Source organism: Ictidomys tridecemlineatus, chromosome 3, assembly GCF_052094955.1.
Source record: "Ictidomys tridecemlineatus isolate mIctTri1 chromosome 3, mIctTri1.hap1, whole genome shotgun sequence".
In the NCBI taxonomy this organism is placed as follows: domain Eukaryota; kingdom Metazoa; phylum Chordata; class Mammalia; order Rodentia; family Sciuridae; genus Ictidomys; species Ictidomys tridecemlineatus.
The window spans coordinates 168,609,636-169,763,068 of record NC_135479.1 but is presented as its reverse complement, the minus strand read 5'-3'; the positions used below and the strand labels follow the sequence as shown (position 1 = coordinate 169,763,068).

At 33.3% G+C, this 1,153,433-nt stretch overlaps 2 protein-coding genes and 1 pseudogene across 9 annotated transcripts; all 3 read left to right on the top strand.

The window, feature by feature from the left end:
• Positions 1 to 170,482: 170,482 nt before the first annotated feature.
• LOC120884656 (small nucleolar RNA SNORA51) lies at positions 170,483 to 170,602 on the top strand (annotated as a pseudogene).
• Positions 170,603 to 310,633: 140,031 nt separating this feature from the next.
• Positions 310,634 to 1,103,362, top strand: Epha6 (EPH receptor A6). 5 transcript variants are annotated; one of them, XM_021734213.3, is made up of 20 exons: positions 312,172 to 312,229; positions 368,386 to 368,450; positions 424,751 to 424,870; positions 451,954 to 452,617; positions 636,402 to 636,557; positions 650,513 to 650,848; positions 775,130 to 775,254; positions 814,282 to 814,329; positions 814,737 to 814,899; positions 847,153 to 847,261; positions 850,772 to 850,842; positions 853,991 to 854,116; positions 894,093 to 894,278; positions 949,143 to 949,268; positions 963,477 to 963,538; positions 985,901 to 986,110; positions 1,061,720 to 1,061,869; positions 1,078,350 to 1,078,543; positions 1,089,565 to 1,089,714; positions 1,090,902 to 1,103,362. In XM_021734213.3, exons 3-20 carry the CDS (start codon positions 424,823 to 424,825, stop codon positions 1,091,014 to 1,091,016), a joined length of 3,039 nt encoding a protein of 1,012 aa, XP_021589888.2. In that variant the 5' UTR covers positions 312,172 to 312,229; positions 368,386 to 368,450; positions 424,751 to 424,822; the 3' UTR covers positions 1,091,017 to 1,103,362. The 5 variants fall into 5 exon arrangements, with proteins under 5 accessions (XP_021589887.2, XP_077900541.1, XP_040126436.2 ...); XM_021734212.3 differs by lacking the exon at positions 424,751 to 424,870 and having other exon boundaries at positions 310,634 to 312,229; XM_078044415.1 differs by lacking the exons at positions 424,751 to 424,870; positions 636,402 to 636,557 and having other exon boundaries at positions 310,634 to 312,229.
• A 2,478-nt stretch (positions 1,103,363 to 1,105,840) lies between these two features.
• On the top strand, positions 1,105,841 to 1,139,841 carry Arl6 (ARF like GTPase 6). 4 transcript variants are annotated; one of them, XM_078044416.1, is made up of 10 exons: positions 1,105,841 to 1,106,283; positions 1,108,636 to 1,108,705; positions 1,112,358 to 1,112,507; positions 1,117,584 to 1,117,645; positions 1,118,130 to 1,118,198; positions 1,120,800 to 1,120,894; positions 1,124,004 to 1,124,133; positions 1,125,833 to 1,125,888; positions 1,126,017 to 1,126,029; positions 1,130,553 to 1,131,075. In XM_078044416.1, exons 3-10 carry the CDS (start codon positions 1,112,385 to 1,112,387, stop codon positions 1,130,584 to 1,130,586), a joined length of 582 nt encoding a protein of 193 aa, XP_077900542.1. In that variant the 5' UTR covers positions 1,105,841 to 1,106,283; positions 1,108,636 to 1,108,705; positions 1,112,358 to 1,112,384; the 3' UTR covers positions 1,130,587 to 1,131,075. The 4 variants fall into 4 exon arrangements, 3 of the variants coding, with proteins under 3 accessions (XP_077900542.1, XP_021589890.1, XP_005336823.1); XR_013436934.1 differs by lacking the exon at positions 1,108,636 to 1,108,705 and adding an exon at positions 1,136,967 to 1,139,841 and having other exon boundaries at positions 1,105,843 to 1,106,283; positions 1,130,553 to 1,130,746; XM_021734215.3 differs by lacking the exon at positions 1,108,636 to 1,108,705 and having other exon boundaries at positions 1,105,843 to 1,106,283.
• Positions 1,139,842 to 1,153,433: the final 13,592 nt, after the last annotated feature.

Below are 1,153,433 nucleotides of genomic sequence, written 5' to 3'. Positions count from 1 at the left end.
AAACAAAACAAAACAACATAATTGAACTAATAAGTACATTGAAGTATGTCAAATCATAACTATACAAAAGCTCAACATGCAAAAATCATATATTTTAAACACTAATAATGAATAATAGAAAATTAAATTTTAAGTACCACTTTCTAAAATACTTAAACCATAAAATTATTACTAATGATTATCAAAATATGAGAGTAGTTTATATGCTGAAAACTCTGAAACATTGATGAAAGAAATCAAAGCAGTACTAAATAGAGATATGCACTATGTTCATGGATTGAAATTCTCAATAGTGTAAAAATGTCAGAGTCTCTAATCTGCAATGATATATAGCAATCCTAATAAAAATTCAGGTTGTATTTATTTTTATAGAAATCAAATTTCTTCAAAAGAAACTAGAATAACCAAAACTCATTTTAAAAAAAAGTTGTAGGTCTTATTTTTTAATATTTTATTTTTTAGTCGTAGTTGGACACAATACCTTTATTTCACTTATTTATTTTTATGTGGTGCTGAAGATCGAACCCAGGGTCTCACATGAGCGAGGTGAGTGCTCTACCGCTGAGCCACAACTCCAGCCCAAGTTGTGGGTCTTATAATATACAATTTTTAGAGAAAAAGCTATGGTAGGGAAGTCAGTCTGTATTGATAAAAGAATAGAAAAATATCAGTGAAACTGAGTAAAGAATCTAGAAATAGATCCATACCATATAAGGTTGAATGATTTTTAGCAATTTTGGCAAATTCTGTCATGAAGAAGAGACTAGAATTCTCACAATTGTGAGAGGTGATGAAAAATAATACACCCACTTTGGAATATAATTTGATGACCATTCATAAGATTATCATCCACTTAACATGGATGATAAGCAAATCTCCTCCTAAAAATAGTCAAGTGAGTTGAAATTTTATTATCCTTCAAAAACTGCTATAAGGATATTTATATCAGCTTTCATAGTAACTTTCAAATACATTGAAAATACTTCAAATGCCCTTCAAAAAGTTAATGGATAAACTGTTAAAACACAATGGGAAGTTTAATTACTAAACAATAGAAACAAGAAACTGTTTACACATACAAAATAACTGACCCTAAATATATCATTCCAAATTACAGATAGACTAAGAACAGTGGTACAAAATAGGATCCCTTTACATGACTTTTAGGAAAGGGCAAAACAAAGTAAACATGTTGGGCCAACTGTTGGTCACTGCTTCTCCATCTGAGAGCAGTGTTCCACGTTATCCCAGGCTTTTATCTTAATATCTGTATGGGTGTGTTTTACTTAATCCCCCATTACTTCATCAGTTGTGCAGATAGCAGCAAATACTCACTGATTAACATGTTTGGGGCAAAAATCTTGGAATATAAAAAATTATATGATGCTGCTATAATAAAAATTCATTGTTTCCATCTGGCAATTTATTTCCAAGTGTTTACTGAATTAAATTAAGGGGATTTAATTTTGAATAAATCTATATAATTATAGCACAAAGATGCATGGGGGATTAATTGTAAAATATAAATATAATTTCATTCATCTCTTAAATATCATTAATAGATATTTCCAAAGAAAACTTATTCATATGTAATATTTACATAAAATATTACCTAAGTAATATATTAAGTTTGTGAAATAATATATTAACATCAATGATGCAGAAGAAATGATTTTATATTTGAAAAATGTGCTTAAATCAGTAAGGCTGCATATAATTAATACAAGATATGAGCAATAACATGGAAATGTTCAAATAGTATGCCATGTTATATATTGTCATATATAGTATATAAACGTATACATTAATAATATTATCACCATATTATTTTAGGCTTATATCACATATTAATATAACTTATATTAATCTATAAATAATAATATTTATCATAAGATATGCTATATTAATCAAAAATAATGTTAATCATAAAATATGATATTGAGATAAAATTTTATTGAAAGTATAGAATACTAAGTTAATTTCAATTATTCCTATTTTGTAGTTTAAAAATAGTAAATAACAAACAAAAAAAGGAGAAGAATAGATAATTTAGGTAATTTGATCCTTGTCAGTTAGTAATGAGCAAATAGTAGGACAACTCAGATCTGTCTAATATAACACCCATGTTCTCATTTTTCTTTTTCATATTCTGGGGTATTTTTCATAAAGAATATATATAGGAAATAAGTGCTAGTGAAGGTGTTTTGGGGTTCTGCTGTTAAATATTTGTATCAGGTATCTATTTTGTATTGTCTTTCTATGCACCTCATAGAAGAAAGTCTTCCACTGATAATTGTTTACAAAATTTTTGAACTTTTAATCACTCTAACTTTGGCCTTCCTTTGGGCCACTAATCACATGGAGGAAAGGGAGAGGAAAGGCCATGAGAAGAAAGAAATACTAAAAATGTGTACAAGGGGCAGGACACCACCACTTCTTTGGATATCAAGCCTGAGTCCCCTTCTTCCTCCTGGGAGAAGTCTATCTCTGTTCTATCCTTTAAATAAAATGCTTTCTACACTTCTTTCAGCATTTCTTGGTTGTTCAATCTTCACATCTGTGGAAATGGCACTCAGCCCTGATTGATTCTTGTCATCACTGGCATCAAAATCCTTAAGAAGGAGTTATCCTTTTATATATTGAAATAACAGATGAATCTCAAGGCTGATTTTTAAAATTCTTTTTTATTAAATTACCTTGTAAGTTATATTACTATTTTGGTCTTATGTTTACATTTACCTCAAAATATTTTGGCAATAAGTAGAAAACAAATACCAAAAATCTTGCAATCTTTAAACTCTACTAAAAGTATGAAGCCCTGTGAGTTGAAGAAAAAAAAATCTGTTTTTCAACAATATTTGGTTTTGTTATAAACAAAATTATAATAAGGTATTATACATTATAATAAGGTATTATAATAAGGTATTATAACAAGGTATTATAATAAGGTATTATAACAAGGTGAAATGAAATGTACTTACTTGTGTCAAATTTGAATTTCAGAAATAGACTAATTTGTGAATATTGGAAGTTAATATGAAACAACTGTGGAAAGATTTCTCTAAATGTCACACTAATTTTTTTTCAAACTAAAATTAGATTAATCTAGCTCATTCATAAACTGATCATATTTTACATGAGTAAATATATATATATATAAATTTTGTGTCTTTTTAAAGTGTGTCATTAGTATGAATATATTCCTCTAATATTTACTTGAATCATAAAATATCCCCAAAAGCAATAAATGAATTGCTGTATCAATAAATATACTACTATTGAATTAAGTGCAAAATTTTGAAGAGAGTTTTAGATTTCTTGTTTTGGTTTCCTTTTTTGGAGAGATTCTAGAATTCACATTTTTCATATACTCAGGAACATTCCATTTTAATATGCTTTTCTTTCCTAACTGCCTGTTAAAAGTCATGTTAAGTAAAAGCTGTGAAAACTACTTAAATGCAGAATACTCTTTTCCCATTTTTACAGTTTTACCAAATATTATACATTACAGTTGTCATATTCAGGAAGCTGAAGGATTTTGATATAAACAACAAAGAAAACATTCTTGGGACATCACTTTTTATTTCTTTAAATCATTTTTATAAAACTTTATTAGTATTTTAGACATTTTCTCCTATCAGGCCTATTAACTTAAAGGATAATTACATTATCCGAATACAATTAACAATTTTTAGAAACAATCTGCATGTCTTCCTCAGTTGATCTAAAAATTTACTTCAGTACAAGGTCATTCTTCTAATGATGGTGTTCATATAATGTATCTGACTTTTAAAAGATCAAAACAATAGAATCAGAAAGTTAAAAGTGACTTAAAGGTCATCCAGAATATCTCAAAGGAGCTCATCACTTTACAGGATTTTTCCCACAAATGAAATCAATCTCTAATTGATCCTCATGCTTGTGTGCAGTTGATAGGAAGCAATCATTCCTATCTCTACTTTGTAAATGACAATACTGTCAGTTGGGATCATTCTGAACAAACTGTATGAGAATGCTATATGTTTGAGCTTTCACCTTCATTGTATTTCTTATTTCAAATACTTATATTCACAGTGAAATTTTGTCATATTCTATGAGCTTTCTTACTGATACTTTCAGCTGAATTTTATTATTTTTCTACCCCCTAAATGCAACCTAAATGCCTATAGAAGGCCACCTCCCATTCGAATGTTTGGAGAAGGAGGTCCCAAAGAGATGCGGGTGCCATCTACTGGTCCAGTGTTTTCTAATCCATTCTTTGCAAGAGGCCATCATGATGTGAACCCAAGGATTAAAGGGCTATTGGACTCTGTGTAACTGATTATGCAAGAGCCTCCAAAGGTTAAAGAAGAGGAGAGAGTAGAAGAGTTTTATGACTACATATGTTAATTCCTTGAGTATATAAACTTTCTAAGGTGTTTGCAATTCACTCCTAACACAGGTAAAAGGAGAAAAAAATTAATATTATGTGTAATATTTGTCAATGTTAGAAAAAAAAGTGAGGCATTGATTTCACCCACATAGTTTAATCAGGATCAAAGATTAAAAACCCTTATAAATGTTATTGTTTGGTGACAATCTATTAATTTTAATATTATAATATGGTGTTAGGCTCTGAAGAAGTAAATTTTTTAAATGTTAAGTGTGATTTTTTAAATATCTATAAGAGTTGATCTTGATCAAAATATTTGATCCAAAAATATAGAGTAATTATGCCTTAAAATTTTGATCCTAATATTCCAAGCAAGAAAAAAGTAGTTTGTGGTCTTTGGAACAAATATCTCCAAAATCTATTGGAAAGGTAAAAAAAAAAATTAAAGAGATTGTGGCAATGCACATTTGGCAGGAAAATATCAGCTGTTCCCTGTCTTGTAGAGCATGCACACAGTATGGGAAACTTTAAGATTTAATTCTTTTGCATACTTTCCACTGGGCTGATTCACTTTCTTATCCTTTGTTCAGCAGAGCATTTTCACACACATGTACACACACATACACACTTGTCATCTCAGAAACTCTGTAGTTTAAATAATAATGAAGGCAAATAAATGCTTTTGATAAATGACATAATGCTCATATCATATAAATTCATATGACATCTTATAAACTCACAAGGAGCTTATATTTCATATGATTTTGTACATCAATTAGCTATGTCCACAAATTGACTATATAAGTTTTACTGTTGTCTGCTGAGAGCCATAGCCAAGTAGGAATGATGCATGGTATTTTGGGTTGAAAGGTGACCCTGCTCAGGGATTAGGGTGGCTGTGGGTTTAGGGTGGATCCTGCTGGGAATAGGGCGTATCCTGCTGCCTCAGGCATCCACTCCTTTGGAGTTCCCATTGAGTTCTCTCGGGGTTCTGAGACAATTGGTGCAGTGTGTTCACAGGAAGTGTGGGTAGAGTGTCGGTGAGAGTTGGGGAATAAAGAGTTGCTGTTTGAATCTACAAGGCTTTGTGGTGGCTTGGTTATTTTATGCCCAGCCAGACTGTGGCAGTTGTCCAAAATTACTTCTTTCTTTCAGTACATCTTTATGTCTTGCTTTATACAATATAATCATTACTAAAAATATAAGTTGTATCTGTTTTATATCAAGGTTATAGATTGATATTTTCAATACTTTTTCTTCTGTTAATAATATTGAGTAGAGTCACTGAATAGATAAATCATTTTTTTTTCATAATTTATTTAGTAGACAGTTATCTCTTTTGCTAAAATAATATTTGTTGAATCTAACACAGTAGTTAAGGTTTGAGCTTTGCAATTGGAATAGATTTAATTCCTTTTTCTTCTACTTGTTAGGGCTAGCATGAAGCAATGGATCAGAGGTGGGTCAAGGCTCATATTACTGCTGGAAATACATGGATGACAATATGACCGCACATTTCATATTTATAGCTTGTGAGTGCAGATTTGATCAGGGAATGAGAATCATGATATATGAGATAAAATAGAGGGCTAAACATGTAGGAAGATATGAATTTGGTCTCAACATACCTTATATACAAACAGAGATATGATAAATGGTGGTATAAAGGTGTATTAAGAATTGTATGGAAAAACATAAGAGAGCTCATGTATAATGGCATAATTTGGTGTGAACTTACTTTATATACAGTTACAAAAAATTGTGCTGTGAACGGATAATTATGACTATAATGCACTTTACTATTGTCATGTATGTAAGAAATAAATTTTAAAAAGAAAGAAAAAAAGAATACAAAAAAAGAAAAAGAAAAAGAACCACTGGGGGGAAAACATTCTCTCTCTCTCTCTCTCTCCATATATATATTAGTGATTTTATACATATATAATCATTCAAATATTCTCAGAAAAATGTAAATTACTTCCTTTCCTTAGAACATCCTATACATAAATTCTTAGCAGCTGTCAATATTGTCATTACTTCTAACTCTTTAATCTCAAAATGAGAGCCATAAAGAGAGAGAAAGCATGGTTCCAAAGAATTTGTATTTTCATTGTCAATACAATTCAGTTCATCAATACTGTAATCCATCAGTTTATCTTATAAAAAAATATTTAGACCACTAAAAAAATAGAGGGCTAACTAGGGAGACTGAAGTTTATAAAAATGTGTGAGCTGGTTATTTTAAAAATAAATAAATACAGAATCATTGTTTCTTTCTTGTGTGCTGGGGCTGAGACTGGCATCAGAAAGGGTCTCATGGGGAGGTCTCTCATTCCTCCAGGTCTCTGTCCCTATGCTGCAGATGACCTTAAGGAGATGCTATGAACACATAGAAAAATGCACATTTGAGCCAGCATCCAAAGAAGGTGAAGAAAGAGACACAGCAGGATATCGAGAAGTTCAGAGCTTGGCTACAGTGCCCCACACAACATGCAATAGCCTAGGATGTAGAAAAACTGAAGGAGCACATACAGTGGGAACTGGAAGATTCTGCAGTGAGTTGCTACCTCACAGCACTCAAGTGAGCCAGGAGGTCAGCAATAGCCCACATACACTGCACCAACCTTACAAGAATAATAATTAAAAATAAATAAATAAATAAGTTCACAGCTTATCTCTACATTTTGAATGGTTTCTGTAACTAGTATTATCCTAGAAATGGGCAGCAAAGGCGAGGACTGGAAAATGCAGATTCAGTGTACAATGACACTTTCAAATCCATCTAAGTCCACACAATTTTCCATGGCATTTAAATTCTCCTTTTAAAATGATACATAACTTCCAAATAAAGACAACAGTGAATCGCAATTTTCAAATTCATGATACAAATAGCTGCTGTATAACTAAAAACAAAATAACTCTTCCCAAAAGAACATCCCCTTTATATGTTTTTGATGATAATTATTAATCCAGAATCTGAAGGAAAAATCAGTTTTGAAAGGCCATTTCATGGCTCATTCAAGATCTGGGTCAGCAAAAATATCAGATGAGCTTGGAGCATCTTTAGCATCAGAAAAAAAGGAAGGGTTCAAAATTCCAAAGGACAAGGGCATGTCAAAGGGAACCTGATGCCAATGTAAAAGGCATCCCAATGTCTGGAATTGTAACAATTTGAACAACACTACAAAAATGCAAGACTAGATTATAACCCAAGGTATAAAGTAAATATATACATTTTCATGCTCCTACAAATACATGGTTAGATAGATAGATAGATAGATAGATAGATAGATAGATAGATAGATAGATAAGTAGAAGAGACAATTCTCCCTTACAGAAGAATTCCAAATATGAGTAGATAGTCTCCCCCTTTGGAAGTGAATCTTAACTTCCTACAAGCTTTATGGTGACCTAGACATGAACATGGAGGGGGAAAATAGTAACTTCCCAGTGGAGATACCTGACAAATACTATTTTGAACAAATGATTGAGTCGGTATCACTAATGATGTCCTATGGGTATCACATGTTTTCTGATATAATATAATGACAAGGGTAGTTCATATCTGTGACATTCTTTACAAAATAAAATGACTCCAGTCTAACCATGACAAAAACCATGACAAAAACATCAAATGAACCTAAATTGAGAGAAATTCTACAAATAATTGATCAGTGCTCCAATAAGTGTCAAATAATCAGACTTAAGAAAAACTGAGAAAACCTTACAGACCAGAGAAGACTAAGGAGACATGGCAGTTTATTTCAGTTTAGTGTCCTATATTGCATACTGGAAAATAAAGTGGGGCATGAATAGAAAACTGAAAAAAGTTAAAATAAACTACAGAATTTACATGATATCATATAAACTTTCTGCCATATTGATAACTGAACCATATTAGCAGGATAACATTAACTGAATATTGTATTAACTGACACTGAGTGAGGGGTATAATGTAACTCTCTTTAAAGTATTACTTTTAAAATCTTTCTGTAAATATAAAATGTAAATATAACCTTTCTGCTATTCTAAAATCCCAGTAGAAAGCTTAATTAAAATATAGCCATTTATATTAGGCCAGTTTCTTCACAGTGAAAAGTAACATGAAACCCCTAAGTAGGAGCTCATCACCACAGTTTTTTGATCTAAAATTTCTTCTATGGCCAGAAGCAATACTATGAAAAATATTGTGATAGTGAGTAAGATATCCTAGCAGTTCATAGTTAATGCTTTGAGCACATAGAGTGTAAGAAAGGTAAATACACACACACACATACACACACACACACACACACATTCACACACATTTATGAACTGTCTAGGTAACTGTCTATTTCAGAATTACAAATAATTCAGGACAACTTAAATTTACAGGAGAACCTAGAGGCATCAGAAAAGTGGACAGAGAAAGAACTCAAGGCATACCTGACTCAGATGGAATAGAATCTTAAAGAAGTCATTAGACAGCAAGTCCAAACAATGAAAGAATATTTTGAAAATGAATTACATAAGCAGATTCAAGAAGCAAAAAATGAATTCTACCAAGAGATCGAGATTTTTTAAAAAAAATTAATCCTAGAAATGCAGGAAACCATAAACCAAATCAAAAACTCAAATGAAAATATTACAAATAGACTAGATCAAATAGAAGTCAGAACATCAGATAATGAAGACAAAGCTTATCAACTCGAAAAGAGTATAGTCAATGCAGAAAGGCTGGTAAGAAACCATGAGCAAAACATCCAAGAGATATGGGATGTCATAAAAAAAACTTAAAAGAGCCATTGGGATAGAGTAAAGTATAGAGGTCCAAACCAAAGGAATGAGCATCTGTTGAATGAAATAATTTTAGAAAACTTTCCAGACATGAAAGATGGAATGGATCGCCAAATCCTGGAATTATACAGGACCCCAAACATACAAAACCATAATAGGCCAACTCCAAGAGACATTATTATGAAGATATCCAACGTATAGAACAAGAAAAGAATATTAAAAGCTACAAGAGAAAGGAGGCAGATTACATTCAAGGGTAAACCAGTTAGGTTAACGGCTGATTTTTCATCACAGACTTTGAAATAGAGAAGATCCTGAAACAATGTATTTCAAACACTGAAAATAATGGATTCCAACCAAGAGTATTGTATCCAGCAAAATAAGCTTCAGATTTGACAATGAAATTAAAATATTTCACGATAAACAAAAGTTAAAAGAATTCGCAGCCAGAAAACCAACACTGCAAAGAATTTTGAGGAAAACACTACAATAGGAAATGAAAAACAGCACCCAAAACCAACAGTGGGAGGTAACTCAGTAAAGGGGGGAAAATAACCAAAGAGGAAAAACAAGCCAAATTAAAATAAATAAATAAATAAACATGACTGGAAGTACAAACCATATATCAATAGTAATCCTAAATGTTAATGGCTTAAACTCACTAATCAAGTGACATTGGCTAGTAACTTGGACTAAAAAAAAAAAACAGATCCAACAATATGCTGCCTTCAGGAGTCTCATATGATAGGAAAAGACATACACAGGCTGAAGGTGAAAGGTTGAGAAAAATCATACCACTAACATGGTCCTCAGAAGCAAGCAGGAGTGGCCATAATTATATTGAATAAAATCAACTTCAAACCTAAGTTAATCAAAAGGGATTAAGAAGGATACAATATACTGTTAAAAAAGAACTATTAACCAATAAGACATAACAATTATCAATATGTATGCCCCAAATAATGGTGCTGCAATGTTCATAAAACAAACTCTCCTCAATTTCAAGAATCAAATAGACCACAACACAATAATGATGGGTGACTTCAACACACTGCTCTCACCATTGGACAGATCCTCCAAACAAAAGTTGAATAAAGAAACTATAGAACTCAATAACACAATTAATAGCCTAGACTTAACTGACATATATAGAATATATCAACCATCATCAAGTGGATATACTTTTTTCTCAGCAATACGTGGATCCTTCTCAAAAATAGACCATATATTATGACATAGGGCAACCCTCAAAAAACCTTTAAAGAAGAATTAATACCAATACTTTTCAAGTTATTTCAGGAAAGAGAAAAAGAAGGAGTTCTTCCAAATTCATTCTATGAGGCCAACATCACCCTGATCCCGAAACCAGACAAAGACACTTCAAAGCAAGAAAACTACAGACCAATATCTCTAATGAACCTAGATGCAAAAATCCTCAATAAAATTCTGGTGAATCGGGTACAAAAACATATCAAAAAAATTGTGCACCATGATCAAATAGGATTCATCCCTGGGATGCAAGGCTGGTTCAATATACGAAATCAATAAATGTTATTCACCACATCAATAGACTTAAAGATAAGTCTATTGATGTGGTGAATATAATCATCTCGATAGATGCAGAAAAAGCATTCAACAAAGTACAGCATCCCTTTATGTTCAAAACACTAGAAAAACTAGGGATAAAAGAACTTACCTCAACATTGTAAAAGCTATCTATGCTAAGCCTCAGGCTAGCATCATTCTAAATGGAGAAAAACTGAATGCTTTCCCCCTAAAATCTGGAAAAAGACATGGATGCCCTCTCTCACCACTTCTATTCAATATCGTTCTCAAAATACTGCCAGAGCAATTAGACAGACAAAAGAAATTAAAGGCATAAAAATAGGAAAAGAAGAACTTAAATTCTCATTATTTGCATAGGACATGATTATATACTTCGCAGACCCAAAAGGGTCTACAAAGAAACTACTAGAGCTAATAAATGAATTCAGCAAAGTTGCAGGATATAAAATCAACACGCATAAATCAAAGGCATTCCTGTATATCAGCAACAAATCTTCTGAAATGGAAATGAGGACAACCACCCCATTCACAATATCCTCAAAAAAAAATAAAATACTTGGGAATCAACCTAACAGAAGACGTGAAAGTTTTATACAGTGAAAACTACAGAACCCTAAAGAGAGAAATAGAAGATCTTAGAAGATGGAAAAATATACCTTGTTCATGGATAGGCAGAACTAACATCATCAAAATGGTGATTTTACCAAAAGTTCTCTATAGGTTTAATGCAATGCCAATCAAAATCTCAATGGCATTTCTTGTAGAAATAGATAAAGCAATCATGAAGTTCATATGGAAAAATAAAAGACCCAGAAAAGCAAAAGCAATTCTAAGCAGGAAGAGTGAATCAGGCAGTATAGTGACACCAGACTTCAAACTATACTACAGAGCAATAGTAACAAAAACAGCACGGTACTGGTACCAAAACAGGTGGGTGAACCAATGATACAGAATAGAGGACACAGAGACCAATCCACAAAATTACAACTATCTTATTTTTTAGAAAAGGTGCTAAACGCATGCAATGGAGGAAGGATAGCGTCTTCAACAAATGGTGCTGGGAAAACTAGAAATCCATATGCAACAAAATGAATCTGAATCCCTTTCTCTCGCCATGCACAAAAGTTAACTCAAAATAGATAAAGGAGCTTGATTTCAAACAGAGACTCTGTGTCTAATAGAAGAAAAAGTTGGCTCTGATCTACATACTGTAGGGTCGGGCTCCAAATTCCTTAATAGGACACCCATAGCATAAGAGTTAAAAACAAGAATCAACAAATGGGACTCACTCAAACTAAAAAGTTTTTGTCTCAGCAAGAGAAACAATAAGTGAGGTAAATAGGGAGCCTACATTCTGGGAACAAACTTTTACTCCTCACACTTCAGATAGAGCCCTAATTTCCAGAGTATACAAAGAACTCAAAAAATTAAACAATAAGATAGCAAATAACCCAATCAACAAATGGGCCAAGGACCTGAACAGACACTTCTCAGAGGATGTGGAGGAAAGGGTACACTTGTACATTGCTGGTAGGACTGCAAATTGGTGCAGCCAATTTGGAAAGCAGTATGGAGATTTCTTGGAAAGCTGGGAATGGAACCACCATTTGACCCAGCTATTCCCCTTCTGGGACTATTCCCTAAGACCTTAAAAGAGTGTACTATAGGGATACTGCTACATCGATGTTCATAACAGCACAACTCACAATAGCTAGACTGTGGAACCAACCTAGATGCCCTTCAATAGATGAATGGATTAAAAAATGTGGCATTTATACACAATGGAGTACTATTCAGCACTAAAAAAATGACAAAACCATGGCATTTGCAGGGAAATGGATGGCACTAGAGCAGATTATGCTAAGTGAAGCTAGCCAATCCCTAAAAAACAAAAGCCAAATGTCTTCTTTGATATAAGGAGAGCAACTAAGAACAGAGCAGAGAGGAAGAGCATGAGAAGAAGAATAACATTAAACAGGGATGAGAGTTGGGAGGGAAAGGGAGAGAGAAGGGAAATTACATGAAAATGGAAGGAGACCCTCATAGTTATATAAAATTACATATAAGAGGAAATGAGGAGAAAGGGGAAAAAACAAGGGAGAGAAATGAATTACAGTAGATGGGGTAGAGAGAGAAGATGGGAGAGGAGGGGAGGGGGGGATAGTAGAGGATAGGAAAGGCAGCAGAATACAACAGACACCAGTATGGCATTATGTAAAAACATGGATGTGTAACCGATGTGATTCTGCAATCTGTATACGGGGAAAAATGGAAGTTCATAACCCACTTGAATCAAATGTTTGAAATATGATATGTCAAGAGCTATGTAATGTTCTGAACAACTAATAATAAAAAAAAGATCAATTCTTTGATCCATGTTATTGAATCCAAGTGCATATTAAACTCCTTTGCTATGGCAACTTGATTCATAAATTTATTGAACATAGACATGGTTGCTAAGTAAAATATCCATGGGACTGTCATTTTTCAGGTAACTATGTAAACATGAAACTGCCATTATCTTTGATTTGTGGTTCCTGGACCTATATAGTATAAAGATATTAGAGAACATTCCTCAAATCAATGGCCCTGTATCTCTTAACCCCAACTTTGATGTCTACCTTTGTCAATAAACTTCTCCCTTCCCCCCACTCTTTTAACTATTGGCTTTTTGATATCTAATACACCTAACAGAAAAAGTGTAGCTAGGTAGTTAGTTGTCAATCATCTCTCTTTTTTAGTTTATTTTCTATTTTCTTAGTCTTCCATGTAAAAATAAAATTTGGTCAGTGATGCACATGGTCTTTGATGGACTCCATTTTTGGCAACTTATATGTGCATGGATGAGAATCAATCTAACAAGTAATGGCAGATAAATCCCAGTGAAAATTTTTTCTTCTATAAATATAATTCATAAGTATTTCTCTATTTTTTTCAGGGAGACTTACCATAACATTTACTCTAAAAACTTAACTGTCCTTTAAATGATAAATAAGAAAATTTGTAAGAGTCCAGAATCAAAAATATTATATCATCAACATCTATCGAGCAAGCTGTGTTAATATAATTCACAATATCACCACCATAGTATGTTTTTAATAAACCTCCTACATTTTAACATATTGAATGGAAGAAATGATGACATAGGTTAGTCCCTCATTTTGACTTGCCTTTAATTTTCTTGAGAAATTTTCTTTTTTATTCTCTTGTACATGTTCATTGAGTCTTTTCTTAAAAATCTCTTTTCCAGGTGAATTCCTCCCATAAGAAATATCCACTTGTAATTGACTACTGTGGGAGGCAATTTCAATGACTTATGAAATTTTTATTTGTTTAAACTTCTATTCCAGGTGGAAATCATTCACCCTGGATTTCTAGGGTGCTTTTTAGGATAGCCTGCTTTATAGGAAGAAAGCTTTTCACCTGACATATCCATTAGAGTTATGGAGCCATGAGTAATGAATTTTTATTATCTTTTTTTCTTCTGACTGCTACTCTTTTAGTGTTAGTGTGTTCTTCTTCCTCCTTTTATTTCCAAAGATCAATGCTTTATTGAAGAATATGGATAGTTACAATATTCCCTTTATATATTCTTTGCTAGAATCCTAGATTCACAAAAATTTAAGAGAAATCTCTTGAGGTTTTTGACATGCAATAACAACAATATCAGAAATATGAAGAATAAAAATAGCAAATATTAAGTTCTTACTAGCAGACAGATATGAAGATTGGAGCTCTTAATTTAGACTAGACATGTCTTCCTAATGTTATATTTCTCATATTTCCCAAATATGTATTCAGATATCATTCCTATGGAGTTGTTAGGAGGGAATTTTACTTTTGTATGTGTTGCATTGTATGTGTTATTTGTAGGTGTTGCATTGACATTTCAGCTGGAAACAAATACTAGTATATGTTATTTAGGAATTTAAAAATATGACAATAAGACAAATAGAAACACACAAATGTTAGTATTAGAGTAAAAAAAAGGATTATGAAGTGATGTTTGCTATTGTAGAAGGAATTGAATACTTTCGACATTTTAATGATGCATCTTGCCAGAGTCTTAGGGCTAGTAAATCCATTGTTCTCTATGGCTACTGTTTTTAGAAATAGAAGTAACTCTGTATTAGATCATGTTAGTAACAAATAAAGTATTTACTTATCATCAATTCATTGTTTGAATACCAGATTACCCTAGAAAACACCTTATATCATTTAATTATTCTATATAATGAAGATATATATAGAAGACTTCATTAGCAGAAATATTCAAATGAATATTTGAATGAAATTTTAGAGACACATTTTCAAACTTACCTTTGTTACCTGAATCTAGGAATATCATTAATTATCAATTCCTACTATGCATGAGTGCCGCAGTCCGGCTGCAACAGAATAGCTGGGGGGGGGGGTGACGAATAACTTCTCCATTTTGATACAGCAGGAGTAGGAGCCAGTTTATTGTAGGACAACAGAGGTATTTATACATTTTGCACAGCTTATCTTAATTAGCATAAACTAGATACATCAGTCAACCAATAAGGAATCTCCACACTTAATGGCTTGCTTTTGTTACTTCTCAAACCACTCCCTCTGGCATTTTGCCAGGCACCATCCAGACTTGTTTACGAACTCTAACATTCCCCTGGCAAAATACCAGGTGTTATTTTGACTTGTTTATAGACTCTAACACATGGGAATGCATGCCACAGGTCAAAAATAAAGGAAAACAAGGCTTTGGAAGAAATTATGCCATGAAAATGAGTAACAATGAATATATAAAGCCCCAGATTTTTTTGAATTTTATAATAACTAGAGGCACTTGCTAACCATGTCTAGGTTACAAAATGATTTGCCACTCATGATAAACAAATTACTTTTCCGTATGAAAACACACTTTAATTAAGGCACTCTGGACTGCTATCTTATATTTTAGAAAGTCCAGTGAAGCCCTCTCAAGAAAACAAAAGCCATTATTACAAGTCTCTCTGCCCTTTGTATATATCTCAGCTGAGCCGGGTGGTAAGCCAGGAAATAACTTCCAGTGCCATAGGCAGGAATCCAGGTGAATTTTATTGCATTGACTAAAGTTAGTAAGGAACCCTACTTTCTTTTGAATTACAATTGGTATAAATATTTCAATTATGAAATATAAACCATTTTGCTTAAAGATTATTACATGTGTTTTCATTTTACTAAAAATAAGTCTACTTTGAAAAAATGTGTCTGAAATAATTATCATGATAAATGACATTTTTCAGTGTGTATCTTAGTGTGTTTAATATACTCCGAGACTCAAGGACTCCAAAAAAAGGGCATTAATGAAAGACTATTCTGTGGTGGTGTTCTATCTAAGGCCATCCCTTTTATTTTTATTACTCTTCACATTTTTCAAATGTATAAACTGATAGTGTTCACTTTTGTAAAATCAACATGAGTATATACTATGATTGGAAGTGAGTTGTTAAACTTTCTCTCATATAGAATCTCATACAGAATCTCACTTCTGAGTATATAAACAGGGATTTCAAAGAAACACCTGCACTTTCATGTTTACTGTAACATTATCCATGATAGCAAGGTTTCAGAAATATCACAAATGTTCATTGACAGATGAATGGATGTCTTAGCTCATTCAGGCTGCTGTAATAAACAATATTATAAACCATATAAGCAACAGAAATTTATTTCCCATAGCTTTGAAGCCTGGAAATCCAATATCAGGATTTTGCTATGGTAATGAGCTAGTTATAACCTTCCTGGTTCATTGATTACAAGTGTCTACTTGGCAGAATGAGTAAGGGAGCTATAGGGTCCCTTTTATAAGGTCATTAATAAGCCCTCCTGACCTAATCATCTCCCAAATTCCCCACCTCTAATCAAATTGAAGGTTAAAATTTCAACATTCAAATCTGGTGGGTGGGTGCCAGCACAAACATACCATCCATAACAGTGAAAAAAAAAAAAACTTACAGTATATACATGAAGTGATACATTATTTAGATTTTTAAAAGAAGAAAATCCTGCCATTTGCCACAGTCTAGAACCTAAAGGACTTCATGGTAGATGACATAAGCTAGTTACAGAAAGAAAAATACTTTATGATTCCATTCAATGAGTTGCTTCAACAACCAAACCCTTAGTAGCACAAGATAGAACAGTGGATCAGGGGCCAAGAGGAGAGGAAAAAAGTGGAGAGTTTTTCAATTAGCATAAGGTTGCAAGTATGCAAGATCAATTAGTTATGAAGATCTGTTATGCTGTGTGGCATGTTTAGTCAACAACACTGTATTAGGCACTTCAATTTTTTTTAAGGGAAAGTTAAATATAACAGAAATTTCCACTCTCTTGATTATGGTGATGGTTTCAACTATGTCCAAACTCATCAATTATTTACATTAAATATGTTTTTGTATATCCATTATACTTCAAGGAAGGATTTTTTAATATAAAAAGGAAACCTAAGAATGGAAATAGATGTTATGAGTAAATTTTGGTTGTGGGTTCTTAAATGCAGAGAGTTAAGATACATAAAATAGCACTGTATTATATGTCTCATTGTGTTTCTTCTTTTTTAAAAAAATTACTTATATATTTTAATATCCATACATGTTCCTAGTTGTACATTGTACAAATGCCTATTGCTTTCAGTTTCTGTAAATTACCCTATGGTGTATATCCACTTTATTTTGCTTATTCTCTTCCTTACTCTTTTGTACCCAATTTGAAGATGGAAAATTTGTTCTCAAATCATCCACAACAAAAACTAGAAAAGACAAAATACAAGTTGTCTTATTGAATCATATAGGATTTCTTTAGAATGTATTATGTGAGAAAAAGTACTGAGTCATAGATTAGGTGGTCAAATAACCTATCATTTGGAGAGTGAAAGAAAGTGCTATTATTAATCACAGCAGAACAAGAATGCTAGTATTTTTCAAGGATACAGAAATGTTGAAAATGTGTATATATTTAAATTGACTGCCAGATTGAGCCCCAAAATGGCTCCATAAATCTCATGCCCACCAATACTTGTTAATATCCAGAATTCTAAAGTTTGCTAGTATAACAGATATAAAATGATGGCTTGTTTTCTTTCCATTTATTATGTTAAATATATATTCAGTCATCTAAATGTTAAGCTATTGTATTACACTTTCTGTAAGTTGATTGTGCACTTCTTTTGCCCATCTAGCCATTCAAGTTCTTATGTTTTTCTTGTTGACTTCTAGAATTTCTTATATATATTTCCTATTTCTTGTGTGTGTGTGTGTGTGTGTGTGTGTGTGATTTAAACATATTCTTAAAATCTGACATTTCTTTGTTGATTTTGATGTTGCTCTACATCATAGAGCTCTTATTAGGCAACAAAGAGATACTTTCAAATTTTTTAATCAGAAGTATAGAATAATTTATGTACAATAATTTTCACCAATTGTAAATATAGAATTTGATGAGCTTCAACAAATCTATGTATTTATATACCCAGAAACCAAAAATGTACAACATTATCATCACCCATTGAGGTTCTGTCCTACCCCTCTTTTTCTGCCTCTATCCCCTGAGGTTTGGTTACAGTTAATCTTCTTTCATTCTAGTTTTACTTCTTCTAAAATTTCACATAAATGTAATTTGGGTATATTGCCTTTATATATATAATTTATCATAATCCTTTTGAAATATATACATTTGGGGTTTTGTAGCTAATTTTTATAGATAATTTATATTTTGTTGTTTGGCCATTGATATTTCAAAGAAATGTGTAGGTGTTTTACCTAAAAATCATGAATAAGCCACTATGAAAAATAAGTACAAATATTTGCATTAACAGACTTTTTCCTAGAGAAAAACTTAGGAGTAGATTCCTTAGTTTTATGGTAAGGTTATATACTAGATTTTCATCACTGTGACAAAAGACCTGAGAAACTCAATTTAACAGGACAAAGATATATGTTCATTCATTTCAGAGGTTTTGGTACATGGTTGCTTGGCCACATTGCTTTGAACCTGTGGTAGTGCAGTACATCAAGGTAGAATACAAAGCAGTGGAGGTTGCTCACCTCATGGTGGCTATGAAGCAGAAAGACAGAGGAAGGAACAGGGTCCCAATTTCACCTCAAAATTATGCCCCAAGGACCTAACTTTCTTCCCTTACGTCCCACCTCTTAAACATTCCATCATTTCACAATAATACAACAGGGTGCTGACCAACCTTTAGCATAGGGCTTTGGGGAGGATATTCACATTCCAAACTGTCACAGTTGGTATAAAGGTAAATTTAGAACTGTTTTTCAGTGGCTTTATCATTTTACATTTTTACTGGCAACATATCAGAATTTTAGCTATTCTAAATATAATACTTGCTACGAAGAGATTTTTTAATTTAGTCATTATAGAAGCTGTGCAATAATAATTCACTGTAGTTTCCTTTTAGGTAAAAGGATTTTATTAAATAACTGTTTAGCAAATGTTTTACCTCAGTCATTGAATTGTGTTTTCAATGGCATAAGACTGTCTTTAGAAGAACATTTTTTTATTTTAATTAGGTTTAATCTGTAAAAAGTTTTATGGTATACAGAGTGTGCCTTTTTGCTCATTTTTTATCTTATAACTTCTCCATATCTCCATTATCCTATTTCTCCTTGAGTTTCTCATATATTTTTACCTAGAAATTTAAAGATTAAGATCTTATATTTAGATAGAACATCCATTTTATGTTATAATTTTATGAATGTGAAATCATCGTTTTTATGTATGGGTAGCCAATTACTCAATCAGCATTTGTTAAAAAGTTTATCCTTTTCTTGGAACTTTTTTCAAAAATCAATTTATTTATATAAACCTATTTCTATAGTATGAAGTCTCTTCACTGAACCATAGCTACTTTCCATCATTTCTAGACTGACTTGGATATTGAAGCTTTTTGAAGTTTCCTACAGATTGTTTGGCTTTACAAAAGTTTTGAATATTCTAAGTCAATTGTGTTACCACATAAACATTAGAAAGAGCTGGCACTTTGCATTGAAAAACCTACTATAATTTTGATAAGGTCGGCATTATTTCAAGAAAGATAGCATTAACAATTTTTTATACTCCATTGACTTATCTTTATTAGTTTGCCTTCCTTATTTTGTTTCAAAAATTATGGTTTTAAGGATACAGATCCTGCAATTTCTTAAATGAAACCCTAATATTTCATATGTGGTACTACTGCTAATAGTATTTTTTTTCATTTTAATTTATAAATAGATGTTGCCAGTAATAGGACACAACTTATTTTTGTCACAATTGCCTATATGTTGTAATATGTTTAAACTCACATTTATTTTTATTAGCTACATTATAGATTTCATAGGATTTTTACTTCTTCCTTTCTGATTAGTGTGAGTTTTTAATTATTCTATTCATCTAATTGCTTTGGTTAGAATTCCCAGAAACAACATGAATATATAACTTTGTTGCGGGTTTGATGTGGTTTGTCCCCCAAAGAATTCACACTGATGCTTGGCCCCCAACCTAATTGCATTTAGAAGAAACATGATCTCTGAGAGGTATTTTCAGCCTCAGGGCATCTGCCTTTATGAAGAGATTAATGCAGTCCCTGCAAAAGTGTGTTAGTTATCCTAACATCAGGTTGTTTTACAGCGAGCTTGGCTTCCTCACCTCTCCTGCTTTTCCTTTCATCTGGCATACTCTTCCCGTATGTGCCTGTGTCTCTCTCCTGCTTTTCTACCATGCATTGAGCATCCTGAGGCCCTCTACAGAAGACTAGCAGATTCTGGCTCTGTGTTCTTCAAAAACTGTGAGCCAAAATATACCTCCTCATTGGCAACAGAAAACATTAGTAAAAGCACCTAGACCTGGATTATTTTTTAAACATATTTTTAGCTATAGATGGACACAATACTTTTATTTATTTTTATGCAGTGCTAAGAAATCGAACCCAGTGCCTCACACATTCTTGTCAGGCACTCTATCACCGAGCTACAGTCTGAGCACCCCAACATTATTGACTCTTTTGATTATTTCTTATTTTGTTTTGGGTTTGATGCTAAAGATTGAACCTAGGTCCTCACACATGCTAAGAAAAGTGCTCTACAGTTAAACCGTATCCCCAGTTCCTTCCTCCTGATTAAATAGGAAAAAAATAATTATTTCAGTACAGAATTTTTGTAGGTAATATATTAAAGAAGTTTACTTCTATTACTACTTGTCTGAGAGTTTTTATCATGAAAATGTGCTGATCTTATTTGTTTTAATTCTTGGTATAAAAACCTTGGTATAAAAAAAATAGTTGGAACATACTGATAGTTTGTATTGGGGAATGAAGCCAGAATCACTTTACCACTGAGCTATACTCCCACCCCTTTAATTTTGTTATTTTGAGATAGGGTCTTTCTCAATTACTGAGACCATTGATAAATTATTGAGGCTGCCTAGAACTTGTGATCCTTCTGCCTCAGCCTCTCCAATTTCTCGTATTACAGACATATACTCCCACACCTGGCATAATTTTATACATTTATAGGTGCAATTTTGTAAAATTTTAAAAATACAGTATCTTCATTTATGAATATTATCAGTGTGTAGGGTCTTGTTTTATTTGTTTTAGAATTTGTTCTTTTTTATTGTCTATCCGACTTTGTTTTCAGGTACTCTTGGCCTCAAAATGAGTTGGTAATAGAACCTTCTTTAATTATGTGTAAGAATTTTTGCAGAAATAGCACTATTCCCCCACATAATGAGGATAACTGGCTGTTGAAGCAGTTAGGTCCTGAAATGTTGTGGTATGTGAGACATATTTTTTTAGTTTTAATTTTTTAAATTTTTATTATTATTAGTTGTTCAAAACATTACAAAGCTCTTGACATATCATATTTCATACATTTGATTCAAGTGGGTTATGAACTCCCAATTTTCCCCCATATATAGATTGCAGAATCACATAGGTTACACATCCACGTTTTTACATACTGCCATACTAGTGTCTATTGTATTCTGCTGCCTTTCCTATCCTCTACTATTCCCCCTCCCCTTCCCTCCCTTCCCATCTTCTCTCTCTACCCCATCTACTGTACTTCATTTCTCTCCCTTGGTTTTTTTCCTTTCCCCTCACTTCCTCTTATGTGTAATTTTGTATAATGAAGGATGAGGGTCTCCTTCCATTTACATGCTATTTCCCTTCTCTATCCCTTTCCCTCCCACCTCTTGTCCCTGTTTAATGGTAATCTTCTTCTCATGCTCTTCCTCCCTGCTCTGTTCTTAGTTGTTCTCCTTATATCAAAGAAGACACTTGGCATTTGTTTTTTAGGGACTGGCTAGCTTCACTTAGCATAATCTGCTCTAGTGCCATTCATTTCCCTGCAAATGCCATGATTTTGTCATTTTTTAGTGCTGAGTAATACTCCATTGTGTATAAATGCCACATTTTTAATCCATTCATCTATTGAAGGGCATCTAGGTTGGTTCCACAGTCTAGCTATTGTGAATTGTGCTGCTATGGACATCGATGTAGCAGTATATCTATAGTATGCTCTCTTAAGATCTTTAGGGAATAGTCTCAGAAGGAGGATAGATGGGTCAAATGGTGGTTCCATTCCTAGCTTCCCGAGGAATCTCCATACTGCTTTCCAAATTGGCTGCACCAATCTGTAGTCCCACCAGCAGTGAATAAGTATACCCTTTTTCCCACATCATCGCCAGCACTTGTTGTTATTTGACTTCATAATGGCTGCCAATCTTACTGGAGTGAGATGGTATCTTAGGGTGGTTTTGATTTGCATTTCTCTGACTGCTAGAGATGGTGAGCATTTTTTCATGTACTTGTTGATTGATTGTATGTCCTCCTCTGAGAAGTGTCTGTTCTTGTCCTTGGCCCATTTATTGATTGGGTTATTTGTTATCTTATTGTTTAATGTTTTGAGTTCTTTGTATACTCTGGATATTAGGACTCTATCTGAAGTGTGACGAGTAAAAATTCGTTCCCAGGAGTTAGGCTCCCTATTTACCTCTCTTATTGTTTCTCTTGCTGAGAAAAAAACTTTTTAGTTTGAGTGAGTCCCATTTGTTGATTCTTGTTTTTAACTCTTGTGCTGTGGTTGTCTTTTTAAGGAATTTGGAGCCTGACCTCACAGTATGTAGATCAGAGCCAACTTTTTCTTCTATCAGACACAGAGTCTCTGTTTTGATACCAAGCTCCTTGATCCATTTTGAGTTAACTTTTGTGCATGGTGAGAGAAAGGGATTCAGATTCATTTTGTTGCATATGGATTTCTAGTTTTCCCAGCACCATTTGTTGAAGATGCTATCTTTTCTCCATTGCATGCTTTTAGCACCTTTGTCAAATATAAGATAGTTTTAATTTTGTGGATTGGTCTCTGTGTCCTCGATTCTGTACCATTGGTCCACCCCCCTGTTTTGGTACCAGTACCATGCTGTTTTTGTTACTATTGCTCTGTAGTATAGTTTGAAGTCTGGTATAGCTAAACCACCTGATTCACTCTTCCTGCTTAGAATTGCTTTTGCTATTCTGGGTATCTTATTTTTTCGTATGAATTTTATGATATCTTTATCTATTTCTACAAGAAATGTGGTTGTGATTTTGATTGGCATTGCATTAAACCTATAGAGAACTTTTCATAAAATCCCCATTTTGATGATGTTAGTTCTGAGTATCTATGAACGAGGTATATTTTTCCATCTTCTAAGATCTTCTTCTATTTCTCTCTTTAGGGTTCTGTAGTTTTCATTGTATAAATCTTTCATCTCTTTTGTTAGGTTGATTCCCAAGTATTTTATGTTTTTTGAGGATATTGTAAATGGGGTGGTTGTCCTCATTTCCATTTCAGAAGATTTGTCACTGATATACAGAAATGCCTTTGATTTATGCATGCTGATTTTATATCCTGCAACTTTGCTGAATCCATTTATTAGCTCTAGTAGTTTCTTTGTAGACTCTTTTGGATCTGAAAGATATAGAATCGTGTCATCCACAAATAGTGATAATTTAAGTTCTTCTTTTCCTATTTTTATGCCTTTAGTTTCTTTTGTCTAATTGCTCTGGCCAGTATTTCAAGAACTATATTAAATAGAAGTGGTGAGAGAGGGCATCCCTGTCTTATTCCAGATTTTAGAGGGAATGCCTTTGTTTTTCTCCATTTAGAATGATGCTAGCTTGAGGCTTAGCATAGATAGCTTTTACAATGTTGAGGTAAGTTCCTGTTATCCCTAGTTTTTCTAGTGTTTTGAACATAAAGGGATGCTGTACTTGTCAAATGCTTTTTCTGTGTCTATTGAGATTATCATATGTTTCTTATCTTTAAGTCTATTGATGTGGTAAATAACATTTATTGGTTTCCGTATATTGAATCAGCCTTGCATCCCAGGGATGAATCCTACTTGATCATGGTGTACAATTTTTTTGATGTGCTTTTGTATCCAATTCGCCAGAATTTTATTGAGGATTTTTGCATGTAGGTTCATTAGAGATATTGGTCTGTAGTTTTCTTGCTTTGAAGTGTCTTTGTCTAGTTTCAGGATCAGGGTGATGTTGGCCTCATAGAATGAATTTGGAAGAGCTCCTTATTTTTCTATTTCCTGAAATAACTTGTAAAGTATTGGTATTAACTCTTCTTTAAAGGTTTTGTAAAACTCCACTGTATACCCATCCAGTCCAGGGCTTTTCTTGGTTGGAAGTCTTTTGATGGCTTCTTCTTTTTCCTCCTTTGTTATTGGTCTGTTTAAATTGTGTGTCTCTTCCTGACTCAATCTGGGCAAATCATATGACTTAAGAAATATATCGATATCTTGTGAGACATATTTTAAATGTGAATTTTATTTCATTAATATAGAGTTGTTTATGTCATCATTTTTTTCCTGCATGAGCTTAAGTGGTTTCTGTTTTTCAAGGAATTTTTCCATTTAATGCAACGTGTTAGATTTATTACATGAAATGGTTAATGGTTCCTTATCTTTTTGAGCTTGGAGAATTTGAAATTTTATGTCCACTTGGATTCCTGGGGTTGGAAATTTGTGTTTCTATTTCTCCTTAGGCTTCATTTTGATTGGTCTACTTTCATGTTTGTGGTGACTTTTCCAAGCAATTGTCTCTTCCCACATTTGAGCCAATCATTGTCCACCTCCCTGTTATTTTCAGAACTTTAATCAGTATGTAGCTGCAACATCTGTGACATTTTCCCTCACAAAATTCAGCATCCCTGCTCTTTCCAAATCTAAGTTATGTCTTACCAGCTCACAAGACTGGCAGACTTTGGATGGGTTTCCAATCCCTGTTTTGGGGCCTAGAGGAAAACTCCCATTTAATTTGTATATTTCTTTCATGTCAGACATCAATATATTGTCCTGGATATTATTTTATGTAAGAAAAACATTGTTTCATACATTTTTGTCTGGTTTTCCTTATGTAAGGAATGTAGGATAATTCACATCCTTTTGGCTAAAGACGGAAACAGAAATATACTTCCTTGATTTCTCATGAGTAAGTGCAGAAACAAAAAAAAAATGTGTTTCACAATCTGAACAACAGATATTTAACAAAGCTTATATTAAAATCCAAAGTGAATAAAGTTCCAAATCTTTGTATTTTAAATAAGACTTTGATAAAAGTGCTTATTTATTTTATTCAGTTATTCACCAAGTATGTGGTCTTAGAAAATTATAATTTCCAATACCAGTGAAATCCACTGTGATAAAATGCTTTATGGAGATGAATATAGTACTTACTTGAGGAACATTAAAACAATTCAAATAAAGAAAAGGATATACCTTGAATATGAAAACAAAGACTAATATTTTCTTAAATGACAATTGACTTCATAATAATCTAAAAATTTACTGCAGACCAATTGTTTTTTGTTTGTACACAGAACCTGGCAAATGTGCTTCTACACTTTATGGGGGAAAAGAAAAACTAAGAATCAGTAGTATAACTTTACAGAAACATAACAACAAAATTCCAAGGAGTTAATTACTAGATATCAAAATTATAGTAGACCTATAATAATTAAGATACAGTGATGTATGTGTAAAGACCAGTGGGACAGAGGAGAAACTACAAAGCTGTAACTGTACACAATATAGTTCAATGATATGGGACAAATTTAATTAATCTCTTAACCACAAACTAAAATCACTGTCAACTATATTTAAAAGCAGATGTTAAAAGCAATACTCTAAAATGTTTAAAGGAAAACTGAGCTGGATTGCATTTTAAACAATATATAAAATTATTAGCACTTAAGAAAAAATTAACATGTTCTCCTCCAGGCATAGAAAGACAAATACTGTGCGGAATAATATTCCATTCTAAATACTATTTCATTTATATATGGAATCAAATATTTGATAGAAGAAGAGAGTACAACAGGAGTTGTTCTCCAGAAGCTAAAGAGAGGTCTAGTGAGATAGATAGCAGTATCTCACTTGTTACTAAGTGGAAGTTAGATGATCTGGTAACAATTGGGTGACCAAAGTTAACAATATTGTATTGACCTTTTCCAAATATCTAAAAGAAGGTATTCTGAATATTCTCATCACAAAATATGATAAAAATATGAAGAGATGGTATACTAAATAACCGTACTTTGATTATTATTACATCATATATACATGTATCAAGACATTGTACTATAATCTATACATAAGCAAAATTGTTATCAATTAAAAATGAAAATAAGATAAAAATGCCTGTTCTTCAAGACTATACTGACCTTTACTAAATTACACTGAATGAATATATTCATCATGCATAAATATAATATACATAAAATTATTTGAATTAGTAATACTGACATAGTGAGTGGAGTATTGATTACACAGATGTTTATTATTTAGTTATATTTGCACATTTGTATATCAAAAGTATTTCATAAATATATTAGAAATACTCAAAAGTATTATGTTGGCTTAAGTTATAAAGTTTTCTTTCTAATTTCTCAAAATGTTTTATCATAAATATTAATAGATTATATATCAAGATCATTTGGGCCATCTATTAAAAGATCATAAGATTTTCTAATTGAACATAAAGATACAAAATACTCTCAATACATATTCTAAATTTATACTTTTAATTCTAATTAAATTTTATTTAGTCATATTTGGAAATTATTTTTTATGCACTGACTATAGTTTTCTATTTTAATTAGAGTTCTTATATGTTAATCAATACTGAACTAATTTTTCTACATTTATGTTTTTCAGCATCACAGAAACCCTGCATATATAAACTGCACTCCAGAGTTTTCAGTGACTTAGAAAATAATTCCAGCATGTAATATCTATGAACTTTGAAATTTGAAATAATGCAGCATTATGCTTTTGTTATTGTTTTTCCCTTTTAAAATTCAATTTTGGAAGTAAATTTTCCAGGTATCCATTTCATCAATATAAACTTTCTATGTTGCTGGAAATAGGATATATTATTTTCACATTAGTAAATTCACAAATGAATATTATTTCAATTATATAATAATAACATTCAAGTTTTCTATATATGAAGGCATTTGCTCTTTAAATCATCATGAACAATGTCATGTTAAAATTCTCAGCATTCTTACTTTAGTTTTTACTTCATTCAAATTTATATATTTTACTACAATAAAATGTGCATAAAGAATATAAATTCAATTTGCATAATTGATCTTTGTCTCAAAATAAATTAAGTATAAGTTGACAAACTGACTACGCATTTCCATAATGATTATTGCCCTGTATTTCTGGTATTACTAAAAGTTTTTTTTTTTATGTTTGTACATTTGTCTGATAAATCTTTGTGTATATTATTATATTTGACCTTTTCTTCTGATGTGTTCTCTTGTAAAATGCACACAGATAAATTTTGAAATAAGATGACAGTCATTGATTTAGTAGAGATATTAATTAGTTATACATATTTTCTTGCCTTATATGTTTAAAATTCTGTTGTAATGTTTTATATACTTGGGGTTTTTTGATTTAATTATATGATTAATATCATTAAGAAAAATTATTTCATCTCAGGTACTGACTCCAATCATGGTTTCACGGAAAAACATGTTGAAAGGATTGTGAAACAATGAGTGTCTGAATAATCTGACTAATAAATAACACCAGTCAACAAAAAAAAAAAAGTATTTTACTTGCTGAATGAAGGGAGTAAAATCTAACATGAATAATAGAGATGGAAGAGTATGAACATTAGGTAAGGCAATATCAGTTGTACTTTTCAGCAGATATAGTATTATGGTTTAAATGCCTTCTTTAATATTGTTAAGTAGTCCAACAGATTTCTCTTTAAGAATTGAAATTGAAACTTCACTCTTGAGGAAAAAGGATGGCAACTTTTTTTTTCCATAAAAATTTGGGCATAGTAAGAAGGTAGTAGTAGGTCCAAATGATGTGGTTGTGGTCTGTAACACAACCACTCTATGTACTTCACATGATTTGATCTGCCATATTTGCTCCAGGATTTGGCCACTTGCTGAGTTTTTTGGCTGATGATCATATTCCATAGTTGAAATCCTGGTTACTTTCCCCAGTTCCTCTTTATTTAACATTGTTGTCTCCTCAGATTCTTTCAATGACAAGAGTCAGGCTTCTCTATAACACTCACTGACATATTACTGAACCAGAAGTTTTAAACAATCAAGCATACAGCCTGAACCCAACTCAACTCATAGAGACTGTAACGTCACAGAAATATTTACTAACATAATCCTGAATCACAGGGACTCTGGTTGCTAGGAGAGGCTCAATGATATGATGCAGAAATATGGTGAAATTATAATTCTGTAAGGTAAACATTTAACATTGAGAGAGAAGAAACAGGAAGAATTCAGCAGATTATTTGCTCACTATTTTGGCCCAGACAGATTGTTCTGAAACCTCCAGTAACAACAAATGTGACTACAAAATCAGGAAAGTTTCTTATGAGTCTGGAACAAGTTCAGTCACATATCAACTTGTATCTGCTCTACCTGATACAAGAGGAGTTGCTTCCTTTTCCCAATCCCTCTTGCGGCAGTGGATTATGAGCAGTAAAAATGAAAAATGTAAAATTCACCTCATGCCAGTTTTAAGGAAACTCATGTTAAACACAGGTTTTTGTTTTGTTTTATTTGTTTGTTTTTTGTATTATAGCAATAACCACATTTTTGACTATCAAATTCAAGAACAGTACTATATATTTTTTTTAATATTTATTTTTTGTTCTCGGCGGACACAACATCTTTGTTGGTATGTGGTGCTGAGGATTGAACCCAGGCCACACACATGCCAGGCGAGCACGCTACCACTTGAGCCACATCCCCAGCCCCAGTACTATATTTTTTGTTCATGCTTTATTGATTATAAAATATATTCAATGTTTATTTTGCTACCCCTCATTGTTTTTAGGTCTTTGTTTAAATATCACATTTTTTATTGAATGACATTAATTCATTGTCCCTTATTAAATCTCCTTTTAAATATGTTCCCACTGTTTAAAAAATGAGAATATATCCAATGCACTATTTATAAGCCAAGATATGATTCTCAAAAATTATTTTTTTCTCTCTGAAGTTTCTGTACCACTTTTGAATGCTAAATTTTTATGTAATATTTTGAACAGAATCCAGTATAAATATATTTCAATGCCACATTTTTATAATCCATTCAATATCTTGGACTAACAGTTTGTTCAAAAAGTGACATTTAGGCTTGATATTTGGTAAATTCAAATATTCTTATCTCAAAGTTCTAAAGATAGCACATATCTTTATTTTTTCTGATGTGCTTCTGATACAGTTTTTTAGTTATATTTAATAAAATCCCACTATTTTGCATATGTTTATGAATTTTATTTTAGTCTACCCTCAATGACTTTCATCACTATCACATTTATTCTTATTTCTGTGTTTGATGAATTTTCTAATTGTTGCTCCAAAATAATGATCCATTGAAAAATGCAATTGCATTGCATAAGCAAAATATTATATTTAAAGCACTCAGTGTACAGCATGCCATGCAATAAGCAATAGCTCCATACAGTGAACAATTAAGTAATGATGGCAGACACCAGGAACTGTGGAAGGCAAGGAACAGATTGTTCTCTAGATCCACCAAAGGAAGGCTGCACTAATAATATGATTTCAGTCCAGTGAGTTAGAGGCAGTCATAGGAAACTAACACACCATTATAATTAGTAGGTGACAGGAAATAATTCAACTTACAATGCAATTCTTATAGAGAAACTTTAAAGTATAATAATGTATGTATCATCTGTATTTCAATGTGACAATGTGATTTATTAAAATAGAAAAATTTTTATTCTTTTAAAATATTTTAAGCAGGGGCTAGTGTTGTGGCTCAGTAGAGAACTTGCCTTGTACACGTGAGGAACTGGGATCAATCCTGAATACTACATAAAAATAAATGTATAAAATAAAGATAATGTGTCCGTTTACAACTATAAATATTTAAAAATATATTAATAAGCAATCAATAGGATTCAGTTTTTGGTGGGTATCTTGCAATTAAAGAACACTGGGCATACCCATATTTTAAGCCACATTTTTTGGCAGTGATAGAAATGGAAACATCCTAAATTCATCAAAATTATCTTTTGGGCTGGGGTTGTAGCTCAGTGGTAGAGTGCTTGCCTCTTATGCATGAAGCCCTGGGTTTGATCCTCAGCACCACATAAGATAAATAAATAAAAATTCAGGAATTGTGTCCATCAAAACTAGAAAAAAAAATTTAAAAAGTTAGCTTTCACCCCTAGATCAAACACAGTTTCAGAATCCTTAGAATTGCTAAGGAAACCATTAGCAAGTGATAAGATTTAGCATATGTGTAAAACCAGTGTGCTACATTAAGCAAAATTGTGAAACAGGAAAATAGAAGAAGTTGCATTATTTTTCTGACTAGAGATTTGATATCAATTTTTTTCTCACTTCACTTCGCTTACATATTTTTATGTGTTATTTTGTCTGCAATGTTGCAATTTTGAGAATATTTTCTACTGCACTAAAATATTGTTTTGCTGAATATTTGGAATTATTATTATGATTTCTAGTGAATTATGTGCTTCTAATATGTATGACTAGAAAAATGAGAATACAAAAACTCTATTACATAGATACATGATCATTGTGAACTCTGCAGTGTTTATATAAATCTGAGTATTAAACAAGTAAGAAAGAATTTGGGGTAGTAATCAGGATATTTTTGTCCAATAGCTATTGAGCCAAAACATAGTATAGTGCTTAAGATTGATCCCAGAAGTACTTTCTCTCCATTAGGATTCATCTTTACACTTATGAATTATGTCTTAATTGTCTCATTTATTGTGAATTTTGTAATATATGTAAAACAACATGGCTTGAATACTAACTTTTAATGATGTACCAATCTTCAAATTCTACAACAAAAACTTTCCAGACTTGGTATATTGTCTTTTCTCTCCTTTTTTTAAAAAAAAAAAATTATTCATTAACTTATTTTTCCACATTTTTAAAATGGTGCATTATAGTTGTACATCATGGTGGGATTTGATGCTACACTCTCGTATATGCACACAATATAACAATATACTTATTCAGTATTTTGCCCCTCCACTTCCACCCTCCCTCCCCTCTCCCTACCCCCTGACTCATTTCATCTATTTTACTGATCTCCCTTTGAAATTCATGAGACCCTCACCCTTTTCTTTTCCTTTTTCCTGTATAGTTTCCATATATGAAAGACAACATATGACCCTTCACATGTGAGTTTGGCTTGCTTTGCTTAACTCAATAGTTTTAAGTTGCATCCATTTTCCTGCAAATGAGATAATTTCATTTTTCTTTTTATTCATTTTCAGTTTATTTTTAATAAAATCTCGTTGTATATATCGACCACACTTTCTTTATCCATTTATCCATTAATGGACACCTAGAGTGGTTCCCATGTTTTGTTATTGAGAACTGTGTTCCTATAAACGTGGGTATGCATACAAGATAGTATAATGACTTTCTTTTTTTATGTTGTTTGATTTGCTAATATTTTTATAGGACTGCCATACCAAACACTGTGAGGTATTGACCTATAATTCTATTTATTCTTGTAGTAGCCTTGTCAGGTTTTTGTATTAGAGTTATGCTAAATTTATAAATTGAGTTGAGTATACTCCTCTACTTTCAGTTAAGATTATGTAATGTTACTTTTGTTTCTTACTTGAATGTTTGAATGGTCCTGAAATTTCTTTTTGGAAAAGCTTCTGATAACATCAAATTTATTAAGTAGTTGCAGATCTACTCAGATTTTATTTTTTAGATAACTTTGCAAATTTTATTTTTCAATAAACTTAAAAATGCCATCTAAGTTGTCAACTTTACTTGTGTAGTTTTTAGTATTCTCACTCACTTTAATGTCTGTATGTTCTTTGCTAAAAATATTTTAATATTCTTGCTATTGTTGATTTGTACCATAAGAAGAGACAGTTTGGGGAAGACAACAATGGTATGTTTAGAGTTATTCACTGTCTTCCCCAAACTGTCTCTTCTTATGACTTAGTTCATCTCCAATGCTAACTTTATAAATTTGTAAATTACTTTTAGATAATTTCATGCTTTTAAATATTAAAAGAGATATAGATTACAATAGGCATATATCAAAAATTATAATCTCTCAGTGTATACATATTTGATAATGCCAATTTTAATCTTTTATAATGATATAAAGTACACATTTAATAAACTTCTCACCATTTCAACTTTTTCTGAAATAAAATCTTGGTATCAAATTTGAAAGGTGTACACAGAGAAATTTGTTATCTTGAAATAGCTTAACCAGGTTTTTAAGGAAATTTCTAGATAAACCATAGCATTGATTTAGTTAAAAAAATGCAATAAATACCAAAGAATAATTCCTAACTTCCCAGTACCGACTCATTTGAATTCAGTGGAAAATCAGTTGGGTCAGTGAGGATAGAAGATAAATATACTGTAAAAACAAAGCAGTTTCCCTGTATTGGGTCTTAACTGCCTGTAAGGCTTACAAGTTTTCTAAATTGAAATTTCATACACTAAGAATAACTCTGATAGTTCTGTAGCTTCCTAATCCCATGCTTTTCTGATAACATCCTTTCTGGAACAGGAAAAAAAAATGAGAAGTTAATTGCTTACACTCTGAAAAATGCTTTTCTCTGAACTCAATGAAGCACAAAGATAAATAGTGTATTACTAAAGGGAATTGAGCTCTATTTACAATTGCTTGTAGTGTGAAATTGGTTGTTTGTGATCTCTAAAGACTTGCTTTCTTTTCAAAACATTGTATGCTAGCTCTGACTTCAGAGAAAGAGGGAAATGTAAAAGAATTTAGATTAAGGGACACTCCTTCACGTTAACAATTTCTACATGGTTGTGCTTCTTTTTGTTTTGAGTTGTAAATGAAAACTTTAACTTCTCAAATAATTATATAGCTTGGAATATTTCCACCATGTCTTTTGGGGGAAGGTCTTGCATTTTTCATCTATGATGTTTATTTCATTTAATAATCATTTAGTACACTACATTTTTGTTTGGTGTTCTTTTCCTAAGTTTATTACTACATTTTTTTCAACTAGGAATGTTAGTATTTGGGTTTATTATAGTTCCCTAGTATAAAAAACTCATGATAGTTTATAACATAAGGTATGTTTTTGTATTTTTTATATTTTTCAAAAGCACAAAATGTTTCATAAATAGCAAATTATATACACAACTGAAATACATTTTAAATATTTATTTCACCATAAACAAGAAACATTTTGAAGTACCAGATGCAAATTTCCTATGAATTCTAAATTGGTAATTATTAATATATTATTATTATACTAAGGACAAGAAGTCAAAAGGTACATTTTTCAACTATTCATTCATTGGCATGGCATCAAGTAAAAGAATAAATTTAATTTCTATTAGGCTAAGTTGTAGTATTTTATAATTATTTTTGTTTATCTTGCATAGGTTGAATCCTTGCTATCAGATTCAGAGACCATAGTGTTACTCTGTGAATATGATAATTTTAACATTCTGTCATCATAAAGTGTCTTTTCACAAATTTCAGTATCTTAAATTCTGATTTGTCTGATATCTTCTAATCTTGTCTTATTTCTTGTGCTTATAGTATTTTTAGAGGCAAATATACTGATGTGTATTTTATATACAAAACATAATTTTATAATTTTAATTATAATTAGTCTTTAGAAATATATACAATCTAGGGATGGGGTTGTGGCTCAGTGATAGATTGCTTGCCTAGCACTTACGAAGGCCTGGCTTTGATCCTCAGCACCACATAAAAAATAAAAACAAACAAATTAAATAAGTATATTAGAAAATAATAAAAAAAATATATACAATCTAAAACCACCACCACAATCAATAATTTCTCTTTCTTTAAAAGTTTTCTCATTTATTTTTGGTGGTGCCAGGGATTGAACCCAGGACCTTATGCATATGAGGCAGACACTCTACCAAATAACCTATATCCCCAGCCTCTTATTCATCTTTGATGTCAATTTTCTTCCCTTACCTGTAGTCTATGATAATTATTTGCCATGGATTCTTATAGAATATAGATATTAAATAAATAATATGTGATTATATATGTAGTGTATGGTTTATAAGCCTTTTTATGAACATATTTTCTTTTTAGGTTAATGCCTAGGGTTGAAATAGCTGGACCATGTGTATGTGTATATTTAATGTCTTTAAAAAAACTGGTGTTTCCACAATGGTTGTAACACATTATGTCTTTAGCAACTGTGTATGAGAATTCTATATTATTACATTCACCTAATGTTGATCATGTTGGACATATTTTCTTTATTTTCCATCTACATCTCTTAGGTAAAAAGACTATTAAAACACCTTATGCAATTTTTATTAGTGGTTGACAGTATATTATTAATGTTACTATTTGTTGCTATATCTAATGTATCTCAAATAATCTTGGGAAAAAGGAACAATACTAGAGATATCTTAATATCCACTTTTAAAATATACTATAGAGACATAAGAACAAAACAGCAAGATACTGGTAAAAAAAAAAACAAAAACAAAACAAAACAAAACAAAAAATCCCCCAATAACCAGATACATAGGTGAATGGAATAAAATAGAAGAAACACAGAAAAAAAAATAACAGATAATCTAATTCTTGAAAAAAAAGGAGCCAAAAACATACACTGTAGAAAAAAAATCAGCCTCTTTTACAAATGGTTTTAGAAAAACTGACTACCTATATGTAGAAGAATGAATCTGGACTGCTGTTTGTCACCCTATACCAAGTCAATTCAAAATAGATCAAAAACCTAAGTATAAGAGGAGAAACTGCAATTGCTGGAAGAAAACATGGGGGAAATGCTTCAACATACAGCCACAAGCAATGACTTACTGAATGGGACTCCTCTAACTTGGGAAATAAAATAAAAAATCAATAAATGTAATGGTATCAAATTATAAAACTTCTGCACAGCAAAGGAAACAACTAACATTTTAAATAGACTGCCCATAGAATGGGAGAAAATCTTTGGTAGCTATTATTCTGAAAGAGGATTAATATAAAATATATAAATAACTAAAAAAAACAACCTTTTATCTCCAAAGATACAACCCATTCAACAAATGGACAAATGAAGTTAATAGACACTTCTAAAAAGAAGAAGTAGTCAATAATTATATGAAAAAATGTTTAACATATTTGACCATTAGGGAAATGCAAATAAAAACTACCTTGAGATTCCATTTCATTCCAGTCAGAATGACAATCATCAAGTATACAAATAGCAATAAATGCCAACAAGGATATGGGGGAAAGAAACTCTTACTCATTATTGCTGGGAATGTAAATTGGTACAGCCACTATGAAAAGCATCATGGACATTCCTTAAACACTAAAAATATAGTTACCATATGATCTAGCTCTACCACAAAAAAATTAAAGTCAGCTTACTTTTAAAATAGATGCATTCACACCCATGTTTATTGCAGCACATTTTATAGTAACCCAGTTATGGAATCAACCTAGGGGCCTGTCAACAGATAAAAGGATAAAGAAAATGTGATACAGATACACAATAGAGTTTTATTTATTCATAAAGAAGAACAATATTATGACATTTGCAGAAAAATGAATGAAACTAGACAGCACCATGTTAAGTGAAATAAGCCAGTAACCGAAAAACAAGTGTCCTACATTTTCTCTCCCATGAAGAAGCTAGAGGAAAAATGAAGAAGAAAATAGGGACATCATAAAAATAGACGGGAGGCCATCAGGTTAGAGAAAGAAGAGCAGGGGAATGAAGAAGGGGAGGGAAAAGGGAATAAGTGAGAAGTGACATTAATCATTGCTATATGCATTTAGGCTTATGCCACAATGAAAACTACTACTTTGTATAATTAATATGCACCAATAAAAGTGCCCTTATTATGGAACTAGAATAATAAGAGAAGCCAACGGTGGCTTCTACTTAAAAGACAGACTCCATTGTTGCTTACATCTGTATTTCCTTTCTTTTCAAAGAAAATTTCTTACTTTAGAGAAATGAGCATTTATTAATTTGCTAGGAACACAAATCACCATCACAATATACCACAGGTGGCAGTATTTAAACAAATGAATTTTTTTCTCTCATAGTTATGGTGCCTGGAAGTTAAGATCAATGCTCCATCAGGGTTGATCTCCCTTTGCTTTTCTCATTGGCTTGAGATGGCCACTCTCTTGATGTCTTATCAAATGGTTTCTCTGTGCATCAGGACTCGTAACATCTCTCAGTACTTCCTACTGTCCTCTTCTAATAAGGAAGCCAGTCAACTTGAATTAGAGAAAAATGACTTCATTTTAATTTAGTTATCTCTTTAAAGGATCTAATTGCAAATACAGTTATATCCTGAAGCGTATGGAGGTTAAGGCTTAAACCTACAAATTTCAGGAGGACATAATTCAGTCCATTACAACATATTAACATGAGTTTAAGTGTCATGTCTAATGATGTTAAAGTTAAGTAATTAACAAAAATTAAAACTGGAATTATATCTTCTCTATCTACACTGTTTTCAATTTTAATCTTACCTTAAGCTTGATTAAACTCAAAGGTATTAATTTAGTATTAAATTAACTTTTATCCATTTTCTTTCAGGGTGAAAAACCAAACCCAGGGCCTTGTGTTTGCTAGGCAAGAACTCTTCCTCCCACTGAGCTAAATCCCCAACCCCTTTATCAATTATTTTATGATTCTAATGGATACATTTTATCTATTGTGAACTCCTTACACTCAAAATGAAGCATTTGGCTTATACTCAGAAAAGAAAAATAGGCTATGCATATGGTCATGATGAGAATTCTATAAGTACATAAGCTACATAAGCTATCAGTATATTTCCTAATATATATATTTGGTAAACAACTTTGGTAAAAACTCAAAATAAAACACTTCTGACTTGCTCTAGAATTTTTAATATTTCAATATTAACTATGAATCTTAAAGATGGACGTTTTATTATAACTGTTTCCTAGATGATGGAGAGCAACGGTCATGTAGGTAGCGTACTTCAGAATTTGTTCTCATATTTTTTAGGCATATGCAAGGTAGGAAAGGATGTCATCTGAATAAATTTATTAAATTAGCAGCAACCATGGGCAAAACAGAAGGGTAGTGCTAGCAGGGAAATTAAATATTTTTAATTTACCTGGATTTAATGGTGGAAGGAGTTGGACCTCATTACCCTAGTTATATGGATAATACATAGGGTGCAACACTACATTGTGTACAACCATAGAATTGCAAAGTTGTGCTGCAATTGCATACAATGAATCAAAATGCATTCTTCTCTCATATATGCCTAATTAAAATAAAATTTTAAAAAGAGGATTAAAAACCTTCCAAGAATGAAAGCAAATAAATACATCTTTAGTTAAAAGAAAGAAAGAAAGAAAAGAAATTTTACCTGGATTTCTTTAAATAATGCTGTCTTTTATGAATATGATTTGTGTTTATTTCATATTCATGTATATATCATGTGGGTCTCATTGAAAACCTAAACATGAGAAAAATAGGTATTATTATGCTCATTAAAATAATTTACATTAGAATTCAGAGAAAGATATCCCTTGAAATCAGAATAGTTCACATTGGAAATCAAGATTTGAAATTTATTACAATTAAGATATCACAGTGTCTAAATACATTTAAGATAGCCAAACTTATAATAGAACTAAAGTAAACAATAAGTGTTCAAAGGTGGTTCTGTTATTGAGAATTGTATTTATTATAAACCAGAAGAAGAGAATATTCTTTAATCTTCATATTGGATAATGTTTTTTAAAAATATATTTTTTTTAGTTGTAGATAGACACGATATCTTTATTTATTTATTTTTATAATATTCTGAAATTTACCTTAAATGAGAATTGAACCCAGTACATCACACATGTGAGGCAGGTGCTCTACCACTAAGCTATAGCCCCAGCCCCTGTATAATGTTTTCGACATAGAAATATTTATATTGAATGATATTTAATGTGAATTTTAGTTTAAAAATTAAATTAGTCAATTATAAATGCATAAGTAGTTCAAATTTTGATTCTGCCTTCATGGATATTACATACTTATAAGTGAATAAGTTGCTTTTTATAATTCCTAATACTCTAGAGTATCATTTTATGCCTCATTATTGTCATTTCTTTATTAAATATCCAAATTCTAGTGTGTTATATAAAAATTGTATAGTATATCTGTAGAACTCTGTTTCTCCTTTTTCCTACATGATACATATTTCTTCAAGTCCAACAATTTCAAGTGTTGAAGATTAATATTGAACAACTTAGTTTTGTTTTGTAAATAATTGTCTATTATGTCTTGGAAAAAAATTTACCAAAATAAATTTATGAATATAGAATAAAATTTATAGCAATATATTTACAGATATTAAAGTGGTACAAGTATAATATATCCATTTCATGCAAGTTATCAGTTTGTGTATATTTTCAACTGCAAAATTCATTATATTGGCATTCATAAGGAGCTATTTGTATGTCAACTTATCTTAAATTCAGTAGCCAAGTAGTTCCTGAGAGAGCTGACAGAAGTGTGTAAAGTGTAAAACAAAATCAAAAAAATACACACTAAAAATTCACAGTCAGATAGTCTATAAATATTATTGGAAGGAATCTAGGTCACCTAAAATGTGTCTTTTCTTTGGGGATACTAAGGTAATGTTTGAATTTATGAGTGGATTTCACAAATGACAATGGTAAGGAATGCATGCATTGTAAAGAGAGAATACTGTTTTTCACAAATAGATTTGGACTAATACAGTTAACAAAGTTTGATTAAGGCATAAATTATAGAAAACATCTCAAATTCACCATCTTGAACAAAATTGTCAAATAATAACACTTCCAAAAAACTATACATTGGAAATAAAGCCAATTATAGGCTCAAGTATTTAATTCTAGTTATCATTCTGTTACAAAAAAATATCATTTAATAGGAAGAAAGATGTAGATGAAGATAAAAGCAGTGGGGCTGGAAATACTTAAGTTTCAATCATTATTATACTAACAATTATTCCAATGAGTGTCTTGTTTTACACAAGTAGCTCATTTGTTGAATGGTGATGTCTTTGTCCTCTTAATAGCAGTTTGAAAAAAAAATAGGCTTAAATCTTTTTCACTTGATAATAAAGCTGATTAATTATTTCAATAATAAATGTAATACACGGAGTTCCTTCAATATAATTAAAATTTATTGAAAGAGTTTGTGATGGTTTCCATATTAGGTGTCTCTCAAAGGCTCTTGTGTGAGACAATGCAAGAAAGTTTAGAGATGAAATGATCGGGTTATAAAAGATTTAATGTATTCGATGTGTTAATTCGCTGATGGGGATTTAACTGACTCTGCTTCCTGATTATCATGTCCTGAGCCACTTTCCTCCACCACACTCTTCCACAATGATGTTCTGTCTCACCCCAAACCCCAAAGAATGCAGTTGACAGTGTATGCACTAAAAACTGAAATAGTAAGCCCTCCACCAAATTTTTCTCTTCTTATTGTTCTCATCAGGTCTTTTTGATGAAAGCAGGGTTTCAATATCTGATGAAGTGAATGATACATGTTTGAATTTTTAGTAACAGGGAATTGAAAGACCTGTGCATGTCTGATTAAAGTTTGGGGAATGTGGTATGTTTAATTTATGTAGCCAAATGAACATATTTACCATACTATTGAAACTGAAGTTTTGAGATGAAATGATTTCCTGCTTCAGCCGGCAGTGAGACAGGTATTCCTCTCCTTCTTCTGGCAGATGGGGTCTGCATAATGTTGCAGGTCTCTGCAGCTAAGGAGTGTTGCAGCTGTTCATGGCAGACCATACCCTCCAGTGTTACAGCAGATCTCAGCCAGCTGACCATCAATTTATTCTTTCCATGTTCTTGTCTTGTGAATTTGAAGAATGAAAAACACAAACCAGAATGAATGAATGAATGGAAGATTAGGATTTATTGAAGAATAGAATCAGGACTATAACACTTGCATTGCAAGAGGGGACCCCATAGCAGGTTTTCTCCATCTGGGTGTGCTAGTTTAGGGGTTATATAGCACTTGGTTTGCTGCTATTGGTCCAAACTTAAACTAATTAGGATTTGAAATTTTCTTTAATATCATCTCTTTTTTCCTTCTTACTTTTGATTTGCAAACCCAAGATACCATTATACATTTTTAGAATAGAGACTTTCTGATTGTTAATAGTACTCATTCTTCTCGTGTATGTCCCACTTGGTGACCACAATTGGTATTTTTAATGTAAAAATATGATTGTATAACTTTCTTATTTAAAGGAATTCAATAGTCTTCACTGCATTTAAGGTAAAATTCAGAATATTATGCTTATTCTGACTTCTACATAAAGTCTCATGCTTGATCTAATGCTCCTACTCAATAACTACACAACAGTTATATGTCCTTCTTTTTATTCAAATCCATTATGTCTTTGCAAATGTTTTTATTCTGCAATGATTCCCCTCAATTCTTTATAATATAATATACTACTGCAAGGTCTATATTATAAAGTAATATAAAACTACAAGGTGTACATTATCCAAAGGATTTATACATAGGCTCCTGAACTACAAAGTACTTTGAAGAAGTTCTAAATGCTCTTAATGTTTTTATTTTTTTTTATTTAAGTTCATGAATTTCAAAGCAAATGCAAATCTTCTATAGTAGTACTTTGTCTTCCATCTTAATAGGTGTATAGTTCATTTGTCTTTTCTTTCAGATCATTCTCTACCCCTTTATGTGTTTTATGGTGCTAGGAAATAATTCTCATGACTCCTTTACAAACCATTTTCAAGCTGCATTTAGCTAATGGAGGAGCTGCTGGATGATTAAAGTACAAAAGGTGGAAGAAATCAAAGTATTCTTCTCACTCATTGCATTGAACAGCATGACTGATAAAAACTGGGCCTTTTCCATGGTTTTGTATTTACATAAGTAGCATCCTCATCACAGTCACAACTTCTGCCACCTATGTTTTCAACTGCAGCTACATGGCGGTGGCCCCACTTTCCGTTCTCTGTTAATAATATTGACCCATTGCCCTTCTGACCATGGAATGAAGATAGCTTCCCTTATAACTTGAGTTGAACAGAGTTTTCCAGAGAAATGAAACCAATCATATGTATTTTACATACTAAAATCAATAGAATATATATATTTAAAAATTGAATTTTATATATGTAAAACATAAGCAATTATATTTTGCAAATATGGAGATTGACAAGTCACAAGATCTGCAATGGAAGTTGGGAAGCTGGAAAACGAGGAGAGCCAATGGTATAATTTCAGTACAAATGTTAGCACACTAAAACATCAGAAAGAGTCATAGCTTCAGTTTTAGGATGGAGGCAGGAAAAGCCGATTCCTAAATTTAAAGACTTTTAGGTTTGGAGAGTGGATAAGCCCTGAGGTCATCTTTATTATGCATAATCTGACTTCTACATAAAGTCTCATGTTTGATTTAATATGCCTACTCGCTTATTAACTATGTAACAGTTGTGTGTCCTTCTTTTTATTCAAATTCATTATGTCTTTGAGTAAGGGTGACTTATAGCTGATTCTGTGGTGTCCATAAAAGCCAAGCCTGAGAAGCATTTCTTGTCAAAGGTGAGAATGTTATTAGCCTTGACTCTTGGCTCTGATGCTAACAGTTATCAGAGGTCCCAGGGCTTTCTGTATGCAGCAGGATGTTCCTAGCACTGCAACAGTAGGATAGCTGCAAAAAAATGTTTCTAGCTCTGTAACTTCCTAGTGCACAAAGAAGCCTCTGACAACTTACAAGTCTTAAACAATTTATAATGCCCTTGTAGTTTAACTTCCTTATTATGAGAACCTATATTATAAACTTGAAGAGCTAGTTCTGGGTCACTGTTCTTCCATCAGAGTACAGTGTCCCACCTGGCCCCAGATTTACTTGATAATGTCTCCGTATTTTCTTTGTCTTTGCATTTTTCTCCATCTTCAGTCCCTCAAGAATCCTTTGTTGATGCTGTGTGGGTCATGGCAGTTAGGCAGAAAATATTCCCTTCGGTCAAAGGAAGGTCTTCCTCTTTGTCTTAAGCATTTAAGATGTTGAATAAGGGCCATCTACATTAGAGAAGGCAGTCTGCTTTATTAAGTGTGTTGATCAAGGTTATCCAGAGAAAGAGAATTCAGTGTGTGTGTGTGTATGTGTGTGTGTGCGTGTGTGTGTGTGAGTGAGAGACAGAGAGAGAGGTGAGGAATTTAGAAAACTGGTCCATATAACCATATAGGTTGTAAAGTTCCACAGCAGCCATCTTCACACTGTGAAGTCAGTATGGGTGACTCAATTTATGTAACTGAAATTGTAAGAACAAGGAAGACCAGGGGTACAGTTTCGAATGGGGGTTTGATGCCTAGGGGTGTCAGCAGGAGAAAGCATACCAACTCTGGATAGAAATAGAGAGACAAACAGAGGGATTGTGTTTGTGTGTGTGTTCTTTTTCTTCTTTGGCATCCTGCTCCCTTCAGACTTCCAGACAATTTCATGCTTCTCATGCACATTAAGGACTGGTCTTCCATACTCAGCTCACAGATCTACATGCAGGTTTTTTTTTTTTTCTGGAAACACCTTTCCAGATTTACTGAGTAATAAACTTTACCAATTATGTAGAAATCATTTAATCCAGTCAAGATGGCACTCCAAAGTAAACATCACACATCTGCTCTTTCTCAACACCAATATATTCACATCTCTTTAACCCATATTTAATCTCCAAATAAAGACAAGAGCAATGTCATAATTTCACCTCATCTGATACAACTATCATGTGCACAGTTGGAAAAATATCTGTAACTCCATTGCCAGAAAAGGATGTAATATTCTTGAGTGATGCCCACTATTCTCCAGATATCCCACAATGTCAATAATATCATTTAAATTTAATAATAAGTACTGATATATGAAACAATTAAGTCTTATGATACATGATAATGGAATAAGAAAATAAAATATTTCCTTAATTTATGTAAATGCACACACTAATGTTTTCTTAACATAAAAAGGAGGAAAGACTCATGACAATTATGATCATTTCTGAAACTGGTCACACGTTCATAGGTAGTATGTATAACTACCTTGTCCTACCACTCATTCTTTATTCCCTTTGATTCAGAAATCACCTCAAGTGGTCCTGCTTCTCTACCTGCGGAAGTGACCCATGTATAATCCTGAAGTACCTGGGCTATTTTCAGTTTTACCTGACTTGGGTTATAATAGTTTCCCATTCACTTCAAGCACAGGACTTGCTAATACTAAGAAACACCCTAAGGGGTCACCTGTATTACAAATATACCTTTTCTTGCCTTCATTCTGAGAGAGTGATCCAATTTCCTCTTGGATTTTGTATCAATCCATCATCTTTTTGGTAGTACAGATGAAGAAGCGCCACCACAGTCAACACTGTAATTCCTTAGCCTGTTGACCTAGATCTTAGTAGTCAGGAAATGGCATTAACTTGCAGGTCAATGAAAATATCATGGTGCCTGTTAGTAGAAGCATTTCTCCCTATGTAACTGAGACCTCTAGGCCAGGAAAATATAAAGGGATAGGAAGAGAAAGAAAGAATTGTGCTAGTGTATCACTAGGGATAATGGCACATGGCACACTCCCACTTCTAGGCCTTGATTTTTGGACTCATAAATCTTGGCAATGGAAAAAATATTACCATATATTGGATACTGATTCAGAGCATATTCAACAGTCTGGAGAACCTTCCAACAACCCTTTAAGTTACTGTCATCTATTTGGAACAGTAACTGAGTCTTCTAAAGGTTACCCCACCATTCTATCAAGCTAGCTATTTTGGGTAGTGGGGAACATGGAAAGAGTAACAAATTCTATGAGCATAGAGCAATGACAACACTTCTTCAGCTATGAAGTCAATTCCTTCATCATAAGTAGTGCTGTATGGAATATCATAATGGTAGATAAGGCATTTTGTAAATCCACAGATAGTATTATCAATGGGAGCATTACATGCAGGAAACATAAATCCATATTTAGAATGTCAATTATATAAAGGACTAAACACTACCCCTTTTATAATGGAAGTGCGCCATGGTAGTCATACTTCTACTAGGTAGCTTGAGGAATGGTGTCCTGTCAGTGTTGGTCTCTCTTCCTGGCATAGTGGACACTCAGCAGTGGCTAGAGCCAGATCCGTTTTGATGAGTGGAAGTTCATACTTTTGAGCCCAACTTTAGAATTCCAAGCTCACACATAACCTCCACTTTTGTCACCATGGCACTTTGTCCATGAGCCCATTGGGTGTAACAGGGTTAGTGGAGGAAAGAAGCCGATTAATAGCCATAGATCTGACTATTCTACCCACATGATTATTAACATCTTTCTCTATTAAGGTCACCTTTGATGAACATTCATATGGGATGTAGATATTTTCACATCCTTCATCCATAGAAACAATCTATTCACATACCTCTTTCCCAAGTGTCTTTATCAGCAATTTTCCAATTATGTTCCTTTCATTTCCCTAACCATTCAGACAAACCTTTAGCTACAGAACATAAATTGGTATATAATAAGACATCTGGCTATTTCTTATTGAAGCAAAACAACAATGTGCACTGCCTGAAGTTCTCCCTACTGGAAGTATTCTCCACCACTGTCTTCCAGGGATATCTCATAAATGGTCTATAGCAATGCAGAAGCCCACTTTTGAGTGTTCCTGCATAGCATAAATAGCATCTATTATCCAGGCCCCAAGTATTTTCTTTCTCTTTAAATTTATCATGGAGAGCTTTCCATGAGGCAAATTGGCAGAGAGAATGCAGGAAAGCTTAGGCTCTGCCATGTATGCACCACTTTTATTTGATAATGAAGTGTTGCTCTGTATGATAAGCTTGGTGTGTCAGTCAAAACCCAGTTCATGATGGGCATTTCAGGTCACATGACATATGGTCAAGTGTTATTTTACACTACATTTCAAAGCAGACCAAGAATTCCTTCTCAAAAAGAGAGTGTTTAATCTGGAGATGGTAGAAAAACACTACTTCAAAATCTTAAGGGCCTATCGGGGACTGTCTATAGCTCCAAACAGCATCTTTATATTCTGCATATATTCTTTATATACTACAGATGCCATTGCATCTGCTAAATTATATAGCCCATATGGCAGAGCAACCTACAGAGCAACATGGGCCTGTTGAAGAAGAGCCTTCTCCTGTCCTGGGCCATATTCAAACTGAGCACCCTATCAAGTCACGCAATAGATGGACCAGAGTGACCTTTCCCAATGAGGAATGTACTATCTCTAAAACCAAGTTAGTTCTCTAGGCACTGGGCCTCTTTCTTTGTGTTAAGGAGAGACCTGATGAATACTGACTCATGGGCTGTAAACAAAGATTTGACTCGGTGGTTCAGGGAACTGGAAAGAATATAATTACAAAATAGGCAACAAAGATATTTGGGGAAGGGTGATATAAAAACTCAATTTTTAATCAATTTATTGAGTAAATTTCAGAAAGAATGTGAAAATTTTTTCATTTGTCTTATGAGAACTGTAAATTTCACATTTCTGGACATCTAGATATTCTCATTGAGATAGAAGATTTTTAAGATTTAGTTTACTTTCCATCCTCCAACATGCATAATGTCTTACTAATTAATCCAGTAATTGTTTCTTCTCAGTCCCATCAGCATATTATCACCTATGTAAATGGACCAGTATGATATCTTAGGGAAGGGAAAAGTAATCAAGATACAAACTAAAGTATGACATAGGATTGGGGATTTGATATATTCTTAAAATAGGACATTAAAAGTGTATTGTTGGACTTGTCATCTGAAAGCAAACCTCTTCTAATGGATAAGTATGGGGAAAGGCAATTGCCAGCTAAATAGGTATATGCCAGATACCAGAACATATGTTTAATTAATCCAAACAATGAAACACCTGGTACAACTGAAATTTGAGTTATTATTTGATTAAGCCTCTGATAATCCACTGTCATTCTCTAAGATACCTAAGTCATCTGCACAAATAAAATAGAAAAGTTGAATGAGTATGTCACAGGAATCATCACCACTTTATCTTTCAAATTCAGGGTGAAACTAATCTCTGCAATCTTTCCAGGGATTTTGACTTACTATTTGCTCAGATAGAGACATCTCTAAAAGCTTCCATGTTGCTTTTATTCATCAGCTAGCTCTCTCTCCACAGATTGGGGAACAAATTTGGGGTCTTATCTACTTCTAAGCACATCTGTTCCAATTGTGTATTCTGAGACTGGGAAAATGACTAAAATGGATTTAGAGACCCACCAAATTGTGAGTCAGGCTTTAGCTAAAACTCTGCTGATCCCTAACATTCATAATTCCCTACTCTGGGAATTGACTTGAGGATTCATGATTCTGTTTTTATTGAGTTAGACTTTCATTTGCTTGACTTAAAAGTGTTTTGCTTCTACAGATCAACTAAGAATTCTGTGCTAATCATCTTTCTGTTACTAACAAATATGTAAGATAAGCAACTTCTAAAGATAAAAGTGTGTCTTGGCTTACAGTTTTGAAGATTCATATTCAGCCTATAATTGATTGTCCCTGAAAGTATACTCACAAAGTTCATGCAAAGTCCTAAGACCACATCACACCCGCGAATCTCACACAAGAGATTTATTGTCAGTAGCACAGAGCAAACTGACAAGGCTGTCCCTCCAAGGAGAGCAGCAGCATGTTGGCACTCACAGAGCAGCTCTATAGCCTGCAGGAGGAATTTACATGCATGCTTAAGGGTTACAACATGGGCTGGGGTGGGGTTCACCTTTTAGAGGTTACATGTTTTATGGGAAGCTAAGCAGAATTGCCTCAGAATCAAAACTTAGGAGTTCCTAGATAAAAAGGCTCCCAACCTAAAATGGCAGATCTGATGACAATAGTCCTCATTGTTTTGTGCCTGTGAAGCAATGAAGAGTATGGTATAGGAAGCCCACTCAACCTCATGGTAAGGAAATGAAAGACAAAAAGCATTGAAGACACCAAGATCCCACAATCCCCTTTGAGAGTGTTGGGGTAAACACAGATCAATACCTAAGAAGTTGTGTTATTCCTGGCAATGAGATAAGAAGGATTTCAGAGAATATAATAATACAGGTAAGAAGAGAAAAAAATGGCCACTTCTCTTTTCTCCAATCTTTAGAGGAAACCAAAGAAGCATAAACTTGGTCGTAAAGTAAAGGAATGTGCTCATAAAACATCTGAAGAAATCCATTTGAGTAATAGGCACACAACCTATCCTGTGTATTCCCCTTGATTCTAGGTGTAGTGTTATCTTCCATATTGCCAAACCCAATGCTGCCAAGGAATGCATGAGTAATAAAAAAGTCTAAATCCTGTCCATTGAGTCCTCCAAGTCGTTTGTTTGGGATTGATAAACCATATGCTGGGGTTTTGCAGACCTAGGGTTAAATCAGGAGCAGGCTCCTAGTGATCTAAGACCTCTCGCCTCTTGAATGTTATACCACCTTCAATAGCACCATGTTGGTGGGTAGGGGGTGCAAAAGGACAATTAATGTAGGTAATGAATGATGATCAGGTGGGATCAGGAAGATGGGGGCTGTTTGAAAGGAAAGGAAATTAAATGCTAATACCTCCAGAGACCTTCCCCCTCCTCCACCATTGCCAAAGTTATCTGCTTCCAAGGAATTGTTCCTCTCTGCAAAGAGTTGTAGGAGTTGATCATGAATGCCCCGTAGGCTGCTCCCTTCCTGCCTGTTCCCATGGGCAGCTTCCTCCCACCCTGGGATTACGTTTTGGTCAGCAGTCTTGTAGGCAGGATGCAGGGAGGAGAGAGAATGAGAACAATGGATATCTAAAAGGAATAAAAAGGGCAGGATACCCAGCTCAGGTGTTCTTTTTTTTGAAAAAATCTATCTCTGTTCTATCCTTTAAATAAAATTTGCTTTCTGCGCTTGGCTTGGCACTTCTTGGGTGTTCAGTATTGAGCATTTCATGGAACAGGACTCAGATCCTGATTGATCCTTAACACAGATATCATTGGCTAATAAGCCTTTAACACATGGATTTGGGGGACATTCCAAATATAAACTATAACATTTTTCTCTGCTAAGTATTCATATCTGACTCCATGAAAATTGCATTTAATTCATTTTTAAAAAAAAAAACCCAAAGTTTTAACTGTTTGAGCACTTTTCAAAAGTTTAAATACAAAGTCTCCTCAAAGACAGTAAACTTACCTATAAACCCTTATAAAAATCAAAAAAGAAAGTCACATATTTCTAAGACACAATGGCACACAGTAAATATTCCTATTTTGAAAAGGAAGAACAGGAAAAAAAGGCAAGGAGAAATTAGATAAAAACAAGACTCAAACCTAGCAGAGCAAACATTAAATTCAAATTTTTCAAGTCCAGCATCCAGACATGCATTGCTGGGATGTAGGATCCCAAGGTCTTGGACAGCTCAACCCCATGGTTTTGTTTGTTACAGCCCACATATGTAGCTGCAAGTTGTTCTACATTCCTGGCATCTCCAACTCCCTGAGGTCTACCTTGAAGATCTGACTTCATTCTCACAACTTGATGCCTCACCATGTCAGGGGCTTCTTGCAGGGACTTCAAGGCTGCCATAGACTACATGTCCTTGCAGGCTTTCCTCTGAAATCTCAATGGAAGCCTCCATGAACCAAAAACTATTGCATTCTGCATGCTCAGAGCAGCAGAAAAACCATAGTCAGTTGTGCCTAACATCAGGCTTTTGGGTACACAGGGTGGCCTGGGCTATCTTGTCAAAAGATAGCCCTGTACAGTCTTTGGAACAAATTTGCATTTGTAGGCTGCATTTTCAGGTTGCAATGGGTGCAGTCTTGCTCATTCCTGAGATGCTCTTAAAGTCCCTTTTTTTTTGTACTATGAAAAGCACTTAGCTTCCTTTTCAATTTTGTTCCTTTCTGCAAACATTCCTCAATACCCATAAACTACCACCAACTTGCAATTTTTTCAAAACTTTTCATTCTGTTCCTTGCTCCAATTTCCCTAGTAAATCTAGCTAAATGCAGACTGTGATTCCCATGCTATGCTTCTATGCTGTGTTGCCTTGAAATTTTTACCACCAGATGAACTAATCTAGACCTGAATTTCATCCTCCTACAAAGTCTCAGCGCCAGTGCACAAGGCATCTAAATTCTTTATCAAGGTGCAATAAATGTGGCATTTTGTCCAATTTCCAATGTAATCCTAATTTCTGTCTGAAAACTTGTCAGCCTAAGCTTCACTATTTGCATTCCTACCAGAATTCTGGCTTTCTAACCCCCTAAGGAATCTTTCAGTAAGTTCTACTTACAGCTTTCTAGGTTTTCTCTAGATTGATCTTCCAAATTTTTCCATAAACAATTCCAGAAGCTTCTGAACCATAGTTTCAGATATAATCATAGCAGAATCAGCACAGCTCTATAAAGTTTCTCTGTTAGTAAACTTTCCATCAATGTAACAACCACCTGAAATTATCAACTTAAGAGAAAAGGTTTATTTTTGGTTTATGGTTTTGGAGGTTTCAGATGATGGTAAATCGGCCTCATTGCTTTTGGCCCTATAGGAAGGCAGCACATGCCAGCACAAGGTGGGAGCATGTGGCAGAGAAAATTTCACACCTCGTGGGAATCAAGAAGGAGAGAGAGATGATACCGGTGATGAGAAACAGGGCTGAGTCCCATTCCTCCAGTGTGAAGATTGAACATCTGAGAAATGCCGAGGCAAGAGCAAACATTTTTATTTAAAGGGCAGGAGAGAGAGAGAGAGAGAGAGAGAGAGAGAGAGAGAGAGAGAGAGAGAGAGAGAGAGAGAGAGAGAGAGAAACAGAGACTCCTCCACAGAAGCAGAGGAAGGGGTCCAAGTTGGAAGTTGGTGCCCAAGGAAAGTCCTGCCCTTTTTATATATTTTAGATTTTCTTTGTTCTCATGTTCTTTCCTCCCGCAATTCTGCCTACCTGACCCAAAAGGTATAGTGATCCAAGGATGCAATAAAGCCACCCAGAGGTACAGGCAGGAAGGGAGTCATCCAGGGTTAACAACTCCTTGGAGGGAGGAACAATTCCCTGGATGGAGGTAACCTTGGCAACAGGTGGAGGAGGGAAAGTGCTCTGGGGGTATTAACTTTTGTATTTTCTTTCCTTTGGAACTAGCCCCAACCTCCCTATCTGACCCAGTCATTCATAACCTACATTGACTGTCCATTTCTCCCCTGGCCTCAGGGGAAGAGAGAGACAGAGACACAGAAACAAAAAGATACAGGAGTCCCACCATCTCCTTTGAGGGGAGTTAAGTACCAAAGACCTAAAATCTTCCAGTACATCCCACCTCTTAAAAGAGTGCCACAAATCCTTAATACATGAACCTTTGAAGGATATTCTAGATCCATCTATTTCACTTCTAAAAAAACCATGATTAATTAACCCATAACAGAGGTCTATGCAATTAAACTATCCTGACTGCTTTATTTTCTGCTATTTTTTAAGGTAACTATATCTACCTTTGCCTTTGTTGGTTGATTATCTCAATTATCCCATGCCACCTTCAAATCCAATTATTTCCACTTCTTTTAAGTATTCAAATTGAGTGATGGTAGAGCCTACTTACTGTCAGGTCTGACAGAGCAAAATGATCACAGAGCTCTTCAGGGAGGCTGGGGCTCACTTCACAAATTTACTTCTCAAAATATTGGTGAAATTTTGCTTAATATCTACAATATATTCACCTTTTAAAAAATCTGTAAATATACCTAAAACCATTATTTTCCCTTTTCTTTACAATTGTGTTCTTTCAGAAAGCAGGGGATATATTTAGGTACTATTGGGCCTTTCTTTCACTGATCCTTGTTTCCAAAGGAACACTGTATGTGCTTAATTTTAAGACTTCAGAAAATTTTTTTTCCAGTGTATCCATCAGCTAATAATTTTCTTATCAAGATAATACTTGTATTAAATGAATGCTAAAAGGCTAAAATAATTAGGTAAAATTTTCTGTTGTTTGATAGTTTTATTTTATTTCAATAAGGTTTTTTAACTAAAATTTAAACATAGTAAAACCTAAACTGTATGAAATATCTGTCTTAAAATGATTCATAAAATAGAAAATATCACTTTAATATTATGTTTTATTGAAAGAAAATTATGAACAATGACTATTTCATGTTAATGGCATGTACAGTGTGAATTAAAAAACACAATTAAAAAATATGATAGCCTTGGCTAGAGTGATTCTAAGTATCAATGTTTATAAAGTTAATTTCTAAAATTTATTTTGTTTCAGGAAATAGACACTCAGGCTTTAAGTTCAAAAAGCAATTTTGCAAACTTTTTCAATCCAAAGGTTCAATTCAACTAAATTTCTATCTGACTAAATGGATACTAATACTTGTGCATATTATATAAATGCATTTTAGACACAAATTCCCTAATAAGCATTCTATTAAAAATAATATATATATTAATGTATTCAAGTCACATGTTTTAGTTTTGATGAAGATAAATATAAAACCAACTTTTCATTGTTTGAGTTTAGAGATTGATGATAGATTATTTTTTTCTGTAATAAGACATTTATTCTTAACTCCTGATAAATATATTTTTATAACTTTTCTTCTGGAATATGATTACCATTACATTACCCATATTTTTTTACCATATTTGTATTTATTGTTATTGGTCCACAATATCAATAAAGAGTAAATCTAATTTTGGATTGTGGGGTTTAATTAAACATAAGCACTAATTGAAGAGACACCATTTTGTTCTCTGATCATTTTCATCATTTTTTTTACTCTCTAATCTGAATAAATATATTTAGTTCTTCAGAATTTCCTTTCTTCCTCTCTCCCTCCCTTCTGTCTCTCTTTCTTTTTTATTCCTGTCCTCTTTTTGTCTTTTTGTCAGATTCATAATATGATGGCCCAAGTACTTCTGTGTAACCAAGCAATTAAACAAATATATACATCATTATATGTAGTAAAGTCCAGTGCAATAAATGAGTCCCTGATCAATCACACTAGGTTCAGATCAATCAGTTAGCAAGTCCTATGCATGGTATGAGAACTTCCAATTAGCTTCTTGTGGAAACATAAATAAAAATAATGTAAAAAAATAATCAAATATATGAAGAATACCTCTACTACAAAAGAAAAAGAACAAAACCAAGGTTGAAATAATGAAATTCGTAGGAAATGCAGAAAACAATCAAATTATAAGTAATTATGTAATTAATATCATTATGTTGGTAAAGAGAATCTGTTAACAAGATCATTGATGTTCTAACAAAGTAACGTATACAGACTCAAAAACCATCTTTTAGGAAATAACAACAGGAAAAGTTAAAAATTAATAGAACAAGGAACTTCACTTTAAGAAAAGGAAATTGAAAACTTTTGCCTATTCAAATCTGTAACCTAGATAAAAATTCTGAGCATCACATATAAAACAAAAATTAAGTGAAAAATTTATATTTTTATATTTTAAAAAGGCAAATAGTCTAAGTAGGAACAGGTCCCAAGGAATAGGGCAGAAACAAGTAACCTGGGTATTCTTTCTGCCTCCAATACCCTAGCTTCAAAACTTAAGAAACTTAAGAAAGGAACTTAGAGTGAAGGCATACAGGACATTAGTTAATTAAAAAACAATGAACCAGGAAAAGGACAACATAGCAATAGAGAAAACTTTTAAACAACAACTGTTGTATCCAACCAACACTAAAAGGGTGTGGGGAAATCCATATCTATTTCTCTGCCATGCCTTTGTGGGAGCTCAGAATTCAACATTTGCCAGGCTGTGAAAGAGAGGCTTAATCCCAACACCACCAGGGATGGTACTAGTGAAGGAGGAGCAGAGAACTGGGATATTCATCCCCACAGGTCTGCAACAAGCCCAACTTGCCAGGATCAGACCATAAGGGGAATCTAAATTTCTACCCAGCCCTAAAAATAATGAGTTTCCTCTCTCTATTGTTATGTTAGAGGGGCTTATTGGAGACCTCTCACCACCCACTATCCTTGCAGTAAGAAGGCCACATGTCTATAACAAAGGTGGAGTTCATGTGTGAACTCTAGGGAACCAGTTCTATGACTCCCAACAGGAAGTATCATTAGAGGCCTAATGGTCATCCAGAACACTCACTCTGTTGAGGACTTATGAAGACTCTCCCTTCTAATGTGTTGATGAAAAGCCAAGTGGGCAAAATGGACCTATATCATCTATGTTACAGTAATTAAATAATGACTACTACCAGAGAGGTGTCAGGAAAAGCTATGTAAAACTGAGAATTTAAATAAAAGACATATCTTGTAACCCAGCTCCTAAATAACCAAACACTAATTAAAAAATATTTTTCACAAGAATAAAAGATGCTATCAAATTGCATGAAAGATATACAAATAGATACTAACACTGAAAAAAATATTGAATTATCTGATAGAATTTTATTTTTGTTTCTTATTTATTTATTGGGGGGTACTGAGGATTGAACTCTGGGGCACTCAACAACCGGGCCATATCCCCAGATATGTATTTTATTTAGAGTCAGGGTCTCATGGAAGTTGCTTAACCTCTCTTTTGCTGAGGCTGACTTTGAACTCACCATCCTCCTGCCTCAACCTTCCAACCATGACCAACTGAAGAGTATGAACATGGTTGAGACAAGTAAGAAAACAAAGTGGCAGGAATAAATCAGGTGATATATAGAAGAAATGAAATAATAAAACCACAAATGAAAAACTTGAAGTATGGGCTCATTAGTAGGAGGAAAGCAGCAGAAGAAAAAAAGTCAGTAAATGGACAAACAAAACTATTCAATGTAAACAACAGACATTAAAAGAAAGAAAACAATAAATGGAGACATAAGGATCTGTGGAAATATACCAACTCAACATTTGTGACTCTGAAGTCCCAAAAGGAGAGAAGAAAAAGGACAAGACTCTAAAACTACTGAATAAATTGCATTTTAAAAATTCCCAAATTTATCAAGAGATGTAAAACTGCAAATCAAAAAGACCAAGTAAGCACCCCATAGGAAAACCCAGAGAACTTCATATCAGGACATTTCATAGTTTAACATAAAAAAACTAAAACAAAAAGTCAAAGTTCAAAGATTTTCTCTAATATGCAGAAACTAATCCAAAATAAGAGGGGGATTGCCGCAGTCTGGTTGGGCACAAAATCACGAGCCACTCAAGCAGGAACAAACTTTATTTTTTAAACTGCCGCTAATGCCCCATACACGCCCAGGAAGATTGCCGATCCACACATGCAGCGTTCTCCCGGAACCCCAGAGAGTTCCTCCCCAGGAATTCCCTCCTACTGCACTTCCCCAACCAATGGGAACTCTCCAGGAGTCCCGTAGCAGGCCAAGGTGAACAGCAGGAGTCCAATATTCATATGAATGCAAATCTTAACATGATCATATCATCTCAATGGCTAGCTGGGGTTACCTTTCAACCAAAAATGCCATGCATCATATTACTTGGCTGTGCCTCTTAGCAGGGGGTGTTAAATATTTTAAAATTCATTGAGGGCAGTGAGGAAGAAGGGGTGAGTGTTGGGGACTGACACTGGCCAAACAACATTGTTACATTGCATGCATGTACAAATATGTATCAATAAACCCCATCCTTATATACAACTGTAGTGCTTCAAAAAATCAGGAAAAAATAAAATAAAGCTAAAAAACAACACCCAGATATCAAAAATAGCATGAGAAAAATGATACCTACTAAGTAATAGCAATTCAAATGACAGCAGATTTCTCTTCAGAAGCTGTAGAGAAACTACTGTAAGACATAGGTTAGTAAGGAGAACAAGACTTTTCAAGTGTTGAAAGAGAGGAACTAAATTAGGGAAAAGAAAGAGAAAACTATTCAAATAAATAGTGGAGAAAAGTTCATAGTAAGGAAATGTATGAGATTTAAAAGAGGTCTGAGTACTTAGGATATTGAATATAAAAAAACAACACCAAGCACAGCAAGAAGAATATGCATACATGACAAGAATAATGCTTAAAGCTTAACTCATCATACAAAAAGGGTATAGTTTCTAAGTCAATGATCAGATATCAAATGGGCATGGAAATTTTCAACATCTCTTTTCCACATCTATGCACAAACTTACTAGTTGTAGTTCATTAAATGTTTTAAAATAAACATGAAAAGATTGATCCCACAGAATAACCAATTCACTGAGAAATTGGCCTTTTAAATTTGGAATTTTTAAATAAATATTTAAAATTTATTTTTAAACTTGAAAATTCTTACTGCAAACTAACAATGTTATCTCAGTGTTACCTTGTGCTTTGTAAAAAAAATAAGTGCTTGGCTATTTTCAGAAATAATGTAAAGTTGAGTATCAAAAAGGAAATGAATGTTATGAAAAATTACTATGACATTTGTCCTTGACAAATCCAAAATAAAGAATTTAATGCTATTAAAATGGGATAGAGAATCAATTGTTATGCATTTTTTAGAAAAACAAAAATCTATCACTCAGAGATAAATGTCATGTCCTAAGGAAACAAGAAACATATGATGGTTGACTTTGTTATTTTTCTGTGGAGTCAAAAGTTAATAGAGAAAACTTGAAATTGCATTAAGGAAGCCAAAAACTATTGCTTAGTCTGAAAGGGATTGAACAAAGTTAAAAATTAGTAGAGCAAATATAGGCAATAATTCATAGAATAAATGCACAAATGTAAAAGATCTAGCAGTGCATTTACTCTGCTTTTCCTAACTGTGGTTGCAATGATAATATTATTGCTTATAGTTCATTTATTTTGTTGGGACACATTGGAAAGAGAATAAATTCAAATACAATTTTTATTTAACTTTATTGAAATTATATGGTGAAATAAATGGAATTTTCTATGATAATGTTGTCTATTTGCCTATTCTATTTTCTGGTTTTCCATTCAAGAATACCTGATGTTGCTTGAAATATACACAGAAACATACACACACACACACACACACACACACACACACACACACACACCAAAAGATTCAGTTATTGAGCATTACAATTGCTACAACATTCTTTTCCCCTTATTTCCTTCAGTGGAGCAAAAAGCAAATAGAAACCAGTGTTTGTTTTAAAAAAAAAGTAGTAGTATGTCTTACAAGTGCAGCAAACTGGAATTTGTGATTCTGGTTCTAAACTAAAAAATAATGACATTCTCTTTTGCCTACACTGTAATATTCAAGAGTATATACCCTATACTCCTGTTTCAAAGTGTTACTGACTTTTTCCATGACCTGTTGAAGAGAAGTATTTGGCAAGTTTGAAACCACATTGCACAAAGGGTAGGAATCAAGCTTCCTTAGGCAAGAGGATATGAGGAGCCTCCTATAAAGAAAATTACCTTAAGGGAAAAAATAAATAGAGTCTCGCAAATTTGATTCATTGACATTGGGTCAGTGTTGGAGAAAAGAGTGAAATCTAAATTATAGGAAATGTTTACTTTCCCAAGGTTGCCCTTCAGAGAAGTTCTTAGGGACTTATCTTTCAATCATATTGTACAAAATTAATATAAATGGGTACAAAATAAGAAAGGGAAAAGTTAGGGATTAGGCACATTGAGTGCTGTTGTGTCACTACCATTGGTACTGATATAATCATCAAGACCTGTGAAAGACACTGTGCTAAATGCTCCTTTGTCATCCTCACCATCAAGAGGAAAGAGCTACGCTGGTACCTTACATCTCCATACATAGTGGTTCTTGGCACATTGCTAACAACATGAAAAGCATAAAAATATTACTATGCTTCAAAAACTCAGATATCAGTGAAAAAAAATGAAAGATTAATTTGACAGGCAAGAAAACTAGATAATGAAGAATTAATGAATCGTAGCCACACATTTCTTCTGCTTACTTGTATTAATAACTTCTGATTGATATGTTCTGGGGCACAGTTTTAATTATCACAATAGAAAAAAAGCATGGAGGTTAAAAATTCTAGTGAACCTGGAACCCCATCACAACTTATTACTTCCTCATTTTAGAGACGTAATGTCAGGAAATCAGTTTGGAAGTTCCTCAAAAGATTAGGCATGGAACCACCACATGACCCTGCTATATTGGTATTTATCCTAAAGAACTGAAGTCATCATGCTATAACAATACACACATAGTCATGTTTACATCAGCACAATTCACAAGAGCCACACTAGGGAACCAGCCTAGGTGTTCATGAAAGAATGAGTGGATAAAGAAAATGGTGTATATGCACAATGGATTTTTATTTAGTCATAAAGAAAAAAGTAATTATGTAATTTTTTGGAAAATGAATGTAATTTGAGAACATTATGTTTTGAAAATTGAAGGGAAATCAGAAGAGAAGAAAATTGAAGGAAAATCAGAAGAGAAGAGGAAAGGATTAGGGTGAGGGACAAGTGAAGGGAAAGGGGAAATGCTAGGGAATGTTATTGGCCAAATTATATTGTTATATGATGTACATATATAAATATATAACAGTGAATCTCATCATTATGTAAAATTTTAATGCATTATTTAAAATTATAACTTTTTAAATATGGGAAAATATAGAAAGCATGTCTGGTACCTGAATGCAGTGTAGTACAGTTGTTTCTGGTAAAGAAAATGGACTTTAGAGTCAGACTATGTAGGCTTCAAGGTTTACACCAGTTGTATGACCTTGGACAAGAATCTCTCTCTCTCTCTCTCTCTCTCTCTCTCTCTCTCTCTCTCTCTCTCTCTCTCTCTCTCATTGAGCTTCAGTTTACTCATAGGGTTGTTACAAAGATTAAATGAATGCCTGACACTTAGTAAGCATTCAATAAATCTTCATTTAAAAATTAAAGTATATAGAATATTATGTTTCATATGTTATGTATTGATCTTCTTACTCATATCATTATTTACAACTAAAGTTGAGAAAATTTGCTTTTTAATCTGGAGAAAATCTCAAATATCAAATGCAGAATAATCCCAAAGGAAGTTATCCATCATTGGTAAAATATTACCAATTTGTATAAAAATGTCTGAACAAATTTCATCAGTATTTGAACTATGCTATAATGCGACTTCTGTGTTTTAAATATTATCTGACAAAATCCGTAACCCTTTTGCATTCCTAATCATTTTACACCCAGTATTCTAACTGCCAGACTAAGTTTCAATGAACGACAACCAAACAAAATGGCATTAGTTTAAATTCTGACCCCAAGGAAATGCACTTCAAATGTGATTTTAAGAATATCCTCTCATTAGTTTAATGAGTGCTACAATACTTTGTCTCAGATGACTTCTTATATAATTAACTTTTGCCCAGTGTAACCCCTTTTCTTGAACTTTGTTTCAGTAATTACAAGCACTTAGTTGTCTTAGCACCTTCCTCTGACTGATGATTATTGTGCACTGCTAAACTTTGTCAATTAAGCAGGAATACATTTTCATGAATCACTAATTGCAATCAAAGCATATGTTAAAGGATAATTTTGTTTTTTACATACTTTATGAGGCATCTAAGACATCTGTTTTAATACTTAAGTTTTGGGATTTCCCTTTATATATGGCAAAAAGATGGCTCTTGTATGTTTATTCTATATTTATATCTTACATGAATAAAGACAAAGCAATTTCTAAAGATTAATGAGAAACTATTTTTTCCCATTTAAATAGGCAATAATTCTTATTAGGAAAATATATTGTGCTTTGGCCATATCCAAATTCCGTATATAACAATAGCATTTTAAAAAAGTTAAAAAATTCACACAATGCAAATATTATGTTAAAAAAAGCTAAACATATTGATATGAAGCTTTTCAACAAATGACCTTTGAATGTAATATTTTTCCTTTACCATTAATAATTTAATGAACATGAAATATCATAACCAACACATATACACCTTTGTTTTCTTGCCACTCAATGTACAATAATAAATAGTATGAAAAGGCAGATAATTTAAGTTTTGACCCTAAGAAGTGAAGAGTTTTGGAAATTAAATAAAAAGAAGATATATTCAGATAGAGAAATGTAAGCAACATACAGAACAGCAGAGCTTCCATAGTGGGCTTAGCTAAATCTTGTTGTTCATCATAAATGATGTAGTTTTTCTTTTATCTCAATGAGAATCCATTGCACACTATACTGAAATACATTGGTTTACTGAAGTGTTTATCATTACATAATAATAATTCAGGATATATTTGTATGTATTTATTTTCCTTTAATTCTATTTTATTTTAGCAATAATTATTATGGGATATGGCCCACACCTTTATCCATTATATAATAAACTCCAAAACTGCCTAGATGAATTAGGGGTTTGGAGAAAAATAGGAAACATAGAAACATTACAAAATGCTGAAAATTCCTAGAGTAATTCATAAATGTTGGAAAGTTAGGACTATGATGGTGGCACTAGAAAGGGTCATAAATAGATAAATTTGAAATATATTTTAGAAAATACAAAAAAAAGGAATGATAAGGAATTTAATACTTGGTTGAATGTAGAAATGAGGAGAAAATCAAGAAAGGCTCATAGACCTTTTTGGGGGGTAATTGGTGATAACTGTGAACTATTCTTTCCCTATATTAACAGTTCTGTTTAAGCCCTTTGGGTATAGACTAAGGAATGGGATAAATGGATCAAATGATTAATCCATTCAAAGTTTTCTAAGGACTCTCCATACTGCTTTCCAGACGTGGTTGCAACAATTTGTAGTAGCACCAACAGTAATATATGAGTGAACCTTCCCCCCACATCCTTGGCAATATTTATTGTTACTTGTAAATTTGATAATTGCCATTCTGACTGGAGTGAGATGTAATATCAGTATACTTTCAGTTTGCATTTCTCTAATTGCTAGAGATGTTGAACATTTTTTCATATATTTTTGACTATTCATTTTTCTTCTTATGTGAAGTGCTTGTTCAGTTCCTTTAACCATTTATTGAAAGCATTATTTGTTTTATTGATGTTGAGTTTTTAATTCTTTGTATATACAGATTAATATTCTATCTGAAGTGCTGATGGTAAAGATTTTCTCTTATTATATAGACTTTCTGTTCACATTCTTGATTGTATCCTTTGCTGTAAAGAAGCTTTTTATTTTAATACAATCCTATTTATTAATTCTTGATTTTATTTCTTGTGGCTTAAAATTTGCATACTACAGTTACACAGCCATATCAATGTTTACAGTAGATCAATTTACAATAGCTAAGGTATGGAATCAACCTAGGTATCTTTCAATAGATGAATGGATAAAGAAAATGTGGTTTACATATATGGTTGACTATTACTCAGCCATAAAGAAAAATGAAATTATGGCATTTGCCAGTAAATGGATGCAACTCAAGAATGTCATGCAAAATGAAATAAGCCAGTCCTAAAAAAGCAAAGGCCAAATGTTCTCTCTGATATGTAGATGCTAACCCACAAGGGGGGGGGCGAGGCAAGAAGAGAAGTCCATTGAATTAGACAAAGGGGAATGGGGAATGAAGGGAAGGGAGGGGGAGGGGAATAGGAAGTACAGTAAAATTAATCAAACATAATTTTGGTACCCTTGTATTTTAATACATGATCATAATTAACTTCACAACATGTTTAACAATAAGAATAGAATCCTAATTAGAATAAATTATATTCCACTTATGTATCACATTCCAGAATACAATCTACTATCATGTATATCTAAAAAAATTTAAAAATGAAAAGGAGTGCTGCTTAAAAGTGACTGTTAACATAAAAAAATTAATTGAAATTTCCCTATATAAGAAATAAAAATGGGGCTAGCATTGTGGCTGAGTGGTTGAGCACTTGCCTACCATGCATGAGGCACTGGGTTTGATGCCTGGAACCACATAAAAATAAACAAATAAAATAAAGGTATTATGTCAATATACTACTAAAAAAAGAAAAATAGAGAAAAATAAATAAAAGTTCAATTTTTTGTATTCTAAAATCATTAAATGTAGCACAACATTATCATACAAAAATAAATTCAGGTTGTTATCACATAGTTAGTTTATTCTTATGTAATTTTCTTATGTGTGTTAGTACATTCAACCTAGCTAGAAATAACATACTAAAATACAAATGATGTTTCAAAGTACATTATTTTATGTATTGCATTCAGCTATCTTATAGTTCTTTAAATTAATTTTGGCATTTGTATTGTTCCAAGAAATTTCCATGTTCCTTTAATGTACTATTTTCCTTTTTTTAAAAAATGCAAAGTAATTACAGGTGTGAAAATATATGTAATTGTGAGGAATCACTGGAAGTGAGAGCTTCTAAATTTAAAAAAAGAATAAAAATCAATTATATCATTAAATGTTAATACGTTTACATGGAGGCAACACAGAGGAGAACCAGAGGCCACTTGATTCAGAGATGAGTAAGGAAATACAAGAAAAACTTTTAAAAAGCATGAGGGTGAGCAGTCAGCAGTAATACAGTTTTGTGCTGCAAAAAAAAAAAAAGATATAAACTATAATGATGATGTGTCAAAATGACAGGCATGACAGGCACAAATCAGTGATAGAGATATTTACAGAGGTGTATATTGCTGTAGGCAAAATTTCAAAATAGGTCAAGTTTGTTTTCCATGCCCTCTCACCTTCCTGCCAGCATCCTTGTATCACACTTGAAGCACTCACTGGCCTCTCTCTGACCCCTTGATGTGTATGCTTTCCCTGCTCTATGTCCATGTAAGTCAGCAATTCTTGGTTAAAACTCGATAACTGATAAGAGCCATGAAAACTCTACCTGACCTGTATTATATACTTTCAGGTCCTGACCCCTCCATGATAAATTTATTTAGGAAAGTATATTCATTGCTGTTTAATGGCTAGATTTGTTTGCAACATAAATATCATATTTGTAAATCACTCCAAATATCCAGAGACAAAATAACTTCTCCTAAAAAAAAAATCATGATTAGAACAAGAAATAGGGAGAGAAGGTCTGTCTATTAGAGAAAATTATTTATAGTAGGTTTGCTTTTAAGAAATGAAGAATTATATCAGGTAAGTGTTTGCTGAGTATACATAAGCATGCAAGCAGCCAACAAACATCATCATGTACCTTTGTCTAATTAAGAATAATTTGGGAGAAAATGTGATTTACAAGTTATACTTTTTGAACAGTATATTATTGATCAGATGAATTTATATGAGAAACATTGCAAGAAAAATGGCAAATAGAAACTTTTTAGAGAAGTGATTAGTGTATATACATTTTATTTAAAAATCTACATTTGTACTATTAAAATGAATCATTTTAATTTTACTTTACACAGAAACTATTTACTTAACGATATTTATTTGCCAAGCATAAAGTTTCAAGTTTATTTTTTCCCAAACTCTTATAATAAACCAGCAATGAGACAGAAGCATATAATTAAAAGAATAAAACAACATTTTATGTCAATGTGTTACAGAATATCACATAATGTTGTGCTAAGAAATACTATAAATGCAATTACTGTGTAAATCAAAATATGATTTAGTCATATCTTTAAAATGCATTTTATATGTAATTCAGTATAGTATTGAAGAAAATAAATGATTTAAATAACCAAATAAAATTTTCATTAACTGTAAGAAAATAAAATAAGTATAAATAAAATATTGGATAAACTATAATGACAAAACAACATAAATGTTATATGAATTAATCCTATATTTATCAATAGAATTCTTATTTCCAAATGCTAATAACTTGACATTGAGATTGAATTGTTGAAATAATTAATGTGAATTTTTACTTCAATGGTTCTACAAAATATGCAGCCAAAGAACATAGGTTATTCCTATTGTTTTTGAAATTAACCATTCCTCATGAAATTTAACCTATTTTGTCATTCAGAAAAGCATTTGCATATGATTCAATGATCTATTTATAATGAATGGCAAAGTCTCTAGATATTTCCCTCAAATAGGTAGATAATATGTTCTATCATTTTGTATCAGTGAACAGAATAATAATAAAGATTTTATAGCATCATGGGACTTTAGAAAAATTAAAACGCAAGAAAAATTGAACCATGTAGATTTTTTTTCAAGTCAATGCATGAGTAGTAAACCACAGAGAATTCTAGTACAAATAGTACCCCAAACATAATAAAAAGAACTCCATTTAACAAGAAAGATTTTGTTCTAAGTGAAGTGTGGAAAATTATTTCAGTTGTCTTTTTAGGCAAAATCTTATTATTTCTTCTAAAATTCTGAAATGTTGACTGAGTTTCCAAGAATTCTATCTCCAATGTCAGCATCATGTTTTTTTCTTGAAAGGAGTCTTAAAATGGTCCTGTTTTTACCAAATAAGACAAATGACTACCACAACATTCTTCTGAAGGTGCATTCTGGTCTCTAAATAATGCATTTCCATGTCCACTGTAACTGAAGGAAAGGGGTAGTTCTTGGTCTGAATCCATTTGTGTGTGCATAGTTGTGTGTATATCTGTACTTACATGTATATTTATTTATATATGATCTCAAATAAACTGAATGTTTATATTCTTTTAAAAATATTCCATTGAGGATTGGGATTGTGGCTCAGCAGTAGAGTGCTTGCCTCACACCTGTGAAGCCCTGGGTTCGATCCTCTGCACCACATAAAAATAAATTAATTATTTGTTTAAGATGGCGGCAGGAAGGGAGTGAGCCACTCTGTGCCCCGAGCCGCTGCACCCACAGCGTGTGTTGCCGAATCTTAAAAGAAAAAGTAAAGGTCATTAAAGGAGATCTGTCGACAAAGACTAAGCACCGTGTCAAGAAAGGGGCCTAGGTGGAGTAAGTCCATCACGACTCCAGCCAAGGTGGAGTAAGTTCGTCATGACTCCAGTGCGATCATAAGGCTGCAGTCCCCAAGCCTCCAGGCTCTCTTGGCCCCTTTTCCCTCTCCTCTCCGCCTTTCCGCCTTGCTTCTCTCCTGCCATCTCTCCTCCCACGCTCACTATCTGAATCTCGATCTCAATTTCATTCCCCGCCGGGCCGTTCTCTCACGTGCCCAGTCACCCAGCCCGCGCGGCCCCGCAGCACCCCCTCACCCCGGGCATCCCGAGGGCCGCAGCTGGGCCGCTGCCACCGCCACCACTTCCTGCGGAGCTTGTTAGAGCAGGTTCTTCACCACGCAAGTGAGCCGCCGACCCACTGAGCAAAATGGAACAGCTGATAAGATGAGTGACAATTTTAAATCTAAGGGATCCAACATGGCGGTGGACGCAGACAGATCAAGTCTCTAACCCCTTCAGCTGCACGGACATAGGGAGATGTAAACTGTCAAAATGCTGTTTTCTCAGGATCACTAGGCAATGTTGAGCTGGCGTGGATCTGGGGCGAACAGTCTGGGCTTCTCAGAACACATCGAGCCCAGATCGGCTGCATTCAAGCTCAGGTTTGCCTGCTTCTCGTGACTCAGCACTAAGGATCCCGCTGAAATAACTGGTCGGCCCTCCTGAATTTACAGAGGTAAAAGCCAACCGAGCACGATAGCCAGACCAAGGGAATCAGGAGTGACGCGGGACTAGTGGTACAGAACTCCCGGGTACCGCTCACACCAGTGCTGACAACTGAGGTCCCTTGTACCAGCTACCAGGGGAGTTGCTACTGGAGGGCAAACAAATTTGCTGGGGGTTCTCAGCCCCAAGCTCGACAAACTTAGGGTCTCAGGAATGCAAACAGGGAGAGTATGCCTAGGCGTTCATGAAAACAGGGCTCCCAGGAGCAGCAGACCTGGTGTGTAGCCAGTATTGTGGTGAGTGTCACAGGTGAGCGGAGCCTGGCTTGAGGAAACACAAGAGAAGATCCTAGGGACTCAGGATTGGAGACCCGCACAGTCTGGGAGGAAGAGCTGCTGCACAGTGATTGGATACCACCTATTGAGAGGAGAAGCTTGGCCCAGTGGGCACAGCTCCACCTACTGGAATAGAAGTTAATCGAGCTCTATGACTGCATTTATTATTATTTTTTTCTTTTATTTTATTTTCATTTTTTTGTTGTTGTTGTTCTTTAACTTTTTTATTAATTTTTTCAATTTTTTTAATTCTTTTTATTTTATTATTATTATTATTATTTTTAAACTTTAATTTCCATTTATTTTTTAACTTTTTTTTTGTTTTAAATTTTTGTTTTTTTCTTTTCTTTCTTTCTTACTTTCTTTCTTTTCAATTTTTTTCTTTTATCTTTTCATTTCTTTTCAATTTTCTTATTCCTCCTTCCTTGAATTCTACCTGCCTACATTCATTCTCTTTAGTGACTTCTTCCCTTCCCTTCTAATATCTTTCCTCCCAAGCATCAAATAAATTTATAAGAGCAAACAGTAACTCAGCATTCAAACAAAACAAGAAGTAACATGAGCAGCATAAAAAAGCAAGGAAGAAAAGGAGTACAAACAATGAAGGACAGCCTAAATATTCAGGAGTACCTAGAGTCATCAGAAAAATGGTCATATAAAAAACTCAAGGAATATCTTAGACACATGGAAAGGAACCTTAAAGAGCATACGAGACAGCAAAGCCAAAGAGCAAAAGATCACATTGAAAATGAATTACATAAACAGATAAAAGAAGAAGTTAAGCATCTTTATCAGGAGATAGAGATTATAAAAAATATCAAACAATAATTCTAGAAATGAAGGAAATGATAAACCAAATTAAAAACTCAATTGACAGTATCACTAACAGAGTGGAGCAAGTAGAAGCCAGAATGTCAGATAATGAAGACAAAATATATTATCTTGAAAAGAGTCTAGCCAACTCAGATAGGCTAGTAAAAAATCACGAGAAAAACATCCAAGAGATTTGGGATAACATAAAAAAACCAAACTTACAAGTCATCAGGATAGAGATACAGAGATTCATACCAAGAAAATGAGTAACCTGCTGAATGAATAATTACAGAAAACTTTCCAGAAATAAAAAAGGAAATAGATATACAAATTGTAGATGCATACAGGACACCAAGCACACAAAATCACAGTAGACCAACGCCAAGACACATTGTTATGTAGATATCCAATATACAGAACAAAGAGAAAATATTAAAAGCTACAAGAGAAAGGAGGCAGATTACATTTAGGGGTAAACCAATAAGGTTAACAACGGAGTTTTCATCACAGACACTGAAAGCAAGAAGATCCTGGAACAACGTATTTCAAACACTGAAAGACAATGGATGCCAACCAAGAATTCTGCATCCAGCAAAATTAAGCTTCAGATACAACAATGAAATAAAAATCTTTCATGATAAACAAAAGCTAAAAGAATTTGTAGCCAGAAAACCAGCATTGCAAAACGTCTTGAGCAAAACACTACACGAGGAAGAAATGAAAAACAATAACCAAAACCATCAGTGGGAATTGCCTCAGTAAAGACAGAGGACAGGGATAAAGCTAATCATTTGAGAAACAAACTAAATTAGAAAAAAAATATATAAATAATCAAACATGGCAGGAAGTACAAACCATATATCAATAGTAACTCTAAATGTTAATGGTTGAAACTTTCCAATAAAGCAACATAGGCTGGTAACATGAATTAAAAAAACAAACCCAACAATATGCTGCCTCCAGGAGACACATCTGATTGGAAAAGACATACACAGGCTCAAGGTGAAAGGTTGGGAAAAAATATACCACTCACACGGTCCTTGTAAGCAAGCAGGGGTGGCTATCCTCATATCGAATAAAATAGACTTTAAGACTAAGTTAATCAAAAGGGATAAGGAAGGATATTATATACTGTTAAAAGGAACCATTCACCAACAAAACATAACAATTATCAATATTTTTTACCAAATAATGGTGCTGCAATGTTCATAAAACAAACTCTCCTCAAGTTCAAGAATCAAATAGACCACAACACAATAATTGTGGGTGACTTCAACACACCTCTCTCACCATTGGACAGATCCTCCAAACAAAACTTGAATAAAGAAACTATTGACCTCAATATCAGAATCAATAACCTAGACTTAACTGACATATATAGACTGTATCAACCATCATCAAGTGGATATACTTTTTTCTCAGCAGCACATGGATCCTTCTCAAAAATAGACCATATATTATGCCATAGGGCAACCCTCAGTAAATATAAAGGAGTGGAGATAATACCATGCATTTTTTCTGACCATAATGGAATGAAACTGGAAATCAACAATAAAAGAAGGAAGGAAAAATCCTACATCACATGGAAAATAAACAATATGTTACTGAATGATCAATGGGTCACAGAAGACATAAAGGAGGAAATAAAAAAATTCTTAGAGATAAATGAAAATACAGACACAACATATTGGAATCTATGGGACACAATGAAAGCAGTTTTAAGAGGGAAATTAATTGCCTGGAGATTATTCCTCAAAAAAAGGAAAAACCAACAAATAAATGAGCTCACACTTCATCTCAAAGCCCTAGAAAAGGAAGAGTAAACAACAGCAAATGTAGCAGAAGGCAAGAAATAATTAAAATCAGAGCAGAAATCAATGAAATTGAAACAAAAGAAACTATTGAAAAAATTAACAAAACTAAAAGTTGGTTCTTTGAAAAAATAAATAAGATCAACAGACCCTTAGCCATGCTAACGAAGAGAAGAAGAGAGAGAACTCAAATTACTAACATACGGGATGAAAAAGGCAATATCACAACAGATGCTACAGAAATACAGAAGACAATTAGAAATTATTTGAAAACCTATATTCCAATAAAATAGAAGATAGTTTATTTGAAGACATTGATAAATTTTTTAGGTCCTATGATTTGCCCAGACTGAGTCAGGAGGATACACACAATTTAAACAGACCAATATCAATGGATGAAATTGAAGAAGCAATCAAAAGACTACCAACCAAGAAAATCCCAGGACCGGATGGGTACACAGCGGAGTTTTACAAAACTTTTAAAGAAGAATTAATACCAATACTTTTCAAGTTATTTCAGGAAATAGAAAAAGAGGGAGCTCTGCCAAATTCATTCTATGAGGCCAACATCACCCTGATTCCAAAAATAGACAAAGACACCTCAAAGAAAGAAAACTACAGACCAATATCTCTGATGAACCAAATGCAAAAATCCTCAATATAATTCTGGAGAATTGGATACAAAGAAATATCAAAAAAATTGTGCACCATGATCAAGTAGGATTCATCCCTGGGATGCAAGGATGGTTCAATATACGGAAATAAATAAATGTTATTCACCACATCAATAGACTTAAAGATAAGAACCATATGATCATCTCGATAGACGCAGAAAAAGCATTCAACAAAGTACAGCATTCCTTTATGGTCAAAACATTAGAAAAAATAGGGATAACAGGAACTTACCTCGACATTGTAAAGGCTATCTATGCTAAGCCTCAGGCTAGCATCATTCTGAATGGAGAAAAATTGAAGGCATTCCCTCTAAAATCTGGAACAAGACAGGGATGCCCTCTATCACCACTTCTATTCAATATAGTTCTTGAAATACTGGCCAGAGCAATTAGACAGACGAAAGAAATTAAAGGCATAAAAATAGAAAAAGAAGAACTTAAATTGTCACTATTTGCAGATGACATGATTCTATACCTAGAAGACCCAAAAGGGTCTACAAAAAAAAAAACTGCTAGAACTAATAAATGAATTCAGCAAAGTGGCAGGATATAAAATCAACACACATAAATCAAAGGCATTTCTGTATATCAGAGACAAAACTTCTGAAACGGAAATGAGGAAAAACACTCCATTCCCAATATACTCAAAAAAATAAAATACATGGGAATCAACCTAACAAAAGAGGTGTAAGACTTATATGATGAAAACTACAGAACCCTAAAGAGAGAAATAGAAGAAGATCTTAGAAGATGGAAAGATATACCCTGTTCATGGATAGGCAGAACTAACATCATCAAAATGGCGATATTACCAAAAGTCCTCTATAGGTTTAATGCAATGCCAATCAAAATCCCAATGGCATTTCTTGTAGAAATAGATAAAACAATCATGAAATTCACATGGAAAAATAAAAGACCCAGAATAGCAAAAACAATTCTAAGCAGGAAGTGTGAATCAGGCGGTATAGCAATACCAGATTTCAAACTATATTACTGAGCAATAGTAACAAAAACAGCATGGTACTGGTACCAAAACAGGCGGGTAGACCAATGGTACAGAATAGAGGACACAGAGACTAATCCACAAAGCTACAACTACCTTATATTTGATAAAGGAGCTAAAAGCATGCAATGGAGGAAGGATAGCATCTTCAAAAAATGGTGTTGGGAAAACTGGAAACCCATATGCAACAAAATGAAACTGAATCCCTTTCTCTGGCCATGCACAAAAGTTAACTCAATGTGGATCAAGGAGCTAGATATCAAATCAGAGACTCTGCATCTGATAGAAGAAAAAGTTGGCTCTGATCTACATATTGTGGGGTCGGGCTCCAAATTCCTTAATAGGACACCCATAGCACAAGAGTTAATAACAAGAATCAACAAATGGGACTTTCTTAAACTGAAAAGTTTTTTCTCAGCAAGAGAAACAATAAGAGAGGTAAATAGGGAACCTACATCATGGGAACAAATTTTTCCTCCTCACACTTCAGATAGAGCCCTAATATCCAGAGTAAACAAAGAACTCAAAAAATTAGACAATAAGAAAACAAATAACCCAATCAACAAATGGGCCAAGGACATGAACAAACACTTCACAGAGGATGATACACAATCAATCAACAAGTACATGAAAAAATGTTCACCATCTCTAGCAGTCAGGGAAATTCAAATCAAAACCACCCTAAGATACCATCTCACTCCAGTAAGATTGGCAGCCATTATGAAGTGAAACAACAACAAGTGGTGGTGAGGATGTGGGGAAAAGGGTACTCTTGTACATTTCTGGTGGGACTGCAAATTGGTGCGGCCAATTTGGAAAGCAGTATGGAGATTCCTGGGAAAGCTGGGAATGGAACCACCATTTGACCCAGCTGTTGCCTTTCTCGGATTATTCCATGAAAACCCTAAAAGAGCACACTACAGGGATACTGCCACATTGATGTTAATAGCAGCACAATTCACAATTGCTCGACTGTGGAACCAACCCAGATGCCCTTCAATAGATGAATGGATAAAAAAAAAATGTGGCATTTATACACCATGGAGTATTACGCAGCACTAAAAAATGACAAAATCATGGCATTTTCAGGGAAATGGATGGCACTAGAGCAGATTATGCTTAGTGAAGCTAGCCAATCCCTAAAAAACAAATACCAAATGTCTTCTTTGATATAATGTGAGCAACTAAGAACAGAGTAGGGAGGAAGAGCAGGAAGAAAAGATTAACATTAAACAGAGACATGAGGTGGGAAGGAAAGGGAGAGAAAAGGGAAATTGCATGGAAATGGAGGGAGACCCTCATTGTTATACAAAATTACACATAAAGGTTTTGAGGGGAATGGGATAATAAACAAGGAGGAAAATGAATTACAGTAAATGAGGCAGAGAGAGAAGATGGGTGGGGAGGGGAGGGGGATAGTAGAGGTTAGGAAAGGTTGCAGAATACAGCAGTTACTAATATGGCAGTATGTAAAAATGTGGATGTGTAACCGATGTGATTCTGCAATCTGTATTTGGGGTAAAAATGGGAGTTCATAACCCACTTGATTCTAATGTATGAAATATGATATGTCAGGAGCTTTGTAATGTTTTGAACAAACAATAAAAAAAGAAAATAGAAATTAATTAATTAGATAAAGGTATCATGTCCATCTACAACTAAAAAAAATTTTAAAAAAATCCATTGAAAGCTAATAATAAATATGGTAATATTTGGAAGTATGAATTTTGGAAGGTGATTAGGTCATTAGAATGGAATCCATGTAAATGCGATTAGTAAGCTCATGAAGCTCCATTGTCCCTTCCACCAGATAATGACAAAGAAAGAGGACTATCCATTTATCAGGAATTGGACCCTCAGCAAATCTGTCAGCACCTTGATCTTCAACTTCTGAGACTCTAGAAGTATGAGAAATAAACTTCTGTTGTTAGCCACACAGTATAATGCATTCTGTATAGCAGTTCAAATGGACTTAAATACTGCCTCTTATGGGAAAATTGGTGGAGAATATTAATTCAGAAAATTATCATTCTGATTATGTTCTCTCAAGTTTTTTTTTAAATACATTCACTAATTTGTGATATTCAAGATTCCCATTAATGAAGCTTCCTTTTTTGTATTAACCTAACACTGAATACTCTGAGTGTAATACTGAGTGTGATCATAGTATCCTTTATTAAAACTTCAGAAATATCTAAATGCCTAATTTCTATGGCTATAAGGCAATGTTGCTCAGAAGACTGAAGAGAACTATACATAGGTAAGTACTTCTAAGTATTTGCATGTATGACTTTTGTCCAGTCAATTTAACCCCAATTGCAATTATAGGGGACCCAAAGGATTTTAAGAGAACTGCACAGCATTACTGGCTTGAATTTAAAGGGGCAATGACAGAACCAGATGAAATATTTTGTTGGACACTACAATTTCATTAGATAGTAAGCAGACTGAAGAAATACTACTCAGTAACAAACACGGGCAACATTTCATGAAAAAGAAGAAATAACTGGAAGGGCATATCCAAGAGCATAGTATACATTCCCAGAATTTGAGACCTAATCCAGGAACTGGCAACATATATCATTTAAAATTTCACAAATGGTATGAAGTAGTTACTACTGGATGTCACTCATTATTATCTTTTAATGAATAAGAAGGTCTATGTCAGTTATACTATGTCTGTTCTATTACTGTGTGTTGTTTTATGGGGATAGAATGGAGCAAGAACTTGTATCTTTATTTTACTAGTTCTCAAATCAAGAAGACCTGCATTCTAGGCCACACAACTGAGACATCTCACCTATAGCTGAACCTGATATCAAAGATGAGCTCCTGAATTGAGTTGATATTGGAAATGGATGAGAATTTGTAGAACCTTTGGGGAGAAGAATTGGATTTTTCTTGAACAGCAGGTTTGAAGGTCAAAAGATGAGCCAAGCTTGATTGTATGAACCCCAGTGACTCCCATAACCTCATATTTACATGTGTCTGTATATTTGTCTCTCTCATTTAATATGGCTGACGTATGGACAAATTAGATATTATGGATATGAAGGTATGACTTTGGATTTCAGTTCAAAAGAGACAATGACACTCCACCTTCATTTCTTATATCACACCCTCTGAGAGACACCACCCAGTAGGTTATTCAGACAGTAAAGCTGCCCTATACAGATGCTTCTTGGAAAGGAACCAGGACCTCTCACCAACATCCTACAACCAGTTACCACCCACCACCCACGGATGTTAGTAAACTTTGAAGTGGTTCATCCAGACTGCAGCCTTTTAATGCCTATTCGCAATTTCATAAGAGACCAGTTTAAGGCCCTCCTAGCCATTACTTCAGACTTCAAAAATGGTAAAAAGAAAACAAATGTTTATTGGTATCCTAAAACACTAATTTGGTAATAATCTGTTATCCAACTACAAATAACTGATAGAGGTAGTTTTGTCTAAAGATGAAAACAGGTAATTTTATTCTCCATTATGGTTTTTGCCAAGGAGTCCCTTCACATTAACACAAGTAAGCAGTTCTATCCTTTTTCCCAGGTTAAAAAAAAAATCACACATTGGAAAACTATCACGGGACAGAACAAATTTCCCTGAGTTCAACAGTCTCACAACAAGTCCCTTATTTCAGACACATGAGATTTGATAACAAGTTTCACTTCCTTGGTTTGTCCAAAAGTTCAATTTCAGAAAATATTTGCTCTTTCTGTGAATCTTATTTGATTTATATTTATTTCCATTTGCTTAAAATTATCAATTATGGTAGCCACATCTTCTAACATAAATCAAGGATTTCTAACAGTAGGTATGCATGGCAAAGGATAACTGTCCTGCACTAATTCTGTAGTTAGATTTGTACAAAGCATCAAATATCAATGTAAGAAAAATAGAGAAAATAAAGTCATTCAGCTGCAAACTTGAATTATATTTCTTAAAAAAGACATATACTCAGAGGCAAATAAAGAAACCATATTCACAGTCCAGACCTTAAACTCTAGTCTGGGAATTGGCATTTTAGAAAACTCATTTTCAGAGAAGACATTTCATCTTATCCTTCTCATTGTTTTATATCTTTAATATGAACACTACTCTCTTACTTTAAAAATATGAACTAATTGTGGCTGTGTCCCTGTAGTATGCTATTTTTTTTTAAAGAGAGAGTGAGAGGAGAGAGAGGAGAGAGAGAGAGAGAATTTTTAATATTTATTTGTTTTTAGTTCTCGGCGGACACAATATCTTTGTTGGTATGTGGTGCTGAGGATCGAACCCGGGCCGCACGCATGCCAGACGAGCGCACTACCGCTTGAGCCACATCCCCGGCCCTAGTATGCTATTTTTAAGTCCTTTGGGTATAGACTGAGGAGGGGGATAGCTGGGTCAAATGGAGATTCCATTCCCAATTTTCCAAAGAATATTCATATTACTTTCCAGATTGGCTTCAACAATTTGCAGTCCCATCAGCAATGTATGAGTGTACCTTTTTCCCCACATCTGCGCCAACACTTATTGTTGTTTGTATTTTTAATAGCTGCCATTCTGATTGAAGTGAGATGAACTCTTAGAGTAGTTTTGATTTGCATTGTTCTAATTGCTAGAGGTAGTGTTGAGCATTTTTTCATATATTTGTTGATTGATTATCATTTTCTGATAAGTGTTTATTCAGTCATATATATTAAATTAGACTGAAAGTAAATTTAAAAATCTTAATTAATTGTGTTTTTAAACACGTTATGGATACTTGTCTGATGATATGAGTAAGAAAACTATAATATGTATTGTTTATAATTTTATTCATTGGCTATATATCTACAAGAAGTTAATCTGTTACTGAAATAATTAAAGATTAATGGTCATTCCATTGCATGTCAAATTTCAGAAAACTCTATTTGTTTCAAGATATAATATTTTAAACATTTACAACATGCTTATATTATTTGCTTAGAAAATGAACGTCAGGAATTAAATGAGTATAATTAATTTCAATTTACCATAGCAAGATTTTAAAGGTGGTGGTGGAATTTACATGAAAATGAAATCCTATTGTCTGCATTTTCTACAAATGACTATATAATCTCCCAAATAATAAGGCTTTCAAGATAACAAACTGTGACAACCATCAATCTTACTGTCTTTCAAAAGGCTCAAATATGTCATATAAAATTGAAAAGAAGGTAGAATTTTCTTCTATAGTAACCATGTAGTTAAATAAATTGAGGCTAGAAACCCAATGCCTAAAGTTGAATTTTAAATAAGAAAGGCCTAGAAATCAGTTAGTGAGGTCCTCTGAGGTGTTCTATTAGTAAATATTTCAAGATTCAATGGTTTGCCCTGTCATTTAGTTGCAGGCTTTTACCACAAACTAAGAATATTTTCATCCCTCAAGGAAGAAAATATTGTTATTAATGTCTAAATTATATGCCATATTCAGGAACTATAATGTTATAACATCAAAGGAAATCTGGACACATTTTTTTTTCTGCTTGGAATCATTTTTTCTCTGTATGAATTTTATTTTGGCAGCAAATTTGCAAAGAAAAAATTGTTTGGAGATGTGAGGATCAAAGTAAATTGAGATAATAAAATAGTATAAAATTTTAATGTCAGGAAATTTACAAATTCTGGGACATGCATCTGGACAACAGTAATGTCTTTGCCCACAGCAAGTAAAGAGATCAAATTCTTAAGCCAGGACACAATAGTCCTAGTGAAGGTTTTATATTGAGAAATTTGATCTTGTTTATGTGATTAATGAGTAGGAAACTGAGATGATTCCCAGTACTCAGTGTCATATCTAGAATCAGAATTATCGGATAAGAAATAATAAACATAAATTTTTTAAAAAACTTATAAATATTGGTCAACATCTCTTTGATGGTCCTTCAGAGATTAAACCTGGAAAAAATTATATTTTAAAAATTATTTGTTTCATAAGTAATCTGGTGTGTCTGCATGGATATAAATTGCTTATGCCTTTCTCCATCACTCTATCTCAAATATAAACATTGGGGTTGTCTTTTTGCACTGCACTCAAATGGATTGGTAAACACACTTTGAGAATACACAAAATTTGTCAAATCAGGAAATATTTTTTTTATCTTATAAGGTTGATTATTGTTTCTTTTATGTTGGTAGCTAATAATATAATTTTGCATCCTTTTCTCTTTATCCCCAATTTGGACGATCTCATTTTTTAGAAAGGGCACTAGCTATTATACAATTTCTCAAGATGCTCCAGGAATCAGTGTTGTACTTTTCCTCTCTTCATTTTCTTATGGCCTCCAAAATGAATAGATCATAATTATGCTACTACATTTTCAATTATATTTTATATTCCTCTCTTTCATTTAAGTGCTTGTGTCTCATTAGAATGCTATTAGTTTTGTTCTGCTATCATTCCTCCAGATGTTGCCTTATGGCTTATCACTTTTATTTCATAGGGGTGATACTTTCTTGAGCTTTATTAAGACCATAAATCCAAGATTTATAAATTTTTTTCCTTACTTGATTAATCAGTTTATCCAAAAAGCCTATAACATAACTCTTCTGTTCACATATTTTAAAATATATTCTATAGTTTACATTTTTAATATTTTTTTCTGCTTGCTTATCTTTTGATTAAATGGATGTCCAAAGAGATCCAGTATTTTCCAGGTAAGAAAATATTATAACATTTCTTTGCTATTCAAACCACTCTTATAGGTATTTGTAACATCCTGCTCTCTATAACTGGGCATGAACAGATAACTAAAAGCCTAGCATATTTAGTACCTTCACGTAGGAAAATTTGTTCGAGTCACATATTCTTATTTCACTATGAACTGGTTTCCAGATATCTAATTTGGAAATATAGCCCTATGGCTTCTTCTAATTTTGTTTTCACCTATAAATCTTATGTACTAGAGCTATAACTTCTAGATGAATACTAGGGCCTCTCAGGTTTCAACAGACTGAACATGAGAGAGGCAGTCTCAGAAAGTTTTAGAAAAGTAGAAACTGATAAGGATGAAATGTGGAATTTATTTCCAGTTACTAAGGATTTCTAGTCGGTCAGATGAACCATATTCAAGCCAGCCAGCAGTAATCTGTTGGGAAAGCTTAAACCTTTCAAGCTACTACCTAGCAATTCAAGCTTCTCTCTCTAATATAGTATAACATTTGTGAGTCACCAGTTAGGTTTTTTGATATGCCTCCAGCTGTCTCACTTAGTGAAAAACCTTCCTGAATTTAAGAAATTTCAATCATAAGTCTTAGTGTTCAATGATTTAATTATATATACTTTTTTCAGTTTTACTCTGTTTTTCCTGTCAGTTTTATACTAGGAACTCATAATACCTTGTAACCTAAGGATCAAGCCTGTTTTCTGGCAATATTACTAGGACCAGATACTTTGTGATATTTGATTAAGTCATTTAATTTGTTTTATGTTAGATGAAAAAATTCTTTGATATTAGCTCTCTAAAAAATACCACAGATATTTGTAAGTTTTTAATTACATTTTAGCTTCTCCTCTTTCATTTGAGTATTTCTATCTCATTAGGGTGTGATGAATCTTATTCTGCTATCATTCTTCCAGATGTTGCTTGTGGTCTTTCACTTTCATTTCATAGAGGTGATATTTTCTTGAGCCCTTTTAAGAACATAAATCCAATCTCCTGAACATTTCCTCTTGTATACACACACACACACACACACACACACACACACACACACACACACACAGATTTCTAGGGTAGACTGTTATGTGCCATCCATGAGCTATGCGCATTTGAGCACATGAGGGGACTGGTCTGGCATTGTGTGCTGATTAGGCTATGCCTTTTCTCTCTCTCTGCCTGTGAATCCACACAGCACCTGCGATGGGTGTGACTTGCCAAGATGTCAATCAATCTGCTCACCACAAGTCATCACCAAGCGGGGCTGGGGATGTGGCTCAAGCGGTAGGGCGCTCGCCTGGCATGCGTGCGGCCCGGGTTCGATCCTCAGCACCACATACCAACAAAGATGTTGTGTCCGCTGAGAACTAAAAAATAAAATATTAAAAAATTCTCTCTCTCACTCTCTCTAAAAAAAAAAAAAAAAAAAAAAAAAAAAACACACACCAAGCAAGACTACACCTTCTGAAACCCTATTCTTTGCCTTATTTGGGTGGAATATTCTATTGAATGTCTTTTCCTCAAAAAATAGGGGGCTTCTGTGTGCTCTCTCTCTTGCTTTTTCAGTGCTTCCCAGTGTGGAGCTGACCCTTGGGGTCACAGAGCATTCTCACTCTTGAAACTCATTTTCATGTGTTGCGTGATTTCTTCACCATTTTCTTAGTTATTGCTGCATCCAGCTCCTTTAAACCTGGCAGGAATGGACTCAAAAGTTTTAAGCTCTATGTAAATGAAAAGTGATCATAGAAATTAATTTATTGGAAATCACATCTGCAATATTCCTGATCAGGTTCTATTCAATATTTCCACGCACTGTAACTATTAATAGCAAAGTCTTATGGCTTCAGGATGAGATTATCTATCCTGCTCTTTAAAAGAATATTGAGATTGACTCAGTGCTGTTCACTGATGAACCCTCACAGGCTAGGAAAGTATTCAGTGAATATTTGGTGAAGGAGTGATTCTATATACTACATAGACCATAGGTCCAAATCATACTCATTAGGTCAGTGGTATTTAAACTCTGCATTGCTGACACTTAGGTAATCCCATGTTTCTATGGGAGAGACCCAAAGTGGAAACTATTTTCATAATAATACTAAGGTGTTATTTGCCTCTTTCAGTATATTAATGGTCCTAACATTTGCACTGGTTGTCCAGAAGCACTAACTGAAAGTGGCAACAAACTATGCTCATAGTCACTACGTTTTGAAAACATGTACTCACAGAAAAATAAAATGTTAGTCAAACTTTAAAAATGTCCTTAGTGAAATTGTGAGACATTAAGTTTATTAAATAAACCCTTTAATATTTATCTTTAAAAATATTCTATGTGATTAAATAGAATGTACAAAGTACGTGAACTCTTTGTTGTATCACCACTGTTCTTGAAATGACTTGAATATTTTAGGAAATGGTAAAATTGAAATATAGCAATAGGGCTGAGGCTGTGGCTCAGAGGTAGTGTACTTGCCTGGCATGTGTGAGGCACTGGATTTGATTCTCAACATCACATATAAATAAAAATAAATAAAGGTCTATCAACAAATAAAAACAATATATAGCAATAATAAAAAATGTCAGAAATTAACAAAAATTAAATATGGGAAAATAGATAGCTCAACATGGCGGCGGGCGCGGAGAGATCAAGTCTCTGACCTCTTCAGCTGTGCAGGCATAGGGAGTCGTAAACAGCCTAATTCTGTTTGCTGAGGATCACTAGGCAATGCTGAGCTGACGTGGATCTGGAACGAGCAGTCTGGGCCTCTCAGAACACACACTGAACCTGGATCGGCTGAATTCAAGCTCCCGTTCGCCTGCTTCCCGCAGACAAACAGCTGTGACTCAGCACTAATCCATCCGGCTGAAACAACCGGTCAGCCCTTCTGATCCTACGGAGGTAAATGCCAACCGAGCCTTCATAGGTAGTGGCCACAGGTGTGAAACGGGGCTTGGGAGAGACAGTAAGGACCCACCCGTTGCATTGGTCACCCGGCAAAGGGAAACGAACTGTCGCCATTTGCAAGAGATACCACCATGGCAGAGAACTGACGTCATCAGACTGCGGCGGAGGAGATAACTTCATTGAAACCTGCGGCTACAGGTGTGTAATTCGCTAGCCTTCCCTCTCCACACATCGGGGAAACCTTAAGGGCCAATCTCAGCTCTCCTGTAAGGGCCTCTCCCAGCTCTCCCGTGAGCACGGTAGCCAGACCGAGGGAATTAGAGGTGGCGCGGGACCCGCCGGCGCGGGACTACCGCTCCCACCAGTGCAGACAGCTGAGGTCTCTTGTACCAGCTACCGGGGGTGTGGCTACCGGAGGGGCAGTAAAATTCGCTGAGGATTCTCAGCCCCAAGCTCTACAAACTTAGGGTCTGAGGGAATGGCAAACTGGAAAAGTGTGCCCAGTCATTCATGACAACAGGGCTCCCGGGAGCAGCAGACCTGGTGTGTACCCAGTATTGTGGTGAGCGGCACCCGTGAGAGGGGCCTGGCTAGAGGAAAAGTGGGGAAGTGACTAGACACAAGAGGACGCCCTAGGCACCCAGGATTGGAGACTTGACCAGTCTGGGAGGAGGAGCTGCTGCACAGTGATTGGTTTCCGCGTATTGATAGGAGAAACTTGGCCTGGTGGTCACAGCGCCACCTACTGGAAGAGAAGTTAATCAAACTCTAAGACTGCATTTATTAGTTTTTTTTTTGTTGTTGTTGTTGTTTTTGTTGCTGTTATTGTTGTTGCTGTTGTTGTTGTTTTAATTTTGATTTGGGGTTTTCTTTCAGTTTCATTTTTCTTTCTTGTTTTTTTAATTTTTTTTTTTTTTTTTTACAATTTTTTTAAAAAATTTTTTTTCTTCCAATTTTAATTTTTTTTATTATTTAAAAATTTTTTTTTCTTTTTTTATTTCCTATTTTTTTTCTTCTTTTGTCTTTTCATTTCTTTTCAATGATCTTATCCCCCCTTCCTTGAATTCTACCTGCTTACTCTCATTCTCTTTAGTGACTTTTTCCATTCCCTTCTAATACCTTTCCTCCCAAGCATCAAATAAATTTATAGGAGTAAACAGTAACGCAGCAGTCAAACAGAACAAGAAGTAACATGAGCAGCTTCAAAAAGCAAGGAAGAAAAGGAGTACAAACAATGCAGGACAGCCTAAATATTCAGGAGGAACTAGAGTCATCAGAAAAATGGTCATATAAAGAACTCAAGGAACACCTTAGACAGATGGAATGGAACCTTAAAGAGGATACGAGACAGCAAATTCAAGCAGCAAAAGAACACATTGAGAATGTATTACACAAACAGATAAAAGAAGAAGTTAAGCACCTTTATCAGGAGATAGAGATTATAAAAAAGAATCAAAACATAATCTTGGAAATGAAGGAAACTATAAACCAAATTAAAAACTCAATTGAGAGTATCACTAACAGAGTGGAGCAAGTAGAAACCAGAACGTCAGATAATGAAGACAAATTATTTCATCTTGAAAAGAGTCTAGCCAACTCAGAAAGGCTGGTAAAAAATCACGAGAAAAACATCCAAGAGTTATGGGATAACATAAAAAAGCCAAACTTACGAGTCATCGGGATAGAAGAAGGTACAGAGATTCAAACCAAGGGAATGAGTAACCTGCTGAATGAAATAATTACAGAAAACTTTCCAGAAATAAAAAAGGAAACAGATATACAAATTGAAGATGCATACAGGACACCGAGCACACAAAATCACAGTAGACCAACGCCAAGACACATTGTTATGAAGATATCCAATATACAGAACAAAGAGAAAATATTAAAAGCTACAAGAGAAAGGAGACAGATTACATTCAGGGGTAAACCAATAAGGTTAACAACGGATTTTTCATCACAGACACTGAAAGCAAGAAGGTCATGGAACAATGTATTTCAAACACTGAAAGACAATGGATGCCAACCAAGAATTCTGTATCCAGCAAAATTAAGCTTCAGGTATGACAACGAAATAAAAATTTTTCATGATAAACAAAAGTTAAAAGAATTTGCAGCCAGAAAACCAGCATTGCAAAGCATTTTGAGCAAAACACTACATGAGGAAGAAATGAAAAACAATAACCAAAACCATCAGAGGGAAGTGCCTCGGTAAAGACAGAGGGCGAGGGGGAAAAATAATCATGGAAAAACAAACTAAATTTTTTTTTTTTAAAAAAAAAAAAACGATAAATAATCAAACATGGATGGAAGTACAAACCATATATCAATAGTAACTCTGAATGTTAATGGCTTAAACTCTCCAATAAAGCGACATAGGCTGATATCATGGATTAAAAAAACAAATCCAACAATATGCTGCCTCCAGGAGACACATCTGATTGGAAAAGACATACACAGGCTGAAGGTGAAAGGATGGGAAAAAATATACCATGCACACGGTCCTCGTAAGCAAGCAGGGGTGGCCATCCTCATATCAAATAAAATCGACTTCAAGACTAAGTTAATCAAAAGGGATAAAGAAGGACATTATATACTGTTAAAAGGAACCATTCACCAACAAGACATAACAATTATCAATATTTATGCACCAAATAATGGCGCTGCGACATTCATAAAACAAATTCTCCTCAAGTTCAAGAATCAAATAGACCACAACACAATAATTATGGGTGACTTCAACACACCTCTCTCACCATTGGACAGATCCTCCAAACAAAAGTTGAACAAGGAAACTATAGAACTCAATACCACAATCAATAACCTAGACTTAACTGACATATATAGAATATATCAACCATCATCAAATGGATATACATTTTTCTCAGCAGCACATGGATCCTTCTCAAAAATAGACCATATATTATGCCACAGGGCAACCCTCAGTAAATATAAAGCGGTGGAGATAATACCATGCATTTTATCTGATCATAATGGAATGAAACTGGAAATCAATGATAAAAGAAGGAAGGAAAAATCCTACATCGCATGGAAAATGAACAATATGTTACTGAATGATCAATGGGTTACAGAAGACATAAAGGAGGAAATCAAAAAATTCTTAGAGATAAATGAAAATACAGACACAACGTATCGGAATCTATGGGACACAATGAAAGCAGTTTTAAGAGGAAAATTCATCGCCTGGTGGTCATTCCTCAAAAAAAGAAAAAACCAACAAATAAATGAGCTCACACTTCATCTCAAAGCCCTAGAAAAGGAAGAGCAAAACAACAGCAAATGTAGCAGAAGGCAAGAAATAATTAAAATCAGAGCGGAAATTAATGAAATTGAAACAAAAGAAACTATTGAAAAAATTAACAAAACTAAAAGTTGGTTCTTTGAAAAAATAAATAAGATCGACAGACCTTTAGCCATGCTAACAAAGAGAAGAAGAGAGAGAACTCAAATTACTAACATATGGGATGAAAAAGGCAATATCACAACAGATGCTACAGAAATACAGAAGACAATTAGAAATTATTTTGAAAACCTATATTCCAATAAAATAGAAGATAGTGAAGACATCGATAAATTTCTTAAGTCATATGATTTGCCCAGACTGAGTCAGGAGGATACACACAATTTGAACAGACCAATATCAATAGATGAAATTGAAGAAGCCATCAAAAGACTACCTACCAAGAAAAGCCCAGGACCGGATGGGTATACAGCAGAGTTTTACAAAACCTTTAAAGAAGAATTAATACCAATACTTTTCAAGTTATTTCAGGAAATAGAAAAAGAGGGAGCTCTTCCAAATTCATTCTATGAGGCCAACATCACCCTGATTCCGAAACCAGACAAAGACTCCTCAAAGAAAGAAAACTACAGACCAATATCTCTAATGAACCTAGATGCAAAAATCCTCAATAAAATTCTGGCGAATCGAATACAAAAACACATCAAAAAAATTGTGCACCATGATCAAGTAGGATTCATCCCTAGTATGCAAGGCTGGTTCAATATACGGAAATCAATAAATGTTATTCACCACATCAATAGACTTAAAGATAAGAACCATATGATCATCTCAATAGACGCAGAGAAAGCATTCGACAAAGTACAGCATCCCTTTATGTTCAAAACACTTGAAAAACTAGGGATAACAGGAACGTACCTTGACATTGTAAAAGCTATCTATGCTAAGCCTCAGGCTAGCATCATTCTGAATGGACAAAAGTTGAAGGCATTCCCTCTAAAATCTGGAACAAGACAGGGATGCCCTCTATCACCACTTCTATTCAATATAGTTCTCGAAACACTGGCCAGAGCAATTAGACAGACGAAAGAAATTAAAGGCATAAAAATAGGAAAAGAAGAACTTAAATTATCACTATTTGCAGATGACATGATTCTATACTTAGAAGACCCAAAAGGGTCTACAAAGAAACTACTAGAACTAATAAATGAATTCAGCAAAGTGGCAGGATATAAAATCAACACGCATAAATCAAAGGCATTTCTGTATATCAGCGACAAAACCTCTGAAATGGAAATGAGGAAAACTACCCCATTCACAATATCCTCCAAAAAAATAAAATACTTGGGAATCAACCTAACAAAAGAGGTGAAAGATTTATACAATGAAAACTACAGAACCCTAAAAAGAGAAGTAGAAGAAGATCTTAGAAGATGGAAAAATATACCCTGTTCATGGATAGGCAGAACTAACATTATCAAAATGGCGATATTACCAAAAGTTCTCTATAGGTTTAATGCAATGCCAATCAAAATCCCAATGGCATTTCTTGTAGAAATAGATAAAGCAATCATGAAATTCATATGGAAAAATAAAAGACCCAGAATAGCAAAAGCAATTTTAAGCAGGAAGTGTGAATCAGGCGGTATAGCGATACCAGATTTCAAACTATATTACAGAGCAATAGTGACAAAAACAGCATGGTACTGGTACCAAAACAGGCGAGTGGACCAATGGTATAGAATAGAGGACACAGAGACTAATCCACAAAGTTACAACTATCTTATATTTGATAAAGGGGCTAAAAGCATGCAATGGAGGAAGGATAGCATCTTCAACAAATGGTGTTGGGAAAACTGGAAATCCATATGCAACAAAATGAAACTGAATCCCTTCCTCTCGCCATGCACAAAAGTTAACTCTAAATGGATCAAGGAGCTTGATATCAAATCAGAGACTCTGCGTCTGATAGAAGAAAAAGTTGGCTCCGATCTACATATTGTGGGATCGGGCTCCAAATTCCTTAATAGAACACCCATAGCACAAGAGTTAATAACAAGAATCAACAAATGGGACTTACTTAAACTAAAAAGTTTTTTCTCAGCAAGAGAAACAATAAGAGAGGTAAATAGGGAACCTACATCCTGGGAACAAATTTTTACTCCTCACACTTCAGATAGAGCCCTAATATCCAGAGTATACAAAGAACTCAAAAAATTAGACAATAAGATAACAAATAACCCAATCAACAAATGGGCCAAGGATCTGAACAGACACTTCTCAGAGGAGGACATACAATCAATCAACAAGTACATGAAAAAATGCTCACCATCTCTAGCAGTCAGAGAAATGCAAATCAAAACCACCCTAAGATACCATCTCACTCCAGTAAGATTGGCAGCCACTATGAAGTCAAACAACAACAAATGCTGGCGAGGATGTGGAGAAAAGGGTACTCTTGTACATTGCTGGTGGGACTGCAAATTGGTGCGGCCAATTTGGAAAGCAGTTTGGAGATTCCTGGGAAAGCTGGGAATGGAACCACCATTTGACCCTGCTATTGCCCTTCTCGGACTATTTCCTGAAGACCTTAAAAGAGCATGCTACAGGGATGCTGCCATATCGATGTTCATAGCAGCACAATTCACAATAGCTAGACTGTGGAACCAACCCAGATGCCCTTCAATAGATGAATGGATAAAAAAAATGTGGCATCTTTACACAATGGAGTACTATGCAGCAATAAAAAATGACAAAATCATAGAATTTGCAGGGAAATGGATGGCACTAGAGCAGATTATGCTTAGTGAAGCTAGTCAATCCCTAAAAAACAAATACCAAATGTCTTCTTTGATATAATGAGAGCAACCATGAACAGAGCAAGGAGGAAGAGCAGGAAGAAAAGACTAACATTTAACAGAGTCATGAGATGGGAGGGAAAGGGAGAGAAAAGGGAAATTGCATGGAAATGAAGGGAGACCCTCATTGCTATACAAAATTACATATAAGAGGTTATGAGCGGAATGGGAAAATAAACAAGGAGAGTAATGAATTACAGTAGATGGGGTAGAGAGAGAAGAAGGGAGGGGAGGGGAGGGGGGATAGTACGGGATAGGAAAGGTAGCAGAATACAACAATTACTAATTGGGCATTATGTAAAACTGTGGATGTATAACCGATGTGATTCTGCATTTGGGGGAAAATTGGGAGTTCATAACCCACTTCAATCTAATGTATGAAAATATGATATGTCAAGAGCTTTGTAATGTTGTGAACAACCAATAAAAAAAAAAAAAAAAATAAAAAAAAAAAAAAAATAAATATGGGAAAATATGCAAACAAAAAATATAGTATGTGCTAAATATCATGTAAACCATATTGAATAACTGGTTGAACAATTAAGGAAAATACATGTAGTACAGTGTACTCTCTATGTGAAATATCAAAATGAATACAGACTGAAATGGGCAAATTTATGTTCTTTTTATGCTTATGTTATATATAAATATCAATTGATATAACTTTTCTCTGAGGCAATAAATAAACAAATATCTAAACATGAATTGTAATTTTTAAATTCACCATGAGGAAATAATCTGTGCTATGTGCAAGTACACATATATAAGAAGGCAATTTGTAAATATTTTTGTAGTAGCTTACTTTTGCAAACAACCTAATATTCATTTAAGGAGATGTCTGGTTATCATTAATACTATGAAAATGTATGCAGTCTTATAAAATAAAAATATAATTATATGCCTCTTGATATAGAAGAGTAATAAAAGTACTTAATAGCAACAAAATAGGAACAGAATGTGTTGTGATCCCAGTGGCATATTCACATAAAATTAATGGAAAAAAAATCTCAAAAGTGTTTGTATAGACTAACAAGGAGGTCTAACTGTGTGTGATTAAATTTTGGGTGATTTTTTCTGTTTCCTTCCTTTTAAATATAAGTGTATGCCAGAGATAATTATTCACCCAGAAAAGTGTATCAGTAATTTATTTTTTAATAAAATTCACAATGTTTGAAGTAGTAAGTATGTGAGTAGGATGAACAGAAAAATAAATTGTAAAATTCTCAGTGTCTCATGTTTTTAGTCAGGAATTCTAGCCAAAAGAGGAGAGGATGTGACAGAAAAACATTTTTTTAAATTTGTTTGTTTGTTTTTTTGGTAGACCCTGATATACCTATAGAACACTTTTATTGGCCCTGCTTTATTTTTATTTGGGGGGAAGTTTATTTTAATCATATGATTAGCTAAGGACTTTAATGACGAAAACAATTTTTGTTTATTTCCTGGGAAAGAAGTCATCAATATACTAATGATTTGAGGAATCACATCTTACAGATCAGTTGTCAATTATATAGGAGTTTTCTGGATGCTCAACAGGAGTTCAGAACTTTGCAATGAAAACAGTGTTGCTCTGGAATCCAATAGATATGCCCTATGGTTGCTGAAAATTTCTTGTGTTGCAAAGTATTTGGCAAAATCTAATATTAATAAAAGTCAAATACCCTTTTTTCCCTGATGAACATTTCTTTCTAAAAGTAATATGAGCTTCAACAATTTCTATTGTTAGTAAGTTTATCTCCATAACATTAGGTATTATTTAGGAATAATGCATAATTATTCAAAAGAACCATGTCATTTAAGATGCATTTATTCAGATATATCATCTTCCTCTTCTTAGATGATTCCAGCTATGTTCTGAAAAGAGAGAAAATGTACCCACTCTACCAAGCATATGAGCAGCAGTAAAGGAGAAAACCAGGTATTTACAAAAGAATATAATATCTATTTTTTTCAGTGCTGCTACCCATGATCAGATGATGTATATTTTATAGACACATGATTAGACTTTTCAAAAAATAACAAGGAATATGTGCATAATTGAAATCGAAGGGGTCTCATCACTATATTTGTAGCCAAGTATACAAATCCAATAAAATAGTTTTTTTTCTTCAAAAAAGAAGTTATTTTCTTAAGAATTATTTCTCTTAAGATTCATTGTTCAAGAACACTTGATTCAGAAAGAAAAAAAATAAGTAGGAAGAAGGGAGACTCCTTGTTCCCATTTATCCTTTATTCCTTAAAATAAAATTACATTTCATATGGAGTTTTAAAATTATATTATCCATTTTCGCCTTCAATGAAGATGTTAAGCACCCTGTGACTATGATCCAGTTTGGGGCAATGATAAACTGGCTCAGTTCAAGAAGGTTAAAACAGATAAACATTACACTTTTTTGGAAAGTATTACTTCTTATCAAGAGGCAAGGAAAAGCCTTAATGACAAATAAAATGTTCAGGGATTATGTGAACTATAACACTGCACAGTCAGAAACGGTTATGACAAGCTTTCATATCCTGAGGGCTTGTTTCACTCAAGAAGAACACAGTGAGCAGAAAGATCAAAATTAAATTCAGTTAATTAGGTGACAACCATTTAACTAATTAGGGAACATAACTGGAGGGTAATGGATATAGAAATGGGAATGGAGGAAAGGTGATTTTCGCTACTAAAGGTAAAGTTACCATTTGAGAAAAATACATTCTCAAAAAAAAAGAAAGAAAGGAAAAGAAAAGAACTATAAGATTTCAGTGTGGACACAAGAATAATGTTTAAAAAAATAACAGTCTTTTAAAATAGCAATGCTGAATGCAGGACCATCTTCAAATAGTAGGCAACACATGCTACACATCAGTAAGATACAGGAAAAGAGGATTTGAAAACAACCATTTCCTAACACAGTGAAGCCAAGAGAAGCAGCATAATGTAGTGGAAAATGCATAAATCTAAAAGTCAAGAAACCAGTATGCCATTATTCTGAACTGTGCTACTGACTCATTCTGGGAATTCAGCCAGCAAATTTCATCTTTTTGAGCCTCAGATTCCTCTTCTAGAGCATGAAATGTGGGAATAGATAACTTTTTCAACCTCTAAAGTTATTTTCTTTATTGATGCCAGTTTTGTCACTAAAATAACACCTTTTTTTTCCAATTCAGCTGGTATTATGTAAAATTACTTTTCAGTTCTTTTTCAGATAAAAAGTATTTTTAAATTTGAATAACCATATGATATGCTCAACATTTAGTCTAATATGATATTTAAAATATATAGAGCAGAACTACAGCATGAGGAGGTAAATAAGGATAAATACAGACCTGAAATTATGCAAGTGTTTCACAAGGCCACTGTGATTTCCCCTAAAATTTTTAATTCATTTTGGATCCTCCCTCTTACCACTACAACTGACATGTCTTTTGTGTTTAAACTTTTAGTCACCATAAAAGTGAAAAAGAGATTACACAATATTCACTTGTTTTGATATATCTATAGATGTCAAATTAAAAAATAGCTGGACAATTTTACCAGGACCTGAAAGCTAAACAATGGCTTTATTCCCTAAGTTCATTGTTGACCAAAAACCTTTAAAAATATATTGATTGATAAAGTAAGCAACTTCTCAAATGATAAGAATATCAGATACTTTGACAGTATCTGTACATGTCTGTGTCCAAATTTTTCATCTTTATAATGTTACCTGTCATAATGGAGTAGGGCCCACCCTTCTCTAATATGACTTCTTCCTTCTTACAATAAGCCTATTTCCAAATAAGATCACATTCTGAGGTACCAGGGGCTGGGACTTCACTCTGTGAAGAAGGACATAATTCAACCCACATCAAATCATGCAAATATTATTATAATATAGTAGCAGTATATAAAACACATATAGGAGAAAACTGTCAATTGGTAAACACCCAACCATGAATGCATGAGTAGACCTATGCTTCCCATCAAAAATAATAAATCAAATTTTATAAAATTCAAGCAAAGAAACTATCAACTAAGCAAATGATTAAAAAGTATCAAAATCAGATTTAATATTGAGATGTTGGCTTATTTATCTGCTTCTCTTCATTCTTTCATCCATTTATCTTTCAAAGGTGATAGAAGTGCTATCCCATCTTTACCTCATGTCTGAAATATAAAAATTTTATTCTACTTAAAAATGTTATATTTACACAAATATTTATAAGACTTCTTATAAATTGTATTTTCAGATTTCAGCTAACATGTCAAATCTAATAAGCATCATTCTTATAATCATATCAACTAGTAATTAATATATAACTAATAAAACTTATTAAAAATAAATGGCATTTACTGATCATTACTCTAGAAACTCTACATACTCTATTCCAACTAACTTTCAGTGCATTACTTTACATAAGATTATATTATTGTTTTCATTTTGCTGATGATGAAACTGAGACTTCATTAGTTATTAACGTAACCAAGGTCTCTGCTATAACCCACATTCAGATTCGTCTGAAGTAAAACTTATGCTGTATTAATGACTACTAAATACTAATTTTCAGTGATAAGAAGGAAGTAAGCTTAATGTTGGGAATTCAGAATTTGAAAATCATAGAAGTTTAGTACTAAATGTATTAATAAACAATTGAATATACCTCAGTGTTTTCAAGGTATTATATTTAAAGGTTATAATAATATCTGTTATTATAATCCTCAAATATAAAAAAATTACATTATGAAATTCTCTCCATAGTGGCATAGAATGCATGAAATTGATTTTAGAAAAATACCTATGTAATTATAAATGCTAACTTTGGTGCATAAATAAAAGTGTTTTAGATACTTAATGGTAACTCTATTCCCTAATGCAAAAAAGGTTTTGATGAATGTTTACCAATTTGCTATAAAACATATCTTCTTAAACATGTTTTCTTCCAAAATGAATAGTTCATAAATCATAACTGAGATGAGGAATCCTGTGAGAAATATTAATGTCAGGAAGAGGAAATTCAGATAAGGACTTGACATTTCTAAGAAAAAATATAACACATTTTTTTAAATGGAATAAAAATGTAATTATCATTCAACCCTATTTATAAAGTATACATACAAGATGGCAGTTTGTCCTGCAATATATAGTAAAGACATAGCTGATTATGATTGAAATAGAAATATAATTTTAAAGTGCTAATATATACAAGCTTAGAAAACATAATTAAAACATATCCAGGTCAATCAAGAAAGATCTTCTTTCAAGACTGCACTTTCTGAACACACTGTGCACAAGTTCCCAAGGCAGAACTGACCCACAGTATTCATTTTTAACCACACCAAGGAATTTTAAACTTTATATCTAGAACCATATTGACACAAGTGATTAACATCCTATAAATCTAGCTCTACAATTCATAGAAATATAAGCCACATAGAAGGATATATTGGATTTCTTTTTCCTTCTAGTAAAGTTGTAGTAATTAATTTCATTTCAGAATTTTTAATTCCATATAGAATCAATTTTTCAACATTTTGTCTTGCCACAATTTTAAAGTTTTGACAAAATATAACCTTAAGAAAAAAAATCATTAGACTCAATGTTTGGCTTTATTGAAATTTCCTGGTAACTTTCCCACCAAACACACCATAGTCTTGATTTTTTAGAAATATATACAGTCATGTGCCACTAACAATGGAAATAAGTTCTGAGAAATGCATTGTTAGATTTCAACATTCTGCAAAATGCATAAGAATTTGTATTTACACAAAGACAGCTACAACATCATTAGGTAACATCATCTTTTGTACACAGTCTATATTTGATCAAAATATCATTATTCAACACATAGCTATACTTATTTTATTGTTATTAGGTCAATTGGGAAAAGCTACAAAACTTCTCTTGTCAATAGGTGCTGACAATATAAAGATATATCTAAACATATTCAGGTTCCTATTGTTATTGACACAGCTAAAATAGTAATATCCTGTGTTTTCAAAGAATAGGGTTTTATTTTGGGCCTTTTATGACCAAAGAATCTGCTGCCAATTTTGTTTTCCCTTTGTCCTTCATAGCAACCTTAGCATAATAGTGTAGCAGTGACCTTTATTTAGATTAAAGTTGTCAGAGAGTTGAAGCTTATGACAATTTTACAATTTTTTAAAATTAGAATCCTTTCTTTTTATTGAAAGGCCCAATGGGAAAATCATGGTAAACAAATGTCATTTTGAAAACTGTTCCATTGATGGGCTTTTAATGACAATGTTTGCTGTCTATTTGAAGGCAGTTAATCAGCATAACTATTCAGTTTGTGAAAGTTGAAAGGGAAGGGCACTGCAAGACACACTCCAGTAACAGATGGTCCCACTTCTAGTTCAAAGTGTGTCTTCAGCTAAACAATAAGGTTGTGCAAACAGCATTGTCCAAATGGGCTTTCTCTTAATAGCATATAATGTCATCATTAGTTGATCTGAGTGGACAAGAGATGGATTACCAAACACTAAAAATTCTGTTCAACTTTCTCCATACTGTTTTCACCATGGCAGGAAATGTAGTAAGAAGTGATACAGAAGAAACTGATAGACAGTCATACCTATACATTGCAATGTGAAATTTATCTATATTTGCCTTTCTTAATGAAAAGTAGTGAAGTGTAACTGAATAAAACTAATGTACTACATCAATGGTTTTATAGGTAAATAATATAAGGAGTACTTTTTGAATTGGATAATGCTAGTTTTTAATTTATATGTGATAGCAGAATGCATTACAATTCTTACTACACATATAGAGCCATTTTTCATATCTCTGGTTGTATACAAAGTATATTCACACCATTTGTGTCTTCATACATGTACTTTCGATAATCATGGTCATTGCATTCCACCATCATTAATAACCCCTCCTCTTCCTCCTCCTCCTCCTCCTCTTCTTCTTGAAAAATATGAAAAAATGGCTCTAAATGTGTAGTAAGAATTGTAATGCATTCTGCTATCACATATAAATGGTTGTCTAGTTGAACTCTAAGCTTCAAATTGCTAAAAAACTTCCCTTCCCCTCCAACCCCTCTATCCTATCTAGAGTTCCTTTATTCCTTCCATGCTCCCACTCCCTATCCCAGTATGAATCAGCCTCCTTATATCATAGAAAACATTCGGCATTTGGTTTTTGGGATTGGCTAACTTCATTTAGCATTGTCTTCTCTAACTCCATCCATTTACCTGCAAATGCCATGGTTTTGTTCTCTTTTATTGCAGATTAACATTTCATTGTGTATATATGCTACATTTTTTATCCATTCATCTATTGAAGGGCATCTAGGTTGGTTCCATAGTTTAGCTATTGTGAATTGTACTGTTGTAAATATTGATGTGGCTGTGATCCTGTAGTATGCTGTTTTTTAAGTCCTTTGGGTATAGACCTAGACTAAGGAGAGGGATAGCTGGGTCAAATGGTGGTTCCATTCCCTATTTTCCAACAACTCTCCATTCTGCTTTCCATATTAACTACACCAATTTGCAGTACCACCAGCAGCATATAAGTGTACCTTTTTCTCCACATCTTCGCCAACACTTAATGCATAATATTTAAGAAGAAGAAGAAGAAGAAGAAGAAGAGGAGGAGGAGGAGGAGGAGGAGGAGGAGGAGGAGGAAGAGGAGGAGGAGGAGGAGGAGGAGGAGGAGGAATATTGTTTTTCAGGGCATGTAGAATTGCCTAAACTGAATTTTTTTTTGCCTGAAACAACTATGGATTAATTATATTTAAGTATTCAGATAGACAACATAATATTATTACCTCTCATGGACATTTCAAAAGTACCAAATAAAAGTTTCAGAATTAGACAACAGATTCTTCAATTTTCAATCCTACTTGTGCCTGGAATTTCATATTTTTAGTACATTCTACAATTATAATTACTCAGTTCTTCTTCTAAGAAAGTAATTGAGGGCCAGATGAAATCAACCATAATACAGTTATTGTCAGGATATAATTTACTATGAGAGATCTACAGTGTGGATACATATATTTTTAAAAAATATTGTTGTGATGTTGGCTACCAATTTATTAACTTTATGCTGTTTACAGACTATAGAATGGTAGAGATTTAGACTATTGCAGTCCAGTGTATAGTCCAAATTAAAATGTAAGGAAAGAGATCTGAGAAAATAGGAAGACGAGTTCTAATTTTGACAATTTGTGTAATAATGAATAGAATGAAACATAAGAGAATTACAAAAATAATCAGTGGCAATTTTGATGCTAATGGCAAGTTTAATTGTAAATTGACTATACAGTATAAAACCTTGAAATAACTCTTCTCAAATACACTCATATTCCAGATGTGACTAATATACTATAGTCTCTATAGGCATATCATATATAATAATACTATCTGCTAAAAATTTGATTAGTCCTGCCTTTGCCAATATTTAACAATTACAATAGAAAGAATTAAACCATTAAACAACTCACTCGTTAAAATTAATTTTTGTTGTGGTAAAAGTATCAAGAGTCTTGTTTGTCAAGTATTTCTACTTTTCAAATAAAGGGGTCTATATTTCTACATTTTAAGATAAAAGGGAGTATAGCTCAGTGATAGAGTAAATAGCATGTACAAGGCCATGTACTCAAACCCCAGAATTGCCAAAAAAATAGATAGATAGATAGATAGATAGATAGATAGATAGATAGATAGATAGATAGATAGATAGATAGATAGCTGGGGTTGAGGAGAGAAAAATACAGGGACAGAGAAAAAAAATGTATTTTGTTTCCACTTTACAAAGCAACTGTTAAAAAAATTAAATCAGTTCTAAATGGTAGGCATGATTTGAATTAATAGAAGGAAGTAAAATGTGATCTAAAATAGAGCTGTGGAGTAAGGATGGCAAGAGTATGAGTGAATATAGGAAGTCTAGATATTGTCCTGGACCAGTGGATATTAGGGAATTATAAGTGAATATTTGAAATCTCAGCATGATATTCCAATACAAATAATTCATCAAGTTATTAAATGAAGCATATATTGTAGCTATAATTTAAAAGTGTACATGAAAATACAAAATATATAAACATATATGAAATATTGTATTTCAAGGCCTAGTTGACAGAGCAATTTCTATTCAGTGGTTTAACTATATTCTCCCTAGCATCACCAACTCCAAAACCAAAATTAAATGGAAATACATAATATTATGGCAGGTTTTACTCAGACATGGGAAAGCTTAGTGTAACCTATGACACTGGCTATTGGTTTTAGCAGTTGATTGGAAAAGTAACATGAATTTATACCTGTTAATTTGGAAATAGTGATAGACCACCACTCAAACTGTTGTAATACTGATATAATATATCATCTAAGTATACTACTTCTCTACATAGAAAAAATTTAAGTTGTACCTGAAGATTAAGGAACCTCATTAGAAATAGCTTCTAAGAATGAAGGGCAAGTATTCTGACTCCAAATAATTATGTTATCTTTCATTATTATGTAGTGCTTCCAATATCAAATATAACTTTGAAGTAATATTTGATGAAAGAATGAAAAGATTTTCATGAGGATAATCTCTGAAGGATTCAGCCTTGTGATCTATGGCTGCCTGCTTTTCCCTATTTATATTAAGCATGCATTGCTATGTCCATATGTGCAATAGATTTATATATTTGGCTAATGAATCCATCTAAGGCTATAAAAAGCTAATACAGGCCCGAAGACAGAAAATCTATTGGTTAGGGAGGAATGGAATACCAGAAAGGGTAGGTATTTGGTAAATAGAGGAAAATCTTCAAAAATCACAGTCAATACAGAATACAATAACCTACTGTGGCAGACTAAAAGTGCAGGAGGTATTCCCTAGTCCTAACCAAGAGGAGGAACTGCTAACAACTGTGGGATAATACAACTGACAATACTTGGCACTCAGCACAGATTTATTCAGCAGAAACTAGAGAACAAGAACAGTGAATAACAAAGAGGTGAATGATGGGTTAGACCATAGTTTTAGGTCAGATCCCTGCAAATTAGAAGCAGAAGGACAAAACATATATTTGGAAAACATATACTAGCAAGTGATTAGTCCAAAGGAACACTTGGAGGCAAACAATTCTTATAAAAAACAGAATAATGCAAAATTAGGAAAAATTGAAAAGTGAGTCAGGCAAAGAAACAACCATTCACTTTAAATCTCTCCTTTTGAGCAGGTTTTCTAGCACTATTCTCAGGTTCATATGTTTATAATGCATGTGTGGCTGTGTGTTATGACAACTGGAAAATGTGAAATTCTGACATTCACATATATATATATATATACATACACACTATTCACATAAGCACCCATGTGTATTCTAATAATAGCCCTATCATCAGTTTTAAGATCAAAGAAACTAGCTTACATATTAAAGTAGAATCTCTTATCTCAGATTATCACAAACAATGAAATATAGATTTTTTTATACTGGGAATTGAACCTAGGGGTACTTTACCATAGAGCTATATCTCCAGTCCTTTCTATTTATTTTTTTTTTTTGAGACAGAGTTTCACTAAGTTTCTTAAAACCTTACTAATTTTCTGAGGTTGACCTCATATTTGTGATCCTCCTGCCTCAGCACCCCAAATCACTGGGATTACAGGTATGTGCCATTGAATCTGGTGAAATATAGATTTCCTACAGTCTGCTAGCTTCACTGTCTGCCATGTAACAACATTTATACATTATTCTAGTTCATAATTGTCTTTCATTTTTCCACCTCCCCTAGAAAACTACATGCCTGTATCCCACACACCTTGCTGAGATCTCTAAGAAAACGGACTCAGACAAGTTGTTCTTCTTGCCAAAGTTGAACAAATTGCTTGAAATAGAAATATATTTCAATTAGGCTAGGGATGTCCTAACAAAGTACCACAAACTTGTTGATTTAAGACAATAGAAATGTATTCTCTCTGGAAGCTAAAAACTTGTATTCATGAAGGGTGTCAGTAGGGGATGTTTCCTTGGAAGCTCTAGGGCAGAATTTTTCCTGGTCTCTTCCAGCTTCTGGTGACTTCAGTCTTCTTGGGTTTGTAGTAGCATAAACTCAGTCCCTGTCTCCATCATCACATGGGCTCTGTATAGCCATTCTTTTTTCCTCTTTCCTCTTATTTCATCCCGAAATCCTTAGTAATTATGTGTGCTATGTCTCTATTTCCAAATAAGCTCACCTTCTGAGGTTTTAGGTAGATATGAATTTAGGGAAAAAACTGCTTAAACCTCTCCTATACAGTTATTCCTACAGATATGAATCAGGTATATCACTGCTCATACAACAAATGTTTATTGATTTTAAAATAAATCCAGTAAAGGAAAATATTAGTGAACCAAACAGGCAAATGCTTTTCTCTCCAGATACTCACTGTTGGAGGAGGGGTAAGAATAGCAAATATAGGTGGACAGATAATAGATGGAAGAATGGATGGCTAGGGGAGAGAGAGAGATGTGGAGGTACATGTACAAATAAAAACTGAGATATAAAGAGAAGTAATAGAGAAAAGCTCAGGAAGAAAAGTAGAACAAAACAAGTTGAGTGACATATTAAAGCTCTACTTCAGTTTGTCTCAACACATCATACATTGAATAGAGGTCTATTTAACTTAATATTATTGTAACACAATTGGCTCAAAATGAATATTTCTCATTCTCAGAGGACATTTTATGCAATTAATGTTGGTGGATATTTGGAGGGTAAGAACATTTATCTTTTAAATGGGAAAAATCTAAAACATAATGTTTAATAATCTTTCCTGAACAAAGATATATATATCATAACATATATAAAGATATATATATCTTTATATATGTTATGTAGCAAAATTTATTCATCATTCTAATTCATAATTGTATACATATATTTTAAATTATATACACATAATATTATATACACATTATTATGTGTATAAAATATTATAATTATGTGTATATAATATATGAATATATACATAATTATATATATTAGTTTGTATATACAAATAAGTGTATTTTTAGAGAAATAATTTAAGAAGAAAGGAGTTGCTAAGTATGATAAATAGAAGTTCACAAATTGCTGTATAATAAACATGTAACTTGATATTCAGTTTCCTCCCTTAGAAAAGGGGACAATATGTCTTTCAGTGGATTGTTGTGAGAACTAAATGATAGTGCACGTGAGAAGGAGTAAACTAGTAGAACATGCTAGATTTAAAATATGTGCTAGTTTGTCGAAATGCCTCTTTAATTGCTCTTGATTCTAATATTCATCACAAAAAAATTTGCTATTGTATAGTTATTGACTATCTCATTAAATTCTAATTGAATTTATGGCTTTGCCTTAGTAGATAATAAGAGTTTTTATTAAGAAGTCCTGGAAAAGTTTGGGAAAATGGCCTTCTCTGTGAAAGGGTTCTTACCAGCTTCTCTTTTTAATTACTTTAACCTATTGAACTCAACTATGTAATTCTCCTTCTAACTATCTAATTTGACTTCTCTTTAAGTTAAACACATTATCAAGGTAAATTATTGTAATGCAGCAGACATAGTTTTATCATTCCTTGAGGAAGAAAATTCAATGTATGACTGTCAAGTTGCCCCATTTAATAGCTGCAAGCAAATCAGTCCTGAATTACATCCTCATAGTACCCCCATGCTACCGTAAGTACTTTATTTATGAATAAAATGAATAATAAGAAAAGGCAATTGCATTAATTTGAAGATGAGGGATGATGTCATTCTTTGTTTAAAATTGTGTCAGTCTTTTAGACTGAAGGAGTGCTTTTGATTAAGAGTGATATTCCTCTCCCCCATCGCATGCTCTTTTCCTCTGATCAAACTGATGCCAATCCTTTTATTTTTAATTCAAGTGTAGGTATTTCTCAACTAACTGTCAAGAGATTTAGATGAAGTATCTGTTCCTTTTGACAGAACAAACCTGTAAGAGTACTTTCCTTAGTTTGTCATGCAGTATTTAATAATTCTCTCCTTGAATTTAGAGTTTCTTGAAATGGGTTGAAATCTAAAAATATTTCTGGCAGAAGCAGTTATACGAGACATCTTAATTATTATGTTTCCAAGGAAATGACAGACTGTGTAAGGGAATCTGACATGTCTCCCTGCAGCTATGTGCTTTTTATATTGGAACTTTAGGCTATTATAAATTACCTAGGCCCGAGACAGGCATGAGCACAATGCCTCAGATTTAAACCAGCTGCCACATAATGAAGCTGGAGATTAACCCCTTCAAAATTTCCCCTTTTTGCCTTGTGATGCACTTTCTAAATGTAGCACCTCTAGGAGCATACAATTTTCTAAACGAGAAGTAAAAATATCTTTTCCACTGTTTTTATTGTCTTGAGCACTTGCTGTTTATTCTCCACTGTTAAAATCATGCTCAAGATCAAACTGTACAGGAAGACGGTGTGGTCTGGAGGTGAAGAGGTGGTAGTATGAGGTGGGCAGGAGGTTGGCAGTTTTTCTGTAGGACAGCCACTGTTTGATTTGCGTCCCTGCCTGCTTGCTGAATGCCATGTTTCCACATCAGGAAAGGCACTTGATCTTTGCACCTTCTGCCTCCGAGTTAGAGGGAAGGGAGAATATTTGGGCACTCTTTGAGTTAAGCAGCTGATATCACAGTACTGAGTAGTCAATTGAATGGAGCAAACATGTTAAATGTTTCCTGCTAGGAAGGTATTTTGAATTGTACTGCCACCTTCTTTTAGCTTGTTTCCTGATTTGGGGCCATTTTTCTAAGTATTATTCCATTACTAAATTCCTCAGAGAGTCCTGATGCTACAAAGGAAAAGGCAGTAATTAGTAAAACTGTCCTTCTCCAAATACAAGGAGGTATCAGATGGGGCCTATTTACATTTGTGTTATTAAACCTCCATCATTATGTGATTGACATATTTCATTCACAAAATAAAAATAACACTATGTTTTTTTTAGTTTTTGTTTTTGTTTTTTACAGAAGATATTTGTAAAATAAGTTGATACTTATTGGAAGAAAACACTATAACATAAATGGTAAAAGGTTTGTGGATATCTGGAATGAGCTGGAGTCTGGTTTGGTATCAAAAACTTCCTTCCTGTATTACCTTGGGTATATTGGAATGTTTTTCATTAAAAACATAAAACAAAACAAAAAAATCTACTCACTGTACGAACTGTCAAATTCATAGGGCAGTTCCAAAAATCAAAAGGGAGGAAAAATATGACAGTAATTGAAAGACTGTATAGTGCTATAAAAATGAAAATTTTTATCACCATTTCATGGATTTTCTTTTATAGTTAGAAATTCTGAAAGAACAAATCAACAAATATCATATAGATGAAATAATGACTAGTGTGATTTGGGTAATGAGTGACAGACTTGATAAATCTTGTAGAGACAAATGACCTTCACTCACAATAGAACATCATGTTGGTCGCCTCATTACAAATAAAATCCAATGAAATCCATCACAATACTGACAGAAGCTGTTAGTAAGACCTCCTGCCCTTGGACAGCTGTACCTGATTGATGAGTTCATAAAAGTCCAGTCTCTACACATCTTCTTTATTAGTTATTCAAGAATATTATTTTCAAAGAATTTATTTTGAATCTCATTTATGTATTGTATTTTATACATTATTGATCTTAGCATAAGCCTCAGACATAAGTGAATACAACTTTCAAACAAGATCATTAACTAAAACTACGTAAGTATGATGTTATAATCAAGAATATTCTTCCCTTATATCAAGTTATTTTTTCCTTAAGTAGCTCATTTGATTTTCTACCTAATACAGAAGATTGCAAGTGTTGATATCACCAATTATTTAGTCTCATAGTAGAATAAATTAAATATTCTCTTACTACTATTAGAAAATAGGTAATAAACAATCTTGAATTATAAAACTAAGAAAATATCATTATCTAAAGCTGCTTTTAAAGAGTTTATGAAAAGCAGTTTACTTAAAAAGCAGTATGATGCAGTGAAGGTGCTTACAAGGATGTAGTCTTGGCTGTACCCTAGATTGTATAAATTGAAACAGAAAGGTGATCCCACCTCAACACACAGGGACCATGGTTTTGTACCCCTTATTCGTTAGTCAATGTTGTTGTTGGCAAGTTCTCCCTATGTTGCCCACACTGAACTCCTGGGCTCATTTATTTTCCTGAATTAATCTCTTCAGTAGTTGGAACTGCAAGCACATGCTGCAGTGCCCAGCTAAAGTATCTTTATTTCCCTTGTCAGTTTCTGAGATAATAAAATAGATCCAGTATAGATTTTTACCACTTTTGGTAAAAAATATCAATTACCAGGTAAGTTGTATATGTATATGAATTTCAGAATTTTAATTGTTCACTCTTGCCATATCGCATTTGTAGCCACATTACAAGTCCTCTTTCCTGGGCCAGGGCATTCACTTTCCAGTTGTTGCTTCATACATTCCTCTCTCTTTGGAAAATTACCCTTGGCAAAACAAAAAATGTCTCATCTGAGAGGTTTGCCCACGCAGGGGAAGGTCACATGTAATGACTGATTAAAGTTGCTAACAAAATCATGATTCCCTTGCCACAAAGTGGAATCCTTTTTGTGTTGCAGTTTTCACAATCCAGGCTTTAGGTAAGACTACATCCTTGTAAGCTCACCCCTTGTATCATCCTGATTTTTTATGTAAACTATTTTTCAAAAGAGTAAATCCTCAAGGTTCTTGCGTGACCAAACTCTGTTACAGTCTCCATTTCTATAGAGCTCTATCTAAGGCTGAGGATACCATGAATAGCCCTAAGAAGTAGATTTTAAGGATTTTTTCAGTTTGATTTTTTTTAGTTTGATTTCTCACCAGTTTGTGTTTAAATGAGAAATTCCATCTCTAAATAATAGGGTATTGATGTTTCTTAACATCCTGTAGAAGGAAATTGCAAAGATTTTTGCACATCATGAAGTGAGAGAATGGAACGAGATAGACTGACTTATCAGTGATGTAAGAGAATACAAGGCAAAGAATATTTGTAAAGACTGGTAATCAGGCACTTATTAGTAGTACTATTGATGTTTCAAAAAGATAAAATTACCAGTTTAAGCAATTAGATGTCAAGTAAGAGAAAAGCATGAGAGCCAAGACTCCATGGGAGCTTTAAAAACAAGCTTTGTATAAAATAGCCTGAACACAGCCAAAGTGTGAAACAGTTTCAGGATCTTACCTTAAGAATCACAGAAAATATTGAAATCTCAAAGTTTTTCCAAGCGTCTGATACTGGGACTCTGACATGAAAGAATTGGAAGCTTGGCATTATGAATATATGCTTAGAACCTCTCTATATTGTTCCAAACATTTGGGGGTACAAAATGTCCCAAATCTTCATCATTAGACATCCTTCCTTTATGAAGATTGTGTTAAACCCTCAAATGAGGCAAGTGTTCTACTAAATGTTTGCCTGCTCGGAATCTACTACCTCCTGCCCTATCCTGCTGTCTTGGGAAGAGCTGAGAATTGTATGGAAGGAAAAGTACTGTGAACTTTGAAAGCTGCAGGTCTGCCAGTTTTTCCCAACAACAACCAGAAGCACATGCTTACAAAGTAAATCCTGTGCCCTCTGGAGCAAAGGTGGCAAGATATAAAACTAGATACATGGGAGTTCATCAATATGAAACTATCCCCTATGGCACAGGATTTATTCTGTTGGCATGCACATCCTACAATGCTCAAGTTTCATTTTTGTGGTAACATCATCCTGCACTTCATTACCTACATGTGAATTCATACCATCCTGTAACATTTTGGAGTTAAGTCTCTTCAGTCTCTTCTTTGATCCATGTTTAATATAGTAGCTCCCTGACATAATTTTCTTTCTCCATACACACCATATTCCTGAATCAGAAGTTTTCTAGTTTGTATATCTCTCTTCTATTAGAAGGAATGTAATTCAAGAATGCTAACTTTACTGTAGTAATAATTAATAAGTTGTTTATACACATGATCAAGTTACCCAAATATCAACCTGTACCCTGCTGCCAATGATCTACTGTCCACTGCTTCTATAAGATTTTCAAGCTTGCTTTAGAACAGGCTTGACAGATTCCATGAAATTGGGGATCACTTCCATCTGTTCTGATTATTACTGTTTGGTGGAGAAAGACCATTCTCTTATGTTCTGAGTCTGTGCCTCCTCTGAAACATCTGATATCATCTCTGGATCTTTGTTATTGACAACATTGTTAATACAGAGTTGATTTCTTGTTTTGGCAATAGCTATAGCTTTCTAACAAGAAAGATTAAACAAATATCAACTTAAAGCATTCATCATAGTTTTGAGACTAATTTATATTTCATTTCATTTTCTTGCATGCTATGCCTACAGCTAAGTATCTGGAGTGGATATCTTGAAATACAGATCCTTTAAATTATTTTTCAGTATTACATTGAAAATATAAATAAATAAATATATTTAAGTATTATATTTTATATCACTGCATACAAACAGAGAAAACACATATAGTAAACTCCCAAACAGGTAAGGAAATAAACCATTATCTATATCTCAGAAACTTCTGATATACAATGCTCCCTCCTTCCTCTTTAAACTTCAATTATTTTTCTGAGTTCTAAAATCATAGATTTTTTCTTACCTCCTCTTTAATTTTATGAAAATGAAATTATATTGTAGGAACTCTTATGTCTGATTACTTTTGAAGGTTGCTATGTTCTGAATATGTTCCCAAAAGTCATGAGTTGAAATGTATACTCCAACATACTAGTAATCAGCATGGGGCCTTTCAGAAGTGATTAAGTCATGAAGGTGGAGTCCTTAATGATGGGATTAGAGGCCTTATCTTATGCAAGGCCAAGAAAGAGGTAGCTGGGCCCTTCTGCCCTTTCCTTACTTTCTACCACAGGAGGCCACAGAGTTCACCTTCTTCAGAGGATGCAGCATTCAAATCACTATATTGGAAGCAGAAGCTAGGCCTTCAGCAGACAGGAAACCTGATGGTGACTGTATCTTGGACTTCCAAGGTCCCAGAATTGTGATAAATAAATTCATGTTCTTTATAAATTCCCCAGTCTCAGGTGTTTTGCTATAACTGCATGAATGATCAAGATAGAATTTTATCCATGTTGTTGTGTGTTCATTTATATCTATTGCTGTATCATATTTCATTGAGCATATCAAAATTTATTTACCTAGTCTTTGCCCTAACAGACAAACCTTTGAAAAGCTTTGTCTGTTACAAAGTATTACTGCTATGAACATTTTTTTATTTATTTACATTTTGGTACCAGGCATTGAAATCAGTAACACTCGACCACTGACCCTGATCTCCATCTCCATCCTATTTTTTTAATCTTTATTTATTTATTTATTTATTTATTTATTTATTTCTTATTTTTTTATTTAGAGACAGGTTCTCACTGAGTTGCTTAGTACCTTGACTTTGCTGAACCTGGCTTTGAACTTGTGATCCTCCTGTCTCAGCCAATGAATATTCCTGCATGTGATTTTGGTAGATATTTGTATGCATTACTCTCACATGTATGAGAATTATATATAGGAATACTAAGTGAATTAAGAAAAACCGCTGCATAGAAAATTAAATTACAAAGTCTACTATATTTCTCTGTACTATCAACAAAAGAGTGAATGAAGATATTCTTAAAATACATTTACAATAGCATCAAGCCAAAATAATTAGGAATGAATTTTTTGAAAGTTGTGCAATGTCTCTAAATTAAACTAAAAATATACAAAGGCCAATAAAGAATACCTAAGAATGGAGATACACATATTTATAAATTCAACATTATTAAACTGTCAATTATCTGCAAGTTTGTCGCTCTGTAAAGCAATTCAAGTTTAATCCCTGCAAAATTTTTTTTAGAAATTTAAAATTTTATTCTAAAATATATATTAAAAGCAAAGAACATAATCTATAAATAGCATGCTTGAAAAAAGAACATATTTGGAAGTCTTACGCCACCAAACTTTAAGGCATAATACAAAGCTACCATAATTAAGTCAGTGTATTCCTGGAATAAAGAACAAGAATCCAGAATTGAACCCAGATTTATACATCATTTTATTTTGACACATGTATAAATTTATAAATTTATCCAATGGAAAAGTTTTCTTCAACAAAACTACTAGAATGACTAATATTAATTGAAGAAAATATCATTGAGTTTTCCCTCAAACTTTATATTAGATTTAATTTAAAATGGCCCATCTAGCTCCATAAAAGACCATGACTGCATAAAATAAAATATAGAGGCATATGATTTTAACTCAAGGGAATAAAAAGTCACTTTTGTTAGGTAGGTCGCTAAAAAACAATAATAGCAAAATTTTGATAAATTAGATATTATTAAATTTAAAATAATCTTCTCATCCAGAATATATTGTCAACTCCTGCAACTCAGTAATTAAAAAGACAAACAATTCAATACAAATGGCCAATTTGAACAAACATTTCCCATATGAATGAGCAAAAATATTTTAAAAAATTAACTTATTAGAGAAATTCAAATTGAAACTGTACTGACCTGTAGCTACTAGACTTTAGCTACTATCTACTTTAAGTAGACAGAATTTGAAGTTTGGTTTCACAAAGAATAGGCAAGATACGGAACAGCAAAAGATTCAGACAAGTTGGGTAGCTATGTAAGATGGTGCCACTACTTGGCTGATATTCAAGACTAAACCTCTACCTACCCATTACCCAGTAATTTCAATTCTAGGTTGATCAAAAAGAATTAAAATGTATATATCCATGCAGTTACTTGTACAAAATGGTTTATATCAACTTTGTTTAGTGTAGCTAAGGCTGGGAAAGAGCTACATGTTCAGTGGCCTTATGGGACAATAACAAGCCACCTAATATAACAATTAATTCTAGTAACAAAACGTGAAAAACAGCAGAAAAATTAAACTTGAAAAATTATTGAAATGTTTCTATATTTGCATAAATTTTAGACCTGCACATCCCAAAGTCTCAAGAAAATTCTAGCAGAATAAACAAAAACAAAATCTCACTAGTAAAATTCATTCTCAGTTTGCTGAGAACCAGTGGTAAAGAAAATCTGAAAAGCAGCCAGAATAAAGAGATATATTACATGCAGAAAGAAATTAAGAAAAACTCCAGGACTTCAACCAGAACTTAAAGAGTGATGAAAATAAAACAGCATTGAAGAGAACAAAAGGATAAATATTAAGGTGAAATCAAGATGAATATCCAGAAAAAAATGCCTTTCAAAGAAGAAGGTGAAATTAAGATGGCTTCAAAATAACTTTTTAACAGTTTTTCAGATATAGGAAAATGACAGAATTTTGATTTCATCTCTGGCATGTAAACAACTTGGAAGTTGTGAATCTGTCCTAACAACAAGAAAAAAGTGAGTGACTGAAAAAATCACCATTACTTGGACCCATCTAAGAGTTGCTCTGTCAGAACAAATCACTACTTTGAAATAACAGCAAAGTATTGCTACTTACATGATTACCATGAGTCTGTATAGCCATAAGCCAGTTGAAATAGTTGAATGGCAATTGTGATGGATCACTTCAGACTGAGGGTGGACTAAAATGACAATAAGAAAATTCCAGTGATTAGTGGAAAATTCCAGTTATCAGTTTTCTCCTGAGTTTTGGTGCCAGTAACCCCACTAGGTTATCACATGATCTGAAAAAAGAATTCCTGGTTATGTCAGAGGGAGATAAAAATAATCATAATAAAATACACCCAGAGCATTCTCTATAAAAAGTTGTCCACTCCACATGGTGGATGCATTGAAGAGTCTTCCACAAACCGAGCTTCTCTAATATCACAATCTCATCTAAGGAAATATTGAAAAAGGCTTTACCACTGGTGAATCATGTCTGAAGGTCAAAGCCAAGAAACACGCCCTGCAAGAGAATAATTTCATCATAACATTAGAAGCTGCTTTCCCTGCCCTACAATTCACCACTACACCAACAGGGCCTCAGTACAACAAAGTAAATTACAACTGAAATATTTTTAAGATATGTCTCATTTGGTTTTTAACTCAAGTTTTAGTAATGGTTATCCAGAGATTATGTATTTTCGGAAGGATGACCACAGAGGTAAAATGTCATTTTCATTATATCATATCAATATATATAAATCTTGGTAGCTTGGCTGAGACAGTGTTTGACAGTTTTTCCCACTATAAAGCTACTCTTTTTTCTCCTTTCAGTAGTACTTTGCTAATGTGAAATAATTCACTATGCTTTAGTCCATGCTTAAGGAGTATTTCATCTCCTTGAGCACAAAATAGTTACATTAGTTGTATGAATTCTACTACACGGAAAATCTATCTCCTTTTTTCCATCTATTTATCTATTCAATAGTTTATGTATATTAGTAAGGGCTAATGGATGTTTAGTTTGTGTCTTAAGTTGCTCCACATTTTTCTATTAGGACCTCTTTCAGAAGGCTTCCATCATGTATGTGTACACACACACACACACACACACACACACATACCCCTCTTGAATATATTCTTTTTCTCTCTTCCTTTTTCTCCTTCTTATTTCTCTCTTCTTCACACATTATCATTTTGTAGAAAAAAAATTTGCTACAAGTTCATCTTGTGTATTCCTTATCTCCGTTCTACCCTAAAAAAAAAAAAAATGTTTCTATAAGGATCTTTGGTTCCTAAAAATTCCTTTATTTCTTTCCTAAAAATTTCTTTATTTCTTAAACAATAATTTTGATCACCACTTTCTCAACTTCTTACATCTGCAAACAAAATTTTATTTCTCCAAATTCCTAGAAAATTTACACTTTAACATAGTCAAGAACTCACTTGGGTCTAACTTTTCGTATGGATTTTATTTAAAAACTAGATCAAATCCCTCCCAAGATTTCCATGTTTTTCTTTATATGCTTTGGTGTAGACAGAGCAGATGGTGAGTACATGAAAAACAAGAGGACCAGAAACATATTTATGAAACTCTGAATGTAAATTGTATTACTGTCCTCCATTATTCATACTTTATTCTCTACAGCGATATTATGCAATTCATCCCTTTAAATTTAGTTTTTGCTTCCCTTTACATGATTGCCTTGCTCTGTCCATCAAAAGGTGAGTGAATGGATATCTGTTGCATCCAAGCATACATTTTTGTAGCACTGAATGTTTCCACCAGCTCTTTTGCTCCTGTACCTTGTGCTATGAGAAGGAAATGAGCCAGGAACCTCTGTTCATTGGGGTAGCAAAATACATGGACATGTCATGCAGACCTGAGCCTGGATTGCATTCCAAAACAAAGTCAAAACAGACAAAGTTGACTTGCAAATAAATAACTCTTTGATATATATGCTACTGTTACGGTTTTAATATGAGGTGCCCTCCCAAAGCTCCTGTGTTTCTTCAGGAATATTCAGAAATAAAATGATTTGATTGTGAGTGTATAACCTAATCATTTTATCCTGGTATAAATGAACTGAAAACATGGTAGCTTTAGGCAGGTGGGATATGGCTGGAGGAGGTGGATCACTGGGGATGTGCACAGGAATGGTGCATTTTCTCTAAAACCCCTTTTCTCCTTCCTCTCTCCACTTCCTGACCCCAATGTGAGCTGAATAGCTTCTCTCTACTGGGCCCTTCCCCTATATCTGTTACCTCGCTTGGATCCAGAGAAATGACATTGACTGTCTGTAGACTGAGATCTCTGAAATCATGAGCCCACCCCCCCACAAAAACAAAATCTTTTCATCTTCTATGTTGTTCTTGTTGGGGATATTGATCACAATGCTGCCAATGCCACCAAAATTTTTTATTTCTTTATTTTAGTGTAGCATATTCTAGCAATACCTGATAGACCCAACTCCAGTTTCTAAATCTGAAAGTCAATGAACAAAATACGTAATTTTCCAAGCCACACTGTCATAGAAAGCATCAAATGTAATTTAAAAAATTCCAGTAAAGCTCTTGGTTTAGTTTTAAAAATAACAATTTAGCTTCAAAATATTTCATATCACTTAGTGTTTAGAATGAAGTAATGTTTAATATGTGTAAAAACTAAAACTCATAAATTATTGACTATACAATTCATTTATTATTTATGTAATATTGAGAACCCATTAATATGTTAACTTGACTGAAATTTTTGTTTCAGGGGTCGAGAAAACTTTAATGATGAATTCAACCTCATTTCTCATTTATGTACTTTATTCATTTATGCTATTGACTTTATCTCTTCTATAACGAAAATTCAAAATAGCCATATGAAGCTGTTGATGAAAGGCAGTCTTGGCCATTGTTACTGACATGTCTTTGATCACTTCTCCCTCATTGCCTGCTGGAGTTTCTGATAGAAGGATGCCCCAGATAATATAAATAACCATCAAGAGAATTGAAATTTAATCATATGCTTTTTAATGTATTTAGCTTTTTCATATATACTTTAACAGCTTTTGGCTAACAACACACTAGGAGGAAAAAAATTATAAGATTCAATAAATTGTAAGATACCATAAAAAAGCATTATTAAAATAAATGAGTATCTATATAGTCAGGATCAAGTCTGTCTCTTAAAGGCAGAAACTTCTAAAGTTATGGTGGTGAACACACTGATATGATTTATTAATTTTCATAGGCTCCTCTTTTTCCCCAAGACTTAGATTTTTTAAATTACATATTAAATATGATTTACCGTTCATTAGCTGAGATCTCACCAATGCCTTTGGGGCTATTTATACAAGAAATGACCTATTACACATTTTTGTAAATAACCAGTTGATCCCTGTGATATTTTTTTAACTTAAGCAGCTTAAAAACCTAAGACCAAGAAGAAAGCATTATTAAAAATATGTACCTAGAGATACAAGGATACCCGATTTCTTAATAAAAGAGGAGACGTGCCACATTTTAAAATCATGAGGTTGGAAGAATTACAATTTATAAATAATATGATTAAATCAAATTATAAATTTATGTAGCATTGAAAATTTTCCCAGACTAGTGATTATATCTAATGTGGCTATTTCTATTTTTTCTTGTCAGCCAGGAATTTATAACTCACTGAGTATATATTCAGTAGAGATGTCACACTGCAGTGTTGAGAGAGATAAATATAAATATTCCCTTCATCACCATAGTACAATTTAATTGATCTTACAAATTAATTTTTATTTCAAACATCTTAGAAATTCTTAGAATCTTAATAATTTGATAAGACTGATACTTAATCTTTTATAGTTTATAATCCTTTTTCCTTCATTTGTTTCATTTTATAGGACAACCAGAAAACATAAAAATTCAGTGTTCTTTTATACTAATATATACATATGAACTATATGAAATATATATTTATTTAATTTCATGCTAAGATATAAAAATAACATTATTTTGCCTTTACTTAAAGAGATTATATTTAAGTGACTTGTCAATTCAATGACAAATATCAATTAGGTACAGTCTTTAGTGCGGCACTTCACTAAGTTTGTTACTAAGGAGTCACCAATTAATGGAATTAATAAAAAGCTGCCTGAATCAACACTTCTCATAGTAGATTTTTAAAAATTTTCTTAATTGTAGATGGACACAATACCTTTAGTTTATTTGTGTATTTTATGTGGTACCAGGGATCCAACTTAGAGCCTCCCATATGCTAGGCAAGCACTCTACCACTGAGCCACAACCATCGCCCCCTCTCATAGAAGGATTTTTGTGTCACTGGTAATTATTTATAAATATATCAGCTCACATATTATACCTAATAAGTGCATAAATTGGATTTAAGTTCCCATTAATCCAAAAGATTCAAAGGTACCACAGAGGCTTGAAACATTTTGGGAATTCTTAACACTTAGAGATGCTAAATAGTGAAATTGAAGAAAATTCTGGATACCCGCATTTTGTACAATGCTCTGGTGATTATAATGCAGGTAATCAATGGAATATACTTTGTCTATGAGGCTGCTTTAACTTTACCTATCCCCTTTGTCCCTGACATTACCACATTTTCACAAGGATACAAAATTCTAAGAATTTAGAATCAAAAGACAATACAAATTTTCAAGTTAGTATATTATTTTATTAGCAGGAAAATATAAGTAATATAGAACTATTATAAATGTAAGTTTTGGTTTGACACTTTAGTTATATGCTAGGTAAGGGCTGCAGCACAGAGACATTGCTCCTTTCTGAGTATATTCTCAATTGTGAATTATGGTGTAGAAGTCCATAATAAAAAATCAGAAACCATGATAAATCTTCTGGCATAAAACTGTCATGGATAAGTAGAGATGATAATAATAATGTGAATTCAACTTCTTTATTTTAAAGATGAAAAAATGAGAATGGATATTTTAAATTGCTCAAAGAGGCACAGCCTTACTTTTATGTAGTAACCTTAACCTGTAATCTCCAAAAAAAAAGAAAATTCATATTTGTAAATGACTTTTGTCTTCCCAAAGTTAATTAGATTTTCTTCACATTTTATATTGTTACGATGATTCTGAATGCATTTGTAGAGAATGTTATTAATTATCAGTTAGCTTTAGTTTCATAATAGATTATTCTAAAAGTGGCCTTAAAACTCAAATGTTTATTTTTAGCTAATCATTCTTCAGGTTAGTAGTTAGTCCTGGGTTCAACCAGGACATTGCTCCGGTGTATATACAGGCTCACTTGTTATTTCCTATTAGCTTGCTTGTTATTTGTCATCAGTTTCTAGTTTTTCTGCAGACTAGGTGATTGTCCCATAGGGCTACCTGTTCCTTTCTCTGGTGCGTCTCGTCTTCTAACAGGCTATCCTGAGTTTATTCACGTGAATTTACAAGGTACCCACCAGTAAAAAGAGAGAAAACCTCAAAGCACTCTTCTTTTCAAAGGCTCTCTTCAGATCATGATTGTCAATTGCCCCCAAACAAGGCCAGATTTCAGGAATGGGAAAATTACTTTATGTCTGAGTTTTGAAAATGTCTTGAAGAATAAATGTTTTATTTTGTACTTGTTGGAAAGAATCAGGAAGGAAGCAGTGAAGTACATATGTAATAAGAGTTCTTTTCCACATATAGGGCTAATGGGCAAAAGAAGAAATGGAGTCATTATATGGATGTTGCACAATGCATAGCTGTAATGAATGCAACAACTGGCAGAAAAGATTGGATCAGGGGAATATACCCAATTTTTATTCCTTTAACCTCCAATTTGATGCTAGTGTTTTCTATTAGCCAAAGCTAATAAGAGGGCAAAGGCAGGAATGCCCATGTAATTTCAGTCCCTGAGGTAAACAACAGGGTAGAGAACGGGCAGTGCATGTATTGAAATATGGTGAGCCCATAGTAGCTTGCTTAGGTACTCTTTAAGGAAAAATACAAATTATAAAAAAAATACATCAAACTACACATTTTATTGAGTATATAAGATTTGTCATCATTTTTGGTTGCTTACCATTATAATCCACATGTCTGTGGCCATAAAATAATCAGTAAGTCATGAAATAATATCATTAAATGTTATTCTTTCCCCACTATCCATTATAGCTCTAAGGGAATCTGGATGCTTCTATTTCTAACTGCCGCAGTCTGGCTGGACACAAAATAACGGAGCCGCCACGAGGCACTTGTAGGTTCTAACAGGAACTACTTTATTGCCCCAACTCTCACCCGCACTCCATGTGGCTTCCCTGGAACTCCTCACCCCTCACCCAGGGTGCACCACATCATCTTAATGGCTTCCTGGCATCACCTCTCAACCGCTCCTTCTGGCAAAATGCTAAGCGTCATCCCGACTCGGCTGTGGCTCTCAACACTAACAAATGGAGTAAAACTAAAATATCATCCTATAAACTATGCTTATTAAAATTATAAGGCAGAGATCATTCTACTGACCTTGTACACACAAGCCATTCCAATCCACTCATTAATGCATTCTTAACAAATAAATGAATGTTTCTTGCTGCAGTCCGGCTGCAGCAAACTAACCAGGGGGTGACGAGCAACTTGTGTACATTGATACAGCAGAAGTGGGAGCCGTTTATTGTAGGACCAGAGAGGTATATATACATTCCACACAGCTTATCTTAATTAACATAAACTAGATACAGTAGTCAACCAACAAGGAATCTCCACACTTAATGGCTCCCTATCTTTACTTCACAAACCACTCCCTCTGCAAAATGCCAGGCGTCATCTTGACTTGTTTACAGACCCTAACAGTTTCTCACTCTGATAATATTTATAGTTATCTTGCCAAATCTCCCTTATTTCTGTTTTTGCTATTGACCCATTTCTAATCCAACCGAAATTCATCAACCACTATTTGGTTAATGTTTCATTTTCCTGATTTTGTCTTTTTTTTCCTGTTAGACTTGCAAACAGATTGCAGTTTACCAGACTTAAACTTTGGTGTTCCATAAGGCTTTTGTTTCAGCAGTCTTCTCATTCCATGACTGGTTATCACACAGTCACTCTCATACAGCCTTTAGCCTTTTGGAATTCAAACACTGGGTTAATCCAAATTATTCTTTCCATTTACTACCACATCATTCCCTGTCCACCTAAGAAGGGAGATCATCTACAGTCATAGATAACTGTCAAAGAAAGTAAACAGAGCATAGTTTAGTCAAGCTACTTACAAACAATAAATCATTGGCAAAAGCACATTAGGGAGTAGGTAAGAACTAATTGGAAATAGAGGCAAGCATCTCATTTAATACAGTGCTTAGTACATGATAAATAATAATAAAAAATAAAACTAGCTACAACTTCCTACAAAATGATACATTATTGAGCAAGGATAGAATTCCTACTTACATGTAGTAAGATTCTCCACGGACTACAACAAAGGCATGTTACTGAAAATAACATTGACCTTCATTGTGTGAGTAAAAATATGTTAGTGCATTCACATAGGCAAATCTATTTTTTAAAAACTTTTAATTTACTTTGGTTAATAGAATTATATCAAATGAAATAGGATGATAATTATCCTTCAGAAATAACAATCCATTAATATATGTTCAATGCACATATTTATATATGTGTATGTATATATGTAAATAAGTGTACATATACAACTATAACTTTCTCTTGTTTTGTGCACATGAGAATAGAACTTATGATTATACTGATATTTTCCACACTGTTTTCAATCAATTAAGAATTTCCTTCCCAATGTCAGGTTGGATAATGATTGAAATTTTAGTAGATATTTAGTTTGGAAATGTAATAATAATTGTTAAAAGATGTAAAACTCATGTGCATAAGGATTTATGGAGTACAAGACAGGTATACCATTCAGATTTTATAATAATTTCTTCTGAAGATAAGAAAGTTTAGAAAAATCTGTGGGTTTTGTCTTTGAAATTTACCTTCATTTCAAAGTGTGTGAAGCAGTTATTGCTCCTTCCACTTTATTAAGGTCTAGTATACAGTAATAGGATATGGTATACAGGGCAGCAAGTGGTTGGTTATGTACATATTAGTTGACTTCTCTATGGTAGAGGTGCTCAGCTTCAATCCACATTCACTTTTTCTGTCAAACATCTCATTTCAAATAACTTCACCCATTTCAATTTGTGAGTGCACAATTACCAAACTGACTCACCATCTGAACATAAATAGTTGAATTGTTAAGTAAATACTCATTTATGCAAGAATATTGTGTCATTTATTAGTAAATAGTCCAGAAATCTAAGCTAGGTATATTGCAATTTCATTTCAGGATGTAAAACTGGGAAATATATTAACATATCTCTTGATCAATACAGATAATGATAAGAGGAGAGAAATTTTCATTAGTAATACCATTATCAGTATAACTGATCACTGATCAGTTCTCTACAACTGATCTCTGTGGAAATTTCTTGACAATGTTTAGACATTTTGCTGTTTTCCTGTCTTTATGTAGTGAAAGCAGCATGCTTGCTAAGTACTGCTTGTCTAAAATTTTAAATTTATTATAATCTGTGACATATTTTGATGGATACAATGAAATGTAGGGTGAAAATGCCTGGATTCTCACATAACTCTGTCATTTACTATGTTTGTAATTTCAATCAAGTCATTTTATAAGCTTGAGATTTTTTTAAAATTTAAAATTATGTAATTATTTTTACTTTACTAATTTTTCTTATGAGCTTTGTTTGTAATCAGAAATAATATTCAAAAATTACTTTGCATACAATAGTTGTTTAATAAATTTAAATATTCCTATTGTATAGATATTATACAATTATATTATACCACATCTTAAACCATGTTAATGAACTCTAATCATTTTTTAAAGCATTATTATTAATAAACTAATGTTTCTTTTTGTTATTGAGAATATATAACATATATCTTCATACTTACTATATCTTGGCCTCTTTTAGTAATTCTATAAACCAATGGTTGGAAAGTTTATTTGGTAAGTTGGAAAGTTTATTTGGTAGGTTATATTACTATACATTTTGAGATGAAAGAAATTCAGAATCAGAGAATAATATTTTGCCCAAGGGACACAACTAATAAGTTCCAGAGCTTAGATTTCAATTCTTGTCTCTTTTATTTTAAATAGTAAAATGTCACTTTTGTCTCACTAATTCACCAATCAGCATGGAATAAACATATCATATACAAACTGCCAAAGATAAAAAGTAAGATTTTGAAATTCATTTTTAAATCAGGCATCATTCATATTTTATGAAAATCCAAATGTGTTCACTCTGTATAGATAAAGAACATCATTGCTTTGTAAAATAGGACTTCTTTAACATAGAATCACCATTTTTTAATGGTGATATTTGCCTGATGATAAAATCCATATGCATATATTGAGGAAAGGCTATCTCAAGTCAAGAAACCCCAATTAGCCTTCAGCTAATTAGCGTTGTTCCACTTTTGCAACTGGTTCCACTAGTTGCACTAGATTGTCAATAATTTTAAATGCATCTTCTGAAAAATATGTATGTCTTCTTTAGAGTTATTCAACCAAAGTGTTTCTTGGGGGTAGATTTATCTCAAGATTCAATGGGGCTAGGAGTTGACCTCAATTCACATGCTTGTTGACAGAATGCTGTTCCACATGGGCTGGTAGACTAAGGGACTTTATTCTTCTGAAACTGGCGAGCAGCTGTCATCAGTTCTTTTCCTCAGTTCTTTGCCACTCTCTTATATGGCAATTTCCTTCTTCAAAAGGTGCAAGCCAAGGAGGAAATAGAAAGAGTCAGATAACAAAATGCTAATCATATTTTTTGTAAAATAATCATGGAAGTAACATACTATCATCCTTGTGTGTGTATGTATATATATATATATATATATATATATACATATATGTGTATATATATATATACATATTTTTTGGGGGGGGGTTAGAATCATGTCACTGTTACCACTACACTCAGAGAGAGAAAGTCATTTATACTTGGAACAATGAGGATCCTCTTAGAAATTTGACTCTGAAAAGTACGTTTATAATGGTATACAACACCTTGATATGTCTAATAAATCTGATCAAATATAAGAATGCAGGTTTTTGTTGCTTTGCTATTTGCATACTTATTTGTCAAATCATGTGTGCAAAGTGGGTTGGAACTCTCCCTTTACCCAAACCTAAAACTATGCCTAACATAATCGAAAATCTTACTCTCTCCTTGAATCAAAATCCATTTCTTCATGCATCTTTTATCTTCTACATATGGGATGAGTGAAGATACACTGGGACCAAGTTTATGGATAAGTTAAGAGAAGGGTAAATGTGGGATGTGCTCTGAAGAAATGATGTAACAAGATGGGATGCAAGCCATGGGAGAGCATTAGGATTCCAAGATACAATAAAGGTGTTGCTGAGCAAATTCCTGGTGCTTATGTTAAAGCAAGCATGTCAAGGATGATTCAAAACTATTTATAAAGCGGTGAATGCTCTTTCTCTTTCTTTCTTTTTTTTTTTTAGTTTTAGCTAATGGTTTCAGTTTACTTAAGATTCACTGAGTCTCCTTACACATATCAGACATTTCACATTTAATTAGCTAAATCTCCATAATACTTCTCATAAGATTGTATTAATAATGCCACTCTGCAGATGATAAATTAACAACATTGGTTTAATGCATTTTTAAAAAATGACTGAACTAAAACTCGCCACTCATATCCACCATTTCTTCAATGTCTCCAGCTATGAGCCCATATTAAATTATTATTGAAATATCCCTAATAATTTTGATGGAAATTTTGGGTAGAATTAACATAGAATCCAGATGCTTTCTGCAGTGCTCACTCTATCTCACTAGCAGCATCTCCCTGATCTTATCAGCTTTCCAATGTCTCAGGTACATGTTTCTGTGATTAATCAGAAAAATCACATATAAGCATTCAGACAAGCTAAATTCTACTATCTTTAAACTCAAATTTCAAGATTCAGTCTACGAATGTCTTAGTTACTTAGGCATTACCAGGCTTGCAGATTTTTCCATTACATGGTTGTATCTCTGACTAGTTTCAACATTTCATTCTCTTGTGGTTTCAGTTTTCAATGTTAAAAATCTCATTGTAACTTTAAGCTCATTATTTATCTACTGACCTTTCCTTTATTGAAAGTAACTCAAAGCAATTTCTATAGCAAACAAGGTCATAAATTGAAAATAAATCACATCAAAGACATGAGTTATGAATAGAAACTAAAATAATGTTAATTCATAGAAACTTAGCAAGCAAAGTGTATTGAGGGTTATATATTTTAAAACAAAAATTCTCTCCATGACCTCCCTGACCAGGAACCATTGTAGGTTTTCCTTTTGAAGCATCTCTTTTTTATTCCACAGTAGGATGTGGCAATTTCAAAAAGTAACAATCTATTAACAGTGCTAGAGAGCCTGACTTCTAAGAGATCAATGTCAGCTCTCTAAATTCTATGACACTCCTGGTAGAAATGTGGCAAATATGGTTTTGTAGATTTCTGTGGACAGCTTCTATTGAAGAAATTAAGTTATTGTTCAGCCATGAATCTGTATCATCTGAATTGATCTTCAGTCAATCATGTACCAATATTTCTTATACCTTCATAAAAACAGTGTGTCGTTTCCAGGGTACACATCAGCACAGAGCAATGCTTCTTTCACATATTATTTTATGTATTGTAAGAGCAGTAAGCATTCAGACAGAACAGACTTTTTAAATGTATAAGAACTAAATTAGCTTATTCTTATTAACTACTCCTAACCTTTCAAAATTAATATACAATTTATAGCAATTCATATGGATTGGAAAATAATATGAAAATCATGAAATATATATGGTCCTGTAATTTTGATATTTTGATTTTTAAAGTTTAATAAAAAATATTTTAAAAATATTACAGTAAAGAATACAATTGAAATTCACTCACATTGTCCCCTAGGATGGAGGTTCTATTGTATCATATAAAGGGCTGGAACTGCCAACTCAAGACCTTTTTATTCCCCCTTGAGATGTGGTCTCACTATGTTGCCCAGGCTGGCCTCAAGTTTCCTATTCTGTCACAGCCTCACAAGAAGGTGTGATTGCAGATGCACATCACTGCCAACTTCCAACGCCTTATGATAGGCACATTGAAAGGCATAAGTTGCAACATACTTAGCATTGAAAAGGCTTGGAGTTGCTGAGAAGAACAGAACTCAGTCTCTAAAGAATTAGTGTATTTTCTAAATAAAGATCTGTGAATTAAAACTCTAAAAATTGGATTTTCAGATTAAAATGCTGAAATTCCCCCAATGTATTAATACTACTACTTTTTCAGTAAAAGAAAACAAAAATAGGAAATTTGTTGCTTCACCACACATTTCCACATCTGATAGACACCTTGAGGTTTTTCGATTCATCAGCAACATCTACAGAGGCTGTTGTCTCCCATAGTAGCTGATGGATCATTTTCATTCACTTGCATGAATTACCCCTAAAGATTGCTGAGAAATGCTGGAGGATATTTTGTAGAATGTTATGTTGTAAGATCCTAAAGTAACAATCAGGGACTGGAGAAAGAGAAATATGAGTGACTTATGGTAGTGAAACTCTATTCTTGCTAAAGGATAATATGTTTCATATAAACATTCCAAAAGAACAATAGTTTTTATAACTTTTTCTTCCTCTAAAGACAGATTTTTAAATCTCAGACATATTTTACTATAATGTTGGTAAGATCAAATGACAATTTATGTAAAGTTCATTAAATTTGTCTTAAGTACATATTTAATAAATGGCAGTTAGTAAAGTAGAATATGAGGAGTTTACACATCATTTTAAGTATTTAAACAGTGGAGTACTGATATTCTTGAGCTTTTAGAAGAGCAGCATCAAAAATATTAGAAAGTTGAATAAAAGGAAAGCGAAACAAGTGAAAGCAAAGTTGTAATGAAGGTTTTACAGTAATCAGGTTAAAAAAATGATGGCATGTATAGGGTCCTGGGGAAAGATTAGAAGGCAAATTCAAGAAAGAATTAGGAAAGTAAATCAGTAGGAGTTGTTGACAGTTGCACCAAACAGCATGAGAAAGAAAATATATAATTTTCTCTCTCAAATTTCTCAGTGGATCATGAAAATATAACACTGATGTGATATTATGTGATATCACATGTGCAAAATTACATGAAAAACCTTGAGGTGATAGTAGATACCACTTAGTTCATGTACCAAATCAAATCAGTTCACCTCAATTCACCTGTATCTACAGTTCACAGTATCCAGAAGGCTGAAACCCCTTGTCTGAAGGTTTTTCAATGCTCTGAGAGTTTACTTCACTCACCAATGTAGGCTCAAGGTACTAAATGGGGGAAATTAACACACTTATGTTGGTGAAGTTCTCAACTATTAGAAGCTGTTATTGGTAATTGCCCCCAGGCTTTTTCTTTCTGGTAAGGCAATTATGATGTGTGATCCATACAATTTACCCTAGAGTGTTCCCAGTGTACCATGCTGTATACCATACTGGGGGAATTCTCATTAACACCTTTTCCTTATTTCATGTCTCACCTTTCCAACTCACTCACTTATGTTTCTTGGTATTGCCTTTAAAATTAACATGCTTACCTTATCATCATTTAAAAAATTGTTTTAGAGGGAGGGAGGAATGAGTAGATTGAAAATTAAGAGAATTGCCTAAAGTGGCATTTACAGAACAGTCTTTCAAAATTAACTTTAGAAACTTTATCACTCATCTGTCAAATGGTAACAAGGACCTTATCTTTGATGTAAGTGAGATGGAGATAACCCCTGACATGGTGGTAACCTCTGGCATGGCATAGCTTCCCGATTACTAAGATGCTTACCTGTGGTAGAAAGGATAGAATACAGTTGAAGGTGCACTGGTTTACACAAATGCCTCAGCACTTGAAAGACATGGGACGATGATAATTAAAAGGATTGGGAAGTTGACTGACATTTTCTGAACAAGCCTTAACTAGAATAACAGACAGGTGATGAGCTAGCCTCCTGCTGGGGAAGAAGATCATTGATGGCTTCTGGGAAGAAATGAATATAAATTAAGCTTTTATATGGAACTGACAAAAATGTTGCCAGTAGTGAAAGTGAGAAGCTATCACTATATGTGGAGAAAACTATAAACAATTCTCTGTAGGCTAAAATCAGAGGCTGGAGACAAATGTGGACAAGATGTTCAGAGTCAGGTAAATCAGTCAGTTTTTATGTACCGTTTTAAGAAGTTTGGACTTCATTCTATAGAAAATGTGGGCTGGTTCTTGAAAAAATCTGCTAAATGCACAAAAAGTATTGTCCATTTTCTCAATTTGTACATAAATAGTACCATCCTAGATGCACAAAAAAGCAGTAAATTTACTATATTTAATGGACATCTAATAACATTAGGAATTCCTTCTCTTCCAGAATCCTATTTTGAAAGGATAAAGGACTTTATAATGAAGAGTACCACAGCCCTTAGTTCTAAATATACCATTCGTTTGTTACACCTCGATTCTATGTATTGAAAAACAAGTTGAATAGGACAATATGCTTTTCATCTTTCCCTCAGGTTCACAGAATCAAATCAGATTACCTGCAATAATATACTAGACTTCTTGACAAAGTATCTTAAACAATTCATGAAAGATTATTGTACTGCATCAAATGAGAAGACAGTTCCTCTTTACTATTCCGTTTTAATTATACATCTAATTTTCAAAGCAACAACTCATATTCAAAATGAAGTTTTATAAAACATGTTAAAATTCAAAACTTTAAAATCAAATTTGGGACTTTGAATTGAAAATGGGTTTTTTTTTTTCATTTATGGATCATGCAGCATTTCTTAGTCTGTTCAGGTGGCTATAACAGAGTACCATAAATGGGGTAGCTTATAAAAAAAAAGAAACTTATTCATTACAATTTAAAGGCTGGAAAGTTCAAGATCAAGGTGTTAACAGATTCCATGTCTGATAATGGTTTACTTCTTGGTTCATAAAGCATCTCCTAGTGTTCTCAATGGCAGAAGGGAAGAATTCCAGACTCTTCTGTCTTTTATAAAGGCACTAATTCCTTTAGGCAGTTGTCCTCATTACTGTCCTAATACCCTCACAAAACTCCTATCTCAAAATGCTGTCACTTTGGGGTTTAGATTTCAACATATTAATTTTGAAAAAAGAGCACAAATATTCATTCTACAGCACAATATTTGAGAAATTTGTTTCAGTTTGATTTCTGTTTTTCTAAGCATCTATTATAAATTAGCAAACAAAAAACACTAAATGAAGAAAACAGGATGCTATTGGAATTTTTCAAAGAATTCCTACTTAAGGTAAGAATGTTGAAGAAACCTCTGAGTAGATTATGATGTCAACAAATAAATGTGTTTTCTAATTCTATGACAGTTATTTAAACATTATTACAAAATAGTACATCAGCTACTTTAAGAGCTATGTATTGAAGAAGTGATACATATTTATTTTAATTACATTTCACAAACTAATTACCAGAAACCAACTGAACATAAGGTAATATTACATTCAAAATCTGTTTCCTATGATTTCAGAGATTAAATTAAAAAAATTAGACTTAAGCTTTAATTATCATGATTTGCTAATCTTCTGCCAGAAAATAAATTTAGCACTCCAAAATTTCAGTCTTAAATCAACAAAAGTATTATCTTTATTATTTTGTATTCTGCCTCCAATCTATATCAAATGTGCAACACAAGAGTGTTGGGCAATGGTAGGTAACATTGTTTCAAACAGCTACCACAATCCAGTTGATTTGGGTTCAATAATATGATTGCGATTTGCTACAGCTTTGAATGAGAATATTGCTACCTCCACCTACTGTTCAATAATTAATTCTACAGATGACACCTACTATTTTTTCCATAGACCATTGGCCAGAAACAGTCACATGTCCCCACCATGTTGCAGTAAATCTTATGATTTAATATTCCATAAGCTCAGGAAGAAAAGAAAATCTGGAGTCCAGGCTTTAGTAACATCTAATATGTATGTTCTGTTGCCAAGCACTGTAATCTACTTACTCAGTTTTAAGGTGGAAGCCAAAAATATCATATCATCTTCTCTATAATGAATTAAAGCAATTTGTTTAAATCTCATGTCTTGAAGTACTGTTATATAATAAATCTGTCTCCTTATCTACCATTCCCAGACTTCTTTCAGAGAGGTGCTACAAGTAGATTTTGTCACAACTACCTTGAATTGATGTAAGCAATTATTGCCAAAGAGCTGAAAAATACATGTATTTACATTTTGTGAGTAATGCATATACTCAGATATGCCTGGGAGTTAGCAAAAATATTCTGAAATAAAGTACATATGTCAGTTTTATTAACTGTGGAGTAATGAAATGTTTGACTTCTCAAAATAAATTTTTAGTCTTTATAATAACACAACTTGGTTTAAGTATTTTTCATTTTAACTATCAATACTCTGTAATCTTTGTATTTTATATTTCTCATTGATTACTTAATAAGATTATTTACTTATTAAGTAAACACTTGTTAACATTTATAAGTTAAACAACTTTGTAACAACAAAAATATAAAATTACATATATATATATGTATATATATATATATATATATATATATATATCAAAGTGTTTAATATAGTTAATAAACACTGTTGCATACAAAGTGTTTTCATCCAAGATTCATAGCTCCATTTATCAAGCACAGGCAGAGCGTATTTTGCATAATTGTTAAGTCCCCTAAAATTTTAAAAATGACACATGAGGACTGCCTTAAACTTAAATTCACCATCTTTATTAGCCCCTAACATGAGTGTCAGCTTATCCTTTGAAGCTTTGAAGACAGGTATGGACTTTTCTCTACAATGCAAGGCTGTCTCACCTACATTATAAATCTATTGTTAGTGTAGCCACTTTCAGCTCTTATTTGAGTTAGATCTTCTGGATAACCTGCTGTAACTTCTCCATTAGCACTTGCTGTTTCATCTTGTACTTTTATGTTATGGAGATAACTTCTTTCCTTAAACCTGTGCTAGCTTCAGACTTGCTACTGCAGCTTCCTCAACTCTATCAGCCTGAATATAATTGAAAAGATTTAAGGCCATGCTTTGGATTAGGTTTTGGCTTAATCCTAGCTGGATACACTATATAGACCATGAAAACTTTCTCCCAATAAGTAATAGAGCTATTTTTTTTCCTTTTCATTTGTGTGTTCACTGTAGTTCTTTTAAAAATTTTCAAGAACTTTTCCTTTGTATTCACAGCTTGGCTAACTTTTGGCACAAGAGACCTAGCTTTGGGCCTCTGATGCTTTCAACATGCCTTCCTCACTAAGCTTAATGATTATGAGCTTTTGATTTATCAACAAGTACATGAAAAAATGCTCACCATCTCTAGCAGTCAGAGAAATGCAAATCAAAACCACCCTAAGATACCATCTCACTCCAGTAAGATTAGCAGCCATTATGAAGTCAAACAACAACAAGTGCTGGCGAGGATGTGGGGAAAAGGGTACACTTGTACATTGTTGGTGGGACTGCAAATTGGTGCAGCCAATTTGGAAAGCAGTATGGAGATTTCTTGGAAAGCTGGGAATGGAACCACCATTTGACCCAGCTATTCCCCTTCTGGGTCTATTCCCTAAAGACCTAAAAAGAGCATGCTACAGGGACACTGCTACATCGATGTTCATAGCAGCACAATTCACAATAGCAAGACTGTGGAAGCAACCTAGATGCCATTCAATAGACAAATGGATAAAAAAAAATGTAGCATTTATACACAATGGAGTATTACTCTGCATTAAAAAATGACAAAATCAGAATTTGGAGGGAAATGGATGGCATTAGAGCAGATTATGCTAAGTGAAGCTAGCCAATCCCTAAAAAACAAATGCCAAAAGTCTTCTTTGATATAAGGAGAGTAACTAAGAACAGAGTAGGGAAGAAGAGCATGAGAAGAAGACTAACATTAAACAGGGATGAGAGGTGGGAGGGAAAGGGAGAGAGAAGGGAAATTGCATGGAAATAGAAGGAGACCCTCAGGGTTATACAAAATTACATACAAGAGGAAGTGAGAGGAAAGGGAAAAATAATACAAGGGGGAGAAATGAATTACAGTAGAGGGGGTAGAGAGAGAAGAGGGTAGGGGAGGGGAGGGGAGGGGGGATAGTAGAGGATAGGAAAGACAGCAGAATACAACAGACATGAGTATGGCAATATGTAAATCAATGGAAGTGTAACTGATGTGATTCTGCAATCTGTATACGGGGTAAAAATGGGAGTTCATAACCCACTTGAATCAAAGTGTGAAATATGATATATCAAGAACTATGTAATGTTTTGAAGAACCAACAATAAAAAAAAAGGAAAAAAATAAAGTGAAAGATGAGTGACTCTTTCAAGTGAACACTTAAAAAACACTGTGGGATATTAACTGGCCTAATTTTAACATGTTATGATTCATCGAATAGGGAGGCCAAAGAAGTAAAATTGGGAACAGATATTTGGAGTGGGAGTCATAACACACACAATATTTATCAATTAAGTTAGCTATCCTACAAAGATATGATTTGTAGTGTCCCAAATCAATTACAAAAGTAACATCAAACTCCACTAATCTCTACTTCTAATATTTCAGTTTTGGGTGTAAAATGCTACTGACTTTTATGCTGATTTTTTTTAAAATTGGGAAACTTCAATAAATACTCTTAGTAGTTCTAAGAGTGTATTGGTGGAATTCCTATGGTTTTTCAAAAATAAAATACCTAGGATTGATTTTAACTGAAGAGGTGAGAGATCCTTAAAATGAAAATAAGTAAGCATTTAGGAAGGAAACTGAAGCAGGCACAAAAACTAAAAAAGATATCTCATGTTTATTAGTTAGAAAACTCAGTATTGTTAAAATGTTCATATATCCTGAAGTGATCTACAGATTCAATGTACTCTCTATCAAAATACCAATGGCATTATTCCCATAATTAGGCAAAAAAAAATCCTGAAATTTCTTTGGGACCACAGAAAATTTCCCAAATTAATCCCAAATAAAAAGAAAAAAAGCAACATATATTATACTACCAGACATTAAAATATACCATGGGTTTGAAGAGGGGCATGGTATGCTCAGTAGTAGAGCAGTTTACTAGCATGCACATGTCCCTGGATCAATTCCCTGCAACACACACACACACACACACACACACACACACACACACACACACACACACACATAAATGCAGGTGCACACATGCAATAGATACAGGTAAGTAGGTATGTAGATGGATAACAAAGCTGTAAAAATCATAACAGCAGAGTGTTTGCATGAAAAAAAAGACCAAAACATAGGCCAAAAAGCAACAGAATAGAGAGGCTAGAAATAACATCTACAGCCAACTGAATTTCAATAAAGGTGTTAGGACAGCCTTTTTAAAAGAGCATCATGAAAATTGGATCTCCACATGCAGAAAGTGAAATTAAACACCTCTTTCTCACCAGTTACAAAAATCAACTCAAAGTAGATTGACAACTTAAATATGAGATGTGAAACTATGAAACTATCAAAGAAACCTAGGGTAACTGCTTCTGGACCCTGGAATAGTGAAGTATATTTTGGACATGACCTCTAAAACATAGGAAACAAAAGCAAAAAATGAACAAATAGGGTTATATCAAACTAAAAAGCTTCTGTTCATAAAATGAAGCAATGAATAGGGAGAAAAGACAACCTAGAGAGTGAAGGAAATTTTTATAAGCCATACTTTTGTTATTGAGTTATTTGAGGTCCCTCATATATTCTGGATATTAACTCTTTGAACCAGAAAGTATGAGGACTTCAAATAACTCAATATGGAAAAACAAGTAAATCTACTTAAAATCTGTCAAAATTTAAAAGAAAGTTCTCAAAATGAAATATATAAGTGATCAGTGGGTATATGAAAAAAATGCTCAGCATCAGGGAAATAAAAAGATACAATCAAAGTTATGTGACAGCCCCCTACACCAGTAAGGCTCTTATCAAAAAAAAATAAATATAACAAGTGCCATTGAGGATGTGATGAAAGGGAAAGATTGCATGTTGTTGATGGGAACGTAAGTTAGTACAGTCGTCATAAAATATATGGTGTTTCTTCAAAAAATTAAAAATAGATCTACCATATTATCCAGCAATTCCACAACTGGGTATATTTCCAAAGGAAGTGAAATTAATATATCAAATAAATATCTTCAGTTCTATGTTAATTGCAGCATCATTCACAATAACCAAGAGATGGAAACAACCTGTATCTATCACCTGATGAATGTGGTACATATTCACAATGTAATACTGCTCAGCTACAAAAACAACCCCAAAACACTACTACTTATGACAACATAGATGGAACTGGGAATAATTATGTTAAGTGAAGATATGCAGGCAGATAAGCACATGTGGTGCTGAAATGTTCTCATATGGAATCTAAAAGAGTAGGTCTCATGGAAGTTGAGAGTAGAATGCTGATTCACAAAAGCTGGGAGAGGAGGAAGGAAGGGCTGGGCAAAGATTGGTTAGTAGGTACTGAGGAACAGTAGATAGGAGTACAAATTTCTAGCCTATTGTCAATAGGATGATTATAGACAACATTAATGACTATATATTTCAAAAAGTCTGAATATTAGTTTGTATTTTTTTCATCATAAAAAAGAGAAATAATAAGAAGATAGATATGATTAACTTGATTTATATACTGCACAATGTATTCATGACTCAAAACATCACATAGCACCCCTTTAATTTGTCATAATTAAAGCTTCGTCCTGGGGTTTCATAAACTGAATTCCAGACCACTCACATATAATCAAATCAAGCCTTTATTGAAGCACGTTAGTGGCGAATGATCAGAACATAAAGCTGTTCCTCTGATTAGCCTCAAACAATTGCAAGGGTGCCCCTTATAAGCCGGAAAATGGCAAAAGGGATATTCGGGGGTCTAGCCAATGCAAGCAAGCCAGGTTACAGAAGCAGGACAGTTCAATCAAGCAGAGGGAAGCCTAACCAATCACTGTTAGCCCAGTCATCCCAGTTACAGAAACAGAGCCCCGTTACCCTAGTTACAGAAACAATATCCCATTAGGTAGTTCCATGTTCTCACAGATTTCTATAGTAAGAGGAAAAGAACATTTTGCCCTAGTCATGAACTTTCTACTTGGCATGGTTATTTTACAGGATGAAGTCATAAAACAAATGGAGTCACATTTGCTCCTACTATCACAAAATAAACACAGTTTTTATATTTTAATATATCAGTTAAAAGAACAAATTAAAATTTAAAAAATATCATTGATCACAGATGACCATTAACAAATAAAACAATAATGAAAAAGTTTGAAATATTTCAAGAATTACCAAATATGACAAGAAGTGATGCAAACCCATGCTGTGGAAACAATGTAGCTTATATACCTACTTGGTGCATGTTTGCCACCAGTATTTAATTTTTAAAAATCTTAATATCAATGAAGTACAAAAAGTAAAGCAAAATGAAAAAAGGTATATATGTAATATTAAAAATATCAATATGTTTGTTTTGTTTTGTTTTAAGGATAGGATCTTACCATGTTACCAGGGTAACCTTGAACTGCTAGATTCAAGCAGTTCTCCTACCTCAGTCTTCTGAGTATCTGGGACTACAGAGGTATACACTCATACCTAATTCAAATACTTTTAACTCAGTTTGTTCTAGTTGGATGACTTTTATTATTAGATTAAATTAAACCTTCTGTAAATTTCCTATTTAACAAAATACTTGAAAGTTTGATATATCTCCTAAGATTGTGTCAGGTGATATTTAAAGAGTTGTTATTGAGTTATTTGAGGTCCCTCATATATTCTGGATATTAACTTATAAGATGCATATCAATGCATCTTAAAAGTCTTGGAAAGTACATTGTATCATTCCACCTTAGAAGTCTCAGAGATTAAGACTTGCATGGTGTATTTTTAAAAGTACACCAATATGAGGATTATGAGCACTCATAACAAAGATTAGCAAAATACATCCATATATATTCTTTGCAGTTGCATAGAAACTTTTATGTTAAATATTCAACAAAATTAAATATATCACTTCTGTGATTTTGATTCCTCTGGTCCAATGTTTAAGAGATGTGAGACTAATCAAATGACTACTTCCATTTTAAGGTGAATTCTGTACAGGGCTGTATCAGCATCACTTCAAGTTTGAAATCTGTTTAACTCACCACATATAAATGTTTTTCCCCAAAAAAGACATAGGTTGTTGAGAATAAAGATAAACCTGGCACCATGTGATATTTTGAAGTTCTCTGTTACAAGCAGTGAAAATAAACAAATAAAAGACTACATTTTTCCATTTGTTTGAAAATACAACATAGCAATGCAAAAATAATAAGACTATAAAACTGAGAATGAAATGGATAATACACACACACACACACACACACACACACACACACACACACACATGAATATCCCTCTCAGTCAAAAAGGAAAAAAGAAAGTATGATTATTTTTTTAATTTCAGAGATTTGATATGACTCTCCACCTAAGAATGTTTAAAAAATGAATATTTTAAGATAGATTAAGTAAAGGTAATAAAGAAGAAAGTCTCTTATTGGATCTATCATAGCCTATTTTCTGTTGCTATAAATTAATACAAACATGCTGAGTAATTAATAAGACAAAAGAGGTCATGGTTCTAAGTGGTGAGTAGTTCAAGATAGTGTGACCCGCATGGTAATTTTTTCCTTGCTGGGAGAGGATCTCCTCAGTGTTGAGAGATAACTGGAAAAGGTTGTGCCAGGAAAAGGCTCTCAGCATCCTAGTTCAGATCGCTCCTCTTCTTATAAAGCCGCAGTCCATTGGATTAGGGCCCCACTCTTATGGCTTTATTTATCCTTGATTATCTACCAAAGATTTCACTTGTAAATACCATAGCTGGATCAAGTATCCACAGTCTTAATAACTCACAATGAGGATTAAAATTTACTATCAGTTTTGGGGAGATGGGGATTTAAAACATAGCAGATTCTCTAATTTGCTATATTTATTAACCATTCTACTCTTTTATAATCTCAGCCTATAAGAAAAATAGGATAAAAAATTGCTCAAGTTGACTTAAATTGTGAATATGTAGCACATTCATCAGGTGATAGATACAGGTTGTTTCCATCTCATGGTTATTGTGAATGTTGCTGTAATGATCTAAAGTCAGTGATCACAGTCACAATCCTATGATGTGTTAAGCATACCAGTGAATTTTCACACTTTGTAAGAGTGCATTTTGTGAACAATAATCCCCTAAGCTAGAAAAAAAACATTATCATTACATCCAAATTTAAAAAGATGATTCTGCCAAGAGAAACTAACTTGCTTGTCTAAATTTATAAAAGCAAATAGTTTATATAGTCTAAGATTTTTAAAACATTTAACCACATTTCTCTTTCAGATGTGAGTTTTTTCTTTGATTAATAATTTACATTAGATGCAAATTAAAGTATTAATTTATATACCTCATTTAAATGTTTTAAAATAAATTTATTTTGATATGCTTTTATGGAGTACATTATCTTTCATTATCCCCCAGTGTTTAAAATATTTATAAAAAAATCAACAAATGAATATATGAATAATGTTCACACTGCTTCATATAATCATTTTTATTATATCTCAAAAAAACAATAAACTTCATTTTTATGGGTATTATTATAAATATCTTAGAACCACACAAAGCACTTGTTTACAGGAGTGTTTTTACTATTAACTAATAAAACTTTTCAATGCTGAAGTTTGGGACATAAACTCTGCAGAGTAGTTCTTGATTCCTATCCATATCTATTTGAACTTTTTTTTATGTCAACTTTCCCTGTTTGTTTTATTTTATAATGTTGTCTTAAACTCTCAAAGTGTGATGAGAACTTCATTCTTTGTTTAAACTAGAAAGAAAAAAATACTCCTTTATGCAATAAATGAGACCCATTGTTAAGCTATGTTTGCTGTATCTTGGCTATGGGCCATGAATAACCAGCTGATTGATTGCCTGGCTTGACTGATATATTATCTCCTAACTCTGAAAACACAGGGGAGGAGAAATAATAAAAAATAAGCTCTCTGTTTTTGTGTATGGGACTAATTCATTTTAGGTCTGTTTTCAAAGATTTATTCTCATTCTTCTAACATAAACTACTAAATTTAAAAACAGCTTTTTAAAACTAGAGTTAACATAAATATCAATATAAGATCATCCTCAGCATTAAAAAATCAATTATGACATGTCCCCTTTAATTCTATTTTTCTTACTAAAGAGCATTTATTTTTGCAGGTTTTTAAAATTGCTCTTCCATTTTTCCACATGGCCAAGAATACAGTCCTGTGCAATTAAAATTATTTTTGCACACATCAGGTTTATTTGCTATGCTTTATTTTTTTTAATAACTTATTTTTCATACTTATGTGCATACAATCTATTTTCACCAAATCAACTCAACTAATATGAAAAGTTTATGAAAGTTAGTTAATGAATCCTGCAATATCATCATACTGAGATATCCACATGAATATTTTGGTGACAAACATTTCAAATTTTTTGTCTATGTGTATTTGTATATATACATGGATAAATGTCTAAATATTTAAAATTTAAGCAATTCTGCTTATGTACTATTGTATAATCAAGATGTATATGCCTCTATATAATTTTGCCACTTTTTCTTTACAAAAATATAATATTTGATCTCAATATAATGCAGCCATTATTGGCTGCAAAATAGCTAAATGAGCAAAATAATTCAACTATGTGTCAATGGACAGATATTTACTGTTTCCAGATTTTGCCTCTATCAAAAAATGCTATAACAATCATCCATTTTTCCCTACATTATCTTATGTTTTGATCATATATGTCTATGAAATAGATGATACAAGTGGGATTCTTAGGTTAAAAATAAAATACAGTATATTTTAGCATATTTGTAGAACCTCATTTCCAAAATTTCTCTAAAAATTTACATCTACAGTTAAAGTATATGTTTATTTATCTCTGCTATTCCTTTGGACATTAAGTTATTTAGTTGAATTTATTCATCTATAAATTAATTTATGCTATTGCTTATGGCTTTAAACAATCTAGTAAGTGAAAAAGAAATAGTACCTCATCTTTTATCTCATGTGCAATTTATTGATTTGGGGTAAATTTGAGCATTTATTTACATATTTACTTATCATTAAGATATCTTCTTTATAGAAATGCTTATTTATATATTTTCCTACTCTTCTGGTGTTTATTGTCTTTTCGTAAGTACTGTAGTATTCTTGATTGGCAGATTATTTTTCCATCAGCATTTTGAATATAATATTCCACTCTGTGTTGGCCTTTAATATTTCTACTGAGGGTGAGAGCTAGGGTTATCTCTCAGTAGTAGAGCACTTGCCTAGCATGTGCAAGCCCCTGTGTTCAATACCCAGTACTAAAAAAAAAATTTTGCTTAGAAGTATGTGGGGAGACATATTGTGGAACACATAACACCTTTATATGTTATTTGCTTCTTTTTACTTGTCACTTTCAGTGTCCCCTTTTGCCTTTTGATAGTTTTATTATAACATATCTTACAGTAGTTTTATTCTCATTGAGTCTTAATTGATAATATTTGAGCTACCTATACCTAGGTATTTATATATTTTTCCAATTTGAGGAATTTTTCTGCTATTATTTCTTGAAATCTGCCCCTTTTTCTTTCTCTACATCTTCCTGAACCCCAATGACCCAAATATATTCTCTTCTGGTATTGCCCTATAAATGCAGTAAATTTTCTCCTTTCTTTTTATTCCATTACATTCTTTCTCCTCTGACTATATATTTTCATTTAGCCTTTCTTTGATATGACCAATTCTGCATTCTTGTTCTAGTCAGCTATTAATGCTATCCATTACATTTTTTTATTTTGTTCATAGCACTTTTTAACTCCATAGCTTCTTTTTTACTTTTTATTATTCAAATCTGTATTAAATTTGTCACTTTTTGTAAATTATTTCTTGAAGTTTTTTGAGTTTTCAAAAATATCTGTTTTGAATTCTTTTTTCTTTCTAATTACGCATCTCCATCTGTTTGGAGTGAGTAATTGGTGTCTTCTTTTGTTCAGTTTGTCAAGACTTATTTCCCTGGATGTTCTTTATCCTGATAGTTATATGTTGATGTCTATTCATTACTAATATGAAGTTTTATTCTAGTTTCTGTAATCTCAAATATTATAATAATTATACTAAAGTTACTTCAATGGATAGACTACCAATTGGTTAAAGAAATATCATGAATGATTACTTTCTGTATGGTAAAAAGAAGTTTAGCAAAATATTTGTTGAACCAAAGACATAATCAAAAGAACTAAAAATAATTTATATTTCCTTCAAATTTCCCTATGGATAAAAATTGGAATAGTTGTCCATTAAGTAAGTTTAATACTTTGATAATCACTGTTTATAGTCATTTTTCCCCTGATACTGTAGGTCTGGAATCTGAAGTTATCAGCAAAGATTTATTTTTACTTCCTTTTCAAGAAATTAGTCTTTTTAAACCTGAAAAGGCTTGTGAAGAGTTTCTGTTGTAATCAAATTCAAATTTTCTTCACTTTTCTAATCCATTTATGAAATACCTTTCTTTCTGTCCCTGAAAATGTTTAATCAATAGATTTAAAGTAAAATTTTTGAGAGTTTCTTTTAACAAAAAGGTATATTTATGGAATAGTGCAAGTATTATTTCATTATGATTTAAGCTTATATTTAAAAAGGGAACAGTGAGATATAAAATTTAAAGTCAAAAAATATATTAAAGCATAAAACAGTTCATTCATAAACAATTAGACTCTATATTTAGATTGGGCTCTAGTACGTACTCAACTAGTCACAAGGTATTTACCCTCATGCAAATTAATTGCAGTTTGTGCCTTTTTTTGTATAATAAGCCTACAAAGTTATTCTGGTGTTTAAATGACTTAACATCAGCAAATTGCTTATTGGAGTAAGTAGGGGTTGGGCATACAGCTCAGAAATAGAACTCGTGCCTTGTATGTACAAGGTTCTGGGTAAGATCCTTGTCAATGGAAAGAAAAACAAAAAAAGTGTCAAGTAACTCCTCAAACTGTTAGTTTTTGTTGTTTTTGCATGTCTCAACAACTTTGGGTAGTTAATTATGAGTTGTACTTAGAAACACATGGATTTGCAGATACGGTGATTTACAAACCTCTAGTCAAGAAAAAAAATTTTTCCTACTATCAAACCAACTCCTTGTTTCCTTATCCAATTAAATTTCACATACTGCTATACCAAGCTTTATTTTCACGTGTGCAATATTTAAAATGTAGAAATTAAAAAAACAGCTTCTAAGAATATTAGGCTATGGGTTGTAGTCATGCAATAAAATCCCATCCTGATTTAACTCACTTTCCCCAGTCCTCCACTCATAATGACATAATTGTGCAACTGGAAAAAAAGTAGCCATGTTGATATATCACACTTTAAAACCACAATGTAAACTTCATATGGGCCCACAAATAATCTTGGAAATTGGGATACATTTGTTTCATCCATTCACCTACTTCCTGTCTTGGACTTTTATGCATTATTTATACTCTCCTTTCTCTTCAAACCCAGTCATGTCTATACTACCTATACTTTTTCTTTCACTGAGAACATCAAGTATTTAAAAAATAATATAGAAAGTTGGATGTAACCAAGATTTAATACATGAACAAGTGTGGCTTATGTACAAAAAAAGAAAGAAAAGAAAATAATGTCTCCATCTTCAACCATACTCTGACATATGTATTCATTTCTGAATTTTTTCCTATTTTTCAAATTGAGACATTTACTAATCCCTAAAGCCAGCATACCTTCTTCTACCTCAGATCTCATCTCCATCACACACCAAAACACAGAATTCCAAGGATTCTCTCATATATACATCTTCACAGTTTTAAATGGCATGCAAACATTTTTTCTCCTTTCTTTAAAAAATTTTCTCTTTAGAACTTGTTGTTAATTGAGCCATTATTCTCTGGACCATTTACATGAACTCTTCTTAATTGACTTTTTCGTGTACCATTGCTACTCAAAGAGTGGTCCTTGAACAAGCAGCACCAACACAATCTATGAAATTGTCAGAAATGTATCATACGAGACTCTACAACAGACCAACTAAGTCAGAAACCATATTTTAACAAGATTCTCAGGTGAAATGTAAGCATTTACAAGACTAAGAAGCACTAGTTTATCATGCACTTCAAGTTTCCTTCTCCCATTCTCTTAAAATCTCTCTATTCAAAATGTTATTCCTGTAATTCCACTAAGATCCTCTTATCTATGTTATTGATAATCTCATTGCTGAACTCATGACCAATTCTCAATCACTATTTTAGATACCAACAACATTTATAAACATTGATCATTATTCCCTGCTTGAAATATTTTCCATATTTGACTTCCTGCACAGAGCCTTCTTATTGGTGTTCTGAGCTAAATAAATCCTCCTTCCCACTTTTCACTAACTTCTTAAACTTAGCGATATTTTTTCACGAACTTCTTAAAGTTGGTGATTTTTTTTTCTTTTGTATACCCTAAATTATACAATATGTAAATTTAAAGACTTTTGTAGTCTGAAAACTTCAAAATATGTAGCTGTGACCCAGTGTATACTGTACAATGCTTCATATGTACATATGTAAATGCTGACTTTATTGCTACACTTGAATGCCTGATATTGTAGTATGTTTATATTTGAGAAATAAGGCTTCTTTATAAATGTACTGCCTCCTTGTTCTTCCAATTCTCATATAACAACTCCATCTTCCAATTATTCAAGACAAACATCTTTGAATCATACTGGACTTGTTTCTTGCTCCTATATTCTGTACCTCATTCATCAAGCTATCATAACAATTCACCTTTGAAAAAAATGTCCAGAATCTAACCACTCACATTTTTTTCAACTGATTTTGCCATAATCAAATCTCTTGCTTAGTTTATAGCAATAATCTCCCATTTGTTCTTCCTGTTTTCACTGCCCCCTTCCTGTAATTTATTTCCATTAAATCTTCCAAAGTTTTCCTTTCAAAATGAAACTTGGAGCAAGTACTCACATGCTTAAAACCTCCAAAGTATTGCCATTTAAGTCAAAGTAAAAGCTATGAAGACAATCATTCCCTGAGCACCACCTTATCTGGCCCTTTGATGATCTTTGATCTTGTTTCCTAAAACTCACACCACTGTGCTAGCTTCAGTCTTGCCACACTGAAGAAAACTAACTTCTGCTCTTTGAATAAGTTATTGTTCCTTTCACAGGGCTTTGTACTTGCTTTACCATTGGCCTGGTTTATTCTTTGGTCTCCTTCAAATCATAAATGTTATCTGTTCAATCAGACAGAGCTCCACATCCTGTTTAAAATTTTACCCTGCAGGCCAATTCTCTCTTTCATTTAGCTTTAAAATTCTTAATGCAACTTATGAGTCATTGCTATGCCCTAGAAGAAGTAAATGTTTAAATTAATTGTCTTTTCTTCTCCATATTTAATGTATTGTGTTTCTTTCTGTATCATTTCTGTGTCATTATGCTTGAAAAATAATATCAAATTACATATTGACTAGATTAACAATGTATCCATTGTGAATATATTGTTATTACATCAGGAAGAATGAAAATGTATGGATTTAATCATATTACTTCAAAAATTTATTAAGAAGAATTATGGTGCTTGCATAAAATGCTGTTATATCAATAACTGTACTTTCAGCAAAATTTGTAAAGAAATACTTCATTAATAAAACCTTTTTGTAAGATAATTTCTCTATTGTTAGAGACCTGATTACAAGTCATGGATTTGAAATACAATTCTGTAGTTCAGCTGTATTTTTATTTTAAGGTGGACATTTCTCAATTTTGCCATTCAGAGAGAAATTATGTTTATAAATTCTGAAATAAAATTGGTAATCAAGAAAACTATGCTTCTCAGCCCTTATAAATAGTTTTAGTAATTAGAGGTGTGGTGATTCATTGCTTTCAGCCAACATTTATTTCATTGCATGTATGTGTATGTATCTGTGTGTATACATATATGATAATATACACATAACTATATATACATATATGTATTCATATATTAACATACAGAGCCCTTTATATATTGTACATTGCATCCTTAACATAAAATAATTGATCTTCTTTTACTTCTGTGTAATTCCAAAGTAGATTTATTAATTTCCAAATATTTGAGAATTTTATAACCACTTTTCTGCTAATTTCTTTTTGGTTTAATTCCACTATTATCTGACAAAGTACTTTTCTATATTTTTTACTTGTCCAGAATAATGGTAAATATTTGAGAGTTAAGCATATATATTCTGTTCTTGTAAGATGAACTATATCTAAATGTTAATTAGATCAAGTTAATTTATAATTCTGCTGAGATGAATAGATGAACACTAGAATCTTACTGAATTTATGTCTATTGGTCTATCAATTACTCAATGACATCTTATTTCACATCTCTAAACATAGTACTGGATGTCTATTTCTCTTTTAGCTTTTAAGTATTTACAAATATTTACTTTTGATACTTTCTGGGAGTTTTCATCTATCTGTTTACTTTACCTATCTGTTCTGTTTTTAGGTGCATACAAATTGAATATTGTTACATCCTCTCAGAGAAATAAAATCTTTATAGTTATATAATAGCTTAGTTTCTTCATAATAATTTTCCATATGTTTGGTTTGTATAAAATTAAAAGGGACACTGCTTTCTTTGATTAGATTTGTATACCTTTGACCATTTTTTTTAATGAAGAGGAATAAAGAAAGCCTGAAGAAACTTCAGGACATCATTGAAAGGACAAATATTTAGGGTATTAGGGTTCAGGAGTCACTTGAGAATGTCAAAGAAATAGAAGTCTTTTTTAATATTTTATTTTATTTTTTAGTTGTTGATGGGCCTTTACTTTGTTTATTTATTTATATACAGTGCATAGAATTGAATCCATTGCCTCCCTCATGCTAGGCTAGTGCTCTACAACTAAGCCATATCCTCAGCCTCCATCCTTTTATTTTTAACCTTAGTTCATATAAATAAGTTGCCATCATGGAGATCTATGTTTGTTGGTTTGTTTGTTTTTCTCTCTGAAAATCTTTGCCTTTGGTGTATTCAGGCCACCATCTTTGAAGTGATGCTTAATATAAGTGGAGTAATATTTTGTTATGTTTGTAAATTTTGTCTTTTGTTTTTCTCTTCTTTTTTGCCTTTTCTCATATATCTAAACATTTTATATGATTACAGTCTTTATCTTCTTTAAGTTTTTCTATTATTCATTTTTAAAATTTTTTTTATTTTTTTTAATTAGTTATACATGACAGTAGAATGCACTTATATACTTTGATATATCATACATAGATGGGTTTTTAAATGTCTTAAGGAGAAGCCCCAAATGTCTTAATATACATATTAACAAATCTATATCTACCTTCAAATAACACTATACTGCTTCACATATAGTTCAAGCTAACTTAGCACATTCCTATGCCTATCACACAATTCATTTATCCATATGTTCTCATAACCCAACATATTTTTACTATTTTAAAGAATTTTCTCTTAGGTCAACTAAAAGTAAGAAAACTTTGCCAGTGCGATGGAGCATGCCTGTAATCCCAGCAGCTCAGGAGGTTGAGGCAGGAAGACTGTGAATTAAAAGCAATTTAGTGAGACCTTGTCTCTAAATAAAATACAAAATAGCACTGGGTATGTGACTCAGTGGTTGAGTGACTCTAAGTTCAAAACCTGGTACCAAAAAAAAAAAAAAATTAAGACACCTAAAAGGTTTCATTTTATCTTCCTCTATTTCTTCTCCAAAATTTTTCCTTTTGTAGCTCTTTTTCCAAATAATTTATTTTTTTTATTTTGTATAGGAATTATCTATAATGACTTCTCTCATGTTCTGTTTGAGAAAGTCTCTGTGCTTTACCCACTTTTCTTGGATAATTTATTGAATGTTAAATTCTAGATTGGTACTTTTTTATCACATATTTCATTACAATTTTCTTGCTTGCAGTTTTCTAACAGGAACTCTAATGTAATTCTTGCCCACATTTCCTTTATAGGAAAGTTGATTTTCATGCCTCAACCCAAATTCTAATGATTTTTCTCAGATTTTTCTCTTGGTTTTTGGTTTTATGGAGTTTTATTATGGATTGCCTAATTATAGCTTTTGTTTTGTTTTGACTTGATTTTGTTGGGTTTGGAAGTTTTTATTTGGGGGCCGTTTGTTTGGTTTTGGGTTTAATATTTATCATGTTTGATGTTCTTGATATTTCCTAGAACTGTAGCTTTGTCTCCAACAATTTCTTTTGGTCATTATTCAAATATTTCTTCTGTTCTTTTTCTCTTTCTTCTCTAATATTATCAATATTACATGTATACTGTAACTTCTGAAATACTCCCACCATTCACAGACATTCTGTTCTGTTTTTCTCCCTTTTTTTTTCTCTAGACATTTCATGTTCACTGACTTTTGTCCCACTCATTCTAGTCTGTTGAAAAACAAATTCTTAATTCTTCTCACAGTACTTATGACTTCTAGCATATACTTTTGATACTTTCTGGGAGTTTCCATCTGTCTGTTTACTTCACCTATATGTTCTTTTGTATTGTTTACTTTTTTAGAGTTTTTGTCATAGTATCATTCTATCTCAATATTCCTTGTTCCATCTTTGCAACATCAGTATTGCTTTTGAGTCTGGTTCTATTACTTGCTTTATCTAATCAATTTTTAGTTAGTTTTGCCTTTTAGCAAGTCCTAAACTTTTTCTTAGAAACCAGATATGTTGTCATTTAATAGGAACTGAGGTTGATGGGCTTTTCTTGTGAGGGTGTATGTTAATGGTTTTCTGTAGCAGAGGCATCAAATTCCTCTTTTAACTGTCTTATCTCTTCTCTTTGGGCTTCCCTAAGAAAACTTCATTGGAGAACGTTTGTGTCTTATACTTCTTTGAACTATAATTGTTTTGTATTATATGGGAGCACTGTTGTGGGGGGAGGTATGCATAATGGGATTTGTTCTATGATTTTTTGATTACATCTCAGTCTTTCACGGGGTCTAGGTCTCCAAGGATACAATGTTCACAATTTGTATTCAGCAGTCGAGCTACCCTCCTTAGATGTTACAGAAAAACTAGAGCATACTAGAGTGTGAAAAGTGCCCTTATTTTATTCCCTAAATAACAAGCTTTAGATAAGAATACTCTGGGATCATTTCATAATAACTACTTTTCCAATTGCCTTCCCAGATTCATGAGGGGATCTTTCTCAAATCATCACTAGGAGAAGCTAGCTTGGTCCCAGAAGTAAACTCCAGGAAAGTTTGGGTCCCCATGTATATCTGTGTTCCACAGGATTTTCTCACTCTAAAACTAGACCATATTGATGTTCCAACAATTGAAGAAAATTACTACTTAACGACTCTACAGGCTTCTGTTTCAGGTAACAAGACACTGACTATGGCTCTATGAATTTTCTTGTCTCTCCAGATTTCGGAGGAAGGAATGTGGTTTGCCTAGAAACTTCTATTTAACAAAAAAATATTTGCTGATTTTAAGTTTGTCAAGTGTGTCCTTTTGAGTAGGAATGGAAACCAGAAAGAAAACAAATTATCCTTATTGCTTAATATTTTTGCAAGAATAGTTCTGTTAGTATGTCTTTCTTTCCAAATACTTCAAGTACTTTACTATCTTAAGGTCAGGGAAACTGTGTAAGTCATCATTTTCTTTTGCAAAATCACTAACAATGCCTACATTTAGTAGTTATCCATAAATATAAGAAAATTAACAAATAAAAATTAATGAGCTACTACCTACTCAAGAGGAATGCAGGGAGGAACCTAGTGAATCCTGAGCTTTCACCCTAAGGGAGAGGCATTAATCAGTGAGTATGTCATTATCAAGACGTGAAAAAATTGCTAAAAGTAGGGTGATGTACTGACAGGAGCACTGTGATACTCTATCTTTTTAGATTTTTTTCTCCAAATAAAATCCAAAAGTTCTTCATGGACTTCACTGCCAAATAATATTAGCATAAACATTTCACAAAATTATTTAGTACATATGATATTAGGAGATATTCTCACATCCTTTATTTTTGGCTATGGATTTCCTAAGTCTCATCTTGAATGTCTGACATATGTCTCTTTCTAAACAATATGAGTAAACTATTATAAATTGCAAAATCCAAAGAACCCAGCACAAGCCTTCAAGAATATTGTTGGGAGATTAATTTTTTGTATGTTATATTATGGTACATGATCTTGAATTCAAATGGTTGGTCAGACTCCAGTCTATAAATTCTAGTTTAATTCTCCTTTGTTTATGAACTGAATCTAATTGGATGAATTTAAACATTAGGTACTGCATAGGCCAGTTTTCACCAAAAGCATACCTGTTCCTGACAACATAAATATTTGATATCTCTTTCATCTGCTTCAATATTATATTTATATCTGGTGCTCAACATGACTGCAGTGGTGTTGGTTATATTGGAATTACAGGTGACAAAATTTCTGAAATTTCTCTCCATTGGTTTAATGGAGATCTTAAGCTCTGAGTTGAAAGCGTATTGAGAAAATATATCCTATCAGTAACCTATCTACTCATCCCATTCTATAAAAGAGAAAGATAATTAAAGTGTAGAGTAAATCAATATCTCTAAAGAAATAAGGACTTAGTCATCAGTAAGCAAGTGATTTTTAGGCAAGGAAGGGTATATAGTTAGCAGTAGTTTCAACATATCAAAAATCAGATTTTGAGAGCAGAAGAAATGAAAATTAGGGAAGAAAACAAGTGAAGAACAGTTTTGTTATTGAGATTTAGGACTCCATATAACATTTTAAAAGATGAGAAATGCACAATTGTATAACAGCTATGGGGCATAGAAAAATCAAGGAAGTAGAAACAAAAAAACAGTTATCCTATACAAAGTACCTATAGAAATTAAATATGTTATAATTATTAAACACTGGGTATGCCATACAATACTGATATAATTTAAACTTCCTATACAGGTTATACTATAGCAAACATTTCCAAAAGACAATTGGAATATCCAATCTTTCCATTTTAAGTAGGTCTTCCATCCCAATCTTTGAATGTAGACTACATTTTCCTAAGTGACATTGGTGCTAGGATTTCATTTGATTATAAAAACACTGAAAAATCAAATACTTTATTTTTATTATTTTATCATCATCATCATCATCATCATCAGCAGCAGCAGCAGCAGCAGCAAAGCCCCAGTGACTTAAATATTTCTTCCATACTCCTTTCTAGTACTCCATCTGTAGTATTCAACTTTTCTGAAAATTCAAGTTATCTCATTTGTACAAATTATTTTCTGTTCTCTCACTTCAAAGGCAGGATGAAATGGTGGGAAGATCACAGATTTTAGAACAAGAGAAAAATGGATTGAATCCTTACCACTTATTAGCATTTAACTTCTTATTCTTATACTGTGATGTTCTGACTTATAGCCTTAAGTACAATAAAATCTTGATTGACACATTTATCCATTATTCCAAAAGATATGACTAAATCTTTATGTGCTCAAATTTCAGAAAAGTCAGGTCTCTCTCTCTCTCTCTCTCTCTCTCTCTCTCTCTCTCTCTCCAGAAAATTCAGGTCTCCTCTCTCTCTCTTTGCAGATATTCCCTCACCATTCAGCAAAAATCATATGGATATTTATCCAAATAACAAAATGTTCATTTACTTTTGTCTCAAAATTTGAGCTATGATTTAGAATGTCTGCTCCTGAAAATTAACAAGTTAATCACTACCATAGGTAGATGGTATAGTTCTGCCTCTTTGAAGCTGGTAGACCCCTCAAGTACTAATTCATTACCTATGCTGCTGGAGCCAACATGAAGGGCACCAATTTGTCTCCAAATTGCTGGCGAAGGGATATTTAAAAGAGATTTTCTGTTCTAGAATGTGATGGCTGTGAGCAATGAGTAAAATGTCTTTGTTGAAATCAGTGTCCTATACAGATTTTATTATAACTTCCCATGAACAAGTGTATTCCATAAGAAATTTTGTTTAGACTTTAAAAGTTCAACCTTTCCCCCTGTATTACTTATTTCCCTAAGGTACATTCTTACAGAAGGACTAGTTCAGAGATCTTAATTTCTTTAGCAAGTTTGCCCAATGGCCAGGCAATTTCACATGCTTGTTTTCCCCCACTGCCTTCAGCTTTACAACACATCTGTAACTAAAAGTTTCAGAAAGTGGAGATTCTATATCAATGTTGCTCCTGCTCATAGATTACATGTAGACTTGTTGGAGTTTTCATTCTTTCTGCTGCAGAAAACTTATAATTTTTCTTTGTTTTTGAAGTTTCTTTTAAATTTTTGTTTCATCAACAGTCATTTTAATTAGCACCATTATATTCTCCATCATCACCTTCACATTAATAGCAGCCACAGCAGCAAGCTCTCAATTACCTCTGTAATAGTGATTAGATATGGTCATGATCTTTTTCAGCTCTTAACAATCTACATCCTTTGTCCAAGACATTTATATTGATCAAAGAATGGACTTTCTGATATAAAATTAGCATGTTTAAATTAAGGAATATTTTAAGAATTAAATGAATTAAATAGCATCAATCATGAATTATTTTGGGTTTTTTTACCTGTTTTTTAAATTTATTTGACATTCACTTTTAATTCATGTTTCTTTTTGTGGGGTTACCGTGGATTAAACTCAGAGGCACTCGACCACTGAGCCACTCCCCATCACTATTTTTGTATTTTATTTAGAGACAGGGTCTCACTGAGATGCTTAGCCCCTCTTGCAGTTGCTGAGGCTGGCTTTGAACTCACGATCCTCTTGGCTTCCAGAGCTGCTGGGATTACATATGTAAGCCACCATGCCTGGTTCAGATCTCTGTATTATTTACCTTTTAACTGTTTTATTTATTTAGTAGTTTACTCTTCATCATCATGGTTCAATAACTCATGAATTGAGACAGTATTACGTCAACATATAATATACAAATATATTTTTTGCAGGGTGGGGTGTTGAGGATTGAATCCAGGGCCTTGTACATGGGAGGTAAGCACTATACCAACTATATATCTAGCCCCACTAAGATACAAATATTTTAGAAAGTTTTTTTTTCATATTTTTATTGGATCATTATAATTATACAAAATGGATTCATTGCTATGAATTCATACATGCACATGATATAACAATATAATTTTGTTGATGTATTCATATTTGATCATTAAGAATAAAATTCTGTCATTTTCAGGAAAATAGTTGGAACTTGAGAGCATTAGGTTAAGTAAGATAATTCAAACTCAGAAAGTCAAGGGACCTCGGTTTTCTCTCACTCATATATGGAAGCCATTGAAAAAAAAAAGGAAAAGAAAGTTGGGTGGGGGAGTATATCATAAAAAGCAAAGGGAGAGCAATAGAGGAGTGGTAGGAGATCAGGGGCAGTGGAGAGTGAAAGAAAAGAAAAATACTGGGGAACAATGTGGAAAAGGTTTTCATAAGGTTTTTGGCATTTTTTTCTTTGCTTTTTCCTGGACCATATGTTAGATAAAACAATTTTTATAGCAGGCAGAGAAATCTTTGATTATTGCTCTGAGCTCAAAAATTTGAGCACAGCATTAAAAATTTTTTCTTAAGCAGAGTGTTTTTTTGAGGAAGTAACTTTTATGCACATTTATCTAATTCTTTCCTTTTGCATTGCTCATCTTCCAATAACTGTTTCATCACTCTCTGCCATAGTTGTCAGGCAAACCTTAATTTTCATTCCCCAAAGGGTGACTTAGGTGTCTAGCTTGCATGGATCTGCTGTAAAATGCAAAACCATTAAGTTGAAAATTGTTTTTCTTTTCCTTCCTTGGCTGAAATGCCATAATAAACACTTTTGAGCAGGTTTTGTCCTGTTATCATTTCAATTTGCCTTTTTCTTAATGTAAGAAAAAAATCAGATTCAAAATATGCAGAAAATAAAATACAGAGACAGAAAGGTAAAAAATAAAATAAATAAAAAACCTTTACCATTAATCCTATGATTGCAGGTTAAGAATTTTCTATTCCCAATGATAAGAAATAAATAAAAAGAACATGTATGAAAGTAGATTATAATATAACCAACTAAAGTCCCTGAGATGGATATTCTTTGCATGCTTTATAATTTGAAGGTATCTTTTTGTTTCTTATCAGTCTCTCAAGAGCAAAAAATAAAAAAAATAAAAAGCCTTGTCAGGGAAATTTAATGGTTTGGGCAAAGTTTTGTGCTTTGACAACTGTGCCAACACAGGATTCTTTATATACTTGGCAGATGGGCTTTTTTTCTAGTTTGTCCAACTTGCATTAAAAATTTTCCTACTTGCACAGAAATTGGCTTGTGCCAGGCAGGTGCCTAGTGCTTACTGTGCCTGTGACCAGGCAATCTTCACATGGGAGAATTTACATTTGGAGAGAAAAGTGTCTTATAGATGGCAGCCTTCTGGCTTTAAATTGGCTATCTAGTGCTCATCATGTCGATATTTATTTTGCCCTCAGAAGAGTTTCAGAAACAACTAGGGACACAAAGGCAAACAAACAAATCCATTTTGGAAACTGGTGAGAAGCGTAACCAAATCAAAATGAAACCAAAATGAAAGTGCATTCATTAAAAATTCATGCCTTATTTTAGTCAGTTTTTGCATTGCTGTGACCAATATACCTGATTAGAACAATTTAATGCAAGAAAAGTTTTGTTTTCCTCATGGTTTCAGAGGTTCTACTCTGAAACTCTCATGGAATCATGGTCAGCCAACTTCACAGCTCTGCACCCAAGGTGAGGTAGAACATCATGGCAGCATGTTGTGTGGAGTAAAGGAAAGTGGCTAAGGAAATGACAAATAGGAAGCAGAGAGAGCTTCCAAATATAAACCCCCAAATCAATTCCCCAGCAACCTACTTCCTCCAGTCAGACCTTATCTGCTTATAATTAGCAACCAATAAATCCCTCAGTGGATTAATATACTGATTAGGCTTCACCTCTAATCTAATCATTTCACCTTTAAACATTTTTGGAGGACAACTCATACCTAAGCCATAAGAAGCATGCAGATAAAAAAAATATATATATATACATTAGGTGCACAGAAGCCAAAGAAAATTTAATAGAAGAGATATATATCCACACAGAATGTACATTTTGTAAGAATTTTAGGGCTCAAATTTGGAAAGTGCCTTTATACCATGATGCTCTTTCCAGCAAAGACAGAAGTATTTTATAGTCTCAAAGAATGATGTAAGTTCCTTTTATTGGTTTATCAAAATCAAATTCCAAAGATAGTCAATTGGAGCCCTTACTAAAATGGGGGGCAGGGAGGAATGCTCAACTGAGACAAGACACACAAGCGCAGGAAAAAAAGGAGAGTCATGGAATCGGTGTGCCTAAATTTCTGCACCAGGCCTGGTTCCAGCAGTCACTGATTCCCTGTGAAGGACACCCAGAACACAACCTAAATAACAATCAGAGAATTTTTCTAAAGAACAATGACATTTACTTGGGAGTAGCAAAGCACTTCCCTAACACATGCCATACTTACTTATGAGCACTTCAAAAGAGGTTGAAGCAAGAGAAGCTTTTAAAGGTGAAGAGGATTACACACTTTGAAGCACTGAGCATTGGCTTTAAGAAAATTTCTGTGTGACTTTGTAGTGGCCTTTATGCAAAAATATAGTTCCCTCATATGACTTTTTGATCCGTTGTTGTCATTAAGCTTTCATACTGGACATTCCCTCCTTCATAACTTATCAGCTTTGTTTATTGATTATTTATTTATTGTTTAGGACTTCACAAAAGTGACTCCATTTTTAATCTTACAACTTTCGCATTTGACATTAGGTAATTGCAAAGTAAAGAAATGTGATACCACTATGCAATTTTAGAATAGCCGAAAAAAATGAAAAAAATGAAGCCTGAAGATACCAAATGTTTGCTAAGATGTAGAGCAGCAGGAAATCTTATTCATTGCTGATAGGCATACAAAATGATACAGACAATTAGGAAGACAGTTTCACAGTTTCTTACATGGCTAAATCTAGTCTCTCCCAATGATTCGGCAATAGTCTTTCTGGGTATTTACCCAATTAAGTTGAAAACTTATGTCTACACAAATTTGAATATGACTGTTTATATAAACATCATCTGTAATTGCCAAAAGCTGGAAGCAACCAAGTCATCTTTTATTAGGTGAGAGGATAAATAAATTATTATATCTATATAATGAAAATTTATTCAGAAATAAAAATAAATGATCTATCAAGCCATGAAAAACATGGACGTATCTTAAACATGTACTTTTAACTGAAAACAACCAGTTAGAAAGACAATATATGATGATTCAATTTATGGTAAATTATGGAATAGTCAAAACTATAGATAGAATGTTAAATCATAGTTGCAAGAAATTTGGGAGGATGCAGACTATGTGAAATACCACCACAGGTGAATTTGTGGATATGAAATTATTTTGTGTGGTATTTAATAGTGAATTCATGACATTATTTATTTGTCAAAACTCAGAATTTTACAACACAAAGAATGAAGTTTAAAGTGTTCAATTTTTTTAGGAAGTTGAGGGGATCCCGGGCTGGAATGCAGCGTGTGACACAACAAGCTAATTATACTACATGTGTGACACAACCTGACTGAATGGGTGTAAGAAGTTAACTGAGAGAATATGCTAACCTGCATAACTTTGGAAACTAGTAGAAAGTGTAAAATGAAAAGGAAAAGAAGCTGTAAATCTGTAAATAAGTCTTGTACACTAGTTGATTAAATCATTCCCACAGGGAATTATCCCTATGTTGTTACACATATATTCTAGCATTGAACAAATGAATAATGTATGAAGAATGAAGAAAATCAGATCGTCACTGTTGAAGTGAAAGTTTATAGATTAACAAGGAATAATCTATGTGGTAACGAACTACAATCGCAGGCATCAGTATGTACTCATTTTTAGCTCAACATGGTCCTCAAAAATATCAAAAACATTAAAATAAAAAACCAGGAAAAATCCTAGACTGTCATAGCCAAAAGAAACCTATAGAAGACTTTAAAAAACAACTAGATGTAATGTGATATCCTAAATTACTTTATGGAAAAGAACAAGGGACATTAGTTAAAAACTAAGTGAATCTAAATGATGTACCAAAATGTAATGATGATGGATCAAAATCACTTCATTAATTTAATAAATATCCATTTGTGGAAAATATTAACAATAGGGAAAAATTAGGCATAAGACATATGAGAAATCTCTGTACTAGTTTCTCAAATTTTCTGTAAATGTAAAATTGTCCCAATATTTGTTTAAAAGAAATAAAAGGATGGGGAAAAATACCATGTAAACAGTAATTTAAAAAAACACAAGAATGGCTAGATTATGTCACATAAAATTGAAATTCAGTTTTGTGTTAATAGTTATGACTGAAACTTAAGAAATTGAAAACATGAGGTTACAACAAACTGAGTTTTATCTCTCTAATAACTAAAATTTCCTTTATACATACTCACTTGAAGTTAATAAATTTTCTCCATAACAAGTTAGTACCTTATGTAGAAATTGTAAAGGCTAGATTTCATGATGAAATATTCTTTTCCCCATGCTTTTCTCTTTTATGTTCTTACAAATTTGCTTTAAAAATGATTGAGGTTCATTCATCCTGAGAAAATAAAAGGAGAATTATTGGAAATTTGGAGGAAAATTGGTTATTATATATAAAACAATAAAAAAATAAGTTTCCCATTTATAGTAATATATTTCTGGTACTTAACCCAAGAAAAATCATATGAATGTAGAAGAAAAATGATTTTAAAAGTTGGTATTTCCAAAAAGTATTTTAACCTATTTGTATGTAAAAATATCATATTATTATGTGATAATATAATCTGGCATACTCCCAGTGGCCTTCTTCCTTCAGCCATTCCCTAACTACCTATAGTTACCACCTAATCCATTCAAATTATTAATCCATCAAATGGATCAATCCTCTGATTAGGTTATTGCTCTTGTAATCTGATCATTTCATCTCTGAACATTCCTGCATTATCCCACACATAAATTATGGGGAAACACCTCAAACTCAAACCATAACATTACCCTTGTGCTTTGTGGTCATTATTAAGCAAAATAGAGGTTACTTGAATACAAGCAATCCAATAACACAGCTACTCAGTGACTAATAGTCAGGTAGTATATACAGAATGTTTATACTAGAAAAAGGGATGATTCATGTCCCAGACTGGACAGAGAAGTACATCATCATGATACTCTGAACTGCACATGATTAAAAAATTTTCATTTCTGGAATTCTCCATTTAATATTTTTGGACCACAGTTTGCAGTGAGTATCAAAACCTAAAAATGTACAAATGTTGATAGAGATGATTTCTTTATAAACATCATGTGTTTTTCTGTAAGTTATCTTAAAAGTAGACAGAGGAAAATTCATAACTCAAATTGTTTATTTTCTTCAATTTCTCTTAGTTTAATCTAATTTCATTATTTCTTTTGTTGGTTTCATAAACTTAGCAAATGAGTATAAATTTTATCTAGTAAACAAATGCTTGAAAGAAGTTAGGAAATTACTTTTTAAAATATTTGAAGGGAACACATACACACTATAGCACATATTAAATAGTAAAAAATTATAGTACATAAAACTGACTTGTTCATAATTAGACAGGTTCGACCATAATAATAAGAATACTTGCTCTCAAGTATAGATAAGCATTCATTAGATAATAAAAACTATATCAGTGAACTATTTTGCTATGATTAGAGCCAAAATGACATAGGGAAAAGATTAAATATTGTTTAAGTAGGGTTTAAAAAGCACTCAAACTTGGTGCTAGGGATATAGCTCAGTTGATATAGAGTGCTTGCTTTGCATGCCCTAAGCCCTGGGTTCAATCACCAGCACCACCAAAAAAAAAAAAAGTGCTTAGACTCAATAAACTTAATATTATGTCACCAACAACAAATTTTCTGTTTCTCTTTCTTTTCTCCTTTCTGTTCCCAAACATTTCCATTTGGGGCCAGCTTTTCACTCATGCTTTCAAATTATATGTTGTAATGTGAATTCCTGTATCTTCATACTTAAAATTCAGTTGAATTCACAAGAAGACTTAAAAAATAATCTTGGTATGTCTCTCTTTTTTTTTAACCTTTATGATATTTATTTTTATGTGGTGCTGAGGATCAAACCCAGTGCCTCACATGTGCTAGGCAAGCGCTCTATCACTGAGCCACAACCCCAACCCCTGGTATGTCTTTTTGATCTATGGCAATACTGAAGCCAACTAATGGGCTATAGCCTGATCTATGTGCTGTATGGATTTAATTTGGAAGTAGGGCTTCACTCATAAGTCACATATATAAGTATTCCCTATGACTATTGCCTAAAAGAATTTTTATCTCTGTAAATCACATATTTGGATTACAAATTCATACAGTCTAATTATTGAATTTAAGTATTTAGTTGCTAAGAAATGAAAGGGAGAATCCCTTTCACAGAATACTGTAGAACTATGTGATATAATTGAAGAAGATATGACATAATAAAAAAAGGCTGATATATTTCTTCTGACTAGAGCAAAATGACATTTCTTTTATTGATTATATAAGTAATGAGTAAATATGTAGAAAAGCTATTGGTAGTAGAAAATATTTGCCTAGGGCTTGGGATTTGACTCAGTGGTAGACTGCTTGCCTGGAAAGCATGAGGCCCTGGGTTCAATCCCTAGTTCCAAAAAAAAAAAAAAAGAAAGAAAGAAAAACGAAAATATTTGCCTAATGGTATTATAAGTAAGAATATTTACACAATGGAAGTAAAGGGGATGTTATGAGATAAAAATTTTGAATGAAGAATGAAAAGTATTTAAAAACCAAGGCAACAGAGGATGGAGTTAGTAGTTCATTGAAAAATAAAAATTTTAGTTGCGTGTAGGCATGCAGTTGCATTATTTTATCCACAAGTACTTTAAAGGAACTGTCTTAAAGGAAAGGTACAGCACATTTGTTGACCAGAGTTTGCAGACACAGGGATAGACACTCCGTTTAACAGGAAGAGATTGATCAGTGTCATAGATGATGGGATCTTGGCTGAATAGAAAAGAAAACTAAGGTGGCAGTGAAATTACACACAAAAGGGAATTAGAGATCTTGATGAAATTGAGGAGATGACTGTTGACATTGAAATAGTGACAGAACAGCAAAAACAGGAGATTATGTTCAAAGAGTGCAATATTGATTTTAGAGCAGAAGAGGTTTTTTGCAAAAACAAGTTCTGAGTTGTGACCATGGGAATCTGGTTGCTAAACCAGCATGTGAAAAAAGGCATTCAAATCAACTGGAATTTATGCAGTCTTTAATCTTCTCTAATGTTTTAATAGAGTGGGTCTGTGAGTGTTGATCCAAAGAGTTTGATCTAGTCTCAGATTCTCCACATTTTGTTTTCTAGTAGAAATATAGAAATAGAGAAGTAATCATTGATGACACAATTGTCCCTAACCAGTGTTTGAAGCTTCATTCATGTGCATAATAACCCATTTATCCCTTCCAAAACAAATGTAGTGAGGGTCTTGATTTGTCAGATACTGCTTTACACATGAGGAATATAAAGAATGACATTTATTTTAGAAAATAAAATGTGTATGAAGTATATTAGTATGGAATAAAACAAAGCATATGGTGAGAGCAAATGGAAGAGGAAAAGCCAAGAAAGGGACAACAGAGTAGAATTCCATTATCTAAAGTAACTAGACGAAAGGAGAGGAAGGAAAATAGATGTTACTCCAGCAAAAACTTCTAAAGACGAGTGTTTAAAATTTCCAATTAAGATGAAAACCATAATCCTCCTAATCAAAGAGAAAGGAAAATGCTTTGATTACCTGAAAACTATTTTAATCAGAAAATTACTGAAACTTCTCTGATTAGTATTATATTCAAATGATTATTAACAAGAAGTGATGTGGTATATTAACACACGATTATAAAATATCAAATTCAATATATTATACAATTCCCTCCAACAAGAAAAAATTATAAGATTTAAATCTAGGAACAGGAAACTCATTCAAACTTAAATACTAACATGTAAGAAACTGCTAGTAAACTAACTCTGGGATAGATATGTCATGTCTCTCTTCATTTGCAGTATTTTCCATTCTCCAAGATTCATAGAATGATGGAAAAACATTTTCAAGTTATATCATCCAAAAAACCATGAATACTTTAACATGCAATTTGTGATTTCACATGAAATTAGGAATACCTTCAAAATATATTATGCAATTCATCCATATATTTCATGTACAATTATTCAAGACTGCAAATCAGCTTCTTTTTGTGATGGTAGGATAATGATTGGTTCCCAGGCTCAGCCATCTGCTGCTGTGCAGGCATTTATGAAAATGTCTGATTAGCTTTTAGACAGTTGTATATATAAACGGTTCCTAGGATAAGAGGTTGCAGGTACAACAAACTTGACTTAATGTTGAGCCTAGTCTTCTAAAATAAAGAGGCATCTTATATATAACACAAAGTCTATCATACAGATTTGATTTTGACTTAGATCTGAAAAGACTTATCTCTTAGTTCTACAGCAGACCAGAAACAGGAATAAGAAGCTGAAAAAAAAAGATACTGTACTAAATTCCTTACAACCTTTGGACACAACCCATTTAAATATCTCTAATAACAATTAAAAGAGAAACAAAAATTCTTCCCCATATATTTTTCAAGATTGACTTGCTATGGAATAGATAAGCATAGAAATTAATCTGATGTAGTTGGGAAGTAGTTCTCCAACCTACAGCTATAACCTACGAATCACAACATCTTCAAGGTTATGATTTTAGGGAAAGAGCAGAGGTCTAAGGAAGCCGCACTAACTCTTAATTGCCGTGTCCCAAATGTGCCTTGTGTCACTTCCAGTTACAATTTGATCTCACAATTCAATCATGAGATCATTTTACTTAACTGTAGGAGAGACTGGGAAACAACTGTTCCCAAAAACCAAGAATAAAAGAAGAAAAGCAAAAGGAAAAGAAGAAAAGGAAGACAGGCTGGCAGGGAAGGGAAGGGAAGGGAATGCAACTTGGTGTAGTGAGAGAAAAACGTTGCCTGTCATTTTCTCATGTCAGCCTATTGCTTTGATGTGGATCAGCTTCTAATAAGGCTGAGTATTCTCCAGAAACAAGTGAGTATGGGTTCAGCAGTATTCTGGGAGGCAAGAGAGAAGTTAAAGTAAAAAAAAAAATTGAATCCCATTGGAGCAAATGCTGAGCTCCACAGTAGGCCCAGCCGCATCTATGGAAGGAAAATGTTCCACTCCAGTACAAAGTAGTCCATCTAAGAAAACCTCTGATACTTAGGCTATGGGACTCAGCTAACCAACACAAGTTAGATGATGAAACTTGTTAAGGAAAAAGTGCTAATGAGAAATAAAGAAACTAGGTTTAGGGGCTGGGGTTGGGGCTCAGCAGTAGAGTGCTTGCCTCGCACATGCAAGCTGCTGGATTTGATCCTGAGCACCCATATAAATGAATAAAATAAAGGTATTGTGCCCAACTACAACTAAAAAATATATTTTTTAAAAAGAAAGTAGGTTTATACATTTATTTTATACATCCTCATATTTATATTCACTTAATTTTTAAGTGATCTTACATTTGAATGTTGGTCTGGTACAATCAAGATAAAATTATTGGTACACTAAGGATTTTAAAATTTTGAAAATTTGTATGTAAAAAAATGAAATGTATATTTACTGGGCACCATGTGATGTTTCAATCCAAGTATTCACAAGGCAACATTGAAATTAGGATAGACATATATATTTACTCAAACATTTATCATTTTTTATACTGAAAGCATTCAAATTCCTTTCTTCTAGCTATATTAAAATTTACAATACATTATCATTATGTATAGTCACTCTGTTGAGTAACAGCACACCAAAACTTCTTATTCCTATAAATTGCTGCCCATTGATCAACGTTTCCCTGTCCTTCCCTCCACCTTGATGATTTTATTAGTGAATTCAAGGTGAGCTGAATTTGTCTTTCAATTCTGCTCTATAAATATTTGTCACATCTTTTTAAGTGTAAAACATTACTAATGGCATCAAAGAAATAAAAAGTTGAATAAATGACTCTTCTCCCAAGGGACATTCAGACACATAGAATTGTATATTGCATCTGCAAATAATGTAGGACAAAACAAACAAGGGTAAGTGCAGTAAATAAAGTACAAAGTAATATTGTAAATAAAACAAGAGATACAATAGTTTGGGAATAAAGAATTAACTAAAAAAAAATCTTAAAATTTTCTCTTTAAATCTTTACCCAACAATTATTAAATTTAAACATTAGCTTTGTTGGAATTGACAAATCATTTCCTTATCTTCCCAGATTTATAATTTCTAACTCTGTTGAACATATTTAAGATCATATTCCCATGTCCTCTGATGTCTAATGGAACCACTTTTATTTTCCTAGTCAAATGGCTTTTGTTATTAAGTTTCCTTTACAAATTATTTCCTACATTGGATCAGTTAAAATCCATTTCCCTCTACTCACACTGTACATTGTCACAGCTGGATATCATCTCTGCCAGAGCTCATTATAACAATCACCCCCTTTACCATACTTACCTCCTTTAATACCCCACTATTTACTGTATCACTGCATCCAGCCAATAATTCTGCCTTTCCTAGGCCTATCCTAACTCAAGTACCCCTCTGGAAAACTGTTCCTGTTTCTCTCAATCAAACAAATGTTAAGTAATTCAGAATCTATGTAGTTAATAGCTCTTTATTCTGTTCAATATTATACCATTTTGCTTATCTGCTTTATAATGAGCCTCATCAAATATTTATCTGTCAAAGGCAGGAAATGCAAATGACTATGTCTTATGCTTATTAGACAGTAATACATATTTTGAGATGAAATAAATCCTCTAACCTACACCACTCAAAGGTGAAAGAGAAGGTGTGAAGCCAGCAGCAAGTGACACTATAATACTTTTAAATAGTCTCTGTAGTATTCTAGTGTATAATTTAAGCCACAATAACATACAGGTGAATGTGTTAGCATATTTTTAATTTTAAAATATTTCTCATTGATAATTCTTTATTTTACTAAAACATAATAGTATTCATTCCCCTTACCCCAAAGGAAAAAAGAAAAGTTTTAATTAGATTCAATATTTTCTTCTGACCTCAATAAATACAGAAGTTTTATAAATAGATAAAAAGTGTTTTTATCTACCATTTTCCAACCAAGAAATGTTGCAACATTATTAACTCTGGTACCATTTACCAACTCCCACCAGACCTTGCAGAAAAAGGACAAAAATATTTATACATTATTTTATGTTCCAATAATAGTAATAGGTTAAGGAGAAGCAACTATTTAAAGAAAAAAAAAACGGACTTTTTAAAGATCTGTAGCAGAAGTACTGCCAAGGAAAAAAATATGGGACCATAGAACTCTTGTAAAAATGTCAACTTGCCTGTTTCAGTGTTTTATACATTGGTTAGTAATAGTGCCAGGATATCTTTTCACCGTGGAAAAGAATAAATTATGCCACCATTATCTGAAATATATGGGCCCCCACAGAGAATACCTTCCTTTATAGATCCTGGTGCACTGTGGATTCAGTTCAGCTCATAAAATATGAACTTGTCAAAACATCTTATGATTAATGGAGAAGTATATTTTGAGTATTTCAGAGGGAGGAAATGATTTATTAATTAGAATACAAATTATATATCTAGGGAAAATATCTAACATTAGAAACAATAAAATTATAATTGTAGGATTTTACACATTGGCTTTATGAAAGGAGTGGGTTCATTCATTAAATTACAAGAATGCAATATATTTAAATTTATTTAAAATTTTATGAGATTATTACAGTAATATGAAACATAAAGGGCCAAGTCACTGAAATTTTTATTTATCAAAAAGTAAAATCTGGGAAAAAAATCTTTGTTTTAATGATCTTATTAATTGTAAGACACTATAATTAAGCAATGTTATAAATAATAGTTCATATATACACAAAATCATTATTCAATCATTCTTACATAGGCTTTATAGATAAGTTAGAGAAATAACACATTACTGAAGGTGAATTGAGGGTAAGGAAAATAACTTTATCTTCCATTATGGGAAAAGATAGTATAGGAAGTGAAAATTCAGCAACAGGTCAAAGACTACACAGACAGGGAATGTTATAAGCAAGGGATGGATTCCAGGATTTAGAAATGGCATCAAAGAAAGCTATATGGAATGTATTATTCATTACTTTACAACTGCTTATTGAACACTTAGAGATGCATCTTATTTTTCAAGTTAGTCGAGAAAGAGCAGTGACTAAAAGAAAGAACATGTTGGGGCTTATATAAGATTTCAGAAAAAGTGGACAAAATTATATATGTGAATTTATATGTAAAATATGTATCTGCAAGTACAAATTCTATAAAGGGATAAATAGACTTGGTTAAAGGAATAGTTGGCTCTGTTAGACTCTATGAATTAAGAATTCTCAAGCAGATTAGAAGATTAGAGGAAGAAAACAGTGTACACCATTGCCTTACTGTTCCTAATGAGTCACATTAGCAATGCATTCTCCTAGTAGCAACAGATGAAACCAACAATAGAAGTGGATCCAGTTCTAACAATCTCAGAAATAGCATCATTGCATCCCATCTGAGACGACAGTACCAACTTCTGGCATCTCCATTGACCCATCACCAAAACGTCTTCCTTCTCCCAAACCTGATTTTGTAACAATAGGAAGAGCCAATATTTTCAGACTTTTTTTATGGTAAGCTAGGATTCCTTTTAAAATTTAGGGTATATTGTTCAGAAAACACACATACTACACCAAAGGTGTATCTGCATTACAAAGTTAAGAGTAGTCTAAATTTGAAAAGTTGTAGTTTATATTTTCTACTGTAGTGGCAAAACTACAGTATTAAATAAAACATATAAGCCTACCATTTCTAAAGTACATAAAAACCTATGCCTATTTTCAAACTTCCACTAGGTTAATGTTGAGTAAAATATATTTATTGATTGTTTTTATATATTTATTTTTTAGTTGTAGTTGGACAAAATACCTTTATTTTATTTATTTATTTTTATGTGGTGCTGAGGAGCGAACCCAGGACCTTGCATAAGCACTCTACCGCTGAGCCACAACCCCAGTCCCATATTTATTGATTTTAATCTGATGTACAAATGAGTAAAATTCTAGCTCTTGACTTTTATGGGGATTTTTTTGTTATTACATCAGTTTTTCTCTTTTCAGTTATTTCTGTAATGTTCATTTCTTTTCATAATCATCACAGGTATCATCAGTTAATAATATCTGTTAATAGATTAAATGTCTATAAACTATTAAGTATGGAATAATAGGGTTAATTTTGCTATTAATATTTTTATATATTTTATTGAAATCATCCTGAAAATATTTTACTGTATTATAAAACAATATTTGAATATTAACTATAAGAGAATTTAGTAGTAGTATATCTATGAAAATTAATTTAAATTATCTTCATTAAATGTCATTTAAATATTTACCAAAATATATGCAAAATAATTTAAAGGTGAAATAATTATTAAAAATGTAAAAGTATCAGTATTACAAAGGAAAAAAAATCAGTAATCTTTAATACACTTATTCTAGGTTCCTTCTCAAAATGAAGATAAGTTTTGAACACAGAATACAGGCCTGGCAAATACTCACTGTACAACATAGAATATGCCTAAGTGACCAGGAGAAAATAAAATGTGGAGAGAGTTTCACACAAGAGAGAACTAGTCATGGAAACCTACCAGGCTCTCCTCCTCCAAGTTTAATTTGGCTGCTTGCAGAACAGGCTTGGAGAGAGGCCCCTGGCTGGGAATTTAAAAGGACAGAGGCAGGAGAGAATGAGTTTAGATACTGAACTTAAGACAAGGAAACTTGGGATGTGCAGTTGACATTGTGGACTAAGAATTGGCTCCTCCACCACATGAATGGAACCCAGTGGAGACCCTGGGGTGCAGTCTTGCAGGATGGACTGGCAATTGTTGGGTCCTGGAGGTATGCTGATTGAGAATCTTCAGAGCAATCAGTATCCATTAAAGAGCCTAGAGCCTACCTAAGCAAAAACCCTCCCTTCCAAAAGTTTCATCTAGAGGACTACCACCTTCACCCTAGCAACATTACCCTGAGGGTGGAGCAAGTATCATGTACCAGACAACCCCTCCTAACTACTAAGAAAGGAAGCTGAGAATCTTTTGAACTACAATGGAAACAATTCTTTTCATTGAGATCTTTTTTTCCTTTCTTCTTTTCTCTGCTTAATTTTGATCTAATGGCTCACAGACACTTATACATGTTTATATTTGTGTTTTTTTTCTTTTCTAATTTCTAGAATTATTGAAACCAATTATTTTTCACAGATAAGTTTATTGATGACTAGGATGTTTGATTAGTATATTTCAGTTTTGTTTTGTATTCTTTTTTATTTTTAATTTTTAAAATTTTAACTTTATGTACTTTTTTCTCCACTTATCTGTTTGTCTTGAATCTCTTTCTCTCTTTCACTGTTCCTTTATTTTTTACTTTCATCCTCTCACCTCCTCCCTCATAATCACCACATCATTTATCATTTCTGTTCTCTCCCTGTCCAGCATTTGAAATTGTAAACCATTTTGAAATCTTGCTGTTTTTTTGTAGACAATAACTTATTATATCATTTCTATTTATTCTGACAATTAACATTGTAGATGTCATAGCAGGAAATATTTTGTTTGATGCTATATATTGTTTGCAATGATTGTTGTTATTATTTGTCTCCCCATAAATGGTGAGGTACTAGTAAACTTCAGGGAAATGATATATCTACAGGATAGAAACTCTCCTGCCTCATATCCACACTGTTAGTGGGTAGACACACAACAGCATGAAAAAGCAAGAGAAAAAAATCATTCCAAATCAAAATACTTGATTACATAATCCATTACCAAGACAATGGAAGTAGTTACAGAGAACAAGTTTAGAATGTACATAGTTAAACTAATCTGCAAGATAAAGGATGATGTAAGGAATAATATCAGAGAGAAAATAAAGGAAGCAAAAGATCATTTCAATAAAGAGATAGAATTTCTGAAAACAAAATCAAGCAGAAATCCTCAAAATGAAGGACTCAATAAACAAAATTAAAAATTTAATGGAAATCATTACCCAAAACTGGACCATTTGGAGGATACAGTTTTGGCCATGAAGACAAAATAGAAAATCCTGAAAATAAAGACGCTAAGAGACCAGAACTTCCAAGAAATTTGGGATATCAAACTAGATAATATTTATCAAGCCCTGAACTAATATAATTTGAAGGTAAAAGGATCACAAAAAAACATATCATTCCATGCTAAACAAAAGTTTAAATAATACACAACTATAAAGCTTACAAAAAATAATAAAATATTTCATGAAGAAGAAATGCATAATTTATATACAAAGATATGAAAAAATTGTGCTCTATATGTATAATAAGAATTGTAGTGCATTCTTCTGTCATGTATTTAAAAAAATAAAATCAATAAAAAAGAAGAGATGAAAAATAAAAGTGAAAATCAGCAAAGGGAGGAATGACAATGAAAGAATAGTCAATCAAAGGAGAAACTAATGCAAATTAAAAACCAAATATAAATAAAAATGACAGGGAATAAAAATCATATCTCAATAATAACATTGAATGTAAATGGTCTAAATTCATCCATCAAAAGATATAGATACAAAGACTGGATTAAAAACACAACCAAACAATATTCTGTCTCTAAGAGGCTGTACTTACCTCATAGGCAAAGACATCTACAGACTGAAGATAAAAGGATCACAAAAAAACCATACCATTCACATGATGGTGATCTCATAAACAAGCAAGAATTTCTATTCTCACATCAGATGAGGTTAACTTCATGCCAAAGTTAATCAGAAAGGATAAAGAATTACATTTCATGCTGCTTATGGGAATTTGCCGCAGTCTGGCTGGGCACAAAATCAGGAGGCACCACACACCTTGTAGATTCAAACAGCAATTCTTTATTCCCGAACTTACAAAGGCCCTCTACAAACACGTTCTGGGCAAAATGCAGTACTCCACCAGGCTCTAATCAGCAGGATACGCCCTATTCCCAGCAGGGTACACCTTAAACCTGGAACGGCCCTAAACCCAAGGAACAGGATACTCCCTAAACCCGGATCTGCCCTGGTCCTTGAGCAAGGTCACCTCTCATGCAATGTCCTACTTGGCAATGGTCCTCAGCAGGAATTATATCAACAAGGCAGCAATCGTAAATATTTATGCACCAAAGAGTGAAGCATCTCTGTGCATCAAACGACCCATTCTCTGTTGGAAACCACTTATGAGATATAGATTTTGTTTGAGCCATTAAGGCAGGGAGGCTGCTTTTCTGGGAACTTTTAGGTGAAATTCCCCAGTTCAAGAAAGCCCAGTTCACACTAGCACCCTGCCTTAGTTCACAGCCCTAGGCTCAAACACAACTTCCCAGAGACAGGCATACCCTGCTAAGCACCAAACAACCTGTTTTCCCCATTCTAATTCTGTTTTCCTGAAAAAGTTTCCTTTGGCGTGTCCTTTTGTAAATAAAGCATTTACAAGAATTTCTCTTTGTTAGGATAAGAACCATCAGAACTATCCACCTGTACAGCCCCTACTTCAATTAATTTCCCATGTTTTCCATCTTTATTTTCTAATGATACTTTCATTGCTTTTATTTTCAGCTGACCTACACTTCTGATAGTTACCCTTTCTCTCCCCACACAGGACATGGGCAACTCTCAATTTCAAGAAGCAAACAGACCACAATACAATAATTTTAACACATTTCTCTCATCACTGGATATATTCCCCAAATAAAAATTAAATAAACATGCTATAGAACTAAAAAATACAATTTTTAATTTAGACTTAATAGAAATATATAGAATATTTCATCCATCAATGACTGAATACAATTTCTTCTCACATCTCATAGATGCTTCTCTAAAATAGACTCTACTTTGGCCACAAAGCAACTCTTAGGTAATACAAAAGAACAGAGATAATACCTTGTATTCTATTAGATCATAATGGAATAAAATTAGAAATCAATGGGAAAATAAGGAATAGAAGCTACTCTAACAACTGGAGACTAATTAATGTGATATTGAATGACAAGTGGACAGCATAAGAAATCAGGATTGAGTTAAAAAATACGTGGGATGAAAATGAGAATAGCAATACAACATATCAAAATCTCTGAGACACTATGAAGGCAGTGCTAATAGAGAACTTCATTGCACTGAGTTTATTCATTAAAAGTACAAAAGGTCAACAACATAACTAATGTTACATCTCAAAGCCATGGAAAAAGAAGAACAAATCAACACCAAAATTAGAGAAAAAAATGAATTAAAATCAGAGTTGAAATCAATGAAATTGCAACAAAAGAAAATAAAAAATATATGAAACAAAAAATGGATTCTTTGAAAAAAATAAATAAAACTGATAAACTCTTAGCCAAGCTGATAAAGAAAGAAAACTCAAATTATTAAAATTTGTGATGGAAAAGGAAATATCACCATAGACACTACTAAAATAAATAACTCAAAAAACTTACCTCAAAAACGAGTAATACAATCAATAAATGGGCAAGGAAGATGAATAGACACTTCACAGAAGAAGAAGTCAACAAATATATGAACAAATGTTCAACATCTCTAGCAGTTAGAGAAATGCAAGTTAAAACTACACTGAGATTTTATCTCACTCCAGTCAGAATGACATTTATCAAGAATACAAGTAACAATAAATGTTGACAAGAATGTAGGGGGAAAGTTGCACTCATGCATTGCTGATAGGACTGCAAATTTGTACAACTACTCTGGAAAGCAGTATGGAGATTTCTCAGAAAACTTTGAATGGAACCACTGTTTGACCCAGTTGTCCAACTCCTTGGCATATAAAATGGCCTTAAAATCAGCATTCTACAGTGACACAGCCACATCACTATTTATAGCAGGTCAATTCACAATAGCCAAGCTATGGAACCAGTGTAGGTGCCTTTCAACAAATGAATGGATAAAGAAAATGTGGTACATATACACAATGGAATATAACTCAGCTATAAAGAAGAATCAAATTATACCATTTTTCCCATATCTGGAAGGAAATGGAGACTATCATACAAAGCCAATACCAAAAAAACAATATGATGTTGACTCACAATAGGTGGGAGGGATGGAGGTTCACTGGATTGGAGAGGGGTAAGTGGGGGAAAGGGAGGAGGATGGGAATGGGATAGACAGTAGAATGAATCAGACATTAATTTCCTGTGTTCATATATGAGTACATAACCAGTGTAACTCCACATTATGTACAACCACAAGAATGGGAAGTTATACTCCATGTATGTATGATTTGTCCAAATAAGTTCTACTGTAATGTCTAACTAAAAAGAACAAAAAACAAATCTGTAACAGGAAAAGAAATAATTTTTAGAAATATTAATAAAAAGGATAATTACCTATCCTTTTAGAAAAAAAAAACATGTAGGAAAATCTTAGTTATTATTGTTATGCAAGGGTCCATGTGGAAGCCTCAAAGTAATGACTTCAGAAGAAAACATTAAGAAAAAAGAAAGATAATCCAAGGACTAGAAAAAATTTTCACATAATATATAACCATCAAAAGTTGGCATCCAAGATATGTAAAGATTCCTATATACATCAATATTTAAAAACCAAAATACACAACAATGAAAAGATATTTTAATAGTAGATTAAGTCAGACATATAAATTATCAATAAACATTAGAAAAATGTTCAACATCATTTATTATGAGAGAAATGAAAAATAACCCCACAATGAGGTCTCAAATACATTACAAAAACAAGAAGTAAAAGCAGATTAATTTCATATCACCAAGTATTGGCAAGGATGTGGCATAAAAGGAATTATCATATATCATCAGTGATACAATAAAATGGTAACCCATATCTGGCAAAAATCCAGAAGTTTCTTACAAAATTTAAAAACAATTACTAGCATAGGATAATCAGACATTGTTAGTCATTCTATTCCTAGATATGTATCCAATAGAATTTAAAATATATGTCCACAGAATGATTTTTATAAAAATATTCCTAAGAGCTTCACAACATAACCAATCTTGGAAACACTTCAATAGTCCATCAAAATAGGTAAGCAACATGTTTTAGTCAGCTTTTTTCACTACTTTGATCAAAAGACCTGACAAGAACTATTTTATGGAGGACAAGTTTATTTTGTTTGAGTCTCACAATTTCAGAGGTCTCAACCACTAGACAATCCACTCCATTCCTCAGGGCCAGAAATGAGCCAGAACATCATTGTTAAAGTGTGTGCCTAAGGAAAACAGCTGGGGACATAGTACCATGAAGCAGAGAGAGGCTCTTAACAAGGACACAATATAAGCCCCAAAGGTATGATCAACAGCAACCCATCTCCTCCAACCTCACCATATCTGCCTAACAACTTGGTTAATCCCTATCGAATGGGATTAATGCACAGATTAGGGTAAGGCTCTCACAACCCACTCATTTCACCTCTAAACGTTCTTGCATTGTTGTACACAAGTGTTTTGGGGGGACACCTTATATCTAACGCATAACACACAATATATTCTTACTAGGAAGTACTGTCAGGCATAAAAAAAGACAAACTATTGATTCATGCAACAAACTGGATCAATATAAAAAAACTATTATGCTGAGTGATCTATTGACAAAACTATATAGCACTGGGACAGGAATAGACAAACAGACCTTTGGAACAGAAAAAAAAAGTGAGAAATATGTCTGAGTACACATAAATTTATTATATAGGATATGATAAAGATGGTATTTCGAGTTACTAAGGCAACAAAAAAACATTTTAATAAATGATGCAGGGACAAATTGGCTAAACATTTGGAAAAAGACAAAATTAGATCCATACTCCAGCACCATACTAAAAAATGTAACTCCAAATGGATCACAGATCTAAAAAAAAAACAAGGGAACCAAACAAGTAATAGAAGAAAACACATACGAATTCCTCCCTAATCTCAAAGTAAACAAAAAGATTTTCTGTTATTCAAAAGCCAGAGATGAACAATATTGGTTATTTTAAAATGACAGAAAATATTGTGGCAAACCCCTCCCACTCTCTCACTCCCCCAAAACAATCACCATGCATTTGTTAACATTCCATTTCAGCAACAAATACATGAGATAATCAACTAACCAAGAGAATAGGTTTACTTTAGTTCACAGTTTTAGAGACTTAATTCCATAATTACTTCACCCTGTTGCTTTGGGTCAACTAATTTATTGGAGCAAATCATGGTGGGAGAACATAGGACAGCAAAAGCACTCACTTCATGGCCAGGAAGCAACACACATACACACACACACACACACAGACAGAGACACAGAGAGAGACAGAGAGAGACAGAGAGAGACAGAGAGAGACAGAGGACAGAGACAGAGAAGATGCCAAAGTCTCTCTATCTCTTTCTGGGGCATGGCTCTACTAATAAAAAGACCTTCCACTAGGTCCCACCTCTTAAAGTTTCTCACACCTCCCTGTATTACCCTGTGAACCAAACTTTTAGCAGATGAATTTCTGTGGGACACTTAAGACCCAAATAAAAACACATCATAAATGAAATAAAAAAGCACCTGACAAGGGCTGGGGTTGTGACTCAGTTTTAGAGTGCTTGCCTAGCACATGTGAGGCACTGGGTTCCATCCTCAGCACCACATAAAAATAATATAATAAATGAATAAGACAAAATAGGGTTTAAAATGAAGCAACTGACAAACCAGAGAGGAATCTATACCACAGATAAAGGATGCATATGCTTAATATAAAAATAACTCATAAAAATTCAGAATACTAACCCTAAAAAAAAGAAATTAAGAAAAAAATACAAAATACAATTTACATTAACATATAAAACTGGCACTTAAACAACTGTAAAAATATTCTTCCTCACCCATAATTAGAGAAATGCAAATTAAAACTTCATTAAAATAACATTTCTTGGAGCTGAAATTGTGGCTCAGTGGTATAGTGCTCACCTAGCTCGTGAGCACTGAGGCACTGAGTTCGATCCTCCAAACCACATAAAAATAAACAAATAAAATAAAGGTATTGTATCCATATACAATTAAAATATTTTAACAACAAAAAAATTCTCATTTATGAGGTTGATGAGAATGGAAAAGAATTACTTAATAGTCTGTTGGAAAGGCTGTGAGAAACCTGATACTCTCACATATTGCTAGTGGGAAGGCAAATACAAGAACACTACAGGAGAGAAATTTTATAATAAACTAATCCAATTGCATATATACTTCCTTATTATGAAATTTTAGGGATTTACTCGAAAACTCACATCTAAAAAGACAAAAAATGTGGAGACACAAGGCTGCTCATTCTAGCATTGTTTGTATCTGCAACCTTTTGGAAACAATCTAAAAGCCCATATCTATAAAGGTGATTGAATAAATTGTGGAATCCACACAATGGAATACTATATATCAGTAAAAATAATGAGAAAGATCTCTATGCCCAAATATAAAGTGACTTCTAGGATATTTTTTCAGAAAGAAATTATAAATTACAGGGCCACTGCTACATCGATGTTCATAGCAGCACAATTCACGATAGCAAAATTATGGAATCAGCCTAGATGCCCTTCAATAGATGAATGGATAAAAAAAATGTGGCATTTATACACAATGGAGTATTACTCTCCATTAAAAAATGACGAAATCATAGAATTTGGAGGGAAATGGATGGCATTAGAGCAGATCATGCTAAGTGAAGCTAGTCAATCTTTAAAAAACAAATACCAAATGACCCCTTTGATATAAGGGGAGTAAACAAGGACAGGGTAGGGATGAAGAGCTTGAGAAGAAGATTTACATTAAACAGGGATGAGAGGTAGGAGGGAAAGGGAGTGAGAAGGGAAATCGCATGGAAATGGAAGGCGATCCTCAGGGTTATACAAAATGATATATAAGAGGAAAGAAGGGGTAAGACAAGATAATACAAATGGAAGAAATGATTTACAGTAGAAGGGGTAGAGAGAGAAAAGGGGAGGAGAGGGGAGGGGAGGGGGGATAGTAGAGAATAGGACAGACAGCAGAATACATCAGACACTAGAAAAGCAATATGTCAATCAATGGAAGGGTAACTGATGTGATACAGCAATCTGTATATGGGGTAAAGTTGGGAGTTCATAACCCGCTTAATCAAACTGTGAAATATGATGTATTAAGAACTATGTAATGTTTTGAACGACCAACAATAAAAAAAGGAAAAAAAATAAATTAATAGGTATCATATGCTTTCATATGAGAAACAGGAATTAAGAATTTGTCTCCCCACTAGTACAAAAAAATGAAAGAGAAGATAAATCAGAAATTACTTAAATTGATTACACTGTGTGAGGGGAAATGAGTGGAAAGAATGTGAACTGTGAACAAGATTGGATGATCTTTCCTTTACTTGTGTATAAATAATTAATAATCCTACATTTTTTTGTATAAACAAGAAGAAAGTGAAAAAAAATGTGCTTCCTCTTTTAATCTGTTTACATGATAACGTATTTCAAACTATAAGTGTATTTTTTCTTTCTGAAGAAAAATTATATCTTTCTTAACAAAATATGCTTCCTTAGTCTTACTTTATAAAATATATTTTTAAAAAACTTAAAGACTTTGGACATCAGAAGTGCTAGTATGGGTCCTGGCTATTATTTAAGACTTTTATATTCTTCACACAATGTTTTGATGATAAATGAAATAATACATAAATTATCTTCAGGCTCAAATAAAGAACCCAGTAAGTAGTTTACCTGTCTTTCCAAATTCCTAGGATGTCTTACAGAGTTTAAACTTTATTTATTTTGGCATAATAAAATGATTTAATTGTAAACGTGACAATTGGGAAAATTCTTAGATATAAAATAAATTGTATTAGATAAGTTTTTAAAAAGATTATTAGACCGAATCCTTAATAATGATAACTTTCAAAGATTTTTAAACTTTATTTCCTAAGAAATTATAATGTGCATGTATATTTATTTCATAAAGCCCTTCATTCTTAGGTAAATAATGGACTTCACTTACAAAAGTGGAGTAAACCATCGGGCTATATATCTGTGCTTTAAAAATATGTACTTAAAGTACTTCTTTAGGCACTTTAACTTGTTCTTAAATCCACTGCAGTGAATAAAGATCTCTTCAGTGGGTGAGCAATCACTTGACCACTGACATTACTTTTATGAACATTTTATTTTCAACCAAGTCTTTTGCATCTGTTCTACCCACAAATTACAATTTCAAAATGATCCTAATTCAGAATTTGACCATAAAAGAGTAAGTAATTTAAATGCGTCAGTGTGGTCTTTGATAATGTAGCATGTATTTATAAGGTTTCCTCAGGTTCAAGATATAAATTTTGAAATATATTCTCATTATTTGTAAATTAGATTCACAAGAAAGGGTACACAATTATTATCTATTTAGGACCATCCAGATATCAAAACTATAAATTCAAATATATTAGTAGTGAACTATTTGAAATTCCAGAAAATGAGCCATTCTATGAGAGTTCTGTCTTTTATCTGTAACATCACAAGTAAAAGCTAATTCTCATCATCAAAGGAGAAAATATGATTTTGGTGATAATAATGCTTTAGCCAAAAAGGGTTTAGTCTTAAATGATACTTAGAGAAATTGAATTGTATAAATACTTTCTTTGCAAAGTAATAATTAATGAGACAATATTTTATTTAACCTACATTGACTACAGAATTTTGCCAGTAACTAATTGAATAAATGATAGATGAACAAATCATATAGTTTTTCATGTAGAACATGATTCTACACAGTTTTATTGTCATATATTTCTAAATGTTTTTTTTTTTTTTGCTTTCTGGAGGGAACTTAACCAAAAATTGTAGCATAAAATAGCTCAAATAACTTAGAAAAAATATTATTATTTAATTTTTACCTACAATAGCCATCTGTTCAACTAAAATTCCACTCTCTCTCTCACACACACTAGATGTTTCCTTCACAAGTATATAGTTAGAAACATACCACTTCATAATTCCAGTTAGTACAATAAACCACATAGAATATTAATATAATAAAAGCATGTTTCACATGTAATCCTAGGATGATACATGACATATGATATGTTCAGGAGCTCAATCATATGTTTCAAGCAAACTTAAATAACTGTATGTATGTGTCAATATGCTCAAAATGTGTCTGTGTTTCCATTAATAGGTCCAAAATATTTTAAAAATATAATTTTAGGGCTGGGGATGTGTGACTCAAGTGATAGTGCACTCACCTGGCATGCGCGGGGCACTGGGTTTGATCCTCAGCACCACATAAAAATAAAATAAAGATGTTGTGTCCACTGAAAACTAAAAAATAAATATTAAAAATTCTCTCTCTCTTTCTCTCTTTTAATATATATATGAAATTTTCATGGATAGTTATATTGATGGATACACATTACAGAGCTTACCCAGAAATTTAGCCTGTCTTCATAAAATGGAAAATAGTTATTTTCCATACAAAATAACTTAGGAATATAAGAATAGAATATAAATTAGATAATCATTTTTTGGGACATAGAAAGAATTTCCAAAACAAATAATTTCTGTTACGGTTTAGATATGATTTGTCTCCCCAAAGTTCATGTGTGAGACAAGGAAAGAAAGTTTAGAGGTAAAATGATTGGGCTATTAGAGCCTTGACTTAAGGACTGCATTAATTCCACGATAGGGATTAATCAGGTGGTAACTATAGGCAGGTAGGGTACGACTGCAGGAGGTGGGTCAATGGGGACTGCTTCTCTCTCTGCTTCTTGGTAGCTGTCCTGAGCCACTTTTCTCCACCATACTCTTCTGCCATGAACAATGGCCCAGGGTAATGGAGTTGGCTATTTATGAATTGAGATGTCTGAAACTAGGAGAGTCAAGTAAACTTTTTCTCCTCTGATTTTTCTCACCAGGTTTTGGTCAAAGTGATAAAATAGCTGACTAAAACAATTTTCAATTCACACTTTCCATCCATTACAGAGTATTTCCAACAAGTACTTAATAAGTCTGTTTATGAACCAACATTAACAGGAAGTCACATCTTTCTAGTCAGAGCATTATTATATAAAATTAAATCATTAAAATACTGATAAAGAATTATGGCTTGAAAGTCTTAATCATAGTGTATTTAAATGGATGATGAACTAAGTGCATTTTTCTTTATTATAAAATGATTAATATATTATTCAGAATGCAAATAAATATGACAGGAACATATGTTTATAACAAAATAATAAGATATAATCCAAATAGAGTTAGCAAATATTGAACTATTCAATAATATTGAACAATTAATATGACTCTAATTGGAGATAGATAGATATTATAGACTGGATTGTGTTTCTCTAAAATGTATATGATAAAGCCCTGACATCCAGAATCTCAGGATGTGACAAGATTTGGAGATATGGCCTTTGAAGAGGTAGTTCAGTTAAATGAGGTCTTTAGCCTAGGCTCCAATTCAATGTTACTTATGTCTTTTTAAAAGGAAATTTAGACTCAGGAAAGCATAAAGGGAAGACAATGTGAAGATACAATGAAAAGACAGACAAACTACAGGTAGAGAAAGGACTCAGAATAAAGCAACATTACCAACATTTTGACCTCAAACTTAGGCAGCCAAATAGAAATAAAATAAATTTCTATTATTTAGCCAATCCAGTCTGTGGTATTTTGTTACAGCAACTCTATAAAATGAACAGAAATGCCTTTTGCAAGACATGACAATTTAGCAGAAAACAATATTGGCTCTGTGACAGCACAAGCAGAAACCTTTGGAGTTGAAATGAGTTCATCAGAAGGCTATGATTAAGTTAGAGAGTAGACAGAAGGAAAATAACATTTGTGCCTGCAAGACAGTTTGCCAGAGTCAATGATGAAAAAAAATACATTCATTACTCAGAATTTCTGTCTTTCTTATAAGGCACTATCTGAAATATGAAATTAAACAACTAGAAACTGACCTTTCAGAATTTCCAACTTCTGAAATCACATTACAACCAGTGCTGTAGAGGTTGAAGATAAATGAATACTCACATTCACTGTTGATTAGAATTTGAGCCATTTGATATGTTCAGAATTGAAAGACAAATATCCATTGAGTCTCTTAAAGATTTTTCTACAAAAACTGAAGGAGGGCTGGAGTTGTGGTGCAGTGGGCACAACGCTTGACTAGAATGTGTGAGGCCCTGGGTTCAATCCTCAGCACTACATAAAAATAAATAAATTAATTAAAGTTACTGTGTCCAACTACAAGTAAAAAATAAATATTTTTAAAAAATATTTATGAATATACAAATATTAAAGGATAACAGTGTAACCATATCTAATATATATGGGTTATAAGAGGAATATTGAACAACATTGGACAAACAATATAGCACTTGTTAATAAAAAGTTTGGGGCACATATATAAGTGAAGTATCCAACATAAAAAACGGTTACTGAAAAATAATATGACTTTTCTTTTTCCCATATTATGATTTCTTAACTCCTACTGTATGTGATAGACAATAAACTAGAACATAGCCATTTATAGCTTTCAAATTGTTGTTATTTTATTTTTGTAACAATACCAAGAATTAGTGAAAATTATAAAGATAATGTGTAAACTATAAATATCTTACATAAATTATGAAGAAATTATAAAGATAATGTATAAACTATAAAGATATTACATAAATTATGAAGATACTACATTATAAATATAAAGAAACATAGGCCATGTGACTTGATAAATGTAAGAATTAGTGATTCTGAAACTGTTTCACATTTGAAACCAGTGACCAGTTTTAAAAATACCAATTCTCTGGTAAGAAGATGGAAAGAGAAGTTCTTAGACGACCACCACACAGAATGGGAAGCAGGGATCCCTGTTGAGCAACAGAAACATTATTATTAGATAGAAATACAAAGTTATGGCTTCTCCATTTCAGCAGTTCATCCACCTGTGGTACACATAACAGAAAGAGAGAATTATGTCTTGAAATCTGAAACTACTTTTCTTGTCTGATTTAAATGATTACAAAAGTCATAGGTAAAGGCTGCTGTACAGCTCAGTGGTAGAGAGCTTGTTTAGCATGCATGAATTCCCAGATTCTATCCCCAGCATGAACACTACAGCAAAAAGCCACATTAACTACTCACATTACAACATTAAATACTCAAATTTAAATGAAAATTAAAAGCTATAAAATTTGAAAAATATTGGAAGAGATATTTAGAACAAAATAGCCATAAAACTTATATTAGAAAAAAGATAAAATTAATAAGCTAAACAGTCATAATGTAAAAAGTTAAATAATCAAATCTCAAAGAAAATTAAAAACTATAAAAATTGAGAAACATAGCAACAGACATTTAGAACAGAATGGCCATAAAACTTATATTAGAAAAAAGATAAAATTAATAAGCTCAACAGTCAAGGACAACAGAAAATTGGAGGAGAAACAAAATAATCTTAAAAGCAGAAATAAATGAAATAGAAAGAAATAATAGATACTTCAAATAAAATAATTTGCTAGTTCATCACGATGATTAATACTTAGCTATGAAATAAAACCTATTATTTAAAGATAATATATAATTATAAAGATGATTATATTCAAAATAGTTATAGAAAATGGAAGATTAGTATGGAATCTATTCACAAAGATAACACCATGACTATAGAATACATTTTTGAGGTGATATTTATTAAAAGTTTGAGAAAGGGATGATATCTAACTAATTCATCACCATAGGCTGTGTTTTAACCCTGGATAAAAAGAAGAGGCAGAGGAAGCCTATTCCATGCACCTCAGCCCAGGCCCTGCACCTAGTCTGCATTGTCAATGGAAAGACACAGGGAAAAAAAAAATCTAACTAATTCAAAAAATTGATCGAATATGTTAAAGTACAAGAAAATGCCAGATATCTTAATATATCTAGTTTAATATATTAGTAATAATAAATAAACATTTGTAATGGTTAGTTGTATAATTTGAATGGATCACAGATTGCCCAGGTACTTGTTAAATATTAGTCTGAGAGTTTCTGTTGTGGTGGTTTTAAGTGAATTTAACATTCAAATTTTCAAAGTGAGTAAAGAAGATTACCCTCCCCAATGTGGATGGGCCTTAATCAATTATTGAAAGCCTGAATGAGCAAAAAGGCTGCTTCTCTCCCAAGTATAGGAGCATTCTTCTTTCCTCACAGCTTCTGAACTAGAACATTGTCTTTTTCCTGCCTTTAGACTTGAATTGAAACAGAGGCTTTTCTTTGGTCTTGAGCCTGCCAGTCTTCCAACTAAAACATCTTCAACTCTTCTGGGCAACTGGCTTGCCAATCACCCTGCAGATCCTGAGACCTGTGGGTTACATTATCATGTGAGCAATTTCTCATGGTGAGTCTATACCATATTGGTTCTATTTTTTCTGGCAAATCCTAGTAGAGTATTGAAAGAAAAGAAATTGTGGACCAATTATCTTTATAGATAAATGTAAAACCTAAATAAAATAAAACACCAATAATATGTACACACACGTTTATTTAAAACAATCACATGCACACATACACACTTTGATCAGGTTGGATTATACTTAGGAATGTAAGAACATCTTTTAGTGAATTTTGCCACATGAATAAAAGAAAAAAACAATATGATAGTCAAAAGGTATTAGATAAGACTTAAAACTCATTTATGACAGATACTTCTAGTTAAATACAATTAAAATAAAAATATACTTAACTTAATAAAAGTTACCTGTCAACAATCTGCAGCAAATACCAGTGCAAAAATTGAAAATTACTATCTTAAAGCACAAAACAAAAGAGAATTACCCACTATTATTGACCCAATTTAACAAGATATTTACTAGAAGTCTTATCTGGGGGAGTAGAAATAGAAAAGAAATAAAACATACAAGAATTGCAAAGGAACCATTTTAAATGGTGTCGTAATTTTCTCAATGATTATCATATGGGAAACTCAATAGAATCTACAGACAAGATAAAGATAAGTAAGCAAAATATATAAAGTCAATAATTTTTATGCTTAATGAAACCAATTAAAATATAATTTTTAAAACTCAGTTTCCAGAAACAGAAATTCATGTGACTTTCAAGAATAAATCTAATTAAATTTATATAGAATAAACTAATTAGATTTTTGATTTTTATAGATAAAAGGATTTTAAAAAATAACAGATGTGCATAAAAATACCCAAGAAGTGGAGTAATAAACCAAATTCATACATGGGAAGATTTATTATTATTATTATTATTATAAAGATAATGTATGTCGTGATGATTTTCAAAAATCTGGAGTATACAAATAAGCACAGGAAAGGAAACATTAAGTGACACATAATCCTATTACACATGTCATACATAGCCTTCTCTATTATTTAGATATTTATTTATTTCTTCAATTACTTTTGTTTTTTAAGGAAATGGCCCAACCTTTTGAAATGTCTAGGTTCAGATTGGTTGTGACAAAGATTATTTATCTAAATGATATTATTCAAAAGTTTTAAAAGTGCATCTGAATAACTAATTATATAAATATGAATGTATACTTTTACTTTTGTCAGTCCCTGGAAAGGGATTCTCTATCCCAAAGCCAAATATTCATTTACAAAAATGTACAAAATGTAGTAAAAACTTATAGCTAACACATCTTCAATGATTAAAAAATAACCAAACATATACATTTAGTACAGCATAATCTCTATTATTTGCCTATTACTCTAGATGTAAATTTCTTTTCGTTTTTAATGTAGAAATTGAAAACATGAGAAATACAATCATCTTTAACTCATTTTTTACAGAAATATAAGGTTTATTAAAATGTTCTACATTTTTGTGAATAAACAGCTGGCACTTTTAACTTTAATTCATTTATTTATTCAAAATACTAATAAAATTCTGTGTTCTAGGCACTGATATGTATAGGAATTTCATGGAGAGATGGAAAAAATTGAAATTTCACCCATGAATCAGATAACCTGTCAGATATATCTAAATAAATTCTCCAGAATCACCCACATAGTGTTAAATGCTATCATTAAAGAGTAAATGCTTAATTTGAAAAGTATAAGTCTTTACTACAGTTTTTATTGAATTAAATTGATGTGTTGGTCCAGTTTATGTTACTATAATAAAATATCTGTGGCTGAGTAATGTGTAAAGAAAAGATGTTTCTTAGCTCACACTTTAGGAGGCTGAAACTTCAAACAACATGACACTGTGTCTGTTTGGCCACTCCAGTAAGGACCCTTTTGGCTATGTCACAAGGCAGATAACATCATAGCCCATGCTTTTTCCTTAGGAAAAGATCACATGGTCAGATAATAAGCCAGAAAAAGACCTGAGAGACAGAGAGAGCCCAGTTGGTTTTTGATATCAACTAGTTCTAGCCATAACTTACTCAAGGCACTGGGAGAACTATCTTAATCCTTTTAAAGGGCAGTACACCTAATGATCTAACCAACTCCCACTAAACCTCACCTCTGAAGGTCCCACCACCTCTGAACATCACTACATTGAGGACTAAGCTTTCAACACACAAACCTGTATTGATAATTTTTTCACTACTCTGGTACACATCTAAGAGTATGTAACAATCACAAAATCCTGGCAAGGTTAAGTATTATTAATATCTTATTAGATCAAAGCTCCTCAAAAACATATCTTTATATTTTCAATCACTGTCTTTTTTTTCTCTATTCAATCAATCCCCAAAAGGCTTTTCTCTTCTGCTATGACACAATATTGACAATTGTATATCTCTGACTAGACCCATCATGCTTAAATTTAATTAACATATATTACTTATTACTTAGCATCTTTATGAACATCTCAAATTCACGATGTGTAAAATTTTTTCAACCTTCTTTTCACATAACTTTTGCCATCTTAAAAAAGGGAGATGTATAATTTCAGTTGCTCAATTCTTTTTTTTTATCCATTTCTCTGTCATGCAAGCCTTTAACTAAACCATCAGTATACCCTTTTTTAACATTTTCCAAATATACAAAGATCATGATGAGCACTTATTAGCTTCAACACCACACTTCTAATCTATGTAAGGTTTCTATGAAGTCATCTCAAATGGTTCATTTTGTAATTATGAATTAGAATAATTTGTCAGAAAATCAATTATACTGGGATTCTTCTAGGAAAAGCAGAATATGTACTCATCCTATGGCAAAGATACCAACAAATTCTAGAATAGATAGATACATTGTATCCTAAATGACATTACATCTACCTCTACATTTAATTAACAACCAGTACTCAAAGTAATCACATCTTTCTTTTGCTTACTGCCATCTACTAGTTTCCCATCTCCAGTAGATTAAAATTTATAATTCTTAAAATTGCCTAAGACCCAGCTGATTTTATCACAACCACACTCGCAGTACCTTTCTGGTCCTATTTTCTTTGCTTACTCAATATTTTTCCAGCCATACTGTCACATAGCTAGTGTGAGAATATGCTGGGTCATTTATCTTTTTCTTCTTTCTGCTTGAAATATGCTCTACAGATATTCCTCTATCACTTTTGTACTTTTAGTGAACAAGTGTTTTCTCAATATGTTTTGATTAAAATAGCCACCCAACACTCACTCTCACTCTCCTCTGATTTATGTGCTCTATAACCCTTAACATTAACATACTTTATAATGCTTGATTATTCATTGTCTATATTCTCCACTATTATGTAAATTCCATGGGAGTGGACATACTGCCTTCTAAAAAAATAGATCCAAGTATATCACTCAGTGGTAGAGCATGTGCTTAGCATGTGCAAAGCCATGAATTCAATTCTTCAATCTTCAACATGAAAGAAAAAAGAGAAATAGAAAGAAAGATTTAAAAACCTAGAGATGATTTACTATTTTCATATCTCAATAGGAGCATAGCATAGTTTAATAAATATTAAGGATAATGGAATAAAATAGCTTCCTATCAAGAGTTTCAAATTATAAGACATACCTAAAATAGAGAGTTATATCTTTATTAGGTGGCAAAGAGAGGTAGAAGTGAAGAGATTTTTCTTCTAAAATATAAAACTCTGAAAGATACTTAATATAATTCTTCCAAAATGCACAATCTTGGAAAATAAGAGAAACCTATATGCAGTGTTTCCCATAGCAATGATTTTACTATAATGGTAATTTAGGGTGATTTATTTAAAAGTTAGCCACATTTCCTTACATATAATAAATTTGAGACGGGTGATCATTCTTTTCATCTCCCTTCTAATGCATACTTAAATTTTTACTAGCCATACTGGAAACCTGATAAAATGCAATGGTGCATTCTATGGTTGCATCAACATTCCAGCAAAGGTTACCGTTATAGTCAAACAAAAGTCAAGTCATCACTTCTTTTTTGAAGGAATTTAAATAAAAGGGCCCCAAAGAATAGTTCCTGAGTGAACTTTATTAAAGATTAGTTTTCTAGTGATTTTATCTTATTGCAAGATCTCTCTAGTGTTTGCTCTTCTGACATCTTTCCCTGCCTGAAATTTTGAAGAAAAACCTAATATATTCTCAGTTCAGAATATCATAACTTTCTAACCCTCTCCTGTGGTTAAAACATATTATTCACTTAAGGTCAGAATTATGAACATAATCGAAAATATGAGACCTGGGAAAGATGATGTGAGCCAAGTACAAAAATATATCAAAAGCAAGAACAGGCATATTCATCTTCCAGGAAAGTCAGTTTTTATGACAAGATTATCTTCAGAAATACTTGTATATATTTTTATTCCTTTAAGAAAATTGGATTTTTTTCATTACTTGTAAACAACCTGTCAGCACAAGCAATTGCTAAGTGATTCTTTGGTTTTGAACAAACCTGATTGCAAGGAATGAATGTTTTTATCATTAGTTTCAATCGAATGGAGATTTGTATTTAAACAAGTATCACTCTTATTATAAAGTTATAATGGTTCTCTTACAACTTGCCAGGTACTTTATAACAACATAATTTAAGCAAACCTTTTCTTTATTATTGATAGCTTTTCAATCAGCATTCAGCATAAGTCAGTCTCACTGTATAAATCTTAATCTAATACAGGTTAAATTATGTATTCAATACATTTTTTGCACTAATTCAAATTATAGCATTCCAGGATAGCAGAGTAAAAGTGAGGTTTAATTATAGTAATCATGCTTTTTCTTTTCTACCTTTCTGTTCAACTTGAATTTCTATTTAATATGACTAAACAAAAAGTAAAATGTCAATTACAGAAATATTACAATTAAAAGAAATAAGCAATTATTCTACTTAAATAAAGAAACTGAATGTATTACCCTCTTAATACCAATCTTGCTATCAATTATGAACTCAAAATGATGTTGTTCCCTGCCCCCTCAAAAAACGTCTTGAAATTAGTCATTGTATCTACTCCATAGATTATAGATTCCAACTCTTATCCTTTCTAGGATGGCTAGCTAGAGGAATTTGGCACAAGTTTCCAGAGATGCTGAATTCTGGAAATAATAAAAGTATTTAACAAGCTTAAGTTCTGACTGAGATCTGAAAAAGCCATAGAACTAGAATAGGATCCTAGAGGTGCTTAGAATTTACTCCATTTTTAAACTCAAACTTGTGATCCATCTACCCTAGCTTCCAGAGTAACTGGGATTACAGGTGTTCACCATACCTCCCAACTCCCTGGAATTTATTCTCTAACTTCTGGGAAAGGAAAAGTTCCTGTGAACAGAGTCACATGCCTTGCAGTCAGTACTTAAGTGCTTCAATATTTTAACCATCATTAAGGATGAGCAAGTACATACAACCTAAATATAAGTTCTATCTCCAGCAGAATCCAGTGTTGGGTATGATTACTCCAAAATCATCTATCAAATGGTTTACCTTATAGGTCTCAGCCACAAATGCCAAAGACCTGAGTATAGATGGATGAAATTTCCTATGTTGTATCTTTCTCATATTATATGGTCCCTAGGTAAGGGATTCTAAAATTTCCCTTTTCAAATTTCTTTTGGAGCTGGGGACTCCATGGTTAGGGACAAATGTGATACTTGGTACAACACAGCAGCCAAACTGAGCATCCATGATCCAATCACCTCGTACTTTCAAGAGCAGCAGGAAACAGAAGCGAGTTGACCTGAATTTGGTTTGTACAACCTTCTTCTCAAGTTATTATAATTTCTATACTATTTTATACATGAATTTATTCCAAGTTTTAACATTGGAATTAAAATATTGAGCTTAAGTTATCCACTACTATAGCAATTTGACTGCTCCTTTTTTTGGATCCATTGATGTAACTGAATGGATCATCTTAGAATTTTTATGAACTACCTGGATTTTGTCCAATTTAAGGCTTCTTTCCCACCCTTATTCCCTTCCAAGAAATTACTGATGTCATTCTAATTGCTTCTGTAAGGAAATACTGTTAAAGTTGTAGGAATAAAACTTCCTGAGCATTCCATGCTGTATTATGGCAGTAAACCAATGCGTTTTAATATACTTATGACAGCACTGTAGGTCAAAAAAGAAAGAGAGTTGATTTACCGCTGATGAGAAATGTAGGAAAAAGGCATTGGTCAAAAAAAAAAATCCTCCTATGTGGTTAAGATACTTACATATTATTAACCTGGCCCCCCATCAGCACAGCCAGCCCACTAACCCCTGAGGAGAAGTGGCAGTGGAACACAAAGAGGCCCTGGGTGGCCACACAGAGCCCGTCTACCCAGCCTGGGCCCTAAGTGCAGCAAGCTAGAACCAAGGTGAGCAGAGAGGACCAAACTGTCACCCTGCTGGGGACTCCATGGTTAGGGACAAATGTGCTGCTTGGTACAACACAGCAGCCAAACTGAGCATCCATGATCCAATCACCTTGAACTTTCAAGAGCAGCAGGAAACAGAAGCGAGTTGACCTGAATGGGACTGCAGGGCTAGCCATTTTTAGTGTTGGTACTTTTCCAAACCCTCATCAGCATAAATCTGAGCCAATAACGTTGATCTACATGCTATATTAACCACTCAGAGGGCAACCTGCTTTTGAGTCCCTTTTTGCCTTTGTAATGGTTGTGTCCCTATTTTTCACACTTGAGTAAATTCTAATCCTTTCACTCTTGCCTTATATTTACCCATAAATTTCATTCTTCAAATTGCTAAGAGGAACCTGGAAAGAAATTGGCGGGGAGCTGCTGGGGTCTGTTGCAACACCGGAGGGCACAGCACAAGATTTAGAGCTGCAATGCTAAGAGCTGCAACCACCGCTTGATAGTAGTGGAGAAGAATTAGGTTTCCCACCTGAGACCCTAGGAGCTGATGCAGGTAGGCATCCCTGGATGTGCTTAGTTGCTCACACTAAAATGGACTTGGTTTTCTGCAGGGAGACCCGACTTCCAGTGGAAGTGGAAAATCCACCCTCGTCTAAAACTCCAGTTTCATTGTAATGGTCCTTTCAAAAACATAGTATTCTGATGTACCACCTTTTTTAGAACAACTTCTCTTTAAGATGCTTTGTGAGGAAAACCAGACGAGTATGTGATGTTTGTCAGGATTCTAATTTGCACAACTCTATCATTAACAAAGAAATATTTTTATTACATTCTGTTCAATGCAGTATTTTCTAGAATTAGGGAAACTAGGACATTCAACGCACTTTTCCTCTAAAGTGTGCCTGACATTTAAATTTATACACTTACTCATAACATTCTTCAATTCTCCAACTGTTAAGCCACAGTAATTTTAGACAGAATTTCGTGTCTGTTTTACTCTATGCCCTGTCATAAAATTACCACCGAATAATCCTCTTGGTATATGTTGGTGATGTTATCAAAAGCCCCAAAGGGCATCTTATTTGGTTCCTCTTGTCTGATAGCCTGAAACACTGCTTGCTCATCTAATTCCAAAATTTGAAGTTAACTTCCATTTCATGGCAATACACTTGGGTGTCTCTTCAGTTTTGATTAACAGTTCCTATGCCTTACCATTTCATGACTCAACAACCTAACTCATTGGTCCCTTTTGTGGAAGACTTCTCTTTTCTATGAATTAGGAGCTATGTTCCCTCCTAACAAATCAAGTGTTTTCTTTTACCTTTGTAATCCTACAGGTCCTTATACCCTCCTAATCTTACAAATGTCTTTCAAAAGTCTCCTCTTTTGGACCCTTTCTTATTCCAATTATATATGTCTGTATAACAAAGTACTTCACAAATTAATAGTTTAAAACAGTAATTATTTTATTATGTTTCATGGTATTTGGGAGCAAAGATTGCAAGTAGAAATTGGTTTGATTATTCTATGGCTTCATATACTATCAACCAGAATCACCTATTGTGTCCAAATCAGCTGGTATTTTGACAGGGATGGCTAGAACACTGGGCTCAGCGGAGCCTTCATCCCTTCACATGCAGTATCAGTCCTATTGTTTTATCTCTTTCTGGGATATGAGACTTCTTAGATGGCGACTTAAGACTCTGAGAGAAAGTGTTAAGAAACAGAAAGTGAAACCTGTAAGTCTCTTAAGGCTTGAGATGAGAAATTGGCAGAGCATCACATCCACCAAATTCAAAACAATATCAAAGTCTGCTAGATGAAAGTGCAACATGAGAACATAGAAGAAAACAGGCATATGTGAACCAAGAAGCAAATCCTCACCCAGATACCAAATCCACATGCCTTGATCTTGGACTTCTCAACCTCCAGAGCTATGAGAAACAAATAGCTGTTATTTAGAGAGGTTTGTTTCAGCAACCTAATCAGCCTAAGACCAATTGAAAAAAAAAATTAAAACAAAATGTAAAACAATAACTATCACTATCTCATTTGTCTTGTGGAAAATTTGAGGAAATTGAAACATCAGAAAATTAAATACCAATAAAAAATAATTAAGCATTCTTGTTTTAAGTCTTTTTATGATAACAATACATCAATTTCCTAACTTCATTTAGAGCATTGCTCAAATATTCCCTCCTCTGAAGATAAAACTTCCATTATAAAGCTTTAGAAAGAAGCTTTGTTATGTGAATTTTTCCTTCATTATCTTTCACATGAGTTTGTAAAGTATGATCATACTATACATTAATGACACTTCACAAAGAAACAATCCATTATATTTCTGTTATACCTGGTCAACTTTTGCCTTTCCACATAGTATGTAAGTCCATTGAGGACCAACCCTTCTCTTTCATTCCCAATCTCCTAGAATAATATCTGACATATAGTTAGCCAACTAATATTTGGTTAAATGAAAAACCTTCAATAAAATCTATTCAACAGCTTCTAGCCCAGCATTTTACTCTAAGTATATTCTCAAAATAAATGGTAATCTTTTTTTAGAAAGAAGCAGATAAGCAATCATCTAAGAAGCACTAACAACTCACTCACAGAAGTCCTTAGCCTACTTCATGGTTCCATGAGAAGAAAACCAACTTCCCCTTCTTTCAATTTTTATGTCCATTTGATTTGGTAACACAATTTTTTCTTCTCTCTATCCCCTCTGCTTTCAGTCTCTTTTTGATAATTTTAATGACTTCTCTTGCTCTGCTTGACAGCAAGTTATAAATGTTCTGCTAAATTCTCTTTCATTGATAATCTGAAATCACATGCTTTGTTTACTTGTTTTGAGCTGCCTTTCTTTAAGCCCCAAGACTGAACTATGCATAAACTACTAATGATCATTCCCAAATGACTTGTCAGACTTAATAACTGAAATAACTTGCATTGAAATGCAAACTGACAAACTGAAAATTTGTGAACTTTCAGAGCAAATAGAATGAGCAAACATGGGCAGTGATAGTGCACACATACATCAAATATATATATATATATATATATATATATATATATATATATATATATATATATATATATAATACACACACATTTGCACACTCTACATGCACATATTCCAACAATATCACTCATACAAATTAGTAGTGAGAAAATGCTTTTAAAAATTCATAGGACTAAGGATACTGCTGAGTGATACGGAGCACACTTAGCATGTGTGAGACTCTTGAGTTCCATCCCCAGACTACAAATAAATAAATAGATAAACAAACAGTTGAATTTAAAAGCAGAAAGAAAAAAACATTATGAATGGATAGAAAAAATTTTCACCTTATGTAATTTCAAGTTGTAACTCAAAAGTATATTAGTATGAGAAATATTCTTCAGGTCTGGAGTATTAATGTGATGTTTAGTGTAGAAGAAACTTTGTTTTTTTATATATATATAAAACCAAGAGCCTGACTAAACCTATTATATTTCAGAAAATCTCTGCATCTACAGTATCAGTACCAAAAGGAGTCAGGGTCAAGAACTTAGTGATAAAGTCACTGGGAAACACTGTAGAGCCAAAGTGCAAAATGAAAAGCCAGTGTGAGATCAGATTCAAAGAGATTAAAGAAAGAACAGGATATATAAAATAACAATGGTATTACAGAAAACAAGATATAAAATGTATAGGTTATTCATTGACAAAAGACATAGTTAAAGAGAGAAATATAAAATAGTAACTAACCATGAAGAAAGTAACGTAGAGATATGAGGACATGAAAATAGATGAGAAGAAACTCTGGAAGATAGACATATGACTAACTAATAGAGTTTTTAGAAAGCATTAGAGAGAATGAAGGAAAGCAAACATTTAAAGAAATAATAATAGGGTTTTCCAGAATTAAAAAGTATAGGATTCTCATACAGAGAAAACATTGATGTTAAAAATAAGACAAAAAAATTTAAATCTTCTTTTCTAAAGAAGTTGAATATGATAACAAAAAAATGTTTGATTCTTATTAGGAAAAACTGAACAAGACATTTCCAATTTTAATTTCAAAATTGTACATGTTATTAATACTAAAGAAAAATAATGATTATATTTAATTAGATTGTAAGGGAAGTTATTTTATAAATGATTAAGCTCTCTAATTCTGCAGGTAATAGTGGATTCACATATCTGTTCTCTATGCCAAATTTACAGCTTTAAGAATACAATTTAAACTGTCATAGTCTTTGTTGCATTAACTGCGAATAGGACTATTGATATTATCTACATAAAAAAGATGTAATTCAGGTTAAATTTATGATATAAAATTAAAATATATTATTCATGTGGAACTGTATCATGGACAAGGTATGTTCCTAAATATCAATAATTTATTTTAAAATGATATACTGAATTCTCTCTAAAAGAAATGAAGTGTATTGTTCATTGATTTTAGTAACTTATAAGTTGTGTATAATGTATAATAATTATAGCTTTTTAAAATTGGCTTTTTTATAATTAGGATGACCATATAATGCATCATCCAATAATAAGCATAAAACTAATTGAAATTGAAACATTTTGAAAGTAAAGGGAGGCTTTATTAATAATTATATCAATTGAATACTGGAATAATTCTGTACTTTCCAAAGTAAAGCAAGTTTTATTACTCTATCTATCATGTAATTGGTTTTTGCTCGTGAATTTTGCACAGCTAAATTGAATCATGTAATCACATAGAAATTGATACCTTTGAAATAGATGAACATACCCCCCCAGGTACCATATCTAAATCTTCCACTAAATTGAATTCAATGGAGGAATAAAAAATTCACATTAACTTTGAATTCAAAATATATAATTCGATGCCTGCATAATTCCAGTGGTGTTAAAATTATAGGATGGTTTGACTCAATGAGAATATTTTTCAAAAATGCATATTGTAGTCTTGATACTTGAAGGAACATTCTATTACCCCAAACTTATTCTTTTCTTAGTATTAATTTGGGAGAAATAGCAGATGCAACAGAGGTACAATGAAAACTTTTAAAAAGTTGCCATCCAATTGAAATGGAACCACTCAAAATCTTTTTCAATAAAACTCATCATTGAGAATGTGATCTTTTTTATGTTCTCCAACTTCTCACACTTGAAATGCTAAAACTTATATTTCATGGCAATGGTTATTTAAAGAAATTTTGGACAGTAAATTACTTTCAATATGAATTTCACTTTCCCGGAATAGAAATATGTTATTAATTTTCACAAAAATCTAAGTGAAATAAAATTGAAGAACATATTTTTCTTCTTAGACAATACAAATGAAGATTTGTCAATCTTACCAGGAACAAATCAATGGAGACAATTTAATTGGACCAGCAATGTAACATTCAAGTTTGGTTCTAGGCAATGTTTGACATTTACAATGATTAAGTTCATTAAGTTAATATATTTCTGCTTTTTTGCTTTCTTGCAAAGCACAGTGTCACTCAACTGTATTTTTTAAAATTTTACTAATATTCATAAAATATAGAATAATTGAATCAAAAAATATTTTGTTATAATTTAAAACTAAGAAAAATATTAATATGACACATACTCCTTTCCTACATCAAAGCAAAGAAGTAGTTTATAACAAATATGTGATGAATGAAAGAAAAGTGGCTCAGAATGAACTAATATCACAGTAAAATTTAGATAAATAGAGAAAAATAGAGATATAATGATATAGATATATAAAGATATAGAAATATAAACATAATTGTGTTTCTCTGTTTATTAGAAAGCAGTAATGCTAAAATGTACTACATGAGTTGATCTGTAAGTATATCTAACATAACAAGTTATATAGGTGAGCTAACAGAATGAAGAGGGTAGAGGTAGAGGGGTGGGTAGAATGGGCCACTTAGAAGTAGGCTATCTGTCTAAAATTACCTGAGTTTGGGAATAAAGTTTCTGCATGTCTCTTTAATGGCTAGGGTGTAGATCCTAATAGGGTGTAAGGGCCCTGTGGATACTTCAATCAATGCAAGCTACCTATGATAACTCGAGAGTTAAACCAATCTATCAACCTCTAGTTTGAAAAACTTATAAGTCACTGTTTAGTTGAATTTTTTTGCCTGTTTGTGTGTTTGTTTGTTGTGAGGTACTATAGAAACCTACTACCACAAAACCCAGGAGAGCTCTACCACTGATCTACATCCCCAGCCCAACTAGTTGTTCTTGAAGTAGAATATCTTGCTACTCATTGTTGAAGATATAGTTAGAGATTGCTCATATCATCCACAGATGAGATCTCAGTTGAACTCTCCATTTATAATGAGAGAACGGAAAATTAAGGAGGAAGATGAAAGAAAGTAAAAGTTCAGGAGAAAAACTATAGTAAAATAGAGTGTGGACGTCATTGAACACATTTTCTTTTCTTGCTAGATGCAGATAGAGTTCATTTCCTAACTTCTTTTGCAATTAAATGTGGCCAAAGGCTAAGTTCCAGTCAATGTAATATAAATGAAGTAGTGAATACCACTAAACATCAATATGAAAAGCCTTTTACACTTCCAATAGCTTTACACAGAGGAGCAGAGTGACCTTGAATCCATGTGTTTAAAGTGGCAGAGCCACAAGATAGGAAATGAATGAATTCTGGGTCATGACTTGGATGAGGGCCATGTACCCAATAAGATTATTCATATGGACTTTAGAAGAAAACCATATTAGCTTCTGTGTTTTAACTATTATGTATGTTCAGGTTTGTTTACTACTATAGCAAGTTACCCCCTACCTAATACAAAACTTGTTTAAAGAAGTCAGGTGCTTCATCCAATTTTTTCTTAGTTGTCCTCCTCCAATTTGAAATTATCTATTGGGTTTGACAACAGGTAGTCATGGCTGAACTCTAAGAAAATAGATTTAGTAAAGTAATAAGGGTGAATCATAAAAGAGAGCTGAACTCCTTTTCAGTTCATTGATTTCAAGTGTATGGGGGTATGTCTTTCAAAGAAATCAATTATCTAGAAATACTAGTAGGCATTTAGGTAAACAGATAAACAATAATAATGGAAAAGTTTGATATACCTTTGTTTGGAGGGTTGAGGTTGGCTTGAGAGTACTTATAGGCTATGGAAACAGACAAATGTGGAGAAAGTAATGTTATATGAAAAGATAAGTAAAATAATAAAGCAATAAATTGGATAGTTAACATTGGTAGATTTGAGTTAATTGACAGAAGTACCAAATGTGGAAAGAAAAAAGTTGAGTAAAGGTGCATATCTTTATAGATATAGATGCTTATACATATGTACACAATTTATATATAATGTAGGAAGTAAAGAATATAAAAAGAAGTAGATTAGGAAAATCTCAATATATTTGATGATCTAAACAAAGTCGCAAAATATAAATTTGAAATAAAATTTTCAGGGAAAGTTATAGCTAATAAGCTACATGGTTCTGCTATTAAAATAAATTTCCATTCTAGAGTAATACTGTATATACTGTATCATTGGAGAATCAGTAGTCAAATGGCAGATTACATTAGCATAGGATTTATGTCAAATATATTTCATTGTATTCTAATTCTGAAAATTTGTAAGGTACATATGGATTATACCATAACCAAACTAATTTTGATTCAGTATTCTGTGTAAATAAGAGCTTACTGTGTATTAAAATGTATAAGATTCGAGGGTCTAAAAATTAACTGTTTTCAGAACAATCTTAAGGTACTTAGAATTCCCTGAAGTATTTCATGATTGTAGACATATTCAGGGAAATCTACTTGTAAATCTCTAGTTTAAAAATTTTATGTCCTTAAGTTTCCAACTAATTCACTTTGAGAGTAAATTTGAGTGGATAGTTTTCAAGCATTAGGTCAGATCCATTAATGATTACAAAACAATGTAAAGGCAAGTATATTGATTAAAATGCTCATAAACATAAATTCCTTTTTCCCACGTATCAGTTTCTTTGCCATATAAATTATACCTATATAATCATGGCATTGATCACTATATAGGCTCTCAGTAAATATTCAATTTCAAGTTAATTTCTTTTAGAAAATTTCTCTAACTTTCTAAATGTCCCAAAATAATATAGAAAATCATCTTATCTCATTATGGTAAAACATATGTACTGTATATAGAAAAGCATATAGAATTGTCAAATAAATTATCTTTTATCACACATTGACTTATTCTATAACTAAGAAATTATGATTCCTTTGCAGTTGGTTTTGTCAAACTTCCAAGGAAATTGTCAACATACCCTCTGTTATCTCTTATCATTTACTTAAAGATGAAGTTATAAAAACATTAAATTAAAATTTCAATTTTTGAATATGCTTAACGTTTGGGAATATCTGTATTTTTTTCTTTGGCCATGGCAGAATGTGTTAAAATAAAACATGTTTTGAAAATGTATATGAATCTGAACACCAATATCTCAAAAATGGGATGTATTTCTCAAGAGAAATATGTCAGGACATGTTTCTTCAAAACTGTTCTCTTTGATTATGTCAAGGTCCCCCCGCCCAACTAAAACACCAATTTTCTTTAATCTGAACATTAAGAATGGGCTGCCTTTCCCCTGAAATGAATGGTACAGAAATAGGTAAAGATCTTGTGCTTACTTTATATTAAAAGCTGACTCAGGAAAATTACTGGGCAGTTGTCCTAAACAAAAATTTGAAGGCCCATAACACTCCATTAATTGCAATAAAATAGTTACCCTCTATCTCAAACAATAAACAAGTTATTGCCACACAGCTTAACTATTTGAATAAGAGCACCTACTAAGCTAATATGCCATAAGGGAGGGAACTAAGTATTTTTAGTGATATTACATAGAACTCTGCCTGAATATGGCTATAACATTCCCTTGTTTAGCTAGACAAGGCAGATGGCCAGACTTCCTTACTTAGCTTTCTTACATCACTGAGACTATTTTCTGTTCTTTCTATACACTTTATATTGATAAAAATATCATGTATTTAAAAACAGTTATATGTGATAAAATAAGCAAAGCATATTATGAACTGTTGTTAGGTTTTATAATCCACAAACAAATCCTATTTTATGAAAATTATGTGGCTTATCTTCAATTTCTTCATGTGTGAATCCAATTTTATATAAAATAAGATATAAGCAAAATGTTTAATTTGATAAACTATTATTTGCAGTTATTATGAGTCTCACATTAGCAAATTTTAGGAAATATTTATAACAATGCAAAGATGTCTTCATTTGAATGATGACCTTTAAAAAGGTAAGAACTTTCTCCTGTATTGTTACTAATTTGCTATAACTCTAATTTAGTTTCTTATAGGAGCTAAGCATGTTTCTATAGAATGTATGTATCTGTGCATATTAAAATGTTTATCAAATAGCTCTACTTGTTTTATGTAATGATTTCCAGGCAGATTTTTAATGCATTAAGAAACTTCTAACACATAATATTCATTTTCTCAAGCATTGATGTTTAGTGGAATCAGAAATTGGACTGGTTATCTCTCGATTTCATTTATTCAATTTACTATCTAATATAATTAAATTAAGGTGTATTCCTAAAAGGGAAGAAAAGCATAAAGAGGTTATCTGGATAATTTAGTAACAGAATACTACTATATTCAATGATATGCCTTATCTTTTCTTTTTTTATTACTCCTGTCCCTTCCAATCCTTTTAGCGAGGTGCACATGTAACACACTCATGTGGGTACAGCAACATCTCTTTTAGCAAATTGTAAAGGCAGCTTGATCTTGTGGTTTATAACTTAGAAACACTCCCTAGAAATAAAATCTATGATACCAGGACTCCTGATTGACTACCACAAAATTGACCTCAATACCACCCTGTGTACTTTGCTCCAGCCACAAGTGCTTCATTCAAAGTAAGCTCTATAGAGCCCCTTGTTCAATGTGCTGATTGAGATTTTCCACACTCTATCATGTCTCTCATTCTAGTGAGTTATAATCTTAACTGTACTATTCACCTGGTGACAATCTGGTTATTCTGCCCATAGACCTCCTACTCTCCAGATAAAGGGCTGAAATGTGCCCAATTATTTCCCAGTAGCCTTTTGTCATAGGTATCTCTTTTTTTGTCTTAATATCTCCTCTTCTCTCCCTGAATTTGTTTTAGAGGAATAAATCCACTAGAAATCTCTTTCTCTCTACATGCTTCTTCCAGTAATAATAATCAACTAGATTTGCTTTTGTTATGTTCTGTGTCATTTCGGGTCGTTCAACAGAACACCAGGGATGGTTCTTTATATTCTGTGCCTTAGACACTAGTTCATCTCCTAAGCCCATCCACTGCTGCCGGCCTTTCCTCCTTATATTATCTTCTTGTGATACCAATAATTCACTATAGCTGTGCCACTTTCTTTTACTTTAATTTCAGAGAAATTTGATCTGATTTAATATTTACATTTGTGTTAACATTAGCATATTTGTGCTGTAAATGGGTCTCTACTTAATATTTTAAATTATGAAATGTAAATTAGGATAAAAAACCCAGCCCTAAAAAGCATTGTAACCCTATGTCATGTTATTCTATCTTTAAGAGGGCTAGATTCAGAGGCATGTAATCTGTGCAGTCACAATACTGAGAAGGGTCCTGTGCTTATTTTATGTTTTCTTATCACTATGTTGCAATTCTTAATGATTTCATCTTTAAACTTATATTTTGAAGGTAATCTTAAGAGAACAATAAAAATGTTCACGAATGGAAAGATTTCATTGCTCCTTGCTACCCCATTCACATATAGAATTTGAGGTCACTAAAGCACAAAATATCAGTGGACCGATTTGAGTTCCGTGAGACTCAAAGGTTTAAGTTTAATTTGCTTATAACCAACCATCAGAGAGGCTACGTTCTGCATTACAATGAGAAGTTTCTTCAAAAGTAGAAAAGAAATGGCATTCTAGGAAACACAAATGACAAGCCTCTGGTTACTTCCCAACAACACTGCATCAAGCACAATAGTACACTTCTGTAATTCCAGTTACTTGGGAGGCTGAGGCACAAGAATTGCAAGTTTGAGGTCAGCCCCAGTAGCATAACACAACCTTTTCTCAAAATAGAAATAAAAAGGTTGAGGATATGACTCAATGCCAGAGCACTTGCCTATCAAATGTGAGGTCCTAGGTTTGATCCCTGATACCTCCCCAAAAGAAAGAAACACAAATGACAAGACATATTTTCATGTTTTTTCTAATGTGTGCTACTTGCCTTTATCAGTAAATTCCTTATGCTAAAAATGATGACATAGAAGGGAACGGATGGGGCAAAATGTAACTCTTTTTTCTTTCAATTCTTCCTTGCTCAAGCTGAAAGGAAAGGATTTTATAAAATTTGTGCAAATCAGGAAGTGAAAACAAACAAACAAAGACCAGTTCAATTAGCTCTGCAGAGTATTTCTGTTTTTCTCGTAAGAGAAAAATACATATACACATATCAGTAATGCAATTCAAATTGTACAATTTCAATAATTCTGCATATGAATTAAATGTTCTCATATTGCATTTAAAATTGACATTATACAATATAATGTTAAAATTTATGCTAAGAATTTTTATACATACATTATTTAGAAATTAAATAGGAAATAAAAAACAATTGAGAGACTGTGGAAATACATTTAATATCACTTTATTACTGATTTTTAGAGACTTGCATTTTCATTTTTCTCCTTCAGTTATGTAGCCAGCTCTCATCATTATAACATATTTCAATGGGCTAATCAGATGTTAGCTGATTAATCTCCTTGCCTTTTTAGTGATCCCATTGTATCGATTACAAGAGAAAGTTTATCTTGCTTCTACTCTGGGGAGGTCCAAGGTTGACAAAAACATACTTGTTGGCTTCTGCCTCTCTTTTATTTTTACTCCCCACCCCCAGCAAATTACTATATAAACCTTAGCAGTGTTTCTCTTTGATCAATGAGATGTCTCCCTTTGCCAACAACAGCTTCTATATCAGACTCTGTCCTCAGAGACTTAAACACATTGATGCTTCTATTCTGCTATTTTTCTTCATTTAGAATCTCATCCTAAGAGAGCACAAGAGGATAAATAGATTGTTTATCCAGGTGTGGTATGACTGTTCTTGTGCATACAACATGCTGACTCTCTGTACCCTTCCTATACTCAGTGGAATAAAGTAAAAAATATCCTAATGTATATTTTTCTTCTGCTTCTCCCCAGGTACTTTATTGCTGTCTTTTTCTCTAGCACTAACAATAACCTCACAGATTCCTCTACAGATTCTTTTAAGTTTAGAGTTAAAATTAGGTCCTAGAATGAAACCTTATTCTCCCTATCTGGCAACCTCCATTACACCTTTCTGATCTTGGAAAAGCCCACATGACATTAATCTATTCCTTAAAATTTAAGTTTTAAAAGTCAATTTGACCCATTATTCTACAGATTAATTTCAGCATTTGAAAATACAATTGATAGGCCTTTTGCAAAGTTTATTAAAGATATATATCATCTGCTGTCTATAAATTAGGGGTTTTTTTGCACTTATTTTACAGTGACATTACAAATATCATTTTAAAACAGCTTATGCTGTACATAGTGGATATATTAAAGTGAACATCAAAATGAAAAATATTAGATGTGAGATAAAATTTCTACTGCATGACATATTATTCAGCAGGTAGAATTACTATATGAAATTTATATATTCCTCAATTATATCAAAGTTTTAGTGATCTCTAGAATATCTGGTAGAAAATGTAGTTGAACTAAAGAGGCAGTGAAATAAATTTCTGGGATATTTGTAAAACTAAAAAGTAGACCAATATCAAATTAAGTAAAAATGATAGTATAAAATATCCTCAGAATGCATGAGCTTTTTGGCAACTAAATATAAATAGTCAAATAGTCAAGCTTTTGAAGCATGACATAAAAGACAATACAATGTATGTTTTAGTCAGTTTTTCAGTGTTGAGACCCAAAGACCTAACAACAATAATTCAGAGGAAGAAAAATTTACTTTGGCTCATGATTTCTATAATCAATCCATGGTTGGCCAACTCCATAGTTTTGGGCTGGAGGTGATGCAGAACATCATGGCAGAAAGTCATGGTGAAGGACATCTGCTTAGTTCATGACAACCACATCGCAGAGGGGGAGACCTGCTCACCAGGGGCAAAATATAAACCCAAAATGCATACCCTAAATGAACTGCAGCCATACATTACCTGCATATAGTTACAAAACAGTTAATCAATTCAAGTGGATTAATCCACGGATGAGGTTATAACTCAAATAATCATTTCAGCCTGAACATTCTTGCATTATCTCACACATGAGCTTTTGGGGGATACCTCTTATGCAAACCATAAAATGTGGTAAGGTGTAAGATGAAACTCTAGGTAGTCAGCCTAGCTAGGTTGTAATATAAGCATAAGCACTTCTCTGCAGTGCAAATATGGTGCTTAATTCTGCATACTTTAGATAACTCATCAGAAAATGAGGATACTAGATTGGCCTTCTAAAGGTATGCTACAGTAAGTACCTAAGTAAAATTTATGACATGTTTAAAGGAATTATAGATAAATAATAATTGCTATATGTGTCTTGGTACATAAAATTTAAAACTAATGTACTTTATGTCATTAGTATCCTTGAATCTAAACATATAATCATAAAGAGGTGGGCAGAAACCAGCCCTCAAACTGGTAATCCTTCAAGAAAGTGGCATTGAAACACTATGTCTGGTGATGTCGAGATATTATATTTGTAAAATTATTGAACTGAGAAGTGTTCTAGAATTTTATCTAGTGTTTAAATGCACATTTTAGGTTATAATACATGCAAATTAAATGTCTTGCTTCATCATCAAAAATATTAAGTTAAAATTTAGCTCATTTACCTATACATGTAACACAGAGAATCAGAATGCCAAAGAGGCCTAGAGGAAATTTCCTGAGCCAAAAGACTGACATATTGCAAATAATGATATTAAAATATAGGCCAGCTGGGTGCATTGACACATGCCTGTAATACTTAAAATTTTTGATTTCAGAATTTGAATATCTCATTTTAATCCTCTGTCAAATTTAAATCGAATGAAATAAACAATTCTCTTACCTTCATCCTAAATGCCAAAATTGTGTGTGGATAAGATCACCAGGAATAGCAAGAATAAATGAAGTCAAGTTGAATCTGGTTTTCATTTGTAATTTCTGAATTCAAGATAAATCAGAGTCCTTACCATCCAAAACTGTGGATACAGCTTTCACTAAGCTAAAGAAAAGGTTGTTAGTTCTAGAAGTTAAAATAAACAGGATATTCTGAAGCTGATAATCAAAGCCACATAATATCATAAACCATCTGATTATTTCAATTGGATTTGTTTTCACTTACATGCACAAATAAATTCTTTAAACCTATAGGTTATTAGAATAGATCTTTTCAGAATAAATGACTTAGTGTTTTACTCAGCAATATTAAGGTAAATTGAAAATATATAATTTTTAAGTTATTAGATAAATCAGATTAAGAATCAAATTGAATTTCATTCACTACTAATACCTAATAATACAGTCTTTTATAGGGAAGTTTGACATTGAGCCGCTATGGATAATTTTCAGACCTAACATAAACATAATTTTATGCAACTGTTATTATACTTATGTTGATACAGAGTATAAAAATTAATATTAAGTCTTAATTCAAATGATGCATGTTATCTGAAGCCATTACTGATTCAGATGCCAAAATGGATTGTTCTCTAAGTTATGTTGCCCCTTCAATTTTTCAAGTTTGTGTGTTGAGTTTCAAGTAAGAGGTATTCCCCAAAAGCTCATGTGTGAGATAATGCAATAATGTTCAGGCTGAAATGATTATTAGAGTTATAACCTCATCAGTGGATTAATCCACTGAAGGTCAGAATTCATTTTTCATTCTTTGAAATTTTGGAAAAGAATATAAGTGTATAAAAACATTCTAAATTTTTCATCAAAACTTTGAAGATTTTCAGTCTCAGTTTTAATTCTTGTTGGAATTTTTCTAAACAGATTGTGAATTGTCAGTATTTAACTTGTTAGATTTTGTGTTATTTCTCTCAATTTGAAAACAATCTTTATTAATGTATTAACTGTTCATGTGTTTACATTTATTTCTTTATGTTTACGTAATGTTTCACAGCTCAATTATTCCTTAATTTCTGCTATTGTATTATTTTCATTAAAATAGTTTTTAAATAAATTATTTTGATGGCTGGAGGTCAAAGTCGGATCCTACCCCTTCTTCGTCCTAACCTTGCATTGTTTTTTCTTAAAAATTTACCTAGTCAATACATAATCACACTTCTGTTTATGAATGAAAAAGTATTTGAGACTCCATTAGTTTAAAAAATACTGCTGGGATTATGCTCAAAATAGAAGTAACTTTACAGGTTTCCTTCTAATATAATTGACATCTATAAAATACAAAGTTTTGCATCTATTAAATTAACTAGTTTCTATACATTTAAGCCTCTTTTACTCCATTAGTGGAATTTCACCCAAAAAAAAGTCTTCCACATTTCTTATTAATACATTATTAGGTATTTTATCATTTTTTTTCCTCAATTGTTTTGGGATCTCTATTCTATTATGCTTTTCAGTTGATCAATCTTGTGGTAGAGGAGTGCTATTAATTCTCTTATTTTGTTTCTTACTCTTGTTGTATAAACCCATTGTTAATATTCTTGTTTTGATCTTGTTTCTAGCCATCTAGCTGAAGTGTTTTATATCATATTGCTATCAGTTGACTTTATTTTTTTTCCTATAGAGACAAGCATATTTACATTGTTTTAGTAAGTGTTTTTAGTCTTGGTTACTGTGACCAAGATTCCCCACAAGAACAATGTAGAAGAGGGAAAGTTTATTTAGTGTTCATAGTTTCGGTGATCTCACTCCATAGATGGTCACCTGCATAACCCTGGGCCGAGGTGAGACAGAACATCATGGTGAAAGGGCTTCCAGAAGACAGCAGCTCCACTTACCAGGGACAAAATAAAATCCCCAAAGCCAGGTCTCCAGTGACCTAGCTCTTCTAGCCATACCCTATTTGCCTACATTTAGCCCCCAATTAATTTATATCAGTAAATTAATCCACTGATTAAGTTATATCTCTCAAAATCTAATCATTTTTGCCTTTGGAAATTATTTTGTTGTCCCACATATGAGCTTGGGGGAGCAGATAATCTCATACTTCTTCAGGATATAGTCTTCTAAAGAATGCCTGTTGTAAGTTTGAGGACATCTATGCATATTAATTAATTTGGCATATAAATTCCTTGATTTTTGTTATCTTTATAGAGTATTTATTTAAATTATCCTAGCTTGAAAAGTAACTAATTTTCCAACTTTCCTATGTTTTAAAATAGTGTTACTCTGAGTTACATTTTCTTGAAAGTAATCAAAACATGTGTATCCTTATAAACTTGTTTGTTGAAGAGTATGTTTTTATTATGCTTAACGTCTTCATTTTGTTAATTAAGACCTATATTTCAGATGTGAAAAATAGGTGTTAATTAACCTATTTTAATGGTTAAATATGCCAATGGTTGGCATATTTTTTCATGAAAGAGTTAAAATCAAGAATCAACAATTGGGATGTATTCAAACTAAAAAGTTTTTTCTCAGTAAGAAAAATAATAAGAAAGGTAAATAGGGAGCCTACATCCTGGGAACAAATTTTTACCCCTTACACTTCAGATAGAGCCCTAATCTCCAGAGTATAAAAGAACTCAAAAAATTAAACAAGAAAAGAAATAACCCAATCAACAAATGGTTCAAGAATCTGAAGAGACACTTCTCAGAGGAGGACATACAATCAATCAACAAATGCACGGAAAAATGCTCACCATCTCTGGCAATCAAAGAAATCCAAATTAAAACCACTCTAAGATACCATCTTACTCCAGTAAGAAAGGCAGCCATTATGAAGTCAAACAATTACAAGTGCTGGCAAGGATGTGGGAAAAAGGGTACACTTATATATTGCTGGTGGGACTGCAAATTGGTGCAGTCAATATGGAAAGCAGTATAGAGATTTCTTGGAAAGCTGAGAATGGAACCACCATTTGACCCAGCTATTCCCCTTCTCAGATTATACCCAAAAGACCTAAAGAGAGCATACTACAGGGATATAGCTACATCAATGTTCATAGCAGCACAATTCACAATAGCTAGACTGTGGAACCAACCTAGATGCCCTTCAATAGATGAATGGATTAAAAAAATGTGGCATTTATACAGAATGGAATATTACTCAGCACTAAAAAATAACAAAATCATGGCATTTTCAGGGAAATTGATGGCATTAGAGCAGATTATGCTAAGTGAAGTTAGCCAATCCCTAAAAAACAAATTCCTAATTTCTTCTTTGATATAAGGGGGGCGACTCAAAACAGAGCAGGGAAGAAAAGCATAAGAAGAAGATTACTTTAAACAGGGATGAGAGGTGGGAGGGAATGGGAGAGAAGGGGAATTGCACGGAAGATGGAAGGAGACCCTCATTGTTATACAAAATTACATATAAGATGGTGTGAGGGGGAAGAAAAAAAAGAGAAAGGGAAATATCTTAATTCAAATTTTGTATGATAATTGAAAATCTTTTGTTTGACTTCCCTTTTCTTTCTTAATTTTAATACTGTTTCAGTTTACTTTTTCACTGCTTTTCTTTTCAAATTTGTCAAAAATTTGTCTTTTTACAAATATTTTTAACCATCCCCACCACAATAGTATATTTGTGACAATTAAACCTGTATTGAAACATCATATTACCCAAAACCTGTAGTTTACATTAGCATTAATTCTATAGTGTTGTAAATTTCATAAGTTTTGACGAAGGTATCCACAATTATGGTGTAATAGAATCCTTTCATTCTCTAAAATTGTCCCTCCCTCTCATTCCTCTCTCCCCACTAATCACTGACAACCACTAATCTTTTTTCTTATCTCTCCCATATAGTTGGAATCAAAATGGCTTTTTTTCACTTATTAATATTCATGTAAGTTTTCTCTCTGTCTTTTCGTGGCTTGATTAGTCTTGTTTTTAGCAGTATCTGAGATTCCATTGTCTTAATGTACCACATTCTCTTACTAAATGACATCTTGATTACTTCCAAGTTTTGGCAATTATAAATAAAGATGCTATAAACAACCCTGAACATGTCTTTGTGTGAACATAAGCTTTCCGTTCCTCTGAGCAAATATCAAGGAGCAAGATTACTGGATCAAATGGTAAGAAACCAACAAAGTAATGAATAAATTAGGCAAGAACCCAAGAGGAATAGCCCAGCTAAGCTCAAACCAAACTCCCAAAGAACCATGAGATGATAAATTATTACTGTTTTAAACCATTAAGCTTTGGATATGTTGTTATACAGGAAAAGCAAACTAATATAACAGAATCCTGCATTTCACCATATTCAGTCTTAATATCATCCTGACAATATTGCAATCAGAAAATCATTCTTTCTCTCCTAGTGAAGAAAGAAAAAAAATGATTGTAAATAGAAGATTTTCTGTTTTTAGACTTATTTATGTAAAGGTATTTTAACAATATTTTATAGATAATTGGGTGAAATATGTGTTATGTAATTTTTATTGACATTAACTACTGTTTGGGGTTACCAGCACCCAATTGCTAATTCCTATGTGGAAATGTAAACTTGTTAGGAAGATAAAAAGTATGAATCAATAAGGAATACAAGGCATTAGGCATAAAATAGTTTTCAAATCAGGGGCCTGGTGGGTCAGCTCTTGTAGGAACTGGAACTGAACAAGGAAAAAGGCCAAAATTCTTTATTTAAGGGGAAATACATCAATGCAGGCTTCTTGAGGAAAACAAGATAAAGATGGGTAAAACAAGTTGTCTGGGCTAGGGAGGCTATGCCATGCCATCCACCAGGGACTGCTTTGAACCTAGGGCTGTGAGCTAGTAGGGTGTTAGTTTAATCTGAGCAATCTGCAACTGGTGAATTCATACCAAGAGTTCCCAGAAAAGGGTCCCCTTTGCCTTGTGATGGCTCAAACAAACTCGTAATTCATATATGGCCTCCAACAAACTAGTAATGATTTACATTTTTAATTGATGATAGTGAAAATATTTCTATGGAGAAAATAGATGTCAGCTTACCATAAGGTTAATGAATAAATTGATCTTTATAAAAATAGAATATAGTGCTAATTTTCCAATAGCTGACTAGCAATCACTGCAGGTTTTAATACATATACTGGAATTTTCTAGAGTACAAGTTCCCACAGTAACTACAAAGTCATATGAAATACATTTTTAAACTATTACTACTTATAATTTCTTAAAAAAATGAATACTTGTACATATATCAACTCATGATTAAACTCATTGTTTCAGGATGAATTAGTTAGTAGCATTTGGAACATTGTTACTTTTCAAAATAAATACAATATCCTGATCCAAATACTTTTTATCATCTCAACTGCAGGAAAAAGCATCTAGAAAGCCAGCCTTATGGTGTATCTCAGAGTCCTGAAATCATGCAAACATTTGACAGGCTGTCAATGTTACATATTTAAAAAAAAAAAACTCTGAAAGGTCCAAGAAACATTATCAAATAGGAATTGTTGATAAACAAATGATAACACTGGGTCCCAATTCTACTTTGCAACCATTAATTAATGGAAAGGAAGAGTTACAACAATAAGAGCAAAGAATCAAATTTAGCACTTTAATTCTAATTAAAAAAAAATGAGGGTATGTGGCTGTCGCTCAGTGGCAGAACACTTACCTTGTATATGTGTGCACTGGCTTCAATCCTTAGCACCACATAAAAATTAAAAAATAAATAAATAAAGTCATGCAGTCTATCTACAACTACAAAAAATAAAGAAAGAAAAGAAAGAAAAAAAAATAAATGAAAGAGGGGTAGCTTAAAATCCCCAGGTCAGAATTTAGTGACTTCCACTTGTGCTGGTGGACTCTTAGTAGGACAAAGGGTCTTCAAATGCATACCTGAGCACTGTCTTCCAACCACTCTTCTTGTCTTACAACAGCTCCAATCTGTCCTCACATTGTAATAGGTTATTTTATGGAAACAGTTATCTAATCATGCCACTCTTTGCTTCAAAATTGCTTATACTTCCCCACTATATACATCATAATATGCACAGTGCTCTTACTGTGGTGAGGGGGGCAGCTTCTGGTGAAAGCATTTTGTATGATTATTTTCAGGCCCAACTATAAGCAATAAGAAAAGCTTTTTTTTTCACATCTTCATACATGTATTTTGTATAAGGATGGGGGTCTCCTTTCACCCTCCATGCTATTCCCCTTCTCCCTCCCTTTCCCTCCCACCCCTATTCCCTATATAGAGGTAATCTTTCTCCCTTGCTCTCCCTCCCAACCCCATTTTGAGTCACCCCCCTTATATCAGAGAAGACACCCAGCATTTGTTTTTTGGGGGATTGGCTAAATTCACTTAGCATAATCATAGTAAGAAAAGCTTTAAAGGATGGCCTCACAGGAAAAGCTGTCTTCTCCAAACCAGGCGTGGTGCACAGCTAGGGCACTGCAACCTCTGAAAGGAATTTCAGTCAATAGCTCAGACATCCCTGGTTGATGATAGCATGGGTATATTTGCATTCCTAGTTCAGCCGCTGTCCTTTATTCCCACAGCTCTATCTGAAGACTTGGGCTGAGGACATTCTCAGAAGTCTCAGCGCAGTCCACTTCATGCAGTGGAGGACAAGAAGGGAAAACCTTGAAGATACTTCCTCATTCTGACTCAGTGCTTAGTACTTTTCTATGACAATTTCTTCTCCCTCACCGTTCCCTTACTTTAAAACTTCCAGAACATTTTGTTGGGGTTCACACAACAGTGATACCTCCCCTGCCTCTTCCCTGAACACCTGACCTCTCTACTTGTGCAATTTTCCATGGGGGGAAAAATGCAACCAGAGGTATCTACACTTTCTTTGGTTTTAGCTCTTTGCTTACTGCCAGCTATTAAAGGTTTGATTAACTTTTTATTTGGGGTGTATTGTTTTATATGACTACTCAAATGCCTTACTGTTCAGCACCCTCACTCCCAGCTCAGTTGAACTCCTGACATGTGGCACTTAGTCTGTGTATTAGTCAGTTTCCCATCTCTGTAATAAAACATCTGAGGCAATGAACTATACAGAGGAAAGGTTTATTTAGGGTTATGACTCTGGATGATCCAGTCCAAGCTCAGGTAGCCCTATTTCTTTGAGCCTCAGGCAAATGTGGCATCTTGTATGGGGATGCATGGAAGAGCAAAACTGCAAAATCTCATGAGCCAAGAAGCAAAAGAGGAAGAGAAAGAGACTGGGGCCCATAACTCCCCCTGGAGAACATGCCCCTAATAACCTAAGGACCTCCCACCAGAACCCACCTACTAAAGGTTCCATTACCCCCCAATAATACCTTCCTCCGGGAACAAGCCCATACATCCAAACACTAGCAGGTCCTGTCAAAGTTTGTGCTAAGGTATGTGCAGGGCCTATTCCAACCACATCCTTCGCCTTACCTCACATGTGTCCACACTGTACTTGTGCAAACTCCACACTCATCCTTTCTTTCTTTGCTTAGTAGTTTTGAATACTGCTTTCTTCAGGAGGGTCTCTTTTCCCCTGTCACTGAATAGTAGAAAAATTACTAATATTACTAAAGAACAAAACAAATGTGACTTTTTCTCCAAAGAAATTCCTATTTTATACATGTGAGGTGTGTTTTATGTTCTCTTGGACTTTGGCCATAGTTTGGTTAAGTAATAGATTATATTGCAATTTAAATGTCTACATATTGTTTTCATTTAATAACAAGCTATTAGAAATCCAGGGCTGTACCTCATTTTTGTTTATATCTGTATTGCCTAAGTCAGGTTTTTGCACATAAATATGTGTAATAAAAACCCTAGATCCATAGTATAGAATCTTAGGTCACATCATCCAAGTGAGTTAAATATTTGTTTAGTAATGTATTGAATAGAATGATAGTAAGGGAAAGGAGGAAAGCTTGATTTTGATTGTTCAAAACTTTTGTGTGAAGCATATCTGAACTCGAATTTATTTTTGCTCAGATTATTATATAAAATTATAGCTATGACATTTAGGAATGAATGAATTAATGTAATTGAAAAGTTACACAATGAAAAAGCATTTCTTTATACTTTAAATAATTTCTATTACACACATAATACACAGTGGTAAATGAGCTGACATTTGAGTTTTACATGTTCATACTATGAATATTGCTGAAATAAAGAGTGATATTCATATAGTTAATCTTTGCCTCAAAAAATATTTTCTTTTTATTTTGGTGAGTAAAATCTTTAAAATTTTAACTTATATTCTCAAAAAATATAGCCAATAATTATGTTAGGAAGCTTGGCATGGTAGCACATACCAGAAAGGCCATGCACCTGGGAGGCTGAGGCAAGAGGATGGAAAGTTCAAGACCAGTCTCAGCAATTTAGCAAGACTTTCAGCAACTCAGCAAGACCCCATCTCAAAAAGATTTTTAAAAATCAGTGGGAATGTAGCTCAATGGTAAAGCACCCCTAGGTTCAATTTCCAGTACCTCTCCCATCCAAAAAAAAGAAAGAATTATGTCAAAAGAAAATATAATTAGTTCTACTTCACTTTTTATTTTTAAATAAAATAAATATGGACAGGATTTTTTAAAAAATTTCTTCACAAATGAATCATTGTCACAGTTTTCCTATGTCAAACTGTCCATCTAGTTCTTTGTCTCATGAGGTTCATAAGTTTTTTATTTCACACTAAGATTTTCATGAAGTCTAGTTCTTTAATTTTGTTCTTACTTTATTCCTCTATTTTGCTTTATTTGGTCCACTGTTTCTTTTTTTCATTTTTGTTTGCATCCTATAGATAAACAGTCACTTTGTGAAAAGTCACACATACACAAGGTGATATTTTTATATATTAATGCTCATACTACAGTGGTTATTTTTAAGTTTAAGCCTTGTTATAAGGGAAAATATATTCTCTTTCCCATTTGGCACTTCAGGATTTTTCATGTGCTTTTAACTTTTGTTCTATTCCTTAGCTAATACTTAATGATCAACAAGCAGAAAGCAGAAGTGTTATTTAAAAAAAAAATGACTGACCTCAAAAGTTTAGGAGCTTAAATTCATGTCTGCCAATATTTGCTACAACATGACCACAACACATACAAAAAAGACAGACCTCAAAACCCAAGTCACCCTAAGGCAAGAAAGATGCATTGAAGTTTGTCAGTCACCAAATATTAATCATCTAGCACCTTTCAGCCCCTGGTGCTACAGATGCTGTTGGGAATAGGACAAACATAGTATCTACAGTAGAGAAAGAAGATAGCAGGTGGGTTGGGAGATATGAAGGGAAGGAAATCAGATGAGGGTAGGACATGTTTTAAGTTGTGAAGCCATATGAAAGTTTGACACATGGAAAACATTTAAGTCGACTTTTTGTTTTGGCTTCTTTTATGTTAGTATCTTTTTGGGTAGGAGAAGAAAATGTATTGGGAACATTAGGTACAGAATATAACAGACATTATTATTACTGTGTGTATATATGTGACTGCATGACTAATGTGATTCTGTAACCTGTATACTCAGAAAAATGAGATATTATATTCCATCTGATTCAAATGTATGATATGTCAAGATCACTGTACTGTCATGTGTAACTCAGTAAAACAAATAAATAAAAAATAACTACTCACATATCATTCTGTTAACTGAACTTAAAAAGATTTATATAGACTAAAGAGATAATATTTCAGTTTCTTAATGGCAGTGTCTATAATTTAGACTCTCTTCAGATTTAGTAAGTAGGAAAGAAACCAAAGGCTAATATATGGAAAAATTAGGGTATGAGGTGAGCATCTCGCATAGTTGCTATGTGTTCTTGAGGCCTTAGGTGACTTAAACATCTGTATAATATCTAATCAATCACAAGATAAAATTAAGCAAGAATTTTAAAAATAATCTAATTTTTGGCCAGAATATGTCGAACTGATATTTTTCAAATTGTTTTGAAATACTTTGCCTTAGAGTATGTCAACCAAGTTCATTCCAGTGCCTAACTGTCAATTCATTTTTCACTCACTCAGCAAAAAGTTTATTGAGCTCTTACTGCATGGCCAATTTTGTTTTCTATGTCAAGCCTCCAGCTATGAACAAAATAGATATTTTATATGAGAAAAAAGGATATACAAGTAACATAGGCATTATATCAGATACTGATGTTTTCTAAAGAAAAATAAAGCAAAAAGGCAATAGAAATTATGATCAGGACGGTAGGCATATTATAAACAAAGATGGCCAGAGAAGGCACCACCATTGCAATAGTTAAGCTAGAGGGAAAGGAAGGATGAGATATGTAGATATTGGAGAAAAGTGCCACCTGGGCAAATTACAGAGCAAGGAGAAAATGACCTAACTTTTCGGCAAGCTTGGTAAGCATAAGGGAACAGTAGGAAAGCCAAGAAGGTCAGGGGTATTGGGAGACAAACAGAATAGACAAGAAAGGACAAATTCTTACCACAAGGACATGCAAACATACTGTGGTGCTTTGAGCAGGAATGATACCTTCTGTCAGGATTACTTGGAAAAGATGAATGCAGTCTAAAAAGAGGTTGTGGCAGGGGTAGGGTGGAGTTGAGAAATGTAGGATGTTATTACAACATGAATAAAAGGTCAAGATGGTGGTGATTTAGACCAAGGTTAAAACAGTGTGCAGAGTGAAAAAAAAACCCACTATTTTCATCATTAAAGGTTTCCAACTTGAAAAATAAAAGAAGTCTAAAATCCATTTGTGTCTACACTGATAAAATTCAGAGAAATAATCATGATTCCCATGATACCTTTCATGAGTTAATGGTCTAAACATATTTACTTCTTTATTTAGAAACTATTGTAGAAGGAGTCACATTGCAATTTGTGAAAGGAAATAAACTCTTTTCTTTCTATTTCACTACCAAATACAAATAGTAAGTTGAAAAATGAAAAGATCAGCTGGGCTTCCATGGGTATAAACTATGGATCCTTCTAGAATCATAGAAACATTTGTGCCATGGACTCCAGCATATGCAATAAAGGGACTATGAATTACATTACTCATTAGCTGTGTATCCTTGTAAAGTCACATAATATCATCTGAATGATGCTAAACATAACCTACAGCATAAAGAGGCTGGTTATGCTTATTAAACAAGTTAACATGTGGAGCTAGTATAATAATGTCTGGCACATGGAAAGAGCTACATAATTTATCTTTTCAGGGGCTAAAAAGAAAAAAAAAACCTTCTCATTGTTTAACTCATTTTCTTCCAAAATTCACCCCATGCAATGGTAGTATCAGGATATTGCTGCTAGGTTTAAATATTGAGGTAGCAAAAGAAGGAAGATAGGATTATGAGTCAAATATTCCTTGTACACAGAAAACTACAACACAGACTTGTATAAAATCTCCAAAGTATACGAAAATGAGTAGCTATTAATAAATGAAAGCATCCTAGACTAGTACCTGGCAACAGTAAGTGCTTATTCAATGAATTGCGTCAATACAGTCCTCCATTAGACATAGACCTGATATAAAATTCATGTTACTCTCTTAGATTCTCAGCAGACTTACTATAGTTTTTGATTTCTTTTAAAACTTATAACTTTGGAAAGAGATTTTATAAAATAAAACCACCAATTTGGTCTCTAAAAGTGTGACTGACAGAACTTCTATTGGACTTAAAAATGGAATAAATATTTCTGATGCATTTATCAATTCCAGTGCAAACATGAGACTTTAATATTTAAGAAGGTGGAAGTAAAATCTTTCTTAAGCTGTCATAGACATTTGGTTCATGCTGATGGACATTTGACTCTACCATAACAAATGAGTTTAGACTGAGGTGGTAAAATATCTCTCTCTCTCTCTCTCTCTCTCTCTCTCTCTCTCTCTCTCTCTCTCTCGTGTGTGTGTGTGTGTGTGTGTGTGTGTGTGTGTATTCATCTAAGTTAACAAATATAAATACTTGTCTTTTCACAGATATTTTTAACTAATAAATTCATAAATCCATAATCCAATATATCATAGTAAAAATGAAAGCAAAAGAAAAGGAGAAAGTCTTCAAAATTTTATAAAACATTTCTTCATAAAATTCTTTTTGAATATATAAAAAACTCCTATATCCCACCAACAAAACAACCTAATTTAAAATATATATGTGCATATATAGACGTGTGTGTGTGTGTGAGTGTGTGTGTGTTAGTGTGTGTGTGTGTATTTCTGAAGTAATATATATACTATTCTGAAATGTTTTTTCTCAGGATTCTAGCTTGATCTTTGTCAAATTTTGTTTTTTGTCAACTTGCTCAATTACATTGTATAAATCATAGAAGCTAAATAAAAAAGTAACATAATAAATAAAAAGTGTCATAGTATTATGTAATTGTTAAGTATAAGATTGCATAAGTGAAATTCTTTATAAAAAATAAACTAAACAGGCTGGAGTTGTGGCTCAGTGGTGGAGCACTTGCTTTGCAAGTGTAAGACACTGGGTTCAATCCTAGCACCACATAAAAACAAATAAAGGTATTGGGTCCATATACAACTAAAAAAGATTTTTTAACAAAGTAAACTATGCACTTTTTTAAATGAAAATTTCTTATGTAACAATTTCATTTGATTTGCAAATGAAATTTTACAAAAATAGAAAATCTAATGTATAGAAAATTATTTTTACACTGCACTCTTTAGCAGAATTGCTTAAAATTCTGTTTATGTGAGTAGTCCAAAATATAGCTGACACTCATTCATAAAAATAAATTTCTAACTAGAAAATTGTAAGAAAATCAGATCATATTGTTCTCATGAATAATTTTTTTAAATGCTTTGACTTTTTGTAGCTCTAATTTATTCAAAAGAAGCCTCTTTTGGACATTTAACAGAACATGTTTAATATTTATACATTTTCAGAAAAATCTGACCTTAAAATAATGCATCTCGATGATTATACTTCAGTATAATTAGCATAAAAATAAAATGTTGACAGAATTTCAGAGGAAGAAAGAAAAATATGAAATTTATATATATATATAATACCTGATTTATATATTTATTGTCCTTTAGGATAATTTATTTTATTTAAATCAATTTCTTCTACCTTAGTCATCATTCTCTGTAAAAAAAATTACAGAATACTTAAAATTACATAAGTACACTGAAATTTGCATAATTATATTTATAATCAGAAGTCCATGTTCTATTTATATTTTCACTTGCACAGAGAGTATTAGGAGCATATCTAAGTTAACAAATTACATCATTCACACTAAAACTATGTGCAAAGTACTGACTCATTACAGTGCTATTTTTTAACTTCTAATCAAATTATTAGTTCTCATTTCACTTTAGCCTGATCTAAAAATAAACATCAAAATTATTGTAGAGGAAATGAACTTCCTGTGTGATAATATGAGGACCTTTGCTGGCTGAACTGCTCCCCACCAAAGCTGGAGGAAAAAATATACAACCACTTAAAAATATCTGGAAATGGTCTTAAGGGTAATGAATGAATAAAGAGCCTTTTAGTAACATCTAAAAAAAAAAGTGGTAAGAAAGGTAGGATTCATTATATTTGAAATGAGAACATACCCACTCACCCCAGGCCCAACTCAGTGAAGCAGAAACCCTATCCCAGACCTCATAACCAACAACAGGTCTCCCCCTACCCCTAGCTCCAAGAAGGAAGGCTTTCTTCCTGGACAAAGGAAGGACATAATATTTCCCATGGGCCCAGCTGTCTGTTCCTGAGATTAAGTCCTGGGTAAGGGTAGACAGAGAGAGAGGCCTGTAGAACAGAAGCTGTCCTTGGTGTATGGCAGAGTAAGAATCCTAGGGCTCAGCTCACTGATGGGGGGTGGTTTTATTCTGGGAGAGGCAAGCTTTATGGTTACAGCCCCCTGCTCCTTTCAACCTCATTACTTAGCTTCTATAGCAGGAGTGTCACTCAGGCAGAAGTTTGCCCTTGTCATCACTTATAGCTTCAAAATTCTGTCTCATAGATTTTTACCTAAAGAGAAAACAGAGAAACTATTTAATCTATTCCCAAAGAAATTAACTTCATTTGTGGAGCTGGTGATATAGCTCAGTTGGTAGAGTGCTTGCCTCTCATGCATAAGGCCCCAGGTTCAGACCCCAGCACCACCAAAAAAAAAAAAAAGAGAGATTAACTTCATTTGCAACAAATCAATCAAGCTTTAAGATACTCTTAAGGACAGAGGTGGTGGAAGAAATTCAAGCTATAAGCTAAACCACAGATAGTACAGTTTGAAGAAGAGAACCAGAAAATAAGAGGGATGAGAGGAGCCATTTCGGGTCAGAACAGCAAACAACAGAAAAAGTCTTTGATCTTAGAAACCATTTCTTCAAAGGATCCAGAATTTGATTGGACTAGTATATAGAACAATTGATGCCTATATCGTTGAAAACAATACAGCAATCAGGTAATAACTACTGTTTAATGGCTGGGTATGGTAAACATCCCAAAGCGATGTGGGCATATCCAAAGGTGTGCCTCCCTTGGAAATCCCATGAAAGGCTGAACACAGTGGTGACTGGGGGTGTAGGAGTAGGATAGATTTCACAAAAATAAGTCAATGTCATTAAAAAGATAAATAATTAAATAAAAATAATAGCCTCCCAGTGAGTGGGTAAAATGGGAGCCATTATAAAGAACTGATAAAATATATTATCGAAGTGTCCAGTTCCAAATGAAAAACATAAGGCATTCAAACAAAATAAGATCAATGAAAAAACAGTAATAAATAGTAACTGCCTGTGAGAGATTAGATGTTAGGTTTAGAAAAAGACTTTAAAATACCCATTAAAAACATGTTCACAGGAAATAAAAAAGAAGAAAGAAAGCAGGCTTAAAGAAGTAAAGGAAGGGACTGGGGTTATGGCTCAGCAGTAGAGCACTTGCCTGGCATGTGTGAGGCACTAGGTTCGATCCTCAGCACCATATATAAATAAAAAATCAAAGTACATCAACAATTAAAAAAATTTAAGTAGTAAAGGAGGTATGATAATATGTTGCATCAAATAGGGATTGTCACTAAGAAATATGAATTATTTAAAAAAACAAGCGAAAATTAGGGCAATAGAAAGTTCAAATAATGGTGGAGAGGAAACTACTCAAGAGACTACAGAGCAAATGTGAACTGGGCAAAGAAATACAAATTAAGTTGAAGATACAGTGTTGGAGATTATGCAAATCACAGAAGAGAAGAGAGCCTCAAAAATAAATGTGTAGCACACTAACACACCTGTAATGAGATCTGAAGGAAAGGAGATAGCAATATATCAAAAAAACAATGAACAACAACAAATCTTACAGAAATACTGGCTCTGTGTGTATGTGTGTGTGTGTGTGTGTGTGTGTGTGAGAGAGAGAGAGAGAGAGAGAGAGAGAGAGAGAGAGAGAGAAACAGTAATCTACACATTTAATAAGCTCACCAAAATAGGATAGTTAAATTATCCTCAAAATAGGATAAAGAGAAAGAAATCCATAAACCAATATGTCACAGTAAAAATGAAAGCAAAAGGAGAAAGTCTTCAAAACTTTATAAAAGATTTCTTCATAAAACTCTTTTTGAATATATAAAGAACTCCTACAACCCAACAACAAAACAACCTAATTTAAAATGCCAAAGGAGCCTGGGCACCTGTGGTCTCTGCTTCTTAAGAGGCAGAGGTAGAATTGATTGAGCCCAGGAGTTCAAGGTCAGACTGGGCAATATATTGAGACCCCCCTCTTTCAAAAAGTAGTAGTAGTAGTAATAACAATAATAATAATAAAGGACTGGGCATGTAGTTTAGTGATAAGAGTATTTGCCTCCCATTTACAAGGCCCTAGGTTTGATTCCCTGGCACCAGGGCAGTGGTAGTGGTGGGCAGAGCTGAGGATCTGAATACACATTTGTCTACAGATGATACACAAGTAGTCAACTAGCACATGAAAAGATGCTCAACATCAAAAGTCATTAAGGAAATGTAAAAACCACAGTTGGAGGATACAGCCATTTGGATAGTTAAGTATACCAATTAGGATTGCTATTTAAAAAAATTAGTAACTGTTGCAGAAGCTGTAGAAAACTGCAACTCTTATTCACTGCTGATGGTGATGTAAAATGTTGCAGCCCACTGGAAAATAGTTTGGGGTTTCTCAAAAAATTAAACAGACTTACCATGTGATCTAGTAGATTCACTCCTACCTATATACCCCAAATAGAAAGCAGGATCTCAATTTTATACTTACATAGTAATGTTCCCAATCTGTGGGTTTTATTGACTCTCTTGATCAGTATCCTTAATGTACAAAAATGTAGAATTTTGATGAATGAATCCAGTGCATCATTTTTTTTCTTCTATTGGCTGTGCTTTTGGTGTCATTGAAGAAATAAATCATTGTGCAATCCAGTATCATGAAGATTTTCCTGTTTTTGTCTTAAGAATTTCATAGTTTTAGCTTTTACATTTAGGCCTTTGATCCATTTTGAGTTTTTGGATATGGCAAATATTCAGGGCCCAACTTTAATCACTTTTATGTAGACATCCAGTTTTCTGAGCCATAAAATAGTTTATTCTCCAAAGTGGTCTTGGCACCCTTGTTCAAAATCAATTGACTGCATATAAGAGTGTTTATTTGGGGACTTTGAATTTTTTTGTTTGTTTGTTTGTTTGTTTTGTAGTTATACATGAATAGCATGCCTTTATTTATTTACTTTTAATTGGTGCTAGAGATTTAACCCAGTGCCTCACACAAGCTAAGGAAGCACTCTGCCACTGAGCTACAGCCCCAGCCCTTTGGCTTTGTATTTTAATGGTTGGTTTGTTATTATACCAGTGCCACACTGTTTTGATTACTGTAGATTTATAATAAGTTTTACATTACCATTTTCAATTCTTTGAATCATATGAGGAATAAATTTTACATTATCATTTAAGAAAAAGAACACTTTTGATGGGTTGCAAAATGAAGAAAATTGTTCTCAGACAGGATACATGAAAGCCTTTAGAAAAGAATAAATGTCATAAATAATATAAAATAAAATTTTCAAAAATAATATTTGAAAATATTTTGAGAACCGAAGTTATCCAAATTCATACTTCATGTATAAATCCATCCTGATCCAGACAAGGACTGGCAGAAATAAAGGAGACCATGCCCTATATTGTAAAAAACACTATTCACAAAGACATAATTAGTATATCACCACAGACAAAGAAAATATAATATTGATAGTTGAAGAAATACTAGATTAATAAATGCTAAATCAAGTATTTGAGGATTTATTCAGTGTTTTAATGTTTAATGTCAGGAGCTTTTAAAAAGTAATGCCTATATTCATGATGATCAATCTTTCTAGACAAAAAGCATATGTCCTTTTCGATTTTGCATATAAAATAGTAAGAAAAATAAACAGTGTTTTCAAAGAAAATAACTTACATTAATAATATTTTTAATATTTACTTCCTATTATCTACATAGTAGTTACCTATATATTAAATATATATGTTACTATAAATATGTACATATATTACAGATATATGTAATACATATATCTGTAATATATGTACATATACATATATATAAAGTGAAATCCTCAAGGAAGACATTAATTCATGGAAATTAGTTACTTAGAATTTAGTATAAATCATTATTCTGTTTTAGCAAAGTAAACAAATGTCCACAGAGATAGTTTTATTTTGATAGTTTCTGAAAAAAAAGTGAATCAAATTGTAATGTTTTGACATAAAAGTGAACAAAAATAACAGGCATTTCAACAAGGTATGTAGAAGTGCTGTTTTTTGCATGAAAAGAAATTTAGAGACAGGCTATTCCAAGCATTCATTCAGTCACTTAACAATACCATCAATAATCCAGGTTTCCTTTTTCTGTTTATTTTTCCCAATGCTTTTGTTCCACAGTTACAAATAGACTTCAGATCGGGCTATGAAAACTAATGAAGAAATTCAAAGACCATGAATGTGTTGGGGACAGAACTATGGTTTTTATCCAGAAGTGTTTCATTTTATTAATGAGAGAAAGAAAACAAAAATACTTACACTTCTGTTAGAATTTTGATGTGTTTTGTCCCCCCAAAATTTATGTGCTAAAAGCTTGCTTCCCAGTGTGGGAGTGTTGAGGTGGTGGTACCTTTAAAAGCTGAAGTCTTGTGAATGGCAAGACTTAGAAGAAGACATAGAAGCCACTCCTGAATAGTTTAGAGATGTTCCTATGGTCAGAACTCAAAAGAGTGAATTAGTTCCCAGAACAGTGGGTCTGGTAAAATGCATAAAAATGCAAGTCTGGTCTCTTTCCACTCTCTGGTCTTATCTTCCCATGTGATCTGTTTTTCAATTTCAATTTCTTTCTTTCTTTCTTTCTTTCTTTCTTTCTTTCTTTCTTTCTTTCTTTCTTTCTTTCTTTCTTTCTTTCTCTCTCTCTCTCTCTCTCTCTCTCTCTCTCTCTCTCTCTCTCTCTCTCTCTCTCTCTCTCTCCTTCCCTATCTCTCTGTGTGTGTCTGCATATCTCTCTCTTTCTCTCTCTCTCCCTCTCTTTCTCACACACACACACACACACACACACACACACACACGCACATATGCTCCCATTATGTGATGTTATCTGCCATGAGACCCTGAGGAAAAACCAACACTGGCACAATACTTTGAACTTCCAGAACTATAAACTAAATGAATCTGTTTTAATTATTCAGCTTCAGATATTTTGTTTATAACAGCAAAAAAATGAACCAAGAAAATTGGTACTGAAGAGTATGGTTATTTCTATAATGATACCTGAAAATATGAAAGCAGCTTAGGAACTGCTGAATGGACAGAGGTTGGAAGAATGTGAAGAAGCAGAGTATAGAATAAGTTTTGAAACCAACAAACAGAGCACTTAGAGTGATTCTAGTGAGGGCTGAGAGGACTAGGAGACTAGGCAGGAGCTAGAACTTCTTAAAGATTGGTTCATTATGACAAGAATGCTAATAGGAGCTTGAACAGAAAAGACCATGCTGATGAGGTTGCAGATGGAAATGAGGAATATCCTATTAGAAATTGGGTTAGATCTCATCCTTGTTATGAAATAGCACAGAACTTGGCTGTAATATGTCCATGCCCTCTAGCTTTGTAGAAGGTGATGGTGTACTAGGGCTGGGGCTGTAGCTTAGTGGCAGAGCACTTGCCTAAAATGTGTGAGGTACTGGGTTTGATCCTCAGCACCACATAAAAATAAACAAATAAAATAAACGCATTCTGTCCATCTACAACTACAAAAAAAATAATAAAAAATAAAAAAGGTCTTAATTGCAAAAGAAGAAAGAAGAAAGAAAGAAAGAAAGAAAGAAAGAAAGAAAGAAAGAAAGAAAGAAAGAAAGAAAGAAAGAAAGAAAGAAAGAAAGAAAGAAAGAAAAAATGGTGGACTAGTTGACCTAACAGAGGAAGGTCCTATACAACAAAACATTCAGACTTTTGCTTTGTTACTTTTAACCAGGAAAAAATGGCTTAAAAACAGAATTTATAATTAAAAGAGAAATAGAGTGGAAAATTTTGGAAATTTCTCATCCTGTCCTGGAAAAGAACAAAGAAAAAGCACTTAAGTGTGCAGCCCAGCTATTGCATGCTGAGGAGATTAAGAGTGATAAAAGGGAGCCAGAAACTACAAATCTGGTCAGTGGGAATAACAGCCTCAAGGCCATCTCAGAAATTTTTAAGGCCACCTATACTATCAAAGACCCAGCAGCTGTGGAGGGCTGGAAGTTTTAAAATCAGACTGGGGTAGTCATTGAGTGAAGTGCCTAGACTCTACAAATAGATATTCTGGAATTGTTTATCTTGAGAAGTATTTCTTCTACCCATCCCCAAAGGCCTGAATTAAGTATTTGCTCCAGCTGGTAACTTGGCTTCACCATGGACATGATGGAGTCAGAGTGACCTGAGTGATTCCAGGACAAAGGCTATGCTATCACACTGAGAGACATTATTATGAGGGACTGCAGAAACCCTCGGATTGCAGGAAGTTTTACAATCACTTGGTGTTGTTCAAACACAGGCTTACTTAGAGGTATTGGACTGTATCAGAAGACTTCCTACATAACTATTACTTTAGACTATTTGTTATACTGAAGTTTGAACCTCTAAATGAGTTTATATTCACATTGCCCAGCTCCATGTAATTTAAGAATATCTGGAAGAATGAACCTTTAAATTATTATGAAGATATTACCATATTCCTTATAAATATATTTGTATTGTTTGGGGGAAATTACATTTTGTTATTCTTTTTGGGGGGAGTACTGAGGATTGAACTCAGGGGCACTCAACCACTGAGCCACATCCCAGCCCTGTTTTGTATTTTATCTAGAAACTGGGTCTCACTGAGTTGCTTGGTGCCTCAACATTGCTGAGGCTGGTTTTAAACTCAAGATTCTCCTGCCTCAGTCTCCTGAGCTGCTGGGATTACAGGCATGCACCACTGTGTCCAGTCATTTTATTATTCTCTAGATAATTGTATTTATTCATTTACTATTATCAATTAATACTATATATGTTATAGTTTTTTAAAAAATATTTATAAACATTTTTATAGAAATTTAAATATTTATAAGAAAAGGAAAAGAAAATTATAACTTAATAGTAACACAAACATTGAACCTTTTACATTTTGGTGAATTGATCATATGTATATAGTTTGCTAAAATTAAATATATGTGTTTGACACAGATGTGCTGTGTCAACTCTTGGCTAACTAAAACTAAGATTGTGGGGTGAGTATAGTTGTTGTAAGTTTGAATGCAAAGGACCTATCTAACACTGGCACATGGTCATGGTTCATGGTCAGCCTAAGCAATTTAGTGAGACCCTGTCTCAAAATAAAAAAATTAAAAAGGGGGAGGGGGATGATTGTGGTTGTGGTATCCCTAGGTTCAATTTTTAGTAATACATCCATATACATACGTATACACACACATACAATCTATCTAGAGGAACAAGAATTAAAGAAATAATAGATATCAGGAAGAAATAACCAGTACTGTTTCTTTTTCCATTTTCATTCTCAAGTTATTCAACCACAATAAGTTTAAAGAATTGTGTATAAAACTACATAATTTCTATAAAATAAAGTTTTATTTTGTAGGAAAATAATCTTCAAGAGGTTCAGTAAAGCTAAGAATTTTGATCTGCATAATCTAATTAACTTGTTCACCTGGTGTGCTATCATATGAAAGTTTGTGCTCTCCAATGTGATGGTACTGGGAAGTGTTGCCCTTGGAGGTGAATAGGACATGAAAGAGAAGCTTCATGAAAGTGTTTGGTACCTGTTATGTTCTGAACCTGGAATATCCCCCAAAGATTTATGTGCTGAAGGCTTGAACTCCAATGTAGCAAGATACAGAAGTGGTAATTTTAGCAAGTGATGAAACTGTGGGCAGGCAGGGCATGGTTGGAGGAAGTAGGTCACTGGCTTGTGCCACTGGGGACTGTATTTGTTCCCAACAACTTCCCTGTTCTTTCTGTTTCCTATTTGCCAGAACATCAGGATGGAAGCGTGTGATGGAGGAAATCCGCTCAACTCATGGCAAACTGAGCAATAGAACCAGCCTACCAAGACCTGAAGCCATGAAACAGAATAAACTTTTTATCCTTTAAGATGCTGTCAGGCATTTTAATCGCAATGATAAAAAGCTGACTAGCAAAATACCATATAAAAGAGGCACCATTGAATCAACATACAAAGAGATGTCTGCCTTCCTATTTTTATTTTGGCACTATCTATAATAGTCAAGATATGAAATCAACCTAGTTGTCCATCAACAGATAAGTGGATTAATTCAGTAGAGAGTCACAATAGAGTATTATTCAGCCACAAAGAAAATTACAATCATGTTGTTTGCAAGGAAACAATGGATGGCATCAGGTTATGTGAAATAAGACACAGAAAGACAAGTATCACATGATTTCTCTAATATGTGGAAAGTTTTAAAAATATGACTTGAAAGTAGAAGGACTAAATCAGTTTATTAGGGTAAAAGAGGATGGGAGTGAGACAGGGGCTAGAGATGGGATGGCAGGAGGAGAGAGAAGAAAGTAGGTGGATACAATCTTAGCATGATATATGCATGTGTGGAATAATAAAATTATTAGGTGACAAATTACTAAAATAGTTCATTATATTCTAAAATTAGTCTAGGGAATAATAGGTTAAAGATTAAGAAATAATACACAGGTTTGCAGAATACAGAAAGATCATAGCAGTTCTCAAATGCAACAAAAATAAATAACATGAGAAATCCTGTTGAAATTAGCAACTAATAGTAATACAGTGATTTTATAATGTAGAAAATATAGTATCTTACTCTAATAAGTAGTCATCTGTGTACAATTATAAATTTCTTAGAACCAAAAAGCCTCTGATTTCATGTTGATTTTTGGTTTTATTTACTGACAGATTTGCTACCTGACTACGATCATTTTAGTTGTAGGCATTGATTCAACATTTTCAAGTAAAACCACTTATTTGATGTTAAATTTTTGTTTATTACCTAAAACTTGAATATATAAAAATATTGCTTTCTTTAAAAAGTAAAAAAAAATTACCTAAAGTTAATGAATAAACTTAAAATATATTATACAGTCTTTAACACCAATAGTGCTAATAAGGCTGTCTAGAAGTTTAGTTACTCTTTTTAAATAACTTTCATGTAAGTGTGACACTTTTGAGGCATGAGACAAATTTCTAAAAATGAAAGTGGTAAAAATATACACACACAAAAAAAATACTGATTTATTAGTAACCACCCCCACCAACACACATGTGACTATAATCAGTTATTTGCTTCAGTTACAGGCCAGGCTGATTATCTCAGTGGTAAATGTAATGACCACACATCTCATTTTCATCCCTTATCTCCAGTAGCATATACAATCAGCCTTTCAAAGAAAAGTAACCTAGAAGCAGTTCGCTACTTTAAAAAATGTGGGATAGAATTTCTAAATATAATTTATTTCAGAGCTTCTCCATGATTTTATTTAGTTGTTTTCCATCTTTATTTAAATGTCAAAAGCATGTGCTTATTTCCTTGCCTTCTTAGCCTCAATAATAAAGATAAATAAAAATAGCTTATATTATCATTGAATAATGAAGTGTGTAATTTCAAGGTGAGCTACAGTAATTATCTCTCTTTTGTGTTTTAACACATTTCTGTCCAGTACCCTATCTTTTGTCTCTCTTATAAGATTGGTAAATCAGTTTGGAATAGGTTCATATATAAAATATAAAAGTCATACTGAGACCATTACTAATTATGCAAGAATGAAATCCAATATTCTGTAAAATTAATACTCACCAATAAAATCCATATGATACACTATAATCAATAGTGAGACTAGAAGTAGAAAAATGTAAAATAGTTTCTATTTTTCCTCTGATCTCCTAATACAGAATGATTTTTATACCTTGTAAATGTGACCAGAGATCTTATGTATCTATACAGATGGATTAAATCTTTCAGTTTTTGTTAGGTACATTTTATGGCTTCAACAAAAGAAATATCTATCCTTTAATCAATAGGATCCCATATTTACTCAAGTACATGTGTAATAATAGTCTTTCTGCATTATAATAATTTAATAAAAGACGTGGAGAAGAAGAATGTTTAAAGTGCTGTGGTCATAAGACAACAAAATAGATATATGCAATGCGTAAGTGAAAAAGTTAGGTGCTGATTCAGAAGGTAGATGTTTTACTCAGCTTTTTTGACACTGTGACTAAAAGACCCAACCAGAACAATTGTAGAGGAGGAAAAGTTTGAGGACTTATGGTTTCAAAGGTCTCAGTCCATTTACAGCTGAATTTATTCCACAGGTCTCCAAGTAAGTCAGAACAACATAAGGGAAGAATGTGACAGAGGGAAGTGACTCACATGATGATAAGAAAGTAGAGAGAGATCTCCATTTGCCAGATACAAATATATACCCCAAAGCCACACCCTCCTCCAGCCACATTCCATCTGCCTTCTGTTACCAACTCAATTAATCTCATTAGTTATAAATTCACGGATTCATTTAAGGCTCTTGTAACCCAATTATTTCTTCTTTAAACCTTCTTGCATTGTCTCACACATAAGCTTTTTTTGTGACACCACATCCAACCATAAGAACAGATAATACTTCAGAGTAATAATACTCAACTGGGTTAATTTTGCTCTCCACAGGTCATTTAACAATGTCTAGAGATACTTTTGATTGTCACAGCTGGGACAGAATATAATGGCTGTACTACTGGCATGTAGTGGGTAGAGGTCAGGAATGTTGATGAAATTCTACAATATACAAGGTGATCCTCCACAACACAGAATTATCTGACCCAAAATATTGATACTGTTGAAGTTAAGAAAACTTGACTCAGAGACTAGTCTAGGTGATGTGGATGAAAACCAAAAGAGTAAAATGTGACCCAACAGATATAAACAGAGAAAACAGAATTAAAATTCTCAAAAGACTGCAATTCTTTTTTAGCCTTTTTTTTTTTACTTTATCTTGAATGCTAATATGTATATCTCCAGACACTAAGTCATCAAGGTCAACATGGACAGTGACAAATCATGCTGATAGAAGGTACCTTTGATATGATGTGGTGACAATGGCAATTTATTTCTGTGTTCCTCTTCTCAATTAGCTAGCTCTATAGTCTAACCATAAAAAAACTGTAAGATAAATTCTGATAGAATATTGTCTTCCAATAAACTGGCAAGTACTCCTCAAAACTGTCATCAAAAACTGGGAAAGTCTAAAAAAATTTCATCACCAAGAGGAGCCTTAAGGAGAGATGACAACTCAATGTAATATTGAGATTGTAAATTTAAAATGAAGATTATATAAGAATTAATGTAACCTGAAAAAAATGTTCACTTTTGCTAATAATATTAACATAACAATAGTGATAACAAATAAACTATGCTAATATAAGATGGCAATAATAATGGAAACTATGTACAGAGGAAGAGAACTTATGGGAACTCTCTGTTCTCATTGACCAAGTTTTCTGTACATCTAAGACTCATTAAAAAAATGAACTCTACTAATTTAAAAAAATTAATAGTTAACAAATAGAAATATAATAAATATAAATAAAATAGATACTAACACTTGATAAAAAACCTAAAAATAATAAAAGCTCTTTGGAAGGTATTTAGGAATTTACTTAAAAGGTCATATTCAAAAATGAATTAATTTATTTTTATTTCTTATCCACATATTCATTAGATAGAAACTTCTTAGATATAACATGCTAAAATATATCAAATATATTCATATATAATATATATACATATATTAGTAATGAAATATTTTTTAGATGTTGAAAATTAAGTCTACTGGACAGACTCTAGGAAAAAAGTATAAAATTATCTTAGATAAGTTCATTCCTAGCCCTAGAAAATTAAAAAATTAGATTGAAAAAATGAGTTATGATTGACCATGAGAAACACTATCTAATGGCTTTTCTCCACTAACATATTCATTTGAATTTTAATTTTGCCACATTGTAACTTGAAATAGCAAAATATTAGCTCTAGTAATATAGAAGTGTTTAAAATAATGCTCACCAGTCTATGAGAGTACATCCAACTTGAGAAGAAATAAATGAAGAGAATTAGCATTTATTGAGGTGCACAGTCTTAGCAGGTAACTTCTCATTTATTTTCATAGCACTTCACAAATAATGAAACCATCTGAGAACATTGAAATATGGCTTTTTTCAGAAGAAGTTACTGAATGCGATGTGAAACTTGGACATAAATCTTAGTAAAAAGCCTATGCTCTTTTCCACTGTAGCCTTAAAGTATGTTAATGCTTTTCTCCAAACAAAAAAAATTGAACTGCTAAATTAATATAAAGACAAATTCTGGCACAGCTATTGAATGATGTATATTTGAAAAGACCAATGATCCTTAAGCAAATAATTTTCATCTTAAGGACTAAGTTTCATGTTGGAAAATATCCAAAAGACCAGAGTATGCTTTGCTACTCCTAAAGTGAAAGAGTGCCAGGGCCAAAGAGCATGGTTTATTTTCCCATGATCTTCAGGTTTGCATCCCCCACCTGCTACACAGTTCCATTGTGCTGAACAACTCAAAGCACAACATGGGGCTGAATTCCTGAAGAGGTGCATTAACACCACAAGGCCTTTGCACTTGGGCACCCCACATACACTGCTTTCTAGAGTGTACTTACTTTCATTCCTTCTTGCCCCTTCTATACTTTCTAGTTGTTCATTACATTTGATTCTCATATTCCACTCTCAGGGCCTTCTTTCCCTAACCAAGCAACATGTATCTCGTGGCTCCTATGTGTTCTTGCAAACTATGTTTTGTATTTTGAGTACAATATTGAACTGATATAAATGACACTACATTATGCATCTCACTCTTTTTCTTTTGCTGTTTTCATTAAAGTAGCTATCTCATGCCTTTTGTACAATTAGAGTAACATAATTGGTAGTTTCCAATGAAGGGTACCCAGAGTGCCTTTTAACTTACTTAAACTACAATTGTTAGAGTTACTTTAAATAATACAAGAATAGGACTGTAAACTCCTATCCTAAGGAGTCCACACAGTAAGTTTTACTTAGTAGTATCCAGATTTTGCTCCAGAACACTATGCAACTTGAAATACAGGTTGCATTAGTGTGCATTCCATCACTATAAGAAAATTGCTTTCTCTAATCAACTTGTACAGAATGTTTATTTTAGCTCACAGTTCCATAGGCTCCAATCTGTGACTAATTGGCCCCACTGCTTTGGGCCTTAGAGGGGCAACACCTCATGGCAGGAGTGTGTGGCAGAGCAAAACCATTCACCTATCAGCCAGGGAATAAAATTGAAAGAAGAGGAAGGGCTGAGACCCACTCTATCGGTTGAGGGCACAACCCCACCATCTAAGGTCCTGCCATAAGGCCCCATCTCCTAAAGGTTCTGTGTCCTCCCAATAGTGCCACCCCAGGGCCCAAGGCTTTGACCTGTGCACCTTTGGGGAACATTCAAGACCTAAACAATAGCATGATTACAATGTCATATTTCCACACAGTTGTCATTATCCAACTTTGATTTATTCAAAATTAGTGTAGTGATATCTCATGGCTATTCTAAGGAACACATTCAATATTATATTTAATAATTTGAGATATCACCTCCATGAATTTTCTGCAAATAAATGTTGACAATTTTTCTGTTTGGTTTTCTGCCCTTCTTTTCTTGATTTGTAAGAATTTCATTTAGGTTGTAATTATTAGACCTTTGTCAATTTTGGATAATATAAACATCTTCTGTTCATCATCTGCCTATTAACTTTGACTTTGTCCATGATAAATATGATATACTCTATTATACAACAATTTGGTGAATTGAAGTTAATTTATTTTGGCTGATAGTTTGAACTGTTTAAGGAATTTATTTATATAAAGTGTATACAGTGGAAATAATAGACTTTGCAATAAATAATATAGGGAAAAATGGAATTTCATCTGGAAAAAAATAAATATATACTTCCCACAAAAGTTACATTAAAGTAGATCATAAGGCTGGGGATTAGTTCAGTGATAGAATATGCAAAGCCCTATGTTCAATTTCCAGCACAGTAAATGTTAAATAAAATAGATCATTTAATTAAATGTAAAATCAAAGCTATAGAATTTCATGGAGAACATGTAGTAGAAAACTTGCATTACCTTGTGCTTGGTGATGAGTTTATGGGTGAAATACAAAAAGTGCTATCTATGGTAGAGTGCTTGCGTAGCATACATGAGGCACTGGGTTTGATCCTCAGCACCACATAAAAACAAACAAATATAATACAAGCATTCTGTCCATCTACAACTATAAAAATTTTTAATTTATATAAAAAAATGAAAAGGGAAGCTAAGGATTAGATAAAATATTTGCAAAACACATCTATAAAATGTAATTGCATTAAGAAATACAAAGAACACTTCAAAATCAACAGTAAGGAAACAACATTTGAATTAAAAGTATACAAAGGCTTTAAACAGACACCTCATAAAAGAAGCTATGCATGTGGCAAAGAAAAAAAAGCATATGAAAAGATAGTAAATACTACTTGGCATTAGGAACATTTAAATGACGTGTACCATTACATACTTATTAGTATGGCCAAAACCCAAAAGACGATACCAATTGCTAATGAGTGAAGCCATAGGAACTAGTAATCATTATTGGTGAAAATGCATATAGTGCAAGCACTTTGAAAGTCTTATCATCTTACAGTCTTGTCATCTGACCTGGCAAATGCATTCCAGGGTAATTGCCTAACTGATTTGAAAATTTATGCCCACACCAAAACCTATAAGTAAATGAATCTGTATTCATAATCATCAGTATCTGCAAATAATCAAAGTGACATTCAACAAATCAATTGACCAACAAACTTGATGTATCCATATGGGTTCCACTACTAAGCAATATAAAGTAAGTAGCTATCAATCCATATAATACCATAGCTGATTTTTAAATCCATCTTTTATTTTTGTACCAGGTTTTGAACCCAGGAGTGCTTGATCATTGAGCCACATCCCCAGCCCACTGGGATTACAGGTGTGCACCACTGCACTTATCTTAAATTAATCTTAATAAATGAAAGATCCAAGGCTGAAAGGGCTATATATTACAGTTTCAATTATATGACATTCTGGAACAGACAAAATCATGGAGTTGATGAAATGACAGTGATTCTGAAAGATGCAATAGGGGTTAGGGCAGGTTCTGACTAAGGAGAAAAGAAGGGATTTCTTAGGGTCATAAAATTGTCTTATATGATGCCGTAAGAGCAGACACTAACCGTGTTTATTGGTCGAAAGCCATAGGACTTCACAAAATAAAGTAAAACTTAATGCATTAAAATATTTTTTAAAAATTAGGAGATTAGAAAATCCTAAACCACCACATAAAAAGTTTCTGTCATTTTATTATTATTTTCTGTTTATGACACATGACTTTGTCTACTTTTAAGGTTGTTCCTATTAATCACCAGTTTTAAGCATGCCACTTGGTGATAGTAGTATGCCTGTATAGTTCAATTCTTTTTATTTTATTTTTTAATTGAGTTTATTGAGTTTTTCAGATTTGTGAATTTATACTTCCTATCAATTTTGGAAACATTTATGAGTTATGTCTTTAAATATTTTTCTTTTCCTACTTCTCTCCTTCTTCTTTTACTTTTATACACCTATTAGGACAATAAAAGTTGTCCTATGGCTTACTAATGCTCTTCATTTTTAAATTTTAGTTTCCTGGGCTGCAGGTATAGTTTAGTGGGAGTGTGCTTGCCTAACATGTGCAAAACACTAGGTTAAATCTCCAGCACCAGAAAAAAATTAAAAGTCTTTCTATCTTGTCTGTCTGACACCAAGTCATATCTGTCATTCTACCTAGTCATTATTGTCTCATATATCATAGTTTTCACCTCTACAAATTGAACACAATTCTTTAAACATAGGAAACACATTGATGTTAAATTTAAATGTCTTTATGAATTCTAATATCTGTCATTTTTGGATTGGCTTCAGTTAATTTGAGCTGATTATGTGCTGCTATGCATGTTTGGTAATCTTAACTGGATGGGAAATGGAGAATCTTTCATTGTTCACTACTCTTTATTTTTAATCTTCCTATAAATATTATTTGGCTTTGTTATGTTTTACTGATAAATAAGTGGAAACCCTGTTAACTATTTGAGTCTTGATTTTATGATTTGTTACTCAGAACCTGTATATAATATATTTGATTACTATTTAATCCCTAAAAATTATTCTATGACTTATTAAAAATATTATGACTTATTATGACTTAAGTCCTTAAAGTTGTAAGATTCATGTATTTTTTATATATTTTTAGTTGTAAAGCAATGCAATACCTTTATTTTATTTATTTATTTTATGTGGTACAGAGGCTCAAACCCAGTGCCTCACAATGCTAGACGAGTGCTCTTCCACTGAGCTACAAATTCAGGCCCATATTAAAATATTTTGCAAAATTATTAAGGTAATATATATTATTTTATATAGACCTATACATTATTCCAAATTTTGTTTTTTAAAGTTTTAAATTATGGATATGCAGTTTCTTACACATGAATATTAACCAATTCTGATTTCATAATAAACATTGCATAATACACCAGAAAGAGTAAGATATCATGAGCAGAAAATGGAAGAAATAAAAAAAATACAGAAAAATATTTCTGCTAACATCAAAGACTGAATAGTCAAAACAAACTAAAATGAATTGTAGATTTTACCCAACTCAAGACTAAGATGCAACACAGGCATGCACCAGGAAAAAATGGAATTCTTAGAAAAGGAACCTGAAACTGCAAGACACAGTCTCCAAAATGTTATATTTCTCCCATATTGGGTTATGTTTTGGTTTTGAATTAACAGTTTAGTTTTTACTAATATAGTTAAAAAATTATCTTGAAAAGAATAATTTTGGTTCTCAGGCTCCATTATTTTATCCTCCCTCAACTACATGAGTAATGATTTGAACATCCCTAATTCATAAACCCATAAATGTTTACATCTTTCATATGAAAAATATAGATTAAATATATTCTACAAATGTCATTTTATACATAAGAATTCTATGATTTTCAGCAAAAACATATTATTAAGTTATTTTTAAATGTCTCTGATGGAAATCATTAGGTTCTTACAAGTTATTTTAGTTAGGTCATTCATTCTCCATGTATGCCCAAGTTGGGAAGGAGTCTCCTAAGAACCCTTTCCCTCAGATAACTACAAATATTAGATTTGAAATATCAAATAGAATCACATAGAGAATAATTTAACAATAATGTTGCAAGTTTTAACATACATTGCATATTTGAATACATACTTTATAATATTACAATTTCACTCAATACAGATGAATACCAGGAGATACATACCACAGTGTTAGAGCAGCATCATTCGTAAATAGCAACAGTATATATTCAAACAAGTTAAAAATAAAAGAACTAAATAAAAGCTTAATGAAACACTATATCCAGAGGAATACAGTTAAATACATTTTATCATCTGCATACAACTTAATACTATATAGTAATAAAAGTCAATGAACTAGAGTTTTATAATGCAAAACTCACAAATACATTATGCTTATGGCAAGTTGAAGAAAAATACATTTGTATATTCTGTTTGTATAAAATATGAAATTTTTTACAATGCTCAGTAAATTCATGCATTATAGAAAATTACAAAGAAATCATTTTGAAATATAAATACCAAATAAATCTATTACCTTAGCACTTTCTGGTTGGGGAGAAAAGCAGATGTGTTTGTGAAACAGTAAGAGAAGGGCTAAAGTATATTTGAAAATTGTATTATTAAGAAAAATGATAGACATATTTACTGTATTATAAACATTCCATACATAAATTTAAAATGTAATTATCATAAATCATATGTCAACTAAAAGCATAATAACTTTTTTGTGAAGAGGCAAATTGTTGAAAAGCACCACATTGCAATGTTTTCCATTAAATTATTACTAAGTATATAGAAAACAAAAATCCTATAACTATTTAGGTTAAAAAAAAATTACAAGCCAATGAGGACAGAAGAATAGGGACTTCACAAAAGTAAATAGATAAGGAATACATGGTGAATGCTTTGATCAAACAGATTATTGCATTTAACAAAAATGAGGTATTTTTCATCTAACTGAATTTTCTAAGGAAATCAAAAGTGACAGCAAAGGGTGTGTTGGACATTTGCTTTCACATTGCTAGGCAAATAGCCTAGAGACTATGAAAGAAATGAAAATAGACTGGATGTGGCAAAAATAATTCATTTAGTTATAGCTAGATATGGATTTCATGAACTCCTTACTGAGGGTTATTTTTAATTTAGTTATATTCTTGGTACCTTGTCCAAATGTTCTAGTAAGAAAATACAAAATTACATATTGTTCTCCATCTACTTTAAATTACCAATCATTCTCAGTCATTTTTTAATATATACATTTCCAATTTAAGCAATTTCTTCACATAGTCTGTTTAGAATATTTCTGAGTGAGTCAATTAGAACTGACAGCTGAATTCAAAATACTGATGCCTGGAGAGGGCAGACCCAGTAACCATGTAAGTTTTGATGCTTAGCAGCATTTCCCAAAGTTATGAGTACCTCCCCTACCAAATGTTCATAGTTATTCTTTCTTTAATTTTTTTTTTGTCAGATGCATTTTAGAATCTTGGATTAAATGAATTTAGTCTTCAAATCCATAGGAATTTTCAAAGCCTTTTTATATTAATGAGCCATATTAATTATTGGGTGTCAGATACATATGTGCTTCCCAAACTTATTTGGTAATGGAGACTTTATTTTAATTAACTCCCTTGCTAACATCTGATTAATTTCTTAACAAAATTTATTTCGAACTGCATGGATATGCATTAACATGCAAAATATTTTTAAATTTTAAGAGATTATGAAATAGTTGAACTTCATGGGCAATTAAGTATTATGAGGTCTGAAACAACCAGAACAATGGAAGAGGCCACATTGGGAAAGGAAGTTCTCTATTTCTGCACCTTTTAAAATAATAGCATCTGAACGGTTCTTTCTGGGATATATTAAGAACATTCTTGCATTAGGTAACCACTGGGGTACATTCAATGCCTTGGTCACTATAGGTGACACAGTTATGAAGAAATTCTATATTTACCTCTTTAACAGGTATTGAAGTTAGGAAGTGATGGGAAGTAGTACAACCATATTTCCATTAAGTCTTCTCTCAGCTTGAATGTTTCTGCAAAAATATATCTCAGAATTTGTACAATATAGAAATGATACAAAAGTTACATGGAGGTAGGTTTTTTGGTTGCCCTAAATATATTCAAATCTAGATATTTGGCTTCAGTGCCACATAGATGGGTACCAAACAACTAATTATTCATTTTGAAGTTGCCTCAGTCTATGAAATGCTTAGGTTTTCATAATAGATCCAGAAAGCATTTTATATATTCTATGAGAAATGTGTTTAAATTTCTGGAAAGATAATTGACTACCTCCATCATAGCGTAACTCATTTAGATTAACCAAGTTATAGAGAGAAGTATTGTTTAAAACTTTTTAAAATTTGATATCTTTTTGTTTCTAAAACAGATTTTTAAAATATATAAATAATGTCAATCACCTATAGTCAAGTTTCTCCCATTAACACAAGCTTACATATTCCTCACTGGAAGAGGAATATTGGTTAACATATTCAGACACAGATGTATAGCACCCTAAACCAGAAAAGATGAGTTATAATCATAGCTACCAAACACAGAGACATAAGAATCCTAATCTCTACCACCTAGAGATGATTACAGAAGTTATTTTCTTTTCTTTTACATCTATTTAGTCTGTGTGTATAGGCCCATGGTCCGCTAGACTATCCAGCCTTTTCTTTCTGAAAAATATGATACTAAGTTGTGGATAAAAGAAGTAATATGGATAAAAGAGAGAAGGAGAAAGCAATACACACGCACCTGTATGCTTCACTCAGGCACTGATGAGGGAGAAAAACACATGCAACAAACATTCCTGTTCTGGTGGAAGTAACAATAAACAAGAAGCCAAGAAAACAGCCCTGTGCAACCTTTACCTGTTATTCTCTGTAAGGCTCACTTCTTACTATTTTAAAATTAGTATCCATGGTATCAAACAAGCAAATTTTATTTTCCTTATTTAAAATACTACACTCATAATTTCAAGTTATAATGCTTTTGTATGGGAGTGTGTGTCAGTTGTATGCTTCTTGCTATTGAATTAGGTAAAGTGTAAATAAATAAAAGTCATCATAAGTTTATAAGAAGCTCATCCTACACTGTTCAATTTATTTGTTAGACAATGATTTTCTAAGCAAGAAGTTACTTATAGATATTGTTAAAATATGCACATATTTTTTAACATCATTAGGTAAAAGAGAAGGAAAACATTTTTCTATGGACAAAAAGTTGTTCTAGATAGGACCCAAGAAAGACAGATTTTCCACCTATAGTTGGCTGCAAATTTATTTACGTAAGCATTCTCCCCCGAAAGTATGCAGCTAAAATGTTATGGAGATAATATCTTTTTGGCCTCAGCATCAAGGACCTGCTATTCATCCTGAAAGAAAGCCAGAGCACCAGAGTTAAATCTCAGTGCTGCATTCTCAAAAGCTGAATGAATTAGAAACAATAATAGTCTGGTTATAAGATTTTAGGTCTGAATTTTTATGATGCCCTCTACTTGGCAACCCCCTCATTCTTTACAGTATGATACAGTTCACATTACTTCCTATTTCCCAAAATTGTTGCAACAGAAACGTGTTGTTGTCCACTCACTGTTGCTGCATCATAGCAGAAGAGAGAGATTCTAATTTACATTTGCTGTTTTAGCAGGAAACACTGTTTAGAACACAGCATTCCTAACATGCATTTATTGGAAAACATCGGTCAGTCAGTTATGAGCTCTGAGTTAGACGTGCTCCATTAAACTCTGTTGATCAGCCAAAACACAAAGTTTCTACATGCAAACAAATACTTTCTGAAGACAGAATTTTAAATACACTGCTATCTAACTCAGTATCTTTCATTCTGACGAAGTTAAAAATCTACAATCTGAATCCATTAATTCTGAAATTTAAGAAATATAACTCTTAGGGAAAATGATTTTTTATCTTTTCTATGTCTGTAACTATTAATGATTTAAAAAATTAAACCCATCATATATGTGACCCTTAAAGATAATACCATCTAACTGGAAGGTAGATGGCATTATTTTTAAACTAAGGAAGGATGTTTCTGGAGTAACAGAATGGGAAACTGCAGCACGATTGTTGCTGAAATTCTGAATTCCAAATCTACTTGGCTAAATTAGATAGCAGAGTATATAAGATTTATCTTCAGACAGTTTTTATTTCCTTTTGAAAACAGAAATTTTGATATACCAACATTGGGTTTCAGCTGGTCAACAAAATTTAACTGAGCAAATCTAACTCAGAGTTATTCCACCTACTGAAATAGATATTTAGAAATAACATAGATTCCTTTGAGTGTCATTTACTAGGACAGTGTTATTGAACACATCATACTCAACATTATGATTTAATATATTTAAGTTTTAATAATATTGCCACAGAATTCTGATTCCATTCAGATCAATTAAACAATAGAATTTTTCCTCCAGTACATATGAATGACCATTGATCATTACCAACACAGAACATTATGAGAAGAGGTCCAATACATAGTCTTTGAAATCAAGAACTTTGAAATCAAAAAAGTGTAACTGCTTTTACCTACCTGAAAAATTTTTTGAGAATTGAACTCATGCAAAATGCTTAAGCACTGGCATGTTTTAAGTACTCAATAAATATTGTGTTGTTGTTTAATATTAATAAGGAGAACTATTTAGGAGTAACTAGATTACAGATAGTATAATCTTTCCATGGTTTAATCATTTGTTGCTTGATGACAAAACCCCAAACAATTAAACATTAATTTTACTTACTTTGTACTTTCTAATCATGTCCACATACATATATTTATGGGTTCATTGTGTGTCTTCTTCCAAGATAATACACATTCCATAAGAGCAGAGACTTTTTGATCATTACTGTATTCATTTCCGATATGCTCCTGGATGGCCACAATTGGTGTCCTCCTAATAGCCTTTAAGGGGCATCATCAACAAAGGAAGATTTACTCCCCTTGATATTCAGAGCCTATGTGAGTCTTCTATAATTTTATTTGTGGCTACTTCAGTTATTCTGATTCAAGCACAGTCTGTGGGCCATACAATGCAACTGCTAGCTACTTCCTTTATGTGATCCAAATTTGTCTCTGCTGTCTGTGTGCAGGGCTTAGAGATAGTTCCAGGGCTCCATCCACAGTCATTTTCTGGGCGAGTAGTTTTCAGTTCTCACTGAACCCCTTACCCTACCAACTCTGTGTTCACTAAGATCATCCTCCCTCTCTAATATGAAGATTCCCCCAATCCAGAAAAAAAAAAAATCACTGTTAATTCTCCCTCTGTCCTTCTTTCCCCTCAGTGGCTGTGGCAGTGTCTGACAGCCACACTGGTGCATCTGTAATGAAATATTTCTTATAGTCTTTTCGAAGTTTCTGAGTTTCGGTACTCCATGGTTTGTCTTACATTTCAGTATTATGTTTCAGTTAGTACCCTTTGTTAGCACTTCACTGAGGAGCCTTCTTCCTGCTGATGCTGATGCTAATACTGAGGAACTGCTAGAAAGTGGTTCCTTCCTTTAATCTGCAATCTTCCCCATCCTTGTTTCTTGAGTAAAAAAGAAAAATAGGGTGGGAAGGGGAGAGAAAGTTTAAAATATTATAAATCTGGTGAGAAGAGAGGCAGGAGATAGGGAGCAGATGTTGGCTGTAACATAAATGTAATGAAAAGTATCTGAAAGTAGTAAAGAAAGAGAGGAAGTGAGAATGGGGGAATTTGGGTTAGTGGGGAGTGAGAATGAAGAAGAGGAGATAAGAGGGACCAGAAGCAAGGTAGGAATAAACCAGCAACCATAATATCAAAACAACTCAAAAACCGTGTATAATTGAACCCCACCTAAGTAAAATCAAGGCTGGATAACAAACAAGTGCAGAAGAAAGCAAACTCATGTGAAAGTCAAATTATATGAATATACATGTGTTTTGAACACACACACATGCACAAATTATGCATAGTAGAAAAAAATAATATAATATGATGAAATTATGTTTGAAAAACATTTAACATTAAAATTTAAAATAATAAGAATAAAAATAAATTAAAAACTGGGAGTATAGACAGGAAAAAAGAAATAAGGGAAAAGAGAAAAAAAATAAAATCTTACTGATAAATAAAGGGCTTATTTCTGCTGAGGTGTTTAAAACTGTTTTACAAGTATGGATTTTCATTGATCATGTTTATGTTTAGCTTTGGGTCTTTGGCTAAGGGTTATTATGTTAAATGCCTTTGTGATCCTCAGTTAGCTGCCAGCCATTGTGGCAAGGGGAAAAGCTAGTTGTAGTACATCTCAGCTTCTAGGCTTCCAGTTAAGGGTTGGTGTTATAGTTTGGATGTGGTCTCCCCCAAAAGCTCACCTGTGAGACAATGCAAGAAGGTTCACAGGAGAAATGATTGCATTCTAAGAGTCTTAACCCATCAGTGAATCAATCCCCTAATAGGGATAAACTGAGTGGTAACTGAAGTGACAGCATATGGCTGGAGGAGGTGGGAATGGGGGCTTTGGGGTTTATATTTGTATCAGGCAAGGGAGACTCTGTTTATCTTCCTGATCATGATGGGAGCTAGTTTCCTCCACCACACTTTCCCACCATGATGTTCAGCTTCACCTTGGGGAGCCCCAAGGAATGAAACCATCTTTCTATGAACTAAGACCTCTGAAACCATGAGCCCTCAAATAAACTTTTCTTCCTCTACAATTGTTCTGGTTTGCTCTTTTAGTCACAGCAGTGAAAGATTCGATGTAACCAGTAGAATAGCACAATTTGGTGCTGACAAATTGTGTATTCTGTAGAAGGGGTGGTACAGATTTCTCAAATGAGATTTAGTCCACACCTCCTATTGTTAGGGAGATGCCAATCTCTGTAGGACACTTGGAACCCTAGAGCCTTTACTAAAATCCACTTTTAAGGCATAGTGACTTAACCTCCACAGGCTTCACCTTCACTCCTATAATATGACATACCGGGTAACTGACCAGGAGTGCAGATGCTCCTCTGTGGCTGCTAAAGTTGTCTCCCCAATAGTTCATTTGTGGCACCAGCAACAAAGGAAGACTTCTCTGGTACTGGAAGGCTGTATGGCCCAGCTATAGTTTTGTATCTATTTCAGTCTCTCTCATTCTAGGGTTTTGTTTAATCACCAGTTGGCAACTTCCTTTATAAGTTTCTGATCATCCATCTCTGTTTGCAGCTGAATAATTCTTATAGATGTTTCCTGCACCAGATAGAAGTGGCTTTCCGTACCTGTGAGGGTTTTCCATACCCATGAAATGCTTCCTGTACTCAGGCAAGTGATTTGGGGGTTTGTTCACACTGAGTCACTTTCCCTACCAAATGTGTGTCCACTAAACCAGCTTTTCTCTCTACTGCCCAGGTTTACCCAAGTCGGTGTACCTTTATTTTTCAGTTTCTTTAATTTCAAGCTACCCTATGGCCTTATTTGGCTATGCTCCAACCTCCACTCTGATGCCACCAGTGGGGGTTAAGCTTGCATATTTATTTATTTTTCTTTGCTATTTTTAGTATCTTATGGCAATAGAATGTATTCTGACATATTGTACATACACGGAGTATAACTTCCCATTCTTGTGTTTGAACATGATGTGGAGTTATATTGGTCATGCATTCATATGTGAACATAGGAAAGATTTTTCTGATTCATTTTACCATCTTTCCTATTCCCATCCCTCCTTCCATCCTTTCATTCCCCTTTGTCTAATTCAAAGTACTTCTCGTTTTCCCTACCACCAATCCCTGCCAATGTGTATTAGCATCTGTGTATCAGAGAGAATATTTGGCCTTTGGTTTGGGGGGATTGGCTTATTTCACTTAGTATGATAGTCTCTAGTTCCATCCATTTACCTTCAAATGCCAATAATTTCAATCTTCTTTATGGATGAGTAGTATTCCATTGGGTCTATATACCACAGTTTCTTTATCCATTCATCTGGTGAAGGATACCTAGGTTGGTTATGTAACTTAGCTATTGTGAATGGAGCAGCTATAAACATAGATATGGCCACACCACTATTGTGTGCTCATTTTAAGTTTTTTGGATATAGACCAAGGATTGAGATAAATGGATCAAATTGTGGTTCCATTCCAAGTTTTCTGAGGAAACTCCAAACTATTTTCCAGAGTGGTTGTACCTATTTGCAATCCCACCAACAATGCATGAATGCACCTGCTGCCCAACATCCTCAAACCTGGGGCATTTCTGACATTTTATTTCTTATGTTATATTCAAGTTTCTGATTTTTCTATGCCTCTATGGCTTCTTTTACAGTTCAATATTATGGTTCAGTGAGTTCCCTTAGTTACCCACCTCTCTGAGAAGCAGACTTTCCAATTTGTACATCTAGGGCTGAGAAACTATGGGGAAGGGCAGTCTTCCTATAATGCACCATATTCTCTATAGATCCAAGTATGTCTTATGAAGACAGATGCTAAGCCAAAAATTAGCAAATAGAATCCAATAATGTAAAAAAAAGGAATTATATGCAATGACCAAATACACAGCTAGTTCAATATTTAAAAATCAATTAATATAATTTATCGTATCAACAGACTAGAAGAAAAAAATCAAAAGACCATATGCAGAAAAAAAAGAGTAAAAAGGCTAACATTCATAATTCAAAAACCTTCCAGCAAACTAGGAGTAAGGTGGAATTATTTCCTCAACTTGTTTAAGGGTACAGACAAAACTTCTACTGCTAGCAGCATTCTTAATGGTGAGAAACTGGTTGCATTCCCCTAAGATTAGAACAACATAAAAATGATTACTCTCACCACTACTTTTTAAACATTGTACAGGAAATATAGCTAGTGCAATAAGACAAAAGGGAAAAGGGTATATATGTATGTATACATACATATATATATGAAATAAATAAATAAACTTATTTGTTTATAAAGAAAATCACAACAAAACAACAAAATCTCCCAGAACTTAGAAATGATTTTACAAGATACAAGATTTATATGCCAAATCCAATGGCTTTCTTATATACTGGCAATGAACAATTAAAATTTGAAAGTAATAAGTATACTGAAAACTCCAGCACATCAATATCTTTCAGTGGTTTTCTGAGACCTTCCTTTACACTGTATGTCACAGGAGATAAAGGAAAAGAACTTGGAGAACTCCTAAAGTGTAACAGATGTGGTACTACTATTGTCATCAATCAGGGAAATTTTTTTTCTCCCAGGGAACATTTAGCAATGTCTAGAGCTATTTTTGTTTATCACACTGGGCTGTTGAAGGAAGGGACTGTTCCTACTGGTATCTGCTGGGTAGAGGACAGGTATGCTGCTAACCATCCTACAATTCACATGGTCCTTCTTCAAATCTATAGCAAAGAATTAGTCAGCCCAAAGTGAGATTGAAAAGTCGGCTCTACACCCACGTATGCCTGGATGCTTTCAAAGTGAGACAGAAAGCATATGAAGTTAACCAGGATATAATCATAGGTCAAAATACACTAGAAAATCTTCAAATTACATGTATGTATACACATGCTAGTTGTATTTACATAATAATTTATTATATAATATAAAATACATACTCGTAAGAATATGAGTATTTTGCTAATTTTAAAACATATATAATGTGGAACAAAAGAAAGAAAATATATTTTTTGTAGTTGTAGATAGGCAGAATGCCTTTATTTTATTTGTTTATTTTTTATGTGGTGCTGAGGTTCGAACACAGTGCCTCATGCATACTAGGCAAGCGCTCTGCCACTGAGTTACAGCTCCAGCCCCAGGAAAGAAAGAATTTTAGAAAAATTGAGCCAAAATTTAAATCATGATGCTCACATTTTATTTTAAATAAATGCCAGACAAAAGAATTCATGTATCTCACACCCTGATGTTGCAAATTTGTTTGTATCTTTCAGTTGGAATAGAAATACATTTCCAGGGTTTCCCTTTGTCACCTATCAAGAGAACTATGCTGCCTTTGCTTTGGGCATTTTAAAAATTTTTTGAATGAAAATCAGAAGAATCTATTTGCTAAGGAAAATATGCTTTTGATTTTTCAAATCTTTGACATAGAGCTTTAGGGCAAATACACATTCAATAAGAAGGGGACATGTTGGGTAATCTCACCACTTACTTTTTATCTCTTTCTTGTGACTCTCCATAGTCAGAGAGGAGTGTGATGTTGGCACTCCAGGTAAGGAAAGACATTTCCAGCTAAGGACAAGTTATCTAAAATTTGGTGAATCTGTCACTAATTTCAAAATCACATTCAAAAAGCAGGAAATGAGTCCAACATTAACAATTATGACCCTTCAAAAGTGGAAAGTACCAGCATACCAATAAGTAAAACAGGTCCAAATGCAAAAATATTGGTGCAGACACTTCTCAGACTTAATTGGGGCAGGATTTGTTGGGCAGAAGATCCAAAATGCCATCTCTCCTAAGGATCCAAAATGTGAATGAGCATAAAAGTAAGACCATTGCTTAATGGATATTTGTTTCTTTTCTGTCACTTTTTTTTCTCCCCACAATCCATGCAGTACAAGGGACATTTAACTTCATAAATTCAGCTTCAAAGCTAACACTAATGGCAGAAACCATGAAAGAGTAAGGACAAGCTTACTTATAAGAATGTTAAAATCCCCAATGTTTTTTTTTCTTTTGCTATTATCAACTACCATTAATATTGCAGTTAACATGCATTTCATTAAGACATCTATTTTTATGGCAGATCTGAGTTAAGGTCTAATAAATAATTGTACATGCTTAGGTTCACCTGATTACCCTACTCACCCCTACTCCTAAGGTATTACCAAGCAATATTATTTGTAATAAAATACCCATGTACAAACGCACAAACAGGCACGCATACCACTACATACAATGCTATTTTCCTTCAGAAATAACTGTGAACTTCTGGATGCACAGAGGTGGAATAGTGTTCATTTACGTAAGTATCAAAAGTTCTCACTGATGAATTAAATCTTCCTCAGTGTAAATCCTATCTTGCCATGATTAAAGCAATCAGTGGAAGAAAAAAAAAAGAACTGCAGAAAACATTTTTTTTCTTGAGAATTGCTAATGTGGTGATAATGAACTCCATTATTAGTTATATTATTAGTAGAAAATTAGGAGATTTTTAAAAATCTTTATTCATTTCCTTTTACCAATAAGTAGTTCTAGATATATTTTGTGATTGAAATTTATGGAAACATCAGTTAATTTGGCCTATATTATCTATTTGTTCCAGTGAATTCTATTTAATACTTACCATTTTATTCTTCCTCATGAAGAATCACTATAGAAGAGAGTTGGAGTTTTCAAAGTTAGATTTTTTTCACAAGTGTTTTCGGGGAAATCACAAGGCTCTTTAATCTCTCCATCCCTAAAACATCCTTAAAACACTTTCTTTTAACTGAAGCTATTCTAACCATATTAATCTTTAAATGTGATCTCATCCTTAGGTGGAAAATGTTTCCAAACTACTGTTATAGAAGAATGGGTCCTAGTAAAAGCCAGAAGTGCTGGCATTAATCCTGGTTTGTCATGAAATGGCAATGTGAATTTAGAGGAGTTCCCAGTCACTCCTTCCAGATGCTTCAGATCATGCTGGATTATGTGTTCTTAAAACTCACTTGCAGATCTCATGTCTAATACTTTCAGAATTCTGCAGAAATACCATTTCTTATTAACCTATTTAGAATAAAGTATTAATGGGTTCTTCTTACTACAGTTTACAGTTCTGCTTTGAGTAAATCAGAAGACACTCTGAAATTGCAAGGACAGGACATAGACCCAATTACATTTACATATTACCAAGTATCTGGAAGTGCTCTCTAATAGTTGATTTTAGTTACAGTTTTCCTGTACCCAAATAGAATTTTGTTAAATATTGATATACTTTATATCCAGTGCTAAAAACAATACACACATATAGTAAAATCATTAAAATGTGTAAACATCAAACTGGAATTCATTAAGAGTTGTATACTGGGATTCCACCTCTTGGGTTCCCTTCTTCCTCCGGGAGAACTCTTTTCTGCTGTCCTTTAATAAACTTCTAATTTCTACTCTGAAAAAAAAAAAGAGTTGTATACTATTGTAGCATATAGCATAGAATCAAACAACTTATCTGTTTGTCTTTTCTCCAAATAAAACTAACCTTTTCCTTCCTATCCTAAGTGAGAACAAATATGACCTAATCCTTGTTCTTAAGCATTGTTCCTAAGCTCTGTTCACATTAACATTCAATTTTTAGTCTTGGGAACTAACTTGATAGCTTTTGTTCATTTAAAATATATTTAGCATTTCTTAAATGCCAGACCTGGGACAAGGCTTCTGAGATCTAAAGATGAATAAGTTAAACCTTTCTGCATTTGTAATGATAAGCCTAACAGAGGAAGCAGAAAGGGAATCCTAATTACTGTGCACACTAAGTCACATACTATGGTAATGAAGAGTAAATGAGAGAATGAATATCAAAGGCTTTAGCACATTGTCTAGCACACAGGAAGCACTAGGGAATGGGTCATATATATAAATGTGTGTGTGTGTGTGTGTGTGTGTGTCCATATATGTGTGTGTGTTGTTGATAGACTTTTATTTAATTAATTTATTTATTTATATGCAGTGATAAGAATTGAACCCACTGTCTCACACATGTGAGGCAAGCACTCTACCACTGAGCAACCACCCCACCCTGACACTGTGTCTGTTTGCAAAGTATTTATACCTTTATCGTGACACTTCCTTATCCCCAGATTCTGCCCGGGTATCAGTTGTCTAAAGGAGACTCTGCATAGTAGACCAAGCAAAGTCATCAAGTTTTTGTACCTTAGCACAAAGTATTAAAGACCACAGCCCTAATGCCACTCAGTAAGGTTTGGAAGAACGCATCCTGGTATATCTTACCTGAACGAAAGTTTTTCACATTGAGACAGGGGTAGGCAGAAGTTGAAAGGCACACCAAGTATTAGTGATCAGCTAATATTTTGGGGAAGCTGACATTGAAGAGAACTAGTTCCTGCTTCCCATTTGGACCCCTCGGGAGGAAACAGTTTTCTGTGATTCCCAGGTCATCACAGAGGATAGCAGAGCAAAGCAAAGAGTCTCCTTGAAAGGCTATTGGGAATGTTGTGAACAGGCGAGAAGAAGTGCTCTCCTACCAAACATCCAGGTGGCACTTTTATTAAACAAATATCTCTGATTTCTGGAAGAAGATAAAAGAAGTAGGTTTAAAGGAAAAAAGTGTCTACCCTCCAAAGAAATCTCATAGTTATGACACATATAGAGACAACCTGGACCATATATTCAAGGCTGGTGATGAACACAGCATTTCACTAACTGGAGTTGTAAGCATATGAATAATAATTAAATTTCTCACCAGCATAATGCTGTAAAGTTATTTAGACCAATAGATCTTGTGATCTAGATATATGAGCCTGAAAGAAAATGTACAGAAATGACCATATAAGTCTAAAATGACCAAGTTTATCCAGAACTGACTAAAATTAGGTAGTTTCCTTAAAAATATTAAATCTTATTTTTACATACTTAAAACTTTTCGCCTGTGATTTTGAATATAGGACACTAAGTAATAGTTTTTACTCTTATAATTGTCATATCATAAGTCTTACAAAGCTTATTTAAAAGTGGAGAGGCACAAATTTTTAGAATGCTGTTGTTTAGAGAAAACAATATGGCTATTGAGAAAATTTTTCTTCAGGCTGAATAATTGATAACCTCTAGTCTTTGTGCTTCCTATGAATTCTGTCATGATCGAAGGCTATTTGAAAGCATTGAATAGGATCTTGTAGCATGAAAGTAATCCAACTTCACATTTAGCACTGTGATTAAGAATTACAGCACTGATTGGTCCCTAGAGTAACATATACATATAGATTAAGTGTCAGAATGAAAAATTGGACTTTAGATAATGCCATGACGAATGTAAGAATGTTTATACCACAAAATAACCACAGCTTATTTTATTCTAAAATTAGTTAACTTGAAAAAATTTGTGGTTAGATTGGATATGGTTAAATTGTTTCTGTTCATGAAAATCTTCTTCAATAGCTAGAAAAATCTCATAATAAAATGAATAAATCTAAGATAATGCGTAAATTATTAAAACATTCCAAATTTAATTAAGATAATTTGCCTCAGAAAATTATATAAGCTGTAACTAGTACAGTTGAGTATTGCATTAATGATTTGTGAATCAGAAAATGGTGTTATCAATAGGAAATTTTGAATCAGAAATGTCTGCTATAGAATGCACAGCAGGACATGCAATACACTTAAAGAACTGAGACTGCTCAGATTGAGCCTTTAGTATTTCATGGAATGACTAACCAGTACAACATCAAAGGACACCACAAACATCTGTTAGTTATCCACATGGACTAGACAATCCTATCTTTTCTTTTTTATTTAAGTAGGGAGTGGGCAATTAGGAAACAAACTTAGGGGAGCTTTACCACTGAGCTACATTCCCAGCCATTTTACTTTTTATTATGAGACACCGTCTCACTGAATTGCAGAGGCTGACCTTGAATTTGAGATCCTCCTGCCTCGGCCTCCTAAGTCACTGGTATTACAGTCATTCACCACTGTACCTGGCTTAGCCCATCGTTTCTGATAACAAATTGCACTTAATAATGTATGTCTTGAGTTAGCTACCATTTGGCCCTGATTTAGCAGCCCAGAAGAGTGTCTGACTTATGTGTAATGAAGAGAAAAGTTCTCTTCAAATCTTCCCTGACATTTTTAATCTTTCAATTCTTGGTCATCTACAGTATTCCCTGAATTTGCTATTTACTTCCTCTTTTCATATCAATATGTCACCATACCACTAAGGACACTCAGACTTCCCCTTGAGTTTTTAGCCAATTTAACATCTTAAAACATTGAGTCAGGTTTTCTTTTTATGATTAAATGTGACTATCCAATACAGGATAATATTTTCCTTTTCTCAGTACTATTTCTTTATTGCCCTAAACTACTGCACAAATAGAGAAAAATTCAATTTAATAATTCATGAAAGCAGTTCATAGTTCCATTCATGTTGCTACATATGTGTGTTGTTTTGATCTGTTCTGAAACGAAAAGGGAAAGTAAAGAAAGAAACAGAAAGAAAGAGGATGAGAAGAAGTATCAACCAAAAAATAAATAAAACTTTAAATTATTTTTTTTCTAAATAAAAAGACATGGCTTTGAATCTAAGAACTAAATGATCACCATTTTAATTATTAATTTTCAAAATGGAACTCCAATGAAGTTTTCCAGATATAGAGAATCAGATTTATTTAAATACAACGTCACTATTAAGATATTTTCCTTCACATTTAAAAAGTGGTAATCTCATTAGTCTGTCTGCTTTCCATGAACCTGGAGGTCAGGTTTCAGGTAGTTTGGTCCAAGACAAACTTCAAATTCACTCTGATAATTTTAACCCTATACTCCTCATATTAACAAGTTCTTTGTTTTGATCTTCAGCAACAATTAGGATTTAAAAGTTCCCTCGTTTCCTTCCAAGAAGAGAATGCATTGCTTCCCATAACCTTTGAACAACTCTTGACATTTACTTTGACCATTTATATTACATCTATTCTGAAATTAGCACTGTTACTAGGTGGGTGGTATTAGCTTAATTGATTTAAATCAATAACAACTCAAACTTGAACTTGAATGTGGGATTAATTCTACCTAATCACATAGCTAATTTATTAGTGTAAAGTAGAATGGATGTTGATAAATTATATCTCCTATGTTTTTGTGATGCCTGGGCTTGAATGCAGCACCACTCTACCAATAAGCTTCATCCACATTCCTTTTAATATTTTACTTTGGCACATGATCTCACTAAATTCTTAAGACGGGGCTCAATCTTGCAATCCCCCTGCTTCAACCTCCCAAATAGCTGAAATTACAGGCATGCACCACATTTCCCAACTTGTTATTAGATGTTATTAGATGTTTTGCAATCCAATTGTGTCTACACAACTTTGGTAGATAACTCATCAACCTATGAGAAGTTTTGAATATACTAAGGTATACAGAATTCATAGGAAGATATATTAGCCTTTATAAATAACAACTATTATAAAACTAATCTGCCCTCTCTACAAGAGGAGAGAGTTCAAAGTTTTGAACACCTATATTCATATACTTAAATCCAGAGTCCACAGGGATACTCTATTTTCCTTATCAGTTCCTCTTCATGAGCACCTTTTGGGAATAATAGTAGTTGGTTAAATGCAGATTTATTTCGTTGCATCATTTGGACTATCTCATGGTGATAACCACGTGAGTAGCTCATGCTTGGTAATGGGAAGAATTGAATGGAATATACAGATTTCAATGTCCGCCACACATATTTTAATTGGAATGAAGAACTCTGGGCCCTGGGAATATAGTGAAACCTTTGATCAGTCAATCTGGAAGCTTCCAGTTTTGCTTTCTGGGTTTTGTCTTTTTTTCACTGTCCTCCATAAATAGAATAATCATACTCAAGATGTCCTGAGAATTGGACCAGTTTACAATACTCCTATTGAGCAAGTTCTGGAGCCTAAAGGACTGGGTAATCTTTCAGCTTCTATGATTTCTTCTTGAAGATAATTTAGCAAAGCAGCCTGCTATGATGAACTAAATAATTTTTCCCATGTCTTGCCTTTTTCTCCATGCTGTCTGTCATGTGACAAGATGTCCTCTTTCAAGAGACAACATATATTTCCCACCTCAAGAATGTGATGTTACCATATGACTTGCTTAGCTGATGACATGTTAGTGGATGTGATTTGAGCTGAGAGCTGAAATGCGTGGAGCTTGCTTTCTGGGGCTTCTGCCATCATCATGATGAGTTTGGTAGTGGTTCCCACAAGGCAATATCAGAAATGCAGGTGTCAGTGGTGAAATTAGGTACCCAGAAGTAGAATATTGTCACATAATTTTTTAAAATATATAGTATTGACTGTGAGGCCAGTAGGAAACAAAGTATTTGTCATAGAAGGATGAAAACTCAAATTAAAATTATTAATGGAGGCTGGAAAAATAGACATATGTGTTTTAGTCAAACACTTGTTAAAATTAACACTAACATAAAAAGTAGGAGACATACGTAATGAACTTGTGAACTCTGGAAAGTGGTTAACCAGAAAAAGTAACTTTGAAAGCATGATCCAGATCTCACTTGTTACATTTGATGAATACATTTTTTTTAGAGAGAGAGAGATGAGAGATGAGAGGAGAGAGAGAGAGAGAGAGAGAATTAGAGAATTTTAAAATATTTATTTATTTTAGTTCTCGGCGGACACAACATCTTTGTTGGTATGTGGTGCTGAGGATCGAACCCGGGTCGCACGCATGCCAGGAGAGTGCGCTACCGCTTGAGCCACATCCGCAGCCCATGAATACATTTTTTTAAAATAAATGAACAAGCTCAGGGAGAAAGTAGCTAGTTTAAAAATAAAATTCAGAAAGAATATAGAAAGTCCAGAAAAATCTGGAACTTACTGGGTTCGAAAATGAAGGTGTTTCCAACTTTATTAAGACATTCAATTTAATATAAACACTGGGAACTAAGCAAGTTCATGTTCAATGAAGGCAGCTGGGCCATAGATCAAATAAAATGTTGTGCGGCTTTCACCTCTACAAAAATTAAAGTGGCGCTTCCTGGGTCTGTTTCTGCTAGAAGCAGTCAAGAATTAAGGTGTAAGAGATTTATCAAGAAAGTATATCCAGGAAAAATCACCATGAAGTGTAGCAAGCAGGAAAAAGGAATGGAAGAAGCCAAATAGGGCATAACTCAAGTCTCAGTCAACCTGAAACCATGGAGCCTTCTGAAATTTCTCTCCTTAAGGCAATGAATTGGGTTTATTGTTATACCACCAAAATTTGGGGCAGTCTATTACACCACATTATTTTAAATAAAGCTGACATATTTACTTCAAAATTTGATAGCTTTCAATACCAATTCTGTCCCATGAGACCCTAACCAAATCCAACGCTTTTGTGGATTTATCATATCTGAATCTACTAGCAGCTAATTTCAGCATTCTAACTATCTCACTCTCTCTCCTACTCACATCTTAACCTTTATTGAAAAGTATAAAAGTACAATGTTTTGGAAAGAAAAGAATATCATATTTTCTCTACTTAAATTGTAACTTGTGCTACTTCTATTATTTCTGTGCTTTTGTTTTCATTTGTCTTGTTTGAGGCAGAGACTTAGACTGCCCCAAACCTAGTCAGCTCCAGAGTTTTGGGCTTACAGTTATTTGGTGATTGCTGTCCTTAGGCAGAGAGTGTGCTTTAGTGCTGTTAAAAAATACCACTTTGTGGGAGGTTAAATATACCTCTTCATTTGACACTTCACTGACATCTAAATGAATTTGCCCCAAATCCAAGTGTTCTGAATTTCTCTGAGTTTTGCTTAATGTAGAATTATATGATGGAATAAAACCCACAGCTTGTGATATTTTTCACATAGTACTAATAGTGATTGCTGTATCTATGCATGATTACTTCAAAAGTATCATTTGATGTAGCTCTTAGAAATGCTTATAGACTTTTATTCCCACAACATCAAGATTTTTGTAAGCCAAATGGCAAATTTTGAATAATGTAACAATTCAGGAAAAAAAGTTTGTGACATGTAGTAGGATTGCTGGAGAGTACATGGTACTAACTGGTGTCATTCTGGGTTTATCGTGAAAGTGATGTAGACAAGGTATGCCAATGGATTAATGGTGAGATATGAGACAAATGCACTAATCATGTGTTGAGGTAGGAAATACTACATGAGAAACAGATTTGGTGGGGAAAATAAATAGTTCTATTCTGGACATATCAATTTTGAGAAAGCTTATGTACTTTCAGTGAAGATGGTGAACACACAGCTGGATCTGGGGAGAAAAACCCTGACAGCAACAAAAACTTTCAGATTATATGCTCACTGATGATAATTAAAGTCACAGGATGAAATGTGATAATAGTTACAATTATTTTGAAGTTTAAGCCTCAGCTTCACAGTCAAAATTTTCACTTGTTTTGTTTGACTCATGTACATCCTGAAACAGGCTGTGTTCCAACATAGTTATAGGTCAAACAGACACAAAGGTGCTTATGTTTAAGAATACTGTGTGTTCTCCTTATGAAGATTCCCCCAATTGAGGGAAAATTATAAATAAATAAAGGAGGACTAGTATCTTAAGAACATTGCTATAAAAAAAAAAAACTTTTTTTTTTTTTGCATTTGTAAGTTAACTCTGAAATAAAAGAAAATCAGTACCTGGGAAATAGCACTTATAAGATCTCTTTAATGCACAAAATCTTTTATAAATTCAGCTTCATGAAAGTATTAATTTTATCTTAAAATGCTCTACTTATCAACTCTCAACATAGTGACTGCTCTTGGAGTAGACAAAATGTCAATGACTTATGATTTTACATTAACATAACTTTCACCTATTGCTTAATAATTCATCATTTTATATTCAGAAAAGAATGGTTTCCCTGTGAATTTTTTTGAACTTGGTGTTAACATCTCTTACTTTTATTATAGTTTCACATACCAAAGAGCAAAATTCAATCTGCAAATTTAATTGCATCTTTATAAATCAAAATTGTGATTTTATTTGCATTCAGGCACATAGCAAAGCCATAATACTAAAGTCAATTTCATGATGACAATATATTTCCTAACAGGAGCTGTCCATGGGTTGTGTGGGGGTCACCGTGCATGGAAGCCTAGTGGATAGAAACATCTGGTGTCTGGAAATGACCATTGGACATTTTCTCTGGACAGTTGCCCAGGGAAAGTGTGAATTTCTATCCTGCTCTACTATCTGAACCAAAATTACCTAAGTTTTCCATAGGCTATTAATTGTGAAATTCTGAAACATTCTTGACATCAAAAGTGTTGGAAAGGACTGAGGATGTGCTCAGTGGTAGAGTGCCTAGCATGTGTATGGCTCTGGGTTTAATCCCCAGTAAAACACACACACACACACACACACACACACACCCAAGTTTTTGTTTGAAAGAAAAGGATAGATTTCTTTTTGTAATAATTCTTAAAACCTTAACTATGATAATGTTATATATGAACCTGAAAAGTTTTTGAGATTTATTTGGTTATTATTTTTAGCCCATAAAAATTCTTAGATGAATACTATATATCTTATAATTTGTAAGCATATTACTAAAGTAAAAATGCAAAAACCAATGAATGAGAGAAAAAATTTTAAAGTTTTTTGTCTAGGTGCTGGGGTTGTAGTGTAGTGGTAGAGGACTTACTTAGCATGTGTGAGGCACTGGTTTATAAATACACCAACAAATCAATCAATCAAACAAACAAAGTAAAAAAAAACTTTAAAAAATAAAGTATTTGTCTATGTATCATATTAATACTCAAATATAGTAAGAGTAAGGCCTTGGATAAATAGATAGGCACATAGATATATAGATAATAGACATACACATAGATAAAACAATAAAATTTAGTCATAGTTTATATTCTAATAGAAATGCTTACATAAGAAAGTATATGTTATTATAATATGATAAAGAAGGAACAGCTAGGTGCAGTGGTGCATGTAATCTCAGCAGCTCAGGAGGCTGAAGCAGGAGGATCATGAGTTCAAAGCCAGCCTCAGCAAAAGTGAGGTGCTAAGCAACTTAGTGAGAACCTGTCTCTAATTAAAATACAAAAAAGGGATGATGATGTGACTCAGTGGTCAAGTGCCCCTGAGTTCAATCCCCAGTATCTCCCCAAAAAAGGGAGCATAAATTTATCCAACTTTTTAATAAAATGTGTTCTGTGCATTTGTATTTTGAAAATATTGCCTAACTGATTTATAGCATGCATGAAGCTTTGTAACCATCAAACCATAACATTGGAAAAGAGTTGCAGGTTATATTACAATCTGCCTTATAATGTAGAACTTATCTTTATGTTATTCCTACTGTAAGATTGTTAATTTATTATATGATATATTATAATAAGTACATATTAATATGCTTATGTGTGTTTCTTAGTAAGCCAGACCTATGCCTAAATTTCAGAAACATAAATTTACTTATAAAAGCATCAGATTCCTTAGGAAAATATAAATAACAGTTTCTAATTCATGTTTTTGAGGAGTAAGAATCATATCTTTACACAGGTATGACTCATATTTAATATTATGACATTTATTATCACTTCTAAAATAAGTGAAAGTAATTCTAGAATTTCTAATATCTTCCTAAATCTCAGAAATTAAATAGAAAAAATATCTATAATGAATGATATCAGATAACTGAAAGGATAAACAGCCAACATTGTTTGTGATTTTAAATCCTATTCTAAAGGTTTGTACACATGAACTAATTTAGCTATTCCATAATGTGTGTTATTATTGTTATCTTTATTTTACTTTTGAGGAAAAGTGGGCTCAGAGATATTGCCAAATTCTAAACAGCTAGCAAGTGGCAAAGCTAAAAACTAAACTGGCAGCATTTTGGCTCGAAGATTTCTGCTTTTATCAGATGCTGTGTCTCTCACTATGATACATAGATTAAATAGATTATTGAAAAGCAAATAAGAATAGATTAGATTAATGACACAGAATGAGAGACAGAGACAGAAAAAAATGCTTGCTGAGGGAAACTGAGTGTGAATCTAGTCCAATATAGAGTAACAACACACCTAAACAAAGCCTTTATCAACACAAGGGGAATTGATAACTAAGGTATGTGGAGAAAGGGAAGTTTAATAATTGATGTTCAGAATTTCAAAGGTCGGATGGATTTCATGGTTCTTGAACATAACCTGGTGTGTTTCTCTAATGGAGTATAACACTAGTTTACCACAAGAAACCAATAAAAATTTAATCATGTAATTTCCTCTCTTAGCTCTAACCCATTCATTCATATTTTTTCATTAATTTAATATTCAGTGCCCATTATAAGTGGGTATTGTTGATATGCTTGAAATGTAGTATAAAAACCTAGGCCAGCAAGCTATTTCTTTAAAATATTATGTTTGTGGAATGATTGGAAAATGCCTGTCCCTCCATCCTTAAGTCTATTTAGTAGACATAAAATAAGAATGTGAGGTCATTCATCCAGACAGGAAAAAGTACAATTTTTCTGACCACTTGTGAAAATAAATCTGAAATGAGCGTTGAGTAAGCACATGAGGAAAAGTGCCAGAAAATGCTCTTCCCATGTACAAATGCCTTCCGCCATCCCTTCATTTCCAGAAAGGTCCCTAGCACTACTGAAACCTCAAAAGAGACTTGAACTGTACTCATACTCCCTTCCAAGACAAGAGATTATATGTTTGACATAATAAATCAAGTCCTCTCTCACCAAGACTTATTCACAAAGGGTCCATTCCTGTCAGAGTTGGAGGGGACAAAAAGAAAATATGAAAAAACCATAGTACATATCATTTCACTTATAATATCCCCAGTATTAAAAACGGACAGACCACATACATCCTATCCCACATTATTGAGATATATATCTTCAGTTAAATATTGTTCAACTTTCCATCATTACTTAAACATTTGCCATGTTTAGAACTTTTTTAATCCTGCAAAAGTTTTGTACCAGAGTAAAAGGATAAAAGCTAATGATTGAACTGTATCTCTGATTGATGCAGTTGTAAATACAATTACAAAGTAACAGTGATTGGCAAGGAACTCTGGAGTTTCTCTTTACTCCCAGAGAAAAACAGGAGTGTTTTCCACATTGGACTGACTTAAGAGAACTGGAAATTGGAAAAGGGAGATAACTAGTTAGCATGTCCATTTCACATCTGGCACAAGGGCAAAAACAAATTATCTCCAGCCTAATTGACACTGAGCAGAACAAAACCATAGAGTGAAGCTTTTCATTTGGGAGCAGTGTGGTATGTATCAGGCCAAAAGCAGTTAGTGGGTAAAGGACTGATGTTGGTAGTAGCAACATGAGAGATAGTACTCAGAACATACTTATAATCATGTAATTTTTCAGAGCTGGTAGCTATAGAAGCATAGGCCAAGTATATACTTAAGAGGTGCTTTGGTGACATTCTTATAGCAATCATGTAGCTAGATGTTGTAATTACCTAGTACAATTCATAAATACACCTTCTATAATCCCTTGCAGTTGAGAAGCTTGGGATTCAAAATATTCAACTTGGGAGAAACAGTTAAGAACTTATTTTTAGATATGCATAAAAGTGAAATTCACTATGGTATAGACATATATGGACATAGCATAATTTTGTAAGTTTCATTCCACATCCACCTTTGTTCCTATCTCTTCCCTTCCCCTCAGTCCCTTTCCTCTGCTCCACTGATCTTTTATTTTCCTGGAATTCCCTCCCACCTTTCCCCTACCCCCTTATTTTGGTTTAGCTTTGCTAATGAGAGAAAAACATTCAACCCTTGACTTTCTATGTATGTGCATAAAACACTAATTACCAAAAATACAAATGAATAGAAAGGAGACCAGTAAAGCAGACGAAGAGAAAGAGGAAGAGGGAAGAGAGAAGGGAAAAGAGAATCTCTTCGGACTAAAGTGGAGCGATTATTTTCCATGATTGCATGATTATATCAAAATTAATCTCACTTTTTTTGTATAATTATAATGCACTAATAAAAATATAAAAACGCTTTTGATAGTTAAAGATGTATACAATTTCATAAATTTAGACTGCTTATCTAAATCTAAATCATCTGAACATTTTGCAAGCAAGTATGGTGTTCCTAAATATAAAATGTTCTTCACACTGTTTCTTCACCTTCTCTTATTACAGTAAGTGGACATATGTTTTATTTTATAAGAATTTCATCTGTACCAACACCATGAAATCTTCCTGTATTGATAGTTGAGTTGTTTTCATTCTCTTTAATCAATAAATGTTTTAAATCATTTTTATTGACCTATAATAATCACTCAAATTTATGGAGTTTTTCTTACATCGTGTAATAATCACATCTGGAAAATTAACATATCTATCACCTCAGACATTTATTATTTTTCCTGACAAAGCTTTCAAAGTTCTCTCTTTGAACTATTTTGGAATATTTAATACTCTATTATCAAACATCCAACTGTGTAATAGAACATCAGAGATTGTTTATCTAATTTCATACTGATCAATCAACCTTTCCCCATCAGACTCCACACACTTCTAGCCTCTGGAACTTCTTTTCTTCTATCTACTCATACAATATCATTTAAAAGTTTTAATTGACATAATATTTGTACATAGTTATGTGATACTGCAAAAATAATACATTTATAAAACATGTAATAATCAAATTAAGGTAATTACTATATCTATCTACTCAAACATTTACAATTTTTATTTGTTGAGAAGCTTTGAACTCTTATAGTTATTTTGAAATATATCATAAATTATAGTATAGTTACTCTGCTGTGAAGTAGAACATTAGATCTAACTCTTGTTAAATGTATCTTGGTACCCATTATCTAAATTCATTATCTAAATTTCCATCTTCTCCTTACCCTTCCAGTCTCCAATGGCCAGTACTCTAATTGGTTTTTTTAATGAATTAAAAATATAATATAAGGGATATTTCTGGAAAAAAATCAGCCATTCTGATTTTTACAAAAAAGGGTTCATTCATTAATATACATAATCAATTTATCATAGCTTCATGAGCAGCTAAAGTACCAAGTGTTTTACTTTGCCATGGATAAAAATGACTGTATAACAGAAATTCTTTTTCTGAACTCAGTATGGGTATCTTAGACCATTTTCTATTGCTATAACAAAAATACCTAAAGTTTGGTGATTTATAAAGAAAAGAGATTTAGTTTGGCTCATGACTTTGGAGGCTTGAAGTCCTAAAACATGGTTCTGGCATCAATTCTGTTTCTTGGAAAGGCTTCTGTTACTTCTTCGCATAGCAAGAAAGTTAAAGAATAAGTGAACATGTGCTAAATCGACAAAATATAGGCTTTAAAACAACCTGTTTTTATGGTAACAAATCCAGTCTCATGAGAGCAAAAACTCACACAAAAAGGCAATCATTACTTTTATCAACCTAATCATCTATTAAAGCCCTCTTTCCCAAGAGAGATACTATGAAAATCAAATTTGAACATGAATTTTGAGGGAGATAAATCATATTCAAACCATAACCATGGAAGACAAAGAAATAAAACAATCCATATAAAATCCTATGGAGTATATTTCAAAACTAGCCTGTAGTCAATGGAGCAAGAATTCTTGTATTTCGTCATTTTCTAATTGTGTGGGTCTGGTTGTTATGAGTTACATAAATTGTCTAAACTCTAGTTCCCTCTTCTATTAAAAGTTTTTTCTGCTTTTATTTTATTTTAGCCAGAGATTGAATCCAGGGGCACTTAGCTACAGAGTCACATTCTTTTTTTATTTTTATTTATTTTTTATTTTTTGCCCTTTTTATTTTTTATTTTGAGACAGGGTCTCACTAAGTTGCTTAGGTCCTCACTAAGTTGCTGAGGTGGCTTTGAACTTGCAATCCTCCTGCTTCAGCCTCCCTAGCCACTGGGATTACAGGGATGCATCACATCACCCAGCAAAATTTTCTCTGCTTTTAAATAATTAAAACTACACTACTTAACATAGAGAATTTAAGAATTAGATAAAACCAATATGTATAAATTAGAAAAATACAAGTCTAAGAGCTATTTGTTTCTATAATTTATACAAAATAGATTTAGAAATACAATGACCAGTTGAAACAAACTGATTATTCTGCTCATCTGTATCACCATCATTTTTGAATAAAAATTTGTATATTTACTGTTATTTTAAAATTCCATACCACATAAAATTAAAAATTTATACACATACAAAATTAAAATTAAAGTTGCAGTTGATTGAGAATGTATCACATTTTTAAGTGAAATATTAGACAATATAAAATAGGAAACCCTCTTTTCATCTAATATAGCACAACATATCTTTGGCTAATGGGCACTAGTGCTTTTACCTCTGGAATCCTTGTACATCACACACTTTCTCATATTAAACGCAACACTTGAAACTTACGCAGTCCCATAATTAAAAGAAAAATTTCATGTGAAATCATAAAATATTTCCCTCACCATTTTGTTACAGGAAAAATATGTAAAGTAGTCCCACTTAAGTGACAGATATTTGATTTACTATTTTCAAACTTCTACCAACATAAGGTGAATATATTTGTGTTTCTATCTTTCACATGTGTTCATTTGCATATATTATTTTATAGTCTAATTTGTATGTTATATTTGACACTGTGACACTTGTTCTGAAAGTTAAAATTATCTCTTCTTTCATACTATTTTCAATGAAACATCAATGCTTATTTTTTAAAAAAATCATGTTAGATGTGTAAAGTAGAAGACCTTTTAAAAAAAATCAGAAGAGAAAAAAAGAACAATTACAAATGACAGCTCTCTTTAAGATGAAGGAGTACAGTACAATGTAAAAGCTACTTCAAAACTCCTTTAGCTAGCCTTTTCCTATTGAGGTGAAATCTGAGAGTCCTTAGACTTGGGTTACTTCTGTTAAAGACCCTCAACGTGAAGAAAGATAAATTTCCTACACATCTAAAGCATAGAATTAGATCCTGACTATGTAAATTTTCATTTGGTTGCAAGTTCACTGAAAGAAGTGAGTTTAGTGGGAGACGACAAAGGTAGTTCATCATTCCAAGAAACTATGCACAAGCCAAGCTTTAATATCACTCTCTTTCAAATACTGTGTTCAAAATTTCAAATTACCAGGGAAGACACTGAAGGAGGTTGTGACAGAAGTTCTCTACTGGGTAATTCTGTTGTTAATTAGGAGATGGATCACATTTAAACAGAGGTAGCTGCCATCATATAACCCATTTGTGTTTATCAAAGGAAGAAGGGGGCATTGTAAAACCCCAAGAAGCTACACTAAATAGCAACTACCATAGAGACAGTAATGTTTATTTACCTGATTTTTTTTTTATCATTACAGCCAGAATAATAATAAGAAAAGAAGGTACATACTGAAAAATAATTTTCTTCGTGTAGACCTTAGACCCCAAGAATTCCCAGAATATATGCTCATAAGATTCTACCTAAGTACTGAAATAAAATGACATTTAAATACTTGGTACATCTAGTACGATATTGGGTTAGCTCCTTTCAACAGAGTTGAAGTACTAGTTATTTCAATTAGATAAAAATGTACTTTCTTTTTATGCTGAAGTCCAGCACTGAGTGGTTCAGGCATCACAGAATGACACCATCACCCTCCACATGGAACTCCCAGGCTCCAGCACAAGCAAGCAACTCATTTCATTTTTACCAGGCAGAAAAAGAAAAAAAAAGTAAAAAGAATTAAGAAATGCATGCTTATATCTTTTAAGGAAAAGACCCAATTATCCCTTATGATATTTCTGTTCTTTTCTACTGATGAGAACTTAGTCAAGTACATGGCAGTGTAAGAAATGAACTATTTCATTTGGACAACCATACAACCAGTTAAGGTTTACTATGGCAAAATGGAAGGCTGGATATCTACAGGCAACAAGCAATCTGTCACAACACTTTTAAGAAGCTGACAAATTAGGCCAGAAAAATAAATTAAGTAACTTAACAGGGATATAGCAAGATCAGAAGAATACAAAAAAGCTAAACTTTAAGTAGTAAAAGTACCAAAAATTTCCAAAAACAGAGCTGACAAACACGTCTTTGTGGAAATTCAGTGGCCTATAAGATTGTACCAAGTTTCTTTTGACTGTGAAGAATGGTAAGATAAAAGCATATGGTTTTGACCTGACAGTGACACTTACAACAAAAATAAATTCATCCAAATATTATATAGAACCAATTTAAAAATGATTTCTTTTTTAATTAAATGCTAAGTGACAACACTTCCTAAAATTTATGATTATAAAATGTTATTTTTAATCAAAAACTACTGCTAGTAGTTTAAGTTTATTAAGGAGCACTTAAGATAATGTTAGCTTCTCATTCTCTATGCCCATATACCCACTCCCTAGTCAGCTGTCTGAATTTCACAGTGTACTTTAGAAAAGCAATACTTTAGTAATTCAAAAGAACTCACATATTTTTTATTTATTATAGAATTATATTTGACATTTATGAAAATATAAGTCTCATATCTCATTGATTAAATTTCAATAGATAATTTATTTTTGGAGCTACATATAAGTAGATGGATATATGTGTATATGGATATATAAGACAAAAAGTATTTTTGTGGAAGTTTTTTGTGTATACTTATGTTTGCAGTGTTCAAAGTACTGTTTGAAATTTTTAATTAATTTAATTTTCTTTTCCATATACTTCAGTTTGTTTTTTTTTTAATAGAGTTAGGCATTTTTTAGTGTTTATATTTTTCTTTGGCTCCCCTAACATCCTTGTTGGTTCTAATTGCCTGGGTGGGTGTTTTTATGTGAAACATTACTTGGTTCCAAGAGTCAGAACTATTCAAAAGTATATACTCAAAGAAATGTCACTTCCTATTCATGCCTGCCAACCTTATCCTATTGTCGTGCCTTTTTGTTTTCTTTCCATAGGACGTCAAACAGAATGTGATTCATAAGAAAAAAAATGTAATATATTTATGTTTTAAGCAATATATTAAAAGTAAATGTAACTTCTTGCTGTCTTGCTTATATCACATTTTGAAAAATTTCTGGTATGTATATGTGTATACACATACACACATTATCTTGACACCTACCTCGTCTTTTCATTTGCCCCTATAATGCTGGTATTGTTTGTATTTCCCTTTTTATTTAATATATGTGTGTCTTCTTTTTTATGTAGACAATGTTATTTTTTAATTTTTTAATTTTTTTACTTTTTAATCAAATTTCATTTTTTAATACATGATAGCAGAATGCTTTACAATTCTTATTACACATAGAGCACATTTTTTCATATCTTTGTATATACAGTAGGTCCATGCCAATTCATGTCTTTATACATGTACTTTGTGTGTTTTATTACACATATATAATACAATTTTTCATATCTCTGTTTGTATATAAAGTATGTTGACACCCAATCACACATCAGATAGAGCACTAATCTCTGAATAAAGAACTCAAAAAGTTAAGCACCAAAAAACCAAATAACCCAATCAACAAATGTGCCAAGAACCTGAACAGATACTTCTCTGAAGAGGATATATAATCCATCAACAAATATATGAAAAAATGTTCATCATCTCTAGCAATCAGAGGAATGCAAATCAAAACTACTCTAAGATATCATCTCACTCCAGTCAGAATGGCAGCTATTATGAAGACAAACAACAATAAGTGTTGGCAAGGATGTGAGGAAAAGGTATACTCATACATTGCTGGTGGGACTGCAAATTGGTGCAGCCAATATGGAAAGAAGTATGGAGATTTCTTGGAAATCTGGGAATGGAACCACCATTTGACCCAGCTATCCCTCTCCTCAGACTATAGCCAAAAAACTCAAAAACAGCATACTACAGGGACATAGCCACATCAATGTTTATAGCAGCACAACTCACAATGGCTAAACTGTGAAGCCAACCTAGATGCCTTTCAGTGGATTAATGGATAAAAAAAAATGTGGCATATATACACAACTCAGCATTAAAAGAGAATAAAATCATGGCATTTGCAGGTAAATGAGATGGCCTTGAAAAGAAGATAATGCTAAGTGAAGTTAGCCAATTCCAAAAAAAAAAAACAAATGCTGAATGTTTTCTCTGAATAAGGAGGCTGACTCATAGTGGGGTAGGGAGAGGGAGCATGGTAGGAATAGATGAATTCTAGATAAGGAAGAGGGGTAGGAGGGAAAGGGAGCGGGCAGGGGATTAGCAAGAATGGTGGAATGTGATGAACATTATTACATTTGTCTTTTTTTTTAAATAATCCAAATGTTCTCCAAGATGGTTGGACATAAATAAACAAGCACATCTTGAGGTTTTTCTTCCTCTCTATTTTGAGAACTAGGTGACATTTATTTCAGAGAGAACACAATTTGAGGTAATGTGGAAGTTAAAAAAAAAGCAAAAAAGGTAGATGCTGTTTTGCTTTACTTTCTTTTTTCTTTTGTGGTACTGGGATTGCACACAGGATGGTGTACATGTTAGGCAACTACTCTACCACTATCACTGAGCTACAGTACCATCTTCCCTCCCTCCCAATCCCTCCTTTCATCCCTTCTTTCCTTCCTTCCTTCCTCTTTTTTCTTCTTCCACCCCCATTCTTTTTCCTCCTTTCTTCCTTCTACCCTCCCTCCCTCTCTCCCTTCCTTCCTTTCTTTCTTCTTATTTTGACACAGGATCTTTTAAAAATTTTTTTTAACATTGTTTTTAGTTGTAGTTGTACATCTTTATTTTATTTATTTATTTTTTGTGGTGCTGAGGATCAAACCCAGTGCCTTGCATGTGCTAGGTGAGCACTCTTTTAAGTGGACCCAAGCAGGCTTAAAACTTGTTATTTGTCTGCCTCACTTTCCCAAATGGCTGGGCTCATAAGAGTGTGCCACATAATGGCTTTTATCTTTCTCGTTTTGATGGTCTGAAAAGTTTAATTCCCATTCTGTGGACATGATATGATGAAAATGTACTTTGAATCATTTTGAAAGTTGGTGTGGTAAAAATGATGCATTTAAGTGTAAATTTAATTAAATTTTGAGAATCAAAAAACTTTAATTTTTTGAAGTGACATTATGGCTGCTGCCGTGGATGCCACTGCCGCCTCCCCAGGATTTGGTCTTTTCTCTGTGAAGGTGTTGCTGGCACCCGGAGGTCTTTTCTCCAGGAGCCTCTACCACCAGTGCTGCTTCCGCTAACTGGTGCTGGGAACCTGCTGCTGCCACCCAGAGCTCCAATGCCAGAGAGCCTGCAAGTTTGGTTACTCTGCTACCTCCATCTTGCGATGCTGGCCAGCACCTGGGGATGTAGGGGGCCAGCCGGGTTTGCCAGCACCGCCATCACGGGGCATAGCCGCCTGTTTGGGGACATGGGCTGGAACCTGGAGGTCCAGTGTGGGAATGCCTGCAGCGTTGGCTGCGCCTGGAGCCTTCTTGTTGAGAGTACTAGTGACAGCCAACTTGCAGCTTCTATTCAGGGTCTCTCCTCCCTGTGAGCGCATCCCTGGTGATCTCTGCAAATTAGAACAGCACTAAATCTTGGAACTGCTGAGGTCCAGTCTGCATATCTGAAACCCAGAGTGACTGGGTCTTCAAGGGTCAGTCTGGGCTTGGCAATCCCGTGAAGAATCAGAGACAGGACTGAGAAAACTTTGAACTCTGAAGCAAACAGTTGTTCAGTTATTCATTGAGTTAGTTTTTTGTTTTGTTTCTGTTTTTAAATAATTTTTTCCTCTTCTCTAGCATCTCTAACTATTTTGGGGACTAATATTTTTCATGCACCAGTTTGTTGAGTACTATGGTATATATAATTTTTCAGTTTTGTTGTGTATTTTTATATTTTTAATTTTTTATTATACATGTTTTTCCTCTAGCTTGTCTGTTTTCTTGGATTCTCTATCTTTTCTCCCACTGTCAGTCTCCTTCAATTCCTCTTCCACTCTTTTATAGATCTTTTCTTCTGGCTTCTTTCCTCCTCCCTCATGAACATCATGTCCTGCATCACTTCTGTTCTCTTTTTGTCCAACAGTTGGAATTGTAAACCCTGTTAACAAATTTTCTGTGTGTAGTGTGGTCAGTAATTGAACATGCTGTTTCTGTGTGTTGAGAGAAAATGGTTGAAGTCTTGATAGGATCTAGAAGGTTTGGGGCTGTGTGTCATTTGCATTGGGTGCTGTTGAGGTTGTTCTCCCCCCTTGAAGGCAAGGTGCTGGAAACCTTCAGGGACACTACAGGTCTGCAGGTTAGAATTTGTGCTGTTTTAGATCCATACTGCTAGACGGGAAAACACAAACAACCTGAAATAAAACACAGGAGTAAAGTGCCCCAAACAAACCAAGATGCTCCAATGACAGAATCCACTGACAACACAGAAGAAATGTCAGAAGAGTCTAGAATGTACTCTTGATTGATCGGTGAAGTAAAGGACAGTATAAGAAGTAAAATCAAAGAAAAATTATAGGAATTGAAGTAGCATTCGTAAACTTAGAAATATATATTAAATATGGTGGAATAAACTTTAAAATGTTAATTAAATTTTAAAATAAACTGAACTGCTCACAGTTTCATTTTAAGAAAATTTACATTTTTAATTTATTAAGAATGTGTTTTATAATAAGCATTATGTAGAGACAGAGAGACCAGGAAACCCTATGTATTTATTTAACCTCAAATTCCCCACCTATCATTTCTTTGTGTTTTCAAAGGAGCAGGTCAACAAATCAGAGTAAGTTACAGAACATATCAATCTGCTTTACACATATAATCTAGGACTTGGTGAAAATAAGGTCAAAGACTTAATATAAGGATAATTAAATATTTCATGAAACATGTTTAAACTTAAAATTTCTTATTTTTTAATATGAAATTCAAATTTAACTAGGTGTTTCATATTTTATGTGTAGCCCTATCCTAGCAGATTAAATTAGTTACTTAAGCATTTCATGCACACCTAAGAGCATTGAATAAGATTCAAAGGTTCTGTGCAAACATAAGGCTCAGTAAAATTCTAATGCATACATGCTTGAAAGTTCAACTTCCTTTTATTGCATACACCTAGGAATACCCTAAACTTTCACTAACTTCTGACAAAGCCCACTAAGACCCAAGACATAGGGAAAACTTGCTGAAAGGCTTCCATTGTTTCTATGATAAGCCTGGGTCCAATGGCCAGGAACTCTGAGGAGGGAGGGAGGTTATTTTCCTTCCATAGGCAGGCTGCTCTACTTACAGAATCCCTTCCCTAATTCTAGTTTACCTGTGTTCCCATCATGAAAATGAGGTCCAGAATTACTGGGAATGATAAGCACTATCTAGCACTAATAAACAGGGTAAAGTTGGGAATCTCAGAATCTCAGTTTCTTTCTCCTTTCTATAGAATGATTCTGGGTTTCACAGTGAGGAAGGTTCACACTTGGAAAAATCCATGCTTTATTGAATATCCAAACCAACTTAGGAAAAGAATGAACAGAATTCAAATGTTTATTCTTGAAGGAGTTTTGATTTTTTTTCTGTTTAGAATTTTTTTATATCAGTTTCAGTATTTCTATCAAAATCATCTGAAGGGAGAGACAGAGAGCATAGAATTAGGCAGCATTTCAGAGAGAGCAGCTGCAGCAATGGTAGAAAGAACAGTGGTATTTGTAAAAGCAGAAAGATAGGATAAATCTTCAAAGGGAAGCAAAGGGTGCTATATGTTGTATTCATCTCTCTATTATGTTTTGCCACGAGAGCTGTGGTATAGTACAAATGGAAAAATATTAATAAGTGCATACATTTGTTGCCCTAGTTTATGAAAGATCACCAATAATTTCAAACGGTGCTTAAAGGAAAGTAAATTATTCTACCAAAATGGACTGAGATTTAGTGAGGAAAAAAAAAAGAGCATAATTATGTTGTTTAATGTGTTCTGTAAGGTAAAGAACATAGTAATTTGTTTCATTACTTGTAACACATAGGGGTATTTATAACAGGTTTTCTTCCAGATACTTTTCTGTCAATCTCCAACTCATTAGCATTAGTTATTAATATTTGATATGGGAGCAAAAAATTAATTTGTAATATAAGAAAAACATGATAATCATCAATATTTAAACATTATACATTTTAAAATGTAATAGCAGTTCTTGACTTACACCAGAGTACAACATCATAAAAATAAATTTATTTGTTCAAATGTGTAAAAAAATCTTATTAAAAATGAAAAACACTAAAATTGTTACATGACTTTCAAAAATGTTTGGTAAAACATTAGTAACTCTCTCACACTGGCTATAAATATTAAGGAAATGGTCCTCAGTATTTATAGCCAAGGATGTTAATATTTTCATAATCCAAAATTTATTTAAATATTGGGATTTAAGACATTAGAAAAATCAAGAGAGTGAGTTTGGGGGGCGTTGGTTTTAATTTTTTTTTTTTTTTATAAAATGTGGTCATGTTATGAGTAATTTAAACAGTGTTTGCCTTCTTCTCATCATATAACTTACATCGTGGAGTATTTCTCTGTTTTGGAAAACTATCATAAGCCTTTTTAAGTTTTGATAATCTTCCAACATTGTATCCTCTTCACTTTCAATGATATGAAATATCTCTGAAGTTCCTTTAATGGGAAATATTTTGCCATTGTCTCTTCCTCTTTGTTCTTTTCACTACAACCACTGCTGTCATTGACATCAATAAGTCTGTCTTCACTTAACTTCTCTTTGGTCTCTCAAGCTATTTCTTCCAGAACTCCACTTACATTAGATTCTAATTTTTCTTCCAGCACTATTACTTTCTGGTTATCTGCTTTGTCTTCAGATTTGTTGGCCAGTTTCTTCCTTTGATTATCTATCTTCATATATTGTCTCCTAAACTTATTATGGGGACAAAGTGGCAGTACAAATGTAGCATTGCTTTGTGTGTGTGAAATGAATAAACACAGTGAGTGATCAATCACTGACAGATCTTGAAAGAAGTAACATGACTGGTCACTAAGCCTCATAGTCAGTAGTGATTTGCGGGTTGGAAAAGTAGCAATGGAGTTTGTATTACATGCCTTTATGCACCATTTCTATAATATGGCAAAAATGTAATTCAAACTATGTTTTGGATAGTATAGTGATAGTTAACTAAATCATGGTAAATGAAATTTGCTCATGCCAGAACTTTACAAAGCAAGAACTGATAGTATTTACAACAACAGGAACTAGGTTGAGTCTTAAAGTTAGTTGTCAGTGAATGATTTTCTCATTGACTCATTGAGTAGCTCCACAGGGTTAGCAACCAAGAGTAATAAACAAGGGTTTAGCTTTTACCATATGATTCGTAGGAACCCCAAAACACATATGAACCCAAGCAATGTGGAATATAAGTGAAAAGAGCATGCTTGCCATGTAAACACAGCCTCAAGACCAGTGCTCCAGTTGCCCCAACCATATGAACATATGTAAGTTTCTATGGTGCAGAAATTCTGGAATTTCTAATCCTTAGTTTCTATCTGACACTACCAGTAACAGAGACCAGCACAGAAAAAGATAACTTTATAGAGACTAGTATTGAACTAGAACTTTGAGCTCATTTGTATCTCAACAATTTCATCCAATAATTTTATTTTAACTTTCCATAAAACTGTTAGCATGTGAGCCTGCCAGCATGGTCATCAATAGTGTCATTACTGACCTTGAAATAGAGATCTAATCCCATCATATTGTCTTGCACTTTGGGTCCTATGGAGATCATACACATTCCTTTCCACTCAAAATCCTTCTAACCTCTCCAACCACTTTCCACTTACTCACATGCATTCTCTAAACTAAAACACTATGAATTTCCCCAAGTTATATGTGAATGATGTTCATATTATATATACCTATAATTCATATGAATTTGTTAATAAACTAATTTCCTCCCATGCATAAAACAAAAACAAAAATTATTAAAGATATAATCAAGAGTATATGCTAAGAATGTACAAGAAACTTACAAAAACCAAATGAAAGGTTTTAGAAAAATGTGCATTAATGGGAGACTGATAAAGAATGTTTTTTCCCAACACTGAATCCTCCTAATGTTTTCCTCTTTTTTCTATAGAAAAAGATTTTTTTTTGTCTTAAGGAAAATTCTAAAACTTTGTAGTTATGTTCTACAAGGAAAGAAAGCCTTTAAAAAATTTATTCTCAGTAGTCAGAAGCTGACGTTAAATTCTTTTATCTGAGATTACAAGAGTTCAAAGTTTGTTGTAAATGTCAGTAATCAAATCTACAAAGGGATGTCTCTGAGGATGGGATTAGGAAGTAAACACATCCTGAAGTCCACTGTTAACCTCCCATTACATTTTTCTATACCCCAGGAAACATCAAGGAGATTAGAATCAAGTAAAAACCAGAGTAATTGATAACTTACTAATAAAGGTCAGCCACAAGGAGTAATTAGATATGTGTATAGTACCCAGAAGGCTTAACTCTGCCTGTGTTGCAATCTTCAACCAAAAGCCCCTAGGAGGCATTGCTTCAGTATGGGCCAGGGGCCCCCACAGGCTTTATAACATGAAAGCATTGAAGATTAGCAAATTCTAGCATATGGAGTGTCAGAAAGTGCACCATACTTTGAGGCTACATGAAGAGTGAGGAGCATTAAACCTCCATGTCACAATCAAAAGGGAACAGGCAAATTTTAGAACCAAGCAACTCAAGCGAAGTGAAGAACTCTCAATTCGGATGCTGAACCATGTAATCATGAGACAAGAAAGAGAAACCTTGACCAAAGCTTGGCTGTTGTGCAATAAGACTAAGAAAACTAAGGTGTTGGATGTCTGAGAGCACATGATTTTTGATGGAAGATCTCTTCTGAAGGTCTAAACTGCATTCCCTTCACTTTTATTTTTTCATTCAAATTAAAAATGTTACAAACATTGCATAAAAATAAAATCATGCTATACTTACTTACCAACTTCTTTAGAAACACTCTAACCTTAGGCAGTGTAATATATGGTTTTTAAGGACAAGTCTTCCATAAGTTCATAGGTGCTGAAAGTGGACATTCATTTAGTGATAATTAAGTAGTTGTTTAATATTCCTTGGCATTAGGAGTTCAGTAGGAACAAAAAGCATTTTTTCTTTCTATTTGGCCATAGTGAATTTATATTTCAGTCAATGATTGTCATTCTTGCTTTTACCTCCCTCATTTATTCAATTATTGATATCTAAAATGTTGTAAGAACTAAAATGTTGCAACTTATTTGAAGTAAAATTGTGAAAAAGAGAATTTCTGCTTTTAAGAGCCTAGATTCTACAGAGATGGAGGGATCAACTTTTGAGTAAAGGTATGGGCTTAAGAATGGAATTGGTGCTCTTGAAAGCTTGTTTCTTCTATCATTTAAAGACATTCATTTTGTTAGCCCATGGAAAACTATCATGTTAGCAGCCATGTGGGTTACAATCTTGAAAGGAAATGCATTATTTTAGAATGATGTTAAAATCTTGCCATGTTATTTTTGCTTAATAATATTACCACTTGATTTACAACCCATTATAAAACTCTTCTCTGCAATGAAAGATATTCATAAGATTGAAATGCACCAAATGACACTGAAACAGTCAAAAGTTACCCAAGCACCTTTCAATCTTCTGATTAAGTGAAAGACGATGTCAATGTGATGTTCTGATGCTTTTTATAATTCATAAATACTTTCTTATCTCTTATGGAAGCAAATAGTTGCTCATCTCTTATGGAAGACAAAACAGACTTTGATAATAATCCTTTGTTAAGCAACAGCACTTAGCTCAAATACTTAATTTTAATTTTAGTCTCATTTTTATTTTATGCATATTTGATTTCTATTTATAGTAACAGTATTTTATGCAAATTTTCTAAACATATTTGTGATAAAAATAAGTCAATTTAACCAAAACTAAATGGTATAATAGAAAATATTTGGAAATGGTTGAAATCCTAAAGATGGTATGAAAAAGGCTGAAATTTGGGGAACACACTTTAAGATCACAGGAGATGAAGCTTATTGATTATTTGCTATGAAGCCTAATGGAGATAGCAAAACTAGAGTTTGACCCAGACTTAGAATCAAGGGCATCTTCACAATGGTGTATGAAGACCACTAAGAAACAGTGCCCTTAAAGGAACTTCTGATTCCTCTTCTGAAGCTCCACAACTCAAGTTTGACTACCTAAACACCAAACTCACTGTCTCCACCTTCTTAAATTATTTTCTAATTGTGATTGCCCACACTGACCTACAAGAGACTACAGTCTTTTCACGTTTGCCTGTTTTGTATCTTCTTTTGTTTCTGACACTGGAACAAGTTCATTCTAAGTTGCTCCAGAACTCTACTTCCTTGTCCTCCCTTAAATTATTCTTCCAAGACTGCTACATGTCCTGTTGTTTCAATCATACTCCATTCTCCCCAGTCATAAGTCTTGATGCTATACTTTCAAAGTTTAACCCAGGGGGACAAATCTAACTATCATAATATAATTATATTCAGAAGTAAATTTGCCTTGAAAGTATATCTAGTAATCACCATTCGAAATAATGAACTTATTTTCCATAATTTTATATTCCTTTTTTATGATAGAGCTTGCAAAACTGAATAAACTTCAGGCCCCATACAATACAGTCATTAGTGATGTTATGACTTCAACAATAACACTGATTCAATCACTATAGGAAAAAAATAACGAAATAATTGTAAAGAAATGATGGGTATAATTTGAAATGATGGGACATTGAGAATCAAGACAGTCTATTCTGGGACACAGCTTATTTTCTGAAATAAAATGGTTTTACTACCCTATTACCTTCATTACCATGGTTTTACTATTCCAAAAGACATTTACTAAAGCAAGCAACTTTCTTATTAGCAGATTTATGAAATACCCATCAATTCTTCAATAAAAGTGTTAACAATTTGCATCCTAAGACTCTTTGAACCTCTGGGCCCCAAAGGCTTGTATTGCTGTTTCTACAAATCCTAAAATCTTATATACCTTGCTTCTTATGCAACCCTAATTTGTCTTTCTCTCTGCCACATTTAAAACTGACATTAAATAAAACTGCAGATTCTCAATCAAAATTAATCTCATTCATCCAAAGTTCAAAGGTGGTCTTCTCAGTTATTGTGATAAGTGGTAAACCCAATGTTGTCAAACACTATGTTTATATTGTTTTAGGAGGCAGCACTCAACAGTATTTGAGCCACTTTATGTACTCAAATACAGAAAAAGAATCATGTTAGAAATAATGACCACATCCAAAGGTTAAAAGGATATGTACTGCTATGGTATAAACAAGTGGATTCAACCTAATGATACTTAGAATTTTAATGTGTAGGATCTGAATTTTATCCAGTTTCTCAATTTCTTATGAAAATATTTAAGCTTTTGAAAAGTAATGCTTGGTTGCCTTTTATGGGAAACAAGTGAAGCGAGTGCATTTTTGGAACTCATTAAATGTGAATAGATGTAGGATTTCCTTTTCTTTTATCAAATTTCAAGGAAGAATATTAAACCACCAAGTTTTAATTTCAGAGATACGGGAAACAGACATCAGGTAAAGAAAGTCCTTGTCTCCATATCCAATTTATTCAATCTATTTCATACATATTTTTTATCCCTCTTCAAAGTTTCCTATCAACTACAATGCTGGAACAAAAGCCAACAGGGGCCGTGACTCAAGCTTCCATGAAGCAGAGTAGAGACAGCAAGACTACAATGCAAAACTAATTATTGGCTATTGAAATTATTCCTCTTCTTTATTGACAGAGATAAAGCAGCTGGCCTTTACCCCTTTCTAACTTGTGCAGCTCCAATGTATTTTTATTTTATTTCTTCAGGATAAGGGAACATTTTCACCTTCATATCCTCACACGCCACCTTCTTTCTGCCCATGAAGATATGGTCCAGCATTAGGAATGTGTTTTAAGAGTTATATAGAATTAATGACTTTCTAAAAATTTATCTTTTAGTTGATGATCCTAAAATCTAGTAATGAGGGTTAAATATAAGAAAGAGGGTGAGATGTCTAGAAAGGATGGTGAAGCCATAATTTCACAGATATGTCCTGAGTCAGTGGAAATATATGTCCCTTATCAAATGGGGCTGTCATTATGAGTAGATGCTTCACAAAACAACATTTAGAATGTGGGAAATTCCATACATGGAGATTTTTCTTCTTTGTGTAAATAAAGATTGAGCTTAATTAGCTATAGTAGGAAAGCCAAGAGATGTTATTGACCAGGATTCCTCGGTCTGAGCATTATTGCCATTTGGGTCCTCATGATTCTTTGTTGTGGACCGCTGTCCTAAGCATTATGTGATATTTCAGCTACAAAATCTTGCTTCTTTCTGTTTATAATCCTCTTGATCTTGATCTTCATTCAGGTCACCTTCATTTATGCAAAAGTGTGAGATAAAAATGTGAAAAGATACAAAAGAAGATGATGAAAATCAAGGATCCATAGAATTAGAACTTTGCATTCCTCTGTGGTGATCTACTACAGCAAAAAGTTTAGTAATAACTTCTATTTGTTGAATTTGCTTTCAAGATCAGAAAAAGCATATTGCCAGGGAGATAGGAAGGAAATAAAGATAAAATGAGGTTGAACTGGGAGAAAATGAGGAATATGAGGGTTCTCTGATCAGGTCAGTAACTACGTCCTAAATGTTCCATCAGTAGTTAATTTTGACTAAACCATTTATTGTTTGGCCTTTCCTGGAAAGAATATTGAAATATTTGCTTAAATAAAAATTTATTTAAATAAAACAAAGACAAAAATTGTCAGTTACAAAAGAGAGTAAATTATAAAGGAAAATAATTTTTCTGTAGTTTTTTTTCCCAAAAGAAATAAGAAAGTATATGTCAAGTAACCATACCTTTAAGTGAGTAGTATTTTTTTAATGTATTTTAGTTATAGATGGATGTGATACCATTATTGGATTTATTTATTTTTATGTGGTGCTAAAAATAGAACCCAGTATTTTATAAGAAAAAAAGTCAATATCAACTGACAGTGACATAAGTATATTGTGCTATGTTAACTTCAAAAGGAAAGTCCACAACCTGAATTATTTTTATCTGTTTCTACTATCTATTTGAGTACAGTAATCTGCTTTAGATTATAAATTGTAAGAGGTCAAGCTCTTTGATTCTGAGTCCTGTGAATTCTCAGAGTCAATTCATGCACATTAGAATTTAGAGGAGCTGTAATAGTTGTATGAACTGCCGTATTCATCTTTAGTTACAGCAATTCATCCAAAATTTTGTACTTACAGAAATGGTGTTCCAGTGTTTTTACCTCCATGTGTGCTTCCTGTGTGCTTCATTCTGTCTTGGGCATTTGAAATTCCAAATTTACTTCTTGTTTCAGTTACTATTTCCACTGCTATAACTAAAAGACCTGAGGTAGGGGGAAGATTTAGAGAAGAAAAACTTTATTTTGTGGCTCACAATTTTAGAATTTTAGAATTCAGTCCATAGATGACCCACTCCATTCCTTAGGGATAGAGTGCTAAGAGCCACAGCCAAGTAATATGATGCATGGCATTTTTGGTTGAAAGGTGAGCCAGCTAGCCATTGAGATGATATGATTATGCTAAGATTTGCATTCATATGGATATTGGACTCCTGCTGTTCACCTCAGCCTGCTACAGGACTCCTGGAGAGTTCCCATTGGTTGGGGAAGTACAGAAGGAGGGAATTCCGGGGAGGAACTCCCTCTGGGGTGCAGTGAGAATGCCGGCATGGGTCGATTGGGATTGTTCCCGGGGTCATACTGGGCATTGGCGGCATTTTCAAATAATAAAGTTTGTTCCTGCTTGAGTGGCTCCTGATTTTGTGTCTAGCCAGACTGCGGCAATAGAGGTTAATATCATGAATATCATGGCAGAAGGGTGGTGCTGGAGCAAAGCAACTCAGATCATGGCACCAGAAATCAGAGAGAGAATATGCTCAGCTCACAAAATATGTACCTCAAAAGCACTGCCATATGACCCATGTCCCCCAGATACACCCTACCTGCTTACAGTCACCACTAATTCTCAGTTAGAGGATTGATGCACTGATTAGGTTAAGGTTCTCATAATCATTTGAACTCTAAGCTTTCTTGAATTTCTCACAATGATATTTTGGGGGATACTTGATATCTAAACCATAGCACTACTTTACCCCATATTATTACTAAAATTAACATATATTTATTAGTATGATAACCAGTCTAACATAAGAGAAATGTTGTGGGAATTTTTTGTCTGTTTGTTTTAGAATAAGTTGATTTCATATTGAAATTATCTACAAGTCAAACCAAACACTTAAAACTTTTCTCCCACATGCACATAACATCATTACATGACCTTATCATCCTACTCTTTATCCTGTTAAGAAAAAAATAAAAATAAACAATTCCTGATCCACAGGTAACAAAATTGATATTTTTCAAGTATCTCAGTAATGGACACAATTTATAAAATAATTGTTTTCTAAGCACATTTTCCCTCATAATCTTTACTTATCTCCCAGAATTGTGTATAATTCCTGCTGAAACAAGGTCCTTCCCATTAAAAAGAAACATTCTCTTGTTCAAGAAGCAGGTTAGAAATGTTGCTTAGCTTTTAGAAAATAGATGAAAATGGAAAAAATGTGTCTCTATGACCTGGAGCAAAAGCTTTAAGTCTAATAAAAAATACTCCTCAAGGGCCACATGAATGTTTTCATCTACATAAATCAATATCATTCTATACATGTCTCATTTGGGAAGGATCAACTGCAGGAGAATTCTCTTGCATAATGTGAAACGAGTCATTTAGGATGAAATTTTTACCTGATTTTCTGCCAAACCCAGCACTGTGCAAAGAGGGAATAAATCCTGATGTTGACTTATCCTGTTATAACCCAAACAAACCATAAGGGGCACAAGATATCTGTCCACTACATACAGATAACTAGAATGACTTCAATGCCACTCACTTTCGAGTACATGACATTCCCCAGAAAGACATGGCCACTGGTGAGAAGTAGGCTAAATGTCAGTCCTTGCTAGTGCCCTCAGCCAGGTTCCTTTGCACTGTTACCAAGCTGCACAACCATATATGCTAGCCTTGGGCTCAACCAACAGCTTTGTGCACCATCTGTGCTGATGTAATTATTACTCTGTGCTTTTAATCTGGGCCCATTGTATCATAAAGTTGTGGGACACTTATCCTTATTAATTAGGCATAGAATACATGGTTTATATTTCTATATAAGCACACCTTAATACCATGCCTACTTGTTTCTCATGTCATTCTTTCAATAAAGAATTTTACTAATATAAATATCAATGTAAATCATCACTATAATTTAGTTGGCTCTCTGTTTTCATGGGTTACTCATTTGAAGATTCAATCAATTATACATATGTTGAAATATTGTGTCTGTGCTAAATATGTAGAACATTTTTGTTTGTTATCATTCTTTAAACAATACAGTAGACAACTTTCATGTATTATGTATGTACATTGAATTAGGTATTATAAGTAACTTGGAGACGATTTAAAGTATATGGGAGGGTGATTATGGTTTATATGTAAATACTATGCATAATCATATAAAATACTTAAAAATCCCCAGATATTGGTTATCTGTGGAGTTCATAAAACCAGTCCCTTATAAATACTGATGGTTAATCAAATTTATCTTTCAAGAAGTGGTTGGCCAAGTGCAGTGGCACATGCCTGCAATTCCAGCTACTTGGAAGGCTGAGGCAGGAGGACCACAAGTTCTGGGCCACCTGGGCAAACATTGGCAAACATTGCCCAGGTGGCCCAGCACTTGAGATGCTCCTGCCTCAGCCTTCCAAGTAGCTGGAATTTCAGGCATGTGCCACAGTACCTGGCCAAGTACTTCTTGCATATGCAAAATGTCTAGATTCAATACCTAGTACCAAGAAATAAGTATTTGAATATCTACTAATGACTTAATATTGAGGCAATATAGTACTAGCAGTCATTCAGGCAAAACCAATAGGTCTATGAAATTAGAAAATATTATATAATGGTAAATGTTGTCAATAAGATATACTTATAAAGTGATCCTGGTGTAAATTGTCATCGCTTCTAATTTCTTTGTCCAAATAAATAATACATTCCCAATGGCAGACCACATGAAGGCAACCAGCTGTTGGATATTTCCTCTCAGAATTTCCTGTTGAAGCAGGGCACAGTGGTGCATACCTATAATCCCATCAGCTCTGGAGGATGAGACAGGAGGATCAAGAGTTCAAAGCCAGCCTCAGCCAAAGCGAGGTGCTAAGCAACTCAGTGAAACTCTGTCTCTAAAAAAATACAAAATAAGGATGGGGATGTGGCTCAGTTGCTGAGAGTTCCTGAGTTCAATCCCTAGTACCAAAAAAAAAAAAATTACTCTTGATTTTCATGAATGCAATGTAACACAAGCCTGATTGGAGCTCTTGATCCATTTTCCAACCAAATAATAAATACCATTACTTATAATTAATTTATAGCATCTGGCTTAGGTAAAATAATGATGTATGCATTTGTATAGGCTGCAAGTGAATTTTTATCAATATAATTATTACATGAAGAGTGCTATGAAGTCACATCCAAACTTCTGCCTTGTATTAAAACACTCATTATCTTTGGGAGCAATGTTAACTTATTATCTATGGGAGCAATGTTAACTCTGAACATTATATAGCAGAAAATAGAACATCAAGTCAAAACTTGCAGAGAGTATATATTGCTTGGCAACCTAACTCCTAGACTAAAATATCTGCACGTGATTGGAAGGAAAGGAGAGCACAGACTTGCCTTAAAACTATTGCATTTTGTTGAAATTGCCTTTTCCTAGGATAGAGATTTGTCTGTAAAACGTGACCACAATAACTTTTCAATGATTTTATACTGGCTCATTATAGAGAGCAAAGGTATTTAATTATAATCATGTAGAGGCACTTGTAATACATCTAGTATATTTTAAAGAAGTGTAATTTTAAAAAACAAACTCATAGTAGAGAGAAATAATGTGTGAAATTTTTTAAAAGTTTAAAAAGTTTTGTTAAATAACCTTATATCTTCATTAGCAACAGTTAGAGTTCAATAAAACATTTTACTTTCTTCCCCTCTTTTAAATATTATTTCAGTATTATCAAATAAGGCAAAGGCAACATTTCTCTAAAAATAGCAGTTGTTTTAATTATGAATATGTAAGCATAGAAGGAAATAAAATGTAATGAATACTTGTTTTAGGGCAAGTATTTTGTTTAAGACTTTATAAACACTAGTTAGTTTAATCTTCAAGCTTATCACAAGTAAATTGAAGTTTTTTTTTTCCTTCTTTTTTTGAACTAAACAAACTGAGGTTTAGAAGAAAAACACAGCTGATGTGGTGACAAGTTCTCAGTTATCTCTTGCTCCCTCCACTTATCAAGTCCTATATGGAAGGTGCTATCACTGTTACCAGGCCATCGGTTAATACTAGTAACCGATGGCCTGGTAACAGGTCATCAGAAGAATTAGGTATTGGTCTCAGAAGAATTAGGTATTCATGGGACAGACATGAGCCCTACACACAGCTTGGAACTGAACTAGGAAAACATAGAGCAGATGAGTTCCAGCCAAGTCACAGACCCATAGATGTAAAATCAAATGATTATTATTCAAATCCTCTGAGTTTTGAAATAGCTAGTCTAGCAACAATATAGCTGACAATAGATGAATGGTACTGAATAGTACCTACTTTAGAAATGGAACTGTTATCCAGGTGCAGTGGTGCACACATGTAATCCCAGCAGCTCAGGAGGGTGAGCCAGGAGGATCAAGAGTTCAAAGCCAGCCTCAGCAAAAATAGGGTTTCACTGAGGCGCTAAGCAATTCAGTGAGACCCTGTCTCTAAATAAAATACAAAATTGGGCTTACTGGTCAGATGCCTCTGAGTTCAATTCCCAGGATCAACAACAACAACAAAAAAAGAAAAGAAAAGAAAGAGAAAGAAAAAAGAAAGGAGGGGGGGGAGGAGGGAGGAAAGTTGGAATGAAGAAAGAAATGAGAGAGAGGAAGGAAGGGAGGGAGGGAAGGAGAGGAAGAGGGAAGGGAAATAAAAGAAGAGAGAAGAAAAAGAAATTGAGATGTTAACTTAGCATATATAATTTCACAGTTTTGGCCAAGACTGATGGTCTTCTTATTCCCCTATTCACCAAACTAATGACTATCTCTATAAATGTTGTTCCTATGAGAAGTGGGGACCTTACCTAATCACTTTCGTACCTATAGCTTAATTTTTTTAGACTGTCTAGTTGTATTTTAGGCAGGATTATTTATGCTGCCTTCTTTTATATGTATGCGTAATTTGAGAAATCAAGATTCTTAAGACACTTACAAGGAAACCATCCCTGTATTTTAGTGCCAACATGACAGTCACTCTAGAAATGCACATATGGGTGTTTATTTTGAAGTGATACATTTTTTTCTGGCACTTTATACTGTAAAATATTAATTCAGTTTGAATGATAGAAAGGCATTTATAATAAATAATGAACACAAAATGGGAATGGAATCTGTAGCCAGGAGTCTGTTAAGTGCTTTTAAAATTATCATCAATTAATTTCATTTTTAACTGTTGAAAATAATATTTACAATACAAACAATATTCAGGAATAGAATGTTGGCTCTTCCTGGATATATGGCTTTCTTCTTGCCCACCACTAACAGTCAAATTTCCTGTTGACAAATTTACTCTTCTTTAGTCCCTAGCCACCATGTTGAATGAGAAAGTCTCTATTCTCAGTTCCAGAGAGTGGTGGGAGTAAGGTTCCTGAGTGGTTTTGGCTTATCAACAGATCCCAGTGCAACTAAGAAGACCCTTAATGTTGTTTCTGGGAAGGAAAACATTTCTTTCTTCTGAAGAAGAAGCCTCTGGAACAGACTATAATCCATGTGGAGTAGTTGTGGCCTAGACTGTAAGATATAGGATAGGGTTAATATTTGACAGATGATACCACCTCACTTTATCAACTGATCATGTAAAGCCATAAGAAAATTGATTCTTTTGGCTTAAGACTGGGAAGATGTAGGTCAAAGGATTAAAAAGTAAAATATGTAGGATGAATAACTGGAAAGATTGAATGTACAACCTGAAGACTGTTTTAGTCAGCGTTTTGCTGTTGTGACTAAAAGACCCCACAAAAAATTTTAAAGGAAGAATAGTTTATATGGGGGCTCTCAGATTCTGAGGGGTCAGTCTATATGCAGTCTGCTCCATTCCTGAGGCCTCAAGGTTAGGCTGAGCATCATGGTGGAAGTGTGTGGTTGAGGGAAGCAGCTCACATGATGATCAGAGGCAGAGAGAGAAAATCCACACACCAGATACAAGATAGGGGTAAAGGCACACCCACTATTAGCCACCTCCTCTAGCAACATCCTACCCACCTTGAGCCATACTGAGTTAATCCCATCATGGGATCAGTTCATTGAATGGATTAAGCTCTCATGGCCTGATCATCTTTCCTCTAAACCTCCCTGCATTGTCTCAAACATGAGCTTTTGAGGCACACCTCACATCTAAATCATAACAAAGACAGTAGTTAATAACAGTGTACTTTGTGGATAATTTTTGCTAAATAAGACCTATAGCTGTTCTTGTTGCTGGGCTTGGGGGCAATAACTATATGAGATGATGGATAATTAATTTGTTCCCTGTGGTGACCATTTTACTCAATAAGTATACTATACCATTTGGTTGTATTCCTTAAACGTACATAATAAAGTTCATTTTAATGAAGAACTAAAGCAAAATATGAACATAGACTGTGCTACTTTGAAATGACAGAACAAATCTATATATGTATGTATATACAAACGCACACATACATTAATACACATACAAGTGTGTATTCTCTGTATCTTTGTATGTATGTATGTGTACATATATACTTCTGTATATTTAAATTGAAAGGAATGGAATACCTGTCATTTTCAAAAAAGGCTTGAGTTTGACATGAATGAGAATCTTCCCTCTCAATTTCCTCTGTTACATAAAATATTAGGCAAGGAGATAAAGCTAATAAAAAAAGAAGTTTTTTAATTTAAAAAAGGGAGGTTGCAACCAATAGAAAATTTGACATTAAAAAAGTTTTAATTAAAATACCAGTGTTGACAAATATGTGGAAGAAATAGACTTTCATGCATGCTAGTATGAAAGTATATTCTTACAACTATTACAAAAAATTGTCAGTGTTTACCAGAGTTCAATGTGTGTCTATCCTTTGTTATGGAAAAATGATAAGGAAGTATACATCAGCATAAATGCATAATATGTTCAATAAAACATGCTCTATTTTATTTGTACCATTGCTATAAATAATGGTTTCCAAAGGAAATTATCCAAATGCTTATCAGCACAATGTAAATGAATAGATTTTGGTATATTCACAGTGTAATCTTGTATATTAATAAGAATAAACAAACTGTGTATACAATATTGATATATCTCACAAAAACTTGAGCTAAAAATGTAGGCCAAAAACATATATTTCATTCACACAGGATTAAAGAATGACAAAAATAATATATCATATCAGACTGTCGGGTCTCCCTTGCACATTACTGGCTGACTGGAAGCAAGGTTAAGAGATGCTCCTGAGGTGATTTAATGTTCTATTTTATACACACACACACACACACACACACACACACACACACACACACTTAGGTTTGCTTTATGCAAGTTCATTCAGAGTGGGAAGTTCATTCAGAGTGGGAAGATTCATTATTTACTATATTTCAAAAATATTTTTAAAACTCTTTAGAAAACAAAAAAAGGTCATTTGTTGTCTTTTACAGATGAACAATTCACAGATAGCACAGGTTTCAGCAACCTGTTCCTCAGGAAACATCTCCCATTTCTCAAGGCTATTTTCCTCTGTGCTGCCTTACAAAGCAATGTGTGAAAAAAAAAAAAAAAAAAAAAAGGACTTGCAATGATCCAACATGTTTCCTCTCAAATATAAGGTCAAAGTAGAAGTAAATTTCTCATTCCCTAAATGTCCTGTGCCTAAGCAGACTATATTCAGCTTGGTGACCATCCTTTGAGTAAATCAGTAGAACCACCTAGAATAGAATGTGCTGACCACTATCATTTCCTTCTCATGAAAGCTGTTGTAAGTCAGCTTATTCCAAGAACAAGGCCTTGAAAGTGAAAAAGGCACTTTCTGTTTGACATGGGAAAATGGTGTGGCAGTATACACCAACAGAAATGAAGGAGTAACAAGTAAACAAAAAAACGTGATTTCTTACCAGAATTGGAGTGAATGGATACTGTGCATCAGAGATCAAGTTATATGATTTGACCTTGAAGGCTTGACCAAACAAGATTATTCTGAACTTCTCTAATATGATTAAACCAATATAGAATTTTGCATGTCCTAAAGGAAAAATTCCATCTGTCCTGATGTCTGGGGTGAGATGCTTAACGAACCTGGAGGAACTTTAATTTATCTACCCTGGTGGGCTGAGTTGCTACTATTTCTTGTGGGAGCTAATATGTGCCAGTAAGGATTATTCTGCTTGTGATGTCTCTGTGTTTGTAACCATGAACAAGCAAAGAAAATCAACGCTTAAAAACAGAAACAAAGAGCTGTCTCACAAAAAGTAGAAGTGATAAAAGTGTTGGATGAGATAAATAAGCTAAGTAATATGATTTATCAAGTACATCAAATACAAAACAATTTTTGGAACAAAAGCAGCAAGAATATAACATTTTCAGCTTAAATTTATGATTAAACTTTTTAAAAGTGATCATGGTTCAAAATAAGTCAACCAGGAAGATCTATTGAAAGAATTACAAAGCATGTAAAGACAGCATAAATGATGGCAAACACTAGTGAAAAGATGAGTTTTAGAGAACAGAGGTGAGAGAATTTTCATATGTATAAAAAGGACCCTCAAATAAAGGAAGTGAAACGGGAGAAATAATGTTTAAACAAATACAGGAAACTTCTTTTATTTGAAGAAAGCTGTGTGCCTGAAGATTGACAAGGTACCTGAGTCTCAGAGAAGATTAATAAAAAAGGTCATTTAATTAGATATATCCTGCTAAAATTGTTGAATTCCAACAGTAAATAGAAAGTCTTATAAACTTCTATAAGAATAAGTAACTTTCATTAGAAAGATAAACTAGCATCTGATGTATTTATAATATTAAAACCTGGCAGTCAAATATTATCTACTGAGACAAAAATAATAGATTGAGCTTACTTTCCTCCTGTCAGAGAAAGGGAATGATATTAGACATACATTCATAACATGCATCACCCATGTGTTCTAAGGAAAATAATTATAAAATATAATAACTGAAAATCAGAACTTAAGTTATTACAAATGATGAAGAATATAATGGGGAATAGTGGTAATGACTCTTGCAATTTATGTAATTGACTATAAATGGATAATGTTATTAGGACTACAAAATTGTGAAAGAGCCATGAAGTAAGATATCCTAAAATAACTTTCCTTAAAAATGCAACAGACTATAAGAGAAAAACCTAAAGATAAATTTCAACAAAATCCAGGACCTTGTAGCTTAAAGGAATGAAAAAGAAATAAAAACATTGTAAGTGTCACATCCAGGTGAGTGAGATGCAGTAGAAACTGTTGAGAACAACCCAAAACCCTTTTCATGTCCTTACCTTAGTAATAGAAATTCAACTTTATTCATGGCAATAATGTGTCATAATAAAACCTAGCAATTTCTGTTGTGCCCAACAGATGGAAGAGCCTGGTGATCCCATGCTAAACAATAGATAAATATGGAGGTCTTGTTTATAGTGTCTAGCAGGCCACTGAATAATAGCCAACAGGGTTGGGAGATGTGCCTTCTCTCTGTCCACACAGATGCCTGAAATATGCACTTGTAGTTACTGGAAGTCATGAAGAAAGGCCCTACAATAAATGAAAAAGAGAAAAGTGACTCAAAAAGTAAGAAAGTAAATAATAATAACATTGAAAATAACAAACGGAAAAAATTGCATAAATTATAGAATTTTTCTTTTAAATTGTCAATAAATAACCTGCTTATCCACTGACTAGAGAAGGGAAAGAGCCAAATAAATTGTGTTTTTATAAAAACATAAACAAATACAAACTTGTGCTCATGTGTGCAGGTATCTAGAAGGCAAAAAGACATTGCCAGAGGAAAAAAAGAACTTATGTAAACTTTGGGACGACTATTATAGATCCTTCTCAAAAAAAGAAAAAAATTGAACTGATACAGCTTATTTACAAGCAAAGTGCAATTATCAAATTTTGTCAACAAGTAGAAATCTTGAACATATAAGAAAGTGATAAATTCCTTAAAATCAGTACATTAATTTTAGTAGCTCTTTTAAAATATGTTTGGTTTTTAGGCTGCATATTCATATTTGGATAAACTATGGAGAATTTCATACTACAAAATATTACACAGTAAAGTAAGTTAGATTTCTCTGTGAAGTAGGATTTACATGATACATATTATTTGCATGAAACATTTTGTGAGAAAATAAGTTTATAACATTATATTGGGGATATAATTAGCTTACTTCCCTTTGTTTAATAATGTCAAATAGCAATATTATGTTTCCTAATAGCAATACAGGTTTTTGTTAGGTATTAAATCCAAAAGATTGAAAGAAATCTGGGGAAAAACAAAGTCACAACAAACACACTGAAGAAGCTGTTACATTTATTAGTTTTCTATTGCTGCAATGACAACTAACCACAAAGTTATCATTTAAATCAACATACATTTTTTTTCTTCTTCTTCTTCTAACAGTTTTAGAGAATGGAAATCTAAATTCAGAGTGATGTTCCTTCTGGAGCCTTGAGAGGAGAATGCCTCTTTCAGTTTTTAAAGATCTCCTGCATTCCTGACTTCCTGGCTCATTCCTTCAGCTTGAAAAAGCTTAATCCAAGCTCTTTGTGTAAGATCACAATTTGTTCCTCTTGTTTCCTTCTTATAACACTTGTGACGAGACAAGGGAGCCCACCCAAATAATTCAGAATGATCCCCACATCAAATGATCCTCAATTTAATGACAATTTAATGCCACATAACATATTCAAGCCACTCTGATTTTAAGTTGTAAAAATGTCCCACTTTGGAGAGACATTCTTTTGCTGACCAGCGTATTCAGTCACTTCATTCATTAATACAATATTGTCTATTGATCTAAAGTTATTAATAAGTCTACTAATATTTTCCTACTTAATTACAAATATCCACATTATATGCTTAGGTTAAAACAGGATATAGAATTAGAACAATATTTTCAGCTATAAAACAATAAAAAGGACAACAACAACAAAAAAAACAAAGTTCATCCTATTAACAACTTCAAAAAAAAACTAATAGAGTTATATAGATAATTAAAAAAAAATAAAAAAAGACTAATTCAGAATATTTTCTGATTAATTGCATATAATAAATGATAAAAAATAGTAAACTGCAACAAATACAAATTAAGTGTAAAATCTCCACTCTTTATTGAAATTATATATGATACCTTAATTATATTAATTACATGTCTCAGTATGTTTTGATTGAATATTATCGAGCATATAACTTTAAATTCAATATTTTTCATTTTAAGAGACTGAAGACAACTTTCAAACATGATTAAAATGCATTATAATTCTCATTTCTTATAATTAAATTAAACATAAAAATAAATATTTACATTATACAATTTAAAACAATAATTAAATTGTGGTAAAATTTGCAGTTAATTATACAATATTTTTAGAAAATAAAAGGGACATCCTCTCATTAAGCATTTTGCTTTTGATATCTTCTTTTAGTAAATATAGCAGCTAGAATTTGAGAGGTTTAATATCAGAAAGGGACTAGAAGATATTCAAGTAAAACACTTTGCAAGTCAGCTTAAGGAAATACAAAAGAATTTCAATGATTCATTCAATATCATACTGCTTCTTAATGGGAGAAAATATCTTTAATTATAACAGAACTTGCCTAATGTAAATATTTTCTTTTCAAACTTATTATAAAATCCTATTGTAAAACATAGAAGACAGAAATGCAAATGTGTGTGTGTGTATGTGTGTTCAGTATAAACAACAGAAAGGTAAACTTAGTGGTTACATTTAAATAAAACAATATGAAGTTGATTGTCATACTTTTTGGCAAACTTAAAAGCATTTGATCCATTCAAAAATTCAATCTTTCATAATGTTATTTTCTACTAAAAAGGATGAATATTTGAACTGATTGTATCTTTGTGTTATTTTATTGGCTCCATTGTTTGGTACAGTTGGAAAAGCCCAAGACAATAAAGTTCCTTTCATGGAAATTAATTGCATACAAAGTTATCTTTATGATTAAATGAATCAGCTAAATAAGTAGTTTAGATGCACAATTAGAAGAAATAGGCTTTTTTCCTTGGTTATATGATTCAATAGTGTTTTGGAAAATATATTCTTGCATGAATTTTTCTACTGAAACTTGAATCATTGTTATTATTGAGTCTCCTTCTTTAAGCCTAGATGAGCATGTTAATATTTATAATACAGAAACTTTTACAAAATTTTGGAAATAAGTTTCAAAAGTGAATTACATAAACCTTACTATTGAGTATTAGCATTGGAGTTAATTACATGTTTGCACCCATTTTAGGAAATGTAACAACCATACAATGAAACCAGATCTTGAGGAAGAAGACTTGGAAGATGAAGAGGAAGGAGAAAAAAAGAATTAGAGAGAGGTGTGAATGTGTCTCTACAAAAGCCATATGCCAAAGTCTTAACTCCTGATGTGAATTTATTTTCAGTCAGGGCCTTTAAGAGATATTTAAGATATGTGAGGCCCTGAGTTTGGTACCTCCAGTGATGGATCTAATGGTCTCACAAGAAAATGGGGCTGTTTCTGCCATATTAAGACAATCTCTTCTTCGCTTGTCTACAAGCAAAGAAGGGATCCCTCACCAAGTACAGAATCTGCCAGCATCTTGATCTTGGATTTGTGAGAAATAAATGTTGATTGTTTACACCACCTAGTCTATAGTATTTCCTTATAGCAACCTGAGATACAAGAGATTGTAAAAAGAGGAAATAGAAGAAGAGGAAGAAGGTTCATGAACTTCACCACTGGGTTGTAGGTAAAGGTAAGTTGATTAACATGTCTTTCTGTATTTATGGTAACAAGAGTATTGCATAAAGAAAGCCAAAATCAGTTTTCATCAATCATCTGAATGTAACATAGTGCATTTTAGCATATTTGAATAATTATTTATATACTTTAAAATATATTTTTATTCATGTGTAACAGTGAAAACAGTTGAAATATAACATTCCTTAGTTTTGTGTGCATTATGGCACACAAAACTAACCAACTATTCATGTGGAAGCATACAACTGTCAATGTCAAATGCACACATTGGAATGTATTTGTCAAAGACAAACCCTCAAGCTTAGACATAGTTGAAATTCTTGTTAATACTCTTATGATGTGGGAAGACGGTCTGTCCTTTGCTGCCTATAGCCTCCTCCCTGCTCCTCAGATTCCTACTGTAAATCTATGACTCCTGATTACTGTGACCCCCAAAACTACAAATCTCATTATCTCTAAAATGGGTTTAGTGATAGCCACCATTTCACGGGGGAAGTTCAAAGTATTAAATACGTCTTAGATATAAAATACTTAGTATGATATATGATAACAAGTAAATACTCAATATATGACAGATATTATATATTTAACTATTTTTCAATTTAATGCCTACAAATGGATTCAGCTCTTTGTGAATTTTCTGAGATTACTTGATATTTGAAATTTCATTGCCCAATATAATGATATAAAAAAGAACATAACCAATCAAAAACAATGGATAAACATATGTAAACCCAAAGACAGAGGATTGTGGGACAATTAGAGTTATGCTTTGTCTAAATGGGCTTTTCTTATTCTTGTGAACTATTCAGATGTTTCATTAAGCACCACAGCATTCATTGATGAAATATAACTCCTATAAACATTTATAGTCAAATGTTTATTTTATTGTCTAATTGTAACTATTTAAGTGAACAATTTTTCAATTCCATGTAGTAATATTTTATAGTTAACTTATTAAAAGACAGAAATGAACCCACAGAAAAATTCCCTAATATTTATCTTGCTATGTATACAAATATTAGAGAGCCATTCTCATATTCAAATTTATGTTCTAAAGGAACCCTCTTAAATTCAAATATATGTCTATGAGTTGTTGTACTGATCTCATAATAATACTCCCAAAACTCTAATGTTTGCATAATTTTAGTGATTATATTAATTTTCTTCTAGAAAAGCAATGGTAAAGTGACTTTGCACCAGATTTCTCAACTTTGAAATGATTCAGTACCTTAAAATTTTAGCTTTTCTTGTTAGGTTCTAAATCTTAAAAAATATAAATGTAATTACCAAACGTTTATAAGGTCTTTGAGTGTATTGAGAAAATATATATTATTAAAATCCACAGGTGGCCAATTTTTATTTTAAAAATTTTATTTTTCTATTTCTACAAGAAATGCCTTTGGGATTTTGATTGGAATTGCATTAAACCTATAGAGAACTTTTGGTAATATTGCCATTTTGATGATGTTAGTTCTGCCTATCCATGAACAGGGTATATTTTTCCATCTCCTAAGATATTCTTCTATTTCTCTCTTTAGGGTTCATTGCATAAATCTTTCACCTCTTTTGTTAGGTTGATTCCCAAGTATTTTATTTTATTTATTTTTTGAGGATATTGTTAATGGGGTGGTTGTCCTCATTTCCATTTCAGAAGATTTATCACTGATATACAGGAATGCTTTTGATTTATGTGTGTTTATTTTATATCCTGCCACTTTGCTGAATTCATTTATTATCTCTAGTAGTTTCATTGTAGAACCTTTTGGATCTGCCAGGTATAGGATCATGTCATCCACAAATAGTGATAATTTAAGTTCTTCTTTTCCTATCTTTATGCCTTTAATTTCTTTCATCTGTCTAATTGCTCTGGCCAGTGTTTAGAGAACTATATTGAATAGAAGTGGTGAGAGAGGGCATCCCTGTCTTGTTCCAGATTTTAGAGGGAATGCCTTCAATTTTTCTCTATTCAGAATGATGCTAGCCTGAGGTTTAGCATAGATAGCTTTTACAATGTTGACGTAAGTTCCTGTTATCCCTAGGACCTGAACAGACACTTCTCAGAGGAGGACATACAATCAATCAACAAGTACACGAAAAAATGCTCACCATCTCTAGCAGTCAGAGAAATGCAAATTAAAACCACCCTAAGATATCATCTCACTCCAGTAAGAATGGCAGCCATTATGAAGTCAAACAACAACAAGTGCTGGTGAGAATGTGGGGAAAAGGGTACTCTTGTACGTTGCTGGTGGGACTGCAAATTGGTGCAGCCAATTTGGAAAGCAGTATGGAGATTCCTCGGAAAGCTGGGAATGGAACCACCATTTGACCCAGCTATTCTTCTTCTCAGACTATTCCCCAAAGACCTTAAAAGAACGTATTATAGGGATACAGCTACATTGATGTTCATAGCAGCACAATTCACAATAGCTAGACTGTGGAACCAACCTAGATGCCCTTCAATAGATGAATGGATAAAAAAAAAATGTGGCATTTATACACAATGGAGTATTACTCAGCACTAAAAAATGACAAAATCATGGCATTTGAAGGGAAATGGATGGTATTAGAGCAGATTGTGCTAAGTGAAGCTAGCCAATCCCTAAAAAACAAATGCCAAATGTCTTCTTTGATATAAGGAGGGCAAGTAAGAACAGAGCAGGGAGGAAGAGCATGAAAAGAAGATTACCATTAAACATGGACGAAAGGTGGGAGGGAAAGGGAGAGAGAAGGGAAATTGCATAGTAAAGGAAGGAGACACTCATTGTTATACAAAATTACATATAAGAGGAAGTTAGGGGAAAGGGGAAAAAACAAGAGAGAGAAATGAATTACAGTAGATGGGGTAGAGAGAGAGAAGATGGGAGGGGAGAGGAGAGGAGGGGGGATAGTAGAGGATAGGAAGGGCAGCAGAATACAAAATACACTAGTATGGCAGTATGTAAAAATGTGGATGTGTAACTGATGTGATTCTGCAATCTGTATACGAGGAAAAATGGGAGTCCATAATCCACTTGAATCAAATGTATGAAATATGATGTGTCAAGAGCTTTGTAATGTCTTGAACAACTAATAATAAAAAATTATTTTTATCTGAAAATTGTGAGTTTGTTACAGCTAGTTCCCTTATACTCCCATCCCCGCTTTTACAATTATTACAATCTTATATTATTATGGTACATTTAATTACAAAACCTATATTGATAAATTATTATTGACTAAAGTTTATACATTATTCAGATTTTCTTAATTCTTGACTAATGACTTTCTGTCTTAAAATCACATTCATGATGCCAGACTATGTTCAGTTATCTTGTTTCTTTAGGGTCCCTTTGGATATGACAGTTCATATTTAGTATCTTCACTGAGAATTCATCAGTCTTTTTTTTAATTTTACAATTTTTTAGAATATTAAATATTTTCAGTAATAGACATTCTAGTATCCTTAGGAGTAATTAAATGTCTAATTGATTTTGTACTATATTCTTCACCCAAATACTTATGCCATTGAGAATTAATTGATCTCCTAAATTCAGGTTAGTAGGAAAATTTTGTATGTAAATAATTTCTTTTGCAATTTTTACTGTCTCTAACAAATAAATAATATGAAATTATTTCTAAATTATAAATGAGTATAAACAAAAATATAGTTATAATACACTGATACTTTTATTAAAATCTTAGTATGCATAAACATAATATTTTCCTACTCAATCTGTTTCAGCTCTGAGTGCTGAAATCCAAGGAGTAAATCCATTATTTCCATTAAAAGACATTCATGAATTTGCTTCTTCATTTAATTTGTTCTACAAGGCAGTATGAGTAAAGGGCTTAAATTGAATGGGCAGAGTGAAAAATTATCATGGAAATAACTTTGCAAACATGTACAGTTGTAGAAAAACATTAGCCTGTTAAAAATAATTTTATACATAACTTTCTAATAAAACCTGACAGTCTCTAATAAAAAATCTCTAATGGCTAAAAGATTTGAGGAAGTACTCAAAACTACTTAAATCATTACCTTGTTAAGATGCTGCCTGAAAATATTGGTTTAAATATTTGATCAGAAATAAACAAACAGAGATTCTTGCGAAACAACATCACACTGAAGAATGTTCAGCATACAAACAGGCCAAAATCAGAAAATATCCACAATAAAATCAGACTGTTGGAGACAAAATCATTTGAATAAAAATATACCAATAATTCTTAAGGAGTTTTAAGTACAGTAGATATACAAAAATTCCAACCTATGTTTTGAAAGTATCTACCCCTAACCTTCTACAATATATAATACCAATATTATTTTAAAAAGAAGCCAACATCACGTTAATTTTAAATTCCATAATTTTAATTCTGAAACAAATTAAAAGACAACCAAAATAAAACTGCTAATAATCCCAGAAAATATATGTGAAAAATACTAAGTAAGATAGTACTTAATTTTACATAATTTATATAAAAATTATTATTCTAAGCCTTCCACAGATCATTGTTATATTAAAGGCAGCCAGTACATTTGTCTTCTACTTTGGTTATTTCTCACACTGCATATACCAAAACTTTTCCAAAGCAGAATTTGTCTACTGGCCTCCCTTGCATCCACCTGCAGGAGTTTTTGATTCATAAGAGAAGAGATCAATGTATGCAATCCATGTTGCTAGGGGAGAAAGGAAGGGAGATTGCAAGTTTTAGTTTAAAGTGCACAAAGTCCTGGGAGTAAGATCCTCTCTTCCATGTCACCAGAACTTTGTTCTTTTTCTTCCATGTCTGTGCCCAGCTACATACTTGCAGCTGTCAGAAGAATGTTGATGAAGTTTGTGCATTCAGTCTGAAAAGCTCTGGACTTTACTGAAGATTTATTGAACTGCTGATATACTGCTGTAAATTTATTTTCTGCTTAAACTATTTGGAAGTGGCTCTGCTATTTGTAAAACGAATTGTGACTGACAAGAGCTGTTTATAACAGTATTTCAAATATCTTATATTTGCAGGTAATTCATTTCACCAACAAAGAGAAGAAAGAAATACATGATTACAACAATTATGATAAAATGACATTTGATTATGCTGAAGATACCTGTAATTAAAACCTAACAAAGGTATCAGTAGATTTACCACCAAAAAGTTAACAACAATCCAGTCTAAGAACTATCTGTATTATTTAGATATAGACTATTTTATAGATATAAAATCACAACAGTGTAAGAATATATGTATAGAGACATATGTTATGGTATTTTCTATGGTGACAGAAACTTGCAAAAAATCAATGTCTCTTAATTAAAGACTGGGTAACCAAAAGATCACAAATGTCAGACATGCAACATTATGAAACCATTAAAAAGAATCACAATTCCAACTGATTTAATTCCTTCAGGTGTTGAGTGAAAACAGAAAGTTTCTGTTCAGCTATCTCATATGCAGATCCAAGTCTGTAATAAAATCAGTTTTTTTAAATCAAAACGTGAAAAATTCCATATATATGGAATATATATATATATATATATATATATATATATATATATATATGTAAATACAATATACACAGTTATGAGTCAGGAGAAGGAAAAATAAGTATTCAATTCTTAGCATGGATTAGAGTTTGGTCATGGGTCCAGGAGTCAATGAGAGTAAAAGATATTTTCTTGGATCAAATGGAGAATGTCAGGGGAAGTAGAATTTTTAGAAAGGAAAACAGGTACAAAAAAAAAAGAAGGATAATATCAAAACCAAAGCAGCATGCATGATATGATTCATTTTATGTAATTTGTAATTTGCATGTATATAAATGTCAGATTGTAAATTAAAGATACAGTTTTTTTTTTACAGTGTAAACTTATGGAAGTAAATAGCTTGAGAAATTCTTTAAAAGTAGAAAATATGTACTTCTAGGGAATAGCACATTGTAGGGAAGCAGGAATACAGATGCTGCATTTTTATTGGTTTCCTTTGGTGCTTTTTGACGTATTAAACTAGGTACATCTATTGCTTTGAGATAGTGAATTAATATGAATGAAATTTAAAAGACTGTCAAATGTTCTTCCTGAAGGCCTCATGTCTTATGTAATGTCCTTTCTCTCTTTACCTCAAAATCATGAACTGAAAAAGAAATTATTAAGAATAAAAAAGAAAAATAAATCCATAATAATAAAGTAATTTCAATTCTCCCTTTTTAACTACCTTGTAAAAGTAAAGTACATACAAACATACAGATATTCACATTTTGGGGGGTAGAAAACATGTATGATTACATGACTGGTATAACTATACATCATATACAACCAGAAGAATGAAAAGTTATATTCCATTTCTGTATGATATATCAAAATGCATTCTAATGTCATGCATGACTAATTAGAACAAATTTTTATAAAGAAAAAGAAAACACGTAGATAAGCCTAACATTTCTTGCACTTCAAAATATTTTACCAGCCAAGCCAACTACACTACTTGTATCACTTCTGCTTATTTTTAACAATGTATACTTTTCTGTTCAGCTATCTCATATGCAATGCCATCACCTCCTTCAAATTTTTGTCTCCCAAATTCATAATTGTTTTTTTCCCTAAATTCCAAACAAAAGTTACTTATACCTATTCTTAGAACTCAGAATATGGTTTCACACAGCAGTTTGGTTTTATTCTTTTGCTGAACATTTTCTGTGTCTCTATGATTTTTGTCTTCAAAGTTACCTCCTCTGAACTCTGCCCTGAGGGCTGACATTCTATCACTATTCTCACAAATGGGGAGCCCTGGCAGATGAGTGTGAAAAAGAGAAGTGAGATATTCATCCTCCTGGATTCTTCCACTTCAGGTCATCTTAAGCTGACTATGTCCCTTGACCTAAGGTCACTGGGGCTCTCCAGGCCATCCTCTCCATAGGAATCTATCCTTACTGCATAGTAAGAGCTTCCTCTATTCCCTACTATGATCCTGAGTTATTCACCCTGAGGATCCTCTGTACCAGGGCCACTATGTTCTAATTGGTAGCTTCACAATTAGACATGTATTTATCCTAACTTGTTTGTGTCATATCTTTCTTCTTGCTATTCCAAAAAATATACTTACTTAGGAAAATTTCATTTCTTTCAATAACTAAACCATATCACATTCATCTCATCTTTATAACCAGCAAAGAGTTCCTTCAATATAGTGAATGCTTAATAAATATGAAATAAATGGTATTAGATACCACCTTGAGGTTAAAGTATTACTGGGAATGCCATGCATTATAAATATAATCTTGAAAACAACTGATTGATTCTTCCTTAAGCAACTGTGCAAAGAAGTGAAGAGTTTGAAAATAGAGTGCCTCCAAATTGACAAAACAAGGCAGAACTACCTAAAACACTTTATAGAGAGTCCCTTCTTAACAAGAGGACTTAATATAAAAAAAAGATGAAAGGATTATTTCTTAAGGCATTGTTTTTCTATATTTAATGAAGTATAATTGTCAAATGAAAATTGTATCTATTTAAGGTATACAATATGAGGTATGATAAATACATACACACACAGTGTACAATTACTGCCAGAAGAAAGCCAATTAACACATCCATCACCTCCCAGTTATGTGTGTGTAGAATACTTGAGATCTGCTCTCTTAGCAAATTCCAAGTACATATTATAATTTATTAGTCACCATACTGTACTCTCTAGAACCTACCCATTTTATAACTAAAACCTTCTACCTCTGAATCACATCTCTTCATTTCCCCTAACCCCTAATCACTGGTAACTAGCCTTCTGGTCTCTTTTATGAGTTTGACATTTTTAGATTCCACATATGATATCAAGCCTTAGTTGTCTTTCTGTATCTGGCTTATTTCACTTAACATAGTGTTTTCAGGTCATTCTTGTGTTAAAGGCCAGGATTGCTCTTTTTTTAAGGCTCAATAGTTTCATATTACATATACACACATTTTCTTCATTCATTCATCACTAATGAACATTTATGATGATTCCTTGGCTATTGTGAATAATGCCGTAATTAACATGGGAGTAGTGATATCTCTTTCATATCAATTTCATATCCTTTGAATATATGCCTGGTAGTACGATTCCTGGATCACATGGCAGTTCTATTTTTAAATTTTAAGGAATGTGCATACTGTTATTCATAGTAGTTGTATCAATTTACATTCTTCTCTACAAAATATAAGGCTTCTCTTCTCTTCACATTATATGTAGTCAACACTTATCATTCATCATTTTTATAATACTCATGCAAAGAAAAGTGAGCAGATATCTTATTGTGGTTTTGATTTTTTTTTTTATCTCTGAGTAGTGATGTCAGACACCTTTTCATAACTTTTTTGGAAAAATTCCTATTCAGGTTTTTGTCAATTATTTAATGGGGTTATTTGCTTTTTTTCTATTGAGTTATATGAGATCCCTAATATATTTTAAACATTAGCCTCTTATAAGCTACGAGTTTGTAAATATTTTCTCCTATTTCATGACTTTCATTTTTATTTTTTTATGTTGTTTCCATTATTGTTCAGAAACCTTTTAGTTTAATGTAGTCTCCCTTATTTTGGCTTTTTTTTTATATGCTTTTGTGCCATATCCAAATTACTAGTTTTAATGTCTTAAAATTAAGTGTCCAAGAAATATAAATAACTCAAAAAAAACTTAACACTAAAAAAACAAACAACCCAGTCAATAAATGGGCTAAGGAACTGAACAGACACTTCACAGAAGAAAAAATACAATCGATCAACAAATATATGAAAAAATGTTCAATATCTCTAGGAATGAGAGAATTAAAAATCAAAACTACTGTAAGATTTCATCTTACTCCCATCAGAATGGCAATTATCAAGAATTCAAGCAATAATAAATGTTGGCAAGTCTATGAGGGAAAATTACATTCATACTTTGCTGGTGGGACTGCAAATTGATGCAAACACTCTGGAAAGCAATATGGAGATTCCCCAAAAATCTTGGAATGGAACCATCATTTGACCTAGCTATTCCACTCCTCGGTTTATACCCAAAGAACTTAAACCCAGCATACTATAGTGATGCAGCTACATCAATGTTTATAGCAGTTCAACTCACAATAGCTAAACTATGGAACCAACCTAGGTCTTTCAACAGATGAATGGCTAAAGAAAATGTGGTATATATACACAATATTACTCAGCCTTAAAGAAGAATGAAATTATGGTATTTCCAGTAAATGGATGGAACTGGAGAATATCATGATATGCAAAATAAGCCAATCCCACAAAACCAAAGGCTGAATGTTTTCTCTGATATGCAGATGCTAATTCACAACAAGGTGGGGAGGGGGTATTAGGGAACAATAGAGTTACTCTGGATTAGGTAGCAGGGAGAGAAAAGGGGGAGGTTTATTGGGGTAGGAAGGATAGTAGAATGAATCTGACATTATTACCCTGTGTACATATATGACTACACGACCATTGTGATTCTATATCATGTACAACCAGAAGAATTAAAAATTATACTCCATTTATTCATGACGTATCAAAAATGCATTCTAGTGTCACGTGCAACTAATAAGAACAAATAAAAAAAGACATGGGAAAAACTAAGAGTAAAATATAATTCTTATTAACAATTCGCAAAATACTAAATTATTGTGAATTAAATTATATCTAAGTAAGGAGGATGAACGCAGGAAAATAGTTTATATATTTCATTAGACAGTGAAATCCCAAATCCAGACATCACTATGGGGCATTTTTACACTAATACGTTTTTCTCTTAATATTTCCTACTGATGCTTCTGAAAGACACTTCTGATAATACAAGTCCCTCTAGTGGCATCTGATGTAAATGTTGTAATACAAATGAAAAGTTAAAATTTTTCTTAGTACATGGAAGATACATTAACACATTGAAAACTTATTAAAATTGACATTTAGAAATTACAGAATCCTTTGTCATTCATTACTTGCAATGTTAATTCACTAAAATATGTGAATTCATACACATTAATTTTGTATTAAATTAATTTTATGATTTGTAAATAAGATTGTATTTTCCAAATTGGAAGGTTCAGTTACATAGTAGAGGAATGTGTTTCTTGAGCACCTCATCTGTGCTTGTTACTTTATCTATTAATTCATTTAATTAAATCAATAATGAGCTTAAAGATTTTATCATTTATGCTAAGAGTCATAGCCAAGTAAAAATGATGCTTGGCATTTTTGGTTGTAAGGTGACACCAGCAAGCCATTGAGATGATATGATTATGTTAACATCCGCATTCAAATGGATATTAGACCCCTGCTGTCCACCTCAGCCTACTACTGGACTCCTGGAGAGTTCCCATGGGTTGGGGAAGTGTGGTCAGAGGGAATTCCGGAGGAAAGATTTCCTATTGGAGTGTGTGTCCTGGAGAACGCTGCGTGTGTGGGTGGGCATATTTCCCAGGAACATACAGGGCATTGGCAGGAGTTTCATTGGCAGGAGCTTGAGGGGCTCCTGATTTTGTGCCCAGCCAGACTGCAGCAATTTGTGCTTTAGAGATAACACAACTCAGAAAATAGTAAAATTCTTTAAGTTCCATGTTTAATTAGTAACTAAGCAAAGGTTCATGTTCAGATTAGTCTAAGCCAGGTTTTACCACACATTTCACTAAAATAAAGTTTAAATATGAATAGAAACACCAGGCATGGTGGTGTATGCCTGTAATCTTAGTGGCTGAAGAGCAGGCTGAGACAGGAGGATCATGAAGTCAAAGCCAGCCTTAGCAACAACAAGATGCCAAGCAATTCAGTGAGACCTGTCTCTAAATAGAGTACAAAATAGGACTGAGGATGTGGCTCAGTGGTTGAGTGCCCCTGAGTTCAATCCCCAGTGTCCACCCTGCTCTCAAAAAATAAAAATAATAAATAAATTAAAAAAATAAGAGAAAGATTGGCATATAACTAGAAAAAGAATTTGACAGCTAATTCTAAACTGATAACAAGAAGGGCAATTCTAAACTATAGGAAGGTCAGAAAGAAGTTTCGAAATATTTGGGATTCTTTCTTCTTCTCCCACAGTTTTCTTTTTATCCCAATAATGTCTTCCTAAAAGCTAAATTGATAGGTATGTTGTTTCGTTTTTAAATGAAATTTTAGATTTAACCATTTTGCTTAAGATATTATTCACAACCTTGTTTCAATTGAAATCAGGTAAGGGATACCTCATAAAAATTATATAAGTCTAGGTCAAAACAAAAAATAAAATGAGCACAATTTGTCAAATAGAACATCTCTTATCATAATCCAGAAGTCAACATAAGGAAACAGTTGCAGATGTGGGAAATTTGAATTTTGAAATGAATTTCAATTTCCTCAGATAGAATTGTTGATTCTGGAATTTCCCCCAAAGGCCCATGTTTTGAAGGCTTGGGCCCCAGCTAGTGGCACTGTTGGGAGATAGTGGAAACTTTAGAAAGTGTTGCCTAACTTACAAAAGTAAGTAACTTTGGAGAAGGGGATGAGTTGAAGGTTATATATTGTCCCTGGCCTTTCCCCTCTCTCTCTCTCTCTCTCTCTCTCTCTCTCTCTCTCTCTCTCTCTCTCTCTCTCTCTCTCTTTCTGTGCTTAACAGCCACCATGACGTGAGAAGCTCTGCTCTACCACATGCTCCTTGCCATGCTGTTCTCTCACTAAAGGCCGTGTGTGATGGGGCCAAGCGACCATGGATTGATACCTCTGAAACCATGAACCAAAATAAACCTGTCCTGTTGTAAGTTGGTTTTCTCGTGTATTTTGTCATAGCAATAAAAAGCTGACTAACACAGTATACACATTACTGGATCTAGATATATAAATAGGATGTGCTTATTAAAGTAGATTTAATATTTCCCCTTTAGCAGTCATCACCAGTATGTCTCCAAAACTGACACTCCTTTGGGGCCATAAGAAAATAATTTCAGTAAAGTATTTTCTATTTAAAAATCATCTCTTTGATGCTAGTTGTTTCTCTGTGCTGGAGTGAAATTTAAAACAAGATCTGGATTTAGCTCTCACAGAAACCTTCTCAGCAGAGTGGAACAGATCTGTTGTACATTTTCTGTAGTTGTGACAGGTATTTTAAGTTGAGTTTTCCCTTTGAGGGAACTTTCATGAGAGTTACACAGATCCTACATATCTAGGGATCTCTTCCTTCGAATATCCTTAATGTGTTATGCATCTTTTCCAGCTGTTGGAAGACAATTCCTACCTTTGCTTTGGACTTCCACCATTACAACTACAACTTCTTTTTAGCCATTTTCTCTCATACTATTCAGACTGACACTTAAAATGTGATCAAAGATAAAATCAAGTTGTTGATGTCTCCTTCAACCCACAATTGATTCTGTGGGAAATTCATTTAGCCTGCTACCCTTGGGATTGGAGATACTTTCCAATCTCAGACTAAATTGTACTGACCTTGGCTGCTTTGTGAGGTCTCTCAACATTTAGACATGAGACTGCTATTTCCAACAAGATCATCAGATCTCCATTTTTGAAGCCTACACACAGTTGCTTCAAAGGCAGGGAAAGGGCACATTCAAGAGAATGAAGCAACGACAACCTCCTGTGCCTTACTTTTTTTTCTCCCTCTATTCCCCAAACCATATGTGTTAGGAGACATTGTATGTGATGATCAGAGACTGAAAAAAGTATAAAAAGTGTAACTCAGCTTTCAACTCAAACAAGTCCAAGTCCATTACTTTTTGAAAGCAAAAACAATAAATTTTTGATTCTGCAACCTGTACAATCAGAAAAATGAGAAATTATACCCCATTTGATTCAAATGTATGAATTGTCAAGATCATTGTACTGTCATGTGTAACTAATAAAAAAAGATTATTAAAATCATTTGGGGCTTATTTTTCACAACAAGTTTTGAACAGCATCTGTTCAAATAGTATTTTTCATATTTTATTAAATTATCTTATTACTAAACTCTTCATATATTCTGGATTCAATTCCTTTGCCATATATATGATTAAAAATATTTTCTCTCATTTTTTGGCTTGCTTTTTCATTCCTTAAGGATAATTTTCAAAGAATAGAAAGTTTTTTTACTTTATGATGTCTAAATTATTGAATGTTTTTCTTCTTCATGGTATTGATAATTGCATCCTGCATATTTTTTTTTTTACTTTTTAAAATCTTTAAGATTTTCCTAGATAACAAATATTCACAATAACCTTCAAGTTTTATAGGTTTACATTTATTTTCATATCTAGAATCTATTGAGTTAATTTTTACATATATATGAGTAAAATTGAGGACTAGATTTATTTATTTCCATAAAAGTATGCAGTTGTTTTAGCACTATTTTTAAAAAAATGATTTACCCCATTAATTTACCTTGATACTTTTCCCAAACTTTGATTGACCATATGAGTTATATTTATGGCCTATTTTTTCCTCTATTGATCTGTCTATATTTATGTAAAGTATTATATACCATTATGAGTGACATTTATCCTAGGAATACCACATTGGCTTAAATCTAGAAAAATAATTTATCTAATATATAATTTTAATGGAGGACAAAACCACATGATCTTTTCAATAGATACAGAAAAATTATTTGACAAAGCATTTCACTATTTCATGATAAAAGCCACTCATTAAACTAGGAATAGAAGAAAATTTCTCAACATCATATGAGAAGCCACAAAAAAACCATGCTGCTTCATATTTAATGTTACAAAATAATGTTGTTTTTTGGTCTGACATCAGGAACAAAACAAGGATGTTGACATCTCTATTTCTATTCACCCATATTAGAGTTTCTAATCAGGAAAGGAAGGCAAGGAAATGAAATAAAAAGTACCCAGAATTGAAATGGAGAATTAAAATCATCTCTTTGCTTATATTTTATATTAAAAAATTCCAAAGGTCTTAAACAAAATTATTAGGACCAATTTGAATTTTCAGCAAGTTTATAGAGTATAAGACCAATATGCAAAAATCAACTGAATTTCTTTTTAAGTCTTCCATTCATGATAGCATCAAAAATAATAAAATACTTATGAGTAAATTTAACAAGTTTGTATCTTATACCATGAAAAGTACAAAAAAATTGTTGAATGAAAATTAAGATCGACATATATGAAAAGATGCCTTCTGTTCATGGATCATAAGTCTTAATGTAGTTAGGATGGCAATACTTCCCAATATTCCCAATACATCAGCTAGACTTTTCTTCTTCAATGGAGAAAGAGAACAAATCTTTATGAATTTGAGTTAGGCACTCTTATTAGATATTATGTCAAAATAAAAAAAAATGATAGGGGCTGGACCTGGGGCTCAATGGCAGAGCACTTGCCCAGCACATATGAGGCACTGGATTCAATCCTTAGCACCACATACAAAAATAAGCAAATAAAATAAAGACATGCAGTCCATCTACAACTACAAAACTTTTTTTAAAAGAATAGGCAATTTACATAGACAATAAGTAGATTATATGTTTCCTATGCTTTGGAAACAGGGAGTGAGGAAGAAATGAATAGTAACTACTAATGGTGTAGAGTTTGATTTTAGTTAACAAAAATGGTCTCAAATTGGTTGTAGTGATGGTTGTAGATCTGAGTACATACTAAAACTCATTGAATTGTACAATTCAAATGTGTTCATTGAATGTGTTTGAACTGTATTTCTATAAAATTAATATGAAAATAAAATAAATTTAACATCTGCACAAGAAAATTATATGTTAATGGAAAAGAAAAATGATTTGATATTGTACTCTAAGTGGAGAGTTTATTGAGCATATTGGTTATAATGTCATTAAGATATAAATTATACTATGGACAAGTACAGAAGCTTAATTGTAAGTATAAAACAATGTAAATTCTATAACACTTGAAATTATAAAATTACAGATATACAAGAATATAAAGTGGAAGGGGCAGAGATGAAAGGGGAAGGAGGAGCAAAGAAACAAGATGTGTATTTTCCCATTAATGGAATAATAAATAATAATCTAAGAAAATATTGAGGGTATCATTGAGGTTTATTTTACAGAGGAGATAAAATATGGATATAATTATGCTTGAAGGTTGGGAAAGGGAAGACAGAAAGAAGAAGAGGTGAGAAATACAGTATCACTGCAAAAGGAGTCATATCACCACTTTAGAGCATAAGTTCAAGATAACAAGTAGCATTAAAACCATGTTTCAGAGACATGCATAGCAACAATAGAAAAGTCAAGAAGAGAAACAGCTAAAATTTAGTTAATGTTTGGTAAAAGATGGAGAATATGAAATAAAATGGTAAAATAGGTTGTTTATTAAATAATAACTTTTTTTTTCTTGGAGCAGGAATTGAAACCTGGGGACTTAACCACTGAACCACATCCCCAGCCCTTTCTACTTTTATTTTGAAACAGGGTCTCACTAAGTTGCTTATGGTTTGCTAAATTGCTGAGGCTAGTTTTGAAGTTGTGGTTCTCCTGCCTCAACCTTCTAAACTCCTGGGATTACAGGTGTGCACCACCTTCCTTGCCCAGCACCAAGCTTTTAATACAGTTTTTAAAATTTTGTAACAAAAGGAACATAGTGGTACAAATTTGTAAAGACATTACAAAAATTTTCTGCAGTCCATCACTTGCTATTTTGTTCAAAATAGCACTAAAGGAACTAAGGAATTTGCTTTATTGAATTCAAAAGGGGAAGGAGAGGAAATAAATATATTTTCTACATATTTGATTCCAAATGTGTATATCTTCCTGTTCATAAAGAATGAATAAATTCTTTATATGGAATGTAATTGGAATTATGTAGAATGTAATTATATGGGAAGTCTTACAATTGTACCATCCAACTACTTTTCTTATAAAAAGGAAAATGTACATTTACCATAAGATTACTGGTTAATAAAAATTAAACAAAAATTACCAAAATGTCCTTCAAAAGGAAAAGAGTTAAATAATTTGTTTTATATCTATGCCTTTCAATATTAAAAAGAATCTCTAATAATGCTATTTTCCAGTTTTTTTTTTTTCTTTTAGTAAGGGTACTGGGACCAAACCCATAGTTGCACATATGCTAGGCAAGCTGTCTACTACTTTGCCTGTGTTTCTTTTCTTTTTATTTTACATGAAATTTTAATTTTTTTCTTTTTAAATATACATGACAGTAGAATGTATTTTGACTTTTAATACATACCTGGAGTATAACTTCCCATTCATATGGTTGTATATGAAATGGAACTACACTGGTCATGTATTCATATATGAATACAGGTAAGTTATGTCCGATTCATTCTGCTGTCTTTCTTGTTCCCAACTGCCCTTAACCCCCAATCCCCCTTGTCCAATAAGGTGAACCTCCCCCATCTATCTATTGTGAGTCACTATTTGCATATCAGAGAGCATTTAGCCTTTGATTTGGGGGATTGGCTTTATTTCACTTAGCATGATAGTCTCCAGTTCCATCCATTTACCTGCAAATACCATAATTTCATTCTGCTTTATTGCTGAGTAATATTCTATTGTGTATATCTACCACATTTTCTTTATCCATTCATTGAAGGGAAACTAGGTTGGTTCCATAGCTTAGCTATTATGAATTGAGCTGATATGAACAGTAATGTGGCTGTATCACTATAGTATGCTGATTATATTCTTTGTTTATAAGGAGAGAAGAGTGAGATAGCTGGGTCAAATGGTGATTCCATTCCAAGTTTTCTGAGGAATCTTCATAATACTTTCCAGAGTGGTTCCACCAATTTACAGTCCCACCAGTAACACAGGTGTGTACCTTTTCCCCCACACACTGTCACCACCATTTATTGTTACTTGTATTCTTTTTAATTGACTTTCCAACTGGAGTGAGATGAAATCTCAGTGTAGTTTTAATAATTTGCATTTCTCTAGCCCCTAGAGATGTTTAGCATTTGTTTATATATTTGTTGACCACTCATATTTCTTCTTATGGGAAGTGTCTATTCTGTTTCCTTGTTTATTTCTTGATTGGGCTACTTGGTTTTGGGGTGTTAAGTTTTTTTTGTTGTTATTGTTCTTTATATATCCTGCAGATTAATGCTCTCTCTGAAAGACATTTAAGATAAATTAGCTGAAACTGGGATGTTTGGACAATTTAGAAAAACATAAGCATCTAGGTGGTGTGAACAGACACCAGTCAGAAAGCTGCCCCTAACCTCAACTCTGAGATTAGATATTCCTAATACCATCACAATCATCACCAATAATAAAAACAAAATATTTACAGACAAAGCCATTATCCTATAGGAAGAGATGTGAAATCTCTGAAAGAAATGATGATATGATGTTTCTGACAATAAAGAAAATTGAAATTAAAGTGAGAGTTATAATAAAATGCTAAATTTGTTGCACCTGATTTTAAGGAATAAGATGTATATTTGGTAACTTAGAAAAACAGATATCATAGCCATCTTTAGTAACCTGCCAAGGATTCTCGAACCTCTTAGAAATTGCTCTGCATTTACTTATCTAGCCCCCAATTAAGGAATAACTGAAGTACTGAATTATAGCTGAGAACAGTATGTCATACTATTTGACACAGTCCTGTAAGGATAAACAACATGGTTCCAGTATAAACTGAGATAAACTTTGAAACAAAATATTAAATAACATGACAGATGTAAATAATAACCACAAGCATTTTGAACTTTGTCGACAGTTTAACCATTCAGGCATCACAATTCATAGGACCATTCTGTTAACTTTTCACTGGATTACCCCAACTACAGTGAATGCTTACTCTATGCAAGTTAAAGCACTAGCATTATTGATAGTGTTCACTTTCTCTACTCATTGAGGCTTATTCAAAAACCTTGAATTCCAGCCTGTTGTTGATCTTTACTTCTCTTGATCCCAATCTCACTATTCATGTAACATCATTTTCTTCACTTTGGGCATCCAATGAACCCTTTCACAAATACACTATGAGGACTTCATATTTTTCTTCACTAGAAGATCAAACATTCTAAAGCATTATTCTTCTTGGTTAGGGCTGCCCTACTGCCACATAAAAATTCAGATTATTTTTAAAATTATTTTATTATCCTGTGGGCTTATTGTTTACAAAATTTAGCAACATTGGAGCTCTATTTCCTGAATGCAGAACAATGATGAACACAGAGTAAATTTCTAAAATTCAATTCATATTTTTGCTAGCTCTGTCTGTGGTAATACTTTATAACTTTTCTATGTGTAAGATTCACTTTATTATTTGTATCCAGCTTTTGAGCAATTAGGGCAAAGTATAAAAGTAACTTTAATGATTTTGGTTGTTCTTAAAAGTCAGATTCTGGAATACTTTTCTTGAGCATTAAGAAACTTGCTGACAAATCTGCCTGGTTAGATGTTCTATACCCATTATCTATAAGAGAGTTGTTTACTCCACTAATGAGCTCAGAGAGCCAGCAGATGTCTAGAACCAATTTGGCAGCTTCTAAGCTTTATATCTATATTCCAAGAATCCATTAGCTGAAAATAATTTTTAAAAACTTAAATTTAAGAATTCTGCCAATGTTTCATCCATAGGAAATCTAGAATTGGAAGATTATATTGGTATATAGCATTTATTCCTAAAAATTAGCTGAAAGGATTGGTCAAGCACTATCTGAAATATTTACATAGCATCTTCAATATCTTTGTCAAAAATCTACATTCTCCAACATTCTTAGACTTAGAATTTGAAGTATATCACCTGTGTCTCAGCTGTCTGTGCCTAGAGGTGGGAGAGGCCTAGGAAAGCTTTCAGCTCATGGCTCCGTAGACTTTTTCATAATCAGGTTTTCCACAGAAGGCATGGCTTAACAAGCTGTAGCCAATTGATGACACTGAACCTTAATTTTCTACTACTGACACAAACTTATCTTAATCCAGTATTTGTTTCAGTGCTTGGGAAGGTTTTAAGCTAGTTTCTAGTGGAAATTCTCTTTCAAAATTCCTTTTGGTACAACCTGATAAAGAAAGACTTCACATGAGAAAAAAAAATACATGTTAAACCCCTAATTTGGCATGTAAGATGTTACTGCTACCACTTCAATATCTACTTTCAAATCACAGTTAATAGTCAACAATGTAAAAAATGGTACTTTAATAACTAGTATTATTAAAATACTGGGTCTACTGAAACTGGCACTTGTCATAAACTCACATGAAACAATCATTAATGGAAAACTGCCCTTTAAGAGACACTTTTCTTCCTTGTATTGTGCCAGAATCTTTATACATGTACTAATTTAGGGCAACATAAAACTGCTGACTTGACTATATTATCAGAATTAAACAGACATATCTTTTCTAAATTGTAACTTAATTATATGATTTTGTTACCATTCATGCGATGACATGAAAATATTTATTTGAAGATTGATTCTATAGTCCTTAATTCTATAAAAACGTATTGAAGGCATATATAATTCCCCCTTACACTCTGCAGGGCCTAATAATAAAAAAAAATAAAAGTCACTTACCCCTAAGAAATTTTAATTAGACAAATGGACATATAGATTTAAAAATATATAAATGTACAATAAATGCTCAAGTTGGATTTTCATGCATTGTGGTATGATCCTGGTGCTATGAGAATACCAAGAAGCCTTACTTTAAATACTGTAACCAAATAGAGTTTCAATTATATTATCCAATATCCCTTAAATACAAGAATCATGTTTATTTCTCCTAAAAGTCAATGAAGAAAAGTATTTCCATAGAGAATTTTTGTTTTCTTGTATTGTATTATGAGAACTAGTTAGCCTAAAGTAATTTGCCTTCTTGTTCTGACTTTAGTTCATTTCCATATGTAACTCATACTATGAACCTGATATGCTTTTATATCCTCTCCAAATTAACTTCTGATGTTTACCTTGTAATTGCCTTGTTTTATACATGTTTTTGAATTATATAATTTTAAACCATCAAGGGATAGAAAAATAATCTGTTTTAATCCCCCAAAGTTAGGGGGGAAGTAATTTAGGACTCAAGATTGTAAGTGACCTGACCGAGATTACATATCTACTTACTTGAAGAATTTAGATTAGAAACCAAGGCACCTGAATTCCAGTAATTTGCTTTATTTCTATCATCTTTGTAAAAGACGACAAATCAAGAAAAGAGGAATGGAGGAATGAAAAGAAGACAAAGGAAGAATTTAAAAAGAAAAATAAAAGGAATTAGAAAAGGTTGAAGATTCCCTTTTTCAAACATTTAGGGTATGTAATATTTTATTTTTACTTTAAGTTGTAGTTGGATACAATATCTTTATTTTATTTATTCTTATGTGGTGTTAGGATAGAACCCAGGGCCTCACACATGGTGAGCCACAAACCCAGCCCTAGGGTACATAACTTTAAACAATGAAACTGTAGAGACCTCACCTTAAAGTGACAATATTATTCTCTTGGAATTTTTTTCTGTGCTCCATAAACATATCCTCAAATGGGGTGAAAATATTCAAAATGTAGTAGAATGTATATATTTCTTCAGGGTCATTGATCATAGGTGTGTTTTAAGTTGTAAGGATGAACAAGTCTATTTGTCCAGACATTTGAAAATCATTCTTCCTATGTTTCATAAAATAGATTAGTATTTTAAGAGGTCGGTACTAACATAATAGCTAGTGATCTGCTAATATCTAGTTCAATATGAGTTCTTAATTTATGACAAGAAATAATTTATAATAAATGCAATTTTATTTTCTTCTTAAAATATTCATAAAGACATATGTTTGTGTGTTTGTGCCTGTGATGTCTAAAGTTAGGAAAACAGCAGGATCTGTTTACAACTGACTAGTTTTAAACCTTCTATGTATGCTATATTTGACCAAAAAGACCATTTCATATTTTTATCAGTTTGTTAGCATTTTGAAGAAAAAAGTCACATGTTTTATATACCAAACAATAGTCATAAAGAATTTTTCCAGAGCTGGGGCTGTAGCTTAATGGCAGAGCACCTGCCTAGCATGTGTAAGGCACTGGGTTTAATCCTTAGCACCACATAAAAATAAATAAAGTAAAGAAGGTATTCTGTCCATCTACAGTCTCCAAAAACTATTAGGGGTGGGGGGAGAATTGTTCTAAGCCCGGAGTGCCTGTAATCCCAGTAACTCAGGGGGGCTGAGGCAAGAGCATCACAAATTCAAGTCCAGCCTCAGCAATTTAACCAGGCCCTAAGCAACTTAAGGATACCCTGTCTTGAAATAAAATAAATAAAAAAATAAAAAGGGCTGAGGACATAGCTCAGTGGTAAAGTCCCCCTGGGTTCAATCCCTGGTATTAAAAAAAAGAAAGAAAGAAAGAAAGAAAGAAAGAAAGAAAGAAAGAAAGAAAGAAAGAAAGAAAGAAAGAAAGAAAGAAAGAAAGAAAGAAAGAAAGAATTGTTCCAGTTTTTCTATTTCTATATAACAAATCACCAAAAAAAGGAAAAAACAAATGTGTTTCACTTTGTTAAAACAAGAGTTTATTATTACTTGTTTCTACTGAGTTGACTGGGCTCTAGGAGGCAATTTGCTCTCAGGGTCTCTCATGTGGCTAGGAACTGAATCGCCTCACATCATCTGACTGAACAAATACCATGGCTCACTCATGTAGTTTTGAGCACAGCTGGAGCTGTTGACCAATGCAAGTACAATAGCCTTTCTATATGGCTTGGCCTTCCTTCCTTCCTTCCTTCCTTCCTTCCTTCCTTCCTTCCTTCCTTCCTTCCTTCCTTCCTTCCTTCCTTCCTTCCTTCCTTCCAATTGTACATGGACTCAATGCCTTTATTTGTTTCTATGTGGTGCTAGGATCAAATCCGGTGCCTCACACTTGTGAGGCAAGTGCTCCACCACTGAGGCACAACTCCAGCCCTGGCTTGGCTTTCTTGATGACCATGTTTGAAGAGGCAGAATCCTAACATTCTGGTAGAATCTGAAAAGCTACTTTGATTGATATACCCAGATTATCACTTTCACTATCTTCTATTGGTTCAAATAAATACCAAGGTCAGCTGATTTTTAGCAATCTTTGTATATTATGTACCAGAAGATGTCATATACATAGATGAAAATTCATTCCACAATTACATGGATATGGGCTCCAAGGGACACATAAACCAAAATATTCTTCAATAAGTAATTTTAGATCTATTCAAGTGTGTAAATAAAATTACAATTATGGTGCATCCCTACTCAAAAGTTTCTCTCTATAGAACCCAGAAAATGTGAGTTTACACTTAATATTGAGAATATTAAATTGTTATGTGTTTTTTACTTTGAAGAATTTCAATTTTGCTTTTTTTTTGTACAGTGGGAATTAAACAGTTTTCTTTGATAGTACATTTTTCTTAACTACCTAGTCATTTTCATTCTTGATCAGTTATTTCCCAATAAAACAAGATTGTCAAGGTAATTATTAGTGGACATAAAATCTTTATTGGAGATATGTAAATCAGATTAACAATTCTTTTGCATATATGACTATTTTTTTTACCATATTAACTTTATTTGAATTCCTTCTCTACTATAGAGCTAGAAAAAAACATTATAAAAAATTGAATTATTGAAGCCCAGAGAGTTTTTCTTCCATTAGTCTTTTAAGAATAACTCCATTATAAGGCATATTATTACTCCATTCCCAGCAAGCAGTAATACCCTCAGTTGTTTCTACATTTTATCTATATTTTCTTTGCCTAGTTATCTTGAAGATCTGATGTCCATATTAATGATTTTATCTTCAACCATTGGTGAATAAAATCACAATACCTTGTGGTAGAAATTATTTTGGTCCAAGGGTCTTATCAGTTATGAAGAAAAGCAAAAGTCTCTCTATAGGAAAATATTTTTTCATAAGCAATCTTTTAAAGCTATCCTGCAGGAATATTTTCAGTGTGTATACAGTGTCACACTTCTAAAGGTATTCTTATTTATGAATGCTAATATCTTCCCCTCCTGCCAATTATCAACAATTTATCTACCCTTAAAATGCAAATTAGTACTGCAATTACAATTTTTTATGGAAATATTCAGATAATATTTTATTTTATTAGTATAATATTAATTCATATTTTGTTGTTTACTGTTGAATTTAAAGCATTATCAGAAATGTCAAATGACTCACTTCAGCAGTCAGGAAATTTCATTTTGTAAACCACTTGAGTGAATCCCCAGAAGGTGATAACTTTTAGATTGGTTTGGATAGGCTTCTAATGCTTCTGTTACTGTCAGGGTACCACCTGAGGAATATTGGCCTAGTTCTTCAATAGGGAAGCGACAATTTCTGATTCTGTCAAACCTATAATTCTGAACAGCAGTACCTAAGTCAAATAGCCTCAGTTGTGGTTTCATAGACTTATCAAAGCCCATTCACTATTTCCTAAATGAATATTGAATGCATATAAACCACTTACCATCTTGAATAAGTCACTGTTGTCCTACAAGGAATTATTTAACTTAGAAAGATACAGAGAGTGTTTTGTTGTCAGTTTTTTCACTGCTGTGAACATAAAACTTGACAAGAACAATTTTAGAGGAAGAAAAGTTTATTTGGGACTCTTGGCTTTAGAGGTCTCAGTTGTAGATGGCCAATTCCATTGCTGTGGGCTGGAGGTGAGGAAGAACTTGGTGGAAGGATGTGGAAGAGGAAAGCAGCTCAGAACCTGCACTAGGAAGCAAAGGTGGGTGGCGGAACACACACCTGCCCAGCACTCTGTTCAACAAGGACATAACATATACCCCAAAGGCATGACCCTAGGGATCTACCTCCATCAGCCACACCTAACCTGCCTTTGGTTACCACTATCAGAGGATTAACACACTAGTTATTTTCCAGATGGACACAAAAGGAACTTCCACCACACTTGGTCTTCTTAGTATATAATATTCGTCTTCTCTTCGAGTTATGGGGCCTATGTTCCCTCAGGAAACCTGGCCAAGGGTTGAAATTTGATTGAGAGTCCCATGGAAGGCCCAGCCAGCCTCAGCAACCAGACATGTGCCGAAAAATCCCTAGAGTCATCCACAGCCTTTGAGTTTTGTGAGCTGAGGCTTTGGTCATTGAAAATGAGACAATACCTGTTCCTTGTTGCCCTTGGTATGAATTCCTACCCTTCTGAGTCCAAGAGTATAATAAAATGATTGTTTTATGCTGCTACAATTTAAACAATTTTAAAACCCACAAGAATAAGTAATTATAAGTACAATTATTCAGAAAACATCTGTTGTTAGCCAAAAGTGAAATTCAATATAAATAGTATGAGGAAATGCTGAGGTATTTAATACCTTTGTGATTTGTGGAAGTTTATTCTCCAAGCCTCATATTTTCAAGTGTATATCATTGCCATTGCTATCATTCTGTTGTATGCCATTGATGAAATACTGTTGTCTAAAATGGTATGGCTCCTATTGCTTTCATTTCATCATAAAATAAAACTTACTTTTTTAAAAGGCAAAAACAAACACCATTTAATTATTCCATTAATTATATCTGAAAAGAGGTATGCTGTACAAAGGAAATATTTTTAAATGGGGTAAAAGAAATAAATTAGCCTAAATTACTTTGCATTTTTGCCTAGCATTTACAATTCAGGGAATCATCCTCCAATTCCTCAGAGCTGTACAATGAAACTCTTTAAGAAAAAAAGTATTCTCTTTTTTCCCCATGAGATAATATAAACTTTTAAAAAAGTAACATTTCAAAATTCTATATTGATGCTAATTTACATATGTTGATAATATTGAACAGTTTTCTGAAATTTTGAGATCTATGAAAAGCATATTTGACTTATGTTATTTTCCATCATTGTGCTCAGGTAGCAATACCTTTCTTTATGAATTTTATATACTTTTACTTAATTCACATCATAGAAAATCTATATACAAATAAACCAAAAAGTTAAGGACTTTGTGGAGAAGCTGAAAGGCCATGTCAGTTTAAATGCATAATATAGTTTCAACCACATCAGAGTGCATATTTTTGGGGATGGGGGTAATTCAGATATCTGAAGTGTACTCCACTAAAACAAAAACAGTAGTCATGTTAGACTAGTACAATAGTTATTTTTCTTTTCAATTTACTACATAAACATTGGTATTGTTATGATCTTTTAAAATTTAAAGAAATAACTAAAAGACAGAAATATGTTCCAAATTTTTAACAAAAAATGTGAACCTAGGGGGCTTGGATTATGGCTCAGTGGTAGAGTACTTACTTGCCTGGGATGATGCATGAGGCACTGGATTTGATCCTCAGCACCACATAAAAATAAATAAATAAAATAAAGATATTGTGTCCATCTATAAATACAAAAATATTTTAAAAAAATGTGAACCTACTCAAAAATCCTTCAGATTTTTGGTATAAACACATTAATATCATAATGACAGGAGAGAACAACACTTCTAAGTACTTCATTCTAGAGTTTTTACTTTTTAAAAGCCTCTCAGCCACAAATAGGACATTTGTGAGAAAATCTTCACATTCCTGCATAGAAGGTCAGCATTTCAATGTAATCCAATTGTTCTTTCTGGCTGAGTGGCTGGGGCAAATTTTCAATGAGGATTTCAGTATCTCGTTTTTGGTACTGCCTTAAGTATACCAAACATGGATGACTTAGTTCTTACCTAGTTGTTTAACACACGACAAACTCATATATGACTTTGGAAATAATCATTCTCTCAGTAAGGGAGTTGATGCTGGATCTAAATAAATACAATAATAAATGGTAAATATGTTCTTATGAATCTCATAACATGACTAATTTGCATAAGATTCAGCATTATTTTATCTAACTTTATAAAAGTAAAAGCTACATTCTAAACTATATCGTGATTTGCCAAATTTATTATGCTTTGATTTCAGAATAAGTAAGAATAAATTGATGCTTTTTAAATTTAAGGTGCTGAATGGTCTGAGTTGATCTTATGGGAAAAAAATTAAGGCTGATTTCTAGAGTTCTGATTTGAAAATAGACAAAATGACTTCCATAGTGATATTGCTTCAAAATCTTCATCAGCATTCTTAACTAATGGTTTCAGTAGGCTTCTCAAAAATGTAAATTGTTACATATATAATTAGATAGGTGAGCCATTATTAGCCACTAACAAGTGAGCATGAACCATAATTCAAATCATTAGAAAGTTTTATCTTAACTACCTTCAAAATGCATTGTAAATTCATCTACTTCTTCATTTCTGTCCCCATTCTACATAGAATCATTTTTTAATTATTATTATTATTCTTTAGTTATAGATGGACACAATACCTTTATTTTATTTATTTTTATATAGTACTGAGAATTGAACCCAGTGCCTCACATGTGTTAGGTGAGCACTTTACCACTGAGCCACAAATCCATCGCAGAATTATTATTATTTTACTCCAGAATGAGGGCCCAAACCTCCTTATCTTCTGATTATTCCCTTGCTTACATTACAACAAGAAGACAGAACTCTCTAAAATTTAAGAATCATTGCTCCGCCTTTTGTTGGCATGTAACCTGTATCTCCGTCTTCATCATTTGTAAAATGGGTATAATAAGAGTACCTACCTCACAGGCCTTTGATTATTAAATGAGCTAACCTGTGTAATGGACTTAGAACAGTATGTGTTGTGATTAAATACTTCATACATGTTAACTCTAAGATGTAAGTTATATGTGAGCAAGCCTTTGATTGCTTCATTCATCAAGTACTCAATGCTTTAATAAAGGGCTCCAGATGGAACATAAAACATAATAGCTGAGTAGGATTGAGCTAGAAATTTGGGAGAAAACTTCTCCTTAAGAGAATTGTTTTATAAAAAAAAAAAAAACAAACAGAATATCCTACAAAGGTCACCTAAGTGTAGACACTGAGAAAGAAAAATGAGTTCATTTGGGAACTTGCTCATAAACAGGAAAGGGATTAATTGAAAGTACTTGATGATATGAGTTTAATTTTATTTAACTAGATAAATTATATAGATAAATTTACAGATACATGCAAACTATATAAGCACACACTTACATAAATTTGGGTGGACATTCAGGCACACAGCAATGACAAGCAGAACCTCTGGGATGCAACTGGGTGGGTTAACATTCCTGTCTTACCACCTAATGCCTGGATAACTTAAGGCCAGTTCTGAGTTTCATTTTTATAGTCTAGAAAATGAGAATAATAATAGTAACTATTTCCAAGTGGTTTTTTTCTTGGAGCATCAATTGAATTCATATTGGTAATTAGTATTTATAATTAGTATCTGAAATTAATATTTATACTTGGAACACTGTCACATAGTAAATCTATGTAATTGTTTCCTAAGTAATATATAAATTAATACTTTTTAATCATGTTTCAAGATTTCTTTAGGAGATGAAGCCAAATTAGATTTAGTTTTCTTTTTTAATTTGATGTTTTTGACAAATGAAGGATACCCTCAAATGACAAACTTCAGGACAATATAAATGAAATAGTGGTAAATGGTTTCTCTGGTTTTCACATCACTTTCATATTTTAAAATATCTGTGGATATTTTAAAGTGTTCCTGACAATTTTTTTCCTTTTTTTTTTTTTTTTTGTACTGGGGACTGAACTATTCAACCACTGAGCCACATCCCCAATCCTATTTTGATTTTATTTAGAGACAGTGTTTCACTGAGTTGCTTAGCACCTAAATTTCTGAGGCTGGCTTTGAACTCTCAATCCTTCTGTCTCAGCCTTCAGAGCCTCTGGGATTACAGGAATGTACCACTACCCCTGGCTCTGACAATAATTATGATGTAAACCTAAAAGTCAAAAGGGGAAAAAGTAAACCAATACCAAAAACAAAGTGAAACAATAAACAAAGGCAAGGTCTAGCTTCTGAATGTAAAATCTTGCTGCCTCTTTGACAAATCTCAAGGGAGGTCATTAATTTTGGAAAATATAATACCATTATTTTGTTCCTCCCATCTCTGTAATTTGTTGGGACTTGGAGCAACATACTAGACATAATTTGAAGAGCGGGGGAATGGTGGCTCATGAACCATTTAAAAATTCTAAAGTAGCCTTCAAAAGTAGGCACATTAGTAACTAATGTATTCATAATTGACATAATTCTTAAAGATATTGAGCTTCTATTGGAGTGACATCTTTTCAAATGTTCTGACCAACTCACAGCAATATGCAAAAAAAAAACCACATAATTTCAAGCAACATTTGAAGACCATGTAAACACACATAGTAACAATTATTATTGGAAGTGAACAAAAGCTTTATTTTGTTTTATGATAAATATAACTGTGTGAAACTTGAGTGTGCATGAAAGAATTTATACATTGAGAATTAGCTATTTTTAGAGAAAGTCATACCATATCCAATCTTAATCTTGCATTATTTTCAAATCCCTCTATTATTTTTCCCCATTATCAACATGGAGATATTGAAAAGCAGTGATGTAAAATCCAATGCAGTGGCAAAAAGTAGCCGTGTAATTTTAAATTTATTAAAAATATCTAAAACCAAAAGTTTTGTTTTTTTCTTTCTGATATGTAGTGAGTACTTATTTTTTAAAAAAAATATATTTATTTATTTTAATGAGGTATATATGACAGGAGAATGCCTTTTGATTCATTGTATACAATTGCAGCACAATTTTACATTTCTATGGTTATACACAATATAACATCACACCATATATGCAGTCATACCTGTATTTAGGGTGATGATGTCCACCTCATTCCACCATCTTTCCTGACCCCCTATACCCTTCCTATCTTCCCTTCTCTTTGCCCAAAGTTCCTCCATTTTTCCCATGCCTCCACCCTCCAGGTTTTGGATCAGCATCCACTTATTAGAACATTCGGCCTTTGGTTTTGGGGGGTTTGGCTTACTTGGCTTAGCATGATATTCTCCAACTCCATTCATTTATCTGCAAATCCCATAATTTTGTTCTCTTTTAATGATGACTAATATTCCATTGTGTATATACCAGAGTTTCTTTATCCATTCATCTATTGAAGGACATCTAGGTTGCTTCCACAGTTAAACTATTGTGAATTGAGCTGCTATGAACATTGAGGTGGCTGCATTACTATAGATGTTAAGTCCCAAAAGTTTAGTTTTCAGACACATTAGATCCAGTCAAACACTCAAAAATTCATGAAGCTAGTGGGTACTCTATTCCACATCAGAGATACATATTATCTCTAACATTGCAAAGAGTGCTATTTGGCAGTGTTAACATATTGCATTTGTTTAAGATACATAATACAGAACTTCAATATTTTGTTTGAAAATTGTACATATTCTCAAAGAGCAAGGAACTTTCCCCATTGGACAAAACACTCAAAAATAATCATGACTATATATCCTATTATTTATATAGTTCAAGCCATGATATAAAATAATTCATGATCAAATAAATATAGACATCATTAGATATAAATTAATACCAGTGGAAGTCAGTCTAGTGTTTTTTCCATTGATTTGGAAATTATATTTTCAACTAAAATCATACAACTTAATTCCAAATACTATGGACTTCAGTATACTGCTAATACTATGGATCATGAATAAAATTTAACAGTGAAATACTACAGAAGTCTCACAGGGACTCACAGTGGACTTCAGTTTCCTGAATAGCCAGAACCATTTTCATAAAAACTCAGCTTAATCCTAACATGTATATAATATAAATTATTCATATGTAGCAATTTATAAAGTTATATTGACTCAAATGATAGAAATAAAAGTATTTAATGATCTTTGACAAACAAAACTAGGGCAATTAGGTACTCTTGCTGTTGAAATATGCAAGTATTAAATTTCCATTATGGAAAAAATAATAGTGATGGTAAATTTGACTGAAAGTTAAACATAAATACGAAATATTTTATTATTTTTGAAATAATTTTTGTGGATGTAGAAGAAACCTTCACTGTTCTTTGAAGACACTTCAAGGTCCTTGGGAAAATTGAATATGTGTATTAAAGTTAGGCAAGAAAATGAAGAATTGTATGCTTATTGTCAGTTGATTGATATAAGTGAGTCCTATAAAATTTATAGTTATCTAATGACTCTGAGATAATATTGACAAATATTTGTATTTGAATGAAAACCCTTTAATAGCAATAGGAAAATAAATACTATGATTAAAATTATGTATGTTGGGCATATTAAATTTTTATTGTTATTATAACTTAGTTGAAATAAAGTCTTTTTAATTTTTTTAATGTTTACACAAAAAAAAATTTCACAAGCTCAAAATTGTAAGCATGGAAACTTACTGCAAAGTAAATAAATATAATAAGAAACATTTTTATTAAAGAACTTTATTACCCACCAAGTCCAGTGTATGAGAGATATTAAGATTCACTTTTCATCTATCTCAGTTTGATTATAGCAAAAGAACATGTTTTGCATTATTGGTATCAAAGTAGCTGAAATCCATAGTTGATAATTGTTATTCAAATTTAACATTTTAGCATTTGGCATATGCCAGGGTTATTTGTGTAAAATTTGCTTTTCCTTTTCTTGAAGTAGGTTATAAAGTATCTTAAAGTATGACCAATACAGGACAACATATTGGTATATTTTTATTACATTTCTATTTTCAATAGCTGAGTATAAATTAATTAGTATTATTCCTGTGATATTTATTATGAAGGAAACAATCAGACATTTCATTACACAGATCTTTTCTAAAAGTAGTTTTTCTTCTTTCACTAGCTGTTATCTATTTGATATTTAGAATATGCTCTTTAATGATATCTATTATTATTCAATTAAAACAAAGTTGTTTTGACATAGCTGATTATTCTGGGGCATGAAAGATAAGCTGAATGTCATGTTACTTATAAAATTGAAATTAATGTAAATATATTATTTTTAAAACTTCTCTGCATAATTTAGATAAATTACTTTGGTGAATATTCTGATAGTCCTGACTATTAAATCAATTTCATTAAAAACACTAGTTGAGTATAGTTGCATTATCTGACCATTGTACATAAGACTTAATATTGTATTTAATGTTGATAAAAGTTCATTGACAAGCTGTCAAGGATGAACTAATCTATAACAAGAGTATGTTTAAAACAAATAAAAGGAGTAACAGTAGGGATTCATGCCTTAGAAGTTGAGGGTATGATTCTCTTAACTTTAAGTAGATATTTGAGACCACACATAGTGATTTATATAGGCATAATCCATATGTCTGTCTTCAGCAATGTAATATAAACTTCTGAGAGATGGGAACCAAATACAAATAATCTTTGTACATTCCCCAAAGTACTGGGCACAAATAAATGCAAATGAAACTCGTGTTTGGTAAATGGTGAAGTAGAAAAGTAGTAGAGACAATGTTTTCAATGAATTATGGACATACACATGTGTAATATATAAATGTGATATGTATATGATTTTGTATATATACACACACTTATTTTTCTTTGACTACAATATGCCACACAAGATTTGAACACAGTTATTGCAATAGCAACTGTAGTCTGTTTTGGGTTACTTTATGCTACATTTTTTTCTGTAAGTTTTTTAAATTTAATGTGATAACAATAAAACAAAACATCCAGTGCTGTTTGGGATGTTTTTTTCAAAAATAAAAGAGGAGCAGGAGGAGGGGAAGGAGAAACATTAACCCTTTCTAAACATCAAAGCCTAATTTCTGAAGGAAACAATGTGTGTGTTTTCCCCAAATAATGGTTTCTAAAAGCAAAGAGCCTCAAATTAAATATACATGACTGAGTGAGTTTTTTTTAACTTTAGATGTTAGATGCTAAAATAGATATGTTGATCTTTTACTCAATTTGCATTTTAAAGTTGAAGGCATGAAGGTAACATGTCTGTGCATGTCTCTAAATGTTCTATTAACACAAAGACACAATTGTGTGTTTAAAGTACAAACTTAATCTTTTAAGAATTGATGTTTTGAAATATTTGAGGATCAACACTCTTTTTATTTGTCTCTTCTATCTTGACCTTAGAGTGTAAATTACTACTGTAAATGAATTAATATATTCTTCTACCAGAATGATATATTTGAGACTTTCTCAATCTTTTAAACATGCTGAATATTAACATTATAATCCTTTTGTTCCTCAAAGGGATTAATTTCATGTTAAGTCTCTGTTCTTTTCATCAGTTTATAAAGCAAATAATGTGAATACTGTTTCTCTTGTAGGTGAAAACTTAGGCTAGTTTTTAGTATCATATATCTTTTATTGAATTAAAAAATTAATCATTAGTTACCCAAATTCAGACCACATATATCATGAAGAACAATGGTCTGAGAGAATTCTATAAGGGAATTCTGAATAATATAGCTCTGAAAAAAATGAGACATGAATGCTTTTCTGAATATGGGTATGATTCAAACAGACAAGTGCAGACAAATCTACATGCATATTGCATCTGGTTCATTGAGTGGCTTATAATTTTGAAACTGTCACATGTCAGCATATATATCAACACTGCTAGAGAATCAAAAAGGAAGTACATTTTTGTTAAGTGCAATTGCTTCTAACTCACAAAAGAAACAACTGTGTCTATATTTTAAAGAAATGATTGCTTTATAAAATAAATTATTTTTTACTCATACAAAGTAGTTAACTATCAACTCTTCCTCTTGCACATAAAAAGAGCATAATATTTTAGAAAGAATATGCATATACATATTTGTATGTGTGTTTGTAACACAAATGGTCAAATTGTTATAGTAATCATTTTTACAATCATATTTTGAAATTTATTGTCATCTTAAACTCATGGACTTTTGTTATTGTCAAAGGTAATGATAATTATATCTCAATTCATTTTTGATATGTTTTTACCTAGAGGTCTTTATCTTCTAGGTGTGCAATAAAGATTATCTAAACATATCTAAAGCTTTAATATTGAGAAAAATTTTGTAATTATTTTTTAAAAAAAAACCCATATGCAAACATGACTATTAATTATCTGACCAGGTAATACAGATTATGTCAAGCTTAACTATGGCTTATTTAAACAAATTGTGTAGAGTATGTGAATTGTAGCCACAATGGGGGAGGGGAATAAATTCAAATTAATCAAGCTGTTGTTACTTTGATATAACAGTTTATGTTTCAGACATCATGCCATGATTTGTAAATAAGCCTGAGTCCTAGAAATAAACTTTAGCTTTTCTTTATCCCCCACTTCCCTTCCTTCTATGAGAACCATTTCCTTCTAGACTAATTTTAAATATAGATTTTTGATGTTCTATTTTAAAATGTATTCTTCAAAATCAAGCCAAGATCAACACTTGATTTTAAGTTTTCATTTTAAACTAGTTTTGTTAGAGATTATTTTGGTTCTTTTCCACTCGAAATATTTCCTCCTAAGCCTTTGATTTGAAAAATAAAAGGTCAGAAATAGATATACAGGCTTTACATTCCTAAAATAATGCTATTATGCTTTCCTTCAGTTTAGTGTAGTATATGTAAGTCATTTTTAAGAAGTGCCTTTAATAAGATGTTTTTAGTTAGCAATGAAGCATATAAAATTATTCACTGTAATTCAACTTTTAAAAATGAAAATTTAAAAGGTCATGGAAATAGTTGACAGTAAATGAAAAGAAACGTTATTTTGAATGAAAACGTTGGCATAATGAATTGTGAATCTTTTCTAGTTTTAGACGTAATGATTTATAGCACATTGGTCATATTGTGGATTTCTATTTTACAACTGAATTTGTAAATTGCAAATTGAGTTTGCAAACAACCATGTGGGCAGTCAATATCAGCAACAGCAGTAAAATGAATAGCAAAATCAGATTTTACTCTTTCAAGTACTAATATATAAACTACACACAGGGTTATCCATTTATAAATGATTTGCATACATTTAAATTGGCATGGATACCTTAAAAGAGCAGCTGGGTATGAATTCATAATGAGCGTGGAAGTACAGTCACCAATCGGAAACCTTCCTCATTCTGGAAATCACTTGCATTTCACGTTTCTCTCCACGCAGCAAAATTTTAGACGTGAGGCATCTTTACTCTTTTTCCCTCCAATCGACTATAAGGTATTAACGGAAACTCTTTTAACTATGATATGTGATAAACATCATAGAGCTGAAATGCATAAAAAAGGGAGGGTGCTTTTATCTCAAAAATTCTCTAAGCGTCAAATGCTGACCTTTGCTACTTAATCATCTGCTTTCCAGAATTCTGCCACCGTGCCATTTCCCTCCAGTACGCTCTGCCCAGTTGAAAAATATCATCTACCCTTTATAATAATCGCTACTTTCTCTTTTCAGTTCACTTTTTTCCCCCATTGCCATCAACGTTGCTTCAAAACAATTCTGATGAATTTTGAGGCGAGTTTTTCCACCTTACTCCACTGTGATAGCCCATATACCCTTTAAAAAAATAAACTGAAGATAATAATAATAATAACAAAATAAAAAAATTCCCACACCAGAGTTATGGTTTCCATGACGCGTCCTTAACAAACTCGTTAAGTTTAGCTTGAAAGCATTCCTCCTTTCTTCTTTGCCTGTTTAGCCACTTCCACCACCTAGCAGTGGAGGAATTTTTGTTGTCGACTGACTCCCTCTAGCGCCGAACTGTCAGTATCCGAGTCGCTGCTGTCAGGCTAGGGAGCGCCAGGCTTGGCCAAGCTCAGCAGAGCTCTAGCTCCAGCTCTGCCCTCCGTGCCACCTCGGCCTCGGGGCGAGAGCTTGGGGACCCAAGACGCCAAGATCTCTCCCCTCAAATAGCCGCATAGCTCCGGCCCCCGGAGGTCCCACCAAGTAGCCTGCGCCTCGGCTAGGAGCTACTCGAACCCTAGGAGACAGCAGGGGCAGAGGGGGCGTTTTGCGTGGGGAAAGCCATACGCCAGCCGCTCTTTGGGCACCACGGTGGACGTCGCCTTTGAAAGGCTCAGAGCTCACAGTCCGACGCTGCCAAGTCGCGGGAGCTCAAGGACCCCGGAATCCCAGCGCAAAGGCTGAGACAATGCTGGTGACCTCCAACGCGAAGTCACCGCCACACGGCGACGCGCCGACCTCCGCGAGCCCTGGTGCCAAGCTCTCTCCCGTTTCCAGCCAGATGTGACTCCCTCTGCTGCTTCCTCCCTCTTTTGGCTTTCCAAGGACTACAAGCCAAAAGCCTGCCACAAAGCTTAGTCGATCGCCCTAGTGGACAAGTTTGGGCCGCTACTGGTGTCGCCAAGCACTGCCCGGGACCGGTAGCGCTAACCCACTACACGCACCCCCTCCAGCGGCGATAATGTGGAGAAGTAAGGGGAAGGCAATATCGCGAACCGAGTAGTCATAAAACGGTCTGCGCTGCTGTCGCGAAATGGGTGGTTAAGTGCTTGGGGGACTAAGCGCGCGGCCTCTGAGATGCTCAGAAAACTGCTGCCACGACCCGGGCGCGGTGCAGATGCGGCCGAGGTGGAAGCGTCTGTGCTGCGAACCTCTGTCGACGCCACTCAAACAAGGGGCTGAGGGCTCAGTCCGCAGCTCGCCCGGACCACTCGCGGCTGCTTGGAGCCGCCTCTTTCTCCAGGTTCTCCCGCACTGGCGAGAGGAAAGTTCTCGCTGCCCCCGCACCTCTTCACAGCTGCGCAGCCTCCCTTACTTTGGTCTCTGCAAGTGCCCACTTTAGTCCCGAGAGGCGCTCTGGCCGCCCGAACTGCCCCTAGCACCTGGTGGTCCCTCCCTTCATCCCCGCGGTGAGGCGCCCTCCCCCGCCCCTCGCTCCCCTCCCCCAAACCACAGCCCTAGCTCGCTCCTGCGCGCGCGCTCTCCGGGGCCCAAGTGAATAGTCCTCGCGCGAGCGGGACACAGTGGTGGATGCAATTCCCCTCGCCTCCAGCCGCCAGGAGCTCCCCGGCGCCGCAGGCAGTGTCCTCCTCCGAAGCAGCTGCACTCGCACCTGGGCAGCCTGGACCCTCGTGCCCTGCTCCCGGGGTCTCACGCGGGGGGCGCCCCGGGACACCCCCTGCGGGCCGGGTGGAGGTGGAGGAGGAGGAGGAGGAAGAAGACGTGGACCAAGACCCCCACCCTATCCTGAACACCTGGTTGAGCTGCTACCACTTCTTTTTAAGGGAAAAAAAAGAGCCCGGGAAAACCATGGGGGGCTGCGAAGTCCAGGAATTTCTTTTGCAATTTGGTTTCTTCTTGCCACTGCTGACAGCTTGGCCAGGCGACTGCAGTCACGTCTCCAACAACCAAGGTAAGGGACGGGGTGGAGGAGCAAGAGGGGACGCCAGGAGGAAGGTGCTTTGAGGACTAAGGCAGGTGGCCTTCTGCAGGTAACTTCGTCCTGGGGTCAGTTTCTCTGGGTTTGCCACACGAGGGGGGTCAAGGATTTTCCTTCACCGGAGCGTCCTTTCTATGCCGCCTAGGGCTGGTGGCCCCAGGAGCTGTGAGCCTTTCTGATTCCAGATTTCTTTAAACAGATGCGTGAGCATCAGCAGCACGTGGGTCCCTTTGCTGGCGTCTGTGGGACTGCTCCTGGCTGCGCAGTCTCCACCGGAGGTCAGGCTCCGCAGCACAGACTTAATGGGGACTTCTGACTCTTGGTTGTCGCTCAAAACAGGGTAATGTGTGGATTCTCCTACATGCCTACTTGAAAGGCAGCTTGCTTGCTCCCGCTGTACCTAGTGACTAATTGTCAGCCTTTTACCCCCACCCCCACCCCAGTCACTCAGTGTTGCCCTCACCTAGCCTTAGCCCCAGAACCCTGTTCAAATCTCCTCCTGGAGCAGATGGAAACAGATTTGTGGTGGGGTCTCTATTTTTTGCAAGCAGGGAGTAGATAAGCGTGAAGTGTGAATTTCCAAGTTTTGAATATCCTATTCATAACGTCAAGTTTCTGTCAGATATTTCATAGGAATTTGTTTGGGTGGATACAGAGACAAAGTAAAGGTGAATAGTATGTACAAGACGGTGTAAATGAGCATTTTCTTTCCTTCTATTTAAACAATCTTTATAAAATACATTTCCTTGGATTTCTGAATATTTAAAGGTCTATAATAATATCATATGCATATTGTAAATTCCTTTAGACTAGGTATCCAACAACCATAAAAGTTTTCCATCATGTACCTGGCTGGATGCTCTCACTGGCACTGTGATGACCACCAATATGTCACCTCTCCTAAAGACTTCAACTGTAAAACAACTGTGGACAATTGTAACTGCAATTTAACAGATGAGACATATGTGTGTGTAAGGGTCTGCAAATAATTTGCAGATATAAAAATGGAGGTCAGAGGAATCGAGAGTGTGTACTTTTGTGTAAAGGGAAAAAGATTAAGACAGAAGGCAAGTAAAACAATGAAGCCTTACTTTTGTCATAAACATATATGAACAATATACTTTATTTAGAAATAAAATAATCACTTGGAATCAATACTCAGTTCTCATTTACATAGTTGGTGCTTTGCCATGTTTTCCTATTTATTATTTTTTATCTGACAGAATGTAATCAAAAATTCATATGTGAACTTGGAACCCTAATAACTTTCATGACTTTGAAGATATGTCACATAATAAGTGACACCATAGTGCCATACTCTCCTATGATGGGGTATAATTTCACGCCACATCACTCATTTGTTTTCAAGGACTATTGGTATTAAATACCAAAGGAGCATTTATTTTACCTCTGTGAAATTAGAAGATTGTTAAAACTAACATATAATTATTTACTTGACCATTTTTATTAGGAGAGAGAACAATTTTTAAATTAATTTTTTATTTTAATTAATTATACATGATAGTAGTATGCACTTATATACATTGATATATCATACTTAGATGATATATAATTTCTCATTTTTCTGAGTATACATATTGTAGAATCATATTGGTCATACAGTTACATATATACATAAAGTAATAATGTCTGTTTCATTCTACTATCTTTCTAATCCCCACATCCCCTGCCTTCCCCTCCTTTCACTTCTTTTTACCTAACCTTAGGTAAAGTTATTCTTTCTTTTTCTTTTTCTTTCTTTTTTTTTTTGCCTTTATACATGTACTTTGGGGTTTTTTTTGTTGTTGTTATTGTTGTTGTTTGAATTACAATTCATAATAATAACTGGGAAGTAAAACATTATACTTTATGTTAGTATCTCTGGAGGCTAAAGAGATGTACACTTTGAGAATTAAGTTTACCACAAGTTTTTAATAGTTAGTCCTGTGTAAGAATTTTCCTAAATAGATTTTTTAAAAAATTTTATTTAGTACCCATGATACATTAGCAACCACCCTAGTACTTGGGTTTACTAACATAAATAAAACAGGTGTGTATGAATTTTCACACCCATTTTACAAAAATGTATCATGTTAAAGTATAACCTTTCAGATAGTTACATTAAATTTAAAAGCCTAGTAATGGTAACCTTTTGCAATAGTTTTAATTTGCTTAGCTATTTTAATGACTTCTCCATACCATTTAACAATGTTTCACCTAAAATAAATACCAAACATGTAATTCATTTTTTAGCTGAACTTAATGTTGGAAAATTAGTATTTCCCAGTCTTTTTTTATCAGATAAATAGGATCATTAAAGAGTGTCTACTAAAGCTCTTAATTTGAATTTATATTCATATGTTAAAAATACGGGTTATTCATAAGAATATATGTGGGCAAAATAGTATCTACTGGTTAAGTTAGGGAAAATTTAGGATAATTCTTCAAAAAAAATTATATAGAGAAGTTATGATGCAGATTTTTTCATCATCACAAATGGTTGTTTATGCTCTGTAGAACCTAAACTTATAGTGGTTAGAAATTTGCCTGATAATAATTTTAGATAATGTTTAGATACTGAAATGACCACAAATAACACAAATGGTTCATAGATACCAACCTTGTAAATGTTAAACTTGTGAACTTTTTAGGCATATTTTCTTAATTTGTAGTGTCATTAGATAAATCAAAGCATTAGCCTTTGTACATCAAAACCATAGAACAATACATAATTATTGTAAATATGCAGTATGGAAAGACTAATGTAAAATATGTTTATTTTCTTATACACATAAAAATATCAATAAAATAATTAATATTTGTTTATTTTGAGAAGAGGCTGTTCATATCCCTAGTAATTTTCATTAACACTTTTGAAACTTGTTATTTTATAGAGGGTAAAATTTCACTTTTATGTAACTTTCCTTCTTGATAAAGGACTTTCACAAAGTAAAAATTTTAACTGTGTATTTTTTCAAGCAAATTATATAAAAATCCTACCTGACAGGAAAGAATGGATTCATTTCCATTCCTGGTTTTCCATACATAGGCAGGGTCAAATAATGACAAGGCCTAACAAATGTAAACTACTACATTATTTACTTGATAAGTAAATAAATTAGTGACTTGGCTCTAGAAAGGACTGATCTTATCTTTTAACTAACTGTAAAGTTTTCTACTATTAAGTTTGACTGTATTACCCAGACCTCCTTGATTCAATGAGAAAGTATTTGAATAAATGAAAACATGCTTTCTATTCAAATCCCTCTTATTCCATTGATTTCTCCTATATTTAAAGTCACAACATTAATTCAGTGTTTTAATTTTTTATCTAAAAATCTGACTTTATCTTCTCTAGATGATAACCTTTTGTTTCTGTAATGGTGAATATCAAAGTCTTGCTTCATGTATAAGTTAACCATCTATGTCAATTACAATGGTTAGTAGCCACTAGGGGTCCATTTATTCAAAGATTATTTCACTTTGCAAAGAATATTTTATTGCCTAAATGAGTTGATATGCCTCTCAGGGTGTGGCTAGTGTTTATACAAATAGTCAGTTACATACACAAATAATTCATTAAGTCAAAGTAGGATTTGGGTACATGAATCTAGTACTTATTTTATTACTGCTATTGTTTGAATTCATTTTCCCCCCAGATGATTCAGTGACAAACAAAATAACTACAGTTGTAATGTAATCAATTAGTTTTATTGAATTTATTGACTTAGATGAATTGTGACTGCAAAAGCAACTAAATAATGTGTAAATAAAAGTTAACATATCTAAGCAAAAAAAAATCTGCTTAACAAAGTTCATGGCTTAAAATTAGTTGACTAACTATAAACAGTGTTGAAAACTGTAAGATTGAATATTCTTATATTTCTATAAATGTAGAATTAAGGAAAAATTTTAAGAACATTTGAACTTTAAATACTAATAATACTTTTTAAACTCTTGAATATTTAAAATTTTTTATTGATATATAAATATCAATGCAACCAAGAATGTCATTTTATTATACATTTAAAGTTAAAATGTCGTTGTATGGTCATTATGATTAGTATCCTGAAAGATTAAACATCATTTTTATGCAGATTCAGCAATGACCATCTAAATGTTGGTTGTTCTGGGTTTGAAATGAGATTATATCTAAAATAGTTTGCTTGCACAAAAAAATTATACAGTGTTCATTAAAGATCTGTGTTTCAAACCAGAAATAACTTAAAAGAACATAATAGAAACTGCACATACATCAAGCACTTTTAAATTTTTAAGGAAGAAAAAATGTTTTTATTGTACAAGAGAAGTAAACGGTTAACTATTTTTTTTTTTTTTACTTTTGGGTTACTGTCATTACAAAATAAATATTAGAAAAATAATGGAGTAGAAAGTATTTTGTTTTTACTAATCACTGCTAGTATAAACTTTTTTAAATATAAAAGACATTATAGTTTTTTATATACCAAACTATTTCTCTGTCACACAATCTCAATATCACTTTCTTTTCTCCATCCTCCTCCTGCCTTATATACACCTATGATTCTCTTAAAACTATGTTTCAGTTGTCACCATGAAAGATTAGATTCTGCTTCACACAATAGAGCTAGAAGTCTTGTTATTATACCCTGGCTCAACACTTCTTGGTAGTATAAACATGGTGGAGATCAATATATATAGCTAAATAATCAAAATAGGTTGACTATCCAATGTACATTGTCAACCATGTTATCAAACCATACTTACATAGGGGTTAAATTGCTTATGTATCTCGTGTTCTTTTAAACTCATGATATTTATATACCTCATCACTAAAAAATTGAAAACATTAATTTTTATTTTATTGAATATTGTTCCCTAGAATCTAAAATTTAGATCATGGAGAAACGTTATGGGACAGACAGGTGTGTTTTATATCCTCATGAAGCTTGGTAAGTAAATAAAACAATAAAGGTTGTAGAAATTCTATGGCAGAACCAACAAAAGTGCTGAGATAGAAAATAACAAGAAAGACATACTGTGTAAAACAGGACAGTTAGGTCTGTGTGTACATGGGGGTGACATTTAAGCCTCATTCTCAGGGAAGAGAAAGAATTAATTAAGCAGAGCAGGAAAAAGTGCATTAAAAGTGGATGGCATTGCCACAACAATGGCCTTGAAGAGAAATAAGCTTAATGTATTTGAAAAATCAAGTCCAGTGTAACTGGAATTTACTGGGCAAGCAAGAAATGAGATTTGAAAGATGGTTAATAACCCAGATTCCATAGAGTAGAAAAAGAGCACTGGTTAAGGAGTAAACCTTTTTAAATTATACCAGGTGAGGGCTGGGGATGTGGCTCAAGCGGTAGCGCGCTCGCCTGGCATGCGTGTGGCCTGGGCTCGATCCTCAGCACCACATACAAACAACGATGTTGTGTCCGCCAATAACTAAAAAAAAAGTAAATATTAAAAATTCTCTCTCTCTCTCCATTACTCTCTCTTTAAAAAAATTAAATTAAATTAAAAAAAATTATACCAGGTGAAAGATGAAGTGATTGGGAGATTTTTAACCAAATGAGTAAAATAAGCCATTTCACTAATATTAAGAGTATTGTAGCAAGTAAGCAAAGACATAACTGAAAGCTGGCAAGAGCAGAATTAGGAGCCCATCAGAGTTGTTCAGAGAGTTGTTAATGGTGGCCTGTCCTAGAGCTGTGGTAGTAAAACTGAAGAGCAGGCAGGTAAGCCTGAGATATATTTTGGAGCTAGCATGTATGAGATGATCTTGTCCCTAGAGAGAAATAAATCTGGATATTCAGCATTCTTACCATTTTCTTTTCAAGGAGCCCAAATAAATGCTCCATTACCTGCCTTTAAAATGAAGTTTACTATATAATTGTTGATATTTGACCAGATAAGAGGAATGGGGTAGAACAAACTACATATCAAGGATGTAATGTCCATTTCCTACTTTATTCAGCCCAAGCTGATTGTCATTTAAAACATAACCTTAATAGTACAAATTTGCTATGTCCAACCATTATGCATAATGTACATTCATCTTGGATCAACAAGTACAATTTGTTGATGCTTTTCGGACTTCACAGCTTTCCATATACAGTTATTTTTGTCAGAGTGGATGTTGGTATAATTAGGGACACTTTCACAAGGCAATGTAATGATCCATCTTGTTTTTTCTAATAAGAGTGATAGTTGAGGGTTTACAAATGTACCAGATTTGTTCATCTCTGTTTTGATCAATTTGCTATTATTGTAAACAAAAATTCAAATATTGGATATAAAACAGATGTGTTTTCAGATATTTTTCCATTTATCTTCTCTCTGCATTTTTTTAAATGAAAAGAAACAAATAGATGTTCAGAAAGCTTAGGAAACCGAAAGAATGAAATTGAAGGATACACGGTATTTCTGGTGGTAGGAATGAGGGGAAAAGCTTTTAGACTTCAAACTAAACAATAGAAATTTCATGCAATTAAAATTTTTCCTGAGAAGTTATTTACTCATTATTTTAAGTTGACTTTTATAATATCATATGAATATAACTATTAAATATATAGAAGCATAAAATTCCTCACTTAACACTCACATATAGTTAGTATATATTACAAAATTAATTATTTGGAGATATTTCATTTAAACATTTCTTAATATTTTAAAAGATTTATTAAAATTTAGTAAACTTCACATTTTACTTTAATGTTTCAGATGATCTGGAAAAATTTAATAATCTCTTTCAATCATATGGCTATTTATGAAATATGCAATTTCAGTTTTCACTGACAAATATGTTAAAAGTAAGTGAAAATATTCATTTTTAAAAACATTGATTGAAGTTCTGCTATATGGTGGCTGGTGTACTTGGTAGAGGCTCAAGGAGAACTTTCCCACATAGAACATAAGACCCAGTGTAGCATTTCCAGTATGTTTTTTTTTTTTGTCCCCCTGAAAATCAAATTTTTAATTAGGTAGAAAATCTTTAAAAACATATTTGCTATGTGATAATACAGACTGATATGGACTAATAACCGAGCCTCATGGTGTAGAATGTTTGTGTACCATTTATTTGAAAGAATCTATAATTTTATTGCATTTTTCTCAAAGTTAAAAAATTAAATATTATGGGTTGGGTTGTGGCTCAGGGGCAGAGCACTTTCCTTGCACATGTGAGGCACTGAGTTCATCCTCAGCACCACATAAAAATAAATAAACAAAATAAAGATATTGTGTCCATAGGAACTATAAAATTTAAAAAGAAAGAAAATAAATATTAGGCAACATGCTAGCTACTGAAGGCTACAATGATGATTATCTCATGCAGTCTTCACTAGTGTCTTAGTCTGTTCTGTTATTGTTATGAATCTTTTATCAATACTTATTTTTTGTAAGGTGAAGAGTTTTACAGTAAATGAGATTGGAAGAAAAGGGAGCAAAAAAATATGCAGTGTTTGCTTTATTTTAAAATTGCTTTATAAGAAACTTGTTAACTGTATGTATGGATAGGTAGATTTTTGTTTAATTATATGAATATAAAATATACAAGTATACATTTTACAAATATATGTACCAAAAATAAATATTTCATGCAGTAATGACTTTTCGTAGGCTGACAAGTAAAATGAAATTTTGTTGAAGGCAAATTAGACTGGCCTATTCTGGTGTGTTTATTTAAAGGGGGTTAATTATTAAAAACTTGAATTCATGTTGAAGATGCAAGTTTCCAATTTCAGATACCAGTGAGCATATGTTGTAACTGAACTTTGTAGCAAGAATTGGGATGAAAGTATGTGCTGTCAACCCATATCCTCAAAAATATATTCATCTGCATTCCCAGGTACTGCAGAGGCCTCTGGCTATTGGCCTGTTTGGTGAACTGTACTTAGTGGATATAATTGTAAATCTTTATTTTTCTTCCTATTTCACTTAAAAATTTCATGTGTAGAATTCATATTTTTTGATCATAGGAGAGATGAGATAATATGGCCTTAGAAAATGGATGTTAGGAGGTAGAATTGTTATTTTACTCTTGCAGTTTTGGTAATTTTGTGGATTTCTGGATCTGATAAAAGTAAGCATTAAATGTAAATACTTATAATTTATTTATTATGTTAATTTACTAATGATATAGTAGTGGGGTAATTATGTGTTTGATAGGTGACTATACTATACAGTGATAATTGTATTTTGTGGTACATGAATATTGCAAAGAGACACAAATTCTTATTAAGTAGGGCATAGCATCTAGAATAAGAAAAATCATTTGCTTTTAATATTAAAAATTCCCATCATTTTTAAAAAAAATAGCATATAGAAATTTACCTACTTAGTTAATTATACTTTAAGCAAGATCATAAAGAAAAATATTTTGAACTAGGAAATAAAGAGATATTGTGTTAATATGCATTCCGAGTAAGAATGATCTTAGAATAACTAAAATGATTATGTCTACATTTGAGTTGAACTATGTCTTAATGGCACTTTAATTTTTACTTTTAAAGTGAGACGTTTTTTAATAGTGATATGATAATTTAATATTGGTAAAGGTAATTGAAATTAAATGTTTGGCAAATTTAACTATAGAGTTCAATAAATACATTATTTTAAGAATTAATATCTCACATAATTGAAGTAGATTTTTAAATATAACACCGTAGCTAAGTAGCAGTAAACATACCAAAAATCAAAGAAAAATAAAGATAAGAAAAAAGCTAAATGGGGACACTATTTTTAAAATGAGACTGTTGGTTAAGAATTTTCCCTGGAGATACATACTGAATAAAATAGTCTGCTCTAGGTCCTTTGATCTCTGCAAGTATAGAAGTGTATATTGATAACAAACTTTATTAAAACACCATTTTATCCAATATTGAAAATTTTTTGTTTCACTGTCTCTTTCTTGGGTTAAAGTATACTTAAATAATATTTGTCTTGGGGCTGAGGCTGTGGCTCAGTGGTAGAGTGCTTGCCTGGCATGTTTGAGGCACTGGGTTCAATTCTCAACACTGCATATAAATAAATAAAGAGTCTATCAACAGCTAAAAAATATTTTAAAAAATATTGTGAATGCATGTGAAAACATTCAGTAGTTTCTATAAAGTGTAATGACAAATAACTGAGCCAACTGTTATATTCCATTGCACAGTATCATAAGAGAATTGTATTAATTTCTAAAATAAAATGAAAATCTTTGTATTAATCCACTTATTAGTCATTGGTATAATGCCTTAACAAAAACAAAGATTTAAGAATCTAGAATACTTTATTGAGAGAAATTCACTATTATGTTGACCCTTTTATATGCTTACTTTAATGAAGGAACCCAGTTGGTAAGATTTTCTCATTTTTATCTAAAACCCAGAAAACCTTGGGAATTATATATGATGGTGTAGCATATTGCTTAACATGACTTGGCTTCAAAACAAGTAAAATCTAACATACTCAATTTTATGACTATTTTTATAATACTATATGAAACAGTACATGTAGTATAATACCTTATGGTCTTATAGTTTTGTACTATAATGACTTTAATTTAAAAATTAGAGAAAATGTGGTTCACACAGTTTATTAAAATAACACTTTGTTAGTATTTTTTAGTAAAAATTACACATATAATAACCTTTATAATCTTCATGAGTTTATTACAAGGAATCTACTTATGGATGTATTGCCTTTTAGATTTTTCAAGAATCCCATTAACTGGAAATATGGAATTAAATTTTAAGGATTTATTTTAAAATATTAGAATTCCAAAGTTTTAGTAGCATTATTAAGACTAAATTCTTTTTATAAAATGCTACAAAATCTTAAATCAAATAAAATTTTTAACATACTTCAGTTATAAGTTTCTCAAATAATTCTTCATTGCAGCATATGAACAAACTTTGAGTTTTTATTTGTTCATTTTACCTTTTGTTGCTCAGCTATAAATATGTCAGCTTAATCTCTATAATTTCTATACTTTGTTAGAATTTCCAGACTGATTCAACAATAATTATATATTCATTCAATTTTAAAATAAAACGTGTTGGCACTACATTTCTCCACTGTGCTGGACACAAGGAGACTACAGCCCCTAAGTTCTGAGCTTTAAAGTTTGAGCTAATGCAGCTATTTATATTTCAGTGAATAGTTACAACTTTAGTTTATATATCAACATGTATGTATTTTGCTGCTCTGTGGATTTGAACTGATATTTAAACAGATGAAAAGTACTGTTCTCAATGAGCTAGGAATTAGTACATGGAGACATTGAGAATAAATATCCACTTAATGTATTGGTCATGTCCATAAATTGGACATGGCTTTGTGTAATTACTGAAAATAAGATCTGCCCCCACTGCAAGGATAGTGTTATAAAATTGAAGAGAAATGCCTGAACTCAAAATACTAACAAAATAGCAAAGATAAAATGAAGTAAAGTAATATAAATTTCAGAAACAAGTAAGACTCTTACATTAAACCTAGGAAATGAGAATGAGTCTTATGTTTATGAGGATTTATTGATGTGGATATCTGAAAATAATAAGAGAATTAAGATGACTAACTCCTCTGGAGACCTCAGTCTTAAATAACCTTGAAATGATTTTTCTGTATTTAAAGCTTAATACTTATTCTGCATTTAAAGATGAAAGATAAATATAAAAAATTAATGTCTTTGAACATAGAACATTTAATTGTGAGGTATTTTTTGTTGATTATTGCTTTATCTTACTCTTTAAAAATATATGTGATGGGGCCACCTTTAAAAGTAGAAAATCACAAAATTAAATTTTAATAGATTGTATGTGGTCCAGTCTATTGGTTATTTTATATTTAGATGAACAATATCTATGAGCTTTACATTAAATACAATTTGAAATGTTCCTGAAAATTGTTACTTGCTATCCCCTATCATATTATATTTTTATTTTAGCCTAATTTTATATTTCTTAACTGTATGAAATCTTGTTTTTACCAGTGTTTCAGAACTTGGAAATTACTGGCTTTACTTAATATTTGTCTTTAGAAATTATTTAAATTACTCTTTGATAGGTTGGCTATGTTATATTTCAGAAATGTGCCTTTAATAGCACATGGAAGTAGAAAATGCTGCCAAAACTTGGTATTTTTAAACAGAAAAACTAATAGCAGATTACCCATGATTAACTGTTGACATTTCGATTTGTACATTTAGAATGTCAAAAAGTACTGAGAACTATCAATCTTGTTTCAAAATTATAATATTACTCCTATTTTCAAACTCAACCTTTTATGGCCTTTCCCATTTCTCCTAAAAACAAGGATATGGTTTTTCTGAAACAACTGAAATAATCATACATTTTTTGATAAACCTGATATAACTTAAATAGTTACCTGAAAAAAAATTATGGATCTGCTGATACAACTAATGGATTACTGATCACTCTGCCTGAATGTGTTTGCAGGCAGGCTGATTGGGCTTACTCTTGTCCACCTGGGTATAGATAGGTTCATTCTTATTACAACACCTTAGTATAGGCATTATTTCTAAATTATGGAACTAAATAGTTGTATTATAAAATTGAATTGATATTTTTTCCCTTTAATCATTACCTAATTCCTGGAATATGGCTATTTATTGCTCTGTCATAAAATTATTATTTCACTTCTCCACTGTAGCATAAATCGCAAATGTTTAAAGTATTTTATCATAGTACATTATTTACTTAGCCTGTCAGAATCTGACTTATAACTAGATTTTACTGAATTGAAGATATTTTCAGAGTTTTTTAATTTTTAAATTTTTTGTAGTTGAAGATGGACAGCATGCCTTTATTTATTTTATGTGGTGCTAAGGATTGAATGTGCCTCACATATGATAGGCAATAACTCTGATACTGAACTACAGGCCCAGCCCCTATTTTTAGAGTTTTGATACTTTAAATCCTTATTATTTTTATATATACCCTATCCCATTCTCTAAAAGCACTGACAGCTTAGTTAGAAGGTCTCTTGATGCAATACTGGAATCCAGGGGACCTAAATGGTACCTATAAAACTAAGGGAAACAAACCCCCATTTTTCCCTTAATACTTTTTTCAGTGTTGTATTTATTGTCCTAGTCTGAGATTACCCTACTTTTACAGTTGCTCTCAGCTTCTGATGGAAAACATGAATGTGTTCGAGTCCAGTGCAAACGTAGAAAATATTTGATATGAATTTGCTCTTTTTATATTTGTTAGTTCATAAATTGTAATGATTATTTTTTCTTTTATTATGTTAAATTCTTTTTTTCTTTTTTTTTATTGGTTGTTCAAAACATTATAAAGCTCATGACATATCCTCTTTCATACATTTGATTCAAGTGGGTTATGAACTCCCATTTTTACCCCAAATACAAATTGCAGGATCATATCGGTTATACATCCACAATTTTACATAATGCCATATTAGTAACTGTTGTATTCTGCTACCTTTCCTATCCCCTACTATCCCCCCTCCCCTTCCCTCCCTTCTTCCCTCTCTACCTCATCTGCTGTTGTTCAATTCTCTCCCTTGTTTTTTCCCCCCCTTTCCCCTCACAACCTCTTATATGTAATTTTGTGTAACATTGAGGGCCTCGTTCCATTTCCATACAATTTCCCTTCTCTCTCCCTTTCCCTCCCACCACTCGTCTCTGTTTAATGATAATCTTTTCCTCATGCTAGTTACATATTTAACATTCATTCCAAACAGTCTTTCAATTATTTTATTATTGCTTGGATCTCAAGTTTCTTTACTCAGCGTTTTTTTCTCATGTGATACTTGCCCCTGAAGTCTCATCCACACATTGATCAATAGGTAACTGGCAGGCAAAACTCCCATTTACAATCACTGTAAAAGTATTTTGTGTACTAATAATAAGCTCCTTGGCAAGAGGGCAGTTGCAGAATTACAACTAATGTAACTTGTACTTTTATTAATTATTTATTTATTTTGGTACTGGTGATTGAATCTAGGGTGGCCTCACCTCTGAGCTACAACACTATTTATTTATTTATTTATTTATTTATTTTTATTTTGAAACAGAGTCTCATTAAGTTTTTGAGGGCCTTGCTAAATTCCTGAACCTGGCCTCAAACTTGTGAATCCTCTTGCCTCAGCTTCCCAGGTTGCTGGAATTAAAGGTGTGTGCCATTACTCTGGGCTTGGAACTTATTCTTAAGTGGGATTTCTTACCTTCCAATTTAAGTCTAAAGCAACACAAATCCTCTTACCTAACATCCAGATGAACAACAATGGCTGACTCCTCCCTTGTGGAGAGTGGTGATTTGAATCATGGTCTTTCTGACTCTCATGGCTGTGTTTGCACAGGGAATTATCTGTGCAAAAAAATGCAGATCAAGTTGGCCCACTTGCTATGGTGATGCTGGCCTGAGGAAATTCTGTGCAAAGGGTCAGAGTTATTAGTTGGTTCCTTGAGTTCAGGCACCAACTCCCAGGGATAGAGGATTCTGAGCATAACAAGATGACCCTAATGTCTTACCAGTCCTGCATCCTTCAGATTGCCCGCTTTGCTAAAACTTCCCCACAAATAACCTTTTGATAACAAAATCTATAAAATAAACATTCTGAGGTACCTTGTGGTCAGTCAAACTCTATCAGTGTGGCTACCCACCTGGCCAAACTCTATGTATGTGTGTTTGTCTTTTCTTCACCCTCATCACCCTTCATCCAGTATCTCCTTAATTAACTGCCATGACTGATAAATGAATAGGCCAGTGACACTGCCTAGTCATAGGTGAGAGAGAGCAGAGGGAACGGCAGGCCAAGGAGTATTTGCCACACCAAATGAGACCAGCACAGAACCAGGTGCATGTGCCTTTACTACAGGAGAGTACTGATTTTCAACACCTGCAGTCCTGCCTTTTACACTTTTCTAATGTTCTCCATCCTTGAGTGGAAAAATCTAGAACATAGTTGAAACAGGGTTGAGAATTTGAGAAAAAAATTCAGAACAAAGAGGTATGTTCCCATCTCAAGTACACACAGAAATAATATCTGCTCCATGTCATCTTGTTCTTTGCAACATTCTGATTTAAAGACTGAAATCCTTTTTAAATGCTAAACAGTACCATACATAGGAAAAGGGAACATATTTGAAGTAAATTTTGTGTTTTGAGTCATGGAATGTTTTAAAAAATGTAAACAATATTTTAAAATAGATAACATATTGTTAGACTCCACTAGTACTGTATGTCTGCATATATGGACATGGACATACACACACACACAATCCCAAACACTGTGTAAACTTAAATTCTTTTCTCACTGGAATGCAGTGCTTCACATAATCCTATGTATCTCATTTTATTGCTACCATGAAAAGAACTATAAAGAATGTGCACAATTTTGCTTTTTATAATGTAATTGGGGTCATATTACATTAAAGTTTGGCAAATATAACATGCTTGATGCTACAAATATTAGGGAATAATCAGTTCTAATTTAAGTACAAAATAAATGGATGGCATGGTCTATGGGTTTATGGAAGGTGTATCTCTGAAAAACATGAACATGTTTTATAGTCATTAGCCCCTCCCAATAAATGGACATTTAAAAATGTATCTCCTGACAATGGAGGATTTGACATACTAGGAAAAATAAAAGACAAAATCTTTTGAATTGTATATTTAAATTTAATTCTAGAACTTTTTTTTTTAAATTCACCCAAGTTAGCTAAGTACAATAAGTGACTGTACTTACTTTACTAATGGAATTTATATGGATGTTAAGTTACTTGGTAAAGCTAATTGGACAAATTAGTGATCACAAAATAAAAAAAGAAAGGTATTTTTAAGAAAGTTAGATCTGTGCACTTTCTAAATAGGGCAAAGAATTTCAAACAACTTCTAGGATTTTAAAATGCAATGATACTAAATTTAAGTACTATTATTCTTATTATGTATTTAAAATATTAAAAACATAGAACTTACATTCTATTTAAATAATGGTAATCTGTTTAAAAGAAATAAAAACTTATTTCAAAAATATTTATAAAGAATTTTATTTCTTGGATTATGTATTCATTGGACATTTTTTAAAATCAGAAATTAATAGTTATGGCTTTAAGTATTATTTACCCTTTAAATCTCATTTTTATATTTATATATTCTTTTTGTGGTTATAAGGTCATTTATTACATGTCTTTTCTTCTCTGCTTATTGTCTGCTTGTTAAAATTTGTCCCATAATATTAAATCTAGTAGGTATTTTATATGCTGTCTTGATTAATGAACAATAATAAAAGCATACATACTTAATTAGAAGCCACACGATTTGAATTAGTCCCTGGCCCCACTCTATATGACCATTTTTGATTTTCCTTTTGATTTTCTTTTGATTTTGATTTCCTTTTGATTTTCCCCCAATTTGGATATAACTTAACAACCAACAGGTCTTATGTTATGGTTTCCATGTGAAGTGTCCCCCAAAAGCTGCTGTGTGAGAAAATGCAAGAAGGTTCAGAGGGAAAATTGTTAGCTTGTGAGCACCTTAAACTAATTAGTGAATTGATCCCAGATGGGATTAACTGAGTGTTACCTGGAGGCAGGTGGGTTGTGGCTGGAGAAGGTAGAGCATTGCGGGGTGTGGCTCTGGGGTATATATTTGTATCTGGTGCCTGGCGTCTTTCTCTGTGCTTCCTGCTGCTTGCTTCTCTCTGCCACCCTCTTACCACATGATGTTCTGCCTCACCTTGAGCCCTGAGGAATGGAGCCTGCCTTCTCTGGATGGAGACTTCTGAAACTGTGAGCCCCTGGATAAACTTTTTCTCCTCTAAAATTGTTCTGGTTGGGTTCTTTCAGTCACAGCAGCAAAAAAAAAAAAAAAAAAGCTGACTAAAACAACTTAGTTTCTATAGGGATTGATGTAAAACTGGCTTCAGTTAGATAGTCTTGAGGCCCATTCCAAAGGATTGGATATAAATGTGTCTGAGATAGTATTTAGGATTCTTCATTTTTAACAAGCATCCTACATGATTTAGATGCAGATGGTTTGAGAAAGTCTGGCTTGAATATCCCATTTCTGACCATTCAGTGTTTTTGTTTTTATGTTTTTTTGTTTGTTTTTTGTTTTTTTAAACAAACAATGTGCCATGAAGCTAGCTAACATAAGAAAAAAGTTACTTATATGATACTGGATAATCCTCAGAACTGAAGTGAATACTAGAGAACCAGCTCTGGAAAGGGAAGTCAACACCTGGGATTGAGGCATCAGGAATTAGTCACCCATATCGTTGGCTGAATTATATTCAGCCAATTTCTTCTTGTTCTTGTATTTCTCACCTCAAAATCTTAGTCCTGCAAGAGAAAACCTAATTTTCCTTGATAGGGTCCTGCCCCGAGCATCATGGAAAGAGTAGGGATCCTTGATTAACAATCTTATCGTGATTGGTCACTATGTTGAATGAGGAATTCCTTTAAAAATGCTGTCACCAGTAGAATATGACAAATGGAATGAATAATGGATGGTCAAAACTCGGCATCTAATCAATTATCATGTAATATGATCATTAAAATAATTTCTTTTAGAATTTTAAAACTTCTCTTAAAAATTCAAGAAGTAGACCATATGACTTTGTCTACCTAAGAACCTATAGAATTTCTTGGTTCAGCCCATGAGAGTTGGGCATAATTTTGCTTCTATACTCAATAGAATATTAGCAACATAGGTTGTATATAATAATAGAATCATGAAGCCAATTTCCCAAAATGAAAAATGAATTGCATTTCCCCATGTACAATGTGAGGGACTTTTATCATGTCAAAACTCTTCCTTTGTAGTATAGAAGATAAAGGGCTATATAGGTTATCTGGACTTCTAATCATCATTTATATGAAATATTACTTTTAGCAAAGGACTTAAGCCATGTTAAAAATTTCAGTACATTCAAAATATGGTTCAATAATCTGGTTATTGGTATTTGCCTGGTTAAGAAGAGGAAATTTGTGCCACAGAATATTCTGCCCAGTATTGATTCAGGTTCTATACACAATTATTATGCTTTTAAAAATAAATTGATTCCTAACTATATAGCAGAATCAATATGCTTCTAAATCTTATATTTTTAAAATATCCAGTAACTGACAGTTTAAGGAGCTTGGGTTTTAATATTGCCAATGTTTTATCTAAAAAAACAATGTAAAGAGAAGATTACTTCTCTATGGGCCACTTTCCCAGAAATAGCTGCCTACATTAAGAAGTGTAAACAGAATGTTTCTGAGTGCTTACTCATTGCTGGGCACCATTCTAAGTATTTCAGTCTAAGTCCTTATGTAAACCTTACAACAACATTTAAAGTAGATTTTATTATTATCATATGCATGTTATAGGTGAGGATATCTGGATGCAAAATAAATAACCTGAACCAAGGTTAACGTTTACTAATCATAATCTTATGGGTTGAATGTGTACCTCCAAAATCAGAATGTTGGAAGTCATAACCCTTAAGAGTTCAAAATATGATCATATATAGGATTATTGCATGTAATTAGGAAAAAAAGTCATACTGAAGACACCTAATAAAAAAGAGAAATTTGGATACAGATATGCACTCCAAGAGGATGTCATGTAAAGATGAAGGTATGCATTGGGATTAAGCAGCTCCAAGCCAATGACACCACAGATGCCCAGTTACCTACCTGAAGAAAGAAAGAGGCACAAAACAAGTTCAGAGTTTTCAGAACGAACCAAATTCGTCAATACATGATCTCAACCTTCAAGCCTCTAGTACTTTGAAATGATAGATTTTTGTCATTCTAGACCACTCAGTTTGTGGTATGTCTCAAGGCAACTACAGGAATGTAAAACACAGAGGAAGGATTGGATAAGATATTATGACTCCAAAGCTTGCATTCTTATTGAATACACTTTTCTGTCTAAATGTAAGAGAATTGGGTAAAAACATGATCTCCTAGGATGAGTAAGAGATATAGTTTAAGAAAGAGGATGTGAGGGGAAAGGGGGGAAAAAAGAGAGAAATTAGTTACAGTAGAGAGAGATAATGGGAGGGGAGGGAGGGAGAGGGGATAGGAAAGGCAGCAGAATACAACATACACTAGTATGGCAGTATGTATAAACATGGCTGTATAACCAACGTGATCCTGCAATCTGTACACATGGGAAAAATAAGAATTCATACCCCATTTGAATCAAATGTATGATATATGATATGTCAAGATCATTGTAATGTTTTGAGCAACCAATAAAAAAAAAAGAAAAAAAAAAGCTAAACTAGACTGAGATTCTACCCCCACCCCCAGCGTTTGTGAAATAGCTTTTTATAAGGGTATTATATGAGTAATGGGCCTCGACTATAGGTTGAGTATCCTTATCTGAAATGCTTGGGACCAAAGTATTCTAAATTCTGTGTTTTTTAATGGATTTTGGAATATTTGCTTATGCATAATGAGATATTTTGGGAATAGGATTCAAGTCTAAAGCTAAAAAACTCCATTTGTTTCATATTTATCTTATGCACATAGCCCAAAGGTAATTTGTAAAGTACTTTTAGAATGCCTGCTTTTATTTTTTACTCTGACCCATTGCTTAAGGTCATGTGTGGCATTTTCCACTTGTGACATCATGTCAATGTTCAGAAAGTTTCACATTTTGAATTTTCAGATTAGGAATGCTTGACCTATTTTATTCTAAGATTCATGAATTGACTTACAACAAAAACAAACTATGACTAAATATGGTTAGAAAAAATAATGATCTGAGAATTTATCAGTTATAAATTTGTATAACTTAATATGAGTTTATTTGAACATCAGAAAATAGCTATTTCCCTTACATCTCTGGAGGAAGAGAGAATATCCTGAGGAAGGTCTCTGTTCATTTTTGGTAGATGGCCATTTGCATATCCTTAAGTTTTCAGAGGACATAAATTTTGCATAATTCTAGACTTTGTATACTAAAGCATTAAACAGGAAAAAATGTGGAAGTGAAGCAGTGTTTTCCTTACACAGAGACCAGACTGGAGAAGCATTTTGCGAGGCCTTCTGCCTATAGCTCTTTTTTAGATAAAACAGACTGTTGTGGAATAAAGAGAAAGTCATGGATAACTTAAGTATTTTTGTTCAAGAATAAATGAAAGCCAAAGTGAGAAAGGGGAATTAGAAGAAAGAATTACTTAACAATTGTAGTGAAACCTCAACTATGCTTATTGGAAATGCTAATGAAGAGCTGGAGATCTCTGAAATGCCAAGGATGGCTAAAAATCTTGATTTCTAGATTTAAAATGATTTTTTTCTTTCTAGCTCTATAAGTGACTAAAAATGAGTTAATGATATTTCTCTTCAGGTTCCATAAAAGTAGTAGGGATTTATAAAATAGCTTACTATTAAAAGTTTGGTCCAAAAATTACTTAATTTGTATTTCCCTTCTTTTTTTCTTTAAACCTTTGTTCAGAGCTGCATAATCAAATAAGCCTAGGACTGAATCCCAGTTCTGTGTCTCATGAAGAATGCGGTTCTTGGAAATTGGCTTTATATTTTGGCCTTGCCATTATTATCTATAAGATAGCAAAAAGAAAAAGAAAAGAAAAATAAACACTATTTACTTTTGTTTGGGGGGTTTATAGATGGAATATGTGTACAGGTGTCTGACTACACAATACCAAGCAAAGTCATATAATATCCAACCTTAATCAAATTATTAGTTTTAAGCAATTAGTGCATTATTTCATTCAGTCTTCACATCTGAACTCAGAAATAGGTCATGTTTATTTCAATTCTACAGCTGAAAAATCTAAGACATAGACAGTTTGAGTAATTTGCTCAAGTTCACAAGCTGGTAAGTTACTCATATATTTGGAATAAATGCTAGATCCTACCTTTGAAATTTACAAACCCCACCAACACTTTAAGTATATTATCTTGGGTCTATATTAGGAATGCATATGTGAGTAAACTTAATTGTAGCCTTCCATGAATTCCTATTACTATCTAACAGGAGACAATTGATTTGGTAGAGACAAGTGTTGTAGGCATGGTGATAAAGTATGCACAAGTTACCAGAAGGTTCAAAGGAAGGGGGGGGGGGCATATTTACTTATAGGCATCATGAGAGTCTATGGGAAGTGATACTTGAGATGAGACTTGAAACTTGAGTAGCTATATATTAGGTGCCTAGAGGGTACTAATCTAGAGGGAGTATCAACAGGTGGGCGTGAGGAGAACATACATGATAGTAATCGTGGAGGGTGACTGGTAAGTAATTGAGAATACTGAGAGGCTCAGAGGTGAAGCAGAAGATGCTGGAAGAACCCTAGACAGGTCAAGACATAAAGAACCTTGTGTGCTATGCTAACTGTTCTATCCTGAGAAGCCAGGGGTTCTCAATACTGACTGTGCTTCAAGATAATTTAGGCGTGTTTGAAAAATTACCTATATTGGGGTCCAACCCAGGTCTACCTTTCTAAGTATGATTTGTAATGGATTTTGAACATCATTATTCTTATTATTAATATCTAGCTATAAGCATGTAGTAGCCCCTTGGTTGATCTTAGTAATTAACTTTTGTTGTTAGTCACTTCAGAACTATTCCTAGTTATTTTAGTCAGTGATGTGAAGGGAAAGTTTTGAAATATTATAGTTTTACTAGGATACAGAAGAATTCCAAAAATTTCAAAGTGGTGTACTGATTTATTTATTGATGATTTAATGATAAATAGTTACCATATGCAATGTTTGTTGAGCAGCATTTTTATGTACTCCTCTCCCACCCCACCATGTTGGCCTTAATGTAAGGTGCTCTGATTGCATTTTTCTTTTTGGTGAACTTGAAGCTGAAAATCTAGCTAATTTTCATTTCTCGACTTCTAAAATAAGATGACCACATTATCTGTTTTCGTTTTTTGATGATGCTTCATGTAGTCTTAAGTCTTTTATTAGTGCATCACAGGCAGAAAAGAATGAAATTAATCTAAAAGTATCATCTGAAACTAAGTAACCAGACTTCAAAGTATGTTGTTTTGAGGTTAGTCAAAGAAAAAAAAATAGTTCATGAAGACAAACTGGAAATCAGAGTTTATTGGTACATGGCATAACCCTGTGTTGCTCTTATGAAGACCTAATGGCAAACTACTCTTTCAATTATTACAGCATTATCTCTTTGCATCGATCTTACCAGAAATATATTTATATATTATTTCTAAGATGTGTTCTATTTCCTATCGTAAAAAATTATGTCAAATGAGAAATGTTTATATTTATACTAGAAAAGTAATCAAAATGTTGTGTTCAATTTTAAAATGTTAATATTTAATTACATTAGATAAAATTATATTTATGTGGATTTTTTAAAGTTGACTTTTTTGAATTCTGTCATGGAAAGATGAAAATGACTGATTTTGACATATTTTTTTTTAAGTAAAGAATTGCTTTTCTTGGATTGTTATTGACTAATGGATTGCTTTGGGCAATTTGGTCTATAAAACAGAATTTAAATGTAGATGAGTAGCCAGAAGTCATTAGCAGAACACTTTGACATACCATTGAATCAAATAAGACCAAAAAATATTAAGTGACTTGTATACAGTCACTTAGCTTTTCTTGGGATAATGAATACTAGAATGTCTACAAGAATACTGAATTACATGAATGCATGTACATGAATTATCAGTTATCACATAAGATAGAAAATAAAATTTCAGTGAAATTAATTCATTTTGCCAAAAACTACCAAGTGTCTTTGGATAGCTTACTTATTGGCTTTTGAGTTCCCTAAGAAATGTGATGGGATAAAGCTTGTGATGTCATTTCTGATTGAAGATACCAAATGATTTTGAGAAGGAAAATTATACAAAAAATATTGCCAGAAATTCTATTAATTTCCACAAAGGAGAAATAAGTTCTAGTGATTGTATCTCATGGTATTTGTATAAAATCATCTCATGTTTTTTTATGGTAAAGGTTAATTATGTAGAAACAAACTCTAAAATGTAACCAAAGGACTATATTAACATCAAACTTTGTCAGTATTTGAGTTACACAGGACTTGACAAACAACTTTCATCTCTGATTTTTTTTTTCATAAACAGGATTATCAAGTATTCCCTTCTCTCATTCCCTCAATTGACCAAAAATTTGTTTTCTCAGACATGGTACTGGTACATAAATGACTATCCAGTAAAATCGTAGAGCTCATTAATATTCAACCTAAATTTTGCTAATTCATTGAAATCAAGGAATACATATGAAGAGGCTTTAAGAAGCAATAACCTTTATCCCAGGCAGGCACTGGACAGGCTAATTAGGCTGGTCTTTTTGTGGCCTTGGGCAAATATTTTAATCTCTTCCAACCTTAGTTACCACCTTTGTGAAGGGCTGATAATCCTTAGAGGTTTTGTTTTACAGGATAGCAGCAATGAAATGTTGTTTGTCAAAATGTTTTGAAAATTATGAAGTACTACACAATTGTTGTATTTCATTTAGTTTCACAGCAGTGCTAGAACATCTTCACACATTGTCGATCAAGTCATTTAATCATTCACTCCACATTTACTGAACAAACATTAATTGAATTCCACAAACTGTGACTCATGTTAGCATTAAACAAGAGCTATCCTGCCTCTCTCTTGAGTCAAAAAGGAGAAAATACAATTGGGAGGCAGAAGGGCAGGCAGGCTCGCTGAGTGCAGTGGTCACTGAGGTTGTACTTGACCAGGCGCACTTTAGTTCTGCCTCTAACAATGTGCCTCATTCTGTGCTGCCCATAGTCTGGACCTTACCACCATGTTTAAACTTGGCACAATCTAACAATGTGCCTCATTCTGTGCTGCCCATAGTCTGGACCTTACCACCACGTTTAAACTTGGCACAAAGGTAGCCTTCAGTTTTGCATAGATCCCTGCCCTCCTTTTTACGTAAGGGGTAGATACCATTATGATGTTCCTTTGTATAAATTAGAAAAAGGCAGAGGCACAGAGCGATTAAGAAACTTATGCCAGACAACCTAGGACAAAAGCATAAAAAGAAGGCTCTGTGTGAGGGCCTCTAAACTGGACAATAAGATGGGGGAGTCCAAGAATTGATTGATTCTAAGGTTAGGAGATAGAGGTGACTTTTCATAGCAGCTGTCATCCAGCAGATAGAAGTGTGCCCTGCATACTCAAGTTATGTCCTAACAGATGGAAACGGCTTCTCTAACTGAAAGGCTTAAATTCCAAGAGCACAGAGTAGAGAAATATATTCACTAGTTATTATGATTCAGTATGGTAATGACTCTGTAGTCAAAGAATAAGCACAGGATTTCCTGGAGGATGAGGAAGTGTGGTGTGACTTATTCTGCCTCCAGGAGTCCATGGAGGCTTTTCACAGGGGCTGATGCTGCACAGGGTCTTGAATAACATTGTTTCTGATGAGGGAGAGTCAGCAGGGAAAGGCTTTCCCAAAGGATGGAAGAACTGCTCAAAGAAAAGAGAGAGAAGGAGCTTGGCATGTCAGGGAAAGAGAAATCAATTTGGTGGTGTCATTGGGTGGGCGTCACCAGAGAAAAAGGAGGAAAAATGAGGCCATTCTGAGCTTTCAGGTCAACAGGTTTCAACCATGTTGTATTTTTGACCCTTCTTACTATGACAAATATCTCTAATACATTTAAATAACAGCTCATTTTTGTTGGAATGTGATAGATTTCAATAAAGGCATTTTGATTATTGTATATTTTTAAAGTATAACAAATTTAAAGTTAAAATATAAGGAAATGTTTTATTTTTTCTTAAGAATTTATATGCTTTTAAATTAAGGAACAACTGATTTTTCAGCATTTCAAATGTATAGTTTATCAGTTAAAATGTTTCTACTTTATAAGGTATAACAAATTTTTAATATTTTGATATTTGTAATTTGTGAAATTTATATTAAATTTCTGTTTCATCTTTATGGTGTTCATATTCTGCTTATCAATGATGAAATAAATTGGGTTTTAAGTACTTATCTCCAAATAACTCATTGTGGTGTTGAAAGTGCTCTCCCCCAAATAAGTGGTTAATTACATACTATCTTTACTACATTTAAGCTTTTAAATATAACCTCCCATTAGTTACATTGCTTTCTACATTAATTAGTGGGCATCTGTGGGTAGATTTTAATACTATGTTACTGAGAATGGACAGTGTCACCGGGCTGGTAGTGCCCAACTGGAACAGACTGATGGAGTGCTCACTTTGTCTCCACTGAAATTGGTTTGCATCCCTATGGCTTCCCATTTAAAGGGAAAAGGTTTTGAGTAAATTGTGTGTGTGTGTGTGTGTGTGTGTGTGTGTGTGTCTGTGTGTGTTGATTTAAAGACTGTAAAATGAAAATTTAAAAAAATTTGATTTGTGCAGTTAATATTTAATATCCTCCAGAGACTCAGGGGTTTTAGAAGAATTTTAGCTGAGAACTATTGTTAAACCGTTAGATTTTTGCCGGGGGCAGTGGCATACACTTGTAATTCCAGCATTTCAGGAGGCTAAGGCCTAAAGATTGCATGTTCAAAGCCAGTCTTAGTAACTTCTTAAGACCCTCAGCAAAAGTGCTGGTGATGTAGCCCAGTGGTAAAGTGACCCTGAGTTCTGTCCCTGATAATCTTCTAAACCACTAATATTAGATTTTAAGAAATAAATAAGTGTAAAATGAAATGAGTATCTTAGAATGCTTTCTCTGAAAGATAGAAACGTGCTTTGGAGAATAGATTCGGAGGTTAAAGATATCAGTTAAAATATAATTGTGATAGACAAAGAATGAGGAAAGAAAGATTTCTGAAATACCAGTAGTACATACCTCTAGTCCTGAGTCCTGGCTGCTCAGGAGGCTGAGGTGGTGGGAGGATTGCTTGAGCCCCAGGATTTGACCCAGCACCTCTTGTCCAAAAAAAAAAAGAGAAAAGAAAAAAAATTACAAAGATTTCTAATAAATCTTGTCAGCATAATTAAAAATTGGTTGTTCAACTCTTGGCTCTAATTGTTGGGTGGCTTATTGGAAGCACTTACTATGCATTTGTTAAGAAAAGCAGAAAATCTATTGACAGATTTTAAGAGGGGAGGATATGAATAAAATATTCCAGGTTCTTTTTTCCAAGTGATTACTCTGGCCCCAGAATGAACAGTGATCGCAGGTGATGACAGGAATTGATAATGGAAGACCATTTAGGACACTGTTGCCATTTTTCATGGAAGAAATTGCAGTGATTATAAAAGTGACAAGTGAATATTGAAAGAATGAACTCAAGAGGTTTTTTCACCAACTCTTAAAAAGTGTTCAATTCAGAGTAATAATTGGGATATAGCTCAGAGCTTATGGGCTAGGGTTAATCTCATGTCTGGGTCCAACCACCTGGCTAAAACTAAAGTTGTACTATCTGTGTGTATTTTGTGAGGAGCAAGAATAATTTCCTTTATTTGCCCTTCCAGAAAATCAGATTGTTTGCCCTTGTGAGCATAATACACACTCATCTGTTGGAAGTGAATGGGGATATCTTTTCTATCTCTAATTAGTTTGTTTAGAATTGTTTCTTAGCCCTTAACTCTTAATTTCTGTGAGGTTAGAGGAGCCTCCATAGAGTTGCTATTGCTTTCATCTTTATTAGCTCAGCAAGTGTATCAATGATCCAGACTACTCACTCTCATAGGGTGTTTAAAGCACCTTTGCTATTCTGAACCTTGGACACATCTTGGTAAGCAAGAGGGACAGCAACAAAGTTTTCAAGATCTAAGTGAAAATGAGAGTAGAACTGTTGGTAGAGAGAAGAGTAGGAGCATGAATTGTTGGCTGCCTGTATATAGGACAGCAGTGTGAATTCTCCAACTCACATGTGACTTATGGGTGAAGGTAAAATATTGAAGGAGGCAGGAAAAGTACCAATTTAAAGTAAAGATGAAACTGAACCTTGGTTAGGGGGAAAGAGTTATAAGGTAGAACAGAAATTTGAATGTGATAAAGTGGAGTCATTAGAGTATTTAGGGGAGATAGATGGAGAAGAACTTCTCTTGGCCTTACTTCGGCAATCAAAATTCATCTGTTTCAAAGTTTCAAGGAAACTGAGAGCTTTAAAAGTAAAAGCAAAAAATGTGGCAGTGATTAATAACATTTATTCAGTGTTTCTAGCATCTTGATTTCCAAACACATGGAAGGATTGAATTTCCTCGCTGTCTTTGTGGTTGGATAAGGCCATGTGACTTGTCTGGCCAAGGAGTGTAGATCAGAAGCAATGTGTATGTTGCATTGAATGCCAGTGTAACACTCTCTAGAGCCTCAGTTTCTGTCTTCCTTGGTAACCAGCAGTGATCAAGTTGGTGGGTTCTTATTCAGCTATGGTTTCTGAGTAAGCACCTCTCAGCCACAGAAGAAGTCATTTGAGGGAGAAATCAACATATATAGTTTTAAGCTCATTGAACTGTTTTGTTTTTTTTTCCCTACAACATACCTTTCCTGTTTGTTATACCCAAAGTACATATTTGCAAACCATTTGGTCTTTCTAATAGCGTTAAGTATCAGCTAGTATCATGGTGTACTAATCTGCATTTCTTTATGAGAGCACTTTAGTACCAGATGCTGTCAGCACTGCTTCTGTTCTTACCACCACTGCTGAAATTAATTCTTTTTGTGCTTCTTATCATTACTCACTCCAGATTAAAAGTCCTGGAATGGAACATTCTAGTGAATACTCTTATATCATGTGCTTGTATTAATAACTGCAAAGAAGGGAGCAGAGGAAGTATCTGGCCTCCTTAAGATTCTCTGGTAAGGGTCACCCTCCCATCTATCCTGCAATTTCTTCCTCAAAGGAAGACAAGATTCTGGCGGGGCCACTACTGCAAGCCTGAGGTCTTGGGCATGAAAATGTCATCTCTAAAAATCTTTTTAGTTGAAAAATTGCATATTATGAGGTATAATATGATGTTTCAATACATTTATACATTGTGAAGTTATCAATCTAGGATTATTAGCATATTTATCACCTCAGATACTTATCATTTCCTTCTCTGGAGAGCATTTTAAATCCTCTGAGCTATTTTAAAATATATAGTGCATTATGTTTTACAATAGTCATCATTCTGTCTAATAGAACACCAGAATTATTCTTCCTATCTAAGTATAAATTTGAACCTGTTGATCAATGTCTCTCCTTTTGCCATCAGCCTCACTCCTAAGCCCAGCTTCTGTATCACATTTCTACTCTTAATTCTACAAGTTTGACTTTTTTAGATCTCACATACATGGGAGATCAGGCAGGATTTGTCATTCTCCGCCCGGCATATTTCACATAATATCCTCTAGTTCATCCATATTGCTACAAAAGACAGAACTTCCTGTTTCTGTAAGGCTGAATAATATCACATTGTGTACTTATATCACATTTTCAAAATCCATTCATTCATTGATGAACACTTAGGTACTTTCCCTGTTTTGGCTGTTTTGAATAATGCTGTAAATGACATGGGAGTGCAGAAATCTCTCCAACAAACGGATTTAATTTCCTGTGTGTGTATACCCAGTAGTGGTATCATAGGAAATCTGAATCAAAAGATCTTAATCAAAGCATGACAGAACCAGGAGTACTATCAGTCTCATGCAGAAAAATGGGGAACTTTACCCCAGACCTCAGGATAAATTAATAGGACTACACTTCGAGAACCAATATTGTGTCTGCTAAAACAAAAATAGGTGCTAGCTGCCCTTTTGTAATCAGTGTGGGAGGACAAGGGTTGGAGCCGTCTTTTATGTAATGACAAAAAATAGAAATAAAAAGTGATGCTGCTTTCCAGATGATTATGTCTGAGAATTTAGATTCTCACAAAGTGTGGCTTCCCTCCCTAACCACTAATTGTTTCTTTAGCACTACATTTTAAATTCTGCTCTTAAAAATAGGCTAAGATTATATTTAGATTAAAATGCACCCTAAATTTAAACTTTTTGCTAACTTTCTCCAAATACTTAATTATATACAGTGATAGGTATTATGACCTTTCAGAATTTATTGTACCTGAACTGGTTTTAATTTTTCCCTCTTGAAAGTTTTTATTATTTAAGACCTAACTTCCACTTTCAATATAGAGAGGAAGAATTCCAAAGAAAATAATATCAGAAACATTGCTGTGTTCAGGTTTGGAATATTACAGTTCAGACATCTTTATTTAATATCTTGGTTTTGAAGGTATTTTGTTTTGTATAAGTTGGGTGTTTATTCTTGGTGCATATTTTAAAATACCTATATCAGTTTTCCTTTGAGCTGCAGTTTTCAACCCACTGTCTTTACAATTTATTGCCATCAGAAAATTCAAAGAAATATTCCATTATATCACCAATGTAAAAACAAAATCACTGGGATCAAAGTGGAATTCATTTTAAGCTTCTCTTGAGCATCTAGTTGAGAATTTCCTTTGTGCAAATTGACACATGTCATCCATTGTTTTTAGCTTCTCACAGCAAATCTCTGAGATCACCTGGGGTATTAGTGAAACCAAGCCCTGATCAGGAGAGGGAGCCCTGGTGGGCTATACCTGAGGCTTGGTGGGCATGAGGCATGGTAAGCCTACTGCAGAGGCAAATCAGGGCACCAATCTGTCACACTGTGATAACCAGTCCTGGTCAGGTGTATATGCCTGCTCCACCCCTTCTCTCTGCAGTATGCACCCTCCATACACTGTCGCCCATGTCCTACATGGGTGACAGAATCGGGGTCAGTCTGTGTAAATTGGGCTGGCAACGAAAAGACCACACAAACACAAAATACCTTTTTCCAGGGTCACGGATGGCACTGAGACCTCAGGGGTCAGCTCCAAGCTGGGCAGCACTGGAAAGAGCAACAGTGAGCACACCCCAAACCCCCCTATTTATTGGGGAGAAGACATTAGATAGAATATTCCACCCAAATAAGGCAAGGGGTAGGATTTCAAAGGGTGGAGTCTTGCTTGATGATGTTTTGTGGATATCTTGGCAAGACACACCCATCTGATCATCTCAGGTGCTGTGTGGGATCACGGGCAGAGGGAAAGGAAAGGCACTTCTGCATCGTATAGCCCAATCAGAATAGTACAATCAGTATAGTACAACACCAGATCAGTCCCCTCATATGCTCAAATGCGCACAGGTCACACAAAGCCCATGGATGGCTCGCAACAAAGGACTTCAACTTCTTGTTTCCCTACCAATAGCAAGAAAATGGAAGGGAACAGACCTGAATGGAAGTTCAGACTCAAGAGCTAACCAATAGCATTAGTATTTTTTTCAAACCCTGATTAGCATAAATTTGGATCAATAGTGTTGACCCAAGTGCTGTATAACCTGCTAGCCTAGCACACACTGGGGCAACTCCTATTGGTTCCCCTCTTGCCTCTGCAAGAGTTCTGTTTCTATTCTTCACACTCAAATAAAATCCTCCTCCTCTCACTGTTGCCCTCCATTGTGTGGTTAATTTGATTCTTCTGATTTGTGAGACAGGAACTTGGAAAGAATGTGGGTGTGAGCAGATGGAGGACTTTGCAACACAGGAGGGTACAGCCCACCTCAGAGCTCCAAGACTAAACTCAATAGCCCTGGAGAAGTTAGGCTTTGTTGGCTTCAGCCTTAGGAGCTGACCCTGCTGTGATAACACTAAAGGGCTTTCTGGGCTGCAGAGGCCTGAAGCTTGCCCAGGCCCCACCCACAAGCAAAAGCTGAGAATGGAGTTTTTCTCAAATTCGGGTTTTATTACTTCTTTTATACTTGCTAATGGAATTTTAAAATAGAGAAATTAATTGGATGGAATATTCTTTCTTAAAAAAATATATTTTTTAGTTGTAGGTGGACACAATATTTTTATTTCATTTTTATGTGGTGCTGAGGATTGAACCCAGTGCCTCTCACATGCTAGGCGAGTGCTCTACCACTGAACCACAACCCCAGCCAAGGATGGAATATTCTTGATAAAGCTGTATCCATTATTTTATCTATTAACCAGTGAGTCTTGTTTTGAACTTTGCAAGAATGAGGACATGGTATTTTTTGTTTTCAGTTAGAAATGAACAAAATTGAAAGTATTTGGGGACTTGATAGCAGAGAAAGTATGTGAAGATTTAAGAATATCTACATGATATTTGTTATCTGGAGCATGTTTATTTTAATGACTCTCTTAAATTATAAATGAGAAATATTTATGGGACTCTACAAAGTCAGATATACTTGGGAAGAAAAGGACATCTGTCTATTTTGTAAGGTAATTCTGCCAGTAAGGGAATGTTAGAAAAAACAAAACAAAACACGGTAGTAATTCAGTGCAGCAATAGCTTGCAGAACCCATGAACTCCTTTTCGTAGCAGGGGAACCCAGCCCTAAGTGTTCAGTGTAAAGAGACTGTTGGAATCTAATGATTGGTACAATCACTGCAATCAATAGGCAGCCCCAAGTGGGAAGACTCAAAGGCTCATGGATTAGAGTTATGAATATACACTGGATTAGCCTTCATGTATAGGACACTTTGCAGAAAAGTTCATTTTTAAATGATAATACTTAATAGTAATAAGAAATTAAAAAAATACATTTCTCTTACCTGAACTTTCTTTCCACTGTATTTTAAAGAAACCCATACTGCTTAAAAAATATGCTTTATTTGAATACATTTATATGTACATAAAATATGCAAAGTGTGTTGAAAGCATACCATTCTTTGTTACTGGCCCATGTGCAGAGATGGTTCTCCTGCTGTCTGGAGAGCAGGAGTAGTCCTAACTTGATAGAAAAGTCTCAGGGGTCAACTTTAAAACTACCACAAAAGGCAGCAACTCACCAGTAGTTCTGCTATTAGTTTCATCTGGTATAGTCATTCTAATCTCTAGGCTCTCTGATTCCCCCCTCCCCTAATACCCAGTCCTGGTGATTTCCTTAAACTGTGTGCCTCAGTCCTTAACTTTTATCCATAAACTTGATCTCCAGTCACTGACCCCATTCAAGTTACTGTCCACTTCAATTTCCAGGTGTTGTAGAGTGCTTGATACACTTTTACCTAAACTTACTTTGTCTGACACCATAACTAGATGCAAAAATGTGTGTTAGGCAGTATTCTTTTGCCCTTCCAAGTTATTTGTAGGGCAAATGAGACTAGCCTCTGGATATATGCTAATCATTCTCTGACATTCATTGTGTTTACCTCTCAAAGACAAAGGTCTTATTTTCTCTGTTTTATTTTATAGAGATATCAAATATGATAGAGCATTTATGAATTTATATAGAGTTTGCCTAGGTAAAATAAAAATGCATCTAGAAGATAACTGGAATATTTGAAAAATAATTTTCACTTAAAGAATTAAAATATTTTTTCATTATCTACTGATTCTGGATAATCCTAAAAGATCTTCATGTAAATCCTGTATTATTTCTATGCTAAAAACTAATTTTCTATTACTGGCTTATTTACTTTTTTAAGATTAAGTGCTTGGACTACTCAACTTATGATTAGTGAGTTCAGAATCATGGCATGATTTTTATCAGAAAGTGGTAAAATTCTGATAAACTGTAAGAGTGCCAGATCATTTGTTGAGGACTAAATAAAAACAGTTTCTGTAATCGGTTGTGGCATACACATAATGATAACTCCAACAGAACTTGATACATGAAGGAGCAATAGACAAATAATATAGAATGGTACTTGCAAAGAAGAGAAAGAAAGCCCAAGAGATCAAGATAAATAAAGAGAGAGAAAATACCAGCTGAAATAAGTCACCCAAGTTGATCCTAACAGGCAATTATAGTCCAAGAAAAAGTGATCCCCAATCTAGCCGTATGAGACTAAATGATTAAATTAAATATAAATAATAGATTCATAAAGACCAAGTTTGAAAATGTGTAGATAAAAGAAAATATACTGTACATTCTGTGATAGATAAGTGTCTACCTATCACTTCACTACTGTCTTTCCAGCATAAAAATTAGTACAAAGACAAGACAAATATTTTTAAATTAATGAGTGAATTTTTTTATGAGGAAAAAATGACTTTAAGAAAGTAGCTTTAGGATGAAACAGGAAAATTAATTTTCAGATTTTAATGAATAACCTCTCTTTAGATAATGTAATTAAGTGGCAGCATATAAAAAATTTAAGCTGCATTTCTCCAAATATAATCAGTCTTTAAGGACTCAAGGTGGGGGCTTAAGGGAGACTTATTAATTTGGTGAGCAGTTGTGTTAGGGTAGGTCTCATGCTGTGCCCAATTAACTTCCATGCAGTGTGGCTTATGTGCTATAATGCAAAGAGTCTCCAGCTAGAATTCAATAAAGTCCTTACATCTGTAGTTTTGTTAGTGACTCTCCACTAATGTTGGTCCAAATGTCTTGTTGATTGTCCTCAATAGTTTATTAAAAGTATTTTTTGCTTTATTTTGTTTTTTAAACACGTAATATATGTTTGTTTTCACATCATCAAAATTATTTCACCTCTATCCAAGAAATACTATCATAAATTAGTGGAAATTTTGGAAGCTAGAGAGGAAAAAGGAAAAGTGGGAGAATCTCAATAAAATCAATGAGAAATCAGTAGAATAGAGGAAAGGGACCAAAGGGAGGGAGGACAAGAAGGAAAGGGGAAGAACTTCGAAATGATATTGGCCAAATTATATTGTTGTATTGTGTGCATGTATGAATATGTAACCACAAATCACACCATTATGTATCATTATGTAATTATGTGCATTACACAGTTGCAATGCACCAATAAAATATGAAAAAAAAGAATTGTAATGCATTATACTGCTGTCATGTATTAAAAAAAAATAAAATAAAAAGATTTTTTAAAAAGTATTTTTGGTATGTTTGCTCTGCTTTCCTTAATTCCTGACAGCCATCAGTGAATTCTGATGATGAATTTCTAATCGTTACTTGAAGTGAGAGCTAACATATTATTTATGTCAACACTTGGTCAGGTTTTCTTTGACTTGAGTTCCTAGAAGAGAAGAAGCTAGCAGATTTTCTCTGTCTTTAAAAGCTCAGAGATTAAGAAATTTATCCTGCAAACACTGCATTCTGTAGTATCTGTTGCCCTGATTCAGGAGGCTCTCTGTTGCTCTGATTCTAAGATGTATCATGGAATCCAGGGATGGTTAGCTAACTCATCATAAGTAGTGGTGATGTATTAGAAGTTTATGGATGTAATGCCAAGAAAGACTGTATTAGTAGCTGGCCACCCAAAAGCCCACCCAACATCTTTGATTGCAAGACGGTTATTTTTACCTTACCATGCCTGTAACTGAAAATGGAAAAAAAAATCTTAATGACCACTCTTACACTATGTCTAGATTGCTCCTGGATCTCCTATTTGGTTGGTTAGCTTGTGGTTATGGGGTGATGGGGAAGTATATTGGGTTTTATGTCTCATCTGTACTGTAAGAGTCTTTCTTCCTTGATCTGGTGCAGTTCTTAGAGTGGACAACATTTCTGGTGCCTGCTCATTAGAGCATAGTAACAGGGATTTCTCAAAAGCCTGGTTTCTCCTCCATTTTTGTTTCAAATCTCAACCAGTAGAAGGAAGGTCTAATTATTTTTGCCTCAGCTATTAATTTTGTATAAGAAAATGGTATTTAATATTTTATAAGTTAAAAAAATGTTCCAAACAGGTCTATTAATGAATTAAAAAACATATCTTGTTCGTGGTAAAATGTTTTGCAAAAATTCTCAGAAATCAAACCCCAAATAGTCAGTAGTTTGTCATATTTACTGATATTCTTGCCCTTGCAGCAGAAGAGAGGAAATTATAAAATAATTTTGGACATTCATCAAAATACTGATTGCCACATTTTTTTCCCTCCAAGAAAATGAAATGATATAAAGGGAATTCCAAGAAATCCCCACAAACATGGCACATTTTAATTTTTTTTTCATTATTGTTAATACAAAACAGAGTAATGATACTCAGAAGAAGAAAGAAACACTTGTAGGTCTGATTGAACATTCTGTACTTAAATATCAGTATGAATTTATAATCAGTGAGGTTAGAAAATATTTTCAATAAAAGATTTTTGGAATTCTAGGATTACAATCTTTAAGAAAAGCATTATTAGTAAACTATTGCTAAATATATTAGGGGATAAATTATATGAAAAAAATTATTTCTGTATTTTTGGATATTAGGGAATAGTATAAGCTTACTGAAGCCAAACTTTAATTTTTTCCTAAAAGATATGTAATAGTTATTGCAAGTCATTTAAAAATTGATTTGATTAGTTAAGGGCTAAGTAGATAAAATAGGTACTGTTCATTCATTTGGTACATATTATGGATTTATTGATTGCTTATTTAGATAGTCATTTACTAAAAGCTAATATTAACAAGATGGAAAGTTTGGGAGAGTGGTTTTATGTGCTGACAGTGGATGTTTTAGTCAGATTTTTTGCTGCTGTGACCAAAAGACCTCTAAAGATCAATTTTAGGAGAAAAAAATTATTCTGGGGCCTTATGGTTTCAGAGGTCTCAGTCCACATATAGCTTGCTCCATTTCCTGGGGCTAGAGGTGAAGCAGAACTTCATGGCAACAGTGTGGGGTAGAGTGGTTCAGGACTTGACCAGGAAGCAAAGAGGGAGCTCTGATCAAGAAGGACAAAATATACACCCCAAAGGCAGTCCTCAGGGACCCATCTCCTCTAGCCACATCCAATTTGCCTACAGTTACCACCAAATTAATCCCTATCAGGGGATTAATGCACTGATTAAGTTAAGGCTCTCATGACACAGTCATTTCACCTCTGAACTTTGTAACAGTGTTTCACGTATGAGCTTTTGAGGGACACCTTAATCTAACCCATATCAGTTGACATAGTAAATAATATTCATTAGGGGTACTGTTAGCTGTAAGAAATGTATTAATTCATCCCAGATGGGCTTAAAATGAAAATGAATACCTTTCATGCCATATTTTCATATTACACTTGCATATACATGGGTACATGTTAAATATATATGTATTTAATTAAATTTGTGTTACAGGTCAGGCTTTATTTAGATTTTAATATACTTCATCCCCATAATGAAATTATACTGATGTGTACTAAAATTCTAAACAAGTGATTATAATCATAGAGTAAGTTATTTTTATTATTTTTTTACAAATTTGTTTAAATTCAAATTTTCTGAGCAAACTCAAGAAAATTAAAGATCTGATAAAAATTTCTGAAAACAATAGTGACTACATCAATTGTTATAAAAACACTTAAGCCTTCATATTTTAAAAATTTGAAAATTCGATTGATACAGTTTGCCATGCAATGTAATAATACTAAATGATCTTTTTTTTTTAAAAAAAAATGTTCAAGAGTTCCCTGATGTAGGGCAAATTGGCCATGAAATCTTAAAAAATATGTATTTCATGCCAGTTTGGATTACATTCATTTTCCTTGTTCTTAAATTTCCTGAATTACTTTGTTTTCATTTCTTATAAAAATTTTTAATGATAGTAATCTAGCTTAAACACATGAAAATACAGAGATTCAGATATTTTAAGTGAAATAACTTTAATTTTGCCGTTTGGTCTACACAACACACAGTAACTGCTTTTCCCAGAACAATTTGGAGAAAAAAATGGAAATTTTCTAGGGGAAAATATAGGCTTATCAAAAGTTAGAGCTGTCTTTTTCAGCAGCCTTCAAAGCAGAAGTAAATAAGACATGAAGTTTAGCTTCCCAGCAGGCTTTAATTCAGAAGTTGCTGACCGAATACAAACGTCCATAGCCCTCTGTTGTAAGATTTGTTCATTACCTTGGTCCAGTTGAGAAGATTAGGTGTGAAATATTATAAAATTCAAAGGTAATAGTTTTAAAAAGTGCCAGCTTAAATATTTTATTGTTCATAGGAAATGTGAATGACTCTGGCTCGATATTTATTCATTCCACACTGTGGGAGATTAGGCAGTATAATGGAACTCCTTATAAAATCAATTTAATTTAAAATCAAGTTTTATGATGTTTTATTTCTAAAATTATAAATAATATTAAGGTAATTATTTTGTTGGTTTTATGTTGGGAGAAGATCCATATAAAATCATGTAAACTTTCAAGTCTTGCTGTGTTAATTTTTTATAGCTTCTTATTAGAATCCTTCAGGCAGGAAACCAAGAGAGTACAGGAATCCCTCGGAAGTCTCCTGTCTCAGAAATCACTTTCTCCTTTGATTCTTCTTGCACTGTAGACTGTTCTATTTCCTTTACTATTACACTTTTCTATTCTCTTGTTATTCATAAGCTCAGAGAGGCATCAAGAATAGTTTTTAGGTATTTGAGCTTTAAAGCTGCTGTTAGATTCAGAGGCTTCTGCCTTTTATTAGCTGTGTTTCCAGAGTTTCTTTACCTCCTCGGATGGAATTTCAGTTTCTTTGTGTGTGTGTGTATGTATGTATATATGTTTTGTATTCACTCATGGTGGGTATCATACCCAGGGACGTTTTGGCACTTTGTTATGTCCTCCAACCTTTTAATCTTTTTTGTTTTGAGACAGGGTCTTGCTGAGTGGATCAGGGTGGCCTGGAATTTGTGATTCTCTTGCCACGTCTACCTGGGCAGCTTTACAGGAGTCTGCCGCCAAGTCTGGCAAGATTTTGTTTTCTTAACTAGTAAAATGAAGGTAGTAATAGGACTTCTTAGTTTTTAATAAGGTTGAAATAAACAGCAAATGAGTTAATATGCACAAAATATGTTTAGCAATGTGATGGACATGCAGAGATCATTCAAATTGTCAGCTAAAATTGTTTTATTACTAGTTTTAAAAATGAGACTTGAGTTTAGCTAAAATTCCTAGGCCAGGAATGTAGAGATGATGATACCTGCAAATCTCAACATACTAGTGGTACTTACTAGACTGTTTCCTGTGTGGCTTGTAGTTAAAGTTTTCATAAAAACCTATTTGTCCAGCATTAGAGATGTCCAGTGTCAGAATTTCAGTTTTGTTGGGGCAGGGTGTGTTTTTAGAGTAGGGAACACAAAGGAGGAGACTTAAAGGGTAATCATAGTTCACTGCATTTTGGGTAGCATAAGGATTATGATGGAGTCTATGTTATAAGTATCATGGGATGGAATAGCAAAGGCAGAAGCAGGCTTGTTGTGTCTGGGAGTCAGATACACATTGCATGCCATAGATATGGAACAGTAAGAATGGAACTGTTCTGGATCTCTTTAGAAGGAATACTGCCTTAAAAGTTCATTTGGCTTCCTAGTCTTATGATGTGATCTAGGAGCTGAGGAGGAACTTGAACTGTAAGAAGCAGTATTTCTTTCAGGATCAAATTTTTTACAGCAGGAAAATTTCCTTAAAATGGTCACCGAGGAGAGACTCCCCTTTGACTGACTATTTTCCAGTCTTAGCAGAAAACCCAGACCAAGACACAACCAGTCTTGCAAAACCACACCCCTTGCCTACTTACTCCATTGGCTTAATTTTGGTGAGTTGAAAATCATAGACAGCTAGTGAGAGACTATGAGGAGAATCTAAACACATACTCCTTCAACACTGCAGGTTTCCATACCTTTGGCAAAAATCAGATTGATTGAGGAGAAAACTAATGGCAAAATTGTATGAGTTTTGAATTTTTGGTTATTTTATTGAATTTAAATGTCCTATTTCAAAAATTTATGATATTACGAGCAAAAAGGCATGGCAAATTAATGCTACTGCCTTAAGATTTCATTGGGTTGCATGGTAAAACTGACTTACAGATATTTCTTGAAGGAATAGTAGCAGATAAATAAAATCAAATAAAATATACCTAAAAAGATGAACATATGAAATATAAGTAAAATAATATTGAAGTATAGCTCTTTCAATAAAAATAATCACCATTTAATATAATCAAATATTCTTTGAAAACTATGACACAGTTGTAGGAGATAAATGTCTTGCTTTCCTGCCCTATATAAGCTCAAATATGTTGAAAAACATGAAATGTTCTGGAAGCTAGGAATATAGAATTTTTACAGCACAGTGGAAAAAGCACTATACCTAGGAATTTTAATCTGCTACTAAAATTACCTGAGTGATCTATAGTAAGACTCTTGATATATCAGGGTTTCTTATTCCTTATTAGTATGATGTCATCTTCTGTTTTCTCAAAAAGTGGTAGTATGAATCAGAATTGGTATATGTTATAATGACAAATAAACATAGCATATGAATTCTCATTATGAACAAGAAACAGAAATTGACAGATATGTTAAATGTTGATAGGAAGGAGAGTTTACTGTGACCTTCATCAGTTGGGGGAATTTTTATGCCAAGGTTGTCATCATTTCTTATTTGGATTTTTATAATAGCCTTTTCATAGAGCTTTGCACAAGAACCTAGAAAAATGTTGATGAGCAAGATGACTAAAGTTCCTAAAATTCTTAAACTTAGTCTCACCATGGAGATAAATGATCAAGTAGTTAACCTTGTTCGCGCATTTTTGTCAGGAAATGGGTCTTGGCCTAAGGAGACCCTTTAAATGTGATACTTCTGCACCATTAGACATAGGATATCAGGAGAGTCATGTAAACTGAGATTGAGGATGAGTAAGTTAGTCACAAAGAGAAGAGCATATTGGCTTGCAGAAAGGCCCAAAGAGTTTAATATTTTTGAGAAATAGAAGTTTTGAAAAATATGTTCAATAAATCCTGGAGTGCTTGAAGGAATTTATTAATGGTAAGGGAAAATAAAAGACTTGAGAGTTGAATGTCAAAATCTTGTAGGAACAAAGCATAATATTGGTCACTTGAGACTTGTTCAGAATATATGTTGAAATTTAAGCAATACTGAAGAAAAATACCATATTCAAGAATGTTATAAGAAAGCCTCAAAGAATAAATGTGTATTTGCAAGGTGCATCTTTAATTGATCAGATGTTTCAATTCATGGTCGACCCTGCATATACTGTATGACATTTTGGAATTGGTCTGGAGCACCTGATGTATTAAATTTCTAGATAAACCAAAAATTTTTCTTAACAGTTTTCCTTAAAATGAGTTCAGTACTATATAAGAGGGGTATAATGAAGTTTAATTTTCTGGACAAGAAGAATTTGAAATTGTCTCCTTAAAATCACTGTTTCACAAGTTTAAGTCAATTTACTAAATGTTCTCGGTTGCATTTCCATGATTTTGATAGCTCACTTGATTACTTAATTTTTGAAATATCTTGTTCACTTCCCCAAAATAACTTGCTAATGCAAAGTGTTTTGCTTTCTATCAATTTGTTGCCCTTTATTCAAAATGTATTTGAGTTCCCTGGGCAGTAAATCTTGGGTTTTCAGAGTATTATTGCTGAACAGATAATTGACAATGGTGTTAATGATAAGGCAGATATCATTGTTGTTGTTTCTCACATTGGTAGCTTCTTGCCTGGGATTGGGGAATTAAAATTACTTAGTTTTTCTTGGTTATTTTATGAGTTCCTTCAAGTTAGTATAAACTTTTAAAGGTAACAGTACTCAGTTCTTCGTAAATAAGGTGACTGGATAGAGAATATAGTGGATAATAGCTGATAACCCTACCATCAAAGTATGCTACATCTTGCTGATTATTGTGATTTGTACTCCCTTTCTCAGAAAGGATTCCCAAGAAATAATGTAAAATCTTGGCTCCCTAGAGCCTCCTGTGCTTCTCCATGTTCACAACTTCTTCCAGTCAACAGAGTTTATGTCATCAAAGTTGGTAACTGCATCTTACAGCAATAAGAATTGTGGAGATTTATTAAAATTTATTTCCTGATGTTTCAGTATACCTAGTGTCTAATAAAAGTACCTTACCAAAAGTTTGAATTTATATGAAAACTATATTGGAGCTCTGTTAAAGATATCATTCTTCCCACTTCCAGATGAAAGTGTCAAATCGGTAGGATCCCTATATTTAACTTCTAAGAAGTTGTAGCCACTTCTATAGCTCTTTTTAAATGACTTTAGATGTCATTTCATGCTTCTTTTCTTAGCCAATGTGTTATAGCCACTGAAGTTGGAAAAAAGCTATTTTTTTTTTATGTCAGATGCATCACAAGACTTAGTTTATTATGGATAGATGGTTCCCACTGTTCTTAGCTTTTTTTCTTCCCCTGAAGTACTCTTGAGTGTATATTTTCATGTTTGCATTTACATATAAAATAATATAAATATTCCTGTGTTCCCACTGATTTATTTTGATCAAATTATTTACATGCCTGAATCATGTTTTCAATAGTTTTTTTTTCCCTTTTCCCATATGATCAGGACTTCAAGATTACTATTGTGATTTTGTCAGTGCTCTATCAATTTTTTTTGGCACAATCTGAAATAAAAGTACAAAGTATTTTTATTTATTGCTTGTGAACCAATAAATTTATAATTAGAGTCTTAGCTACTCCTTCTCCAATGTACTCTTTTCAGTACTTTTTTTCAGCTACTGATAGTGTATCATTTTTCACGTACTCCAAGTTAGCCATTTTTAATCACATTTGAGCTATTAACTGCAGATTTTTTATATGTAGTTATTCATAATTCCTCATTTATTTTCTTTTATAATTTCATTCAAATATTTGTATTTTTTTAAAAAAAGCCTTTATTTTTTTCTGAAAATATTTATTTCACTTTTAAGATAATTTTTTCCTACATATGGAATCCAAGTTTGACTTGAATTTCAACTTTCTGCTTTCCCTAGCACTTAAAAGATGGTCCATTATTTCCTCCCCTTCATTGTTTCTGATGAGAAATCAGAAGTAATTTGTATCATTGTTTCCCTTATATTTATGTATATATGTATGTGTGTAATTTATTTTTAAGATTTTATTTCTTACATGACAATAGTGGAATGCATTACAATCATAATTATCCATTCACAGCACATTTTTTTTACAAAGCCTTTCATTTTTAAGAGCAGTTTTAGGTTCACAGAAAATTGAGAGGCTGTTATTTCACTTTTAAACCCTCAACAATGGGGAAATATATAGGAGTTAAAATTGAGTTCTGGCCTTCAAGGAATTCAGTCTATAGGAGAATATTTAAGAAATGCATATATCATGGCAAAGTAAGAACATTACTCTTAGTCAAGTACTATATACAGTTTTCAGTGGATCATAGAAAGCAGGACATCTCCATCTTTTGGGGGTAAATTAGAGAAGGTTCTATATGAATTCACATTTAAGCTAAGCCATAAATAGTGACTAGGATTCTATTTGTGGGATCAGTAAAGCAAGAGTATTCCAAACAGAAAGGAACAGAATGAATGGAATGGTGGAATGTGAGAAGGCAAGGTGAGTTTGAGGATTAACAGCGTATAAAAATAATGTATAATGGGAATGATGTACTATAAAAAGAAGAATTGAAACAGGTAGATGGGACCAAGACAAGAATATTCTTGCATACCATGCCAAGAAATTCCGAATACAGTCAACCCTCTATATCAATAAGAATCCATATCCATGGATTCATATACTAACAAACTGAAAATATTTTGGGGAAAAAAGCTATTGTCTTTAATGGACACATGCAGACTTTTAATCATTTTCCCCCAAACAATACAGTAATATAACAAATACTTTCAGAGCATTTACATTAGGTATTACAAGCATGTCATTAGGTATTACAAGTAATCTATAAGTGATTTAAAATATAGGAAGCATGTGTATAGGTTATATGCACATTCTACACCATTTACGTTAGGGACTTCATCTTCAGATTTTAGTATCCATGGGGGGTCCTGAAATCAGTCTCCCTAGATTCCAAAGGTTGCATATCTTAAGGCAAAAGTTTTTTATGCATGTTCTCTTGAATATTTTAGTATGAAATGTTAATATATATTTAGTGCTAAAGAGATTTTAGTGTCAAAAAGGTGAGGGGAATACTGAGTTAAAAATAGTTAAGCCGAAAATTAGGCAATAAAAGACAGGTTATGACACTCTAGCATGTCTTATAAATGGTGTTTGAAATGCCAGAGTTACAGCAGTTGGTAGCAAGATATATTTGAAAAACAATTTAAGTGAAAATAAAACAAAACAAAATCTTCTTGATGTTGCTTTATTACTATTTAAAGTTGAGAGCTTTAACATGGGTAGATAAAATTCTTCATTCCTTAAAAGAGATCAAGAGGAGTTTTCAAAATAAAACAGGGTCATTCCTTTACAGTAATTTAGTACTCTCCAAGAAATCTCTGATCTATAATTTGGTCTCCTGAAAGGACTTACCTGCAGGGAAGAAGATTCCCTGGGAAGATAAATCATCAGTGAATAAATTGTCTTTCTCATTTATGTTAGTCTCCTGCATGCTTAATTAGCAAGGATCAGTCTCCAAAGGTATGATCACTCCTTTATGGAGAGATGAAAATTAAAGTCTTTTACCATGAGAGTCTAGGACAGATTTGGATCCTGGTGACTTCACCAAAAGTATTTCTCAACAGTATATATTCTTCCCATAATCCATTGTCCTATGTAATCAGTAAATTAAGAAAACTAATCAATGTCTTCTGAATGCAAGCATCTGCTTTCTTATGCTTAATTATACTTGAGAAACCCATGTTGAATAAAATATTCTCCATTTTCTAAATGTTAAAATGCCATTATCATTTATATTGCATTTATTTTATTGCACAAGATCCCGGTAATAAACAATTTGACAATAGTACTTACTGACTTGCCTTCCCTACAGGGTAATGATGATAATAATGTGGGTTTTTTAATTTTATTTTTTATTCCAACAATAAAGCTTCCATCTGTCATTCTTTTCTGTATACTAAAGTAATACTGCTCCTGGCATGGGTCACATTTGTAAATGTTTCATTTATGAACCATTCCTCCTCCTGACTCCTCTGCAGTACAGAAACATGAAAATAAAGATGAGCTGTCTTATAGTTCATGTGCCTCTCAATTTGGCATTACATTCGCTCTGACATTTCCTCAATAGTTTTCAGTAGGAAGTTGTCCTACATAATTCTTATGACTTTATTTATCAAATAATTGTGCTAAAAGCTTTTTAATATGTAAATGATATGACAACTGATTGTCTTAATATTTTATTTAAGTGTTCACATTTTTCCTGCCCATTTCTCTTGTTACAGACCATTCTGTTGCACCAACAATATTACTTAACAATTCAATTTAGTGTTCCAGAAGACAATACACATCCTTTAGGTAGTCAAGGATATTGAAATTATGGTAAAAGGGTTGGAAAATTATGTTTTTATTCAAATTATTCTTTGATAGCATCTCCTCAGAAAGTATATTATTCTATGAGTAAATTATCAAGTTTCATAACCTGATAAACTCATCATGAAACAGTTGGCTGAGAAATTTGAGTATTCAGAAACAGTTGAGTTAGTTGCTTTAGAGAAGCATCTTCAATATTGGCAGTTTAACTCCACTTTTTTTTTTTTTTAAGAGACTAGTGGATTTTGTGGATAGTAATTCTAGAATCAACTGAAAAACCCAGATTTAGAAAATTTAAGATAAAACGGGATTCAGATCTCTGTTGAAGACTCCTGGAATTGATCAATTAAAAGAGTAAGGGAGAAGACAGTCATGATACATGATACAAACAAACTTAATTGTCACTCTTACTTTTCTATACTGTTACTTGACCCTAGTAAGTTTTTAACAATATCAGAGTATTAATAGCCAGGATAGAGTAGGTGCTAAGACTTGGGGAATTACATCTTTTAGAGCAGAACAATTCTTTAGTGAAATAAGAATTATGACTTGGCAGGGTTGGGGTTGTGGCTCAGTGGTAGAGTGCTTGCCTAATAACATGAGGCCCTAGGTTCCATCCTCAGCACCACTTAAACAATAAGTAAGATGTTGTGTCAACCTAAAACTAAAATATTGAACACAAAAAATTATGACTTGGACAAGATTACACAAGCACATGATAATGAAGCCATGTATGCAACCCAGGATATACATAGAAGATATAATAATCCAGTATGTAATTTCTTGGGACATGATTGAAGTTGAAATTTTAAGAATTATCTTTGTGCATATTTTTATGAAACTGCTTAGATGGTGTGATTTTAGGAATGCCATGAAGAGTCCCAAGTCACTATTACCCAAAAGATGCTATAATCAATTCATATTAAGTTGGATAAATAAATAACTATTGCACAAAGAATCAGGAGAAATGAATATTAGTATCTTCGTTAATTATTCTCTTCTTCATATGAGAGATGCTTTTAGTGGGACAGCTCATAAGAGAAGGAAAAATTTAAACACTGTGCACCATGGGAAATGGGGATAGATGCACAGGGTTTGGATTGAGAGTAGCCTGAGAGCACTTCATGCTAAAATACTCGTATCATTTGAAGCACAGAAGAGGATTCCACACATATGGAACATGTGTATCTTCTCAAAGACCTTCAATGCTTAAACGGATGTCTATTTTCATTTTATTTTTTCTAGAGACTGCTTTACCCATTAACAATATCTCAAATAGTTGATATATAAATAGCCCTTGATCATCTCCAACACAAACTAAGCACAATGGCTATTAAAATTTCAAGTACTTGACTTTGTTTGTCCTTCACATTTTCAGTAGTTAAAATTTATTTTTTTATTCAAGATGAGGTTCTTGCCTAGACTCTCTTCTCTTAGATGCATTCATTAATTCAAGCATTTTATTACTCTTTATCTCTCACACACTCATATTTTGTTGGCAGAGTTAAACTAATATAATTGTGGTATCTTAATTTGACCATAATTTCAATGAACAAAATTTTGTCCTTTCAAAATTGCTTAATATGTATTTATTTCAAAATTATGACAACACAGTTTAAGATTTTTACCTTGTAATTTATCATTTTTGTTGACTAAAGTTTGGATTATTACATTATTTACTTGTGTTAATGTTTAATTTTTAAAACTCATTCTGAGCTAGACGTGGTGGAGCATACCTATAATCCCAGCAATTCTGGAGATTGAGACAGGAAGATTGCAAGTTCAAGGCCAATGTCAGCAATTTACTGAGGCCTATCTCAAAAAACAAAAATAGGACTAGGATTGTAGCTCAGTGGTAAAGTGCCCCTGGGTTCAACCCCAGTCAAAAAAAAAAAAAATCCCATTTTATGTCAAGTACTCTCTCCAGGCAAATTTAATAGATACTACTTGTACTTGGGATTATTTTGGAGAGTATTTTACTGCTAGAGAATTATTTCTCATCTTGTTGACTCCTAAAATGAATTTCTACAATCTTTTCAACCTTGTCACTTCCATAAAAACTGGGATAAGTGTTTCAATTATTGACAGTTTGATGGTGATGTTGATGTGATATTGGATGTCTGCCCTTTTACAATATCAATTTAATTCTACACAGTCTACTAAATAGACTTTCCTTGTCTGTACTTCTAAATAAGGCCATTTTAATTGGTTTTGCTATTTACGTGTTTGAATCAAGTATGCTATCGGCTGTAACACAAAAATTCCAATAGTGAAAGTGATATATGTACAGCTAATACTCCTGAAGGTAAATATTATATTTTATAAACTATATCCTACCTTGCCTAATAGGGTTGTAAATACTACAGACTCAATAAATATTTGTGGGAAAAATATCAAAACACAATAGATAAAATCAAGTAACATTTCTGTGTCCCTATATGCCCTACTGAACAAAGTTAAAATTTATTTTCATGAATTTCACGTATATGTAATGAAGTGTAAAACAAGGCAGGGAGAACATTTCTTCCATTTTCAGTGAGAGAAAAAAAATCTTGTGTAATTCTTAAGTTACATTTTTTCCCTTTTCAATATGAAACCACTATTTCCTTTTGAGATAAAAGTTTCAGTAGCTTTTTTAAACCTTTCCTTTTTTTCTATAGAAAAGGTTTTGCATTGAGATGGCCATTATGTTATAGCTAGAACTTTGAATTAAGTAGTTATAATCTCTTTTGCCAGAGGTATGAAAACAGTTTTTTAAACCTTAAGTTTCATAATATTCTTTTTTTTTAAAAAAATGGCGACTGTCCAAAGCCCATGAAAGACAAGTGGGAAATGTAAGAAAGGATAGAACTAGAAAGGCAAAAAAGCATCTTTGATGCTGTGGAAGCGATGGGGGAGCAGGTTCAATGGTCTGGGCTAACTGGGGCACTTCTGTGTGAGATGAGAAACTCATGACATTTATTAAATATGACTGGAAATCTAAGAGTAAAGATAGTAGTCTTTTCTACCAATTTAAACTCTGTAATAATTTAAACAAATGCAAATAACTTAGGTTCTAAAATAAAGAATTAATTTACTTACAGGCTAAAGTGCTGAAGATGTCAAAAGGAAGAACTATATACTGCTATTAATTAGGAACATGGCAAATTTCCTATCCTGTCATTTTCTAACCATAGAGACAATTGAATTGTCTGATGGAGAGAACAGCTCCTGAGGTGTTGCTTGGGTCTTAATGCCCTTGCTCAGGCACCCAGGAGTGAACCTGTAGCTGAGTGGTCTTGTGCTAGATCATATCCCACTTCTTTGGCCTCTATGGTAAGTGCTGGTAATGACAGGTTTTAGGAATGATAATGATTATAAAGAGGAAGCTAATAAAACTTCTGTTAAGTAGGATGATGATCTACAGGTGCCTTGACAGAGTGAAATAGGAAGGTGTCAAAATGAGAGTGAACTTCACTAGTTATTTGGATTAGGTTTTCAGTAGCGCTTCTGATACAGTGTTCCTTGTCTTATAAATAATAGCAAACTGGTTTACATTATTTTCAAAGTAAGTTCTATAAGTACAGCATTATAGAGGTGGGGTTTTTTTTGCCTTTTCTATTTAAGTTTATAGTAAAAATTAAAAAAAACTTTTTTTCATCAGAACTAAAAAGGAATGTTTATTCTATGGAAGGCACACAGACCTGCTTTCTGTTAAAGGTATCCTTTTCTAGTGAGGTAGAAAGATGAGGATATGAGTTTAGAGTTGAGCTAGACTTGGTATTTTCCCCTCTGATTTGAAAGAGTTGTTTAACCTTCCCGTGTACTTACTCATTACCTTCCAAGTAGGATTTTCAAATGCTCAAAACTTAGAGTAGATAAAATTGTTGACATCACCCATATTAAAAATAAGACAAGCAATAGTGGAATTAACAACAACAATAAGACAAAGTGATCTTGGTACAACTAATAATCAAATATTGATGTCAGGTTTTAGATAAAATTAATTATTTTCAAGAAGAGGTGATACCTTTTGGGATATGTTGTCCTAAAATAATGTCAGTACACACAGGGACATACCAGGGGCTAAACATAGTTATCCAACATATGTATTTAAAACAATAGGCATTAGATCTTTGTGGAATTAAATATTGGTTCCAACTAGATATGAGGATATATAGCATAGTATATAGAACTGGAATATACAAAGTTTGGTTTTTCACCAAGCACAAATATGTAATTTTGTCAAAGCTGGGTGAGTCAGTTTAATCTATTAGGTTCCACATTTTCAGTTCTGGGGCTATTTCACTAAAATTGACCCCAATCCATTAAAATGTGTTGGAAATGATAATGTAGATTTTATTATGATTTATTGTCATTAATGGTATTAATAATATCAATGAAAATTACCAGTAATCATTCACCTATTTTCTCAAAATGATAGAACTCTAGAAACATAAGTATTTATTTCAGAGTTTCCATAAGCAGTATATTCCTTGCTCAATTTAAATATCTTGGTGTTCCATAAATGGGACATACTGAGTTAAAGCATCCAAACTTTATAATATTCAAATAGACTACTTCTAAATATATAAAGGTACATTTCTGTTTATAAATCTGTAACCTGAAGTATTCTTTGATTATATCTGGTCCTCACATCAGGAATATTTCTCTTGTTGATTTGCTGTGATTTTAGAGTTAAGGGAGATGTTAGATTATGTTACACAGGGTAGGTCTTAGACCCTTCCTAAACCGCTATTGCTGGGTTGTTACTGTGTGACTTACAAATGTAACTTTCCCTTTCTGCATTGATTGGTTCTACCAAAAAAAAAAAACTTGTTTTTTTTGTTTTGTATGGAATATGTTAAAATTCTCCTGACATGTATTTATGATCATCTAAACTTTTAAGAATAGTGACAAATTTCAGTATTGACAAAATTCATGTACTATTATGTGAATTTTTTGAATTTTCACTATGAAAATTAAGTGAAAGTGGTTAATTTATGTCCTCCCTCACTACAATGGATAAACTTGATAAATTGTTTAAAAGCTAAAATTTAGTATTGAGTTTTTGAATCTTAATTATTCTTTCAGATTTACTCTAGTACTTCCAAAGTTATATCTATTTTTTAAATTTTTCTTTTAGAATATAGTGAAATTTTCTTATAATAGAGAATGAGTGAAGGAAATGCTAATAAGGCAGAAGATATTTTCAGAGAAATGGAATTTGCTGAAAAGTTTTGTTCTTAAAGTTAATAGGAGAATTGGTATGGTTTTGCAAACATATGCATTATTTGCTTATTAAGAAAATACATACTTTCAAAATAGTATGTTAATATCCTCAGCCTAATAGTTACTTTTTGGCTTATCTAATTTCTCATTCATTACAATATAAATAAATAATTATAATTTCAATTGTACTCTTTAATAGATAATGTGTTGATACTTCTGTTTAAAACATTACCATTAAATTTAAAATGAAAAAGTATTTATTTTTTTAACTGATGTTAATGTCAGTATAATTTCTTTTTTCTTTGCTAGGTTTACAGTAATTTTGTACTCTGGTAGGGACTAGATAACTTTCGTTTAAAGCCAGTAGGAGGAGCTCTCACCTTGCTGGGTTCATTGTAATTAGTATGGCTGGAAATTCTAGATTTGTGGGGGTTTTGTATATGAAAGAAATGATAAAATTAAGACATTCACCACATATAATGATAAGGAAATTTTGAATCTTTAGGTTCATTTAATATCAATGCATTGTCCTTGATTTGTCTGCAAACAAATTTTAAATTTTTTTATGCTCTGGAATTTTTAAAATGCATGATTGCAAGGTAATGAAATAAAGCAATTAGGTCAATTTCCTGGAAGCTACTAAGGAACAAAACATACTAGCTAAGCATCTACATTTTTATAGCTGTACATATGTATTTTCCTTTGTTTTAAGTGAATATACTCTGGAGTATATAATTACAGATATCAAAATCAAAGCAGTCTAAATGTTTTAGAAAGAATAATTATTATGTCAACTAAACAACTTATTGGCCATAATACCTATGTATAATATAAAAGAAAATCTCTTTTGATAAATTTCAGTATATAGCAGGGATTTTTGAACAGTTTCTCCAGTAAGCCCTATATTTGAATGTCTTCATTTGTGGGTAGTCTGTGAATTTTCTGTACAAAGCTTTGAGAAATCTAGGATCAAATTTTGGAAGAGGTATGATCTGAAGGAGAAATGGTGTTGCTTCCTTGTATATACAGAAATGAAAAGAAAAACCTATTAATGGAGTTTTGTATTTCAACTTAATATGGTAAGGAGAAAAATACTATGAAAAATATTTAGAATCGGTCTTCTTGACTAGAATCCTCTATCACTTTGTGTTATTTCAAGAAAAATTATATATCCTTCATGAGCTTTAGTCTTCTGATGTAAATTGAGTATTTAAAGAAAAAAAACATTTGGTTAATATCCAAACTACATAAGGAACTCCTATAATTGAGAAGCAAAAAATATCAATTAATCCAATTAAAAAATGGGCAAAATGCTTGATTGGGCATTTCTGGAGAGAAGACATGCAAATGAAAAAGGTGCTCCATATCACTAATTATCAGGGATATGCAAGTCAAAACCACTGTGAGATTGGCATACACCTGAGAAGGACTTTTATCAAAAGACCAAAATGTAATAAGTACTAGTGAGGATGTGAAAAAGAAAGTACCTTTATTCATTGTTGGTGGGGCTGTAAATTGATAAACCATTATGGCAAATAGTATGGAGAGTCCTCAAAAAATTAAAAATAGAGCCATCACAGTATCTGTCACTCCATGTCTGTGTACATATTTAGAAGAATTAAAATCAGAACTTAGAAGAGTTATCTGTATGCTATATTCATTGCAGCATTATTCACCATAGTAAGACCTGAAAACAACTTTAGTCTCTTACCTGTGGATAATGGGTAAAATAAAAAATGGTGTATGCATACAATAAATAGAATAATATAGTAGAAAAGAAGGCAGTTGTGGTACATTGGACAACATGGATGGGCATGGAGGACATTATGTTAAATTAATTAAGCCATTCATCAAAGGACAAATACTATATAAGTTCATTTAGATAATATCTTGAATAGATTCATTGAAACAGTAGAAGGTTGGCAAGGCCCGAGAGGAGGAGGAAATGGAAAGATGCTGTCCAATGACTATGCAAATGAATGAACTCTAGGTATGCTGTCTGTACACTTAACATGAGATCTCCCCTATTAAATTTTTAAGTATTTTCTTAAACAATCTCTCTCTCTCTCTCTCACACACACACACACACACACACACACACACACACAAATAACAACAAAAAAAAAACCCAAAAACACCAAACAACCCAAAATGAAACCAGAGAAACAAACACAAATTGACCAGAGGAAATATTTGGAAGTGGTGAGGTGGTGAATGTTTGTCCTATACCTCAATAAAGCTATTTCAAAACAAAGAATAATGATCATAAACTAAAAATATTGGCTGTACTCTATAGACAGCAAGCATTTAAATAGAAATTTAGATCTTTGTCAAAATAGGGAAAATTATTATTCTTTATATAATTTACATTATGAAAGATAATTTACATCATCAAAGATTATTAAACTTTTGTAAAAATGTTTATAAAATTTTTACCTTTTTAGATGAACATAATAACACCCCAAAATATTCATATTAAGGGACTACTATGAAATTATTAGAGGAGAGATGAATGAGGATCGTGGAGACATGAGGTTAAGAGAATAATTATATGAAATGAGCCCACAGTGTTGACTCCCCACATGTTTTCTTTTCCAAAAAGCCATCTGCCTGCAGCTCTGCCTGGCCTGAGTGGACAGGATATGTTGCAATTTTCAGCAAACTGAGGCAGGGAGTGAGGGTCTGGCAGTCAGTATAGGTAATGAATAACGAGGTTGAGAAGATGAGTGTTGGTTATCAAAGCTAAGACAATGGGTTGCTAACAGCTAACACCTCTGGGATGGCACTTTCCAGCATAAGGAGTTACTGCTCCTTACTGCCCTTAGGCCCATATATGGAGAAGAATGAGAAGGTAGTCGTTCTGGGGTCTATAAAAGAGCAAGATGCACCCACTCCAGCTCTGGGTCCCCTTCTCTTCAGAGAAGTCTCCTGCCTCTGTGTCTTTTAAAATAAACATGCTTTCTACACTTGCCTTGGTGTTTCTCCGGTATTTAATCTTCAACACCAGCGGGATAAGGACCGATCCTGATCTACAAGACTGGTATCAAAATGTTTTAATGCATGTATATATTATGTAATGTTTAAATCAGGTTAAACCCATCAGTCTCCTTAAACATATATATTTATTCTGAAAACTTTCAAAATCCTGTCTTCTAGCTTTTTGAAATGCATAGTAGGTTATTAAATCATCTGCAGGTTCTGTCCTGTGGAATAGCACACCAGAACCTCTTGCTTCCAAGTGTAACCTACGTATCTCTTTTCTTGATCAGCCTTTTCTTGTTCTCCTTCCCCTGCCCCCAAACACTGTCTCTGGCCTGTGGTAACTACCAATTCATGCTTAACTTCTGTAAGGTCAACTTTTTTAGATTCCACACACGGGTGAGAAAATGTGGTATTTGTTTCTGTTTCCAGCTAAATTTACTTTACACAATAATCTCCAGTTCTATCCATGTTGTTGAAAATGACAGAATTTCATTTTTTTTTTTACAGCTAGAGAGTACTCCACTGTGTCTGTGCCACATTTTCTTTATTCATTCACAGTTGATCAGTTGTTTTCGTATCTTGACTATTGTGAATACTGCTGCAATGTACATAGGAATGCAGCTGTCTTTTTTTCCAAAATATTTTTAGTTGTAGATGGAGACAATATCTATATTTTGTTTATTATATATTCCTTAAAGTAGTGCTGTGGATCAAACCTAGTGCCTCATGCATGCTAGACAAATGCTCTACCACTGAGCCCCAACCCCAGCCCCAGCTGTTTCTTAATGTACTGATTTCATAAAGATCTGTTTAAATAGAAAAATTTAAAAAAAAAACATTTAGAACACTTTGGAGATTACTTGAATGATATGCTATGTCCTTACTTTGGTGACTGTGTATTAGTATTGTAATTTTCCCCACCTGTTAAGGAAATAATGAGCTACTTCAAAAGTATGAAATAACACTAAACTTCTCAGTACTCTGAAGTAAACTTGGATATTACATCTCTATTCTTTTGAATAGTGGATTATTTAGGATTATTTAGAGGAACAGAACATATATGGTTGTGATTACAAAAATGGGATTTATTTCATTGGCTTACAGGATCAGAAGCTTAATAGTCCTACAATGGCCTTCTGCAGGCTAGAGACCCAGAGAAACCAGTAGCTCCTCAGTCCAGGCAGTTGGAGCTTCAGAAGAGGCATCAAAGATGCAGCTCCAGTTCCATACCAAAGGCCTGAAACTTCCTAGGGAGTCTCTGCTCAGAGTCTGCTGGGGGATAGTGAAGGAGCAGGAGTCTGAGTTCCTCAGGGGATCACACTAGCAATTGGAACACCTGTTGAAGAACAAAAGAGTTTGCATTTGTTTGGCTTCCTCCTCCTTTTGGTTCCATCCAGTCCCCAACCTATTAGAAGTTGCTGCCCACCTTAGGCTGAGTTTCTCCTTCAGCTTGACTCTGTCATGCCCATCATTCCCGGAAACATACTCATGGACATGCCAAGAAACTTCTTAATTTGGGGCATCTCTTAATCCAATCAAGTGGACCATCTTGATTAGCCCCCATACCAAAATAAAAAGAATGTTCATTCAGTAACAAGATAATCTTATTGCTTTGACTGTTTAATAGTGCTGTGTTTATCTTTTTGTCTAATATGTGAGATTATTTTTGTTGCATTGAATGAATCCATATTCGTTCACAGATGTCATTGTGTGTGTGTGTGTGTGTGTGTGTGTGTGTGTGTGTGTGTTTTATCCTTACTGTGCTTTTTATTCTGTCACTTCCAGGTTTGTTAGAATTGTGTGGTAATATAGAGTAAATTAAACTACAAAAAAAAAAAGACTTTTTCAAAGCTCTAACTCTTGTCCCCTTTTATTTCTTTCTGTGATGTTAGCAGCCATGGAAAACCATTACCTAAATATATTTATTAATTATCACTAGCAAATGGTGTAGCCTAATTCAGTCATTCCTTCTTAATTTATTAACTGGAATATTTCAATAAGAGAAATGTCCTTCATTAACTGTTTTGTTATGTAGAAATAGTTCATGGAGAAAAGGATAATAACATACTTTACTCTTTTCAGTTTACTTAACCAGTTTTAAAAATGTTTTTCTAACATCCAGCAAAAGTTAACACTAGGCATATAGTCAATTTTAATGCATGGATTTAAGCATATGTGAAGCGTTTCAGTCTCTTATGGTCATTACCCTTGTGTACGCTCAAATTATTTATTTTTTCATCAGTGGAAGTGTATGAAAGTTGATTGCTAAATCTTTTTGTTTTATGTTCATGTTGATATTTTCCCTATTTTCTGGGATGTGAGCTCTGAAACACCACCAGTGAAGTTGGCAGACCAAAAAAAAAAAAAAAATGTGAATCCGATCAAGTCACGAGATATAGATATATCTACCTATTTAAAGAAAATGCAGGAAATGAGGGAGTTGTTCAGTGGTATTTCATGGAATGTGGGACAAAACAATCTTTTTTCCCTAGGAATTTGATTTAAAGTAGTGAAAAAAATAATTATTTAGTCATTAAGGGACATACATAATAAAACAACAAAGATACTTTATAGCATCTCTGTCAGAACATCTTTAAAAGGAACTGGCTAATACCAGGGCCTGATAGGCGAAGAAAGTATAGAACCATACATTCTGCTATGGGGTATGTAAAATTTAGTGGCCATTTTGGATCCAATTTGACAGGTTTTTTGGATAAGTATTCTCTGTATAACTCAGTAATATATCTCCTAGTTATTTCCCTTGTAATAATGAAACAGGTCATTTAATACTTTATACATGAAAATTCATAGTGGCTTCATATACAATTTTCCCAATTAGAAACAGTCCATATGTTCATCAAAAGGGAATTATATACACTGGAATCATTGTCAGAGTAAGAAGGAATTAATACATGAAGCCACATGTATGGAGCTCAAAAGCAGAGAGCAAGAAACAGGCTCAAAAGGCAACATGCTATATGATTTGAAATTCTGGAAAAGACAAAATTATAGGGACAGCAATCAGACTAGTAATTTCCAGAGGATGGTATGGGAAAGAGATTCACTAAAAAGAAAGGATCCCAAGAAGTTTGGGAAATATTTTATAATATATATAATAATGGAAATATTTTATAGCCTGATTGTATCCATGGTTACATGAACGTCGGGGTTTGCACAATTCATAGAAATGTATATTTTAGAAAGGGTGAATTTTATAGCAAGTAAAACCAATAAGTAACTGGAAAATATAATGGGAGATTTAATAAACACAGGAATGCCAGCTCATTGTAATATATAACATTTATTTGGAGTTTGATTTCCTGTTGATTTGAGACAACAAAGAGTATTAAATATTGACTTGATATTTGACATTAAGGAATTATTGTCTATTAATTAAGATATAGTTAGTATAAAAGTATTTTAGAAATAAAAGCTGAAATTTTTACAGATGCAATGATATAATTACTAGAATTTGTTTCAGAGAAATCTTTCAGTGGAAGAGAAGGTAAACACACATAGATAAAACAAGATTGACTATGAAGTTGGTTATTAATAAAGTCAGGTGAATATTACATGAGAGATCATTAAGCTATTATCTCTTTTGCAATATGTTTGGAAAATTCTGCAATAAAAATTTAAAAATTATAGCTTAGTTTTACAAAAAAAATGTTTAGTACCGGTATTCTGCAATGAGTAAATTTTATCACAGAAATTTAATGATAGTTTTGTATTCTAAAGTTTATTAGTAAAATGTACCTTATAATCCCACTCAAGTGGAACTATGGAATCCTTACAAAGATACTAAAGAGTAGATGCCAAACGTCATAATCACATTGGCATTGTAATTTTTTTTTTTTGGAAAGCAAGAAAACCTACCTTCTTTGCAAGATTAACTGAAATTAACGATGAGCTATGAAAGCATTGTTTCTCAGTGTAACTCATGGCCTACATACTTCTGTGGGGCCTGGGAATTAATAGATGAAAATATCGGTCTGATTATATCTATATTTCTCTCTATATGTATATTCTTTCTTTCTGAAAACATTCCAAAATCTCTAATGAGGTAGTCTCTAGCCCCTTCCAGCATTGTTTCCAAACTCCTACTTCAAAATAATTTCCATTCTTAGTTTCCAGAAATTGAACAACTCTTTTTAGTCATGTCTCAGTTACTTATAGATGGTTTTTTAAAATTTAAAAAACAAAAAACACATTTTCACTACATGTGATTGAAGATCTCCTTGTCCTTTGTGAAGCCCTCCTGAGCTAGTTCAGCTTAGTTGCAAGAGTGCTATTTTAGAATTTTAACAGAATATGTGCTTACTATTTGTTTACATGTATGCCTTGTTTTAAACCAGATGAAGTTACTTTTTATTACAGAAAAGACAGAGTTTTTGTTTTTGCCTTTATTAATTATTATATACCTAGTACTTACAGTGATATAGTCTATGCTTTAAAGATAGCAGTTTACTCAGTTCAAGTTGTTTCCATACTTTGCTGATAACACTTAAGCATATTAACATAAAAACAGAAGTGTGTTGGCTTTAAAACAATTTTTTTTAAAAAAAAGTATAAAAAGACTATAAAAGTGGAGATACACAGCAGTGTTTTTATCATTCAATATCTCCTATAAAAGGCTTTTAAATTGTTTTTAATTACGTATTTCAGCATTGTTAAACCTAAATGTATGTACATTATTTTAAAATTATCACTATTTCATTTATCAAATTATTGATATTATTATATGCTAATATTTAATATGTAAAAACAAGTAATCATTTTATTAATAATCAAATTAATTATTAATAAAATAATTTAACATTTTTACAGCGGTTGAGGAATTCATCCAAGTTTTATTTATTTAATTCCAGTTGTGTTGCTTGATACGACAACTGTGCTGGGAGAACTAGGATGGAAGACATATCCATTAAATGGGGTAAGTTTAAATGTCTTAAAAATTCTCATCCTTGTTAAGGTCTCTTGTAAGAGTTGAAGGAACAGTAGACTCTTGGTTCTATTTAATATGAATTTTGATTTATAACTTAAATCCTATAGAAAAGATTAAAATATCATTAAACTGGTGATTGAAGGGGATGATTCTAAAATAATGATTTAGAAGCCTTGCTCCTAATTTACATCTTACCCTTTAATGCTGTGTTTTATGCATAGTAACACTAGAAATCTCCCATGTTTTCTTCAGAAATAAATTTCCATGTGTAGTTTCAGACACTTTTCTGTATGTTACATTTGTTAATCTTATGTTTGTGCATAAGCAAGCTTCCGAGTATCACAAGTATATTGTGTGACACTAACAATTTGGTTTTGAATAGAAAATATGTCTACTAATGTAGTATGTGTTTGAACTTGACAAGATGATGTACTGTGTTCTTAGCTGGAAATAGTTGATGTTGAAGGTTTATTGGGATGTATGATTTACAAAATACAGTTTTTCATGTACTGACATTTTAGCTATGGTTGTAGTTGATTTCTTATGTTTTGGCCTGTTTTGCATTTTCAAATTGCAATGAATTTCTTCATCATTTGTTGTTATTAGGCTAATATAAAAGAGTGGTTTGTGAATTTTTTACTTGATATTTTTCTATTTAATTAAACTCTTCAATAATAAGAACAAATGTTTCAGCTGTGCTTGAGTTAATCTTTTTTCATAGAAACTGTATTTTCGCATTCATCATATTCTTTGTTCATAAGTTTTACATTGCTTCTACCAATAAATCTGAAATTTAAATTCGAAAGAAAAGTTGATCAAAACACATTTTAATGCCATCCATTTCCCTCCAAATTCTATGATTTTTGTCATTTTTTAATGCAGAGTAATACTCCATTGTGTATAAATGTCACATTTTTTTTTTATCCATTCATCTATTGAAGGGCATCTAGGTTGGTTCCACAATCTTACTATCATGAAGTGAATTGTGCTGCTATGAACATCGATGTAGCAGTGTCCCTGTAGCATGCTCTTATTAGGTCTTTAGGGAATAGACCGAGAAGAGGGGAATAGCTGGGTCAAATGGTGGTTCCATTCCCAGCTTTCCAAGAAATCTCCATACTACTTTCCAAATTGGCTGCACCAATTTGCAGTCCCACCAACAATGAACAAGTGTACCCTTTTCCCCACATCCTCGCCAGCACTTGTTATTGTTTGACTTCATAATGGCTGCCAATCTTACTGGAGTGAGATGGTATCTTTGGGTGGTTTTGATTTAGAGCAGATTATGCTAAGTGAAGCTAGCCAATCCCTAAAAAACAAATGCCAAATGTCTTCTTTGATATAAGGGGAGTAACTAAGGACAGAGTAGGGACGAAGAGCATGAGAAGAAGATTAACATTAAACAGGGATGAGAGGTGGGAGGGAAAAGGAGAGAGAAGGGAAATTGCATGGAAATGGAAGGTGATCCTCAGGGTTATATAAAATTACATACAAGAGGAAGTGAGGGGTAAGGGAAGAATAATACAAGTGGAAGAAATGATTTACAGTAGAGGGGGTAGAGAGAGAAGAGGGGAGGGGAGGGGAGGGAAGGGGGGATAGTAGAGGATAGGAAAGGCAGCAGAATACAACAGACACTAGAATGGCAATGTGTAAATCAATGGAAGTGTAACTGATGTGATTCAGCAATCTGTATACGGGGTAAAAATGGGAGTTCATAACCCTCTTGAATCAAACTGTGAAATATGATATATCAAGAAATATGTAATGTTTTGAACGACCAACAATAAAAAAAGAAAAAAAAACACATTTTATTTTTTGGGATGTTTACATATTGCTGTTTAAATTTGACATTTTATTTCATTAAAATATATATTTTCAACTCAAAGCTTAGCATTAACACTTTATCGTCCTATTTTCTTATAGATTTATTTTATATTCTGTATTTTTTTCAATTTTTATTTTATTTCAATAAAATGCTCATCAATCCATTTCTGAGAAATATATCTATAAAAGTAAAATTATGCTTTTATCTTCATACTCTTCCATGACAATTAATAAACTTCAGTTTGGGGTTAAATAAACTTTAGGTTAATAGCATCAGCTAATTAAGTATTAAATGGACCATGTTTATCATTAAGTAATGAAAAAAATGAATGAACATTTCTTTTCGAATATCATTCCAAGGTGTGTGTATGCTTATATACATATAATCATAAGAGATATATATCTATCTATCATATAGGTATTCACAATGTATAAATAAATACATAGATGTAATTTCTAAAGTACACAAAACAACTTATAAACACTTCCAAACATTAAGTAGTTTAAAGCCCCCTTTTCCATTTTCTGAAACAAATGAGAAAAAGCTATTAGAGACATTATTCTTGGCCTCATGTAGTCAAAGCCAGGTATCACATGAGGAACAGAAGATTTGAACTTGTTCTAGTGGCTATGTACGGCTTAATCAGGCCTCATTTTTGAGGAAACGGGTAATGCAGAGACTTAGAGAATCGTAAATGAAGTTGCTTGCTGCTGTCAGTCTTGTGATGGATTTTCTCTGGATATTATGAAGTAGATTTGGGGGTTATGGAAGAGAGAGGGCAGGACTGTCAGGGAAGGAGCCACTTAGCTCATGGTTTTCTATTTTCCAGACACTGCCCTCAGCATATTTTGTTTTCACAATGGCCTTTTGAAGTGAGTCCTATATTTATTTTCTTGTCAGAGAATCCTAGTCCTAAAAAAGAGTGAGGAATAGAAAACACTAACAAATTTTGTAATACTAACAGCCAAATGGTGAATGGTGGAATATAAAACTAAGATATTTCTGACTCTAAACTTGTGTCTTTCTGGTGACTCTGCTAAGAGAGAGAGAGGCATGAAAACTTCATGAAAGACCTTTTACAAATGTGCAGTCTTTACCTAATTGATTCATATTTCTGTTCTTTGATACCTTTACACACACACACACACACACACACACACACAAACACACACAATATTTACAGTTGGGACACTACTTAACTGTTACCAAGAGGAAAGAGAGAAAGAATAGGGGGACAAGAAGAGTAAAATAGAAAATGAATAGATAGAAAAGATAAATAGAATGAAGTAGGAAAGTATTTGATGGTTATGTTTTATTGGACATTTGCCACATGCTAGACTTCACCTCAAAACACTTTACTCAGATCAGTCCTGTACATCAAATATAATTCATCCTCATTGGTATATGTGGAAATTGAGGATTCGGGTGCATTAAATAACATTCACAAGGTCATAAAGCTAGGAGTTAGTTCAGCAAAAGTCCTAAGCCAAATATATCTTAATCTTGACACTTATGGATGGTCATTTCACAGCTAGTTGCTTTTTATTTCTTCTAAGATTCTAACAGGTAAAGATAAAGGTCCATGACCAACATATTTAGACTATGGAGGGAAAAATTTAACATGTGGATTCATACTTTAAAAAGTAAATAACTAAACCACGTTGAAATATTATCATTAGTATGGGCTATAATACTTTTAGGTTATCTCCCAAATAATAACCTATATTTACTAATTGAGAACAGTAGGACTATTTGAATATAAAAGCACCTGGATATATTTCACAATATATGTGGATGAAACTATATAAATTTTAAGGTAAGATCAAGGCAATTCAAGGGAAACAGTAAAATGGATAGAAAACAGTGTTAAAGAAAATGTACAATTTAAATTATCTTCTAATAAGGAGGATAGATTACTAGTAAGTATCAAACTTAATGCTATTTATAGGCTAAAATGAATCAAATATATGAAATATAATATGTCAAGAGCTATGTAATGTTTTGAACAACTAATAATAATAATAAAAATAAAACTGCTGGTCCAAAAGGATGGACCCAGGCACAGATAACTAAAAAAAAAAAAAAAAAAGAACTAATAAGTAAGAAGGAAGAACTTTGAAAAAAAGACTTTTAGAAATGCCAAGAATGAAAATAGACTTATAAGATCTGTGGGAACCATTTATTACTATATAACATTTAAACAATAATTTCTAGCTACTTATTAAAATTGAAATTTTATTTATTTGGATTTATAAGACTCTTGAGTTCTTAGTTTTACTGAGTTCAAATTCAGACTAATTTGAATGAACAATTTTAACTATTATCTTTTTCAGGCACTAATTTAGGTAGTTTAATGAATATGTCATGTGTGGAAAATATGATTAGATAATATAGTAATTTGTCATAAAAAGTATATCTAATATTTCTATTAGTAGATAGTAAATCTTGTATTTCTATTATTTCTATCTAACATATTCTACTATTCCTGTGAATTATATATTTCTTTGGAATAACGTTTTTAAATTGAAAGCTTTCTTTCTATATAAGAAACAGAACTGAGATGAAATACTAAAATGTACTATATAAAATAAAATAAATTTAATCAGTAATTCCATAAGTCTTTATTTTTTTCCTCCCATTTTAAGTTAAAGAAGCCAGATGACCAGGAGTGCTATGCTGATAGTTACAGGAGTAGGCATTCACAATGTGCCTGTGAATAGAATTGCTATGATCATTGGAGTAGGGGGTGAGCTTCCCTATTTTTTGAACATGGAAAAGGGATGGATAGTCTTGAGTGAATGACTTCATATCTTACAAAAGTGGAAACAGAATATGTTAATTTTCTGAAACATTTGCTTGTATCAACATATAATTTATAGTTTATTTTCTTTTAACCATTTTCCAGAATTCAATTTAACAAACTTCTTTTTTATGCTCTGTGTGCCATGCATCCTGTTAAGTGTGCTTAAATAACAGATTTTTCTAGCCTCAGGCAGTCTTAAATTATAGAAATTATACTGCACAATCGGAAGGCCAAAGAAAGTGTCTTCACATAGTTTTGTGTAATGTTTTGTGAAAGAATATTAAGGAAAGGATTAATTCTGGTGAGAGAAAATTGGGTATGAGAAGAGTTGTATCAGCTTTTTTTTTTTTTTTTTAAATAAACTGTGAAGGAATCACATATGGTCTGGAAGAGAAAATAGAAGGCACTGTCTAGGCAAAGGAATGGCTCCAGAAAAAACATGGAATTGTTAAACGTACATTCTTAATGTGTATTATTATCAATTCTTATATTAGTTCTCATACAATTCTTAATGTGTGTTAAGCTTCAGGACTGTTGAGACTCATTTGTCTCCTTGTAGTAGGGGGTTGCATTGGGAAGTACAGCTGTCATCACAGGCTAAGCCACAGTGCAAAAGACAGAATTTAAGTGTCTTAGTTGATCTAATAGTGTGTATTTCAATTCGAATAAGTAAATGTGAAAATAAAACCTTTCTCAATTTACTTAAAAATTACTGAAGTTTTCTTTTGCTTAACAGAATAATGCAGACCCTTGGAAATGAAACAGGCTTTGGAAAATTGAAAAGATGCTTTAAATATAAATGACATGACCTTCCTAAAATTAAACCATTATATTTGAAGCTTGCTTTTAACATAATAAAATATAAAAGTCAAAATATGTGCCTGTATTTTATGTGTGTGAAAACACTTTTTTAATGCTGCTCAAAAATTTAAATTTGTGCACATTATTCCATTGATTTCCATAGTATTCTGTTAGCTACTTTGCAAGACCATAATCTTATCATCTTATTGTATTACACTGACAGATAAGGAATGGAATAAATTTCTAGAATAAAGTTCTTAAAATTTTTGAATTATTCTAAACATTGGACAGAACACTGTGTTAAGGCTTTTAATGACCATCGATTCCCAAACTCTGATTGAAATGTTAACTCTCATCTCATATGGACTTCTTTCCTTTTGAAGTTTTTACTTTCTCAGTTTACTTTTAGCCACTAAATAATTTTATAAACAAAAGGAAAATACAATTATTTTAATAGGACCCATAGTTAAATGTCGTAACTGAAACCCCCTACTATCCATTATAGCTTAGACCCCATTTATTATCACACAGCCGTGAGTCTGTCATATTGGAGCATCTTGGCCTAATATTAATTCTAACTAATGAGAAGTAACTGCTATAAACCAGAAGATTAGAAGGCTTCTCACAATACAAAAAGGAATTTCATGATTAAAAATCCAATCTTGTTTCCTTTGAGCTTTAATAATTAAATTTATATTACTTGAAACTTAATAGTTATATATTTTTAGTTTGGTTCTATAATTCAAAAGACAGCTGGCTCTTTAATAGCTACATAATGTTTAGTAAGAGTAATTATACCTAAATACAGCTTGATAATTATAATATATAGAAATTTCTTAATAAGATTTCCCTAAGATATTTATTTAATCTGCAATTACATATTACTATTCTTGATAGAAATAATTTGATTTTTAAATACTCCATGAATTCATCTGAAATAGTAATTTGTTTTTATATTTATAGTGATATTTTAAGCAAGAAAAAAAGTATTTTCTTGTCTCTGATTTATTTTCACTCTTTTGATTACTAAGAGGTAGTTATCTTTTAAAAGTTAGTCTTTAATGTTTGGTGGTGGATCATATCTTTGTTATGTAGTTGTCCTGGTATTAGATATAATTGTCCAACATTTAAAATCAAATTTTTATTTCAATATTAGATGATTTCAGCTTTAACAAAAACTTAAGAAAAATTTAATGTTATGATAAAAAAGTATTTTGGATGTTAGTTTGCATTTTATTTTAAAGATTAAAATTAGAGATTGATAAAAATATGTTTTTTCATATGTCAAATGTTGGTTTTAAATTCATTATATGTATTTTTTGTGTTTGTGTCTTTGATAATATTTAGGGCTTGGATAATGAAGGATCATGCAAATTATATGATGTTATCTGTTAGACATAGTCAGTTGATATTAGAGGATTTAAACTGAAATTCTTAATGTATTAGAGTCCTCCAGAGGAACAGAACAAAAAGGAGATGTCTTTGGGGGTAGAGGATGTGGAGAGACTTCACTGACCCAAGTAGGATTGAGGCTTGCTATAGGACCTGGTTTATGTGATTATGATGGCTATATCCCCAAATGTGTTGTCTGCAAGTTGGAAAATAACAAAGCCAGTCATGTAACTCAGTCTTAGTCCAAAGGCTCATGAACCAGAGAAGACAAGGGTTTCTCTCCAAGTTCAAGGACTGGGTATAAAGCTTACGAAAAGGGGTATACTGATGAAATCAAGTCCAAAGGCCCAAGAACCATAAGTTCCTGTGTGTGAGGGAAGGAGAAGAGAAGATGAATGTCCTAGCTCAAGAGATAGGAAGAAATTATAATTTCCCCTGCCTTTTTTGTTCAGTGGGCTCCATATTTGTGAGGAAGTACCTTCTTTGCTTGTTCTGTTGATTCAAATGCTAACCTCTTCAAGAAAAATCATCAGGGACACACCCAGAAATGTTTTACCAGCTGTCTAGGTATCTCTGACTCTAGTCAAGCTGACATAAAATTAATCATCTCAGGAAAATAGGAACACATGGTATTTATGCCTACATATTTGCTACAAGTGAACCTAGTAAATAAAGACGTCTGTGATTAAAAAGCGTACATTATAATTAACCTGTGTAAAAGCATACATTTTTTTCATGAATAAGAGCATCATTTCCTAATATCATTGTTTATGAAATTTCAAACACTGAATATATATTAAAGAATGTAGTATCTAGTAATAATTTTATTTTGATATTATAGTTTCCAAATTTCATATAATAAGAATTATCATGGTATAAGACTTCAGTATTGCATCTTGATTCATTGATAATTCATTGAAATGTTTTCAAACTACCATATGTTTGAATTCTGAAAAAATGAACTTTAGTGATAATTTATATTGTCAAAGTGAACTGTTACTATTTTCAAAACTGATATATCTAAATAGTTTTCCACCAAGAAACTTCACAGCTTATGTGGTAATGTTCTAAATTTTCATCATGTTAATTTTAATTATGTTGTCTCATATTTGAAAAAAATGCATTAGGTTTCATGAATAAATTTAGGTGTTTAACATCTCAAAGCTATATAATTTCTAATCTCCATCCATACAAAGGGGAAGTTATGATAATATAATTCATTTTATTAGGTTATTGTGATGATCAGCTAATTTAATAAATGTAAAGAACTTTAACAGTATATTTTTCATAATAAACATTAACATTATTACTACTACTATTACTACTACTATTGTTATTGCAGGGACGCTAAATATTTTGAAATGAATATTTCTGTATAGACTTTTTACTTACTTTTTACTGAATCACAATTTCATAATGTATTGCATATTTTTTTCCTCTAGAGCCACAAAATATTACTTTTCACAGCTTTTTATTAAATAAGTGCTTTTATATTTTCATTTTATCTAAACATATATAAAATGTAAATATTAGCTCATTAATATAGTCACTCATGGCACATAGATCATAGGAAAACCATTGTGCTGAGTAGTAGAGGTGGTGGTTGGGTGGGAATGTGATCATTATAAAGTTACTGCCTTAACAGTAGTCATGGTCTTTATCTGAGAAGTGCATTCAGCTCATTATGTATGACATATTTTGATGATATATGGCGAATTTAACCTCACACCCAAGGATTGCCAAAGCAAATACTGAGTATAAATACAGACTCATTAACTTTAGTTATGAGATGCTAGTATGATAAAAGCCCCAGAAAAGTTGTTGAATTGGAATTACCCAAGAGATAAGTCTGGAGGACAGTTTATTCAGTTTAAAGTGTTACTTGAAAGCAACTCTATAGGAAAAGAATAAACCTGGGATTCCCACTGGGAAGGGACTAAGGAACTACATGCAATTCTTACATTTTGTTGTTGTTGTTGTTTGATGACTTTCATACATTTTGAAAGAGCAACCTGTAAATTAACAATCTTTGCTGGATGACTGCTGAGCCTTTTGATGAAGGTCAAGTTGAGTATCCAAGCATTCTCTTCTATTTATTCTGATTGAAGGAACATGATCTGAAACCCACCTTTGCTTCTTGGGATTGCTCCTTTCAAGGGCTTGTCCCTATTTGAGACACATATCAGCATTGGTGAGCTCAGAATCGCCTGGAGACCTCCTGTGGCTCCTGTGGGCAAGAGCAAAGGGAAACTGGGCAATGAAAGACAGGGAATTTTTTGAGGTTACATTTTCCTCTGCTCTTCCTTTCTTTAAGTAGCTCCAGATTTCTGAGTGTCTTTATTTTCCTTCTTTCTGAAGAACTTCTTCAACATTTTTTGTAAAGTGTGTTTAGTAACAAATCCTTTCAATTTTTGTCAGAAAATCTTTTTCTTTTTTATTTTTGAGGGACATTTTGTAAGGTACATATTTTCAGATTTATTAGTTTTCAAATCTTTGTTTTATTGCTGAACATTACATATTTTACTCTATACTATTCTTGCATGATTTCTGGACAGTCAGATGTAATTTTATCTTTGCTGCTCTATAAGTAAGGTGTTTAATTTCACTGGCTTTTTCCAAGATATTTTTTTTTTATCTTTGGTTTTTTTGAAGTTCCAATATTATGTGCCTAGGTGTAAGGGTTTTTGTTTTGTTTTCTGACATCTATCCTTCTCGGCTTTTTCTGAGCTTTCCGGATTTCCTGATATTCCCCACTATATGCAAGGACATCCTCCTGGAGTTTTAACTATCAGAATTGTTTATGCTACACTCCAAGAAATTTGTCAATTAAGTTTAGGTTTAACTAGGATGGTTCCTACAGAGTTTCTATAGGTAGGTTTCTACTTCTCTGGGTTGTGATTCTCTGTACCATTGTCTCTCCAAATTGCGGAGGAGTGGATTGCCTTGTGATTGTACTTCTCTGATTTAAGAAGAGTTGAATTTTCAGTTCATTCAGATTTTTACCTATTAAAATGGAAAAGTAACTTCTATTTTTTTTCTTTTTTTTTGTATTGATTCATATTCATTACATAGAATAGGGGGGTCATTAAGGCACACTGATATATGTGTATATCATAATTTGATGAACTTCACTTCCAAGTACCTCTCCTTTGCTCTCCCCTCCTACCCACTGCTTCCCTTCATCTACCCATTGTTTTCCCTTCTTCTACCCATTGGTTTCCCTTCTTCTACCCATTGGTTTCCCTTCTACTTTAATGATGTCCTCCCTATCCCACCACCACTAGCTTAGGTATGAGAGGAAACATAAGACACTTGTCTTTCGAGTCTGGCTCACTTTGATTCATATGATGGTCTCCAGTTCCATCCATTTTCCTGCAAATGGCATAATCTCACTCTTTTAAAAAAAAGATAGAAGAGAAAGAGAATATTTTAATATTTATTTTTCAGTTTTTGGTGGACACAACATCTTTATTTTATTTTTATGTGGTGCTGAGGATCGAACCCAGCGCCCCATGCATGCCAGGTGAGGGCATTACTACTTGAGCCACATCCCCAGCCCAAATCTCATTCTTTATAGCTGAATCTCACTCCCGTGTGTGTGTGTGTGTATAAAATTATATTTTATTTGTCCATTCATTTGCTGATAGCCAAGTTATAGGATCAGCCTAGGTGTCTATTTGTTGTGCTGTGATGAAAATGGGTAGGCATGTATCTTAACATTAGTCTTTAGTATGCCAACTTTAATTATTTTGGTATTTACCAAGGTTTTGGGATAATTGGATCAAAGAGTAGAATTATTTTTAGTATTTTGAAAAACCTTCATACTGATTTCCATGTGGTTGTACTAATTTACATTTTCACCAAGGGTGTTTAAAAGTTCCTTTTCCCCTGCTTCCTTGTCAGCATTTATTATTATTTGTATTCTTGATGATTACCATTCTGATGGGAGTGAGGTGGAATCTCAGTGTAGTTTTGATTTGCATTTCCCTGATGGCTAAAGATGTTGAAAATTTTCATGAAAATGTTGGAAATTTTACTTATTCTTTAGTAACTTCTAAACTTCTTAGAAGCTGAATTGAGAAAAAAATATTGTATTTTTGACACTTACAATCATTATGTATTGGTTAAAATATTTGCTTAAAAGTTTCATGAATTTGACTTAATATTTGCTGACCTTTTTTTCTTTCAGTGCACTAAATTCTTTTTTTTTTTTTATTGGTTGTTCACAACATTACAAAGCTCTTGACATATCATACTTCGAACAATAGTTTCAAGTGAGTTATGAACTCCCATTTTTACCCCAAATACAGATTGCAGAATCACATAGGTTACACTAAATTCTTTTTACTTTCTCTGCACTTCAATCACTATTGGTAGTGGTAAACTTGATTTTCAAGTCTGTTGAATTTAAAAAATAAATCACTGTTAGAACTTTGTATGCAGGAATTATTGTCATTATTCCTAATTTAAAAAAATAAAGGAAGGCTTTGGAGATTTTCTGTGGTGCACAATCTAAGAAGTAGAACATGATACACTCAAGAGCTCTTAGAAATTTAGTTCCTGTCTTCACAGGAAGAACTATGTAAATTTTTGCCCCAGAACATTTAAGTTATTAATGTGGTGTTAGTCAAAAATAAGAACTGCACTGAGACATTTTTTTTATATTTAGTAGTTTTTGTTTAATCTTTGTAAATTGATGTAGTGTAAATATTTTTAGCACTGTTATAGATGAAAAAACTGACCCTGAGACAATTTTCAAAACCTGCCCAAGTTTGTGATAATAGTAATTAAAACCAGGGTTACCTCAATCCCAAATCCAGAACTCTTATCTATTATAAGATACCTATAACTATGGATTGATAATTGACATTGATGCTGTGCAGGGTATAAAAAACCTGTAAAACTGATCTAGAAAAGACTGAATATACTTGCAGTGTTGTTTGAAACAGATTTTGTTTGATACACGGTTATAGAAAAGTACTGAAAGGTTAATTCATCTATGAAAACAAGAGGATATCCGAAAGCTAAGGATGGTTAATTATTATACATATTTGTTTAGTGAGTTGAATAAGGATTTTGTTGCATGTTTGCATTGAAAAACTAAAGAAAAATTTCATTGGTGTGTCATTTTTAGTTTTATCTCTTTGTGCTTATATATTGCAACTATGGCTTTATTACAACCTGTTATTGCTATAATTTATAATTTAGTATAAAATTTAGTATAAGATTTATAATTTAGTATAATTTAGTCTATATTTTATACTAAATTATAGACTAATCTAGTAAAAAACATACCATCCAGTAATAAGTACACTAGAAATATAAAAGTGTCTGTCACTCTCAAATCATATTCTAAGTAACTTATCTAATCAAAATACTTGCTAAGGAATATCAGTACCAGTTGGTGCTATAATACCCTAGTGCCTCAATCACATCTTATTGGAACAAAGATGGATATATCATATAAAGGCATCCCAACCACTGAGCTGCCTGTCACCTCTCACATGTGGATTTTCATAAATAGCTAACCTAATCAGATTCATTTTGTTAGCAATTCAAGATTTCTATGTTAAGCACCCAAGGAAAATGGAAAACGGAGTCTTCTGCTGTAAAGATGTACAGAAAGATACATGTGGAAGGGTTAGAGTAGAGGGACTTTGATAAACTAGTCATGCAAATGACAGTTCTAGAACAGAAAAGAGCAACAGTGAAAGGGCAGCCATCAGTAGTAAGACCAAAGTAAAGGTAGAAGAAAAGGCATGAGAAAAAGAAACACTGGGGTAGTCAGTAACTCTTGAGCTAATTATGTTGCTGCTGAATCTCCAAGTCCAGTTCTTTCTCTGATTTGCTCCTTACATAATGTGTACTTGCATTGAATCATCACATTTTAATGTGTAAGTATGTACAATACAAGCATTACATGTCAGTTTTTAAAAAAGTGAGTTCTTGGGCTGAGGCTTTTAGCTCAGTGGCAGAGGGCTTGCCTAGGATGTGTGAGGCACTGAGTTCCATCAGCAGCACCTCATAAAAATAAATAAAGATGTTCTGTCCATCTACAATGACAATTTTTTTTTAAAAAAAAGTGAATTCCCTTAATTTGGAAGGCCAGATTTTAAATGTGGATTGTAATACTTCCAGTGGTAGTAGTAATAAATAATAATTACCAGGAATGAGCTACTGGCACTATTTTGAGGCAGACCAATAAACAAGAAAAGCCATGGAAGATAGAATTTCCTCAAGGAAATTCATATGAGTTGACAGCATAAGCCCAACTCATGCATGAGTAAATAACCTTCCCTATGTACAGGCAATGTGGGAAACAGGTGACTGAATGTGCATAATTTATTAGAGTGGATGAACTTTAAAATACTTAATATCTAAGCAACTACATGATTCATGTCACTTCTCTCTCTCCTAAGAGTATTCCTTTCTGTGAAGCATCATCTGCAAAGAAAATGAATTGCTGCCTTAATTTTCATTAGCTGAAAGAGCATGTATTAGATAATGATGGGATTAATTCTATGATAAGGAAGAGAAGTGATGGAAAAGCAGCTTATAGTGACTTAGGAAATCATATGTGAAGTGTTCACTGAATCTGTGAACATGTCATTAGCCTCATTTTTTGGTCAGCTGAAAGTATAAATGTACAAACTTTGTTTCTCTGGTATCTCTGCTATTCTTTTATGTATGGTCCTGGAAATTTCTTCCTGTAAACATACATTGTTAAAAAGCTATGAACTGCTTTAAGCCACATATCCTTAACTTACATCATATAGTAATTTTTCAATTCTTTTTATTTTTGCATTAGTACTTCAGTAGTTTCACTTCAGGTCTCCTACTTCTAAAAGAAGTTCTCATTTTTTAATATATTTATTTTTTATTTAATCATATGTGGTGATGAGGATTGAACCCAGCGCCTCACAAGCAATAGGCGGACACTCTACCACCGAGCCAATACCCCAGTCCCTGAAGTTTTCATTTTTAAAATATGGGTTTCTATAATATAAAACCTAAGATTGTTTTATAAGTGTTTTAACTAGAATAAAATATAAATTATTTTATTTATAAATGAGTCTACATCTTAATCCAAAAAAAGACATTCAAAACTCTAAGAGACCATTAGTGAAAGACCAGATAAAACATGTTAGACTAGATGATTTATAATCATTTACTATTTTAAGTGACCAGTTTCTTCTTAGACCCCTATATCTAGCTACCATATCTTGCTGATTCTCTTAAAACTCCTTCAAGTATCATCAGTTTCATCTATTACTGTTAATAGTTTGACTCTTAATTATTTCTTCTACATATTACCATGATGTGTCCTAAATTGATCACTTGCTGTCTTTCTCCAGCCCTTTCTCCAGTCTTTTCAAAACATACCTCAACCTGTTTGTAGAACTTATCTTCTAAATTGAATGTTTTATACCCATATCTCTGTCCTACTTCAGCCTCCTCCTACTACTACCTACCATTTAACCTGTAGATGCCTTTCTGTCTTCATCTTCTAACATCCTCTGATCTTGAACCATCTTGTTGCCAGCTTTCCAGAAGCTGAGGGTTTTTTTCCATGAGATTTGTTTCTTGTTTCTGGATGAAGGATCATGCTGTTGAGCCTGACTGGAAAAACCTTTTATCTCTCCTTTTTTCAGTCTCCACCTTCTGGATCTCCCTTTCTCCTATTGGTCTTTAAAGGCACAAATGATTCTTCCCCTTTTCTGGAAATCTTTACATTGTTGAAGATGGAATTGGGAAACAACTTTTTTTTTTTTTTTGGAACATCTGAAATTCATACCTGTCATTGCATTTATCTCACACTGTTCTAATGTCTGTCTCTTACTGGATTGTGAATTCTTAGAATGATACTTTGTTTGATTTCTGTGAGTTAGGAGGCAGAATAACCACCATATAGTGGAAGCTCCCTAAAAATTGGCTGAATAGCTAAGTGGATTCACCAGTGGCACCATTTCAGATAGGACATTGCTTAAAGGGTGTATTTTGCAGTTATCTCTGGAATGGAGATAGTTTTGGAGGTATTATACTGCTTTCTACAGAATCAGCTGTTAAAAAAAGGTGAAAATTGAACTGAGTTCTTTTCATTTGTTTTGAGTACAAGTAGAAAAGTTTATATATTAACTTTTATATTTGTATTTTAGACAATCCAATTCATCGCCTCATTATCAAATTTCTCACCAGAATGGGAGTTTAAAGGTGGAAGGAAAAGATATTTACCTATGAAATAAAAAAGACTATAAAAAAGCTTATAAGCTGTTTAAGCAACACCAATCAAGGCATAATACACTTTCAAAGAATTAATGACCGGTTTAGAACAGTTGATGATTTGAATCACATGTGGGAGATATTAACCCCAGAAGGTTATTAATCCTGCACCTTGTTATTAAGATGAGAATAAAAAGAAGAACATATGGATCTTTAATGGTTGATAGATGGACTGCAAATTTTAGAGAATTTATACTAGCCAGTCAAGCTTTCAAAAAGCACAGGTCAGCGTTAAATGTTAAATGGGTTTTTATAATCTGTTTTCCATGCAATTAGTATTTTGAAGTAATGTACCATAGTAAGAAAAATAGGTTCTTAAAAGGGTTTGACTTTGTTTTATTTCAGCAAAGCAAAACCTATTGGCTTATAAATGTAATGCTTAATATAGTCTTCATCTCCCCTGTAATTAAGAAGCAATGTATATAAAAATATTTCAATGAAATTAAAGTCTTTCAAGTAAAAACATAAAACTAGGAGTGTGTGTGTGTGTGTGTGTGTGTGTGTGTGTGTGTGTGTGTGTGTGTGTGTAGCTTTGAATATACATTCTTAAAGATAGTGTTTTGGGGAGCAAGAATTAAATCTATCATTGAATTAGCTCATTTAGTAATGTTATTAATATAATTCAATTATATGCTTGCCTTAAAATCAGTACTTTCCATTGCATATTAGAAGGAATTTCCTTATGTTTACCAGTGAGAAATTGTACTATGAAATTTCCACATTATAAATCTCTAGTAAAGAAAGCTGCACAGCCAAAATATTATATTTATTTTTTATTCCTGCTATTGGTAAACACTTTACTAATTGTTTGGATAGCCATAAGGTCTGGCTTGCCTGACAGAGTTCTGGTATATTACAGTTGTCCTAGAAAAAGTATGAATTGTGCCACAGATCGTTTTTTAAAGTGTAAGATGAATCACAGGAGAAGGAGAATGCACACAATGTCCTCCATGCTTAGGCCCAAACCTGACACCTCATTTCTTACAGTGCATTGACCAGAACTAGCTGTATGTCAGTTCACATCAAGGGGAGTCAGATGTGGAGGAAATTCAAGGAATAATTGGTGGGCATTTTTGTCGGTGCAATGTCAGCTCAAATCTCAGAATCCACTTTTAATTTTACGACTCAAGGGGTTTTCTTGTTTCTTGTTTTATTCTCATCTAGAAAACTCTCAAGTATTATTCCCTCATGAGTGCCATGAGATAAATGTTTGAACTTTTTAGTCTAGTCCCTATATTTCTTAAGTGCCCTTTCATGATTTTAAATTCCTTCTCTCTCTTAGGTAAATCAGGATAAATAATTAGTATTGTATTCTAATGTCTCTGATTCTTTTTGCTGTCATCTCTTTTTTTGCTTCAAATCACTCTGAAGCCCCCTTTATATTTTTATTATTTTCATTAAGGAGGTTTTTCTGTCATTGTCACTATTTTCATCTTACATGTGCTTATTAATCTTTTCATATTTATTATGAAATTATTTTCATCCATGTTCCCTTTATGTTTTGGTTATTGACTTATTTGATTCACTACTTTGGCCTTTCACTTCCTTTCTTCAAGTTGGTTCAGTTCCTTGCCACCAAATTAAGTCTTCAGATTGCTCAGTACACAATGTTTGTTTTTTAACTTCTTTTCATGTGTTGAAGTGAGTAATGAAATGGCATATAAAGTCAGCGGTAAGCCTGGCCCCTGTCTTCAGTATCACATGAGTGACTTTTGTGTTTTTTGGCCTGCCAGAATAATTAAAAGTCCCTGCTACCAATCTTGGTCTTGCTTTCATACCAGAGTCTCTGCAGGCCTGTGGCATCTAGTCTTCTTAGTGCTTTGCATTCCTGTAGTTTTTCTTCTGTGATTTCTTATTTTGTTTTTATCCTGTCTGTAGGACTTTCAAGTTTTGCATTTTATTATTTGTTGGAAAGGAGAATGGGCATAGGAATGTGGGATTATGGTGTCACTTTGATGGGAAATTTTTGGATATGAGGGCCTTTTGTCTCTCTAGTTTTTGCAAAGTTTTAATTCATTAGAGTTGAATAGAGTAAGCCATTTGTTTAAAATTTTAGAACTAGCCCTTTTGCAAAACAGCACTCAAGATTATATTTAAAAGCAAGAATGTGAACATTTCTGCTTTGTATTAAATAACTACCACAAGCTTGAAATATTTTTCCCCAAATATCATTATAGCTTTTCAGGGAAAAATATCACTATGAAAATATTTTAATTTTATTGTAATCAAGAAATATTTTAAAAAGAAAGTTGTTTAGAAATATATACTATTGCTATTCCCTCAAAGATATCCACACTTGCCAACACATTGTTGATGAAATTTTTATTAAAACATCATTTGGCATTCAATGCCAGTAACCTATTTGATGTGTCATATGAAGCTTCAGTTTAGCACACATGCCATTTAACAAGATTGTTGATACCAAATAGTGATCTCACTATGTGTATTAGCAGACCAAATTTCTTCTTACAGTACCTCTTTGAGGACTATCTTATTTGTTTCCAAGCAGACCTAGGTAGGTACTAACACCTTACCATACTCACTTAACATACTTAGCCTTTGTTTCTTTCTTTTCATTTTTCAGTTTGGAAACAGAAAGAATGGTATTCACTTTTAAATGTATCTTTATGTATACTCAGCCCTGAGACTCTCTCTCTGTTTGAAAAGGCAGTCTGTCCAGGTTGAGTGTCCTTAAAAATATACTTTCCTGCAGCCTGTTATTCTGTATAAAACTAAATATGTCATTTGTCACTGAGCAGATGTTAACAAAGATAACAGAAACTCTAATACAGCTGCATATACAGAGATAATAGCAAAATAAATGGGGAGATGTGCTAATGTAAAAATTTAGTTCATGACTTCCTTTATTTAAAATTTTTTTCCAAATGGATTGCAAAATGCATAAGTATTTTTGAGTGCTTTGATCGACAGTATCAATCTATTACAGAAATCTTCACAGAATATCTCAGCATCTAAGGATATGTGAATTTGATAATTTCTCTCTTTGACCACAGAAAGTATAGTGGGCATTATGGAATGAAGAGATCTCATTAGTGAAGTAGTTACTGCTGTTACTTAGTGCCAGGTATTTCTCAAAACCTAATTGTTAAATCCTAAAATCTTAAGATTTTTGACCTGTAAATGAATAAAAAGGAAAATATTGATTTTTATCATGTTTTACATTACTTGGATTTTAAGAAATCACATTGTTTTTATTTTGAAGTAAATATTGCTAAAAAAAAATGAAATATCTGTGAAAAACGATGATGCATAGTTGAAATTTAACCCTTAAATGGGACACTTGTGGAAGTGAAGTTTAGTTCTTACATATTGTATTTGTTAGCTGTGCATTACTGTAGTGAAATAACCTGAGGCAATTAACTTATTAGCAATTTGGCTCATAGTTCTAGAATGTTAGTCTAAGATTGGGTGGCTCTATTCTGCTGTGCCTCTTGTGAAGACACTAGATGGCAATGGTGAAAAATGTATGGTGGGATAAGCTATTTGTCATGGGCCAGGAGACAGCAAAAGAAGGACCTTAATCCCCCTTAAAAGCATGCTCTCCACGCAGTGACCTAATGACCTCCCACCTCCTAAAGTTCCACAGAACTTACCAATAGTACTACCCTTGGGACCAAGCCTTTAGCAAATGGTCCTTTGGGATGGTGGACACTCATCAAGCCATGACACATATAATAAATTTACACTTTAATATTTATTATTCCAAATATACTTAAAATATTAAAATAATGAACTCTACCTGCATAATTACTTTTAAATATTTATATTGTGATTTAAATATTGTTATAGGGAGCCATGCTAACGGTAAGAAATAGCTTTATGTTGAAATAGGAAAAAAATACTGATAGAAGAACTCTGTTTTAACATACACAATAGAAGGTAATTTTGCAGCTTTGGAAATCTTTCCTCCTGTGTCAATCAGGTTTTTGTAACTATCAAAATTCCTGAGATAATCAACTTACATGGATGAAAAATTTATCTTGGGTCATGGTGTCAGAGATTTCAGTCCATGATCAAAGGACCTTTTGCTTTTGGTGGGCTGTTAGCAGTACACATGGTGAAAGCATGGTAGAAGAAACTACTCATCTCATGGCAACCAGAAAGCACAGAAAGAGAAAGGGGCTAGTAGTGTCCTAATATCCCCCTCAAGGACATTTCCGCAGGGACCTAACTTGCTTCTTCTAGGTCCTACCTCCTAAAGGTTCCACTAACTTCTAGTACTGCCACAGGCTGAGGACCTGGCCCTCAATACATGGGTCTTTGGGGGCCATTCGAGCTCTTAACTTTAGCATCATTATCCCCTAATTCCAGCTACCACTTGTCTCATTTGAGGAGTTGATTTTCTCAAAATTTCCAAGGATTCTTATGTTCCCATTGTTTTACATTTATAAATTATTTAAATAATGTATATGACCATTGAATCTTTGTGTGTGCATGTAAGAAGTGTAATTTGTAGATAATTCCAATAACTCATTATGAGTAATCAGGAATTATTATATGATGTTATATCTTAATTTCCTGTGGCTACCTTGACAAAATACCAGAAACTGGTTGTTTTAATATAACAGGAATTTATATCATAGATCTAAAAGCCAAAACTATGAAATTAAGTTATTGGTAAGGCCAAGCTTCTCTCAAGGCTCCAGGAGACCATCCTTCTTCTCCCTTCCAAATTTCTGGTGTCTTCAGCAATATTTAGCTTCCTTTGCCTAATTTAGCTACATCATCATCCTACCTTCTGTCTCTACCTTCTCATGGCAATATTCCCTCTCTGTGTGTAGGTGTCTTCAGGTGGCCTTGAAAGAAGTGTAGTCATTGTAGTTAGGATCTGTTCTAATTTATTATAATCTTAACTTGATTATATATGCAAAAACTCTTATTTCAAAATAAGGTCACATTTACAGGTTCTAGGTCGATGTGAAGTTTCCTGTGACACTCTTCAGCCACTATATGTCAGATTATTAATGTTCATTGTAATATAAAATTTAAATTTATGATTTAAAGTATAGCAATGTAACAATCAAATACATCAGCAGATTCAATATGAGGTTAGTACTTTCATTCACTGTCTCTTCAAGGTTAACACCTAATACTATGATTTACTCATTCTCATTAAGGAAAGCTAAGGGGAATTAAACACATAAGCATTAATAAAAACAATAATAATAGTAGTAGTAGTAGTAGTTATTTATATGCTAGTAAAGCAATTAATTGTTCTGTGTCTTCTGTTGAACATTTTATTATTAGCAGTAGTCCTATTGTCATGGTGGATGCCACCTTTAGTGAAGTCTGAAGAAATGCTATTAAATACAAAACACAGAAGAATGGAAACAAAGAGATGTTGCAAATTTTTCTCTAATTTGATGAAATAATCTTAACTCACAACTTAGGTATGGCCTCCAACAGCCCTTGTATGAAATTTGAAAAGTTCTTGAAGTATGGAAATACATAATAATTTATCTCTCTTTACTAGTGATCATACACATGCTTCCCACTTTGAGGCTTTGATGTATTCTCTATTACAAATCATGAGAAATTAAATTATTATCCAACTTGTTTCTTTTGAGAATGAAGTGGGCACTGTTATTAATTACCCTGGGACAATTCCTATAAACAGAATGTTCAGTTCTGCTATCTTTTTATTATCTACTAACTTTTACTGGAAAAATGTTTTTCTGTTACATGCCTTAACATAGAGAAAAGTAATGACTAGATAAACTTTTTTAATCATAGTCAATGCATCATAGTTTGTGAACGAACAAGAAAAAAAGGTTCTAATTCAGTGGTATGACTGTGTAAATTGATGTCATCTGTTTGTAAAATCCCACAGAAGGGATAAATTACCTATGTTATTTGGAGGAAAAATGTAAGTTACTGCGTGTTTAATTAGATTCTACATATAATGAATTAATATTTTTCTTACATGCAAGTCTCTTTGATCTCAGTTATATTACTGCAGATAAAATTAACTGGTACTGAAAATCATTAATATCACTGAAAGTACTTTGAAGGTTAACTTAATTTTTTAAAAAAATTAAAGAATTTTTTCCCCCTTTAGCCAAGGTAACACCTCTTGAGGGGGGAAAGGAAAATTATTTTTTAAATTCTCTGTTTCACATGACTTTAAGTTCAGTTATATGAGGTTATCTTATTGAATATGAGTCTCCTTTAAAATAAAGGGTATTTGAAGAGCTAAATATTTCAGTAATATATTTTTGAGTCCTCAACTATAAAGGAAGATAGTTAATAGAGGGAAAAGGAAGAAGTTAGTGAATATAATGAATTCGAAAGTGTAGAAAATGGGAAAGAAATAGGGGTTATGAGGAACAGAGAATTTGGTGGTACTGGTAGGCATGGAAAAAGATGTTTGCTTTTGGAAATTCCTCATTATCTTAAGAATGTTACTTAATAAGAAGCTTTACATGGAATGTCCTGGTCACAGGAACAAGCTGTGACACGTGCCAGTGAGATTAAGCATCCAGTTCATCTCTGTCAGTCGAGTCTGCTCAAAGACTGATTTACAATAATAACTTGTTATGAGGAGGAGGACATGAGGAAACATTTGAAAAAACAAAGGTTTAGTGACATCATCAGTCAATCCTGTAGCTATTTTTACAGTGTGAGGAAAAAAATGGAAATAACTAGAATATCCATGAATTCCCTCATTCTGAATCATATATGAACATAACAGGACATAGTTTGAATATAAATTTGGTTTCATGACGTGATAGGAAGTTGGTCCTATCTCTTTTATTGGAAAGGCAACTCATATGTTGGCTGTAGCTCCACGTTTGGTTCAGAGTGGAAGAGAGCTTGTATCACTTCTGTGCATAAGTAGTGACATTCCATGACTGGAGGCAGCCTGCTTAGAGAGGCTAATGCTCAAAGAGATTGAATCCTTCTGTAAGTGTCAGTTTGGGCCAATTTGATGAGATTCATCATCCAGAAGATTCTGAAAATCTCTGCCATGGGCCCTAAGTTAATCCAAGTATAGTAATATGACCAGCAGTAGGTCCAAGCATTTAAGGATGCTCACTGTCATAAAAGGGGTAAGTTGATAGATTTATATGTACAGATTTGTGAGGGATACTCATGATATGTTTGGCTAAATAATAAGTTATTTCAAGATGTATATATGTGTATCTCATAACCTTTGTAAAAAACAATGTCTATAAACATTTTGGAATTATTATGTTTGCAAAATATGCATGCAAAAATAAACAAATTATTTGGTGTCCTCTAAATTGTTATATTATGGTAAGCCAATTATATCCTGGATTCAGGGTTGGAATTAAAGCACTCTGGGAGAAGGTGGCTTTTATGTTTTTGTTATTTTTTAAAGTAAATAACATTACAGATGATAGTACATACATTTATATACTTTTATAATATAAGTAAAATGTTTGGACCTGCAAAATTATTAGAATTATAGCAGATATGATAAAAACAAAACCCTATTATTTATAACTTAAACTCCCAATGAAGGGATGGTATTCCTCCTGTGTTGCCAACTGGATAGTAGTGTTTTGGTTCTTATGTATAAAAGAGAGATGGTGTTAACAAATTTCCTATTGATTGGAAAAGAGAAGATCTTGGCTTTGTTTTCTGCATAAAATTCTGCAAGTTATAATTATGATTTTTAAGACTTTTCAAGTTGCTGGTAATCACCTTCCAATCAATCTTAGAAATAGTGGTATAATGAACAATTTGGTTTTGACTGACCTTATGCGTTAATGTGTCCATTCTGTGAAACATCATCTTTGATTTATGTGAGATACATATTATGAAATGTATTTTTTATGTTTTATACTTGGAAACAAAGTATGGGGACCTAAAGATATCATTGTGACTTACAATGAGGGTAAGGATAATAAAGCCAGTGTCACAAAACATATTGATAATTTAATATATCAGTGCATTCTATTGAAACTGAGAAATAGAATGGAAAGATAGGTAAAGACCCTGAAAAGGACTAGTGCAGTGAACACCTCTTGGCCTCTTTTAACATTTTGTGGGATGCCTCTATTGTGAAGAGTGGACATGCTTATCGTTCAATTTAACAGATATTGTCAGTCTGAGCTAGTCAGGCAACCAAAATCTCCCTAGTTAATTCAGAAATAATTTAAAACAGGAAAAATTTCCAGAAGTATTAGAAAAACTGAAGGAGTAAAAGTAGAGAGGCAGAAGGAAAGAATTATTTACACCTCCAGGACACAGTGCTATTGTGGCCTCTTCTGACCCTCTATCATCAGCAGGCTGGGAGTTGCACACTCCCTGAGACTCTAGGAATTTTGGCTGTAGTTCATGGACTAATCTGGATCATAGCTGGAATCCACATCTCTGTTGCAGCTGCAACATTACCTGGAGCCAGAGACAGTAAACTCAGTGTTGCTGAGACTGTGGGATTGCCCCTGCCTCCCTAACCTCATAAACAGAGCCTAACTGGAAGTCAGACAATACTAGGCTCTGTAAAATTTCAGCTGCATGTACTTACTGTATTCATTTAGTCAAGTATATTTTGAATATCTATAGTGCACCAGATATATTTTAAACATGGAGACTCAAAAGCACACAAAGTTTCTATGTCTGATATTTACATGTTAGTAGGGAGAGAATGAAAATAATTAAATATGTAAATTAATGTTAAGTGGTGAAACACTAGGAAAAAAAATCAATAAAGAGATAAGAGTGTTAGAACAATGGGGAATTTGAGAAAAACACTAAAAAATTGAATGGTGAATATCTGTGAAAGAGTATTCTTGGGAGAGGTATCACCTAGAGCAAAGCCCATCAAGTTTGGATGATTGTATGAGAAAAAACATGAGTCAGCATTTTATCTATTTATAATAGATAAACTGGGGTATTGGGTAGTTGATATTTATTTAGATATTAGAAGATTGTTCTGATTTTGATGGGAAAGTTGCGTTTTTTATGACCTAGGAACTTTAAAACATGCTCATTAAGAAATTTTTAAAAAATTATGGTCATTACTGCTTAGTATTTTCAATAAAATTTTTCTAATATTAGAAATTAAGGAAAAAACTAAGAAAATTTTTATTGAAGTCTAATAATTCTCTTATTTTAGTATAAGATTTTCTTATATTACATTTGTATAGGATTAACATAATTTCTAATGACATATTATGATGATCCCTGGATGCCAAAACAAATTTGAGATTTTCCTTAGAGAAGGGAGATATTTTATGGATTGATTTTTCAAAGATGCCAGAATGGGGACATTTTAATTTTACCAACAAAAGAAGTCATCAAGCTTAATTTATCAAAAAAAAAAAAAAAGTTAAACTGTCCTATAACCATTTGGGTAAATATTTGCAGTGCATACTTTTTAAACTGAAGAGCAATTAACTCATCTTGTATATGCCAATAAGAATATAACTTAATTGAAATAAACTCAGATGATAACCAAATAAAATCATGTTTTCTCTAGCAATTTGGAAGATTCTTGTAAAATTCAAAATGAGGAGCTCGTTGTATATGTGTATCTCTCCCTTTTGGCATAGGAATCCAAAGCTATACTGATTCCTTGGTAATTTGACTATTTGACTTGAATGGAGCAAGTATTATGGTTTATCAGCCCTTGAAAAATTAAGCATACCTAAGGTAAGCCACCAGAAGATCTAGATTAAAAATTCTGAAAGACTGCATTAATAACAACTTTCTCACTGAGTTCAATTATTTTGTGGACCTCTCTTTGAAAGTAGTGTGGAAGGGGTATAGAAGAAGTCTGTAGATATGTTATCACTGCTGGAATCATGATAAATATCTAATTTTGATATACCAAATGGTGGTAACATGAAGCTTCTGGCAAGTGGAAAATTAACTATTAAAGAGAAGAGGACTGTGGTTCGTGTGTCAAATTAAAATATAAATAGGCTACATGGGCAAAGGGCATTAAAACTAGTGTCCTTGTTCATGTTGGTAACCATTCTGTGTATTGCAAAGAAAATACAATCATAAAGGCAATAGGAGCCTTATTATTTTTCCCTGCTGTTAGCATTTATGAGAATCTTGCAAGGGAATGCAAAATGTACATGTGATGTATCCTTTAAGATGCTAATTGCCAGGGCTAAGGGTGTGGCTTAGTGGTAGAGTGTCTCACATTGTGAGGCCCCAGATTCAATCCCCAGCAACACATACACACACACACACACACACACACACACACACACGCGCGCGCGCGCGCGCGCGCGCGCGCGCGCACATACACACAGAGGGACAAAAGATGTTAATTGCCTAGTTTTTAGAATTTAAAGTACATGCTTCATTAAACATATTTATGATATCCAAGTAGTTTAACTAAATTTTCACTAAATTTCCGGTGCTTTGTAGTAGCTTTAGATATTTTTAAAACTCTTTAAGTTTTAATAACTTAAATAACTTAAAAACTTTTAATAACTTAAAAACTCTCTCAAGTTTTTTTTAAGATCTCTTCTTCTCTGTGAATAAAAGTATACTTGCATAGAACTTTGATTTGAAATTAACTGGAAAATATTTAAAATATTCTTAATTTGACTTTTTTGTTGCTATAATTATAATGGTCAGAATTCTTAGTCTGCACCTGTAGTTCTGCACTCTGTGGCACTTGGCTTAGTCATGCAGAATCCTAAATTCTTCTAATTCTATGTGAAAATACATATTTAAACAATCATATGAAATATTCTCATATCTTACTGCAAAGAAAATAAATAATAAATTTAGCTAAAAGTTATAAGTGTTTAAACCAAACTCTTTCATAATCTTATGGCACTAAATTCTAGGGTGGTTAATGTACCTAGAGTGAGATATCTCCTGTGTTTTGTCACTTGTATAAAACCTTATTACTTGTTAAAAAAAAAAAAAGCTTATAATTTAAGAAGACTGCTAATCATTCTCATCAAATTTGTCTTGCTTTTTAGGACTTGCCAAGAACAGTGATTTCTGTAGAATTTAGAGAAGTTTGTACTAATTTGCCATACACAAGTCTTTGGAACAGTGAAATTATTGGCTATCAGAATAAAATATTTTATCATAGTTTACCTGTACATTGCAAAATCTCATAATTTATTTATTAACTTTGTAAGTATATAAAGTATGTTACCAATGTAGAAATGTATGTGTGTATGCACACATGCATTTATCATATATGTGTGTATATATAATATATATATACTACATATATATATATATGTTTTATATGGATATATATGGATCCATATATATGTGTGGGTATATATATGTGAGTGTGTGCTTGTGTATGCAGCATCCTAATTCTTTTAATTAAATGTGAAAATACATATTTAAAAAATCGTATGAAATATTATGTCTTACTGCAAATGAAATAAATTCTGAATTTAGCTACAAGTGTTTAAAATAAACTCTGTCATATAAATCAAACTCAAAATCATAAAGACAACAATTTCTCCAGAAATTGTCTTACTACATTGTATTAAATTTCAATTAATAGGTCTATTGAGTACAGATCATATTGATAAATCAGTGTGAAGACCAATAAATTATTCAAAGGATGTTTTATTCTTTTATTTAAAAATAGAATTATCCAGATTTAATTATCAAAATTAAAAAATTGCTCAGCTACTTTTTAAGAGAGAAGTGAGAGGTAAATCCTATATACCCGCTTTCTCCCCCCAGCCCCGGCCTGCCCCCACCTCTCTCTCTCTCTCTCTCTCTCCATATTTTAAGGTTCAGGCACCCTGTGTGCCACGTATTCGGTGCCTTATCATATCTTGTTTAAAATATCTCTGTCTTTGTACCTCCATCTAAAGTTTCCAGTCATAAAATTTCTTCTTTGTCTTAACTTTTTATCTTGCCTTCTGGGGTTTATGAGACTACAGAGTAGCAGTGGAATTTCACAGTAGGTGTCTTAGGGTAACTGTTAAGAGGTAAAGAATTTTAAGATCAGATTTTTCTCTGAAAATTTATGACTAGTACAGAATATGACTCACTAGAAGTAAATAGGTGTAACCAGAACATTGTAAAGTTTGATATGAGAAAGGACACAAGAATCTCTGAGGATAAGATTATTGGAAATAGGTTTGCAAATAATAAATGATCTCTGGAATCTGGGAGAAGTAATTTGGTATTAAGGAAACATTTATGGTCAAAAGTAGGCCCCAACGTTGGCATTTATAAATGATGATTTCCTATCACTTGTCTCACATTGCTGGTGAAATATTATGGAAGGTCATCATGAAAAAATCTGCAGAAATCAAAGGAATGGAGAATTATAAATAATGGGCATGTCATTGATTTCCATTTTTTATACAGTAAGATGTGTTTAGCACTATCTTGAAAATTTTATTTGCACACAGGTCAATAATTATTTTGTAAATTTTTTAAGGTTGTCAATTAAGTTTCTTATATTTTATTACAATGCATTAATTATTATTAAAAGTGTTAAAAGTTTACTTTTATTTCTTTGGATTTTTTTGATTATCAGTTCATCATAATCATGGAAAACTTATAAACTAGGATTTATTTACTTCTAGTGACTAGCCGATATTTCTATACCTTTACCTGTTGCTGATAACCTGGGAGAAAGCCTGATTTGATATTTGTCTTCTATGGTTTTATAATTGCTGCTTGTTTTTTTTTTTTTTTTTTGCATTGACATCGCATCTTTTGCATGAATCTTACGTTGGCAGTGATAGTTTTAATGTCTGTATCTTTCATACTTTGTGAAAGATATTAAGTTTTAGAAAAGATTTGGAGATAGTTCGTATTTTAACTTGACTTCTGGTAACTAATGGTTATTTTGTTATTTTTAAGCTATCTGGTAGTTCCTCCCTTGGAAAATTAGCATAGTTCACAGTACCTTTCAAATGAATAGGGTGAAGTCAGCTTTCCTGTACTTCTCTTCCAAGAGTCCATAATACTTTTTAAAAATATAGTTCCTTCCCAAACATCACTTTAGCTTCATTTATTTAATTAGTTCCCACTTTTCTATCTGTATTATAGAAATAAAACTCAATGGTCAAAGTTTTGCAAAGTTTTTCAGACACTTCTCGAAATATTTATCATACTGTTTCACCAGTGATAGAGAATAACAAACAAAACTTGCACAGCTTTTCCATAAGCTTGAATTTTATATTGTCTACTTCTTACATTTTATGTACTTGGATAGATTACATTAGTAGCATCTGAGATTAGCAGGGTAAGATTGCAAATAGAAAACAAATGAAGAAATATATTATCAGTTTTCATTATTTCATATTGTATTTCTTGTGCTGAATGGTATCTAGCTGTGGCTAACTGAGTGAGTGAAGTGCAATGGAATCTAGGGGCAGCACAGCACAGGAGTTGGTTGGATAAGATGATTGTTGTACATAGAAGGAATTAAGTATTTGAGTTCCTTTTGAAATTTTTTGAACAAAGAAAACAATTTTCTCTGTGTTCTTGTAAATTGTAGATGGCTTTGAAAGGAAAAGCAATTTGGGTTGATTTGGAGGCACTTTGACATGAAAAGATTGTCTTAATCTGGTTTTAAGGGAATGACTTTGTTGGGATTAATCTCTGAGCCCAGTAATAGTTTTCAGAGCTTCATAATGTAATTGAAACAGTTGGGAGAAGTGGAGAATAGGAGCTAAAATTTTCTTTCCCTTATATTGATTTGATTAGTGAGAAACAGTTTTTGTGGCTTCAGCAGTAGATAAAGAGATGGAGACACTTAGATCTTTGATGGCAGATAGTGTTTTTCATGTAATTTAACTGGCTATTTTTGCTCAACACTTCTCTTAAAAAGTAGTTCCAAGAGATTTTTCAAGACAGCTAAGTTTCATATAAACTTGGAATTCATTTTTAAACCAGTATTATTAGTATAGATGACAGTTATTTGGGTCCATGTCCCATATAATTAAGAAGACTGCAACAATATTTCATTTTATAATCTAGTCTAGTAGAATCTTAATCTTTGAAATAGTTTTTAAAGTAAAGATAACCAGTAAAAATATTCTGGAAAAAGTAAAGAAAAATACACATGAGTTTTATTTCCCAAGCATCTTTCAAAACTGGTTTATTTTTATTGTTGCTATCTCCTTCTCATTGGCTTTTGGGAATGCCAATAGCCATATATGAGATGTTAAAGTGACTGTAAAATGCATATATGTTGGTGATAAAGGAGTGTAAATCTGTGGTTTTACCTAATGAATTTTTTAATATGTTGTCTCTTTTCGAAAAGAATATGTGGCATCTGATCATAATACTGTGATTTCTGTAAAAATTACTTCATACATTTTGAAACTAAAGATGAAATAACTTGAAAATACCATAAGTATTTCATCTTAGGTGTTCATTTTATGCTGAAGGTACTGAATATATATATGCTGTATAAATGAGTGAATGAAACCAGAAGACATAATGAATCTCAAGAACTGAATAACTTTATAGTTACATTATGTGAGCAACTGCAACATTTTGGCCTAAAGCAACAACTTTCTTAACACACAACTCTAGATGGGAGTTGGTGTTGTCTCTGCTACTAAATTTGTGCCTGACCTTGAGCAAGTCTTGTGTGTATATAGGACACATATTTCCTCAGTCACACAGTGTGATCATTGGCCTAGAGCTAATACAAGCCTCTGCCTTTCCATTTGATAGTGTCAGTAGTTTGTGTTTGCAAAGCCCCCTAGTCAGTCCATCTTATATTGATCTAAAAAACTATCTTCTTATGTTTCACATTGTTCAAAAATATAGTAGGTGTGTCCTTGGTATATTAGTAGAAATTGTTGATAGATATCTTATATAGGGCTAGAGAGGGCACTCTGTTCTGGAGATATCTATATCTATCTATCTATATCTATCTATCTATCTATCTCTCTCTCTCTATATATATATATACATACATATATATATAAATATATATATACATACATATATATATATATATATATATAATATTAACAAGAATAACAACAAAAATAATCTACCTAATGGCTCTGTCAGAGAATCTGGAATTCAGCCTTGGTTCCTTTATACGATCAAAATACAGCTTTAATCTCACATTTTAAGACTATCATCTTCATCCTTGTGTGTAAATTGTCTAATAATTGATCACTCTCCTGTTTCTTGACCTCTTTGCCCCAGACCCCAGTAGCCACAATATTTCTTTATATGTTGATCATATGGCTATTTGACATAACACCTCCAATAGCTTCTTTTGACCCTTGGAAAAGAATTCAAAGAACTTACTCATTCATTCAAGGTTCTAAATGACTATGCCCTGCCTAACTCTCCAACCCCTCATTTATGGCTTCCTCCATTCTTCACTCTGCACAAACCACATTGCCTTTATCTTTCTTTGAACTTGACTTTAAACTTACTCTTCTGTTTTGATGTCCCTTGCTAAAGTTTTTCTACTTCATTCAATAGTTTGTTTGCTCAAACCTTTGTCATCTCCTTGGAAAAGGCTGTACACAATCTGTCTAAAATAAACTTCCCAATTTATTATTCTCTATTCCCTCTCCTTTATGCTTTTCTTGCTGACACTAGATAATTGTCTATGTCTCCATAGTAATGTAAGCTCCATGAGGTTTATCCTGTTTACCGATGTATGCAGAATTCTGGCCACAGTTAGTAGCACACTAATTATTGGTAACTGAAAGAACATTATTTTCCTCTAAAATAATATTTTATTTTCATTGTATTTACATTTTGTGCTTTCCAATGCCTTATGAACTGTTCTATTTTGACATATTTGCTTAAAATATAATTGTAACATTTCAACTTTTATCTGGAAAATCAAGCTGTATTTCAGGGGAAAACACTGATACTATTATATTAAAATGTTAACTTTATAAATATTCAACACATATGATTGGCTGTATTATTTAGCTACCATTTTATAAATTTTCCATTAAATCTAATGAGTTCATATTGATATTCATAAAAATTAAAATCAGGAATAAGTTGAATATATTATTAAACTCAAACCTTTCTGACCTATAATTATAGGTCAGAAAACTTATGCTTTTTGTGTTTGTTCAAAAATTCTTTAATTCAGAGACACTAAAATGTCCCAACAAATCACTCTTAGGTAATCTCACTTTAATGTAAGAATATGGTATTTTTTTAATATGAAAGGCTTTAAGTTTTAAGAATATATTTTAAGAGAAAAATTATAAATATATGCAATAAAATATGAAAAATGAACACTGAGTTTAAGATAGCAGTTACTTTTGCATATGCCCATGGAATAAAGCAGGAAATGTGACCTTTAGTGGTATTTGTAAAAGTTTATTTTTTGAAGCAAAAATATAGAATTAAAAAAATTTAACACTTGTTCAAACATGGTACTGGGAAAATTCTTTCCTGTTTTATATTACTCATAACTTTTGATATGTTTAATATGCTTTAATAAAAAATGAACATTTAAAAATAAAATTAATACAATGCCATTTAATCCATTAAGTCCCAAGTTTACAGTCCTGTGAATATTTTTTTTAATATTTATTTTCTAGTTGTATTTGAACACAGTATCTCTATTTTATTTATTTATGTGGTGCTGAGGATCGAAAGCAGGGCATCTCACATGGGAGGCGAGTGCTCTACTGCTGAGCCCCTTCTGTGAATATTTATACAAAATCAATGAAGTTGTATTAAAATAGTTTGAAAATGAGCTTATGTATATTATTATATTAATATTATAATTCTGTTCTTAGTATATAATTATATTGTATATCATGAACAATAAAATGCTTAAATTTTTATGTGTGTCCCACATCTGGAACAATGAAACAAAATGAGTTGTCAGTCTATGGCCTAGTAATGACTGGCTCTGTGTTTAGCTAGAATTTTGCTGTTAAAATTAGAACATGTATTACTGTAGTATAATTTAAGGTCTGGTATTGTGATGCCTTCTGCTTCATTTTTCTTGCTAAGGATCATTTTGGTGATTCTGGGTCTTTTATTTTTCCAAATGAATTTCATGATTGCTTTTTTGAGTTCTATAAAGAATGTCATTGGGAGAAAATCTTTGCCCACCAGCACCACAGATACAGCATTAATCTCCAGGATATATAAAAGAACTCAAAAAACCTAACACCAAATAAATAAATAAATAACCCATTCAACAAGTGGGCAAAGGAACTGAACAGGCTTCACAGAAGAAGAAATATGAGTGGTCAACAAATATATGAAAAATGTTCAACATTTGTAACAGAGAAATGCAAATTAAAACTGTGCTGAGATTTCAGCTCATTCTAGTCAGAATGGCAATTATCAAGAACATAATAGATGTTGGTGAGGATGTGAGGAAAAAAGGACTCTCATACACTGTTGGTGGGACTGCAAATTGATGCAACCACTTTTGAAGTATGGAGATTCCTCAGAAAACTTGGAATTAAACCACCATTTTACGAAGTTATCTCACTCCTTGGTTTATAACCAAAGGACTTTAAATTAGCATGCTGCACTGATGCAGTTGTTACGAGCCGTCCATGGGCTGTGTGTGTGAGCTATTGTGCATATGAGGGAATAGGCTGTGTGTGAGCTATTGTGCATATGAGGGAATAGGCCTGGCATTATTGCATGATGCATGTGTGCCTCCCTCTGAAGCTCTGCGTAAGACCCCACACAGCACCTAAGATGGTGTGACTTGCCAAGATGTCTTGTGGTCAACAGATTGACATCAGGAAGCAAGACTCCACTGTTGAAACCTTGTGCCTTATTTGGTGAAGAACATCCTATCAAACTCTTTTGTTAGTCCCCCTATAAAAATAGATTCCAGGTGCATGCTCTTTTCCACTGCTCCTTTTTAAGCACGGAAACTGGCCCTTAAGGTCAAAGTGGCACCGTACCCTCAATATGAAAATTACTCCGTGTCCTGTGCTTTTTACCCGTTTTCTTAAGCTTAATGTTGCAGCCATCTCTTTTTGAAAAAGTTCAACTCATCTGCTTGGGTTGCTAGTGGGATGCAGCCACATCAGTGTTTGTAGTAGCTCAATTCACAGTAGCTAAAATAAGGAACCAGCTTAGGTGCCCTTCAACAGATGAACGGATACAGAAAACATGATATGTATACACAATGGAGCACTACTCATCCACAAAGAGAAGTGAAATTATGGCATTTAGATAAATGGATGAAGTTGGAGAATATCATGCTATGTGAAATAAGCTAATCCCCCCAAAACAAGGGCCAAATGTTCTCTCTGATAAGTGGATGGTAATACAAAATTGGAAGGGGGACAGCAAGAACAGAAATACCTTGAATTAGACAAAGGGGAATGAATAGCAGGGAGGGGCAATGGGAATAGGAAAGATCATAGAATGTATTGGACATTACTTTCCCTTGTGTATCTATGATTACCCACCATTGTAATCCTGCATCATGTACAACCAGAAGAATGAGATGTTATTCTTCATATACTTGAAAGCAGAATGTATTTTGAAATATAATAAGAACAAATAAAAAGTAATATAAAAACATTTAAATTATTTTTAAAAATTTAATATACCTGTTTAAACATATATTTAATGCTTTTTCATATTTTGACATTATTTTCTTAAAATTATTCATTTTCTACCTTATATTACTTTTTATTATAGGATATATTACTTTATGTATAGGATGTCTCAATTTGGTGCCTTATAAATGGAGAATTCAAGAAGTATGAAACAGACTGTACCCATCTTAAATAAATTTAGATTATTTAGGAATGGAATATAAGTAAATGAAATACACTTAAAATATTAAGATTCACTTTTCATAAGTTTTATTTCTTTTTAACTTTATCATCACTGTGATAATCTCTTTTTCCAGGTCTTTATTTCTGACTTCATTTAGTTTCTCATAAATATATGTATACATATATATAAAATATATACTATATGTATTTAAATATACGGATACATTTAACTTCATTATCATGCTATCATTATGGTATAAAATTTGGTTGCCCCAGAAGGGTCCTGTCATGTTGACATGAATGAAATGACTAAAGTAAACACTTTGAATAAATCAGCGTCTAATTCCCTTTCAACAGTGAAAACAATAGACTTGCCATCATGAAATTTATCATCTTGAAGGGATTACTGAAAAGTGCAATTTCAATATTTCAGGAAATTTAAATATTATTGTACCTAAGTATATTAATGTTAAAAATAGTAGATGCTCTAAAAAAGATAGAAGTGGTGTGTGTCCTAGCCACAGAAGTTAAAATCTTATATGAGATGTAGCGCACAATATAAGGCCATAATGGGTGAGTAGGATTTAGCAAGGCAAAAAAAAAGTGGAAATACAGAGTTTTAATAGACATCTTGGCAAGTTACTTAAGCAAGAGAAAGCACAGTGACTGAAAGAAGCATCATAGTGTTTATTGTGCATGTTGGTTGAGGAAGGGAGAAACAGGTAGAACTGAAAGTCTGAGTTTTGAAAGACTTTGTGTATGCCACATAAAGAATGTGGATTTTATTCTATAGGAGTAATATCCAATTCACATTTTAAAAGGGTTTTGGTGACTGAAGACCATACTCCATTTTACTCAGTTCTAGCAGTTATGGTTTGTGTTTTAAAAAGAAGATGAGTCCCAGAAAACCCAATTTAGTTAAATTTGGTTCAGTGAATCAGTGGACTGTTTCATGATCTTTGTCAGAAACACATGGCAGCATTTTAGAATTTAATAAAGAAGTTTCTATCAAAAGAAATAATTTACTAATCTGAAAAACAAATCTGTTTTCCAGGTAAATGTAAAAATTTATAAATAATCTAAAATTATCTACTGTGATTTTTGTTCCCTCCATACATTTTTACTGAAACAAATTAAACGTGTGTTGAAAATCATCTAAATTCTTCTGTGAGATGAGGAGGAAGAAGTAAGGTAAAATAAGAAAATAAAATTTTACTTTTGCAAAATTATACATCCATATTTTTTATTTAAATTAGGGGGAAAATAAGCTAGGCATCATGGTAGTTCACTTCGGTAATCCCAACTACTTGGAACACCAGATCAAAGACAACCTGGGCTACTTTAGGGAGACCCTGTCTCAAAGAATAATTATATATCTACATATAATTATAAGAGCTGGGCACATGAAGTTGAGTGGTAGAGCACTAGCCTTGTGTTTGCCAGTTCCTGGGTTCAACCCCTAGCACCACACAAAGTAAATAAATAATAAATAAATAAAAAGGACAATGATGTCATTGTTTAGAAAAAACAAAATTTAGACAGATGATTTAAAACATTTTGGTCAATAGTACTTAAATATGTGCACCATGATTATATGTAAGTGCTCATTAATCATAGACGTCAAGGCACAGGCTTTTAAAAAATGCATCTATAAGAATGGGGTACTAATTAGAATAAGATATATTTTATGCTTGTATAATTATATCAAAATGAATTCTACTCTCATGTATAACTAAAATAAAATTTAAAAAGAATAAGAAAAGTGCAGATCACTGAAGAAATAAGGTGTAACCTTTAAAGGAAAATGAAAAAAGTAATTAAACAATGGCAACTAACAATAGTATTTAAAGTAAGAGGAATGTCACATTATTCAAATACTTTTTAAATTTTGTTTTAGGTTTTGAATTACTTTATTGATGTATATTACTTATTTATATCTGAGGGTTAGTGACAGGCTGCATGTTACAGGCTTACATTTTATGTTAGTGACACATGAAATACTGTAGGTTATTCATCTATCCCAGAAGAAAACCACAATTTTCCAACGAAAGCTGTGAAATTATTGGCAGAATTCGGGAGAATAACATGTTGCTTGAATGGAAGGCAATGTGCAGAATAAATGTAAGGAACACTTATTATGTATATTCAAATTTAATTCTTACCAAAATGATCATTTTTTTATTTTTAGTCTCATTTTTAAATAAGGAAACCAGCTTAATTAAGTATTAAAAAATTCTATAATACCAGCATGTACAGTAAATTGTATAATTTGGTTTCTTACTTTACAAAGCTTTTTGAAATTGTGTTTGAATCGTATTTTACTTAAGGTAATTTGTAGTTGGCTTTAATGATGTTTTAGTGAAACTAAATATGCATTTCACACTTTGAACATGGACTTGCAATGTGCATAAAACACAGAGAAATATCAGATGTTCCAGATATATCTGTGGACAAATTAGACAAAATATGTCCTAGAAACCCTTTTCAAAGGGACTTTGAAACAAAGCATTTGTGTAGATTCTCTTCATGAAGGTTAATTTTTGAATTTGATAAAGCAAATGACCAGAAGAAACTCCTGTCAGGCACTTTCAATTCTACCCTAATGGAAAAAAAAATGTTGTAGCTATGTGATATTTAAATCATTTTTTATTACATCAATGGGACTACAATATTTTGTGTAATTGGTAGTAAAGAAAGCATAAAGTTTATCATTCTTAAATCTTAAACATCATTTAGTAGTTTAGAGTTAAACACAGTTGTCTTCTTTTTATAAATTGTGCCTTAAGAATTACTTACCATTTTTCAACATATTTTACCTTAATCTATTTTTATTAACATTTAATTATATACTAAGTTACTTAGAAATATTATTCATTAAATATGTATACATTCCAACTTGTATGTTAAGGACTACCATAAACAACTGTGGTGATGTGGAAGCATAATATATTACATCTGATTTAGTATTTTATTTCACATTCTTAGATGCTGAGGCGTCTGAAATAGACACAATGATTTTTTGAGGGATTATGCAATAATAAATTATGAATTTAATGTGTTCCAGAATAAATTTTTAAAGTGAACCCAAATACATAAATGAAGTATTTCTTTGATCGTATATTCATGTCACAGTTTCTTACCAGAAGGCAAATTTACCTCTCATTCACTTTGCTATGTTATTTATAGAAAATATGGGCAACTATAGAACATAGTCATTGTTTAATAAGTTTATAATTGAAAAAGTCCTACTCATGGCTAGATTATAATATCTTGTAATTTTTACACTAACATAAACAATAAATAATATCCCATATTAGAATACTATTCTACAAATGAGGGAAAATATGACTTGTTATGAACTTCTCAATTTGAAAATTTGGGGAACAATATATGCTCATAGATTGAGGTTTGAGAGCAAGGATTGAATTTACATGTCTGTACATGAAGTATATAATAAATAAGTTTTAAGAATTCAATTAAATTTTGTGATAGGATAATAAATTCCATAAATTCATAAAAGCACATTAATATTGTCTATAAAGGAATGTTGTCTCCTGCTTAAAAATGACTCTTTTAGTTTCCTCATTTAATTTAGCTTTAGGGAATTTTAAAAATACATTTATGTCTATTTCAATAATCGAAACCATCGTTTATCAGTCAATTGAGGCAGGGATTATAATTGACTATAATAATTTCTTGGTATTGAATACTATTTAAAGTTTCATAGATATTAAAAAAATCTATGCCTTTGGCCATAAAAGAAATGTATGTCCATCTCTAATAATACTTTTCTTACTATTTCTTCACTTGACAAATCACTTTGCTTCAAGCTTTGTGCGCTCATAAATACAGTTTGGATTTTTTGCTTGATCTTCTCCTCAGTTTGGTTCAAAAGTATTATTTTACTTTATAGAAGAAGAAAAGGAGTGTGTTAAAAAATATATATTTCTGAGGGTACACCTGGAATTTGTAACATTTACCTGTTGTTTACCCTAGTATTTTAATAAAATAATCATTAAAAATAAGTTTTAGACAGAAGTATATATAGTTTCAGGTTTTATTCTACTAAAACACACAAAAAAAGATATGACTTTGAGGTTGGCAAAGATTTCTTAAAGTTTGCTCATAATACTTATTATAAATCCAGTGAAGAAAAAAGGCAAGTGAAGTTATTTTTGTTTTTTCATTTCTGGTCATCATAATTGGTTGGTGGAGGGAAAAGTTTTAAAAACATTTAGTAAGACTGTTTTGTATTTATGTGAATGTTCTGTCAGTGACATATCATTCTGCAACTAAAGATGTTCAGTTTTAAATTTCAAAATAAATTTAAATAAATACATTAAAATGTGATTAACAAGGGATGGAAGTGTAGCCCAGTGGTAGAGTGCCTGCTTAGCATGCGCCAGGCCCTGGGCTCAATCCCCAGCAGCCCCCCCCCCCAAAAAGGTGATTCAGAATAGAATATATAAAATTCTCTTTAATTTAGTGAAGAGAAAGTATCAAAAATATTGAACAAAAGGAAAACATGCCTTCATTTATTTATTGACTGTATTCACAATAGATTTATTGATTGCCTGCTTAGTGCCAAAAATCTCCTCTTCATAGGTTCTTTAAAATTGGTGTTAGTCGTCTTATGGCCAGTTAAGTTCTGTATACAAAACAAACAAACCAACCAGCAAATTTCTTTGCATATAAAATAATTATCATCTTTGATATATAAATATTTCCTTAGTATTTTAGTTATTATAGAACCTTTAAGGAGAACTTTATCTTAATTGCATGTGTATGTCTATAACACACAATATTTTAATATGTTTGCAAGTTTTAGGAAGTGTATATATGCATGTGTGTATGTTTGTGTTTTGAGAGGGAAGGAACCACTCCATTGGTTTAAATAAATGCTTCTATAAAATAGCTGGAACTTAAGATAAGTAAATTGGTTTTATTTCTCTATAATAAATATTTAAATAATTATAATTTACAGACATGCCAGGAGAGAAATAATTTGTTCTATGTAAACTTTAAGATACATCATTGTTATTAATGAAAAAGACTGACTAAAAACAGCAATGTTTTTTTAAGCATACATATGTGAACAAATTCTTTGTTAAGCAAAAATGCCCTGTGCAGCCAGGGATGGCTGAAATACATTATACCTAGACTCTGGTAATCTCAATTCTTTTTTTTTTTTTTTACCTCTAACTAGTAAATTTTTCTAGCTCAATAAATCTCTCTCTATTCCTTTTCTTGCTTTTAAAACCAGAGGAGCAATAGTTGTCTTTTTTAACTTTCTGGATTGTTTCCCAATTGACTGCAATAAAATATGCAGAAAACTTTTGGAAAGTACTACAAAGCATACAAATGGAAGTGAATAATCTTTGCTTACTTTGTGACTCTTTTTCTTTCAAATGCTGTTCTAGCTCAAAGTGGTTAACTTATATTCTTCAATTACCTTTAACTGACTATATGTCCATTTTTCCCCTAGCATTTGGAAGCCACACTTCATCCACTATTGGTCTCTTGCTTAAGTCTTCACAAGTTTTTATTTGTATATTGTTTTGTGTTGATACAATTGATTTTTCTTCTCATTTGTTGTAGTTTCATGTATAATTAAATTGGTATAAATATGTCTATATTGGAGAGTGTACAATGTCCCCAGACCTTGTTCTTAGGCATATGTTATTGTAAACTCAGTTCTTCATGAATTATATGTAATGTTAATAAAATTGTGAATGATATTCAAAAAAAGAACAAAATTATATTTATTTCAGAATTTGATGGATTACCAATGGATACTAAATTCAGCTCTTTTTTTTTTTTTTGGTGTTTGAGGGGTGCTGGGTAGAATTCATCCAAAGATCTCATGTAGGTTAAGCAACTGCTGTATCAGTAAGCCACATATCTAGCTGAACCCATAATCCTTTTTTTTTCAGTGGGTGGGAGTACAGGAGATTAAACTCAGTGGCATTTGACCAATGAGCCACATTCCTATACCTACTTTATATTTTATTAGAGACAGAGTCTCACTGAGTTGCTTAGCGCCTCGCTAAATTGCTGAGGCTGGCTTTGAACTTGAGATCCTCCTACCTCAGCCCCCCGAGCTGTTGGGATTACAGGCATGCACCACTGTGCCTGACTACAACCCATAAATCTTTTTTCTTTTATCTATACATGATAGTGGAATGCATTACAATTCTTATTACACATATAGAGCATAATTTTTCATATCTCTGGCTGTATACAAAGTATATTCATACTAATTCATGTCTTCATACCTGTACTTTGGATAATAATGTCCATCATATTCCACCATTATTTCTAACCCCATGCCCCCTCCGTTTCCCTGCCACCCCTCTGCCATATCTTAGAGTTTTTCTATTCCTCCCATGCTCCCCCTCCCTACCCCACAATGAATCAGCCTCCTTTTTTCAGGGAAAACAATTGCATTTGGTGTTTTGGCATTGGCAAACTTCACTTAGCATTATCTTCTCTAACTCCATTCATTTACCTGCAAATGCCATGATTTTATTCTCTTTTATTGCTGAGTAATATTCCATTGTGTATATATGCCACATTTTTTAAATTCATTTTTCTATTAAAGGGCATCTAGTTTGGTTCCACAGTTTAGCTATTGTGAATTGTGCTTCTATAAACATTGATGTGGCTGTGTCCCTGTAGTATGCTGTTTTTAAGTACTTTACATATAGACCTAGGAGAGAGATAGCTGGGTCAAATTGTGGTTCCATTCCCAATTTTCCAAGAAATCTCCATACTGCTTTCCATATTGACTACACCAATTTGTAGCCCACTAGCAGTGTATGATTGTACCTTTTCCCCCACATCCTTGCCAATACTTATTGTTGTTTGTGTTCTTAATAGCTGCCATTCTGACTGGATCAAGATGAAATCTTAGAGTAGTTTTGATTTGCGTTTCTCTAATTGCTAGTGATGATGAGCAATTTTTTCATGTATTTGTTGATTGATTGCATATCCTCATCTGAGGTGTGTCTGTTCAGGTCCTTGGCCCATTTATTGATTGGGTTATTTATTTTTTTGGTGCTTATATTCTTGAGTTATATATCCTGGAGATTAGTGCTCTGTATGATATGTGAAGGGTAGAGATTTGCTCCCAAGATGTAGGCTCTCTCCTTATCTCACTGATTGTTTCTTTTCCCAAGAAGAAACTTTTCAGTTTGAATTCATCCTATTTATTGATTATTGATTAAATTTCTTGGGCTTTAGGAGTCTTGTTAAGGAAGTGATGGCCTAATCCAACATGATGAAGCATTGGGCTTACTTTTTCTCCTGTTAGGCACAGGATCTCTGGTTTAATTCCTAGGTCCTTGATCCAACTTTAGTTAAGTTTTGTGTATGGTGAGTGATAGGGGCTTAATTTCATTTTGTTGCATATGGATTTCCAGTTTTCCCAGCACCATTTGTTGAAGAGGCTATCTTTTCTTCAATGCATGTTTTAGGCACCTTTGTCTAATATAAGATAATTTTAATTTGGTAGGTAAGTCTCTGTGTCCTCTGTTCTGTACCATTGGTATACCAGTCGGTTTCGGTGCCAATACTATGCTGTTTTTGTTAGTATGGCTCTGTAGTATAGTTTAAAGTCTGGTATAGTGATGCCACCTGCTTCACTCTTCCTGCTAAGGATTGCATTAGCTATTCTGGGTTTCTTGTTGTTCCAGATAAATTTCATGACTTCTTTTTTATTTCTATGAGGAATGTCATTGGGATTTTGATTGGGATTGCATTAAATAGGTATAGTTCTTTTGGTGGTCTGGTCATTTTGATAATATTAATTCTGCCTATCTAAGAGCAAGGTAAATCTTTCTTCTAAAGTCTTCTTTGATTTCTTTCTTTAGGATTCTGTAATTTTCATTATATAGATCTTTCACCTCTTTTGTTAAGTTGATTCCCATGTATTTTATTTATTTATTTATTTATTTATTTATTTATTTATTTATTTGTGAGGCTATTGTAAATGGGGTAGTTTTCCTCATTTCCCTTTCTGAGGATTTGTCAATGATATAAAGAAATGCCTTTGATTTATGGATGTTGATTTTGTATCCTGCTACTTTGATAAATTCATTACTATTTCTAGAAGTTTTCTGGTGGAATTTTTAGGGTCTTCTAGATATAGAATCATATCAGCAGCAAATAATGCCAATTTGAGTTTTTTCCTGTGTGTATTCCTTTAATTTCTTTTGTCTAATTGCTTTGACCAGTGTTTCAAGAACTATGTTAAATAAAAGTGGTGAAAGAGAGCATGCTCATCTTGTTCCAGTTTTTAGAGGGGATGCATTCAATTTTTCTTCATTTAGAATGATGTTGGCCTGGGGTTTATCATAGATAGCCTTTACAATGTTGAGATATGTTTCTGTTTTCCCTAGTTTTTCTAGTGTTTTGAACATAAAGTGGTGCTGTATTTTGTCAAATGCTATTTCTGCGTCTATTGAGATTACCATATGATTCTTATCTTTAAGTCTATTGATGTGATGAATTACATTTATTGATTAACGTAAGTTAATCAAACTTGCATCCCTGGGATGAATCCCACTTGATCATGGTGCATAATATTTTTGATATGTTTTGTATTCAATTTGCCAGAATTTTACTGAGAATTTTTGCATCCATGTTCATTAGAGACGTTGGTCTGAAGTTTTCTTTCTTTGATGTGTCTTTGCCTGGTTTTGGGATCAGGGTGATATTGGCCTCATAGAATGAGTTTGGAAGTGCTGCCTCTTTTTCTATTTCCTGAAATAAATTGAAGAATATTGGTATTAGTTCTTCTTTCAAGGTCTTGTAGAACTCGGCTGTGTATCCATCTGGTCTTGGGCTTTTCTTGGTTGGTAGGCTTCTGATAGCATCTTTTATTTCATCACTTGAAATTGATCTCTTTAAATTGTGTATATCATCTTGGTTCAATTTGGAAAAATTATATGACTAGAAATTTGTCGATGCCTTTGATATTTTCTATCTTATTGGAGTACAAGTTCCCAAAATAATTTATAATTATCTTATGTATTTCTGTAGTTGCTGTTGTGATATTTCCTTTTTCATCATGTATATTTGTAGTTTGAGTTTTCTCTCTCCTGTTTGTTAGCATGGGTAAGGGTCTGTAAATTTTATTTTTTCAAAGAACCACAATTTTTCAATTGTTTCTTTTGTTTCAATTTCATTGATTTCAGCTCTGATTTTAATTATTTTCTGTCTTCTGCTTTTGGTGTTGATTTGTTCTTTTTCTCTAGGGCTTTGAGATGTAATGTTTCTAGTCATTTGTTGACTTTTTCTTCTTTTAAGAAATGAACTCCATTAATTGAACTTTCCTCTTAGAACTGCCCTCATAGTATCCCAGAGATTTTGATGTGTTTTATCTGTGTTCTCATTAACCTTTTAAAAAATATCTCCTCCTTGATATCTTCTGCAAGCCAGTGTTCATTCAGTAACATATTATTTAGTCTCCCAGCTTTGGAGTAGCTTTTCTTATTTTATCATTGATTTTTAATTTCATTTCATTATGATCTGTTAGAATACATGATAGTATCTCTACTTTTTTTTATTTGCTAAGAATTGCTTTGTGGCATAGTATATGCTCTCTTTTAGAGAAGGATACATGTGCTGCTGAGAAGAAAGTGTATTCTCTCATTGAAGGATGAAATGTTCTATATATGTCAGTTAAGTCTAAGTTATTGATTGTGTTATTGAATTCTATAATTTCTCTTTTTGTTTGGAAGGTCTATCTAGTGATGAAAGAGGTGTGTTAAAGTCACCCAAAATTATTGTGTTCTGGTCTATTTGACTCTTGAACTTGAAGAGTTTGATGAACGTAGATGCTCAATTGTTTTGGAGTATATGTATTTTATAATTATTAAGTCTCATTGGTATATGGTTCACTTAAGCAGTATTAGTGTCCTTCTTTATCCCTTTTGATTGACTTTAGCTCAAACTCTACTTTATTTGATATGAGGATGGAAACCCTTGCTTGCTTCTACAGTCCATGAGAGTGGTATGATTTTTCCCAACCCTTCACCTTCAGTCTGTGGATGTCTTTTCCTATGAGATCAATCTCTTGGAGACAGCATATTGTTGGGTTCTTTTTTTGGGGGGGGGATCCAATCTGCTAGTCTACATCTTTTGATTGGTAAGTTTAGGCCATTAACATTCAGCATTATTATTGAGACATGATTCCCAGCCCTTTTTGTTTATTTTTGGTATTTAACATAAGTTGGTTTTTACTGATTAGATTTTCCTTTAGTTTAATCTCTCCCTATGCTGATTTTCATCATTGTTTTTCATTTTCTCTTCTTGAAATATTTGCTGAGGATGTTCTGTAGTGCAGGCTTTCTAGTTGTAAATTCTTTTGACTTTTGCTTATTGTGGAAGGTTTTTATTTCATCAACAAATCCAAAACTAAGTGTTGCAGGATATAAGATTCTTGGTTGGCATCTATTTTCTTTCAGAGCTTAGCATATATTGTCCCATGATCTCCTGGCTTTGAGTGTCTGGATGGAAACATCTGCTGAGATACGAATTGTTCACCCCCTGCATGTGATCTGATTTTTCTCTCTTGCAGCCTTTAAGAGTCTATCCTTCTTCTGTATGCTACACATTTCATTATAATGTGCCTTGGTGTAGATCAGTTGTACATTTGGTTCCTGTAAGCCTCTTGTATTTGGTTTTCCAATTCATTCTTCATGCTTGGGAAGTTTTCTAATATTATCTCATTGAATAGATTGTGCATTCTTTTGGTTTGAAACTCTGTGCCTTCCTCTATTCCAATAACTCTTAGATTTGGTCTCTTGATGCTATCAGATAATTCTTGGATGTTCTGTTCATGGTTTCTTACTCTCTTCATTATGTGATCAATTTTATTTTCCAGATTGTATACTTTGTCTTCATTACATGACCTTCTTTCTTCCAAGTGATCTAGTCTATTGGTTATGCTTTCTATTGAGATTTTTATTTGGTTTCTATTTTTTTGGTTTGTTTTCAGAGTCTCTCTCTCTCTCTCAAAGTAATCTTTTGCAACCTGTGTTTGCTCTCTTATTGCTTTGTTGGGGGATCAATTTTTGCCTTTATTTGCTCATTTAGGTCATTCTTTAATTCACAGATCATTTTAATTATGAATCTTCCGAACTCCTTCTCTGACATTTCCTCAACTTCACTGTCCATGGGTTCTGTTATTATAGTATCCTGATTTGGTTGGGGAACTTGCCTCTCTTGTTTTTTCATGTTGTCTGTGTCTTCCTTTCTTGCAGTGTGGATCTGAGATATTACAGTTTCTACCCTATATTCTTGTAGTACCCATGCAGTTTGTCTGTACCTCACCTTGATGTTGGGCTACCAGATCCTGCAGGTGTCCCTCAAGGTATACTACTTCAACTAAAGGTGATGGTGGCAATAGCTAAGATAAGTGGAGATAATAGTTGAGGTGCCCCAAGATGGAAGCAATGTCTTACAGAGATGGGGCTGGAAGGGTGGGCCTAACACTCTCTTTGGGATGTCTGCTCTGAGATGCAGCTGCTTCTAGGCCCTGTCTGATATTAAAAGGAGCTACTGCATGGGGAAGGCTATGGTGGTAACTGCAGTGTCCCAAGATGAAAGTGGGTTAGGCTTAGGCTCTCAGATGGGGGGAGGGAGGCGAACTCAGACCTTCCCTGGGCCTGGGTTCTGCACCAGTTGGAGTGGGAAGATCTAGGCTGGGCCTGGGCTCCCTTGGTAGTCTGCTGGTCCCAAGATATGGTCCTGTGCAGGAAGTTGGGCCCCTAATGATCAAGGAAAGGACTTGGGCCTACTGTGAACCTGTGTTCCACACAGGCCAGTGTGGGTGGATCTGGGCCAGGCCTGACCATCCTTGGTAGTCTACTGGTCAGAATGCATGAATCTGATTTGATGTTACACACGGGGTGGGATGGGATGTAGGGTGGAGAGGCAAGAGAAGGCCTAAGTTTTGAAGTTGTCTATTGTATAAATCTTTACTCTGAAAATTTGTCATTAAAGATAAGAATAATTTATGCTCATTTTCCTGTAGGAACTCTTATTTCTGAGGAGCTAGTTCATGATGTACAGATTTTCATCATAGAAAAATAACAAACAAACTTCTAATTAAAAACAGAGGGAATGATAAAATTAGATGTTGCCATTTTTCAATACCTAGTGAGATAATTAATTCAACAAAGATTGGTAAAATCACTAGGCAAAATATCCACAGAAAGGAATGATTTAAATTTGGTAGAGACAATTAAATGCAAAATGTCCACCTTGAATAGATATGCAAGTGAATTTGAAAATAGAGTGTATATTTAGATAAAATTAAAGAATCAGTGTCAGTTTTATTACTTATGAAAACAGTATTTGGTTACATGGTTATGTAGGAGGGTTCTTTTCAAAAAATCTGACTACAATATTTACAATTAAATCTTAAGATATCTAAAATTTACTTTAAAATGCTTCAAATGGTAAAAAAATATGGCATTTTTAATTACTGAATCTAAACAATTAAATTTCTTTAACTTTATATCTTTCTATATACTATTTTGGTGAAAATTTTTCAAAGTAAAATATTAAAAAAATCATTATAGAGTTCCCCTCAATTATTCAGCCTACTTTTTTGCATTTTATTAATTTAACAAAAGCCAAGTAAGAGAGAACATTATCTTAGTATTTACTGTGTTTACATTGTTTAAATACACAAAATGGAGATAATGAAAAAAATTCATATTCAATAAAAATAATTTGCAGATTTTAAAAGGAATTAAATTGCCTTAATACATCTTTATACTAATAATATATTTCATTATTTTATTTCTAAGTTTCAAAAGTTATAGACCTTAATTATTCAATATCTATTAAATATTTAGGCTAAATATGTTTATTAAAATTTAAACATTTTACTTTTATAATATTTTGCCATGGAAAAATATCTAGATAGCAAATAGTTTAGCGTTTAAAATTTTTATAAATCACCTCTGATTTCCTAAGTTTTACAAATGAAATGAGTTATGTTATGATAAAACTCTTGTACTATTTCATTAACATCTTCTCCCAGAAGTGGGAAAGTAGGAAAGATTCAGAACTAAGTTGTGAATCATCATTAAAGCATGAGGTAGTTTAGGACATATAAAAGTTTCTTGAAACAGAAACTATCAGTTATGAAATTACATTGATTCAGAGTAATTTTGTGACTGTGAATTTTAAATTGAAATTGGAGGAAAGCTAAATATGTGAAACATAATTACTTTTAGATTCAGGAGTCAGTCAGAACATGTGGGTGTTTAATTTGTTTGCCATATAATAAATGACAGTGTGATGATCTTTTAAATAACATGAAATGACCAGACAGCAGTTTTCATTTATTAGAAATTCCTTTGTTACTATAGTGTATCAGTGACAAAATTTTTATGACAATTGGTGAAAAGATTGCAGTAATTTAGGTGGTATAGTAATTTAATGTACAAAAAAACATAAATTGAAGATTTATTCCATCAAAAATTGTATTATTTACTGACATTTTGGCAAATATCAACAAAACTATGGCATTCTCTTTTCCCATGCATCCATCTTTGAAACACACACACACACACACACACGTGCATACATGCACACACAATCTTTTCTTGACAGTTTGGTTTTCTGGAAGCAGCTGAATTCATGCACATAACTTTAAAAGAAAGAACTTTTGCAAAATATCTACAGCAATCCACAAGAACTCTATAAACACCAATAATAATTTAAAATAATTTCCTCAATAAGCCCTACAAGTGTATTGTATTTAAATCAACATAATCTTCAAATTGTAATACTTTTGATTAATATCATTGCTCAAAGTAAATGGTAAAAAAAAAACTCACAAGTCTTAGTTTTTCTGAGAAATTAATAACTATACTTCCATGTAAGAGTCTTCACTAGTATTTTTTCTTTAATTGAAATTTGGCAATAAAATTGTTTTAAATTGTAAGAATATGTGTATTAGACTTTTAGAGAATGATTTTCATTTTATGCAATGAACTGTCCTTGGTCAGTTAATAAATTTGCTGATGATGTACCCACATATTTAAAATACTTGGTTCTTTGCAACCAAACATATAAGATTGACATTTTTTATTATTGAATTTAAGAAACTAAATGTGTATTGATTTAGTTTGTCTAATACTTTGCTTGCTAATTGATCATTGATATTTCATTTTTATAAATTGATCATACCTTTTAGTAGTTCTCAGGATTTCTGAATGACACTTTCTTTTGAGTTATTTCTCGTGTTTGTCTCTGAACTTCTGTGCTACAGTATAATTTTAATCATCATTATCATTATCGAAACATTTCATCCTGTGAGAAAGGTTCCATATCTTCATTTCACTTTTCCACAGAAACGAAAAAAACAAAAACAAAAGCAGAGTAGTACCTACCAGCAGTCCTGAAAGAGGAATGCCATATGCAAACAATGATGTTTCAAAATTGTATTTATAAGTGTACAGGGAAAAAAGAGAAATGGAAGACACATCATGGAATTCATTTGACCCATTATAATATCAATACTTCCTGAAGTAGTTTAAGATGATGATGATGATGATGATGATGATTTTAGTTCTTTAGACTCAGTTTCAATTCTGAAATATTTTCCAGTGTTCAATTCTCTTAATTATTTAGCAACTATTTTCTCTTCCAATAACTTTACTACATTTTTTAACCATTCAAAAAATGACTAATACTAGTTTTCAATTTGGTTTTAAAACAAGCAAGTGATGTCTGTAATTAAAATCTCCAATCTGTACTTTTAAATAGAAGCAATGGTATTTTTTTAAAATCCTGCTTTAAATTTGCTGAGCTTCCTAAATCTGTGGATTTCTCTCTGATGAAACTTAGAAAAATTTTGGTAATTATTTTTTAAATAATATATATGTCATAATTTCTCTTTCCTCTCTCACTGAAATTTCATATACCTGTATGCAAGTCATCTTCACTCTGGCCTCAGGTCACTGAGGTTCTTTTTCTTTTCCAATTTTTTCTTTTTTCTTTTCCTAATTCTATATGAATGGTTTCTGTTAGCCTGTATTTGAGGTTAATTAATTCTTTTTGCCAGTATATTTTTCATCTCAACTAATAGATTTTATTTTTCAGTTAATGCATTATTCTGTTCTAGGATTTATTTTTAGTTCTTGGTTTTGTTTTATTTTGCCCTTTTCATATTTTTACTGAATTCTCCTTATCTTCATTCATTGTGGCCATCTTTTCTTATGGATTCCTTAACAGATTTATCCTCATTACTTTAAGTCCTTTTCACTAACTTCAACATTTAGTTTGTCTCTTTGTTTTAATTGACAGATTTTTTTTTCTTTATTCTGAGTCACATTTTCCTGTTTATTACTCTTTATTTCATACTGGACATAGGAATATTTTAGACACCCTGAATGTTACTTTTCTCCAAAATCTTTTGTGTTTTCTTTCAGCTGGGCATTAATTTGCTCACATAGTACTTTGAAGGCTTGGCTTTAGGCTGTGTTAGGGCATTTTCATTCTATTTTGGTTTGTACTTGGTTGTAGAGACAATCCTTTAATCTAAAGAGAAAGTTTTTATTCCTAAAATATGGCTCCTCTGCCATTTCAGTGGAAAGATGGAGAGTTTACAAAGCCTGGTGAATTCATTGGGCTTAAACTACAAATTCTTATTTCCCTTAGAGTGGGGTGCTGAAATCTGCTGAGCCCTTTCAGGATGTCAGCTGCTTTCCCTGTGCTGCTTTCAGCCTCTTCAGCACAACAGCTTGAGCCAGGTGAGGATTGTGGATCTGATATGTAGCTTTTGGATTCATCTAATTCACAGTCCTCCCCTCCACCCCTGTTTTCCAAGTGCTCTAACAGCCAGAATGTTCAACCTCTGATTCCTCAATATAGGATTATTGAAGCCTCATCTTTCTGCTTGAGTCTTTGTTTCCCGGCTGCTGCAACCCTCCCTTCCATTGCAGACCAGCTTACCCTCAGTGCTTATTGGGCAGGGTAGGAAATCTAAACTATCAAACATTCATGAATCTCATCCATCAAGGGTATCACCTCTTGTAATTTTTGCTTCCTTAAAGTGTCTCTCAAATCCTCTCATTCTACCCCATCCCCAGAGTTAATTTTCACTATTAGCCTAATGTAAGTGAATCTACCATAATCAGAAGCCGAAAACATCTGTATAGTTTATTTTAAGCAATCCTTTAAGAAAACCTAGTATCTAATAATAGCATTTAAAACTACAGAGCCACAAAATTTATGTATTCTTTAAAATTCACTCTTGAGTCTGTATTTGAGGTTCTCCCCCCACTAGTTGCCATCTTATCATGGCTTTACATTACAATGTTCACTTTCTGCCAATAATATATGGAGATATTTTTATTGATGCCATTTTTCTAACTTTGTCCTTCCCATTTAGTTCCAAATATCTTTACTATCATTCCACTCTGTCAAAAGAACCTTAATTTTTAATTTTATTATTTTTTGCTTTTTTTTTTTTTTTTTTGGTTGTCACTCTAGGATATAGTACCTAGAGTGGGAAATTCCCATGGTTCAGGGGAATCCTGCACTCTCATCAGATGACTCCCAGTGGTCAGTAGAGTAGTTGATGGGTGGATTAGTGTCCATTCCTTCCCAGGTTCAAGAACTGAGCTTTGTTTACACCTCCTGAAAGCATCTCAATACCAGTAGGTTCTAGCTACACCTGTTAAGCCAAAAATAGGTACACTGATTTGGATTTCTAGGTTACCTAAGAGATACTGGTAATTTGTAGTGGCAACTGCTATAGACTGAATGATTGTGCCCCTCCCCCCAAATTCACAGGTTAAGGCCTAATTCACAATAGGATGATATTTGGAAGTGGGGCCTTTTTGGGGTCCTGAGTTGTCATGAATGAGATTAGTGTTCTTCTATGAAGACACATGAGAGAATTTCCTCCCCCTGTATTTCCTGTTTGCCATATGAGAATGCAAGGAGAAGCCTGCCATCTAAAAACAAGAGGAATACCTTCACCTGACAGTATATCTTCCTTGATCCTGGACATTAAGCCTTCAGAATTATGAGAAATATGTTTGTTTTTTAAGCCACCTGGTCTCCAATATTCCATTATAACTGCATGAAAGAAGACAAATTGGTACTGAGAAATGGGATGATGATCCTGTGACAAATACCTAAGAATTTGGAAACGACTTTGAAACTAGGTAATGGGGTGGAGGCTAGAAGAGTTTTATGACAACATACTAGAAAAAAATCCAATATTTTTACAAAAGGATTTTTAAAACTTATTTTTTGTGAAGTTTCAAAAAGAAAAAAGAATGCTACAGAGAAAGCTCCTATTTCCTTATTGCATACATAAATAATCATGTACAGAACGATGGTAGAAATACAGACTATAAAGCCATTCTGATGAGGTCTCAGACAAATGAGAACTATGTTATTGGTCAGTGGCAAAAAGAAAATCCTTATTATTAAGTGGCAAGTAACTTACATGAATTGTTTCTATTCTAGCTAATTGCCGAAGGTAGATTGTGCAAGTTATTATTATTTCTTTTCCTGAGTGGATTTCAAAGTAAATTATTGAAGGTTCCTTATGACTGTTTACAGGAACATGTGAATAGAAAGAAATGAATTGAAGTTGGAATTGTTAGGCAAATGCAACTGGAACTTAAAAGATTTGGAAAATTATCAGCCTAATAATGTAAACATAATGTAAACAATAAGACAGCATGATCGGAAGAGGATGCCAAAGATGTGGCAGAAAGACCATTGGGTAAGGAAATTGGTATGGGTATGAACAACAGATTTAATCAGCTTCTCACCAGAAGCCAGAAATAGAGATGGAATTGTACCAGTGGAAAGATTGCCATTAGGGCCTAATGTGGGATAGAAGAGAGGAAGGCTGAGAATATGTTCTGTTGTTCAAGAAAAGGAAAGGAAAAACCCAAAAGGCAATTCAGAAATCATCAGGGCCATAATTTAGGTCACAGTAGGACAAATGGCTTAAAAGAAGCTACATGGAGATATGAGGGCATGACCCTTGCCCAGCAGAGACCTGAGACATGGATAGGGCTACCACAGAGAGCTACCATGTAGGTAGAATTTTCTGAGCCATAATGGTGGCATTGCCATCCTATTGAGTCCCCAGAAGTTTTAACATGAAGCCAAAGAGGATTATTCTAAAGACTTCAGACCTCACAGAGCTTTCCTTACTAGGTTTTTTACTTGATTGGGATGTCACCTCCTGCTCCCTTCCTATTTCTCCCTTTGTGAATGGGAATGTCTATTATATATTTTGGAGACATATGACTTTTGTTTCACAAGTTGACAGCTAGGAATTTGACTCAGAAAAATTACCCAATTTTATCTGCATCTGATTTCGATGATATCTAGATGAGATGCTGGACTTTAGAGTTGATACTGGAACAAGTTAAAATTTGGGGGGCTATTAGAATGGAACAAATGTACTTCACATGCAAAAAGGACATCAATTTTCAGGGCCCTTGGGTGGAATGTTATAGGCTAAATGTTTATTCCCCCCAATTCATGTGCTGAAGCCCAATCTTCAGTGTGATGGTATCTGAAGATGAGGCCTTGGGGAGTAATTAAGTCATCAGGATGGGGTCCCCATGACTGGGTTTTATAACTATAAGAAGAGAATTTACTTTATCACTCTGTTGTTGGTTGTTATGAGAAAATGGCCATCTGTAAGCAAACAAGAGTGCCCTCACCAGAGACTGGGTTTACAAGTAACTTGTTCTTGGAATTCTCATCTTTCATAACATTGAAATAAAAACATTTTTTACTTAAACTACCTGTTTATGGTACTTGGTATTGCAGACCAAACCAACTAAGAAAATAAGCTACTCAACAGAAAAATTTTGCTCTTTTTCTACCACAAGCATCGTCCATTGTCACATATACTATTTTTAGCTCCAGATCAATATTATCCAAAATATTCACTTTAGGGAGATGTTTCATGATATGCTTTGCCAAAAATGGGGGCATTAGGGCGTTGTAGCACATCACCCCAGTAGGTATTTGTCTTAGATTCTAATATTATAACAAAGCACACAGTCCTGATGACTGTTAAATGATGGTTATTTATTTGTCACAGTTTTGGAGGCTGAAATGTGATATCAGGGTGCATTATCGGATTCTGGTGAGCTTGGTCTGTTCTGGTGAGGGCCGTCTTCTGTATTGAAGATAGTTGATAGACTGCTGCTTGTATCCTCACCTGCATCCTCACTTGTTGGATGAGGTAACAGAGTTTTCTGAGGTCCGATAATAAGGGCACCAATCCCATTTGTGAAGGCTCTACCCTCATGATCTAATTTACCAGAAAAGGGCTCTACTTCCTAATGACACCATATATGCGGTTAGAATTTCAAATATGAGCTTGGATAGTAGTAGAAGACACACGTTGCCCTCCAGTATCATTGGTAACTTTAAAACACTTTAATGCCAGATAATTGTGTTAGTCTTTGTTTTATACCATAGGAACACTTAATAGTGTTCATGAGCTTGCTGTCATTCTCTTGCTTCATTTGTCTATTCATCTTTGTATTTGAAGAAACAGTATGATTAGAAAACTCCACTTCCTTTGAACTGCAGTTTCTACTCTTTTATAAAATGCTACTTTAAATTGCCTGCAACAATTTTATGTATGGTCTTTAAATATTTGCTGATATCAGTACATGTGTGTTATTTCTATTAATTTGAGATAATTATAATAAAAACATGTATGTGTTAATATGTCATTTGTCTCCTGTTACAGCACCTTACTTAGTCTGTTCAGACTGCTATAGCAAATTATCATAGGTTGGGTGGCTCATAAAAACAGAATTTTATTTTTTATAATTCTAAAGACCTGGAAACTTCAAATTTAAGGCAGAGGAAGATTTGGTGATTGGAGAGGGTATGTTTCTCATGCATAGATTGCTCTTTATTTTACTGTGTCTTCACATTGTGGAATGGCCACGAGTGTTAGAGGAGTCTTTTTTTTTTTTTTTTTTTTTTAAGGGGACTGATTCCATTCATGGTGGTGTGTATGGTGGCGGGGGGTGAGTGGGGAGTCAATCCTTATGACCTAATTACCTCCTAAAGCTTCCATCTCCAAAAATCACCAGATTGGTCATTGCATTTCAACATATTATTTTGGGGGACTGAAGTACCTGAAGTTTATTGAACATATATTCATTATTTAAGTCAAGTAAAATGAAGTGATCATTAGTATCAGCTCTAAAATGTGCTTAGTTTATATATCTTATAAGTTTTCTCAGGGACTGTTCTTTTTTCAGTAACAAAATTTTCCCTGGTTCTTTTTGTTTGTTTTCTTTCATAGCATGCTCCTTTTAATCTTTTGAATTTTGCTTTCCTGAAGAAAAATGACACCATGATGGGCAGAAATTGATGAGAGCCCTTTTTCAAATCAAACTAATCTTACTGTTTTTCTTTGTTTGAACTGTGATTGCTTCAGATTTAAAAGATGTCTTTAACACAGAATTCATTTTATAAATGAATTGGAAAGCTTTCATTTGCTTATGTTACAACTACTCTCTATGACATCTGACCTTAGTTTGAAGGGTTTTTGTCACAGCTGCCTATCTTTGACCACATTTTCAGTTCAGCGGGTTTTTTCTGATTGTTTAGTGTTAAATTATTTTTTCTAAATATCTACAATATCATGTTTGTGGAAATCCTCACTGTAGAATTTTTTGACATTAAAGCACTGTTATTCTCAATAATATTGCATGATTCATGCTAAAATACGCCATTGATAATGTTTCTCTTTCAAAATGTGCAATACATTTTCCTATTTCAGTGGGTTTTATTTACAAGAAGAAATAAATTTGCACATATTTCAGCAAGAAAAAAAGCTGTTTGTAAGTAGAAACTTCACTTTGTTTAGTTTTTAACTTCATTAGTCAGAAGGATAGTGTGAATTTCTGTCAGATTTTCCTTGGTTGCAATTATAATTTTCATTTCTTTTAGATTTCATTTGTAATGACTATCTTGATTTAATTTTATTCTGTCAAATTATTAAAGAAATTATATTAACACATTTGTGATTTCTAATTTTAGTTGTAAATTACCACTTACACAAGTGATAATTTGTTTTTAAAAACTAATTTTTCAACATACCTTATTATTTTATTAACCATGACTTTGAAATAATCAAATACAGACTTTTAGAATAATCAGACAAATGTTTCAGGAAAAATAATAAGCTCTGCTAGATTTGTATTTTATAAAATAAAAGGCATTGAGTAGCTGTATTGTTTTTTTCTATATATGACTATGCTGTAGTCAGTCCTGTGTAAGTAGATTTAGGAATATTTGTAAAAATTCATGTTCTTCATGTGATTTTAACAGTAACACAAAATAATCAAATACTTCAGATGTTCCTTTTGTAAAGGATTATAAATCTTAAATATGAAAATATAGGTTGGTAAAAAGTCGTTCAACTATGATAGCTTTAAATTATTATCTTTCTTTGTAGCTTTGTAAAATTTAAACTGTTATTACTTGTTTTTATTATTCTAGCCCCCCAAAGAAATAAGGGAGTGATATCATTTATAATTTCTGTCCACTGCATTCATAATATAAGTATTCAAATAGTGTTGTTTCTTTAATGTTTACTCAAGCCTTGTGCAAGTAGTAATGATCCAACAACACTGAGAGCATTTAGATTAATGGTTACTGTTTTGGAAGCATTTAGATTAATGGTTACTTAAATATATATTATTATGTTATTTTTCACTAAAGCTAAAGATGGTACTCATATGAATAGCATTTTTGTATATTTTAGTAAAAAATATTGTAAATATATTGAATCATCAATTGTTTACCTACTTGTCACATCAATATTGGGGAAAAATAAAAACATTTTTATGTTATAAATAATTTTGCTATTTACTTGAAGAAATTAAGGATCATATATGATTCCATGATATCTTTTAGGTCAAAATATAATTAGATATATTTTAATTTAGGATTAGCATGCACGCACGCACACACACACACACACACACACACACACACACACACACATATATATGAGCTTTATATGTGTGTATATATATTAAAATATTCTATGTAGTACACATGGGAATACTTATTAGACAATTCATTTCATATTTTTCTTTAAGAGAATATAATATTTAATAAGTCCAGATTATAAAGAGAGCCTATAAAAAGTCCCAGATTGTCCCTTAATCATCATATTTCATTTTGTATAAAAATACCATCCTAAATAGTTCAGCTTTCCCTAGAAACTGTATACATGTATGTGTAGTTATAAGGATGCCTTTATTTAATTCACACATGCATATTTTCAAATATATCCTAATTTGAATTAATATAATGTAATTTTCTTTATTTCTATATTGTTAATTTGACATGGGAGGACTCATTAGTGATAATGAATATTTAATGTCATACCATATAGCACCTTCACCATGCAAAATTGGTAAAACAGTATGGAAAAAACCTCCTAAGGAAAATTTGATATAGCTTTCCTATGCTTTTCCAGACCTATTTTCAACACTGCTAAAAGGGGGGAAAATTCAAGAAGGCACTGAAGAGACCGCCTCACCAGACCCCGATGTTACTTCTCCTCTGGATGTACATGCTGCAGCTCCATAGGAGCCAGGTTGGAAAAGTTTCTAGGAAAACAGAATATACATGTATGGCATATATTTTTAAGTAGAAAGATTCCTTTTCTATGGCAGTTTGTCGTTTTTAGGCCCCAGATTTGAGTACATTAAAAAGTCCACATTTTAATTTGAACTTAACCTTTAAGGTTTTTTTTTGTTTGTTTTTTTAAAACATCAGTGAAAACTTTTGGCTTCTCAAAAATATGTATTAAATGTAATGATTTTAAAGCATGCAAAGTTAGCTAATCAAAAACATAAGGTGTTTGTTTTATGCAAACTTTTAGAAAAGAATGTTAAGCTGTTAAGAATTCATTATGAGAGTATGAAGTTCAAATATAAATTATAAAATCTTCAAAAATTTCAAGTTCTTGTATATTATTTAAACGACAGTAGGTAATTTCCATAGTTCTCTTTTCTGTATACTTCAGGTTCAAGGAAATTTATAGTAATGTTTTTGATTTTTAAGTGAAATTTTAGAAGTAATAAATATTCACATGTTGATCATTTGATAAGCTTGGGTAGACTCTGGAGATAAAGTCAGGGATTTAGCAAAATGAGTTTGAAAGTATTTTATTTTCTCTTAACACTAATCTCAAGACCTGAATTGAGATTTTTTTATATTTTTGAAAATAGAGCAAATCACCAAAACATTGAAGTCTGTTAAATAAAAAGGAATGATAGCCATTCTATGAATAGTGGTTGCATACAATTATTACAAGTATAAATAATGTATTTATGATGCACAGTTAGGATATTTTAAAGATGTAATTGCCTAGAAATAAATTTACAAACATGAAAAAGGCAAAAAATTTTGACAACAGAGACATGAATTCATAACTAATGAATACAGTTAATTTTTAAATAAAGGTCTAAGAAAGACAATAGGAAATATCCTGATATTTTTATTTTGAAACAACAGGTATACAAAAAAATGGGAGTTATCTTTGCATGTGTGTAAAAATTATGTTAAAATGCTATTATCTATAGATCTACTTAACGAAAATGTGATACTTCTAAAGTTTAGGACACTTGTAATAGGAAAATTATACAATGATCAATATACTTGATTAATAGCTTTATCACATTTACATTGTATTATAAATATTGTTTTAAGGGGATTCCAGTTGTTATTCTTTTCTCCCTAGCATTAAATTATAAATCCCTTGAGAGGCATAACCATATCTCAGAATATGATTATTTTTATCTCCCATAAGCCCTAATAAGCTGATTTTAAGTGTTAATAATTTATAAAGTTTGTTGAAGAACTAAATATTCAAAGTCAAGCCTTAAAAATAAATACTTGCTTTATTGACTTGTTTGAAAATAGGCCACCAGTTCAAACCTGTTTGTGTTTATTAATTCAAGGACTTTTGAAAGTCCATCTGCCTTAAATCTAAAGCAACGTTGGTAAATGTGGCTGCTCTAGTAGTTTAAGATACTGCTGGTGTAGACAGACCTAGAATGGTGATCCAAATCATATTTAAAAATTCTGATAACAATATCTTGTATTTAGTACACACTCAGTGAGACTGACTTGTCCATTTATCAGATGTATTTAAACATAAAATAAATAATAATAATAAATAAATAATAATGTAAAGTTTTTTTCATCATAAAGTAACAAACATAACTACTCTAAATTCTATAAGTGTGGTATGGATTACTGAAATTGAATAGAAATAAAACAGTAATTGTTAGAGGGAAAATGGAACAATGAGCACAATTTTGTAATAGCTTTAGATATAGAAAAAACAGCCTCACCTGTTTACTCCATAAATAATTTGAATTGGTACATTAAGCATATTTTTTCAATTAAGAATAACGGGTCATAAATAGGTCAGCTTCAAGGATAGTGACTTGAAAATAAGCAATAGTGACCCAAACACATGCTTCCAATGAGTATAGCAAATCTGCAGGCAGGCTTTAAGAAAGATTTTATTGTCTCAGAGACAGTTTGGTGGCTAAAAGATAATTTGGTTCAACCTGTTCATTTGGTCTTATAATAGTGACTATATCTACTTACATGTGTGTGTTTGTGTATATATGTGCATATATCTTGTGATTCTATGTATATACACATGTGGGTCTGTGTGCACATATATACATTGATGTATATGCATATATATACATGATGTATATGTACACATAATGGTATTAAAATATAAATGAAAGACAGATTAGGAGCCTACATTTTGCTGGAGAAGGAACTGTAAAATTTCTAATGAAATGAAGTTAAAGATGATAACAATAAAATAAAACTTAAGATTTCAGACTCATTATTGAAATATAAGGGACATGAATTATGTAGTTCCTGGTATGTATTTCTTGATATCAATAGTGCTCTGTATCATCAATTGTGTTACAACCACCAGCCTGTATGTATTATGTTACTATACATATTCCCCTCCAACCACTATACATTTCTTTACAAAATTCCTTAAGAAATCGTCTATATATTGTTGTCTCCATGAATCAACCGTCTATATTTACCATCTTCTTTCACAAAACCAAATTAGTTGACTTTTTCCTGCACCAAAATAATGCAGGATCATCTACAACACTCACGTGGTCAAATTCAAAAGTCTAATTTATCCTTCCTCTCATTTGATTCATGGGTAGCCTTTTTCATACATATCGACTACTTTTACTTTAAAATAGCCCTGTCCCTTGGCTTCCCTGACATTATTTTGTTTTTCCTTGTACCTTTTTTATTTCCTTGACTGGTTTCTCCTCCAGGAATAAAAACTTCAACTCTTATATTGTCATACATCCTCCACGTGACCTATTCATTCTCAAGGATTTAAACATGTTACTTGAAAGCTGGATGTATATTTCCAGGCTTGGCTTCTCTGAATTCCTTAACTGAATGTCTTTATCCAGTGTATATAAAACTGACCCATCTCAACAGCTTTTTCCTCAGTCTTCATGGTTTCACAAAAGAGAAATTCTAGAATCCCCTTCCTCAATACAAAATATTGGAGGAATATTGACATCATTTTACAAAGACTGTACAATCAATTAAGAAAACACATTTCTGTGACATTGCTTTAAAATAAACCCAGAATTAGATTACCTTTAACCCCATTATTGCAACCCCTAGTCAAAGTACCATCATCTTTACTCTGTGTTGAAATTATTCTCATAAGTGTTTTTTTCTGATTTCATATCTACTTTCCCATCCAGTAGTCCTGTGCTGCCCAATATGGACCTCAGAGCAAACAGGTTCCCTAAAATGAAGTACTTTTCACTCACGCTTGTACTGTCTGAATTGTGTAGCCAGGGAAATATTACTATCAGCTAATTTATATTTGACTCAGGATAATGAAGATTTTTTTAAGTTATGTCTTGGAGATTTAATAGGTTCCCAGCTTACTCAAATAAATAGCATATATTACTAGTTCTATAAAATAAAAATAGACGTGTTTGACTTTGCTCATGTTCATTTAACTATGTCAACTTATTTTATACTTATTTTCCTAGTCCGTAAACTAACTAAAATATTGCTTACCTTTATGGGTTTTTTTTTAGGAATTAAGTGAAATGATAAATTTAAAATATTTGGCATAGCACATAAATGTCATTCTAGATTTATAGCTATCATTAAATGATGAAATATGTATGCAATTGTCAATAAAATTAGAAGATTAAACACCACAGAAAAGTGAAAGAGAACAGATATATGACAAATAAAATCATTTTAGTTTTGGTATTTAGAAAATATTATCAGTCTTCAAAATGTATGTAGAAAAAAGAAAATGTGGCAAATCAATACTAAATCAGCATATTCTAAGTAAAAAAATCTTCAAGTTTTCTCCCTTTTTAAAAGAAGAGACTGTATTTTTAGAGCAGTTATATATTCACAGAAGTCTGGAGCAGAAGGTGCAGAGATTATCCATATACCCTTAACCTCACACTTGCATAGCTTTCTCCAGGGCTTCAAAGTTCCCCACCAGTGTGGCACATTTGTAATGATCGATGTATCTGTATTGACATATCATTATCACTCACAATCCATAGTTTATGTAGAGTTCACTACATTAAATGGATTTGGATCATTATGTCTTCTAAATAATGAAATTCTGTTTAGGGGAACAGTCTTAAAACCTTCAATGACTTGTCAGTATCCCAAGTTATGGTGACTAGCAGATATTAAAGGTTCATGGAAACCTGGTATTTGCTTATTTTTTTTTCATGTCCCTTCTTTCCCCATTGGCTTTATGTTTCAACCACAACAACCATTGTTACGTCCTGTGTGATAATTTCTCATGTGCTTATTTATATCTAGTACTGATTCTCTTAGTTTCTAGTTCTTGCTTTGCTCAAAACTATTCCTGCCTTAGTTCAAATACTGGTTCTGTGCCCTAATCTGTAAAGCCTATGACCGCTTAGACAGAGATAATCACTGATGTTCCCAGGGTACCCTGTGTGCAACGCCAGGGTAACCTTTGTTGCCCTTGCTGTTCTGAGGCGCACTGAGTTGTGGCTGACTCCTTCATGAGGTTGTAGCTCTGTGAAATCAAAGACTGTGTCGTTTTCTCAGTTGTGATATATTAGTTCATGGAAAAATGACTGTGGTAATTGGATTTTTTAAATTAAAACAACTGAACAATGGAAGTTGAAGAGAAACAAATCATCATTATTCATGAATAGTAATCTAAGATTTCCTTACTCTTTAATCACTAATTTAATTTCTCAACTCTTTAACCTTATGATCTGTAAAGTCATTTTTTATTATTACTGTTTTAGATTATATGTCCAAGTTCAACTTTATCTACTTTTTATTATTTTACAAGTAGTCTGTATTGCTGCCTAGACATTGTAACTGTCATTCTCTATGGTGACAATTGTCTACTGATGTCTAATATGTCTAGTTACTTCTTCATTATTAAACACTGAGATAATTTCTGTAAGAATTAGTGATTTAAGAGAGGTGGTACTGGCTAGATACAATTTTCTTATAATTTAGCCCAGCTTTATTTTTCATTCTTTTACTGTTCTTGTTTATGAAGTCTATTTTAGTGAGAACGTTTTGGTTTTCTTTTTACTTAATGAAGAACTGATATTCAATGTTGGCAGTATTGTTATGATTGTGGAAAAAAAGTTTGTTACTTATTCCTTAATTAATTCACTGTTTCAAATCTCTCTTTTTAAAGATCAAATTCTTTTACCTTTTTTGTTTATTTATGTTTATGTGGTGCTGAGGATCCAACGTAGTGCCTCACACACGCAAGGCAAGTGCTCTAATACTGAGCTACAACCCCAGTCCCTCAAATCTCTTTTATAAGAATAAATAATTAAGAAATTCTCTGGCAGAAGGCAAGTCCCCCTCTCTCTGCCCAAGCATGGTCAATATTGCTCTTATATGCTCTTATAACTAAATGACACAAGTCCAGTAACTTCTATTTGTCTACCCAGCACTTTTTTTTGTGTGTGTGTGTGTGTGTGTGTGTGTGTTCGGCGGGGTTGAACACAGAGGCACTTAACTGCTGAGCACCATCTCTAGTCCTGTTTGTTTATTTTTTTGATACAGAGTTTCTCTTAGCTTCTAAGTTGATAGGGTTGGCTTTTAACTTGTGATCTTCCTGCTCAGCCTCCTGAGCCAGTGGGATTACAGACATGCACCACTGTGCCTGGCTACCCAGCATTACTTTTTAATGTCTCATTTGATTCAGTTCCCTTTTCTTTCATACTTTATCTCATATTTGGGACACAAAGAAATTAAAATACACCTTTGAAGTTTTATTATATTTTATTCTAATAGGATGAATTTTTGGTAAATGTATAGTATTTACAAAATGCTTCTAATTAACTACACTGTTACTAATGCCTGTTGGTAAAAATGCACATACTTTTTTGCTGAAGAGATATTTGAGAGACAATCCCTGATGTTAAGATGTTTATGATAAAATATCCCTTGGGGTGGTGATGAAAGTAGCACTGTCTTTAGGAAGCAAGGTAGAAAGAAGACAAAGAGGACTGATAAGTCAAGGAGGGTTGAGATGGTTTTTCAGCAATCTAGAAAACTGCAATGTACTTGGAACAGAGAGAGAAAGAGAAACTATATAGCCAGAGTTCTTGGAAAATGTAATCCTTTATTATCATCAAGACTGGCAATTTGTCCTCTTGTTTTATGGTGTACCAGGAAGAGACTGCCATCACTAAGTATATCCCACTGCACTCTCCAACCAAGAGGGTGATACTTCTGAATGGTCTGATAAGCACCAATCAGTGCAGTGCTTGACAAAGACCATGTAGATTTTCTAAATTTATTTATTATCCAATGTCATAGGAAATATTTGAATACAGGACATTTTATTCCATAGCCTGTTTTTTCACTGTACTATATGCTGATAGGTTTCCCATGCTGCTTGGTATACTAATCAAATGTCCTTTTTCTTTTTTAATTTTAAGTGAGATTACATTTGGAAATACAGCTTAGCTTCTATGTCATAGAAAAATGAAAATGGTAAGATTTATATATCCAATGATTAAATTACTGTCAATTGAAAAGTTGTATTTGCAGATTCATTTAGTATTTATGGTATTGAAAATTCCAAGTCATTTATCTGAATTACATTAACTTCAAATTTAAAAACTCATCATACAGGTTTTAATCTCTTTTTTCTTCCAGTGAGTTAGGCTTTTACAATTGCTTTAAAAGTTACGTAGAGGGCCAGGGATGTAAAACTCTGGTAGAACAGTGCAAGACCCAGTACCACCAAAAAATAAAAACATAATCAAATAATAATGAGATGGATAATCCATGCTAGCATACTCAATAATATCAGAATCAATGGAGTCACATGTTCAAATTTCCACCTTCTGCCTCCATTTTTTGAAGGAAAAAGTTGGTATTTATTTTTCTAGGCCATTTTAGAAATAAAAAATAGAGTGATTATACATATTTTTCTGCCATTAAATCTTAATATCTACCCTTCCAGTGAAAGACCCCCAGTATCCCTGTCCAAGGAGAATCACAGGAAACACTGGCTACAAAAGCAAGAGGTTTGTTTATTGGGACACAGGCGCCTGCAGGTGCCCAGCAACCTCAGCCGGAGCTTTGGTGAACTGGCACACCCAGCTTGGGGATACAGAGATTTTTATAGGGTTTGGGACAGGTACAGAGATTTTTATAGGGTTTGGGACAGATTTCTCCAGCGGGAAGCAACAGGTTTCTTATTGGTTTGTTTAAATCTAGCATATAGGCCACCTAGAGGGTACGGGTCTGCATTCCAAAAACAACAGGTCTGCATTCTATTCTTTCTGTTTCTGCTTATCTGTTCCTGTTTATTCATTCATGCCTCAGGATGTGGGTGCTGTGTCCTTTCTCAACCAGTTATATGGAAAGCGCATCTGGTGCCTGAGCCTGTTTATGACAAGCCCGGTATCTTGATTTCATATCTTGGCCTTAGGTAACTGGGCTAACTGGGCTAGGGTCTTTCACCAGATCTCTTTCTTAATAAAATGTACCCAATATACACATTTTTTTTTTGCAGATATCCTTTATCTCACCTGACAATATATCACAGAATGTGCTATATCAGAATGTGCTAATTTATCTCATACTTGACAGTTCCTCTTTTTCTCTTGTACACCATATCCAAACCATTAACAAATCATGTCAGGATGACCTTAAAATCTATCTGGAATCATTACTCTTGCTGCAGCTCTCCTAATTCAGACTCTGTCTCCCTCCACCTGCACCATTTCAATAGCATTTTAACTGGTGTCCCTTCCTCACTTCCTTCAGCCAATTATCTAGACAGCAACCAGAGTGACCCACTTAAAACGTAAGCCAGATCTTGTCATTCTTCATGACCAAACCCTATAGTGGTTTGAAATCTTACTGTAAGTGAAAGCCACAATCCTCCTGACAGCTTGCCAGAGTCTTTGTGATCTTACTCCCCAAGGCTCTCTGAACTCATTTCTTACCACGCCCAGCCTTGCAAGCTGATCTCTAGTGCACTGGCCCCTTGCTGTTTCTCAAATAAACTGTGTTTGCTCTTCACTTGTGCCCTTTGATCTTGCCTTTTCCTCTTACTTTTGAGTTCTTTGAGATCTCTTGTTATCTTGCACTGGAGTCCAGTTTCAAATATCACCACATCAGAGAAGTGCTCCCCATTACCTCATAGAAAAGAACACCTCCCTCATTCACTCACCCCTACCTTATCTCACTTCGTTTTTCTCTCTAGCACTTTACTACTGGTAATTTTTTTAAAAAAAATTTTTTCTAAACAGACTATCTACACTGGCTGAGGCTGTGGCTCAGTGGTAGTGCACTTACCTGGCGTGTGTGAGGCACTGGGTTTGATTCTCAGCACCACATATAAATAAAAAAAGGTCTACCAACAAATATATTTGTGTGTGTGTGTGTGTGTGTGTGTGTGTATGTATATATATACATACATATATATATATATATAGTTTTATATATATATATATAAAACTATCTACAAATAAATTTTCATGGAAGTAGAGAATTTGTCTTAGATTTTAACTGATATGTACCCAACATACAAATTGTTAAAAACAGGTTCTTATTAAATACTTATTGAATGTGTTATTAAATGTTTTGAAGGATTAGTGAGCTATATTAACATTGATAGTATAGTCATAAATGTAGGAAAACTGTAATTTATCTATTTACCTATTCTAGATATTTCATTTGCCTCTAATTTTTCACATGAAGAAATACTGAGTGTACATTATTGTGGTTTATTTCATAGAATATATTTTTAACAATGTAAATACTATATCAAAGAATATAAAACTTATAAATCTGATGAGTGCTGACAAGGTGCCCTCCAAAAAAGTGGACTATATGTGTCTTTACAGTTAGAGTATTTATATCCTTGGGCTTTGTATATTGCTTACATTTATTCATAATTCTCTGTATTTTAATATCAATTTTATATATGAATATTATTGATATTTATTCATAATGCTTATGGTTTTTCATTGCCTATGCAGGGAACATTTATTGTATTTGGTAAAGTGTATTTTCAAAGAAAGCAGAAAGAAAACAATTTTTGATACATGAAGAGTTTTCACTAAAATTGTGCAAGTTATGTTTGTTTATATTCAGTTGCATCAATACTCCTAGTGTTTTCTTAATTCATTTTTGGAAAATTTCAAATTTAATTGTGAAAAGGAAACTGTGATTTTTAGAACAATCATTGTGCTTTTACATGCAGAGAAGCAGGCAGAACTTTGAAAGTAGGGGTCTGTATTATTTTTATTGAATAAAATATTTATTTTCACTTCACAGATGGAATTCAATGATTTAAAAATATATAATGAACAAAACTAAGTTTTTTATCCATGTCAGTAAGTCCAATATTTCCCACATTTTTACACATTATGCTAATTACTTTTCAGATGAATGCATTTTAATTAAAAAACAGTTGTCAGGGCTGGAGCTGTAGTTCAGTGGCAGAGCACTTGCCTAGCATGTGTGAGGCACTGGGTTTGATCCTTACCATCACATAAAAATAATAAATAAAAACGAAGGCATTCTGTCCATCAATAACTACAAAAATTAAAAAAAAAGTTGTCAGTTGAAAAGCATTCTTCACAAGTAGGAGCAGTACAAACTGTGGTTTGTGTGATATAAAAAATGCTTTGAAGAAATCAGTAGAGGAATCATTTGCTGGTAGCTCTAGGGGATAAAAATGTTAAAAACATATCCTTTTCATAGTTATGTGAATCATATTCAGTGGGAATGGAGTAAACATGCTCTCTTCATTTCTGAGCAAATATATCAGCAGGTCAGTGTCAGAGGTTGTTAAACTGAAAAGTGTTCTACAGTATAAAAAGAACATGAAAAGAAAATTTAAAACATTATTCAGTAAGTATGAATCTCTTCACAAGTATCTTGTACACTTTCTTAAGTAACAATCCATGTACATAGTGAAGTGGCTAAGAGATTGGTAATTAGCAGAAAATCCTCCTTTTTACATTCTCCCCTCTTTCAGAAGCTTATTGAGAAATTGCTCTAGTAAAGGGCACACAGGTTTTAATAACTACTCCAATTGAATGAATTAGAAAGTGTAACTGTGCCCAAACAGCTATGACCCATTGATCTACTAAACAATGGTGAACAGATTGATTTGAAATGGAAACAAATAATGTACTTACCTCAAAGCTCACTATCATCAGATTTTCCAGGTTCTGAAAAGAAAACCAATAAACTCACATGGAATTTTCCTTGTTTCTAATTGAGTATAGTAACATTTGAATGAAAATAAAATATATATGTAAACAGCAAGTTACAGAGTTTAGAATTCAGTAGAGATGCTCTTGATAAATTAGAAGACACATTTTATATGCATTGATATGGTAGAAGAATTGTCCTTTTTATCAGAAAGGTATTAAAATAAAATTTAATTGAAAGTGGAAGAAAAAAAGTTGTCCATATATATAAACCGAAACACAGGAGTGGGAAATTAAAGGTACAGAAAATCTGAACCACAGTGATAAGAAAAATATAATTTTGATGAAGTAAATAACTTTTGGAGTTAGCAAAAGTATGTTGAACAGAGTAGAAATAATATGCAGAGTATTTGGAAACTTAAAAATAAGTGAATGTTAATAAGGAGTCATTGAAGGGAATTTGAATAACAGTAATGCAGTGACAATAGTGGATCAGAACACAAGATCCAAAAGGGAGGAGAATCTAAGAGGTTGGGGAATATTTGAGTAATAAAAGAAAAAGAATTATTGAATATGCTAGATAGCTAAAGACATTACTATATTAGACACAGATGCTCTCAGTTTTGAATATTATAAACGAAAATGGAGTCTTTGATATTTGGAAATATTTTCATATATGCAGAAGTGTGCCTACTTTCAATGAAACTCTCCTGTTTCACTATATTGTCTATAATTAGAATATATCAGAAACTAGGAGAATCTTATGAGTGAACAGTATAATTTGTATTATTAAATTTCAGTCATCTGGTAATGCCTGTCATCATAATGCTGACTGGTGGCTTGAAAATAATGGAATCCCTGGGAGTCAGTAACCAAGTCACATTATAGTTCTTTTAAGTTAAAAAAAAAAGGCACCTGGAAAAAGTTTATTTTGTGAATTTTTATTTAATCTAAGTAGAGAGAATTATTCTAATAATGACATGCATACATGACATCTTTCCCCCAAACTGAACTATTGGAGCTCAAGACAAAGAGAAAATGTAGTAAAGTCATTCCTCACAGCAACTATTTCAAGAGATACCTTGAAGTCTTGGGAGTAGAAGTTAGGAGGTTTGCACTCTTTCACCATAATGTGATTCAGTTGCTCCTAGAATTTGGGATTCTCCATGCACTGCTGTCATGGTCCCTTTTAGATTTTAATTTTCAGTTTATTTGCAAGTTTTCAGCCTTTGGAATACAAGACTCAATGTCCTTAAGACTCAGTCTTCTTAAATGTAAAATGTGGGTAACACTAGTACTTTCTTTATTAGATTTTTTGTGTGGATTATGGGTAACATTTCTTATAAAGTCTTTGTATTTATTCAATAAATACTATTAATAACATTGATCAATAATATTACTAATATTGATGATGACATATTTATTGAATGATTTCAGTTGTCTTGTACTGGCTATTTATATGGCTTTATTACTATTTGTAGGAGAGAGGAATGGATGGTAACAAACCATGACTATGAAGTGCTTGTTATTTCTATTGCTAAAATTTACAGTCTTCATTATTGGTGGAGATTCCAATAATTGTATTATTTAAAGTCATTTTTGTTTTATTATGATTATTAAGTTGATTATGAGAAGGCAAGAAGAGAAATAGGGAGACGGATTGGATGGAGTTTACAATAGTGCCAGCAAGAGATGGTGATGGTTTCATTTAAATTATTAGCAAAACAGATGGAGAAAATTGAATGTATGATGTTGGTGTTTAGCTCTTGAATAAATGCCACATTTGAAGAGGGGACAATAAATGAAGTATTATTCTTAGACTTTGGCCTTAGCTGTACGGCAGATTGTGGTTGTGTTTACTAAAATGGGTAAGACTAGCAGGGTGGGGGGATGTGAATAGGTAGAATCAAGAGATATGTTGTACCCATTATTCATGATACATATTGGGCAGATATCTAAGTACATCAAAAAGGCTGCTGTATATATAAGTTTGGAATTCAATGAAAAGGTGAGGTGTCTAGGTATAAATCAGATAGTGAGAAATCATCTACCAAGAGAATGTAGGAGTAAAACAAGAATTGGGAAGAATTTATAGTTTTAGTTATTCCCACTCATCAGTTTCTTCATTAGCTAAATTTTCACATTATTCACATTGTCTTTATAATTATGCTGTATAATAAACTTTCAGATTTACCTTCAAATAGTTACTAGCAGTCCCATTTATATCTCACCTCCCATATCCTGGTTCTCAATTCATATTTTAAAAGGGAATATCTGATTGGCTTATATATTAACCTAATGGTTCCTGACTATTACCTTACGGACATACTTTCCTTCATCAACATGGATGAATTTCCTTTATTTTAGGAACCAATGTTTTCATATATAATGCATATTAGCTATTATGCTATGTCACATGTTATTAAATTATTAGAATAAACTCTTGTACATATTTTAAGTATTATATATATATATATATATTATTAATAGTTGAAAACCAAAATGAATCTCCCAGATCACATAGTTTGTATTCATATACCAGGTCCATAATTTACAATCATATGTGACTCTAAAGTGCAAATTTAAGAAGAAAAAATTATAGGGATTTAAGCTCTGAGTTGCATAGCTGTATTTATATCATGGTACTAACTCCATGTACTGTAAGGGAGACAAAAGTCAAGAAATAAAAACTGGAAAACAAGACTGCATCATAACAATTGACTTCTGGAATCTACTTTTCCCTGAGACTGTCTTCACTTCTTCTCTTCTGGAAGTATTACAGAAATAAGATATTTATTTTTTTTCTCCCCAAGATTGTTCAGCTTTCAACTACACCACTTTAAATAATACAGACATAAGGTCCAAGAGGGAAAACAGTGAACATTATGCAATGTTGAATTTAAAAAATATAACTAATAAAGATAAAATTAATGTCATATGAGAGTCACAGTATAAAGTATATAATTCATAAGTTTTTGTATATTCACAGAGATGTACATTCATCAACAAAGAGTTTTAAAAGTGTTTTCAGCATCCTAGAGAGAAATTCTGTGCTCATGAGGAGTGCCTGCGCAACCCCCACTTCCACCCTCAGGCAAAAATTTAACTGCTTTCTGTTTCTATGGATTTATCTGTTCTTGACATTTTACATAAATGGAATCATAATAAATGCAGTCTTTTGTGTCTGGCTACTTCCAATTAGCATAAAGGTTTTCAAGATATATCCATGTTGCTATATTTCTTTTTATTTATTTAGGATTAATTTGGCAGTCCTTCCAATTGCCAAATACTCTTCAATTGTATAAATATACCACATTTTATTTATCTATTCATCAATTGATGAATATTTGGGTCTGAACATTTGGCTAGTATGAAGAATGCTGCTATAAATATTCATGTATAAGTTCTTGTATGGAAATGTTTTAAATTCTCTTGCATAGATACCTAGCAGTGGAGTAAGGGGTCACATGGTAACATTATGTTTAACATTTTTGAAGAACTGACAGATCATTTTCTACAGTGATTGTGCCTCTTTACATTCCCACTAGTAATGTTTGAGGGTTCCCATTACTCCATGTTTTCATGAATACATATTATTGTCTGTTATTTTGTTTATAGGCATCCCAGTGGGTTTGGAGTGGTTTTATACTTTAGTTTTGGTTTGTGCTTCTCTAATGGAAAATTATTCTGATAGCTTTTTATATGCTTATTAGCCATTTGTCTATTTTCTTTGGAGAAATGTCTATTCAAATCCTTGGCCCATTTTTAATTTATTTACTTTTTGTTTTCTAGTTGACAGGACACTTACACATTCTAATTTCCAGTTTATTCTCAAACTTGAATTCACAAATAGTTCTCCAATACTTTGGGTTGTTACTTTCTGTAGGGTATCATTTACTGCACAAAAGTTTTTAATTTTGAAGTACAGTTAATCTACTCTTTTTTAATTTGTTCTTTTTGGTTTTATAACTAAGAAACCATCTAAACTAAGGTTCACTTCTGTGTTTTCAGATATTTATAGTTTTGGCTTTTACACATAGGTCTGTAAACCACTTTGCATTAATTTTTGTGTATGATATAAGAAAGAGGTTTTGACTTCATATTTTGCATGTAGATGTGCAGTTGTCCCATATAGTATGTTTTTCAGTAATAAATACGTTGCTCAGGAAATAGAAAGGGAAATCAAAAATCCACACAAAACTCACATTTGATTGGAAATATCGGGGAAGTTTTATTTTATATATAGTTTCCTTAACTGTGAATAACTTTGAACATGTAGAGAGAAATATTAGGGTAAGCGAATTATAGGAATAGGCAAAAAGAGAAAGTAACAAAAAAAAGTTATAATGATGATTTCATTTTTCCCTGTTACATGCTTTGCAAAGAACCTGGAACCTGATCCTGACAAAATGGCACAAAGACAATCATGTCTATGGAGTGTCTCAGTTACACCATTCAGGGCATGTGAGCTGGCATAATTGTTACCCAATCCCCTAGGGTCCTTTGGTGAAGGACTACTTTGAGGTGTGTGTTATGGTGATGGGCTTGGGGTATGAGAACTGGTGCACTGCAGAAAGTAGTCTAGAATAGTGATTTTTTTCATTGTCAGAACTGACAGCCTGTGATGGCATGTAGTGTTGAAATTCTTTGGTTTTGTAGGTCCTGCAGTACCCCTCTGGCTTCCCATCTGATTCATTCCTGAGAATAATCTATTAGCCAGTGCCACATATCCCTAAGTTTGCCACTAAAACTTGGCCACTTTTTTGACACTTAGAATAATTTCACTCATCTTTCCTCTTCTGGTTAAGTCTTGCTTCTGCCCTCTGATATTCCAAAATCCCAGCATTACTATTGACACTGGGGAACTACTTTCATAAACAAACTCTCACTACAACCTTCAAATCTGGTCTGTAAAGAATAACCAAGACTGTTTTTCAAGATGAAGGTGTTCTCCTTTGCACTTTTCTCCCCCAACATCCTATTTCCCTCTTTTCCTTCCTTCCCTTCCTCCTTTTCTTCCTTCTTTTGCTTACCTGTTTTATGAAAGGGTTAGTCAGCTGGTAGTTCCCTAGTGTGATGTAATAAACCCACTCCTATGCACTCTGTTGTACTCTTTTGAACTCTTTATCTAAACTTTGAACAAATATTATCTTTTTGACTCTAGGTCATCATTGCTCCTCCCACGTGCTTTGAAGAAGTATCCTAATAAAATAGTATATCATACCAACTCCAGCTCCAGCTTCCATTAACTCAGAGTCCTCAGTGAATAGTCAGATATCAATCAACTCACTGTGATCTGCCTTTCTTTCCTCTATTGCCTAACAGTCTCAAGATTCATTAAAAACCATCGTTTTGCAGTTCTTGCCTGTATACATTATCTGGGTCCTTTGGTCCTTCAGATGAATAATCCCTTCCATTTCAATGAAGGCAGTGTATATCTATATTTGGTTTATACCAAAAATTGATCTTCATTTTTGGTTTTGAACTTTTAAGTTGGGAGGGAAGGGACAGCTCTAATGGGGCAGATTTCATTTTGCCAGACACCTGACTGAGATGTTGCTTTTGAATGTCTCCCAGACAAAGAAAGGCTGCTGATTTTCTAGCAATAATGAGGGAGTCACATTTGTACACATACAGACTTCAGGAAAATCTCAGTGTTTAAATCCAAATGTATCCATCTATAATCAATCTAGTACATAAATCCTTCCCTGTCCATCCTGACTTTACTGCAGGATGAAGAGTCATCTTTCTCTACAGTTTGATTCATTGATATCAATCCCTGATCTTGTTCTGCATATCCACCTGATATTATCACCTTCTGTGTCAGAACGTTCCATGAGTTGGAGGTTGGATCAGTTGAGTATGTTATTATTCTTTCTTCAGTGCATTGATAGAACTTAACAATAATCATTGTCCTTATAAATTACCTTTGCTATTGGAGTGTAACTCACTCAAATCCTAAATATATTACTTACTCAAATGTTAGCCTCTGCCTATATAAAATCCCACTTCACCACGGAAATAATGTTGGCAGTTGAGATGCTTCAGAATAGCAGCATTCATTATTATCTCAATAGCAGTGGAGTCCTCGGCCATTTGGACAGTGAGTAATACAGTTACTGGGGTACCTACTTCCTGGAATCATTTTCATGCCCACTGTCTTTTTCTAGGTCCTTCATAAGATGGTGCTAAAACAAAAATTTTGTAGTTTATTTGGAAAATGCAGGGGCATGGATTGGGGAGGGGAAGTATTGCAGAAAGAAGATGATGTCAACATTAAAGGGCACTTTATGAAACTGCTTGATACCATAGATAATTGGTGCTTAATTCCACCAGGACATTCAGGGAAATAGTATAAAAAATGTCTCATTCACTAAATTCTACTAATCATGTTTTGATGATTTTTTTTCCTAGGGGTATTAATTTCTTAGCACTGGTGACCTATCACGTATACAGAGAAAACTTCTATAGTTTTTTTTTTTCTTTTTTTGTCAGGGGTTCAGCCTTCATACATAGAGTTGATGTTAGCGCATCCTGAAAAGTTGTAGGAAATGGGCAGAACTCTGACAACATCTGCTTCATGGAAGAAGTGAAATTAAACTTAACTGAAGTCAGCTCATGCAGCATCAAATGCCATTTGAAGAAGTATATGTAAACCTGATTTTCTTTAGAGAAAGAATTTGATTAGCTAAGAATTATGCCTTAGGAAAAATTAAACTGAAGTAGTTTATAGGATTGTGTGAAGAACAAGACTGGGTAGTGTTATGGTTTTTGTACAAAAGTTTCTCTGAAAAGCTCATGTGGCAATGGAACACAGGTCAGAAGTGAAATGGTTAGATTAGGAGAGAACTATAACCTCATCAAAGGATTTATCCTTCTGGCAGAATAATAGATTACTGGTGGGAAATGCAGGCAGGTAGGACATAGCTGCAAGAAATAGGTCCCTGGCTCCTTGCGTTTGCTCACACACAATCTGTTTTCCGGCTGCAAAGAGCTTTGCAGCTTTCTTTTGGCATGCCCTTCCACCATAATGTTCTGCCTCATCTCAATCCCAGAGCAACAAAATCAGCCAACCATGGACTAAACCTCCGAAACCATCAGTCAAAATAAACTTCTCTGAGTTTTTCTTGTCAGTTATTTTAGTCACAGCAAAGAAAAGCCGACTAGCAGATAGTATAATGGAGAGGGCATAACATGATGATCTTATTTCTATTTCTAGTTCTGACTGGGACCGGCTCACAGTCCTAATGCTAAAGCAGCTTCCAGAAGACTAGCATTCTGAGCACACACCAACAATAGTATTTCAGATGAAAGAGATTTCATTCTCAGAAGAGCTGAGAACTTAGAATGGAAGCAAACATTCCCAGATTACTTTTTTTCTGTTCTATTTATAAAGAGTCATGGGAAATCTTCACCCTGTCATTCAGACTTCAATATGTTGTTTGAGCTAAAGCACATTAACCTAAACAGAAACAGTCTTGTATGGAGAGAGTTAAGGTTGTCCTTGCCTGTGCTTTCTGGTATACAGTACTGTCCAGCCAACTCTTTGTGACCTTTAGCACCATTTAGCAATACTTCATTCCCAGTAGTGGTTTACCAAGACAAAGGAACAGGAAAAAGATAAGTCAGAGAACAAAGACAATGAAAAGGACTAAGCACTAAGAAGCACTTTTTTTGACTAATCTGAAAGCTGCTTAGAAATAGAAGAGCAAAAACTAAGAACATACTTCATATGTTAAGCACTTATTTAGTAATACTTGTATTAATTTATCATTCTCATATAAAACACCAACAGGCATATGTCAAATTAGTTTAACTCAAATATTCCCTTTTTGCACAAGCTTTAATTTCCTACAAATCTTTACCAACGTCACCTATTTCTGGGGCTTGTAAAGACCTACTCTTTTCCATTGTTGAGAACCCATTTCTGGAATAGGTTTTCTTTTTCTTTTTTTTTTTTTTTGGAGGAATTTTCTACCAGTATTTACAATTAATTGTAACAAAATATTATTGGAAAGAATTCTCCAGGGTATGGCTGTTTGCCAGATCTGCTTGGGTCTTTCTGTATACACAGTGCAACTTGAGTTCATTTCCAGAAAAATTATATGTCATACATTGGGTTTCTTTCTATTTTCTCCCACCTATTATGTAAAAGTGAACAGATAAGCCAAAATACAAAGTTGTGGGAAAATACATGATTTACTCTGATCTTTCCTATTGTGTTTCCATGAAATAAACAGTAACATCTTTGGTTATTAGTATATGTACAACTCTAGCTTTGGGTAAAGCAGTATCATCATATCCCTGGTATATCATAATCCCATTTTGCAAAGAATAAAGAAAGCATAGTCATTTCAAGTGGTATGCTTCCAAGTCTTCAAATATATAAGTGAATGTATTCATGCTCAATAGGTAACATCTAGTTAGTCTTATCACTTTTGGGAGAGAGGTGTCCCCTGAGGTCTCCAGACCTAATCACATACACCTCTGAATGACAGTTCAGTGCCTCCTTATCATCACTGGTCTATGCAAATCCTCATTTGCTTTATTTTTATTTATTATTTTTATTTTTATTTATTATTGCTGCTCTTTTACCATTTGACTGTTCTGTTGTGTTTGAGGTGATCACAAACATAGTTCATATGCAGAATTCTAATGTTGAACAAGGTTGTCCTACCAGAAGTCATTCCAGTGGGACTGAAGTCTTAAAGTTTTAATTTTAATATAATTTTGAAGATCTAAGGTATTTAAAATAACAAGAAAAAAATAAATATTACTGTGAAGTGTTAAGGCAACATTAGTGGGCCAAAATTTGACCAAATAAGGTTTATAGAGAATCATGATCTTACCCTGAAAGATTCTCTACTAATTATTTTACACATTATGTGTCTGCAATATGAAATAGCTCATCTCCAGATTTCTGCATGAAGATGAATGCCATAGAAACATTTCATCAAGTGTTTTCTTGTCTTGGCCACCAGTAACTTCTCTGTTAATAATTGCAGTATACATTGAGCTCTTTATTTTACTACACCTTTCAGCAGCATTTAATATATTTAAATATTTTCTCTTTTAGTAATCATTTTCTTCTATAACATGCATAGAACATCACACTTGTATCTCCCAATTTGCATTAATATGTACAGTTTGAGTATTTTATACTTGATATTTTCAAGAATTAACAATTCATAAATTAATGTATTTAAATACTGTACCTTTTACTTAAAATATAAAATTAATTACAGTTACAGCTGTGGACTATGGACTTAATTAAAAATTAAAGCAAAGATGGATGATTTGACAGAATCTGTAAGTAGTCCTTTTTTATTAAAATCCTGCTCAGTTAAAGGGTACCTGCCAAGTAGCCTTGATTGTATATAGCCTGCTTGGGTCACTATTTCTCCCAATGCAGACATATGTTCCTAAAATAATTGTTCTCTACACACACACACACACACACACACACACACACACACACGAACGATACATAAAGAGGGAGAGTTCTAAACCTAAATTTTCTTGTACTAAAAATCTTGTGCGTTAGCATAATGCTCAAAAAACCATTTGTTGTTTCTAGGCTTCAGCTAAGGCATGGTATCTGAATCATCTGTAATCAGCTACATTATTCTGATATCTTTAAAATAACATTTCTGGTTTGGGAGAGTGCTAAAAGTTTACAGATTTCTTTACATGTATGATATTTAGAATCTTGACCTAAGAAACAATAAGTCTCCACACTAGTAGATGCATTGAGAATTAATTTAGAATTCAAGCCTTGTGCTATTCACCTGAATATTCAACAAATACTAAGAACCTACTGTGAGCTTTGTAAATATTCCCTTGGTAATGGGGATGCATTGATGAACAATACAAAGTCTCTATTTTTGTAGAACTAGCATTCTACATACACTTATTTTAATTTAAAGCTTTTATATGGGTCAGCATAAATTTTCAGATACTTTTGATGTTTAGTCTTGTGTTTTCTTTAAAATCTCAAGTGAGTTAATTCGTTCTTCAGGTCAGTTCCTTCATCTCTAAAACCAGGATAAAACGCTTCATACAAATGCTAATGTATATAAGTTCAAGAATTAAATTAAATGTGGCTTGTGAGATAATTATTCTGTGCTTTCTATATTTGTGAAGTCCCATGAAACCTAGCATTGTCCTCAGGTATTGTTGAATGTTAAGGCAGAATAATTTAGATGAATATTTGACATCTCTTTACTGTAGTATTGCTGTAAATATTCAAAGATGGTATTTTCAGAATTTTTATTCATTTGTTCAGTAAATTCTTGACTTCTGATAATGCCAGTTAAGATCTTTGGACATATAGAAGGTGGACTCTATTATCAGACATTTAATATTCATGAATATTTGATGTTTTTAATGGGATGATCTTCTTAGTGGAAATTATCCTCATTGCTATAATATTTTGGTTCTATTAATAAGAATAATCCACAAAAAGTAATAAATTTATTTGTAAAACTTAGTCTCAGCAGTTGTCTTCTAGATATACCAGCGAATTCATATCTTTTTAAATTAAATATCTTTGTAGTACTAATAAAAAAGTTTTATGTTTGCCCAAAGTGAAATAGAAATGTATCTGCACATGATACATTTTGCTTCTCATTTTATTCTCTGAAACTAGTTATCATTTAAATGCAGAGCCTTCGCTTTTCTGCTGCAAAACAGATTTATGTTATTAACTACATGCCTAGCAGCAGAATTCAGGGCACTAATTTTCTAAGTTTATGTCAGTATATTGACTCAAAGTGAATTTTTAAGTGGTTGTGAGGAAAATATCATATTAGAATAAGAAGGCCCTTTAAGAAGCTTTTCATTGATAGAAAATATTAGATGTATATGCTTTAAAAATTAAGCCACTACAGAGTTACATAATGAGATGCCTGTGTGTTCAATAACTATAGTTTATTTTTCTTATGCAAGGGGCAGGAAGAATGTTCTGAACAAATCAGATAGACGTCATTTTACCAAATGAAAGCTTCTCTTCATTCTGAACCATTCTTTTTCTTAGGATGAATTTGATGGTTTACTTCTCTCTTGCTCCTTTTTCTAATAAACTTGGTTATCTGTGGGACTAATTAGTTAAGTCATACACTCAAAACACTGTGGAACAAATTACATAGGGAACCTGACAAGGAATTAAAGATTCATCTGGATTTTGGTTTTGTTTTATTTTAACCTATCTTTAGATTAGTGCTCATTGGGAAAAATGAATATTTTGCTTTTATTGCATTATTAATTAATCATCTGCCAGTAATACTAGACAACTTGAAAGGTCATTTACTTTTTTGGAGTCATATCTTTGAAATGGTGCTTTGTTGTATTCTTTCCTCTGCATGGCTTCCCTTTTATATGTTTATCACAATCACATTTTGAGGAATAAAAAGATAAGGAAAAAACATTTCTCCACAAACTTTTTTTTTTCCATTTTGGCATGAGTTAGGATCTGTTACAGTTTGCGGCAGAAATAAATTCAGGAATCAATAATTTTATTAAAGCACAGAGTGGAGAGGGAGGAAAAAGTTTTGATCTACATATGAATACTTATTCTTTAGGAGGCAGACGTAAAGACCAAAGTACTTCTGTACAGCAAGGTCTTTCTCCAATGTTTTTGGAGTGCCTTCTGTCTCATTCCTTCCCATCAGTACATATAACATTACTTTTGACAGATTTTTATTTTTATTCCCCTTGAATCAGCAAGCCCTGCAGCTGTGTATGGTCCTCATATAGTCAGGGCATGACTTTCCTCCCTACCATGTGTTTCTAGGGATACAGAGGTAAACGTATTAGTCTGGGGGTGATTGATCTTTTCCTTTGCTAGTTCTTTAAGTGAGTTTTCAGGACTTTCACTTTCTTTGAAAATTTAATTAGCTTTGCCGTGGTTCATTTCATTTTGAGAAATTATCTGCTTTTATCTTAAAATTTCAAAGTTTACCATGGAATAAAATTTATATTCCTGTTGCATTCTAAATATTTTTCAAAAGGAGGAAGATATACATTTGAGACATTTATATGAGGACTTGGATATATGGTCAGTTTATCAATTTATTATCTAAACATTCCTTCCCTACAAAGGCTATGTATTTGACTTATTTTAATATCTGTGAGAAAAGAGAGCAGTCTGATACTTCAATGATATTTCTGCTTTAAGTATTAATTTTCTTGTTCTAACTTTCTATTCTCAAAAGTAATTCAGTTTTTTGCCTAGTTTATTTGACTTGTTATGGAATCAAAAACTTCATATGTGGGTAGAGATTTTTTTTAAAGAGAGCACTCAGTTATAAATGCACTACAGACTATTTAGAGCTCTATATTCCTGTCAGTTCTAAGAAATATTCAATTGAGTTGGGAATGGCAAGAGCTCAGCACTAAGATAAATGCCCTGTTGTATGTATCCAGTGGGTAAATGCTGTTGCCCCTAGTAAAACGAATATACTTATTTTCCAGCTGTGAAATGTTTAAATATACATGAACCGCCTAAATGTTGAAAATATAGGATGAAAATAATCAAACATCTCATTAGTTCTGCTATTATATTGGTCAATTCCATCAGCTGTTTGCTTTTATATAGCAGGCACTTAAGCAAAATATACCAATTCCTCCTTCATGTATTCTTTTTGCTCTTAAGTTTTTCATATTTTTCATGTAAGACTAACAGTATCATAATATAAATGCAATAAGCCAATGTATAATGTACAAAAAAGCTCAGAAAACCAAAAAACCAAGTCATTGAAGCTTCTTCGTAGTAGAGTATCTTGTAAACTATGTTCGTTCTTACAGCCTGTGTAAGTAGAACAAAGATTTTTTTTTTTGCAGTTCTTTATGAGTTGCTTTCTTTGGGTACAGGAGTAGATGTATGAATTATAGGTGATGAGTGCAAGTTTTGTCATGTGAACTATCTTGCTTAATGAAAACTGTTGCTTTAGCAAGAATGAGTTTTCCTTCAGAGATTTTCTAGGAAAGAATGTTTGAAGAGTCATATGACTATTTATTTTAAGAATGTGCATGTTGGGTATGTTATGATATAGTTACGGTTGGATATGTTATAATATAGTTGTGGTGTCTATAGCAGGAAAATTAATAAGGCTTTGGAAGATTTATATACTCATGAGTCCCACAGAGGGAGTCTGTACATTTCTTTACTCATGAGTCCCACAGAGGGAGTTTGTACATGCCATGAAAGACAATAGAGGTTTTGGTCAGATGGTAGATGGCAAAACTCTAGGCCAGAAGACTTTAATGAGATTTCCAAGGAAAGGTACTACAGAGTAGGCACTTCAGCATGGTTAGTTTAAATAATTCCTGTGGGATATGAACTTTAAGGGTGGTCTCTAAATGCTTCATACCCAGCCTGGGATGATTTAAGACAAGAGGAATATTGGAATGTTGGCTGCCTCTGTGAGTTAGATAAGTGGATGTTTGGGGATTTAGACTTGGGGTTGGTTGTTTGGCATATAAAAGATCCACTTCAGGTCAGCCCTTTGCAATCTCTAAGAATTATGTAGCCCTGAGAGGGAAGTTTTTTCATCTGCTGAACTCTCTCCAGCAAGTTTTATAAGATGTCAAAACATCATAGACTATAGAAAATCAAGCCAGAAGCCTTGGTTCTAGTTCATGGTCAGTACAAGTACAACAATGAGCAATTGCTTTAACTTTGGAGCCTTGGATTCCTTACTGGTATCATCAAAATGAATACCAGTAAGGTATGAAAATCCATGCTACTACTACTACTACTACTACTTTTTTTTTGTCTTTTTTTTGGAACTGGGGGTGGAACCCAGGGCTTTGTGAATACAAGACAAATACTTTGCCAGTGAGCTGCATCCCAGCCCTTTCTATGCTACTTTAATGAGTATAAAGCTTTAATGAGTATAAACTCAGTGTATAGTTTCCTCAGAGGTCATTACATCCAAGATGAACATGTAGCCCAAAGAAATAGTCCTTTGGACTATACCTAATTCTTGCTTAAGCAAAACTTCTTACTGATCATGAAACTTGAAGTTTTTAACCTTTTCTGTCTATCGCTTCATAATTCCACAACTTGATCTAAAGAAAGGGCTTATAAAATCAAGACAAAAGAATCTCTGTTCTACCTATGTTGGCCATAAAAACAGAAATGATTTGCAAATGTATGGTTTGCTTTACTAAGTTTTTTCTACATTGTATCTTAGCAAACTTTTATATAATGGTGTGTTAGATTTTTTTTTTTCACTGTGACAAATACCTGAGATAATCCAATTATAAGGAGGAAAGTTTTACTTTGGCTCACTATTTCAGAGGTTTCAGTTCATGACACTTGACATCATTGCCCTTGGGTCTGTGGCAGCACAGTACATAATGGAATGAGCATGTGGCAGAGGAGCTGCTCACCTCATGGCAGTCATGAAGGGAAAAGAGAGGGTGTGTGTGTGTGTGTGTGTGTGTGTGTGTGTGTGTGTGTGTGTGTGTAGGGAGGATAACCAATATATCCTTTCATAACATTCTCTGAGTAATCTAATTTCCTTCTATTAGGCCAGTCTCCCCAAAGTGCTACAGATTAGCAATCAAGTCTTTAACATGGTGGAGATATTTCAGATCCAAATTGTAGCAAATGGGTAGACTATTTTATTCCAACATAAAACATATTTGAAAAAAAAATAAGTATCTGGAGATTAAGGAGTTAGAATATTTTGGGTTCAGTGACTGTAATGCAGCTGAAGCAAATTGTCAAATTAATGACAGAATTAATGGTGGTTTGATTTGTGTGTTTCTCTAATTTCTACCTTTATCTACACACATAGAATATGAATTATATATTTGTTTTGAATGAAATTTTGAAATTTAATCCATCAGATATCTGTGGTAGAACCTTAAAGTTTTCTCAAAGAGTAGGCATGTAGATTAGTTTTATACATTAGCTTCAACATCTTCCCCTCTGCCTTACTGAATTTTTTCAGTCTTTAAGGTGCATGTCAAGTGCCTTCTTCATTGCCAATGCCTCCAAACCACTCCAATTCATGAATAAGTTCTCATTTGAGCACATACTATGTTTATTATATATCCCATTCCATTGTTACTTGTAAACAAACCTGTGCTATCAGTTACATTTTCCTAATTTTTTATTTTAAAGATATAATAACACTTTAATGGAACTTGACACATACAGTAAATTCATTAATTATTATCAATTTCTTATTAACACATGACCTCTAAAATTCACAATATATTTTATTAAGTTAAAAGTGTTTTGAAGTAAATGTTTACATTAACCAATAATAACTAATAGTGACGTAGAACCTACTGGGTTCTTTAAATATTATATTTAACTCTGCATATTAATAAAGAATAATTATAATATTTTCAAATTCCAAATTGGGTATTCTTCATCTTCCTGTCATCTTTAGACCCAGTAAAGGAAGGCCATGCTCTGTGTCTAGAGCTTTTCATGATCTTGCCCTTTCTCTCCTCTGGCTTCACACCTCTTCATGAAGCTCTAACCTTGAGGGATGAGGAGATTTGCCACATAAATCCTATGCTTTCCTCTTTCATCAGACCACAGATAGTCAAGACCCCATAATTTCTTTCTCAAGCTCAGGGTTTCCTTCAGGAACTCCATGTCCTGTTGAGTTCCATCCTCCAATGGATATACTGTGCATTGTTCTGCTCATCTCAAGTTAAATGGAAGACCAAAGTTGACAGCTTTGGGTAGCAGAAAGGGGCACAGCTTGTATCTGAAGGCTTATAGGCCACCATATGTACATGGTGAAGCCCTCATGGTTTGGGATGGAGCTAGAGTGAAGGAATGGAACAGCAGTAGGACTGACTAAAGTTAGGGGCTAGCCCTCTATGGACCACTGTATGGACCTGGCATTCCAGGTTGTTAGGAAGTTGTCTTTACAAAGTAAGAATATAAAAATTTAAATTTTCATCTTACTTATATTACTTAAAAACATTTATACACTTGGTATGTAAGGCCCAAACTTATATTCTTGCCTCAGATCCCAATTTCCAGATATGTTAGTAAATTTCATATTCTTTTACAGTTGTACCAATCTTGAATTTATTTTCTTATTTTAGGAAATCAAATTCAAATGTAGAAATCTAATGTAAAGTACTTTCTCCCTTCTTGGTTGAGATGAAATTTATCAATTGCTGTGTTTTAACTGTTTTGGTATTGAGTCCAATTCCAATTTCTTTATTTTTTTTCTTCCTTTCTTCCTCTCCTCCGCTTCCTCCTCCTCTTTTTTCTGTCAATGAACTAAGAAACAATTTTTTCACAAACATCACAAATTTGACATCAAAGATAATGCACCACTTTAAGTATCCTTATATACTGTCTTTGAGTAGTTTCATATTTCTTGTGTGATTTTTCTGACCCTTTTCTCCAAATAAACATCCCCCCAAAGAGCCATGTAAATATTTTACTGAATACTGTAAAATACATTGTGATGTGATGTGTGGCAAATTGGATATGAGGACAGATGGGGAAAACAGAAAGCATATATCATGGGACTCATTGTTTTGTTTTCTTTTTTTTAAATCAGATAATGAATGCTTCTTTATGTTCTTTTAGTGTTACAGGAAATAATTAAACTGCTCTTTATGTATTTAAGTAGTATATACTTTATAACAGTCCTATGAAATGGGTAATATTAAGTTTAATTTTACACTTAAGGAAATTAGAGATATTAAATAAAGTTGCTGTGGGTCATACAGTTAATATGTAAGAAGGCAAGATTCATAGAGGGATGGTCAATTGCAGAAACCATCCTCTCAACCAGAGGCTCATGATTAAAATGCTGTTGCATTATTGCTTTGAACAGCTTCATTTGTATCCTTTTAATTCACTTTTTGTTAAAACATTTGGAAGTTTTCATTTCACCATTGTCATTTTATAATTACTTAATTTTTTTTCTTTTCACAGTGGGATGCCATCACTGAAATGGATGAACACAATAGGCCTATTCATACTTACCAGGTATGCAATGTAATGGAGCCAAACCAAAACAACTGGCTTCGTACAAACTGGATCTCACGTGATGCAGCTCAGAAAATTTATGTGGAAATGAAGTTCACACTAAGGGATTGTAACAGCATCCCTTGGGTCTTGGGGACTTGCAAAGAAACCTTTAATCTGTATTATATGGAATCAGATGAGTCCCATGCAATTAAATTCAAGCCAAGCCAGTATATAAAGATTGACACAATTGCTGCTGATGAGAGTTTTACCCAGATGGATTTAGGTGATCGCATCCTCAAACTCAACACCGAAATTCGTGAAGTGGGGCCTATAGAAAGAAAGGGATTTTATCTGGCATTTCAAGACATTGGGGCATGCATTGCCCTGGTCTCCGTTCGTGTTTTCTACAAAAAGTGTCCCTTCACTGTTCGAAACTTGGCCATGTTTCCCGATACCATCCCAAGAGTTGACTCTTCCTCTTTGGTTGAAGTACGGGGCTCTTGTGTGAAGAGTGCTGAAGAGCGTGATACTCCTAAACTATATTGTGGAGCAGATGGAGATTGGTTGGTTCCTCTTGGAAGGTGTATCTGCAGTACAGGATATGAAGAAATTGAGGGTTCTTGCCATGGTAAGGAACATTTAAATAATTTATTTTGCATTTAATTATTTTTTAAAAGTAAACATGTTCTACAATAATTTGAAAATAGTAAACATTTTGATACTGCTCCTAATAGCTAATTATAGAAATAATTGACTCCTTTTATCTATATGAAATTGTATAACCTGTTTTTTTCTTCCTGGAAAAATATATCATTTTTATTTTGATAAAGGAGTTAAACACTATGTATTGTGGTTTTCACCTATTTTTATAAAGACTATTAAAATCAACCACAGTAATAAAAACCAATGGGGATTCAAAATAGGATTTGCCGGATGTCCCCGGTGTTGGTGGTTTAGAGACACTGTCATATTGAAACACCATTAAAAAATGATTGCATTTTTCATGTTGAATTATAATAAAAGAATAGTATTTAAGTGGAATTATACTTAAAGGGGTAATTCATATGTTTTATTTTTTTAAAAAAATAAGCTAGTTTATACAGGTGTTATATGTTTGAAGGTTGAAGGTTGAATATTGACCTTTTCAAAAATTAATTTATCCCTTGTTATTATTAAGTACACTTTCCAGCCACATGACACAGTAAGTATTTATTAAAATAGCTGCATTTGTATAAGGTCCAAGTATTAGGATATATTAATACTACATAATGCTAGTTAAGTTTAGCATTACACAGGGTTAGATAATGAAAGACCTGTAATTTTAAAAGAGAGACATTTTTCCTTTTTTATATGAAATATCTTATGAGGGTTTATTAATTTAATGAATCTATATAAATATATACCCTTGATAAATATCATCTATTCAATTATGTTTGCATTTAGTACTCAAAACCAAAACACACATATAGAAAAAAAGTTATTTTCTTGGTAAATTGTAGCATACTAGAGTTATTTCCTTCTCGGAGATAAATTATATACAGATGTTTGCCGGTAGTGCCATATTGAATTTTTTGACATCTTGGTTGATGGTATATTCACATGCATTAAAAAACTGAGAAAAAATAAATAAGGAAAAATTACTTGTTTTTATATAAGGGTCATGGATAATATATGTGAACTTTCAAAGGATTTATCTACTCATAAAATGTTTGGGTTCTTGATTCTTGAAAAGTTTGCTACAGGCTCCAATGATCCTCATGTTTTATAGTTGGAGAACATTCATATTGGCATGAAAAGTCAGTAGTGTGTATTTTATAAAGCATGAACTAGTCTTCTTCCACTATTTAATCACTCAAATATATTTCATTCAGATTTATCAATATAGATTGAACCTGAAACTTTTACTCACCTTAAACAAAGATTTATAATGGAGCAAAAATAAATCATAAATTATCCTGGATAGATTTATAAAATACTTTATATTTTTGCTATATTTTTAATACAATAAATATTTTATACATATGAAAAATTATTCAGTGAATGGGAGGGCAATTAGAACTGGGAATAAAATATACCTAAGGAACTATACTGTTTTGCCACATTTTACACATAGAAGTTACAGGCTTTGATTGATAAAAATAATCAAATTTTAAAAATATTTTAAAAATTGTTCAATAATCCAAAGATTTATGTGATTAGCTTTTACTATATTTGTATTTTTATGGCATAGACCACAGGATTAAAGTAACCAACAATGATGACTAGATATCTTTACATAACATGCTTGTTGTGTGAAATTTTATTCTTTATATATGCCCTAATATTTCTTTATTTGTCTGGCAAAGGTGATTTTGGACAATTGATAAACATCCTCAGATTGTCTAGTGCTTTTGCATGTCCATTTTTATGTCTTGTTATCTTTATTCTTATTTACCTGGTTTCAGAAATATGAGGGAGTTGGGATAGTGTAAACGTTGATCATCTTCTTGTACTATATACCAGAAACTATAAGGATTGACCTTGAATTTTATGACCATGGCTTAATAAATTTGAAATCAGTTTTTTTTTTATCTATTTGTTATTTTGTAAGACTGAAAATAACCACATATGGTTTTAATTAAATATAAGGACATGCTATTAGCAAAGAAAAGGGAATTTGAGTGGATGTAGAGACTAGGTTTTTTATTTGTTCTAATTACTTACTCATGACATTAGAATGCATAAATGGAGTATAATTTCTCATTCTTCTGGTTGTACAAGTTGTAGAATCATACTGGTCATGTAACTATATATGTACATATAGTAATGATGTCTTATTCATTCTACTGTACTTCCTACATTTATACTCCTGCCTTCTCCCTTCACTCCCCCTCTACATGATCCAAAGTACCTCTATTTTGCCCTAACTACACCCTGGCCCTTATTGTGAATTAGCATCCACATATCAGAGAAAACATTTGGCCTTTGGTATTTGGGGATTGGCTTACTTCACTTAGCATGATATTCTCCAGCTTCATCCATTTACCAGCAAATGCCATATTTCATTCCTAAGGCTTTGTAATATTCTATTGTGTATGTATACCATATTTTCTTGATTCATTCATCTGTTGAACGTCATATAGGTTGGTTCCATAGTTTAGCTATTGTGAATTGAGCTGCTAAAAACATGAATGTGGCTGCATCAGTATAGTCTTTTGGGTATAAACCAAGGAGTGGGATAATTGAGTCAAACGGTGGTTCCATTTCAAGTTTTCTGAGGAATCTCCTTCTGCTTTCCATAATGGTTGCACTTATTTGCAGTCCCATAAGCAATGTATGAGCTTACCTTTTCCCCCACATCCTAGCCAACATTTATTGTTGCTTGTGTTCTTGATAATTGCCATTTTGACTTGAGTGAGATGAAATTGTAATTTCAATATGCATTTCTCTAATTGCTGAGATGTTAAACATTTTTTCATATAGTTGTTGATCTATTGTATTTCTTATGTGAAATGACTGTTCAGTTCCTTAGCACATTTATTGATTAGGTTATTTATTTTTTGGTGTTGAGTTTTTTATATATCCTGGAGATTAACATAGGGACCCATTTTTAAACTTTTTTCGTGGCAGCATCCTATGTTCTGTAAAATTATTTGCTTACAATTCTGTAGTCAAGATATCTGGACTGGGTTCATGAGGCAGTTCTTATTTGCTCTTGTAAATACAACTAAAGTTATTTGAAGATTTATCAGAGCTGGATGTCTAAGAATGGCTTCATACACTTATAATTCTATATTGAGGATCTTTGAATTTCTAAGGTTGCTTACTGAATACATCCTAATTACACTCTTTTAGTGTGTTTTATTTCAGATAATTATTCTAGTATTTTTATTTATTGGTATATATACATTAAAAGTGATTATTCCCAATAGTATTCAAGTGACTTCACAATTGGGCGCTGTTCTGTTCTTTTCCTAGCCTTGGAAAATTCTGTCTGCTATTCTATTTTTATTATTTTTGAAAAATTTGTGTGCTTTTCATATCCCTTTTTTTCCATATTTTATTTAGCTGCTCAGTGCCCCTTTTTCCCCTTTTTCTGCAATGGTATTTCATTCATCCTCCGAAGTATAGCACAAGTGTCCTAAGTCTGGGTTTTCAGTGAGTTAGTAGCTCTCTTCTCTATGTTAACAGTTTTTACTAATTATTTGCCTGTTTCACCTGGCTATCAGATAAAAGAGGTGTATTTCAACCTCGCCTGTGTAATAAAGGGTAGGAAACTGGTTGATGGGAGTGTTTCTGTGGAACTGAGAGTGGAGTCTCCTGAGTAAAGGTTTAGCTTCTGGTGGAGCTGCTCCCTGCACTGTTTATCCTCATCTATGAAACAAGAAAGCTCCTTTCAGGGAGGGTTTCAGTATTATAGATCTGGAAGGCCTTAAAAAGTACTGTCATCCATCATTTTATGACTGGGCACTAAATTACTAAAAACAGAGCTTCGTTTTCTGGGGCCAACAGTAGTGACCAACACTAGACTGAGAATTGAAGCTCCGATGTTTCTCCTATTGGCTGTTGTGAGTTTTTCCTTTCTTCTTTCCTCTATTCTCCCCTTCCTTCCTCCCTCCCTTTCTTCCTCTCTCTTCCAATCAGTGGTGCTCTTACTTTGTATTAATTTTTCCTGTCTGCCAAGCCCAAAATAATGTAGGTCTGCTACACATTATTTAAGACCCCTTTCAAGCTGTTGTTTATTTTCTGTAGTCCAATATAGTTATTGTTAGGACAGAATTGACACATCCATTTTGAAATTTAGACTACCAAGAGTAATGGAAAAAATACACATTTATGTAGAACTTTGCAGATAAAGATCACAAATAAGAAAATTTACAGTGAAGCTTTGTATATTTTCATAATTTGCTTGAATTAATTTGAGAGCTCTACGCAGTAGACACAATAATATGATTTAATGTAGAATAAATCCATGTATATCTATATTATATGTATCTATACTGAATGATATATAAGTACTTATGTTTATATAATTCATTATTGTATTGTATCCTAAAGAATTATATCACTGAATGTTTGAATTAGTGATGCCTTTCTCCAATATTAAGGCACATCTAGATTCAAATTCTAGAAGCACAAAAGAGAGAAGTACTCTTATTCTCGTAGTATCAATCAAGTTTAAATAGAAACTTTATTATGGCATATATGATAAATTTAAAACAAAATGCAAGGATCTAGGTTACTGTATTTTACCTAACAAGCATTAGTATAATTTTGGCTTACAAATCAATTTATTTTTGATAACTATTTTAATTCTATTTCATAAGTTCCTAAGTAAAACTGTCATACTGGGCATATTGATATTAGACATATAATTTGTAATTTATTTATTTTACTTAATGTTGAATCTTGTTAAGGATTTGAATTAAAAATGAAGTTGATTGGACTAGCATTGGAAATGCTAATTTACATCAAATAGTCTTTCACTTTACATATCTAAGATTATTTTAAGACTATATAAGGAATGACTGGATATGACATGCAAAGTTGAATGCAATTTTTGTTCAGTTGTCTGAGTCCTAAAGTAACATGAATCCCTAATAATCTCCTCTGGAACATTAATTTAAGATAATCTCATTAAGGTTGTAGCATTTCTACTTAGAATCTTATGCACCTAAAACTGTACATATTTTAAAGTTAAATAAAAATTGACAATTATCCACATCACCAAAAAGAAATTTAAAAAATAAGAAATGTCAGTTTAAGTTTAGAGTTTTATATCTGTTGGGCATACGTATATACTACAAGGATACTTTCTTTAAGTATAACGTGATATGATTAAATAATATTTAGCTATGGAAATTAAAGTTCTAAAACATAGAGAATTTTTCAAAACCTTTGCTTTTTTCTAGAACATGCTTTTATTTTTTTATTTTCCTTCTAGTGCTGCTTTAAAATTCAGGAGGAAAGGATGGTGGCATTTCTCAGACCATTGCATTATTGTGCATAGAGGTGAATGGGATATACAAGGCCTTTAGTGACTTAGCTATTGATTTGATCTTCTGAAGAGTGTTGTTATTAAGGCTTCGTGGCACAGTCCTCTGCTGCAGTTCAGAAACATTTATACTCTGAGTTTATGATCTTCTGTCTAATCATGTTATCAAAGATGACTATGGAAGCAGAAAGCATAAAGAAATTTGAGAGGCCAGGATTTGCTGGCATTAAATAAGGGGGTTTGAGGATATGATGAAAAGCTGGAAGGTGAGATTGGGATCAGAAAAAAAAGGGCAGACTTACTGGCCCAAATAGTATTTTCGTTTTCGAAAGGCTTTCACATAGTAAATATAAACTCTTGCAATATGACCTTCGATTCCAAACAAAGCTGCTTTGTCATGAAGCAATTCCAGGCTTTCATCTGACTTGAGAAGAATATGAAATCCAGAAGTTTAAAGGAATCTAAAAATAGAAGGAATTATTGCTAAGTGAGACACAGTAAAGGTGAAAAATTACATTATTCTTTGTTCTTTATCACAATTTTAAAAATAGGTTAAAATATAAACTGTCTTGAAATGAAAATATTTATGAAATTATTTAAATATTATTTAACATTAATTTTACTTCCTATATTGTTTTTCTGGCTTGAAAACTATAAGTTATGTTTCTATAGTGGTTATGCTTAAATTTTAAAATATTTTTGAGCACATATATTTCTGGAAAGGGATAAATTGATCTAGTATCTGTTCTTTTTCCAAGCATGAACTACCTTACATGCACTGGAATTGTGACTTTCCTTGTGAATATTGCCTAGAATTTTATTTTATCTTTAAAAAAAAACACATTATTAGCTCTGTGGAGTCAATACTTAGTTACACAAAGACATGCTAACATTTTTTTAAACTCATCACCATTCTGATTATCTCCTTTTTTCTGGGTTAAAATATTCTTTTCATTGAAGTATATTCTTTGGTAGTTCTTTTGGCAGGATTCTATGAGTTGATAATGCTCTTTAATGGATATCTAAAAATATCTTTAGGGCTGTGGGTGTAGCTCAGAGGTGAAGCACCTATTAGGCCCTGGGTCCAATCCGCACCTCCTAAAACACACACACAAAAGCCCTTTGTTTTGCCTTCCCTGCTCAGTGATTGCTTATTTGGTCATAGAATACTAGGTGAGAATTGTTTTTTCTTGAGTGCTCTGAAAAAATTACTTCCTTTCTATGAGAATGTGCTGCTACTGTCCTGACAGTTATTACTCCTGAGATCTTCTGTAGGGTCTGTATTTGCTGTTCTTCATTTTCAGGATGATGTATCAAGATGTATGATTACTCTTCCTCCTACTTATTGTGTTTTTTTGTTTGTTTGTTTGTTTTTGGTGAGGAGTATTGCTTTCTTCTGTTTATTTTATTTCTAGAATTATTATTAATATTTTTTGGACACTTTCACTCTGTCCTCTTTGAAATTCTATTTTGAATATTTCAGTCCCAGTACCAATTTTCACATCATGAATTTTCACTTTTCACAGCACCTAGATAAGAGTTTATTGTATCTATTGAGGCATTTTTACCTTCATTGGTTTTATATTTTTTTCATTCTCTTACTATTGTTTCTGCTCTGCATACTCTGTTTTGTAATTCCTTTCTCTCTTTTATGGATTTATATTATTTCTTGTAGATTTTCAAATCATATTGTAATAGATTTTGTGTCAAAATTAATCTCCTCATTTTTAATGAGGATATTGACCATATTTCTAAGCATTCTATAATGTCCTTTGGATTTCTAACATAGGCTAATTTGTCTGGGAATTTCACATTCTGTTTTCTTTACTTTTTTTCCTTTTCTTTGTTGATTTATTAGTTGCACCAGCCCAGTCCTTAAATACAGAAAAAAATTAAGAGACATAAGAAATTTACCCAAGAATTTGTATTAGTATCCTGGTTGACAGGTGGGTAGTTCCCCTTCATGCAGTGACTTGGGCACTAGACTTCTTGCATTTCTTAAAGCAGCTATCCCTGAGAGCTTGGAAGTGGTCTGTGTCCAGCTCAGAGACTGTAAGAAGCACATGTTCCTTTTAATCAATTCATATTTGAAGAGACACAGATTTCTTTCTGTCACAAACCAACAGTAAGAATGAATACATGACCAAACCTGGCTGTAAACAGGGAGTAGGATATTCTTAAATGATGTCCCTGCTCAGTAATCGCTTTTCAACAACAGTTTCCAACCATGGATGAGAAAGTCTAAATTTTTCTATAAAAATGTTCATCTTTGAAACAGTCTACCTCCTGTCTTACAAAATGCACACACTCATCTTCATATGTCTGATAATGCAGTGTTTTATCTATCAAGTTTAAATATGTCTTTTTGTCGTCTGGGGATGCACAAATAAATGACAAGCCATCTACTACTAACATAAAATATACAACAGTGTAAAAAAATAGCATATTCCCAGGAAGAAAAGGGAATAATGCTGGAGGTTATGTTAAGTGACTAAATGAGATACAGGAAGGTAAACATATCTCCTATATGGATATTTAAAAACAAAATCACTTGGAATATATAATAGTGATTACTAGAAGCAAGGAAGAATGGGGGAAGAAGAAGAAAGGAAACTTGGATAACGGGCACCTAAACACAATTAGAAATAAGAAGTTCTAGTGTTCTACAACACAGTGGGTGTCTGCAGTTCATAGTAAACTCACGTATTTTATGTGTAACTACTAGAGTGGATCTCAATATCTTCAAACACAAAGTAATGATAAGGAGATGGAAATGTTGATTACATTGATTTGATCAGTACATACTAAATGTATTGAAATAATCACATTTTGCTACAAAAGTATGTACAAATTATGTTAAATTTTAAAAAAAATGTTAGTAGAGATGGAAATATTAATTTTCCTAATTTTATTATTTTATAATATATACATGCATTAAACTATTAAACTGTACCTCATAAATGTGTAGAATTAAAAATAATTCAAATGAGGAAAAGGGGAGCACACAGATGTGACTGCACCTTAGCAATGAAGGACCCTATGGGGCAGGCACTATGAGGTTCTGAATGCTGATTCCGTGGTGCACTCTTATCCGTTGTCCTCAGTGGCTCCTGGCTCCACTGTGTGAGCTTTTTTTTTTTTTTTTTAAGTCATCATGACTATTTCTGAAATATTGGAGGGCGAGCAGCTTTTATCGCCATGCTCATCTGTTTCTGGAGTGCATGGATTGTTTTACCTCTATAGCCTCTTTTAGTCTAGACTCATGATTTGTTGGCAGTAAGATTTCCTAAAATTCATAGCATCCTTTTGACATGTTTGTCAATTCCATGTGCCAGGATCCACACACCAGGTCCATAGCTTTTAGGTGTGCTCCATTTATTAACTTACCTATTTGCTGCTTTACTCAAACTCCTCCTTTAATTTAATGCAGCTAAGTTCAGGTCATCTTAAACACTAGGGTTGAGTAGGTCTCCGGAATGAGGTAGAGTCTTTTTACTAGGATGTCTCAATCTATGTTTGGTACTTAAGATATTTTTTCTTAGTTTTTTCTCTGTTTGATGTTGAAAAAAATTCTCATCCTGAATCAACTAATGTGCAATGCTTTCTAGTTTTGCTTTTTTGTTTTTGTTTTTGCTCTTCTTTAAGCTTGCAGCATAGCTAATTATTGCCTGGGCTTCTCTCTTCCTGAAAGTATCTTCTTAAATATATCAAGTAACATTCTACACACACACACACACACACACACACACACACACACACACACACACACACACCATACTCTTGGCCAGCTTTCCAGCTCAAAATTTTACCAAAAATATTATTATAACATAATAAAAGTTTGCATTTATCTAGCCTCCTCTTAAGTTTACATACACTAGCCCTCTGATTACTGAGCTTAATGTCATAGTTCAAGTTTGTTTTTTTTTTTTTACATGTCAGTTGAAGGGCATAGCCATATGTATTTTTAATACTTGATTTAGGGTACTACTTAAGAGCTGAGGTAACAAAATCAAATTCTAAATCCCAGAATCTTAATATGTAAAAGTTTGTTTTTCATTCATATAGGAATTCCAGCTGTGCCTGGTTTCCACATCATACATTTTTCATCTCCATTATCATCTATGGCCTTCCAATGAATGTAAAAATAATCACATAGAAGACACAACTGTTTATTAAAAGTCTTGGCATACATGTGTTATATAAGCTTGACAAAGTCACTATAGCACACTTGTAAAAGTTATATAATTAACAAGGTAAAGGTTCTGAGTGCAAGCAGCAATATTAAGCTCCATCCAGTGCAGGTAAAAGAGAATTATCTTTTTTGATCATCCAACAAGCAGTTAACACATGTATAAATGTTCCATGAAAACACAAACTGAACTGAATATATATTCCTAATTAAACATTAAAAGTCATTTTTATAAATTTAACCTCTTTTCCATAGCAATAAGTAGGATTCAAATCTTTTGAAGAAAGTGTGATTATTTCCATGTTCAACCCACAAATAGCACCAGGGAACAGTTGAAGTAAATTTCTCACTAATATACTTTGCAGTGCATTGAAAGTTTAATGTCAAACCTTTACCAAAGAAAACTGTCTTAATTTTATAAAAATGCAGTAAAAATATAATTATAAAATATTGTACTTAATAAATATGTGAATATTAAAGAGTAAATGATAATCATCATACTAATAAAATTAATAATGTATTCCTGTATAACTAATAAAATTATGATAATGATAAAACATAGGGGCTGATTTGAAGTTATATGTTCTTTTTTTCACTTAATATTTTATTTAATATAAAAAGTTTTTAATTTTTTTATTTATATATGACAGTGGAATGCATTACAATTCTTATTGCACATCTATTACACATATCTCTGGTTGTAAACAAAGTATATTTACACCAATTCATGTATTTATACATGTACTTTGGATAATAATGTCCATCACATCCACCATCATTTCTAACCCCATACCCCCTCCCTTACCTTCCCACCCCTCTTCCCTATCTAGAGTTTGTCCATTCCTCCCATGCTCCCTCTCCCTACCCCACTATGAATCAGCCTCCTTTTATCAGAGAAACCATTCAGCATTTGGTTTTTGGGGGATTGGCTAAATTCACTTAGTTTTATCTTCTCTAACTCCATCTATTTACCTGCAAATGCCATAATTTTATTCTCTTTTATTGCTGAGTTATATTCCATTATGTATATATGCTACATTTTTTTATCCATTCATCCACTGAAGGGCATCTAGGTTGGTTCCACAGTTTAGCTATTGTGAATTGTGCTGCTATAAACATCAATGTGGCTGTGTCCCTATAGTATGCTGTTTTTAAGTCCTTTGGGTACAGATCAAAGAGAGGGATAGCTGTGTCAAATGGTGGTTTCATTCCTGATTTTCCAAGAAGTCTCCATACTGCTTTCCATATTGACTGCACCAATTTGCTCCCACCTGCAGTGTATGAGTGTACCTTTTTCCCACCACATTCTTGCCAATACTTATTGTTGTTTGTCATCATAATAGCTGTCATTCTGACTAGAGTGAAATGAAATCTTAGAGGGGTTTTGATTTGCATTTCTCTAATTGCTAGTGATGATGAACATTTTTTTCATATATTTGTTCACTGATTGTATATCATCTTCTTGTAAGTGTCTGTTCAGATCCTTGGCCCATTTATTGAGTTATTATTATTATTATTTTGGTGTTTAGCTTTTTGAGTTCTTTATATACCCTAGAGATTAGTGCTCTATCTTATGTGAGAGAGGTAAAGATTTGCTCCCAAGATGTAGTTCTCTATTCACCTCACAGATTGTTTCTTTTGTTGAGAAGAAACTTTTTAGTGTGAGTACATCCCATTTATTGATTCTTGATTTTAATTTTTGAGCCAAAAAAGTCTTATTAAGGAAGTTGGGGCCTAATCCCACATACATAACTAAAAAAATATGATAATTATAAAATTTAGGAGCTGATTTGAAGTTATATGTTCTTTTCTCTATATTCAAAGCTAGCATCGAAACTACAGTGGTATTATTGATTGCATATATTCTATATGACCATTGAATAAGTTCTTTTAGGATATTCTCACATCTAAGCTCTATAGAAGTATAGTTAGAAGGACTACAGAGTTTAAATTTCCAGTAATAGAGTCTATAAAAACCAATGGAAAAATTGATAGAGAAAAATGGATAGGTTTTTTCAGGGTTTAAGAATAGGGTATATGATATAAATACACTTAAAATGTTTATTTAAGATAAATTGTATCTTTTATGCAAAAAGAGCATTTTGATTTTGGTTATAGTTACAATTACTACTATTTTCTGGAGGAGTATTCTGAAGGTAAATATATGTGTATATATATATATGTTATATAAAATATATAATTATGTATTGTATATAAAATAAGAATATATATTATGGTGATGGGGAGAGATTCTTATTTTAGAGTTCTTTGAGACAGTGACATAATACAGTTTTAAGAAATTGCTAGTGTTCTCAGTTGTGCCTGTAGCCTTTTAAAGAAGAAATTTTTGTACTCGATTTTTCTTCTATTTTGGTGTGTTGTACTTTACAAGGGAAATTTTTATTATTATTTATAGTTTTCCATCATGATTTTGTGTGAAAAATAAATTTTGATAACTGATTACTATTTTCAATCTGAATTTAGTAAAAACCATCTGTTTTGAGAATGAGTCTCAATAAATAAGGAATTACTAGAAATGTTAGTCTATTAATAGAAAAGGTAATCTCAGTTTTAAAAGCATGAAAAACCATGGTGCAATGATAAATTTAGAGGAATGGAGATTTCCAGTTTCTTGTTGCTCTACAAAGACTATCACCACATAAAGAAGCATGGAGTAGCAACAACTAATGGCAACTTTGGGAGCATAAAATCTGTTTTATCTTCAGCAGCAGACAAGGAAAAAGCATGATTTATTCCCCTTATTTGAGAGTATTAAAAATAACTACAGTAAAAAATTATGAAGATCTCTTGAAAGATGTAAACCTTTTGTGTTGGACAGAGATAATTACCCATTGTCTTGGACAGAATTCTATAATAGGATCATAGTACTTTTGGTCATTTTCTTAAAATGATTAATATCCCTTCATTTCTTTGTCTTATTTCTAATATTCCTCTGAAATTAGCTGCTATACAGGATGGGCTATTTTGTATCCCAATGAACCAAAGAAGCCTATGTTCTTTGTATCAATGTTGACTAATTAAATATTTTAATTCAATTAAGTATAAAAAGAGTAGTTAATTTGTACAACTTTGAAATCGCAATAAAGATGATTATGTAAGAGCTTATTCTCAATTAATTTAATAATTGCATTAGGACCAAGAGCCTACTCTTTTTAAAGTCTAATTGTCTGTGGGTGTATTCCATGTAATTATAGATTGTTAATGTGAACCAATTTGCCATGCATATGAAATTCTATACTTAATTATGTAATTTTCAAAATTACCCTATAAAATAAATAGCAAATAACACACACTACTGAGGCAAATTATTGATAGTTTTCATATTTGATCATAAGTTCCTTTACTTTTATTTAGATGACCATTAAATTCCCTACTTACCTATTCATGAATATGTCATATATTAATGTATTCTCTTAATTGACCCGTATTTGATTCAGTAGAATAACTTGGTCTTGATGAAATATTGCTTTAATGTTAAATCATATATATTCTTTATAAAAAACCTAGATGAACATATTCAAACTAATGGTGTGAATCACAAAATTGTTATTAGTGATTAAAAAAGAGTAAAATAATTAGGTTATTGAGTTCTTGGAGAGAAATTTAGATATTTGGAAGATACACATGTTAATTCAGAGTTATGAACAAATCACATTCAATTGTTACTGTTTTTGCAGCTTCTAAATCAGCAGAAAAGACTCTAAATTTTATTCAAAATAAAAATGGAATGAAATATAGAAGAATGTTGAAAAATAAAAAGGGAATAATATATGAACAATAATTCAGTAATTGAATTAAAATGTATTCAAGGGAAACTTGAAATGTATAATATCAACACCTCAAGAGAAATCTATATTCATAGTTCCAACTAGAAAGGGAAAGTAGGTTAAATTATATGAAGTAATTAAACTATGGTAAAATAGGGATCATTGATTAATGGAGAGAGAATAGATGTGCTAATTAACTTGGTGAATCCTACTTACAGAGATTAAGATTGGGTTGGGGGAGCAATAGTGATTTGGATGTAGGGATAGTACTGCCACCTCTTAGTAGGCCCCAGAGGAGATGCCTTCGTAGTTTAAAGCAGCTTTCTTTAGAATGTAGGAAATTAGTATCCAGTGCAGTGCAGGGATCTATTAAGAGGCAGAGTAATCCCACAGAGGATTTAGCATTGCAATAAAACAGCTCTGAGGCAAAGTTATAACAGAAACATACTGATTTGTAGGATACAAATTGAGGCTTTCATAGACATTTACAACTCTGACAAAACATTAATTTAAAAGAATCAAAAAGAAACATTACTAATATAATAAAGGATTAAATTTATGCCAACATTGTTTTATCTGTTTGTTTTATTAGGAAGCAATTACCTAGGTATTTACTATGGATTATGATCAATCAGAGGAAACTTTTGAGAGCCTGCTTGCCAATCACACCCAATTTTTGTAAATGAAGGCTTTTTGGAACACACCCACGTCCATTTGTTTGCATGTTATCTTTCCAGGCTTTGAAAATAAAATTGCAGAATTCAGTAGTTGTGTGGAAAACTCTATGACCTACATAGTCTAAAATATTTGCTATCTGCTTCTTTACAGATATGCTTACAGATTCTTGCTATGTATCTGGAAATACAAATGAGGTGGTCAAATGTGTTATTTTTAGGAAGGTATTAATGTGTAACTTTTTTATTTTTTTAACAATTAAACATAGCATAAAACCTCTAGTGGAAATACTGTCCTCGCTGTTAGCTGTCTTTTTATTCATTCATTTTATTAAAGCATCTGTGCTTAAGGAATAAAATTTCAAAAGTATTTAATAAAGGATTAGATATTGATCTTTTAAGATAAATTATATTAAGAGAATCTGAGAGAAAAGAACATATTCATAAAATAAATCTAAAATATGTGTGTGTGTGTGCGCACGCAAACATTTTTTTCTTTGAGGGTTGTTGGTGCAGTGTTACTGACTTAGGAGAACTTCTGAAGTACTCTCTTTAATACTAGCTGTTATTTCATTCAGCAAAATCTTAATTATTGTCCAAGCTAAACACTAAAAACGCATTTCTTAAAAATTGGTAAGTAGCTTATATTCCTTGTACTAAAGGATGTAGAGAAGCAAATGATAACTAAAATTTAGGTTGTCTTTTACTTAAAAATTACTAGAAAATGAATTTATGTGAACCAAAGACTCGATTTTCAGTAGGTTTTCAGGTGTTATTTCTACCTTCAGATAATATTGAACTTTCAGCAATGTAAAAAAGTGTGTTTATTAAGGTATGACATAGAATTAGCAAAAATGTATTGCATATTTACCATATTCTGGAAACTACTAATTAACATGGTCCCTGTAAAATAATATATACATGCCATTCTATTCAATACTATTTAAATAATTGTGCAGTTACTTTTATTATAGGTATATATTTATGCATATAATATATAATATGTATGTATATTATATGTATATATTATAAAATATATAATAAAATTATATATATATACATATATTCAAATAATTCATCATAACTAAGGATTTGAAAACTAATTTGACATTTAATCTTAAAATAATTTTCAGTATTTCACTGTGGACATTATTATCTCCTTCCTAAGTGTAAGTGTACCTTATGGTATTTGCCATTTGAATCTTTGTTCTTCAAACAGAACTCCTTTATTTCTTTCTTCTTTTCTTCCAGTATTCCACATAGCCTAGGATACATATGCAAAATCTTAATAGACATGGAGTAGATTATTTGATTTATCCCTCCTTCCATTGTGGGTTTTTTTCTTTCTTTTTTGGGGGGGAGTGTGTGTGTGTGTGTGTGTGTGTGTGTATGTTAATGATGAATATCTGACTTCCATTGGAAGCCAGTGTGATTTTTGAAACAGATGCTAGTGATGTTCACACAATTAAATGATCTGCTTATCATTTAATAATTATCATACCAACAATGAAATGCTGAAGAGAGTGGTCACATTTGGAATGTCTTTTTAAATGAGTATTACTTCAAAGTACTAATGACCAAAATATGTAAGAATTCTGAAAGGAGAATGTGGTACTACTTTGCAGGAATTATCCTTAATGTAATAGCAATGAATGTGTTTGTGTATTTACTGTCTAGTGGTGATGGAATTGTAGTATTTCATGAAAAATGTCTTAATTTTTTTGTGACAGCTTGACTGTTTTCCCAGATGGTCAACATTTCAGAATTTGCCTTTTATATATATTCATAAGCAAGATGAAAGATTTAATTCTAATTAATATAATGTCATTAGTAGATCTCATGAACTCTCCAAGGATAAGTAAATTAAACTGAAGTTTATTGAGAAAAAATTTGTTATTAGATAAAAAATAATTACCAAATTATTGACTTATGTTGGTCAACATTTTAACTCCCTTTTCATAAGAAGTTATTAATTAAAATTAGGAGTAAATGCTCATGTAAAAAAGAAATTAGCATTATACATCAAAGGTATCAGAAGAAAGTCTTATTAGTTGACAACTTCACTATAAGAAAACAAAGGAAATGTATGCAGCATTGAAAAAATCAGTGCTAAGGCAGCAACCTGAAATGATTTTTCTGACTCTTTCTCTGAGTAGGGCCACAAAACAACAGTGGTACTTTTCTTTAGAAACATATACATTTGTATCTTTTCCAAAAAATTTATAAGGATCCAGGAGTGCTTGCATTACTGGTAATTCCACTTCTAAATTAAGAAAGTCATTGGGACCTGTCTAGTTCATTTTTCAAATGCCAAAATAAAGATGCTTTTAAAATTACAAAACTATTATAAAGGCAAAAAAGAAAAACTGCCACCACTTCCAATTTAATATTAAAAAATATTCATATATGACTAATTAGTATGAACTGTGTGAAAGCCTGTGAGCTTATAAGTGATAACTGAAAGTAGTAGGTTACTAGGTGTAGAATAGAAAGGGCTCCAGAGCAGAGAAGACACTACTGGTGAGGTTGGTGCTGGAGGGAATGGCCCTGTGTCCAGGAAGCCCAGCTTCTCTGGAGTTACATGTGACCCCCAGTCCCTAAGAGCTTTACCATGTTCACCCATCTCAGAGAAAGCGGTGGTTTTAAAATTTTATTAGCAACAGGAAAACATCACTGATAGAAAATCTTTGGGAAGTGAAATTTTTCAATTAAGGGAAGACATTTAGGGAAACTCAACATTGTTAGGTTTTATTTCAGAATGGCTTGAATTATTACCTTTCCTTGGCATTCTTAAAAGCTTTTCACAGATATGCAGGTTGTTCTTTCTTCCACTGTTCATTCTCTCTGAAGAAAAACTAACAACTTCGTTCAAGTACAATCATAATTCCCCAAATTGTGAATGAAATAAACATTGAGCATGTGTATTGTACCAGCTTATTTCAGGTGTTGGTGCTCTAGGATGATTTTGCCTGTGATGGTTCATTTAATAAACACAGTGATTGGACAGGAAATCCTGTGAGGTCATTACTGAAGTGATAGTGTAATAGTAATGAATTAGAAATAATTAAACGTATGTTGTAAAATCTTATAGCTGTATTTTCTAAATTTTAATAGAATATCTTAGAAGTGATGGGCCTTAATTATTGCACCTGGATCATTAATAATTTCTGCCAACTTTTGTTCTTATATATGGCTTTTTACAATTGATAGTTTGGATAGTCCAATAGTCATCTATATAGAAATCAAATTGTGCAAGGTTCAGTATGACTTCAAATGAGTACTATATCTTTCAATATTAAATCAGCACTTATGGTTTTAATTTTTAAAAATCTGAATTTTCACATTGAATTCAAAGCTGTTTCTCTAAATATAAATATTTTCTACAGAATCTATACTTTAAAATATTCCTCTTAGATTGTTATTAGCTTCCCAGTCTATTTCATTTCCTTTTGAGCTTTCTTTGGGCATTCCACTTTTTAAATGAATAAAAACTATTTTACCTCCAAGTAATTTTGTTTGTTTTGGTGCTGGGAATTGAACAAAGGAGAGACAAGTGCTTGAGCACTGAGCTATATACCCAGCTCAAGAATTTCTTGAGTTTTCTGAGAGAAACTCTTCATCTCAAGGAGATATTTGCCTAATTAATATGAACTTCCCAATTTTAGAAATGAACTAAACTGATTATAAAAAATTCTATTAGAATTATTTACATTATAAGAGATTTGTGTACTTTAAAGTATGAAACATTTAGTTAACATTGAGACACATTTAAGGCTTTTTAATGATGGCCTGCAAATTATAATGACATAAATTAAACTGTACTATTAAAGTAGTAATTTCATAAGCACTGACCTTTGTTTATAGCTGTGAACACATTATCACAATCGAGATGATGAACATATCTGTCGTCCCCAAATATTTCCTTATACAAGTCTGTAATTCCTTTCTCCTGCTATTCCTTGTGGTCAGTCTCTGTGGCTTTATACATTAGTGTCTGTACATTGGTTCACATTTTCTAGAATCTTATATCACAAGGTTATACAAATATATATTCTTTTTCCTGGCTGCTTTGATTCAGCATAGTTATTTTTAATTTTTTTTGTTTATTTCAGTAATCAATTTCTGTTTATTTGAGTGTAGAATATTGATTCCATACCAGTTTATTTGTTGATGGAAATTTTGGTAGTTTTCTATTTGGGATTGTTATAAAAAAGGTTGTTAAGGATACTTGTATGTAGTTCTTCAATTGGACATATATTTTTATTTTTCTCAGGTAAAGAATTGAACATATAGGTTATAATGTATAATTACATTTTTTAAATACATTTTTAAAGTTGTTGATAGATCTTGATTTTATTTATTTATATGTGGTGCTAACAATCGAACCCAGGGCCTCCCACATGCTGGGCAAGTGTGCTACTGCTGAGCCACAGCCCTAGCCTTGTATAATTACATTTTAAAGGAAATACCAAATTGTTTTAGTGATTGTTCATTATACATTTTCATCAGCAGAATAGGAGAGTCTCAATGGATCCATATCCTCAGTGGCTTGTCTTTTTATTTTAAATATTCTGAAAGGTTATAGTGGCTTCTCTTTATGTTATCAATTTTAATTACCCCAGTGATTAAAAGTATCAAATACCTTTTCATGAGCTTATTTCTCATGTTTGGTAAAGGATCTTTTTAAATCTTTTTGGTCCTATTTATTGTGTTGTTCCTTTAAATATGTTTGATTAATTTTTTCCAGTTTACTTATACAAATGTATGCATGATTATTATTTCAGAGTTCATGACATACTCCTTCATCAAAATTAGGAGTTAAATTTATTTTTTCTTATTCTATTTCCTGTCTTAAGAAATTTCCAAGTCTTAATTTTAATGAATCCCTTTAATTGATCTTTTTTTCTTTTATGAATCACTTTTTTTGGTAGTAGTTGATTGATTTTGTTCTGTTTTTTGTTTGTTTTTGGTAGTCTATTCTCTTTGCTAGAATTTCTGTTTTTGCTTCATGCAATCCTTCAACCCAAGGGCTACAAATGCCTCAAGGATACTGTTTTCAAATTCCAAAGAAAGAACTTGGTTGGACTCAACAAAAAGGTTTTGAACATTTCATTACTTACTCCTGGGTGATGGTGGGCTGGAATATAATGGAGGGCCATGTCTGCCTTCAACCTGGGGGAGTATTCATATGATAGGTTGCATACACACTGTGCAGGTGGCTATCTTCAGATGTTGTAAGAGCATATTCCTTTACTTTACAACTAAGGTCACTCTATCTCCAGTGCCTCTCCTAGGGACTGGAGATAAGCCAAGTGGCCAGCTATCTCCCCTTCTACATTTCCTTCATCACTACACTCTTTCAGAGACCTTCTTGTTACTTTGCAAGCTTTCCTAGGCACTGATTGGTGTTTAGCCCAATAGTATTGTGAAAAGTCTGCTGTTAGGTTCATAAATGTTTAGGATTGTCACATTCTCTTGATGAACTGATCACTTTCTCTTAGTGAAATGACCCTCTTTGTTCCCATGTGATTGTCTGAGAGATGTGTGAATACTGGTGTGATGTCTGAATACAGGGGTGATGTTTGAATACAGGATTCTTCATTTGAATTCTTGGTCCCTGTTCTTAACCTCTTTGTGTTGTTTATATTGTTTCCCTTTGAACTTGGTAGTCCTTTCCATGAAGTGGCAGGAGTTTTTTTTCTGAGTCCTTGATTTTGGCCTCCCCTATGTATTTCAAAAAATGAAATGGAATATAAATATATTTGTGCAGTTCTGAATCTGTGTCTCAAGAAATTTAGCTTGTCTTGACTTGTTCTCCTCTCCCTCTGTCACTACCAGAAGAGCTTTCCATGCATTTTTTGGAACAGATTGATCCACCCACCCCGTATCGTTTCATTATTTAGCTTATTTACAACACAGCTCTTTCTATAGCTCTTCCTCAACTATGGTCTCTTCCCAGAATTATGTAGCTCTTCAGGACCAAGGACCTGTCTGACTCTGTTTGCCTATTATTAAGGCTATTATCTCAGAATTGGGCTTGACACACATGAAGCAATGGTAAAAACATGTTTTGAATGAATACATTCTCCAATATGCTTCTTTATGGATATGACCATTTCTGGGTATGCCACAGACTTTAATAGAAAACAGAGCTTTCTGTTCCATGGTATTATCCAGAAAGACAGAACACAGTAATGTTATCCTGAGTATAGAAAGTACAGTAACTGATGTATTGAGGAATTAACATTTTAAATTTTTCCAACAATTATCCCAGCTATGTTCTTATGAGATTTCCCTTTTTCCTCAATTGTGTCTTTCTTGTCTTCTTCTTGGACCAATGCCACAACTTTTCAGCTATGGCATTATTAATTTATTCTATTACTTATTCATTTGAAAGTGTCAATTTCAAATTTTACTCAAAGCTTTTTCGACATTTCCCATCTGTGATAACAGCTCTTGTAATTTCATGAGTACTTGGATGTGGGTGGTCTTGTAGATACCTCTTTTCTCTGCCTCCTCTATGCCAGCTCCCTCTCTAATGTGACAGGAATGGGCAAATGTCTTGACTTGACTCGGAGAGATTGCAGTTGTCTTTTTGCTGGTTATTTCTGCTTCTCAAGTTGATGATCACTTCAGATGTCCTCAATTTGCCTGACCTTCCAGTGCCTAATTCTCTTGTGTATGTGCTTTCTGCTGAGAATTATGTAAGATGTGCCCATTTCATGGATCACTGGAGAAGCAGGTCAAGATTCAGCTCCATATATTTCATCTTTCTGTTCTTCATTAAAATCCAACAAATACTGCTGCTGGAGTACCTTTTCCCCAGGGTTTCTGCTTGAAGGAATGTTAGCAGGTCAGCTTAAGCCCCTCAGCCTTATTCCTATCTTTCTGGCCCAAGGGTAGTTCATAGCCTTGCTTCCGCATACAGTGGGAAGGCAGGTGCTCACAGAGCTCATTTTCTTTATAGATATAAAGGGAACTTTCAATTCTCTATTTTGAACAGTGTCATGACTGAGCAGCAATAAGTTGGTCCATTTACCCATCAGTGTTTCAGAAGAGAAATCTAATTTAAGAAGCCGAAGGAAACATTGTGTTAATTTACCTGAAATAAGGGATTTGTTATGAGGAAAGATTTATTTTCACTCATGGTTTTACTGGTTTGATCCATTGTCCTTTGGCCATTTCTTTGGACTTTTAGTGGCACAGTACATGGGCAGTGGTACATGTTAGAGGAGGCAGTTCACCTAATAGCAGCCAGAAAGCAAAAAGAGCTAGGGACAAGGCCCAGTGAGCCCTTCAGTGACACACACCAGATGACCCAACTTCCTCCCAATAGTCCTTGCCTTCTGAAGGTTCTACCACCTCCCAGTAGTGCCACAGCTACCAACTCAGCCTTTAACACACAGGCCTTTGAACCATCAATATCCAAACTATAGCAGACATTTTAGGCAACTCCAAATATTGGAGAAGGTCTTTCACCAGATTGTACTCACATTATTCCAAAGTCCATTCATTGTTCCTTATTGCTCTGTTGACTGAGGATACTGAATCTGGCAAAACCTGATGAACAATTTAAGTTATCTCTCCCCAGGTATTGGAGTTTGTGAATTAGTAGATTACTAGAAATGATCAAATTCAACTTGGTCTTTGTTGAAATTGCTGTTATGTTAGAGCACAATATGTTGTTGTGCATATTTCAACTAAAATGGGTGTTTTTTATGAAAACATTTTCTACTTTTTACCCTTTTTATTTTAATTTTGCTAGTAAAATGATTCATACTTTTTAAAGATTGTGAGATTAAATTATTGCAACTATTTCATACCTTTCACAACTTTAATTTTTAAAATTTCTATGTTGAATTTTTAAAGTTTTTTAATTCCACATTTTTTTTTTTTTGTGGTGGGGATTGAACACAGGAGAGATTTGTCACTGAGCTACATTCCTACCCCTTTTTTACTTTTTATTTTGAAACAGGGTCTTACAAAGTTGATGAGGCTGGCCTCAAACTTGTGACCTTCCTGCCTCCCTCCCAAAATGCTGGGATCACAGGAAGGAGCCAACAGTGGTGACAACACTATAATTTGTTATGCTTGTACATCTACTTTTTCAATTATCAATTTATTTCCCAGAACCTGATTTAGATTTTGGGCATTACATTCTTATATTAATTTCATTTTGTAATCTGTCTTTTATAATTTGTTTTTCATATTCTGATATCACTACTGTATGTATTTACTAGGTGAAATGTTAGATATAATATAAGCTAATAAGAGTAAAAAACAACTGCAGGGAAAATATATTTTTAAATTTCATATTATGTAAATTTTAGAAGTAAAATTTTAGACTTAAAAAATAATTTACAGTGTTTTTTTAAAAATTATTGTATATGGGTATTCACTTACATACAAATCCTCAAATAAGGAAATCTTGTTTTCTCTTTTGAACAGTTTTATAAAATTCTGTTAGGCATATAATCACATATCACCCTGAGTAGACAATCAATGGTAAGTTTCGAAGAATTTTTGTAACATTTATACTTTATACTCTGAAGTTGATTTTTTAAATGTATTTTAATGGAGAATGTTTTACATTCTAATACATTGTGTTGGAGAGTAAAATGGCAAAGCTTATCCCTCTCAGAGTTCAGTCTTTGTCCTTTCTTTCCCTCTTTTAGAGAAGTCTCTTAGGAGAAGATCTGGTGGTCAGTTCATTGCACATTCTTTTAGAACAATAATTTGCATATCAAAGCCCAGATGGGAATAAACATATTCTGTAGTCCCATCTGCTGATCTCACTGTTCTGAGACCTAGTATGGAAATAGCATTAGATTGGAGAAGACAGCTTAATTTTTCAAATAATACTGGTTTCTTTCAAGTGACAAAATATGCAAGTATTTGCTATATGTTTAAATTATTAGTTATTTGAGATCACTGATACCAAAATATTGTTCTCAGTTATGATAAGAGGTGGTAACATGTCATCAGAAGGTCTTTTTACTGCTTGCTTGATTTCATATATAAAAAATTGTCATTAAATGATTATCAACTGTAAGCATTTGAATAAATCACTTTTTAGTTTTACAGCAGACACACAAATCCTGGCATATTTTATATCTAACTGACCTGGAAAAAAATCTTAAAGATGAACACTTTACAATATCAAACATGGAGAGTTTAAATAATGCATGAAATGAATACGGTGGATATTTGTTGTTGTTTTTTTTTTCTTTGAGGAGCTAAATGTAGAATCTAAATATAGAAGATATAGTTCAAATTTTCAAAGTCATGAAATCAAGAAGAATGTTTACAGGATTCATTTTACTGACATCTTCTGTGAGCCAAGATAACCCATTGGCACAGTCTCAGCCCACCAAGAGTTAACATTCACAAAGCTGCTATCTTATTGCTCCCATGGTATTTTTTCTTCCTATTTTAGTGTTAGATATTTTCAGTGACTCTTGATTCCAATTTGTCTTATTTGAAATATTGCCTAAAAATAAAACAAACACAAAGCCACTATTTGGTGATGAGATTTCTGGTTTATTAAATCCCTGCAGAGTGAAAGCATTTTGTGTAACAGTAAACTCATTTAAGGAGTTATTTATGATATAGTGGGAAATGCTGCCTCTATGAGTAGTTTTAAAAAGATGTCGTGTAGTTTGGTGGGGAAGTATGCAGGCTGTGAAGACAAGTTGGCTGAATTCAAAGCTGAATTCTGCCACTCATAGAGCAGAGAGTTCAGCCCCTATGATGAAGAGGAGATAGCATTACATAAATCTTGAAGTTGTTATTATGATTAAATGAGATAATGTACACAGAGGATTTAGCATAATACCTTTGATTTTAAAAGTCCCTATTGTTATGCCAAATGTTATACTCTTTTCAAATTTTATAATCTAGTGGCTTAAAACTTTTACTAGAGAGAGAGAGAAGACAGAGGAAGGGTGCAACAAAGGAGGGAAAGAGGATTGGAATTTGTTTTGGGATTAATGGAAGAATTAATTAAAAATATAGTTCTAATATAAGGCTTGAAACTGGATAGAAAAACTTTATATCTTCTTCTTTTAAGTGTTCATGTTCATGTTTCCTGAAGAAGATTGTTCTCAATAGAATTTTAGCTATTTTTATTCTGTTAAGAATTGGCATGAATAAACATTAACATGTTAATGAAACCTCTGTCTGAAAACAAAGGAATCCAGTTGCTTGTTTAATGTACCAAAACCCAACCTTCTAATGCTTTATAATGGTCTCAGTTCCTGTCTTAGAACTGTGAGGATATAGATTCTGTCCCAGAGGTATACTGCCTTTAAAGAAAGTCTATTTTTATTAACATCCCTTTGTGGCTATAACTCCTATTATGTGGTTGGAGTAAAATATCTTGCTGATGACCTGTTTCTAATAGTTCTTAATCAAGAATGATTTGCAACGTGGACACAAATGTCTTTTTTTTTTTCTAGACGTATTCCAATTTCTCACATCCTGGTCCCCAAAGTAAAATTGGGTGTATAGAATTTTTGCCATTAAAATTGTCATTTGCTAAATCTTCTCTGCTGCCTAACATTTTAAATGTGTTTAATATCATTTTGGAACTTTGATTAGTTTTATTTTGCTATTCTAAAAGTGAGGGAAAAAATGAAGCTACAGAGGATTTGAGGGTAGGAATGACAATGCTTGATTTACCCATCAAAAATTATTTCAAGGAACTGGTTCATTTGCATGGAAGGGGAAAACTGAAGACTGGTTTAGTCATTAAGTAATAGCTAATAGAGGGCAGAACTAAACTGCAGCATTTTATTCCATGGGTGAATTTGTAAAACTTAACCAGTTTAAACAACAATTTACTCATTTGCCAGATGCAGGTAATACTTGCCAAAGGACTATTGGATTAAACAAAACAATATAAATTAAATACTGTATATAGTGTCTGGTAATAATAGGACCTCAATAAAAATACTCTCCTTCCATCAGCCTTCTTTAGTAGGTAGTGTCATCACCAGGAATATCAAAATAGAAAAGTATAGTTGTGCTTACCTAAATCATTCAGAAAGATTATCTGTACTATACTACAATAGAAGGTTGTCAAGTATCCTTTCTTTTTCACTCTAAGCAAAAATAAACAAACAGAAAACACACCTGATTACATTTCTGTAACAACACAGCTAGATGATGTTATTTCTTTTTTATTAACTCATATAAATATGCAAAACAATAGGTTTCATGGGGACATATTAACTGCAAAATGATGGGTTTCATGGGGCATATTCATGCAAGCATATAACATAATTTGATTATCTTCATCTGCTCTTTACTTACCCTTCCCCTCTCCTCCCCGTTCCCCAGGTCCACTTACTCTTGTCTAATACTCTCTTCTCTATTTTCACGTTGCCTTTGTTTTATTTTTTCCTTTGTAGATTCCACTTTTAAGAGAAACCATGTGATACTTATCTTTATGGTCTGGATTATTTTGCTTAACATGATACTTTAAAGTTCCGTCCATTTTCCTACAAATTAGATGATTTTGTTCTTCTCTATGACTGAATAATATTCCTTTTTGTATATATGCCACTTTTTCTTTGTCCACTTATCCAGTGATGGGCACTGTTGTAGTCCACTTTTTTTGCCACTGTGACCAACAGATCTGAATGAAAATTTTAGAGGAGGAAAATTTTATTTGGGAGCTCACAGTTTAAGAGGTCTCAGTGGAGATGGTGGGAACTGAGACTTATGTCAGCAAGGACAAAATAACTATCCCAAAGACATGGCCCAATGGCCCGCCTCTTCTAGTGGCACCCTACTTTCCTATAAGTTAACCGAATCAGGATTAATGCACTGATTAGTTTAAAATTCTCATAACCCAACAACTTCACCTTTAAATCTTCTTGCATTCTCTCACCCCTAAGCTTTTGGGGGACACCTCATATCTAAATCATAATAGGCACTTAGACTGATTTCATAACTTGTTTATTGTGAATTGTGAAGCAATAAACATGTGTATGTATGTAGGTGTCTCTATGGTGTTCTGACTTTAATTCCTTTGATTAGGTATAAAGGAGAGATATAAGTAGATATAAGTAGATCATATGGTAGTTCTATTTTTAGCTTTTCAGGAATCTTCATACTTATTTCCGTAGTGGCTATACTAATTCACATTCTTATCAACAATGTCAAAGATGTTCCTTTGTTGGCCATCCTCTCCAGCATTTATTCTTTTTTTTTTTTTTTGTATTCCTGATAATCACCATTCTGACTTGGGTGAGATGGAAGATAAATGTAGTTTTGAGTTGCATCTCCGTGATGGCTAAAAATATTGAACATTTGTGCTCCCTCTTTTGAGAAGTGTCTGTTCAGTTCCTTTGCCCTTTCATCCATTGGGTTATTTGTACTTTTTAATTTTTATTTTGTTTTCTTTTTGCTGTTCATTTTCTTAGTCCTTTTTACATTCTTGACAATAATCCTTTGTTGGAAAAGTAACTAGCAGAGAGTTCTCTCCCTTTCTTTAGGTTGTCTCTTCACTCTGTTGTTTACTGTGTAATTTTTTAAAATTTGTCAGTTCTTGCTATTGTTTCCTGAGCTATTGGAGTCCTGTTCAGGAGATCATTGTGTCAATATATGGAAGTATTTTCCATGTTCTAGCAGTTTCACATTTTCAGATCTTAAACTTAGGCCTTTGATCCATTTTGAGTTGATTTTTATTTATGGTGAGAGAGAAGGATGTAGTAATATCTTTATTTTATTTATTTTTATGTGGTGCGGAGTTTTGAACCCAGTACCCTGCACCTGTGCACCTGCTAGGTGAGTGCTCTACAGCTGAGCCACAACCCCAGGTCCTTAATTTCAGTCTTCTACATATGCATATCCAGTTTTCTCAGCACCATTTGAAGGCTATCTTTTCTCCAACATGTTTCCGGTTAGTTTGTCAAGAATCAGATGGCTATAACTGTGTGGATTCTTCCTTCTAGTCTATTGGATTGGTCTGCATGTCTGTTTTTATGCCAGTTCCATGCCATGTTTATTACTTTGGCCCTGTAATCTATTTCGAAACTGGGTATTGTCATACCTCCAACATTGCTGTTTTTGCTCAATATTGATTTGGCTATTCTGGGTCCTTTGTGCCTCCATATGAATTTTAGAATTATTTTTTCTAGTTCTATGAATAATGTCATTGATATCTTGCTAATAATTGCATTGAATTTGTTGATTGCTTTTGGTACTATAGCCATTTTAACTATTAGTTTGAAGCCCTTTAGATTTTGGATTCCATTTTCTTGTATCTTTTTCAATTTCTTCCTTCAATTTTTTTTTTTTCTGGGGTGTGGCGGGGGGTGCTTCCTGGAGATTGAACCTCTGCATACTTAACCAAAGACCCATATCTCCAGCCCTTTTTATTTTATTTTTTTTATTTTGAGACAGGGTCTTGCTAAGTTGCTCAGGCCTTGGTAAATCACTGGGGCTGTTCTCAAATTTGTGGTCTCTACTGCCTCATCCTCCCAGGTTGCCAGGATTACTAGAGTGTACTGCTGTGCCTGGCTCTTTAGTTCTTTAACTTTCTTAGTTAGGTTTATTCCTAGCTACTTTATTTTTTCCTAAGCTATTGTCAATGAAATTGTTTTCCTAGTTTCTTTCTCAGCAGGTTTGTTATTGCTTTAAAAAAAAAGCCATTGATATTTGTGAATGTTATTTCTAAAGTGCAGTGTGGCAGACATCTATAGTCTCAGCTACTTAGGTGGCTGAGGTAGAAGGACAACTTGAGCTCATGAATTTGAGGACAGCATGGGAAAAACCACGTGAACACTAAAACCCTAAATAAATGTTATTTATGAATGAGCTAAAAATATGAAATGATGATTTTTCAGTTTATTAAAGCTGAAAAACCATTATTAATGTGCTATTTGTAGATGCCATTCATTTTAGGTTCCTAATTTTTTTTTCTTTTTTTGGGGGGGTACCGGGAATTGAACTCAGGGGCACTCAAACACTGAGCCACATCCCTAGCCCTGTTTTGTACTTTATCTAGAAACAGGGTATCACCAAGTTGCTTAGTGCTTTGCGGTGGCTGAGGATGACTTTGAACTCAAGATCCTCCTGTCTCAGCCTCCTGAGCTGCTAGGATTACAGGTGTTCGCCACTGTGCCCGGAAGTTTCTAATAATTTTTAATTTAAAAAATGTTAATTAAATAATATTTCTTACAGATATTCACACAAGCAATTCATTACTTATTAGAGAACATAATTAAATACAAACTTCACATTTTTTGATAATTTTAATTTTTGAACTGATAGAAACCTTTTCCTTAATTGTGATCTTGCTTGCCCAAGCCAATATTTTTTTCCTTTAAACTATTGGATAAAATTGATGCAAATATTTACAGGAAAGAAACAAATAGTATAACTCAATTTCATAAAATAACATTAGTTGTGATATATCAGAACTAAATCAGAACTTTATAATTTTTTTTACTTTATAAATTTTAACATTTTATTTGTTACTTGTGAATATTTGCATCAGTTTTACCCAGTAATTGTAAAATAATAAAACTTTAATATGTATAAAGCATCCTACTTCAACTTTAACTGAATGAAGAAAGAAAATAGAATAAATATTTACCTACTACATATTGTGGGGTCGGGCTCCAAATTCCTTAATAGGACACCCATAGCGCAAGAGTTAATAACAAGAATCAACAAATGGGAATTTCTTAAACTGAAAAGTTTTTTCTCAGCAAGAGAAACAATAAGACAGGTAAATAGGGAACCTACATCCTGGGAACAAATTTTTACTCCTCACACTTCAGATAGAGCCCTAATATCCAGAATATACAAAGAACTCAAAAAATTAGACAATAAGACAACAAATAACCCAATCAACAAATGGGCCAAGGACATGAACAAACACTTCTCAGAGGAGGACATACAATCAATCAACAAGTACATGAAAAAATGCTCACCATCTCTAACAGTCAAGGAAATGCAAATCAAAACCACCCTAAGATACCACCTCACCCCAGTAAGATTGGCAGCCATTATGAAGTCAAACAACAATAAGTGCTGGCGAGGACGTGGGGAAAAGGTTACTCTTGTACACTGCTGGTGGGACTGCAAATGGGTGTGGCCAATTTGGAAAGCAGTATGGAGATTCCTGGGAAAGCTGGGAATGGAACCACCATTTGACCCAGCTATTGCCCTTCTCAGACTATTCCCTGAAGACCTTAAAAGAGTGCACTACAGGGATACTGCCACATCCATGTTCATAGCAGCACAATTCACAATTGCTAGACTGTGGAATCAACACAGATGCCCTTCAATAGATGAATGGATAAAAAAAAAATGTGGCATTTATACACCATGGAGTATTACACAGCACTAAAAAATGACAGAATCACGGAATTTGCAGGGAAATGGATGGCACTAGAGCAGATTATGCTTAGTGAAGCTAGCCAATCCCTAAAAAACAAATACCAAATGTCTTCTTTGATATAATGAGAGCAACTAAGAACAGAGCAGGGAGGAAGAGCAGGAAGAAAAGATTAACATTAAACAGAGACATGAGGTGGGAGGGAAAGGGAGAGAAAAGGGAAATTGCATGGAAATGGAGGGAGACCCTCATTGTTATACAAAATTACATATAAGAGGTTGTGAGGGGAATGGGATAACAAACATGGAGGGAAATGAATTACAGTAGATGGGGTAGAGAGAGAAGATGGGAGGGGAGGGGAGGAGGGGATAGTAGAGGATAGGAAAGGTAGCAGAATACAACAATCACTAATATGGCAGTATGTAAAAATGTGGATGTGTAACCGAGGTGTTAATGCAATCTGTATTTGGGGTAAAAATGGGAGTTCATAACCCACTTGATTCTAATGTATGAAATATGATATGCCAAGAGCTTTGTAATGTTGTGAACAACCAATAATAAAAAAAGGAAAAATAAATAAATAAATATTGAAATAATATAAACATGATGGATAATTTAATAAAATGTGTTTTCTTTATTGCTTTTATAAGCTCTCATCGGTTAGTTATTAAAAAATCTTAATTCTTATAGAAATTTAAATCCCATGTGATACATTTAATAACCTATATTATTAAAGACAATTTTTAAATTGATTTCAAGATAAATGAGAAAATAAAATGGGCTAAAATAATTTATATGAGAGATACTGATACTAAATTCTGAAAAATCAAGGTGCTGAATGAAAGAAGCTAGAAAAGGATACATAAAGAAGCACAAAAAAACACATACTGATTGATGTTTAATTTTTAGAAAACAAACTATTGTGTTCTAATAGAAATGAGACCAGTGTTTCTCTCGAGTGGAGTCTGCTGGGAGGCATGTATTGCAAAGAAGCAAAGAAATGCCTGAGGATGATGGTAATATGTTATAACTCTATTGTGATGATATTTTCATCAAAATTCATCAAATTGTACACTGATTAATTTGGCTGCGGTTTATTTTACATGAATCATATCTCATTAAATTTGACTTAAAAGAACACGAACAATAATTTTACTGCATGAGTTTTGAAGCAAATAAGTATAATAAAAACAAGGAAAGATTGTTTTTAAACAAATGGATTTTTAAAAAATAATAAACCATAACCTAAGAATAGCAGTAATGGTATCCTATAAGTTTACTGATGGTGAAGGTATTAGTTGGCTAGAGTTTTGAATAAGCAATTTTCAGTGCATTTCTAAGGTCATCAAAAATTTCTAAACTTTTGAACACACACATTTTACTGGAATAGCCCCAAATGATATAAACCAATATGTAAGAAGACCTTCATTTCAAAGTGGATTCTTTGGTGGTATCAAACTTTAGTCCAAATATTAAAGTGTGCAATAACATCTCTTTGTTTTTCTCCTTTCAATCTAAATTTACTCTTAGACTACATTTATGCTAAGGACAGAAATTTAACTTGACTCATTATTGTTATCAGCTTTACCCATAGGACATATTACTGTAACCTAATTCAATACCTGTGAATCAGAGCACCCTCAAATGACCTCCCATTGGTTCACCCTGAGTCTCATCTGCCCTCTACCATTCAAGGATTTGCTACTTTCCTGCCATTCTGAACAAGGCCGTCTTTGGAAAGGATAAGGCATCTTATACCTAGAATCTATGTGAGCTCATCTCAAATCTTTCTATAAAAAGATCTCTGTCTTGATAATGGTTTTAAAAATCAAATAATTCTTTCTAAGCTTTATTCTGAACAAAAGGAAAATAAGAATTCAGACTTTGGTTTCAAGGGGTTTACTTTACTTGTCTGTTTAATTCATTTTTAAACTTACTGATGACCACAATCCTTTTTATATCCCTTAATCAGGTTATAGTCTAAATCTATAGTCTGATTCTTAGAAATTGGCATTTTAGGAGCAAAATACTTTTCAACAAATTTTAATTTAAGCATTCTGTCCTCAACCGCCATAAATTATAATCCATCTTTTAATTTTAAATTTGTGTTTCTGTAAAAAAAAGTCATGAGATTATAGCAATGAATTGTTTTTTCTTACCTTCAATGAGATGTTTTATTGTGAACAGATATGAGCAAAATAACTCTGCTTTTGTTTATTGGGAGAAGTCTCACAATCTTTGTAATCATCAGTGCCATTGCCATACTTTATCACAACCTAAATATTTTCATGATTTAGAGAATGAATATATAAAATCATTTACTGTCCAAGAGCACATCATTTAATATGGCATGAACAATTGATTTATCCTTTCTCTAAAATGACATTTCAGTTTCTATAAAAATCTATTCCAAATTCTGAATCATCAGATGTGGTTTTTTTAAAAGGCATTATCCTTTACTTGAGCAATCAATTGTTGTTTAAAATATTTAGAATATAGTTCTTTCTGAGAAGATGGCTCTTTTGTCTTTTTCTTTAGCTGATTGCTTAAAATTGTCTGGTTTAGCTATTATTTTTAGTAGAGTGCCTATACCAGTTGTTTTGAAGGCAATCTACTAAAACTAATATGCACACATACATACTGAGTACTGATTTTAGATTTCTAACTGAATTGTTCCTGTAACTAGAATACGTAAATCCATTAGATGGAAAGATCTTTTGTATTTTCTTTTGAACTTTTCTGAAACTTCAAAGCAACTAAGTTTCCTCAAACCATAGTTTAAAAACTTCCTTTACCATTGTACTGTTTGAGGGTTATTTTGAAAGAAATAAATTTATACCCGTATTTTCACATGCAATCATATTTTCAGAATATAATGCCAGAATTCTAAGAGCAATTTAAAAGTAAATGTAAATCCTACTCACTTAACACCCTGTTCCTTATTTTCCTTTCAATTAAGATTGAGATTTTTTTTATAAACATGTATTAGAAAAAAGCAGAATCCTATTAGAAATAAGGTAAATAGGACTGGGGATGTGGCTCAGTGGTGGAGTACTCACCTGCCATGCATGGAGTACTGGGTTTGTTCCTGAGCACCACATAAAAATAAAATAAAGATATTGTGTCCATCTAATTAAAAAAATAAATATTTAAAAAAGAAATAAGGTAAATAATTCTTTATATAAGATAACTTCTATATGTCAGAAGCTTCCCTGTTTTCTCCTAAAGAAGGAGTCAAACATTCAATAATTTTTAGTTATTTTTGGCTCCTCTCAGCTTTCTATTACCTTCCTCTTCTTTTTTCTTGTGCCAAGGCATGCACCCTTTTAGCAATTCAAGTCCCAGGGTGCTTTGCAGATAAAATTTCTCTTGTTCAAAAAGCACAGATGAAAAAGCAATCTCTGTTCACTCATAACTTATAGGCATTTGGATTTTGTACATGGTGCCCCTTTCTCATCGTTTCTATTCTTTGTACCTCCCTAAGTATACTTTGAAATAGGGATATTCCCCTTCTACTATAGTAAAGGTATTACTTTTTAAAAAATTCTTTGGTATTCAATATTCGACTCATGTATCTAGATACCTTGCAACTATAGCCCTCAAGACCCCATTTTATAAACAAAGTGGATTGGTTTAAAGAAATGAATTGTGACTTAGAGCTATAAGCAGGAGAAAGTTATCATTATTTGGAAAGTTGAGAGTTTAGCAATAAAAATTGCAAGAATGGATGTGGTAGTGCATGCCTATGATCTCAGCCACTTGAGAGGCTGAGGGAGGAGGATCACTAGTTCAAATGTAACTATAACAACTTAGCAAGGTCTTCAATAACTTAGGAAAAACCTGTCTCAAAATAAAAATGGGCTAGGGATGTGGCTCCCGTTGGGTCAATCCCTGGTACAAAAAAAAAAGAAAATTTTTTTTTAAAAAAGCAAGATTTCTTTGTAGCATATTCCATATTTTAAAATAAATTTCTTAAAATTTTAACTTGTCTATAAAGATGAATATTTGTTGACAGATATTCACTTTTAGAATTACATGAACAGTTTTATGCTTTCGTCACTGGATAATGTATCTGTTTTCTTAATTTGTTATAATGAAATATATAATACTATTTTGTTTAATTCTGTTTTTATTTCATTATCTAGGATATTGGGAATCAAACATTTTTCCTCATTTTGAAATCTCATTCTCAATGTGGTAGTATTGGGAAGTGATGAAGGTCATGAAGACAGACTTGTGATTAATGTGATTAGTATTCTTATAAAAGAGAGCATTTGACCCAGTTATTCCACTCCTTGGTTTATACCTAAAGGACTTAAAATCAGCTTACTGCACGACAAGTGTAATTACAGGACCAAAGTAATTCTACATCATATACAACCAGAAGAATGAAAAATTATACTCCATATATGTATGCTATGTCAAAATGCATTCCGCTATCATGTAAAACTAATAATAAAAAATAAAAATAAAAAGAGACCCCAAACAGTACCTTTGTACCGTCTGCCATTTGAAGACACTGTAGGCAGATAGATATCTATAAGCATGGAAACAGGCCCTCTTTATACACTAAATCTGTTAGAACCTTGATCTTGAAACTCCAGATTCCAGAAATGTGAAAAGCAAATTTCTTTTGTTTGTAAGCTATATAGTTTATGATAATTTTGTTAATATAGCCCCAAAAGGTTTTTGGAGTAATATAAAAATCACAGTGTGAATTATGTCATTAATATTTTAAAAATCTATTTCTTAGTCTGTGCTGCTATAACAATTTAATGGAGACTGGATAATTTATAAGAAGAGAAATTAATTTTTTTTACAGTTCTAAGGTCTGAGAAGTTCAAAATCAGGTTGCTAGTAGTTTGAGTTGTTTGATAAGGGGTGCATCCTCTAGAAAGGAGGAACCCTGTCTCCTCAAAGGTAGAAGTCAGAAAGCAACAAGCCTCCAACTCTTGAATTCTCTTTAATAGGCCTGAATCTCATTGGTGAAGGAGGTGCTCTCAGGGTGCAATCACTTCTTATTCTATCACATTGGCAACTCCTTAGTTTTGGAAGGTAAACATTCAAACCATAGTATTTTCTGAGATATTGAGGTAATTATATTCTCTCTTTCTTTCAAAAACTTAGCTTACAATAAAATCATTTTGTATAGAATGAGATACATCAGTTTATTTTACCAGTGACAGTAATTAATAACACAAAATCTAGTACCGGGCTGGCCTAGTTCAGATCCAATTATTTAACATGCTGTTTATGTTCTTGGGTAGGACAAAAATGATATGGCTTACCATTTTAATCTATTTAATTAAAATAACAACAGTGTCTATTCCACTAGGCTATTAAGAGAATTAAACATGAAAATGCTTTCAAAGTACTCAGTATATTAACAAGCATATTATAAGCACCACATAGATAATAGCGAATATTATCTCCATTATTATTAATTTCATTGTCATTTTTGTCAAAGTGAGCACAGCAAAATCATTAAAAACTTCAGTTTTGAAACCAGGTGTGGTGGTACACACCTGTAATCCCAGCAACTTGGGAGGCTGAGGCAGAAGGATCACAATTGCAATGCTAGTCTCAACAACTTAGACCCTGTCTGGGAAAAAAAAAAAGCAACAAACAAAATCCCTGTGTTTTGAGCATTTTCACATTTTAATATTTGTGGTTATTTCATTATAAAGGTTCAAATATATCTTTAGCAAAAAACTCATTTATGTCTCCCAACTTGAAAATCTTGCAGTTGTATTTTATCCCCTTTTTACTTTGAGAAAAAGTGTGGTTTTAAATTTATAATATGGACTGCACCATTTGCTGAAATTTTCTACTGAACTATTCATTTAATATTTTGCATTTAATTTTATATGTGACTTTTGCAATATAATAATGTTCTAGTAGAACAATGAGTCATGTTGAAAGTAGAAAGAGATGAAGTTGGAAAGACAAGAAAGGGTATGAGCACACAGAATTGATTATATGCCATACTAGGGAACTTGGATTTTGCTCTACTTGCAATGAGAAACCACTAAAGGATTTTAAATGGAGGGAATGGGGAGTAATAAGATCTGATGAGATGATAGTAAATCAATTATTAGAGGTAAGAAAGGAAACAAGGAAACAAGTTAGATTATTGTCAAAGACTGGGTGAGAGATCATATTGGACAGAGCAAGGGTAGTGACAATAAAGAGAAGAGATATTTCTGAAAGAGTATTTGAAGATGATTAAGTCTGTAGAAGAAAGGGTGTTGAGGTGGACTGAATGCAAGTAAAAAAGGAGGAAGCAATGATATGATGGCAAAATTGGTGAAAAAAACTGATTTTAGGAGAAAAAAGATTTAATGTGAAATTGTAGTAGAATATTCAAAAGAGTTGTATGTACCTGTGTTGATGGCCTGACAATATTTATCTAAGAGTGAACATCATAAAAATAATCTTTAAAAGTTGAAAATCAATGTGCTCAGTTAAGGAGAGATTATGGAGAAAGAGAAAATTACCTAAGACATGATTCTTTAAGTTGGCCAGTAAAAGCCTTTAGGAAGAAGAATGAAAAAGAAGAATCGGTGAAGGAAGAGGAGACAAACTGAGTCAAAGGGTGAATGAAGAAAAATGAAGAAAAAATCTTAAATATGTTCTACTACATCGAATGCTACATAATGTTTGTTAAAACAATGTTTGGGAATAGATCATTGAATTTGAAATTTATAGGAATTAAATGACCTTAAAATAAAATATGTGGAGTGATAGAGAGACAAGCAGTTTGAAATGGATTTAAGAATGAAGAAGTGAAGATAGAATTTGTGGAGAAGGGAAATAATTAGAATGGAATATGAGAATCTTGGAAACATTTTTTTAAAGAACTGGAAATAGTAGACTATTAATGTGAGTGTATTTTTGTTACATTTCAAAATTTACTCAGTTTTTAGTATTTTACATTTAGTTTTTAGTTTCACATAGCCTGAAGAGATTAGATGGATTTTAAATATATTTTTATGTAACACTTACCTGTAACAGGTGGTATAAAGAGTTAAGGAAAAAATGAGGCAGTTGTTTGCTACAAGTTTACAACTTTGGATTTGACTGTTTTATTGCAGCCAGGGGATACTTTGAAATAAACTGTTAGGCAGTAAGTCCTTCTAATCTAATTGGGAGCTGAGCAAATTGCAGTTTCAGCATAAGCCCTGGTAACCTTTACTATGATGTTCAGGAAAAGAACAAGATGAAGAAGAAACATAGTCAGAAAAGAGAAACAATATGGAGCAGTCTAAAATTTGATCTACCAGGTTGTTATTTTAGACAAGCTATAACTTCAGTAGGACATCTGCTAATTATGATTCTAAGAATGATAAACATTTATCATAATTATTGATGTCTACTTAAAGTAGTGTATTTAAGCATTCTCAACTCATTATTGACTTTAAGTAATTTTCAGATACTATCCATTCACATCTCAAGTATAGAGAGACATTAATGAAAATATACTGATACAGAAAACAAATCTACAATAGGAATTTTGTATGGACTTTAATATCCTAAATATAGATCATACTTCATAAATAAAAGAACCTCATTATACCTAAGATTTTTATCAAAATAGGCTCTTAAAGTAAGACACAAGCAAAAGAAAATAGGTTATGATTAAAGTGTGCAAGCCATTTTTAATTTATCATGGCCTTTGCTCTGAAGGATAGAACAGCTTATTATAAATTCTTCATGTTATAGGAATTTGAACTCCTTGGAGTGTTTTTTTATGCTATTGTTTCAACTCCTTTTCTCTGATAAATCCAAATTGATTTTAGCATAGTTATAATGATCCAAGAATTCATATTATCCCTGGAGATGATTCCTGAAATAACATAATCTAGTTCCTTGGCTAGGTCAAATCCTCAAGAAAGAATTTATTGTATAATAAATAACACCAAAGAAACAATGCAATTGTTGACTATGAAGTGGAGAAACTGCATTAACCATTCTGTCTGTCTTACCTATGATTCATATGTGCCCATGAATTAAAAAAAACTTTATAGCATTGCTAAATATATTGTTAACTCTGGTATTTAGAATTTAAGACTGACACATTTGAGAAGAATATTAACACCGAAGGACTTGTTCACTCAGGAATTATAGCAACCTTTATTCAGATAATTTTCTCTTTTTGTCCCTTTGGCAATGGCTTCTTGTTTCTATTTTTGCTTTAGAAGATTTAAAAGAATTGGCATGCTACCTTTAGTTTTGTTTCCTCCCTCTGTACCAAGAATCCAAGTCAAAAACAACCAGGTTGATGAAATGACTACTGGACCAGCTTTCTCACAGTTCCCATGTAGTCTTATATTTATTACATACACTTCTATTTATAGCATTTATCTCGTGCTTTTAGAGTGTACTTGGCACTTGACCATTAAATCCTTGAAATCAAATAGCGTCCCTGATTCTTCCACATCTTTATTTCCATGTTTTAATGCCTAGGGTTTGCAGAAAACTCAGATGATGGAGTCTATTAGCCATTACTACTATTTCAGTACTGATGCTTGCCTTTTTATTCACTGAGTTGGTTCCTTACATTATCAGAGAGACAAATTTAGTGGCCTTGAAACCATAGATAAGTCATAGTTAACCAGTGTGTAGTATCGGAGGTCTAGGTTCTTTGACTGAATTGATATTGGCTCATGTCTGGATCTTGTCCACGTATAAAGATTTGGTACCCAGGGTTGTGCTTGTGGCAGATGATACAGCCTTGAAGAGGTGGGTTTCATGGGAGGTCTTTTAAGTCATTGGGTTGTGTGCACTTGAAGAAGATTCTGGGATCCTGGCCCTCTCCTTGCTCTCTTTTGCTTCCTGGCCATGGGGTGAGTGTTTTAGCTCCAACTAGTGCTCCTGTTAGGATGTGTGGCCTCTCCACAAGTCTCAAGTGATGAAGCCAGTGGATTGTGGACTAAAGACTCCAAAACTATGAGCAAAAATAAACATTATCACTTTATAATTTGGCTAACTCGGGTATTTTCGTACCTCAGATTTTGTTTTTATAGTGACAATAGCTGACACAGTCTAGTTCTCATCTAAATCTCTCTCATTCCTTGAAATATCACACTATCTCAGCCCCACCATTGAAGATTTTGCCTGTTTTTAAGGTTTGTTACACATCTCCATGTCTCAGAGCTCCACAAGGCTGGAAAGCCACACCTCCGTGCTTGCGTCCTTGTAGATCTGTACCCTTGGTTCTGGCATTAGATTGTTTCCTCTTCTTTGAAGCTGGTGCAGTTACTCAGCAGCAGGGGCATTGCACTTTTTGAATCTCAGAGTACGCTCTGAGTACAATGGTGAACAGTTAACTACATCCAAATTGGAGTAATAAGTTCAGATATACAGCCCTGTGTACAATCAGATCAAACTAAAATCTCCACAACTCTCTTACCGCTCAGATTCTCTGCAGCAGGCAGTCTAGGTCCTGGTGTGAAGACTTAGCCTAGCAGTATAGCTATCTGCCAGTTTGATCTCAGCAGGTGAGTGCTTAGAGCAGACAGTAGGTAGCAGAAAGGTAACTGCAACAGCAGAATGGTAAAGTGAAGCAACTTCCCCCATCTGCTACTCAGTCACATGAGCATGGCAGTGATCTTATATTCTGTTTTTTTTTAATGCTATAACTTATTTTTCTCCAAGAAAAGAATACTGTACTCTTATTCTTTGTTTTTGAAATCCATAATTATATAGAATTAACCCCATGGTTTTATTGACCCAATGGTTTCATCATCTTCTGGAATTTGTGAACCAAAGACAAGTTAGTTCTGGCCTATATTCTATGCAGAACTAGAGAGTGGATGTAATGTTTGAGCAGTGCCTCTGTGGTCAGACTCTCCCTTTGTGGAGACAGCCTTTCAGCTGGGTATTCTCAAATTAAAGTTGTCTGTTTTCACCTTTGGGAACTTTGTTAAGCCGTGTATATCCCAGAGAAGGAATATAATGGTACATGAAAAACATAAATGGATCATTCTATGTATCTGGAACCTTGGAAAACTTTTCCAAGAATGGTGGAATTTCCATAATGATACTCTCAGCAAGTATTAAGAGAATATTAACTGATCTTGTACCAAAGAGCTGCAGGAGCATAGCTCCACTGGTTAGGACCCTTTGGCTTGTCTTGCTCTTCAATAACCATTGCATGTTCTGATATCCAGTTAAGATAAGAAATATCTAAAATGTAGTGAGTATAAAACAAATATTTTTGGTATAAAATCTATATGATATTGGACATTTTAGCTTTATAGTCAACACAAACTAAGCTTCTTAACAGGGCATTTATAGTTCTTTACAAACTGTTTTCCTACAATATCTCTTCCTATTTCTCCAATGCACCATAGCTTCCAATCATGTACTCTCTCCAGTAGAGTTTTCAGCTGCACACAAGTGCAGACTCTGCTTTCCACACCTGTCATACCTTCCCAACTTTTTTTTTTCTTTTCATCTGGAAATGTCCTATTTTCCTTTTGGTTCTAGCCAAATATCCATGGCTTATCTTTAGAGATGGCTTTAGTTACTTTTTTCTCTTTATTTATCATTTTGTTTACACCATGACTTGGAAATGTTTCATGTTGAATGTAATTATATTGTCATTAATCAAACACTCTGAGCAAGAATATGAAATTAACTTTTGATAAATCAAATTTTATATGACAAATATGGTGCTTTTCATTTTTACACACATGATTGCATTTAACCCTCCAAATTGTGCAAGGTAGGTAATTTCAAAGCCATTTTTGCAGAAGAAAACTGATAAGATTAATCCTTTAACTTTGTTAAGGTGAAACATCTGGTAAGTGATGAAGAATAGATTTGTATCTGTGTTGTCAGATTTTGTTGGTCATGTCCTTACCATTACCTCAGTTCCTTGAAACCCAGTCTAACATAAAGATACCTATTATGAATTTTTAAGAATAAAAGTAAGAAGGAAGAAAAGACAAAGACAGAAGGAGGGAGGCAGGCAGGTATGAAGGGAGAAAGTATAAAAAAAAATGGGGATCTAACAACCAAACACACTCTGTGATGGGAAAAAAGTCTGGACATGCATGTGTTAAACGATTTACAGCACTTGACTTTCAAATGATTATTAGCCTATAAATAAAGATCATGGATACAGAATATCATATATTTTATAAAAATTAAAGTACATGTATTAAGAACTTTGTAAACATAAAAATTGGCAAATCATTATAAATTCTAAGAAAATTTCTCATGTAAGTAAACACACAGAAGGATCCTTTATTGTGAAGAATTATATCCATTTTGAATCAGTGGAAATCTAACTGTCGTGATTGATACACATTAATATTTCCTATTCTATAAATCAGTTTTAATTCTGTAGTTAAATGTGTATACAAATAATTTATTGTATTGTACTGTTTCTATGACTTCAAGTGATCCATAAAGCCTCATGCACTGATGATAATATTCAGCATTGTGTAGTTAACAATGTAGGTTCTTTTCTCAAATGTATCATTTTAAAGAAAATATCACATACTGGTATTTTGTAACATTGTGGAGTTCAATTAAGATTATTTCCTACCAGATGGCTACATCCAAAACTAATTACAATATGATGGGGAAGGGTTGGAGTATCACAAAATGATAAATTACCATAAATAGCATAGAGCAAAAATCACAGTCAATATTTATCTGATAGTCTTTTTGTAAGTGGTTCAAAGTACTAATTTGTTTTATCCATTTTGACCTAAATTTGTTTTTTCATTTACCTATAAGAGCTCTTACTTTTTAAAACTAAAAGAAATTCCAGCTATATTAAAACATGATTCACAAATAAAAATTTTGTATTTGTAGGGTATACAAGATGGTGTTTTGATATTTAATTATACAACGCAAAATAAATAACACAATCAAACTGACATATATATCACTTTGCCTTGTTACAATTTTTATAAATAGTCAGAACAGTATTCTCTGTGATTCATTTTCATTATCCAGGCCCATAGATTCAGAATTATCTACTAGCACTGTGCCTTATGACCTGCATTTATTTTCATTTTTCTTTACCATTCTTGATTTTTTTCATAGTTAGAAAAGAAGCTAGTCAAATACTCAAAAGAATATTGTTATAAGTGACAAAAATATAAACCCAGTATAAAATTTTAAAAATGCTCAAATTATTTTCTGATTAAAAAGGAATATTTAAACCTTGTAAAAATTGATAAATTAGCAATTGTAAAATTACTTTAATAGTAGGTTTTAACTGACTTGGATTTTAATTTGCATAGGATATGATAACAGGGCACATATGTATTTCTTAAAGAAGACCTAGACAAATTTCAAAGAAAAATATTGATCATATTGATTTTAATTAATATCTGAAGTTTTGTAAGTTATAAAACACCAGAAAAAAGGTGAAAGTAACATCCACAATATGACTTAAGGATTTTGTAGCACATATCATTTGCCTGAATTCTAGAGATAGGAAAACTCTGTACAGATTACTTACAGAAATTAAATCTTCATTGCAGTGTGTTTGAAATTGAATATTTGTAAAATACTAGGATGCATTATTAAGTAATTGGTTTTCATAAGTTCAGTTGAAAGAGATGATGACTGCTGGGAAAATAATTTCACTTAAAATGAACCATATCTGAGTAACTAAATTTTCCATCTGAGGAGTTTCTGCAGAAATGCTATAGTTCATGTCAGTTTCACTGAGATATTTGATAATCATTCATGATGGCACTATTTACAAATGAAGGTCCAGTATTGTTGAATCAATGTCTACTTAATGGAATTCTCTGATCAATAATACCATTGATGAAGATACAAAGTGCATTTTTGTTAAAATAAAGAAGAATGAAAATATGGGACATATAAATAATTCAATAAAATAAGTATAATGACTGCCTAAAATGAAGATTTTTTTGACATTCTAGGTTATGAGCTCATAAACAAATGAGAAATCTATGATAAGCATATCTAATTACTCTATGGCCAAATATGTTGAGAGAATAAATTTATTTTTGGCTGGGGAATAATTTACTAAGAATGTACTAGTTGAGTAGTGGCTTGAGGGAAGGATAGGTCCTAATAATCAGGGACTGAGTGAGAGTCAGTGCAGGTGAATAAAACTGCATGTGAGCCAAGCACAGAGGTGAGAAATCATGAGACCTTCACAGAAGCCTGGGAATCACATTAAAAGAATTTGGAATGTCATCTTCAAGAGTCTGGGTTTTATTTTCTAACCAATGACATTGTACATAATTGAATGTAAAGATTATTCTTGGAGTAGGATGTGTCATGTAATGAATTAGAGACTTGGTGAGGAAGATTGTAATCCCATGAATAGATCAAATCATTCTGAGCTGTGGCATTAGGAATAGGTGGGATTGATGCAAGCAAAACTGAAGGATCACATCATTAGAATTCCAATATTTGAACATGTGGAAATCACTTGATGAATATTCATTCATTGAAATGTAAGAGAGAGAAAACAGTGATGAAAATCAAGCAAATATCACTGTTTTTTAAAATCTTGTTTATAGTGGGAAGGGGAGAGGAGTAGTGGACATAAACCACAAATACAATTTTAAAATAAGTCAGAAAATAAATGCTATTGAGAGACGCAAAGAAGTGAAAAAGTAAAGAGAGTGTTTGTGTGGTCCCAGGAATGCGCAACTTTAGATAAAGTGACCAGAAAAGGACTGACTGTGTTAATTGAATGAACAGGAGAGGGCGCTGAGAGTCAGTACCCAGGTATCTTGGAAAGATTTTCCTGATAGAAGGAATATCAGGAACAGATGTCTGAAGCAGAAGCGTGTTGAAGAAGTTCAGGACCAGTGGGGCTGGGGGATTGAGTGGGTGGGATAAAAGGTCACTGAAGAACTGGAGAGCCTCCTGTGTAAGCCCAGTGCCAGGGCTTTGGTTTTTATATGTGATTGAGAGAAGGTGTCATAGAAGTGTAGCGATCTGACTTGGATGTTCACAGGATCTCTGTGACTGCTATGTCGAAAATAGTTTCAAAGGAACAAAGTGAAGATAGGGAAATGGTTAGGAGGTTACTAGAGCAAGTATCTGGGGGCAGTAAAACATTATCCTAGAGCAAGTATTGCTGCTAATTTGATGAATCCTGAATAGAGAGATAATGGAAAACAACTGATATAACCATAAGGTGAGGATAACAATACTGGTGTTGGGGGTCATGTTAAATTTTAAGTACAAATAGTATTTTTAAGTAGATTTAGTAATTAGGTTTACAAGTCATCAGCATTCAGACCTCATGAAATAGCGTACACATTATTTGGAAAATGTGCTTAGTGAAAAACTATTAAAAACATCACAGGAATTAAAAGTGTTGAGGTAAAATAAATAAATAAATATTATATATAACTTGGAACATTTTTGGAAGACAAAATAGATAATTCTACTGCTTATCTTCCTTTTGTTAAGAAGTGCCCCCAGGCACTGGACAGAGACCAGGTGTTATGTCCAGGCAGCCTGCTTCAGGTTTGGGCACTAGCATCAGTGAGAGATTCAGGGTGAGAATCATCTAAATAAGTGTTAGAACCAAATGAGACCTGGGGAGAGAGACTCTGGATACAAAAGCAAATATCCATGTTCTAGTAGTCTTGACTAGGGAGAAAATTTAAAGCAAAAGATGAGAAGCAAACATGCCAGAACTAATTTGTCTACTAATTAGTACACAGACAGGAACTTTCTATAGCCCCTTTGACTCTTTGTGACTCTTGGGCTGAGATGTGTGTCAGAAGGTTAAAAGGCACAGTTAGCATTAAGCCTACAAGAGACCATGGAAGTTAAAATTTCATTTGCATACTAGGAAATCTGTTTCCCCATAATGGAGTGTGTGTTGCCTTTAGAAACATTAAAAATTACTTGTATGCTAAAATGGAGAGGTCTCCACAAAAAAAAAAAGTAGAGATTTAAGCAAGGGTAAGGAAATAGAGTTAATGATTTCTGTATTGTTCCACAATTCTAAAAGATATATGACTATGAGATTGCTGCTTCTTATACTGAGCACAAATATTACCTGTGATAGCTGCTTCTTTTTATGATACTCCCTTATTTATTTATTTGCTTATTTATAACTTCTCATAGACTTAGAAAAAATTAAAGGATTGCTGCTCATTTGTTGAGTACTGCCCGTGTAGAAGACTTTACAAGGAAAACATCAATGTTATATATCTGCCTGATTTTTTAGGAATGAAGTAGACTTAAAAAAATGTAATTCTTAGCATAACCTTGGAATTCACTCAATAAATTTATGTACTAATATAGAACTTGAATTTACTTAGCCCTAGTATGAAGAATCTTTGTGAATGAGGCTTCTATTGATTGAAAATATGGATCTTGTCAGAGCAGATAAGTTTATCCAGGAAACATGTCCTATGATACCATTTCAGACAGGCTTGTCAGGACCCTCAGAGAATAGTGAAAATTGAGAATGGCAATACCTACTAGAGGCAATTTGTGAACCGATTAATAAAATGTGTATAACTCTTCCATTTATTACAAAGTAGTTTTAATGGTTTTATTTTTGCTGACAAAATATCTTACAAACAACTACTGGAACATGTAGAGTTTGAAAAGTGTCATTAGAGAGCGCCCTTTTTTCCCCTTAATAAATTGAACAAAGAAATACTTATTAATTCTCCTCTGTAAGGAATTGTAGTATATATGTTTATGGATAGCTTGGATTTTTTCAGTGCTTAAGTCCTGACTCCTGTGGCCAGGAATTTGCTATTTTGCAGAGGAGATAAAACTTTGCATAATAATTAAAAAACACATACTATATGTGTTATGTGTGATGCACAATGTTTATATAAAGGCTCATATGCATAGCACCTATATGAGAATAACCTGGAATACTTTGTAAAAAATAAATATTCCTTGTCTCTATGTAGTCCAGAGTCAAGGAATGGAATTCAGGTATGTGCATTTTTAAAGCTTATTCAGTATTTGACATCATATCCCAAAGTTATGCAAGAAGTGCTACAATAGCTTCCAGGAGAAAGACCATTTCCAGTTACTTCAGTGGTTCTCACTGTGGACTTAATGTTAACATTGATTGGAAGGCTTTAATGATGCCTAGATCTCATCCTTAGAGATTCTGTTAAAATTTTTCCTGAATACACCCTCGTTACTGGGGCATTCACACCCAAACTCATTAGATGATATATTTCAAACATTTATAAACCATTCATAATGCTCCCCCATCTAATTCTCTACTAGCCATGCTGATCTATTTGAAATGCCCAACATGATGACGAGAAGTATTGCAATTAAAATAATGCAATGTTTATTTTTTTTATTATGTGCTAAGTGTACATGTATTGAATCCTCGTGAAAACCCTTCAGGATAAGTGTGATTATTCTTCCCATTTAATACAAATGAAAACTGAACTAAAGTGACTCGCCTAATGCTGCACAGCTAATTAAGTGACAAAATTGGCATTTGAATCCAAGCACTCTGGCTCTAGAATGTACACTTTTAACACTGTGTTAATTACATGTCTTCTATACCTGCCCCACATGCTTCCTTCATGTCATTGAGCTATCTTGTGTTCACAATACCTTGACATACCTCTTTTCAATCACTTGTCTGGTAAATTTTGCCCATTTGCAGTTATGATCCTACAGGAAGTCCTCCATGCCTCTTTACTCTGAGAATTTAGCTTCCTTTGTAGCAGTTGTCAAAGACTTTTTGTGTTTTCTTTTAGTGTATGACTCATATTAGTGTATGTGTTCTTGGAGGAAAGTGCCTGTAATGTGTTTTTTGTAGCTGTCTTAATCTTGAATTTAGTGGCCACTCAGAATCAGTTGACTAAATGAGTAAAGTGGAATAATGTATCACTGAATATAGTCAATGATGAAAGGACATGGGTGTTTTGGTCTTTTAAGTAAGCTAATCGAATTGGTTGATTAAAAGGTAAAGTAAAAAATGTGTCAGAAGCCATTATTAAACTCCTTTAATTCCTGACTGGTATTTGGATTTCATTTGAAAATAATGGGGTATTATAGAAGGTTTCAAGTAATGCATCTTGTTTCCACCAGTAGAAACTGAATAAACCCTAGGAGAGTGCCTGGGCAATCCTATAAATTACATTCAGTACAATGTCATCTCTATCCAGGGAGGCCCACTTGGATACACTGCAAACTGTTGTGCGGGCTGGATATAAGGACAGATCTAAGAAGTAAGTAAATGTAAAATTAGTTTCAAGTGCAATAACCAGAAACATAGAGTACATGTTGCAAAAGAAATAATAATAATTTAGGATGGAAACCAGGAAAACTGTCCAGGAAAAAGGTCCATTTGTTTGACGGTGGGTAATGAGTAGTAAGGAGAAGTGCCTCAAATTCTTGGTTATAATGAAAACAATATTTTTAAAGGTGAACCTGGCGGTCGGGGACAAGAGAGTATGGAGCAAAGGTTGACAAAGTGGAGAGCTATAAATGATTTATCCATTTTTTAAATGCTTGGGTAAAATAATACATGGAAATTGTACAAAGTTTAAATGATGATAAATAATGTTTTATTGGAACATAATCATGCTTATGCATCTAAGTATTGCTTAAGATTCTTTAGGATGCACTACAAGAGCAGAAATGAGAATTGCAAGAGAGAGACACATGACCCACAAAGCATCAAGTATTACCTGACCCTTCCATAATAATGAAAAAGTTAAAAACATAGGGATTAATTCAGAACCTTATGTAGAGTATTGCAGTAGCCCCTGAATGAAGTAATAAAGATATTTTATCATGAAGCCTTTTAACTTTGAATATGTCAAAGTTAACATCATCTTTGGGGAGTAAATGGCATGGGATGCAGAGCACAAATGAAGGGTGGAGCACTGCAGTGAGGTGCAGATTCCTAATAGAGCAGACACTTGGATAGTTGTTCTGGAGGAAGACTATTAGGTTGAAATTGTACATCACTGTGCAACCCAAAGCAATGAACATGAGGAGCATGTCTGACACTTGGAGCCAGTGAGTGAGCCAGAATCAGCAAGACTTAAAGGAGAGGATCAAAATTAGTTGACTAAAGTAGATGACCAAGCAGTCCAAAAATCTTGAAATATAGGGAGACTACAGAGAGGAACCAGGAGCCCAGAAGGGTAATACAAGAATATAAGGTCCCCAGCAGCCTGGAATTGGTATCCTGGCAAAAGTCAGTCTTAATAGGAACCAGTGTTTCCTGTACAATCTGCATTTGTAAGAACCTCAGTGCACCTCCACATATGTCATTAAATTTATACAGCCTTACGCTAATCTAATAGTGTAAGACAGTGTGCCTTACATTTTACATTTATTAGAATGGGGTGGGGGTAAGACTATCACTCCAAAGTTAAATTTATCTTGTAGGACACAAACTTAAGCTTCAGGGTACCTCATTTTCCTGAATCCCATTTAAAGCTCTTTATCTTGGACCCAAAGAAAGTTGAATCAGTCCTTGTGTTTCACTAGGTTAGATGGAACTTGATGGGTCCAGAATGTCAAGTCCAAGATTCTTCCTGTTTTACCACAGTGCCCACTGACAGCCTTTTGTCTGGCTAGCTGGTAGCAAGTTCCTATTGAGCTTACCCAACAAATAAGATGATAAGAGTTGAATAACTGCAAGATGAAAAAAAGCAAGGAGACTGGAGAAGCAGCAGATTAGCATAATATTTAATAAGCAAAAACATGCTAGGAAAACTACCTGATTTCCTAAAAAGAGCCACTGCATCAAGGCCTATAAATTTAATATTTCTTTATAATTGTTTCTTATATGAATGGGTGAAAACAAGTTCCAGATTTCCTTTGGTATATAACAATATATGATCATAATGAGACTACTAAAAACAAATATTAGAGAATAGAACATTGCATTTCATCTGGCAAAGGGAGACACCTATTTCACTTTCATTTATTTTCCTTTTAAGATATTTTATTAAGTGCACCATTATGGAATGATGTAAACTAGGACAATGTAGTCACTGAACTGATTTAAATAAAAATAATCAATATTTACTTGTAAAGTTATTCTGTTACTAGGTACCAAGAGTTAATTTTTTTTTATTTTGAAAAATACATTGAATATGTCAATAACAATCAATGAAAGAAATACTTCTTCTAATTAGTTTTTTTAAAAAAGCTGTTATTCTTAAGAAAAAAAATGAAATTCATGTCTGATTTTTGTCTGATACTCAGAATTTTATTTAACCTATTTTATATGATACTGTTGATTTTATATATACTTAAAATTTTTAAATTTCATAATTGAGTAGGTACTTTTATGTATTTTTCTTATTATAATTTTTCCACGGACAAGGATACCTTTATTTTCTCCCTTTGTTCTCTCTATTTTTCTTCATTTTGGTTACCTTTTTTTCCCTGTGTGGGAAATAATGAGGATGATTTTGCTTAGTTGTACTTTTCAAAACCTTACTCTGAATCATATATACTAATGTGATTCTAAGTATGAATGGGAACTGACCAACACATTTAACTTACTTTCCTCGTACAAAATATTACAGACTTGCTCTTAAAAGGCACCAAATAAGAAACTTAGTCAAGGATAATGTTAGCCAGAGAGATCTGTGTTGCCCTAGCCAAACATACTGAACTTGAGCCTCTGAGGATACATACTGGAGATATGAATTTATAACAAACTTCTAAAGTGATTCTCATTCACGTCAAAGTTTGAGAACACAGCTTATATATAGCCTACCTGATTTAAGTCCTGAGAGTGCTGCAAATGTATTATGATACAGTAGCAAGGAATAAATGAACATCCCTCATCCATAGAGGGAACATGGGAAATCTTAGCTTAAAAACCTCTTCTAATTAAGATTCATGAGGAGAAATGGTTTGTTTATAGAAAGACTTCTTCCTGGGTCATTAATTTTTGGAAAGGTTTATGTTCTTTCAGGAATTAGATTCATCTGGAAATACACAAGGGCTTGCTGAATGACACTAAAATGAACAGCAGAGTTCATGAGTGTGGTAAGAGACATTAAGAAAACAGAGTGGTTGTTAGATAAAATGTAATGTTGGGGAAAAACTGTCCTCCAGGCATCTATTTCCTTATAAAGTACTTGGAAATGATTTTTTCTAATGGTAAATCATGTATGTACATTTTTGAATAAATAGTTATATTTTTCCTTTAGCACACCTATTATTATTTATTAATTGCTTGCACTGCTGGGGGTTGAACCCAGGGCCCTGTGCAAACTAGGCAAATTATCTACCACTGAGCCAACTCCCTAGTCCTGATTTATTCTTAAATATGTGTGTGTATATTACATGTATATATGTATATGTATGTATTATATATTATACATCTATTGTATACATATTATATATTAGATATATATATGTGTGTCTTATGTATGTATTATTTATTATGTATAGAAAAATATATATATAATCTACATATATATATAAAATTATTTCCAAAGACAAGTATAGGCTACTATAGAAAATTCAGTCTTTCATTTCTAATTTGAGAAATTTTTGATCTGCCTTAATTAAATACAGTATTTTAATTTGTAAATTTATTTAATTTCCTCTGCAACTTAAAATATGTTCTATCCTTACATTAGTCTGTAGTTATGATTTGCCTAGTATTGTTAAAACTTTCTTCTGCAAAAGATATTTCATATTACTGTATCCAGAATATTGTTTTTCTAATACTTAGAGAAAATCAAGATCACTGATTTACCCCGAATTATAGGAAATGCCATTCATCTCATGATGATTCATTTCACTAAATGAGTAAAGAGTACAGCATTCTGCATCCTAATCGTTTTTTTTTTTTTTTTTTGTGTGTGTGTGTGTGTGGGAGAGAGAGAGAGAGAGAGAGAGAGAGAGAGAGAGAGAGAGAGAGAGAGAGAGAGAGAGAGAGGGAGGGAAGGAGTGATGGATAGATAGATACATAGATACTGGGGATATACTCAGGGGCTCTTACTACTAGGCTATATCCCCAGCCTTTTTTAAATTTTTGTTACAAACCCTGTCTTTCTTATCCATCTCATGAGCAGGAGAAGCACTGTCACGAGAGAAGAGAGGAATGTTTCTTCCAGTTTGACCCTCTCTCCCAGGAAATGTTTGTGGTCATAAGTCTCATTACATCTTATGGGCTCTGACAGTTGTTTTGTGTAGCCCTTTCCTAGAAGTAGAAAAACGTCTAGATAAAACTTTGCTTCTAATATCTTGACAAAGAGAGTATTGCTCGGGGCTGGACCCAGCCTTTCAGAGTGTAGATGAATATCAAATAGCATAAGTATTTAGGACAGTGGGTGAGATCTTAGCCTCCAGAGAGTTAAACAGACCTAGTTTATAGCCCTAGGATCCTCATTTAAGTTTCAATTTTTCCAAAAAAAAAAAATGGGTATATTAAAAGTCCTCAATTCTTCACACATTTGTAAAGTATGATTAAAGTAAGAAGTTTATCACAGTACATTACACACAGTACCTGCTATTTTTGACTGATACTACAACTACCACAATTATTGCTACCAAAGCTCTCGCTTCTTATAGATAAATTATACACTTTTTGTGGGTAGCTGGTACTGTGGTTTGAACCTAGAGGCCCTCTACTAGTGAGCCACACTACCAGCAAATTTTTAAAAATTTTTATTTTGAGATGGGGGTCTCACTAAGCTGAGGCTGCTCTTGAACCTGGCATTCCTCATGCCTCAGCCTCATGCCTCAGCTGGTCTTGAACCTGGCATTCCTCAGGCCTCAGCTGCAATTTCAGGCATGTCCTACCATGCTTGGCTCAGATAAATTATACACTTCTAATGGGAAAATGTGAGGAAATAGTGTAAAGTCAGATAGGATATATGTGATCACCATCCTTGTCTGTTGCCAAGAAACTGCAGGAAGTTATGTGACCCATTCCTATTGCCAGTCAACAAATGTACTCTGGTATTGGCCAGAAATAAATAAAAAGGAAAAAGAATAGTCATGGAAGTATGATTCTGCTTTATAGTGGAAGCCAAGGATACTTCATCACAAATGCATTGAACTGTCTTCCCACCTAATCTTGCTCTACAGATACATACCCATGTTTAAAAGTGAAACCTTTGATAACTAAACTTATCCACCTAATGAAGGACGTGGTAGGAGAAGTCTCTTGTGTCCCCCGCCTGTCGCTATTCTCACAGGGCTCAATTACGTGGCTGCACACAGCTGCAGGTTGCCTTGAAGGGAGCTGTACCCAGCTGGGGAGCCTGGGATCTCCACAGCTGCATCTCATTTTTCCTCAAGGAGATTTTAGGAGGTGGTGATTTTATTTCAAGAGGGCATGCCTCAGTGTGAAAGGTCACTCAAGCCTCTTCTTAGGTCATGAAGGATAATGTCACGTTGGTAAAAGAAAACCAAGCCCAGAGTCACTGAACAAGAGGAAAACAGATCAGTGTTATCAGGAGAATTGATAATTGAGAGTCATTGATAGGAGCACCTACCAAAACTTTCACAGTCACAGTTTATTATTATTTTTTTTAAGAAGGGACATACTTCTAATCTATGTGTAACAATAGGAGACTTTGAATGCTGTATGTAGCTGAGTTATATTTAATTTCCTAGTCTACTTCAGACATAAAAGAACTTCCTATCTTATTTCTTAAACTAGACAGGAGAGTTGAGCCCTCTTGCAATGAAGCCTTAATTTAGACTATTTCTTTATCATTGGTAAGCACTAAAGTTTCTATTTCTATACAGAAAGAAGATGAATTACCTAGTTTTTTACTTTTCTTGGGTTTATTATATGTTGCATTCTCATTTTTCCCTAAATTAATATAATATTGACTTTTCCATAGATTTCCTATTTTAATTTAAACAATATTTTCATCACATTTTAGTTCTAAGCAATAAAAATAATTTATAGTATTCGGTTACATTGCAGAAAAAATTGGCAATCAATGCTATTCTAAAATTAAATAGATTTTATTTTTAAAGACATTGCTGTACACATATACATACATAAAGGTTCCATACTTTTACATATCATATATATGAATATATAGCATATATATTAAACTCACATGTGCCTTCTACTTGAGACATTAAATATGAATATAATCTGAGTAAGAGTAGAAAATTTCTACTGGTTACTTGTATGAGTATATTGTATATGATTTTCAATATAGGTATTCAAATATCCAGAAATAATTTTTAATTAAACAGTAACTTGAGTTTCTCTTCATAAAGGGTCAAATAAATCACAATGGATTTTCCTTTAATCATTTTTAGCCTGCAGCTGGACTTTTAAAAATCATTTAGAGATCTGTGAATCAATTCTAATGATTAAAGAGTGATCTAACTGAGGTTGCTTGAGCAAGTCTTCTTATGACTTTTGTTAGTAAGATTATTTTTATATTTTCATATGTGAAGCAATTTCTCAAAAACACAAAAGCCTTAGAATAATGCTGGAGGGAAAATGTCTTTCTGATCTCAACTGAAAGCTAACCTCAACAGCTTGTGCTTTTCATTCTGTGACTGGGGTGGTGGGTTGTGGGGGTGGATTATCTCTGCCTGAACAGTGGAGTCTTTAGATCAAACACTAAGACTAGGAGATAAGGACAAAGACAAGCCTTAAATAAAATATACAAAAGCAAAGTGAAAGGAGATTTTTTTTAAAAAAAAACTATTGTTTTCATGGCTGTAGGAGCAAAGAGGCAAACCCTAGAAGAAAGGAAAGCAAAGATATACCTCTAAGTATCTGATTTTCAGAGCCTGATCTGAGAATCAAATTTTTTTCTCCAATGACTTTATAATAATAGCCTATGCAAGATAAAAGCTGCTATCTCATAGGAAACACACATTTCTTTCTCTTGCATTCTAAATGCTTTCATTGGAAAGCAAACCTCAGAGCCCTTAGGACAATCCTCTCTCATGGGCAAGATAATTGTTCTAGATTTTGGTAAGTGTAACACCTTGCAATTCCTACAGGTTGCTTCACTACTATAGGGCTTTATGTTCTCAGGCTCTAAATTGAATAAATTACTTCAGTCATATCCTCATCAAGAATATTGTTATGTGGGAACAAAGAAAGATTGTCACTTCTTACCTCATGCGTTTGTGAGAAATATAAAACAATCAGGTCATCATAAATAGGCTCATATTTCCACACAAATGACTTTATTGTTGAATTTATTCCTGACCAAAAATATAGCACTAGATTCATTAAAGAAGAACCCAAGAATAATTTATAAATAAATTAGTAATAGGCATAATTGTTGAAATTCATTTTTCAAATACCATAAAGTTTTTTTAATGTATTGACAGTAAAATAGGAAATAATATTCATTGAACACTTCTTCTGTAAAAATAAAACATTAAATTCAGTACTTTCATTGTGTAATTTAATCCTCTACTAGATGTTATCCTCCTATTATACACAAAAAAATCTGAGATTAAATAATCAGTATGGTATAGATCCTACAATTAGAATTAATGAACTTAAGCACCTTATTTTATTCTGTGGCTATAATTTTAGGAAACAAGGATAACAGAATTTATATGTATGACATAATTTCATCATTTTATCAAATGGATGTAAAATAAGAACAGATACTTAACATTGTGCTGTTGCACTAGAATTTGAAAAGCTCGTTTTGTGAGTGATCTATATAACACATATATCAAGTGAATAAAGTCCAATGAATTTCTTCTTTAATTAATAGATTTTATTTTAATAGAGAATTATATATTCAAAATTATTCATTAATTAATATTCTTCAATATTAAAGCAGCTAACATCCAGCCCAAGAACCTAGCTGATGAACACAAAAATAGAAACCCTGTATTAGAGAAGTAGATAATGATGGCTGGGGTAGATAGGAATTTCAATTAAGTGAAGACTTGCAAAAATCTTAGTAATAGAAATTATAAAATTAGGTGAATAAATAGCTAAAGTTTTTATCATAAGATCTAAATATCAAGAAATGTGATAATACGAATTGGATATGGTATGTTGTCTCTATGACAAGAGATAGGTAGAAACTATCAAACAGGAATTGAGCAGGAGTGGGAACTATATAAATTCCTTTCTCAGCCCAGAACGAAGATCTTTTGATATAGAGATGGATGGTAAGAAATAGGAGCAAGAATTGAACTGGAGAGCCAAATACAGATGATACTGCCATAGCAAACTGTAATATCCAAATCTGAAAAAAAAAATCTCTTATTTTACTAGGTCCATTTTCTTTACCACTCCCCCTCCCCCCAACACACACATGCATACATTCTAGAGAGCTGATCATCCCTTGGTTTCTTGGATGCTGATAGAATTGAATTACATGCTTGTAACACATTATACAGTTAGATTTAAATGGAAATAAAACTACCACTATATGGGAGGAGGGAATTGAAAAAAGAAAGCTGGGAGAAGAACAGGGAGATGAGAAGGAGAAAAGAAATAAGACTGAGCTCTGGATACCTTGCCTCTGAAAGTCAAATGAGAGGACAAGACCCAGAAAGGAACCCAGATTAGACGGGGAGTAGGAAGAAAAAGAGTGATCATTAATTCACTCAAGTATTCATTTATTTAACAATTTTTAAAATGCTCATTATAATATATGCTGTGCTGGGTGTATATACCTTAAAGAGCCACCTATTGTGGTTGGGAGGTAAATGAGTAAAGCAACAATTATGTGAAAATTGTAAGAACATGACAAAACTGTTCTGGGATAAATATGAGAAGAAAGAACACTAGTTCAGGTCTGGTCCTTGGAGAGTGAAGATTCCCAGTGACTTGGTTATGTCATAAAGACTGAACAGAAACTATACCAGTATATAAGTGGCACATGAAACATCCCATAGTTGTGATATCACTGCCCTTGTTTGGGAGTTAAAATATCATCAATGGCTGTATCAGTCAAGATCTGATAAGGAAACAAAGACCTCAGTACCTTGGACAGTGAAAAGTTAATATAAAGAATTTTGACTTTAACAGGGCGTCATTAAAGTGAGTTTTTCAAGTATGAAGAGAATTTTAGAGGAAAAAGTATTAGCAGAAAGCATAGCCACCAAGCCTAGGACCAAGACAGATCTCTTAAGAAGACTCCATCCCCCACTCTAGCAGGGCTGAGATCTAGATCTTGCTGGAGAGGGCTTGGTTATGATCAATGCCTGGCAGAAGTTTCTGAGGTGCTAACACAGTGGAACTGGCTGGAAATTTGAAAATATTCATAGAGATAAGTCTAACTACAGAAAGAAGTATAAGGGAGACACTGGGTGCTATTGACGATTGCGTACTATAGGAACCAAGTGTTGAAAAAGCTCTGCATGTTGCAGAACTAGCCACTTGTTCCTCAGGAATAAAATTCTGGGGACAGAGCAGGAGTGAACAGGCTGCATACTTTGAAGGAGGAGCCCAGAACACCATTCCAGAAAGAAACCCTTCTCCTCCAGTGTCCTTCCAGCGCCCTCTGCTGACATAATTTAACATTACACAAACTGGCTAGGAAAAAGGAAACCAGCTTTATTTTTACGAAGCAAGTATTGAAGGATGGGTTTAGAGTTGAGGGCTCATAAATTGAAGACTGTCACAATGTATTACAGGGTACTTGGAGGTATTTTAAATGGGGTAGGAGGAAAAAAGGCAGTTAGGTGCTTACAGACATATGGAAGGGGCAAGGACTTCAGAAACAGTGTAGTCCATATTCTCTAATGTGTGAAAGGATATTGGCTCTGTATCTAACACCTATGAAAATAGATATTCAACTGCTTTTTTGTGCATATACTCTGAAACTATATAGAGAAGAAAACTTGGGAAGAGTGTTTATGGAGTTAACTATGTTTTCCTTTAAATATCAATTCATACAGAATCCTCAGTTCCTTAGAACCATGTGTGGCAATATGACTTTCAGATTTTACTGTGACCTAGGTCATGGTAAGTACTATAAATAAAATGATCAAATGTTAAAGGTGTTGTTCTGTCAAATTTTCAAAGAAGCTAACTCTCATTCAACAATCCTTGAAGGATTTCTTTCTTGCAAAATATTCTTTCAAAGCTGTTTCTCTTACCTACCATTTATCTCATTCTTTAAGTACATATTAATGGGCAGTAGTGTTTGATTGAGTCTGTATTGCCCACTAAGCTGCAAGCTTCCCATGGACAGAAACTGTTTACCCCATGTTATTTTCTGAGTACTTCACCAATTTCCATCCCAGAGTAGTATGTCAATAATAATATATTAAAGAGAAGTTTCTCAGATGAATAACTGAACATATCATCTCAGGTTTTGCTAAGATGGTATTGACAGTCTAGAGAATTTCTGACTCTTCTTCTTGGTGCCACTGAGAGGTAATAACATTTCCATCAATCTCATTTAGGTAAGAAGTGCTTCTGATACCAACAAGTATGCTGATCAGTGGTTTTCCTATTTACACTTTCATATTACATATGAAGCTCCCCACCCTTTTGCTCAGAATTGCTATAATTTTTCTTTGCTTCTGGAGAAAACTACAGCACTGCCTGGACTCCCTTTTCCAGCCACTTTGGTTTGAAGCCTGCTGCTTCAGATTTCCTACTTCACTGACTCATTCTCTTCTCAGAAATCAAATAAAAGGGAGGGGGGGAAATTCTCATTTGAAAAATATTTATATACTGCTCTAACCTGTTCAAAATGTACATACTCAAAATTTGGGTGAAATGTATTTGTATCTTGACAAACATGCTGCCAATAGAAATATATATCTAGTATGAAAATTAATACCTTGAGCTATGGCTGTCAAAATTCTTTGAAGTAATGGGCCCTTACAGAGAGTACATTATTCAGAATAGCTTAAAACATGCAAACAATATACAAGGAGATTCATAGGCTATAAAATTATTCTAAGCCAGAACAAAATTTCCCTCATCCTTAAAGGGATTTAGCTATTAATTCTTAAATGCTGAACATAGTTGACATTTAAATTGAATTGTTACTGAAGTAATCACATCGAATCTCTTGGTTAAATGTTCAAAGTACAGCCCATGAAATATGCATGTTACCAAATCAAAAGCAAAGTCTTTCTTTAGAATACATGGTTTTTAAAAATAAAACGTTAGATGACTTTCATTTAAAATCATCTCTTAATAGTAAGATGCAATTACTCTTCAAAGAAAATTTGAGTATGTATAGCTGAAGGGATCTGTGTATGTATATTCTATAATTCAAGCTATTGGTTATCCATTGTTTATTAAGAAGTGAATTTAAAAATTATAAGACATGATTTCCGAAATCAAGATGCTTAGAGTCTAACAGTTAATATTGGGAAATTAAACCATTTCAAGGCAGTGCTACATGTCACAGGTGTTTCCCAAAGTGTGGAATCTATACCTTTGTTGTCATAAATGAGTTTATGTGCCATGTGGGCCAACATTTTCATTTTAGTTTTGTATGGCTGCCTTCTATATTATTCAGAAAATCTGAAATGGTTCATTTTTAGTGACTTTGTAAAGTTTCCTTTTTAATCTTTGTAAAATCATATTGATTGTTTAAAATTCATATGAAAATAACAACACATAATGAATACAGATGTTCAGAATGCTCATCTAATTATTGATGATTGAGGAACATGTCTAAAAAGAGCTTTAAATCCAAGTTTTTAACTGCTATTTTTTGTAACTACCTTCATTTGAGGTTCTAGGAACCCAGAGTAGGTGTTCAATAAATATTTGTCTAATAAATGAATGAAGTGAAGTATCTTTTAGAAATGTATAGTTCTCATAAATAATATCAAGGGGGTATAGATATCTAGTACATTTATTTTTCTATTTAATTCTTTGTCAGTTACTTCCAATCCAGAATCTTTTTTCATGTACCATAGGCTTATAGAAGTATTTGACAGTGCTTCTTTTTCTGGGAGCTTCTAAAATATAACATTTACAAAGCAATCCCCAAAGTGTCCATATTTTTCATGAAAACTAGGTACAGAGATTGCACAACATATGAATTAAAATAACTTTTTTAATGCAGTCGGCTATCTAAAAGTCATTTACACTATTGAGTTCAGTTATAAAATAGGACATATGTCCTGGAATTTCTAGGTTTTAGGGACTTCAGCGAACAGAAGAGGTTCATAAAATATTTTCAGGCAAGTCTTGTAGAAGACATACTAGATCCAGATGGGATGAGTTCTGTTTGTAAGACTCAAAAGAAGCAGAGGTTTATCTTTTCGAAACAGATGTCTATGGCTACTAACTTTTCGTACATTTTATAGCAAGCTGCCTCACTGAGGTTTTCTTTGCACAGTAAATGTACAGTGAGTTAATTTAGCGATGATGGAGATTTTAGGATATCCATTACTTACCTACAAATATAAGTTTTTATTTTTTTGCTTTACTGAAGTTAAAGTGAAAGTCAAGTTTTTCCATGTCTGAGTTCTAAATGTTTTCTCAATTGTACCCAAACCATAGCAATAGCTGTCAGGACCTATTCAGGGACAATTTCAAAGAGAAGAATCTTTGTGATAATTTGGATTGATCTGAAGAAGCAGACAGAATACTGAAGCAGAGACCAGTTTTAATTACTTAATAGATGATTAGGGAAAGTTTGTCTTTACAGAAATCTCTCAGAATGGTGTTGGGATTCATGAATCCTAAATTTTCTCTCTTATTTACCTTCAGTAAATTATGGTGATTTTTCAGTGTTTATTATTTAGTTTATGCTGCCTACCAGTGTCCTTCTGGCTTAAGCAAAATTCTAAATAGCATATTTTACATTTTAAATTCACAACATATTATGAGTTGAATATTAAATTTGTTCAAATATTCATTTAGTCTTTACTGTGAAGTAGATAATATTGTTTTGTATTAGAAATACAAAGGTCACTGAGACATAGTTTACAGTCTAAGAAGCTTCAGATTTAGGTGAAGATCCTAAAATTTTCCATCATAGGCATTTTCATTAAATATAGATATAAAAATCATAGTTGGTAAATGAAAGATGAACCTTCATATTTGATGCTGAAAAGAAAATCTAGTCAGAATATGAAGTTGTTTTTTTTTTATTGGTTGTTCAAAACATTACAAAGCTCTTGACAGAGTATGAAGTTTGAAATCAGAAGGCTCTAGGTGGTGAAGAAAGACTGAAATTATCCAGGAAAACTTAATATATCCAGAAGAGAAGCAATGGGTAAGAGAGGAAAGGGAGCAAAAAGAGAGAAAGTGAGAGAACCCAAGCATAGCACCATCAGCAAACCCAGGGAGGTCAGTGTGAGCATACAGGACCACAGATTTTGGAGAAGCAATGAGGTAAAATAGACTGAAGACAAAGCATAACACTGAAAACTCATCTAGTTAAAGCCGTCTTTGAGACAATCATTTCTATAACAAGGGTAATGGGTTCCATGAGGAAAGAAAGCTTACAGAAATATGTAAATATGCATCAGTTCATTAAAGAGTAATGGATAAAGAGAAACCATTACTTTTTAATTCTTTTAACAGCATAAGAGTTGTATCAAGTGATTTATGAGCTAATGGGGGATGAGGGAAACATAAACAAAATAAAAAATGAAAACCTTAAGAAAAAAGGGAAGAAAGGGTTGGTATACAATAGAGAGGATCAACAGAAGTATTAAGTGAGTTAAGAATTTTTTTCAAAATTTATTTATTTATTAGATATAATTCATTATACATGATATCAGAATGCATTTCTATTCATAGTACACAAATAGAGCACAATTTCTCATTTCCCTTGTTGTACACAAAGCAGAGTCACACCATTAGGGTCTTCATACGTGTACCTAAGGTAATGATGTCTGTATCATTCTACCATCTTCCCTATGCTCTTGTTCCCTGGCTTCTCTTTGCCTATCCAAAGTTTCTCCATTCCTCCCAAGCTCTTCTCCACTCTCCCCCACTCCTCCTCCCATTATGGATCAGCATCCATTTATCAGAGAAAACATTTGGTCAATAGTTTTTTGAGATTGGCTTACTTCACTTAGCATGATATTCTCCAAATCCATTTATTAACTTGCAAATGTCATTATTTTATTTTCTTTTAATGCTGAGTAATATACCATTGTGTATATATACCACAGTTTCTTCATCATTTATCTATAAGATAAAGGGCATCTAGGTTGGTTCCACAGTTTAGCTATTGTGAGTTGCGCTGCTATAAACATTGATGTGGCTGTATCAGTATAGTTTTTCTAGTGTTTTGAACATGAAGGAGTGATGTATTTTGTTGAAAGCTTTTTCTGCATCTATTGAGGTGATCATGAGATTCTTATCTTGAAGTCTATTCATGTAATAAATTACATTTATGATTCCTGTATGCTCACCTGGCACTTCTGGGATGAACCCCACTTGATTATGTATATTCTATTTTTAATATGTTTTTGTATTCAGTTTGCCAGAATTTTAGTGAGAATTTTTGCTTTTACGTTCATTAGAGATATTGGTCTGAAAGTTTTCTTTCCTTGATGTGTCTTTATCTGGTTTTGGAATCAGGATGATTGGCCTTATAGAATGAGTTTGGAAGTGTTCCCTCCTTTTCTGTTTCATTGAATAATTTGAGGAATATTGGTATTCTTCTTCAAAGATCTTGTAGAACTCAGCTGTGAATCCTTCTGATCCTGGGCTTTTCTTGGTTGGTAGGCTTTTGAGGGCATCTTTGATTTCATTCCTTGAAACTGCTATTTAACTTGTATATATAGTTCTGCTTCAGTTTGGGTAAATCCTATGACTCTAGTAATTTGTCAATGTCTTCAATATTTTCTATTTTACTAGATTACAAATTTTCAAAATAGTTTCTAATTATCCTCTATATTTCTGTAGTGTCCATAGTGAAATCCATGGTGGATGGGATAAAAAATTTGAGTGTTTCCTTCTTCAAGACTGGAGGAAGCTGTGAAAGCCTGATGTTACGGGCAACTTTGGAAGTCAAGAGTAGGAAGCTAAGAGAGAGACAAGGCAGGGGGTGCAAGACACTGATAATAGAGGCTACAGGTTTGAAATAAAGCCACAAGATTAAAAAGCCAGAAAGTTAGACATGAATAAATGCCTTTACCAGATGCACCTAGAATATGGGTATGTGCATTCTCACTATTAATAGCTTGCATGTAAAAAGAAATATACCCTGCCTGAAAACAAAGGCTGCTGAGTTTTTATGAGTACATAAACCCCACAATCATACTTACACTTACACACATACACATGCACAAACCCAGCAATGGACTGAATGTTTGTATCCCCCAAATTTGTGTGTTGAAATCATAACCCCAGTGTAATGGTATTAGAAGGTAAGGTGTTGGGAGGTCATGAAAGTGGAGCCCTCATTATAGGATTAGTACCTGTAATAAAAGGATACCTAAGAGCTCTGTCATTCTGTTTCCACCATATTTGGACATAGGAGAAATCATCAGCCCCAAAACCATAAAAGAACTCTACCACAACCTGTAGCCACACTAACATGCTTGTCTCAGGATTCCACTTGCCAGAAATGTGAGACATAAATTTCTGTTATTTATAAACCACCCAGTCTATGGTACTTGGTTATATTGGTTATAGCAGCTTACACACACACACACACACACACACACACACACACACACACACACACTCTCACACATTTTCTCTCACCAATTATTTATTTCGATGTGTCATTTAAAATCAGAAAAATAAATGAAAACTCCTCTTCTTTTGCAGTGCTGGGAATTGAATCCAGGGCCTCATGCAAGCTATCACTTTAAAATTAGGAAAATTTTACTTCTAAGTATTTCGCCACATTAGGAAAGGAGTTCTAATTTTTCATTAGGAAATAATTTTGTTTAAAGTTTTCCCTAAACAGCATCTATTTGGCAGTCTGATGACATACCAGTTAACAGCTATAAACACAATTAAGTGTTTCTGGCAAAATAAGCATGTATTTTGAATTCAATATGATATTAAAATATTGCTTTTTTACTTGCTCATTCTTAGTGTTTGAACCTTTATAGCAGTTACTAATGGGCTGTGCTTTATGGTTATTAAATCTTATAATCCAGCATATAATTAAATAAAAGGAAAAATGCGGGGGAAGTGCCTCTTAAAAATACACTTTCTACTTATAAATGTGATAAGAATCTGGAATACTTTGTTTCCCCACCATCACTGACTTCCTCATACCACTTGGCCTTGCTGTGGCTGTTTTCTTCTCTTGTTGCTCTGTCATAGATGCAGCATGGCGAACTGTTCTCAGCAATACCTTCCTTGATTCCATTCTGAAAGAGCTTTCCACCTGCTCCACTACTCACTCTTTGTATCTCGTTTCTTTCTTTTTTTTTTTTTTTTCCAGAGCTTCTGTTATTATCCCTAACATGTAATTCTTCAAGGGCAGGTATTAAATATCCAGAACATAGTCATTAATAAATAAATATTCCTTCATTAATGAATGAGCAAAACAAAGTAATACACATATTCTATATTATCTAATTGGCAGTGTACTTTAATAAACACATTGAAATATGAAGCATTCTCATAAAAGGGGGAGGTAGAGATGAAAGACTGTGAGAGCTATCAATAGTGCTGATACTCTCTAAGCCAGAGAAGCTCATCTGACATCTTTATGTTCCTCTTTGTCTATGTCAGTTGTACTAAAATCAATGTATACTAAATAGAAAAATTAAAGTTTATGAGTAATTTTTTGTAAGATTTTATAAAGTCAACATTATTTCTGTAATGTTACTCACATATTCTTTTATGGGAGAAGAAGAGACATTATACTTAACTGGTACAGAGGCATTGAGGAATGTTAATACAGCAGTGATTTTGAATTATTTAGTATCTTTACCATAATTTTTAAAAATTTTGTTAACAAGTTTTCTTTGTCCATAAGAATGTTTCGTGCATGCTACAAGCATCTTGCATATGTGCCCAAGTGGAAAGTAGTTTTCATAGCTATTGCTTAAAGTGACCTCTGTTGTTCATGCAAATTAAAGAATACTATTACTACATACATTTTAAACTTAGATCCTTTTCCATATAGAGTATACCATGTTTTACATCACAAAGGTGACATTTTGTTTTGCCATTCTTCCTCTCTATGGGTGTTCTGGTAAGGCTGTCACCTCAGTTACAGTCTTTTTGAGGGAACAGAAGGTGGTTAACTTGTCTTTGTGCCCTTGTGTCTTGTCAGTACCTGATATCCTGGACATGATCTCAAAATCAATTAATGAAAAAGATAAGTGGTATGATTCAGTCAGCTAAATAAAATGCTAGGAATTTTTTTGCCACCAATTCATAGAATTAACACTTGTAATTCTAGACTATTACAGGATAGTTATGGTAATTCTTTTCTTCAAAATACACTATCATTATATATTAGGCATCTCCCATCTGAAAATAGGAATGGGATCCCCTGTTTGTCAATGATTCAAAAAGGTGAGGGAACTTTTTTAGCCAGTATTGTGATTTCTTACAACCTAGGCCATTCTTTCCAAACCTCACATATCAGCTACTGTTTCTTTTTTCATCTTGGAAAACTTTTTTCCTACCATTTTCCACTCCCTCGATAAAAAAATAGTTGATGTAAGTGATGCCATTTATAGGAGTGTCTTTTTCCTCCTGAATTTAGGGACTGTTACAGTTTAAAATGTATCCCACATATAGTTATTGAAGTGTCAGTTCCCAATTACCTATGAACATGACATTATTTGGAAATAGTATTGCAGATACTCAAATTAAGATCAGATTATTAGGCTTGGCCCTAATCCAGTGTAACAGATATCCTTATGTAAAAGGGAAAGGGGAAACACAAAAACACACAAAAGACAATGCAAACAGGCAGATAACACTATCTGTAAACCAAACTAAGAAGGAGGCACAGGCCAGCATGATGGCACACGCCTGTAATCCCAGCAGTTTAGGAGGCTAAGATCATAGAATTGTGAGCCCAAAGCCAGCCTCAGCAAAAGCGAAGCACTAAGCAACTCAGTGAGAAACTGTCTCTAAATAAAATACAAAATAGAGCTGTGGATGTGGCACTGCGGCCAAGTGTTCCTGAGTTCAATCTCTGGTACCAAAAAAGAAAAAAGAGGAGAGACCCAGAATTTTTGCTTTCAGAACTATGGGACAATACAATCCTGTTTTTAAGGTACCCAAACAATAAGTTTTTTGGTTTTGTTTGGTTTTCTGTTTGTTTCACAGCAGCCTTAGGAAATTAATACCAGCACAGAAATCAATTGAGAATCATGTGATAGATGATAATTACTGATTACAACAATTTAAACACATACTGTTGGTTATTCGGGCTTAAAATAGAAAAGAGAATTTTAAAATTATTATTATTCATTAATAAATATTTCTTCATTAATGAATGAGCAAAACAAAATAATATACATGTTCTATATTTTCTAATTGGCAGTGTTCTTTAATAAATACATTGAAATATGAAGCATTCTCATAATAGGGGGAAGTAGAGATGAGAGACTGTGAGAGCTACCAATACTGATCATACTCTCTAATTCTAAAGGGAATTTTAAAATAGAAAAGTGTAGGATACTGTATGTTTTCCCATAATCTAAGCAACCTTGAATACTATCAAATATTTTTAGATGATCTATTAATGTTAAAATAGTGACTTAATTAACAATGTTTTAATTTTTAAATATATGAGTAAGCGTGGTCTTGAGATATTTTAGGTTATTTATGGTGTGTGAGTGTGTGTGAGTGTGTGTGTGTGTGTATGCGCACGCGCACTCACCCACATGATAATGATAAAATCTGCAAATCATTCATTATTATATAAACTACAGGCAGTGTTGCCCATTGCTTATGTTGACCTTTGCCTGAATGTTAACTGATATCAAACACTTCTTAATCTAACCTTAGATTTTCCCATTAGGTGTGGTACAAATCAGAGCTTAAATTAACCATGCATTTTTTCCTAGGTTCAGGAGCCTACTGAGAGGTGCATTTTGCTCACAGCATGTGGGTCTTCCACTCCAGGCTTCAGATTAACTTCTACATCAAAAGCTCTGTAACTTCCTGTAGCATAGTAGAGAAAGTGCCTTCTTCTATTCATCCTATTTTCTGTTATCATTTTTATGAGGAGAGTCTGTTTTCTCTTTTACATATGGCTATTCACATCACATGTGACTTAGATTTACTCTAAAATAAGAATCTATGGATGTGCTGTATGAATAGCTGAGATATGAGATTGCTTTTACTTTTTCTTTTTTTTCCCCTCTCTCAGGGTAGAGAACCTGTGGCATCCAAATGGTATAGTTTGCATGTAATTCATCCCTTAACCCTACTCCATTTTTCTTTCTGATCAATGTCATATGACATGAAAACATTTCTTTATTGAACAATATTTTAACTAGTTCTTTATTTATTCCAAAATAACGTTCCTTTTGAAAATGGCCTGTTTTTGTATGTGTGCATGTGTCTGAATATTTTAAATGACTGTTGAGCAAGAGGGGTTTAAAGAAAATAATTTACAATTATTTCCTTATATCATAGCTAACCCAAACACTCCACTGGGATTCCTACTTTTTGAAAGATATTTTCACTTGAAGGTGAGTTCTCCTTGAGAGAGATTTAAGAACCCAAGACAGGAGAAAAATTAGGTTGTTCAATCTTATTATTCCACTTTCTACATTCACAGTATTAAGATCAGTGACCAGAAATAAATAGCCTAAGGCAATGGAGCCAAGAAAGAGAGTATCATCTTCCTAACCCTGGAAAGAAATTTCAGAGATTTTATCACACAATGGAAATTTCTTTAACTATGTTCACACAACTAATCTTACTCTGTTATATGGTACTTCTTTGTTTAGGCCACACAGGAGAAACTTTTTCTAATAATTTCTATCAAATCTGTTAAACTTTCTAAAGGTAATTTTAAGGAAAATATTAGTAAGGCTGGGGATGTGGCTCAAGCGGTAGTGTGCTCGCCTGGCATGCGTGCATCCACCGAAAACTAAAAAATAAATATTAAAAAAATTCTCTCTCTCTCTCTCTCTCTCTCTCTCTCTCTAAAAAAAAAAAAAAAAAAAAGAAAAGAAACTATTAGTAATGCATCCTTTTTATACAAAACTGAAACAATCAAATCAGATATATTGTAAAAATGTGATGCTTCCATCTCATATAATCCTAAATCATATGCAAAAATTAAGGCTTTTAATAGCCTTTGGGAAATAATATATGTATATATGTTATATATAAAAGATTACTGCTGTTTTTAAGTTGTTTATGGATAAATATTTCTCTTTTGTTAGAACTTTAAATTATTAAAACAAAATGTATGCTATTTTCAAAAAGAATGAATTTATTCAAATCCTAGAAAAATCATGTTTTCAATATGTTTATTGGCAATATATTTTTTAAATTTATGAATCATCTCGCTGTACCCTCTATTCATTTGCTATTCCTGATTAAAACTTTCTGTTGATATGTGAACAATATATGCTATCTTATGCAAATTTAAAAATACTATAACTACATACATTTTAAACAGATCCTTTTCTGTGTTGTATTTCACAAAGGTGACACTACTTGTTTTGCCATTCTTCCTCTCTGTCCTCTCATGGCATTTAGATTGCCTCTTTTCTTTTCTGGTCTATTGCAAGCAGAAAGTCAGTGTACCTAACATTGTGTATTTGTGGTACTTATTTGATTTAATATGTAAAATATCAATGAAATTAAAACTGGTATGTTAATGGGAGCTTACACTTCATATTTTTATACATATTTCCAACTTGCTTTTAAAAATTTGAGAGCAGTTCACACCCTTCCCTAGCAGGGTAGGATACTGTATGTTTTCCCATAATCTAAGCAATCCTTGAATACTATCAAATATTTTTAGATGATCTGTTAATGTTAAAATAGTGACTTAATTAACAGTATTTTAATTTTTAAATATATGAGTAAGCTTGGTCTTGAGATATTTTAGGTTATTTATGGTGTGTGTGTGTATGTGTGTGTGTGCGCGCGCGCGTGCGCGCGCGCCAGCGCGCATGCTCACCCATATGCACACTGCCATTTAAAGTGAAATAAAGATTCTTTAACGTTTTCTTTTAATAATGAGTCCTATGGTATCTTTGGATTTATTTTTATTTTACACATATTTGAAAAAGCAGCTTTGATTTATCTTTACACTGTGAAGAAATACAAATAAATGTGGTTACTAAATCAACAAATAATGAAAACAACAAAGTGGAGGACCAAACTTAGAAATTACTCTCTGCATTTTACACCTATAGCTTTGTTCTCTGAACTCTATGCATCTAGACTACTTGGTTCAAATGAGACATCCACATGCTGTTTAAAGTTGGAAAGAATAGGATTACGTATTCTCATACACACCTCCATAATGTATTGGAGAGAACAGTTGACAACTTTGGGAAGCTTCTCAACATGTGATATTACCAGAATGAATTTTATAATGTACAATACTCTCTACTTTCTAAAATTGTAGAGAAAAAAAGTGGAATTTCTTTTTTTTTTTTTTCTGGTATGTCTTTCCTCAGGGATTAGGACAGCCCATAGCTTCAGGCAAAATGCTGGAATTTTGTGAATGGTGCATGGGGGAAAGAAACAATTCTGGGAATTTTGAATTAAATTATATAGAACTGAAAAGGGAAGGGCAGAGGAGAATTTTAACAGGAGTATGACACATTTACATTTTCATGTTTTTGCTTATTTATTTATTTTCTTAATTGATAAGTATGTTAGAAAATCTGGGTATTTAGATGACATATGCTCATTTTTTTTCTAGTTTTTCATTTGACCCTTGACTTTTGTGGGTTGTTTTTACTACCATGATAATTTGATTTATTAATGGGGCTTGCAGCTGCTGCATCACATTGTGAAAGGCACTGAGATGTTTAGCTTTTAGAATATCTATGACACTCTACCTTAAATTTTCCATTCCTGCATAAACATTAACAAATTTTAACTTAATACTTATCATTATAAAAAATGTGCTTTACAAGATACCATGACAGCAATTGAAATTGTCTCCCCTTTACTTTCATTACAATCATTAAATTAATTAATTGACCAGTCCTTATCATGAGCCATGTTTTTAAACATGTTATAGCCTTTCAATGAGTGTCTGTTAACTATGCAATTATTGAAATAATGTGATCTTCCCAGATATGGTTGTACAATGTATGGCAAACTCTGTGGTACTGGAAATTATAACTGTACCTCAGGTATTAGCTTGGGGTTGTGAAAGAAGGAGTTATTCAAGGCATGGCAGACATTTCACATATTGGTGTTTTTCTTCCTTAAAAGACTATTTTCCAAACAAAATTTACTCCAGAAATAAGTAATTTCCCTCCCCTAACGCCTGACAGCTCTCCAAAACTACTTATATCACATAATTAGCATTTTCTATAACTATTTCTGCAAGAGGAATCTTTAAGAGAATGTTCAAAGAGAGTGCATGATGAACCTAAATTTAGGAATGTATAAAATGTGCAATAGTGATAAGAATAGAAATTACAGGATATGAAGAAACACTGTCAATGACTTCTTGGCACTTCACAAATTGAACTACAGATTACCAGATGAAGCAGAGAGGAAAAAAAATATAATTCTAAAATTATATAATTCTAAAGTGTCAATTTAAGAATGTGTAGAATTTATACATAAAGCATACATGTCTGTGACACATATGATATTTCACACCTATGTTGGCTTTGCCTATTTGAATTTTTGCTCATGTCAAAGTAAATATAATGTTCATATTGATATGAATATAAGGAAAATTGTATAATTAGAAGTCATATATTCCAATATTTTAATACGTAAGCTTAGTTTGAACACTTAGAATGCATAGACATGTGTTTATATATTTTCATAGTTGTATTTAGACCATAATCTAAGAAAAAGACTTTAAAAAAAATAATGACCCACTCTTTTTCAAATTCTAGAAGTGTTTGGATATAGTTATGTGCCTACAGTTTTTATTAAAAGTTTTTCTCTAGTTTTGTTCACATCTCTTTTACTCAGTAATATGTCTCTATAATATATAGAAATAAAATATTTGGGCAAATTACCACTAAAGTATGTGTAAGAAGCAAAATGTTAAATTTTTTTGTTAAAATCAGGAGTTTAAAAAAACATTAACGCAGAATGATTGAATTATTGAAATTAGGCACAGTGAATGAAAATTTTAAAATATCTTCCAAACAGTATAAGAAAAATAATATTAACTTAAAATATTCTATACATTTACATTTTAACATGTAAAGAACTTTGATAAATTATATTTAAAATTCTACCCTCCCAATAGAAAACCAAACAAAGGCCAAACACAGGCAGTTCAAATAAACATTAAAAATAAAAACAGGGGCTGTGGATATAGCTCAGTTGGTAGAGTGCTTGCTTTGCTTGCACAAGACCCTGGGTTCAATCCCTAGCACCATATACACAACAAACACAAAACTATATAATAGAAATGTTCAAATCACTGTAATCAAAAATAGGTTACTCTTGGGTATGAAAGCTAATTTTTTTCCTATCAAACTAACACATGTTTAACAAATAAGTGTGCACTTTTTTCTGGCCAGGGTGCATTGAAACTGACACACTTTTAGTGTGATACATTAAAATAACCATTTCAGGACAGAATTTGCTAGCATAGCAAGCAATCTTTAATTCCATGCATATCTACCGTGTGATTCCACTTCTTTTCTAAGACTATACCTACCCATAGAGGTTATAATTTTGTCTGTTATAATATATAACAAGGGAAAGAAACAATAGCCTCTGTGTCCACATATGAGATTGTTTATCAACCTTCTGATATACCATAATGAATCAAATTTTCATGCATCTATTAAAATGATTTAAAAAACATTAGAAAATACTCTTTATATCTTGATAAATAAAAGTTGTTCCTTAAAATTTCTTTTATCATTTGAAAATGATTTTTAAAAATTTGCCTTAAAATTATGAACAAAAAATCTATTAAAACATAAAACTTGCCAGGCATGGTGAAGCACGCCTGTAATCCCAGGACAATAGAGGCTCAGACAGGAGGATTTCCAATTCAAAGCCAGCTTCAGCAATGGTGAGGCGCTAAGCAACTCAGAAATAATGTCTCTAATAAAACACAAAACAGGAATGGGGTTGGGGCTCAGTGATCAAGTGCTTCTGTATTCAATCCCTGGTACCCCCCTCTGCCCATCCCCAAAATATATATATACACATATAAAGCTTTTGTCTTTGCCTGGTGACACATCCTGGTATTTTCATAATTGCAAAGGAAGTATATTTTATATGAATACATATTCTTATTTTTTATTTTATTACTTTTTAGATATATTATTTAATTATAGTTGAACACAATACCTTTATTTTATTTATTTATTTTTATTTGGTGCTTAGGATGGAACTCAGCATGCCACATGTGCTAGGTGAGTGCTCTACTGTATAGCCACAACCCCAGCCCCTATTTTATTACTTTTATTTTTAATTGACATATAATAACTATGAAAATTGATTGAGTACCAAATAATATTTTGATACATGTGTTCACTGTGTTCTGATCAAATTTGACTAACATAATGCATCACCTCATTTGACATTTCTTTGAGATGAAATTTTGAAAATCCTCTCTTAGCTATTTTGAATTACAAAATACATTATTGTTAGATATAGTCCCCTGACTGTGCAACAAAACACCAGAAGTTATTCCTTCCACCTAACAGTAATTTTAAACTCATTGACCAACCTCTTCTGCCCACCTGCCAATAGTAGTACTCACTGTTGTTCTGTGCTTCTGTGAAGTCAACTTCTGTATTTTTTGCAGATGCATGGGGTCATGTGGTAGTTTTCTTTCTGTGTCTGCCTTATTTTATTTAATAAGATGTCGTTCAGGTTCGTCCATGTTGTTGCAAATGACAGAGTTTCATTTTTTGTGGCTCACTTATATTCCATTGTGTGTGTGTGTGTGTGTATGTGTGTGTGTGTGTGTGAGAGAGAGAGAGAGAGAGAGAGAGAGAGAGAGAGAGAGATAGCATCACATATATCATATTTCTTTATCCATTTACTTGTTAATAGATACTTAGGAGAATTCTTTAACTTGTTTTTTGTAAACAGTGCTGCTATAAACATGAGGTTGCTGATATCTCTTCAACATATTGATTTCATTTTCTTTGGAGATATGCCCAGTGATAGTGCCTTGCTGTATCATATGGTGGTTAATTTTTTGAGGAACATATATATTAGTTTCCATATATGTTATACTTCTTTACATCCTTACCAACATTATGTTAGATTCCACTTTTATCAACATTTATCTTGTTTTTATGTTAATAACTATTGTAACTAGAGGGAGATGATGTGTCATTGTGGTTTTTATTTTGTATTTGCCTAATGATTACTGATGTTGAGCATTTTTTTGGTGTTTATATTTTATCTTCTTTTTACAAATATCATTTAGATCTTTATTTACATTATTCATTATGTTGCTATTGAATAGTTTGTGTTGCTTATATATTCTGGATATTAACCCCTTATCAGATTACAATTGGCAGATGTTATCTCCTGTAGGTTGTCTCTTCACTCTGCTGATTATTTCCTTTTCTGTGCAGAAGATTTGTTATAATCCTGTTTGTCTACTTTTGCTTTTGTTGTCTGTGCATTGGAGGCCTTATCAAAAAACTCCTTGCCCAGACCAATGTCATGGAGATTTTCCCTTGTTCTCCTTTACTGATTTTATCATTTCAGGAATTACATTTAAGTCTTTAATCCATTTTAAGTTGATGTGTGAATATGGTGAGAGATAAAGGTTTTGTTTCATTCTTTCTTCTGCATGCGGGAGATCAAATTCTCCAAGCATATTTATTTTTAAAGAGTTCTTTTCCCGTGTGTCCTGAGTGTCTTTTTTGAAAATCAGTTGGGTGTAGATGTGTGGGTTCAATTCTGGGCTCTTTTGTTCCATTGGTCTGTGTGCCAGTTTTATGTATGTGCCAATACAATGCTGGGGTTTTTTGACAGTTAAAAAGCATATATATTTATGCACAATATGACATTTTGGAAAATATACATTATGGAATGAATAAATTAACCTAATTAACAAATGCATCATCCCATATATTTATCATTTTGCAGTGAGAGTACTTAAACCTCTTAATGATTGTGATTTACTTCACATTTTATACCTTCTTGTTTTCTAGTTTTCAAAAATGAGCATGTTATTTTTAATATTTGAGAAAGACAACACACTATTACAAAAATATGAATAAAAATATGGAAATTTATACACATGGAAAGCAGAAAACTATGACAAATAGCCTATCATGTATTTTATTTTTCTATCATATACATATTAGGTATAATCATATGCTTTTTTATTGATACCTTGTACTAAAGTAAAAATGCTCATTAAATGCAATTGCTTTTTATGGGTTTCAGAATTGTTTTCCAGATCATTTTGTCAGTTGTGCCTAATTTTTGCCCTGTTTTTTTTTTCAGGCATATTATATATTTCCATGTAGACTGTCCTTTTACAGCTTTTATTTAGAAAATGGGTATGCAATTTTAGGAAAATTAATTTATTGCCTTTCACATTAGCATAACATTCTGTTAATCATGCTATGATTTTGTTTAGGATCTGCTGGACATCCATAATAGGTGATCATGCATGCAATACCTATAATACTACCTGTGAAATGTACTCTCATGTCTGGCCTTTGGCACCATCAGTCCAGCAGGCTTGTTTTTTCTTTTATAAGCCAAAACTGTGACTGTCACCATTTAATATATTCAGTATTGACCAAATTATTTTCCTTATGTTTAAGAATGCATTTCAGTATTAAAGTTCATACACTCCTGTAACTGTATTCTGAGAACCGTCTGATAAAATTTAACACACTTTAGAATTTCTCATAGATTTTTCTTCGTAGGCTACAAATACTTGAATTAGAAAATGCTTGGCTTAATGATAAATAGTAAAATATCTTTCAATTTCTAAGTTTGTTTATTCCAGTTTAATATCCTTTCTTCAACTCAGATGGAAAAAGCACAATTATTTAACCGCATCTAGTTAGTTTAATAATTGTTAAATAATTAGTTTAACTTATGTTAGTTTAATAATCGTTAAAAAGGCTTTAACAATTATCTTCTGTTCAAGTTATTTCAATAATTTTTTTTGTTGTTGTTGTTAAGGTAGATGCTGCCTTAAATCCACTCTTCCTATCACTACCATGAATTTTTTGGAAACATAATTCTACTTTTATTTCTCTCTTGGCCTGGATGTCAGGGACATCTTGTTGAGTATTTTACAAAACCATTCTCAAGTGTCACAATACTCTCACGATTGACTCCAGTATTTCCTTTTTTTCTAAGAATGGAGACTGTTTGCTTTTAATAATTGAAGATCATTAACTAATTGTAAGTTTTGACCCATTTTGGTATTTGCTTCTCAGATAGTTCTTCATGTGCTTATAACATTGCTATTTGTTTACAGCAATTCTATAAAACTTCTGATATACAACATACATGATTTCTACTTCACTGTTTACCTTTCTACTGCTACCTACCATTTTATGTAGTGTTTTTGTCAGTCTATATTTATGTTCATGATTCCCATGTCTCCTCTCTCTTTCAAATCTTTTTCCTTCTTCCCAAATCTATGCTACAAATGAATGTTTACCATCATTTAAATTCATTCTTTAAATATAAATTTCTAGCTTTCCACTTTTAGAAATTAATGCAGCACATATTTACACAAATTTTTAAATATATAAACACAAAGATAACCACATATTTATAATTTGTAATAGTTTAATAATAAAAATTCTAAATATCTTTCAATAGAAAAGTGGGGTAGATAAGATTATTCTGTATATACAAATCTTTTCAGCCATTAAAAAGAATAAAATAAATCTGAGGTTGAACCCTGTCCATGATGTTTAAGCAAAACTAAAAACAAAACAAAACAAAAATACAAGAAACATAACAAACATTAATAATATTAATGTATATTTGCTTCAAAAAGAAATTGCATGTAAATGTGCCATACTTGTGAGCAGGTATAAAATCTACAAAAATCCTTGGCAGAATCAGGTTAGATTGTTAAAATGCTTTCTTAAAGGTTTGGATAGGAATGATGCTCTTCATTTCTTAAAGCAGTGTGTGTGTGTGTGTGTGTGTGTGTGTGTGTGTGTGTGTGTATGCACGTGCGTTAATAGAGAGCGATAGAGAGAGAGAGAAGAGAGAGAAAGGGGGGTGGGGAACAGGAAAGACCTTATAATAGTGAAAACAAATATTTAATTGCCGTGAAGGCAAATTTATCCTCCCTTTCATCTTTTCGAAATTTCACAGAAACAAAATCTCATTTATTTACAAAGTACAAATCACCGGTTGCTAAATTTGTGTCATTCACAACAAAAATATCAGATGAAGCCAAATACCCTTGACTTTGTCCAGGCTATTATATAGTACTTGTGCAATACAAATGCACACACCTACTAAGCTGTAGTAACACAGATTCTTCTAACGATGCTTCACTATTACACTAGAAATGCTCTTCCATAAAGAATTCTCAGCCTTTTGTACACTCCTCATCCAATGAAAAATCTTTTCCACCTGATTACAGTTAGTTACAATAATATTATTTATTTTTCTTTATTCTTGTTTTTGCATATTTTGAGGGTGTTATTTTCACACTTAAATAGTCTTCCAAGTGCTTTTTTTTTTTTTTTTTTTGACTAGAGATTGAATTCAGGGATGCTTATTCACTGAGCCATATCCCAAGCCCCCCCGCTTTTTTTGTATTTTATTTAGAGAAGAGTCTCACTGAATTGCTTAGGGCTTTGCTAAATTGCTGAAGCTGGCTTGTAATCTTCCTGCCTCAGCCTTCTGAGCCACTGGGATTACAGGCATGCACTGGCTTGTTGTCTTCTTCTTTTAATTGTAAATTCTTTCAGTTTATCCTAAGATCTGGTTTCTTAATGTGTCTATGAAATTACTGTATTTATATACAATATTATCATTTACTTTTAAATCTTCTTTCAGTAGTTCGTAAGTTCTAGGGCATGGGCTTTATTCAATAGATACTAATAGCACTGTAGTGTCTGATGCTGTTTTGTGTACTTAATGGTAGCAGCAATATCTAAATTTGACAATAATATAATAAATGTGGATTTTTTTTTTTACTAGGGATTGAACTCAGGGGCGCTTAACTGCTGAGTCACATCCCCAACCCTTTTTAAAAAATATTTTATTTATTCTCACTATATTGCTTAGGGCTTCACTAAGTTGCTGGGAAGCTGGCTTTGAACTCACAATCTTCCTGCCTCAGCCTCCAGAGACACTGGAATTAGAGGTGTGTGCTACCACGACCAGCTAGAAATAATTTTTTTATCACACTTCAGTTCTTCAAACCTTTATTTATCTAAACATTACAGAAACAAGTACTTAAGAGTCTTAATATTAACATAAGAAAAGTCTTTGAATCCTTAGCAACATATTTCTTTTATGGTTTTACTAATTATATAGAAATACTTTCAGCACTTTGAAGTTCTATGATTACTTCCAGCTTACAATGAGAATGTTTTAAGATCAGAAGATGCATGGTTGCTTCAAAATATTTTACTTTGAAATAACTTCCAATAACAACTTATAATTTGCTCCTATACTTGACTTACTCTCCATCTAGTAAATCAAAATTTTATAAAGAAGTGTTTCTTCCACCAGAAGGCAGTTTACACAGGTTACATGTGCAGCTGTAATATGAAAGCTTAATGCTACCTTTAAACATCATTGGGTTAACTCAGCCTTAGGAAATATATGTCCTTTTCTTGCCAACTTTACCTTTTATTTTCAGAGAATCATGGTTTGAGTGATAGGGTTGAAGAACTTTGACAAAGTGAGTCATAAAATTTGTATCAAACTTGAAGTAATGGTGCTATAAACAAAGTGACAGGGCACGTGGCCCATATGCTTATGCCCAGTGATTTGCTGATGAAAAGGCTGAGTATGACCTTAAGCAAGTCACTTGGGATACTGAAGACAATCCAGTGCTCTGTGGCATACACTGTCTGTGAGTTAGATCTCACAAAAGTTTGTTTATAGCCTTGCCTCATGTATTTCACAGGCTTTTCCCTTCCTTTCAAGACTTATGAATTTTATCCAATGTATTTATTATAAATACTCAGATAAACTAGATAAATACAATTGATTTTTTTTTAATTTCCACTAATTTCTTTTAGGCCTCAGAAACAAAATTTAGCCTTGGTTGTATTTTTTACTACTTAAAACCCTTTTTGTCTCTTTTCAGGTAGCCAGCCTGAGAATGTTTTTCTAATCACAATGCAATAAATTGAGAAGTGTTTTCTTTAAAATTGGTGAGGTAAAATTGAACATTCTCACTTGGGAACTGTTTATATGCCATTATAAATAATATTAATCTTCTCCTCCGGAAATGATTGGATGAGTTGCAAAACCATTATGTGATAGTTTTGGTAAAATAATAAAAAATAATTTTGAAACTCATTGATTTACTAAAATAGAGAATTTTAAAGTAACACATATTAAATACCTTTATGTGGCATATCTAGTTTTTAATGCTGTTTTACAACATTTAATTTATTTTACTACTCTTCGTTGATAAACTTAGAAGACATACTATTAAATTAGATACAATATAGAAGATATAAATATATTCACACATACACATGCATCCATGTTTACAGACATGTTGACAGTTATTTTCTCACTTTCATTTGGTTACATTTTAGTGTTTAACATTTTGAACATCCTAAATGTTTAAATATATTCTTAAATAATAATCCTTGAATAAATGTATACTATTGAAAAAAAGCTTAAGATTTTGCCATGAAGAGTATTTTATTAATTTTAGAATAAATTTTAAGGATGCATATATTTACATATCTAAAGAATTTTCTAGTCTATAATTTTAATAATATTATGAAAAGTCTTTAAGAATTCTTCCCCTCATTGAATTGCATATTATTTAAATAACTGAGTAATTAAATAGTAGGCAACTATTAATGGAAGAATAGAATTCATTTCTTTTGGAATACTTGAAAATCATGTTTAATATAATTAGGTTTGGTTTTCCTATTATAGGCATGCCAAAAAGCAGCCTTGTCTTTTGTCTAGGCACTGCCCCTGCCAGACAGAAGTTAAGCTAGGATGCCTAGACTGTGGGAAGAAAGAAAAACCTGAGTTGACAGAAAAGTCAGGATTATTTTGGACCTGGGAACTAAGGAGCATTGTGTGGCAGGTTCTGTGTGGAGTCTCCTCTGTTCTATTATACTGCCACAGGTACTAGAAAAGCCTTTGATGGGTGGGAATGGACTTCTGGAGGGGGTGGATATCTGAAGACTGAACTTCAAGTTTGGTAGCTTAGGAATAGCAGCAAAGCTCCAATTGATTAGCACAAGAGAGTTAACATGTTCGTCAGAGTTGAATAATGAGAATCTCTAATGGACTGAGAGCTGTTTTTTTTTTTTCCCCCCAAGATTTCTGGACTGTAAAAAGCCAGAGCTAATTTTTAACTTTAAGGAGCCAATGAACCAGACAGATGGGTATTCAAAACCATCTTTCATTGATTTATACAACTGAAAATGAAAATGTGTAAGTTGTTTTTCATCTGAGCAATGTAGAACAAATGTTTACCATGTGAGGGTCTGGATATTGAAGTGGAGTGTGCTGCTTCCTCAGTGAGAGCATCTTCGCAAATGATAGCCTTGAGTAACCACTTTCCTCATTCCTCAGACCAGAGGGTTTTAGCTGGCAAGGTATTAGAGATACTCTGCTAATGAGTCTTCCAATGTTCAATGGAATCGTTATCTACATAGCTTTCATTTATTGAGTGCTACATGAATCCAAAGTAATTTTGAAATATCTGTGATCTCATTTCCCATTAAAATATTTTTTCAGTTGGGGAAAAATGTTCAGAGATGTTTCATACTTGCGAAGGTCACAAAATTAGTATGTGGATATCCCAGAATTTAAATTAAAGTTTCATGCGACTCAAATTCCTACTGAAATTCAGTCACTATATTTTTATGGGTAATTAATCTTATCAGTTCTTTTCTTTCTTTCTTTTTTTTTCTTTGACAAAGACTGAACAATGATTATCCATGTACTATTACTATTAGTATTACTTTCCCTTCCTGGGACTCATTCCCTGTTTCTAGGTACCTGGAGCTGTTCTGTCCCTCAGAGCTGTCAGGTCTCTGAGAAGCATGCCTGAATTCCAGCTATATAGTTAGCATGTCTGTTCACATTTTATTTCCTCTCTTAGTCTTGTTTATCATGTTTCCTCATCTGAAGACACATATATCCTACCATATATTCCCTCTTTGGTGTTTCTGTTCCCTCCGCCTATGCTTCACTTCCTTCCTTTTGCTCTTCTGGATTATATTCCCCACTTTGATCCTAAAGCCTGCTTGGGAAGGAACTGTCTTTTCCCCATTTCTTTGTGTTTCGATTGACAGTCCCCACCATTTCTTCCCAGTGTTTGTGTGCCAGGATTCTCACAAATGCTATACCAGTGACTCACCTGATTTAATGCCCAACATTTCACATGAAAGGAAGTCCTAGCTGAAAGCAGCATCTAAGTGTGACACTGTAGACATTATGGAAATTTAAAACATGGATTATACTGGTGGTTTAACACATCATCGTCCACAAGATTAGCACAAGAGAGTTAACATTCAGTATGTTTTCTAATCTGTAAGGCACTCTATAGATACTGGCTTTGAAACTGAAGCAAAGTCCTTATCGCCTCCTTTTATGGCAGTTTTATTTGCCTGCTCTTGAAAAGGAAAGGGCAAAGAAAACCAGGATGGGGACTAGTGTGGTAAAGTGGTTCCTCAAGAAATTTTGCTATTAGGTGTTTAACAATGAGTAGAGAAGTTTTTGTACTCTAATCTGGGAGTTTATACCAGTGAGAACTGACTCAAAGTAAGTCTTAATACTTACATGTCTGAAAAACATACAACTAAGAAATTATTATGAAAAAATAGCTAAGAAACACAAACTTTTTAATAAGATGTTGAATATCCTGTGATCTTGTCACAGTTCAATTTTAGAACTATTTATATTTTTAAATTAAAATGTATTTCAGTTAACAATCTAAGGTTTGGTTTTTCTCTAATCTTTTTGTCCCATGATGGAATGTCAACAATCTGAAATTCACACAAAATAGCTTTCTTTTGGTGTTTCTCCCACCCCACTTCACCCCAAAATGTGGAGAATTCCAGAATCTCAAAAGTCTGTCATTTTTCACTTCTATACAAAGGAGCTATGCAACCAAATTGAAATCAAACCATCTACGTGAGTTTCACTCTGTGTCTGTGTATTAGTAGCTCCAAACTCTGGGATAACATACATTGTAATGAACTGTGAGATTGCTATTTTCATGGTTCCAGGCAAGGCCAGTTTCCATCCTAACTCTAGAAGTGGAAAAGTGACTTCTCCAGAGCACTCGGTGAACCCATCAAACTGTAGACAGAGAGTTGAAGGACTCATAAATTTTATAACCAGTCTAGTTTCAAAAACTGATGGAAAACTGATGTGATACTGGTTTAAGTGAAAACATATGGAATTTATTTTCACCATTTCCTGTGTAAGGGACAGAGCAATATAAATTATATTGAATTTAAGCTGTATATTTTATTGATAAGTAGTATACTGCAATTGATAGTCTAAATATTATTTCTTTTAATGCAATTCTATTTAATTTTATAATTGCTGCTCATACCATACTTTTCATGTATACGTATCAAGGCCCCCCTCTTTTTTTTCTTTTTTTGATAAAATGATTATATTCCCTTCATTCTAGAAAACAGACTAAGGACCTTACCTTAATTTAGTTGAGACAAGCTATTTGCTGCTACTTTTTTTCAGAATCTAATAAGCTTCTTCTTTTTTTTATCTTTTTTGGTTATATTTTTGGATAAGGATATTTTGTAGCTAATGCTGTAAAACCTTTGAAATTAGAAAAAATAGAAATATTGCAGTTTCTTTGTGTGTGAATTATGGCTTCATATGTTTCATACATTTACTTGTAGAACACACTATAAATTCACATCTTTTTTCTCCTGAAGGGCATTCCAGTATAAAGAAAAGGGCGGTTAGACATTCTGACTTTTTTTTACTCCCAATTTATAATGTGTGGCAATATATTCAGCTCAGTAAGTGTGTAAATTACATCACATGTAAGATTCAAAAATTCAAGAAATGGAAAGGAAAGGCAATCTACAGTAACTAAAAAGCAAATTCTAATTTATTGGCTCATATGACCGGAGTTTAATTTGTTTACATTTCACAAGGGAAACACCTATTTACCATGTTTGCCTTGATATAGTACATATAAAGCTGAATTATTGTGTTTCAGCTTGGGTAATGGAGTCATTACCTCAATTTTAAACATTCTGTGCCTGAAATTGGGATTCATAATGGACTCATTGGCTAAACAAAATTACCACAAGTAAAAACAATTTCTAGAACTTAGGGACACTAGATTTACTTCTTAACTTGCTTTTGTAGATAATGTGGAGAATAAAAACTAAGAGAAATTATAAAAATCATACTTTCAAGACCAAGAAAAATATACTTATGTATGTTGAATAGAATAAAAGAGATGTTTTAACATCTGGCTGGAACCAATAATAATTACATTAATGTTTTAACACAGTGGTTTTAACATGTACTGTCATTTGCCACAAACTTCAAGTGTATTGTTATATTGTATCTCACAAAAGCCTTGTGATTAAGACATCACTCTTTTTTTTCCCATTTTACTGGAAAAGCTGGGATAAGCCAATACTGTTCTAAGACTGGGCTGTAGGATTCCCTATCCTGAGCAATTTTCAAACAATAAAGTGATTTGCAGCATAGATTTTTCATTGATGTTCCCTACAATATATTCTATACTCTCAGAAGTCTTTACCATTTTGCACTGTATGCATTAACTCCAATAAAACCCATTAATACTAACTGAAATCAATATTCAGACATATTCTTCTATGGTTTCCCAAATCACTAACCATAAAAGCAAAACCTGTGGAATTATGTGTATACTGTCATCACTGTTTTTAGGAAGGGTCCTATCAGAACCAATGTTGACCAAAGAATTTGAGATAATCAGACTACACAGAACAACTATTTGTATTTTGTTGTACAGGAAGTTCATAGAATTCAGAGCATAATTTCTGTTCCCAAGAAAAAGAGTTGAATGAAGGGTCATCATTTAATAGCTTGTGACACTGGGAAATATACCCAGTCTGTCTAAGGTTCAGTTTTCCATTCTGTAAAAGTAAGCTAAATCTGGGTTAAAGGATTATTATGGAGATTAGAGTATGCTTAGCTGGTACCTACTATATACTTATTGAAATGTTACCTATTTATTATTCTACAGGCTACATATTTTTGGTTTTGTCAAGATGACTCTCAATGTGGTTATGTTTCACTGTACCTTGTAAGTTAAAAGAAATTAAAATTTAAAAGTGAACCATAAAAAAAAAAGAAATACCCTATCTTCAGGACCATATCTTCTGAGTTAATGGGGTCATATGTGGCCTGAACATCTAAGTCTTGTCTGAGACTAGGAGAAGACCCACTTGATTGTGATGGGTTCAGAATCACTGATCAGAAATTTGGTGCTCTGAAATATTCTAAATTAAAATGGTGGGGTTTTTTTCTTTCTAATTTTAATATATTTTTGGTTAACAAGTTTTAATTTTTAATTTTACATTGTCACCACCACAAGAACTAAAAATACAATAAATAGAACCTTTTCTCTGGAAAAAACAAAACTTTGATTTTACAGATCTTTACCATCATTTTCCTTCAGTGAATTTAACAATGTGTGTATAAATCAGATCTTATACTGTGCTGGTCATTGTGCCCAACAGTAGAGATATCAGAGAGAATACTGGAGTGGGAGTGAGGATAGGAGAGTTACAGGCAAAATATTAATAATCAAATGGATGTCATAATTTCAACTCTGTAAAGATATGGACAGCTCCTTAATATCCAAATGCATGGAAGAGCTGTAACTGTACATTTGCAGGACAAAGCTTAGGCCTAAGCAAAAAGGAGGTATCTGAATCCTTCCTTAAATAAAGATTTTTAAACTTATTTTCTTTTTTTCACCAAATCTTAGAGACAAAAGTATATATGCAAATATACCAGCATTCCTATTATTATTATTATTACTATTATTATTATTTTATTTTGGTTATCATCATCAACTAATTAATTACTAACATGCTCAGGACATATTAAAAGCTGGTTAGTAATGTTGTGAGTACTCTATACAGTACAGAGTGTTTCTCTTTGATGAAGAAGTCATTGAAATATTCAGCAGTTCTACTAAGATCAATCTAAGTATATCAGGATAACATGTAAGAGCCACCGTTGGTCTTATCAAGTCAGATACACAGGTTTTTTTTTTCTGTTTCACAACTTAATTTCTCTATTGTTAAAATTGCACAATATCCAAACATGAACAAAATTCCAAATATATCCATGGCTTAACCAACAGAGATGCAAAGCTACTCTCCTGCACAATAGAATTCATAGACCAAGGCCTCTGCCATCTCATCGTCCTAGAGGTCTCGGCCTCCCTCCTACAGTAAGGGAACATGGAGAAGGCCCAGTGGAAATGGAATAATCACCTTTATTTATTGGCAAGAACTCACCAATAGACATATCTGGATGATGATAGGAATTGAGAAATAGAATTCTTGCTTACACAGCTGCATCCCATATATGACTCTACATTTGAAAAATAATACAAACTTTTGGTAAACTATATATCTTTAAGTAAACTACATAATTTTCAATTATGAATTTTCTTAATTCTGGTCTCTGATTGAAAAATATATATACTTAAATGATGGAGAGTCAAAATTTACTGAAATAATGTACATAAGATATTTTAGGGTCTCATGTAATATGAATTTTGGGGTTATGTTTTGTGATATCTTTATGGTAATCTGTTTTCTCTGACCATATATATAAAATGATCATTTTTAGGGTGATGTAATATTACTATTCCATTTATCCCAAATGGTTAAATCTTATAACTTATAAAATTACAGTTGTAGTTTTATGCATTTATTTTGTGAACATTTTTTCCTACAGGAGTGGTAATACTAAATATTTTCTTTTCATGTCTTGGGGTTGTCAGAGGAAAAACAGCTTCTTTTCTCAGATTGGTAAGTGGTTCTTATCAGCCATTAATTGTCCAGCTTTAGATACAGCACAGCAAAATGGGTCCCTCTGAGCTTGCCTGAGTCATGGCCAAATCACCCTTAATGACACAGACTCTTGCAACATTAGAAAACATATGCTGGTCACAGTATAAAAATCTGCTCTGAGCATCAAACTGACTTGGCCTCTCAACAGAGTTTCTTTTGTTCTGTGTTCTACAATGTATGCTTACTGTTTATACATGTTGATTATTTTTTTTTAAGAGAGAGATAATTTTAATATTTATATATTTTTTTAGTTTTCCTTGGACACAACATCTTTGTTTGTATGTGGTGCTGAGGATAGAACCCAGGCTGCACACATGCCAGGCGAGCGTACTACCGCTTGAGCCACATCCCCAGGCCACATGTTGATTATTATATTGTATTCAGTTTCATGTTTTTGTAAATTACATAGCAATTTTAGTTTTCATTTTAAAATTCTGAAATATGAGAGAAAACTATCATATTATATAGTTTCTGCTATTAGAACCCTGGCAATAAATATTTTCAAAACATTAAAATACTGACTTGAATAGAATTAAATATTCTGATCATGATATCAAAATTAAACAGTAACTTTTAATTACTTTCCATTCTCATTATAGTTGCTGTCATAACAACTATTTTCTCATTTTTTAAATGGAAACACAAGCAAGCAACAATTTAATGTCAATTGTCATTGTCTCTTAAAAATTGTGTTGTCACATTAGTTAAACTTCAAATCAAAGTTTAGTAATATTAGTGCTTGGCAGCTATTTATCTTGAGTTATTAACATTTTCTCAGTTATTAAAATCTGGTTATTTCTTCGAGGTTTCCATGATTGAAATATAAACAAGAAATAGAAGAAAATGTCAAGTGTAGCTCATTCTGATTAGTATCATAATTGTAAAGTTCTTATTGTCTTGCTACAAAACTATTATTTTAGCTTTCACATTTTAAAAGACTTTTAACATTATCATGGGGATACTTTGCAGAAACACAGTGTTTGAAGGGGCAGGAGAAGAAAAGAGGAAAATGCTGAAATTTTAAAAATACATTGTTTCAGTTCAAGGGCTGATCAAAAACCAGATGGCTGGATCCCCACCTGTGGTCTCAGTTCCAGTTGAACCTGAAGAGGGGCTTGAAAAATTGCATTTATAACAAGTTCCTAAATGAGATCAATGCTGCTGTTCCAGGAACTATACTATTGAATCTCTGTGTTCTTGGTCTTTTCTCCCATTATAATGCTCACAGCAAGGGTGTAATGGCTCCTGATGATGCATCTTGAGCTATGAACTTGAGAGACCCATCCCAGAGATAGTGGACAAAATATGAAGCTCAATATAAAGCAAATGAAACTTTATGAACTAGAAAGAACAGATTTTAGTAATGCTGTTATTTCTAATTTTGGTCTTAATAAATTTATATGTATCCAAATAGTTAAGGAAAATGTATTTGTAAAATGTGTGTGAATTTAAACTAAGGATATATATATATATATATATATATATATATATATATACACACACACACACACACACACACACACACACATATACTTACATACATATATATATACTCACACACATATATATTTATGTGTGTGTATATATGTAAAATTTTTCTCTTTTTTATCTCAGATATTAGTTACAGTAATAAAAAGCTGAATAACACAACTATACAAGTAGAAATCTTTATCATTTGTTAACAATGACATTTAATAAATATCTCAAATTTAACTGCTCTTATCTCCTAATGTTTTTCTTCAGTGTAGTTCCCTTAGAATATATACAATCATAGTCATTTAAATAAACAATAAAATTCCCATAGAAATACACACACACACACACACACACACACACACACACTTATATATCCTACACACCGTATTCTTGAACACTAGGCTTTTCATAGCAAGGCTATATTTAGAGTAGTTTAGGAGTGTATTACTGTGTACATGTATATCCATGAGTACTTCATAGCAGTACAAAAATATGTTCAAGTAATGATTAATAATGAGATTTACTTACTTCATAAGTATTGAGAGTGCGTGGCCTTCACCCTCATGCCTGTGATTTTTCTAAAGCACCAAATATAACTCAAAAGGAGAATATAATCTGTCATGAGTTATGTTGACCTGGGCATTTAAATTCTTAGTGAGACACACAAGAATGAAATCAGTATATTCAGTTGTTTTTTACTTAAAGCTAAGATAATTGGTAAACTCTGGCCTCTTGCATGATGCTTACTTTTTTTTTTTTAAGGGTTGAATAATCAGACCACTTAGAAGTGGCTTAAAAAATTCAAATGTTAATTTTAATTGAAAACAATTTTGGTAATTAATATCAGGGACATAGGATTTTTTTGAATTTTTGTGTTCAAATTTAGGCTTATCGGGGACATGCCCTTGAAGATGAAAATGGGAATCCAACCCCTTCCCCTTCCTTCCTTTTGTACCCTGCCATGGGCAAATGGAGTCCTTCACCTCAAAGTCATGGCCTGATATACTATGTTGCCACAGTCCCAAATAGGTTGCAGTTAGTCATGGACTGAAAGTTCCAAAATTGGCCAAAAGAAACTTCTTTTCTTTTTATCTCAGATATTTGTTGCAGTAATGGAAAGCTGAGTAACATAAGCATACAAGTCAAAATCTTTATCATCTGTTAACAAATTTTATAAGTAACTCAAAGTTTACTGCTCATATCTCCTAATATTTTTCTTCATTTTAGTTCCCTTAGAATATATACAATCATAGTCATTTAAATAAACATTCAAATTCTCATAGAAAAAAAATCCAGTTTTGGGATGTTTTCTTAACACTTCTCAATAAAGCAGTAATATTTTTATGTTATGAAAAGATAGAGAAAATAAAGTATAGGAAACTAGAACAATGTTTAAAATATAAGTATCAGATGCTTAAATTATGTATGTTTTACATTAAAGAGAATTAAATAGTTTTAAAAATAACATACAATAAATCATTAATAAAAGACAAAGATACATAAAAGAAAACAAGGTAATGAGTAATTTAAATGACCATCAACATCGAAATCCTTGCTGTATTTTGCTTCTTGATAGTCAAAGCAAGAAGACATAGCCAGTTACATAATTAATGTTACTTTTTGGGGGTGAAAAATAAATGCTAATTTTAAAAAATGGTTTTAAATTAAAAGCTTTGAATTTAAAAATTTGAAAAAAGTATCATAGATGTTCGATTGTTAGTTGTAACTCAAACACTATCTCAATGAAAGTAAAATAATATTGCTTCCTTTTTAATACTAAAAACTTCATATGACACTTTTAATATGTAGTTATTTGATGATAATTTACATCTTCACTGCAAGATTGGATGATCACAAGCACCAAAATATAGTGACCATTTTGTGTCACATGTCATATCAAGTCTGTCCACGATAGGTAAAATAAATGTTTTTTAGTAATAATTTAACAAAATTTAATGCAAAGAATTTTTTTCTGGTATTTTAATCAGCAGATAAATCAGAATATATGCAGTTAATATATCCAAAAAGAAAATTTAAAGCAGTGAGTGTTTATTAAATCAACATCTGTGCATGTGAATAACGATGTGGGTATAACTTATACCATTACCAGTGTCACCTTTCTGTTACTTTTAAATTAAAATTTTGCAAAAACAATATAAAATGAATAAAAAATATAGGAATTTGAGTCTAGAAACCTAATTCCATGAGATGAAGAGACAGTAATGACAGTTACAGAGTTTTTACAGTGTACTAAGAATTCTTCTGAGTGCCTTAACTGGAATCACAGTTCTCAAAACAGCTTTTTGAAGTGGCATCATTAATGCTCTCATTATCTGTATAAGGACATTGCAGCACAGGAAACCAAGGTCATAGGACTGGCAAGTGCTGGACCCAGGAGGTAAACCAAATCTGATTCCTTGGAAACATGCTGTCATCAAGTGTTTATTACAGACCTCTAAAACTGTTAAAGGATTCACTTTACTTTTTTGGATCTTATTATTTCAAATTATTCAAATATCATTGTACTTTTGGTATTGGAAGTAATAACCTTAATTGCTAATTTAAGTTTTAATTTTTAGGATTTCTTTTATCTCCCTGCTTTTTTACATAATCTTTTTATGTATTTGATCTGGATGGGAAACACAATTTATGGGAGAAACAAAAGGATTCCAAGCAAGACATAAAAGGTAAATTAAAACAGGGAGGTCTAGGTAGATTTAGAGTGTGAATTAGTTGCTGTCATATGGCCAAGATTTATAACATCTTAGGGTACGTTCTATGAAATATCTTTGCCAAGTTAGGATGAAAAAGTAGTTAGGACTCTTAAGATTGTTTTGTAGGAACATTGTGAAAAGAAGGTAAGGAGATGGGAAAAGATAATACATTTTTTTATAGATAATACATGTTTTTATAAATCTACAAAAGAAGAGGGGCTATTTGGAGCATAATCTAATTCTTATTATAACTTACAACAGTACAATTCTCTAAATCTATCAGGAAAAGAATATAATTGCCATGCTGTTCTGTCCACCATTGATGAATGTGCTGGCTCGGCTTGTGTTTGATGATTGCTAACAAATTGGTGGCTTCTGCTGTCAGTATTACTATTGGAATGCAGTTCTATTATAATCTCATTAACATAATGATAAAATTAACATTAACAAAACACTTTCAGAAAGAACTTATGAGATTCTGTGCAATTAAGCATGTAAAAATATGGACAGAAATTTTGCAGAAGGCTGTGTAATAATAAAAAATTCTTAAAATATATTTGTAGAAGTAGTCAGTGACCTGAGACTTTAGACTGTTGATTAGTGGCTTGTTGATATGTTAATGTGAGTTAATTATTCCAATGAATTGAAGCTGAAAGTCAACATGTTTATTCATTAACTTAGTTTAAGCTTCCTTATTGTTAATCACAGTGGGGGTATCTATTTTCAGCAGACCTATCCACAGCTTTCCCATCATGCTTTGCTGACCATAAAATTTAAACATATTTTTTTCCTGTCAACTTTCTAGTTTTTAATTAGGAAATATTTTTTGATCATTTAGAATCCTAAGCATATCTTTTTCTTGGAAATTAAGAACTAACTTTTGTTGGAAATCTGTTTAATATTGCATATAATTTGTTTTTGTGTTCCAAATATTTTCATGTTCTTTTTTATGAACATGTTCACTTACGAAAGGATTATATATTTCTTAATTAGTATTTTTTACTGATAGTGTGTTGTGTCAGAAACAATACTCTGTATCTTTTTGTCACCCATCTGGATGCAGTTTTCCTGAATACCTTGTGGTTGAGTGAATCATATGACTAATACAGGCCCTGGAATAATAATAAAACAATATAAGCCTCTTCTAAGCTTGGATCATTAAAGCCCTACTATATAATTTGTAAAGCTCTCTGCCATCTTATTCCTCATACCCTAAGAAATATCCAGTGGAGGAATCTAAGCCCCTGTGCTATGGGGAAAAGTAAGATGGAAGTAGCCTGTATAACTGAATGATCATAGGAACAGAAGCCCACTGCCAACTATGTTGAATTATTGAGTAATTAAGAAGTAAACATGCAGCATAGTAAACCAATGAGATTTTGGAGTTCTTTGTTATCGCTATTTGATGTACCTTGACTTATATATCTTAGATTGGCTAAAGATTGGTTATTCAGAGAATATTAAGAACAGACAAAGTCTCCCCAATGTATATGCATATTTTCATTAAATAATGAGTTAAAAGTCACTGTGTAAGGCCATAGATAATAGACACTATTGTCTTGGCCATACAAACTGTGCTCTGAATATAATAAGTGGAAAATTAAGATAATAAGTAAAATCTGCTTCATTTTATATTTTAATTTCTTGTCTCCAAACATAATTGAATAAAAGTTGTAAACATTCACCTAGCAATCAAATTAACATTCTCTAAACAATTCCAGTAAACACCAATAATAGTGAATAGATCAATTTTTATGATATATATTTTTATTATACCCATAAAAATTAGAGGAGTGATAATGACAGCAGCCATTCTTTCAGTGCTTCCAGGTACCAAGGTGCTATGGGATCCTGTTATTTAAGTTATCTTATTTAATGCTTACCCACTGATTTTAGATCACTTAGTTAACCAGATCAATTAGCTCTTGAGTTATCAGGCTGAGATTCATACTCAGGTGCAACCTATTCCAGAGACAGTGCACTGTGTCTTGTTGCTGTGGCTGCAACAGGGGTTAGTAAGTAGGAGATAAGAAATAACCCAGGGGGTGCTAGGGATGTGGCTCAAGCAGTAGCACGCTTGCCTGGCATGCCTGTGGCCCAGGTTCCATCCTCAGCACCACATACCAACAAAGATGTTGTGTCCTCCGAGAACTAAAAAATAAATATTAAAAAAAAATTCTCTCTCTCCCTCTCTCCCTCTCTCCTCTCTCACTCTCTCTAAAAAAAAAAAAAAAGAAAAGAAAAAAGAAATAACCCAGGGCATATGCTGCAATTTTGCCTTTATTTAAAAACATTGTGAATTGTTACTAAGAACATGCTCAAAGTAGTATGACAAGAATTATTTATTATTTTCTATTTGTAGCTATTTGAGCCAAAATATCTCTGTATGGTTTACATTATTCCTTGTAATTTTTTCTCCGTATTCTGTCCCAATACTAACCCCTCACTAAATATTACTGTGGGGAAAGCATTGAGATTTTTAAATAGCCAGGCATTTAAATAAGATAAATGAGTAAAACATCCTTACTATTACCGAAGAGCGTATCAATATGGAATAAAATATTTGTTTGGTAATAAAGTTTAATATTAATTGGCTAATGCAAAGCCATTTTATAATGTGCTTTAATTTATATTTTCAACGTATTCGAGGCATATTATCTCTGATTTTTAATTCTTTACTGCATGGGTTAATTATCATAGCTTTATTTTCTGCCAATTCAAACTGTAATATTAAATTTTGAACAAAATATCTTTATTTATAAATGCAGGAACAGGGAAAATATATATAATAGATATATAGAAATAGAAAATAGATATGATACCCAGAAATAAAAATAAATTAATTTGAACATATTAGAGTTAGGAGTGAACTTGGTAGCTATCTTGTCTAATCACATTATTTTACAAAGGAATATTCAGACATATTGAATGGCATTTCTAAAATGTCACTGTTAGCATAGAGTCAATTATAAAAATTATATCCACATAATTCTTTGTGGGTTTGAATGTCTAGTATACGCTTTTTCAGTGATTATTAATTTTTGACTTCCAAATAAGCTATAATAAATATTTGACTAGGTATCATCATTATTTTGTTGGTGGTATGCAAGTAATTCAAAAGACCCCCTTATGTGTCTCTTCTAACTGCTCATTTGAAGTTCTTATTTATTTCTAATTCATTTAAGTAGATATTCCCATGTGTATCAGATTCTAGCCTCCCTCCTGGAGGTCAATGTCAAAGACACACCAAGGGCTTGCGGTGTAGGTTGGTGTTAGAATGCTTGCCTAGCATGTGTAGGGGCCTGGGTTCCATCCCCAGCACCATAAATGAATAAATAAATATAAAATGAAACAACCTTTGTGAGCACAAGAATGAGCCCACATTCCCTGACTTTTTGATTTGACAACTAGTTGAAGTTACCAAACCTTTGAACAATCCTATAGAAGCACAAGTCATGACAAATTATGGGGTTTAACAGAGCAAGAAAACTAAAGGTCTTGGTGGTGCAGTTATATGTCCTTTAAAATAACAAGCTTGTTTTCAATAATGAAAATTTTAAGCAACAGAGTTAACCAAGGGCAAGAGAAGCTTCTGAGGATGAGAGTCTCATTTAGACCTTAGGTTCCATTTGGACAGCTGTATTCTCAAGAGAATTAGTTGAGATGTTTGACTTTTCCACCCACTGCTCTATCTGATGCTGTTGTTAGGAACTTTCACAATCACATGTTGTTTAATGACAAGGATGTTTCTGAGAAGTATATCATTAGACAATTTCATGGTTGTAGGAAGATGATAAAGTATACTCAAAGAAATTAAGACAGCATTATGTTACTAGGCAGTATAATCTTAGGACCACTGTCTTATATACAGCCAACCGATGCCCAGAATATCATTACACAGAGCATTACTGTATATGAAATGTATACAATGGTAAATCTATAGCAATAGAAATTAGATTTAAAGGTGGTTTAGAGCTAGAGGGAGAATGGAATGAAGAGTGATTATAATAGATTAAAATGTTCTTTGGGGATGATGGTAAGTTTCTAAAATTAAGCTTTTGGGCATGGTTATACAACTCTGTAAATATACTAATGGCTATCAAATATTTAATTGAACAATTAGTTGATTAAACTTTCTAGTATGTAAATCATTTCAATAAAGCTATTAAATATAAATAATTTAATACTTTTACGTGACAGGATAAATTCATTTGCTTATTTCAGAAATATTTTCAAATTTCTGTGCCAAGACATGATCTATCTAATGGATGGATAACTGCCAAAAATAGAGAAATAGGTACACATATAATTTAAAGCTACCCCCAAAGTTTTATACAAAAGAACATACATAATACTTGGAAACGCAGAATCGGTGAACTTTCCTAGGAAATCTAGGGAAGGGTTCATAAGAAAAGTAACATTCAAATTTTCCTTAAAGTATTAGAAGAATTTCCCTGAGTATTAAACAATGGTCAGAAAATTCAAGGTAAGATCATGAAGACATGAAATCTGAAAAACATAAAAGGTTTGTGAGACAAACAGTGGGATCAGGGACCTGAAGTTGTGGCCAATAAAGCCTTAGTGGTAGGTGGGGCCTTATGTACTTGTTGAGGAGTTTTATATGGAACAGGAAATCATAGGTGATTATTAAGTGTTTTAGAGTAGATGTATACACTTATCATAATTTGAACATTATGCAATGAATGCACATATTGAAGCATCACGTGGTACCCTATGAATTTGTATAATCTTATGTGTGAATTTAAAACTAAGGTTTTAAAAGAAGGAAAAAATAAAATGTAATCTGTTTGTTTTTCTCTGAAAATCTCTTTGTGGCAGTGTGAAGAACAGATTGAAAAGATGTGAGACTAAAGATATGGGGACCAGAGAAAAAAGCTATTATATGATGCCTTAGGGAGAAATTATGAGGATTTGATCAGTCATGCAACAGGAACATAGTAGTTAGACTTGGATAACATTTCAACAGTAGAAAAACTTGGTAACTCACCAAAGATGTGTCTAGGGAAAAGGATGGCAACAATTTTAGGAGTCTGGCATCCAAGTGTTCCAGGTGACTAGGTAATAGGATAGGATTAGTTAAAAAAAAAAAAAGAAAGAAAATTTACCATCTTTATATCTTTAAACCAAACCTAACATGTTTTAACCATGCTACATACACAAAAGTTCAATATATGGATGAATTACTTAGGGCATGAGTCTGACACTGAACTTGGCAGCCATGTATATATTAATATTATTATTTTATGCAAATAAAATATTGACAATGCTTTAATTAAGAGTAATAAGATATTTCAGTTTTATCAAGGCTTTTCAAACTAGTTTTCTACCTGAAATCCTGCTGCTGGAATCAAGTCATCCTGGGTGACAGTGCCTGTTTATATGTTTGTTCTATACCACATTCTTCATTTCATCATAGTTCAACACTGTGATGTTCTTCTGTTGCCTAAATCAAGTCTATATGCCTCTACGTTTATTAAAACTTTATTATCAAGCTGAGCCCATGTTCTCCTTCTAGCAACCCAAGGTAGTTTTTTTTTTTTTTTTTTTTTTTTTTGCAATTAACTGAATTCAGGTGTATTCCAAATAGATGATTCTGATCAGTGTTTGCATGCATCCTTTAGTTTCTGTTCTGGAATGCATATTTCAAACCTTATTTAGTCAATTTCATGTCTGTGTCTTTCATGAGGATTTTACTTATCAATCAGAATTAATTGAAAAGTAAAACAATCTCTAGAGAGCATATACAGTGTATGCCACATTATCATTTAGTGAAGGTTATGTTTGGTTGTTCTTCATTGGTTTTCTCCATGTAATTTGCTCAAATAGGTTGCAAGTTCTTTCAGCCCAAGGATATTATTCTTTTTGTGAGTGGCCTTTTTTATACAGAAAAATTATGTGTTGTATATTTTAAACATTTATTTTATAACTTATATTCTTGGGTTTCCAAATAAAACTACATGATACTTCTCTAAGTGCCAGAATTATTATTGTACATAAGAGACCTAAGTTTCCTTCACTAAATTTGGCCTCATTCAAAACATAGCAGGATACCTTTTCTTGTCTCTGAAACCTTTATAATTCTTGCTGGTACTTCCCATATCATGCAGAGCAAGCCTAGGTAAATTGCATGCTAGGTAAAAGCTGCCATGGTATTACCCACCACAGGAAGTGGTAGGAAAGGAGTGTTAGTGGAAAGTCAGTGGAGAGCTCAGTAGGAAAAGAACACATGAAAACAATATGCTGGTTATTATCAATAGTTAAAACCAAATGGAGAGCAGGCATTCCCATTTAAAAATCAATCAGTGGATGCCAAAATATCTTAGTCAGCACGAATCATTGATATTTGCAGATTTTACTCATTCCAACTCTGGTATGGGATTAGACAAGAGTTGGCTCTGAAAAGGGTCCAGGAAATGGCACAAACTTTATTGCATTTATAGACACAAATCCTTTCCATTTCCTTAAAATTCATCCATTGCCAAGAAAGAAAGTCTGTAAGAAAAGAGCACAATGCTGGTTCAAAATGTGTGTGCAGCCAGGATTAGTGGCGCACACCTGTAATCCCAGCAGCTCTGGAGGCTGAGACAGGAAGATTGCAGGTTCAAAGCCAGCCTCAGCAAAAGTGGGTGTTGTCTCTAAATAAAATACAAAATAGGGCTGGGGATGTGGCTCAGTGATCAAGTGCCCCAGAGTTCAATCCCTGATCCCCCTGCAAAAATATATATATATGCAGTGTTTTATTGTAGGCCATTATAGACTCATGAGATCTGAGATGAAGAGGTTATTGTTTCAATAATTGCCTACTCCATATACCTCTGGCAGAAACTATTGCTTGAAAAAATATAGGCAGAGAATTTGCCATCTTATAAATAAGGTAATCTCTTTCATATTTGATTTTTTTTCAGGTGTACTAGCTAAACAATAGCACTTTAGTGAATGTCTGACACTGCTCTCACCCTCTTTGGAACTTTGATCTCACCTCTAAATATTTTATTATTATTTTGGAAATTCCCATGTGTTAACATGAAGGTGTTCTGAGGATTCTCTTCACAGCTACAATGTTTTAGTCAACATTGTCCTGTCTTGCTCTTGCTTTTCATGGTGATGTCCAAGACTATGGTGGATATCCAGTGTTGGAGACAAGCTAGACATGGTGGCTCATGCCTGTAATCCCAGAAGCTCTGGAGGCTGAGGCAGGAGGATTGTAAGTTCAAAGCCAGCCTCAGGGGCTTAGCAAGGCCCTAATCAACATAGTGAGACACTGTGTGTAAATTAAATATTAAAAAAAACTGGGGATGTGGGTCAGTGGTTATACACTATAGGGTTCAATCCCTGGTACCAAAAAAAAAAATGTTGATGACATTCCAGTGACACTTGTCAAACTTCAAGGACTGAGCAGAGAGCAATCTGAGTGACAGATGACAGGCCATACTCATAGCCACCATTGTTCTATGACACTTGGTGCACTATTTTATAATTATTGACTTGTTGCCAAGCTTTCCCTATTGTAAGATGCTTGAAAGCAAGAACCATGATTTATTTGGTTTGGAGTGCAATTATTTGTTGAATGAATGAGCAACTCTAAGCATATGTCTTCAGACAAAATTATGCAGTGTTCACTTTTCTTTTAGTAAGTTCTTTTCCCAGAGAAGGCTGCCTGATGAAACATGTAAATGGACCTCTTGCAGTTCAGTTCCTTATACTCATGGATGGCTCAAATTTGGGTGAAAAATTTTAAGCTTAAATTAGAATACATGCTAGATTAGTGAATTAATTTCATTATAAAATGAGACTGTCTTCTGTAGACCTACTTTAGCACAGTGAAATTACATAAAATAATACTCTCTGTAGGGCATGGCTGCCTGCTTCCTGGTCTTGAGGCTGTACATGTGGCTGGGACAGCTCCTGGGGATCAGCCAGGAGACAGTGCTGTGAGCGGTGACAGAAGAGGCGGACCACCTCAGGATAGGTCCAGGACTCTTCCGCCTTCCTGGACAGCTTGTGCCTTCCCTTACAGACTATGGGATGGGGGTACATGTGAACTTGCTCCACCCCTCTGATCTTTATTCTGATTGGCTCCTGTATAAGCTGTGTGTACTTCCTTATTAAATGAGATCCTGCTTTGACTGTTCTCCCAGGCAGGTCTGATTGTCCTCCAGGGAGGCAGCCAGTCAACCTTTACCTTTCTTGGCTCCTCTTGGTCGGAGTGTGCTTTTCCCGTTTCTCCCACTGGTCAGGAGGAGATGGGGGCTAAAAACCCTGACAACTCCCCTTTCAGGTAAAGGATGGTTCTATTAGGATCTCAAATATATAGCTTCAAATTACACTTTCAAGATAAATTTTAAAAGAGACATGGAAAAACAACTGTCAATAACTCCATTACTTGGAGAAAAATTTTAAAATAATAAAAGCTGCTAAGTTTTCAACTTTTATATTAGAGTCCCTTGTTTGTGTTTTCTTGTGTGCTAGAAAAGAAGATAGGAAAAAAGTCATCAGAATTGGAGACCTTCGAAATGGAGATGTCAGGATGTGCAGGATTTATTTATTCATTAACTGCAGAATATTTATTGACTAGGGGCATACTGCTGTGACAGATGCTGACAGCAGTGAACTGGGTGGACAAATTCTCTTGACCTCAATGAAGCTTATGGCCTGGTAGAGGACAGACAACAAGTGCAGTTACTCAAATTATTAGTGATAATTGTAAGTACAGAAGTGGTCATATGCCAACCTCACAACTTCATCCAAAATAATCACTTAGACTGGAACAGTGAGGGCATCATGCCAAGAAATGTTTTGGGTCAATAGAAATCAAATTCCAGGAGATATTAAGAAACCCTGAAATGTTCTTTATTTTTTTTTACCTATTGGGATATGAACACATTAAAAAAAACAACTTTTAAAACATTTTTCAGTTATTCTGTGTAGATAATTTGTATATTCATTGCAGTTTAATCTCTCCGGTGGAAAGATTATTCTCATTCATAGGGATAAAGTGACTAAAATATTTATAAATGGAGATGAGTGATTACATGTCAAAAATTACTTAGACATGATAGTTTGTCTAATGAAATCACCTTCCCAATGGTGTTTTACCTTTGAACACACTCTATTTTAGACGAAATTTTAGGTACCAGTCTCTAGTCACATGGTTTAAGTAGAAATCAGAAATCAAACTCAACTCTGTTTAATTGTGTCTGATTAATCTCTTTTTAAAATATTTTTATCTTGATAAGTCATATTATTCTATATTTCACTTTTAGTTGTTATTGTCTTAACTTAGAACCCCAGAAATACAAAATAACCAGTGTAAATCTTTTAATTTTAAACATGAGAAAATTGGAATACAGATAGACAATGTGACTTGCTCATAATGTCACTAAAATTAGGCCTTCATTATCATAATCTGCAGAAAGTACTACAAAATATATAATTATTATATATACTTATTTAAGCATATATGATAGTATATATGGCATCATTTTCCTGGAAATTTTATTACTTGAAGCCTTTAGGAAAAAGGTTTGAAGAGAACTTTAGATATGAAGATGATACCAACCAGTGAGCATCTGCAACTCTCTCTCTCTCTCTCTCTCCCTCCCCCCTATTGACATGGATACAATGTTACATCAGATAGGAAAATACATTTTGGTGTTGTGTCTAATTTCAAGTCTTAATGAAAATTGTGCCAAACTCAGGGAGGAATTAAGGCTCTAATTTATACACCTAGAGGTTTTTGTCATGTGCAGACTTAGAGGTTATTTTCAGCAGCTACAATTATTCATTTGTAAATGTGGAATTTTGGTGTGAGAATAAAATTGGTCTTTATTCATGAATTTCTCTTTCCATCATATAAAATATATCTTGTAAATTGAGTTTTCAAGATCTATTATTGTGGTGTTCATTTGTTGTGAGTGAATTTTTTAAAAATTGTATTTGACATGTACCTAGTTAAGTACTTGTTTTCAGCTTTTAGTATAATAAGCAATATGTGCTATCATAGCTTCAATTTTCCTGCCAAGTAGAGAGTGACAGCTGTGTGGCAATATGTAATGCATATTTTCATCTACAGATAAATTGGAAGGAAGGAAAAACAGCTTCTGGGTGGGCAGGTCACCATCATTTAAATGAATCGTTAAAATTATATTTTTCCCTAGAAACAAAAATGTAATTGCTTTTCTGGTTAGATGCACACTGAAAGGCCTTATTTATATTGTTGTAACATATTTTCTCTCAATTTACAACTTTCCCAAGATCCTTCAGATTTTTTCATTTCTGTTACTCTTTTCCATTCAAGAAATGTGCACTTATTTCTTTGTAAAATCCCATCATATTTGCAGAAATTTACCCCTGAAGGACAGACTTACTCAGTATGTAGCATTATGATACAGAGCAGGCTCTCCACATTCATCTGATTGGCGAGGTAGGGATTGAAGCTAAGTAGACTTAAGGAAAGTTCTCACGTTCACCTTGATTGAAAAAAGGTTACAGCCCTGGGCTCAGCCTTTTAAATGTACTACTATATTTTAACTCAATTTCAAAGCAAAATGTGAAATATCACTTATTTATTACTTTTTTCTGTTTTGTATTTGACCATAAATACATTTGCCCATAGTATATTTGCCCATATCCAGGATGGCTTTACAAGTGCTTCATTTCCAAATTGTGTATCGAAACTTAAAATTCAGTTAACAATCTGTGACTGTGCTATTCATTTCATGATTGGCATAAATAGCAAGCAGAGGCAATCTTTCCTCCTCTCAGATGGCTTATATGTAAACGATATTTTGATATTTTTATGTTCTGGCATGTTTCTAATTTGAAAATACAACAGAACACTACTCATGAATTATTTGATATTCTGAAGACATTTAATTACACTTTGGACCGGGATGATGTCATTTACACTTAAGAGTATTAGAGAAATAAATGTTATCCCTGATGATCATTAGTACAATATTTAGGCCTATCAGATGAATCACACATTTGGAGACATTACAGAGGGAAAGAAAAAAGCTAAGTGCTATTTCTTAAGAGTTTATTTAGTATTTGAGAATTTTATTGATTCAAAGCCAATAATAGTTTGTTTTCTCCCAAGTACATGAAGAAGTTAACTTTGTATGCGAAATTTAATCAGTGTAGTCATACTATGTTGAAGTTGGGAGGGTTCTTCCAGCATAGTATAATGATTTAATAAATTTTTTGAATCTTTTTTTTGAATAGAAAATGTTTTGTAAGTCTTTGTTCAACATTTAAAGCAAGGACTGTCTCATAGGTCTTAATGTATGTCCCTTTCAGTTCGTTTTTTTCCTTCTCTTAAAGTCTGCATTATGCTGATAAACCAGTCTCTGCCACACCAATGCCATCACAATAACTGATAGGATGTCTCCAAATGCTCTTAATATGTTAACTTGAGAATCATTGGTTGTTTCTGTCAAGTCAGACCTGCAGTCTGAGAGTTCAACACCCAGATGTCTTTTCTAGCTTACTCTCTATAAAATTGCAGCATACCTGATTGAATTCTAGTTATTCATTTCATAAACAGCTATCAGTTGGAGCTGTGTCAGGCCTTATGAGGAACTACTATTGCTCCTTTCAAACTTAACCACGTCCTGGAGATGGTTATATTTCTACATTATTATATCTGAAAAAATTACCTGCATGTTGTTTTATTGCTTTGCTTCCATTTTATCCTGTCTTAGGCTAGATCCCATAGAAAATAGGCCCTAGACCAGGATTTGCATTCAGGATACTTATGGGAGGGGGTGTCCTCCTGAGACAGAGTAAAGAATACATAGCTGGGGAGAGTGAATTGAGATGCAGTTGCAGAAAGGGCTTCGCCTAACCCCACAGATTGTGATGAAATTCAAATGTCTGTTCAGAAATGAGGCTGAGTGATCCTTTGAATCCCCTCATTGACAACTTATGGGTGTGATCTTTTGGTCAAGAGCAAGATCCAAGCAAATAGTCAGCTGTGTTCTCGAAGCAGCCAACACTGCAGCTGAGGGTAGTGAAGGCCTCAGTCCAAAGGGAATGGGGTTGATCTATAAAACATACACAAGCACCTTCCCTGCTTTTTTTCCTTTTCCACCTGGGAAATAATCTAATTCTCCATGGCTTGCTTGCTCTCCCCTCTTCTCTCTCATGACACTTAATTTGTATTTCTTTTCTTTCTCTCTCTCTCTCTCTTGCCATTTTTTCTTTCAATACTTTTCCTAGTGGGTATGAGTTAGTTTCATAGCTAGAAGGGTTGGGAAGTTAAACATAGAGGCTCTATGCTGACTGTATGTCTTAACTACCTTGGACACAATGAGTTAACTCTTTTTAAGAAATCTATAGCAGGAATAATGGCCCATAAACTTACTCTTCATTATTCAGTTATAAAGAAAATAAACATACAATAGTATTTATGCATATGTAGAGTTATTAGAGATATAATGAGGAGTTTAATAACTTTATTTTACTTATAGATTAATTGTAGACAGTCTCTGACTGCAGATATTGTGTCTTTCACTTGGGATATCTTGGGACAGATGGCCAGCTCCTTATCAACAGGAGGAGGCGATTACTACCTATAACACAACATCTGCAGCTATTATGCTACTCACTCAGAATATATGAGTAAAACTTAAATGTAGCAAAAGTAGTATTATCATACCTCCATATCTCTAATCAGACTTTGTTTATACCTTACATTCAGGAAAGCTTCTAATTATGATCAAACTTAATTTACATACAGAGAAATCTGAAGTTGTTGATACTAATCTTCTAAGAACAACAAATAACCACTTTGCAAAGAGGTATGGACAGTTTCTTATAGGAAAAGATTTTTAATTCCACTAGTAAATGTGACTGCATGTACTGCTATACCGGATTTACCTGATTAATGCATCTTACCACTGTAACATTACAATAAATTTTTATCACATAAAAGCATCCACTATCTCAGCAGTCCTGTTTTACTATTTCATAACTTCAGAGTTTTATTTTGATTATTCTTGGTTAGATATCATCTTATTTTCAAATTGCTTCTTCCTGTGTATTATGTAAACATGAATAAGTGATAAGCATTTGGCTCCTATAACTTCCTATTTGAGATATATGTAACATTCTTGGAATTCTGTAGTTTTCATAATTTCCTTCCTTAAGTTCCAGTGAAAAGGAAAGATTCTCACTCATTTCTGTGAACCAGCTCATTCATTCAAAAACAATATTGGCACTCCAGTTGTATACATAGAGGATATGAAAATGAATAAGTTGCTTTTGTTTCCCCTCTCAAAATTCACATAATTATGTGGAAGACATTTACATGTAAGCTGAAGTAATAAAATTGGACAAGGGATCTTTGGTATTGTGAAGAGTACTATTGCAAGCCCTGGAAACACAACTAATTTCTGACAACAGATTTACTTGAATATAAAGTTAATGAAGGAGTTATATTTGAACTAATTTTTGACGGTTGAGCCTGATTTCTGATGGGTATCATGAATGTACATGAAAAACGCTTTCAGTATTGCTAAAAAGGGCGGGGGGTGGTTTTTGCAGAATGTAATGAATATAAAACTTAACGTCAGGTATCAAAGAGCCTTAAAATAATTCTACTCTATATTTAATGGATGGCTATTTAAGGATTTTTGTTGTTCTTTTATTTTGTGAAAGGGAATAGATTAATTATATTATTTCAGAAAGGAAGTTTTGGTTATATAATACAGGATGGATTATGAGCAGAAGCCTAAATGGGAGCCTAATGAATCTAGGCATGAAAGTGTTAAAGAATGAAGCAAGGGCAACTACAAGAGGTAATTATTATTAGGGAGATGGAAAAACTTAGTAGAGGAGAGTTGGTGAATTGCTGCAGTGGAAGGTGATAGAGTAAGATACATAGAAGAATCAGAGCATGACAGGAAATACTAATTCACTGCAAAAGTGTTGTCACCTTCTCTGTGACTTTGGCACAACCCTTTCTGTTTGTTCTATGTGTAACTCAGCCTCATAATGCATAGGCTTCATTACTGTGAAACATATACATTTTTATATTATTGAAGTTATTACAATTATTGAAATGAATGAGATGGGAAGAGAGAATGAGAATAGAGAAAATGGAAAAAAAATGAGATTGAAGAGAAAAAAAATGAGATATCATTATATCCCATTCCTGGTTAAATGTTCCCTGGTGTGCTTAAAATCATTGCATAGACTATTTAACGTTATGCTCCAAGGACTTTCTCCATATCCTTGTGGGATGAAAAGTGATTAGGATGCTGGAGTTAAGCATATTTTGAGGACACAAATAACATATGTGATATAATAATGAAACATTTCAATATCATGGGAAAGATACTATGAAATGGCATCACGTTTATATTACCTAACTGCCTGGAAAAGAATCCTAGTATTTATGGTCTAGTTTTCATAGGTGATAATTATTTAAACAGAGTTTAGGTCCAAAGCTAAATGGAAAATGAGTTAGCAAAGGAAATTTTCTTCTTAGTGTCTTACATTGCCTAAGGAGGTTTTCTTTTAGAGCGAAAGCATATATGAGAAAGGGAAAAACAAAAAATGAAACAAAATCCCAAATTATTCACTTTTAAAATACTGGCTTATTTAAAATATTTTGGTTTAAACTAGAGGTTCATGTTCTCTTTATTTCCCCCAGCATTATTAAGGTATAATCCACACCCAAAAATGTATGCTTTTACAGTGTATAGAGTGATATTTGGATGTAGGTATACATTATGAAATGACTACTACAGTCAAGCCAACTAACACGTCCTCAACTTCATATAATTATATTTTTGGTATGTTTATGGTAAGAACACTTAAGATCTATCCTTTTGGCAATTTCAAATATTTAATACAGAATTATTAACTTTACTCACCATGCTATTCAATAAATACCAAAAATATATTTATCCTAACTGAAACTAGATACCCTTAATCTAACATCTCCCCATTTGACCTTTTCCCCCACCCACTGGTGACCACCATTCTACTGGTTCTGTGAATTTGACTTTTTAATATCCCATGTACAAGTGAAATCATACAGTTTTTGTCTTTTTGTGTCTGTTGTAGCCATTTAGCATAATTTCTCCAGGTTCATCCATGTTGTTGCAAATGCCAAGATTTCTCCTTTATTTAGACTGAGTGATATTCCATTTTATATATCTATACACACACACACACACACACACACACACACACACTTATCTCCATGCAAACAAACATTGATACACACTTATGTTGATTCCACATCATGCGTGTTATGAAAAGTGCTACAATAAACATGGGATTATAGATATCTTTTTGACATTAATTTCATTTCCTTTGGATACATACTCAGAAATAGGTCTGTTGGTGATATGGTAGTTTTTTAATTTTTTGAGGAATATTCATAATATTTTTCTTAATGGTTATATTAGTTTGAGTTCCACCGGTGTATAAGAGTTCCCTTATCTTCAAATCTGTTATGATTTGGATGTGAGTTATCCCTCAAAAGCTCCTGTGTTAAGACAGGAATGTTCACAAGTAAAGTGATTAGATTATGAGACCAGTAACCTGATTAGTCTATCCTAGTTTGAATGAACAAGCTGGATGGTAACTGTAGGAGAGTGGGTAGAACTAGAGGAGGTGATCATGGGGAACGGTGGAGGGGGAAGGGAGGGAGGCTGCCCTGGAAGGGGTCATCTTCCCTGCAGCCCCTCCCCCCTGCTTCCTTCCTGTCATGAGGGAAGCAGCTTCCTCCTACCACATTCTTTTTCCATGATGTTCTCCCTCACTTTGGGCCAAAGGGATGGAATTAACTGGCTATGGACTGAGACCTCTGATATTATGAGAAAAAATGAACTTTCCCTCCTCTAAGTTGTTTTGGTTGGGTATTTTGGTCACAGAAGCACAAAATCTGACCAAAACAACAATCTTACCAACTCTTATCTTTTCTTCTTTTGATAATAACCATTCCACCAATTGTTGAAGTGATGTCTTACTATGGTTTTAATTGTATTTCCCTAATGACTAGTTATTTTGAGCACCTTTTAATATACCTATTGGCCACTGATAAGTCTTTTGTAGAAAATTATATTATCAGGCCCTTTTCCCACTTTTTATTTGGATTTTTTTTCTTTTTTGGCTATTAGTCAGCTTTCCATTACTGTAACAAAATACCTGAGACAATAAACTCATAAGGAAGAAAGACTAATTTTGGCTCATGCTTTCAGAGGTTTCAGTTCATGATTAGTTGGCTATCTTGTTTTTGAATCTGTGATGAGGCAGTGCATTATGTCAGGGAGTTGGGGGTGGGGAGAGAGAGTGAGAGAGAGAGGGAGGGAGGAAGGGATGGACAGGATCCTAATATTACCTTCAAAGGGCATCTCTTCAGTGACCTAACTTTTGTTAATTTCTGAAGGTTCTCTACTTCCCAATAGTGCCACAGGTTTGAGGCCAAGTTTTTAATATATGGCCTTTGAGACACTTATCAAAATCATATGCTTACTATTGAGTTGTTTGAGTTGCCTATATATTTTGGATATTGGCCTTTTAACAAATGTATGGTTTTTCAAATTCTGTAGGTTGTCTCTTCACTGTTTTCTTGTTTCCTTTTCTGTGTAGAAGCTGATTAGTTTGATGCAATTCCACTTATCCATTTTGCTTTTATTGCTGTGGTTTTTTGGAGTTCTATAAAATAATTATTGCTTACACCTATGCCAGGAAATTTTTCTTATATGTCTTCTTCCAGTAGTTTTACAGAATCAGGTCCTATATTTAAGTAATCAATCTATTTTGAGTTGATATTTGTATATGAGGTAATAAGAGTCTAGTTGCAATCTTATGCATATAAATAATCCAGTTTTCCCAGCACTACTTATCAGATAGTATTTTTTTCATTTTGTATTCTTGGCACCCTTGTCAGAGATCACTTGACATTAAATGTATGAATTTACTTCTTATTTCTCCGTCCCATTTCAATGATCTGTATGTCTGTATTCATGCCAATATCATGTTGCTTTGATTCCTGTAGTTTTGAATCAAGATTCTGAGCTTCACTATGTTCATTTGACACAGATTTACATCTGAAAATCACAAAATTTCTTACACTAGAAATTAATTGGGTTATAAGGAGAAACAAGTATAATAACTGTTTCAGCAAAATTATTTTATTTTTAAAAATAAACCAGATGCTGGACACAGTGTTGCACACCTGTTATCCCAGAAGATCAGGAAGCTGAGACAGGAGAAACACAAATTGAAGACCAGCCTAAGCAACTTAGTGATACCTGTCTCAAAAAAACAACAAAGGGGACTGGGGATGTGGCTCAATGGTAAAGCACCTCTAGGTTTAAAAAAAAAAAAGAAAGAAAGAAAAGAAAGAGCATGCATTCCTTAAATGTAGTCTGTAGTTACTTCACATAGGAAGAAGTATGTATATTATATTTTTACATTCAACTCCTTTATTGTTTAGCAGAGTATAAGAATACAATGATTATCTGTTTTAGAATTTCCAATTAAAGGATAAGAAATTACAATTTTAAAACTTCCTCATGATATCTGAATACTATATACAATAATAAGATTGCTGTGTATTCAAATTCAGAAATTTGAATAAAATCATTAAACGATTACAGTGGATTAAGTTGTACTTCCAAGTTACTGGGGCCAGAGAAATTTTATACGAAAAGGATTATTTCAAAGTCTTCTGGTTTTTTGAAACTTATTTTAGAGTATCTATCAACTTCCAATTCAGAGTGTTCAGTAGATTCTGTCTGGAATATTGCTTATCTTCTTTTCTCAAGTTATGCTTTCTGGTTCAGTTCTGGAACCTGTTCAATCATAAATATTCTAAAATCAAAGTTTTTTTTTTTAAATTTAAAAATACCTTAGAAGCTGCCTACTCATATTAACTGACTCATGTGCAAAGTACATTTGACAAATGTTGGTTCAGCCTATTCTTAAACCTGAAGAGACTGGTAATCCCCTATCTTTTAACACATCCTATTATACAGATCTTATCTAACATAAATCTTTTAAAGCTTAGTCTTAACACATTAGTTTCTTGTCGCTAGTTATTTCTTCCTCATGTTCATTTCAGTTTGAGTACCTGGTAAGATCCATTTGTATAGGCTGAACTTGTCCATTTAAAAACACATAAAGACATGACAATGTTGTAAGTCCAGGCTTTAGAACCTATAGTCTTGCTTAACTTCTATAACTTTTAGTTTTCTCATCTGTAAACTGGTTCTAGCAACAAATATCTTATAGAGGTTGCTACAAAAAAATAAGTAAAAAATACAATAGTTTAACACATTATTATTCTTTTCTCTGACTTTGGTGTGGTCAAAGTCAGACCACTGGCAGACTTACTGGCAGACTGACATGGTATCGTCAAGTATTCTGCATGTTACTAAGTAATACAAAGATTTCATTCACTTTTTGGAAATCTTTTTGTGTTATTTACTTACAAGAAGCATTCAAGAAAAGTTAAATTTATTTTTATACAAGAAATGCTAGCCTTCATATCATTACCTTACATACACATTTTGAAATATTCTCTCTATATATATTTAATGATTCATGTCAGAATCTGTCTGTGGTCATCAGCTTGTTAAGCCATCTTTTGGAACTTTACCCAACTATCCATGTGTTCCAGGTTCCCAAATTTGTCTTCTGCCTACTTAATAATCACCCTGCCTAGAATCGGTGCTAAAGACCAAAACAAAGTAGCTGGGCATTGTGGTTTAAATATGGTAAACCCTAAAAGCTTACGTTTAAAGCATTGGAAGAAAGTTTAGAGGTGAAATGATTGGGTTCTGAGGGTTTAATCTAATCAGTGTATTAATTCACTCATAGAGATTAACTGAGTGGTTAACCATAGGCAGGTAGAATGTGGCTTGAGGAAATGGGTTACTGGGGGCATGCCTTTGGAGTTTATGTTTTCTTCCTGGTGGGCAGAGCTCTCTCTGCTTCCTTTCTGCCATATCCTGAGCTGCTTTTATCCTCCACACCTTTCTGCTATGATGTTCTGCCTCACCTGGGTCAGCCATGAAGTCAGCCATCTGTGGACCAAGACTTCTGAAACTGTGAGCACCAAACAAACTTTTCCTCCTCTACATGGAAGTGAATGTGTTGAGCATATAGCTCAGTAGTAGGGTACTTACCTAGCATGCACCAGGCCTGGGTTCCGTCCCTAACAACACACACACACACACACACACACACACACACACACACACACACACAGTAGGAGAGGGCAGACTTAAGCCGGCTCCCTAGGAAAGCATCCACGGACCTGGAGCCAGTACTCAATAGTCTACCCCTTCATTCATATACCCACTTTTAATCCATTTTGCCTTCTCAGGATCTAACAGACATTTCTCTAGCTGAATACTACCTACAAAGTTAGCTGAAGTAAAACTATCAAATGCATTACTGAGGTGCAGGGAACAATTGTATTTGTTGATGAATCCAGGCATAGGTCAGTCAGGGCCATCAACTAGTGTGCTACTGACAGGTTGCAGGTTCTCATGGAGACCTGGAGTCATTAAAAAGCTGAACCCAGAACAAAGTCCTAATGAAGTAGCAGAAGTCAAAGCCACAGAAACTTAAGATATTAACTTTAAGAGCAGATCCAAAATCTGAGGAGAAATCCAGCAGCTGCAAGGAAATGAAATGGAATTGGAAAGAAAAACAGAAGGATTCTGAGTATCCATTATGAATGGAAAAGGGGGAGTATTTTTGCATTGCCTATGTAAATGGAGTTATTCAAACTCATGCAAAGGGACAAACAGAATGAACATATACAGTTGCCCACATTTTTGTATTATTTTCCTTTTGTACTTTCATGTTGAGTAGGGGAAAGGAATTATTTAATGTCACACAATTTATGGTAAGCCCTTGGGTGATTTTTGTCTTCCCCTTTCCTTTAGAGAATCTCTGAAAATTAACTTATAGAATATAGTTTCATTTAGATCAACATAAAAAGCAGTTTGTTTTTTAAAGGACCTCTCTGTCTATGTCTCTGTCTCAGTCTCCCTCTGTCTCTCTCTCTCTCTGTTTTGAATGCTGAGATTCCTTCTCTAAATTCCAGGGTTTCAGCCTCATTTCCTGTCTCATTATTTCCTAAAAGTTCAGTGATAAAATCATTGACTCACATGCAGTTGTCCTTGTAGCACTGGAATGTAATTAGTCTTTTTTAAAAAAACTTGAACTAAATTACAAGATGTCTCCTTATCATCTCTTTCCCAACTGGAGCTCAAATTCATTTCTGTCAATGTCTTTGATCTGTCTCTTTGGTTCAACAATTATTCTTTCTATTGACAAGCAACTTAACTTTTTTCATTACATAATTATTAGCCCTTTGTTGAAATGTTTTATTTTTAGTTTATAATTTGTATTTTTTTCTTTCTTGTTTGTTTTAATTAGTTACACATGACAGTACAATGACCTTGACATATCATACATTTGAATCACATGGGATACAATATCTCATTTTTCTGAGTATACAGGTTGCAGAATCACATTAGCATGCATTCAAATATATACACACAGTAATAATAATGTTTGTTTCAGGGGAGATAGGAAGGATAATTTGTATATTTAAAAAAATCATCATAAATCTTGTTTTCCTAGAAATAGTATTTTATTTTAGAAACTGAATACAAATGAGTCTTATAAAATTTGGTGTGGAAATTTCATATGTTTTTATAAAAATATATAAAATTGTGTATATGTTGCTACTATAGTTGTCCACATGTATGATTAGGGAAATGAAGAAACTTGAAAGTTAATTTCTGGCATTTTAGAAATACAAAATGATAATCAACAAACTCAAATATGCTACATAGTTGTAAATATAAGGAAAAGGTTTTAAAAACTGAAATTTCTGGATTAAAATTCAAGGTTGATTACATAAAAGTATTATTTATTTCCATGTATAGTTTTTAAAAAAGTCATTAGATTTTAATCTTTTTCATAGTTAATCCTTAGCTGACCTCAAAAATTTTAAGGTGTTTAAGAAAATGCTATTTTATATATTAAACAACCTGACTCTGTGGTCTGGTAGGATATGTGAATATAATTATTACCACATACACATTATGATTTTCTTTCATGAACCACACAAAAAAAATGTTTATACTTTTTAACATTCATGGCATGTTAAAAAGTATAAACATATTTTATTTTGTTACCTGTCAAAAGTATTATAGCATTAACAAAAATATCCTATAATATGTGAAAGAATTAATCTAATATTGAGATGAGAAATACCTCATCTTAAGTGTTTATTATTTTGAGATTTTATATGTGACTAAGCAGATTCAGAAATATTACTTACTGCAACATTACACATCTGTTGGGAGAAAAGTGATTTAAACCAAAGTCCAAATTCTTTTCAATATAATAACCTGCTTCAAATGAAGATATATCCCTTTCCATCTTACTCCTGCCCCCAAAGTGTGAATGTCATACTCTAAAGGGAGAAGTTTACAATTACTAAGATTTTAACCCTTCAGAGAATCTGATAACCAGCATGTACTTTTCTCTAGAAAAACTCACAAATGCACATTCAGGAGCCAGACTCAAGTAGTGGCAGTTGTCCGAAAGTTGAGAGAGAGAAAATTTAATTACAGGAATTCTTAGGGATAATTTTGTGTGTAGTTTTATTTTCATCAAGCTCTTGGGGAGAGAGAAGTCAACTCAGTGATTAACAATTTTGTAACTCACTTAGCACTTTGGTATATGTTTCTGCTTCTATGTGGATCCAGTTGGGCAACATGATGGACAGCTTCCAAATCCAAGTGCAAACTATCCTTTACATTCCTGTGTGTTCCCTTGGTTGGGTGCCATTGTTTCCATATCATAGAGACCTTGCTCAAAGACACATGCTAAAGAAGCAACATAGGTTATATAACCACTCTCTCAAGAGGTTTTAGATCCAGTTCAATAGTGAAGTTCAATTTTTTGTCTGAAAGGATTATGCTGTTTAGGGCTGCATTTCAGGACAGAAGATAAAAAATAATTATTGCTGTCAGTACTCCATTTCTTTACTTTGCCTAAAGCAAAAATGATCTGATCTACCTCAAAATAGTGGTGGTTAAAGATACTAAGATGATACTGAGGAGCTGGGGTTGTGGCTCAGTGGTAGAGCGCTTGCCTAGCATGTATAAGGCACTGGGTTCAATCCTCAGCACCACATAAAAATAAATAAACAAAATAAAGTTATTATATCCATCTACAACTTAAAAAATATTTTAAAAAGACTATATTGAGGGACATCAAATCTTCATGTGTTCTGCTTTCAAACTCGGATGCTTAGGTGTTTTGGTCTGACCCTGCATTTACATTAACTATTTTTAGGGAATTTAGAACCACTAATATTTATAAATATTGCTATATATGTCTTTTTTTAAATCTATCTATTTAATGAAACCATACCATGCCAGGAAATAAACCTGTTTACAGATATTTCCTCAGTAGCAAGTAGAATAATTATCATATTTGATAATATTTATCTAGGTTATAATCTAGAAATTATTTTAAAATTTACACAAAATTGTGTTTGGGAGGAAAAAGGAAAATTCACTTTGTTCTCTCTCTTTGAACTATTCTCAGTTTCTTCTCTGATGTCACCAGGCTTTGTGCTTGATAGAGAAATCATCTTAAATTTTATATCTGTGTACTTAACAATATCTCCCTGACCCATAGTCATAAAGCAAAATGCCTATAGACTTCAATTGAATTTACACATATATTTTAGAAACCAGATTGTTTTAATGGATTTCAGAATCACCTGCTGTTATACATCATGTTGATTTGGTAAGCATGGAAATATATTGATTTTATGTGTTCCAATTTTCTACTGAGTGGTTAATCCTTTTATGAAACAAATGTATTTTAGTGGGAAGAAAGAAAATACTACAAATATATTTAGCTGGATAAAAGTATCTTGGCATCAGAGAAATTGAGTGATTCATTATGAGCTTGCATACATTGCATTGATGTATACCTAGCAATGAGAAAAAGCTAAAAAATTGTATCATCCACACAAAATGTGTGTTTTTGTCACTGAGAGCCTTAAAACCCACATATGAAGGCTGTTAATTGTATGAAAATCCTTACATATCAGCCTGTGAAAGTGGAAAACCCATAATATGATTATATGATTAAAGTATAAGGTGCTTGTACATAGTATTGCTGTAGGAAATCCTGCTATTTTATTCAAAATACATGGGTAGCTAATATTATTTCAAGTTGAAGTGGCTTGAAACTACATTTATCATAACATTTATATCTCTTTGTATACAAGTACCATTATCATTATGTGTATGTACATCTTCCCTTGAACAATCTTACTTTATCTGCTGTATAAATAATTATAACCTATTCTGCTTCTAAGTTTATTATCCAAAATAATATTAATGTATATTGTTTATTTTATCTTTTACCCAAACGTAAATAAAAATCGCAAATTAGATACAAATGCAAAATATTTTTACCTAAAACATGAAATAGTAGCACATAGAGTTGACACCTTTAGTTGTATTATATTTGGATTGCATTGAAGCACTCTTGTCCTTAAAAATTCAGTGATATATTTAAATATGCACATGTGCAATCCTAATGTGTTGCTATGTTGAATTATTTACGTATATGACAGTCTAGCTCCTCTTTTTTCCTGTTCATTTGTACTTAGGTTGGAGTTTGCTTTGCTTCAGCAACGTTCTGGTTTGGGCAGCACATGGGCAGTTTTGTTTCCATCAATACTTGTCCCTCAAATCTAGAAACACATGCAAAAAAAAAAAAAAGCTAAGCCACTAAGATACCCTTTCGGAAAGTGAAATTAGGAACATAGGAAGCATTATTAGATATCTGTGAATCATGAAAATGGTAAATCATGTGTAGTAGAGAAAAGAAGTCTTCAGAGAAAGTTTTTTTAAAACTAAATTGAACATGTAGAGAGAAAGGGTCGAAGACCATTGTGGCCTAGAGCAGTGAAGTAGAGGAGTGAGCTTTTTACTCTTCACAGGAAACTGTTGCTAAATCTTCAGGAACTTTATTTATTTGTTTGTTTGTTTGTTTGTTTGTTTAGTACTGGGGACTGAACTCTTTTATATTTTAGTTAGAGACCAGGTCTCACTGAGTTGCTTATTAGCACCTGGCTTTTTGCTGAGCCTGGCTTCAAACTCTGGATCCTTCTGCCTCAGCCTCCCCAGTGGATTACAGGTGTATGCCACTACTCTGGGCAGGGAGTTTTGCCTGTTGACTATAAGTAGTAGTTTATAACCATCCTTAGTGTTATATTTAAACCATGGAACTAAGCAGATGCTCCATCCAAGTCAGGAACCCCTGTCCCTGAGAGCTAGTTCCATGTATTTAGAGGTTTATGCTGCTAAAATGAGAATACAAGACTGAGACTGAGATCTCCTAGTCCCCTGACAGTTTTCAGGTTCCCAGCTTTAAATCTTTGAGAACCAGCAATGCTTATTTTCTGTGGAATGCTTTCATATCCTTTTTTTTGGGGGGGGGGGTGGAGTGGGGGAGGTACCAGGAATTGAATTCAGGGGTACTCAACTGGTGAGCCACATCCCCAGACCTATTTTGTATTTTATTTAGAGACAGGGTCTTACTGAGTTGCTTAGGGCCTCACTAAATTGCTGAGACTGGGTTTGAATTTGTCATCCTCCTGTATCAGTCTCCTGAGCCACTGGGATTATAGTTGTGTTCCCTGGCACCCAGCTCATAACCTTATAATAATGTAAACATTTACATTAGTTACCATAAAAAATGGACCAATTACCCCAATTCTAATCAACATAATTGGAAGATAAGGAAACTGAGGTTGGTAACAGCAGATTCACATGGAATGTTTTATACTCACCTGTCAAAATCTCCACATTTCATTATTTAAGTCATATAATTTAGATGCAGTCCCAAACAACAGTGAATGCCAAATACTTACCCATAGTAAGACATTTTTTCTACCAGCGTTTTGTTTTCATCACCAAAGGAAATTTAGGGAGGGAAGATACAGGACCTAAATGTAGCAACTTCTCATATGAGTATTTTATTAAGGATTTGGTGTTTTTAAATACAGAGCTGTGGCCAGTAGTTGCCATTATAGGCATAAGGAGAAGTTGCCTTTGATTGTTTAAAGCATCAACCTGTTGAAAGAGAGAGAAGTTAAAGAATTGAGGCTAACCTGGATTATTTTCTGAGTCTCTTCTAGTCTTGCTTCCACACTATTTCATCTAATATCTTTCAAAGAAAAGCTAACACGTATCTTGTCACAAATTACCTTAAACAGACCCCCATTGTTGCAGTTTATTTGAGAGTAGGCAACCACCTACTCCACCTGTTCCATTCTACCTGTTCCATTTCTGCCCCAGCTGAACTTTTGGATAAAGGTAAAATATAAAATCCTGTGGACCTGAGATAGTGCACTGATCTTAGTAAGACTTGTGCAAAAATAAGTGCCTAACCCTGGCAATTAGTAAAGCTTAGAAACCATGCAGGTCCTACATTTACCTCTCCTTTTTTGACATCAGAAATTTTTAAGATTAAGTATCAAATGTCAGGAAGAGGCATCTTCAGTTTCAGAACTATCTTCTGCCTTGCTGAAAGTATCATCACTAAAATACAAAACTGACCCACTTTTTAAAGGTTTTTACTAATCTTAATTGGAGCATCTTGACCCCCCAAGTGCCAAAGGAAACATTTTAGCTCATTAGAAGAAGACTAACAATATTACTTAGAGAAGTGCAGGATATCATGAAGGATTCTTGCAAAATGTCCTGCCTTTGGGCTTTCAGCTTCAGAGACAAAAGAAACCAATGCCCTGGATGTTTTGTTTTTACTTATAAAGTGCCACCAGAAAAGACCATTATTTTCCTCAATGAATTGAAATTCTGGTGATGTTTTAGGATAAGTGTTAACCTTTAGCAGAGAAAGCATTTATTTTGGATATAGATTGAACCATGCTCCTGTTGATTGCTTCTGGCATGTTGCATAACAAACATAACAAAAGGTGGGGTGGCACACACCTGTAAGCCCAGGGACTCAAGAGGCTGAGACAAGAGGATCACGAGTTTGAGGCCAAGCTCAGAAACTTGGTGAGCCATTAAGCAACTTAATGAGATCCCGTCTCTACATAAAAAAATAAAAGGATTGGGGATGTGGCTCAGTGGTTAAGCATCCCTGGGTTCAATCCCAATACAAAAAGAAACAAACAAACAAAAACCAGAACATAGACTGATTGAATTCAACAAGACTGAGTTCTTTTAAATTATAAGTGATACAAAAGTGAAATGCTATACTACAGTATAAATAAGTAAATATAATCCTAAAATGTAAGGTCACACTTGTTATCACTGTTTATACATAAATATATAATATACATATATACATATGTGTGTATTTATTTACCATTGATTTAAATTGATTTAAAAATGGACAGACAATCATCAGGAAGAATTTTGGGAGCTAAATATAATTTGTCTTCTATAAGAATATAAAATACATTAAATTTTTGTCTTAATTTTTCTGAATTTAGAATAGGTAGTGGATTATTCTTTCCTCCTAAAAGAAATAGAAAACTGAATATAAAATCCTTATGATTATGTGGATAGATGTGTAAATGATTAAAATTAAATATTTTCAGTCAGTATTACTCAAACATGTCAGTGGTCATGTTTGAATTAATGAATCAAAAACTTCTGACCAAATAGCCCAGAAGATCATCTCGGATACATATACCTTTCAGTGAGTTCATGCCCTGCATTTGATGCTCTCAGACTGTTTTATGGTACTCACTTCAGTTATAATGAGAACATAAGTAAATGCCATCAATGTAGTTCATTTTTCAGAAGACTGAAATGTCTTCAATCAGAGGTGCAGATCTCACTGTGTTCTGGTTGAGTGAATGGATGACAAAATGAGACTCTTTCAAGACCAAATGGCAAGCAGGTTTGCATCCCAAGACTGTGATTACCTGACAAAAGCCTATTTGATGCACATGTAGGATTTCCTACTACTTTAAATGACAAATTTTAGCCTTTACAGTACAGCTGGGCTCTCAAACTTTTGAAAAGGCACTGTGGTTTCTTTCCTTAACCCCAGGTGGGACTTATTGATTTAGAGCCAGTGGCCACATTAACAAATTATTACTCCCGCCTGATTCTGATCACCAGGGGATTACAGTTTTCTTGTCCCCAAATCCTCAGCACAGCACTGGCATTTTGGAGCTCAGCCCAGGAAAGCCAACTCCAGGTGTGAGGCTTCAGCCAGCATTCCCCCAGGGCAGAAGAAAACAGTAATTTCCTCACTTTTCTAAACAGCTGTTTCAGTCCCAAAATGAGCAAAATAAAAATATAAAATTCATTCAAGATTGCTTTATTTTTGGTGTTCTAGCACAATGCAACTGCAAAATTACTTCCAAATAATTACATAAAGAGGTATATAAGAAATAATTTATTGACACATCACTACTGAGCAGCTTTCTCCCAGCAATTTAAATATGCCACACCAAAAGATGGCAAATTACTTTCCATTATACTCAAATAACTGCTGCTAGGTTCTTATGTATATTACATCTGTTCTGCTTTGTAGTCTGTAATAAGGAACAGTGAAAATTCAGAGCCTTTACCTGTGTCAAAAAAGCATTTGAGGGCTGAAGCTGTATTTCAGTGGAAAAGCACTTGCCTAGCATGTGTAAGACACTGGGTTCTATCCATAGCACCACATAAAAATAAACAAAATAAAATAAGTATTTTTAAAAAAGTATTCAGAGTAACATAGGATAGGATAACAAAATTAAATAATAAAAACTGAGTTTAGTTTATAAATGCTGTTCTGCTGATGTTTCAATGATAAACATTAATTTACTGGAAATCACTTTACTAAAAGCTTTAAGATGGATAGGTGGGCTGGAGATGTGGCTCAAGCAGTAGTGCGCTCGCCTGGCATGCACGGGGCGCTGGGTTCGATCCTCAGCACCACATACAAATAAAATAAATAGATGTTGTGTGTCCGCCAAGAACTAAAAAATAAATATTGAAAAATTTTCTCTCTCTCTCTCTCTCTCTCTCTCTCTCTCTCTCTCTCTCTCTCTCTCTCTCTCTCTCTCCCTCCCTCTCTCTCTCTCTCTCTCTCTCTCTTTAAAAAAAATAGATAGGTGTGGTGGTCTATGCCTGGAGAGGCAAGGAAGATTGCAATTTCAAGGCCAGTGTGGCAACTTAAACCCTCTCTCAAAATAAAAAAAGACCTGGGAATGTAGCCTGTGTTAGAGTGCTTGCGTAACATGTACAAACCCCTGGGTTCAATCCCTTTTACTAAAAATTAAATATATATATATATATAAATTAATCAATAGGCCAGTGAGAAGAATCAACAAAACATTTAAATCTAATTGGGAAGCAATAAATAAAGCAATAACAAACATAAAACAATAACCAGCAGAAAAAGAAGGACCATAGGAGAAGATAAGTACTTTTTCCTCACCTAGACTAGGTTCATGGCTGAGCACCTGTAACATTATAACAAAAGACAGATTAACAAGAGAAAGAATGCAAGTTTATTCAATAAGTTTTACATGACACAGATGACTTCTTAAATAAAAACTTCAATAAACAAAAATATAATTTTATACTAAGTTGATGAGGAGAAATGAAATTGGACAAAGGAGCTAGGATTTGATGGTATCACCTGGAGGAAACTTGGCAAAGCTGATTTGCTTTTCTCTATGTTCCTGTGTCTTTAGAGGTAAATTACTTTCCTCTAGGTAAAGGAAGGGTACCCCTCAAGGGAGAGTCCTATGATCTGCTTCAGGACATGGTCAGGAATGCCCAGGTTTATTATCTGGTTCAGGGAAGGACAGAAGAGTCACTTCTGCTGTTTTCTCAGAGTCCTTCAACTTAAAATATTAAGTATGCAAGGTGCCATATCTGGGGATAGCACACCTGAAGGTCATCATGACTGTTCTATAAAGATTTGACAAAAGGGTCATGAAGTTCTCTAATTTAATCTGCTTCTACACTAACTAGTTAGAGTATAATATTTCACAATTAGCTTGTTGTATATAAAAGTATTCTAAAGTCCAAACTCTGAAAAATTCCTATTTTTATATAGGATTTTTTTCTTTTTTTTTCTTCTTTCCTCTGCCAATTTTTTTTTATGTCCCCATTGTAATTTCACAGCTAAAATCATTCTGAAATCATTCCCTCTGTATTCAAAGTACAGTAATCAATCTGGTCTTCATTTGTGCATTACCACTGAAGACGAAAGCTTTCTGACACTTGTTGAAAATGAAAATCCAGACTTTATTTGAGACTATAGCAACAGCTATGGGGATTACTGAAATAGTGTTTTTCATTGGGGGAGTGACATTAGGCTCAAGTATCAATACTGTAAAAATAAGTGGAAATTTATAGCCAAGGAACACAGTTGGGAGAGGGATTGGTAGATGGAAAATTACTGATCAGGTAGCATAGTGCTTACTACACTGACCTAACAGGATCCTCCGTGCTAAAGAGGTATCATGGTAATCATATATTACCTAGGAGATAGGGATTTTTTCAGAAATTGAGGTGATCAAATAATGAGGATGGAGGATTCTAGCAAAATTTGTTTAGCAGGATCTTTCTAAAACTGAACTCTTGGGGGAAATACCTAAGGATGAGTCTCAGTCGGGCTCAAAGGAGTTTAACTACAATTAGATCAAAGAGATAGTCCTTGGTACAGACCAAGATGGAACTCTAAGGCCTCTCATGTGACCAAATAGATATTATTAAGTATCTATCAAAATGTAATATTTTTTGTGTGAAATTATTTCTTGTGTGGCAATGTTGGTAGTAAAGATGGGAACCTTCACTCATTTACTAAATGAACCTTTGGTAGTTTTCTCTCTTGTGCATATGTCTGACATATACTGTGTACTCTTCCTGCATTCTTTTGATATCTCAGGGCTCCACTGCCTCTTTCTTCAATTGTTCCCTAGTTACCATCTGTCAACTAGAATTTCACAATTTTTCTACATATGGATAGTTAAATCCAGCTTGCTTTTATTGTAAAGTGGTTTGGCCTTCAGATATAATCCAATCTGTATAGAATCATGCTAACTTTTTTGTTTTGTTAATATCTAAGTTCTATTTAATTTTTCAGGTATTTCTTCATATTGACTCATATTTTCTGACTCTGTCTTGAATGCTACTTTTGTCATCTTTCTAAATCAGTTAAATTATACCCATTATCTTAAGTAGATTTGATGAATTATAAAATTCTCACTCATGCATATCCTATTTTCTAGACAATTGATATATCATTCCAGTATGACAAATTCTTTAGCCATCCTCACTTTATTTTGCACATTAATTCATCTCACATTAGAAGAACATTAAGTATTATGGACATGGATCATGCTATGGCTGTATAAAACTTGTGTTAAGAAAACAACAATACCTATATCTATGTGGTCTACATATACTTTTCTAGATCTAATTTTCAAAAGTTAAAAATATTTACTCTATTCTTCCACAGTTTGCTCTTGATATAGCCATACTATGTGTTGTTTTCTTCACAAGAAAGCCTAAATTTGATTCTGAAAGAATGTTACTGCGAAAGTTTTTTACTTATAATTATTGCAGCTATTCATATGCTACTTAACTTACACAAAGTAATCTTTAATCACTCAGAAGTTAATTGTATAGGGGCAATCAATAATGAAGTTGATTTATACCTGTAAAAACCCTAGCGCTACAAAGGGAGATTAAAATGATCATAACAGAGAATGAAAACAGCTAGTATTTTAAAAAGGAGTGCTATGTAAATTAATTCCCCAATGTGTACTTTGCTTGATTTGGGGGTATGTACATATATATACAGAACTTTCTATTTTATGAATGTATGCAATGTTATGTATTGAAATTTTAGAAATATAAGTAAATAGCATTTATTATATACAATGACTTATATATAAATTAATGGATAAATGATAGAAAATAATATGTGAGTGTATATATTATCTTCCTAGTCCCCAAAGTACTATCTGGAAAAAAAAGAATTAGATAAGTGGATACTTAGAATATTTCTTCATTATAAAATAATTAAACTGAACTATAGCAATAATAAATATAAAGTAATTGTAATGCTGTTTTGGTACCAGATTCCTTAGTAAAATGATAATCAAATGAAGAAAATACTGGAGGAATATGTAGAGAAATTTAGTCCCTTCATTCCTCCAAAAAAGGATAGTTATATACACATGACCTTATTTGCAAATGGAAGGCTAAAAATGACCCAACAAGATGCCTGGGGTATTCTCTAGGGAACCAGCCAAGACATTGGCAGCAAAAAGGGAGGATCAGAAAAGTTCGTCAGTCAGGGCATGTGGAATAATGAATATTCTTCTCTTGCTGTACTGTTATTGCTAAAAATAATAAGAGAACAAGCTCTCTTCTTCAAAGAGTGTACCTGTCTGCTTATACATTAGTATATAGCCTGTGTGGTAACAAATCAGTCAGAGAAGGTAAATAGCCTCTGATGGTTTGAATCATAGTCTATGTGACCTTCCAGGTGAAAACAAAACTGACAATTTTCTACCAAATATTTAAAATAGATAATAATAAATAAAAGATTATAGAACTTTAATGTGAATAAAATCTGTAAATTACATGGTAGTTGAATAATGTAATATTACCCATGTGTGAAAAAAATCTGTGAATGTCATTGTGCTATTAAAAGAAACTGGTCCTCAAATAAAATTGATAATAATGAACGGAAATGTAAAAATTATGTATGTGTTTGTACATACACACACAGGTATATGTATTTGTAAACACGCATAAATACATATACATACATTATGGAGTTTAGAGGTTTTTCTTTGAAGATTATTCATTATCCATTTTGAAATCCATGTATGTGTTTATTAATTCAGAAAACAGCAGCTTGATAAACACTTGTCATGTATCGCATTGTTTCAGTATTTTGACATAATATGCAGTACTTAATTTTCAAGAGATGTACTCAGAATTTATTTAAGTATAACATATGAAAGGCTGACTGTAAATTTCTTTTTGTACTCTGATTACTTAATTTGGGGAAACCCAAATTATGAGCGATGGAAAATTAAGTCATTCATTCAATCAATGGTTTCTTAATATTATACTCTCTACCTCTTTATTAAGAAATTCTGCATTATTCCGGTAGATGGTTCCTTGCATGATGATTTATGGAGTTACTGACATGTTTTCTTGTTCAAAACTATACCTTCTAATTTTCCTCCCTGGCATGGTATTCTTTAAAATAACAGCTCACCTTACAGGGCTTAGCACAGTAAAGTATTATCAATTTTATTCTACAGCCCCTAAAATGACAGTTTATCAGATAACTCTACTCTTAGCCAATTGAGAATACAAAGCTTAGCAAAGGGACAATTATTGGATTCAAAATATCATCTGGAGAGAATGAATCTGAGTGCAATGTTACCATTTCAGAAGGAAGCAGATAGATACTCAAAGTAAATTTACCAATAGTAATAAATGTGCAAAATCTCCTAGGGCTAGGATTGCTGCTAAATTAAATAAACTAATAAAATAGAAAATATATTACTTTTCCTTCAGTATATTATTCTCTAGCCACTCAGTACAACTTTTTTTTTTTAGCAAAACAACATGATAAAATGTCGTGTGTGCACGTGCACATGTGTATGAGTTTGTACAAAATTTAAAAATAGAATATTAGAAGAGTCCATAAAAAAGAAGATAACTGCTATGTGTAACACTTTCATTGATTGGTAAGGGTTGAGATATCTCTTAATATACAGCAGGCATAGGTTTTAGACCCCTGATATCTGGTGGGAATAGTCTGATTACTATGACTAACATAGAGAAGTGGATAAAATAGGAAAGGTGTTTATGTTGGTTCTGTAATACTGAATCAAGCCATGTATATTTCATGGCATCAGTGTTTAATTAAAAGAATGTTGGTCATCACTAAGTGACAAGTTTGTTTCATATATTTAAAACTTTTAAAAGCCCAGAAAGTAAATTGGTTTAAGATTGTTATGAGGGGCTGGGGATGTGGCTCAAGCGGTAGCGCGCCCGTCTGGCATGCATGCGGCTCGGGTTCGATCCTCAGTACCACATACAAACAAAGATGTTGTGTCCGCCAAGAACTAAAAAATAAATATTAAAATTCTCTCTCTCTCTCTCTCTCTCTCTCTAAAAAAAAAAAAAGATTGTTATGAATAGATTTTTCAAATGTAATTTGTTCATATCTATGTTGTCTTGTGTCTTCCCAGAAAAAATTTATCATGATCTTCATTAAACATTTATTGGATAAATAATACAAATAACAAAAGCATTTAAAATAACTCTGCAGGCTATAAATGCTTACATTTGAGTTTTCAGAGATAGAGTTATAATTATTAACTTCCCTGCAACTAAGGCTAATATACAAATATGTAATCATAACGTGGCTAGTAAAATATGAATATACAGAATAGGAAATTGTCAATTTCATTCTTGATGATATCCTTGGAATAGCATAAAGGTATTTTTTTGAAATAAGTATTAAAATTTTAATTTTAATAATTGATATTTTAATAGTATAAGAAATGATAAGAATACTATATAATGGTGATCAAAGTAGTCAAAAGAGTCTTCCCAGGCTTGAGATATAGCTTGGTGGGTAGAGTACTTGCCACCCCATGCCCAAGGCCTTGAGTTCAAATCCAGCACCACAAAAGAAAAAAAAAGTCTTCCCAACTAATCAATTTAATTTGTTCAAGAGTAAATTCTAAATTTTATTCTTTTGAATATATCAACATAATTCAAGCTGTTGATTTCATATTAGATTCATAATACTGAGTATGGTATGTAAAATTCTGTTAGCAGGTAAGGGTGATTTCATAAAACTTATATAGGAACTAGGGAAAATTGGTTTTGCCTTTGTTTTCATGAAATTAAAAAAAATACATAAATCTAACACTTCAGATAATTAATATGGAGTTATCACTTAAAAATGAATTAAGAATGATTTAAAGTAAGATTTGTATTTTATATACATTATGTTCAGCATTCAGTAACTGGATGATGTGTTTTAAGGAACATAAAAACATATACCCTTGCCAATACACTGTTTCTGAAACCAAATATTTAGACTGCTTCTTTGCTATTGTTTTAGATAGAATTGTTGTGAAACTTTAGTAAGATAGGTCTGTGGTTCCTTCTCCATATAAATGTTAGAATGATCCAAGGATCGTTTTAAAAAGTACTGATATCTATGCCCTACACACAAGAAATTCTGAGGTAATTGATTTTGAGAATATTTGGGGCACTGATATTTTTACTTTTGTATACAGTTTGTTCCTAAGTTTAGACACAGATGAAGACAATTGAGAAATATCAAGTATCATCTTTCTAAAATATGAGAAAGTAAATCCAATATATTAATTTGGGATTTGGTTTAAAAACAATTAACGGAATAAAATAATCTTAAAAGATTATTTCTTTCAATGATAGTATTTTGCTTTATTTTATGATTAAAATACAAATCAGTAAATATATTCCAAATTAAGAAAAAAAATTTTATTGTAAGTAAATGAATTTATATTTTGAAAATTTTAAACAATAATATCAATTTTTTTTAATTTTTTTTGTTTAGGTAAAAATAAACCAAGAAGTAAAACATAATTATAAAAGACAAAAATAAAAATGTTAAGTAAGAGCACTGAATAAATGCTTTCATAGTGCAATCATTTAAATTTGGAGTTTTCAACAAAACTGAGCATATATCAAAACATTAAAATAATCCGATTTGTTATTTTATAAAATGCCAATTAAACATGCTTACCCAGACATTTAAGAGAAAAACAACATTTGAATGGCATTATGTTTACGGACTTTTCCAATTGCTTAGCATTATAGCATTGTGTTTGAGATAAATATATTCATCCTTATGGCTTTTAACTATGTTACAAAATACAAGTGACAAATGCATTTTAATGCCAAATGCACTATACTTAGTTTATCAAAAAATGCATTTTTGAACTGCATACAACGAATTGAAAAACATGGGGAAAATAACTGTTGACTTTTAGGGAAAAGCAGATCAGGTTGGAGAAAGTAAATTATTAAAAAAAAATGATGATGATGAATGGGCCCTTAGAAGAATGGATGGGAGAAGTGACAGTTTGTGACAAAGTTTGGTCATAATATTAATTCCTAGTGTCCTCTCCTGTGATAAGCAATAATCTTCCCTGGTTGATGAAACTCCCAGGGAAGGGATTTATGACATTTGTGTTCATTCTGGAGGGTCTGTCTTTAGGCAGATAAGGGATGTGCAGATGTGCCTCACTCTGCTGATTTCAAATGCCTTCAATTCAAAATAACCAATGTACTAAAGTGGTATATTTGGGGTGCCATATATTGGTTTCCTTCCAAGGCGATGCCCAGATGATTAATAAAAACTTGAAAATATATGTATTTGCTTTATTCAGATATTGTTCTGAAGAGATGACATGATGGCACAAAAGTTGACTTTTCCAGTAAATCTCATATGAACGTGAGAAAATCATGAATCTGAGGAAGCCTGTACATTTCAGATCCAGTTGGACTTTTCTGATCCTAGAGCCTCAAACCTTACTGACTCGTCTGATTGCTCAACTCCTGCCATTTCACTTTGGTACACTTCCCCCTGGAAAATCAAAACAACATTTCTGCTTCAAAGAATTCTGCTAAAAAAAATACTATATTGAGAGAAGATACTATTTTCTAAAAATATGTTAGAGAATGTCCATCCAAATGTCAAGTTTTATTCATTCACTCTTAAAACATTCAATAAGCACATTAAGAGTCCATTAGAACCCTGTCTCTCAAACTTCAAACTATATTCAAGTCACCCATGAATCTTGTTAAAAAATGTTGTTAAAAAACACATTTTGATTCAGAGTATCTCAACTGTGACCTGAGATTTTACATTGTTAACAAGCTCCCAGGCGATGCCAATGTGCTGATTCTTGTATCTTATCTGGAGTGACAAGAAGTAAAAGGACTCACATTTTTAGTATAGGTATGTAGACACTCTAATGAGACTTCAGGATAAAATTCAGCTAGATCCTAATTAAATACAATAAGTGTCAGTGTGTTGCTGGGTTTGCTAGAAAGTAAAAGAAACCTGGAAAAGCTGTGCACATATACACCAGCAAAGTGAAACTACAACAGGAAGTTGTAAGTAGTAAAAATAAAATGAGGTTGTCCTGAGGCCAAAGCTGGTTTCAGTGCTGTATCACATAAACAAAAAATTCAACCCCTAGCAAAGTAGTGCATCTGGACCTGACATTTGTACTTTAAAACAGGAACCCTCAATGTAATCTCAGATGGGTAGTTTTCAGAGGCCCCCTTGAAGAATCATTTGTACATTCTCTTTCTAGGTAAGCATCCCCAGTTATGCCTTTAAGATGCCCAATATTCAATAAAAAGCGAGCTTTGGACATAAAAGTGTTCAGCATTCATGGAACCAAGCTCTCATGATTCAGCAAGAACAAAAAATCAACAAATCTATATGTACAAATAGCCTCAATATGATATAAAATTTCTAAAGAATGAAGAGATGGATTTTTAAAAGCCAGAGGAAAAGACTATTAAAATGAAACAGTATAAAAAGTTTTCAAAATAAACATGCAGCAGAAAGGCTAAATAGCATGTAGCAAAAAGCTGAAGACAGAAGTGAAAGAGAGGATAAATCTGAGTAAATTTCTCAATTGCAACACAGATAAGGAGAAAAAATATAAAGCCAAATAGAGCATAATAAGGAGTTCTAAAATCTAAATATGCAGTGCCTCAGAAGTACAGAATAGAGAAATTGGAAAAGTGGGGATATTTTAAAGTATAATGACTAAATTTCTCTTATAAATTGATAAAGGCAACAAATTAATGCATTCAGGAAGTTCAATATGAAATAAGCAAAATATATATACACATTCAGAATAAATCCATAAAAAAAGAGAAGATCTTAAGAAGAATCCAGAGAGAAAGGGATATATCACCTACAAAAGAATGACTATCAATAGACAGGAAACTGCTGAAATTTTAATGCAAGTCAGAAATACATAGAATAATACCCTCAAAATGCAAAGAAAAAAAATAACTGTTAATCAGAATTAATTAGTAAGTGAAACTATCTTTAAATGATGATAGTTAAATAAAGATATTTTCATGTGAAAAAAAGATAAATTTAACAACAGTATTTCTTCACAAGTAGAAATTGTGGAAGTGTTCTTTAAGAAGATGGCCAATCATTTCAGAAAGGATACCCTGAAAGAATGTGGCATAGAAATACCCAAATTTCAATCTCACACATGATATGAGTGGCAAAATAACATCAGAGGAATTCCTGTATTACATGAAGAGAATCAACTCCAGAGTATAAAATGCTTTAGTATTTTCCAAAACAAAATCTAAGAACATAGAATTATCAATACAGAAGAGTAATTAAATTTCATACATATTGTATGAATTCCATCTAGAAATTCACTGTGGGGCTTGGTGGCAGAAACATGCCATTTCTCAAATGATCTGTAGAGCTACCATTTAAAATTAGTTCCTTTTTTATGTTTTCACACCATTTTCGCATCTTGTTCTCCTCTTTGGTCCTTGGATTCTGCCATTTAGCAGCCGTCTCACCCAGGTTGCTTACTTTAATTCTACTTGCCAGGACATAGGCAAGAGTCAGAATGCTTGGATTCAAATCAGAATATAAGCTGTGAACTTGGACAATTTTTTCCCTTTATCTCAGTTTACACATCTGTAAAAATATACAGTAATCGGGTATACAAAAATAAAGTTCTTTTTTTGAAGATTGAGGTATTCTAGTAGTACTTAGAACAGTACTGAAATATGGTAAATGATAGTATTTTCATTAAGGCATCATAATTTAGAAAAATCTTTATATAATTTTATTGGTATTTATTGCTAAAAAGGAGTTAAAATATTTGCCAGGTTCCCACAGTAGAATAGGTCTAGAGACTGATTTTACTATTTATCTTTCTTCATCTATACCTTTATAAGTAATAAAAAAACTCCTTGCATTTTTATGTTTTAACAATATTAATCAAGTAATAGCTTACTTACAGAAATGAAAACTTTACCAAGCCAATTTTAAAATACTATGTTGCAGATTGCAACACAACTATACTATCTTATGGTCATAACCAGAGGTTATCATTTTTTCAATATTTTTTGGCAGAATTTATCTTCTGGAGTGAATACTGGAATAAATATTCCTATCTCAAAACCTTGCTAAACATTAGATAGCAACATTATTCTTTGAACAACATGAGTTCACAAAAAAATATTAATATCAAGGAATATTAAATTGTAAATGTAATATTATTGTTATTTAGCATGACTAAGTCAATGGTTTTCATTATTTCAGTGTCTTTTTCTGGTATTTCTATCAGCAGTGACTTATATAACTTTCCATCTTTACCACCAATGTGAGTATAAGTGATCTTTTCTTTTAACAGAAATTTCTCTACCTACAATCATTTATTTTCTCCTTCTTGTAATTATTTTTCTCTACTATTTTCTACTAGTATGCTTTATATATTTAAAATTCTGTATACACACATTTTTAAAAACATGATTCTATAAAACTTATACCAAACAACCAACTCCCCTTTACCCCACTTCATTCTTTTCCCTGTTCCTTAGAGGCAGTTTTCTCTTTTTTTTAATGTTTTTTTTTTTTTTTCAGTTTTAGCCAGCATATATACCTCAACAAAGTGCACACATTACAATCTTACTACACATTATGTATTATGATAGATTAGCAACCTCGGCTAACCTCCTTTCCACTTCTCTAGTGTTGCTAATTCCTTATTGAATATTTCTGTTAGTACAATGTTATAAATATGTCCACTGCTAGCCATATAATACACAAGAAAATTAGAAAAAAAAATTGTTCTGTGACTAACTTAACCTGGAATTAATAATGCTCCTGATGCCTTTTTTAGTATGCTTAATTTTTAAAAAACATGTTTTCCCATGGATTTTATGATTTATATTTTAATAAGAATGTCCTTAATGCTAAATATTTCATCTGTTTTCTTCCTTTTTTTTTTTTTTAAACAAATCTCTTTTAGATCTGTCTGCTGTGTCTCCCATCTTTGGTTTGTTTTTGTTTTAATGTCTACATTTCCTGAAGTTTGAAGACAGTTTCCATCAAAGGCCTGTGTGCTAAAGGCCTGGTCCTCGTCTTGGTGCTTTGGGGATAGGGTGGAACCCATAGGAGGTAGAGCCTAATAAAAAAGAAGTTAGGTCATTTGGGATATGCTCTTGTAAGGATTATTGCAACCCTTACTCTTTCCTGTCTCTGCCATCATGTGGTAAGCAACTTCTGCTGCTGCAAAACTCCACTGTGATGTTCTGTCTTGACCACCAGATTGAAGACAACTGGGACAAGCAATCTTCCGCTGAAACCATGAGCCCAAATAAACCATTCCTCCTTATTAGCTGATCATAGCAGGCATTTTGTCACAGTGACAGAAAGCTGACTAACCCAATTTTTATTGTCTTGAGACTTTACTTTGCTCCTTAGAATTCCACTGCCTTGGTCTTCTGCTGAATCCCATTTCTAATACTCAAGTGTTCATTTCTCAGTGTTAACACTCTCTTATGCACTGTATTTTCTCAATATTTCTTGAGTTCCTGAGAAAAGTGTGGAACAGAAATGTTCAATCTTTGCCTATCTCTAAGTCTCTATGTGTATAGAATTTGGAACTGAATAGGAAAGAAAAATGTATCCACAACTCCGTACTCATTTTATTATTTACTTATTTTTAAAATTTATTTTACACTGAAAGTACATTAATCACACTTAGTAAATAAAATCAAACAATTGAGACAGATATACATATATACTGAAATATTAGCTCTAACACTCTAAATTTTTAACACATGGGGATTTTTTCTAATTACCTTCTAGATCTTTATCAGTATACAAGATACAGCCTACATTTTACTATCTCTTTTTACTCTTCAGTTGTCCAATAGTTTTAACAAAGTTGTCATGGTCAGTTAACTCTTCCTATTCAAGAGCGTGGGAGATCTTTCCATCTTTTAAGATCTTCTTCAATTTCCTTCTTCAGTTTCTATAGTTTTTATTGTAGAGGTCTTTCATCTCTTGTTAGATTGATTCCCAATATTTTATATTTTTGAGGCTCTTTGAATGAGGTAGCTTTTCTAATTTCTCTTTCAATGGATTCATCACTTATGGATAGAAATGCATTTGATTTATGGGTAAATGGGGTGAGTTGGAGAATATTATGTTAAACAAAATAAGCCAATCCCAAAAAACTAAAGGCTAAATGTTTTCTCTGATTAGTGGATGCTGATCTATGATGGGGGCGAGGAGCGGCACTCGAATAATGAAGGAACTTTTGATTGGGCAAAACAGTGGGTTAGGAGGGGTTATAGAGGTAGGAAAGATGGTGGAATGAAATGGACATCATTAACCTAGGTAATTGTATGATTTCACAAATGATGCGTCTCTACACCATGTACAACCAGAGAATTGAAATGTTGCACTCCATTTGTATGTGATTAATTGAAGTGCATTTTGTCATGTGCAACAAAATAGAACAAATAAAATTAATAATAGAAAAACTGTAAAAAACTGTCATGGTCAATTAAAAATTTCTGGATATTCTTTACTTTTATATTCAATTTTCTTCTTGATCCAGATGAGTATTTTCCTGCTTTTTAAAAATGTTTTTAATATCCAAAATGTTTTTTAAGACTTTTTCTTGGTTGCTTCTTTTTGTATGGCTTTTTCTTATCTACTTTCAAGTCTTTTTGATTTTTCTGGTACTAATTTTAAGATAGCTTATTTAGCTTTAGGAAACATTTCAATGAACTGTGCTAATTTCCAGCTTCCTGAATGTGTTACCACTTGTTCTTATTTTTACAAAAAGAAAACAATGTTAATCACTCTTCATTCAAAGAATTTGGCAATTCCCCATCAGTCTTAGAACTCTACAACATATGTCTTTCATTTTGTGTCAAACCATGTTTATTGAAGAATTCATTTTTTAAATGGAAAGATTGCTTTTTGTTATCTGAAATATGTCAAACAAAGTGAGTTTTTATTTGTACAGAGCAATATTTTGGATGCAAATGATAGTTTAAGGGTCAATAGCAAAATGTATTATATAAAGACTTTAACACTTTCCAACAATCTCAGCAATGTTTTGGTTACAAAGTTCTTATCTAAAAAATGATGTAATATTTTCCCCATGAATTTATGCTTCTTAAATACTTTCAAGTTGTTTCATTCTGATCTATTAGCAAATTTGTACCAAACTGATAGTGACATACAGGCTGAAATATTTGCATATAAAACAAACCCTATTTTCAAATTGCTCCCTTCGTATTAACCAACATAGACAACATAGACATCCTGTGGAAATTACTTTAGAGCTATGTACTTCTTTTAACTGATCTTTCCAGCTTTGGCAAGATTTGACCTTGCTTTCTTTTTTGAATTTCTGCTTTGGAGTACAGTAACCTCCATCTTGGTTTCTCTGATAAAAATGTTCTTGTTTTACTCTACTTTCACTTGTCTGTCATTCGTTGTGAGTATTCTTTACTCTGTTGGCTACCTCTACCCATCAAGGAAATGCGGATGTTTCCCAATCATTTCCATAACAGCCTTTTTTTCTCATTCTCTATGCTGCTAGAAGATATTATCTAGTTTTATTATTTACAATACCATCTATATGATAATGTCTCCTAAACCATATTTCTAACCATCTCTCTTTTCAGCTCCATTTCCAATAATCACCAACTTAGTATTCATCTCTTCATTATATCTTCAAACTCAGGCATCTCCAACCCAAACTGTTCAAAACTGAAATATTTTCATATCTAAGCACCCACTCGCTCCTTTCCTCTTGTATTGCTTGTCTTAGGCAAGTCACAGAGATGTAGTCACCTTATTAACTATGCAGAAACTCAGAAGTGATACATCCTCTGCCCTCCCTTTACTCTTTTTCACAATCAACTTTGCACATGTCCTTTAGATTCCACCTCTTTTTAGAAACTCTGCCCCCTGCCACTTCTTAGTCTTAACTTCATTACTTTGTCTTGATTTTACTAACATTTTTCTAATTATTTCCTCCTCCTAATTTCCTCTACCTTCAGTTCATTCTCCTACTACTAAGGAATATTCCTTCTGAGTTGCAAAGACATTTTAAAATGAAATGAAAAGAGAAAACACTTGCAATATGTGGAATTATGTCAGTTTCTCTTTTAATTGAAAAATTCAATAAACTTAAAAATGTAAATCTTCTTTGTCATGCTCTTACTTAAAATCAATAGAGAAAAGATAATTTCCCCTTAACTTCCCCTCCACATTTCAATAAAATCCAAAGACATTGGCAAAGCCTTCTGGCATCCTATATTTACTTCAGCCACACTTACACATTTGCTTCCTTTGATTAAATCTCCTTTCTGAGAACTCCTGATGAAACACAGCTCATTCTACAAAATTTGTCTTAGATGTTAGGTCTTCTGCCTAAGCAGATGTCTCTTCCTTGCTTTTTGACAGAGTGAAGTGCAGGAAACATGTATAAAGGTAATGAGATAAATTATTTTACAGTCATAGTTTTCTGCCCCTGGGAACCTTGTGGTCTAGGTATATCTCTAACACTAAACCCAGCCCATCATATGCTCTAGATAATTGTATGTTTCCTTGACTTTTCCTTTGTCTCAGTTATGCCCTTTTGAGAAAAGAAACTTTATTTTGTATTTCTCTGTTCCTTCTATAAAGCACAATGCCAGGATCAAAGCTAGAATTCCAATTAGTGCTTATTGATTTAATAAAGGAATCTCATTCTGATTACCTTTATTTGGATATAAAGCTATTTAGTAGTGAATCTACTAGCAAGCACTTCCAGAAGTACAGCTTCTTCCTTTTCATAACAAATATTTTTTTAAATTGAATGATGTGTTATACAATAATTCTACATAGGCAAAACTAGAGAATTATGCTCAAAATTGATAGATTAAAAGCAATCGGGAAAGCTCTAATTGGAAGACATTGTCTAAGATATCTGGTGAGTTCCTTTCCCTACTGTCAAGGTCATAAAAATATGGGGAAAAATGAGAAACTGTCACAGGCAAGGGGTGAAATTGCATATAATTAAATGCAATGTGGTACCTTAGTTTTATCCTTGAAAGGAACTGGAAAACTGATAAAATTTAAACACAAACTAGAATTTAGTTACTAATAGTGTAGTAATGTCAGTTTCTTAGTTTTGGCAGATGTACTATGGTAATATAAAACGGTAAGATTGTTGGAAACCAGATGAGTGATATAAAAGAACTCTGTGCCATCTTTGTAATTTTTCTATAATTCTAAAATTGCCCCAAAATACAAAGCTTATTTGCAGAAAGGCAATTAGGACTTAACAAATTTTTTCATTATTGATATAGTACAATGTAACAATTTTCAGAATGGCATAGGCAGTTCAGAGAAAATTTAAGTGCTTTTCAAATTTTAAAAATTCATCTTTTTAATAAATTTGATGAAGTTAGAATAACTACTGAATTCAAATGTTCTAGTTTATGCTACTTGTTATAAGTTTATTTTAAATTAAGAGCTGAGTGCTTTCATGATCACATGCTACTCTGTTAATGGTTTATTTTTATATCAAATTTGAAGAAACTACTGGTAACACAATTTTGTCAAAAAATTTATGTAAAACTCTGACTTTGAAGAGAGCAGAAATTTACACTGATTTTTGTCTACCTGAATATTATGGACCATTTTCAATTTTTATACTTCAGAATCCCTCATAGCAAAATGTTTTAGCAATTGATTTTTTTTCATGTGTAACAAGAATGAAACATTCTATTTCCTGATGTCAGGGGACATATTTGAGGGGTGGGCAAGCATACATTTGTTTTTCCCTTTTATTAATGTTTTGCTAGAGGGCAAATGTCAATGTAGCCACTTTCATTTTTTTACCCCTCTTGCTGAAAGCTCCTGTAGGGAAATTCTGCACATGGGTTTCTTTGATGGTTCTTTTCATTTTTATCTCCTGCTGTGACTTTGACAGACTGGCAGTAGGAGACAGAAATAAAAGAAGAAGGCTTAAAGAAATGTTATAGCTTCATGCTGTGAATTTAGAAGATGACAGGGGTTTTTGGCTTGCTTCCTCTGGCCCATGACTAAAAGAAGAACTGTCACCAGGTTACAGTGCTAAGGGGGAGTAATGAGAACATATTTTCTCATGCAGGCTACCTAGAGGACTTTGATGCATGTGGCCCGCCCAAGTCAATCTGAAACTCTGAGGCTAAAAATTGCTATGGCTAAATCCAAAACCTCATGGTTGGGAATGAGCCTTGGCAATACCCTCTGTAGAGTTTTCACACAGTAGCCATATAATAAGTGTTTAATACTGATAATTTCATGTAAATTGTCTTTCACACCATTGTAACAAGAGACTATAAGTCCGTCATTTGGTCTGTCTTAATTGTACCTAATATTATCCCTAAAAAGAAATGATAAAATCACTGTGGTGAATTTGACCTCATTTTTCCTTAGAAAGGGATCTCCAACTCTTTTTTAGGAAACAGTGGACTGCATTTTCTTTAATGTGGACCCTTGAGGTTGTGCAATAGATAATATTTCTTTTTTTAATTTGTTTTTTTTTTAGTTATGCATGACAGTAGAGTGTATTTTGACATACATACATTGGAGTGTGACTTATTGTAATTGGGATCCCAATCTTGTGCATGTACATGATGGTAAGATTCACTGTGGTCTATTCATATATAAATATAGGAAAGTTATATCAAATTAATTTTAATATCATTCCTATTCCTATCCCCAGTCCTTTCCTTCATTCTCCTTTGTCTAATCCACTGAACTACTATTTGATAAACTCAAGAATCACTTCTGAAAAGACTTCATAATATGTTCCTGAAGTTTACAACAATATTGAGAAACATGTAAGAATAAAAGTCACTTAGCTAATTCGTCCTCATTTCTACTCTATCAGTGATTTTAAAAGTCCAATTAGATATTTAAATATATACTTATTTTTGGTAAGGTATGCTTAATTGTTAAAACATTTAAAAATATATTTGAGAAAATGTTGTAGAATTTCATGAAATTATATTCACACATTCATATCTATTTAAATGTATATTATAAAAATCAAAATGGAATGCTGTTCATTATGTATTATCATATACAAATAAAAAATTTGAAATTCTGAAAGTATAAAATATGATCTATAAAAATCACGAAATATTACCTGAATATGCTTATTTTGGATATTAGTAAATTGGTCAATATTAGAGGGACCCCCAAGCACACAAAATCACCCTTGCTTATGGTATCAGTTGCAAGTTAGAAATTCCTTGGTTTACAAAATCATCTCCAAAATCTGAAGATCCTACATTTTAACTTATCCAATGGTTCCTGGTCAATTTTTAAAAATGCCTTAGGTGATGTGTGTATAAAACATGAATAAATTCATTTTAAGACTTTTGTCCCATCCCTGAGATATCTCATTTTGTAAATACAAATATTCCAAAAACCCCACCATGAATAAATATATAAAATCTGAAACATTTATGCATTTCAGGTAAGGAATATTCAAACTGTAGTAGTATTGACAGAATTTGTTGAAAGCTATTATACTCAAAGACACAGTTTATACAGTCAAAGGATACAGATTCAAATAAGACAAAAAAGAAGAGAGGCAGTATTAGGAATATTTGTGCTCCCCCAAATTGTGTATTGAAGTCCTATCCCTGAATAATGGCAAATCCCACAAACTCACATACTGAAGGCCTATCCCTAAAATTTGCATGATATTAGGGCATGTGGCCCTTATAAAGTTCATGTGGTTAGACCCCTTATAAGTGGGATCAGAGAGACTGATTAAAGAGATTCCAGAGAGCTCTCTCACTCTTTCTGTCATGTGAAGATAAAGTAACCAGATATCCATCTGAAAGCCAAGTAGAATGTCCTCACCAGTCACTGAATCTGTCAGCATCTTGGTCTTGGGGTCTTGGACTTCCCAGCCTCAAGAAATATGAGAAGTGTTTATTGTTTGAGCTACCCAATTTTTACCCAGGTTATTAGTTTAGCTACTTCTGGGATATAGCAGACTGAACAAATGCAGACAAATCCAGGAGGATTCCAAATGAACAGCTTCCACTTATCCTCTTCACAGGGAGTCAGGACAGAACTTCAATCAACATGTCGAAATAGAGAATATTGCCAATCTGAAAAGCATACCCAAGTTTCAGCTTGGGTGGAGTTCCATTCAAGAGAGTTTGTATTATGGCTCTATCACAAAGGCATGGATTATGTGATAGTTTGTATAACTTTCAAAATTCATGTTCAAACTCCATCCCCATCATGGTGTTATTAAAGGGAGGGCAGGGCTTCTGGTAATTATTAAGTCTGTATTTATAAAGAATATATAAAGCATAAATGAATTTTATTTTAAGACTGGTTCTACCCCCAAGACATCTCATTATGCATATGCAAAACCCTCATCAATAGGTTAATGCCCTTATGTTATAGGCTTCAGAGAGCAGTTGTTTTTCTTATCCTTCTACCTTCCACCATGTTAGGATACAGCAACATGGCATTGCCTGGAAAGCACAGAAACTGATTCTCATCAGACACTGGACCTACCAGTGCCTTGATCTTGGATTTCCAAGCACCCAGAACTGTGAGAAATAAATTTCTATAGTTTATGATTTATTTAGTCTGTGATGTTTTGGTAAACACATTAAGACCACTGATTTTCCATAGAGCTTATCTTATTCTCAAGTACCTCCATATTGATGACCCAAAGCCCACCCTAAATCACATTGTTGTTGTGGCTCAGAGCTCTCCTAATCCTAAATTACATTGTTAACTATTTAGCAGACCAAAGGCTTCCAAGCAAAGTTAGTCCAGTCAGTCATGGCTTTTGAAGGGCTTAGAGATTATGTTGCAGTAAACTAGGAGTAAAGGCCAATCTTATTTTGGTTAAGGTTAAACTCTTTGCTGCGTAGAATCTAAAAAGCATGTAATGAGATTTATTCTGCTTTACTTTTTTTTCCTTTAAAAAAGGTAATTGTATCTCTAATATATATATAACATAAACATAGAAATTCTACCACCTGATCAAACCATGTATAAGGACTTCACTATCATAAGCTAATAAGAAAAACAACAAAACACCATATTTCTGGTATTTTAATTTAACTGTAGAATTGATTAATCATTTTATTACTATATAAGTGTTTTAAATTATAGCTCATAGAATGAGAATTTTTGAAGTATTCTGACTATATTAGCTAGAATTAAAAATCACTTATAAAGCTGATTTTGTCTAGATGACAGAACTGCTTAGAAAGATATGGAGTTCTATGAATTTAACATACTGAGTTTTGTGAACTGAACTCCCATTTTGAGAAAAGTCCAGAAGTGTTAAATTATGACTTGTAATTTATTCTTGTAAGAATTTAATATTATCCTCCTAGCATAAGATGAACTTTGGTATAGATTCAGTAATTATTCTTTCTACTAGTGTTGATAAAATGTAATATGACAAGAAATAGCCTCCTGATGAAGTTAAATATTTGATATGCAGACTAAATAAAAGCAAGCAAACCTGCCGTGTCTCCCAATAGTGAAGTCCTGAATTAGAAAGTGGTAATGAAAATTCCATTCAAAGAATCACTCTATTCATGGCAGATTTCTGTGTTTTTATTTAGTGTTTCCCTATGGAGCAAAGGTAGGTTTGTGAACTGCATAGTAATAACAAATTAAGTTTTTCCCCAGGGGCAGATTCTAGGCAACCTTACTACCTGTTTTAAACTATCCAGGTTCCTCTACCTAATTATGCAAACAACACTTATCTATGCAGGGTTTGGGACTTGAGGAACCAACACAGATGCTGATAATCTGGATACTTCTATAGCTGTGAGTAATGAAATCTTTTGTCTCTAATCCAGGAGTCTTTTATCTTCTAACAGCATCCAGGAAATTGTAACAGGCTATTTGAAAGTGGGATAATTTTCTGCTCTTTGACAGACCTTTATGTTCACTTCTTTATCCTTCAATCATATAAAACATTTAAATTTAGTCTCTCTTTTAATTTCCAAGTCATTTAATTCATTATAATGTGCCATTGTCTTGGCTGTATTTTTCTAATATCTAACTTTGACCAAAATCTCACAGCTACTACCCATTTTTCTTTGATAAGAGTGTAGGTTTTAATTCATCAACTTATTAATTTATTAATTTTTTGAGAGAGAGAGAGAGACAGAATTTTTTAATATTTATTTTTTAGTTTTTGGCAGACACAACATCTTTATTTGTATGTGGTGCTGAGGATCGAACCCAGTGCCACGTGCATGCCAGGTGAGTGCACTACTGCTTGAGCCACATCCCCAGCCCTCATTTATTAAATTTTGAAGCATATACTATCTGTGTTTTTAGGCACTTGATAAATGGCATACAAACTAAATATGAACAGTCCCCATTAACTTAAGATCAAATGCAACACTTAAACTGGAATGTTCCAGGACTGGCTTAACTTACTTTTCTTGTCTTAATTTGCACAAATCCCTTCCAAAAAAAAAAAAAAAAAAAGTGTTCCAGCAACCTGGATTCAGTCCTACATAGATGTAGGTCCTATTATTTTCCAACCCTATGTTTTTGTACATTCTTTTTCCTAAAATATTGTGTTTCTGGATCTCTTTCTACAAAAAAAAAAAGTCCATTCTATAGAACCCTTATTTAAATAATAATTTCTCTACAAATTTCCCCTTAATGAGAAGGTGCTTGATAAAATCGTCTTCATCTGTCAGCCAGATGCAATTAATAGGTCTTTCTTCTCTTAGAACTGGGCTTTTGAGCATCAGCACACACAATCAATATAGAACTGCTGGTCTAAATTTAGCACTGGCTGAACCTTAGTAGCCTCATTTTCTAAAAACTAGAGAAATATTATACTTAGATTTTTGTCCCTCATTGAGAAACTTGAGTGCTCCTAACAAGTAATAAAGAACTTGAAATTCAAATCTAGATAAATTATTTTTGCATGAAAAATTTTATTCTAAAAATGAAATAATTATTTTATTACTTTTTAATCCACATAATAAATGAAACTACATGGTATCATTACAATTATGGTGGTTTATGTAAAAATCTATATTAAAATCTAATTTTAATATTGTTTGCATAATATAAGTATGTAACACTTTTACATTATATAATATTTAGTATTTTTATTGTTAATAAATAAAATGTATTAAATGCTAGTGTCAGACATTATGCTTTAGAACAATAACTCCAAGAGGTAGATGTTATTATTTCATGTATAATTTGGGAAGACAAATTAAAGTCCAGAGATTCTAAATAGCTTACCTGGGGAAATAAATTACCTTAGAGTTTAATTACCATAATGTTTGAGAAGCAGAATATTAAGAACCAGATTTTATTTGGGATTATATTCCTTTATAATGATTGTTTCACTAAATGCAAACCCAAAAAGAGAAATATAGAAGAATTATATTAACATATTGCAGTTGATTTTCCAAGTTTATGAAATCAGTAAAGGAAAATAAAAATTGAGTTTATATTAGAAGACATAGTAAAAGTCAGTACTTCAATGGCTCTGTCCTTTTTGTTTTTTATAATAAACAATTTACGTGAAAAGTTGATTATAGTAAAACCATCTCTGAATCACAAACTAATGTTAGTTATCCTATTCTCAAAGAATAGTATATGTACAATATTGTATATGAGTATTTTTGAATACTTAAACAGAAAATGAGAAATATTGCAGAACTAACATTTAAATGTGTAGAAGAGTAAAATTGAAATCTTGTCATCTCTAGTTTTGACTAAGGAAAGACTGTGTGTAACGGATAGATAATAAGTAAGGCTATTCTTACATACTGCCTTTCGACCATTTATAGAGTAAATGCACTCAACATTTACTCTATAATCGTCATCCTCTATTTCAGTTTGACTGTGCAACTGATAGATTCTCAAAGCCTACAAAGAGAATGGTTTTAATGATTGCTTCTTTTCTAAGTGTACAATTAATTACTTCATTGTCCATTTCTATCCCTCTACAATAAGAGGAAAAAAAAGAAAGAAAGCCCAATGCCCTTCTCTCTTCAGGTTAGAAGTTAGAGCATGCTAAAATTGAGAGCCAAAGTAATGCTTGGGTAGCATTTTGTTCCCTATGCCTTATGAATTTTCTTCTGTTATTAGTTCATCTGTTTTGTATTTCATGATGCTATCAAGATGTTTTGCTAGTGGCTTTAGAGACTGTACTAATAAAAAAAATCTTTATCACATTCTATTCATTCTAAGAGTCTAAACAGGCACAGGTACTGAAGAGAAGCCAAATGCCCCTGGTACATACCTAGTAAAATTTTCAACTAATGAATGCTTTGATATAAAACTAAAGATGTCCAATTAACACAGTGTGTACATTATAGCCTTGCCAGTTTGATAGCAGTCAAATACATGTAATTTCTGATATGACCAGAATCATCATGCAATTTTCACATATAGTTTTTCTTCAAAGCATTTGATAGGTATTAAATAACTGTTGGGAAATATAATTCTGGACAACCGAATTATGAGTAGTTTAACCAAAACTGATAAGAGCAATCAATCAAACAAATAAAAATAACCATTCCTTCCTTTTGACTCAAAGTAACTAAATTACTCTTTGTCTTCATTTAACCTTATATCTTACTAGTTATTATTAATATGAAACAAAGTGGTGTCTTTCAATAGTATTTTTCAGCACAACAGGAATTACTTTTTTAAAAAATTGTAAAATGCCCTTTTCAATAAGTAACCTAGATAGGACTGGACTTTCAAACATAACTAGTACTTGATGAACATTTGCTGAATACAGTTCTCAGTAACAGCATTCAAAAGGGTAAAAATACATAGTTACTTCAAGCATTTCTTAAAATGTAAAACCCCTTGGAAGAAATGACGTCTAATACAATACTATTGGTATTTATTTATAGGTAATAATCCATTAATTATGCTATATAGAATTTCTCAGATTTCATGGGCTTTTCCAACTTTGAGAGCACCTCTAATCCTGGATACTGTGTGCTACACATTGTCTACCTCTGATCACATCAGAAAGTCAAATAGGGTCAATTATGTGGATGCTGATGACCCCTAAAAATGATTGTCAATATCAAAACGGTATATCTGGGAGTTATATTATTGCTTTTCTTTCTGATAGCAATAATATGGATAGAAATTACAAATGAATTTCAACATGGAATGAGAAATGATATAAAGCCATGATTTAAACTTAATATCATACACACAAAATTGTAATTGTAGTATTTATTGTGAAAACTTTTAAAGCATAATAACTCTGTTATCTTATAAAAATCTTTTATTTTTAAACAATACACATTTAAAACAGGATATAGCTTTGGATTTTGATGTTAATCATCAAGCTGTAGTTCCAATGTATTAAACCAAGATATAAGAATTATTCAAACTCCTGGGCTGAAGTGATCCTCTTACCTTAACCTCCTCAGTTTCTGGGACTGTTGACATGCATAACTGCACCAAGGCTTATGTGTATTTATGTACCTTTTAAAATTTCTCATACTTGGAAGAGTCAACACAATCTGAGAAATGCTTATAGCAGAATTAATTGAACATTATCTATAAATAAAAACCATTTAGTATAAATAGTAGATATAAATAAGCAAATACCACTAGGAAGAATACTAATTTTAAATTTAAAACATTATTTATATAACTATATTTTAATCCTTTGAACTCTGTTATAATTTTTTAATTTTATTTTTAGTTGACAAATAATAATTTTGTATTGAGTACATTGTGATATTTTGATAAATACATTATGAAATTATTTAACCAAGCTAATTAACAGCTGTCATTTCTTATCTTTTTCTTTGTATGAACATTTAAAATCTACTGACTTAACAAATTTGAAGTACAGTTTACATTATTACACTATTATTGGAGCTACCATGCTATACAAGAGACCTCACAAACTTATTTCTCCTAATTTTAACTTTCTACTGTTTGACCAACATCAACCCTGAATTTTCTTTTTACTGCGTGTGTAATACACTAATAACATTTATGATATTTTTACTATTATGCATCTTTTAATAAAATTTTATGAACATTTGATCTGTTCTATTTTTTTTTAAAGACTGACTATATCTTTTTGAAAAGACTGAAGAAGTCCCATGAAAATTTTTCTAGACTGTCAGTTCAAGGTACCTAGACATGAGATCACATTGTATGAAAAATGAAATAGCCCTCTAAATCAGTTGAGGCAATTGAAGTAAAATATGCTTACTTTATTCACGTTTTTAGACCATATCTGAATATGTAATTTAGATGGTAATATAAAGAAACCAACTGAGCTCTATAAGTATGCTCCTTGTCTTATAGTGGGTTTATATCTTGATAATTTCATGCTAAGTTGAAAATATGGTAAGTTGAAAATTCATTTAATACTCTAAACCTACCAAACATCATGGCTTAGCAGCACAGTGCACTGAAAAGTATCACTTGTTCATTGATCAGAGGCTGGTTGGGAACTTCGGTTACCTGCCATTGCCCAGTGTTGCCAGTGAGTATCCACACACCAGTAGCCTGGGAAAAGATAAAAATTCAGACTATCAAGTAAGGTTTCTGCTGAAGGTGTGTCCCTTTTGCACCATCATGAAATTAAATATCAATTGTAGGTTGAACCATCATAATCTGGGAAACTTCTGTGTATGATGTAGATGAAATAGTTTATATATTACACAGTTCTGTATGTCTTCTAGGGAATTTCAACACCTCAAGTCCTCTGTGTTACTGCTATGTTTCTATAATACCTAAAGAAAAGTTAGAAGTCAAAAGTTTTTTTTTTATAATCTGAGAATAAGTAAACATTAAGATTCTTTTAAATGTCAAGAAAAGCAGTATTAAGGAAAGAAAATTCCAATGTTTAATATTTTTCTGCACTTATAATACTGAATCAGTTCTCTTTATGTTATAATGGAAGAATCTTAAACCAAAAACTTAAACACCTGGGTTCTGATCCTCTGCAGTATGCTGTACATAATCTTCTTTAAATTATTCAGTGTTTCTGAGACCCAACTTATTGAAAAGGAATGTAATGCACAGCCCTTCCCATGTGCCTGAATGATATAAATAAACCTCAAAACAAATGTAAGAACTGCTGAAATTTAAAAAAAATATATTGCAATACTATATATGAGTTTTTCATTGCTACTTTAACAAATCAAACCAATTTAATTGCTTAAAACAATACACATTTATTATTCCATAGTCTTTTGACCTTAGAAGTCCAGGTTGGCAAAACTGATTTCTCTGCTATGTATTTCATCAGGCTGAAACCAAAGTGTTAAATGATTTAAGGTCTTACTGGTGAGTTCTGGAGAAAATCTGCTTTCAAGCACTTTCAGGTTGTGGACAGAATCCAGTTTCTTGTGGGTGTAGTACTGAGGTCCATTTAATATACTGGCTGTCACCTGGAATCCACATTTAGCTCCTGAAAGACTCTTGGGTCCATGCATCTCCCAACCAGCAGGAGCATGTCACTTCTTTCTCACACTAAGAATCTGCCACTTCTGTCTCTCTCCCTCTCCCACCCCCACCTCTTTTGTCTCTTTCATACTTTCTTTATCTTTTCTTTAAATTATTTTTTAGTTGCCAATGGACCTTTATTTTGCATATTTTTATACCCTGGGAGAATCGAACCCAGTGCCTCACACATGCTACGAAAGTGCTCTACCACTGAGCCACAACCCCAGACCCTTTCTTCATCTTTTAACTAGAGAAAGTTTTATACTTTTAAGGCCTTATGTGAGTAAGTTTGAGGCACTTGCCCAGACGATTTGGGAAAATGTCCTCAAGTTCCAAAATGTCCTCCAAGTCCCTCTTGCAATGTAAGGTAACATTTCCACAGGTTCGCAGGTTAGAGCATTGACATCTTAGGATGCCATGATTGTGCCAATCTCATACTATAATACAAAGATGAAGTTATTTTATTAGGTCTGTAAAATTTAAAGAGGAAGACAATCATGGAACATTTAAATAATACTGGTCAAAGTCAAGTTTTTTTCTTTTTTTTTTAATTCTAAGACTGGAGTGATTAAGTTGTCTTTAATTAGACATGGGTTTAATCTAAAACCTGATCAGAATGCTGGAAAGAAAGGGGACTTGTGATGTAGATGGCCATGGCTGAGACAGATGCTCTGTTAGATATTAAATCCTGAAACTTTAGGTATTTTTGAATATACTTAATAAAATGTCCCCTAAAATGTAATTTAAGGAAACTAATGTTAATTAAGTAGATTACTATGAACATGTCACATATTGTCTATTATAGTTTACATTGACTCAATTTAAAATAACCTGAAGAAAAAGGTATTACAACTAAATATCAGAGATACAATGAAATAAAAATGTTAATAAAGTTTTGTTATACAATGTTTCATGCTGAAAGTGCATTTATGCACTTATGATATGGGAAAATTTGATTCCACATAGTTTTTAGCTACTCTGGCATTAGCATTGTCACTTGGTACTTTAAGTTACATGATAGAAAAAAGGTTATCTGTACTTCTTACCATTTAATTTAAGAATATTTTGGGTTTTATATTTACATGATTCTAGCTCCAGTTTAATATTGTTGTGTTTGGAGAAGGGCTTAAGTGGGACCACTTGAAGTACACATTTTAAAAAAAGTGAATAGTTATATTAAGTGAAAAAATGCATAATGTAATTAAAGAAGGAAAGGGAATACTGAATATGTGCTTAATATTTAGCCTACAAAATTTAGAGCTACCACATTTCTTGTTTTATAAATATGGTGTCATATTGAGGAAAAGTAGAGATTATTTTTAGAAATGTGAAAAGTCTTAGCTCTGCTTCAGTGGACATCAATGTTTCAATATCTATGATGTCATCTTACAACTAATAGAGAAAGAATTAAGTTTAGGGTGTTCATAAAGTTCTGTAGTCTTAGTCTATCAGAATAAATTGATATAACTTTGTCAGCAGTTTTTAATTTTTCACCAGCTAGTTGAATATCCCAAACATATAGTTCAACATGTAAAATCCTCCACTCTAGGACCTCGCCCCACTGTTACAACATGGTTGTCACTGCTTTCCCACAAAGAGAAAGGCTGACCACTTTATCATTAATGGTATGATGTTTTATTTTTCCATTTTCATCTTGTTTGTGCTGTAATCCTGGACTGTAATCTCTTCCTTGGAAATGCCAACTATACACAAAGATTTCCTCAAATGTCTCCTGACTCCCCAACAAAGTATGTTGTTCCTAGTCTCAGAAAAGTTTGTCTAAATTGCACTTCAGAGATTTATAGGATGTAACAGTGTTTCCAACATCAGAATGAATATGTTATTACCAAGAGTGTACATTCTGCAGGATATACATATTGCCTTACATTTACAGGGTATAAATTAAGCATTTCTTAAGTTTAATTAATTGATGTAAGTATTTGGTAAATTTCAGGTTACCTACAATCATGTGGCAAGGGAAATCAGAGAAAGTATATCTACAGTGTCTTGCTCTAAAGAGAAATGAAAAATGCATGAGCCTATATAATGACCAGAAAAGAGTCAGGGTGTAGGGACTGAAGTGAGAAGACTAGAAGTGATTGTCACTGCTTTGAATCAGGATGACTCTGCCAACTAAGTTTTCTGCAGAAGGTAATGAAGCTTCCATTAACATCAATGAGCCCGATTGTGTGAGACAAATTATGGAGAAAGCAGTAGTTGAAAGAGCTTCATATTGGAAGTTGAAATGTGATTATCTTTGGGTGATTAATGGTTTCTTTGAAAATATGTTTTCAAGTATTCACTACAAAATGCATGTGTCTTGTCTATACAGCACAATTTTAAATGCTGTCTGAGGATACAGATACTGTTGGTTTCAATTTAAAAGACAAGTACATGACTAGATTTTTGCACACCTGTAAAATATGAGAAATTGTCTCTTCCATTTAAAATAGGTTTGCCTTTTAAGGGACCTCTGTGTTTCTTTAATATTGGATTTGGGCAAATGTTTTATTGTAGAAAGCAATTATGCTCCCAAAGGAAGTTTTAAATTTAATGGAACAAGCATTTGGTAATACCATCTGTTGTTATTATGTGCAAATATATAAGTGTTGCTGTGAAGGGCAAGAAACACGGTTCTTACTTCTGAATATTTACATACTCTAAACAGTCAGTTTTACTTAAAAACACCTTTATAGATTAAAAATTATAATAATTAGTAGGATATCTATGACTTCACTCTTTGGAGTTAGGGTGGAAAATTTGGAAGCATGTCCTTTTTTTTTTTCCTTTAGCAAGGTGAAAACCATATAGGTATTGGTTTCTATGGTTGGGACTGGAAGTAATTCTGCCTGTAATCATATGTATCCTGAGTATGTAGTTTATGAAATTTAGGTTGGAAGATCCAATTACACTATAAACTAAAAAAATGATTAACAAAATATATACTTACTCAGATTCAGCAATTATTTTCAAGACCTTGTTTTCAAAGCATTTTTAGAAGAACGCTGAAAGAGAATGTAGTGGCAGGGCTGCTGTGCATAGTTGTTCAGGCTGCAGACTGCATAATTTTAAATGCTGTTCCTCATGAGGGAAAAAGTAAGTCTGCAGTAACAAATAGCCTTCAAATGAGAGTGAATTATCATAATAACATGTTTCTCTTGCTATATGACTACCACGGATCATCTGTTTCTCTACTTAATGTCACCTTCATGCCCAGTCTGAGGCTAAAGTAATAGTTTCTATAATGGATTTCTAGTCATGATAAAGGAGAACATGAAGCACAGTGAAACTCACTGAGACTCCTAAAGCTCACATCCAGAAATAATGCTGGAACTTCTGCATATATATTTTTGGACAAAGATAATTCAGATGCTCACGATTCACCCTGGTTGGAGTAGATATACAATTCTCCCACAAGATAGGCCAGGGAATTTTGGAAAACAATATCGTAATCTACCAGAGGCACCATTCATACAAAGTAAACTATAAATAACTGCTTCACCAAATACCTTAGTTCGGGTACTTTGCTTTTTTAAACAAGTGTATTTAGCTCAAGGTTTTACAGCTTGAGGAGCATGGCACTGACATCTGCCCAGCCTTGGCACTTGGTGTCATGGAGGGAGCTAGTGTAAGAGGGAGGTATCCTGTTGTGAACCAGAATATCAGAAAGTAGCCAGGGATCAGTCTTGCTTTTTTTATGACAACATTCTCCCGAGACCTAACCAGAGTGCCTCAAGAACGACTTAAACACCTTCCAAAGGTGATGTCCCCAGGGACCCGATCACCTCCCACTTGGTTCCACTAAAGGTTCTACCACCTCGGTACTGCCACACAGAAAACCAAACCTCCAACACATGGCTGTTTGGGAGGCAAATCGCAGCATCCTTCAGTTGTGTAATGTGGTTGTCCCGGGTTATGGTAATACACGTTGTTATTTATTTGTGTTAGAGCAGTGCACTGTAGTCTGGTTGTGTTAAAAGAAAATCCAGGTGGTGAAAAAAAAGAATTAAAGCATGGATCCTTTCCTTTATGCCACTGAGGATCCTTGATCTTTTTTACATTCCACCATCTTAAAGTAAAATCCCCAGGGAAACTAACACAGATTGTATCCATTCATTCTGATTCTTCCTCAGGAATCTACTACTTTGGGCTCAGCATCCTCACAATGAAACCTCCATGCTTTTCATTTCATTTAGACTCTGAGAAGTTATGATTGGGTCTCCATGTATATTTATTTTTGTTGTAGTTTCTTTTAACATCACTGTATGATTGAAATATATATATTCGGATTTTTGATCTTTTGTCTAAAAATAATCCCTGTTTATTAACTAGACTTTGGCTTAGGCATGCCATTTATGTTCAAGTTAAAACTTTGGGTATTAAAAACCTAGCCAGCTGATAACTCTGTGATTTAAGATATAAGTTGTCAAAAGTGATTAGTTTGTATCAGACTTTAAAGAATAAATGGTGTTCATTGAGATGCTTTGCATGACGATGCCTAATTATTCAAGTCCTACTAGTGTGAAATCTATTTAAAATCAACAGTACAATTTCTTAATAATTTATTCTAACAGATAATAGGTTTTGAAAACTATCATATTTTGAGGTCATAAGCTTCTTAAAAGAGATAACTCACCACTTTCATTATTAGTTTTATAGCATTAATTTTAATGCTATGAAGTTTAATTACTTATTTAAAGATTACACAAATTCAGATTTTAGGCTTTATCTTTCTCCTTGACTTCATAATTAGCAATATTTAAAAAATAATTTAGAGGCTTTAATATAATTCCATTTTGAATGGATTTAGAGTTGTGGGGTTTTTTTCCTTTTTTTTTTTTCCTCTGTTCTGGGGATAGAACCCAGGACTGCATGCATGCCAGGCAAGACCTCTACTGCTGAGCCACATCCCCCAGTCCTTGAGAGGATTCAGTATAGAGAATTCACTGTAGATTTTATTCTTAAATAAAGTCAATCGTTCCATCCTTTTTATAAGATGACATATGCATTCCTAAAATGATTATAATTTCACTGACAATTGGAAATATCCATTAGTATAAAGCTATTACAAATAATTATATTCTTTTCATTACGATTCAAAATATCATTTTAAAATTCTGGTACCCACTTTTTATTGTCACCAAAAATTCTAATTCCGTGGTTCTTTATTCTAAAAACACTTACTTCTAGTATTGTGGAATGGGCTCTTACATTGGCGTAGGTTTATCATGCATAGAAACATTCACGTACCATATTGGAAACTGTTTTCTCTCTAAAAAGTATCCAATACAGTTTTCCTTCAGTATTGAAAAAAGATGGTTTCTTAATTTGCATTGCAGGTAAATTTGCTTGATGTGTTGGATGGCCGCTTCACTAGTTCAGTGTTCATCTGGGTGAAATGTATGTTTTTAAGCATTTATGTTATTCAGTGCAAAATCACCTGTGCCATTGCTAAAGCTGGGTATGTGAGAGGCAAGTAGTTAGCTCGGCTAAGACGCATGGAGCAAGAACCAGCTCTTTTCCCCTGTTTCATTTTCCATCTAGGATACTCCTCATTCTATTCAGTGGCCAACAGAAGTAACTTCAGTGTTGAAAATAACTTATCACTTCTCTTTTGTGGGAAGCCATTCTAACACGTGATCCGGTGACTCCCGTTAAGGTCAAAGTTTTCCCGACCCTTTCCTGATGAGAGAGCCCATCCGTGTGGGGGTGTGCCTGACCTCTGACCCCGGGGACCCAATCACTGACCCTGACCTTGGAGTGCAGCCCCCCCTCAACCTTCATTGGATGGAATTCTCCCCTGAATCTCTTGTTCCCCAATAAAAGGCTGGTCCTCCCCGGCATGCTCACTCTCTCTCTCCTGCTAGCCCTGAGTAATCCCTGCTGCCCTGCTGGGCAGTTTAGTGGAGCGAACCAGAGAGGGGAGCCGTCTCGGACCTAGCAATAGAAATAAGGTAACTGAGTCTTGTGTTTTTATTTCCATCTCTTCTAACTAACTTTATGCCTAGAACCTCATTAATGAAACCACTGCGCAGGCCGCGTGGTAGACTCTTTCCTGTCTTCTACTTCCTCCCTCCCTCCCTTTTCTGCTTCCTTCCAACATCTAATTGGAATATCACTGATGATAGTGTACATAATGTGGTTACTCCGTATACTTCTTTAGATGCGTATTAGCCTTTCTTTACAGGCTCATTCTCTGATATCTCTGACCATGACCATATGATCATGGTCAAACTAATACAAATTTATAATTTTTATTCATATGCCATTGCTTCATAGAAAAGCATCATTTATAGTGTTAAGCTTTTCTTCTCTCTTTTCCTCAATTTATCTCAATTCAATCCTTTCCTTTGAGTAAGTGAATTGACTTTTACTAAAGAAAAGTATAATTTGTAGAGAGTTTAAACCTGTATGTATTTGCCAACAGTAAATTTCATGTTACATAAATGGATATACCACTGTTGTGAAAATCCTTTTAATACTTCAGGTATAATCTGCATAATGATATTGTATAAAGGTATAATCACAGGCAAGTTTGGTAACTTTAAGGCTTATCTGAAAAGAGAGTAGGAGGAAAGAAGGTTTGAGAGAAGGTATGAGAAATAAATTTCAATGCATTACACACAGGCACCCTGTATATTATTGGTTTGGAAAGACTGACTTTTTTTCCTTGAGAATAATGGAAAGAGGAATAACAAACTCATAAATAAGTGTAGGAACTAATAAGGAAAAGAATTGTCTTAGAGAAAAAGACATTAACTAAAACAAGAAGGTTAGTATCAGCTACAGTCTTATGAGAGATGAAAGATATTGATTTCACATGATGTGCAGACAGAATATGTTAAATGGGTTTTTATTGAATAAATCAATGAATTAATTCATTAATGAAAAAGTAAGTACAGGAAGACAGTTATTCTGAAGGCATAAAGAAGATTCTATCTACCATCTAATGAATAAAACAGAAGAGAAGATAAAGCTTGATTTTTTTCTTCAGTCACAGAAGATAAGTATAAAGATTAATCTATTGAAGTTTAAAATTGGTGAGGAAAATTGGGAAGAAAGAAAGATGACTAGGAATCCAGCCAGCTATATTTATAAGAAGCAGGAAATAATGAATGTGAAATTAGAAGAAGATAAACATGCAAGCAATATTACAAAGACAGAGCTACCAGATTTTGAAACCACTTAAATATGGTACCTGGATGACTTTGGAGTCAGAGCTGGCTGCCAGATCCAACTGTGAGTTCTCAAGAGAATAATAGTGCCATTATCAGAATGACAGCAAACTAGAGGAGGAGCAGATTTAGGGCAGTGGTGAGGAGAGGGAAATGCTTAGTTCAGTTCAAGACATAATGACTTACTTGTTTGGTTTAAATACTCCTGGGGAAAGACATCAGAAGGCAATTTGAAATAAGAATAATATGTAATTTGTGAGAGGCTGAGACCATGGAAATCACTGAGAAAAACAGGAATAGAAAGAGGATAGGAACAAAAAACTTTGGGAAGCTGTATATTAAATTAAAAAAAAAAAGAAGCCTGTACCATCAGACGAGTCAAAACAGAAATATCAAGAAGGAAGCACATTCAACACATTGCCCAATGCAACACTGAGGTAGAGAACTAAGAAAGGCATTTGGTTTGTTCATCCCTCCGTGACTACAGGGGACGGTTCTAGCAACCCCACACATATAAGGAGATGCTCAAGTCCCTTATATACAATGGTGTAACATTTGCATATTACCTATACAGATATTCCTGAATACCTTAAATCATATCAAGGGTATTTATAATACTTTATGCAATCTAAATTCTATGTAAATAATTCTCATATTGTAATTTTTAGTGAATTATGATGAGAAAAATACTGTTTGGTACAGACATAGTTTTTTTTTTTTCTTTGTTTTTGCTATACTGCAATTTGAACACAGGACCTGGTGCATGCTAGACAAACTTATACCTCTGAGCTATATTCCCAGCAGCCCCAGGCACAATTTTGTTGTTGTTGCTGTTTACTAGTTTTATACAGTGAAAGACTGACTCCATAATTGTAGAACCTGCGAAAAGGGGACCAAGTATATTTTCTTTACCAGTAATCCTTTAGAATGTAGTTTTCATGAAAAGTAAGCATGACAGAAAGGTTGTAATAGGCTAAAGAGATGGTTGGTTCTAGCATGAACTTAGTACATATAAACTGTACTTTTGAAAGTTCAAAGTAAAACATAGGTTTGATAGAGTGTGTCCTGAGTTAAATGGAATGAGGGTCAAGACCTGTGATGTATGTGAGTACTAACTATATCTTATCTATTTCCTACTTCCTGTGGAGTTTTGCTTAGTTCCTGGCACACAGAGTCTCTTAAGAAATACATATTGAATTAATGTATAAATGAGGTAGAAGACCGCTGGGAAACTATGTACTTTTGTATCCAGAATCCTAAAATACTCTTCTGTGTAACTGTTTCAGAAATAGATGTATTATGATAGATTATGCAGAACTAACTCATTGCACTATGTTTCTTCCACATTCTAAAACCCCTGACTGGTACTTTACATAGAGGAAACTAGAAATGCTGAGACACAATTTTAAGCAAATATAAATCAATGATGCAATTAGAAGCAATGTTAAATAATGGATCTTTGGGATGAGGTAGTGAATTAGACTCATTTTTAAGTGATGCTTAAACCCATGTATATTTTTCTATAGGTTTGTGTACATATGCTTTTACCATAACATTTCCAAAGTGTGTATTCTAAAATAAAAAAAAGGTGCTCTAAAGCTTAGAGATGTACTTACTGTTGTATTATTTATCAATATCTCAACTGGATTGCTTTGAATAATGGAATCATCAATATGCTTTCAAATGACTAGTTACATTGTACAACAAACTATTGTAGTTTAAGGAAATAAAAAATATTTACATTTTTATTGAGGGAACAGAATGTTTCATGGCTATGACCTGGGGTCGCTGATGATCTGAAATGTGATTCATAGCCAGCTACAACAAAATCATTTCATGAGTTTGTAGATCTCACAGGATATAATTTTATACTTTAATCTGACTTGCTATATTTTGTCCTTTTTGATTATTTCTCATGCCATATATTATATGAATATATTAAACATGTTTTGAGATGACATAAAGGTTCTAATTGAGGCAGACTTACATTTGAATAATTCAAATAACCTCTTAATGATGACCAGTGTCCAGTGTCACGAAATTCTTTTGAGATATTCTCACCTTTAAATGTTGTTTTAGTCTGATTCTTCAGATAAACAGACCAATAGCAGAGAGACAGACAGATATAGAGCTATGTAAGCGAGGATTTATTAGGGGAATTGGCTCATGTGATTAAGGAGGTCTGGGAAGTCCCACAACAGGCCACCTGCAAGCTAGAGACCGTGGGATGTCAGCAGCATGGCTAAGTTTGAGATGAAGAACTGAGAACCTAGGAGCCTGCTGGTTTATGCACTAGTGTGCAAAGGCCATCAGAAGCCTGAGGTTCTGATGCTAGGAGAAAAAGTTTGTTTTGTAGGTCCAGGAGAGAGAGAGATGTCTGCAGAACAATTCACTTTCCCTCTGTTTTTAATTCTCTCCAGGTCTCTAGGGAATTGAATGATACCTTCCCATTTAGTCCACTGAGACTTGAATGCCAGGCTCCTCTGGAAATATTTTCATAGCCACTCCTCAAATAATGCTTTACCAGATCTCTAGGTATTCTTTAATCTAGTCACTTTTCTACTGGGATACAGAAATCATTCACTTTTTGTGGAAGGTAAATCAAGATGATAGAACTTTATCTTCATCTTGGGGAAAACATCAAAAATGAGTCTAGTTTCAATAGCTCTCCTTAATGATTTTATGCAAAAGAAAGTGGTACCAGGAAGTTTGGTGCAGAAGAAAATACCTTTAAGAGAGTCAACATTTCTTTTTTTTGAAATTAAGAAAAAAGAAAGAAAAATATTGTCCCCACATATGGTTTCCTAAGAGGAAAGCCCTGGAAAGCCTAGACTTCATCCAGTTTGTTTAAAATAAGAAAATTTGAGTCTTGTGAATAAAAAACATAAATCCACAATCTTTGTTTTACTGAAAAGTGCACAGCTGCCTGAGATTTTAAAGCCAGAAGGAATGAGGACAAAAGTTTACAATGAGAATGTTTAAACGTTCTTCTTTCTGCAGTGGAGTAGACAAAGGGGAGATTCAGACAAGGGAGGAGGGATGAGTCAAGGAAAGATAGGGGAATGAATCTTACCTAACTCTCCTGTGTACATATGTGCATATACCACAGTGAATCTCAACATCATGTACATCCACAAGACACTAATTAAACAAACAAACCTAAGTAACAGAAAGATCAGTGGATTAGGGGTAAGGGAGCAGGGAAAGGGAAAGGGAGAAGAGAAGGTACTAGGGAATGAATTAGAACAAATTAAATTTAGTGCTTCTATAATTATGTCAAAATGAATCTTATTATGTATAACCAAAAAGAGCCAATAAAAAAGACAGAAAATGTTTAAACCTGAATGATTTCTTCTTTGTGTTTTGATTGAAGAAGAAGACAAACATTTTGAATCTACTTTTTTTAACTTGAGTTTTACATTGTTTTCAATGTTATTTCACAATGCTTGTTTCTTTTTAAAGCTCAAATGAAATAATAATGTTTTATCATTTAGTTACCTAGATTGACTTCATTTAATAATCCTTTGTAGTTACAATTCACAAACAGCATTCACATATATAGCTCTACCTTTCATGTGAACTGAGTAATAAATATGTTTTCTCCATTTTCAGATAAGGAGTTAAAACCAAACAGTTGTAGTAATTTTCCAAATATTGTAATACTGTGTGACTCAGGTCTAAAGTAAAAATTAAGTACCATTTTGTAGCCTTGAAAAAATGTTAATTATCAGAGGAAATTAACTAAATATAAATTAAGAAAATGATAAATGTTTAAAAACACAAATTATTAAGTAATGCAAATATATTATTACTCAGGAATAGTAAGTGGAAGGAAAAAATTTTCTTTCATATAAGCTATTAGAATCTGCACAACTTTTCTGCTACAAATTTAGCAGTTGATAGAAAAAATATGATTGCTTATCATTATTCAACAGTACCATTAAGTAGGTATCTCCCCTCCAAAAAAGAAAAATCTTGAATGAGCATAAGTTTCCAATAAAATAGTTCATCTTTTGTTAAAACCATTTAGAAAAATATTTAATTGTAATTAGGGGATATGACTTAATAAAATTACTATAATCATCTATTTTAGATAGTAAAACCATTAAAATGATTATAGAGGTATTTACTTAAAATATAAATGCTCAAATATTATAAATTACTAATTTATAACAGAATGCACATATATAGTCATAAACAAAATTTTATATAGATATAAATATATTTCAAGGACATACATCATCATCTTGGCAGAAGATGTTTCATTCTGCTTTATAACATTTTTTTGCTTTTCTTTCTTCAGTGAACATGAATTTCATTTGTTATTACACCTATAACATTTATTTTAAGTATTCATTTATTTTCAACTTAAATATTCCTATTTAAGTTTTTACTTAAATGCTGTGACAGTGATTAAGTTTGACTACAGAACATTTTTAATACAGCAATACTTACTTTCCGATGTTAAAGTTACCTGAGATCCCTTGCTTCAAAAATACAAATAGAATATTTCTGAAATAAATATCCCACAATGGCATTTTGTTTTGATTTGTGGTGCTGAGGATTGTACCCAGTAGGAGAATACTACTGAGTCAGATCGACCCAGCGTGTGTGAGAAAAAGAGATCATGTTTACATAATGTATTACAGTATATTGTTATAATTGTTTTATTTCATTTTGAGTTGTAGTTAACCTTTCAGTGTGCCTGATTTATAAATTAAAATTTATTATAGATATATATATATGCATAGGAAAACATGTTGTATGTGCAGTGTTCAGAAATATTCATGGTTTCCGGAATCCAATAGACGTCCTCAAATATATCCCTTGAAAATAAGGAGGGGTTGCTGAATCTGAAACTGGAGTCAAAGTTCATCAGTAATTAGTATAACTTTGTTTACTATTAGATAATTGTAATAGTTAGGACAAGAAAAGGATTCACTATATTATGTGATTATCCATCTATATTTTCTGGCCTGACTATATTTTATCATTTGAAAAGGGATAATATTAAAACTCTAATTCAAAGCTTTTCAGATGTTCATTTTGAGGCTAAAACAAAATTTTTTAAAGAATTATTTATATTCTTTTACCAACTCAAGTAAAAATAGGTAGAGTTTTCTGCATAGTTTTACTTTGTCAGTATCTTTTGTCCCCCTTTTTTTTTTTTTTTAAAAAAAAAGGATTTAACCTTTATTTTGTTGTTGTTGTTTTATGTGGTGCTGAGGATTGAACCCAGGGCCTCACCAGTGTTAGGCAAGTGTTGTACCGCTGACCCCAGCCCCCTTTGTCCCTTGTTAGTGGTTTTGGCAGTGTGAAGTGGTGTGTGTGGTATGTGCACACACACAAACCTGTGTACTTTCCTGGCCACAACTTGAGATGAAATCTTGTCATGACAGCATTGTAAATTTGTTCAGACTTCAAACATTCATTTTTACTTTTAGTTAAGTTAACCAGATAGTGTCTAAGATGATCAGTGGCTTCTCAGTAGCTGACATATATGCCTTTAGTAGGAATGGCTCAGTTCAAAGTGAATCATCCTGTCTTCACAAAACAATGTGGTGGTTTCACTGTTTATTCAAAGATTTTAAATCATAATTTTAAAAATAGGATATATAGTATATAATTTTATGTGTAGAATATATATATATATATATATATACATACACATACACATATATATGTAATAACTTTCTACAGCTTTAATTTGGAAGAGTAAAGAGGTCCCTTTGCCATATTTACTTGCCATATTTTCCAAACTGAATTCATTGTTTTTTTCTTTCCTCCTTTGTAATATCTTGAGATTAAGAGCATCATTTTTAGAAAAATAAAGAGATTATCAAGATTTTTTTAAAGGCAAAAGCAACTATTAAATGTGGTTTGTTTTCAGAAGTATGTTATTTCCCCTTATTCTTAGATTCTGTGCCCTGAAAGTAACTCCTCCATTGGAATGATTTCCATGGCCATGATTTCATCTTCTAGGAAAGCCTTTCCTCCCTCCCAAAGATGCCTCTTAGACATACCTAAGAGCACATGCTTTTATTTATTTTTATTTTTGCTGAGGGAATGAACCTTTTTAATAAGTGTAAATCATCTTTTATTCTAATTAGTTATACATGATAGGTCAATTCATTGTACACAAATGGAACACGACTGAGCAGATGTTTTAAATGTGTCTTCTTCAGGACCTAAGCAGGCCATTTGACTAGTGATTATAAATGGTGGCTTACAACAGTAGTTTTACCTTTTATGTACATTATGTGTCAGCTTCAGGGCTTAACTCAAATCTGGGGCCCCCAAATTGTAAAAGTTTTAACTGACCTAATCCAGACTAATTGCTTTCATAGCAGCACAGCTCACAACTCTCAAATAGTTGCTTGTCTTTTCATCTGTTAGTTTTGTTCTGTTAGATGTATCAGTATTCAAACTCATAAATCATGTTGAGATATGCCTCTCTCAGCTTAACTGCTGATACCTTGATTTTTATCTGTCTTCTTGGGAGACTCGTGCCTTTAGAATCTTTTTCCTTGAGTATTTTGTCCAACTAAGAGGATTTATGGATGCCCAATTAATCAATTCAAAGGTTCTAATAAAGTCTCTGGTAACCTAGTGCTTGAATTAAGTCTGGGTAGCTCTACTACTTAAAAGATATCTTGATAGATGCAAATGAAAAACAGTGGATTGTTTCAGCCCATAAGACAGGAATCTTTGGGGATCTCCACAATTATATCTATTCCTCTTAGCAAAACAGCAAAATTGCAAATGAGGTTTTTTTTGTAAGTTCATCTCATAACGTTGTCAAATAATACAAAGACACAATATTAACAATCTGTTTTGCAATCTTTCCACCTAAAACTCAAGCTACCCATTTCTATAATGTCTTCTACCTTAATTGGTTTATATTATGGTAACAAATAACCCAAAATATAAGTGGTGGTTTACAACAGCAGTTTACCTTTTGTTTACATCATATGCCAGCTAAGGGGCTTAGCCATATGTCTCTTCTTCGTTCTATAAATACAGTTGGAAAGATCATTATTTTTCTGGGATCTGTTGATCTCTGAAGCAAAAATTAAAGATAATTGGTGGAATGATATGATGGTTTACAAAGCTCCTACTTAAAAATGCTGTGTGTGATTTTAGTGTCTATTACACATGCAAGACACAGGATCAAGCCTACCATGGCAGTGGGGAGAAAAGGCAGGGCAGTTGCAGTCCTATAATGTGGCCAGTGAATGACTGGAAATAATAACACAGTCTTCTACACTTTCCCTAGAAATGAGGAGAGTGGTAATTAAAACAAAAATAAGATACAATTTCACACATTCTTTTTAAAAATATTTTTTAGTTGTCAATGGATCTTTATTTTATTTATTGATACATGGTGCTGAGAATTGAATCCAGTGCCTAACACATGCTGGGCAAGCACTGAGCCACAAACCCAGCTCACATTTCACACATTCTTGATTGGCAAAAATCCAAAATGTTGATTACATCAACTATGTTTCAAGATGTGAGAAAATAGAAACTTTCACTTGTGGCCCTTGAAACTATTAATTTGTATAATCACTTTAGAGAAAAATTTGGTAGTAGCTAATAAAGCTGAAGAGTGTATGTCTTCCGTAGTCTTAATCCAGAAATTCCACATTATTTTCCGGTAAAATGTTCCTACATATACACCTCAGGGCAAGTAAAAGGAGGTTCATCACAGCATGATTTTTAAAATCAGATTGGTTTTGAGGAACTCGAATGATCAGCTAAATATAAATAGATAAATTATGGTATATTTATATAGGTGAATGCTAAATATAAGTTGTAATAATAAAGCTATGTATACTTTTTTCAGCATGGATAGCTTGTAAGAATTGTAATGGAAAATAAAATTTTTAAAAAACATGTAAAATGTACATCTAATTTTATACAGAAGCAAATAAGTTACTTATATGTTTATATATTGACAGTCTTAAGAACAAGGACAAGAATATGTGGAGAAGTAGCAGAAGAGGAAAAGGAGAAGAGTAAAGAGCTCCAATAGTATCCCTAATATTTTATTTGCTTTAGAAAGAAATAAAAAAAAGGCATGTTGTCAACAGGAGAAATATATCCACTTACTACACTCATTACATCTGTCAAACTCATATGTTTAAAGTAGTTCTTAAATAAAAAGTCGATACTGAGAATAAGTTATATAAACAATGATAAATTCCTGCAGAGTCTAATCTATATAATGGCAATGAAAAAAAACATCTCCTGTAAGTAAAGCAACAAAGTGGAGGAAAATGTATAAGGAGTTATATATTCATATCTGCAACCACACAACATAAAGTTACATATTTCCAGTTGTTCTCAAAAATATATGAATATATAGAAAATATCCAGAAGTATTTAAGAATATATATAATAAGATGAACAGCTGAAAATAATGAAATTGGATTTAGGAAAAAAGTCAAGTGAATTTTCTTTTAGCTACATTGGCCACATTTTTAAAATATTATTATTTATTGTAATATACTGTTTTTATATTGCAATTGTTTTAATTACTTTTATAGTAAGAATTAAGAGTTGGTTATCAGAAATGTATAGGGTGATGTTGGGAGTAGTTCTAAAGAGTGTCTATACAGTTTGGAAACATGACTATAATATCAATGATGAATTATATCTGTAAAAAATAAATAATATTAGATGTATTTTCAATTTTTTTCAATACTATGTGATACCAGCAAATATGAATGAAGATAATACTTGTTCTTCAAATACTTGTTTCAAATTGCCTAAGAAACAAAACTTGGAGAACCATAATCATTCATGTCCTGGGAAAATTAGGTCAGGAGAGAGTTGTGCCTAAAATAACATTGTTACTTATATGAGACAGCAAGCAGTGTGATTAAAAATAAGCCTACTATAATTTTAAAGTAATTTTCTCTAAAATGATAATGATTTTTAAATATTTTGGGCATTTCCATGTGACATTAGGCTAGGAATGAGTAAAGTGGAGTTGAATACTATCCTAGTTATATAGCTCTTTAGCCTCAGAACTGTTCTGTGTCTCTCCCCATACTTTTTACAAGAAAGTCCTTTCATTGTATCCTTTTTATGCTCTCCACTTTAAAGATTGGACATTATTAGGTTTTGATCTAAGGAAAGCTTAGATATATCTTTGGTCCGCTATTCTCCCTGTCAAATTTTAGGTCACTATGTGTCTTCTACTTAGTTCAAAAAATGTAGCTCATACCACATGAAGCATTTATCCTTCTAGAGTACAAAAAAGAATCATTTTTAAAAATGCATTCAGATTCTCTGAAAATTTCATGTGCTATTCTAAGAGTTCAGAGTATTACACTTTAGCCAAGCTCCCTTACTGTTTGGTGAAAGTGTGTATGATGTGTAAGAAGATCTTATTACCCTGATTGGAAATACCAAGTCCTTCCTAAGTTGACAAGCTTTACCTAGAAGCAGTGGATACTTGAGGAAAGTCATGAGCAGAGTCAGTAGAGTCCCCCTAGGAGAGCCTACAGAATCGGAATCTTTACAGAGTATAAATGAGAATATTATTACATTTCTGAAAGAAACAGTAGACTACAACAAGCCTATATAGTCATGTGTCACTTAATGACAGACACATTCTGAGAGCTATGTCTTGGAGCGATTTCTTTGTTATGCAAACATGATAGCATTGGTCTTTTTGCCTCTCCTCTTGATGCAGTCAGGAGACATGGCAAATGTGAGCTGAATAAGGCTGTCGCCAGCATAACATGTCATACTGTTCTTCAGTAAAATTTTTTTTATAAGTAGAAGGAGAACATTCTAAATAATGATTAAAAATATAGCATAGTAAATACATAAACCAGTAACATGGTCCTATGTTCATATCAAGTATTGTACTACTATACATAATTGCATATGCTGTGCTTTTGTATGACCAGCAGCACAAAAGGTTTGTTTATATCACCACCACAGGCATGCGAGTCATAGTGTCATAGTAATAGGAATTATTTTTCAGCTCCAGCATAACCTCAGGAGACCTCCACTATCATGGTGAGAGTGATTGACTCCTACATTGGTGTTAGCATGTGTCCACTTGCAGCAGATGCCATCATTTCCCAGTCTTTCATTCCCATTTCAGAGTCCTTGACCCATCCAACTGCCAGTACCTTGATATTTTGTGTGAAGATTTTTTTTCTTATTGCTGTATTCCACTTTATGACCAACCAAACTGTTCTCCAGGAGCTGCCATCAACAAATGACTAATAGAAAATTAGCATATAAAGACACCAACTTTTTCACTCCTTAGGTGGATAAATCTGGGGTGTGTGTTCAGCTCTTATTCTCATAATCTGCCAGGTGGATGAAAATCCAGTCACTCATAATGGTAATTGGTTTAAAAAATATCTCCTTTATAGGTGAGCTTCGTTTCTTCATCTCATTTTTCCCTACACCCCACGATGTTCCTTTCCCTTTACAAATCATTAACTTAACACTGGATTTTTGTTTTAGGGTCAACATCTGGAGAAATCAAAATTAAAATAACAATATTGCCTCTTTATTCTAATTCATCTTCTCAAAACAGTTTATAAAGGATTTGTATGCAGTTCAAAGTGGGACAGGGAACTGAAAAGTTAAAGTATACCTTCACAGTATCCTAGTATCTAGAAACATTGATGGAGATTCAATAACCTATTATTGTGACTAATCTCATGGTGCTCTCAGTTATATGTGACATAACTTTGATTCTGGATTCAGCTTTACTTCTAGTTGTCACAAGGTGAGAACTAGAAGTTAAGCTCTATTCTGAATTCTTTATTCTGAATTCTACCACAGGAAATACAGAACCCCCTTCCCCCTGATGTGACTTACGCTAAGTCCACACAGGATTTGATAACAGTGCAAATCTGGTCTTCTCAGTAGCATTGTAAATAATGGGACCTATGGAACTAATGAGATACTGGTGAGCATTTGGAACTGTCCCTTTAATTCTTGAAACTTTCATTTGGCCAAGGAGTTAAACACAATATTAATAGAATAGGCATTCTATTACTGATTTTTTTTCCTTTGCCTAATGGTCCATTTAAAATATCAAAATATTTTTCATTAAAAATTATAGCGAAAAAATGTTTATTTTTTTCCCTTTGTCAAATTTTTAACTTAAAAATAAATTTGAGGAACAAGTATGGGGCTCTTGTTTTTTGATTAAGTTTGATGTTTATTTACAGTTCATCAGACTGCACTGGCCGAGCTGGATGCCCAGAGTCCTGAAGGTACCAGTGTTGACAGTTATCTGTGAGGCAAGGAGAAAGAGAATTCTCCTAGTTCTCTTTTCTCTTTAGCCAATAATTAATATCGTATTTGGGAAAGATGACATACTAGTAAATTTGGTTTTGATTAATATTATTAAATATATGATTATCCAGACCTAGAAGTTATGACTGCCTTTTTCAAGAATGGGACGTAGTGGGAAGGAAATTAGGTGTGCCAATGACCTAGTTATTATTTTTCCTAATTTCATTCATAAATGTAAGAATGGGCTTATAGGTAACATGAATAGATTGTTATGGTTCTTTTTTTATGCCTAATTGTACATGAGAATTACCTGAGTAGCATTGGAAAACCCTCCCTGCCTTTTCATGAGTTGATTTAATTAGCCTGTACATCAGTAGTTCATGTAGTTCTTAGGGGATTCTTGTCTGCTCCTGGGATGGCAACCACCTGCTAGAAGAAGGCACTATTTACTAAAGGATAGAATATTGAAATTGGAGCAGTAGAATCTGAGTCCTAATCCTGGCTCTGCCACTTTCTACAGGCTTAACTTCTATAGAATTGCATCAGTTCTTAATAGAATATGGTTATTGTTATAACTAAACTCAGATTGTTTCTGCTCTAAGAACCCAAGACTCTAATTATCTCCTTCCCCAAAGAAACTAATTTTTAATTTCAGACATTTATATATACTTTAAAATACAATATATTCCATATATGTATGATATATCAAAATACATTCTACTATCATATATAATTAAAAAGAACAAGTAGAAAATATAAAAAAAATATATACATATGAATCTGATGTTGTCTCTGACTTCAAGGAATTCATTAGCTAGTGTGGAAGGTTGGAAATGTCTACAAGTTAATTTTAATAAAGAGTTTGATTGATGCTAGTAGATCATAGGATTAAAAAAAATGGTTATAAGCAATTGCCTAATAAGAAAAATCACAACCTAAGAAACTGTGATTTGTGATCAGCCTCATGGCCCAGTTCTAGGTTAAGAAGTAGTATTTGCAAAGACTCTGGAGTGCACAGCCTGACAGAAGAACAAAAAAATAGTTCAGGGTGATCAAATTAATTAATACAATGAACAGAAAATTACAAAGACTTCCAGGACCAGATTGTGGTGGCTTTTAAATACCTGAAACTCATTTAAGTATAAGAGGAATAATAGATGTTTGACAGTTGCATTTTTATTTTACGTTTTGAGAAATATTCCCTATATGCCCTTGGAGCTCCTTCTTGGGTCAGTACCCCTGGGAGCTTTTAATTGGTAAAACCAGGAATCAAACTCAAGTCTGAATGCAGAATTCATGAGGTCTTTCTACACCATCACAGCATACTGCCTCAGGCTTTTCATATATGTTGTAATAAACAATCCTTTCCACCTTATAAATTTACTGTGATTGATTAAATGAGATGGTGCACGTATGATGTTTCACTGCATACTTGATACATACTAAGTACTCAGTAAATTACGAATTTATTTCCTGTGGTGCTTTTTAATCTGGCAGCCTCTGTGCCTGTGTTTCCTCCAGCAATGCTGACTTGCAGACTCAGCATTTTTACCTGTAGTACTTAGTTACATCTTGATTGACAGTCTTCTTTGCTCAAATTCTTAGTTTAATTTCTCAGCTCACTCACTCAATTGAATTCAATATATATTTACTGAAATCTTCTCAATGCTCAACACACCATGTAGGGGCCTTATATTAGATGAAAGGGGATAATAAAAAATATGTGTATTCTTTATATTATATTATATTATATTACACACACACACACACACACACACACACATTCTAGGAGCTTGCAGTCCAATAAAAGGGACTACACATGTTCATAAGCATCTAGTACAAGGCCAGTATGGTCATAGTCTTGGAGGAAGAGAACAAGGTAGATGTGAAGTCTGATGCAGTTTTTTTGTTTTGTTTTGTTTTGTTTTTATAATTGTACTTAGAATAATGGTTGGTTTAAGTTTGTAAGTATTTGGCCATGAGTCTAAACCACTATGGTTTAGAAATGGAAAATAAATTATGACCAAATTACATCTTAGGAAATAGAGAAAAATATCTCTGAAGTTTGTAAATTTTATCTATCTTTCAATAACAATGCAAACAAAAGGTAATTTATCAGTCATGTATTTGCACTACATTTCAACATAAGTGTGTCCTACATATCAAAATATATTTTAGAGAAAGGTTCATGTCTTCCAATAAATTACCAAGCCATAACCCTTGTCAGTTGCTTTAATATCTCTTAAATCACTGGAGAGGTTTACTCATTAAACATATCTATAAAAATGACAACACTGAAAAATCATCTCGGTTTTTTTGATGAGCATTTTTTCTGCGTGTTCAATTTTAAATAATTAACTATTTTTATTCCTTTTCACAGTTAATGTGGGAAAGTTGAAAGTTTCAGAAGCCTAAAATCCAGTAACTATTTTTACTAAAACTTGACTTCTTTATTGAGGTGCTCTTATCCTCTGTGCAATTTACACAAGTTACCTGATTCACAGTATCTTATTACCTCCAATAAAATAAAATAAATAAAATAACCCTGAAACATACAGCCTTTATTGATGAAAGAAAAGTAAACATGTCTACAAAATATTATTATTGATTGGGAAATTTACTTGAAAGGAAAACTTCAAAAAGAAAAAATTCAATTATATAATAATATTTTGTTAAGTTAAAAGAAAATAACTGTATCCCTTTTATATAACACTAAGATATTATAATTAAACTGCTGGCATCTTCCCACATACTACATTGCCTCCGTGTACTGTAATGTAGTAATATGTATTGAGTAAAGCTAAATCTGGCTTCCAACCTTAATTAAGAAAGTGCTGTTATATGCAGCAACACATAGGCCTTACATTCCCAGTGCCCACTGAAGACATAAATTCTTCACTGCCTGAATTAATACCGGCACACAGGCACATAAGGACCAGAATCCTCATCACTGGCTCATAATGTTTGATTGCTCATGTTTGGCAAGGTGCTCTAACTAACACTCTAGTGAGTACGCACATAACCAAACATGCTGATGATGTTGCTTTCTACATCTGAGGGTTCCATGCAAGCGAAAGAAATCCTGAAGAGATGATAGAGTAATGGCAAGAACAACTTTCTGTGAAGTCAGGAAAATTACTGAAAGTCTTGAGACATAAATGAACATTGTCCCTCACAAATATTACATATACTTTTTATTCAAGAAACATAATTATGGTACTCAAAAATAGTCTCTGAAAAGAATATCTTGTGTATGGTAAAACAAAGAGGGAACTATTGAAATTAATACTCTGAACAAAATTGTATTAAGGCATATGTTTCTGTTAGTGAATAGTAATCAAAATTTATTGGCAAATAACTAGAAGATACCTAGACTTATCTTGATCATACAGCTCATGTTCACTCATTTAGTACTGAGACAAAATTCTATTGCCAATTAATAATCTAGGCACTATGGGTAAGGCATAAACAAGAATAGTTGCTATTCTCAAGAATAGTGATCATGGGATGGAATTGTAGCTCAGTTGGTAGAGTTCTTGCCTTGCATATGTGAGGCAAAGGGTTTGAACCTCAAAAATAAAATAAAGGTATTGTGTCCATCTACTATAAAATATTAAAAAAAAGTGATAAAAAATAAATGTGCAAAATAAATTCAAACTGTAATAATATTAAAATTATGTGATATAATAAGAGACTGGTTAAAGGACCATTACTAAGTTACAAATATCTCAGGTAATCCAGAAGAAACAAGAAGGACATGGTCATAAACAGAGTGTAGATGAGGCAAGGACCTGATCTCATAGAACTGACCTTTAGACTATATAAGGAATTTGGATCCTAATCCAAATGTAATTCTAGAAATTAGAGAATTTAAGCAGTAAAATAGAGGTACTTCATAGTCTCTGCCCCTTTTAAAAGTTCACTTGTGTATGTCAAAGATCACTCTGGCTGTGATTTCATAACTATGTTGTAAGGTAGGTGGGGAAAAAGAGGAAAGGGACATTGGAGTAATTTAGTCAATAAATAAGGCTAATGTGGACTTGGGCATTGGTTGTGGAGATGGATGTAAAGGAACGGGTCTTACATCTTTTTTGGAGTTAGAGGCACATAGAAAGCATCTGCTAGGGGCAAAGTTAGATACTATGTAGACTTTTGATATTAATACAGAAGGTTCCAAAAAGTGAAAAAAATTCCCCAAATCAAAGTGTTCTACCCAATTTAAAAATACAAACAAAACCCTGTTTCTGTTCTCCAGAAATATTATAAGTAGTTCCAGTTAAGATACTTCTAGGAGAAGAAAAGAGACCAGAGAAACAAAAAGCTTATGAAATGCTTAATGAATAGAAATCTGTGAAATGATTGTTGTTTGGAGAAATAAAAGAAAATCAAGACTCTTGAGTTCTAGATCCAGTTGTGTCACTAACCCAGTGTATAATTCTGAGGAATGAACTTTATCTTTCCAAAGTTCTGTCTTTTCATTTGTAAAAGAGGACTATTATGGAAGATCACCACTAAGGGCTTAAAAATTTTTACTATCCCTATTAGGCTTTTGCTTGGAATAACATGCATGATAAAAGGTTATACAATTGCATGTTCTAAATAATTTTTTCACCTAATACACAAAATCTAGAATTTTGAAGAGTAATTTTCACTCATGAAACACAATACTGTTTTATTTACAGAATAGTGAAGTTATGAAGTATTGACATGGCTATCTATTCTCCAAACGGGAGTAAATTTTCTAAATACTAGGCTCCAAAAATGAAAATATTGTTACATTGTTAGATAAAATGTTGTATATGTAAATCATTACATAACACCATATGCTAGGTAGTTCCTAAGTGCTTTGGAAGTATACATAATTTCCCAAGATAACCCTATCAGATAAATAATGTTTTTATATCCATTTCCCAGATGAGAAAATGAGATATAAATTAACTAAATTGCCTAAGGGCACCTCTTTTATAAGGGGGTGAGCTGAATTTTGAATCTAGGGTACCTGACTCTAGGTGTTCTACCATAAATGCTGTATTATATGTGAAGTGGATAAAGGAAGTTCTGTATTCTTTCTGTGGGAATTCAGCAGGGAAAAACAGTTCCTAGATTTTATGATATCTTACTCTCTGTGAGCATGAGAAAATAATAAACACTCAAGTCCATAGAAAGGAATTATAGAGAAATAAATAAGAAAATTTATAAATCAGAGACTTTGCACTCAGCAGAGTTGATTGACTAAACTGGCTGGGCACACAATGCGGATTTGTCAACTGAATCCACATTAGGTTAGGTTTCAAGAGGATTCATTTAAAACAGACATTTTTGCTTACTAACCATAGAGTGGTTTAGAAAATACAATCTTCTTAAAGGGAGAAAGGGAGAAGTGTCTTCTGGATATTTCTTGAATAATCTACTAGGCCTGTATTTTTCATGGAAAGTACACATAAAACTTGGGCAGTTCTATGTGTGCAAATCTCTATTATATGTGTTATAAATCTCTGACTGACTTTAATCAACAAATTGGTTTACAACAAAAACGAATATGTTTGTCTCAAACAAGTACTTTATTTCATTGAAATGAAAGATATATAAAGGCTTTTTTTCTTCCAGAATACCTGTCTGCCATAAACAACCTGTTGTGGGGCAGGTCACTCAGAAAACACACCAAGTCCTAGTTTTGTCCAAATTGTAGAGTCGTTAGCCGGCTGGCCAGTGACTGCTCCCTGCGGAACCCATAACTATCTCTGCAAGGAACAGACTCGAGCCTCAATATTTTAGGATATTTAAAGGCAAAAACCACATCGATGCAAGCAAACAGGGGTATAAAAGCTGAATAGAGCAGTTAGTGAAACAATACAATGGGTACATTGGTATTTTCCCTGGGACTTTCCAGATTGGCATAACAGCAAACAAGCAGAAGGGAAGTGGGTCAAAATGGCCCTGGTTCAGTACAAGTTGGTTACTAACATCTAGATAATCAATCTTTGACAAGGCACATTGCCCAAGAAAAATGGAAACCAAAGAGAACAATTTTACATTGTATAAGAATTGCTAGTTTATGTTGCCAAGTATACAATGCTAAGGAATTGTTAATGGGTACAGAGGTGAGACTTTCCTATGAGAGAAGCATTTCTTACATGATATGGAATCTCAGGGTAAAATGGAGTCTGTTTTGTCATTGCCCATACAGCCTGGCCCATAACAAAACCAAACCCAATATTTTGTTTAGATTTTTTTTGATCTGATGAACTATTAGGGGATATACGAAAGAAAAGTTTTGAAATGTCTAATCTTAAATGTAACTTGGTTAAACATTAAAATACTTTTGCATTATATAAGATAGAATGTATTTTATTAAATATAGTGTTTTTTATTTAAATGATTTTATTTTTCAAATACATGACAGCAGAATGTATTACAATTCTTATTACACATATATACCAATTTTTTTGTATCTCTGTATGTAAAGTATGTTGACACCCAATTCATGTCTTCATACATGTACTTTGGATAATGATGTCCATCACATTCTACCATCCTTGCTAATCTTCTGCCTCCTCCTTTTCCCTCCCACCCCCTCTTCCCTAACTAGAATTCATCTATTACTCCCATACTCCCCCTCTTAAATTCAATTATTAGAAAATGGAAATTCATTTATAATACACATGACAAAAAATTTGGCTAGCCTTTATAACTATTTTCTTGACTAAGTTAGATACAGAGTTTCTTTCCTGATATTGTGAATTTTTGTGAGTTCATTAACATAAAGACATAGAGAGCTAACCTTTACCCATTGTGTGTAATAAGTTTTGTGCAATTATAAATACATAAATTATATTACATGTCATCCTGAAAAGCAGGTATTATTTTCATTTATATTTTTTAAAAGAGTAAATTGAGACATACAAGGGTTAAATAAATCACCTTAGAAAATACCTGATGATTTGCATCTAAAATTTCTGCATCAAAATCCCTATATGCTTTCCATGATGATTTGGTCAATATCATTAGTAATATTCAGTATTTTTAATAATTACGTTTAAACTTCACTTAAAGTTCACCTTGTTCTTTGCCCTGTGTCTAGTTAAATGCTTTTTAAAAAATCATTTCTATTTACATTGGTATTTGTTCTCCTACCTCTTCTCTTGGCTTCTTGTCTTACTTCTCTATTTAATAAGTTTGGTATGTTATCATGAGAGTCTACTTTATATAAATTGTCTGAAAGCTTCTGTGCTGTTTATTTATAAATATAAAATTCTTCAGGCTGCCATATGAGGCTCTTGATAACTGTGCTCCCATTAACTACCATGTATATCCCTTCTTTCCTCTGTTAACTCTTCATTTCATTAAAATTGCTTTCCTCTCTCACTAAAGGAACTTGTGATACTCATTTCCATATCCACATATTTGTTACTCATTCTTTTCATTCTTACTTTCCATCTAAAGTGCCTGTTAAAGTGTCATATCTTCAGGTGAACAAGCCAATTTCAGCTACTCTACTACTATAAATGTGTTCCTTCTTGAAACTTCATGCATTTACTTTATATACCATCCAGGTATTTGATCACATAGTGTCTAATAGTCTCACATAACGAGAGGTTTATACTCATTTCCTGCTCAAAAATTATTCTTGCACAATCCAGCCTTATTTTATATAATATGCTGTTAATAATCATACATATATTAAAAGTATTCCATTTGAAAACATCGAAAGTAAGAATTAGCTATAAACAGTTCTTTGCAATGGCACCATTAATGTTATATTCAGTATACAGTCTGTAAAGATGCAGAAAAAGAAAATTACATATGCATTCAAATTAAAATATGCAGTCAACCATGATAGCTCAATGTGTTCATCAATGTGACAATTTGAGACAAAGGTTGTAAAATTGCAGGCTTCAACATGAAAGTGTGTATTTTGATTTATACCTTTTAAAATTCTCAGCACTTGATTATGATGTTTTTGATAGTGGATATAGTACAAGTTCATATTAATTCTAGGTGTTTTTTGCAAGTGCTTTTCCCCCTTAAAGAAGATGTATCAGAATGTAATTTAGCAATATTGATTGAATATAAAAATTTTGTTTTTATTTTGATGTTTTGGGAAACTAGGTGTACTGCCCAGGGGTGCTTAAAGGCTGAGAAATATCACCAGTCCATTTTTATTTTTTTTTTTATTTTGATATAGGGTCTCACTATGTTGCTTAGTGTCTCACTAAGTTGCTGAGGCTGGCTTTGAACTTGCAGTCCTCCTGCCTCAGCCTCCTGTACAGCTGGGATTATCAGCATGTGACACTGCACCCAGATAAAATTTTGTTTTTATAAGTTATGGTACAACAAAAACTAGTAATTCATCTATTCATTCATTTATCAAATATTTACTGAGCCCCTAATATATGCTAAGCACTGTCTTAGAGGATGAGAGTTTTTGTGGAAAGATTATTTTTCCTCAGGAGTACCCACGGTCTGGTGCTGAGATGGTTTCATTATTGAAACTAGGAAGTCAAACACCTGTATAATGCAGGCATTGAAATATTCAACATGCAGTTGGAAGAAAAGGAAGAGACATATTTGTGTATGTTGACAGTGCAATCACTTGGGTCCAGTAGCTTGTTTTGCCTCGGTGACTAGAGTATGTCCCAATGTAAGGAAATCTGATAATGCAAATGTATAGAATATGAAAGGGTTTAGAGTTGCATGAAAGGAAATCTGCTAAGAATTCCTTTGCTATATTTAAAATGTTTACACATGTACTGACAGATATAAAAAGATTTACACAAAATTTTATAAGTATACAGCTTCCAATTAATGGCATGGATTTATAGCTCTATAATACAAAATCATGTCTACAGTTCCCAGTTTTCCAATACAATCAGTTGTTACAGGTTCATAAAATGCTGTGGCTTATTTTTACAGAAGAGATCCTGCTTGTCTTGAAGACTGAATTATCCAAATACCAACTTATAGATGATATGCCTTGGTATAAAATAGTGATTGAGAAATTCAGATTCAGGTCAACAGCATTAATAATAGAATGGCTTTATGTGTGTGTGGAACTAGATATAAGCCAAATCAAGAAACTGTATTCTGATCAGACACATACATTTGTAAAACCTTCGTGTCCTAGTTTCTGCTGATTACAAAGCCACATAAAGCTATTCCAAGCAATGAATTGGAGGTTCTGAATCTTGAGTGTCTGCTGTTGCTGAATACAGCATTTTACCCTTGACTGTGCCCTTGTAATGTATGAGAATCTATCATATCCAAACCATGCTGGACAAATATAGGTATTCTACTTCTACTACATAAAAGATGCTATTTAAGTTTGCTTCAATTCAATATTTATGGAACATTCCAGTGAAATATAGAGCAAAGGTTTTGGTAAGCTATTTTAAAATGTTAATAGAAAGTGGAATATAAAATATTATTTAGTAACTCCTTGGCTTGTACATATATCATGTCTGTGACATTAAGCAACTGTTATGGCCTATGTCTTTTCATTTGTGAAATAAGAATTTTAATACCCAAAATGTTGAATATTTGTAAGACTTAAAGAGAATAAAATAGGTAAAACATAGATTTTGTCCACCAAGTGAACAAAAAATATGATTATTATACTGACTGCCAATATACTTAATAACTCAGACTAAAAAAAATTTGTAGTATCAAAATGGCAGATCAGAGGAATCCACAGTGTTTTAGCACCTCCCTGAGAATGAATTAAAACAGCAGTTCTACAACAGCAAACTGAAATATGAAGTCAGTGGGAAACAGCTGGCAAGCAAATTGGGGAGCTAGCAACTAAGTGAAAACCAAAAGTATTGGTTTCTAGAATAGAAAACTAATTAATAAGGCAACAGACAGGCAGTTTTGGGTGTGCTTTGGCTCAGTGGGGGAGGAAAAGCTCCTCTCCAATGAGCTGAAAGACATTTTCCCACTGAATTTAAGAAAAACAAATACTGACCAACATATCCACAATCTGAACAGAAAGTTCAGAAAACTTGAACTATGTTCAAGTACTACAGCTCTTTGGCTAGAAAGAGACTGGCATTTCCCAGTAAAGAAGCAGGGAAGCACTGACAACTTGATGAGACTTTTTTCCTGAAGTTTCCTAGCTTATCAGCTAGGAATCCCTACAGTGTATATTCACTTTTAGCTCCTTTTATTTTTTCTTCCTTCCTTCCTTCCTTCCTTCCTTCCTTCCTTCCTTCCTTCCTTCCTTCCTTCCTTCCTTCCTTCCTTCCTTCCTTCCTTCCTTCCTTCCTTCCTTCCTTCCTTCCTTCCTTTCTTTCTTTCTCCCAAGACTAAACATCCACTAAGATTGGGACTAAGTCTAGCAAGAAACTCCAAGTGGTTGGTTGATCAGTTTGCAGAATGCAAAAGAACAAAGGGAACTATCATTTTAATTTTGTGGTATAATTTCTGGAATATGTAGCATGGCTGATGGGGGGGAAAACTGGGTCAGATCAGGGTCAGGCAATAGCAGAGAATCCTCATGGCACCATCTGAAGCCCAGAAGGGACTGGAGGATAGAGGGATCCACCACATACACCTCTCCCCAGCCCAAGGCCAGTTATCAGAACAAAGGAGGTGATGCAACACAGATCAGTCCATCTACTGACAGCAGGTGAAGGAGCTGGGCAGCTGCCCTAAGAGACTTGTAGTCCCAACCCCTGGGCAAAGTAACAAAACCATTTTGAGAGTGAAGTCTACTCTGTAGCTGAAAATGAGCCCTTCAAATCCCCCTAGCAGAGGCCACCAGGAAGAGGAGGGTTGAACTCAGCCTCCAGGCTCCCCAAACAAGTTTAACTACTTGAGTCAGAATTGAAAACAATAGCATAAAGTTGTCATCATAGAAACTGCCTCATAGTTAGGGATTTCCAAAATCAAAATCCTAGAAAGAAAGGTCTATATTACAAAACCTCAGCAAGAAGGAAAATCTTCCACATGTTAGTTATTTCATTAACTGATTCATAATGTTTTCCCACAGTTTATGTTTTGCCAGGGTTCTAATATTATGGAGTTTGTCAATTAATTAGGTCCTCCCTAGACAACTCATCCTTTTTTTTTCTATTTCCATTCTAACTCCCTCTTCTGTATTTATTTTATTCTCCCAATGTTAACTTCTGTCTACTTCCCTTTTTTTGTTTCTGTTTTTTTCTATTTTCTTTGTTTTTGTAATCCATCTTCTATTTCAATTTAGTGCACTATCATTAATGGCTGATCTCTTCAGCCTACTGTATGTTACTTCTCATCCACAGTTTTCCTTTGTTAATAAACTTGTAGAGATCATTAGTAATAGCATTTATAGTACATGTTGATATCCAGTTTACTCTTAAATTACCATTGTTATTTTAATGAAATATCTCCTTTTAAAGAGGCATTTGTGGTTGAAACTAAGACTTTGCTTATCCTGATTGGATGCATTGGAGCTGGACTTATTATAAAATGATAACTACTCACCAAAGGACTTCAACTTTAAAAATAAGGAATTAATCTCAACAGATATGTAAATCTAGGACAGTATAAATCATGAGGGAAAAGGCTAGGAAGATATCTCAAAAAAATTTACAGCCTCTCAATATCTAAATTCATAAGTATTGATGTGGATGAAGTCCCAGAGAAGAACCTGAACATGGTTGTGTTAAAATGATTAGCAAACCAAAAGAATATCTAAAGAATGAACTAAAAGAGAAAATACAGGTTGTAAAAAGTAATTACAATAAAGAGATGGGAATTTGAGAAAAAAAGAACCAAAGAGAAACCCTAGAAAGAAAAAAAAAAACAATCAACAAATCAAAAACTAAATTCAGTTGGAAGTCACCAGTACATTGGACCACCTTGAAGACAGAGTATCAGGCCTTAAACACAAGGTATATGAACTTGAGCACTATGTCTGAAATAAAATAATAATAATAATAATAATAATAATAATAATTTTTAAAAATCAGAATATACAAGACCTCTGGGGCAATATTAACTGAACAAACAAGAATCATTGGAATGATTGAAATATAGCCTAATGGAATCAATAAACTTTCAGTGAAATAATAGTAGAAAATTTTCAAAACCTTGTAATAAAGTGGACCTCCAGATACAGGGGCATGTAGAACCCAAACAGACAAGATCAAAAAGGAATTTCTCCATGACACATAACAAATACCTGACATATAGAACAATAATAGAAATTAAAGCGCCTCAAGAAAAAAAAATGTCAGGTCACAATTAGAGGTAAATCAATAAAAAATAATGTCTGATTTCTCAGCATAAACTCTAAAATCCAGGAGGGATAGAAACAAGGTATCCCAAGTACAAAAACAAAACAAAACAAAACAAACAACAACAACAACAAAAAAAAAAACACACCACCTAACCAAGATTGTTGTATCAAGCAGGGTTATCTTTCAGATTTGCAGAAGAAATCAAAACCCTCAAAATAAGAATAAACTAAAAATATTCATGCCTACTAATCCAGAATTAAAGAAAATAAAAGATACTACACAAATGAGACCATAAGAAAAAACTGCAGAGCTCCCAAAAGGAAAATTCTCAATGAAGAGTAGTTAAACAAATGAGAATTAGGACTGAAATTAAACATAAATCAAAACATTAGAAAATATTAATTTTCTGTCTATAATACACTGAATATAAATGGGCTCCACTTTTCAAATAAAAAGCATAGCCTGGAAAATGGATTGAAAAAAAAAACCCAACTGTGTGTTGTTTGGAAGAGATTCATTTCATAGACAAAGACATCCATAGACTAAAAGTGGAAGATAGGAAAGGATATTTTGTTCAAATGGAGTTTGAAAGCAAGCCAGAGAATGTGGACTCATATCCAACAATGCACATTTCAATAAAAAAATTAATCAGAAGAGAAAAAAATATTTATTTCACACTGGTAAAGGAAACGATCGAAGAAGAAGATCTAACAATAAGAAATATTTATGACCAAAATGTTGGTGAGTGTAAGTACATGAAATAAGCACTACTCAATGTAAAGGATCAAATAGATCCTAATACAGTAATACTGGGGATTTCAACACACTTCTCTCACATAGATAAGTTATCCAGACTTAAATAAATCAGTAAAGATACTTCAGACATAAAAAAATACTGTAAGTTAAATCAATCTCATAGAATATTCAATACATTACTTGAAAATTTAGCCAGAACAATGAGGCAAGAGAAGAAATTTAAAGGGATGCAAATAGGAAGATAAGCAACCAGATTATTATTACATTATTATTACATTTCTGTGTTTATAGAAGCCCAGTTCTTGGTAGCTAAATCACGGATCCAGACTAGATGTACATCAAGAGATAAATGGATAAAAAATGTGATGTACATGGAGCTTTGTTTTCAGTCATAAATAATGAGATTACGTCTTTTGTTGGTAAATGGATGGAACCAAGGAACATCATGATAAGTGAAATAAGCAAGAATCAGAAAGTCGAAGGGCTTATGTTTTTCTCTTATATGTGGAAGCATGAGAGAAAAAAGGTTTAAAAAGTGATCTGATGGAAATGGAGGGGAAAATAGTGTAATAGAGGAAGAACATCAGGTTGAGAGGAGAGGAAGGAAAGAGGATATACTGGGGAATTAAATCAAAAAAATATTATATTTACTTATAGAAATGTATCACAATGAACTCCATGTTTATGAATAATGAACCAGTAACATAAATTTTTAAAATGAAACAAAATGTATGCTTTGCTTATTCAGTAAAATTTATAATGTACTAATCAGCTATAGAAATACCAAAAATATTTGACAGTGTGACATTCACAATTGTCAAATTGAAGAATGGATTGTAAGTTTGTTACTAAACCAGCAAAAGATAGTATGTCAAACTTTACTGAAAAGACAGAGCACTTGAGACTTTGACTATATTAAGTGAATTTGGTTAAAATGTTCCTATTCATACAATTCACTTTATAATGAATTTATTCTTTAATTCAAAGTTGTATAGCATGTCTTGTTTACTTCTTTTGTAACTTTTACTTCTCAACAAATGTGACTAGCAGAAAGTAAAACCATTAGTTAGAACCATATTTATCAAATAACAGAAATCTGCTTTCATTTTAACATTTATAATTAAATACCATCATCAGTTGTCCTTTTAAAAATGTGATTCACTTCATTCCTGCCGCAGATTACAAAATATGCATGCTGTTCTGAACACTAATGCACCTTATGGTGACAATGAAGATTATGGATTATAATAGTGGTCAGCTTTAATTTTGACCCTCTTACCATATGGCCTTGAACAGGTTTCCTGGTTACCTAGTACCACAAAAGAAACCATCCCCAAACCTAATCCCTAAAATAACACCAGCCATTTATTTTTCTTACAAATCTATAAATTGACTAAAGTACAACAAGAGTAACTCATTTCATCCCCATGGATAATCTGCTTGAGTATTTGGTCTAGAAAACCTACAGGACCACACTTCAGATAGCTCACTCACCTGGCTGAAAATTGATGATGCTGTCTATTGGGAACTCAGCCAGAGCTTCGAGCCCAGAAACTAAGTTCTTCTCCACATGGTCCTCTCCCTGGCTGCTTGACCCTTATCCTGAAATGGTGACCTGTTTTTCAAAGTAAGCATCCCAAAGAATCACATAGGATGTCATATAAAGTCATTTCACTCTAGTTACATGTATACCAGATTCAAGAGGAAGCAACAGAGATAGGTATTATTTTCTTGTGAAAAGAATGTCTCGGAGACATTATCAGAAAAGCAGGTATATAGTTTAGATGATACTGCTGAGGCCATTTTTGGAAAGCACAGTCTTTCACAGCACAATACTTATGATCTCTTGATCTTAAGTAGCAAAATGTATACATTTCTGATCCCTTTTTCATATTACATTTATTAAGTCCTCCCCAAAACCTGTGAGTTGGGTTCTATCATTTATACCATTGTCTTAGTCCACTTATCATAGAATGGGTATATTTCTGTTGCAGAGTCATAGAAGTATAAGATTCAGGTGCCAGCAGACCTGTGTCTGTTCATAGCATCCCTCTTAGTTTGCATTAGCCATCTTCACATTCTGTCCTCATATGGAAGCGAGAAGTACCTTGATCTTGTACCTCCCTTCTTGTTGGGGATTTTGACTTCAACATAGAGTTTTGAAGGGAAACACAAACATTCAGACCACAGCACCTATTTTACAAATGAGAAAACTGATGCACAGAAAAATAAGTTCCTAGAAGTGAGAGCTAATAAAATACAGAAACAGAAATAAAAAACCTGTAATCTGTTCTCAAAGTCCACATTATTTTTCTTTGAAGTCAGTTTTTATAAGGGTAATTAAAACAATGTATACAAAGTTCTTATTAGTAACAGCTTACCTAGATTTGCCAATATTTGTATGTATAATGTCCCTGTTTATTTTATAAGTTAATGTGTTAAATAGTAATAAGAAGTCACAAACAGTGTATGGTTTCTAGGTTGGTATCCTCTTCTTTACCTAATCAATGTTTAAATCCTCAATGTTAGTCTGAAATCTATCTAAGTTCCATTTTTTGGTTAATTTCTTTATTATTTGGTATGTTAAATAGAATCAGATTGACATAGATGCAGTTTAGGAGTAAGTTCAGGAGTTGGTGGTTTCAGGGATTGCTTTCCCAACATGCTTTCTCTTCATGTTCTCCTGAATATTTCTGCTTTTCCATATTTCCTCTTTAAAATCCCTTGGCTAGAAGGCTGATGCTTCATTTACTTTATTGTGCACTTCTGCTACTAACTCCAAATCCAGGACCAAGGGAGACCAATACAGAGAGAAAAATAAATGTGATGGAGGTTGACTCAGCCCTCTTGTAACCACAGTTTCAGTGAACAGAGAAGGTATCCATTCTTTAGAATTTTGGTTCCCGTGGGTTTCCGTTATTGGCCATCACCACTACTCTGATTGGTTTAGGGCTAGGCCACAGCTAGGGAGAAAAGAAAAAGGGGGAGTAGAGATTTTCACACTCTGAGCGTTAGAACTTCTGATTTCCACTCTGAAGCAAAATCAGCTTGCTTGTCCTGGATCTCTGTGGCCTCAGTTTATTCAGGGTATTGTAAGGGGTATGTAAAGGAGAGTGGGGATGAAGGGAGAGAGGAACAGTAAACTCATCACCAGCTCAGCAGGACTTCAAAATTTCATCTTCAATATGTCTATGTGTAGTAACTTTTCAGAATCCTCAAATAGCTGATCAGTATATCATGCCTAGATTTTATAGTTAAATAGGAAAAAGAGAGCATAGTATGTGTGGCCCAAAACCAGAGCTTCTTTCTTTAATTCTTAATGATGAAAGTCATATATAACCTACAGTATATTTCTGTAGGTCTAATGGCTTTTCTATCTAAGAGAAAGTTCACCTTAAACATTTGTTTTGTGGCAGCAACAGGAAACTGAAATTAATAATAGGATACTTATGTATACATTTTCTCATGTTGTCTTTATAGTGCTCCACCCACCCATTCCAGGAAGGTTAGGTTGAATATTTTAAAGCACAGTACACATGCTTATTATTTATAGACTTGTATTTTGTGACTTTAAGATTTTCTTTCTATTGTTGTTTGTAGAATATTCTGAGAAAACAAAATATTTATGCTTGTTTACCCTCAAGTTTTGGAGATATTTTCTTTTTATCTTTCAATTCCTTAATCTGTTTTCTTCTCTACTTAACATGACAGTGAAATTTAACTTCCACAATTGTACAGCAGCATCTAGGAAAACAACAAGAAACTGCCTTTGACTATTTGTTAAATTTCTTTCATGAATTCTAGTATAAAGTAATACAGTTCACATATTTAACTGATAAGTCATTCAGGTTTATCGAAACTTATAGCCTATAGAATACCAATGAGGGAAAGGCGTTCAATTATATAAATATCAGTTCCTGCCACACAGGTGCAATTTAATATTTCATCAAATGGTAAGAACTGCACAGCCTGATATGCCAACTGGGATTTCTTATGGTCTTTTGTCTTCCAGGTCTCTGATAATGGGGATAGGAATAGAAAACTTCTAGCAATGTATAGCCTACTCATTTGATTTTTAAAATAAATATTAATAAAACAAGTTTGTGAGAATATTTATTTGTTGGATATTATAGATTCACCATTTCTAAAGTGCATAGAATTTATTCTTCTGCTATTCTTGCTACATTTATCAGTAGGTACAATGAAATAAAAAATCAAATCATTTCACAAATATATTATAAATAATGATTTGCTTATAATTTAATTATTCTGAATTGAATATATTCATTCCAAATTGTATGTGAAGAAATTAAGGTATAAGCTTATTTTCAATATGGTTGGTTGATCATATTCCTTTAGGATACTTTAGTATACTTCACTAATAAGACTAAAGGAATACAGAAGATTTACTCTAGTAAGTATAAAGCAAGAGGTAAAGGAAAGGAACAACACACAAGGTGAGGAAGGTCTATCCGTCAATATAAGTTCATAATTTTAATAAGATGAAAATCAAGTGGCAAAATGATACTTAGCAGTGGAACTTAGTATGACTAAATGCATTCATTTTTTAATTTGTTCTAATTAGTTATACTAGAAATGCCACTTTATTTTGAGCTAGCTTTTCTTTGGGAATATAATGAGGTGTGGAATCAGTCTATCTAACCATATGTCTGTGTTCATCTACAATAGATTCTACCAATTATCCAAGTAGTTGTACCAACTTAAACTTCCACAGCTATATGAGAGTTCATGTTGACCCATACCCTCACCAACTGTTGTTATCATATTCTTTCACCTTGGACATTCTCATTGATGGTCATAGTATTGCACTGTACTTCAAAATAAGTTTTTAGATTTTGTCTTTGGGAAACTAAGTGTAGTGGATAGGAGAAAGACTGACTTATGGAAGAAAAAGAGACTTATAAGAATAATAATTTAGATTAACTCAGTTATCTGATTTTTTTGTCACCAGAATGGACTAATATACAACACCTGAAAGAAACACCTGAAAGAAAGCCAATGCAAAACTATAAGAAAAAGTCACTTTAAGATGTGAGATATCAGATAGCTGAAAGAAGATTAAAAAGATGGAGAGCTCCAGAATTGTTTCACTTAACTATCTTGAGAAGATTTTCAGGATGTAGCACAGGGAGGGAGGACCCTGATAAACACTGGTAGGTTCTCTCCTGGTATTGTGGATTGAGAGAACAGATCTGATACTCTAAGGAGAAAAGGAAGGAACCTAGATTTCACAATATGGAGTATGGAGATAACACAATGCTGTTCTGAAAGTGAGCTTCAGAGAGCTGCTGGGTTCTCTGTGTGTATTCACCCAAATTTTGCTAATGAACACACCAACAAAGGAGATAAAAGTGATCATAAAATGTATGCAAGGATCCTAAAAGAAGGCAGAAAGAGGCAAATGGAATACTAAACAAATGGGACAATTGGAAAAGGGATAGCAAGATAGATTTAATGCATACCTGTGTCAGTAATCACACTAAGTACAAAGATTCCAATTAAAGGACAGATATTGACAGATTGGATTAAAAACAAATATAGGAAAAATCTCAGGCCCAGGTATATGCTACCTACATGAAACTTACTCTTAATCTGAAAATATAAATAGGTAAAAGTAAAGGGAATCAAGGAAACAGATGATACTGGGAAAACTGGAAATCATATGCAGCAAAATGAAATTAAACCTCTATCTCTCACCATGCACAAAACTCAAAGTGGACCAAGGACCTAGCAATTAGACAAGAGACTGTACACCTATCTAATAGAAGAAAAAGTAGGCCCAAATCAAAGTAGGCCAAAATCTTCATCACACTGGGTTAGGCCCTGGCTTCCTTAACAAGACTCCTAAAGCACCAGAAACAAAATCAAAAAATGGGATGAATTCAAACTAAAAAGCTTCTTCTCAGGAAACAAAAAATGAGATGAAGAGAGAGCCTACAGTATGGGAGCAAATTTTTACCACATGCACATCAGATAGAGCACTAATCTCCAGGATATATAAAGAACTCAAAAAAACTTAATACCAAAAAACAAAAAAACAAAAACAAAAACAAAACAACCCAATCAAATGGGCTAAGGAACCAAACAGACACTTCTCAGAAGAAGATATACAAGTGATTAACAAATACATGAAAAAGTTTTCAACATCTTTAGTAATTAGAGAAATGCAAATAAAAACTAAGATTTCATGTCATGCCAGTCATAATGGCAGTTATCAAGAAAAAGTATTGGAGAGGTTGTGGGGAAAGTTACACTCATACTTTGCTGGTGTGACTGCAAATTTGTGCAACTATTTTGGAAAGCAGTGTGGATATTCCTCAGAAAACTTGGAATGGAACCACCATTTGACCTAGCTGTCCTACTCCCCGGTCTATACACAAAGGATTTAAAATAAGAATAGTAAGCAACATAGCCACACCAATGTTTATAGCAGCTGAATTCATTATAGTTAAACTGTGGAAGCAAACTAGATGCCCATCAATAGATGAATGGATAAAGAAACAGTGGTATATATACACAATGGAATATTACTCAGTGTTAAAAGAATAAAAAAATGGCATTTGCAGGTAAATGGATGGAGTTGGAGAATATTATGCTAAGCCAAATAAGCCAATTCTAAAAAATTAAAGGCTGGATATTTTCTCTTATTAGTGGATTATTAGCTGATCTGTGATTGGAGGTTGGGCATGGGATGAATGGAGGAACTTTATTTTGGGCAGAGGTGAGGTTATGGGGGTAGGAAAGATAGTGGAATGTTATGGACATCATTACCCTAGGTATACGTCTGATTGCATGAATGCTGCATCTCTACATGTACAACAAGAGAATTGAAATATTGCACTCCATTTGTGTATGATGAATTGAAATGCATTCTGCTCTCATGTACAATTAAGTAGGACAAATAAATAAAATAATAATAATAAAATATAAAACAAAATAGAAAATAGTAAAAAAAAATAGAAAAACCTCAGACCCAGGAGTGTACTACCTACATGGAACTTACTTTTAATCTGAAAATATAAATAGGTAAATGTTAAGGGAATCAAGGAAACCTAGAATTGTTGGATTATTGATTATGATAATGTCTCACAGTTGTGTATATACATCAACATTTACCAAATTGTACACTTTATAGTTTTTGAATAACAATTATATCTAAATAAAGCTGTTAAATATTATGACATTGTAACTCAGTGACAAATGCTTGCTTGGCATGGTGAGGCACTGGGTTCAATTCTCAGCACTGCATATAAATAAATAAACACAACAGAGGCTCATCAATGACTGAAAAAATCTTTTAAAAAGTATGGTAAATATGAGAAGTGGCAAGACTAAAATTTTATAGCAGTGGAAGGTTAGTTTAGAAAAATAGATGTGAGTCTAACTTTGAAGAAATTTAAACATTAGAGTTTAGACTATATTCTAGAGACCAAGTATTGGTATTTTTTTATAAAGGAGTATATAGCATATACTTTAGGCTATGTATATCAAGAGCCAAAAATCAAATTTATCTAGAAATTATACATATTTGCTGTACAAAATCAGGTACTGAGTCACATTTAGCCAAATAACAATGATTTGCAATTCCTGCTATAGAAAATAGAGCAAAATGGTCCTTCTTCATACTTAGAAATGTAACCTGTGTTAACTGTGGAGTGGACTTGAACAGGGACAAAATAGAGACAGGTAGACCTTAGATGAATGTAGTAGTCCTAGAGATGTGGATTTAAATTATAGATTCATATTACTGTGGAGAGAAGCTATAATAACTAGAATCATTGTAGGCAATGAAGGACTGAGCTGAGTATCTATATCTGTATAGCTTTTTCTAAAAGAAGCAAAAAACTGCCACATCAGGTAACTTTTAACTTTCCAGCAGTATTCTGTACACTACTGACACATGTTGGGAATTTTTCTTATCTTGGTTGCAAACAATCAATCAAGAAGTGCTTTGTTTATGTTGCTCTCTGGAAGCAGAAGCTTACATACCTTATAAACAGAAACAAGGGAGTAACAGAAAGAATAAAGGGTATATCAAAGTGCAGTGAAAAATTTTCAGAAAGTACTGATATCCCATTTTTAGCAGAAATACAATCAAAACCAAACCAAATGGATACACAGAATGCTCATTCCAAATAAAGTTCTTGTGATCTCACAGAGTTAGTAAACTCAGCATTTATTCATTTCACTCATTCAATTTTTCAAGCATTTATAAAAACTAAATATATGCTTGCAATCTGCTATGTATTGTAAATACTAGAATTGTGATGCCCATTTCTGCTTTGTAGCAGTCACAGGAAATTAAGGTTACAGATGCAGTAAAACAGTTGTGATCTATTATGGTATGAGCTGATGAGGTTTAGGTTATATACTATTAATGTATGCTATATAAAGAAAATATAAATGCTTAGGACAATGGTATTTTAAGATTTTGTCAGCAGAATTATTTGTGTGAATACATATATGTATGCAGTAGCAAGAAAATCCAAATACGCATAGATGATAATTTGAAATGGAAATCTGATTTTTAAATAGCTAGGTCACCTTGCAATATTTATCCTTTTTCTGTCATAGTTAAATCACTTTCAAGATACTAACTACTTTTATCTCTTACTTATTATGCAATGATTCAGCAAGGAAAAAATTATAAATTTATAGTTAAGATAATGGTACCATGATCACAGTGTGCACTGAATCCGCATGTATGATTCTCTACAGAAATTTAGTTAACAGAGTAATCATACACTGTCCAGTTCAATTAAATAATTATATATTGAGCACCTACTATATGACGGGCACTAAGCACTATGCTAACCTGTTCTCCCAGAGCTTACAGCCATCCAATAAGTGTTTGCCAAAGAATAACTAATGTGGATAGAAATGGCTGAGATTTATTGAGAAACTAAATTTTTCTAGGAAGTTAAGTATAGCTTTGTTAAAGAAGTGAGACCTAACTCCTGACCTGGAGTTAGCAAAACAGGTGGGTCAAAAGATGGTGATAGAGGAGAGGTTTTTCAACAGAAGAAAAGGCTCAAAGCAGAAGAAAGGGCGTGGTGAATTTATAGAAATTAAGGGAGCCCCTCAGCAACTCATTCATTTATTGTCCAATACTCATAGAGGGCTTCAAATGCCTGGCACTCTTCTAAGCCCTGGAGAAGCACTTCAGTAAATAAAACAGACACAAATCTCTGTTTAATAGAGCTCACATCCTCATGAGGAATGGTTTCTAAAATTAAATATGTCATGTGTCAGGTATTGCTAAGTCATTTGGAAGCAAGAAAAACAAGCGAAGGGTAATATGGAATATTGTGGTATGGTGTAGCAGGAGTTGCAGTTTAAAAAGGGAATCATGCAAGGAAGCTTCACTGATACTATGTTGTTTAAAAAGAAGACCGGATATAAGGAGAGAGGAAGTCTTATGCATAGTTGGATAAGAGCAGTTGGTAAAAGCAAGCTTTCTAATATGCTCTCTGTGGCAGAAGCAAGCTTTTCTCTAAGCACAGAAGAAAATTCTAAGAGGAAATAGCATATTAGCTTAAAACCTTTCATATAAGATGTATATGTTTAAAATCTTGTATTAGTTATCGTGAATAAATAAATAAAATTTTTGTTGGTATAAAAATTAAGGTAAGAGCATACTACTTTATATAATAAACAGTGTTTATGGCTAAAATTTGAAGAGCTGACAAAAGAAGGAAATATTTCTTATCTGTCTTTAAAATAATATTTAAGTGATATTAAAAATAACAATGGAATGCTCTGAATGCAAGCTCTCCATTTAGATATACATATCTCTTTAAATTGGTTTATTAGATTTTTAATATTGTAATAGCTTAAAGATATTATTTAAGTTTCTCAAGAGGTTACACTTTTGAAATTATTTGGAAATTAATAAAAACCCAAACATTTGGAATGGTAAATTACATAATTAAGTAGAGAATATTTATTTAATGAAAAAATATAAATAAGTATGTTTTATTGAAAATTTTATGATATGTTTTATTAATAATCCTTTTTAATAAATTCAAACTTCAAATTGCAGGCTTTTAAGGAAATTTTAATTATGAAAAATGTGAGCAGGGTTACCTATTATGTATATACTCTGAATTTCCACAGGTTTAGAGAAATATTTTGGTGACACAGTCCTTTTTCTTATTAACTTTTTAGCACTACCTTGTCATGAAGTAGAGAAGAGACTGATGTTGGTGTTCATATGCCACCACTGCTAATTGATACTAATACTGAATAACTTCTTACTATGTAAAATTAATAATTTATAGTTATCTTAAATTAATAGATCATTTAAAATATTTTAATAAAAGTAAACATAAACTATCAAAAATAACATAGTTCTACCATACAAAAACGAAAAAAAAATTAATGTGTACTTTTTTAGTTGTAGGTGGACACAATACATTTATTTTTATGTGGTGCTGAGAGTTGAACCCAGTGCCTCACACATGCTCTACCACTGATTCACAGCCCCAGCCACCAGGAAAGAAAATCTAACTACTAACAGAGGTGTTAAAGACACATCAAGCCAAACTGGGGCTTTGTCCTTGCATAATTAGAAAGAATGAGGGGGAATGAAAATCTAAGTACACTTGAACCATATGATTTAGTTATTTAATGCCATCTCCCGAAATTCTACAAAATCATCTTTTTTACTGCCAATAATGGGCATCTTCTCACTTAGGTAAGCACTGATGTTTTATGTGTATGTGCATGTTTGTATGTAAGGCTGAATCAATACATGCCTTAGGTACACTTTTAAAAATTAGCAAGCAACCTCAGCTAAAATATGTCATGGTTGTGATACTAACATTGAATAGCTAATTAAACATATTAGTAACATATATATTGACCTTTCTGGGTATTTATGATGCTGAACTCTGATGTCTAAAATATGTATAAATTAAAATATGTTGTACAGAAGAACTCTAGCATAATAACTAAAAAGAAATTGTTTCTTCTGCTTTTACAGCTTGCAGACCAGGATTCTATAAAGCCTTTGCTGGTAACACAAAGTGTTCTAAATGCCCTCCGCATAGTTTAACCTACATGGAAGCAACATCTGTTTGTCAGTGTGAAAAGGGTTACTTCCGAGCTGTAAAAGATCCACCTTCTATGGCATGTACCAGTAAGTCTCTACATTTTGGATTTGCACATCCTGTTTCCAACCCTTTGGATTTCTTTATCTGAAATTTTAAAAAAAATAAGTGAATGTACAAAATCCTGTATCATCAGTGCCATTTGTCTTTGATAATAGTCAAGGAAAAAGCTGTCCTTTTCAGCATGGTTGCTTTCAAAAACTTATAAAGAAAGTCTTTACTCCTCAAAATTTATACTGATCCTCAATATACAAATACCAGAATTGGCATGAGGCCCTGCAGATTTTCCCTAACCAAAAATCTGTCTTTAAGAAATTTCAGTAGTTTAAGACTACATGAGAAATTATAAATAAAACCTCTGTTCTTTGCTTTGACCTTTTTAAGGCACACCAATGTAGGATTATGAAGTTTTTTGTATGAGGGAGAATCCAGAGGAAACTTTAAAAATCTCTGTAATTATTATGCAGAAAAGCTCTTTTCTTTAAAAGAATATACTTTTAAGTTTGTCCACATTTCACTTCACACTTTCTCTTCAGTTTTTTGGTTAGAGACAATAGAATATTAAATCTAAATGTGAGGTTATTTTATGCTGTCTAAAATTTAAAATTATTTGTTGACTTCTAGTATTCAAGTATTGTGGAGTATTTGAGGATTAATTTATAAACTAGAAATGGATGTATTAATGAATTTCTAGGTGAGGCAAAAGGAAAATGTCACCCCTTAGTTATAAAAACTTATTAAAATCATAAACAACTTATTTTAGTGAAACTTGGCTTTCGTAGTGATAAATTGATACCAAAATGTTGCTTCTTTTATGTAATTCCACAGGAGCAAAAATAGATTGAGAATCATGTAATGTCATATTTTCTTTAGAGACAATGATGGAGATGGTCCATTTTTTGAACTTGACTGATACCATTTATAAATTTGTCTGCATTACTATAGATTTCATTGCAAAATATTTTTGCAGCCAGGTGCAGTGGTGCACGCCTGTGATCCCAGCATCTCAGGAGGCTAAGGCAGGAGGATTGCAAAGTCAAAGCCGCCTCAGCAATAGCAAGTCACTAAGCAACCCAGTGAGACCTTGTCTCTGAATAACGTACAAAATAAGGCTGGGTATGTGGCTCAGTGGCTGCATGCTCTTGAGTTCAATCCCCAGTACTCAACCCCCCAAAAAGTTTTTGCAGATATATTTAATAAAAATTCAACGCATTCATTAGCGATAATTTTTACTTTCTGAGTATAAATACTTAAAGGTTTGTTTCTTCAGAAAATTAAAACCTGAGAAATAACTACTTAGTTTTTTTTTCAGAGAAGGTATTTTATGTTTATAAGAAAGAAAATAAAGATTCTGAATATTGTTGGTTCTCATTTAATTCTGAAGATAGTTTTAACAGAAAAACTTTTTATTAGTAAAGATGTGTAATCCCTTTTTTATATTACTACATATTATTGTATTATACTGTGGACAACACATTCCAGCTTAGCTATATGGAGCTATTTCAAACAGCTGCATTCCTGTGAGATGAGCATCCCTCAAAACCTAGGTAGGACACTGAGCAAAGTCTCCTGAGTGACAGAGGAGAATCTTCTCTATTTATTTATTTATTGGCCATAAATTGAGGGCATCAATTGGTTGCCATTCATAGAATCCTTCCAAGGTATAGTAGAGTAGGTAGCTGGGAAGGCTAACGTGTGGAGAGACTAGCTAAGGATATAAATGTAGGATCAAACAATGTACATGAATCCTGAAAGTAATCCAATTCATTGTTGAATCATATAGTTGTATTTATCAGCTTATCATTTTCTTTATTTCCGTTTTTAATGCTTGATAGTATAAATTACAGTTTAAAAATGCTACCCTGCCTTGGTCAGACTAAGAGGAAGCAAAGAAATTTATGATTCTATCATCTTTGGGCAGAGCTTTAGATAGGGAACAGTGTGCCATTTTTGCTATTGGGGAGAGAAAAACAATTTTCTTACTCTCTCTCTCTCTCTCTCTCTCTCTCTCTGTGTGTCTCTCTCTCTCTCTCTCTCTCTCTCTCTCTCTCTCTCTCTCTCTCTCATAGATTTCAGCAATGACAGACCTCTGTAACATAAGATAGATTAACAAGAGAAAAGCAAAGTTTAAACAAGTGGAATTGATGCAGGCTAAAATGCCGTTTTTAACTGAAACAAGAATGCAGGGTATTAGAAGGGGTCAGTATGGGGCAGGTGCTTGTAAGCATCAGAAGACAAGTCTGTTATGTAAGTTTAGGTCACAGCTTTCCTTAGGGTAAGAGTATCTGATGATTTAGTCATCCTTATCTTCCGCAAAAGATAGACACCCTTACAAAAGGAGGTTTTCCATATGAATGCACATTTTCCTTAGGAAAGAGTAACTCTGTTTTTAGAGCTTTTCCTAAACCTGCAATTTCTCAAAATAATCAGCTCAAAGCCAGACAAACAAAAACACTTTATGCCAAAGAGCCAGGGCAAATGCTGCCTCCTAAATTGTCATCAGGGATCAAAATAAAAAACTTCCAAAGAAAGGTGAAATGGGGAACCTTAATCAGGTTTCCCTAGTCAGCCATAGAAAAATCTCTTCTCAAGCCTCTTCTGTTATTTCCTTGAGGACTTCTTTCACTTGTTTACCAAAGACATAGCATAGTGTATATAGTAAGTGCACTTCCTTTCACAGCTAGGTTATCTGAGAGTGAATCTTGGTACTTATTAGGTAGGTAAAGTTGGGCGAATTACTTAGTCTCTCTTAATCTCAGTAGCACTGTATATAGTGATAACAATATATACCTTTTACTATTGTCGTGATTATTAAGTTATTTGAAAAGTACTTAAAAATGATACTTTGCATGTAGCAGATTCTACATACACATAAATGTTTGTTAAAGTAAGTTGTTACTTGATGACTTATTTTGAAAAGTTTCTAATAAAGTATTTAATAGTTGAATACTAATTTATGTTGAGACTATTATGCTGGGCTCACAGCTTCCATAATTTCTATTCCTACCATCTAAAAACAGGAACATACTCAATTTTTAAGCCCATTCACAAGATATATTAAGCTCTCTGTCTTTAAGCCTATCTGGAACCATTAATGTTTTCTGATTTATACTGTGACTAATACTGAGACACCTACAATAAATGTAGAATAAGCAAGGACCATGAACTCCAAAACACATCCTGTCTCCTAAAAATTAAATGATTAGATTGTGAAGAAGAAAATAATAAAATAAAAACATTAGGAGGTCATTGTGTTATAAGGCTGGGGCCTGCTCTGCAGAGTGGGGGCAATCACTCTTGTCCTTGCTGATTCTCATGACTCCACAGAAAAGAATTTGAGTGAAACACAGAATAGTAAGCAAAATATAATAGACTAAGACGTGAGTGTAGCTTACAGCATAGGAATTACATAGACCACCTAAATAGAGGATTATATGGTGCTCACAATTTTGGAATTTTTAAGAAAACTGAGTCCCCTGTTTTATCTAATTTTTCATCTTTTTAATTGGTTTATTCTATACTTTGAATAGGACCATCAAGTTTTTTTTTTTTGTAAGGTCTTTATGTTTTGGCTGTTGGGGTGATTTAAGGATTGTGACATAGTTCTAATAAGGGAGGGTCCTGGAAACTTGGCTACAAGAGATAATGATGACACGTTCGATTGGTCTGGAAACTGGGAAACTGTAGTTTTTCTTAATTAAGGTTGGGGTAGGTTTTGATATACCAGGTGCCATCTTCCAGATACTTGTCTGTAAGTTAAGGCTCCTGTGGTTTTCAGTTGTCCTTCATTGTCCTTTCCCCTATCCACCTGTTCATGGCTAACTACCCTACCCAACAATTGAACAATTGGACTTAAGATGTCCACGGTAAATATAGCAAGATGTAGAACTTTTGAGTCTGAGAATCCAACAAGGCATCAAATATTCCTGTTTTTCATTAAATGCAAACAATAGCCAAATTTTAATCGATACAAATTCCATTAACTTCCAGATCCTATGTCTCTATAGCATTTAAAACATTGCTTTCAGAGAACCTTGTAAACATTTAAAAGTAAACATTTCCTCCTTAGTGCTGGGGCAGGAGAAAGGTAACTAAGATTTTTGAATGTATGGTTACTATATATTTTTAATTAAAGACCAAAATATTGGAAATGGATGACATTTAGCCAATAAATGGCCTAGCAGGAAAAGATTTCACACATAGGTGGTAAACCCCAGGGCCACAATGGCCTCAGCATACTATTTTCCAATTCCAGAGAAATAAGTTGGAGGATTAAATGGACAGGATTTGGACATTTTATTACCCATGTGCACTTCAGCAGTGGCGAGAGTGGAAGGCAAGATAAAATGGAAAGTCACAGGGCCCAGGACGTGGCTTTGTGGCAGAGTGCTTGCCTAGCATGCACAAAGCCCTGGATTCAATCCCCAGTATCAGACTTCTCTTTGCCTCCCCCTTCCTAATGGCTTTTCTAAGAATCTCTTCTCAACAGTGATTTCACAGAATATTAATAAATGAAAAGAAAAAGAAAAGGAAAGCCACACTGTTTCCACAAGCAAGGGGAATGTTCAGGATAGATTACATGCCCACAGTGCAGATAGATTTCAGATGTTTTGTGAGTACATTTCTTTAAGATTGGAGACAAGAGAAGTGCCCATTGCCCCTCTCTATTTTCTTCTTTACTATATTCTCATTATCTCACTGCCATTACAAAAAAAATTTTCCTAGGCACTGACTAGTGTTTACCCCAATGATAGGTATAGCGGGTAAACATATAATGGATATGACTTTGAAAACCCTAAAATACCTGTTTCCCAATGCCTCCCTAAAAAAAAAAAAACAATAACCCCAAATTTTCTGGTACAACAGGGCATGTGATTTCACAATTAAGACTTTTATTATCTCTTTGGTTTTGTAAATCTGAGACATATATGTGATTTATCAACATAATGCATTTTACGTATTTCAAATGACTGCAATCTGAAAACTAAATGTCTTGTGTTCATGTCTAATCTCTCATATTGTGAGAGTGAGCTACTCTTTCAACCTTCTGTCGGCCTGGCTGTTATTACTCATTTCTTGTCTTAAGTTTTTGTTTCTACTAACTCCTTCCTTGCAACATACAATGCACAAATTTCTATCATTAAAAATGCTTCTGGTTTGGTTTTTCTTTCCTCTAAAACAAACACTTTGGAAAAGCAGTCACTTTAGTGCTTTCTTTTTGCTTTTAATATTCTCTTAAGTTATTGCATCTAGACTCTTACTTCTCACTCAACTGCAGCTGGATTTTTATTCCTGCCATTATAAACATCTAATAAGATCACCAATGATGTCCATTGCCATTTTGTATCAGAAACTCTTTTTCTCCATTATTCATGACATTTAACTCTGCTGATCACTCTATTCATGGAAAATGTGTCTTCTCTTTTACTCTAAAATATTGCAACTCCATTTTACCCTCCTAGTTTTATGAGCATTTTTCTGTTGCCTTTGATGATTTCTCTTCTTTTGCTCACCTGTTAAATATTGAATCTCCTCTTGTTCCCTTCTTCACATTCTTGACACATATTCTCTTTCTCTCCCATGGTTTCAAATCCATCCGTAGATTAGTGATGCTCATATTTTTATCTACATCCCAGTCCTCTCTCCTGAAATCCAAAGTCTTCTCATCAACTGATTATGGGATCTGATGACCTTGATGTCTGTGGAAGCCAGCCCACCCCTCTGAATTTGTATCACTCCATACTCCCTTTATTTATTAAGCCACTACACTTCAAAGATACTGAGCTTATTTTCTTTTTTGAAAGTAGTTTCTTTTACTTGAATGCATTCTATATAAGATTTCTTATGAGTGTTTTCTTTTAGCTATTCAGGATCACATATCAGCTCTTAACATGGGCACTTTTTGACCACCCATTCAAAAATAGAATCCATTCTACTTATTCTTTTTTTTTTGTCATTGTGTCTTATGATATGTGGATTATATAATTCTTTGAAAAGCACCTGGTTTATTTATAAACTTGCTCACTTGTTTAGTGTCATTCTTTCCACACTTGATGACAAAGATTATGGGCTCAGAGGTATTCTTTCTAAACTGCATCTTCTGTAATCAGAATAACAACTGGCATATAGGAGGCACTAAATATTTGATGATAAAACTAATAACTTCAAGCTTAACCTGCCAAAGCCTGTTTCATTGCTTTCTACCATGACTTGCTCATCTACCCTTGCTCTTTTTTTCCTTATCCCAATTAATCCTCCTTTGGTCATGCTTCCAAAGCATAAACATTTCCCCTGCTTCTTCCCCCGACATGTTCTATCATTTCTCCTTTTTAGCATATCATCTCTCCATTCCTTCACATCAGTTTCTAGCTCATGAATTATTCAAATTCTTTGATTCTCTATTGGGTTAATTTAATCTACTGGCAAGTATCCTTCTAACTCACCCAAATAATCTTCCATATAATTACTTACTACTATATTTAAAACAAAAACAAAGAACAACTCAAAAACTTGATCATATTCCCATTTCTAAATAAAGACTGCCCAAACCCCAATGCTCTTTGCCCAAATTGTACTTTAAAAAAAAAAAAAACACAAGGTCAAGGCTCAGTCTGCCTCCACCTCTCCTTTAACTACATATGCATCTCTGAAACAGTCCTTATGCGCACTTTCACCAACAGCATGCTTGTAGATTTGAACCCATTTCTTTTTTTAAAAAAATAATTCATTATATTCCATTTGCATGAACTAAAAGATATGCAGAGGAAATTAGGAATAAAAAATTTAAACTAAAATGTGGAATGTCTTCTCTTATATCTGAATCTATTTCTTACACTCTTCACCTTATTTCTCAGGTGACTCCTTAATATATGTTCTGTACTTATGGGTTGAGCTGTGGAGGACCCTCTGAAGTATCAGTTCTCAGTCAATTATGGTGGTTTCTGAGAGCTATTTGGAGCACAGGAGACCCTGCTGCTTGCCAAGAAGTCCTTTATCAAAATAACCATCTAAGATTTTTCAGGCCAAAAGGAAAAATACTCACTGCAGTTGGAGAAACAAAGTAGAATGAAAAGAGTTGCTAAAAAAGTACTTATCATGCAGAAAAGGCTGAAATTGAAAAGATACAGAGAAATGGAGTAAGAGTATAAGGGTGAATGAGTGAGATACTAGAAAAAATATATGTAATTCCATGATCTGAGCATTTCTACCTTGATATTTCTCATGTGTTTAAATTAATAGAGTAACTTTAAAAGAAAAAAAAGCTACTATTTGGTACTGGAAGATTCATTTATTTAACAAAAATTTATGTTACTTAGAAAAGTTTAAACAAAAAACATAAATCAAATGTGTGCATAATTCTTATGCACACCATTAAGGATTTTGTTTTGTTGTGATTATCTAAACATGTAATCAAATGCCTTGTGAGTAAAAACAATTTCTTGCAACTTCATTCCTAATACACAGGCAAATATCCATGTCTTTGTATTTGATATACAATGACAGTGATTGTGAAGAAAGCGTAAAACTTCAATTTACTTTTGCTCTAAAGCTAACATTGTAAAGCATGGCTCCTTTATTGCTGGAATAATTGGCCACTTTAGAAAGTCATTATTCTCTGGCTCTTCTTTTGAGTAGAATAAATAGTGGTTTAGATGTGGCAGGAGAGGAGTTCTTTCCACTTGTCAGCTGCTCTACTTAGGTCCCCCACTTTATGATGAATACAGGATGCTCACAATACATACACCCTAGCACAGTGTGCTATGTCTGTTCCCACCCCCCATCTCTCTATTTATTTTTCTTTCCTTTCTTTTGTAAATTCAAGTTTTGCATGAAGGAAACCATTCTGGCTCCTTGATTTTTCCATCTCTCAACTGAAATAAAAAAGCACAACTGCTTGGATGTGTGATACATGTAACCACATGGTAGCATGCATAATTTTATAAAGGCTAGTATTAAGATGTAGGATGTCGTTGTTTTTCCTACATTTATAAGTTGAGTTTATAACTACCACTTTGGAATTTTTTCAAGTTATAATTATGCCCATACTCTATGATGTAGAGATTTGGGGATACAAATATTTCCTTTTCAAGTTTTCAAGGTCTACAGAAATGAATTTTTGGAAGATTTTATTCGTTCCTCAGTGGCAATGGGTAGAGCAAGATGGTAGCTGCCCATTCTGTCATGGGTGTTTATTATTTCAGCACCAAGATTAAAATATTCTTGCTATTGATTTCCATATCATGTAGCACTACCCTTAATCAGTAATATCAGACTCTTACAAAGATTATAATCTTGAACTCTCTGCTTTCCAATATTTGTTAAAATTTGTACTCTTTGAAATATAATTCTTGGAGGTTTACATGTAACCATGCATATTATTCATTCCTTTAGTTAAAAGTACATGTTACCTTTGGATCCAACTGGATCATCAATTTGTGAATATTAATGCAAGTACTTAAATTTAATATTTAGATTATTTGCTAAAATTATGGGAAGGTTTACAGCTACTTGATAGGGTTATTATGATTCAACAAAATAAATCACAGAAAATACCAAATGTACTCTTTAGAGTTAGCTATGTTTCTTGAATACATGCCTAACAGGTTTAAAAGTGATTCTGCCAGGCGCAATGGCACATGCCTGTAATCCAAGTAGATTGGGAGGCTGAAGCAGGAGGATCACAAGTTCAAAAACAGTTTCAGAAACTTAGTAAGACCCTGTCTCAAAATAAATAAAACTGGCTGAGGATTAAGAACTTCTGGATTCAGTCCTTAGTTTCCCCTCCAAAAAAGTGACCAATTCTGCCTTAGGAAGCAGGGAGTTTTCATAAAGAGGGTAGCACCTAAATCCAAACATGAAGAATCAGTAGAAGTTTCCCACAAAGCAAAATGAGGTAAAAGCAATTTAGGAACACCATGTGTAGAAGCATTGAGAAGCAGACAAAGGGGATAAGAAGCTCAGAAATGGCCAGGGCCTACTTACATATAAAACTGAGTAGTTTAGATCTTATTTTAGAAATTAATGATACTTTGTCTATTTGTTTTTTTTAATATTTGGTTTCTTTAATTATGAATTTTAGGAATAATAGAAAATCAAAAAATCATACAAATCTTTAATTGTGGTACTATTAGAACACTAATGGATAGAAAATTTATTTATTTACTGAAAGTAGGTATAAAAATATTGAAGATAATGAGAAGCCATCTTTTTTTTTACATAGAATGCAAAGGATATGAAGTATACATGCTGCTGAATTTTGAGAAATATTTACCTTGAAAACTTAAATCTTAATTGGTCTTTCATATATAAAATTATTAAATGCTCTAAGAATTATTAAGGGTGTCTCTTCTAAGAAAAAAATAATTCTTACTGATTTTGTGTTTAAAAATTCATATTTGACAATACTTGAAATAAAAGAACTACATAAAATACTTTTAATATTTATTTGCCACACATTCTGTCTCTAGGCAGAGCACAATGTGGTAGAGTTTAAAAATAAATCTAAATGTAAAATAGTGATGTATCATTCTAAGCTAAATAGCTTCATGATTTTTACATAATATTTGTACCTATATATTAACTTCAATAAATGGCTATACTTCTTTCATAGTGTCCACATTAGAGTTTCAGTTTTGTCATTAATTGACATAATTTTCCAAATATCTAATTAAAAAATAAATTATACATAGAGCAAGAAATGGTTTAGAGGGGGAGGATACAAAATTTTATTTACAAATGATTCTTTTAGATACATTTTTAAAAGATTACATTTAAAGCATGTTTAGATTTACAATATGACTGTAAATAAAAGTTAAAATTAATAGTGACACAAAGGGTGAATGTTTTAAATTGTGTCTTTTTGTAAACATATAAATATATTTTAATACAATATTAATGTCTATGATTGTACTTTTTTAATTTGTACCAATGTATTTACTTTCCTTTGGTAAATACTACAGTCTTACTCATTTGCAAAAGTATTTACCTAAACATTTTTAGATAGTTCAATATGTGCTTTTAACGCTTTTTTGACTCAGGTTAGCATACCTCCTTCATAAGCTCAAACATGAATAAATTTGCTTTCTATTAGGAAACTGTACCAGTGCTTCCTGGTTAGTCATTAAACTAATGAAGCTAGTAACTTAAGAACTGGTCAAATAGAATTTAAAAGCAACACACTTTCATAACTTTCTATCCTCAGATGAAAACTTTTTTTGTTCTTAAGATCAAAAAATGCATCAGCAAACCACCATTAGCAATAGAGTTGAAAATGTGAACAATACTTTTTCAGTTAATATGAAAAAGGCCCATTTATCAGTTAACATATATTATAATTATAAACATAAAATATAAATTTACACCATGTGAAGCAGTATCTGAGATATTACCCTTAAGCTTGTTCTCCTCCTGATTTAGCCTTTATTTAAGGATGTTCTGCACAGTGCTAGTATCCCTCCAGTTGCTTTTGGGAAAATAAGATCTTATGAACAAATGTTGTGGAAATGGTAGAGTCAACAAAGTGAAGCAATTTTGTTACATTTTGTCTCAAGCATCAGTCTGCCAGTGGAGTCTTACTCAAGCACCGAACTCAATTTGATTTGGTGTCACTTGGGATTAAACACACTGTACAGATATATTTGAGGAACACATTTATGTTTTTAAAATTTTACATAAAATCTGAAAACAAAATAAAATGGAATAAAAATCATGTATGATTGGTTTCTGCTATTCAGGAAGATGGGAGCCTGCCATGCCAGAGGCTTTCCTGAGCAGGGAAGAGACACTATTGCTGGAAGCTTCTCATAAGTTTCACTGTTAAAAAACTATTTCTTTATTCTTTGGAAGTGTTAAGAGGAAATCAAAATTGAAGCAAAGACGTATTTTCTAGTAGAAACACTAGTAGAAAATAACATTATAGATAAACTAATAGAAGTAATGCAGTTAGACTTATTGTATGAGGAGTTTGAAAACTCGCTAGTTGCAAATTAGAAAAATTGCCATTTTTCTTGTAAAGTTAGTCTGCAGAGAGAAGGGTGGAGAATGTTTTTCTTAGGTGAATTGTTTGTTTTGTTAAAGAAAAAAAAATCCACATGAGGAAATCCCTGAGAGTTTTTAATACAGATGTCTCCAAAAGGATTATTTCTGCCAGGTTATTTTTTCAACATGTCACATAATCTTTGTATAATTTATAAATGATAACAAAGCAATCAGGCCACATTCATAAAAGCCCAGTGACACATAATTTAGTGAATCTGAGGATTAGAATTAATTGTCTCTCTTTGTTCCAAGTTCTAAATCTTAGTAAATGATTCACTGCATGTCATTACAGCTTAATATTTGCATGAAATCACAGTTTAGCTGGCATAATTTAACAGCAATTAAAAAGCTATTTAATCGTCATGCAAATTAGTATGAGGGCCCTTGAGTAAGAGGGGTGTCGGTCTTTCTGTTTTTTTCTAAGTATCTCCAGGCAGACGGTTATATACTTGTAGACACCCATAAGATAATTGATAACATTCTCCCTAGTCGTGGAGATATAAGTGAATAATAATTCATGTTTTCCATTATAAATAAGAGGAAAAACCAACAATATGAATATGTCATTCTGTAGGAAGACATTATTATGATAATGATAATGAAATTTTATCTCCCAGGCATAAGTCTAGGTTGAAGGTAAAAACCACTTTTGCACTTGTGCTCAAGTTCATTAACTTCTCCATGTTTTCCTTATTGGAGGCAGACATTTCTCTAAACCCTCTGAAATACAAAATGGCATAAATCTAGACACCCAGCACCTTTAAGAAACACTACCCATCACATTTGTAGGTCTAGCTGTGGATAACATGAATACAGGTGGCTGAGGAACCTATCCTACAGATGCTGAAATGAGGATCTAGCAGAAAGAAAAAGGAAAATATAACACTTCTTCATACTTCAAAGCCAATCACATGGATTTATAGCTAATATTATGCTACTTTAACTCTGAGTAACAGATCTCACTGCTGTTTCCCCTCTTATTCAGACCATTGCAGTTGAAATGTTATTCTCAAAACACATTCCTTCCATGCATAAAATCTGTTTCTTCCTGTTGTGCATAGGAAAATTTCCATGTTCATTTCAGTGAGCTTAGTAGTCCAGCATAAGATAGACTTTTCCTGTTCCATAAAACTCATTCCACATACTCTAGCCACATTGCTTTTCTGCCAGTCCCATGACTATTTAAAGATCTTTCCTGACAGAAAAAACGATAGCCTTTTAATTTCTAACATTCCTCCCATTCTTCTGCACACCCTTCCCCTCACACCTACAGGGCTTCCATAGAATGTTACCAAAAGGAGGAATCCTTCTGAAAGTTTTTATTTCAATTCCTGTCCTTTAATTTCTATGATTATATTTTTTATAATTTACATTTCATTTGTTTTTTATATGCATATGTTTAACCAGTCCATTAAATGTAAATAAAAAGAAATAATAAAGTCTGCCATGTTTTACCACTTGGAGTTGAAAATCTAGCATACTATCTACCTCATAGTAGTCACTAAACAAATATTTATTTAATGAATGAATGACTATAGCTTGAAATCTTCAAAAGAAGCCTGCGCAAAATTCTAATTTCTAGAGAGCATGTTGCAGAAGAACTCTTTTCCATTTTCTAAGTAGATTTTCTTGGCCACAGAAATTTAGAGAGTTGATTTAGATTTCTTAAAACAAATCCTTTCAAATTATGGTACAAATATGTTATTTGTTCAGCCACTTATACAGTGAGTTATTTTTTAAAATATTAATTGTAAGCTCTGCTCTCACAGCCTATGAATTCAGTGGTGCTTCACACACAGCCCTTAACACAGTGTCTGACACTGAATAGACCTTCAGGTAACATATGATCAGTGAATGATAGGAAACTGAAGTTTGAAGGACTCAGATAAGTCTAAATGATTATTGGCATAATTTTAAAAGGATGGGCTAATGAAAGGCTGTTAAGGATTCTACATAGTGTGATCTGTCTGGAAAACTAGGGAGGAAGAAAATGCTCACTCCTAGACAGTTTGGTTTAGGCTGATTTATGATAAGAGAATTGTGCACGTTTCTTTTAGGGGCAGACATTTAGTGACATAATTATTTGTGTTTATTGAAGGTCTAGTGACCATATATATTTTTTTTTTTGAGAGAGAGAGAGAGAGAGAGTGTGTTTTTAAATATTTCTTAGTTTTCAGTGGACACAGCGTCTTTATTTTATTTTTATGTGGTGCTGAGGATCAAACCCAGCGCCCTGTGCATGCCAGGCGAGCGCGCTACCACTTGAGCCACATCCCCACCCTGACCATATATTATTTATAGCTCCTTTTTACCCCTGCCATATTATGCTTATATATCTTCAAATAGGCAAGGCAATCATAAAGGGTTTCTGCTGCCCCAATTTCCATTTCTCTTCTTCATTTTCTGCCCTCTCTAAATTCATGTTCATTTATTCTCAATCTTTGGAGAACAGAATCTGAGTGATTGTTAAAGGTAATAAATGGAGGTTTTAGCTACATACTGGCCATAGTATGAAGATTGAAAATCTGAACACCATGTATTATGCATGTGCATGTTTTTAATTTTTCAAATTTTGAAGTTAATGATATATTTAGTAAGATAATAATTGAAGCCATCGTGTAATTAAAAATAATTTTTTTGTATATTCTTCAGTCAGCAAATTTGAGAAATATAGTTACCATATCTTTTGGAGATTTTCTATTTTGGCATTAAATTTTGGAATTCATACACCCAAAGTTAGACTACAGACTGCCTTCACCTTCTAAAAACTCTTTCCTCACTAGGCATAATCAGATATGTTTAATCATATAATCTTTATAATTTCTATTAGAGAAAGAGCTATAAAAGACCAACAAATACTTGTTGATGAAGTTTTCAATTTAGCAGCATGATTGATTGTCCTATACATGTACATTTGTTTGTTTTTTTCTTAATTGCTTTTCTCTAGGGCCACCTTCAGCTCCTAGGAATGTGGTTTTTAACATCAATGAAACAGCCCTTATTTTGGAATGGAGCCCACCAAGTGATACAGGAGGGAGGAAAGATCTCACATACAGTGTAATCTGTAAGAAATGTGGCTTAGACCCCAGCCAGTGTGAGGACTGTGGTGGAGGACTCCGCTTCATCCCAAGACACACTGGCCTGATCAACAATTCCGTGGTAGTACTTGACTTTGTGTCTCACGTGAATTACACCTTTGAAATAGAAGCCATGAATGGAGTTTCCGAGTTGAGTTTTTCTCCCAAACCGTTCACAGCTATTACAGTGACTACGGATCAAGATGGTAAGTTCCAATGCTATTCTCTCAAAACATTCATAATTCCTTGGGCTGGAGTTGTGGCTCAAGTGGTAGAGCACTTGCCTAGCATGTGCGAGGCACTGGGTTTGATTCTCAGAACCACATATAAATAAATAAATAAGTCTATCAATATCTAATTAAAAAACATTTTAAAAAAGATTCATGATTTCTTTTTATGCACAGTATCCCTGATGGACCTACACCCTAGGCACAATGCAAACATATATGCTATGCAAGACAAAACAAGAATTTTTGGTTTATGTTCTTGTTCTTAACACACACAATGATATTTTTGAAAATTCTTCTTAGCAATAAGGTTAATAAGATAATATGCTTCTCCCTAATATGTATTTGTTTATTTTTAATATAATCATATAACAATATCTTTTAATAAGTCCATAAAACATCAAACATCAGTCATAAATAATGTTACTAAATGAATTGAATTTTAATTGCCTCTCATGCTGCTATTCCTTTTCCATGTCAAAAAAAGCAAATAGTAAGAAGTTATTTTAATTACAAGTCTTCTATATATTGTAAAAGCATTCCAGCCTTATCCACTCTAAAAAATAGCAAAAATTCATACTGTGTGTATATATGTGTATGTATATGTGTATACACACAGTATGCATATATAAATGTTATATAGAGAGAATATGCAAATACTGTTTGTTTATAGTGAAAAATAAACTTTTAAAAATCTTATAAATTCAATTAAATATTCCCTTTATAACCCTATAAATTTTTTTATTGTGCTGTTGTCAACCACAAAAACTTTCATGATTTTTATGTGTATACATAATATTTTTGAACATGATATAGGAAAAGCTTCAGAGATAAAAAGGAAACTTTTTTAAAGGTGTGTTTACAAATTATATGGATACATGAGTGATTACCTTACAGCAGAAGGTTTTATGAATAAGGCTATACATTGAGCTCAGTGGTAGAATGCTTGCCTAGCATGTATGAGGACTTGGATTCAGTCCCAACACCTCCTAAAATGAAAGGTATTATAAATGAGCACATGGATATGATATAAATTTATAAAGACAAAACTAATTTTATGCACCATTTTAGTTTGCTAGGGAAAGTAATAGCAAACACAACATAAAAATACAACTTTCATACTGTGTGTGTATGTATGTGTATGTACATAAAAAGTATACATTTATATGTACATAAAAAGGATACATTTATTTCTGACAGTTTTGTAGGCTCAAAGTCCAACATCAAGTTGTCAGCAGGGTTGATTTCATTCTGACACGTCTCCCTTGGTATATATAAAGGTGACTATTTTCTCACACACCTTCACAAGATTTTTCTAATATACTTTACTTATAAACATGTCAGGTATTAGGTCTCTCTCATAGAACCTCATTTTACCTTAATTACTCTTTATGCCCTATCTCTACATATGGTGCTGAAGTTTAGGAATTCCACATGAATTTTAAGGGGAAGAAGGATGCGCACAATTCAACCCAAATTTAATCTAACAGCAGATAGTTGTTTTTAAAAAATCAAATTGAATGTGTTCAAATACTACTAAATATTAAAAATGAATCAAGTATTGATACATGCAAGTTAGATGGGCCTCAAAATACTGTGCTAATTGAAAATACTAATTTTGAAAAGATGCATACTATGTAATTCTACTCTTAGAACATTCTTAAAATAGCATATCTGTAGAGATGGAGAATAACAGATTGGTGATTTTGCCAGAGTTTAGAGATTTGGGGGAGACTGATGGGGATATAAAGGGATAGTGGGAAGGAGCCCTCTGGGGATAACACATTTGTATATCTTGATTGTGGTGGTAGTTTCAGGAAGCTATGTATGTCATAATATGCATAGAGTTACGCCTCCTCACACACACACATACTACACAAACAATCTGGATTGTACTAATATCAACTTTCAGTTTTCTTGTACTATGCAAATAGTTGACATTGGAAGAAGCTGGACAAAGGATGTATAGGATTTTCCTATTTTATTTAGTTTACAAATTTCTTTCAACCTAAAATTTCTTTACAACACAAAGTTAAAAATGTTATGATTATTTGAACCTACAAAGTGTATGGGAAGGAAACCTCAGAATTTTACTAAAAGCATATGAAATATATGTGAAGTTAATTCAAAATACATGAAAAGCCACTTGCTGATAATCTGCAGAAATGCCTGTAAAAAATAAAACAAAGCCAAATACTATTGTACAACTATAGTTTCTGTATTTACTAAGAAATTTCCTCTTTCATTTGAAAAATAGCTTTACATCATAGGATTTGATTTAAATTTGTTCAAAATGGAATTCTCATTTTCTTTTTTTCTTTTTTTTTTTATTGCCCATTCTCTTTTAGTAGGTATAAAACCTTGTTAACTGTGTCATCATTGAAAAGCACATTAGGGTCTTCTGATATTCTCTGCTTTAGCAGTTTATTTCTGAGACCTTTATTGCTGTCACCTAAAACAAAAGTATAAGCCAGTTAGCTAGGTAAAGTGGCACATACTTATAATCCCAGCATATCTGGAGGCTGAGGCAGGAAGATCAAAGGTACAAAGCCAATCTCAGCAAATTAGCAAGAAACCTAGTGAGACCCTACTTCAAAATAAAAAAAATAAAAAGGGCTTGGTATGTGGTTTAATGTTAAGTACCCTTGGGTTCTATCCCTGGAACCAAAAAAGAAAAATACACACACACACACACACACACACACATATGTATATATACTATATATCATATACATATAGAATACATATATACATATAAAAAATATATATACATATAAAAATATATATATCCATCCCAGTATAACCATTCTTAGCTATGGGGTGAAAATAATTAAATTTAGGACATAAAAAAAACAACTTAATGTGAAAATACAAATATATTTACATAATTTCAAACAGATACAATATCCTTTCATTCTAGGATTATAAGACAGTTTAGTCTACTTTTCAACTCATTAGAATAGAATATAAGTTGGTTTTCAATTTTAAAATGAGCTATTTCATTAAAAGTATATTAATGTATATAAGACATATATTGATCTTGAAATAAAATACAATATGTATTCACATATTGAGACTATTTGTTCTGAAAGGATGATATCATTAAATAACCCTCACCAGTATATCCTAGTTGAAAAATATTAAAAAATAATTATTGTTAGTTTGACTTTATTGTAGATATAAATAGTAATTAAGAATCTATATATATTTAAATTTTGTTGGAAAATACATAAAAATCCTCAACTAAAACTGCCACATATATATTTAATAAAATATGATGGCCAGCCTTATGTCTGAACATCTACCCCCATGTGATGATAACAAAAAAGCTTCTTTGTGTCTGAAATTCTGAGAGAATCACATCTGTGAAAATGCAGATGTTCCAGGCAAGGGTAAGATATGAAATAATTAAATTTGTGAGTATGCCACATGTTATTCAAAATGGTCAGGACTCAGTGTTGAATTTAAAAAGAGTTTATAAAAACCTGAGTGTCCTAGAACCAAATCTCAATTGTCATCATTGTGTACAAGCCTTTAATAGGATAATTTCACAGCTCAAATAGAGGAAAGGATCTACTGTCACTTCACTTGGAGTGTCTTTGAGAAAGTTTTCTATTTCAAGTGAATGAGAGGCAATTCCCATAGTTATCTGATATATATCACAACTTCATTGGATCAAAGGAACCACAGAAAAATGGTTTGGTTTTTATTCTGTAGATTCCATATCATTAATTTATGCCAAATGGACAGTGATAAGTACGATTCAGAAATTGTCAATACATTCAACATATTTTTGAGTATATTATTTTGTAGAATGTCTAGTGGGCCCTCATGAACTTTAGCATCTGGAAAGGCCAATAATGAATAATTTCACACACAAAATGTAATTATTACTGTGTAAATTCAGCTAAAGAGAAACCCAGAATGCTGGAGGATAAGACTAGATCTTCCCAAGAAAGTAATAATTAGTTTGGGTTCTGTTCTGAGGGGTGAGTGGAATGTGATAAGGCAAAATGAGCCTTGGAGAAAAAGAAGGAATTCTAAATAAAAGGAACAACACAAGGTTTGAGAAATTGAGGAACTAGACTGTTAATGTATTGACACACACACACACACAAACATAACCTGATAATTTTTATATTATATGTATTTTTGTATTATGTATAATGTATGTTTTATATATTATATGTGTATATTTTATATTTCACAAAGGTAAAACAGGTTTAGGGTGAGGATCTAAAAAGTTAATATAAAATTTGTTGTCTGTAAAATAGATGAAACAAGTTAGGAAATCAACCATTTATTAGAAGACAGTGATACACTGCAAGAACCACAGGTGGAGAAAAGAAAACAGAATAATAAAATTGTTCATGAAAATGTCATACTTGTATGAGCATGGAAGAAAAATATTAGACAACAAAAATTATAGATAATTGTATTAGTAATGCTTTTCTACTATAAGTATGCATAGTGTGGGACATGAAACTAAAGAGGAAGTTTGTGCTGGTTTGCCTTTTCTTTCCAATGAGTTTATTTTCTCATATTTAAGAAATATTAAGAAAACCACATTAAACAATCCTGACTTAATTGTTTGCTGTCTGTTTATAATTAAACCAATGCTTTAAGAAAGGTCTTTCCAAATCACATAAATAACAGCTGTAGTTAGGAGGAATGTTCCTTGATTATTTTATTCCAGTTGTATAAATAAGATTATAGAGTTAAGACTATGACTCTCATAATTAGGAATCTTTGCAATAAATCTTAATTAACCAACTTCCCCAATCCCTTAGAGCTATATTTGTAACCTTCCTTTTTCACAGTTTATTTAAATGTGCTTGAAAGGTGTTTCATTAGAGAGCAAAACAAGAAAGCAACACCTAGAAAACACTTGATTTTAATCTTCCGTGCATGATAAGAAAACTAAGGTGTGTAGTTCAGTAAAAAGTAATTATTCAGGTAGTACGCAGTAAAGGAAAGTGTTAATCATGGATAGTCAACCTGAAACAAATTATGTTTGTAGAAATCCTGACATATGCAAAAACCTTTAAGGAGTATGTTCAAAGTGAAAGACATGCTAAATTACAAACCAATTCTGCTGATATTTGCTAAAGGGTCTTTAAAGCAATTATTGTCAAAAGCAACTTATCTGACTCATGGCCTTCTTAAAATAATACAACACCCCTGTCTCTGACCTTGGGTGACTATATAGGTCTGCCTTAGGCTCACATCTGATTGCAGATCTCATATAATTCTGCTATCAGCAATAATTAATTGAACTAACATTGAAAATAGATTTAAATCAACAAAAATCTCTATATATTCATAAGCTTGATATTTTTTTTGATGTACAGTTCACTGCATTTTGGAAATACCTTCTATTTCAAATGCCAAGCTTTTTAGTGTACGGCTAGAGTAGGTAATTAGGGACACTGTACACATTCATTCACTGTACACTGTACACATTCACTGTACACACACTGTACACATTTTTATGCCTGTATTTTAATACAATTTATTTATAAGTATCTCTCACAATCCCTGTCGTCCTCAGAAATACTGATAAATAGTGTTCTAAAACTTGTGCAACTCTATTCAATAAATTAAAAAACTAAGCATGAAAGTTTTAAATGGTTATTAGTAATGCATTAAACATAAACCAGTGGCATGTTTTGTTTTGTTTTTGAAAATAGGAAATAGTCATGATTTTTTTTACCGAAGAGAGAAATGCTATATTATTTGTATTATTCTTATTTCTTATACATAAGCAAATTATAACTTCATAAGTTACAGACACCTAATATTGATATATAAGATTTCCTATTTCCTAAGGCAAAGTATTATTCCCTGAAAAGTGCATTCAATATTTTATTTATGGAAGACAATTGAAATGTCTGTCGAGTTAATCATTATTAAATAATTTTATGGTGCTACTAAACATTAAATTAAATAAAATCTGGATATTTATAGGCTTAATTTTCCCCTATGAAATATCGTTTTATTTCTAGGTCTAATGTCATTTGTTGTTATGTGTCTTTTGAGGAACTGAATGATACATAAAAAAGGACCTAAGGCCTTAGAAATTAATATGCTGAGGATTAGTCAGTGACTTAACTCCTAGCCAGCAGCTGGAGAAATTGAACCCCTGTCCCAAAAAGTTGTGTACAATACCAAGCCAGCTGCTCTTTATTGAATATTTACTATCACCAGGAATTCTTCTATGTGCTGAGCATATAAAAATATAAGGGAATAAATAAACAGTTAACAATGTCTGCCTTTGTAGACATACTATTTTAGTGGCGAGTTGTGATATAGCCCATGAAGAATTAAAAGAAATTTTAAAGTAATGGGTGAGAGGGGTTATGAAAGAAAACCAAAATATCCCCTGATAACATGATACTTGAACAGGTCATGATTCGAGGAGAATATATTTTATTTTTAATATTCCAGGCACTGTGTAGAAAAAGGGCAAAGCCTTAAATTCAAGCAAAAATAGGTCTGAAAAGTAACAAGAAACGATTGCTGCCTATGTAGTATTTGGCATATACTGAATTTCATGCACATTAAATCCCCTGAGGCTGTGCCTGCAGAATTTTCAGCAAAAGGTTTAAATCAACACTAACCCATTCTTTACCAGCAATCATGCTTTCTTCTTGGTGATCATACATTCCTAGAGAAATGTGTTTACTCCCGAACTTGATTTCAGGCCACTTGCTTTTACAGTCATCAGTTGTTTTCTTTGAGGAATTCTCATTTGCACATTTTGCAGGAAAGATAACTCAGTATAAAATAATAGATACAATTGCTGTTTTGTTGATTTTTCTATTGCATTGACAATTTTAATGGTATAGTAGGAATTTATTAGTAAAATGCTTTAAATCTTGTAAAAATGAGTGTGGTTAGTAGATGTTTAACTAAATTGAACATTAGTGTATATGAACATGTTCTGTGTATTCTATACCCATCATAGGATGTAAGGTTCCACTTTATGGTGAGACATTTGTCTAAAAAGCTCTTTAGCCCAATTTCAGTGCAATTTATTGTTTTGAAAACAGAAGCTAATTTGATTTCATTAACTAAACACTGACTACAAAACAGTTAAAATAACTCTTTCATATGTAGTTACTAATATAAGTGGGTTTTTAAAATGTTTTCTAAAAGACTATTATTTTGAAATAAGTATTAATAGGATGAAATGCACATTATTGTGTAGAAGTAAAATGGAAAGATTTTCAAGGTTGACAGATATTCTGATTATCATTAAAATGTGATATTTCTTCATACTTAATAATTTATTACTTAAATTGTAATGATTGAAAAACTAATTGCTGATCTTTAATCAAATGAATTCCATATAGCATCTTCAGATTAAATAGTGGTTTTTTTCCTTCCGTGTATTCCTCAGCACTTTTCTGTTGGTTTGGATTCTAAAACAGTCAGTTCCAGCTACATAATTTGTGATACCCAGTGAAAAGGGAAAATGCAGGACCCTTTGTTCAAAAAGCAAGAAAAAAGGGCCATAAAAGGTACTAAAATATAAATCTCTTCTGTTTATCATGGTGCTACTTTTTTCCCATTTAATGTCCATATTTGTAAAACAAATTGTAAAATTATAAATTATTAGCATAAAATTTACCATTGACCTTTAAACAGCTCAATGCCAGTATGAAATGCTAATATGAAAGCATCTGTCTCACAAAAAATAATTGAAATTGCACTATTCATTTTTCTGTAGTCAACCAACCCCCAACACTTGCCAACAAAATTGTCTCAAGTAGGTTAGAACAGAAATGTCAGCCAGACACATGAAGATTAAAAAGAAGAAGATAGTCCCTGAGACTGAGCCCACACATGGAGCACTCCCTCAGCACTAAGCATACTCAAGCAGGAGAATGAAGATGCTCCCAGGTTCCCAGGGATCCTTCCTCATGAAGCCTCTTCAACTGAAAACAAAAGCCACCAATGGTCTTTACACCTCTTCCCTAGAGCTGCTCTTCCCTGGAATAGGTTTGGTGAAAGGGACATCCCTACTGACATGACATCTGCATGACACATACCTAGATATTCAAGGTCTAGCAGACCCAACCTAGACCTTCCATAATGTCCATATTCCATTGTGTCCATATCTGCAACTGGAAGCAGGGTGCATTCCAAGAATGCTGTCCACCATCTGGGAGATCAACGCATTTGCTAACCCACTGGACAGGGTCAGAGATTGGAAGACTGCATGGCTGAGAGGAGGGGAGTATGCCTGAGAGAACCCATTCTGTGACTATGGTAAAGGGGTTGCCTGGAACGTGGTCTTCAATTTCCCAGTTCATGTTCCATAGACTCATTTGGCTTATCTTACAAAACATTGAGTGCAAACATAAAAACTATTAAAACTTTCAGTGTGGCTGAAACTGGGCATTAAACCCACTGTGCTTGTGGGAGCTCTGCAACTGCACAGGTGATACAGTCATGAGGCCAGTCCTGAAAACATTTTATAGAAGAGTAATGCCATTGCTTTTCCAACTAACTTCCTGTGTATTACTCAGCAAACACATTCAGTGACTGTGACACTCCAAGATACATGTTTGAGTGAGACATGGTGCCTTCTATGGAACAGCTGGCAACCTACTTTTTGAGATGTGAAAATGAGAGCTTGCCTTAAAAAAAAAAGACTAAATTAAATATATGATATCAGATTCAATATACATTTTCAAGAACTGAATGCCTGAAATATTACTTAGTATGTAATGCCCTGAATGAAGTAATAAATTATTAAATAGTGATATGACAGTGAATGTTGACGTTTCACTTACCTATTTTTATGAAAGAAAGCCTAGTTGTTTGACTTTACATTTTTCTGTTAGGCAGTCAGCAAAGCTTTTAGTAATAAAAGGTTAAAAAAGGAACAAACAAAAATTGAAAGGTAATTCTATAATTTGCCTAATGCTATTCTAATAATTTTGACATTCTAACAGACCTGAGGGTAGGTTTTGGTTATTGATACCTTTGTGCTCAGCTATATGTATGTTGTGAAAATACAATATAAAGTCTGCCCTAAGATTGAAATGTGGGTTTTCCTCAGAATAATAACATAACTCATTGAAATTATTTGTGCTTCATCTTTTAAGTAGGATTCAGCCTCCATTAAGATGGCTTTTTATTACAGTAAATTCTAACAACAATGAATATACTTATAATATGTGAATAGAAATGCACTTTATCTTTCATTTTGTCTTTAGAAAAGTGGTTTTACACTTCTGCTGAATCACTGAATTTCTAAAATACATGTTACTTTTTACTTTATAATGCTCAGGTTAATGGATGCCCACTTATTTTGACATCCTGCTTCAAATGTTGTCTAAGTAAATAGTAGATTGTTGACCATTATCTATCTATGGGTTCAGATTACATTTTAACAAGTTTATTTAATAGTTATTTTATATCTCATAATTTGATTTTTGTTTTTATTATATTCATAAAAATAAATATGTTGAACAGTTGTAGATGGGAAATTGCACATTCACAGTGCTAGAAATGAGGAATAGGTTCTTTATTCTGTTTTTATTAGAAGATATGTTTAATGTGCTGAGCAGTTTTAAATATTTAAAATGTTCAACTACTGTTTTTTATTGAGCTGTGTTACAAAATGTGAGATATATTTATTAAAAAGAGAACAACTAAACTCTAGTTGAAATGCTACTTAATTATACATTTAAATTTAAACTACAATTGATGTGCAAAATTATTTCCTAAAATAAATTATTTTTCATCATGTGAATTTTATTATCCTAACTGCTGCCAGCTCATATTAGTTTCACACTTATATTGTCAGGCAATAATTTCTATGTGCTTAAAAGAATTTCAAGACAATGTGGAACTGAGCTACTTACTAGTCAGGTGGGTGCACATGTATCCTTTTCAAATAAATATTATTTTTTTACCCTGTTTTAAAGATCTCTAAGAACTTTCCATTCCTCTTGTATCATTTAACTGACTCTTTCCCCTTGGTCTTCCATATGTCTTACCTAAAATCTTCCTGCTGCCAGTGTAAATGTTAGCTTATTTAAAAGGTAAATAGAAAAAATAAATTACACTTTAGGAGATGGAAGTTCACTTTCTCTGCATCATCACTTTTTATAGATAGGAAGACTTTCAGTAGTGCATTCCAGTTAGATCATTTCTACTCATTTCTAGTTTGCAAATTTATCATCCAAACCCAGCTTCATCTATTCTTTTTTCAATTCTGTACTTCTAATAGAGTAGACAAGTATTATGCATCAATGGCCATTATTCTTACAGGAACCATTAAAAGAAATATATCAGATTATTTATGTTTTGGATGCATTTCCAAGATAATCTGAGAGTCTTGCTGTAATTCTTTCACAGAATGCTGTGAAAACTTTGGGCCATTAAGTAGAAGACTCCTTTCCAAAAGAATGAGAGTCATGGAATTAGGAATGCTTATTTCAAAAGAGTTGAATGTTTCTATCATGATCACTCTGGTGACATCAATCAATGGGGCTCCAGGAAACATTCAGAAAAGACAGGAAAACAAAGCCACTACCTTAAATCATGTGCACTTACTAATGATGAACAAATATCAAGTTTACATCTTCTCATAATGCAACCACTTAATGTTTGCAATCTAGAGCTTCAAAATCATGAATGGTTTATTATATTTTAAAAATTTATTCACTTTTTAAAAACCACTTTTATAAACCATGAATTAAAATCTCACGTTAAAATATTATGGGGTTCAATAGCTTCTTTTATTTGACTAAGCTAAATCTTTATAGATGTGCTAAAAATATATAACATGTTTTAAAGTCCTCAAATAATTAGTACTGCAAATGTAGTATAAGTTAAAATAATTAATTGTCTTTATGTGAAATTTTGATAAGCTATAGTGAGGTTAAAGTCTGAGAGATTTAAGTTGAAATCTCATTAAATAGTACAGACTTAAATTACTGCTTTAATTCTAAAATAGATTCTCAGTAAATGTCATGTCATACCATATTATTACTTTAGAAATAAATAACTAGATTTAGCCACTTCTAACTTAAATTGATCAAAAATACAGTTTTAAAAAATAAATTGTTAATATAACATGTAATTATTGTTACCCATTTCTTTCAGTAAAAGAATCCATATGGTGGATGAAATTCAAAAATAGCCAATTGTACTAGCGTTCTGATAGATCTTTTTGTGTGATACATCTTTCATATATCACCTTCTTATGACGAGTTGAAATTTAAATGACCCTATAAAACAGAGATCCTCATTCTTTCATTCTAATGTAGAACAGAATGTCATCCTACAAACTTTTACTATGAATTTTCCAATTTTTTCTCAGTAATTTTAATTTTAATTTCCCATACCATGCATTTTTCTTCTTCTCCTTCTATAGTGACCCAGAGTCCCAGTGAAATACTGAATTCATACATCTGACTTCATTCATGTGACTTATAAACCAGTTATGGCTTGACAATGTTCCAGAAGCACCATGGGCCCAGGCAGATGAGGGGAAGAATTCTGCCTTATTTCACATAAGTTATATCTACTAGGTCTTGTATGTTGAAAAAACTATAATTTTAGAGTCAAAAGATGCTAAAATCATTGTTGTGTATATATGCTAGAAAGTTAAAACAAGTTTATACAATTAGAATTTGAACAATCAAATAGATTCTATACTATCTAAATAAAACACAGATATGGCAAGAAGATAGCATTGCTATATTAATTTTTGCTTTAAAAACCCTTTATTTTCAAATTTTACTTTTTGAGAATTAAAGCTTTTTTCATGATTCCATTTCTTTGTTGAAATATTGTTTGTGTTCTATGTTAGAAGTTTTCTTAGGCAGTGTGGAAGAAGGTTTACATAATATTTTCAAAAATCAGTGCATTGTGTTTATATTTTGAAAATGTCAAACGTTCTAGGATAATGAAGGTGTTACATGAATAAAAAATATGGTGGTGTTCTCCTTGGATGCTGAAAATTTTTTACCTTGTATTCTCATCTAGGAATGTCTCCTTAAAACATGAACATTAATGTTAATGTTTAATCAAAATCAACTAATAAGTAATGAGACCCTTCAATAATTAATTTGTTTCTCCAAGAAAAAATTAAAAACAGTTTCTGATCAAAGTGACCACAAAGCTAGTTTTGAAATATACAAAGAGTTTTAATATAGCATGTAAACTATATCCCAAAACCAATGGGAAAATAGACATTGAAAAAAATAGGAAAATAGACATTGTAGCTCAGTGGTTAATCACCCTTGGGTTCAATCCCTGGTACCAAAATATAAATAAAATACAAGAGTGAAAGGAAAAGTTAATGATTACAAAGCAAAAGATTAATGAGTTTAATAGAAATTTCAAATGTCAAAGCTAATATAGGCCTGGAGATATAGCTCACTGGGAGAGCACTTGCTTAGCATGTGAGAAACCCTGCATTCAATCCCCAGTACCATCCAAACACATAAATAAGACTGATTATGGAAAAGAAAAAAACACTTGTAATGAATAGACTAAGGTAAAAATTGTCAAAGGACAAAAGTTACCAATTCTCAGAAGACATGCAATTGTCTAATATGTGTTAACATTACTGCATTCTTAAACTCAGAGAAATGAAAATTGATACAATATTAATACAATAACAATAGGTAATATATTCTCAAATAGATTTTGTTTTTTTGGTAATTCTCATGCTTGCTTAGGGTGAAAGTCCTCATATTACTAAAGAAGTAACTACAAAATTGTACGTCATTGTGTATCTGACCCTTTTATATTATTATGTTCCTTAAATCCACTATTATATATCAATATTTAAAATATGTAGACTGGGCGAGGTGGTGCACATCTGTAATCCCTTCAGGAAGCTGAAGCAGGAGGATCATGAATTCAAAGCCAGTCTCCCCCATGGGGAGGCGCTAAGCAACTCTGTGAGACCCTGTCTCTAAATATAATACAAAATAGGGCTTGGGATGTGGCTCAGTAGTCAAGTGCCCCTGAGTTCAATCCCTGGTACCCAAACAAAACAAAAATGAAACAAAAAGAATTGTAATACTAGTCCAATGTACTTTTTTTAAAATAGAGAAATGTATAAATATCCTAAATGACCATCAACAAATAATAAGTAAAATGTGATGTTTACAAGTGGAATGAAAAGTTTAATGAATGAAAATAACAATTACAACATTGCATTATGAATAGCATGACTGAAAACTGTCTACATTATTATCCATATTGTGTGACAATTGTTGCCTACATACAGTTATAAGAAAATGAGCTGCACAATTGTAAAGTATTTGCAATGTTTTAATTCTCTGTGTCGGTGCGATTACAGTTAATAATTATGTCTCCAAAATGTCTTTCAAAATCCTTCATGATCAGGCCATGCTTATCTCTCTTTATACACACCCTGTCACAATACTTACATACTCTGCATTTCAATTACATGTTAATCTTTTCAATTGTGTGTGAGAGTATGTGTGTGTATCTGTGACCTAACATAGCATTTTTCACATAAAATATATGTATTATATATTTGCTAGAAATTTCACAACTTAGGTGTGTGAATGTGTTTACATACATATATTCATATAGTACATACACAAATGCACACATAGAGAATGTCTACCATACTCAAACCTGTTAAAGTGTTCATACCATGATACTTTCCCCCTTGATCATAAAGTTCTCAGTAAGAACATCAGCTATAAGCATTCTATTAATAGATTCATTGTTCTGGAAACCTACAACAGGCATTGTGTTCAACTTTGTAAACGTAAGCAGGAATGCCATGAGAATATATAGGAGAGATTATTGTCTATTTGGTTTTATGGATCTCTAGGGCTCCAAATTTCATATCTTATGTACATAGTTTAGTCTGCTATTTACCATCTGCATACTCATAGATTTATAACTTATAATGCCATTATATTTTTTTCTGTTGAAATGTCCAGTAATTTAGTCACATACAGAGGCAGAAAACAGCCGCTAAGAATCTGATCAACTCTTAGTTCTAATCCCTAAACTGCTACTATCCAGCTGTGTAAATTCACACTATTTTATCTCTCTGGACTCCAGATTCTTCATCTATAAAATAAATATAGTGCTTTAGATAACATGATGAGCATTCTAATATGCCACAACTATAGCTCTGTGTGGAGGCTTTTCTTATTTAAAATCAATATTCTATGATTACAAAGACTTGATCTAATAATAAGAAAATAACAGTTTATAAATATGCAGATATCTTTCCTACACCTTCACTAAAATGACATTCTCCTAAAATCTTATTTTAACTTTCCATATGCACAGATCTGTCTACAGTCCTTACACAGTAATGCTTTTTTAGGTATTCTTGAAACTTTGTCATGGTGACTTTGAGTTGTTCAGTTGCTTTAAAAGATAAAGAAGGAGCATCTCAGTAGATTTTCCTCCCATGTCCAGTTCAAATAATTTGACTCTCTGTGAAAAGAAATAAAAAATCCTGATGGCTTTTAAAAAACAGAAAATATGCTGCATTAAACAACTGAATATATAATAGAAACAATTTTAATTGTCTAGGCATAACAGTAAGAATATATTCTCCTCTTTTTTCCTTTTTTTTCTCATTTCACTATCTCTTTCAACCTCATAGTTTTTTATTACTACCTGTGTTTATCGTATATTGATTTTCCAAATACCTAAGCAAGGGTCTTCAAAGCAATTTGTATGTGCTCTTTATTCCATCACTTTATCCCATGATCAATACTTTCCAAATGTAATTTGGTCCTTCAGCAATGACATGGAACCTCTCTGAAGACTGAATGTTCTTGGTGTTGTATTATTGGGTTCCCTTTATCCCTTGTGTTTTTAAAAGTACCACATAGAATGTAGCTGTTGGATAAATTATTAACTAATGAGCAAACTCTTATTTAGCTATAATACATCAGTATTAATTTCTATCATATTGTGTAAATAAGAAAGGAAGAAAGTGATGTGGTCCACTTCCACAGCTTTACATAATCATGTACCAAAAGTAGGCAATGAATTTAAAAAATGTCTATTTAGCATGGTGTGGTGGCACATGCCTGTAATCCCAGCGGTTTCGGAAGCTGCGGCAGGAAGATGGGGAGTTCAAAGCCAGCCTCAGCAAAATCAAGATGCTAAGCAGCTCAGTGAGATCCTGTCTCTAAATAAAATACAAAATAGGGCTGGAGATGTGACTCAGTGGTCAAGTGCCCCAGAGTTCAATTCCTGGTATCTGCCCACCAATACGTCTATTTTCTTTTATATGTTCAATTATAAAATACAGATTTTAAAGGCTTTAGTTTAAAGGCAGAATGCTTAATCAAGCTGGAATATTTCCCAGAGGCATTTTACCCTAAAAGTAGAATAACATTTGGATTGGCTTTGTACATCATGTCAAACCTTGGGATTATGGATCTATGCAGGAAGAACAAATTTTCACAGTTTGATTCTGTGAGGGGTATAGAAAAGCCAAATAAAGACTTTGTGTTCATATCTTCACTGAGTTAAGAACTCCATCACAGTCAATGTTTAATAAGGAAGTTATATAATCATGATCACTCAATCTAGGGGGAAATTTTGAATGTTGTTTTATAGACTAGATCTTAGAAGCAATATTATATTCCACTTTTTCAAATACGAGCAATGCCTGATGAAGACTGTAGAATATTAAAAATGAGATTTACCAAAGGGAAAAGCTTTCTCCTGGGTGGTGTTCTTTAAAGAAAGGCTTAGCAAAAAATAGTTTCCATCTGGGAGCAAATTTACATGGCACTGTTACAAGATGCACAGTTTTGATAGTGATTTATAAACAGCCATTACAGTGGAAAACTGGTTGTCTTCCCACAGCAACATCTCTGAGCACTAAGCACTTTTTGGTCAAGCCCCTAGGATTTAACTGCAGGGTGCACAGTTATGAAACCGTTTTTCATCGATCTGAGCTGTTGAATTCTTAACTGTAGCTTATTTTCACTTTGATTTTGAAATCCATAAATGCCAGTCACAGCATTTAGGAACTAAAATCATTGGCACAGGAATTTAAATGAAGAGTGATAAATCAAGACTGCCAGTGGCTACTGCCTCAGCCAGATGCAAACACCACAACCACAGTTTCTAACAGCCTTGCATGCCTAATTTTAAATTAAGTGTGACAAATTAAGCAGGAAGTTAATTACTGTCTTGAAACAAATAGTCTGATATTGATTGGGAAGGGCATCATAAAAAGCTGTGTTTTACCTTAACAAAATACCCAGAGGAAATATTAGAAAATAGAGACATACAAATAACAGTTCGGGTAAAAAAAAAAAAAATTAAAAATTTGTTATTTATTATACATCTAGATGGATGAGTTTAGATATTTGAAAATGGGTATTAATCTGAAAATAGCTTATCTAGTCTAAAAAATAAGGTGGTAAATTGGCAGATGCATCTGAATCTTGGTGCCCACATGGTGTATGGAGGAGGCCCAGACATGTGTTATCTCTACCACTGCTAATCAGATATTTGATGCCCGTTAACTCGTCTCGTGACAGATGAACATAATGAACAGCTCTATTTAAGTGAGTGTGACCTTAAACCCCTAGAAATGGTATAACTCACATAATTCCTAACTAGTCCCTTGTTTATTTTTCTGTAGTATGTTCCATGATGTCTGTTGTCTTCAGACATTTATAGAACAACAGGTTCTTCTCTAGTGACTCCTACTGGACATAATTTTAATAGCATTTGGGAAAATATTTTCAAGGAAGAACTTGTTCTTTGTAATTTGATGGAATCTTAAGAAGATGTGTATAGTTCAACCTTCATTTGGTGGAATAAAATTGCAGAGTACTTATTGTGTCATAGACACTCTCTAGCCACTTAATATGAAATCATAAGATAAACCAATCCCTATGAGGTATTACTTTTTGCATTTTCCACAGAAGGAAACTGAGATAATATTAGACCAAATGAATGTCAAGATCACCTATCCAAGATGTGGACAAATCAGAATTTTAACTAATCAGTCTTGTCTGAAGGTTTAAGCTCTCAGCTGTTAGGACAAACTTTTAAAATCTGGGTCTAGAGAAAACAGCAGTCCTTATTAATAAAATTAATTATTTAGTTAAAATTTATTAACGCAATCTTCTTTCATCTTTTTTATGTTGAACACACCAGAACATTTTTTTACCTTCTTTAGAAAATGAAGATGGGACACATAGACTGAGACAGCTCATAGCAGACACTACAGAAATTATGGAGAGCCACTACAGTAAATTTTTTGACTTTTTAGCTTGGCTTCTGAGCTATTCTCAGAGTACAATGTCTTGCCCACATTGGAAAAGGCTCTAATTCACAGCTGGATATTAAAACTCAAAATGATGATTCTGTGCACATAAAGGAAAAGAAAAGGTTTTAGTTCTTTCATTATACTTAATTTTAACCTTGACACAAATATGTGTACTATTACTTAAGAGCCATGTTTATGATGCAATATATCTTACAAATTTTAGGGAAAAGCTAAAAGTTATATTTAATAAATGCATATATTTCTTGATATATTGCCACATGCATATATTTCGTCAATTCCAAAAGAAATGTGCTTAATGCATTTCTTTTTTAATATATATATATTTTTAGTTGTAGATGAAATACACAGTATCTTTTATTTATTTTTATGTGATGCTGAGGATCAAACCTAGTGACTCACACGTAAGGCAAGCACTCTACCACTGAGCTACAACCCCAGCCCCACTTAATACATTTCTTAATAATATAACTCCACTTTTCTACTCAGCTCTGTGTTGTTTGGGTTTTATTTTTGGTTTCGTCTTTTGCAATTACTCAAACACTCTAGGACATTTCTGCTGCATGACCTTTGTCCTTTTTGTTATCTCCTTCAAGTCTTTGCTTAAATGGTCCTTTATCAAAGAAATACCCATGCCCTCATTATTTAAAATTATTACTTTTTATATCCAACATTTCTAACTCTATGACTTCCTTTTGGTTTATCACCATTTCCCATTTATTTATTTATTTATCTACTTATTTATTTATTTAATCAGTATAAATGATTTTTCCACTGTATTTAAATATTTAATTTTTGTCCCCCTGCAAATTTAACGTAAACTTTTTCTCATCAAGTACTTCTGTTATGGTTCCTTGTTCTAGATCTTGTGTCCATAATACAACCTGGCTTATACTAAGCACCCAATACATATTTGTTGAATGCACAAATAGAGAACAGTTGATTAAGTGAATATTTCTTACAAGTCATTATTTCATGATAATATTAACTACTTTTTAAGTTAAGTATGCTTTTGATTCATAAATAACTAATATTAACAAAACATGTTCTCATACATAGGAAATAGCTTCAATAAGGCATTTAATTTAAATTCATAAATATGTTTATAAAAATATAGAATACAGTATTTTAAACTATAGCATTTAATATGCTAACTTCAAGGCTATTTTTTAAGCTGCCCCATCATTTGATGTAATTACAATGTACAAAGTTGAAAGAAGAAAAATGATAAAGTACAGTACGTGTTCTTGGAGAAGGGAGTGTAGTAAATGGATGGGAGAAGGTGTGTGGCTTCTCATTCCCATTCTGATTCTGGCCACAAATTTGGGTGAAACTGGAACATCATTGTGGTTTTCTCTATTAAAGCTATTTTGTGAAATAAGAAGGACAGCCCCTTTATTTATTTCAAATAAAAAGATGACAATTCCTTGTAGAAAAATGCTAGATCTCTTTATGTGTCCCTCTAGAAGCTAACCTTTTTTTCTGTAAAGAGCCAGATAGTAAATATTTTCAGCTAGGTAGGCCATAAATTCTCTATCAGATTACTTGCTTCTTTCCTTGTAACATGAAAATAGCCCTAGATAGTGCATAAATGAAATAACATGGCTGCGTTCAATAAGACTTTCCAAAAGTAGGCATGGGACTAGATCTGGCCCAAGGGCTGTAGTTTAACAACCTCTGCCCTAGATGTTAACATCTTACATTCTTAGGTAAGGGAATTCGATGCTTTGGATTAACTTGCCCATAACTTAAAATCTGAATAAAAAGGAAAAATTCTCCAAAGACATAAAATGATTCTTCTCCTTTAGAATTAGACATTTTGAAATACAGAGTCAGTCCTTTTATTTTTAAAAGGATACTTCAGGCATTTCGCCTTTTTAACTAAATGTGAAAGTGGAAGTTTCAATGTAAATGTATACATGTAATTAATATAATGTGAATTAAGGAGATTTTCTCCAGTTGCCTCTATTTCAGATTCCTTATGAGGATGAGCAATACAAAACTGAATTAAAATTAACCAGGATAAGTAAAAGTTAAGATGAATTATTTTCATGTATTATATAGAGATTTCTGTGTTTAAAATACAGACAGCTAGCACTAACCAATACAACTTATTCCAGCTATGTATCTTTTGCTTTATTGGATTGTTGCTTAAAAACTGTAAATGCAATACAAGAGATGTTGGTAAAATGCTAGGGAGATCAGTACAGTTCTAGAGAACAGTGCTATTGTACTGATTTGGCCATTAAGATAAAAAGACTGAACCTTATCCATATACCATTCTACTTAACCTTATTTTAAATAACTGCATAAATTCCTGGAAATAGCTTAGGATATGCTAAAAGGGTAGAACAAATATATAAAGAACAAAAGTGAAAATTGAGACTTTGATATTTGGCTTTTCTTTATAAAGAATGGTAAGTACATAAGTATTTTAACAGAGATGTCCAGGAGATGATTTACATATAGATAAAATCATTTAGGTAGAAGTTGAGTTTATATTCCACTCTCCGACTCTCCATTAGAAATAAATAGGAATAAAGAGGTGTCATAAAACAGAACCATAGATAGAACTATTGCAATCTATAGCCAATGTTGTGTAACCACAACAATTTGTTATTTTTATATTGAAATATGAGCTTAATCTGCTTTCAAGTGAAAATTAATTGACTGCTTTTTTGTTGTATTTGTTTACTTATTCATATTGTGAATGTCTATACCTGTGAACATTTCATTGATTTGAAAAAGTAATTAAATAATAAAACTACTTCACAAGCCAATTTAAACAAATGTAGTTTATTCTTCATCTTACTCATTTTATTATTTCTTTTATGGATTCTGTATTGGAGAAAAATTTCTTTAATGGTTTTTATGAGCACAGATACATTGGTCCTCTGTGGTCAGAAATACTTTCTTGCATACACTAAAATAGAAAAATATAACCCAATTTAGGATCTGCTTTCATAGTGTATGTCAGAATCTAGCCCCTATTAGAACACTGGTTTAAGATCAATAGAAAGGAAGGAAGGATATAAAACAAAAGTATTATTTACCACATCTTTTCTGAGAGAACAGTATTGTCATTTTATAGACCTTCAGTAAATGTTGGTTAACTGACTAAATGAATAAAGGAGAAAAAGCTAATGTTTATATTTAATTTCCATTTTATATTTTAAATTGAAGTTTGCTTATTTTGGCTTGGGGAGTTTTTATTTTTATTTTATTCTCCTGAGCCTAATGGAAGATGATAAAGACATTTATATTAGAAAAATCTCCAAACACATGAGTACAATAATGTAAGGTCAAATTGGGGGGATTCTAGGCCCAAGAAAGAGTTGTCCATAAATTCCTTTATTCTTTTCACTAGGAAAAGTATTCTCAATTTGTCTTTGTTTTCTGAGTGAACAATTCCCAAGGAATTATGTCTAAAATTGCCAGGAATAAAAAAGGACTAACTAATCATGCCAGTTAGCAATGTAATTGGTTGATGTGTTTAAGAGTTCCTTAAGTTTATTTTTCTCATAAAACAGGAACAGAGGTTGAGACATTGTTGAAGGTGATAGAATTACTCAGTGATGATTCAGGAATTCAAGTTCTTTCTGCATTTCTGCTTTGTCATATAAAGAGTCTCCGCTTACTGTTTCCTGGATTGCAAAGATGCTAGCTGCTCCTTCTGGCCACATACTTGTTTTCAAGCCAGCAAAAATGTATGTACTGCAAAACAGTAATACCAACCATCCTTGTTCCTTTCTTCTGGGGGGAAAAATGCTTTTATCAGTCCATAATCAGCAAACTTCTTGTAGGATTTTACTAGTCAAAATTTGGCCCATAGCTATCCCCAACTATATAGCAGGTAGATAATAATGGGTGCATTTTAGTTCCAGTGGGAACAAAGGTCCATGGAGGACACCCTTGAAAATGGGTATTGAAAAAGCTAACCTACAGTGTCTGACACAGTAATCTTTAGCAGGTTTGTGGATTGAACTCTTTAAAAGACAGATTCTAACAAAATTTATCAATCATGATGTTTTGATGAGTTTATAAAACAATATTTAAAAATAATTCTGAGTTTGTATAAGCATCTGTGAAGCTAAATAGAAAAAAAATGAGGAAAGGTTCTTTTCTGGATGTGAAGATATGGATTATTTTGTTTTTATTATAATTATTTAAAATATTTTGTGATAGGTACTATTTTATTAAAAGTGAATTTTAAATCAGGCACAATGACACATGCCTGTAATCCCAGCTGCTCCGGAGGCTGAGGCAGAAGAATCGCAACTTCAAACCAGCTTCAGCAATGGTGAGGCACTAAACAACTCAGTGAGATCCTGTCTCTAAATAAAATACAAAAAAAAGGGCTGGGGATGTGACTCAGTGGTTGAGTGCCCCTGGGTTCAATCCCTGGTACCTTTAAAAAAAAAAAAGTGAAGGGTAGATTTTCCTAGGAAAAGATGTTAGAGATATTATAAGTTCTTTATATTTTATGTCTATTAAATAAATAGTTCTATATTATAAAATGATGTTAGAAAAATCATTCAACTATACTTTGTAGCTAGAACTATGAACCATCAACTATGAACTATCAACCATCAATGGATATTCTTGAAACAGCCAAAAGAGTATAAATAAGGAAAGAATAAGTTAAGGCAGCCTACCTTGGAAATATTACTCTTGTTGGTGTGAGGTATTTATATTTTTTATTTGTTATACACAGTTGAGTTAGATCCTGTTTAAGGAAACCATATATTGTTAGGCCTAATGATAAGAAAACATTTTCGAATTCACAAAGACAAGAAGAAAGCAATTTTAATTTGCTTTGTTCATTTTTAAATACAACGTCCAAGAATTTACTTTTCCATCACATTGGACAACCATACTTATTTTCACTGTACTTCAGATTTATAATTATTCTTCCCTCTATATGATTTCTTCTTGATATTCATATTTTAATTTTGGCTTCATGGGATTGAAAGACATATATGTCCATATTAATTAAATGATTAACTGTCCACAAGAAACTAATAACAAATTTTATAAGAACTTGTAAGCAAAATGAGTTTTATGTGGTCTAGAGGAGCTAGAATTTGAGTAATTCAGAAAGCTCTAGAAAAATTTCAAAAGCAAAGACAGACAACACTGCATATGTACACAGAAATGATTTAAATATATCTGAAGAAAATAAATAGATTTAATTATCATGTTATTTGTAACAAGCATGGAAATGGGTGAATTTTACATAAATATGAAGTACTTTATAAATATGAATAAATAATATGAAAAGCACTAAAACCACAATTTTAATAGATCAAAATAAATTTTAAAAGAAAGAATAAAAATTGCCTATATATTATTTAAAACTGTTTTCATTAGTAAGTAAGGAAATTTAAAAATCAAATGTTTCTTAACCTGTCAAATTAGAGGTGATTTAAAAATACATACTATTTGATGCTAGTAAAGATGTGCAAGATATAACTCATATACTGTGTGTGGGAATTTAAATATATTTAAGTCGTGATAAGGATATTAGAAATATTTATTGAGACACTTTAAAATGTTTATATATTTGGACTCAGTAATTCTACTGCTAATAAAAAAATTACAAAAAAGTAGAAATATAAAGTTTAAAAACATAAATGTTTAACAAAAGAAGAGTGATTTCATCAGTTACTAACACTCCTGAAATGATCTATGTTCCTACTAAAATTTTTTAAAGAAAGGTAAAATTCTCATGTGATGATATTTATAGAACACAAACAAACAAACAAACAAACAAAACAAACTAACTAAAATTCTGCAGGAGCACAGTTCTGCTTAACTTTAGAGGAAAGCATTCATTTGTATAGGATAATATATGGCTATATTAATCATATCAGTGATGGCTTCTCTTGCTTTGTACTACTGTCGGTGATTTTTATTTTGATTTTCTGAAAATGAGCAATCCTAATTTTTATAATCAGGTAAATAAAATGTTAAACCTTGAGTTCAAACTACAAGTTGCTCACACTGTGAGAGGATGTTCCCCTTTAGGATATTCTTTAAACAGCAAAAAAAAAAAAAAAAAAAAAAAAAAAAAAAACCGTGCCTTTGTAAGGACATCAAAATGAGAGGAGCATCCCCTGGAGACCTAGCGACCCCAAAGGACCAGCCACTTTCTACCCCCATCAGTCATTCACAAATTTTTAACTACACATAAGCTCCTCGTCAGACAGTATTCACAAGTCCAAGTGTTTCAGAGGAGGGTTGATCATTTCAAATGGTCCTTTCTCTTTCATTCACTTCCTTCATTTCCCTCTCCCTAGCTCCTTAACTTGCTGTTTTTGCTTTTTTTTTTAATTCTTATTTGTCAGTTACTCCTTAATCTCTTATGTTACTTCCCTTATCTCTCAATTTCTATGCAGTGTTTCTCAAACTTGAAAATGCATCTGAATTATCTGCAGCGTCTTGTTTTCATGTTCTTCTGATTCTTTAGGCCTGGGGTGAGGTCCAAGATTCCTCATTTCTAACCAATCTCTGGTATTGCTAATACTGCACTTTAAGTTACAGTGATGTTTTAACTGTAGATGCACATTAAAATCACTTAGTATGCTTAAAAACACCAACACCTGGATCCTAACTCCACGGAGTTTGATGTCACAATCTTATTGAATGAATGAATGAAGCCAAATCTGTAAGAGAGAAATGGCAGATATTTATTCATGTGATTGAAGTACTACAAGAGACTTAACTATGTGCATTACTGAAAAATGCAGCAAAAATTATTTTCACAATAGTATAATTTTAATGGTTTTTGTTTTGTAATTGTTGTCCATTAATTAAAATACCCAGCTGTTATTTTTTTTATCTTCAAATTCATGGAAATTTCACATTGCATCATTAAATGCAGATAGGATACACTCTATGAATTTTCTACGTCTTTAAAGTTTTGGTTATCTAGACTTTGTTGACAGGCACATAGCTTTCCGAAAGAACAAACATAGTAACAGAATTTAAAATGTCAATAATTCAATTGACTTCACAATTAGAGAAAGCAAAAATACAGCCAAAAATAATTTTTAAAAGTAATATAAATATTTTATAAAAATCTGTATTTCTTTGTGCTGTACTACAAATGCTAAGACAGTTTTTATTTCTTCAGTTCCAGAATTTAAAAAGAGGAGCCCAAGAATATGTTGGTAAAGAATTTCCTTCAGGGTATTACTTTCATCATTTTCACCCTGTGGGTTAAGAAACTTTTTTATTCTCCAAAGGTTTCTTTTTATACTTAAAGCATGTTAATATTCTTGCTGAGAATTAATAATATGTGTAATCTTGGAGTGTGATGAGGTATATTATTGCATTTGTTACTTTTCATGTTACAGGATGCTGAGGGCCATTGCCAAGTAGGAACGATGCATCAAAATTTCCTTGCCAGCGTACCACACATGTGAAATGGAAATTTGCTGTGACATTGCATGTGTCTTTGAGAAAGGTGACCCTGCTCAAGGACCAGGGTGGATCCAGGTTTAAGGTGTATCCTACAGGTTTTAGGAAGTATCTTGGTTTAAGATAATTTGGGTTTAAGGTGTTCCTGGTTTAAGACAATCTGGGTTTAGGGAAGTTCCAGGTTTAAGGTTATTCCTGCTGGGAAAAGGGCGTTTCTGCTGCCTGAGTTCCCGTTGAGTTCGGAATTGAGAAAGCATTTTGGGACATGAATTGGGGAGCAGAACTGGGATTTCCCCAGAACGTGATTGTACAGGGCCGGTGTGAGTTTGGGAATAAAGAATTGCTGTTTGAATCTACAAGGTGTGTGGTGGCTCGTGATCTTGTTGCCCAGCCAAGACTACGACAACAGGAGAATATGCTTTCCCTTATTAAGCAAGTCAAATTTACCTTAGACAACACAATTTTCTGAGTGACTTTAACTGCCTTTTTGACAGATATGCTTCAAAACTTCATAGCATAACTGAATTAAGCAATCATACCACAGCCAGAAAAAGTCAAAAATGCATTAAGACTGACTGCTTTTTATTCATTTTTCCTAACTATTTAAATCTTGTATCAGGGCTCCCAGGTTATATATTTTTATGATATTCATGAGTAAAAACTTATATTTTTAGATTTCTTCACTCATACACAATTTTAGAAATGTACAGTAAGTATTGAATAACAGAGACCCTATAGGTTATTTCTTTTTTTTTCTGTTTTTATTTTTTTAATTGATTGTTAAAAACATTACAGAGCTCATGATATATCATCTTTCATACATTTGACTCAATTGGGTTTTGAACTCTCATTTTTACCCCAAATACAAATTGCAGAATCACATCGGTTACACACTCACATTTTTACATAATGGCATATTAGTGACTGTTGTATTCTGCTACCTTTCCTATCCCCTACTATCCTCCCTCCCCTCCCCTCCCATCTTCCCTCTCTACCTCCTCTGCTGTTGTTTGATTCTCTCCCTTTTTTCCCCTCCCCCTTGCCCCTCACAACCTCTTATAATTTTGTGTATCATTGAAGGTCTCCTACCATTTCCATATGCTTTCCCTTCTCTCTCCCTTTCTCTCCCCCCATTCGTCTTTGTTTACTGTTAGTCTTTTCCTCATGCCCTTCCTTCCTGTTCTGTTCTTAGTTGTTCTCTTTATATCAAAGAAGACATTTGGCATTTGTTTTTTAGGGCTTGGCTATATAGGTTATTTCTTAAATTCCCAGTCAATAGCAGTCTATGGCTAATGGTTTAATTTGCAAAAATTCTGCTGGTGCCGGTTTATAACAGGCATTGGGGATTCAAAGACATGTGTAAGCCTTTCCAGAGTGTATCTCATGTGTGAATTGACACACCCATTAACGCCCTAACCTGGGACAATTAGAGGGTATTAATGACCCAATGATGAGTGATCAAGGACTAAATTGACCAATATAATTTATATCCAAAATGATAAATTCCTGTGATTAAAGAGGAAGGTGTTTCAAATTATGCAAGTATACTAGGTGTTAACCTGGTTTGTCTCAGAAAAACCTAGATAAAAGCTTCTTGTTACACCAGTGGAATGAATGAGTTTCTGGACTGACATTTCTGAATGTGCAGCCATCCTCACAAAATGAGTTCTCTCCTCATTTTACTGAAATAAACAAATACTAGGTAACAAGTAGTTTACCATCCTGTTTATATGTCTTCTGTCTTTAAATTCTTTTAAAGAGTTTGAAAGATTTTGAAAGTCTTCCAGAGTCTTCTGTCTGATAAATTTAAATTTTTTATATATTTTAAATTCAGTTGTATATTTTCAGTTTTTCATAAATAACAGAAAATCAGTGACCACATTTAATTTTTGTCTGTGTATGTTTAAGGTGTACATAGTCACTACAGTTTAAGTAAATTGACATTCCGTTCCCTTCCATCTTCCATAATTAGTATATGCATATGCGTTAAGAAAACCTTGGATCTACTCTTAGCAAATTTTTAGTATATAGTACATCATTAACTATAGTCCTCATGCTATAATTAGATATCTAGAACTTCAAATTTGTTCCCTTATAACTAGTTTTCTCCTTTTATTTCCCCTTCCAACTCCCAGTAATCACAGTTCTACTCCAGGTTTCTATTTTTTGGATTTTTCCTTTCATAGATTCTAAATGTAAGTGAGGTCATAATCTTAATGTAGAGGTATCTGTTTTATTTCACTTTGCATAATGTTTTCCAGGTTCATTCATGTCATCAAAGATGGCAGTATCTAATTTTTCAAGCCTGAATAATATTCCAGTGTGTGCTCATGAGCATATGTACGTGTATTTGTGTGTATAACAATTTGTTTATGCATTTATCTTCTGACAGATACGTAAGTTGTTTCTGTATCTTAGCTATCAGTAGCCACTCTTTAAATAGTGTTCTTTAAGTCTACTTCTCATTTCCTTCCTTAGTTAATTTCTCATGAGTTTTTTTTTCCAATCAAATATAGTGGAAATTAAAATTAGTGCTTAGACCCAATTATTTCTAACTTTTAAATTTTATGAAATATTATAAATCTATTTGTGTGGAATAATAGAAAATAATACTACTTTTAAATTAGGACTTGAAACTTTGTGCCAAAACATTCAACATAACGATGTGCCAAGGGCAAATTGATAATTTAGTATGCACAGGCAGTCCTTTCATTTTTTCTAAAATCATTCCAGGGAAAAATATGTTTTAAAGTTTTTATTTTTAATGTCATTATATCTTAATGAAGGGACTCCCTGAAGCATTGATGTGTGTGTGTATGTGTGTGTGTGTGTGTGTGTGTGTGTGTGTGAGTGTGTGAGCACACACACGTGAAAAAGAATATTAAGCTTTCTTTCTACAGATATTGATTCCATTGAGCCAAATCAAATCTAGATAAGCAAATTTAAAAAAATATATAGAATATCAGGAAAAAATACCAGTCAGTTCTAAGAACTACTAATGTACCCAAAGATTCAGGCTACTGCATATTTCAGTAGCCTAAAACAGTGGCCAGATGGATGGTTAGGATAGCAAGTGTAGTAATCCTGGAACTGAGGGTTCTGTGACTCACTAAGCTTAGGGGGTAGGATAGAGAGAGGCTGGTCTCCTTTCCACCAAGAGAACCACCACATCACTCTCAGAGTGTTAGTACCTTCCTGCCTATCAGCAACCAAGAACACTTAGCCACTTCTAAAACCACTGAACAAGGAAGAGTCATAAGGAAGGGAAGTAAGAGAATGGCACTTATGACAGGTACAAAGTTATAAATCTCCAAGGGTCTGATTGCCAGGCACTCTTGAAAGAGGAAAATGTGCTTCAGGGAGTTGGGGAAAACTATAGGAACCCTTCAGGGTGCTTTGATATGGTGTGTAGTGGGCATTAACAACAGCCACTTGCTCATGGTGCATCAAACCTATAATTTTTCTTCTTCATTTTAGTGAACACCCACACTAGTTCCAGCAGCAACTACAGGGTGACTAACAATTAAATGTCAGGTCATCAGAGAGAGATTAATTTGCTTCATCCTAAACAAACTCAACTCAGATTGCTCATAGGGATTGTTGTTTGAGAACAATGCAGCTGGTCAAGAGTTTCTTGAGAACTAATCCAGGGGGAGGTCTTCAACCAGGAACTCCAAGTCAAGTCAACTGAGATCACATAAGAAGCCTAGGGAGGACTTTGGGCAAATGGCTGATAACCATTCTTCTTGATCCATGGAAGTCCGTGGATATGCAGTAGTATATTTGTGACTTCTATTTCTGTGGTTTCAACTGTCTATTATCAAACACTGTCTGAAAATATTAAATTAGAAATCCCGGAAATAAAAAAAAATGCGTAGATTTTAAATTATATACCATCCACAGTAGCATGATGAGATTGCTCCATTATACCTAGAACATGAATTATCCCTTTGTGCAGCATATCCATGCTGTGTATGTTGTCTGTCTGTTACTCATTTGGTAGACTTAGATATCAAATCAGCTGTGGTGATATCACAGTGTTCATGTTAAGCAACTATAGTTGCCTAACACTGTAACACAGTGCCTATAATATTCACCTCACCTTATCTCATCACATAGGCATCATGGAAGAAACATGAGAACAGTACAATATGATATTTTGAGAAAGATTGAAAGACTATTGTTAAGAGCCACAGCCAAGTAACATAATCATATCATCTCAATGGCTAGCTGGCGTCACCTTTCAACCAAAAATTGCCGCAGTTTGGCTGGGCACATAATCACAAGCCACTCAAGCAGGAACAAACTTTATTTTTGAAACTGCCGCCAATACCCCGTATGCACCAGGGAAGATTGCCGATTCACGCCTGCGAGGAAGTTCCCAAGAGGAAGTTCCTCCTCCGGAATTCCCTCCTACCGCACTTCCCCAACCAATGGGAACTATCCAGGAGTCCCATAGCAGGCCAAGGTGAACAGCAGGAGTCCAATATCCATAAAAACGCATATCTTAACATAATCATATCATCTCAATGGCTAGCTGGCGTCACCTTTCAACCAAAAATGCCATGCATCATATTACTTGACTGTGGCTCTTAGCAGACTATATTTACATAATTTTCTATAATTTAATTGTTCTATTTTATAATAATAATAATAATAATTATTATTATTATTATTATCTTTAACCTCAAAAGCATAGTATATATAAATTTCAATTTTAGGCATCCACCAGGGGTCTTGAAACATATCCATCACAGATTCCAGGTAAAAAGGGATTATTGGATACACAGCAAAGGTTCTAGCAATAACATAACAAGAGCTATATGGTTATCCCATCACTACCTAGATTAGTGCATTTAGTGAGTCTTCTTGATCCTGAGTAAGTTATATCATAGTATTATCCACCTCTGCCATAGTCAGTCAAGACAAGTTGCAAACCTTTTTATAGGGCATGCTCACTTATGCTTGATCTGAGGACACAGACAGGTGAGTGGAGATAATTGTCTGTTTTCCTGGAAAAGGGTCTCAGGCAACACTGCAGTGTGTCAGTAGTAGAGGGCTTTTCCAGTTTAGAATGTGATTTTGCACAATCTTCTGATAACCCCAAATTCTGAAAAAGGATGCCTCATCCAAGGCTGATAGGCATTCTGTAGCCCAGTACAAATTGCCTAATCTATTTTCAATAGTCACATCTTTGTTTGGTGTTTGTGTTTTACTTTGGTACTGGGGATTGAACCCAGATCTTTGTGCATGCTGGGTGCTACCCACCTAACATCCTACCAACAGATGTTCTACCCACAGACTTCCTCCATAATTGCTGAAGAAACATCATTGGATTTGGGGCTACCAGTAGCCAACAGTGGGTCAAAGCATCCCCTAGAGGTTATTTGGTCCCTTATGATAATCTGGCTATTTATTCATGGAGGCTACTTATCCCTTATAGTATTGATTGGACACCATCTTGTATTTTGAGGATTTGATGGTTGATCTTTGTTGACTCCATCCAATTTTTATCAGTTGAGTTCCTAAACATCTGCATGAAATAATGCAGTTAGGTCCAGTGTCAGATGTGGCCTTCTAGTCATAAAACAATCCCTGTCTGGGGCTGGGGTTGTGTCTCAGCAGTTGAGCACTGATCTAGCATGTGTGAGGCTCTGGGTTCAATCCTCAGCACCACATAAAAATAAATAAATAAAACAAAGGTATTTTGTCTTACTACTACTTAAAAAAATATTAAACACCCCCCCCCAGTGCACAATAGCAAACAAGTTGTCAGTTGAAGATGCATATCCAGTGACTTCCTCAGACAACTTACACATCCAGAATCCAAGAGGTCTTCAAATCTACGAGCTGGTTTTCTGTTGTCATAGACTCTAATCAGCATGCATGGAGGTTTGGGACACCCATAGTTTCATGAGGCTAACAGGTCCCAAAGGTTGCAAAGGTTCATTTGTTGGGCAGCATTAACCTGAGCTACAAGATAATTATGCTTCTAAGACCTGCTGCTATAAAAAGCCATATTTAAAATTAATGTGGCAGTATGACTAATGGCAAGTAGAGAATACTCCATCCAGTACATACTTTCTCCAGAACCCAAAGAGATCCCTAGATGTTGGCATTCATTTTTATTATTCAGTATCACCTGATTAACAATTTTTGTTTACTTTATGTAAGATATTTGTTTGGCTTTCCACCCAGGTGTCCCCTAAAAATAGCACCTGTTATGCTTTTCCTCAGCCTGTAGTCCTTGCACCAATGACTTAGGAGAGTGCCATAGCCACTATTTTTTAGTGTGCTCTCTCATCAGGATGTTAGTGACATAATAGTAGTTGACTAAAACTTTTCAGTGTAGTTGGGCTTGTTGAAGGACAAAGGCTACCTGCTAGTGAAAGAGTCACAGGAAAAGTATACCACAGGCAGTTTTATGTGAACACAAATTGGTCCTGACCCTCATCTTTAAAAGGGACTGAGAAAAAAGACATTAGCCAAATCAGTAACAATGTACCCATCTCCAGCATGGGTTATAGGTATCTCAGTGATGGTGATAATATCTGGCACCCAGAGACCCAGGACATTCAGCTTGATGTAGTTGACTATCAAATTCCATGTCCCAAAGAACTTTCTCATTAGCCAAATCAGTCTGTTGAATTGTGAAAATGTGGAGGAGCCCTCCTGATTTAGCCAAGTAATAACTTTTTCCCCATGAGTAATTCATTATTACTTCTGTGAGACAATGTGTCGAGTTTGGGCAATTCTTGAGGCAGTAGAGAATGTAAAGGGGGCACTGCAATGGCTCACTTCTGTGTTGAATTGCATGCCTTTTGAGGACGTGATGGTGTTCAGTACTAATATGGCCAAAATGTGAAAATGTAACTGAAATGAACAAAGGGACCCACTTACCATCACATGAGCATCTGTTTGCCACAGGCAACTGAATCCTCCCTCATACAACTCAAAGCCACTATCTTTCCTTTTTCTATACTAGTTTCTGGGAGAATAGTAACTTGTACACTTGTATCAACAGTCCTATATCTATAAATCACCATGTTCCCCTTTTACTGGCACTGGAATATAGGGTTTCTAGTTCCCTGATGAGACCTTGGCCACTTTTATTTAAGGGGCTGAGGTCAAGGCGAAGTCCAAGAGGCTTCTCAATCCTGCCTGATTATCTAGGCTTTTAATCAAAACCTTCATCCCCTCCGTCATCCAAGCCAAGGTAGAGAAATATTTTAGCTATCCATTATTCCTCTTGGGTTGGACTGGGACTTATGTGACAACAATGCAAGACTCTGTATCCTTCCAGTTTTGTGTGCGCTCTTTGATCTGTTTTAGTAACACAGATATCTTGGTTCTTAATTTAGATGGACATCTGTCAACCTTATCTATTTTGAAAAGGTCCTTGTTGGCTACTCTATCATTTTCAGTTTTGTTTATGCCTTGTTTGAACAGGTATAGCTACATTGCTAATCAGGTGAAGCCACATTGCAAAGGTCCTACCCCTTTGATTGGTTTCTCAATTTGTTTCCTTGATTTTGGTTACCATTTTGGAATTTTCACTCACCACGTCCTCTTCTGGCTAAGGCCAAGACTATTATTATCGTTTTTGTCATTTCCCTATTTCCTATTCTTAGAGAAATGATGCTTTGGTGTTTTCTACTACCTCACTCCTGTCATGACAGCAAGGAGTAGGAGATGCAAAGAGTTCCTGAACTGAAGTGACTCATCCCTCATAAAGGCTTGTAATACAGTTTGGAGCTGATTAGTTTCATCTCTGTTCTGCCTGGATGGAGACCAGGAAATACAATTAAGTATCTCTATGACCTTATTTCAGGGTGCCATGATGCCTCTTTTACAGTGTTCCAGGGGATCTTACTCCTAAAAAAAACCTTCATCTTTGGGACACTTCCATCTCCTATTTGCAGACATTTAGAACAATAGTGGCCTCAGTTTTTCTCTGTCTTGATCCTGTTGGTAGTTCTGTTTGGTTGAGCCAAAATATATACTATCAAGCAGTCAAGGGCTAGATTTTCCATACTGCACCATTCTACCTAGGACATTTGGGTGTGCAAATCCATGTCTTCCAAAAGGAGAATGAACCATCTAGGCAACATGAGATTTACCAAGTTTTTGTTATATTCTGTCCTTTGGGTTTTGATATATCCCTCAGAATATAATCTCATTTCAGTAGCCTTGTTTTCAGCAATGTGTTTGGAAGTTCAACATTGCATGAAAATAGGCTTTACTTGAGACCCATAAGCAACTGGTTCTGGCTGGAGCTCCCTATACTGGGCTCCCTTATTTTTTTCTGACATTGTCTACAACCTCTGGGGAACCATGGGATTTGAGTGGAACTAGGTATGATAGCAACCCAGAAGCAGGATCTACCTGCCTTACTCTTTTAGGTTCTACCTGTTGTATCTCAGTCTTCACCCATTATACTAGTTTAACTCTAATGGCAAGATTATCTACATCCCATTTATTTTCATGAGGCCAAAGGGAGGCCAGCATTTCAGTCAATCCATAAACCCACAAGGAGTCTACATCACCCAGGGATAATGGGAGTGACAACTCTTTGCATTTCCACCATGTCATGGTGTGTTTCATTGATGATCCTGCTTACTGCACCAAACTCTCAAGCAGAATAATGTGCGCACATTGTCAGTTCCAGAGGAGAACGCCAACTACCACTAGAATAACATAGATTTTCATCACACCAACCAGTATGAATAGAGGTCCATATACTTCTGCTCATTGTATCACAGTATCAGAGTTTGCAAAAGAAACCAAAACCAAACAGAGCACAATCAAGCACTGGGTTGAGCAATACTTTATTCACACAGAGAAGAGACAGAGTAAGATCACTCCCAGTAGTGGGCATGTCTCTCGTGGCTAGCAGGTTTCTCCTGGAAACTGATGCATGGCAACTGGCCTACAGCAGAGGAACCTGGAACCTCAGCCCTTCCCCAGTGGAGATGAAATGCTGAAAGCTGGAAGCCCACCTGAGAGTATTAATGCACATGCTTAACAGAACAAAGGAGAATACTTAGTCTAAAATAATAAAAGGTATTCCTATACAAGGCAATAAGCCCATAAAGGAAGGAAGTCTCTCTCTCAGTACAGAAATATTCTAGACCTAAGACTTATTCTTCTGTTGTTGAGAAGTGGTGAAAATTTACAGCATGAGACAGCCAGTAATTATAATCTATATTACATCTATAAAACTTCTCAGTGCATCTCTTTCAGGCATTTTAGGATGTTTCTAAAATGGTCAAGTCACAAAATAAGAACTTACAAATTGCTACATAAGAAAAGGGCCAGACATCCATTTTTGACTTTGCTACCACCTCCAATATATTCTAAAGATATTTTGGAGGAAAGAGAATTGTGTTATTTTTATTCCACTGACACTGTTTGTGATTTAGTAATACTGTTCTTACTGTCAGTATTTAGAAAATAAAATCTAACTGCATACCTGATTAGAATCCCCCCTTTACCAAAAATGCTATTTTAAAGAAGAAAAGGAAATTCTAACAGTGTGGCTGTATGAAAAAAAAACTGAGCCATCATAAGCATCTTTCAAGAGCTGTCAGATTGCTCAAGTGAAGAGAATAAGGAACTTATAAAGCAAAGCAGGTCAGAGCAGGGAAAAGTGTAAATTAAAATCAGGTAAGGCTTAAGCAAAATGAAAGAGCACTTTACAAGAAAGTCCAAATCTAGTTACACAATACATCATAGGCAGGAAGCCAAGCAGAGAATCAATGAAAACCGGTGATGATCAAGGTGGATTCAAGGATGGAAGAATATAGAAAAGAGTAAATGTTTAACGCTGATTTTTACTGAAAGCCTGAGTGACATTTTTACTCCCGAATTTTCTTTGAAGAGGAAAGGTCAGAGATATTAGAACAAACACTCTGCAATTCATAAGTGTTATTAATCCTATTAAAGATTAGAAAACATTAAAAATAATATGCACAGGTGTTTTAAAACATTTTAAAGATGAATTGGAAAAATATTGGTCTACATATTGGTAAAACAGCTTAATTGCTAGATAGTCTAATCTACAAAATTCGGATTGAAAATAGTGTTCTCCTTGAAAAACTGTTATGAACATTAAACATAATTAGAAGAGTTCTGGACACATTTTGAAAGTTCAAATAATATTATCATTGTTGACTTTAGTATACCCAGGGAATCTTAAGTTATATTTTAGATAAATCCTATAAGCAACAAAGGTTAAAACACAGTAAACACTTTATGATCATGGATACCTGCACAGCAGCTTTTTCTCTGCCAATTGGATGAGCTTTCTCAAGGCATTTCATTTTTATTAGCTTTTATCCTCATTTATAAAGAAGATTCTGGATTCAGCATTGTATAAACATCAGGGCAAGTTCTAATACCAAAACAAAATTCTGGGATTTTCTCTCAAAGGCAGAGTCTCAACTTAGATTATGGCCCTTTGATATATGATGACAAGCATATTAAACTTTTCCCACAGGATTTGACTCTCTTTTCTATCTAAAAATATAAACCTAACAGAATATATTATTCCTCCAAATATTGGAGAAGTTTTCACTTCTTTCTATTTACCTAACCATCCATCCATCCATATTGTGTGTGTGTGTGTGTGTGTGTGTGTGTGTGTGTCTTATACTCAGACTTGCTTTACCACTCAGCTACATCCTCATATCCTCAGCAATTTTTGTGTTTGTTTGTTTGTTTTGAGAAAGGAAGGGTACCAAATTTCCAAGGCTGGCCTCAAATTTGTGATCCTCCTGCCTCAGAATCCAGAGTAACTACAAACAATATATTTTTCTCTACATAATTCTGTCAGTTGGCAATTTCTGACTATTTAAAAGTTAAGGGAAATATATCAGAGTTATTCCTACTGGGGTAGGGAAGTTAAATGTTATCAGATGACACTAAGGTGGTGTCATTGAAAACTAGGAGAAGAGAAAGAATTTTGTTTACAGTTTGTAAAGATATGATCTAAAGCACATCCATTAATTCAAAATGGGAGATTAAGTGAGTGTGTTTTAAGGTCACTGCTTTATTAGAATTATCCATTTAAATGTAATTATAACTTCACTGGGGAAAAAAATAAACACATATGCCAAAACGAAAGATGGATCTCATTTTAATTTGCATTAATTTTAGTTTTTAATTTGCATTTTCCCTTCTATGAGTAAATTCAAACTTTTTATCATGTTGTTTAGGCAGAGCAAATCCTCAAGTCTTCTAATCAAATGTGCCTCTCCTTCTGCTTCTGATCACTTTCACCCCCCAAAATACAAACTTGCATAAAATAACCAAAAAAAAAAACCCTGAAGGAATTCAAATTATCAACTGAGGTTGTAATAATGATGGTATTATAATTTTTTTATCTGTCAATAGACCTTCAATTAATTTATTTATATGTGCTGCTGAGTCTCGAACCCAGTACCTCATACATGGCAGGTGAGCGTTCTACCACTAAACCAAAAGCCCAACCCATAAATGGTATTATTAACATCATCATTATTACTATATGTTAGGTTCATTCAGTGCCCTCTGTGGACAAGGTACTATTGTAAACATCTTTATGTATATTCAAACATGTAAATTTCACAACATGCCTGAGCGTGGTAACCACTGTTATGCGTTTTCTATAGGTGAAAGATTGAGGCACAAAGAGATTTCAGTGTGCCAGGGTTCTGGCAGAAGCCAGGTGGCAGACACAGAAAATTTTATCTAAAACTAATTTAATGAAGGCTATGTTCATAGAGGCATAGGCAGGGTTATGAGAACCAACAGGGATGGTGAAGCATTGGTATAGCTGGGATCCATTGCCATTCAAGGAGCATATGAATAATTACTTTTTAATAATTCAAAGGAGAAAATTTATGATAATCTAAAATGATGCTCTCAAATTTCCAGACAACATTTGTTTGCAAATTGTTGACATTTAATATATCACCCTCTCCAAAGCAGCATAATGCACAATAAAAAAATTCTAGAGAAAAAAATAGGTTCTTTATTTTTAATTTTATAACTGTAAATTAGGCTTGGACCTTTTACAATATTAATTGATTAATTATCTTTCAGTAATAATTTAAAGTTATTATGAAGAAAACAAAAACTTAGAAAACATCACCAAACTTTTTATATTGTGGCATTTATAAACAGTGTCCAATATATGACTGATTATGATTTTCAAAAAAAGCATAAGATTCTATGGTTTCTTCCCATGCACTTTGACAGAAAAAAGATGTTTACATATGTAGCAGCTCAATCATTGTACACATTTCCCATTAAAATTTACGATCTACCTATCTTTGTTTGTTATTGAGTTTTTTACAGTAGGATATATTGAAATATTAACAGTGTAGGCAAATAACCAGTCAGCTATTATATAAACAAAGGATACTACTGGAAGATTAATATTTTAATAGCAAATAAGCTAAGGTATACCACCAGAACCACAATGCTAGATATTTCTTCCAGTATTCCCTACAGCTGACTTGGAATATGAATTTTGAAACAAATAGCTAGCAATAGTAAACATATGTGAAATGTATAATAGTTTGCAGGCATTAAAATAAATAATAATAAATTTCCCATATTATGACATTCATTGAATAATGTAAGTGTACAAATTTTATCTTAAATTTTTTCTTTATTTAAACTCTGGTCTAATTGGTTTGGCAAAAACAGATGATAGAAAGTGGTTTTCTAAAACAGCCTTTAGAAATAATGGTTATATTTTAAGTATGGTTGAGCAATCTAAACTTCCTATATCAAAAGTAAGAATAATTAATACAGTATTAAGTAATAATCTATACATTATCTGTGACAGATGACCTTTTATGTTATAGAGACTACACATTTTTAAACATGGCACAATTCTGATCTTAATTCAGTCAACTACAGACATAAACTAAAGCAAATTTAATGATTTCTGATTTAAAGTTTTAATTCAAACCAGTCTTTACATAGAAATGTAATTCATTTCAGTATTTTGTGATCTTATCCCAGAAAATAGAATTTTTTCCATGATTCTGCCATGTGCAATCCTGCTACCTATTGGTTACCCTGTGTTTGAAAAAATGAATATTAAAAATGTGTACTCCTGGTGCTGGGGTTATACCTAAGTGGCAGAGTGCTACTTCTCACATGTGAGGCACTGAGTTCCATCCTCAGCACTGCATAAAAATAAGTAAAGGTATTGTGTCTATTTACAACTAAAAAAGTGTATTTTAAAAAATGTATATTCCTACAGTTTTTCCTCATTATAACATTGCATACCTATTTGGCATAAAAGTACAGTCAAGAGTTTTTTTTTCCAAAATAGGTCTTTAATCTTTATTGTTTTCCTAGTTTTTAAAATCTGTACCCTTTGTTACTTTTGAAAAACAATACTGAAGTTTCAGTTTTAAATTAATATTTTTTTTTATTTTCAAGAAGAGACAAACTTGTTAGTTTAAGAACAATAACCTCTCACTTCTAATCTTTAGCCTTATTCTGAGAACATTTTACTTGTCCTCTTATAGCTTTTAATTTACTTTTTTTTCTTTACCCTGAAATTGATTTTGTGTCTACTTTTATAAAATTAATTTGTATACTATAGTTACTATTTTTACATAGTGCTCTACTGAACTGGCTTTTCTAAAATCAGTATTCCCAGATATGACTGCTGGTTTCATACAATAAGAATACACACATTTCTAAAGGCTACTTCAGCACTATCAAGGAGAAGTTCTGACTAGCATGACATGAAAAAATAGTAGACTCTCAAATTGTAACTTTATTGTTATAAGAGCAATTCATTATACTTGCTATTAAGTTAGGAGAAAACAATTTCTACCAGCATATCATTCTTTCCCCAATGAAAACAGATGTATCAGATCTGTAATTTGCATACCAAGACAATAATTAGAATATTTAATTATATATGATGAATAGTAAATTATTAAACATGGAACACTGGTTCTAGAGGGATAGGTATACATTAATTATGGAATAGCTATCTTTTATTTTAATCTTTCTCTGGTTGTGTGCTTTACATTAGAATTATATTGAATAATGGTCTGGGATACTTTTGACCCTACATGTGTTAAAAATTTCTCCAACCTATGTGGTATTGTCATCCAATAAGCCACTACTGGTAGTCCTGATCTGGCCACACGGTTGAAAATTAAAGCACAACATCTCTTCCACATCTTCTAAAGACAATGTTGAGTCATTGAATATATTTAAGTAGCTCTATGTTGTCTAATACTTATATCATACAAAAGCATGAATATAATTAATAAGTGCAAGTACCATTGGGTCTATAGAATATTTTGTTTGGCATGTTGCAGGTCTTTTTGTGATCATTCATGGTTGTAATATGATAAATATAAATGTTCATTATACACTTATAAAAGAGCTAACTCAGTTATAAGACCAGGTAGAGTAAAAAATTAGATAAGCTAGATTTACTTTTTTACTTGTACATAATAGTTCCAAAATAATAAATCAAATACCAAGGAACACCCTTTAAGAAGTACTTAACATTTATAAAAATTAAAGTATAACATGAAATCAAGAGATAGATATTAACCATATTTTATAAGTAGGTGTCTATTATTAACAAACTATAATATTTAAGAATATCATTAAGAAAAATCTATAGTCATGTGTAATAAGTTTGTGCAAATAAGTAAAATAACCTTTTACAAAGGTTAACAAATTAGTCATCTAAATGACCACATTTCATTCATCTTCCATAGCATGACCAATAACCAATATATTCCAATTATGTTATATTCCAAAAATATACCTATTAAAATTTTGACAAAAACATTTGAAAAGCCCATTCTTTATATATAATATCTGTGGTCAATCTCTAGTCAGTCCTAGTACTGACAATTATTTTTTTCATTGGTTTTTACTTTGATGTCAGTTTTTTAAGTGAATATTTTTCTGCCTCTAGATTTCAATACTATTTTTCTTCTTACCATTTACATTATACTAACGTGAAGGTACCCAGAAAATGTAGCAAACAGAAGTAAGATTTTCTTCTCTTTCAAAGAGCAATACAGTCCATATCTTGAGTTGGGTTAACTGTAATAGCTATTTGCATAACATGCAGTCTTGCCATGAAAGTAGCATGTTTAGGTATTTCAACATATTTGTATTCTTTTTGACACCTTAATAAGTGAGAAATCATTTTGAAGAAGTTATAAACAAAACTGTATTCTATGTTTGCTTCTTTCCCATATCCCTTGGCAGGTAACATATCTCAAATATAATAGCAAATTTACCTTGTCTGATAGTTTAGTGTTTTATGAAAGCAACTTTCTTTTCCATTCCTGTCATCATCTCTTTGATTTGCCTAAGTAATGGGATTTTTCAGACCGAATCATGGGTTTTGATCAAGTTTTATGGCTAATTTGTCTAAGGAATGAGAGGGTTAAAATTCTACTAATCAGTAGAGCTATGATGGATTTTTTTTCCTGAGTATGAAACAAGTGTTAACAATAACCAGTATCCTGAAGAAATCCAGGCATTTTGTTCACTCTGAGGTGCCTATTTCTAGGATCTAGAGAGAATTTAATAAATAATTAATTACTTACTATGTGAAGTCTGCTTCGTCACTTGGCAATTCCTTTTAAAAATGAACAGTACTCTTGGGTTTCTCTTTAAATAGTTTCATTAATTTTGACACATATCTAAATTATCTTTTAAATGGTAGTAATACATGATTTAATTTCAGTTACCAAATATATAGTGCAGAAGCAAATTTCACACTAATCGTGGAAAATAATGATTAATTATTTTATCATTTAATTTATTGTTTAATCTAGATTTAATCATTATTGACAATAGTTCACACACACATATATATATATATATATATATATATATATATATATATATTGAAGTACTTTTGGATTTATTTGCTTCTAAGTGATTTTATTCTCAAGCAAAGCTCTATATATATGAATGTAACCATATTTGGAGTTTTTTTTCTGAATGTCAAGGGAACAAATTTATTTGTGTGTCTACTCCTAATAAATATATAGGTTAATTAGGAATTTAAAATTTAAATTCTAACTTTATCATAGGCTTCTTCTTTAACTTGGAAAAATTACTGTATTTTTTCTACTTGATTTTCTGTTGTTGAAGTTATGATTTTCATTTATTTAACATACACATTTTTAAAATTGGAAGTTGTGCTCTTTTAAAATTTTTCTCAATGCTTATAAAATAGAATGTTTCTTGGGGCACAGATTGGACAGAATCTAGCTTTCTTAAGACAGGAACTTAGTCTTCCAAATTTCAGATTCTCTTAAAATCCTCATAACACCCTTTGCACAGACAATTTTTTGTTGCTCCTTAGAAAGTGTGTGTGTGTGTGTGTGTGTGTTGTGGGTGTTTTTTTGTGTTTTACATCCCAGAGTATAGCTGTCCAAGGAATGTATGGCTATATGCAAGCATCCTTTTAATCATTTATGTAAGCTAGTCCTTTTAAACTCAGGAAAAGACCAAAAAAGAGTTTAGATTGGAGATGGATTGCCCAAGGCCTGAAAAGCATTGCTTTGCCTAGAACCACCCCCAAAAGGTGATAAATGTGGAAGACTTCTTTTACCTTTAAATTGGAAAGATCTTTTCATATTACAAAGCTTCCTAGTAGGCCTGAAGCAGCCATTTGAGAAGTTTATGTGCATACTTTTCTTGTTTATTTTTATCCAAAAAAAAGTCTTAAGAATACCTAGTGTTCATCAACATCAGACCCATCCCAAGGTGCTCAGAGAACAGGAAACCCACAATGTAGAATATATTTGTTTCATTTAATAATTTTGTTAGAAAACTGCATGCAGTTTTATTATTCTTTCTAATTAAAGATAAATTTATTATAGATTTTTTTTCTTAATAAGTTGCCAGATTATACAAAGATTCCTTGAAACCAAGAATAAAAAATATCATTTGATTTTTCTACAGTTAGGTAGAGGTCAGAAAAGAAAGCTTTTATTCAACATATTTCAGGAGGAACACATGGCCTTTAGGGAACAACATGGTTTAACTGAACTTAGTCAATAATAGATAGCAATCCCCTGTTTAATTTATTAGCCACCTGTTTCATTCTTACAGTATAATAGAAAAAATAGGATTCCATCATCCCATATGCTCATTTTGTATTCTGCATATTCAGAGGAACATTTCAAATCATATAAAACCTCAAAAGTTGAAATTAAGGATTAACAAACATTCACAACTTTTAAGAAGATTAGATATAAATTTCATGTTTATTTATTAGTATCTTTATCATAGCAACCTTCTACTACAAAATTCAAAATAAATGAAGAAAAATTATGCCAACAATTTCTCAAATCTTGTGTTGGCTTCACACCAATAAAAAACATTATTATAATACTTAAAGCTTAAGTTTATCTACCTCAAAGAACACTGTGGACTCCACCAATAATTGCTAACTTGAATAAAGACAAAAATATCCAGGGTGTGCTGAATAAAGAAAGGATAATATCTAAAAAGAAAACAGATATCACTCTTTACTGTCATATAAGGTACTGCTCAAACCCAAGCCCAGTCACTCAAAGTGCACCCACCATACACATAATTTAGCCTCCCCTCCATCTAACATGAACACATTTTCTCACACACCCATGTGGTAGGCAACGGACACATTTGTGAAGACATGTCAAGTACGTGGTAGGCATGTAACTAGAGATTTTGATACCTCTTTTTGCACTTGTAACTGTCAGGAAATCTTAAGTTTCATTCCAGAGATGTACTCTGGAAGCAGTTTGAATTAGTCTGATTTTCCAAAGGGACAGGGTTTAAGGCATGGACTCTAGGAAATCTCTTCGCATTGAGATTTCCATGTCAACAGGTTTGCAGCATGATCTTGTACTTTTAAGTATTTATCAAACAAATAAAACTTTTCATATGGATATGTTTGTTCAGATGAGTGAACAGTTTAAATCGTTAGTCAAAAAATCATTCCACATTTTGATTAATATTAACTCAATGTTTTAGTTAGCTTTTGCATCATTGTGACCAAAATACCCCACAAGAACAACGTAAATGAGGGAAAATTTATTTAGAGGTCTTAATCCATAGATGGTCAACTCCATTGCTCTGGGCCCAAGGTGAGACAGCACATCATGGCAGAAGGACCCAATAGAGGAAAGCTCCTCATCTCATGATGGGGTCAGGAAACAGAGACAGGGAGGGGAAAGGGGGCCACAGAGAAGATGCACCCTTCCAGGGCACTCTCCGAGTAACCCACCTCCTCCAACTATACCCCACCTTCATACAGTTACTACCCAGTCAGTCCAGCCAATCCAGGATAGATGAATTAGGTTTTAGCTCTGGACATTCCTGCATTAGCACAGGAGTTTTGGAGGGGCACCTCATATCCCGACCATAAAACGTAAATAATTATACTATCAATCAAATATTTCTCCTTTAATACTTCTACAGCATTTACCCACATTTTTTGAGCTCCACGTTAGCTTGTTTTACTCATGTTTCAAGCCATGTCACCTAACACAGAAAGTATAAATCAATAACTAGAGTATAAATTAGTAACTAGAAACTTATATGTGTACAATACTCTTTTACTACCAACTTTTATTTCTGTTTGCCAATTAATGCATTTTAAAAAGAGAACTGTTAACCGCTCTTCCTGTTTTCAAGTTCATGTAGAAATTTGAAGTGGTTGTCGAACTCACATCCATTAAGCTTCTGCCACATTAAGGTCACATTTCCTTTTTCAATAGCATTCCAGAATAAGAGCTATTAATAATTTGGGGTTATTTTTGTCAATAACATGCACAATTTCATGATTCTCTTTGCAAAGATGATACATGGCATTTATTTTTACACTTGTATTATTCTATAAAACCAGTCTGAAAGTAGAGAAAAGGAATAGCTACTCTCATAATAAAATATTAGAAATAAAGAATAATACCCATTCCTGAACTGCTGTATATTATTTTGTTCACAGAGATTTTCCTAAGCACTGATATTTTTAAACAGAGATTTTCATAAGTAATGATATTTTTAACCATAGGCAGTTCTTTTTAATTACTGTCAAAATAATAGCTGCCTTTACCTGGTATATGTTGTCTTTGCAAAGAAAAAGTATTATATCTAGTAGCCTATGACATTAATTATAAGTACCAACATTTCAAAAATAAAATGTCAGAAATGGCATCATATTGCTTACCTCTACATTATTTCTGGTTGGTAGACAGTTTGATCTTTGCCTGGAAAATTAAAGACTTAGTCAGCAAGTCCTATTTCCTTGTGTTTATTTTTTTCAGAGAATATATTAACTTTCTCATTGAAAAGAATAGCATGATTCCTTACAACGTGTGAGATTTTTTTGTACTCACTGGACATATTGAACATTTTAGTATAAACCATGTATAGGAGTCAGAGAATGTAAGCATTCACCCAATGTAGCTATTTATAAGCTATGTACCGTAAATTATATATTTGGCTTTTCCAGGAAATAATTACATATACCAAAAAGTTATCATTTTATGTGACAAAAACAATTACTTCCATATAACTTAATGTTTTGAATTGAATTTTCACTCAAGTAATGAAACTAAGAGTTGGAGAGAGAAGACAGAAAGATTTAATCATTAGAGAAATTACCTGTAGAACACTAAAGAAAATTCTTTTTTAATGTTAAAAATGTTAGACAACTTTAAATAAGTAGAATAATGTCTTACTGAAACACATGTAAAAAGATAATTTAAAGGATTTGCATGTTGGAAAGCTAAGTATTATAAAGATAATTTGATCTGAATTAATTTAGAATTTTAATACAATTCTAATCTAAATGCAAAGGCAATATTATTTAAAATTAGCTGAGAAATATCTCTGGAATAATACCAGAGGGTAGGAGAGGTTAAAAGTGTTTTTTTAAGTGAAAAAAAAATAATAAAGAACTCATCATTTCAGATACTAATATATATATAAAATAAAGAAATTCCAAAAAGGTGTTACATACTTTACTATGCAGAGTTCACCAGAGAAACAGAACCAAAAGGACATATATAGATGTCAATGTAGATATAGGTATTGATACAAATAAATAGGAGGAGATATATTAAGGGAATTTGCGCTTGTGGTTATGGAGGCTGAGAAGCCCTCACAACAGGTGGTCAGTGCTGTGGAGACCCTGGGATGACTGGCCCCTCAGGCCACACCTAAAAGCCTCAGCATCAGGGAAGCTGGTGGTGGAAATCTTGACACAAGGGCAAAGACCTCGGAACCCGGAGAGTTGCTGGTAAGTCCCCAGAACCCAAAGGCTGGAGAACTGGGAGTCATTGTGTCCAAAAACAAGAAAACAGGAGCCCAGATTCAGGAGGCATAGAAGAAAGAATTTGCCCTTTCTCTGCCTTATATTTTTCCTATTTAAAATCCAGATGATTGAATGGTGTTCACCCTCATTGAGGACACATCCTCCTCAATCATCTACGGAGTCCTAATACCAACCATCCCTCAAAATAATCTCAGAGGCACACCAGATGCAATGCCTTACTAGAACTAGTTATTCCTTAATTGAGCCAAGCTGACCCCTAAAGTTAGCTCTCAGGAAGATAAAATGTATTGATTAATGAAAACAAAATCTCTGCTCCTCATTATTTATAAAACGTTAATAAAGAATGAAATCTTAATTTTAAGAGAAAAATGACTATAACCATTCTGGGATAATCATATTAGATTTCCACTTCATTTCTTTTGTTTCATCAAACTCAAATGGATTACTCCAATGGACAATTTTTATGTGTCCGTTTGATTAGATGGTGGTACTCAACTATTTGGCCAAACAACAGTCTAGTTGTTTCTGTGAAAGTACTTTTTAAATATGATGAACATATAAATAAATAGACACTAAATAAAGCAGATTGCTCTTCATAATGTGGGTGGACCTTAATCTAACCAGTAGATGGCCAAAAGGACAAAGAGTAAAGTCAGCAGAAGAACAAAGACTATTCATTAGAACTGTAACATGGAGAGCCTGCCTGAGTTCTCAGCTTGTTTCCCTGGAGAGCGAGAATTCTAGACTGCAATAACAGCTCTTTCCTGAATTTCCAACCTGATGTCCTGTGCAACCCCTCTGGAAAGCAATATGGAGAATCCTCAAAAAAGTAGAAATGGAACCACTGGTTGACCCAGTTATCGCACTCCTCAGCATGTATCCAAAGGAGTTAAAATCAACATACTATACACAGCCACATTAGAGTTTCTAGTAGCACAGTTCACAATAACTAAGTTATGGAACCAACCTAGATATCCAATCAACAGATGGATGGACAAAGAAATTGTGGTATACATACACAATAGAATATTACTCTACCATTAAGAATTATTTTGTGATATTTTGCAGTAAATGGATGGATCTGGAGAATATCATGCTGAGTGAAATAAGCCAAGTCCAAACAGCAAAGGTCCATTGTTTTTTCAGATATGCAGAAGCTAAACCACAAAAAAGATGTGGAGGTGGGAGAAGTTCATTAGACAAGACAAAGGGGAATGAAAGGAAGGGAGAAGCAAAAGGAGTAGGAAAGTCAGAATAAATCTAATATAATTTCCCTATACACTTATTTGAAAATACCTATGTGAATTCCACTATTGTGCCCACTCACTAAAATGGGTTTCTAATTAGAATATAATATATCCCATGCTTGTATAATTTTATCAAAATGGATTCTACTTTCTTGTATCACTAAGAAGAACCTATACAAACTTTACTCATTTAGTTGTTTTTCACTTTGGAATATTTAAAAAAAAGATATTAAGTTATTATATTTTAAGAAGAGTAACATTTGAAACAATTCCATTTTTAAAGCATTTATTGAAACCAAGTCCATCCTGAAAACCATATATGTAACCATGAAGATTTATATGTTATATTCCCAGTTCCAACTAGGATAAGTAATAGTAATTCTACCATAAAGTTATTTTTTTATTGGTTGTTCAAAACATTATAAAGCACTTGGCATACCATATTTCATACATTAGATTCAAGTGGGTTATGAACTCCCATTTTTACCCCAATTACAGATTGCAGAATCACATCAGTTACACATCCACATTTTTACATGATGCCATATTAGTGACTGCTGTATTCTGCTACCTTTCCTATCCTCTACTATCCCCCCTCCCCTCCCCTCCCATCTTCTCTCTCTATCCCATCTACTGCAATTCATTTCTCTCCTTATTTTTTTCCCCATTCCCCTCACAACCTCTTATATGTAATTTTGTGTAACAGTGAGGATCTCCTTCCATTTCCATGTAATTTCCCTTTTCTAGTTATTATAAGTAACACCTATTCTCTAATAAGGTTTGATAGCATAATCACTTATTTCTTCATTTATATGTGTCTTTAACATTAATTGAATGTTTCCCACCCACAAGCATTAGTGAAGGCACAGGAGAAAAAAAAATTGTCTCTGTGGCAGGTTTTTTTCCCTCCACCTATTATGACAGCAAGCTAAGTACCTACGATGGAATGGCTGTAGGTTTCTATCCACCTTGAAAGACTTGTCTCCTTTTGAAATTTAGCTTATTTTGGACTTCTTTGTGCCCTGCAGAATCTCAGTGACTTCAAATACACATATTACCACTATGGTTGGTCTGTTTATCCTGATTATTCTCATTGTTACAATGAGAGTGACAGTCTGTTATGATTTTCCACATCTGATAGCAAGGGGAAGATCTATAATATGCCATCAAAGACATGATTTAATATGGATCAGAGAAGCATTCTTTCTTTCCTTACTTTCAGAATGTTTGTGCTTTGTGTGGATGTTTATGTTTCCAAACTGTTATCTACCTTGTGATTTTGAGTTCTATTTTCATTCTTGCTATTATCAATTCCAGGTTTCTAGTTGAGCAAGTGACTGATCTTATTCCATAGTATCACATCTGCTTTTAAAAACTAATTTATTTTTAATTGGAAAATACTTGTCTGTTTATGGGGTACAGTATTATGTATTGAACTATGTATGTGTTGTACAAAGATTCAATCAAGGCAATTACATATTCATCACTTCACTTACATTTTTATTGTGAGAATGTTAAAAATCTATTAGCAATTTGTAAGTATACAGAACACTATTATTAACTATGGTCAATATGCCCTAAAACAGATTTCTCCAATCCTACTGAAAATTGTAACTTTTAATCAACCTCTCTTCTCTTCCCATCTTTCTCCTTTCCTATTGGTGTTTGGTAACTACCTTGCTATTCTCTGTTTCTATAACATGAACATTTTTTGATTACACATATAAATGAGAACATACTGTATTTCTCATTCTGTGCCTGGCTATTTCATTTATCATAATGACCCCAGCTCAATTCTTGTTGTTATGATTGACAGAATTATTTCATACTTAAGGTTATATAGTCTTCCATTGTATGTATAGTATTTTCTTTTTTATTCCTAATCAAATACTTATTTTAGGGGCTGGGATTGTGGCTCATAGGAAAAGTGTTCGAATAGCATGCGTGAGGCACTGAGTTCGATCCCCAGCGCCACATAAAAAATAAATAAAGGTATTGTGTCCACCTACAACTAAAGAATAAATGTTTTAAAAAATGCTTATTTTATTTTAAATTGATGGATAAATTTGTATGTATTTATCATGTATAGCATGATGTTTTGAAGTATGTATACATTGTGGAATGGTTAAATTCAGATAATTAGCAAATATGTTCTCACATACTTATCCTTTTGGGTGTAAGAATACTTAACATCCACCCTCTGCAGTTTTCAGCAGTACAGAATATCATTATTATCTATAGTCACCATGCTGTACAATAGATCTCTTGAACTTTTTCCTCCCATTCAATCATAAGACCCAGCATTCCTACTTGCAGATATATAGCCAAAGGAAATGAAATCAGTATCTAAGGAAGATCTCAGCCCTCATATGTTTGCTGCAGCACTATTCACAATAACCATGAAACAGTAAACCTAAGTGTTCATCAGTGAGTGATTCTATAAAGAAAATGTACAGATATAAATACTATAGATGTATAGTTATAAATACTAACAAGCCATAAAAGAGAATGAAATTCTGTCATTTGCAACAACATGGATGATCCTGGAAGACATTACATTAATTGAAATAATCCAGGCACAGAAAGACAGATCTCACCTTCAAAAGTTTATCTTAGAGAAGCAGTGGTTACTGGAGGCTAGGGTGGTAAAGGAAGGTAGAGGAACTTCAAAAACTATATGTATCATATTTTCTATATCCATTCATCTGTCAATAAGTATTGATGTTGTTTCTGTATCCTAGTTATCATGAATAATGGTGAAAAGAATGTGAAAATGAGGTTATTTCTTCAACAACATCATTTTGATTGCTCTGAATATATATCTAGAAGTGAGTTTACCTGGATCGTATGGAAATTTTATTTTTAGCTTCTTGAGGAAATTTCATACACTTTCCAAAATGACTGTTCCAGTTTGCATCCCCAGCAAACATCAGTGTGCAAGGGTTCCCTTTCTTCCACATACTCATTGACACTTTTCATTATCTTTTTGATAACAGCCATTCTTGAGGTATGAGATGATACCTTATTGGGACACCTTATTTAATTTGATTTTCCCTGATGATTAGAAACGTTGACCATCTTTTTTTATACTGTTGGCCATTCATATGTCTTTGATAGAGAAATGACCATTCAAATCCTTTGCTCATCTTTTAACCAGGTGATCTGCCTTCTTGCTGTTGTGTTATTTATATATTTTGAATACTATATCCTTATCAGATGTGCAGTTTGAAAATAAGTTCCCCTAGTCCATAAGTTCTCTCTGTATTCTGTTGTTTTCTTTGCCATGCAGAAGCTTTTTGGTTTGATGCAATCCCATTCATTCATTTTGACTTTTGTGGCCTATGCTTCTGGAGTCCAATCTAAGATATCATTGCCCAGACCAATGTCATAAAGCATTTTACCTATGTCTTCTTCAAGTGACTTTACAGTTTCAGGTCTTATGTTTAAACCTTTAATCCAGTTTTTGATTCTTATGTGGTATGAGAAAAAGGGTCCAGTGTCATTCTTCTGCCTATATAGATATACAGCTTTCCTTATACTATTTATTGAAGAGGCTGCCTTTCCCTATTATGTATTCTTAAAATCAATTGAACATAAATGATTTGGGTTTATTTCTGGATTTCTGTCCTGTCCCATTGTCTGATTTTATGTCAGAGTCATGCTATATGATTACAATAGCTTTATAATATATTTTGAATTTAGTTTGTTTGATTTGTCCAGCTTTGTTACTTCAATCAAGGTTGTTTTTGTGGATGCCTCTCAAAGGGACTTTTCTTCATCTTTTCTGGTCTCAAAGAAAAAGGTATGAACATTAAGTAAGGCTTATTCTGTCAAAAATCATGTGGACAAAAAGAAAGGATGATAGACAAGGAAGTGACATCAAAGGAGGTGGAATATAAATATGTAACTTAGATATTATATAATACAATTTAATTTGTACAAAATATTTCTTAAAACTGGCCTTGAAAATTGAGGAAGAGGGAAATGTTAGGGAAATTTTATTATTGGCATAAAGTCATGTGTACTGAATGATGTAGAGAAAAAGAAAGAGAGGAAGGAAGGAAAGAAGGAAGGAAGGAAAGTAAAGAAACCAAACTTTTAGTATATAGAAAATTGTTTCATTCTTTAACCACTAATGAAATTTTTGTTTAGTTGTATTTCACAATTTAGAAAATGAGGTTCACACACGGGAACTGAAGCTTACACCTTACGCTGGAAATTTGCAGGGCCAGTGTTTAACCCAGTCCTTCCTATTTCATATCTAATATTTTTCCCATCATTTTCATATTTCTATAAATTTGTATAAAATTTTGAAACAAACCACAATCATAGTGTTATCCCATTAAGCTATATTTCATTAGACTGAGAAATTAAATTAAAGCTGACTCTACATTTAAATGCTTATGGAAATTTCTTTGCTTAAATATATAGCTAATGGATTATATATAAATAGTGATTTTCTAACATCATTTATAATTCCTAGATTTTTAAAAATTTATTCTCTAAATGACCTAAAAATAATGTAATTTTACAATTAATGACTGAGTAAATTCTATTAAATACATTTTCATACAGATATGGGAAAACAAACTAGTCTTCCTAGTTAATTGTTTCATATAAACTAAAAGAGACTAATTAATAATTGTATAATTGAGCCAGAATTATTATAAGTTTGCTGCACAAAAGAAAAGATCTAATATTGGCAACTGACAGCTTTTACTTTCTAACACAAAAGAGAAATTCTTAAAATGGAAACAACCTCTGATGAGAGGCACTCATATGTGTTTTATCATGCCTCTCAAAGTAGGATCACCAATCAAGAGAAAATAAATAATAAATACTGTTCCAGTCACAAGGAGAAACCTCACATGTAATGTATCTTTCCAATGATTGCTGCATTATGTAAGGCATTGTGTGTTATTTATTCTAATGATCCTCTTAGGACATAATCTTATAATTTAAGCCCTGGTGCTAAAAAATATATTTTATGATTCAGATTCAAGCATTTACATATTGGAATAGCCTAGTAAACTTATGCCATTTATCTTTAGACTCAGATTTCTTTACCCCGCATTAAGACTATTCACATTTTTTTCAGCTAAAATATCAACCCTATTAAGGAATCAACCTTGTTTCTAGAACTGTTTCACAGGTAATATTAAGAAGTGGAATTTCACAAATGCTTTGGGAGGTTTCCAGTAAGGTTTAATTAAGTAAAAATGTCTATAATCCAAAAATATTTTTATTTGATTCCAAAAGACAATCATAGCCTAGATATTTACATTATTTATCTGTGATATCTGGAAACCTAGAGAAGACTTTTGGCTCTTAGCTATTTTATCTATGAAGTGAAATAGAGAGACTCTGATATATTATATGAAACTCTAATATATAAACTCTGTATACTTTTTTCACTCTTTAATATATTTTAAACAATTCAATTCAATACCAAGCGATAATATCTAAAATAATAATCAGATGTATGTTGTAAACATGAAAACATGTATGTTGTAAATGAAAAGTTCTAACTTAGGTTGTCATGTCAGAGTGGACAAAAAGAAAAGGAAAAAGTAATCAGGGAAGGCTATGTGGCACTGTCACCCTGTTGTACTTTTTGGTAGCATGGAGTTTCTCTCAGAAGGAGAATAACACAATCTCTGATGTCACACATCAGAACTACCAAAAGTGACCTGTCTTGCAGCCTCTCTACCCCCAAAAAATTCTCTTAAAAATTAAGAAAATTACAGGACTCCTTACCAGTCCTTTCTACCCATGTGCATACTCAACAACCACACAGAAGTTTTAAATAATTTAATATGTGCACACATATTTGTATATTTAGTATATACACACATATTTGAGTATATATATATGTGTGTGTATATATTAAATTATTTTAAAATCTATGTAGTTGAGTTACACATATATACATGTGTATATGTGTGTGTGTTGCATGTTTATACATATACAGTATTATGTATTTATAATTCCATAGGAAAAAGCTATATTCAAACTCTTCTATAATCATATTACTTATGATAACAAAATAACAACATTTCTTCTGGATTTTATAGTTTTATGATTTTTTTCCCTTTACACTTCTTAGATAACCTTTTCAGATTGAATTGATACTAGATTATTCTAAAAATGTATAGCTATGTGCTCCTTTCATGTTCATTATTATGAATGAAGTTTTTTTTAACATGTGTATACCCCCACCAAACTATTTTCAGTAATAATCCTAGCTATTCCTAATGCATAGTATTTGGTATTCATCCAAAGAATCCTTCAGGATAAATAGAAGCAGGTGGTGGTTTGGGGAGATGAGATAATTAGGCACAGAAACTGCTGGCATTGCAGTAGTTCCTAGAGCTGCATGGTGCTGGGTGTTCCCTATGCACAAGCAAGAAAGGAATAATAGGGTATAGGGCAATATAGAAACATTAAGAATTTGGAGAAGAGCTACTGGTTATACCCACAGTTAAGTGGTGAGAGGTCCAGGGAATTACATTTGGCTTGCCTATGAGAAGACTTAAATTCAAAATTCGTAGAAAATTGTTCTGAAAATTCTCTCATTTTGCATGTAGCAGGACCCAAGAGTCAAAGAGCTAGAGTACTCAACATATGGATGCATAATTGAGAGTTCAGACTCATTAAGAGCTGAGACCTGTTGGGGAGAAATAGATAAATCTACAGATGAATCACAAGCTCTAACTGAAGTAAAGTAATGTCATCATGGAGCATTATAATGGTAAAGTCCACAATAGTTTTAAAACTCAAAATGTAAAGGGAGCAACTATAAGAAGACATGTTTCATGAAATTTGAAGAATCCTAACAAAGTAACTAGAAGGTACTATTATTTCATTTCAGTGATGAAGAAATTTAGAATTAGACCATTCAGTGGACTTGCTTAAAATTAGCAACATCGAAGCAGAAATCCAACTATATACCTAAGAACTTATACTCTTAATTCACTCAAAAATAAATTATTCTCTAAGTGCTGCCATTTTGTTTGGGACTCAGCTTTTTATCCATCCAATGAACTCTGTTTCTTTTCACGTTATTCTTGAGAAATAGGTTTTAATCATTGTCACTACTTATTGACTATATTCTGCTTCTCTTCTCAAGCAAACAAAACTCTTCTTAAGGTATCCTACAACCACTCTTTTCCTAATTTGTTGGACATTTTTTAGTTCCTACCTTAGTCACAGAAAAAAATAGATTGTGTGCCTTCTTCCTTCACAGGGAGAGAAAAGGTCTTCTCACTCAGAAGGCATATTCTCTTTGAGCTGCACAGACCCGGGAGGGTATATGTTTGTGGAAGGTTTAGAAGAGGACTCAGCACAGCCTGTGATTCTCTTGAGGTATAGCAGAAAATTGGGAAGAGAGAGAAATGACACTCCTTGGACCAAAGGGACATTTCTTTTTATGGGCTTAGAAACCTAACATATTTCTGACCTTGAAGGGGCAGTTTATTTACCACATCCTTCTGCAATCTCAGGAGAGGGGAAAAAAAGTATGAATTTAATTATATCCTTGTCAAGAGGTAATTCCATCTCAAAAATTAATTTTCAGTGCTTTGGAGTTATTGCACATTAAAAAATATTGTCACACAAAAAAACATGGGTGGCCTGTCACAAACATTATGAAACTATTGACCTAACATAGCTTCATCTGCACAACTATTGATTTTTTTCTGCCTTTATTTTGACATTTCATATGATTTCATCTAAGATTCATCACTGTGGAAATGTCAGGTTTAAGGGTGTGCTTTTATTGTTTGGGAAGAGCAATCTTAGAAATGGTTTACTACTTATCTATTAGAGGCAGTTGTCTGGACTCATCAATGTTAAAATGATTTCAGCATCCAGTTATCATACTTATTTTTCCAGAGGTTTCCACATTGCTATTTCCCCCCCAAGAACTAAATTGTGTTGTCACTTTGCGTTTTAAATGCCAATAATTTCTTAACTGAGCTTTAAAACACCAAGCCCATGAATACTATCAATTTGAAGACATCTTGGGTTATGAATGATACATTTAACTCTACACAGTTTCCGTTAGTTGGGAAAGCAATAGGTGTACTAACATACTTCCAAATAACAGTTTCTTAGGATTCAATCAGAAATCAGTACTAAATGTTTGGTCCAGATTTTCAAACTACAGTCTTAACGTTATATCCCTGCCTTTCTCCTCTCACAACAATGGAAAACAATCAAGTTTTAAAAGACCACAAAGGGATCTATGACCGAAATATATGAAGATATATGTCTCTCTCTTGCTTAGTTAGCTTTTCTAAAATGACATTTGAAATATCAAAAAGCAATGGAAATAGCAAAACTAAATTTGAACAGTGAATAACTTGTGTGTAAATAACTAAATTTTATTAGTATAAAAGTTGGAAAGAGTCAATATATTATTTGTGTTATTATAGTCTAGTTCCAAATTAGCCAACCATATGTCAAAAATCATTTTCCCTCATAGGACAGGTTGCCAAATTTGTGAAACTCAGCTCACAAATTAGCCAAACAAAACATTGGAGTTTTTTTGTTAAAAAAGCTTCTAAGAATTTCAAAACACAGTGCAAACATTTAGTGCACTGCCCTTCTAAGCGTGAGCCCCTGTGTGACTGTCCAATTTGCCCACAGAGTTCAGCTATTCCAGTTCCGAGCCATGAAAATTTAACTCTAATTCCATGTGCTAATGGGAAGAATTGACTTCCTTACACTACTGTTTTCTCTGTAAAGAAAGCAAATTTAAATTCAAATAATACATATACAGATTCATTGAAATACCATTAGCTAACTAAAATATGATTTTAAAATGCTAGTCTATGGGAATATCATTTTGCTTAACTATTTAAACCAAAAGATATTTTAAATTTTTATTAGTAGATCAGGTAAAAAATAAAACAGCAAATTCTACTTAATCATTCTTTGTTAACATTCCCCATTTATGGAAATCAAATTTAAAATCTTAAAGTGTCTTTCCATCTGTCATCAGATTTGTGGAGAATAATTCTGCTAATGAAAATGACAGTACACAAAAGGTGACCTGCTCTTCTCAAAAATGACACTACTTTCCATCTCAAAAATGGCACTACTTTCCATCTCAAAAATGACACTACTTTACATGGCAGATACGAAAGGATGATATGAGTTTTATGTTCTCAACCACCTGTTACAATAATAGTTGAGTTAAAAGTACAGAAAGCATTGCAAAATGATTTATGTTTCATTTTGTAGAGAAATATTTTTTCTACTGACGTGGAAAAATGTTACTAGAAGAGATATTATGCTGCAAAACTACTTTGGAAGTTTTATTTAATATTAATTCTAAATATTTGCAATGACTTATATTCAGTTCCCTCTACTAAAGTGAAATTACATTTTTAGTGGCATTTTTTTCTCTTAATTGAATGAGAAAACTAATTTAAAGAATCTTTAATGTTTTAATTATGGTATTTGATTCAGTAAAGAACAATCCTAACAAGAACAGGCCTACATAATGACATTGCTCAGTGCATTATTGAACTAATCAGATTTTCCTTCAATCCCAGCAGTTATTACTTTCTTTTACATATTCAAAGCTGATGCTCTCTTACTAGCATGTATATTAATGTTAATTGAAGTTATTCAGGTGGATGACAAAGAAAATTAGACCCCTAAGGGTATCATCTTCCCTTGTACCTTTTTTTCAAAAAGCTTTCAAGAACTGAGCATATAAATGGAACAAAATACTCCACTCCACATGCCAAGATAGATTTTCTAAGCATTTGATCACATTACTGAGAATGTCTCTGACATAATATATGTCTCATTAAAACAAGTTCAAATAATGAATGTTCTTAAAAAGAAAGAAACTTTCCATAAATTCTGAAATGTAATTTTGACTATAAAAGTATATGGAAAATATTTTAATAAGTTCATTACTTTTGCTGATAATAAATTTATTCTGACAAACAAAAGGTAGGAAAACAGTATATGCATATGTAAGGAAAAACAAGTAAGTATGTAGGTGGAAAAAAACTTACTAACAAACTGATTTAAGTTTGGAATAAATCATATATACTTGAGAATAAAAAGTGAAAGAATATTGAATAGAAGAAAACACATCGGCTTAGTTGGTAGGTCAAATGGCCATGGTTGTATTGATCAGTACCCACATGTCCTTCTGTCATGGGACTTTTAAAAGAAAAACACTATGTCTATGAAACTTATGAAATATTTAAAACCTTTGTACTCTGTGGACAACAAAGCTGTAGCAATCTGTCTTTCAAAGCATGCATTTAATTCCATATTCAAACCTCCACATAAAAAGATGCTTTAAGAGGTCTGATAAAATTGCAAAATAAATGGTCTCTATTGAGTTCAAGCAGAATAAAACTAGAACAAAAATCAAATTGCTCCCCCAATAATACCACCGGGAGGAATGAAATACAGTTTGAAAGCACAAGAGAAATTACAAATAGTAATATTTTAGTGGATATATAAAATGCTGAAATAGAATTGAGAAATGGTGTAGCAACTGAAAATTACTCTTTAAAATAATCGGGTTCAATAGATACTGATGGAAATGTAAATCTGAAATCGCTTCTCATTTACTTAGTCTATGAACTGATGCAGTTTTTCTCTTTAGACTGAAAAAAGAAAGTGCAAGTTTTATTGTTCTGTTGGTTGAATAATCCTCTATAGCAAGCAGAAAGCTTTAGGAGTTCCAAGAATTTGTAATCCAGGATCTCTGCATTCTTCCAAACCGTATTTTTCACTCTATCTACTCGTCGACCCTTCTCTTTTCCTTTTGCTCCTTCCTCCATTTGTGTTCATGTTGATTGCTATATATTTTCCCAACTTTACATATTCATACTTGGCAGATATTTCAAGAGGCAAGACAGATGCCACCTGCAATTCCAAGACTTTTCTGAACCACCCAGAGGAATGTTATGCCCCTTCCTCTGAATATTACTGGTCAGTTTTCACCCTATAAGGACATGCTCCTTTCTTCTAGCTTACTCCTTTTTACCTATTTTTTTTTATCTGCTACCAGATTCTAAGTTCTTTGAAGGAAAAACTTATGATACATTTACTATGATATGTAAACATCATTCACACATACATATTCAGTTTTTGATAGTTAGGTCAAAGGTGAATAAATCTTTTGTTTTACATTCCACTGTTTTCTAACTTGAGCCACCTTGTTCTCAATGCTATCAGGCATGGTTAATAAACTTACCTCTAGAGATAGGTTAACTGCGTCTAATTCTAGATTTTTAATATTTACTGCTTGTGGGATCTCAAGCAAGTTCCTTACAATCTCTGCTTCAATTTCTTCACCTATAAAATAGGAATAATAATAGAGAGATCATTTAGAAATTAAAGAGTTTAACCATTCTGTTAGTGTGTTAGGGTGACTAACACAAACCATGACATTACACTAACTATGACAAAGTACCATAGTCTGAGTCGCTTAAACAAGAGGCTGAAAGTACAAGATCAAGATGTGGACAGGTTTGGTTGTCTCTGAGACTTAACCTTCATTGGTAGAAGGTCACCGCTTGGCTCTATCCTCCCATTTTTTTTTTCTGTGCATGCACATCACAGGTATTTCTCTGTCTGTAGAGATGTCCTCTTTTTATTAGAACACTAGTCAGGTTGGATTAAGGTCCATCATAATGGCCTCATTTTAATTTAACCACCTTGTTACAGGTCCTGTCTCCAAATACAGTCCCTCCCTAAGGATCTGGGTGCTAGGGCTTCAACATATGAATGGAAGAGGCATAGCAGAGCCTCTGAGATCCATGTAAAATGCATACAGCAGTACTCTGTACATAGCACACTAGGTGAGCTCAGGGGTAAGTGGTGGTATAATTTCTCTCACTTCAGCCTTGGTTCTCTTGGACTTCTGATAACTTTTAGTACCCTTGTCTTATTCTGCCAATTAATACTTCCTTTTCCTTATAATCTAATTTCAAATTCACATTTCTATGTTCACCTTCCCTATGCATATTTCCCTTAAAAACAAGGCTCTTGTTTTCTTCCTGCTAATCTATCAAATATAAATATTTTATTACCTTACCATATTTAAGTAGAATTTTAAGCTGGCAGGAGTTTCCCATTTTCTCAACTCTGCTCATTGAAAACTTTATTCTATGTTGGTTAAGTTGTAAGGCATTTATCATTACCACAGAATAATTCATGAAATAGGAGTAACTGAACTATTAGAGATTCAGGCAATTTGACAGAACTGTATATAAAATATCACATATATTGCACACACAGTATTATCCATGAATCTGTTACAGATCTGAGATAATAGTGAAACATGGAAAGTTATTTTACCCAAGTCCCTGTATTCAGAATAATTTATCCATCTAACAGAATTCTAAAGGCACAAGGTTTTTTTAAATATTCAATTTATAAGCATATTATAATCAAGAAATATTCATATGAATTCCTTTTTGTTGTAATACCAGTCACCAAACCCCATCTGCTGAGTTTTATTTTATGTATAGATAGGGAAAGGAAACTGCTTCGTATAGAGTTTTTTTTTTTTTAATATTAGAGTAAACTGCCTTTGAAAGTATAAATCAGTGAAAGCTTTTTCTTATTTTCATCATTTTTCATTAAATATTACAAATCTTACATTCTTAGGCTGAATGAATGATTAAAGCTAACTTAGTAGTAATCAAACAAGGACTGGGGGTTGTGGTGGTGGTGGTGGGGGGGGTTAATCGAAAATAATCTTATCAGAATGTGAAGATTATCCCATCTGCAGAGATTTAACTGCCCACAGCCCATTCTTGGGGAAAACCAAATTAAGGATACTCCCTTAGAAACCACTTAGAACTTAAAGAGCTCACACTTGTATAACTTGAAGCAGAAATGTGTGCTCTTTACAGAAGTTTCGGCTCTTTACTCTTCAGTCAAGCAGACAGTCTTGATAGAAATTGGAAGCACACATCATGAAACAGTAAAACCCTTTCCCACAGCAAAGGACAAAATCATTTTAAACAGAATGCAGAACTGCTGGAACAGTAGAAGAAAGCACTAGAAATCTGATGAGATTTCTAAGAAAGATGATTTGCCTCATTGCAGATCCTCTGAAATTAAATATGAGAAATGTCTTAATTTGCATTAAAACTACCTAGCCAATGCATGGATGCTCCTTAGCACAATATTGTGTAGCAAAGCTTTATGAATTCAAAGAAGAGCTTACATCAATAATTTCCCCATTATGGAGTAGCTTCTTAGTAGTGAGTGTAGATTTCAGTCTTCCAAATATTCTGAACAAATTTCATGCCAGTGAACAATCAGCCTTTGTTTTGTGAGGAAGATTGAGCCCAGAAACATTTTGTCACTTTGAATTCAGCTATTTTGAATGAAAAAGAGGACTATTCACTGCTAAAAATAATAAGCAATAGATTACATTATAAAATATAAAAATACTTTAATGCAAACCACCACCTTCTATTTCATGTATTTATTAACATATGCTGTATATTGTTTTCTAAGTGTAATTTTTCTATACTTTCCTAGAAAAATAGTTTAATGAAAAATTACCTTCTTTGAAATGCATTCCCAGGTTCACTGTGTACATATTCACAGAAGTAAGGATTCCGTTTTTAATACAGTTATTTTTCTTTTGGTTTTTGAATATGAGGTAAGGTGAAATGAAAATGCATATGAATTGCCTTGCTTTCTCATGGAGTATGCCTTAGCACAATCAGATAAAGATGTGAATGATCAATGAGCATTTTCAAATTTATTTTTTAAATATTCATTTATTAACCCGTTGAATAGTAAGCTCATTGCATGCTAACATAAATAGCATCTTTATAAAAGCAAAACTGTATTTTGTTTTATAAAAATATAACTATATTTTCAAAAAAATATTTTTAATGAAAGTAGTCTTGTTTTAACTTCTTAAATGATATTTTTACTGAAATTATAAATTCACATGCAATTGTAAGAAACACAAATTATCTCTTTTAAATTGTCTCATTTTTTACTTAATGGTAAATATTTTATAAATTATAATATCACAGCCAGAATATTGGCCATGATGTAATCCATTAATTTTATTCAACATCCCCACTTATACTTGTCCTCATTTGAGTGTAGTAAGTTCTATAAAATGTTGGCACCTGTGTATGTTTGAATATCAAGATGTAAACAGTACCAATACCACAAGAATCTCTTGTGTTGACCTTTTATAATCATTCACATTACTCTGTCCATCAAGGCCCTTCCCTGTCCTTGACCACTGGTCAACATTAATATCTCTTCCTCAGGCAAAATCTGCTTTGGGGTGAACCATAACCAGACCAAAATATAACAGTGGGAAAAACCATACAATAGACATTCCCACTCCAAATAAAAAAGTAGGGAAAGGGCAATGGTTCCCAAGGAATTCCAAACCTAACACAGTAAATTCTAATAGACCTCAAGGCAATACATTAATCCTCCTTTGGCTTGATGTTCTGTTCTCCAGGCACACTGGGATAGCAACGTCACCCCTATGACTCAGTGGAGCAACCCTGCCCTTTTGCTTATTCTGTTGATCTCTTCTGAGATGGTAGTCCTGTTTTTTGAGACTGAGTTGGAAGAAGTTTCTCCTTTCCCTGGACCTCTATGTATGTTGCTCTTAGATCTTGAGGGCAGCCAAAAAGACCTCAGACTTTCCTTTAGGGTCCTACTTCCCATCTCTTGAAGAATATTGCATATTGGTTTAAAGTTGTGTAGAATCTAAGAAGTTCAACAGTTTTTCTTCATTCTTTCTCACACTCATAACTTTTAGTTCAAACAGGCAGAACATTTCTGGTGCAATTTCATCTCTATTCCTAGGCACTGCTGAAATGGCTGAATAAATTCATGAGTTGAATCTACGCTTTCTTTTTGCAGTTTTTGCTTAGTTATACCATTCCTATTCTCTTCAGAGCAACTTATCTCATTTTTCACAATATAGATAGACTAAGGTTTTCCAAATCTCCAAGTTCTGGTATCATTTTTCTGAACAATTCTATCAATTATCTCTGCTGTGTTTTTGTTGTAAGTCATCAGAAGGAACCAAGACACACCTTCAATATTTGGATTAGAAATATTCTCAGCTAAATATCCAGTTTCATTCTTTACAAGTTCTATTTTCCATAAGACACTAGAAGATGTCACAATACATTTAGGCTATTTGTGACTTTTAATAAAAATTATATTTCCTTCAGTTTCCACTAACAATCCCCACTTCCACGAGAGACCTCACCACAATAACCAATCCACATTTTTACTACCATACTTTAAGTGTGATACCCACACACAAATTTAATATACAAATAATATCAATGTTATTTAGGACCTTAAAATGAGATTTTATGTAGTATTTGGCTAGATGTTTCTGCTTTTCTACCATGTAAAGATGAAGCAAGAATACATCCTGGTGTCTTGATCTTGAACTTCTCCACCTCAATAACTGTAAGAAAATAAATTTCTGTTCCTTATAAATTACCCAGACTCAGTTATTTTGCTATAGCAGCACAAATGGATATATCTACATACATGTAGATCTACTACATATATACACAAATAGATCCCTACCAGCACTTAATTCTAATTATTTATGTGTTTTCTAAGAAGATAGAAACGTTATCTATAGCTTTCTTTTTTCCTTTCTGTCTTCATGGAAGTATCAGTTTTTTTCTAGCATGAATCTCTTTAACTCTTTCAGACTCTACCCTTTATTTAGTTCCAAAGTTGCTTTCAGATATTTTGTTGTTACAATGATACTGCAATCATGCTACCAATTTCTGTCTGTCTGTCTGTCTATCTGTCTGTCTCTCTCTCTCTCTCTCTCTCTCTCTCTCTATATATATATATATATATATATATATATATATATATATGCACATATATATATATACACACATATACCTACAACTATATATATATATATATATATAAAGACACAATACCTTTAATTAATTTATTTGTTTTATGTGATGCTGAGGATGGAACCCATAGCCTCATACATGCTAGGCAAGAACTCTACCACTGAGCCACGACCCCAGCCCCTCAAATTCTATCTTAATTCAGATTAAGTTCAGATGACTTCCTTTCCCCTATACTCTCTTGTGTTAGGGGGACACGGAAATCTCCTGAAAGTCTTTTTATAAGGACACCAATCACATCACAAGGACACAATCATGACGATGTCTTAACATAATTACTTCCCAAAAACCCCATCTCCAATGCCATCTCATTAGGGATTAGGGTTTTAACTTGTGAATTTTGTTGGGACACAATTCTGTTTGTGGAAGAGAGCTTGAATAAAGAGTATTCTAGTATTATGAGGTGAAATGTTCTCTCTCTGTTACCAACTTTGTTTTATGTATAAATTTCTATGGATGAAAAATGCTTGTTTAGCAAAGACACGTTTCTTCAATTTTATCCGTATTGTATTTTAGCCCCGGCATGAGATAAGACTTATATATACCTATATAGCTATATAGATTGTTTGATTCTAACAAATATTAGGAAGTCTAGTGCATTCCTCTTTGAGTGGGTGGGATCTTTTTATTATAAAGATTTTATTTTGACTCTTAGAAAGCAACAAAGAGATCCAGGAATCCTTCTTGCACTTTTATGAATCTTGTCTGAGAAAACTTAGTGTCTCACAGATATTTACCTAGACCTACTTGGAATATTATCCATGTTATAGTCACATAAAGTGGTACACAAAGGATAACATACTACTCATCATCACACAATGAGATGCAAGGCCCATATATTTAACTCAGGTAAAGGAAATAGTTTGTATTTTTCTTTCCTAGATTATCTAGGACATAATTAAGTTAAACAGTTATTATAATAAGCAATCAGGACCATGGGTAAAATAAAAGTAGTAAAAATAGATATTTAATATTTTTTTCATTAAAAAATTTTCTGGATGAATGTCATACAGCACTTTAAAGACTCTGTAATATCTCAACATTTTAAAAACTCTTATGATACACAGAGAATTCAATATTATGCATCGATTTTGAATCACAGATTGATGGATTTTAATTGGATCATTGATAATAAAGGCACATAGTAATGCTCTACTTTTCCCAGCATGTGATACACCTGATCTTTGACTTATTATAAAGTAAATTTACAACTTCTTCAAAGTCATTGCTCATTTCATAGGAAGAATTTTAAGTAGAAAATTTCATTTTTGAAGATGTGACCTTAAAAAATCTTTTCATTAGTCTCACATGGTCATTATATTGAGGAATGTTGAGTTTTAATTTGTCTGACACATTTACTAAGTTATTCTATTTCTCTTCTTAATCATTCCCACATTCCTATACACCCCATTTTATTAGCCTAAACACTGAAAAGAAATTAAGCAAATTCTGTTTTTTATTATATCAAGCTTCACATGGGTGTTATTTTCAAGAAATACAACATCAAAGATATGTGGAAAAAACAACATTTATTGCCATAAGCACTTTATAGGCATTTGTTTAATATTTATGCTTTAAACTTTTCCCACCTATGAAAAAAAATAGATGAAACAAACTCTTGGGAATGTCAGTGTCTGCTAATCTGCAAGTATAAATGGAGAAATGAATCTATTAGATGGACAGCTATGAAAACTTCCCTCTGATGTCATGAGAATTACAATGTAAATGTTACTAAAATAAAATAAAAATGGTATGTAAAAAAATCATATTTATACCATGAGAATTCACCAATTCACCCTTAGACCATTGAAGAGGCCATGGTTTCTTACATGTGAATGTATACCTTAGCTTGGGAGAGTTTGACAGTCTAAGAACTAAAGGGACTTGGTGAGTTGGATGAAGATTAAAAGAAGAATCAAAGCAGAACAAAGGGAAATTAACAGAGGAATCAAGGATGACACACAGATATTAGACAGTTAACTCAGTGAGTGGATGGTGTAACCATTTATCTAAGGTTGGGTAGACTCACAGAAGAACATTTTATTATGTCCATATCAAATTTTAGATAATGTTCAGATTAACAAGATTTTTGGGGGTTCTGAATTTGAAGCTCAATGGAGAGACCAGAACTGGGGAAGTATGAGGAAATCTTGATAGCTTCTGGATGTCTATCCCATAGGATCTCTGTCCACATAACTCTGCTATGCTGTATACTTCTTTATGTCCACCTCTGCCTGAATCTTCTGCCAATAAGAACTAAATTTGTGTCACAATATCTGATCACAGTAGATGTGCATTTAAAGCTTGATGAATAAGGCCATGCAGAATATCTCTTCTATCACAAGTCTGAGGTCTCTTTGGCCTAAGACGATCCTCTTGGCACCTATGGGGTCTTTGGAATGCATCCTAACCTCAACCTGTCTGTATCTACCCAGATCACATGACTGAATTTTTGCTTACTTTGTACTGTGTGCTCCTAGAGGACTTGCTAGAACTCCAAATATGTTCAGCTGTATTTTTGCCCTGTGGATCCCAGAACTCAGTTTCAATTAAAATGAATCATCCTCTGAATCTCAGAACTTAAAAGTGCTGCCAACCCAATTGCAGCTGAATCCAAGTATCATGACAGCCTACAAACTCCAGAGACTTGCACAGACATATCATGTAAAACATGTGACATCTTATCACTTGCCCAGTTTTCAGATTCATCTATCACTTAGCTTGAGATCAGACTGTTATTGTATTTCTCAGCCCCTGAGGTATACTGTTGTCAGTATTCTTTTGGTCACACATAATAAAAATACAGAAAATGGTGGGAATGACTTAATGGAAGGACCCAGAAGCATTCCACATCATCAAGAGGCTAGCTACAGGAAACAAGTCATCTCTGGAGGCCTCAGGGATGAGAACCAGGAACTCAGTTTCCCCAAAAATTATCTCTCAGTCCTGACCTCTATTATCTTCACAACCCATTCTCTACCACTACATGTAGATTCTTTCCAAGCTGTCAGAATATGGCTGTCTATTGATGCATTCTTAAATAGTCTTTGCTTAACAATGTCATGATTATTGATTGTGTTGGCTTGGGTAAGATATCTACACCTAGACTAGTCACTTAATCAGGAAACTGAAGTAATAGGATATATAGTCCAACCAGAATCATGCAAATGCATAGAAGAAGGTAGATGGTACTATTATAAGAGCAATGGGAACAGGTATGCTGGACAGAGACATACAAGAGACACATCACTAAATTTCTAGCATGTCTCACTCCTGAATCCCTACCAGGCCTAGCACAGATCATCAATAGCCTGGTGTTCACTCTGACCCCTCAGACTTCTATCTCTTCTTCACTCTTTCATATTAGCTCTTTAAAGTCCTTTTTAACTCATCCAGAAGAGAAAAATAATTAATTGTATCTGAGCATTCCTTCTATCATGTAACATTTTACCCTGGCACTAGATTGACATATTTAACAAGAGGGCTCTGGGGTCAGATTAATCTGAATTTATATACTGACTTTTCCATTTACTATCTGAATGACCTCATGCAAATGCCCGCATGTCTTTGTAAAACTAGGGAACTAACATCCACATTAGAATATTTGTTAGGATTGAAAACTAAATAAAATGGGCTTTTATCAAGACTTAGGGTGAAATAGTATAAGCCCAGACCACAGAACTGTAAAATAGACACTACATATTACAAAAGCCAACAGCAGCTCACAGTTAGATTCTTGGCCACACAGCTCATGAACCTGCCTGGATAAAAGCAGTCAACATTCTGAACTGAGTGACAAGGGCTGTGAGGACCAGTGACTTTCACTGATGCCACAGAAGGGCATAGAATATAATGGCGCTCTGGTAGCCTCATTCCCATTGAGCTAAAAACCAAACCTCCTTTCTGCCAAGAAAAGTCACAAGCTGGGACAGAGCCAGCTGGCTTGTCACAGGACTTTGGAACTATATGAAATAATGCTAACCCAAATATTTTTTTCCAAAAGAAATTCTAAAATGGATAAAAAATTTATGAGATGTATATTTCTAAAGGACAAGTATTACAAAAGAAAGGGCTCTTAGTACAAACAATGCAGCACGAAGAATTTAGGTTAAATATAGAGAGTTTTCCAACAGTACAAATCATTATTCAAGCAGCTCCTGACCAAAAGCTTTTGTATAGATGAAGGTCCTGTGGTTTTTGTACATCCACACCCAACCACAGTAGGATTCATTGCTGCCTCCACTATTGGAACTCTTGTCAGTTGAAATATGAACAGGTAAAAAATCCAACCAAGAAGTGTGAGGTTGGGTGGGTCTGGAGCGGGAGTTCTGGTTTATGCAGGAATTGATTGAAATCACCAAGGACCCCAATTCTTTCTCTCCATCTAATATTCTCAGCTTGTTTGCTTTTGCCCTCGGGCTATTTCCTTTAGAAACTCCAGCTAACCAGAAGCTTTAATCATCAATCTAAACACACCTACCACTAATCTTGGAAGGGAAACATGGGCATTTCTCTTATGGTGTCTTCTGCTCAGACTACCATAGCAAAACCCCACAGCCTGAGTAGCTTAAACCACAGACATTAATTTTCTCATAGAGGCTGGAAATTCATGATCAAGGAAGACTGGAGAGTGTTCCTTTCCAGCCTATTGAATTAGGGCCCTACCTTAAAACTTCCTTTGACCTTTATTATGTATTTTTAAATAGAATTCTAAGTAGCATCACATTGTGGAGTGGGCTTGTAAGATATGGATTTTGGGAGGGACACAACTCAGCCCATAATATTTTACTTATGTCCCTTTTAAAATGTGTGTGTGGGGGGGGAATCCTATAATCCCCAAGCCAAATTTCATCCCACTAACAAGGGAAATAAAATTATAATACCTATTTTCTTGGCAGAACCAGCATAGTTTTGGCCTCTCCTTTATTACCTAAATACCGAAAGAATGAATGAAATCTGCTTTTGTTAGCAAGGCAGGTGAAATGCCCATAGGGAGGTAACCCACTGCATTGGGCCCAATGAACATCATTTTTTCTTTTTTAATGGAAGTTCAAGAGGTTCTGTGCATCAAAAAGTAAAGGGAGGGAAGGGGCTAATAAAAGAGAAAATAGATAAGAGCCAGCTTAGTGTTGGAGGCTGTTGCCATGCTATTTGTGCTGTACTTGTACTTTCAGACAAAACTATTAATATTTTCTTCAAATTTAACACACATTAAATCATATATAATGTTGCATAATTTAACATTTTATATATAAAAATGTTTATATACAGTGCTTGATTATATAAAGCAAAAGCTTTGACTTGCTTTGATGATATAGTAAAGATTAATTTTTAAGAGGGATATTCTCTTTCTCAAAGTAACTTCCTGTGTTCCATGCCTTCATATAGTCATATTAGCGCAAAAGAATCAATTTCTGCATATACATTGATAAGAAAAAAATAATCCTAGGCAGATAGAGATTTGCATTTGAGGAAAGGGCAAAAATAATAGACAATTATTAAGAAAAAAAGATTGTAGTATAACAGTTGTCACATACTAGAAGTCACATTTTGAAACTGGATACTTCAAAGATATTCTAACGTTTCTAAGTGAAGTAGCCAGACATAGAAATATAGGAAAGAGAAAGAAATGGCTACCAAGGTAACAGTGGCTCTTTTAAAACTATACAATTAATATTAGGCAAAGAGCAGGGAAAACATTTTTCTGACTTATACTTGCTGATCCACACAGCCTTTTTTTCACAGATTAGAACTCAGAGCAAATGTGCTTTATATGTGTGTTTAATTAAAAAAAAAAACAACTTACCTCTAACTCTAATCCATTCTATTTAGTTTTATAGTTTGATGAGTTTTGACATAGAGTTGTGTTACCATGACTATAATCATAATGGAACACAACCATCGACTCAGTAGTTTCTTCATGTTCCTTGGTAATCACCCTTCTGTGTCTACCTCGGCTTTTGCAACCAGTTTGGCCTGTGTGGCTTGATTTCTGCATGCATAGTTTTGCCTTTTCCTCGGGTTATGGTGCACCTTCTCTTAGAGCAGACTGTACTGCCTTTTGGATTTTCTCTGGACTGAATATTTTTGTTCTCCTAAATCTCATATCAAAGCCCTAAACTTTAGTGTGATGCTATACGGTGATGGGCCTCTGGGAGATAATTCGATGATGAGATGGACTTCTCATTATTGGGACAGGTGCTCCAGTAAGCTAGAGACACTAGAGATCTTGCTGCTTCTCTCACCCTCTCGGCTCTGCCATGTAAAGAAATAGTGAAAAAAAGAAAACAGTTGTCTGGAAACCAGGAAGAGGGCCCCAGCCAAACACCTGATCAGTGAGCATCCTGATCTCCCCAATCTGGAAATGTGGAAAATAAATATTGTGTAAGTCACCCAGACTAATAGCATTTCTTCATAGCAGCCCAAAGGGACTAAGAGTGAAATCGACAACAAGTAATGGGGTTTTACAATAACAAATACCCAAAAAACGCGAGAGTAACTTTGGAACAAGTTAATAGGTAGAGATGGAAAGAGTTTTGAGGTTCATGAAAGGAAGAGTTAGCAATATTGTGAAGAAAACTTTAAAAGCAGTTCTGGTGAAGAAAAGAGGAGAGCTATAGAGAGAGCTCCTGTTTTCTTAGAGACAGTCATGGAGGGAATGTTCATTGAAATACAGTGGATAAAGCCCATTCTAATGAGGTCTCAGGCGGAAGTGAGAAACATATTGGAAATGGGAGGAAAGGCAGTCCCTGTTTTACTGTGGCAGATCACTTGGCTGGACTGTTGTCCACCATTTGAGGATACACAGTGCCATCTGTTAACCATGAAAGTGCCCGTATTTGGACACCAGGTCAGCCAATGCCCTGATCTTAGATTTCTAAGCTTCCAGAACTGTGAGAAATAAATCTCCACATTGTTTGATGGAGTGGCTTTATTATTTTGAATTCTCAATAAGCAACTTATAAGAGGCCTAGTTGTTCTCTCATTGTGAGCACTTGGTATTGGCTGTCTTTTAATTTTCATAGTTGTAGTAGTATAGATTGGAATATTCTGTGGTTTTAATTTGCATTTCCTAATGGCTAATAATGTTAAGTGGGTAATTTTAAAAATTACCTATCTTGAAAGATTTTCTTGGATTCTGTAGAAAAGGGAAAGAGAGGAAAGGAGTGAGAAACTGAGAAGGAGGGAAGAAAGGAAGAGAAGAAGGGAGGTAAGTTTGGAGAAATGTTAGAAGCCTGTTATTTTCTTCACAGAGGGAGGAAAGTTAAGGAAGGAGCCCAATGAGGGGGAGAAATGTTGGAACCAACATATGTACTATTAGAAAAATAATTCACTTGTCCATAAACTCAAGGACATATAAAAATAAAGTGAGACAATGTGTTAGTTTTCTACTACTATATCAAAATACCTGAGATAATTAAATTAAAATGGAAAAAAGTTTATTTGGGCTCATAGTTTTAGAGGTACAAGTCTATGATCAGTTGATGGCTTTTGCTTTTGAGACTATGGGAAAGCAATACATCATAGTGGGAAATAAGGCAGAAAAGGCTATTTTAACCACATGGTGTCCAGAAAACAGACAGTAAGAGGCCAAGGTCTCAATATAACCTCCAAGGGCATAAAGTTGTGTTACCATGATTATAATAATAATGGAACACAACCATCAACTTAAACTACTTCCTTCATGTTTCTTGGTAATCACCCTTCTGTGCCTAACTTCCTCCCACTGGGCCCACTTTTTAAAAGTTCCACCACCTTCTGATAGTTCTGTGGGCCAGCAACCAAGGATTTAACACACAGGCCTGTAGGGGACATTCCACATTCAAACTATAACAAGAAAGTATAGTTATATACTGAACATGATTTGCATAAATTTTGAACAGTGGAACTTCGAATACTGCTTAGAAGATAATTTGACAGATATTTGGAGGTCAAAGCAGACTGCTTAGAAATTGACATCATAGGTCAGGACATAATTATGGAGAAATCAAGATGCAAGCCAGGAGCAGGGAAGCAGTAAGAGTGACCTCATGCTGATAATGAGATGCTTCTCTAAGAATCTTTTATTTCTGTCTTGTCTTTCCTCTTGTGTCATGATAAATTTCCAGACACACTAAGGGACTGTATGAATGAATGAACAAGTGAATGACAGCTCAAGTTTTCTGATGGGTTTTTATTTTGGGGTGAGGGGGCGTGGGGGATGTTTTTTGTTTTTGTTTTGGCAGTCATGGGAAATGAACCCAGAGGAACTCTACCATGGAGCTACATCCCCATCCCTTTGTCTTTTTGATTTTTGAGACAGGGTCTCACTAAGTTGCCAGAGACTGACCTCAGACTTGTGATCCTTCTGCCTCAGTCTCCTAAGTCACTATGACATAAAGGCATGTACCACCATGTGTGGCTCTAATTAGGTTTAAGTGCAGCCAGAAATATGAGAGGATACCATATTGTTCACCAATAGTGCACTGATGTCAAATATTCTGAACTATTGGTGACTGATGAAGTATTAACTAGATGAATTTCACTATCCCTGAGAACACATCAAGCTAATAATTTTTAAAGTAAATATTGGATAATTATTTTGTAATTATCACTATATCCTGAAGTTTGAATTTACACACACACACACACACACACACACACACACAAACACACACACACTTATATTCTTTAATTATATCATACTTTTTAATTTAATTCAGATGGAAAATATAAGCAATGTTATGACTGACAGCACCTCTTTTTAGGAGCTATAGCTGCCTGGAATCTTAAGTAATTGAAAGAAAACTGAGAATAATGTGTTTCTCAAAGTACTGATGAATTTTATTGATGTCTCAATGGCATTATGACAGTGGGTCATAATCTATCTCAAGACTATCATGAAAAAGTTCTAATAATGATATTATTGATTAAATCCTTCCCCTTAATATAATATTCTTTTTTCAATTCTGTCCCCTTCTCTCATTATGAAAATGCATATTTTCATTGTGTTATGGAAAACTAGCAGGGCATTTTATATTTTTATTTTATTTCTTTTTCAAGGGGTATAGGGACCTCCTATTCTATTCTGTTACTATGCATAATTCAGTTCATCAACCAATTAGTCATGATATCCTTAAGGTCCCTGTGTCCTGCCCTTCAAAGTTTGTAGCCACACATTAAAAATTCAGAAATGTACAGCTTTTTATTCAGCAGGCTGGGATGAGACATTAGCATTGAATAAGATAGTTAGATCAGAAAGGTGTAAAAATCTTAGGAAGGGAAACCAAAAGAAAAAGGAAGCTAATTATACAAAGTTGCTTTTAAAGTCAGATAAAATTGTATTTTTTTTTGAAATTAAAAGTTCATCCCTCTGAGCAGTCTAGGGATATAGGGTAATTATAGAATGCCAAGGATACAGGTTCTTTCTCTGGTAACTCTGCTGGGTGACTTCCATCTCTGAATCTACAGTGGCTGCTCTAGCTCCTGCCATCACATTCCCATACCACTAATTATTAAGGGAATATGTTCCACAAAACATATTCTTCGGTTTTATAAACATGACCTATCTTGCAAACGTCAGATTTGTTTACATTTCTTTAGCCAACACCTAGTCACATGTCTGTGTAAAGCTTTGAAGGAAACTGTAAAACATAGTCTTTAACTGGGATATCAAGTGCATAAACTACATTTTTGTAAACACTATCGAAAAGAAGAATAGTGGTTAGAAGGACAACAGTTGTCTGTGCAATATGCCATCCCGCTGTAAACAAAATACTTAGGAGTCATCTTGACCTCTTCCACTTCCCTTCTTTGGAGAGTCAGGCCATTACTAACTCCTGTAGGCTTTATCCCTGTATTTCACTTTCCTATTTCTACCTGTTCACTCTCTACTCATTATACACCAATCTATTGATGAATCCAGCCTGGACCCCTAAAATACCTTCATAATTTATTTCCCTCTAGCCACTTTAAACTCTTTAGACTTTCTACACTCTGGTTTCTGTTTTTCATCCAAAGAAAGTGATTGCTTCATAATTCAGATATGTTCATGTTACCAATTGGTACAAAATTTTCTTGTGTACGATAAAGTATGTATACTCCATTAATGTAAGAATTGTGTTTGGCTTTGCTCATTATTACCTCTCCAGTGCCCAGCACAGACTAAATATGCCATAAAAATTACTAAGTTAATTTAATAAGTAAAATCATTTAGTTATTTTTTTTTACTTTAAGTTCAGAATAAAGAATGCATTTACAAAATTCTGAGAATGGGTACAGTGTTAGAAACTGATATCAATGTATCAATAAACATGAATTTGCGCCTTTCTCTCCCAAGTTAGGGTAGAAGATTCATGGTTGATTCAGTCAAGATAAGAGAATCTCAAGCAATAATTCTAGAGCAGCTATAGCTGTTAATCATTCCTTTTGACAGGCTTCCATGGTGCATCAATTTCCTTGATAAAATTTTACATGCCTTTTAGAAGTATTTTGTCAATTGAAAGTTCTCTTTCCACAAATTTCAGCATTTCAAAAATAAATTTCTATGGAAAGTACATTTTCCATATTAAAGAATTTAATTAAAAACTTTAATCTTTTTGAGAGTTATTTATCAAGACAGGATATCTTCAAGGAACCTCAGATCACACACACTATAGCTAAACCAGTCTACAGAGACTGCTGATTTTCTCAAATGTTACAGTGTCAACAAAATGCTGTTCATTATTAAATCATGATAAAAATTTCAAACCTAATTTTGTGTTTTTATATTTGTATATGAAATAAAATTATTTTTAAAACATGATTTAATAAGTAAATAATTTAATAAGTAATTATTATAATTATATTTAATTATATGTTAAATAGTAAAATAGTATAAAAATAACAACATAGAATAGGATAGTATATGATTTCTTGTAAAGAATGGACTATAATGTCAAATATTATGTTTTTAAAATTCTACCTCTAGGGCTGGGGATGTGGCTCAAGCGGTAGCGCGCTCGCCTGGCATGCGTGCGGCCCGGGTTCGATCCTCAGCACCACATACCAACAAAAATGTTGTGTCTGCCGAGAACTAAAAAATAAATATTAAAAATTCTCTCTCTCTCTCTCTCTCTCTCTCTCTCCTCTCTCACTCTATCTTTTAAAAAAAAATTCTACCTCTATCTTTGAAAAATAAGAATCAGTAAAGATGATTTATATTGTCCTGCAAATTGAATTGATGATAGTGTCCATTAATTATTTGATTTTATAAATTATATTTTCTTGTCTAATTTAAAAGTATAAGTCTGAGTGAATGTGCATACATAGTAAGATGTGTCAAAGTTAAGTATTGGATCTTAATAGATTTCATCTTAGCTTCTTCCAAGTTATTTAGAAACAGGTTTGATTCCTCACATTAAAAGAGTATTTTTATTATGTAGTAACATTTTGAGGTCGCTCAAAAATTGCTATTATATTTGAAAAGGTAATTTGTCATTATCATGTTGAAAAGCATTTATTAAGCAACTAGTTATGCACAAATAAGCTGGGAGAGAGAAAAGTTATGTAAATGTGAAATACAAAATTTTATAAATATAGAAAACTAAAAGACAAAATGCTAAATTCATTTTTATCCAGATGTCTTTTACCATGCAGTTATTAAAGCTACATCCATTAAGTTATCCTAACTTAGGTTATAGAGCAGGAGAGTATGGGAACCTACAGTTAGTATGGGTCTCAGAAGGGCAATTGTGGAGTTTTTTCTCCTGTCACAGATAACAGAGTAGAAGTAATCTAGTAGACCTGGCAGTGCTATTCAGATTAGAATGGTAATATAATTTTACCATTTACAATCATATGCTATAATTAAGATACCCTAACAAATGAGTTAAACATTTCAGTATCTTTTTATGATTCTTTCCTAACAATAGTCCTTTCATACTCCCTGTAAAGATAATTTATATATCTTAACATTTAACTAGTACTTATTTAATATTGAAGCCTATATCTATCACTGTTTCATGCATCCTTGAAATTTAGCTTGGTATAAGCTTCCATTAATTATTTAAAAACACATTCAATTTATTTTATATCAACTTTGATTTTATTGTTATGAAGATTTTTAATAAAAGTGAGAAATATTATCTTTAAACATTTTTATAAGGATTTTAGTTTTTAAAAGCACTCGGTTTCATTACATGAAAGGAAAAAATTCAAAGTTCAGACTTTTGGATATAACCAACTTCAATTATATGAATAATACTTGACAATTTTAATCTCTAGGTATGCTTACTTACTTTTCTCTACAGACTCATCTATGACCGCTCACACAAGCCAGTGTCTGTATTATTAACCACTGTTTATTGAGGCAGAAATATATTGTTCAAAATTATAGGAAGTCAAAATGATAAGTAATATCTTCCACAAAGTATTTACATATATATACACACATATATACATATGCATATATATGTGTGTGTGTATGTGTGTGTGTGTGTGTGTGTGTGTGTCTGTGTGTGTGTCTGTGTCTGTGTGTTTCAGAGTTTTAAAAAAGTAAAGGAGTCATAGAAAAAAAACATAAAAATTGTGATAGACACAATTGTTCACCTACTACAAAGCACAGCATTTTGGTTGATACAATAGTGTGCCCAAGGGAAGGTATCAGTTTTTCCAAAAATAGTACTTTTTTTCTAACCAATTGCTCCATTTCTATTTCAAATTGTAATTGGATTGTAATTCAGAAATATTTTTTAATTATTTTTTTGGTGCCAGGAATTCAACCCAGGCACCCTTAGCCACTGTGCCATATCCCAAGCCTTTTTTTATATTTTATTGATAGATAGGGTCTCTCTAAGTTGCTTAAGACCTCACTAAGTTGCTGAGGCTGCCTGTTAACTCACAATCCTCCTACATCAGCCTTATAGGCCTCTGGGATTACAGGCATGTGATTATAAATATTACAGGAATATGATTATATATTAAACCAAATTGGGTTCAGGATGGAGAGGAAATATTGTGTATCTTTGTAGGTGAGCAATTGTGTCTATCACAATTTTTATGTTTTCTCTCCATGATTCCTTTACTGGCTGCACTTCAGAATATTGACAAGAAGAAAAGTAACACAGAATGCATAGGATAAATTGCAATGTGGAATGTGATTACATATTAAACTGTATTAATCATATCATGCATGATACCAAACAATATATTAAGGAAACTTTTTGAAGCAGCAAAATTTTCAGTGAGTAGGACTCTTCTGTACAGTTTCATGTTTGCTGTTCTTGGCGCTCACAACTTTTGTTCAACATTATGTCCCAATAATAGTGACCATAAAAGAAACAAGTACACCTTGATGGGTAGGGCTATTCCAGGCTCAGAAATAATAGTCTAAATTAACGATGGCAGTCCTGCCGTCTTTTGCCAGTTCCTAATCTACATGCAGCCATATGATCTAGTTCTCATTAATGGGAGAGTAACACTTATGTGTTACTCCTGAGAAGTTTTTGCTTCCTGACAAAAATCAGGTGCTCATAAACAGATTAACAAGTAAAGAAAATATGACATATATAAACAGTGGAGTTTTACTTAGCCATAAAGAATAATAAAATGGGACTGGGACTGTAGCTCACTGGTAGAGTGCTTGCCTCTCACACATGAGGCACTGGATTAGATCCTCAGAACCACATAAAAATAAATAAATAAAGATATTGTGTCCATCTACAACTCAAAAAATATTTAAAATAAAAAGTCAAATATTTCCTCTCATATGTGGAAGCTAGAGCAAAGTATGAGGGAAAAAAGTGGGAGGGGTATCCACTGAAAATAGAAGGGAGATCAGTAGAGCAGAGAAGGGGGTTGAAGGGGAGGAAGGAAGGATAGGAAAGGCAAGTAAAGGTGAAATGAAATTGACCATACTCTGTACACTATGAATACACCACATAAAATGCATTATATATATGTATACACACACACACACACACACACACACACACACACACACACACACATGAAGCACTAAATTTTAAAAAGACATAAGCATTAGTGAAAGAGCCTTGCCTTGTCTCTTCTATCCTTCCAGCTTTGGATATTACAGAGAAAATATAGACTATATGGAATATTAGCAGCAGTCATACGATTCTAAAACAAAAAGCTTGACCATAAAAAGTCTTTATGCTGAGAATGATATGACCAGATAAAATCATGTAGGCCCTTGAAGACATTGTTGAATTGCTGACATATGCTTGGAAGATAGGTGAATGCTTTTATTCTTTAAGATTTAATTAGCCAAGTTATCAGTTACATGCTGATAAATTCAATATAGAACAATTTAAGTGACCTATCTAATACATTTATTGTGTTGCATATTTTCCTATAGACTTAAATTTTAGGTTATTTTACAAATATTGCAGCCCCCAAAAGAGTATTATAGATATGCCACAATAAAAAATAAATTAAAATATTTATATTAATGTTTCATGAAAATAATTTTTGATTATAGCAGGTATAACTTAAAGGACACATTAGAGGATGCTTCAGCATACATCTCTTCCAATCACCATCATTTGCTTCATATTTTAGTATAACAGTGTCTTCAAATAACCTGGACACTTACATGATATAGAACTTTCTCACCTCCAAGACATCCCATTCCATTTTAAGACAGCTTTCATCATTAGAAAATGTGCTTCATGTCCATTTCAAATCAGGCTCCCTATTGTTTCCCCTGCCATTGTTTCTGTGTTTGAAGCCCTAAAGAAAAAAAATCTTTTTTTTTCTCCTCTTGCTAACAGGTTCTAATCAGTCAAGGTTAACAATAAGAAGGCAAAGATAACCTGTGGGATAAAACTGAAATATGAGATGTCAGAGAATTCCAACCTGGCATACATAGTCCTTGCTAAATGACCTTGTGCATCTCCTGCTAAGCCTGTTTGGTCTTCAATCGCCATTCATCCTTTGCCTTTTAATATAATTAAACCTGCCATCCTCAAGTTCTATAAATGAACACACTGCATATGTCCATAGCTATTTTACCAGAGACTAAAAAAGTGGCAGACATCCTCCTGCTTCTGTTAACACCAAAGTGCAATTTGATGATTTAAAGATGTTAGTCTATACAGTGGAGTATGGGCTTGAGAAAATCATTATGCCACCATAGCTCTTATGCAATGATTTTTAACATTTTAATATATAGTGCCCAACTTTCAACTCAGAGGTAACTTGGATTAGGTTATAGTGCTTATAAAACAGTGACCAATCATGTCATCAAACAATTTCTAAATTCTAAGAAATGTGCAATTTTAGTGAAGCAGCAACTTTTAGTAATTTTTCAACTAAAATTGATTATATTGTTTTTGTTATACTTTCATTTCTGTCTCACAGTAGGCCATTATTAACCTGAGAGGGATATATTTCAACCCTTGTCAATTTGGAAAAATATTAAGGTCTTAAGTTTTATCATGTTCAAATATTTGGAAAATATACAATGAGACAAACTATTAACCCTATGCAAAACCATTTCTTCTATTCTTGAAATGACTCATAGTTTTTAATAATGAATACTTTGATGAATTGAAAATTAAAAAGAAAGGTGGATCTTTAACTGAAGTAATTGAAATAGCTGCTCTAAAATTAGAAAATAACTTTAATCCTAGTAAGATGATTATATATAATACAAGTTGCCTTAATTTTTCCAGAAAGTATATTAACTTGTAAATAACAGAAGAAAACTTTTTTATGCAGGTCATCTGAGAATTGATGCTATGTGAGACATGGACTAGAAGATAAGCATAAATATTAACCATTACCATATAACATAATTACTGTTTCTTATATTGGATTGTCATTATAGCTAAAGACAGATCATCACCTTTAAAAGAAATATTTAGTAATAAACATGACCACTGTTACTTTGAGAACTGTGTATAGCATGAGTCATGTGAATAAGATTGATAGTAATAAATTACATAAAGGAGAAAACAAAAGTCCAGAATAGAATTCTATACTTAATCCAGACAATGGTCAGGGTGAACTTGATGGACACAGGACTAGATTGGAAATTACAGCAGAGACAGTGAACTTGAAGAAAATATAGATATTATGCCAATCTGAAGAAATGAGAGAAAAAAATGGATATTTTTAAAATGACTTATACCTCAGGACACATGGGACAATATTAAAAGTATATTTGAGGTGATGAACAAAAAGGAGAGGGAGAATGAGAAAGTGGGATAATAAAGGTAAACAAATTCCCCATTTGGAGAAAAAATAAATAAATTTACAAATTCAAGATGATTTGGAAGCTGTAAGCAGAATTAATACAAAGAAAGCAAAACCTTGGCACATCATAGTCAAACTGTATGCTTAGATGGGAAGTTCTTGGAAACAGCCACAGAAAACAGTCTATTTATGGGCCATAAAACAAGTGTTGATACATATAAGTAGACTGAAATAATGTGGCCTATACTCCCTGACTAAAAAGAGATTAAATTAGTAATCAATAGCACTAAAATTCTCATGAAAAAAATCAATTATGTATAAATTAGACAGTTAATAAAAAAAAGATTCAAGGTAATTATAAACTATTTGCAAATTAATATAAAATAAAATACAAAAAATTATGTGATACAACTAAAGTGATATTTAGAAGGAAATGTGTATCAAATTGTAAATGCTTATAACACAAAATGTCTAAGTAAATAAATTTAGAAATTACTAATAAATAACTCAATATAAACCCATTGTATCAAAAAGAAGAAGGAATAATAAAGCACAGAAATCAGTGAAATAGAAACCAGATACACAATACAGACAGAGTCACAGCTGTTTTTTTTTTTTAAACTCAAGAAAATTGATACACACTTACTGAGACAGAAAACAAGAGAGCAAAAATAAGAGAGAACCCCAAATACCAATATCATGAATGGAAGTAATATTATCACTATTGATTTTCTAAGGGAATATTGTACACAAAATTTAACCATTTAGAAGAAATAGAGCAATATGTGAGAAATTAGGCAGTAACAGGGGCCAGGTGTGCAAGTATCAAAGAATTAGAGTATAACAAGTGGTCAAATGACCAGTGCAGAAAAGAGGAGGGAAAACATCTGCAAAATTAAAGCCCTGAAAAACTAAAACGATTTTAGGAGTTTTCTGTATGTAGAAGAATCCAATTTTAATGCTTACTGATGGGACCTACAGGTGCAAACAGAAAAGAGATACTTTATCTTTTTTTTTTTTTTTTTTATCTTGAGGAGAAATACCTCCAGGAAAATAGATAGTTCTTGTCATCAGCAAGGGTGATTGTCCTTCAGTTAAATAGGAAGCTAGATTACAGGACTCTAATATAATTTGGGAGAAATTTCATTGGGTTAAAAACAAACTACCAGAAATAAAACTTCCCCAAATCACCAGAGAGCAAGAGAATGTTTTATTCACTACTTAAAGACCTGCCTAAATAGTATTTTGTTTCATATAATGACCAATTCTACAAAGTTCTGCAACTAATTCTAACTCTCCAATCTGCTGCATTGTATAATTCTTCTCTTTGTTTTCTGGGCTGTTAACAAATTACTTCAAATTCAGCAGTTTTAAACAAGTCCTTTTGCTTTCTCCAAGTTTCTGTGTTCCCTTGTGAACCTGAATATCTGGAAGAGTCGACTTCCGTTTAGTTAGTGGAATGATGTGTTTATGTCCTTGAAGGGGTCTTCTCAATTCCTGAAAGTCCTCCCGATTCCTTTTACCCTTTCACAAGCTCTCAACGTGGTAGCTTGCTTCTTCAAAGCCAGTGAAAGATTGTTTTGCTATAGTGGGCCACAAAAGAGTTTTTTACATCATTCAGTGGAATCATGGCATGGCATCTTGTCATGTTTCTTTCTCTCTGCTGACTAGAGGCAAATCATAGGTTTTGTCCATATGTAAGGAAGTTTAAAGTCATTAGGGTTTGTGAACAATTCAGCCTGCCAAGTTATCAAAAAATAAGTCATTGCAGTGTTGGGATAGTAAATGTTAATAAGAGTGAAATACATACTTGCGTTTGTGTTAGATGATTTGACATGATTTTTCAGACCACAGCCATCCATTTTCAATGTGCTAAAGCTAGTTTTGCAAGGTTTTTGTATTGACCTATTTCATATAAGAATTATATTTCAATTTTAAAGATTTTACAAAAATCTTGAAAAAATTGAGAAAAATTTGAAGTGAGAAAAAATATCTCTAAAATATAAGAGGTTTAAAATTTGTGTGAATCTTTCATTAATATTATACACACATTATCAAAGAATATTACTAAAATATTAATAATTTTAAATAGTTTTATTAAGGTAAAATAGCCATAACATACAATATACTCATCTTAACCATTTTAAAATATAGAGTTCAGTGGTATTAAATACATTCATAATATTGTACAGCCATAACCACCTTCATTTCCATAACTTTGTTCAAACTGAAACTTTATGCCCATTAAACCATAACTGGTATCTCTCCTGTCCCCAGTCCCAGGAAGCCAGCATTCTTAATTTCTGCCTCTATAATTTTGATAATTCTAAAAACTCATATAAATGGATCATATATTATTTGTCTTTTTGTGTCTGGCTCATTACATGTAGCATAATTGTCTATGCTGCAGCAGTGAGAATTCCCTTCTTTTTCCATTGTCTCAGTTTATATCTGCTATAATAACAAACATCACAGATTAAGTAATATATAAGAAGAGAAATGTTATCTCTCACTTTTCTGAAAGATGGGAAATCCAAGGTCATGGTGCCTGCAGATTCAGTGCCTGTTTCGGGGTGGTTCCTTATTGCTGCATCCTCAGATGGCAGAAAGGACAAAGGTGGTGAATGGCAGGAGAGATGTACAAGAAAAAAGCTGTGCTGTTGTCAGTCTCTTAGAGGAACACTTATTTCATGACTTACTGTTTCTCAAAGGCTGTACATCTTAATATTGTTGTACTGAGTATCAATTACCAACAGATAGACTTTGGTTCATGTTGTTGTTGTTGTTGTTGTTATTATTATTATTGCTGGGATTGAACCCATGGTCTCATGCATGCAAGGTAAACACTTTAACCACTGCAACATATCACCAGCCCAACAAATGAATTGTGGAAAGACATGCAAATTCATAGGATACGATCCATTGCATAATATTCCATTAAATGTATAATACAGCACCACCTTTTGTTTATCCATTTATCTGTTTAGGGAAATTTGGGTTACCTCTATGTTTTACATATTATCAATAGTTCTGCTGTAAATATGGGTGTTAAGTATCTCTTGGAAATCTAGCTTTCAGGTTTTTTGGAAATAAATCCAAAGTGGAAATGGCATTGTATATGATAATTCTATTTTAATTTTTTTTTGAGGAATAGCCATACTGTTATTCACAGGAGATATATAGTTTTATATTTCACTAACATTGTACAAAGTTTCCAGTTTCTACACTTACTCACAAACAATTATTGGTTTTTGTTTTATTTATATTAGCTATCCTATTTAGTACAAAGATACCTCTTTGTAGTTTTGATTTGCCTTTCCCTAACAATTAGTGACATTGAGCATCATTTAATGTGGCTATTGGCCATTTGTATGCCTTCTTCAGAGAAATGTCTTTTCAGTACTTTGCTCATTTTTTGATCTAATTGCTTTCCTTTTATGGAATTTTAGGATTTTTCTAGTTTAATCCCATATTAGTGTATGATTTAAAATTGGGGGGGGGATGTACCAGGGATTGAACTCAGGGGCACTCGACCACTGAGCAACATCCCCAGCCCTATTTTGTATTTTATTTAGAAACAGGGTCTCACTAAGTTGCTTAACTCCTCACTTTTGCTGAGGTTGGCTTTGAACTCAAGATCCTCCTGTTTGCCTCCAGAGCCACTTGGATTACAGGCATGTGCTACCATGCCTGGCTGATTAAAAATATTATTTCCCATTCTGTGGGTTTCCTTTTTTATTCTATTGGTATTGTCTTTTCATGCACACATTTTTTTTTTAATTTGATGAAGTACACTCCCCCTCCCCCTGTGCTTTTGGTGTAATATCCAAGTTACCACTGCTGAATTCAATGCTATGAAATTTTTGACATGTTTTTGTCTAGGAATTTTAAAGTTTAAAGTATGGCTTTGCTCCCTTTTGAATTAATTTTTTATGTGATGCTGGGCACTGACTTAGATTTACTCTATTCCTTGTGGATATCTAGTGTTCTCAACACCAAATGTTGAAAAAGCTATATTTTCCCCACTGTGTGGTCTTGAAGTCTTTATCAAAAATAATTTCACCAGGATTGGGAGTACCTGTAGTCCCAGCACAGAAAGAAAGAAAGAAAGAAAGAAAGAAAGAAAGAAAGAAAGAAAGAAAGAAAGAGAGAAAGAAAGAAAGAAAGAGAGAAAGAAAGAAAGAAAGAGAGAAAGAAAGAAAGAAAGAGAAAGAAAGAAAGAAAGAAAGAAAGAAAGAAAGAAAGAAAGAAAGAAAGAAAGAAAGAAAGAAAGAAAGAAAGAAAAAGGAAGGAAGGGAGGGAGGGAGGGAAGGAGGGAGGGATGGTGGGAGGGAGGAGAAAAAAGAAAGAAGTTACTCTCCCTATACATGGGCTCTATATTCTATTACATTGGTTTATATGTTTTTCTTTCTTCCAGTATCACATTATTTTGATTACCATAGCTTTTTTTTATTAGAACTATAGTTTTGGAATTCATTCCAACAAACTCTAACATGCATGGAAATAGATTTTAATTTATGATCACCTCCTTTTCTCTCCTCCTTTTCTCTCCTGTACTCCCCCTTCTCTCCCATTCGCTTTCTCTACTAGACTGGCTTTCACTCATCTATTAACATTTGACTGGTTCTTTATGTTACCCCATCCTTCCCTTCCATTTTCCTTTATTTCACTCTTGCTTTCACATATAAGAGAAAACATTCAACCTTGGAGTTTCTGATTTGGCTTATTTCGCTTAGCATGGTAGTCTCCGTTTCTACCCATTTACTGAAAAAGGTCATAATTTCATTTTTTATGGCTGAGTAAAAGTCCTTAGTGGGTGTGTATGTGTGTGTATGTGTTGTATCACAATTTCTTAATCCCTTCATTTATTGACTGGCATCTGGGTTGATTCCATAATTTAGCTATTGTGAATTGTGCTGCTATAAACACAGAGGCAGTTGTATCTCTATAGAAGCTTAATTTTAGATCTTTGTGGAATATACAAGTGTGATAGCTTGGTCATATGGTTATTCTACCCTAATTTTTTGAGGACTCTCCATACTGCTTTCTAGAGTGATTGTAGTACTCTACAGTCCCACCAACAATGTAAAAATTCGCCTTTTCCACCACAAACTCACCAATATCTATTTGTTGTTTGTAGATTATTACCCTTCTGACTGAAGTGACATGAAATCTTAGTGAAGTTTTGATTTATATTTCCTGTGATTTGTGGAGATATGGAATGTTTTTTCAAGTGTTTGTTGGCTATTTGTTGGCCAAAACCACTTCTTTTGAGAAGTTTCTGTTATGTCTTTTGCCCATTTATCAATTAAGTTATTTGGGTTTTTGTTTGTTTGTTTTCTTCTGTTTTGGGTGTTAATATTTTTTTCACTTCTTTGTATATTCTGGATATTAATCCCTTACCACAGGAATAGTTGGCCAGGATTTTTCTCATTCTGTAAGTTCTCTCATGCTCTTAATCATTCCCTTGGCTATGCAGAAGCTTTTTAGTTTAATAGCATCCTATTTATTAATTCTTTGTTTTTTGTGTTTTGAAGGGTCTTATTAAAGACATTGGTGCCAGCACCTAAATGATGGAGCCATGACCCTATGTTTTCTTCTAGCAGTTGTAAAGTTTCTAGTCGAATTCCTAAATCTTTGATCAATTTCAATTTGAATTTTGTGCAGGGTGATAGAGTGTAGTTTTAATTTTTCTACATATAGTTATACAGTTTTCCCAGCAGTTTTTTGTTACAAAAGCTTTCTTTTCTCCAATATATATTTCTGGCATCTTTGTCAAATATCAGGCAGCTGTAAGTTTGTGGATATTTCTCTGTGTCTTCTAAGCTATTCCATTGGTCTCCATGTCTATTTTGATGCTAATACCATGCTGTTTTTTGTTATGATAGCTCTGTTGTATAATTTCAGATCAGGTATTTTGATGCCTCCTGCTTCACTTTTCTTGCTTAGTATTGCTTTCTGAAGGAAGTAATTGATTACTGTAGCTTTATAGTAATTTAGAAATCAGGAAGTGTGAATCCTGCCACTTTGTTCTATTTTGAAATTGCTTTGGATATGTGGGAGTCTTATGAGATTCTGTATGAATTTTAGTCATTCTATCTGAAAAAAAAATCATCAGGATTTTGATAGGGATTTCTTTGAATTTGTAGATTATTTGGAATAGTAGAGTTAGAACACTCCCTCACTATACACACACACACACACACACACACACACACACACATATATATATATATATATTCCATCTCCTCAGATTCAATCAAGTATGTATTAATAATGTAATTAGACCTATTCATTATACAAATCTTTTAGCTCCTTGTTAAAGTTAATTCTCAAAAAAATCTTTTGATGTTCTTGTAAATATAATTGTTTCAGGGTTTTTTTTCTGGATTGTTCATTGTTAGTATACAGGAATGCAAGTGTGTATTGACAAAGTATCCTGATATTTTGCTGAATGTCTGCATTTTTTCTAACAGAGACTTTGTAGACTCTAGGGTTTTCTACCTGCAATTTTAAATCATCTGTGAACCAAGATGATTTTACTTCTCCCTTTTCAGTTTGAATACAGTTTATTTCTCTCTCTCCCTTTCTCCTCCCCCCATTTATATATGTATGTGTATATGTGTGATCTGTGTATTGATCAAAGTGGGTGTTAAGTCCCCAGTTATTATTGCTTGGAGGATTTTTCCTGATCTTAGATGAAAAATTTTCAGTTTTTTACCAGTACAGCAGTATGATGTGATATTTACTGTAGGTTTTTATGTATGACTTTCATTATGTTAATGTACTTCTCTATTCCTAGTTTTTTGAGTATCTTTATATTAAAGGATTGTTAATATTTAGTCAGATATTTTTGTTTATCAATTGAAATTATCATATGGAATTTTTTTCTCTTAATTCTGTTAATATGCTTTAATACATTGATCAATTTTGTCTGGTGAATTGTCCTTGTATTCTAGGAGTAAATCCAACTTGATCATGGTGCATTATCTTTCTGATATGCTGTTAAATTTGGTTTGCTAGTATTTTGTAGAGATTTTTGTATTAATGTTCATAAGTTATGTTGTTCTGAGTTTTCTAAAGTGTCTTTATCTGACTTTGCTATAACAATGCATTAATTCCTCACCAGTTTTTTTAAAAATATAAGAAGCATTGGCATTACTACTTAAAATGCTTGTTAGGATACACCAGTAATGCCATTGTGTCCAGGGTGTTTTCTTTGTCAAGAAATTTTTGATCACTGATTTCAATCCCCTTAGGCTGGTCTAGGTATATTATGATTTCATATTTCTTTCTGATTTCATCTTGTGTTTCTAGGAATTTGTCCATTTGGTCTAGCTTATCCAGTTTGGGAGCATGTGATTATTCATAATGCTTTCTTACAATCCTTTTCCTCCTATAAAATTAACATTGATGTCCTTATTTTCATTACTGATTTTAATAAAGTGGGTTTTGCATGTCACTCTGTTGATGTAGAATATCACATTCATTAATATTTATTTGTTAAGGCAACCAAACTTATATCCCTTGGATAGATCCTACTTGATCACAGTATATGACATTTTGATATTCTGTTAAATTTGATTTGCTGGTATTTTGTTGAATTTTTTGTTTCTGTATTCATCAGAGATATTAGTTTATGATTCTTTTTCTTTTTTTCTTTTCTCTGTGTGCACATGTATGCCTGCATGTGTGTGTGTGTGTGTGTGTGTGTGTGTGTGTGTGTGTGTGTTTGTCTGGTTTTATTATCTGTGTAGTATAATACCAGCCTTGTAGAATTGAGTTTGCAAGAGTTCTTTTCCTTCTAGCATATTAAAATACATTTTGAGAATATTGCTGTTATTTCCTATTTAAAGTTTGATAGAATTCAAATGTGAAGTCAACCAGTCTTGGGCTTTGATTTATTGGGAGATTTTTCATTACTGAGTCCATCTTGTTACTGGTCTCTTCAGGCTTTTCATCTTCATGGTTCAATTTTGGTAGGTTATATGTCCAGAAATTCACCCAGTCTTCTGACTTTTCCAAATTGTTGATATATGGTTTATAATAGTCTCTAATGTCCATTGTATTTCTGTGATATCAGTTGTAATATCTCATTTTATATCTCTGGTTTTATTTATTTGCTATCTCTTTTCCCTTGTTTAATCTAGCTAAATGTATGTTGATTTATTTTTAGAGAGTGTGGAAAACCAATTTTGTTTTGTTTATATTTTGTTTTTGTTTCTAGTATCATTTCAGTTATTTCTTCTCTGATATTTGTAACTTCTTTTCTCCTATTAATTTAAGGTTTGGTTTTACTCTCCCATTTCCTTGAGTTGCCTCATTAAGTTGCTTATCTGAAATATTTTTGTTCTTCTTATTTTTAATGTAGGTTGTAGGTGTCCATAAGTATCACCTTCCTTTTAGTTACTATATTTGCTGGAACTATGCAGTGACAAACCCTCTCTGACAACTCTCTCAGCTGAACTAGGGCCCACCAGGGATGCAGAATTTCCAAGCTACAAAAGCTTCATGTGTCCCTAGTATCAGTGGGGGCAAATGGGGACCTCCTATTTACCTTTAATCCATCATGGGATGGGAGACCTTCTAGATGTGAGTTGCTCCAGATTTGGGCAATAGAGCAGCTAAAAAAAAAAGTTCTTCATTCCCTTTTTGAACTTCAAGAGTCTCCATGTTACACAATTTCTCCATTTCATCCATATGGCACTCCAGTGTCCTCCCTCAAAGAGTCTAATCAAGTAGCAGTTTTTGATTCTCTCCCCCACCCCCAGTTTTGATTTTTATTTTGGAAGGAGAGCAAGTCTGGTACCTCAAGTCAGCCATGTTGCCAGAACTTCTGTTATTGACCTCTAAATTCCTCCCATTATAGCAAGAGAAGAAAATTTGTATAGTATCAGTCTTGGAAAATCTATTGAAACTCAATATGTGGCCTGACATGGTTTATCCTGGAAAATGTCTCAGGTACACTTGAGAGGAAAACTTATGCTGTTGTTTCTACTGTTTCTGTCTGTTAGATCTGGTTGGTTGGTTGGTTGGTTGTGCTGCATCCTGGTTCCTTATTTATCTTCTGATTGTTTTATCCATTATTGAGAGTATGGTTGAAGTCTCCACCTTGTACTAAAGAACCATTTCTCCCTTCAGTTCTATCATTTGTGCCTCATATGGTTAGATGGTCTGTTATTGGGTGTTTAGCTTTACATTTGTATGTTCTTGCTATATTTATAATGACATTCTTGGTCTTAGATTTTGATTTAAATATTTCAGACTATTTGTTCTGAAATCAATGTAGCCACCTCTGCTCTCTTTTTACTATTATTTTCATATAATACCTTTTTTACCCTTCCACTTTTGACCTATCTGTACCTTTAGATATAAACTAGGTGTCTTGTAGAGATCCTATAGTTGGTCATGTTATTTAATCCTTTTGGCTAGTCTTCTGATTGAAGAGTCTGTCCATTTAAATTTAAACCATTTGTTATAAATTGGGAATTATTTCTGTCATTTTTCTACTTGTGTTCCATATGCCTTACAGCTTTTGTCCCTTACTTTCTGAATCATTGTCCTTTTGTGATTAGTTGAATATTACACTGAAATGCTTAAGTTCATTTACCATTTCCTTATTTTTACATTCTAGACCTATTTTCTCTGTGGCTACCATTAAATTACCTCTAACACCCTAATTTTAATTTATACCACTTTAACTTCAATAACATATAATTCTCTGCCCCTTTACAGCTTTGCATCCACTACTTTTCATAGAATTACATTGTTGTATATAACATGCCTAAAAAATACAATAGTAACTCTTTTAAATTCAGTGTTGTCTATTTATATAGAAAGCAAAGTGTGGAGTTATAACCCAAAATGCTAATAATATTAGCTTTTAGAATAATATTCATATCATGTAGAAAACAAAAGACAAACTTTTATCATTTACAAAACAAAAGGTAAAGTTACAAACCACTGGAAAATAATACTAACTTTTGTCATGCTACTTACATTTTCTTTAATGAGATCCCTTTTCTCCATATGTCTTTGAGTTAGTGATTGGTGTCCATTCATGTCACTCTGCAGGACTCCTTTGAGCATTTCTTGAAAAGAAAGTCTAGGAGGAATAAACTGCCTCTGCATTATCAGAGAATGTCTTAACTTCTCTCTTCCTTTGAAGGCAGTTTTTTAAATCTTTTAATAATCTTATTGAGCATCCTTTGAATATGATGATTGACTTTTCTTTTGTGACGTCAAAGATTCTCTATTTTTTGAAAGTTTGCTCCAATGTGAGTGCTCTGAGTTCATCTTATCTGGAGTATGTTGAGCTTCTTTTTTTTTTTTTATTGTTGGTCGTTCAAAACATTACACAGTTCTTAATACATCATCTTTCACAGTTTGATTCAAGTGGGTTATGAACTCCCAACTTTACCCCGTATACAGATTGCTGTATCACATCAGTTACCCTTCCATTGATTGACATATTGCTTTTCTAGTGTCTGATGTATTCTGCTGTCAGTCCTATTCTCTACTATCCCCCCTCCCCTCCCCTCCCCTCCCCTTTTCTCTCTCTACCCCTTCTACTGTAAATCATTTCTTCCATTTGTATTATCTTGTCTTACCCCTCCTTTCCTCTTATATAGCTTCTTGAATGTTTAAAATCTTCTCTTTTCCCACATTTGGAATGTTTTTAGCTGTTGTTTCTTCAAATATCCTCTCCTACCCTTCCATTGTCTCTTCTTCTGAAACTCCCACAAATAGTGTGTTGACCTACTTGATATGCTCCCACAGTTCATAGATCCCATTTTTTTCCAATCTTTTTTATTCTGATCCTCAAACTCAATGACAATTGTCTGATCTTCACCCTCAAATCTGTGTTTTAACCACCCTAGTGAATTTTTGTTATTGTAATTTTCAGATCCAGAAATTTATTTCTTTTTTGATTTTTCAAATTTTTTTAAAATTTTTCCATTTTTCTCATACATCATTTTCTTAACTTTCTCCGTATGTTACTTTAGTTCTTCAACTATCTTTAACACATATATTTTAAAGTCTTTGTCTAGTAGATCTGCCATCAGGTTTTTCTTTCTTTGTTTTTTTTTTTTCTCAAGTATTGTTTTCACCAATTTCCTTCTTTTCCTTTGAAAGTGCCATACTTTCCTGTTCCTTTGTATACCTTGTTATTTTGTCCTTTAAAACTGGACTTTTTAATCTATTATTATGGTAAGTATGCAAATAAATTTCTCCCTCCTTATCAGGGTTCATGGTTGTTGTTACTGTTTTATTTGTTTATTTTTTTATGATTATGACTATATTTCTATGCCAAGAATTAACCTGATGGGTAATCCTAAGGCTTTCTAGGTCTTTTCTGAGCTTATGCCTTTGTCCAGGTATGTGTGATTACTTTCTAATTTTCACTGTACATACAGTTCATTTTTAATATCCTAGTCCTTAATGTAAGACTCTAAAGGGGAAAAGTAGAAAAGTAAGGAGGAAGAAAAAACTCTGACCCTTGAAATCTTGCAGAAGTCTTTTCATCCAGAGGAAGACACTTTGTCTATACCTCTGTGATCAGAAGCAGGGATAACTGATAAAATATAGATCCCTAATATGTGAAAAACAGTTTTCATTTTGCCTACTTTGGTTCTCAGAATTTGCCTGTAAGCTGCTTCAGGAACAGGTGCACAGTTGCCTGCCTGATGGATGGGGTGACTGAGAGTTGGCTGCTAATGTGCTAATTAGCTGAAATTAACTGGAATTTGTTGTCCTGATCTTTCATTCAGTGCTGCAAGCCTTCAGTTGACTCCAGAGTTCCCAAATAGTTACCTTTCAGGGTAGTACTGTGTTGGTGGGGATACTGATTCTTGGTGCTTCCTTCTTCACCTCTTCTCAGAATCCTCTCTATATTAATTTTTTAATGATTTGATGAAAATAAAATTTAAACATTAGTTTTACAATTTCTTTAAATATAATGAACTTGATAAACCTTTGCAACATGTTTTAAAATTTTTTAATTAAAAATGTTGTGTATGGTTGGAAAAAAATGTTTTTCTTTTCTTTTTTCAATTTTCTGTGTGGCTGATAGAAGGTATCAGGTCATTTGTCTTTGATTCACATTGTGAGTCTAATAAGATTATAACTATGTATTTTGCTCTGCATTATTTAACTTAAGCTACATTTGATAGAGTTTGAGGAAATAATATTTACTTAAAAGATAATGTAGCCGGGTAAAATAACTTACAGGAGGCTGATACAGGAGGTTCACAATTTCAAAGCCAGCATCAGTAAAAGCAAGGTGCTAAGCAACTCAGTGAGACCCTTTCTCTAAAAAATATAATACAAAATAGGGCTGGAGAGGTAGCTCAGTGATTAAGTGCCCCTAAATTCAATCCCTGGTAACACCCTGAAAAAAAAAAGATAAAGATTATGTATAGAACTAAATGAATTCAAATTAGCTATATCGAACATCATATGAGAATATAATTTGCAGTATAAGGAGAATAATTGCTTGTCAGTCTTTACTATCTCCCTCGTATCTCTGGTCTAGGTACGTAACCAGTGCCCACACCAGAGTGTTTCTATGTATGCTTATCCTATTTCTTTAAGCTCAATGAAGCTCACCAAGGAAAGAGTCTCTGCAGGAGATATTACTAATCTTTCCATCAACAAGATATACCCTTTTGAGTTTTTCCCCATTTTGTAATTGTGATACACTGTGCTATGTCTTTCATCCAATGGACAACAAGGATTTCTTTGTTGTTAACACATCTAGTACTGGTATCTTCCTTCTCTTTTTTGTAAATAATACAAAAATTTCATAGGTATGCATCATTTGTGGCACAAACTAGGCAGTCTGCCTCATTAATGTGTGCATCCAGTTGCTATAACTATCATCGAGAAACTGTGTTAAATAAATGGCTTTGTTTTCTTCATCTGCTAGACTGTAATAACATCCCAAAAGTAATCTTGGTCTAACAGCTTGAGTCTTTTGCAAACATGATCAAATGATCAATTCTTTTTAACATTAGGGGCAAACTTCAGTGCTGTGCAGGATTTCAGGTGCAGGAACAGTTGCCATGAATAGCTGAAATTTAATATAAGTCATGAAATTTAGTTTGGGTACTAACTAAGTGATTTTTGTTTTTAAGTCATTACACTGTGCCTGAAAGTAATGTGGCAGTGTGCTTAAAGGAAATCAGGAAGTTAACCTCAAAATGTTTTTATTTATTTGGAAAATATTTCTTTAAGATGTGCTAAATGGTGTTAGACTGAAGATAAAGGGATAAATAAGGCTGACATGGTTATCATCTTTATGGAACCTAAAGGAATTGTGGGGTTTTTTTCTCTGTCTTTTGGTAAACTGAGTATACAACTAAATGCACAAGCCATCATTAGTTTTTACAATTCAGTAGAAAATGTGATACAATAGAATAAGCAATATTATAGAATAGAATAGAATAGGAATAGAATAGTATAGGAATTACAGATAGACTAGGAAATATGATTCTTCAGAGTTCAATGAAAGCAAATAACTTGGAGATTTAGAACTGTCTCTCATTTTTACAGAAATTAATGCTTCTAAATAACTTAAGTTTGATAGAAATTGATGTATATAACCTTGTTGTTCAGTATTGCCAATAAACATGCCTGCTTGTGAGCAGCCTCGCATGTTTTAAAATAAATCCTTTAAATCATGTATTTATGATATAATCACGATATAGTTTACCTCAACAATCTTTTTTACTTGAATTAATATGCATCATATACAATGTTTAGAATTAAAATTGAGAGAATGAGAAAGTTAAGTTTATTATAATATCTAATGTCTACTTCATATTTATATCTATTCACACATTTTTTAGGCCAAAGAGCAATTTATGGTTGTAAGTTGTATATAATGTTTGTGCACTAATAAGATAAAATTCAGCTTTTGCCATATCAGATTTTTTTCCCTTCAATTTAGTAACCTTAGTACGTTATGTTAATATCATTTAGGTGTATCTTGTTTCATTCTATTTTATGTTTTAAAATAGAGCAACAAAAACCCCATGGGTTAATTGAATTCACAGTCAAGAATTCACACATTAATTAACTTGAAGGAAAGTCTATTGAAATATGCAAACTACTGAGTCAAGGTGTCAATTTCATTTTTATTTTAATCAGATGATCCAATCTGTGAATGTGCTTGTGGTCCTACTTAATAAAGTGAAGAATGTGTGGAAGTTGATTAAGTTTGCTGCAATGACTCTTAAAAGAACAAAACCTATGTTTAAAATGAAAGTAATTTAATTATTTATTTACAGGATTTTTGCTTTTTTGTGTGAGTGTATAGTATAGGAGTTAATTTGAAGGTATTGATTTTGAAGGTTAAGTATTCTTTACAGACAAGAGTCGTCTTTAAACATCAGATAAAAAAAAGTTTTAAGAGAAAATATCAAAAAACCTTAATGTCCAGCCTTGACCCTGTAATATATGTCAGAAAAATCTCAGGTGCTGTGTTGAAAAGCATAAATTATTTCTACAGGTTATCCAATCTTATTTATTTTTCTAAAATATAAAGTTTAAGAATTAAATTGAAGCACAGGTTTATGAGACAATCATTGACCTGGGAATTAGAAAAGTCAGGGTTATATACCTCACAACTTCTCTCTGGTTTATCTCATTATAAAATAATGAGTTAGGTTAATTAATCTCAAGTCTCTTTAAGCATGAAATTTTATAATTGAAAGTGACATAATTTTTTTTTCAATTTTTATTTTTATACGTTTTAATATTTTTGTAAAAAACAGAATTAGTTAGGGAAAACAGTGTGTGTATTGTGTAAAAAAAAAGAGGATTAACATACTATTCATTTAATCCATTTCTAGATCCATTATCAAAAGAATTGAAGGGCTGGGGATGTGGCTCAAGTGGTAACATGCTCGCCTGGCATGCCCAGGGTGCTGGGTTCGATCCTCAGCAACACATAAAAATAAAATAAAGATGTTGTGTCCACCTAAAACTGAAAAATAAATATTAAAAAAATTATCTCTCTCTTTCTTTTCTCTCTCTCTCTGTTTAAAAAAAAAGAATTGAAAAGAAGTATATTAACAGATTTTTGTATACCCATGTACATGACAGCAATATTCACAGTATTCGAAAGAAGGAAGCAACCCACATATCCATAAATGGATGAATGTATAAACAAAATGTGGTATGTACATCCAATCGGATATATTAAGCCTTAGATAAGAAAGAGATTGTCATTTGTGACAACATGGTAGAATGCTGAGACATTTTGCTAGGTACAATGATCCAGTCACTAAAAGACAAATACTGTATGATTGTATTTGTGTAAGTTGCCTAGAGTAGTCAAGTTCATAAAGACAAAGAGAATGGTGGCTGCTAGTGCTGGGAGAGGAGGAAATGAGTTATTGGTTATTTGGTATACAGTTTCAGTTTGGAAAGATGAAAAAATTCTAGAGCAGGATGTTGGTGATTTGTCTAGCAATGTGAATGTATTAAATGCTACTGGACACTACTTTAAAAAATGATTAAAATGCTAAATTTACATTATATATATGTTTACCATGATTTCAAAAAAGAATCCAGAATTAATGAGGATTTTTTTTAAGAATAATTATGAGGACACAGAGAAAGGCACAAAGGAGTATAATATACAGCAGTTATTCTAAGGGGAATTGTACTCTAATATGATAGACCCTATCAGTGTTATGTAAATTTTTAACCTTTTTTTCTTTTATACTTGACATAAACAGTAGTTTTATTCCCAGTCTTGTATCTCAGGACACACCAAGAAGGCAGGGTGAATTTGAGGTGTAGTTAAGAATAGCTGAGAATTATTTTACCTGTGATAGAGTTCCTCAGAATAATATCACAACTAGCAAAATTTGAAGGAAATAATCTATTCTTCGTGATTAGAATCATATTTTTAAAAATATGCAAAAAAGTTTCAATATATATGCATAGTTTATTTCTACACAACTCGGCAGCCTTGAATTTACATGAATATTAATTAACACAGGAACTGTAATTGTGCCTTTAGCTGAATCTCAAGGCACCTATTCCTAAAAAACAAGTTTCTTTTAAAATATGAAAGTAAAATTTACTTGGAAATTTTGTTGATGTTTACTTTTAAAGGTAAATCAACCAAAAAAAATTTTTTTGGAAATCATTCTAAAACTTATTGAAGCATAAACTAAAGATGAATTAGGAATGTCCATCTTAAACTATCATCAGCAACTTTTCTGTTCCAGGAAAATACCTTCTGTCAAGTTTGTTATAGTCATTAAATAGAAGGGGAAATTTAGATATTATGCATAAAATTTTTCACTGAACTTTTTTTTAAAAGGAAAACTCTGTGTCAACCTAAAATTAATATGGTATTGCTGTTTGGGCTCATATTGAAAACCATATGATTTAAGGCCTTTATAACTGTAGAAACAACACATACTGATATACCATTACTCTGCATTTTATCTAAGTCTAGGTAGTTCCATTTTCCCAATCTCTTAATATTGTAGGCAGATTATTCTTTTGTAAATATTAATAAAAATAAATATATAAAACTGAAAAACTTTATTGATTAGTTCAGCAAATATTTATTCAGTACCTACTATGTACCAGACAGTATTCCTGGTGGTTACATCAATGTCTGAATAATTCAGAAGGAATTGGTTTAAAATTTTTCAAGTGGTGAATATTTAAAGTGATAACACCCTTTTTAAAAATTAATAATTATATTGGATCACCTCGATTTATAACAAAGATGTCCCTGTGGTCATATGTACATGTTTGAATATACCATATCCAGGGGTTTAACAATAGAGTAACTAATCTCAGATTGGAATTAAGAGTCTAGCACCATGGACATGATAGTGAGCAAAGCCAACAAAAAGTGTGTTTGGAATAATTAAACAAAGCTATAGACTGCAATTATTTAATTATGACGAATATAAAAAATCCCACAGTGTGAGTCAGTAAACTGAGTCAAGTGCTCCTTGTCACCATTGTTGGAAAACTATATGGCCTAAATCCTTTGAGTTCATTGAACTTCCTTTCTATCACTAAAAAAGTGAAAATAAAAGGTAGCATTCACTAAGCACCTGCATGCCAGGAACTAGTTTCAGTGCTTTTAATGTATCCATTCATTGAGTCTTCACAGCGTCCCAGGAGGAGGGGCTATAATTGCCATCCCCTTCCTAGGTGAAGAGTGGTGACACATGAATTAAGAACTTGTCCAGTGTCACCTAACTGATGAACAGGAACCCTGAGGTTTGAACGCAATGTTTTATGCCAGAGCTCACATTCTTAACCTATAATGCTTTTGTGAGGCTACACTTGAGAATATAGAATGAAGGAGCTTTGTAATTTATGGTGTTGCATGAAGTATAGTAATATAGTTTTTAATCATCAAAGCATGAATGATTGACACTTTTCTTGTGTTTTTTGTTTGTTTTATTTTGGTTTTGGTGATGTGTACACTAATTTTTAAATTAAATAGGGAATCATTGACCTCCTAGCAGCTAAAGCCAGATCATACGCTCAGACCTGGCCCACTGAGCAACTGTACTAGAGGGGCACTGACAATAGCGAGGTTCGAGTATTATTTTCCTTCTTGTGTGGTTACTTCTGGCTGGTTGTGTCCCTGGGTGTCTCCTTTCCAGATAATTTCTCTGTGACTATTTCCTCTGATATTTCTGGTTAACTACTCACCTGTTTCCCTTGAGTCCAAAGGTGATAACACTTGGATTTGGGCACTTTTTTGTTTTGTTTTGTTTTGTTGTATTTTCCTGTGTTTATCTCCATTGTTCTCCTACATCTTGGCCACACTTTGTAAATAGCCTGTTTTATAAACCTTCATAATTTATCCCAATTTGAATGTACCATCTGCTTCGCATTGGTAACCTAATTGGTTAGGTTAAGAGGCATTTTGGTGGGTTTCAGAAACCATTGGCAGGTTAATAACACTAACTAGAACATCTATGTTAAAGAAGGAACTTGTTTCTTCTTTAACATATCAATTAAAATATCCCAGTGAAAGGTTTGTATTTAGTGTCTTTCACAAATCAATGCAATTAAAATGTAGAAGGCCCCAAATATAAAGTAATACATCTTGCACCAGCAGAGCTTGACTCCTTTTCTTAACTTACTTTCTTAAGTAACATAGCATTACTTTCACACTTTTAAAAATAATTTATAGATACTTTCACAAATTCAGTGTGCTGACTTCAAAGCTCCAAATTTACATGTTCTTTCTTTAACAACATTACCATATGTTGGTAAACACTGGACCCATCTGGAATATTTCAAGCCCTTCCCTAATAATATTATAAAGAATTAAATGCCATAAACTACCATTTTTTTCTGAGACAAATGTCAGTTAGTGTCAATAAGAAAACATTTTAATTTCTATGGTACTCATAATATTTTATTATTTGAAAAAAAAATTAGACTAGTCTACACTGACAGACTAAAATGAGAAATGTCTAATTTTTCCTTCTACCAAAATATGGTTTGGTTTATTCTGAAACATTTGGTTCTTTATCAGCCTGTGTCATTAATATAAAAAAAAAGTCAACAATGCATCATATACAGATTTATTGAATTTGAAGCAATAAAGGTCTGTACAAAGATAAGTGTCAGTTTTATTTTTATAACCATATTAATAATTAAGAGATTTCTTTTTCCATTTTATAAACCATAGGTACTAGGTAAAACTAATATATTTATTGAAAATATATTTGCTACATTTTATTTATCGAATTATTCAGCTTGTTTCAGTGGTAATGTTTCACAATGAATAAATTAATAGAATACAAGATAATTCTTGAAATTCCAACTTTAGCTACCAGTTAACCTCTTCAAGTATCTTAAGAGACATGTAGGTAAGCATCTGTTCTCTGATTCATAAACGTACCAGGCACAATCCCAGGTGATTGTGATATGCTTGGAAAAGCACATCACAAACAATTAAATAAATGGATAAAATATTTATCCATTGTGTTACTACTCTATAAAATAACCTGTTTGCCATGACAGCTGGGCTGACCAATATTTGATAAAGGCCAAAGAAATTATCTTCAAAGAGTGAATATTTGTGCTAATATTTGATGTGTCAGAATAAAACAGCCATACAAGCAGCATTTCAGAAAAGTGAAAAAAGTATATGCAATGACCTTTTCTATAGCTTGATGGTGGATGTTGTAACGAGGCTATGGTAAATGTTGGAGTAGTGTCATGATACAGTAGTGAAACTAGAGGGTTCTAGGGGCAAGAGCATGCACCTAAGTTTGAGTGATATTTTTAGTAATACTAGGAAGATACTGAAAGTTTACAAATGTGAGATGATATTAAGTAAACATCCTCTTTAAAATGTGTCTGCAGCTATGTGGAGAATAGGTCAAGTGTAAAAGGAAAGAAACCAATTAGAAGACTTTTTTTTATTAGTTCTGTTAAGCAAATCTGTGACTTGAACTAGTTTGGTGGCAATGGAGATGGAAAAAAGTGGATGGTGTCTGATATATTTTGAAAGTAAACCTGATAAGACATATTGGCAATAGTTAGGATATGTAGAATTAAGGAATGTGGAGGAGTCACAGTTGACTCCCACATTTCTGGTTTTGGTTACTGGGTAAATGGTGGTTCCAATTATTCACATAAGATACCAAAAAACTCAGGAATGACTGACCTAGCCTAGGTGCCTGCTATCAGCTTCTTGTATTAATCTGATACGGTTCACATCTTGACTTCCAATCCTTATTCCTTGACTTCCACCTTTTATGTGATCCATTTGTCTTACTGATTGATAAAGTGAATTTTATTTCCTGACTGCTCTATAATTTCTCTGGCATCTTGGTAATATTTATATACTGATAATCAATGTGTCCTTCCTATACTTTGTGAGTTGTAAAGACTCTCTGGATTTACAAGCTCCAGTTATTTACCAAATTTGAGGCTGCTACTGTATAATATCAATCTACCAGGTGGAAAACAAAATCAGATTTTCAATCTTTTATTTTCCCTTAAAGACAGTAGCTCTATAGAAACAGGAACAACATAGACTTTTGTCCTTACAGTGTCTAACAGAAGAAGAAAGAAATAATTTTATGTTATTTAGAATGTAAAACCAAGTGTTAGAGTGATCCTTTTATACCACCCTACCCCCACCCCATTTTTAGCCATATAGTATTTGCACTAGTATGATAGTAACCTCAAACCAAATTGATACTTGTAGCTTATAATTTGCTACTTATGATAACTGACTGGCACATATGCTCCCATTTATGAAGGCAATTTGATTATGACAGAATATTTTCCATTTCAAAATTAAGTTTTTCTGGAAATTAGTACAAAAAGAAATATTAAAAATTGTTCTTCCTTCATTCATTTGCCTAGCATATAAAAAAGCTATGTGCCAACCTGAGGAATATAAATACAAACACAGAAAGCTCCTGTCATAAACAGCTCAGACTGCAACTCAAAAAAGTATAAGCCCAAAATATCTGTCTGACACTTTCTTTTCTCTGATAGTCTTATAAATATTGCTGCAAAATATTATGGATTTGTCTAGAAAGTTAACTGTATCTTATAATTTACATACCAAGGAAGGCCAAAGTATTTACAAACGTGAACTTTCAGAGTCCTTGTTAGACAACATGTATAAATGCTAACTAATAACACAGTACTCGATGACACTCTATAGAATGTAAAGAAAAGAAAGAAAAAAAATAGTGGCGATTATATATTAAAGGTTTTATTTTATGTTATTGGCTTTAACGTGACAGTAATATTGTAGTTACAATCATCATTTTTCACTGGGGAATCTGACGTTCAGGGGATTGTGAGTTGTATAGCTAATGGGAGAAGGAGCTGAGATGTTAGGCTATCATATCTGCTTCCAGTTGATTATCAGCCTTCTGATTTATTTCTCCTCTTGGTGCTGAGAAATTCTAATTTATTTATTTCTTGGATCATGAGGGGGTAGGAAATGAAGAGCCTGGTCTAGTCTGTAGCTGAATTTTATTGTAAATATGTTCTACTCATACAGAAGATTGATATTTATTTGAGGGATCCATTGGTCCTAAAAGCTTTTCATCATAAATGCCAAATTCAACATAGTATTTTGTCTAATTTATTTTATATTTAGTGTGTAGTAAGTTCAAGGAAGCATATAGAAATTGAATACAGTGACACATGTCTGTAATCCCAACTACTGGGAGACTGGGACAGGAGGATCACATGTGTAAGGTTACCCTAGTACACTTAGCAAGACCCTGTTTCAAAATTAACAAAAACAACAACAACAACAAAGAAATGTGCCTCAATGATAAAGCATTTGCTGAGCATGCATGAGGCCCTGGGTTCCACCCCCAATGTTAGAAATTTTACAAAGTAAGAGTACAGATAAAGATGTAGGGGAAAAACATCCTGTTATACATTGTTGGAGAGCATATCAATTGAATTACTTTGAAGAGCAAGTTGCTATGGAGATGTGTATATTCTTCCTGTAATCTAATAATTCTATACTATCAGATTCATACTTCCATTAAATTTTCACATATGGTCAGGGATATGTGGGCAGAGATGTTCAATGCATCTCTTATGGTTTGGATGTGAGATGTTTTCCAAATGGTCACATGTAAGACAATACAAGAAGCTTGGGAACAAATGACTGGGTTATAAGAGCCTTAACCCAGTCAGTGAATTAATCACCTGATGGGATTGAATGGTAACTGAAGGCAGGTGGGGTGTGGCTGGAGGAGGTGGGGCATTGGGAGAGAGGCTATGGGGTATATATTTGTATCTGGCAAGTAGGGATCTCTATCTTTGCTGCCTGATCATCATGTGAGCTGCTTCCCTCTGCCACACTCTTCCGCCATGATGTTCTCCTTCATCTAGAGGGTTGAGGAATAGAGCCAGCCTTTCATAGACTGAGACCTCTGAAACCATGAGTCCCTAAATAAACTTTTCCTCCTATATGATTGTTCTTGTCCTGTCTTTTAGTCACAGCAGTAAAAAGGCTGACTAAAACATCATCATTGATCTTAATAACAATAATATGAAAAGCTTCTATATAATTAAAGGAATAAGTAAAAACTTGGTATAGCTTTACAATGAAATTTTATATAGCAGTTAAAATGAATGAGCCAGATACATATTTATTAACATATACAAATTTGGAAATCAGAAAACATAAAATTGGCAGTAGCACAGACCTATAATCCTAGCTACTCAAGACCAGAACTCAGCAAATTCGTGAGACCCTGCCACAAAATAAAAAACATAAAAACAAAGGAACTGGGAATATAACTCAGTAGTAAAGAACCCTTAGGTTCAATACCCAGGACTACAAAAAAAATCCAAATAAAATTGAATCAAATATACATTATACCTAATATAATTCATTTTAAATAAAATTTTTAAAAGCACCACAAATAACACTATATATTATATAGTGTATATATGATTTGTAATAAATGTTGTGTACTATATATTATGATACATAAATGATATTATATCTTGTTATATGCTAATATTAAATATGTTAAACATTCATAAAATTATAACACACCAACACCTTTGAGTGGTTACTTTAGGAGTAAAAATCAAGAAAATGTGACAAAAGAGGTTACAAAAAGGACAGTTGTACAGTTGAAATTCTCTTCTTAATAACAGTTTTGTGATTTACATTATAAAATAGATTGGCATTTACAGCTTTTGTTAGTAATTTCTATTTACAAATTGTCATTTTGAAATGCAAATTATCTCCATGACTCCTCTTCAAGATATGTTTTCATAGGAACTGGCTATAATAAAATAAATAAAAGCATCTTGGATTAGATATATAGTTTTTTTAAAAAGATGTTTTCACTTCTATGCTTTTGGGGATTTTTAAAATGCGCTATATCTATGATCTTGCATTTTGGAAATTCAGTCTTATTATGGCATCTGCTTCATAAAACTTCACACATAGCCATAGTTTATGGAATAGGCTGTTGAAATTCCCCTTTTCCAATGAGTCAAGTGATTGAGAATTTATAACTTCCCAGCTACTGTGATCACATGCATCTCTTCATTAATAAGAAATGTAAGTCATTTTAAAAGATAAGGTAAAATTAGAATATTATTTCACAAGTCATTTACTTTTGAAATCAGAAAATTGATCCAAGAATGGCTTGTTATTTGAAATCATCAACCACACTGTCAGTAACTATTCAGCCTTTTCAGAAGAAGTCTCAGTAATAAGAAATACTGCTTTTGAGCTACCAGAATGTGACTTGAAAGACGGATCATTTTTAAAAAATTTATATTGCCAAGTCTTCATATACTGTAGTAAATTTTTAAAACCATGAACTATCTCATTTATACCTGAGTAATACAAATTTTTCTTCCCTTCAAAAAATTCCTTTGCTTGTGTGTTTCTTTAAAGTCATTTGTATCCTTGGTTTAATATGTAAAATTATTGAAAGATCATTTAGATGATGTATTTGTTGTATATTTAACTCTTAAAAGAAAATTCTTAGGTCATAAAAAGGTGATGCTTCACTCTTAGGACTATAACTTTTGTTTTTCAGTAAAGGGAAGACTTTGCTAAGCTTTTTCAGGGACAAAAATGTGTTCTCCAATTTTATTTTCCTTTGCTTTGGAAAGTAATAGTTATTTGAACTCCATTTTTCTCTATATTTCCTACATTCCAGGCTCATTATATATCTTTTTTATTTTTTGTATCATGGATTGAACTCAGGAGCACTTAACCACTAAGCTGCATCCTCAGCCCTTTTTTATATTTTATTTAGAGGCAGGGTCTCACTAAGTTGCTTAGGACCATGCTAAGTGCTGAGGCTGGCTTTGAACTCACTATTCTCATGCCTCAATCTCCCAAGCCTCTGGTATTAACAGGCGTGCACTCAGCTCATTACAAATCTTAAAGCACTATAGATGTATGAAGATGTGAGGGAAAAAAAAGAATAGTGTTACTCTAGATTAAGTAGAGAGAAGTGGAAGGAAGGGATGGGAAAGGTTGGGGAGATAGGAAGGATAGTAGAATGAAACAGACATTATTATTACTGTGTGTATATATGTGACTGCATGACCAATGTGATTCTGCAACCTGTATACTCAGAGAAATGAGATACTATATCCCATCTGATTCAAATGTATGATATGTCAAGATCACTGTACTGTCATGTGTAACTAATTAAAACTAACAAACAAAAAAAGAATAAGTTGAGAAAAACCTCCAAGTCTCATTAACTTCTCCACCTCTATTTTGTATATTTTTTAATTCATTCCTACTTCAGCTTTCTCTACCTATAAGAGCTGTTCTTTTTTATTTATTTTATTATTTTTTTAAAATACATGACAACAGTGGAATGCATAACAATTCTCATTACACATATAGGGCACAATTTTTCATATCTCCATATATAAAGTATGTTCACGTCAATTTATACCATTATACATGTACTTTTTGCATTATAATTCTTAATACACGTATAGAGCACAATTTTTCATATTTCTGTTTGTACATAAGGTGGTGGAATGTAATGGTCATCATTATACAAAGTACCATATGAAGACTTGAATTGGGTGTCAACATACCTGTAAGTGCTATTCTAATTGTACAGTCACCCAGTCTCAAAATATTTATTCTCCTACTTTTTGACTCTTTCATCTTTAACATTGTCACCCTTTACCTACTTATCATTAATCAGTTGCCAAATTAATCCCAATTTTTTAGAATATTTTTAGTTGTCAATGGACCTTTTGTTTTATTTATTTATTTTTATGTGGTGCTGAGAATCAAACCCAGAACCTCACACATGCTAGGAAAGTGCTCTACCACTGAGCCACAACCCCAGCCACTAATGCTCCCATTTTGATACCTCATGTTAACACATTCTTAGGAACTCATTGTCTAAACCCTAAATTACTTCAGTAGTTTTATAAATATTCCTCTTGACACCATTGCTTTCTAATCTTCTTAACAATCCACAGTACACATTACTTCTTATTTTTCCCCAGATTTTTCACTACCAGATTTAAAGATTCAACCTGTTTTCTACTGACATACAATTTCTGATTGGCTTTTGAAATTTTCCATGGGCTCAACCAACACTTAATAGACTCGATATGTTCATAGGAAAGATGTTTACTGTGCACCTATTATATATTGTTCCCTGCAGACACTGAATACACAACATGGAACAAGACCAAAGTGATTCTTACCATGCCACTTTTTTATTCTGTACTTTCTTATTTCTCCCAAAATAAAGGTTCTATCTCATTCCCCATTGAAAAAAAAATCTGAAAGGTCTTGATGTTTAGGAAACTAACACTATGCTCTTTCCTGAAATTAGTCATCTTCTGACACTTCTTTCTTTTACTCCTTTCATATTTATAAAGCAGGGGGATTGCATCTTTAAAAAATGGTTCTTAATAATTAAATCACTCCTCACATTGTATGACATAAATTTGGCATCTTTTACATCAGTAAGAAAATACCAGGGAGAAGAATTTAATGAATTCCATAATAATTAGTGTATTAAATCATGTAACTAATTGGCAACATTACCACATTCTCTTCTCATCAATTTCTAGGTCAGGGCAAGATGGAGGAAGGAAATAAGTTGGCAAAAGTTATTGAGCATTTTTTCTCAGTTATATAAGGTGATATTTTCTTCTTTCTCCTATTAATTTGATTTGTTAATTTACAAAGCCAATGAATCAAATTTTAGTCATAAAGAAGGGAATTAAGAGCATAGTTTATGGAAAAAATTGGTCAATGCATACCCTAAGTATTATATAACTCTACTTAATTTATTAAGAAAACCTAAGTAACATGTAAACAAATAAAATTGTTTTAAAGATATGGACCCATACTATATGGATGTAAAATTAGTGCCTGAAAATATTAACAATGTAATATTACTCAGCAGTTAAATGCAACAGATAATTAATACATAAATCACTATGAATAAATCCCAATTTATTAAGCTGAAAGGTATAAACCTATGTGAGAAAGGGTACATACTGTATTATTCATTTATATAAAATTTTAGAAAATGTAAACAAACATACAATTAAAGAAAACATCAGTTGTCCTGGTACAGTAGTGGAAGAGGAGAGGATTGCAAATAGAATAAGAGAAATCTTTTACAGGGAATAAAAAATCTATTAACTTGAGTATAGTGATGTTTCCATAGTTAATATATATGTATATGTAATCAAAACTCATCAAACTATATAATTTAAGTATATACAGTTGTTATATATAAAGTATATCTCAGTAAAGAAAGAGGAAAAGCATTAAATTTTAATAATGCACTATAATAATCATGGTGAGAGATACCAAGATAAATACAATTGAGATGTTTTTCCTCTAAATGTATTCATTTTAGTAAGACTAAAACATAGAATTACATCGTGTTAGTCAGCTTTGCATTGCTGACAAAATAACTAATGGGACAATTTAGAGGAGGAAATCTTTATTTAAGCTCATCGTTTAGGATCCTCCATCCATGGTGAGCTAACTCCATTGCTCTGGACCTGAGGTAAGGCAGAAATGTCATAGCAGAAGGAGGAGGGGGAGGAGAGCTGTTTAGATTACGGTGACATTTCAGATCCCAACCATTACATACTTTATCAAGGCAAACTGACCTACCCGTATAAATAGTTGTGATGAAATAAAGAGACTTCTGATTGGAGCATTCATCTGTCTAGTAAAACTGTTAACCATGTGTGCAAATTTCCCTTCAAAATGTCTATAAAGCACTTCTTAAAAAAAAAAATCAAGAAAGACGCACAAAAATTCTGTAAGGGCTAACAGTATGTTGATAGATTCTGAAAGATTCCCCAAATCTCTAAGACAGAAAGAACAGAATTAAATAATCTTATCAATAGTTTATTTTTGTAAAAGTAAAAAGAGTTTTCAGCCTTTTCCCACAGTCTTATTTCAATTGTTCTTTGAAAACTGTGGCATTTTTCTCCTGACCTTTATAGTTAATATTAGATGGTGTCTACTTTAACATGGCATAAGAATTTTGTTTTTAAAAATTTTCCAGTCTTCCTATAGCAGTAATATTTTAGTTGGCTTATATTTACCAAATGAAAAAAGAATGATGAAAAATATACTTGAGGGAATTTGAACTCAAAGAAATACATGAGGTAAAAATTGTCTCAAAATATAACTATGATAAAACATTTACAAAAATATTAATTAGTACAATGAGAATAATTGCCTATTTGTATCTTACTGATTCCTATTATAACTCAAATAAAGAGTCACTTATACAGAAATGCAAGGTCTAAACCAGAAGGTTGGGCAGTCATTTCTGCACTGGTGGCTGCTCTTTATTAAAACAGGGAGACATCTGTCTGCATTATTACTTTCAATAGTCATTGAGGGATTTTTATTCTACAGAAAATCAGGAAGTAAGGAGAAGAATAACAAGAAATGATGAATTATTCTGTAGGCAAGATGCATTTTATAGGAAGAATAAAAATAACAGTTTCTGATTTCTTGATGCAGAATCTACATATTTAGACCAAGCTCCCAAATCATAGGGAATGTATAATATTTAATAAAACAGCATCTGTTAAAAATTATACAGACTGTGAAACTCCAAGCACATTCACCTGTTGTGGAACTCTGGGTCTAAGTAGTAAATGAAATTAGAACTCACCAGACAAACATGGAACAAATATGATCCTCCAGCATATGTGTTTTCAAAGCTTGGAGAAATTTCTTTCATTTGAAAGGTATTTAACAACAACAAAAGTCATTATGTCACCAATTGAAAAAATACTTCAGAACTAGGGTAAAATATAATGTAAGTAATATCAGTCAGTTCAGACCTCAGAAAGTCACTTTTATTGTAGAAAGTAGAAATAAACATTAGGAAAATGCTTATGGTTTTCAAAAAAATGTGCTTTGATCTCATAGGGAAAAAAACCTAAGGTTAAAAAAAAGTTAGATATGAAACAAAAATAGAAATAAATTAACTAATTAGATATATCAGAAGAACAATGGGGAAAGAGTTATAAAACTGGCATACAAAGAAATAACATGTACTAATGAGAAATGAAACTAAAAATGTGGCACACAAGTCTACAGAGGTCATCCAGTAATTTTAGAAATTGGGAAGTGATCAATGTAGCAAGACTGAAGTTCATGGGAGGAAAGAAAATAACTCTGGCATGCTTAGGAAAAATCCACAAGAGTGGAGAATATGTATCTGAAGACAGACCTGAAATAATCTTTCCATATCTTAATATTCGTCTGGAAACTGAAAAGTGAGCTTCTGCATTCCTACTTCATTAGGCATCAGCTATAAACATATTTTGTTTTGGTATACATGCACACCCTTATTCTATATCTTATTGATGCCTATTATAGCTCAAATAAAGAGTCACTTGTACAGATGATTGCACTAAGTTCTCCTTACCAAACCTATCAGTTAGACAGTATTAGTATTCCCAGTTTATAGAAGAGAAAATGAAATGGAGATTAAGTAGGTGAATTGCCAAGATTTAAACTGCTAAACTACAATTCAAAGTCAAGGAAATCTAATTCCAGAATTGACTTTTTAAAAGCCTAATTATACATCCTTGTTATGTAGCCACATCACACTTAGGACAAAGTTAAAGACCCAAACACTCCACTCGCATTGGACTCTGCCCTCTTCACCAGGACAGTGAGAAGGTGCAGGGGAGAATTCTAGCAGGTATAGAAGTTTTGTTGCTGTGTCTCTCACATGCAAAGGCAGCATTTTGTGAAGACTTAAGAAATTTTAGATGATTTCTAGAACATGCAATGATCATGCCTTAATGAAAAAAAAAAAGTTGATAGGCTGTGAGCTGTGGTTAGTTTTTGCTTGACCAGCTACTGATTCCTTCACCAGTCAGGGCCCAAGGGCTGCTTAGCATTTAACTTAAAGTTGGAAGGTTTTAATACAGAAGTCATTCTTTTCTCATTCAGATAAAGAAAATTAGGTTATTTATTCTATTATTGTCATTTTTCCTGCAGATTTGTGTTAGAACAAAAGTATTTATTCATCAATAAAAATACACAATTTAATTTTACATAGCATGTTTATCTATAATGTTAACACTTTAGAAATGTACATTTTAGACGAACTTTGAAGAGCATGTTTTAAATGAAAGACTGAAAAGTATATTAACAAAAGATCTAAATTACAGTAACTGATTTTGACATCCCCAGTTAATGCCAAGAAACATAGCTTTTCAGCAAGTTCATGAAAATGTTCAGATAAAATATTCATGAATTTTCTTCTAAAAGAAAAGTCTCTTATGGTCTTGTTTGACAGAGGATGACCTTTGCTTCAATAGTCTCCATCTTTGCTGTAACTTAGTGTTTAGATGCTCTCTAAGATGAATAAAACATAGCATTTTGTTCTTTGTGTTTTCTAGTGTATGTGATAATTAATAGAAAGGAAGACTTTGAAGTATTAAAATGAAGTAAATGGATTTTTTTTAAAAAAAGGCATTAAGGAATCTTTGAAGATCAATTTCCCAGCAGGATATTTGTCAGAGCAATTAGAATCCACCCTGACTTGGGCATACCCAGTAGCACTCAATATGCTCTTTCAAAAAATTAAAGAATTTTTAACATTAGTGATCTGCACTGGTCCTTTAGTCTGTTACCTGAATATACAAAGACAGATCAACAATTCAGTTATACATACACACACACACAAAAAAAAAACACTTTATGAGTATAATATTAAATATACTACATTTTCAATATCATTAAAACAAACAGTGAGCCAGGCATGATGGTGCATACCTATGATTCCAGTGACTCTGGAGGCTGAGGCAGGAGAATTACAAATTTGAGGTCAGCCTCAGCAATTTAGCCAGGCCTTAAACAACTTAATGAGACCTTGTCTCAAAATAGAAAAAAAAAAAAAAAGAAGGGTTGGGGATGTAACTCAATGGTAAAGCGTCCCTGGGTTAAATCCTTAGTACCAAAAAATAAAAACAAAATACAGTGAAACATGAATTATATAATTTTCAACAAAGTGTATTCTATAAATGCAATATAGGTTCAGTTTTGGTGTTGATGCTTTTACATTTAGTTCTTATATTCCTTAAGAAGAACTAATATCTACTTCTAAGTTATATTCAGAAAATATAATAATTAAGGTAAATGAGAAGTAATCTACTTATGTCCGGGAGATTTAAAAGTTTACTAAAAACAACCATCTATTCTAGCAAATAAAGTATGAACTGACCCAAAGTAAAGTAAACATAAATTTTGAGGACATAGGATACAAGTGATGTATTTAATCAGTAACTTAACCAGAGGTAGAACCTACAGGAAGGAATTAATGCTCTAGAACTGAAAGATGAACTAGAACCACAATATGTTAACATAGGAATAAACTCATTATTTGAACTATTTGAAATGATGTGAAAAATTTGTTTTTAATATGGACACTGACATTGCATGTTCCTAAAAAGAGAAATGATACTCCAGTGTTAGTCAGATTTTTGTCACTGTGACAAAATTCCTGAAAAAGTATATAAAAGGAGGAAAGATTTATTTTGGAGTAGTTTCAAAGATTCTCTTCAACTGTCACTTGGCCTTATCACTGTGGCCTTGTGATTAGGCACAACATGGTGGGGAGCACCTGGTGAAGCAGAACTAATCCCTCATGGCAAAAAGTTAGCACATATAGGGGATGGGAGATGGGGCTAGGGCCCCAATATACTCTTCTTCATGGGCATTCCCCCAGTAATTTATATAACTTACAGCCTCCAATTAGGCCCTACCAACTAAAATTTCTTCCTAATAACCTGTTAAGCTCTGAATCCATCCATAGACTAACCCACGAATGAGATCAGAGCCATCATTATCCTGTCATCACCCAAAGGCCCTACCTCTGAACACTGCTGCATTGGGCACCAAGACTTCAACACATGAGTTTTGGAAGACATTTCAGATGTAAACCCTAACAAACCCTATTGTGGAAAATATGTGCCTTCTGCCAAAATTCCCTTTGTCACATACTGAACACAACCAATTTTTTTGAAAAAAAATGTTATCCAGGTTTCATTAGTAAGTATTTGCAGAGTTAAAACAAGTAAAATGCCAAATTTATATTATTAATATTGTTCATTGAAAAAAAAACTTATTCTGAAAAGTAGATTCCAACATTGGCATGATTTCCAGCATTTCAACTGATCAAGTACCAGAGGGTGACATGAAATTGGTGTATTTTTCCTGATGTATAATTAACTGTTTTGAAGCATTCCAATAAAGTATATTAGTTTGAATAAATATTTGGTTTTCCAGGATTTATCCTCTTTATTAGCATTCTTGAAGTTTTCTATAGAGGATTAGTCCCATGACATGCTTTTCAAAAAGTGATAACTTGGTCAATTAGGTGAAGGGGCTACGTACACTATAGTGCTATCTTCACCACTTGCAAAGCAGTGTAACACATTGAAAGCCCTGACTACTCTTTCAAAAAGGAAACATTTGGCTTATTTTCAATCTGTGTTTTCAGAATGCAATTATCTACAATAACCTTTACTTGTGCAACATTTATTAAAATCTTAAGCAACTAATTTTCTGGAAGAAGGAATCCCAAGGTAGCAACAGCATTTACCAGATACTCAAGTTTGAAAAATCTCCTTTGGGAAATATTTGACTAAAATCTTCTTGTGCTGAATACACAAGTTGTTCTTATATGGATTTTTAGCATGTGAGATATGTAAGTATTTTGCTACATTTATGGTGTTCACTGTTAGAAAATCTTCTATAAGTCTAAATGAAATGGCTCTTTTATTCAAATTTATTCAAAGTTGCCATTCAACCATAACAATAATAATAGCCAACTATTTAGAGTGCTTGCAGTGTCAGTCATTATTTTAATTGCTATAAATGAGATGATATACCTTTTTAAATGAAATGATGTATATAATCTTTACAACTATCCTAAATGATAAAAATTACTATTTTTTATTTTTAATTGGTAATAAAATGAAGTGATATTTATGGTATTTTATATAAACTAGCATTGGTAATTTTTCATTTTTTATAATAAAAAAATTGAAGAAAATTGATCAGTCATGTGACTAGTGAATAGCAAAGCTAGCATTTAAATCCAAGTGACCTGTCTCTGATGCCTCTGTGCTTATTGCCACATTCTGCTGCAGTATATCTTGAGAGCCTGTGCTAATACCCTACAGATTCCTGCAGTCCCATCATATACCTCTCAGTGAAGAGGAATATGGTCTTAACTGAACATCTGCAATACCTCTTAGTCCTTTTGACACTTGTTTTCTAATACCAGGGCAATAGTTAATAATTGAGTGTGAACCAACAGAATAAACTTTTTAAAAGTATAAGTTGATATTTCTTCCCAAATCAGTATTCCAGCATTCTAAGAATTTAAGAATATGATTCCAGGAAGTTTTTCATTATAGGTCTCATGAAATCAAAAACCAAGTTAGAATATTTACCCACACAGTAACTGCTTTACTTAGCATTTCTCAAATGTAATGTGAAGATAGAAAACTGTCTAACATCATCTTGAAGAACAATGTTACAACCACACGTTAAGTTTGGTCAATATTGAGATAGAAGTTGTGATCTGGTGATAAGTATTTACAACTTCTCTTTCATGTGGACACATGAAAAAAGGCACTTGCAAAGTCACATTTGAACCAAATCACTCCCAATATAGTTTTGAAGTCATAAAATACCTTCTTCCAAAATCCCAACATCAGCAGCATATCGACCTTACTTATATTCTAGTAATTCTAGCTATAATTATCTAAATGAACTTTTCTCACAAAAATACATTCTAAACAAGTCTATAGTAAAAAGACTCAGTATATAAGTATATTCTTAGGCAAGGGGGGAAAATAAAAACAAAAACAACAGTATTAACCATAAAGAAAGAAATAAGGTGAGTCATTTAGACCTAGGTTTGTTCCAAAGATCTATTAATTTTTGCTCTATAAATTGTGTGGCCTAGGGAATTACCTCTAAACTCTCCCAAGTATCCCTTATGCTTTCTTTTATAATTTTATTATTTTTTAATTAGTTTACATGACAGTAGAATGCATTCATGTACTTTGATATATCATACATAGATGGTATATAATTTCTCATTTTTCTGAGTGTATATGTTGCAGAATCATATTGGTCACCTAATCACATATATACATACAGTAATAATGTCTGTTTCATTCTACTATCTTTCCTATCCCCACATCCCCTCTCCTTCCCTCCCATCACTCCCCTCTATCTAAACTAAGGTAATGCTATTCTTCCCTAGTGCCAACCCCCATTGTGAATTATCATCTGCATATTAGAAAAAACATTTGGCCTTTGGTTTTGTGGGATTGGTTTATTTTGCTTAGCATGATATTGTCCAATTCCAACCATTTATTGGCAAATGCCATAATTTTACTCTTCTTTAAAGCTGGGTAATATTCCATTGAGTATATATATCACATTTTCTTTATCCATTCATCTATTGAGGGACACCTAGGTTGGTTCCATAGTCTAGCTATTGTGAATTGAGCTGCTATAGACATTGTTGTTATTCATTACATAAAAAAGCACACTGATAAATGCATGCATTTGTCTGTCTTTCTCATGAAAACTTCTGAGTCAACAGCTATGCTCTTTGCACTGAAACTGCTAGGGAGAAAAACTTCTTCTCATCTCTTAGCTCAATGATTCAGGGCCTGCAAACTGAAATGACATAGGATAGATAAGCATGCAAAAACAGAAATTTTTATTCATATGTGTTCATAGGACTTCACAGAAAAAAATGTGACTCCATTTGTTAGAGTTTGTTAGAATGTGATAGTCACATGCCATCAGAACGGGAAAAGGAGGGGAGAATAACAAGAGAAAACAAATGACTTTTAAGAAAGATAAATGAGAGGTTGCGTGTTCCACAAATAAACTGGTCAGGGTCACTCCAGGTGAATTTTGGCTGACTGAATAAAGACACAGACACCCACCAAAAGTACCTTTTTGGGTTCAGTGACTGCTCATCAGTCACAGCTCCCACAAGGAGGGGCAAGGCAGGCAAGAAAGAGAGCACTGCCTAGAACCCCGGTTTTGTTGGGGAGAATCAATCCAATCAAATGAGGCAAGGGGTAGGGTTACAGCAAACAAGTGGATATAATCCAACGCCACAGGGTGACACCCATTCCTGGAGCTGCACCTTTCTTATCCAACCAGAGGTAAGGTCCAAAGGCATTGCAGTGGGTACAATACCTATTCAGTACCTCTTTACTCAGGACTTAATGGTGTGTACATAGCTCCTGTCCAGAGAAGCTCCCAACAGGCAGGGGTTGTGGCTCAGTGGTAGAGTTCTTGCCATGGGTAAGGAACTGGTTTTGATTCTTAGTACCAAATATAAATAAATTAAATAAAGGTCCATTCGCAACTAAAAAAATGTTAAAAAAAAAAAAAGAAAGAAAGATAAATAGGTCTCTCAGAGGATACATGGAAGATATGAGGATTTTGTGACAAGTCTATTTAGATAATTTCTTATCCCAGTGTTGACTTCTCTTTGGTGATTGGAGTCAATCTTCATTATTTGTGAACTCCTGGAGGAGGGAATTATGATAGTTGAATTCTTTTGAGATCCTATGATTTTTTTTTAGACAGATAAGTGAAGTTTAGGGATGGGTGAGAAAAAAAATATTCACAGTATTCTGTATCTCTTAGACATTCAACTGGGCTGGGCATTTTGACATGTGTTCCATCTACTTACAAGACTTAGGCAGGAGTACCCCTTGAGCCCAGGAATTTGAGGCCAATCTAGACAGCATAGAAAGACTTTGTCTCTTCAAACAAACTCAGCTAGCCAGGCAACCCCACATGCAGAGAGACAGGGACTGAAGTAAGGAAAATAATCTGAGAAAATTATTCTCATATTTTTCTGAAGCAAGTTTCAAGTTGAGGAAACAACATTTTGGCAATCTGGGAAACAAAATGTCCAGCAAGCTAAAGTCATTTCTTAGTAGCTCATATGATGTTGGGCAATTTTGAGTCTAATTGTCACTTAATTTTAAGCAAACATTTGGCTTTCCTAAGAAGCAAAGTTATACAACTAAAGTTTACAAATACAAATCAAAAATCAATATGTAGCTGGGCATGGTGGCACATACCAATAATTCCAGCAACTTGGGAGGCTCAGGCAGGAAGGAAAATTACAAGTTTGAAAAACAGCCTCAGCAATTAACTACGTCCTAAGAAACTTAGTGAGACCCTGGCTTAAAATAAAGTTTTAATTGGAATGTAGCTCAGTGATAAAGCACCTCAATCCCCAGTACCAAATTACCAAATACACACATACATACACACACACATACATACACACACACACACACACACACACGTACACATGCACAAATTAGTGTATAAATACTAACAAAAAAAACCCCACCTGACCATTGTTTGAAATTGATCTAAGTCAAAACAGAAGAACATGACAAGAATTATAGTAAATGACATGATTGACACAATTCTAAAAGTAGTAGGGCAATAGTACATACATTCAGGGTAATGTTCAAAATAACTTAAAACTACATTGCATAGCTAGTGTCCACATAGAAGAATGCTGTATATAAGCCATTGACATGACCCTGGTGGTATGGGCTAGCTCTATATCAACATTGCACATGTTATATATTTCTGTTTCCTTATTTTTAATCACTCCCCTTATACATTACAAATGAAATTTGAAAATTCTGAATTCGTAAATTGCTGAATTACAATATTATTTTAATAGCAGAATTGCATTTTTTGATATTTTTTATACATACTGTACAAATAATTTATTATGTTAATTTTAAGAAAAAAAATTCCTGGTTGCCTAAAGTCACCTTGCAAATTTACAGGCAAAAAAAAAAAAATAGGGCAGGATGCAGTGATACACACCTGTGATACCAGTGGCTTAGGAGGCTGAGGCAGAAGGATCACAAGTTCAAAACCAGCCTTAGCAAAAGAGAGGTGCTAAGCAACTAAATGAGACCCTGTCTCTAAATAAAATACAAAATAGGGCTGGGGATATAGCTCAGTGGCTGAGTGTCCCTGAGTTCAATCCCTGATTTTTTTAAAAAATGAATTTTCTCGTAGAAATATAAGATAGATTGTGTAGCCAGCATAGCATGTTGCATTTTAAATGAAGTATAAAAATCTGGTGAAGATTCACACATTAAAGATTCATAATTAAAACATTTATTTCTTAAAGTCTTTGTAATCCTATTAACTTATGCTATAAATACAGGGCAATGCCATTTGTCTTGTTAAGAACACAGTCACAAAAATCAGGGAAAGTATGTAAGATATGCACTGAATGTCTTTGAAGCTACTAGAAGAACATGAAGTAGAAATTGTGAGCCAGCAACCAATATGAGAAAACACAAGTTGCTTCTCTGTGTGCAGTGATTTTTAAACAATTACTAACCACAGAAAATAAGAGGAAAACACAGGGTTCCACCAGGTGTTACTTGACGTCAGTAATTTACTCCACCATTTGATCAAGGATGAGAACAAAATTACCTATATCCTCAAGAAGCCTGAATGTTTCAAGGCACCTGTGGGAGCTCCTGGCTACTTGTCCTACACAAAGACAATTGCAATCAAGGAAGAATTGAGATTTATTCCTCTCAGCTTGAACCAGAAGCAATGCCTAGGAATTTGATGTTGCAATCCAAAAATTTCTTTAATGAGAGAACAAAAGCAGTTTTACAGTTGTATTTCTGGTGAGTTGGCAGGAATGCTTTCACCTTCCTAAATCCGTATGACAGGATCATTCAACATTCCCTCCCGTGGCCAGCAGTATGAGTCCATTCTTCCTTTTGGTACCTTCAAGAACCATGTTCACTCATACTGTATTAGGAATATAGCTTCTATTCCCCCAAAGCAAGAAGTAAAAGCATAAAAATGAATATTTTAAAGTATTTTACATCTAGTCCATGTAGAATCTTAGAAGGAGTTGTTATATCCCTCAAACTTATGAAACCCAGAAGAATTTTGCCAACTAGAATATTATTGATCTATGGATGTCAAACTATGGGTAGGGAAAGTGAGATCACAGCTTATGGGGTAGAGGAAGATGGGATAATGAAATGGGTTTAGAATTAGTGAAAAGTCAAATAAAATGTGCCTAATTCATCTGTGTGGCATTATACCAGGTCTAATGGGAAGCTCAAAGCTTTAAATGAACCATGATTGCTGGAGTAGTCTATCAGAGATAAACATAAGAGTCTACCCTCTGCTCCTTACATGTTAAAGAACTGTGTATAAGTTGTTTCCAGTCAGATTCTCTCTATCTTGGTCTTTATAAAATGATAATTATTTTATCAACAAAGTTACAATGCATATAACCTTAGTCAATACATGTGAAAGAGCACAGGAAGTTGAAAAGTGCAGTACAATATATTTTTTATATTCGATAGGGAAGAATAGCAATAGCTTCAGATAATGGCATCAATTGTTAAATCATGAGGAATGGACAGTGAATATTCTAGGGTTTCAGACACCAAAATCAATTCCATCCAAGGTGATCAAAGAAATCTTAAGGCAGTCTGATCTTCTATCTTAAGGAAAGAAAATAATTGCTGCTGTTTTATTTTATAATATGAATGAAAGCCTTTTAAATGTGAACTCTTCTAAAAGGTCCAAGGTTATCTATGGATTGTGTCACAGACCCAAAAGAAGACTGAAATTTTTTATGTGTGCTCATGCACGTTAGAGTTCTAAAAGGAAAGGGATTTTTCTTTTTTTCTTCAGACACTCAGGAAGCAAATTAATAACACTTAAAAGCCTAACTTTCATAAGTTTTCTTACTTAAAATATATGCAACATCTATTATTTTCTAGCTAGTTTTTGCACAATTTTGTACCATCATATAAATTGGAGGACAACAAGAATATAGGGTAATACTAAAAATTCATGACTCCTCTATAAGCCACATGTATTACTTTATGGTTATAGCTTAAAAATACATTTGTATCTAGCTTTGAGTTGTATTTTGGAAGCAATATTCAAAATATCACAAGATCTAGGACTAGGTTTCATTAAACTCTTTGCAATAAAACCATATTCCTTTTTCAAATACTTTCAAAATTATGGATAACATAGTAACTTGTTAATATGATTGAAGAATCAGTACCTATTAGACAACTACACAATTTATTTCATTTGTTCTTGTTTTACCTAATTTTAAAAAGAACTAGAGTAATAAATCCCTATTAATTAATAGCATGATGTTAATTAATTCACACATATAAATGTAATCACATACCCAGTTGAAGGTATTTTCTATTAGAAAAAAAAGTGGGGTCATAGCATATATTGTTTGGTTACTTGAATTTGTCACTTTATATATGTGACACTTATTTTCCCATGCAAGTATATGGAATCATTTTTAAAAGGTATAGATATCTTTTGTATGTCTAAACTTAAATCTGCTCCAATAAAATGTATATATACAACTTTACCTGTTGATTAAGTAAATATAATTATATATAAATATAAAATATATATATAAATATAAATTAAAAATTTATATTTCTGCAAACTTCTTCGCTTAGCTGCTTCCTTCTTATAACATACCTTAAGATGATTTTCGTTTACTTATAGATGACTTTTTTATTCACATTTATAAAAATTTTCCCATTTTAATCACTTAAATTAGTTCATTTTAGATATTTCTGTAACATGATATAAACTTTTTGTTGAAGAATGAGCTGATAGACAGAAGTTATAAGCCACATTAAATATAATTAGGTTATTTATAAATTTAAATCTATTATAATTTTCTTACAGAATTTATATAATTGTATAGTTCAAATGATAGCACGTTTACCAGGAAGATTTAATAGAAAACACTGATCTTAATGTTAATATAATGAGATATTATAAATAAGATATTTGTTTAAAATTAATATGGGAAGTGACAAATTCTTGAGTTTTCTCTGTGGACACGGAAACTTTTTTGATTTTTGAGAAAAGAACCTATATTAAATTCCTTAAACATACCACTCTAACATGTATTCTTTAAACTGAAATTCTAAAGGTAATAATTGAAGTCAACAAACTCTCAGCTAGTCTAATATGAAGATTTTTTTTCTTTTATTTCAAGGAAACTGCATCTTATAGTATCTGTTTTATAAACAATTTCTCAAATACCCCTGGAACTAAACAACAGTCATTAGAGGTGTAGAATATAAATTACTGAAAACAATAGCTTAAAGACAACGGTAAATCTCAACATCCTCTACATCCACAAGACTGGAATCCTAATTAAAATAAGATGTATTCCGTGTTTGTATAAATATGTCAAAATAGACTGTACTATCATGTATAACTAAAAGGAATAAATAAAAACTTTAAAAAGAAAAGCGTAACAGGGAGCATATTAAATCAGCCAGTCACACAACCAAAGAGAGAGAAATTTAAAAAGATGCAGATTATATTGAAAATAACTTTAAAGATCTTATTTCTGATAATTAAGTATTGATAGTGATGTCATTTTGACTCATCATTAATGAAGTGGCTTTGCATTGTGGCCTCCATAGTTAGTGAGAGTTTTCTGTGTCAATCTTCCCACACATTACTCACTAATATCAAGCTACCACCCAGCATTGCTTTGGCTTTGCAGGAAGAAGGAGGAAGAGTGATCAAATTTTGTGTTTTCCTTGGAAAGACTTCTGAAACTTAAAGATAAAGGCATTAAAAAATAAGTATACTGTTTATTCTTAGGAAAATATCTTTTAATCCTATATTACCTATAATTTATGATAATACAATCAGAAAGAGGGAAATCATTTCCTTTTCTGATAAGAGAGGCAAAGAGAGAAACCTATTTAATATAGATTAAAATAAGAAAAAAAAAACTGTAAGTCCATGGTACCCAAAATGTTTTTCAAAGAAACAGATTGAATAATTTTTTAAAGTCATAAATATATAAAATAAGATGTTACTAAATAGATGATGACTTTTTTGGGGGAAGTAATTTTATTTAGAGATAAGGTCTGGTCAAGTTTCTTAGGGCCTCACTCAGTTGCTGAGGCTGGCTTTGCTCTAAAAGTCCTCCCGCCTCAGCCTCCCAGAGCCACTAGAATTATAGGCATGCACCATGGCACCTGGCTATAGATGACTTCTTATCACAGTTACAAACTTATTTTTTTAACTTACCCACTTTCCCTTATTGAATGATCATTCCTAAATGTATCCATGATTAAAGTCTTTAAATCAATTAAGTTATTGTATGGATGGTTATTGTTGTAACAAATTATCACAACATCTCAAAACAGCACATATTTATTACCTTTAGTTTTGGATGTTAGAAATCCAAAGTGAGTCTTTCAGGTCTAATATCAAAGCATTTGGGGAGTTTATTCCTTCTGGAGACACCCAGGGAAAAATCCATTCCTTCGCTCTGCTGGCTCCTAATCATAAGATCACTTGTGATTACACCAGGCACATCTGGAGACTCCAGACTACTCCCATCTCATAATCCTGAACCTAATCAAAACTACAATGTTCCTTTATCAAAGAACATTCAGAGGTTTGAGAGATTACAAAATAGTATTTGGGGGCCATTATTCAGCCTACAACATCAGCCATATGGTTTAACATACTATAATGCCATTATTGTCAGACATAAAGAGAGTAGAAAAGAACTAGGAAGAACATGATATGAAGTGCCAATTTTCCTACATGTAAGTCTCATGTGTATATTTCAAACTCATAATGAGGTTTCAAGCATATAGAGAACTAGATTACAAAGAAAAGTACATCAAAATAAATGCACAGAGGCTAATGTTAGAATATATTGTATCTAGACCACAAAACATTCGTGAAATATGATGATCATTATTATCCAAAGTACATGCATAAAGACACGAATTGGTGTGAATATACTTTGTATACAACTAGAAATATGAAAAAGTGTGCTCTATATGTGTAATAAGAAATGTAATGAATTCCGCTGTCATATATAAATAAAATTTAAAAAAAAACATTCAATAAATGTTTCTAAAACTACATATGAATCAGAAATATTTTAGAGCATGCTCTCAGGTTTCCAAAAATGTCAATTTATAAGATAAACATGTATCAAATCAACAAAATTTCCCAAGTAAAATTATGGTATTGATTATGGTGCCTTGTCCTAAGCAAACAGGGAGAAACATCATTACATGCTCTTGCTTTGCAATTATTCTCATTGATAGTTGTTAGCAATGAATGAGACTGGATAAAAATGGTTTTGATTTGAACATTCTAGCCTGTACTTTTTATTTACTTATTATTGAATCATTCTTTATTGACATTTCACTTTGTTGTTGATTATACTTCTGTTAAACTACACACACACACACACACACACACACACACACACACACACACAAACATACCTCTCCTGAAAGGGGCAAATGGAAGAAAGGAAAGGAATAAAGAGGCAATAAAAAGGACAAGAAAAGTAAATGCAGAAAAGAGAGAGGAAGGAAGGAAAGGAGATAGGAAGAAGTGAGGGGGAAAGGAGAGAGAAGAAGAGGATGGCAGATGAGAAAAAGTAAAGAGTTAGTTCTGTTTATGTGAAAGGTCAGAGCTAGGGTCTTGATGGAAATTACAGGAAGACAATGACTATGAGAACTCATCAGCAATTCAAGATGTTCAAAAAGAAACAGATAGGAGAGACTTGTAAAGAAGTGTGCTTCACTTACGCAAATGCTGAAACAAAATGTGGATTATCAACTGTCAGGAATGAGGGAGCTTCTGTGTTAAATAAAACAAAATATGGAGTTCTCTTCTAATATTATAACTCTATTGCTTAGCATTCACTGCTGAGGTTCTCTATCACAAACAAGTACATAGGTGTGTACTATCACTCCCTGTTTTTCTCATCTAGACTTGCACCCCCCACACACACAAATCAGCAGGCATATTGCACATATCCCAGTGTGTAAACCTACAGGTCTTATGAGCTCAGTAGATGGTGGAGGGTCAACAATATTTAATATAGCTTTAGAAAAATAGATATCATAAATCTTGATTAAATTCTTGATATAAGACATACTTTTAATAATCCACAGTGTGATTTTTAATAGTAACGTATTCAAAAGTCAAGATGGTTCTTTGTAATGTAATTTATTCCTTGCTTCTAGTTTGGGGCATGGATTTTAATCTTGAACATATTACAACAGTAAATTAGAACTAATTTGGGGGAAATACAGAAACATTAATTTTTCAATTCTCTCTTGACACTTTGAGTTAATATTAAAATTCACCTTCAATTCTTCTCACTAAATGATTACTCAACTCCTCTGAGCTTCAGTTTACTCATCTTTAAGATGGAGACAACCTTAATGTCCTAATTTTGTGAGACTGAAATAAGATAATAGACATGATATCTAGTAAATGTTTTAATAAAATTAATTGAATCTTAATTTAGAACAAAATAATTAACTAGAGTAATTTACTCTTTCTTCAAGTATCTCCATATAAGCATATGAAAATAATCTACTTGTTAATAAGATCTCTTTTGTTAACTAATTCCTTTGCATATACTTTTTTCTAATTTTTGTTGTATAATTTTCAGTGAACTATTTGAGATTCAGTTAATGTAGTAATCAAGGTTTGTTTTAAAACATTTCCAAGAATGTGGTAATCTGTTTAACGTTCACTTTTTTCATAGTGAACTAAGATTTAACTAAATCAAAACTAAGATTTGAAGGCTTAAGAGAGGATGTATATAGAATTGCATAACATTTATGCAATTTATTGTGCAATTCTACTAAGTAATTCCTGAGTAATTCTTGCTCAGGAAGCACTGCTTCTGTTTTTCAGTCAGCCTCTGATCTGACAAACTCCACTACCTGTTTCTTTCTCTGATTTTACTTATTTTTTCTTTTTTCTTTTTTTCTTTTTTTTGCATTTCTGTTGATCAAACCCAGGACCTTATGCATGTCAGACAAGTGCTCTACCACTGAGCTCTACCCATGCACACTATTTTTTTTAATCAGGAATACATCAATAGTGGTTTATCTATGTCTTAAAATCACTTTTTCTCATGTGGGGAAATAAATATGTATGCTCTATTTTCTGCTGTATATTCACTGGTCCTACATTGCTATCACAATGTGGCAGGTGTTACATAAACTTGGGTCATTATGAAAACAAATTCATTAAATATGTTCAAAATGAATGCTTATATATATTGAAGCCTCATTTTAAAGTGAAATTCTATATTGTGCTGGCTTCTGTGAAAACAGAAAATGTTGCATTAGGGAATACATCCTTTAATTTATGAACTGATTGAAATGTATGCCTAACGAACTGGGATTGTGGCTCAGTGGCAGAGTGCTTGCCTAGCATGTGTGAGGCACTGGGTTCAATTCTCAGCACCATATGCAAATAAATAAAAAATAAACATCCACTGATAATAGCTAAAAAATATTTTTTAAAAAGTATGCCTAAGTATATTAATGCAGATTTTCTTCAAAAGCTAGATTTCCAGAAGTAGAGTAAATATTTATCTATTATTATAGACTATTTAAAAATGTAAAATAGTGTTTAGAATATGTTATTAAAATAAATATAATTAGTTAAAATTATGTATATTTAACAATTATGTAAAATATGGATATTTCCATGTGAAAGGAATATACAAAAGTGAAGAGAATTTAGAGCTTACCATAATGTTGGACCCTAAAGCTCATGTTTAACTGTAGAACCTATAGATTAGGAAATAGATTTTCATTAGTTCTGTTTGACAGAAATATAGAATGAGATTTATAAAATTTAGGTCATGTACAATTGACCATTGGAGAATTAGAAATAAAAAAAAGATACCTACATTTTACAGAGTAGTCATTCCATCATGCTAGATTTTGTATGAATTTTACAGGGATTTTATTGCTGACCTTGGGTATTAAATAATTGTGAGGTAAAATGCAATACACTGGTAATATTGCTTTATGACACTGCACATTAAATTGAAAATTAACCATAAGATTTTAGACATGAAGTGTTCAAAATTGTAATGAATTTATACGCTTAAATCAACTTCTAATTTGTATGATCACTTTAAAGTTATAATTTATCCATAAAGCACCACTTAATACATTATTATGCTGTTCTGTGAGAACATTAATGCAGTTTCCAACAGGGATAAATTTATTAGTGGTAATTTATTAATAGTGAATGTGTCTCAATTTAAATAGTGAACTATTTCTCAATGCTTTTCCATATTTATCATACTATCCATTTCTGTTTTAGCTCATAAGACAAACTTCTATTTCTTGAGTAACTTACATGATTATCTGTCATTTTAAGGATATGTTTTATGTAATTTGTGACATAACATTTTAAGAATATGATTTATATAACTTTCTCACTGGACAGCCAAAAAGAGTTTTAAATATAATTTCTTAAGTTCCCTTAGGATAATTAAACTTGTTAATGTCATGAATTTAAAAACAAACTAACAAACAAACAAACCCTTTTCTTAAAGACATGGAGGCAGTATTTAGAAATAAAATACCAAACTTTCAGTACTTTTTTCCTAAGAAATTTAAAGTATCACATTCTGCCAAATTTTCATCTGTGATTGGCATAATTAAATAAATTTCTGAGAACAAATTGGAAAAAATATCATGAGTTCTTATGGATTCTTTTAAGTTTTTATTTATTTTCATTGAGCTCACATTCCCTTCCTCCTATGGGGAAAATTTCTACTTCTTAATAACAACAACATCCCTCACTGAACATCTCTCATTGACAGACATCTAGATTGTTCCAATATTTGCAAATAAAGTCTCAATGAATGGTCTTGTAAATATGACTCTTTGTATTTGTGCCATGTATCTATGGAATAGTCCAAAAAAATTTTTAAAAACTATAAATGAATATGTATTTTGCATTAATTATTGAGTTTACTTTCATAAAAGTGTATTATTTTGCTTAAAAAACACTTAAGTACATTAAATTACGTTTTCCCACAACATAGCTAACAAAGTATGTTATTAAAATTTTGGATTTTTCCACTCTGAGATATGATATCTCAATGTAATTTAATTTGAAATTTTTTTAACAAATGATTTTTAACTTTTATGTTCAAACACTACTCTTTTAAAATAATTAGAATACTTAAACATGAAAAGTATTTTGTGAAAGACACAAAGAAATTAATCTGCAATATAAACATTTGAATTAAATATTAGAAGTATAACATGTGTTATTTTAGGTTAATTTTGTATTGCTAACATAGTGTCATATAGGAAAATAAAACAGACCAGATTCTGAAAATAAACTTGTGCAGTTAAACATTTCAATTTTATCCAGATGTCACTGAAACTGTGCAAACAAAATAATCTTTGCATTGATAAAAACAATTCATTGTAAATATGAAGTAGATTGTTTATAAAGAACTAAGATGTCTTGAGAAGAAAGAAAAGCCTATGAGTGATCTTGTAATTGCAGAGATTGGTTGTTTTTCTGATAGTATATATAGATTTTATAAAATACAGGAACCAAGTGTATTGTACTTCATGACATAACTCAATGCCAAAAAAAAGTTTAAGGAATAAGGCCCTTGTCTAATGAGACCAAAGATGATGAATTCTGGCTCTTGTCCTTGGAATATTTGAGTTTTTCCTATGCTCCTTAATAGTGTTTCTAAAAGGCCTTATTTAGACTGAATAGAGTATATCCTGAGGCCATCTTCTTAATCTGGTATAAACAATTCGTGTCCTCTTCAATAAGAACTGTGCCTTCTTCAGGAGAAAAATATGAAAGAAAAGATCATAAAAAATGATTCCTGTAAATTAATTCTTAGTTATTTTCTTTCCTTTCAGCACCTTCTCTAATAGGTATGGTAAGGAAGGACTGGGCATCCCAAAATAGCATTGCTCTATCATGGCAAGCACCTGCTCTCTCCAATGGAGCCATTCTGGACTACGAGATCAAGTACTATGAGAAAGTAGGTCTTATTTGGAGCTTTCTAAAAACCTACATAAATGTCTATATACATATACATATATGTACTTATATATGTATATGTATATATCAAACATGTTTTTATACTATATTATTTTAATTTAAACTTTTTTGGGGGAGGTGGGCTAATCTCATACTCATTATTCCTTTGAATTCTCCCTAACTTACTATTGTGATTATAGTTTACCAATTAATTTATTTTGTTTTATTAAAGTAGAAGATGACAAATGTTCATATCTATTATGACCTCCTCTAGGGAGTTTTATAATGCAGTAAAGAACATTGAGTAATAAACTCCTTCAACTTACAATTTTGTTGCTATAACATTGTTTCTAAAATTCATTTTAGAATTATAAAATTGAATTCCTATGACCCAAAATGAGTGATGAGCACATATCCTTTGCCAATGAATTTAAAGTTATTGTTCACTGTGATTTGAAGAGGATATCTTAAGAGAAAAATGAAAATAACAAATGAATTAAATATTCTCTTAACATTCTTATTTTATAAGACTCTCCTAAGACAAATTTGGTTGGCAAATCAGTTATCTACCCTAATTTCCATTTTGTCATATAAAATTATACTCCAGAATCATAATTTTCCAAATTATTTATTTGCTCAATTATATTTTTTGATGTTCTTTTTATGTTTTTCCCCTGTGTTTTTCACCATTATGACATTGTTGCTGTAGATACTACAGCAGAGCACATAGTTAACTTTGAAATGTCTCATTGTAGAGTGTTACATCAAAAATGTTGACAAAGGGAACATTATTTTTTAAAAAACAGTTAATGTGTAAAACATACATAATTTACAGTGGTTTACCACAATAAGAATGTCTTGCATTTCTGGATGCTAAGAGCCACAGCCAAGTAATATTATGCATGGCACTTTTGGTTGAAAAGTGATGCCACCTAGCCATTGAGATGATATGATTATGTTAAGATTTGCATTCATATGGATATTGGACTCCTGCTGTTCACCTGCCCCCCCCCCCCATGGGACTCCTGGAGAGTTCCCATTGGTTGAGGAAGTACAGTAGGAGGGAATTCCGGGGGGGAGAAACTTGTTCTGGGGTTCGGGTAGAACACCACCGTGCGTGTGGACTGGCTTCTTCCCAGACGTGTACAGGGTATTGGCGGCAATTTCAAAAATAAAGTTTGTTCCTGCTTGAGGGGCTCGTGATTCTGTGCCCAGCCAGACTTCGGCATCTGTAATTTACTAGAAACAAAGGAATATAGGGAAGTTTCAGTTGTCCCCCTAAAGGTTTGATATTTGTGTCTGTTGAAATAAACTGACAATAGATTAGCAGCAGAAAGGGCATATAATTGTATTGCCATGCATGTATGCACAGGAGCCACAAAAAATATAAAATTCAAAGACGGCCCAGTTGGTTGACACTTAAATATTTTCACCATGAAGGGTAGTGAAGTAGGAGATGTAGGCAATTTCAGAGAGGTAATAAATGATTTTCACAGGAAAAGTAGATCCAGTGGCCTGGGACAAAGTTCCTCTGTGTTCTCCATGTGGTGTTTAATTTTCAGTCTCTTATTCTGAAAGTGGAACAGTGGCATTGAAGATAATTGTGTTCCTCCGTGGCAGATCTGGTCTTCAGATAGATAAGGGATGCTCAGAGGAAGACACATCTTCATTTGCAGCTCCTCAGGTGCTCTCAGTTTGAAGTCCAAAGCAGCATATTTTGGGGTATCATTTTATGAGCATCAATAGAAACATCATAAGTAAATTTAGGTTTACTGTAAAGAAATATAGGGCAAGGGGAGAGATGGAAACCTACCTTTCTTCTGTTTCTAGGTAAATGTAATTGAATAAAGGACAGGTGACTCATTCACATGCTTATATCCATTTTTGGCATTTAAGTAATGACAGCATCATTGTAGTGATAAAAGTGACATTATAATTAACAGACAGGGATACAGCCATAGTTTAAGAAAAAAAGAATTCACTGAATTTAAATTGGATGGCAGATTCTGCACATTAGCTATGCCAGCATGTGATCAGTAATCACTTGGCCTAACCTTTCAAACTGTATTGTAGCATGTGTCACAAGAAGAAATATATGTTGGGTTTAATGGTTTAAATAGATCTTCATGTACTCAAAATGTGTGATCATCTAAATGCAAACAACACATTTATACATGTAGGCAATTTCAGAGAGGTAATAAATGATTTTCACAGGAAAAGTAGATCCAGTGATTTTTCAGAATCAAAATATTTCTGTTTTATAAGAACATTTTGTGTTATATTTCACACACAAAAAAAAACACTGACTCATTTTATTGTCAGTTATACTTCATGTGAGGATGAAAATAATCTGCAGATTTCCCAGAATCATGTAGATTCAATAAAAAAAGTTTATCTAATTAAAAATTTGAAAATAAATAAAATTCTTTAAAAATTGCCATCAATATATTATCCATATCTACTCTTAGATGTGCATCATTTGTTTTGATTGTATTTTATTTTAAATTGAAAGTATACATTATGAAAGTATTTATTTTATTAAAAAAATGGCAGCAATCCATTGATAATTCTACCTGAAGTTGGAAACCAGAGATTCCCAATTCATGTTCTGAGTCTGATTATGCTTGTGACCAGGAAAATAAGTCAATAAATCTCCTATGTTACAGATATCATAAATGGGGAAAAAAGATCTCAGCTCTTTTGGTGGGTTATAAAGTTTAGTTATAATCAGATCTAAAAATTAAAAGCATTTAATAAGTATTTAAAATATAATTTAAGCAAAATATTTAGAACCAGAAAACAAGAGCATGGGAATTGTATAAAAAATAAATAAAAATAATTTTCTTTTCATGCTTAAATATACAAGGTATAAGCAGCCAAAGATGTTGCAATATCAAACCTTTCAGGGAGCATGACTGACAGCATTGAAATTTTTTCCTACTAGGTTCTCAGATTATAAGTATATATTTTATATATCTGCATCTATAATATGGTTTCTCCTTCTGAGAAAATATTTTTATAAGGAATAACTAGGACAGCTTACAATAAAGCTCAGTTTAAAATCTAGTTCTTTTTGTTTTAAGAATCAAAACATTGCTCAATAATAAAACCAAGATTAAAAAGTATACATACATATGATTCCAGTTTTAGAAAACAGATATTCCCTCATCTGTGTATTTGTGTATGATTATATGAGTAATAGAGAAATACAGAATAGAATAGGATACACACCAGGTTGTTTCAAGTGTTGCTTATTTTGGGGGTGGGGCAGAGGTGCTAAGTCAGAGCCTGAGTGAATATGGATGGATGGATGGATGGATGGATGGATGGATGGATGGATGGATGGATGGATGGATGGATTGATGGATGAATGAATGGATCTTAAATAGCTTTAGTACTTGTCTTTATAATTGTCTGCCCCAAAGCTGACCCTATGACAAGGATTTTTGTGCAAGAGATTAGTAAAGAAGGAATCCAGAAGAACTGGTAAAAGAGCAAGAGCGAGAAAAGTAGGACTACAAAGGAAGATGCTAGTCAAGTTCAATGTGCCCAAGAAAGTTCTAGAGTCTAAATTTTATCTCAGAGTTCATCTATGGAGACAGACGCTGGGCTTCCCCACTCTGGTTCCAGTCAATCATTAGCTACAGGTCTTTGTGGAAGTGTATAAATAGCATGCAGTAAAATATTATAGGTACCTCTGGTTCCCTGGAGTGGCCCCAGCTGCCCAAATTTAGGTCTAAAAGAGTGATGCAGATTAAAGCCTTAAAAAGCAAAACGTGGAAGCTGGAAGGTAGGAACAGGAACAGGTGTTCTGCTGGAATACTATTAACTAAAGTACTTGATAATTAATCCGTGGCTCATTGTAATATTCATATTCTCAAGTCTCTAATGGTCACATGGCCTTTAAAAATCACATTTTCTTTTAATCCCAGTTACTTTATATTGCTATACCCATAATTGATCTACAAATGATCAATATCAATACCAATTTTTGAGCAATTAATGCTGTTTTATTCAGTTCTTATTGTTTAAAGGGCATTCTTCTGTAAACCAGGAAAGAAAATAATCTATTTGGAATATAAAATGTCTACAAATATATGAGGTCAAACAGCAGAGTATTGTTACCAGCGATCTTTCCTTAGACAAATGATATATCACAGAAAGAGAAAGCACTGGCCTGCATATTAAAGGATTTCAGTTTGACTCAGACCCAAACTTTCTTAGTCCTATATTAATATGTAAAATAAGGGTCTTGAAAGATATTCTCTTACAGGTCTAGCTGTGTTCAAATGCTAATTTGTTTATGTCTATACTTTTATACAGGTAAAGTGTCCTATGGTTTTCCCATCCCTCAAATAACTGTAGTTTTTCATTTAAGCCTACTGAAATCAAATACACACACTTTTTAAAATACACCACCATATGGAGCAGTAATCTTCACATCATAACTGTATATAAAGATTGAGACCCTGCTCTCATTGTCTTCTGTGTGTATGTGGGGTATGTGTGTGTATGTGTGGGTGTGTATATTGTATCAATGTCTGTGTGCCTGTATGTTGATTATAGTTATTTATATAATCTCTATTTAGTTAATCATACTCTTCAATCTTTAGTTACTTTTATTTTTTCATACTTAAAAAGTCTTTTTCCTTTAATTCAAGTGAATATATCTTAAATATGAAAAGCACATTAAAATAATGAGTGATGTCAAGTGTATGTTACTTTTTAAAATTTACCTATTTACCTATTACCAATACTTTTCTCCAAAATCAGAAACTCTCTTTATAATGAGAGAACTAAGATATCATCTGTTCCAAAACATTCAATCTTCCACTTCAAAATATTATAAAAACCTGTTGCAGTCACTAAAGATTCAATACCCCATTCACTATAAACATGCCCTTTGTCTAAGTCCATTTGATGCTGATATAACAGAATACCTGAAACTGGACAATTTATGAAAAAGAGAAATTTATTCCTCATAGTTCTAGAGGCTGTGAAGTACAAGATAAAAGAACTAGAAAATGGGAAGCAAAGATTTGAAGTGGCTCTGGGCAGTGAACGCCAAGGTCTCAGGATGCCCTAGGGCCTCTCTTTCTATATTTCCTTCCCCTGGGCCTGTGATCGGAGGCCCCAATAATCTCTGAAGTGCTTTTGGAGTCAGTCATTCTCCCTTTGTCCTGATAAACAAGCCTCAGCCTTAATCCTGTCCATTCTAATGTCTTTATCTAGAGGTCACTCGCTTGGCCACCTCCTTATTTCCTCTCCCCAAATAGTTTTTCATTCTCTACCATATGGCCTGGCTGAGAATCCTTCAAATTTCTAAGTTCTTTTTTCTTTTAATTGTAAATTATCTTTAAATAATTTTTAAAAAATTAAATTAAGTCTAAAGAAGCCACAATGTACTCTAGATCTTTGCTACTTAGATATTTCTTGCACCATGTATCCTCATTGATATTGATGATTCTTAAATCCTGCCTTCCATATACCATTGAGCATAGACATGATTTCGTCAAATTATTTGCCATTTTATAATAACAATGGCCTTTCCTACAGTTTCCAATGCTTTCTTCCTTATTTTCATCAGTCACTTCATGAGTTACTGCCCATATTTCTAACAATATCCTGATCACAACTTTTAATCAATCTCTATGATGTTTCAAAGTGTCCCTATTCTTCTCTTCTTCTGAGCCCACAGTAGAATCATCCTTAATACTCTGATTTCAGCAATCTAGGCTTTTTCTCCAAGTTCTCCAAGTCTGTACCCATGACTCAATTCTACAGCCACTCACTTCTACATTTTGAAGCATCTGTTATAGCAATGACACCTTCCTAAACCAAGATGGCTTCTGTTTCTGGCTTAGTCCATTTTGTGCTGCCATAATAGAACACCTGAAACTAGGTAACTTCTAAAAAAAGAGAAATGTATTCCTCATATTTCTGAAGACTGGGAAGTCCAAAATCGAGGTACTGGAAGTTTCCAGGACTGGTACAAACTTGACGTCTACTTGGAGTATGGTCCCTTGAATGCTTCATCTTTTCAGAGGGGGGTTGCTGTTCTTCACATGACAGAAGAGTAGTAGGGCAAAAGAAGGACAAGAGGAAGTTCAACTTGTCTTTTTGGAACATCCCAAATCCCACCCATGAGGGTGTGGCTGTCATTGTCTAATAACCACTAAGGGTTCCACTTCTTAAGACAGTTACAATGGCAATTGAATTTCAACATGAATTTTGGAGGGGACAAACATTAAAACCATAACATCCTTCTATTACTCTGTCCACCCTTCTCACATTAATCTTTTCTCTTTTCCCCTTTTCCACACTACCCTCCTTTCTATTTCCTCTTCTCCTGTCCTTGTTTTCCTTCCCAAGGCATTTGCCTTTCTCTTGCTTCTGAGTTCTTTTATTATTCTTTCCAGTGTATTCAGGCTGCTGTAATAGATACCATAAACTGTGTGGTTTATAAACAGTACATTTATTTTTCACAGCTTGGTGATTGGAAAGATGCTGGCAGAGTGGTGAAGACTTGCTTCCTGATATCATAGAGTTGTCTCCTCACTATGTCTCACATAGCAGATGAGCAAAGGAGATTTTGGTGATCTCTCTTATAAGGGCACTAATCCCATTCATGAGGACTCTACTCCCAAACTTAATAACCTGTGAAAGACTCTAAATCCTAATGTTCTCTTGGGGGATTATTTTAGTGTATGGATTATGGGGTGACACACACATTGAGCTTATAACAATTATTTTACTAAAATTAGTCTTAATTAAAATTGTGTTCTTAAGAGGCTCCCCCACTAGTGTATGAATTCCTTTCAGTTGCATTCAAGCTATATTAGCAAAATGCTCTCTTTGTTCAGAACTCACTTGTAGGAAATTGAGAAGTCACCCAGTCACTGTAAAATTACTTCTAATAATTAAAAAAAAATTAAAGATAAAGAAAGAAAGAAAGCTGCTGTGACTTTCTGCTTTTTTTTACTTGTTCATTAGAAACCCTCAATATATGGATGCCCATTAGCTGAGCAAACATTCTGCTAATAATTATAATGTAAGCTCATGAGTCCAGGGATTTCTTTTGTCCATTGTCATATCCCCAGTCCTCAGAACAGCAAGAGCTCCTAGTTAATAGAAAACAATTATTGACCAGTTAAATACCAGCTTCTTCCAAGTGTTTTGCATGCAATTATTCCAATAACAACCATTTGCGGTATATATCATTATTCTCGTTCTTCTGATGAGGAAACTAAGGCATGAGGAGCTTATGTAACTTCACTGAAATCACACAGGAACAAGTGGTTGTTAAAGTTGGCCATGATACCTTGCATCACAATGACGCCTCAGAAAAGTCAGTGCTTTCTGCTGATGCTTAGTTTCTAGCTTCCCTGAGGCCAAACACTTCATTACTCTCCGATGCCCTTTTGCATCTGTAAAATGGCAGCAATAAAATATACCTATCTCACCAGGGTGTTGTACAGCTCCACTAATTACCAACTGGTAGCTCATTTTGCAAACATGAATCCCCCACAACAGTTCATTATTCTTACATTCAGTGTTTAAAGACATTGTGACTGGTAACTTCTTTTCCTTAAAGCACTCTTGTTCACTTTTACCACAGTCATCAGTTTTAAGATTTTGTTCAGGAAAACTCATCGTGAAAAAAGGAAGCATTTCTCATATTCAGATGGTCATAATTATCTACATTCAGTATTGAATTAATGTAACTTGTTATTTTTTCACCTAACCACAGATTATAGAAAGGGCTTTCTATGAGCTTTAATTAAAAATATATCATTTAATGACACTGAGAGCTGTATATTATTAAAAGGTACAGAGATTAGTGAACAGGTTTTTATTGTGGAAAATATTTTTATCACCAGTCAGGGATGATTTCAAGAAGCCTCTTTTGAGAGCAGGTTGAAGTCTCCACGTCCTTTTTGAAAGTCACATGCCCCTCAAGATCACACTTTATAGTGTCTATTTATTCAAGACTATCCTCTTATTCTTTTTTATTTGAGATAGTTTTTCTAATGAAAAAAATTAAATAAGTATGCCTCATTGTTTCTAATGATACTCGATCAGTGAATATACATCTTTGTATTAAAATAAATGATGCAATTATAGTGATGGTCAATACAAGAAAGTAAAAAATCCCTGTCTCTGAAATGATGGCCATTTTACATTCCTTATTTGCTTTTATTGTATTTCCTGAGGTGTTTCCCAAGGAAAGAAGGCATTTTATTTTCCCTTCCAGCACTGCTACTCTTTCCTCCATCCATTGTTTAGGTACAGAAACACAGCTCCTTCATTCTCTGCATCTGTCTTCCCCTACTACAATCTAACACATTTCATGAATATTATTGTAAATTTGCATTTAAACCTAAACCTATTATACAAGGATCTAAGAAAAGTATGATTCTGGGAACTGCAGATGGAGTACCTGAATCACATGGGAATCTTTTTGAAATGTAGATTATGATTCACACGGTTGGGCAGTTGAGTCTGAGGGTAGTGGAACAAGATTTTGCATTTCTAACAAGCTCTGAAGTGGATTACAGCCCTGCTTATCCATGGATGACACTTCAAGTTTTGCATGTCCCTAGAGACCCTGCCTTTCTATTGCCTCCCTTAATCAAGTGTAAAGGGAAAAAATAGTCACAGCCCTCTAAATATATAGGTGAACTTATATGGATATATCTTTATAATTAGCTGAGACCTCTGTACCTGTTACAAGATTTGTATGATATTGGAACCCAAAAATTTAATCTAAAACTAAATAAAGTACCAAGTCAGTTCCAGATACAATTCACTGCTTCTAATAGAATCAGCAAACTCTTGAGCTGGTAAATGTTTTTGTGTTCCTTTCAGTTCTTTTTTTCCATAATTCTTATTTGCTGCAATGTCCACTGCAATTGAAAATGAGCATTTGGTACTAATTAAAACAACATTACCTGAAAGAAAATGGAGAGCAAGGGAATTTACTGATACAAACACTCATTATGGAAATTTCATACCCAACTGCAGTGTTTTGCAGCAAATATCACTCTCTGTGGAAGCCTGCCTGGTTTAGTGAGCCCAGGGAGTCCCCTGGTGCCTAGAGCAGAGATCCTCATGGTAGCAGGGCTGGGACTGATGCCAGTCACATCATCAACAGGCCACATCTGTATGCTGTGGACATATCAAAATAGAAAGAAATTAAAAAGATGTTTACACCATTGATCCAAGCATTGAGTCTTCACACATGCCTGTCACAAATGTCTAGTAATTACTATAGCTTTTAAGTATCTCCTAGGTCATTACAGATATACTTTTTTCTTTGTTTTGAAGAATGTTTAAAATTATAAAAGCTGGTTTTAGTATATCAAATATTTGTCAGAAAAAAAGGGAAAAATAAAGCTGGTAAAAACCAGGTACTTGGAATAGATTTCATTAAAATATTTGAATATACTGTAGGGGATATGAAATATGTTTCCTATCACTAAGCTCATGGATGAGGCTCTTTTTGAAAAAGACAGACTATGCATGAGAAAAACATACAAGTTGTACATGACACAGGAGCCTTCAGATATAAAGACCCCAAGGACCTGTGGATTTTTATGATTAGGTTTGATGAAGAGTTAATAGGTATGTGGAAATATGCTTGGGCAAATGTGGGAATGAACTAGGGAGAACTTAACAAGGCCCTCAGATTCTTCTCTGAGCCCCTGAATGTTCCCAAATCAGGATGATCCCTTCTATGTATCTGGAGGGCACTTTCAAATGAGGATCTCATGACTAGCTTCAGGAGATAAGGGCAAATGAAAGACAGAGAGTGACCTTCCTGCCTGTATTGTGTCTCAAATACCAAGGAGTCTTTTTTTGAAAAAGCATTCCCTGAACCCCATCAACGTAAATTTATAGACTAAAATAATAAAATATAAATATAACAAATATCAAAAGTTTATGTTCTGGTGTCTAAGAATCATAAAACAATATCCTGTCCACTATTGCTAGGAGGGCCTGGGATTCTGTGGATGGCACGTAGTCATCAGAATTGCTGCTCTGTCCCTTAGTTTCTTGTTTATCACTAGATAAGGTTACACATCAGCCACACTTCTGCTAACTTACTATGTCAATCAGCTCTAAATTCCACATTTTAATTCAGTTTCACATGCTGAAGTCATCATCAGTTGCTTCCATATTCCTAGACATACATTTCTTAAATTGCTTCCTCAGCATTTCCCTGAATTCATGTCTTTACTTGTTTTTGGATGAGGTTAGAATAAACTAAGTTATTTCCATTTGTGAAATTTCAAAATTGTGGAAGCTTATTATTTTTAGTGTGTATTGCTTTGCTTTGCAAGATGATAGAAAACAGGTAAGAGTAAGGGAAGAATGAAAGAGTTGATATTTTTAATGAATATGAAATATTTAAAAAAATTAAATTGCAGAGAAGTACATAAAACATAAGAATGAAAGAAAAATTCAATTTCCTCAGCAATATGAAAATCTACATTAAAATTTTACCACAAAGTTTTGAATTTCTAAGAAAAAAGAAAAATGTCAGGCCATTTATAAATAACTAATTACAAAAAAAAATTATATGTAACCTTAAACAAGTCATGTTGTTTGAAGGTAAGAAAATAATGCAGTGTAGCAAATAGTTTGACAAGTAGAGGTTCATATTACCTGCAATGTTTTGGTAAAAAACAAATAAAAATTCCACAAGCCCTTTTTTTTAATATAATATTGTCATGGATTCAAATTATTATTAGCTTTCAAGGAACTTCCATCATTGGAAAATGTTAATATTGTACATAACTGAAAATAATTTTGAAAGTCAAATATATAAGATACGCATCTAACTTTCTGTCCTAAAATTCTGAAAAAGTAAATAATACTATCTAACACAGATACATTTTAAATCTATTTATTAGATTTTAAATAATAAATTTCAAGATAAGAGTTACAATTAGATTGTGTTATATAACCCTGAACAAGTTTCTCCTTGTTTAGTGACATTACTGAAGTGTTGACTGAAGTTTTTTTCTGGAGAGAAAAGGAAAGTTTGCTCATTTAAACTGCAGTTAAAAACACCATCATGACTGCTGAGACTGTGGCTCAGTGATAGAGCGCTTGCCTTGCACCTGCAAGACCCTGGTTTCAATCCTCAGCACCACATAGAAATAAATAAGTGAAATAAAGTTATTGTGTCTAACTACAACAAAAGAAATAAATATTAAAAAAAACTCACAACCATGTTTTTGCCTATTCTAAACAATTACCATAGGACAAAGAGTGAAAACTTCTCAATTCACAAATTTATGAGTTCATAAACTTAGTTTTAAGAATACAAATCCATAAATTTATTTTTTCTTATACTCTTTTGCTACTTTCTTTTATCAGTTACTCAACAAGTAAATTTACGAATTTAACAAAGAAACATTTATTTCTTCTCAATTCTTTGAAGCAAATGAGTGTTATGAAAAATCTTGTGAAGTTCAAGAGGTTTCCTGAAAACAGTAAGGTACCAATTTACAGAGTTGCATTGCTAGGCTTCATTTTATTCACAGATTTTGCAGGAAATCCTAATAGAGGAAATATAGACCATACAGAGAGTAAAGCAAAGTAAAAACTTGATGATCATTCAGAAATTCAGTGAGGTCTCCTCCCTGGAAATATTTCTTTCCCATAAATGCTTTTGTGAAAAGTGTGTATATGGACATTTAAATTGTGCATTTTAAGTATAATCAATAAGCTTCAATACCTTTCAAAATTTTGTAATATTATAAAGAAAATTCAACCTTTTAATAAAAATTTCTCTTAAGAAGTATGTGAGCTGCCTTATGCCTCTGCTGTCTGACTCAATTTGCAAATTTTAACTACCAAGGGGGAAGTCTAATATCCAAGATTTGTAGCATATACACAGTTAGGAAACTTGCCCTGTAGGAGTTGGGGAACCCCTGTTTCCTGCAAGACCAATCTCTAATTTTTTTGGATAAATTACAAATAGAAAAAAAAATATGAGGCAGAGGCTTAAACATTTGCACATTTTTAATCGTTGAAACTCTTTATTTTGATTTTGAATAAAGGCAAGAACTAAATTTTGGTGTAAATTCTTTAATTAGATTATGAAAAAGACAAAAATAATACTAATACTTACTGAGTACATTTAACCTGTATTAACTCATCATAAGACAAGTTAATTAGCTACTAGCTAATTGAAAGACATCCACTTATTTCATGATTACCACTTTTATTTTAACCACCAACTGGCAACTTAATAAGAAGCTATAATAAAAATGTGTTTAGATATTGATGGAACATAAAAAAAGACTAGAGTGTTGTTTATTTCATCTTTCTTCTATACATCATTTAATTTTGGTGTCTCTTTAATAAATTCACATTGATATTTATGAAATGAAGTATCTGACAAATAAGAACAGAAATGTACTCTAAAGTCATAAACCAATTGAAACAAAACTTAATTGTAAAGTTCTGCTATCAACTTGACCTACTTGCAGACTTTGGGCATACCTTTCAAATTCTGAAAGCCAAATTGAAAATGATCTTCTTACACATGATTTTTAAATTCCTTTACAATTCCTTGAAAATCAAAAGAAAGTAATTTTCTTGTCAATCATAGTGGATTTTGACAGACCTGGGTTGGAATTCAGGATATAATACTAATTACTGCATGATCATAGGCAATTACTTTTATTTTCTTAAATCTTAATGATAAGAGTACACAAGCTATTATGAGGAACTATCTAACTGAAACTTCAAATGTAAGAGATTTCACTTGTGGCATAAAACAAAAGCTTGCATGTGGATGCTAATTCACAATGGGGGGAGGTTAGGGAAAAATAGAGGTAGTAAACTTTTAATACATGCAATCTGCTAAAGTTGGCATTAATATCAGTACCAGCTTTGGTCTTGGGATAGCTGCAGTCCTCATACAGAAGGTTCTTTAAACCTTTATCGCCTAAATAGAATGGCACGTTACCCAAGTTGCAAGAATGATTATTAAAAGAATTACTACTATTCTATAGATTATGTAGTAATGAATAAGTATAAACACAGTCACTAATAGATAAATTCCAGAGCAGAGCCAGTTCCTACTTTTACAAGTACCATCCACATCCATATTAACCAATTAATGCCATTCACAATATTTCATTGTCATGCACTAAAGATATCTTAGTATAAATTATAACATTCTAATTTGCAATCATATAATTGATTAAATACAATTTAGAATTTCTGAACTATGAAGCATGTGATATTTTACAGACATAAATATTCCTACAATATAATGAATGTAAATTACAATATCATGACCATAAGCATGCAAAATATGTTAGTGCTTTCTAATAATATATTAGATATATACTGATGACAATACACACAGTATTTTGCTTTGATTCAGGATTCTCATGCTTTGATTCAGGATTTTCACATAGGAGAACAGTTCATGAGGTGAGGTATACTTATTTTTGCACTTTTATTTTCTATTTCATTACTTTCAACTTGGGATAAATAGTGTAATGTGTCCATTTTTTCATCTCTGCTCTTTTTTCTTCCTCACCTCTTCCTCTTTATACCCCTTCAAGACCAAAGGAGGGCTGGGGATGTGGCTCAAGCAGTAGCGCGCTCGCCTGGCATGCGTGCAGCCCGGGTTCGATCCTCAGCACCACATACCAACAAAGATGTTGTGTCCGCCGAGAACTAAAAAATAAATATTAAAAATTCTCATTCTCTCTCTCTCTCTCTCTCTCTCTCTCTCTCTCTCTCTCTCTCTCTCTCTCTCTCTCCCCCTCTCCTCTCTCACTCTCTCTTTAAAAAAAAAAAAACAAAGGAGATTATCCAGAGGACATATGGCAGTCAGACATTACCTGCATTTCAATTACTATCTTTACAATAGGGCCATTGTTCTCCAATTAATCATTCATAAGAACAGAGATGTGTGGAAAAATAGTGAATATTATGGTAAATAAAATTTTCAATTACAAAAGAGATGTTCAAGTTGAGAACATGAGAACCCTCTTAGGATTCTAGAATTTTTTTAAAAGGCAGTCAATTCAGCTAATTCAATCTAATCCTTTGAGATATGCCTGTGTGTGTGTGTGTGTGTGTGTGTGTGTGTGTGTGAGAGAGAGAGAGAGAGAGAGAGAGAGAGAGAGAGAGAGAGAGAGAGAGAGACAGTTGGCAGGAAGCTTCATCATATGGTAGGCTTATCACATCTGGGAGTGTATATTCAAGACCACAGCTACAGTTCTTGGCATACTATAATCTTGGAAGTTTCCATTGCTTCGGTCATATTCTGTTGGTCAGATAGGCCAACCCTTATATATGAAAGGGAGCTGCATGTGGGTGTGAATATCAGCAATTGGAGGTCATTGGGGTCAATCTAGGAGACTGTCCACATTATCAGGGTTATGAGCAAAATCTGTAGTACTTCAGTTTGGCTTCAACAGAGAAATCATCTGGGAAAAAATGCTATTTACTCTTTCTGAAATTCTCATGGTTTTTGAAAAATATTCAAGGTAGTTCTAAGTGATAGGACCATTCTGATTTTTACAATTACCCCGGAGCCAGGCATGATGGTGCACATCTGTAATCACAGAAACATGGAGACTAAATCAGGAAGATTTCAAATTCAACTCCAGACTTGGCAACTTAGTGAGACTCTGTCTCAAATTAATAAAGAACTGGATATGTTACTCAGTGGTAGAACACCACTGGTTTCAATCCTCAGTAACAAAAAACAAAAGCAAAAACAAAAACAAGAAAGAAAATATTTCAGTGTACAGCTTTCAAAGTTCCAAGGAGGAACTCAAATAAATATATAAACATATGAGCCAAAGAAAATTACCCTGAAATGTTAGACTAAGTTGTCCAAAATTCATCATGTGAATGTGAACTTCATGCATAATAGATCTCATTATTTCCAAAGAATTAATTCACATCGTTTAAATAGCCAACATAAGCTTTTTTCCACTCTCCAAAATAAAAAAATTTGCCTAAATTTTGAAGGAAGCAATGCCATCCATACCAGTCATTATAGAAGTTAAACAGAAAATTCATACCTTTAGCTTCGTATTAAACTCTAAGGATTTATGTTGTTTTGACTTTTGCAAGAGCTTAAGAATTTTTAATGGCCAAAGGAGACCAAATCCCCAAAATTCACAGGTTTTACACAAAGATAAAACCAACTTTATAAAAGAGAGTTTTCTTCCCTTAATTGGTCATAAATAATAAATATACATAGCAGGGTTGCTAATATTATCTAAATGATAAAAAAAATTTATAAAAGAAATTCCTAAACTTGATTATATGAATTAATTTCTCAGCATCATTATTTGCTGGACAGAGTGGCACACACTTATAATCTGCAATGACTTGGGAGGCAGAGGCAAGAGGATCCCAGATTTGAAGCCAACCTTGACAACTTACCATGACACTGTCTCAAAATAAAAGTGAAAAAGACTGGGAATCTGTCTCTGTAATAGTGTCCCTGGGTTCATTCCCCAGTTCCAAAAATTAACAACAATAATAACATAATTGAATTTGAGTCAAAACTAATTATAGCACCAAAGTAAGTAAGTGCTGTGCAAGATCATTGTATAAGGAGATATGGGTAGATTAATACTATGGAAAAATTAGCCAGAATAAAGCATGAATCTATCTCTCTCTGTGTATGTGTGTGAAAGAGAGAAAGAAAAAAAGAGAGAGAGATTTAAATTCTCAATATATATTTTTGCATAACATTTCTGTTTTTAAAAATGATAGAATTAATGTTGCATTTTGAAATAGAAAATTAAATCAAAAAGTGATTTCCCATGAAATTTCTCTCTGGATTTGTATTATCCAATAATTGTGAATAAATGTCTTAATAAAGGATTTGCTAAACACTGAGGCATTTCCTTCCCTCCTTCTTCAGCCAATTCTCTGAACTCTTGATATTTGACTCATTTTTTTTCTAATTGTTAATCAGTGCCTCTCTTTAAAAAGAAAGTTTCTTTTAGAAATGCCTTACTGTCCTAATTTTAAAAGGTACTTCATATCCTCAAGAAACGCATCAGAACTTCAAATTTGAGGGGAAAAAATAATTACTACAAAAGCACTCTGGGAGTTAAACTATTATAGCAAAACTCTTAGCTTATTCCCGCATAGTAAGTGATGTGTAGTAAGTTGCTTCATTTCCCGGCTCTGCTATTATTATCCTCATTCCTCAGGGGAATACTTAAGAGTCTTAGATTCTCAAATGAGGGGGAAAAAACCTAAGTCAGTATTCTCCTTCAAATAAGTAGAAATAATTATGAGGCTTCTTTGACCAAATATAATTTTTGCCTTGAAGAGTAAAAGAAGACCCTTTGCAACAGACATTATTAATGACACTGATATAATTCCTACTTGAAAGAAAAGGAAATCTGCCCAGAAAAATCAATTAGAAACCACCAAATGTTCCTTGGACTTTTTGGAGAGTTCTATGCCTATTGTCCCTCATGACCTTTCCATTAAGAGACTCATTGGCTATATTCCTAATGGTTGCCTTCAATTATTTAGAGGGGATTTCTAAGCTTTTGTATATCATATTAAAATGGCCTAGACAGCATTTCCTGATTATCTTTCTTGTAGAACGAAAGGGTCACTCTGGGGAAAACAGAGTAATATAGGTGGCTTTGCTGGAAAAAATTAGAGAGTCCTCGGCCATTAGTACCATTTGTCACAGAAACATTGATTCTCTTGAAATGAAGCAAACAATGTATGATGACTCTTCTGTCTCTGAAAAAGATTACTGAAAAAAAAGGTAATAATTTAAAAAGTCATTAGGAGTAGTTATCACTAATGGAAGACCAGCAGCTGCATTTGTCAAATCCTTTGTTTTTAACTTGTCACATTCTACTGCTAGCATCATTCTTCTCTTAACATTAGTTGATGAGTGTCCTATTATAATCATCCAATATTAATTAGTCTCAGATGTGAGTGGTGTTGTATAGTTCTGTCTTATCTATTCCTTTGACACCTTGGTAAATTTTCTAAAGGGAGATATAGCTGACAGTAAATTTTGAAATGCAGATAAATTTTATAAAATGACTGAGAATATTCCAAACATGATTCATATTGAGGTTAGGATATGAATTTGTGCAAAAACCCTTAATATTGAGTGTGGTCTTGTGTAATGATCATCAACTTCACCACGTTTTTGATTTAAAAATCATTCCAGGAGCTAGGTGTAATGGTGTACACCTGTAATCTCTGAGATTGGGGAAGCTGAGGCAAGAGGATCACAATTCCTGGCTAGTCTCAGCAACTTAGCAAGATCCTGTATCAAAAAATAAAAGTAAAATAAAATAGAGGCTGAGAGATATAATAGTCTGAGTTCAATCCCCTACTGAAGAAAAAAAAATCATTCCAGGTTTTTGATAGTCTTTAGACAGGAAATGTTTTTCATGGTTTTATTAGAAGACTTGTTAAGGAATTTATCATTGATCTGAATGAAATGCAGGACTTGTAGGAAATTTATTTAAAGTATCTATTTGTAGCAGATCACTAAAAGGTCATTTTGAATTACATTCATGTACAGAGTCTGATTTCTATCCTTTTGTTAAATTAGATGGTTAGAAACAAAGTATCTGCAACACATTATCTAAACTCCTTAAAAGAATTAGAAGAATGAATTGAAATACAAGAATATACTTGTATTCTACCTTCAAAAGTGTTGACGTCATTGTTGCTGATTCATTCAATAGATTTATTTAAAAGCAGTTTAATTTTCCTACTGAGTTTTGTGCAAAGACTAATCTAACTTTCTTATTTTGGAGTTACAGAGCTTTTTATAAAAAAATAAAATAAAATAAATTGTTTCTCAATTTCACCTAATTGCCAGGAATTTTTGAAGTCAATTTAGCCCAAATATTGTCTTCTGTAAAATACAGAAATCTAAAATACCTACTCGTTTATAACAAATGAACACTTCCTCTTATATTATATCAATGTTTTGTTTTAATATAGAAAAAAAGTAAAAGAGAAAGACAGGAATGCAACGAAGGAAAAAACTAAAGTTTAGTAAGTACCCATATGTTCTGGCTTTGGGGTTAGACAATTTTTTTTTTAATTTTTTAATTTTTGTCAGTAGTTATGCACGACAGTAGGATGCACTTTGATACACATTTTTGCTACCTGTCATGATAGCAGATCCAGAATTTTTTCTTCATGTCATGTCGTCTCTTGAATATTAAATCCAAGCCTCATTTGCAATCTAAAGTTATATTAGATTTTAGAGCAAAATGAATTTCTAAAATAAAATTCTTTTGTGGATAAAACTTAAATAATTAAACAGATGGAACATTTTCATTTTCAGCTTAGGTACTAACCCATGATGATGAGGTATTTAATATCAACAACTGTAGCATGGGAACAGAGAAAGAGAGAGCAAATGTGAAAACCCAAGGCAGAAAGGAGCTTGGAAAATTCAAGACAAAAGCAGTGTACTGTGACCTGCAGATAGCAACAAAGGAACAAGAGATGAAGCTGACACAGTAGGTAGAGGAAGGCCAAGGAGAGCCTTCCTGCCTTCCTTCCGTCATTCAACAAATATTTATGCACATCTATACATGTCTATGTTAGCACTGCAGATTCATAGTAAAATGTTAAGCAGTATTTTATTATGGTTTCTTTTTAAACATGCTTAAGATACAATTCAATCATTGAAAATCTCTTGCCTTTCATGATTACAGAATATCTTCATATCTTTCACTGATGTCATCTTATTTTTGTTTCCTTATTGCTATTTTAACTTTATTATTTTTATTCATCCTAACACTCAGGAAAATAATCAATTTTGCACCTCCCATTCACTTAGTTTCCTTTTTAAGTTCTCTCATCAAGATAGGGATTTATAAAGGTCTTTTGTGAAAATCTTTGCAATCGAAAAGTAGTACATGATTCGTAAATTTTATTTCTCAAAGAATTCAGTTTGGAATGAATTTTTTTATTTATATTATTTCAAAAGATAATACATTCCAGGGAATGTATGTGTATGATTAAATACATAACTTAAAACCATCATAGACCCTACGTGTCTTTCAATTATTTTTTTTAATCTTAAAAACTTTGTCCTTTGCCAAGTAAATAAGGTTTTGCAGGCACCAAAAGGAATTGCAAATCACTATGGCCCTTTCTAATGTGCTGGATTGTCATTCCTCTTCGGATTATATATGACATGTTTGCATCCTTAGCAACCAGCGCGCTTTGCCTGACACAATGTAATCATTCACGGAAAACTGAGGAACAAGTGATTATATTAATTAATTGTTATTCTTAAATTTCTTCTTTCTTTTCTCTATTATTCTCTTTCATGGGAAGAAAAGCAATGTCACATACTCTTGATAGAAAGTGACTTTTTGGTTTCTAGAACGATGTCAGACTAGGTACTTTAAAAAGTTTATACTTAAGCTGGGCTTCATGGAGAAGCACAACTGTCATTCTGGTTCAGTGATCTCTCTGAAAACAGGTTACTCAATGCTCTGAGAACAATATTGTTTGGGGTCAGAGTTTTCAGCCACTGATGAGGAAGGGGAAGTAATCCTGAGACCCTGGTACTGAGCCAACATATCAAACATAGTGAGCTGTAGTGAGCTATTCCAGTAGCATCTTACAAACATAGAAGCATATCCTCTCTAGAGGAAAACTTTATTAAAAAATATTTATTCTTAAGTTTTAGGATCGAACCCAGTGCCTTGTGCATGCTAAATGAGCACTTCACCACTGAGCCACAACCCCAGCCCAGGCGGGGGGAAAACTTTTAAAATTTAGGACTCAAAAATGTCACAGATTATGATCAGGCAGTAACATCACACTGAAAGACCACCCAGGCATATACAAAAACAAAACATACATGAATAAGCACAAATAATCAGCCACAGATTTAGAATTCCAATGACGGCATATTTTTTTTAAAAATCATATATAGTACAGCTATGTATGGAATGTCTAAAAAAAACATGAAAGAGAGAAAGACAAAAATAAGCAGAGTTGTGGAACATGAAACTTATAAAATGTAATGGTCATTTTATATGTATAAACACATAAATATGTCTATGTATTTATCAGATACATACTAATACAAAATCAGTAAATAAATACTAATAAAAGAGACATTTAATAAATTGAGTTATGCATCTGAAAATATTGTTCAGAATTCAGCATGAAAAGTCAAGTCAAATAAAACTATGATGGAGGAATAAAGAATTGTGAAAGAACAACAAAATCTCACATATATTAGAACGCATTCTAAGAAATAGAAAGTAAAAAGAATGGAGAGCATACGGTACTTACAGGAATAACACCTATGATTTTTCTGGAAGCAAAATAACATATCAGAATAGGAACAATAAATATTCATATCTGAAAACTTTATACTAGAACTAGAGTATGAAAGAAAGAAAGGGACAATTTAAAAATACATTAGATGCACAGAAGAGGCCATTGACAAAGGAAGAACAAATGTAAAAACAGATTCTTAATAAAACAGTGGTCAACTGAAAAACTTTAATTTTTTTGATAAAAAACTTTTGTCAACTCAGAATGATCTATGTACAAAAAAACTTTTTTGAGAACAAGGGTAAAATAAAGATATATAAAAATAAACAAAAGGAGAGTTTGTCACCAACATAACCCAATATAAAGGAATTGGTTTCAGTAAGAAGCAAACAATCACAGAAGGAAAGTATAAGAAGCAAGAAATGAATAAATAGTCAACAAGTATATTTATCTGAAAAAATTACCTACATGAAATAATATTTTTAAAAACATTAAAAAATCAAGCACTGATTAAAAATAGCATGCTATAGATTAGATATGTTTTTCCAAAAATGCATAAATAAAACTCTGTTCCCAGAGTATATTAGTCAGTTTTGTGTTGCTGTGACCAGTATACCCAAGAAGAACAATTTAGAGTAGGAAACATTTATTTTGGCTCACAGTTTCAGAGGTTCAGTCTATGTTCAACCTACTCCATTGATTGTTCTGGGCCCAAGGTGAGGTAGATCATCATGGAGAAAGGGCATGGCAAAGAGAAGCAGCTTAGAACATAAAAATCAGGAAGTAGTAAGAGAGCTCCTCTGACCAGGAACAAAATATAAACCCCAAAGGCACATCCCCAGTGACCTACTTCCTCCAGCCACACCCCTACCGCCCTATAGTCACCATCCAGTACAGTAGTCCTTTCAAATTATTTACCCACCAAATAGATTAATCCACTGATGTCGTTACAACTTTAATAATCTAATCATTTCACCTCTGAACATTTCTGCATTGTTTCACAAGATAAGCTTTGAAGGGATAACTCATATTCAAATCCATAACACAGGATATTTGTGTTAGAAGATAATGTGGACATTTTAGGTGGTGAAGTCCAATGGGAGATCCTTTGGTCATTGGTTGAACGCTGTCAAAGCGCATTCTGGGACTCTGCCAGTCCTCTCTCTCTTTCTCTTGTGTCCTGGTTCAAGATGTGAACACTCAGTCCCACATTAGAGTTGTGATCTGTTCCTCTCACCAGAGGCCCAAACTAATAAGCTACCTGATATTGCAGTTGAATTTCCAGAATTGTGAAACAAAATGAACCCCTATTTACTTCATAAATACCCTGTATCAGAAATTTCTGAAATAGCAACAGAAAACTAACTAATATATGTGGGTCAAAGAAGAAATTATGGAAATTAAAGTACTTTTACTTGAATGATAATGAAAATATAATGTAACAAAAATTGTGCCATGCAATATGATCAGTTCATAAATTGAAATGTTTAACAGATGCTTATATTAGAAAATAATCAAGTCCCAAGTTAATGAACTAACTTAAACCATGCTGCTTAAGAACTTAGCAAAAGGAATAAGAAGAATAAGGCCATGGAAAGTAGAAGGAAGGTCCTGATTGAATGTTTTTCAAAGTTCATGTGTTAGAAACATAATCTCCATTGTAATAGTGTTGAAAAGTGAGACCATTAAAAGGTGATTGGATCATGAGTGCTCCACCCTTGTGAAGGGATTAATGTTATCTCAAAAGTGAGTTATCAGTAAGAGAAGTTTCCTGGGAAAAGGGTGAGACAAAGAGTTACTCAGAAGTATAGTTATTAAGGCTGAGTAATATTGTTACAGAATGAAACAACTTGACCAATTTATCATACCAGATTCCACAAAAAAAAAAACTACATGTAATGGATCTTAAACATATGGCAGAAGTGACATTACAGATCATTAAGGAATTTATGGTCTAAAAACTACATGGTGCTAGGCAATCAAATCTGGAAAGAAAACAAGTAAAAAGGCACTGGACACCTACCCCTATAGTTGATAGAAGTTAAGTTCTAATATTCTAGGGATTAAAATGTTATGGAGAGAATGTAAAAATTTTAGAAGAAAACTGTGGAATAGTTTTTTTTTTCACCAAGGATAAGGAAAATATTTAATAAATGTAGTTTAACTTTTGAATATAATTTTAATTATATTCATTTTGAGAATGCTTTCTTCCAAAAGACACTATTGAGATTATGGAAAGATAAGACACAAAGTACAAGAAGAAATTTTCCACATTATACAAGTAGCAAAGGATTAATATCCATAATACATAAAGAAATTCTAAAAAACAATTACTGAAAGAACAAGCCAATAGAAAATCTGTATAAGACCTATATGTCAACTGGCATGAAAAAAGATGGTCAACTTCACTGGTAATAAGGAATGTGCTGAAGAAGACAACAAGAGAACATTTTACACACACTAGATTGGCAAAAATTAAGAAACCTCGCCAGGCACAATGGTGTCTATTTGTAATCCCAGTGGTTTGGGAGGCTAAGGAAGGAGGATCACCAGTTCAAAGCCAGCCTCAGAAACTTAGTAAGGCCTTAGGCAACTTAGCAAGACCCTGTGAAGGAAGGAAGGAAGGAAGGAAGGAAGGAAGGAAGGAAGGAAGGAAGGAAGGAAGGAAGGAAGGAATCTCACTCAGTGATTAAGTGCCCCTGGGTTTAATCCCTAGTACCAAAAAAAAAAAAAAGTTAAGAAATCTGACATTGCTAAGAATTGGAGATAGTATGAATATGAATAATATTATATGATAATAATATGAATATGATAATTAAGAACGCTTAAATTTCTAAAATGACTGTATATTGATAAATCATTTTGGAAGATAATTTTATAAATTTTGTATGTTCATATGTTCATGTCAGTCAACCAACAGTTTCATTGCTGGATATAAACTTTAAAAATATGCATTGTAATCAAAACCATGTCCTACAATGTTCAAGGAAGCATTTTTCAATAGAAAGAAAAAAATACCATATGAAATTGTATCATTGGAAAAATGAGTAAATTGTAGAATATTAAAATATGAATAATGTATACTAGTGAAATGAATGAACAATAGGGAATTCCAAAAAAATGATAAACCTTAGAAACTTAATGAAGTCTCAGAAGTAGAATAATTATAGAATGCTTAATGAATGTAGTATTAATGGAATCATGCAGATGTGACAACATTTACTTAAAAAATAACAATATAAACACAAAAATCAGGGTAGTAAATACCTGTGTTAAAGAGAGTGAATTGAATAGGGAAAAAACACAGATAAGTCCATATTAATGGTCCCATTAACTGTGACAAAATTAACGTAAAATACTGCTTGTGGTATCTTGGTTCTTATATCAGTTTATTATATCTTATACTAATGTTCCCCCAAAGTATGCAATATAGAGCTGGTCTTTGTAGATGTTCTGCTACTTTAGAATTGCATGGTTGGAAAATATAGCATATGCTTTCTGTAGGTTAAAGGTTTACAAATCACATGGATATATTAAATGCTCAAGGAAAACACAGCCAAGTACCCTACTTATTTTATTTATCTAGTGTTTTATTTATTTTATTGATACTAGTGTTTTCCAAATGTATGACTTAGGTAGCAGCCTTAAGTGGCCTCTCTTCAAGAAAGAGCCCACTGTAAGAAGGGTCACCAGCTGCCTACAATTTCAAGATCCACCACCAGTGTTTCCCTCAAAACTTCTTTCTCCCTGAGCTGCAGAACAAGGAGGAGGTCTCCCTACAAGAATGCAGAACTTCTGAAAGGCGTGATCCCTTGAGTGCCTGGCCAAGACTTTCTCAGAATTACAGGGCTATCAAAAGCATTTTCCACCCAGCCCTGCTTCTCTCTCCTCAGAAGTATCTCTGCTTCTTGCCCACTCTTGATCTCTTGCCCTTTGACTTGCTTGGATGTTTCCCTCCATAAGTATCTTAATTTTCAATACAGTTTTGGATTCTGCTTAGAAGACCCAGATATGCACAATCATAAAACATTTTTTAACCATTGTGTTACATAGCCCTTAGAAATAATGTTCCATAGCAGACTCTTTGGGACATGGTACTTTAATCCAAATTTATTGCTATCTGTGTTTAATGTCATGAAATTGTAAAAATATAAATATATGCTTCATTTCATTCACACTTTTTAAAATACCTTTATTTTATTTATTTATTTATTTATTTATTATTTTAATGTGATGCTGAGGATTGAACCCAATGCCTCACACATGCTAGGCAAGCCCTCTACCACTGAGCTACAATCCTGACCATTCATTCATACTTTCATAGTAGGAAAATATTGTTATAAAATTTTTCATGTCCTGTTCTACTCTGCATAGTTTCAGAATGAGGGTGATGGGAACTTAATCTTTGGTGCCAAAGTAAATCACTCTAATATTTATTATCAAATAACTTTGTCATTCCAATATGTCATTTTGTTTATTTAATTGAAATAGGAATTTAAGTAAGACCCTAAGGAAGAAAAATATAAGAATACACACACACACACGTACACACACACACACACACACACACACACACACACATATATATATATATCATGTTGTGTTTGTATTAATTTTCAAATGTAGTTTTGAAATTTTTATATAGTTATATATAAATCAAATAACTATAACATTCATATCCAAACTGAGGAAAAATTTGACAAAATAGGTGTATTAATCAGCTTCACATTAGTACAATGAAATACTTGAGGCAATTAAGATGTAAGAAGAAAAGGTTTATTTAGTTCATGGTTCTGGAGGTTTCCATGCAAAACCAGTCAACCCCCAGTGCTTGGACTTCTGGTGAGGTTGCCAGATGACAATGACACGGAAATTGTCATAGCAAACTGCTCACATCATGAGTCAGGAAGCAGAAACTGGGAGAGCCTGGAATTCTACATTTCATTTTTAGGGCAGACCCCCAATGACCCAAGGTCCTCCTAGTTGGCCCTACCACTCAGCAAGGTCCATTGCACTTTCCAATACTGCTGCCTCAGGACTAAGCCTTTACATATGTCCCTGTAGGGAACACTCATTGAAGCCATGGGGGAACATATATACTTCCTTGGGTATGCAGGATATTCTATGCCTCACAAATACTGTATACCTAGAAATATCTTCATGCCCTCATTCTTTTTAAAATTTAAAAATAAATTAATTAATGAGAATAACAACAATGGAAGAAAATAGTTCCAACAGAAAAATAAAACTAAAGTCTTTCTCTCTTTTAATCAAAAACCTAGAGGTGATCTCGTGAGACTCTAATCACAAATATTTTTTTTTTCAAAATGAGCAACTAAAATGTCACATAATATAAAATATTTTAAGAAATCATTCTTTTATTCATTAAAATAAGCTTATTAAACTTTGAGATGGCCGACGTGCTACGTAATGTGAATTTTTCTTGTAATAAGACTTAAAGCCTGAAATTTGCAAAAAAATAATTATTCTAAGTTAGAATTCATTTTCAAGTACTTATTATGACTAGAGCATATTTACTTTCAAAATTATGATTTGATTTTTATTCAGAATAGCTAAATAATTCTTTTGGATGGGCATATTCAATTAAGAAGACTAAATTCATTACTTTAATGAGATAAAGTTTAAATGAATCTCTCTTCATAAAGCATTCATATTGGATAGACTTTCAAATGCATTTGTCTTAATGGTTTCAAAATGTCCTTCCTCAGTACTCTTTTAAGGAAGGCTGAGTTAACAACCTATTATTATGTACTCCTTACTGAGCTGTTAATAGCTTTACAGTCTTTCAAAGAATACACCTGCTGCTCATAAAAACATTTATGTTGCTACAGAATTTGGCTGTGTTTAATATCATGTATTTGCAGTGACCTTGTGGAATACATACTGATCTGATTTTCTTAGGGAAAATAAAAACAAGAATAAAGGACATCTATATTCATTTATTTGAGTATACCAATGGAAACTGAAAATAATTTTATTACTATAAGGATTCTTGGATATTTTTCATTAGTAGTTTTCACATTCTTCATAAATTTTTTATGCTACTTGAATTGTTTACATTTTTATTCTTGAAATTTCATTGCCTAATTTATGTCAAAAAGATTAATATCCACATATATGTATATTTTAATTAGAACAATCACATAAATGTTATTAGAAATATCAGCATGCCCACAGAAGATTTTTAAAGATAAGAATTGGAATTAATTTAGACCTTCCTTTCAGTAACAGAAAATCTTGTCCATAATGAAAAAAAAAAGTAAAATTTTACGTGAAAAAATATTCTGCAATTTATCATGATTGAATGCAATATAAATTAATGGTTTGGGGCTAAGTTTCAGTTGGCAAAAGCAAATTGCTCCCAATACCTGCGTTTGATCCTTCATTTTATACAAGGACATTTAAAGAAGGTAATCAATGCAATCATCGTTTCCATATGTCCCTGGATTCTTGTGATATCATGGAAAAAACACAGCAAAGTGGATGAGTTAAAATTTTTCTGTCCTACCTAATTTAGTTATTCCTGAATTTGTGTAGGTATTATAACTCATGTTACCCACAACTCCTTGATAATTCTTATTTAGTAAATTATGCATGATAATATTTTTATCTTAGCAGATTTAACAACTTTATGTTTTGTTGTTTGTTTTTTTTTTTAAAGAGAGAGAGAGAGAGAATTTTATTTATTACTTTTTAGTTCTCGGTGGACACAACATCTTTGTTTGTATGTGGTGCTGAGGATCGAACCCGGACCGCACGCAGCCAGGCGAGCACGCTACCGCTTGAGCCACATCCCCAGCCCAACAACTTTATGTTTTACAAAGACCTCCATGTAGTTCTGAAGACTTGGTTCAATTGTTGTTCACCATAGGAGTGAAGGTTTTTTGTTTGTTTGTTTGTTTGTTTTCATCTTTAGCATGGCAAAGAGGTAGTAGTAGATGCCAGATATATAGTCCCTCTAAACTCCCAAACATAAAATATTCAGAGATTATCCTGTTGTACCAATAAGGGATACTTTAGTAAGAGTCAGCTGGTCATGCCTTCAGGCTCAGGTAATTGACCAGAGACCCGAATAACTACAGAAAAATCTGCCACCTGAAGAAATCTTTAGACATTGATGTTATACCCACATAAATTCTTAACTATACACAATCATCTAATGTGCCAGACCCCCGGGCACTTGACTGAGTTATGCTAACTACTGACATGGAATTAAAAGATGAAAATTTCTGTGACTCTCAGAGATTAAATTACCAAATAACCAATGTAATTTCCATACACTAACTCAAAATAAAGTTCATTATTATATGTCTTATGCTTCTACCACCAACCCAGATATCTATTTAAACATATCAACAAAAGCAACACTAATATCTTATGTTTGAAGATAATTTTCAGCTTAGAAATCATTTCATATATATTATTATTTGATGCCTAACAATTCCAAAGTGTGGATGCAGCCAAAATTTTATCCCTATTTTTCATCTGAGCAGGCTGTGGCTCAATCATAAGGTGACATAGTTAAGTTGACCTGTCTTGTGAGTCACAGAAAGATAATGCTGTTTTTGTGGATTCTAATCCAGTACTTCAATTAGTAAGACCATTCAGTTTGTCAGTAAATATAGATAATCCTGTTGAAAACTCAACAGGATTAGAAATCCGTTTAAAGTATTGAGAAATGCATAGTTTCTTCACAGGCAACATGGGTATTCTCCTGAACTCATTGTGATGGAAAAACTGAAATGAAAGTGGAAATAAAGGATATTAGTTTGGCTCATTCTTTCCTGTTTGCCAGAGCGTAGATAAATAATTAAATTGCTGTGTAGAAGAAATAGCAGTTTCATTCTTCCTAATGAGCCTCTTCTCTGAAAAGGTAAAAAAGATAGGTAAATAGCTTGAACGGTGAAAAGGTAAAAGGAGGGTGAATTGTGTCTTGAGCCCAATAGTGGTATTTAACAAAGACTCCAAACCTCATGAAATAGAAAACATAATTGATTTAAACCTTTGATAAACTAAGTACTTTGAATTTCAGAGTTCTTACACTACAATTAGGACTGTGGTTTGCTTCTGTATATAAAAATTGGTATTAACTCATTTTTCTTTCACATCTGTGCTTGTCAATCTATTGAGATTGTTATGTAATCTCTAGCCTGTTTAATATATAAAGTTGTTAGTGACATTTGACTGTTTCCTATTACTCAATGTTGGAAGCTACATAGTGTAATAAATAACAGCATAAAATCTGGAGCTGCACTCTCTCTGGAATTCCAGTCAAGTTCAAATCCCAGTTCTATGACTAACTCATTGAGTGACATTGGTAATACTTTGTTATTTTATACCTCAGTTATGTCATCTGTACTTTACACAGTAGCTTTAAGGATTTTCTGGATATTGGGAGTGCTTAGTGTTAGCAAAGTGGTAAGCAGTATTAACATTTGAAATTTTATTTAGCTACATTATGTTGTTCTCTTTATACTTTTAATTGATTTGTTTTGACTAATTTAACTTGTCATTTCAGGCTAAAAATTCAAACTATTTCAGAGAGTTAGACAATTGGCATATTTAAGTTAATTAATTTTTTGGTATGTGCCATTAGCACATATGTAGTGACAGAAGGTAAGACCAATAAACTATTACATATTAAATTAGGGGACTATAAAACAAAGATATTTAATTTGTTTTTTCCAGTTATCTATTACTACGTGACAAATTACCCCAAAATATAATGTCCTAAAAATTGCAATTTATAAATGTTATATTTCATGAATCTGAGTCAGATATCGCAACAGGTCATAGGAGATGCATCTAATCTCTGTTTAACAATCTGAGACCTCAGGTGGCATGATAGAAAATTGGCTGGTAACTGGAATGCACAGGGACCAGCCACATGTCATCTGATCTTCATCTTCATATTGTCTTTCTCTCTCTGTCCCTCATATTCTCTCTCTCTCTCTCTCTCTCTCTCTCTCTCTCTCTCTCTCTCATTCCCCATCTCTGTCTTTATCTCTATTTCTCACTCTCCCCTTCCCTTCTTCCCATCCTGCTGCCCCTCTCTCGCTCTTTTTCTCCCCCCTTTTCTCCCTATCCACCTCCTTTCCATCTCACTCTCTCCTGGGCTGCTTCTCCACATGGCTATCTTGGGCTCTGCACTCTCTGGCTAGTTATGTTTCTTAGATTGCAACACAGGACTCCAAGAAAACAAGTGGAAAATGCATTTTCTTAGAGGCTGGGCCAGAAATTGGCAGCTTATCACTTCCATCTTACTTAACTGTTTCAATCAGTCATAAAATAGATCAGATTCAAGGGAAGAGGACATAGACCTATTAGCCAACCACTTTTGCTGAACATGGTCATATAGGAGGAGAACAGAGGCAGGAAACCCAGAGCCCTTTGCTCCCACTCCTTCCCAACTCATTGGCCAGCTTTGGAGAAGGTGCTGGTAGGATGGGAAGAACCTTTTGAGAAGTCAAATATAATTGCCAAATGGGTTCAGGGCAGCACTTCTGTTGCTCCACTGGGAACAAAATATCTGCACAGGCATGAGCTTCAGAGCAGGAACGTTGTAAATCTGAGGTGTCTTCACAAGAGTTAACAGCTCTGACATATGCACTGAAAGCTGATATTTCACAATTAAAATGAATGGTAAAATTAAAAAAAAGAAGTATAACAATGCGCAACCATCTTTATTTTTCATGCTAGTTTATTTTAGGCCTTGTATTAATTGCTTTACTTCTCATTTCTAGTAATTTAAAAATATTTTTTTAATTCTGGATCAAAACAAATTCATTAAATTTGAATATGTATAACATTCTAAAAATTCAAAGCAGATTTAAATAATTGTGTACATAAAAATATTGTAGGATGAAAAAAATCATAAATGTTAATCATAAAAAGATAATTCATAAGTCAAAAAAAGGAAAAATGAAGAAAAGAGTAGTGAAAAGAAAAAAAATCTCCACAGAATTTTTCAGTTTTTTGAGTCTGAATAATACATTGGGTTTTGCCAATGTATTTACAACAAATAAAATATAATATGATCAAATTATCCAAATTTTAAAATAAGGTGACTTCTGCATATTCAAGGAAAGAGAAACTATTACTAGCATCCCTAGCCTCCAACATTAAAATGAGCAACTTTTCTGACTACCTTTTCACTATAGTGGAATCATCTTTACCCTAAATTAACTTATTGCGTTATCATTGGTAATTTTCTTTCCAATTCGATTTCAAAACCACTTTACATATAAAAGTAAATGTGTTCATTGTTTGATAATAATACAGATTGATATAATGTTTCTAGAAAATCACCTTGCTTTGTTTTGAATTCCTCTACTAGCATTTAAAACTCTCTGCAATCATTTACATATTTAAATATCCTTTGGTTTCAACCACCCACATCTGAACTAGAAAAATATTCTTTGTGTGTGGGTGTAGTCTGTGGGAATTTGTCAACTACTGCAATCTATTTATTAGTATTATATTATTTTACCTCAGTGATGAGCTATTCAGTTCCCCATTTCAGTATCTTGATAAAAATGTTTTTTAAATTGTATTTAATCACAAATCTTGAGATATTAGCTCAATATAATAGAAGAAGAAGAATGAGGGGAAGGAGGAGGAAAAGAAAAAGGGGGAAACATGAACTGAAATTAAATCTCATGTATTAATTTGTTGAGATGAACCCAACGACTATGTATGACTGTAGTGCTCTAATAAAAATAAATAAATAAATCTTAAGGTATTCATCTGATGCCCATACAATATCGTCTCATGAAATTTAAAATCAATAACTGAGCTAGGTAATTACCTAAAAGTATTGGGTTATTTAGAGCACAATAGGACACTTTTCAAGTCAAGACCATTATCACTGATAAAGTTTTAAATCTCAGTTGGGGTGTGGAGGATATGCATTTCTTGAAACTTACACTATGTAGTTTGTAGATCAATATTAACACATATTTGTTTTACACTTGAACAAAACAAATGTGTGTCATCAGAGAGTAATTAAGATTCATAAACAGAGATAATAAAAATTCACCCTAACAACAGAATATTTTTAAAAGTATCCCCAATCCTGTTCTTAAAGAGGCTAAATAATTCTCCTGCTTGAATATTTGAATGAATTTCTGCTTCTTTTTTAAATTCAAGACATAACTCAAACATCAAGTTTTCTAATAGCTGATTGGGAAATGGTGAAAATACCTATATTTGCAACTGATAATATTTAGTGGAAACTTTTTTTTTACAAAATATATTCTCATGATCTATTGGCATTCTAATGGGAAATCTAGTGAAATCTTATCCATTTTGTCTTACTTATTATTGACTTTAGTTATTTCAGAAACTCTACCAACCAAGAAGTACTTTTGGAGAGCAGTCAACCTGCATGTGTTATTTATTTAATTTTCATAGATTTGTTCTATGAAATATTTGTTCTGCTATCCTTTGTTTATCTATCCTACAATCCAGTCAGTTATCACTATTATGAAAAAAGCATAATTGCTTTTTTTGGCAGTATTGAGAAGGGACCCAGCTATATTGAGCTACATCTTCAGGTCTTTCTATTTTTTATTTTAAGTTCTCCCTAAGTGGCCCAATGTGGCCTCAAACTTGTGAATCCTCACAAGTTACTCCTCCGGATCTGGGAATAAAGGAACTTTCTTTAGGGACAAGTATTCAGCTTTAAAGATTTCATTTTTACTTGAACACCTTGATAAATATGTATAGAATGGTAGAGTAAAAAAAAAAATCAATATTCCACCTATATGAAGGTAGATTACATGAAGACAAATGGAAAAGTTAAAACGGATAAATATCAAAAATATGTATTAAAAGATATTTCAGAACAAATATTTAGGGTTTTTTTAATATATATGGTTTTATAAATTATTTTTTGGCAAGTAAAATCTTAAATATTCTCCATAATGTTCCTAAGAAAACAAATTGGCTATCTGACACAATATTATTGCATTTTGATTATGGAAACATTAAAAGCCACCAAAAACAGTATTTCTCATCTCTCATCTGGATTGTAATTAGTTATGCAAACTTACTTTAAATTTCTATAATGATATTTAAGAACTTAAAAGCTAAATGTATGGAGCAATTAATTCATTAATTTCTTCATTCAATCATCTGGATCATGTATCATGAGAGCCTACAATATGCTATGTCTAAGAATACTGTTTTAAACAGTGAGGATATAAAGGTTAACAGATGAGCAAAATAACTACACATTTTTTAAAAGGCCTCTCACAGCATCTGCAAGATTACTCGAAATCATAAACCTAACATTGCCTTGGATTAATTTTAGCACTACCTATTGAAAATTACTTCTTAAATAAAGAAATAATGCTAGCTTACATGTCTGCTGAAGCTGTACATGTAAGAGTTGTACATGTTATTTTGCTTCATCCTTACAGAAAGCCCCACCCTTTTAGATGGATACAGATATCCTATTTTTCACTAATGAACTAACAACTAAGTATCCACTAGATTCATTCTAACACCTAAACTTGGTTTCTAAAGGTCACACTATAATAATTTGACCATTTCTCTAACAGTAAATATAGCTACTATTGGACACAGTTACTTATTTATGTCCAGGTTATCTTCTTTGTGAAAATGAGTTATAAATGTTTAATTCCATATCAATTTTCCTCTGCCATCAGATATGCTTTTGCGCCATCTTCTACTGTTGCTCATCATTTAATCTTCAGGGAATGCATTTAATTTTCACTTTAGGTGCAATAAAATACATATTAGAAGAAATGTATCAAAAAGCATTTATTTTGGATTACTGAGAATAATCAAGAGTTGATTGAAGTAAATTATAGCCAGAGTATACTAAATGATACTTCTCCACAAGTATAGTCAGAATGTACTTGTGTATTTAGAATAATTGTTTCTGTGTTTTTCTTGTTTTTGCATATTTTTAAATTTTGACATAGCAGTGGTTAATTTTTATCTAAGGAAAACAGTTCAGAACACCCTATCCACTATCTTAGGAACCCTACCAATGAACTTAACCACTTGCCTCCTCAAATTACTCTGTGTTGTGCATTTTAATGAATATGAAAAATATGCAGCTTTCTTGGTTTCTGGCAACAGAACACATCTGTGACTATTATTATGGATGTCCAAAATGTAGATTTCAAGGCAGAGTAGAACCTCTCAACCTCAGGATGGCTGGAACCAGGAAAGCTGAGGTCATTCAATTTTGATGCAGTTTCTCTTTTTGTTGCTCCTTATCAATCACTAAGAAGAAATCTGTGATCTTTCTAGTTTGCTCTCATTTCTGGGATGATGGGCCCCATCTGTGCCTGCTAATGGGGTATATGTGATCCCAGGAAATACAATGTGAGCTAGAAGTCATCCCAGCATGTGCAGCTACATTGAAGCAGCAGTTTCATTAGTCCAATTCCCAGTGATATGTGACCAGAGCTGTACTGGACGCATCCGGTGTTAAATGGTTTAGGTTTTTCTTTCTGGATATCAATAAACCGACATTTGCTATATATCCAGCGCTCCTTTGACTTTTCATTTTGCTTTGTTTTATTTTTTGAGGAAAACATTCAACTCATATTTGAGAAAATTGCAGTCTACTTAGAGATATGTATTAAAGACATTGAAATAACTGGAAGAGGGAAACAGATCTTATAAAAAAAATATGATACAGACTGTTTAGAGTTAAAGAATGAAGAGGGCTTTTTAAATTTCATATGCCTAGGTTTTCCTTCTGTATAATATCTTTTATAATATTAAAAATGCCAATCTTAAATGTATTTTAATCTAAAATATGAGTCATGATTGAAAAATATACAGTCAGACAGGAAGATAATAAAACATCTCATAAACACTGACTAATGAAGAATCTTTTAAGACGTTTAATTTCCCCAATGAATATGAATGTATTTTTTCTAAAATTCTGAAAGTTCATCTATTATTTTCAAATACTGCAAAGCATTAACACATATTGAACACACATTAGAACCAAAAAAAAAATTCAATGAACTCCATATAGTAAAAATCTCACTATGATAGGTGAGAGAAAAAGAGAAGAAAGTATATCACCAGATCAGGGGAAACACCAGCACTAAGTCATGTAACTGGGAAATTCTAGGACAGCTTATGAGGGTCCCAACTGGGAAGTCTCTAGCAGAGTGTCCTTCCTAGGAGTTAAACTCTAAATTTATTCCCAGTGAGACTCTTTAAATACCAGTTAGAACAAAGAAAGCTCTGTTCTAACAAACTGTGTGACTTAGTGATCCTGTCATGGACACTTTGTCCCCTCCCCAAAGGGAGGGAGTGATAACCTTGAGATAAATAAATATCTCGGAATTCTTCAGTGTGAGCTAAATCCTTCAAAGAGTATGCATTCTATAGATGTCCTATCAAGGATGTGGGAAAGTCACAGCAGGCCATGACAGGAAGATCTTTAATATTTTCCTTAGCCCTCTAATGGCTCACAGCAGAAGAGAAGGGGCCTACCTTTCTGGCATAGAAATAATTATAGAATTCAGTTGGTGGGTAGAACTTTGGTGACTATGAGGGTGCCCTAAAACCTCATACATAGTGAGAATTCAACAAATGTATATAGAATATATGGGTTTTAATTTACTTAATTTATTATATGAATACATCAAACTCTTGAAGGCGACATACCAAGGTACACAACAGAAACAGAATCATAATCACATCCAAGATAGGAGCATTCCAATCCAGAATTCTGTATGTGTTGCTCCCCACGGACTCAGGCCATCTTACCTGATTGTAGACTGATTCAGCAGAGGTACTCAGCACCTGAGCTATTTTTTTTCACAAATTTACAGTTTGCAAATCCAATGCAAAAGGATCCAAACTCAAGGAGGAGCATCCTTTTTAGTGTCTGGGAAAAAACTGGTGCCTACGAACATAAAGCTGAATTGAGTATTCTAGGTAAATCTTATTGTTCCAGTTTGACTCCCAGCAGCTTGATTCTTAGCACCTGGAAAGGAACAGTGCCTGAGCTGAAGCTCCAGGATCTTACCATAGGAAGGGAACCATAAGTAAAGATCAAATTCTCCAGAGAACGATACATATATGCCCTGTCTTACAATGCCCTACATTTTTTGAAATGTGTACATGTGAACATATAAAATAGAAACTGTATATTTTATTTTAGGAAATGATATTTATAACAATATATTAAAATTGATTGTTACTATGTACCCACAGTTGGTGTTATTTTCTATCTTAATCCAAGGAGAGGTAGGGCAAGCATTACAGTGTGACTGCAGGTGCCCTGAGGCCAATGAGCACCCTCTATATCTATCCACAGTAAAATGTGCTTTGCCACCTATGAAGTTAAGCTTTTAGAACTACACTTTATGTAATTTATTTGCTGCCTGACAACCTGTCCTGACCCAGAAGAGATTGCAAGTGATAATCCTGGATCTGACACAGAATTTTTAAAAATCATATTTTTTGAAAATTAGTAAATACTTAGAAACGATAGATAATACACCATATGAAAACATATGGATATAGCCTTGCAGTCACTTAAGTGTGAAATTGGTAAATTTAAATTGTATGTGGAAATCAATATGCTAATAAGCTAAGCATGAAACATAAGAAGTTAGAAGGCAATGTAATTAACACAAAGAAAGTAAAAAGGGGGAAGAAAATAATTTATAGTAAAAGTAGGTATTAAATGTAATAGGAAACAGAGGAAAAATAGAGAGGGAAACAAAGCCAAATGTTCATTCAAATGTCTGGAAAGTTTGATTATTAAAATAAAATGCAAAAATAAATAATATTAAGGGTGATAGAGGAATTTTACTACAGATTCAGCAGAGATGAAAAGCACGTCAGAAAACTTCATGAACAATAGAACATATTACCAAGCATTGTTAATGGTATACCTGTCATTCAATTAGCAGTTCCATTATGACACAAACTTACGGTACAAACTCCAGAAAAGCATGCACATATACTCTGTTAAACCATGTTCAGAATTCAGCCTGCCAGAATGAGTACTGAGAGCTAGATGGCTCTGTGCTAAGCATGGTCTCTACCTACTGACAGCTACTTTGAATTGGAGTTGATGTGTCAGCCAAAAGGCAATTAGCCATAGCTCTGAGTTAATAGTGTCCTGGGCTTGTCATGGATGAAAGGTAACTCGGTTTCCCCAGAGCTTAAAAACACCAGAAGGACAGAGGGCTGCTGTGTACTGTGAGAGAACTCCCAGTGAGAGACTGCTTTGTGACGCCTCTTCTGCGACAGGCTAGCAAGATAGAAGATGTAGAAGAAGGCAGCTGCCATCATGCTGGTGGCGTCTGGCTGAGGACCCATTTCAGCACCCTTCCTGCTCGAGCATTTTTATTCTGGGGATGTAGTTACAAATGCACTTGAATATATAACAGCAGAAAAGCTAAAAGCTACCTGCAGAAAGGTGTCCTTTACTCCTTGTAACTTTACTAAATAGGAAATTACTATTCAGCTGTGTATTTGTGAAGCAAAAAAGGTATAATGTGTAATTATTATGGAGGCTATTCTAAGAGTAAACTTTTGAATTCTTACCTCCTTGGCTCAGGGATAGAATTCAATTCCTTTTTCATGACTTTACAATTTATCTCTCAGTCATCAATCAACTCATTTCATATTGTGAGGCAGCATTCACAATAACTCTTATGTTGCAGAAAATTCTATGAAAAGTGGATATTCTCCTCTTGCATATAGGATGTAAAAATTCAAATGTTCTGAAAATTTATTCTAGAAGCAATATCATTTCTTCTAACAGTCTACATTTTTCTCTATAATATGGGTTTAATCTCCTTCATTATAAAGGCCTTGATATTAGCCAACTCCTTCCTCAACCCTTTGTAGATGATTATGGCCATCAATGATTTAGAGACTTTGTTTTATTTCTTTAGAGTTTATGATTGGTAGGTAAATATTTATTTGCTTTCTACTCTCAGAATTACACAGTGATAAATATAAGTTGCAATTTTTCTGTTTTGTCTTTTTAGTCAAAATATTGCTGTCATTAACACATTTTTCTTTGTATTTCCTATTCAATAAACAGTTTTATTATTTTGGGTAGAGATAGCAAATTAGATTCTTCAGTTTGACATTGAATAACCATACAGAATATAAAGTTCTGACAAATAAGGCCATAAAGTTTAAAAATTATCTTTAAGATAAGAACTTTTTTTTTCAGTAGCTTAAGGGAAATGATTTTCATAGTTCTAAATCTTAAAGCATCACCGGCAAATACATGAAAGTTGGCATATTGTATGTGTAGATTTTTATAACTTTGTTTGTTAGTCTGGATCTCCCTGACTACTCCTGAATAGCTGTAGTTTTTAGGCAAACCATAAATGAAATCCCAATGGGAATATTATAGACTGAATTTAAACATCAAATAAGTGATTTGGTGAAAGGCTTTGAAAGTCACTTTCATCCCTGAAAGTTTTGAGTGAGATTTATGAAAAGAATAGAAAAAAATAACTTAAAGACCTGTTGACCTGGTTTGATCAAAATTCTTGGTACCTGATATGAAAGATTTTTTTTTTCAATTTTGGAATGTTTGCCTATACATAAGATACTTTGGGATGGGACCTAAGTCTAAACACAAAAATCATTTAAGTTTCATATACCTTATACACATAGCTTGAAGTTAATTTGGTATACTTATTTTTAGTGCACTTGCTTTTTGTTTGTTTGTTTGTTTGGTACCGAGGGTTGAACTTAGGAGCACTCACCACTGAGCCACATCCACAGCCCTTTTTTTTTTTTTTTGTATTTTATATAGAGACAGAGACAGGGTCTCACTGAGTTGTTTAGTACCTCTCTTTTACTGAGGTTGGCTTTGAACCTGCAATCCTCCTGCCTCAGCCTCCTAAACTGTTGGGATTACAGGTATGCACCATTCTGCCCAGCAGTGCACTTGCATTTTGACTGTGACACATCAAATAAGGTCAGATGTGGAATTTTCCATCTGTGGCAGCACATCAACACTCAATAATTATTTCTGGAGCACTTCAGATTTTGGATTTTCAGATTAGAGGTGCTCACTCTGTTCAACGTCTTTCAGATATCTTACTAAAATATCATTATAAAGTTATTGTCTGATAACTTAGCATGTCACTTTTAAGTTATTGTGTAATGACTTTATAATGCAAAAACAGTATCAAGTTTAATTTGTCCCACAACCAGCATCTTGTGGACAACCCTTACAAGGACAGGTTAAGTGAACTATTCTGTTCTAAAATAATGGGCCAGAAAGTCACATAAAGGACACTGTCTGACTAGATCATTCAGAACACCCTGGCAAATCCTGTGGCCCTTAGTGAGGTGAAGTAGCTTAGTTAACACAGGTTAAGAAACGCCAAGCCTGTGGCCCTGACTCTGATCCCACAGGTATGCTAAGCCTTTCATACCTTCCATGTCTTCAGTGTTCCTTCATGGGAAGATTATTTTAAATTCTATCTCATAACTACTATGTAACTTGCACATGTTTAAAAGTATAGTAATATAGATAGGGAAGGAGTCAATTCTCCCTCAAGGAAAAAAACATAATCTTTTTATTTATTAAAGTTGGCTTAGTTTCAGTTTCAACTACTGGTGAATCACTGAGTTACAGATCAAAGCAATAGATTTCTGGATAAAAGATTTCAAACTTTAAAAACAATTAATTTATTTTTCCTTTCACCCACAGGTCTACCCACGGATAGCGCCGGCATTTTGGCACTACCTGCGGGTAGAAGTGAGTAGCGGGTACTTGAATTCTCCCCTCTCTGCTCCTGGCACTCTGCTGGCATGTTCTGATCTGATGTGCCCACTGTATTCAAGATGCAGCTGCCATTCTGTGTAAATGTACTCTCACACCACCACCATTATTTAGAGTTGGATAAGAAATCTAGATCACCAACAACCCAAGTGTAGTTTCTAGAAGAGTAACTATCTTCCTTAATAAATTTCCCAATCAAGGCCATATCACATATATCATAACGGTGAACTATTAAATGCTAAATTATGGGAAACCATGCTTTTACTTCTTTTTAATCAATGTTTCTGATATTCAGAGCATAGTTCCTCAGTTTAACTTAGGAATGTCTCTGGGAAAAGGTGGGGTCCTGTTGCTTTATTTCCTTTCTTTTTCTCTGTCCCCAGGAGCATGAGCAGCTCACCTATTCCTCCACGAGGTCCAAGGCCCCCAGTGTCATCATCACAGGTCTCAAGCCAGCCACCAAGTACATATTTCATATCCGAGTGAGGACTGCAACAGGATACAGTGGCTACAGTCAGAAGTTCGAATTTGAAACAGGAGATGAAAGTAAGTTATACACAATGAAATAAAATAAGATGTTCATTTAGGACCATTCTAATTTGACCTGATGTTTTCAAACCAGGTGTCCCAAATTTTTAATAGCCTCTCCAGATAGGATTCTGTTCATGTAAATATTCATAAACAGTCATTCAAGTTAATGTTTCTGTGACATCATTAAATATTTCCATGAGATGTTTGCTCTATCACAATCATAATGTGGCCCAAATCAGTCCCTTTATGCAGGATTCATCACTGACACTATCACACAGAGTCTCAATGGATGGTGTTAGCCTAATTGTTAACCACTCTTGGCACAGTGATATGATACTAATGAAAACTTGGAAGAGAATGAAACCATGGGCAAATTATTTGAGCTGTTAGTTCAAAATTGTGCAGCTTTGGCTTGTTATCTCAGGTCAATAAAAACAGAATGAGGAGCTTCTCATTCCACCCAAGTTCATATTATAAGTTTATATATAGATGCATGATCTTAATTAGAAATTCATGTTAATTGCATTGCCTCAATGTACTGAAAACCAAAATGGGAAATGAAGGGAGTGAGGTCCAACATCATGCAACACAGGTTTTGAAATTTCTATTTCATTCTAAACCCAGCTCTATTATGGAATTCCTTTTAACTTTCAGAAATCCATCTTGCTACTATCTTTGTCAGGATAATACTTAACACTTTCACGTAGTGTAATTCTATGGGAAAAAAAGGTCCAAATATCTAATAATAATAATAAAAATCTGTTTCTATCAATGTTAAACTATAAAAATTCAGGAAAAGAAAATTTATTATGGTATTTCTTTGTGGATAACAACAATAATAGCTACCATTTACTGAGCCCCTAATAAATACCTGAAATGAAGTATTTTACATGAATTATCTCATTCAAACATTTTCACATCCAATGAGACAAGCATTATTTTCCTCATTTAAAAAATAAGAAAACAGAAGCATAGAAGAGTAGAGAATTTGTTCAAGTTTATGCATATGGTAAGAAGTTAAAGTAAAATTTGAAATTGAGGGTTATCTTCTTCTAAAACCTGCTCTTTTCAACTAATCCATCATCCTGCAAAGTCCTATCATTTGTGTTATTCTAAAGTGCTACAGGTAAGACCATGAAATAGGTCACAATTTCTCCAGCTGGAAGGGAAGCTACTTTAAATTCTATGAATGTTTTGTTATTGTTGTTACATTGATGAAGAATATCGACCCATAAATACTTTGTTATGATTATATCAAACTACAAAGTGGAAGGGCACTGGCCTATTCACTAAGGAATATAGTTGTAGGAATGAAAGTAAACTAATGAGTCAAAATGAATACTTGTTATGTGGATATTTAATATTAATGATAATAATTTATAATCCTGAATCATAACTTCTCAAACTGGAGATTGAATTATTGGGAAAAGAACATAATGATTACAAAACCACAAGACAATCAATATAAAAATATTCAAAGAAATATCCCTACCGTAGTCCTGCTGACTGATGTTTCATAACCAAATGTTAAGCATTAGCAAGGACAATCAATACAAGGAGAATTTGGTTTAAGGAAGAGTTAGGTCAGGCTATTTGAGGGGTTTTATTGTATTTACCTTTAAAGGTATTATTTACTACAAATTTATTTCACAGCCAAGTACAATTAGCAAGCTTTGTTTTCTTATTTTATTTTATAGATGAAGAAATTTACTCAACATAAAAGTCTGACATTTTTAGTATTTCATTATTAAATGAGAAATATACTCTTAGAAAAACTCATTGTACAAAATCCAAGTAAGTCATTTGGGTTCCTTTGGGGCCTTGTAGAGAAAGAAATCTACTTTGATAAATAGTAAATTCTAAGTATTTAAAAAAATTATTTTATTTCAGCTTTAAATTTCCTAACAGTCATAATTTCAGGACAAAAATTCCTTCAGTTATATAGAGAAAAAAAATCCTTTCTTAGTTGAAAGGTCCCATACTCACCAATGACTCAGTACAATAATAACGCATTCAATAAAATGTACATGGCACTTAATGTACTCTGTCATATTCTGTGAGGCTCTGAGGATAAAAAGTAATAAGAGCTATAGTTTTTGTTCCCCTAATTTACAATCTAGATTTGTGGGAAGCAAAATACTAGATTAGTGGCATATAACCATCTTAAAGATATGCAAAGGATTCCATGAGAGCCTGGAGAAGGGATCCCAATTCAGCACAAGTGAGTCATGTAAGGCTTCTCAGGGTGAAAATCCAGAGCTCACTCTAGAAAGAGCAATCATCAAGGAGGAGCAAAAGCACTGGAGTCCAAGACAGCAAGAACAATTTGAAGAACAAATAATGTGTTGTGGCTGCAACAAGGAGATGTGAGTGATCAAATGGTAGAAAGTGAAGGTGGAGAGTTACAGAGAGACCAAGATGAAGGTACTTCTTTGGCTATGGTAAGGTGTTGGTGCACATCCTAAAGCTACTGAAGATGCATTGGAGGATCTGAGTTAGGGGTCGCATGAATACTACTCGCACATGAAAGATTCCAGGATGAGCAATTTATACACATTATCTCCTTATTTCCAACAATATATTATCTCTATAAAACTTATGTACCAAAATCAGTTAACTAGTGAGTGGGGAACAAGATGGGAACCTAGAACCATCTGAGAATGGCAGCAGAAGGTCAAAACTATTCTCTGAGTTATTGATTTGTTAATGCCACAAAAGGGACTTTGATTACACTCTTGAAGAGAAAAAAATGTCTAAGAATCTGAAAAGTGTGTTTGTCTAAAACTAGAGTTTGGGTATATAGAATAGCTCCTAAGTTAATTTACAGCCTAAGGGAAAATCACTTAAAGGATCATTTTTTATCTGGTTAGCTTTAAATTGCATTTTTAAAGCATGCTGTTTATGCCCAGAAGAGAATTTCAATGAATAATGTCATGGTAGGAATATGGGCAGGTTTACCATAAATTCAGGAATATGATGATGTGAATCCCAATTGATGGCATCAGTCTTTTTCTCTTCATACTCTCCTAGCTCATGTTTAAATTTTTATAGCTTTTGTTTCTCGAGTAGTGCCTGAACTATTATAATGTCAACTTTATTATTTAGTTTTCTCTAGTGTATTCCATTTAATTAACTAAATTCATAATACACACATAGAGATCGGGTGTGGGTTGGGGAGAAGAGATTAGATTCTCTCTTATTTGATGGTATGTTTCAAATTTTTTTAAATAAGCAAGATGCAGTAGTAGTTTACAATCAACTTTTCTTTAGCTTTCCATATTTTTTACTTTGTTCAGCTTCTAGATTGCTAACAACCAAAAAGATATAGCATAGAATATGAAATAATTTCTTTTCAGAATCACAGTGCTCTTACCTCTTTGTGCTATATATCATAGTGGCATCAGGAAAACAAATATGGTGACTCCTCTTGCCCTTCCAGAGCAGCATTGGTTATTTTTCCATTGTCAGAATATGCTAGTGGAAAGTGGATAACAAATGTAAAGGTTATTAATTATGACTGCTAGACTATAAAATCACTCTATTTGAACTAGAGCTATAGATTTTTCACCTTCCTAGGTCTGTAGAATAATTGTATTATATATGTAAATATGTAAACAGTGCTGAAGTAATATAGGAAGTAATAGTCATAGGGTCACCCAATATTTTCCCTCTGTGTTTTAATGTGCTCTAATATCTTACTAGACTTAAGAGTATAATGAAATATTATGTCCACTAACAGAATTTATTGAGTGCCAGTTGTTTGCTGGCCTTAGTATTAAGTACTGCATTATGTGTTATATTTGATCCTCTTCTGCTTTTTCAGAGAAGATGTAACAATATTATAATAATTACAGAATAAGTATTAATAAGGTGATAATATATAAATACTCCATATGAAGTTAAGTAAGAAGCTAATAATAATTTTATTAAAATTAAAATAAATTTACATCATGCCCAAAGTATCAACCATAAACACATATCCACATACTTACTGGGCAAGTACAGTCTTTTCTGGCTTATGTGAATGAAATAAAAGAAAATTTTGATTTTTTTCAAATTTGTTTTTAATTCTGTGCTTATTTTCTATACTTCAATGAGGAAAAATATGAGAATTAAAATAGTCTATTAATTATATACACATGCTATTAATGACTTAAAAACCTATTTAATATATTTTTAAATAACCTCTTAAAATTACAACTACATTTCTAAAACAGAACAAAAATAATTTAAAGATAATGAAATCAAACACTTGTTTACTTAGAAGAAACATTTATCTAATATTTAAATGCACTTGGAGAAATAAAATAATTTTACATATTCATTTTTTAAAACCAAAATAAAATATTTTATGCTAGATTGTAGCCAGCCAGCTTGAGCCTTCTGTTTAAATACTGTAAAATAGCTTCTAAGCTATCAAAATCAAGCCAAATTCTTATTGTGAAGCCAATTTTTGAAAAAAAACTGGAATTTTACACATAATAATTAGCAATTTACCTCTTCCATTGCCCTAATGATTATCCAAATGACCCCAAGGAACTAATGCATTGCCAACCTATAAGCAATGTGTTCCTTTTTCCTGAAAGGATTAATTATAGCTTAAATTTTAACAACATGCAAATTTAGGTCTTCACCTGTAGGCTACATAAAGCAGTTTTGTAACACAAAAGCCACATCTGTCAACATTTTTATATGTATTATTTATCATGAATCAAATAATTGCCTAGGCTTATATCACAAAACGTAATCACACAAAAGTCATCATGATCAGCGTTAACAATAGAAATTACTGAACCAGAGTACATATTTCAAAATAAAATCTTATGTCATCTCTTATAAGTTTATAACAACAACAACAAAATGTGGCATGTAGCTACAAATGAATGAATTTAATCACTTAACTATTTTGAAAACACTCATAAGTTTTATCTATTCTAGTATGGTTTGATATTTAAGTAATTTGAGTCATTTTAACAATTTATAGCTGGGAAATGATCCTGAAAATTAAGGTGCATGATGGGCTCCATTCTTTCTTCTCTAAAGCATTCTTCATATTCCATTTGATTAATTTTTCTATACTCCATTTTGTACACTTAAACATTTTAGAAAGGTATGAAGACAATATATGCATTTATGAAAATGGCACAAAGAAACCCATTATTTTCTACAATTAGTGTGTACAATAAATCATAATTTTTTTAAAAAATAGGTAAGAAAAAAACAACCATAGATTTTTGGAGGTTTTTAATTGAATAAAATGTAAATTTTTTAACAACTATTTGTCTTTCTTCAAATCTAACCCACATTGATAATACTCCTGTCCAGTTTCTCTCAAGTTAACATGTACTCTGGGAAAATTAAATTAAAAATTAGATGCTTCATTTACAAAATGTTCTGTATCTTCATCATATCTAACTTCTTGCATGACTTTCAACTGGAATATTTAGATAACTATCATATTATGCTTAGTTGGTCCTGCTCACATACTAGACTTCTTGAAATGCTCTCCATTAACCCAGCAAGAAATCACAATCACTACTCTTCCCTAGGACTTTTCATAGTATTTTGTTTTACAAGGGTTAATTCTTTACTAGGTTGTAAACTCTTTTGAGATCTAGAACATTAGTCTATATATCTTTGTATCTCATAAAATATCCTTATACATAAATAGGTCCCAATAGGCATTTAATAAAGATAACTTTTAAAACAATATGAAAGAATATTATTTGCCTACCCATCCAAAAGGAAAGGATCAAATCATTTTATTTGTCACAAATGAACAATACTGCTGGCTTTATTTGGAAAGTAGTTTGAATCATACAGAAACATAATGTATGATATTTTAGTTATATATTAATTACTAATTTGAAAATTCAGAGACATTTTAGGTAGAACAAAATGACTTTTTTGTTGACAACACATTTTCCTCTTTAAACTCCTTCTTTAAAAAAAAAGAACTCCAGTGTGTTTGATTCAGTCTATGGGCTGAAATACAATCTTTACTGCTTCAATTACTTAGGATGAAATTAGTTACATCATTATTAACAGCAGCCAGGAATTTTGGAATGCTCATTAATGGTGGAGCATGAAGCAGAAAGAGGACCAGCTGACCCTGGTGGAGCAATAAAAAAGTTAATTAATCAAACAGGAGGCAGATTTCATATTTATTACTACCCAAAGGAGGACAAATTTCAGTATATAAGAATTTAATTTGAAATAACCTGCAATCAATAGTCCACTTCCAATGTTGGCAGCCATAACTATGTAAATGCAAACATCAGTGGGAAAGAAGACTTTCCTAGCAGTTGGATTGTCTGAATATAAAGTAGCCTGTCTTATGAGGTAATGAAATCCTCTCTTAGTAAGAATTTGTGCTGAGGGGCACTTGTTCAACAACTCTTAAGGGAAACCTGTGTTTTATTGATGAGGTTAAATAGAAGTTTAGTGTCACTTCTAATATTAAGACTCCCTAACAACATATTTGTTGAGTTCCATTTGTGTCCCAAGCACTATTCTGCTCTTTAAGGCTACTAACACACAGCTTTTGAAGTAGAAGCTATTATCATTCCCATTTTATGGATCAGGAAACTGAAGCATAAAGAAGGGCAATCAACTTACTAGTAATTCCCCACAGACAGTAAGTGTTGGAAGGAAGAAATTATGGCATTAGGCCCTTTTCATACTGATTCTGATAACTAGGATTGAGTTCCATTTCTACTCGTTCAGTATTTTCATATTTCTTACTTGCTTTGGTCCTTCTTTCAAATATTCTCCATGACTTTTTATTCTTATCTCCAATTCTTTACTATACCTTAATAATATCTCTGCTTAAAATATTGCATCTTTGACATTAAACACAGATTTTCAGAACACTAATTATTTATTAATCATTGTACATCAAATTCAGAGAGCTATGCAGTATTTTAATGCAGATTTCTGTTTTAGTGCACACATGATAGACTAAGAAGCAAAATAATGCATTTAGTGTGATTTACTTATATATATTCAGAAACTTCATGAAGAGTAACTATCTGCATAGAAAATGGAAGTTTCCCTTTAAGGGAAATTGCATAGACAAAAAGATATTTTGTTTCAATTTTTCCTAGATCAAATAATGATTTTAAGTGATCGGAACCAGACTTATGTACCATGAGACAGATTGAAGGTCTTAATATGAAAAATATTAAAGATCATAACTTTGCTAAATGGGCTGGAAAGAAAATCATTAGCTATTAACAGGTACTTAGAAGTTGTAAACGGGGTATTTCAAAGTTCACTGTTATTATAATTTGACTCAGATCTAAAAGGGAAGTAACAAACAGATGTGGATATATTTCTTAATATATCAGATAGATAGGAACATAAAAATATGATAAATATTTAAAATATGATTTCTTTGGCATATAAATCATCACACATTGACTAGAAGATTTTTTAACATCAGGAGACTTCTTTTATATTCTTTTTTTTTTTTCATTTTGTATGTGCAGGGACTGTTCTCTTAGCAAATTTCAAGTAAACAATACAATATTGGCTATAGTCACTAGATTTTCAGAATTTATTAATATATTTTCTTCTTTGTCTTCAGGAAGTTCACTACTAAACCACATTAAGGATTTAATAACAGAGTTCTTTATTTATTTCATTCCCAAGTCTGATTTTAATTTGAACTGTTTTGAAATTGACTTTTCTTTTACCAGTCATTCTTTAAATTGCCTGAATTTTTCTGTCAAGCTATTGGAATTTACAGCCTTGAATTTTTCTATAGAGCACAAATTTCTTAAGACATTTTGAATTGCTTCAAATTTAGTGAAAAAATATATTCTCTGCATAATACTTGAAGATTTAGATCCATTTCTCAGACTATACAAATCAACTTTATGGACTTATATTTTTTATTGACATATTTTAGTTGTTAGAAAAGCATAAAGAGCCAAGTGAATGAAACATAATTTCTTACTCTAACCATTTGGAGGTATATAGAGAGCAGCTGGTGGATTTTGGATTGTAGTTCACCCTTACCCTCCACTGTGGCTTGATTAGGTTCAAGAAGGAAGTGGGATTGTTGTCTTGCTCAGTAAGTATTTATGCAATGGTGTTTTTAAAGTATTAGGGGGAACTGAAGTTAGTTGTAGGGTGATACATATTTATTATCCTATAAATGTGATTCTACAAGAATAGCTAAAACACATGATGCTAGGATGAAATTGTCCTTTGGGAAGCCACAAACTAGAAGGATGACACAGCACACAGTTTTAGTTCATTTGAAGTCTACCCATGTAGTAATTCTTCCTTTCTCAGAGCTGAAAAAATTTGAGCTGAATCCAAGTTGTTGAAATGCCCAAGACACATTAGAATTATTTTATATAAAATATTTAAATATTAAGCATTATATACCCAATTCAAAACATACAAAGTTTGAAAATTTTAAATTTTCACAGTACTACTTTGGAATAAAAATCATGTTAAATTATCTAGAGCAATACCTTGGAAGTTTCTGTTAACCCAGAGCAAGCCATCTGTTTTTGCTTTATCTCATTATGAATCACAACACTGAATGGACAGATGTTTCTAAAATAACGGAGCCAGCTCTACAAAGGCCTGTGTGAAGAATTAAAAAACAGCCGAATTGAATTTTTTGTGTTACACTTTACTTTTTCAAGAGAAACAGTAGTTCTGTGAATTTAAACTGTGTAACAGGAATTCTTGGCAAAATCACAGCCCCTGAAAAGCTTTTGCTGTGTGTGCAAACCTGAGCGTCACAGGTGTGAGCACATTACTGTGCTATGAAGATAGGCTGAGAAGCACCATGTGGCCACCTGACTACCAGATGTAAAACAGCCGACTCACAACAGACTGAATTTCATAGTCTCTTTTGTTTTGGAAAACTTAACATCCATTTTAAAATGGTCTTGCACTGTAGTTTTCTTAAATTAATTATTTTATGTTTGCAGAAAACATAACCAGAAAGCACACAAAATGATTTTTCAATAATCAATTTCACAAACAATAAACAATGAAATGTTATTTGCTGAAGTTAGCATTATTCTGTATTCATATAAACTTCCCATTCTCATATTCAGATAAAGGTATGAAATGGGTAAGGTGTTAAATATAGTTGCATAAGTTGTTATCTTTGCAAGTAAAAATATAATTTTGCGGGGAATATGCTATGTTTTGTTCCTAAATTTAATATAATGAGGAAGAAAGTGAAGGACAATTGAGAGCAGTTAAGAGCTAAAGTTTTCTTTCTTTCTTTTTTTTTTTTTTTTTTTTTGTGTTGCTGGGGATTGAACCCAGGGCCTTACGCATTCGAGGCAAGCACTCTACCAACTGAGCTACATCCTCAGCCCCCATAGACATTATTATTGCTGTATGTATATAGGTGACTGTATGACCAATGTGATTCTGCAAACTGTACAATCAGAAAAATGAGAAATTATACCCCATTTGATTCAAATGTATGAAATGTCAAGATCATTGTACTATCATGTGTAACTAATAAAAAAAAAATAAATTAGAAAAAAAAAAAAAGAGCTAAAGTTGCTTGACAATCTGAGGCAAGGGGATCAGGAGTTCAAAGCCAGCCTCAGCAACTTGAGGCCCTAAGCAACTCAGTGAGACTCTGTTTCTCAATAAAATATTGAAACGGGCTGAAGATTATGGTCAGTGATTGAGCACACCTGGGATCACTCACCAGCACTGCCCCCCCTTCAAAAAAAGAGTTAAAGCAAACAGAAGAATATTTCATTGATTAATTTACTCATTTACCCCATCAAAACATATTAATGAATCCAAACATATTAATGGATGGACCAGATATCACGGTTAAGTATTGGTAATTCTAATACAAAAAGGTAAACTTGTTTTCTGCTTTCACAAAAACTAGAAAGAGGTTCAGAAAGTTAAACAAGATGACCATGTGGGGTAGCATGAGTTGTGTAAAGGACCACAAGGAGAAAAACACAAACTTGTCAAGGGAAGTTTCAATAAGACGCCACGCCCTAAAGGAGACATTCACAGTGAACAAAACTTGATCATGGAAAGGACAGGGGTGAGAGTGGGGTGGGAAGAGAGGACTAGGACACTATTCTCTCCTGCACACACAGAACAGCATGTGCAGGTGTAGAGCCCAAAGAGATCACGGAGCTTTCTTGTAAGTGGTAGAATTTCAATATGATGAGAGCCATGGATTCCAAAATACAGGCCCAGCACCAAAGGTATCGGAAATATCCGAGAACACCCTAGAAATGCAGATTCTCACACCTCACGCTGGATCTATGTCTTAGCTGTTTTGTGTTGTTCATAACATGCCAAATACTGAATAAGTTAAGAAATAAAGAGGTTCTGGTTCAAGGTTGAAGGGCTGCATCTGATGATGGGACCTTGTTGGTAGTGTCCCGAAAAATCACAGGGTATTACATGGCAAGAGATGGGGAGTATATAAGAGATCTGGTGAAAATGGCTTTTATAACAGAGCAATTTTTGAGATAATGCATTAATTCATTAATTGCCTGAATAGATCAATGCATTCATAAAGAAAAGGACCTAATCGTTTCTTGAAGGTCTTATATGGTCTCACCTCTTAACATCTTTTAATGGAGATTACATTTCAACATGAGTTTCAGAGGAGACAAACCATATTCAAACCACAGATAACAACCTACTAAAACTCTTTGGAATCAGTATTCTGTTTAAATGAGTCCTTCAGGTAATTTTGCTAAAGATAAGGTTGGAGAACTAGGACTTCATCAGTGAGTACAAGGTTACTACAAGGTCAGTGGTGAAGGTGGTGATCTTGTTGCAAGAACAAGAAGATAACATGATGCTCATGGGACCAAAAATGCTCCCCCACATTTTGCTACTGTTTTGTGTTGTTCATAAAACTTCCTGGCTAAAACTTCCCAGCTTTCTATTTTTCTTCCATCTCACTGTAGATGTGGAGACAGGCAAGCCAGCCAGAGGGAGCCAACCATAAATGACTTCTCTGGAATCATTTCTAACAGATCTAATTGTTTCCTTACCTTCATTTTATCTGCAATAAAATTAAAACCTTCCAAATATCTTTTTTATTATCATTTTTATACCTGTCATCTTCTAAATTCCCAAGAGACTATTTTAGCCTTAAGAATTCACCTACTGAAGGTGCTGGAACCTTGGGAATTACCAATTTAAATTCTCACACATGCTTTCTCTCAGCCTGCATGTAAGCCTGCACATCTCTTCTTGACAGTTCATATTTGGTCTCTGGACTTTCAAGACACCGTGAATTATGACCTGCTCACCACAGCCTCCTGAAAAAAATCTGCAACTAAGCCGTCCATGTCAAACCTTCAAAGAAAATTGATCAGTTGGAGAAATCCTGGATATTAAGTTATCTGGGAGATGATGTGTTTAGATACCAGGGAGGTAAAGATGATATGTTAGCAAAGTCAGATGCCAACACTAACATGCTACACATACCAGTGACTTGTCTCAGACTAGCTCACATGGTTGTATGTTCTGGTTGGTAAAAGTAAAATGATGCAGTCACTTGGAGAACATAATACTTGATCTCCTGGCATATGTCAAGACATATGTCCTCTTTGGACATTAACTTCTTATCAATTAAATGAAGAGAATGTGCTCTGTTACCCTCACTCACTCTGAAAATGAGAAATTTCCAGTGAAGTAATTAAAGACTTAGATCAGACCAATCTGGATCAGCCTCTAAACTCTCTTACACCAGAGGTATTAGGACCAAAGGAAGGCAATTTAGTCAATTTAAACTTTGGTTTCATCATGGGAAAATAGATATGTATTAATTTGTTTGTACAGTCACCCATTCAATAAACACTTGTGAGAACCACTCTATAAGAGCAGAAAGAGATAAATATCTCTCCTCTCCTGGAACATATATTTTGAAGAGAGTTGAAAGACAATGAACAAATAATAAGCAAAATGTCTAGTATGTCAGGTTGTACAGAGCTGTAGAGTATGACCAGGATCCCTTCCTCATGACTCAGGCAGGGATTCTCTGAGCTAGAGATTTCTGGCTGCCAAAAGTTCACTGGACAACTTGCCTCTGGCACAGAGCACTGCATGCCCCAGGGCCATGTCCCTCCACCAGGGCCAACCAAAATGCAGGACTGCTCAGGGTAAGGTATGAAGACCAGCCCCTCTGTTTCATTTCAGGGTGATTCTGAAGGGCCAGCTCAGCTCCATATCTCCCCATCTACCATACGGCAGTTCCATTGCTACATCTTTCCATTTGTGCTTTCCACATTCCCTGACGTTTCCATGCTGAGGTTCCCAGTAAACCTGCCACATGCAATGCTCAATGTGCCAGTATGCCCCCAAGACAGAGGGAGAAAGATGCTCTGAAGAAAACTAAAGCCGAAAACCAAATACCAAATGTTTTCTTTGATATAAGGAGGCTGATTCATAGTGGGAAAGGGAGCAGGAACATGGGAGGAATAGATGAACTCTAGATAGGGCAGAGGGGTTGTCCTTTGTAATTGAGACATTCTATCAAGGGGCATGGGGATGTGATGATCATGTATAAAGACAAATTTGTGTGAATATACTTTGTGTACAACAAGAGATATGAAAAATTGTGCTCTATATGTGGAATAAGTATTGTAATGAATTCCATTGTCATATATAAATAAAAAAATTAAAAATAAGAAAAAGACTCTAGCAAGAGGGAAGAGTTCAATACAGAAAGACTAGGAGAGAGGTTTTTGAATGAACATAAGGAAATGATAAATGTCTGATGTGATAGTAACCATGATCTGATCATTATGCATTGAATATGTGTATCCAAATGTCACACTATAACCCATAAATATGTAGCATTGCAGTGTCAATTAAAAATAAAAGTTAAGCTGAGAAGGGGGAGAGGGGTACCATCTCCTCATGTGAGGAGAGTGCTCACTGCAGAACATCAGATCATTAAATGTTAACTGTCACTATAATCTTACTACAAAGTAGGCAGCTCATGAAGACTTCATGGAGGGAATCCTTACCTCATCCTTGAAGGAAAGGAGGGATATAAATAAGCTGAAAGAAATGTTTCAAGATAACAACCTATTTCTGCAATTCAGTTTGTCAGATATTTCCCACATAAATAGATAATAAAGAGAACTACTGAAGAAGGATTTGGGATAAACACTCAAGTTTTGTACTTACCCCTGAATTTAAATCTTCACTCTATCCCTTCCTAAACATTAGACTTTAAGTGAATCAGTACACTAGTAGTTTCCACATCTGGAAAAGGGGGGTAAGAATTTCACTTACTCTTTATTATACTTATGAGTACTAATTAATTCAATGCACGTAAAGTACTTAGCAAAATACCCAGCATTCATATGGTTAGAGCTCAATAAATACTAATGCTGATATTATTGTTATTAGTTTGAAACCCAAAATCCTATTCTAACTTCAATATATATATGTTTAAAAATGAAACAATATTCTTTACCTTCTTGCATGTAGAAAACATATAGTAGCAACCAAGTTATTTTTCTTGGTCTTCCTTTGGACATTTATTTGTCATAACCATCAGCTAATACTTAAGACAACTTGGCTGATCTTGGTGTTAATGTTTGTTTAAATTTTATAAGTGACATACAAGAATGAATGGAATTCCCCAAGTTGTATTGACCTCTCAGGATTCAAGCACTATAAAACTAAACTCAACCAAGGAAGCTGTGCACTTGTACTTCTGAAACACCAGATCTTAGCAGCATAATAGGCAAGACAGGGAGAATTCATCAGGGCTATTCCAGCAATTATCACCTTGTAGACCCAGAAGTATTGTCCCGTCTATTTCTATGGCAATCAATTTTTTTTAAGGATTGGACTACATTACTTTAAAATAATTAGAAGATAGAATGTCTCAATTACAAAGGACAATGTAGTATAATGTTTAGAAACTTAAACACTGGAGCTAGAATATCTGCATTTATGTTCCTGATCAGCTGTTTCTAGCTCTGTGATGACGGGCAAGTTATTTAACCTTTCTGTGCCTCAGTTCCTCCATCTATAAAATGCATATAATAATACCACTATCTCATATGATTGCTATGAATACTAAATACACCCGTATATGTAGAGTGTTTAGAACCACGCATGGCTCATGTAAGCATTTCAAAAGTTTTTATTTTTATAATAATTACTACCCTTCTTCTGAGTGAGACGCCCTTGTTAGGTACATTATAAATTTTTGAGACAATCCTATGCTGTGAATCAGCTGCTTTTCATCTATGTAAAGAAGAAAGGGAAAAAAAATTTTAAAGGAAAGACAAATATACCTCTCCCAGGGTATCCTCTGTGAAATCCTCTTCAGTTTTCAAGTGAGAATGAAAAGACCTGCGTACCTGTCTTTGTAAGCAAAAAATGAATGAAAATGGAGGCAGACCTAAATTGGATCGGCCAGCAATCTTTATGAAGCAGCAGAGAATGACACGGGTCACATTTTCAGAAAATGGTGACTGGTTGCAAGAGAGGTCTGTTTTTTAGAGGTCTTAATAAGAGTTAATCATAGCAGAATGTTTAGTGTGACCTAATCATTAGACACTGTGGACGTACTAATGGGACAGTCAGGAAACTACTTGTGCAGTTTAAAAATCTAACTCAGAAAACAGCTGTAAAAGCTTGAAACTCATTGTTACTGGGATGAAAATCCAGAACCCAGAGCCCATTTATTTGCCTTCCCCCTCCAGGAATCCTTGTGAATGGGAAAAGATGAAAGACTAGAGCCCAGGGTCTAATTATTACTGGGAAGGGATGAAAGTCCAGGGCCCCAGTTTAATGTTTACCTTCTTTCTCCCAGGACCCATTGTCCTCCCTCCTCCCTGGGACTGTCATTCCCCTTGTCTTGGGGGATGTTATTTTCTGTATCCTTCAGCCTCAGTCTGTTTTGTGTTGCTATAATATAAAGCCTGAAACTGGGTATTTTATAAAGAATAGAAGTTAAAATTTGGTTCATGTTTCTAGAGTCTGGGAAGTATAAGAACATGACACAAGCTTGGCATTCAGTAGGGCCTTCTGCATTATAACCTGGCAGAAGGCTGGACAGGGTCAGGCAGAGTAAGTGGGCTAGCTCAGTTCTGTCTTCCCTTTCTTTTAAAGCCACTAATGCCATCCTGGGGACCAACATTCATGACCTCAATTGATCCTGGTCATCCCCCAAAGCCCTGCCTCCTGATGTCATTAACGTATAAATTTAGAGATTAACTTTCCAACACAAACTTTCAGTGGACACATAGAACCCATGGAAGTATCCACTACCACTGACAGTTCTATATATATATTTTTAAAGTAAATAAATAGCCTTCAAATTGATTTCTTTACATAGGAGTAAGCAAATCAAAGAAAAGTAAACCTAGTTGTATATTGAAAATTATATTTTAGCTCAGAAGTTATTAGCTATGCTATTACTTCTTGAATATAAGCATATAGCATTTTGTTTGAGAAAGCATTTTACTTTTTCAAATTATTGGACAGACACAATTTTGAGAATATTTGAACTTTTAAGAAATCACATTTTTACCTTGCATAATGACTGAAAAGAAAGCTATGCTATTCTTTTCTAAATTATTCTAAGTTGCCTGGCAGACAAGCCGAGGAGTACAGAGCGGGAGCACACCTAGGAGACTTGGGTTGTCTAATTATCTTTAGCACATTTGTCTTTTTTCTATCATGTTCTGTATTGCAGCTCAAAGTGCCTTCTGAATCCTTCTAAATCGTTGACAGCTAATTCTTGTCCATTAGAGACCCACTTCTCACTGTTTGTATTTATCCTTCTTAAGAGCTGCGCCTTTTTATAACTAGGTTGCTGTCTTTTTTGTCATTTTTTTCTCTCTCATCCTGCTTAAGTGCCCACTGGGATGATAGATTTCAAAGTGTATTAAACAAAAGCAAGCAGTTAAAATATCCAAATGAGCACCCATAGAGATTCAAAAAGATAAAAAGCTATGTACCTTTACAACTGCTTTCAGTTTTGAGTTCAGCAATATTTTTAAGTTTCAAAAGTATATCACTCATGATCAAACTTTATCCTACCCTTGAGATTATTAATACAAACAGATAAGATAAACCTACTGAGTTTCCATAAGGGGGAAAAAATCCCTCTGCACATGAATCTGTGTCACCATTTTCCCAGTGTCCTAACTGTTCAAGATAAAGAGAGAGAAATGGTATGCTGGAAAAAAAAAAAAAGGAAACCGTGAATGAATAAGAAGTTGATGGGGTTGGTTGTTCTACCTTTGCATTGAAGAGTGACTTTTAGAAGTCTCCAAATCCTTAGGACTTAGATAAGGAAAGAAGTGGCATTCCCACTTGGCCCATGAATAGGAAGCTAGTTGGGGCCAATCTCAGGCAAATCAATGGCTTAAGGTTTCTGGTAGCTCATACTGTGGGAAGTGGGGGATTGAGACAGCTGAGAAACAGCAAAGCTCAACCTAGGAAAAAATAAAAAATCAGAAAAACAATTTTGTCAATCGTCAAAAGAAAAACAGTATAGAAGCACTCCCTTGAAGATAGCAGTTACATGTACTTCCATTGCTGAAAAATAATATGTGTGTGTATATAATTTATAAATTCTTCTCATGGCATTTCAAAGGAGATAGAAGTAACCTCTATTATAATTTTTGCTAATCATCCATATCAATTAAGAATTTTGTTTAACAGAATATTCCTAACATATATATAACTAATTTAAGTCATTAATATCACTCACTTAGGGATGAGAAAAAAAGTACAAGCCTAGTCAGATTTCATGTTCTAGGAGGGAAGTGGGATGTTTTAAGCAGGAAGTAGCGTGACTTTCCCCCACATTTATACTAGCATATCTAAATTGTCCTTGATTTTTACAGGGATGCTTTTCAGAAAGTTTGACTAACTAAACAAAGGAATATTGATTTTTATTTGGACTTCTCCCTAAGAACATTTAGGGCAGTTTTAAAGACCTTCATGGAATGTTTAATAAATTATAACTAGAAATATAAAATTGGACCCAATAAGAACAAAGTCTCGGGCTGGGGATGTGGCTCAAGCGGTAGCGCGCTTGCCTGGCATGCGTGCGTGCGGCCCGGGTTCGATTCTCAGCACCACATACCAACAATGATGTTGTGTCCGCCGAGAACTAAAAAAAAATAAATATTAAAAATTCTCTTTCCTCTCTCTCTCTCTCCTCTCTCACTCTCTCTTTAAAAAAAAAAAAAAAAGAACAAAGTCTCATTTTGATAATTACTACTGAAGGTACACTGCATATGCATCATGGTAACAGCCAGAAAATTGAGAACTCATCACACACTCAAGAAGCACAAATGCTATAGGAAAAGATAAATAGAATGCATTGAGGACAATGGTCTTGTGCAGGGTATTTCAAAAAAAATGCAGAGGGATTTTGTTGTTAGTGGTGTGTGTTTATTTGATTTCATAACTTTTTTTGAGGGCAGTCTTTCATAGAGGCATGGTGAAGTGTTACCAGTTGAACATGATTATTCTGTGGTAGAAGTGAAGGAAGGGAGAAGGAAAATTATTGAACATATTGACTTCAAAAAGGAGATGTTTCTAGGAAGCTAATTAATAGAATCATGCATCAAATTAAGTTTCTAAGTATTTTTTCCATGAGTCAGAAACTTAAAATTAGAGTACCCCAATATGACCCTTTGGTTGCAGGTATCATATATATGGGAGCTAACTTAAGCAAGGAACAATGCAAGAATGTGCCAGGGGAAGCTTCAAAAAAGAAGGAGAAAAGAAAAGAAAAACTTTTAGAAACAAAGGCAGCCAGGCTTATTATAAATCTACACAATCACGCCTCTCAGTTTAATGTATGTCTGTTCAGTTAGGAAAAGATATAAAGGATTACACTTCCCTTAATTTCAACCATGCACCAAAACTTCCAAACTAGCTGTGAATTCTAATCCGTATTGCTAAAAGAGGGAGTAAAATGGGCCACTTTGGATCAGGTCTCCATCCCTAATTCAATCCAGAGGTCTGGGTGCCAGAAACAGAACCCTTTCCCAAGGTTCCACCTTGCAGGTGAAGGCAATTTTCTGGAACAGGGCTGAAAAGATATCTCAGAAGATGCTAAGAATGCTGAGGTGCCTCTTTAATGAGGGTTTAGAATGTGAATTTCCTGTTTCCATTATCAATACAAGATATTAATTGTATTAAGAGGAAGAGGCATAGAAAAAAACGTCAAGTATATTTTTTGCCAAGGTAAAAATAAAGCCTCCCCCCCCAACATTTGCACTGAAATGGGCTGCAAGCAAAGCAAAGATTGCCGATAGGAAGCAGATCTGAATCTGCTCCCACAATTAGACACACTCTCAATTGAGAGACCAGAGTCTCACACCACAGGATACCATGAAAAAAGATGATTCTGGCTTGGAAACTTTTCAAAGCAGGTGTTCCAAGTCATCAAAAAGAAACCCAAGGAGTAATGTTTCCATAGGAAAAAAAGTTATGCTGAGCTGCATAACTCTGTAGCGTACTTTCCTGGATAAACTATGGGTAAAAGAATGCTTGTACAAAATGGAAATAGCTTGTCTTGAGTAGAACTGTGATCAATTGCCTTTGTCTGCCAAAGAAAATGATTTTAGTTTTGATAAAGTTGATGATGCTCAATTTTTTTCTGGCAGCAGTAGGGTAGCAGAATTATTTGTATCCTGAAATCAATTCTAGTTGTTGAAAAATTAAACCCATATCAGCATCTAGGAGAAGGCTATCTTTCTATCTCCCAGGACGGTAAATAACCAATTTGTCTAAAATCAGTATTCTATCATAAAGGTATTAGTTTTAAAATGAATATAAAGCACAGTGCTGATTTATATTACATGATATTGTGAATGGATAGATTGGGAAATTTCTCTTTTTTAGTCCAGTTTTAAAGGGATATTTATCCACTCATGTGCAAATCATAATACTAAGCCTTTTTTTTTTTTTGCCTTGTTAGGCATCAAACCCAGGATGTGACATGTGTTAGGCAAGCACTCTACCTCTGATCTACCTGTCCAGCCATTAAGACCCTTTTTGTAGTTAACTTCCACAGATGAGAGAAGCAAAAATTTAGTGAAAGATCAATATACATCGCAAAATATTCATTTTCTTAAAAATAATAGTAGTAAGTAGTAGAATCATACTGGGCCTCAAACTCTCTTGCTTTTAATACAATATATTTTACTTGAAGACTCGGAGACTTCACATACGGGGTTTGAGAAGAAGCATCATATAAATTATTGAGGGGATGCAGAAAATTGATAGTTTGATGGTACCGTAGGGTTGACCTTTTTAAAAACAGAGTGAGCTGTCTTTAAATCTCTCCAGAATTGATCTGGATGACTGTTTAAGAGGTTGTATGAGGTAAATAGTTTGATTTTTCTCCCAACAGGTTTTAAATAATGGTCCAAAAACTTCCCTTAGAACTTGTTCACTTTCAGGGGATGATGAAATAGGTGTGGTCGTAAAGCAGTGGCAGGTCCCTTTTAGCTGCCCAGGCTCTCAATTACTGGGGCAATAGAACGTGGTCTGAAAAGCTAAGACAACTTGGCCCCAACACTGATGGGTATCTTTGCCTCCAGAAATAGTCTTACTGCAGCCACATGAGGGACAATTGTAGCATCAAATCTGCATTGCCATTAACTGTGAGAATTAAGTAAAAAATCTTCCACATGCTTTAATTAATTTAGCTCTGGTATTTTGGTGGTAATGAGTTTATAATTAGATGGGTTTGAATTGGGAAGATTCTCCCACATTCTAATTTTAACATGTTGCCTTGCTAAACTTGCCAGAATTGTCTGCTCATTTGTTTTTATTTTGGGGTTTTGTTTATTTATTTTTCTGTTCCATGCAGTTTTTATAAATCAATATGAAATCCATTAAATATAGGAAAGACACGACTGATTTTCTCCCAGAAACTATCAGTCCATAAAGGAAAAAATAAATTGAAGCCTCTCCTGGCAGAACATTTAATATTCTTTGTATACAAAAGACTGTTTTAGAAAGGTAAAAATCTCCACTTCATTTCATGTTATTTTTCCAATCCTATGCATCAGGTGATGGGCAAAAAGACTGGGGAAGCTGTATAGCATTAAAATAAAAAAGGAAACTGTTGAGTTAGATAGAAAGCATTCAGCTAAAGAACATAGTAAACATAGGAGTTACTAGTCCTGAGGTTGAAAATGTGAAGGCCTGTTTATCCTTCAGCCTCATAAGTTATACACATAATCAAATTCCTTCCTCGTGGTTTATTTTACTAAATAGGATTCTCAGTTTCAAGACAGAAAAGTTCAGCTGGCTTAATGAGAAGTACTTTATTGCCTCATGTAACTGGAAAGTAAAGAGAGTAACATGAGAGTCAGGCCAGATCCCGACTCTCCAACTATGTCCAACAATTTCTCAGTCTCAGCTCTATTTTCTGGTCTGTTGGGTTATCATCAGGCAGGGTCTCCTCTCGTATTTGCATGAACCTATATCTGCAATTTTGAGTAAACTCACCTTCTTCTACTTCCTGAATCTGAGTATTAATGGTAACTTGAGGAGGAAAAAAACAGGCATGTTAATAAGAGAAATGCAAACGAAAACTACTCAAAGTTTCATCTCACTCCAGTCAGAATGGCAAATATCAAGAATACTAACAACAATAAATGTTGGAGAGGATGTGGGGGAAAAGGTACACTCATGCATTACTGATGGGAATTGCAAATTGGTGCAACAATTTTGGATGGAAAACAGTATGGAGATTCCTCAGAAAACTTGGAATGGAAACACCACTTAACCCAGCTATCCCACTTCTCAGTTTATATTCAAAGGACTTAAAATTAGCATATTACAGTGATACAGCCTTATCAATGCTTATATAAGCTCAATTCACAGTAGCTGAACTATGGAACCAACCTCAGTGCCCTCCAACAGATGAATGGATAAAAAAAAATGTGAGATACCCCCCCCACACACACACACACAATGGAATATTACTCAGCCTTAAAGAAGAATAAAATTATGCCATTTGCATGTAATTGAATGGAGTTGGAGAATATCATGCTAAGCAAAATAAGTCAATCCTCAAATCCAAAAGCCAAATATTTTCTCTGATATGCAGATGCTAATTCACAATGGAGGGGTGCCTAGGGAAAAAATAGAGTTACTTTAGGTACAGAAGAGTGAAAGGGGGTGTGGGGGTAGGAAGGAGAGTACAATGAATCAGACATTATTACCCTATGTACATATATAACTATATAACCAGTGTGATTCTACATCATATATAACCAGAAGAATGAGAAATTACACTCCATTATATATGATGTATCAAAGTGCATTCTACTATCATGTATGACTTATTAAAACAAAAACAAATAAATGACAAAATGAAAAAAAATAAATAGGCATGTTTAATTTTCCTGACGAATTCCTGGCTTATCTCTCCAGCTTCTTCTGTATTTTGGTCTATGTCTCAGACATCTCAAAATACATGAAAACACCTCCTGTCGATATTGGGCTATTTTGATGTCTGAACTATTCATGATGTTTCTTTACCTAGAATGCCCCAACATCACCCAACTAAGTGGTGAGTGGAAATCTGATTTATTTTAATCATTCTGGATTTAACTGAAGAATCCCTCCTTAGCCTTAACTTTGCTTCCTCAAGTCTAAGTTGCCACCCTCTCAGTTGTCCCCTATGTGAAAAATATTTTTTCTGCATTACAATCAAAGCTTGTGTATCTGCCCATGTCACTGAACAGAAAATTCTGAGACAGGGAAACTACACTTCTGTTCTTATCTCTTCAAGCCCAGTAGCACAGTGTTTCACACACACTTCATAATGGATATTTTTATTATTTTTGAATGAATAATAAATTAACCAATGAGAATTTCCTCAAGAGATTTTTCTGGAACTTTTTCTAAATAAACCGATGTGTGACTTTAAATTGACACTACTTCATTTAAATATTTTCTGTAAAATGCAGATTATAGATAAATCCAGCAGCTTTATGATAGCTGTGATCTCAAATGACTGTACATTCAATTAAAAAACTATTTACCTCATAGGATGGGGCTGTAGCTCCGTGGCAGAGCGCTTGCCTAGCATGCATGAGGCACTGAGTTCAATCCTCAGCACCACATAAAAATAAACAAATAAAATAAAGGCCTTCTGCTCATTTACAACTACAAAAAGAAATTGAAAAAAAAAATCTATTTACCTCAAATCACAGTAGCTGTTATTTTAAGAAGTTATAGCTTCTACTCCATAAATGTGCTTTCCCAGTGTGCAGGTACCCACTATTAATATCATGATGCAAAATGAATAGTATCTGAAATGAAAACAATCATTGGTTCCAGACCAGTGATCTGGGGAATTTGCGAAACTTGTAAGAAAATCCTTTTCTATACTTGGTATTTTTTTTAAGGATAAAACATATGTATAAAATAAAGACAGAAATATTTTAGTTTGCAAAAATGTTCTCAAAGACCGATCTCAACTGCCAGTAACAGCATGAAACATGGATAATTAAAAATTAAATTCTTGACATTCATAATCTTGACAATAATTTCCATTCTTTAAGTGCCTCAATCAACTTTTCTTTGTTTTTGAAATTTGTCACATGACCCTACCTGTGGCAAGACATCTTGACCACTTAGGAATGAACATAAGATTCTCTTTTAAAAAAAAGTCTTTAATCTTGCTGCATACCTGCCACTGTTTCTGACACTCCATCAACTTATACAAAACTCACATTTTCCAATTATCCCTGTATCATTTGGCATTTTTGTCTGACAAGTAAATTGAGGTCATCAAGAAGAGTGAATCTTGAAATCTTTGGCATTCCAGTGTAGCCACAGTTTGATGTACTGAATTGCATTGTTTTAGGGGAAGCAGCAGAACAGTACAAAAAGCATTAATGTCAAATCACATTCTGAAAATAAGTTTAATCCCTGCTAAGGTCTCCACTGCAACAGAGATGGTATCTGATTGTTTCTGCCCAGCTGAGAACCCAGTAATTAGCTGACTTGAGTGGAACAGAGACTCTCTCAAGTCTCTCTTTCATTTCTAACCTTAAACATATTTTCCTACTGGTAGATAGCATCAAATATTGAATGAGAACAAAAGTATAAATACAATATTTATGCCTGTTTCTCTAGTATTTATTTCACTTAAAGCCTAGGCAGAACTATTTAGGAAAAAAATTAATGCACATTACTTTCTTCTATTAACTTATCAATGTGATGCAAGTTATGAGGTATCATTTATGAAACTTAAGACATGTTTAAGGATTAGTATTGCCATGTAAATCAAATAAGAATACTATTCTTCAGCCAAAAATATTTTATATTTATGTCTAAAATGTATCCTTTATCTCTTTTTTATGAACAATATGCATTTATTAATATCTAACTCGTGTAAGGCAGTAGGCCAATTCCTTGTTGTAGAAAATATCTAAATATATTATTTCTAACATAAAATATAAAATCCCTAAAAAAAGTGAATCATTTTTTTTTTCATCCAGGCATTTGTTCTAAAAAGCATTATTTTTTAACTTTTGTGTTAGAGAGAAATATCTTTCAAATCATGCACCTACAGACTCCTGCCCTTTAAATAAAATGTCTTGGACTTATCTCACTATGTTTTTAATTGACCTTGAATGAACTTGTCAATGTGAAGAGTTAAATCATAGTAAGTCCTTTGCTGCTCCTTGAATTCTGTAGGGTTGAACTTTTTAGGATCTTAAATTTCTGATTTCTGACTCCTGACTGATGTATATTTGGGGATGTCATGTTTTCTGCTTTCCTCCTCTCTTCTGCCAATCTTCCCAGTAGTGTGCTCTTTTACTCAGCTTTCTCTCTTCTGATACCTACCCCCACCATGTTATTTCTAATCTATTGCTATTGTACTATTTTGTAAACGTGGTAATCAATAAATATGTCTAAAGTAAAAGCACAAGGAATCAAAGCTCTATTTTGGCATGAGCTGTGCATTGTTAATATGTGAACATCAAGTGGATGTCCAGAGGATTTTTTTTATTTTTATTTTTTGTCTCACTTGCTATTGCTCAACTGCATTTTACATCACTGAGGCTGCTGACTGATTTCAAATAAATGTGATAATATATATATACCTAATTAGCAATGGAAATTGGAGAGTCTGGGGATAAATCTAAGGAATACTTAAAAGGTACAGATGACAGTACTGACGACAACTGGAAGGCAAAGGGAGACTTGTAAGAGGGCTACCTCCAAAGTTTCATACTTGGAAATCGCTGAGGTGGTAGACACACCAGTAAGGGATAATTTGACCCTCTAGGCAATGGAAAACATTCTAAATATTTTCAAATATTATGTTGTAGGATAATTATCTGGCTATACAGTATGGGAGGGAGTTAGAAGAGACACTCTAGAAAGGCAACCCAACAGAAAATCAAAAAACTGTTTTTGTCACGTGGAGCTGAAGTCTGAAATTTGACCATTCCATTGGAAATATAAAGACAACATGATATGAAACCTGATGAAAATTTTGACATGGGACTCAGAATTGTAGAAAAATCAAAGAGAGTAACATGCTTTTAAGTCTAGATGGGCAAGATAATAGTGATTTCATCTTCTAAGTCACAGGAGTTATATTCTTCTAGGAGAAACATTTCCTCAGCTTTCATTTGTATCCCTTACTCATGTTTACTTAAGCATATGGTATTGAAATTGCGCAGATTAATTGGTCTCCATTATATAGTGTTAGGTTGTGAACATTCACGTGTGCTTCTCATTCTCATAAGGTTATGCTAACAGTGATTGCTATGTATGACCTGAGAGGAGAATTTTCCTGTATTGGTTGCAAATAAACCTAAAAATGCATTTATTTATTGACTATTGTCAATTCATGACTTTGTTAATATTTTGACTGTGCCAAAAAATAGCAAGAATTCATTTTGGTGAAATGATGAAGATATTTTATTTCAACAGGCAGCATTTTTGAGAAATGATTTATTTTAAAAAATCTCATGACTGCTGTCTCCAATAACTTTAAAAGGATGTTCATAACAGAAAAGAGTTAACTTTAAAAAGCTATTCCACAGAAAATGAGACAGAATACAAATAACAGATTTTACTTTGAAATGTAAATATAAACTAGAATAATCTTGATTACAGGGAGACAAAATCATATGCCTCCATAGAAGAAAATTCTCCAGTTAAAAATAGCCAAATTGCTTTCCTCACATACTTCCCTAAAGACATGCAATCTATTTTTTTTAAGTATTTTGATTCCAAGTAAAGAACTTCACTTTTTCCTCTTTAAATGGAAACAGCTAAAGCCAACCTTACTTAATAATGTCATCTGAATTATATCAAGCAGCGGCTAGGGTGCTAAGTCCTTGTTCAGTAATAATTTTGCAACATGTTTTTGGATAATTGCTTCCTTTAAGGAAGTGTACTCCTTTCCAAAGGAGTACACTTTCTAGTTACTTAATAGCTAGGCTTGGTGGCAGAGGATTGTAATCCCAACAGCTCTGGAGGCTGAGGCAGGAAGATGGAAAGTTCAAAGCCTCAGCAATTTAGCAAGGCCCTAAGCAACTTAGTGAGACTCTGTCTCAAAATAAAAAATAAAAAGGGCTAGGGATGTGGCTCCAGTGGTTAATATGCTGTTTTAACATACTTAATTTTTTTTCCAAGAAGACAACCTCAATCCATTAAGCAAAAGAACATTTCCAATCAGCTAATCACAAATAAATTTCATTTCTTACTATGATTTTCATTGTGGTTCTTTTTAAGGAAAAGTTAGCTCTCTGTGGGTACTACTCAGGAGGGTGAGTTATAAATTTTCCCTACAAAACTAATTAAAAATAAACTTTTTGTCAGGATAGCAAAAATAAATAGTACTATAGACAAGTTTTTATAGCAGAGGGATTTGTAGCTATACTGTATTTTTATTGAATCAATTTGCTTGGTGATTTTTATGGTTTGCTTGTGTCTATGTAAATGAATCAAGTCAGTGGGGTCTCTGGCTCCAAAGCATTTCTTTATCTTTCTCCTCATTCTCTTCCTTTCCAACATATTATATCTTCCAAATTAATGGATCAGCTGACTAACTGCTATGGTCTGTCTATCACTTTACAGTTTCCTTTTTTTTTAATTTTTGTTTTTTGTAGTTGTAGATGGACAGAATGCCTTTATTTGTTATGTGGTGCTGAGGATAGAACCCTTTGCCTCACACCTGCTAGGTAAGGGCTTTGCCACTGAGCCCCAGCCCACCAGGTTCCTTTTTATAACAATAGCTTTTCTTGAAATATTTTGTTTACTGCCTATATTCACCACTGAACTATAAGTCCATGAGCATAGTAACTGTGTCTATTTTGTTCATCACTGTATCCCCGGTATCTACCTCCGTGCTTGGTATATAATAGTTACTTAATAGCTAGGCTTGGTGGCAGAGGATTGTAATCCCAACAGCTCTGGAGGCTGAGGCAGGAAGATGGAAAGTTCAAAGCCTCAGCAATTTAGCAAGGCCCTAAGCAACTTAGTGAGACTCTGTCTCAAAATAAAAAATAAAAAGGGCTAGGGATGTCGCTCCAGTGGTTAAGTGCCTCGGAGTTCAATCCCTGGCACCATATAAAATAAAATACTTAATATTTACTGAGTGAATTAGTAACCTTATATTCACATTTCTGAGCTTAAGTAAAATTTGGAAGTAAGAATTTTCCAGTAGTTTCTGCCTTCCAGGAAGTATTTTATCCAAGCATACAGAATAATAGGATTCTCATGATTAATATCAGGTGGTAGATTCTCTTCAGATACATTGCATAGCTACATTTCAGATTAATCTTCCTCATCCATCAAGGGAAGTGTGAGAATGTGGATTGGTTAGAGTTTAACCTAACAATTTCTTTCCAAATTCGTTCAATGCAAACAATCATTAATTCATTCACTAAAAAAAAAAAAAATACCGATTAAGCTAATACCATGAAGCATGTCCTGTAGGTTGGACACTATATGAGTTTCCTAGGGCTGTGTTAACAAATTATCACAAAAAGTGTGTCTTAAAACAACAGAATATAGTTCTGGAGGGCAAAACATCCTCCCTCCAAAGGCTCTCATGGAGAATCCTTTACCACATTCAACTTCTGGGGTCTCCACGTGTTTCTTAGTTTGTGGTACTACAACACCAGTGTCTGCCTGTCTTTACATCACCTTCTCCTCTTTGTCTTCTCCTTTTCAGTCTCTTAGAAGGACATGTATCATTGTATTTTAGATCATGTATATAATTCAGAGTGACTGAGACTTTTTCATATATTCCCTTTTTGAGGGGAGAGGGAAGGTGCGTCACCATTCAACTCACTACAGATACCATAGTGAATCAATTCTCTGCCCTTATGGAATTTGCTTTCCAATAGGAAAAAAAGCTTACAAAAAATAGGGAATTTAATAAAATATGATCATGTTATTGGTATAAGTTATTAAAGGGACCAGAGGTACATCTATCTGGGGAGAAGGGGTCTAAGCAAATCTAAACGGCCAAAAAGAAAGCTTCCCAAATGATGTGATGTTTATGAAGGAGGACTGAATAGGAATTGACCAGCAGAGAAAGTTGGGCTCAGTCAAGACACTGGGAGAAATTCATCAAGGTTAGAAAATGATAAATCTGGAGACATATACTGGAGGCATTTGTAAAAAGTTGAGGGTTTGGGAATTTATCCTGAGATGAAGTCAGAACTCTGTGATAGACCAACACTAATATAATAAAACTTAGAAATTATCTCTGTCAGGACCAAGGGTTTCAGTATAGATCCTGGGTATTTCTCTTATATCCATATAGCAAATCTAAATTTGATTATAGCCTTAGTGGATCACACAATATAGTAAAATTGGTCTGAAAGATGGTATTTAAATTTTATTTATTGTTATACTTATAACATTTTTTAAATTGGTCTAAAAGATTTGTGAATGCTTAATCCAACATTCTTAACATTATAAACATCAAAACAAAGTCAAGCAAGGCTACAATTATGCTTATGTAACAAATGGTCTAGTTCTAGTGGTTTCTCCTTTTTGTGAAGTGGTTTCAAGTACCATTAATAGCAAGGGCTCAGAGGCAGATAATACTTGAATTGCTAGCTCTCCTGTGTATGATAGGTGCAATGTTAGACAAGTAACGTTACTAATTATGGAAGGAATAATAGCAGTACCTACCTATCAAGATTATGAACATAAATTTCATGTGAATCTGAAGCTTGATGAATTATGCTAGGAACATAGAAGACTATTAAAATAAATAGTGACTGTTGTTGATCAAGATGAGAATGTTGGTGGTGTTTTCCTAATAATCTCAGCCTCATCATCTATAACATTTTGCTCCTACTGTAACAGGGTGCCTCCTTAAACACTCTTATTTTCAAATAACTTGATTACTTATATATTTTACTCTCCATAGAGGACTATTTAGGATTCCTAATATAGAAATTTAAGAAACAATTATACAGGAATATGCATTTTTTGAAGTGTCACAACTTAATATTCTGTTATCCAATTACATTTAATTTAAAATGTTCATAAATAAATAATTGAAGTTTGCAAAAGGAGACATATTGGTAAAACTATTTAAATCAACACAATTTTCTATAGCAAAGTAATCTGATTTTCAGAAGGTACCCAATTACATAATCTTATTCCCCATCTGAACTTTGGATATATGGTTTCAATAAATTACTAGCTGTCTGACCACTGTGAAAATATATGGTTCAGGTTCAACACTCTTGAACAATATTATTAATTTGTAAACATAGCAGTTGCTGCATAAAAAATGTTTTCTTTTAAAATGCTATCTTCTTTATCTTCAATGAGTTAATATTGTTTTCTATAACAAGAACTTCTTAATATTTGTTATTTTATAATTTTCAATGCGAAATGTGACATTTGGGGGCACTGATAGTAGTGCTATTTTGAAGATTAGGAAATTCAGTGAAGACCAAACAAAAAAGGTTCAGTACCTTATGTTTTGGATAAGGTGCAACATTTAACTTGTCTTGGTACAGATTATGAGCTAAAAACTGAACATTGTAATAGACTGCCTGAAAATACCTTGATTAAATCGGGATGGCAAAAATCTAATTCCAAAGTGTAATATATTTTTCTTACTGAAAACGGAACATATATAAATTTTGTTTTTATTACATTAGGATTTCTTTAAAAGTCTCTTAAATACCAGACTATTTCCTTAATGGGTCAACAATAGCACTGAAGGTTTAGATTTTCTCTAGTAGGTATATCATTTTATGAGATTGTAATATTCTGAATATATATATATATATATATATATATATATATATATATATATATATATATAAACACACACACATTTGTGTCTGAAAAACACAGGGTACTCCACCACTGAGATACATCCCTTTTTATTTATTATTTAGTATTTTAAAATTTATTTATCTACTTATTTTCAGAAGCACTCTTATTTTTATTGTGTGTGTGTGTGTGTGTGTGTGTGTGTGTGTATTTCCTTGTGCTGTGCAGGGTCTCCCTAAGTTTCCAAGGCTAACCTTGAACTTGTGTTCTTCCTGCCTCAGCCTCCTAAGTTACTGAGATTACAGGTGTGCACTACCATACTCAGTTCAGTTTGCTTTGTAATTATATATTTTTAAATTCAATTTACTTTCTATGACTTATGAGATTTACATATTTTTATTTATAATAATCAAAATAAAAACAAGCTATAGCTTAAGCAATATTAAAAGGTGATATTTATTTAATATTATAGAAAACTGATAACTGATTTATTATTATGAATTTTAGTATATGAAGAAGAATTAAAACAAGAAGTTGGAAACCTGAATTTTGTCATACACCTATGAGAGCAAGCTCTTCATTTTTTCTGTGCTTCGATTTCCTTACCTCTGTTTTTATGCTGTTTCTCATCCCATCCCATAAAAATTTTATTTGAATTAAGTTTCAGTAATACAGAAAATGAGGAATATTAATAAACAAATTGAACTAACATTTTGAAATATTGTTGGAAGTTTAGTTAAATATGCACTCCGTGCAGTATTAAGATAGTTTTCTTCCCTACCATGCACAAGGTCCTGTGTTTCATCTCCAGCACCATGAAAAAAAAAAAGTTTTGTCAATGAAAAAAGTATCATTTTGTTCTATATGTTATTTGATCTTTTTTAACAAAAAATGACATTTTAAATATAATTTTCCCAATTCCTGCCAAACATTTATGCACCTATTAGTTATACATTATATGTATGTGTAGATTATTTATAAATAGAGATATGGATATTTAGACATCTAAATATGTGTGTGTGTGTGTGTGTGTGTGTGTGTGAGTGTGTGTGTGTGTGTGTATTTCCTTGTGCTGGGCAGGTAGAAACTTAAAAATTTAATGTGTGAACTTAGTTCTATGAAATATAGAAGATCATTCTTTTGTTGTGTTAAATTTTTATTGTTAGCTTATTTTTATTTTTCAATTTATCTTTTCATATATACATGAAAGTAGAGTGTATTTTTAATATATTATACATATATAAATGGATTATAACTTATTCTAATTAGGATCCCATTCTCATGGTTGTACATGATGTGGGATTATACTGACCATGTATTTATATATGAACATAGGAAAGTTCTATTGGATTCATTCTACTGTTTTTTCTATTCCATCCCCCACTTTCCTTCATTCTCCTTTGTCTAATCCAATGAATTTCTATTCTTCCCCAACCCTCCCCCACTTATTGTGCATTAGCATCAGCATATCAGAAAGAACTTTCTGGTTCCATACCTTGTCTACTGTGCATGGAGCTGCTATAAACAATGATGTGTAGTATGCTGATTTTAAGTCATTTGGGTATATATTGAGGAGTGGGATAACTGGGTCAAATGGTGGTTACATTCCAGAGAAATTTGTTTTTTTGGAATTGGCTTATTTCACTTAGCATAGCAGTCTCCACTTTCATCCATTTACTGGCAAATTCCATAATTTAATTCTTCTTTATTGCTGAGTAATATTCCATTGTATGTATATACCACATTTTCTTTATCCATTCATCTCTTAAAGCCCACCTACATTGGTTCCATACCTTGCCTACTGTGCCTCGAACTGCTATAAACAATGATATGGCTGTGTCACTATAGTATGCTGATTTTAAGTCCCTTGAGTATATAATGAGGAGTGGAATACTTGGGTCAAATGGTATTTCCATTCCAACTTTTATGAGAAATCTCCATACTGCTTTCCAGAGTAGTTGTACCAGTTTGCTTCCCCACATCCTTGCCAATATTTATTGTTAACTTCTGTTCTTTATAATTGTCATTCTGTCTGGAGTGAGATGGAATATCAGTGTAGTTTTAATTTGCATTTCTCTAGTTGCTAGAGATGTTGAACTTTTTTTATATATTTGCTGACCATTTATATTTCTTCTTCTGTGAAGTATGTGTTCCATTCCTTTGTCTATTTATTAATTGGGTTATTTGATTTGGGGTTATTAAGTTTTTTGAGTTATTTTATACCCTGGAGATTAATGCTTTAACTGAGGTGGCAAAGATTTTCTCCCATTCTGTTTATGTTCTTAGTTGTTTCCTTTGTTAGGAAGAAGCTTTTTAGTTTGATACCATACCTTTTATTGATATTAATTTTACTTCTTATGCATTAGGAGTCTTGTTGATAAAGTCAGTTCCTAAGCCAACATGATGGAGAATTGGGCCTACATTTTCTTCTAGTGGGTGCAGGGTCTACTAGGCCCTTGATACACTTTGAGTTTTGTGCAGGATGAAAGACAGGGATTCAATTTCATTTTCCTACATATGAATTTTCAGTTTTCCCAGCACCATTTGTTGAAGAGGCTATCTTTAGAAGATCATTCTTGAAAGGAATGAGAGAACAGTCTTGCTACTTTTTAGAAACAGATAATGGAACAGTCCATGAAGCCTTGTATACTGGCTTAAAGGTTTTAAAGGAGATTAAAATAAGCAATTATATAAAACAAAACCTTTTTGTTTAATTCTGTAACACATATTTAATCTTAAAATGTAGGGTACTAAGAATAAGTCTATTTTTTTCATATTTTTTATAGGAAAGAAGAAGTGCTATTGTGGTGGGTGATGACCTCAACTCTTCATCCCTTAGACAAAGCTCATGTATTTGGGGTTAGCATCCTATATATGAATTCCGAAACAAAGGCAAAATATGTTGGGCTTGTTTGGTATCCATTACCATATTTTCAAACAGGTACTATGTTTAACATAAATTTGGGTAAATTTTAATATTACCCTTCTGTGTTTCAGCTTCTGATATGGCAGCAGAACAAGGGCAAATTCTGGTGATCGCTACTGCCGCGGTTGGGGGATTCACCCTTTTGGTCATCCTTACTTTGTTCTTCTTAATCACTGGCAGGTAACGGAAACAGATGTATTTTCAAGATTTCTGATTATCCACTCTTTTATACACTGTGTATTTAAATGCTTTTAAGTGTAGCAATGCACAGCTGAGCCAAAGAACAATCCTGACAGATCAGGGGATAGAGAGCTTTACGCAGCACATGGCTTCCATCATTAGTCCTTGGTGTCAACAAGCCCCTGAGCACAAGAGCACACAATGACTTGGTAAAAGAAGTGTGAAATCTGTGAATGATGAGTTTGTACTCTTTAAGTTACTTCTGAGTTTTTCATTTACTAAAATAAAATGATATCGTAAAAGATATTTTTCTAGAAAAAAAATTGCAGAGCAAACAATTTATATAAAAGCTGTTTAAAAACTTAGTATTACAAAAGTGCGACTTTCTATCAATTAGATATTAAAACTGTTCTTAGTATAATAGTGTTAATTGGATTTATAATTATGGTGTTTCTCTACCTTAGGGTAAGATGGATGGAAATGTAAAGTAATGATAGCTATAAAATAGCAAAAGACCTAGATTTGAATCCTGACTAGTGGTCAGAGTCCTTCACCCATCTGAATCTTAGCTTTATATTTTCATATAGGTTTGCTATGATAATTTAATACACTAAAAGCATTGATTATTGATTTTTAAATATAATTGATGATTATTACTGTGATATAGACATTGACAATTCAGAAAGAAGAATGAGTATGTAGAAAATTATTTTAAAATGCAAGTGTTATATCTTATTAACCCTTGATATTTAACCACGACTTCTTTCAGAAATCATAAATATCTTCAGATCACTTCTATAAAGAGAAATAATTGATATAGATATCAGTAGGGGCACAAAATACCTCAAGAGTTTTTAGAGTAATTTGTTACATACACGTACAGCAAAATACCAATGCTGTGACTTAAAACTGAAGTAAGGCCAGCCAAACAGTGTACATCCATGCTAACATTAGGTAAAGTGTACAAACCCTATCAGCACACCTAGTTTCTGATAGTATCTGATAAAAAACAGAAAAAAAAACCAGGAATAATAAATAGTACTGTCAGATTGTTTATAAACAATCTTTGTTTTACTAATTTAAGACACTCTGCCGAGATACCTATGTTTTATTAAAATTCATTTAACAATTGTACTCAATTATTGAAATCAATTATAAAATAGGTTTCCCTAATAAGAAAGAAAATACCACCAAGTCCTTTGAGTTTTAAGCTAGGATATATGCATAAATAAAAAGTCACCTACAATATTGACAACAGACTTCAAGGTATAGATAAATAAGTGCACAAGTACTTAGACAACTCTTATCATTTTGAGTCCCTAGTACAACTGCTATCAAAGATTTCATCATAACAAACCTCCTTTTACATAACTTAAGAAAGAATAAGTTTATCCTAGTAAAAATACTAGTGTTTCCACATCATGTTGCCAGCGTTCCCCCTTCAACTCTCTCCCTTTATTCTGAGAGCTAACCTATGATAGCACTTTGCCATCAGCATAGCTTAGATACAACGTTTCTTTTATAATGAATGAAACACAAATTTTGGGGTTGAAGACAGAATATTCAAGCCTAAAGCAAACACAGCCTAGAAAAACCTTAACCACCCTCAGGGACCCACCAATCATAGAAACCAAGAATAAAAAGTGTACATACTGGTGGAGGCTGTTTTTTTTTTTTTTTTTTTTTTTTTTTGTACTGAAAAACATGCTGAAATTCTTTTAATTTTACATAAGACTCTGACACAAGGAGAGGGATCAGGAGATAATGATGGCTGGGGGTGGAGACAAATGAAAGAAAGTTGCAGTGAGGTTAAAGGTACCAGACTGGAAAAGGAAAATAAATAAAGCATTTTGTTGTATGGGAAGCCGCAATGACAATTGGGTTAAGTTAAAAACACCAACTTGCAAAAAATTACTACATGTTTACCAAATCTTATTATGGAAATGTTTAGAATAATAAACCTTACTGTATTATCCTATGCCCTCTGTCTCATAAATTCTTCCCAATCTCTGTTAATTTGAGGGCACGCATTTCTTGAAAATTTTCCATTTATCATGAAATTGCACCCTGTTTACAGACAATATGCTTTGGAGCCCAGAAAGCTTATTAAATTATGGAAGTAAACTAAGGTCAGATAAAAAAATCTTAACTCCAAAGACACAAATTATACCATGTTAACTAGACTGTGATGATTTAAACAGAATGGTTAAATTTGATTTATAAAGATACTTATTTTCCATTTGGAAAGTTCCTTCAAAGAAATTTGAGGTACTCTCATAAAAATATGATTTTATTTAACAGCAGTATCATATTTATCCCCAATAGGGAAAAACAACTCCATTCATCATGGAAATTATATTACATGATATTTTATTTAACAGTGATTCAACCTATAGCAAAATTAAATGTAATTTACAAGTTATATTACATATGATTTGTGGAACATTGGTTAAGGCATTATTTTCCATAAAATAATTCAGTAAATAATGATTTGAATAACACATACATATGTAGAAAAGCATTTTATGAAGATATCAGAAAGTATTGCCTTAAAACTTAAACATAATAATTGTAAAGTATTACAATCTTTGTAGGTTAAATAACTTTGCCTGATAAACTTAATAAAAGGACTCAAATGATACCTTTATTTGATATTTGGAGCAGAAAATGAATAACACTTAAAAAGAGAACTTGATGATAAAGAAAAATTATACCAAATTATTCTCAGCTTTCAATTTCTACATTTGCCGATTTTTATGACATCAGAAGCCACTTCAATATTCTGCACACTGGAGAGAACAATTTGAATTACATAAGAAAAAAATCATTTTGAAGTATCTCTTATGCTGGTTGGTAAAGGAGCACACACTGAAAATTATCCTATGAAATCTTTAAGACATTTTGATCCAGACTCAGCTTGCAGAGAATTTGAGGCAAAATTCACAGTGGAAGATTGTATTGTGTACCAGAGATATATTCAGTTTAACCAACTGGAATGAGCAGTTTGATGAACTATTAGATCATACAGATGTTAGTGAATTTATTTGTATTGAAGAAGTCATGGGAACCAAGTTATCCAGTGAGAGAACAGAATATTCTTCCACCAGATTTCAATTATTAAAGAAAGAAAACCATCATATTGGTTAGCATTGAACAATGGAAGATGCCTGCCTAAACTTCTGCAATTCTGACACAAAATCTTTTTTTTTCATTTTGACTTTTAAAAACTTCTTATAAACTCATACAAGAAAGAAATGATGGTTATGCATATTATAAAAACATGAGTCCTGTCTTTTGGATCAAATGACTTCACTTATATGGGCTAATCTTGATGTATATCACAATGTGTGCATATTATAAAGATAAGTAATATTGCTCATATTGTAAAGATATTCTTAAAAGTGGTCTTTATAGCATAAACTTTGTCTATAAATAATATCTATTTTAATTACTTTTGGTTTTTAGCCCACATAATTCTTAAAAATAAGTTTCTGTTTGCTTTTTTAAAAGGTGTCAGTGGTACATAAAGGCTAAGATGAAGTCAGAAGAGAAGAGAAGAAACCAGTTGCAGAATGGGCATTGTAAGTAGTGTGGTGACTCTCTAGCATTATTTTTCACTGTTCCAGCACTTCAAGAGTTTATTTCAAACTTATATCCTTTGAGTTGAGGAAGCAAACAACAATAGCAACAACAAAAACACTTCTAAGCTTCTAGTTTTAAAGCTGTCATCTGGTTTCCAGGTTTGTTGGTAGAAATTGCACCTGCTTCTCATTAAATTGCATTACCTATTTCCCAGTTCTGCTTGCTGGAAAACACAACAGACTGAATTTGCTAAAAATATAATATGACTGATTATATCTAGTTATTTACTACTCACAATGGCTCCAGAATCAGCATCCATTTTATTTAGTAGCTGAGATACAGAGATATTAAGGGATCTTTATTCCTTCTCGTAGGGACTGTCATCATTTAAACATATAACAAAACAATTTATTATTCATCAGCTCTCTAAATTTTAGAATATGTAAGGAATCCTTGCACTGACTACACAGTTACACTCATTTGAGGATCTCTTCCCAAGCAAGCTGTAATTGCCACTATAGTTGGTTTGATAATTGCCATCTCTCCTCCCTAACACCCACCTCCACATCCACCTAAAAATTCCACACTGCTTTCAAGAGAATTTCTCTATCATGAGACACTGAATTAACAAGAAAGGGGTGTTTCTCCAATTAACTACAGTACAGAGATAATACAAGAAGCAATTCCTTTAACTATTTAAACTCATCTTTAATTTCAAAAAAAAAAAAGAAATAAGAAAAAACAAAAAGAATAAGGTACTTTCCAATCTATGTCCTTTTTCAAGAGAGAAAGGGCTTTAAGTCAGGATATTAAAAATCAGTGAGATGATTTAGGACTATTCCTAAGGCTAATGTGATTTTTTAGAGTATTCTATGGATCACCTGAAATAGAATGTTCACCCTGACTCCCCAAGGTTTGACTGGGAAGGTCCGGGTTAGGACTAAGACACATGCAGTTTTAGAAACTCTCACAGGTTGTTCTTTTTTACAATAAATTTGAGTCTCACTACTCTGTCAGAGCTGAGAGAGCCAATATCTGGCATGAGATGACCTGGAAACACTGTAAAACAGATTGCAGAAGCATGGATCCAGACACCTGGGCAGATGACTTACGCTGGGCAACCTTAAGATTCACTGCAGGACATTTAGTACTGAGATGCCAAGGGGAAAGGTGCTCCTAGGGTATTTATTATCTGTTTTCTAAGTACCAGTTTAGCATAAACTAAACCAGATGGGCACAGCAAGAAGCATTGAAAATAACGTGAGGCAGCCAAGGAGATAGGAAAAAAAAAAAAAAACCTAAACTGATGTTAGAAGACAGGGTATAAGTTAAAATAGTTAGTAACTAGGAATGATGTTGGCCAAATTATAGTGTTATGTTCTGTGCATGTATGAATATGTAACAACAAACTTCACCATTATATAGAATTAAACTGTACCAATAAAAAATGTGAAAAAGTAATAAATCAGTTAGTAACCAGATAATGTAAAATCTAAACTAAGCTTGGTCATTTTTTTTCCCTATATTACATACATTGTATTTACAAGAAAGAAAGTAATATTAACTAATCAGTGTATTCTATAGAAATGTGTGTCATCATAAATAATTGAATGGTTTCATTATTAGAACTATGTGTGAGTTATTAAATAAGACTTGTTTTCTGTGCTTAAAGCGGTATTTTCAGCATGTCCGTATATCCAGTTAGATGCTGCTAATCATCTAATAGTAGCTACCAGATTTGAGTTTACAGAACTCAATTATAAATCACAATTCTTACTGTTATAATAATATCCCAATGCCTTTGAAATGGAAGTAGAGATTCTGTTTTCCTTCCCTCCAATCTGAACTTTGAGAAGTATAAAACGCATAGCATTTCCAAATCAGTGTCGGGTCTAAGTGTACTTGAAAATGTGCTTTTCTGGTGCTATTTGAGAAATACTAATATTTTTGTGAGTGAATATCAAGCACTAAGACAGTAGACAGGAGGTAATAAATGAAGGCAATGGGCATGAAGAATAAATGAAGCAAATTACTGCTAATAATAGCCATTCAGTCACCTCTTCTAAACTCACTTTGTTATCTTTTGTTTCAGATTTTCTTGCAAAAGCATGTTTCCAAGCAGCCCCAAACAATACTTAATTCTAGATTAATATGATTTTTAATCTAAGTAGTAACAAAACTGAGTACTATTCACTCTACCACAAATTTAGCTTTGGTCCTTTAATCCCTGTTATTTAGTAAAGACTTGATTATTACCTCGAGAACCATACAGAAGATATCGAAAAGGTACACAAATACATAAGAAATGATCTGTACTCCAAGAGCAAGCAATCTAAAGCAGAAAACAGAAATCAATGACAAAACAGAAGGGTATTCACAGGCAGTCTGTGACTTCAGGCATTCACAAATGAACTGGCAGCCATGTGTTCACGTTTTCTAACCAGCCCTACTCATCCCAATTACTGGTGGGCTGTGAACACTCCATCCCCACCAGAGACACAGCAGCAGCTGTACCACCAATGACAAGATCTGGGCGCTTGGTGCCCACCCTTCCCACCAGGTTAGAGAAGCTAGCTGGTCCTTTGCAAGACATTAGCAGTCTGGCTGTGAAGGCAACTCAGAGTACACAGGAAAGGCCTGTATCAGTAGTGGCCCTTCCTGTCACTGACTTCTATTCTGTTCTATTGACAGAGTTTCTAGAAAACAGAGACCACAGTACAGGAGTAAACTTATTTTTGTTATGCTATTTCGTATAAATGTTTATAAGTTCACAAAAATCTAGTGTTTTTGAAGGACCCTATGGTGCTAGCTTATTGGGGGTGAGTAATGCCTCATTTCCCCACACTCTGACTAGAGAAGTATGAAATGTATGGGTCTTCTTCTAGTGGATGAGTAAGCTGATGTGTTTTCTTGGAACCATCAGTGATTCTATGAAACTACCCACTCATTTACACTGTATGGTAAATAAATGCAAGCAGTCCAAGCTTTAAAGGAGGGAAGAGAAGAAGGGAATCAGGAAAAGAGAAGAATTCATGTAACAAGACTAGACTGACTATTTCAGTACATGACTCCTCTTTTTACACATTCACAAGATGTATGACTACTAAAATATTCTTAAACTAAATCAATCTTTTATTTTTGTTGCAGTGCGTTTCCCAGGAGTTAAAACTTACATTGATCCAGATACCTATGAAGACCCATCCCTAGCAGTCCATGAATTTGCAAAAGAGATAGATCCTTCCAGAATTCGCATCGAAAGAGTTATTGGAGCAGGTAAACGCAAAATCTATACTTTTGAATATGTGATGGCTTAATGGCTTTGTAACTGATTAACAACATAACATTTTAAATTTGAATATTTTGGTCATTTAAAAATTTTAAGGAGGAAAATTATATTTGTTATGCTATTTCTTTAAAGTATAAATGTCCATTTTTAGTTTCCAACAACAAGAAGTTTCACAAAAGTTATTTTTAACATCCTATAGTCTTCTCTCATAAGGAAGATAAATTACAGTGAAACTAGAGTGCTTCCGGAATTTATTTTGAAAATGCAATTTCAGGAGTTTGTCATAGGTTATTATAGATTTACTTAAGCCTCAACATTTATAGACTCCCACTGTAATTAATATTCATAATGATGACCTTGAGGCTCTTCAAGACTCAGAAGTGTTCTGAGAATCACTGAAGGTAAAATTCGGTTCAATATAGTTTTATATCATTTAAGGTAAATTGATAATTCTTCCTATGTAGGCTATTCCAATACTCTGAATAGTTATTCAGCTGTTCTAGGTAAATGCAAATTAAGTATAAATCAGCCCACAAGTATTTATGTTGTATCTTGATTATGCCAGAGCTAAGCTTAAATGATAAAGGCTCTCAAGAATAAAGGCTGACTCCTCTTTCAAGTCCTTGACCCAAAGTGAGTAGTCAGTGCTAGCAGAGGAGCCCTAGTTCTGAAGGTCTTGCAGGGACCCCAGTTCCTTTACTCCTTCCTCTGCCTTCCCTAATATGGTCAAAGACCTTCCACCTTAGAGGAAGGATAAAGAGTTCAGTCTCTTCATCTTTGTCTTTGAGGCAGTATCCTGGAAATTGGAAATACATCTATTCACATCTCAATGGTTCAAATGCACATATAATCAAATGGATACACACTAGATAGTTTGGAAATATAATCACTGACAAAGCAACTATGGATGCAGCTGAAGAGGTTGTAGAATGCACAGAATGTCTTCATAAAATAGAGAAGGGAGACTGGATCTTGAAGGGGAGTATAGATTTTTTCAAAACCTGAATAGGAGTTATCCTTTGAAGAAAATAGAGTATACCCAAGTGGGGTCATTCCAACCAGCTTTCAGGTCTTTGCAAAGGCCAAAAGAAAGCAATTTTCCCCTTTTAAAGCCCTTCTCCCTCAGAAGGTCAGGTTACATAATTTGCAGCATCCAGTGCAAAGGGAAAATGCAGAGTCTCTTGTTGGAACATTAAGAATTTTAAGATATTGACAACAGCGCATTAAACTTACTGTAGGGTTCCTCTGAACTCATACATCACCTGCTCATGAATGAAACCAAATTTCTTAGGTACTAGCACTACCTCAAGAATTCCTAGGACTTTGGGAGAGAGTTCTCCTTGAGTTGTTGCATTCTGTATGCAAAAGTGGATAGCCTTATATCCTGCATGACCAGACAGATGTTCCTCTGAGTGCTGACACAGGGGTCCTGTATATTTGATCCTCATGCTCTCTGCCAAAGAGGCTGCCATATCAGAAAGATTAAAGACCCAGAATAGAACCAGTTTCTCCATTTACTTCTTCAGCTGAACAAAGAGCACCAGTAGGCATAATTGCAAAGAGTGACTGCATTAAATTCATTTTGTTTGGGGAGGTTGTTTTATTTAGACAGTAGAATGGAAAGGAGAGTGATTAGTTTCCATTGTACACTATATTTGTCTTTCTTCTTCTAACCCCTTGGAAAAGTGACATGGCCTTTCATCCACATGGTTCAGTACTCATATAGTATAGTAGAAGCATTTTCTATTGTAACACTTTGTCAATAAATTAAAAATCAGTGTCTGAAGTCATAATGTTGAAAGGAAAAAATCAATTATTGAAGTAAAAATGATATAAAGAAATTAAACTTTTCTTCCAGTTTTGGGGTTTTTCTCCTAATCAAAATATAAATACTGCCCCCACAGAAAAAGGTGAAACAGATTCTACAAAAAAAACTACTAAAGGGACTATCTTAATATTATATTTACCAGTATTTCCCGATCTTGAGTTATATGGGACATCACTCATTTGGCAAAGACAGAATATTGAAACTATGTAGTCAGGCCTGAGTGTTAGTGTCTCTTTTTAAAATTTGTATTCATCTTTGACTATTTCAACTTTCAAACAATATACTAAGAGTCCTTTTACTGTCTATCTTTGAAATAAAAGCACTCTATAAGACAAAGCTGTTGTAACCTAGGGTTCGTCTTTGTGCTACTCCTAGTACTAGGTAATTCCATTAGTGTGTCTGTCCAAACCTCTGCATGTGGAAACTCTGGTGGATGCCAGGACATTTCCCACAGTGGCTGTTACGTAGGAAGCATTCTTGGTGTAGGGATGCAAAAGGTGTGATGCTTTTCCTCACTCATCATAAGGGCCACAGCTATTTGTACACTTAGGATAGATGAAACAAGGATATCCATGTAGAAATGTGTTTGGAGGAAGGCTATTATAATAGACTAAAGAGGGAAGCCCAGCAAGGCTTCTCTATTCAGATTCCCCTTGGCTCTTCTATGGCATTCCTTCCCCCCCAGTGGGGGGCAGGAACCCTCTGGAATGAGGGTCTTATGATCTGTCAGGTAGGTTAGAGAATTTCTGTGCAACAGCTCCTGCACAGAAAGGTGGGAAAAGGTTAGAGTAATAAATCTAGTTTGCCTAACTCATTTTGGGGAAGAGGAATTCTTGTTCCTAGAACCATTCTGAAAAGCCCTTGCAATGTCTTTCAGTATGGCATGCCAATGTGCCATATTTCAGGGTATGATTTTCTGAGTCCCAAAACCACTTAATTTGTAGAAAAACTAATAGTTTTGTAACATCCATGGCACATTTCCCTAACTTTAAATATTTTCCTTAGGTTGTCTTCTGTCCTCTATTTTTTTCCCACCGTTACTGATTGTTTCTTCCTAGATTCCATTTCCACATCATCTGGGTGCATTAGGTAGTTTTTTGCAAATGTAAATTAAATGATTTATGTGACATAGTAGATGCTGGCTAGAAGTGTGTTGGGCAGGAGAGATAGGAGAGGCCAGTTCCTCAGGTCCTGACAGCTGTTAGGAGAAAGCTACTCAAACAGGATTAGAGGACTGAGAGTGGGAATGAGTCAGTCAAGTCACAATTCATTGTCTAAGAAAAATCTACCAGATCTGCATGGTTTTTTGGGCAAAGAAACTGTTATGTATTCTTTCCGTGTTTCTAGTTGGGAGACACAATATACAATCATTGGTATTTCCTAAATGAGTTATAAAAAAAAAAGAAGAATGTAAAAACACATTAATATTTTCAGAAAGAAAAGAGCATGGGAAATGATATTACATTTGGCCCATGAGATTTCAGGACACAGTCACTGAACAATGTTTATGAGAAGGATAATACTTATAAAAGACAAGGTGCTAATTAGCTTTGTCATATGAAGTCACTGGGCTCATCAGACACATATATATTCAGCCTGTCTTCTCTAAACTTTATCCTGGGAATTTTCAACTTTGTAACCGTCCAAATACTATGCAACTAAACCTTAGAGAACTTAATTTATCGGTATGAAAATATATACAGATAAATATATATACTTTTAATATTGCCTATCTTTCACTGTAAGTTTCACTGTTTTTTTATGAGTTTGCTAGGACTTGCCCCCCCCATATCACTATTCTATTTAAAAGTGGCAGCTTATCTTTGTTCATCAAAATAGGCCTGAATTTCCATGAAAATGCACATTTCCATTTAAATGAAGTGAGCATCTCTGTTGCATAGGAGACTATCAAGATCATCTATCTCCTTTGACTTTTTTGCATCATAAAATGAAATACTGTGGGCAGAGGGCTTTAAAACAGAAATTCTCACGCTAAAATAGCCAAGTCAGATTAGGGTAGAATCATTATTTTACACATATCTTAAGAGATAATGAGGAAATTGGTAAACTGAATTTTAATCATGGTCCGGAAAAGGTCATTGAAAGGCTATCCCTTTTTCAGAGTAGTACTGATCCTACACCATTGTAAGAAAATCTTGCCTAGCAGAGTGTCTATAATTTTGAAACATTATACCATTGAAAAAAATCATTCTTGTGTTTCTAAGCCCATAAGGTGACCTTTTTTAGATTTGACCTTCCCTAGTCTCAATGGAAATGCATAATATCTTCACTGTCATTCATATTCTATCCCTTTATCTATACAAAACTTGTTATTGCCTCTGCTATCAGCCTTTTCTGCTAGCTTAGTGTCACCATATTTTTTTCTCTTCCAGAAAATAGTCTAGAAAGTTTAACTCTTGGTTTCTCAGCAGTCACATGCAGGTGAAAAAAAGCTGAACGGACAATAAAAAGGACATAAGATCAACAGGGTGATGTATTCAGCCTAGTATTTTTATTCTGTAGTTGCCTTCTCATTTGAGGTCGCATTTTCCCTTGATGAAGTACAAGACAACATGTAAACTATTGTGCTTCTTCTAATTCCCCTGTCACCCCAACCCAGCAGTCTTCTTTCTTTAGAATGTAGTTCTAGATTATCTTAATTAACCCAGTTATTTTAAAGAATCTCCTTTTTTTATATCTGTCCCTCTTTTATTATACTTTCCTGCAACACAACAAGAAATGTAAACAGTATCCCAAATGTGGTTTCCCAATTCTCTTTTTACAAAAAGAAATTTGTGTGATGATCTATTTCCCCTGGATTTAGATGAGATAGTATTTCTTACATGCTTTGTTCTTGTTTATCTATTTAAAGAATTTATGATAAAAGTCTGATTGATTTCTTTCTTTCTTTTTTTTTGGTATTCCTCAACACTTCTTGGCATAATCAATAAACTAAAGGATACATTTTGCAACAAATTCTGGTAATGCTTTTGTGCCTTTTACTCAGTAATTTTGTAACATTCTAAATCAGATGATATAATGAAAGATTGGCTTTACATCAATAAAAAAGACATAGATGAAAGCAAGACAAAGTCAGGTTGGACTCACAGCTTTGCTATTAACTCATTCTGTGACCTTCAGTAATTTAGTCATCTTTCAGACATTTTGCCTCACTTATAAAATGGATTTATAACAATAATAGCTATCTTACAGGATTTAAGGGAGGATTAGAAATGACACATTTGAGAAACAGTTGTGTAACAGACACTATAGAAAATCGTGGGAATTTGACTGTTAGGTTAAAAATAAATACAGTTTTTAATAAATACAGTAATAAGAAGGGAGACTGTGAGACAAGAAGAAGAGGATGGGGGAGGAGGGAGGCACTTAGAGGTGGTTATTATCAAAGAATGTATACATGCATATAAATATGCCATAATTAAATCCATTATTCTATATAATTAATATATACTAATAAAAACAAATAGTTTTAATATTTAGTTTTGATAGCTAGGAATAATAGTCATTGCCTAACTCTCAAAATACTTTATGATATAAATATCTACCCATGAAGAATTTGACCATCAATGCTTCATATAATTGGAATATTTATGATTTTCATAGTTAGTTGAAAATTAGTAATAAAAATGAAATTTCAATTTGGTTGATATACTGAGTTATACCCACAGCAGTAAATTCTTTTTTTAATTTTTATTTTTAATTAAACTAAAAGATTAATTTTCTCTGTCTTGTGAAATTATATTTATTCTACATGATTTATTTTTTCCATAAACTTAACTCATTTAAAATGAAATATGTTTAGCTACAGAAAATTCATTTCAATATTTTCATCTAAAACCATTGTAACAATTTTGTCAACTTATTCCTGGAACATCTGAGATTAGTAGATTTATTATCAGGAACAGAACTATATATCAGTGTCACAGACTTTACTTAAATTTTATTTACTTACTATTCAACACTCTACACTTTATTTGGGGAACCATTTAATGTACATTCACTATTGTATGAATGGATTTTCCATTCTTAAAAATTGCCTCCTCATAGCTGTTTGATAAGTATATGTTTAATAAACAAATGAGTAAAGAAATTAATAAGAGAAAAAATGTAGAAATTTTTTAAATAATTATTTTAAGTGATTATGCCTGTCTTAGACAAAAATCTTAAGGGAGAGTAAGGATATAACACTATTATTATACTATACTATAATATCAAATGCATAATATATACAAAATAAAAAAATATAGAAATTGTTTATGAATTACAGTTTTGCATTGCTTTTTGTTAACAATTTACCTGATAATTAGACCAAATTATGGAATCTATTACATATCCATTGCATTTACATAGTGAAATATAAAATTATATGGAATACATTACATTGATATTTTATTATGTATCGAGTTTATATAGCAGGAGAAATGAAAGGGTTTTTTTTATAACTTACAAAGATCATATTAATGTTTTAAACTCATTTTTCCTTTATCTTTTTTTCCTTCAAATTGTATATTACTAAAATATTTGGTGAAATGAGGGAAACTTGACCCTTAATTTCCAAAGTCTACTTTAAGAATATAGGGGAACACTAAGTATGCAACAGCTTTGACTCCTTATATTACTATAGTATATTAGTTATCTCTTGACATATAAAAATTATACTATAATTCAAAACAAGAACATTTATCATCTCTCAATTTCTATGAACCACGAACGCAGGAATGGCTTGGTTCCTTCAGGGCTGTGGTCTCACTTGAAGGCTCAAATTGGCAAGAATTGACTTCTAAATTCATTTTTTTCTGTTGTCAGATACAGTCCAGTGGGGGCTGTTGGATGGACAGCCTTAATTCCTCACTGACTCTTAGCTAGAGGAGACTCTCAGAGTCTTACCTATATATGGGCTTCTCTGACATGCCATCATGCATTTTTGAAGCCAATGAGAGAGTGTGGTAGTAAAGCTGAACATACAATATTTTATAACATCATATCACCTTTGTCACATACTATTGGTTTTAAGTATGGTACTGGGCTCAGCCTACACTGAAGGGGAGAGCATCATGTAAGCCATAAATACTGGTTTGTAGGGATTGTTGCAGGGTATCTTAGAAATCTGCCTGCAACATAGAGTCCTATTATGTTCTGTCAGGACTCTCAGGTAGTCCTAGTTATCGAGCTTGCACAGGGTACAAGGAATGCTTTTTCTTCAGTCCAATTCACATCAAAACTAAGTTTTAGATACCATCTGATGTTCAAGTATTTTATTCTGGCAACGCTTATATCATGGGTAGTGGGACAGATTAGTGTCATGAGTCAGATGTAATCAGGGCTCACACAACTGACTTACTGATAAGGTCTCCTGAAATTTGGGGAATTTGTCTCACCTATTCAGTCTAGGTCAGTTAACTGCTGTTTTATTCATATAGAGAGTTTATGTTTCTAATAAGCATAAATTCTCTCTTAAGGTTTATGAAAGTTTCAAAAGCAACTTTGTATCTAACACAACCAAGGGTTTTAGGTTCCATTGTCATAGAGACATGGTAACATCCAGCCCTGTTTTTTTTTTCATATGCTAAGTGACACACAATTTAAGTTTTCCAAAATATTTGGGCCTTGTGACTATCATTAATGGTGTAGCCACAATATGTTTGTAAACTTGAAGATCATTTGAACTTTTAAGTCTGGTATGAGAATATTAAAGATGGCAGGCTTTTATTCAGATTACAATTTGTAAAGTGAGTTTAAATAAAATTGTATGCAGTCACATCTCTCTCCCATAAAGAAGTGAAAGGGTAGGCTGTAAGATTATTTCACAATGTCATATACGCATTAATGTTGTTAGAGAGCCCCTCTGCATTCTACATGGGTAAGTAGGTAAATTAAGGCCATAAATCTAATCTCAGGATTGCTTATGTTAGCCTACAGTTTGTCTATCATGAGCTAATTAGTTGATTGTTCCCGTAGTTATGCCTATGTTCTCAGTCTATGTATTTAACTAGAGACTTTTGTTTTTGTAACCTAAGTCAATTTATCTATTGCTATGTACCAAACCATTCCCAAACTGAATGGCTTGAAATAATTATCATTTAATTATTCATGATTCTGTGGTTCCATTCTTTGTATTGGGCTTAGTAAGAACTGAGGGTATTTTCTGACACTCTGTGGTAATTTCTGTGACCACAATCATCTGGTAGGTGGACTGTTGTGGGATGTCAGAGGGTTGGTCTAGAGGTCTCAGCACGAATGGGTCATCTCTACTTCATATGACCTCTCCTTCTCCAGCACACAGAATGTGGCACTGTCAATGCACCTTGCTAAGCAGATAAAGCAAGAGTTGTAAAGCTTCTTGAAGCCTTGGTTCTGAATTCCCATAGCACAATTCCCACATGTTAAATTGTTCAAAGCAAGTCACAAATCCAGCCCAGATTTCACAATGTGGAGAAAGAAATTCTACCTCTTCATGAGAGGAATAACAAAGTCATATGGTAAAGGGACATGCATACACATATGGAGGAATTTGTGCCCATTTTTTACAACATAGCACATCATCAATAGTTTTTTTAAGTGATCATTATTTTCAAGGCTAATATGGATAACAGATTATAAATTTGCTATTTTGTCTCTAATAACATTTTTGCTCTGCATGTCTAATGAATGATATTCATGTTTTCCATATTTAGCAACCCTGTGTAATCAGCTTTGCATGAAGTACTATGAGGGTTATGGAAAATGAATAACAAAGCAGCTAAGGCTTAAGGGAGAAGGAAGAAAATACAATATATAAGGGGGAAAGGACAAATTAGAAAGAAGGAAGATCAAAATATAGTAAAACATGCATATAAATGGCTATGCAAATAATCCAGAAATTATTGAAGACTTGAGATAAGATTGCATAGGAAGATTGCATGAGAGAAGTGGCAAAAGCAGTATGGTGACCACAAAGAACAATTTGGGACAATTTCAAGATACTTTAGGATTTGATGGCATTGGCTCCCTCTAATATTTAATTTTCTTCAAAACCTAGTCTTTTCCTTTTTCTTAATGCAAAATCACTGTAGCCCTGCTTCTTAACTAATTAGTAAGGGTTTGTGACTTTTTAGTTTGGAGAAATAGAATCTACATCTTGAGGAGAGGAATTAATAAATAACAAAATCATATTGCAAGGGGCATGTATGTAGATATGACAGGAAATTTGCCCATTTTTTTATAACCTACCAGAAAAATCATAGTTTTTTAATTAAATCATTATTTTTCAAGACCTATACAAAGAACGGATTTGGAATTTATTTGCTATCTTGTCTTTAATACTATTTTTGGTCATGAAGACATACAAACATTTTAGTTTACAATTACGTAAAGTTTAAGGCAATTAAAGAGGAAGGATGTTTTGATCTTACTGGGCCAATGAAAAGAATAAAGAAAAATACATATCTGTAGGCTTGTGTACTTTATGTATATGTTTACACACATATATGTATGTATGGGTACACAAATGTTCATGTTAGCCGGCTTGGCTGTGATGAGGTTTAGATATAGAGTCCTCCAAGTCTTCATGAATTGAAATTTAATTTTCATTTTGAGGTACTAAGAGAGTAGAAACCAAATTTGACTCTGGTGTTTAGAGGTGGGGTATCTGGTAGGTGAGTTGGATGACATAAGTTTATTAGGATGGAGTCCTCATAATTGAATCCTGGTAACTTTATAGGAAGAAGGAGAGAGACCAGAAGACACACAGGTACCCATGCATGTTCTGTCTTTTGCCATGTGATGCCCTTCACTGCCTAGGAACTCTGTCAGCAAGAAGGCCATCACCAAATGAGGTCCCTTAGCCTTGGGCCTCCAGAACCATCAGCAAAATAAACTTTCTTTCTTTATAACTCACTCAGTCTGTGATGTTGTGTTATTGTCAACAAAATACAGACCGAGACAGACTGCCATAGTACAAACAACACACTGGGTAGCTTAAACCACAGAAATTAATTTTTCCAAAATTCTGGACTTATGGGCAGGTTCTTGTGAGGTCTTTCTTCCAGGTTGGAGAAGATTGCCTTTTCACTGTGTCCCTAAGTGAAAGAGAGATAATCTTCTTCCTCCAAGGCCACAGTTTTATCCAATTAGGGCCTCACCCCTTATTTAACCTTAAGTATTTCCTGGGAACTTTAGATATTGGGAGTTAGAACTTCAACATAGGAATTTTTGGAGAAAAAAATTCAGTTCATATCTGTATGCATATGTGTGTTTGTATGTAGAGAGAAAGATAAAAATGGAGAGAAAGAAGTATACTGAGATATTAACTGATATGAGAATTATTCACTTTTATCTAAGTACCTACATTGGTAAATTTCGAATGAAAGCATAAAAACGAAATTCATGGAGGGTGTCCCTGCTAGGTTTGTCTTACCAGGAGAGTGCTAAACTTAGAGTTGCATTTGGACCAAGAACTTAGAGCCAAGTATCTGATGGTTTGTTCAGAGTGGTAGAGCCACAGAAGAGAGAGAGATATGTATACTCTAGGTACTGTCTACAAAGATGTTCCATTTTCAGTTACTTCTCAGGTCATATGTCAATGTGATTGCTGGTAAGATTGAGATGAAGTCATCACAGAAATTAGTGTGAAAGCTAAGATCAATCTGTTTAATGCATGTTGGATGCTTCAGTTGCTCAGACTAGGAAACATCTATAAAAAGGTTGACTTTTGGGTGGGTACTTCTCACAGGTGTTAGAATCTTCTCTTAAAATCAAGTATTTGCTATTTTATCACAACCCTTATTGATATCAGTGCACATTGTATATTGACTGCTCCCTGATTATAGTGGAAGAAGGCATTAATCTTATCAGGAAATAATTTATGTCATAGATAAGAATTATTTACCGATAGAAGTTTTTTTCCCTCACCATTGCCAGTTAACCTATCCATGCTTAGAAGATTTTAAAAAAAATTTTAAATTTGTTTTAATTAGTTATACATGACAGTAGAATGCATTTATGATCTTTGATATATATCATACATAGATGGGATATGATTTCTCATTTGTCTGAATGTACATGTTGCAGAATCATATTGTTCATGTAGTCACATATATACATACAGTAATTTTTTTTTATAATCTTCCCCCACAGTGAGTGGTGCTTCCTGACTTGAGCCTTGTCCTTACATGTTAGGGTTCATTTTATAAATGTCCTTCAAACTCCTTATCCACTGAGGAGAAAGTTGTCTAAATTATGAGAACAGGTGCCAGCCAATTTATCTCTCCAAACTTTGATTTCCTTATCTTGAAATAGAAATAAAATGTCTTTGCTCCTTCGTGATTGTTGTGAGAAGCAAATGAGATAGCAAAAATTCTGACTGACCACCCAATCTTTATCAGAGCAGCACCAGGGAAAGTGTTCACTGCCTCACCTGACAGCTCATTCCTTGAGATCAGTTTTAGTAAATTGAAGATCTTTGTGAGTAAACGTGTGCTTCCTCATAACATGGTGTATAATCTTTTAGCTCTGCCCCATTGGCTCTGCAAAATTAAACTTACACTGTGTGAACCTCATCCTTCTTCTACCTCTACACCACAACCCTTCAGATAATTGAAGACAACATGTGAATCTCATTAATCCTCCTTTCCCAGCCTAAAGATTTCCATTTGGCATGATTTCTGGTAATATCATTCTGGTGATCTTCCTCTGGAGAACCAGAGTTTTCTCTCAGTGCTTTCAGAATTGAATCAAATATTCCAAATGCTTTCTACTCCAGGGAGAAAAAACAGAACTAGTGACTTCCCCTGCCATTCTTTGATTAGTACAGCCTGAGTTTGCATTTTCTTTTAAAACAGCTGCCACACATCATGGCCCAGGGAAAGCTTCCTACCAGCTCATCCCAAGTGGTGGTTCTCAGATGAGTTGCTGTTAAGGCAGGCATATACTGTTTTCCTCCAGGTGATTTTATTACGCTGAGTGCAATACTGTATTTTAGTTATATACCCACACTATAAATCGATATAAATTAGTATATATCTCATTCCATCTGTACAACTTATTATATGTAATATATTTCATATTCTCATTTTATAATTATTACTATTAAAATTGTATTATGTTTATGTAGGTAAATTTGTCCCAATCTGACCATGTTCATTTTCATCTCAGTTAGATATCGTGTCTTTTCCAGCATCATCTGTGAGGTTTTCTATCTTGCAAGTTTGCTACATTTCCTTATATAACAGTTCAGAGCTCCATGTGCAGCAGTTTTTCAACATACATGCTAATTATTTTCTTCATTGGGATGTTTGTGCCTGCATTGTTGGAATTCCATGTTTTATAGAAACCTGTACTTCACTCTTTACAGAGTCTCTCATCATAAAATGGTACCCAACAAATAAACGTGCATTTTTTTTAACCACAACCCTAAATTCAATATCCACAGTTACAGCCATTGTTTTTTTCCTAGGCTGTTCAGCTTCATAAGTTGAAAATGGTCAGCTTTTCTCCAAGTTCTGACCCTGTACACTTCATCAGTTTTTGTTCCGAACCAAGTCCGAATAATAGCTCTGTTGAGTCTTTGAAAGATGGAAATAGCAGTAAGGTAGATAAATATGATCAATCAGAGTCTCTCATTTATTGCTTTCATGGTGGAGTAAGTTCACAGGGTAGGAACATATGTCCTGTGAGGACACTTGAGGCTTGAAGAACATGAGCTTTCTTTGTAATCTAATGTGTTTTTTCATTTGGTTGGAGCAAATTTTGCTCCCACCAGAATCTTTCCCGTTGGCTCTTTCCTTGTTTTGCCCTACCAGTAAATGTAGTTTCTCTTTGAAAGTTATTGTTTACATGGCGGGGTTTTCATTTTTTTTTAATCCTCACAAACACTAAAATCACAAGAATAATGTCCATTTTACAATAAAGGAACTAAGCCTTTGAGAAATTAAATTATTTGATCAAAAGGAACCAGTTTATAAATAGTAAGGTCAAATTCAGTCCTAGAGTAATCTGATTTCAGATCCCATGATCTTATTAACCTCAGCTTCATTACACATAACCTTTTCCATTTCTGAATCTACACATCCACAGGAAAGTCTTCAGGCACTTATGCAATACTCTTTTTTAAAGTCTTTTATTACATGGTCCCCACTCTTAGCTGGACTTCACTGTGTCCCTTCCTTTCATACCAGGGTCTTGTCATTCTCTGTCTGCACATACTTCTCAACTCCATGATATGATGGCTGCAGTGGCTGACCTGAGTCTCTGTGATGATGTAGGGGGAGAAGGAATTGTCACTGCCACCACCACCTAACTCTGAGTGCATTAATATGCCCCAAAACCAAGTACCTTAGGAGGACCAACATTCATGTGGAGATTGTTAACATGAAGCTATTCTTTAGGGCAAGATCACATAATTTTCTCATTTGAAGCATAATTCACATGTTCTTATGCGGCATGCCAATCCATCAGCAAACTCTGTCAATTCTGCCATGAAATTATATCCCAGAACTCAATCACTTTTTACTATTTCTTAGCTACCAACCTGGCCAAGCTACTAATATCCCTCCTGGCCTCTGTCCTTCTACTGCTCCTAGAACAGGAAGATTCCCCTGAAATGTACACCAGATGTGTCACTCTCTGCTTGGAACTTTCCAATCATGCCCCAAGTCATTCAGAGTAAAAGACTGTTTGCCTGCCTTGCTACCACTTCAAACTTGCCTCCCACAGTCAACGTCCTTGCTTTTCTTCATATGCCCCATACACTCCCATCTCTAGACTTGTGTTTGATGTTCCCTCTGATTGAAAAGCTCTCAGCTCCAGGAACATTATGACTCCTTCCCTCACTCCTTCATGTCGCCTATTCTCTAAGACAGGGTGAATCTGTCAGAGAAAACTTTCAGATCCTTCATGAAGGATCTACACTATTTTCTCCATCGATTTTACTCCATAGCAATCATTAACAACTGTCATGTGTATTTTGTTTTTCCTATTGTTTTTCCATTTTCACTGGTGCACCCTCAGCCCTCTACATAATACCTGGTGTGTGTTAAGTGCTATATAAATTTTAATGAATTGATATAGAAGTTTTAGTTTTAAAAAAATTATGGAAATCAATTATTTATCTGATACATGAGTTCACTGTCAAGAAGATTATAGCCTGTTGGGTAGGGGTGAAGATAGTAATTTATACCTTGCCATGAGTAAGTGCTGTGATTTAGGCATTAGTGTACATCATCCTCTTAAAGGAAAAGGCATAAAAATTAAATTGAATTTTAGGAGAATTTTAGTCAGATTTATAATTAAAATATCACTCTGATGTTAGTGTAGTGGAAGGATTTAGATTAACAGTGACTGATAACAGAAAAACCAATAAGAATGCAAGGATTCATGAGAGAAAGGCATATAGAACAATTCTTGGGTTTTTGACCAGAAAGATTGAGGTAAAGAAGACAGGGATACTTTGGAGAAGATTTGATATATTGAGACCATGTGAAAGAATCACAGAGATTTCAAACTAAGAATGAAATTCTGGTCTATTCTTCTTTGATGGAAATCACTAAGCTGTTGATACATTAAGTAGCATTTCTTTATCCCATTATCTGTAACTTCTGTGAAGACAATAAATGAATTTAGACTTTAAGGAGATTTATTGTAATGGAGAGTCTTGCCTCATTTGAAGCAAGTCCCTGAGATAAAATACCTAGCTTCCAGGTATGAATGACAAACATTACAAGGACAAGATAAGAAAAGTGAATTCTGTCCACAAGTGGGCAAGAATGTTTGTGCTTTCTGGCCTGTAAGCAAAGTCCAGAAGCTTGGCTGAGTTCTTTGTAAGTAGTTCAACAACTCTCTCCACAAAAGCAGCTGTCAGAACAATTATGGGATGTTAGATTTTCAACACAGTTAGAGACTTCTTTATTTTTCCCATGTTTTCAGAATAGTAAGTTTTTAAATCAAAATGACTTGTGCATATTTTTAAAAAGAATGGAAATAAAAGGGCTTGTATTAAAAAGTTCAAGGATACCACTCCTTCCCTTGGTCCCACCTCCCCTCACCAACTTAACCCCAGTTCTTAGTGATCCGTGGCAACAATTATTAACTGATTCTGTTTTGTTTTTGTTTTTAATTCTGATGTTTACTTTAAATCTACTTCAGCTGTAGACATTATCTATGGACTTCCTGTTATCAGAGATAAAAATTTTGCTTCCTAAACTCCCATCTCCTCTCCTCTAAATATAATGGTTACTTGTATAACTGGTGTTAGAAAGTTTTATATTTAAGTTTCTATATCTTGTTCCCACAAATATAGGCACTGTTTTTATACTCATGCTAGTCTCTTATCATCAAAATGAAAAATGTAAAAACTGTTTATTTTCAAATTATTACATTCATGTTTTTTAAATGTTTTGGCCTTTTCTGCTAAGATTTCTAATATAGCAGCTCCTGATAGTCAGATGCCATTTTCTGCTATACTAGAAAGAGAAAGGTTTAGCATTTCTTTGAATGCTGAAGACTGTTAGTCCCCTTTAATAACACCACTTCTGTAGAGCAGATTTGCCCTTCTAATGTCCTGTTGGTAATGCTGCTGGAAATTTGTGGCTGAACTGCTCTTGAGTAGGGCCTGACAAATTGTGGCTCAAAGGCTAAATTGCCTGTTTTATTGGAACACAGCCACACCCATTTGTTTACTTAATGATATAGCTGCTCTTGTGCTACAACTGCAGAATTGAGAACGATTAAGAGAGACAGAATTGCCCAAAGCCTAAAATATTCACTATTTGACCCTTGACAAACAAAAAGTTTACCAACCTCCGCTCCAGACTGCCCTAGACTGAGAGCATCTTTCAGTTTATCAAGACTCTATCACTGCAGCCATTGCATTCCTAAAGCCACTTTCTTTCTGCTTCTGTTCTATCTAATGCAAGGGTCTCATACTTTAATCCAGGCTTTTAGCTAAACTGGAGCCATTATCTCCTGTATCCTATCATCTTCCTCTTTCTCAGTTGCTGACTTCATTTGCTGGAACAAATGCTCCCTTGGCTTTCCAACTATGAATAGGAAGTTTGTAGAGGGGTTACATTTTCTGGGTTCTTTTATATCTGAAAATGTCTTTTCAATAAATTCTACAAGTTACTAGTCTGGGCATAGAATTCAAAATTTAAAATATTTTAAAAGCACTGCTCCATTGTCTTCTATGTGACAGTACTACTGTTGACAACTTCTGTGTCAGGAGGATTCTGCCTTGGAATTACATATTAACGTGTCGCACACATAGAGGTCTTTTTAATCTTGAGATTTTATTACTTTGAAAGCTCTTTGCTACTATTTTTTTGCTAATTTCCTCAAATGTGTTCTCTTTGTTCTCTCTGGAGTTCCTGTCAGTCATTTATGAAACACCTTGATTGAGCTGTTAATCTTCTTAAGGATTAATCACAGATATTTGGTGTTGGGTTTGTTTCTTTGGAAGGTGTAGATCAAATCTATTTTCTGGTCCGCGCCTTCAACTATGCCTATATATTTTCCAAAACTTCTCTTGAAATTTTTTTTTTTCTGCTGTGGTCTTAAATTCCAGGTATCTCCATTTTCTGATTATTTCTCTCTTTCAGCATCCAGATCTTTCTTGTTAGATTAGATCTTGTAGCACACCCGTGCTGTTTCTTCTGGTTTCCTCGATTCTCTCTAATTATTCTTACCTCCTTCTTTAGTTCAGGGACTCTTCTCACCAGTTGGGAGATTCTTCCAATTTCCAGTCATTTTTAAAGGTGAAACACTGATTGGAGTCCTGGTGAGAAAATGCAGGCTTGTTGATTGTGGGGCCTCACTTTGAGTGGTGAGGGCATTGTTTGATTAGATCTCTGGATGCCAAAATGTATTTTTCCTTAGTCCCTGGGAGCACTTTTATTTTTTTTCTCTTTTGTGACATTTTGTGGAAATTAATATTCAACTCCTCCTTGTAAAACCTTCAAACTATACCCTTGCCCTGTCTGGGACTCACATCTCTTTCCTGCCCTTTACTGTAATGGGTACATCTAAACCAGGTGTCCATCTATGTTTCTTCCATGTGAATTTATCTCCTCTCAACAAAAACAATCTCTTCTCTTCTTTGATGCCTGGCTACACTCATCAATACTCCAAAATCATTTCAATTGCTTAAAAAAATGGGTTCCACTGTCATCCTCTGAAATCCTATCTGTAATCCTTTCTCCTGGAGGGTTTATATCTCCTGTTTCCTTTTTTGTTATTAGAGAAGCTTCAGGTGGAAAGGAGATAAGCACATGTCTACTCTACCATTTTATATCACCTTAACCAGAAGTCAGTGGTCTACAAAATGAGATAAGCAGTGGAACTATTTTAAACATGAGAGTATTTTTCTAATGAATATTGATTTCTGACATTGATTCTCTGTTTTTAAATCTTAAACCCATTCCATGTAACTTTTTACAACCTAAAACAACATTATTGGAATTGTGCCCCATACATACTACATTCTCCTAGGTAAACTTTAACCATTGAACATTGAAAATCAACTAATAATCCATATAATAAATAATTCTTTGTTTAAAGAATATGTTAGGCTTTCTTTTGATTAAATAAAACATAAAAGCAACTAATGGATAGAAAAATAGGCTAGGCAGTTGGTATCTAAAGATAACTAATGAATAGAAATAACAGTTTTAAAGTGTCTCAAATAACATTTTTGTGTGCATTAAGACTAAATGCAACATATTTTGCTTTTAGGTTTTTGATTTTCATTTTTTATGACTAAAAAAACAGTATCCATAAGACATGACTTGCAGCTTTCATTTATTCACTGACATGAACATGAGCACTGTCAGATTTCTTTACTCATACTATCTTGTGTGCAATGAAATACAAATGAGAGAGAAAAAAAGACACATCAAGAAAAACAAATACTTAGCATCTTTTTCTGCTCTACTTGTAGTATAACATGCCTCCAGAGAAATGCTTTTAAAAGTTTCTGAAAAGTCTATAATGTATTTACCCTAATTTCAAAGAATATATGAGATATAGTGATATTGCCACTAATGCACTTCTCTTTACCGCTCTCTTCCATAGGCCTTTTGAGATCTTAAAATTCTCTCTTAATGTACTCTACAGAATAGACTGTGGTTTAACTTAGAACACACTTAAATATTATAATTTTTGTAATGGTCATTGTATAAGCTATTGAAATAAAAGGGCCTAACTATTGTTTAGGAAGTTTTAGCAGATACTCTTGTAAGATCAAGTAGCAGACCCTGTTATATTCTCTTTCATATATGACAAATAGTACTATCTAATTTGGTGTGGTAACTGCTACCCACATACAATTTGGAAATGCAAAAAAAAATGTATTGAATTTGGAGTTATAGTTATCATCTGCAGAGTATATTTTGGAATAGATGAAAAATCTAAGGGTCTGCTTAGAAATGTTCCTAAAATGCCAGAATGTAAGAATTATCAATGTTTGTAGACCATATACTTTCATAACCTTAAGGACAGAAAGATCATCACATCATGTAAGATCAGTAATCTATCCCATCAATGAGGGTGGTAATAAGCTGACATTATGGAGAAGAATAATTTTGTCTCCTGTAATTCCAAAATGTACGGATGTCTTCTGAAAATCCCTGAACTAATAATTATTAATATCAATGTGGCTCATTTAAATAATCTTGAAGCTATAGTATTTACTTACTTTCACAATTACTTCAGTAATGTGCTTTATTAAGTGAATTAATTTATATAAAATAGTAGAAATGGTGCCAAGTACCTAATTTCCAATTATGATGATGATAATGATGATGGTGACTATCACCATCATCATTATCAGATAATAGGAGGCAATGAGTTTAAGTATATTAAGAAGTATACTTAAACTGTGATGGGTGTACTTGCCTGCCATGCATGGGCCAGGCCTGTGTTGCACTCCTAGCACCACAAAATAAAAAATTCAAAACACAAAAATAAGAAACAACATTTTTTCCTAGTTTTCAAATGACTTTCCTCAAACTTAAAGGATTATCAATACTTCATGAGCAATAATTTTGTGATTTATAAGGTTATATTCAGTTCTAAGTATAATAGTTCTGGACTTTAGCTTCTTGTACCTCTCAACAATGAAATGTTAAGAATATATGCAAAAAGTGCAAAGTTTAAAGCAAAAATTGACAAAAGAAGTACAATAAGAAATAGATAAACTTTTAATATCATAGGAGCTTTCTATATAATTTATTTAATAATTGCTGCATTGCATAGTGAAAAATCAATAAAAATCAATAAAAATCACTAGAGGATAGGAATATTACAATGAATAAATTCTCTCTGATGAATATACAGAAAGTAATAAGCCAAAATTTGCAGAAGCACATCCTCTTCAAGGAAACAAAAAAATATGTATGAAAATTGACATGTTTTAAATCCATAAAGCAATTTTCAATGAATTTTAAAGAGTTGGGCTTTTAGGGAATTCATTTCTAAATAAAATACAATTAATCTAGAAATACACAATATAAAAATAGCTAAAAAAATATAGAATTAAAAACACTTTTAAGAAATAGAGGTGTTTAATGCTCACCTACATTTTCTCCAAAAAGAAGAAACAGATAACGTATAAATGGCTGCATTTAAAAGCAAATGGCTGAGGAAGAGTAATGAAGAAATGAGAACCCTCTAAGATATAGATACCTTGAATGGGGCATAAAGAATAGAATAGAGCATAACTGGCAACTATGACCCCTGTTCCCCAATCACGGGCACTCTATTGTAGGGGGAAAAAGTTAATTGGAGAGTCCTATCAGTCTCCCTTTCCTTGGATGTCAGCAACCCTAGGTATAAGAGAGTTCCATGGTCATCACAGGTTTGAACACAGCAAATAGAGCTATCAGGAATCTACACTGTAGTTTTGCTTCAGAGAAGAAACTTGAATTATCTCCCCTCAAACACTGGAGACCAGGCTGGTGCAGGATGAAGTCATATTGGAGCAGAGCCATGCTGCCAACCCCCATGGATCTCATGCTTCACTCAGTCCCAGCATGTGCTCCATGACCATATGGCTGTCACTACCATGGTCACATTCACCACTCTCCATAACCCTTGCCCCAGTACTCCTATAGCTGAAGTAGCCACAAGGTAGTTATCCCACTCCTACTACTGTGTGTACTGTACCTACCTGGACTGCTAAGTGTCCTCTCCCCACTGTGGTCCCCAAAGAAAGAAGGGATCTCTGAAGCCACTGCCATAGACACTGTGTCCAAAGCCATGGATTACAGCTAAAGAAGCTATAGGGAGACTACATTGTCATACCAACTAGAACCAAAGCCATCATAGCTGGCTAAACTAATACTCTAAGACACTTCTTCAGAAAAAGGAGATTTACTATGATAACTCTTATAAAAGTGGTAGAGAAAATTGACCCATCAGATGAGCAAATATCAATATAAGAACAGAAGAGTATAAAAAACAGGGCATCAGGGTGCCTTTAAAGGAATACTAACCCCTAGCACCAGACTTCAAAGAGAAGGGTATTGAGGAAATGCCTGATAAATAATCCAAAAGAATGATTCAAAGAAGACTCCATGAGCTTCAACAAAACACATAAAAATAATTTAGCAAAATAAGTAGAATAAGTCAAGATATGAATGAGAAACTTAGCAAAGAGGTAGAGATCATGAAAAAGAATAAAAGAGGAATTCTGAAAATTAATAATTCAATAAGTCAAATAAAAAATACAATTGAAAGTCTCCACAACAGAACAGCAAATTAGAAAAAGCAGAAAAAGGAATATCAGAACCTGAAGACAGGTCTTTTAAAAAAATTTTGAGCCAGATGAAAAGGAAAAGACAAGGAAAGGAGAAAAAGAAAAAAGAATGAAAACACTCTCTGTGACTTTGGGTTATCCTTAAATGAAAATTTTATTAAAGTTGGGGGAATTCTCAGAGGGAAGGAAAAAAAAAAGAGAAAGATATAGAAAATCTATAATAGCTGAAAATTTTCCATTTGGGAAAATTCAGACACTTGGGTCCATGAGTCTATGTGACTGCAATGGAGCCACACAATTACATAGTATAGTCAAATTGTCAAAGGTACAAAACAAAGAATTCTAAGAGCAACAACAACAAAAAAAGTATAAGCTGCATTTAAATAAAACACCGACAAAAATAAAATCACATTCCTCAGATGAGACTTTACAGGCCATGAGCATATAGAATGACATTCCAAGTTCTGAAGGAAAAAGCTGTCAACTAAGAATACTATACCCAGCAAAGCTATCCTTCAGGAATAAAGGGAAAATCAATCTTACATGAAAAAGCAAAACCTGTGAAAATTCATCACTACCAGACACCTTACAAAAGACATTTAAGGTCATTCAGTGAAAGAATAGAAAGTCATCAAATAAATAACCTAACACAACATCTCAAAACCCTAGAAAAAGAAGAATAAATTAACACCAAAAGCAGATAACAGGAAATAATTAAAATCAAAGATGAAATAAATGAAATTGAAACAAACAAGCAAAAAAAATTCAAAAAATCAATAAAACAAAGTTATTTCTTTGAAAAAAAATAATTAAAATTGATAAGCCTTAGCCAAGATAATGAAGAGAAAGAAATAGAAAACTCAAATTACTAAAATTAACGATGAAAAGAAGATATCACCATGGATACTACTGAAATACAAACAATAATCAGAAACTATTTTGAAAATCTATACTCCAATAAAATAGAAAATCACAAAGACATCAACAAATTTCTAGAGTCGTATGACCTGCTTATATGAAATCAGGAAGACATAGAAAATTTAAACAGATCAATATCTAGCAATTAAATTGAAGATATCAACAATATCCTACCAATAATGAAAAGCCCAGGACCATATGGATTCTCAGCTAAGTTCTACCAGACCTTCAAAGAAGAACTTACACCAATACTACTAAAATTATTCCATGAAAATAATTCCATGAAAATTATTCCATGAAGTTAGCATCACTCTGATACCAAAACCAGACAAAGACATATCAAGGAAAGAAAATTTCAGATCAGTATCTCTAATGAACAATAGGTGCAAAAATTCTCAATAAAGTATTGTCAAATTGCATACAAAAACATATTCAAAAAAGAGTGCACCATGATCAAGTATGGTTCATCCCATTGATGCAAGGATGGTTCAACATATGGAAATCAATAAATGTAATTTATCACATCCATAGACTTAAAGACAAGAATCACATGATTATCTCAATAGATGAAAAAAGAGCATTTGGCAAAATACAGCATCCACTCATGTTCAAAATAGTAGAAAATCTAAGACTAGTATGTACATACCTCAACATTGTAAAAGTTATATAGGCTAAACCCAAGGTCAACATTACTCTAAATGGAAAAAATTTGAAAGCATTTCTTCTAAAAATTTTAATAAGACATAGATGCCTTCTTTCACCACTTTTATTCAACATAGTCCTAGAAATCCTCACCAAAGCAATTAGAAAAAAAAAAAGAAATTCAATGGATACAAATAGGGAAAGAAGAGCTGGTATTATCCCCATTTGCTAATGATATAATTCTATATATGAAAGACCCAAAAACACTCCACTGAAAAGCTTTTAGAACTCATAAATGAAATCAGCGAAGTAGTAGGGTATAAAATTAATACCCACAAATCAATTGTGTTCCTATACACTAATGATGAATCAGCTTAAAGAGAAATTATGAAAACTATACTACTCATAATAGCCTGAAAAAATAAAAAAGCAGATACTTGGAATCAATCTAACAAAAGAGGTGAAACACGTCTACATTGAAAAACTACAGGACACTAAAGAAAGAAATTGAAAAAAACCTTAGAAGATGGGAAGATCTCCCATGTTCTTGGATAGGCAGAGCTATTATCATCAAAATAGCCACACTACCAAAAGCACTATACAGATTTAATGCAGTTCCTATTAAAATTGCAGTGGTGCTCTTCACATAAATACAAAAGGCAACCATGAAATTCATTTGAAAAAATAACAGGCCCAGCATAGCCAAAGCAATCCTTAGCAAGAAGAGTGAAGCAAGAGGCATACCTTAAATAATTCTACAGAATTAAAGTAACAAAGACAGCATGGTATTTGTGCAAAAACAGACACGAAGACCAATGGAACAGAATGGAATACACAGAGATTAACCCACATATATACAGACAGTTATTTCATATTAGACAAAGGTACCATAAACATACATTGGAGAAAAGATAGCCTCTTCAACAAATGGTGCTGGGAAAACTGGAAATCCATATGTAGTATAATAAAATTTAGCCCCTTTCTCTTAACCTGCACAAAATTCAACTCAAATTAGATCAAGGAACTAGGCATCAGACCAGAATCCTTGTGCCTACTAGAAGAAAAATTAGTCCCAACTCTCCATCTTGTCATCTTCAGAACTACTTCATCAATAAGATCCCCAAAGTGCAAGGAGTAAAATCAAGAATCAATAAATGGATGGTATGAAACTGAAAAGCTTATTCACAGTGAAATAAATAATCAATAATGTGAACAGAGGGCCTACAGAATGGCCACCTGCACTTCAGATCATTAATCTCCAGGGTATAAAAGAACTCAAAAACATTAACAAAAAAACAAATAACCCAGTCAATAAATGGACAAAGAAACTGAACGTGCACTACACAGAAGAAGAAATACAAATGGTCAACAAATATATTTTTAAAAAGTGTTCAACATCTCTAGCAACTTGAGAAATGCAAGTTAGAACCTCACTGAGATTCCAACCTACTCCCGTCAGAAAGGGAATAATCAAGAATAAATGTAAGAGTAAATTTTGGTGAGGATATAGGGAAAGGGGACACTCATATATTGCTGATGAGACCACAAATTGGTACAAGCACTCTGGAAAGCAATATGGAGATTACTCACATAACTTGTAATTGAATCACCATTTGACCCACTTATCCCACTCCTTCATATATATCCAAAGAACTTAAAATCAGTATACTAAAGTGACACAGCCCCATCAATGTTCATAGCAGCTCAATTCACGATACCTAAACTATGGAACCAATCTAGGTGTCCTTCAAAGGATGAATGAACAAAGAAAATGTGGTATATATACACAATGGAATATTACTCATCCATAAAAATAATAAAATCATGGCATTTGCTGGTAAACGGATGGAACTGGAGACTTTTATGCTAAGTGAAATAAGCCAATCCCAAAAAACAAAAGGTTAAATATTCTAATATGTAGATACTGACACATAATAAAGGAGGGGAGGCAAGATAGAAGTTCTTTAGATTAGACAAAGGAACATGCAAGGAAGGGAGAAGGGATCACATTAGGAAAGAAAATAGAATGAATCGGATACAACTTTCCTATGTGAATACATGACCAATGAAACTCCATATTATGTAAAACTGTAAGAATGAGATCCTGAATAGGATAACTTATACTCCATGTGAGTATAATATGTCAAGATACACTCTACTGTCATATATATCTAAAAAGAACAAAAATTTTTTATAACTTTTTTTAAAAGATGCTTAAGATAAACCTACATCCTGAAGGTAAGAAGAAAACTACCATTATGAAAACATGTAAAATTATAAAACCCAATCAAAAAGCAGATATACAAAACATAAATACATAAATAAACATTATCAACATACTAAACCAGAAGGATAATCAAGATATGAAGGAAAGAACAGAAGTTATTCAAAACAAAAGAAATTTAACAAAATTACTGTACAAAATTTTTACTCTTCATAGTTAAATGTAAACGGACTAAATTCTTCAATTAAAACATACAGCCTGGCTAAATTAATAAAAAGAGAGAGAGAAAGGCCCAGAGATATGCTATCAATAATAAAACTGACTTTACAAGTAAAGACACACTCAGGGTGAAAGTTTGGCAAAAGATATTTCACACAAATATATACCAAAAGAAAGCAGGAATAGCTAAAATTTTTATTTTTAAAAAATAGACTTTAAGAGAAAAGCTGTTTAAAAACAAAAGAAGGTTGCTCTGCAATTATTAAAGGATCATTTTAACAAGAAGCTATAATAATTGTATATGCACCTATTGCTGGAGCTCCAAATTTTGTAAATATATATTACTACCTCTAAAGGAAGAGATGAGTTCCAAGACAATAATAGTGGGTGACCTCACCACTCCACTTCCATCAATGGACTGATCATCCAGACAAAAATCAACAATGCAACATGAGATTCAAACTCTAATATAGACAAGAAGTTTAAAATAAATAAAATATGTCCTAAATAAATAAAATCAGAGATTAAAAAGGAGTAATTAAAATATTAATAATATAATAATAATACAGACAAATGAATTAAGCAAATCTTTACCAAATAGTTCATCCAACCGCTAAAGAATTCTTTTCAGCAACACATGGAACATTTTCTTGAGATCATGTATTGGATCACAAAACAAAATTCACAAATTCAGAAAAATTGAAATTATATTATTTATATTTTCTTACCATGAAGGAATAAAACTGGAAATCAACAGCAAAAGAATCTTTGGAAAATATGCAAATTCATGGCAACTAGACAACATTGCTATTCAACAAACAATGGGTCATGGAAGAAAAAAATAAAAGAAGTTCAGTTCTTAAAACAAGTAAAAATGGAAACACAACAAAATCAGTTTTGTAGGATACATTAAAAGTAGTGCTAAGAGGGAAATTTCTAGTAACAAGTGTCTACATCAAAAAAAAGAAAATTTTTTCAAATAAACGACCTAACAATTCATCTCAAGCTCTTAGAAAATCAACAAGCCAAATCTAAAATTAGTAAACAGAAATAAGTAACAATGATCAGAGCAGAAATAAATGAGAGACTGACTAACAAAGAATACAATAGATGAAATGCAGTTGTTTCTAATCACCAAACCAGTAGCTAAAATAATCAAAGAAAAAGGAGAGAAGTCCTAAATAAATAAAATCAGAGATTAAAAAGGAGTAATTAAAATATTAATAATATAATAAAAATTAATTAAGATATTAAAATATTTATATACAAAGTGTTTTTAGGGACTATTATGAACATCTACATAGCATCAAATTGAAAAACCTAGAGGAAATGCATAAATTTCTGGATACATATAACATTACAAAACCAAACCATGAAGATACTGAAAACCTGAGCATACTGATTAAAAAATAATGAGATTGAATCAATTTTTATGAAGTCTCCAACAAAGAAAAGCCCAGGGCCCAAATGGAATCACCCATAATACAAATAACTGAAATATAATCTCATTTTAGTATATTTTCCTTCAGTCTATTTCCTAAGTATAAGAAGTTTACATTTCCTTTTCATAAAGTTGTAAAAACACTATATAATATTTTGCTATATATACTTAAGGCAGTTTTATATTCACTTATTATAACATGCAGTTTCCATGTTATCATAGAATATGACTTATTTTAGTAGCTTTATGAAGACTTTAAAATCAGTCTGTTTTTTCCATTGTTTTTGAAAATTATACTTTACCATATGAGTCATTATAGAGCAATATTTTTGCAATTTAAAATTCATTACAATTTCAGTCAATATAATAATGAAATAATTAGGATTTATGATACTCTTATTTAAATAAAGCCCCCCAAAAGTGATAAAATAAGTTTTGTTCAATGAATATATCCAACCTAACAAAATTCTAGGATGTATTTTTTTTCTCATTTTAATGTCATTGGAGTTGTGTTTCTTCTTACAATCAACAACATTTATATTTTAATTGTTTCATTTCTGGAAATATATGTAATAATGAGACATGTTGCAATCTAGGTCTCAGTGAAAAAATGTTTTTAATAAATAAAATAGTGAAGTATAGATTTCTCTAAAAAAAAAATAAATTGTGATGAATGTCCCTGAGAGGAAAACTGACTGAATGAAATTTTAACTAAAATAATGTTTACATTAGTGAAAATGGAGCATTAATATGAAAACACACTTTTTCATGTTTATTATTCTGTTAGAACATCTGCCTATTATTATCTCTGGAGAATAAATAAAAACACATTAAAATGTCTACAGTTTTGAATCATGGTTTAATTTACAGAGGTGTTGGCGATTATCTATGAATATTTTCTTTAGCTTAAGATAAAATGATCTAATAATACAGTTTTATTTATAATCCGTTAGTATAATAAAGCTAGGGAAAGTCTTTATTGCTGTTAAGGACTCATAATATCATTTTTAATAGTAATTCAGGACACTCACCGGCTTTTTTAATCAAGATAATTATCTATGTACTTTGGGAAAATACTTTTTCTCTCATTTCTTAGAGCATTTGACTACTACAGTTGGAAATCCAATAATTTCTCTTAGACATGGTTTTCTAAACATTATCCTTCCACTGCAAATACTGATCATTTTTATTGCTTGACTGAATTTCCAAAATGTCTTATTTGTGCTTGTGCAGGAATTCTCGCATACTGGGATAAATAATGGCCTCTCATGCTTGCCTCCTCAAGCAACTCTTGAAAATGTTTAGTTTGTACTTTCACATGGAGTTAAACACTCATGCAGGTGTCTGCCATGAGGACACCTGTCCAATCAAACATTGAGTAATATTAGCTATCCAAGATATTCACTGTGACAGACACTCGGGGATCAAAAAGAAGGCAAAATCAAATCTCTGCTCTCAAAACTATCATGGTGTAGTGGGAAAGACTAATGAATAAAAAGTCACAATTAATATGAGAAGTGCTGCTGATAATGATTACAAAAAGGAACATTAGAGAATATTGAGAATTCCTGCCTAAAAGAGGATATTATTCAGCCTAATGGGAACTAATATTTGAGAATTCACTCTGTGCCAAGCTATGCTAAGTGCCATCTATATATGACCAAAAATTAGTGGCTTTTCAAAAATTCACACATTTATTATTTTACAGTTCTCTGGACTAAAATGAGGATATTGGCAAGACCAATTCCTTCAGAGGACATCAGAGAAGAATCTGTGTCTTGCCTTTTCCAGTTTCTAAAGGTCACCTGCATCCTTGTCTTATGGCTCCTTCTCTGCCTTCAAGACCAAAATATAGCATGTTCAGACCTCTTTCATTCTCTTAGCTCTGTTTCCATCCTCCCATCCTTTCACTGGCTTTCTTGCCTCCTTCCTATGAGGACCCTTGTGATTGCCATCATACTCTCCATATTCAGGATTATTAACTTTATACAGCTGTAAAGTTCTTTTGCAAAGTAAGGCAATCTACTCACCAGTTTTGTGAATTAGAATATTGACCTCTTTGGCAGGGACATTATTCGATGAACCATGGCTACTCAGTGAATTACTGGATAAAGTAGGAAAAAAAATAGATTTTAGGAGATGTTATGAACTGACATGTGTCCCCCACCAAAATCATATGTTGAAACCCTAACCTCCAGTGGGACTGTATTTGGAGATAAGACTTTTAGTAGGTAAATAAAGTTAAATGAGGTCATGTGATTGGGTCCTAATCCAATAGGATTGGGAGACTTGTGATAAGAGGGAGAGAGCAACGTCTTTCTCCCCACAAGTGTGCACCAAGGAAAAAACGATGTGAGGACACAATGAGGAGGTTGCTACTTAGGAGCCAGGAAGGGAGCCCTATGAAAACTGAAATCAGCTAGCACCTTAATCTGGGACTTTTCATTCTCCTCAATGGTAAGAAAGTAAATTTTTGTTATTTAAGCTAACCAATCTATGGAATTTCCTTATGACAGCCTGAACTGACTACTAATACAGAAGATGATAATTGGAGACTTGCAGGTGTTAATACAAGTATACAGTTCAAGAGAGAAATCTGATGTATAAACATAGACTTGAAACTTAAAAGCCTAAAGGCAGTAGTTGGTGGTAAAGAAAGACATTAACCTGAGATAGTATGTATACTAAAAAGAGGATATATCTGGGAACAGAGCCATGCATTTCAAACAACACAACTATCAAATTCTCCAAGAGTGCTCAGCAGATGGTTAAATTAGCCCTAAATTTCAATTGCACTATGTATATAGCTAAAGGGCAGGTGGAAGTTGTGGTAACAATAATGGAAGCTACTAGAGACAGTTCGAGGCATTTTATGTATCTTTACTGCCTATAACTCTGCAAAACACAGTTAAGTTTTATAGACAAAGGAACCCAAGACTCAAAGACATTGAGTAATTTTCCTGAGTCACAAAGATGTTTTCATTAGATTTGATTTCTAACATGATTTTTATGATAGCACAATGGAAAAATCAATTTTGATAGAAAATCAAATAGAACTAGTTTTGAAATGCAAATATTTCTTAGTCTAAAAAGGTGCTCTTTTTATCTACCCTCAGGCAAGAAAGCAGGTTGCTATGAGAGGTTCTCTGGTTGAGGCTGATACATTGAATGAAAAAAAGGTGGCGTGAGGGTAGAGCTATCAGTGTGTTTGAAAAGTTAAAATATTATGAGTAAAAGTGTTCACGAAGAAAGTAATATACTAGATTTTATGATATCAGAGGAGACAGAATTTTAATTTTCTTGAAGACAGTGCTATATTTGGGAGTACATTTTTGCAGAAAAGAAAACCTACCCTAAAAGAAAGAGTAACTAGAAGGTTTGGAATGTGGTGTAGGAAAAAAATTGATAGTGTATTATTTATGCTTCATTTGATAAGGAAGTTAAAAGACTTCACTCAAGTTTTAAAGAAATCCTGCTACCTAAACTAGATTTTATAGACTTTAACAATGAAGCATACTATACTCAGAATGGCATATTTAACATATCCTTCATGGATCAATATGATTTTCAGACACATGTTACATAGAACTTTTAAAAGATTCCAATAGCTTTACAAATTTTAGACATTAATCTGTACCTCTCAAATAGTAGATAGGTAGTAGTTATTAACCCACAATGATACAAAAGCAGGAAAAAGTAAAATGACTTCCTGTAATGCTGCACAACAAATTAGTGGTAAAGCCAGAGATAGAAGCCCTAATATCTAACATATTGTCCTGCCCCATGTGTTTGTCCACTTTTGATTGATGAGGCTTGTTAAGCAGGAGAAATTTTCCATTATCTTGAACTTTTCTGTGGAGTCAGAAGCATTGTCATATCAGTTCACCTGGTGTTCAATTACAAATTTTCTTTAAAATGACATTTTTTCATATGTAGAAGGTATCCTATATATCAGGAACAAATCAGACAGAATTAGTCATAAAGATACTGGTATCCATCTTTGATTGACAGGAAATGAGTGAATACAGTTGGTTAAGTAACTCTCCTGAGAATATTAATAATAATGGAATTTACGTTAAGACCTCAGGAGACTAATATATTCCTCTAGAGCAGAATTAAAAATCTAATGATATATGGTTTTTTTCCTCTATGCCTTTTTTAAAACTCTTTCTGTTTATGACACTTAAAAATATTTTCCCTATTACTTTTGCACACAGAAAGGGGAGTGGATTATGTTCAATTGGTCTTTTTTTTTTTTTTAAGAGAGAGTGAGAGAGGAGACAGAGGAGAGAGAGAATTTTTTAATATTTATTTGTTTTTAGTTCTCGGCGGACACAACATCTTTGTTGGTATGTGGTGCTGAGGATCGAACCCGGGCCGCACGCATGCCAGACGAGCGCACTACCGCTTGAGCCACATCCCCAGCCCCTGTTCAGTTGGTCTTTAAAAAAAAAATTAAAGAAAATGAAGACAAAAGATATTGGGCCATCTTCTTATTCTGTAAAACAAAAGGAAAGCAAAAAAATTTATGCAAATTTTTAAAATGTTATTATATTTGAAAACTCTTCTATCTCTACATCTACTCCAAGATAATCTAATTTTGAACCTAGATTTGTTGTTTTTCCCCTCATTCATTTATTTCATTCATACAGCAAATATTATAGAGGTGTTTATTGTGTACTCAGGATAGTGGGAACAAGAGTCAGCAAGACAATCAAGACCTATGGCATCATAACTAAGATTATAGTTGACAGGATAGGGTCATGGGAAAGGGTTGAGACAACTAATAAATGAGTAAACAAATCATAAATGGCCTACAAGGATAATTCAAATAGTCAAAATCCTAAAGAATAATGTGGTAATATTCTTAAGGCAAAGTGCACCAGGAGCACACTACACTTAAACAATTTGTGTTTATTACTCATTTAAGCAAAGGAAAATTCACACCATGGAGAACTATAGTATGTATCAGCAAGAGTATTAGAACTGATTTAGGTTTTGGAAGGGTGATTTGGGAGAGGGTCTAAGGTAGTATGGATTTGCTTTGAGCAATGGCAATTCTATGATTGCATATCATTTTTATTTTATTTTTCATTGATGTGATGAGACAGAAATCTTGACTATAGTGACTCCATTTTGTTTAGTGACTCCATTTTGTGAAAGAGCCATACCAACTAGAAAGGTCATGACTGGGACAAGTTGTTTTTTCCTTTTGTTGTGGAAACCCGCGAGAACATTGAACTATCTAATTGGACTCTGTTTCTGTAACTGGGGTAACTGGGCTTATTTTGATTGCGTAAGCCTCCTGCCACCTGACTGCAATCTCCAGCTTCTGTAACTTGGCTTGCTAAACCCCCTAACATCCCTTTTGTGTTTTTTTTTTTTTTTTTTTACTTATATATGAGGCCAAACTGAAGGGGTGTGCCACTCTGATGATCTCACTTTTAGAGAGTAGAGTGTCCACCGCTGACCAGCAATAAAGGCTTAATTGGAATGGCAATGTGTGGGCTGAGAGTTATTTGAGGGTCTTGGTATCGGTATAACATTGACAAATGACAGTTGTACATATTTATGGGATATGATATATCTATTTAGTTATATTATAGAATAATTTAAAAAGCCTAATTTAAAAAAAAACACCATCTTACATAATTATCACTTTATAAAGTCAAAGCCTTAAAACCTATTTTTTTTTAGCAATTTTGAAAAAAAAAAGCTTTATTTTAGTCATTATGCAGTTCAATAAATCAGGAAAGTTTATTCCTCCCATCTGACTGAAACTTTGTACACTTCAATAAATATCTTCCCTATTTCCATTCAAACTCCCTCAGGATCTGGTAACCACCATTCTACTCTCTACTTCTATTAGTTTGACTTTTTCAGCCTCTATATACATGTAGTACATATCCTTCTGTGCATTGATTATTTCACTTGCCATAATGCCCTCCAGTTTTATTCATGCTGTTTCAAATAATAGAACTTCCTTCTTTACAAAGGCTGAGTAATATTACATTGTATGTATGTGTGTGTGTGTATATATATATATATATATATATATATATATATATATATATATATATTTCACATTTCCATTCCCCTTTTTTAGTTTTACTTTTTACTTTATGTATTTTTCTATAAAAATTGTCTTTTTTATAAATAATTTCAAAATGTGAGTATCATGAGGTTAAATATGAGATTCTTTAAAATCTTCTTAAAAACTACTCAGGAGAAAAAATATCAAATGTGCCATCTTGTAATTTATGTACTGTCAATAGACTACAACATAATTTCTGTTTAAGCCAAATATACACATATTTTTCAATTAGCATATATGTTCCATAAATTAACAGAGACAGGTATTAGGCATACACATCATTTTTCTGAAAAGGCTCAGTCATTTGGCCAAATGATAAAATTGTCAGTTTGTAATATTCATGTGTGTGTATCATTTAGTATTGTTTTCATCATGTTTGCTCTTATATTTTAATGTATATTTGACTCATCATGGTCTACTAGTTGATACTAGTAGCTGATGCATTTTATCACTTTGAAGTGTGAAAGCCTTCCCGTGTTTTCCTCATCCACATATTCAATGATGAACACCCAGGCTACATATCTTACCTATTTGTGAATAACACCACCATGAACAAGTAAGTGGAGTTATCACTTCAGCACACTGATTCCATCTTCCTTCCATGTTTATCCTGAAGTGGGATGGCTGGATTGTGTAGTAATTTTTAATTTTGTGTAGAATCTTCACAGTGTCTGCCATATGTCTGTTTCCTGTCAACAATGCTTAAGAGTTCTCTTTTCCCCATACCCTCCCAAACACTTGCCTCCTTCCATCTTTTTTCATAATAACAACTTTAACAGGTATGAGGTGATATTTCACCATGCTTTTAATTTGCATTTCTCTGATTAGTCATAATGAGCATTTTCTTGGTATACCTATTGACTATTGTATGTCTTCTTTTGAAAATATCTACTTAGGTCTTTCATCCATTTTTAATTGAGGTCTTTGTGTTCTTGCTGTCATATTTTTTTTGAGATTCTTATGTATTTTGAACAGTAGCTCTTATCAGATGTATGGCTTGCATATGTTTTCTCCTACTCCATGGGTTGTTTTCTTTATTGTTTCCTTTGTGATGGAACACATGATTTTATTTCTGGGTTTCCTATTCTGTTGCATTGCTCTCTTTGTCTGCTTATATGCAAGTACCATGCTCTGATTCCCATAGCTTTGTATTACATTTTGAAGTAAGGTGGTGATGCTTCCACCTTTGTTCTGTTTGCCCAAGACTGATTTGGCTATTCAGTGTCTTTTGTGGCTCTATACAAATTTTACCATTATTTTCTCCATTATTTTGGAAAATGAAATGGGAATTTTGATGGGGGTTACATTGAATCTGTAGATTGCTTTGACTAATATGGCCATTTTAGCAACATTAGTTCTTCCAGTCCATGAACACAGGGTGCCTTTTCATTTTTTTTTTTTTTTTTTTTTGCATCATCTCCTATGATTTCATCAATGTTTCCTAGTTTCACAGTGTATTTTTTATTAAATTTCTCATTTTGTTTATGCATTGGTTTCTTAATTTTATTTAGTTATTCATATGTTTTTTTTTCACCTTTCCTTGCTTCCTTAAAATGACTATTTTGAATATTTTTCTGGAAACTCATATCTCTCTTTCACTGGAGCTGCTTATTGGCACTTTATTAGTTTAATATTACAGTGTTACTTTTGCCTCATGCTTTATTATTTACATAACTTTGCATTAGTGTGTGTGCTTTTGAAGGAGCAAATTCCTCTTGCAGTCTTTACAGTCTGATTTTGACAACTCTCCTGCTTCTCCTGTAAGACTTCTTGGCTGATGGTGTTGCCTCCGGCACCACAGTTGAATGGGGTTGTATCTGGGTCTCATAGCTGGTGCTGAATCTTCAGAGAAGACTGCAGTTGGTGGAACTGTTTCTAGGGATTCTTGTGGGCTTGAGTTCTGTATGTTCCCTGGGTGGATAGGACTGTCTCCAGGACCTTGATCTGGTGAGGCTGGTCCTGCACTGATAAAGGATTGTTTCAGGGTCTGCAGAAGGCAAGTCTTTTACCACATGTACTGGTGGGTGTGGCTTCTTCCAGATCTCTAATAGTGCTCCAGGTGGATCAGCAAAGGGGTCACAGACCTGGCTATACTGTGCTGGTGGTATATGGCTGAAATGGGTTTGAATGGAGACAAAAGCTTATTTCCAGATCTACACCTGAGACTGAAATCTTCAGGCCTCTTTTGAGGGAAGCAAGCATATCTCTCACTAATTTCCTGTCTCCTTCTGAGTTCCCATTTGATCAGACTTGCTCTCAGACTACAGTGGAGAAGAGTTAGAGCCAATTTACAAGGTCATTTCAGGACCCACAGTGGGAAATCAGCCTTTAGGAACACTTCTGGATATGCCTTCCTCTGGATCCCCAGGTGGACTGAACTGCTCTCTGCAGGCAAGAGTGGCCAGAATCAAAATCCAGGGTCACTTGAGAATGCACTGTGGAATAAAGTTGGCAAGACTGCCATGGAGACTCAAACACATCTTCTGGTGGTGCCCCAGCTTTGTAGTTCTGCTCCTAGACTGCAGCTTGGAGGAACTGAAACTGAGGTTCAAGGTTATTTTGGAATGTGATATAGGAACAATGTTGCAAGCCTGACATGGAAGCACAGTGAGGAATATAGGAGCATTTTTTTGAGCAATTCCCTGAACAGTCAGGATAACTCCAAGGCTATAGCAAAAAGGGGCTACTGCCTATAGGACTCATTTGCTGTGGGGAAGAGATCAGAAAGCCTGCCTCATTAACATAAATGGGTGAGTCTTCTTTGAATCCTGTGCTAGCAATTCTAAACTTGGACTTGAGCCAAAGGACCATAGAGCAACACCCCAGGATAACATTCAGGCCTACTGACAAGACCAAATATCAGCATGCAGGCAGACTTGTCTGCAAGGTGCTTTGTTCTGGTTTCCTCCTAGAGGTTTTGGATACTGGTTTTGTTTGCAAGCTCAAGGCCAAATGGGTCTGTATCCCAATTATTTTGGGAATGGTCATTTTGGGGTTCAAAGCTAGACTTAACAATCAGTGAATCTGACACCTATGTTTGGACCTGTCCTCTCTAAATAATTTTCCTAGATCTTAGGCTCTAGTGGAATTTTACACCTCCTAGCTGAATGCCGCAAAGAGATCTATGTCCACAGAGAGAATTCTTGTATGGGTGGTTGAAAAAAAATTGGAACCAATCTACAGGGTCATTTCAAGAACCATCTTACTTTAATTGCCCCTTAGATATCTGTTATAATTGCCTTCCATTCACCCTATGGATGAGGGAGGGATTTCCTTGCTGGAGATGACCACACACACTACTTTACATTGGACAGATGAGATGGCACAATATTTATTAATCATATATACACACAGTCCAGAGGAGGAAGACACTACACTCCATGCAGGGCCACATGGAAGTTGGAGTGAACAACTAGGATTGTGGCATGCAGGCTTCATAGTGTCAAGAGGGAGGGTTACTCCAGTTCACTAGGGAGTATGTGATTGTCTCAAGTGAATCATTCCACAGGTGGGCATGCAACTGAAACCTACTACTTATGGGTGAGGAGGAACCTGGTCTGTTTGATATGAAGGGTTGTTTGGCTCCGGGACCTTATCTGTAGCAGTAGAGTGGGCAAGAGAACTTGCAGCAGGATATTTGATTTCCTCCCAGGTTCCTCTAGCTATTGAAGCAGCACATAATATTGGTCCTATATTTAAAGACTTTAATTAATCATACTATTGGGGGGGGGGCTAGAATTAGAAAAAGCTATAATTGTGGGGTGTTTTTCTCTTATAAGTAACACTAATTTTAGCCAAATACATGAATATTTGGTATTTTGAGTGGAACAGTGCACTTGCCTCTGTCTGGGCTTAGACAAAATTATGAAGAGGTCCTGCTGTCATTTTGTTGTTGTCTCAAAGTAGCCTTGTCTGAAGTTGTTATTGTTTTTGAGAGAGTAAAATAGTCTCACTCTCAGAGCCAGACTGGCCTGTGAATGTTAGAGGGTCTCTCTCTTTTTTTTATTTTTTATTTTTCCATTTAGAAGGACCAATTGGTAAGAGGCTAGGTTCAGTGAAAAGTGGGTGGTCAGGGAAAGTTTTATGAATAAGAGCAGTCAGAGCTCAGCCATTTACTGCTAACAAGGAACTATCCACACAGAAAAGGGTTAGAGAGGTGTAATAGAGAAGAAAAGGAGATGAATCCTAGTAGAGAGCTGTCCTGTCAGGCCAACAGCAAGTATGAGGAAATAAATATTTAGTCTTGCCTAAGAGACTTGATAAAAAAAATGAATTAAAAAGTAAAAAAAGCCTCAGGAACATGGTTATTTGCTTCTTTGGTTCTTAAGAGATTGGAGGTGAGGGGGAGCCAGCATCTCAGAAGACAGGGAGTAAATTTTTGAAAAACCTCCAAGTGATTGGGATATGACAGGCCTCTAAGTGGGTTGTCATTCACCAGCTCACACTCCCCTCACAATTCTAGTTCAGTTGTATGGGAGTGTTTTTGAAAATCCAATACTAATTGATATTTTAACATGACCCTGTATATTATGCAACAAAATTACTTGTCCAGAAAGGTTTTACCACTATCCAGGGAGATAGATGGGGTTGTTAGTTAGTGAATGCTCTTGTCAGTGGCAGAAGATCAATTATCTTAGATATAATTTTCTTTGCTCTCTTGAAACTGGATTGAGTGTAGTGATTTTTTCCAAACTGTCTAACATACAGCATATTTCAGATAGGTCTCCATTTTTATTCAAGAGTAGAGGATTCATAGGATACCTCTTTGTCATCCCATCCACCTGGCCATATCCACTTGATGTGTTTGAACATTATAAAATGGTTCAAAGACATCTTTTTACCAATGGGAATTTAACATGCTAATATAAGAGAATAGTAGCAATAAATAGCCTACAGCACAGAACAGAGGCTATATAAGGATAGATTCTAAAGCCAGACTAACTGGTACAAAAGAGAACTCTACCACTTCCTAGCTATTTCATTATGGACAAGTTACTTAGCTCATGTGCTTCAGTTTCCTCATCTACAAATAGAATAATATGAGTATCATCAAAGGTTTGTCATGGAGAGTTATGTATTGAATTCTTTGACTTGGCACATGATAAGCACTGAATAATCTAATAATGATTGCAACTATAAATTGGGAAATAAAATATTAATAATAATAATTAACACTATATCCTTATGGTCAGGAAGTTAATTATGAATTAACCAGTATTTGTAGATGTTTTCAGATATTATTGAGTAATAATTTCTCTTACTTAGGGTTAAGTTATATACAGGGCTTCTATTCTTGCTATAAGGGCAGTCATGTAATTAATCCATTTGGGACAATATCCAAAATTATACATTTAACTTTAAGTATTTTTTTCTTGTTTTTCTCATATATCTTATATATCCCAGCATAATGTGGATAAGAATTTTAATACATTCTGTGGCTGAGCCATTTGGACTTTTCCTAAAGAATGCACTGGGAGTCTCAGATCTTTAATTGAGACAACCCATATTTAGTGCCAATGAAATAAGTGTGATAACAGCTTGATCATGCAAAGCTTGACATGAAGAAAACACCTGCTTGGTGTTAATAAGATACATGGATTTTAGACAACAGAAAACCAAAGAAAATTTCCACTATGTCTGTCTCGATAAAATACCAACAGAGTTCTCATTTATTTCATTATATTCAAAAATTCACTTGAATTCCTATGAAATGTGAATAGGAAAATAACAGTGATTATGGTCTCATACCAGGTGATAGGTTGTAAAATATTACTGAATTTTTATAAATATGAACAGATTTTTAAAGGCAAAGTAAAAGAAAAAGAGAAAATAAAAAAATTGTATTGTTCCACATATTCATTGGAAAAGAACAATGATCTGAGGATGAAACTCAAGTATCTTACTATGCTTTAATATTAACATATACAACACCTTTTACTCTCAGGGTCCAGAGACTTGAAATAGAAAAACTTTGAAATTTTCTAACAGTTGTCAGATTTTGTATAAGAAAACATCTTTTAAATATCAAAAACATAACTAAGTAGAGCAAATAAAAAATCAAAAACATATTGCTAACAGAACTGAAAAATTACAGCTTAATTTTCTGGGAAATACAAATATCCATCCTCCAACGGGTTGAGACCATCACTAAGTTAAAAATTACTATTCTAGACTCTGATGTAAAATTTATGCAATATTTATAACACCCCAATATCATAGGTAGTAAATTTTATAGTGAAAATAGTTTAGTGTTTTTGGCGTATTTTTTTCTAAAACATGTATGAGAACAAACTATATTGTTAGACTATTTTCCATTGCTAATGGATAATACGTGTGCAAAACTTTAAAGAAGAAATGTTTAGTCCTATTTACTTTATAGTTTTTTTTAAAAAAACAATAATTTAGTGTCTACATCAAAATATAGTTAATTTTCATGTATAGTCAGCAGTTAGTTGACTGTGATAAATTGGTCCAAAGAAAATATAGATAATTGAAAGTTATGAGTGCAAAATTTTAATTCAATCTTCTACAATCAAACTTATATCCAACAAAGACTAGAACTGGTAACTAATAGGTCAACTGAAGATATTTAAATTTTTATTCCTTTCACCCTTGCAAATATTTAAACAAATTATTTTGTGATTAGCACTTTACAGTTTTTAAGCACTGTCACATATATTCTCATTTATTTATTGTCTTTCCAATAAAACTCTCTGTAATTCTATAATGTCCTCATTTTATAAGTAAGTAAATTAGGGATCAAGCATCATGCTTCTAAGTAAATGCAGGTGATTATCCCTAGAATAATTAACAGTCTAGAATTTTAGGCTTTGTTGAATGGATTGCATTACACTGAGATTGCATTGCACTTCTTTCCCAAAATAACAACTCAAGTCTCCTTAACGCCCAGAGTCCACATCATTCTCTTTACTGTTTCCGACTTTTAATTCTTTTTCTTTTTTGTATTCCCTCTGTGCACCCATCTTGAATGTCCCTCCCACCTTCTCCAGGAAGTCGGCCAGCCCCTGCTGTTCTTAATGAATACAACCTTTACACAGATTGGTTTGAGATCTGTGCATCATTTATGTACATTCAAATTCTGCTACTAGACTGTGAGCTCAGGAGAAAGCAGAGATCAAGTTTCATATTCCTTTGAAACTCATTTACAGGAACCTAGTATTGGATATATATGTAGTAAATGCTTGATAAATAAAATATTTGGTTATTATTTAATCTACCCGGTGGAGTGAGTATTGAAACATAACTCATTTTGCTGTATTTGTATTTCCACGCATGTGGCTTGTAATTGAACCTATATAATTACTAATTGTAGTTGAGTTCAGTGTGTTTTTTCCAATATGTTCATACATTAGTTGACCCTAGCATTGATTTCTAATGGTCAGTGAAGTCCAAGCCTGTGGCCTGGGGAATGAAATCAACCATACATGCCTGATGGATTCCCTGAATAGGGCAGGCATGTGGCTCATATATCAGAACTGAGGACCAGAACAGGAAATGTTATATTGTGATTGCTTTTCTATAAGAATTACATTACCATCACCCATTCTGCTAGTCATCATTTCTCAAAAGATCAGGGATTTCCTGTGGTACACAGCATATGAAAATGTATTCCATTTTATGTAATGGTGTAAATGCAATGTAAATGTATATGCTGTCAATCAAGCATATTATCTATACAAACTTAATTTTTAAGAATGTAAATTTTATGTGAAAATAGTACACTTGAACATCTCTGCCTTTTAACAAATGTATAGCATTGTATGACAATTTGCTTTTTCTGAAATATAAACATTCTGTTTAGACAAATAACTCCTTTTGTTCATATTTTAAGGTGAATTTGGAGAAGTCTGTAGTGGGCGTTTGAAGACACCAGGGAAAAGAGAGATCCCAGTTGCTATTAAAACTTTGAAAGGTGGCCATATGGATCGGCAAAGGAGAGATTTTCTGAGAGAAGCCAGCATCATGGGTCAGTTTGACCACCCAAATATCATTCGCCTAGAAGGTGTTGTCACAAAAAGTAAGTTTCTGATTTTCTTCATTATTTCTTTTCTATGTCAGTCTGAGATTTTTAAAATTTGATAACAATAGCACAGTCATTAAGAGAATAACAGTTCAGATATCATCTGATATTACCCCTCAAAGTCTTGATACTAAGCCGTGACATTATCAGAGTTTTTCATTGGTCGCCAAATAGCTTCAAAATGGTATTACCTGTAAGCCATTGCTAATTTAACCTGAAGTAATGAATGTAGAACATACATTATAATGAAGCATTATATGTATGTTTTTTTCACTCAAAATTAATGGAAGAAAGTTTTGAATCATTAAGGTAAAATACTACTGTTTAGAAATAAATTTTATTCATCAATAGAGAATGTTTTATCTAGAACAAAACATTTCAACAAAAAGTTTACTATGGAGACCATCTACATAAATAGCAATAGAAATAAATTGTTAAAATTGATATAAAGTGAAGAAAAGGATTATAGACTCTGAAGTAAAAAATACTGCTTTTACAGAAATAATGGGACCAAGGCCATTCCTTCAAAAGGCAATTTCTAAAATATCCAAAATTAGTCAGATACTCAAAGAAACATATTGATATATATTCACTTTTATCTGAATGATAGTTCAAAAAATGCAATAATATTTCTTCTGATTTTATTCACTAATGAATTACACATATAAAATCCAACACAGACTGGCATTAAAAATTTCTTGAAAATAATTTCAATCTTTGAAAGGGGTATATTCTTTTACAGAATAGAAATTTCTTTTTAAACAATTTAAATAAAGTTGAAATTTTATTTCAGACTTGGAAGGAGAAAAGCATAAAAGCTTATTAAAATCGTGTAACTGGCCCTCTTACTAAAATTTCTCTTAAGATGTCGAGCAACATGCTGCCCAAGGGCAGCAGATTACATACAGCCATGAAGTTTGGAAGGCAAAAAAGAGATTTTGACAGCAGGAGTTGTAGTGGACTGTTAGTGGGCTTAATGAGGTCATTTAATATTATGCTCTGTGTAACTCTTTCCCACACTCTGAGCTTTTCCATATGTCTAATTTGGCCAATGAGACATTAGGTAGTGTGAAACAAGTGGAGGCACTTTACATATTATTGCAACACTCCTTCCTAATAAGCAGCACTGCAAAGCAGAGGAATAGTGAGATACTCCAGTCCGCAGCCACATTGGGAGCTCCCTGCAGAAGCACTGAATGACAGCCTTGTGACCGAAGCATCTCAGATATTTCAACCACACCCCTAATCCCTATCACCACTGACACAAGATGGCTGCAGCTATGGCCTCCTTTTGGAGCAAAGAAGTTACCCAGCTCAGTCCAGTCAATCCATAATATCATAACAAAAAATAAAATGTTTTTTTAAGCCACTACATTTTTGGAAGGCTTGTTACACAATTGTGGATAACCAAACACATAGACTCTAGTTAGAATTCAGCTCTTGTAATTTAAAATTAGTGCTGTTTCAGGTAAATTATTTTACAATTCTAACCTTTACTTGCACTTCTATAAAATGGGGTGGAAATAACCCATTACCATAATAGAATAAAGCCCTTCATATCTTTTCTTCTTCACAATAAAGCAGTACTTATAGCAAAGGAATGCTATAAGAATTAACTGTAAATATATAATGCACTTAGCATTGTGTGTGACTCATGGTAAGCCTCATTTAACAGGAACCATTATTGGTACTATGTATATCAGGCATTTTACACAAACATTTTGCCATTTTACCTTCACAGCAGCTCTTGTATCAATATCCATATTTTAAAAAATGAGAAATTAAGACTCAAACAAGTTAATCAACCCACATAAGGACTGCTAACCCAAAGCAGCAATAATGCTATCAAACAGAAGTCTGTTTAAATGCAAGGATTTTCTTTTTTCTTTTACTATGTCTCAGTGAGTCAAAGTTTTAAACTTTAATTACTTTACCTAAAGTAAAGCAATGCTCAGAAGTAAACGCCTGTAATCCCAATGACTTGAGAGGCTGATGCAGGAGAACCACAGGTAATAGAAGCAATCGTAGACAATTGGCAAGACCTCTAATATAGACATTAAAAAAGGGCTTGGGTGTAGCTCAGTGGTAGAGCACTTGGCTAGCATGCATGAGGTCCTGGGTTCAATCCCTAGAACTGCAATAATAATAATAGTAATAATTAAATAGATAAAAATCTGAATTAAATAACAGTGATTTTCAAAATAGGAAAAATTATGCCTTAAATTAATCCTAAAAGGAAAATTAGAAAAGAGCCTGCTATGCATAATACCCAGTGAAGAATCAAATCTAAATGAGAGAAACCAAGAGACAAATAAATACATGTTAATTATTTCATTTATATTTTCTGACTTCCTCATCATTAATTTAGCTTGACTATGTCATGTTATTCCTTCTGTTTTATATGGCAATCACAGAGAATAATTGTGCAAGAAAAATATAATTTTGAAGTTGAGTTATGAATCTTTGGAGTGTATTTAACTGTAAGAGGGGTCCGGCGGAGCGTCGGAGGGAGAGACCACACAAGAGACTTACTCCATGCAATTGGCAAAAGGAGATTTATTGGGGATCCATTCCAGCACGCTGGGGCTCCATGCTCACTCAAGAAGGGAGAGCAGCCCAGAGCCCAGAGCAAAGGTCAAGCAGAGCTTATGTACACTTTCTGGAGAGGGCGGTGGGCTTTGCATACATCAGAACAAATCATCATGAGGCGCGGGAAAATTGAACAACAACTCCCGAGACGTGATTGGCACATTCATTGGCGCGAACAGGTCGGGCGGGGGTGATTGGTCATTCCTAATCGGGTTACACATTCAAACTGATTGGTTCGGGCCCTGTGACAAACTGCACAGGGCCCTAGGCTAAATAGCCAGTAGGGCATTGTTTTAACTATCTCAGGAATTCCAGGTTCTGGGTGTAACAGAGGGACTTAATAATACCTAATCTTTTACATTCAAGCTTTCCAGCTTAGAAACTTTACCCTTTCGTAACATAACAATTTAATGTCAAAGTCTTTTTTATGTGATTACACATGAAATATCTTGAAATAAGTGTTCAACAAAAAATTGAAGATAAAAAAGTATCAGATCTGTATTTTTGATAAGTCAAATTATATGTCTTTTTCACGTACTCTCATGTTTTTACTTACATATTCTCATATATATGTAAATTAGGGGCTATGATAAGGAAAAAGATGTATAGACCTATGAAATGTAGGATTATAAAACCTAAATCACTTGAATAGATTTAATATGATAATCTGTGACATCTGTCTCCCAGTTTGAAATAGTTTATTTCATATAAACATCCAAACAAGGAGTACAGTGATTACATTTTTAACAATCTTATCCAAAAATGAGACCGGTGACCTGTACTTAGTCAAATTTATGTGATCCATGAGTCAAAATCCTTGTCACATTTCTTTAAGAAAAAAAGGAAATAAAATCCCATTTATATAATAAACTGAGAAAGGATAGATTTAGTATGCTCTTGAGCAATAATCACCATTATAATTTTAACTTGTAAGAGTGAGCCCCATGTATGAGTGGTGTGGTGCTGCCAGGTTGGGTGGTGAGAACAGAGAAAGAAATAATTCCCGCAAAGATAAGTGGGCATGTTTATACTGTTATCATCTTGCCTCGAGGGCTGTGGATTTGCTAGGAGAAAGGCAATAAATAAATGAATGAATGCCTCATTCCCATAAATACATGATAATTGTTCCAAGATTGCCCTTAAGTAGCTAAGAGATAGCTGGCAATTAATGCTCCCTGAAGATCACCCCATTACATAAAAGATAATACTGATGAAGATGAAGATGCAGTGTAGGTTTACAAGGGCATATTTGTAGAGTATCCCAGGGCCCAAGAAACAAATGCATAGACTCTCAATTAAAAGTAATGCAAAATTATAGATCAAAATCTTCATAAAATCTTTTTATAAATTCTTAATATGTATACTTTTAATCTTGTAGTTTTTTTTCTGAGAGATATGTATTATAAAGTTCTTGGGAATGTTTTTCTTTCCTTTCATATTTGTGCATATATCTGCTTTTATTTTAGATGCGAAGGTTAAACGTTTAAAAGCTGTATTATTCAAAAGTGTTTCTGATAAAATTTGAACCTATTTATATGATACACATCACAATTTCACTAACGTTAAGATACACCTGATATAAAAAGAGATTAATCAGCCTATAACTATGTGCTTAGAATGTATCTTTTCTCCAAGAAGCAGATAAAAGTCATCAGTTAGATGACAGACTTTTAGCCATAAGTAGCATAAATAGTAGCAATTCATAACAGATAATGTATACACCAGTGTCATTAACTATATAACTCACAAAAAAAAGAGTTACTCTTCTTAAAAAAAATCAGAATTGCAGCACAACAATGAAGAAATTCAATACAATAACTACACTTCAGGAGACTGGGCCCTGCCATTTGAATTCATGATGGTGGAAGAACCAAAAAGAGAAACAATGGATAGTAGCAACTATATTTAGGTATATAATTATATCTCAACTAAATCATAACTCCAGTAAGAAGTAATAAAAGCAAATCAGGATAACATACAAATTCTTAAACATAACTTCATTTCCCCATATGACCTTCACAGTATTAAAGGTACAATATAAAGTTCTGAACCTGCTCAAATCCTCTTTAATTACTCAAGATTACTGTGACTTCCCTCCAGGGAGTTTGGAGGGCCACATGAAACATAACTAGAAAAATAAATTAAAGCTAGTCAACTACCTTGTAGTAAATGCATAAGAACTGCTTCTTCTAACTGATGACTTTTTTCTTGTAGTCTGCTTATGAAATAATATACATTTCCCAAGATTTCCATTATTACTTTTGCCACTGATATATCTTCTTCTCTGCCTCCTTATATTCAGACAAGTCGTATGACCTCTTAGGCCTCATTTTATTCCTTGGTACAAAAGACGAAAAAGTGCAGATTAGACTAGAATCTGATAAAGGTCACATCTAGCTCTAATATTTTGCGATTCCTTTCCTTTGACAAAACAAGAGAGTCATGAAATGTTGGTGCATAAAATTTATGCCAGTGATAACTTATCACCCCATCTTTCTTATAACTTCAGATTCAAAGTGATGATTCAAAGAGATAGAAAAGGAAGAAATGAGAAGTACCTATATTACAATTTTTGAGTTATAATCTGTAAGGTAGAAAGTTTAAGGGTAAAAATTTCCCATGAGGAAAATCAGAGTTTGGAAACTGTATTAGCTCTCCATCTTTAATGGTTTAGACCTGGAATGTCTCCTAAATCCTGATATATTGAAGTCTTGGTCCATAATGCAACAATATCCAGGGTTGGAGTTTTGGGGGAAGCGAAAGGATCTTTAGGGATATAATCTTTTCAGTGGATTAATCCATTTTATGGATTAATAATTTGAAGGCACTACAGGAAATAGGTAGAAACTGTATTCAGGTGGGGCATGGTTGAAGAAGGTGGATCACTGGGGGACTATATCTTATGTCCCTGGACTCTTCTTCAAACCTCTCTTTCCTCACTGCCCTGAGCTGAGCAGCTTTCCTCTGTCACACCCTTCTGGTATGATGTTCTTCCACACTTCAGTCTAAAAGCAATGGAACCAGCCAACCTTGAAATGAAACCTCTGAAACCATGAGCCAAAAACAAAACAAACAAAAACACCTTTCCTCCTAAGTTGCTTATGTTAAGTATTTTGATTGAAACAATGAAAAGCTGACCAACACAAGAACAATCATTATAACAAAATACCTGAGGTTATTAACTTATAAAAGAAAAGGTTTCTCTTGGCTCATAGTTTTGTAAGTTTTAGTTGTGATTGATCACTTCCTTTGTTCTGTTTTGGATCTGTGATAGGACAGCACATCCTGCTAGGAGCACGTGGCAGAGCAGAACTGCTTACCTCAAGGCCAGAGAACAAAAGAGAAAGGAGTCAGGGACCTTCAGTCCCCTCACAGGACACACCCTAATGGCCTAGGGACCTGGCACTAGGTTCTATTACCTCCTAATAATGTTACCCCAGAGACCAAGTCTTTGACTTGGGGGGATTAATGAACATCCAAATTGTAGCAGACATATAGTATAAATCATAAATGGTTAAAATGTTCTATAAATCTGTTTCTAGTAATAGACATTAGATGTTTGTTTGTTTTTCCTATGATTTGGATGCTCTGAAGGGTTTTCCAAGAAACATTTGCTTAGGACCACTGCTCATCAGGCACTATTATTGATTAAAACCTAGAGATAGAAAAGAAGCAACCAGTGCTCTTGAGAAGCTCATTTGTTGGTGAGAGTCTACTGAGGCCAGTATTTCCCGATGCAGCATAGCATATGCCATTTGGGATGAAATTATTCATTCATTAATTCATTAAATATTTACTGAGTTCTCATTCTTCTAGTCACTGTTAATACAATAATGAAAAAGAAATATCCACTAGAGGAGACAAAAAGAATTATGAATATATAAATATCATTTTAGGTAAAAAGCAAAAACTGAATGCAGTAAAGGAACCAGTCTTAGGTGTGATAGGAGAGTATTCCAGGCAGAGGAAACAACTAGTTCTAAGCCTTTGTGCTAAGAAAAAGAATTTGACATGTTAGGGAAACATCAAATAAGCTGGAGAAAAGTAATGACAGTGTAGGTTACATAATGGAATAAAAAAGTACCAGCAGAGAAAATTATAAGGAGGTTAGTACAATAATCCAGTTGAAGAATAATGAGAAAGTAGGTTAAATAAATCAATATAAAAAGAAAGGAATAGATTTGAGAACTATTTCTAAGGTTAAGAGGCTTTAGTGACTATTTGATTGCATAGGGGGAATGAGAGAGAAGAGATGTTTTTAAATGACTCCCAAGTTTATGGTTTCTATAAGTAAGAAGTATATTGGAAATTCTGGTGAGAGAACAGATTTAGAGATAAAAGGATCTTTTCTAATTTGGACATGTTAAGTTTGAGGTGCCTGAGGCTTCCAGAATGCCCCTCAGGCCTGAGGGGGAGTCTAGGCTTTAGGTGCAAGCGAAAGAGTACTCAACAAATAAGGGATGGTTGGTGGTTGAAGCCAGGGGAAGGATGCAATTACCCAGAAGGTGGAGGAGAGCCAGTACTAAGAGGCACACTGAAGAAGAGAAGTTCATGAAATGAAAGATGGAAGAGCAACCTGAAAGAGGAAGGACAGGTTTCCAATGATGAGAGAAAGGTCAATAGAATAAAGTGAACTGGGTAGCCACATGTAATAAGGACTGAAAAGCTTCCTTTGGGTAGAGTAATCAGGAGGGCACAGTCCATCAAGCTCATTGAGAGGGCACAGGATGCATTGTAGTGTGGCATAGAGCAAGACACGTGAACCCTGCGATGGAACTGGTCGCTTTGAAAATGCAAATCAGATACTGTTGATTGTTTAAATTTCAGATATTGAACATTCTTTATTTATTCATTCAAGTGGTACTTATTAAGTACTGAGCTGACACGTGTTCAGCTCTTCTTCAAGCATTAAGTATTCAGCAGTGAATAGGAAGTCCCGAGTCTGGTTTCTCTAGGTCTGCCTTTTCTGATTTCATTCATCTTGAATCCCAGATTGCATTTATTCTGAATGACAAAGGTATTGCCAAATTTACTCTTATTTCTCCTATATTTCCTTTCCTTTTCTAAATCCCTGAGGAGATGAGATAAAAAGTACCTTAACCAGGTACAGAATCAGATAACCGTGATATGAAGACTGTGGTCTCTGGAAGACTCATCTTCCTAGCTTCCTTTGGAGTTACCAGCTGCCTTTTTTTTTTTCCCTGTGTGACTTAATAAGTAAGATTACCTCCTGAGAGGGTGCATAGAGGACTAAGGTGTTAGTAAAAGTTTGAAATAATTCCTGAGATGTATCTGAAAGAAAACTGACCAGGAACTGACCAGGAAAGATTATGAGTATCTGTTTTAGTTAGCTTTTTTGTTGCTTTGACCAAACAGACTGACAAGAACAACATAGATTAGGAAAAGTTTATTTTGGTTAACAATTTCAAGAGGTCTCAGTTCATACATGGCTAATTTCATTGCTCTGAGCCTGGACTGAGGCAGAGCATTATGGCACAAGCGTGTAGCAGAAGAAAGCAACTGAGAACATAGCAATAGGAAGCAAAGAGAACTCTGCTCACTAGGGACAAAATATATACCCCAATGGCATGCCCCCAGTGACCTACTTCTCCAGTCATACCCTACCCACCTAGAATTAAGTCTCAGTCAATTCATATCAGTGGATTAATCCACCGATTGCATTACACCTTTATAATCTGATCATTTTACCTCTAAAAAATTTTGCACTGTCTCACACACGAAATTTTGGGCAACACTTGAAATCTGAATCATAATAGCATCTCTGAGCAGTCAGGGACCTGGAGATATTGACAAAACTTGCTGCCCTCTTATCAAAGAGGGAATCAGGGATGAAGCAAAAGTGGGAAGAGGTGAAACTCATCAGAAGAGAGGCACCAAAAAAAAAAAAAGATGTTTTTCTGTACTTTCTCTCTTCTACTAGCCTTAAAGATTTACCCCTTGCTGTTGCTGAAAATAGTGATGAATTATTCTTTTGTAATCTCTGGACTCTCAAGGGATTCATAGAACATTAACTGCAAAGTATCTACTCTTTAGAATTATAATGTATACATATTGATAAACAGAAAACAAACCAAATGTGACTGTAACCGATAATAAAAAGATGACAAAAACCTGGTGGCCCTAGTGTCACACTTTGTTCAATCAGTACTGGGGCTAATTGGGATCACCAGCTTGTTTTCTTTCTGTCAGAGAATATTTCCCTCCTTATAAAAGAGAATAAACCTTTTTTGTATTCAGGAGAAATTTGTTCTTATACCTTCAGTATTGAAGCATTTGAGATTTCTCAAGGTCATTCACTCTAATCACCTTTCTAGATCTACTTCTAATCTGCTCCCTCCTCCTGTGGTTCTCCTTGGGTCCCTAAACTATCCTGCTAATTATTGGGTAAATAGTAATAAGTAGTAACAGTTTAAAAAATCTAGTAACAAGTAGTTAAGTGTGAAGGTAACACTATATACTCTAAGAATTAAGAGAGAAAAGGGAATGTAAATGCAATTTTATTCACATATATTTTCTTTTAATACTCCCAAATAAAATTGAATGAAGCCATGTAGAGGATGAAATCTTATTCATTCCAAAAAGGAAAAAAAAAAAAAAGTCCTTTCACACCATCCATAAGATAAGATTTGTTCTGAGTAAAGAGTGTGATAAATCTGAATTTGGGAAGGACTGTAGATAAACTCGATAAACCCATATTTGCAGGCACGAATTTGCGTCTATGAATTCAAGAGAATAAAAACCTACCTGCCAGGCTGCAGGATTAGACAGTCAGTCGTTACTGAGGAGCCTTCACCAGGTTCCTAACAGTCTTATGTAGGACTGGATAACAACCAGCCAGGTCTCAGTCACTGAAATTTATTATAAGACCCTCTCTATATTATTTCTAGTAAAATTATCCATGAAACTAATAAATGGAAATCTAACAAGGCCCTCATTAAATCATAATTTTTTTGGTCCTGGGTATTGAACTCAGGGCCATCCATGGCTCCATGGTAAGCACGTACTATACAAGTAAGCTGAATGCCCAGACCCACTTTGATGAACATGGGCACTTTAATACTTGTTTTTTTGTTTGTTTGTTTTTGTTTTTTAAAGAGAGAGAGAGAAAAAAAATTTTAATATTTATTTTTTAGTTTCTGGTGGACGCAACAACTTTGTTTGTATGTGGTGCTGAGGATCGAACCCGGGCCACAGGCATGCCAGGCGAGCGTGCTACTGCTTGAGCCACATCCCCAGCCCTTAATGCTTGTTTTTGCTGCTGCTGCTGTTGTTGCTTTGTTGTTGCTGGATTGTTATTATGACTTTTCTTAAATGTTTATTTTTATATAATTTCAGATTTACAGAAAATGTTGAAATAGCATAGGTCCTATATAAATTTCAGTAAGTTTCCCTGATTTAAGGACTTTACATAAAAATGAGGCTATTACCAGAACTGAGAAAGTACAGTAGTGTTTATTAAACTATAGAATTCTTTAAAATTTTTATCAGCTTTTCCACTGATGTCTTCTTTTCTTCCTGTGCCATGATCCAATCTAAGATCCCACATTACATTTAGTTATCATATCTAAGCATCTTCCAGTCTGTGACAGTTCTTTACTCTTTGTCTTTCATGACCTTGATGCTTTTCAAGAATACTAATCCGATTTTTGTCAAATGTCCTTCAATTTGAGTATGTCTATTGTTATTCATGATTAGATTGTGTTTATGCATTGTTTGGCAGGGGCATCAGAAAGATGTACCCTTCTCACAGCTTTAGATGAGGGAGTAGCTGGTGTCCTCACACCTTATTCTTGAGGGTGGTATCAGATTTCTTGCTTAAGAGGGCATCTCCTAGATCATTCCATTATAATATTATTTTCCTCTTTTGTTAATATGTTATTTGAAGGAGAGAGAATTTAAACTCTGAATTTACTAAACATTTTTGTTTACTAAATTTGTCACCTGTTTTAAGTAAATCTTGTTTGCACAATTCTTATTGTTGAGTTCTAATGTAGGTTTTTCTATTTCTGTCTGTATTTATTAATTGAAATTCTTCTATAGGGAAAAACTACATTTCAGAATCTCAAATAAGTATATATGTATCCTTTGGGATCTGGCTTTCTATGCTCAAAAGAATACACTTGGGATTCATCTGTTTTTGTTTTTGCTGAGTTTTATTCCTTTATATACATGCACCATCATTTATTTTTGCATTCAGTGCTTGAAGGACATCCAGGGATGTTTCCAATTTGGTGATAATTAATAAAACTTCTGTGAACGTTCATGTACAGGCTTTTATGTAAACATGTATTTACTTAGATCTTGGGTAAGTGCCTAAAAGGGGAATGACTGGGTCAGATGGTAAATGTAATATCTAACCTTATAAGAGACCGTCAGACTATTTTCCAAATGGGATTTTACATTTTGCATGCCCAACTAGTAATTATGAGAATTTCAGTGTCAGTACATTATTTACAATGCTTGAGATTGTCATTTTAAGAAATTAGCCATTCTGATGCATCTACAGTTGTATCTCATTTTCATTTTAATTTGAATTTTCCTAATGACTAGTCATTTGGAACATCTCTTCATATGTTTATTTGTTCCTATGGTGAGTGTGTCTTCTTTACCCATTTTTTGAAAATTACATTGTTTCTTTTCTTAATATTGTTTTTAAGGTTTATATTTTTTGAATATGGTCCTTAATAAAATGACTTATAGATGTTTGTCCAGTTTGTAGTTTGTCTCTTCATTCTCTAAACAATGTCTTTTGCAGAAGTTTTTTAAAATATTGACCAAATATAATTCATAATTTTTTAGCAGACTGTGCATTGGTGTGAATATAAAAAAACACTACCTAACCCAAGATATTCTCCTCTACTATTCTGTAAAAGATTTATGGTTTAACACTTTACATAATAGATCTGTGATCCTTTTTGAATAAAATATATGGTATGGGTCAAGATTCTTTTAAAAATTTTGTATTTGGATTATTTTGACATTATTTATTGAATCAAAATGATTTTTGAAATATAAAATGATTTTTTTCTCTCTCATTTTAAAATTCTCAAACTATTTTTATGAGGGAAGAGCCATTCTATATGAATCACCCTTTTGTAATCTCTGATCTGGGTTAGATATCCACATTGCATTTACCAAGTAAGATTATAATTACCATGTACATGCGTGACCCAAAGGTATGATGTTTTCTTCACCCTCATCCCCACATCAGGTTTTGAGCAGCTTTCTCATATGCCCCTTGGATTAGTCTTGTACATTCCCACCAGCCCGTTAACTGAAACAGCACAACATGTACCTTATCTTTGTCCCCTGTTGGACCTCTATCTCACCTACATGCTGCCCACCACAACCCTTATAAAAGCTTCATACAATTGCACTGACCCTCAATAAAACAAAACTCTGTCATTTCTGGATTTATCTGGAGGCTTCAGGATCCCATAGTTTTGCTGGGCTTGTGTGTGTGCTGAGTTAAATGAGGAGATGGGCCTTCTCCAGCGCTCGGTGCTTCAATTTGTCATTTGGATACCAAAGCTGCTCTCATGTACTCAGAGTAGTCAAAATATCTCTGGAACAGATTCATGTGGTTTATGGTGACCCTGATAACGAATCCCTAAACTCAGTATATTGTTTACCTCCGTTTTTCCTTTTAGTGTTAATTTTCTATTCTATCTCCCTGTTCTCTCAAACTACTCTCTCTAATCTCTAACATATACTCCCCAATATGTATTTTATGTTTATTTACTTTTGAATAGGAGGTCCTGTGTAATATTAGAATAGGGGTTTGAGGAGGCCATGGTTGATTAAGTAGAGGCTGTATTTATTGTGGTGTCTAGCACATGATGAAGCACACATTAAACACTAAGTACATAAAGATGAAGGAAAATGTTGAGAGAGTAGAGAGAGGAAAGAAAAGAGAGGAATGCTGAAAAAGAAGGGAAGGAAGCAAGAGAATAAAGAAGGAACCTAATTTTTTCAAAGATTTCAAACCTAATTCTCAATTTTAACAATTTCCTCTGTCAGTCACATAGTGGAAGTGGAAGCTTTTCTCATAATTGTGTTTCTCTGTGCTTTTCAATTTCTCCTACCTCTGAACAGTAATCAGATATTAGGCATGTTTCTCCTCCAAAACTTTATCTGTATTACAGTTATTTAGGTACCTGTCTGTTCCTGTTATAGACCAGAATCAACTTAAAAGTAGGACTACTATTAATTCATCTTTACATTCCCCATATTACCTAGTCCAGATCTTGTGTGAACTCAGCCATAACTTCAGAGTGGATATAGAATACAGTATTGCACTTTTTAGGCCTGAGAAATGAAAGTAGGCACACATTAGTCCACTCATGATTGAGATAAAACAACAGAATCATGTGAATTTATTGACATTTTTATTATGTTAACATCAATCATTGCGAGTGTATTTGTTCATTTTCCACCTAGCACAAATGTCACCCAAAGACATTAGTATTTTTTCCTCCATTTCATTCAGATTCAATGGCTGTTTCAGGATTCTTAGCTCTGAATATAATGCATTGACCTTTCCTCTGAACATTAATAAGCATGATTCTTCTGAAATAAGTTCAGTTTTCATCTTGGCATGGCCATATATTACATGGTGCATGCTGTTGTATTTGGTATAGCAATCCATAAATACAACAAGCTCTATAGCACCTCTGTGACTTTCTCACTATTTCATATACCTAATGACTGAACTATTCCATTACACTGAAATGGAAGTATACAAAAACACCTTCCATTAGCTACAGTTTCTGAGACTTAATGATTTATTTAATACAGATTTTATCTCATGGCAAGAAATTCCAGAATGTTCCCTGAGGAAGATAGGTCTGGATAGGAAGTACAAGGCTGCTAGAGGGACTTAAAGAGTGAGGATGCTTAAAGAGAAAGAATCAAGGGTGAGACTACTGGGATTTCTTAGCTTGTTCCAAAAATAGAGAAAGTAGTTATTTTCTTTAAGGAAGATTTATAATTAATATAGTTATTATTTGCATATTAGCTAAATAAATTTTCTAAACAAAAGCTTCCCTCATGTCAACTTGAATGTTTCTGTTTTTTTTTTTTTTTTTTTTTTTTGCTTGAGTGGAAACTGTTCCTAGGTCATGGAGATGCTTAGTAACAGACTCAGAAAACATTTCACAGCAACTACCTCCAAGAAGAAAATTTCTAAGACTGCATTTATAGAATGTATTTTCCAACACTCTGTTATGTATCATGGAAAGCTTAAAAGTTACTACTTTTAAAGGATGGAAGAAATGAAAGTTACTATAACAAAATAATGATTCTCATCCTTTAGTATATTCTCCAGAGTTTTGCTACAGGATAATTCTTAATTGTTGAGGAGGTCTACCTTACTTAAAGGGACCTACTCTTTTTACTAATCAATAAATAGAAACTAGCCAGAGAGACAGGAAGAATGAAAAAGAAAAAATATTGATGGAAAAGCTGGTATGAATGGAGCAAATTCCCTTTATTAACAAATTTGAATTCCCTTAAGGACTTATAAAGAAATTAGTTGTAAATTTTATGGAACAAAAAGTATATTTTTTGCTTATATTAATGGAACAAAATAGTCTTTTAAAAAATGACATATTTTTACAGATATCATAAGAAAAGTCCACTACAGTTTAGAATCTTGATATGTTACTAATGAAAGACAAAATAAAACTTCTTCAAATGCTAACTCAGTAGGTAGTAACTAGGGAGAGATATCATAGTACATGCTAACTTGTAGTTTCCAAAATTCGTCCATAAAATATTTCTTCACTGATGCAGAAATAATATTATCTTGTTAGAGATTATATGTATTCTGATTTTTAAAAGCTATAATTTGTTTCTTTTTAATGTTTTATACCTTTTTTACTTTCATGAATCAAGCTTTGTCCTACAAAGCATTGCTTACAGTGGACAGGTTAGATGCAGTTAAGTAAACATTAAAGAATCGGTTAATGGCTACTTTATCACTCTCTAATACCTTGAATTAAAGAAATCTTTCCTAGACTAATGCAATTGCCTTTTCATTGCTCATCCTCCTTTTACTATTGTCCCAATTAAAGCCTTTATTCTTTAGCAGCCATTGATCTTTGTAAGAAACAAAACAACAACAACAAAAACAACCCCTCATTTTGGTTTTTTACCCTTTTTACCTAGGAAAAACAAAAACAAAATACAAAATGTTTACTTTGCTCTACAATGTGATCTGGACCCTGCTCACTTCTGAGCTACTACTTTCCAGCTCTCTCCCTTCCTAATCCACTAGGCCCCACATCAGCTGTTTGGCGCCAACACTCCAGTGATTGCCTCCTCAGAGCTGCTGTGTGTTCTCACTGACTGCCAGGGCCTTCCTCATCCTCCAAGGCTTGTTTCTGGGAGTAAGGCTAAAAACCTTGAAAATCCTCCTCTAACTGTTAGAGAGACTTCTCCTCACACCCAGACCCTCTTTATCATGTATTTTTGTTCTGTTTTCTTTCCTTGAATTATTATTCTATGAAATCATATAGGTTTTATCCTTACATGCTCAGAATATCCCACACCAAGAAAAGTTCCCCACACACAGAAGTAGGCACTCAACAGAGAATGGTTTTATAGATGAATGAAACATTTTAAGCAATAATCATTAAAATAATTTCTAAAATTTCCAATTTTACCCATACCTTTATTTTGGAGCATTTCCAAATGCAGATTATTAGACAAAATAAGTTATTTCGTTTTAAAATTAAAAAGAAACTGTAGATCAAAATGTAACTATGTTTTATTAAATATTTTCATAGTATTTCAAATTACATACAATAAGATTCTTTTAAAATAATTATCCAAACCAGACATATAATTAATCTAAATTCCCTGGGACTGGGATTATATAATAAATAATGGAATTATCAAACCCGTCATATGTTGAGAATTATATAGAGAAGTCTTTTCAGTTTAGATAACTTAGACTATTTTCAAATTAGTTAATAAAAAGAACCTTAAGTAAAAGCTAAAGTATGACATTTTTTTAAAGTAATTAAATTTATGAAGCCTTTTATTGTAAAGCAAGGTGAATGTATTTTTAATTAAAGGGATTCCCAAAATAACAACTTGTCATCAACATAATGATTTTTTTTTTTAGTTTAACAAAATTATTTTCTAAATCTAGTTTTTTGTCTGAGAAGGAACACACTATGATTATAATAGTGTTTATCTTTGGATTATAATTTTAGAATAATTTTTTTTCCATTTTTATCTTTGTATTTGTGTACATCATCTAAGTTTCCTTCCAAAAATAAATATTGTGTATTTTGTTTCTAATATGTAATGAAAGATTTATTTATATTAAATTTAGCAGTCTTACCAAATGACCATTTTTATAGGTTACAATTGTTGAATGTAGGAGTTTTTTTATGGTTTCATTTCTAAGAAACTCAATTAGTAGACAAGCAGCCGAACTCACAAATATGCAAGTATTTATACTTTTGTTATAACTGATTCCATGAAACAATTGAAACATCTTGGCAAATAAAATAGAAAATTAATCATAGACATAAATCCAAGTCACACTAATTTAATGAAAAGCAAAAACAATTTTGTGGGTCAAATAATTTGAAAGTCCAAGAGTTATTCAGTGATAGCTACATCTAGGGACTGAAGTAACAGTAAAATTACATACATATACACAAAAGTTGACCTCTACCCTCTTCCTATACCATCCTTGGTTCCTTTTCAGGCAGATCCTTTCCATTTATTGGGGGGGGGGGACAAGTCTCTGCAGATTTAGTGACTAACTTGTCCCTAATTGGGCCACATGCTCATCTTTGGTGTAATCACTATGTGCAAGTAAATGAAATGCTCTGTCCAGGCCAGGTCATAAATCTCCCCTATGGAAGTAGAGATAGGAATGAGGTGCTTGGAATACATAAGGGGTCTTTTGTAAATGTAAATAGAGGACTCACCACAAACTGTTTCTTTCATAACAAAGCAATTAGAATCTACTATATGGGTTTCAAAAACATCTCTGGAAAATTTGGTTTAATAGTTACAATCAAACCTTTTTATATTTGTGTGTATATAAAGAGATAGAAAGATATATTTTCAAAATTATATATAGATAGTACATTACCAGCTTTGCAGAATGATTCATAAAATAAGAGGATGAGAAATCAAACATTTTAAGAAAACACATATCAGCCAATAACAACTTAATATGACCATGGTTAAATTATTTATTAATAAATTTAAATATAATAAATTATATTTTCTTTAAATAACTGCTTATAAAAGGAGGTAAGACTAAATGGATTTTTAATTTATATTTGAGTAAAACAAAAACAAATCTTAAACTTGCATTTAAAACTTTTTATTAAATATAAAATATTATCATCTCTCTTTGAACCACTCCTGTCCCCTAGGTTAATGCCTATTAATAATACAGAGACAGACTTTCCGAATTTTCTATAAATGTATGTGGACATGTCTATCTACACTTCTCTATATTATTTTTCAAACAGAAATGGAATCATCATATACAGATTAGTTGCAAATTTCTTTATATTATTTTTAGTTGTAGATGGACACAATATCTTTATTTTTATTTATTTATTTATGCATTTATTTATTTTTATGTGGTGCTAAGGATTGAACTCAGGAACTCATGTGTACAAGGCAAGTGCTTTCCACTGAGCTACAATCCCAGCCTTGCAATTTTTTAAATTTAGCAATTATTGTTTGGGGTATGACTATGAGTAAATTGACAACTAGAATCATGCTGGTGTAAAATAAAATGAAAATGTCCTTCTCACACAAATACTTATATAGGCTTTTTATTTTTTCAGGGCTGGGGACCAAACCCAGGGCCTTTCCCAATGCTAGGCAAAAGCTCGGACACTGAGCCAAACTCCTCCCCCAGAGATCTCTGATGCTTCCCTGATCATCTGGGAGCCTGGTTCCTTCTCACTTTCTAGCTTCCTAACCTTGGAACTTCATAGTCTTAGATGTTGCCTTAATCCTGTTTCTCTACCCTCTAGCAGGCTGGCTGGTTACAGATACTGTTATATTGTGTGTTGTTTGCATGTACGAACATGTAACAACAAATCTCATCAGTATGTTCAACTATAATGCACAATGAATAATGTTAGGAATTCAATTTTGAAAATAATAAAAATATAAATAACAATTATGCTAAGAACTGCTACAAGGGAAACTGGCAAATGTAGTCTTACTCTGGTGGTCCTATTATTTGTATTAATCATGCCTTTTTTATTTTCTGGTATTTTGACATCTGGGACTTGCTGATCATGGAGAGACTACCCATTCCAGAGCTATCCAATTCCTAGAGATAATAGAGGACTCACTAGAACTGTTCCTTTCATACATAAGCCAACCAATCCCAAACCCATCTTGCCTCCTACCTCCTTCATTTAGCCTTTAAAGGACAAGCTATTATGCCCCTAGCCTAATCATCCCAGGGTCAGATATGAGACAATTAGGGATATCCCCTAAGCCCAGAGCCCATAGAAATTATTCAAACTATTTAATCATAGCTCACTTAACCTTCTTGTCTCTAGCCTCATCTCCCTCACCTCTTCTTCCCTGAGAAAACCACAATAAATTGGCTTTTGCTCACATTTACCCTCATAGCTTGTATCTCCTGACCAACTTCATTCTATGGCCTTGCATAATGTACAGTGCCTCTGCTTTCACGTATTAATGAAGAGAAAATCTTCTTCCTTCATAACTATCATTTTACAGTCTCTGTGTCTTATTACATCTGATTAAAACAATTCCTGGGTACATTTTAAATATTACAAGGTACTGATAATGGTTATACAACTTCATGCATATAATAAAAACCAGAACTAAAAACTCCTTAAAAGAATGAGATAACTATATCTCAAGTTTTTAGAACATAAAACAATATGTTCTGTTATGATAGAAAGAAGATATAATGGATATTGTAGATGATCGCCTATGCTGCAATAGTATTTTTGTTTTTACACATGAGTACATAAAAATATCTTTTTTCCTTTTTTGTATCTGCCCTGTATTATAAGGGTGGGCTATATATTTTTCAGTCTTTCACCTTGTTCTGAACTATGCTATAATTTATATCCAATTAAGTTCCAAAAGTTTAATTTGGAGCCAATGGTCATATGACCTTCTTTAAAAATTCTACCAATTGTTTTCCAAAACATTGAAACAATTTAGAATCCTCTTAAAAGATAAATGTGTTTGTTGAATTTACTTAGCTCTACCTATTACTAATCATTTTAATGTTTTTACCAGTTAGTATTATTTTATCTTTATTGGCCATTCTCAGCTATGTTCTGACAATTACATGTTATTATCTCTAACTCTTTATTAACCTGGGATTTATAACTTATTTCTAACCAGGAACATTAATATTACCATATCTTTAATACGTGTCTAAGCATATGTCTTGTTAGCATTAATCCTGACTAACTTTCTTTGTGTCCTTGAGAAATAAAAATTCACTTTTTCTCTATTTTAGAGTACTTTTCTTCAACTGTTTCTTTGAAAATTGCTGTTCTTCTAAATTTTTTATTATACTAGAGTTCACAGGATATGAACACTAGCTATCATAAGCCTACCCCATTTATATTTTGTGTCTTCACTCATGATTTCCTTTTCACACATGATTTTAAGACAGTTCAGCCATATATTTTTTAAAATGAGCACTGAGTTTTCAGTAGTGTTCTTCTCTTTTTTAATTCTTTAAGGCATTGCCTATTTGCTTCATAACATGTTATGATAGCACCTTAAGAAATCTCATCTCATATTTTTAATGATTTCTCTATTTCATTGGCTGTATATGCTTTACCGTAGCCATCTGCTCTGGTGGTTCTACTCAGTCTCCTTTGTTCAACTCTGGCTTACTGTTCTTTACTGATTCAAGTTAGAAGTGCAGCACAGGTGCAGGGCAAACAGTATTAGATTTGACATTCAGTAAGATACGAATCAAATTTTCTTTTCCACTGTAGTAAGCTTATATACTGAAGCACATGAGGAAATGAAGAAAGAGAGGCCCCACTTGATTCTCCAAGTTCTGCACATGTGAGATGAACTGGGAAGTCCTTTACCAGCTGATTGAAGGCATATTTATCTCAAGCAGTGTTATGATTTGGATATGAGGTATTTCAAGAAAAGCTCATGTGTTAATGCAGGAATATTCACAGGTGAAATGATTTGACCGTGAGAGCTGTAGTCTCATCATTAGATTAATTCATTTGATGGCTTAATAATTTGAATGAACCACAGAGTACTAAGTGTAGACAGAAGGGGTATGTTTGGAGGAAGAAGGTCACTGTGGGCATGCCCTTGTGGTTTATATTTTGGCCCTGGATCCTCATGTACTTTCTATTTCCTGACTGCCTTGAGCTGAGCAGCTCTCCTCCACCAGGCCTTTTTTGCCATAAATGTTCTGCCTCACTTGGGCCTAGAGAAATGGAATCAGCAAAGCAAGGTCTGAGCCTATGAAATAATAATAAGCCCCAAACAAACATTTTCTTATCTAAGGGATTTTGGCCAGTTTTGGTCAAAGCAATGAAAAGTTGACTGATAAAAGCAGGAGCAGCAGTCTTATTCAAATCCACAGGTACCTTGCTGCAGCACAACTTCTTCTCTTGTCAGAAGAGTGTATGCTTAGCTACTCATCTTCCAAAATCAATCTTAGGATTGGCAGGCTTCACCTCAAGTCTGACAGAGAAGTGAGCCTTCCATCAGGCCACTGGATACCTTCTCTTCCATCAATAAATAAATCTTCTTAGACATCATTGACTTCTTTCCTCTGATGTTTGTTAATATCCTCTCTCTGCTAATGCCATGGATATTTCATTTTTGTCTTTATTTTCCACTTCTGTAACCTCTCAGCTTTATTTCCACCCTCCACTTATAAAAGTATCTATTTTCATTGCCAAAAGGTGTAAGGTAAAATTGATATATTTATTGAAAAATTGTAGATAAAATAAGATCTTAAAACTCTTTGATAAAATGTCTAACCCTTAAAACTCAAATGCTTTTAGGAAGAAATACAGGTTTTCGGGGCTGGGGATGCGGCTCAAGCAATAGCACACTTGCCTGGCATGCGTGCAGCCCAGGTTTGATCCTCAGCACCACATACAAACAAAGATGTTGTGTCCGCCAAAAGCTAAAAAAAAAAAAAAAAAAAAAAAAAAATTAAAAAAAATTTTCTCTCTCTCTCTCAAAAAAAAGAAAAGAAAAAAAAAGAAAGAAATACAGGTTTTCCACATATATGGGCAATATGCATATAATATTATATATGCCCACTTTGTCCCCAGACTTACAAAGAACATTGAAAGAATATGAATGTCTTTATAATGTTCAATGTTTTATATATTAATGATAAAATAGAAATGAAATAATTTAAATATTTTAAAATATTTATTTTATAGAAGTACTTAATGTGATACTTATTGATAACTGGTAGTGGATAAATCAGTATGTGTGAGATGTGCACAAGTTAATCTGGGAACAAAATATATGTTGTGATCCTAAAAATGCTGAAAATAATAGAATTTATCTTCAATAATGCATTAGGTACATAAAGATGAACAGTAGACTTAATGGACTTCAGAGTAAACAGTACAATGCTGACAGGAGGGATTATTCCAGAGCAGTTAAATAAAATCAAATTACTAGTATTACCAATACTTTGCAGTGCACACAACCAATGTTACAGAATGCATATGACCTTAATAAGGGAAAGCTAAAAACCTAAATTAACTTCACCTTGCTCCCATAATTCCAGTAAATTGATAGTGGCAGTGCATAAAAGGGAATAAATATGAACTAGTATTTCAAATAACAGGAAAGATTTCTAGAGATTTTGATGAATACATGCAAATCGAAATTAGACAGTTTTGAATAAATAAATGATCCAGAAAGACACATCATGCAGTTAAAATACCTACAAGAAAAACTGCTGGGGCTCCACTCTTCTAGCAGTAATTAGAATGAGAGTGGAGCTTGAAAACCACTCAGAAATCAGATTGACTAACTGAAGAATTTTCCACCAAACCCTAATTCCCCTTCCTATGCTCTTCCTCCTGGGCTGCATGTATTCGGAATCACTGAAAGTGGTGGTCTATACCTCCAGGCTACAGAGGGAAGCAGGTTTTCTATAGAAGCAAGGTAACATGCCTGAAGAGCAATAGAGCCAAATGTGGACGCTGCTGCCCAGGGTAAAGCTTCCATCCATTTTGTATAGGACCAGATCTAGGTAGACTTATCCAATAGAACATCCCAAAGTTAAACCTATCAATAGCTCTTAATTACCCTTATCATCTAGGGAAAAGACTTGTGAAGTAGACAATAGATAACCAGGTTTACCAGTGTGTTTTTCAGCTTTTCCTCACTATGAACAAAATACCAAAGCAAAACAACTTAGAGGAGAAAAATTTTATTTTTGATCTATGGTTTCAGTTTACAGCTGGCTCTATTGCTGTCTACTTGAGGTAAAGCAGAACACAATGGCAGAAGGGTGTGGTGGAGGAAGCTATGGCAGCCAGGAAGCAAGAAAAAGAGAGAGAAAGGGGCTAATGACAAGATATGGTCCACAAAGGCATTCCACCAGTGACCTACTTACTCCAACCATGCCCTACCAACCTAGAGTTTCCACGACCTTTAAGTAGTTTATTCTGTTATCAATGGACTAATCCACCAATAAAGTCTACTCATGATCCAGCCTCTTCCCCAAAGCCCCACCTCTCCACATTGCTGCATTGAGGACCAAGACATCAACCCATGAGCTTTAGGGACACATTCTAGATCTAAACAATAATGAACAGGTTTTGATAAAAACCAAGGACATAAAGGAAAAGCAACAGCAAATAAAAACACAATTATTCAGGAAACCAAAGAAAACCTTTAAAAAATATATTTCATATTCTCAAAGAGAAGGAGAAAGATATTTCAGCCATATAGCAGGAACAGGCTTCCATTAGAAAGGGGAAAAAAATAAAGGAATTCCAGAAAAACTAGAGTAAGAATCCAAAATCAAAGAATCTTTGAGATGGGCAAGGAACAGAAACTCATCATTTCTGAAATCCATTATTGAAATAAGAAAATAATTCATGAAAGACTTGGATTGCCAAATAGAGGAAAAGGAAGTCACCTACTCATAATACCTCAAAAGAAATCTGTATTAGAAGAATAGTCTTATAATACAAAAGAATGTCTTTAAATAAAACAATGGGCCTGCTCAGCAGATAAAAAGCTGGGACATCTAAAGCTAACTACTAGAGAGGTGTGCTTATTAACATATAAATTACATAAAATGTATACTTTGGTTCCACACTCTCACTAGACACATTTCCCGTGCTCAGAGAAGTCTGTGGCTAGGGGCTACTGTGTTGGAGAGCACAGATACAAAACTGTGTTGGAGAGCACAGATACAAAATTACTGCTCAAAAGTCTAGTGAATGGCTTTGACCTTGGTGACTAGGTGAGCACATTTCTTTCATTCATTGTTCAACAAATATCCATGGAGAGGCTTAATTTCAGAAGTAGAATGAACTAAAAATATAACATCCATAGGGAGATAGGAAAAACTTTGTCCTCATAGACCCCTGGAGTCATAACAGACACATAATAGACAAATAAAGTATAATTTACATAAAGCATTGACATCTGCTAAAAAGAAAAAAAAAGAAGTATAAAAAGAAGGGAGTGAGGGAATTCACTATTTGAATCTGGGTGTGAGTCAAAGCTTCTCTGAGAATGGGATGTTTAAAGGAGGCGAGGTAAAAAAGTCACATAAAATCAGCAGAAAGCACATTCTAGGTAAAGAGAAAACTCAGTACAAAGACACTAATATGAAAAACTTTGTCCACAGAACAACAGGAGGGTTGTTGTGATTGATGTAGCCAACAAGGAGTGTGGAGGCAGAGGAATAAGCAGGAAGCAGATCCTGTAGGAAGCATGAGTGAGACTACATCTTTATTCTGGGGGTAATGGGAAATTCCTGAGTGGGGTGTAGCATGATCAGATTTACATGTTCTAACCATCACTTTAACTATATTGATGGCAAATTAATTATAACAGTGCATGAGCAGAAATGAAATATAACTAAAACTTTTCAAAAAAAAAGGAAATAAATTTAGCAGAAAGTTCCTGGTCCAAATATGAAGCAAACTGAAAATTTCCAATACATGTAGTAAAAGAATTAAGCATTCATTTAACATTGAAATCTGAAATAGTTTCATTCAATAGACAGGTTTAGTCATAGAAGTGTATTTTATTCTCTAAAAATGAATCTCAATAGTAGATTTTACAGAGAATGATATTTGGTTATCAATTCTCTTTAGTATTAAATATTTTAAATGGATCTATAAGCAAAGAATGAGACAAAATCATATTACTCATTACAGATATGAAGTCATTCATGCTTGAAAGTAATTAGATAATTGACATTTCTCAAGGTGGTGACTAATGTTGGGACATGAAATGTTTATTCCTTCTTAGTGAAATGTTTATAGACAATGACTTAATAGAAGCTGAAATATTATTTAAAACATTGAGTTAATTAGTGGAGAGGAAACTAAAAATAAGTAAGGAAACTCGGGAAGAAGTTTATAACCTAGTGGGGAGTCAATTGATTATATCAAAGTTAGATAAATCAAAAAATACAAGGGGCCATGGCTCAGTGGTAAAGTGTTTGTCTAGCATGTACAAGACTCTCGGTTCAATTGCCAGCATGGATAAGGGGAAAAAAACCAGACTTATAAAAACATATTACAATGGTTATAATCCCCAGAACAACAAAGTATAAAATGATCACCTTTGAGAAGCAAGAGAATTGCATGGGCTGATAGACCATTTTGCTACTGATGTTAAATATCATTCTGAAACATTTGCATTTTTATCTGTGTGCTTGATACACTATATAACAATAATGATAATTCCTTTAAATAAGACCTTTAAACACAAAATGTTATGTCATATTAAGGATATTCTACTATAAATGTATATAAATGTATATTATATTATAAATTTATATACTACATTTTTTTCTCACAACAAAATTTGATTGACACAATTAGACATTTTAGTTGCTGAGTAAAAAGGTCATCTTGTAAAGGAACAGTAAACAGATTAAAAATGACACTATTGAAAACCTGTGATGCACAGGCCATGACAAAGATTGCCATCCAACAATTTCTTTTCCCAAAAGGCTAACAATTCACATACAATGTGTTATTTATAAGAAAGAAGACAATAGTAACATTTTTTTTAGCTTTGATCAATATAGAGATTTACCATTAAATGCACAAGAATCTCTGAGGCTAATGTTAAATGGGAAAAAATTGTCAGCAGCCACGATAACCTTTATGACCAATTGCTACATAATCAGAGGTCATAGGAGAACGAAAGCTTAGACATGTTCCAAGTAAATGTCTGGCATGCATAGTACCTTAGAGGCAGAGGCAAATCTTGAAAAAATAGCCTTCCCAATGTCAGAAAGAGTAGAAAATGAAGGATAGAGGTGACTCTCAGCAGCACAGAGATGGTCTACAGCCCATATACCAAGTGATACATGCTTCATAGAGAAGTAATGGAGACCTGAAATGACCCTAAGGAGTCTCCTGCCAAAATTCATAGAAAATAAACAACTTAGTTTCACAAGCACGTAACAAAGTGAGCCAGCATCAAAAGGGAATCTGAGCAAACAGCACCTTGAAGTCCTCTGCATTACCAGATGCCATAGTTTACATAGCACAATCTATAAATATTCAAGGAAAATTATCCTGATGCAAAAAAATGAGTAATTGTGCATTTGAAGTAATATTAACAGCCCTGTTATTATAGATGATAATTATAATCTATGATTACAACTTTTGAAGAGAGGATCTGTTGAAATAACTATGTGTAGGATTTCAAAATTCCAAAGAGGAAGTTTTAAAATTCTGCTTTCTAAATAATTCTGTGAAAAGTCATAGTCAGTAAGCACTGATGGTAACTGAGTATCAGAATGTACCTTGAATGAATTAAATATTAATGTAATAATATCAGAACTTGCAAATTAAGAGCACAAATATAATTTTCCTGCAAGTTTGTTAGCATTCAAACATAGCACCAAGTAAAAACTGGAAGAGATTCTTAAAACTAAACCTATCTAGCCAAATTCCCTTAATGTGAGTGGTTATCTCAGACTCCAAAGAATGCCTCTGCTATAAATGAAATAATTATTAATAAAGCTAAGATTATATAAATAACATTGATTTGGATTCCAATCTTTTTCAATGATAAAGTCCATTTTATCATAGATTATAGATTATCCAGGTTTGTTTATAACATGTATTTGTCAGAGCTCTTTTGGTAAGAAACGATAAAAATTCAAATCAGACTGAATTAATTCAAAGAGAATGTGTTCTTCTTGTAACTAGAAATGTAGGGTCATTTAGCTTCAGGTATGGCTGGCTCTAGCATTTTTAAAAAATGACCTAGTTGTTTTCAGTTTCTTGGCTCTGCTTTCTTCTATAATAACTTCCATTTCGGATAAACTATTGCTATATAGCAGCCACCTGTACCTTGGGGCTATCTACAATTCCAATGAATAAATACCCTTCATTTTCTAATAATTATAACAAAAGTTCTAAAATTGAACTACGTAGGCCTAGCATATAATAAGCCTACCTGTGAAGCTCAACAGGATGGAGGGATAGATTTAAACTCTACCACTAATAAATAGAAATCAAATGAATTTAGAGAAAGAAAAGAGTGGGTTTTAAAGAAAATCAAAGTGTTCTTCCAAGATCAAAGAAAAAGGGATTACAGACACACACACACACACACACACACACACACACAAAAAAAAAAAAAAAAAAACCCTCTAATATTTACTATGCTCAGTTTGGTTCATTTTTTAATCCCACAGATGATATCACATCTGGCACATTAATTATTGTAGTAGTATAGAAAAAGAATTGGGAATGAAAGCAAGAAAATCTAATTTTATGACCTTGAGTAAGTTTCCAAGACTGAATCCTTTTTTACTTGTAAATTATTTTACAAATACATTTATCACTGAATCATCAATGAATTGACAAGGAAAAGAAGAGTTTAGTAAATAAAGGCTCATGGCTAAAGGTAAATCATGGATGCCTTTTGCACAGTATCAAAGGCCATCATTCACACAGATTACAATAAAAGAAGTCACCAATGTAACCTCTAAAAGAAGGCAAATCGGACCATTTATGTGGAGTCCTATGAAGACTTAGCATGGTGATATTTTGTGCGGTGTGGCCACTATTGTACGTTGAATTAAGTACCCAAAAATATATGCAGATAACCTCCCTCCCAAAACCACAGAATATGCCTTTATTTGGAAATGTGGTCACTGCTAAGATGAGGACACACTGGAGTAGGGGGGCATATAAGGCACTCAGTCCAGGGTCCTAAACTAATGTAACTGTATCCTTTTAGTAAGAGGAGAGAGGCACGCAGGGAGGAGAGCACCAAGAGACAGGTGGGGATTGGATGGCCAAATGAGTGTCCATGCAGTGGTGGGAGGGATGCATCTGCAAACCAGGGAAGAGCAAGGATCACCCACTGTCACCAGAAGCTAAGAGTCATGGAACAGATTCTCCATCAGAGCCCTGGGCAGGTGGGCTCTGATGAAGGATAGAGGTGGGGGAGGGGGAGAGTGGGAGCATCAACACTGCTGACTCTTGGATTTGGGGTTTCTTGCCTACATTTCTGTGAGAGAATAATTTTCTGTCATTTTAAGGGACTCGGTCCAGGGCTCTCTCTTACAGCCACTCTGAGAAACTAATAGATGGTCCCTTTGGAATCAGTCATGGTTCGTTAAATTTGAAAGTATTCTACCCTCAGTGTTTCCAAAATATGGAATTACTCACATATTTTAAGTCTATTGACATTTTAAAAATAAGAATGTTCAAATAGCCATTGGATTAGCACTGGCTGTGTCTCATTGTCTCTGTATCAGTTGCCACTTTGCCTATTGATTCCCTTCCACAGTCTCTCTTGTCTTACTGCACATCCTTCTCTTCAGCGTTCCTCTTCTTTCTCAGAAAGGCTTTTTGTGACTTTATCACACCCCTCTCTTCCTTAGTCCTTCAGTGTAGGTGGAATCCAATATTCAGCCTCAGCCTTCTTCTCTTCTTACTGTAGCAATCATCATCCAGGGATCACCCACATTATAGTAACAGCCAAGGTCACTCCCCTGAGCCTCCAGGTATGCAGAGGCTGGTAGCACTTCTAGATCTAGACTTCAAATGTACAGCTCAAACTGAGCATATCCAAAACTGTAGTTATGCATTAACCCCTGAATGCACTTCTCCCAGGCCATAAACCCAAAGGTCTCTGCAGATTGTCCCTCTGCCTTACTCTTCACATCTAATCCAGGACCAAGCTCTCTTGCTTCCACCTTCTTCACTCTCTTCCTTCCTACCTGGTACTAACTCCTGCACTCTTTTATGAGATGGTCAGTAGGGTGTAGCCCCAAGAAGAGATATGGAAAAAGCTAAGGAAATTAAAGTTTCTTTTACTTACAAATCCTGAAACAGGGGGACAGCAAGTCACAAAGAGATACCTGGAAAAGACAACAGGGTGAGGGGCTGGTGTCAGGAGGCAGAGAAGAACAAAGCAGGTGGAAAGTTTAGGTCATGGTCTTTTTTTTTTTTATTGTTGGTCGTTCAAAACATTACACAGTTCTTAATACATCATCTTTCACAGTTTGATTCAAGTGGGTTATGAACTCCCAACTTTACCCCGTATACAGATTGCTGTATCACATCAGTTACCCTTCCATTGATTGACATATTGCTTTTCTAGTGTCTGATGTATCCTGCTGTCAGTCCTATTCTCTACTATCCCCCCTCCCCTCCCCTCCCCTCCCCTTCCCTTTTCTCTCTCTACCCCTTCTACTGTAAATCATTTCTTCCATTTGTATTATCTTGTCTTACCCCTCCTTTCCTCTTATATATCATTCTCACTCCCTTTCCCTCCCACCTCTCATCCCTGTTTAATGTAAATCTTCTTCTCAAGCTCTTCGTCCTTACCCTGTCCTTGTTGACTCCCCTTATATCAAAGGGGTCATTTGGTATTTGTTTTTTAACGATTGACTAGCTTCACTTAGCATAATCTGCTCTAATGCCATCCATTTCCCTCCAAATTCTATGATTTTGTCGTTCCTTAATGCAGAGTAATACTCCATTGTGTATAAATGCCACATTTTTTTTTATCCATTCATCTATTGAAGGGCATCTAGGTTGGTTCCACAATCTTGCTATCGTGAATTGTGCTGCTATGAACATGGATGCAGCAGTGTCCCTGTAGCATGCTCTTTTTAAGTCTTTAGGGAATAGACCGAGAAGGGGAATAGCTGGGTCAAATGGTGGTTCCATTCCCAGCTTTCCAAGAAATCTCCATACTGCTTTCCAAATTGGCTGCACCAATTTGCAGTCCCACCAGCAATGAACAAGAGTGCCCTTTTCCCCGCATCCTCTCCAGCACTTATTGTTGTTTGACTTCCTAATGGCTGTCAATCTTACTGGAGTCTTTACTGGGGTTTCCACAGGAAAGAAAAGGCAGGCAGGGAAGGAGCATTGTAGGATTGACTAGTTAGAAAACTGTCTGTAGGTTTTGGACTATAGGAGCCATCTTAGGTGCCTGGTTCCTGGCCTTGGAATGAGTAAAGCAGAGGAATACTGCTTCCTGGGGTGGAATAGGGAGTTTGGCCTTGAATGGATCTATTTGCATATCAAAGTCCACAGCACAGGCTGTGCCCTGTGCTACCTCTAGGAATTAGCTAGGCACAGAAGGGGCAGTCTCAATAGCCAGAAATAATTTTAAAATGTAAAAACATCATACTACACAGATTTTGTTTTTTTTTAAATTTTAAATCACGTAACTTGTATCCCTGTTTCCATTTCTGCTATCCCCTAATTCTTCCCATGAACTATTAGAGGAATGATCTTTTAAAAAATGCAAAGCAGATAATAGTACTCCCCTGCTTTAAAAACTCTTCAAGGCTCCCCACAGATTGATGGAGAGAGTCCAAGTTCTTTGGCAGAGTACTCAAGGCCCTCATTGATCTGGCACTTGCTTCCTCTCTAGGATCATTTTGGCTAATTATTGTGGCTGCTTCAGCTCTATTCAGCCACTTAAAGATCTTAGAGAGCACCAAGCACCTCAGAGCAGTTTCTTCTGCCTAGAATGCCCCTCTTCTCTTTCCCAGTGGTAAATACTTGTCCTTCTTAGATTTAGATCAAGACTTCCCTCCTTCAAGTAAAATTATGACCTCCTCTTTTTCCCACTGTATTCAATTTACATATGTAACATCAAAGAAAAATTATTCTTGACATTTGTTAAAAGAGGATCATGAAAAAGGAATAGGAGCCACTGCAATGGGAGTCCTACAGTGGGGAGGAGGAATTTGACTCAACCCTATATACAGGTGGGGACTTATAACCAAGGAGCAGAGATAAACAGATGGAAAACTTATAAGAGGAAGCATCAAAGCTGATGGTTTCTAAATAAACTGTTTTTGTTACTGGCTTTCTGTGTTCTTGTGCTCTCCATCAGAAAAATCAGATAAAGGCACAACTAACAGGAATCAGACTTTTTATGGGACTTCTGGCTCTGCAGAAGGGGACCAAGCACTAATCAAGAACATCAAGCTGACTCTCCTAACAATGGGAGAGAGTTAGTTTTATTCCAAGAAAAGGGTAGTTTGCAAAGGCTGCTAAGGTTTAGAAATTTTACTTGGCTTCAGGTACATCTCAATGGTGGACCTCTTCTTGGATAAGCATTTTAACCAAGAAGGAGGAGTATCTGCTCATCCTGGTGCCAAATATTGCATCATTTGTGAATGCTGCCTCCTTTTGAGGATGCCTTGTTTTGAGGATGAGCTGCTATAGCTGTTGAGAGAACACATAGGTGGGAAATGGAAGAGAACACAAATTCTAGAAAGAAGTTAAGGGCACTAGCCATTTGCTATTTCATTTGCTCCTGGACAGTTTGTCTTTTAGGTAGTTTGTAATTAGAGAGTTATGGCAAGGCTATCCTGGCTTTTCTGCTGTACCTGGTTTCTGATAAAGATTGAGAGTGAGTGAGTGAGAGGGCAAGGAAAGGCATACTTGCCCTTGACAGCAAAGAAGCCATGAGGTAAGGTGGGAAAGCAGGGGAAGTGCACCCCACGCTTTAAACAGGTTAAGACTCCTGGAGTGCATTTGCCTTTTTCCAAGGGATGAGGGGCTCACAGTCTCCTTCCCCCCTCAGAGTTTCTATTCTCTTGATATTAAGGGGGAGGGGCTGCTTTTCATGGGGATCCCTGACTGTTTTAAATTCGATGGGACTGTTGATGAAGGCATGCCAAGGTGGTAAGATATTTATCACTTCCATAGTACCCACAACACAGTGTTGCCCTTGTCATGTGATGGACATTGGTCTCCCCAATGACCTCATGAAAGCAAGATTCTCTACAAATGTCAGTACTTGGCACATGATCAGTGCCCAATATATGTTGGCTAAATTAATGAATATTGAAAAAATTAAGTAATAAACAAATATAAGAGTGAATATTGGAGGAGTCCAACAGTCCCCTGATGAAGGTTTTCACTTGAAAGTGAATGAAGTGTTGGTCCTGTATGCATTGGTGATGTGTAATTGGTAATTGGAGTCTGGTTGCTTGGATTCCCTGCTTAGGCACTTATTTAGATGACATTGGGCTGTTTACTTCTCTGCAAAATTGTGGATGTCATAGTTCTGTTTTTGTTGTGTTTCTAGGGAGACTGACAATATATATTTATATTCTGAAGATGATTTTTATGAAGATTAAATGAGAATATTGTAATTGCTGTATGCATTTTTGTTAAAATACTTATTGTGCCTAAAGGTTAGAAATAATCTTTGGGTTTAATTTGAGGGAATTCTTATTTTTTCCTGTCTTGCGTATTTTGGAAACTCTGAGTTTAAATTAAAAACCATATCTCTGTAGCTTCTAGTTCTTCGGTTTCCAATATATATGTAAAAATACATGCATTTATTGAAAGGCAAAGTTCTTTTATTCCCAGGTGCATGAGGGCAAATTCTGACTGCCATCAGTTGTTACTCTCATGGCTTTTTTCCCCTCTGTTCTGGGGTAACTGGGTCAGAGGTGGGTTATATCAGTCACTATAGCTTTTGTTAACTTCAACCTTATTAAATTCTATCTGAAAAGGGGGAAAGAGTCTCATGTAGAATCTACTAGCACTGTTACTAGATGGTACTGCTAATTTTTATTTTTAATTTTGTTGCTATACCAGTGTTCTATTTGTATCTCACCTAGATACCACCAGAGATTTTATGGTTTAAACAAGTTCACAATGAGTATAATAGAAATGTTAAAATAAAATACATTTGTGATATGAATATACATGGGAAGGATTCGTACAAGTGAGTGGCCAAGAAAATTTTACAGAGAAAAAGAGGCATAAATAGGAATTAAAGGATGCCTGGAATTTGAACAGATAAGACAGGATGGACAGACTGCTGGCAGGGGAAGCAGTATGAGCAAAGATTCAAGGGCAGTTGGGAGACAGGGACCACTTTAATTGGTCTGAAGCAGTAGGTTTAAATGAGGAGAAATGAGGGTATAAATTGGAAGAGTGTGTTAGACCATGTTATGGGAAACATTAGTTGTTTTAACTCTATCCCAATGTAACAGAAAATTTTTAAGGTTTTTAAGATGACAATTCAGTAGGAAGGGGGAGGTGTACCAGCATGTGGTGGCAAAGAAATCAGCTTGAGATTCTAAAAGAGAGAAAGGGCCAGCAAGAGAAAGTTCAGAATAGAATAGTTTACGGTTAGATTCAGACAAAAGGAATTTGAAATTAGAGGCCTAATTCACGGGAAAAGTCAGGGATGGACAGGACTGTGCACATGGTTATGTTATACATAAATACATTATATGTGTCACTGCAGGGAGTTGTCATTGAGGTTAACAATATCATTTCTTATGAAATATTACTGCCAGGTGGCATGGAAACTCAGTAATCCCAGATCACGAAAGAGTAGAATCAGACTCTTAGAGAAGTTAAAATGGAGAGTAGTAAGCGTCAGAGGTGGGATAATGGAAATTAGATTATAGGGGACACAGCAGAAATTCTTCTTTTTAAAAAGTTTTATAGTTAAAATCTCTTTCATTTGAAGCAATTGCATATGTCAGGCAGTTTCTCCAAAATGAAAGTGCTAATTGATAGATTCCAAAACTGACTTACCAGCTAAATTCCAGTCCTCTTAGAAAAGTCATACTTTCAATGACCTGGATACTGTGTTATCAACTCAAATGTCATTTTTCTTATTATTTCATTACATTGTAACCTTCAGAGGACAAAATTACACTTAAATCATAAATCTTATTTCCCTAAGTCCAAAAGAGAGTCTGGTTTGAAACTTTTGATGAAATGCATTTTTCTGTATCATACCCAACAATGGACACACATTAAACCCAAATTTGTTGTTACTCCGACTCACCATGAATTTGCTTTTAAAGGGCTTTTAATTGCAATTGAACATTAAGAAAATAAAATGAACTGAATTCTCAGCTCACAAAAGACTAATTGCTGAGCCCTGCAGCATTTATAAACATCAAGGTCAATGTGAAATGTAGAAGGTCAATGAAATTTGCTTGCAAAGGAGCTCAGAACTCAGAACCACCACTACAATGTATAACACACAACCAGCTTTTCAGCATAGCTCTGCTGCCCCTTTCTGTTCATAAAACCATAAGGTTATTTTGATCCAGTTTTACTATTTTTCCCTCAGTCAGCATTTTATATATATGTGCAAACTATCCTTTTTATCTTGGCAATTTATCTAAAGTAGTTTTCTTGGACCAAAAATCTATATTCTGATTAATGCCTGTGTCACCTTAAACACTGATCTCTTAGTTGCTCCTTTTTCCTGTTTTTTTTTTTTTTTGGTTTTGTTTTATGATGCTATTTTAACATGTTTTTTGGTTTATGTGACACTCTTGGTAATATGAGACCTTAGCCAGGTAATAGAATGTGATCATAGTAAATGGTACTGCACATGTTTCTTGGCCTTCTGGTTCCTAGATCTTAAGCCTCAAGAAATTACACAAGTGTGACATATTTTCACATTAGGCTTCTTGTGTGCTGCTATGCAGCTGGCTCAAGAGACTCTCACTTTCCTTATGTGGTTTCCTTCTTATTTGCCCATGGCTCTGTGCCTGCCCTGTGCCAGATACTATGCTATGCATTTTTCATAATTAGTTTCATTAATCCTCATAAAAACTACAAAACTGATTATTATTATTATTATCATCATCATCATCATTTTTCTATTTCACAAATAGGGAAGCTTAATTAGAAATGTTAAGGAATTTGTTCAATATCACATAGCTAGTAAGGGGCAAAATCATGAGGTGAATCTCTATCTTTCTAAATTAAAAGCTCATGCTCTTCATTATGTTGATTTTTAAAAAATTTCTGTTTACATCTTCATGACAAAATCCATATAGATCAAATTACACCACTGTATATGTAATGCTACTGAAATAAGTATAAGGCAAGAAAATAATCCACTCTTAATAAAAATAATACTGAACTTCCACAACAGCTTTCCGATAACAACTGTATCTGTATTGAAAACTAGTGCCTCTTAATGGATTGATTTGGTAATTGTTGGATTATTTAAAGGATAGAGAACACTAATAAAGTTCTAAATATGTTTCTTACTTGTGTACAAGAAATTTAATGTGAGTGATTAGGACCAAAGCAATCATGAAAAACTTAAAAAACAAATATAAAGCAGTGTGCCATTAGATTACTTTGGCTAGTAAGGTACTAATCCTGGTCACCTAAAAAACACCGATGGAGTTTGATTGGCCACAAGTTCAGTAATACTTGTGTGACTGGGCTATTATAAAAAAAATTAACCACACTGTAGGTTGCACTTAAAAAAAGAAGAGGACCTTCTAAAGGGTTTCAAGAGTACTTTGATGTTCTACTTTGGGAAGAACTGAATGAACATCTAGTGAATACTGGTCAGTTCCAGATGATACTTTTTAAGGGCAACATTATCAAAACACAGTTTGTCCAAAAGTAGAGCAACCAGGATGATGAGATTTTAATATAAGTGTTAGTAGATCAACATATCATTAGCCTACTAACAAAAATATAGGTTAAAAAATAGAAGAGCAAGTAATTGGTCTCTCCAGTTATCATTTGAGTTATCACATGCAATTTCAGGAGGCAGAATTAAGACCAGTAGATTGGAGACAAAATGATGTTTCATGAAGGCAAGTTTTGCATTAATTTAATATTAATTAGGAAAGCTCAACCATGAAACAGACTGACACAGAACATATAGCTATAGGGATGCAAATAGCATAGTTCAAGAATGCCCAGATATTTAGGCTCTTTCCAGTTCTTCACTTCCTTGATTGAATGATAGCCATAATATTTTTATTTCATTTTTAAAATTAACATGTCTTATAATATGGACCTAATCACTTTTCACTCTCTTTCTCTTTATTCAAGCAATTAATAAGAAAATCTTTAAATACTTTAACAATTACTTTGAGGAAAAATTGTGAATGTCTCTTGTAGAAATTCCAAATCTTATTATTGAAAAGAGGAATGCCTTTAATTTCTTTCATCTGTCTAATTGCTCTGGCCAGTGTTTCGAGAACTATATTGAATAGAAGTGGTGAGAGAGGGTATCCCTGTCTTGTTCCAGATTTTAAAGGGAATGCCTTCAATTTTTCTCCATTCAGAATGATGCTAGCCTGAGGCTTAGCATAGATAGCTTTTACAATGTAGAGGTAAGTTCCCATTATCCCTAGTTTTTCTAATGTTTTGAACATAAAGGGATGCAATACTTTGTCGAATGCTTTTTCTGCATCTATCGAGATGATCATATGGTTCTTATCTTTAAGTCTATTGATGTGGTGAATAACATTTATTGATTTCCGTATATTGAACCATCCTTGCATCCCAGGGATGAATCCTACTTGATCATGGTGCACAATTTTTTTGATGTGCCTTTGTATCTGATTCGCCAGAATTTTATTGAGGATTTTTGCATCTAGGTTCATCAGAGATATTGGTCTGTAGTTTTCTTTCTTTAAGGTGTCTTTGTCTGGTTTCGGAATTAGGGTGATGTTGGCCTCATAAAATGAATTTGGCAGAGCTCCCACTTTTTCTATTTCCTGAAATAACTTGAAAAGTATTGGTATTAATTCTTCTTTAAAGGTTTTGTAAAACTCCGCTGTATACCCATCCGGTCCTGGGCTTTTCTTGGTTGGTAGTCTTTTGATTGCTTCTTCTAAATTATCACTATTTGCAGACAACATGATTCTATACCTAGAAGACCCAAAAGGGTTTACAAAGAAACTACTAGAACTAATAAATGAATTCAGCAAAGTGGCAGGATATAAAATCAACACGCATAAATCAAAGGCATTTCTGTATATCAGCGACAAAACTTCTGAAACGGAAATGAGGAAAAACACTCCATTCACAATATCCTCAAAAAAAATAAAATACTTGGGAATCAACCTAACAAAAGAGGTGAAAGATTTATACAATGAAAACTACAGAACCCTAAAAAGAGAGGTAGAAGAAGATCTTAGAAGATGGAAAAATATACCCTGTTCATGTATAGGCAGAACTAACATCATCAAAATGGCAATATTACCAAAAGTTCTCTATAGGTTTAATGCAAAGCCAATCAAAATCCCAATGGCATTTCTTGTAGAAAGAGATAAAGCAATCATGAAATTCATATTGAAAAATAAAAGACCCAGAATAGCAAAAGCAATTCTAAGCAGGAATTGTGAATCAGGCGGTATAGCAATACCAGATTTCAAACTATATTACAGAGCAATAGTAACAAAAACAGCATGGTACTGGTACCAAAACAGGAGGGTGAACCAGTGGTACAGAATAGAGGACACAGAGACTAATCCACAAAGCTACAACTATCTTATATTTGATAAAGGGGCTAAAAGCATGCAATGGAGGAAGGATAGCATCTTCAACAAATGGTGTTGGGAAAACTGGAAATCCATATGCAACAAAATGAAACTGAATCCCCTCCTCTCGCCATGCACAAAAGTTAACTCAAAGTAGATCAAGGAGCTAGATATCAAATCAGAGACTCTGCGTCTGGTAGAAGAAAAAGTTGGCTCTGATCTACATATTTTGGGGTCGGGCTCCAAATTCCTTAATAGGACACCCATAGCACAAGAGTTAATAACAAGAATCAACAAATGGGACTTACTTAAACTGAAAAGTTTTTTCTCAGCAAGAGAAACAATAAGAGAGGTAAATAGGGAGCCTACATCCTGGGAACAAATTTTTACTCCTCACACTTCAGATAGAGCCCTAATATCCAGAATGTACAAAGAACTCAAAAAATTAGACAATAAGATAACAAATAACCCAATCAACAAATGGACCAAGGACCTGAACAGACACTTCTCAGAGGAGGACATACAATCAATCAACAAGTAGATGAAAAAATGCTCACCATCTCTAGCAGTCAGGGAAATGCAAATCAAAACCACCCTAAGATACCATCTCACTCCAGTAAGATTGGTAGTCATTATGAAGTCAAACAACAACAAGTGCTGGCGAGGATGTGGGAAAAAGGGTATACTTATTCACTGCTGGTGGGACTACAGATTGGTGCGGCCAATTTGGAAAGCAGTATGGAGATTCCTGGGAAAGCTGGGAATGGAACCACCATTTGACCCAGCTATTGCCCTCGGACTATTCCCTGAAGACCTTAAAAGAGCATGCTACAGAGATACTGCCACATCGATGTTCATAGCAGCACAATTCACAATAGCTAGACTGTGGAACCAACCCAGATGCCCTTCAATAGATCAATGGATAAAAAAAATGTGGCATTTATACACCATGGAGTATTACGCAGCACTAAAAAATGACAAAATCATGGAATTTGCAGGAAAATGGATGGCACTAGAGCAGATTATGCTTAGTGAAGCTAACCAATCCCTAAAAAACAAATACCAAATGTCTTCTTTGATATAATGAGAGCAACTAAGAACAGAGCAGGGAGGAAGAGCAGGAAGAAAAGATTAACATTAAACAGAAACATGAGGTGGGAGGGAAAGGGAGAGAAAAGGGAAATTGCATGGAAATGGAGGGAGACCCTCATTGTTATACAAAATTACATATAAGAGGTTGTGAGGAGAATGGGAAAATAAACAAGGAGAGAAATGAATTACAGTAGATGGGGTAGAGAGAGAAGATGGGAGGGGAGGGGAGGGGGGATAGTAGAGGATAGCAAAGGTAGCAGAATACAACAGTTACTAATGTGGCATTATGTAAAAATGTGGATGTGTAACGGATGTGATTCTGCAATCTGTATTTGGGGTAAAAATGGGAGTTCATAACCCACTTGAATCTAATGTATGAAATATGATATGTCAAGAGCTTTGTAATGTAAAAAAAAAAGAAAAGAGGAATGGTTTTAATAATCTTTCCAAAGGTTGAATTTACAGAATCATTCAATCAACAAACATTTTCAGAAGCGAGTAGGATATTGACACAAATGACTATCTCTATTCCCCAGAAGTGCAGAAGTCTGTCAAAAGTCACAGGCAAAGTATTAATGTGAATGCAGTCATATGTGATAGATGAAGGCTCAGGGTAAGCACATTGGATCTAGCTGAAGAATGAGAATCAAAGAAACTTGCCTAAAGGAAACTAAATTAAGCAGAGTTTGAAAGATGAGTAAAAGTTAGCTTGGTTAGAAAGATGAGGAAAGGGGTTATTTCCTTAGCAGGCAAAGCAAGTAGGAAGAAGCTACAGAGATGTACTACAGGTTTAAATTGTGTACAGACCTGCAACCATTTTCTTATTATGGAAACATAGGTTGTTTGAATTTTGTGAGATGTGGCCCAAAAGATTGACAAGCATGAGATTCTTTTAAAACAAAAATTAATATGCTGATTATATAATTCTTACACTTCCTCTTTAAAGAAAACACATAAATATGGGGTAAAAATATGAACAACTCATTTCTATAAAAGCAAATAAAATGATCAATAAAAGCAAGTAAATATATTTTATTTCACTAGTAGCCAGTAATAAAATTTTAAAAATTACATAATTTTTACCTAGTTAGTAAAAAATTGAAGAGATTGATATTGTATTAGTGAGCACATGGGGAAATAGACGTACTTATAGTTCACTATTGGTAGGAGTATAAATAAATATAAACTTAGTAAACTCTTTGAAAGTATTTGTTATATTTTTAAAGGCATATGTAGTTTAATCTGAAACTCTACATCTGTATAACTATTCCAGATATACATGTGATAACCTAGATATCCATTAGAAGGAAATTGTTAGATAAATTACTGCATATCTCTACTAGTATCATGGAATTAAAAAGAAAGAGGTAGATTAATATCATGAAGGCACTCTCAAAGGTATAATCAAGTTTAAATGTAAAAAAAAGTTAAATTTAATATAAAGAGTATAATCTCATTTACTTTAAAAATTCACAAACATACTTATTTTTATCTCTCTATTTATGAACAAGAAAAAGATATAAAAACATCCGAGAGGGCACACATCAAAATAATAACTGTAGGGGGCTGGGACTAGCTAGATGATGAAAAGGAATTTTCATTGTTCTAAATTGTCAAAATTTTAATAACAATAGTTTGTGCTGTGCATTGCAGTGTAATATAAACTGTGAGCATTATTCTTAAATCAGTGGGGAGTTTTTGAAAGGTTTTAAACAGGGAAATCGCATAAGCACGCTACACTTTAGGAATATCTTTTTGCCAGCTGAATATAAGAATGATTGAAGGGAAATTAAACTGAAGACAGGGAAGTCAATAAAAAATGATAGCAATGAACCAGAGTGAAAAATAGGGGGAGGCGTAAATAAGGCTAGATAATTTTAGTTAAGAGAGAAAGAAGAATATGACTATAAAAGATATTTACTGCATAGAATTCACTGGACACCACCCCCTGGGATTAGAAAACCATTGTGAAAGAGGAATCTAAATTTAGCAATTGGCTCACTGGTCAAGTCCATTTACTGAGATGAGCATGCAGGTTCTATGTAGGGGGAGATGAGATGATTATAAAAAAGTATGATTCTCAGACCCTTGCTATTTTGAGAGATTTGGGAGAATAGAGAAAACTCTCACAAAGAGAAAGCTATTTTCTGTGAAAACTTTATTTTTCCTTGGGAAAAAAAAAGTGTTGATTTCTTTATATAAAAGGCCAACAACCAGTGAGATTCATCTAAATGTACTAGACTTATATAAATTTTCAAGAAATTTCTAGATTCCACAGTAAATAGAAATTTTGTTGGTAGTTTTTCCCTTGAGTGGTTCAGTGACAGAGGTACATCTGCCTTACAAGTGTCTGATCATCATACAGAGAGTATCAGTCTCATCTGCTATGTACCCTTCCCATATTCTTTCCGCCCAGAGTTCACCACTAGCCTGACCAATCACATTCTGTGGGAACCCCAACTTTAGGGAATGTTTTCTGTTAGATTGTTCCAAGTGTATATTGACATGTAAGTCTTGACAAGCTTGTATTCTTTGGGTCAGCAATATTTTTTTTTTTTTTGCCCTGAAGTTGATTTCACAGTTATTGAACTTAAATGGAAACAGAATTCAATTCGGGCAGGTAACATTTAAGCTTTTCTAAGTTCAAACCATACCATCTTTATATATACCATCTTTATATATACACTTTGTTTTACTGTTGGAAGATATAAATGAAACCTCATCTGAGTGTTAAAACCATAAATTAAAATGAAATTAGTGGGGCAGGATGTTTCATTTAGTCATTGGAATTCATCCTTGTCAAAAATAAAGTGATAAAATTCTATAAATGGGAAAAATAAAATTAAATAATGGTAAAAATCAAAAATTAATTTAATTAGTCATCTGTTTTCAAGTGCTAAGGATACAGTGAGCAAGATCACCTGAAGTTTATGGAAATTACAGTCTAGTGTGGAGTTGTGATAGTGAGGGGTATCACATGAAGACCTGGGGTGGTTCTTTTTACTCAGCAGCTGTCCTCTGAACACTTTCCAGATGGTTGCTTAAGCTGTACACTTGAAGGAGGAAGAGGGACACAAAGTCACATTTTCTTCTTTTCAGAATACTTACCAACTTAATCACTGCCTCATCTGGATATACAAGGAAGACGGAAAAAAAAAATCTGGTCTTTATTCTGGTAAATCACAATGACAGCTTAAAATCAGCCATTCCAAAAAGATGAAGAAGGGACATGATACTGAAGGGCCACTGTCCATCTCTGCTATGAAGTCAGACCATGATCAGAAAATAAAGAACTTTGTCTATCATCAATTATTCATTAAGATTGTTCCTTTTGTGGGAAGAGCAACATGAGCTTTAGAGGAGATACATATTTCTTAAAATTGGTTACAGACTGCATATTTTCAAATAGTAGAGATTATTTGTAAGGGTATCCCCACGATCCCCATAAGATATACATTATAAATCAAAGAAAAAAACTCAAGGAAATAAATCATTTTATACCATGTAAAATTAAACTTTTGAAAATACCTTTTACATTTGTTCACTCTGTGGGAGGATGTTGAAAGCTTTAAACACATGAATTCGCACATAAACATACAACTTTATGCAACCACTTTTTGAATCTATATACATAATTAACCCCCAAATCTATCTACTCTTTGTTATTTCTTGATAAGCCTCTTCCACTAAACAGTTTTTATCTTTGCCAAAAATATTTTCTATAAATACAGTTTGCTAGATTGTAGGCAAATCTATACTTAAGACAAGCTCTCTGGGATGCTCTCCAAACTCAAGAGTTTGTGATTAGTGTTTAGCTATGATTTTGTCACTTGCTTTTTGCTTTCCTGAAAATATCTCATCTCCTTAGTCACTGTCACTCAGTGCTATGAAGATGTGATCTGAAAAGCAGGTTTAAATGAGACTTTCTAATTAGGTCACGCTCATTTATATATTTTCTATTCTGTACCCAGGTTACCCCAGAGTTATGTGCACTCAATTAAAGAACATTTCATTTGAGATCTATATGCCTTTGAGTATGAATGGGTAACTCTCAATAATTGAGTTTGCTCCAACTGCTCATTCAGCAGAGGTGAATTATGTCTTCTAGGGCACTGGAGTACCATTTAGTAAATTACCTTATCTAGCACACTGAATTTGCTTCACTTGGATGAACCACTGCTTTACAGGGAGCAGTTTTATCTCCCCAGTTCTCTACTGGCCCAACCTTATTGATGCTACAGGGTGATTCATATGATACAGTATTTACCCACAGCCTCAAACAATAGACCTTCATGATGATCTACTCCCTTTGAGAGCATGCATGTCAGTATATAAAGAGTAAATGAGAGAGCTGATTATTTAGATTTTTTATAAATCAAATAGAAAAAAAAGTGCATCACTATTCTCTAAACTGCAAAAATTAACCTGAAACTATAAAGTGAAAATAAACTTTGAAACTGTTAAAATTAGTGATACGTTCCCATCATATAGTAAAATGATCAGGCCCCTTTAAGATATCAGTAAACAAGCATCTTTTTAAAACCTTAATACAACAATATGTACATAAAATTAGCCCATTTAAATAGCAATAAAATTGAATATAATATATAGAATGCTGTAAGTTTTATTTTTCACTTTTAAATATAAATGTTCTTTTAATCTTAACTCAGTCCTGTTTTCTTCAGTATTAAAACTTCAGACATTTATTGGTTCCTCTCTTGAAAACTAACATCTAGAGCATAAAACAGTTTCTGTGGTGCCATAATTTGTTAAATAATGCTTTGCAAGTGGCTGAGTGCCCAAAGAGCCCATGCAGAAATAAAATGCAGGCAAAGTGCTTCCAAGTGTTTTCCTCTCCACGTAGATCATGCCAGAAGCTGCCGTTTCTCTCACTCTGTCACTATTTCCAAGGAGCTATAATCATTCACAACTCCTAGCAGAACATTTCAGAAAACTACCCAAATTTACATCCTAGCCAATGTTTAAAATGTAATAAAAAGCATGTAAGTTAAGTGAACCAGTCATCTAATGATACAGAGTCTGAAATTGTCTTGGGACAGCTCTGAAGAATACATCAGTAGGGACATTTTCAACCGGGAACAATACTTGCTAGCTCCTTTTCTCTCAATTTTTTTTTCTCCATAAAATCCCTGGACCTCCTTTAACAATATTCTCATGGAACAGGATATACTTGGACTCTCATTCTGAAATCACTCTAATGTCCTTTCAAGGATAGCCTAATGGCAAACAAAGTTGAAAATGGAGACACAGCAAGAGGCTGGGAGATGGTGAGTGGAGATATTATTTCAGGCAGTCTCGACATGCCCGGTTAAGGTAGCTTAAGAAGAATAAAAATCAGGCCTCTTTCTGTCTGTTTCCATTTTCTCCTTTATTATCAGGAATGAGTGTTGCCTCAGATCATATCTGAAAGTTAAATTAATATAGGCCTCAATGGTATCAAGCTTAAAAAAAGGAATAGCTTCAATAAAAAGTTAAAAATGCATTAAACTGTGTAACACCTTATTCTTTTCAAGCCCATTTCACATTTATGATCTTATTTTAAAATACAGCCCAACACACCATTATTGCTTTTCTTGAAGGCTATATTTGGCGTGGGATAGCAGATACATCTGAATAGTTAGGCCCACAGGGAATGAGGGCTGAGTCAGTCTCTCCCTTCACAGAATAGCATTTTTAGCTCTGTGCCTCATTTTTTCTCTCATGCTAAGAGACCTGCTAGCTCCGATTTCAAAATGTTCTCTCCCTCTGTTCCTTCAATCCCATAAATGGGAAGACACGTATGAAAAAGCTCACAGAGACGCAGGAGAGTAAGTATATGTGTTAAAGCCCCCTGTGTGATTATGTCCCTTATGTCCATCTACCTGGGAATGAAAGAACACGTGAACTGCTTGTGTGGCTTGACATGTCAACGTTTTAGGAGTGTAATATATTTTGTCTAACTCCCTAAGCCAGTTGCATGAATTTCTCATTTCACCTTTAGAAGTTAACATCAAACCATCAGTAACGTTGTCACAAATAAAGAAAACATGGACACACTTTATAATTCCCATTTTTAAAAGTAATCTGTGCGATTGATGCCTATAAGCAATATGCCATGCCAGCTTCTGTTATAAATACAGAAATTAGAAGTATTTTCAAAGAATATACAGTAAGACTAGTCATGAACAGAAATAAGCACACTACAATGAAAACTGTATTACTTCCAAATGAAAGAGGGAAAAGAAAGAGTCAAGAAAGGCAGGTAATGAGGCTTTACTTGTGTGACCGTTTTGTACCAGGAAATTTATAAACGCTATCTTAAATAATTGTCCTGAATTATTTAAATGTACAATTTTCAACACATTACCAAGATGGAAACTGAGGCTCAGGGAGTTTAAATGACTGTGTAAGGTCATGCAGCAGGCTTTGAAACTAAATCCCTTTGCCTTCAGAATCCGTGTTCTTCCCACTGTAGCTTTACTGCAGGGGGAAATGATTCCAAGTGGCGAAACTGAGAGCCTCTTAGAAGAGATGGCATTTGAAAGGGTATTTAGAATAAGTCAGAAAAAGATGGGATATTCTTACTTTGTGCTAGATGCTGTGAGCGACATATTCAAATAACAATGAATCTTCTAGTATGTTTGGAGAAAAAAAAGTGAAAGATTTTTATGTTCTTATGTTTGGGTTTCTCCTCAACCTAGTTCCAAATAACGGACATTTTCAAATTGTTTAAATAAGCAATAACATAGTCTGAAGTGGAAGGACTCAGAGCTGTGTCCACTAAAGCATATACGCCTTGCATAGATGCAGGTGAGAGCACAGGAACAAATTCCTCATGCTTTCCTTTAGCAGAGATTTTTTTGACCTGAAGAGTGGATTTGTCTTGTCCTTGCTGCCACCACACCACCAATATTACCACCCTGGTGACAACCCCAGTCACACATTTATCATGTCAGAGTAACTGTAAAGTCACAGTAAGGAGTAGCTTAGTTGCATTCTCTGTGGATGGTTCTCTATTATATTTAAAATTGTGTTGCCTCATACTTTTAAAGATTAATCAAGTGTTCAGTATGGTAATAATTAAACTATACAGATGAGTACCATTCTGACCTGAAAAGCTAGTAACACTTTGAAAGGAATCTGAATCTTTCAGTCTTATATGAGAAATGTTGGTATATATTAACACATTTGCTTGTAGATAGTGCAACCTAAGATGTTGTTATATCTGAGTAAAATTAAATTCAGAACATTATCTTTTAAACTTTGTATACTTGAGAGCAACAATGCAAGGTAACATTAGGATACATAGGAGCAATAAATGACCAGTCTGGTCTGTAGGCACCTTTGAAAAGTTACAAGGAGGCCAATGCAGCCTGCATCTTGACCTCTTTTTGCTGTGTGCTGAATGTGCAAACCTGGCAGATATACCCACAGTTCATAAATATTAAGTACCTAGCCAGTGTTGGCTATGAAGCTAAATAGGTCTAGTGCTCAAACATGTTGATAAATGCTGCTTAACAACTCCTTAGCTGACTCTTGGCACCTGAAGTGTAAAAGTACTTTTTAAGGAACATATAGTTTAAAAGTGTAAACCTAGAAAAGAACATGGGTAGGAAGGATTCCATTGAACAAAGTGGCTTGCATGGTGGCTCAGCAGGAAGGACATGCTTTTTAAGTTCAATTCACCTCCTTTTTACTTCTTAGATAAAAGAACTTTAAATTTTTAGCCTGTCCTTGTTTCCTTAACATTGGCTCTTCATAAAAGTGTTTAAAGTAGGAAGTCATAAATCTCAATGAATTTTAATAATTATACACACATTTTGGAGGATATTTGTATTACCAGAGTATACATGGTTTTGAAAGCTCAGTCTGTTATTTGTACAAAGTCAAACTGCCTTTGAGGTATTTGTATAAAGATAATATTAATTCAACTTGATAAATATTGCATTGAGCTCCTACCATGCACAAGCTCTAGGCTTGAGCATGAAAAGAAGAATCAGACACATGCAATTCCTCCCTGTTCTCCAGGGTTCATAGCCTGGTGGGAAAGAGAGTGTACACACCAGAGTCACCAGCCAGGCCTACAAGCTAAAGTTGCCCAAGAGGTGTGCATTATTTGATTTCTATGTTTTAAAAACATTTGCATTCATTGTCTTCAGTCAGAAGTTTTACCCTTCAGCTCAACTGAATGCATGTCACCAACTTTGTATTTATTGTATCTGGCAGGCCCGTAAACACATTTGAATTTGGTGCCATTAAATTGAAAAATAAATACTGTATCTGGGATCTCTATTGTATCTCTATTGTAGTATCTAAGGTGATATGGAGGCACACAGGAGGGAGCAGAGAGAATTCTCCCTAGGGATGTTAGTCACATTTTGATGCAGGAGTTAATGTCAGCCAAGACCAAAGGGACTTCTAGAAAAAGGGAATATGACAGAAGCATGGAGACATGGAATGGCAGGACCAGTTTATGAAATTAAGGAGAAAGAAAAAGAAGAAAAAATATATTCCTTTATCTTATTGAACAATTACTGTTGCCACTAATACACTAATACACATGAAATTCACAGCAAACCAATATGTTTCTTATTATTAGCTCCTATCTGCCTAAGATGAATCAGTTATGGATGGCATTTCCATTAGTAGATCTCATATTTATTTAGGACATTATTTGGTAATTAGTTTTTTATATCCCACTGAATATGAACATAGTTAAACTACTGGACATAGTCCCTATGTGGGGAAAATATACGCTTAATTCAAAAAGCAAATTGAACAAAAATCATGACCTTTAGAGCTTAAAGGAAATTTAGGGAAGTTTTAGTGCAATTCCATAATCTTACAAGGGAGGAAATTTAAGCATTTAAAATACTCACTTTTAAAAATCAAAAAACTATTCTAAATGTATATTAAAACTTATTTTTCAGAATAAACTTCTTAATCAACTTAAAAATTTTGATTCTCCTTGTTAATGCTTTGACTTTTGAAAATAGCACCTATCATTTTATATATATTCTACAAATTATAAACATTATTCAGGAAAAGCTAAAAATTTATTTTAAAGGCACTGAAGAAACAACTCATAAAAATCTAGTAATGAAACTGCCCTTTTTGCTTCAGTACTTTCATTATGACCTATTGAACAATAATTGGATGAGAAATTTATAAAATTCATATTGCAGTGACATGAAGTATTAAAGAAGTCAAAAGCAAAACAATTAAATTCACAAGATCTTTAATTGTATTTGGTGCTGAAGAATCTGGACTAAGGTTAGTTAGGAAAGTAAAGAATAAAACACTAAATTAACAGTAGGGCTATTTCTATTTATAAGAATTTATAAAATGGACAAAATTCTAGAGTATATCTTTGCCTTTCCTGAAAAAATGGTCACATCAAAAATTATTTGATTTCCTATTTTTTTGGTATGATACATGTATGTCATAAGTAAAGAAAAATGTTTCAATAAACATTTATTGAATAAATGAATAAGTCAATGAATGAATAAAAATATGAATGAATGAATCAGTTATTCATAGTTAAGTTTTCACATTCAATAAAAAATGGCTGTTTTTCAAGCCAAAGAAGGTAACTATTGGCCTAGGAAGCAATTGGGTGAGTACTTCCTTAAATTCCAGCAAGATAGCAGCCTACAAAAGAATTGGTCACATTTTATTCAATTATATATTTTTAAACTTAGTTTAATTATATATATAATTATATTATTTTTATTTAATTATATATGCATATATACAATTAAATAAAGTGACCAATTATAATATATTTATATAATACATTTAATCATATATATATGATCACACACATATATATATACATATATACACATATGAATATGTACATATGATTTTGGAGGATATATATATGTATCTTCACTTATTCAATTTGTATTTATTGGAAACTCGCTCTGTACATCTTTTGATCATAGTGATATGATCCCTGTTAAGGAGATAAAGTTGGACTCCCTGCTGGCCTAGAGCAAATCACAATGAGACAGTAATATTTTCTACACAGGTCAAGCAGCTTAATCTTTTCTAACATACATGCTGCTCACTAAAGAGAGCCAAAATAAATCTCCATGGAGTACTAGATGCACTCTTCCTAGGCTTTACCTTAAAATGGCTATTCTTATTTTTGTGGGTCTTTTTTTCTGGTGATGTAAACTTAGTGATTCTTCCATCTCATCGACCATCACAGAAAACTAAGTAGCAATAGCTCAAACTTAATGGGTTTGTGGTTTCCTTTCTTTATTTCTATTAGTGTAGGAGAGAACATATGATGCTAAAAATTATTGTAACCGAGAAATAGAAGTGAGAGACATGTTGAAAACCTCAGTTACATGAAGAATGAGGAAAGCCCATGTTTGACAAAGAAAGGGCAAATGAAAGTGTCTTGGTAGAGAATCCTTCAAGGTTCAGGAGTAATGAGTCCTCAAGGAGAGCAGCCCTGTGTGCGGCGTTTGGTCAAACAAACTATTTTACCTTTGCACTATGCAGTTCTGCTTCTACGAAGCACCATGGCTAATGCAAAAGAGTTGCAGAATGGCTTCTGTGTGCAGATTCCAAAACTCAATGCTGTATACTTGAGGATGAAGAAGGGATCTTTCAGCCTATATCTTGGGAGCAAATCTTTACCCTCATACATCAGATACAGCACTAATCTCTAAGGTATATATAGAACTCAAAAAAAAACCAAACAAATAAATAACCCAATCAATAAATGGACCAAGGACCTGAACAGACACTTCTCAGAAGAAGATATATAATCAATCAACAAATATATGAAAAAAAAGTTCATCATCGTTAGCAATTAGAGAAATACAAATAAAAACTACTCCAAGATTTCATCTCACTCCAGTCAGAATGGCAGGTATTATGAATACAAATAACAATAATTGTTGGCGAGGATGTGGGGAAAAAGGCACACTCATACATTGCTGGTGGGACTCCAAATTGATGTAGCCAATATGGAAAGCAGTATGGAGATTTCTTGGAAAATTGGGAATGGAACCACCATTTGACCCAGCTATCCCTCTCCTCAGTCTATACTCAAAGGATTTTTAAAAAGCATACTACAGAGACACGCCACATCAATGTTTATAGCAGCACAATTCACAATAGCTAAACTATGGAATCAACCTAAATGCCCTTCAATAGATGAATGGATAAAAAAAATGTGGCATATATACACAATGGAATATTACTCAGCAATAAAAGATAATAAAATCATGGCATTTGCAGGTAAATGGATGAAATTAGAGAAGATAATGCTAAGTGAAGTTAGCCAATTCCAAAAAACCAAATGCCAAATTTTTTCTCTGATATAACGAGGCTGATTCATAGTGGAATGGGGGAAGGGAGCATGGGAGTAATAGACAAACTCTAGATAGGGCAGAAGGGTGGGAGGGGAAGGGAGAGGTATGGGGTTAAAAATGATGGTGGATGGTAGAATGTAATGGACATTATTATCCAAAGTACACATATGAAGACACAAATTGGTGTGAATATACTTTTTATACAACCAGAGATATGAAAAAAAAAATAGAGAAGAGATCTCTCTTCTGAATGCATTTAGATTTAGTGTTTAGCTCTCCAAGTCTTGGGTCACACCCCCATCAGTAAATATTTTTGAGTCAAATTTGTCTACTACATAGATATTTATGTATAAGTCATATGTATGTACTACTTTATTGAATTTGTTGCATTTTGTGTTTAATATAAAACATGTAAAATATAAAAGAATAAAAAATTTTTGAAATAATCTCACGTTAATAGTATAAAGTTTTAAAATTTACAGTCTGATTTTAAGTTCAATTTATTTCAAAACTTGATTTCAAATAATGACTATACTATATACAGGCAGATCATACATAAAATGCTAAATATTTATGGCCAGATGTGTTATGATACAAATGGAATTCTTAACTTTTAATACTATTTCCAAGGTTTTTTTTGTGGCCCTTCTTTTGACATCTGATTAGATCATTCTTGCTTTTCATAATCTAGTTGATGAAGAATTCATTTTAAGAGTTGAAGAGATGGATATTCCATGTTCTCTTTGCTCACTTGTCCTTTATTATATATTTTCTAATATATATCCAAGATTGAGAACTACTATGTAAGGAGCAAGATGGTCTTCTAGGGTCCCGGTCTTGGAATAGGTAAAATCAAGGCCTTGCTCTAATTGTTCAAATCCTTGAAATAAATTGTTTACTTTATCCATTTTTTAGCCTTTTTTTGTCACTGTTTTATTGGTTGAACAGGTCATCTCCAAAATTGTCTCATTACATACCTCTAACAATAAAAAATGTTTGAGCACCCTTCTCAGGAGGTATTGTGATTACATTTTAGTTATAATTTATTTGTAAGAACTAATATTGATAATATATATAGTATATATACAAATATATACAAAAATACACAAAAAACAATGCTAAAGGATAAGATAAAGAATAAAAGTACAATTTCTAGTATTTTCTTTCTACTATTCATCTTCTATGTACTCTACTGCTCTACTTACCTCCACAATTTTGAAAACTCTGGTATAAAGTAAACTGATAGCTGAACAATCTATAATAGAGGAGAACCAAACATAGTAATGAGCAAATTAATCTTCTTACAGCACCTCAAACATACCTCCCTCCCTCCCTCTCTCTCTCTCTCTCTCTCTCTCTCTCTCTCTCTCTCGCTATATATATAAATGTATATATATATTATTTTTTAATTAGTTTAATTAGTTATATATGACAGCAGAATGTACTTTGATACATCATATATAATAGAGTATAATGTCTCATTCTTCTGGTTGTACATGGTGTAGAATAGTTATATATATGAAGAGAGAGAGAGTTCTACTATTCTTCTTACCCCCATACCTCCTGCCTTCCCTTTACTCCCCTCTACCTAAAGTAATTCTACTCTTCCCTAGCACCCTCCACCCATTGTCATCCAGCCTTTATTATTTGAGGATTGGATTATTTTACATATATTTTAGTTGTAGATGAACACAACACCTTTGTTTTATTTATACATTTTTATGTGATACTGAGGATTGAGCCCAGTGTCTCACGAGTGCTAGTTAAGTGCCCTACCACTGAGGTACAACACCAGCCCTATGTCTATGTTTTAAGTTTTCAATTCTAAATTTTATCTAATTAAATCATTGTTTCCATTGGATACACATAGACCATAATTGTTACTTGCAACAAAGCAACATAATTAAAAACAATGTGAAGGAGCCATATCTCAGAAATTCCTATTGCGGGGATATTGCCCTTGTTATTAAACTTTTGGTATCCATGTTCAATTATTGATATATCTTCTTCAGAGAAGGGATTTCCTCTATTAGGGGTTTGTGTGCATATGTGGAGGGAAGGAGTTAGAAAATTTCACCTATTTTTATCTCTATTTCGTACCTAAAGAGGCTACTCTTTACAAAAAATAAAAAAAAACTGTTGGATTGTATTTATGATAATTTACTTTTGCTTTCTCTTCACAAACAGCCCCAGGAAGTAGGATCACTTATCATTTTTATTTATCAAATGAGGAAATTGAGGCACAAAGGGTTTGAGGTCATAGTTTATTACCTTTTACGTGAATTCTTAGTGTTGCCTAATTTCCAATATAGATTTATTTCAGATTGCTCTAATAACAAATGCAAAATGGGATTTTGTTTCTTAGAGTTTATGTCAAATATATTTTAATTATTTGAAGCTGGTTACCCTGAAGGCCAACTCATTATCAAATACAATATCTCAGTAATCAGAATCCTTTAATTGATCAAGTCAGATGTCAGAATACAAACATTGTCAACTTCTGCTTTTTTTCACACCCTAGTCTCATTAAGTGACCAATTAATAGCAGCTATTTTTAAAAATCATTCATTACTCTTGTACATACTTCTCAGTGGGTGCTACTAGCTTTTGGAGAAAGAATTCTCATTTTGCAGCAAGTACATCTCATCTTGCAATACCTTCAGCCCTCCATGTACTAAATGCTAGTAATGCCTTTTCCAGGTCATAATTTTATGATGCTCTAGGATGAAGGTAATACCAAAGTTGAGAACCACTGTACCACTGAAGGACTCAAGACCACAAACAAACCAGACACTCAAGTATTGAGTTCATAAATCAACTTAATAAATACTTAATGAGTATAAATAAAAACAAAATACCCATGGAAAGTGACATTTCTCTGGCTAAACTTTATAGATATTGCTTCTTCTTTAGCTTCAATATAATTGATTGATAAATTCCATAATTCTTTTAAAAAATAATAATCCAGCCATAGAGGGTCAGCAACTTGAGCAATTGGAAAAACCAGACCTAAATTATTTCACACCAAATCCTTAAGCTTAATTTCTTATAGATGAAGGGACAAGGAAATTCCAACCAAAAAGAATTTCAGTTTTTCCTAAATGAATTGTGAAAACTTAAGAGCTTAAGCACTACAGTGCTTCATGCTTTTTCTATTGACATGACTGACCTTAAGAAGAAAAATGACAAGGGATTATTCTCACATAATACAATATCTCAGCTGAATATGTATCCTTGTACAGCAGTTTTTCTGTTTTGTTTTTCATCTGTAAAAAAAAAAAAAATGAGAGCTCCTGATGGAAGACACACCACAATAAATGAAAGACCTTTCTAGCCATGGTAAAGAAGCATAACAAAGCCATTATGAATGATGCAGCAAGTTGAGGGAAGGGAAAGCTGCTATTAAACATGACAGGCTGTCACAACCACAGAAACAGTAATCAGTGTAATCATAGCAATAAAATAATGTTTGTATTTAGTTCCTTTCAAGGAGCTAAAATAATGACATCTTTTCTAAGTTGGAAGTTTTTGATAACGTTAGCAAAAATAGCAAAAACATAAAAATCTCTAAATGTGTAGCATATTAACACTATTTGGAGTTACTGTTCTACATACTTTTGTTATTTTACTTTAAACTTCCTTTAAGATTATTTTTATCCTTCCTTCCTTGTTCTGCATGACCAAATTATTCTTTTTCTTTATGATAATATTTCTTTCTTTCTTTCTTTCTTTCTTTCTTTCTTTCTTTCTTTCTTTCTTTCTTTCTTTTTTTTTGAACTCAGAGATACTTTACTACAGAGCTACATCCCCAGCCCATTTTATTTATTTATTTATTTTTATTTAGAGATGGGGTCTTGCTAAGTTACTAGGGTCTTGCTGAATTGGTAAAGCTGGCCTTGAAATTGGGATGGGATTCTCCTGCCTCAGCCTCCTGAGCCTCTGTGACTATAGGCATGTGCCACTATACCCAGCTATGATAATATTCTTGAAACCTAATTTCTTGATTTTAATAAATCAAATATCAGATAAAATGGATTTTTTTTATTTTTTCAGAGCATATAATTAAAACCTGAATGTCTTATAATTATTTTCCCTATTATAACAATAGCATTTCTATTGTAATCTTATGCATGCCATATAAATGTATGATAAGCTTACCTCCATCAGATACTCAGCAAAAGTCTTCAATGGTTATAAGGTTTTCCCAGACAATGATGAAACATCATAATGTGGAAAATGCCTTATATGGGAGACACTGCACACCAGTTTTTGTATTCTGTGATAAATATTCTACACAGTCACAGGGAGAACTAAGTTCCACTGTTTCTTCAAAGTTACCTCAGAGAACCTTCTGGCTTACCCCTTGGTGCTTTCACTATTTCTCTTAATGTTGAAGGGCTTCTAGCTCTGCCTGATAGGACCAGTTTACCATGAAATGTATGTCTACAGTATGTCATTTTCTGTCTATGCTTTCTTTATTACAGTGTATAATATATGGTCACCACCTATTAAAATGTACAAACGTTGCCCTTTTATACAAATACCTCTGAAGATCCAACAGATTCTGGCTTTTCTTTATCAAAGACTTTCTCTATAGAAGAAAGAGTGTGGTCTACTTGGTCCCCTTAGTTCTGATCTAAGTTCAAAGATGCTCCAATACTAACTTATTTTGTGCAGAAAATTTTGGTTGAGAAACAGAGTAGTGTCTTCAACAAACCCAGGATTTGCTAAATCTCACCCCAGCATATAATCTGTGATGGTGCTCAGCCCAATGGGCATTTCCGAGGGCCCAGATGAGATAGTTGCCTTCCAATCATCAGTGTAATTTGCTTTTAGGGTCCTATTGTGATCGTACCTTAGATTGGCCATCTCCATTATCAGTGCTGTCCTTTCACTGATATCACATATATATTTGATTTACTTCCAAGTGATTTCAACACCTTTCAACTCATTGAGATGCCAAATGATAATGTTATTATTTCAAAATGCAGTATTCAAAGGATATCATAATCTTTCAAATAGGAAATGGTTCGCTGTTCATTTTCACCCTATAGTGGAGTTTGATCCTGTTGTTTGTCAGTAATGTGACATCACTTCCCGTGTCCAGGCCTCAGTTGTTCATTTGTATAATGAGGGTTTTGGATGATCTCTAAAGTTCTTTTTAGCTCTAATATTCTTTTATTCCATGTTACATCATATAATTTTATGGATAAATTTCAAAACAGTTCACTATTTTTTTCACCTCACATAGCCCTCCTAAAAATGAAAAACCATATGGTTCTACCTTTGCAAACTCTGATGTCTTGTCCCTAACAGAAAACAAACTAAGAATTGTGCATGTTGATTGTCTTATTCTTGTTTCAAAAACATGTGTGATTACCATATGAATAAAACTGCTTCTCATTTTAGGCACTAATACTGATACACCTAAAGCAAAACACTGTTAATTTTGAAACAGCATAGATCACAGATTCCATCGTGGCTGTTTTCTGCATGTTTATAACTCATATGAGCATGAATTCTGCAATTAAACAATATAAATGGCTGACATTGTGTCTACCTGGCCATTCTGTAGCATGACTTTCCATTCTAAATGTAGATTTAAAAATTTAACTTATCATTCTGATGCTAAGTTTCTAAACCCTGTTTAATTGTAATAAGAGCTTTCTTTCCAAGAAACTAAGCTATTTTTAAATTTATGGGTAAGAAATATGCATTACATTTCTTTAATTTCATAGCTTCTTTATAATGTTTGATGTCTTTGTTGATTTTAGGTTTTATTTCAAGTGAATTATCAACCACTTTTTATATAGTCGACTTGGACTAATGCCAATTTTTATCTCTTAAAAGGATCCTTCCCGGCCATTGGGGTGGAGGCGTTTTGCCCCAGCTTCCTGAGGGCAGGATTTTTAAATAGCATCCAGGCCCCGCATCCAGTGCCAGGGGGAGGATCTTTGCCCCCCAGGATTCCTGCTGGTAGGTATTTCAGGTGAAGTTTCTGCCACTGTGTATAGCACTAGGACTGTGCTAACAGGTGATAAACCTGCAATACAAAAATGAGTGTTTCTAAAATATGATGTAGAGAAGAAATGCAACTATCTCTTTATAATGTACCAACTATGTTTACAGTACCTAGTACTGTGAAAATAAAGAAAGTGGAAAGAGAATATGGACCTCAAATATCTGACCAGCCTAGCATTGTCATTGGGGGAAAGTTTTGTTTTCATAAATAAGAAGTAGAATTCAGATCATTAATCTATAACTCAAGAATGAAACAGGGGGACTGGGGCTGGGGCTGGGGCTTAATGGTAGAGCACTCGCCTGGCATGCCTGAGGCAATGGGTTCTACCCTCAGTACCACATAAATCTAAAATAAAAGATATTGTGTCCATCTAAAACTAAAAAGTAAATATTAAAAAAAGAAGAATGAAACAAGGATGGATTTAAGCCACTTGGCCAACTGGAATTGACCAGAAAAGAATTAAAGGATTAAATGTTCTTGACAGAAAGAGTCATTCCATATTTGTGTGAGTTTATAGAGATTTAATTAAGGCTCCATTTCACTAAAGAAAAATAATTTGAAGAAAGGCCAGAACATAGCAAATTTGGAAGAAATTTTTGAGAAAGTAAATTAAGGTTCAGTTCTCTCTAAAAATAGTATTCTAGTAAAGCCATAAAGCAAAATATAGGATATTAAGCATTTTTAAATACAATTTCATTGTTTAGCAAAATACTTTGTGGGTTATCTACAGTATAACTATTATCAAAAATTGTTTTTTCCTGTCATTTAATAAAATACCAAGCTGCCTTCTCACATTGTTTCTGAATGATGCAGATCTACTATATGTTTTATGTATCTTCATAAGACAAAATAGATTGATTCTTCAGGTTTTTATCATAATTCTTGTGTTTTATCATAATTAATAATACAAATTCTGGTAATGACCTCAGTATATTCAAGAGGGCTATAATGTGATTAAAAACATCTGGTATTGTTGCAACGTATTGGTGGGGAAAATCTGTAAACTGAGAGCTCAGAATTAACTAATATAAAAGGCAGCTTTCATAAAAATATAATTAATATCTCAGTGATTAGAATTGAGGAGATGAACAGTTGATTTGTAGTTTAATGACATTAACCCTTAATGTCAATGACAAAGCTGGTGACTTTAGATATATTTGGCAGAAATGGCATTATGAAGTTTAGTGGTGAATTGAATTATTCAATATTGCTGGTTTAGAAAAAGGTCAGGGGAGCCTGTCATTTAGCCTGGGAATGATAGAATAAAATGATCTTTCCACAGCACAAACACAGAAACAACTTTCCAGAGAGGGATCTCAAAAATCACCCTAACACTCTGTTCTTCTAGGCTTTATGCGAAATTAGCCTCCAGGTTTCATGGGAGGTAAAAACTCTACTCGGTTTACATGACTTATATACAAATCAGGTGTAACAAAATTGCTTCATAAAAATTTATAGTTATAAACTTGTTCCTGTTCCTTCAAACTGATATTAACTCACTTTTTCTAGTTTGTATCACTTTGATAAGTGATCCCTGTATACTTTGTCTTTTACTTTTCTGTAAGCTGCTATATAGTTGTAAAGGTAATTTTTATCTTCTCCATTCAACTGAAGCTTATTTTTATAGAATTTCTTTCATAATTTTATGTGAAGAGAAATGCAGCACTAAACATGGGAAGATTTTGTTGTTATGTAGTTTTAAAACCCTAAAGTTTTTTTTTTGTTGTTTTTTTTTTGCCATCTGAGAACTTAATGGATACCCCTTCAGGTCAAGGACATCAATTTGAAGGCAAGAAGCAATTCTTCCCATGGCCAACATCACCATACTTAAAATAGTCAGCTGAAGGCTGATGCCCACTGGGCAATTAATTTACCTTCTACATTGATTATATGTCACAGTATTTTGAGAGTCTCAAAATATTCCCCATGTTCATCAAGGGATTATCAACTGTTCTAATGATAATGCTAATTTAGTTCTCAGTTACTTAACCACATTCAAATGAAATGCATGACCATATATAAAATAGTTCCTTTGCTTCATGTCACACTGTGCTATCAAAGCACAATATTTCTATAGTACTTTATTTTACACTAACTGCAGTAATAAGATAATCAGTGAATCATGAGATCCAGGAAGCAGCTAAGCCTGAAATCAGCATTTATGTAACAGAAGTCAATTGTCACAAATTTCTACAAAGATCATAGTAAAGTGTTACTATTCTTAGTTTCAGATAGAAAAAAAAACTCCAGGAAGTATTGCTGAAGGTTGAATAAAAAGAAAACAGGAAAATTCTATGTGCAATTTAGATATAGATAATTTCTGAGACAAATTTATTATTAAAGATCTCCCTCATATTTCCTCTTTGTGGTTAATTTTGGCAGTGCTTTAGTTGTTGAGGGAAGGTTCTTCTGAAGCATCTTCTCAGTTTGCCAGCCTGTGCATTAAGTGCAAGGCTATAAATATAATAACCCTTTGAAATTTTTAAAATATAGTTGTAGTGGACACAATATCTTTATCTATCTATCTATCTATCTATCTATCTATCTATCTATCTATCTATCTATCTATCTTGTGCTAAGAATCAAATCCAGTGCCTCACACATGATAGGCAAGTGCTCTACCACTAAGCCACCACCCCAGCCCCACTTTTGACATTTAAATATGAGCTTCCCTCCACTGTATGACTAGTGTTAGGTTCAAAGGAAATACGAAAGATGAAGTGAGACTCCTTCGCTGCTTACTCTGAATCTAATAATAGGACAAATATGAACTCATGGGAATTGAAAAACTAGATTTGCAATTACTGAGTTTAGGATTAATAAATATTATTTATTTACCCTCTAGAAAGAGGGGCAAAAGCTTTTCATATCCTCACTATTGTCCCTTGCCTAGACATGTTAGGAAAAGGATTCATAATCCAGTTTTCTATAAAACAATAACATGTCCAACTGTAATATCATTTCTATAGCAAAGGACTTACAGTCCTGAGACTATATTAAAATGTCTTCACAGTCCATTAACAATGGTTATCAATATTTTCCTTTCCATATTTCATGTGAAATCCTATCTAATCTGGAGTCAGGGCAAATATTGCATGCACTATTAACTAGTCCAGAATTTTCTTTTTCAGCAAGTTTATGGTTTAGATGTTAGAAATAGATCAGGAAGTATAAATAAGTTTGAAGCTGTAGAAAGTGTAGAATCTGGTGAATGTAATATTATCAGGTTTTGATGCATACATAGAACTGCAAAATAGAACAAAACTATTTACAACCAGGTGACAAACTTTGAAGGAATATACATTAAATTAGGGAAATTGGCATGAACTGAATATATCAAGGGAAATCAACAGCGAAGAAATAAATACATTTTAAATACAATCAAGCACAGTTCAGAAAAATCAAAGTAAGCCATTTCATTTATTCATATTTTCAAGCATCCTAAAAAGTCAGTAACTTTGTTTTAGATCCACAATTTGACATTTCCAAACAAATTACTTCTGACAAAAAAAATCTCTTGGCTATAGTTCTTCCAATAATGATTATTTGTTGAACATATTTCTATAGCTTATACAAAAATTTGCTTTAGAATCATTAAAAGAAAAAAAAAGAAAAGAGACCCTTTTCTTCAATGGATACGTGTATGTGCCATACATTTTATAGTTAAGGATGTTGCCATTACCCTGGATGAAGTATGTGAATGTGTTTGTGAAAACACATTAATTGTGAAAGAAATTGGAAAAACTAGATTAAATGTTCAAAGTAAAATCCTGAATAAACCATTCAAATGTTTTATAGTAAAAAGAAATTCCTTTATCTGGATACTAACTCCTAGCTTCTTTATTTCTTGGCATTTACATGATTTCAACCCCCAGTGCAGACATACTCCATGCCCATCTGCATGGCTCTCTCTAGAGAATTCTCTTTCTCTAAAGTTTTTGCAGCTGCAGACTTTAGAAGAAACCCTTCAGAATGACAACTATTAAAAAAAAAAAAAAGCCTAAGATGGGGACTCTGAGGCAGGTCTGGGCAGGAGACCAAGATTACTTACTGCTATTTCAGGAAGGGAGAGAGGCATAGAGAGAAGATAGGGTCACCAACAGAACGACAAACACAACTAAAAACTTTCTCACAGTTTATGAGTTTAAGGACTCCTGTGGACAAATAGTCCTGATAGGGTGGTACAGGTCATGAATTCAGATTCCTTTCAGATTGTACTTTGTTTCTTAGCCAAAAAAATAAGACTCTTTCTTGTCTAAAGGACCAAGTGAAAAGTTGGTGATTTTTTTTTAAACTCCCTCCTCAATCCCAACTTTGAAAATCAAATGGAGACTGTACACTCTCTTCCCCCAAGAAAATGGAATACAGTCATGCATGTAAATGTTTATGTACAATTTCAGGAGGTCTCTGAATACCCTGAAGTCCATAAATGAAGAATCCCTGTTTCAGTGTTCTGAATATAAAGTTATGCTTCACTGATATAAGTGAGCATTATCATCTTTATGCAAGACTGACAGTGCATTTAAAAAAAAAGAAAAGAAAACAGCTGCAGGATGAATTTCATAGTAGGCTATTGAACATTTACAAAGTGAATTTCTTTCTTTTTTCTTCTTCTTTTTTTTTTTATCCTGCCAGAAAGACATGAAAATCTTAAAGGAGCCTTTAAATAATCTTTTTAGTAGTTCTTTTTACTTCTCTATTCAGCAGCTTTAGATAGTTTTAGCCTTTGACTTTAGCTAAGCCTTCTTATTAACATAACTGCTTCTTCCATCTCATCATCATTTGAATAAGTATGAATCTAAAAAATATGAATCATGTGTGTGTTTATATTCTCATTGAGAACATATTAAGCCCCTACAGATTGTTATGTTTTATTATTACACATTTATTTTGTTCCTATTCAAAGAAATAGTCAACACTTTTAAGATTCATCCAAGAATCATTTTCTTCTCATAAAGAAAAATCATAAAATCTTAACCAGTTTCATAATTTAGCTGAATCTCTCTGTGAGTCAGCATTTAATCTTGGTGTTCACTGGGTAAGTGTTCTTTAGTCAGTGTTTTCACCTTGATTCAAAATATTATAAGGTGCCAACTACTCTGATGCCACTTCCCCTCCAAGGAATGACCCCACAGGGTGGCATGCCTGCCATTAAGGCCTGCTGGGCCACTTAAAAGCATAAGTAAGAGATAGACTGGCCCTGTTATAAACCTTGTCTGCTCTCAGTCCTCATTTATTTGCTTTATAGGACATAGTCTTTTCATGATTCTAGTCATAGAGGTCTTAGAGTACATTTAATAAAATTGAACTTGTGTAAAAGATAAAATTAGACACCTTTTAAGAGCTTCAGAAAAGAATTAAAAATAAACAGTAATTTGGAGAGAAAAGTATGTAATGATTTAATTGAATCATATATAGGATTCATTTAGCAAATGTTTTTTCCATTATAATAAAAATTTTATGACAAATGAACTATGTAACTAAGATACATTAAGTATATCCTGTCCAAAGGTTTGTTTTATTTTTAAATTTTCTGATCTTTTTTTTATAATGAATGATACAGAAGACCAGACATTATTTTTTTCACTTATGTGGCTATAAGACACTTTTGTAGCCAGAAGTAAAGTTTAGCATTTGAATCACTACTGGGAAATATGACCGTTTCTATAAAAGCTTAGGGACTCTTAAAATATTCTGGGTGCAACAGCTCCCCCAGTGTTGTCTCCAGGGGTTTTGCAAAAATTTATCATGCTGTTGCTCTTAAATTTTCTCATGTATGCTCTTATAACTGAAATTTCAACTATTAAGCCTTATCCTAAAAAGTCTCATGAAAATAGTAAAATAATTTCAAACAAATTGATTTGGATAACTCAAATCAATTTAAGATAACTATGGAAAGAGAAAGAAAAATCTAAAGATATTTCCTGCCAGTTTCCTTAGGACATATATGCTGTTTATATAGTTTGTTTTAGTATTTTTAGACCTTGAAAATTCTAAAACTTCTCAACAAAATATCTTTGGGAGCCACACAGTGTGTGATCCATAATGTCTTTCCAGGATGTAGCTAAAATAAGACATGGAGATTTAGGATGATTCTTTATGTTTATCAAATTGTTGTAAAGCATGCAGTCTCTGGAGGTAGATTGCCTGGCTTCAAGCCCTGGCTCTGCCAATTGCTCACTGTGTCTTGGCAAGTTGCTTAAATGCTAAATATATCAGTAAACTAATAACTACACTCCCACAAGGGTTAATATGAGGATTAAAACAGTTTTATATGGAATGTCTATCAATAGTTCCTAACATAATAAAGAATTTACATATAATTCAGCATACACATATATGTGTATCTATTAATATCTATTTAATAACTGGGGAGGAAGGGAAGGAAAGGGGAAGTACTGGGGACTGAAGCACTTTGTATTTCCTAAATGGATGATTACATCCAAATGAACCCCACTATATATATAACTATAATGCACTAATAAAAACATTTTTAAAAGCTGATCAAAAATTATCTGCACAAAAGATTTTTAAGAAGGAAACCGAAAAGTAAAGTAGCATGCAATTATTTATGTCATAAAGTTTAATTTTTGAACTCAGATTCTATATAGTATTTCAAGGCATGAAAAATTTCTGTTGGGTATCGCCCATTGCTACCTAACAGTAAGTAAACTATTGACTATTCTGTAATTGATTATTTCTTTCATAATAGTTGGAAAACAAAAAATTCACAAAAATTCAAAACATATGTTTTTAATTTGACCATTATATTACTCTTTTAAGCACATAATACTAAATCAAGAAAACCATTTTTAAGAACTACTATATTACTAAAATTTTGCAATATGGTTAGTGTCTTAAAGTGAAAGCACAGCCTCACCTTAGGTATCTTTGCCTGTAACTTTTATTGCCAACAGGACACTTTTAGGTAAGGAGAAATCTTTTTACCCATGTGGTAATTTCTAATAAAAAGGACATTACTGAATATTACTGAAGTTATTTGATCGGATGGTATGCCAATGCTCTCTGGAACTGCAGAAAAATTATGTTTTATCTTAGCCTCACACCTATCCTTTACTATAAAACAAATCCAGATTAAGAAATGCTACTGTTTTTATAAATGCAGGTTGTCCCTCCTAATTTCTGCTCACCTCTTTTAATCCTAGAAAATATTTTATTCTTCAGCATTTCTCCAAGGATATTTGGGTCATCTCTAAATTTAAAAAAAAAAGCAAAAGAAATTAAAAGGGGGAAAAGAGAACCAAATCAACTCAGTGATTATATAGACACATGAGTTGCAAATTGCTCCAAGGTTAAAATCATCAATTCCAGATTAACCATAAGATATGTTGTTGCAGACAAATCTATCAGTACAGTACCGAGGATACAATAAAGCTAGATAGATAGAAAGTAAAAACCCACTTCCAGCAGAAGCTATTTTTAAGAAACTAATATACTATGTTATTTTTTTAAATCCTATTTGGATTATTTTACTCTAATAGAAATCATTTTGTTCAATAAAACAACTTTCAAACTTGTTGGGTTTAAGTATTTAGACTTTAAATGACCTTTGAAATCATCAGGAGAGCTTACTCATTGACCTTAGACATTTTTAGTAATGAACTTTCTTAACTCTAAAAACAACTTCATAGCTTAGGATTGTGCATCAAGTCAGTTGGTAAGATATAACACTCAAAATATATACATCCAGTCATTAGTGGAGCTATTATTGGGTAATTCCATATTTAGTATTAGTTGCTATTCTCGATGCTTGATATACATTATCTCTTTCAATCTCATAATGACCTTATAGGAGGAGAGGTTATTACACAGAATATAGAAGCACTCAAATGAACAATTCATAATATGCAAATGAGAAAAGATGAAATGAAAAGTGAGTGATGAAAGGTCACTTGTTGAAATTAGACCAAGTTTTCAGTATTAGACTATCTGAAACTAATCTTATAACTTCTAACTAATCTCATGACTCATAAGGTAGTGCACTGTAAAAGATAACCAATCATCCAAGTTTGCCTGAAAAAAAATTTTTATTGCTACAAAAGGAAACATGTTGGATCATATAAAACATGTAATTTGCAGTCATTTTAACTTTCACTTTGCCACAGGAGATAAAATAATTTTCATACCAATATTAAAACACAACAAAATATAGAAATTATCTATTTTTTAAAAGTTTTGCTATACAATGGACAAATATAATAAAGGCAAAGCAGATAATTGTGAACAAAAGGGGAAGGAAGAAATGTGTACCATTTTTGAGAAACAATTATTGCCACACACCATATTAATTATACAGTCCTAATCTTTTCAAAGATTTTTTATCAAAATCATAATTTTTATAACAAATAATTTAGGACTAAATGAATATCAATTTCCATTCTATTATTTCAATAACTTTTCTATGTCTAGAATTATTGTCAGAAAACATCTTTATGTTCCTGTTGACATTCAGCTCAAGAAAAAAAAATAAATTGAGAGTATTCATTTCATTCTATACCAAGGTCTGTTCCAGATTGTGAAATTCCAGAAATAGAGTAAATGAATGACTCCAGAAAAACAATTTAGCCTAAATTCTGGCCTCTCTAAAGGTTACTTTAGAGTGGGAGAGAAAGACCTGATTGCTAACATAAATATCATATCATAAATATCATTTAAAGGAAGGAGAAGGTACATAATAAAGACTTCCTGAAAGGGAAAGTGATTCATGGGAGAATTTACAATGGTCATGGTATTTTACCTGCTTTTTTTTAAAAAAAATAGTATGTGATTTTACTAAGTGGAGGTAGTGAGAAAGAAATGTTGCAAAGGAAACAAGATGCAAGTCATACTTAGGGAAATATGAGTCATCTCAAGAATTTGAAAAACACAAGGTATGGAAGAAGGGGGAAATCAAAAGATGGCATTAGAAATGAAGGTAGAGGAGACACTAAGAAAGAACTTAAGTTCGAAGCAGTTTAGACTTTAATCCTGCAACATGCTATGCAATAAATAACATGGCCGGTAAATGGAAGAATTAGGCATTCTTTATGTAACCTTTATAGTAATTGACTTATTTCTATTGCCCTTTCCACTAAATACCCCAAGAGAGCAGAGATCTTGTATTGATTGAGGCTATGTCTCCAGAACCCAGAAGAGTACTTGATACAGTAGTAAGCATTCAAAAAAGTTATTTGTTGTATCATTCAATGTTTGGAAATAATGTGGATGGAAGGGTTATCTTGCAACAGGAGATAAAAATAGAAGCAAAGAAACCAGTAAAGGATCATTGTGATAGGACAAGTAAGGGAAAAAGAAAGAATGTGGATAACATCAATAAATTTTTTACAGACTCAACAGGACTTAATAATGAATGTATGGGTTGATAGGAGTCTAGTAAAGTAAGAAGTCAGATATTACAGAAGGGTTTCAAACCAGGGTAACTAGATAGATAATGATGTTTTAACTAAGACAATATTGTAAGAGGAGAAGAAGATTCAAGGAAAATGGTAAAAGATTGCAACGACATGGATAGAACTGGAGATCATGATGTTAAATGAAATAATCTAGGCACATAAATAAAAATATCAAATGGTAAAATTAGAAATGAAGAATCCAAAAAAGTAGTAGTCATACAAGTTCAGAGTAGAATATTGGCTACCAGAGACAGGGGAGAGTAGGAGAAGGTGGGAGAGGTTGATTGATAGGTACTAAGTTATAGTTAGAAGTAAGGATTCTAGTGTGCTATTGCACATAGATAATGATAATATACTATATATTTCAAAAATCAAGAAGAAAGGATTTTAAATGTTTTTCGTCATAAACAAATGATAAATGTTTGAGGAGAGTGAGATGTTTTATCTGAGAAAAACATTACACAATGAGTACATGTATTGAAACATCACTAGGTTCCACTCTAAATGTATATAATTTTTAAGTTTGTAAGTATCAGTTAAAAATAAATTTAAACTTACAGCTTAAAAACAAGGTTGAATTCAAACTTTCTGAGGACAAGATTTGTTCATGATCTGATGGTTTCTAGGCAACAGTACAAGAAAAGACTTCACCAACTTTAGTACTTATGTGAATAAAAACAGTGATTTAATGTATTATAATGGTTCATATGTATGTTTTATCCATATATTTTAAATGCATTAGAAGGATGAGAAAATTATTTCATTCATTATCAAGTCCATTTGAGATTATAATTGTGGTTTGCTATGTCTAAAGTATAAACAGGGGAGGTAAAAATGATTAAATAAATGACTCAAAGAGTCCTGAATTGCCTCTGGGAGAAAAAATACAGGCACTTTAACTGTCAATCCAAGTTATCATCACAAATTTTATTACCTGGTAGACAAAATATAGATGTGATAGAATGTAAAATAAACTAGAATGATTTAAATCTGTAATAGAGTTTTGAGGTTGTTGAGAGTTGTTTCAATTCTTCATTTTACTGACTGCACATTAGAAATTGCCAGACAGATACAAAATAGTACATCCAGCACAAACTTATTACTTATATGAAAATGTTAAATCTCTGTAATCCCCTTCTTTCACAAATCTTTTCTGAGAAAAAAAAACATATAACTATTTCACTGGCAAAATATTTTTCCAAGATTCTATAAGACATTTAAAGAATTCTTTTGTTCTCTTTAACATAAGCATGAGAAAAGTGTAGTCTTGTGATCATATAGTTTCTTCATACCATCTCTTTCAAAATCACTCTAAGTTTCTATAAGTATTTGAAAAAAAAAAATATATATATATATGTTGGTCAGTAGTCCCTAAAAGTCTCAATGAAAGAAAACAGTTTTTCTTCTCTAGAACAGAAAAAGGATTACAAGGGATTTTTCTGAATTATGGTCTTCAGAACAAAATGGCTTATTTATTAGAAAATCTTGATTCTAATGCAGTTTAAAATATCTATAACCATATCTGGGTTATATGTGATTTTAAAAAAAACCTAATAAATTCACTTTAGTGGCTTTGAAGAGCTCTTAAACCAATAATACTTCTAAAAAATAATGATCTTGAGTTTTAAAAATTGAATAGTTTTCAAGAATCCTGGAGCTGGTCCGTTGTCTTGAATGCAATTCAAATACTAAGGTGATGCTGTCACATGAGACATTGGGGATAAATGGTTAAAAATCTACAAAAGAAAATAAGCCAGAATATTTTGAAATTTTAGAATGAGAATTAATCAACTCTAAATATTTCCCAGGACCAGTAATGCAATATACAATTGTTACAGATTGAAAATAAGACAGAAAAACTGTAGTTACCGACAACAGACTTCTACCACCTAAAATAGACTTAAAGAATACCATTCTATGTAATGTCATGTGTAGTTAATTATAAAAAAGAATGCCATTCTAATTTTTATAAATTTCCTTAGACTTACTTAATTTTTTATAAAAAATATAATAATGGCCTGTGAAGTTACTTTTAATCTTCAGAACATAACTAACTTCCCTAGAGAAAACAACTAGGAAATAAATTGCAGACCAGATGAAAGCAAAAGTATTCTAAAAAGAATACTTTAGTTCAAATAACAACTACTCTCAATTGGTGGTACTAAATAAAATACAAAAGACAAAGAGCTCCAATGTGGAATTTCTAATTCGTGAGGAATTGAGGACTCTTCATTTGATTCCTTATTATCATTGAGAAATGTGTCACTGATGAATTTTAAGACTGCCTGAAGTATTAACCAAAGAATTATAGGTAGAACTAATATCGAAATGTTTTGTGTTCACATAGATAAGAATCTTGATGAAATACTTCAGTGTTAATCTCTTAACAATAGTGAAACTGATGAGAAAAATTAACTTGTTTCTATAAAGCACCTATTAGGCTTAGCTCTTTGGGCAGTGACCTTGTGAAATCCAGTGAATGGAGAAATAAAGGGAAGATAAAGAAGAAAAACAACCTAACACAAAACCAGGCCCAACATGACAGTGCACATAATAGATGGGATGGGAACCTGTAGGAAATGTCACTGAGGGAGACCTTTCAGGATTAGGTGCAGTGCATAAATTCTGGGGTAGAATGGCACACGTGATGGTATTAGAGAGGGGAACAAATGGAGAAATAATCTTCTCCGGTGAATTTCATAAGTAAAGGCAGGAGAGAGTTATGAACAATGTAAAAGACGACAGCTCCTAGAGCAGTGGATGCTAAGGCTAGTTAGGAAAGATGAGATCCCTCACTGGAGAAAATTGTCTACCAGGATAAGACTTGGAGCGTTTATCTATAAATATTTTTCTGAGGAGCAGCTATAGCATAAAGGTTAAAAGGTCCAAAGCTTTAAGACTAACTACCTGATATGGCTGTTCACTAGTTATTTGACTTTGGATTAGTAGTTTAATTTTCTTTCCATTTCCTTACCTAATGGGAATGATATGTAGCAATACAAGTAAAATGCTTACAAGGTCATTTTATTCTGATATCATTAAGGGAAGGGTACCAGTTTAAAAACAACCAAAGGGGTTCTCCTAGCCACAAGAGCTAAGATATAGTAAAAAGTGGTGAGACTACAGGCTGGGGAAAAGCTCAGGCAGCAGTACTGTAGTAACCCAGTTTTTACCCTTAACATCCATTTCCCTTTATCAAACTGGAATATTGATTCCAGGGTTTTTATGTTTAAATATAGTAAAGACCTTTATGTTCCCCATCTTGTTAGCTAAGTGTTTATGTCAGTTTCCAATCTCTGTGCTCTCTGAAACAATATCCAAAGAGAAGATTCATGATGAACTTTCACATTTAAAACCTAGATATTCCAGATCCTGACCCACAAGGGTGCTGACAGTTCATTTGACCTCAATAATTGCTGATAAAGTTCTTCTTCGTTCATTTTGGGGTAAAATTAATAGCTTTGAGGAACATTATAGAATATAGGTTAACATTCAGTATAAATGAAAACTTCTTTGGGTTCTAATTCTATGCATGATAAATTAGGAATTTTATTACTACATTTAACCTTTAGCACATCTTTCTTGAAAATACAGATCCAATGTAAAATCTAGCATTTGCATACATGGTTGTAATTTGTGATGGTCACCCTCTCTAACCTGTAAGGCTCTGAGTTCATAAGAAAGACATGAATTACAATGAGATCTAATATTTCCATCACTGGTGCTCATGCACACAATTTCTTTCCAGAACTTTTTTTGTGTCGTAAGGAAAAACCATGCTCAGTCCAGTCTGACTTGCCAAAAATTCTAATGAGAATCAAGAAATATAGATGTAAAAAGTAAATATGTCGTATATACTTATTTCAGGTAAAAATAATTTTCTCTTCATCTGAAACTTTATCTTTTAAACTTGAGCAATTGGCCAGAACAAATGCATTCTGTTCTTTGAAACAAATCAAAGTTATTTATGTCAAATATTCTACTTAATAGAGGTGTGCTGGGAACTGTAACAATTGATATGATCAAACAAGAAATAAATGATTTTCAGTTTAGTTTCTGATCTTAGCTTCTGCACCAGACTACAAAACCAGAATTGCTTATTTTTCTTGTACCGCCACCATCGCTCTGTTGATCAAATCTACGTCCAATAAAGAAATGAGCAGGAACTCACAAATCCTACCAACTCTGGGGCATCCATCAGTCCATGGAAATTGTTCTGCTTGAAATCCCTTCAAAGCAGGAGTATGCTTGACTGTTTATATGTTGTCAGTGAGAATTTATGAATTTCTCCTTTCTGCTTTGTTTTAGGATTATTTCAGAAATGCCCATTCAAATATCAGTCAGACAAAATTGCTGCACTGTCTTCGAAGGTGTACCACAACTGTTAAAGCAGCAGCAGTAACTACTAAAACCCTGACCTTGACTTGTTGATCTTTTTTTAAGGAAAAGCTAGAGGACAAAGGGAGCATAATGTAAACAAGTGATTGCAGGCATTTAGGAAAAGAAATATTTAATTTCTTTGTAATTCATAATATACTTCATGTACCTTTTATAAACTTAAAAGGAAATAATGCTATAAAGAAAGGAATGAGGAGATCCATCTGTATGAGTATAATTTTATAGAAGTGGCTGGGAAATGACATTCCTATTAATAATATACAAATAATTTAGATATCACAGCTGGAAAGCTCTAACTGCTGTATTTCTGTAACTGATCTAATCCTTATGTGTTCTCTTGCTCTTTTGCAGGCAGACCAGTAATGATTGTGGTGGAATATATGGAGAATGGATCCCTAGATTCCTTTTTGAGGGTGAGGTGCTCTTTTCTGATAGCATTTAAATAAGCTATTCTCAGTTCTAGATTTGAAATCATTTATTGTAAATTAAATTTTGCATAATGTTATGCATGGGTTTTCTGTAAAGAATAGCAGCAATTTCTCTAACATGCATTTCTCTGATATTGTGATACTTTAGAATATTTTAAGGGGATAAGATGTACACTTTATAATTGATTTCTTCTGTAAATTTACTTGCCATATTAAAATACATATGTCTTTGTGTATGTATGTATATGTTAATATATATATATATATTTCGAATGATGTTATCATAAAGAAGGAAATGAAACTGCATCCCCTCTCACAGCCACTCATTTAATAATTTAGTATGATATTTTATCCACTGTCTATAATGCTGAGACCCTTCAGTTCCTGATAGCTTACCAAAATGACTCAAGTTTGCTTCAGAAAGATAGTTCTATCAATTTTTTCCTTCTTAAGTTTATTTGAAGGACTGTTCACAAAAGAAGAAATATAATTCCTTCAGTGGTGATTTATTTTAAAATAAAAATTTTAAAGCTTTCTTTTTAAAGTGACTTCTCTTTAACAGTATAGTGTATACAAAAAAAACTAAAACGTTGTTTTCTATAATGGTATAAAATAACAAAGCTGAGCAAGTACCAGAAAGTTATATTTCAAAGTGTATTCATAACATGTTTAATATTTAAAAAGCCATCATATGCTTGGAAACTCCTCATTGATGGTGAAAAAAATAAACATAAAAAATCACTACCATAAATATTTTTCATCCCTGGCAGAGGTCATATATTTGCACATCTCTGCATTCTTTAATATCTGTCTAATAATACACATAATCATTTTACTTGATTACAAAATGACTGAAATTTTGCCTTTTGGAACGTATTATATTTCTCTCTCTATTCATGTGAAAATGAGGCATTCTTTCTTCACTTTATTTTTTGCCCATGTTATTTGAATGTGCTCCCTTTGCATATCACTTTTCTCTCTTTATCTCATTTTCATTTATTTTTCTTGAGTCTGTGCCCTCTTCTTCCAATTGCTTTCAGTGTTAGCGGCGATGATGTACTTACACTGTGACTGGACATGATGTCCTGATTTAATACAGAAGCTGAATTCAGCAAAATCCTAGAGCAGTACCACTTTCATAATGCATACTCTCAACCACATGTGCTCATTAAGGCAAAAGGAAATTCAAAGGTGTTTGGAACATGAATGGTTTATTCTTTTCTGTAGCCATTTTTGAATGTGTTATTTTATAGCTATATTCATTTCACCAGTAAATGTCCTAAATTATTTTAGAAAAATTTATCAGGACCACCTATGGTACTTGAAATGCATCCTTCCATTATGTTTATTCAAAAACATAATTTCATCAGAAACATATCAAAATGTTTCATCATCAATAGCTGTTGAAAATTGGGTTAAATGACTACACCAGAAAATTAGGTGAGAAATGTTAGTTTCAGATATAATTCTTATTCTGCTGAATCATGAATCCATTATAATATGTTATAAAAAGCCAACGATACATTATGAACAAAATATTTACTTATAAACATCCTAGTCAGGCATGGTGACACACACCTGTATTCCCAGTGGCTCAGGAAACTGAGGCAGGAGGATAGTGAGTTTAAAGCCAGCCTCAGCAAAGTAGTGAAGCCCTCAACAATTCAGCGAGACCCTGTCCTTAAATGAAATATTAAAAAGGACTGGGGATGTGACTCGATGGTTAAATGCCCCTGAGTTCAATTACCAGTACCAAAATAAATAAATAAATATACTAATCCATGTTTATACGTGGTATATTCCATGATCTAAATTTTGAAAGTTAATATTTTTCAGCTCTTATTATATACTTTGTAGTTTGACCTTAGCTGAAGGTCTGAAGAAAAAAGTCAATGTTTACCTGATGGTAGACCACCACTCTAAGGACCTGAACACCCATCTACGTTAATCTTGCTATGTAACCTCGAACAAGAATGCTATCAATTCCTCTATACTTCTGACTCATTTATAAAACAGGAATTTGAATAGTACCTGTTCAAATATGCATATATTATAAGGATTGAGTTGATTACTGTAAAGCTTTTAGGGTTATATGTGACCAATGAAAGAGGAAGGAATCCAATTCAAGTGTCCATGACTCAAAAAGCCATGCTCGCATATCCTATTAGTACTTTTAATTAACTTGCTTACTACTTTTCCTTATAAGTCCACTGCTATCACCCCCTCTTCACATACAGTTTCTACTAAAATAAAATTAAATGGTTAAAATGCAAAAAAAAAAAAAAAACCAGGGGGGTGGTCAGAAGTTTAGCTAGGTGATAGTGTTTTAAATTTCTTTTTAATTCAAAGCTAAGATACTAAAAAAAATCAATGAGTGGAGGCAATAAACAAGGCTAATGCTCCTGCATCACCCTTCTTTAATATTCTTACCCTTCTTTGTAATATTATCCCTTCTATGCCAGAAGCACAAAGGGCTTTATAAACTTTATGTCAATAGCGGGCACTCAACTCCCCGTGGCAAGCAGAAATAAAATATATAAGTCTATATAGCCCATAAATTCTCAAAAGTGAAGTCATTTTTCAAACTACTGCTTTAGAATTTGATAATCACAGCTTCTCTGATCACAGAGGAGGAAGTGGCTAAATGCACTGCATCATAGGGAGCCATCCATGGCTCATTAATAGCCTTCTGTGCTGACTGGAGGCAGAAAAGATTTCCCTTTGGTCTCCCACACTATTTGAAAATCACTTCAATTTGCTATTTTATTATGAAGGAGTGGTAGCACAACTAAGTACAAGATTACAGTCTAGTGCCAGCGCTGGTGGCTGGCTGGCTGTGATATTGCACAGGATTCATAAATCTCATGCTGTTTGAGATCCTTGTGGACATTCTTCCAGACATATACTGGAATGGGGAGGTGCAGATCAAGTGTGCAGGCTTGCAGTGGTGGAGCGTATACAGACGTGCATGTGCAGACATGGGTGTGGGTGTAGCTATGTGTTGGCTTATAATTTTTAAAACAGATTCTAGCTTAGACAGCAAAGCATCAGGCTGGCTGCCCAGAAGGTACAACATCACTGAGGTGTATATTTTTCTAATGAAAAATATTTTCTGAGGAAATGTACCAGTGTGAATTAAATGTAAGCTTGACAGTCATCCCCGAATGGTCTTTACCTACACACAAGAATTTCATAAATACTTTTGTGGCACTTACCTGGAAATCACCTGCCTCTAAATCTTAGGGCCTCCATTTTTGTAATAATAATAAAAACTAGCAATCCAAATAAAATAGCTATAAAATTATTTAAGATTTTGAGGTGTCATATATCAACCAAAAATTTACTTATTTATTTTACAGTATTTCTTGATTATGAATTTATTTGTTACAAAATTTGTCTATGCCAAGATACACCATCACCAATTTCAGTTCAAGATGGTGCACTCTGTCCATACTGCAGCCTCTGATCACATCTCAAATCATTCAACAGAAAGAAAAGGTTTATTCATAGTTTTTACAAAATATAGTCGCATGGGCAAACAAGAAGGAGTATCATCCAAAAGCCAAAAATCTAGGATAAAATAATAAAAAGGAAAAGCAGCCAGATTGGGTTAAGAGAGGAAACCATAGCTTGAAATATGCTCAGGGAAACATGGTGGGGAACAAGAAGAGTGTGTGGAAGGTGGTGCTACCAACTAAAATGAAGACACAGAGGAGGACCAGGTTGGTCTGGTGGTGTTTCATTTCCATCATGTTACATTTGAGATGCTGATGAAATACCCCAACATGCAGTCAGCAATTAGAAATATGAATCTGAAACTCAGCAGAAAAATCTTGAATAATATTACAGATCTGAGAATTGGTAGCATAAAAGTGGTTATTAAATCCAAGCCATAGTATTTCTGAGGAAGAATTTTTAGGAAAAGCTGACAAATTAAACAAAGTGTAAACTCTATTCCATGCCAGCCTAAGTGGGAACACAGATAGACTCCTGTGGTAGCTAAGGAAGAAGTGGAACAGAAATGAGAAGGAAAAAATAATATGGAGTACCAAAAGCAAAGGGAACTGAGCATTTCAGGAAGGAGCAATTAAGCAAATGTGTCAAGTACAACAGAGAAATTCAGAAAGACAGACTGAAAAGCATCTGTGTATTAGCATGTCAGAGGTCCTCAGTGACCTTAGCACTTTGAATGGCTTGCTCCAAAGCAGAAACAAGATTGAAAAATTAGAATGAAAGATTGATAAGAATTAGTTGATGGAGATAATACCTTTGTGGAAAGAAGTGGGTGAGATATCAATGCAAAAGATAAACCAAATGCTAGTAAACTAGAAAAAAAATCAAGGTTTATTTTTCACATTTTTATTTTGATAAATTATAAATAACATACATTTTATTCTTAGCAGTTTAAAATATACATTTCATTGGTATCAAGGATACTTATATCATCCTGTAACTGTCACCACCATCCATCTTTATAACCCTTTCAGCCTTGCAAACCTGAAACTCTGTACCCATTAAATAACAATACCTTATATCTCTCTTTCACCAGGCCCTGGCAAGCACCATTCTACTTTCTGTCCTCTGATTTTGAATACTATAAGCATGTCATATAAGTGAAAAGATACAGTATTTGTTTTGTGTGTGTGTGTGTGTATGTGTGTGTGTGTGTGTGATTGGCTTATTTCACTTAGTATAATGTACTCATAGAAATATGAATCTGAAACTCAGCAGAAAAATCTTGAATAATATTACAGATCTGGGAATTGGTAGCATAAAAGTGGTTATTAAATCCAAGTTCAGTCTTATTGAAGTATTATGTCAAAATATTCTCCATTTTTTAAGGCTCAATAATATTTCATTGTGTGTATGTGTGTGAGAGAGAGACAGACAAGACAGGCATTTTACTATCCATTCATTTCTCAATGCACACTTAGTTTGCATTCATGCTTTAGCTATTGTGAAGAAACTGTTATGAACCTGAGTGTACAAATATGTCTTTGAACCTTGCTTTCAATTAATTTTGAATATATATGCAGAAATGAAATTGCCAGATTGTATTGTCCTTCTATTTTTAATTTATTGTGCAACTGCTTTACCATTTCCTACATTGCCGGTGTCATTTTTTATTCCCACCAATGGAGCACAGGGTTTTGAATTCTTCAAATCATCACTAAAACTTATTTTCTAGTATTTTGTTTGTTTTTATAAGGAGTCATTCTAATGGGAACACTATGGTTTCTCATAGTTTTGACTCAGATTTCTCTAAAGATTACTTTAGTTCAGCATATTTTTATGTGCTGATTGGCCATTTTTATATCTTCTTTGGAGAGATATCTAGTCAAGTTTCTTGGCTTAGTTTTGAATCAGGTTACTTGTTTTTTTTTGGTTCTTGACTTTTAAGAGTTATTTATACAGGCTGGATACTAATATGTTGGGAGATATATAATTTTCAACTAATTTCTCATTCTATGAGTTGCCTTTCTACTCTGTTGATGGTGTTTTTTGGTACCCAAAAATAACTGTATTGTTGTTTGAGACAAGGTCTCTTTAGTGCCTAAGCTCCTCTCTAACTTCTGGCCTCAAGCATTACTCCAACCTCAACCTCCTCAGTAGCTGGGGCCACAAGTACATGCCACTATATCTGCTGGATACACAAAAGTTTTTAATTTTCAGGAAATCCAATGTGTCTTATTCTTTCTTTTGTTTCTTGTGACCTTACTACCATATCAAGTAATCATTGCTAAATTTAATGACATGAAGTTTTCCATTTGTTTTTTTCCTAATAGTTTCATAGTTTGATGTTTAGGTCTTTGACCAATTTTGATTTAATTTTTGCATATGGTGTTAAATAAAGGTATAACTTCATCCTTATGGTGTTAAATAAAGATATAACTTCATCCTTTGGTATGTGGACATTCAGCTTCCCTAGCACAATTCATTAAAAAAGACTATTCTTTCCCCCATTGAATGATCTTAGAAAACAAGTCAAAAGTCATTTGGCTATTGTCTTAGTCCCTTCCTGCTACTATAAGATATGTATAATCTTTGATATGTGTGTGTGTGCGTATATGTATGCACACACACACTCACTCTCATATACACATACAAGTATGGATAATTTATAGATAATAAAACTTTATTTATCATAATTCTGAAGGCAGTTAAGTCCAAGATCAACACACCAGCAGATTCACTGTCATTTAAGGGCTTTCTCTTTGCTTCTCTGATGGCAGGTTTTGCTACATCCTCACATGGAAATAGGGACAAAAGCTGTGTCTTCACATGATAGAAGAGAATAAGGGCAAAAACAAACTAAAGTACTCCCTTCAACCTCTTTCATAAGAGCACTAATCCTAGTCATTAATAGAATGTTCATGGGGCTGGGGTTGTGGCTCAGTGAAAGAATGTTTGCCTAGTGTATGCGAGGCACTGGATTTGATTCTCAGTCCCACATATAAATGAATGAATAAAATAAAGGTCCATCAAATCTAAAAAAAAAAAGAATGTTTATGACTTAATTAATTCCCAAAGGGTCCTGCCTCTTGATATCATCACACTGCATATTGGATTTCAACATATGAATTTTGGAGGGACACATAGATTCAAACCATAGTAAATGCAAAAGCTAATTTCTGGTCTATCTGTTCCATTGTTCTCTCTTTATGCCAGTATCACAACGTTTTGATTATCATATCTTCATATTAAGACCTGAGTTCTTCAGTTTTGTTCTTTAATCAAGATTATTTTTACTATTTGGGGTCCATTGAGAGTCTTTATGAATTTTACAGAGGACTCTTCTGTTTCATTAATTTTGGGGAGACAGAAAGTGCATTGAATCTGTAGATTGTTTGGGGGTAGTATTGTCAACAGTTAAGTCTTCTAATCCATTAGCATGGGACCATCTTTCCATTTGGTTTTCACTATACTAGTCTTTCAACTCTTTGGTTATGTTAATTCCTAAGTGTTTTATTTCTTTTGATACTATCAAAAATGTAATTGTTAATTTCCTTTTCAGATTGTTCATTCTTAGTGTGTAAAAAGCAACTGATTTTTATTGATGACTTAGTATTCAACAGTTTTGCTGATTTTTTTATTCTACCATTTTGTGTATATGTGAATCTTTAGGGTCAACAGAGTGATTATTGTTCTCTAATTCAGATGCCTTTTGTTTTCTTTTTCTTGCCTAATTGCTCAGATTAGAACTTCTAGTACTGTGTTGAATTTGTGATGAAAATGACATCTTGTAGCCTCACTCCTGATCTTAAAGGAGAGGCTTTCAATCTTTCACTATTAAAATATTGCAGTGTTTTCTAACATATGGATTTTATTATTTTGAGGTAGGTTTCTTCTATTCCTAGTTTGTTGAAAGTTTTTATCACGAAAAGAGATTGAATTTTTGTCACACTTTTTCTGCATCAATTGAGATCACCATGTAGGGTGTTTCATCATGTTATATGATCTATCACACTAACTAAATTTCACATTTGAACCATTCTTGCATTTCATGAATGCATCCCACGTGGTCAGGGAATGTGTGATTCTTTTGATATGTGGCTAAATTTTGTTTGGTATTATTCTTTGGAAGATGTTTTTTCCATCAATGTTTAATAAGGGATATAGGTCCCTAGTTTTTTTGTAGCATCTCTCTAGCTTTATTATCAGAACAATGCTGACCTCATCAAATAAATCAAAATGACCTTCCTCTTCAACTTTTTGGAAAAATTTGAGAAGAATTGATGTTAGTTCATGTTCAATAGAAATCACCAATGAAGCCATTTGATCAAGGGGTTTACTTTGTTAAGAGGCTTTTGATTTCTGATTGGACCTTCTTAATATTTATAGATTATTTATATTATCTACTTATTCAGATTTGATCTTAGTAGGTTTATTGTTTTGAATTGTTTCATTCAGATTATACATTTGTACATCTATAATTACTCAGTATTCTCTTATAATTTTTATTCCTATAGAATCTGTAGAAATATCCACATTTTCACTTCAGACTTACATAGTTTGCATCTTCTCCTCCTGCCTCAGCCCCTTGGTCAATCTAGCAAAAGGTTTGTCAATTTTGTTGATCTTTTTGTAGAACCAACTTTTGGTTTTGTTTTTGGTTTTTCACTATTGTTGTCTATTCTGTATATTTCTGTGTTCTATTAGTTTTTATTATTTCCTTATTCTGGTAGCTTTGGTTTTTAGTTTGTTCTTCCTTTTCTTATCCTTTAAATTGTAAAGTTAGGTTGTTGATTTGATATTTTATTTTCCATTGTAAGCATTAAGAACCAAAAATTTTCTCCTTAGCACTTTTCTTTCTGTGTTCCCCAGGTTTGGGTATGATATCTTTTCATTTTTCTTTAAGTATTTCCTAATCACCTTTACAATATCTTATTTGATCCATTTTTTAACAGTGTATTAATCATCTCTACATAAAGTTATGGATTTTCCAGTTTTCTTTCTTTTACTGACATCTATCTTCATCTGTTGTGCACATAGAAAATAGTTTATATGATGTCTATTTTTAAAAGTCTGTTTAGATTTTAATCTGTAGCCAAACATATGGTCTATGCTGGAAAATGTACCATTCACAATTGGGAAGAACATGTATTCTGCTGTTGTCAGGGAAACTATATATGTGTTTACAAAGGTTGTATCTTAAAAATCAAGGGTTTTACTAAAAATTGAAGAATTAAGCAATAAACTGAAGGAGAAGAAAAAGAAAGAATTAAACAACTAAATTGATTAAGTAAAATATCACAAGAGATGGAAAGGTGTAAAATCAGGAACCCTGATGGAAGGTTGACTTTGAACAACAGAAAGCAAACCATCTTCCAAGACTAAACAGACTGTGTTTTGTGGATCTGGATAGATTTATAAGGTTCAAGCATAAAATGAAGGAACTTATAGCTTATGTTCTTTGATTTTTACATAATGGAAGATAGAATACAGGGTAGTTTAAGGATAGACCCCCATTTAGAGTGAATATTTGGAATAATTGCAGGAGTTGAGAAGTATAGTGCTGATCATTAAAAAGCTGTACCAACAGAGGAGGTTCTATTCCAGAAATGGTCTTTTCTTGACCTCAGCAAGGGTAACCAGCTAAAAATCTTTACCAACGTTTTTAATGGTACACATTGTAAGTGGAGGGGGAGAGGATCTTCTGGCTTACTGTCTAGAAGCAATGTAATTATTAGTACTAGTTACTTGTGCTATTCCCTCAAACCTGCTAGTCTGGGAGTTTTGAATCTGGAAAAAACATAACTAACTAGTCCTGCTGAATGTCCAGCTACTACTGAAGAATGTAAATTTATTATGATAGTGGTATACATTCTTATGTGATTTTCAACACAAACACTCAAATTCCTAAAAGGTAAGAGTGGAGATGATAGGAACTCTAGTTTGTAGAACAGGTACACAACAAAAAGAAAAAAAATAATAATGCTAAGGAATTGTGGTAATAGTGAAATAATATAGGTAGATAACCAGTAAGTTCATGCTAGTTAAAGAAATAGGGTTAAAAGTGTGATTGTGTGTGTGTGTGTGTGTGTGTGTGTGTGTGTGTACACACATGATGGAATATCACTCAGCATTAAAGAAGAATGAAATTATGGCATTTGCCAGCAAATGGATGGAGCTAGAGAATATCAGGCGAGGTGAAGAAAGATAATCCTAAAAAACCAAAAGCCAAATGTTTTCTCTGATATGCAGAGCTAATTTACAATAAGGGGAAGGGGTAGGGAAGAATAGAGTTACTTTAGATTAGGTAGAGGGGAGTGAAAGAGGGTAAGGGTTATGGGGGAGGTAGGATAGTAGAATTAATCAGACATTATTACCATATGTACATATATGGTGTGATTCTAAATCATGGACAACCAGAAGAATGAGAAATTATACTTCATTATTATGATGTATCAAAGTATATTTACTGTCATATAGAATTTTAAATTTTTTTAAAGAAATAATCTATTAGAAATAAATAGAAATTTTATGTGCTCTAAGTCTATATTAGGTACAAGAGGAAGTACAGCTGCATATTAGGGTAAGAGAACTGAAGAGAACAAGGATGTAGCCAGCAAGTAGAATGTTGACAGTCAACACTAGAGCCAGAATCAGACAAGTCAATAAGGAATGGTTATTAAATAGTCAAGAATTTTATAAGATAATTGTTACATTGTTAGTAGCTTGAAATTTGCCATGATGAAATTATTTATTGTGAAATGCAACAAATCACTGATATATAGTCTTATTTTTCTCTAGACAGCATTTTACCAACATAATACTAACCTGATGTTTAAAATTTCTAAATTGAGGCACTTTCAGGGAGTCAATGGCCAATATTAATGGTCATTATTAGTTAACATGCTTAACAAATGCAGCTAACATTTGTATTTGCTTTCTGAGTCAGGCATTATTCTGGTCTCATGCAGTGACTCATCTATTGCTAACAACAGCACCATTAAATAAATATTATTACTATCTTTTTTTAGCTTCTTTTAAGCTACTTATTGTAGAAATTTTCAAGTATATAAACAATCAAAGATAATAATATAGCAAAACCCCACGTGCCCATTGCCTGGTGACTATAAATATCAGTTCATGAGCATTTTATGCCCATTTAGCCCTTACTGAATTGGATTATCTTAATGTAACTCTTAAACATCTTATCATTTCATCTCTAAACATTTCTGTGGCTCTCTCCAAAAGATAAGAAGTTTAAATGGGGATCAGAGATGAGTTCAGTGGGTAGAGTGCTCTCCTAGCATGCCTGAAGCCCTGGGTTCCATGCCTCCTCCCACATGGAAGTGGCAGCAGATGGGGACTTTATATAGTATGTAACTATAATACCATTATTATACCTTAAAAATCAACAAAAATTCTCAATTTCATCAAAATTCAGTCAGTATTCAAACATACTCAATTGCTGCATAATATAAAAAACTGTAATATATTTGTTTGAATTAAGATTCAAAAAGAGGCACACCTTGCATTGATTGATGTGTCTCAAGTCTCTTTTAGCCCATAGGTTATCCTTCAACTTCCCCACCACCATTGGTTCTTCTTAGTGATACATGACAATAGGATTCATTTTGACATAATTGTAAAAGTATGGAATATAATTTATTCTAGTTCATTTCCCAGTACTTCCCCTTCCCCCTGCTTCTCCCTCTCTATTCCTTTCCCTCTACTGGTCTTTCTGCTCTTTATGTAAATTTTTATGAGTAGGGTCTTGTGGATGTAATGAGATTGTGATTCACTGTGGTACATTCTTATATCTACATAGAAAAGTTAGGTCAGACTCATTCTACTGTCACTCAGATTCCATCCCTCCTCCCTTCCCTCCATTACCTTTCTCCACTGATCTTTCTTCTCTTCTTTCTATTTTTATCCTCTCTGCCTTATTGTGAATTAGTTTCCACATATCAGAAAACATTCTTCCTTTGAATTTTGGGGACTGGCTTATTTCACTTAGCATTATAGTCTCTGTTTCTATCCATTTACCAGCAAATGCCATAAAGTCATTCTTCTTTATGGTTGAGTAACACTCCATTGTGTAAATATAACACATTTTCTTCATCCATTTATCTGTTGAAGGGCACTTAGTTTGACTCCATAACTTAGCTGTTATGAATTATGCTGCTATAAACATTATTCTGGCTGTTTCACTGTAGTATACTGATTTTAAATCCTTTGGTATTATCACCATTTTACTGATGAGGATATCAATAATGAAATTACAATTTAATACATATTCTCTCAATAATTTTGGCTTCAGTAGAATGTGCAACGGAAAGGTGGACAGAAAAATAAGACACAAAAATGATAGAAAGGGGCATAGATTTTGGACAGCAGTGATTCCCAATCCTGGATGGACATTACAACCATCTAATTTGAAAATCTTTTAGCAATCTTAAGTTTTAAGCTGCACCCTAGACCAATTAAAGAACCAGTTGGGATGAGACACGTGCACTAATAGTTGTCAAAAGTTTCTCCAGTTGAGCCCAATATACAGCTAAGTTGGAAATCCATAGAAATAGTTTTTTTCTTGACTATTAGTATGACTTTGAATTTTCTCTGGGTCACATAGGAAGCCATTGTAGGATTTGGAATACAGGCATAAAATGATTATGTAACTACATTTTTAAAGGATAACTGTGGTTGCTGTATTAAAAAGAGGTTATAATAAGGCACATATGAATGCAGAAAATTTAGGAGGCTTTTGTAATAATCTGGGTAAGAAATGATGATGGCTTCAGCAATATCAGTTTGAAAAGTAGAGCCAATAGCCTTTGCTGGTGACTCGGATGAAGTGTATAAACAAAAAAATTCAAGGAAAACAATAGGCAATAACTGACTCCGAAGGTTATTGTGTTTTACTATTAAATGGCTGAAAGACATAAAATTCCCAGGACAAGTTCTAGTAAAGTATTCATAATATCCTGCAGTATCACTGTAGTGTGTTTCAGAACATGTCACTAGAGTTTTGTAATTATTTTTCTGTTGCATCCTGGTCTGCTTCATCAGGTGACAAAAATAGTCTTAGTTTTCATTATTTAAAAAATCTGCATATGCCTCAGGAATAAGAGGATTTAATAATACATATAATTTCATATCAGCATTTCAGAAGCAATGTAAGTCACTTGAAGAGTTCCTTGAACAAATGCAAAGCAAATATTAATTTAAAAAATTAAAGGGATCTTTAAAATATTTATGTACTCAAACTATAAATCTAGTAAAGATGGCATTTTACCTTATGCTAGTTATTTATTAATAATGAGAGCTGAATTTTATTAACACACTTTTCTTGTAAATTGTGTATATGTGGCTCTACTAGCGCCAAGGTATAAGGGCAAAATTAATCTGTGTAACCTTCATCTTATGTCCAACTGTGAAAAATAAAATAAAATTGCTTTTACTCACCAATATTTTAAGCCGTAAAAGGTGCAATTGAATCCAATCCTAATTAATTTTAAGAGAAAAAATATGCAAAACAATACAAGTGAATGTTGTTGTTTACTAAAACTATGGAAAGTTAATATCAAATAAAAATTCTAAAAATATTATACTAAATCATAAAATATATAAAGCATGGTGCACTTGGAGCCAAGCATAAGGACAACTGAACTTTTATTTTTAAATTGGAAGTTAGAGCATCAATACCCAGTAGCCTAAATTTCTCTCTTTAAACATTTAGTGTATTTAGCATTTATAATTTGTAGTACCTGTTTCTATGAAGTTGTATTTTAATATTCTCCTTGTTAATTCTCCTTATATATAAAAAACATTACACTGATTTTAATTGCTTTATAATGTACAATTATACTGTTATAATGGAGAAATTCTATGCATTTCTGTACTCCTCTTTAATCTTTCCTTTCTCTATGTTTGAACCACACAGGAGATTTTAAATTTACATAACTAGTTATTAAACCCTAAGTTTGTGGTTCTCAACAAACTTGAGAAAAAAAACTGCAAAAACCAGAATCACCAACCTAAACAGATTTTCCAAGGTACACATGCAGACTCAAATAGATATATATTCTACAGAACTGTCCCTGGTCAATTCTGATACTTGTTAACGATGCTTTATCAGATAGCATTCTGTCACACTTCATCCCATATACCAGCCAACACAATTTTAAATTTGTTTGACACTATAAAAATGCAGCACCCAAAGCATGTATAGATTATCTTCATAGAAACTGGAGCAAAAACTTTATAAATAAAAAGAAAAAAAGCAAATTCAGTAGTAAGCTCTGTGAGCTTAAGCTATATTGTATTCAGATTCATTTTAAGCTCTTAAAATGTAATTCTGAAATCCAACTGCCATGTTTCACAAATCCATAGCTACATCTTTTCTTCCTAGATTTTTTTTTTAGTTATATTATAAATGACATTTTTAAGTTTCCTTATGTCTAAAATTTCTGAGTCCACTCTTGGTGGCCTCTTGCACCTAGAACTAAAAATATAACTCTGCCTAACTTAAGTTAAAAAGTCCATGATGACTATAAGAAAAAAGTCTTTGAAGGATTTGTTAAGTATTCCACAAGGAATTATAGTAAGATTTTCAACTAGGGAGATTACAAGAACCAAGGTGGTTTTCAGTAAAAAGTTAATATTGACTTTTATTTATTCAATTGTTATTTTAAAACAAAAATGATTTGATATTTTCAAATCTTTAAATAACTCTAGTCATTCATTTTTCAAATTCAAGAGCATGTTAAAAAGTCATAACATCGTCAACTTTCTGAGTTAGAAACATGTAAAAACAGAATTATAACTTTAAACTTAAGTTATAGAATTAATCCTCCAAGGACTATTTTCTGCAAAATCATTAAATCAATTGTTCAGAACTCAAGAATACTTTTTCACACAAATATTTCTTTTAAAGATTCCATTTAAGTCCCTAGGCAGACCTGTAAAAGCCTCTTTTAATATAGATTATAGCTGAAGGATATAACTTCCAGCAAGGGTGGGAGTTTCCTTCAAAAATGGGGAGTATGTTTTTCTCCCATCTACATGACTTACCCTTGGCAAACAGTTTTTAAAGGCCATATTTTTTTTTGTCATCTACCTCTTTATTCACGTTCACTTCCTGGGTCCTTAAATATTCAACTTTTACTGCTGTAGATTGCCTATGGCAGTACATCATCCCATCCCCTTGTACCCCCAGGATAGACCTTTTTCCATCTTGCATGATCACCTACAACTTGGATCCTCTCTTCACCCTACTCTAAGCACCCATTATGTTACTGTCCCAGATTTCAGTTGGATGTAGGGTTAGATGAATTCATACTAGCATGTTACTCACAAATACTGTTCTCATTTCTCCAGAAGAGTGTGCATTTTTTACATGCATTTGTAAAACCAAATAGAATTTTAATAATGGAATTCCAGGTAACAAAACAAAAAAGAAGTAAAAAAATGAGATGAGTACAAGATAAGTGAAGATATTTTTGGACCAAGAGACAAGCAGAAACCCAAAGGTTGGTTCCTAGTTGTTGTGTGCTTTATAGATTCTCATCTTTTCTCTCATATTAACCCATTGTGTTTCTCACAACATCTCATTTTCTCTGAGTGACCTCTAGCAACAACAGAAGCAGGGAGACAAGAGGCTTATAGCATTCACCATTTTTATAACTCAAGTCTTTTATAAACCATCTAGGAAGGCACATTTCCTGTACAACCATTTCACAGTGCAAGTCAAAAGTTTAGATGTAATAATTTTACAAGCCTTCAGCTAAGCCTTCTAATCTGTCTTGAAAACTGGTACCACCTCCTATAACTTGGGGTAAGTGAACCAAAAACATCTTTCAAAATATGCATGACCCAAATTTCACTACTTCATTTTAAATCTGCCATTATCCTGTAATGTTTACTGCACCTTATTTGTGAGGAATCTTTGGAAGTCTGTGTATTTATTGTAGGTCACTAATGTACTTAATTGTGAATTGGATCCTCTATAAATGTTTGTTGAATAAGAGATGTATAATTGTTTTTAGTTCTACTCACAAATGCCATTTTATCATCTACTGAGTATAGTGGTCAATACCAATCATGTCTAACCTTTTTAGGAGGTGTATCACTAAAATTATCTCTTTTTATAAAGGATATAGCACATTTTCAGCAAAAGTTTAAGAACATTGATTTTTATTATGGTCTGCAGATCATTTATAGTCTCTAAGGGTTTGTGGGTTTGACACCACTTTGATTCTCCAGTGAAGACCTAGAAATAAATATAACAGAAATATTATAAGATATTTAGTTCCCTTTTCCTCATTCTAAGCAAAAGTATAACTGTCTGGTAGTCCTTATCAAGGATTCTTGCCCACAAAAATTGAGATAGTTGTAATCAGTGCTTCAATGTTCTTATTCATTCATGATATTCTCAGAGAATCTCCAATATTAAAGTCAATTTTCCATGAAAAATACTTCAAGAGAATCTCTTGCTACTTACTAAAAGTCTGAAGATCTTCACTTTTCTAAGAGAAAAATAAATTCAGTTCAACCCAGTGAGTGAATATACTTAATAAGTACCATGTGCCAGGCATGTTGTTAGGCCCTGAGGTTACAAAGTTGAAAAACAAATTATTTTTGTTGCCCTGGAAGAGATTATGTTTAAGTTAGAGGGAGATATAGGGACATGCATATATGGTTTTAGCCACTGTTGGTGTAGACTAGGTGTCTCGAGAAAAAGGGAGCCAATTTTATTCTCCTACTTTCCTCACCAGACCTTCCCTTGCCCAGTCCATTCCAGGTCCTGTTGGCTGTGTCTCTAAAATAAATCACAATCCTGGTTCCAACCACCAGTATTACTCTCTCCAGTATTACTCTAATAGCTTCCAAAATGACCTTTCTGCTTCCATTCTCCACATGCAAATCAGAATATATCTCTCAATCCCCAGTTAAAATTCTTCTGTAAGTTCTCAACATTTAGAAAGCATTTCAATTCTTTGTAATTGCTTACATGGCCCTGCTGCTGGACTTTACCTTGTCCTACCTTCCAGCATTTCTCTTACTGTCCTCACTCAACCAACTCCAGCCTCATTGGCCTTCAATTCTCAAGTATGACTAACTCATTCCTATCTTAAGCCATTTGCACTTCTGGGAACTATTCACAGTCTCCACCATGTCATTCCTTTTTAGATCACTCCACTTTTTATTTTATCGTTCATCATTAATTAAAATGATCTCACTTATTCTTACTATATATTTTCTATCTCCCTGTCTGCATTTAAATTTAGGAACAATCAGAACAGGCACCTTTCAGTTTTACTTCCCATGTTGACCCCCCAGTCTAGAACAATTATTGGCCCATAGTAGATATTTAATGATTCCTATTCAAAAGGATGAATTTGGTGATTCAACATTTTTAATGAAAACCTCAGGTGATAAAAGATTGGAATACATTCCTGGAAGAGGGAACTGGGTAAGCCAAGCACATTAGACATATAATAATATGTTGTCAGGTTGAATTTAATACACAAAAAAATTTGAAGCAGAGTAAGTACAAAAGACTACAGATAGTGTGCATGTACAAACATATTTTTTAAATCTCATTATTATGTATAATTATAATGCACCAATTACCAAAACAGAGACTAAAGGCATAAGCAAAGGTCAAATCCTTGCATTCATGCTAACAACATTGTATTACATTCTGTCCTTGATATTATTGAAAGGTTTTTAAGCTAGTCAATGGGGCAATATTTATGTTTTCATCAGATATGAGTATATTTACTTAGGGAAAAAAAACCTCATTAGACAATAATGTGATAGCTTCAGGACAACATGGATGAAATCCCACATTTGTCAAACTCAGACCAAGGCCTTAAGCTCAGCGTAACAAGAATGAACACTGAGATGCTTAAAGTGTCTGTGGGTACAGCTTACAGGGTAGGACCTTGAAAACCATAGAAAAGATCTTGTGTTACTGCAGAGACAATATGACATGCCAGTGCTCAGAGCTGATGGTTGCTGTGCTTTAGGGTCCTGGGGGGACCTATGAAACTCTGCGGCATGCAGACATTTTATGTATCACTTTCAAAAAATCCCTCCAATCAGGCTCACCCTTTCTGTCAGATAGAGGGTAAACTGTGTTTCTCAGCAGTCAGACTGAGAAAGCAAAGACAGAAATGATGAAAACAAACAGAATTCTAGCTACCCAGCTCTGAGCTGCAGTGTGTAAATATGCCACATTCACTCTCTTTCATTTGAATCTGCCTTCCTGAGAAGAAACCATATGTCATAAAAAAAGTCATAGTTTCTTTTTGATTAATCTCCAGTAGAAGCCCAAAGATATTAAATCTCAGCACCCTCACATTTTTCTCCTCCCCTCATAAACAATTCAATTCAATTTGAATTAATATTTATCGAGTGCTGAGACAATGGATGGCAGCATAGTGGATGCTGTAATAGCATTGCTACATAAAAGGGAGAAGACTCATGTCCAGTCTTAAGGAAAGAAAGTCGTCTATTTTATACAAAAGAAATAATATAGCAATAACAACCAGTGCACTTCAAGATAGTGTCAAGCTTTGTTTAATTCAGTTATCATGTATTAGCCATCTTCAAGGAAACCAGGATGTCTTAAACCAAACTTAAGGGAACTATATTGACAAGGACTAGAAAAGGAATATAACTTTTTTTAATAAGAGAATTGAATTATTTCTAGAGAAATGTATTTGAACCAAACCTCATGTATTAATAAACTGGGCTATTCTTTTCAGCCAGACATAGATGAATGGATTCCCATGTTAGTTTTTCTGGAGTGTTCTTGTTTGTTTGGTCTTATTTTAATGGTCTCAGAGGTCTTTTAGATCTTTCTTTATTATGTTAAATTATGTTGCCCAAACCAGTCCAGACTGAGGTTATGTTTAGACCAGCTCTTTTTCTCACAACTGCAGAAAATAAGAATATATGCTGTATGTTGATTTTTCAGAGTTCAAATCCTTGAGTCTGCCTCTTTCTGGTTATCAAATTTCTTTCAGTTTGGCCATCTACAAAATAGAGATAATAATTACTGTAACATCTCACAGTTGTTGTGAAGACTAAATGAGTTAATACCTGTACAGAGCTTAGACTGTGACTGGTCTGTACAGTTTCATAAATGTTAGCTATTTTTGCCCTAGAACAAGATGGCAGCAGTTAAGATATACTCTCCCAAAAGAATACAGAACTGTTTCTGAAGCTTCTCTGTCATTAAGCCAACATTTTATAAAGAATAGATAGAGGGAGGGAGGAAGGGATGGATGGATGGATGGATGGATGGATGGATGGATGGATGGATGGATGGATGGATGGATGGATGGATTTATCAGTAGTCAGACAGATATGCAGTTAGATATAGAGATTATCACAAGTTGTGTCTGCCGGGAAACAAAATATAGAAAAGGGATTTGCATGTAGGAAGTGTACTGGGGTGAGCTCTCAGGCCCAACTCCCTTACTGCTGTCACTTTAGGAGTTTGGGAAGCTGATGGATCTTACCTGAGCCCCTCTCTAAGAAAGCCACCTTACCTAAGGCCATGACACCGTTACAGGTTTGTCTGGAATCTAATGATTGTGATGAGACAGTACACCACTGTACAAGGTTCCAGCATGTTTTCCTTAATTTTGGCCAACTCTGAAATGTTACTTCAGATCTAAAACATCAATATCCCGTGGAATGGTGGCATAGTGGCATTTCATCTTTCCCTTGCTGCCTAATCCTGCTTTCTTCTCTTCCTCAAAGGTATCAATCCTGAGATTGTCTCATCACACATCTAGATTTAACATAATAAATAAGTTTAACTGATTCACCAAGGACATTCTTAAAAGAAATTAGGTTTTTTTTTTCCTGTGAGTTCATTTGGCTGAGAAGAATATGAAAATACCAGTACAGTTTGATTTAGTGCTACTGCCTTGATTCATGGTTCACCCACCATTAGTACACATGTCAGCACAGTGGGAGGCGAGGACACATATCTTAGTGGTATGATAGAAATAATTTTGACCTCAGGGACCTCTCCACCAATTGAATTAGAGATGATAATATACTTTGTTGCAGTCCCATAAGAGAACATGGAAAAGGTGTTTTAGATTGTTTTCACACACCAAAATCTCCCCTTTTATACGATACCACTTACTGTTATTAGAACCATGATTGCTGAGTGGTTGATAGGAAAGCAGTTAATTCAAGTCTCTTTAAATGTTGCTAACAAGAATATTTTAAATGATCAAGTAAAGAACAACCTGCATAGAGGCTGAGGTTGTGGCTCAGTGGTAGAGTGCTCGCCTCGCATGTGTGAGGCACTGGGTACAATCCTCAGTGCCACATAAAAATAAATAAACAAAATAAAGGTATTGTGTCCAGTAACAAATAAAAAAAACATTTTTTTAATGAATAACCTGCATAAGATCTGGAAAGTAGAAGTAAACCAAATGTGTATATCAACTAATGAATGAATAAGCAAAGGAATAAAAATATTTAGCAATAAAAAGTGACATTGATACATGCTATAATGTGAATGAATCAAAAAAATATACTAAGTGAAAAAAGACAGAAAAAATACATATGTGGGATTTCACCTACCAGATATATATCCAGAACAGGGAAATCTTTAGAGATGTAACGTAGATCTGTGGTTGCCTAGGGTGTTGGGGGTGGTTGGAGAAAGTAAGAAGTGATTGTTAGTGACTGTGGGGTTTATCTTGTAGGGGATGAACAAGTTCTAAAAAAGATTTTGATGATCACGGCACAACCCTAATACTAAAAAATAAATGTATACTTTATATAAAGGTAAATTGTATGATGTAAGAATTACATCCCAATAAAGCTGTCAAAAATAATTTGGTGCTTTATACTGCCACAAAAGTAAATAAGAAATCAAATTTTCAACTTAGTCTTTTGTTAACTATTCATCTTTATGAACCTAGTGCTTATGTTCTCAGTGAATTTTTCAGTAAACTGGAAAGAAAATTTTTGACTCATTGCAATTATAAAATTTTTATGATAATCAGAACTTATTAAATAATAACCATTATAAAAATAATTCAGGGTCAGTGTGTGAGTTTTATAAGTGATACTCCCTCTAAGTCTGAGTTAGATGACTCTGTTCTCATTGTACAGATAAGAAAACTGAGGCACACTGTAGATTTCGGGCGATTTCATTAATATTTCCTGCTACTTAGAAATTCTGCTTGACAATAACTGTAATATGAAGCAACTTTTATTTTTTAAGAGATAAAAGAGCCACCTTATTAAATTTAGTATAATCCTTTTTTCTAGGCCAAAAAATTAATGCTTTCAATTCTACTTAGAGGTTTTGAGATTCCTAATAGAGGTGAAATAGGTAGAGAACATGATAGAATAGGCAGGTTTCGCCTGGTAGTATTCTGTCTAAGAAGATGGATTAGAAACATAAAGAGCTAATAACACCAAAGATTTTCTTTGCTAGGTTATCTTTTAGACATTAATTATACAGAAGAGCCTGCTTAAATGGATACTTGTACTGTAAGAGTGCTTCTTTTAGGAGAGAGTTCTTTTCCTTACTCTGCACTTGAGTGGAGAGATATTATCAGAGAGCTATCAGGGAGATAAGTTGATATAGTAAGATAAAGTTTATTTCATTTGTAGAATAACCGTATTCATTTAAAGCACCAATGAATCATCATTGTATAGGAGGCCTTATCACTATGACAGATACAGTCGGATCACCCTGTGCTTAAGAAGTTACACTGTAGTTTTAAATCAAACATCTGTGAAAACTGCTTTAACTTGGAAAACTCTTAAGATACTCTTATTTGTGCTACTCCTATATGATATAAGGTAATACCACCCTATAATCTCTTACTAGAGATTCGCTTTTAATATCATTAATAAATAAATTTGGCCTGATATATAAAACCAACTCAAGAAGTTTTTATGTTTCTCTATAACTCCATTAAAGACAATAATCTCCAAATAACTAAGAAAAATGATATAAATTATTTTTAAAACTTAAAATATTTTTTATCTTCATCCTCTCTAATTTCAAGGATACTTCTTGTATCTGGTTTTGTAGTTTTAAACATCCTGTACAGATGATAATTGGATTTTTTTTCTCATTCATAAAATCTACATTCCTTTTTAAATCAAGGTGGAGGGAATAAAATGTTATTAACTATTATATAACAATACTCTTCCTGGCTCATTATTCATATCACAGTATTTAATTTAATCTTCCCAAGCGAGACTTAAAGTAGTCCTGTTTTTGATCTATTGTCAGCTTCTTTTCTATTTGTTCTATGAACTTAAAATAATGGAGAAAAAAATCTAGTTATTTTCTGTTTGCTTGTGTCTTTTTTCTTTCAGTAGCAGCTTTCTTAACTTTGTTCTTGTTCATTCCATCACATTTTCTGTTTCCTGAGTGACCTCGCCTAACTACCATTTTTCACAGTATTTCTAGTTATCACATAGATTTCATCCAATTGTAGGCTTTGCTGCCCTCCTGCCCACCTGTGTGGCTGGTTCAAAGCTTGTAGCTGTGGAAAGTGCATTCCATTTTCTCAGTAACCTTTGATCTCACTTTATTTGACATTAGTTCCCTCTTGTTACCAAAAGTTTTTTTCAATCATGTTTCTGGAAGTAAATTTGGTTGGTCGCCTTCTATCTTTTGTTTAGTTTTCCTTTATCATACTTCTAGCTAGACTTTTCCCCACTCAACTTCAAACAAATCCTTACATTCCTTTATGAACATTATGTTCAGCATACTTGATGTTTATGTTCATTGGCTCTGATAAAATAAATGCAAGTGTTCTGTTTCCTACACACATTCATGCACACATACTCTATTAAAATACATCAATTTTAACAATTATGCTTCTCTTGTAGAAACATGATGGCCACTTCACAGTCATCCAGTTGGTCGGCATGCTCCGAGGCATTGCATCAGGCATGAAGTATCTTTCTGATATGGGCTATGTTCATAGAGACCTGGCGGCTAGGAATATATTGGTGAACAGCAACTTAGTATGCAAAGTTTCTGATTTTGGTCTCTCCCGAGTGCTAGAAGATGATCCAGAAGCTGCTTATACAACAACTGTAAGTTTATATGCCATTTTCCAATGTAGCTTGTTTACTTTTATTGTTTTTAATATTATTAGAGTAATTCTGAATTTGTTTTTCCCAATTTTCTACTTTCCTTTAACATTGTGCTAAATTTATGTAATTATTTGACAAGCACTTCCTATAGCTCTGGGCCTGGTTTGGGGGAACAAAAGTCTCATATTTAACTATTTTCTTTCTAATGTATTGATACTTTAACATCATGTTTAAGATCCATATCATCACTGCCCTCATGACAACTCTGTCTTTGCCTGAGGTATTTTTGACACTTCAATAATTATCTCCTATAAATGGAACTCTCTATAGGCCAATAGTGCAACCAATTAATATCTCAGGAATAGTAGGGTAATGAGGGGTTATGAAATGACTCTTTTTCTTAATATTATGGAATGATCTGATCATACTTAAAAATGAAGTTTCTTTGAAGTTATAGGATTACTCTCTAAACTCTCAAAATGATACTTGGGGAAAATGTAAGCAGAATGAAAGGCTAAAAAAACTTGATGACCAAACCATTATCCATAAATTATATAATGTTGATATGATCCATGAATGGTTTTTCCAAGGGTCATTTTAGAAAAAAATAATATTTTTAAATCCATCTTCCAATTGGAAAATAAAATTGTTTTCATTTTTCTTAAGGCCTTTCTTTCTTTCTTTTTTGTTCTTCGTAAATGTATAAATTGTAATAACTTTTAGGGTTATAGAAAATGTTCATAAATCGTATATTAAACATACTCTTCACATCTCTGAAGAATAGTATTTAAAATTATATGAAAATTATATGATATTTATAAAAATTGTAACAAAATCAATTCAAAGAATAAAATCAGGAAATAACTATGAAACTCTTTTAACTATAGGCTATAGGCTACACTTGAAACCCCTTATTAAGTAATATTTAACTGCTTTTTAAAAATAGAATGCTCACAACTAAATTTAAAATACTAATAAAATTAGCAGGTAACCCAAAGTTTGAGACATATACTGGTTGTAGTGTAACAATTTGATCCATAGATTCTAAGCATTTTCTGTCTAATGTTATTATAGGGGCTATGAATCTGGTAGAGTACTATTTTAAACTTAGATCAGACCAGAGAATTAAACAGCAGATTAAGTAGATAGAATATTTATACTACAAAAGGGGCCTGTAAAAAGCCACAGTTTATGTCTTAATTATGAAATGTCTCTGATTTAAGAGATATTGATTAAATGGAAAATAATGTAATCAATTTTTTTTAAGTCTCAGGTTTATACCTTCCTGCTCAGAGAATTTTGCAGAGCAAAATATCATTAATTGATTAATAATGAAAATTGACATTCAATATATAACAGCAAAGCTGTTGCCTTTAAAGAATTTATGCTTTCACCGACTCATGCTTCCTTACAGTTCAATAAAAATAAATACAGAAGTTTCAGAGAAGAATTTAAAAGAAGGCGTCACAAAAAGATCAGATTTGGACTGGATCTTTAAAACCTTCATGAGACAGAGTGTTGGAGGACAGGCAGTCCAGATGAGAAAAGACATGGAAATGTGGTGAATGGGCAAATATATAGGAAAATGGACAGTTTGAAATGGAGACCAGAAGTGAAGGGGCCAAGTTTCTTGGGAGTAATTGTGAATGTCCTTGAAAAGTACTCCAAGGAATTTGAAGGTTTTTCTATAGTAACTAAGCGAAATTGATTTATTCAAGCAGCAGAATAACAAACATAGGTATGTGTCCTAGAAAATACTGTTGACAATAACGTAGAGAAAGCACTGAAGAACAGGAGTGCTCACAGAGAAGCCAGTTAGGCATTTTTGCTGTAGATCAGAAAGGCCATGTGATTTTAATTAGGGCAGTGGCAACTGAAATAAAGAGAAGGACAGAACATTGAAAATCTTTATGAAAGTATAATTTAGAAGATTTAGTAATTGAACATAATTTATAAGGAGGAAGGAGGATTTAAAGATATTCTAATATTTCTAGATTGAACAACTAGTTGAATAGAGACTCTGTTAAATAATCAAGACATAGAATCCCTATTAGAGATGGCCTGGCTAACAGCAAAAGATTATAAGCAAACTTAGAGCAAGACATCATAGATAGATACTCTAGTTCAAAGTCATCAAGATAATACCAGTAAGCACTAGCATTCTGTCCAAACTTTATGTAAAATGTTTAAAGTTTTATGTAAATGTACTTAGCTCCCCCCCATGCAGTACTTTTGTATATTTCCAGTTAAAGTGAATTAGATAGCTAGAACTCTTTACTGCCTAGTGAATCTATATCTCAATTACATGAAAGAAGCTTCAAAGAGCAAGCTCCCTCATATATTTAAAAAAATAAATTTGATTCGTTTTTTTAAAGTTCTATCTGTATACAACTTTTTTAGAGCCTATCTTTCATCATGAATATTTCTGAGTTGTTTTTTCTCTTACATAAATATAATTGCTATTTCCTCATTATTTTTAAGTGTTTTTACAATCTACACCAGGAAGGGTTTGGGGGAAAGAAAGACTGTGAAGGATATGAAAACAGGAAGCTATCATGGATAAACATTGTGTTTTATTCTGTTTTTTGTCTTAATCTTCAAGAAAATTAATCTTTAGAATCATGTGCTACATGGATGTAGCCCTTCCTATTCAAACAGGGGCAGAATAAATAGATCTTTTCCACTACAATGTTTTTGTCTATTTAAATTCCACATATCATAACAAATGGTAATTATTACTGGCTAAAGAAGTCATACTGGAAAGATAGATGGCCAGTCTAAACTCAGTGCTGGCCTTGACATTACACTGGTCCACAGTGGCAGATGAGCAATGGCTGTGGGAGCCAGAGTGGCCAGACCAGAAAGAGGTTAAGAAGAGAAATTACCCTGGCAAAATCAGTGAGTCCTTTAATGTTCTATTAAAAGTCATATTATACATTATTGTGTTCCCTACATTTTAAAATATTACTAAAGTAGATAAAATGTTGAAATTTGAAAGTAAATATAACTAGAAATTATAATATTTCTTCCTACAACTTGAATGTTTTATATGGCCTGCTTTAGGTCTAAGATTTATTTATTTAATGTGCACTCAACATAGTTTATTATGTCACTACCATACTTAGGGTCCTATTATTAGAGTGACAATTGTGAAGTGGGTTCACTTACAACCACTCCCCCAAAATGGACTCCACTCCATGAAGAAGAGGGAAGATATTACCTATGCCAACTCCTTAAGTCCAACTCTGTATTCCCACTTTATACTGAGCTACTCTTTAGGCCCACCATGCACAAATTACCTATTTGTCTGAGTTTGCTAAGACATCACACACAGAAGTTGTATGAAGCAGACTTAGTAGTTACATTTAGGCAGCAAGGGATAAAAGAAGCATAAGATCTATTGTGTGCCTGTACTCCAAATATCTAGAAAGTTATATAGGTTAGATGGAGTTGTTTTGTTTTTGGTACTTGAGACTGAACCTGGAGGTGCTTAACCACTGAGCCACATCCCCAGCCATTTTTAATTTTTTATTTTGAGATAGGCTCTCGAAGAGTTGCTTAGGACCTCACTAAGTTGCTAGGTCTGGCTTGGAACTCAAAATCCTCCTGATTCAGCCTCCTGAGCCTTTGGGATTACAGGCATGCATCATCCACCCGGCTACATGGAGTTTTGACTGCACAAACCCTACTTTACATCACATCTAAAGGACTCTGAAAGGCAGCCTGCCCTGTGTTGTATATCTCAAGAGAAACATAACTGACTAGGAAAATGTTTGAAGGATATCCTGCTTCCTGGGGAGACTGGCATAAAGCTCAACTTTTTTAGGCAGTTCCTCACTAAGATGTTACAGGCCCTACCTAGGAGGGACAGGAAAAGGCCCAGCTTGCTATGGGAAGCTCTTCTCTATCTCAGGATATTGCATTCCCAACACACAATGTAATTATTCTTGAAAACTACAAGAAAGAAAGTGGGGTTTGGGGGATACTGGGTGGGTTTAAGGACCCTCAACGAACTCTCCTGCACCGATAACTAGAATGAAGGAATTAATGAGAAAAGATAAATGGTTACACAGAAAGAATATCAAGAATAAGCATATATTAAAACTCATATATGTGCAGGCAGATACCAAGAATGAGCAATTCTACATGAAAAGAAATACAGTAGTAGTAGATTTTTCTGGTAAGGTGTTTAAGCCATATACTAAAGTATATCAAGCCTTTGCAAAAGGACCTTAGGAACTGGTGATGGCACAAAAACTAAGAAATGTACATGGGGGGCCAAAGAGAATGGAAGAAATAAACAACAGGATTTCAGCAAGAATTGAGGCCTTGTCTTTGCATGCTAATTTCAGAACTTACTTAGCAGGCAATTAGTGAGGAGAGCCTGGGAATGATTTTAACCTAACAATATACATGTAGTGTTATTTGGCTAAATTAATATGCATAAAAGTTACTGACAGTTTGGGTTATTTTAATTTCATTACATGGAATCCTCTTTGGTGAAAATTTAGGTGTAATGAAATCACTTCCTTTTTTGACTGATACATGTTCACATATATGACTATTTTATAACCATTTCCTTTCCCATGGAGGAACTCTAACTAATTTGAATATTGCTAAGCAACCCCATCTTACACTGACATTGAAAATGCTAAGCTTCTTTGCTCTCAATTATGGAAATGAGTTCCTATTTACCTAAAAGAACATTAAAAGGTATATTATACCTCACACTCATCTGTTTTAAGAGATAGGTTTTATTTAAAATATAATGGTAGTTAATGTTCCTTTTTAAAAAAAAAAATATGAGTAACTCCTTATATTTTAAAGATTAAAGCAAAATGGAAAAGTCATTTTATCATATTAACCCCCCAAAATTCTATACTTTTATTTTCAATTGTGTTATTTTGTGTTTCCAACGCAAATTTTGCTTTTTTTCTTTGTCAGCAGCAATTTCACGTAAGTACTTTCTTTGTTGAAATGCAGAGTCTCATTATTGACAACACATAATCTGTATAATCACAGTTCTGTTAATATCTTAATTCCATTAACTTTGCATTCATGGGACCTCTTCCAAACTCTAACATTTAACCTTTCCTATTCTGCAAAAAAATTTGAGAAAAGTTAAATATCCTATTAATCTAATAAATCATGGCTTATACTTAATGTGGATTTTCTTATAGCTAATAATGAAGCCGTTTGAAGGTGACACATTTACATATATTTATTGAAATTGGTAGAGAGCTGACCAACGTTCCTCTACTTAATTCAAGTGTTATAAATTGTCTTGAGTTTTTAAGGTAGATTTTTAAATCTTGAAAAATGCCTCGTATCAAGAATAAATATTTCCAAAACAATTATTGTTGATCCTTTACTATTTACCTTGAAGTACTTTAACAGGAATAACATATTTGTTTGGAGATCATGCTTAACATAGTAAAACATACTCAGAATTTTCATTCATTTCTGTCTTTTAAAAATTTGTTCTAAAAAGATTTTTAGTGAGGAAAAAAATTTAAAGCTTTCTACTAACATTACATAATATCCAATGTACTGAATAAAAAATACTGAGAAATGCTCCTGAATTCTGGGATTTTGAAGAATAAAAAGTTATGTTTCCAATCCTACCACCAGATATTCTGTTCATCAAGACAGTGACAGTGAGGGTGGGACTGACACTGTGCTAAGATGCAATATATGGTTAAAAATGCATCTTACTGTACATCTACCTGAGTTCAGGCTGAAGAATGACTTTTTTTTTTTTGTACTTGGGATTGAACTTGGGGGCACTCTTAGCCAAACTAAAACTGAGGGAGGTATGCAACCTTTGGGCCCAAAGGCAGATCCTCAGGTAAAAACTGTGAAACCTACTGGCCCATGAAAAGCTACATATAGCAATATAAATAGAATATACAGAAAGCCTCCTGTACAGAATTCACTGGAAGATTCAAGTAAAGGAAATGACAATATCTTTTAGGCAAACCTAAATTCAGCAACATGAGTATAAAGAAAAAAGTGAGAAAATTAGCAATGTTATCAAATGCTATAATGTGAAGATTCAAACTTTTGTTCAATAGAAAGGTTATGAGCCAGTAAACCTTGGAAGAATGAAAAACAATAAAATCTAGGCCAGATGAAAAAAAGTTGTCATCAAGAAAGGAACTATAACATTTGGGAAAAAGAACAAAGTGACTTCACTAAGAGACTATTCTTACTCCAGAGATACTACGAGAGCAGTTACTCAAGTAAATTATAATTAGCTGAGGAGGAAGAAATTGATGTACCAATACTAGGTTTCCTAAATTCAAAGGGAAAAAAATTTTCCTGAAGCAAACTTGATAGTCTAATCATGAAAAATTAAAAAAAAAATCTGACAGTTCTTATTTAACTTTTTCAATATGTGATTTTTTTTTAGTGAGCACAAGACTTTTATTTTATTTATTTATTTTTAATGTGATACTAAGGATCAAACCATAGTGCCTCACACATGCCAGTCATGTGTTCTACCACTGAGCCACAACCCCAGCCTCTGAATATTCACTTTTAATAAAGGAAATTCTAATTATCTAAGGTATAAAAGCTATATTCTCAAACTAGCAGTTTCCACACATTGAGCCCAAATACCAGGGAGTCAATCCACCACAATATCGATAAAAGAACAAAGCCTCACACCAAACCAGAACAGAGCATATGCTAAATGCAGAGTGAAAATTCTTCTCCAATACCTGTTCTCAGCCTGGATCATTGGCTGAGAGAATCAAAAAAGATTAATGGTACAGTCTCAGCAATGGCAAGGCACTATGCAACTTGTGAGACCCTGTCTTTAAGTTAAAAAAAAAAAAAGGTAGTTGTCTAAGATGATAGTATCAGAGGGGCACAAAACCTCTATGAAATATACTGCTTTGAATTGTCGATGATAGATCTTAAGCGTAAGATGAGAATGAAGGTGGATTAAGACCAGAAGAAATTACTACCTAAAGAAACATTGCCTGTACAGTGGGTGTAGCTCAGTGGCACAGAACTTGACTAGCAAGAGGAAAGTCCTGGGTTCAATACCAACACCACAAGAAAAAAAAATCATTTTCTGAAAGGCATTCCTCTCTAAAGCTTAGGGAACATTTTGTGATAATTACAATACAGGGTTCTCTGTAATGAGGAAGGAAGGAAGGAAGGAAAAAAGAAGGAAAGAAAGACAAGTAAAGAATTGAAGATCAGCATATGCAGAGGAGAAAATGACTAAACAAAAGGATAGTTCTATCAGAAATCTTGAAGATAGAATGAGGTAGCTTATTTTTACATATAGTCAAACCATGTTTGGGGGAAAAAAAAGAAAAAAAACTTTCTTGAGTGTAAGTCTTTTGTCACTACGATATGGATGACACCCCTCCTTTTAGATTTGTGTAAAACCCTGAAGAACAAGAGATTTATCTTCTTGTTTGGAGTCTTTCCAATATCTACAGTAATACACTATATAAAGATTACTTAATTAATTGTAAATAATAAAAACTAATGAGAAACAGGTAGAAAGGGACTGAAACTATAAGAACACTGTCTTCAGTAAAACCTCACATTTTTCCTCTGACATCACTGTTAATTATAATCCACCTGAAGAGTGGGCTTATGAAAATCCTTCATAAATTATAAAGATATGAAAATTTTGCTATAAAATAAATAATGATAACAAATGTTAAAAACATTTACCATGATGGACTAGGATATTCACAAGCAGAGGAGAAAATTCCGTTTTAAAATCTCTGGAAGCATCCTACCAAATGTTCTGAGCACAGAAGTCTGCCTACATTGTGGATAAGATCTAAGACAGATGGTTCATAAATTCACAGAGGCATAATGTTTTAATACCTGTAGTCATCTGAAATGCATCCAGTCCTTCTAACCTAAATGCTAATCAATGAGAAATAATCAAATGTCAGTCACAGTTCTCAAGATATTTGGAGTATACTTTGGTGATTAACCAGGAACCATAGGAAATACCAAGAACTATTTGTTTTTGTGTTAGCAACATCAAATATACTGATTCCTACTGCCACTGATTTTAGGACAAACTCAGACTTAACTCTTTTACTGGGAATGATCAATCAGCAAATGTCTAGCAAGTAGAATGTACAATGCTCACTGGCCCCTTTTCTTCTGCAGAAAAATGTGGAAAAGAGCATGTACACAAATCTATTTAGTTTGAATATAGAATTTAAAGTAACCAACTGAAGAAACAAAGTCTTTACTAATGTTTCATCTTTAGCTTCATATCTAATATCAAAAGAATGCTTTTTTCCCCTTGACAACAGGAAAGTGGAAAGAAAAATATAATAAGTAAATCATAAGAAAGCTCTCTGGGAAAATTTCCTTATTCCTAGTATAAAGAGTTTCCCATCAATGGCAAATACATTGAAAATGATTATCAATTATTTATGCTGTTTGTGGCAGTCTGTATTAGCTACCTACCTAATCAAACTCTCTCAGCATTTCTCCTGCTAATTAAATCTTGAAATTTTCTGAAATGAACTAAGATCTAAGTAATAAATCATGATTTTATGTCAGTTATATTTATACTGTTCTCTGAGACTTAAATTTTACACACAGAAATATAAAGAGAAGTGAGATAAGGAACTTCTGGGAAACTTTCTAGTTGAGGCCCACCAGAAATATGTCTGAGTGGAGAACTTTCTAGTACTGACAACTGTTGTTGTCACCTGGAATATGGCTTTGGAAGAACATAACCCTTAGATCTGTGACAACCATCTTGCCAATCATGAGACAACAAGCTTATGGAGACAGACCTATGGCATGAGGGAGAAAGTAGAAAGATCAAAAGAGCCTAGAGCTCTGATGACACTGTTGTGCTTTTTTATTAATACAGAAAATAAATTGACACCAGTTTTTTATTAGTAACTCAATGTAATATCTTCTTTGCTTAAAAGCCCTTAAGAGTTGGGCCCCCTATAATTTATATGGGAAAATATTCTACCTGAGACAGTAATCAAAAAATAAGACAAACCACTATATTAACAGATAATATTTTAAATAGATCCCAAAAATGGAGAATTTAAGGATCACCACAATCATACAAACTAACTAGATTATATAAGGAGATTATAAATATAAAGTTATCTTGAGGATCCAGTATTCCTAATTTATTCATTTCACTTGTATTTTTTTTTGGGGGGGGGGATACCAGGGATTGAACTCAGGTGCGCTAAGCCACATCCCCAGCCCTATTTTGTATTTTATTTAGAAAAAGGGTCTCACTGAGTTGCTTAGCACCTCACCATTGCTGAGGCTGGCTTTGAACTTTCGATCCTCCTGTCTCAGCCTTCTGATCTTCTGGGGTTATGGGGATATGCCACCATGCCCAGCCTTTCATTTCACATGTATTTCTTAATGTTATGAGGCACAAAATTGGACAATGTAGATAAAAATAGTGTCATAAATAAGGCAGAAATATGCAAGATTGAATCAAACTAAAATCTCCTTCATAGCAATCAATTGGGCAAAAAGGCAAACTATGGAATGGGAGAAAATATTCGCAAACTATGTGTCTAATAAGGGTTTAGGATCCAAAATATACAAGTAAGTCCTATAAATCAACAGCAAAACAAACAAACAAAAAAAACGCTAATATTCTGATTGGTTTTTAAATGAGCAAAAGACCTGAATAGATATTTCTGCACAAATGACATAAAAATGGCCAACAAATATATAGAAGGCAATTAACATCATTAGTCATTGGAGAAATATAAACCAAAACCACCATGAAATACCTCATACCTGTTGTAATTTCTCTTATCAGAAAAATAAATGATGTGATTATGGGAAAAGATGTCTCTTGCACACTTATCATAGTAATATAAATTGGTACATCTATTACAGAAAGCAGTCTGTTGAGTACCCACAAAATTAATTCAATCTAGCAATCCCTTTCTGGATCTATATCCAAAGGAAAAGAAATTTGTATCTCAAAGAAATATCTGAATTTCTATGTTCACTGCAGCATTATTCAAAGTAAGCAAGACATAAAAACAACCTAAATGATCTTCACAAATAGAAAAAGAAAATATGGTGTGTATGTACACAGATATGCATCCATATAGTCACTCAATGGAATATTATCCAGCCTTTAAAAAGAAGGGAATCCTGCCATTTGCAACAATATTAATAAACTTGAAGAACAGTATGCTAAGTAAAATAATCCAGACACAGCAAGACAAATGCTTACATTTTCATTTGTATGTATAATCTACTATAGTTAGTCCCATTGAAGCAGAAATAGAATGGTTCCTCTCAAAGCACCCAGGGAGGAAGAGTGATATTGATCAAAGGATGCCAAGTATAAGTTGGACAGGATGGATAAGTACTGGGATCTAATGTACAACATGGTACATGAATCTATAATTAATAAATAGTACTATATTTTTATGTGAAATTTGATATGAGATTAGATTGTAAGTTTTCTCACCAGAAGAAAAGCAGGGGAAAACCTATGTAAATCAGCTTGATAGTGATCATTTCACATATTTTAAAATGTATATCAAAACATGAAGTACATTCCTTAAGTATATAGCATCTTTATCTTTCATTCATTCTTTATTAAATTTCAGGGAAAAGCGTTTAGAAGTGAGGCAAAGACAGCTATTAATAACTATGATATTAAATATTTCATTACAAGTTGAGGTCTTATTTAACTGCTGTGTATTGAGTGTCTACTATATGTCAGACAATGTTCTGGACATTGGAAAGATTTCAGTAAATGAGCTTTTCTCATGGAGTTAGTCTTGAGTATGGTGGAAATAAAGATAATTTTTCAAAGTTTTTCAAAATCTCATGAAGTGACAAACACACAGAACATACATAATAATAACAAATTATAAAGGTGACTAGCTGCCTTAGGAGGCGTGGCCAAGAAATATTTCCTTAATTAGTTGATATTTGAAATGAAACTTGAAAATTATAAGGGTAACAGCCAAGAAAAGATCTGAAGCCAGAGAGTTCTAAGGTGAGGGAAGAATAAATATAAATCCCTAGGTGGGAACAAGCTTGGCACATTTTAAAACCAGGAATCAGGCCAGAATGTCTGACACACTGAAATGTAGAGAATAGTGATAAAGAGAAAACAGAGAGTCCAGATCCTACAGGAACTTGAAGGTCATGGAAGGAGTAGGAATGTTACTCCACTACAAGGGAAGCTACTGGAAGATTTTAAACAGAGAATGAAATCACAGAATTTGTGTTATTAGAGCTCTCTCTTGCTGGCATGTTGAGAATGGTTTGTAGAGGGACAAGGAAAGATACAACAAAGAAATCCCTTTATAGAACCATAGACAGGAAATGTTTTGGTGTACACTGATGTTACGTTAAAAAAAAGAGAGAGTGGCAGAGAGGCTTCTGGTAATAGCTCTGCCTGGAGAGTGAAATGGAAAGAGAAGATAGATAATAGACTGTATGATTGGTATGTTTTTTTGGTATGATTTTGGATTGTTTTTACAGATGAAGCAGCCCAAAGACATTTAGTGACATACACAAGTCACCTGGTTTTTCCATGGAAAACTAAGCCATTGCAGTAATGATAATGTTAAGGGAAAGTGCTTGTCCTACCATTGAATCCTCCTCCCCTTCCTGGTCCTTCAAAACTTCCCTCAGCAATTTCTTTTTTACTATAAGCAAAATCCCTTCCATCTTTCATTTCTAAGACCCCTACAGAAAGAGATAGATAGTAGTAGGAAGTCTTTGAAGGTTGAAAAATAGAATGATTCCTTAGACTTTGGTGATATCTATTACAAATGTAATAGTATCCCAAAATGTTTTTGATTTTTAAATTTTGTCCATGGATCTTGTTATGGTTTAGATACAAGGTTATCCTAGAAAGCTCATGTGTGAGACAATACAAGAATTCTGATATGGATTAATGGGTGGTATTATGTGTAGGCCCGTAAGTTGTGGTGGGAGGAGGTGAGTCAGTGTGGGTGCATGCCTTTTGAGTTGATATTTTGTCCCTGGTGAGCAGAGCCACCTCTCTTCTGCTTCCTGTCTGTCTTGACCTGTGCTGCTTTCTTCTACCACTCCCTCCCACCATAATGTTCTGACTTATCTTAGACATAGAACAATGAAGTTGGAGGTCTGTGAACTGAGACCTCTGAAACTGTTAGCCAAGAAACTGCTTCCTCTACATTTTTCTTGTCAGATCTTTTGGCCACAGTGACAAGAAGTTAACTAAAATAGAGCTATTAAAAGTATTCTACAATGAATATTTTTGTTTTATGATAAGAAAGAGAAAAGAATATATGTCATAATAATAGAGTTCCAAATATTCTTCTGACCATTATATTTCAAATTTCTTCTCCCTGGTACTAGTCAGTGCTAAACATGTTTGCTTGATTGTTTTAATGCAACTTCTCTCATCAAAGAAATGGCGAAGGTTATTTCACAGGGCAACATTTATTTCTGATTGAAAGATAGGAGTTTAAGGAAAAGAACATTACTATTACCAATTTAAAAAAAAAAAAGGAATTCTGGGCATAATTCCAAGAAACCTCAGGTTCTCTCAGAGTTTTAAATTTAAGACCTATTCCTCATTGTCACCACAGGGCCTACAATTTAGCTCACAGTCATCAACTTCTCCTGGCCTGTAAACAATAATTTAGAGATCTAAAGCTAGAGAGAGCACTACAGAATCTTCAGGTGTGCTTTTTAAAGATTAAAAAAAAAAGATTTTTAAACATTACAAAAATTTATCAATGTCCTTGTCCAGAAATAAATACCTTTTTCTCATTTACTGTATTTTTTTTCACTTGGCAATCCTCTGGTTGGTTTCTGCTGGCTACTTACAAATCAGTCAGGTATTCATAGGTTAAACATTTGTGGCCACAGTTCATCCCAGGAATGCAAAAGGTGGCCACTATAAAGATGACTTGCAAGAAACTTTCCCCAGCTCCTCTCTAGGCCTCTGTGCACGGAACAGCTCTGAATACATCCATGATCCATCAGTATTTTTATATATTCAGATCATGCCCTGTTCACATTAACATAAACACACCAAGTTTCACTGTACCTAGTTTTGCTTCTTTAAACTTGCAATAAGAAAGGGTATTATTATATGAAGCATGCACATTATTTGGTTGTTTAACCATGCTCTTAATCAGTGTATAATATGTGTCACAAATAAGCAGCTGCTAAATGAATTATACATAAAGATAATGTTTTCTAGATTACTCCTGCCTGTATATATTGCATAATTTAGGCCCTAACACATTCTGGTCCTTAATCTCTTCTTTTTATAGAAACTGAATCATTACCTTGTTCTTTTTAGTATTTTAAAAGTTTGTTTTCCACATATGTTATAAAAGTAAAATCTCTTTAAAGGGAGGCAATCTTTTTAATTTAAGCATTTATAGCATATATTTTTCTAAGGTTCAGATTCTCTTTTTTTTTTAAGCAAACTTTTTCTTGGGCTGTGGTTCTTCACTAAGGGGAAAATACATTTGCTTTTAAAAATAATTGCTAGTAAGAGAAAAGGATAAATTCAATGGTATTGGACCATATATACAATAACAACCAATAAATAAGTCAAAGAGAAAGTTATTAATTCCTCGTTCCCATCTCACTATCCATAGGTTTCATAATCAAAGCCTTTCAATAGCAGAGTATGGATATGGAGATATTAAGTAATGGAGAAAACACTCTACCCATAATATAGTAGAGAAAACAGTGGGTTATAAACTTGGAGCTCTGATTTTAATCTCAGTTTGGCCATAATTCAGTGAACAACATAAATCATTAATTTAAAATCCTTGTGCTTCAGTCACCACATCTTGAATGGAATTAATAAAACTGTCCTCTCGCTACTTTACAGAAATGTTATAAGATCCAACAAGATAATAAATAAGCTAAAGCATGGATCATGGCCAATATTGAGACTAACAGCATAAGAATTGCCTAAGACACTTATTTAAAACTCATATTCCCAGTTTCAGCCACAGAAGTTCATTTTCATTTCATAGTTCTGACAGAAGATCAGTAAGGTGTGATCTGAAAATCTGAGTTTTTAATAACCACCCTGGTGACTGTGAAACAGGTTATCTAAGGACCCCATCTTGATTAACTGCACTAATACAATCTAGACACATATCCAATTATTTCCTCCTCCAGCCTTATACATCGTTAAATAAGGCAGCAGTTACAAGCAGATAAAAGACCTGTCGATACACTAAGAAAAAAAGGGTAGGAGAGGAAGGGAGGGGTGTTTTGCACAGTGGGAAGTTTCTCTGGTTCCATAAATACGAGAACACACTGCACAACAAAATTGAGTAACTTCTCTGATATTATTTTTAGCATACATTATTCATTTAGTCCATGTATTTTGTTTTCTGTTTCTAATAAAAGATAATTTTGAGCTTAAAATATGCTTTTTAATAAAAAGTGAAATTGTCAGCATTAATATTAATATTTTTTCATTTGATGAATTTAGTATTCTCTACTCCTCTATCTTCTTCTTGCAGGTACTCTCTCTGTCTCTCTCTAAGATGTAGCTGAGAGTGATTGTGCACACCTATAATCCCAGGGACTCAGGAGGCTGAGGCAGGAAGGTTGCAGGTTCAAGGCCAAGGCCGGCCTCAGCAACTTAGTGAGGCCCTGTCTCAAAACAAATGTAAAAAAACAAAAATTCTGAGGATGTGAGAATGTAGCTCAGTGGTAAAGTACTCCAGGGTCTAATCCCCCGCACCCTCACCCATCCCACAAAAAAAGATATCAGTAATGATCCTTTTTCCCCAGGACAGACTGATGTAAAAATGTGCATTCCTCCATTGGCATTTATTGAAAATCTGTAAAATTCTGTGATATAAATATAATCTGTGGTCAAATGCAAACATTTTTAGATAGCAAAGCCATTCAAGTTTCCTCAGGTACTGGATTTTATCTCAGGGTCTTAAATCAATTACATATATTCCAAATGTTATGCCATTAAACGCTTAGTAAGAGAGGTTTCAAGGTAGTAGAAATGATTAGGTTTTGCTTGAACTTCGGTATGACTTATGGAATAAAAAGAAACTGATGGAATTGCCATTTTCAGGGTTTTAACTTAGAATACCCCTTGTGTTTCTAAAGTGAAATCATTCTCCACATTCAACTTTAGAAATTATAGTAGTCTTAGGATTCCTTTACAAAAGCTGTACATACTGAGACATAAAAGAAGTAAAAGTATTATAAAACTTTCATGAAATCATCATCAAATGATTCTATCAAATGATCATGATGCATTTGTATTGATATGCCCTCTTGTGGCACATAAGATATTTGGAATGGTTTGCAAATATCAAGGAAGAAGGATTTTGTTTTTCTTAGTCAAAAATTATCTGAAATAAGAGATGAACATTTGAATGAGCCCTGATAAATAAGGATTTTATTGATGTGTATGGTTTTAAAGATTAATAACACTGAATTTTGCCCGAAAGAAGAAAACAAAGAGTGGAGGAAACTGTTTCCTAATATTTAACTGAGAAGTTTCCCAGATTTAAATTGATTTACTCAGTGTTTTATGTATAAAATTTAAGGTATAAATTTTAACTAAATTCTTCCAGTCTTCAATGACTTCCTTCTGTTTTGGAACATAAGATATGGACTTTTCAGTGATGTTTTTAAATGCCAATGCTTATTTTTTTTTTGCCTGAAAATGAAACTCATGGTTTTGATAACACATAAAGAATTATGAAAACACCCCATGGGACAAAAGAGCAACCTTGATTTTAAAAGGAACAGATTGAAGGAATGAGAGATTCTGTAGAGTTGGGATCAGTAACTTAAATCAAATGACCTATGCTTTGTAATATGACTGATATATATATTTATTTATTTATTGAGTAAGAAAGTGATTGTATAAATGAATTTTGAATAAAACAACTCTAAATTTCTATGTATTACTATACATTGTACTTTAGCTGATAAAATCACAGAATTTAGACCACATTTGTTCAAATAAGAATTTACCATCCTAACCACCACCATTATAATTTCTTTTAGTTTTATAAGTGGCCAAGAAAAATATAAGGCATTTTAGCATCTAGTAGGATCATATGTGAAACTCAATGCAGGTGACCATTTTCTTATTTCAAAGGAGGAATATAAGGATGTTTCAAGAACAGAACAATACATTTTCTTTGATATTTTAAATTTTATTCCTAGATAAATATTTTTTATTCCTTTTCTTGAAAACTTATATTTATTGACAGAAAGAAGATTATAATAACAATCATATATAATGCCTAACTCATTATGTTCCCTTTTTTCTGATTTTTAAAATATGACTACATATTTCTAGCTTTCAATTTTTGAGGTTAATCAAGGTCACATTTGTACCAACATAATTTCTCATAGTTTTTTTTTTTAACTCATCATGTCCTGCTACTACCAAAATTGGAGCTATTTATATTGACAGGAGATACAGAGCAGGTGAATCTTGACTTTGAAATTTGAAAGGTGTTGGAACCAGACTATAAAGTTGTTTGATTTAGCTTGATTAGGAAATGAAAAATAGAAAAAAGAATAATAGGCCACTTTTAAAAGAAAAGAACAAACAAGAATGAGAAAAATATAAATGCTGTGGCAGAAATTTACCCCACTAAAGCAATATTCTTTAAAGTGTATTGAACCTGATTTCCCTGCTTTAAGGCCTGAATCTTGATTGCCATAGTCAGTGTCTAGCAACAGAGGTTTTGATAGATGACAGTATCTGAAAATCATTCCTCAAATCTGGAATCATTGGGACAAAGAGATTATTTAAAATATTCTGACCCATGTTATAAAAATAAAACAAAATTTATATTCTCATTTATTAAATTATATCTTCAACATACAAAAATAGAGAGAGTGCAAGAGACATACTGAATAGTAGATTCCATTTCTTCTAAATAAAAATGGGAGTGTCTAAGACAATAGTTCTCTTTTAGTTTAATTGTATTCTTCCGGTCTTCAATGACTTTCTTATGACTTCTGTTTCTAATCAACACATGTGCACAAAGTACACTTTATGTTTCATCTTTTTCATTGTATTACAAAGGCAAGGTAATCCTATAATAAAGTGGAAAATATTAGTTCTCTAATGTCTTTGTAAATTCATAAATGACATCTCTGTGTGTGGTGCTATGGGTCCACAGGCTCCTTCATATTCTATACTGCATTTTTCATATAATTTTTTAATATTTAATTTTTTGGTTATAAGTGGACACAATATCTTTATTTTTATGTGGTGCTGAGGATCGAACCCTGTGCCTCAGGCATGATAGGCGAGCTCTCTACCTCTGAGCCACAACGCCAGCCCCTCATATAAATTTTGTAGAGCATTACAAAAGAATTTCAGAGCAAAAAGAATTGTAGCCAAGTCTGGTAATCCTAATGTTGGTCAGCTTATTGGGAGGGGTCTCAAGTCTGCATGTTCTTCTTAAGAAAGAACATAATTCAAGTTTTCCTCTCCTGGCTTTAAATATTTGAGCATTTCATAGAGCACAGGAGTTTATGACAGGCAGGTTACTGATGCTAAGCCACTATAGTTCATAAAACTTCAGTTTCAAGGTAAAAACATTATAATTTTTTAAGTAGAATAATCATATTTTACAGACATGCAGACTACAAAACCTCTTAAAAAGTACCTTAACCTAGCCAACACTTTCTTAAGAATTAAAATTTGGGAGAATTATAAAATCTGCCTTAAAAAGAGATCAATTTGTGTTTTCTTTTGGGGTTGTTATATGTGAGTGCTGGTTGGTTGGTTATTCCTAGGGTGAGTCCTTACAAGGAAAATCCTAATACTTGAGGAAAAGAAAACTGTGAGGTTTGTTTTGTTTTTTGTTTTTGTTTTTGTTTTTTCATTTTAGGGATCCTTCTTAAACACTACTTGCTAATCACAACTTTGTGAATTTCCCTTTTGGTCTTTCACAAATGTGTCTAATTTTGAGGTTACACATTGGATTCTGTCTCCTGTAGGTCCTTGTAGTTTTGGGATCTGATAGCAAGATCTGCATGTGTAGAATTAGCACTGCCCTGAGACTCCTGCTCAGCAAACTGGTTAAAGCACATTGTTCTCTTTGTGGAAAACTATCTCTGTTTTACTCCTATATGCTGATATGTCAGAAACACTGCTTATGCATGATTTAGTCCTGGAGACTACACGGTAACTCAAATAAGAGAAAGGGACATCTTTGTTGGGGGAGGGGATCTGAAAAGCTAAGAGCTGAAGGAATAAAGAGAAAAGGGAATTGAGAAAGTAGGAATAAGTATCAAGTCTCTCTTGTTTGGGGCTCAGACAAACAGTCTGTCTCTGTATACAAATATCTCCTGATTCTGACTTTTAAAATTATTAAACAAATACTAATTTAAAATGTGACAAAAAAGCAATAAAGGTTAAGCCCAGGCTCTAAAACATTAAACAGAATATCCAAGGATCAAGCAAGAAAGAAAACAAAGTCCCCTGAGAAATAAATGTCTTTGATGTGAGTGTCTCTTAGGAGGTTAGGTCCCAAGGCTCTGTCCCTAACTGTAGCAAGGAGCCCTTTATTGAAGCCTTCAAACCCAAGGCATCCAGACTTGCTGCCCTCTGAGACAATGTGTCTTGGTTCATCTCTGACAATCCACAATGAACAGCTTATTTATTCTGCTTATTTCCCATAAGAAAAAAAAATTATGGGACACGTGTGCTATTTCTTAAATCACAAAACAAAATAAAATAAAGCATCAGGAAATATTTAAAGATGACTATTGCTTATAGCTTACCCCAACGTCTACTGTTCAATACAGTAGTAAATACAGTGTTAATCAGAGTAAATACAGTAATTAATATCTACCAGTAAGGAAACAGATTCAGTGTAGTGAATCCATCTAATGGGGCATATGTAGCAGATATTGGTAAAATGCTTCCAATAGTTCCTCACTTTCCTTTACCTTTTTTTTTTTCAGTGTTTTTTTTTTTTTTTGTGTGTGTGTGTGTGTGTGTGTGTGTGTACACATGTCAGGGATCACTCTGAACTGGAGCTGAGCACGCTCACTTAGCCTTGAGTAATGGGGGTGTGGAAGTGGCATCGCATGCAATGGGAAGCAAGTGGGCCTTACCTTCCCTTGTGAAGGAAGTGCAGCTCTGGGTTTGGGCATCACCCAATTGGAATACACCCCCCTGTTTGTTGTAACACAATCCCTTGCCTTATTGGGGTGGAATATTCTATTGAATGTCTTTCCCCTAATATAAACAGGGGTTTGGGGTGTGCTGGCTCGCTCTCTCTCTCTCTCTCTCTCTCTCTCTCTCTCTCTCTCTCTCTCCTCTCTCCCTCTCTCCTTCTTGCCTCCCTTGTTCCTCTTGCCCTCAGTGTGGGAGCTGACATCTGATGACATCTGATGTCTCAGAGCTGTCCCTGACCCCCACAAAAGTTATTTCTGTGTTTGCGTGGTCCTTTTGTTGCCAGCTCAATCCACAGGAAGTGACCCTGAATCCACCACCCTCCCAGGACGTGGGCAATAGTTGGCACTTGAATCAGGGGCTGCCCTGAACATACACAAGCTCCCAGTAGGATTGACTCCAACAGTCAACACCCAAGACCTTGTCAGAGGCTGCCCTCGAGATTTTTGCCTGTGGCCCAAAGGAGCCTGCAAGCAACTTGAAAGTGACAGGTCTTTGACCAATGGCTAGCACTCCAGCTAGAGCTGCTCCCTACAGTGCTGCAGGGAAACACAGAAAGGATAACATGGCAGTGACAAGCAGCGAGTTCAGAGCAGGAAGCACCACTGGGGAGAATCTGGAGGAGAAATGAGATCGGGAAGAGGAAGCCCCAGAGCTTCAATGGTATTGGAGATACTGCATTCTTAAACTCAAGTGGTGGATACATGAGTGATCCTTGTATTAATCTTTAGGTGACTTTTATGTGTTTTAAATATTTTTGAATATTTTTAAAAGAAACTCTTTGAAAGCTCTAAAAGGGAACAACTACATGATTTCATTAGAATTTAAAATATATATCTGCATATTAAAAAAAAGTATAAGCTCCAGCTTCCTCACAGTTATTCTTAGAGAAGGCTCAGCTACCCAAATCCAGAACCAAAAAAGGTGCCCCAAATCCCCTAACACCTATTCTTCCTCTTGTCCCACAGACCACAGTTTTCCTATTTTTGATCTAGCTCAACAGCACACCCCTTCCACATAGTCTTCCCTGGCTTGTCTTCCTAGCCTGGATTGCACAGTCCACCATTTGAATTCAAGGTCACCTTGAATTAATGCCTTGAGTCATCCACCCCCTTCATCTTCAACCTCATCAAAATGTAGCTCTGGGCGGGGTGCGATGACGCACACCTATAATCCCAACTGCTCAGGAAGTTGATGCAGGAGGAGGATCAAGAGTTCAAAGCCAGCCTCAGCAAAAGCAAGGCTTATAAAATAAAAATACAAAATAGATCTGGGGATGTGGCTCAGTGGCCAAGTGCCCCTGAGTTCAATCCCTGGTACCACTGCCTTCTCTGCCCCCTGCCAAAAAAAAAAAAAAAAAGTAGCTCTGGGTAACACATATTTCTACTGTTCCCTGATTCCTTTCCAGATTCCTGAATATTCCTGTTTATGTTACAAAACTCTACCAAATTCTTTATAGACCTGTACAACAGAATTATGGTTAGAACAAGCTTTGAGAAGAATGCTTGTCTTTCTTGTTGTTTCCATCCATCTATTAGTTTGCTAGGGCTACCATAACAAAGTATCACAAACTGGGTGGCTTAATCCACAAACATGTATTATTCTTGCACAGTTCTGAAGCTAAGAGTCCAAGGTCAAGGACTCTACTGGCTTGGTTCTTTCTGAAGCCTATGAGGAACAGTCTGTCTGTCTCTCTCCTAGTTTCTGGTGGTTTGTTGGTAATCTTTAATGTTTGTTGGCTTAAAAAAATGAATCACCCTCTCTCACACCCCCATTCACACAGTGTTCTTCAGATTTCCCCTCTCACATGAGCACCAGCTATGCTGGATTAGGAGCTCTCTCCACTTTGGTATAACCTCAGTTTAACTAGTTACATCCACAACCACCCTATTCCCAAATAAGGTCCTATTTCTGAGGTACTGGGGATTAAGGACTTCAGCATAGAAATTTAGGGGAGACACAAATTCACCCCAGATCATCATTCTATATCTAAGATCAGAGGCAAGGAAAGATTGTCTTTCTTTAATCTAAAGTCAGAACCCTTTAGAATTTAGAATTTTTAGAATTTTTACCCAATCTTCTTTTGAACTCAACTAACATGAATTGACATTATCATTTCTTTTTTGACTTGAGCCCTTTATTTCAGTTAGTGTCCTGTTATCATATGCAATATTCCAGATTCTTATTCCTTTAATTATTCTCTCACATACTTCATTTATCAAACTGGAAAGCATTATTTTCCATACAATGTAGCCTTGGAACACCACCATAATTGTTTCCCTAATGAGTTCTTCTGACTTACAAATGCCAGGTTTATTTTGGCTTGCATATGAAGTTTGATTGCATGCATTCATAATTGAGTTTCCCTTTTGATATATTAATCAGAACCATCATATCTCAAGATGATAATTAGCTGAAGTTGTAGCAAACATATACAAAGTTATTTATAGATAGTTCCTTCTTTCTTTTTGCCTATTAACATTGTCTTATAAATCATATAACTATAAAAGTGACAAAACACCCAGACTAAATCTCTTACTTTTATTGAATGTATGGTATTCTTAAGCATTCATGATGTCTATAGTTTAATTAATCTGCTCCATAATTTAACTATTATTTTGAAATGATCTCTCAGATCTTTTAGCATTCAACATAGAAGAGCGTTGAGTTACATGTTCTGAATTTATTTTGTATAATATCACCACAGAAAAGATATTACTATAAATATATAGAAGCAACATTTATATTTTCCCATTTATAATTTTATTTACCCTGTAGAAGAACAAATTCTCCTATAACACATTTGATCATATTCATATCTAAGCACCAGAATATAAATAAATTTTTTAAAACGTTGACTAATATAACTTCTTGTCTAGAAGTGTCTCTATTAAGGTGGATTCTGTTGTTGTAAGATTTGATGAAAGCATCAGGTTATTCAAAATATTGAAGCAGGTAATCAAACACAGTGACACACACTTTTAATCCTATAACTTGGGAGGCTGAGGCAATAGGATCACAAGTTTGAGGTCAGGCTGAGCAATTTAGTGAGGCCCTAAGCACCTTAGTAAGATGGGGTCACAATTTAAAAAAAAAAAAAGAACTGGGGATGTAGCTCAGTGGCAAAGCATCCTCAGGCTTAATCCCCAGTATTCCTCTCCCAAAAATAAAGCAGGGAAATTGAAGAACTTACAGCTAGAGCTTTATGGTTAGCTTCTATATCTTCTTCTTCTTCTTCTTTTTTTAAACCACCAATTACTTGTGGCAGGGGAGGAAGGGTTGAGTCAGTCAAATTAAGAAAAAATACTAGCCTGGGAAAGCTCTTAAAAGAAGAAAAAATAAAGAAGGTAGGGCCCCACTGGAAAGTACAGTAGACTAGTGACTGAAAGGTCAAAATTCTTTCCCCATTTATATTTGTTCCTTTCATGCAGCAAATAAGAGAAACAAGTAACCCAGCAGAAGCCACCTCTTTGGTAACTACTTCTATTCAAACCTCTCTTGACCCTTTCATAATTTCTTGAGACCAAACAAAGGCAGGAAATGCACTGACCTTCCAGAATGAACACTAAATAAATTGTACATTGTTTTATCAGTTTTTCTTACAAGAGAAAGGTCACCAAGGAACAGGTCAACAAATTTATCTCCCAGTTGAAGATTTATTTTTCTTCATCTGTGTTGGGAACCTACCTATCCTGGTCAGGTTATGACAACCATAGAAAATCTTTTTGGAAGATGTAGCTACCAAAACACATGGAGTGGCCAACAGCTAGCAAATACCCTCTCGGCCTTGTGTCAAGGTAAAATAAGAGAAAGTCTGACTAATTCTGACTCGTTTTTTAACATTTACTAAACAAGGAATAACAAAGAAATAAATATTAACAGGTATAAAACCTCTGTGTAATTTGTTCTGTAAAATCTGTGAAGTTCAAAAATCTTCATTCTTAACAAAGGACCTCCAAACATCCTGCCTCATAAAAAGCCATTAAAGGAAGCCCTCCCAACATCTCAGGGCATGCAGTTCTGTAGTCTTATTGTTCAGGCAATCAGAAATCCTCAGATTTCACGACTTGCACCAATATGGATTATTTAGGGATTAAGATATATCCCTCAAATAAAAGGCTCAATAAAGGTCTTTCTCCATTCCTATTCCTGGTTTATGCAGAAGGAGAAAATATCTCTAAAAATAGTTTAGCCAATCCACGTCTTGAGTGCCACTAATTCTGTCAATGAGAATCTATTTCTAATACCTGTAATGCTTGTTCACAATCCACTAATTTAACCATTGAAATTCTCTTCTTGATATTCAGTATGTTAATTATTAAACCTTCTGGTATGGACTCAATTGGGATGGCTGAATTAGTTGTATCAGACTCTTAGGGGCCTGGGCTTCCCTTTAGAATGCTAGTGAGCCATCCTTGAGCTTTAAGATCCTAATATGAGTAACTAGTCATCCCTAAAGTATCGCTTACACTGACTGTAGAATCTGAAGTAACTTTCAATGAATTAAAGACATTATTGATCTTTATAACAAATCTGTAAAATACTTAGATATTTTATGGTGTTCATTATTCTATCATCTATCCTCTGCTGTGTGTGTGTGAGAGAGAGAGAGATTATTCTTTCCTTTGTGGTAATAAGCATGCTCCTTTGGATTCTCTTTTTTACACTTTATAGATCAGTGTATTTCTGATTACTTAAAAATAAGCTTTCCCTGTCATTACTGAAGTTATCTTTCTCCTAGAGTGATTTTTTGACCACCACCTTAGGAATAATCTTGGACAAACTGCTAAGGATGCAGATTCCTAAGGAACAACTCTGAGGTTGGTCTGAAAATCTGCCATTTTAACAGATACCTCCCCACCCATACCCATAATTATTATTCACACTAAAGTTTGAAAACACTGAATTGTGCATGTTCCAGTTAAGTAATAAGATCCTTATTAGACATAAATTTGTACAAATTTATTTTTATTTGGTATTTTTACTTGAAGCATCTACTTTTCAGTACCTTGTAAAGTTTTTATGAAAATTCAATACTGTCAACCAAACCATCAGTTGTTCAGGGGTGAATTAACTATTGGGTGGATTACCCAGGTCCTTGATTTCTTCTGCCTTTTTCTTAGTTCATTTGGCTATTTTTCTGGAGGACAAATCACTCATCTTTTGTTAACTTGTTAACAAGTTTGGTAACAGAACCAGTTTATAAGCATATTGAAATGTGGTTGGGGATTTTCTGTGCAACAAATATCCCACCTAAAAAGACCTTCTATAAAAGAATAAGGCGGCATTAGCTATATTGTCTATCCATCAAGGTAGAGCAGAAAAAAAAAACCTTACCTATTTGTTGGAAAACAAAATATCTTACAATAAGTTTTACCGTGTGCAGTGCATATTGCTAAATAACTATATAAAACAACATAAATATGGCTGAAATATTAATTAATTAAACATGGGGTAAACAATTGCTTTCAACAAGTTTGAAATTATCACTGACTAGCTTCTTTAGCCTAAGTTGAAAAGAAATGAGATTTTTTTTAAACTCTTTTTTGTTTTAATTAGTTATATATGACAGTAGAATGTACTTTGATACATCATATATAATGGAATATAATTAATAGTGTCTGATTCATTCTACTATCCTTTTTACCTCCATACTCCCCTCCCTTCACTCCCTTCTACCTAATCTAATATTACTCTATTCTTCCCTAGCCTCGCTCCCATTTTGAATTAGCATCCATTTATCAGAGAGAACATTTGGCTTTTGGTTTTTTGGGACTGACTTATTTTTCTTAGCATCATGATATTCTCCAGCTCTGTCCATTTACTGGCAAATGCCATGATTTCATTCTTCTTTAAGGCTGAGTAATATTCCATCATATAATATATATATATATATATATATAATCCCATCATATATATATTTTAAAAATGTTATATTGATTAGACATAAATTTGTACAAATTTATTTTATTTGGTATTCATCTGTTGAAGGGCACCTAGGTTGGTTCTGTAGTTTAGCTATTGCAAATTAAGTTGCTATAAACATTGTTGTGGGAAATTAGATTTTTTTAAAAAAGCAAACAGGACCCTTTCATCCTAGATTCATCCACATAAATATAGGTGTAGAAAATAGGATATTTGAGCATCTCTACAACCCAAGTAAAAAGAACTTGCATACTTCACCACCACAAAACATGGGGATTCATAAAGACTTCAAAGAAAAAAATCCCCTGATGTGAATGCTAATATCTTAATTATTTTTTTGCATGTGACATACTATTCTAGCCTCTTTTCTGTACACAGAGATTCTCTTTTAATCACCACCAAAAATACTCTGTTCTTTCTTGGAAATAGATGTTGTGATGGCATGCCAATTTTTCATTAGATTTTTGCTATTCATCTGCTCAAGATTGGTAGACCTTCTACAAAGAGAACTTCACTCATCAGATCTGGGAGCTGTGGGAAGGCAAAATACCTCTAAGGAGCACCCACATATAAATTATGATAGTAGATACTCTAAAAGACCTTCCTGACTTTCAGGATCCCTCTATGGCCCCTGTGTGGTGGCAACTCAGTTTCTGACCATTTATTTTTTAATGTATTTCTCAGAGTTTCAGTTCTCTCATTTGTAAAAATAAAACTGATATCCTTTATCTTACTGGTACATTTTTTCTGAAGTTGGCCTGTCCGTATCACAAATAGCTTCCTAGGAGTAGGAAATTGGCTGAGACTAGTAGATTTGACAAGTTTACAAATACCCACTCACTCTGTTCAGTTATATCCCCTGCCTCTCTCTCTCTGCAGGTGCATCCCCCAACCCTTCTCTCTCCCAATTCTAACATCTCAAAGTCTGGGACAAGTTTGATGGGGAAAGGAGGAGGAAGAATAATGACATATGAAAAGACATATGAACAATAATATGTTTATGAAGAAGTATTCAGTCACTCTAATACTTTCTAATTAAGCCTAGTTTTGTCTTACTGAAGAGGAGCATATAAATGCTGTGAGTTGGAAAGCATGGGTTTATACAGCATTTTCAATTGGATTATGCAAGGGGCACAGTCCTTGATAGAAGTCAAACATAATATGCTTAATTCACACATTGCTTTATTATTCTTTAATATCAAGTCTCCTTGCTATAATCTTGGTATTATTTGCACGGAAGATAGTACTTTAAGAAACCTTTGACTTTGAATAGACTCACACCAAAATGCTTTAATGCTATTTTTTTTTCTATGTAAGCAAAATTGTGAGGCAACTCTTGTAGCAGGCTTGGGCAAAAGATGAAATCCCAGCACCAATTTTCAATGTCAATTTTTTTAATGTAGAAATAGAAGCTATGGTTCTGTTCATTTCTATTTGAGAGGTTTAACTTCCTTCCTTATGCAGACTGCAGTGCTGTTTAGATTCTCATTTCAGTCTGATTCCTCTGACTGGCCCACTGTGGCTGCTGAGAGCTTGATTTAGGATACACTATGCACGACTGGATTATGCAGTCCATCACTGTTCCTGAAAGGATGAGCACTTTGTGCTTTCCAGATGAAAAACTGGAAAAAGTTTCACAGACTCTAGTTAAATCCCAATTAAATTGAGATCCAAAGTTGTATTGTTCCTTTGCCAACCAAAGGGACTAAATTATATAATAAGTCTTTTTCAATTCCAGTTTCAAGATCTGATTCTTCCCTACTAGATCATCCGAAGTGCTTTTCCTCGTCTACGGAATAATACTCCACCTTCTGACTCTAAAGAAGACTACCTTCTGCTGCATATTTCCTGCCTTCATATGATAATCACATGCTTATCTCTCATTTCTCTGGGAATAATGTTTTGGTATGACTAGTGCCTTTTCTGGGTTTTGCTAGCTTTTAACACCAGGGCTTTGCTTACTGTAGTTATTTTTAATTCTTGAGGATGGGTGAGGGGAGGGGAGTTAGGAAACTCTAGGAGAAAAAGCAAAAGGGAACTATTAATAAAAACGACAGTGGAGATCTTGTAGACGCAACACAGCCAAGTGCATGTGGAGTGTGCAGACATACTGCTGTATTCCTGCCCTCCTGTTCTTTATTGTTAAAAGAAAGACAAAAGGGAAAGAAGAAGAAGGAAAGGAGAAAAGAGAGAGGACAGTGTGAAAGCGAAAACAACATTGAGGATCTTGGAAGGAGTCCTCCTTAAATCCTCCTGAGATGGATTTTATTGTTGCCATTTTGCATAAATGACACTTTCAAGGTCATGTCAGAGCAGAAAATAATTTCTTGCTCTAAATAAACTAATTTTTTCCCTTAAAACTGATTTTGCTGAAATAGGTTTTTATATCAAAATCTCAGCTTTGGACCTGGGGGTGTAGCTGGGTGGTATGCCTAACATGCACAAGGCCCTGGGTTCCATCCCATCCCCAGCACTGCAGCAGGGAGGGGAAAAAATCTCCCAGCTTTGATATATTAGTATTCCAAAGTGAAAAATTATTCAAGAAGTGAGAAGGGAATGGGGGAATAGAAATCTCTCCAGGTAAAACTTCTCCATTCCTCATAATAGAAGTGAACAGATCCGAGTCTCTGTAAATCAAATTCCTGTACATGTAGTCCCATGAGAGGCTGGCTATTAACAGAACCCTTCAGGGAATTCTCTTCTTAAATGCAGAAACCTATTTAAGGAATAATTATTCTCACAAAATTTCCCACTACCAGTTTGTTTCTTTAAAGTCAGTATGGAATGCATTTGATTTCTCAAAAAATCCATGCCTGAAATATCTTTCACTAACCTCCATGTGAAAAAAGCTGAAAGAAAGGAAACAGAAAGACTAAGAAAGAGAAGGCAGTGAAAGCGACAATTGGTGTTACCCTGGAAGGGGAGTGACATGAACATTCTAGCAAATTCCAAACATAAAACAAAGGAGGAAAGTAGGTAAATTCATTGCTTTGAATAGATAAGTACCCATTCACTTTCACAGACAGAAGATGATCTGAAATAGCAATTACTGGAATATGAACCTCCTTTGTGATTATCCAGCCACAAATTGGGATGTCTCTCCCACAGCCTAAAGTGCTGGAAGGGGACTAACAGGATCAGATTGAGGCCACTAACCCCATTCTGAATTATATGTAAGGATAGTTTTACTACAACTTGAGGGCTTCAAACAAGCTTTCAAAGGGAAGGTCCCATGAAGCACGGTGAACATTATTCCACAGCCCTCCATGAGCAGTCTATTGACAAGTCCATCTTTATGAGAACCTATTTCTTTAAGACTTAATGCATTTCTGAGAGCATCAAAGTTCAAAGCACTCATGCCCCAGCAGATAGAAAATCTTCTGGAAAAGTCTTTTGAATTTGTCTCAAAGGAAAAAGATGCATTTTGTAAGACAGAGCTGTATTTAAAATGGTGTGTGTGCATTACAACAGAAAAAAATACTAAAAACTAAGCATAATACTATACTAAACAAATAAAAACCTACATGATTAGGTAATGATTCATTGCCCTAGAAATAATGTGTGTGTGAATGGCACTGGGAGCACATTAACAATGCTGTGTTTGTTCTAAGTATCTATAACTATATTCCAACCAAGTGCACATATCGTCTCCATTCTACTACCCAGCTAAGGATTTAAATGAGGCCACACTGACTTACAAGTGCCTCATAATACTCAAGCAACAATACTGCAGAGGACTTCTTTTCAACAATTCAGTTTTACCCAGTGTTTAAAAACATTTGGGTATATCTTGTTATAAAAAATAATTTTCCTAAGCATTTTATTAACTAATTAGACTCATAATCTGCATTTTCAACCCAAGAGAAAGAAAAACAAAATTTCTCTAGGCAGGACTAGCTTCTACTGGTTTCTGCTAACATTAAAGTCCTGTGACTTAGAGGAAGCAGGAAAATTCAATTACTAGGTTTGAACCAAGTCTTTGAAAAGTACAGTTAAGTGGCTTCTACTTATTGCAACCACTTTAGGAAACGGTTATTTGAGTCTAATAATTGACTGATTCGATTAAAAGGAGACAGGAGAAACATTTGCTGAAACAGGCAAGGTGTTTGTTTTTCACTGCTATCATCTAAAGCATGTCTCTAAAACCACACCCTTATACATCAGTGGTTCTCCATCTTTTCTCATCCCTGTTCATTTGAAGGCTCAGGTACAACCCACTTTTTAAATCACTCCATCAAGAATTTTTAGCCAGAAAGTGAGGTGTCAATTGAAATTTGGGGTGAGGTTTAAGAAACAATTAGAATCTCTCAAAAATCATATATAAGACTGATCATATAGGGATTCTCTTGTTCCCAAGCACATAAAAATCAACATATTTGAGGCCTATGCTTTGCAGAAAACAAACTGAGAAATAGCAATACATTATTGTTTTAGTCCCCAACACAACAGAAAGCAATTAGAAACCTGTTTCAATTCTGCTTTTATGGTTAACAAAACACACATGCCTTGGATGGGAAGTTACAAGAGCATCAAAAATCAAACTAAAAGTGACCCCCACAGAATCCACAAAGCATAATTTTTATTTTGGATTGTAGAAGATCAAGATCTAATTTCAGGACTACTTTTATGATACAGGGGGCAATAACCTTATCTGAAATATTTGTTCTTTTTGAACTCTGAATATGTATTGATATATACCTTACAAGAACAAAACTAATTTTCCATCAGATCTTTTAAATGAATGTCAAAAATGCTTCTATATTGAATCTTTCATCAAGAATAGACTATTGTTTTAATGACCTATAGTCCTTTAACTTAAAAGGTAGCAGAATGATTTCCTTCTTCAAATTCCAAAGTATATGTAGGAGTTAAAAAATAATAGAGGTGATTAAAAGCAATTGGATTCTGGGTGTATTTTTAAGGTAGAGCTGACAACAATCCTATTGCATTGGATGTAAGAAAAATGTTGAGGCATAAGAGAAAATTCCAAAGATTCCTTGGCAAAGAATGAATTTGTGGAACAATAGTCTTAGAAACATTGCTCAATTTGAATATGATGTGCCAGGTTGAGATGTTGAGCAGAAGAGTTTGTGTGCGTGTGTGTATGTGTAAATGTGTGCATGTGTTTAATTCAGGGAAGTGATCTACACTGGAGATAAAAATTTGGGAGTCTGGCACATCAATCACATCTAAAGCCATAAAATTGCCATAAGAATGAGAAGAATACTGTCGCACTCTGAGAAGTTGAGAAGATGAAAAGAATACTGAGAGAGAATGACCAGAGGACTAGGAAAATAGCCAAGCATGAGTGGTGTTCTGGGTTCTAAGTGAAGGAATATTTCAAGGGGGAAGGAGTTCTCAAGGAAATGATGGGGATTGAGAACTCCTCCATTGATATAGCAACAAGAAGGTAATTGATGTCTTTGAAAATGCAGATTCAGTGAAGTGGTACCTACAAAGATTTGATTGGAATGGATTTAAAGGGAAATGAGGTAGACACCTTGAAGCCAGAAAGTAAAGATAACTCTTTTAAGGGGTTTGCTAAAAAAGGAAGTGGAGCACTGGCTAAAAGTAGAAATGAGGTCAATAAAACTTTTTAAAGTATTTATATGCTCATGGGAAGGGGAAATAGGTAATGCAGGAAAGAAAGGGAAGACTTCCTGAAATCATGTCTTTGAGTAAGCAAGAAAGAATGGGATGCAGTGAACAACTTGCAAGACTGGCTTTAGATAGAGTATGGAGTGTCTGTGGCTAGTACTGAAAGCAAACAGAGGACATGGATACAGATGTGGTCGTACCGTTTTGTTGAAGGCCTCTTCACTAGCTTCTATTGAAGATAGAAGCTTCAATCGCTTCTGTTGAAAATAACTTCTGTTTTCACAGTCATGTTGAAAATTGTAACAAGCTAATATTGAGGATAAGGAGAGAGGTGTAATCAGTTTAACAAGAAAGGATAAGACATAGAATAATCAGGGGCTGGGGTTGTGGTTCAATGGTAGAGTGCTCACCTAGCATGCATGAGGCACTGGGTTCAATCCTTAGCACCATATAAATGTAAAATAAAGATATTGTGTCCAGTTAAAACTAAAAAAAATAAACATTTTTTTTAAAAAGATGTAGAATAATAATTTCTAGAAATAGGAAAATAAATGCTCTTGAATTTTGCTGTCTGGTGTGACAGCCAGTAGCCACACATATCTATTGAATGCTGAAATGGGATTTGTGAACCAGAGAAACAGAAATTTTTATTTAATTTAAAATAATTTTAATTTTGATTTAAAATTTGGTACCCAGTTTTAAAATTTTGTCAAAAACATTTGGAAATTTTTGAATATGTAATGATTTCGATGGTAAATTTTGTGAATTTACATATTAAGTGTTTTTGATGAAAATTTAATAGACAAATTGAGAAGTTCTATTAAATATAAAATACACAACAGATTTCATAGAATGAAAAAAAAAGTTAAATATCTCTTTAATGTTTCCACACTTATCATACATTGAAGTGGTAATGAATACATTGAATGATATTAAATATTGGTATTGATTTCACCTTTTTTCTACTTTGTACTTGCTAGGAGATTTTCAGTTACACATGGTTCATGTTAGAGGTCTGTTATACAGTGTAAGCTGAGGGAAATGGAGTATAGTTTAAGGCATTCTTAAAGTTTGAGGTGAGTGTTCATGAATTTACAGTGACCTTTTCATCAGGTTGTATGATTTTTCTCAAACCACAGTCAATAAAATGTGTGAGTTAGGTCTAGAGGATTTAACCAGGGTTGAGCTTTTGTAAAGTGAGTACAACAAAGCAAAAGAAGGTTGAAAAGACTGAAAGTGCTTTCAAGGGAATTACTTATTTAAGCTAAGTAGCAAAATAAGAACATTGAAGGGTTAAATAAACATGATAGGATCTATGGATTCCTGGACTTCATGGAATTTAAGAAGTTTTAGAGACAAGCTACTCAAGGAGTGACAGAGAAAGAGAAGATATGGTTGGTGGAGAGTAGGCATCTTGGAATTGAGATTAGGGAAGTGGTGCAGGGTTGGTAATGACAAGGCCTGGGATATGACCATGGATATACAGTGGAAACTAGGTAGCATTGAAAGGATTGTGAATCAACAGGAAATGGATTACATGGATAATTAAAATCAGGAAGGTGTCATACTGGACAGAGAGACTATAATGCAGAAGTAAAATGCTTCAAAAATTGAGTGAGGGACGATTTGGGTTTTGGTAGTTGACTACAGCAAAGAGTTATTGAGTGGAAAGTCTGGTCATCGAGTTTCAAAGTTAGAGGTTTTGAGGTAGTATGAAGGAATACCTTTGTTGGCCCAGTGTTTGTGGCACAGAGGACTAAAAATACAGCTATGACATGAAAACTATGCAGAGGAACACATGTTCTCAAATATAGAACTTTTTAATTAATAAGATGGATTAAACATCACAGTGATGCACCATGGGGTGTAGGGGACAAGTGGAAGACTTTTAGACTTAGAGATCAAAATGTAGACAATGAGGATTGACCCAGGAGATTAGCGTTTCCTGTAATAAATGACATGGTAGGGGTAAAGTACCATTAAAATTGGTTTTACTATCCTTAAGGCAGATTATGAAGACAAGTCTGTGAATATTGAATGTCTCTGAAGCCCACCATCCCTTTTTCTACAGAAGCAGGCAAAGAAACCTTGAAAAATGACTTACTTGTGCCTGTACTTGCATCTTGAAGTGAAATCACAGCATTTAAATTGAGAGCAGTCTTCATTTGATGGTTTTGTCCATCTTTTCCCTTTATGATAGTTTTCCTTTATACATTTTGATGTTGGCTATTTTATATACAAAATTATATAATTATTATTTTCATTCTTTTGATAATAATATAAATCCTGATTCACTTTTGATTGTCCTGAAATACTTTATGCATATTTTTATATTTAATTTTAGTGGGTCATTTTGTTTTACATGTATGTCTCACAAATAACATATAATTAGATGAGTATATAATTATGTATATGAGACTCAATTTGAGAATCTCTATTTTTTTATTAGTGCATTATACTTGTAAAAAATAGTTGGGTTCATTTTGGCATAATCATCCTTACATGGAATTTAATTGACTCCATTTCAGTCCCTAGTGGAATCTCTATTTTTTAATAAAGAGTTTAAATCATCCCCATTTATTGTGGTAATTGATGCTTATATTTTTGTTTTGCCATGGTAGTTTTCCAGTTTATATTTTTTTATGTTCCAAGTTTTGCTATAAAAAATCAGAATATCTCTTTGCTTATAATTTATTCATGATTTAGAAATTTTTCATTGCAATTTTTCTACCTGTGATAACCTATAAATTTCTTTTAAAACGAATTTTGTATCCCTACCAACTCTGAGAATGGAATTTTCCTCACTTTTACTTCTCTTTCCCTGTCATTTTCTATTAAGCACATAATTTGGAAACTATTTCATCTCTTTCCTAATTTCAGTGGCAATTTGGAATGTGGAAGACTTAGTCGCAGACAGGTAGTTTCTCTGAAATGGAACATAATCATGGAACTCTATGTATAGCCACAAATAAAGTGTGTTAGTCCCCCAAAGTTCCCAAAGCAATAAATCACTGCATCTAATATGTGAAGTGCATTCTGTGGTACCGGTGGACATGATAAACAAGGTTTCAGGAAGCCATTTAAAAGTAACTTTAAGTATCTCATGACTGATTAATGTACTGTAATATAGCACATGCTTAATGAAAGAATCACTAACTAGAATATAACTAACTGTTTAATTCAGTCCCTGGTCAATCATTTCTTTCTAAATACACATAAGAGTAAATAACCTCAGATAGTCTGGTTTTTTGTTTATTTGGTTGGTTTTTTAGTTTGTTTTGTTCTGTTTTGTTTTCATGGTACTGGGGCTGAACCCAATGGGTCTCTACCACTGAGCCACACCCCCATCCCTTTTTAAATTTTTAAATGTTGAAGCCAGTGTCCCCCTGAGTTGCTGAGGGTCTCACTAATTTGTTCAGGCTAGCTTGGAATTGGTGATCCTCCTGCCTCAGTCTTCCAAGTTGCTGGGACTTACAGGAGTATACCACTGTGCCCACTGCTATTCTGCTCTGTGCCTTCATTTTATCCAGAACATAAATAGAAGGGAGTACGTGGCAAGTACATAGAGATGCCAGACCCCTCAGTGTACCAAAGCTTTCCCCCCACCACCCTGTGAAATGATTCCCTAGAACAACATCCCAAGGGCTCTATATTTAGGTTAATTTGAGTTCAAAATTTGAGTCCAGTATTTCTCGACTAAAGGTTCTCAGAAGAATCAACAGTGAGATACCTGTTAAACACTTTGGGACCCCAAATTATCAGACCATGGAAGCTTTTGCTTGCCCTACATTGGCAGTTTGCTGGTGGAGCATGTTTTGGGAAATGTTTCTTCTTGATGTTCTGTGGTGACATGGCTGGAGGAATCTCTTTGACGTCTTCAGATTTAGTCTTGATTACTGAGCTCCCAGTATACGTCTGGTCTTGGATGTCTTTTAGAGTTTTAATGAAAACCTCGGTCAATTTTGACTTATTTCCCCTTCCTCTGTCTCTGCTAAGATCTGCAAACAAGTCTAATATAAACCCAATGGTAAGAATGGACCAACACATACAGCCACAGGCATGTACGCTCAGAATCCACCCTCTTCTCTACTAGGTAGGAGGGACTCATTAGCATGATCCTGTAATGCTCGTTCTCTTGCCCCTTATTATGCTCACTCAAGAGACTTCCCATGTGGAAACAGACCTCTGGAGGCCTGGCACACAGGTGCACCATCAATCATGGTCAGTGCTTTCTATGATCTCTCTACACATGTATGCATGTCTGTCTGTCTCGTTGGATTCTCAGTTTATTGAGGGAAGTATCCAGTTTCTAATTTATTTTTATTTCTCTACTTCTTGCAATACAGAAACTCAAATTTTGCTGAATGAATGAGTCACACAAAAGCTGTGAAAAGTAGAAAATAGACTCCCCAAATTCTCAGTGATTTCAGACTGAAGCATTTGACTAAAAATTGCCAAAATAGAATTTTACTATATTTTCATGTTTTGTTGACACATGAATGCCCTTTGTCTAGGAGAAAACTGATGACAGAGATCACATTTCCCACACCAATACTTTAAGTAATTGAATGAATGAGCAAATGAATCTTGGACTTGAAAAAATTCTTCCTTTGCTATCTGAGTATCTGGCACCCTGAGGTGTTTTAAATGAAAGAAAACATGATTAAAATTACTTTTTTGTAAAAGTGAACATGTAAAATGTCTTTGTATAGTTTTGAGTTTTAATTTTGTAGTAAAAACCTATTTAGCACTTTTCATAACTACTCTACCACACGCAGGTATAGGAAAATATACAGAATTAGCATCAAGCTTAACAAAAGATAAAGTAAGTAGGTAAGGAAAAATATAATAAGACATGGTCAATAGGAAAAAAGAAAATGATCAAGTGGAAAAAAGTGGAAAAATGAAGAATTTACATAATTACAAATAACAATAAATGTATGAAAATCTGTTCAACCTCAACAGTAATCACTAAATGCAAACTACAGTAAGATTGTATAACCAGATGTTGAACCAGGAGAAATTAGAAAGATTTATAATATGAGAACTGGAAGGAATAAATGGAAATAAACACTTTCATACACTGCTGATAGGAGTGTAAATTGATAAGCCTGCTTTGAAAAGCATTGGCAGTATCTCAAATCTTCAATTTGGAACTTTTAGCCAATAAAAGTTCTCCCCCACGAAATACTTTCATAGGAGAAAAACACATGCACAAGATATCGATTGCAGCATTGTTTGCAATAGAGAAAAACTGGAGGCAAATATCCTCCAGTGAAAGAACTTTAATTAATTATTAAACATTCATAACTTGGAATACTATGCAGTCATTAAAAATGAAGCAGACTTTGATGAATTGACTTAGAAATATCTTTATTATTTAATGAAAAGATTAAAAGCCTATTGGAAAGAAAATTTTGAATGTAATACCATTTATGTAAATTTGTGTACATTTATTGAATGAATAAATCTATGATTTAGAAAGGCTCTTTAAGCTACCCAAATATCTGGTGCACTGATCTGTTTTGAATGAAATACTACATTTGAAATGAAGACACTAAATTAAAAATGCAGCATTATATTTGCTTAAACAGAGTTGGTATGATATTCACCAAACTCAAAAGTTGCTACTCATTGGAAACGAGAAAAAAGAAATTTAACATGTTTTGGCCTACTTAATTTTGAATAATCTGAATTCATGTATTGAAAATGCATCATATATGTAATTTTAAAAATAATTTGCCTTGGACTGGGGATGTGGCTCAAGTGGTAGCGCACTCGCCTGGCATGCGCGGGGCGCTTGGTTCTATCCTCAGCACCAAATAAAAAATAAAATAAAGATGTTGTGTCCACCAAAAACTAAAAAATAAATATTAAAAATTTCTCTCTCTCTCTCTCTCTCTCTCTCTCTCTCTCTTTAAATAATAATAATAATGATTTGCCTCTAGTAGACATAAGGTTTGTGGTAGTCATTATATAAAATCTGCCATAAGTTTTGTTATAGTCATTACATAAAACCTGCCCAGCTCAATACTAACATGCCAAGCAGTTAAAAGTTTATAATAACTGATTTCAGAGCTATCAGTTTATAATAACTGATTACAGATCACACACTTAGGATCTGAAATGAGCCAAAATATTCCTTAATAATAGATAGCCCACCTAATTCAATAATAGATATTGATTAAGTCTGTTCCTTTCCATCTTGCCTAGACTGTAGTTCTCATCACCTGGTAGGCGGTGAGGCAATAGCCAATGCTGATTGAACTCTGATCTGTCAGGGGAAGGTGAATGAAGTGACAAAAACCATTTCGACCTCAAGCAGGTCAAAGATGAGTGGAAGTGATGATAAAAAAAAAAAAAAATTCTAGGATCCCTCAACAGATTTTTTTTTAGTGTACTTTTGAAAGGCAAAAATAAAATAATTTAAAGAAAGTAAATAATTTCGAGGGACTAACAGGATATCTAGAACTGTCAGTGTTGACAACCCACCTGAATCATTCCAGTTTTTTTTTTAATTGACCCTTTTACTTATTGACAAAAAGAACAGGCAATATCTATATCTCTACTACCACACGAGTTTACAATGCTGAGCAAGTAATGTCTCAATTTCCTCCATAGACCATGACTCCTTACTGCTCATCTTGAATGAAAATCCTTTCGCAGAAGTAATGATCCCCCTATTAAATCGTGGTTGAATCATTGGTGCTCAATAGACGGTGCGTTTAGTTAGAGCAATACATTTTCCAGCAGCATGAACACTAACACAGAAGCCCACCATGCCCAGGGCACCAGTCACTTGGCTATTATTCCAGTGAAGGACACTGAAAAACTGTATAAGAGCTAATTTTCCTCGTGATCTATCATCTGTACGCTCTGCGGACAGCTTGTCTGTCAGTACTCAGTTGTTCACAACAAAATGCCTTCTCCCATATTGGACTGTAAGAATTGATAAACACAGAGATGCCGACCCATGGCATTCAGCTAAAATGTAACAGATGCCAATAACTTCCTGTAACCTGGCTACGTTTTAGTGAACACCACCACCAAAAGGCTCTCCCTTCTAGTTCTATGTTTTTGTAAGATTTACAGAAATGTTTATACTGCTTTGCCAAGCGTAGTTTTCACCCCACTGAGTCCCCAAACTTTGAAAGAAAAAGTTGTTTCTTCTTTAAGAAAAAAAAAATAGTTTTAAAATACTTTGGAATTATAATCTTTAATTAAGCTAAATTTTTCTAATTTGAGATAACTCTGACTTTATTGGCACCTTGTTCTTGGAATGTGTAAAATTTTAATTGTGTTAAAGTGGTATTTTAGCTTCTTGACCATTGCATAAAATAGAGGCCTTTTCTGTGGTTGTCTGCCTTATATTACTGTACACTCTGATCCAGGCAGCAGCACTCATTTAACGAAGATAGCTCCCGGTAATAACTGTTAATTGGGAAAAATTACAGAAAATAAACAGCATAATAACTCCCAATACATTAGTGCAGATGTAGTAACTATAAAAAGGATAATCAAATCACCCTCTGAGGTATTCAGTTGCTTTTCATATTTGGAACAGAATTAAAGTAATGAAAAATGAAACTTCACAGTTTTACATAGAGCAGAGTGGCTGGCAAAAATAAATAAATAAAAAGCTTGTCACTGTTTAATTTGAAGTTTTCTAGCTTATTAAAAATTTCTTGGGCAGGGGTTGTGGCTCAGCGGTAAAGCACTCGCCTCTATATGAGAGGCCCTGGGTTCGATCTTCAGCACCACATATAAATAAATAAAATAAAGGTATTGTGTCCATCTACAACTTAAAAAAAAAATTAAATTTCTCCTTTTGAATCCTAAATTCCCTGAAGCACTGTCAGTCCATGGGTAAGGTGGCTTGGGCATTGATTAATTAGCTGCTCACCAACCCCAGGCCTGTGTTCTTTCCATATTTCTGCTCTGCTCCTCTATATTCAGCTTTGTCCTCCTTCTAATTTGAGATAACTTCTGTTGTGAGATGGCTACTGTGATTCTACTCATCCAACCCAGACTTAACAATCCAGAGGAAGGAGAGGAATTGTTCGCTCAGCTTTCCAGCTGAGGTCCTCACATATTGCATTAGCTAATGCCTGTTCCTGCATCAATCACAGACAAAGAGTAGAATTACCATGTATGGTTTTGTGAACTTGATTGTATGGACTTGGACAGAGTACCTAAAACAATCCCTCTTTTACTTAAAAAAAAATAGTTTGGTGAATGTTTATTTGATAGACATTGAACAGTATCTGCTACTCTCTAGATTAACTGTCCATTATATACATGTTTACCTCCCCATGAAAATACATGCTCACTGAGAATAGCTGCTCATTAAAATCTATGTATGCACTGGATTCTTACCCATGCCCAGTACATATTATACCTTTAATAAATATTTTTTTCAATTAATTAATGGATGAATGAATGAGTGAATGAATATAAGATTATAAGAAGTAAATTCACAATCATATGTTACAAAGCTTTTATTTTAGACCTAAGATTTTTTTTTAATATGCTCATATGATAATCTATTATAAATTTTGCAAAAGTAAGATATTTTTTACTCCACTGTTACTGACCAAACCTCAGTATTTCCATACACTAAAGGTTTATTCCTTGTTCTTCACATCCTGTAGCTAGCTATGTTTCTTCCAGTGTTGATGTGACCATAAGCATTTTGGAAATTCAGTTATCAGAAAGCTTGAGTTGAGGATACATTTATTTAGAGTTCTCTGAGATTTGTCCATGTATTTCTCAGTCAGTTCCATGTATAGTAATATTACTCCTGGTGGCTTGGTATAGGAAGGGTTTCCAAAAATACTTCTCTGCCTATGATGCTGAATCACTGCAAGGTGATACAAAGGTGCAGAGTCAGAGATGTTGTGATTGAAAATTCCAGCCCTGAAATGACATTAATAGTGAAGTAGAAACAAGGTTCAAAAGGGAGGGACCCAGAAACTAGGCTGCAAAAAATTCTTTCAATTATCAAATACATAAAATTCTAAGTAGAGGAGTCAGTTCTTATAAAGGACCAGTCAAAGCAGAAGATCTCTCCTGTCAAAAACATCTTTTGATAATGTGGTATGTACCATTCTAATGTAGTCATTTCTTTTCGCTTTTAATGAATATTGTAGGAAACAGTATTCATTAGAATACTGTTTGTAAGACACAAATCAGTGTCAGTACTACAGAAAGTTTGCTTAAAAACAGCTGAAATATTAAAGAAATTTGATAGATTTTCCCAAATGTTAGCAACTGTCATAAAAATTAGGATATCAATCATAAACGTTATGAAAATAAAAGATGTCTTTCTGAACCACTAATAATAAAAACAAATTTTAGCCAACGATGTTAGGGAAAAAATTGAATTCCCTTTGTATTCTCTATAAAACTGTTGTAAATGAACCAGTGAGGAAAGTATATACAATTAAAGCCTAAAATAAGAATAAGAACTAATTTCTATTCAATGCTCTCTGAAGACTTTAAATATATTTACAACAACTTAGTGGAGAAGTTACTGTATCAGCAGAATGGGTTAGATTATACCAGTGCCTATAGTCCACCAAACCTCAGTATTTCCATACACTAAAGGTTTATTCCTTGTTCTTCACATCCTGTAGCTAGCAATTGTCCTATATGTGGTTGTCACATGGAGACAAAGGATACCAACGACACTACCATATGGAGTATGATCACTAGAACAAGGAGGGAGGAAATGAAAAATAGCCTCTTGACTCCTAAAAGCTTTGACTGAAAGTGATACCATCATTTCAATTTCCGTTTTGTTGACCAAAGAAAGTCATGTGGCCATGCCTAACTACTAAGAAGTAGTCAAAACCAATTCCTTAGAGAAGGACAGATGTTTGTCAACACACAATAATGATTACTTACTATAGATACTGTTACCACTAGTAGGCATGTGAAAAGCTGAAGCATGAAGAAAACTTAATAACTAACCAAAGATTACACAAATAATAAAAGCCAAAGATAAGACTAAAATCCAGGCTCCATTCACAAATCTAACCACTAGTCTCTACCTCCTTTGATATAAATTTCTTGGTAAATCCATAAACTATGGAATGACAAATGTATTTACCCTCAGTAATTATACTAAGTTCTTTATGATAAAATAAAAAAGTAGCACAGCAAAGTCCACATATTCTCTAGTTCAGTAAGCAACATTGCCTAAATGCTCATCCATTATATTCATTTAATAATCATTTCTAAAGTACATTCAGAAATATTTATATTCACTTATAATTTCTGATCACATCAGTTTCAAAGAGAAGGGGGCTCCCCTAATATGGATTGGTACTAGAAATTATCCAGAAATATAAGGACCATCTACTGAACATCTAAAAGAAAGAATGACTCACTGAAAATGATGAATAGGCTGGTTTTCCTTCTTTCTTTGTCTCCTTCATCCCACTCAACTTTTTATCTTCTCTTTCACAAAGTTATTGCATTGGTAGATGGCAGGTAAGAATTAGAGAGAGAAACAGGAATAAGATCTATACCCTGTCCCCAAGGAACTCACAAGCATAGCCATAAATGAGATACATAAATGCAATTTAAGATTCCATGAGACACACTGAAAATCTTCTGAAATCCAAACTCTACATATATACCCAATTTTATAGGGCAGGGCTTGACTGTAATTTGCCAAGATATGTTTCTTACAGCTCTCAGCCTGTGAATTTATTAACAACCTCTTTAATGCATGAGACCTTTTGGTTTCATTCACTGATATATTTATGGCTGACACACACTATCTTTCCTGGCTTTTGTGCCCACGTTGTTTACTCTGACACATGGTGTTACAGCTTTATGTCTGGATAAGATTTCAAGTGTTTTCGCTGAAATCACTCAGAATTATTGTAAAGAGATGCATTTATAACCATAGGGGAACACTGGATCTTGGAGTCTGTGTTCTTTGGCATCTGTTAGTAAATATCGTACTACCTTCACTGGCTTTAGGGTATACATTGTTTACCTGTGGCATAGCAAAAAAATATCTGCCATATATTGTGGGGAAAACTCTGTGTCTAGCTCGCCTGGTTCTGCGAGTTGTTTACAGCCATCTGGTGGGAAGTCTTACTTGCACTTCACCTGCCATGATTTGTGTGTCAGGCTTTTTGTCTCTTATGGTGCATGAAGAGGACAAATGAAAGTCCTTCCCTCTGCAATAACTTTGCTGCTCATAAAAGTTACTTTTCCAAACTTTAATTACTAGCCTGTTTCCATTATCAGTGTCAGAGGTCCTATTTGGCTTTCTTTTACAGTCACATCTTTTTCAAGTGCTTTATATATTCAGTGTGTCACAGATCCTATAGTACATAAAAAACAATCAGAGAAGATATTTATGCTGGGTTACAGTGACTGACCAGGGTCTATTTTATTTCAATATATGGTCTTCTGTGTTCTCTTTGGAAGTACAGGAAGTTGTATGTTTATTAAAGTATTATCGGACCCTGTGGCTATAATGTTGTATTCCAAAATGATAGCATTTTGTAAGAAGTTCAAACCATAGTACGTTTTGTTTGTTTCACTTTAAGTTGTCAGAGATTGTCATATAATGAAGTATAATAAGCATATTCCCTATTTCAGAATGAGACCCTAAGGAATTGTGAGGATGGATCCTGAATGAACTTATTTTATACTGTATTTTTCTTTCTAGGCATGACATAAGATCATTCCACATTGTTTGTCTTATAGTAAATGCTATATAATTTTGTCAAAAATCATTAACATTTTTAGTATTATGTAAAGCCTGGGAAATATAACAAACATGAAAGGGCTTTTTTTGTGATAATTCTACATAACAAGCAACCTACCACCACCTCAGAGGCTGACAACAGCAAGCCTTCCTATCTCACTCTCAAGCCTCAGGTCAGCAATGCTTAAAATGTCAGTTATGCTCAGGTGTGTTCTGCATTTCTTGTCCTGTAAACCAGGGTGAAGGTTAGGCCTGTCTGTAGCACACTTGGGCCAGAAGTGCCACAGCAATGGCCCAACGGTGAACCACGTGAAAACACTTGTGGAACTTACCCTCACTCACATTCCATTAGCCAAGCTCAGAGTTGTTGAGGTGAGAAAGTCCACTTCACTTTCAAGGATCAATGTCCAGGGCAGGGAGGGAGAAAAGGTCATGTATATTATTGTGACCAAATAATACAAATATCACTTATGACTGTCTTCCCTATATGGGAAAGAACTCACTCATGTCCTGCACACTTACAAGAGAGGAACAGAGGCTCGTTGTTAGGCTCTGGGATGTTTCAGGAGTGGCTTATTTTGTAACATTATTATAGAAATAGCCCTTTTTTGTTTGCTTTTTTTCCCCAGACTTTCAAAAATACTAAAAATGTTAATGATTTCAACAAAATTATACAACATATGCCATAATGAGTAATATGGGAATTGCTGTGTCTGGTAATTGCCAATGAAAATTAATAATGTATTTCTATGTCCTCCAAGAAAAACTACCTTCTTTTTTGTAGTCTATTTCTTCTATGTTTGACATATAATTTTCTACTTCTTTTTGGTTTTCATGATTTCAACTTTTGTTGAAGAATAGTATGTGTTTTTACTATAGTTAATTGGTAGAAAACCATCTGGTAAAACAGAGACATATAGGTACTTTCCGAATTATTTTTTTTTAAACTATCATGTGGTTCTATCCACTTCTTTTCTAAATGAGATTAGAACCTACCTGTGCTTTGGCCTATGTCTAAATATAAGAAGGAAATAATTATTTCATTAAAAAACTAAAGCCCCTTTTCATCCATAGTATAGCTACACCTCTTATCTTAAATGAAGATCTAAAAATATTTTCCATATATTTAAATTTGTTATTATTTACTAACTCAAAAGTATAGCTCATATCAATATCTTAAGTTATCACTGTATTTTTACCTTTATTTCTGCAAAGTTTCCCTTCCTATGAATCTTGGCATGCCTTATATTTGCTATGATATTTTATAACTTGAAATGGTCAAGGACTTTTAAAATGTTTGATTTAGTTTTACATACATTAAATTCTCTACAGATAATATATGAAGTAAATGCATTTTGCCAAATAGTACCATCTGCAGATAATGGGAACTTATGAAGTCATATGGAAGTTCACAGAACGATAAGCAAACTTTGATGTTTGTATTAGAGATTGGCCAAATGGTTTCTCTTCATTCAAACATCTGTCATGTTCCACTTATTCAGAAGTCCTAGGGAATGTGATAAAGTCGAAAATTGGTCCTTAGTGTGTAATAGAGTACAGTAGTTTTATTAACTGAAATATTAACAAATATGTTCAATTTCATCAAAATTTATGATGTCCTGAAAAAAATGTTAAGTTTGATTTTGGCCAGATACAAGAAAATTTATTTAATTCCTGAGGATTTTCTTAGAGGTGTAACTCATCACCTTTGGGAGGCACAGTTTGTGAGGGGAGTCACTAGGTGTTTCCGTTGTCCCACTGACAACACATGAAGGTGAAGCCTACTTCGTCCCTCCTGGCTGCCCACTTTGTGCAATGGCTGAGCAGCTAGGAACCCAGAACCTAGCTCCAGGAACTGAGAGAGCATTCCTTGTTGTTGTAATTTGTTTGTAACAATTTCATTAAGATATAATTTATATACCAGAAGTTCACCCATTTAAAGTATAATTCAATGATTTTTTTTCACATTTACAGAATTAAACAACTCTCAGCATAATATAACTTTGGAATATTTTCATTATCCCCCCAAGAAACCCATGCCCATTAGCAGTTACTCGCTATTTCTTTTTCAATGCCCTGCAGACCTGGGCAACTATGAATCTACTTTCTATCTCTATGTATTTGCCAATCATGGGCATTTCACTCAAATAGAATCCTACAGAATGTGCCTAGCCTTTCATGAACACATGTTTCAAAGTTTATATTGTAGCCTATATTAATAGCTCACTCTTTTATGTCTAATATTTATATAAAGATACTGAATTTTTATCCATTAATTCATTAGTGGTAGACATTTGAGTTCTTTCTGCTTTTTGTCAATTATAAATAATATGCCATGACCCTTCATTTACAAATTTTCATGTTGCATGTTTCTAGTCCTCCTGTTTGTATACCTAGAATTTAAAATGCTGGCCATGATAGGGTTAAATATAGTAACTTTATGTTTCAAAGTCATTCTGTTTTGGGTATCTCCATCTTTTGAGGAGCTGCCACATTATTTTTTAAAATGCTTGCATCATTTTATAATCCCACCAGTAATGAGTATTCTATTCAATACATCCTTACCAGCCTTTGTTATTATTTTTTTATTATAGCCATTTCTAATAAATGTGAAGTGGCATCTCATTATGACTTGAAGTTTGCTAATTACTAACAATTTTAAGCATCTTTCATTTGCTTATTTTCAATTCATATACATATCTTATTTGGAACAATATCTAGAGGATCCTTGGTCCACTTTTTAAATTGAGTTATTTTTCATCTTATGATTTGTTTCTAAGAAATATTTGTGTTTGCTGGATGAAATTCCTTTATCAGATATGTGATTCATGAATATTACCTACCATGCTGTTTTTAATCATTCCATTAGTGGTTTTATGTGAAATGAAGCTTTAATTATTTTTTATTATGATTTTGCCATCATGTCTAAGAAACATTGCCTAGCTTTTATATTTAGATTTGTGAGACGTTTTTATTAAATATTATATATAGTATAAAGTAGGAGTCCAATTTCATTCTTTTGAGTATAGATATTTAGCTGCCCAAAATCTTTATTGAAAAACTATTTTCCCCCATTGAATTTTGTTGGCTTTTTTTTGTTGTTGTTGTTGTTATTGTTTTGTTTTAGTAAAAAGAAAAAGAAGGTTTATTGTTTTGCTAGCAAGAGAAACAAAAGGGACTTCGTCCTAGAAGCTGTGATTCTGCCCATCATCAGGAACAGGGGGCTTTTAAGGAGGTAAATCAAAGGCTACATTTTATGTGTTCTCTGTTGGAGTTGTAATTCACTTATTAATTTGGGAAATAGTTATTTCTAAGATCTTCTGGCACCCAACCCAAAGTCTGAATTACTTCATTCCTATGATGGGTATGTGCTCAAAGACAGATATTTCTGTCTAGGGTGGGCAAGAAAAGTAATCCTGTTTCCCCTGAGATTAGGGAGTGGGAGATATTAGGGAGGAGCAGGGAGAGTGGAAGAGAAATAAACATGCCCATTTAAAAAAATAAGTTGCAGTTACAGAGCAGCAAGGGCTATATTGAAAGCATAAAGTGGATCACTGTTACATTTCTCACTGTCAATTTCTACATTTCATTTCTATGAAAAAATGGGAGACACCATTTCCAAGCTGTTTCCTGCTGAAAGAGGGTGAAGTTGGGGGAAGTAACCCAAAGTCCTTGTTGTCTATCAGGTGGGGCATGGACAGTTAAGGATATTCAGCATGAGCAGTTCAGAGGTCCACAGTGGCAGAGGCAGGTGACTGGACAAGACATACCTAGGCAGGAATCATACTGAGACAACAATAAATAAGACAGCAAAGCATTGCTTTTTTGTAAACAGCACAAAAGAAATTAGTACTTCATCCAGTCCCTGAAAACCAAGAAGATAGTAACTTGTAATCATATAGTGAAAAACAGATTGAGTTTATCAATGTAGGAGGTTAGGGAGATTTCTATGTCTATGAGATTAGATTAGTTCAAATTAACTCAGGACAAATTTGTGACTCTAGAATCCTTGTGATCATTATTATTATTAGGCATTCCCACGTAAGAACTCTTCCTTTATGGTCTTAAGCTTTACATAATTTTTGTAGGACTAAAACAAATATACATCTTAAGTTATGTAAAATATCTATACTATTGCTTTTTCTTTTAAATGTCCATGTAGGACTGTGCTTAGGCTATACTCTCCTGCCAGGTATTTAAGACCAAATTGGTCAAACTGACCTTGTTCCTATCTACTCTTAAGAGTCAGCTGAGATTCCTCAGAGATCACCCTTGGAGACATGTGTGAAGCCTCCTGGCTCCTTTAGCTTTTCTCTACCAGTGGTGCTACTTGCCAGGATGGGTCCGGATCTGGCTGACCATATATGGCTTCTCATGGAAGCATCAGGGATATTTCCATCTCCAACGGCCCTGCTCTTTGCAGGATGTGAACTGGTTGGCTTCCTATTCTCTAGGGTCCTCTCTCTGATCAGCGAATCAGGTGACTCACCAGAGTTGCAGGGCCCAGAGTAGGGGGATCTTGTTGTTCTCTGCATCCTGGCTGACCTTAGAGGGCAAGGACCAACATTTTGGCTGATTTTTCCTTCTCCCTTCTATTTGCATGACTTAAGTCTCCAAATTTTGGGTTTTAAACACCCAGCAGGGGGCTGGGGATGTGGCTCAAGTGGTAGTGCCTGCCTGGCATGCGTGCGGCCTGGTTCCATCCTCAGCACCACGTGCCAGCGGGGATGTTGTGTCCGCCGAGAACTAAAAAATAAATATTAAAAATTCTCTCTCTCTCTCTCTCTCTCTCTCTCTCTCTCTCTCTCTCTCTCTCTCCTCTCTCACTCTCAAAAAAAAAATAAAAAAAAAACACCCAGCAGGCCATTTTCACCAGTCTTAAAAATGGAGTAATAGGTAATAACTTCAATATCTATAATTTTACAGTTACCTGAAGGGAAAGCGAGGAATGAGAGACAGGTGAGTGAGAAATGAAAGACAGAGACCTGGCAGAGATACACACGAGTTTATTTGTCAGAGCTGACAAATAAAGGCCATCTCTCTATAGGAGAGAGAGGCAAACAGGCTTGAGTTCTGGGACTTTTATGAGGGAAGCTCAGGAATCAGAGCCGGATGAGTCCTAATGCAGAGGTTAAGGGCTGGGTTGGTAGGAGGGAGTGGTGAGCCTTTCTCAGAAAGGTCCTTGGACGAGTAAGCAAAACATTTTCCTTAAAATGGCAGCTGTCACTGAAGATGGCCCTCCAGATGCTAAGCAAGGACTTTACATTACCCCTTCATTTAACTGGAGTTAGTATTAGTACTGGTAGTCAGCATTATATACTACTATCTTCCCTGTAGGTGATGGCTTATTATCTTAAATTAAGCCAGGTTGGGTGTGTGTTTGTTTTGAAGCAGTACCTATGCAAAACACTAACACTCAACAGTTATAAAGTTTATAAGGAAAATACAAAATGAAATAAATTGCAAAGCAAAAACATATTTAGTTTGTGTAATAAGTATGAACCAAGAAAAATGATTTTTATAATCTTGAACCTTTACTTAGTTATATCCCCTGTTTGAGTTCACAGTAATATTTAAAACAAAAGTCAGTCTTTTGGACACAACTTTAAATGAGCTGAAGTCTAGCCTATTTTTGAGCCATTCTAATACAAAGTAAGGTGGGAGGCAGAGCCTTATCTTAGGTAGGGAAGGGTCTTCACAAATAAAACAATACAACATTACATCTGAAAAAAATGAATCAGAGAAGCTAGGAGAAATTTTAACTTTCTTTTTTTGGAAAAAGTGGTAGAATGCTTCCGTATTTTACAATGTCACCTTTAAACAGATCAGGCTCTCCTTGTTATCTTCTAAAAATGCATTTAAATTCCAATTCTGGTGTGAAGAGTAACACAAAACTGTATATATGACTTATTGACAAAAGGTTACTTTATCCGACTATAAAACATCAAATTTCATGAATAAATACTAACCAAATTTGTTATTTCTATACAAATCTGAGACTTTTGTTGCAGATAATTTTAGTCTAGAAAACAACTTGGCAAAGTGCTCTCCTAAGCTTTACATTTTGAAGTACAATTTAGCATCCAGAGTGTACAGTATTCACAGATCTTCTTGGATTAACAAAAATCAAAGAATAGCCTTAAATCGTTTTATAATTTTTTGGAAACAGTGTTAATAATAAGAAAATGACTCAGTCTAAGCAAACACACAACTGACAGGTCTTCAGTTGTCAGTGGTCCCTCCATGTCAGATACAATGGAAAGCCCTTATTGGTTATCTTTCCAGAAAACCTAGATAAACTCTTTCTTTTTATAAACTTTTACATAACACTTATACAAGGCTCAGATATATATAGTTCTCAGATGTATATTTATATCTCATCACCTATATTTAGTTTATCAACTATATTGTTATAACCTAAAGTAATAGTTATTTGTCTAACCAGTTACAAATGTAATCATTCAAAAGACTTTAAAACCGGTACAATTCTAATTTCTTTAAGACTTAGTTTCTCTAAATAATAAAACCTAACAGATACAATAAAGTTATCTTGATAGATAAAAGCAGACAGATGTTTCAGACTTTGTTTCATATCAGTACATTAAGGTTCAAATAACTATCTTACTGTGCTAATTATAGCCAGTTTAATCACAAACACAAACTTTTTGAGATTTACCTTTCTCAAACCTTCTGCGACTTATTTAGACATTCACAGTTTTTTTGAATCCTAAGTTTTGTCCTCTCTTTCATCTTGGACTTTAGCATAAGAATATTGCTTTACAGACAAAATACTTTCTCATCCAGATACTTTTTTTTAACCTTCAGATTTATTGTACTAAAATATATTTTCATACTTTCTTTTATCTTTTCTAGTTTTGGACCCTTTCTTAAATTCATGTTCTGAAACAATCCTTATGAATGTTATCTGTACATTTAATTTACATAACAAATTTCATCCCAGGAAAGGTTTAGATAATCCAGCAGATATAAAAATTTTGTCAGCTTGCTTTCTAGGGGTTGGACCAGAGGATATTTTTGAACCTGATCTGTCTCCCTTATCATTACCACAATAGTATCAACTTTGAGTTCCTCACTGTCTTATAATAGGTATATTAATATGGTGGAGCCTTTTCCATTCTGATCCTAGGCTTCTATATGGTGGACCCTTTTCCATTCTTTTTTCATGCTTCCTTGAAGATCCCTTTGCATAGGCTGCCAACAAAACATGGGCTGGCCTTAGTTTCTCTTTCTGTTTTGGGTGCAGTTGTTTACCCTGCCAGTCTTCCCATGCATTTAGTTTGATGGTATACTATTATAGCAAGAATTGCTTTGCCCCAGTCATGAGTGTCCCCTGGTTAAAGGGGATGTACTGTCAGATCTGAAAATGGGAGCCTATTCCTGTCCCCAAGTCACAAACTATTTGTTGGCTTCTTCGCAATTATTTGCAATAAGTTAACTATAAATATTTATTTATTAACATTTATTTTTGGACTCCAAATTTTATTCCATTTGTTTGTGTGTCTGTTTTTATTCAACGCCATACTGTCTTGATCACTATATCTTTTTTGTAAGCTTTAAAATCTAATAGTGTGAGCTCACTAAAGCTCACTAACTTTATTCTTTTTAAGGACTATTTTGGCTATTATGAGGCTCCTTACTTTTTGACTTAATTTTTAAAGTAAAAATATAAATTCTTCATAGTCCATTTTTTTTTCTTGTTTTTTTGCTGCCCAAATTACATATAACATAGTAAGTGATTTCATAAAATGAGTAATATGGGTGTCAGTAAGGGAATGGTTAATGACTTTTATAAATATACATTACATTCTAAAAAATCTCCTAAATTAAACACTATCCCAAACTTCTTACTTAAAGAAAAGCATATGAATATTATACTCTAATAATCTTAGCACCCAATTTATACAGTAGATTATTTATCTCATGATATTAAAATATCCACCAAGGCAACAGTTTTAAATTAGCATTCATGTAAACCTGATTATATTTAGGAAAACATGAACCAAATGATCAGTATTTGATCAGAATTTTTTTAAAAGATTTTTTGGAGGGCCTTTCAAATGCAAGGTTTTGTTCTTACTTTTTCTTACTCAGGCCTTTTTATAGTATAGTTACCAGAAATATCATAAATCTTAAAAAGGCCATTCTGGTCCTAAACCGATTGACCCTTTAGTGCTGAATCCTCAGCCAATTCAGGCGTTCTACTGGACCCCACTGCCATTTTATGAATAATTCATATGATTTACAGTACCTTATAAAAAGCAGCAAAACATCTCTGTGTGTGACTTGTTTGCTTTTGATTTACAGTGACATCTTTTCATAATAGTGGAAAGTTGCTGAAAAACTTTTCTGAAACATTATGCTTTCTCATTCATACTCAGAGGACTGTAGCTCAGTTATCAGTGACCTCAATTTTCTGCCCCGTTGTTTTTCAAATTAAAAAAATACATACGGGCAGTCTCTTCACAAAGTCACACATTAAATAACATTACCAACAGATCATTATCCTGTGTGCAGTCTACCATTACCAACGGTTACGTGACCTTTAGAATTAAGGAGAGTATTATGAGCATCTATTGAGATATTGAAAGCTGTAACATTAGTTGTATTTTTAGGGTCAGCTAGAATGTTTACATTGTATCACTCAGGGAGTGACATGTGTGGTTGGTAAGTGGCCCTTGTCAAGCCTTTGTGATGGCCTGATGATAATAATAATGAAAGTAAATGAGGAAAATGCCATCTGGTTCAGTGAGATAGGCATTTGTAAGGAAGACTGAGCAGAGACTAAGCTCTGCCCTACATAGAACGCAAGAAAATGCCTAGGCCTTCCAGAGTAGGTGCCTTATCACTTAATTTAGGCAACCCCGGGAAAATGCCGAGGAGCATCAACTTAAGAGGGAGAGGCACATAAATTGTTGGCAAAGAAATCCAGATATCTGGGATCAGCAGCACCCAGCTTACCTTTAAATAAAACCATTTTCTTACTGGAAGCGTAGAATAAATAAACAAAATCATGCCTAGTCTTCTTCTGAGGGACAAATATTTCTACTCTTTAAAGAATAAAATTAGGATGAACCTGCAGAAGTAATTATCACCAAAAGTGATACACAAACATATGAACCTTGTGTATTTCACTACTGAACAAGGCTTTTGTATGGAAGAAATAATGTTGGTAAGCTTGAGTATACTGATTTAAGACCATTGTTTTCTGTAATCCATTTGTCAGAGTGTTTAGACAAATGGAAAAGACAAAATAAGGTAATATTTGCAAAATGTCTATCGAAGTGTCCTGTAAGCATTTAATAAATGTTGGCTATCATTCTTATCATCATCATCATCATTTTCTTCTGCTCACTGGTTATAATTGTGCTAGGTCAAGTGTATATTGATTTGCATGAAGCTCTTTATCAAATGCAATAAAAAAATAAGAATTCCTTTGTACTCAGCATATTATGCCCATATGGGTACCCTATTATAGCTATTTAAATCACAAATGATCCAAGATTAACTTTGATTATTTTGTATCAAACACTAAAGTGTTGCCAGATAACATGGTTCTAGTCCTATTCTACTGTTTACTATTGCATAACCTAGAGTAAGTCTTACTCTTTCTAGGCCTCAGTTAGAGTGGATGATATCTGAGTTACTTTCATATCTAATATTCCATGAGGTAGCTCAAGGGGAAAAATTGCAGGAAAAGTATTATAATATATTGCATTCACTTTTAATCTGTCCTTGGAAGTCACCTCACTTCTGCCCCAAGCAAACTCCACATCTTGTTTAAGAGTGTCATTTCATTGAGTAGTACTGCAGGCTGCAGAAACTTCCATTGCAAAGTGTCAGTGCTGTGGATATTAAATATTTACTAAGGATAAAAACCTGCCTTAACCTACTCTCAACTAAAATTGAACTTTTGAAAACTATTCTGTAATAGAGCAATACCTGTTGCCTTCAAACCATCTTTTACTATTTGTGCCTTTGACCTTCATGTGAATTCTGCAGCAAATGAAGTCAATTTTTTTTTTGCACTGTTTATCCCTGGGCAGTACCATCTGATAGGAGTAGTATTCCATCAAAATGTGTTTTTTCCTGAGGAAGTCTTGCTGTAATACATCATCAAAGTGACAGCCAGTGTATTATATATTACAATAAAATATCCCCAGAGCAAAGGTACATGTGATGATAAATTATGCTAATATGTTATTGTCGTTATGTTATCAGCACTCAGAGAGTGATTTACTGAGATACATCATCAGTGAGAGATTATCTGATTTCATATTACTCAAGAAATGACAGCATCATGGAAAACCACAAGCAGATTCAGTTGATTAATAGGGTTGGTGGTATTCTAGTGCCGGAACTCTTGTACAGTGGTATATTAAAATGTCCTTTGAAACTGAAAACAAGTTAAAGAAAGATGAGTCCACGAGGTGAGGTTGTAAAAGCACTGTCAATTTAAATACTATTAACGGTAGACAGAGTGGATAGTTAAGTATAAACCAAAAGTCACCCATTGTCCTGTATTCAAACATTTGACAGAGATTTAGTTCTACTTAATTATCTTTAAGAAGCCTGTGAACATCTTACAATAAGCTACCTATTATAAGACTGCTGGATTTCCTATAAATCTCCAGTCTACTGGTGACACCTTATAATAATATACATTATGCCCCAAGTCACTGAGCCAACCTGAGGAAACAGTAAACTTTGTTGTTGAGGAACAACTAATTTATTCAGGATTTTAAGCAGATCATTTTTGTTATAGCATCTGTTTACACAGAAACTTGTACACATTAGAAACTCCAAAGTACTCGCAAAGTTAAGTTGATGGTTTTGATTATAACGTTCTATGTTCAAAACAACAAAAATTAGACACCTGAAATCAATTAGATTAAAAGAGCCAGATACCATGGTCTGTAGATAAAAATCAACTTCAGTTTTCCCAACACTACTTGTTCCATTCAAGGTCTTAGGAACTTGTATCTCTGATTCCTCCCTACAGCTTTCTAGCTGAGACCTGTGACACTGGCATAATCAGAGGGCTTCTGGGGGAAACCAAGTAAGCCACAGGTAGATCTCACTTCTCTTCATCTGGCAGGTTCTCTGAGCTTGTGAGGTAATTATAACTGAGTTTTTCTCTCATATAATACTTTCACAGGTTCTTTGAAGACCCCCTCTCAATAATACACATCTCTTCCTAAAGACTTCCTAACAGAACTATGGGTCCAAGCATTGTTTCATGTATTAATTTATTGAACTTTCCTAAAACAAGAAGGGTAGTATTATCATCTACATTTTACAGATGAAGAAACTAAGACATAAGAAAGATTAATATACTCAATAAGACCCAGAGTTCAGAGGGCCTACATTGGTGATCATAGCTGTGTACTCCGAACCATGATACAAAATTACAATTTTAGTATCAGCAATAACTACCAAATTTAGTTTTAGAACTACACATGCCTATTCTCTCATTAGAGCAGGTACCAACTAAGCAACCAGGGTCTCACTTTTCAGCTTTTCCAGGTATGGGTTCAAAACAAGTCTTATATTTCCCCAAACTCCAATGGCAAATGAAATTTCTCCCAGTCATCCTATCAAGTCCCTTTTGTAGATGTGAGATGAGGGTGATACAACTCTCCAAGTAAATTCTCCAAAAATAATTCTTCACATCCCAGTCTCTTATGCCTCAGTGATCTGGAAATGGAGACACAGATCACAAAAACAGTTGTTTGTTCTTTGTTTTTTTTACATTCCCTTTTCAAGCTGTGGGATAATGTAACTAGGACAGGTTTGTAACGTAGGCTATTTCCTAGGTACTATGTGTTCCACCTTTCCTCCTTGGCCTTTTGGGGTTGCAGCCAAAATTGAGACAGGAAAGAGTCCAATTTTAGCATCCTTTTAGAAAAATAGAGGCTATTTTTCTCTAACCTAAAAGGCAAGGATACTAGGGTGTGTGGTTTCTAGGAATGAGTGGGTATGCCTCTTTGTCAGTAGTAAAAACCTTAAAAGATGGATGTGTCACAGACTTCAAGAAATGTTTTAGGGTCATGAAAGGAGTTTTTACTTGAGCTGATTTATATGTGCAATTTCAATAGGGTGCCTGTTCTAGAGTGCTTCCAGGGATCCACTAGTTAGATCATGATGAAGTTGGCATCAACCTGTCAGTGTTCAATTTGGCTTGGAGGTGTGTTATCAATTTCCAGAGTCTCTAATATACTCTACTGCACCAACAGGATGCAGGGCACTCTGTGACCTACCAATCATTTTATGTCATTCTACCACATAGGTTAGGGTGCTGCTGGCTCTCTTCCCCAAACTGCTTCCATTTAAAACTTCTCAAGAATGTCCCCTGCTCCTCCCCCAAAGTCAAATGAGTATTCCCAGCTTTGTTATACATGGTGGCTGGCCTTAGTTTAATTGTTATATGAAATGAAGTAAAATATTAATGAATTTGAAAGACAAAAGCAAAGGATTAAAATACCCAATGTATGTCTGTTTCATCCAACTATTTATTAATAAATAGTATAAGAAGAAAAGAAATTAGTGGCAACTCAGGTACTTCAAAATCTAATTCTTGACTTGAAGTCTTTCATAAAACTGTGTTTTGCCACCTGCAAATCCCTCTTCTTCATGTTTTTTGTCTCTAAATACTGAAGGAATTCTAGTACTTAAGAAAGTGAAACAATAAATTTCAAGGTAACAACAAAACAGAGTTAATGTGTAAAGCATTTGCATTTATAGAAATTTATATTTATATTTTATTAGGTTTTGACACAAGAAGAATAGCAAAGTATAATGGAAAAAGCATTTTTTTTTTAAGTTTGAAGGCAAAAGTCTGCACTTAGATCTTGGATCTGGTCCTTGTCGGTCATGTTGCTCTGGTCAATTTTTCGGCTGATTCTGACTTTCATTTTCTTTGTCTGAAAGTGGTAATAACTGTTTTCATTTACCATAGGATCTGTGCCTTATTTATGTTTGTGTCCACAATTCTTAGCACAATGCCTGGCAATAAATGCTTCTGTTGAGTAAATAAGTCTGTGAGGAATTATTATTTTCTGTTTACAAATGAGTACAGTGAGGCTCAACAAGTTTAAGCAGTCTGGTGTCACAGAGCCAGCAAGGAAAATGCAATGGTGTGAGAAAGGATCAAATCCTAGAAATTGTGACAAATATAGAGAGTGAAACAGAGCTTGTAAGTGGCACACGTAGGGTTCAGACAATAGTGTGACTGCACAGTATACTTAACTGCAGAGTATAGTAATAGGGAGATACATTCAGATCCCAAAACAGGAACACATTGTGCAATTCCCAGGTCCAACACAGAAGTCAAAACTTATACTTGAGCAAAGATATGAGGCCTGGAAATATAAACTATGCTTCACAGAATAGCCAAGAAATATATAGGAACCGCATAAAAAATTAATCATTTTTGCCACTATTACCCTTATACCACAATTTTCTATAATGCATGCTCATATAAGCATTTAACTACATATATTTTTTCTGAACTTGCATATGACTAGAATAAGTACCCTGAATTGTCAAGGGGTGGCAGAAATATTAATTCTAGCAACTGCCTTAGTCTAGGTTTCCTAGAGAATAGAGCCTCAGAAAAAAGATTTTAAATGATGCTGCTTTATTTTTGAGGCACAAAACCTAGGCAGCTTGATGGAAGGAAAGTGGATGTGTGAAGCAACGAAGAATGTGAGGCCATACCACAGCATGTTGATGTGCCAGCAGCTTCTTCATATAGACCACAAAAAACAAACAAACAAACAAAAACCTGGGAGATGTTTCTACTAACCATGCAGATCTCTTCCAAGGGGGCTGGGTCGAGAACCACACTTTGAAACAATTCGTAGAAAGGAGCAGGAAGGAAGGATGACACTGTGCAACACTTTTTTGTCTCCTGTTTCCCACTAATAAGTGTTCCTGCACTATGAATTCGTTCCACTGTACTTCCAAGTTGAGTGACTCTACTGACCATGTGAGATGCCAGATTTCACATTCTTTAATTTGGTTTATCATTCAAGTCCAGAAGTGGTGAAGTTACAAATTCTGAGATTATAATTAATGAATATGAATAAGTGAAGGTGGACCCAGAACTCCCAAAGCAAATACCTAGTTATCCCTTAGGGGTGAAGCATGGTCCAGGAGGCAGAGGAGGTTGATAGAAATTGATATAGTCCCTACTGTTTGTAGAACTTTTGAAATCAAACTCTTTAAGTCAGTTGAACAAAATATCTAAAGCCCACTAAGAAAAAAACACCGCCTTTAAAGTATAATAGCATCTAGGGTACAAGGTGTGAAGAAATAAGAAATAAATACACATATACAAATATTACATATATTCTTATATATGTATATCATTACATGCATATGAATGTAATTCCCTTCAGTATTATAAAACATTCAGTCTTGTATATTATAATCCAGTCATATCCAGTAAATTCAGAAATATAATTCTGAAAAGATGTGTTTTGTTAGAGTGTTCCATTGGTGGTATACCAGGACAGGTCAGGCATGACACAACAGAGAAAGGAGTAGAAAAGACATTAGAAAGGAGTGAAACAGTAGGAGTGAAACCCTACAAGACCATGTCACAAGCCAAGGACCATGCAGCCAATGGGTGTGTCAGAGAGTAAAGAAGTTTCCCTGTTGGTGGGCAGGGCATAGTGTCCACAGCATCCAGCAGGAGGTCATGAGTGGTAAGTAGCCCAGGCAGGAAAACACTTTCTGTAATATATGCAGTCCATGTATTAGGGTCAAGGAAGTTTTAGGGTCAAGGATTCCAGTATAGGTTTATTCCAATGATACCTCTAAAATGGATAGACATAGGACAAGTATTCAGACATAAGAACAGAGATTAATTTCAACCTAGCAGAAGCTAATGACAAAAAGGACACCCATGTGGCTCATTCCATTTTGAGTCTCACAGATTTAGAGCTTCCTGAGGATAGTAGGGGCCCCAAAGCCCAAGAAAGAGCTTACTTAGTACGCAAGTAATGGCCTGCATCCGTCTTGGAAAGATCAGAAGCTATGGGGGCAGGGGGTCAGAGTAAACGGCCAAACAAGTCATTTAATTCCTAATGTCCTTCAATTAGAGAACATTGACAGTTATATCCTTTCAGAGAAAATGTAAAAATGTATTAAGCACTATTACATTTGATATATAATACGTATTTTTGATGAACAATAAATTTTAAAATTGTATAACTTTCTGCAAATTTTAACATATCTCTCATCATATACTTAAAACTTCATTTTAAATATTAACATTTATTCTCCTATTTGCCTCAATCTGACAATGATATACCTACCTTCTTGACTACTGTACAGATAACTTGTTATCTGACATTCAGAGTCACCTCCGATCCCTTCCATCTTCCTTTCCATCCTGCATCAGGTATAGTGCCATCAATTTCTTAATACATAGGTGAGAGGAATGATGTATAATAAAATACATAGCCTTTTCTCCATATTTATGAATTGAAAGTCAAGTTAAAAGTAATGTCAGGTATCTACATTCCTAATTCAGTGTTCTTAACTGGCAGGAGTATCTTGCTCTGACAGCCTGACCCTTATATTCCAATTAAGTTCACAAACAGGCCTGAATCTTTTTCCCCCAGTTGTACTGTCAGGGCTAGTATAACTTGACTGTCATATAAAGTTCTCTAATTCAGCCTGCCAAGAAAATATGATTGTAGTACAGATTTTAACATTCAGAAATATTCACTCCCCTTCACTTACATGGATTTTGAGGGTCAAAGCTATGCATTTTTATTAGATTTTTTATTATCTTTCAACCTTTGTGAAGATCAATGTATTAGAAAAGAGAAAAAAACTTTTTTTCTCCTGTAATATGAAAGTGATTTGATATAAGGGAAATACTGATGAGGATTTTTATTACTTATTGTTAGTTACCAGTTGACAAAATAAGAAAGTTTTATGTAAGAAATGAATGCAGGGTTTAAACTCCATATTACTTTTGAAAACCAAGCATCTGGTCAAAATAAATGGGAATATAGAATAGAAATAAGAGTGTAGAGTTTTGCATTTTCTTTAAAACATGATGCTCCCATGTTTTAAAATGTTTTTGCTGCAGCAAAAAAAAAATATTAAATGCTGAAACTCTGATTTATGAATCTAAGCACAGGAAGAAACTCTTAGAGTAGATTTTTTTCTGTTTTATTTTATAAATGTAATATTCTTATTATGGTGCCTAATGTTGCTTCATTTTTAGCTTTTTCCTGCTGTATAATGGTGGTAGCTACTCCCTATTTCCCTAATCTTTGTCATCCCAACAGTTTATTTTAGGAGGTAGCATGTAGGTTCTTCTGGCTTTGATCTTCAAGTGTTGATTGAATCACATTTTTTTGTTTTTTTTTATGGGGTAGATTATAAATCATAATCATTAATAAAGTGAATATTAAAGTACCTTGGGCTTTCTCTTAAAACAAAGTCCTAAATTTTAAAAACTCAAGTTTAACAAAGGTAGGCTATTCTCCCTTCTTGTTACCATGAACAATATGTACATCCACTGTTCTAAACGTTAAGATATCTCTCTTTCCTTCAATTATAAAAGTTAATCTTTCTTTTCTAAGAGACACTTGGGGAAGGGAGGGTGTGATTATTTTAGGGCTCATGAAAGAAAGATTGACAGTACTGGCTGAAGTCAGGCAGGAGCAGTCAGCCCTCAGGAAGTGTTTCTGACAGCCAGGCTAATGCACTACAGTGCTGACATGAAGCTTCCTCTAGGTTCTAGAAAGAAGCTGTTTGGGAAGAGCCTGTCAATAATGTAAAACCAGGCCAATGGTTCTGCTTGTGGACTGCTATAAATGCCTGTCCAAGACTAATTGGAGATGACCAAGCTCATATTTTGAATGAATAATATGAGCATAGCCATCCTCAAATGAAAGAGGCTTTCCGGAAAATCGTGATGTTATTTGTTTAAATAGAGTATTGGGCTTAACATCTCAGGTATTTTTCTACAAGTAGATTTTTTTTCTCTCCTCCTGAATTCTCAAGGCTCTGCTTTAAGTTCAGTTTTGTTTACCAGAAAGATATGAGGACAAGTTTAATGCTGTGAAAGATGTTTACTTAGTGCAATAATATGACAAGCAGAACTGAATACATAGCAACTGACACATCATGTAAAGCTTTCCAGTCAACACTGGCTGTAGAATCATCATTGAAATAAAAAAAGCAAAACAAAATACAAAAATCAGTCTGAATTGTATGGATGAAAACCACCACATCAGAAAACACAATCAAGTAAATTATCTTGTTTTGTACTTAAATAACTGATGAAGCTCATGGTGACTCTAAGTGCCATTTTTGATTCCTTGAATTGCTTCAGCAGCTAGACCTAGGGTCTGTTTCTTTGTAGTATAACATTGAGCCATGTGAAGTCCTTTTGCCTGAGCAAATTTATAGTCTTGGGGGGAAAATAAAAATTGGCCTTATAGAATTTCATAAATGGAAAATGGAAAAACAACATTTCTGAGGGAATTTTCTTTCTTATACCCAGAAGATAACAGGTGTGTGAGAAAGCAAGTTGGACATTTGTCCTTCTTCCATTTCAGGTAAAATATTTGAAGTAAAAATTTAATTTAGACTAATTTATATGAAAACCATTATGAATTAAGTAGCAAAGGGTAGATTGTTTTTTAAACATGACATTATTCATTTTGAATATTCATAGGAAATCTTTCCACTCAAATTAGCAGTTCCTTAGATAATGTGTGGATGAATTTTATGTGTCATATTTGACTGACCTAAGGAATGCCTAGATAAATGGTAAAACATTATTTCTTGGTGTGGTTATGAGTCTGTTTTCAGAATAGATTAGAATTTTTACATCAGTAAACTCTAAGAGATGAAACCACTCTTGCCAAAGTGGGTGGGCATCATCTAATCCATTGAAGGTCTGGATAGAACAAAAAGGTGGAGGAAGGATGAATTATCTCTTTTGGATCTGGCTCATTCATCGTCTCCTGTCCTGTCTTTAGTCATTAGGAATACTGGTTCTCGGGCCTTCAGACTCCAGGATTAGCACCAGGATCCCCCTAAACCCCATCTTCCCACTCCTGTTCTCAGGGCTGCAGCTTTGCACTGAGAGTTAGTTATACCTTGGGCTCTACTGGTTCTCAGACCTCTAGATTCAAACCGAATAACATCACTGGCCTTCCTGATTCTTCATCCCGCTAATGGTATATCATGCAACTTCTCAGCCTCCATAATCACATGAGCCCTTTCCCCGAGTGTGTGTGTATGTGTGTGTGTGTGTGTGTGTGTGTGTGTGTGTGTGTTTTCTATTGGTTCTTTTTGTCTGGAGAACCCTGACTCATTCAGAGGATTTTTTTTCTAAACATACACTTTAAGAACATGTAAGTGATGCATCTACAGTGTGTGATGGTTTTGAAAATGAGAATTTTCCAAAATTAATCTTTGACTATTCCCCCTTCAACTTTGTTTACATAATTGATTTGGACTCTCTATTTAGATGGCGTTGAGTAAATATCATCCCATCTTTCTCTGTAATACAGACAATATCTCATCAGAGGAATTGAAACACGTCTTTAAGGTATGAGGATTTGCTAATATATGTGACTATTGTAGAATTACAAATTAACGTAACTTACTTCTTAAGACGATTCATCCTGCTTCTACTCTATTTCCCCCTCCCCATCTGTAATCTAGTGCAACCAAAGTAATCTAAAAACATCACAAAACACAAAAGCATGATTTTATTATCCCTGTGCATGAAATTTTTCAATAGCCTTCCATTGGCCCAAGATGAGGTTTAAATCATTTAAGTGACTTAAGAAGCCCTTCTTTAAATCTGAGGCCTCATCTCTCCAGCACCCTAACTCACCCTCTCCAGTTAGTCGTACTCATCTTCCTCCACACTTCTATATCCGTGATGCTTTCTCTAGCTGGACTGGTCTCTCCACCTTCCTTCTCCAATCCCTTTATCTCCTCCCACAGTTCTTTCATCATCTAACTCCAGTCTTACCTAAAATCCCAGCCTAGACTCCATTGTCTCTTGGAAGCCTTCCCTGACTCTTCACTAGCAGGGTACCTATCACATTTCATGGCATCATTTAGAATGTTTATTACCCACTAGATGATTAGCACTGCTTTTATTTTATGCTACATATTCAACATTCATTTAACTAATATTAATTGAGATCTTTTATGCTCAGGCTCATTTGCAAGCAGTGAGAAAACTGCAAGGAACCAAGCAAAGTCTCTGCCTCAGGGGAGTTATAGTTTATTCACACAAGGAGTTATTTGTCAGCACAAACAGAGTAAAAGGAAACAGAAGAAGATGAAGATAAAAGATCAAGAAGTATATAAAGTAAAATTAAGAGTCAAGAGACACTCAAAGCAAAGATGAAAACGAGTCTTAGAAGCACAGATTGATCTTTTAAAAAGATCCCACACCATGACTAGATAAGGCCTCTTTTATTTAAAACTGTTCTTTGCTGTTGGCTAATGACATAATTTGAAAATGATAAAAATTGCTTCTTGCTTTATTCCACTTGCAGCCAAGTACATCCAGATCCTGTCATGTCCTGCCATTCAGCACTCCAGCAATGTCCTTCAGAGCCATCTGCTGTCCACAAGAACAAGGCTTCAGAAACCAAATGATACACTTAAACCTCAGCAAAACAAGCTGGAAGCTTGTTTTTAAAAGGATTTCTTTTCTAAAATGTATTCATTGGAAAAATATGCTATCAGACAGTGAATACGTTATGCAAGTAAAATTAGATCTTTCAACCTATTGGTATGATGCATGATTGCCCACACTTATTGCAGGTGATTCTACCAGAATTAAACTGATTTTATTTTTTATTAGGTCTTTGATGCAAAAGGTCAAAGGAAAAGTTTAGGATCCTTGTCATCCTTTTATACTATTTTAAAAAAATAAGAACTTATTTACATCATTTTTTAGCACAGGATACAAATCTTTAAGCCACAAAAAAAGAACAAAAACAATCATGCCAAATGGTGTATAATTTTTCACATAGAAATAGTGACAGATGCAACCCAAATTGTAAGATTGAGTTTTCTAGGAACACATAACAAGTGACAATAGTGAAATCCTATGCCTTTATGCCTACCATTCAAACCAAGGTGCTGTTGTTTCAGATTTCAAACTACTGACTTCCTACTTGAACTCTAAGCAGCAACAGTTTTAGAAAACTTGAAATTCCCTGAACATAACATGCTGTTCCACTCCTCTGTGCCTTTGAACTTGCTCTTTTTCTCTGAAGGGATGTCCTGACCTTTTGGTCTTCATAGTTAAACTCCTACTTTTTTCCCCAACTCTTCCTAAATACCAATTGAAGTGTGAAGCCCTTCTTCCTCTCCCCACCAGCCATTCCAAAAGCTGATCTTTGATCTTTTTTTTTTTCTCCCATGTGAATTTGTTACCAACTTCTGTGAAAGTCTTTACCCTCTGTACTGCTATTATTTGTTTACATCTATGCCCCTACTGTTAAAATGTGATTTCCCTGAGGACAAGGAGCACTTCAGCACCTGGCATGGAAGATATGTCTGAAAACAGTTTGATCAAAGAAAGACTAAGAGAATGAATGAATGAATGAATGCCATGAGTGGCCCTAAATGACTCTCTGGTGACATCCTTTATGAACTGAAAATGTAGATAAAGAAATTTCCCCTTTCTTATTTCCTTATCATCAACTAAGTTCATAAAGTTGATTCAGAAGGAACTAAAAAGTAAAATTTGAATTCCACTTATACAATATGAGCCTGAAATTGTGCTTTCCCTTTAAATCATTTGCCTAACACCCCATTCTGTTATCTCCTTAGTAAATAATCAGTGAGTTTCCATGATAATCATAACAACATACTGAATACTATAAAGATTACAAAGAGGAATAAAAGATCTTCTAGAGCCAGGAGCAGTGATGTGCACACCTGTAATCTCAGCCACTGGGGAGACTGAGGCAGAGGATCACAAATTCAAGACCAGCCTTGGTAACTTAGCAAAACTCTATTTCAAAATAAAAATTTAAAAGGCTCAGCAGTAGAGCACCCCTGGTTATCCCTAGTACACACACACACACACACACACACACACACACACACACACACACACACACATACACACACCAAAAAAAAAAAAGACCTTTCAGTATTTTTATAACTTTTCATGGGAGACATTACAGTAGGTCCCCCACCCAGGCTATCCTAAGGGGATATGTTCCATATTCCAAGTGTATTCTGAAACCATGGATAGCACCAAACCCTATGTATATTATATATTGTATATTTTACATACATATACATATATATGTATTTCCTATACATAAATACCTCTGATGAAGTTTTATTTATAAACCAGGTACAGTAAGAGATTAACAACAATAATAAAATAATCACAACAATATACTGTAATAAAAGTTCTATGAATACATTCTTGCTCTCATAATAATCTTATTGAATCATATTTGCCCTTCTTGTGATGATATAACAGTGCCTACATGCTGAGATGAAGTGCAGTAAATAATATATACATTGTAATACAGCATTGGAGCAATGATTAAGTAAAAGATTATAACCACAGCAGACTGCAACAGCTGATCTGATGATCAGGTTGGCTGCTAAGTGATTAACAGGTGAGTATCTATACATTGGGAAAATGCTGGACAAAGAGAATACTTATTCCCAGGGCAGGAAGCAGCAGGACAGCACAAGATTTCAGTGTGCTACCCAGAGTGACATGCAATTTTTCTTTTTTTAATAGGATGCTGCCTAGGCTAAACTAGTGCCCTGGCTATTCACAGGTATGATCCAACTATTGATCAGCATGTGCAACCTAGTGGCCCTCTGCTCTCAGGAGACCTCATATTGGTGCCAAATTCAGTATAGACAGCATAGCATACTATAGGCTCAACCTCTGGGCTCAAGTGATCTTCCTGCCTCAGCCTCTGAAGCCTGTGATAACAGGCACACCACCATGCCTGAGTCAGCCTGCAATTTAAATTTGTGAGGTTTTTTTTTTTAATTTATTTCTGGGGTCATTTACTATCTTTGGACCACAATTGACCATGGGTAGTTGAAACTATGGAAAGTAAAATCATGGATTGGGGAGATGGGGGATTATACAGCCACAATTTAAAAACCTAGAAGATACACAATGCTAACTGCCCAATGAGGGAGGCAGATGGGTGCTACAGGCAGATGTAAGAGGAGGAATCACTTTGGTCATGAAAAAAATTAGGATACAAAGGACTGGTAGGCTTTCAGTAAGAGATAACTTGAGAAGACATTCAGTATTAGAATAAACAGGTGTGTAAATTTCTCAACTATGAACCTGAATATAAAAAAAAATGGTGTTCCATATTTTAATCAGTTTAACCCCAATTTTAAAACCTATTCAAAATACTAACATTTTAATAATTCTCTCAGTCAAAAATCTACCTATAAAATAGACTCATTTGTATGGAACATTGTTTTATATTTCCAGCTCCAAATATTTCTAGATTTTTTTTTTTTAAATTTCTTACCCACCTGTGGGTGTGAGCCTCAGCCTGTCCTTCCCACAGAGTAATGCTGCCTGGGTTTCTCAGGAGGCTGCACCCTCTCTGTTGAGTGTTCATCTGTCTGAGTAGCTGGTCCCAAACAGACTGCCTATAAAGATGCCATCATGTCATCTTGTCTCTCCTCTTTGGATTACACCCAGAGCTAGCCTTCCTGACAAAGGGTAATATAAGGTCACAGTTGCACTCTGAACTGATATGTCACAACACTACATGTGGCAGCTGCAAAAGAAGACCTGCTTCTCAGATGTGTTCAAAGCACTGTGGATCTGTCAGGAACAGGCTGATTTAATGTATACAGTGCCTGTGGGCATGACAATGAGCATAGCAATGATGCAGGAAGCAACTGAGCCTGGCTCTAAGCCTTCTGTTTCCTCAGAGAAGTGAAGCTTGTTCTTTCTGTTTTAACTCAGTGAGGTATTATGTTTGTTAACAAATCATGAAATATAAATGAAAAGATCACATAGTCCGATTGCCTCACCTTATAGAAATACCTATACGTTGCCCACAATCACACAACAAATTAGTGAAAAAAGGAAGAAAAGACAGCTTCACATTCGCTTTCTTTCTTTATATTGTGTACTGTTTCTCCAAAGTAAGCACCCTAGGATTTATCAGATTAATCTGCTTTGTACCTCCAAGTCCTATATACTTTCTTCATCATCTTTGAATATTTGCTTTCAAACAAGGTTTTAAATAATACTGGTATAAATTTAGGTACGCTTCACTTTTTACAATTTATTTTCCTAATGACAGGATCTAGATGTTTTCTCAACATAAGTAGCATTCAACCATGAAGATAGGTGATATATTAGGGTTCTTCAGAGAAACAGAACCAGTAGAATACACATAGATATGTGCGGAAACTTACAAGGGCTATTGGTTCATGCAATTATGGAGGTTAAGAAGTCCCACAGTTTGCCATTTGCAAGCTAGAGGAACCAGAAAAGCTGATGGTGTGATCGAGTTCAAATCCAAAGGCATGGTGGCCATTGTGCTGGTATGGGGCACAGGGGAAGTCCCCAACTCTGAAGACCCAAGAATCCAAAGTTGTATTGTCCCATGACAAGAGAAGTTAGACCTCCCAGCTTCAAAAGAGAGAGAGCAAAATTTCTTTTTGTTCTGTCCAGGAACTCAAAGGATTTTGATGATGCCCTTTCTCAGGTGAATCTTCTTTACTCAATAAGGTACAAATTGAAGTGGTAATTTCTTCCTACAAAGACACACTCAGAACCACCTTCAGAAGTAATGTTTCACGAGCTTTGTGGGTATTCCTTAGCACAATCAAGTTACACATAAAATTAATTAATCGTCACATATGGTACGGGTTTTAATCACTGCTTTTCATTAGGATTATTTTCATAGTATAACTTTTTGTAAGAAAGGGAGCTATTCACTCTTTGTGTTGTTTATCAGTTTGAGGCCACTGAGATAAAAATGCTTTGTAAACTCTCAAGTGTTATACAGATGGAGAATTATAGTATCACTAAAGATTTTAAGGTATGAAATACTTACAGTAGCAAATGAACCATAAGAGTTAATCCCTCACTCTCCTAAATTGTGGAGTATATTTTTAAAAAATTACTTCAGTGCTAATTTCCATAGGTTTTTGTCATATACATTATAGATGAGAAGCTTTAAAAAGCTTTATTCAAGTATACCAGGGAGGGAAGGCTAGGCTAGCTAGCTAGTCTTCTGTAAAAACAGACAAAAACAGAAAGAGACTAACTTGAGAGAGATGCTAGGGAAGAGTGCTGCTCTTCTCTGGTGTCCAGAAAAGAGTGGGAACAGTATTTTTAATTCTATTATTGTCAGCTATCCCCGTGGGATTTTACCATAGAGTATATTTTCAGAGCTGCAATGAATGACAGGTTATTTTGAAAAACTTGCCTGTACTGTCAGCCATGTTTAAGTTATCTACACCCAGATACAATGGCAATGCTCATAATAATGTATATGTTTAATTCTCCTATATTACAGTAGCATTGTGTCCTACATTATCTCCCTTCTAGGATGGAATAGAAAATGTAATTTAACAGATGTCGCCCAGAATGGTGTTATTCGTTGAATGATGTAGCACCTATGTTCTCAATGAAAGAGAATACTTAGAAATAGATGGTGATGAATTATTTTCCAGAACAATTTAGGAGGAAGCAAGTGAAAAGAATCCTGATTCTTGGGACTTTGAATAACATGATAAGCACTGTTTTATTATGGGAACAAAAAATTTGCATTCCCTGAGCTGCTTATACATTTAGACAAGGAATTAAAATGTAATATAGTTCCTGGCATATCGTGTGAGAAGAGAATGAGAGAGTCTTTCTGTAGAGTTAAAAACTTTTTTAACAAGTGGAAAACAAAACTGGTAATTTAGCTATTCATGTTTATTTGAAATGATTTCTCATCTGTCCCTATTCTTTTTGAAAATTACATTCTAAAATAAATTTCAACAGTAGATAATTGTTTATTTCATAATCAGAACAGGGAGGCTGAGTTGGAGTGAGAGTAGGGGGAGGAGCCTGACAGCAAGCCTACAGGGCCAGAAGGATAATGGAAATAGGTCAAGTGTATCTGATGAGCACCTTAGCAAGAGGGTGGAGTGATGGAGCTCTAGAGAGCTCTGTCGACAGACATGTAGATTCACTTGAAAAACAACAGCAGCAACAATAACCACTTAGCCATGATAAAATTAGCTGCAAACCTATTTCAGGCCAAGGCCAAACAGTTGATAAAACTCTGAGTTCATAAAATCCAGTACTCTGAGATCTCAGAGAACACATTTGCTAAGGTTCTGGGCACCGGAAGTTAAAGGCTCAAACAAGGGACACCATCAAGAAGTCTTTGTCATATAAAAAATTATGAAAAAGGCTAGTCTCACATTTTTTTCTGTAACAATGCTTTTTACCATAGATTTCTATAGTACTTATTATCTTATAAAATTATTGTCTTAGTCTGTTTTGTGCTGCTGTAACAGAATAGTTAATACTGGGTAATTTATTAAAAAAAACACAAAAATTTATTTCTTATAGTTACAGAGGCTGGGAAGTCAAAGGCCTGTACCTGGTGAAGGGCTTTTTGATACCTATGTTACCCTATGACACAAGTGCAAGAGAAAAAGACAATGTGTGTGCATGTGCAAGTGAGAAAGAGAGAAGGGAAGGGAACTGAACCAAACTCATTCTTTTATGAGGGACCCACTTCTGTGCTGATAGCATTAATATATTCAAGAGGGAAGAAACTTTATGACCTAATAACAGCTTAAACTATCTCTCCAGCCCTTGAATTCCAGAGGACACATTCAAACCATAGCAGTTATTAAGAACCAATGACTTCTGAAAACTAAAAAATCAGTCTAGCCATGGTGTAATCCCACACCTGTAATCTCAGCAGCTCAGGAGGCTGAGGCAGGAGTATCACAAGTTCAAAGCCAGCCTCAGCAAAAAGCAAGGTGCTAAGCAAATCCATGAGACCCTGCCTCTAAATAAAATATAGGTCTGGGGATGTGGCTCTGTGGTTGAGTGCCCCTAAATTCAATCCCCAGTACTCAAACAACAACAAAAAAGTCAATCTAGTTAGACGAACAGAGTGGAATAGTGGGTTATTAGAGACTGGGAAGGGTGGGTATAATAGAAAGAAAGTTAAATTAAGGGTACCAAAACACAGAGGAGGAATTAATTCTAGTTTTCCACAGCACAGTAGGGTAACTGTTGGTTAAAACAATCTATGACATATTTCAAAATTATTACAAGAGTAAGAAATTCCTAGCACATAAAAATTATTAACATTTGAAGAGATGGAAGTGCTTACTTCCTTGATGATTACACATTGTGTATATGTATCAAATCATCACAATGTATCCTATAAAAATGGGCAAATATTATGTCTCAATAAAAAGATCGAATGATATATTTTTGAACACTATGCTTTTAAAAAGGGTCTTTCTTTTAGAATAAGAAAATCCTAGGGCTGGGGATGTGGCTCAAGCGGTAGCGCGCTCGCCTGTAATGCGTGCGGCCCAGGTTCGATCCTCAGCACCACATACAAACAAAGATGTTGTGTCCGCCGAGAACTAAAAAATAAAAAATAAAAAAAAAAAAGAAAATCCTAGTCTGGTTTCTGTGAATTACGTAGTACAGATGCAGAATCATTGTCCATATTCCCCTGGGTACTCGACAGTGTCTCTGAGCATCGTTTGAAGGAATTTGTTTAATGCCTTGTCCAATGTGCCACAGTCTCATGTTTATTTAAAATGATTCATAGAGAAGAAAAATGCCTAAGAAAGACAAGCCCAGGCAATCATTTTCAAGCAGGTCATGCCGTAAGGCGGAAGTCTGGCCTGCCAACATTCAACCATGATGATGATCTTTGATGACAGAATTACACCTGTGAAATATTAAGATGCATATGATATGACCTCAATCTTGGAAGGGCACTTACAGAATAATGCAGGGATATAGGCATAGGACCAAGCTTATGAGACCAAGACACATAGATTTCCTTGAACTGGGCAAGACAAGGTCTAAATTACTAAAACTGGGTCAGATCCCGTCCATCAGTATAATTGAGTTGGTGCCTAAGACCCCTAAACCCTTGTCTGACTGCCCGGCAGAGAGATGCAGGCCCCTGTAATCCCAGTGGCTCAGAAAATGAGGTAGGAAGATTGTAAGTTCAAAGCAGCCTCAGCAAAAGTGAGGTGCTAAGCAACTCAGTGAGACCCTGTCTCTAGATAAAAAAAAAAAAAATACAAAATAAGGATGGGGATGTGGCTCAGTGGTCAAGTGCCCTGAGTTCAAGGCCCTGTACCAGCCCCCCGCCCCCCCAAAATAAGTTTTATCTGAGAAAGAAGATCACCCTGGAGCCTGGCACTGTAGAGTAGTTTCAGTGACTCCAAATGAGAAATGTGGGATACTGATCTGAACTAGAATCTAAGCAGGTCCAAAATAGACAAGGCATAAATGCACAAACTAAGGAAACAGCATTTACTAAATTCCTGCTATGCAGTAGCAGCTAAGAGGAATCTTATGTATACGTTTTTAGTTAATCCATTTAATAAATGTCATCTAGAAGTAAAAATATGTGAAGTGTCTCCTTTGTGACTACAAATGGATTCCAACATTAGTCCTCCATTATTCTTCCAGTGAAGACATACCATCCCCATATTTTAGAAAAGAATAAAACTTCATATAAACAACAGAATCGCCCTAGATTAGCAAACCACAATGAAAGTGGGATGTACATACCTCTCTGAGAAGGGGTAGGGAAATAATTTTAAAAGGCATGCACAGAGGGTCTGGGAACGTAGCTCAGTGGTACAGCACCTGCTTAGCTTGTGTGAGGCCCTGTGTCTGATGCCAGTGCCACAAAAAGACAGTTTAAAAAAAAGACATGCACAATCCTAGTAAGGGGTTTCAGTATAACTAATGAGGTTTTTGAGATCTTTCTGTAATTTGCTATGATTTCCTGGGGCACCGCAGTGAATTAAGGCAGAGTCTGGAGGATGTTGACCCCTCTGCCGATGCTCACAAAATCAGACCACTTGTGCCACACAGAAAATCCCATTGACAAGAAAGTCAAATTTAAGGTAATCCTTCAGTAATCATATTAGTATTATCTTCCGACACTGATAAGACTTCATATGATTGCTCCAAATAACCGGTGGTTATCCATTAAGAGTTAAAAAGCAAAAAGAACAGAAAATCCGTGTCTTGATGTCATACCATCCTAAGATCTTACTTGTCCACACTGTTACCTTTTTAAACAAGAAATATAAAGTTACTTTACCTTTTACTTGCCATCTAGAATAATTACTGTGACCTTTGAATTTTGGCCTAGGACCGGCCCAAAAATGTACTTGTCCCCTCTTTTGTCTGCCATGAGCCTGTCTGCTCACACAGTCTTGGTACCAGTGCTTTTGATCTATCTTATTACAATCTATTGGAAGCTGAGAGACCATGCACAAATGTTTAAAAATAAAAATCATTATGGCTTACTATTTTATAACCACTAATTCAAATCCCCTCATTTTGCATCTCTGAAATGTAAGTTTGGAAGGTTAAGACTTGCTCACAGTCACATGATGAATTGCAGTAGGGTTGCATCTCACTTGGAATTTGCAGTTCATAAAAAAATAATATTGTTTAGTCAAAATTGCCACTACAAATTCTTTAAATTATCCTTTAAGCATAATAGATATGTTTTCTGTGCCATAATTCTTTATTCTCACTGAAGTTTGAATACCTCAGCTATCGATTGAGGACATAAGAAATGGAAAATCTGATGGCTATTTTTATTGTCTAGTCAAACCATTTTCCTTTAAAGATAAACAGTGAAATCCAATGAGTGTGAAATGGAGAGGGACTTTATGAAAGTGTTTGCTTCTCTATGGAATCTCTCTTTGGGTTTCAGTATTTCGCCTCTATGACTTTACTGCATGTCAATTGACTGGTCACTCCTCTGAAGATTAGAGCGTTAAATTCTAAAACTCAGAAGTTAAATGAACGTAGGAGACAACTCCACACCGGAGCTTTAGTGTAGACAAGGATGTTGTGTACAGGTATACAGAATTCCTGGTTCTCTCCTTAGTGCTTTTTCACCTACCACCCACCACCTGTGTATTAGATAACAAGCTCTGACTATGACTTGGAATGTGGGGGGAAATGTTTACTAGCAACAGTTTCAGTTGCCATCTAGTTTGCTTATTTCCTGTTTCTCCTTTTTTCCCTAAGTGGGGAAGCTTGCTACATAAAAAGGAATTATTAAATGGAAATGCTTTTGAGTTACATTCAGTCATTTTGATAAGCATCTTTGGTAACTTTTTATCTGTCATAAACATATGGTAAAGCAAGGAATAATGTTCCAGTGATTGGGATTTCAAATCTAAAGTATTATTTGTTCATTTCTGAAACCTGAAACAAACACCTGGTGGTTAACGTTTTGAGGAAAAAGTAAAAAGCACCTTAGTGCATTCCCTTTATAATTCAAGATCTGGATGAAAACAGTAAGCAAGATTAAGCCACAAACATTTAAATTGTTCTATACTATTTTTTTTAGATGAACTTGGCTTCTATTTCTCTACTGTAGGAAATAGAGACCAGGCAAGAGTATTTAAAGGCCTCTTTCTTGCTTTCTCATATTGCAATTAGAACTAAACTGTATCTAACACATATCATCCCAGTGGAAAAAATGATTTGAATGCTTCCTTACCTCTCTTACATATGTGTTCAGAATTTTTCCATTCTGTGCATACTATCAGGTTCACTTTATAATGCATTTTTGTTATTTTGCATTGTGTTTTGTACCCTAAACTTTTACTCCTTGTTTTTTCAAATTTTAAGATTTTTTTTTCTAGCTAACACTTTCACTTCAAGATAACACTTGTAATAGAATTTGAAATAAAGATGTACTGTTCAATTTGCAATAGTGTTAATTTTAACAAATACTTTGAAAAAAAATGTTAGTTTTTGACTGTGGCAGAATATTAATTAGTCTGCTGGTATTGCTATGAGAAAATACCACAGACTGGGTGATCTAAGCAAAAGAAATTTATTCCTCACAGTTCTGGAGGCTAGAGTCCAAGATCAAGGTATCAGCAAGTTTGGCTCCTCCTGAGGACTCCCTTTTTGGCTCACAGATGGCTGACTGCTTCTCGAGGATGTCCTCATATGGCCTTTTCCCTGTGCCTGCATGCCTCTGGGGGCTCTTCATCTTCTTATTAGGATACCACCAGTCATTTGGAGGACAGTCATACCCTTATGACTTCATTTAACCTTAATTACCCTTTTAAAAATCCTGCCTTTAAATATAGCCACATTGGGGCTTAGAGCTTCAGCATATGAATTTTAAGGGAATGCAGTTCAGTTCATGATAGGTAGTGATGCTATTTATCAAATGTTATGAACTAGCTTCCCCTTGAGGGTAAAATAAAATCTCATGAAGGAAAGTGATAAAGTTATCATTTATATGTGATATTGTCATTTGAAATATAAATGTGTGAATCACTAATATAAGATGTGAGACATTATTTATAAAAATGAATGAGTAAATGACCATAAAATAACCATTAACTGTGTGTGTGTGTGTGTGTGTGTGTGTGTGTGTGTTGGGAGGGACTGTCTTAACTTACAAAGATTTTGCAAAGGAACACTCAGGCAGACTATAATTGTCATTCATCCAGGCAGATTAGCAGTTCCACATATTGTTTGCCAGAACAAAGAAAGATCCAGAGTCAGAAATGCTAGATGAGACTACTGCTCTGCTGTTGTAATGTCAAATCTACAGATACTGTCTTTATTCTCTGAATGCGTGGCTTCCATACTTGAAACAAGCATGAGTTTTACTCAATGTTCAGAGCCACAAAACTGAGGCACTTTAGCCCCAAACATACAAAAAGCAAAGAATGCTATAGTATTAATAAACAAATACAAGTTAGAGTACCTTTGTCCCTCAATCATAATCATAAAGATTATACCAGTTTTCTCAGAACACCACTTTATGTTCAGTTAATGGAATGTTAACACTGTTTCCATTTCTGATTTAGTGTCTTAGATTAGTATTCCTGTATTTAGCAGATAAAAATATAGGATATCCATTTAAATTAGAATTCCAGATAAATGGTGAATATTTTTAGTATATACAGATCTCATTTAATATTTGGGTCACACACAAAAACATTCTTCATGGGATATACTTATCCTTAAAAAAAGTTGTTATTTGTCCAAAACTCAGATTTAACTACTGGACCTGTATCTTCTCTGGCAACCCTACTTTAAAAGAATAAATCCTATCTCCTTGCACTTCCCTGCCCACCAGCTGCTATCATCAATTTTGTAAATTTAATATTCTGGTCTAATTTGGTACTACTTTTAACTTCTGCCCCAAAACATGAAAACTCCAGGCCTCAGGATTTCTTCCATTATTTTGTCATGATATGTGGTAATAACCATCTGTGTTAAAACACTGAAGTTATTTGTGTCCAACTTTCCCCCCATGCTGAAGTATTAACTTCTGTAAATCAATGTCCCATAATTCTGTTTTGAAAGCACTGGTAGAACTTTAGGTTCCTAATAAGATAGTGAGGAATCTCTAAACCTCTCAATCTCTAATCTCTGAACTCTGTTTGCTCACTTTTAAAACCAAGGAAACCAGCTGAAGTTATTTCCCCGAAGGTTCTAACAATTTTATGGTTTGAGTCTTTGAAATGAGAGTTCCATTAATTCTCTAATTTGCCTTGTGAAACATAAATTGTTCCTATTTTGCGTGAATTCTTTTACTCTTCAAGTATGTACTGTTTAGATTACTAAATAAGTCATGATTAGATTATTATTCAGTTAATAAATTCAGCTTTAATCTAAATTCCTCAAGGGCCAGAAACACATTCTTCCTTTCTTTTCACCCTTACTACTTGAAACACCAGACTTTGTACACAGTGGGTGATCACCTGCTGTTATCATGAAAATGCTGATGTTGGAACAATCCCATTGTAGTGGGTTCTTAAGATGAAGATAATTTTGCCCTCAATGGAAGCCATCTCCACTATTTGAGAGCAGTCTGGGAGCCACTCCTTGTTCTCTAGCTCCATCTAGTGGCATCCCGGTTGCCTGCAGCTGCTCATCCTGACAATTCAGAGGGGCAGAAATTTTAAAGATTGTAAATCAAATGAATGAATTGTTTTATTCTTGTCATTACAGTATAAAGGGGTTTATAGAGTGTTCCAACAGATAAAATGTAATAAATGTTAATAAAAGTTAAGTATAACAGAATGATGGGCTTTAATACTTGAGCAGTATAGATTGAATTCATGCCATTTAATCTCTTTAAATATGTTCAAATGTTAACTAGAACACTGAAGAAAGAAAATATAAAGTAACCTACAGCATTCAAAAAAATATTATTCTTCTCAGGTGCTCTGGTATAGAGTTAAAGAACATTTCTAAATAAATGTAATAGCCAACAAAAAGAAAAGGAAATAAAATTTTGGTAAACATGGGGTTGGTGCAGAATGTCACAGCTCTGTGTTTAACTACTTGTCTTCAATTAAATTAGAGCTTTATCATCATTATTATTTATAAATGCAATACAATGTTTAATGAGTGTTCAATTAAATTTAGTTTTAATGTTCTATAATCTGGAACTCTCTTCAAGTGGCATAATAGTGGGCTTAATTATGTGAATCTAAGGTAAAAATAAATTTAACTAATAAATGAAATAAAATATTTCTGAAGTGTAACTTTTTCCTATTAAAACTGGTTTTTTTTCCTTTTTTTACCGAATAACTACTAAGGGAAAATATTTCTGACATTTTAACATAATTCTGGCTTTCTTTTTTAAATACTTTTTAGATGTCAATGGACCTTTCTTTATTTTATTACTTATACACAATGCTGAAAATCAAACCCAGTGCCTCACACATGCTAGGCAAGCACTCTACCACTGAGCCACAACCCCAGACCTCTGTATTTCTTTTGATTTTAATTTAAAACACTAATATTACTATAAAGTATTTAGATCTTTCTAACAAAAGACATTTAATTGAAGCACCATTTTGTTTCTTATTTCACTTGTGGGCCAGCTGAAAAAATCTTCACTTTCCTTTTCAGGGTGGGAAAATTCCTATAAGGTGGACGGCCCCAGAAGCTATTGCCTATAGAAAATTCTCCTCTGCAAGTGATGCATGGAGCTACGGCATCGTCATGTGGGAGGTCATGTCCTATGGAGAGAGACCTTATTGGGAAATGTCTAACCAAGATGTAAGTACATGGAGACTTCAGTCATTTTGTGAAAATAAACACTTAAGCCTTGGGGGAGAAATACACCTTTTATCCTCACACGGATTAGCCCTATCTTCCTGTGAGTTGCTCAGTGCCAGAGGCTGGGTTTGAGAAGTGAGGAACCCTTAACCTTCAGCTGATTTTGGACCCTGGGGTCAGCTGATGGGCTTTGCCCTGTGAGTATCTTATCCATTTCTTAATCATTGTTCTATTGAAGCAAGACTGTGCTAATGAACTGGCCTTGACCTACAAGTAAAACAAAAGAAAAAATAATGTTTACTTTTCATTTTTTCCATAGAAAATTCAATGAACAACTGTCAAACGCACATAAATTTAGGCTAGCTACCACTTAGAAGAAAAAGAATGAATGCTTTCAATGCCTTATAGATACACCATCTAGTAAGGCTCTTTTGAGATAGATGATCATTTGTGCAATCTGTTCTAGGACCTGTCCATAGTGACAGGAACAGTGATCAGAAGATGTAGGTATCCCAACAATGCCAATAAGCTGACAATATGTCTCATTCCCCACTTCCTCATTTCAGAATTCAGGCTTTGACTACTCACCTGCCTTCCTCAAAGCATCTGATGGCTCTGAGACAAGGGTGAAGGGAAATCACCTCTAATGTGATTTTGAATGTTCATATATGCAAAAAAAGACTATGTGATCAGAAACAATCCCTAAACCACACAGAATACAACTATTGCAATATCCTGTTCTTTTTTTCAGTTAATCACTTGAGCAACCCACCCAGACCTCCACACCCCACACTTAGATTCTTCCTCCCTGACTTTCAAATTAAGTCTATAAAGACTTAATCACAGAGAAAGTTTATGCTCTTCTAATGTGGGACACACACACATTGGGCTTTTGGTCAGCTGGGCAAAGCTAATGTTTCTCCCTGTCATGTAGAATTACTTTTGCAGCTGAGTCCTGCTTATTTCTGTAAGTGTATATGAACTCTGAGAGAATGCCAAGTTCAGAAACCCACACAGCAGCGGGTTTGAGGTCAAACACACTGCTCATTCCTTGCTCTCCCAGTCACAACATCAAAACTGAAAGCCAGTGTGGCTGGGTGCTGCAGAACATCTGGCCTTACACAAAAAGAGACCATATACAGCCATCTCTGCTCTACCCCTGAAACTTAGGCATTTTAGAGCCACATCACCTACCTAGAGCCTAGTATTCTCCAGAGAATCTTATTTGAAGGACCTCATTGCTCTTCCCTGACACTGGACCTTGTTTGGGGCAATTCCTGACCTCCTTTTTAGCTCTTCCTAATGTTGAATTCTAGGAGCAAAAATTTGCCCCTTCACTGCTGAAAAGAACTCACATTTTTTTTTGTTGTGGCTTTTATTTGTTTTTATTGTTAATATGTTTATTTTTATTTTTAACCAGTTAAGTATACTTAAGCAATAGAAACCATGAATTCAGTCACTACTCTAAACCCAAGAATCTACTTGTCCTGGTTTGATATGACTAAAATATGCCATTCAAGCAAATCCCTAGAATTAAGTCCCTTCTAGATGAGTTATAGTCCTCACTGCATAGAAGCTGCTATATTTTAAGCCTTCTTAACTAGTATCCTACTTGGTCTTTGTGTTAACCTGTTCCCTGACAGACATGCGATTTTAAAAATTGCCTCAGAGGATATAGTAATATACCCATAAGAGTAAACAGTTCTTCGGCATCCACAGCTAACATGTAAATTTATTTGCACATTATATACAAATACTGCTGTACTAATATATTCATATAAAAACATTTATCAGGTACTTTGTCTATTATAGGAACTAGAGATACAAAAGAGAACAAGTATAACACCTAGAAAGAACCATAAGGATTATTTTGTTCAATCCCATTGTTTCCTTGGTCATAAAACTGAAGCATAGATAAGTGACATGATTTTCCTAAAAATCACATTTAAGTGATTTGTCTGTACACTTAGAAAATAATTCCAATAAACTTCTACAATAAGTTGTGGCCAAGAAAAATAGAAGAGGGAATAATTGTGTCTTTCATGGTGGTTTGGTGTAGGGTCCACGGTAGCTCCTCACATAGAAGTAGTGATTTCTTGCCCTTGTGAAATTTACATTTTAATGGGAGACAGATATACTATAAATAAAGTAAAAAACTAGAAACAAAATAAATAATTAAAATACATAATATGTGACATGATAATCACTATTATGGAGATAGAAAGAAGAGGAAGATAAATGCTGAGAACTTCATTAAAATAAATTATGTATATTATAAAATATATTCATAAGTCATTCATGTTCAGAAAAGTCATAACTAGTCATTCTTTTTAGACATTCATAAATAGTTGTTTTATAATGGAAGAGACAAATAAATATAAAGAACACATACATGATGTTTCTAGTCCCCTAATTTTTCTTACCTCCTCGGGTACATTGAAGTCACCAATTTAGTTACTGTGGCAATGGTTATGTGAACCATAATTCAACCACAAAAGTCATTTACCTTTTCAAAGTACCTCCTTTTGGGTGACCAATAAATACATTAAAGGGACTGGGTCAAAAGATTTTTTAATGTCCCTTTTAACAATAACATGCTATGATTTTATAATCACTGAAAAAAAAATCATTATCACTCCTTTCTCAGCAAATGAATGATTTAAATTGCTCTTTCTTGAAGTTTAGGATTTTTCCAATCTCTGTGCAGATGCCAAGAATTAGATAGGATTTCCAGAGAGTGGAGCAGGTACAAGTGAAAATGCCAGACCACAAGATAGATACTTTAGGAGAGCAGCTTCTGCAGGAAAAGGCTCCAATGTGCAATTTTCAGCATAGACCTCCCTGTAAGTGGCCTACACTAGTATGGACTCTGCTGTTAGGCTCTTGCTGTCTGGATGTTGCCCAACAGTTTACCCAGCCATTCTGGCCATGGGTCTTGATGATATGTGTCTATGATGACCATTTAGACACTGATTTCGCCTATTAAGCCTTGTTTGGCCACAGAGACTCTATCTGGAACCAGAAAAGCTGTTGCAGCCAGGAAGAGACTCCTGACATTAAGCCCATTCTCATTCATTCAGGATTGCCAATGCCATGGCATAAAACTGATCTCTTCTTCCACTCAGAGCCTTGTTGCTTTTCCATGCCCAGGTAGGGCCTAAATTAATGCATTTTCATTGTCTTGGTGTTGGTGATCAAACAATACTCAAGCAAGAGAACAGGGGGGGAAAAGGCAGGGATGGGCTTTGGGGCAGGGAAACAAACCTGAAGGTCCTCAGATCAATACAAGACTAGAGCAAAGTAGAAAAAGCTAAGATCTTTTATGTATCTCATGAATATTTTTTGCAGCTATAGTAAAGAGAGTTGGAATTCTGTTTAGCTAAACATATTGAAAGTTAGCATATCCGTGACAGATCCTATAACCGGAATTTTAGTTTGGAAGCAAAAATAGCTTAATCAAAAATTTCCCAGCTGCTCTCTCAAAATACTGGCTCTTCCCTATTTGTCCTGCATTCTTCATTCAAAGTATATAGTCTTATGTTTGACTTAGTCCAGCCAAGATGCTTTTGAAATAAGGAAAGTCATGAAATAGAAAATAAAATTTCAGCTATACATTTTTATTGTATTTTGGTGAGTTTAGCAAAGCTTTGGGCATGGATCAAATAGAATGTCACCATGCTTTGTGATTTTTAAGTGAGTTTAGGAAATTTCAGATAGTGTTTATGAAATAGTTTCTTCATTCTGCAGACTGCAATGTATTTTGTTACAATGAACAATTCTGAGTTCGCAGAATCTGCATTAGTGAATAACATAATGAGTTTCCAAAAGGTCAGTGGTATTGTGTGGTATGAAAAGGAAATGAGAAAAAGCAGAGTATGCAGAACACTAGTCCCTAAAAAATATAACAAAAAATAATAGTAGGTGTCATCTACTTAGCCACTGAGCAGATACTTCTTAAACATCTGCCAATCAATAAACCAGGTGTGCCTGTGGGACAGGATGGGGAGTGAGGAAATGGAATCCACCATTGTGTTAAGTAAAATAAAGCAGGCACAGAAAGACAAATTCTGAAATGTTCTTACATGTGAATGCTAAACAACTTGATTTCATAGAAGTAGAGAGTAGAACAGTAATGGTTACAGGAAGAGGAGGTAAGCAAGTGTAGAGGATGGTCCAATAACAATTCCGTAGGAGGAATAAGTTCTAGCATTCTATATAGCACAGTAGGACACCTATAATCTACAAGAAATGACTATATGTTTATAATACTAAGAGCTAGAAAAGAGGATTTTGAAGGTTCCATGCAAAGAAATGAATGGCAAAAGTTTATGGAAACAAAAATGTTAATTACCCTGTTTGATCATTATACATTGTATTTAAGTATGGAATTTTCACACTATACCACATATATAAGTACAATTAAAAAAAAGATCAAAGAGTGAGATGTGATGGCACATTCCTCTAACTCCAGCTACTCAAAAGTTTGAGACAACAGGGTAGCAAGTTCCAGGCCAGCCTGGGAAACTTAGTAAGACCCTAACTCAAAAATTAAAAATAAAAACAACTGAGGATATAGCTTAGTGGTAGAGTACTTGCTTTGGAGTCAATCTTCAGTACAGAAAAAAAAATGACAAAGTAAACCTAGCCCTTGCTCAAAAACTCTTTATTCAGGTAAGGAAATAAGGTTCTAGTATTTGTAAGTCTTACCCTCACCTACAACTAGAGTGACATTTATGAAGAGTAGAGGCTTTGTTTTCTATCTTTAAAAAAAAAAGGAAGAATACTGTGTGAATACAGCAGTTATTTCTCTAAATATATGCAAATAAAATATGAAAACTATTATTCAACATTCTTTCGATTGTAAATAATAGGAACCCAACCTGAACTAACTTAAGCAAAAATAAAAAATAAATCATCATGAAACTAAGAAGATGATGTAGCATGCTGGGTCCAAGGGATCATGCAGTACTTCTAACGGTTCCCTAGGTTCCTTGACCTCATTTTCTCCTATTGCTAAGTTCTTTGCTATTTTCCTTATACTCTAGGACTCTGTGTTCCAGTTTAACAATCCCAGAACAACAAGACCTCTTTGTACAAATTTATACGTACCAATCCCAGAGGAGACCCTGGCTGCATTAGACCCTTGCCAAACCCTCAACCAAAACTGTCAGGGAAACTGATGCTATGATTGTCCAGCTAGGTCTACATGCCTCTCTACATTCTGAGGTAGGAGGAACGCTGTGACTGGCAACTTCCCCATAATCACATCAAATGAAGGAGGAATTTCCCCAAGTGCTGCTAGAAGTATATTATTTTTTTTCCTTTATTGGTATGCACTGTCTTTTTTCCTTTATTTATTTATTTATTGTACTGTGGATTAAACCCAAGAGTGCTTTACTACTGAGCTACATCCCCAGCCCTTTTTATTTTTTATTTTGAATTTTATTTATTTTATGTCACTAAGTTGCTGAGGCTGGCCTCGAACTTGCAATCCTCCTGCTTCATCCTCCTTAGTCACTGAGATTACAGACGTGCACCACCGCCTCGAACTTGCAATCCTCCTGCTTCATCCTCCTTAGTCACTGAGATTACAGACGTGCACCACCGCATCCAGCTGTATACATCATTTTTAAGAGCAACTTTATTACAAATATCAACTGGCACCAAAATAGTAACAGTGTTCATTACTAGATTCTAATGAGGCAGTAGGTTATACTGAAAAGACCAGTAGGGTTAGACTTCTTTCCACCTCAGAACCATTGACATTTTGGACCAGATAGTTCTTTGCTGTGGGTGTTGTCCTGTGCATTATAGGATAGTTAGTAGGGTACTCAGCCTCTACATGCCAGAATTCAGTAGCACTACACCAGTTGTGGCAATCAAAAATGTCCCTAGATGTTGCCCTGGCAGCAATGAGAGACAAAACCACCCCTAGATCAGAGCTAGAAAGATCCAGGATCAAATGCCAGCTCCACAATTCATTGACTATGTAATCTTTGGCAAGTAGTTTAAAGTTTCTTTTTTTAATATTTTTTTAGTTGTAAATGGACACAACCCCTTTATTTCATTTATTTAAATCTATGTGGTACTGGGGATTGAACCCAGTGCCTCACACATGCCAGGTGAGCACTATACCACTGAACCACAACCCCAGCCCCAGTTTAAAGTTTCTGAAATACTCTTTACTGAGGTTCTACATATCCAACTGCCAAATTCAAAAGAATGAGTGGTAATATATCATGTATGGCACTTGTTACATAGAGGATGTTTAATTAGTCAGTGGTAACAACATCTTAAATTTTCAAGTATTTTAGATTATTAGTTCACTTGATATTCCAGATAATTCGATGAGGTAAATTATTACTCCCATTTCTAGATAATTGAGGTTTAGTATTGGTATATCAAGGAGCTGGTGAGTGGTCGTACTGAAGTTCCAGCCACTGGTTAACAAAGTTTATGATTCTGTCCTTTAAGCTGTACTATAGAAGTCCCAGTTTCCAACAAGTATCTGCACACCACAAAGTTCTACACAATGAGATCAATGCATCTTTAATTATGTATGCCAGTCTATCACAAGAGAAGCATTTCCATTATTTCTTTTTTAAAAAAATTAGTTGTAGGTGTACACAATACCTTTGGTTGTTTTTTGAATTTTTTTTTAATGTGGTACTGAGGATTGAACCCAGTGCCTCACACATGCCAGGCAAGCACTCTACCACTGAGCCAAAACCCCAGCCTTTCCATTGTTTTTATTAGCAAAAGAATGTTTAGAAATATAAATCCTTTTGGGCAGAATTTGTGTCTTGGTGTCAAAAATTTATGAAATGTACCATCTTGTTCTTATATTTGTTAGATATGTTAAATCAAATTTTAATGACTGACATATTTAGCTCATTAACAGAAATATATCACAGGCACCTTGCAAGTGCATGGCTGCTTTCTACTTTCTAAATGATGAGGTTTAGTTTTCCTTCCTTATAACGTATCTTAGGATAATGTTTTATGGTATTTTTCATCCACATTCTAAATAAGTGTTACTTACTGCATACTGGAAGTACATGTGCTGGAGCCACACAAGCTCTGAAGGTGACAGACATCAAGGGCACTGCGGCTCTCCCCTCCATCACTTATACTGTGGAATGTGCTTCACAGAAGAGAATGGAAGCAAAACATTAACAGCAGGCAACATTAAATAACCAAATCCCCACAGAGCCAAGACGTAGGGAAAATACTCTCACCACTTAAATGAGAGGCAACTTAGCCTGAGCTAATGATATGAGTGCAAGACTGGAGTCTTGGGTTTTGTTTTGTTTTGTTTTGTTTCCCTGACATGATGCTGTTTAAAAAAAAAAAAAAATTGCCTTGAAGCATTTTGAAACTCAAGTGCCTCCCGGGTATGGTAACATTTAGGCATATGCTACCAAGCTAGTTCAGTTTCCCAAAAACATACTAGGGAGCATCTCATTTGAGGCTTACTAGGAAGCATGATGCTGCCTAGGTGTTTTTGCTTTTTTTCCCTCTTGCATTTTAAAAGCTTTTATATAATAATGAGTTTTGCTTTAGGTTGCTCTTTGAAGCTTACCTGAGAGGGGGAAAATTGGAATTTATATTTGGGGTTTTATTTTTACAAGTATGTGGCTGGAAACAACCTTTTGACCTTATCTGAATTGATTCCTTTCTTCAAATTATAAGAAAGAAAATAACCTTTTCCTGTATTTCCTGTTTGTCCTCATAATTCTATAACCTTTCTCCATTATGGGTCAGTACTTCAGCCTAGAATGGTGGATATGTAGAATCCACTTACCTAGAAATGCAGCATGATTTTATGACTCAGAGAGTCCAGTCATTTCCAATTTTTGTCTCTGATTAGATTTTCAAAACGCGACTTTATTATGTAATGGTCCTTGTGTAATGATCTGTGTAAGATACAGTAAATTGCTAAAAACCTATTCCTATTATTTCAACCTACCATATTATAGAAAAAAATTTTGCCTTTATTTGAATATGTGTTTTACTGATGCAATTTTCAAAACAGCCTTCCTCTTCTCAATTTTTCAGTTAATTTCTACTACTGGTATGTACACAATAGAAGCACTTTAATTAAATAAATACTAAATATACTAGCATGATGAATGTCTGATCTAAGGCAAGAGTAATGGAGAATATTAAAAGATGTAATCAATCACCATTGTGAATAATTCAAAAAGTAAATTTCCAAGTACAGGAAACCAGTAACCAATATGCTACTACCACAGTGTAATTTTCAAAGGAAAGTTGTTTTTAACCAAATGACCACAACACTAGAAAATGTATATTTTAACCAAATGACCACAACACTAGAAAATATTCAGCAATATTTTCATAAAAAATTAACTATAGCTTCAGTTTCTATTTGGGATAAATATGCCTACTATCTTTAGCTCTTATGATTTTTATTTAATTTTGTTTACAAACATGGCATTCTACCTCTTCATTTAAACTCACAAACTATTTTTCCATAGCTAATCAATATGTTTAGTGGGCCCAGGAAAAGTATTATTTAGAGTTAGCTAATATCTTCATAAAATCAAAATGATGCACCAGAGAAGAAATGTTTCTTTTTCCCCAGAGAATGTTTAAGAAAATGGTGTTGGGTTTTAGGAACATTGACTTCTTAAAGAAAAAATGGTTTCATAAACAATAATTTGGAATGTGCTATTGTATTTCCAAAAAGTATAATTTGTTGTAGGGGAACTGACAGAGTTAGACATTTATCATGGTACCTAGAATCTTCTAGTTTTACTTTACGGGGATACACTCTTGCCTTGTGTGTATTTTTGTTTCCCTACAGAGATTCATTTGGGCACTAGGAGCTCTGGGGGGGGGGGAGTCCTTTCAATGAGTAAGACTGAATCATGCATTAAATTCACAGAAACTTCAACTTTAGAGATATTACCAAATTTCTTGTGGATGATCTTTGATTTCACTGACTCTAGAAACAGTTTTTGAGGTAAAAAGTACAATTGCAGGCAGAGTCCACTCCTTTTTCTCCTTATTAATGAGGCAACAGAAACTTCCTCAACACCTAGCTCGTTAGTGACAGCTTGGGACTTCAGTGGAGTTCAGGCAACTGCTTCACTAATGCTCTTACAAAGGGAAGTTCTGTAGAAGGTGTTAGTTATCTCAGTTTCAAGAAGTCTGACTTTCAAATTATTAGGGATAAAGATTTTCCAAATGATGTATCATGTCATCAACAACCTATACCTTTTCCTGTTCCCCCGTTTGTCCTCTCATTCAGCAGTACAAGGCATGGTGACCTAATAAGGAACAGGTACTTTTTTATTTTGTAAAGATCCTACATACCCTCCATATGTATGATTTGGCATCATCCTAGTGATTTCCAATAAAAAGCATTTTTTAATAAAGTGTAAGGTTTTCAGAAGATTTTCATCTAAAGTTAAAAGGGAAATCTAATGCCAAATAACAAGTTATAAATTAGCCTCTGAAAATGAATTCTCTTTCTGTATCGTATTCTTCTATTACTCTATCCTCTTTTTCAGGACACTGAGTTCATTTAAGTCTTGATTGCTTTTAAATGAATTTTAAATTCTGTTATGTTGAAAATGCTGAATGAGAAAGTGGGTTAAGCTATCTATGAATGTCACTTGTAATTATTTATGATCTTCCTTCTTTCCTTCCTTTGCTCCTTCCTTCCTCCCTTCTTCGTTAGTAACCCTCCCTCCCTCCTTCTCTCTTTCCCTCTTGTTCCATGTAGACACACCTCTATGTTACACAACAGATAATACATTTTTATTGTTGTTATATTATAAATCTAAATACCCTAATCTATGTAAGTAATCACTATCACAAAAAGTAAATACATACTGGGGTCCTGTCTCACTACTCACTTCTATATGAAATTATAGTTTCTCTACATAGCTATGATGAATATTTAGAGGGAAGATAAAACAACATCATTTCACATTCCCATTTACTATACATTTCAGCCTATGCTAAATTTTTGAGACAGCTTCTTTTGAAAGAGTATGTGAATAACTAAACAGAATATGCTTTTTTGTAGATATTTAGTAGTCAGAAAAATGTGATCTCCTGAACAGTCCAAGCAATCCTGTTCAATAGTATAGTTCAGGAATATCTCAGCATCTTAATATTGACTGTCTCATCTTTGTTTCCCTGGTTTAATAAAAGATGTGCATTGCCTGCTTTGATTCAGAAACTATCAACACAATTGTAAAACTCATCAAATTCAGCAAGAGCAGAGCAGTCTGCGACGTGCCCCAACTGAGCCTTATGTTGATTCTCGGCTGTTAAAAAATTTCAGTGTGGATGACAAGGAACCAGTATAGTCTATTTAGAACAACCAACCAGGTTTCAGATAACAATTTCTGACAAAATCTAATTCCTTCTATTTCTGCATGGAAATTATCATTGCAGTCACTTTATTTTAATTTTTTCTTACATTTTAAAATAAGGGTATAACCTTATATAACTCTTCTCCCAAAAGATGACAGCCTATGAATATCATAAAACCAAATTGTTGCAAAATTCCTTTAGTTAATTATCACCCCTTCATCTCCTAAAACAACAAAGCTCAATTAGTCTTTTAGACAAAAACACCCCATATGCTGCTCCCTGTCATTTATTAATTAAGGAATCAGAAAGTACCCATAAAGCAAAACTTTCCACAAAAGAAATATGTATGAAGATAAAGGTTAATTTAGATGTTCTCAAGCTACTCTTAAAATACACCTTTCATCAGTACCCTTTGTGACAAGTGAGCTCCATTGTTTGACTTGACAAGGCATTGAACTCCATGATGCCAGGAACATATGGGGAAAAGAACCTTCAGAACCTCAGCTCACCCAGCTAAGAAACTACAAGTGTTTTGTAATGGCCAGAGCAAAGGATCAAGTGGGACAAGTTGCAGCCAGAGGTGAGGACTGGGAGCCAGGATCATGGTGCAGCATTGCGGATGTGGAGGAGCATGATCACAGTCCCACCTGAGTAGGATTGCTTTAGCTGCACTGTGATTGATGACAGCAGAGAGAAAAACAGGGAAGGAGGCCAGGAGAATGTGCCCTGATCAAAAGGGGAGATAAGTTATGTGGAAAGAAGATTTTTTTGAAATGGAGCACACTTTAAACATACAAAGGTGGTAGAATCAGAATGACTTAATTTTGAGCAACAGGGAAGGCTGAGACCCAGGTGTTTCCCTGGCCAATGACTGGAGAGAAGAATGGTGGTACCCTTGCAAAGGACACACATCCCAAAGGAGAGACAGGTTCAATTTTGCATAAAATAATCCATGGCCCCTTTATGAAGTTATATGTCCTACAGGTGATCAATATAGAAATCTGGAGAGAGAGCTGAGCTAGAGCTACAGATATGGAAATCATAAGAAGAGGAGTAAGAGTGAAAGCCCAGAGAATATGGCAGCACAGAAAGGAGGGCTCAAGATCTAACTAGCAGGGAATGAATTAGGGATGCAGTTAAAGACCCAGGAGAGACTTTGTCAGCCACTTCTATGATTCAGAGCCTACTGTGGTGACAACCAAAGTCATTCTTTAGAGAATTATTTGCTGTGTGATATTCATGCAATCTGTTAATCAGTTTGAACTTCAGTTTTCTTAGCTATAAAATGTATATAACCATACATAAAATGTATATAGCCATACAATATACATTTTAAGACCCAAATAAGATCCAAACTATATCAAAACACCTGGTACAGAACGTGGCACACAATGAGCTCTCAAAGTTATAAATGTTGCTACTGTATTCCAGATCACATCTCCTCTCTTCAACCCACCTTCTTTACACTGCTGGCTTCCTTTAAGACTCAGATCACCTCCTTGAGAAGTCTTCCTAGGCTGTTAGCATCCCTCCCTAGTGCTCCAATTCTGTTCTGAGTGGCATTTGCTGTATTCACAATCCTTGCCCTCCTTTAACTACATTATATAATCTCCTAAAGATGAAGATATGCCTTACTCATTATATTATCTCTTATGTATAATGCCCAACTATTTTAAGTGATTAATATCTACATCTTTGGATAAATAAGTTTAAAACCCATTAGAAAGGTTTTTTTAAGCAATTGTGTAATTTATATTTTTGAGTTGCTTTTTAGCCTTGAAGCTAGAGATTTTAGGTATGTGACCTTAGGTAAGTTCAACCTCAATATGATGAAGTTTCTTGTCCATAAAATGAGGATAATAATTGTACTTGCCCCACGGGTTTATTATAAAGTTTAAAAGAATAAATACAGGTATATTGTTTAGAACTAGCATTGTGGAATTATTCCACGATATGTTTTCTCTTTATGTGAGGGATCATGAGGCAGAGTTCAAGACAAATTTCATAAGGTTAAGAGTTCAAAATTTTAGAAAACTTAAAGTCAAAGATCAGCAAGAAGAAAAGTCATGGGTGCCCTGTTCTTCCCACTGCTCCACAGACAGGCAAGCTGGGACCAGACACCCTGTTGGACATATTCATGGTAAATCTCCAGGCAAGGGACTCTACCCTCTTACAGTCTTCATAGAGAGAAAGCCTGAGAACAACTTTGTCAAGAGGGATGAACAACCTGCTCGAGGCCAAGTAATCTGGATTTGGATATCAGCTGTTTATAGGAGTTATTTATGAGAGTTCACTCCCAGACATGGGAACAGTGGAAAATAATGACTCCTCTGGACAGCAGAAAAGGGATTACAGTCAAAAGATGTTTGAGTAAAATTCCTGTTTATTAGATAAGAGCAAGTCCCCAGCATGTTAGCTTTTTATCACTGTGACCAAAATACCCAACAAGAACAATTTACAGGAGGAAATGTTTATTTAGGCTCATGGTTTCAGAGTTTTAGTTTATGGTTGGCCAGTTCCATCACTCTGGGATCAAGGAGAGGAAGAGCACCATGGTAGAAGGGTATGGCAGAAGAAAGCTGCTCATGTTATGGTAGCTGGAGAATCAAAGACAAAGAGAAGGGACCACAGAGAAGATGAATCCTTCCAGGGCACTCCACCAGTGACCCACTTATTCTAGGCTACAATTAACACCCAGTTTGTCCATTCAAACTAGGATGCACTGTTTAGGTTACAGCTCACAATCCAGTCATTTCACTTCTGAATATGGCTGCATTAACACAGGAAATTTTGGGTAACACTTCAAACCTGAACACCCCATTCTTCCCCATTCTTCCTGGCTTGTCCAAGCAAATCACAGTTAGTTCATTAGAATAGCATTTTTAGATAATGCTGTTTAATTTACCTTACTTTTAAAATTAATATTTAAGTTATGAGTACAGATACTATGGTGCTTGTGCTTTGAATTCATTTGGGCTGGTTTGATACTCCAAGTTTATTTTTAAAAATCTGTTCTTTTATCAAGATGAATCCAAAAAGTTCTTCTAATTGCTTTAGTTTAGGTCAGTAGCATTTATCACTGTGTCCAACACTGTACTAAATGATGAGGAAACAAAATCTAGAGGGATAATTTCTGCTTTCAAGTGCACATAGCCATAGAGGAAAGGCAAACGGAGTAAAAGCAATTCAAAATAATAGCTACAGTAATACAAATTTACATAAGACTCAGAAGCTTTCAGAACTGACTTCTTAGTTGAATATGACAGTTTACAGACTATGAAGTAAATATGTTTTTTATTTTAAATTTATAAAATCCTTGAAGTGCACTTAACGTAAGCTATCATGAAATGTAACATGGTAATCAGTGTTCAGATTAAGTTAAGTGATATAAAATTAGAGCAGAAGATGTTGCATCATGAAAATGGAAAAACATCTCTGATGAAAGACCAGAGGAGAAATTTTGAGTTTAAAAGGAACTAAGGTCAAATTCCAGTTCTGCTGCATACTTTGTGAGTCTAGGCAAGTTTCCTATCTGCTCTGAGTCTAAATTTTTTGATTTATGAAATAGGGATAATAATAATTACTACACTGAGTAATTTTAAGCAGTAAATAAAGAAAAATACATGAACAACCTAACCCCTGGGAAATATTCAATAAATGCAGTTATCAGTTTTTTATAATATCACTTGCCACCTATTTTACTCCATGCTCTTATAATTAAGAAACTGGGGCAAATTGACTATAAAGCTCTGCTAGGGTGGGAATTCAAGGTTATTCTCTAATGTAATTCTATACTATTTTTTCTTAATTACTTTTTGAAGCTACCTACAGTAATTATGATGTATTAAAAGCATTTTATACACTCCTGTTTTACTAAAATTTGTAATAAATTATCTTAAAATCCAAACCTACTTGACAGCCAAAGTAGCCAGAAAAAAAAGTTCAGAAAAAAATCTTGTTTAATAATGGAACATAAAATTAATAGAAAAATATAAATATCCTTACATTTTAAAGGATTATGGTCATAAAGACACTAATTGGTATTATACAAAATTTCCTAATACTAAAGTGGTTAAAGGATTCCCGAACATATATCATTACTGCTTTATTTTTTTTTTACAAACTACCTGTAACATAAATTCAGGAATAACATATTTTAGGGTCATGTCAAATGGTGCCAATTAAAAAAATAAACAAAAATGGAGAGTCCATATTTCTTTTTAATTACAGAAAATGTGCAGATGGTGCTGCAGTAGGATTCTTCTGTTAAAGATATTAACACTTACATTTTGGGTGTTGGGATGGGGTGGTGGTAAGGTGTAACTGTCCCCGTCTTTAAATATTAGTTTGATTCTCCGTTTTTCTGATAAGGTTTAAGGAGGCTCCCAGAAGGAAAAGGGTACCTCAAATTAACCCTTCCAGGTTCTTATCCCACAGAAGGGAATTTTGGGACATATCAGAAGAGGCACAAGCCAAGTTTTATTTAATAAAGCAAGGATATTTATTCAGGAAAGTAATAATAGCACAGGATACAGCACTCAAAGGGAGAGGGGTATAGGTATTAGAGAGAAGTTCTTTGGGGGCCTCTGGCTTAACTTTTAAAGGAAATGCTGAGCCTGAAACATAGGTGGGATGAGTCAGCTTAATGAGCTGGATTCTTTTCATGGTGGTGCAGAGAGCAGTCATGGTCATCTGGTTCTTCTCACAATCTTCACTTTGACATTATCTAGTTAATACATAGCACTTGGACTGTGTACCCATACCGTGTTTCTCTCTCACTTCTCTCTCTCTCTCTCTCTGCTTCCTTTAATCAGTCTAAGGATACATTCTATAATCTAATAAGGTACATAGGCACTAATTAACTGGACTCACAGTGCTCTTAGATTTACTGGATCTTTTAAGAATTCAGGCCTACAGGAAAATAAGCCCAGGTGAGTGAAACTGAGGATGTTCACAGGGTTCTTAGATTTAAATCTATAGTCCCTTTTTCTTTCCCTCTTTTTCTTTTTTCCACCTGTTCTTATTTTTTCTTTCCTACCTCATTGCCACCCCAAAAATATGGAGAATAAACCCTTTGTCTTTTATTTTTCTCCAGAGATGATATATATATATAAAAAAAAGGTTCACAAAACGCATTTGAACATTTTACTAAAACTAAGCAACGTGAATTTAGGATCAGTTTTATTGCATTTTTAGGAAGTTCCCAGGTGGGTCATATATGAAACAGATTAGCGTCTTCCCTGATCTTGTGTGATTTTCTAAGTACCAAGACTAACAAGTTGTCATCCTGTTGTTACTCTTAACTTTACTTTCTTATGCGTATTTTTTTCCCTAAAGCTGCTATTCCATAGAAGGTAGTCATTTAAACTTTAGTGAATTAAAACTAGCTCAAATTAAAAATTCAGTTCTTCAGTCCTTGTAACTAGATTTCAAATACTCAATGGTCACACATGACTGGTTGCTACCAACCAGACAGAGAGAAGATGTGTATCATCACAGAAGTTCTGTTTCATACTGGGGCTAAATGCTCCTATTGATTGGTGACTGGCCATTGGTAGCATTTCAAGGATTAAACAACCTTATAAGTTATGAAAGGATGACTTCATTGTCAGGTCAGTGTCAGACTTGAGAGAAAGCTAAAAGTGAAAAGAAATTAAATACATGATAAAGAAGGAATGATAGAAAAGAAAATACATTGACATTATTATAAAGAGGATAGAAAATGATTCCAGAAATCATGCTTTAGCAGAATTTTACTTAAATTTTACCTGAAATGATCATCACATGTAGTTTGCATTAGTTTACACAAAATGCATGGTTCACACACTGACTTTCTCATGTTCCAGCAAAATCACAAAAAAAACTCTTTCTTGAGGTTGTGGTGAAATCTAACTCTCTTGTGTACACCAGTAACACAGCATGTTTAAAACCTGTTTTCTCTAATAGTGGTCAGCATGCACTGTGGGGCTATTTTCAGCTCTTGTTCAGAACTTTGGAATTTTTCCTGTGTATTCACAAGCTTACCAATATTTTGGCTCCTGTTGCTTGCATAAAAAGTAATTGTTACTTAACATATATATAATTATCCACCCAGATAAGAGAATAATCTGTGTTTGTTTGCATTTAGGTCATTCTGTCCATTGAGGAAGGTTACAGACTTCCAGCTCCTATGGGCTGCCCAGCATCTCTACACCAACTGATGCTCCATTGCTGGCAGAAGGAGAGAAACCACAGACCAAAATTTACTGACATTGTCAGCTTCCTTGACAAACTGATCCGCAATCCCAGTGCCCTTCACACCCTAGTGGAAGACATCCTTGTGTAAGATGCATAATGTTGTTTTTCCCCCCCTTGACAATCATAATTTCTTTTAAGCTACAGACAAGAATAGTAGATAGAGGGGAAAGAGTTTGCCCTGGTAACTACCTAGTTGTCGGTCTTGTATAAGCTATATTTTATTTATCAGCTGAACAAAGTGTTGGCATTAATGAAAACTATGGAAATTTTTTCATGAGGAAAAAAAGTAGCTTCCCCTTCTCTTTTCTATTTCAACTTTATGAATTAGTTTGTTTATATTTTTTACATGTGGGCCTTTGATATTTATCGATCTTTCTTTATGGATCCCTCTTTACCTTCATGAATACAACTTTTGTACATGCGGCACCTCTAATTTTCTTGTCCAATCTGTGCTATGTCCTTCTATCTAAAATGGCAGGCAAGACAGGTAATTTGTGAATCAGCCAGGAGCAAGAATGCTTCCAGGTGATATGATCACATCTAGCTGTTGTTAACTTCCTAAAACCAGAAAAGGACAGACTACAAGACAAGAAAATAAAGGCACTCATGCACCATTTTATAAAAGTCAGTGGAGTTGAGAAGATCTACTCACCTCTCTCTGAAAAGCAATTATAAGAAGGAGAAAAGTCAAAGAAAAAAAAGATTGTCATCTATGTCTGAAAATATTACATTTAAAATATCATTAAGTTAGAAATATATTTCTTCTTTTAGGAGAAATTAGACTTAGAAATAACTATAGCATTTCCCAAGTTCATTTTTCCCTGACTCAGGGGATAGCCAAGAGGATATTCGGACATTCAGCTTCAGGTCACAGGTTCAAGTTGGTGTAGTGCTTTAGTGACAATAAGGCCAAGGCCCTTCAAGGACTATTTGAAACAGGCTTCAGTTCACAGTGAGCATATAAGAGTTCACCTCTAAATCACTAATTGGCAGTCTCAGTAAAGTGAAGCCAAGCATGAAATAGCTAGAGATTAAACTATTACTCTAGCCCATCTTCCTCAAAGTGGTCCAACACAGGAAGCAGTAAAGGAGTGGGGGATGGGGAGAAAGGCACTTTGGGATTCTGTCATTAAAGCAATGGACAGCCATTGAAGGATTTTTTTTTAAAGCAAGAAAATGACATGATCACATTTGCATTTCAGAAAGATCACCCTAGGGCTGATTTTGATTGATTGCAAAATAAGGAACAAGACTGGAATCAGAGATGATTATATGTTTTCAATAATCCAAGATACAAGAGATCAGGACCTAATTTACGAAACAGGAGTACACTTGGGGTCAGGAGATAAAAGAATTTATTTACTATAAGGCAAGAAAACCAATATGACCTGGTCACTGATTGAATATGCAGGGAGGAAAAGAGAAAAGAATCAAGAAACTTTATCAGGCTTCTTTATTAGACAAGCTGATGGATGGTATAATCATTAAGAGAGGAAGAAAGACAAATTTTGGAGTAGAAATAAGATCATTTTCAGCATGCTATGTCAGACATGCCTGTGGGACATCTAAGTGGAGATATTCAATAGGTAGTTAAATTTATAGGTGGGGTCTCTTTTTATAAGTAAAAAGTTCTAGACTGGGGATATAGATTTGAAGATCATTAGCATGTGGATTGTATCTTAAGCTTTAAGTGTAGTTCAGAAAACCAATAAAGAATATGAAGGATTCAAATCAATAAGAAAAAAAATGGTCATCCTCTAGAACACACCAAGACTTAAGATAAGAACTGAAAAAGTATACCCCAAGGAGAGTGAGAAAGAAGAACCAAACAAGTAATGAAGAACATATAAGGTGTTGTGTCATAAGCCTGAAGAGGAGAAAGCTTCAAGGAGCATAAGGTCCAAGGCTTCACAAAGTTTCAGTAAAATAAAATGTGAAGTGTGTCCATTGGTTTGGGCAGTGAGGCATCCAGGTGTTCATAGGCAGCCTTTGCAAGAGTATTTTCAATAAAGTTGTGGAAGACATCTTGCAATAGAGGAGGAATGAATGTGAAGTCAGAGAGAAGAGCAATGCACAGTACTAATTTGTGTTTCCAGAAATGTTTCTCCAGAGAAAGAGAAGTAGAGGAAATATATCTTGTTTCCTATTTTCATATGTTTTATTGAAGAGGCTTTGGCATGCTTGAATATTGAGGGAAAAGTCCTAATAGAAAGGGACCATGAAATGAGTTTGCATTCATAGAAGATGACTTTGGAATCTCTAAAGCTAAAATAATTTAATCTGGGCCTGTTGTTGTGGTAGAGAGTTAACAGACTTTACAGTCAGTGCCTGCCAACAAAGCTGTTTAAGTATGATATGACTATATAGAGACAGGCAGGTAAAAGTCTTCTTTGGAAAGAAAAGTAAAAGTAGATAAGACAGTTCCTTGTCTGCATTTTCAAGATTATGAATAACTATCATATTTGGAAGATATTAATGAAAGAATCTGAGAAAATGCCAAAAAGCAAAAAGGATCCAATGGTCAAGCCAAGATGAAGGGTTGTATCTAAGGGTCAGAGGTTGATGATTTAGTGAGGTGCATGAATCTTCTGTGCAAAGCGCCAGTGAGTGGCAAACTCTGTGATAGCCCTGTCACACGTAGGCCAAAAGTCAGGTGCTTTATATAAGGTTGGCAGCTTGATTCAATTCTACAGTCTAATCTCTGGGAGACCAAATGGAAGTTTTTGTGACTGATTTGCTATCCTTGTTTCTGACAAAGACATATGTGCTACTGCTTTTGCCCTTAATATACTTTTTCAGAAACAAAATAAACCATAGTTCTAAAGGTTTCATATCTGAGTCTTATCAGCATCTTATTTGAACAAAAGCTGGAATGTGTCCCCTTGCCATCCCCTTATTATCACTGCCACCCACCCACCCTGTCCCTGATCCAGAGAACTGTGACTGTTTAGGGGGAAGAGATGCAGTAGATTAAAGGATAACAATATTAGCTAAAGAACTCAGGGTTTGTTTTATGGCTATAAAACTGTGACAAACCCCTTCATGTGACAGGACCCTCCATCTACCACATCCCAGTGCCAGACATCTGTCCCAGAGTGATGTTGGACTAAGGAAACATAACAGTGTAGAATTTCAATCTTTCTCCTCATATGCCTCTCAAACATGTAAAGGAGCCTAACAGTGACTCTTACTAAACTCTACTGCACTCTTCTTTTCTATAGTGCCCCCAAACTCCCACATTTCTCTCACACATATGCTGATACAACTCACTAATGCATTAGGTCCCCATGGTTTTTATTCCCATCTAATTGCTTTTTTTTCCCCCCTCAGGAATTCACCTAAGAAGATTTTATCCTTTCTCTTGACAAAGTAGTAAGAGAAAAAGAATTTAAGATGACAAAAGGGGATGAGAAAAGCTCACAATTAAATAATTTTATATTAGCATATTAGAAATTTTACAAACTCTGTACCAAAATCTTTCCTTTTAAGTCAGAGTACATAATAGAAAAATATTTGGTCAGAAAAGGCATTCATTATCTGAAGCAGCAGATCTTGCCCTTCCTCTGCTGACATTCTTATACCTAAGTTTCTCCCTCCCACAGGAATATTCAGAGCCCTGTGCAGTTCCCAATATATTTCATTTCTCTCCTACTCAAGAAAATATATGAATATATAAATGAATATAGTGATATAATAAGTATAACCTAAAATCCAAATAATCATACAAAATTAATTTTCAAAATGACAACATTGATATAAGCAGTGATTTTTCTATATATTTAACTTCAAAGTACCCTCACATTCATTCATTTTACAATAATGACTTATAATAGTGTTCCAATGAATTAAGTATAGCTGTCAAGTAGTACCCAGCCCCTTGGAGAAAGGGGACAGCTTGAGGTCAAGGTTGTGTGTAGAATGGCATCTGGAGCAGTGTTCAAACTTTGAAACGTCATTTGCTCCCTCCCTCCAACTCCCAGGATCAGTCTTATAGCTGCTGCCAACTCCAAGTAAGCTTGCTCCTATAGAGTCCAGGATCTTGTCTGGGGATCTGTACTCAGTAGGGTAAAGTGGCCTGGTAACCATAGGGTGTCCCTTTATCCAACTGTACTTACCTCCCCACCCCAGCCACCTTTCCTACTCATTCCTTCTACATTCTCTTAACTTTCACCCCGGTTCCTCCATGCACTGAAGCCTGTTGAGCACACTAGGCTTCATTTAGCTTGCCAATGCTCCTTTGAGCAGAGCTGCCATGTGATAGATAAATAACACTTTCTTTCAGTCCTGCTCCACACTCCTAGCCTGTCTCTGACAAAGAAGTTTTACAGATTCTGACTTCCTGAACATCAGTTCAACAGTGGCATCCACAGATGTTCAGGAGTGACCCAGAGAGACAATGTCAGCCGCCTTAGAAATCATATCCTGCCCAGGCCAAGGCACTTTAGGAATATTCTCACTACCTACCTGGGCAATAGATAGAATCCTAGAATTTTAGCTCTAAGGAACTCAAATCACCACCTTTCTTAGTATATACAAATCTATCATTGAACTTGCAAGCATCCAAGTAATATGTGTATGAGGACAAAAGCAAAATTCTCATACCAATACCATAATTAAGAACCTTTGGGGCTGGGCTTGTGGCTCAGCAGTAGAGCACTCACCTAGCATGTGAGAGATGCTGGGTTTGATTCTCAGCACCACATGAAAATAAATAAATTAAATAAAGGTATTGTGTCCAACTACAACTAAAAAAAAACATTAAAAAAAGAAACTTTGCTTTAGAGAAACACTCTAAGACTGAATGATACTAATTCCCTGCATTCAGTTAATAGTGCACCAAGGGGCACAATAATTTTCAACAATTTGATGTAAAATCTTCTGTTCAGCAATCAACTAGTATATCAGGAGCAAAATTCACCAACTCTAAAGCCCTTGTCCATTCCACTATACAGTTAGAGAAACTCACAAAATGGAGAGATGTTTTCAAGTATAATACTATTTCAGAAATATGATGTTAAAAAGAGAGGGTATATTTTTAAAATATTTCTAGTTAGACTTTTCTCTGGGATTTATTTTACTTCATAGATGGACTATATTAAAATTTCAAAAAGAAACTTACTGTAGCACAGCTAATTATTTTATGTTCTACTGAGTAAATACAAAGAGGTAGCGTATATGCCCTTATTATGGGAATAAGTAGCAAATACATAGTCCATATATTCTCCAAATATCCTCCTATAATGCCCATCCACTTAAAGAATATTATTTGAAAAAGAAAGTAATAATTACAACAATAAATAGAGATGAGGAAAATATGGCAAGAATATAGTTCCAAATTATATCCTCAGGCATTTCTGTGGTTTAATTTTTCTGATGTTGGCAAATATATATTTTGCTTCTTTTTTCTTGCTTTGGCAATCGTCAGAAAACTCCTTCCCACTGAGCTCACATGCTGTCTCCTATCCTTTTCATGACCACATTTTGATGGGCACTGCCAATGCATTGCAGTTGGCATGTAATATAAAATCTATTTTCTGACTCTGGATCATATCCTCTCAAAAATAAAATTTGAGGTTCAGTGATCTGTTAATCTGACTCTAGGGAGCACATGATAGGTACTCTGCTCATCTTATGAGAAAATTTTTAAAAAATTTATGCCTGTTTGCATCTATCCCTCAAGATGTTCAAAAATTCTATAATAATTAAATTTACTTTGAAATTTTCATTTTCATTTCTTCACTTTTTATACTACTTATCAGCATTATTGTATCAATAAATAATGGTAATAAGTAAAAAACTGAAAATAAAAGTAAGTATGACAAAAGACTTGGAGAACCAACAGATGATGCCCACAAGCATCATCCATAAGATAAATGGCATATTTCAGTGCTTTAGAGATTTTGTAGTTTTTTTATTTAAAAAAACAAAATTATTTCATTATTTTAACTTGTGTTCAAGTTGAATGCAATGTTTTATTTTTTATCTGATTAAGTAAATTGTGCCTTCAATGATTTCAGAGGTACTGTGAAGGTAGTCTCTGTGTCATGAGATGAGAAACTCATATAAAAGCAGTGACACTGGATAGGAGAGATGTTGTTCTGGTTCTAGGTCTTGTTAGAATTGCATATGAACCCTTAACAATACACACCTGGCACCCTCTGTACTGCCTCTTCCTCCACTGAAACCTGGAAACGAGTATATATAAACATTTCCACAATGTAAGGAATAAGTTAAACAGTATATTCATTAATAGCTTGATAGTTACATCAACAGGCACTTATTCCTCCAGATGCTCTCATAATGGAATTAAATAAAAATAGATCATTCATCATGAATCAGCTATCATGTCATGGATCAAACATTTCTATAGAGAATTTAAAACTCAAGTACAAATCATCCCTCATTTAATGAACTCTTATAATTCTTTCAGTGTTGTGCTGGGCCTATATAAAAAGGAAAAATATATGAGATAAGGTTGCTACCATCAGGGAGTTTTAATTTACTTTTTAAAAATTTCTTCTTTCTTATGGATTTCTTCCAAGGGAAATAATTCAATTGAAGCAAAAAGATACATGCTCTAAGACTACATGATCATCTATATTAAAAGAATATTGTGGGGCTGGGGATGTGGCTCAAGCGGTAGCGCGCTCGCCTGGCATGCGTGCGGCCCGGGTTCGATCCTCAGCACCACATACCAACAAAGATGTTGTGTCCGCCGAGAACTAAAAAATAAATATTAAAAATTCTCTCTCTCTCTCTCTCTCTCTCTCTCTCTCTCCTCTCTCTTAGAAAAAAAGAATATTGTTAGCAATCTGAGTCTAATTTTAGGGAATTAAAAATTATTAAGCATCAACATATAGAATACAATATATTCATTTAAGTATGAAGACTATGGAAACATGAAAAATATCCATAAAATTTGTGAAATAAAGGCAATATAAAATAGGATAGACTATCAGTACAGTTCTGCTAACAGTATATAAATATAAGAGCAAGGAAAAAAGAATTTATGCTAGAATAAAAGGGAAGAAAACCCTTTAAGTATGTGATCATTTCATATTAAAACAGAATTTTACTTGCAATAGTGTTTTTGAAAATGTAATTTTTATTGAATCATTTAAATAGATTTATTACTAGATCACATTTAAGTGTAAAACATGAAATACTTTTGAGGATAAAAATATTTTTGCTCTATAAGGACAGTGTTGATATCTACTAATAATCTATGTAAGCATCTTCTAAACTAAAAAACTAATTACTATTGTGAATTCAAGGGACTCATTAGAATAGGAACATCTTCGCTCTATCAGAGATATTCATTTATATACACATATTTAGAAGAATCAGGTATACACTTACTGCTTCTTCAACTATAAGATTACCTGTTATACCTAAACTCCAGCCATTTTCTATAAATGACCATAATTTATACCTGAAATTTACATATCTAGCCCCTCCTCATTTTTCTGAGAAAAATAGCAGATCTTCCACTTTCCATTTTATAATACGTACTTTTTAAAAATGTGAGCATCTGGTTTTGCTGTAAAGACATTTCTCAGATGGACAGTACCCACTAATCACCAAATAACAGAAATTTCTATGTGTTCAGCAAACAGCAGACTGAATTTATCATTGTACACGTTTGATAAGAAAGGGCATTTATTGTTTATTAGTTAATGTTCCAGAGAATTCGCGTGAGGCTGATGGTACCCAGCCCTTGAAGCCAGAAAATAGGAGCATTTTTCAACTTCGTTATAAGATAAGGTGAAAGAAAAGTTATTGCACAGTGGCTGTGAACAATGAGGGGATCCTGACCTTACTAAATCAACTGCCAGTGCAGTCGTATAAAGGCCAAAGAGTAACTAGGTTACTAAAGATGTGTGGAAAGAAAAGGAATTATTATACTGAAGCATTCTGGGAGCTAATAGTGGATGCTTTTCAACAGGGAAATAGGCCATTTCAGTCATTTAGTTTACAGAATGTCCTTTCATTACCTTTCTGTATTAAAGACATAAAATTAGCAAATTACATTTCTACTCACCAGTTAAAGGAAATTGTGATGGCTCAAGAGTTACTCCAGCATTATCTCAGGAGAGAGAAAGTCATCTGACATGTGTGTGCGTCAAGAACAGCATGGGAATATGAAAGCAAAGTTGCTTAAACACAGTGTTTTAATTTTGCTCACATTTTTTCATTTTTTATTGGTGCATGATAATTATACATAATGGTGGGATTTGTTGTTAAATATTTGAATATGTGCACAATCTAATTTGGCCAATATCATTCTCCTAGTATTTCTCCTTTCCCTCCCTTTCTCCCTGCCCCTGGTTCCTTTCCTCTATTCTACTAGTCCACCTTCCGTTTTCATGAGATTATCACCACCTTTTATTTAATTTAGTTTTAACAAACTTATTTGACAAGAAGTTAAACACAAGAGAGCCATCTTATTTTAAAAAAGGACATTCAATTTTCTATCATGTGATTTTATTTTTATTAATAATTAATAAATGTACCCTAGTCATTTTGATATTTAATTTCAGTCAATAAAGTACAGCAGTTATTTCCTAAAATATATTCCATAGAAACTAGTTATCTAATTTAAGAAATGAATATATAAGCTATACAAAATTCTCTTACATATTTAAAATGCACATTAGAGTCTATCTAACACCAAGAAATGCTGTGGTTAAAGAACTTATATAACTAATTTTGCCATGAAGAGCTTTATCATTTACTATTTTATACATGAAGTTTTATTTGATATTATTTATTAACATGAACACCTCTAGGAAAATTTTAAGAAACAGAGGAACAATTTAAGTATTTGTGATAGCTATTCAACTTTTATACATAACTGATTCTTATTTCAGGTCAAATTAAGAGTCATTCTGATATTAACTAGAATGAAACAACCCATAGTCAATAACATTTTTGCAGTATAGAAGAATATGACTTAGTCTCCAAAATAATAAATGTGATAATATAATTGAGTAGTGCTTAAAAAAAAAAAAGATGGCAGTTGCTGGTAAGGATAACCAGACTCAACATAGAATACAGTGTACTCTCAGGATACACACACTTACCTTATTCACATTCCAATTATGTAAAGAGCAAAAACCCCTGTACTTCCCCATCATCCTTGTTCACTCCCAACTCTATATTTTCAACTAAACCTCAGTCTTAAAAAAGGATGTCAATGGACAAGGAATACAAAAATAAAATTAATTCTAGGCCTTTATTAGGGACTCTCCTGAATTTCAAGGGCGTACTTTTCAGAGTCTTTGGGAGTTGAAACCATGCACAACTTGTCTTTCTAAAAGATTTAGTTCTTTAAGGGTAACTTAAATGCTTTGTGTGTGTGTATGTGTTAGGGAATTTCAGCTTTCACCTTTACCATTAATCTTAGAATGTGTGTGTGTGTGTGTGTGTGTGTGTGTGTGTGTGTGTGTGTGTGTGTGTTGGGGAATTTCAATTTTCACCTTCAGCATTAATCTTAGAACCTAACTCCCACTCCCATATATTTTAACAGAACAATACAGTTATGTATTTTATATATGCCCTCTGCTTCACAGTGGAATTCTTACTTCATGTGGTTTAATCATGTGTTTTTTAAGGTACTAGCAGTTTCTAATTATAGGTTAAATAATTAAAATATGGATGTTAAAAACATGTTGAAATATTTCAAATATGAATGTTTAAAATTATAATTCTAGTTAAGTCTGCATGCATTCTTTCATTCTTTACAGTTTTTTAAAAATTGGACTAGCCTTCACTGTTCTAATTCAAGTAATTCAGTGATTGATTTCTAATAACATTTTCATTATTTAGAAAACACTAATTTGACTCAAACACTAAACACTAAAAGATTCTTACTGCTTGACTAGATAATATAAGTCCTAATCCAAGAATTTTTAAATGATACATTTATTGTCCTATAGGGTTAATAATGCATCAATTACTATAAAATCACTTTTACAACCAAATATTTTTAAAAACATGTAAAATGTTTTTTACATTAATTTCCATGTATTTCTAGAAGCAGAAAAATATAGTTTATCACAAGAATGGCTTAAATACACAACTTCGAGTTCTTTTTCCTATAATTTCTAAGATTAGCTTCATTTTATACATACCTGTCTACCCTAGCTTTTCCAAAATAATACTTTTCTATTATTTTATACTAAAATTACAAAATATCCCCAACTAAAATGCCTTTGCCTCAGATTTTAGAAACCAAAGATTGCTATAACATTGCCTTTATGATCCACCAATGCTGCATTCCTTTTTCTTATTAATTAAACTTTACATTGATTTTGTTTTGTTTTGTGCCTTAATACTATCTTGCTTTGGGCTACAAAACCATATGCTTAAATGTATATAAATCTTATTCACAAAACCAAGTTCTATGACAGCAGCAAATTACTTTTTTTTTTTATTTTTGATACCAGGGATTGAACAACATCCTCGGCCCTTTTATATTTTGAGATAGGGCCTCACTGAATTGCTTAGGGTCTCACTAAATTGCTGAGGCTGACTTTGAACTTGCAATCCTTCTGCCTAAGATTCCCGAGAAGCTGGGATTACAGGCATGAGCCACCACACCTAGCAGTGATTACTATTTAATAAATAATAATTCCTATTGAATATTTAAAATCGAATAAGTGGATACTTGATCAATGAATTTACCATAGAAGAATTCACCATGAAAGTAGAACTATACCAACAAATGTGGAAAAGATAAAAGTACATGGATTCAGTGGCAGATCAAAAATGGTAACTACTTTCTTTCTTGGTGGGGATAGGGAGCAGGTTATTCCTCAACTTTTAAAACACAGCTTTATGCAAGAGAAAAAAAAACCAAAAGATAGAAGATGTTAATTTCTTCAAGATCTATCAAATATAAGACCCAAGTGTAGCAAAAAGCAGAAAAAAAGATGAAAGATTGATTTGATCAACAAATGGGGTTTTTATTATTGATTTGCATAACAGAAAATTGGAGGATAAAAATACTAGACGTTAACAATATTGTGAAAGGAAAAAGAAAACCTTTATCTGACTTTTGGTCTGGTGCCTATGTTTTTTGTTTTGTTTTGTTTTCCCCATAGAATGCCAGAGTCTCCTGGTGAAGTTTCTGAATATCCTTTGTTTGTCACAGTCGGTGACTGGCTGGATTCCATAAAGATGGGGCAATATAAGAATAACTTCATGGCAGCAGGGTTTACAACATTTGACCTGATTTCAAGAATGAGCATTGAGTAAGTGGTACTAGGGTTATTACTGTAATTAGATGTCCTATTTAGGGAATTATAAATTTAAATGCTATATCAATAACACCTTTTCTAAGGTTAATATGTCATTTCTTCTTTAATATTTTATTTTTTAGATGTAGATGGTCACAATATCTTTGTTTTATTTTTATGTGGTGCTAAGGATCAAACCCAGGGCCTCTCTTGTGTTAGGCGAGTGCTCTACCGCTGAGCCACAACCCCAGCCCTTAAATATGTCATTTCTATCATCTCTGTTGTTCTTTTTGAAGTTAGACATTACATTTTTAACCATTATTTTTAGAAAGGATCAAATAGCTTTTAAAAATGTTTTAAATGCTTTCTAAAATGAGTACTACTTTTGTTCACATCTATAATGTGAACAAGAGTAGTATACACAAACTACATGTAAATGTAGTTTTACCTTATTTATTCTTCATATTTTCTTCTTACATAATCTATAACTACTACTACCTTTGTCAAATAAATACAATCTTATCATGTCACTCAGGGCTCCTCTTGTTTATTACAATGGCCAGACATTTTCCATTGTATCAAAGATCATTTTTTACCTATGTGCAATATAAATGCTGAACGTGTGAGTTTTTTCTTAACTAGATATTAAAACAATTATATTGAGCCATTGTTTTAAAATAGTAATAACAATTTCATAGTTCAACCTAATGGCATTTTTTTCAGATTATTGAGAAATCAAGAACTCAAATGAAATCCACAGTATACCTTCTGCCTTGCATATTGATCATTTTGCTACTACTGTTGCAAATTTATATAACTATCTAAATCATATATAGCCTTCAGCCTACAAAATATCTGAACATTACATAGGTACCTAGATATGAAATTTTTCCTGTATCATTAAGCTTGAGATTAACTTATTATACATTCTGTGTGACCAGATAGAAGAAAAAAAAATAACAAACTCTCACTGATCATTTATATTTCTGTTAACAATTAAACTACACAATGTTTGGCAAGTGTGACCTGTTGTATATCTAATGTATCTAAGCATACATTTTCTTTACTTCTCTTTCTCATTTTTATAAAATGTAAATTGTTTATTTTCTCTTTTTATCTCTCTTTTTCTTCCTTTCTTGGTCTCCAACCCCCCACCCCTTCTCCTTCTCTTTCTTCTCCCTCTCTCTTTCTCTCTCTCTCAGTGACATTAGGAGAATTGGAGTCATACTCATTGGACACCAGAGACGAATAGTCAGCAGCATACAGACTTTACGTTTACATATGATGCACATACAGGAGAAAGGATTTCATGTATGAAAGTACTACAAGCACCTGTGTTTTGTGCCTCAGCATTTCTAAAATGAAAATGTCCTCTCTACTACTCTCTCTTCTGATTCTCCAAACATTACTTCCTAAACCACGGTCTCCCGTTCAGACTATGGCTGCACACCTTATGTTTCTGCTTCCAACCTGGATTTTAAATTCATGCTACATAGGTCCTCTCTGAATAGCCTGCAAATAAAATCTTGGCCCACTTCAGATTATCATTACACAATGATAAATAACCCAGCATGGATGTGTAACTTTGTATAGAAGTATTTGGGAAGTGTTCATGGACTTAAAAGAATCTGTCCAGATGTAGCATCCTTAACGATGTATGTAGAGTTTAATGGTAGATGAGAAAGAAATAGTTGACTTTTATTTCCTATTTTGTGATCTAGTAACTTCCAAATTGACATTAATATTTATTTTTTAGAAAACCTTACTCAATTTTATGGGTTGTATTGTTGCTTCATTTTTTAATAGTTTAACTGTTGGTGCCTGATGTTATTAGAATGATTTGCCTAAATGACCAATGATTCCATGTAGTGCATTCTTGTCAGGTGTGACTATGGTGAGAAGGGTGTATTGGGGAGGGAGCGGGAGAAAAATACTGTGCTTTTAAATCTTCTAAGGCTGGGTTTGTCTATATTTTTTTAATTAACTTTATAGTGTCCTACACATTTCATAGTAGGTGGTAGTTTAGAGGCTTTTCCCCTCTAATTTTTTTACTATTGTGTATTTCTCTACTATGTTTTGAAGATGATCCCTAGAAAGATCAAGAGTGAGTCCATTGCTCTAAGAGCTTTCATAGAGTGAAGGATGGAATAAACCCATGACTGTTCCTTAGCTCATCATCACAGCACTGAGAAAAGTGGTTGTTTTCAGAATTGGTTTGAATAAAGAATATAAGATTATAGCCTTAGATTTAATATGAAATGATTAATTAAAACAGAATTTTATGATAGCTATGTGGTAACCTAACAAAATAAATGTATCCAGCTGACTGCTAATGGTGCATTTTGCAAGTTTAAGAATTTTTATGTCTGTTCACAAAAATAGTTACATTAACATGCTGAGCTATTTTCAAGGCCTTCTAAGAAATAAGTATGAATACTGCAAACTGGATTTAAATAGATTTTACTGAGCATATATATTGTGTGTCAATCTGTGTCCATATAGTTCACATAAAAATGTGAGCACAGCTAAGGTGACTCCTCACAATCTTCTGAGAGGCTTGCAACAAAAAGGCAAATATATTTTTTCAGTGAGTTAGGCTGAGTCAGTTTATCAAAATAATGCTTTTTAAGTACAAATTCAATTAAAATGTCAGCTGCTTCCTGTAAACCTATAAAAAATGACTACCATGCTAGGTGAAAGAGTAAGGAGAATGTGGTAAGGTAGAAAAAAACACAAAGCAGATTGTCTAAATATGATGATTAAATAGATTGGTTTTTATTTTATTTCTAAGATAAGATTCCCTACCCACATTCTCAAATTCCGACTTAAAGTACATTTTTTAATCATAGTAGTGTGCCTTGTATTTAAGGAAGTTCACTGTTTCTTTTTTCCCTTATTTTAAGATTTTATGGATTATCCCATTATACTAGAACCTTCTACATATTTTCTTTTGCTGAATTATTTCCTTATTTTTGCCTAGAACAGCTTAATTTTTCTCATTCTGAAAAACAAAAATGAATTAAAGTCTTTAGAGTATTCTATAAGTATACTTTAAAAAAAGAAAAAAATGAGTAATCCATCACTTTTTAAGTGTCAGAAATAGCTAGCCATATTTTTCAGCTGTCAACCTGCATGGTCCTGTATTACTCATAGACTATCTGCAGTGTGCTTGATACATTTACACAGATCTGGATACATTTAGAGAAAATATAAAGTTTCCATATTTATCTGTCTTCAAGTATATATTAAATAATAACAGAAGTAAACAGATGAAATTTATTAATCATATATATTTATTTTTATAATACAACAAAAAAGGTATTTAGGAAAATAAGAGATAGAATAATATGGTCTTCCATATGACTCTGTCAGCAGCATCTGTATACCTTGATGAAATAAATTCTATTAAAGTATTTAAATTTATATGGGATGGATATTAAGTAATTGAAAGATTAAAGATCTCTGTTAAGAATATTTGTCTTTAAAAGGTCTGATGATGCTTTTCTTTTTTTTTTTCTTTGCTAACAATTTGTTACAGTATTGGAAAATTCTTTTGTTATTTTGTCTCTCAACCAATATTCTCTTTCAAATTACACTTTACAGAACTATAAATGTGCTAAAGATCTACAAATGTGATAATCTTAAGTGTAATTTTGAATTTCATCATACAGTAAGGTTGAAATATATATATGTAAAATTAAACAGCAGCATTAAAATATAAGGATATTTTTATCTTTACTACCTACCAATCATGAAACACACAATCCCAGGGATATTATAATATTCAGTAATAACTACAATTAAAATGCCAAAATCATTTGGAAATTTTACATGAAACATTTCAAGATTTACTGGTGCACATATTCAATAATTAAACTTCCTTAATATGTATAAGTATAGACTTTATAAAAGTAAATGAGTAACTTCCATAAATCACAAGTCTTCAGGAATAATTTTTGATAACTAAAACATGCATAAAAATTCATGTACCTGCCTTTACAAAATTTTCTAGTCTGTGTATTGAAGGAGTTTATAATTTTGAAAGTCAGAAAGTTGAAGAAGCCATTTATATTTTATTTTCTGGGTAGTCAATTTTCAATCTATAGTCAACTTATTATCTCATGGTATAAGACATATTTGGGAAAAAATGTAAAAATAATGTACAATCAAGTAGGTAGATGAGGCATTTAAATAATTAAACTAAAAATGCAATCAGAAGGGCTAGGGTTGTAGCTAAGTGGTAGTGTGCTTGCCCAGCAAGGATGAGGCCCTGGGTTTGATCCTCAGTACCACATAAAAAAAAATAAATAAAATAAAGGTTTAAAAATGGTATTTATGAAAACATGCAATCAGAAATTATAAATTTCGGCCTAATGGGAATCCAGAATTTCAGTAGATTTTCAGAGTTATATAATAACTATCAATAAATAAGTTATGCATGCCATAACAAAAAAGACTTATTTCACAATGCATTAATCCTTAAAAATCTATTAAGCTATAATCTGAATAAAGCAGCTTCCAGTTATAAATTTAATGCTGATCTCAGTCCATGAATAAAAAACAAATCCAGATCCAGTTCTTAAATAGCAAAGTCTTTACAGAAGTTCATTAAAAAAGTGATAGTGGAAAATAAATTACATTACATATCATCCAAACACATTTCCTAAAAATCTGTTTTGATAACTTTCTATATTACATTTCTGCTCTAAAAAGCAGTCAGTTAAATTTCTTAAAATTTTCATCCATACTATAATTTTTCTATTCATTTATTAAGTTATATAACACTATTTTTCAGCCTCTCTTTCTTCTTTTTAATTGCCTCATCTTGTCTCATCCACTCTCCACTTCTATCACTACATCCTGGATCCTTATCAGAATCAGAGTCACAGAAAATCTAAAAAGGTCTTATAGATCGCCTTAAAAAAGGATGAAGATTAGAAAAGGTTGCAAAAAATATGCTTCTAATATGTTAGATCTTATCACACAAAGGGGAACACTTGCATTCACAGAGGGTATGGGTTCTGGCTTTGCCTTAGCTGAAAATTAAGTATGCTGGGAAGTAATTTTGAAATGAATTATGATGTTCCTTTTCTGTAGTTTTTGCTAAGGAAGTTTAATATTAATTTTAAAAAAATTAGAGGCTGGGGTATAGTTCAGTAATGGAACATTTGCCTAGCAAGTGAAAGGCCCTGGGTTCAATCCCTAGTAACCACAAAAAGAAATTAATATTTCACAAATCAAGAGCTCTGATTATTAACTCACAGGTGGTGTCTATGTCTTTATATAGAAAAGATATTTAGGGGCTAGGGATATAGCTCAGTTGGTAGAGTGTTTGCCTTCTATACAAAAGGCCTTGGGTTCAATCCCCAGCACCACCAAAAAAAAAAAAAAAATACAAAAAAGATTTGAAGCAGGTGTGTCATACTTCTTTTAGTATGATCATCTTAAATTTTCCAAGCTCAAATTTCACAAAATACAAGAAACTCATGTTTCACACTTAATGAAAAAGTTTATATGCTTTTTATATGAAACCTCCAAAAGGTAAAATTAATAATGTTGTTCCATCAGAATATCCAGCACTATAGTCATTTATTAAGTGAAATTATTATGAGATTATTTATAATATAAGTGAAGCGCTTTTTATTTTATGATCAATATTTTCAATTTTTTCAAATTTTTATAATGCTAAGCAAAGGCAGTATAAAGTGTTTTTAGTTCAATTTACAAATATCTATTAAATGTCTCCTATATGCATAAAATTTTTTGCAAAAATGAATTTGAATATACTGTTTACCTTGAATTAATTCATAAGCTTAAAATTTAGACGTGAGAGCCTATTTGCAGTTTGCTATGGTTGCCATATCACTTAGGGTTAGATTTTTCCACAGAACAAAACAAAAATTGGTCTATTGTGAATTGGATTTGTAATCCCCTTCAGAAAGAAATGTTTCTCTAATAGAGTCTCTCTTTTCAACAGTTGTTCCTCATGAAGAGTCATAAATTGATATTGTCCAGTCACAAATCTTTCAATTCATATGTAGACCCACTATCTCAAAGGTGTTGTCAGTTAGAAAACATCATTCTTTATTCAAAAACAATTCTGTAACTAAACTCTTCCCAAAGCTATTATTGGCCCTAGTAAATTTAACAATAAGTGTGAACTTTAATAGTTGCATAAAATCCTTTCAAATGTGATCCATGAGAAAGAGAAGAGATGATTACTTACAACTAAAATTAACATACTACTAAATGAAATAAAGGTAAAAAATCTTACATCTCATCAAAGTAAATATCTTACTCTTGTAAAAAGTCATGTTTGTCAAAAATTACTTAGGACAAAATTTCATTTTTTCTTGTTATAAGTGGATGTGACACCATATGCAAGTTTTATGGGAAAACAGATCAAAATATTCAGAATATGTAGGTCATAAAATGTAGTTTTAACTAATTCTCTTTTTCTGACTAACAGATTCAATTTAAGTGAAATTATTATGAGATTATTTATAACATAAGTGAAGCACTTGCATTCTTTGCTTTTAATTTAAATGTTTTGTGATTCTGACACTTGTTTTTTAGAGAACCTAGAATATATCTGAAAGTTTATCCTTAGCTTATCAGTGTTGATTCAAAATTACTATATTAAAAAATAAAACAAAAACTTAAAAGAAAGCTTTACAATTACTAAGGGCAGCAAAGCACTACTAAATAATAAACTTCACCTTTTAAAAAATAGCTTAGCAAGTACAAAGTTTGTGAAAGTTAATGGTATCTAGTTACTTCTAGTTTATTTTATTTTTGTACTTTCCCACTGAAAGCAAAGTTTCCTTCTAAACAAAACAAAGGAAGGCTCTTGCATGAATGTCCAGGCCTATTAGACCACCAAATCTCTACATAATTAAAGGAATTTTTTATAACTTTATTTATTTATTTATATGTGGTGCTGAGGATCGAACCCAGTGCCTCACCTGTGCTAGGCAAGCACTCTACCACTGAGCTACAGCCCCAGCCCCTTAAAGGAATTTTTTATCTGTTTAAGATAAAAATCTCAATGAATTCCTCTACCCTTAGACAGAACCAGTTGCTCCTTAAGAATAACAAAGACCTTAAAGAAATATAATCTTACGGAGTAGAATGAAAGTTTTCTCTTAAATATAATACAAAGATATGATTTTTACTTCCCCCCACCCAGTGCTGTGTACTGAACATAGGATCTTAAACATGCTAGGTGGGCTTTCTGAGTTACTTCCTCAGCCCCAAGATTTCAACTTTTATTAGCAAATAAAATACAAATTAATACAAAAATTTTCCCAGGAGTTATAAAAGTATTGGAATTAATGAAAATTTTCTCTCAGGTAAAACTCTGTCTTTATCCATATTTCTCTATCATTTGTATCTTCTGACTATATTTAATTTTTCATAACTCATTATACTATTAAAAACTCAATAAGTCAGAACAACTGATATGTGGCTTTAGAGTGTTCTTTAGAACATAATGATGACTATCCTAAGGATTCCTATTTGGTTGATCTCAGAGTCTCTATCTTATTAACCCTACTGAAGGGAGAATTATCTTTATCGCCAAATAAGCATTAATCTAAAGAAACTTTAAGAACATAGGAATTACCATTTTTCATTTTCAATTATCCAATTAAGATTTATATTGGGCATTATTATTTTGAAGATAGGTACCCTTATTTTCATGAGTTAAATATGAGCTTATATAAAAAGCCACACTAATATTAACCTTTCTATGTTTTCCCATATTTATAGTTAGTTCATCCTTAGGACAGTTCTAATTTTCCTTTGTTCTAGAAAGACCCAATATCACTTAAGTTTTTGAAATCATGATGGATGGTATAAATAATGCTAGTTCACAAAAATGAGTGACATACTATTATTTTCAATTTTTTACCTAATTTAAAACATTCTCTTCTACTGCTTCTATGATTTAAAAATCTCTCTTCGACATTTAGTTATTTGTAGAATAAACTGCATGGATTTTAGGTAAAAAAACACTTTTGATATTTTTCATATAAACATATCTTCACTTAATTAGGGAAGCCAGAATTTAATTAATTCTACTAGCTCAACTGTCACACAAACTTTTGCTCTTTATAATTCTCATACAGTAATACCATTATTAAAGACATAATGAAGATTTTCTTTAACTATGCATGCTTTATTTCCATGTATTATTTTTCTCTTTAAAATAAGTCTACTTAAAATGTGGTCTATAGCAACTTTATGACAAAATCAATGACCACTTGCTTGCTACCAAATTTGTAAGTTAACAAGCTATTATTCTTTCAATGTAACTGATGTTAAAGTGTTTTGAATATCTATTGGTATATTATCTAGAACTATTATTGCCATATCCTTAGAGTATCTTTAAGATAATGATGCCTATTATGGACAGTGAATTATTGAGGCTTTTTAAAATTTTCTGCACTATATAGAAAGTAAGGTTTAATGTATATAAAGATTTTTCAATGGAGTTTTGAATCTATTTAATGTGTTCATTCTTCCCATGCCATATATGTCTTCAAAGAAAATTCTATTAATATACTATGCAAAAATCTAATTTTCTTCTTATAAAAATTCGAGCTCTGTTATAATTTTAGGTTTTTCAGGCCTCCAAGATTTAAAAAAAAAATTAAAATGTGAAATGGAAGCATTTTGGTGGAGGGTGTGGGGCATGATACTTGAACAGGGCCAACAAATGTGAAGATGAGTAACACTTGATTTTAATAATTCCTCTGTGTGCTAGATTTATGATCCATTATTAATCATTTTGTTAATCAAAGTCCATCTTATATTGTAACATTTAAAATTTGAATATATGTAGGATATTAATGTCTTTGGACATTTCTCATAAACCATACTTAATTTTTATTTTGTGTGTAATGTAAATTTCAACAGTTACTTTTTAAATTTTAAGGGATAATTGTTAATTGTCTATGTATTCTAAAATGTTAGTTATACCTATCACATTAACCTCATTTTTGAAAAATCAGAGGCAGACTATGAATATAGAACATGGCAACAGACCAAATACCCTTCAAATTGAGGAAAACACAAAAAATAATGGGATAGTTGTGTTAAAATTGTTGCTTATCTCATTTTAAATAAATAACCAAGAAAAATAAGAAAAGAAATCTATCAGGGACTAAGGCTGGGGCTTAGCGGTAGCACACTTGCCTGGCATGTGTGAGGCACTGGATTTGCTTCTCAGCACCACATATAAATAAATAAAAATTAAAACTGTATCAACAATTAAAAAAAATTTTTAGAAAAGCCCAAAGAAAATTATGTCATGTTAGTTACTCTTACTGTTAATTTTGAAACTGAGAAAATTTTGAAAATGAGAATCTCTAATAAGGCCACTAATAGTTATTTAAATGTATATCAATATATAAAATTAGGAAAAGATCTTATGAAAATATAAAAAACAGAACAGAGTTTAATTTTAAAAGTTTTATTAATAAGGAAAATGATCAAAATTCTTAACATTTCTGTACTCTGGTTTTTATTTCTAAGGCTTATCTAATTTAAAATTTTGCTTACAATTAAATATATTATTATACATTGAATACTGGACTGTGAAAATATTTTATATATATTAATGAATTATCCCATTCTATTATTCAATTAAGAGCATCTATAAGATACAGATGAACGAATCAAAAGTGTTATTTTTTAACACCAATTAGTCTTTTAAGCAGTTGTATAAATGTTACGTAGTACTGTTTTAAAATATGGTACTTACATATTAATTGTGATCTTTTGATCTCCAAATGCTTAAATTTAGATTACACTGCAATTGCACTGCATATTTTATATCTTCATTCAGTCTCATAATGCCTGTAACTTTCCAGTTGTCAAAGACGTTGAAACCAAATTCCATAACACAATGGCAAGAATCTCTATTCTTTCTGAAGTCATTCTTCTTTTATTTATTACTGCTCAGATATTCCATAGAACATTTGCTTTCTCATGAATAAATGTATGCATGGAAATATAAAAACACAATCTTGATAACCCTACATTAAATGCAATCACTAAATATCTGTAATTTAATATAAACAACAGAAAATCATGATTTGTCCAAATCTCAGTGTTAATTTCTTTACACTCTGAAATGAATATAACAACAACAAAAATATATAGGAAGTCATGTCTACTGCTTTTACAAAATTATAATTCCTAAATTTTAAAATATGATAACACTGATAAATTTTTAAAATATATGTATGTATCTGTAAATTCATTCACTCATCCAACTAATGTTTATTGAATATAACCTCATGCTAGTGTCCTTTTCAAAGCTCTGAGGATAAATAGTGACCAAGACAAGCAAATACCCTGTCTCATGAAATTGACTTTCTAACAGTAAAAACACACAATAAAGATATAATGATGTGTTGTACTGGTAATTATATTAATCATGTTACATAGTATGACATTGACTCCTTCACATTAATTAGTAACTGAAATCTCTAGACATGACATTTATATTGATACCAGAATAACATGAAGAAAATAGCCATGAGAAAATCCAGGGTAAGAGCATTCCAGGCAGAAGGAATATTAACTATGTATGGGAATTTGGAGTATTTGAGAACAGTATATAAAGAGAACAGTGGTACACAGTAATGAGGCAAAGAAGGAGGCAAAAAGGAGATAAGCTACAAGGACATGAATAAGGCCACTGGAATAATTAAAAAAAAGAAAACACTGACTTTTGTTAGGATGGAAGTAGTGGAGATGAAGACAAGTTATGGATATGTTTGGAGACAAGGTTTGCTAATGGACTGGAAATGAGGGATGAAGAAGAGAGAAAAAATCAAAGCTAAATTCCATATTTAAGGAATAGACAATTGATTCATTGGTGGTAGAGAATAAGCAGATTTGGAAGAAAAATCAAGTCTGAGATGACTAATGCCTGAGATGACTGTTAGGTATCCAAATTGAGCTACTAAGTAGACAACTGCATCTGAGAGTTCCAAGGAACATTTAGGAGCAGAGATTAGGATTTGTAAATCATCCATATATACATGGTATTTAAAGTACAGAACCTAGGAAAATCCTATAGATAGAGAAGTGTGCCTAGGATTGAGCTCCAGGGCACTGCGATGTTTAGAAGGTGGGCAGAGAATTAGAAACCAACAAAAGAAACTAAGGAATGTTAAGAAAGAAAGAAATGCAGTTAGTCATTTGGATTAAAGGTTTTTAATCCAAATGAATGTAATTCAATGTATTGGAATTTAACAATATTTATTCTTTGGATTTGAAGTGAAATTAAATTGTGAATGATGGAATAAGATTGCTCTCCAATTTTTTGCTGTTCTAGCATAGCCAAAATCAGGATTAGAACAATGAAATTGCCCTTTGATTTGGCAACATTGACAAGAGCAGTCTCTCTCAAGACCTCAAAAAGGGCAGTTTCTGTGAAACCATGAAATCAAAGCCTGGCTGAAGTGGATTAAGAAGAGAGATAAGTAAAAAGCAGACTCAGAATCTATAAACAATTCTATCAAAATGTTGTGTTGTAAAGGGAGCAAGTGAAAGGAGCTAAGGCAGTAGGTGAAGGGAGATGTAGGGTCAAGAGAGCTCTGTGGAGATTTTTTGTTCTTTTATTTACATAAAGGATACTAAAGCATATTTATATACTAATGAGAGTACTTTGGCAGACAAGAGAAAACTGATAATGCAAGAGAAAAGATCATTATGGCAAAGGTCTGGAGGGGTTAGAATTCAGAGCACAAGTAGGGAGATTAGTTTTTTATAGGAGCAGGGACATAAAACTCCAATAAGAGGGAAAGGTGACTTTGTAATATGGAGGTAGATTAGTAGATTGTGGTGGTGAGATAAAGATGTTACTATGTGAGTAGTTTAATTTTACAAAGAAAAGTCAATAGGGGGGTGGTAAGGGAGTATAGACTGGAAGAGAAATACATAAATAGTTGCAGAACAGGAAAGTGAATATAGATGTATGTTATATATACAGACAGACATAGTTAATGGGTATTTGTATGTTAATACAGGATAGAAAAAAACCTAGAAAATATTTCAAATCATCTTTATTAAATATAAGTAATTTTATTGGAAGACCTAAAACTTTTGCTTTCCAAGGACTCTTGATAAGAGTCAAGTGATTGAGGACTTCTTAAATGCTATAGATACTTCTCATGATTTTTTGTCTATTACAGAGTAAATGGCAGAAATAATTTTTAGCCATTCATTATAATCTGAGGCCTATAAAATTGAAATTAGCTAAATCCTGAAAGATGTATATTGTATACTAAACCTGTCAATTTTTCTGAATACTATTTTGGAAGTTTTGAATGCTCATCTGAATTTTTAAAAATAAATAAAGACAAGTGAGAACTAATCTTTAGTTAAAAATTTTTATTTTTGTTTCATATGGAAAACATAAATAGTTTCTATAATTTGGGAGAAACATGTGGGCAAGATGGTTGTTTTGTTCATTGCTTCCCTCCCTATTCTAACATAAGGATGTGATCTTTTAATAGTGCTTGGTGATTTATTTCTGGATAGGCTGTATGAAATTCAATGTATTGGAATTTAATGATATTTATTCTTTGGATTTGATGTGAAATTAGATTGTGAATGATGGAATAAGATTGTTCTCCAATTTATTGCTGTTCTAGCATAGCCAAAAATATAAAGGTAATATGTGTACATATAAATGTGTTTTTGATTAAACACTTTAGATATTTAAATGGCCATATCAAATTTTAAATGGTAGATGATATCAACAGTTGCAGTGCACTCAAAATAATAGTTCTAAACACCTTTGTAGCACAAATCCTAAAGCTTAATACTAAATAGCATTTTTCTATAAAATACTCAAGTAACATCAGTCTAGGTTGAGACATTTAATCCTTCATAGAGCTATATTTGACTAAGGGGGAAACTGCAGCTAAAAATATTTTTTCCTTCCTATGTGATTCTTTCAAAGTATCTCTTAAAGTGACATAAAGCTATTTATCATTAATTAAGGATTTAGCACTATACTCATCTACTTTTACAAAAGGAGGGGAAGATCTATTTATGAAAATAAGGAAGCGCAGCACTACATTATTACTTTTCAATATTGGTATTTTATCACCATTTAGAGCTTCAATATATGCCTTTCACTCAGGATCCTTACACAGCCTATGTTCTCTTTTCTGGTTGTAATCACAATATGGTAGAGATAAACACAGTATAACAGTGTTAATTGAACTGCAATCCTACCTATTATCTACTTTGCTATACCAGTAAAGTAGTTCAAATTTATTTGAATGTGGTATTGTTTTCATCTTACAAAAATCTACTATAATATTATGATGTTCCATGTAAATTTTCATGTGCTGGCATGCTTACAAGTTAATAGTGTTATAGAATGCTCAGCTCTCAACCTGAGAGATTGTTTGTGGTGAATTGCATTACATGTCATCTATTTGCTGAAAGAATATGATGTTTAGCAAAACTACCTGCTGAGCAACATAATAAGATTTTTGTACAAAGTACAAATTAATAATTATTGTATTTTATTTTTCTATGATTTCCTAAGAGGAATTATCAGGGTCTTACAGATGGAGTAAGCCTGTTTATTAAAATATATTAGCAAATAAAAGTTACAGTTCTGGTGGTTGAATTTGTGATGTTTTTGTATTGATGTATTCCTAATGTAATTTATTTTTAGTTTATGAAATGTAGATGTTCTTTAGCTACTTTAGTAATTCTGAATGCAAAATCATAGCTGTAGTAATTAATAATGTCATTATTGTCTACACATAAATTCACATGAATCATAATAAATTATACATATTTTAGTGACTTTACACTAGCAAAATATTTTCTGAGATTCAAGTGAATTAAATTTTTCATTGCAGAGGTACTACTGTACATAAATTGCAGATAACAAAAGACACAGAACATCTCGCTGTTCAAATACAGCTTTAGACCATCAATGTTTGTTCCAAAAAGTTCCAATAAATTATAAACCAGAGATTTTCTATATTCTTTTAAAAGTTGCTGGTAAGACAATATGTTAAAAATATCAAGAATTAATCAGAATAGTGTTATATTCAATGTATCTTCTTCTCATCTTTTTTTATAATTTTGCTACAGTTCCAAAACCCAGTATGAAATTAAAACTGGCCAAAAAAATCTAAAACTCTTTTCTCTTGCACATATATTATGTAGTTTTAAGAAAATTACATACCATTTTTTAAAGCTTGTTACTCTCAAACTAACTTCTTAAATTGAATGGAACAATTTTATGTTGAGCCTCTGAGTGTGCTCAACACTCGAGCATTTTCAGTTGGCAAAGTACAAAAACAACAAACTCAATCATATTAAATATTTGTCATTTTTATTAGGTTGACATTTTCCAAATTGGGTAAATTGTTTGTTTCATGAAAACTATTTCATCTCTAATAATAATAATAACAATTATCATTTTGTTTACTTTTTCTTGTTAAGAAATATCTATCTGCCTAAGTCTACTGTAAAGTTGGTGCTTAATCTGCCTATTACATTTGTAGTTTTCACCCAATGTTTTGTACTATGTAAAAACATGAACTCAACCTAAATAAGAAAAGTAAGATCTATCCATGAAAGTTTTCTAGAACATGCGATTTCTTCTTAACTGAGGGGAAACAAAACAAAATTGTTGTAGTCTATCTACCAGCAAATATCTTCCATCTCTTATTAAAGTGAGTACAATACTCAGAAACAAAGAAAATTGATCAATACCTACCAGTAAATGCACTCAGGGCCAGAAATTAAAGGACCATGATATTTAATAATTGGGTCAAGTAAAAAATTTCAGAACAAAGAAGGCAGGAAAATATGTATTAAACACCTATGTGTCAAACAGTTATACTTCTGTTATCTCTCTAATCCTCAAAAACAGTAGATAAAATAGTATGTTTTTGACGGTGAGGAAGATGAGAAGGGTTTACCGGCCTAAGGAGACACCACAAAGCATAGTATATTTCATAGTATGTTTTCTACAAGAACACTCATATGTTAATATTTTTAGATATGCAACTACAGGATTTTTGTTTTTTAGTTTTTGCTTGCAGCAGAGTCACAGCCCAGAACACTTCCTTCACTGTAAAAACAGCTACATTTGCAAATTTCCAAAATCAACAAAGAAAAAAGCCCCCATCATAATATGTGTACAATCCTCCCCACCATCATTATATTGATAGAATTTCTTTTTTCACCTTTAGTCCATTTAAATAGGCCAAATTAATTGATAGGCCAAAGAACAGGTAGAATAATAAACGTAACACTAATTAGTAGAAAAGGAAAAATAAAATCCCATACTCATGGTTAATGAGGGAAATGAAGAGATGAAACTTCTTTAAAGAACATTTAAATCATGAAAGCCATTCATGGAGAGGTGAGGCTGATGGGACTAGATAGACTGAAAGGCTGGCAAAAAAAAAAAAAAAAAAAAATCCTACATCTTTAAAATGACTACCAGTGTGAACTGTGGGGGAAATGTGGGGGGAAGTATACGTGTACATATTTTGAGGATCATTAGTTTCTACTACAATAATACACAAGTGCAATTTAAGAAAGTGGCCAACTTTTAAATACAGCGGATTAGATTTCTGGGGACCATAATCTAATCACAAAAGATTAGACCTGGTGGAAATCACTCCAAGAGACCAGAGAGCTAAGAAGCAGGAGTACAAGCTAACTTCCTTTGCCAAATTATGTCTTTTACTTTTTATTTTCCTTAGCCTAAAAGAAAAGAAAAAAACACGTTATTGACAGTAAATGTACTACTTAAAAAAAAAAAAAAATTCTCTCCTCTCTCTTACCACATTAACAGCCTTACTGTCTTACTTCTTAGGAGTCAGGGGTCGGAATAACCCAGGGGAGGGTGGGTGCGATGGGCAGTGGGACAACTCTGGTACACATCTGTGCCTCAAGGGACACAGCTTTGTCTTGTAGTGCCAGGAGGAGGCGTTCTGCGTGCCACCCAGAGCGCTATCTACTACGAAGCCCGAGAACTGCAGCGGGAGACCAGCCCGGAGAAAGACATCTCACAGCCAAAGCGGAAGTAAAACGCTACCCAGCAGGCTCTGCGCGCCTACAACTCCCATCATGCTTCATCTGTGACTGCGAAGCTCCTCGCAGAAATCGGCGGCTCGACTTTTCACCTGTGCTCACATTTTCCTTAGTAGAGTTCCTCGGCAGGTCTCTCGTCTTTCCCCGGAGCTCTTGGATCCCAGAAACAAGGGCGCCAAGGCTGAAACGCAAAGACCCTCAAGGAGGCGTGGCTTCAGGACCGGAAGAAACTCCTGTTGCCAAGGGAACGCCGCGCGCTAAGGCGCCTGCTCAGCCCCTGATGCTCTTGCTGAGGCTGAAGCTGCCAGTTTCCCCAACTAGTAGAGGCGGCTTTGCCCAAGACAAGGGATCTTTCCGATGGAGTCCTAGAGAGGAAGGCTGAGGCACTTCCGTACCAGATTTCCTTCTCAGAAGCTGATACTAGCGAGCGCATCCATTCCGGTTCCTCACAAGCTCCTGGACCCTCCAGACCAGCTTCAGTTTCAGGTATCTCCTATTTCCCCAGTTTTTGTGGCCAGAGGTAAACCTCTCCCCCTTAGCTTTAGGAGTTCTCTTTACTCTTTCCCACGTTTTGTGCTCCACTCGAGTAGTCGTTTCTAATGTGTGAAAGATGGAAAAGGAGAATTGGACTTCTGTGGTGAGTACTAGGGACCCTAGAAAACGTATTGAACTGGTTTGGGCGAATAGTGTTTGGTTAGTTTTAACACTGTCCAACTTGAGCCTTTTTATGATTTATGGGGAATTACAATAGAAATTTCGCTATAAAAAACTGAAAGTCAAATAAGCATGTTTACTTGGTGTAATAAAAGGTGCAAAAATTTACTCGACAAACATGTTTAAAGTTTACAAAATACCATTCATGGGTTTTCTCTGCCTGATCCTATCTCTGTCTGCAACTTACTTTCCAAGCTATTAACTGGATAATATCCTAATTTTTCTGGGCTTTTCTAGCAACGTGTAATCTTTTAGGAGGCTGATTCTCAGTAGCCAGGAAAAGGAAAACAGATGAAAAACTGAAAAGATAGATTGTGAAACACCTTAAAAAGTGCATAACCACTGCTTTAGAGATCATCCAAAGGACAGAGAGGCCAAGCAACTCACAAAGTCATACATCCAGGGCCATGGCCAATACTCAAACCCAAGTATTTTAGATTCAAGTGCAGAGTTGTTATTACAGCAGATTGATCTCAGGTGTCTTAATTCTGCCACTGTCTGTTTAGAATGTAAGATTTTAAGCTAAAGTTATATTTTGTTTCTAAGCTATCAGATAGTGGTGCTCTGCCTAGCTAACGCTTGCCAATCTCAACATCAGCTTTCTACTTTTTGCCTAAAACAAGACTATAATTTTCTCCAAAAATAAGCTTTAGTACAGTTTTGATAATAAGAACAACTTGGAGAGTGAAAAAGGCTAAGTGTACTTTGTAACATGTGTCTCATTTTTTTAACTTTTTTATTATCCAACTCTGAATGTTTAGGTTTGCCATGGTCAGATTGGGATAGTCTTTCATCTATTATAGTGTCTCAGTCTGAGTGGTGGTGGGGGAGGGGTTTCTTCTTAATAAGAATTACCCGGACTAATCTCAGATTAGTCATAATTAGCCTTTGGAAAACCTTATTGTTGTCCAAGATCTTTCTTTCTGTAAACTTAAACAAGAAGAATGAAAGAAAAAAGAAAAACATGAGATAAGAAAAATTGTATAGAAGCACAGAAATTTTCATAGCATATTTTTCTTCATAACTGAAGTGAAATCTTCTGTGGAAAGTGTGCAAACCATTTAATAAATCTACCATATTCTGAAAACATACCAGTATGAGAGAAGGGCTTTATCAAATGATCAAATGTATTATAAAGGGAGGTGAATTAAAAGATTGTAGTCCTGATCTAAGTATAGACAGATCCATAAAAAGAGAGTAGATCAGGTTTCCCAAATTATGTGCAATTGAAATACTTCCCAACAAAGTTTTCAAGGACAGATATTCATCAAAAATACTACTGGCTTTATATACCTCTTGGAAACTTGCAGTCCATATGCTAAATCATATTAAAGAGTTTCAGGAGTATGGCCCTGCAGAAACCTGTTTAAATTGAGAGAATACCAAATTTCTAAAACTTACATAATCTTGGAAACCTTTTAAATATAATTCATAAAATCATCTTCCAAAGAGTACTATTTGTAATATGCTGAAATACAGAATCTACTAACACACCCAAACCTGTATAAAAAATATAGAATGTGAAAAAAAGTTGAGAAAAAATTAGTCCATCTATAAGGGTTGGTAAAAAAGAAAATGATACCAGAATAAAATGACTATCATTGTATTAAAGAAAAGAAGCCACAGCCCCTTCCCTGCCTCACTTCTTATACCCAGATGTTTCAGGCAAAACTTAAACTTCAAAAACTTCAAAATCATTATTTTCTTCAAAAGGCAGAAAATATTTTGGGGTTAATATGTTTAAAATATTGAGGAGGAAAAGTGTTTCTGGGCCTAATGCTGAAGAAAGAAGCTGGAGAAAACATTATAAATATTACAGGATAGAAATTAAAACTCCTAAATAAAAAAAAAGAAAAGAAATTAAAACTCCTTTACAGCATAAAACAACATAAATAATAGTAAAATTTTATTGGTTAAAACTATGCAATAGTATGGCATGGCAAGGGCTCTCACATGCCAATAGTAAAAAGTAATCAATAGAAAAATAAGCATCAGAATATAGCTGATAATTCATAAAAGAAGAAATGTTAATGGCAATTAAATTCTGAAATGATGTTCAGTTTCATTAGTAGTGAAATAAATACGAATTTAAACAATACTGAAATACCATTTTTTTACTTTTAGATTAGCAAATATTGAAAAATTAACCATAACCTGTGTTGATAAAAGGAATAGAAAGCTTTATCCACTGTTGGTAAGTGTTGTTGCAAGTTTCTTAGAAACAAATCCTCAGAATCTATCAGAATTTAAAATATGATTGCCTTTTGATGCAACAATTCCTACCTCTAGAAATATATTTCTAAGAATGTATAGTAGGTCTGAGGATGTAGCTTAGAGGTAGAGGATTTGACAAGCATTTGTGAGGTCCTAGGTTTGAATGAAGGTTAAGAAAATCTGTAAAAAAAGATCTTTATAATTGAATATTGATTAAGGAATTAGATTTAAGAGTGTGATGACATGGAATTTTTCTTTTTGAGTGTGTTCATTACCAATATTTATTAAAAATAAACTTCATGTACAGTAGGAGTACAGATATAACCAAGGTAGTGTTAGAACTCAGATCATGATACCGCAAAGTATTGCATCTTGAATTTCTGAGTACCTTGAAGTGAAAGACTTTGGAAGGGCCTGGGAAGCAAGATTTTCCTGATTTTTTTTTTCCGCTTCCTGTGTCCTGCCTATCTGTCTCCCCAAAGAGAAATGAGAATTATTCTTCCCCAAGACATATCATAGAAACTAGAACTCCTGTCCCTCAAAGCAAACCATAAATCCTATCAAAGTCACTTTCCTCCTCCCTTGAAGATCCTCATTCCAGTGAGGTCCTGCTCCATACCTGCACAGAGTGACCAAGAAGAATCTGAATGGACAGGGCTTGTTGGGTTTCCCTCTGTTACCATTTGATCATATTCTTTTGTCTGATCACAGTTTACACTCTGTTCATATTTCATGGGACCTAACAAAAAAAAATAGAAAATTTCACTGAGTCTTTGGGTCTTTATTTCTGAAGGCTCCTATGTCATGTAAAACTTTGAGTAAAAAATAGCTTTGTTATGCTTTTCTCTTGTTAGGGGAAAAAATGCTGTAAATGGACTTAATTTTGATAGGTAGCAAGGCGACATGGATGATAAGAACATGGGATTAGGGGATCTGAAAACTACTATTTCTCAATAGTGACTACTTATCAGAAACACTGTGTAGCTTTTAAAACTATGAATGCCTTTATCCCATTCTTAGAAACTCTGATTCAGTAGTTGATTGCAAAATGCAACCAGTGTTGAAAATCAGAGCCTATTATAGGAATAGGAATCTATAAAAGATATCAATTGTGTCTTCCACTGTGCTTTTAATACACTGTGCTTTTAATAAATGTTGAGTGACTTTAGTTATTTTTTAACTTCCTTCCTTTATGCATATAGACAGTAAACTTATGGATGGAAAATTAAAATTACTGAAAAAGTATACATAAGGCTTCATCATAGTTATTTTTGAAGCAACTTCAATAAATAGGATTACATCCTTTAGAAAAACTGACTTCCTTTTTCAATTGTATATTGAAAAATATATCAGTAACAAATGTTAGTAATTGTGAAAAGGAATGGAAGTCAGAATAATGATGAAAAATGATTATTTAAACATTAGGCTTTAACAGTGCTTTATAGTAAATGGAGAAGATATGAAAAGTGGTCATAATTTTAAAAATATTTTAAGTCATATGGAATACAAAATAATATAAGCATTTATATCAATATGTTCAGTATAATAAAGTAATAGCAAATTTACTTCGAATTAAGATGATCTGTGTGAATTGCTTAATTGAAGGTTAACTTAAAATAGATCCTACAAATACCAGTCCTTTAGATGATATTCAAAGGAAATTTTGAGTGGGATTTGTACCGCTAATATTAAAAGTCGATTCACTTGGCAGAAATGGAAGTACCTGAGGTCAACCCATCCCTTGGATAAGACAAAATTAGCTCTGTTATAGAACTTACTCTTAAATGGGGGAGCGGTGCCTTCTATCTTCTGTACCTCATTGAAATTCAGTTTTAAAATTTATAAACTATAATAATCTCCCAAAGGACTTAAGGAAAATGTCAATTCTGCAGCATCCTTTCCCATGCAGTTATCTTGGAAGCCTCTTATTGGTTAGTTTTGTACAGCCTTACATCATTCAAGGTTTGGTCTTGCTTAGGATGGTATGGAATAAAAAATACTGAAGAAATTGGCAGATAATAGGTTTCTGGAACTGTAGATGAAGATGAAAATAAATTGAGACTAATGTTTAGAGAACTTGGAAAATGAATATTCAATGAGTAATGGGAAATAATCACAGGTATTTTGGGGCAGTGCCTATAGCACTTGAGGGTTGGCAAAAGGAATATCTCTCTTTTCTTATAGAGTCGGGTGATCTGAGAAGTGAGGAATCCAAAACAAGCTCCTTTGAAAAGTTTCATTTAGAGATCTGAAGTATAAATTTAATAGCATCTTGGATAGGAACACCTGTAAAGTTTTCACATAGCAAAGATCCTGTCAATAGCAATTTTACTTGACTTTGTTTTTTATTTTTTATTTATTCTTTTTAAGTATACATGACAGTACAATGTATCTTGACAGATTATACATACATGGAGTATAATTTATTCTAATTAGGACATCATTTTTGTAATTGGATTGCTGGTAGATTCTTTTTTAAACATTTGATTTAGAAAGTGCTATAGTTTGCATCTTAAGTGTTCCCCAAAAATCCATGTGCCAAAAGCCTAGTTCTCTGTAGCCTACTGAGCAGTCTCAAACATTGAGGGCTGCCCTGAAAGAGATAGTTGGACCCAACCCCTTCTTTTTTCTCTTTTTTACATCCCAACTGTGAGGTGAGCAGCTTTGCTCCACCACATGCTCCCCACTATGGTGTACTGCTCCACTACAGGCCCAAAAGTAATTGGGCCACTCTCTATCATTTACTGAAATCTCCAAAATTCTAAAAATAAACCTTTCTTTATATAAATTAATTGATCTCAGATATTTGTTATAGCAATAGAAACTAACAGAAGAGTTGTTTTGTTTTTTTCTAAAAATGAATACAATTGAACAAATGCATACTTTAAGGAAAAGTTAACAAAAAATCTTTTAACAGTATTTGAGAAAATAAAAATCTAATATTAGTATTTACTTTCTTATTTCTATGCTAGTATTATAAAGTTCTCTTAAAATAACAGAAGGATGTTTCAGGTAAATTATAGTTAAGATAATAAATTTAGTAAGATTCAATAAAAGTGTGATAGTGTTTGTGTATGTGTGTGTGTATGTGTGTGTGTGTCCATTATTTCAAAATGGATTTGTGATGACTTGCAAGGATAAGGGAAAATAAAGATAAATATATCAGGATGGTTTATTTCTATTGATAGAAAACCCTACTCAAACTGAAAGTAACCAAACAAAAATAGTAAACATCTTCATAGTATTGCAAAATATAACAATGCTCTTATTTGTCATAAAGATTTAGTTAGTGATTCAAATGATATAGGCAGAAATCTCAATTTGAAGTGTTACTATTGGCAGATTTCATATGATAGTGAGGCTGACCACATCTTCTTCTTAAATATTGTAAATTGCAATGAGAAATGTGGTTCTTTCAAGGGCATTGTTCTATGTTGCCAAAGGCTATAAGCTGCCAATCTGCATTTTATTTAAGGCTTCTTTCTGGTAATCAGCTTATACTCTGTTTACTAAGCATAAAGCTACATTGACATGTTTTTTACATCAATGTGTGTCTTTAAATTTTTAATGCAGATATCAATATTTTCCGTACTTAAGGTGCCTTTAGATAGTATATTTTTTTTTACTTGCAGCCACTTTGTATATATTGGAATAACAGTATGGGATTGCTAGACCGACTTTCAGGTTTGCTTGGCCTGAAGAAGAAGGAGGTTCATGTTTTGTGCCTTGGGCTGGATAACAGTGGCAAAACAACAATCATTAACAAACTTAAACCTTCAAATGTAAGTATCTTTGTTCAATGCAGTACGTATTTTCTGCTACTAGAAAAAGTTAATATGTAGAATTATTTTGTTTGATATTATAATTTTCTGTAATCATGTTATGAATCTTGTTAATCTTGAAATACTTTAATAAGTATCAGTGAACTACAATTTGCGGTGTATTTTATGTTGCATGTATAAAAATCTTGGTTATTAAACTGGAATATTATTTTAGTTGGTTTTTTTTCCCTAAAGATCTTCATAACTTTCTCAGCCTTACTTTCAAGTTGCATTGCCTTTTTTTTTTTTTAACTTCCCTCTTTATGGGAGATGTAAAACAAAGGGAAAGAATGAATGGGCATTTTTATAGGTTCTATGAAAATTAGACACTTTTCCCCAAAAGTGTGATGTACATATCAGTTGTAGTGGACAGGAAGACAGAAAAAAACATATGAACAAATTATTTTAATAATTAAAACGTAGGTAAATCTAACACATTCCACACATGATATATACATTCCTGCTAAGTTTTGCTACAAGAAAACTCATATAATAGTGCTTTTCTAATTTCTGATAACCACTTCCTGAATCATAGTCTTTAGGCAGCTATTCTGTCTCAGAAAAATAATTTGCTTTGCCCTTTTTTGTGTCTCTTTTCAAGAATCTAGTTGCAGCTGTCATTTCCTTAAAAGATATGTTTATATTTCTTTTTAAATTACAATTTTTTCCTCCAGTTCCTAGCAATCTGAAATTATCTTGTATATTCATTTGCTAACTTCCTTGTTAAATTTATCTTCAGCATAATATAGCACTTAACTTGTTAAGCACTGAATTACAAATATCTAGAATAATGCTCAGCAATTAAGTATATTTTGGGGTGATAAATTGATTTGATTGATAGTCTAAGGATATTGGATTTTACCAGATGTTATAAAACTAACTAAATAGGTTCTTAGAAGTCTGTTTCATTCCTGTTAGGGTTGATCCATCCCTAGACTGTCTCCGATGATCTGTTCCTATACCTTTCACTTGCTTTATATCATCCCCTGACTAATTTAGAGAATGGCCCAATGCATTTGCTCATGAAGAGAGCAGAGAGAGATTAATTTTGGAGATTTATCTTTTGGGAATACTTTAGAGGAAAATGAGTTGTACATGATCTGGAAGCACTAGCCCCCATGTATGTTCTATCCTGATTAATTTGTGGAGTATCTTAACTTTGATGGAGAAGAAAAGAAAGTTAATGAATTTTACATCTAAAAATAAAATACCATATTAAAGGGGAATTTGTGGAGAAGCTGAATATTTGTGGAGAGGTTAGCTGAATGTTCTAATTATAATTCAATGAAAACAAGGTTACTGTTTTGATTTATTTTCTGAGATTTCTTTAAGCTTTAACTTCCTCACTTTTTTGTTACTGGTATGTTTTTCTTAGGTAATAGCTGATGATTTTATCATGTGACTGACACATTGAGAACCCTTAAAGATGGTGGAGATTTTTTTTGGACAACAAAATTAGGAAACTATTTCAAAGCTTGTGGGAGGAATCCTAATATATGAGGCAGAAATCTTAGTAGCAGAAAATAATTTTTTTGAACAAACAAGTAGGAAGGTATTTTTGAAAAATACTATGACAACTCTTAAGATGGATGAAAGAGAAAGATGAATAAACTTCAAAAAAGCAAGACCAGGGTACTTCAGGGGCAGACTTTTTCACTAATGTGTACCCAGACCCCAGTGATTTTACAGCTTCAGTGTTTTCATTTGAATTTAAATTTCCCAGAGTGAGCATAGTGATGTGAGGCAAAACTGGAAAGGGATTTCTTTTTAAGCTATATTTGTGGTAGTATGGGGAAATAAGTGGAGGCAAGACTGAATGAAATCAGTGAGACTATGATTATAATAACAGCAGACATTTGTTGCATATTTTAAGACACAGTATTGTTTGTTTTGCACCCATTAGTTTAATTTTCATGATAACTTTATGAGCTAAGGATAGTAAAAAATATACCTCACATTTAAGAAAACAGTCTTAACTAATTTGTCCAAGGTAATTCTATTGTCTCAATAGTCTCTTAATTGCCTATGCTACCTAGATTCCTCTCATTTCAATCAGAATAGCAACAATCAAGAATACAAGTAACAAATGTTGGGAAGGATGTGGAGAAAAGGGTACATTCATAGGTTGCTGGTGGGACTGCAAATTGGTGCAACCATTATGGAAAGCAGTATGGAGAGTTGTCAGAAAACTTGGAATGGAACCACCATTTGACCACTCCTCAGTATATATACCCAAAGGATTTAAAGTCAGCATACTACAATGATACAACCACATAAATGTTTATAGCACCTTAATTCACAATAACTAAGCTATACAACCAACCTAGATGCCCTTTAACAGAAGAATGGATAAAGAAAATGTGGTAGATATACACAATGAAATATTTACTCAGCCATAAAACATAATGAAATTATGGCTTTTACCTGTAAATGGATGGATCTGGAGACTATTATGCTAAGTGAGATAAGCCAATTCCACAAAACCAAAGGTCAAATGTTTTCTCTGATATGTGGATGCTGACACAGAACAAGATGTGGGGTAGGGGTAAAAGTTCAATAGATTAGACAAGGGGGAATGAAGGGAAGGGAGGGGGACAGGAATAGGTAAGAAAGTGGAATTAATCTCACTTAACTTTCCTATGTACATATATAAATAAACCACAGTGAGTTGTGAGTCTCCACATCAGGTACAACCACAAGACTAGGATTCTAATTAGAGTAAGACGTGTTTGTGTTTGTATTCTCTACTGTCATGTATACCTAAAAAGAACAAATAAAAAGGGACTATTGTAGTAATTCAAAGCAAGAAATAATAAGGACCAGAATGAAGTGAGATAGAACCTGTAAAGAGAATGATTTAGAAAATGATTGTATATGGAATGTAAAAAAGGAAGGATTCAAGAATAACTTTAAAACTCTGGATCAGAAAATAGGTAGATGTTTTATTCAAATGGGTGAATAATTTTGATGGTAGAAATGCTAAGAGACATTTGATGAGTTTTCAGTAAAATGCATTTTAATTGCCTGTTCAACTTGTCAACAGATGTCCTGCTGTACTATTGTCCCCTTTCAGTATTCATCACACAGAACTCTCTGCGTAGGCTTTCAATACCTACCTTTCTTACCTAAACACATATAGCTCTTTTACTTATCCATATACTTCAGACAAGCAGGCCTTATACTTTTTCTGAGTGTCAGGTTCCTTCTTGCTCTAAGATCATTGCTGCACAGGCTAAGACTGGAATGTTTTTTGCCAAGAGCTTGTCATAGCTTTTCTCTTTCATGGCCATTTACTCTTGTGTTGATGTCACTCTCTTAGAGCAGTCCTTCCTGAGGACCCTACTGTGCCACATACCAGCCTTCCTCTGCCCTGTTCCCTTTCACTCCAATCACCTGTCTTTGTACTTAACACTTTTCAAAATTGTATTTATCTGTTATTAAGTTTTTAATTCATTTACTTTCTCTAGATTATAAACTCATTGAGAGCAGGGACATGTAAAGAATAACAAAGACAGAAGCAACAAGGTGCAGGGGCAAAGTAAAAGAGCTTCTCATCTGAGCTGCCAGCTTTATTTATATCCATAGGCTACATTAGGTCATTGACATCGTTAGTACATATTGCTCATTGTAAAAAGTTACTGTTATGAGGGCAGGTTTAGGCACAGTGACACATTGGTGTTGTCTAAGAGAGTTCCTTTATTCTCAGAAGCTGAGTATTTGAGATTAAGGTCGAGGCTGATAAGACTCTAGCAGAGAGCCTCCTCTCAAGGACATTGAGCTAGGCATTGACCATGTATTAGTCATTTTACTAGTTCCAGGGAGAAACTGTAGAATATTCCAAATGTGGATAACAGGGTGCCTGTTACTCTCCATGAGTTTGCTCACTAGAGGAACGCTGCCTTGTACATACCCGCAGCCAAAATCCTTACAGGGACAGTCTAGACATGAAGTCAAGGTGGTATTTGTATAAACTTAGTAAATATGCGTTGAAAGATTAGACAATTCCACGTATGAACTCAGAGTGATATATTAGACCTGCTAAAAAACAGATAGGGCAGAGGGATGGGATGGGAAGGGAGAGGGCTGAGGTTTAGCAATGATGGTGGAATGTGATGGACATCATTATCTAAAATACATGTCTGAAGACACGAATTGGAGTGAATATACTTTATATACAACCAGAGATATGAAAAATTGTGCTTTATATGTATAAATATATATATATATATATATATATATATATATACATGTTTTAATGTTTTAAAAAGGATTAAATATTGGGACATTGTAGGATTTAGAAGTGGAGATGAGATCCCAACAGATAAAACTGATATGTAGAATTGAAGTCTATGTATATGATTATGTCTCTGTCATAAAGTCAAAGAAATTAAAGTAATTTAAAACAAAATTTGATGAGGTGAATTATAAGGTAAAATCATTTTTGCTTATGTGGATACATGACCTAATCTAGAAGCTGTATTTGACATCTGAAGCAAATGATGATTGTAAAATTGATGATACACTATGCCTACTATAAGCATTTTTGGTCAAAAATTTTTTGTCATTTTTTGTCAAAAAATGCTTATAGTAGGCACAGTGTATCATCAATAGAAAATTCCTGAGTTAAATCAATAGATGAATTAATTACCTTACTAAAAAAGTTTTTTGCTCTCTATTTGTTGCAAACTGGCAATTAAAAATCCCAAACCAAATAAAACAAGCAAGCAAACAAACAAACAAAAACAAAAAACCACAAACATTTAGAAAAAAAGAAAAAGAAAACTTTAAGTCCTTGGTAACTCTTAATAAAATACAATGTGAATTAAGACATGGATGTTATGCAGTTAAAATCAGTATAAAGTTTAAACAGCTATAAAAAATTTATACACATTGATCCTATTGCAAAAGTTATAATTTGTTTAATGCTGCCATCTCCTTTGTGACATGTTTTAGAAATATAAAATATGAACACTTTTTTTCACAAGAAAAAATTCTTTGTTAATTGCAATTTTCTAAACTTTCTCTTTTCTCTTATAGGCTCAATCTCAAGATATAGTTCCAACAATAGGATTCAACATAGAGAAATTCAAATCATCCAGGTAATCCCCTTTATCCCTTTGACTAAAAGTCATAGATATGATTATGTCAATAGGAATCCCAATATTATATATAGCTATAATGCACTAATAAAAAATAAATAAAGTTATAAAAAGAAGTTGTGGATAAAAAGTAACCATATTAAATCTGCCTGAGCCTGATCATCCCTCCTAGTCTTAGAGAAAGTAATTTGTTATTTTAGAAACCTGTAGATTCTAATACTTTGTACTACTACCTCTGGTTTATTGTTCAAAACATAGAATTTAGATTCTAAGTAACCTCATTAGCAAATTAAGTATCTTTTTGTGTTATTCATTACAAAAATCATACGTACAAATTCATTTTTTGGAACTCTTAAAAATTGGCCCACATTGATTATTATATAGCAAGGGTGATTTCTTTGAAAGCAATTTAAAATACTAAATAAATGTTATACTGTAAGTTAGTAGCTTATAATATAGTCATACTTCATACTTTTTTTTTAAGTTTGTCTTTTACAGTGTTTGACATGTCAGGTCAGGGAAGATATAGAAATCTCTGGGAGCACTATTATAAGTAAGTATGTTTATGAATATTGTTTAATGATTATATTAAAGTTTAATATAATATACTATAAGCGCATTTTCTAATTCAAATGTAATATAATTAAGCACATTTTTTAATTCAAATGCTTCAGGTCCTTCATAACATTGAGCTTTTGCATGTGCCATTCTGTTTTTAATGTCCCATTTTATCTTACATATTTTTAGTTTATGGTTAATTTATTCATGCTTTAAGAATTTGCTCAAAAGTCACCTCCTCTGTCACTGTTTCCCTATTTATTCTTTCCCCTGTGTTTGCCCACTACCTTATCCCTTTACATCTCTGTAATCTTACTTACTATTATCTCAAAGTCAAGTACTGTAGCTGCCTCCCTAATGGGATTGTGAACTTATCTAAGGATGAGATGATTTCCTTTCTTTAAGGCTTAGTATGATGCTTAGCATGTAGATAAAATATTATTACCAAATTTAGTTAAAATAATAGTACTAACAGTTGTTCTGTTTTTTCCATGAGCAATTTTAAATAGGATATTTTTCAGCATAAGCAAATAAGTGTTCACTAGTTACTTCAGATTAACAGCTGTCAAGTTATTAGAATCCATATATGTTATACTTTCTCAAGATTTGCATTTGGTGTTAAATTCATTAACTTCTAATATTGATAGAACTTTTGCAGTATGTATAAACGTGGTGGTATAACCAATGTTATCCTGCAGTCTGTACATGTAGGAATGATAAGAATTCATACCCCATTTGAAACAATTGTATGATATATGATATATCAAGATCAATGTAATGTTTTGAGCAACTAATAAAGTTCTGATGTTTAAACCCTTCCTCCCCCCCAAAAAAGCATTTTTGGAGTCTGAAACGTAAAAACAGTATTCCCCGACTAAATTCCCTTTTGATATTATGAACTCCTGCTTTGAAATGGTATAAGAAGACTACCACATCAGATTTAGATTTTAATAAGTTGATTAACTCTTTCTTGCAAATATAACAAATATTATATTCCTGGGATATGAACAAAAGGAGATATTCTTTTCAGTAAGTACTTTGAGTACATTGAAATTATTTAAATATGTAGATCCAGAGTACCACTGAGATAGAAAAAAAGGAGAGCACTTCCAATTCGAGGATCATTTTGGAAAAGGAAAAGTAACATGTTTATGGTATCCTGCATTAAATTCCCTGGGGAATTTAATGATGATGATGATGATGATGATGATGATGATTTTTTATTTTTATTATTTGAAAATCTAAATTTTCAGTACATGATTTTTATTCTTCCTTTAGTTAGTTGATAGAAATTCCTTTTAAAATCGAATTAGAACAAGATATATTCCATTCTTTTATAATTATGTTAAAATGAATATTCTATTGTCATGTATAACTAAAATGAACCAATAAAAAAATAAAAAAGTAAAATCAAGGATTTTTAAGTACTGACCTTCATATTCGAAAAATGTTTTCAGTTTACAGGTTAAGGAGTTTTGTATAATTATAAATTATTTGCTCCAAATTGAAAAAAAATACTTATCTTAATTACAGAGAACAAAAATACAGGGAAAAATAATACTTAAAACAAGAAAAAAATTTTCTGATTTCAACTCCTTTTACTGCTTTTGAAAGAAATTAATGAATTCGGGAACATTGTGGTTAAATTGTAGACTGAATGGTAAATATGTTTGTTGTTGAGAAGCCTACAATAATTAGTTTCTCTATATTTTTCTAATTATAAATAATAAATGTATTTTAACGTATTAGACTGAAAAGGTTAAAAGACTAATAATGCATACAGTAATAATTATTTTTACTATCAAAACAAAGCACTCCTATGAGAAAGAATGTCATTTGTTTCTTCAGAGTAAGATACATATGATCCTCTAGTTAACTTTTTTCATAAACCTTAGCTATAGTTCACATTACTGTAGAATGAATTCAGAAATAAAATGACTTGCTCAAAGTAATTGAACATTTTTAAAGCTCTTGATATTTCCAATTGTATTGGCTTCTATATCCACTAGTAGGGTGTGGTTGTGTTAATCTACATTTTCATTTTTTTAGATGATAGGATAAATGGTATTTTAGAAGTTTGATTTATTTTTATTCATTTGGTTATTAATGACAGTCCAATAACAGAATGAAGTCCAACAACACAGGTTTATTTGATGGTGCATACAATATATTATAACCTTTGAAAGAAGGGTACAGAGGAATCCATGATTTTTGAAATGCTGATAGGATCATTAAATGAGTTCAGTGGCTATCACCTTTTTTAAATGTAAACTAGAGTAAAATAAAAGCTATTTTTAAGTATTGTTTCAGGAGACTTTTAATTATATTTATGTATACTTGTATATACAATTCCTGCATCTCAGTGTAAAATTAGTTTTTCACTATGGTTTATGGTAAAAAGAAATTTTGAGAAATGCTATTGGGAAGCTTTATTTTTTCATATGAAAGTACAAACCATACTACAAAAAAAAGGCAAGGTATAAAACATCAGGATTCCATTTTAAATACAGACATAGATGTTCATATGTGAAAATACACAAAATGTCCATTGAGTTATACCAAAATAGTATATTTTATTTTCTATTTTATTATGCAGAGAAGGACAAGCCATTATTTTTGTCATTGATAGTAGTGATAGACTCAGAATGGTTGTGGCCAAAGAAGAGCTTGATACTCTTCTGAATCATCCAGGTATGTCTGTCTTTCAGTCTGTGATCTCTGTGTTTTAGGATCTATTTATGTATGTTGTTTTGTTATTAGATAAAAAACCAAAACTGTTGCTTATACTGTCTAATTATATTTTATTTAAAATTCTTGAATTTTAAAATGTGCTAGTTATACAAAATTTAGAATAGCTTTATGTCATCATATTGTTTAAATTTCAAAGCTCTTTGCAATGTTTTCTGAGTCTCTAACATTTATTTCCACAAGAACAAAAATGTCATGTCAAACACAGTGGCCCATGCCTGTAGACCCAGCTACTTAAGAAACTTAGGCAGGAAAATCTCAAATTCAAGTCTAGCCTTGGCAACATAGTGAGACCCTGTCTGAAATAAAGTAAAAAAAAAATGCCCTTCTTTCCCAATTACATAAATAATATGTGCCAACAGAAAAAAAATGAAACAGAAAAAGAATAAAGTAAAAAATCTATATATTTCAACAGCCATTAAAATTAATTTGGTTACTTTTTTTAGATGTATCACTCCTTGTGTATCTGAATTTGTGAGTGTGTGTGTATTATGGTTTGGATGTAATATGTCTCCTAGAAGCTCACATGTGAGACAATCAGTGAATTAATCCCAATAGGGATTAACTGAGTGGTAACTGAAGTGGTAGGGTGTGACTAGAGGAGGTGGGAATTAGGCCATGGCTTTTAGGTATTTGGCAAGTGAAATTCTCTCTGCTTTCTGATATTGATGTGAGCTGCTTCCCTTGGCACATCCTTCTGCTATGGTGCTCTGCCTCACCTAGAGCCTCAAGGAATGGAGCCAACCTTCTATAGACTAAGACCTCTGAAACCATGAGCCTTAAATAAACCTTTCCTCCTTTACAATTGTGCTGCTCATATCATTTAGCAGCATATAAAACAGGTGTGTGTGTCTGTGTGTGTGTGTGTGTGTGTGTGTGTATGATCACAGAATTTCTTACATATTTATTGTGGATATTCTTTTAAAACAAATCTTTTTTGTTTTTAATCTCCAACTGCCAGCTCCCCACCCCTTTTTAACAGACTAGTATTAACAACTTGATATTTTTTCATTCATATTTTTTAAATGTGTCGTGTGTATGCATGTATGAACACACACACACATAAAAATATATCTATGTAGATTCCAAAGATATCTGTAAGATTGAGGGCTATTGGGGCTATTGTTGTTTACCAAAATGGGATCATATTTATTAGACTTTTTTGCATCTTCCCATTTTCAACACTACATGATGGAAATACTTCCAAGTCAAATTGTATGATTATGTGATCTTTTTAAAGATCCTTAATATTATGTACTATGAGTATACCATAATTTATTCAGTGACTTACCTATTGATGGATATTTTTCCCTTCCCTTTCCTCTATTACAAATAATTCTCCAGTATATTATGAAATTCTAAATTTCTAGACTTATTCATGTCAAAAAGGTTTTAAGTAATCCTTGTGCTAGGAGTTTTAGAAGAGAAGGGTGTTTTTAAAAAACTGTAGATTTGTTAGAAATAGAATAGGAATACTGTAGAGCTTTCCAACCTTCTTGCTAAGCTAGGGACATAGTTCAGTGGTAGAGCACTTGCCTAGCATGCAGAAGGTCCTGTGTTTGATCCCCAGCATTGCAAAACTTAAATACATAAATAACAAATCTTGCTGCTTAACTAGAATATCTTTGGTGCTTTTATATGATGATCTCAAAATTATTCAAAAAAATTTTTTAATTACCTATCCTATATCATTTATGTATCATTTCCACTTTTAAAGCTTTTTAGTTTTGATCTGTGTTGAGGAGGCATTTTTGATCAGCTGTTTCCTTTTTATTGATCTTTCTACCTATCCCTGCAAAGTTGTTGACTAATAAAATGAAATAGTTCTTAACAAAATCTGCCTCAAACACAATGAGAACCTTAGATTCTTGAACCAAAGCTTTGTCTGTATACCTTTTGTACTGATTAATTTAATTTATGGTATAGATTTTCAGGGGTGAGATTTCTCAGCTGAAATGCATATGAATCATTTTTTTAATGAAAGACATAAAAAATCTTTGAAGAGGAAAATAATGTATCATGAATGCTCAAAAGTCATTATGGACAAGGGAAAATATTTTCAACTAATATAATAGCTATAGGGCAAACTACTTGTGTTCCTACAAATCAGTAAGAAAATAAAAAATTAAATGAAAACAGAGAAAGGCAATGAATTATCCAGATATAAGTGTAGCTAGTTCAACAGAAAAGGTACATTTAACATCTTTTGTAAATATTATAAGATTCGTGGCTTTTCTCAAAAAAATACAAATGAACACATTGGGTTCATACTTTTTACTAATCATATAGTATATGGAAAAGATTTTAAAATTTTGGTAATTCTTTTTTGTCTAGGGAATGGAAACCTTTAATTTTATAAACTGTTGCTGAAGATTGATAGAGATTTAAGGAAAGATAGCCTTTGTTTAAAAATACTATCTATCAAAAAACAGCAATTTCCATGTCCTTTGACCTAGCAATTCCACTATCATATTTATTCTGTGGGAATAAATATGATAGTGGAATTATATCCAAATGTATTAATTGCAGCATTGTTTGGGCTGGAGTTGTGGCTCAGTGGTAAAGTGCTCGCCTGGTATGTGTGAGGCACTGGGTTCCATACTCAGTATGTAAAGAAAATAAAGGTATTGTGTCCATCTACAACTAAAAATATATAAATAAATAAAAAGATTAGTAACAAATACATTACACTTTTACATTTAATTAAATAAATTATGTTGCATAGTACTAGAAGACAAAATGTAACAAGCAATATATTTGAACCTTTTGTATAGATTCTTCTTCGTAACCGCTCATTGAGTCCCCTTCTCCAACCTCATCTATCTTTGGTTTAAAGCTTCTAACCAGAAGGCAGATGGTCTTAGGAAGAAATATCAATAAAATTTTCTTTTTGCTCAAATACATGCTTGAAAGTATGTGTCTTTAAATGTTTATCATGTGTCATATAGAACGAATTAACTGGAAAACAATTTATTTTATTTTAATTTTAAGAATTTGGTGCAAGGTGACCCCATAAGCTGAACTTGTAAGATAGTCTTCTTTTCTCTTTTAGATATTAAACACCGTCGAATTCCAATCTTATTCTTTGCAAACAAAATGGATCTTAGAGATGCAGTGACATCTGTAAAAGTGTCTCAGTTGCTGTGTTTAGAGAACATCAAAGATAAACCATGGCATATTTGGTAAAGTTTTATATTTACTTTATTTATCATTCTGAAAGATATCCAAGCTTCATTGTTTTGTTTCTGATCTCATTTTATAAATGACCAAGCAGAGTACTATGTAAAGTAAGGATTTGTTTTACAGAATTGTGGCAATGCAGATATTCAGAAATATATTACTGTTAAAACCCTTTTAAATCCTTTTGGAGATAGAAAAATGTAAACACTATTATGATGGAATAATTTAAGTAGCCGCTTATTCACCTGACTTCAACCACAGTGATTTCCTTCTGTATGTGGAAACATTCAACCATAATCCCATCTCAGGGCATTTGTACTTGTATAGTCTCACCTCTCCCCCATCTGAATCATTCTTCAAAATATTTTTTCTGGCTTGCTGTGGTACTTCCTTTAGGACACCATATGACCTCTATTGTTTGTTTGTTTATTTTTAACTTGTTTTCTTATACTAATAAGTTCCGTAAGAGTTGAGATTTTGTCATTTTCTTTTTTCTTCTTCTGTAACCTCTGAAATAGTGATAGTACCTGGTAAATAATAGATACACAATAAATATTTGTTAAAATGAATAAATAGAAATAACAATTTTATTTGGACAAACTAATAAAGTTGAAATCTCAAATTATTAATATCTGAAATTATTATGCATTATTTGGAAAACAATTTCTTACAAATATATTATATATCTTTCTGTTAAAATGTATCAAAAATAATAACTAGAGGTTATATATTATTAGATAGTGTTAGTACCATCCACTCCTTTCTACCTACCACCCACTTACCTCTCCCTGCTGCAAGATGACCTTCTCTTACCAGAGTTTTCTCCTTTTTATAAGAGTTACAGAGACTAAAGGGAAAGGTTGAACACCAAAGTAGAGAAGAGGGAGTAAAATAAGAAGCAAGAATGTAGTAGAGCTTACATTAAGAGCTAGCCTTGGTGCTGAATGAGTAATTATATTTCCCCATATTACAGATGTTAAAATTAAAGACAAAGTGTTAAGTAACCTAGCCAAGTACATGCAGCTCATAAATATAAAATTGTGATTGAAATCTACTGGGCTTCTATTCTATTCTACCAGCTTATCAAAGTTATAATTATGGGTTATAGATATCAGGTTACATTTCAAATAAAGTAACTCTTGTCATGTAGCTGTTTTACAGCCTAAGTCAAGCATTGTGTGTGTGTGTGTGTGTGTGTGTGTGTGTGTGTGTGTGTGTGTGTGTATGTGTGTGTATGGTGCTGGGGATTAAACCCAGGGCTTTGTGCATGCAGGGCAAGCACTCTACCAACTGAGCTATATCCCCAACCCAATTCAAGCATTTATTTTTTTTTGTAAGTAGCTGTTATTGAACCTTCAAGGCTAATTGAAGTAGGATGGTAACTCTACAAACTTTACCACCACTGGAAGAATAACTCAAAGTTTACATATTGTTAATGTAAGTCTAAGTACTATTCTTAGAATAACTTTAGTGATATACTTTTCAGAGTATCTATATAAATTATGAAAATGTTTTTCATGTCTTGGTTCTGAGACCTCAGTCTTTAATTTCTGATTTATATTCAGTGTCATTTCTTAACTGGTTTTCCTTAAGTATATATTACTAGAATGTATTAATTTGTCAATGGAAAAATTGTAATTTTTTATTCTTACAGTTCATTATGTAATGAAATGGATTTGTTTCTTATGGATTTTATTTCAGTGCTAGTGATGCCATAAAAGGAGAAGGATTGCAAGAAGGTGTAGACTGGCTTCAAGGTACATCACAAAGTACTGTGTATCTTCAGCCTTTGCTTCTTTTCCACTCATATAATTTTCTTGTCTACATTTTATTTTTATTATATCATTGCCTTTTTCCTCTTGTTTCCATCTGTTTCTGCTATCAGAAAAAACAGTACAGTAAGTATCCAATAGTTTGCTCCATTTACTTTTACACTTTAAGTTTCATATGTTATTTAAAGTGTTTGCCTCTTTACAATCAATATATATGACAAATCTAGAAAATAATTTTAATTTATGACACCGAATTTCCATTAGAGCTAATAATTGAAGCACATTTGAAGTTTGGTATGATTATTGGGCTTCATTGTCAATAACTAAAAATAAGTGTGAATGACATGTATCTTCTAAGAATCAGGCTATAAATACTCCATGTGTAGCTTCATTTATATATAAAATGTATATAGAACTTTTAACACATGTTGAGTATTATAAATACTGCTATTCTATGATGCTTTATGTATTTGTAGTTCTGTTTGTTATTCACCAAAACAGTTATCATAGGTTGATGCTAGCCAATTATATTGGGGAATAAATTAAGATACATAATTTCCCTAATGTTACATTATATACTAGCCACATAAATACCTTGATGCATGTAAAACAAGAAGATAAGTCCATGAAGCCAAGTTCTATAGGTATTTATTGCATAATCTTGACAACCAGGTCAAAAGTTTTTTTTTTAAATAGAACAACTAAGATCATTCTTAAGGGGAATCTTACTCTGAATAAAGGTAAATAACAAGATATAAATTCTAATTATTGTTTTTTGGTTATAAATTCTGATTTCTTCTACAGTGATCTTCTACATATTGGGAAAAAAATAGCAAGGATCTAGCACATATACACCCACTAAGTTAGATTCTTAGATTATGGTAAAGGAAATGGTCAAGATAATGGGATGAATTCCCACCACAAACTGATGGAGGTCAGATGAAAATCCAGAGAATGTATCAAAAGCATATTTTCATCCCTCATTTCTTACTTCACAAGTTCTTACTGTTATAGTGAAGATATTATAGAATAGAAACCCTATGATCAATCCTAATAAAGTTATTCAGAACATAGTACTTAACTGAAAATTAGTTTGTATTCATCTAGATTTTAAGTTAAGCTCTTAGGCCCTTCCCACCCACCTTGGCTTTATTTTGTCTGTAGCAATCAGGCCACTAGGTGTCAGTAAAGATCCAACATCATAGTACCAACTGCCAACTCCTCTTGACACCAAATTTTTGTTTCTTTGACTTTTCTCTCACCCATTAACTGTCTTAACTTCCAAGTCTTATGAAGGACACATTATTGGAAATGTTTTTGTGTCCTTTTGTTATCATCTTACTTTATGTTCTCTTTACAACAGTCTTCACAAGGTAAGTGGTAGTATCGCTATTGTCTCTAAGCAGCATGAAACACTAGTAAAACACAGTGGGGCTCTTCAGTCTAGTAGATTTATTCCCCTATTTATTTATTAACCTCTTCACCTATTAGCTAACATCTCTTAGTGTCTTGTGAAGATAATTTTCTTCATCTGTAAAGTTTTAAAATGTCATAAATTATACAAATTAATTATATATTGTCTCTGTTAAAGTACTAAAGAAGTCAGTGAATGTTAAATTTACTCTTTTACCTAACTACACTATTTAACAGAGGTATAAATTAATAAATATGTAGATAAAAAATAAAAATAAATATATCAGTTTGGTTTAAAAAGATTCTTTGTTCATATTTCTTATATAATAATAAATAGTTTGCATTTTGATGTTCCCACTTATATCCCTCTATTTGAAGAGATGAAATCCTATCTTGCAAAATAAATAATAGTAAATGCAAGAGACTAGTCTGTAATTGTTAAATCATTAGCTAGAAACATTTATATAAATCTAACTATGAAAAATGTTTTGAACTTTGATCTCTTCATTTTGCTTTTAGAATCTGAAATTTCCTATCATGATAAACAAAAAGACTTCTGGTTCATTTTGGACCAATTTCATCTCATTATTTTAAGCTAAAATTTAGAAACATTTTTGTGAAATACTAAATGTTGCATATTCTATGACTCTATTCTCTTTTGGAAAGAATCTCATTACTTAAGCACGTATAACCACCCAAAGACAACCCTTGAGTAGAATATGAAGTGTTTTTTTAATCCTCCAGAAAATATAACTGAGCAATAAGTTTTCTAGCTTTGAAACTTTGAATAATGCTTAAAGATTATAAACCTTTTTGTTTTGTTTTATTTTGTTTTTGTGGTGTTGGTATTTAAACCCCAGAGCCTCATACATGGTAGACAAGCATGCTACCTTTGAGCCATATCCCCATTCTACTTCTAGATTTTAACATTAAGCTGTTATAAACTATGCATCTGGAAACTCCAGTGAAAAACAGAAGATAGAACACATACACAGTTTTATTCCCAAATCTCACTAACAATAAAGGGAACTTTTAAAAAGACATTAACCTATGTGGGCAAAATGAATGCAAGTGGTGAAAAGAACAACTGAATTTTGGAAGGTGAATCTGATGGATGTTGATTGATTTAACAGATCTCAGAAAGCTGAATCCCAAATTAGTACTGGGGAATGCTGGAAGGCAGCCTAATTTGCTTTGCAGATCCTCTTGAAAGCTCAGAAATTGGTGGAAATTTAAAATAAGGATGAAAATGAAATTGAAGAGAGAAGATATGGCTATATATCCTTCCCACAAAGAAGTTTGAAGGAATATCTGTATGGAAGTCAAGCAGAATATCTTTGGACTAGAAAACACCAGACTTAAATGTGTATGGTAATGCTGAAGTGAAAGTGAGAAGTGACTAAAAGTTTTCATATCAAATATTGTAATTCTATCTTCTACTTTTCCCAGGAAACACTGGAGGTAGGCAAAAAATAGGAAAATTCATCTTTAAGGAATTAGACCAATGTAATGAAAAAACCTAAAGGTATTAATATTGGAGATTCCCACAGAAATGACTTAGCCAGACACTATAGTGAAGACCATATTTGACAAGATCCTCACACATTTCCAAATTCCAGTGTGCTTTCTTAGTGTTCACATGTACGTATGAACAAGTGGCAATGATCACCAGACATGAGGATGAAAGCATTGTGAAATATGGGAATGTAAAAAAACAAGAAAAGCAGGTTAGAGGACTTAGAACTTAGAGCATTTTGAAAAACCATTAAGTCTCCTCAAATAAGATGCTGTCTTCATGAATAGGACCAGGATACTACTTCTTGATAAGAAACAAAAAACAAACAAAAAAATGATCCTTGGAAAATAAGAATAGAATAGAAAAAAATGGAAAACTCAACAAAAAATAAATAAAATAGAGGCAATTTCCCAGAAAACATCAAAAGGATGAAGATTTGGAAATTGAAAAAAGAAAAAAGGGGTCATGTTTATAAGGCCCAGTATTCAACTAAGAAGAAAGTCAGAAAAAGAGAACAGAGAAAATAAAAGAGTAGCAAATCATCAGATAGAGCTTTATCAGAACTGAGTGATGAGTTTGCAGTTGAAAGTCCTTTTGAAAGCCCAGTGTAATGGATGAAATAATCCCCATCAAGGTGCATTGTTTATGAAATTCAGCCCTGATAATAATAGAAGATTCTGCAAGCTTCCTAAGGAAAAATAAATAAAAGCATTTTCCTATAAGGATAAATAGAATAGCATCAGACTTCTCAAAAACAACAATTTAGAAGCTATAACAAAAAGTTCATGGAGAAAATATTCTCAGAACAATATCAACATATTGTGACAACAGAATAAAGACATCTTTGATTGTATAAAGTCTAGTATTGAAAGGAGTAGTCTTCAAAAACGAGAGAAAAAATCAAGAAGAGAAAAATAAGGAACATTGAAACAGAATAGGGGAAGGAATCTCATTTGTTAATAGATATTCTAGAATAATAATGAAAGGAAATCTCAGACTAATTGACAGGAAGAGAGAACAGCTGGTCTACTTTGGAGAATTTTGTAGGACTCCAGGGAAGAATTCTTCAAGATGAATATAATGCAAAGTGCTTCATAATAACAAAGATTTAAACTAGAAGTATTGGGATTGGATTATTGTTAAAACATACATTTTTAAAAACCTAGATGGGTTAATGTGAAGGTGGGAAGTCAAATTACTACCTTGAAAGAAAACAATATAGTTGAGGAAAAGACAACTAACCAGAGTGTACCACCTAAATCAGCTGTGCATAAAATTTATATAGTCATATTGATAATGACTGTATCACTATGTTAAATTGATGGGAGTAGTAGAAATACAGTGAGGGTACAGAAGAGCAGTATGAAAGTGTAAGAACTGAAGCCTCATTATTACATTACTTTCAAGAATTAATATTAAAGTGTACTTAGAAATATATAAACGATCATCTAAAAAGAGCTGCAAGTACTCGATTCTATAAAGGGGAAAGAAAGATGAAGCAAGAAGCTGCTATTTTTCAAACAAGCCTTATAGAACTAGTTGATTCATTAACCATTTGTATGTACAACTTTGATTTTAAAAATATAACTATAGTATGAATTGTGTAAGAAAAACATGTACACATAGGGTTTTACCATGTTACACACATTTTTTATATTTACTTTAGAAAAGATTTTTGTCCTTCAGAAACTAATAATTCTTGTTTGTTTTTTGTTATCAGATCAGATCCAGTCTGTGAAGACATGAAAAGATAGGATCTAGAAACCTCAACAATTTTGAATCCAAGGAATATATTTAATATAAACTAAGTACTTTAAAATCTTTTAAAGGTGTGTGTGCATCCAGGAATACTTTATAATATTCTGTTTGCATTAATGGACTTTGAAGAACTTTTTAAGACCATAGGAATTTCAGGTATGCTAATCTGGCTATTTGTTACATAAAAACTAAATCTTTCCTTAAAAGGAATCCCTAGAATTATCAACTTTTTGGTAAAGATCTACATTTGATTGTAATCAGAATGTTTGAAAAAGTTATGAGCCATCTCAATATCCCATCATGATTTATGATCTTTAATGTATTTTATTTTTGTCTTTTTAAATATGTAGTTTATGGTATGATTTTGCAGTATGAATTGTGCTTTTGAAAATAGCTTTAAATATTTATAAAGGACCATGGATAATTAATATATATATTAATTTTTTAGTATGTGTCACTATCAATAAAACAAAAAAGGCAGTTTACCAACTTGCATGGTTTGTTTTTGCTGAAAAAAATAATATTGTGTAATGTGGTATTTGGTGTTTTACTGCCAACATTTGTACATAATCTGAGGCCAAGATAAACAAATTTTTTTTATTCAATGTGTTTTAGATATCTCTACCCTGAACAGTCAGGCATAGTCCCAAGACAATGGTGATACAAAATACATTAAGTCATTCCTTATTTTCACAGAACTTAAAATATAATGAGGGAGAATCTGAGCACCTTTTCAAACATGGCAAATAATTTCATTTTATTAGCTGAATGAAAATATTACATCTTTAGATTTAAAGTAAAACAGTAAATTAATGTTGGACTTTAACAATTATCATAAGTTGTTTTTTCCTTTAAAATGCCTCTGTGTTGGTCACTTTTCTGTTACTGTAACAAAATTCCTGAGATAATCAATTTTTTAAAAAGGAATAGTTTATTTTGACTCACAGTTTTGGAAATTTCAGTCAGTGACTAGCTCCATTGCTTTTGGGCCTGTGTCAGAGCATCATAAGGGGAGCATGCCACAGAAGCTACTCACCTTATGGAAGCTCCGAAGCAAGAGAGTAAGAGGAGAATCTCTGGTCCCAGTATCAAGTGCACACCCAGAAGGATAGGACCTCACTTCCTTTCCCTATGCCTCACCTTCAAAGGTTCTTCTACCTCCCAGTGGCACCATGGTCTGAGTTCTAAGCCTTCAATACAGGGGCCAATGGGAGACATTTGAGATACAAACAATAGCAGCCTCCAAACAACTATAGTAGTACCTTGTTAAAATATGCCTACACAGACTTGAAAGTAAGCTGCTATATAAATGTTCTTTGGAATTTTGGACATCTCAAGCACACCAGTTGTGTTACTTTTCACAACTTAAAGACCACTTAAATTGTGAACTATAAATAGAAGATTTTGTTTTAAATTAATCACTGAGAAACAGTTCATAAGTCAGTGGTGTCAATCCTGAAAACATTAAATATAAAGAAAAACAATGGAATGTATAGTATCTTAAATTTCCTTAGCTATGAGAATGATAAAAACAGAAAGAAATACAGAGGGTTAATAATACCAATGTGTTTTAGTAACCACAATAGTGATTTTTTTAACAGAATTCTTACTAACTTTAAAACTACAGTAAAAGTTCTATAATACAGTTTCTCAAAATCCAAAAATACCAGCAATCTTATATTTGTCAAACTGAAAGTTATTCAGAATATTCCAATGGTCCAACATTTTGCCAGCATCTCATAAATTTTTTGATAAGGATAAAAATGATCATTGATCTAGAGTTGCCTCAAATATAGAAAAGACATTATGATGAAAATACTGAATGTGATTTTTTAAAAAATGATATAACTAATTTACAGGATAGAAAAAGACATTCAAATCCTCACCTACCATAAGAAATAGGAACATGCGCTGGGGTTTGTGCTCAGTGGTAGAACATTTGCCTAGCGTGTGTGAAGCTGTAAGGTGCTAGGTTTGATTCTTAGCACCACATACAAATAAATAAAAATAAGTGTCCATTGACAACTAAAATATATATTATATTGTATAATTATATAATATATATAATTAAAAAGAAAATCGTAACAACAGTAATAATTATCACTATAGGAATACAAAATCATGAATCAAATATTATTACACATTCAGAATTTTACACTATTTAATCCTCACAATAACTTTATGTGGTTAAGTTCTGTTATTTGTTATATGGATTAGGAAACTAGAACTTAAAGTGGTTATGTAACTTGCTGCAGGTCACAACTAGTAAATGGTGTCACTGAAATTCAGTACCCCACAATCTGTTTAAGAGGGATGAGTCAAGAGAATTAGTATAGGTATTAGAAGTACAGATTTATCTGCCCCCAAAAATGACTAAAATGTCTGAGAAGACCAGGATGGAGCCATACTATGAAGGTCAGAGGCCAGGGACTACTGTCTGTTTTTCACTTTTTTCTTTTGTTTGTTTGGTGGTGCTGGGGATCGAACCCAGGGCTTTGTGCATGCTAGGCAAGCACTCTACCAACTGAGCTATTTCCCCAACCCTCACTTTTTTCCTTTTTGTTTTAAGACTATTAATATTATTTATATTTTAAACTCTGAGAGTAAATGACTTTGATAAAAATAATTCTCAAAGCTATTTTGATGCTAAGTTAATTCTCTACAAGCTATGTTAACTGAAACTGTTATGTGTGTTTTTTCAGAAGGAGGAAAAGTACTGACTCTTATTTCTATGATCTCCAAGATCTAGGTTATAGTTTACAAATATCTATTCCTTTTCTACATTTTTGTGTAGAAATTCTGTAGAAGTAAGTTGAGTAACAATACAGATGTGTGTACAAGCCAAAATTATTGCATTTCTATTTAGCATATAACTAAAATGTACCTTATAAAAGCTGAAACAAGTTTTTTTTTCATGTTTGGACACCACTATATTATAAAGTTTAGTTCATTAAGCTCTGCATTTGAATATAAGACCTTGTAAAATGTTCAAATGTTTTACATTTAAATATTTGTATGTGGCCTTACTAAGCCTGTGTTTTATGAATAACAAAAGGGCTGAGTTTTATATATTTGTTTTCTATTTAGAAACTGTCTACTAAAAATAATGGATTATCCTCTAATTGCTTTAAGATTTTTTTCCCCCTTAATATTTTGGCACACAAGTGTTGTGTTATATGCAGTTATCCTTGAGAATACTTGTCTTAGTTTCAGCTACTATAACACAGTACCATGGACTTGGTGGTTGATAAAGTGGGAAAATTTTACTTCCCACTATTCTGAAGGCTGGAAGTCTGAGATCAGAGTGCCAACATTATAAAGTCTTGGTGAGAGCCCTCTTCCCATTACAGAGTTCTTCTCATGTGGTGGAAAAAGGCAAGAGAACTCTTTGGGTCCCTTTTATCAGGGCATTAACTCTATTATATCCTTATGTGACTCCACCCTATAACCTAATTACCTCCCAAAGGCTCTACCTCCTAATATCACATTTGAGGTTGGGATTTCAAAATAGGAAATTTGGAAGAATACAAACATTCAGTCTGTTTTAATACTTAAGGCAAATTCATCAGTTGACATTGTGCATATTTTCTGTTTTCTGATTATTCTGTCATTTCTGAGTTTAAAAAATAAATGACTGATTCTAGAAGTTCACCTAAATGAATAGGTGTGTATACTTTGGCTGGAGGGCAATACTGTAGTGACTGAGAAATTATTCTGTGTTTAATTGAATGTTTTAGGTAATATAGTTATTGCATTTTTATAGTGAATCTTAGTATGGATGTTTCTGCTCAGGTTTGTAAGGGTTACTTCAGAATCATTACTTTGTTTTGATCACTTAGTTTTAATGCCACATTTAGGGGCTTCATCAATTAGAAATGTCAAGCTTTCTGGCATTTGGAATAAATCAGGAAAGACAAATTCCTTCTTCAAATTTCAAGTCACCAAGCAATATGAGAAGATATCCAGGAATAGTAGTTATCTTAAAATAAAATTTGTTTAGAAATATAATAATGATAAATATCTTTATAATTTTTGCTATTTGTACTTTGTAAACACCTTACATATATTAATTCAATTAATTCATTTAATCATCATATCAACCCTGTAAAGTAAATGCTCTTATTATCTGTCTTATATGGATCAGGGGTCAGCAAACTGTTAACCTATTTTTGCATGGTCTTTGAGCTAATCATGATTTCATATATGTAAAGGATTATATTAAAAAAGGAGAAGGAGCATCAGAGAGTGTGTATGGCCCATAAAGCCTAAAATGTTTACTGTACAGATCTTTTGCACAAAAACTTTGCTGAACTCTTAATATTGAAAATGAGGCAAGATAGGTTAAGTAATATGTTTAAGTTCATGCTGCAAACATATTGGAAAACCTGGGTTTATAGTCTAGAAGATCTGGCACCAAATTTATGTGTTCTTAATCTCTATATGATTTCTCAAAACAGCTAAAGACTAACCTAAAATGTAATAGGGTAATTTGAAATTACTTATTAAATAATTACTAAAAATGAAACATTAGGTACCAACCAATGGCTTGAAAGTAATGTTCTTTGAAACCTCCTTTCCCCCTTCCCCATAAGATTGATAGGCAAGTCTTTGCCCTGTACAGTCATTTTCCTTCCTTTTCTTTAAATGGGTGGCAAGAGATTGACGGATTGTGAAGCATCAGATTGTCCCCAAGGATCTGGCTTAGACTTCCAGGTTTCCCCAATAATCTTATTTTGAGATAAATGATAACTAGTGTTGATGGTCTTGAAATATGTATAATAGAATGTGGAAACATTTATAATTCAGTTTGTACATATTAAGTTATGTGATCATAAGTAACAACTATAACTAAAAATATTTTCTTAATTACAAACATAGTTAATGCTTTTGTTCTCTCTATACACTTCTTGGCCCCAGACATGAGAATTCTTTCTCAGGAAACATGCAGCAGAGTAGAGTACACAAAATGCCAACTTTCTTGCCAGAGGATCAGAAAGGGGAGATCCTCAATATAAACCTGTGTCCCAAACTTTGAAAACTAAGCTACAAAATAGACTCTAACTCAAGTTCAAGATTGGCCCCTGGGCGGCATACATATGGGCTAGATAGGAACAAAAATGCAAACGTTTGAAAACATAAAATTGAAACAAATCCTTACAAGACTTGTAACTTTAGGCCTAAACCCAACCAGGTTGAACTCCTACTAAAATCATCAGCATCTCTATAGAATTTAAACAAGATTTAGACTCAAAATTATATTCCAGAGGTCAAGAAGAAAATCCAAAATATCTAAGTATACAAAAATCAGAGGGGAAAAATGACATAGGCAAAGAAAAGGCAATGTCAGGTAATACAGATCTTAGAAATATCTGACAAAGACTTTAAAACAGGTATTATAAAAATGCTCAAAGTGTAAACATATGGAGAGGTAAAAAGTCTCAGCATAAAACTGGAAGAAATGAATGAAAAGTTTAGAACTGAAAAAATATACTTGGAATAAGCCTCACTGCATGAGTTCAGATGTAGAATAGAAATGACAGAGGAAGGACTCCTTGAACTTGAAGATGAATTAGAAATCATTTAATCTGAATATGGGGGGGGGGAAGGATGAGCAGATTCTTAGGGACTTAGGAGACAAGTCTACATTTATGCAGAGTCCCAGAAGAAAAGGAGAAAAGGCACAGTACATGAAAAGGATTTGAAATAATTGTAGCAAAAAACTCTCCATTTATAGTGAAGAGCATAGATTATAGATTTTATTTAGGTGGTCAGCTTGAAAGCAGTGACATAAAAATGACACATTAGGGGCTGGGGTTGTGGCTCAAGCGGTAGCGCGCTCGCCTGGCATGCGTGCGGCCCGGGTTCGATCCTCAGCACCACATACCAACAAAGATGTTGTGTCCGCCGAGAACTAAAAAATAAATATTAAAAAAAAATTCTCTCTCTCTCTCTCTCTCTCTCTCTCTCTCTCTCTCTCTCTCTCTCCTCTCTCATTCTCTCTTTAAAAAAAAAATGACACATTAATTTTAAGGGAACAATGATTCAAATTACTTGATTTATCAGAAATTCTTGAGGCCAGAAGGAAGTGACACACTATTTTAAATTTTTTTAACTGTCAACTCAGAATTCTATATCCAATAAAAAAAATCCTTCAGGAATTAAGATGAAATTAAGAAAATCCAAGGGCATTCATTGCTTTCAAACCTGCCCTAAACTAATTGCTAAAGAAAGTTTTTTAAAAAGAAAAAGCACCAGAAAGTAAAGAACATTTGGTATTCTGTCCCTCCACCCAGGGGATTGAAACTGGGGATTGAACCCAGGGAGTTCTACCACCGGCCTACATCCTCAGCCCTTTTTACTTTTTATATTTATGCAGGATCTATGTCACCCAGGTAGGCCTTGAATTTGGGATCCCTCCGCCTCACCATTCTCTGGGATTGTAGGTATGCAATACTACTTGCTGCTAACTTCTTGTATTCTTAAAATGTGTTTGACAGTTGAAAACATTGTGGTATAGGATTTCAGTGTATGTAAATGTGACCAATAAGACAACTGAAAATAGGGCTGGGGTTGTAGCTCAGTGGTGGAGCGCTTGCCTCACTCCTGTGAGGCACTAGGCTTGACCCTCAGCACCACATAAAAAAAAAATAAAGTTATTGTATCCATCACAACTTGAAAAAATATTTTTTTAAAAAAAGACAACTGAAAATAAACAGGGAAAGTAAAAGGTCCAATATTGTGCTTTCTATATAATGTACTGGAAAAATATTTTTTCTATATACACTTTGAAAAGTATATTTATTGTAACATCTCAAGAACCCCCCAAAAGGAAGCTATACAAAGAAATATAGAAAAAACTAAAAATTTAAATTCAAATTTTTAAAATATGCTCACCTGATCCAAAAAAGGGAAATGATAAATTGAAAATTAAATAAAATTAAATAGTAAACCTGAATAAAAACATATAAAATAATAAATTCAAACATACTAATAATTTATTAATTAATTTAAACATATCAATGAAAAGATTGTTTTTCTGGGTAATGCTTTTTCTTCTTAACCCAATCGATCAACAAATATGTAAAAAAATGTTCAACATCTCAACATCTCTAGCAATTAGAGAAATGCAAATCAAAACTACTAAGATTTCATCTCTCTCCAGTCAGAATGGCAATTATCAAGAACACAAGCAACAATAAATGTTGGCAAGGATATGAGGAAAAAGTACACTCTTAAATTGCTGATGGGACTGCAAATTGGTGCAATCATTATGGAAAAGCATTATGGAGATTCCTCAGAAAACTTGGAATAGAACTTTCATTTGGCCCAGTTATCCCACTTCTTGGGATATATACCCAAAAGACTTAAAATAAGCATAGCACAGTGAGGGAACCACTCAATTCACAATAGCTAAACTATGGAACCAACTTAAGTGCCCTTCAACAAATGAATGGATAAAGAAATTGTGGTATATACACACAATGGAATATTACTCAGCCTTAAAGAATGAAATTATGGAACTTGCTGGTAAATGGATGGAACCAGAGAATATTATATTAAGTGAAATATGCCAGTCCCAAAGAACCAAGGGCTGAATGTTTTCTCTGATACGCAGGTGCTAATTCACAATAAAGGTGGGGGGAATAGAGGTACTTTGTATTAGACAGGGGGGAGTGAAGGGAGGGTAGGGGGTATGGAGGTAGGAATGACAGTAGAATGAGTCAGACATTATTACCCTATGTGCATATGTGATTACATAACCTGTGTAACTCTACATTATGTACAACTAGAAGAATGAGAAGTTATACTCCATTTATGTATGATGTGTCAAAATGTATTCTACTGTCATGTATAACTAATTAAAACAAATTTAAAAATTTAAAACATTACCCAAACATTCTTACTTGTTTATGCTGTCTACAAGTAAGTCATGTCAAATATGATATAATAATGTAAAAAGTTGGATAAAATATTTACTATCAAAAGGATATTGGAGTGGGTATATTAATATCAGACAAATGAGATTTCAGAACATGGAATATTTTGGGGAATAAAGACAAAAACACAATAATAAAAGAATATAGGCACCAAGAACAAAACTATTTAAATGTGTACACAACTAAAAGCAGCTTCAAAATACTCAAAGAAAAATTCACAGACCTGAAAGAAAAAGATCAATGACTAAAGGTAAGTACTTTAATACTTCTTTTGATAGTATAACTTGTGGACAGATGATCAACAAAGATATAAAATAATTCAAATATCATCAAACAGCTAGATATAATTTACATCTATGCAGTATTCCAACACCAACAAATTAGTACTCTTTTCAAATACATAATGGAATATTTACAAGATAGACCATATATTCAGTCATAAAGCAAATCTGATTAGATTTAAATAACAGGAATCATGCAGAATATATACTTAGGCCTTGAATTAAACTGGTAATCAATACTGTGTTAATATCTCCAAATGTTTAGACATTAAACATAAATAATCCATAAATCATCAATCTTATTTAATAAATCATAAATCTTATTTCAAGAGAAATAAGAAATTTCTAACTAAACAAAATGAAAATGCAACATAAAATTTGTAGGATGAAATCACTTGAAGGGAAATAACATTAGAAAGGAAGACTTATGCTTGTGTGTTAAACTAGAAAAAGAAGAGTAAATTAAACCTAAGGCACACAGCAGAAGCCACTGAACTAAAAACAAAGATAACATGGACATGTGATACAGAAAATTCAGAAACAAACAAAAATCTGGTTGTTAGAAAAAATTACCTGTGTTCCAAAAGTGGTTCTAGGCCTTAGTTGAACCTTGTTTTTGGCTCACATGTCTTATCCTTATTTAATTGCTAGGTAATTCTCACTACCAGAAATAGAAGATACTTTATATGGTAAACATAGCTTGCTGAGACAACCCAGTCTGTATTTGGGAGTCTGAGGAATATTTTCTGGGTCCATGATTGATCATGCTAAAATTAACTTTTGAAGTTAGAAGTGAATGGTAGAGAGCATTGAAGACACCATAAACAAGAACACTGAGTATTGTTCCATTGTTTCTGACAACTTGGTGTGTGGGAGATACTATGTAAACATGTATGTATGGTTGAATTGTCTAAATCATTGCAAAATTGAGACTGAATAAAGATGAAATTTAGATAATTTTGTACTTAAAATGTGAATTTATATTTGTACTTTGAAATTAATCAATAAAAGTGATACCCTGAAATTTCACAAACTTTCATTCTTTGATTCTGAGAATAATATGTTCTCAACCATTAATGAAGTCTGCAATTCTTTTTAATTTATGCTTTTTTGTTGTACATGGAAATTTTGGAAATTTGGGTTCCTACATTTCAATAGTACTCATAATTTCATTTCTTCCTGTAAAATAAAGGTAAAGGGTGGGGGGTTTAGCTAGGTAGAAGAGCGCTTATCTAGCATGTGTGAGGCAATGGGTTCGATTCTCAGCACCACATACAAATAAATAAAAATAAGTAAATAAAGGTCCATCAACAAGTAAAAAATATTTCTTAAAAAGAAGGTAAAATGGCATTATGCTATATCCCATTCTGATTTATATTTTACAATAAGTAATATAAATCAAAGTGGGACTATTAAACAGTATGCACAGAATAAAGGCAAGCAAAAATCAAAATTCCATTCACTTCTCAAATGAATGTATTAAAAGTTCCATCTTTACATGTATCAACTTATATTTGTTCATTTATCCATCTAAATAAGATACAGTGATTGAAATAGGTTTTCCTTGATGATAAAGAAAAATAATGAAAATGGTAGAGGGGCTGGAGGTATAGCTCAGTGGTAGAACTCTTGCCTATCTTGCTTGAAGCCCTGGGTTTGATCCCTAGCACTTGGGGGGGGAAAGTGATAGTGAATGTATGTTATAACTCATTCCACAAAATAACCAGATTGGTAATTAAAAATATGAAAAAGGTATATAATTTCTCTTGTCCTGCTTCCAATCCATCTACAAATCTTGGTATTGGACTTAACATGCTTTCCAATAATATTTCTCTGATCTATAATGCTGTAAACTCTTCTAGAACTCGAATCTGTTTGTTCCCTTATCCTCACCAACTGTGTTCCACTTATACATCAATCACAAATTTAAGTAAAATCAGGTAAAATGTATTTACTCCCCCGCCACCCCACCCCCCCACCCCCCGTACTAGAGATTGAACTCAGGGCTTCAAGCATGCTAGGCATGTGCTCTTACTACTGAGCTAATATTTCCTTCTTTATCAATCTGTTAACCAGGATTTATTTATTTTTTGTTTGTTTATTGCTGCTGAGTTTCATTACTTTCTTTGATATTTTAGCTATTAACCCCTTGACAAATAAATGGTTTGCAAATATTTTCTCCAGTTTCTAACTTACTTTTCATTTTGTTTGTTGTCTCTGCCGTATAGAAGCGTTCTAGTTTGATGTAGTCACTTAGTTTTGCTCTTGTTACTTGTGTTTTTGATGTCAAATCCAAAAACAAAAACAAAAAACAAAGAAACATTGACCAGACTGATAACAAAGAGCATTTCTCCTATTTTTTTCTTTTAGGGGTTTTATCATGTTAAGTCAAATGTTTAAGTATTTATTACATTGCAAATTGATTTTTTGTTTATGATTTAAGATAAGGATCTGGCCTTGTTCTTTTGAATATGTGTATCCAATTTCCTCAACACTATATATTTCAAGAGACCACATATCTCCCAGTATGTATTAGTGGCACTTTGTTAAACATTAGTTAACTGTGTATCTATAGGTTTATTTCTCAGCTCTTATTTCTCTACCATTGACCTGTGAGTCTGTTTTAATCACTGTAGCTTTGTAGGATAATTGAAACCAGGAAGGGTGATGCCTCCAGCTCAGTTATTTTTGCTTAGAATGCCTTTAGCTATTCATGTTTTTTTTAATGTTTCCAAAAAATTTTAGGATTTTCTGCCTGTCTATAAAAAAATACAGTTTGAGTTTTAATAGGGATTACATTGAATCTGTACAGTATTGGAGTAGTATGGACATTTTACAATATAAATTCTTCAAATCTATGAACATGAAGTATCGTCCATGTATTTGTGTCATCTTTAATTTCTTTCATCCATGTTTTATAACTTTCAGCATACAGGTCTTTTACTCCCTTGATTAAATTCAATCCTAAGTATTTTATTCTTATCGATGCTGTTGTAAATAAGATCTTTAAAATTCATTTTTGGATAGTTAATTGTTGGTGTATAGAAACACAAATTCTATACATTGATTTTGTATCCTTTAGCTTTACTAAATTTATGTATTAGTTTTAACAGGCTTTTTATTCCTTTTTTTGGTGGATTCTTAAGGTTTTTTTTTTTAAAAAAATATAAGATCATGTCATCTGCAAAAAGGAAAAATTTTACTTCTTCCTTTCCTATTTAGATGCCTTTTATTTATTTATTTATTTATTTTACTAATTGCTTAGCTACTACTTCCAATACTATATAAAATTAAAATGGCAAAAGTGGGCACCTTTATTTGGTCCCTTACAGGAAAAGCTTTCAGCTTCACCACTGAGTATATTAGCTATGAGTTTATGATATAGTGCCTTTATTATACTGCAGTATACTTCTGTACCTACTTTTTGAGAGATTTTTAATCATAAGAGGAAATTGAATTTTGCCAAATGCTGTATGTCTGTGTGTGTGTGTGTGTGTGTGTGTGTGTGTGTGTGTGTGTGTGTGTTGAGGTAATTGTGTGGGTTTTAGTCTTTATTTTGTTAAAGTTTTATATCACATTTATTGATTTTATATGATGAAACATCGCTTGGATAAATCCCACTTGATCTTGGTGTTTGATCCTCTTAATCTGCTATTAAGTTTGGCTTACTGTGGTATTGGCATCAAATAGACTGGTAGACCATTGGTACATAATAGAGGACACAGAGATTAACCCACAGAATTATAATTACATTAGACAAAGGCGCCAAAAAGATAGCCTCTTCAACAAATGGTGCTGGGAAAACTGGAAATCCATATGCAACAAAATGAAATTAAACCCCTATCTCTCACCATGCATGGAACTCAACTCAAAATGGATCAAGGACCCAGGAATACAATTAGAGACTCTGTATCAAATAGGAGAAAAAGTAGGCCCTAATCTCCATATGTGAGATTAGGCCCCAACTTCCTTAATAAGACTCATTTGGCACAAGAAGAATAAATGGGGTGGATGCAAACTAAAAAGTTTCTTCTCAGCAAAAGAAACAATCTATGAGGTGAATAGAGAGCCTGCTTCTTGGGAGCAAACCTTTATCCCTCACACATCAGGTAGAGTACTAATCTCTAGGTTATATAATTAACTCAAAAAGCTAAGCACCAAAAAAACAAATAACCCAGTCAATAAATGGGCCAAGGACATAGAAAATTCTCCAAAGATGAGATGCAATCAACCAACAAATGTATGAAAAAGTGTTCATCATTGCTAGAAATTAGAGAAATGCAAATCAAAACTAAGATCTCATCACACTTCAGTCAGAATGGGAGCTATTATGAATACAAATAACAATAAGCATTGGCGAGGATGTGAGGGCAAAGGTACATACATTGCTGGTGGGACTGCAAATTGGTGCAGCCAATATGGAAATCAGTGTGGAGAGTTCTTGGAAAATTGGGAATGGAACCACCATTTGACCCAGCTATCCCTCTTCTCAGTCTATACCCAAAGGACTTATATATCCAAAGGAATTAAAAATACAGCTCACTACAGGGATTCAGCCACATCAATGTTTATAGTAGCACAATTCACAATAGCTAAACTATGGAACCAACATAGATGCCCTTCAATTGATGAATGGATTAAAACTGAGGCATACATACATAATGGAATATTACTCAGCAATAAAAGAGAATAAAATCATGGCATTTGTAGGTAAATGGATGGAGTTAGAGAAGATAATGCTAAGTGAAGTTAGCCAATCCCAAAAAACCAAATGCCAAATGTTTTCTCTGATATAAGGAGGCTGATTCATACTGGGGTAAGGAGGGGGAGTGTGGGAGGAATAGAAGAACTCTAGATAGGGCAGAGGGTTGGGAGGGGAAGGGAGGGAGTTAGAAACGATGGTAGAATGTGATGGACATTATTATCCAAAATACATGTATGAAGAAAAGAATTGGTGTGAATATATTTTGTATACAAACAGAGATATGAAAAATTGTGCTACATATGTATAAGAAATGTAATGCATTCTGCTGTCATATATAAATTAAAAATACTATAAATAAATAAAAATAGATTTGGCTTGCTGTATTTTGCAGCTGTGTTCATCAGCGATATTGTAGGCCCATATATCTCCTCAAATGAATGAATTAATAAGAAATAAGTTAATAGTACTTGTAAATTTTGCTATAGACCAGGGATATTTTTATGCTAATTAAAGAAATAAAGTTGGAATATAAGTGAAAGTTAACATTTTGTGTTAATCTAAATGAAATATTAAATTATTTAGTTATTAACTACTTTTTTAAATTTTCATTTTGGATAATAATGTCCATCACATTCTACCATCGTTTCTAACCCCCTCCCTTCCCCTCCCACCTCTCTGCCCTATCTAGAGTTCCTCTCTTCCTCCCACACTCCCCCTCCTTACCCCACTGTGAATCAGCCTCCTTATATCAGAGAAAACATTTGGCATTTGGTTTTTTGGGATTGGCTAACTTCACTTAGCATTATCTTCTCTAACTCCATCCATTTACTTACAAATGCCATGATTTTATTCTCTTTTATTGCTGAGTAATATTCCATTATGTATTTCTTATTTATTTTAGCCTGTATTCTTAAGCTAATAACCATGATATATTAGGCCGTAGTGTGATCTTTTTTACTATCCTAAAAATAAATTTAAAATCAGTTAGAATTCTACTTCTGTTATGGTAAAATTAGTTCCAAAAGACAAACTCTTCCACAGATGATACTGTGTACTTTGGACAATAAGAAAAAATCCAACTACATGAAGGATTTGAAAATGAACAGAAGGAGGCATATTTTGAAACAGGGATAAAATTGGAAAAGAGTCACTGACATAGGGTGAGTTTCTGTTTGGGTGAGTTAGTCTGAGCACAGGCTACAGTCACAATAAACTAAATCTTTGGGTAAAAGTCTTATAGAAAACCTGTCTTTCTCTGTCTTCAAGAAAAAGAACACTGCCTGGGGCAATCAAAGACACTGGAAAGTAAAAGAAGGAAGATACAGTAATGGAGCAATTCAGAGAATGGAAGTCTAAAATTCCTAAGTATAAACTTTCCCAAGTTTCTGGATGGTTTGCATCTGAGGCATGAACAAGGCAGGCTCGAAGTTACCTTCACTTAAGGTCAAATGAGCAAGGCAGACGCCTACACCTAAGGAACTGAGATTTCAACTGCTGTTGAAAGCAAAGCAAGATTTTCAATTTCAGTTTAACAAACTTAATTGCCCTATAAAACAAGAATGATAACATTCTTTTGGAATTACATAATAGAATCCACAATCTCCACAATTTAACACCCAAAATATCTAAAATAAATCCCAAAATACCTGACATATTAAGAACCACAAAAGTGTGACCCATTCTCAAGGGAAAACATCATCAACAAAGACCAATAATGAGATAATTCAAATGAATAGTCAGATGAGGACTTTAAGGCAGCTATCATACCTCAACTCAAAGAAGTAAAGGAAAATATGTCTATAATAAATGAAAAGATGGGAATTCTTAGCAGAAAAAGAGAACTTATAAAAAGGAAAAAGTGAAATTATGGAACCAAAAAATATAATGTCTAAAATTAAAAATATCACTGAACTAACAAAATGAAAAATGACAAAGGAAAGAAGCAGTAAGTTTGGAGTATGATCAATAGAAATTTACTCATCTGAAGATGAAAGAGAGAAGAAAGTGTTGAAAAATGAACAGAGCCTTGGAGTCCTGCTTGATACAAAAAGTTCTTTTTAAGTATGTGATTAGAGACTCACAGGGAAAGAAAACTATTTAAAAATATATCCCAAAGAAATAATGACTGAATACTTCTTAAGTGAAAGACATAAATTATAGATTAAAAAATCTCAATAAAACCCAAATGAAATAAAAATCAAACATAATCATATCAGCAAATTACTGAGAACCAAAGAAAATATCAAAACATCTAGAGATGCATAAAGTTAAGAAAAACACAAATATGTATAATGTCAGAAGGCAGATCAATAGTTGCCTGAAGTGGATAGATGGATAGACAGATGAACTGTAAAACACTATGAGAAAACCGTTGGAGGTGGTGGATGGTTGGTATTCCTTAATTTCTTTTTTATTTAATTTAGTTTTGCCTGCCTTTTGACTTTCCTTCCTGAATAATTCAGTTAAAAAGACATTATTTAGGGGCCTAGAGAATAAGCACCATTGTAAGGAAGCAATGGGAGAATAGCAGGAAATGTCTAGCACCAGTTGTCATTGAAATAGGATGACCAGGGCACATACATTACCCAAGTGTGGTATGTAGGAAGTCTAGAATGATGAGGAAGACTTCTGCACCAGAGTCATACAGAGGTGGTGATGGTAACAGGATATTAGAAACACATTAATAACGTCTAATAAGTCAGTATATTGGGAATGATGAAAGCCAAACTTTTTACTGTTTTAGAGGGGAGTTACATTCATGGAAATGAAAACTAGAAGGAATCTTAGTTTGTTGGATTATTGTCAGATTACAATTGGAGATATCAGTGTAAGCTCATAGTTTTCAAGAAAGATGACAGATGATAATTAGATAAATAGACAGATGATAGATAGTAGATAGAGAAGCAGTTTGTGTGAATATATGTGTATATGTGCCTAGGAATAATAACCCCAATAGTGATGAGCACCACTGGTACACACGTTAATTTCTTGGTTTTATTCTCTACTAAAAAGAACCAAAGTTCTTTGGGGAAATACCTAATTCCACAGCTGCCTAAAAAAAATACAAAATGAACCTGGAGTTGATCTAGGAAGTAAGAAGGCACTCAAGGAATGATACAGATATGATAAAATGTCAGAAAACACTTTTAATGGGCTTTAACTGTCTACACTTGAAATATTCTGAACATCAAAATGTAATGGATTTTAATGACTTGTAATGAATTATAATGATTGTAATGGATTACTCATTTAATAATATAGGAATTTATGTATCCACATGACATAAGTAAATGCATAAATAAATAGAAAGATAAGAGAATACCTACCAATTAATGTAGAAAGAATTATGGAATGAGAAAACTATGATATCACATAATAATTAATGCTGTCTTGAAATATCCAATGGATATTCAAAATAATATTGAAATATTGTCAAGAAATAGGTTTTATGTATCTTCAAACTACCTCCCAAAAAATGCTTGTGAATTATAGGGAGGCAAAAAATAACTTTATAATAGAGAAAACATGTAGACTCAAGTTTTAATCAAATGGTTCAAATTAATAGAATCCGTAATGAGACAAACTGAAATCATGTGCCAGCTGGAACAGTGAGAAGAACATAGCATTACTTTTGTGAAAGAATAACAGTGAGAATAACAGCATTATTTTTGCCAAAAATGCATAGGTTGAATCTAACTACAAGAAACACATGACATTCTCAAATTAAGGGATATCCTACCTCTTCAAAAATGTGACCTATAACATTCAAAAGTATCACAATAATGAAAGTCAAGGAAAAACTGAGGAACATTTCTAAAACAAAAACTAAAGTAACATAGCAACTACATGTGATACAAAACTCTGGACTGATCACTTTGCAAAAAAAAATTAATAAGGCAAGTGGCAAAACTTGAACAGGGTCTAAGGATAAGCTGACAGAATATGTAACTGTTACAGATTAGTTGTGAGGTATGCTCCAAAAGCTCATGTGTGAAGCATTGTAAGAAAGTTCAAGGGTGAAACGATTGGGTTATGAAAGCCTTAGCCCAACCAGTGCATGAATCCCCCGATAGGAATGAACTAAGTAGTAACTATAGACAGGTAGGATGTATCTGGAAGAGGTGGGTCCCTGGGGCAGTGCCTTTGGGGTATATATTTTGTCCCTGAAGAGTGAAGCGCAATCTCTCTCTCTGCTCCCTGATATGATGTCTTGAGCCACTTCTCTCTCTCACACTCTTCTGCCCTGATATTTAGCCTTAGCTTGATCCTGGAAGAATAGAATCAGCCTTCTATGGACTGAGGACTCTGAAACCATAAGCCTCAAGTAAATATTTCCTCCTCAAACAATTGTTCATGTCAAGTATTTTAGTCACAGCAGCAAAAAAGCTGACAAAAAAAATCGACATTAATTTCCTTGATTTTAAATTTACACATCCGAGTTATTCATTCAAGTGTGCACGTGAGATGGGACATCATTTTAACAACATACTTTCACAAGGAATAAAAGTGGCTTTTTCTTCTACTCTTGGAGTTTTTCAATAAGTTTAAAATTATTTTAAAATAAAATGTTTATAAGAACTAATTTTACGTGAGATAGTATATAGGACATGGCATTTTATATACTGAATAACTAGAATCAAGGGCAGTAGATGAGTACTTTTGAAAAACAATGTCTGAAACAGCATCACTCACTGTAAAAATCAGCTACCTGAATGAATATGTTGGTAATTTCAATCAATATGAGGAATGTGAGAATATTTATTAACTGAAGAATTCTTGAAATCTGTAGATATAATGTTTAATAATGATTGCTGCTGCCAATTTTTAGAAGAAGAAAAAGAACACTTTAATTGCCAGGTACATAAAGTTGGTCTAGGTGCTTATATGGATTTCACAATAGCAACACTATCAACCTAACAACTTTTAGAGTGAATTCCAGGTAATAGCTGAGAGAGAGGAAATTCATATAAGAATGCCAATCAATTAAATTGATTCTTGTATGCACTTGATTTTAGTCCTAAATTGAATATTTTATCAGTAGTAAGACTTCAAGACTTCAGCCCGATTTACTGGTCTAACTTGTTTTAGGCAGTAATTGGCAGCTGTACACTCAAATTATGTAGGTCACATTAGGATCAGTGCAGAAGTTTCTCCGCCTGCATATTTTTCATACCTTATCATTGTCATTTACTTTTTAATTATGAAACTATTTTAAGGTCAAGGGAACATAGCAAAGAGTTCACTTAAAGGAAGTTTCATATTAACATACCAAACACTTGTATATCCTTGTCTATTACACAGTATGTGATGATTCACAATTCATTGGCACCCAGTTATTGCCATATTTCCTCATCAAATCACCCAACAAGCAGATATAAATTATATGTGTATTGTTGGCCTTGTATTGACTTCTTGACAAGCATGATATTCCTAATTTAAGTGTTTCAGTAGGTGCTTCTGGAGCTTTAATTTGTAAAAATAATCTCACAGCCTACCCAAGCCATACATACAGTTAGGTACTTTCTCCTTTTTCCCATGGTCATGTTTCCCACTGCTCATATTTATCACACTGTTTTATAATTTTGTAACTTGCTTAGTTTGTTTCCTTTTTAGACAGCTTCTTGAGGGTAGATAACAAATGTGTATTCCCATCATCAAACACTTATCTTGAAAGTATTCAATAAATGTTTATTGAATGAGTGGTTGACTAAAAATTAACTTTATAGACATGATATTGGGAATGCATTGTTTTATTTTTAATATACACTCATCTCACCAACTTTTCTAATCAAATTTAAAGCAGCTACCACTAGAAGAATGAATATGAATATGGGCATTTTATGGTCAACTACCTAAATGAATATGTTGGTAATTTCAACCAATATGATTTTATGCATATCTTTAGATTTTATGCATATCTTTATCCCAGAAGATTCCATTTTGTCTGTCTGAAATGCAGAGTGATTAATAAATAGCATTCTGTAAATATGTAGTTATTGTAATTTTCTTACTGCTAAGCTACTAAGGGAGAGTTTTCACAGTCACTATTTGTTAGATTTTATTTACTGATACATCTTGTTCTAAAATTGTGTTTTATTTAAACTACAACAACCAAATATACTACAGAGTATATGTAAATGCTTGGCAGAACTTGAATAAGACTGGCAGGACTTAAAATAAATACATTCATTTCATTACCTTCAGGCTGCATGTGGCTGAAGCTTTTAGAGATAAAGCTTTTATGTCCTGATGTGGTCAACTACTTCATTTGACAGCATACACACCTGATCATTTGAACCAGATGGCAGTAAATCATCATCCTATTTTTTTAGTTACTAAAAATTAATACCAACTTTGAGATTTATGAAATATGATTTGTTCCTTTAATTGTCTTTTAGACATGATTATTCAAAGCATTATGTCAATATATTTACCAGTATGAGAGTAAACCAAATGACTTATTTGGAAACTGAGTGAATACCTAGAAGTGCTAATTTGGGGGAGCAGAAAGAAAGAAAAATAAAATCGAAGATAAAACATAGAAGTGAACAAAAACTTAAGAATGTTTATCAATATGGGGTTGAGGTTGTGGTTCAGCGGTAGAGCACTCGCCTAGCATGTGCAGGGTACACAGGTTTCGATCCTCAGCACCACATAAAAATAAAAATAAAGGTATTATGTCCAACTAAAACAAAATATTTAAAAAGAATGTTTATTAATATGAAGTAAATTACTATAATTATCTTTTACTTTGATTTTTTGAGTCAAAATATTTCTACAGAAGTCTTCTGAAAAATATCATTTCTTTTGCTTATTGTCTTTTGCCAAACAGGATGCTTTAGAAAGTATCTAATAAAACTCCATCATAAAAGGGTAGAGGGTAGGAATTACTGTCTTCTAATAGTCAAATAGTTAATATTTATTACATATTTTCATATTTAATAATATGCAAAAAGAAGAAAAGACAAAAGAAACATGCTTCAGTATCTATAGCCTCATTTATAAAATTTAATAGTATAAAATAATTTCTAGAGTAGTATGTGGCAAATCTAAGTATAGAATCTAACTTGTGATCTAACTCTTTTTTCGAGTAACTTTTATTTTATGACAAAAAGGTTGACTGGAAGACATCAGAAGGGAATTCAGTTTGTAGAATAGACCAGTAAAAATATTTGATATCTGGTGCTTTTGTTCATTATTTATAAAACTCATTAAATTATAGATAATTTTTAAAATAAATCTTTTAAAATCAAAGTGGTATTATTAATACATTTATTACATTTCCAATAAAAAATTATATCATCTACAGTAACACTTGGTTTTATGAGCTCCATATAGATTTTGGCTACTAAATTTAGCAATACTTAAAAATGAAATTTCCAGAAGTTTGTTAATTATATTATTAATTTAGAAGGGATTAAGATCTACATAGGTAAGTTTGTCAAATTTATATTAATTACTATACTCTCTATTCTATTACTCTGGATTAAAATTAAAGTGAATAGATTTCTACTCTATGCAATAAAAATTCATGTAAGGGAAATAATGTTAATCTCCATTTTAGATTAGGTCAAATCCCTATGTGAAAACTGGTTCATTTTATATGACAGCGTGCAGCATTTCCAGCTGCTTTCTCTCTAATCAAAACATTTGCTTTCAATGGCAGCTGCCTCTATGCCTTGTTTTTTAAACAATTTGCAACAATCAAAGAAGAAACAAAGTATCCATAGTAAGTGCTCAGGCTTCTGGGACTTGCATGTTATACAACTTCAAAATAAGAAACAAAGGAAGTCAATTCCCAAGGGAAATTTTTTAACACTAAAGCTTTGTTTCATAAAACCCTAATAAGCAGAATGCATAATCACACAAATATAGTATAATTCAGAAATTTATAAATAATTCTTTGCAAGATAAAATGCATTAAAACTATATATCGTAAATGCCTAATGTGGAGTATAGCTTATGAACACAGATGAAGTGTCTTGGGGAAACAGAATATAGAAGCTGAGTTTCTCATCTAATAGTGAATTATTTTTCTGAACCATTATCTAGGTCATGTTTATGAAAGTGCATTAATAAAAGTTAATATTCTAATGTGATTATATATTTTTGATAGCTTTTGATTCAGACAAAAGACACATCAAACTGAATTGGTGTCAGCAACTATTTTGGAATGTTTTATAATCAACATTTGCCAAACATATACGCCTATGTTTATATACTTTTTAGTATAAATATTAGCAAATTTTGCACTGTTTGCAAATTATATATTTAATTTTTAATGGTATTCTATTTTTAAAGAACATTTTTCTCTTTGTATTATATCAGAGGAATAAAATAGTAAATGTAATTTAGGTCAAACCAATACATTTTACTTAATTTAAGCATTAAGAGATGTGTGTTGGAAAGATCGCAATCTCCATGTATATTGCAAATAAAAAAACTAAACAATACAACATAACATTATGTATCCCATAGAAATCTGAATAACCAATTACTTAAAAATTTAACCATCTGCTCTCATTGAAGCAGCTTAGACTGAGACATTTCTCTGTGTTACAAACTAGCATAATCAGAATATAACAATGAGAAATGCTACACTCCCACCCCGACCACCCCTTTCTTATTTGCTGTGATAGTTTTCATTGAAAACTTGAGTATACAAACAAAGGAAAGGGGAATATCTTCCCCTTGCCCCATCTCCTAATTGAGCGCTTATATTCAGTAATGGCTTTTTTGCTGCCCTGGGCAGCATGACATTGCCTCATTTGGCCAGCACAGCTATTATTCTAGGAGCAGTGAGTGAAGTGGCCCAATCCATCTGCTTGCTTTTTCATGGGCTGGTGCTTTCCTTGATGTTGACAGCTGTCTTAATATTCCTGGGCCACCTGCCACATAGTAAATATTGTGCTCTAAGATATGTTCAGTAGTGTATCCCTCTGGTAAAGTTTTCAGAACAAAAAATCTTAGCATTTCTAAATAACTCTTGCATCAGTTTAAATGCTTCAGGGGTCAGCACTTCCTGTCTGTTCTCATAATTTTGAGGAGTGTAGTATGTATGCTCTAGGAATGGCAAGTCAGTTACTTATGACGTTAGTTCTGGTTTTCTTATAGATCACATAAGCTATTAAACTGTAATCCTTTTGTGGATGTGATGTGGTCACAGCAGGTGAAGAAGAAGAAAGAATATTGATGGTTATTTCCTCTAGTGAGCCCTCTAAGAACCCTTTAGACTATGCTGGGGATCTGTCCTGCCATCTTTCTCACCCTTTTTATGAGTCTGTTTCCCCACCAAATTGAGGGAAAGCACTTGCTTTTTTCTTTCACTATACTTTTTTTTATAGCTAAGAATAAGCATGTGTCTGACACATCCTGGACACTTGTGGATTCTGCTTTTTCTACATTTTCAGGGGTTATCTTTAAAGAAAAAGGATTTAAAATTAAGAATAAAAACTAGATATAAAAATGATATAGAATTTCATAGGATGAAAAATAAATCATGCAAATTACCAATTTTAAAAGATTGACTAATCTTATAAACTTAACAAAAATCTATAAAAATAATACATTTTTCTATTAACTGCCTGGAAAACTTCTATATTGTAAAAGTAGTTTTGATAGCATACTCTTTGATGGCCTTTCATATAACAAAAGTTTTAAATATAATTTTCTGTATAAAATAATGGAAATATAATTTAGATTTTCCTCTAGTTCAGAGGATCTTATTATTTTCAGGTTTATACAAACATGCAACACTATACTCTCCCTCTCTCTCTCTCTTTCTCTCATACACACACAGAACCCATAGTACTGCCAAAGGTTTATGTCCTTTCAGATGAGAATTCTGATAGAGTCTATGTTACATGGTTTGCAGCCAAAAGAAAAAAATATTTGGTGTATTTATGATTATAAAATTATAT

Excerpts from the sequence above, each read along its gene's own strand:
- Arl6 (XM_078044416.1), top strand. The coding sequence starts at position 1,112,385 with ATGGGATTGCTAGACCGACTTTCAGGTTTGCTTGGCCTGAAGAAGAAG. Across the intron at positions 1,112,508-1,117,583 it reads ACAAACTTAAACCTTCAAAT|GCTCAATCTCAAGATATAGT; the intron begins GTAAGTATCTTT and ends TTTCTCTTATAG. Across the intron at positions 1,118,199-1,120,799 it reads CTCTGGGAGCACTATTATAA|AGAAGGACAAGCCATTATTT; the intron begins GTAAGTATGTTT and ends TTTATTATGCAG.
- Epha6 (XM_021734212.3), top strand. The coding sequence starts at position 311,848 with ATGCAATTCCCCTCGCCTCCAGCCGCCAGGAGCTCCCCGGCGCCGCAG. Across the intron at positions 775,255-814,281 it reads AGATCAAGTACTATGAGAAA|GTCTACCCACGGATAGCGCC; the intron begins GTAGGTCTTATT and ends TTTCACCCACAG. Across the intron at positions 854,117-894,092 it reads CGAAAGAGTTATTGGAGCAG|GTGAATTTGGAGAAGTCTGT; the intron begins GTAAACGCAAAA and ends TCATATTTTAAG.